This window comes from Acinonyx jubatus, chromosome X (genome assembly GCF_027475565.1).
Source record: "Acinonyx jubatus isolate Ajub_Pintada_27869175 chromosome X, VMU_Ajub_asm_v1.0, whole genome shotgun sequence".
Lineage (NCBI taxonomy): Eukaryota > Metazoa > Chordata > Mammalia > Carnivora > Felidae > Acinonyx > Acinonyx jubatus.
In genome coordinates, this window is record NC_069389.1 from 30,809,144 (window position 1) to 31,793,059 (window position 983,916).

General features: G+C 37.9%; 2 protein-coding genes and 3 pseudogenes across 3 annotated transcripts; 4 read left to right on the top strand and 1 right to left on the bottom strand.

Annotated features, from left to right (window-relative positions):
• Nucleotides 1-4,915: 4,915 nt before the first annotated feature.
• Nucleotides 4,916-550,603, top strand: CFAP47 (cilia and flagella associated protein 47). 2 transcript variants are annotated; one of them, XM_053202225.1, is made up of 67 exons: nucleotides 4,916-5,401; nucleotides 9,675-9,826; nucleotides 16,455-16,570; nucleotides 24,181-24,319; nucleotides 26,548-26,776; nucleotides 27,222-27,382; nucleotides 29,262-29,386; nucleotides 31,791-32,026; nucleotides 47,640-47,829; nucleotides 48,828-49,041; nucleotides 54,706-54,858; nucleotides 55,468-55,657; nucleotides 55,754-55,850; nucleotides 62,823-63,039; nucleotides 63,347-63,588; nucleotides 77,895-78,025; nucleotides 81,250-81,372; nucleotides 82,664-82,795; nucleotides 85,571-85,648; nucleotides 90,814-90,958; nucleotides 94,334-94,428; nucleotides 116,052-116,190; nucleotides 125,000-125,094; nucleotides 131,612-131,771; nucleotides 141,815-142,010; nucleotides 156,505-156,714; nucleotides 183,705-183,805; nucleotides 187,542-187,667; nucleotides 188,840-189,071; nucleotides 199,911-200,132; nucleotides 209,682-209,763; nucleotides 211,288-211,374; nucleotides 221,019-221,211; nucleotides 232,503-232,505; nucleotides 239,880-239,977; nucleotides 240,584-240,700; nucleotides 247,495-247,629; nucleotides 256,063-256,178; nucleotides 277,533-277,683; nucleotides 279,074-279,162; nucleotides 292,478-292,564; nucleotides 300,940-301,010; nucleotides 302,476-302,621; nucleotides 312,509-312,620; nucleotides 313,371-313,597; nucleotides 320,155-320,329; nucleotides 346,747-346,943; nucleotides 347,841-347,984; nucleotides 348,590-348,763; nucleotides 357,513-357,624; nucleotides 379,054-379,188; nucleotides 386,648-386,782; nucleotides 391,518-391,652; nucleotides 403,585-403,682; nucleotides 429,421-429,596; nucleotides 430,211-430,318; nucleotides 436,566-436,674; nucleotides 440,220-440,324; nucleotides 443,828-443,984; nucleotides 450,473-450,571; nucleotides 485,248-485,407; nucleotides 487,511-487,605; nucleotides 491,998-492,150; nucleotides 504,330-504,501; nucleotides 508,784-508,945; nucleotides 544,152-544,320; nucleotides 548,614-550,603. In XM_053202225.1, exons 1-67 carry the CDS (start codon nucleotides 5,207-5,209, stop codon nucleotides 548,824-548,826), a joined length of 9,738 nt encoding a protein of 3,245 aa, XP_053058200.1. In that variant the 5' UTR covers nucleotides 4,916-5,206; the 3' UTR covers nucleotides 548,827-550,603. The 2 variants fall into 2 exon arrangements, with proteins under 2 accessions (XP_053058200.1, XP_053058199.1); XM_053202224.1 differs by lacking the exons at nucleotides 141,815-142,010; nucleotides 183,705-183,805; nucleotides 187,542-187,667; ... (37 more) ...; nucleotides 544,152-544,320; nucleotides 548,614-550,603 and having other exon boundaries at nucleotides 156,505-156,645.
• A 100,678-nt stretch (nucleotides 550,604-651,281) lies between these two features.
• LOC128311433 (ATP synthase subunit g, mitochondrial-like) lies at nucleotides 651,282-652,957 on the top strand (annotated as a pseudogene).
• A 37,814-nt stretch (nucleotides 652,958-690,771) lies between these two features.
• Nucleotides 690,772-693,524, top strand: LOC128311502 (protein kinase C-binding protein 1-like; annotated as a pseudogene).
• Nucleotides 693,525-711,749: 18,225 nt separating this feature from the next.
• On the bottom strand, nucleotides 711,750-712,131 carry LOC106974222 (60S acidic ribosomal protein P1-like; annotated as a pseudogene).
• Nucleotides 712,132-828,514: 116,383 nt separating this feature from the next.
• Nucleotides 828,515-829,176, top strand: LOC106989769 (histone H2A-beta, sperm-like). Its single transcript, XM_015088236.3, has one exon. It carries the CDS (start codon nucleotides 828,715-828,717, stop codon nucleotides 829,066-829,068), a length of 354 nt encoding a protein of 117 aa, XP_014943722.2. The 5' UTR covers nucleotides 828,515-828,714; the 3' UTR covers nucleotides 829,069-829,176.
• Nucleotides 829,177-983,916: the final 154,740 nt, after the last annotated feature.

Below are 983,916 nucleotides of genomic sequence, written 5' to 3' on the forward strand. Positions count from 1 at the left end.
CTAAAAAACAATGATAATATGTTTGCCAAAATAATTTTCTATATTTTTCAGGTCTTTGGTACTTAAGAAAACTGAATCTGAATGTTAAAAGAGCAAAATTTTGCTCACAACTATGTAACCTGTATTTGCCTTTGATATCTTTTATTGTCTCTTTGGTTAAATGGATAATGAAATATTGGTTCATAATGATTTGTGATCCTATTCAATCAAATGTTCAAAATTTTTGATATTTTTTTCACATACTTCCCAAAATTAAATTATAAAATAAAGTCTTTTGACCACAATCTAACTGAAAGTTTCCAGTGGGCCACTGGAAGATTAAAAAAAAAAAAATGTGGAGCACTTGGGTGGCTCAGTTGGTTAAGTGGACGACTTCGGCTCAGGTCATGATCTCACGGCTCAAAAGCCCCTGAGTTCAAGCCCCGCACTGGGTTCTGTGCTGACAGCTCAGAGCCTGGAGCCTGCTTCTGATTCTGTGTCTCCCTGTCTCTTTGCCACTCCCCTGCTCGAGGTCTGTCTGTCTGTCTCTCTCTCAAAAATAAATAAACCTTTTAAAAAAATTAAAAATGTGAGAAATTAAACCAAGTAGGCTTATTGGGTATGTTAGATTACACAGGAAACATTGTCTAATAAGTGATTATATTTATGTAGATATGTTATTAAAGCCGGTTTTTTGGGGCTCCTGGGTGGCTCAGTTGGTTGAGCGTCCGACTTCAGCTCAGGTCATGATCTCATGGTTCATTTTGTGAGTTTGAGTCTCACGTCGGGCTTGTTGCTGTCAGGGAGGAACCCACTTCAGATCCTCTGTCCCTGTCTCTCTCTGCCCTTCCCCTTCTCGTGCTTTCTCTCTCAAAAGTAAATAAAACATTAAAAAACCCCACAAATCTTCTAAGAATTATATGAAACTTCCAGCAATCTGATGTCTTGGTATATTATTATCTTGAAGTACTATGTGTCACAAAAATAACCAAATTTCCTTTTCAATTGCATTGCAAAGAACTCTAATCAGATCTTTAACCATGGCCATTTTTAAGTCTTTTATCATTTATAGACAGTTGTACTTGTACTTACATGCCTCTATAAAAGTTTCTTGCACATGTGCTTCATCTTTTGTGAGACCTAAGGAAAAAATTGAGTAAAAGCTTCTGATAACCTTAAGATCATAAAACTGAACTAGGTAAAAACTTTTGGAGGTAGTAGAAAAATTAGATTCAAGCAGAACCAGAAATAATAACATGGGACTGAATAAACTGAGGAAGATAATTATACTTTTTATGACTTTTTGTTTGAAACATTGCTGACTCTTTAAAAATGTTTTATTTTTTCCAGATTTAAGAAAATGTTTTCTCTTAAGCTGACTTAGAGCAATTTGACAAAATATACCTTTTTGAACAAATTGAAACATTTATATTTTTCCCTACCCGAACCCTCCAGAATTCAGAAACTCTCAGTGAGTATTCTTATATTTTTATGGCAATATGTTTATTTGCATAAATTCAACATGGAACTTATTTATTTTATTTGGTTAAAATATATTTTGATATATATTTTTATTTTATTTTATTAAAATATGTATTTTTAAAGTTTATTTATTTTGAGAGACACAGAGACAGGGTAAATGGGGGAGGGACAGAGACAGAGTGGGAGAGGGAGAGGAAAGGAGGGGGAGAGAGAGAGAGAGAAAGAGAATCCCAAACAGGCTGTGCACTGTTAGCTGTAGAGCCTGATGCAGGGCTGAAACCCAACAACTGTGAGATCATGACCTGAGCCAAAACCAAGAGTCAGATGTTCAACCCACTGAGCCACCCAGGCGTTGCAAGAATCTGTTCTCCTTATAACAGGGAACAACTGGAAACACAGGTTATTTCACCAAGGCTTTGACTGGAATGTCTTATCTAAGAAAGACATGTATAGACTCAGATATGACCAGACAGCTTCTTTACCTTATGATGTCAATGAAACCCCTTGGAAATCTTAGCCTGATACCTTGTTTACAAAATTCCCAGCAGCCTTACCCAGTGAGTAAAGAAAGACACTTCCTGGCAGGTGTGGGAACCTCAGGATACTTTGGGGACTTCCAAAAGAGAGGAATCTACCCAAATCCATAGGTATTGCAGGTGAAGTCTGATGGCAAATATTTAGCTTGGCTTTCAGCCTCGAGAATCCATTAAAAGTTCACTCTAGAGATTCCTTATGAAAAGTTCCAGCAACAAAGGTTTTAAAAAGCCTGTACGGTGAACCACTATTCTTACTGGACTTATGTAAATAATCAGGCCAATTTTTTGCAACTAGACTTATTTTGCAAACAATGTTAATTTGGCTGGCTTTGGTAAAAATGAGGGTGATTTGTAGAGAGAAAATATGTTTCAATAATATACCTTTGTAGATTTAAAACTATTTATTATAAAGTGGGCTAGATCCTGATTTCTTCTAGTGTCCTCCAATGCCTGGCCAGAACTCTCCAAACTAACATTTTGGCTTTGCTCCCATTTTTCTGACTTAGAATCATTTGAGAACTAAAACTGCCTTTTTTCCTGAAGCCCTGCAAACTAAACATAAATGACTTGATATAAACTTCAGAGAAATTGCCACAATAGCTCATATATAGACAATCTTCGTGTTTATTGCTCAGAGGGCCATTCAGAAATCACCAGAGACATTTCAACTGCAAACTAGGAAGATCTGTGAGATTTCTACTACCTGTCCTCACTCTACTGAAGATGCTTTGAATCTGACGTCTAGGCATCTTCTCAATTGGCTACCCTCAGAACCCAGAAAGTGGCTTAGCATTTGATCCAATCAGTAACCAGTATTTTTCTTTTGTTTCCACAGAAACACATCTTATTTAATACCTGATTACTTGAACCATGGGCCTACCTTTCAGAATATACCTGCATCACTGCCTCCTGAAATAAGTGTGACCAAATTGACTTATTTTCAGGAGTAAGAGGTAGTTCAGCGAGATGAAACAACCTACCAGCTTAACTTCTAATGTGTGAAACTTCAGGTAAGTTTCAGAGTAAGAAACTGTAGGGTCTGAGGGCAGGCTGCCCATGACAGCCACTTTGGCCTGAACATTATTTTGAGCTGAAGGTAATTGAGACCTTAGGAGCTCAAGGGAAACTTTTGCCCCTCTCTTAGTGACATAGAGGAATCTAAATGGAAGGTTTTTCTCAGAATAATGGTTATGAGCAGAGATAAATTTTATCTGAGTGATCCATCTATATACATGGCAGGAGAAACATGTATTTCTAAACATCTGCTTTACTTACCACCTGGTGAGGTGCATTCCTTCCCTTTGAAGTCCCAGGCCCCTACCCCCATTCCTCAGTTCAGGATGATATTACACCTCATTTTGCCGGATTGTCTTTGGAATTTTCATGTCTGGGTGGGTTCCCCATATGTATGCTTTAAATTTGATTTTTCTCGTGTTAATTTGTCTCTTGTCAATTTGATTTTTAGTCTAGCTGGGTGCACCTTGAAGGGGACAAGAATTCTTGGTCCTAGTCATGGCCATCCAAGTCATGCAGTTCTACCTTATTGGGCCTTAGTGCCATCACTTTATTCTCATTGGTGTGGCTTTTCATCATCTGGATGAAATTTTCATCATATGTAACTTTCGTGAATTTCATTATATACTACCCACTTTCAAATTATTCTTGAAACACATCAGTTGCTACACTTTTAACACTCCTGTGTTCAGAGAAGTTCTGTTTATTTTCTTTCAATAGCTTATTTCTTTGTTTCTTTTTTTTGTTTGTTTTAAGAATGTGTACTTATTTATTGAGAGAGAGAGAGAAAGACAGTGAGTGGGGGAGGGGCAGAGAGCGAGAGGGAGAGAGAATCCCAAGCAGGCTCCATGTTGTCAGCGCAGAGCCCAACTCTGGGCTTGATCTCATGCACGGTGAGATCAATGAGTGAGCCGAGATCAAGAGTCAGAGGCTTAACCAACTGAGCCACCTCAATAGATCTTGTTTCTAAGTCGTTACTCTAAGCACTATAATAGGTTTTCCTGGTCTGCATTCAGACTCTTTTTTCTTTACTTTTCAAAAAAAAATTTTTTTTTAATGTTTACTTATTTTTGAGAGAGAGAGAGAGTGCAAGCAGGGGAGGGGCAGATTGTGAGGGAGACACAGAATCCGAAGCAGGCTCCAGGCTCTGAGCTGCCAGCACAGAGCCTGAGGCAGGGCTGGAACCCATGAATCAGGAGATCACTACCTGAGCCAAAGTTGGACGCTTAACTGACTGAGCCACCCAGGAGCCCCTCAACGTAAGTATTATATATATAATTACACAGTATATGGATATATCTGTAGAGCTTGACTCCAAATTAATAAAAGTCCGTAGAAAGCAGCTTGTTGTAAAGTGATAAGAAGAAGATTTAAGGCAGGGAAATGCCACTAACCTACTATGTTTTGAAACCCTAAGACCATCACAGCAGATCAAGGATGAAGTTAATGATTGGGCAGTGTGAATCTAGGACTGTTGGGAGGATGCTCATCTAGCTAGATAAGAGGTTTGATCTCAACCTTTTGAGCAGCCCCTTGGTTTCACAAATGAAGAAACTTAATACCTGGAGTAATTAACAAAACTTCTAAAGCTTCTATACTCAGTGTGTGGTCCCAGGACCTGCAGCAGCATTGGAATCACCTGGGACCTTGCTACAACTACAGAATCTTAGGCCCCGCCCCAGATCTACTGAAACAGAATCTGCATTTTAACAAAAGATCTAGAGGTTTGCTATTACCTTTTGAGAAACGATAGCCTAAAGGCCAGTGAGCAGGGCACCTAGGGGGTCCTGACTCTGCTTCCATTGAATTCCTCTGTTAACTGTTAGTTTTGCTGCTTTAATTGACTTGGCGGGCACATCACTTCCTTTGCTCTTTAAGTTTAGTCTTAAGAGAGGTCCGGGAAAATTACCCCACCCCGCCAATGCCATCTTAAAATCCTGACAGGCCAGAACGAAGTGAGATTTGGGCTGTCACAGAACGTTTTCCAGCTTCTCTGGTGACACTTGCGATCCCTGGGTTCTTTCCTTCCCCACGTGCCTGCATTCTATAAGCCAACGCACAAAGTTTGGGCTGAGCCAATGAGGGTGGAGCTTGAGGCGAGCGTGAGGCGTCTGTCGGTTGCCTAGCGACGGCGTCCACGCTAGCCCTCTGTAAATCAAGGCAGCTACTGTTCGCAGGCTACCTACAAGGCCGCCATGGAGACTGAGAGGGGCTCCTTCATCTCCCGGGACGTGGAGACCCCAAAGAAGGAGGTGCAGCTGCGGGTGACCCCTTCGGAGGTGAAGTTCCTGGACACGCTGGCCGGGAGGGTGTACCGCCTGCCGGTTACCGTACACAACCTCGGCCGTTGCAACCAGAAAATCCGGTTTCAGGAACCACTCAAGCCACAGGTAACACCCTCGGGGGTGCAGGAGCCGGACCTCCCGAGCGTCAGGGCTCTGAGACCGCCTCCCCACCTGGGCGCCTGCTTTGTCCCGGAGAGTAGACGCCGGCTTCTGCGGGAGTGTGGCGGGGTGAGGGGGGGGGGAGGGGCAGGATTGAGCTTCCCAGGGAGCGGCCATTTAGGTCTCAGTGCATACGCGTGCTAGCCGTTTTGTTTTGTTTTGTTTTGTTGTTTGTTTTTACTTTTTGTTTGGTTACGGAGACACAGTGGGGAAAAGTTGATCTAGAACCTCCCAACTTCTTCATCTTGCGTTTGGAAAGAAGGGAAAGGGGGTTTCATGTCTGTCTCCTAACCCCAGAATTTGTGCTTGTATACTGTAGAATTACATCAACAAAATTCTCTAAAGTACCCTTTAGTCATAAAGTGCCTGATTACTCTAGATGCAGTAGGATAGTGGAAAGGTTTATTATGTCATGTTCCAACAAACATTTGTTGAGCACCTACTGTATAATAGGCTGTAGGTGTGAGGAATCTAAAATGAACACAACCCTACCCTTACAGGACTTAGAAACTGGGGGAGTCAGTAAAGATCATGAGTAAAATTAATGTTCCGAGAGGCTGTCTCCATCTTCTGACTTAGAAGTTGACAGAATTCTTTTTTTAAATTAAAACATGTTTTAATGTTTATTATTTTTGAGACAGGGAGAGAGAAACAGAGTGTGAGCGGGGAAGGGGCAGAGAGAGAGGGAGACGCAGAATCTGAAGCAGCCTCCAGGCTCCGAGCTGTCAGCACAGAGCCCTAGCTGGGGGCTCGAACTTGCTAACTGCGAAATCATGACCTGAGCCGAAGTCGGATGCTTAACCAGCTGAACCTTCCAGGCCCCCAAAGTTGACAGAATTCTATTTCAATCTCGCTGTCATTTTAGATCATGTGTGTGAAAGGATGAATATTAGTTTGCTGTCAGGGAGACTTTTGATATAGGAAAGGTGATAAGAATTTTTGATATGTAAGTGATAAATAACCTTATTAGTATTTTTTTTTTTGTGGGACATTCTTAACGATAAGTAGTATTGAATGCACCTGGATTTCTAGGTACAGAAATGGAAAGGTATCTACGATTTTTTGTTGTTGTTAAAATTACATCTATTTGTATATACATAGAAAAATGCACGGTAGTGAGTAGAAGGATAATGAGAAAAAGGACTTTCATGTTCTACTTTTTACACTTAAAAAAAATTGTACTTTTTACCTACACTAAAGTGCACAAATCTCGAAAGTAAAGCTTGATGAATTTTTATGTGTTTATACACCCATGTAGCCACCATTTGGGTCAAGTCGTAGAATTTCCATTTCCAGCATTCTAGAAGGTTCCTTGCAGTACCTGGAGTAATCACTCCATGGAGGTGACCACTGTAGTGATTTCTAACACCACAGATTAGTTTTGCTTGTTTTTGAGTTTCATATAAATGGAATCCTGCTTTGTTCATTTTTATATTTGAATGTTTTAACAATAGTAACATGTATTTTGTAATAAAATGGAATATCGTGAGAGGCTATTAACTCTTTTTTAAATCAAAAATGACCTAATTACTCCAAATACTGTAAAATAAGGGAAAAATTTTATAATTTCACTACGTCACTACATATTTATTGAACAATTGAATGTATACCTGAAAATACTTTTCTTCTAAAATTCAGGCTGGCAGTAAATCCCAGATGTGGGCAAACACTATTTTATGGATGTCCAGGAGACACTTATATGGGTGGTTTTTGTGCAGTCAGGAGATAAATGATATAATTCATTTTAGTTTGTATCAAGAGTTAAGAAGGAAAACTATTTAGACCACAAATCTGGACACAAGAGAATGGCCAGGTAAGCTTACCAGTTAGAGGCCAAAGCCGTGAGCCCAGTATTAGTGTGAACTTCTCTTTGTTGCAAGACCATGGTGTGCTCTCCTGATCCTTCATAGATATAAAGGGAATTAGGAAGAAGATAGATTAGAAAAAAATGTATTAACTATCTTGGAGAAAAGAAAAAGTGCTGTATAAAGAAGATTGTCATCATCACCATTTATAATTACTTACAAAATGATGCTTCTAACATACAGTAGTACTGGTTTGCAACCCTGGCTCAAGAGGCTGCATTATCTTTGTGTTGATGACCTATTATGAACCATATGTAGTACTATATGCCATCTACTGTGGGTTGCTGGTAGAAAATGAAGAAGACACAGTCCTTATCTTTAGTGTTTTGTTAACTTGTGTGGCTTCTGCATCAGTCAGGCCAGTCTTACTTGGAATTGTCCCCTTTTACCTCCATGGCTCAGACTCCCTTTTCTTTTGACCCGTGTTTTTCATTCCCACCTCCTGCAAGAATCACCTGTTTCCAAATCCCACCCATCTTTAAGGGACAAATTGAGTTCTCTTTTTCTCTGTAAGTCTTATATTATCTCCAAGTTATTTCTTCCCTGCTGGATACCAGTTATCAGGCATTGATTATAGTTTGGACTTGTGTCCTGATGACTCCTAGTAAATGTTAGTTTTACCATCCGTCAGCTCCTGAGTAAGGGTGGTGCCTTATACACCTTTGTATACCATTCACAGGGCTCAGCAACTTGTAGTTTGACCAAAAGCACATGCTGCTGAAGCTATGGTTTCCTTTCTCCAAGATACAGCTTCTTTAAAGGAAAATAGTCACATCTGATACATGCACTTGTAACACCCAAAGGCTTATGCAGGGAAAAATCTATCCCTTGTTTTCTTACTGTTCTGTAATTGCAGGGGGATTCAGAGTTGAACTGTGATAGTTTTGAGGTATCAGAAGTTTGCTGGAAGTATGAAGCTTTCAGACCACTGGTATCAACAAATCACTCCACTGCTCTGTGTCCTTCGTTGCTGGAAAGTACTGCTTAGATTTAGCCTGGCATGAAAAGCCCTGGATAATTAATTTCAACATGACCTCCATCTTTACGGATTGAGCTCTTTGCCCAGCAAGGCTAGCTTATTAGTTGCCTGCTGAAGGACTGTTCTGTTTATTCTTTTCTTGGCTTATGTCCGAGATATTCCTTCCCCATAGGGAGCACCTTACTTGCTTGTTCTCCACCTTTTACATCCATTCTTTAAGCTTAGGCCAAGTACACTCCTTTCTAGCCCAATGGTAATCATGCTTTCTCATGGACTTTTGTGATACCTATGTCTCCAGTACTCATAAGACACTTAATTAGTTCTTGACTTGTATTATTTAACTTTCTAGGGGTGTATAGTCTGCTTCCTTGAAGAGATTATGTACTCAGGAGAGGGACTTTTTCCACTTATGGGGAAGGAGCTTATATTTCAGAGTCACATAGATGTGTGATTTGAATCCTGTTAGAGTGACCTTAGACGTTAATTATGCTCTCCAAGTCCCAGTTTACTCATCTATATTCTGGGAGCCTTAACGTCAGCCTTATAGGACTGTAGAACTGTCTTATGTGAGATAAGAGATGTAGAATGCTTGACTTATTGTGGGTCTCCAACACATAGTAATTCTCTCCTTCACTTTCTCCCTTCATATTTGTCCTGGAGTCTAGCAAATGTTTTACAAGAATGAAAGTGGTTTTTCTTCCCCTCGTATCCTATTCCTTTTTTATATTTGCTCCAAGTTCTGAATTCTAAGTCCCCATACAAAAAGTATATAAAATGATAAATGTATGTGTTTAAGATTATTAGATTATCTATTATTTAATAATAGATAATTATTATTAGATTGCTCTCCCTTTGTTCTGTATTGAAGTACCTCATACTTCTAAATGAGCTTGTGAGCATTTACATGTTTCTCAACTGACTACATTGTCAGTTTTAGTCCATGTACTGTTAAAAGCATACCTGGAGGGGTGCCTGGGTTGCTCAATAGGCGTCTGACTTTGTCTCAGGTCATGATCTCACTGTTCGTGGGTTCAAGACCCGCGTCAGGTTCTGTGCTGATAGCTCAGAGCCTGGAGCCTGCTTTGGATTCTTTGTCTTCCTCTCTCTCTGCCCTTCCCCTGTTAGCATCTGTTTCTCTCAAAAATAAACATTAAAAAAAAAAAAGCGTATCTGGAGGGTCTAGAATCTGTATATACACACACACACACACACACACACACACACAGTCATTAAGTGTTTGCTTTCAGGGAAGGAATATTGCCTATATCCTGATACAGCTCTTGAACTAATGGACACTTCTAGCTACCGTAGCTCACATTATTTCCTTATTAGGAGTTAAGATGTATAATTTGATTTTTTTTTTCTCCCCATGAAGTTCAAACTGATTTTGACCAATCTGGATAAAGCACTTGCTTCTGGACTTCAGATGACAGCTGTGGTGGAATACCATCCTGATAAGGATGAAGACACTTATGACCAACTACTTATTTCAATAGGAAATAAAATAATAGAGATCCCTCTACTTGGGTACGTATTCTCCATATTTCATGCTGACATTTTCAGCACTCTTCACATAAAAATAAGGGTCAAAGTAATATAATATTCTGTATTTTCTCTGGCTAAGATTTCTTTTTGTATCTATAGTGTCCTTATAGCTGAACTTAATGGTCAGATTTTTAGCAAATGGGTGTTCAAAAAATGGAAGACTGGTTTTCTGGTATTTTTAATTAAAATAAAAACGTTCAACAATTGCATGTATTCCCTCTTTTTCCCTTGACTTACATCCTGTTTTATTTTGACCGTGTTTTTTTTTATACCTTTTGAGAGTAAAATTTTTTTTATATTTTATTTATTATTATAATTTTTAAAAATTTACATCTAAGTAGATTAACATATGGTATACTAATGATTTCAGGAATAGAATTTAGTGATTCATCACTTGTGTATAATTTCCAGTGCTCCTCCCAACAAGTCTCCTTAACGACCCGTGCCCATTTAGCCCATCCCCCCACCCAAAACCCCTCCAGCAGCCCTCAGTTTGTCCTCTGTATTTAAGAGTTAACTTATAATTTTTTTAATGTATATTTATTTTTGAGAGAGAGATTGAGAGAGAGACAGAGCACAAGCAGGGGAGGGCAGAGAGAGAGGGAGACACAGAATCCAAAGCAGGCTCCAGGCTCTGGGCTGTCGGCACAGAGCCTGATGCTGGGCTTGAACGCACAAACTGTGAGATCATGACCTGAGCCCAAGTCGGATGCTTAATCTACTGAGCCACCCAGGCGCCCCTTAAAGTATTTTTTTAATTGATAGACATGCTTGTGTGGATCCTCCTTTTCCTTAGCAAAATGTGCTTCCATAGATGTCATTCTTTTGTCTCTATTTGTCTACCATCTGTAGAATTAATATTGGAATGTTAATACTGGCATTAGATATGTCTTTTTATAAGTTCCCTTGTGTGTTTTTTTATTTTCATAAACCAAATTTAGATCTGCAGTTATTTTAGTACTCCATGTTGTTGAGAAGTTCTGATTTAGCCAAGCATCACGTTCTGTATAGAAATCAGTTAACACATTGTCAGGAAAGGAATGTTATTAGCCTATTAAAAATACTTACTTTACATTTTATAATTTATTTTAGGTAAGGCCATTTTTGGCCCATTCTGCACATTGATGTAGCTATGAGTTTCAGTGAGATTTGCTTGCTTGTACTATATAGGGAGAAAACAGTTGAAGATGCTTCTGCCTTTGAAAACAGGAATTTTGTCTTGTCCTCATAATGTATGCTCTCTCTCATCTGAGTTTGGCTGCTCATCACAGCTACAGCATAAGGAAAACACTGTCCCCTTAAACTATGATGGAAAAGGCTGAAGGAGGATGGACGTGTGTGTATCTGTGTGTGTGTATGTGTGTGTTAAGTTTTTAAGTTTTTAAGTTCTACACAATTCTATTACCTGTATAGGTTTTTATATCTACCACCATAGTCCAGATATTCAGCACTGGTAATACGACAAGGATTTCTCCTGTTACTTTTTTTTAAAAAAAAGGTTATTTATTTATTTTTTGAGAGTGATAGGGTGGGAAGAGGCAGAGAGGGAGAGAGAATCCCAAGCAGGCTCTGCACTGTCAGCACAGAGCCTGATGTGGGGCTCCATCCCACTAACTGTGAGATCATGACCTGAGCCAAAATCAAGAGTCGGTTGCTTAACCTACTGGGCCACTCAGGCGCCCATCTCCTGTTACTTTTTTATACCCATACCCACCTTCCTTCTGCTTCACACCTACAATCCCTGAACTGTTCAAACCAGTAATCTGTCTTCCATTTCTAAAATTTTGTCATGTCATGTCTTCCATGGTATGCGTATACCACAGTTTGTTTAACCTTTGGCCTGATGAAAGATATCAGGCAGATGCCATGATACATTACAAATACAGCTGCTATGAACATTCTTTGCTTGTCTCTTGCACCATTTCTAGAGTTTATAGTTGCATTTAGTGGGGACGAATATGGAAAAATAGATTTATGAAATCTTGTCTGGAAACCAGAAGTTTGGATTCTCTGCCCTTTCAGAAGTACTTTAGCAGAAATGATATAATCAGTGATTGTGAGCACTTGTTTTTTCATCCCTCTTGCACATTTAAAAATGGCTGAGAGTTTTAGTCATGAGCTTGAATAGTTGCAAAGATGTAATCACTTACACATAACAAATATTACTATAATTACATGCTTCTTTCAAATGTATCCAGTAGAGTGGAAATACCATAGTAATTTAACAGTTGAAAGATTTACCTCATCTTTTTTTCCCCTCAGATTTGTATTTTCATTCCATTTCTAACTATAGCATCATATCCTAATGTATTATTTGTTCAGTATGTTTACAAATATGTATATAAGTAGATTTACTCCAATCATAAATCCATACATGTTTTTAGAATTTCTTATGAATTATATTACTATAAATTTAACTCCATATATAAATTACCAAGTTTGGTACTTAATTTTTTTCCTTTTTTAAAATTGAGATATAATTGATAAAGAACTTTGTGTAAGTTTAAGCTGTACACGGTGTTGATTTGGTGCATTTATATATTGCAATGTGATTACTAGTGTGGTGTTAGCTAACACCTCCATCAGATCACATAATTATCATTTCATTTTGTTGTGAGAACATTTAAGATATCGTCTCTTTGCAGCTTTCAAATACATAATACAGTGTTGTTAACTCTAATCACAAGGCTGGGCATGAGATCTTCAGAACCAATTCATCTTCTAAGTGCATATTTTGACCAACCACTTACCAATTTTCCCACCCCCAGCTCCTGGTAACTACCATTCTCCTGTTTGTTAACATAAACTGTCTGTAACATAAAAAGAAAAATGTTATTGCAAATACTTTTCTTAGTCAGGTGGAAGAGAAACCAATAGGAAAGCCAGAAAAACAGTTATGTATTATATTACTCTATTACCAAGCCCTTACTACTAAGGTAACCCATATATATGTGTGCATACATACGTGTGTATAATTTATATATATATATATATAAAATGTATATATGTGTATGTGTACATATGTGTGTGCGTGTGTGAGTAGACTCTTAAGAAATTTTATTTTTTTAAATGTTTGTTTATTGTTGAGAGAGAGCAAGTGTGCACGAGAGCAGGGGAGGGGCAGAGAGAGAGCAGGACAGAGGATCTGAGGCAGACTCTGTGCTGACAGCAGAGAGCCCAATGCAGGGCTCAAACTCAATGAGCCCTGAGATCTACCTAAGCCGAAGTTGGACACTTAACCGACTAAGCCACCCAGGTGCCCCAAGAAATTACTATTTAAAAAAAATTTTTAAACGTGTATTTATTTTTGAAAGACAGAGACAGTGCACAAGCAGGGGAGGGGCAGAGAGAGGGAGTCACAAAATCCAAAGCAGGCTCCGGGCTCTGAGCTGTCAGCACAGCTGACACCACCCAGACTGAGCCACCCAGCCACCCCCTTCTAAGAAATTATTATTATTATTATTTTTTAACTTTAAAGAAATTTTTATTACACAAAGGTTGTCACATAATTGGATATTTCTCTACTTTGTATACAATTACTCTTACTCTCCACCGAAAGGCTGCTTCTTAACTTTTCATCTGGTGATGGCAAGCACTAAAATCCTTATTTTAACAGAATAGTAGTAAAAATACCTCAGTATTTAAGTTGAAAGCAGTACAATGGTACATGGCTCTTGCATTCAGTTATCAGGAATGTACAAATGTCTTTTTATTCACAAATACAAAATAAATTATCTGTAGGCATGGACAATGACAGCAGTAAACCATTATATGTTGTCAACTGAACCCAGTAACTGATGGTTATAGTGATTTTCTTGAACATCAGCCAGGCTTTTCTTCATTCATTTCCTTCAACTGACTTCTCTGAAGTTATTCTTGAGGAGCACTGCCTTGAACTTCCTGTCACAGTTCATTAACAATGGTAAAGTGCTATTCTAGGAATTAGAACATTGCCACCTCCCATACCACCTCCATTCCACCCATTCCAGGATCCTTCTCTTCCTTAGGAATTTCGGTGACTACAACTTCTGCTGTAGTTAACAGAGAGGCCACGCCAGCAGCATCCAATAAAGCAGTTCTTATGACCTTAGTTGGATCAATGATTCCCTTTTCTACCATATTCACAAAATCTCCAAGCATAGCATCATAACCAACTTCTGAGGAACTCAACATAATTTTCTCAACTATCAGTGATCCTTCAACACCTGCATTCTTAGCAATGGTCATTGCAGGAATTTTGAGTGTTCTCTTAATGATTTATATACCAATTTTTTTTTCATCTTCATTAGTTGGAGTTATCGAATCCAAGGCTGGAATGCACCAAAGCAGAGCACAACCCCCTCCCAGAACAATGCCTTCTTCAACAGCAGCTCGGGTAGCATTGAGGACATCTGTAACTCTTTCTTTTCATTCACTTCAACATCATTTGTGCCACCAACCTTCAGCACAGCTACTCCATCTGAGAGTTTTGCCAGATGTTTATTCAGTTTTTCCTTTTCATATTCACTAGTTTTGATATCTAACTGTTCAGTAATTTCTTGGATACTTTTTCAGTGGAAATCAGGAGAGGTGTGATGTTAGCTGTTGATGCTGTAATTGCTGAACTTAAGAAGCAGTCTAAACCTGTGACGACCCCTGGAGAAATTGCTCGGGTTGCTACCATTTCTACAAATGGAGACAAAGAAATTGGCAACATCATTTCTGATACAGTGAAAAAGGTTGGAAGAAAAGGTGTTATCACAGTAAAGGATGGAAAAACACTAAATGATGAATTAAAAATTATTGAAGGCATGAAGTTTGATCAAGGTTATATTTCTCCATACTTTATTAATACATCGAAAGGGCAGAAATGTGAATTCCAAGATGCCTATGTTCTGTTGAGTGAAACGGAAATTTCTAGTGTCTGGTCCATTGTACTTGTTCTTGAAATTGCCAATGCTCACCCTAAACCCTTGGTCATAATTGCTGAAGATGTTGGTGGAGAAGCTCTGAGTACACTTGTTTTGAATAGGCTAAAAGTTGGTCTTCAGGTTGTAGCCGTCAAAGCTCCAGGTTTTGGTGACAATAGAAAGAACCAGCTTAAAGATAGGGCTATTGCTACTGGTGGTGCAGTGTTCAGAGAAGAATGGTTGACTCTGAATCTTGAAGATGTTCAGCCTCAGGACTTAGGAAAAGTTGGAGAGGTCATTGTGACTAAAGATGATGCCATGCTCTTAAAAGGAAAAGGTGACAAGGCTCAAATTGAAAAACGTATCCAAGAAATTACTTTTAAGATACGTTTCTGAACCCAGCTAGAGAAATAGTTTGAACGAATGTTCGCCTTCATATCTTATATTGTTTGTGTAATGAGTGCCTCTTTTAGATCCTTTAAACTCTGTTAATGCAATTAGGTACACTGAGGTCATTGATCTTCCCTTTTCCTGTTACAAAATTACAACGTCTTCATGAGAAGAACATGGGTATTCCTTAAAGAAGCAGCATATACAGGATAGTCCTGGCTGATCTCTGGAATGTCTCTATATATCCAATAATACACAAACACTCCCATATAAACATACATCTCAGAAAGAAGGCCCAGACCACCAGTGCATAAAGCAGTATTTGTGAATGTTTTATTCAGGTATTCTTACTTATGTCTTTGTGCATGTGTCTGTATGTATTTATATTTTGGAAGTTATATCCTATATGGAGTAAATTACTTAATTCATGTGTCTGGTACATAACCTAAGGACTCAGTAGAGATCAGTTATTACTATATTTATTATTGGCACTGTTATCATTGTTAGGTTCGTAAGGGTAATGCACTTAAAATCTAACAAAATCAAGGCTAAGTTCACCAATGTTATATACAAATAATTTCTCAGATAAATCATTGAGGCTTTGGAAGTGTTTGGCTTTTCATCTATAACATAGGAGCCATAATAATATTTCCTTTTAATGAAGTTTTTAGTATCAAACAAGATAATATACTTGTTAATAAATTATAAATTTTCCATATATAAAATATATGTATCCTTGTGAGATGTGCATATAGAATTACAGTGGATTTTTAAAATGTGTAGGCAACATGTGTTATAGATATGCTACAGTGAGCCCTTTTAGTTAGAGACACAGGTGAAAAATCTATTGTATCTTTTTGTGCTTAGATCTTGTTTTAGTCCCCAAATGATATTTTATAGCATAACACCTTCTTTTATTTCATCAGATTTGGCATCATCTGAACTATTTTACTTTGTAAAGATCATTTCCCCCCCTTTCTGAGGAGGGGCCAAAGAATGTATTATAGGCTTAGGTGGAGATTCCAAAAATGTTTTGAGTGGCAAAAAATATTGAGATATGTGGGTAGCCTTTCAAGGTGAGTACTTAAGAGGGTGTACTATGTCCTTAGATGCATAAAGTCTGATCTCTTTGTTAAAAATGTATCTCATTATCTTGTTTTCATGTCTTTATTTCAGTTCCTTTTACTGACAAATATGCCATCAACAGACTTTTAAGGAAATGTAAATGTCTTACAAGGAATTACTATAAAAGTGTCTATATATGTCCCCCTGTAGATTTAAGTATGAAGTTATAATTGTTAATTATGTTGTCCTCTTTTCTCCTCTCCTAGGTTGATTCCAGCCTGTCAATTGGAAATTGAGTCAGAAGTTAATTTTGGCACATTGGTTGCCAATAGCAAAGTATATTGTAAAGAGATTAATATCATTAATCATGGCAGAGCTCCAGGTAAATACTTTCTGTCATATAAATTAATTTATATATATGTATATATATAATTTAATGTTATATAAATTTATAAGTTGGTATTATTTGAAATGTATACTTTCTATAATTAATGGATTCTCTTATTTATTCCTTCGCCCCGTAAGGTGTCTATCATTTGAAATAGCTCAAAACTGAAGGCCCTTAGACAGGATTACTATAAATGATAGATAATAATTCAGGAAAGATGAATCCATCTCCCTATGATTCTGATTAACAGCCTGACTCCCAGGTGACTGGTGATCTCCCTGTGGACAGAAGGCAGGATGGTGTTAAGGGCGTGACATAGTCCTTAGAGTGAGCCATCCAGGGATAGAATCAGGGCACAATGCATTACTAGCTGTGTCATCTGGGGCAAGTATCTTTTAGGACATTGAACTTGATATTTCTCATTTATAAACTGTGGTTAATAAAATGAACTATGGTTAATTATGTATGTACTTAAGGTTTTAGTGTGGCACTTATCATATGCACTCAATACCTATTTGTTTTTTTTTTTCTCTTTCGTATTCAACTTTGAATTCACATGATGGTCCCTAGAAGGCTCTTATTAACTTTTTGTTCAGAGAGTAGATGCTTTTCTCTTCTCTAGATGGGATTATTTCTCGAGATTTTTACTGTGACCTAAGAGTTTCCATAAAGGCTTGTGTGTCTGTATGTGTGTGTGTTCATGCACACTATTCATTGATGGTATAGAGTAGGTATAAAATCACTTACCCTTCATTGTCCTCATTAGATACTAAGGATCTGGGGTGGCAAGGCTTCCATTGCTGACATGAGGGCCAGGTCCACATAGAGAGGGCATTTTTTTATGAGATTGCATCTTGAATACATAAAACTGGTCTTAAATCCAAACCTCTTTTACATTAAGTGAGGATATTTTCTGTGGCTGTTTTAGCAATGAGAATTATTAAAACAAAGGTAGGGGATGCCTGGGTGGCTCAGTTTGTTAAGCAACTGACTCTACGTCTCAGGTCATGATCTCACAGTTTATTAGCTCAAGCCCTGCTTTGGGCTCTGTGCAGACAGCTTGGGGCCTGCTTGGGATTCTCTGTCTCTCTCTGTCAACCCCCCCCCCCCCCCAACTTGCACTGTTTCTCTCTCTTAAAATAACTAAATAAACTAAAAAAAACAATAACAAAGTCAGTTTGTCACTTTACTGATTTCTTCCTGGGGTTAAACAAATAAAACTGATCATTGTTCCTCACCAGATGTTACTTTTTTCAATTTTCCATGTGTTAATTTTTTAAATGTTTAAGTTTTGGGTGCCTGTGGGATTGTAGAATATTAGATTCGTTTGTGGTCTGACTCCTGTGTTACAGATAGAACCTCTCATGGCTAGTGATTGTGGGCTGTATGGTCCTTTAGACTCTCTGGTTATATTTTAGAGTAGTGGTATATAATTGAGAGAATTTTGTTTTTATTATTTATTTTCCAAAAATCTTTCTTAACTTGTCCATTGCAAATCCTGCAAAGTTTTGATCATACCCTTTCTTTATTATAAAATATCACCAAACTGTACATTTTTATTATGTATAAAAACTGTAAGTAACGAATATATATGGTTTTAATCTTAATATTTAGGGCGCCTGAGTGGCTCATTTGTTTGAACGTCCGACTTCAGCTCACATCACGATCTTGTGGTTTGTGAGTTAGAGCCCTGTGTCAGGCTTTGTGCTGACAGCCCAGAGCCTGGAGCCTCCTTTGGATTCACTGTCTCCCTCTCTCTCTGCCACTCCCTCACTCATTCTCTCTCTCTCTCTCAAAAAAAAATTACAAAAAAATCTTAAAAGAATATTTAGTATTATTTTACTTAATAAAATAAATAAAAATAAGCCTCAGATCTAGACCCAGACATTTTAAGAAAAGTAATCCACATTGGCTTTTAGTATTGTATTAATATTTTGTGTGTGCATATTATTTGTAGTGAATACTACATTCTGTAAGTTATATTTAAAAAATTTTTATTATTTTTTATTAAAAAAAATTTTTTTTAACGTTTATTTATTTTTGAGACAGAGAGAGACAGAGCATGAATGGGGGAGGGTCAGAGAGAGAGAGGGAGACACAGAATCTGAAACAGGCTCCAGGCTCTGCGCTGTCAGCACAGAGCCCGACGCGGGGCTCGAACTCACAGAGCACGAGATCACGACCTGAGGTGAAGTTGGACGCTCAACCAACTGAGCCACCCCGGCGCCCCTAAAAAAATTTTTTTTAATGTTTATTTATCTTTGAGACAGAAACAGAGTGTGAGTGGGGGAGGGGCAGAGAGAGAGGGAGATACAGAATCCAAAGCAGGCTCCAGGCTCTGAGCTGTTAGCACAGAGCCTGAGGAGGGGCTCGAACTTGTGAACTTCGAGATTATAACCTGAGCCAAAGTCGGATGCTCACCCAATTGAGCCACCTAGGCGAGGCGCCCCCATTCTATAAATTATAATTGAGTACTATGAAATGTTAATTACTATTACCTTACAAATTGTTATCAATAAAACACATTTTCTTAGTGTTGACTTTCTCATTCTCTGACTCGAATATTATTTTTCCACCATTAGCAAAATTGATTTTATGTTTTATATTCACAGTAGCAGGTTACTGTAAGGTGTCATAAAGTCCTTATTACCTACTGGCACAGTATATAAATATTCATGAGAATAACAGTGTATTTTTATGAGGAAAAACACTTAGGCAGAAAATAGATTTAGCATTCAAGGATGATTTTAATACAGTTTTTAAAAAAGGATTTTTTGTGACAAATATTTTATAGTTTTAGAGTCAAAGATCAAATGTTTATACATTTATATGCATACTTAAGAGGACATTAAAAAGCCACACTCAGCAGATTCATGGTAGGTACAGCTTTGTTTTCTCTCTCTGGTAGCGACACTGGGGTTATTAGTTGATCCATGTAACAACTTCATGATTTTTTATTTTTATAGCCCATTATGGAATAATTATCCATGGATTTAGCCAAATATTGTTGAATACATTTTGTTTTCTGGCCCTCTATAAGAATATTTGCTAAGTTTACTCCCAACTGTGCAAATTAGTGCTTGTCTTTTCATTTTGAAGACGTGGCTCTGTCTTTAAGATAAGTCTCTATTATTAGTACTTTGTGAGCTGGTGAACTCCATGTTCTGTTCTTTGGTTTTGTTGTTTCTCAGTTTTTACCTTTTAAAGTACATCATGGAAAAAGCATTATTATTTTAGCATGTGTGGAATTGCAATCATTTCCCTTTTCCCCTCAGTAAGCTTGAATATTTGCAAAGACATTTTCTACTCCCGTGGTATCATGTAGAACAGTCTTTAAAGTCCCTAGTGTGAGCTTCACATACCATTTCCGTGTTTGAACAGCTACCTTAGAACTCCTCAAACTTTAGGTTTACTTGGGTTATTTTGCCCTAGCTATATGACCTTTCTGTTGCTCTTAATGCCCACTCTTCCCCTTTCCCTGATCATTAGCATCATCTCTCTACTCTCTATTGTCTAGAAAAGCCTACCATCATCTGTAAACCAGGAAATTTGCTAAATTGGACAAAGTCCAGTACTGGTCCTTGAGATCCTCCTTAACTACTCAGAGAAACACACACTACTTATTCTCAACACATATTGTTTGTTTTCTTGGAAACTGATGTCATGGAATCGCAGTATAAGTTTCTTACATAATACAATGCTGGGTATATCACAGACATTCAATAAACCTTTGTGTAATTGATTTGGTTCAGTGATCTCTCAGTATGAGTAAAGAATCGTTAATTGTATGTCAACTGTACTTGAATAAAAAAATTCTTTAAACATAATTTGACCAGGATATTATAAAAGAAAAAAATGATTTGCCAATTTAGTACATAAAAAAACAGGGGCGTCTGGGTGGCTCAGTCGTTTAAGCATCTGACTTCGGCTCAGGTCTCGATCTCATAGTTCGTGAGTTTGAGCCCCACTTCAGGTGAGCTCAAGTCCCACTCTGGGCTCCACACTGTCTCTCTCTCTCCATCTCTGCACCTCGTGGGATTCTCTATTCCTTTCTCTCTGCCCCTCGCTCGCTTGTGCTCTCTATCTCGCTCTCAAAAATAAATGAATAAATAAATAAAATAAAATAAAAATAAAAATAAACTGTTAAGCTTTCAATGAAAGGTTATTCAACTTAGAAGTAACCTGCTTAATCTCCTATGAGCATTCTGAAGAGTCTCCAAAACAGTCATCTGGAGACATGGAGACTGGTTTATCCTTGGTACGCTTAGACCCAAGGAAGCCTTAAAAAAAAAAAAAAAAAAAAAAAAAAGCATACATAAGAAATAACAATGACCTTGGGTATGTGACTCTTGATTTTTGGTTAGCATCCTATAAAACTAGACTGTGTGCCCTGGCTTGATCTTAAAAATACTTTTACATGAAAATCTACTTTATAGTTTCTAAAAGTATTTTGGAAGGATAAAGGCAAAGTAACCATGTATACTTAATCACCTCTAGAGAAGGTAAAGCAAGTCTCATTCAAAAAACACAGATCTGTTCAAAGGACCGTCATCTCAGTCCTAGCTGTAGGTAGCCTCGCAGGCCATGTGCTTCCCTAAATCACATCAGTGGACAAGGCTAAGTGTTTATTTTACATGACTTAAATAGCAACATTTCAGACAGTTGGCCCCTGGTGTCTTGAAAAAACAAAACAAAACACAAAAGCCAAAACTTTGGCTTCTATGGCTCCTCACTGGCTTATATAAAATGGAGGTTCAGGTTCTGGAGTGAGGTCTTCCAGGGCCCAAATCTTGCTTATAACATTTACTGGCTAGGAGGCCCTAGGCAAGTATTTACACTTCCTGGACATCCATTGTAGAGATAAACATAGTGCCTGCCTCCTACAATTGGGATGGTAATTGATAAAATACTTAGTACACTCTCTGATATATATTAAGTGTTCAATAAATGTTCGATTTTGATGTTAGAATTATTTTTTTTCCTACTGCCTCCCTTCAGTTCTCTTTTGTGGATTGCTGTCCCTTTGTTTTGGGTTCCTTAAATGTGAGTGTTTCTTAGGGTTTGCCTTAGGCCCACCCACATGTTACTTCAGTCTATACGCTCTCCCTTAGGCAATCACTCTCATTCCTGTTACCTCACTGGGCTCTATCCCACACTTTACATTTCCTTCAGGTTTCTCACACTTAACACATCTAAAACCAAACTCCTCGCCTTTCCCCCAAAACTTCTCTCTCTCTCTCTCTCTCTCTCTCTCTCTCTCTCTCTCTTTTTCTTAATTAAATGTCACCACCATGTACTTGGGCCTGTCAGAAAGTTAACAAAATCCTTGACCTCTTCCTTTTTTCACCTCCTACCCCCTTAGTCAGTTACTCAATCCTGTTTCTTCACTTCCTAATTACCTCAGTAATCCTCTTTTTTCTGGTGCATCCTCACTTGTCTACAACAGGCCATCATCATCTTTTGCTTAGTAATCAAACCAACTGAAATGATTTCTCTGAAATCCCTTATCTCCTAGTTCATTCTCCGAACATCAGCCAGGGTCCTATCTAAAAAGAAATGAGAATTTGATGACAGAAATTCCTTTTGTAACATCCTTTCTTCAATGACACCCTTCCTTTAAGCTGATGTCCTTTTATTGTTAGTTTTTTAAAAATAAAAGTCAAATATTTCATTATTACTAGTGGTGTTAAAGTTATATAAGACGCATTAGTGTTTGTGTAGCCACTCTTTTAATATATTTAGAAGACTGAACAATGTTCTTTCAGTTTCGGGTTGTTCCTAAAATAAACTTTTGAAATACTTAAAATTCTTTTGTCAAATTATATCAAAGTAGTTACAATATAGGAACTATCTCACTGACTCAGCCTTACCTGGACTCACATAATTTGCCTTTTCTGGAGAATTGAGTCAATAATACTTATTTATTTGAAACATATAATTTTTTATAAATTTTTGTTTTACGACAGAAAAAAAACACCCTTAAAGATTGTTCTTAGCGCTTGTCTGAAGTGACTGGATTAACAAATTTTGTTACTGTGAGTTTGTTTGCCTTTTCTATCAGATCATCTCTGTACTTAAAAAAGTTTTATTACCTTTCTTATATTTTCAGTACTTTTATGATGCTAATATTTTATTTAACTAAGCTAAATGAATCATTTTTGAAAATTTCATCAAATGTGATTTAAAATTGGTAAATTGGGAATTTGCCAAGTTGTTCGTGTTAGCAGCATGCTCATTTGTGTTTATATAGTATAATATTTATATTGCACATTAAGGAAACATGACTGGCTACTTCATTTGTTGGGCATATTTTGAGCACTCCACTTGGGGCTAGGCACTGTGTGCAGTGCTAGGACCACAGAGATGAGGAAGACATAATGTGTGATCTCAAGGACCGCATGCTCTAATACACGCACTAAATATTACTACAAATTATTCACTGTTTTTGTTTTCAGAATAAGAGAATAAGACGTATTTGTAACTTCCTTCTCATATGCTATTTTATTCTTAGAAACACATTCCTTTTACTCTTTCCCTGTGTGAACTGCATGAATTCATTTATCAAAAAGTGATGGGGTGCCTGGGTGGCTGAGTCAGTGGAGCATGTGACTCTTGATCTGGGGATTGTGAGTTCGAGCCCCACATTGGGTGCAGAGATTACTTAAATAAACAAATCTTAAAAACAACAACAACAACAGCTGACAATGGCTATGAGTGTGAGCCCTTAGGTCAGAAGCATCCAAGTGAAAATCCAAGCTCTATTAATTTCTAACTGTAGTAGTCAGCTATCGCTATGTAAGAAACCACCCCATAATTCTGTATCTTAAAGAGGCAATTAGTTTTTAATTGTTTATTTATATGCAGAATGGCTAGAATTCAACTCATCTAAGCTGTGCTCTGCTGGGTAGCTCTGCTTCAAACCTAGGCAGTCAGGAATGTTCTGTTACTGCAAGTCTGTGAGTCAGCTGGGGGCTCTGCTCCACATGTGCTCATTGTGAAGCACAGGCCATAGGGACAGTAGCTACTTAAGTACTTTACACGGTAGAAGTGCAAGAGAACATACGGGATTGGAGATGGCATGTTGTCCCTTCTACCCACATGCTATTGGCCAAAGCGAATTGCATCATCAGGCCCAACATCAAGGGGTAGGAAAATATATTTTGTCCATGGTAGTGTAATGGTAAGATGCAGAGAAAGGTCAAGAATTGAGGTCAACAGTTTAATCTACCATAATACTTGTGTCTTTGGATAAATCATTCAACCAGTCTAAGCTTCTGTTTCCTTATTTATAAAATGGAGTTAATGATTAAACCTACATCACAGAAGCACTCTGAGGATTATACAGACTAACATATACAAAATTCTTACCGTAAGTGTCTGAACTTTGTAAGCAGACAGTATATTTTAACTACCAATGAGGCTTGAGTCCTAACAATCAGTTCACATCTGTTGGGTGACCCCAGAGACTAAACTTACAATTAAAGCTGTGATTCTTGGTCCACGATAGACTGTATACTCTGTAATGTATATCTGACCCTTATTAAGAATGTGAATGTAACACTGTATGGATCCAGATGTAAACCATCTGCTCTTGTTCTCCTTAGGTACATTTAAAACAGAATACCAGGGCCAATTGCCCATTGTCATTTTTCCAAGTAATGGTGTTGTGGAGTCCAAGTCATCAGTGATTGTTAAAGTTGATTTGTGTGCAGACCAGCCCAGAATTGTAAATGAAGTGGCAAAGTAAGTATACCATGGTTCTTAATTCTAATGTAGTACTTAATACTTTCCTTTTTTACTCTTCAGATATGCCTACTGTCTTGAATGTACGTTAGCTTCTTTGTTCTTTCAGTCAACATTTGTTCATTGAGTCTCGACTGTTTGCCCAGCACGGGAGACTCAAAAATGTGAAGAGCCAGAGGATGGCCTATGGGTACACATAACAGGGGCTCCTGGTTTGGATTTTATGGGGGTGAAGGAGTAGATCAGGAAAGGGCTCCAGTAAGGATGTGATAGCATACCCAAAGAAGTATTGGTGAGTAGGAAGTAGCCAGGCAGAGAGCAGTGGTGTGATCTGAGCTGAGTGTGTGTATGTGTGTGTGTGTGTGTGCGCGCGCGCGTGCGTGTGCGTGCATGCACGTATAGGGGCGGTGGGTATTGGTGATGGGGTTGGGTTAGAAGAGTAATTTCAGACAGAGCAAGTAGAAGACTTGAAATCTTGGAGGTGAATAGATGGTGTTAGACACTGAGAGAGCTGAGGCGATGTAAAGGCAGAGATGGAGGTGAGGAGTGATGTGAGATGAGACCAGAATGGTGCAGGGTCTGGTAAAGGACCTCATAGGACAGCATTTTTTAATGCTGTATGTCTCAGTCCATTAGTGGCATGTACAATCACTATAATGGGTCACCACCAGCATCAAAACAGTGAAATAGAAAATAGCAGAATGCATGTCATATAGTAAGGGCAAATGTTTTGCAAAACTTGTTTTGGGTATGTGTGTGTGTGTGTGTGTGCCTGTGTATGCATGTGTGTACATGTGTGTGTGCTTGTAGTGTAAGTACATGTCTTGCTGGAGGTAACAGCCAAAAAAAAGTTCGAGAAACATCTGTGAGCCCTGATAGAAGCTTAGGTTTTATTGTGAAGGCTGTGGAATCTCAGTAAGATTTTAAGATGGGAGTGTGGTGATTAGTTTGCAATTTAGAAAGGTTGTGCTGATAACAGTGGACACAACAAATCAGGGAGTACATATGTGGAGGGGTAGCCTGACTAGAAACTGTAATAGTACAGCAGAAGGGAAGTGATGAAGACCTCAGCTAAGGTACAAATCAGGCATATGGAGAGAAGTATGCAGATTGGAGAAATATTATGGAGGCAGATTTAACTAGATGTAGTGACTGGTTATAGAAAGGGAAGGTAAGGGGAAGGACAGGTCTGTGGGAGGGGATCTTGAGTTCAGGTTTAAAATGTGGGAATTAATTTGCTTTGCAGAATCCTGTGGCGCCTATTAGATTTACCTACCTTGAGTCCCAGAAGCAATTTGGTCTAGGTATATTGGCTTAAAGATTGTCAGTGGATAAATTGTAGATGAAGCATGAAGTCGAAAACAACTTTGACAAGGAGGATAGAGTATAAAAGAGTGGGAGAGAGACACCATTATTCATGGAATATATAAAATATCCAAGTCTTAGGAGAATGAAAAGATAAAGACTGAATAAGTTAGAAGGAAACTGGCAAAGTATGGCGTCAAGGAAGCTAAGGGAGGAGAGATGTGCATAGATGGTATCAGCCACCGCCAACGTGATGGAGATGTAGTGTAAGATAAGGACTTGAGTGATGATTGTGGAGTGGTCAGTTATTTGAGGTATTTGATGGGATGAGAGTTAAGAAGATTGCATTTATGCCAGAGGGGGATAAATGTGCATGTGTGGGCTGTTTCAAAAGGGAATTGAAATCAGTCTGGGAAGTGAAGCTTTATGGCGGGATCTTCATTTCAGCAAACAAGTGGGATTTTGCTGACATACTTTGCTTCATAGAGAATTGGGTTATTAGGATGGGGATGAGGTTGGCTGTTGGACTCGGGAGAGTGGGATGAGTTAGAAAAGAATCTCAGAATTCTAGAACTATAGGTGGACATCTAAATCATCCCATCTAATTCTAGTGTTTATGAAATAATTGGTGATATGGACCTTGCAGTAAGTCCTTTTTTGGAGTCAATTCATATGATTATTTTCCAACTCTCTTGTTTCTTGGGGACAATGAATTAGGTTGTATGTATGCCGTTCTACTGTGCAGATTCAGACAGAAGGACATGACATTCTCTGGCATGTACGTGAAAGGAACTGCTCTTAAGCCTTTGAATTTTAATTATAATGTGATTTTATAAAATTTCTGTTGATCCAAATACTTAGGAGAAAAATTAAGTATATAAAATTCTACTTAAGATATACATGTATAATTTATTATCTTGTAGAGTAAGTTTGCAAGGTCGTCCAGATATGCTCCTGAGGGTCAAAGCTCATGTGGTTGAGCAGATTATTGAATTGCTAAACATGAGTGGTGACAAGAAGTTGGAATGCATACACTTTGGTTCTGTTTTCTTCGGAACTTCAAAAATTGAACATGCACTTCTGTACAATAATAACCCAGAACCCATAAATTGGGTGGCCATAATACAGGATGATTCAGTTGGAGAAGAACTGGTAAGTAAACAGTGTAACAGGGGAAGATCGGGCATTATGTTTTGAAACAGATTGTTTTGAACTTACTAATAACCAAAAAGCTGTTAAATTATTCTAAGTATGTTTTAATGTGCAGATCGATAGGATTCCCTTTCATGTGTCTTCAAGGATAACCTCAAACAATTCTGTAAATTAAACTAACATTGATAGTAATATATATCTGAAGTACACCAGACAAGTGCTTCTTATAGATTAGTAGCTGGTTGTGGGGATTTCTGTTCTCATGAATTTTTTAACAGGTTTTAAAATTTTATAATGTGCCTTGGTCAAATTTATATATGTTAAAGACCTACATATTCTTGATCTTCCATACTAAAATTTCAATAATTATTTGATGATCTCCTCTTGAAATATTTTATTTGTGTTCTGCCTTAATATTCTTTGTATTTCTGATTTTATATTACAGGGTACTAATATTCAACAAAGAACAGATGTTGCTTTAAATAATCTCCCTTACTTAAGCCGAATAAAGAACATAGATGTTACCACTTTTATCTCCTGTATTCCTAATGAAGGGAGGTTGCTACCTTATCAAAAGACCATAATTACATTTTGTTTCAGCCCAAAGTAAGCAAAAATTCAATTCTGGTGTTTGTTATTAATTGAAAGTGTATCAATCAGACGTTCATCACATTGATTGTAAGAGTCCAACTTGTCAGAATGTGCAAATCAGTGTTTTCTTATTACGGCTCTAAACATTTCAAACATGGTTAATATAATTTCCAATATTTAAAAATTTTGTTCTAAATATTTCATGTTAGATTGTGAATTGTTCCAGACCTTGTAGGAGTGGAAGCTTTGTGTTGTTTTTGACTATGGTTCCAAATGAGTCTGTGCAACCAAGACCTGGTTGTCCCTGTAGGAATAGTCAGGTGATGCCAGCGGCACGCCGCATGTGCAGGGGCCTCCAAAGAGGATGTTCTTGCCACAGCAGAACATTTGCCAAGTAGCGTGAATATTAAGCCTATAGCAGCCGCTGGAATCAACCATACTTGTTTGCTGAAATTCATACAGACTTTTAGTACTTTTGCCAGTGTATCTATTTTTTTATAATTCTGTGTACTTGGTTTGGTTATTTAGTTTGAAAATATATTCGGAAATGCTGTTTTAAACATAGACTAGCAACTTCAGCTCTACTTGAGTGGTTGCCGTGTGTGGTAATAACTGATCCAATTGTATGCTTCCCTTTGTGAGAAGGCAATGTTCAATGTACTTCTCTCTCTGGCCACAGAGTCACTTGATGTTGATATCAATTGTAAAGGACTGAATTGTGTTTTAATTTAAGGAGGGTAATCAAATAATTGTTGGTTCTATTTGTATGATCTGTAATTGCCTTCTGAGTCGTATCTGCCTGCGGGAGATTTCTTTGGTCAATGTGTAAGATTCTCTTGAATACACAATCTTTGAAATTCTGTTTTTTTTTTCATGGCAGCATGTTAACTTTATTTGAGAGTCTAGCATAAACTCATAGGTATGAGTATGATTGGAAGTCTTAGTTAAATAAGTTTTTAGTGTGCTATTTGCATCTCTGTGTAATATTTCACGTCAGCCTTTTTTTGTGTGTATATTTGAGTACCCACTGCTAAAAAAGTTAACCTCTAGGTAAGGCAAGTAAAGACCGTTTACTTACGTCTATGAAGTAACCCATCTCTCACTTTGGTCTTTTTCCTTTCCTCTCCTCTCCTCCCCTCCCCTCCCCTCCCCCCCCTCCCCTCCTCTCCTCCTCTGATGAGATTTGACTGTTACAAATCTTGTTCTCCTCTAAGAATGTGGACAGTGTGGCTAGCAGTATGTGCTTAGGCCACAGGAGGAGACAGGTAAGGAACAGAGGTTTGCGGTTACACCCAGGGGTAAGAAGGACTATTGTAGAGAATTGAACAGAGTTCTTAATTAGCAATGAACTCGGCCTGGAAAGAAAATCCTTTACATAGAAAGTGGCATTGCAGCTGGACCCTGACAACTTAGTGTATTTAAGTTACTTTTGACTTGCAAATGTTGTCATGAACTGATTTTCGGAATCTTTCCATTTTTGTGGCCTTCTTTTGGCAGGTCTCTATATCCTGGGCAGTAATTTTGGAAAATGGATCACAATTAGATTTTCTTTACTGATTTTTCATCTGTTTGCATAGATTTAAGGATTGTATTGATCCCTTATGAGAGGTAATAGAGTGTATCATCTTTGCTTTAAAAATAATTGATAGTAGGGGCGCCTGGGTGGCTCAGTCAGTTAAGTGTCCAACTTCAGCTCAGGTCATGATCTCACAGTTTGTGAGTTCAAGCCCCGCATCAGGCTCTGTGCTGACAGCTCAGAGCCTGGAGCCTGCTTCAGATTCTGCATATCCCTCTCTCTCTGCCCCTCCCATGCTCGCACTCTGTTTCTCTTTCTCTCTCAAAAATAAATAAACATTAGAAAAATTAAAAAAAAATTGATTGTAATTTTTTACAGGCTAATTATTGATGGTAAAAAGAATTACGATCCTTCACATAGGCAAGACTATGCTCTTTTTTTGAGATTTGAGTCTGTGGGAAGTAAAGATGGATTTCTGAGAGATAACAATAAAACCATCAAAAGTAAGTACAAAATGAACATAAGCATCAAATATGTACAGTTTAAATTGTTTAAAAGTTTTTACATAATATTTGTAGAGGCAATTTAATAAAAATATTACTGAATAGAACAAAATGCAAACATTCAAGGGATCTTAATGTCTTTTGTGACATGTTAAGAAAGAAGTCAACCTCAGAATCATTTCCATAAAAATTTTCCAAGTTAGAATTTAGATGACTTTATTATTTTTAAATGACATTTAGATAAACATGATATCTAGCGTGCATATGCCTTGCAGGCTATGTGTCAAGATGCGTTGTCCTTTTTATATTCTTAGGCAATATTAGATGGGCTCTAGTGAGGAAAAATGGAACAAGACTTGGGAGTTCAGCTTAGCCAGACAGATCAAAGAGAAAATAAAGATAGAGACAGGTGAGGGATTGAATCTAGAAAGATGAGTCCAGACGATTTGTGTGTCAGGATGAGTGATACCATTGAGCAAGGTTCAACTGTTTTCCTAGCACAGAAGTTGCGTGTCTGCTCCTACTTGTGTCATGGTTTGTGACTTGAACTCTGTCTGCCTGTCATAGACAGAAGACTTGTTTGAGTCTTGCAAGTTAATCTGGTTTTGAATGGCTGGAGATGGAGATGCTAGGTTTGCATTAACGGTAATTTAGAGTCTCGGATTGGCTAGTAAGAGCATCATTGAAGAAATACACACTCTTCTTTTGGATTCTAGCTACAGTGCTCTCCCTACAAACCTGTTCTTTCATCCAATTAGAGCCCACAATGTATAGTTCCTACCTTCTCTCTAGTGTCTTCAAAACTCCGTGTTTATGTTATTGCCCAGATTATATTCCCTTGTCCATTAATTTAATCGTCTTTTTCCCTGTACACTTAAGTTTCTTGGCCCATATCCCATAGTGACTGAGTGGCAAACCTCTAACCTGATTAAATTCAACTCTTAGCCTACCCTGGGTCAGTACCGGGGAAGCTAATTGTGCTGGCGCAAAACACAAAACCATGCCATGAGGTTTCACTTTTTAATCTGTAATCACTAGCCTCTAGTGGGTCCCACAATATGAGATCAGTATCACACACCTTCCCTTCTCCCCTCACACCTCCAAGACTTCCTCCTTTATCTTTACTCTAAACTTGTAAATACATTAAGTGACCTAGCAGACATTTCCACTTGGTTATCTACTAGGCATCTCAAACCTAACATGTCCAGAAAAACCCTCCTGGTTTCCCCATAACCTGTCCCTCCTACAGTCTTTCCTTGTCTCAAGAGATGACCATTTTATCACTTCAGTCGCTCAGGCCCAAAACCATTTATCGCGTGTTCACTTTCCTATTCTATATCCAGTTCATCAGCAAATTTTGTTAACTCTTCCCTCAAAACCCTATGTTAAATCTGTCCATTTCTCACCCTTCTACTACTCTTACCCATCCACACATAGTTTCTTAGGGTTTTTGCAACGTGCCAAGCAAATTCCTACCTTAGAGTCTTTGTACGTGCTCTTCTGTTGTCTGCAATATGCTTTTCCTGATTTTTGCAATATGATTTTGCAATATGAATTTTGTCCTAAGTTCCTTTATATTTTCGCTCACATGTCTCCCTATCAGAGAGGCCCTTTTGGACTTTACCATGTAAAAGAGCAGCACAAGACATTGTGCTCTGTTTTACCCTTGTAGGAGAGGATAAATAATTTTCCCTCTACCTCTGGGTTCTTGGTTGAGACCTTCCTTAATAAAAGACAAAGTAAGAGGGGAAAAAAAACCAAAAAAGCAGTAACAGAAATTTAATAACATGTATATATCTGGTATACATGGGAGAGACCCAGGAAAACTGAGTAACTCCCCCCAAATGCCCAAGCCATCACTTTAAATATCATCTACAGCTAAAGACATAGGATGTTGGGGTGTGGGAGCCAGTTATAAAAGTTTTCAGATAAATCACAGTAAGGCTGGGTATGGTTGTTAGGCAGATTTAAGTGTCTGCCTTCTTTGATAAGAGTTTCTTCCCGTAGTTTTCAGAGCTTTTCGTGTGTCTGCTATTAAAAATAGTCAGCTTAAAATAATCCTTATGCCAAAGAGGCATATTTTTGGGTGCCAAGTTGTGCTCCCCTTCACCCTACATTACCTTTCTCCATATCACTTTTCCTTTCTGCAATGTTATTGTCAGTGTTGCCTCACTAGAATGTAAAGTCCTTGAGAGCCAAGAACGGTGTCTATTGTATTCACTGCTGTAGCCCCACGGTTTAGAGCAGTACCTGGCATACAGAAGGCACTCAGTAATTTTGTTGAATGGAAGATTGAATGAGCTACCCATGTCTCATCAGGTCTTTCAGATGACACTATTTGGACTGAGCAAATATATTCTGGATTCCCAACACTTTTTATGTTAAAAAGCTATTGTTTTTATAGGTGATCGATTTCGGAAAGTGGAATTAGCACTGACGGGCTCAGGACTTCCTGTCGTTCTACACTTTGATCCTGGAAATTTCCTTAATTTTGCACCTTGTTTTATGGGTGAACGTTCAGAGATGGTGTGTATTATGCAAAATCGATCCAAGTCACTTTCCGTGACGTACCGCTTTAAAAAAACTGCACATTTTAAAATTGATCCTGAAAGGGGCAAGATTGGTGAAGGATGTATCCAGGTAAGATAATTATTCTATGCTTTCACATGCTTTGAATATTTTAATATTTGCTAAAAAGACATGTAGAGGATTAAAAACTTCATTTTGTTCCATCAAGATTATAAATTGTATCTCTTCTGTGGCCTAGTTATGAATACTTCTGTGTTGGCACTTATGCAGTATCCATAATTATTTGTTAAATGTCTTTCACGTGCCAGGAAAAGAATTTGACACTGTAGGGAATGTAAAGCAGTACAAAACATGGTTATTGCCTCTAAGGACTTTTTTATTTTATTTTATTTTTTGGCACTGAGGGCATATTTATTTATCTATACCCCAGGAGGCAGGCCCCAAAACTGAAATATCCAGCATGAAGCCTTGGCCTCCTGCCTTGGGTGGGTGTGGGCACAGGTCCTGAAGCCTTTGTCTAGGACAGTGGACACCAGACACCAGAGGTGGGATGCTCCTGGGCCAGTAACTGCTGAGAGCAGAAAAAAGCGAAAAGGAGGTAGGACCCAGCCACTTGTCCCAATCCCAGAGATGCTGAGAAGACTGCAAGATGCTTTGGGCCTCACCCCTACACTGAAGGTTGGCCAAGCTGGGATGCACACATGGGGGACAAGTGGAAGTCCATTGCCACAAGAGCCCACGCTACAGTTAACCCAAGGCAGAAGAGAGGGTATTGGCAGATTTGGCTATGTGGGATCCAGGCCTTGCTCTCCTGTGAGGTGAGGTGGTATGGGGGAAACCAGCCACTGTAGTCTGACTGCTTGCTGAGGGGTGGGTTTCTGAGCCTTTTGCATGAGTGCATGCCCCTCGTCCTCCCAACTTTTCCGAGGCTGATGTGAAAGGCGCCCTGTAGCTACCAGTCGTGGGCATTATGTGCCTGAGGCACGGTGAAGGGTGGCCGGTGTCAGGGCAGGCTCGCCTCAGGTTTGTCATCGCCAGCATCAGGTGGGTAGGAGGTGTCTGAGCGCAGGTCCCAGCGCAGGGCTTGGGTCTCTGCACAGATGCATATACTCCTGGAGTGACTCATGCAGGCCCACAGCCGGCATATCTAGCCACCACAGCCCCACCATCCCCTTGCGCGGCGTCACGAGGTGGGTTTTGCATGGGCACTGCTCTTAGTGTAGTGGGGCCAGACTAGGATGCAGGATGCACAGCTCAGCTCCTTGTGGCTGTGGCTGCATCTGCTGTAGACTTGCATCTGCTGTAGACCAGCTGGTTCATGGTCCCGCATTAAAGGATGCTGTCTCCTTTCCTCCAACGCTCCTCCTACTGAGGATTTTTTTTTAATGTTCTAAGGAAGTATAAGACATAAATAAAAACAGTTATGGTTTAAGAAGAATGCAAAATGTGTGGCGCCTGGGTAGCTCCGTCGGTTAAGTGTCCAACTCTTGATTTGGCTCAGGTCATGATCTCACAGTTTGTGGGATCCAGCCCCATGTTGGGCTATGCGTGGACACTGCGGAGCCTGTTTGGGATTCTCCCTCCCTCTTCCTCTCTCTCCACCCCTCCCTGCTTGTATTCTCCCTCTCAAAATAAATAAGTAAACATTAAGAAAGAAAAAGAATGCAAAATGTGTTGCAAGAAGTCTGTAATAAGGTGATCTAGAAACTCAGAGGACAGTGTTTTTACTTCCAGCCAGGTAGCAAGGTCTTCCTATGATAGTAACATGAGCCTGACCTTGAAGGTTGAGTAGAATTTTCAAACTGGAAACTGATGATACTTAATTGACTAGGCCTTTTCCTGCTGGTGTGGAGCCCACAAGTTGAACTCTGAGGAATACCAGTGAGTACCAGGTCAGGTTCTGTCTTTGTCACTACTGAGATAACTCTTGCCCTTATCCTCTAATCCACAGTTGACTGACTATGGTCCACAGGCCAAATCTGGCCTGCTGCCTGTATTTTTAAGTAAACTATTATGGGAACATAGCTGCTCTTATTGTCTGTTGTCTCTGTCTGCTTTCACACTTCAAAGGCAAGGTTGAATAGGTATGAGAGAACTGTGTTGACTTTAAAAATGTCTGGGTTTATTTGGGAATAGCAGAGAATTGTAATTCTAGACAAACAAGCTACGGTTAAACCCGTAGGCTAGCCCGACAACCAAAGAGAGGATTTGATGGAGAAGGAGGAAGTTGGGAGTGGTTATTTTGAAGGAGAGTCCATTGGAGAAAAGTAGGAGTTCAGAGTGATGACGGTTTGCTCTTGGCTGAGTTGCTGGGGTAGTTGATTTCTCATAGGAAATGCAATGTACATCTTTTCCTGTTGGGACCTGTAACTGATGATTCTTTCCTGTCCATGATTCCTCCTGTAATTGAAGTCTAGTGTCAGGGCGTGAGAGCTTCTCCTTCTGGCCTCCCAACTCCATTTTAGTGAGGTTTCCCTTTATTAATTTTACAGTTGTATGGCCCATAAAACCTAAAATATTTACTGTCTGGCCATTTACAGAAAAAGTGGAGCCTTGCTCTAAACAGTAGCAAGCATGAATGCTTTCAGTTTTAGTTCGGGTTTTTCTGTCACCATCTTTTCTCCACTGCATTGTGATATGGCTCATAAAGTTATTGATGGAAGCTTTCTCTCAGATGCAATCAGGAACTATTGTATACATGTTTAAATGCATGCAGCTCATATTTATAACTCTTCCTGCTTCATTAGAATGACTCACTTCCATCCCCCCAAATTTGGATAGATTTAATCAGTCTTTATAGAATAACAACTGATGTTAACCACATTATGCAGAACGTTTGCTTTTTAACTGCTTCCTAGACTTTCTTTAGTTCAAGTCTCTTAAATCTACCAACTCAGCTTATTTTCTCCAGCGACATGTACATCTTTTAAAATGTGTCTGATAGCTAAGTTCCTAATATAATTTTTAAACTTACATGTTTTTGGCTTTCTCAAGCACTCATGAGTTTCAAATTAATAAAAAGTGAATGTAAGAAATGTGGAGGGTGGGGGCGCTGCTGGATAATTGTGACTTCCATAGACCGGTCAAATAGCCTTTAATTATTTAGATATGTGATAAGATTATTCTTATTTTATGTATTTATTTTAAAGTTTACTTATTTATTTTGAGAGAGAGAGAAAATGAGTTGAGGAGGGGCGGCAGGGGAGGAACAGAGGATCTCAAGTGGACTCCACGCTGACAGCAGAGAGCCCAATGTGGGGCTTGAACTCATGAACCTTGAGATCATGACCTGAGTCAAAGTCAGACGGTTAATCAAGTGAGCCACCCAGGTGCCCTTATTTTATTTTATTTATTTAAAAAAAATTTTTAACGTTTATTCAGTTTTGAGAGACTGAGAGAGACAGAGTGTGAGCAGGCGAGGGGCAGAGAAAGAGGGAGACACAGAATGTGAATCAGGCTTCAGGCTCTGAGCTGTCAGCACAGAGCCTGACATGGGGCTTGAACTGATGAACTGCGAGATCATGACCTGAGATGAAGTTGGGTGCTTAGCCGACTGAGCCACCCAGGCGCCCCATATTTTATTTTTAAAAGTTTATTTATTTTGAGAGAGAGAGAGAGACAGAGAGAGAATGCATGAGTGTGGAAGGGGCAGACAGAGAGGGAGAGAGAATCCCAAACAGGCTCCACACTGTCAGTTCAGTCTGACGTGGGGCTTGGTTTTATGAATCACGAGATCATGACCTGAGCTGAAACCGAGTTGGACACTTAACACACTGAGTCACCTGGGCGCCCCAAGATTATTCTTTTTAAAATAGTAGCTTATTAAAATATAATTCACATACCATAAAATTCACACATTTAAAATGTACAGTTCCGTGGTATTTAGTATAATTCCAGAGTTGTGCAACCATTAGCACTAATTGTACTACATTCTCGTCACCCCAAGAAGAAACCCTGTATCCAATAGCACTAACTTCTTCTCATTCCTCAGCCCATGGCAACCGTGAATCTGTTTTCTAGGTCTATCAATTTCCCTGTTTTTGACATTGTATGTAAATATAATCATACAATATAAGGACTTTGTGCTTGGTTTCTTTGATTCAGCATTATATTTTCAAGTTGCATCACTGTTGAAGTATGTATCAGTACCTCATTCCTTTTATTGGCCAAATTATATTCCATTGTATAGATATACTACCTTTTCTTTACCTATTCCTCAGTTTATGGGCATATGAATTGTTTCCACCTTATGGCTGTAGAAATAATGCTGCTATATACATTCATGTACACGTTTGTTTTTTTGTGCGTGTGTACAAGTTTTTGTATGGACAGATTTTCCTGTGTATGTGTATATTGTTTTTTTACTATAGAAACAAAGTATGTAATTAAACCAAAGGAAACATTTAAAAGTTTTAGTGTAGATTGAAATGTTCTGAAGGGATGTGGCAGTAAATACGCATTTTATATTTGCCTACCCTTCCCCAATTTTATGCTCACCATTTTTGTCGGTAGTTTTATTGAGTTATAAGTGACAAATAGGAATTGTATATGTTTAAAGTATACAACTGGATGTTTGATATATGTATACAATGAGAAACAGTCACCACAATCAAGCTAATTAACATATTAGTCATCTCATATTGTTATGAATTCTTTTCTATGGTGAGGACACTTAGATCTACCCTTTTAGTGAATTTCAAGTATACAATATAGTATTGTTAACTATAGTCACCATCTCCAGAACTTGCTTATTTTGCAGAACTAAGACTTTGTACCCTTTGGCCAACATCTTCTTATTTCCTGTTCCCTCCCACCCCTGGTAACCACCTTGTACTCTGCTTCTATCAGTTTAACTATTTTAGATTCCGCAGATAAGTGAGATCAGGCAGTATTTGTCTTTCTGTGTCTGGGTTATTTCACTTAATATAATGTTCTCTAAGTTCATCCGTGTTTTCACAAATGTCAGGATTTCCTTCTTTTTATTTATTAATTAATTAAAAATTTTTAACATTTATTTATTTTTGAGAGAGAGACAGAGAGAGAGTGCAAGCGGGGGAGAGACAGAGGGAGCCAGGGAGACACAGAACTTGTAGCAGGCTCCAGGCTCTGAGCTGTCAGCATGGAGCCTGATGAGGGGCTTGAACCCATGAACCATGAGATCATGACCTGAGCTGAAGTCAGATGCTTAACTGACTAAGCCACCTAGTGCCCCAGGGTTTCCGTCTTTTTAAAGGTTGAATAATAATCCATTATTCTTCTGCATGTGGATATCCAGTTTTTCCAGCACTGTGTATTAAGGAGACTGTCTTTTTTCTGCTGTGTGTTCTTGGCAGTTTTGTTGTAGTCTGGTTGACTCTAAATGCATGGATTTATTTGTGGGCTCTCTATTCTGTTCATATGTTTATATGTCTTTTTTCATGCCAATACCATACTGTTTTGATAACTGTACCTTTGTAATGTAGTTTGAAATCAGGAAGTGTGATATGTCCAGCTTTGTTTGTTTTGTTCAAAATTGCATTAGCTATTCAGAACCTTTCATGTTTACATTAGGAGCAAAAAGAATAAAATGCTAGGAGTAAATTTAACCAGAGAGCTGAAAGAGTTACACACTGAAAATTATGAAAATTTGTTGAAGGGAATTAAGACACAGATACAGAAAAGAACATCACAGGTGGAGAAGAACCATCTCCATGGTTTAGGAGAATTAATATTTTAAACATCTATACTACCCAAAGTGATCTACAAGTTTATTATAAAACTTGTCCAAATCCCAACTGCATTCTTTAAAGAAATAGAAAAAAAATCTAGAAATTCATATGGACAGGTTTTCAGTGCTCTTCAGTATATACTAGTGAGTGAAATTGTTGAATCATAACTGTTTAACTTTTTGAGAAACTATCATACTATTTTCCAAAGAAATTGCACCATTTCACAACTCTTACCAGTAAAGAATATGTATTCTAATGTTCTAATACCTCCACACCTTTGCCCATACTTGTTAATATCCTTCTTATTGGTTATATCCATCCTGATGGGCCCAAGTGGCTTATTTCAGTTTTCATTTACATTTCCCCAGTGACTAATGATGAATGTTTTTTCATATGCTTATTTTGCATTTGTATATCTTCTTTACAGAAATGTTTATTCACGTCTCTGATAGTCAGAATAATGTCCACCTAAAAATGTCCCTATCCTAATCTGTAGGATTTGTGAATATGTGGTGTTCCATGGCAAAAGGAGGATTTAGGTTTTAATTGGAAGTAATGTTGATAATCAGTTGACTCTAAAATGGGGAGGTTATCTTGGATTGTTTGTGTGGACCCAGTATAGTCACAGGGGTACTGAAAAGTGGAAATAGGAGGCATTAAAAGTGTCAGTGATATGATGTGAAAAATATTTGCATGTCCATTGCTGGCTTTGACAATGGAAGGGAAAGGTGATGAGCCAGGGAATGTGATGGCCTCTATCTAGAAGGTAGGAAAAGATAAAGAAATAGATTTTCCACTAGAGCCTTCAGAAATGAACACTGTCCTGCTGAAATCTTAGTTTTGGCCCATGGAGATTTGTGTTAGACTTCTGACCTGTAGAAGTAGAAGATAAGTTGAGCAGTTTTAGCCCACAGAGTTGTTTGTAATTTGTTATTGTAACAATAGGAAACTAACACAATATTCTTTATCCATTTTTAATTGGAATATTTATCCTTTTGTTGTTGAATTGCAAAAGTTCTTTATGTATTCTGGATACAAGTCCTTTGTCAGATATGTAAATTGCAAATATTTTCTCCCTTTCTATGGGTTGTTTTCTCACTTTACTTTTTTGTCCTTTGAAGTACAAAAGTTTTGAAGCTTGATTAAGTCCAATTATCTTTGTTTTTCTTTTTGCCATTTGTGCTTTGAGTATCCTATCTTGGTAGTTATACAGTATCCAAGGTCATTAAGATTTGTTCCTGTGTTTTCCTCTAAGAAATTTAGCTTATGCATTTAAATGTGTTATCCATTTTGAGTTGTATATAGGTTTATTTAGGGGTCCAGATTTGTTCTTTTACATATAGTTGTCCAGGTATCTCAGAATCAAGGTATTCTCTAACTTCCCCTGAGATTTCTTCGACCCATTGGTTACTTAGGGGTGTATTGTTTAACTTCTAGATATTTGTGAGTTTCCCATATTTCCTTCCCTTTATTTGTTGTTTTTAATAATTTATATACTTTATTGATAGTTTCTATTTTGTGAGATGTTTTCATGCCTTTTCTAAAATTTTTTTAATTGAGATATAATTGATATATAATCTTAGTTTCAGGTGTACAACGTAATGACATTTGTATATATTATAAAATGATCACCATAATAAGTCTATCATCCATCACCATATATTGTAACATAATTTTTTTTCTTGTGATAAGAACTCTTGAGATTTACTCTTGTAGCAACTTTCAAATATGTGATACAGTATTAACTATACTCACCATGCTGTACATTATATCCTCATGATTTATTAATTTTTTTTTGTTTTTTTTCAATATATGAAGTTTATTGTCAAATTGATTTCCATACAACGCCCAGTGCTCATCCCAAAAGGTGCCCCCCTCAATACCCATCACCCACCTTCCCCTCCCTCCCACCCCCCATCAACCCTCAGTTTGTTCGCAGTTTTGAAGAGTTTCTTATGCTTTGGCTCTCTTCCACTCTAACTTCTTTTTTTTTTTTTTTTTTCCTTTCCTTCCCCTATGGGTTTCTGTTAAGTTTCTCAGGATCCACATAAGAGTGAAACCATACGGTATCTTTCTCTGTATGGCTTACTTCACTTAGCATCACACTCTCCAGTTCCATCCACGTTGCTACAAAGGGCCAGATTTCGTTCTTTCTCATTGCCATGTAGTACTCCATTGTGTATATAAACCACAATTTCTTTATCCATTCATCAGTTGATGGACAATTAGGCTCTTTCCATAATTTGGCTATTGTTGAGAGTGCTGCTATAAACATTGGGGTACAAGTGCCCCTATGCATCAGCACTCCTGTATCCCTTGGGTAAATTCCTAGCAGTGCTACTGCTGGGTCATAGGGTAGGTCTATTTTTAATTTTCTGAGGAACCTCCACACTGTTTTCCAGAGTGGCTGCACCAGTTTGCATTCCCACCAACAGTGCAAGAGGGTTCCCATTTCTCCACATCCTCTCCAGCATCTGTAGTCTCCTGATGTGTTCATTTTGGCCACTCTGACTGGCGTGAGGTGATATCTGAGTGTGGTTTTGATTTGTATTTCCCTGATGAGGAGCGACGTTGAGCATCTTTTCATGTGCCTGTTGGCCATCCGGATGTCTTCTTTACAGAAGTGTCTATTCATGTTTTCTGCCCATTTCTTCACTGGATTATTTGTTTTTCGGGTGTGGAGTTTGGTGAGCTCTTTATAGATTTTGGAGACTAGCCCTTTGTCCCATATGTCATTTGCAAATATCTTTTCCCATTCCGTTGGTTGCCTTTTAGTTTTGTTGGTTGTTTCCTTTGCTGTGCAGAAGCTTTTTATCTTCATGAGGTCCCAGTAGTTCATTTTTGCTTTGAATTCCCTTTCCTTTGGGGATGTGTCAAGTAAGACATTGCTGCGGCTGAGGTCAGAGAGGTCTTTTCCTGCTTTCTCCTCTAGGGTTTTGATGGTTTCCTGTCTCCCATTCAGGTCCTTTTTCCATTTTGAGTTTATTTTTGTGAATGGTGTGAGAAAGTGGTCTAGTTTCAATCTTCTGCATGTTGCTGTCCAGTTCTCCCAGCACCATTTGTTAAAGAGACTGTCTTTTTTCCATTGGATATTCTTTCCTGCTTTGTCAAAGATGAGTTGGCCATACGTTTGTGGGTCTAGTTCTGGGGTTTCTATTCTATTCCATTGGTCTATGTGTCTGTTTTTGTGCCAATACCATGCTGTCTTGATTACAGCTTTGTAGCATAGGCTAAAGTCTGGGATTGTGATGCCTCCTGCTTTGGTGTTCTTCAGAATTACTTTGGCTATTCGGGGCCTTTTGTGGTTCCATAGGAATTTTAGGATTGGTTGTTCTAGTTTCGAGAAGAATGCTGGTGCAATTTTCATTGGGATTGCATTGAATGTGTAGATAGCTTTGGGTAGTATTGGCATTTTGACAATATTTATTCTTCCAATCCATGAGCAGGGAATGTCTTTCCATTTCTTTACATCTTCTTCAATTACCTTCATAAGCTTTCTATAGTTTTCAGCATACAGATCTTTTACATCTTTGGTTAGATTTATTCCTGGTATTTTATGCTTCTTGGTGCAATTGTGAATGGGATCAGTTTCTTTATTTGTCTTTCTGTTGCTTCATTATTAGTGTATAAGAATGCAACTGATTTCTGTACATTGATTTTGTATCCTGCAACTTTGCTGAATTCATGTATCAGTTCTAGCAGACTTCTGGTGGAGTCTATCGGATTTTCCATGTATAATATCATGTCATCTGCAAAAAGTGAAAGCTTAACTTCATCTTTGCCAATTTTGATGCCTTTGATTTCCTTTTGTTGTCTGATGGCTGATGCTAGCACTTCCAACACTATGTTAAACAACAGCGGTGAGAGTGGACATCCCTGTCACGTTGATCTCAGGGAAAAAGCTCTCAGTTTTTCCCCATTGACGATGATGTTAGCTGTGGGCTTTTCATAAATGGCTTTGATGATGTTTAAGTATGTTCCTTCTATCCCGACTTTCTTGAGGGTTTTTATTAAGAAAGTTGCTGAATTTTGTCAAAGGCCTTTTCTGCATCGATTGACAGGATCATGTGGTTCTTTTCTTTTATTTGTGTGATGTATCACATTGATTGATTTGCGAATGTTGAACCAGCCCTGCATCCCAGAATGAATCTGGCTTGATCATGGTGAATAATTCTTTTTATATGCTGTTGAATTCGATTTGCTTGTATCTTATTGAGAATTTTTGCATCCATATTCATCAGGGATATTGGCCTGTAGTTCTCTTTTTTTACTGGGTCTCTGTCTGGTTTAGGAATCAAAGTAATACTGGCTTCATAGAATGAGTCTGGGAGTTTTCCTTCCCTTTCTATGTTTTGGAATAGCTTGAGAAGGATAGGTATTCTCTCTGCTTTAAACGTCTGGTAGAACTCCCCTGGGAAGCCAACTGGTCCTGGACTCTTATTTGTTGGCAGATTTTTGATGACTGATTCAATTTCGTCGCTGGTTATGGGTCTGTTGAAGCTTTCTATTTCCTCCTGAGTGAGTTTTGGAAGTGTGTGGGTGTTTAGGAATTTGTCCATTTCTTCCAGGTTGTCCAGTTTGTTGGCATATAATTTTTCATAGTATTCCCTGATAATTGCTTGTATCTCTGAGGGATTGGTTGTAATAATTCCATTTTCATTCATGATTTTATCTATTTGGGTCATCTCCCTTTTCTTTTTGAGAAGCTGGCTAGAGGTTTATCAATTTTGTTTATTTTTTCAAAAAACCAACTCTTGGTTTCATTGATCTGCTCTACAGTTTTTTTAGATTCTATAGTTTATTTCTGCTCTGATCTTTATTATTTCTCTTCTTCTGCTGGGTTTAGGCTGTCTTTGCTGTTCTGCTTCTATTTCCTTTAGGTGTGCTGTTAGATTTTGCATTTGGGATTTTTCTTGTTTCTTGAGATAGGCCTGGATTGCAATGTATTTTCCTCTCAGGACTGCCTTTGCTGCATCCCAAAGCGTTTGGATTGTTGTATTTTCATTTTCATTTGTTTCCGTGTATTTTTTAATTTCTAATTGCCTGGTTGACCCATTCATTCTTTAGTAGGGTGTTCTTTAACCTCCATGCTTTGGAGGTTTTCCAGACGTTTTCCTTGGTTGATTTCAAGCTTCATAGCATTATGGTCTGAAAGTATGCATGGTATGATTTCAATTCTTGTATACTTATGAAGGGCTGTTTTGTGACCCAGTATGTGATCTATCTTGGCGAATGTTCCCTGTGCACTCGAGAAAAAAGTATGTTCTATTGCTTTGGGACGCAGAGTTCTAAATATATCTGTCAAGTCCATCTGATCCAATGTATCCTTCAGGGCCCTTGTTTCTTTATTGACCGTGTGTCTAGATGATCTATCCATTGCTGTAAGTGGAGTGTTAAAGTCCCCTGCAATTACCACATTCTTATCAATAAGGTTGCTTATGTTTGTGAGTAATTGTTTTATATATTTGGGGGCTCCTGTATTCGGCGCATAGACATTTGTAATTGTTAGCTCTTCCTGATGCATAGAACCTGTGATTATTATATAATGCCCTTCTTCATCTCTTGTTACAGCCTTTAATTGAAAGTCTAGTTTGTCTGGTGTAAGTATGGCTACCCCAGCTTTCTTTTGACTTCCAGTAGTATGATAAATAGTTCTCCATCCCCTCACTCTCAATCTGAAGGTGTCCTCAGGTCTAAAATGAGTCTCTTATAGACAGCAAATAGATGGGTCTTGTTGTTTTATCCATTCTGATACCCTATGTCTTTTGGTTGGTGCATTTAGTCCATTTACATTCAGTGTTATTATAGAGAGATATGGGTTTAGAGTCATTGTGTTGTCCATAGGTTTCATGCTTGTAGCGATGTCTCTGGTACTTTGTCTCACAGGATCCCCCTTAGCATCTCTTGTAGGGCTGGTTTAGTGGTGACGAATTCCTTCAGTTTTTGTTTGTTTGGGAAGACCTTTATCTCTCCTTCTATTCTAAATGACAGACTTGCTGGATAAAGGATTCTCGGCTGCATATTTTTTCTGTTCATCATATTGAAGATCTCCTGCCATTCCTTTCTGGCCTGCCAAGTTTCAGTAGAGAGATTGGTCACGAGTCTTATTGGTCTCCCTTTATATGTTACAGCACATTTATCCCTAGCTGCTTTCAGAATTTTCTCTTTATCCTTGTATTTTGCCAGTTTCATTATGATATGTCATGCAGAAGTCGATTCAAGTTACGTCTGAAGGGAGTTCTCTGTGCCTCTTGGACTTCAATGCCTTTTTCCTTCTCCAGATCAGGGAAGTTCTCAGCTATGATTTCTTCAAGTACACCTTCAGCACCTTTCCCTCTCTCTTCCTCCTCTGGAATACCAATTATGCGTAGATTATTTCTCTTTAGTGCATCACTTAGTTCTCTAATTTTCCCCTCATACTCCTGGATTTTTTTTATCTTTTTCTCAGCTTCTTCTTTTTCCATAATTTTATCTTCTAGTTCTCCTATTCTTTCCTCTGCCTCTTCAATCCAAGCCGTAGTTGTCTCCATTTTAATTTGCAACTCATTGATAGCAGTTTTTAGCTCCTCCTGACTGTTCCTTAATCCCTTGATCTCTGTAGCAAGAGATTCTCTGCTGTCCTTTATACTGTTTTCAAGCCCAGCGATTAATTTTATGACTTTTATTCTAAATTCACTTTCTTTTATATTGTTTAAATCCTTTTTGATCAGTTCGTTAGCTGTTGTTATTTCCTGGACGTTTTTCTGAGGCAAATTCTTCCATTTCATCATTTTGGATAGTCCCTGGAGTGGTGCAGAGCCCCGCTAAGCTGAGCTCTGTCATCCAGGGCTCAACAGCTCTCCCTCCCTTTGTTCTCCAGCCTTCCCGCTTTCTGAGCAGAGCTGTTAACTTATAACCTTCCAGATGTCAAATCCCGCTTGCTGTCTGAACACACTCCATCTGGCCCCTCCACTTTTGCAAGCCAGACTCGGGGGCTCTGCTTGGCCAGCAGACCACCCCTCCGCCCAGGCTCCCTCCCGCCAGTCCGTGGAGCATGCACCGCCTCTTTGCCCTTCCTACCCTCTTCCGTGGTCCTCTCGTCTGTGCTTGGCTGTGGAGACTCCGTTCTGCTAGTCTTCTGGCGGTTTTCTGGGTTATTCAGGCAGGTGTAGGTGGAATCTAAGTGATCAGCAGGACGTGCGGTGAGCCCAGCGGCCTCCTACACCGCCATCTTCCCAGGACCCCCCGATTTATTAATTTTATAACTGGAAATTTGTACGCTTTAACCCCCTTCATCCATTTTGCCCATCCTCCTCCCCTTGCCCTTGCAACCACCAGTCTGTACTGTGTATGTGTGAGTTTGGTTTTTTGTTTGTTTTTTGTGTTTAGATTCCACATGTGAGTCAGTTCATATGGTATTTGTTTTTCTGTGTCTGACTTATTTCACTTAGCATAATGCCCTCAAAGTACATCCATGTTGTCAAAAATAGCAAGATTTTGTTCTTATTTTATTGGCAAATAATATTCTGTTGTATACGTATACTGTATTTTCTTTATCTCTTCATCCTTTGGTGGATGGTCAGGTTGTTTCAATGTCTTTGCTCTTGTAACTAATGCTGCAATGAGTTAATGTTTTGAGTGTTTTGAATTAATTTTTTTATTTTCTTTGGATGAATACCCAGAAGTGGAAATGCTGGGTTGTATGGTAGTTCTATTTTTGATCGATTGAAGAACTCCATCCTGTTTTCCATAGTAGTTGCATCATTTTACATTCCTACCAACAGTACAGGAGGGTTCCCTTTTCTCTACATCCTTGCCAACACTTGTTATTTCTATTTCTTGTCTTTTTGATAATACCCATTCTCGGGTGTGACATGGTACTTCATTGTGGTTTTGATTTGCAATTCCCTGATGATTAGTGATGTTGAGTGATGGTGATTAATGAGTGATATTTTCTCCCATCCCCTAGGTTGCCTTTTCATTTTGTGGATGGTTTCCTTTGCTCTGCAGAAGGCTTTGTTTGATGTATTCCCGCTTGTTCCTTATATCTTTAGACATATTTTCCATTAGTTGAGCATGTTTATAATAGTCAACTTATCCTCTTTGGTAAGTTTAACATTTGAGTTTCGTCAAGGCAGTTTCTATTGATTGGAGTTTTTCTGTGTATTGGCTATACTTTCCTATTTCTTTTCATGCCCTGTAATTTTTTGTTGAAAACTGGGCATTTTAAATGATAGTGTTTGGCAACTCTGGAAATCAGATACCCCCAAGATTTATTGTCATTGCTATTTGTTTCTGTTGTTCTTTGTCTTTAGTGCTTTTTGTTAGACTGAGTCTGTAAAGGTTGTTTTCTTTGTTATGTGTAGCCAATCAAGGATCTTCTCAGTTAATTTTGGGGTCAGTGAATGATTGGGCAGAGCTTCTCTTAAATTCCCTGAATCAGTAAGTCTCACAGCCTTTGCTAAGAGCTTTTGTGTAAGTGTATTGGGTGGGGCAAATCTTCACTGTTCTGTCAGGTAGTTTACAACTCTTTTTGGCCTTTAATTCCTTCTTGTACAACATCTCAAAGTGAGGCAAAAGTGAGAAATTGGAGCTTTCTCAAATCTTTCCTGGGTATGTAAACCGTCATCTAGATTCCCAGGAATGTGTCAGAGCTTTTCAAATGCCTTCTGAATGTTTTCGTTTTTTGTTTCTCTTTTCCTTTCTTTTTCCTTTTTTGTTTTGTTTTGCCTCTTATTTTCCTCTTATTAGCTGTGATTAACAATTGCTGCTGATTTTGTAAAAAAAAAATTTAATGTTTGCTAATTTTTGAGAGAGAGAGAGAGAGAGTGCGTGCATGAGTGGGAGAGGGTCAGAGAGAGAGAGGGAGACACAGAATCCGAAGCAGGCTTCAGGCTCTGAGCTGTCAGCACAGAGCCCATGTGGGGCTCAAACTCATGAACCATGAGATCAGGACCTGCGCCAAAGTCAGATACTTAATTGCTTAACCGACTGAGCCACCCAAGTGCCCTGCTGCTGATTTTTTGATGGGCCGGGAGGAGAAGGGGGTTCAGTGGAGAGAATTGTTCACAAAGAATGAGCTCTGAACCAGGTCAATGAAAATTATACCCTTATAATAGGCTTTTTGGCTAGCTTCTAGACTGGACATAGAGGGACAGTTCTCTGGTGGTGGGGCTTTTGGAGAGCTCCAAATCTGTTCTTTTCCCTCCTGTCTACTCGGCTAATGGTTTTCACAGCTGCCATAGTTGCAAGGCTATTTTCAAAGACAGCACAAAACTGGGAATAGGAGCATCAGATCAGTGTCTAAAAATGCCATGAAGCCTATTATGCTTTCAGAAATTCAGCTATTTTTTTCTTAAATAAATACTTCTGGGATTTTTTATAAGCTTTTAGGTAATTTTTAAATTTGGGTAAAGTTGATTTTGACAATTATTCCAGTGGTCTCTTCCTGTTTGTGGAGGAGGGGGTATTTGGAGATCCTTAATTTGCTATCCTTCAAGCGCTTCAATACTATCATTCGTAATAATTTCTCAAAGAATTTTCCAATAATATATATCTTAAATGTTTGTCAATGCCGTATATCGAATTTCTAAGCCACTTTCATGTCACGGTGATGAACTAGCTCTCCGTAAAATTTCATAAAGTTTTTTTATTTGCTTTTTATTTTTTCCAACAGTATAATATTATTTTTTGGAATCCATTTGGACTGATATAACAAAATGCCATAGATTGTATGGTTTATAAACAACAGAAATTTATTTCTCACCCTTCTGGAGGCTAGGAGTCCTAGATCAGGGCACCAGCACAGTTGGGTGAGGATCCTCTTCCTGGTTGTAGACTTCTTGTTGTATTCTTACATGGTAGAAGGGTCTAGGGAGCTTTGTGGGGCCTCTTTTGTAAGAGCACTATGACCTAATCCCTTCTCAAAGGCCCTAATCTCCTAATTCCATCACACTGAGTATTAGCCTTAAACGTAGGAGTTTTGGGGGTTCACAGACATTTAGTCTATAGCAATTGACTACTTTTTCTTTTTTTAGAATGTGATCTGTTCATTCATTCCACATCAAGTAGGAGTCTTTAAAGTGAAGCAATTGATAGAGATTATTGGCTCAGTGGCAGATGAAAATTTTCAGTCTACATCTCTGAAACCTTTTCATCAAATATATTTATATTTCAAGAGTGTCTGCAAACCTTCCACCAAGAAAGTTGTGATGAAAGTTAATCCTGGTAAGCTATTATTGACCCTTACCTTTTTTGTTAAATGAAGGTTATATGGATTATCTTAATACACTTACTGCTTAGCTATGTATATCACATGTAATCTAATCTTGTGGTTCTTACCTTTGAATGCATCAAAATCACCTGGAAGCAGTCTTCTTAAATGTGGTTAAACCTTCTTAAAATAAACCTTCTTAAAATAGGTACCACTGTCCTCCATCCCAGAAATGATTGTTAAATAGGTCTTTGTTAGAACCCCAAAATTTGCATTTCTAACATGTCCCCGACATTTGCTCATGTTGCCATTTTGAGGATTACACTTGTGATAGTACTGGTTTAGTGATCTATAAAATTTACATATTTTAATGTTTTTCATGTTCTATGTTTTCTTTTGAGTCTGTAATATAATATAAACTAATTTTGACCACCCCTTGGATTTTTGCGTTGCTGCTGTTTCATGTAATCCTCAATTATCTTTTATACTTTGAGCCATATGAAATTACTGATATTCAGCTCTGTGTAATCTATGAAAACTTGTGTCATATGGGCTAACGCATTCCTTCAAGTTACTATGTTTTATTTTTTATGCATGCATTATATTTCAGAATTGTTTTGTGTAGGTTCATTTGTTAAATGGTTATTTGTAGGGGCGCTTGGGTGGCCCACTAGGTTAAGTGTCTGGCTTCAGCTCAGGTCATGATCTCACAGTTCGTGAGTTGAAGCCCTGCATCGAGCTCTGTGCTGATGACACAGAGCCTGCAGCCTGCTTTGGATTCTCTGTCTCCCTCTCTCTGACCCTGCTCACGCACTCTCTCTCTCTCTCAAAAAAAAAAAAAAAACATTAAAAAACTTTTTAATGAATTATTTGAATTTCTTTGAATGTGTTTCTTTGTTTAGGGACTTCATTTTAAGGTAGAATCAATGGTATAGTCTATTAATACATGGAAATTATTCGGACAGCTGAAATTAAAAAAAAATATTTAACTTAATATCCGCTTCTATAAAAGGTATATCCCCTTTGGTCAGTAATCCAACGGCACAGTTTGTGGTCAGAGACTTGCCAAAATACAAGGACTGTGCGCCTGTTGCAATGCTTCAGTCAACCATGACACACCTTCACAATCATCACCTAAGTAAAGAGTCACCGAAGGATGCACTGATAGCTTTTCCCAATGATCGAGCTGCAAGTATCAGGTCTGGAGACCAGGATAAACATTTCAGGTAACATGCTGTATTAAAAACCTGAAATTTTGAAAGGCACAATTACCAACGTGATATGTAGGTCTTAGCAGATCCTGCTGTAACAAATTAATGATGACAATAATAATAATAGTAATAAAATTTTATTTTCTTTGTCCTTTTTTTGTTTTACATTAGAGGAGATGGTTATTGAATGCTACTGTATTTGCTTCGTCTAACCTCTTGTCACCTCTACTGTGTGCTTGACAGGAAGTGAATGGTTTGCCAGATGATTATTAAAATATGCTGTGGACAAGTATAGAATAATAGAAATAATCACTTTAAAAAATGTATCAAGTTCTTATAGTAGTCCTATTCATTAAGTATGGTTGACAGCTTCAATTTCTCTAAGATAAAAGTAAACATCCTAATCGTCATCATCATCCTCTTTGTTCCCCTCAAAGTCACATTTCCCATAACCTTCCCCAAATTGAACTAAAACCTCAATAATGAGGATCAAAAGTGATGTTAAACCTTAATATAAATCCATTCAAACTGTTGTAGACTCTAAGTCTAAAGTACTTTCTTGACCAGCAAGAGAGCAGACACAGGATTAAAAGCAAGAGATGGCTAATATCCGGGAAAAGACAAGAGCCCTGAATAAGGGTTCTTGCTCTGTATTTATTAAGATTAGAAGGCTTACAGACATCATGGGCGTGCACAAAGAGACAATAAATTTGTGAACATTAACTCATGGGCATGAGGGAAAGGGGATTTTGAAGATATATGGTGTTAGGGGCTTGGGTCAATATAAACCAAAATCCTGGTGCTGGGCAGATGGGCAGATGGTTGTTAACAGCAGACAGGAGACTCTGTCTGTTTATCTTAGCTAGCCTAGGGGATAAGACAGAGCATATAACCTCAGGGTTAACAAGGCACCTTTTCTTCTGCTAATCAGCTCCTCTTTGGGTCACTCCAATGGCAGCAGTCTGTAGCCCTATTTACCTGTTTACCTAATTTGGTCCTTCCTTCCTGTGAAAGCAGCTTTCTGCTATAGTACTAAATTGGGGGGCACTTTCACCCTGAATACCTAATCTTGCTTATCTCATATACGTTTGTATTGGGGCCCTTGCCTCCCCCCCCATTTTGGGGACCTTTGCCCCCCCCACCCCCCCGCTTTATTCTGGGGGCCTTAGCCCCCCTTCTCTATTGTTATTCGCCTAATCTTGTTTACCGAAACTTGGGTGTGAGCATCCTATGGCTTTGTAATTGTTTATGCCTTGTTAACCCATTGGTGCAAGCCCAGGGAATTTCTAAGCTTACTCCCCACACCAAACCTCAAAGAAATTACTGCCTTCCAAGTGCTTAGAAGAAACCCAGGCATCCTGGTTTTTACACCTGTAAGATTGAAATGAGTTTCTTTTCTGCCTGCTTGTATGCTACTATAGACTATCTAAACTTGATAATATCCCTGGGTTTTCTCTGCTTGTCTCTTTACCTTTGGTAAGTCATTAAGCTCACTTAATTTTACAGCCATTTTCTTGCAATATCATTTGATTTTAGGCCATAATTGTTTTATTATCCACAATTGGAAGATTCTGGGTTTTTATATAGCCTGTCTTATTATTTCATTTTACAGATTTTATCCATACCAGCCTTTCTCTCGCTTTTTTGTTTGACAGATACCCTGAAACATAGGAGTGTAAAAATTGCTCAGACTCCATTTTAAGTAATTATGTAGTATAATAAAGGAAAACTGATCCCTCCCTCTGACTCATTGCACTCCATCCCATTCAGAAGTATTTGTTGGAAACACTTTTTTTTAATGTATTCTTTTCCATCCTTTCCTATGCTTACACAAATATATTTGTATAGACATGTTAATGTAATATTAATATTTTGTTTCTAAATCAGTCTTAATCATGTGTTCTAAAAATGCCAGATATTTTTTTGAAGAAGACTAAGCATTTCCTATTTATATCATGGCCAAAATTATTTTTCTCAGTTTACTCTTTTCCATACTAATAGAAATGCAAAATTTAGTTATTTTCTGGTTAGCAATTAGTAATTTTAAGTAATGAAATTTAATGATGTATTAAATTAATGGTAACAGGGGCACCTGGTGGCTCATTTTGTTAAGTGCCTGACTTTTGATTTTGGCTCTGGTTCTCACAGTTTGTGGGATCAAGCCCCTCCTTGAGCTCTCTGCTGGCAGTGTGGAAACTGCTTGGGATTCTCTCTCTCTCTCTCTCTCTCTCTCTCTCTCTCTCTGTTCCTCCCCTGCTTGTGCTCATGCTGTCTCTCAAAATACATACACATTAAAAAAAATAAATTATTGGTAACTATAATTGCTATTTTATTTCTTACTGCATTTCTTTAATGATTTTTGACAAGAAAATAAAAAAAAAAGTCAGGAACTTTTGTCTAACTTCTGTTTACTATAGTATGTCCTGTGTTTAGAAGAGTGTCAGGCAGGGGCGCCTGGGTGGCGCAGTCAGTTAAGCGTCCGACTTTAGCCAGGTCACGATCTCGCGGTCCGTGAGTTCGAGCCCCGCGTCAGGCTCTGGGCTGATGGCTCAGAGCCTGGAGCCTGTTTCCGGTTCTGTGTCTCCCTCTCTCTCTGCCCCTCCCCCGGTCATGCTCTGTCTCTCTCTGTCCCAAAAATAAATAAACGTTGAAAAAAAAAATTAAAAAAAGAAAAAAAAAGAGTGTCCGGCATTATAGTAGGCACTAGTAAATATTTTTTAATAAATAAATGAAGAACAGTGTTTTATTTGCATAATAATTTTTGTCCCCTCTATTTTGCACTTAAAAAATATCACCTACTAAAAGCTAAAGAGGTATTTCATGAAGTTTATTCTTTTTTTTAAAGTTTTTAATTTCAGTTAGTTAACATGTAGTGTTATGTTAGTTTTAGGTGTACAGGATAATGATTAGCAATTCCATACCTCACCAGGTGCTATTCACAATCTGTGCACTCTTTAATCCCCATCACATATTTAACTCATCCCTCTACCCATCTCCCCTCTGATAACCATCAGATTGTTGTCTAAGAGTCTGTTTGGTTTTTTATTTTGTTTGTTTTTGAGAGAGAGTGTGTGAGTGTGAGTGGGGAGGGGGCAGAGGGAGAGGGAGAGAGAATCTTAAGCACCCAACATGGAACTTGATACAGGGCTCAGTCTCATGACCACAAGATCATGACCTGAGATGAAATCGAGAGTCAGATGCTTAACCAACTGAGCCACGCAGGTGCTGCAAGTGTTTCTTTCTTGATTTGTCTCAGTCTGTTTTTTCCCCTTTGCTTGTTTCATTTCTTAAATTCTATATATGAGTGAAATCATACTGTATTTGTCTTTCTCTGATTTATGTTGCTTAGCATTATACTCTCTAGCTCCATCCATGTTGTTGCAAATGGTAAGATTTCATTCTTTTTTTATCACTGAATAATATTCTGCAGTATATGTATACCATATCTACTTTATCCATTCATCATTTGATGGGCTCTTGGGCTGCTTCCATATTTTTACTATATAGTAAATAATGTTGCAATAAACATAGGGGTCCATGTACCTTTCTGAATTAGTGCTTTTGTTTTCTTTGGGTAAATACCCAGAAGTGGAATTACTGGGTTTTATGGTATTTCTATTTTTAATTTTTTGAGAAACTTGCATGCTGTTTTCCACAGTGGCTGTACTAATTTACATTCAAACCAACAATGTAGGAGGGTTACCTTTTTTCTACGACCTCATCAACACGTGTTATCCCTTGTCTTTTTAATACTAGCCATCCTGACTTGTGTAAGGTGATACCTCATGGTGGTTTTGTTTTTTATTTCCATGATGATTAGTGGAGTTGAGCACATTTTCATGAGTCTGTTGGCCATCTATATGTCTTCTTTGGAAAAATGTGTATTCCTGTCCTCTGTTCATTTTTAAATTGGATTATTGGATTACTTGTTTTGTTTGTTTGTTTCCTTTTTTTGATTTTGTTTTGGTGTTGACTTGTATGAGTTCTTTATATATTTTGGATATTAACCATTCATTGCATATATTGTTTGCAAATATCTTCTCTCTTTCAGTATGTTGCTTTTACATTTTGTTGATGGTTTCCTTCATTGTGCAAAAGCTTTTTAGTTTGGTATAGTCAAATAGTTAATTTTGCTTTTGTTTCCCTTGCTTGAGGAGATATATCCTGAAAAATATTACTAAGGCTAATATCAAGGAGATTACCGCCTATGTTTTCTTTTAGGAGTTTTTAGGCTTCAAGTCTCACATTTATGTCTTTAATCCATTTTGAGTTTATTTTTGTGTATGGTGTAAGAAAGTGGTCCGTTTTCATTCTTTTGCTTGTAGCTGTCCAGTTTTCCCAGCACCATTTATTGAAGAGGCTGTCTTTTCCTCATTGTATGTTCTTGCCTCCTTTGTAGAAGATTAAGTGACTATATTAAGTATGGATTTATCTTTGGCCTCTCTGTTTTTCCCATTGATCTATGTGTCTTTTTTTGTGCCAGGACCATACTGTCTTGGTGGCTACAGTTTTGTAGTGTCTCTTTATATCTGGAATTGTGATGACTTCAGCTTTGTTCTTCTCAAGATTGCTTTGGTTCTCGGGAGTATTTTCAACAACTATCTTTGAATAGCAAAGCGTTTATTTCCCTCTCGTTGTCTAACTCTCTTAAAGACTCTCATTCAGTTAAAGTTATCTTACTGTAACCATAGAGGACATGTTGAAAACATGGAGAAATGTTAAATTTCATTGGGCTCTATGACTAATAAGTTCATACTTGAGTTAATTAGGGTGAGAATCTTAATAATTAATACAATTTGATGAGAATTGAGGCAGCCCAAGGCCAGAAGATGTGAATAATTGTAATTTTTGTATTTATGGAAAATATATGGTGGGTGAAAGGAAGAACGTGAATTTAGATGAGTGAACATGAGACATAAAGTAGTTGTGATTAATTTATGAATTGGTTTCTCTCTATGGTTCATTGATGGTTATTACATAAGCTCTGAGATTTTATTTTTATGTTTTAAAAAAATGTTTTATGTTTATTTATTCTTGAGAGAGAGAGAGAGAGAGAGAGAGAGAAAGAGAGCGTGAGCAAGGGAGGGACAGAGGGAGAGGGAGACACAGAATCTGAAGCAGGCTCCGGGCTCTGAGCCATCAGCACAGAGCTGAATGTGGGGCTCAAACTCACGAACCGTGAGATCATGACCTGAGCCTAAGTCAGATGCTTAACTGACTGAGCCACCCAGGCGTCCCCAAGCTCTGAGATTTTTTAAAAAATGTGTCTAATAAAAGGATTTATTATTACATATATTTTTTTCTAATTTTGATCATAATCATGTAAAAGTAATTAACTCTTAGGAAACACTAGTCAAATTCAGATCTAGTCCCATGTGTAAATCTAAAAGTCTTCAAATTGCCTGCTTGACTAATTCCTCAAGAGTGGTTTTAAGGTAGACACCATTGTATCCTAGTGACCTTTTGAAGTGTTTTTCTAATTGGGTTGGGAAGAAAGTTAGATATTATTCTATTTCTTTGTGTAATAATATCTTGCTATATAAGAGGATATGAGGGAAAGGAGTAGAATCTGCCCTATTCACCATTTTGTGCTTAGCCCCTGGCATAGGAGACACTCAATAAATGCTGATAGATTAAGTGCAAATATATAAATATTAACATAACTTGTTCATCTTGTAGGACGATTTTCACAAAGATTCCAAGATATAACTATGTGGATCCTGATTTTGCGTACACTAAATTGGAAAGAATTGGAAAGCAAGAACATGAAAACTATTATGAAAGATATATTAAACATTTAAGAAATGTGCGCATGCAGAAACAGGCAGAGAGGTACAGTTTACTTCAAACAGTATGGAACAGATTGGGGTGCCTGAAGAGACAGAATTTTTTTTCTTTACTCCTTAGTTTCTTTTCAGTGATTTAAGTGACCTTTACATATATGAAAATAGCAAAACATTGAACTACTTTTTCTGCAGTTATTTCCTTCCTTACTTTTGGTTTGGGAATGTTTTAGGTTGGGTTTTCCCCAGAAACAAGGAGAAACAAGATAAGGAAAGCAAAATAGGACAGGTAAGAGAACTGAGAGATGATGTGTTTCCAATAAGGCTTACACTCAGCCTGATGCCTAAGGTCTCTTGAAGCAGAAATTATACCATATAGTTGTTCCTACATTGAACCAAAGGGCCTCGTCTTTTGTGCTCCATTTCAGCCATTTCTTGTGAGCTGTCTTAGGGTGTGGTGGGGTGGGCGCGATTTCCTTGTTGAGGTGTTTAAGAATGGGGTCTTGTCAGCAAAGGGCAATTTTATGCAGATTAGCGCATCATTCTGCTTAAGTGGTTCTGAGTGGGGCAGCAGAAGCATGCAATATGGGGAATGTTTGGATTTGCTATTGTATTTTCTAAAACACTTGGCCTCAATTAGTTATTATTATGATTTCAGTAGGGAATGTATGGATTCATATAACAATACAGACATAGGATTACAGCCAGCATCAGGTCTAAAGTCACCTTCGCTCTCAGAAACGGAAATAGAAGAGGAATTATCTGCAGCACGGCGTCGGATCAGACGTAACCAGTTGCTAAATACTAGGAATATAGCATCCAAGGAGACAAAGGCTCTGAAAACAAAGGCATGTGTGATATTTTAATTTCATGAAGCCATGAGAATTCCTAAAATATCTTTTGTTAATATTGAAAATTAATTTTGGAGTAATGGTTTTCCACAGGTTCTCAAAGGACTTAAATCAGACCCATCCACACCCCATGAAAAACATGACTGCAGCTTAATTTTGACACCAAAGCAAATTCATCAAGTAATTGTTGGTAAGAATCTGTAAAAACGTACTAATCCTTTGTTTTTTAACAGGCTTAATGACGTATAATTTATATTCCATAAAATTGACCTGTTTTAAGTATGCAAGTCAATGAATCTTAGTAAATTTATGGGATTATGCAACCATCACCATAATTCAATTTTAGAATGCTGCCATCACCCTCAGGACCATATGTACTTACTCCCAATTTGCAGCCATAGCTCCAGGCAACCATTAATCAATTTTCTCTCACTATAGATTTGCCTATTCTGAACATTTCATATAAAAGGAATCATAACAATATGTATTCTCTCTTATGTGGCTGCTTTTACTTAGCATACTACTTTTCAGGTTCATCCAATAGGTATAAATAGGTATAAATGTTCCTTTTTATATCTTCAAAAAATTTTTAACATTTATTTATTTATTTATTTGCAAGAGACACAGAGTGTGAGCCGGGGAGGGGCAGAGACAGAGGGAGACACAGAATTCGAAGCAGGCTTCAGGCTCTGAGCTGTCAGCACAGAGCCTGATGCAGGCTTCAAACCCACCAACCGTGGAATCATGACCTGAGCTGAAGTCTGATGCTTAACTGAGCCACCCAGGGGCGCCTCCTTTTTATATGTAAATAGCATTTCATTTTACCAGAGTACCACATTTTGTTTATCCATTTACCAGTTGATGGACACACGTTGTTTCTGGTCTGAGGCTGTTGTGAATAATGTTGCTATAAACGTTCACATCTAATTCTTTGAGTGAATGTATGTTTTCATTTCTTGTGGTTAGATTCCTAGGAGTGGAATTGCTGAGTTGTATGGTAAATTTATGTCAATCATTTCAAGAAACTACCAAAAACTTTCCAAAGTGCACCAAGTTACAATCCCACCAACAATGTATGAGGGTTATATTTACTCCACATTCTCACCAGCAGTTGTTATTTTCTTTTTGGTTATAGTTATCCTTGTGATGTGAAATGTTCTCACTGTGGTTTTGATTTGCATTTTCCTCGTGACTAAGATGATTACATTTTCATGCATTTAAATAGACATAAATGTATATTTCCTTTGGAGAAATGTCTTTCAAATTCTTAGCCCAGTTTTTAATTTGAATATTTGCCTTCTTATTATAGATTTGTAACAATTGTTTATATATTCTGGACATAAGTCCTTTATCAGATACATGATTTCCAAAGTCTGTGGCTTGGTTTTGTTGTTTATTTTTATTTATTTACTTATTTGTTTATTAAAAATTTTTTTAATGTTTATTTTTGAGAGAGAGAGACAGAGAGACACAGACTGTGAGCGAGGGAGGGGGAGAGCGAGAGAGGGAGACACAGAATCTGAAGCAGGCTCCAGGCTCTGAGCTGTCAGCTCAGAGCCCGATGTGGGACTCAAACTCACAAACCACAAGATCATGACCTGAGCTGAAGTCGGATGCTTAACCAACTGAGCCACCCAGGTGCCCCCTTTTTTAATTTTTTAAATAGTGGTCCTTAACACACAGAAGTTTTTACTTAAATGATATTGAATTTATCGATTTTTTAAAAAAATGTATTACAGTTTTTCTTTTCTAGATCATGCTTTTGATTTCATGCCCAAGAAATCTGTACCTAACTCAATGTCACAAATATTTTTTCTTGTTTTCTTCTAAAATGTTTGTACTTTTAGATCTTGTATTTATGGTCTACAATTCCTTTTGAGTTTTTAGGTAGTAAGTTAAGAGTCTAAATTCATATTGCTGTATGTGGATATGTAATTGCCCCAGCACCATTTGTTGAAAATACTATCATTCATCATTGAATTACCTTGGCACCTTTGTCTAAAATCAATTAACCATATATGTCAGGATTTATTTCTGGACTCTCAGTTCTGTTCCATTGATCTGCATGTCTGTCCTTACGACAGTTCTACACTTTGATACTGTACCTTTAGAGTATGTACATAAAAATATATGTACTAGTCTGAAGAGGAAGTTTTCATTTCATTCTAGGCAGGGTTAGGGTGGCTCTGAGGGAGATGTGGGCAGAGAATGATTTAATTGACATGGATTTGCTGATTCTCCCTTTAAGGAGAACACACTACGCAAAACACCAAATACCAATTCTTAAATTATCCAGACTAAAGGTGATGTCCAAAGAGGTACAAGGCCAGAGGCAACACAATGGGAAGTGAGTAAATATCTGGGTGGTGATAGCTTATTATGTATGGCTGGTCAGTGGCCAAGTCCTCAGATCAGTGAGGACTATGGGAAATGCCAAAGCGGGATCTGGCTCTGGGGAAAGCAGGTGACATGGACTGGTAAAAAGAGTTGGCATCTGTCACCATTCACTGAGATTCTGAATGGGAAATAGGATCAGTGCTGTAACTGGAGCTAAACCTCCCTGCCACACAGTGGCAGTGAGGCACTTTGGCATGACAGACTAGGAACTCTTTAGTTCATTGCCTGTCTGGGGTTGCATGTGGAGTTCAGTTCAGGTCATACAGCATTTACCGGGCCTCTCTTTTGTGCCGGGCATGCGATAGGTACTAGGCTCTATAGTCCCAGGAACTTGCCTTTCTTTATTGTGTGGTAAATACTCTGTGTCTTCCAAATTGGTGACTGACTAATCAGATAAGCAAATCTATAAAAATTCAAAAGGAGCAAAGTTAGAGGGCAGTGTCTAGTGTCTCCTCTACAACTCCTCCACCAGCTTCTCTCCCTTCTTTACCTGGTGTCCTAAGTTATTTTATTATTTTATTTTATTTTATTTTATTTTATTTTATTTTATTTTATTTTATTTTTATGTTTATTTTCACTTGTCTTGAGAGAGAGAGAGAGAGAGAGCGCGCGCGCAAGCAGGGGAGGGACAAAGACAGAGGGAAACAGAATCCCAATCAGGCTCTACCCCATCAGTGCAGAACCTGATGTGGGGCTCGAATTCGAGAACCATGAGATCATGACCTGAGCTGAAATCAAGAGTTAGACGCTTAATCAACTGAGCCACCCAGGTGCCCCTAAGTATTTTAATAATGACCCTCTCTCTGGGGACAGGGTCCCTGTGTGAGTTTACAAGGTCAGCAACTGTGATGGTGGGAATTTTGTATCACTCTCATTTTTATACCTTAAAGGGGTTTTTTGAGCCTGTGCACAGAACAGGGACTGGAACTATCAAAGGAGATTACAGTGTCAGAAAGTTTTGCTCAATATTTATATTTTTAAAAATTAAAGTGATTGTCAAGAGGCACAATAGAGGATTTGGAGATTAATTGAGACAGTTGGTGAACACTGTTATAAAGTCCGGGTTAAGTCGGACATTATGCAAAGTATTGTTTGCTTCATCAGCAAATGACCAGTCACTTTGGTTTTTAGTTAATGATTTATTCATACATATTATAGGCCAGGCATTATGTTGAACAGTGTACAAACATGGTCTTATTTAATCCTTTAAATGATGTAAGCAACTTATAAGGTAATTGCTTTTATTTCCATTTTAGAGATGAGTAAAGTGAAGCCCAGAGAGCTGGTAAACCTTGATCAGATTGCTCAATATTTAGTGGAAAGGAGTGGATTTGAAATTAGGTTTCTCTAGCCACATTTTCTGTGTCAGTTTCTCTTTACATTCCTCTTTCACAACCTGTATTTTTCTGTACAGTATTTCTGTCTTAGATTCTTCCCCAACTTCTTTTATGTCTACCTCACGGTATTGTTAAATCAGAATCTAGAATTTTGTATCTGTTTTCATAAAACGTATTATTGGTCTGCAATTTTCCTTTTTTTAAAAGTTTTTTTTTTTACTATCTTTGTTTTCTCAGAAAGTGTTCACTCCTCTCCTATATTCTGAATGAGATTGTGTAGAATTATATTGTTCTTTAGAAGAGTTCTTCAGAGAAACCATCTGGGAATGGAGAGTTCATTTACAGAGGATGTTTAATTACAAATTCATTTTCTTTAATAGTTGTAGGACGATTCACATCATCTACACCATTTTAGGAGACTTTTGGTAGTTTGTGGCTTTCCAGGAATCGATCCCCTTTATGTGCATAGAATTGTTTAAAGCATTCCCAAATTATCTTTTTAATGTCTGCGTTGGAAACATCAGTAGTGATATAGCCTCTCTTCTTAATATTGAGAATTGATGTTTTTCTTGTTATTTTCCTTTTAAGTCTCAGCAGAGGTTTATCAATTTTATTGGTCATTAAGAACCTGCGTTTGGTTTCATTGATTTTTCTCTGTAGTTTTCTGTTTTTAATTTTAATGACTTCTTATATTTGGCATTTCCTTCTATTTGCTTTGTATCTTTTATTTGGATTGCTCTTTTTTTTTCTAACTTCTTGAGGTAGAAACTTAAATTGTTGATTTATACCCTTTTTTCCTAATATAATTTAGTGATGTATATTTCTTTTTTTTTAATTTAAATTTTTTTTGATGTTTTATTTATTTTTTTGAGAGAGATGGAGACAGACCATGAGCAGGGAAGGGGCAGAGAGAGAGGGAGACAGAGAATCCGAAGCAGGCTCCAGGCTCTGAGCTGTCAGCATAGAGCCAGACACTGGGCTTGGACTCATGAACCGTGCGATCAGGACCTGAGCTGAAGTCAGATGCTTAATCGACTGAGCCACCAAGACACCCAGATGCCCCAGTGTTACACATTTCTCACTAAATAATACTTTTGCTATATCTCACATATTCTTGTATGTTTTCACTTTCTTTCAGTTCAATACACAGTTGACCTTTGAACAACATGGAGGTTAGTGGTGCTGATAACCCCCCTACCACATGGTCGAAAAATTGGCCTGTAACTTTTGACTCCCCCACAAGTTAACTACTAATAGCCTACTGTTGACCAGAAGCCTTACTGATAATATAAACAGTTGATTAACACATAGTTTGTATGTTATGTGTGTTATATATTATTTTCTTAAGTAATAGATTGCAGGCCATTTGCTTCCTTCCTTAAAAAAGGAAGCATAGGGAAAAAACAATATCTGTGATGATGAGGAAAGCAAAGTGTCTTAGATATGACATAAACCAAACTCCTCAATCCATAAAAGAACAAATGGATAAAAAAAGAACAAAAGAACAAAAGAACAAATAAATAAATTGGAGTTGATCAAACTTCAGTGTTTGTGCTCCTCAAAAGCAACTAATGAGAGGATAAAAACAAGACATAGGCTGAGAGAAAATTATTTGTAAATTATGTATCTCATGAAGGAATTGCAACAAGAATGTGTATAAAACTTTGGAGATTCAATATTAAGAAAACAAATGACCGGATTAAAAAATGGGCAAAGGGATTTGAACAAATAATTCATCAGTGAAGATATACAAATGAGAAATAAGCACATGGAAAGATGCACAGCATTGTTAGTTGTTAGGGAAACAGTATAAAACCACAGTGAGATATGACTGTAAATCTATTAGAATGGCTACATTAAAAAAAAAAAAGCAAACCCAAAGCTCACCATTTCAGTTGTTGCCAGTGATATGAGTGAGCTGGGACTCTTATACATTGCTAGTGGAATGGAAAATTAACCACTTGAAAACGGGCAGTTTGTTACACATTTATACATACATTTACCATATGATCCATGCATTCCACTCCTAGATATTTGTCCAAAAGAAATGAAATCTTGTGTCCAAACAAATACTCGTGGACAAATGTTTTAGCAGCTTTTTAAAAAAAAGTTTATTTTGAGAGAGAGAGAGAGAGTGTGTGAGCTGGGAAGGGGCAGAGACAGAGAATCCCAAGTAGGCTCTGCGCTGTCAGTGCAGAGCCCTACATGAGGCTCAATCTCATGAGCCATGAGATGACGACCTGTGCCTAAATCAAGAGTTGGACACTTAATCGACTAAGCCACCCAGGTGCCCAAATGTTTTAGCAGCTTTAATTATAATAGCCAGTACCTGGAAACAATCCAGGTGTTATTTAACAGGTGAAGAGACAAACGTTCACCTGTAATGGACTACCATTTAGTAATATAAAGGAATGGACTATTGACACTTAAAACAACTTGAATGAATCTCCAGGGAATTTGCAGAGTGAAAGAAATCAGAGAAAAGCTGCCAATGTTATATTATTCCTCTCATAAACTCTAGAACATGCAAACTGATACACAGTGGCATAAAGCAGATGAGTGGGTGTCTGGGAAGGGGGAAGTACTGAGGATGATGGGAGGGAGAGAATATAAAAGGGCACAAGCGGGGCGCCTGGGTGGCTCAGTCGGTTGAGCGGCCGACTTCGGCTCAGGTCATGATCTCGCGGTCCGTGAGTTCGAGCCCCGCGTCGGGCTCTGTGCTGACAGCTCAGAGCCTGGAGCCTGTTTCAGATTCTGTGTCTCCCTCTCTCTGACCCTCCCCCGTTCATGCTCTGTCTCTCTCTGTCTCAAAAATAAATAATTGTTAAAAAAAAAAATTTAAAAGGGCACAAGCAAACTTTGGAGTGATGGATGTTCATTCTCTTCATTGTGGTGATGGTTTCACACGTATATACATATGTCAACACCTAGGAAATTCCACACTTTAAATGCATACAGGTTATTGTATATCAGTTATGATTAAATCGAGCTGTTAAAAGTAGACTCAGACTTATAATTATTAAAATTGTTATGATATAAAAACTTTAGTCATTTAAAAGTACTAATTAGTGGGAAAATTACCCATTTCTCTAAATTCTGGATAAATGAACATAAATGTATTGATGGAAGTGGAGAAGGTGTTACAGTGTAAATTCATGTACCAAGATGAGTTATAATGAATGTTAATAATTTTTCTATATAATTTGTCACATAATTAGGATATATTTAATTTTAACCAATAATCTCCAAACACCAAATTATGGACATTTAGATAAAAATCTTGGTTAGTAACTTCTGATATTGCAATAAATAATTTTCTAAGTATCATTTTTTATAAATTAATTGATGAAAATACAGTATGAAGACTTTAAAAAAAATAACTGAATACATTTGCCAACACTAAACCTAATAACTTTTCATTTTTTCAGGGCCCTCTGTCCTTAATTTTGGTGATATTTGCGTGAACTCCACAAATACTCGTCTACTGCATGTTGTTAATATGCTACCTATGCATATTTTGATCCAGCTAGATATTAATTTGAAAGAACTTCAGAAAACCAACCAGTTTTCATATGTGATTCCACCTACAGCTAGTACTTACATTTCAATGGTATTTGAATCTCCCACCATTGGAAAATTTTGGAAGTAGGATTTATTTTTTAATTTCTATATGCTAGAATTAAAGTGTCCTTGTGTAGAATATGTATTTACTTGCTTCAGTAATTGTAGCATATGTTACATTTGGTCCTCAAACATAGAAACTATACATGCACCAGTTTATAGGATTTGTAGATTGATATTTCAGTGACAGCCTACCGTAAATATTTTGATGTATTGCTTACTAAGGATTAATTGCAGATGTTAATAATATATGCATTTTTGCATGTAACTGAATTCTGTAATTGCAAATAGCTATTATCAGTTCAGTTTGGATGCTTTTGCTGTGTTACAGGTCATTCACCTTTACAGTGAACAATATACCTGGTGGGCATATCCTAGTGACGGCCGTTGTCATGCCAGTAGAACTGGAGCTATCTTCTAAAGAGCTAGTTTTGAGACCACACGGCTTCTCGGTGAAAACATGTTTTATGGGGACAGTTGGTTTGTATAACCATCAGAATTATTTTGCCAAATTTGAATGGCAACCAGTAAATACAGAAAGAGGAATGGCATTTTCCATTCGTCCAGCTAAAGGTAATAGTTTATTCTATTTGTTTGCTTTAGACACTAAATCATGGGCTCAGGCAGTAATCATTTATTGAGTGAGAACTGTATAATGGTCCTAAAAATAGAAGCAAATCAGATAGGGTCACTGAGGCATGTACTTTTTTTTTTTTTTAAGTTTGTTTATTTTTTAGTAATCTCCACACCCAACATGGGGTATGAACTCACAGCCCTGAGATCAAGAGTCACATGCTCTTCCAAATGAGCCAGCCAGGCACCCCCTATTGTAACCATTTAAAAAAATATATTTGGTTTTAAATTTACATCCAAGTTAGTTAGCGTATAGTGCAATAATGATTTCAGGAGTAGAATCCATTGATTCATCCCATACATGTAACACCCAGTACTTATCCCAACAAGTATTCTCCTTAATGCCCCTTGCCCTTTTAGCCCTTGCCCTCACCCACAACCCCTCCAGCAAGCCTCAGTTTGTTCTCTGTATTTAAGAGTCTCTTAGGGGCACCTGGGTGGCTTGGTTGGTTAAGCACCTGACTTTGGCTCAGGCCGTGATCTTTCAGTCTGTGGTTCGAGCCCCGTGTTGGGCTCTGTGCTAACAGCTCAGAGCCTAGAGCCTGCTTCAAATTCTGTGTCTTCCCCTCTCTCTCTGCACCTCCTCTGCTTGTGTCCTCTCTCTCAAAAAATAAACATTAAAAAGATTTAAAAAAAGAATCTCTTATGTTTTGTCCCCCTCCCTGGTTTTATATTATTTTTGTTTCTCTTCCCTTATGTTCATCTGTTTTGTGTTCTAAATTCCATATATGACTGGTCATATGATATTTGTCTTTCTCTAATTTCACTTAGTATAATACACTCTAATTCCATCCACATTGTTGGAAATGGCAGGATTTCATTCTTCTTGATTTCCGAATAATACTCCATTGTGTCTATGTGTGTGTATATATGAATATATAAATAAATAAACAAACAAACAAACACCACTCCATTGTGTATATGTACACACACACACACACACACACACACACACACACACATACATATACACCATGTCTTCTTTATCCATTCATCTGGCGGTGGACATTTGGGCTCTTTCCGTACTTTGGCTATTGTCAGTAGCGCTGCTATAAACATTGGGGTGCATGTGCCCCTTCAAAACATCACACCTCTATCCTTTGGATAAATACCTAATAGTGCAATTGCTGGGTCGTAGAGTAGTTCTATTTTTAATTTTTCGAGGAACCTCCATACTGTTTTCTAGAGTGGCTGCACCAGTTTGCATTCCCCCCAGCAGTGCAAAAGAGATCGTCTTTCTCTGCATCCTTGCCAACATCTGTTGTTGCCTGAGTTGTTCCTGTTAGTCATTCTGACAGGTGTGAGGTGGTATCTCATTGTGGTTTTGATTTGTATTTCCCTGATGATGAGTGATGTTGAGCATTTTTTCATGTGTCGGTTGGCCATCTGGATGTCTTCTTTGGAGAAGTGTCTCTTCATGTCTTTGGCCCATTTCTTCACTGGATTATTTGTTTTTTGGGTGTTGAGTTTGATAAGTTCCTTATAGATTTTGGATATTAACCCTGTATCTGATATGTCAGTTGCAAATATCTTCTCCCATTCTGTCAGTTGCCTTTTGGTTTTGCTGATTGTTTCCTTAACTGTGCAGATGGTTTTTATCTTGATGAGGTCCCAGTAGTTCATTTTTGCTTTTATTTCCCTTGCCTCTGTAAACATGTTGAGTAAGAAGTTCCTGTGGCCAAGGTCAAAGAGGTTTTTGCCTGCTTTCTCTGCTAGGATTTTGATGGCTTCCTGTCTTACGTTTAGGTCTTTCATCCATTTTGAATTTATTTTTGTGTATGGTGTAAGAAAGTGGTCCAGGTTCATTTTTCTGCATGTCACTGTCTAGTTTTCCCAGCACCATTTTCTGAAGAGACTATCTTTATTCCATTGGTATGCGCTGCGTACCTCCCTAGCTTTGTGGCTCAAGTTATGCAGATTGTTGTGCTAACCCTCACATCAATTTTCTAGGTGTGTAAAATGGTTTGGTGCTAATCTAGCTGCATTTCAGGGACGAGAGAAGCTGAGAACTTCCATGCTGCTCTGCCATCTTGGCTCCTCCTTGGCATTTACTTTTCCATATATGATATGTAAATTTGATTTGAAAATATGGATCCAGTGTGAGGGTTCTCCAGAGAAAAGAAGCAATAGGAAATATGTATAGAAAAAAAGGGAGGGAGAGGGAGAGAAGGAGAGAGGGAGGCGAGAGGTTGATTTTAAAGAACTGGCTCATATAATTGTGTGGACACTCTAGCAGGCTGGCAGGCTGGAGACCCAGGAACGAATTGATGTTGCAGTCTTGAATCCAAAGGGACTTCAATTTATTCTCTTCAGGCCTTCAGTTTACTGGATGAGACCCTTCCACATTGTGGAAGGTAATCTTTACTCAAAGTTTATTGATTTAAATGTTCATCACATCTAAAGAATACCTTATGGGAACATCTAGACTGACCAAACAACTGGGTACCATAGCCCGGTCAAGTTTGGACAAGTTGACAAAATTAATCATCATAGATACGGATGAACATAGTATTGTTTTATTAGTTTCTGTTTGATGATGGTGATAAGATATTCAGAATGACATTTTTTTTAGATCATGAAATATTTTAGAAGGATCCACAAATTCCTTATAATCAATATTTAATACAGGTGGTAATATCCAGTTAATAAAATTAAGAACTTAAGACTGTCATTTAAATAAGGAATTCATTAATAGAAAGTATTCTCAGAATTACTGTTCTTGATGGTTCCATATATTTGTTAATTGTTACCCTTGTTTCTGCCATTCTCTGGACTCTACAATTCCCCATAATGTGCCTGTTACAAAACTGAGCCCTGTTACTGCTGAAGTGTTATCTAGTAGCCTTTCAAATTCAGCAGACATCATTGTTAGGTGCTGTGAGGATCTCGTGAGTACACAAGGTATCATTTAAAGAAATAATATGGCAAGTTAAAAGTTGAATGATCACTTTAATGTACATGTTATGCCTTTTCAGTTAAATGGAAGGTTCTGGATTTTTGTATCTGCAGTGACTCACATGGTACTTTATAACCAGCTGAAGTCCATTTCTGCTTGAATGTGAAGTAAAAGAAACTTTGGGGTTAGATATACCTGATTTCTTCAAAACGGATCTTAGCTTCTAGCTAGCTTTGTGATCTTGAGAAAAATACTCTATAAGCACTAGGTTTCCTTATTTGTAGAATGAAGAGACTAATATATCTCATAAAGATTAAATGTATGGAAAACTCCTGTAAAGACTGGCAAAGAGTAGATGCCAAAAGAAGTAGGTAACAATTTGATTATGAAAATTGCTAATTCTGTTTGGACTTCTTTTTTCCCTGAAAATGTCCTCAGAGTAATAACAGCCTATCATGCATTACAGCCTATCATGCATCCAGCCAGCCAGCCCCATTTTCAATCACTTGCTCCCTGCTTACTTCCCTGTCTTTTTCCTTCTCTCCTTTCTTCCCTGCACTCTTCCCTTCTCCCTTCCACTCCTTCCTTCCTTCCTTCCTTATTTCTCATTTATGAATAGTCATCATTTGGGATCTGCATAGAGTATATTTCAGATTAAAGAGAAGTACTGGTTTGTAGAAATCTTGCCATAGGTGTATATTCTTGTGAGTATCGGTCATTTCCAAATAATTATTTTTATAAAACTCTACCACTGGTTGTAACAGGGAGTGTTATAAACAAGTTCAGTATTAATTTAAATTCACTTAATTTTGGTATGAATATATATGTGTATATCTACAGTGGAAAATAGTACTGTACTTTCATTAGGGTTAGAGATCATTGATATCACCATATTTAATCTTGTTATTAGCCTGTATTGATTTGAAAATCTCAGATTATAATTTATTAAGCATTCAAGTTACACTTCCATGAATATTTAGCGGATTCATTTGACCAAGCTCTTTTTTTTTAAGTGTATTTATTTATTTTGAGAGAAAGTATGAGTGGGGAAAGGGCAGAGAGAGAAGGAGAGACAGACTCCCAAGCAGGCTGTATGCTCAGTGCAGAGCCCAATGCAGGGCTTCATCTCAAGACCGTGAGATTAGGACCTGAGCTGAAATCCAAAGTCAGATACTCAACTGACTAAGCCACCCAGCCACCCTACCAAGCTTTTTTTTTTTTTTAAATTTTTTTATTAACACTGGTAAGACTGGGTCCTCCTGCCTCAGTACTAGAGAGAAGCTGAGTAAATAATTAGAGAAGAGAGAGGAAATACTTCTGCACATTTCAGGATTCTAAATAAACCTTCTCTAGTTTTTTTGAACAGGCATCATACAATGGTAGTTATATTATCTGTATTCCAGTTATAGGTTTGATTAAGCACATGGTAAGGCACTGAGTGTGTCTGGAAAGCACAGTCCATGGCCCTTTTCCTTGTATTTCTCCATCTGAAGCAGGGCCAAATGGGTTGGGCTGCCATGGAAATGTGGTGATGATGCTTAATTTGTCAAAAGAGAAGTGGGTTTATAATATTATGAACTGGAAGGGTGGTTATGCTGACACTTGTAGGAATTCTTATTTTTATAGGGAAGATTTTAATTTTTCATTTTCTTTGGGTTCCTCATAATACCTGTTAAATTTTTCAAAGTACAAAACACAAAGACATGTATTCTAAATATGTTTTTGAGTAAAACCATTAACCTTTAAGTACTTTTTTAAAAATGAGATTTCATTTTTTTAAAATGTTTGTTTATTAGGGAGATGGCAGTTTCTAGGCTGAGGAAGGCCACATAGTAAGGAATGGTAGTATAGGAAACTAGAAGGATTATTGCTCCTTGAAGGCATTGTCACCCTGCAAAGGCAGCCCTGGAATACCTATATATGGACTTCTGACTGCATAAGATAAATAAGCCCCTATTTACCTAACCCTCTATAGCAGGTCTTTTGTTACTTACAGACAAATATAATCCTTTTTTCTTGTTTTTAATAATTTGTTGTCAAGTTAGGTCACATACAGTGTAGTCTTGGCTTGAGGAGTAGATTCCTGTGATTCATTACTGATATATAACATCCAGTGCTTATCCCAAAAGATGCCTCCTCAAAGCCCATTACCCATTTTTCCTACTCCCCCAACCCCCCACCCCCATCAACCTTCAGTTTATTTTCTGTATTTAAGAGTGTCTTATGGTTTGCCTCTGTGTTCATAACTAATTTTTCCTTCCCTTCCCCTAGGGTCTTCTGTTAAGTTTCTCAAATTCCACATATGAGTGAAAACATGGTATCTGTCTTTCTCTGACTGACTTCCCTTAGCATAATACATTTCAGTTCTATCTACGTAATTGCAAATGGCAAGATTTCATTCTTTTTCATTGCCAAGCAGTATTCCATTGTGTATATATACACCACATTTTCTTAATCCATTCATCAGTTGATAAACATTTGGGTTCTTTTCATAATTTGGCTATTGTTGATAGTGCTGCTATTAACATTGGGGTACTTGTACCCCTTCGAAAAAGCATCCCTGTATCCTTTGGATAGAATCCTAGTAGTGCTATTGCTGGGTCATAGGGTAATTCTATTTTTAATTTTTTGAGGAACCTGTACACTGTTTTCTAGAGTGGCTGTACCAGTGGCTGCACTATTCCCACCAATAGTGAAGAGGGTTCCCCTTTCTCCGCATCCTTGCCAACTTCTGTTGTTTCCTGAGTTGTTAATTTTAGCCACTGACAGGTGTGAGGTGGTATCTCATTGTGGTATTGATTTGTATTTCCATTATGATGAATGACGTAAAGCATTATTTCATATGTCTGTTGGCCATCTGGATGTCTTCCTTGGAGAAGACTCCATTCATGTCTTCTGCCCATTTCTTCACTGGATTATTTGTTTTTTGGGTGTTGAGTTTGGTAAGTTCCTTGTAGATTTTGGATACTAGCCCTTTATCCAATATGCTATTTGCAAGTATCTTCTCCCATTCCATCAGTTGCCTTTTAGTTTTATTGATTGTTTCCTTTGCTGTACAGAAGGTTTTATCTTGATGAGGACCCAATACTTCATCTTTGCTTTTATTTCCCTTGCCGTTGGAGATGTGTCAAGTAGGAAGTTACTATGGCCGAGGTCAAAGAGGCTGTTGCCTGTTATCTCCTCTAGGATTTTGATTGTTTCCTGTCTCACATTTTTTAAAATATAATTTATTGTCAAATTGGCTTCCATACAACACACAGTGCTCATCCTAACAAATGCCCTCCTCCATGCCCATCACCCACTTTCCCCTCCCTCCCACCCCCCATCAACCCTCAGTTTGTTCTCTGTATTTAAGAGTCTCTTATGGTTTGCCTCCCTCCCTCTCCGTAACTTTTTTTTTAATTTTTTTAATGTTTATTCACTTTTTGATAGAGACAGAGCTCAAGTTGAGGAGGGGCAGAGAGAGAGGGAGACACAGAATCCAAAGCTAGCTCCAGGCTCTGAACTGTCAGCACAGAGCCCGACGCGGGGCTCGAATTTATGGACCATGAGATCATGACCTGAGCCAAAGCCAGATGCTCAACCAACTGAGCCACCCAGGCACCCCTCTGTAACTTTTTTTCCCCCTTTCCCTCCCCCATGGTCTTCTTTTAAGTTTCTCAAGATCCATATATGAGTGAAAACATATATCTGTTTTTCTCTGACTGACTTCTTTCACTTAGCATAATACCCTCCAGTTCTATCCACATTGCTGCAAATGGCCAGATTTCATTCTTTCTCATTGCCAAGTAGTATCCCATTGTATATATAAACCACATCTTCTTTATCCATTTGTTAATTGATGGATATTTAGGCTCTTTCCATAATTTGGCTCTTATTGAAAGTGCTGCTATAAACATTGGGGTACATGTACCCTTATGCATCAACACTCCTGTATCCCTTGGGTAAATTCCTAGCAGTGCTATTCCTGGGTTGTAGAGTAATTCTATTTTTAATTTTTTGAGGAACCCCCACACTATTTTCCAGAGTGGCTGCACCAGTTTGCATTCCCACCAATAGTGCAAGAGGGTTCCCATTTCTCTACATCCTTTCTAGCATCTGTAGTCTCCTTATTTGTTCATTTTAGCCACTCAGATCTACATGAGGTGGTATCTCAGTGTGGCTTTGATTTGTATTTCCCTGATGAGGAGTGATGTTGAGCATCGTCTCATGTGTCTGTTGGTCATCTGGATGTCTTCTTTGGAAAAGTGTATTCATGTCTTCTGCCCATTTTTTCACTGGGTTATTTGTTTTTCGGGTGTGGAGTTTGGTGAGTTCTTTATAGATTTTGGATACTAGCCATTTTTCTGATATGTCATTTGCAAATATCTTGTCCCATTCCATTGGTTGCCTTTTATTTTTTTTTTCAATATAAGAAATTTATTGTCAAATTGGTTTCCAACGTTGGTTGCCTTTTAGTTTTGTTGATTGTTTCCTTTGTAGTGCAGAAGCTTCTTATCTTGATGAGGTCCCAATAGTTCATTTTTGCTTTCAATTCCCTTGCCTTTGGAGATGTGTTGAGTAAGAAATTGCTGTGGCTGAGGTCAAAGAGTTTTTTTCCTGCTTTCTCCTCTAGGGTTTTGATGGTTTCCTGTCTCACATTCAGGTCTTTCATACATTTTGAGTTTATTTTTGTCTTTGTTGTAAGAAGGTGGTGTAATTTCGTTCTTCTGCATGTTGCTGTCCAATTCTCCCAGCACCATTTGTTAGAGAGACTGTCTTTTTTCCATCGGATGCTCTTTCCTGCTTTGTCAAAGATTAGTTGGCCATACATTTGTGGGTCCAATTCTGGGTTCTCTATTCTACTCCATTGATCTGTGTGTCTTTTTTTATGCCAATACAATAAATACTTTCTTGATGCTTACAGCTTTGTAGTAGAGGCTAAAGTCTGGAACTGTGATGCCTCCTGCTTTGGTTTTCTTTTTCAATATTACTATGGCTATTTGGGGTCTTTTGTGGTTCCATTCATATTTTAGGACTGTTTGTTTTAGCTCTGTGAAGAATGCTGGGGCTAATTTGATTGGGATTGCATTGTATGAGTAGATTGCTTTGGATAGTATCGATATTTTAACAATATTTCTTCTTCCAATCCATGGGATGTTTATCCATTTCTTTGTGTCTCCTTCAATTTCTTTCATAAGCTTTGTGTAGTTTTCAGCACATAGATCTTTTACTTCTATGGTTAGGTTTATTCCTAGATATTTTATGGTTCCTGATACAATTGTAAATAGAATTGATTTCTTGATATCTTTTTCTGTAGCTTTATTATTGGTGTATAGGAATGCAACCAATTTCTGTACATTGATTTTATATGCTGCAACTTCGCTGAATTCATGTATCAGTTCTTGCACTTTTTTGGTGGAATCTTTCAGGTTTTCCATGTACAGTATTACGTCATCTACAAAAAGTGAGAGTTTGACTTCTTTTTTGCCAATTTGGATGCTTTTATTTCATTCTGTTGTCTCATTGCTGAGACTAGGACTTCTAACACTGTGTTAAACAACAGTGGTGAGAGTGGACATCCCTCGCATGTTCCTGATCTCAGGGGGAAAGCTCTTAGTTTTTCCCCATGGAGGATGATATTAGCTGTGGGACTTTGATATATGGCTTTTATGATATTAAAGTATGTACCTTCTATACCTACTTTCTTGAGGGTTTTTATCAAGGATGTTGTACTTTGTCAAATGCTTATTCTGCATCTATTGACAGGATCATTTGGTTTTTATCTGTTCTTCCATTAACGTGATGTATCACATTGGTTGATTTGTGAATTATGAATCAGTCCTGCAGCCCAGGAATGAAGTCCCCTTGTTCATGGTGAATAATTCTTTTAATATACTGTTGAATTTGATTTGCTAGTATCTTGTTGAGAATTTTTGCATCCATGTTCATCGGAGTTATTGGCGTGTAATTCTTATTTTTCATGGGGTCTTTATCTGGTTTGGGAATCAATGTAATGTTGTCTTCATAGAATGAGTCTGGAAGCTTTCCTTCTGTTTCTATTTTTTGTATCAGCTTGAGAAGAATAGCTATTAACTATGCTTTCAATATCTGGTAAAATTGCCCTGTGAAGCCATGTAGCCCAGGACTCTTATTTGTTGGGAGATTTTTGATAACCAGTTTAATTTCTTCACTGGTTATGGTTCTGTTCAAATTTTCTCCATTTTGTTGGCATATAATTTCTCATAGTATTCTCTAATAGTTTGTATTTCTGTGGTGTTGGTTGTGAGATCTCTTTCATTTGTGATTTTATATATTTGGGTCCTCTTTCTTTTCTTTTTGAGACGTCTGGTTAGGGGTTTATCAATTTTGTTTGTTCTTTCCAAAAACCGACTCTTAGGTTTATTGATCTGTTCTATTTCCTTGGACTGTATATTGTTTATTTCTGCTCTAATCTTTATTATTTCTCTAATATTTATTATTTTTCTTCTTCAGCTGGCTTTGGGCTTTCTTTGCTGCAGTGTTTCTCGTTTCTTTTGTTGTTAGGATAGGTTCTGTGTTTGGGACCTTTCTTGCTTCTTGAGATAGGCCTGGATCGCAGTGTATTTTCCTCTTACGACTGCCTTTGCTGCATCCCAAAGGGTTTTGGATGGTCATGTTTTCATTTTCATTTGCTTTCATGTATTTTTAAATTTCTTGTTTAATTTCCTGGTTGGCCCATTCATTCTTTAGTAGGATGTTCATTAACCTCCATGTATTTGGAGGCTTTTAAAATTTTTTCTTGTGGTTGATTTCAAGTTTCATAGTGTTGTGATTTGAAAATATGCACAGTATGATCTCAGTCCTTTTGTATTTGTTGAGGGCTGTTTTGTGACCCCAGTATGTGATCTTTTTTGAGGAATGTGTACATTTGAGAAGAATGTGTATTCTGCTGGTTTTGGATGAAAAGTTCTAAATATATCTGTTAAGTTCATCTGGCCCAATGTGTCATTCACAGCCATTGTTTCCTTACTGATTTTCTGTTGCTTTTGAATGAAAATTTCTAAATATATCTGTTAAGTCCATCTGGTCCAATGTGTCATTCATAGCTATTGTATCCTTACTGATTATCTGCCTAGATGCTCTGTCCATTGTTGTAAGTGGAGCATTAAAGTCCACTACAATCACAGTATTGTTATCTGTATGTTCATTTATGTTTGTGATTAATTTATTTATATATTTGGGTGTGTTTCCATGTTGGGGGTGTAAACTTTTACAGTTGTTAGCTCTTCTTGATGGTTAGGCCCCCTAATTATGATATAATGTCCTTCTTCATCTCTTATTATTGTCTCTATTTTTAAATCTAGTTTGTGTGATATAAGTATGGCTGCTCAGCTTTCTTTTGACATGCAGTAGCATGATAGATGGTTTTCCATCCCCTCGCTTTCAATCTGCAGGTGTCCTTGCGTCTAAAATTAGTCTCTTGCAGGCAGCATACAGGTGGATCTTTTTTTTTTTTTTTTTTTTTTAAATCCGTTCTGATACCTTATGTCTTTTGATTGGGGGATTTAGTAGTCCATTTACCTTCAGAGTGATTATTGTAAGTTATGGATTTGGTGTCCTGGTGTTATCTGTAGGTTTCATGTTTGTGGTCATGTCTTTGGTCTTTTGTAGTCTTTGCTGCTTTCCACTCACAGAGTCCCCCTTAGGACCTCCTGCAGGGCTGGCTTAGTGGTCATGAACTCCTTTAGTTTTTGTCTAGGAAAGTCTTTATCTCTCCTTCTATTCCAAATGACAGCTTTGCTGGATACACGATTCTTGGCTGCATATATTTCTATTCAGCACATTGAGTATCTCCTGCCACTCGCTTCTGACTTCCTAAGTTTCAGTGGACAGGTATCTTATGACCCTTATGTGTCTACCCTTATAGATTAAGGCCTGTTTTTCCATAGCTGCTTTCAGAATTCTCTTTATCTTTGTATTTTGTAAGTTTCACTCAGCTATGTCATGGTGTTGGCGTGTTTTTGTTGATTTTGAAAGGAGTCCTCAGTGCTTCCTGGACTTGGATGTCTGTGTCCTTCCTTATATTAAGGAAGTTCTCTGCTATAATTTGTTCAAATAAACCTCCTTCCCCTTTCTTCTTTTGGAACGCCTATGATAAGGATATTATTTCATTTCATTTCATTGAACCACTTAGGTCTCTAATTCTTCCCTCATAGTCTAGTAATTTCCTTTCTCTCCTTTTCTCGGCTTCATCATTTTCCATTATTTTATTGTCTATTTCACCTATTCTATGTTCTGCTTCTCTCATCCTTGCTGTCACTGCATCTAGTTTATTTTGCATCTCATTTACAGCATTTTTAAATTCATCATGACTATTTCTTAGGTCCTTGATCTCTGCAGCAATAGATTCTCTGCTATCTTCTATGCTTTTTTCAAGCCCAGCTATTAGTCTTAGGACTGTTATTCTATTTTAATGTTCACATATATTGTTTATATCTCTTTTGAGCCATTCTCCAGCTGTCATTTCTTCCTTGAATTTCTTTTGAGGAGAATTACTCCATTTCATCATTTTGGCTAGTTTTATGTGTTTTAGTAGCTTGTTCTGACTCCTGTACCTGTGAATACTACTATATTAAAATGCAGTCATACTTTCTAGAGCCTGTCATGTCCAAAAGTGTTTTTGATGTGTGTTGCATGCTATCCATTGTTGCATCTTTGGTTGCTTTTTCTCACTGCTTGTTGTGGTGGATTTGACTTTCCACCAGGTGTTCTTTGATTTTTTCATTGAAGTAACCCTGGAAAAAAGGAATAAGTGGGCAGGGGAAGAAGTCTTACCCCATACAAAGAGAGAAATGACAGGGGTCAAAAAAAATACCAGGCAGAGAATCAAAGAAAGTATAAGCCTTAATCCAGAGAGAGAGGAAAATAAAGAAGAAAAAGATACAGAAAAGGTATAAAAAAAATTGAGTAAAAATGCCTGATGAAGCAAACAAACAACCAGAAAAGAGAATGAAAAAAATATATATATGTATATATACACACACACACACACACACACACACAGACACAAAATAAGAATTGATCAAAAATCAAATCAGGATCTCTGGGCCTGATTCCAATGGAAAGAGGTTTAAGAAATGGGGGGTGGTAGAGGGAAAAAGAAGAAAAAAGAGAAGTAAAAGAAGAGAAAAAAAATAATAAAAGAATTAAAAAAAGAAACAGACTGGGGCGCCTGGGTGGCACAGTCGGTTAAGCGTCCGACTTCAGCCAGGTCATGATCTCGCGGTCCGTGAGTTCGAGCCCCGCGTCGGGCTCTGGGCTGATGGCTTGGAGCCTGGAGCCTGTTTCCGATTCTGTGTCTCCCTCTCTCTCTGCCCCTCCCCCGTTCATGCTCTGTCTCTCTCTGTCCCAAAAATAAAAAAAATAAAAAAAAAAAAAAGTTGGAAAAAAAAAAAAAGAAACAGACTAATATACAAAACATCAGGATAGTTGTCTCTTGGTGCCTGGGGGCTGTTCTGGTCTGGAGCAGAGGCCATCTGGTTTGGTTGGGGTCAGTCCTGCTCTGGTAGATAAGTAGTTACCCAGCACAGAGTGGCAGGGTTTGGTATAAGTGGGCTCTGTCCCCACTGGGGGCCACTGTGATGTTCTCTGAATCCCAGCCATGTTGGTGATGGGGTGGAAAATGGTAACACCCCAACTCTCTTCCCCACATAGGGTGTCTCAAACCATGCTGTTCAGGCAGCCCTCACATAATAGTGCTGGCGGGCAGCTTGTCCTGCTCCACAGTCTCCTGTGCCTCCTAGGTGCTCTGCTCGGATTCAAACCTGATGTCTTAAAGGATCCTGCACCACAAAACCCAATTCTGGAATAGCGCCAGTCTGTCCAGTCGACAAAGAGCCTCTGGTTGGCGCCTGCAGGGTGTTTTGTCCTTGGAGGGGCAATAAACCCTCTTCCTACAGTACTCAAGGGAGGGGACTGCTCTTGCCCAGTGTGTCCCTGAGATCACTACAGCTCCCAGGGGCTGGCTCCCCTCCCCTCCCAGGCACATGCAAACAGCTGGCTCTGGTCCAGAGAAAGTTGCGTACCCCTGAAAACCCCTATCTTCACTTGTAAGGTTGTTTGCAAAGTAGAAACTGTCGCTCTCTATATTTTTGGTTCCCCAGACTATGGTCTGGAGATGTTTTTCTCTTGTCCAAATACAATCCCACATGTCTACAGCCTCTCCTCACTTCCTTTTGTCTCTCCACAGAAGGGGTCCCCTCCCCTCCATACCTATGCCATCCGTTCTCCGTTTTGTCTCTTCCACTTTGCAAACACGCGCTTCTGTCCCACTAAGCTGTCTCTTTCCACCTGTGGGGATCCTTCTGCCCCTCAGCAGATTGATTTCCTGGGTGTTCCAGATGATCTGACTTCAATTCAACTGTGTTGGAGGGATGAGGGGGAAATAATGATCCCCCTACTTTTCCACCAGCTTGATTCCTCCCAGACAAATATAATCCTGATGGACGCCGCTAGACTGTTAGTTTTTCCCTGAGCAGTTTCTTTTCTCTTTATAAATTATGGTGCCTACCATAGTATTGGCACTCAGAAGTATTAACAATAACATCTGGCACTGGGTGTTTTCGTGGCATCACACACTATGGTAATTGCTTTACATGTCTTATTATCTCTCTACTTGACCACTGCAAAACTAAGAGGTACGCACTATGTTTTTAAATTTATGGAAACTGCCATCGCATGAAAATGTACCTAACCCTAAGGCAAAGTATATTTGTGACACTCACTCATCATTCTGTTTAATGTTCCATGCATTTGAATTTTCCTTTGGAGGAAGAACTTGTAAGTCATTCTTTCCATCAAATATTATTTTCTTACTCCAAAGGAAATGATGAATTTAAACAGATAAAGCAGCCCACACCAAATGTGCCTAATATCTCCTGGGTTCTCAATACATTTGAATTATAGAAATGTGCTAATTACTGGTAGCAATATCAGAAGTTCTATCTCTAGGACTGTGAACACATAAAAACAAAAAAGCCTCTGGTAATTGTAATTTTTTACTCTGAAAACTGAGTGATGTTAATAAGTATTTCAGAGTGTTGGGAAACGTGAAGGAGAAAGTTTGCTAAATATTGGCATACTTTTTGTCAAATATTTTGATCTGCTTAATAAAATTGGAAAATAAGGTATGCATGTTAGCTTTTAATCAAACTCTCTAGGTCTGTACTCATTTGATAATCTCTCATATAGTATTTCCCTATATTTTGAATTTAATTTAAATAATTTGTTATATAATGTCATTACATTTTTATGCCAGCTCTTATTTTGGATATTAAAATAAATACAATTAAAATATGGTCCATGTCTGTTCTTTCTAAATCCTCTGTAGGCACTGTTGAACCATATTCCTCCTTGCAATGTGAAGTAACATGGCAGCCAGGTTTCAGTTCTCCGGAAAGGGGAGAATTTGTTCTTCACGTCAATGAAGGAAACACGATGACCCTAAAATGTGTTGCACAAGTAATGATTTCCATTGGATATGATTTTTATTTTGAAGACTCTAAATTGGTTGGGCATATATATGTGTGTATAGTTACGTATATATATATTAGTAAAAGTGATTTTCCTTGCAGTATTTTTTTTAACTGAATTACCCATCCTCTTGGTACCACTTCTCTACCATAAATGAAGACTTTGCTAAAAAATGGTATTGTGTTACCTAGAATTAACTCAGAAATCCAAGACTTTGATGCCAATGGTACTAGATTGTTATTAGAGCCTTTATAAACATAAAATAGCATGAAAGCCACTTAACAATTACTTCATTAAAAGAAAAATAGAAAAAATTGTGTTTTTGTCCTACTATAATGCCTTGTTAGAATTCTAGTAGTAATTAATAACTCAGTGTGAAATGGATCATGTAATTTACATAGTAAGGAGATATGGAAATTCTTATTTTTATAGAACATACTGCTTATAATAAAAATTAGTAAAGTTAAAACTGCAGTATGTTGATTTTAACATTCTGTGGTAGAGCCCAGAAGGCCTTAAGTTCATGCCTTGTCATCACCAAGAATCCACTTTACTTGTGTACTAAATTTTCTTTCCAATATTGGTAGTAATTTAACAAGCCAATGCTGTTTTATTACATCTCGTCTCTGTCTCCAGGCCATGATCATGCTCTTAAATATTTCAGCTATGAAGGAGCTCATAGCCTTAAGAGATAAGAGATTCATCCACTTTAATGATGGCATCAATCAGTACGGTCTTTCCTCTGCTCTAGGCTTGAAATCAGCAGGACCTTACTTTTTTCCCTATGTTTAAATTACTTACTGTTCTTTAAAAAACTTTCTATTGAAGTATATAGTATACATACAGTATATATTATACATACAGAAAAGTATATTATGATTTCCGTATTGTTCAGTCTTTACAGACTGATGGCACCTTTGTAACTCACACCCAGATCAACCGGATCAAGAAATAGCATATGACTAATATTCCACAAGAACCATCCTTCCCTCCCCAATTTACAGTTCCAGTCACTCCATCCCTCCCAGAGTCATCACTATCCTTACTTCTAAGGACATACATTAATCTTTGTTGTGAGCTTTATTTAAATGTAATCAAAACATGTGTTCTCTTTTATGTCTGGCTTCTTTTGTTCATCATTAGGTTTGTGGGCTTTGTCTATTCTGAAACGTGTGGTGACAGTGTATTCATTCTCATTCCTGAATAGTATTCCATTGTGTGACTATACCATCATTTTTCTATCACACAGCTGATGGGGATTTGGATTGTTTCAGATTTATCACTACTATAATAGTGCTTCTGTTGACATTTTTATAGATGTGTTTTGGTGAATATATGCACATAGTTCTTTAACTGTTGCTTTCATAACTGTGTATGACAAAGTTACTAATATAAATTTGCTCACATACCCCATGTGTATTTTTTCTAACAGATAAAAGATGAACAATTTAGTAGTTCAGGCTTTGCATTAGTAATGTCATTTATTAGTTACTTTGTGTCAGGCAGGATGCTAAATGCTATTCATGTATTTTCTAATTTAATCTTTACAACAACTCTGTAAGGCTGTATTTATGACTCAGTTGATGGATGAGGAAATGTGGGATTAGGGTGGGTAATTAACGACGGTGAGTTCACACATGTAGTAAATGCTCTAGATGGAATTTCTATCCAGATCTCTTTGCCTCCACAGTCTTTGCTGTTACCCTTTGTTAAAATGTGTCCACTTTCCTACCCTAGGATTGCTTAAAAATAAAGTCTGAGATCTCAGAATAATGGGTTAGGTTATTTTATGATAAATTCTTGACATCCTTAAAGTTAAATGAATTGTGAAGTGTTTCTCTTAAGAAACTAAAGATGGAGGAACATGAAGTGATTAAATAAAATGTTCATTGTCATTAATTTATGAAGTATTTAGTTGACCACTTTGTTATGTTAGCTTTGTTTATGTTTTTAAATTTTTTTTTTAATTTTTTGAATGTTTTTATTTATTTTTGTACAGAGAGAGACAGAGCATGAGCAGGGGAGGGGCAGAGAGAGAGGGAGACACAGAATCGGAAGCAGGCTCCAGGCTCTGAGCTGTCAGGCAAGAGCCCGATGCGGGGCTCAAACCCACAGACTGTGAGATCATGACCTGAGCTGAAGTCGGACGCTTAACCGACTGAGCCACCCAGGCGCCCCTATATTTTTAATTTTTAAAATGTTTTTTTAACATTTTATTTGTTTTTGAGAGAGAGAGAGAGAGGGAGAGAGAGAAAGAGAAAGAGAGAAAGAGAAGTGAGCAGGAGAGAGGCGGAGAGGGAGACACAAAATATGGAGCAGGTTCCAGGTTCTGAGCTATCAGCACAGAGCCTGACATCGGGCTAGAACCCACGAACCGTGAGATCACATCCCTAACCCGAAGTCAGACGCTTAACTGACTGAGCTACCCAGGCGCCCCTATTAGCTTTGTTTACAAATCTATTATTCCAATTTCCCAAGTCATATTCTTCAAATAATTATAAGAAAGTATTAAAACCTACTAAGACAATAAATAATTCATCATAGATACAGATAATAGGATGTGGTATAAAGAGCACTGAATAAGGAATTGGACTACTTGAGTTCCAGTTCCCCTTTGTTATTGTTTCCTTTCCTGTGAAATAGGAGAGATAGATAATATCAGCATTTTCACAGAGTGTCCTATGATACTGTAGTTGGGGAAGTTATTTGTGCAGGGTTAAGGAGGAGTTCTGTGCCTAAGTAACTCTGAATCACAGTGAACTACCTCCTCATTCTCAGATAAGCAAAGTGTGCATTATCAACATAATAAGTGCTAAGAGAAGACTTCTAGTAAAAACGTGACAATATAATTTCATTTGGCACATTATTTCCTATACTAGGGGACTCTTGAACTCTTTACTTTTGCAGAGCACATGGTAACACCCTGTACATGGTTGGATAGATGATTTCTAAGATCTCCTTCAGTGATTAATCTACATGATTCTAAGTCTCATATTTACTTCCTCCATTGAGTTGTCTTAATCCCCCTGCCTTCCTCCGTTTAGCATTACGTTTTAGATCTTCCATTCTATTTTTCGTTTCTCTTAAGTACATATTAACATCCGATAACACTTCATATTCTAGAAATTTCCATGAAGCTGAAAAAATTTGAGTCATTTGGTAGGGGATAAAAATATTTATTATTTCTATCATAACTTCTCTTTTATTATTAGGTTGGCCACACCAAGGTCGTATTTTTGGAGCCAAGGATCCTCTTCGGTAATAGCCCTCAAGGTTTAACAACTTGGAGGAAAGCGATTCTACACAATGTAGGACAAAACCATGCTTATTTCAAGGTAATGTAGAATCTTGGAATCTTGTTTGGAGCAGATCACATTATAATTTGAATTAATCTTTTGCCATGAACACTAGTGTTGCTTTATAAATTGGCTGATGCTAATATTAGTCTCATAATATTTCGTATGAGACTTATCTGAGTACATTTCATCTACTTTGTCCTTGTAATTTCCCACACGAAGTTTTTTCTCCTTTTTTTCCCTCCCTTAGTCTTTCTTTTTCTTCTTACCCTTCTTTTTCTTCCTGTCATTTTGTCTTATTGAAAAGATAATTTGAAAAAATAACACTTCAGAAAGTATCCATTGTTGCTATTACAACTCTATATTTAATTACATGTTTTTCCTTCTTTCTTCATTTTCACCCTATCATCAGGACTATTATGGTAGAAACTGGGACCTAGAGCAAGATCCTTCTAAAGATACTCTTTTTATACTTGTTGTTCCTGATTTGAATTACAGGGTGAGGGGTGTTTAAAGTGGTGATAGAATTTTTTTTGCTTAAAAATATATTAAGATCTCCCAGTAGAGGTTAGTGTTTGAAACTTTTCATTCAGGCTTTGTATCTGCATGTCTTCTTCTGCCCAAACGAAAAGAAAAAAAAAAAAAAAAAAAAACAGAAAGACCCAGATACCTTTATCTATTCTGTTGCTTGAAAACTACTTCTGAGGTCTATTTGCTCCTTCATTCCAAAAATACCTTAACCAATTTTCCTTTAAATTATTCTGGCTTCAAGCATGGTAGATACTCGTAAATTAGCCTCTGAGAAACCACACCATAAATCCTTTGGTAAGGTGCTTAGAACTTTTTCGAAGATCAAAATGATATCTTAGGCATTATGTTATCAAGGAGATAACAGAGAAAAGGAGGGTTATCATCTTGCTCTCCCCCCCCCCCCCCCCCCCCCGCCCTGTAATGTTGCTTTCAGTATTTACTGTCAGGAAAAAGACAAACTATCAAAGTAGTATCTAGAATTTTGTCATCTTCTCTAACAGATATGTCTCATCCTTGTAAGTTTTGCAGTGTCTTGAAAACGTTCCAGACAATAAACTTCATCATCTTTTTTTCAATTGGATGCCACCACTACCGAAATTTCTGTTTCCTGGGTTAGGGCTACAAACCCTTCTTGAAGTTTATTTGTGTGTCTAGTGTTTGAAAACTTATTACAAAATCATCTCATGCTCTGTGCCCAGGGTCCTCTCTCTAGGTAGTAGTTTGGAAGCTTTCTTATGAAAGCTTCAGAACAGTAACTTTAAAGGGATAATGTAGCATTTCTGCAAATTTTCACTTACAGGTTTGTGACCAGAGTCTTTTGTCTACCATTAATATTGTTCCATCACAAGGAATAATTCCATTTGGGGGACTAACTGTTCTCAATATCTCCTGTACACCAACTGTAGCAGAAAAATTTGATACAAGAGCAAAGGTATGTTTATGCATATATGTATTCATACCTTATGTATGTCTATGTGGATTTGTTTGGTTGTTTTTAGATATTTATAATAGTAGGTATAATACTGTAAAATGTTATGTGTGTTTTATTCTTAGAAAACCTGTTTTAATGATTTCTTCTAATGGGAATGGGTTTTAATGGTTTAATGGTTTATGATAGTAATCAATTGGTTTTAAAATTTGTGTTATTTTTTTTAGCAGCTGAGTTACCTCTAAAAAATGCAGTTTTTAGAGGTCTGTGAAATAAGCAACTTTACCTGTATAATCTTATAGAAATGGTTAGCAGAACCTGGCAAGAGGATTTGTAGAAAATATTTTGGTGAAAGTTAGTAATGGAAATTTCTACTAAGTTGAAATGGATACCTTTCATCAGTATGAGGCATTTTTCACATGAAATTAGAATGATGTTTGGTGTCTCTAAGTTGTGCTAAGTCTATATTAGTCATAGAGGAAAGGATGACTTTTGTACATGACATTAATTAGATATTTGATTTAACTAGATACCTTAAGAAAAATTAATCATTTTTGGAATGTTAATTCTAAGTAGCTTCAATGACTTTATGAATTGTAGGCAAATTCTATATGGTGTTAACATCTATATTTTGTAGCATGCATAAAATGTGTACTAGTTTATATTCTTAGAGCTATTTAAATAGGAAAAGATATTACCTTGATTTTAGAGGCTTCTCTAAGTGATCACTAAACAGAACAAATAAAACATAAGACCAGTCTCTGATAAATGTTATTATAAACTCAAGGAGTGGAATACTCTTTTTTAAAAAATTTTTTTAATGTTTATTTATTTTTGAGAGAGAGAGAGAGAGAGAGAGAGGGAGAACACGAGTGGGGGAGGGGCAGAGAGAGAGGGAGACACAGAATCCAAAGCAGGCTCCAGGCTCTGAGCTGTCAGCACAGAGCCAGATGCGGGGCTCAAACTCACAAACCGTGAGGTCATGACCTAAGCTGAAGTCATACGCTTAACTGACTGAGCCACCCAGGTGCCCCAAGGAATGGAATACTCTTGATATTCAGTCTAATGATCAACTGTGTATATTTACTTACATTAGAAATGATAGGTACACTTATCAAATCAAAATGAATAGTTTTGGATATATCCTCTATTTTATCCTTAATTTCCCCTAACAGTTAATTTTTAAATAATTTGACAATATTATTAATGTGATAAACACCAAAAATTGTTCCAAATAAACCATCAAATGATTGTATCTTACTTTGAAAAAGAAATATGTATTGAAGGGTGTTTATAAATTATATATTGTGGTATATGGTCTGAGATTTGAGCAGAATTTGTTTATATAATATTCTGGAAAACAAAAAATAATGCCACTAAAATACAGATTTTACTAAAAGATTAATTTCCACTATATTTTAGAAGGTTATGCTGTTTTTACAATGCTTACCTTTTTAACAAAATATAATAAGATTCATTTATTCATCCGTTCAACACATATTTCCTGGGCACAAATTTTATGTTAGTTTCTGTTGTAGATTCAGTGGATGACAAATGATGCGGAGGTGGGTAAAAAACAGCCCTGAAAAGTTGAGATTATGTATGGGGTTCATCAATGAAGAACATGTTGATTTATAATTTCCTCTGAATCATTAAATGATGCTTTTTATGATTTTAGTCAAGTATTTTGTTTTTATATTATATATTCTTTAAATAAAATTTGGCAGTTGTATAATATTATGAATATACTGATTTAGTTAATAAGATTAAATGGCACATAGCTTTCCCCAATAATTTTGAACAAATGATAATTTGGAGTTTATTTGCCTATGTACAGTCACTGACTTTCTGTGGAAAGGGTACAATATATTCATATCATACAATATACAGAAAGCATAGTGTCACTGAGTTTCTGTGGAAAGGGTAAAATACATTCATATCTCTTTCTTAGATATATATTTAGATTTAAATCCAGACTTGTTATACTCTATTCTTATACAGGTAAGGCTTTCAGCGAATGCTGTTATTGTGCTTCTGAGATTTTGCTTAGACACTTTAATATTCAGTTAATCTACATTTCTAATTTTGTAGGAATTCATGAAACGAAATTCTTATTTCACTATCTTAATTTTCCCGGAGGCAGTTCAGTGTTCAGGTAGTCCTTTGTTCAAATTTAGCCACTGCTGTTCTGAGACATCAAGAAAAAAGCAAAATCCTCTGCCTCTCTGAGCCTCAATTTTCCTGAGTTGGAAATGAGGATATTCATATTAACGACCTCACAGGATACTGAGGAATAAAAAGGAGACAATGTATTTAGCACGATTCCTGGCTCATTTACTCAGCAATGTTTTTTAGCTACTTTCATTATTATGGTCATTGTGGATGTTAGTGTCTCGCCATGGGAAGAAGTGTTTGTACTCAGTGCCCTGTCTGTTTTAATTTTGAATAATCTCTTGAAATTAGGTAAATACAAAAGGGATACAGGGAGTGGCAATAACATCTAGTCACATGGGTAGAACTCTGTCATCAAATTCATAAGCTGTGAACTGGTCCTGCTTGTGGTGTAGGTTTTTGAGAGTTGAACATTCATTCCTCTTAGGAATAAATTCTGCATAACAAGAAATGCGATGACAACTGTCAGAATAAATCTTGTGACATTTATAATATGGTATGAGTACTTGAATTTTAAAATATTACGAAATGCCAGGTAACACTTTAGCAAGATGCGAGGAGATTTTAATGCGGTTTCTACAAAGTTTTATATTTCTCTTAAATAAGGTTGCTATTCGCCATGCAAATGTCATAGACCTTAGGATTGGTGGATCTGTTGAGATTGCTGATGTGGAAATTAACCCGGTGAGTACGTTACCTATTTGTGGAACTGGTTTATAAGTGTGGTGACTTGTGTTTTGTGTCCCTAGTCAACCCATTTATGTTTGAAAATATTTTATTATATAATACTTTGGCACATCGAAATTTATATATGTAATATAAGTGATGAAGCAGAATATGAAATGAAGGTTTAATTATTTACCACTGAACGAGGTGGCTGGGTGGCTAGACACAGAATCTGAAGCAGACTCCAGGCTCTGAGCTGCCAGCACAGAGCCCGACACGGGGCTTGAACTCTCAGACCGCGAGATCATGACCTGAGCTAAAGTTGGATGCTCAACCAGCTGAGCCACCCAGGCGCCCCTGGCTCATTCATTTTTGAGCTTTGTAACAAACATGTGCTGTGTGTAGTCTTTGGTGAGTTACTTTTAACTGACTATTATATTTGCAAAGTTTATCTAAATTGTGTGTAGCTGTATTTTTTTCCTTCTCACTTCTGCTTAGTAGTCCGTTATGTTGTAGTAGACCTGTTGTAATTTGTAGATCCATTCTGCTGTCCATTCAATGAAGTGTTTCTGTTTTCTGGTTACTACAAACATGACAGCTGGGAACATTTGTGTACATATCTTACAAGGTACAAATGCCAGTGTTTCTCTAGGAGTGGAGTTGCTGAATCGCAGAATATGTGCATTTTTGGCTTCACAAGATAGTTTCCATATTTTCTTCTCAAGTTTCCAATACCCCACCTCCTTTTTTTCCATAAGTTGTATTGTAAGACTTCATGTTTATCTATCTATTAAGTATAAAATGATATCTCACTGTGGTCTTGATTTGCATTTTCTGAACTATAGTTGTATATATGTATGTATGTATTTTTAATGTTTATTTATTTTTGAGAGAGAGAGTGTGCAGGGATGGAGGAAGGGCAGAAAGAGGGAGACACAGAACTCTATGCGAGCGACAGGCTCCACACCGTCAGTACAGAGCCTCGTGTGGGGCTCGAACTCACGAACTGTGAGATCATGACCTGAGCTGAAGTCGGATGCTTAACTGACTGAGCCATCCAGGCACCCCTAGTTGTATTTATTTTTTAAATCATTGCTCTGTACCCTGCTAAAACTTTGTCCTACAATTGACAGAGTACATACACACACATACTTTTTTTCTTTTTTCCTGGCAAGTCTCTCAGGAATTAAGTCTGGTCTCATCTACCCAAAAAATTTAACTCTGATCCTTCAAAGCAGGCTCATATGCCCCTCCATTGTGGAATTTATAACATGTTACAAACATCTTAAACTCTGGGAACATCTTCATCATAGCATTTGTCGTATTATTTTGAGGTCATCTGCACATCTGTTTTTGTCTCCCACTAGTACTGCAGTACCTGACACCATTCTGGTGCTGAATTAAATTGAGCAGATCTTGATGAGGCTGCCAGTGCCTCCAGTAGGGCCTCATTTCTATTCTGTACTTCAATGGCATCACCACAATTCTAGTGTCTTGCTTTAAGTTATAATTTTCTTTTATTTAACTAATTTTTTTTAATGTTTGTGTATTTTTGAGAGAGAGAGAGAGAGAGAGAGAGAGAGAGAGGGAGGGAGGGAGGGAGGGAGAGAGGGACACACAGAATCTGAAGCAGGCTCCACGCTCTGAGCTGTTAGTGCAGAGCCTTAGGTGGGGGCTTGAACTCAAGGACCGTGAGATGATGACCTGAGCCGAAGTCAGACACTTAACTGACTGAGCCACCCAGGTGCCCCGTTGAGTTATAATTTTCTAACCTTTATTTTATTTGGTGTTGAAGACATGATAAGTCCACATCAATTGGCAAATACTAGGCTGGCTTGTCCAAGACTGTGGTGATTCTTCGAGACTAAACCCTTAGTATCTAGAGTGCTTTTTTACATTGCTATAGTGTTTCTCCTTGAACAATATTAGAAGTGTATGGAGACTTTTACTATTTAATTTCCACACCCTAAAGGAATTTGTGGCATGCTTTGCATGTTATGGTACAATCGAGTAATTTTTTAAGACTTGATATTAATATATATCAATATTCTTTAATATGTTGAATTTTAAGCATAGCTGCCTAACTGCCTTTTAAAAATAATATTCTGGCATCACCAGTTATTATCAGTAATACATGTATTTATTTTTATTTTTTAAAAGATTTTTAAAGTTTATTTATTTTTGAGAGTGAGTGAGCAGGGGAGGGGCAGAGAGAGAGGGAAAGAGAGAGTCCCAAGCAGGGTACACGCTCTCAGCACAAAGCCCAACGTGGGGCTCAGACTCACAAACCATGAGATCATGTCCTGAGCTGAAATCCAGAGATGGACGTTTAACTGACTAAGCCATACAGGCACCTTTGTCAGTAATACATTTAATAACTGCATGGCATGGAATATGTATCTTAAAAACAATTATGAAATTTTATCCAAATGAACATATGGACAAGACCAGCATGGCAAAAGAGGAGTGATTTTTGTGCATATACAAAGCATCAGACTTTTATGACCCATATTGGATTTTACAGATTTCACCTGTAGAACTAGGTTGACATTATAAGTGAGATAGATAGTGGCCATTTGACCATAATGCAATATTTTCCTCAACATTTTTCTTTAATGTTATGTATAATTCTTTTACTTAGAAACTGTAAGGCTAAAATGTAGTAATTCTGCCAAAAGAGGAATCCTACAGAATTTTGTGATGTCAGCACATGCTTGGCACGTCTGCTGAAGTTAAGATACATTCAATGGCACAAAAACAGACACTCAGATCAATGGAACAGAATAGAGAACCCAGAAATGGACCCACAAACGTATGGCCAACTAATCTTTGACAAAACAGGAAAGAATATACAATGGAATAAAGACAGTCTCTTCAGCAGGTGGTGCTGGGAAAACTGGACAGCGACATGCAGAAGAATGAAGCTGGACCACTTTCTTACACCATACACAACAATAAACTCAAAATGGATGAAAGACCTAAACATAAGACAGGAAGCCATCAAAATCTTCGAGGAGGAAGCAGGCAAAAACCTCTTTGACCTTGGTTTCAGCAACTTCTTACTCAACACGTCTCTGGAGGCAAGGGAAACAAAAGCAAAAATGAACTATTGGTACCTCATCAAAATGAAAATCTTCTGCACAGCGATGGAAACAATCAGCAAAACTAAAAGGCAACCAACGGAATGGGAGAAGATATTTGCAAATGACATAACAGATAAAGGGTTAGTATCTAAAATCTATAAAGAACTTATCAAACTCAACACCTAAAAAACAAATAAACCAGTGAAGAAATGGGCAAAAGACATGAGTAGACACTTCTCCACAAAAGACATCCAGATGGCCAACCGACACATGAAAAAATGCTCAACATCACTCATCATCAGGGAAATACAAATCAAAACCACAATGAGATACCACCTCCCACCTGTGAGAATGGCTAACATGAACAACTCAGGCAACAGTAGATGTGGTTGAGGATGCAGAGAAAGAGGATCTCTTTTGCACTGCTGGTGGGAATGCAAACTCGTGCAGCCACTCTGGAAAACAGTATGGAGGTTCCTCCAAAAATTAAAAGTAGAACTACCCTACGACCCAGCAATTGCACTACTAGGTATTTATCCAAGGGATACAGGTATGCTGTTTCGAAGGGACACATGCATCCCCATGTTTATAGCAGCACTATCAACACTAGGCAAAGTATGGAAAGAGCCCAAATGTCCATCGATGGATGAATGGATAAAGAAGAAGTGGTATATATATACAATGGAGTATTACTCAGCAATCAAAAAGAATGAAATCTTGCCATTTACAACTATGTGGATGGAGCTAGAGGGTATTATGCTAAGCGAAATTAGAGAAAGACAAATATTATATGACTTCACTCATATGAAGACTTTAAGATACAAAACAGATTAACATAAGGGAAGCAGGGGCGCCTGGATGGCTCAGTCGGTTGGGCATCAACTTCGGCTCAGGTCATGATTCACAGTTCGTGAGTTCGAGCCCTGCATCGGGCTCTGTGCTGACAGCTTGGAGCCTGGAGCCTGTTTCGGATTCTGTCTCTCTCTCTCTGCCCTTCCCCTGCTCGCATTCTGTCTCTCTCTCTCTAAAATAAATAAAAACATTAAAAAAATTAAAAAACGAAAAACAAAAAATAGCTGCATCTTAAACTCACCAAGTTGTGCACATTAAAAAAACAATACATTCAATAAACATGACTTACATATATTTAAGCTAGGTTTCAGGTACTAGAGATATAAAAATCAATCAGGCCTAAGGTCCACTAGGAGAGACAGATCTGTAAACAAATAACCAGTCTTTATGATGTAATGGTAAGTAAATATAAGGAAGAGAAGTAGTTCTGAGCACAGCATAATAAATTTTGGTTTATCTAACTGGGATTTGAAGGATACATAATATTTTATCAGGCAATTTCAAGTTAGAGAAAAGCCTTCCTAACAGAAGGGACACATTGATAAAGACACAGAGGGTGAAGCATCAGGTATTGGTTGGAAATGACAGGTCATATAGCTTGCTGAAGTATGAAGTCATGGGGTAAGAGTGGAGCTAGGTGAGGCAGGGGAAGGTCAAGATGAGCTTTATGAGCCCTGCTAACAAATTTGGACTTTGTGTGGAAATTGAAGGAGAATCATCACATTTTAAGATAGGAAGTGATATGATCAGATTTACGGTTAGTTTAATTTGTGACTTAGTTGTGGAGGGGAGAATTGGAGAAAGTTCAGGTCAGAAATGAAATGAAAAGTGATGAGTTACTAACTTCATACAATTATGTTAGGGGTAAGAGGTGAAGGAGGCAGAATGAACAGGATTTGGTAACTGATTACATATAGGAGGTAGGAGGAAGGAAGGAAAATGTGACCAATTTTTATAGCATACTGTAGTTAATGTCCTTGATAAGAAATAACAGTGTAAAGTTTTTATCAAGGTGTAACTAACATATAACATTATCTTAGTTTTAGGAGTACCACATAATGATCTGATATTTGTATGTGTTGCAAAATGATCACCATAATAAATCCAGTTAATGTATTTCACCAAGCATAGTTAAATTCTTTTTCTTGTGATGAGAACTTTAAGATTCTTAAAGTATAATTTTTGGTTTACATTATTTTCATAGAATATTACTCTGCTTTCTAATTCTTTCTCTTTTTTAAATTTTAGGGCGTATTTAACTTCAGTGGTACCTATGTTGGCGCTACTCAGATTATTCCATTTATAATAAAAAACAAAGGTATAACACGTGCCAGAGTGGAATTTAATCTACAAGACTTTGAATGTTTTTCTCTGGACTTCCAACGTAAATTAGGTATATTTTTTATACTATATTAATACTCTTTTAAACAGTTTTAAGTTGCTTTAAGGTACGATTTTGAAAAATACTGTAAGTCAAGGGCAATTGTTCTTAACTGTTTTTAATTACTCAGTGCATGCTTTTCTTATGGGTTATACTCTATAACTCATCATGGTTTTATTTCTGGAAACATACCAATATTAATATAAGAATATTTTGCTAATGCATAACATATAACTATGCTTATGAGTTGATTTAATATAGTTAGTTAAGACTGTTATGTCTAAGTATATGTTATAAATGAAAATGAAATTATTAATTGCTAATTTTAATTGCCCAAGAATTTCAGGTAAATGTCTGTGGAGAGTTATCTGTTTACTCATGTATTAAGTATCTTTATGTCACATTAAGTTTAAAAGATAGGCACTTCTTTTTTTTATTTTTTTTTTAAGTTTTTAATGTATTGGGAAGAGAGAGCACAAGCAGGGGAGGGGCAGAGAGAGAGAGGGAGAGAGAAAATCCTAAGCAGGCTCCAAGCTGTCAGCGCAGAGCCCAATGCGGGGCTTGATCTCACAAACTGTGAGATCATGACCTGAACTGCAGTCAAGAGTTGGACACTAACTGACTGAGCCACCCATGTGCTCCAAAAGATAGGTGCTTCTATAAAGACATTTCATTTGTTTACTCCAGCGGTTGGCACAGTAAGGCCTGTGGCTAAATCTGGCCTGAAATGTGTTTTTATACATAAAGTTTTATTGGAGTACAGACCCGCTCATTTGCTTGCATATTATTTATGGCTCCTTGCATATTATAATGGCAGAGTTGAACAGTTGTGATAGAAACCATATGGCTTGAAAAGCCTACAGTATTTAGTATCTGGACCCTTACAGAAAAATCTTGCCAACCATTGGTTTGGTCATTTCTTCTTCCATAAATATTTGTTGAATACCAATTATAGGCTAGATACTAGACTTTGAGTCTTTAAAGAAAAGAAATTTTCTGTGTTCTTAAGTGAACAGTAAGTTTATCAGTCAGGGTCTCAGTAGTCAACAGATCACTCATTCAAAGGGTTTAACTGAAGAGAATTTAAGGAAGGAATTTATCTATGGAGGTGGGAGTTGGGTTAAAAGAAATCAATAAGGGGGGACACCCGTGTGGCTCAGGTCATGATCTCACGGTACATGGGTTTGAGCCCGCGTCAGGCTCTTTGCTGACATCTCGGATTCTGCACCCTGCTTTGGGTTCTTTCCCTCTCTCTCTCTGCTCCTCCCCCACTTGTGCAATCTCTCACTCTCCCCAAAATAAATAAACTTAAAAAATCAACAAGGGATGGAAGCTACTACTACCTCCATACCTGAAGGAGTAAGAGGAGGCAAGATATTACTGGAGCCTCATGATCAGTGAAACTATGAAAGAGGGACCAACTGATAAGAGCTTTAGCTGTAATGGAGTGCAGTGATTGCCAGAACGGTGGCCAACGCAGTAAAGACATGAGAGCATAAATACCCCCTACCTTCTGACATCCCACTGCTATGTCTCCCTGTGGTTGAACCGAATCAGAGGCAGAAGAACAACGGGGTCTAGCTGAATCGACCTGTAGAACTCAGGACAGAGCAGTACAGAGCAAGATGGCTATTGAATCTAAGTGATAAATGAAGACCACCTATAACAGGGCAGCTGGACAGAAAATCAGGTTATTACCATATAGCATGGCAGATGCTATAAGACAAGGCAGTACATGATGCTAAGGGAGCGTATGTCAGGAAAACTCGTTGAGAATCAGTAGTAAGGAAAGATTTCTTGGAGAAGCTGATGCCTAATCTGAGTCCTGAAGAATGAGGAGGAGATACACAAGAAAAGGAGATATGTGAACGAGTGTAAGCAAAGGCCTAGAAATGAGTTAATATGGCAAGTAGTTCAGGATGTGTACAGCATGGAGGAACTAGACTGCACAGGCAAGTGAGACCCAGGTTACTAAGGGTCTTATCTGGACTTTTATTCTCGAGATTAGGCAGCACCATTAAAGGATATATTATCCAGGCAGTGGTGTGATTTAGGCTCACATTTTGCTAATTTTTCTTTTGAAGCCAAGTTGAGAATGGGCTGGGGGAACATGTGGGGATGAGAAGGGCAAGACCAGAGGGAGATTAGCGAGGGATTGTGGCCCTACATGTGAGAACTGATGAAAGCCTGAACACAGGCAGTGGTGCTGGAGATGGGAAGGAAGGGAGTGCCACGGTCCCGAGATATTACAAATACTCTGACTTGGTTACCGTGTGGACACAGGTATTAGGGAAGAGGAGCAAGGCTCCAGTGTTTCCCGGCTTTTGGTTGTAAGAGGTAGGTGACTGGAAGTACACTTCATATCTGATGTAATATAGAAGGAAGATCAGATTTAGGTGAGCATGCTGTGTGAGGACACTGTGCCCTAGCTCAGGAATGATTACAGTAGGCAGTTGGAAATACATATGAAGTCTATATTTTTTTTTCAGTCTCAATATTGTGACTTCAGTTGCTTAACACTTTACTCTTGCCCTCTGCCTCATATACTCTCATGCACCTTGTTCAATGGATCACAGACCCTTCGCTCTTCTGTAAAGCTAGCCCGCAGAGGGCATTTGTTTCTACACTTTGGCCTTAGCCCTGGGTCAAGCCTCCCTTCTAGGCCACTGCTTTATCTTTTCCAATTTTCCCTTGCCTCCAAGCTTTTCTCCTCATACCTTTTTCAGAGAGTGGTCTCCTTAAAGCAAGGATCTTATCACATCTGTCCTCTGCTCACAGAGTTTTGCTGGGGGGCACCTGGGTGGCTCAGTCGGCTAAGCATCTGACTCTTGATTTCTGCTCAGGTCATAGTCTCACAGTTTGTGAGATTGAGCCCTGCGTCAGGGTATCACAGCACGGAAACTTCTTGAGATTCATTCTCTCTCTCTCTCTCTCTCTCTCTGCCCCTCCTCTGCTGGCGTGCATGTTTTCTCTCTGAAAATAAGTAAATGAATATTAAAAAAAAAAAAAAGTTTTGCTGGCTTCCTGTTACCAATAGCAGTGATTCTTAGCAGCAGGCTGCTGACACAGTCTAGGAGTACTTCCCTTGATCTTAATAATTATTAACAATTTACAATAAAGTTTATACTTAAAATGTATGCTGTTATTATTAAGTATTTGACCACATAACTACCCTTCTGCAACAAATTAGACTTGGTTTTTCTCATGGTCATTTCACAATTAATGGATAGAGGACTTAAGGGAGAGGAAGTGTTGAGAGCCATTTAGGTAGGACTGCACCTTGTCTTTCCAGTTATCTTTCCCCTTGTAGGTTCCATACCACATTTAACAGTGGTATTATAGATATGTATCTGACTTAAAAAAAATGTTCTTTTTTATGTCTTTTAGGGCATTTCACAGACCCTGCATTTCCTGACATATATTCTCTGGAGGTGGAGGAAGGGACATCTCTGGAATGTGGCTTAGCATTTTCTCCCAAAGAAGTATGTTCAGCTTTCTATTACTCATTTTACTGGGGAGTAGTGGAATTAGATAATCCTAACTCAGAAGCTCTCAAAGGTCATCTAAGCTCTTTTTGTGGTAGGTCTTTTTCTTACTTGTAAACATGCCTTGGTATACCTTTTAATTCGGTAAAATGATTACTAGAGCTGTCTGGCTCATGCTTCCAGAGTCTCATGAGGTACAGAAAACACATACAAGGAACCTAGGGTCTCAGTTACGTTCTTTACAAAGTTCAGTATATGGCATGTTATGAAGGAAAGTTGAGGCTAACCCCCAAATCACTTATATTTGAGCTAGCATGTGCTTTGTACTTACATTTAAATGTACTTACATTTAAATGTTTAATGCTTTTAGAATCACTACTTGAAATTACCAAAGATGTGCTGTGAGGATTTAAGAGGGGTTCCTATGATCCTGGTTCTTTTTATAGTATCCCTTGATGTTTAGTAATTTCAAAACAACAAACAAAATCAAAGAAAACACCTTTCCTGGAATATGCCCAGGAACAAGGGGTACCACTGGCAAAATTTCAGGAGCCATTTCTCATATATTTTTACTTCAGAAGTTTTGCAACAAAAGTGCCAGGAGAGAGCTTCTTGCTACTCTCAATGTGAGAAGTCATGTTGATGGGGTTCTTGAGCACATGGCTGAGAATTGTTAAGACATCTTTGGTACAAAAAGGTGATTTTATTAAAGCACGGGGACAGGAACCGTGGGCAGAAAGAGCTGCACTGGGGTTGTGAGGAGTGACCGATGATAGACTTCTAAGTTAGTATGGGTTAGGGATAGTATAAGTTTCTAGGGAATTTGAAAGCAAGGCTTTCAGGACCTTGAGGGGCTAGCTACTGTTACAATAAGGTTACTTTTAGTCTTTAATAAAACAAAAACATTAAGGAAGTCAGGCAGCCATGAGTTGCTTGAGGAATGTCATGCTCTACATGTTTCAGGTGTCTGTCAGTGAGCTGCATGCTATAAGGAGATTTAATTTAAGCTAAGTTTCTCTTGCCTTTGTTTCCTTCACCAACGTTGCTGTATCCTCCTAAACAAGAATCAGACTTCTCTATGGCAGTTAGAGTATAAGACTCTTATGTCAAAACACTTTTTATTCCAGCATGACTAGCATGATGCCTTGTACCCAACAGGAATAAAATAGAAAGAACTAAGCAAAAATAATAACACAGTTAGAAAGTGTGTTGAATGCAAAGTACTATCTTTAATGATCCATTTTTTAAAAAATGTTTATTTCTGAGAGAAAGAGAGCAAGTGGGGGAGGTGCAGAGAGGGGGGATGAGGATCTGAAGCAGGCTCTGTGCTGACAGCAGAGAGCCGTATGCAGGGCTCGAACTCACAGACTGTGAGGTCATGACCTGAGCCTAAGTCAGACGCTCAGTTGACTGAGCCACCCAGGTTAGGTGCACCTAATGATCCATTCTTAGTAATGTCACTGAAGTACGGTTTCCTGAGATTGAAGTCATATCTTAAGAACAATGATGGCTGTCATGTAGCTTTCAGGAGGAAAAAGAAAAGAAAATGTGAAGACATGGTTAGATTTAAGAAAATGCTAGAGATTAATTTTGCTTTTTTTTTTTTTTAATGTTTATTTATTTTTGAGAGGAAAACAGCACAAGTGGGGGAGGGGCAGAGAGAGAGGGAGACAGAGAATCTGAAGCAGGCTCCAGCCTCCCAGTTGTCAGCACAGAACCTGAAGCGGGGCTGGAACTCATGAATCCTGAGTTCATGATCTGAGCCGAAGTCGGACCCTTAACTGACTGAGCCACCCAGGAGCCCCTAATTTTGCTTTTTTAAGTAAAGTACATTAGTTGGGATATTTTTTGTAGGTTTTGTGCACATGTGATTCAGATGGAATGATATTGTCTACAGAGTTCACTCCTGTGTCTTTTCTAGTTTTAGGCAAGCGTAGTGAATGAGGTAGCAAAAGCTACTTTTCTGACATTAGAGAAAATGAAATTTTTCATCTTAAACACAACATTAAGTATACTCAGATGCATACTATACTATATTTGATTTCCATAGGTTTGGTAAAGTAATTATTCATCTACGTTAATGAACAGTGATATTTAGATAGTTTTACTTTTTTGGAAGAAAATTTTTTTATTTTTTAAAATTGAAGTATAATTAACATACAGTTTTATATTAATTTCAGGTGTGCGGAATAATGATTTGATAATTTTATACATTACTCAGTGCTCATCACGATAAGTGTACTCTTAATCCCCATCACCTATCCCCCACCCACCTACACTCTGGCAACTGCCAGTTTGTTCTCTAGATAGCTACTTTAAAAAAAGGTTTTTGTTGTTGTTTATTTTTGAGAGAGATAGAGTGCAAGCAGCGGAGGGGCAGAGAGAGATGGAGACACAGAATCCAAAGCAGGCTGTAGCTTCTGAGCTGTCAGCACAGAGCTTGACACAGGGCTTGAACCCATGAACCATGAGATCATGACCTGAGCCAAAGAGGTGCCTCTCTAGATAGGTACTTTTTAGCAAGGTTATCAAGAGGAGAGAGACCATCTTTTCTTTATTTGAAAATTATCTTGCAAATACTTTTCTTTGGCCTACTTTAGGCTATTAGAAAATAAAGTATAAATATTATTTAGATTTTTATCTTTTCAGCGGAGGACTTTGAAGTTCATGAAATATTGTCAAGGTATTTCTAATTTGTCTTTCTAATTCAGACAAAAAGCATAATTAACAAGTGATTTGAAGAGATTCAGAAGATGTTTATCTTTCTCATTTTTAGAGTATTCTAATATCTACTCAACTCTCATATACACTAACCATTTGCAAGTTTTGCCAGCATCAACTTATATTTTAATCTGGTGTGTCAATGATATTCTCTTCCTGCTTATTAAAGTTTACTGTCAAAGTTAAATGGGAAGTTTAGAAGAGTGGAGAGAAAAAAATAAACAATAAATAAATCCTATTACTTAACAATGACCTCTGATTATATTTAGAGCTCTGTTTTTCTTCCTTTTCCTCTATCTATATTTTTGTATTTCTACATCTGTAATTAGAATGAAATAATACAGCTCAATTCTTTTTGAGCTGTTTGTTATATTTTTAAAGTTTATTTTTTAAGAGAGAGAGAGGGCGAGCATGTACAAGTAGGGGAGGGGCAGAGAGAAGGAGAGAGAATACCAAGCAGGCTCTGTGCCATCAGTGCAGAGGCTGATGTGGACTTGAACTCACCAACTGTGAGATCGTGACCTGAGCTGAGATCAGGAGTTGGGTGCTTAACTGACTTCACCACACAGCCACCCCTCTTTATGAACTATTTATAATCTGTATTTTTTACTCAGTGTATCAATTAAAATGTTATGGATAGCTTTTTGTGTCATTAAGTGTTCTAAATACAATTTCGGTTTTTAGGGATGATCTATCCTATTATTTAACGGCTATATCATGTTATAGTCACTTAACTAATCCTTCTTACTCTACCCTTAAGATTTTTTCCGTTGTTTGGCTTTATGAATGATACTGTAGAAAACATCCTTGTAGATAAATGTTTGCTTTCACATTATTGATTTTGATTATATCTTTCCAGAAGGAGAATAGGTGGGTCAAACCCTATGTACATATTTTAGGCTGTTGATATGTATTGCCAAGTTGATCTCCAAAAAAGGTTATACCAAGTTATATTAAACCATAGTAACAGTGTAAATGTTGCTCTTTGTCTTTATTTGCACAACTAGGTTGCATCAATTATATATGCATGTACATATAATATTTTACCAATCTGATAGGTGAAAGATCATTTTAAATGGCATTTCTTGGATTCTTCGCATATAACAAACCCCCCTAACACAGTAGTGATTTATTTGCTAACAGTTTGGCCTGGTTGATACTGTTAAAATTGTTTTAGCTCTCTGGTGGGATAAGTGGCCTCTATTCTTTTCTTTTTAAAATATTATTGGCTATTTTTCACTTTATTTTTCCTGATAAACTTTGGAATCATTTTCTCAAGTTTATAGCTACAAGTTGTATAGGAATTTTGATATGTGTTGCATTAAATTAATAAAAAAATTACAGGGACGTCTGGGTGGCTCAGCATCCAACTCTTGATTTCAGTTCAGGTCATGATCTCATGGTTCCTGAGATGGAGCCCTGCACTGGGCTCTGCGCTGACAGTGTGGAGTTTGCTGGGGATTCTCTCTCCCCCTCTCTCTCTGTCCCTTCCCCGCTTGTGTGTGCACACAGGCACGTGTGCACTCTCAAAATAAATAAACTTAAAAAAATTACAAGGAAGTGATGTCTGTATAAAATTGAGCTTCCTATTCAGAAATAAGATAAGCCTTTTTATGAAAGTGTTTTATGCTACTCGGCAAAATTTTGAAATATTTTGAAGTAATTTTTCAATGCTGTTTCGTGCACTGTAAATGGTTTTATGTATTTTGTGTTCTTAAATTTGAAAATAATGGTGGGTTATAAAACTGTCTATTTTTAAACTTCAAGTATTTTTAATTATTTTTTCAATTTATTTTACACTTCTTAGGAATACTGTAATAGACTGCAAAATTATTGTCTTTTCCAATTAAGTAATTATAATTTTTACCTATTTTTCTTCCATTACATTGTTTAGAATTTCCAGAACAAGGTGACATTATTTTCTTGGCTTATCTTATTCCTAGTTTTCTGTGAAGCAACATAATGTTTTAAGCCTGTGTTGGGAAATATCTTTCTAGTACTAATTTAAAATAAATTTTAATCCAACATAGATGTAGATTTTTTTTATCTAGTCAAATATCTTTATGCCATCAACCATATTATTATTCAAAGGAGGAAAATGGTTTGATATGTAATTCAACAATTACATTTGTAGCATTAGTATATTTTTTTGCACCCATCAGACAATCAGTAAGTACCTATTCAATAAGTAAATTAAAATGCAGTGCATAAACCTGCACATTCATTTCTGAGAGCTTTTTCTCTTTTTTCTTTTGGATAGTTAGAGTTGACATTAATGAGGAAAGGGGATATGCATTTTAATTATTGGCACATATATCCACATTGCCACAGTAAATGTGTATCAATTTATATTTCCATCAATAATCATCATTCAACAAATATTTATTGCACACCTACTAGCTACCTGGCCTTATTCTTGACCTTGGAGTTGTAGTAGAAAACTTTCATCCTAATGTAGCACCATGCTGTCTTTTCTTCACATCTTCTTCTTTATACTGGGTATTATCATTTGCTAATGTAAAACACACATGTGACAGAAATCCAGTGTATCTATTTTTTTTTTTTTTTGTCATTTGTGCTTTTTGATGTCATATCTAAGAAGCTATTACCTAACCTAAGTCATAAAAGTTTTTATGTTTGCTTCTGGGAGTTTTATGTTAGCTCTTATGTTCAGGTCTATGATTCTTTTTTTTTTTTTTTTTTTTTTTAATTTTTTTTTTCTCAACGTTTATTTATTTTTTGGGGGACAGAGAGAGACAAAGCATGAACAGAGGAGGGGCAGAGAGAGAGGGAGACACAGAATCGGAAACAGGCTCCAGGCTCTGAGCCACCAGCCTAGAGCCCGACGCGGGGCTCGAACTCACGAACCGCGAGATTGTGACCTGGCTGAAGTCGGACGCTTAACTGACTGCGCCACCCAGGCGCCCCTTTTTTTTTTTTTGAGGGAGAGTGAGAGGGAGGCAGGGGCAGAAGGAGAGGGAGAGAGGGAATATTAAGCAGACTCTACACCCAGTGCAGAGCCTGACATGGGCTTGATCTCCCAACTTACCATGAAATCATTACCTGATCTGAAATCAGGAATTGGGTGATTAACCGACTCAGTCACCCAGGCATCTGTATGATCCATTTTGAATTATTTTTGTGTATAATGTAAGATAAAAGTCTAGTTTCATTCTTTTGCATGCAATGTCCATTTGTTCCAGGAGAATTTATTTAAAATATTATTTTACCCCATTAAATTGCATTGGAACCCTTGTCTAAAATAAAAAATGGGGCACCTGGGTGGCTGAGTCAGGTAAGCGTCCAAATTCAGGTCAGGTCATGATCTCACAGTTCGTGGGTTTGAGCCCTGTGTCTGGTTCTGTGCTGAAGGCTCAGAGCCTGGAGTCTGCTTTGGATTTTATGTTAACTCTCTCTCTGTCCCTCCTCTGCTCATGCTCTCTCTCTCTGTCTCAAAAATAAATAAACATTAAAAAATCTTTTTAAAGTGAGACATCGGATTTCAAAAAAATAAAATCAGTTAAACATAAATATAAGTGTTTATCTGTGGAGTTTCAATTCTGTTCCACTGATCTAGATGTCTTATTCCAACAACACAATGTCTTGATTAGCATAGTAATTTTGTAGTAATTTTTGAAATTGGAAAATGAGAGCCCTTCAACATTTTTGGCAAATTTGTGTCCTATGAAGTTCCATACGAATTTTAGAATTACCTTTCCAATTACTACAAAAAAGTCCAGCTTGGATTTTGATAAGGATTGTGAAAAATCTATAAATCACTTTGGGGAGTTTGCCATGTTAACAATATTAAGTCATCTAATCGATGAACATGGGCTCTCTTTGCATTTATTTAGGTCTTTAATTTCTTTCAACATTGTTTTGTGGTTTTCAATATACACATTTCCCACTTCTTTATTAATTTCATTTTTAATATTTTAATGCTATTGTAAATGAGATTTTTAAAAATTTTATTTGCAAATTGTTCATGTTAAGTGTATAAACAATTGATTTTAAATGTTGACCTAGTATTTTGTAAATGGTTTGTTAGTAGATTCCTTAGAATCTTAGAATTTTGTGTCCACCAGAATATGATTTTTGTAAATAAAGAAAATTTTACTTCTTCCTTTCCATTCTGGATTCCTTTTACTTTTTTCCTCCCTGATTTCTAGAACCTCCAGTATAATGTGGTTTAGAAGTGGTGAGAACAAACATCTGAACTTGTTCCTTGGTATTAGGAGGAAAACATCCATCTTTCACCTTTAAATATGATGTTAGCATTTTTGGGGGGTAGATTTCTTTTTTATCAGGTTGAGGAAGGTACCTTCTATTCCTAGTTGAGGATTTTGATCATGAAAGAAAGTTGGATTTTGTCAAAAAATTTGGCATCTGTTTTAATGATCTCGATTTTACCCTCTATTAATATGGTGCATTATATTGATTGATTTCTGTATGTTAAACCAACCTTACATTCCAGGGATAAATCCCACTTGATCATTTTACTTGGAGTATAATCCTTTTTATATATTGCTGCATTCAGTTTCCTAAATATTTTCTTGAGGGGTTTTGCATCTGTGTTCACAAGGAATATTGGTCTGTAGTTTCCTTCCTTCAGCTGTCTTTGGTTTTAGTATCAGTAATATTGGCTTCGTAGAATAAGTTGAGAAGTGTTCTCTTCTAATTTTGAAAGAATTTGTGAAGGATTGGATTGTAAATCTTCATAATATAGTGGTACATTTCTCCATTGAAGTCCTCTGGTCCTGGGCTTTCCTTTGTCATATCTATTTTAAATTACTAATTCATCTATTTGCTTGTTATATACCTATTTAAAATTTTCATTTCTTTTTGAAATTACGGTAACAATCCTTTAATTGATAATTATATAGTACTTAGAGTTTATAAAGTTCTCTCATATCTAATATCACTTTATTTCCACATGAATCCAATAATACAAGCATTGAGACCTTAGATTTTCCTCCCCCCCCCCCCCGCCTTCTCCAGTCATACAAGCTGATGCACAGCCAGGCTAAGTGACTTGTTAAAGCTCCCTGCTGTTGAGCTATAGAGCTTGAATAATACAGTGTTATATCCTCAGCCTCCTGACCACTGTACCTTCATGATACCATGTTAGGAATCCAAACATGGTGAAGAATAATACATCTTCCTTTAGCCAATGGGCACAAAATTTTTGTATTTAATCTTTAGGTGCTATTAACTTTTTTCCTAGTCATTAGCACTCAAAATCTTCAATTTTATAAAGTTACACTCATCAAAATGTCAATTACTATTTTTATGTGATCTCTTTTCTGTTCCATTTTCTATATTTGTAGGAAGAAATTTGCAGTCACAATTAGTTTCTTCTGGGATTAAATTTATTTGGGGGATAATTTCTAGATACTTAACTAATTATGTCTACAAGGGTATCTATAGAAGCAAATAAAATAAAAACCCACAATACAATGGAAAAAAAGAAAAGAAATTGATATTTGTCAGGATTTTGTAAAGTTTGGGGAAACATTATCGTGAAATAAATATGCATCTGTATAAGACACCTCAAAAAATTAAAGTCTTGTCACTGGAGGTGGCTTGATTTTATCATTTGATTTAATATATCCATCATCCCAGTTCTTAAGCATGAATAGCATTTCTGTATGAGATCAAATCATGGGAAGACTTTAAAAAAGTAATTTTGCATATATTCCTCTTAATGAAAATTTATAGCATCCAGAACAAAAGGAGAGTTTCTCTTGTTTCTAATTCTTCAATTCTTCATTAGTGTTGACTTTTAGATTTCGTTTCCAGATTTCATATGAGTTTCCTCTGACTTAGGTCCCACTTTGGATGGAGCCTCTTGCATGCTCATCTAATTTCCTGTTGTTCATTCTGAAATGACCTGATATTCCTTTAGTATTTATGTTTTCTCACTTGGGAACTTTGTGATTTGCTCTAATCAGTTCTCTGACTTCCCTTCAGAAAACTAAGACCAGTAAGTTTCCCCTACTTCCCCTGCCCCCTGTTATCTATATCTTAATAGTTTTCTCTTATACTTCTTCCAGGCAAGTTTCCCTGTTTTTTTTTTTTTTTTAATTGAGATATAATTGGCATATAACATGTATTAATTTTAGGTGTACAACATAATGATTTGTTATGTGTATATATTGAGAAGTGATCACCACAGTAAGTTTGGTTAACACCTATCACCTCATATAGTTACAGGTTTTTTTCCTTGTGATGAGAACTTTTAAGATCTATCTTAGCAACTTTGAAGTATAACAATACAGTATTGTTAATAATAGTCCGCATGCTATACATTATATTCGCAGGGCTTATATTGTATGTTAACTGGAAGTTTGTATTTTTTGACCACCTTCAGCCACTTAGTGGGTGAAAGTGGTCAAATTTTCTGTTTCTTGAGAAGTTTTATCTAAGTTATCTAATTTGTTGGTATACAGTTATTTGTGATGTTCTCTTACTATTTTTATTTTTGTGGGATAGGTAATAATGTTCCTTCTTTTATTTCTGACTTTATTTTAGAATTGAGTCATCTCTCTTTTCATCTTGGTCAGCCTATCTAAAGGTTTTGTCAGTTTGGTTAATATTTTCAAGATTCAATATTTGGTGTAGTTGATTTTCTGTACTGTGTTTGATTCTTTCATATATTTCCACTTCATCCTTTATTATTTACTTCCTTCTGTTTACTTTGGTTTCAATTTGCTTTGTTTTTGCTTTTTCCTTTTTTTTTTTTTTAATGATGGAAGGTTAGGGTATTGATTTGAGATCTTTCTTATTTTTTTTATGAAGGTTTTATAGCTCTACATTTCCCTCTAAGCATTGTTTTACCTGTATTAAAGTTTTGATTTGTTGCATTTTCATTTCTGCTCATCAGAGTGTTTTGCAGTTTCTTTTGTAAGTTTTCTCCTTGACCCATTGGTTATTTAGGATGTGTTGTTTAATTTTCACGTATTTGTGAATTTACCAGATTTCCCTGTGTTATTGATTTCTAATATAATCCCATTGTGACTTGGGACTATATATTATTTAAATATAAATTCATTGAGGCTTGTTTTATTACAATCTATATAGATTATTTCCCTATGTTGAGGTAAACCTAAAACCACTAAGAGAGTTGAAAATGATTGCGTCTGGATTTTATATGTGTTTAGTGTGTGTATGTGTGCAAGTATATGATGGTGGAGAGAATGGAATGGTAATTTTCAATATAAGCTTTGTGGGATTATTTTTGTTTTATTTTTTTCAAATCTATACTCTTGTAATTGTGATAAAGATAGTAACTCACAATAAAAACTAAATAATCCTTTTTGTGACAAGTTAATATTTTAAAGCATCATGTCTTTCTCCTACCCAATGCCTGCATCTTGTATGTACACAGAAATATGCAAACATACAGACACACACACACACACACCTACACACAGATATTCTTCAACAAGAAACTAAGGAAAAGAAGAGAAAGAAACTACTTTGTGCAGTAATCTGTACACTTTTAAGTATGTTAAGATAAATTTATATATTTTCTGAGTAAGTCTATATCATGATTTTATATTTTTATTAGTGGAAATATATACAGTGTTTTTAATATCATCATTCATCCACAAAAGCATTTTAAGGTAAGGGTCACTAAAAATTAGAGAAAGATATAATCCAATTTAAGTTTGTTACATGACGTTTTGGGATGATGCATATGCAATTTGGTATTTTCATTTATTGAGTTCAGTTTGCTATTTAACACTGCCAACAATTAAAAACTTATTAATCTATGTTTTAAAAATAATAACATTTGTTTTTGAGAGAGAGAGAGCAAGAGAGAGCGAGACTGTGAGCAGGGGAGGGGCAGAGAGAGAGGGAGACACAGAATCGGAAGCAGGCTCCAGGTTCTGAGCTGTCAGCACAGGGCCCGACGTGGGGCTCAAACCCACGAACCATGAGATCATGACCTGAGCCGAAGTCGGACGCTTAACCGACTGAGCCACCCAGGCACCCCCTTATTAATCTGTTTCTAATGTTTAGATTGTGGCTCTTCTAGGATTCCAAAAATTTATTGTAAAACTAAAAGAAATTATATGTACTTAGTTCTTTAGTGTGCCACACATTCCTTAAGATTTTGAATTGTTCTGCCTTTACTGGGTATTTTAAAGGGGGATTTACTTAGTGTATTGTAATGAAATTCAGTGTACCACTGAGAAGAACATAAAAAAACCCTGCAGAGTCGGTATACCCTATGAGATTTTGTTCCATAAATTTGTGCCAGTGAGGCACATGGATTATCTGGTTTCTAATCATTTCAGATATTCTCCACTATAGCTAGCTGTAAGTTATCTTTGAGTCTGCATGTGTGTGCGTGTGCGTGTGTGTGTGCGTGTGCAGATGTAAATAGTCAATGGATGCTCTGTTGGTAGACCTGTGTAGCAGGCAAATGTAAAACCAGCAATTAGGGGCTTGATTTCATTCTAGTTGTATCTGTTCTGTGCCTATACCGCACCAGATTTGGGTACAGTTAACGGTGCTGGAGGGCAATTATAGGTGCATTTGGCATCTTTGACTAGAATGGCTTATTTAGACTGTCATTCGAGACCCTTCTTTCCTTGCGGTCCAGTCATGTGTCTTCTGGGCCAATGTGTAGAGTTGTGTTCCCTTATGTGGTAGTCACTAGCCATTCAATTAAATGGATATTTAAATTAAATTTTAATTAAAGTTAGATCAAATTAAAAATTTATTAACTCAGCCAAAATAACCACATTTCAAGTTCTCAGGATCCGCACATGGCTATTGGACAGTGTAGAACTTTTCCATCTTCTCAGAATGTTGTATGTGATAGCACTGGTGTAGATCTTTCCTGGTTTTTACTCTTACGTTTCCTAACGTGAAAGCCCAGGTTCTCATCTCTGGAACAGGCTAATCTATAGTGGCTTGGTTGCTCTGAAGCTCTCATTTGTCCTGCTCTATATTTGCCCTAAAACTCTTGAAAATGAGGGAGAATTGTTCAGTTTTTTCAGTTTTCTTCTTTCCACCAACCTTTGTCTTTTGAGGATATGCCACCTTTGGGTAAACTTTCGTAGTGGTTATTCTGGATTTACAATTGTTACAGGAAGCTAGGATGATCTTTTCAGGATTAAAAGAGAGGACATTTGAGGAAGATGGTGGTGTAGGAGAACGCTGGGCTCACCATGTCTAGCTGATCGTTTAGATTCCACCCACATCTGCCTAAATAACCCAGAAAACTGCCAGAAGACTAGCAGAACGGACTCTCCAGAGCCAAGGATAGACAAGAGGCCCACGGAAGAGGGTAGGAAGGGCCGAGAGGTGGTGTGTGCTACACGGACTGACGGGAGGGAGCCAGGGCGGTGGAGGGACGGCCTGCCCAGCAAGGCAGAGCCCCCAAGTCTGGCTTGCAAAAGCGGAGGGGCTGGACTGCATGAGTTCTGACACCCGGCGGGACTTAACATCTGGAGTGTTAAAAGTCAACAACTCTGCTCTCGGGGAGCGGGGAGGGTGACAGAACACTGAGAGGGAGAGTTGTTGAGCCTGAAGACAGAGCTCAGCTTTGCAGGGTAACAAAGGTGCTGTAAAGCACCATCTCCCTCTCCCATCTTCCAGCCATAATCCCAAAGGGAACCAGTTCCCATCACCAAACTTGCTTGCACCATGCAAACACCAAACACTGCTTCTGTGGATCCATCCCTCTGATGGGTCTCCCTCCTTCCTGGTGCTGCAGGGCCCCTCCCCCAGGGGACCACCTATGGCAAAGCAAGCTATGCCTGCCCTTCCCGCCCCTGTGCACTTTGCAGATCCACCCCGGCTAATACGACAGATCCAATTGAAGCAGCACTACAAGCCTGGCAGTGTGCAAGGAGCCCAGACAAGGGCCACACCACTCCACAGTGAGTCCTGCTCCTGAGAGAGGGAAGATAAGGTACATACCAGTCTGACTGTGGCCCTATCGGTGGGCTAGAGACAGACATCAGGTCTGACTGCAGCCCCACCCACCAACACAAGTTATTCCATACAGCACAGGGGAAGTGCCCTTCAGTTGGGAGCCACCCAAGGGACTACCCAAAATGACGAAATGGAAGAATTCTCCTCAAAAGAAACTCCAGGAAGTAGCGACAGCTAATGAATTCATCAAAAAACATTTAAGCAATATAACAGAACAAGAATTTAGAATAATACTCATAAAATTAATCGATGGGCTTGAAAAAAGCATAGAGGACAGCAGAGAATCTATTGCTACAGAGATCAAGGGATTAAAAAATAGTCAGTAGGAGGGAAAAATGCTATAAATGAGGTGCAAAATCAAATGGAGGCAGCCATAGCACGGATTGAAGAGGCAGAGGAGAGAATAGGTGAATTAGAAGAAAAATTATGGAAAAAGAGGAATTTGAGAAAAAGATAAAAAAATCCAGGAGATGAGGGGAGAATTAGAGAACTAAATAATGCAATCAAACAGAACAATATCTGTATCATAGGAATTTCAGAAGAAGAAGAGAGAAAGGGGCTGAAGGTGTACTTGAACAAGTCATAGCTGAGAACTTCCCTGATCTGGGGAAGGAAAAAGGTATTGGAATCTAAGAGGCGCAGAGAACTCCCTTCAGACGTAACTTGAATTGATCTTCTGCACGACATATCATAGTGAAACTGGCAAAATACAAGGATGAAGAGAAAATTCTGAAAGCAGCTAGGGATTAACAGGCTCTAACTTACAAAGGGAGACCAATAAGACTAGTGGCAGACCTCTCTACTGAAACATGGCAGACCAGAAAGGAATGGCAGGAAATCTTCAATGTGATGAACAGAAAAAAAAATGCAGCTGAGAATCCTTTATCCAGCAAGTCTGTCATTCAGAATAGAAGGAGAGATAAAGGTCTTCCCAAACAAACAAAAACTGAAGGAATTCATCACCACTAAACCGGCCCTACAAGAGATCCTAAGGGGGATTCTATGAGTGAAATGTTGCAAGGACCACAAAGTACCAGAGACATCACTACAAGCCTGAAACCTACAGATATCATAATGACTCTAAACCCATATCTTTCAATAATAACACTGAATGTAAATGGACTAAATGCTCCAACCAAAAGACATAGGGTATCAGAATGGATAAAACAACAAGACCCATCTATTTGCTGTCTACAAGAGACTCATTATAGACCTGAGGACACCTTCAGATTTAAAGTGAGGGGATGGAGAACTCTCTCTCATGCTAATGGAAGTTAAAAGAAAGCTGGAGTAGCCATACTTGTATCAGACAAACTAGACTTCAATTAAAGGCTGTAACAAGAGATGAAGAACGGCATTATATAACTGTTACAGGGTCTATCCATCAGGAAGAGCTAACAATCATAAATGTCTATGCACCGAATATGGGAGTCCCCAAATATATAAAACAACCACAAACATAAGCAACCTTATTGATAAGAATGTGGTAATTGCAGGGGACTTTAATACTCCACTTACAGCAGCGGATAGATCATCTAGACATAGGATCAATAAAGAAACAAGGGCCCTGAATGATACATCGGATCAGATGGACTTGACAGATATATTTAGAACTCTGCATCCCAAAGCAACAGAATATACTTTCTTCTCGAGTGCACATGGAACCTCCTCCAAGATAGATCACATACTGGGTCACAAAATAGCCCTTCATAAGTATAAAAGAATTGATATCATACCCTGCAGCCTTTCAGACCACAATGCTATGAAACTTGAAATCAACCACAGGAAAAAGTCTGGAAAACCTCCAAAAGCATGGAGGTTAAAGAACACCCTACTAAAGAATGAATGGGTCAACCAGGCAATTAGAGAAGAAATTTAAAAATATATGGAAACAAATGAAAATGAAAATACAACAATCCAAATGCTTTGGGATGCAGCGAAGGCAGTCCTGAGAGGAAAATACATTGCAATCCAGGCCTATCTCAAGAAACAAGAAAAATCCCAAATGCAAAATCTAACAGCACACCTAAAGAAAATAGAAGCAGAACAGGAAAGACACCCTAAACCCAGCAGAAGAAGAGAAATAATAAAGATCAGAGCAGAAATAAATATAGAATCTAAAAAAAACTGTAGAGCAGATCAATGAAACCAAGAGTTGTTTTTTTGAAAAAATAATCAAAATTGATAAACCTGTAGCCAGGCTTCTCAAAAAGAAAAGGGAGATAACCCAAACAGATAAAATCATGAATGAAAATGGAATTATTACAACCAATCCCTCAGAGATACAAGCAATTATCAGGGAATACTATGAAAAATTATATGCCAACAAACTGGACAACCTGGAAGAAATGGACAAATTCCTAAACAACCACACGCTTCCAAAACTCAATCAGGAGGAAATAGAAAGCTTCACCAGACCCATAACCAGCGAAGAAATTGAATCAGTCATCAAAAATCTGCCAACAAATAGGAGTCCAGGACCAGATGGCTTCCCAGGGGAGTTCTACCAGACGTTTAAAGCAGAGATAATACCTATCCTTCTCAAGCTATTCCAAAACATAGAAAGGGAAAGAAAACTCCCAGACTCATTCTATGAAGCCAGTATTACTTTGATTCCTAAACCAGACAGAGACCCAGTAACAAAAGAGAACTACAGGCCAATATCCCTGATGAATATGGATGCAAAAATTCTCAATAAGATACTAGCAAATCGAATTCAACAGCATATAAAAAGAATTATTCACCATGATCAAGTGGGATTCATTCCTGGGATGCAGGGCTGGTTCAACATTCGCAAATCAATCAACGTGATACATCACATTTACACAAGAAAAGATAAGAACCATATGATCCTGTCAATTGATGCAGAAAAGGCCTTTGACAAAATTCAGCATCCTTTCTTAATAAAAACCTCAAGAAAGTCGGGATAGAAGGAACATACTTAAACATCATCAAAGCCATTTATGAAAAGCCCACAGCTAACATCATCCTCGATGGGAAAAAACTGAGAGCTTTCCCCCTGAGATTAGGAACACGACAGGGATGTCCACTCTCACCGCTCTTGTTTAACATAGTGTTGGAAGTGCTAGCATCAGCAATCAGACAACAAAAGGAAATCAAAGGCATCAAAATTGGCCAAGATGAAGTCAAGCTTTCACTTTTTGCAGCTGACAGGATATTCTACATGGAAAACCCGATAGACTCCATCAAAAGTCTACTAGAACTGATACATGAATTCAGCAAAGTCGCGGGATACAAAATCAATGTACAGAAATCAATTGCATTTTTATACACTATTAATGAAGCAACAGAAACACAAATTAAGAAACTGATCGCCTTCACAATTGCACCAAGAAGCATAACATGCCTAGGAATAAACCTAACCAAAGATGTAAAAGGTCTGTGTGCTGAAAACTATAGAAAGCTTATGAAGGAAATTGAAGAAGATATAAAGAAATGGAAAAACATTCCGTGCTCATAGATTGGAAGAATAAATATTGTTAAAATGGCAATACTACCGAAAGCTATCTACACATTCAATGCAATCCCAATCAAAATTGCACCAGCATTCTTCTCGAAGGTAGAATAAGGAATCCTCAAGTTTGTATGGAACCACAAAAGACTCCGAATAGCCAAAGTAATTTTGAAGAAGAAGACTAAAATAGGCATCACAATCCCATACGTTAGCCTCTACTACAAAGCTGTAATCATCAAGACAGCATGGTATTGGCACAAAAACAGTCACATAGACCAATGGAATAAAATAGAGACTCCAGAATTGGACCCACAGAAGTATGGCCAACTCATCTTTCACAAAGCAGGAAAGAATATCCAATGGAAAAAAGACAGTCTCTGTAACAAATGGTGCTGGGAGAACTGGACAGCAACATGCAGAAGGATGAAACTAGACCACTCTCTTATACCATTCACAACAATAAAGTCAAAGTGGATAAAGGACCTGAATGTGAGACCGGAAACCATCCAAACCCTAGAGGAGAAAGCAGGAAAAGACCTCTCTGACCTCAGCCGCAGCAATTTCTTATTTGACACATCTCCAAAGGCAAGGGAATTAAAAGCAAAAATGAACTATTGGGACCTCTTGAAGATAAAAAGCTTCTGCACTGCAATGGAAACAATCAACAAAACTAAAAGGCAAGCAACGGAATGGGAAAAGATATTTGCAAATAACATATCAGACAAGGGGCTTGTATCCAAAATGTATAAAGAACTCATGAAACTCCACACCCGAAAAACAATCCAGTGAAGAAATGGGCATAAAACGTGAATAGACACTTCTCTAAAGAAGACAGTCATATGGCCAACAGGTACATGAAAAGATGCTCAACGTCGCTCCTCATCAGGGAAATACAAATCAAAACCACACTCCAGTACCACCTCCCGCCAGTCAGAGTGGCTAAAATGAACACATCAGGAGACTATAGATACTGGAGAGGATGTGGAGAAACCGGAATCCTCTTGCACTGTTGGTGGGAATGCAAACTGGTGGAGCCACTCTGGAAAATAGTGTGGAGGTTCCTCAAAAAATTAAAAACAGATCTACCCTATGACCCAGCAGTAGTACTGCTAGGAATTTACCCAAGGGATACAGGAGTGCTGATGCATAGGGGCACATATTTCCCAAAGTTTATAGCAGCACTTTCAACAATAGTCTAGTTATGGAAAGAGCCTAAATGTCCATCAACTGACGAACGGATAAAGAAGATGTGGTTTATATATACAATGGAATATTACGTGGCAGTTAGAAAGAATGAAATATGGCATTTGGTAGCAACGTGGTTGGAACTGGAACATGTTATGCTAAGTGAAATAAGTCATACAGAGAAAGGCAGATACCATATGTTTTCACTCTTATGTGTATCCTAAGAATCTTATCAGAAGATCGTGGGGGAGGGGAAGGAAAAAAAAAGTTAGGGAGGGAGCTAAACCATAAAAGACTCTTAATAACTGAGAACAATCTGAGGGTTGTTGGGTGGGAGGGAGGTGAGGGTGGGTGATGGGCATTGAGGAGGGCACCTGTTGGGATGAGCACTGGGTGTTGTATGGCAACCAATGTGACAATAAATTTCATATTAAAAATAAAAGGGGACATTTGACTGACACCTGCCCATTTTCTATTCATAAGCATTGTTTTCTACCAACACTGGTTGGGGGACTGAAATCTTCTTCAGAATATCATTTTTTAATTTGAGTTACTCCTCTGTTTGAACAACGACATCCATGAAAGTGCTTCAGTGGCACACGTCACAATCCCTCTTCATTAGATACCTCAGTGGTTTCATAATGATAGCCCTCAGTTTCTTTTCTCTCTCTGTGTCACTGAGTTTCTGTGTAAGGTAGATAAATCTTGAATTCTTAACAGTTCTGTTGAGAGATTAAGACAATGTGGATGAAGAAATCATCGAACCTCTGAATTTTGTATTCAGAATAATTACAGTGCTATCTTGGATATAAACTCATTTTATGTAAATTGTCCATGAAGATGTGAGGTAAGAGAGGGCAAGTCCAGCATAACTTCCCACGTACATGCATTTGGCAGTTACAGAAGGCAGGGAATGACTGTCAGCTTGTGCATTCAGCACACAACACACATACTGGTGGCGTTTTGTATGTTGAACTACCTTTGCACTCTTGGGGTAAACCCCACTTTGTCATGGTATGTAATGCTCGTAACATGCTGAATACAATCCTTAAGAGAATACTAGCAAACTAAACCTATCACCATGTTATACCCTTTGACTATTTTCCAGAGTTCTAACAAAGTTTGTCCTGTAAACCTTTGCTTGTTTTTCAATGTTTCTGTGGAGGGATGGGCATTTGGAGTTTGCTTTCCATTTTTTGGCAGATATGATCCTCTCCTTTCCTGATGTGAACCCTAAACATCAAGATGAACTCTTTTTTTTTTCTCTTTGATGCAAAGTTATATTTCTGTCATGGCTGGACTACAGAGTCTTCATTTTAAAATGGGAGACTCGCTCTGTATAATTGCCAAGATGTTCTGAATCTCTAAGTGTTCATTCTTCTTCTATGACTCATTAGCTGTCTATATTATTAGTCCGTTTTAGATTTTGAAGCCAGATGTATTAAAAGTCTCTTTCTGTTATATGAACATTGACAAATTGTACAGTAGAATAGCAAATACAAAAATCAATATAGAGAACACTTGTATAACCTCCTGTAAATTTTTCTTTTACTTATTTGCAGTCAACCTTTCCCCCAACTCCACTTCATGACAAAAAATGGTCTCATTTTGTTTGTATAATTTTGCCTTTTTCACTTATATATCATATTAAATGAAGTCATAGGGTATATTGCCTTTTCAGTCTGGCTTCTCTTACTTAGAATAATACCTATCATATTCATCCATATTATTATGTGTAACACTAATACGTTACATTTTATTGTTGAAAAGTATTCTTTTGTGTGGATTTACCAAAGTTTTATTGTCTATTCGTGACCTGGAGGGAATTTTGTTTGTTTTCAGGTTTTAGTAATAGTAAAGCCACTATAAAATTTACATTCAGGTGTTCATTTCTCTTTGGTAAACACTTAGGATGAGGAATTTTGGGCCTTATATTAAGCACATATTAATTTTCTAAGAAAATGGAAAACTGTTTTACAAAATGACTATGAAATTGTGCATTCCTATCAACAATGTGTAATATTTTAGGTGGTCACATCTTCATCACCACTTGGTAATGTCATTTTGTTTAAGCCATTGTGATAGGTGTGGTGGGTGTTCTGTCCTCTGAATCAATTTGCATTTCCCTAATGTGTGATGATGTTAAATGTCTTTTCTTGTGACAGTATGTCATATGTGTATTTTATTTTCTCAGTTGTCTTTTCACATCATTTACTTAGTTTTATTAGGAAGTTTGATTTTTATTGATTTTTATGTGTTCTTTTATATATTTTGAATACAAATTGGATTTTTTTTTCGTCCAAAATGTGTTTTTGGCTTCTAATTTTATTTTTTTAAGCATTATCTTTAACAGAACACTTGTTTTAGTTTTATTTTAGGACATTTAATTGTATTTTTTTGTAGATTATCTTTTTGGTATTACATTTAAGATATCTTTGCCTAACCAAGGATTACAAAGGTTTTTCTTCTATGTGATTTATAGTTTTAGGTTTTATATTTAAGTCTTTGGTCTATTTTGAATTAATAGGAATTATTTTTAAAATTTATTTCTTATTTTCAAGAATTATTTTTGGGCTTATGAAAAATAAACCAAGTCTTACTTTGAAAAAAATGCAGTTTCAACATCACAAGATAAATTTCTCTATGAAACTCTTTTTTTATGTTCAACATCACTCATCATCAGGGAAATACAAATCAAAATCATGATGAAACACTACCTTACATCTGTCAGAAAGGCTGAAATTAATAACACAAGAAACAGCAGGTGTTTGCGAGGATGTGGAGAAAGAGAAACACTCGTGCACTGTTAGTAGAAATGCAAACTGGTACAGCCACTGTGGAGAACAGTATGGAGGTTCTGCAAAAACTAAAAGTAGAACTACTCTACAATTCAGCAATTGCACTCTTAGTTGTTTACCAAAGCATACAAAAATACAGATTCAGAAGGATGCTTGCACTCCATTGTTTATAGCAGCATTATCAACAATAATCAAACTAGAGAGAGAGCCCATGTTCATTAACTGATGAATGGATAAAGAAGAACTGATGAATGGATTGTGTGTGTATACACAATGGAATATTACTCAGTGATCAAAGAATGAAACCTTTCATTTGCAGTGACATGGTTGGAGCTAAAACGTATTATGCTAAGTGAAATAAATCAGCCAGGAAAGACAAATGCCATATTATTTCACTTACATGTGGAATTTAAGAAACAAAACAGATGAACATAGGGGAAGGAAATAAAAACAAGAGAGGGAGGCAAACCATAAGAGACTCTTAACTGTAGAGAACAAACTGAGGGTTGCTGGAGGGGAGGTGGGTGGGGGGATGAGCTAAATGGGTGATGGGTATTAAGGAGGGACCTTGTTACGATGAACACTGGGTGTTATATTTAAGTGATGAATCACTAAATTCTCCTGAAACCAATGTTACACTATATGTTATCTAACTAGAATTTAAATAAAAACTTGAAACAACAAAAAATAAAAATGTTTAAAAACCTTAAAAAAAGGAGTCTTTTTTTTTTAACTGCTGTTTTGCTAAATCCGTAGTATCTCATTATAGCTCCAGAACTTACTCATCTTGCAGAACTGAAACTTGGTTCCTCTTGACCAACATGTCCCCATATCTCTCTCCCTCTTAATAGCCCCTGTGTACAGCATTCTATTTTCTGTTTCTATGACTTTGACTGTTTTTGATTCCACATATAAGTGAAATCATATATTATTTGTCTTTCTGTGTCTAGTTTATATCACTTAGCATAATGTCCTTCAGGTTCATCCATATTGTTGCGAATGGCAGGATTTCCTTCTATTTTCAAAGCTGAAAAACATTCCATTGTATGTATACACCACATTTTCTTTATTCATTCATCCTTTGATGGTCATTTAGGTTATTTCCATGTCTTGACTGCTGTGAATAATGCTGCAATGAACCTAGGAGTGCAGGTATCTCTTTGAGATCCTGATTTCAGTTCTTTTGGATAAATACCCAGAAGTGGGATTGCTGAGTAATATGGTAGCTCTGGTAACAATATTGTACTTCATAATTAAATTTACTAAGAGGGTAGATCCTAAATGTTCTCACAATGAGGAGGGGAGGTGAGAAAGGTAAAGTATATGAGGTGATGGCTATGTTTTAATTAGCTTGATTGTGGTGTTATTTCATTATATGTCTATCAAATCATCGAGTTGTACACTTTAAATATATACAGTAAAAATAGTACCACAGATTTCTTATAGCACAAATAATCACAGGTGTAATGTATTTTTTTTTTGTCTGTCAGGTGGCAACGTATGACTTTTGCATTCAAGTTCAAATTAATTTCTTTGAGGCTTCAGAACTTTACACTAAATGTTGTTTGTCAAAATCTCCTATTATTCCGAAGACACCACTTATTCGACCATGCTGTGTTCAAGCTACTGGTATGTACTGTAAAACAGTTGGTATGCATATACCAAATATTGACACTTGAGCAGCTAAAAGTTTTTAAAAATCAGATTATGATATTTACTTTTTAAAAAAAGAAATATTAGAAAGTACAATTATCATATGATTCCTGTGTGTGTGACTTAAATTGTGAGTCTGTGAGATTGAATTTTGAGAAACAGTATAACAAAACCTATGTGAATTCGCTTCTAGCTGAGTCACAGAAACTGTATCAGGTGAGTTTCGTGCAAAGAAAACTTGATTTGCATCAAATAAGGAGATCCAGGGGCATGGTTTCCAAACCTGTGACTCCCTGAGAGAAGGTGAAGGGATACCTTTGGTTTAGGGTTAGGATGAATATTTAGATAGGTAAGTCTTCTCATTTTATGTAGAGGCGGGCATAAGGCTAATCATGTGCTTTAAGGAAATATGCCTATGTATACATTGTATGTTGTGCAAATGAGCCCGAGGTTCTTTCTTGGGTGGAGATTTTAGTATGATGATGAGATAAAGGTAATGGTAGGTCATTCCAGAGGTCACTTGATGTTTTGCCTAGGCATGAATTGTAGGTTTTGCTCAAAAGGTCTGTGTGGTCTTGGGCTGGTAAGAGGTCTGGTCAGGGCAACCTGCAGGGTGGTTTCCAGATTCATTTGCCTGAGTTAAGAGGTAAGGCAGAAAGATCTTAAGGAAAAAATGTAAGGCAAAAATTAGTGAGTTCAAGCAGGTGGGTAGTAAATGTCAGGTCTAGCTCGTGACAGTAGCATAATAATCTCAGATTAGTGACTGTTGCTTAAAAATATAGGTTATAATTAAAAACAAAAATGAGTTTAGTTACTTGTTGTGTGGGTACTTTTTAAGTGATTAAATTAAAATATAAATTATTAAAATATACTAGATATATAATGCACTGATAGAAATTTTATTTAAGAAATCCCCACCCCCCAAAGGAATAGGTTACTAAAGGACTAAGCATATGTATAAAAGGAGAAGTAAAAAAGTAAGTAAGTAAGTAAGTAAGTAAGTAAATAAATAAATAAATGTAAGTATATTAAATTTTTTTTGTATTATTTACTTTCTCCAAATATTCAAATATAAAACCAGTGCACTCTGTAAACCCTACTTTTGGCAAGCTTTGGTGGTTTTGCATTTTATTACATGTGTTTAAGTATTTTTCATGAAAAGTTTAGTCTATGCTATATTATGCAATATTTTGTTTTTTAATTCTGACATTAAGTTGTCAATAGTAATAAAATAGTGCTCAGTTGATAATTACACTTGGCATCTAGTGAGAGAAGCCTCATTAAAGTAGCATATACAATGCAGAGATTTATTTCATTCCTTTTTGAAATATAGAATTAGGGGGCACCTGGGTGGCTCAGTTGGTTAAGCATCCGACTTCGGCTCAGGTCATGATCTCGCGGTTCGTGAGTTCAGGCCCCGCATCGGGCTCTGTGCTGACAGCTCAGAGCCTGGAGCCTGTTTCAGATTCTGTGTCTCCCTCTCTCTCTCTGACCACCCCCACCCCCCCCGTTCATGCTCTGTCTCTGTCTCAAAAATAAATAAATGTTAAAAAAAAAATTAAAAAAAAATAAAATAAAATACAGAATTAGAAAGTCTGCAGCTGGTAGGGAGCCTCTGTGGAGTTTTCTCCCTTGTTTTAAGATATCTTTTTTGGGAAAAAATCATTGTCTAATTTTGTTCTCCTAATTAGGTAAATTATTTTCATGAAAGATAAAATTTACCTACTTGACAAATAAAAATTAATGTACCATCATTATGGAAAATTGGAAAGTGTTAGAAACACAGAAATGTCATCTAGTATGTGAATATTTAGAGCATAGTATTATTAATATGTTGGTATTTTACTCTTCTTTTGTTATATGCCTTTATTATTTTATTTTTTAACATAGTTGTGATCTTCCTGCCTGTGTTCAGTTGAAATCTCTTCATTCTTAATAGAAATTTTTATTTAGGGGAGCCTGGGTGGCTCATTCGGTTGAGTGTCCTACTTCAGCTCAGGTCATGATCTCGTGGTGTGTGAGTTCGAGCCCCACCTTGAGCTCTGTGCTGACAGCTTGGAGCCTGGAGATTTCAGATTCTGTGTCTCCCTCTCTCTCTGCCTCTTCCCTGCTCAGGCTGTGTTTTTCTCTCTCTCTCAAAAATGAATAAATGTTAAAAAAAAAAAAAAAACAATTTAAAGGGGCGCCTGAGTGACTCAGTTAGTTGAGTGTCCGACTTCAGCTCAGGTCATAATCTCGCATTCCGTGAGTTCGAGCCCTGTGTCGGGCCCTCTGCTGACCACTCAGAGCCTGGAGCCTGCTTCAGATTCTGTGTCTCCCTCTGTCTCTGCCCTTCCCCTGCTTGTGCTCTATCTCTCTCACTCTCAAAATAAACATTAAAAAAATTAAAAAAAGAAACTTTTACTTAGATGTTATACACTCTTATTAATTGTATAAATTAACACTGATAGCTATTATAGAATATTTCATCCTGTAAGTATCTCTTATAGGTTATATAAGCATAATTCTAAGCATTTAGGTTGTTTTTTTTTAAATTTTCTTATTCATATAAATATTGTAGTAGTGAACATTTTTATGTATAATACTTTTTCCCTGTTTAGATTTTTTTTCAGTGATATTCTCTTCATTGGCTGCATTCCTTCTAAAGTATATACATGTTAAAGCTCTAGATCATTTTGCAAAAGGGCTTTTGTAAAGAGTTTTGCTGTTTCAACCCTCCTTCAGTGTAAACTCTAACCAGCATTGAATTAAAGAAATTGGATATTTTTCTATGTTATTAAAAGTATATCGTTTCAATTTTCATGTCAATTTCTTTGATTACTCATGAGGATTACAGTTTTCTGTCTTTGCTATTAATTCTATATTTCATATATAAGTTATCTGTTCATGAACTTTGCCTTTATCAGTATGGTTATGTATCTGTCTGATAGATGTCACTGATTTCCTTATTTATATTACTTTTTTTTCATTTTTACGGTGAATTTTTTCTAAGATTCATTGTTTGCCTTTAGTTTTGTTTGTTTTTCAATAAATCTCTTAAGATAATTTTATAGTGAAATTTAGCTATTGTTTCCTCTGTGATTTCTAACATTCTTTTAAAGATTAGACCATTTTCCCTAGCTACAGAATTGGTATATGTGTAATACTGGTTTTTTTCCTATTTTTAATGGTTTAAAATTTGTTCAACATTTTCTAAAAAAACAAAAACAATTTCTATACTTAATTTGTTTATTTTTAACTTTAATTTTTTTTTTAACGTTTATTTATTTTTGAGACAGAGAGAGACAGAGCATGAATGGGGGAGGGTCAGAGAGAGAGGGAGACACAGAATCTGAAACAGGCTCCAGGCTCTGAGCTGTCAGCACAGAGCGTGACGCGGGGCTCGAACTCACAGACCGTGAGATCATGACCTGAGCTGAAGTCGGCTGCTCAACCGATTGAGCCACCCAGGCACCCCATTACCTTTATATATTTATTTTGAGAGAGAGAGCATGAAACAGGGAGGGGAAGAGAGAGAGGGAGAGAGAGAATCCCAAGCAAACTCTGCACTGTTATTGTGCAGCCCATTGCGGGCCTTGAAGTCACAAACCATGAGATCATGACCTCAGCTGAAATCAAGAGTCAAGTGCTTAACTGACTGAGCCACCCTGGCTCCCCAGTACTTATTTAATTTGTTTAAAAAAAATGTTGCTGGGGCGGCTGGGTGGCTCAGTCGGTTAAGCATCCGACTTCAGCTCAGGTCACGATCTCACAGTCTGTGAGTTCGAGCCCCGCGTCGGGCTCTGGGCTGATGGCTCAGAGCCTGGAGCCTGCTTCCGATTCTGTGTCTCCCTCTCTCTCTGCCCCTCCCCTGTTCATGCTCTGTCTCTCTCTGTCTCAAAAATAAATAAACGTTAAAAAATAAAAATAAAAATAAATGTTGCTGTATTTCCAGAGAGGATTGGAATGTCAAAGCAAACTTGGTTGTATCATATAACTTATCAACACCAAAGTTTACTAACGATTCAAACGATACAAATATAATCGGGCAGAGATGTAACATTTCTTTTGTAGAAGTTGGCATCTATTAGACACAATTTCCAAATTGTCCTTTTCTCCCTCCTTAACATGCCTTTTGCTTTTGAACTGACTTTTGAATGTCATTTGTAGAAACCTTTGTCTCAAAGGAAGCTGTTTTTTGTTTGGAGCTTCCCATTTTTATACTCTTAATAGTTATACATATAGGAAATGTCTATATGAGGAATTGTCATTTGCCTCATAAATCCATAAATTCCAGATATTTTTGGTTGGCCATTTGGACAGGTAATGCGTGTCAAAAGTTTTCTTTGAAATAGTCCACTAGTCAATTCCAATTTTTAAAAATGTTTATTTATTTTGATAGAGCGCATGCATACATATGTGAGACCAGGAAAGGGACAAAGGGAGAGGGAGAATTCCAAGCAGGCTCCACATTCTCAGCATAGTGTCTGACTTGGGTCTCGATCTCATGAACTGTGAGATTACTACCTGAGCCGAAATCAAGAGTCAGGTGCTTAACCCACTGAGCCACCCAAAACACCCCTAGTCAATTCCATTTTTATGTTTGCAAGGAAACTTGATCAAGTCCATTACTCTCTGAGATATCCCCTCAATAGAAGGATGATGCCTTAGTAGGGGACTCATAAGCTTGCTGTTATCTCTTTATTCCCAAATTACATGCATTCCTTTTAAAATTAAAATAGTGCTAACCCGGAATTGTAATCCATCATCTCCTTCTCAAGGCTTATCCTGCACCAAAGACGCAGTGACTTTTTTCATTAATTATCTAATGAAAACACTTATTTAATGACAAGCATTTTCACTCACTTGAAACTCTAATTCTTCTTAAAAATTTTGTAATATAATTATAGTTTAAATTTCAATTAAAATTTTTATCAGAGATTTAATTGTTTTGACAATATATTGTTCATTGTTAAGCCAAGTAGTGTATTTGCGTATTTTATTTACATTCTTTCAACTTTTTATTTTTCCCTGGAGTTATTAATTCCTCATTTGTCCTTAAATATTTGACGAAATCCTTCCATGCCACAAAGCTCTGTATTATGCTTATATGGACACTGTTCCACATGGTAGTCTACCCTGTCAGATAATGTGTCATAACTTCTCATTCCCTGAAAGCAGCCCTTCTGGAGCACAACAACCTCCTGCTCCAACATGCACTGAGTGCTTTCTTTTCCTGTGACAGAACTCTTGTCTAAGACTTCCTTTCACTGTAATGTGGGCATTTTCTTTTCTCTTTTCTGTCTTGATTCTCCCGGTTTTTCAGTCCCTTGCCTACCTATTTCTTGGGTTACTTCACTGTTTAGGTAGATTACCTCTTCCAGGAGCTTCTAAAGAGTGTAAGGGAGATAATTGAGAATTTCCTTCTCTGAAAATGTCTTTTATTTGCCTCTCATATTTAAATGATAATTTGGTTTAGTATGAAATTCTAGATTGAAAATAATTTTCCCTCAAAATTTTGAAGATATTATCATTACCTTCTAATTTCCACTGTTGTGTTTAGAAGTCTGATGACATTCTTCTTCCCCATCCATTACATAGGACCTAGTGTTTCGTGTTAGAAGCTATTAGAAGCTGATTTTTATCCCTGGTACTCCATTATTTCACCATGGTGACTTTAGTGTGAACCTTTTGTCTTAAGTTCTTGTGGACCTTTTCAATATGGAAATTCCTGTCTTCCAGTTCTATAAAGTTTTCATAAATTATTTCCTTGAAAAGTTCCTTCCCACTGTTTTCTGTATTTCTTTCATTCAGACTTCTATTGTTGTATTTTGTACTTCTTGGATTATGTTATATATATTTTAATTAAATTATATATTCTCTCCTATTATCCTTTTCCTTATCTTTTTGTTGTACTTCCCAGAATGTTTTTCTGACTTTATTATGTCTTAAGAAATTATTTTGGCAGTTTTAAACTAACAAGGGTTAACTTTTTTTCTGATTATTTCTTTACATACGGACTTTTGAAAAAATAAAAACACCTTTTATCTCTACTTGTATTATTTCTTTGAAATTTTCTTCTGTTGACTATACATTGTCTCAATTTTTGCTGAATTATTTCTCCTTCATATTGAGGAGTTTCTCAAATGTCTATTGATTTTTGCCTATTCTCTCATGATCATTGGCGAGTCTTGCAGTGCTGGCTTCATTACCAACTGTTATATCATTGCCTGACAGTCTGGATCCCAGTGAATATTTAAGGTGATCAAAATGTTAGTCTGTAAGACTTTAATCTTGAGCAGTTCATTTTTTCTAGAAAATGCTTCTTAAAAGTAAAAAGATAATAAGGATCATATATCAACAACAGTATGCATGTAAATTTGATAACCAGATGAAATGGAGTAATTCCTTAAGAGACACAATCTGCCCAAACTCACACAAGAAGAAATAGACAATCTGGATAAGTCTCAATCTATTAAAGAAATTGAACCAATAATTAATAAGCTTCAAAAACAGAAAGCACCAGCCCCAGATGGGTTCATTGGTGGACTCTATCAAACATTTAGAGAAGAAATCATACCGATTCTCTATAATTCATTCTGTACAGTCTCCTTCAGAGGATAGAAACAGAAAGAATACTTTTTTTAACTCATTTGGAGGTCATTTTTGCCCTAATACCAAACCAGGCAAAGACATTGCAACAGTAGAAAACAACAGACTAATACCTCTCATTAGCATAGATATAAAAATCCTTAATAAAATATTTGCAAATCAAATCCAGCAGTGTATAAAAAGAATTATGCACCATGACCAAGTGAGATTTATCTCATGTATGCAAGGTTGGTTCACATTCAAAGATCAAGTAATGCATTCCATCATATCAACAGACTAAAGAAGAAAATATCACATGATCATATCAATAGATGCAGGGGAAGAAAAAGCATTTCATAAAATCTAATATGCTTTCATGCAAACAACTTAGTAAATGAGGACTGGAGCATAACTTTCTCAACTTGATAAAAAATATCTACAAACACCCTAAAGCTATCATCATTTTTAATGATGAGAAATGCAAAGCTTTCTCAGTAAGATTAGAAACCAAGCGAGGATGACCCTTTTCACTCTGTAAACTTTGTACTAGAAGTCCTAGCTAATGCAGTAGAGCATGAACAGGAATCAAAGGATACACAGGTTGAAAAGGAAGAACTAAATTCTTTGTTTATTGAAGATATCATTGTTTATGTAGAAAATCTAAAAGAATCGATTAAGAAAGACACTTCTGAAACTAATAACCTAATATAGCCAAGTTGCAGGATATAAGTTTAATATACAAAAGTCAATTGCTTTCCTCTATAGAAGCAATGAGCAAATGGAATTTGAAATTAAATACAAAATACCATTTATATTAGCATCCAACAAAAATGAAGTACTTAGGTATGAATATAACAAGATATTTATAAGATCTATATAAGGAAAGTTAAGAAATTTACCTGATGAAAGATAGCAAAGAAGAATTAAATAAATTGAGTGATATTCCACATTCATTCATAGGAAGTCTCAATATTGTTAAGATGGCAGTTCTTCCCAATTTGATCCAGAGATTCAATGCAATCTTAATAAAAATCCCAGCAACTTACTTTGTGGGTATTGCCATATTGATTAAAAGTTTATATGGAGAAGGAAAGGACCTATAATAGCCAACACACTACTAAAGGTGATGAACAAAATTGGAGGACTGACACTGTCCAACTTAGAGGTTTTCTACAAAGGTACAGTAATCACGAGACTTTGGTTTTGGCAACAATACAGACAAATAGATGAGTGGAATAGAAAAGAGAGCCCATGGGGCGCCTGAGTGACTCAGTCGGTTGTTCGGCTGACTTTGGCTCAGGTCATGATCTCATGGTTTGTGAGTTCAAGCCCCTCATAGAGCTCTGTACTGACATCTCAGAGCCTGGAGCCTGTTTCAGTTTCTGTGTCTCCCTCTCTCTGCCCCTCCACCACTTGCACTCTGTCTCTCGTATTGTGTCACCAATAAATAAACATTAAAGCAATTTTTTTGAAAGGGAGCCCACAAATAGACCCACATATGTAGTCAAATGATGTTTGACATAGTAGAGGCAATATAGCTCAGAAAAGATATTCTTTTCAAAAAATGGTGCTGAACAACAGGACATCACAAAGAAAAATGAATCTAGATACAGACCTTACACCCTTCACAAAAGTTAACTCAAGTGGATCACAGGTCTAAATGTAAAATACAAAATGTAAAAACTTTTAGTAGAAAGCAAAAGAAAAAATCTGTATGACCTTGAGTTTGGCAGTGACATTTTAGATACAACAACAGCGGCAAGATCTGTGAAAGAAGAATTGATAAGCTGGACTTCATTAAAATTAAAAATTTCTGCTCTTCAAAAGACACTGTCAAAAGACCAAAAAGGTGTATTTGCAAGTCATGTTTCTTTTCACTTCTGTACTTTTGCGTTGGTCAAACTCTATTATAGTGACTATTTTAACTATGCTTACATTATTCTCAGCTTAATATTTAGTATATTTTATACTCTTCTTGTCTCAAGAATAGTTTTTCTGTTACACTTGTAATTATCATTAAAATACAAAATTGGAATTTTATAGATGTGATTAAACATGATATTCTATAAATGTTTTAAAGTGTGATTTTGTTTTCTTTCTGGGTACATAAAAATACAAAAAATATTTTTTATTTCAGGTTGAGAAGTATAGTAATAATTAACTATGAGCTAATATCTCTTAATATTTTATCAGTACATTTATTTTCTTCTCATAGTATTGCAAGCACCATTGAGATTATCCAGCACTGATTTTACATTTGAAATCCTGTTGTATACTATGGATCCTAATAACAAAGTCACAAAAACTCAGGTATGTATAGAGAAATGATGCAGTTTACAACTTTTCTTTTCACTGTGGTTTTTAGTTTTGAGTTGATTATTCTGAAGCATTTGTTGTAAGAATACTTTCATTTTTAGAGAACTTGCATATCTATATATTGTATTTCTCAGAAGTAATTATGAAAATATATAGACACATATAAAGTCATTTTTATATATGCATATATTTAATAGGACTATTCAAAATATTTTATTTTTTAAAGAATCTTTTCCTTTTTTTAAGTTTTATTTATTTATTTTGAGAGACATAGTGATAGTGTGAGTAGGGTAGGGGTAGAGAGAGATGGAGAAAGAATCCCAGGCAGGCTCCATGCTTGGCACAGAGCCCAATGAGGGGCTTGAACTCACGAAACCATGAGATCATGAGCTGAGCTGAAACCGAGAGGAGGACACTTAGCCGACTGAACCACCCAGGCACCCCCCAAAATATTTTAAATAGAATTAAATCATCTGTCTCTCCTTATATAAAATGGGGCTATGATTAAATTAATGTGAAATATGTTCCATACAGGTAAGGAAATGTGGTGGAAGGTAATAATAAAAACGGGAAAAGTCCAGGTATATAATAAACTGACTTCTATGAAAATCTACTCTTGTTTTCTTACTAGATATCTCTGCATCTCTCTCTCCTAATTAATCCATCTAGAAAGAAAAAAGAGTGACATGAATAAGAAGGAAGCTCATGCATAGCAAATTGTATTTGTAGTGCCCCTTTATTATCTTATATATTGCTTTTCCTGCAGTTAATTTTGAACCTCTGTAGCTTTGAGGGCAAATTATATGGTGAAAATATTTAACATTTTATGCGTCAAATAATAGCCAAGTGCTACATGAAATTATAGAGAACAATAAAGGATCTCTTCTGGCATTAAAATGTGACGGTTTTAAGCATAATATCAGTAAGACTTCTATCTATAATATAACTTCAAGGATGCAAAAAGACTTTGTGTTGGGAGTAGAAAGGAAGCGTTAGTGAACTGAATTGGATTGAATTCCAAAAGAAAAGCAATCCCTCTATAAATATGATTTTATTTTATATCATTGAATTTTTTTCAATTGGCATAATAAAAGATGATCTAGACAAGAGCCTTCTGTCTTGAGTGGCAAAGTGGTCATATTGGCCCCACAGAGAAGGAAATGTGATTCTAATATACTGCTTGCATTTGCCATGAATGATATTTACATAGTCATAATAAAATATATCATGCAGAGAAGTCGTAATGTGTTTGTGGGGCAGAATTCAGATTGATCCTATATAGTGTATTACACGTAAAATGACAAGTGTTTGATACGTACAATGTGTATGTGAAGGTTAAGTTGACAGAAGGGTTGGGAATGGTAGAAGAAAGGAGTGAAACTCATTTTACTCAGTGGGTAATTAAAGGAAATTGTGTAAAGTTGACAGAAGAACTAGAGATATAAATATATTACTTCAAGTTACCAGGTGACTAATGGAAGAATTAAAATAATTTAAATATCCACAATTGGGAGGTGGAAAGGGGAGTGGAGATAGTATCTATGAGCTAAATCCTCATCTTCACTAGTGGGCACTCAAGAGACAATATCTGGGTCTGATAAATCATGACATAGTCATGTGATAGAGTAATGGCCCCCAAAGTTATCCAATTCCAATCCCTAGAATTTTTGCTGATGTGTAGTGTGATTGACATTAAAGACCCTAAGCAAGGGAGATTATCCTAGATGATCTAGATGGTCCCATTTGACTCATGTGAGTGGTTAAAACCAGAGAAGCTTTCCTGACTGTGCTCAGAAGAAAATGTGATGACAGAAGAAAGGTAGAGAGATTTGATGTTGCTAGATGTGACGATGGTGAAAAGGAGGCCACCAGGCAAAGAATGTGTTTGTCCTCTACAAACTGGGAATGGCAAGCAAATAGCCTTCCCTAGAGCCCTCCAGGAAGATCATGGTTCCTTCACCTTGATCTTAGTCCGGCGATAAACCTGTTGAACTTCTAACCTACAAGACTGTAGTTTAATAAATTTGTATGGCTTTAGACTACTAAGTCTGTGGTCATTTGTTATGGCAGCAATGAAAAAGCCTCAAGTAAGCCATATCAACATTATATTGAGAATAAGGCTATAACTATCAGAGAAAATCCAAATCAGAATTAGCTAAAATTGGTTGTTTCAGGGAAGCAGAGCTGTTGATAAGAAGGAATTGAGTGGGACAACTGGTTTTTATAAGTATTTTAAAATTATTTGTGTAAGCTACTAACCTGTATCATTTTGATAAGATTATTTAAAAAATGACAGTGGTACACATACTAAATGTTTCTTTATAGATGACTGTATCAGTTTTATTCTTGGGCTAGGATTGGAAAATGGATATTTTAGAGATCTGCCATTTCTTCATTTCAGAATGAGAAAAAGGAGGCATTCAAATGACTAGTACAATTTCATGCTCACCTTCTGTTTTAAAAGATGTTTCTTTCTTTATAAGATGCAAATTTTAGAACTAAATAGATATTTAAGTACGGAGAGACATTGGGAATAAAATCGCCTATTTTTTTAATCCTAAATATTTTAAATCAATCATACTTTAGAAAGAAAGGAAGTATGTTATTTTGTTGTGGTGCCAATTGCATGGATCATTGTATACTCTTCAAATTTTGAAGAGTAAAGTTAGAAAAATACCTAGCTCAAGGTTTTATTGTAATAGTATGTTGCACAAGTCTGCACACGTCATGCATATAGCTCCCAGATTTATCAGAACATTACAAACACAGTGCAGAGATTTTATGTATACTCTTCAAACAACTTGCTGTCATGCTAACACCTTATACAACCATAGAACATTTTTCAAAACTAACAAGTTAACATTAGTACAAAATTATAAGTTAGACAACAGACTCTATTTGGGTTTTGTTGCGACCGGCGCAACAAACACTGAGATCAGGGTCCTGAAGGTAGGGGAATGTAAGAAAAAAAAAAGAGAAGGGAAGCCAGTTTGGGAACAGGAGGGTCCCCTGGGCTGATGGCCCAAGTGACGGCTTTATTGTTGCTGTACACAATCTTTTATATCAAGACTCTTATGGATCAGGTCATTCTAAGAATAAACAGGTTTCACATGATCGCCGCCAACCAAAACATTTAGTTCTGTGTACCTTGTGAACTTTCTAAACGGGTCACAACAAGACCTTATTGATAGATTGCTAGCAAAACACAGTTCCCATGTTTGTTTCTATTTGACCCGGGGTAGAAAAGGGGGGTAACATTACTGCCAACACCCACAGACCACAGGCTTCAGGAATTAGATTTCTCAGCCTTGACAAGGCTTTCGTATGCCTTTGCAAGTGGGGGAATGGGACGGGGAACCACCGGGTTGGCTGAGTCAACAGGGAGCCGTTGCTCGACCCGGTCTCAGCCTGGCACCTGGGTCCGGCCTCCCACGGGGTTTTACCCGTTTTTCACTAATGTCCTTTTATGTCTCATGGTCCAATCCAGGGTACCATATTGTATTTAGTTTCCTCTGATCTGTGGCAGGCTTTCAGTCTCGCTTATTTTTTTATGACCTGGTCAATTTTAAAGAATACTGGTTTAGTATTTTTTCCGAATATTCTTTAATTTTGGTTTGTCTGATTCTTTACACCTTTCTCGACTGCATTCTTATTTTTTATGGGTTTCAGGGAAGAGTGTAACAGCTGAAATGTCTTCTTTTGTCACATCATGTGAAGGGTGTACATGATATTGTGTATGGCTTACTGGTAGTGATAAATGTCAGGAGACTTGGAAAAAAGTTGGACAAACTATTTTTCTTTTTTCACACCCTATATGTCGGAAGTGAGTCATCAATGTCAGCCCACACTCAATGGGTAGGTGGTCAAGCTCCACCTTTTGGGGGGTTATTTACATATATTATTTAGAATTTTTCTATAAGCATTATTATTCCTTCCCTCCTTTTATTTATTTATTTTATTAATATATTATTCAGAATTTTTCTATAAGCATTATTATTCCTTCCCTCCTTTTATTTATTTATTTTATTAATATATCAATGTGACTTCACACATATTTACTTCATACTTTCAGTTATAATACAATATCACATTATCACATTATTTGTTATTAAAATTGTTCCAGCTCTGGCCATTAGGAATTCTTTTAGACTTGTCCTTTGACATACTTCCATCATTATGATTTTTAAGCATTCTCTTACTTTCTGGCACTATAAAATGGTCCAGGCTTGTCTTTTATTTTGCTTGTTCCAGTTCTAGAATCAACATTTTCTTCAAGAAACCCCATTTATGGAAGAATGGTATTTAGAAATCAAGATCTGTACACTAGATGTGCTAGCTGCTACTGGGATGTCACATGTTCTAAGCCCCTTTGGCAAATAGAATCAGGAAATATTTGTGTGTATACTAGTGAATACACACATACATAATTTGGCTATCGTTCTTTTTAAAAAATTTTTTTAAATGTTTTTATTTATTTTTGAGACAGAGAGAGACAGAGCATGAGCAGGAGAGGGGCAGAGAGAGCGGGAGACATAGAATCCGAACTAGGCTCCAGGTTCCAAGCTGTCAGCACAGAGCCTGATGTGGGGCTCGAACTCACGGACCGTGAGATCATGACCTGAGCTGAAGTTGGACGCTTAACCAACTGAGCCACCCAGGCGCCCCTATCATTCTTTTTTTTAAATTGTGTTTTAATGTTTATTATTTTGAGAGAAACAGAGCACGAGTGAGGGAGGGGCAGAGAGAGAGACACACACAGAATCCGAAGCAGGCTCCAGGCTCTGAGCTGTCAACACAGAGCCCAACATGGGGCTGGAACCCATGGACTGCGAGATCATGACCTGAGCCAAAGTGACACGCTCAACCTACTTAGCCACCCAGGTGCCCCTGTCTATCTATCATTCTATCTCTATCATCCATCCATGTATCTATCTATTTAAACATGGGTTCAAACTGATGTCTCTGACTTTAATCCAGCACCACAAGGTTTATTCCAATCTTTCTTCCTTGCTTATTTTTAACTCCTTTCTCTGACTATGAAAAATCTGGCTCTCTTATTTATACTTTATTTATGTATTTTTTACCTGTATAAAGTACAGGTAAAGTGTATACTTTTACTAGTGTACTAGTAAAGAAGTTTCAGAATTTTTAACCTGTATCTAGAATTGCTAATATATTTGCCAACTAGAGTACAGTATTAATAAAGAGTAACTTTTTGTCTTTAGCGCTATAGTTCCCAGTCCAAACACAGTTTTGCAGTTGCTTCGGCCATTCCTCCTCAGTCTCCACTAACTTCAGTGAGATTATCTCATACATTTGTAATATACTTTGTTGTAATCTACAATGTATCCTGGGGTTCCCAGTATCTTGGTTGATTGTTTTTAAGTTACTTACATTTAAGTTAACTCTTAGTGGTATATAGTTCTATGGGTTTTGAAAAATATGTAGAATAATTGTCCTACCACTTCAATACATGACAGAATGGTTTTACTACACTAAAAATCCTCAATGTAACCCCTTTGCTGTCAACTACTCCTCTTTCCACCAACACTTGGCAACCACTGGTTCTCTTTGTCCATCCAAATGATTTTGCATTTCCAGAATGACAGGTAATTTAATTATATAAAATGTAGCCATTTGGGTCTGGCATCTTTCACTTAGCAAAATATATTTTACATTTATTTATATTTTTGTGTGAATTAATACTTCATTTATTTTATCACTAAATTTTATTCCATTGTGTGGAGTGTTTATCCATTTATCCATTTGAAGGAAATCTTGGTTTTTTTTCCTCCATTGCTTGGCGATGAACAAAACTATTATAAACATTAACATGTACATTTTTATGTGAGCATGAATTTTCACTTAAGTAAATACTTAGAAAGGGGGTTACTGGGTCATATGGTATTGTATACTTAACATTATAAGAAACTGCCAAACTGTCTTCCTAAAGGACTATACCATTTTACAGTCTCACAATCATGAATGAAAGTTATTACTCAGCATCCTTGCTAACTAGCATAGCTTTTTGACATTTTTATTTTACCCTGGTCTCTATCCTTTGTGTATTTTTCATAGTTGTTAATATGCTATGAACATATTTGCATACTCCTTTGTTTGCCTAACATCACTTTTAAAACTATCTGTGAATTCCACTTTAAAAAACTTTTTTTTAATGTTTATTTATTTTTGAGATGGAGACAGAGTGCGAGTGGGGGAGGGGCGGAGGGAGAGGGAGACACAGAATCTGAAACAGGCTCCAGGCTCTGAGCTGTCAGCACAGAACCCCATGAGGGGCTCGAAACCATGAACCATGAGATCATGATCTGAGCTGAAGTCGGATGCTTAACTGACTGAGCCACCCAGGCACCCCATGTGAATTCCACTTTTAATCACTTGACTTTGTATGCAGGCTCTTCACCTTGGCATGGTAAAACAAGCTAAATTTTATATTGCATATTATAATTTTTATAAATGTCTTTTTATTTATGTATTTTGTGTGTATAAACAGGATCTTGTCTTACATAATACTTCAAAACAAGATGTGAAATGGACTTTGGATATTAGTAATACTGGCAAACTTTTCAAAGATGGCACATTCAAGATTAGTGTGCTGAGTGGGATTCTGCAACCACATAATGAAATTAATGTTTCCGTAAGTTTCTGTCCAAGTAAGTCCTTTTTTCTTATATTTGTTATTGATGTTTCAATTTACCTCTCACATATTATTTAATTTTATCTTGTACACAAAAGTTTAGGTTATTTTTTATGTGTTCTTTAAATAGTTTTAAAAAGATTCATACTAGAATTCTTTCATAACCAGCCTCAAATATGGCCCCAAATAATTCTCACCTCTTGGTATTCATGGCCTTATATAGTGCCCTCCCATATCACATAGGACTGATGTATCAACCAGAAGATATTATGAATGTGATGGCGTATGATTTCCAAGATTAGGTCAGAAAAGGCATGGCCACATCTAGCTTGCATTCTTGGATTGCCTGCTTTGGGGAAGCTGGCCATTGTGTCTATTTATCTCTATGTTCACTTCTTTACTGATGTTTTTTTTTACAACAGCTTTATTGTACCTTTTTCTAATTGGTGTGACAAATTTTCTGTTATCACAAATCTATTACAAAAATTCTTGGTGGTTCTTACACATTTACTTTTCCAAATGAACTATAGATTATTTTCTTCCTGTTTCTAGAAAAAGACATATAATTGAGTTTTTCCCTTCAAATAATGGCATGTTTTTCTAGTAATTAAAGTTTATTTTATAGGTATCACTATTATGAATGAGATTTTTAAATTAATCTTTTTAATTAGCTATGACTATATAAAAAGAATATATTTATAGTTTATCTGTCACCTTGCTCCTATGCTGAACTTCTCTAGTTAGATCTGGAAGTTTTTCAGAGATTATTCTGTATTGTTTTCTAAGTAAATAGTTTTATAATATAAAATGATAGTAACTAATGAATTTTTCTCTTCATTTACAATATCTCCTCCTCTACCTTATTCTCCTCCTGAATCTGTTAATACAATGTTACTACATTACAATCACATTACATTTATATTACAACTGCACTAGAACTGTTACTATAGTCTGTCTGAATCTGTTACTATGGTGGCAGTTTGTTAAAACTGTTTTGATTCCAGTAGTTTTGCTTTGTATATTTGGATGTTATTAAAAGATTATGTCTTATATATCTTTTAGAAATAGCATATGTATTTAAAGTAATGTTCTTTTTTCTACTAAATGCTATTTGCTTCAATGTTGTTTTATGTGCTACAGTGCCATTTTGTCTTTCTTTGGTTGATATATCATTTTATTTTCAGTCTGTGTCTTTTTAAATTTAAGACCAGTATTGTAAAACAAAGGATTTTGCTTCTTTTTTTGAGCAAGACTGAAATGTAATTTTTAGGAGGGGAATTTGACTTATTCATATTTTCTGTTATAATATATTTTTCATTTTCACACAGTTTCATTTTATATTTCCTTTATGTTATATTTCTTATCATTTTTCATAAATTTTATGTATTGACCCAATTTTTGTCTTATATGCTATACGTCTATTTCCCTTCTATATGTCATCTTTAGACCGTTGGGAACACCTATGTGGACATATATTTTCCTGTCAGTTCTAAGATGGAATAGTATCAATGAACTTTCCCACAGACAAAATTATATATGAATTTATTTCTTACTCAAGACTTTGTTGAAATATTTTGGAATTTTATTTGCAGTTAGTTTTTTTTGTGAACATCATTCCATTCCACCCACTGCTCGGATCAGTAGGCTGTAGTCTTCTCCGTCTCTAAGGTATTGAGGTAGCAGGAGGCAAGACTGTAGCAGATCAAAGCCAACAGGTTGGATGAGAGTACAGGGTTCTTCAAGATCAAACAGCTGGATGGAGAATGGGATCTTTGGGGAGTTGGAATTGAGTTATAGGGGCCTTTTGAGTTGGAACCAGGGTAGCTTATGCTTGATTTTTTGGTCACCCTCATTTATTTTCTTCTAGTACAGACAATTTTTATCTTTCCTGGCTCACACGGCATGGAATACAGCTTTCATGACTTTTCCTTAGTAGTTCTTTCCAAATCAAGTGTGCATTTATTTTCTGGTTTTCTCAGTTGTTTTTACTATTCATTAAAATGGGGAAACTACTGGAATCTTGAAGAAAAAGATGCCTTTTATTTTGCCTTACATTCTTATATTTTAAATCAGATACCATAGAGGTAAAATTCACATTCGGATGTGATTATTTTTGAAAGTATGGTTTTCTTAATTACAACTTTGTTAAAGTGTGATTCTTACACCATAAAATATATTTTTAAAAAATGTACAGTGTAGTGGTTTTTAGGATCGTCATAGATGGGCAGCCAGCAAAACAGCCTAGTTTTAGAACATACTCATTGCTTGCAAAGGAAACCCTGTACCCATTATTGGTCACTCCCCATCTCTCCCTCCACTCAGCCACTGCTGACCTTTATTGGTTGTGTCTAGGAATATGTTTACTGTGGATATTTCATACAAGTAGACTCCTATAATGTGTCCTCTTGTGATTGGCTTCTTTCACATTGCATACTAATTTCAAGGTTAGTCCAGATTATAGCATCAATTAGTACTTAATTCCCTTCTGTTACCAATAATTGTATGGATATATCACATGTTTGTTCATAGACATTCATCTGGTGGATATTTGGATCATTTGTACTTTTTTGACTCCTGTGAATAAAACAGCTAGGAACATTCCTGTAGCGTTCTGTGAGGACACATGTTTTCATTTATTTGGTTATATATCTTAGAGTGGAATTGTTGGGTCTTAGGATAATTTGATGTTTAACATTTTAAGAAACTGCCAAACTCTTTTACAAAGCAACTGTAACAGTTTAAAATCTTACGAGCAATGAATGGGGGTTCTGTTTTCTCCACATCCTTGCTAACTCTTTTGTGATCTTTTTTATTATAGTTATCCTAGTGACTGTGAAATAATATGTCATTGTAGTTATTATTTGCATTTTCCGGATGACTACTGATGTTGTGTATCTTTACATGTACTTATTGTCAGTTTGTATATCATCTTTGGAGAAATGTCTGTTCAAATCCTTTGTTGATTTTAAAATTTGGTTGTCTTTTTGAGTTTACATTGTTCTTTATGTATTCTGGATAAAATTATTTTATAAATATAAAGCATTTCATTTCATTCTGAGATTTCTCTTTTCACTTTCTGATGATGACAGCTAACGCAAAATAGCTTTTAGTTTTGATGAAGCGTATTTTATCCAATTTCTTTTTATAGTTTAGCTTTTCAGTGTCTTATCTATGAAAACATCACATAACCCGAGGTCATGGTGATTTATTCTTATGTTCTCTCTTAAAGTCATATAATTTTATCTCTTACATTTAGGTCAATGGCTTATCTTGAGTTACTTTTTAATATGCTGTAAGGTAGGGCTCCATCCTCATTCTTTTGCATGGGCCTATCTGCTTGTCCCAGCACCATTTATTGAAAAGAATATTGTTTCCCCATTGAATTGTGTGTGTATACACACACACACACATATACACACATACACATACACACACACACATACATACATACATACATACACACATACATATAAATCTATGTAAAGATATTTTATATAGATATGTATTAATTCTTCATGAAATGTTTAGATTTCACCAGTGAATCCATTTGGATTTTGCCTGTTCTATGTGAGAAGTTTTTTGATTGCTGCTTTAGTTCTGTAACTGAGTCCAAGTTCATTCTCCTCACTGCACAATAGGCCAGTAAGTGGAGAGGCAAGACATTAGGGAAAGGAAAGCACTTTGTTTGGAAAGCCAGCAAACCAAAGAGACGGCAGACTATTGTCCCAAAGAACCATCTCCCTCAGCATGAAATTGGAGTTTCTTTTATGTTAGCAAAAGGAGGAAGTGGGAAGGGTTGGAGTCAAAAGGTAACTGACTTCTGTAGACATCTGAGGAGATAATGTATGTCCTTGGACAGTTGATCTTTGCATACAGGAATCTATCTGGTCATGTCATTCCTATAAATCTTAGGCATAGCATAGTCATTTCTGTATGTACTTCCTCATCTCCTTAGGCGAGATAGATTTGGGTAAAAAGCAGTTTTTGCAAATCTTAGCTGTAACATGGCTACATGTAGGGCTCAGCAGAAGTTTCTAAGCTATAGGTCACAGCAGCGAGGAAAATAGAATCAGTGTGGAGTCAGACATGCTGTTTCTCCCTGTTATAATCCCTTTCAATAAGTCAATTCACATTTTATATTTCTTATTGTGTCAGTTTAAGTACTTTTTGTGTTTCTAGGAATTTGTCCATTTTATCTACATTATCTAATTTGTTTATATACAACTTTACATTGTGTTCCTTTATATTTTTTTTTATTGAGTTTCTGTAAAGTGAATAGTGATTTTCCCTGTCTTATTTGGGACTTTGGTAATTTGAATCTTCTTTTTTTCTTGGTCAGTCTTGCCAAAGGTTTTTCAAATTTGATATGCTTTTCAAAGACCAACTTTTGATTTTATTGATTTTCTTAATATTTTCCTATACTCTATTCAACTAATTTCTGTTCTAATATTTATTATTTCCTTTCTTTTTGGTTTGGTTGTAATTTGCTCTTTTTTACCCTGTTTCTTATGTTGCAAAGTTAAGTACTTATATCTTCTTTTTTAAGATAAGCAATTTATGGCTCTAAATTTTACTCTGAGCCCTGCTTCTGGTACATCCCATAAGTTTTGGTATGTTTTGTTTTTATTTTAATTCATCCCAAATTACTTTGTAAAATTTCCTTTGCTATTTCTTCTTTGACACTTAGTTATTTGGGAATGTGTTGTAGAATTTTCACATATTTGAGAATTTCCAAAATTTCACTTTGTTATTGATTTCTAATTTTATTCCATTGTTGTCACAAAACATACTGTTTATGGATGCAGTCATTTTATTTTGATTATTTTTTTAATTTTTTTTAATATTTATTTTTGAGACAGGGAGAGACAGAACATGAATGGGGGAGGGTCAAAGAGAGAGGGAGACACACAATCTGAAGCAGGCTCCAGGCTCTGAGCTGTCAGCACAGAGCCCAACGTGGGGCTCAGACTCACAGACCGTGAGATAATGACCTGAGCTGAAGTCGGAAGCTCAACTGACTGAGCCACCCAGGCGCCCCTTTTTTGATTATTTTTTATAAATTTATTTTTTTAAGTTTATTTATTTTGGGAGAGGGTAAGACCCAGAGAACACGAGTGGGGAAGGGGCAGAGAGAAAGGGAGAGAGAGAATCCGAAGCAGACTCTGCACTGTTAGTGCAGAGCCCAACACGGGGCTCAAACTCATGAACCGTGAGATCATGACCTCATCCAAAATCAAGAGTCATACACTAAACTGTCTCAGCCACACAAGTGCCCCTGGATTCAGTCAATGTAAAGGCTTACCTTATACCCTAAAATATGATTTACCTTCAAGAATGTTCAACATGCACTTGATTTCTTTTTTTTTTTTAAGATTTTTTTAATTTTAAGTAATCTCTATACCCAACATGGGGCTCAAACTTAAAACCCTGACATCAAGAGTCACATGCTCTACCAACTAAGCCAGCCATGCTCCCTCACGTGCACTTGAGAAGTGTATATATTCTGTTCTTGTTGGGTAGAATGTTCCATAGATGTCTTTTAGATCTATTTTGTTTATAGACCAAAATATTTTATTTCTTTAGTGATCTTCTACCTATTTGTCTTATCCCCAATTGAGAGTAGAATATTAAATTCTCAAAGGGTTATTACTGAAATATCTATTATTTCTTGTTTCAGTTTTACTGTTTTTTTTCCTTGTGTACTTTGTGGCTCTGTTAGGTGTATTTATGTTTATAATTGTTTTATCTTCTTCGTGGATTGTCCTGTTATCATTATATAATGTCCTTCTTTGTCTCCAGTATTGATTTTTATCTTAATAGTTATTTTGTCTGATATTAGCATAGCCACTGCAGCTGTCTTTAAGTTACTATTTGCATATATAGAATTTCTCCATCCTGTTACTTTCAGTTGAATTGTGTTTCTGAATCCAAAGAGTGTCTCTTATAGATGGCGTGGATTTGGATCATTTCTAAAAATTTATTTTGCATATCTCAGCCTTCTCATGGGTGTGTTGAGTCATTTTACACTTACTGATTAATTAGTGATGAAGTAAGACAAAGAAAGATTTACATTTGCCTTTTGCTATTTGTTTTCTGTATTTTTGAGAGACAGAGAGAGGCAGCATGAGTGAGGGAGGGGCAGAGAGGAAGAGGGAGACACAGAATCCGAAGCAGGCTCCAGGCTCTGCACTGACAGCAGTGAGCCCATGCTGGGGCTCAAACTCACAAACTGTGAGATAGTGACCTGAGCCAAAGTCAAACGCTCAACCAACTGAGCCACCCAGGTGCCCTATAGTGAATTTTTCATTTCAGTCATTATATTTTTCAACTCCACAATTTACATATATGCTTATATATACACATATGTATGTCTGTCCAATGCTTGAATTTTCTTAGGGACAGTTTCTGTTGACAGCCTTTTTGTGTGTGTATATGGATCATTCATTATTGACTTAGGATTTTTTCAGTTATAGCCGGTGAGATCTTGGCCTTATTCTTTGAGCTATCCTTAGCAACTGCCATTTTCTTCTAGCAGGCATTGGTAATTGATTATGCTTTTCTTCTGTCATTTTCTTATCTTGTAATCTGACTGTGGTGTAAGCCTGTTATCCCAAGCCATGGTCAGGGCCTTTATGTCCCATTTGTTTTTTTGCCTTATAATTGCATCCTTTGCCATCAATATCACCTGAAGTGGGGTAGATATACTTTATCTCCACTTTGGCTAGACTTGTTATGCTGGCCACCAAGCAGGGCTGCCTTATATTCTCAAGGCTTTCAAGAGTTTAAGTGGGTGTTTTTTACTTTTCGCTCCCTCTCATCTCTTTCTTGGACTGGCACAGGGATGGAGGCTGGGGTAGAGTAGGTGACCCATACTGATCTCTAAGCAAATCTCCAGTCCCTTCTGAATCCAAACCATTGTTCTTGAATCTAATTTGTGTGGTTAGACCCTCACTTTCCTTAGATAAGATTGTTCTCAGTTCTCATTTAAATAGCCTCAATGTTTCGCAACCCATTGAGCACATAAGTTAGAAAATTCTTCACATGAGAATCCCTGCTGCATAAAAATACAGAATTTTTCTGGTAATGAGCTTTAGGAAGTGAAAGTATTGACTACTAGCTTCTTTATGCAAACTGAAGCAAAAGAACAGACGGAAGATGCTTGAAAAGGCAACTATGAAGATTTCCCTCCCCTCCCCCCTATTTTTTGAGGAAGTCTATACTGGTATTTGTCTTTAATTTAAAGCATCTGCTTCAGTACCTTTATAGTTTATATGCCACAATGAAATAAGCACATCAAATGCCATTTCTGTTTAAAAGGGTGTTATAGTAACTTACCTGTTATTCTTCTTAATTATTCTTTCTTCTGAAGCAACATTAAGATGCAGTCTCTGATAGATGCTGTTTGAGCCCTTCCAGATTCCCATTACTGGGTTTTCCCACCCATCTCTCAGTTGTGGATACTGGCTCCTAATAGGTTGTGTCTGTCCCCTCCTCTAGAAGGTTGCCATTGGCTGAAGGAAGATACTATGTGCAGAGATGCCTATGAGGTTAATTGTCACCACTACCACTACCTTAGGTGGCCCAGCTAACTTTCCCGCAGGTGGGACAACCTTTCCGGTGAATTCACATCCCATAGCTGCCTATGGGATCGATTTGAATCTGCATTATAAACCTACAACTTTTCATAGCTTCAGGCCCTCCTCTATTTCGCTTCCCCCTTTGCCTACAAGCTCCTCCTGAGAGCATGCACTCAGTAAATCACTTGCAGCAGAACCCTTGGGACATGACTGCTTTACACATCTAAACAAATGTGGCAATCTAAATAAAATACCAGCAACTACCTCTGTTATTAACAGAAAAGGCAGGATAAGGATGTGTTCTAACTTTTAAACTTTTTAGAATTCATTCAGCTGTGTGTTCTCTCAGTAATATTCTATTAGCACTATGTTGCCTTAATTCAGTGTCCTGATGCATCTATTAGCATGGCATTTTATTTTTTTTAATTTTTTCAGCATGGCATTTTATAATTACTCTAGCTTTGTGTGCGAGAAACAGTACATAGGGTACTGTGATTAGTAGGTTTCAAAAATGTTTCATCTTTTATTATCTCTGTTTAGAACTCTGAAAATATGATAGAAAACATTACATATTCTCCCCATTCTGAAGTTTATTCTGTAAAAGTAATTGTATTTCATTATGTATTTCTGCATATTTCCTCTCAGTTTCTATATCTGGTTCTGAAAGAAGTAGCAGGAGAGCCAGTCCAGCTAAAGCCACCATCTGTATTTCTGTATAGAGCTTCTCTTTTATGTCTATCAACATTTTTATCCAGATAAAATGGAATAGACAATCTAGAAGGAAATAAGATACATTTCCATTTCACTTTTCCTTCCATATGGGGCTAAGCCTCAGCAGTCAAATCTATGCATTGCCTTCTTAGGATTTCATCCTCACTCTTAAGAAAAAATTAAACATGCCTATAACACATTTATATAACTTAAATCTGAGATGAACGAGAAGGCCCAGCTGAGCTTAGAAAAATGTTATTGAATCCCTAGTAGTCTTAGGTTATACAGGGAACCCCCATTCTCCATGACCCCAAAACATTTAACAGGTGTGAAACCCAGAAATAATCTCCAAACACCCCATTTGGCATTCACAGTTCCATAAGCCTTAAAACCTTGCCTAATTTTGGAAGTAATGGACTTGATTTTCTTTCTCCCCAAAATAATTTTAACAATATCAGATTCATGAAGTGAAACCATCATTTCTCTATAGATTTACAGTGTTTTAGATATATAAATTCTATTATAATTTATTTTCTCAACTGAAAGTATGTATATAGTCTGTCCTGTTTTCACATAGTCTTTCCTGTGCTCATCTGTCAGTAAGAAGTCACTAATTCACTTCCCTTTCCAGTCACCTCTCATTTTCCAAGGATCCCAGACTATATGAACAAGAAAAGACTTATTTGACCAAGTAAAGGCACCCGGTACAGAGAGATCTAGTGAGTCTGATCAGTTCAGTGATTCTATTGCTATTGTGTTCACAATGTCACTTTTGAACATGCATCGCCCAGAGCACTCATCGTCTGCTTTTGTGATACTCTTGATGGCCCTGATCCTGTTTTCTCATTCTAAGATATTACCTTGAGTTCATACTCACCAAATCACATCTTTCTCTCTACAAGACACTGTGTTGGGGCATCTGGGTCTAAAAGGGCACTGGCAGCTTGCTGGGATGGGACCGTTGTGTGGGACTAGCCTGCAGCCCCAGATGCTGAGCCCTTTTCTCCAACACAAACTGCCTTTCCTCATGATGAGTTGGTACATGGGAATTGCCTTTCTTTTCCTATGAGGTGAAATTGGCCAGTCAATCCTGGTACCTTTCCATAAACTTAAAAATCTGGGAGGAACAACATTCCTCTCTTCTCAGCACACCCATTTCTCAATACGAGTCCCCTGAGATCCTTATGGCAACTGTCTGACCTCATCTTCGTACTGCATATACTAAGGGGATAGGCAGCTCCTGTTAAGGAATAGAAACCAATCCAAAAAAATAAGTCTTACTGCACTGTTTGCTCTAGGTTTATGTATTTTCCAATAATATCTGCTTTAACAAGGCCTGCTCTATTTCTAGACATAGTGCACTTTAAAATATTTTTTAATGTTTTATTTCTTTATTGAGAGGGAGAGAGTTAGAGATGGAGAGAGAGACAGACTGTGAGTGGGGGAGGGGCAAAAGAGAGGGAGACACAGAATCCGAAGCAGGCTCCAGGCTTCGAGCTGCCAGTACAGAGCGTGACACGGGGCTCAAACTCACAAACCATGAGATCATGACCTGAGCCAGTGTCGGACGCTCAACCGACTGAGCCACCTAGGCGCCCCTCATTACATGTTTATAGTTCCTTGGCAGGATAATTCCAATTTTTGAGTAATCTATTCTCCATGGAGCTGTACCTTCATAGTACATTTATATATTTAGTAAGGTTTAAACTGTGTAAAAGTTTTGTGTATGTAAACAATTCTAATATCCTTTAAAAAAATTATTTTTCATTAGGTCATCCTACAAAATACACAGCCGATATTCCCATTCATCTAAATGATAATCCAATTTGCTATCGAATGTTATGTTTGGTTGGAGAGGTAAAATCACCCAAGTTATCGTTTGACCCTCCATTCATATTTTTCACTCCTGTTCCTCTGGACGTAACAACTAAGATGAATGTCAACATTTTACCTCAAAACTATTTCAGGTAAATGCTTAATGTGAATTTACCACAGTTTGTTTATATGCTTTTTTGTTTGTGTCTGTGTTGTATGAGTCATGAGCAATGTCTGACTTGTTTCTGTTGTTGGAACGAACCGTTAAAATATTTAACAGTTCAGTTAAATTAAAAATTTTAAGAAGCCCACTTCATTACCTCACAATTAGTCATTTGATTTTCTTGTAAAAATTTTTCATATGTCTCTCTTCATGGTATGTGAAGCACGTTTTCTATGGCTATGTAACAAATTACCACAAACTTAGTGCCTTAAAACATGAATTTGTTATCTTTTAAAAAAGTTTCTTTGGGTCAAGAGTCCTCTGGGTTAGTTAAGGTGTATTTACTGCTGAAGGTCTCAGTAGGTGGAAATCCAGGTGCGGGCTATGGCAGCAGTCTCATCTGAGGCTCATTCTCCAGAATTAATCCTTTCAGTTGTAGGACTAAGATAATTTCTTGCTGGCTGTTGGGACCGCTCTCAGCTCTTAGAGACCACCCTCACATCCTAGCCATGTGGTTCCTCCTCCCATCATGGTACTTTAGAGCATCTCTCTGACTTCTCAGTCTCTGACCTCCAAACCTTTTAAGATCTCACCTAATTAAATATGATCCACACATGATAATCTTTTAGCTTTATTTGCATTCATTTGGCTAGGGGTGTCAGTTACATATGGAAAGTCCCTTTACCATTGCTGTATAACACAAATTAATCACCAGTGTGATATACTTACAGATTCTGTTACCCAAGGGGTGGGAATAATGCAGGGTTTGTGTATGTACACTAGGGGAGAAGAGTCTTGGGGGCCATCTCAGAATTCTGCCTCTCACATGTACATAGTATAGCGCAATGTGGTCTGTTCTCATTTTTTAAAAAAATTATCAGTAGCCCAAACCCCAATACTGTATTGCTCTAGATACATTACATGTCCTCACACTACAGAGCAAGTAGATTGTGTGTGTGTGTGTTCATTCATTCATTCATTCATTCATTCATTCATTACTGGCTTATGAGGAATATAAGAGGTCTCCAAAGGGCTCAAACCAATACATATAAGCTGAAACCAGAGTAAGAGTGGTGAGCTGTAGTAATCTGCCAAATGCAGGCTTTTTCTTAAAACTTGATACAACTTTGTTGAGCATCTGACTTTGGCTCAGGTCATGATTTCACAGTTTGAGTTTGAGCCCCTCATTGGGCTCTGTGCTGGCAGCTTGAAGCCTGGACCCTGCTTCAGATTCTGTGTTTCCCTCTCTCTCTGCCTCTTCCCCACGCCCACTCTGTTTCTGTCTCTCTCTCAAAAATAAGTAAACATTAAAATTAAAAACAAAGCCAAACTTGAGACAACTTCCTCAAAGTGGGAAAACAATCTCAAATTCCTTGATTAATCCAGGGACAATGAAAGAGGCTAAAAGAGTTTATGTGAGTAAATCCTTCTACCTGTCAGCAGAAGCAAGTAAATCTTCTCTAGATCAGTGGTTCTTAAACTGTGGTGTATATCAGCATCACCTGAAAGAATTTTAAAACAGAGATTATTGCCTTCCATCCCCAGAATTTATGATTCGGGAAGCCTGGAATTGCATGTAATAATTTTTATTTCTAATAAATTTCCAAATGATACTGATACTGCTGATCCATGGACCACACTTTGTGAACCTCTGCTCTAAATGAAGCCATCCTCAGTTTGGGCTCATATTTCAGTTGCCACAGTTGCTATCAACCGGACATCAGTGCTGGAGTAAGTATTACAGAACTCTCAAGAAGGGAAGATACCATAGAGTCAGCACAAACAACTATTTTGAAATTTAGACTCTTAAGTAATTCAGATATTGGAATTATGAGACACAGAATATAAATAATTTATTTTTAAAGGGTGGCATTACAAAAATTAGAAAGTAACATGGAATTATACCATATAGCCTTGAAAATGAACCAAATGTAACTTGTAGAAATTATAAAACAAAGTATGTCAGGTAAAATTTTAAGGGCATTCACTAAACCTACGATTGTATATAACTACACAGACAGCATAGAAACCAACAAAAGCAAGAGAAAACTAAAACAAAAATGATGTCAAAAACTTTATGTAGTTGACTAATGCAATTAAGTTATTCTGACTAGTTAAAATACAGAGAATGTTAGAGTAAATAATAAAAAAAGTCCAACTGCCTATTAAAAGAAGTATATGTAAAACATAAGGACAAGAAAGACTGAAGTAAAACAGGGTTTCTCAACATCAGAACCTGTGACATTTTGGGGAGGATGTTTCTTTTTTTGTTGTTGGAGGCTATTCTATGTGTAGTAGGATGTTAACAGCCTTCCTGGTATCTAACCAATAGCATCCTCTCCCTAGTTATGACAGAAAAGAATTGTCTCCAAACATTGCTACATGTCCCCAGGGATGCAAAACTACTCCTAGTTGAGAACTATCAAACGAAGATCATGGGAAAATGTATGGTAGCATAACCAAAAGAAAGCTGGATAGCAGTATTGATTTTACATATGATGACCTTATTTAAGAGGTAAAACAGAGGCACCTGGGTGGCTCAGTTGGTTAAGTTCTGACTCTTGATTTCTGGCTCAGGTCATGATCTCACAGTTTGTGAGATTGAGCCCCATGTTGGGCTCTGCACTGACAGCACAGAGCCTGCTTGCAATTCTCTCTGTCCCTCTCTCTCTCTGCACCTGGTTCACTTATGCATGATCACTCTCTCTCTCTCTCTCCCTCCCTCTCTCTCTCTCTCTCTCTCCCTCCCTCTCTCTCTCTCTATCTCTCTCTCTCTCCCCCCCTCTCTGTCAAACATTTAGAGAAAAAAGAGGTGAAACATTTGTAATATAAAAAAAACTTTTTAACATAAAAAAGAGTGGGTGGTTCAGTCAGTTTAGCGACTGACTCTTAATTTTGGCTCAGGTCATGAACCCAGGATCATGGGACTGAGCTTTGTCTGCATCACGCTCTGGGCTGAACATGGAGCCTACTTGGGATTCTCTCTCTCTCTGTCCTTCTGCCCCTCTCCCATGCATGAGCACTCTGTCTCTCTCTAAAAATAAGCCATTAAATAATTATAAAATATGCAGCTCACCTGAAAACTGTCAGAAGTCTAAAATTGTATGCACAACCAAAGTACTCTTAAAATATGAAAACCCCAAATTAAAATAATAGGGGGAAATTGACCAGTTCTTCATCATTGTAGAATGGTTCAACACATATCTCAATTATTGATGAGTCCAGAAGACAAAAACCTTTGTATAGATACAGAAAATTTGAAAAGGATATTTTATTAAAAGCCTCCTTCATTTAATACTAATATTATGAAAAATACTAAAAGTAGTATTAGGAATAGCATTATAAAATCCTGCACCCTGCAATTGTAGAATATACATTTTTCTCATTCATACAGGAGATATTTACAAAAACTGATAGTGTATTATTCTGTAGTTCAAATTTAACACATTTTGAAGAGTTGGCATCATATAGACTGTTTTCTGGTAATAATTATAATTTTAAAATCATTAAAAAAATATGAACAGGATCTGCCACATATTTGGAACTATTGAAAAAAACTTCTATAGAGACTCAAGAAGATACCCTATTGAATTCTGCAAATAATAATTAAAATACTATGTATCAAAACATGAAAACAACGTTTACTGATATAAACAGTATTTGAGTATTAAAGACTAAACTTGAAACATCTCTTGTCACTTCTGTTGCTTTCTTTAGAAAAAGAGTTAGGCCTACATCTTTGTTGAGTTAACTGCATCTCTTACGTTAAATTCTAGAGGTTAAGCAATAAACAAACTTATGAAATGCACCAAAATTGGTACTTAGATGGAAGTGAGTAGTCTTTTTTTTTTTATATATGAAATTTATTGTCAAATTGGTTTCCATACAACACCCAGTGCTCATCCCAAAAGATGCCCTCCTCAATACCCATCACCCAACCTCCCCTCCCTCCCACCCCCCATCAACCCTCAGTTTGTTCTCAGTTTTTAAGAGTCTCTTATGCTTTGGCTCTCTCCCACTCTAACCTCTTTTTTTTTTTTTTTCCTTCCCCTCCCCCATGGAGTTCTGTTAAGTTTCTCAGGATCCACATAAGAGTGAACACATATGGTACTTTTTCTGTATGGCTTATTTCACTTAGCATCACACTCTCCAGTTCCATCCACATTGCTACAAAGGGTCATATTTCATTCTTTCTCATTGCCACGTAATACTCCATTGTGTATGTAAACCACAATTTCTTTATCCATTCATCAGTTGATGGACATTTAGGCTCTTTCCATAATTTGGCTATTGTTGAGAGTGCTGCTATAAACATTGGGGTACAAGTGCCCCTTTGCATCAGTACTCCTGTATCCCTTGGGTAAATTCCTAGCAGTGCTACTGCTGGGTCATAGGGTAGATCTATTTTTAATTTTTTGAGGAACCTCCACACTGTTTTCCAGAGTGGCTGCACCAGTTTTCATTCCCACCAACAGTGCAAGAGGGTTCCCGTTTCTCCACATCCTCTCCAGCATCTATAGTCTCCTGATGTGTTCATTTTGGCCACTCTGACTGGTGTGAGGTGGTATCTGAGTGTGGTTTTGATTTGTATTTCCCTGATGAGGAGCTACGTTGAGCATCTTCTCATGTGCCTGTGGGCCATCCTGATGTCTTCTTTAGAGAAGTGTCTATTCATGTTTTCTACCCATTTCTTCACTGGATTACTTGTTTTTTGGGTGTGGAGGTTGGTGAGCTCTTTATAGCTTTTAGATACTAGCCCTTTGTCCGATATGTCATTTGCAAATATCTTTTCCCATTCCGTTGGTTGCCTTTTAGTTTTGCTGATTGTTTCGTTTGCTGTGCAGGAGCTTTTTATCTTCATGAGGTCCCAATAGTTCATGTTTGCTTTTAATTCCCTTGCCTTTGGGGATGTGTCAAGTAAGACATTGCTACGGCTGAGGTCAGAGAGGTCTTTTCCTGCTTTCTCCTCTAGGGTTTTGATGGTTGCCTGTCACATTCAGGTCCTTTATCCATTTTGAGTTTATTTTTGTGAATGGTGTGAGAAAGTGGTCTAGTTTCAACCTTCTGCATGCTGCTGTCCAGTTCTCCCAGCACCATTTGTTAAAGAGACTGTCTTCTTTCCATTGGATGTGCTTTCCTGCTTTGTCAAAGATGAGTTGGCCCTACGTTTGTGGGTCTAGTTCTGGGGTTTCTATTCTATTCCATTGGTCTATGTGTCTGTTTTTGTGCCAATACCATGCTGTCTTGATGATTACAGCTTTGTAGTAGAGGCTAAAGTCTGGGATTGTGATGCCTCCTACTTTGGTCTTCGTCAAAATTATTTTGGCTATTCGGGGCCTTTTGTGGTTCCATATGAATTTTAGGATTGCTTGTTCTAGTTTCGAGAAGAATGCTGGTGCACTTTTGATTGGGATTGCATTGAATGTGTAGATAGCTTTGGGTAGTATTGACATTTTGACAATATTTATTCTTCCAATCCATGAGCAGGGAATGTCTTTCCATTTCTTTACATCTTCTTCAATTACCTTCATAAGCTTTCTATAGTTTTCAGCATACAGATCTTTTACATCTTGGGTTAGATTTATTCCTGGTATTTTATGCTTCTTGGTGCAATTGTGAATGGGATCAGTTTCTTTATTTGTCTTTCTGTTGCTTCATTGTTAGTGTATAAGAATGCAACTGATTTCTGTACATTGATTTTGTATCCTGAAACTTTGCTGAATTCATGTATCAGTTCTAGCAGACTTTTGGTGGAGTTTATCGGATTTTCCACGTATAATATCGTGTCAGCTGCAACAAGTGAAATGTTGACTTCATCTTTGCCAATTTTGATGCCTTTGATTTCCTTTTGTTGTCTGATGGCTGATGCTAGAACTTCCAACACTATGTTAAACAACAGCGGTGAGAGTGGACATCCCTGTCGTGTTCCTGATCTCAGGGAAAAAGCTCTCAGTTTTTCCCCATTGACGATGATATTAGCTGTGGGCTTTTCATAAATGGCTTTGATGATGTTTAAGTATGTTCCTTGTATCCTGACTTTCTCGAGGTTTTTGTTAAGAAAGGATGCTGAATTTTGTCAAATGCTTTTCTGCATCGTTTGACAGGATCATATGGTTCTTATCTTTTCTTTTATTCATGTGATGTTTCACATTGATTGATTTGCGAAGGTTGAACCAGCCCTGCATCCCAGGAATGTATCCGGCTTGATCATGGTGAATAATTCTTTTTATATGCTGTTGAATTCGATTTGCTAGTATCTTATTGAGAATTTTTGCATCCATATTCATCAGGGATATTGGCCTGTAGTTCTCTTTGTTTGCTGGGTCTCTGTCTCGTTTAGGAATCAAGGTAATACTGGCTTCATAGAATGAATCTGGGAGTTTTCCTTCCCTTTCTATGTTTTGGAATAGCTTGCGAAGGATAGGTATTATCTCTGCTTTAAACGTCTGGTAGAACTCCCCTGGGAAGCCATCTGGTCCTGGACTCTTGTTTGTTGGGAGATTTTTGGTAACGGATACAATTTCTTCGCTGGTTATGGGTCTGTTGAAGCTTTCTATTTCCTCCTGATTGAGTTTTGGAAGCGTGTGGGTGTTTAGGAATTTGTCCATTTCTTCCAGGTTGTCCAGTTTGTTGGCATACAATTTTTCATAGTATTCCCTGATAATTGCTTGTATCTCTGAAGGATTGGTTGTAATGATTCCATTTTCATTCATGATTTTATCTGTTTGGGTCATCTTCCTTTTCTTTTTGAGAAGCCTGGCTGCAGGTTTATCAATTTTGTTTATGTTTTCAAAAAACCAACTCTTGGTTTCATTGATCTGCTCTACAGTTTTTTTAGATTCTATATTGTTTATTTCTGCTCTGATCTTTATTTCTCTTCTTCTGCTGGGTTTAGGGTGTCTTTCCTGTTCTGCTTCTATTTCCTTTAGGTGTGCTGTTAGATTTTGCATTTGGGATTTTTCTTGTTTCTTGAGATAGGCCTGGATTGCAATGTATTTTCCTCTCAGGACTGCCTTCGCTGCATCCCAAAGCATTTGGATTGTTGTATTTTCATTTTCGTTTGTTTCCATATATTTTTAAATGTCTTCTCTAATTGCCTGGTTGACCCATTCATTCTTTAGTAGGGTGTTCTTTAACCTCCATGCTTTGGAGGTTTTCCAGACTTTTTCCTGTGGTTGATTTAAAGCTTCATAGCATTGTGGTCTGAAAGTATGCATGGCATGATCTCAATTCTTGTATACTTACGAAGGGCTGTTTTGTGACCCAGAATGTGATCTTTCTTGGAGAATGTTCCATGTGCACTCGAGAAGAAAGTATATTCTGTTGCTTTGGGATGCAGAGTTCTAAATATATCTGTCAAGTCCATCTGATCCAATGTATCATTCAGGGCCCTTGTTTCTTTATTTACCGTGTGTCTAGATGATCTATCCATTTCTGCAAGTGGGGTGTTAAAGTCCCCTGCAATTACCACATTCTTATCAATAAGGTTGCTTATGTTTGTGAGTAATTGTTTTATATATTTGGGGGCTTCCGTATTTGGCGCATAGATATTTATAATTGTTAGCTCTTCCTGATGGATAGACCCTGTAATTATTATATACTGCCCTTCTTAATCTCTTGTTCCAGCCTTTAATTTAAAGTCTAGTTTGTCTGATATAAGTATGGCTACTCCAGCTTTCTTTTGGCTTCCAGTAGCATGATAAATAGTTCTCCATCCCCTCACTCTCAATCTAAAGGTGTCCTCAGATGAGTCCTAAATGAGTCTCTTGTAGACAGCAAATAGATGGGTCTTGTTTTATCCACTCTGATACCCTATGTCTTTTGGTTGGAGCATTTAGTCCATTTACATTCAGTGTTATTATAGAAAGGTATGAGTTTAGACTCATTGTGATGTCTGTAGGTTTCATGCTTGTAGCGGTGTCTCTGGTACTTTGTCTCACAGGATCCCCCTTATGATCTCTTGTATGGCTGGTTTAGTGGTGATGAATTCCTTCATTGTTTGTTTGTTTGGGAAGACCTTTACCTCTCCTTCTGTTCTAAATGACAGATTTGCTGGATAAAGCATTCTCAGCTGCATTTTTTTTTCTGTTCATCACGTTGAAGATTTCCTGCCATTCCTTTCTGGCCTGCCAAGTTTCAGTAGGGAGATCAGTCATGAGTCTTATAGGTCTCCCTTTATATGTTAGAGCACATTTATCCCTAGCTGCTTCCAGAATTTTCTCTTTATCCGTGTATTTTGCCAGTTTCACTATATGTTGTGCAGAAGATCGATTCAAGTTCCGTCTGAAGGGAGTTCTTTGTGCCTCTTGGATTTCAATGCCTTTTTCCTTCCCCAGATCAGGGAAGTTCTCAGCTATGATTTCTTCAAGTGCACCTTCAGCACCTTTCCCTCTCTCTTCCTCCTCTGGAATCCCAGTTATGCGTAGATTATTGCGTTTAATTGTGTCACTTAGTTCTCTATTTCTCCCCTCATACTTGTACATTTTTTTATCTCTTTTTCTCAGCTTCCTCTTTTTCCATAATTTTATCTTCCAGTTCACCTATTCTCTGCCTCTTCATTCCAAGCTGTGGTTGTCTCCATTTTATTTTGCAGCTGACTGATAGCATTTTTTAGCTCCTCCTGGCTGGTCCTTAGTCCCTTGATCTCTGTAGCAAGAGATTCTCTGTTGTCCTCTATACTGTTTTCAAGTCCAGCGATTAATTTTATGACTATTCCTCTAAATTCACTTTCTGTTATATTGTTTAAATCCTTTTTGATCAGTTCCTTAGCTGTTGTTATTTCTGAGGGGAATTCGTCCGTTTCGTCATTTTGGATAGTCTCTGGAGTGGTGTGGAACTGCAGGGCACTTCCCCTGTGTTGTCTTGAATAACTTGCGTTGGTGGGCGTGGCCTCAGTCAGACCTGATGTCTGCCCCCAGCCCACCGCTGGGGCCACAGTCAGACTGGTGTGTGCCTTCTCTTCCCCTCTCCTAGGGGCAGGATTCACTGTGGGGTGGCGTGGCCTGTCTGGGCTACTTGCACACTGCCAGGCTTGTGGTGCTGGGGATCTGGCGTATGAGCAGGGGTGGATTGGCAAGGTGCACAGGGGCAGGGGGTGCTGGGGGGGCAGGCTCAGCTCACTTATCCTTCGGTGATCTGCTTTGGGAGGGGCCCTGTGGCACCGGGAGGGAGTCAAACCCGCCAGAGGGATGGATCCGCAGAAGCACAGCTTTGGGTGTTTGTGCGGTGCAAGCAAGTTCCCTGGCAGGAACTGGTTCCCTTTGGGATTTTGGCTGGGGGATGGGCGAGGGAGATGGCACTGTCGAGCGCCTTTGTTCCCTGCCAAGCTGAACTCTGTCCTCCCAGGCTCAACAACTCTCCCTCCCCTTGTCCTCCAGCCTTCCCGCCCTCCGAGCAGAGCTATTTGCATATAGCCTTCCAGATGTCAAGTCCCGCTGGCTGTCAGAACACACTCTGTCCGGCCCCTCTGCTTTTGCAAGCCAGACTCTGCTTGGGGCTCTGCTTGGCCAGGCAGCCCCTCTGCCCCGGCTCCCTCCCGCCAGTCCGTGGAGCACGCACCGCCTCGCCGCCCTTCCTACCCTCTTCCGTGGGCTTCTCGTCTGCGCTTGGCTCGGGAGACTCCGTTCTGCTAGTCTTCTGGTGGTTTTCTGGGTTATTTAGGCAGTTGTGGGTGGAATCTAAGTGATCAGCAGGATGCGCAGTGAGCCCAGCATCCTCCTACACTGCCATCTTCCTCCCAGAATCGAAATGTGTAGTCCTAAATGCTGATAGTATATTAAAAATGATTAGAAGTTTCAACTATTCAGTAACTTAAGAATAAGAATAATAGATTAAATCCAAGGAATGTAGAATGTAGATAAAATGAAAAAGAGTAGAAATTAAAGGAATAGGAAACAAATATTAGAAAATTGGTTTACTGAAACCAAAAGTTGGTTCTTTGAAGACCTAATACAATGGATACTGGTGCAGTGACATTGAGGAGGAACAAAAAGAGAGAAGGTACAACTACATAATATTAAGAATAATGATGCATATGGGGTGCCTGATGGCTCAGTCAGTTAAAGTGTCAGACTCTTGGTTTCAGCTCAGGTCATGATCTCACAGTTCATTAGTTCGAGCCCTGCCTTGGGCTCTGCACTGAGAATGTGGAGCCTGCTTGGGATTCTCTCTCTCCCTCTTTCTCTCTGCCCCTTCCCCACTTGCATGCACATGTATTTTCTCTCTCTCTGTCTCAAAATATATAAACTTTAAAAATAATGGGATATAATCATATAGGCATTGGAGAAAAATGAGAAAATTAAAATACTATGAAGAAATTTATTCCAATACATTTGAAAACTTAAATGGGAAATTTGTAGAAATAATATAATTTACTAAAACCATACTGAGAATAAACAGAAAGTCTTTGAGTTAATACCTAACATTTTAGAAGGAAAATGCCATCTTCTGATTTTTTTACAGGCTAGTTTTACTCAACTTGCAAGAAACTGGTATCTCAAACCTTATAGAAATTCTTTTATAGAATAGAAAAATAGTGTGGTCTAATTTGTTTTATGAAGTCAGAAATTTTTATTATAAAATCAAAGAATGACAGTTTGAGAAAGATAAATTATAGGCCAATCTCTCTTATGACTACAGATGCAATAATCCTCAATGAATTAAATTATATATATTATTTATTACTTATATAAATATATTAATAAATCATGACCAATGTGGGTATATCCCAGTATTGTAAGATTTGCCTAATGTTAAAAAATCTAAAATACCTTTTTATTTCATCTGCCACATTTACGAATTAAAGAGAATAATGATATGATTCTTTCCATAGATGCAGAAGAAAAAAGCATTTGATAAAATTACAATACCATTCATGATAAAATTCTTAATCAGGAATAAAAGAGATATTCTTTAAATTGTTGAAATTTTCTATCATGAATCTAGAAGAGGTATTATCTTGGATACTGGAACATAAGTCAATTCCCTTTGAGTAAAAAAGAAAAGACAAGGATGGCTGTAATCACTGCCTCCCTAACATTTTTGTGAAAAACCTAGTTCATCCAGGGAGTTAAGTGAAATGAAATATGTAAGAGTAGGTACGTAAGCACTGTCACTATCTGTAGATTAGATAAAGCTGTGAAGGTCATTTATCAAAATAGACAAATGTAAGTCCAATAATAAAATACATGGCATTTCAGCATACAACATTTACGATGTGGAACTCTAAAATTACTTTTTATAAAAACATTAAAAATTAACAATAATAGGAATAAATCAAACAAAAGATGTGGAAGAACTATATGGAACTATATAGAGAAAATTATAAAACTTAAGTCAAAGAACTCATAAGTAAATGAAGATTTACACCATATTTATGACTTGGAGTATTCAGTATTGTAAAAAAGACATTTCTTCACAAATCAATTTACATATTTCATGCAACTGTAATAAAAATTTAAATAAAATTTTTCATGGAGATTAACAAGGAAAAGTCTAAATTTTACATGGAAGAATCAAGGGTCTAGAATAGCCAAACCACTCCAGAAGAAGAATAAGGACTTGCCTTATAAAATATCAAGACTAAACCAATATGATAGTTGTGTAGTGATAGATAAAATGACCAAAGGCATAGAAAAAAGAGACTTGGAGAAAGCCCATACATGAATAGATACTGAATATTTGACCTAAATAGTATTATAGATCTTGGAAGAAAATAAGTTACTATTCAGTAAATGGTACTGGAACAATTGATTGTTTGTGTGGAATATTTCAAATTGGATTCCTGTCTTACATAATACAAAAAGATCCATTACAAATGGAGTAAAGTCTTAAATTTCACATTTAAGGAAAAATTAAAGAAAATATTTTGGAAAACAATTTTAACATTTGTAGGTAGAGAAGGATTTCTTGCAAGACTTAAATTCATGCTAATAGAAAAGTAAGTGATAAAAATTAGAACAATATCAAATCACCAGGGATGCCTGGGTGGCTCAGTTGGTTAAGCTTCTGACTTCGGCTCAGGTCATGATCTCACAGTTTGTGAGCTCGAGGCCCACATCGGGCTCTGTGCTGACAGCTCAGAGCCTGGAGCCTGCTTTAGATTCTGTGTCTCCCTCTCTCTCTGCACCTCCCCTGCTTGTGCTCTGTCTCTGTCTCTCTCTCACGAAAATAAACATTAAAAAAAAATTAAAAAAAAATCAAATCACTCAACAGAAATGTTGCCAAAAAACTTTGATAAGTACTTCACAGAGAAGATTCCTAAGTAGATAATGAACATCTGAAAACATATAATTGACCTTTTTGTAAATTTGGAAATGAAAATTAGAGACTACAATAAGATAAGCATTTTGCCTGTTAAAGGTAGGTAAACATTAAGAAGTCAGGTCCCAATTACAATGTCAATGAGTTAGGACCACACTGGATAATAATCTGCAAAGTGTTTAATCTGCATATTTCACAGCCCAGCAATTGCACTTGATAGTGTATGCAAGAAAACCTCTTGCACTTGTGTACTATATGTTTGACTTTGTTCATAGTAATATTATTCAGAATAGCAAAATCTGGGAACTGCACTAATGTCCTGTGACAGGTGAAAGGATAATAATTTGTTATATATGTGTACATGAATATAGCTATAGCTGTGAAGTGGATGAACTTCAGCTAATGAGACAACTATGTTAGGAATCTTAGGAACAAAATATTGAGATAATTTTTTTTTAAGTCAAGCAAGACTATGTATGTTGATATCCTTCAAATAAAACAACAAAAAAAGAAAGCCAAACAAACTTCTACTTAGAAATATACACCTATCTATAAAGAAATAAAGATTAGCTAGTTGACATGTTAAAATTATGTAAATTGTGAAGAATTGTGCACCATTGTGAATTGCCTATAAGCATTATTTTCATAAACGTCTAGGTCTTGTATGTACCTCAGCGCTTCTCTAGTTCAGTCTCTTTTTATTAAAATTATTTTTAATGTTTATTTATTTTTGAGAGAAAGAGTGTGTGTGTGAGCAGGGAAGGGGCAAAGGCAGAGAGGGAGACACAGAATCCAAAGCAGGCTCAAGGCTCTGAGCTGTCAGCACAGAGACTGATGATGTGGGGCTCGAACTCAAACTGCGCTGACAGCTCAGGGCCTTGAGCCAGTTCAGATTCTGTGTCTCCCTCTTTCTCTATTCCTCCCTCAATTGCACTCTGTCTCTCTCTTTCTCTCTCAAAAATAAATGAATATTAAAAACAAATTTAAAAATGATCTCAAGTCAAAAGTTGAATCTTGAAAAATATGATATAATGAAATGAACATGTAACAGGGACTTTAGAGATGATATAACCCAGTCTCCTCATTGTATGAACGGTCAAATCAACAGCATTAATGACTTATCCAGTGACATGTAGCTAATTAACAACAGAATTGGATTTAAACCTGATTTGTAAATTACATTTTTAATTTTATACCTAGTGAACCCGATCAGCTTGAGTAATTTAAGTTGGGATCTTTCTTTACTTTTTAAAGTTAATTAGCTGAATAATCTTCATTCTAATTAACATATTAGGGAAATATGATTCCCATTTAGTAATACTTCTTATTTGCTGTAGGAGCCTACATATACAATAAAATTTTGAGTAATATGGTTAAATATTTATTGAGCACTAAAAGTTATCCAGTATTTATTTATTGTTAAATTTTATTTATTTTGAGAGAGATAGAGAGCAGGGGAGGGACAGAAAGAAAGGGAGAGAGAGAATCCCAAGCAGGTTCTGTGCTGTCAGTGCAGAGCCCAATGCGAGGCTCTTTCTCTAGAACTGCGAGATCATGACCTTAGCCAAAAACAAGAATCGGATGCTTAACTAACTGAGCCACCCAGGCGTTGCTCAAGTATTATATTTAAAAGTGTATACTACATACTGTGTTATTAGAAATCATAAACAGTCTAGATTGTTTAAATGAATTATAGGTATATAATGAAATGTGTGAAGAACGTTAAGTGGAATTTTTAGTAATGATGAGAAAATATTCATAGTATATGTATACAAGTGCTTAATAGTATCCACATTAAAAATTATATGTGTTTATGCATCTTTTAATATTCTATTTAGTCCATATTCATTAAAGCATTAGCTGTCAAAGTGGTAATTTTTGGTAAATTTCTATAAGGATATATTTAAGGGCAATACTGTTTATATCATGGCTATCGAGGAAAGCACATTGTTTTTAATCAGGTGTCTTAATCCTCTATTTTAGTTCTTAGAGGACAAAAGGAACTTTGGATCATCTTATGTGGTCAATTTAATATATTATCCATCTTACTTATATTGGGACCAGAACGTAAGAGATGATGCAAAACATCTTTAATAATTGGGCATATTATTTTAAATACTTGTTTAATTGTTCGGATGGTTCAATAAACAGAGGGAGACACATTTACATCCAGTGACTTGCTTGGATTTTGAGCAATTTTTTTTTTTTTTAATTTTAAACAGAGATTCCACTTTAGATGTCCAGATGCCCACAGTGAGCCTTCTTGATGGTGATGAGGCTCAACCTCTTTCTGTAACGTTTCCAAAAGGCTGTGTCATCACAGGGTCTTCCAGTGGAATAAATGCTCAGCTCACCTGCCACCTCAGCTTTAAATCATCTAAACCTGTGTCATTTTTCACCGATATTCTTTTCTGTGATAACAGTGATAACTGGTAAGAGATTCTTTTGTATCTGACAGTGAAGAATAATGAGTTTATGTTTTACACCCTTGTAAAATGTTAAATGGAGAGACATCTAAAATAATGACTTTGGGCCTAAAGGTCTTTTTAAAAGTTCTAAATGCAGCATGGTTCCCATGAGAAACAGCTTGATGGTGGTAACTAGCATATACTGAAGCTAGGTTACGTGGGTTTGAATCCTTGCTCTGTTAACTGTGGTGAAATTATTTAATCTTTTGAGCCTCTCTGTTTTCTCATCTGTAAAATGGAGATAATAGCAGAACCTATCCACAGAATCCCATCTGTAATAGTAAGAAATGCCCTGAGTTAATGACTATTGAGTTAATTGGACAGGAACTGGCACAAAGGAAATGTTAAATAAGTATTAAATGAAAATGAGAAACATCAGCATAATGAGTTTCCAAACAATATGATTTTGTTACATGTAGCTTTAACAGACTCAGGGAAATTCAAATACTCCTTGGTGGAAACATGATTCTAGATTTCTTACCGTGTGGGACCGGAAATTCTACTTTTAAATTACACCCTGAGCAGATTTGATTCTCCAAATTGTAAGACACCAATGGGTAGAGCAATCAAGTTTGCTAAAAATGTTTATAATGAGAAGTAGCATTGGAGGGAATTGTATGCTGAAGATTAGTGTTGGTGTATGTGCTCAGTGTGATAATTTATTAACTAGTAGTGGGGTTATTACTCTTTGGTGTATTCATAGTCAAAGACTGACTTCCGTGTTAGGAATTAGAAGGGAGAGAAATGGTACTGGAAATGTTGCATCCAGTGCAAAGTGTGGCCGTAGCCAGGACACAGTTCATGGAGTTCTGCTGACCTCCAGCTTCTGTGTCTCTTGCATATGTTGATGGGTAAAATCATCTAAGTTACACTATGCAGACTCCCATTTTTCTCTTTTGATGCTAACAGCCTGTCTTGTGTTGACATTTAAAAACAAAATTTTAATGGTTTTGCTTTAGGCTCCTGTCAAGCACTGAACTCTGTGCCTCTGTCCTGGGAGACATTCTGTCTTTTTGTACATTGCTGACCTTGTTCATAAAAGTTTAACTTTACTTCAGTCCACAAATTTACACTTTGCCCAGAGCGCTATGGAAGGTCTAGCTTTGAACTACCAATAAAAATCATGAATAATTTATCCACGAATGTCTTAAAGCTAATGAAGACTCAGACCTCATTACCAGGGTGAGGAGAGAAATAGTTTCACTAAATACTGGGTGGACAAGATTGTTTCTGGGACAGGGGAATAATTGGTTCTAACAGGGGCTGGAACAGACTTCACTGTGTCAGTGTGTTGACGTCTGGTCAACTAACAGGATGGTAAGGAGACCTGAAGACAGTCTCTACAAGGAGGAAGTGCTATAATTGATGATCTTTTTTTTTCTTTCCTTGTCGTTATTTTGTGCTTCCTTTCAGCCTTGAGACTTGTTTGCTCTTACCTGGATTTCCCCACCCTTCTTACCTTCATTACCCCTAAGCTCCATCCCAACCCTCAGCAAGTGTGGGATAAAGTAGAGCTTTTAGAAGTAATTTAGAAACTTTGAAAATCATAATTGGGCTCCAAAAGGCTTTCCTGTGCACCCAGATGAACAAGAATCATGAGAACTCTGTGGAACCTTAATAGTAGCAAACCTTTTACTGATGCATTCGTTGTTAACTCCTCATCTAGTTTCCCATAGTGCATAACATCAGGTCTTCTGTCAACTCTTCAAAGCTGGCTTTGCCTTTCTGTAGACTTTCCATCTTGAATCTCATTGAGATAAAAGAGGTCTTCCACCAGGAAAGGTGAGAGCTTCCCTCTCACCTCAGAATTTCTCTTGGGAAAAAATATTACTCTTTGATTTGTTTCCATCTATTATATTTATTGTGGGTAATCTATGTGTGATCTGCCACATCTTTTGGGTAGGAAAAGATAAATTAGAAAGGGGTCCTTTGAGATGGAGGTCAGTGTAGTAAAGGTGAACTTTAAACAGTGTTTTTTATATACTCTTTGGTGCCAAGAGGTGAATACAAAAGGCGTTGCAATAGGAGCAACTGATAATGTCTTGGGGAAATTGAGGATGGCTATTTACTCAGGTTTCTGAGTAAAATCTCAAAGGACAAATTAGACTTGCCAGTGTTCATCCTAAATTGATTCTTTTTTTTTTTTTTTTTTTTTTTTTTTTTGTGGCATCTAATTTGTCCATATTGGAGTGCATGGGTTCAGTACAAAATAAAACACTCATCCCATCATGCTTTGCTTTCTTTTACTCATGCACGATCATTTCATACTGTGGTTCCCCTTGGGGGCTTCTTATTTTGTTTCTTTAGACTTTGTCACATTCAGATTGGCTCAGCTGGCCTAAGAGCTATAAGTTATATCCACTATACAGCTATAGAGCTCTATAGATATAGAGCTATATCCACTATTACTCATGCTAATGTGTCTGCTGCCACTAATAATGGTCCCTTCCACACTCATGAGCCTTCAGTTCACAGGCTGCACACCCTAGTTGCCTTTTCCACAAATTCCCCCAAAAATCTGGGGATGAAGGTTGTATATATCTATGGGAGGGATGGTGATGTGGTCAAAGAGTATTGCAAGTGTGTAATACTAGGTATGGAAGTTGAAACAGCCTTGTCTTTGGGGGTGATATTTTTGGTGTTTTTGGTTGGATCGATACTGGCAAGGCAGAACTGAGAAGCTGAAAGAGCAGCAGGAGTAGATTGTGAGTCTTGCATGCTTTGATATCCGTAACTGAGATAGAAGACAGCTAGGAGAGGTGATGTTATGCAAATCAAAGCTTGGACACATACAGGAAGCATGAGGTCAACAGCTATTAACACAGGTCAGGTCCTAGATCATAGGTTAGATATCATGAAATCCATACAACAGCCCTGGGAAGTGGATGCTTTTAAGATTTTCACCTCTGCTTTATAGAAGAGGTATCTAAGGGCCATAGTGTGATATAACTTGTCCAAGCTCACTCAAATGTTAATTGGTGGCGCCTGGGTGGCTCAGTGGGTTAAGCATCCGACTTTGGCTCAGGCTAATGATCTCATGGTCTGTGACTTTGAGCCCTGCATCGGCTCTGTGCTGACAGCTCAGAGCCTGGAGCCTGCTTCGGATTCTGTGTCTCCCCCTCTCTCTACCCCTCCCGTGCTCATGCTCTTTCTCTGTCTCTTGATAATGGATAAACCAGATTTCTGTTTCCAATGATTATGTATTTAGTCACCTTGTTTTAACACTACTTAGGTTGTATAGAATCATACAGAAATCTTTATTATAGTTATACTTTTTTATATGCACTGTCATATGTAGACTTTACAAGGAATAAGAAATGGAATGGTGTAATTTCTTTTCTCTTGTTTTGCATCTCTCTCTCGCTCTCTTTCACAAAGACACATACCCATTAATGAAGATTTCATGTCTGACATGTAATGATAGTAATTAAAGTGTACTCAATAAGAACTTGGATATTTAGTTATTTTTATTGATGTATTAATTTATTGATGAGTCAAAAACTCATAAATAGTGTCCATGGTTAATGTTTACAGTTTCGCTGAAAAAGCCTGTGTTATAATTACTATCAGTAAACAACAGAACATGATTTTTACTTAAAAATAAGCTTATGGGGCCCCTGGCTGGTTCAGGCAGTAGAGCATGCAACCCTTGATCTCGGCGTTGTGAGTTCAAGCCCCATGTTGGGTGTAGAGATTGCTTAAAAGTAAAGTCTTTAAAAAATAAGCTTATCGTATATGGGTAGTTAAGAGATATCCTGTAACCCTTTAAGATATTTTAAATTGATAGTGTTTGCAAAAGTCTTCAAATCAATGTATTAAATTGAAATCCAGTATTAAAACAACTGCTAAAGTGGTTTTTTGAAATTTTACATTTCACATCAATAAAATTTCAAAAAGGAAACCATATATTCTTTGTAAAAATTAAAATATTTTCTTTTCCTACAAAAGAAATGTGTTTATTGAAACAAAATTCATTATGTTTTAGAAGTGTATAGTTTTATGAGGAATTTTTGTATCTGTTTATAAAATTGCTTAAATGATATTAAGAATGGCTTTTGAGGGGGGCACCTGGGTGGTTCAGTTCGTTAAGCATCCAACTCTTAACTTTAGCTCAGGTCATGATCTCATGGTTGGTGGGATAGAGCCCTGCATCAGGCTCTGTGCTGACAGCTCAGGGCCTGCTTGGGTTTCTCTCTCTCCCTCTCCTCTCTGTCCCTCCCATGCTGGTGCTTTCTCTCTTTTTCAAAAGAAATAAATGAACTTAAAAAGAATGGTTTTTGAGAGAGTCAGGGATGCTGCTTTACAGATCAAACTCTATTCTAGGTTAACTTATCTTCCTTATGTTCTAATTAATTCAACCTTATTCTCCTTGATTTTTCTTATTTTTACTTTTTGCATATGAAATACCAATGTCGGGGTGTATGTTGGGGGGGGAAGGGGAGAGAGAGAGAAGGAGGGATACACACAGACACACTAGTTTCTCTATTGCCTTTTTTGCACCAAGGAGTATAGTTTATAATTATATTAAGTGCATTTATAGATCTTAAATAAGTTATACTCTTTAGATTTTGGGAACGGATCAAGAAATATACCCCATATAGAATAGCAGGAATTCCCTTACCTAGGTAAAGATTTGTGAAATGCATCCTGAGAAACAATCTACCTTGAAGAGAAAGTTTTAACTTATTATTAGTAAAATTAGTGAATGTCTAAAATGTCTGCATGTGGCCCCTAACCAATAAATCAATATAAAATAATGAAGGAGAAGATACAGTTTTGGAAATTGTAATAGGTCTATAATTACATCTTCTTTGGCTAAATGATAAACATTTATTTTTTTTTTTAAGTTTATTTATCTTGAGAGAAACAGCAAGTAGGGGAGAGGTAGAGAGAGAGAACAGGACAGAGGATCTGAAGTGGGCTCTGTGCTGACAGCAGAGAATCAGATGTGGTGCTCAAACTCACAAACCGTGAGATCATGACCTAGCCGAAGTCAGATGCTTAACAGACTGAGCTACCTAGGCACCCCTAAAGTTTATTTATTTTGAGAGAGAGAGTGCATGTGTGTGCACACATGTGAGCAGAGAAGAGGCAGAGAGAGAGGGAGAGAGAGAATCCCAAGCAGGCGCCGTGCCGTCAGCATGGAATCCGATGTGGGGCTCGAATTCACGAACCATGAGATCCTGACCTGAGCCAAAATCAAGAGTCAGACGCTTAACCGACTGAACTACCCAGGCGCCCCAACTTTAACATTATTATCTGTTAGCAATTTGACATTGTGAATAATGACTGAGGCATTCATTCTTTCATTCAACAAGTATTTATTGAATGTCCACCATGTACCAGACACCATTCTAAGCACTAGGGGTTACTTCAGAGATCACAACATGATACCTGCCCTGTGGAACTTAGAGTCTAACAGGGGAAAAGAGACAAGAAACAGTACACATAATAAAGGGTAAGTCCGGTATGTGGTTATTGTTGGAGGTTATAGCAAAAAGTACAAGAACAGGGTAAGGTCTTGGGGAGTACCAGAGAGGGAGTGACTAGGTCTCAGTAAAGTATAGTGTGATAAGGAGTGTTTCCCTTAAGAGGATGGGATCTGAGAGATGGGAAGGAGAGAGTGCAGTTCAAAATATTCTGGTAATATCCTTTCGGACCAAGGGGATAGCTGATGCAGGGTCATCCAGGTAGATGCTTACAAAGAGGCCTGTGCAACCTAAGTAGAAGGAGCCAAGGAAGGAATTTAGGAGAAAGCGTTGGAGAGGTAACAGCAGCCCCAGACCCAATGGGACCTTTGGGGTTATTTTAAGGATTTGAATTTTTACATTGAATGAAGTGAGGAGCCATTGCTTGGTTCTGAGCCAGTGAAAAAATGCAACATCCATGACTTTTGAACAGTAATGAGGTTAGCCAGTCATTCCCTACCACCAAAAACTTGTGCTTCCAAAATTATCCCTTTTGTTCATGAAAAGGCTTCTTATTTCTCGACTAGTTTTCTCATTCATTCATTCATTCATTCAGTATCTACAAAGTGGCAATAATAAACCTGGTTTTCTTCTAGAATTGAGGTCAAAACAAAGTTCCTGGCCTCATGGAGCTTCTATTGTAATGGAAGAAACAAAAATTGATAAATACTATTATATCATAGATTAATGAGGAAATTATATAAGTTTAATGAGATGGAAAGTAAGGGGTACCTCCATGTATCAGACAGATAAAGCATTTCTGAGGATATGATGATTGGAGCAGATGGTGATTGTGAGAATTTAATGTGAAAATAGTTGTAAGGTACTTGCCTAGAACAGTCCCTGTGCTGGCGTGTTGCAATAACTGAGTAAATGTTCTAGAATTGGCATTAGTTTTAAAATCAGTATTTTAGATCTCCAGAATGATTCCAGTGGCTACTATAGAGATGGGAATTTTCTTCTATTAAGAGAATGATTGGATCCACCCTGAAGTGAGGGGAAGAATGGACAGGGGCAGTTCATTTATCATAGGGTTAAGGATTGCTTTGGGGAATTTCCACATCGTTAATATTATGTTTCAGCATTGATGTTTATTTTTACGTTTGAAAATGTATCTGATCTGGGAATTCATGCAGAGAACAAATTGATTAAGAGATGCCAGAATGTTGTAATCCCTTTTTCTGCACAGCAAGTTGAGGAGAAGGGAACATTATATCCTGAAGGAGCTTATAATTGAGAATAAAGTCTTGATGCTTTGTGTTGCTTGGTAAGTTTGACTGGCACTTTACCCAGACCTTGCAAAGAATGAAGGTTATGGCTTTGGGAGATTAATTTCATGGAAATCCTAAGGATGCCAAAAACATCTTACTATTTTACTGTGATTAATCCCCAACATAGGGTGTTTACTTTTGTAAAATCAAGAGTTGATTTCACCTGTATGTTTCAGGTGACCAGAAGGTTAACCTGAGTTAGTAGTCCTCTTTGTTAAAATAGCAAACACAGGGCCACCTGGGTGGTTCGATCGTTTAAGCGTCTGACTCTTGGTTTGGCTCTGGTAATGGTCTCACGTTTCATGAGTTCAAGTCTCACACCAGACTCTATGCTGAAAATGTGGGGCCTGCTTGGGATTCTCTCTCTCTCTCTCTCTCTCTCTCTCTCTCTCTCTCTCTCTCTCTCTCTCTCTCTCTCTCTCTCTCTCTCCTTCCTCTGCTCATGCTCTGTCTCTTTCTCTCTCTCTAAAAATAAATAAATATTTAAAAAAAATTTTTTTAAAGAGAAAATACAAACTGAGGCTTCATGGTTGGGAATGTGGTACGTCAGAACTCTGAGGTACTCCATGCATTTTTTTAAATCCCATTTAACACATACCTCTTAGGCTCAAAATGGTATCTTCCCTGGGTTTTTAATACTCTAATTTGAATAACTTTAGAACAAAGGAAAAACTTCACTTATTTTATAAGGGAGCTAACGTGAGCTATTAAAAATTAAAATTTAAGCCAAATGAAAGAAATCTAAATTCCTTAGTTATCAAATAGATATTGTGGTGATTTTTTTCTTTTCCTTCTAGAGCAGTGCTTCTCATGACTGGACAGTAGAAACTGGACACTGGGAAGTTTTTTAAAACTATAGTAGCCTCAGTCCAACCCAGAGACTATGATATAGTTTGTCTGGAGGGCCGCCTGCACATTGCAAATTTTAGAAACCTCCCCATTTGATTCTAATGGGAAGTCAAAGTTGAGAACCCTTGCTCTAGAGCATTCTTGACCCTAGATATAACTCACCCAGGGGGCTTATTAGGACAGATTCTGAGCCCATCTGCTGACCGGGGCTGATTTAGTAAGTCTTGGGTGGGGCATGCACATTTGGATGTCTAACAGGTTCCCATTTGATGCTGAGTTTGCCGATCTGGACAGACACTGAGCTCCTGTAAAAGGCAGAATTTGTGATCTCATTCTGGATCTAGGAAACAACATCTGTGTTTTAAAAATATCCTCAGGTGATTAATGTGCACAGTAAAGTTCATGAAGCACTAGACCTAAAAGGATTGAATGAGGGAAAATGCCATCAAGAGAGATTAGGTTTAAGAGGGGAACACTTAAATATTTGGAAAGAAGTGATACTAACACTAGAAAATGGCATTGCTGTGAGAATCTTTACCCATCTTTCTTTTAGAGTAGGTTGGCTTTATTTGCTAATACATTATCTAACCCAATCTGCTTAAGTGATCTGCATTGTAAAGTATAAATTCCCAATTTATAGCAGAGGAAATTGAGGCACTATTTCTCTTTTCAACCCTTACCCAGCTATGGAGGGAAATAACCTAGATTTGAGATCAAATCCCATTATCACACAACTTTGCTTTCCTTTAACTTTTCTTTAAAAAAAAATTTTTTTTAATGTTTCTTTATTTTGAGACAGAAGGAGAACAAGCAGGAGAGGGGCAGAGAGAGAGGGAGAGAGATGATTCCAGACAGGCTTTGCACTGTCAGTGCAGAGCCTGATGAGGGGCTTGATCTCATGAACCCTGAGATCATGACCTGAGTCCATATCAAGAGTTAGACACTTAACCCACTGAGTCACCCAGGCGCCCCTCCTCCACCCTTTAACTTTTCAAATCCTAGGATTTTGTTGTTACAACATGGTTGGTTTACTAAGAAAATTGAATAAAATTATTTTTCAAGTTTTGGTATGTCATGTGGCATATAACCCATTACTTGAAGAGGAAGATTTTGGTATTTTGAGGCAAGTTGAACCACATACTGTGTTCTGAATGAGAGGTTGATTGGAAATATACAGGAAGAATAGTGCAGGATTGTTTGGTACATGAGGTTGAACTAAAATCAGGGCTGCTGATTACGTGGCACACAGTGGTGCGTATCTTTGCCAGTGGTTAAAATCTTTGAAATATTTCTTTGTTGGTTGGTAACCAGCCACTGTCCTAGGTCCTCACACTGGTGCCTGGCCTGCATCCAACGCTCCTTTTGAACCCTGGGCCCCCTCAAGAATTAGTAATTAAAGGGTTAATGCCTGTCATAGCCAGAGATGGAAAGATTCTGTACTATTTTCTTTTGGGTCAATCTCACATTATCAATAGTGACTATTGGCTAGAAATGCTGGGAGCATTCACCTGCACCTCTGCTATTTGTGCTGCATCCCCCCACACACTTCCCCTTTCAGAGTACATCTTGTGGCTGGACTGAGACCTTGGTGATTCTTATCATGACTGCAAGATGCACCTCAGTTACAAACAGCAGGGAAGTATGAAAAAACACAGTTTATTGCTCACATGTTTTTAAGGGTATAAGGCACACTCGGGGCCACACAGTGAGGCCGCCAGTAGAAAGAGTGTGCAAGCCTGGTGTTCTGCCTTTATTGGGGTTGAGAGTGGGGTACCTAGGGTTTCAGGGGTTCACTCTTTATTAGTGATTTTAAAATATAAGAGCAGAAATTAAAGTGAGGGAAGGGAAAAGCAAGTATTCAGAGGGTCAGTTACCTAGGTTAACCAGAGATCTCTGGCCTGGGTACCCTGGCTCTTCTAGTTGTATAGCTGGCAATTTGTTTATTTCAGATGCATGTCTTTGAAGTGGATGCCTCTGCAATCAAGCCTAATGTCAGGCACTTAACATTACAATCAGAAAATCTAATTGTCAGGTGCTTACATTACCTGTTTATAGGCACCTCCCTTTTAGATTGTAGAATTCACTGATCTTCAGAGATAGATATTTTAATGTCACCCCTTTTGCTGTACGAAATGCAATTTTGTATCCAAAAAACATAGTTAATGTAGTCCTAATGACTTTGGGAGAAGTGGTCCCACACATTTGAGATTGGCTGGTGTTTAGAAGCTTCAGTATCTTTAGCAGTGAAGTTCCCACTAAAGCCTGCTCTGTGAATTTCCTGGCACACGGACTCCTGGGTCCTGCCTGATATAGTTGGTCACTTAACTCCATATGAGTTTGTGGTTTTTTGTAATCAGGAGTAAGATACTGTGTGGCAAACGTCTTGATCGTTTCTGGAAAAGAATGAGTCACAGTCTTGTTTTTGTTTTTGTGTTTTTGCAAGTTGCTGGTTTGAAGGTACTGGATTCTTTATGTCTTCTGACATTAAAACAAGGAAAATAAGGACTTTGCATATATAGATAAATTAATGCATTAATAAAGTTTAAATGACAAATTGTAATTTTCTACCTTCTTCATTGATATGTGATAGTTATTCCATTCTAAATTTAGAGGTAAAACCCATGGTCTTAATTACAAATATACTGAACATTTCACTAGCAGAGAAATATATTTTAAAATCTTTTGGTTAAAACTGAGAATGTAGAACTCTTAATTATATCTTTTTCTCTATACAGTAGCATTTTATCAACCTGTTATGGATTCAAAAACATTTTTGATACATAATAAACCTTGTTAGGCTCACTCTTATTAAAATAATAGCACATTGACATTGACAATCACTTAAATTGGAATTGTGTTGTTTTTTAAAGCATTCAATACAATAAAAAAAATGAGGAATAATGAAAGGTGATTCTAATTGTTTTAGTGCATAATTCGGTATTTGTGTAGTACGCACCTGGAAACTTTGGTTCTGGCTAGTATTTTTAAAAGTACTCTTAGTCTGCCTCTTCCAGACACCTTACTGTTTTTGAAGGGGCAGGAACTTGCATCACATAAAGGAGATTAGCAGGGAATGAATCAGACCCAGAGTCAAACACGTAGAGCATTAATGCATTCAGGTTGGCAATGTGACCTTAGTAACTGTAGTATATATTGATATCTGCTTTGTATGTGACTTTTTGGGATATTTCAATATTTGCAATAAGCCTGTAGGGCCCCATAATAAGCCCCTACAGGCTTACTGTAAATAAGCTCAGTTAGTTAAGCTTCGAACTTTGGCTTAGGTCATGATCTCATGGTTTGTGAGTTCCAACCCCACCTGGGACTCTCTGCTGTTATCACAGATCCTGATTCAGATCCTGTCCCCTTCTTTCTCTTCTCCTCCCCTGTTTGGTGCACACCTGTGTTCTTTCTCTCAAAAATAAAACATTAAGAAAAAAAGCCTGTAAATATGTACTTAAACGGGCATTTAAATTAATACTTAAAATAAGTGTATAAAGTGAGCCAAGGACCTCTACAGAAGCTAGAAGCAGCTTCTGAGTTATTCAAAACTCCCCTTATGTATTAAGAAGAGCAGTTATTTAGGACGTTCTTAGCTCAAACCTGCTGTCCATTAACAATGAGCCATCCAGAATTTTAGCATTGTGGCTGCTGAAATGCAGACAATAGGAAATGTCAAGAATATGTCAATAACCAGCTAACAGATCGTAACTGAAGACAGTGTTGGAATACTCCCCTGAAACATTGTCTGTCATGTTTTGGGGGGCTGGGTTGTACATAACACTGTGTATTTGTCCACCTTTCTTGATGTTGTGTGTATAGATAGAATAGGCAGTACGGGGGGAGTCGAATTCATAAGGGGCTGTGCTTTGTTCTGATATAATCATCTGTTCCTTATTCCTTGACCTAGGTCTGTGGAAGGCTGTTTGTAATGGCACCTTCATTCTATGAGGAACGTTATTTTCATGGTAGATCTGTTAAGACAACGCATAGGATTGTAACACATTCTCAATTATAAAGTAGCATATTTATATTTAACCAAAACATAGGGTACCGGTGTATTATGATACACTATCAACAGAAAAATTTCGTAACTGTGATTTGTTCATCATTCACATATAGCAACATGTTAGTGCTTAAAATGTGCACAGAAACTTCAAAAGCCCAGGAACTTCCAATATGATATTTACCATGTCTTCTCAGATTATGAAAATCATAGTGCTTTTTTATTTTTAATGTTTTTTTTTTTTTTTTTTTTTTTTTTTTAATATTTGAGAGAGAGAGACTGGGGGAGGGGCAGAGAGCAAGAGGGAGACACACAATCTGAAATAGGCTCCAGGCTCTGAGCCATCAGCACAGAGCCTAATGCAGGGCTCGGACTCACAAACTGTGAGATCATGACCTGATCCGAAGTCAGAAGCTTAACCACCTGAGCCACCCAGGTGCCCCAGATCATAGTGCTTTTAACACAGGTTGCAGAAAGAAAAGTTAACCACAGATAATTTGGTTTCTGTCTTTTCCTCCTTTTTCCTTCTCTTTAACCCCATTCTCTTTGGAGCCAGTGATAGTTCTCTGCCCTGCTTAGAGACTTTTCATTTTAGAGGAAATTCCAATGTCTTGTACTTTGTCTCTCCCTTACTGTTTATGAGCACCTGCCTGATTGCTGGTCTTCGCAGAGCTCTGAGAAGTCGGATCCCCATGCAGTTAGTTGCTGCCTAGTGACCTATTAGTCGGGTTCTCTTCAATGTGCCATACTCAGACCCTGTCTGGCTACTCAGTCCCTTACCTATTTGTAAATGTGAATTGATTAATCAAGGAAATACCTTAACAGGATTATGTTTGATTGCAGTTATAATATTCGATTGCTTTATACATAGAAAATAAGGCATTTAAATAACAAAATGGAGCTTATTATAACAATTCAAACATTGCAAAAGTTGAAAATACCATTAATAGCTTTTCTGCCTTTTAATTCCACATACATGGTCACATGTTATATTAAAAATGTAGTATCTTTTCATATATTACCTTTGGTTACACAAATATATGCAATTCTGGGTGTGTATGTATGGAGAAATATATGTGTACATAGATATAGACATAAATAAAGGTTGTTTTTAAGATAATATGCCTAATTAGTCTGTGGGTTTTTCCCCGCATATGTCACACAACGGAATGAAGTGGGAAGGTAGTCTGGGACTTGTGGGCTAGCTCTGTCACCTTTAATGTACAGCTTCCAAAGTCTGCTGCTGTTATCTCTACGCTAATAGAATAGAATGCGGGGACTGTAGGTCAAAAATTTTTAAGGAGATGATCTAGGACGTTCACCCATCACCTTTACCAATGTGTCACTGACCCAAGCTTAGTCCCGTGGGCAGGCCTAGGTGCAAGTGTGTGTACCTGCATGGCTATGTGGCCTGTTGACTCTTGGGAGGGGGATTCTGTTTTTATCAAGAAGAGGATGGATTCTGGGCACAGCACATTCCAGCTGAAGTAGGAACAGCCGTTTCCCCTTTTCAGTACTTCCAGTATTTTATTAAGTTTGACATTCTGTAAATCCCTCTTGGTGTTCTAATTGAATTTCAGACATTTGAGGCTTTCAGGCAAAAGCAGATTTGGTCTTCTTCACCAGAAGTTCTGCAAGGCCCGAACAGCCCTGACACTGGTGCCTAGTTTCTGCCAGCGCACTTGTCCTTTCAGTAGAACTGTGTGTGGAGGAAGGTAGCAGGACTGTGGACGCTAGCCCCGCCTTTTGTAATATTCCTTTTGGTGCTCAGTTATGTTTATCCTTTTGTGATTGTATTAAATCCTTAGATTTGTTTTTAAACCTATCCTGACTTTTGTGTTTGTCCATTCTGCATTTTAGATTCCTTCAAGTATATTGGTATTGTTGATCTATTATTAGTAAGAAGGGCTTTGTTCACATACTTTGGGGAATGGCATATTGGGTTTTTCTCTATTGACTACTAAAGGTTACTTCCTGCTGTCTTTGCTGATTATAATCTTAATTTGGAGATAATGTAGGGAGATGTTTGTGTTAACATTCCCAATTTGTAAATGCCAGCATCACTTCCACATTTGCAAAGAAACTCCCAAACACTTCTAAATTTGTACTTAGTGCACATGATACTTCCATGGTGATAATTTTCAACTACCACAGCAGTATCAATTTGAGGTTGCTTTTTTGATTGTTTGGAAAGGCTTTTGCTCTTCTTGAAGCAACTTAGATAAAACTGTGTGAAATGAATTTACATATCTTAACAAACACTCTTGTATCTACCACTCAGGTCCAGAAATACAGCATCCCTGCTGCCCTAGAGATCTCTTATGTATTTCTTTCCCATTGCAACCTGGTTTAATTTATGTGGCCATTAGTTTTCTATAATTATTGCTCTATTTTTGAGCATTTCACATTAGATAGGTCATATTGATACTTATGCTGTATGCTTACAGAGGGTGGTAGAAATCAAAATTCATTTACTTCCCTCAAGTTAAAAGAAAGGCAGAATATGAAACACCGGGGTGGCTCAATTGGTTAAGCATCCACCTCTTGGTTTCAGCTCAGGTCATGATCTCATGGGTTCTTGAGTTCAAGCCCCTCTTTGGGCTCCATGCTAACAGCACCAGACCCTGCTTGGGATTCTCTCTCTCCCTCTATCTCTCTCTGCCCCTCCTCTGCTCTCTCTTTCTCTCTCAAAATAAACAAACAAACAAAAAAAAACTTCTAAAAAAGAAGGCAGAATGTGGTACAACTAGTTGGAATTTCTTGTTTTTGAATTTGCATCCAACTTTAACAATATTAGTAAGCGTTTCTTATTTTAACACTTTCATTAAATGTATTCAACTATCTTATTTTAATATTCTTCATTTTATGTAATTTTACTACTTAAATTTCTTTGACCTTTACCTTTAGCCTGAACACTTTCAGTATTCCAACCAAATAGAAACTGATATAGAAAAAATGCTTTTAATAATAGTTTTTCAGAATTTTAGCAGACTGCTTAAATTAATCATTGAACTGCTTGAATTTTATTTAAAGATGAATATCGTCATAGTGAATCTTGGAGGACTCAGTCATGCCCTTACTTTCAAAGTAAAAGTATTGTCTACTTGCATTCACTTGGCTCCCACTTGAAACCATAACTTTAAATACTATACAGCATCATCACCTTGGCCATTAAGTATTCAGATGATAGTCATTGCAAAAGAAGAGTGATAGGTGACATACACCATGAATTCATACTGATGGATAAGAGCTATGTCAGAGGAAAATTGACTAAGAAGGGGCATTTCACATTTATAGTCAGTAGAATTCTAACAAGTGCCTCAAGATTCTCTGTTCTGCAAAGGGCTCCACAGATTTAGGAGAGATGGGAGGCCCTTGACTAGTCACTTAGTCTCTCTTCACTTAGTCAGAGTGGCTTTAGTTGACCACTATGCCCCTCCTCATTTGTAAACCACCAAGCATTTGGGGTTAGCAGTCTGTACATCTTGCTGTACAAATGATCATCTCACCTGTTAGATTTTTCTGATTTAGAAATCAAGATAAAAGTGGGTTGATCAGTAAGAAATCCATAGGACTGAACCTCCTACTGTGCCTTCAAGGTAGGATTTGCTGCCCAACCATGTGGAATGAAGTCAGCCACCTACTTCCATTTGTCAGCTCCTACAGAATCTGTCACAACTCCACTTGGCCTAAGGTTACACTCCACCAGGCAAGCCTGCATTCCCTGACTGACTCAGGCAGGTTTAGAGGGCTAGACATTTTAGACCAATGGCAGAAATTCTGAAAGGCAATCCCAAGCTCCCTGCCCAGTTGGCCTTATTAGGCCGATAAGGCTGTTCTACATCATCCTGTTCTCCACAGTCTGCAGCCCACCTTCTTGCTCTTATTCTCCACTCTACCTCCACCCTCTTTCTTACACAGGTGTTGATTCTAATAAACCTTTTAAACCCAGGACTGGCTTCTTCCAGTAAACCCAAACTATGTTAATTTGAGGTTAAATAGTATACTTGTTGTGTCCCTGGTGATGGCTATGAAGTGGTCTTTTCTGTTAGCTCAAATGGATCCGGAATGAGGATGTCAGTCACTTCATCCATCCATCCATCCATCTGTGTATGTGCTCACAACTTCCAAGTGTCTTATACGTGCTGTTCACTGGCCTTTGCCTCTAAGGAGATAGATGAGAGAGAAAAGATATTTATGTGTCAGGGGACTATGAAAATACAAAGGCTAGAAGTGGAGAGCCCAATAAATAAACTGTCCCAGACTGATGCTTGAAGAAGCACAGAACTACAGTGATAGTAGTTACAATGAAAAAGAAAGTGGTGAAAGAGAGTGATTTTGATTGAATCAATATAAGGACATGGTGACTGATGGCAATGTTGGACATCAACAAACCTTTGAAATGAAAGAAAATTAAAAAGCAGTATGTATGGGGGTGCCTGGGTGGCTCAATTGGTCAAGCATCTGAGTCTTGATTTTGGCTCAGGTCATGATCTCCTGATTCGTGAGTTTGAGCCCTGTGTCAGACTCTGTGCTGATAGCACAGAGCCTACTTGGGATTCTCTCTCCCCATCGCTCTCTGCCCCTCCCCCTCTCTAAAATAAATAAACATTTTAGAAAAGCAGTATACATGTGAATTAAATGCAAATCAAATCAATTTTTTTAATTTTATTTATTTTTGAGAGAGAGAGACAGAGAGACAGAGAGAGACACAGAGAGACAGAGAGAGAGCAGGGGAGGGGCAGAGAAAGAGGGAGACACAGAATCTTAAGCAGACTCCAGGCTCCGAGCTGCCAGCACAGAGCCTGACACGGGGCTCGAACTCAGGTACAGTGAAATCGTGATCTGAGCAGATGTCAGATATGTTAACAAAATATCCTTTGTTTTACTAATCTCCCAAATGGAGCCTTTGTAGTCCCTAGTAAAACTCCCAACCTTATCAATTTACTGAGTGGCCATTGCAAATTTATTAGGTTTCAGACTTTTTTTGTTTTATACTTTCTTTGATGACTGTCTTTCCCCCTCTCATACTCTGTTGTCTTGACAACTGTTTACCTCAGGGTCATTGTATTTTAAGAGTTTTCTTTTCCGATTTCCAAATCCAGCAGCACATGTTTGCCCTTTGGTCTTAACAACATACTCCCTGTAACTGTGAGAATCAGTCTCTAACTGCATTTTGTAGCCAGCACATAGGTGTTTGCAGATAATGGGATCTTCCAGGGTCTTGCTGGATGTAGTGTTTTCCTATTCCTTCTAGATAAGTCTCCATAAAGAAGTGTCAGTGACAGGAAGTTGAATTCATTTTTTCCATGCTAAAATGAAAAAGGTAGTTCAGGATTCTACTTTAGGTTTTGATGATACTTGTCTTACATATACTGTATAAGTGATCTTGATCTCAGCCTTGCATAAACTAATGGGATACTAGTGCAGCCTATATTCGAGTATATTCAAGGTGGGATTTCAGGTCTTTGGCCAAATAGTTAGGGAAATGATTTTTTGCAAGGCATTCTCTTAGAGGAGATTCCACCATGACACAGAGTTGATGGCCTGCAACTCTGACCAACTCTGATCTTAGTCTGTGTTATTGTTAATAAAAAGAAAAAAAACAAACAAAACCTCTTCCTGAGAATGGATTGATTCCAGATATTTCAAATCATAAATTCTTAATTTTTTTGCTACATTCATTAAAAATACATATATATCCAGAAATCTTCTAAGAAAATGAAACTAACATGTAAAAACTACCTACTCTGTGTTTTAGCTAGATCATGGTTATCTTTTAAAGTAAAGTGCACTATGGCATTCTAGAAATAATTTAGCAAAAATAACCTTTTTTGTTTGTTTTATATGAGCTCATGTTCTCACAGAGAGAGTTTGAGTGTTTGGTTTCATCAGGTTGCAAATGCTGACCCATATATTGTATCTAATAGCTAGAACTTCGGCAGTAAGTTTTTTTGGAATTAAACATTAAGTATATAATGATGCAAGCAGCAGACTAGGTAATGATTCACTCAGCTTACAAATAATTCTTCAACTCAGCTTTAATAGGCATTATTGCATTAATCACATTGTAGAGCAAGCTGCCATATTTAGTGGTTCTACTTTTGGAGGCTAAAAATAGTGCCCTTTACTGTATTGAAGTAATTTGTATTTCTGATTAAAGTTAAAATTTTTCTGGGTATTTTTGAAATATAATAAGTTTATATACCTACCTTCATGAAAACAAGCACATTATTTGTACATTAATGATATACATCTCTTGAGGCGCCTGGGTGGCTCAGTCAGTTAAGCGTCTGACTTCCGCTCAGGTCATGATCTCACGATTCGTGGGTTCGGGCCCCGTGTCAGACTCTGTGCTGACAGACAGCTCAGAACCTGGAACCTACTTCCGATTCCATCTCTCCCTCTCTCTGCTCCTTCCCTGCTTGCAGTCTGCCTCTCTCTCTCTCAAAAGTAAATATTAAAAAAAAAATGATATACGTATCTCTGCATAGACACAAATGGTAAATTTTGGTGGTAAATTTTGCTTTATGTCACATTTCTTTCCTGGAAATCCCATAAAATGGTAACCACTATATTTTCCCCTAAGAACACTTAAATTAAGAATAAAACGTACTGATATACTATATTAATCAAAGTTAATGATTTCAAAATGTGAGACTAGACCTAAAGAGAGATTTTAAGATTTCAAAAATGGTTTACATCAATTACGGGATTATTTCCAGATTGTTGGGCAGACTAAAAATGAGGTGATACTAGTAAAAAAAAATTGATATATGTTTAAAATATTGCTAAATGTACATATATTTCTAGGCTTGATGAATATCGATGCATCTCTCATGTACTAAAGAAGAATTCTCTGCCCTTACTTTGCTGTGATACAAATTATTGGAATACATTCACATGTGAAACATACTTCCATGGATTTATGCACACTTAGATAAGTGATAAGGTCACTAAATTGGTTAATAGCATATATTTCCTAGGGATTGTGAATATTCGTAAATAACAGCACCTTGATGGGCTCCAGATAACATATATGGTGGATTATTGCAGTGTTCAGATGAGTAGCTATAACTTTATTCCTTTTCTCTCCACTCAAGGAAAGATATTAAAAAACAAATAAGTGAGCATCACATTATCATCAAGAATCTTGTCATTCTGTTTTGATTTAATAAAAATGAATATCCAAAAACTCTGTAACTTTATTAATGACTAACAAAATGACATTTGATGTCCTCACTTGTGATAGATTCTTCTCTCTGTCAACACCATGGATGACCTCGATGGTTGTTAATATACATTACGGTACCAGATTTAGTCCCATTGATTGGCCTAACTAACATAAAAGTACTAGTTATGGTAAGCATTAAATATTTAAATAAACACATCCACCCTTTTTGTATGTAAGTAAAGTTACATGTGAATTATTTTGCCATGGGCAGTAGAAGTGAACTTGTACAGAGTAAGGAAATAACACTGTGTAATAAATTAAATCCACAGGAAGAAAACATGAGAACTAGCAATGGTAATGAAATCTAATATAAAAAACTAAATAGATTTTTTCTATCTTAACATCTTAAAAAGGCATAAGATTTTTTAAAATAATTTTTATTTTAGAGAGGGAAAGAGTGTGTGCGAGGGAGAAAGACAGAGAGAATCTTAGAGGCTTCACATTCCGTGCAGAGCCTGATCCAGGGCTCGATCCCACACCCTGGGATCATGACCTGAGCCAAAATCAAGAGTCAGACATTCAACCGACTGAGCCACCCGCTTGCCCCTACAAAGCATAAAATTGTATAAAACAACTATAACACAGATTACTGGATCTGTAACACATACAGATGTAATTCTATGTGACAATAAAAGGAAGGAACGGAGATCTATTGGAGCAATGTTTTATAGCATATTGGAATTGAGTTAGTATAAATCTGGAATAGATGCTAAATTGAAGTGCATATTGTAATCCTGAGCCACCAAAAAGTTTCAACTAAAAAAAATAACAGCTAAAAATCATTGAGCAATTAACATGGTATAACAGAAACAATCCACTTTAATACAGAAGAATGCAATAAAAAACAGACAAAAAAAAAAAGACATGAAACATACAGGAAACAAAATAGAAGATAAAAATCCAAAAAAAAAAAAAAATAATAACCTTACATGTAAATGGATTAAACAGTCCAAAGGCAGAAATTGTCAGGTAAAAAACAAACAAGCAAACAAAAACAAACTACAACTGTGTATGGTATACAAAACACTTTAGATTCAAAAATATGAATAAGGTGAAATTGAAAGGATGGAAAAAGTCATACCAGGCAGTTAGCACCTATAAGAGAAGTGGGATGGTTATAATAATATTAGGAAAAATAGACTTTAAAACAAAAAAAATGTTGCTAAAGAAAAGATGGACATTTTGTAATGATGAAATTGTTAATCCATCAGGACTATATAACAATTAAAAACAGAACTGCACCTAACAAATAATCCCAAAATCTATGAAGGAAAAACTGACAGATTTGAAAGGTGAAACAGATACTTCAAAAATAATAGTTGAAGACTTCAACACCTCAGTGTTCATAATGGAAAGAATATCTAAACAAAATCTGTAAGGATATAAAATACTTGAAAAACACTGTCAACCAAGCAGTCTTAATAGGTAGGTATAGAACATACCATGTAATAAGAACAGAAAATACATTTTATTTCAAGTGCATAAGAAGCATTCTCTATGATAATTACATACTAGTCTATGAGACAAGTTTCTATGTTTTAAATTTTTTTTTTTATATTTATTTATTTCTGAGACAGAGACAGAGACAGAGCATGAGCAGGGGAGGGACAGAGAGAGGGAGACACAGAATCCGAAGCAGGCTCCAGGCTCTGAGCTGTCAGCACAGAGCCCGACACGGGGCTCGAACTCACAAACCGTGAGATCATGACCTGAGCCAAGCTGGTCATTCAACCAACTGAGCCACCCAGGCGCCCCAAGTTTCTATGTTTTAAATATGATTGAAATCATGCAAAATATGATCTCCAACACAATGAATTAAATTAAAAATTAACAGAAGGAAATTTGGGAATTTCATAAATATGTGAAAATTAAACAACACGCTACTAAATAACTAATGTATCAACGAAGAAGTCATAAGGTAAATTAGAAAATATTTTGAGATAAAGGGAAATGAAAGCACCCCATATCTAAATTTATGGGATGCAGCTAAAGTAATGTTTGGAAGGAAATTTATAGATTTAAATGCCTATATTAAACAAGATGAAAGATTTCGTATCAGTGGTGTAAACTTACACTTTAGGAAACTAGAAAATCCTAAAAAAAAGGAACACATGTTAAATGCAAATAAATCAGAAAGAAGGGAATAATCTGTATGCCAACAGATTAGGTGATTTAGATGAAATTAACAATTTCCTAGAAAGACACAGAGTACCAAAACTAACTGAAGAAGAAATAGAAAATATAAATTGATTTTAATGTTTGTTTATTTTTGAGACAGAGACACACACAGAGAGGGAGAGAGACAGAGACAGAGACAGAGACAGCGTGAACAGGGGAGGGGCAGAGAGAGAGAGGGAGACATAGAATTTGAAACAGGCTCCAGGCTCTGAGCTGTCAGCCCAGAGCCTGATGTGGGGCTCAAATTTTGAACGGTGAGATCGTGACCTGAGCCAAAGTCAGACGCTTAACCAACTGAGCCACCCAGGCGCACCAGAAATAGAAAATATAAACATTTTTATAACAAGTAAAAAAATTGAATGATTATTTTAAAAATCTTCCCACAAAGAAAAGTCCAGTCCTGGAGGGTTTCATTGGTGAATTCCACTAAACATTTGAGCAATCAAGGCTAATCCTTCATAAAATCTCACACCAGGCTTTTCAGTTTTGGAACCTGGCTCTGTACTTGTCAACCTTGAGAGCCACTGACCTCGCTACTTGGAGGAGCCCTTCCAGAAGGTTTTACCCAACTGAAACACATAGTATATACTTCATATGCCCTGGATGAAAGGTTGATGAGGAAGGGATGTTTACATGGTCTCAACATTTATCCATACATTACTTATTACCTGCTCTTACTTGCCATTGCTAATTACTAATCAATTATTAAATATCCAGAATAGGCAAATCCATAGAGACAGAAAGTAGGTGAGTGATTTGTAGGGTCTGAGGGGAGAGGCAAATGGTGACCGACTGTTAATATATATAGGGCTTCATTTGTAAGCAATGAAAATACTCAAAAATTAATGGTGATGGTTATACAACTTTGTAAAATATTAAGAACCACTGATTTGTACATCTTAGAAAGATGGATTTCATGATATATAAATTATATATATAATAAATATATATTTTCTAATTTAATTTAATTTAAATATATAAAAATATATACATATATATTATTTTAAATGTTGGTATAAAAAATGAGGACATCTGATGGATGCTATCATAACCAAATGACCAGACTCTATATCATTAATAAGGAGGAACACTGACCTGCTGGGCTCCCTGGTGGGATGAACTAGAACTGTGCCACAGCTTATATGAGATTTTCTTGTTCGAAGTAAAAAATTATCCAGTCATGAGAGGACAATCAGAATATTTCAGACAAAAACAAGTAGCTTTAACTCTTAAAAATAATGTCAATTAATGAAGGACCACCCAAGAATGACACAGAGATTGTCTTGGTTTAAAGGAAAGCCATTTCAATCAATTTCTCAGTTTGGACTTTGACATTACTGGGACTCTTGAATATGGACTACAAACTAGATAATATTGTACTAATGTTAAATTTGATGGTAGTGATGATAGGATTATGATTATATAGAATAATGTTCTTGTTCTGAGGAGATACAGGCTGAATATTTAGGGGGTCGATTTGTGTACACACACATTTTAAGAAAAAAAAAATTTTTTCTTTATTTATTTTGAGAGAGCGAGCGAGAGAGAGGCAGAGGAAAGGGAGAGAGAAAACTCCAAGCAGGCTCTGTGCTGCTGACAGGGCTGACATCGAGCCTGATGTGGGGCTCGATCTCACAAACTGTGAGACTATGACCTGAGCCAAAATCAAGAGTCAGACACTTAACTGAGCCACCCATATGTCCCAAGAAAATAAATTTTTAATAGAAGAGAGAGAAACAAATGTGGTGAAATAGTAATTTAACTGGGTGAAGGGCACCTATGTGTTTATTTTACTAGTCTTTCAATTCTGTGAATTTAGAAAAATGTAAAGTAAAATGTTGGTAGAGGGAAAACAATCACTAATGAGAAATTTCAGGCGAACCTGAAATGACAAAGTATAAAAATAAATATTGCATTCCATATTTGACCTTCTGTACATTATGGTATTTACTGTTTGATTTATCATACTAAAATATTCATAGTTTGTACATGACAATCGTATCTAACATGGTGGTGGTATAGAGAGAAGCCAGAGTTTTCCCTATCATCCTATTTTGCATTGTCCCTTTGAGTACAGCAGTCCCTTTTGTTTCTATACACACCTGCAAACTTTCTACCTCTGTAGGAATTTTCATGTGTCCAATGGGAGAATGTGTTTATGTTGCTTTTATAAATGTTGGTTATTATTTACTTAGGACAGCATCTGAAATAAAATGTTTCTTCCTGAGAATACAGGAGAATATTTATTTCTTCCAAAAGAAAGGCTTTTATTTAAACTGGCTTCTCATAGGAACTTATATAACTTAACATTATTAGAACAGCTAGAAGTATTAAAATGATATTGTTTAATGAGATAATCAATGATAAAAGAAGGTAGTGAACAATGTTGGTAAGTGCTTACATCCATGGTCGTATCTAAGACTCTTTCCTGACTTGGTCACTTTGAGTATATGTGCACTGAGACAGACGTAGAAGCTAACCATTCTCATGCAGTGGGCCAAGAGTATAGCTTTGTTTCAAACAGGTTGAACTTGAAGTTGGGCCCTCTGTTTCCTAATTGTATGACTTTAAACAACTGTTGACTTTTTCTGGACCTTGCTATTGTAACCAAAGTCGAGAAAGTTAATACTTTATATCCTCAAAGACTGTTAAGAAAATTTATGTAAGTGAAATAATGTATTTTAGATGCTCGGCACAGTAGCAGCCCCCAATAGTTCAAGCCCATTTCCATCACCACCACCATCTGCATCGTATCACCTCTGTTACCAGGAATCTCAATCCTGATTTTTGCCCGTTGGAACTCTTCTAAATCACATACGCCTGAAGATTGCTATATAAATTACCAAATAGAATTGAAACCCATAATGTCACAGTCACTTCGCTGTTACTGTACAATGTTACAGTAATTTCACTGTTACTGTAATATTGAATATTTTTAGACTAAATCGTCTACCACTAATGGTTCCTGGCTATATGGATTGGCATAGAGCATCCATAAATAATACCATTATTCTCTGATAAGGTACCATAAAGTGCCCTCTTTTCCCAGAAATATTTTTGTTAAATTGTAGAGTATTAGTATTGCTGACTGCAAGTCCCTTTTCTGTTTTAATGTATTTTTTTAAAGGAGGTCTTTTTTTTTTTTTTTTTTTTTTTTTTTTTTTAGTTTATCCATTTATTTTGAGAGAGAGTGCAAGCAGGGGAGGGGCAGAGAGAGAAAGAGAGAGAGAATTCCAAGTAGGCTCTGCATTGTCAGTGCAGAGCCATACATGGGGCTCTGTCCCACGAACTGTGAGTTCATGACCTGAGCTGAAATCAAGAGTCAGACATTCAACCAACTGAGCCACCCAGGTGCCCCTATTTTCATGTGTGTTTGATAAAAATGATGTTAGTGTTTAAAGTGTCCATATTCCCATGCTGTGTAAGTTGTATAATTTCTATATCATGTGCTACTCTATAGAAGAATGTCATCAAATGAATTTTGTATATGTTGGTTATTCTTTGAGGAGTATGTAAAATCAATGTTATCACCTTCAACGAGCTGGTTTTATACAAGAAAGAAGGAAGACTATTTATTCCCGGGGCACCTGTGTGTCTCAATCTGTTGAGCGTCCAACTTCAGCTGAGGTCATGATCTCGTGATTCCTAAGTTCAAGCCCCACATCTGGCTCCTTGCTGACAGCCTGTCAGTACATAGCCGTCTCCCTCTCTCTGCCCCTCCCCTGCTTGCAATCTCTCAAAACTAAACATTAAAAAAATATATTTATTCCTGTTTCATTCTCAGAATGAATTTTATTTCAATCTTATGTTCTTTAGTTCCACATCATTTTATAAAGGTTTTAAGTGATACTGGTTGTATTTGTTCATTTGGTTGTTGTCCTGGGTAAAGTTGTCCCCAAGCTGACTTTTAGATGAAGAGTCATGGATATGTGGTTTATTAAGGAATGGCTGCCAGGAAAAAACAAGGAAGGGGAGAAGGGAAGCAGAACATGAAATCAGTCATCCCAAATAAAATGAAATTTAAGCTCCAACCTCACCTTGATCCCATGGGATCCTCTGGAGACGAAGTTACACCCCAGAGTTTTTGTCCCGTTTGAAGCAAAGAAGCTGGGCTTTCAAACTCCTGCACCACGGGGCGTTGGCTGCAGCATCACCCAGGGGACCATAAATTTCCAAGGCAATTGAGGCTTTCAGCAGCTCTAGTAATCTGACATTGGTTCTCTGAAAAAGATGACAGTTACCCCACCATGCCCACCCAGAGGATGGGAGCCTCGCACAAAGAAACTACATCCTAGGGGAAAAGGACAGAAGGGCAGAGCACCACAGCATTTGCTGGAATCGTGTTTTTTTTGTTTGTTTTTTTCCTTGTTTTCTCTTCCTGTAATCACTGTTAAAGCAGAAAACATTTTTGGTTCTAAGATAACAGTGATGGTATCTGTGGGTAAACTGTGTTATCTAATCTGAGAAATGTTAATTAAACAGAGTTGGACAGTTAATGGAATTTTGATCGATCACTACATTTAGCACAAATACACCATATATAGAAGTAATGATTCATGCTGTCGGGGAATTCTCAATTTCATTTTAAAAAGGACATACAGAAAAAACAATTGCATAGAGAAATACAATTTAATCTGGAATAGGGCTATCTGATACATGTGTTTAGGATGATGGAATAGAATGATTAGGGTTGGTCAAACAAGACAGTGCTCAATATGTATATTTTGCACAATATTTTAATGCACATCAGTTGTAAAGAGAAAAACATAATGCTTTATGGGAAAATATGCAGAACTAAGGTGAAAATCAATTCATTTACATATAACATGTTTATTTGAATGTCTCTGACAGCTCATTATATTGCTACAAACTTCTTTATAGTCTCATCCTATCATATATTTTACTTGTATCAACTTGGATTATAACACCAGATTTTGTTGTTTCACCTTGGCCAGTGACCGTAAACTGTGTAGAAGGGCTAATACAATACATGGCAGACTCAAGAGTAAAATCATCTTGATAAATGTTATAATGCACAAGTGAAACCAATAATCCATGTTTATAGTGGTATGGATAAAACATAGTACTTCTATTAAAAGATCAGTTGTACAAGGACAGAGTTGTCACATAAATTGGGCAGGCCCAATATAACCTAGGAGTTTTGTAGTTATTAATTTCACAATGCTTTTATAAAATAGGATAATAGTATGCAGTTTATGGAAGGGAGTAGTACTCTACTAGTTGAATAACTTTTGTAGTATTGCTTTCAGTTCTCAGATATATTTAAAGGACAAACACAAAAGACCATTTGAAGAAGTTAGATGGTATGTGCAATTTTTGGAGACCTTGTAGTTGAAAGAAACCTTGAATGTTATAAATGTTTTCAATGTGAAGAAGAGAAAGCCTAGAGAAGATACAGTGACCATTTTTAAGTATTTGAAGGAACATAATGGGGATCAGATTGTAGATTTTGTTCTCTGTTGCCCTGAAACGTCATGTCTGAAGTTACCGGTCTCTAGATACGAAATGGGTTGTCTCTGAGTCATGGGTCTTCCTCTGGTACTGTCTCCCTAGTAGTGTCATCTGAAGCCAGATGCCATTTGTCAGGGATTCTTTACAAGAAGAAGGTGATTAAATTAAGTCTGAGGCTCCTTCAGTCCTAAAATTTCCTGAATCCATTTATGAACCTGCATAATTATAAGCTGTGTTCTAGAGCACACTTGACAGTGAAATTTACCATCTCTCTTAAAAGCTTTAAAAGTAAATATTCTTACACCATTAAAATACATATGGTAGGTGGTTAAGAAAAACAAAGTAGGTGAAAAGAAAAACGATAAATAATTCATGTCTTGATCATTTAAGGCATACAGCATACGTAAAAAATATTTCATTGTGTTCACTGCATCTCAAAAATTTATTTTATTGAAATGCAATGTTTTCACTTTTAGGTTTTTGCTTCCAGTTACTGGAACAGCAGAAAACTGTCTTCTTACTATTTACCCGTATATGGCAACTCATCTTGATAAACAAACAATTATTTTAAAGGAAGGTAAGTTAGATATGACTGTCGTCTCCTACTCTCACTGTATATGCTCTTGTCATCCAAGCCAACACCTGAAGATAAAGTGACCTTAAAATTAACTGACGTTTATTAATCTCCTGCCATTTCCAAGAGCTGTGTTTAGCACTGAAAGTATAATATGGCAGTGTCTCTTACTTGTGAAAGTTGAAAATCTAGTCAAAGACTCATAAATAAATAAATACAAAGAAGATTGAATTAAGAGTATTGTACATGAGCTAGTTGGAGTGTTGGAGATGTGGGTGTGGTGCAGAGGGTAATGCTGACATATGGGGTCTGGGATGACTTTATAGAAAAGGTGATATCTGGGTAGAGCTTGACAAATGATCTTGAACAGGGTAATCTGGGCAAAGGGCAATATAACAAAAGCATGAGTGTCTTACTGGCGACACGAGGCAGACAATAAAGGGGCCACTGCACCCTTTATTCTGTAATAGTGGGAACCTTCTGTGATTTCCGAGTATCAGTGATTTGGAAAGGGAACAGTGGGGATGTGAGCTGAATTAAAATTGGAGAGTGATCAGTAGGCCAGCTGGGAGTTACGGCAGAGGAAATGGTGAGAGACTAAGAACAGTATGTGCAATGTAAGACATGGAGGAGAATGATGGAGTCAGTCTCAGACGAGGAGAAAGGATGAAGTATGGGAAAAACGTGTCATCTGTGTATAGTGTCAAGGCCTTGTTTCAGTGCTGTATTGGATATCTTTTCTGTTTGTAACCGGTTTTCTCCTGTTCTCCACTTCTCCAAATGTGCCCCACTCCTTTGGAAACTCTTTAGTTCTGCTCTGTCTCAGTCTCAGGGCATGACCTTTTCTGGAACTTTTCAGAAACAATGGAGACCATCAGGCAGGAACACTCTGAACTTCCAAAGCGTGCAACTGACCCATCATCTTTCCTGTCACAAACCTGAGAGAGGTCAGACTCTCTTGCCTTAGGCCATTCCTTTATCTGAATCCCTTCATCCTCAGACCTTACTTAATCAGCTAATCTTGCTTACTCTTACCCTTCAAATTATGCCTCCCTCTTAGCTGCTTTGGGGGCCAGTGCAGGATGACAGCTGGAAGAAACAGGAGCTATATCTTCTCAGTGGACAGGCTTGTTCCCAAAGAGGAAAAAGGGTGAATCTAGGCCATGCATTCCTGATTTATTCCTTGCAAATTTACCAGTCAGATAAACCACTCAATTTCTCACACAGAGGGAGAACAATAGCAAAGGAAACTGAATAATTAGAATACCATAGCTTCCTTTAACAGGAAGGACATGTCAGGGGTGAGGCAGAGCATTCTTCCACTTTACTGCTGTTACTTCACTACTGAGCAATAGTTTATACTGTTGACCCCCGGCCCCAACCCCTCTTCAAACTCTTTCTGGACTTCCACATACCATACTTCCCCGAGATTCTTCTCACCTTGCGGACTGTTCCTTCCAAGCACATATATATTACAAATTTTATACACAGTCTCAAAATTTAAAAGATTTCTGACCAATCCTGGTGTTATATTTTTATATTCTTCTAATATACTTGAAGGGTAGGGGAGATTTCAGATAATATAACAGAAAGAGCAGTGGATGAAGTATCATAGAACGTGGGTGGAAATTCTATTTTGTGTTCTGATCTCACCATTTGCCTTATGCTTTTATTGTTAATTCTCGAATCCTCAAACATCTGTTATTTAGCAAAATACGCGTGGTAGGAGAGTAATAGGATACTAATAATATCTATTTCAAAAGGCTTTTGTGAGGACTCAATAGAGTAAATAGCTATAAATTATTGTTATTATTATCATTTCATTATTTTACGATTATAAATATTATTATAATTGCTTTAACACTCATAGTTTTCATAATATCCTCCAAAAACATAATGAGGAGTTACTGTATAAAATATTGCTATTTCCTTAAAAGAAAAAAGGGAATAGAATCTTAGTGTTTGATTAAGTATGAAATCTGTGGATTAAAAATAATGCATCCATTTCAGTAAATATTACTATAGAAAAATGTGATTTTTAAATGTTCTAAAATATCTTTAGAAATAAGTATAGTCATAATTTGTATTATATATTTAATGCTTCCTAGGCATAGGGTACTCTGCTAACTACCTTATATTTGTTATTTCATTTAGTTCCCCCAACGACTGAGTTGATACTCTTATTAATTTCACTTAACGGATTAAGAAACTGAGTCATAAAGAGTTTGAACAGTTTGCCCCAGGGAATTCTAACCAAATTTGTAAGGCCTCGGAGCCTACACACTTAGCTACTGTGCCCTAGAGTATGATATGTTCAATAAAGGTGAAATCTTAAAACATATTAAGTAAATCAAAAATTAAAGCAGTATGATTTGTTTCTTATAGCTAATATGCTAAATAAAAACTGTTATATGAATCATTGACTTTAGTTGAAGGGTACAGATGTGGGTATGTACCCCACTATGAACTTTTTATCATTTGATAGTAAGTTGAAAAGACATTGCCTAATGCATCCACAATGAATCATTCTGCCATTGGATTTTCTAAGGCTCATTTTAATGAAGTCTTTAGTAGTGTAATGTTGCAGAGATATATACACCTACTCGATAACGATTCTCTGTCAAAATCTGATTGGCTTTTCATTGAAGGAATGGAAGAAACTTCGTATATACCAGCTTACTTATCTATGTTATTGCCTGTAAAGTAACCCTCACAACAAATTCATGAGCTCAGAACGTTTCATTTTGTGTATAAAAACATGTTTCAGAGATCTTGTAGAACATACCATGGTTTAATAGCTCAGGAGTTGTAGTGCCAAGATTTCAAATTAGAAATTTCTAACTGCAAAGGCCATGTTTTTCTGACAGGATTACATTATGCATATATGTATACAAATATGCATAGGTATATACATATGTGAATAGATAGATAAGTAGATAGGGAATCTGGTCTTTTCACATCTATTGCCTTTTCTTAGCATTGCCTTTGGCTGGGTTCATATTACCATGTTGGCAAATTCTAGTGTATAGACAGCAACTGTAGCTGGAATAGAGATTGAAAGCTGTGCAAAATAGTGTCAGCTCATAACGAAGCAGTGATTTCATTTCAGAAAATTGAGAAGAAATTACTTCTGTTAGTGATGTTCTTCTTAATATTCACTTTTGAGCACCATATTTAATAATTCCAAAAATTTCACTGTAGAAACATTTTAAATGGTTTACACATCTTTGTTTATCCTAAAGGTGAGCATTGTTCATTTCCTAAAAACTTTGATATGCCATAATAATTGCCTTGTTAAATAAAATTAATTCAACTCAGAAAACCATATCAGCCTTTATTGTGTTTTTTCTTGACATCTTATTTTAAGTATAATGGACATTTAGACTTAAAAAAAAAAACTTTTTAGAGGCACCTGGGTGATTCAGTGGGTTAAGCGTTCGACTTTGGCTCAGGTCATGATCAGGGTCATGAGTTTGAGCCCCACAATGGGCTCTGTGCTGTCAGCACAGAGCCTGCTTCAGATCCTCTGTCCCCCTCTCTCTCACTGCCCCTCCCCTGCTCATGTGCACTCTGTCAAAAATTAATGAAAACATTAAAAAATTTTATTCTATGTATGTATATATTCATATTTATTATATAATATATATTTTATGTATAATTATGAAATTCAGGTTCAGTAATTTGATAGTCATTTCACAAATGCTTGTTGACCTACTATGTTCCAATGTGTCATTTATAGATAAGAGTGACATTTCTGTGAAGAGTGGAGAAAATGTGTTGCTTCCCTACCAAGAAGATGGTTTACTCTCTTCTACTTTGACTAAACGTAATGATGCTGAGCCTGCAAAGAAAAAATTATTTGTTGGTATGTGGCAAATAAATAATGTACTCAGCCAACCAAGTTCATAACATGATCTATTTAATATTATTGAGTTGAAAACTTAGGCTTTATGAGGTAAGAAGAAATCCATGAAGAAAACCATGCATTTTTCATTAATTGCAAGTGGGTCATATGCTCTGGGAGCTGTCTGCAATGATCTGGAGCAGAAATTCTCTGATGTTTTTTGTTCACAGTGTACTTCCTATCTCAGTACTTTCCCCCTAGGTCAGAAGATGTGCCAAGCAGTTCCGTTTATTAAATAGTTCGGTTGAAAAACCAAAGAGTAGTAATTCACGTGATCACCAGCATATGTTGTAGTGATATTTAACTAAAATGTTAAATATCCTGTAGAGCCCCTGTGAATCTGCTGTGACATCCCCAGTACTCTCTGTATAGTTAGGGAACTTCCAAACTAGCGGTTTGTCTGTTATTTGTTGAGCTGGATCTAGTATTACCTGTCTTAGAAACAGATGAGCACAGAGAAATAGATAAATATGCAAATTTGTTATTATCATTTGTAATGAACTATTCAAATATTATTTTCTCTAGAATGAGTAATAATGAAAATGTTCCTGTTTACTGAATGGACCAAACCCAATTAAATATTGTGAGGTTTTTAAATGAGTGTGTGCTTGTGCCATTACATAGATATTTTTGAAAAAAAAAAAAAAGTAAAATCATTTTATATTGAAAATTTCTATAACTTGAGATGTTTTGTTTTATTGAAGTACTTCTCTTGGATATATAGTCATTTTGAATATGAAACCAATATTTTGTTTCTATGAGTTTTTCAGCTAAGGTTTAATTCTAGTAAGTAGAACTGAAGAATTGTTGAAATAGTTTACATATGTATTTGAAAATGAAATGTTTCATTTTGGGGAATGTTTTCACCATTATGACAAGAAGAAAGTTTAATGATTTTCTTTGTTGAAACTCATCTATTTTTAAAGTGTTTTTTTTAGGTCTTTGCAAACAAAGCTATTTTTGTATTTTTAAGATACAATCAATTGACTCAGAATTTCTTTGAGAGCATTGAATAATTTGTAGAATGAGCTTTATTTGTCTACATGCAAAGAGCAATAGCTGACAAGATATTTTACTCTCTGGTGATGTAATTTTTTTTTGTTTGTTTTTTTACAAACAAATGTGAATTTTAGGAATCGAAATAATACCTGAAAGATTGAACTCGGGCAAAAGTAAAACCTCAAAGGAAAACAAAGATAAATCTATGAAAAAGGAGGAGAAAAATGAGCACTTCTTTTCTCTTGAAGAAGGAACAAAGGCATATGACTTCTTTGAAAAGGTTGTACACGCTGCTCAGACCTGGTTCAGTCTCTTTGGCTGGCCTGAAGGACCCCATTCTCTTTCTATTCCAGAAACTATAAGAAGGTAACAGTTATGTGTTTCTCTAAATCCTTTGCTTTGTATCATATAATAGAATGTAATATATTCTTTGAGGTTGTTTTAAGTGAAACACAATGTTAAATTATTTTGCTCTACACTCATAAATTATGAGGACGCTATTCAGAAAAGCAAAAGAGTGCAAATATAGATTCTTTAGTATTCGTGTGATTTTTAATTTCTTCTAAACATCTTATGATTTGAGGTCAGTACTGACAGTCTCTTAACCTCAGTTTCCTCCAATGTCAAATGAGAAGGGGTAAACTATGGGTAGGAAAAGCCCTTGTAAATTTTAAAAAGTTTGGAAATTCCCCATGTATAGCTAAGGAAATACCAGCTCTCGATCTAGAGTATAGCCTGGTAGACGGTACATTTACATTAGTCTTTTATGTGCTTTTTAGGACTCAGCATGTCTAAAGTAGATAAACTGCCTTGGTTTATATCAAATCATTTAATTCTGTTGTTAATTTAAACTGGAATTTAGGCACCACCCTTGTTGCAACTTTGCTGCTGTGGTGGTTCTCTGTAACTAGAAGGGCCATAGTAGAATTTTTGCCTCTATAGTTAGGAGCGAGGTAGGTTATGCTAAATCTCTAGTTTTCCTATAAGTTATCTTTTTCAGTTTTTTAAATGAATGGGACAATATCAGCTTCATAGAATGAGTTAGTAATATTTCATCTTTACCTGTGCAGGGGGAAAATTAATACAGCAGATATACTGAAAATGTACAGGCTTGATCATACAATCATCTGACTCCAGGGAATTTTTTAGAAAAGTTATTCTGTTAATAACTTTTTCAGTTTTCTCCTTTGGTGTTTGTTCTGAAAATGGTACCTATTTTGAGTAAATTTTAATGATGTATTTTCAGTTTAGGGGAAATCATTGATTAGACATTTCCAACTCATTATTTGACAATAGTGACTGCTAGTATTATTGTTTTTATGTTCATAGTCTCTTGCTCATTTATAATTTTTATTTAATTTTAAAAAAACTTTATTTTTTTTGAGAGAGACAAAGAGAGCACGAGCGGGGGAGGGGCAGAGAGCGAGAGGGAGACACAGAATCCAAGGCAGGCTCCAGGCTCTGAGCTGTCAGCACAGAGCCCTACACAGGACTCAAACTCATGAGCTGTGAGATCATGACCTCATGACCTGAGCTGAAGTCAAACGTTTAACTGGCTAAGCCCCATCATTTAATTTTTATTTATTTAACTTTTATGTCTCACGTGGTGAATACTTGAAATAATTTATCCATTTCTGTGTTTTCTAAATTATTTAATGCTGATTTTTTCTTTACAATTTACTTCTTTAAACTTGAATTGTATGTTTAATTATTTTCAGATCTATAAATTTATCTCATTATTCCTTGTTGGGTGCATCCCAGAATTTTTGCTATTAAACATTCTCATCTTTGTTGTTTTGTTTTTATTTTTTTTTTTATCATTTATTTATTTTTTCAGAGACAGAGACAGAACGTGAGCAGGGGAGGGGCAGAGAGAGAGGAAGTCAGAGATTCTGAAGCAGGCTCCAGGCTCTGAGCTGTCAGCACAGAGCCTGACATTGAGCTTGAACTCACAAACTGCAAGATCATGACCTGAGCTGAAGTCAGATGCTTAACTGACTGAGCTACCCATGCGCCCTCATTTTCATTTTTTTTTTAATAGAGTGTATTATTTTAATTTTAATTTTCTATTTTCTATATACTTTTATTGTAATGATTGCTAAATTGTTGTATAATGTGTTGTTGGATTTCTGTGGTCTTGCATACTTGCCCACTCACATTAACTTTGGGGCATTTACTTATGTTATTTTGTTCTATATTTTCGTAATGTAAATGGTGCTGAAATTCAATACATCTGGGGCGCCTAGGTGGCTCAGTCAGTTAAGCTTCCAACTTTGGCTCAGGTCATGATCTCACCGCTTGTGAGTTCAAGCCCTGTGTCAGGCTCTGTGCTGACAGCTCAGAGCCTGGTACCTGTTTCAGATTCTGTGTCTCAGTCTCTCTGACCCTCCCCCACTTGTGTGAGTGGGCGCGTGCTCTCTTTCTCTCAAAAATAAATAAACATTAAAAAAAAAGATCCAATGTATGTTTTAAGTGGTAGCAGATATTTCTGGATGTTACATAGGAAGGATTTCAGAGTTGTGATCGCTGCATCAAATAATAAAAGCTTTTAAAAATCTATTTTAGTTTTGGATGATTTTCGAGTAAGTTTTCTATTTTATATCCCTAGTCATGAGTTACATTGCTGGTCTGGTTGTTCCCTGATGGATTTGAGTATCTTGCTATTTTGATAAGTGGGAAACAGCTCATGTCATTGGGTACTGCTTGGGGGAAGACAGTTCTAGAGAATATGGGGACCTTTCTAGCCCTGAAAAAAAAAGCTGCCCCAAACCAAATGTTGCCCATCTTTGAACCCCCCACCTCAATGTTTCTTACATCACCCCATCATCTGGAATCACTCAGTTTTTCTGATGAGAAGTCCGATGTCATATTTTGTGAGTACCATGTTCATTCTCTCAGAATTATTTTATGGTTCCCATTTCTCTGCTAATGTATTCTGCAGTTTATGAAATAAAATCCGAGTGTGGGAATATTTTATATCATTCAATCTACTTGGTATTCTTTAGGCCCTTTCACTTAGAATACTCGTCTTTCGACTATTCTTCCATGCCTCCTATTTCCTGTCCTCTGTTTTGTCTATTTTTCTCTGTTGTCTCTCTCAATCTCATTTTAGAATGATGGAGGACCTGCGTGACTGATCCTTTATACCACTTTCAGTTATGTCCTGCGATATAACTGGACATATTTCTCTGTCTTTGCTTTCTTAAGTTTGTAGATCACTTTCACTTGCTCTTCCAGTCTTCTATAAAATTTTTTAAGTTGGTTTTTATAGTTTTGTTTTCCAGGAACTCTGTTCTTCATTCCTTTCTCCCTCCCTTTCTCCCTTCTTTCCTCTTTAACTTTAATAATAGCATCCTTTTTTGTGTGTTATGGATGCATGCCTTCTCAAATATCTTTTCCACATATAGCATTTGAATTGATCATCACGATTTCTGTACCAGAGGTCACTTCCTCCTTCTGTATCTGCCAGCTGTAATGTTGGTGTCTCTCTTAAGTTCCTTTAGGAAAAATGGCGTCCTTTCCCCATGTAGCCTACTGCTGTGCAGTCCATCATTTTAACTTATTCCTCAGTACAATTCTTTATTTTATAGATATTCTTCAGGTTGGTATACTAATGGTTCTTTCCCCAATTTGAGTGTTTTTAAAGGTCTCCAGTCTTTCTGACATTTCAGAAACATTTTGAAAGGGAGAGAAGATGAGCACATATGTTCATTTTATTATCCTGAACAGAAAGTTGCTCTTTCTTGTAGTTTGTTGAAGTTTTACTCTTCTGTTTATCCGAGCGTAATGACCTATCATTTCTGTTATTGCTTTCATTATTGTGGTCTAATAATCCATCTACTGAACTTGCTTTGAAATATGTTTCCTACCCTATTCCTGTAAAAATGATTTTGTGGGGCGCCTGGGTGGCTCAGTTGGTTAAGCGTCCCACTTCAGCTCAGGTCATGATTTCACAGTCCATGAGTTCGAGCCCCATGTCAGGCTCTGTGCTGACAACTCTGAGACTGGAACCTGCTTCAGATTCTGTGTTTCCCTCTCTCTCTGCCCCCTCCCTGACTCATACTCTCTCTCTCTCTCTCTCTCTCAAAAATAAAGATTAAAAAAAATTTTTAAATAATTTTGTGATGGTATTTTGTTAATGATAATGGTTCATATGTATTACACTCTTAACTATGAAAAAGGTATAATTATATGTGCTTTGTGAGTATTCTTTACAATGAATGACCTGTGAGGTAGGTACTATAGTTATCCCCATTTTACCGATGAGGAACTGGAGGCAGAGAGAGAATAAGCAACTTTCTCAAAGTCACTCACCTGATAAATAGCAGAGCCAGGATTTGAACCCCACCATTCTACCTCCCCCCCCCCCAGTGCCAGTACTTTTAAGCATCATTCCACTTTTCAATTATTACATGATCACATTAAGATTTAGAAAAGTTTATGGGGTGCCTGGGTGGCTCAGTTGTTCAAGTGCCTGACTCTTAATCTCAGCTCAGGTCTTGATCTCAGGGTTGTAGGTTCAAACCCCGTGTTGGACTCCACACTGGGTGTGAACCCAAATCAATCAATCAATCAATCAATTAAATAAATAAATAAATAGGATTTAGGAAACTTTAATACTTGAAAGATGTGAGCTCCACTTTTGTCTTTAGTTTTAGGCTGAACACTATATGTACCTATGGTTAGGTATATTAGTTCAAGAAGATTAAGAATACAGTAGTCTAGAACTGAGGAGAGTTATGTAACCCTAATGTGTACAGGCCACATCTAGGATTTCAGACCAAATGAAGCTCAAATTCCTGGGCAAGCCATGAATTTTACTGAAGTCAGCCATGTTAGCAGGGAAACTGAATTTCCTGGCCTTATATGCACTAACCCCCGACTGGAGGGTCATCTACTACAGGATATAAAACCTGGAAGACTAGAATTCATTGTGAATTATAGTGTGGGTATCAAAAACTTTTTGTTTTCCTTTTAACATTATTGAACATTTTTTGACATATTTATGCATCACCTTTCTTGAACCTGAAGATATGGGTTGTCAGAAATGCTGCTTCATTGATGTATTATCTCAGGTAATTTCACTCTTTACAAACACCAATTTGCAGCAGACAGGCAATATGGACCATTTCATTTGTTGATTTGGGAGATATTCAGGTGGAATAGCAGAAACCAATTATTTGAAGAGATTACCTTTATTGATTAGTAGTCTGTTTTCAGTTCTTCAAGGCCCTTAGATATTATTTACTTTCAGCCCTTTCCCAAATCACCAAAAGATGGATATAGCTATTGGAAACTATAAGAGAGCACAATTTATGTTCCAGAAATCATCAGAGGAAATGTACTAAATATCATAGTCCCCTAACTTTAACTTGGATGACTTGTGGGAATTCACATTTTTTCCAGACACTGCTTGGGAAGGTCTCTATGCAACTGACCACAGAAACATTTAAATCATATTGGAAATTCCAGTGCATCTGGGAGAAGTGATTGCAGTACATCTCAGTGCTAGTCTGCACTTCCATTCCAACATGTATCACCTTCCAGTTGCCACACACTAAGAGCACATCTGGGAATGCCTCCCAGGAAGCCTGGGGGAATGGGTTCAAAGGGGAAATTGTTTCAAAGCTACATTCCATTGCAGAAGTTCTCATTTAGTGTAAATGTATAGAATCTCACAGGAAATCAAATGAATCATTGAAATGTTTTACCATTCATAATGAGAGCATGCCAAATAAAATATTTTTCATTGCCTCTGAGTCCTTATTTGTAAAAAGGAGGTAATGATAATACCTACCTTATTGGGTTGTTGTGACATTTAAAAGAGGAAATACCTTTATTAAAACAGAGGTTGGGACCTAGTAAGTATTCAGTAAATGTTAGCTGTTAATATTAAATTAAATTAGGATTATGATAGTAGTGTTAAATATTTCTGACTTCGTGTATTGTATTCACCAACTCTTCTATTTGGTGGTGGAAAGTAAATTCAAATCCCACCTTTTCCAAGCACTTATACAAATGATATTTCATTAATAATATTTCTCCTTCCCTTGCACAGGATTTTTTGACAGCTTGATGCAGGAACTTTTGATGTTTACTAACAAGCGTGAGTGTGTGTGTGTGTGTGTGTGTGTGTGTGTGTGTATGGTATGCTTTTGTCTTTGCCACTTTGAGCTGCTGGCAAGATCACTGATAAATTTAATAATATAAACATAAAGTTTCGCCTCTATTTCTGGGCAGCCTGCCTATTCTTTCTGCCAACCATGTCCAAAAAAGTCACAAAAATGTGTCTTTAGACTGAGAGTGTTTGAATGAAACCAGTTAAATAACTGATTAGACTTGGCTTCCCTGAGTTCTTTTCACTTCTTCACATTACTCTAAGAATGAGGGATCATTTTACAATTTTTTTCCAGTTAGTTTCCTTCTTTAACCATTTTACTACTTGTTTGTTGGCAATAGTGGTAATTGGCAGGTGGTTTCTTTACATGAAAAGATAGATCATGACACAGGTACACCAAGCCTTTGGCTTGTGCATATTTTCTTTAAAAAAATTTTTTTTAATGATTATTTATTTTTGACAGAGAGAAAGAGCATAAGCAGGGGAGGGGCAGAGAGAGAGGGACACACAGAATCCAAAGCAGGCACCAGGCTCTGAGTTGTCCACACAGAGCCTGACGTGGGGCTGGAACCCACAAACAATGAGATCATGACCTGAGCTGAAGTCGGACGCTTAACTGACTGATCCACCCAGGCGCCCCTGCTTGTGCATGTTTTCAATTTCCAAAGTAGCGGCACTCTCAGAATTGAAACAGAAACTTAAAATCATTTACCATCGTATTATGTAAACGAGAAGACAAGGAATATGGTTAACAATTAATTATCGAGGTTTTAATTGATATGAAGTTTACATATGTGGGATATGCATACATATAGATATTAAAGAAAATACTCTCGTTTATGCATCATAATTTGTGCTCCCAATGGACAATTCAGTTATTGACGAGCAACATCACCTTTTCCTCTAACAAACCTGAGGGCAGTATTTTTGTAGCTAATTTTGGTCAATCTTCATGTGCTAGAGGAAATTTGAAGACCCAAGCTGTTTCCTCGTGATGCTTTAAATCATGAAATAAAACACACATAGAGAAAGGTTCACAAACCAAGTACAACCCCTCAATTTACTCCTAGAGCAAGCCCCTGTGCACCTATCAATTTGACAGCACCCCAGAAGCCTCTTATGAACCTCACAATCTACCAAATCTCTATAACTGTAAGAAAATTACTAGCTTGACTTTTATGGTCAATCATTTCCTTGCCTTTTTATTTATTTTTTCAGTTTTATCATCCAAGCATAAATTGGTAAGCTCCAGAGTTTAAGTTCTCTGTTTGAATTTTCATAATTTTTGTCACTATGTAACATATGGACAGAATTACAACTATGTGACCATGTGTATAGCTGCCACTTAGACAAGGAACTAGTCCATTGCTCACATCCCCGAGTCCCTGCCACCTCCATTTCCCTTCCACCTCCCAGAGTAGTAACAATTATCCTGAATTCTAAGACCAAATATTAGTTTTGTGTGTTGTTGAATTTTACATAGAAAGAATCATACAGTTTGCATTTTTTTGTAGCATTTGGATTTTTTTTCTCTTAGTATTATGTTCATGTGATTCATTTTGGCATTTAGTAGTAGATTAGTAGTAATGTTGTACACTAGGCCATTGTCTGAATATTCTATAATTTCTCCATTCTGTTCATAGATATTTCACTGGCTTTTGGAGTTTTCTATTATGAATAATGCCACTATGGAAATTTTGATATATGTCTTTTGTTACATATTTCTGAAAGGCATATATATATAAGTGAAATTGCCAGATTGCAACATAGAAATATCACCTTTAAAAAATTTCTTTAGAAAAACGGGGGTGGGGGGGCAGTTGTCTGGGTGGCTCAGTCTGTTAAGCGTCTGACTCTTGGTTTTGGCTAGGGTCATGATCTCATGGTTCATGAGTTCAAGCTCCGCATCAGGCTTTGTGCTGATGGCACAGAGCCTACTTATGATTCTCTCTCTCTCTCTCTCTCTCTCTCTCTCTCTCTCTCCCTCCCTCCCTCCCTCCCTCCCTCTCTCTCTCTCTCTCTCTCTCTCTCTGCCCCTCCCCCTGCTCATGCTCTCTCTCTCTCTCAAAAAAATAAATAAATAAAAAAGGAATTTAGAAATATGATCACCTTTAGAAGATACTTCTAAGCAATTTTCCAGGATGGGTGTACCAATTTAAACTCCCACAGGTCAAATATGCAAGTTCCACTTGCTCTTTATCCTAAGAAATAGTTAATGTTGTGCGTCTTTTCAGTATCACCTCCTTCTAATGTATGTGGTTTGAACTAACATCTTACTGCTCTTGATATTAAGAAAATTTTCACATGTTCTTGGTTGTTTGAAAATGTATCGTAAAGAGCCTGTTCTTTGTAGTTATCGGGGTTCATAGTGATTCTTTCGTCTGTGGTTTCATTTTTTGTCAATTTTGGAAAGTTGTCAATATCCTTTCAATTATGGGACTACCTCATTCTTTTGGGCCCCTCTGCTTTGCTCACTCTTCTGTATTTTTCATCCTTTTGTCCCTCTGTGTTGCAGTATGGATGCTTTCCTATGGCCTATATTTCATTGCATCAATTTTCTCTTCACTTGATTTAGTCGGCTGTTAACTTCAGTCATTGCTTTCATAATTTTACTTACTGGATTTGTGTATAAATTTTCCATTTATTTATATATATTTTTTATTTTTTTTAATGTTTGTGTATTTTTGAAAGTGAGAGAGAGAGACAAAGCACAAGCAGGGGAAGGGCAGAGAGAGGGGGAGACACAGAATCTGAAGCTTTTGATGACAAAATTCTTTTTTTTTAAGTTTATTCAATTATTTTGAGAGAGAAAGAGAAGTGGGGAAGGAACAGATAAGGGGAGAGAGATAATCCCAAGCAGGCTGCTCAGAGACTGATGTGGGGCTTGAACTCACAAATCACAAGATCGTGACCTGAGCCCAAATCAAGTCAGATGCTTAACCAATGGAGCCGCCCACATACCCTGATGACAAAATTCTTAATCTTAATCATAGTACATATAATTGCTTTAAAATCTGTGTCTTGGGCACCTGGGTGACTCGGTTGAATGTACGGCTCAAGAAATGATCCCAGGGTCATAGGATAGAGTTCACGTTGGACTCCACCCCGCATGTGGAGCCTGCTTGAGATTCTTTCTCTTACCCCTCTGCCCCTCTCCCCCACTCTCCCTCTCTCTCTCTTTCTAAAATTAAATAAATAAAAATAAGTAATATCTGTGTCTTAAAACTATAATCTGGGGGCACCTAGGTGGCTCATTTGGTTAAGCTTCTGACTCTTGGTTTCAGCTCAGGTCTGATCTCATGGTTCATGGGTTCGAGCTCCGTGTCTGGCTCTGCTCTGACAGTGTAGAACCTGCTTGGGATTCTCTCTCTCCCTCTCTCTCTACCCTTCCCTCACTTGCACCTGTGTGTGTGCATGCGTGAGTGTATGCTCTCTCTGTCTCAAATAAATAAATTTTTTAAAAACAAAGCTATAATCTGTGGGGCCACTGTGTGTCTGTTTATATTATGTATTGTTTCTTTCTCTTTTTATTCAACTTGTTGCTTTTTCTCCTTCTTTAGTTATAGTCTGGTTATGTTTTATTTCTGTTTAGATCGTTTATCTTTTTCATAATTTTTATAGCAATATTTTAGGGTGTTCATTTTTTTCCATGACATATTTGTTTGTTGGTAACTTCAGGATATACTAGCTCTATTAGATATATTACTTATGACAGAGATGTCAAGTAACTTCCATAAAGCCACAGAGTAAGAGCCAGAGTTTGAGTAATGGCAGTTGTACCCTTACGTAAATCAATATACTTTCTCCTGTAATATAACAATACAGACCTACTAGCTACCAAACTGGACAACTGCCATTCAAAATGGTCCCTTGAGCACTTTTTATTTCTCAGTCTAAGTTAGTAATACATTTTGATGGCTAGCCAACAGATAGTGTAGTATTAGATAATTAATAAACTATAGACAGCAAGAGTTGGTTGGAATTTTTTTACTCCATTTAAAAATTACCATGCATTATAATTCACTGAAGGAGGTATCAGGTAATAGAGATTGCACTGTCTTATATAAAGAACAGAGACATGTATAGGAACAATAGCTCTCTGGGATTATCTTTAAAATGTGAATCTCCACTCGTGAGGCCAGTTTGCAGGATGTGTCCTTTTAATGATTAAAATTTAAATTGAAATATATGTGTAAATTTGTTTTTGTGTATACATGTGTGCTGATTGACATCTGTTTTGAAAACTATTATAGGCATTATTATCTTAAAAAATTGTTTTTAATGTTTATTTTTGAAGGAGAGAGAGAGAAAGTGAGCGGGGAAGGGGCAGAGAGAGGGGGAGACACAGAATCTGAAGCAGGCTCCAGGCTCTGAGCTGTCAGCACACAGCCCAATGTGGGGCTCAACCTCATGAGCCATGAGATCATGACCTGAGCCAAAGTCAGGTGCTTAACCGACTGAGCTACCCAGGTGCCCCTATTATCTTTAATTTAAATGGTATCAAATTTGAGTTCAGTGAGTTTGGATAACTTTGCAACCAGCTACTAGTTGCTGGGTCCAGGACTTAATCCCTATACTGTTTCTCCAAAGTACTTACATTTTCTAATCACAATCCAGTCTTACAGACTTGACAATTGTAATGTTAGATAATAATGTGTGTTTAAAAGAAGATATGGAGGGGTGCCTGGGTGGCTCAGTTGGTTAAGTGTCCAACTTCAGCCCATGTCATGATCTCGAGGTCTGTGAGTTTGAGCCCCGCGTCGGGCTCTTTGCTGACAGCTCAGAGCCTGGATCCTGCTTCTGATTTTGTGTCTCCCTTTCTACCCCTCCCCTACTCATGCTCTGTCTCTCTCTGTCTCAGAAATAAATAAACATTAAAAAAAAATTTAACAACAACAAAAAATAAAAGACGATATGGAAACTTCTGGGGTTATCAAAACATCTAATTTTTACTAACAAATGGTAGCTGAATAAGATGAGCTTTATAATGCCTTATTTGATTGTAAATAGAATTTTATTTAGTCATTGAACATTTTTTTCATAATATAACATGAGATTTTTTAAATTTCAAAATTTTTTTCTCATAGGGAGGTGTATAAAATGCAATTTTACTCATCAGCCTCGCCATCCCAAAAATTTTCCAGACTGAATGACTTTTCCAAATATAATAAGACCATTTATGATGTGATACTACACTTGAGTGGAAAACTGCCACCTGGAATTCATTCAAGTCAGTCTTTACCTGTGGATTATACTGAAAGGGTGATTCAACTTCATTTTCAACATTCTTCACTTCTTGACTTTCTCAAGTAAGAGCATGGATATGCTAATTTAAACATGTAATATTGGCTTGGATAGATATATAAGTAGATGGGTAGATTTTGGTATCATTTATCTTTTTATAAAATATTTACTAAGTTTCCTATATATATTATATATATAATATATATACACACACACACATATATATACACACACACATATATATATCTGTAAAAGTAATAAAAAATAAAATAATAGAAAAATAATAGAAAATAAATATTTCATGAGCTATGGGATTGATAGTCTAAGCCAATTATTCTCAAGCTTTATCATCCATCCAAATCATTATGATAGCATGTTAAGTGAGTTGCTGGCCCTTAACCCACAGAGTTTATGATGTGAATTTGCATTTATAACAGTTTTAAGTGATACTGATTCTTCTTGTCCATGACCTCACTTTGAGAATTCTCACATAGATAAATATATAAATCCATAGAACTAAAGAGGAATGAAACCAGTTAAGTTTATTTCTCAGAATACTGTTCATATAAGCTCAAGTTACACTGTGAATTTTTAGTCTGCATTGGTAAGGTTTTTAGTACTAAAATAATCAGCAAGTGAAAATTTCCGTAAATGGTTGATAGAAAATATAGGAAAAATACTTGTCATTATAATGTCTGTATTCCTCTACAGAGATTAAATGGTGAGTGAGCAAGAAATGGAAAAGCAATGTTTATTAAAAGTCTGAGGAGAGTGTTGGTGATTTATATTATTTTGTCTGCCTCTATTTGCAGTATCCTTAACCACTGGAACATCCATAAGCAGTGTTACTGTTCCATCTAATCATGTTCCTGTACCACTAAAATAGCATTTGTTACTTGTAATTATTTATGCAATAGGATTCATATATTTTGAAATATATTAGTTTTTAAATTGGTTCTTCTTTGTGTATGGAATCTACTCCATAGTTAGCCAGAGATGTTCAGCTACCTTAGGGGGGGTGGGGATGGAGGGTAACAAGAGGCATCTCAAAGGAAAGATTTGGTGTTCAGGGTTTTTTTTTTAATTTCCAAATTAGAATTTTTGAGTCCCTGGCAACATTATGGTCTTAAAAGTTACACATAGTACAGAGAGACAGGAAGGTGATGGCAGAGTAGGAGGACCCTAGGCTCTCCTCGTCCCACCAACACTAGATAACTATCAAATGATCCCCAATCCCCCAGAAACTGACCTGAAGACTGACAGAACTACACAACTAAGGGGAGAAAAGAGGCCATATTGAAGAAGGTGGGAAGGGTGGAGAGGTGGTTTAGGGGAGAAATAGATCCTGGCTGCTACAGAGGGGAGGCAGCCGTGGTCACCGAGAAGTGTGAGAGCCAGAGGAGCACACAGGGAAACACACAAGGAGAATGTTTCCCCCTAACCATTGGTTTGGAAAATGAGAGGAACCAGAGGAGCTGAATTTCGGAGCTGAATTTTGGAGCTGAATTTCGTGAGTTCTTGCCACCAATGGGCTTAAACCCTGGAATTTTAAAGATGAGCAGTCTTGGCTGTGATAGAGCTTGGAGGGCACTGTGCTGCTCTAGGAGAGAAGCTGGGCAAACAATCCAAGGGTATACAGTGTGGAAACAGCTGAAGAGTGGCTGGGGCACACAGTGGGGCGATTATTTGCTCCACCTCCATCAGAATTGAAACCCTGCAAAACTCTGGTCAGGAGATGTGGTATGGGCTGGGGTTTGTGATGGTATTCCGGGGGAGGGGTCTCCCAGGCTGGGACTGAGGCCAGCTTGACTGAGAATGGCAGTTCCACTAGAAGAATGTGGGGTGGGGCTAGTGTAAGCAAGTTAGGCAGCCAGTGTCCTTGCTGTGCTGCTTCCCCAGGTGGCTGGCTCTGTGTTTATGCCCAGGGGCGGGAGGGAAATGGCAATGGCCAGGTCCTTTCTTCCTGGAGAGGTTGTCTCTGTGAATGTGGCCTGACAGGGACACACTCTGAGAAGAGCAAAGAAGTCACCTGAGGAAACTGAGCTAAGACCCGGCCTCCTGTTCTAGAGGCTGACTAATGACAGGGACGCCACTGAAGATGCAGGAGGGGAGGAGATGGCTGGCTCTGAAGCCACAGTATGAATGACAAATATATGAGGACTGGGATGGGGCTAAGTCAGTTATGAAGGACCTCTTGGTCCTCAATGGGGCTAAGAGGAGAGATGCGAGATTTTCATTTCAGGCCTCAGTGGTAAATGCCCACCCACATGGCAGCTAAGCTCCAGACAGAGATAGGGAACATTGCCAAAGAGACTGAGGATCCAGAAAAGTAATCACAAACCTGCTTGTACAGATACAAAAGTCCCTCTCACCTACTTCATGTGAACCCAAATATAGGACTGATCCATGTTCTGAGAGGCCTTACACAATTTGGAGATCCTTCCTTAACAAAATATCAAATAAAAATATAAAATTTAGATATACGGATATATACATGGCTTTAGAAGAGACTCATGAAAGTGAGGAAACCTGAAATTGAAGCTTTATTTATTAGACAATATATCTGCCCCTTCCCAGGTGCCATCTTGTGCGGGAATCGAGAGGTCTGAAATTGATTGCTTATCCCAAAGCACAGGATTACTTGTAAAGAGACTGTTAAGTTTAGGAAAAACTAAGATATGTGAACATTCAAGTCTATGTTTTCTTCCTGTTTATCTGTGCCCCCATCTGGTTGAACGAATGAGAAAGATTATATCAGTTAAGGAAAACAGCATGGCTATGTATAACTTTGTAAATTATTTTCATACCACTGACTTATTTATGAGTCAGTGTACCCCCACTAATTTGCGTGCATGTTAAGGGTAGGAAGCACTTCTCATTCATCTGGCATCTCTGACACCCAGCATCCTTCATAACACAGAATGGAACCAATGTTCATTAAATATTTATTTATTAACATCGTCTTTCACAGACATTTGCTTTTTGAGCTTGTGTGGTAACAGGGAGAAAACTTTGAAATTGAGTCTCAGGGTAGTCATAGAAGAATGGAAAGAAATTTGTGAGATATGAAAAATTAGGGATAAGAGAAGAAAACATAAAGTATTTGCATTCCAGGAGAGGAGGTGTAGCCAGTCAGAGAGGATCAAGTTGGGAAAATGTGGAGTCTGTACTATGAAAGTTATACATTGAACTTTATTTATAATACTAACCTATAAATTCTTTAATTATTAAAGCACTTATTTCCTCATATCCGTATTAGTTTGCTCTGGCTACCATAACAGACTAGAAGGTTTATACAACAGAAATATATTTTCTTACAGTTCCAGAGACTAGAAGTGCAAGATCAAGATGTTGGCAGATTGGGTTTCTCCTGAGGCCTCTTTGCTTGGCTTGGAGACAGCCACCTCCTCTCACATGGTCTTCCCTTTGTGTACACACACCCCTGGTGTCTGTGTGTCCAAATTTCATCTTCATACAAGGACATCAGTCAGATTGGATTCGGGCCCACCTAATGGCCTCATTTTATCTTAATCACCTCTTTAAAGGCCTTAACTCCAAGTATAGTCCAATTTTGCAGTACCGTGTTAGGGTTTCAACATATGACTTTTTGAGGGGACACAATTCAGCCCATAACAATGCCATATGTCTTGTAAAAACTATTTTGAAAACAGGTATTATAGTTTATAATAAATTTATCACTCTATTTGAAACAATATGCTTAATTTTTTTTTTGTCATTTGTGCCTGTTATGGAGTTAATTGGGTCTCCCTCCAATTTATTTGTTAAAGCCATAATCCCCAGTGCAACTGTATTTGGAAACAGGACCTTTAAGAATGTAATTATAGTTGGGGCACCTGGATTGTTCAGTAGGTTGAGTGTCCGGCTCTTGAGTTCAGCCCAGGTCATGATCTCATGGTTCATGAGTTTGAGCCCCACATTGGACTCTGGGCTGACAGTGCAGAGTCTGCTTTGGATTCTCACTCTCTGTCCCTCTCCTACGTGTGAGGGATCCCTCTGTCTTTCTCTCTCAAAAATAAAATAAATATTAAAAAGAAAACAATGTAGTTATGTTTAATGATATCATAAAGATGGGATGCTAAGCTGTCTGCAAGCCAGGAAGAAAGGGCTCACAACCAACCAAATTTTCTAACATTTTGTTCTTGGGCTTCTTGTCTCCAGAAATGTGAGAAAATAAATTTCTGCTGTTTAAACTACCCAGCCTGTGGTATTCTGTTATGACAGACTGAGCAGACTAACACAGTGCCTAGTGTTCTTTGATATGATTTCATTTATTTATAGCCATTAATCGTTTTTATGATGTCATTAACTTTCACTGAAAAAAATAAACTTTTTTTTTATTATTTCCATAATATAAAACTAAAACAAGCAGAACAAAAACACTATGTACCTAGCATTGAAACTGCAATGTCGGTTATCATATAATCTAAAACTATTGTAACTGTTACTTTCCAATACCATTGATTTTTAAATAAATTTTTCATTCACCAAAATAAATACGCTGAGAAAACCAACTCACTCTGCTTTATACATAAATGTAATTCCATTTGTTATTTCATTTCTTTTATCTTGAAAAACTTTATACCCTTCTTACTTACGCATGACCACTATGGTATCTTATTTAATGGAATGGCATCTAAGAATAAAAATATTTCAAAGCAGCAGTCTAAGAGTGGTTCTGGAAGAATGCACTGATATTGGGTACAAGAGCATGGCTTTTGAATTAGGTAGAGATAGGCTCAAATTCTAGCTCTTTCGTACTTCTGTGAATTTACACAAGTTAACCCATTTAAGCTTCAATTTCCATATCTGTAAAGTTGAAGATGATAATTCCCAAACTTAACTGGTTGATAAAACAATTAAAAATATTAAATATGTATTACATGACACATAGTAGATTATGATGATGATTAATTTAAATGAAATAAGTTGTGATCTATGGGTTTCATATGCTAAAATGTTTTCTTATGTTTCTTCAATATGGTAGCCATTAGTGACATGTGGAAAACTGACTTGTGATATCATTATCACTGAAATACAATATTTTAGTTTATTTATTTTGAGAGAGAGGGAGAGTGGGGGAGAGAGAGCAGAAGAGGGGCAGAGAGAGAGGGAAAGGGAGAATCCCAAGCAGGCTCCGCACTGTCAGCATGGAGCATGATACAAGGCTCGATTCCACGAACCCTGAGATCATGACCTCAGCTGAAATCAAGAGTCAGACACTTAACCGACTAGGCCACCCAGGCACCCCCAAATAGAATATTTTAAAAGTCTGTACCTCTATAAGAAAGAAAAGTTTTATTGACATAAAACTGCCAGAAAACCAATATTTATCAAGTGTGTCTTTATTAGATAAAATAGAAACTTTTAAAAAGTTTTTATAATTTTGAAATAGAAAGCACATGACTTTTGTTTTAATTTTGCTCTGTCCCACTCTTGGTCTTTGATGATTGATTTAAATAAAGTAAATGTTTTAATTCAATAAGGCAAACATTCTAATGACATTTTTATTTTAGAAAGTTAGTTGTGTTTATCTCTTTTCTTTTAGAAGGGGTTAATTATAATTATTTACAAAAAAAAAGTTGTATTTTAAAATCTATTGAAGTGTTACCTATGAACAGAAGAAAAAGGGTCAGACGCTTAAATAAATCTTTATTGTTTGTGCATTATAGAAATTAAACAGTTTTCTGATAACTTTAGTAAATTATATGGTACTCAAAATCGTCATCTTATTATTGTAGCACTGATGTTGGTACAGCTCCCAGTAGTGTTGACACTAACATGGATGGTTTCTGTTTTGACATTTTATGATGTGAGGACACAAGTATGGAAGAATGATTTTGGAGTTAATGCCAAGCCATTCAAATTTATTGCTTTTTTATTAGCAAATACATGCTTATCAGGATATGTTGGCTATGATAAAATCCCTCAACATTTCAATGGTTAATAAAATTGGGTCATTAATCCAAGATACATGCATATGTTTCATCATGGAAATAAATATATTAAATTCAAAAAATCATAAATGTTACAGTGAACAATTACAGTATACAAGTGAAATTATATTGATTTTATGCAATAAATGAGAAATTCAAAAATCTTTGGAGATCAAGTTGAGGATTTAATAACTCATTACATCTAATTTATTTTGTTCTACTTAGTGTAAACTTGGAAGAAATATGTAAATAGAAAACCTAGCATGTAAAAGTGTAATCAAATCAATTATGAAAGTCAACTATAATACTGATCAGACATAAAATCTATTGACAAAGCACAATCATTAATACTGTCTTAGGGACTGATGAAGTTAGGATTTAAGATAGATTCCAAATGAAAAGAAGAAAACGAGTCTCTTAAATGGGAGGAAAAATAATTTTCCCTTGACCCTTCTAGATTCTTGGCTGAGATCCCCCCCCCCAACCTGCCCTGTAATATAAAGACCGGAGGAAAAAATATTGATTGTGTATGTTAAGTATAGTAGCCCCCCAAAGATTTGAGACTCAAAAGAAAGCCTAAAGATGAGACTTCTATACCATTCTGAGCTAAGGAAAAGAATAGGAGTCTAGGGCTTTCAAGAGGGAAGGGGGCCAAGATGGGGAAGAGGTAATTCTTTGCAAAGGTGAGAGGAGGAAATACTTGTTACACAAAGGTTGCCCTGTCATGCAGATAAAATTTTCAATTGAAAAAGTTATCTATTTCCCTGCAATAGCTCTCTTCCTGGTACAGGCCCCTTTTCTAATGTAAATTTCCCTTCTAAAGGTATGTTTTCCTTTACAAAAGGGTGACTTCTACTCTGTTTTTAGAGCTTCTCCTCTCCTGCAGTTTCTCAAAATAATTGGTGTGCCAAAGAAGTATATTTTCCAGTGGCATATTCTGCTAACCTTCACTTCATAACAGTGTCTGTAAAATTCTGTGAAAAAATAAAATTCACCTGAGTAAATTTTAAAGCTCTTATCAGTTTTATTCAGCAATTCATGAATTGGGCAGCATCCAATCTAGCAGATAGAAAAAAGCTCTGAAGAGCTGTACAAGTCAAGAGATTTTATAGGCAGAAGGAAGCAAGAACAATGGAGTTGTGCTTAGGCAATGGGGGCGGGGGACAGAATGTTCCATCCCAAACTGTGCCACTTTGGCATGGGGATTGTTTTGAGCTGAAAGCAAGTGAGACCCAGCAGACAGGAAAAGCTTTTTACCTCACCCTTAACTGTCTACACGAATTTACATAAAAGTTTGTACCAGGAAGGGAGCTATTACCAGAGATAACTTTTCCTATCAGAAAGACTTAACTACATGGCATGACAAATGACGCTTTACCAAATATTTGCTCTTTTCATAATCCTGTGAATTTTCTCCCTCCCCTTGGAAGACCCAGACCCCTAACCCCTCTCCTTAGCCTCAACTGCCTGACTGCCTCTCAGTCTTCCTGTCTTTGTGGGGCTCCCATAGGTATGTAATTAAATCTGTTTTTTTCCCCCTCTTCATCTGTCTGTCAATTTGATTATTGGATTAGCAAAAATACCTAGAAGGTTAGGAGGGAAAAGTTTTCAGTTTGTACAGCACAAAAGCAGATTGGTTATTGCAAAGTTACTTTGTCTAGGAGCGATGGTAGGGATCTTTCAGGCAGATTACCTAGCTAATGCTGCTCAGGCATTTCTGAGGGACTGCTTTCAGATCCCCTTTCTGGGAGAGCTGAAATCATAATGAAGTTAAATCTCACTTTTGGGGACATGGAGTTTAGCATAACTGACTCCATTTGGGGCTTGTTGTCTTTAATATTGCAAAATATTCATTTCATTCTTCATCCTCAACATTTTACTGAGGGCCGATTCTCTGCTGGACACTATGGAATACTGAAATGAATACCACACGGTCTCCTTCCTTACGAAGTTCTCAGTTTAATGTTTCCCTGATAATTTTTCTTAGACTTTTGGTAGCATTTAATAGAAGTGATGATTTCCTTCTGGAATCCCGTATTTGTTTTGGATGCAAGAAAGTATTCCAGCTTCTGCATGTCTCTGTCTTTGTTTAGACAGGCAGCTCAGAGACAGACACCACTGGGATTTCAACTTCATGGATCGTCATCTCATTTGAGTTCTTACATATGCTTTAGGTGGGCTACTCCTGCTAAGGAGTAGTGTTCCATTAAAATTAGATATTATTTAACTCTATAATAATTACAGCCTAGTGAGGAATCATAGGAGTAACGTAGATGCAGATGGGAAATGTGTGACAATCAAACAGAATGGATGGTTGTTTGACTTCTGAACAAAGGAGCTTTATGCATGCAGTATAATTTCTTCCACCAGCTTCCTCTGGCCCAAAGCCAAGGCCAACTTAATCTCTCTAAAACTCTGCTCTTTGCTTCCATCCCCACTAGGGTTCCCTTTCTCACTTCTTTTTTCTCATTCATCTGTGCTACCTTCAAGCTTTGAGCTTATAGAATTATCTTGAGATTCCTTTCCACCTTTTTTTTTTCCACTTTTCAGTGGTTACAGGACTGCAAAACATCTATAGAGTTGAGTACTAGAGGTGGCATTCTCTGACAAATACTTATCGTGGATGGCATTCTATGGTCACTAAATGAGTTAGACTTGAACATTTAAATCCCCACTAGGAAGCACTCCTGCCCAAACCGTATTAGATTAAACTTCGTTAAAGTGGTTCTGCTGGTGGTAGACATGAATATGAAGACCTTGAATTAAAATATTTCAAGAAATATGACAGTTAAAAATATAATCTTGAATGTGATAAATTCTATACATATGAATATATATATGCCTTTAAATGTATAAAATAATATTAAATAGATATTTGCTACAACAGATATACTACTACAAATTTATATAATCAGAGAAGCCAGAATTTTTGGATATTCTCTGGAAAAATAGGTGATAAATTGTGTTATATTTGGGGGTTTCTATATTCAGGTATATGTTGTGATAGGCATTCACTAAGCATTGGGTGACTAATGATCTGTTAGATGCTTTATTGTATTCATACATTTCCTGGATATTTTTCAGTTTTATAATGTTTTTTTTTTAAGTTTATTTATTTTGAGAGAAAGAGAGAGAGAAAACACAAGTGGGGGAGGGGCAGAGAAAGAGAGGAAGAAAGAAACAATCCCAAGGAGGCTCCTTGCTGTTAGCATGGGGGGCTCAAACTCATGAACTGTGATATCATGGCCTGAGCCGAAACCAAGAGCCAGACGCTTAACCAACTGAGCCAGCCAGGCACCCCTCAATTTTATAATGTCATACAGCAATAAAATGGTTAGTGTCTTGGCAATAGGAGTCAAGTCATATAACTCTGTGTTCTGTTACTTTTTGAGGATAGATGTGGCTGATTATAGGCAAGTGAAATTCTTAAGATTATAGAGTTTAGCAAGTTCTTTGTCATTATTAATTCTCTAAAGAAAGCATCATATGCATGTTTCATTGTTAAGGGAACTGTTAAGACGATACAAATTTTAAATTTGAAAATTAAAATTCAATACACATTAAACTATATGACATTGAAATAATTGATGTTCAAATGCAAATGAAATACAAACCATTGAGTATTCTATCATAATAATTTGGACTTTTATTTTATTTTAGCGCTCAAGGAGCATGTATTTCTCATGTGCTGCCAGAATTTCTGCTTGAACCAGAAGATTATAAAAAGTGGCTTGAAATTACAGTAAGGGAATACAATTTCTAGAACAATCTACACAGTTATTGAATTGACTGATTTCTGGTCTTTGTTAGAAGATTTCATTTTAAAATCTTGGTATTTTTATTTATGAAATGTCTTATGGACTCTGCTTCTCTGCAAAGCCTATGTGTGTGTGTATAAATATTAATATAAAGAACAAACATTTAAATATATGTGTATACATATACACACACAGACATGTTTTTCTGTCTGTCTAAAAGTTTTTATGGAGTTCCTGTTGTCAGAGAACAAGAATATCCTGTCCCCTTCAAGGTCCTTCTAGCTAGACTGAGAATTAAATTGTCATGAGACAGATTAATAGGAGAGAATAAAATTTACTAGCAGACATAAGGGGAATCCACATAGATATGGAAATTCCAAAGAGAGGCAAAATGAAGTATAAAAGTCATCCTGAACTAAGGAGAAAGGGGGTAGGGGTCTGGGACTTTAGAGAAAAGGAATGTACTTCACAATGTGATAAGAAGAGTAGATGTTTGGTAATTAGGTGTTTGCCCTGCCAGACAGATGGGCCACTCATATAAAAATTTATCTCTGCTAACAACCTTATTTTGATAGAGATACCCCCCCCCCCCACCACATACAGACTCTTCTGTGAGTTAAGGGAGGGGAAAAATTTCTCTTGAACCCACAGGACCTGGGTTTTGGGGGACCTGTCCCAAACCCCTTCAAACTCGATCTTTGTGCCAAAGTGACCCATCTTGGGGCAGCCTGCCCTCGGACCCTACACTGTGCAGAAATGATTACATGGCTTTCTTAAATATATAATTGCTTCTTTTAGTGGATCTAATAATGGAGAATAGTTTATTCTTTTGTAAATGATTTTTTAAAGGAAATTTTTAGAATATATATCTTCTAAGGAAATACTGGTTGAATTTCCCTACCACTTGCCATTTCCCTTCATTTCCCTTCATTTCCCTTGTTCATTTAAAGGGGAGAATAGGCAGAAATTAAGCAAAATATGCCTAGTTGTTTTCAAAGTACACAGTTCATTTTATGGAAACCTGCTGAGAAGGGGAATTGCTTGGAGAAGCCTACAGGCTTTGAGGCGACTCTCCTCTCACCACATGACGTGATCAGGAGAACCAGGGGCCTGTCCTTTGACACTGGTGAGTTCCGGTGGCTTAGCCAAAGACCATGTTCCTTTTTGGGGCTCAGAGTAACTTCGCATTTCATTCTGCCACTTCTGCCACAGAATGAGCTAATAGATACGGTGAATGGATAAATCTCTGACCTCAGTAAGGGGCTGTGTGTTCCAGAAAGTTACCTCTGTTGATAGTTTCTTTTATTGGTACATGGAGAATTAGAGATCTTGATGAATGTGTAAATAGAACATGCAAAAGTTTGTAAAAAGAAAAAAAAAAACCCTTATATGCTACGTGGTTAAAACTTTGGACTTATATTTGCCTTACATTTTTACTAATATTGTAATATTTTTTTTTTTTAACTCTTCCACTAAATACCTTGCCTGTGTGTTCCTGTGCGCCTAAGGAAAAACCTTCTATTGTTATAGAGATGACTCGGTTTGAAGCCTGGAGTAAAGGGGCATGGACAGATGTATTCCTTCAGATATACAAGGTAACATTTCCAGGCTTGTTCACTGCTAGGGTATTTTGGTTGATTTATATGAATAATGTATTAGTTAAGGTATAGGTAATGATCCTGATTAAAGAATTCAAAAGCACAGTGGCTCAAATAAGGTAGACATTTTCTTTTTCTTTCTCATGGAACAATTGAGAAGTAAGTGCTTTAGGGATAGTACAGTGTCTCTTCCACGCTCAGTACTGGGCTTTCATTGTGGTACAATTTCTCAGAACAAGGAAGAAAGAACACCTACAAGAGTAGTGGAGGAAAAGTAAATACTGTTTAAGGCTGTCACCCAAAAAGTGTATCATTTCTGTTGGGCAGGATTTACTCACATGATGGTACATAGCTGCAGGGCATGTTGAGAAATGTAGTCCCTAAAATAGGTAGCTATTGTCATATTCTGGTACTAAAAGGAAGCATTAGGGGCATCTGGGTGGCTCAGTCAGTTAAGCATCTGACTTTGGCTCAGGTCATGATCTCGTGGTTCATGGGTTCGAGCCCCACGTCGGGCTGTGTGCTGACAGCTCAGAGCCTGGAGTCTGCTTTGGATTCTGTGTCTTCCTCATGCTCTGTATCTCTCTCTCTCTCTCTCTCTCTCTCAAAAATAAACATTAAAAATAAACAAATAAAAGGAAGCATTCATTAAAGAATGGATGATAGTGACAATTATGGTTTCTACTTCTAGTACATACTAGACTCTTGCTATAAACGTTATTCTGGGGAGATATGCACTAGGAATCCACGCCAGTAGGTAAGGCCAGGTTTTGAGGAGATTCTCCAATTTACCTCATGCCAAGTTGCATTTGTAGGTAGATTAACATAGCATAAATTATGCCTTCACATCCTGCATCTTTTTTGGATAAACAAAAAAGTCCTGAGAATCATTCCCTAGGCTTCTAAATGTGGCATGACAGATCTTGCCCACTAAGACTCATGGGGGTTTTTGCTTTGTCTTCACAGATCGAAACCATAAGTAGGGTGAGCTGTGGAACAAGGGACTTAAAATGAGGGAGAAGTTAAAAAGAAGCAGCAGTCACTGAAAGGAAAGGACAAAATTAATAACTAGATAGTGTGTAGTTTATGTAAGACTCTTGTCATGAGATGCTTTTGAAAAGTTTATTTTATTTTATATTTTTTTAAGAGACAGGCTGCAAGTGGGGTTGGGGCAGAGAGAGGGGAACAGAGGATCTGAAGTAGGCTCTGTGCTGACAGTAGCGAGCCCATTGCAGGGCTCGAACTCACCATCAGTGAGATCATGACCTGAGCCAAAGTCAGATGCTTCAACAACTGAGCCTCACAAGATGCTTTTTAAATGTGATATTGTTTAATCTTCACAAGCAGTAATCTCCAGTTGAGAGACAAGGAAACAAAAGTCTACAGGTATACGTACTATCTTCCAAGGTCACCTGATTTTAGCCATATAAAACCCTCTGATGTAGATGAAGCTTATTTCTTTCTTGTTCTCTGCAGGTACTGAAGCCCCAGGTCCTCTTGCTCCTCCTCTCTGGTAGCCTAAATCTGCCACGGCACCCAGCTACCTAGCCTACCCTCTAGAGAGTTCCTTCTGCTGCATGATTCCTACTTACTCCTCTCCTCTTGTTCTTGTGTCAGCCAGCCCTGCCTTTTTTTTTTGTTTGTTTGCCAGATGTCAAAGACAGAAATCCTGTTTTTCCTGGAGTAATTCCCTGAAGAATATACAAGGGCATTCATGACTCTCAGCCAAACTTAGATTTGGAACATTTTCTTCTTTTTTTTCTTAACTCCAGGCTGTATCATCTATAATTTTGCTCACTAATAAAGAGGAGGACCTCTAAAACAGAAGGGAAGAAAATGCCCTACTTTATGGACAAACTAGTCCTGACATTGGGTCGTGGGCTTTCTTCACTCATTCATTTATTCACTCATGCATTGATGGATATGTTTAGTTCATCTTACCTGTCTTTCCCAACCTATAAGTCTATGAATTTAGAAGACAAGTATTGAGGTGCCTGGGTTGCTCAGTCGGTTAAGCATTTGACTGTTGATTCCCACTCGGGTCATGATCTCACAGTTCGTGGCTTTGAGCCCTGCATCGGGCTGTAAGCCATGCTTACAGTGCAGAGCTGTCTTGAGATTGTCTCTCTCTTTACTCTCCCTGCTCCCTCTCTCTCTCTCTCTCTCTCTCTCTCTCTCTCTCTCTCTCAGGATAAATAAAAATTAAGAGAAATAAATAAAATAAAAACTAAATATTATTTGTAAATTCAGAATTTGGTAGAGTGTCAGCTACATAGCAGATGCTCAACAAATACTTGCTACTTAACTATTAGGGTGCAGGCACTGTACTAGGCTCTGAGGGTGTAAACCGGATACAGTCTTTCTGTTCCAGGATTTTGTGTCCTGGAGTATATAAGTAACTAAAAATCTATAATTACATGGAAGCATGACAAATGCTATGATAAGGTAAGCCCAGAGCACTAAGGGTGAGTGCACCTAGAGAAGAACCTACCTTTCCTGTGCCTTGGGGAAGGTTTCTGGGAAGAAAATCAATTTAATCTGACTTTGATCCCAGTCACAAGTTAGATTGTAGTTGACTTTGTAAGCCAAACCAAGGAATCTGGACTTTTTGGATTTTAGCCCAGGGTCAGTACAGAGCTAGCAAAGGATGAGGTTAGCATCCTCATGTTTAAACATGAGGTTGACATAATCAACTTTGCATTCTAGACAAATCACACTCTGGTACAGTGTGGAAACTGTTTGGAGCTGTATTTAAGAGCCTGGTGCTGGGAATACTGGTAGTAGTGGGAAAGATAAGTAAGGGGCAGCTTTTGTAAATATTAGGAGTAGAAAACAGTAGGACTTGGTTAGTGAATAGAACTTGGGGCGGGGGGTGAAAGAGAGAGGTAAAAGATGACACTGGGTCTTGCTGGGGTGACTGAATGGAATTTGATGCCAGTTACTGAAATAACAAGGCAGTGGGGGTACTAACAGGATTTTGTTGGGTGTGGAGGATGAGATAGGGTAAGAGGGCATAATGAATTAATTTTGGTTGTGCTGTATTATGGTGCCCTGTGTCATTATGAAGTGGGTATATCCTTCAGTCAAGAAAGAGTTCTGGGTGGCAACGTATGTTTGGGATTGTTTGCTGATAAAGTCATAGGAATAGATAAGATTGCCCAATCACACAGAGCTGTGATTCTCCATGTATTGTGTCTAAAGCATGGATAGCTCTAGAAGCTCCAGTAAATCAGAAGTGGATTGGCAATTTCTCTTGTAAAAGCAAGCAGTGTTGTTGATGGGAGTTTCACAGGTTGGAAATAGATTGTGATTTTCACAATCCCTTTAGGTTCTTATTTTCTCCTTCCTAAAGGTCATGTATGCATTCCATGGCTGCCTTTGTCAGTTCTCCTTGGCTAGTAGTTTGGATAACGGAATATAGCTTGTCTCAACCATTTTAATTTTGTGGCAGTTGCTTATTTTTGCTTGTTAAATTTCCATGTTTAATTATTGCTATTTTCTTCCATTATATTCCTAATTCACAAAAATGTATTGATGGCCAAAAATGGGTCATTGAAGCACAAGAGAGATGAAAAACAATAACACAAACACTCAAATTCAGAATGCTGTTTTAAATGTAAATATATAAATAGGGCTCTCATGTAGATATAAAGGATACATCTGTATATGCTGAAAGAAGTGCATGTGCTATTTTTACCGAAGAATCTGGAAAACAAAAAGGTGATTAATAATATCTGAATAATAAGTTTAGGTAAACAGTTTATTCATTTGTTCCCAGTGTCCTGTCTATCATAAGGGTTTTTTTTTTTTTAATAGTGGCACAATTCTGTAAAATATTTTGATATTTTTAAACAGACAGCAGTAATCTTTCCCATTAATTAAACACATTTTTCCCAATTCAAAACTTCTGTTATAAAGTTGGAGTATTGCTAGTATTGCTAAAGGCAGGCAAGACCCCAGTTCTACTGAGGCATTATTTAGAATTGCATGCCTCTGTAGAAGACAAGCAAAGATAGCACAAGGGATCATATTTGTGAGGAAAACTGAAAATGAGCTTCAGTTAAATGTGATTGGGAAGAGTAAAATTGGTGAAGTTCTTTTCTTAAATGGCTTTACGGGATGTCCCTTAATGTCAGTGGCATATAGTGTGGAAACTGTTATTCTCATATGTGGTAGCAAATATTGCATGCTTTATTTGGATATAAGGGAGCATACGAACACATTTGCAGGTGTGTGATAAATACATGTGAAAGAAGTAAATGATAACGTTTTGTTCTCTTTACCAACGAAAGCCCATGCTCTTGGAAGAGTGATTCTTTGTCATTAATGTAAGATTAATTTGTAATGTAACCTGGAGGAAATCTGTTGGTGGTAGATATTGATAGACATTTAGCCATTGGTCACAAGAAAGGGTGTTGCAAATGAACCCTTATTCATAGGGAAATGTAGGTGATTAAAAATATGCTTCAGTTACAAAGTCATTTGTTAAAGGAAATAGAAAAAAATATAAATACTGTTAGGCTCCTGAGTTACCTAATTGCTTCACGATCTCTGTCAATTCAAGGTGTTTCTCTCCAATTTTGAGATGTGCTAGTTATGAAGGGGAGGTCACTCTCACATGCATTTTTCTTTTTTTTTTAATTTAAAAAAAAATTCTTAATGTTTATTTATTTTTGAGAGAGAGAGCGTGAGTAGGGGAGGGGCAGAGAGAGAGAGAGAGAGACAGAATCTGAAACAGGCTTCAGGCTCTCAGCTGTTAGCGCAGAGCCCGATGTGGGGCTCAAACTCAGGAATGGGAGATGATGACCTAGGCCAAAGTTGGACACTTAACCAGCTGAGCCACCCAGATGCCCCCCACGTGCATTTTTCCAACAGGAATGAGATTAAAAATAATATCTTCATAGCACTGATGTTTTTCCGTATTGTCATTTTCATTATTTTAAGTGGCTAGCTCAAATGATCCACCAGGTAATCCTATCCATGTTTTGGACATATACCTATAGGATTTGAATATCATGATTTTTAATATGGGAGAAATCACTAAAGCATCTAAAGTTTGGCTTTTTTCCAAGATTTATTGGAGAAAAAAATGTATTGAACTGTTGAATAGACAGATAGACTGAATATGATTGTGTAGTTTCTACGCAGCTTGGGTTGATGATTGGGAGCTAAAACCAGCCTATGTGCTGCTCATGAAGGCTATGAACACTATTCTACTCTGTGTCTCAACAAACGAAGGGGGTATTTTTACTTTAAATAAGGGTACCATCAGGACGACAGTTTCTTAGAGCATGTGTCATTTTCTAATTTGCACAAAGACACTGTATAGGTTATGGAGCTCCTGGTAGTGGAAGCTGAAGAAACTTTTCCCAAAGATGAATGCCATTGAAGAGTAGAATACTATTTAATGCTATTGCCTGAGTTTCTTTACCTTTGGCTTTTGAGTGTGGTATGTTCATCAACCAGCTCGGCATTTGCTTGTTATTTGAAAGTAGATGAAGTAGATTTCAATAAAAAAATAATCTCTATAATTTCAGGCTTCATGTTGGGCCTGACTGTCCAAAACAATCAAAATGAGCACCTATTCTATGAACCTGTAATTATGAGGTAGGATTTTCTCATTTAGTGGAAATAGAGAGTAAGAAAAGAAATTACTGAATATATAAAGTGATATAGAGCTCAATACATCCATTATCTAGGTAGATGTAAATACCTTGATAGAGTATAACAGTATCATTCATCTCATTGATATTAAGCTACACTTATTCTCATTACTACTACTAACATAATGTTCTAAATATTATGTTGAATCTTTATTTTTTAATTACAACAATTAGTGATCTTTCTTAATGCATATTTAGTGGTTTCTGGGAGATAAAATTGGGAGAAACACACCTATAAAATATGAAGAAAAGATGGCATGAGAAACCTGATATCAAAGAAACCCAGTATTTAAATAGGTAAGGGAAGAGAATCCTGCAAATGAGCTTGAAATATTGCAAAAAGATAGCATTAATACTTTATGACATGATGAACAAGGAGGGAAGAAAGCCTTTGAGGGAGGGCGTGGTATCAGATGAAATTGATACCAGATGAAATTGAGAGGTTGCTTAAGAGAATGATTAAAAATTCCCTGTTGTAGGGGCACCTGGGTGGCTCAGTCGATTAAGCATCTGGCTTCAGCTCAGGTCATGATCTCATGGGCTGTGAGTTGAAGCCCCGCATTGGTCTCTGTGCTGACAGGTCAGAGCCTGGAGCCTGTTTCAGATTCTGTGTCTCCCTCTCTGCCCCTCCCTCACTCATGCTCTGTCTGTATGTCTCGCAAAAATGAATGAACGTTAAAAAAAAATTCCCTGTTGTATTGGACAACAAAGATGCCAAAGGCACTTTCAGGGTGTGGGAGTAGTAATGTGTTGGGGGAAGGTTATTAGGTGGACTTTGGTTTGATGAACAAAAGGAATGAAAGTGGAGAGCCTAAGGGTAGAAAACGCCTTCATGATTTATAACTGGTAGAGGGAACAGACAGAAGAATCAGGGGAATCCAAGTTTGGGAGAGCTCTCTAAAAGCTGAGTGTAAGTGAGCATGTTTTGATATTGCTGAAAAAGAACTGCTGAGGAGAGATAAATTAAAGATCCAAAAGCTAAAAAAGGCAACTGATGCAGGAATCTCCAGAAGAAGATAAGTAGGTTTGGTATCTAGTGCAAGATAAGGGATAGCTCATCCATTGTTGCTGTAGAGTAGGAAGAAAAGTGAGTGCAGATGCAAGAACTTTGGGACACGTGGTAGGATACTGCCCTGTTCTCACTTAATATGTCAGCCCTTTCCTCTTTGAAGTAGTGATGAAGGATCTTCTGAGAAAAACTAGCATATAGGCTGATAGGGAAGGAGATCTGGTGAGAGATGATTAAGGAGCCAGGAGCCACTATGGGTAATAGGGGTGAGAAGACAAGGGAAACAGATCTCTGGGCCTGCAGGGCTTTATGTTTAATTTTTTTTTTTTTTTACATTTATTTACTTTTGAGAGACAGAGAGAGACAGAGGATAAGTGGAGGAGGGGCAGAGAGAGAAAGAGACATAGAATCCGAAACAGGCTCCAGGCTCTGAGCCATCAGCACAGAGCCTGATGCAGGGCTCGAACTCACGGACTGTGAGATCATGACCTGAGCCAAAGTCGGGTGCTTAAGCAACTGAGCCACCCAGCCGCCCCAGGGCCTTAGCTTTAAATCAGAAACAGGTGCATCTCAGTTTTCCTGGAATCCCTGGCATCGATCTCTGTGGATGATTTATGCAGTGCCTAGGAGCCGAGGTCAGATTGCTGCTGTGCCTTCCACCACCAGCAAACTGCCTTGTAGCTTGTCTCCTCTTTGAGCTTTCTCTCTACCTCCTGTCTTAACTGAAGCTTGTGTCTTCACCCCCAGATCACTTCCAGGTGGGCCTCCTTAGTAGGGGCTGTGGATGAACAAGCTTGAATGCTTCTTTTAAAATTTTCTTTTCTGGAGCACCTGGGTGGCTCGGTTGGTCAAGCATCCGACCTCACCTCAAGTCAGGGTCTCATGGTTCATGAGTTCAAGCCCTGCAGCTGGTTCTCTGCTGTCAGCACAGAGCTTGCTTTGAACACTCTGCACCCTTCTCTCTCTGCCCCTCTTGTGCTCACATGCGCTCTCTCTCTCTCCCCCCGCTCTCAAAAAAGACAATTAAATTTTTTTTCTTTCTCTATTCCTTTTTAAAAATTTATTATTGTTTTTCTAGTTCTTAGTCTATGGAATTAAATTGTATTCTCTTTACAACAAATTTGTGATCTTGATAGTATTTAGACCTAAGTGACTGCAAGAAATTTTGTTAGGGTGAGAAACATTTGTGGTATGTTTGAGCAATGTTTATTATATTCTTCCATTTAAACAGTATGACCAAGGGAAAGGTAGGCTTCTAAAAATTAAACTTTATCTGACTTTTGCAAATTCCTAAATTAATTGTGCCTTTTTGGGATACATTTTTAGTTAAGGTTTACTAGAATAATTTATACACAGTTTAGAACATTCTGTGAAATTGTAGCAGACTAATGAAATTAAAATTTCACCTCATGTCATCTACATGCTGTTCAGTTTTTTCATGGGGAAGTACATCACATTTTTTCATTGCTATTCCATTTATTCATTATGAAACCAATCATTACTTTAAAAAAATGTTTATTTATTTTATTTAATTGTTTGGAGATGGAGAGTGAATTGGAGAGGGGCAGAGAAAGAGGGAGAGAGAGAATCCAGAGCAGGCTCTGTGCTGTCAGTGCAGAGCCCAACACAGGGCTCGATCTCACGAGTTGTGAGATCATGACCTGAGCAGAAACCAAGAGTCAGTCGCTTAACCAACTGAGCCACCCAGGTGCCCTTAATCATTACTTTTAAAATATTATTGTCTTTAAACATGGTTGAATAATATAAGAGCATTTCCTGGTAGAATAACAGCTTGAATTTTAGGCCACACAGAAACACTGACAAATGCAGGTGTAATATTACCTTGTTCTTGGAAATTTTGGAAAAGGAATTAACTTTGGTAACATTTTTTTTTAAGTTTATTTATTTATTTTCAGAGAGAGGAAGAGAGCTTGAGCAGGTGGGGGGCAGAGAGAGAGAAAGAGAGAGTCCCATGCAGGTTCCATGCTATAAGCGCAGAGCCTGATGCAGGGCTCAAACTCACAAACCATGAGATCATGAACTGATCTGAAATCTAGAGTTGGACACCTAAAGGACTGACCCACCCAGATGCCTCATGTAGCATGTTTTAAATTGTTTTTCTACCTTTTACACTTTACCTTCTTAAATATTTTGAAATTCAGTCATTTTGGATTAAATATCTTTCTAAATGCACTTTAACTAGAGATTGCATTGCTTCGTTGTCATGTCCCTATTTCCAAGCACAGTAAGTGGCTTTGTGTCGTGCACTCAGTACATAAGAATTGAATGAAGGAATGGATATACACCTTCTTACCTTTAAACTAGAATGCAGTTTGTGTTTGAAACATTTGTATTGTCTCAGTATCTAGTACAGAGGTTACCACAGGATTCTATACGGGCAATTTCTCCTCTACCTGGTGCTCAGACACTTAGATTATTTTTTGCCTTTTAATAGTTTGTCTTTAATCTCTTGTCATCTGACTATTCTCTCTTGCTTTTCATTACTGTTATCAATGTGCCTGCTTACAGTAGTTCTTTTCCTATTACTTGTTATTTCTTGTGGCCTGGGAAATTAGATATCCCACTTACAACATTTTTCTATAAAATAATAGGCTTGGACTTTAAATGCACAAACAGGTTTTTATAAATTAAGGGAGAGACAGTTACCTTGCAGACTTTGAGACTTCACAGATTGTAGCTCAGGATATTTACATATGCATTGTGCTTGCTGGCCCGCCTCCATGAGGATTTCAAACAAAGGTGAAATTTGGACAGGCATTTGGACAGTTGTTATCGCATTGCTGTGACTTGCATCTTTATTGTAGGGCTTTTCCGATGCCTTCTTTTACTCTTGAATGGATGTAATCAACCAGAAAATACTGATGCCTTCCTTTATTTACTCTTCAAATATTAATTTTTAATTTTGCCATTCAGGTCTAGTAAAAGTTCTGTCTTTTTCCCAATTTCAGGTTCTGGTACTATCCCGGGTTGTACCACACTGCAGCAGTAATCTGCCCCCCATTCATGTGCAAAATTCACCAAAGGTCAATCCTTGTTTTGTATCCAGCAACATATATTCGAGTTCTGAAAGGATTCTGCTTAATTGGATGAACACAAATTATGAGAATGCCCGACATATTATATGGAAGAACTGTCCCAATGGTGAGCAATTTTTTTCTTTAAATAAATTATTACTAATTGTGGTATAACAATATAGAACTGGACTCAGAATCCATGGATTCGAGACCTGACTCTTTTCTGTAAAAAGGATTTCTTCATACCTTCAAGTTCAGTTTCCTTACATGTGAAATGGAAATAATGAAAGATGCTTCTTTAATTTATTTTGAAGAAGAAATGATAAAAATTTCATAGAGATGTTCTACAACTGAAAGATAGCCTTAACATCATTGCTGGCATTTTCAGCTCTATAAATTTAGGTGACACTGATCAAATCTTTTATGTACTTAGTTAATATCAAGTGGAATTTGATTAGAAAATGTCTTCCATGTCACTGTGACAGTCATGTTGGAAATCACTAAGTGCAATAATGCTTCATGAATCTAGGGGGGGGTTGGTCATATTAGGTCCAAGTACTAAGACTAGTTAATGGGTGTTCATACAGAGACCTGCTCCACTGTTTGGGTGGCCACTCCCTGGTTCTGTCCTTATGGAGTGAGGCTCTATAAACTTGCATCATAAGAGACTTCAGGTTTTTTTTTTTTTCCTTTCAAAGTTCCAATTTGCTAGTATAGTGTATTTTTTTCCTTTATCATAAGCGTCAGTTGTAGTGACATGGAAGACAGAGTGCATGTTGGTTGTTTCTATGGCTAAAATTCAGCTCCCCCCTTCCAAGTACAAACAAACCTATTGTATTCAGGATGGGTTGTGTTTTAATCATTAAATTTATTTTTTATGCTGAACTCTCAGAGTTTAAGCTTTAGAAGCAAGAAGATTTAAGAGTGTGACTTAAAATGAGGCTTTGCATTACAGTTGCTCTTAACTTGAATGCATTACTTTAGCAAACAGTGTGACATCAAGATTAAAATAGATATAGTGATACATTGGTATTAGGCAACAGTAAACATAGAATATTTTAGTACCTTCTAATTGACATGCTGATAATATCAAAACAATTGAATAAGATTCATATCTTATAAAGGTGTATCTGGCCTTTGTTCAAAAAACAAAGTACAAATAATTAGGTTACTAAGGAGTAACACTTTAACCAGAGTAGTATAAAATATGTACGTATGTTAGAAATTAGTATATTCATTTGTTGGAAATTTTTTATGATTCTGTTTTTACCAACAAAACTGTCTATGCAAGTTAATTGCAAAGAGTTTGCTGCATTTTTTTAGAATAATACATTACAGGCACTGGCCTCTTTCTTGTTTTTTTGTTTTGTTTTTTAAACTCTGAGTTTTATGGCTTTACAAAGCCTTTTTTTTGTGTTCCCTTCTACTTCCTTCTGCTTGGAGCATTATTTTTCTAGATATCTTCATGATTCTGTTTGTCACTTCATTCAAGTCCCTGCTCACATATCACTTTATGTGTAAGATATCGCAATACCCTCCCTAAAATAGCATGTCCTTCCATCCTTCTCTTTCTTCCTCTGTTTTTCTCAATAGCTTTTTTTCCAAATTATATATATAAAATCGAGAGTCTGTTTCCTCTAGTAGAATGTAAGCTTCTTAACAGAAACACTCTTCTCTGTTTTGAATGCAGAAATGCGTGAATAAAGAGACACATTCAGGTTTCATACATTTTTCTACTCTATTCCAGATAATTGAATACATATTAGCTTACCAGTTTGTACCTTCTGGTACATATTGCAGGAGTCAGGTTGAATGGTTGGGGTAGGAGGAGGCACTTTCCATGTTAATATGTACCTCAGTACAGGTCCGTGTGCTTAGTAACTGTGGAAGTACACGAGGAGAAGCTCTGTGAAAGATTTCACTTTGGTTAACTCAGACTGAGAAAAAGTCCTACTCCATTCCCCAGAATTATATTGGTCAACATTGATATTTATTCTACTGATCCTCGCTCTGCTGGTAAAATCTGACCATGCTCACAACTTGGTGCGGTGGTGTTGTGGAGGGTAAAAGGATAGGGCTGCACCCCATACCTTTTGATTGAGAAACTCTTGAGGGTGAGGCCCTGCAATCTTTGTTTTATTAAGCCCTCCATGTGATTCTTCTTTTTTTTAATGTTTATTTCTTTTGGAGAGAGAGAGAGACAGAGAGAGAGACAGAGACAGAGACAGCAAGCAGGAGAGGGACATAGAGAGAAGGGGGGCAGAGAATCCAAAGTGGACTGTGTGCTGACAGCAGAGAGCCGGATACGGGGGTCAAACTTACCAACTGTGAGATCCTGACCTGAGCCCAAATCAATAGTTGGATGTTTAATTGACTGAGCCACCCTTGTGCCCCATCCCCATGTGATTCTGATGCATACTAACCTATGAAGCAATTAGGCTATAGTATCACAAAAAGCGGTTTCATTAGTGCTTTTAAATTGTTCGCAGAATGGTATTTTTTTCACCAGTTATATTTCTTTAAAAAAATCTTTTTAATGTTTATTTCTGACACAGAGAGAGACAGAGCATGAGTTGGGGGGGGTGGGGGGGCAGAGAGAGAGGGAGACACAGAATCAGAAGCAGGCTCCAGGCTCTGAGCTGTCAGCAAGGAACCTGACGCGGGGCTCAAACTCACAAACCGTGAGATCGTGACCTGAGCTGAAGTTGGTCGCTCAACCGACTGAACCACCCAGGTGACCCTCACCAGTTATATTTCTGAAGTACCCCTCCTTTAAACAACAATTCCTCTGAAGAAGTAATGGCTGAAAATTTCCTCCAAATTAATGTCAGACCTCAAACTACAGATCCAGGAAGTTTGGGGAATACCAAGCAGGATAAATATCAAAAAACAAAAACAAACAAAAGAACTTAATACCTAGGAGTACTATATTCCAATTGCAAAAAACAAAACATAAAGAATCTTGAAAGAATCCAGAGGAAAATAAGAAAACATCTTACCCATAGAGGAGCTAAGATAAGAATTACATCCAACTTCTCAGAAATCATGCACTCTGGAAGAGAGTAGAGTATTTAAAGTGTTGAAATGGAATAAAAGATACTAACCAAAAATTCTGTACCCTGTGAAATTATCTTTCAATAGTGAGGGAGAAAACATTGCAGAGAATAGACAGTGGACCTTGCTTATAAATTTTTTGGGTAAACTGATTAGTTGGCAGCCTGCAGAGTCATCCTTATGGACATTGTGCCCTTGATCAGCCTGATGGGGGAACACATGAATTTTCTAGTTGTTTGTGGCTTTCCCACAAACTCTTGAGAGTTTAACAGTGTTGTCAACATGACAGGTGGCTTCCTTATTATATATCTGCTGAGGTCTTTATCAACACCTCCACCTCAGTCAGGTCAGGTCTGACATACATTTCTCATGAGAATTTCTTTGTAATGATGTAGGAACTAGGAAGGGTGTGACAAGTGAGGGAGTCTTCCTCTGTCAAGCAGAGTATGGAGTAGTAAAGTTGCAGTCAGTTTGTTCAAAGGCCTGGCCAACCAGGGCTTTGAGTATCAGTACAATGTTTTAAGACTTCATTCTGTTGGCCTTGGGAGAGTCATGGGAGTTGGCCAAGGTGATGACTGCTATGATAAAATGGGTGTTTGATCTGGTGGCCACAGCAAGTCCATGGAGTGAAGTGTGCTGAAGTCATATGCTTTTGATCACCACACCCAAATTTAGCACTGAGGGGAGACTAAGATTTCTTAACCCTGCACTTTCTATGAATTTATTCAAGAGTACATGGTGCCAGGCAGCCAAAGTTTGGGAGTCTCCTTTCCTAACGATGTATATTTGCTGGGAGACATTGCTAAAAAGTGAACAAAAACAAAAATAAGAATAAAGTTACCCATCTTATGTTTGAAAATTCTTTTTTGAAAAAATATTTATTTTTGAGAGAGAGAGAGAGAGAGAGAGAGCATGAGCAGGGGAGGGGCAGAGAGAGAGGGGGAGACACAGAATCAGAAGCAGGCTCTAGGCTCTGAGCTGTCAGCACAGAGCCTGACATGGGGCTCAAACCCACTATGAGATCATGGCCTGATCCGAAGTTGAAAGCTTAACCAACTGAGCCACCCAGGCACCTCTGTTTGAAAATTCTTAATATGTGTAATTTGTTCTAAGAGTTGTGAACATCAAAAAGCATTTTCTGTGTAATAAGTGAACACCTGTCTCATGTCAATAGGGGACCTTTTTAGGGCTTGCCAGATGTTACATTTGCCCTTATAGACTTATCCTCTTGTTCCTACTAGCTGTTTGTATTGTATGTGCTTAAGCCTTTTATCTTTAACACAATAGTTAATGTTTTTCAGTGATGAACCCTTTTTTCACACCTTAGTCACAGCATCTTCTTCAGTAGATCATGCCTGTGATAAAGTATCCTCTTTGTTACTCTTTTGGACCCTTTTCTTCAATTGCTACATTTGATTGCTAATGGAAATTTTATCATCCTGTAATCACCTGGTGATTTTGAGAACAGCAACAGACCAGTTTTGTAACATAAAGTTTAATTTCTGAGAGGACTAAGTACTTTCATTGGACCGTACTTTTAACCAAATCCTGAGACTGGAACATTTTGAACTGTCTGTTCAAAGGAGCTTTGTTCTACAAAATAGTATCTATTATTTAACTGATGCTTATCTCAACATTTTTTTCATGAAGTAACAATTGTAGTTCTTATGAATGGAAAATACTGTTTTCTTTTTATTATTATTTTTAGTAGAACAGAGTTATAAATATGCTGGCAACATTTACCTTTTATTTTATGTACTCTAAAGGTGCCCCTGATTTCATTTATCATGGAATAGTTTGTTAAAGTAAACAATATTCAATACACATTTGGAAAATTATACTGGCCTTTTAATGCTATCTATTCTTACACCTAATGTAGTGTTGAGGTCTTAAATCTTTAGGCATTGGTTGTTTCAAATGTGTCTAATGTTCAACTTCATTAAACCAGAAAATAGTTTTTATTTACAAAGAACTTTATATTTTTTAACAAGTTCCAAATTAGACCTTTAATGTTTAGCAATAAATATTTATCATCAATGTTGCAAGCTTGAAATGCACATAGATAATAGAAATGGTATAATCTGATATTTTAATGTTACATCTAGAATGTTTTATTTGGGAATGTGACTATCAGTCGGGGTGTAGAAGTCATGATTAGTGTGAAGCTCAACAATACATTCAGAGAAATGCCAACCAGTCAAACAAATGTGACAATAGAAAGTTAAACCATTTCCAATGGATTATCAGTGTGGTTCAGTAAATCAGGGCAAACCCGGGCAATAGCCACGTGTCCTGGAAAATGGAGGATGTAAAAATTCACCAACAACCAGACAACATTCTATCTCTGTCTTTCATTTTCATACCTAGTCAGTCAATGCTTTCTAGCCAGACACCACTAGGAAGTCATCTGCAACTGAACAAATTCCTTTCAATGCTCATTGCAATGAGAGAGACCACACATTATGGAAAGTCATGGGGAATCTCATAATAAAGGATACCGTGGAAGACATTATGGGATTTGTGCACTGGCTAGGTAAATTGGGGACAGGTTCAAGGAAACAGGGATTCACCTTGACTGTATGCTATAAGGGGCAGTGGTAATTCTATGAGTAACTTAATAAATTTTATCTAGAGGGAATAAGACTATAGTGAGGCTAATTCTTGTAATTGGTAGAGAAGCAGTGATCACTCATATTAACCAGGAGAGGGGGATGTTTGGTATTGTCAACCTTAAAAATAAAATAGCCGGTGATGTTATGGATCAGATGAGTTTGTTTGGGAATAGGAGAGGAATGACAATTCTGGACAAGCCACCTGTGGCAAACCGTAGGCAAATACGAAGAGACAAAGGGAAGGTCAACTTTTATTAGGTTGAGGAGGAAATTGGGGAGTGTTGTTTTGAACAGAAGTTCATCGGAGAAGAAAAAGAGTGAGGTTGTGGAGGCTTCCCTTGGTTATAGGCAAAAGCGCATTATTGCTGGGGCAGAGAGGCACCTTCCTTCTTTTTCTTAAAAGCAGGAGATAAAATGCTTCCTTTTTCTGCTGGTTATGCAGGCTGCAGCAAGTGGTGTGGTACATATATTGATTCCCTCTTCAAAGCTTCCCCAACTCAATATTAAATGAAGTTCCCTTTCCTCGTTTTCACAGTATTTGGTAGTATGACAATTAAAGGACTAAAATTTTTACATATAATGGTCGTATTTAATCGTCATATTTAATCGTCAAAACAAGCCACATGATCAGATAGCTGTTATTACTATTAACAGGAAAACTGAAGCATTAATTTATTTCCCTAGGAAAATGTGGGATTTGAATCCAAGCAGTTTGACCTCCAAGGCTCATGCTAAGTACCACTGTGTGATGCCGCTGGTTCAAAATGTTAACTCTTCTTTAGCTGAGATCTGTGCAATGCTTGCAGATTCTTTCCTGATGTCCAGAGAGATGTCTCATTTCCTTTTTCATTCACAACAGTGGTTTTTCAAATCTGGATGCCATTTTGTAATAACCTGGGCAAACAAACAAACAAACAAACAAACAAATAATTAAATGGGTGCCCCACGCCAGGACACCTGAAACTGAATCTTTGGGGTATTGTCTGTACATGTGCAGCTTTTAAAAGCTTTTTAGGGGTTCTGATGCACAGTGAAGGTTAAAAACTCCACTGTGTGCAAATCTAGAAATAGGAAATAAGATGAAATAGTGCAGAGGTACCCTGTAACATAAATATTCATTGACCACGAGAAATACTATTTCCTAAAGTATGTCTCAAATTTAAAAGATGAAACGTATGAATAACATTCTGAATTCTGAGGATTTTTTGGTTTTGTTGCTATGCATTGTGATTTTACATAGCATCGAAAATCATTGCTATGACAGGTAGGATCATTCTTACTCTCATTTCCTCTCACCTTTCTGCCTGAGTGTCATCATTTTGTTATGTTCATTATGCCTATATTGTCACTGTTTATAACACTTATATTCGATTCTGTCAGTGTTCTGTTATGTGTCATTTTACCTGAATTCTCCAATTTTATTTTTCAGTTGAAATATTGGATGGCTGGATTTCTTAATTATTTTGTTTTTCTAACAAAACTCTTTTTAAGGGTAAATATCTTCTTTTTTTAAATATGTGACTGACATCTTGACTGGGAATAAAATTTGAGTGTTATTCTTTATTTTTCTCTGTGCTGTAGGGACAGTATTCCATTGCGTTATGTCTAGAAAATAGCTTGGAAAATTGGAGATCAGGCTGATAACTCCTCCCCTATAAGTGACTTGCTTTGTTTGGCTCTAAGCTTTTTTATATTCACAAAATGGGTGGCGTGTACAAGAGGATGAAACCTGCTCAAAAACATTTCTTTTGTAAATTTGGCATGTGAGGTATTTCTTGTATTCTTTTTGAAGTTAAAGTTATTGGTTGAAACTGAGTCATGAAGAGGCTTTTTCTTTTTTTTTTTTTAAAGAAAATCGTAGAAATTAATCTTTATTTACAAGATACTGCGAGACATGAGTTGTTTTGTTTTTAAAGAAAAGTGTGGAATGAAGAGACTTTTTCTAACCTTTCATTAACTTGGATGATTTTGTATTGTACCTGATCTTTTTCATACTTAGGCAGAATACATTCAACATTTCATCATTAATTATGGTATTCACTCTACAATTACTCTGTAGATTATGTTCTGGAATTTATATCCTTTCAGTTTTCTAGGAATTTTTATAAAGAATACTATTTAATTGTATTCTATTTAATTGTATATATTATATACAGTTGATGCTTGAACAAATGGTTTTGAACTGTGCAAGTCCACTTCTATGTGGATTCTTTTTTTGATAAATGCAGTAATGTAAGTGTATTTTCTCTTCCTTATGATTTTCTTAATCACATTTTCTTTTTACTAGCTTACTTTATTGTAAGAATACAATATATAATACATATATAAAATATGGGTGAATCGACTGCTTATTTTTTCAGTAAAGCTTCTGGTCAATACTAGGCTATTAGTAGTGATGTTTTGAAGGAGTCAAAACTTATACACAGATTTTTCAATGCACAGGGTTTAGTGCCCCAAATCCCATATTGTTCATTGGTCAACTGTATATCTATCTATCTATCTATCTATCTATCAACCTATCTTACAATAGTATGTTAAATTGATTTTTAAATGCAAATTAACCTGCATTCCTGGCACAAATTCAATTTTGTTACAGTAGCTAATCTGTTTTTAATACCTTGCTAGATTAGTTTACTAATACAATAAAACCTTGGATTGTGTAACTTGTTCTGCGAGTGTTTTGCAAGACGAGCAAACATTTCTCATAAATTTTAACTTGATAAATGAGCAGTGTCTTGCAATGCAAGTAGTATGTGAGGCTGAACGTCATACAGTAACAAGTGAGCCAATGCTTCTGGAAATTCACTTTGATATACAAGTGCTTTAGATTACAAGCATGTTTCTCAAATGAATTATGCTTGCAAACCAAGGTTTTATTGTGTTTAAAATTTTTGCTTTAGTTTACATGAGTGAAGATTTGTAATTATTTTATAGTACTTTTTAGTTTTTTGTTGTAATTTTATGCAAATATCAACAATTGTAACCTGTTCGCTCCTTGTAGGCTTCAAAAGAATTTCTAGAAAATTGGAATTGCTTGTTTCTTAAATTTTATAGAATTTACTGGTAAAACTATCTGGACCTGTTATTTCTTTTGTGAGATGATTTTAAATGATTAAACCAATTCCTTAATTGTTATAGGATAATTTTTATTTTCTACTCTCCATTGAGTAAGATTATGTAACACATGAAATTAATGAATTTCATCTAAATTGCAAGAATATTAGCATAATATTATTCATAGTTTATTGTATTTGTCCTCTCATATGGAACTGCTGTGATTCTTTTTTATTTTCAATATTGATTTATTATACTTCTATTTTTTTTAAGTTTGTTTTTGAGAGAGAAAGAGAGACAGTGCAAGGGAGAGACAGAGACAGACACAGAGGGTCTGAAGAGGGATCTGTGCTGACAGCAGAGAGCCTGATGCGGGGCTTGAACTCATTAACCATGAGATCATGACCTGAGCGGAAGTCAGAAGTTTAACTGACTGAGCCATCTAGATGCCCCAGTATACTTCTTGTTTTTTTTAAATCAGTCTTTGTCCATGGTAATTATCAGCTTATTACATGAGATTCTTTATTTTCTTTCTAGTTTAATGATGCACTTAATATGGAAGTTCTACCAAATATTATATACATTACCTTAATCTCATGTGGTTGATCTTATAATTATTTAGCATTCACATATCTTCATAATTGAGAAGCAAAATGATTTTTGCATTAAAGTACATATTATATTGTATTTCTAAAGTGTTTTAAAGTAATTAAAAATGCACTGTTATCTGTTATAAATGTAAGCACAAAACTCCTCAAAAATACTAGCAAATAGAATCCAACAGCATTTTAAAAGGATTAAACAAAATTACTAGGTGAGATTCATCCCAGGAGTGCAAGATCGGCTTAATATATACATTCCAATCAATGTGATACTCCACATTAATAGAATATAAAGAAAAATAAAAGAGACCATTTCAAAGGATACAGCAACAATGGAATCATATATCCAGCAGGAGACTTATACCAAGAATATATAAAAATACAACTGAACAATAAAAGAATAACCCAATTAAAAAGAAAAAAAAAGGAGATACTCAGATGGCCAACGAGCACATGAAAAGACACTCAATATCATTAGTCATTAGGGAAATGCAAAACAAAACCACAATGAAATAGCACTTGACACCAACTTAGATGACTAATTTTTTTTTTTTTTTAAGGAAAGAAACACTACAACAAATATTGGGAAAGATTTATAGAAATTGGAACCTTATATGCTGCTATAAAGATTATAAATGGTACAAACTGCTATGGAAAACAGTTTAATGTTCAACAGTTTAACATTTCTTAAAGTGTTAAAAAATAGATTGATTCAGCATTTCCACTCATTGGTTTATACTCAAAATTATTGAAAATATATATATTCACACAAAAATTCCTATATAAATGTTAATAGCAGCATTATTCATGATATCCAAAAAGTGGAAGCAAAGCAAATGCCCATAAACTGATGAATAGATAAACAAAATGTGGTATATATATAATGGAATGTTACTCAGCTATAAAAAGAAATCAAACAGGGGCACCTGGGTGGCTCAGTCGGTTGAGCATCCAACTTCGGCTCAGGTCATGATCTCATGGTTCATGGGTTTGAGCCCCGTGTCGGGCTCTGTGCTAATAGCTCAGAGTCTGGAGCCTGCGTCTCCCTTCTCTCTGCCTCTCCCTCGCTGGCACTCTCTCTGTCTCAAAAATAAATAAATGTTAAAAAATATTAAAAAACAGAAATGAAACATTGATACATGCTATGCATGAATGAACCTCAAAAGCATTATGGTAAGTTAAAGAAGCCATAGCACAAAAGGGCACATATTTTGATTCCGTATCTATATGTTTAGAACAGGCAAATCCATGGTGACTGAAAATAGGTCAGTTTTTTGTTTTTTGTTTTTTGTTTTTCCAGTGGAAGAGAGAAGAGGGAAAGGGGGAATAACAGCTAATAGGTATGGGATTTCCTATGTATTGATAAAAATGTTCTAAAATTAAATAGTGGTGGTGATCATACAGCTCTGTAAATATATTAAACATTAATGAATAGGACATTTGAATTGGGTGAAATTTATGTTATATGAGTTATATATCAATAAAGCTGTTATAAAACTGTACTATTTTAATCATCTAAAATATAATTTAAATAATCATGTTTATAAAAATAGTATGTGTATTTATACCTTTAATGCATGAAATGATTCAGTTTTATGTTTAACAGTCATATCTCTAATTCATAACACTATTTAGGACTATTTTAGTATTTCTGAATATTTGAAGTAATATGATATAAAAACAGGGAGAAATATAACTTCCGAATTACAATTTAAAAAAATTTCCGAGGATGCCTGGGTGGCTCAGTCAGTTGTTATGTCCGACTTTGGCTCAAGTCATGACCTCATGGTTTGTGAGTTTGAGTCCCACGTCGGGCTTGCAGCTCAGTGTGGAGCCTGCTTCAGATCCTGTGTCTCCCTCACTGTCTGCCCCTCCCCTGCTTTTGGTCTCTCTCTCAAAAATAAAATAAACATTAAAAAAAAAACCCTCCAGTCCTTTTTAGAGTTCCATATCTCTCCCCCTTTACAGTAGTCTTAAATAATGTCTTTGCCTGTTAAAAAAGAAAATTTCTGAATTTTCTCTTTCCTGATAAAGGAGGACTAGATGAGCTTGCTCCTTCTCTCTCTAAAAAACAACCCTAGACCAACACTTCTCAGGTGGTAATATGAATATAACTCACTTGGAGTTTTTGCTAAACTTTTTATGTTTTAGGAGTTTTTGTGTGGGGCCTGAAATTCTGCGTTTATGACAAGGTTCAATTTCATGAAGTTGCTGCTGATTCACATAGCACACTTTGAGTAGCAAAATCTTGGATTATAGTAGAGAGAATAGCCTAGATCAACAGAATTAACAGCAAACTAAAAAAGCCGAGAAATCCTTGATATACCTCAACCTGTGGTAAGCTGTGGTAGGGGCATGGTAGCAGCCTTTTGTATGAATGACAGGCTACAGGTGTGGGATCAGATTAAGAAAGTGTGGTTCTTACTTCTTTTCAACACTGTTCCGGAGGATTATTGCCATCCTGTTCACACAGACAGCCATGTTTGAACAGCAAAAATGCATGCCAAGTGCTGCTTAAGAAGTAATAACAAAGCAGTTCCAAAGTTGTAATGGGTTGAAGAAAAATAGGTGCCACTGTTTTTCCACTCAGGGAGGTAGAAGACTGGGAAGACTTTCGTTCCATCCTTAAAATAACAGCAAAAACATATACATAACATCAGCCAAAAACATACAAATAGCAAATTCCCAAATGTTTTAAGCTCCCTTAGGAAGCTAAAGTTGTAGGGCAACTAGCCTAAAGTTCAAGGAGGAGGTGTTTACAGGAAGAAATGGCATGATAACAATTGTCTACTTGTAGTAGAGACAGCTAGGCACTGATAAGAGATGAGTTAGGATGGTTGGTGAATTGGTAGAGACCAAGAGTACAGTCCTGAGAGAGCATGAAGTCCCTAGGGGCCCCAGCATTAGGGAGAGTCTGCATCTTCTTGCAGGGTTTTACTCCACAAACCTCACTGGTTGCTCAGGGAATTGACTATGGAGTGAGTCTGGAGAATGTATCCCTCTTGGCATAGACCTGGGGGAGGGGCATGCAATTCACCCAATGCCTCTGTTCCCTATAGAACAAAAACAGTAATCTATGGGCAGAAGGACCACACATGCACACATGGTGAAATCTCACTGGAGCTGAAAAAAGAAATGAAAAATAATAACAACACTACCAACAACAAACCACCTCTACCCCTGGGAAAGGGGCTGAAATTCAATATGACAGTCAAGTAGAAAATCCCAAAGAATCTATAAGAAATCTCCTAGGATCAGTACAGTTTGCCATGGTTGTAGGATGGATATATAATCAGTATATAAAAATAAATTGTTTCTATATAGTGGCAGCAAACAGTTGGAATTTGCAATAAAAAAATATAAGCACTGGGTGTTATATGTAAATGAAGAATCGCTAAATTCAACTCCTGAAAACAGTATTACATTATATGTTAACTAGCTAGAATTTAAATAAAAACTGTATCTTTCTCTCTCTCTCTCTCTCTCTCTGTGTGTGTGTGTGTGTGTGTGTGTGTAATAAAATACTTAAATATGAATTCAGTGAAATATATGCAGAATATATATACTGAACGTTAAAAAATAGTGAGGAAAGTAAAAGGACTAAATAAATAGAGAAATATACCATGCACATAGAACTGGAAGACACAATATTAAGATAATTTTTGTCGGCTTTGCCAAATTGATCTATAGATTCAATGTAACCCTAGTGAAAATCCTACCTCACTTTTTTTAGTAGGTATCAATAAGTTGACCCTAAAATGTACTTGAGAATTTGGGGGATGAAACTTTTCTGTATGGAAATGTGGTAAATACGTGACAACACATCCCTCAAAATCCTAGAAGTGTACACTACTAAGAATGAATGTTAGTGCATGTAGTTTTTTTGTTTTGTTTTTTAATCAGCCAAGACATAGAAGTAATCCAGGATTGAATGCAGACTGTGTCAAATGAATCTAGCTGCATTACAAATGTTTGACAACCTCGTTGAATATAATAGAGAAGAAAGGTGCTGACTAAATTGTCTTTTGAAAGCAATATCACAACTGCATACTCTAGAACTAAAGACAAAAAGATCTGTACATGCACATGATACTCTGCTTTCTTGCAAGAGTATGGGTTTGCAATTCCAAAATTATATTTATACTAGAGTTGAAAAAATAAATATGTTGTCAGTAACAAAAACCAGGTTTTTCACTCTTGAAGAGTGAAGTTAGGAATAAGGAAGGGGGGCTGCCTGGGTGGTTCATTGGGTTAAGCGTCCAACTCCTGGTTTTGGCTCAGGTCATGATCATGGGTTCGAACCCTGTGTTGGGCTCTGTGCTGGCAGCATGGAGCCTGCTTGGGATTCTCTCTCTCCCTCTCTCTCTGTGCCTCCCCCACTCATGCTGTCTCTGTCTCTCTGGAAATAAATAAATTAACTTTAAAAATTAGAAAAAAAAGAAATAAGGAAAAGAGGAAGGTCATAATGAGTCCTTTGGTGCTGATTGCAGTTGGTGGAGTTGGAAGTAACAGTGTAACAGTTTTTGCTATATTGTAATCTATTTATTGGCTTCTAGTTAGGAGATTTTTCATGAGTTGTTTTCCTGTTATGGGTGTGATCTATCCTCAACAAGATGTTAAATCCCTTTAGAGTAATTTCTGTCTCTTCTCTAATATTGATACAAGATGACATTGGGATATTTAGAGGACATGGTCCATATCAAATACTTCATGACTGATTCACTATCAACTTGAAAGCCTAGTAAATTGGCTTTTTCAGATTAAAGTTAGAATTGCTTCCAATTTTTAAAAAATGAGACCCTTTGCTTTTATTAAAAGCCATAGGTGGTCCATATACATTAAGAGAAGCACATTTAGGTTATAAATATTCAGTCAACCAGAAATGAGCATTTTAAACTCATTACCTTGTCTCACATCTTATATCAGATACACAGTTATTTATAGGTTTTTATCAGGAAAAAATACTTTGAAATATATAACAGAAAATGTTGTTTGCTATGTACTAGTTGAAAATTTCTAGTGATCTTTGTTTGATAGACTGATTTTGAAATAATATGCTATAGAACTCCAATTGACCAACTGTTTAATGTTGTAGCATCTCAGATGAAAACATACCAGGCACTGTTTTTGTGAAGTATCTAGGACATCTGTTGCTCCTGGGAAATCTGTCTTCCAGTTCCAGATGTAAAGCAATCTTGTTTTGTGAAGTTAATATACATATCATGAACATATCTTACCATAGTTTCTTCTTCACAGAAAGTGAGAGTCAAGGAATTTGAGGGTATTTGTGAAGACTGCCAGTGTTTCCCCTTGATTTCAGATAAGACATCATCTCAGACCTTTAAGAATTTAAGCCATTTGGAATACTTGTTTGTTGCTTTTGTTTTCTTTTCAAGTTCTTAATTTTAATCCCAATTAGTTAATATACAGTGCTATACTAGCTTCAGATGTACAACATAGTGATTCAACAACTAAGTACATCACCTGGTGCTCATCAAGACAAGTGCACTCCTTAATCCCCATCAACTACTCAACCTACCTCCCCACCCTCACTCCCCCAGCAACCACCAATTTGTTCTCTGTAATCAAGAGTCTGTCTCTTGGTTTCTCTCTCTCTCTCTCTCTTTTCTCTTTGCTCATTTGTTTTGTTTTTCACATTCTACGCATGAATGAAATTACATGGCAACCAATCCTCTCTGACCCATTTTGCTCAGCATAATACTCACTAACTCCATCCACAGTGTTGCAAATGGCAAGATTTCATTCTTTTTTTAGGCTGGGTAATATTCTATATATCACATCTTCTTTATACATTCATCAGTTGGTGGACACTTGGACTGCTTCCATATCTTGGCTATTGCAAATAAAGCTGCTATAAATGTAGGGGTGCATGCATCACTTTGAATTATTGTTTTTGTATTCTTTGGGTAAATACCCAGTAGTGCCATTACTGGATCATAGGGTAGTCCGATTTTTAACTTTTTGAGGGACCTCCATGTTGTTTTCCACAGGGGCCGCCCCAGTTTGCGTTCCCACCAATAATGCACGAGGGTTCTTTTTTTTCCACACGATCGCCAACACCTACTGTTTTTTGTGTTGTGTGATTTTAGCCATTCTAACAGGTGTAAGGTGATACTTCATTGTAATTTTGATTGTATTTCCCTCATGGTAAGTGATGATGAACATCTTTTCATGTGTCTTTTGGCCATCTGTATGTCTTCTTTTGAGAAATATCTATTATGTCTTCTGCCCATTTTTAATTGAATTAGTTTTTGGGTGTTGAGTTGTATATGTTCTTTATATATTTTAGATACTAATCCTTTCCAATTATCATTTGCACATATTTTCTCTCATTCTGTAGGCTGCCTTTTAGTTTTGTTTATTCTTTCCTTTGCTGTGCAGAAAGTTTTTTATTTTGATGCAGTCCCAAGTTTGTTTTTGCTTTTGTTTCCCTTGCCTCAGGAGACATATCTAGGAAAAAGTTGCTATGGCCAATGTCAAAGAGGTTACTGCCTGTGTTCTCTTCGAGGGTTTTTATGGTTTCAAGTCTCACATTAAAGTCTTTAATCCATTTTGAATTTATTTTTGTGTATGGTATAAGAAAGTAGTCCAGTTTCTTTCTTTTCCATGTTGCTGTCCAGTTTTCCCAGCACCATTTGTTGAAGAAACTATCCTTTTCTCATTAGATGTTCTTTCCTGCTTGGTCAAAGATTACTTGACCAAACAGTTGTAGGTTTATTTCTGGATTTCCTATTTTGTTCTTTTGATATATGTATCTTTTTTGTGTGTGTGTGCTCGTACCATACTGTTTTGATCACTACTGCTTTGTAATATAACTTGAAGTCCGGAATTGTGATGCCTCTAGATGTGCTATTCTTTTTCAAGGTTGCTTTGGCTATATGGGGTCTTTTGGGGTTCCATACAAATTTTAGGATTGTTTTTTCTAGTGCTGTGATCAATGCTGTTGGTATGTTCATTAGGATTGATTTGAATGTGTAGATTACTTTGGATAGTATAGACATCTTAATAATATTTTTACTTCCAATCCTTGAGCATGGAATGTCTTTCCATTTCCTAATGTCATCTTCAATATCTTTCATCACTATTTTATAGTATAGGCCTTTCACCTCTTTGGATAGACTTCTTCATAGGTATCTTACTGGTTTTTGTGTACTTGTAAATAAGGCTGATTCCTTAATTTCTCTTTCTGCTGCTTCATTATTGGTGTATAGAAATGCAACATATTTATGTAGATTGATTTTATGTCCTGCAACTTAACTGAATTCATTTATCAATTCTAGCTGTTTTTTTTTTTTTTCATGGAGTCTTTTGGGTTTTCTATATATAGTATCATGTCATCTGCAAATAGTGAAAGTTTAACATCTTCCTTACTGATTTGGATGCTTTTTATTTGTTTTTCTTGTCTGATTGCTGTGGCTAGTACTTACAGTACTATGGGATAGAAGTAGTTAGAGTGGGGCTCCTGGGTGGCTCATTCGGTTAAGCATCCAACTCTTCATTTCATCTCAGGTCCTGATCTCATGGTTCTTGAAATTAGCTCTGTGTCAGGCTCTGTGCTGACAGTGTGGAGCCTGCTTGGGATTCTCTCTCCTTCTCTCTCTGCCCCTCCCCTACATGTGTGCTCCCCTCAAAAATAAATAAATAAACATTTTTTTTTAAAAGAGAAGTAGTGAGAGTGGATATAGCTGTCTTGTTCTCATCCATAGAGGAAAAGTTCTCAGTGTTTCCCTTTTAAGGATCATGTTAGCAGTGCGTTTTTCAAAGATGGCCTCTATTAGGTTGAGGTATGTTTCCTCTAAACCTGTTTTGGTAAGGGTTTTATCATGAATGGATATTGTTCTTTGTCAAATGCTTTTTCTGCATTTATTGAAATGATCATACAGTTCTTATCCATTATCTTATTGATGTGATGTATCATATTGATTTGCAAATATTGAGCTACTCTTGTAACCTATGTAACGCAATGATGTATTCATTGATATAAGTGGAGTACTAAAGTCCCTTACTATTATTGTATTCTTGATCCATTCCTTTATGTTTATTATTAAACTGTTTTATGTATTTGGGTGCTTTTGTGTTGGGTGCATAAATATTTACAATTGTTTTATTTTTTTATTGCTTCCCTTATTCTTATATAGTATCCTTATTTGTCTCTTGTTACATTCTTTGTTTTACTGTCTAGTTTGTCCAGTACCTTTTGGAAACTTTTTAGAAAAAAGGCAATGTCTCATTCAACATAGCAAAACTTTCTGATGTTTATGTAACCCTTTTTTCCTCCCTAATATAGGACAATCTTTAAGATATTTACCACATATCTAGATATTTTCACTTTGGTTTTAGTCTCAGTGTAGCAGTCATCTCTATAACTGACCCATTCCTTTTATTATCCCTTCATCTTCTATTAACTTTTATAGATAAATTCTGGTTTCTTTAAGCCATAAATCTCCTACCCTTTCCACATACTACCAAATCTGGATTAATTTCTTCAACAGTTAGGGAAACTGGCACCTAAACTTTAGAGTTACAGGAAACTTCATGCCTTCTGAGTTGCCTTCCCCATGTTGATGATCATTGATCAAACATTTGAATGCTAGGGAACTCAAGAGAATGACTAATGTTGAAATACTGGAATGTTCTTCCATTGCTGCATGGTAATATATTCTTCAGAGTTCTTCAATTAGAAATAAAGGGACCAGGGGTGCCTGAGTGGCACAGTCAGTTGAGCATCTAACTCTTGATTTCAGCTCAAGTTATGATCCCAGTGTCATGGGATTGAGCCCCACGTTGGCCTCCATGCTGAGTGTGGAGCCTGCTTAAGATTCTCTCTCTCTGTCTCTCTTCCTCTGCCCCTCTCCCCTGCTAGCTCTCTCTCCATATCTAAAAAATAAAAAACAACAAAATAAAAATGAAGAAACCAGTTTTCAGTTGCTTATAAAACCGTACAGATATATTTCATGTATTAAGCTTCTGAGTTTTATATTTTGCCTTTATTTGCAAAATAGTATTTTTTTCTTTTTCAAGCAAAGGCAATTTTTCTTACTGTTGCTCAAATTTTAATAAGATAGCACTTATGCTTTTTTCCCCCACTTTTCCCATTTTTCTTTTTTTCATCAGTCCATTTTCCTTTTGAAGGAATAGAAAATTCCAGATTATTTCCCTCTTCTTTTGTGTGTCACTTTGGAAGAAAATCTCTCAAGGACTGTGATTCCTTGAAAACCAGAGAAATAAAGCCAGGCACATGTTCTCTTTTCCTTTATGTTTGAACTGTCCACTAAATATCTCCATAGTGTGAATGATTTTGAAAGCATTTTTTTTCTGTAATGTCTGTCAATTTTAAATATATTCTGCATTATACAGTGATAAGATCAGAATACATTTAGACAGTACCATAAGTTATCTTTCTAGAAAAGCAAAACTAATGTTATATTTACTCTCTGTCTTTTTTGTGACAGGAGTTATTCCCTCTGAGAGATGGATAGTAAATTTTGACCAGGACCTTTTAGATGGCCTTGTTTTTGCAACACAATTGGGAGCCTATTGTCCATTTTTGGTAAGAGTCATTTTTATGCAGAATGGTATTTATTATTTGAAAGAACTTAGTAATTAAAATTCAAAGTATTGTCTATAAGCTGATTCTTTTAAATGTTTTTTAAACATTTAAAAAGTCACACCTGAATATGAATGGCTAGCATTCTATTTTTGTTTATTCTGTTATTTTGATTGTGATAATCTACTTCTAGATGTTAATATTTAAATGATTCTTTGCTAGGGGCACCTAGGTGGCTCAGTCATTTAAGCATCCGACTTCAGCTCAAGTCATGATAACACAGTCCATGGGTTAAAGCCCTACATCGGGCTCTGGGCTGATAGCTCAGAGCCTGGAGTCTGTTTCAGATTCTGTCTCTGTCTCTGTCTCTCTCTCTCTCTCTCTGTCTCTCTCTCTCTCTCTCTCTCTCTCTCCCTCCCTCCCTCCCTCCCTCCCTCTCCCTCTCCCTCTCCTCCTCCTCCTCCCCCACTTGCACTGTCTCTCTCTCTCAAAAATCTTAAAAATCTTTTAAAAAATAAAAAAAAAATAAATGATTCTTTGCTAAAGAGAACAGTTAAAAAGCAGTAATTTTTATTCTGTTACTAAAGATTTGATTGTTGTCTTTTCAAGATTGAGTCACATCTTATAAATATGTATACACAACCAAAAAGTTCTGAACAGTATCTGCACAACTGCCTGATCATTGTGAATGTACTTCGTGAAATTGGCTTTGACATTGACATACAGGTGGGTGCCTTTATATCACACATTCCGTAAGTCTGAGTTTCTTCTTTTCATATTATTTTCTAGTCTTATTACGTATGATTAGAAAATAAAAATTGTATATTTTTAGTTTATAAAATGTGATTTTTGTAGGTGTACAATGTGATGATTTAATATACAATGTGAAATGATTACCACAATTGAGTTAATTAACACATCTATCCCCTCACATACTTACCATTATGTGTGTATGTGTGTGTGGTGAGAACACTTAAGATCCAACATCTCCCCATTTCCCCCATCTCCCTCTGGTGGCAACCACCATTCTACTCTCAGGTTCCATGGATTTGACTTTTTTGGATTCCACATACAATTGAAATAAAAAAAAAAAATACTTGCCTTACAGCGTCTGGCTTATTTTACTGAGCATAATGTCCTCCCATTTCATCCATGTTGTCACAAATGACAGGATTTCTTTTTTATGACTATTCCATTGTGAGTATATACCACATTTTCTTTATCTATTCATCCGTCGACAGATAGGTTGTTCCAGATCTTTGATATTATGAATAATGCTGCAATTGAACATGGGTGTGCAAATATCTCTGAGATGCTGATTTCATTTCCTTTAGATATATACCCAGAAATAAGGTTGCTGGACCATATGGTAGGTCTGTTTTTAATTTTTTAGAGGACCCCCATACGGTTTTCCATAATGGCTATATAACAAGGCACATTTCCATCAACAGTGTGCAAAGATTCCCCTTTTTCCACATCCTTGCCACTGCTTCACCTCTCTTTATATATATATATATATATATATATATATATATATATATATATATGTATGTATATATGTATATATTTAATATATGAAATTTATTGTCAAATTGGTTTCCATACAACACCCAGTGCTCATCCCAAAAGATGCCCTCTTCAGTGCCCATCACCTACCCTCCCCTCCCTCCCACCCCCCATCAACCCTCAGTTTGTTCTCAGTTTTTAAGAGTCTCTTATGCTTTGGCTCTCTCCCACTCTAACCTCTTTTTTTTTTTTCCTTCCCCTCCCCCATGGGTTTCTGTTAAGTTTCTCAGGATCCACATAAGGGTGAAAGCATATGGTATCTGTCTTTCTGTGTATGGCTTATTTCACTTAGCATCACACTCTCCAGTTCCATCCACGTTGCTACAAAAGGCCATATTTCATTCTTTCTCATTGCCACGTAGTACTCCATTGTGTATATAAACCACAATTTCTTGATCCATTCATCAGTTGATGGACATTTAGGCTCTTTCCACAATTTGGCTATCGTTGAGAGTACTGCTATAAACATTGGGGTACAAATGCCCCTATGCATCAGTACTCCTGTATCCCTTGGGTAAATTCCTAGCAGTGCTACTGCTGGGTCATAGGGTAGGTCTATTTTTAATTTTCTGAGGAACCTCCACACTTTTCCAGAGTGGCTGCACCAATTTGCATTCCCACCAACAGTGCAAGAGGGTTCCCGTTTCTCCACATCCTCGCCAGCATCTATAGTCTCCTGATTTGTTCATTTTGGCCACTCTGACTGACGTGAGGTGATATCTGAGTGTGGTTTTGATTTGTATTTCCCTGATGACACCTCTCCTCTTTTTTGATAATAGTTATTTTAACAGGTGTGAGGTAATATCTCCTTGTGGTTTTGATTTATATTTCCCTCATGGTTAGTGATGTTGAACACCTTTTCATGTACCTATTGGCCATTTATATGTTTTCTTTGGGAAAGTGTTAGTTGACTCCCTGTTCTCATATTTTGTAAGCTCTTGCTGAAATGTGGAATTTGAAATATGACTTCACAAAAATCTACTGGATATTTTGAAATCTATATAATTAATGTATATCCAGCTGTGTGTGATAAGAAGGTAGCTCTAAAGATAGCTCCAGTTTTCTTAAACCCTAAGACTGAACTTGAGTGATTTAGTAACACTACTTAAGCTCTAAGAATTAATTAAAGGAGCAAAGTTGTTTGAATATAGATGCATTATCATTTATTAATTTAGCTAAAAAAACTTTCACTTTGGTTTTAAAATAAATATTCATGTAGAGATCGCAGTGGCAATATATATTACTACGTTTGGATCTCCAAGTTCTAATTCCATCTGGCTTTTTACATCAAGTTCTCATTATCAGTAATCAAAACCATTATATGCTTACTATTTTTAAGCTCTTTGTTAGAGTGATAAAATAGTATAATAAATGATTTCTTACTTTGAAGAATATACAAAGTCATTGGATAATCTAGATATATACATATTAAATGATAAATAACATTCTACTCATGTAATTGTCATAAAAGGAAAAAAATAAAGTGTAGAATTCAGATAAGTAAGAGATCAGTATGATCTAGATTGATCCATCAAAGACTATGTGGAGAAGGCAGTGCTTATTTGGGTTCTTGAAGGGTGGATTGGATCTGGATTGGTAGTGGTAAGAGAGGAAGGAGTTTACTCAGAGGAAACAACATAAACAGAATGTCAAATGGAATATTTGACATACATTAAGGAAATTCTGTGAATAGATTCCTTAGTTGAATTTTGGGATTAGAAAAAATCAATATAGGTATATATTGGGATACTGGGTGTCAGCATAAAAAGTCAGAAGTTTACGATGGGGTATTATGGGCATAAAGATATTTGCTTTCATAACTATGGTCGGAATGGACTTGATGGGAGAGGGACTGGAGATAGGGAACACAGACCAATCAAAATATAATTTCATTTAGTCAAGGTGGAAAGTGTTTTCTCTACTCATGACATTTAAATGGAAACTTAAAATAATAAGCTGATATAGGAGACATTTGAAATTTGCTAGTTCTTGTTAACAGTCACAAAAGATGGGCACAGAAGAAAGACCATTACAAGTAACTCTTGAGTTTTCTGTTCCATGATGCAAGAGAGATTGATGATGCCAGTGCCCACATATGGCTTGGTATAAAGTTGTTCCTTATACCTGCTGGAGAAATAACATTTCATAATGGCTTGCTTTTCCTTGTACTAAAGTCACTTGCATGTTAAACTCACTTTGTTTCAGGTCTGACATTTACATTCTTTTATATTGGTGTAGCTGTAAAGAGAAACTGTATTGTAGGATTTGACCAGAGCTTTCTTTTATAAGAGAGCTTTAAAGATAAATCGCAATGAAAGACTTTGGTTTCAGAGAACAAAAATACTACAATTTCTGTCAATTAAACAAATTGAATATCCTCCACAAAAGACACTGGATAGACCCTGCAAAGGGTACAGATATGATTAAACCACAGTTATGCCTTCAAAGCTGTATTAATAGTGACAAGTATATGAGAAAGAGCTGATGCAAAACAGATAGTGAATGCACAATACACATGGAAGAGATGTGATATGGGAATCAAAAGGGACAGGAATCATTCTGGTACAGGAACCAAGAAGAGTTGCATGGGGCATTTGATGTTTAAGGTGGCCCTTGAAAATTTGGTATGGGTTCACAAGAAACTGAAAATATTTTTGTTTTTGAAAATATAGTTCATCATACACTGTAATTCTCTCCTTTGTTTTTTTATTGCCTCAGGTATGTTGTCTCAAAAGTTTTATTTTATTGTATAGCCAAAACATATTTTAAAATGTGAGTATCTAATACATAAAAACGTAAAGAAGGTGTCTAAAATTTGATGAATGGCAAAATTGACAGCTAACTGATAAATTACCAAGTTTTTACCAACCAGTTCCTATTCCTTAACTTTTTATCAGCCTGAATTTGCCAACCACATTAAATAGCAATGTTTAAAAATATGAAATTAACTTAACCATAGTGAATGAATGCTGATGCTTAGCACTGGTTCACATTTAAGACAAATGAAATTCAACACTGGACATATTTATTACTGTTTAAGTTTCTTATTTATTGTGTTCTTTGCAAGTGTGGAATCAGCTGGCTATGTTTCTGTGGCTGTGTTGTGTCCTGTTATGGAATCCTGCTAGCTAGAATGTAACAATTATTTACATATTCTCCCTTTTATGACATGCTTTATATTTGAAGCAAAAATATGGTGTGAATTGTTTGGACTCAGTATAGAATGTAATTTTAGTCCCTTATGTAGAGAAATGGATCTAAAAAATAAATACGATAGTTAACAGAAGTTGTACTATACCTAATTCACTGAGTAGTGATGGGAGCTAATGTTGAATAGATATTCTAACTTTTCTCTTAAAAATTTTGTTTGATTTTATCAACTTGGATGCTTATAGCATTAAATAACAGAATTAATGAGTGAAAGTGCTTTAAAAATAAAAAAAAATGAACATTTTACATTAGATAAAGTCAGGCATTAGGAGATTATAAGGATAGTTTCTCAGTAAAGCTATTAGAGATTCATTTTTGCTCAGCCCTTCTCAGCCTGCTGGCTTTGTTTTAGGCATGTGCACTAATAACCACAAATTTCTACTGAAATTCTCCTGTTAATCAAGATCATGGCACTGTATCGTAGCGGGACTTGAATTAGGTTTACCAGATTTCTCCTCCAGCATTTTTCTCTATTATGACCTTTTTTGTTTAATTCTTCATCTTTTATGAATCTAGTTGGAAAATACTATCATTGGGGGGAGGGGGAAAATGAACCAATACAGTTAAAGTTATTCTAGGTTACCCTGTATAGAGAAAGTAATGATTATATCTTTGAAAGATATTTCACCTAAAAATCTTGTTTTAAACAAACCTAACTTATTTAACATTTGGATTTTCAAGCCTGTGATTGGCTAAGGTGTAATTGCTTTAGATTATGTTCATTGGAATTTATTATAAGGAAAGTAAGGATGTTCTTTTCTCTGTTTTTTTTCAGTCTAATATCTTAATGATGAAACATATTTTTTCCATTAAGATAAATGTATTTTTTTTAATTACCAAATTATTACATTTTCAGCCCATTATATATTTTTCAAAGATAATTTTGGGGAATAATTATGTATTGCTACCTATATATTTGATTCTGTAATCACTAAAAAAAAGTGTTCAAAAGGCTTTTATTGACCTGAGACTTGAGCCTGGAGTGTTCTGCCACTAATCTTCCCCTTTCCCCAACAAACACATTTCCCATCACTCTAGACAGCCCTCTTTGAATCACACTCATAGGCTGGCCCATTCCAAAGGGCCCAGCAGCACCATATTTTTCACTTTGTGGGAATTAAATTCTGTATTTAGTTTTTTAGTTTGTTTCTATCTCAAATAATTTTCCTTCATCTATTGACCAATGTTGTCTTTCATGAAGAAATGTGAGACCATAGAATACGGATGAGAAACTTTGGAGTCTTGGTGTATTTCTCAGTTTTCCTCAAATCAGGGTCACCAACAGCTTTCTACCCTGCAGAAGTAGGTCACCTCCCTTAGTTTTTACTAATATCCCATCCCCAGGAACTTTTACTGGTTAGTCTTACTGATTATTGACAAAGCAAGAAAGAACACTCTTCTCTTCTTCCAAAGAGGGAAAAGAACGTATTTGGGGATATGGACTAGGAGGTGATCATAGGAGCTGTCTTTATTCGCTGGTAACCGCTGCTGAACTTCAGAGTCAAGTGCATTAGTCCCCCATAACAGCATTAGGTCTCCTTGACTCCCACACTAGTTGCATTTCCAAGCCAGGACTGGATCATTTTCAGTTACTAACTTGAATGCATGCGATTAAATCATAGTGTGTCTTCATTTTATGAAAGTGTAGAGGGCTCCCTGTACATTGACAATTGCTTCTTTATCTGTGGTGTTTTATGTGTTTGAATTTTTGCCTTAGATCAGTCTCAATACTTTTTTGTTATGAATAATTCTTTCCTACCACCTTCACATTGTCCAAGGACATTGTAGGTCCTACATGATCTGATACGAAGAATCCTTCCTCCTACTTCTGACTCTCCTTTTTGTATTCAGTGTACATTCAGGCTGTGTTGATTGCCCCTGCTCTTATTCCTTTGCCATTCTGGGTTTTATCTCATCTGTTCCAACAACCATCACTAATTTATCTTGGTTATCAATATAATTACATTTTCTGACTTATTACAATTTGTATGTTCTGGGAAAAGTATTTTCCAACCCCCTGCCGCGCCGCATCTGCCTGAAATGTTGCTCCTGTGTTATTCCTTGTTGAGAAATCCAGGCCCTCACCCTGGCTTCCACACCCTGCACAGTGTGGCCCTGGTGCTCCTTAGTCTTTTCACATGCTACTTGTCCCTCCTTAGACCTTACACATGATTTAAATTACACTTCTTTAACAAACAAACCCCCTACTTCCCTAGACACCTGCACTGTAGTTCTTTGCCTTACTGATGGAATATATCATTTTCTGCACCCCAAACATAACCTTTATAAACTCCAAGCATTCTTCAGGGCCATCTCATGGGCTACCTATTCCCTTAAACTTTATGCTTGAAACTCTTGCCTTCTTTTACCTCAGTAGTTGGTCTACTTCTCAGTTTTCTTTTACTGCTATATATGGTACTTTAAATCAGGGATGGTGTCTTAGTCACATTAGTAGTTCTAGTGCATGATATTTTCATGACCTCTGACTAGCTTTTGTGGAGGCTTTGAGGCTGTGAGGTCATTGTTATACTTAGAACACATCTAATTCATCTCTTAACACCTAGGTCAAGCTCTTCTGATTCACAGCAATAATCTGTTTACTGTGTTTACAATTCAGTGTCATTGTCAACTAGTAACATTTTAAAATGTTTTAAAGTATTACAATAATTGATATAGTGCTTTAGCTCTTTTTCTATATTTTATCTGTATATCCTCTAATTTATATTTCACTTCTTTGAAACTAGGCCACTGACATCTGTGATCCTAACCCAATCCTGATGCTCATGCTTTGTGTCTACATGTATGAAAGGCTCCCTACGTATCTCCCCAAGAAGGTGGTGCCCTTTTATTGTACTCTACATGACACTGTGCTAAGACAGGTAAGGATATATTTGGGGCCAAAATATGTGGAGTTAAACACTTCCCAGGGGTTTTAGTAATTTCTTTTGCAACCCAAAATTAATACAAGTATCGATATGATGTGATAAGCCTTAGCTAATGTTGCTCCTCTTAAGCCAAAGGTATACCAGAGTGAAAGGGACAATTTTTGCTTAATAGTAATCACCACCTGCAATGAAATGATGACTCTAATTCATTTGGTGAATGGGGTTTGCGGAGATGGAAAATGAAAGGTACTTTGAAGGGCAAATTTTCCCAGGATACGTGGGACACATTTCATGTACAAGGGGACTGACACCATAAGTGAAAATTTGTGTTCTGAATGTACTTAGCGTTCCTTAAGGGAGTTTACAGACCCAGATGGATTTTGTTCAAATGAGGATATAGAGAGGAAAATACTAAAGTGCTCCTGACAAGGGCCACCTAATTCCCACTGAAGGATGTTATGTGTGTGGGAGCTGCTAAATGTTTAACAGTGAATTTTTTACTTTGCATAAAAAAGTCAAAAATGAAATCTGAAGTCCTGTGATAATACAAACCTATGTAAATATGTACATATTTATCAAGTGTTCTCTTTGAGAAATACCTTGTCAAGTATCATTGACCTTTGTTTTTCAAGCTATTTGTTTCATATTTACACTTGTGAAATATCTTCTAGGATACAATTTTTTTTAAGTTTTATTTATTTATTTTGAGGGTGGAGGGGCAGAGAGAGAGAGAAAGAGAGAATCCCAAGTGGGCTCCACACTGTCAGCTCAGAACCCGATGCAGGTCTCGAACTCACAAACCATGACATCTTGACCTGAGCCGAAATCAAGACATGGACACTCAAATGACCAAGCCACGTGGGCACCCCTAGGATACAATTTTAAATAGCTTATATTTATATAAGATTGTCCCTTCTACTGGTGTTCATAAAATCTTCAACCAGATTTATAGGTCTCTTCTTATTCCTTTCTGAGGACACTATGCACTGATAAAGTCTTATTCTGTACAAAAATTACTTTACCTCTTTGGTCAGATCATGTTTATTCCTTTTTTTCAGGCTGTTTTATGTCGTTCTCTTCATATTTAGTTGGGAGGGTGTAATTTTATATTTTTGATACAAAACTTGTCTGTATTTGGTCGTTAGAAGATATGTCTTGGTGATTTTGGGTTTGTAAGTGCAACCTCTGAAAAAACTAGGTAGCCTCTGTGACGGTACGAGTGATAGTTGGCAAGGACTCAGATAAAAATCCGGAAACACTCAGGTTCTTTTTTTTTTTTTTTAATTTTTTTTTTCAACGTTTATTTATTTTTGGGACAGAGAGAGACAGAGCATGAACGGGGGAGGAGCAGAGAGAGAGGGAGACACAGAAACGGAAACAGGCTCCAGGCTCTGAGCCATCAGCCCAGAGCCTGACGCGGGGCTCGAACTCACGGACCGCGAGATCATGACCTGGCTGAAGTCGGACGCTTAACCGACTGCGCCACCCAGGCGCACCGTCAGGTTCTTGTCTCAAAGTGTAAAGGGCTCAGATTGGGGTAAGGAAAGCCCCTTCTGATTTTTTGTTAGTAAACAATGAGATAAAATTCCTTTTCACAATTTTTTTTTTCTTTTTTGGTCAGGAAAAGAAGACATACAACTCTTTAGAGCATTTTTTCAACAGTATTTACTCTGATAATTCCTTCACTGCAATGACTTTCAAAACCTAGAGCTATAATTATATTGGAGAGGTCTTTTGACTTCAAAATAAAATTTCTAAAGAGTTAGAAATGTTTTGATTAAGCCTGAAGAAGCTAGGAGGAGTCTGAATTAGATTAAGCAGTGATTTATTACTGTTAGGTATTATTACCAGTTCTCTAATTCTGTCCATGTGTTTTTATTTCTTTATGCCTTTTATGTGCCACTATTTTTAAAAACTAGTTAATACCACAAGGTAACGTTTAAACATAAATTTGAATTATGTTAAAAATCAAATTAATGCATATTAAGATAGAAACATTTCTTTCCACCTTTAGCTCTTTACTAGAAATAATGTTCATATCTTAAGATTATAGATTAAATTGGGGTCCCTGGGTAGCTCAGTCATTTAAGCATTGGACCTCAGCTGAGTCATGATCTCACCATTTGTGGGTTCGAGCACCACATCAGGCTCTGTGCTGACAGCTCAGAGCCTGGAGCCTGCTTCAGATTGTGTGTCTCCCTTTGTCTCTCTGCCCCTCCCCTGCTAATACTCTGTGTCTCCCCCTCTCAAAAATAAACATTAAAAAAAGACAAAAATGAAATTATGCAAATATAACTTATTTTTCACGTATGTACAGTATGTCTTGAAGATAACAAAAATTAAATATAAATGCAAAAAAACTGTCAGTTACAGCTAGCTTTAATTTTAAATTTCATTTAAGAAAATCACTGATTTGAGGGGTGCCTGGGTGGCTCAGTCGGTTAAGCATCTGACTTCAGCTCAGGTCATGATCTCACAGTTCACAAGTTTGAGCCTGGCATTGGGCTCTGTGCTGACAGCTCAGATCCTGGAGCCTATTTCAGATTCTGTGTCTCCTTCTCTCTATGCCCCTCCTCCGCTCATTCTCTCTCTCTCTCTCTCCCTCTCTCTCTCTCTCTCTCTCTCTCTCTCAAAAATGAATAAACATTAAAAAAAAATTAAAAAAGGAAGAAAATCACTGATTTGGAAATTGCTGAGAACGTTTGACATAGTTTGCCCCTATGCATCAACTCCAAAAAAGAACAATCTCAAGAAATTACTACTATAATTGAAAATCTATTTCTCTAACTTTATGTCACTAATAGAAACATAGAATCCTGGAACCAGTAAAAAATACAGGGATCAGTGAAAAGAAAATGTAGAGTGCAGTGATTTTCTGAGACATTTTTTAATGCATTTGAACTTTTTTCCCACCTTTTTGAAACAAAATTTACACAGAAGCACAGCAGTTGAAGGTAAGTATTAATTAGTGAAACATAAGCTTTTCTTACAAAAAGTGAAAAAGAGGAATGGAGGCTCCCAAGCTTTCTTCCCTTCCCTTGAACAACTTTCCCTTATCCCCATTTACCATTTAACCACCCCTGCATGGAATCCTAGGTGGCGTGATATCACCTGACTGGCGTGAGGTGATATCTGAGTGTGGTTTTGATTTGTATTTCCCTGATGAGGAACGACGTTGAGCATCTTTTCATGTGCCTGTTGGCCATCCGGATGTCTTCTTTAGAGAAGTGTCTATTCATGTTTTCTGCCCATTTCTTCACTGGGTTATTTGTTTTTCGGGTGTGGAGTTTGGTGAGCTCTTTACAGATTTTGGAGACTAGCCCTTTGTCCGATATGTCATTTGCAAATATCTTTTCCCATTCCGTTGGTTGCCTTTTAGTTTTGTTGGTTGTTTCCTTTGCTGTACAGAAGCTTTTTATCTTCATAAGGTCCAAGTAGTTCATTTTTTCTTTTAATTCCCTTGCCTTTGGGGATGTGTCAAGTAAGACATTGCTGCGGCTGAGGTCAGAAAGGTCTTTTCCTGCTTTCTCCTCTAAGGTTTTGATGGTTTCCTGTCTCACATTCAGGTCCTTTATCCATTTTGAGTTTGTTTTTGTGAATGGTGTGAGAAAGTGGTCTAGTTTCAATCTTCTGCATGTTGCTGTCCAGTTCTCCCAGCACCATTTGTTAAAGAGACTGTCTTTTTTTCCATTGGATAGTCTTTCCTGCTTTGTCAGAGATAAGTTGGCCATATGTTTGTGGGTCTACTTCTGGGGTTTCTATTTTATTCCACTGGTCTGTGTGTCTATTTTTTTGCCAATACCATGCTGTCTTGATGATTCCAGCTTTGTAGTAGAGGCTAAAGTCTGGGACTGTGATGCCTCCTGCTTTGGTCCTCTTCTTCAAAATTACTTTGGCTATTCGGAGCCTTTTGTGGTTCCATATGAATTTTAGGATTGCTTGTTCTAGTTTTGAGAAGAATGCTGGTGCAATTTTGATTGGGATTGCATTGAATGTGTAGATAGCTTTGGGTAGTATTGACATTTTGACAATATTTATTCTTCTAATCCATGAGCACGGAATGTTTTTCCATTTCTTTATATCTTCTTCAATTTCCTTCATAAGGTTTCTATACTTTTCAGCATACAGATCTTTTACATCCTTGGTTAGGTTTATTCCTAGGTATTTTATGCTTCTTGGTGCAATTGTGACTGGGATCACTTTCTTTACTTGTCTTTCTGTTGCTTCATTATTAGTGTATAAGAATGCAACTGATTTCTGTACATTGATTTTGTATCCTGCAACTTTGCTGAATTCATGTATCAGTTCTAGCAGACTTTTGGTGGAGTCTATCGGGTTTTCCATGTATAATATCATGTCAGCTGCAAAAAGTGAAAGCTTAACTTCATCTTTGCCAATTTTGATGCCTTTGATTTCCTTTTGTTGTATGATTGCTGATGCTAGCACTTCCAATACTATGTTAAACAACAGCGGTGAGAGTGGGCATCCCTGTCGTGTTCCTGATCTCAGGGAAAAAGCTCTCAGTTTTTCCGCATTGAGGATGATGTTAGCTGTGGGCTTTTCATAAATGGCTTTTATGATCTTTAAGTATGTTCCTTCTATCCCGACTTTCTCGAGGGTTTTTATTAAGAAAGTTGCTGAATTTTGTCAAAGGCCTTTTCTGCATCGATTGACAGGATCATATGCTTCTTATCTTTTCTTTTATTAATATGATGTATCACATTGATTGATTTGGGAATGTTGAACCAGCCCTGCATCCCAGGAATGTATCCGGCTTGATCATGGTGAATAATTCTTTTTATATGCTGTTGAATTCGATTTGCTTGTATCTTATTGAGAATTTTTGCATTAATATTCATCAGGGATATTGGCCTGTAGTTTTTTTTTTTTTACTGGGTCTCTGTCTGGTTTAGGAATCAAAGTAATACTGGCTTCATAGAATGAGTCTGAAAGTTTTCCTTCCCTTTCTATGTTTTGGAATAGCTTGCGAAGGATAGGTATTCTCTCTGCTTTAAACGTCTGGTAGAACTCCCCTGGGAAGCCATCTGGTCCTGGACTCTTGTTTGTTGGGAGATTTTTGATGACTGATTCAATTTCTTCGCTGGTTATGGGTCTGTTGAAGTTTTCTATTTCCTCCTGATTGAGTTTTGGAAGCGTGTGGGTGTTTAGGAATTTGTCCATTTCTTCCAGGTTGTCCAGTTTGTTGGCATATAATTTTTCATAGTATTCCCTGATAATTGTTTGTATCTCTGAGGGATTGGTTGTAATAATTCCATTTTCATTCATGATTTTATCTATTTGGGTCATCTCCCTTTTTTTTTTGAGAAGCCTGGCTAGAGGTTTCTCAATTCTGTTTATGTTTTCAAAAAACCAACTCTTAGTTTCGTTGATCTGCTCTACAGTTTTTTTTAGATTCTATATTGTTTATTTCTGCTCTGATCTTTATTATTTCTCTTCTTCTGCTGGGTTTAGGGTGTCTTTCCTGTTCTGCTTCTATTTCCTTTAGGTGTGCTGTTAGATTTTGCATTTGGGATTTTTCTTGTTTCTTGAGATAGGCCTGCATTGCAATGTATTTTCCCCTCAGGACTGCCTTCGCTGCATCCAAAGGGTTTGGATTGTTATATTTTCATTTTCATTTGTTTCCATATATTTTTAAATTTCTTTTCTAATTGCCTGGTTGACCCCTTCATTCTTTAGTAGGGTGTTCTTTAACCTCCATGCTTTTGGATGTTTTCCAGACTTTTTCCTGTGGTTGATTTAAAGCTTCATAGCATTGTGGTCTGAAAGTATGCATGGTATGGTCTCAATTCTTATATACTTATGAAGTGCTATTTTGTGACCCAGTATGTGATCTGTCTTGGAGAATGTTCCATGTGCCCTCAAGAAGAAAGTATATTCTGTTGCTTTGGGATGCAGAGTTCTAAATATATCTGTCAAGTCCATCTGATCCAATGTATCCTTCAGGGCCCTTGTTTCTTTATTGACCGTGTGTCTAGATGATCTATCCATTGTTGTAAGGGGAGTGTTAAAGTCCCCTGCAATTACCACATTCTTATCAATGTTTGTTATGAATTGTTTTATATATTTGGGGCTCCTGTATTCAGCACATAGACATTTATAATTGTTAGCTCTTCCTGATGGATAGACCTATAATTATTATATAATGCCCTTCTTCATCTCTTGTTACAGCCTTTAATTGAAAGTCTAGTTTGTCTGATAGAAGTAGGGCTACTCCAGCTTTCTTTTGACTTCCAGTGGCATGATAAATAGTTCTCCATCCCCTCATTCTCAATCTGAAGGTGTCCTCTGGTCTAAAATGAGTCTCTTGTAGACAGCAAATAGATGGGTCTTGTTTTTTTATCCATTTTGATACCGTATTGTTTTTGGTTGGAGCATTTAGTCCATTTACATTCAGTGTTATTATAGAAAGATATGGGTTTAGAGTCATTGTGTTGTCCATAGGTTTCATGCTTGTAGCGATGTCTCTGGTACTTTGTCTCACAGGATCCCCCTTAGCATCTCTTGTAGGGCTGGTTTAGTGGTGACGAATTCCTTCAGTTTTTGTTTGTTTGGGAAGACCTTTATCTCTCCTTCTATTCTAAATGACAGACTTGCTGGATAAAGGATTCTCGGCTGCATATTTTTTCTGTTCATCACATTGAAGATCTCCTGCCATTCCTTTCTGGCCTGCCAACTTTCAGTAGAGAGATTGGTCACGAGTCTTATAGGTCTCCCTTTATATGTGAGGGCACGTTTATCCCTAGCTGCTTTCAGAATTTTCTCTTTATCCTTGTATTTTGCCAGTTTCACTATGATATGTCGTGCAGAAGATCGATTCAAGTTACGTCTGAAGGGAGTTCTCTGTGCCTCTTGGATTTCAGTGCCTTTTTCCTTCTCCAGATCCGGGAACTTCTCAGCTATTATTTCTTCAAGTACAGCTTCAGCACCTTTCCCTCTCTCTTCCTCCTCTGGAATACCAATTATGAGTAGATTATTTCTCTTTAGTGCATCACTTAGTTCTCTAATTTTCCCCTCGTACTCCTGGATTTTTTTATCTCTCTTTTTCTCAGCTTCTTCTTTTTCCAAATTTTATCATCTAATTCACCTATTCTCTCCTCTGCCTTTTCAATCCGAGCTGTGGTCTTCTCCATTTTAATTTGCAACTCATTGATAGCATTTTTAGCTCCTCCTGGCTGTTCCTTAGTCCCTTGATCTCTGTAGCAAGAGATTCTCTGCTGTCCTTTATACTGTTTTCAAGCCCAGCGATTAATTTTATGACTATTCCTCTAAATTCACTTTCTGTTATATTGTTTAAATCCTTTTTGATCAGTTCGTTAGCTGTTGTTATTTCCTGGACGTTTTTCTGAGGGGAATTCTTCCGTTTTGTCATTTTGGATAGTCTCTGGAGTGGTGTGGAACTGCAGGGCACTTCCCCTGTGTTGTCTTGAATAACTTGCGTTGGTGGGCGGGGCCGCAGTGAGATCTGATGTCTGCCCCCAGCCCACCGCTGGGGCCACAGTCAGACTGGTGTGTGCCTTCTCTTCCCCTTCCTAGGGGCGTGATGCACCGTGGGGTGGCGTGGCCCATCTGGGCTACTTGCACACTGCCAGGCTTGTGGTGCTGGGGATCTGACGTATTAGCTGGGGTGGATCGGCAAGGTGTACAGGGGCGGGAGGGGCAGGCTCAGCTCACTTTTCCTTCGGAGATCCGCTTCTGGAGGGGCCCTGCGGCACTGGGAGGGAGTCAAACCCACCAGAGGGATGGACCTGCTGAAGCACAGTGTTGGGTGTTTGTGTGGTGCAAGCAAGTTCCCTGGCAGGAACCAGTTCCCTTTGAGATTTTGGCTGGAGGATTGGCGAGGGAGATGGCGCTGGCAAGCGCCTTCGTTCCCCGCCAAGCTGAGCTCTGTCATCCGGGGCTCAACAACTCTCCCTCCTATAGTCCCCCAGCCCTCCTGCTCTCTGAGCAGAGTTGTTAGCTTATAACCTTCCAGATGTTAAGTCCCGCTTGCTGTCAGAGCACACTCCGTCCAGCCCCTCCGCTTTTGCAAGCCAGTCTCGGGGGCTCTGCTTGGCCAGCGGGCCGCCCCTCCGCCCCAGTTCCCTCCCACCAGCCCATGGAGCGCTCACTGCCTTGCTGCCCTTCCTACCCTCTTCTGTGGGCCTCTTGTCTGCGCTTGGCTCTGGAGACTCCGTTCTGCTAGTCTTCTGGCGGTTTTCTGGGTTATTTAGGCAGGTGTAGGTGGAATCTAAGTGATCAGCAGGACGCTCGCTGAGCGCAGCGTCCTCCCACACCACCATCTTCCCCTAGCTCCACGTTAGGAAAATTTTCATGATTAAAATGTATAACTTGCTTTGATGAAAATAAGTGTTAAATTATATATTTCTAAAGTTCATGATAGTATTTATACTCTCTTCTTCAATATAGATACTACTGAAAAATTCAAGCTTGAAAAACTTGGTGTATAATGCTACAATTGTTGGGAAAGATGCTGCTGACTTCTCCCTTTCCCAAACTGGGAACATTGTGACATTATCTTCAAAGTAAGTGGGGTTTTTTCTTGCTTTTTAAATTTTACTTCACTGAAAATATCAACCCTAGAGATTTAATGTGTATTATAATTTTAAAAGAGTGACCTGGTTTTGTTTTTAACTGGTTTATATGTAATGAAAGATCATCACTCAAACATAGATAAATTATGTATATGTTGCTGAGATTCCTCACCAATTTTGTTAAAATAATTCTAACAACATAAAACAGTTGCTTTTAATATATGCTTTTAGTTTCAGTTTATTTTGCATGCATATAGGCCATAGAGTTTAGACTGTAAGTTGTTTATGTACTGCAGTTCTGTTCCTTGTAAGAAACTCTAACCAGTGTGTGCTAAATTTATATATATATTTATATTTATATTGTTTACTTAAGTATATTTTATATAGATTATATTATGGATAACATTCTATATGGTTCTTTTTATGTTATCTATAGTTGTTTCTGAGTAATGTGCTCATTGCAGAAAATTTAGAAGCTACCAATGTATGAAGAACAAAAAAAGTCAAAGACTGATAATCTTACCTGAAAAACACCTTCAGTGTTGCCATTACTCTCGTTCCCTTCACTGTCATTGTGTTTATATGTATGAATGTGTGTATATGTATGTGTGTGTGTGTGTGTATGCACACACACACACACACACACTTCCAAATCGTAGTGATTTTCTTTAACGTCTCATTTCTATCTGATTCTGTTCTCATAATGCATTTTTGAATGTTTCTACTATTACTCTCCTAGTTTCCGAAATAAAGTACAAATGAATCCCCTAGAATATAGTCTTGAAAAGTTAAATATGAGTATAATATATTACTCTTCCCAGATCAACAAATCCTATTAGATATGTCAACAGTATTAATGATAGCAAATATTCTTATTACAAAATGCAAGGATGATAAGAGACCAGCCATGTTAGTATCACAGGGGTTCACAAATTTAATAACCACTAATTGACTTAAACACCTTGAATTTTAGTCATTGCCTTTGCTTTATTATTTTTTCCCAATGCAAAGTGACAGAGTGTAACTACTAAAGTTAGTTCACCTGGTTATCTTTTTGGTTTTTAACTATACATTAACCCTGAGTTGCTTTTCACATTTTAATCATTATTATTTCTAACATAGCAAACAGAAATAATTAGAAATAAGGGCCATTTTAATTGCTTTTAAAATACCCAGAAACCCAGTTGCAGAAGTGCCCCTGGCTTGTGTCATTAGCCCCTGTTTGTTTTCTTCAGTTACTGCTGCATGCTAAGGAGTATACAATTTATAAATTTTGCATATTCATGATTGGTACTATATCCGGATTGAACTGAATGTGAGGAGAGAATTCTTCACTTACTTGTTTCTATATTATAAACTAAATGACTAGAATAATACTTGTAAAAACAGCCCACCCATTTTCTAAGTCCTACTTCTTACATGTCTGTTATAAAATACAACTGTAGTAATACAAGTTTATTTGAACATTGTCACAGTACCATTTTTCTTCCCTTAGGACTTTGATAATTGAGATCTATTCTCTGCCCTTCAAATAGGTTTACACAAGTGACATGGTTTCAGGTTCCCCCACTTTTTTTTCACTCATAAACCCAATAGACTCTTCCAGTATTTCAAAGCTCTCAGGAAATTCTTCCTAACAGCCACACTAAACTTCTCATATTGTACCTTAAGATTACATTTCAATTAATGAAATTAACACTTATAGTCTTTATTATAAGTTTAAAGCCTGTACATGTTGAAAATTTGTTACAGAAAAGTATAAAGAGGAAACAACCATTACTGAGAACCCCATCAGATAAGCAGAGTTAATTTATCAGTTCATTTCTTTTTGGTCTTTTTATATGCACAAATATGTGTTTATTATAACATATGCCTGGTTAAATATTTACACAATAAACTCATTACATATGTAAATATTAAAATGCTTAATGCTTATTAAACATTTGTATGTACAAAATCTTTATAACATGTACTTTGTGTACCTTTTCATATTTAATCATCCTAATAGCCTAAGTGTCCCCATTTTCCAAAAGAAGACATTGGGCAGAGACATTAAATCATTTGCCCAATTTTCGCTGCTGTTAGATGGTCAAGTGGAGATTCAAAACCAGCCAGTCTAAATGCAGAGTTTGCATTTACTCACTTGACAACAGCACATGTTGTGTATGTGTGTGTGTATACATGTGTGTGTGTGTGTATGTATCACATTCATACAGAGCATTCAATAAAATGTGGCTTTGACTGTTTGTAAGTAATCCTGAAGATCCATGGCAGGTAATTGTATCATGTTTTTGTTTCTCCAGGAGCGCGTTTGTCCAAATACTTCACTTGGGTGAAGCCAACAGGCTACTTCCTATTAACTTCTCAGCACTGTGACTTTTTTTCTCTTTATTCACCATTGCACCATTTATGGTCTATATAAATATAGACATTTATAAATAATAGCTTTGTAAAGTTTTAATACACTCCAAGTGCACATTAACTGGCCATATATTCATGTATACCTGCTCACATATGTAATTACAAATACATCATATTTCCACCATGTTACACCTGTACTTTTGTTTTTGACTTATGTATCTTTTTTTAAATAAAAATCTAACTTATACATGTTTGACAAGTCAAATATGCAGAGGAGTTAAAAATAAAAAACAAGTCCCCCCCCACCTCAAATCTGTTTCCACTTCTTGAGCCTCCTACTTTTCACTCCTTGATTTATGTCTCATTTTAGTTCTTCCCGTGGTTACTTCCATAAATTGAAATAATCCATATTATTTTAGCCAATATATTTGTTATATCAACTTTAGAAATAATGTCTTATGTATAGCTATAATATTAAATGATCTAGTTTGCTTACTTCTCCAGATTTATTGCCCTCCCTACAAACATCACTAGTTTTATCTTCTATTTATTACTTTTCCAAGGAGTAAAAATCTATTATATAAGTGTTTCTTATACCATCAGAATAAAAAGTATCTTTTGACTCCTTTTTTAAGCCGAGAATATTAATAAATTCTAAAGATATGCATATAATCCTTGAAGTCTCTTTCCTTTAAGTACATCTTTCAGAGTACTTTGCGTGTTCCTTTTATTTGGACTGATTGCTTTCCAGACCTACTGAAGAGATGTCAATATTGGACATTTTTATTTTTCTTTGGATAGAAACTAGTACCTTTCCTATGTGCTAACTTATTTACTAAAACCATCCTTATGAAACCTAATAAAATATGGGCGAGGTAAATTTTCCAAGATTTTCCATTTTTAGGCATTTTTTTTTTTTACTACTCTCACACTTGATTTATATTTTGCTTGGCTTATTATTCTAAGTTGAAAAGATTTTTTTTTCCTTATAAGTGTTAAGATAATTGTTCTGCTGCCTCATAGTATTCAATATTTGTGATTAGAAAGTCTACTATAATTCTCTTTCTCAACACCTCTAGAAGTTTCTAGGATCTTCTTTTCTGATTGTGTTCTGATAGTGATCCGGGGTGCATCAAGGAGGGTCTTTTTTAATTCACTGTCTGGGTATATAACGAGTCCTTTAACTATGGAGTTATCTTTCATAAGCACTGGAAAATTCTCTTTGTTTTTTTTCATAATTATTTCCCCTCGTTCTTCACAGTTCTCATTTTCTAACCGTTAACTGTTGAATATTGAACCTGTTGATTGCATCCTTTGTGTATCTTATCACTAGTATTTTTTATCTCATTGTTTTTTCCTCTCTTTATCAACAAGCCTTCTTTTCCAACTGTTTCCTTTGGGGAAGAGAATGGGAGAGAGTGAGAGAAAATGAGAATCTCCTAAATATGTATATTCATGAGTGCTTTCATTTTTATTAAGTGTCTCTATTTCATAGCATCCTGTCCTTAAATGGGGGTTCTGGTATCTTCATAAATGTCTCTGACTTTTATATACTCATCTCTGACCTATATTATTTATCTTCTTTTAGGTCAGTTGTTAATGTTTATTTTGATTTCAGTGTTTCCTATTTGAGGATTTACTCTAATGACTTGTGATACTTGTTCATCCATTTATATGTAATAATATGGCAATATAAAAATATATTGTGGTTCTATATATACACCCAAACCTTTACCGTAGTATGAAGAACATTCTGCTTTTATGCCAGATTGCCCAGCATTCTGCACTGGCCTTGAGGAGAGTGAGGTTATCTGAACCCGATCTTACCCTCCATGTAAGTGGGCATTTCTGGAAATGGCCTCTCCAGGAGTCCACAGGCCAGCTTTGTTTCCTTATCAACCTCTGTTCAGATGCTCATTGATAGCTTCCTCTAACTAGCAGCTTTTAAAAAGATCTCTTTCTTATAATTTTAATGATAATTCTCTTAGATGATAAATCTAGACTTCAGATGCCATTGTGGTCTAGAACCCTGCTGTCATGTCATTTAACAAGTGCTGGACTTTGATACTGGCATGTACAGGTTGTATGATCCAGCCTCATTATTCTTATTTGTAAAAAAGGGATCAGAATATTTAGCCACAGTTTTGTCAGTAATTAATGTAAATATATAGGCAAAACACCTAATACTGTAACTGGAACATATAGGAAGCAATGAGCATTTGCCACCCCGCCACCTAAATTTGAAGTGCTAGTGATTCACAGATGAAAATGTGTCAACACTGCTCACAAGTGATTCAAATCTAGCAGAGTACCCTACAGCAAATACACAATAAGGATAAGGGAGGAAGAGAGAGAGAGAGAGAGAGAGAGAGAGAGAGAGCGCGCGCATGAGAGGGGAGGGGCAGAGAGAGAATCTTAAGCAAGCTCCACACCCAGCTCAGAGCCCAATGTGGGGCTCGATCTCACAACCGTGAGATCATGACCTGAGGTGAAATCATGAGTACGACACTCAACCGGCTGAGCCACCCAGATACCCTGATAATTGTTTTATTCGTGTTGTGTGTATAGAATTAGAGGAAGATGAAAAAAAGTACCTAAGTGGTTTTGGGTTAACCATGGAAGGGTTTCCAGAAGAGATGGTGCTTAATTGTCAATATATATGGAAAATAATTAGTCCCTTTTCTAGATGCTTTTTATTTTGTAGGCATAAATACTGTTATTAGGTGGTTCTTTAAGCATCTTTTTATCTAGACTATGTAAGTTCATAGTCTTTTGTTTTTACAAATAGGGCTCAGAAAAAAACTTGTTTTCTTAAAAAAAAAACTGTAGCATTATCATTATCAGATATTATATAATTATATGTACCACATCCTTAGAGTCTGTCTAAATCACGATTAATAATGGCTCTTTCTGCCAGCTGTGGATTTAAATTCCCAGTGAAATCATTTATATAGAAACAATTAAACAGCTACACCAACATATAAACAAACATGTTTGCTTTTGCATCTAATTTGATGATTAAATTTAGCTATAACCATAGAGTAACTGCATAAACGTGAAAATATACTTTTGGGAAACCATTCAGTTTCTTTTTTTCTTCATTGTGCTCATTGAGCCAAATGAGCATTGACATTGATTGATATGTTATATTTTTCATCTATTCCAAAAGCCAAGTTAAAGTAGCTTACAAAGTATATTTAATATCAAGGATATATTTTTTAACTTTTTTTTTATGTTTATTTTTAAAAGAGAGAGAGAGGAAGACACACAATCCGAATCAGGCTCCAGGCTCTGAGCTGTTAACACAGAGTCCAGTGCGGGGCTCAAACCCACCAACCGCAAGATCATGACCTGAGCCAAAGTTGGACACTTAACTGACTGAGCCACCCAAGCACCCCATTAAGGGTATTTTTTTATGAGAGGGAAGCAATTGGAACAAAAAGAAAATAAGAAGTAAAAAAATTAAGATGAAGGCTATACACATTTTTAAAGACCTAAGACACTTAGCTAACTGGACCAGACATTTGATTCTGAACTTTCTAACACATTCAGGAAGAAATCCTTGTCATTTACATGCCTCAATATGACTACAAAATTTCAAAAGGAACGTCTATACTCAAGACAGGCTCAAATCTTCACTGTCCTAAAACCAGCCATTGACCTCATAAAAAGGATACTATATTTTAAAATGTGTTTCATAAGATTTGAGTATAAGTTCATTTATTGAATGCATGTTAGAATATGGTCATTCTAAAACACCTTTTTTTCTTTTTTGAACAGAAGTCCAATCTGGTAGCAAGTCCTGTCGATTTTACCAAATTTATCTTTTTTTCTTTAATGTTTATTTTAGAAAGAGAGACAGAGACAGAGAAAGACAGTGTGAGAAGGGGAGGGGCAGAAAGAGAGAGGGAGACACAGAATCCAAAGCAGGCTTCAGGCTCTGAGCTGTCAGCACAAAGCCCGATGCGGGGCTTAGACCCATGTGAGAACATGACCTGAGCCAAAGTCAGATGCTTGACAGACTGAGCTGCCCACGTGCTCCCACCAAATTTATCTTAAGTGTGACATCTTTTCTTCTTATTCACCTGTTCCATACTAAATTTAATGTGCCATCATCTTTTAATTTTTAATTTAATTTTAATCTTTTTAAATTTTTAAAAAATCATTTATTGTCAAGTTAGCTAACATAACGTGTATACAGTATAGTCTTGGCTTCTGGAGTAGATTCCCATGATTCATCACTTACATACAACACCCAGTGCTCATCACTTTTCCAAAGAAAAGTGTGTTCATCACAAATGCCCTCCCCAACTGCCATCACCCATTTTCACTGCATCCCCCCAAACCCCACCCCCATCAACCCTCAGTTTGTTCTCTGTATTTAAGTCTCTTGTCATTTGCCTTCTCTCTTTGTAATTTATTTTTTCTTCCCTTCCCCCTAAGGTTTTTTGTTAAGTTTCTCAAACTCCACATATGAGTGAAAACCTGATATCTGTCTTTCTCTGACGTACTTCACTTAGTGTAATACCCTTCAGTTCTGTCCACATTGTTGCAAATGGCAAGATTTCATTCTTTTGCATCACTGAATAGTATTCCATTGTATATATATATACCACGCCTTCTTTCTCCATTCAACAGTGAGTGGACATTTGAGCTGTTTCCATAATTTATCTATTGTCAAAAGTGCTGTTATAAACATTGGGGTACCTGTGGCTCTATGGATCAGCACTCCTGTATCCTTTGGATAAATTCCTAGTAGTGGTATTGCTGGGTCGAGGGTAATTCTATTTGTAATTTTTTGAGGAACCTCCATACTGTTTTCCAGAGTAGCTGCACCAGTTTGCATTCCCACCAACAGTATAAGAGGGTTCCCCTTTCTCCATATCCTCACCAACATCTGTTGTTTCCTGAGTTGTTAATTTTAGCTTCTCTGACCGGTGTGAGGTGCTGTCTCATTGTGGTTTTGATTTGTACTTCCCGGATAATAAGTGATGTTCAGCATCTTTTCATGTGTCTGTTGGATGTCTTCTTTGGAAAAGTATCTATTCATGTCTTCTGCCCATTTCTTCACTGGATTATTTGTTTTTCAGGTGTTGAGTTTGATAAGTTCTTTATAGATTTTGGATACTAACCCTTTATCCAATATGTTATTTGCAAATATCTTCTCCTATTCTCTTGGTTGCCTTTTAGCTTTGTTGATTGTTTGCTTTGCTGTGCAGAAGCTTTGTATCTTAATGAGGTTCCAATAGTTCATTTTTGCTCTTATTTCCCTTGCCTTTGGAGACATGTCAAGCAAGAAGTTGCTGTGACTGAGGTCAAAGACGTTGTTGCCTGTTTTCTACTCTATAGTTATGATCGTTTCCTGCCTCACATTTAGGTCTTTCATCCATTTTGAATTTATTTTTGGGTATGTTGTAAGAAAGTGGCTGTCCAGTTCTCCTGGCACCATTTTCTAAAGAGACTGTATTTTTTCCACTTGATACTCTTTCCTGCTTTGTTGAAGATTAGTTGGCCATACATTGTGGGTAAAATTCTGGGTTCTCTGTTCTATTCCATTGGTATTTGTGTCAGTTTTTGTGCCAATACCATACTGCCTTGATGATTACAACTTTGTAGTACAGGCTAAAATTAGGGATTGTGATGCCTCCAGATTTGGTTTTCTTTTTCAACATTACTTTGGCTCTTCATGGTTTTTCTGGTTCCATATACATTTTAGGACTTTTCTAGCTCTGTGAAGAATACAGGTGCTATTTTGATTGGGATTGCATTGAATGTGTAGATTGTTTTGAGTAGTATTGACATTTTAACATTTGTTCTTCTAATCCGTGAGTGTGGAATGTTTTTCCATTTCTTTGTGTCTTCTTCAAGTTTCTCATAAGCATTCTATAGTTTTCAGTGTACAGATCTTTTACCTTTTTGGTTAGGTTTATTCCTAGGTATTTTATGGTTCTTGGTGCAATTATAGATGGGATTAATTCCTTGATATCTTTTTCTCTTGACTCATTATTGATGTATTGAGGTACAACCAATTTCTTTACATTGATTTTATATCCTGTGACTTTGCTCAATTCATATATCAGTTCTAGCAGTTTTTGGTGGTCTTTCAGGATTTCCATGTAGAGTATCATGTCACCTGCAGAGAGTGAAAGTTTGAGTTCTTCCTTGTCGATATGGATGCGTTTTATTTCATTTTGTTGTCTGATTGCTGAGGCTAGGGCTTCCAATATTATGTTAAACATCAGTGGTAAGAATGGATAATCTTCTCGTATTCCTGATCTCAGGGGAGAAGCTTTCAGTTTTTCCCCATGGAGGATGGTACTAGCTGTGGGACTTTCATATATGGCTTTTATGATGTTAAGGTGTGTTCCTTCTATCCCAACTTTCTTGAGGATTTTTATCGAGAAAGGGTGCTATATTTTGTCAAATGCTTTTTCTGCGTCTATTGACAGGATCATGTGGTTCTTATCCTTTCTTCTATTAATGTTATGTATCACATTGATCCATTTACGAATATTGAACCAGCCCTCCAATCCAGGAATGACTCTCACTTAATCATGGTGAATATTTTTTTTTTAGTTTTGCAACATTTTCCATGTTCTTTATTTATGTTTTTGCATATCTGACAGTCCAATTTTCTAAGAGTTGAAACTATATAAATCTACAGGTTCTTGCTGTTGGGGATAGGCACAAGAAAACCCTCCTTTAATTTTTTCTTTATTTAAGCAAGCATATGAGCATTCTATGGTTTTTCCAAGTCTCAGTTTTAATATTTCATCTAAAATAATTCTTAAGATGTACAAATCTGCCAAAAACCATGAGATTTTCTCCCTAAATTGTTTTCAAATGTGAATATTATTTTGATTTTTTTTACTTGTATGTTTTTAATATCAAATTTATTGTCAAATTGGTTTCCATACAATACCCAGTGCTCATCCCAAATTGTGCCCTCCTCAATACCCATCACCCACCCTCTCCTCCCTCCCACCCCCCATCAACCCTCAGTTTGTTCTCAGTTTTGAAGAGTCCCTTATGCTTTGGTTCTCTCCCACTATAACTTCTTTTTTTTTTCTTCCCCTCCCCTATGGGTTTGTGTTAAGTTTCTCAGGACCCACATAAGAGTGAAAACATATGGTATCTGTCTTACTCTGTATGACTTATTTCACTTAGCATCACACTCTTCAGTTCCATTCACGTTGCTACAAAAGGCCATATTTCATTCTTTCTCATTGCCACATAGTACTCCATTGTGTATATAAACCACCATTTCTTTATCCATTCGTTGGTTGATGGACATTTAGGCTCTTTCCGTAATTTGGCTATTGTTGAGAGTGCTGCTATAAACATTGGGGTACAAGTGCCCCTATGCATCAGTACTCCTATATCCCTTGGGTAAAATCCTAGCAGTGCTACTGCTGGGTCATAGGGGAGGTCTATTTTTTATTTTTTCAGGAACCTCCACACTGTTTTCCAGAGCGGCTGTACCAGTTTGCATTCCCACCAACAGTGCAAGAGGGTTCCTGTTTCTCCACATCCTCTCCAGCATCTATAGTCTCCTGATTTGTTCATTTTAGCCACTCAGACTGGCGTGATGTGATATCTGAGTGTGGTTTTGATTTGTATTTCCCTGATGAGGAGCAATGTTGAGCATCTTTTCATGTGCCTGTTGGCCATCCGGATGTCTTCTTTAGAGAAGTGTCTATTCATGTTTTCTGCCCATTTTTTCACTGGGTTATTTGTTTTTCGGGTGTGGAGTTTGGTGAGCTCTTTATAGATTTTGGATACTAGCCCTTTGTCTGATATGTCATTTGCAAATATCTTTTCCCATTCCGTTGGTTGCCTTTTAGTTTTGTTGATTGTTTCCTTTGCTGTGCAGAAGCTTTTTATTTCATGAGGTCCCAGTAGTTCATGTTTACTTTGAATTCCCTTGCCTTTGGGGATGTGTCAAGTAAGAAATTGCTGCGGCTAAGGTCAGAGAGGTCTTTTCCTGCTTTCTCCTCTAGAGTTTTGATGGTTTTCTGTCTCACATTCAGGTCTTTTATCCATTTTGACTTTGTTTTTGTGAATGGTGTGAGAAAGTGGTCTAGTTTCAATCTTCTGCATGTTGCTGTCCAGTTCTCCCAGCACCATTTGTTAAAGAGACTGTCTTTTTTCCATTGGATATTTTTTCCTGCTTTGTCAAAGATGAGTTGACCATACATTTGTGGGTCTAGTTCTGGGGTTTCAATTCTATTCCATTGGTCTATGTGTCTGTTTTTGTGCCAATACCATGCTGTCTTGATGATTCCAGCTTTGTAGTAGAGGCTAAAGTCTGGGATTGTGATGCTACCTGCTTTGGTCTTCTTCTTCAAAATTACTTTGGCTATTCGGAGCCTTTTGTGGTTCCATATGAATTTTAGGATTGCTTGTTCTAGCTTCGAGAAGAATGCTGGTGCAAGTTTGATTGGGATTGCATTGAATGTGAGATAGCTATGGGTAGTATTGACATTATAACAACATTTATTCTTCCAATCCATGAGCACGGAATGTTTTTCCATTTCTTTATATCTTCTTCAATTTCTTTATAAGCTTTCTATACTTTTCAGCATACAGATCTTTTACATCTTTGGTTAGGTTTATTCCTAGGCATTTTATGCTTCTTGGTGCAATTGTGAATGGGATCAGTTTCTTTATTTGTCTTTCTGTTGCTTCATTATTAGTTTATAAGAATGCAAGTGATTTCTGTACATTGATGTTATATCCTGCAACTTTGCTGAATTCATGTATCAGTTCTAGCAGACTTTTGGTGGAGCGTGTCGGATTTTCCATGTATAATATCATGTCAGCTGCAAAAAGTGAAAGCTTAACTTCATCTTTGCCAATTTTGATGCCTTTGATTTCCTTTTGTTGTCTGATTGCTGATGCTAGCACTTCCAACACTATGGTAAACAACAGCGGTGAGAGTGGACATCCCTGTCGTGTTACTGATCTCAGGGACAAAGCTCTCATTTTTTCCGCATTGAGGATGATGTTAGCTGTGGGCTTTTCATAAATGGCTTTTATGATCTTTAAGTATGTTCCTTCTATCCCGACTTTCTCGAGGGTTTTTATTAGGAAAGGATGCTGAATTTTGTCAAAAGCTTTTTCTGCATCGATTGACAGGATCATATGGTTCTTAAATTTTCTTTTATTAATGTGATGTATCACATAGATTGATATGCAAATGTTGAACCAGCCCTGCAGCCCAGGAATGAATCCCACTTGATCATGGTGAATAATTCTTTTTATATGCTGTTGAATTCGATTTGCTAGTATCTTATTGAGAATTTTTGTATCCATATTCATCAGGGATATTGGCCTGTAGTTCTCTTTGTTTGCTGGGTCTCTGTCTGGTTTAGGAATCAAGGTAATACTGGCTTCATAGAATGAATCTGGGAGTTTTCCTTCCCTTTCTATGTTTTGGAATAGCTTGAGAAGGATAGGTATTCTCTCTGCTTTAAACGTCTGGTAGAACTCCCCTGGGAAGCCATCTGGTCCTGGACTCTTGTTTGTTGGGAGATTTTTGATGACTGATTCAATTTCTTCGCTTGTTATGGGTCTGTTGAAGCTTTCTATTTCCTCCTGATTGAGTTTTGGAAGCGTGTGGGTGTTTAGGAATTTGTCCATTTCTTCCAGGTTGTCCAGTTTGTTGGCATACAATTTTTCATAGTATTCCCTGATAATTGCTTATATCTCTGAGGGATTGGTTGTAATAATTCCATTTTCATTCATGATTTTATCTATTTGGGTCATCTCCTTTTACTTTTTGAGAAACCTGGCTAGAGGTTTATCAGTTTTGTTTATGTTTTCAAAAAAACCAACTCTTGGTTTCCATTGATCTCCTCTACAGTTTTTTTTTTTTTTTTGATTCTATATTGTTTATTTCTGCTCTGATCCTTCTTGTTTCTCTTCTTCTGCTGGGTCTGCCGTGTCTTTGCTCTTCTGCTTCTATTTCCTTTAGGTGTGCTGTTAGATTTTGCATTTGGGATTTTTCTTGTTTCTTGCGATAGGCCTGGATCACAATATATTTTCCTCTCAGGACTGCCTTCACTGCATCCCAAAGCGTTTGGATTGTTGTATTTTCATTTTCATTTGTTTCCATGTATTTTTTAATTTCTTCTCTAATTGCCTGGTTGACCCATTCATTCTTTAGTAGGCTGTTCTTTAACCTCCATGCCTTTGGAGGTTTTCCAGATGTTTTCCTGTGGTTGATTTCAAGTTTCATAGCATTGTGGCCTGAAAGTGTGCATGGTATGATATTAATTTGTGTATACTTATGAAGGGCTGTTTTGTGACCCAGTATGTGATCTATCTTGGAGAAGGTTCCATGTGCATTCAAGAAGAAAGTATATTCTGTTGCTTTGAGATGCAGAGTTCTAAATATATCTGTCAAGTCCATCTGATCCAATGTATCCTTCAGGGCCCTTGTTTCTTTATTGATTCTGTGTCTCTATGATCTATCCATTGTTGTAAGTGGAGTATTAAAGTCCCCTGCAATTACCACATTCTTATCAACAAGGTTGCTTATGTTTGTGATGAATTGTTTTATATATCTGGGGGCTCCCATATTTGGCGCATAGACATTTATAATTGTTGCTCTTCCTGATGGATAGACCTATAATTATTATATAATGCCCTTCTTCATCTCTTGTTCCAGCCTTTAATTGAAAGTCTAGTTTGTCTGATAGAAGTATAGCTACTCCAGCTTTCTTTTGACTTCCAGTAGCATGATAGATAGTTCTCCCTCCCCTCACTTTCAATCTGAAGGTTTCCTCAGGTCTAAAATGTGTCTCTTGTAGACAGCAAATAGATGGGTCTTGGTTTTTTTATCCATTCTGATACCCTTTGTCTTTTGGTTGGAGCATTTAGTCCATTTACATTCAGTGTTATTATAGGAAGATATGGGTTTAGAGTCATTGTGATGTCTGTAGGTTTCATGCTTGCAGTGATGTCTCTGGTACTTTGTCTCACAGGATCCCCCTTAGGATCTCTTGTAGGGCTGGTTTAGTGGTGATGAATTCCTTCAGTTTTTGTTTGTTTGGGCACACCTTTATCTCTCCTATTCTAAATGACAAACTTGCTGGATGAAAGATTCTCGGCTGCATTTTTTTTCTGTTCATCACATTGAGGATTTCCTGCCATTCCTTTCTGGCCTGCCAAGTTTCAGTAGATAGATCTGTCATGAGTCTTATCAGTCTCCCTTTTTATGTTAGAGATGTTTATCCCTAGCTGCTTTCAGAATATTCTCTTTATCTTTGTCTTTTGCCAGTTTCACAATGATGTGTCGTGCAGAAGATCGATTGAAGTTACGTGTGAATGGAGTTCTCTGTGCCTCTTGGATTTCATTGCCTTTTTCCTTCCCCAGATCAGGGAAGTTCTCAGCTATGATTTCTTCTAGTACAGCTTCAGCACCTTTCCCTCTCTCTTCCTCCTCTGGAATCCCAATTATGCGTAGATTATTGCGTTTAATTGTGTCACTTAGTTCTCTAATTCTCCCCTCATACTTCTGGATTTTTTTATCTCTTTTTCTCAGCTTCCTCTTTTTCCATAATTTTATCTTCTAATTCACCTATTCTTTCCTCTGCCTCTTCAATCCGAGCTGTCATCGCCTCCAATTTATTTTGCAGCTCATTTATAGTATTTATAGTATTTTTTAGCTCCTCCTGACTGTTTCTAAGTCCCTTGATCTCTGTAGTAATAGATTCTCTGCTGTCCTTTATATTTTTTCAATCCCAGCAATTAATTTTATGACTTATTTTAAATTCCTTTTCTTTTATATTACTTAAATCGTTTTTGATCAGTTCGTTAGCTGTCACTACTTCCTGGAGTTTCTTTTGCGGAGAAGTCTTCTGTTTCGTCATTTTGGATAGTCCCTGGGGTGGCGCAGAACTGCAGGGCTCTTCCTCTGTGCTGTCTGGAGTAACTTGAGTTGGTGGGCGGTGCCGCAGTCAGACCTGTTGTCTGCCCCCAGCCCACCGTTGGGGCCATAGTCAGACTGGTGTTACCTTATCTTCCCCTCTCCCAGGGGCAGGACTCACTGTGGAATGGTGTGGCCCCTGTCTGGGCTACTTGCACACTGCCAGGCTTGTGGTGCTGCTTCCATGGGATCTGGCGTATTAGCTGGGGTGGATCCGCAAGGCGCACAGGGGTGGGAGGGGCAGACTCAGCTCGCTTTGCCTTCGGTGGTCCGCTTCGGGAAGGACCCTGTGGCACTGGGCGGGAGGTAGACCTGTGGGAGGGATGGATTCGCAGAAGCACAGCGTTGGGTGTTTGCACGGTGCCAGCAAGTTCCCTGATGGGAACCATTTCCCTTTGGGATTTTGGCTGGGGGATGGGTGGGCGAGGGAGATGGTGCTTCCCAGCGCCTTTGTTCCCCGCCAAGCTGAGCTCTGTCCTCTGGGGCTCAACAACCCTCCTTCCTGTTGTCCTCTAGCCCTCCCACTCTCAGAGCAGAGCTGTCAACTTATAACATTCCAAATGTTAAGTCCCGCTGACTGTCAGAACTCAGGCAGTCCAGTCCCTCCACTTTTGCACGCCAAACTTGGCGATTCCACCTTGCCGGGCAGGCTGCCTCTCCACCACCCCGGCTCCCTCCCGCCAGTCCGTGTAGTGCACACCTCCTCTCCGCCCTTCCTGCCCTCTTCTGTCAGCCTCTCATCTACGCTTGGCTCCGGAGAGTCCATTCTGGCAGTTTTCTGGGTTATTTATTTTTTTTTCAACGTTTATTTATTTTTGGGACAGAGAGAGACAGAGCATGAACGGGGGAGGGGCAGAGAGAGAGGGAGACACAGAATCGGAAACAGGCTCCAGGCTCTGAGCCATCTCAGCCCAGAGCCCCACGTGGGGCTTGAACTCACGGACTGCGAGATCCTGACCTGGCTGAAGTCGGACGCTTAACCGACTGCGCCACCCAGGCGCCCCATTTTCTGGGTTATTTAGGCAGATGTGGGTGGAATCTAAGTGGTCAGCAGGACACCGTGGGCCCATTATCCTCCTACACTGCCATGTTCTGAAAGAGCCATGGTGAATAATTCTAATATACAATTCAATTTGATTTGCTAGTTTCTTGTTGAGAATTTTTTAAGCCATGTTCATCAGAAATATTGTCCTGTAATTCTCCTTTTTAGTGGGGTCTTTTTCTGCTTTGGGTATGAAGGTAATGCTGACTTCATAGAATGAGTCTGGAAGCTTTCCTCCCATTTCTATTTTTTGGAACAGCTTGAGAAGAATAATTATTAACTCTGCTCTAAATGTCTGGTAGAATTCCCCTGTGAACCCTCTGGCCCAGGACTATTTTTTGTTGGGAGATTTTTGATAACTGATTCAATTTCTTGGCTGGTAATGGGTCTGTTCAAATTTTCTATTTTTTCCTGTTTGACTTTTGGTAGGTTGGTGGGTGTATAAGAATTTGTCCATTTCTTCCATATTGCTCAGTTTGTTGGCATATAGTTTTTCATAGTATTCTCTAAGAATTCTTTGTGTTTCTATGCTATTTGTTTTGATCTCTCTCCTCTCTCATTTGTGCTTTTATCTACTTGGGTCCTCTTTCTTTTCTTTTTGAGAAGTCTGGCTAAGGGTTTATCAATTTTATTTTTCTCCCAACAAACCAGGTCTTAGATTCATTGATAGTTTTTACTATTTGGGGAATGGGTTCTACAGTGTTTATTTCTGCTCCAATCTTTATTATTTCTCTTCTGCTGACTTGGAGTATTTTGATGCTGTGTTTCTAGTTCCTTTAGGTGTAAGGTTAGGTTCTGTATTTGGAACCTTTTTTGCTTCTTGAGATACGTCTGGATTGCAATGTATTTTCCTCTTAGGACTGCCTTTGCTGCATCCCAAAGCGTTTTGACTCTTAAGTTTTCATTTTCGTTTGTTTCCATATACTTTTTAATTTCTTCTTTAATTTCCTGGTTGATCCGTTCATTCTTTAGTAGGATATTCTGTAACCTCCATTTTTTTGGAGGCTTTCCAAATTTTTTCTTGTGGTTGATTTCAAGTTTCAAAGCATTATGATCTGAAAATATGCATGGTATGATCTCATTCCTTTTATATTTGTGGAGGGCTGTTTTGTGACCCAGTATGTGATCTATTTTGGAGAATATTCCATGTACACTTGAGAAGAATGTGTATTCTGCTTTTGGATGAAAAGTGCTGAATATATCTGTCAAGTCCTTTTGGTCCAATGTGTCATTCAGAGTTGTAGTTTCTTTGTTGATTTTCTGTATAGATGATCTGTCCATTGCTATAAGTGGAGTATTAAAGTCCCCTACAATCACAGTATTGTTCTCTATACATTTAGTTATGTGTGTAATGAATTGATGTATATATGTGGGTACCACATTGGGGGCATAAACATTTACAATTTTTAGCTCTTCTTGATGGATAGACCCCTTAATCATGATATAATACCCTTCTTCATCTTTTGTTATTGTCTTTGTTTTTAAATCTACTTCAGCTACTTCAGCTTTCATTTGACATCCAGTAGCATGATAGATGGTCCCTATCCCCTCTCTTCCAATCTGCAGTTGTCCTCAGATCTAAAATGAGATTGTTATAGGCAGCGTATTGATGGATCTTGCTTTTTTTTTTTTTTTTTAATCCATTCTGATACCCTATGTCTTTTGATTGGGGCATTTAGTTCATTTACGTTCAGAGTGATTATTGAAAGTTATGGATTTAGTGTCATTGTGTTATCTGTAGGTTTCATGTGTGTGGTGATATCTCGGGTCCTTTTTAGTCTTTGCCACTTTCCACTCACAGAGTCCACCTTAGGATCTCCTGCAAGTCTAGTTTAGTGGTCTTGAACTCCTTTAGTTTCTTTTTTTTTTTTTTTGGTGTGGGAAAGCCTGTAACTCTTCTGAATGACAGCCTTGGTGGATACAGGATTCTTCGCTATATATTTTTCCTATTCAGCACATTGAATATTTCCTGCCATTCTTTTCTAGCCTGCCAAGTTTCAGTGGACAGGTCTGCTACTACCATTATGTGTCTACCCTTGTTTGTTAAGGCCCTTTTGTCTCTAGCTGCTTTCAGAATTCTCTCTTTATCTTTGCATTTTGCCAATTTCACTATTATATGTTCTGGTTTTGACCTGGTTTTTTTGTTTTTATTGCTTATTTTGACGGGAGTTCTCTGTGCTCTCTTGATTTGGATGTCTGTGTCCTTCCCAGAAGGAAGTTCTCAGCTATAATTTGTTCAAATAAACCTTCTGTCTCTTTCTCTCTCCTTCTTCTTCTGTAATTTCTATGACACCGATATTATTTCGTTTCATTGAATCACTTAGGTCTCTAATTCTTCCCTCATGGTCCAGTAATTTCCTTTCCCTCTTTTTCTCAGCTTTATCATTTTCCATCATTTTAGCTTCTATTTCACCTGTTCTCTCCTCTGCTTCTCCTATCCTTGCTGTCAGTGCATCTAGTTTATTTTGCATCTCATTTACAGCACTTCTTAACTCATCATTACCATTTCTTAGGTCCTTGATCTCTGCAGCAGTTGATTCTCTGCTATATTCTTTTCACGCCCAGTTCTTAGCCTTATGATCCTTATTCTAAGTTCTTGTTCAGATACATTGTTTATATCTGTTTTGAGCAATTCTCTGGCTGTCTTTTCTTCCTGGAATTTGTTTTGAGGGGAATTCTTCTCTTTTGTTATTTTGGCTAGTTTTCTGTCTTTTATGTGTTTTAATAGCTTGTTATGAGTCCTTTACCTATGAATAATGCTATATTAAAAAGAGGTTACACATTATCCAGGACCTGGTACTTCTGGAAGTGTTCTTGGTGTGTGTTGTGTGACTCTGTCGTTGCATCTGTGGTTGCTTTATCCCACTGCTCGTATTGGTGGATTGGACCTTCCCCCAGGTATGCTGTGATTTGTTCTTTGAAGTAACTCTGGAAAGAAGGAAAAAGTGGCCAGGGAAGAAGCCTTATCCTATACAAGAGAGAAATGACAGGGTGGAATAAAAAAGACCAGGTAGAGAAGGAAAGAAACTATTAGACTTAATACTGAGACAGAGAGAGGAAAATAAAGAAGACAGAGGTACAGAACAGGTATTAAAAAAATAAAGTAAATTGCCTGATTAAACAAACAAAACAAAAGGAAAGAAAGAAAAAATATTTATATAATAAGAGTTGACCAAAAATTGAATCAGGAAGTATGAGGCTAATTCCAATGGGGAAAGAAAAAAAGAGGAGAATAGAAAGAAAAGAAAGGGAAAAGAGAAGGAAAGAAAAGCGAAAAATATATAATTAAAACAAAAACAGAATAACATACAAAACCACACGACAGTTGTTTGTTGGTGCCTTGGGACTGGGGCCTGTGCTGGTCTGGAGGAGAGGTCTTCTGGTTCAGTCAGTGTTAATCTCACTCTGGTGGATAAAGCAGTTACCAGGCATGGAGGTGCAGGGTTTGGCGTAAATGGCTTCCACCTGCAGTGGTTGCCACTGACCTGTTCCCTGAAGCACCACTGTGTTGGTGATGGGGAGAAAAATGGCGACACCCCAATCTCTCCTCCCCAAATGGGTATCTCAAACCACGCCATTCAGGCAGCCCTCGTAGTAGCATGGGTGGAGTTCTGTGGGTGGTGATCCTTGTCAGTTGTTTGTAATATCTGGAACACCAGTGGGGAATCTGACATGGGCGTTGCAAGGGTCAGCTCTTTGCTCCAAGTTTGCTCCAAAGCTCAGAGTCCAGATGAAAAGGCTCATCTGCAATTCATCCTCTTAGAATGGCAACAATTTTTTAAAATGCAAATTTGCTTATATCACTCCTCTGCTTAAAATATTCCCATAGCTTCCCATTACCATTAAAATATAGATTGAATATGTCAACATGTGGCCTTTCAGAGCTGGCTCCTGGATATATCTTGTATCGCTAACCCCCTTGCTCTCTAAACTTTAGCACCACTGGCCTTTGGTGAGTTCTTCAAACACATCATAATTCCTCATACCAGAGGCCTTGAGGCTTTCTTTCCTCCCATGCTCATTCTAGCTAACTTGTTCTCATCCTTTATATCCCACCTAACATATCCCTCCCTCTCACCCTTCAGACTATACCACACTCCCTATTATATGTTCTCATAGCACTTCCTAGCACATACATACATTTGTAATTTTCACATTTATTTTGTGACAACATAATTAATATTCTGCTTGTCCTATAGAATGTAAGATCCAGGATATCAGGAATAGTATGGTTTTTTTTTTTTCTAATTACTGTATCCCAAAACCTAAAACAGTGCTTGGAACATTATAAATTCTTTATAAGTATCAACTGAATGAATGAATGAATGAATGAATGGCTTGATCTAATGATGAATTTTAGAATATCTAAAAAAAATCGTAAGTCACTCACAGGTATCCTAACACAGAGTTTGAGCCTATACACCCTGAAAGAGATCTCAAGTTCAAATATTCTTTCTACTTAATTAAATTCAAGTCCATGAGCTTTTCATAATGGCCAACAAAATGTCATTTGTATAAGTTGAGGACATTAGTGATGACATACCTGAGTAAAAACCATCCCCACTCGTGCTACATGTGAGTTGTAATTTTCCATAAAAAGCAATTTTAAGAGTATTTCTATTGATTTTTAAAATCTTTAATTCATTTTACTTTTTGATGCTCCCTAGACTTACCCATTGAACAGTAATTCCACAAGGATTTGGGGGAAGTTAAGTCAAAGGTGAACACTGAGAGAATCTATTCCCATCTCCACTTCCAAATAAGGGTATTCTAAGAGAAGGCATTAGGTGATAGTTTGTAAAAGGAATAATTGTGATAACTATGCTCACAGCCAGAGCAAAAGCCAAGGTAAAATTTCCCCACAATTTTTCACCCACATTTGTGGCAAGGCAAGGCTAGGCTAGGCTGCAAGATTTAGCCAGTTATGAAACACTTAGCCCATTTGTTTTATATGAGGATTTCGTTAGTTATATAAACAGTGAAAACAAATTAAAAGGGCTAGATACCCATGTCCCTTGTGCAGGGTCATACCATATCAAAAGGGCTTTTGTTGATAAATGCATCATATGTAGTAGGACACCATGTTGCTGACAGCCAATTTCATGCTGCACCTAAGCAGTTTTATAGCCTGTAACTCTACCCTGAAGGGAGCTAGGTAGCAACCTTTATATCGCATCAGAACCTAAGGGGCAGTGAGAAACTGATGACACCCTCTCTGGGGCAGTAGGGAGGCAAGTGAAAAAGGTTCTTGTAGCAGCTCTTCACCTGCCTCCATGTTCTTCTACTACCAGAGGATCACAGGCTTTCTGCCAAGACTTTTATTCACTGAAGCTAAGCCTTGTATATGTGGCTCATGTGTTGGCATGCTAGGTTGCCAGGATGCCATAGTGTATTCATTCCCCGACACACTAGTAAGTGGAATCTCCCCCAAGTCCACAGACTCCTTACCATTTTACTGTGTTCTAGACTAGAAAGTTGAAGTTTAAGGGAGACAAACATGGCTTTCTATATTCCTTCTTTTATTTATGTGTTTCTCTCAAATAAAAATCCTGCTACTTACATACCATTATTTTGATTCCAGATTTAAATTTTATTTTCAACCATGGCTTTAAGTATTTTTTGAATTCTTAGTCTTTCTCATTTTTTTCCTCCGTGTGACAAAAAAAAACAGTGATATGACTAAGAGTTTGCCTAAACAGTAGCACAGAAATGTCCTAAGAATTTCACATAAAAGTATATACACAATTTCCTGTGGCTAACTGGAAATCCAATATTTGGTAGATTATACATACATTTGAAGGTAACTGTAGATTTTACAGATTGGATCAAGGTGTTTTAACTGATGACAATAACTGTACTGTAGGCTTGCTGAGATCTGCAGCAGTCTTTAATTTTATTGTAGAAGTGAGTATATTGCAGGATGTAGACACTGGGCACATCATCTATGCTGAAGAGATACTTGCTGCGTTTTTTTTCAGTAAAATATTTCCCCTTTATCTTTTCTCAATAGAAACGAAATCAGTATCACTGTGAAATTCACCAGTCGCTTCCTTCATCCTGCTGAAGCTTCACTGTTATTAATTTCAAAACCTAAGCATGGGATAGGAGGCACTACAATGACTTTTGCTCTTAAGGGTGAAGTCCTCAACTTTAAGGCCATTGTAAGTAAATTTTCCCTATTTTATATGTCTGCTTCTCTTTGTAGGCCATGGAGTGTCCCAAGCACAGCTATTCCTCCAAGTTTTATCTCTATATAGCACCTGTTCTTTGAGATGGTGTGTGTATAGACACATATGTGCACATACTTACATATGCACAATTCTTGGCTTCTCTGTCTCTGATATTCTTGCTTTGATACTCTTTCTCTGGAAATAATTCTTCAATTTTATAAGGGAATTTGAATGGATTTGTATTGAGTGTTACTTTAAGGTCAGATTTTTAGGATTATATTTGTTCTTTTCATGATGGAGTCATTCACTGTACACATAGCAACTTTACATCCCCTTCCGCCCTGAAGACTTGTGATTTTAAGATAAGAAATCCCTGGGCTTTTGTCTATGTTTTTGTTTGAATTAAGTGTTGGTGGTTTATGCAGTAAAGAAAATGTTTCTCTTCTCTGATACGAACATTTATCAATTTATCTTGAATGTCCCATGGATCAAATCTATACTATGAAGCTCATGCGGGCTCTCTGTTTCCTTCTCCATCTGGCTACTCATGGTTTTAGTAAACCAGGGTGTGGATTGGATAATAATGGAGAAATAAAATAAGATAATAACATGACCGATCTAAAAATGTAGAATTCCTAGAATCTTATTTTCTGTGGAAGTCCTTCGGGTAGTTTGAGGTTTTAGTTTTATATTTGTGCTTTTTTTTTTTTTTTTTTTTTACTGTTTACTTATTTTTGAGAGAGAAAGACAGAACATGAGTGGAGGAGGGGAAGAGAGAGAGGGAGACACAGAATCTGCAGCAGGCTCCAGGCTCTGAGCTGTCAGCACAGAGCCCGACATGGGGGCTCAAACTCACAAACTGTGAGATCATGACCTGAGCCGAAGTTGGATACCCAACTCACTGAGCCACCCAGGTGCCCCTGTACTCTGTACTTTTATTATAGTACAAATACGTCATCTTAGCCACCACATTATAAACACAAGCATGTGTTTATACTCACAGAGCTCTATGTGTGCACTCTGCCTCTTCTTTATGTCACATATAGTAGGCATGTATGTGATTGATTAAGTTGCAGATGTGAAACCATGCTCGGTCATTAAGGAAATCAATTTTAAATAAATCAATTCAGGACACACTATTGTGACAAATAATTCACTTGTTAGCAAAGTATTATGGATCATTAATGTCGTGAAATCAATCTATTTTTGTTCTTTCCCACCCAGATTTTAGTAGTACAATATTTGTGGGACAAGGGGAATTATATAAATTAATATCACTGTAATATTTAAACAGGCTGTTTTTTAAATACTTTAAGTTTATATATGGCAATTCATAGTACTCTTTTGTTATTTTCATATAGAATTTTTTTTTTTATTTTAGGAAATTATAAATTGTAAATCCCCATGTTACACATGGAAAGAAATCACTGTAAAGGTTAAAAATCCCTTCCATTCTGCTGGGGACTTCAGGTAAGTTATTCTTTTCATATAATTTCTTTGCCATTAGCCATGTTCAAGCTTAAGGGGAAATAAGTAATTCTTTTCACTATGAACCATTTGAGGAGAAACTTTGTGTTGATATTACACCTATTACACAATAAATATTATGTTACATAGTAAATTTATGAGCACCATCATATAAAACAATAAATAATGAAGATAAATCAATTTTTCTTGACATGCTGTTTGATCTATATAAAGCTAAAAGATTGATCATATCAAATTTATGAATTTTGTTTATGAGCTTTCTGTGTGCTGAGATGTACTATTTTAATTTTTTTAAATTTATAATTATGGTGTGCCTGACTTGCTCAGTCAGTAGAGCATGTGACCCTTGATCCCAGGGTTATAAGTTCGAACCCCACATTGGGTATAGAGATTACTTTAAAAAGTTATAATTAATAAGCTTTTATTATTCCTAATCTTATTACATCTGTTGCTTTCAAAAAGTGAAATATTGATTCAAACAGAAAATGAATTTTTACTTAAGGCATCATGATTAATTAAAATTGCATGTTAACCATGCATTTACGCATTTGGAGATTTAATAACAACAATTACAACAACACAAATTTGAGATGAAAAGACAATAAAATGCTTAAGTATTATTTAAGGTCACAATAGACAAATATCTTTATGAACTTACATATTGAGGGACAAGATGGTCAATGATACCTCTGTACTGCTTCAATTGTGCACTGTTTCCATCACCTTTAGAAATCAAATCGTCAACAACAATACTTGTGTTGACACTAGAAGTTGTATGTATGCTTATTATTTTAGTATTTGATAATTTCCAGTTTTTAAAATCACTATATATGAAGACTTTTGGTAATTTCTTATTAATAATCATTTGTTGTTTACAAAACAATTTTTGTTGTTGTTAAAACAGTTATTGGTGAGGGGCACCTGGGTGGTGGCACAGTCAAGTAAGCATCCCACTCTTGATTTTGGCTCAGGTTATGATCTCAGGGTTGTAAGATCGAACCCTGTGTGAGACTCTGCACTGGCATTGTGGAGCCTGCTTGGGATTCTTTCCCTCTCCCCTGCTCACGTCCTCTCTCTCAAAAGAAATAAATAAACTTAAATAAAAAAACAGTTATTGGTGAATTTATGGTTCCTGTGTTCATGTGAGGGAGAGTTTTATTTACTGTACTTTTATTAAAGTGTTATATCAGAATACAAGGAACAGAAAAATGTCAGAATATATAGCATTAATCCAGTATTAAAATATGCCCTTAAATGAACCAAATGACTGTTCTGCATAAGACATCAAGATTAAACATAATTAGTTTTACATTCTAGTGGTAGCACTGAAAGGAAATCTCAAAGTTCTAGGAGTTGCTAGATGATTATAGTTGTATGTTTTTCAAAAAATCATAATATTTTATTATTACTCTATGGTTTATCTCAGATTGAGTTAAAATAGTTGCTTCTTATGAGAAGTGCATGGTTTGTCTGGTAAAAGACAAGATTGTTAATTGGGGAATTTTGACTCCTTTCTCCTTTATGTGAATGTGGCCCTCAGACTTAGGCAACGGACATATAAACTGAAACTTTTTCTTTTAAATATTTGTTTATTTTAGAGAAAGCCTGCCCGTGTCCACAAGTGGGGATAGGGGCAGAGAGAGAGAAAGGGACAGAGGATCCAAAGCAGGCTCTGTGCTGATAGCAGAGAGCCGCATGCAGGGCTGAAACTTGCAAACCATGAGATCATGACCTGAGCCAAAGTCAGATGCTTAACCAGTTGAGCCACCCATGCACCCCATTAACTCAAACTTTTAAAACCAGTTACAAAATTTCTAAGATCAATATTTTACAGTAGGCACGTATTTTAAAATTTAAAAATAATACAATAGAAAAGAAAGGAAATTTAACTGCCAATTAATTCTTATGTAGTCTTTATTATTATTATAAACATCACAGTAAGTGACCTAGTTTTTAATGTTACACTTTTTAAAAATTTTTATTTAAATCTAGGTTAGTTAACATATAGTATACTAATGATTTCAGGAGTAGAATTTAGTGATTCATCACTTGCCTATAACACCCAGTGCTCATCCCAACAAGTGCCCTCCTTAATGCCCATCACCCATTTAGCCCATGCTCCCACCCAACACCCCTCCAGCAACCCCCAATTTGTTCTCTGTATTTAAGAGTCTCTTATGGTTTCTCTCTTTCTGTTTTTGTTTTATTTTGTCTTCCCTTCCCCTTATGTTCATCTGTTTTGTTTGTTAAATTCCACATATGAGTGAAATCATATATTTGTCTTTCTCTGACTTATTTCGCTTAGCATAGAACACTCTAGTTTCTATCCACATTGTTGCAGATGGTAAGATTTCATTCTTTTTGATCGCTGAGTAATATATGTTACAGTTAAAAAACCAGAATTTAATTATTAACAGTTGAATATGAAACGTACTTTACAATAAAATAAAAATGTCCATGTTTTCCCCCCAAATTACATGCACTCTAGTGACCAGATTTGATCATTTTTACTCAAAATTTAACATTACTTTTAACCAAAATGGCAACCCAGCCTAGATTTAACAGAGACAGGATTTACCCACGTCTCTGTCTACCACATTAGTAGTTCTCAAATTCCTCCTTTGCAGAATGCAACTATTTCTTGCTATGTAATGATTTTATATGTTGTAAGATTTGATTTGCTAGTATTTTGTTGAAGATACTACATTTATAATCATAGGATGTAATGGTGTAATTCCCTTTTCTAGTGATGACTTTGTTTTTTGTGGCATTAGTACTAGCTTCTGAGAATGATTTGGAAAATGATCCTTTCTATTCTATTTTTTGGAAGAGTTTTTGAAGGATTGGTATTAATTTTTTTAATCTTCGGTAGAACTCACAACTAATGTCATCTGGGTCCGAGCTTTGCTTTGTGGGAAGTTTATTTCATTGCTAGTTCCACTGCTTTATTTGTTATGGGCCTAATTAGGTATTCTGTTTCTCCTTAAATCAGGTTTGATAGTTTGTGCCATTCTAGGAATTTGTGCATTTCCTCCAAGTAATCAGTTTGTTGGCATAGAAGTTTATATAATATTTTCTTATAATCCTTTTTTTCTAGAAAGTCAATGGTGATGGCCCTTCTTCCATTCCTTATTTTAATAATTTTATTCTTCTTTCCTTTATTCTTGATCAGTCTAGATCAGTCTTATCAGTGTTATTGATCTTTTCAAAGAACCTTTTTTCTGGCTTCCTTGATATTCTCTATTGTTTATCTTTGTTAAGGTAGGGTTGATAAACAACAGAAAAAAAACCCTGCATATGTTTACTGTATGCAATTTGATGAGTTTGGACACATGCATACAGCCATAATACTATCACCACAATTAAGGTAATAAACATATCCATCATTGTTTTCAAAAGTTTCCTTGTGTTAATTTCTCTCTCTCTTTTTTTTTTTTTTTGGTGGTAAGCATACTTGACATGACATGAGACTTACCCTCTTAGCACACAGTGCAGTGTTATTAAGTCTATTGTATATCACATCTCTAGTACTTATTCATCTTGCATCACTGAAACTTTATATAACAATTCTCCTTTTCATCTTAGTCCCAAATCCTAGCAACCGCCATTCTATTCTTTACTTTTTGAGTTTGACCACTTTAGACACCTCATATAAATGGAATCATACAGGATTTGTCCTTCTGAGACTGGCTTATTTCACTTAACAAAATGTCTCCGAGTTTCATCCATGTTGTCACATGTTGCAGGATTTTCTTCCTTTTTGAGGTTGAATAGTGTTCCACCGTAATATACATACACTCAACACATTTTCTTTATTCATTCATTCATCTGTGGATGGACATTTGGGTTGTTTGGATTGTTTCTGTATTTTGGCTGTTGTGAACAATGTTGCAATGAACATGAAAGTAAAGATATATTTTTGAAACCTGATTTCAATTTCTTTGGATAAATACCCAGAAGTGGAATTGCTAGATGACATGGTAGTGCTATTTTTAATTTTTTGAGAAAGCTGTATACTGTTTTCCTTAGTGGCTGCACCATTTTATATTCCCACCAACAGTATGCCAGTGGTCCCTTTCTGCAGATACTTACCAACATTGTTATCTTTTTGTTTGTTTGTTTGTTTGTTTTTGATAATAGCCATTATGGCAGGTGTGAGGGGATATCTAATTGTGGTTTTGATTTGCATTTCCCCGATGAGTAAGGATGTTCAACATGTTTTAATATGCATGAAAAGTGTCTGTTCTTATCCTCTGCCCAACTCTTAATTGGATTGTGTGTTTTTTTGTTTGTTTTTTGCTTTTGAGTTGTATGAGGGTTTTTTTTAATTCATTTTGGATATTAATTTGTAAACATTTTTTCCCATTTAGTAGGCTGACTTTTCATTTATTTTTTTCAAATTTATTCATTTTTGAGAGAGAGCGAGCATGCATGTGAGTGGAGGAGGGGCAGAGAAGAAGATTGAGAGATTGAGAATCTCAAGCAGGCTCTGCACTGTTGCCATGGAGCCTGATTCAGGCCTCAAACCCACCAACCTGATCATGACCTGAGCCAAAATCAAGAGTCAAACCCTAAACCAACTAAGCCACTCAGGGGCCCCACCTTTTCATTTTTGTTACTCTTATATAGCTCTATTCCATTTCCCCCTATTTTGTGGTGTTTTTGTCAGACATATCAGTGGTGTTGCAATAATCAGTAATGTTACATAACATTTTTCGGTATTTCTTTTTTTAATTTTGGCGTAATTTTTATGATCTCAAGAAAGCTGAGAGAAGGGCAGTGTATTAGTTTGCTAGTGCTCCCATAACAAAATACCACAGACTGGGTGGTTTAAACAATAGAAACTTATTTCCTCACAGCTCTGGAGGCTAAAAGTCCAAGATCACGGTATTGGCAGATTGGGTTTCTCTGAGGCCTCTCCCCTTGGTTTGAGGATAGCCAGCTTCTTGCTGTGCCCTCACGTCATCTCTTCTCTGCGTGTGCACATCCCTGGAGTCTCTGTGTGTCCACATTTCCTCTTAGAAGAACACTAGCCAGAATGAATCAGGGCTCACTCTAATGGCCCCATTTTAACTTAATCACATTTTAAAGGTCCTATTTTCAAATACAGTCACATTGTGAGAGTACTAGGCGTTAGGGCTTTAACATATGAAATGTGAGGGAGGACAAAATTCAGCCCGTAACCGAATGGATACATTTATAATTTTCATATTAGCCTTTTTTTTTTTTTTTTTTTACCATTTTTGTTTCTATTTGTTCCTTTGGGTTCACATTACCTTTTGGAATAACTCCCCTGCCCCAGTCTCCAGCTTCACTCTCACCCACCTCATTTCTCAAACAGTCTTTCTTTTCCTTTCTCTTTGTCCTCTCCTTCTGGTAATTGCATTACATGTGTGTTGGTGCTTTTTTAACGGTGAGCCAGATATGTATTAGACTCTGTTTATTTTTTCCTTATTCTATTTTCTGTGTGTTCTTCAGACTGCCTGATCTCTATCGGTCTTCAGTTTGTTAATTCTTTTTTATTTTTCTGCCAGTTTAGATCTACCATTGAGCTGCTCTAGTGATTTTTTTTTTTTATATTTGTTGTTGCAGTTTCCATCTCCAGAATTATTTTGTTCTTTTATTTCAGTCTCTTTTTTTTAATATTCTCTATTTGCTGTTGCGTTGTCATCATATGTTCCTTTACTTCTTTGGCCATACTTAAGTTTTTGAAGACATTTATAATGGCAGTCTTGAATTAATGTTCTGTTAAATCTGACAGCTGGTTACGTTAACATGCGGTTTCTCTTGCCCACTTCTTTTCACGTCTCATCGTTTTTATGTTGAAAACTAAACATTTTAAAAGATATATTCTAGCAGCTGAATACCGGTCCCATCTCCCATGAGATTGTTAATGGTGTTGGTTAACTTCTTAACTGACTGACCATCTTGTTTTAGTAATATCTGTGTCCTCCCCAGAAAATCTCCACACACAAAGTATGAAGCCTCTGATGTTAATTCGCGGGAGACATAGCCTTGGGAATGCCCACAGTCAATCTGGGATGACAGTGGCCTTGGCAGGATTCCTTTTGACTATCTCTTTTCGCCTCCACACCCATATATTAGATTTTGCTAATTCCAGTTCTATAGGAGGCATAAATTGCTCCTCAGATAAATTCAATCAAATCTAGGCTCCTTTGAAGTAATAGTTTCTTAAGTAAGTGTTTAATTAAGATTTATTCTGTCCCCACAAGGGCTCCTCCCAGCTGTCCCTTTCCCCTGTTGTTTACTAGCAAAGTAGCAGGCATGCAGTTTAGCCAGTGTCTCCATTGAATCTACCAGTCTACTCCCAATTGCCCTTTACCTCAACCTGTACTATTTTTAAGAGCATCCCTGGTCTTAACCTTCTTCATACTTTATTGAAAATGAAGTTAGTTATCAGTTCCTTTCGGAAGAGATTAAGAACTGTCTGTTTTAAGGCCATCTTCTCCTTCCAGGTAAAATCTCTAAACCATGGCCCTGTGGCTGGCAGTGGGGATGGTGTTGCACTTTCCCCGAATACCGCCCGTGCATGAGGTGCTAAGTGCTAGGTGAGATAGGGACAACAGCTTTAGGTCTTCTTATTTTGCTTCTGCCAGCACCAGACAAGCACTTTGTTAGCTAGGGTGAGGACAGTTTCACACCTATGTAGAGTCTCTGTCCTGTGACTGGGCAGAAGAGGGATACCCCCAAATCCTCTCAGCTGCACTTGCCCAGAACTTAGCAGTGTGTACTGGGGGCAGGATGAGAAATGTTGATATCCTACACCTCCCAGAAAACTATAGTTCTCCAACTGGGAGCTGGGTAAGTTGAGAGCCTTGTATTCTTAGCTGTGCCAGTGAGGAGTAGGGTTTCCGTGTTACTGACTGGGGGAGGAAGAGGGAGCGAGGGGTTTTGGTTCACAAATTATAGCCTTTCTTACTGAATGCAGTAAATATTGTTGAATAGATTTTTCTTCATTTACTATATTCCCTTAAGGATAATTTCTAGAGAATTATTACAGTTGATTTTTACAACTTTTACTCATTTTCCTGGGGAGTGGGTCTGGGGAGCTGTCATGGTGTCATGCTCAAACAATGTTTGCTTTCAGTTCTATTTGGCCCATTATTACTATGGACACTCCCAGTCTCTGTTGCTGTTTGCATGGTATGTCTTCTTAAATGTTTTGCTCCCAATCTGTTTGTATCTTTGAACTAATGTTTATCAGTTTTCTAATCTGTTTTTATCCATTTAGTCAACCTCTGCATTTTGATTGGAGTGTTGAATCTATTTAAAGTTAATGTAATCTCGGGGCATCTGGGTGGCTCAGTTGGTTAAGCATCCTGACTTTGGCTCAGGTCATAATCTCAGTGAGTTCAAGCCCTGTATCAGGCTTTGTGCTGACAGCTGAGAGCCTGGAACCTGCTTCGGATTCTGTGTCTCCTCTGTCTTTACCTCTCCTCCGCTTGTGTTTTCTCTTTCTCTCTCTCTCTCAAAAATAAATAAACATTAAAACATAAATAAATAAACAAAGTTAATGTAATCTCTGATACAGTAGGATTTATATCTGCCATTTTGGTACCTATTTTCTATGTCTTATGTCTTTGTTCCTTCATTTCTCCATTACTTCTTGGTTTTGTAGTATATATTTATTTTTGTGTAAAGTTCTTATTCCTCCTTCTGTCTTCTACTGTATCTTATTTTCTTAGTTTACCCTGAATATTATAATTAGCATCCTAATTCAAAATAATGTAGCGTGGTGTAGCTCAGTCAGTTGAGCATCCAACTCTTGATCTTGGCTTAGGTCATGATCTTGCGGTTTGTGAGATTGAGCCCCGCATCTGGTTTGTGCTGACAGCATGAAGCCTGCTTGGGATTCTCTCTCCGCCCCCCCCCCCCCCCCCGTCCCTTCTCCTACTCGCACCTGAATGCACTCTCTCTCTTTCTCAAAATAAATTAATAAACTTAAAAAAAAATCTTTGCAGGGCACCTGGGAGGCTTAGTTGGTTAAGCGTCTGACTCTTGATTTCAGCTCAGGTTGTGATCTCATGGTTCATGAGTTTGAGTCCTGCTTCGACAGTGCCTTGTCTGCTTGTGTTCTCTCTCTCTCAAAATGAATAAATAAACTTAAAAAAAATAACGTAGTTCAAATCAATACCAACTTAATTTCAATATAATTCAGAAACTTTGCTGCAGTATATCGCCTTTTCGTACCCCCTTTTAGTGCTATTAGTGTTAGACCTATTACATCTTTACACATTATAAGCCTGTAAAAACGTTTTATTTATTGTTTCACACTCTTTTCATTTAAATCAGAAAGCAAAATGTAAAAGTTTGCAAAGAAAATACAGTTTTAGTTAGTTTGTTTTATACATATAGCTATGTAGTTACCTATGCTGGTGCTTTTTATTTCATGTGTTTTTGAGTTAATTTCTAGTGTCCTTTTATTTCAGCCTGAAGGACTCCCGTTAATATTTCTTATAGGGCACATATGCTAGCAATTAATTTTTTCAGTTTTTGTTTATTTGTTATTTATTCCTTCATTTTAGGACAGCTTTCCTGTATATTCTATTCTTTTTTTCTTAATGTTTTATTTTATTTTTGAGAGAGAGAGAGAGAGAGAGAGAGAGTACAAGCAGGGGAGGGGCAGAGAGAGAAGGAGACACAGAATCTGAAGCAGACTCTAGGCCCCAAGCTCTCAGCACAGAGCCCAATGCGGAGCTCGAACTCACGAAATGTGAGATCATGACCTGCGCCAAAGTTGGACGCTTAACTGACAGAGCCCCCAGGCACCCCTGTATATACTATTCTTTATTGACAGTCTTCTTTCAACTCACTGACTCCATCACCCCATTACCTTCTGCCCTAAAGGGTTTCAGATGGGAATTCACTGTTAATTTTACTGAGGAACAACGTAGGTGTTGAGTTAGTTTTGTCTTGCTGCTTACCAAGTCTTGGCTCATGAACCATTTGACTATTATTTTCTAGTTTTGGATTGCTTTGGATTTATCCTGAAAAAAAATTTAATGCTTCTTGGATGTGTAAAGTAATGTTTCTCATCAAATTTGGGAATGGAATTTTTCATCATTTATCTCTTCACGTTTTCTTTCTGCCTCTTTCCTATCTTTTCAGCATTCTGATTAGGCTTATGTTTATCCTTGATGGTGTTTACAGTTTTCTGTGACCGTTTAATTTTTCTTCATTGTTTTCTCTTTTTATTCTTTAGAAATAATCATTTTATCTGGCCCATTTTCAGGTATACTGGTTCTTTCTTGTGCCACTGCAAACCTGCTCTTGAGTTCCTCTAATGATTTTTTATTTCAGGTATCGTACTCTCAAAGTACAAAATTTATAATTGGCTCTTTTAAAAAAATATCTTTCTTTATTAGTACTCTTTATTTGGTGGGACATCATTATCTCCCATAGACATAGAAGATCTTTCACATACTCTGGGGATCTAGCAAGCTGCTTCAACCAGATCTTGTTCCTCAGATCTTCCTCTGTTGTTTGGGCAAACATTTGTTTGATCCAACTGCTGTAGGAACCTCAGGTACAATTGCTACTGATTGTTTTCAACAAACATCCTGAGTATTGCCGTCTTCCTTTGAGTCAGGTCAGTAAAGACATCACCTTGCCAACTGATTTTTTCCAGCGAGTTGTGAGACAGATAAAAAAGTAGCAATGCTCACGGGTGGAACTTTTTTCAAAGAGCTCAAATCTCAGTCTGTCCCCTTATGTTACTGCCTGCCAGTTTTTACAACTATGTTGGTGTCAAAGCTGATGATTTTCAAGCCTACTGCTAAGCAGTGGCGAGGAACATGGGAGTTACAACGTGAAAGTTATAAGGCCACAAACTGTGCTGTTCTTACTACGGCGTGGCAGTTTTTCTTGAATAAACACTACTCAGATTGTTGCAAGCCTTTCATTAATTTACCAGAGTTCTGAAAGAGTTAATTTTTACCATCTTTTCCAGTGTTTTTGTTGCTTTTATAGAGGAGTAAATATATGGTGGTTCTAACTCTGCCATTCCTTGCCTTTGTTTTTCTGGTAGCCTGGTTTTATTAGTTGAGAAATGGTTTTTGTTTTAGATCAGACTCTTGCTTCTCAAATTATGATCTTTGAATCATCAATATCAACATCACCTGGGAGTTTGGACAAATAGAATCACAGGCCCACTCCAACCCATGGGAGTCAGAATCTGCATTTAACCACATTGTTAGAGGATTTGTTTTTACATTAATGTTAGAGCACTGCAGGTCTAAATCAAGATTGCTCAAAGTTTAATCCATAGATAAGCTGTTTAAAAAGCATCTGGAGGGGAGCCTGGGTGGCTCAGTTGGTTAAGCGTCCGACTTCGGCTCAGGTCATGATCTCGCAGTCTGTGAGTTCAAGCCCCACGTCGGGCTCTGTGCTGACAGCTCAGAGCTTGGAACCTGTTTCAGATTCTGTGTCTCCCTCTCTCTCTGACCCTCCCTGGTTCATGCTTTGTCTCTCTCTGTCTCAAAAATAAATAAACGTTAAAAAAAAATTTTTTTTTAATAAATAAATAAATAAAAATAAAAAATAAAAAGCATCTGGAGAGCTTGTTTTAAATGGAAGTTTCTCGAACCCATGCCAGATTTGATGAAGTCATAATTCATGCACGTAGGAGCTTGGGAATCTGTATTTTGAACAAACACTACAGATGATCATAATACACATTGAAGTGTGGGAACTGCCATTCAGAAGCTGCACTAATCAAATAGGGTTTTTTTCCATTTTAATGACAGTTTGTATTTCATTTTACAGTTAATATTTCTATTTTAAGGAGGGCATCTTCACTGTAATTAAGAGGGACTTTTCAAATGCTATTTTATCCCAAAATGACACATGCACACTGTATGAAAAATCTAATATTTATTTTACTGGTTTAGTCTCTTTATTTGTGTGTAAAATTGTGTTATCCTTGTGACTGTTTTTTAGCCAGAACAAATTATGACCAAAATAAATTGCCCTTATGATTCACCTTGGATTTATAGAAATATAAAGAAACATTGTACATTTTTTGTCTCATAATTTAATGAGGTTTAAATGAGAATTTAGTGCCTTAATTTAAATTAAAATTACTCTCTTGAGAGGAATTCTTCCTACTTTTGCTTAACTATAACTTTAAAATGATATAAGCTAGTCTGGTAGTCTGATACATGTCTTATACAGTTCATAGTTAACATTTTACTACAGTTAATTTTGTATCTTTAAAAAATGTTTAGTATTTAATATGGATGTAATTCCTTATAACCCTTAAATGAAACTCTCAGAACTACCAACCTAAAATAAAAGGACAGAAAGTGATGCTAACATTGTCATTGAGCAAGAATTCTGGTTCCCCGTGAGAGTCCTTCTAGCTGGACTAAGTATCACATTGACATGAAACAGATTAACAGGAGAAAATCAAATTTAATAGTGTAAGGTTGGGGAATACACCCAGACTTGGAAATTCCAAGGACAGTCAAAATGAGGTATATGTGTCATCCCGAGCTAAGGAGAAGTGGACAGGGGTCTGGGATTTTAAAGGAAAGGAATGCACCTCATGGGACAATAAAAAGAGCAGATGTTTGGTGATTAGATGTTTGCCCTGCCATACATTTGGGTCACTCGGGTAGAATTTATTTCTGCTAATAAAGCTTATTCCAGGGAAAGACCCCCAATTTAGAGTCTTCTGTATAGTTAAGGGAGGGGCAAAAGTTTCTTTTGCGTCCAGAAGGTTTTGATTGTATTAAGCTTAAAATAATCTGCATGCCAAAGAGGCACATTCTGGGAATGGGGGCTGTCCTGAACCCCTTCAACATTGAAACATTAGAATGTATGAATGTTTTAATTGTTTTTGTATGCAGTTGTTTGTGTGTTTGTGTTTCAATACTAAAACATTTGATTAATTTTATTATTGATCTATTTTTATTGTAAAGCTCATATTATGAGATAACTGTGACATAGTAAAGATTTATTTTAATGAATTGTTGGGAAGGAGGAATTTTTTTTCTGCTTTTCAAGACCCTGAACTAAGAATCAAATTGGTATGAGACAGAGTAACAGGAAAAAATCATACTTAGTTTCTTACATAAGGGGAATTCACACACACACGCAATTGCAAAGACAGTGAGGCAACAAGAGGCTAAAATGAACTAAGGAGAAAGATAGAGGTGTGAGGATACAAAGGGGAAGAAGACCTTTAGCCAGAAGGTGAGAGGAAATGTCTGGAAAACAAAGATTGTCCTATTCAGATAAATTTCTTAGGTAAAGAGGAATCTCTGTTAATAGCTCTTTTCCTGGCATAGGATCTCTTTTCCTATGTAAATTTAGTAAGTTGAGAGGAAGGTGAACAGCTTAGCATAAATCTGCTGGGTTTTGATTGCTTTTGACTCATAATAATCTTTGCACCAAAGTGGTTCATCTTCGTGTAGCCTATAGTTGGCCCCTACAGAATCCAGTTTGAATAAATCTGCTCTTAATATTATGCACATTCTCTTCAACTCTGCAGATAGAACTCTGCTGTTGATATCTTTCACCCACAGCAAGAGAATCATTTCCACCCTATCCTCCACTATAATATGGGCAACCTAAGGCAGAGAGGATAACTGATTCATGCTTGTATAACCAGCATCTGGTCCCACATCTAACATATAATAGAGTCTCCATAATTGTTTCTTGAATGAATGAGCATTATCTTATAAGGAGGACTGAATTGCTATGTAATTCCCAAAGATAGCATAATTACTAATGCACTGATTAACTAGGTATCCTCATCTCATGTCCAGTCCTGAAAGAAACATTTCTCTTTTTTGGAAATAAGATTAGAAATTATGAAATGTGTACAGCTCTGACAATACATTGAGACCAGTATGTGATTCCATTTTGTTTCTGGAATATCATTTGGGCAGTCACTTGTGTTACAAATTTCCTTGCTTTGAGAATTAAGTATTGCCTTTCCATATAAAAGGCTATTCTTTTTTACATATTTCAATTCCAGATCTTTCCCTTTTTTTAAAAGTGATCTCTACACCCAGTGTGGGGCTCAAACTCACAGCCCTGAGATCAAGAGTTTGTGCTCTACCAACCGAGACAGTCATGTGCCCTGATCTTTCCCATTTTTTAATATATATGCTTTGAGATGCAAAATGAGAACATGTGGATTTTTTGAACTATAATTTATTCTGATTCGAATTATATTTTATGAATGAGGGAAAATTTTTAAAGAATGTTTTGTGGTCATTTGAATTTTGTTACAATAGAATTCAAAATAAGCCTTTTTTTTCCCATTTAGTGTCACATTGGTGGAATCCTCAACATTTATCTCTTTGCCATCTCAATTAACTGAATCTGGACAACTCATTAACCACAAGAACAGTGGGTAAGTATGAATATATTTTATACTCATAATTATCTGAGAATTCTGAGAAATGAGTTTTCAACTAAAATTGTTATATAACGTACAACAGTTTTCATTTCTTTAAAATATTGGTATTATATATAACTTATGTTATTCACAGTTACACTATTCTCTTATGTGTTACTAGGCTATGTGCAGGAAAACTGAATAAATATGTACTTGATTAAATACAGTGGATTCTCATTATTTGTGGTCATTATGTTCTACAAAATTGTGATACTGACTGAAGGAATATTATTCTAGAAGAAGTCTATGTAATCACATAGATTGTAACTGTAAATCCTAAAAATAAGCTATCCTGGTAGATTCTATTTTCTTCACACAGAGAAAATGAGGTTTAGAAGTGTTTAAATAACTTGCATGAGGCTGACCCACTAACAGCTGCCAGCAAATTGTTTCAAACCCTGTCCACCTGGTCCCAGAGCTGAAGTTTCTTGAATATTTGTACTTCTGTCATGCCTCCTACTATCTCCATCCTCTGGTCATCTGTGTATGAAAACTAAAGCCGAAAGGTCCAGTGTCACCTTGTTTGACCTTAACTAGAAATTTGTATGACCATTGACTGGAACTGTTTGCCACATGTCCACAAACAGCAGGAGAAGCTCCATGAGTATGGATTTGGGGGTTACAAATCACTTTTTAGCGAGGAGACAGATTTGCAAATAACCTTAATTTGTGGATAATGAGAATTGACTGTTTTTAAGCTTATTCCACCTACATTCTGAAGTCTGAATTTAGTTTAGAAAGAAACTTTGACTTTGGAATAGAGAAGCAGAACTTTTAAAAGTTAGATTGTTTTGTTTCTTATCTATTTTTAACTATAGAATAACTAATGTGAAATAGAATAAAAACAATGTTGCCAAAGTTAAAGAAAGTTCAGCCAAAAGAGAAGAATGCAAGTATGTGTTAGTGAAATGTATGCATCTGTTGACTACTATGTTGTTAGTTTATTTTATACCTTTGTCTGTGTATTGCTTGACAACACTGTCATCCTTTTAGATGCAAAAACGTGTCAGGAGTCAAGGATTTGGCAATTTTGAAACCATAGGAATAACCACTGTTAAAGTGATTTGTGCAAATCATGCTAAGATTAAAATGAATATAGTTTATTTTCCAAAAACGAGTTGTATTTAAGCCAATAGTTCCATGAGATTATAAGGATTACATTTACTATGTTTGATTTCTTCATTTGCTATTCTGTGAGAAAAATTGTTAAAGGAAAAACCATTTTTGTCTCACTGCCTTTGTTTTATTGAATGCTAATTACATGCTTAACTAAGGCATTCAAAGTCTTCCTTTTATATTTTGCTTTAATGAATAATAAAATATGAATTAATACCTTGAGCGATAAAACATCATTACAGATACCATATGAATTGTAGTACAATTTCATAGTATTGTAGGTATTTTATGTTAATTTCTTTGCAGTCTGAAATGCTGGTTTTCCCATACACTCTTCAGTAAATAGTTTTCCTAAGTTTTTATCTTTTCAGTCCCTTGCTTCTTGATTAAACAGCTATTTGGCATCATAGATTTTACCTAAATGGGCTTGAAATAATTTTCCCACATCAACCACAAATAATTTATAGTATCACATATTAAACCGGAGTTAGATCACAAGGCAATGCTATAGGTATCTGTGAGCATAAGTAACTCAAATTTGGATCAGTTTAATGAACAGTAACACTGAGTTCCCCTTTCTTAATTTGGAACGCAGTATAGAAATTCTGTATTCCAAATTTTAACATAATTTTTCTTCATATAATATTCTGGAATGGTTTTGATTAGATCCAAAGTTCCATAATTACTGAAGCTATAGGTAAAGACATCATTTTTATGTTATTCTTCTCAAATCTAAACTAAAATGGAATGAACAAGTAAGTATTAAGACTTTTATAATTTAACTTGAGCTGGAAAGGACACTTTACAAATACTCCCCCAAAGTAATTGCCAACTCAGCATGAAGTACACCTTAAGAATTGTGTCTATCATGTCTCAAAATTATTAATCATTCTTTCTCATATAGTTTCTTCCATTCATATTTATAAAACTTTACTTTCTTAGTTCCTTGCTCAAGGTTTCTTGTCATAAAATTAACATACAGATGTGGTGACATTGAGTATTGGTCAGAGAGAACACGATCCAATGTAGAGTAGTCATATGTCTGTAGATTAACTCTAAAAGAATGTTTCAGAGCCTTTTCTTTAACGTATTAAGCATTTACTCCTGTGCACTTCAGGTCAAAGGTAAGAGTGAGATTTAAAAAGGCAAAGGCTATAGTTTTTCAAGAAGAAATGGACCTTGGTTTGTCATTTCAGCCCTGGCCTCAGCTAAATGCTGAGCCCCAAATCCACATGTTGGGTTGAAATAGAACAGTCTCAGGTTTATCCCAAAGGCTATTTTTCTGACATTTCTGAAGTGATTTATTAGAAGCACTTATGGCTCCTTCTTTTGGGGTCCTGTTTACTGTATAACACCTCTAGGATCCAGTTCATGTAGCAGGCAAATCTTTATTCACTCTCTCAAGAATCAGCTAAAGTATCCAGAGCTCTAACAATCAAATCCACTTTATATGTAGCAGAAAGGAGGAAGCACAATAAAAGTGTGCCTCTTCTTTCTGAGTTAGGGAAGCTTCCCAGAAATAGCACACAGCATTTCTGATTGTAGCCAGTTGGCCAGATCTAGCTGGCAAGAAGACTGAAAAACCATCGTTCTCCACATACACATCAAAAATAAAATGATGGTTTGGGGGCACCTGGGTGGCTCAGTTGATTAAGCATCCAGCTCTTGGTTTTGCCTCAGGTCATGACCTCAGGGTTCGTGAGTTCACACTCCACATCAGGTTCTGTTGGCAGTGCGGAGCCTGCTTGGGATTCTCTCTCCCTCTCTCTCTGCCCATCCCCCACTCATGCTGTCTCTGTCCCTTTCTCAAAATAAATAAACTTTAAGATAAAATATAAAATAAAATAAGGTTTGGTCAGTGAGGAGGAAAGGGCCCGTGGATATTGGGATAGGCAACCAACAAGTTCCACCATGAGGGGACACAAAAGAGAGTTTTATTTCAGACACCACAAAGGTATCTAGTATTTCATCAGTCTGGCTTCACTGGCATACTGAGGCCTTTTGGTCTTTAAATACATCTTAATAAAATAATACTAAGTGATGTTACACACTCTGTTTTTCTTAAAGCTCTCCTTAATGTTTGTCTTGAATAGATTTCCATATGCAAATAAAATTTAAGGACATACATTTTGAATCATGACCGGAATGGAAGTCATTAATAACTTTTGTATGTAATATACCATCCATTAAGCATTATCTCAATAAAACCCAGTCTGATCGCTAGGTCTAATCAGCAAGAGAACAAGAAAAGGTTAAAAAAAAATATTCCATAAACTGTCAGTAATCTTTTTTTTTTTTAAAGCACTTAACAAATATCCCTGTTTTATTCCTTTTAGGCATGTGGTAATATTGCACTTCCCCAGTTGGAGTTAGGTGTGAACATATAACTTAATCGGCCAATGGCATCTGAGGATAAGTGCTGAACTTTTTCTCCAAAGGATAGCTTTAAGAGCCAGTGAACAATTTTTCGTGTTCCCTTTCCCTGATACAATTACTAAAGAAGCAAGTATAGAAATGGAGTCCCCTTGACAGAAATGCACCTTATTCTTTTCATTAGTCTCCATGTGTGATGAGGTAGTTTACATTTGCTTGATTTACTCAGATAATAAACATTTGGCAACAGTCAAAAAAAAAAAAGAAAGAAAGAATAGAAGAAAAAGAAAAAAGAAACGGAGTCCCCCTTCACCAAGGATCTCTGAGTGCTTCCTATCTATCTAGGATGGACATGTAATGTGAGCACGAAGTAACCTTGTGCTAATCCACTGAGATATGGGATGCTCCTGCAGCGTGACCTAGCACATGCGGATACTCCTCCATAGATCACTTCAGTCACTATTTCCCCAGATAATAAATATTCTCTTCTCAAATGAGCAGTGAAGTGCTGAAATTATCTTTGAGGTGGCATAAAAAAAGGTAAAGTCTCTTATTAAAATTTTTAAAAATGCCTCTTTTTATAAACTGCTCTTCTTAAGGCAACGGATACATATAAAACAGCACATTTGGAACCACATGGATGATAAAACTTTATATTCATCACACATTTTACTTTATGGGAAAATGATCCATAAGCATAAGCAAGAGCAGTTAAGAAGTTTTTATTCTAATTAAATCCACAGGATTATGAAAAGGGATCAGAACAAGAGACTGATTTTAGCGACACTTAAAATTAAATGATGGGTCAACAGTGCTCAGAAATGAGCACTTTATAAATAATCTCCTCAGTGATATGACTTGATATTTTTTTCCAGTGACATTGAATCATTTATCATTTAATAAATTCTTACTAAGTGGCCCCTCAAGCAGTGTTCACAGTACCAGAGAAATACTGGGATAAATAAGTCAGAGATCTGGTTCTCAAGGAGCCAACCGTCAAATAGAGAAGGAAAAACAAATCTACATAAATGGAGGTGATTGTACAGGGCAGAATGCATTCAGTAATATATGTTGACCAAAAAAAAAAAAAAAAAAAAAAAAAAAAAAAAAAAGTTCTGTGAGTTCTTTGGCAAGGAATAGCACTATCTAGGTATTATAGAGATCTTTCTGGAGAACAAGGCATTTAAGAATAATGAGGTAGTAAGCACTTTTTTCTCATGCATATACGATACTCTGCTGTTCTTTATCGTCTACAAATTGGGATCTGAAACATGAGTAGGATTTTGATGGCATGAATCTAGAGCAAGGGAGAGTTTTCCTACAAGTATAAAAGGAGCTTGGGAGGAAGGAATTGCTGAGGCAGTGGAGGAGGGGACGGGCAAGGGGAAATACAAGACATATGCTTCTGCATATGGATTGTAGGAGAGTGTGAATGAAAGTCGAAAAGGTGTTGAAGTGTTTATCCTTCTGCTTTGTAATTATTTGTTGCAGACCTACTTTGTATGACAGACTGTATACTCCATGAGCTTAGGGGCTTCTTCATTCATTCTGGTCTCCAGGGTAGCTTGGCCCAGAATAGCCTCCCACCTGAAAGAAGGCCCGAGAGATATTTTTTCTGAGTCCTGATTCTTGCTCAAAACCCAGAAAGATGTATTGTGCATGGCCATGATTTTAAAATATTTCATTGTACTACAGTGAATAATTGGTGACAATTAGAATTAGGCATATCTCCAAGGAAAGCTGAGTGAATCAAAGGCCAGATGTGTGTGCTAAGAGTAACCATCTGCCCTGGTCCTCTTGCTCTATATACCTGCTTTACATACCTGCTTTTCATACCTGCTTTTAATGTCATCACACTCTTTGGCAGCCTGATGAAGCCTATTCTACTTTACAGAAAAATATTTTGTGAGTACTTAAAATAAGATGCAAGGGTTATAGAGTATCTTAATCTACCCAGGTTGCCATAACAAAATAACATAGGAAGGGTAGCTTCAACCACAGAAATTTATTTCCCACAGCTGTGGAGGCTGGAAGTCCAAGATCATGGTATGGCCAAGGTCGGTTTCATTCGGAGGCCTCTTCTCTTGATTTGTAGGTGGCAGCCTTCTTGCTGTGGGTTTACGTGACCTCTGTATGTACATAGAGACTGAGCTCACTGCTATTTTTTCTTATAAGGAAACTAATTCTGTTGTATCAGAGCCCCACCCTTATGACCTCATTTAACTTTAATAATGTTCTTTTAGTCCCTTTCTCCAAATACAGTCGTCTGGGTCATTAGCGCTACAACATATGAATTTAAGGGTTAATACAGTTCAATCTATGGCACAGAGGAAACTAATATACCAGCAGATAGAAAAATATTAAAAATTGTAATATATTAAAATATATATAGTTCTTCATTAACACAATGTGCAGTAAGATCTACTGGCACACATAATAACTATCATACTTTAAAAGTTGTTATGAATGTAAATAATAGCTTAAGATATGTACATAAATTGAAATGTGATATAAACATATTTGTGATTATTTGGTGGCCAAGTCATATTACAGCAAATACTACTGTGGTTTGGTTTAAATTGCTATTAAGAGCTAATGGAAGTCAAGATGGAGTTTTTCCCCATTTGAATTCACATATCCACTCTGTCCTTGCGCCCAAGGTTCATGCACCTTGCTTTACAGACTTCTCAATTGCTCAGGGGCCAAAGTGGTACAAACGGCAGCAAACATCCCATTTTTACCACCCTCCTTTTTTGAAGAACCTTGGGACACATGGAGGACGGAATGAATCTCAAAATTGACCCTCTTACATTTCTTCCCATAATTTGTGAAAACTTGTCTTTGACCAGAAAATTTTTTCTTTGATTTGGAGACCGCCCTGAATGCTGGCCCAGGAGTATCTTCATGAAGGCTTATAATAAAGATCTTCTTTCCCTATTAGAAAAGGCTTGAGTAGGAAGTCATTCTTCAGGCGGGTTTATTCACGCTCTGAGTAGAGCCAGTTCAACGTCATTTTGATCATCTTAGCTTGAAAAGAGCTGCGTACCATCACTGCAGAGGAAAAAGGAATGTCATCCCTTCATACCTCATAGATAGGTTTCACTCCCTGACCTTAACCTCCTACTAAATTACTAGAAAGCATTCCATTGCTTGATCTATAGCATTTTATATAATTTTAGCCTCTTTTCATGCTATTTCTCCCTTAAGACCCATGGTTTAAAAATGCCCCTTCTGCCATGGCTTCAACAATAATTGATGACCATTTAGGAAAATGATAACATAGACTGAGGTGCAAGGAGTAACCAAAGGTAGAGTTGATTTTCTGTTGTGTCTCTGAACCTGCAAGGTACTAGTTTTTTAAGCAAGTTGGGTTTATCACTGAATTTCTAGACTCGGGAACATTGATCAGGTAAAATAGAATTTTCCTGAACCAAATTATTTTATTAAATTATTTTCTGATTTCTCTTAATTAATCATGATCATCATTAATGCAATTAAGGCATTAACTAATTAATGCAAAAATTGCAGCAATTTTTTTCTCTCTTTACCATAAAAAGTACAGGTAACTCAATTTTTCTGGGTTTGAGAGTCTGCTTTGAGGATGAGGCAACTCTTATTTAATCAAAAGGCACTTTCATTGGCTATTCTTCAAGAAAATATGTAAAGAAAAGAAAAAGGAAATGAAGTCAAATTGCTCTGCTTTTCTATTCATTATGAAAAAAATGACTGAAGGACTAGCAATTACAAGTATTGAACAAAATGAAGTTCTGAAATTATCTGAGGATTTTAATCAGGCATTCTACCCAGAGCTCCATTATCGAGATGGCGGTGGAACCATGCACTGAGAAATAAGCATTCTTTGTTGTTCTTTCCAATCTCTGTGTAGTCTCCCTTATAAATGCTAAATTATCTATCTAATATGTCTCTGATAGCCTTAAAGTATCTATCAAATGTTCAAATTACATAAAATATTGAACGGCCAATCAGAATGTCTGTGAGTTGAAGTAAAGCTGATAATAATTACAAGATGTGGTAAACCTTATTAAGAATGTTGTGGAAAGAAAAGGAGTGGAGAAAAGGAATCAATACGGTTAGAACTTGGAGATAGTCCATATATTTTACAGCATCATATTCAAGCGAAAGCAGATGACAAGGTTTTCATGTTCTCAGAAAAAAAATCAGGCAAACCATATCTGAGAGCCTAGATGCTAATTGCCAGCTTGTTGAGCAAAGTAATCATGAATATTAAGAGGAGAGCAGTTTGGGGAAAATTGATGGGTTCTGGAAGATATGGAACCTTTCAAGGGAGGCAGTTGCCACAGGCTATGATCTGCTAATTAATTTTCAGAAATGCAACCGGAGATTAAACAGCTGCCCATATCTCCTTCTGTCCTTATGGGAAAGAAGCAAATTGGAAACATCAGCTGAGAGAAGAGAATCTTTCAAGAAATCAAGTTCTAGAAGCCCTTTTGGAGAGAATACCTATGTAGTCCTAGGTTGAGACCACTACTTTGGGGTCCCAGGATTTGTTTATTGTTATTACTATTATTATTATTATTATCAAATGTTTCTCTGTCCAAAGTATTCAAAAGTGTTTTTTTACTAAATTTTACAAAACATTGGTGCACATATGAGTGATTGTTAGTTTCCTTTTTGCCTTTTCTTTTAAAATTTCTGAAACCATATACACATAAAGGTGACATATGAAATGTGTCTGTGGTCTTTGCAGATCATGTAGGTAGCCATAATTTTTAAGGACCTATCGGATTTAAGGAAGATTGAGAATTGTTTTTGAGTTTCCTTTGTGTGGTTCATGTTGTTCTCCTGTTTACTTATGACAGGGATGCTGGGAGTAGCCCTGAAAGTGGTGATGTTGAGAGTTGTTGGCATTTCTCAAACGCCTTAAAAACCTGTGAGTACCTCAAGGAAAAGCTTTTATTCGTCTTCACGTCTGACTTTTATGTGCAAAGTGTACTAGTGAATGAAATACTCAACAAAGCCTGGTTATGACAATAGACAGAATGGCAAGTTCAAGGTATCACTGTTGGAAGGAGAGGCCCAGGTGTTGGTCCTCAGCCTCTCATGTTCATGACCCTTTGCAGGACTCTGCCCACATCTTTCTTTTCACCGCCAATCCTAGTTTCCTTACCCGTACAATGAATGTATTTAGATAAATGACTTCGATGTTTCTTTTGGCTAATTCTGAACTGCTTAAACCCATTTGGATGGCAAGTATCACCATGTTTAAAATGATAAGGAGAACACAGATTTACTTTGTTTCGCAAAATAACTATAGATTTAGAACATATGAATGGAATATGGTTAGGACAGTGGATATAGCAATGTTCTGGTTATCTCTAGCTACAGAACAAGCCATCCCAAGTGTAGTAGCATTAAACAATTAATGTGTTAGCATTATTATCTCTCACACTTCTACAGTGACTGGTCTCAGCTAGACTCTTCTTTCTCAGGGTCTCTGGTGAAGTTAAGTCAGATGGAGGCTGGGCCTTGAGTCATCCCAAAGGCTTCCTTACTCACATGTCTGATGGTTAATACATTTTGGCTAGGACCTCAAGTGGGACTGTTGGCCCATACACTTACATGTGCCTTTTCATGTGGCATAGGGTTCTTCACAGGATGACAACCGCAAGTTAGCCAAGAAAGAGATGTTTAGGAAGAAACTGTATTACATTTTTGCTCTAGTGTCAGAAATCACACTGCTGCATTCTAGCATAATGTTCATTAAGATCAAATCACTAAGACTGCCCCACCATATCACCACATCCAAGGCAGTGTTGAAGAACATGTAGACATGTTTTAAAACCAACAATATATACATATATATATATCCAACTATATATATATGTGTGTGTGTATGTGTGTGTATGTGTATGTATATTTGTATGTATACATATTTGTGTGTGTGTGTGTGTATATATATGTATATATACACACACACATATATATATATATATATATAACATTCTTCTATTACCAGTTCAAACTATTACACCCTGTTATGTGAACTATTACATAGTCCACAGAAAAAGTCGAAGATGGTAGGATGACCCGTTTGCCATTTATATATGTATATCGGACTAATTGTAAATACTAGTGAAGTTCCCTTTGTAAAGAAATTATTTGTTAAGGAATCTTTAATTGAGGGTCATAATTACACATTATTTATGATCTCAAGCTTGTGCCGGTGTCACCCACACTTTCATTACAAATGCGTGTGTCATCTAATTTGGCGTGCTAATGCTTTGAATATTTTTTTAATTCATTTGAAAACTTTAAGCACTAATTGAAACAGCTGCTTTATTTGAGCAGCACTTATGAAATGATATGTAAACAAATTCTCCTTCATGTTTTGGTAGCAATTAAGTCCACTTTCATCAGAGAATTCTTCTGCTCCACTCATACTCTTCACCTGGGAGTGAAGAGGACTTCAAGCCTGGAGCTCCTGTTTCTTCCCTTTGACATGCACACGCGCTACTGTGTCATCATCCTCAGAAACAAAGCGGTGAGAACACGACTGTGGCAAGGGCTTTCATCATGGGCTGGCACTTTAATTGAGTAATCAATGCAGGTGACATGAAGGCAGAGCTTATCCTCACAAATAAGCAAAAAGTTACACTATTTGTGGGTAAAATTTATAATATGGGGGGTGCCTGGGTGGCTCTGTCGGTTAAGCGTCCACCTTCAGCTCAGGTCATGATCTCACGGTTCATGAGTTCATGCACCACATTGGGCTCTGTGCTGACAGCTCAGAGCCTGGAGCCTGCTTCGGATTCTTTCTCTCTCTCTCTTTCTCTCAAAAATAAGTAAATGTTAAAAAAAAAATAAAGAAAAAATATAATGGCTGCCTTAGAAAGTCCCATAGGAGCAGACTGGCTGCATGCCTAACCTCGCTGTGGCTCTGTCTGTATTAGCTTTATGTATTTGCATAACACATTGCCAAACACTGAGGGGCTTAAAACAGTACACATTTATTGTGTCATGTTTTTCATAGATCAGAGGTCTGGGCATGACCTAGATGAGCCCTCTGTTTAAGGTCTGTTACGTCTTCAATCAAGGGATCTACCAGCATTGGATTCTCTTCAGAGGCTCCATTGAGGAAGGAGCTGCTTCTAAGCTCTCTCAGGTTATTGGCAGAATTAATTTTCTAGTGGCTCTGGCATTCATGGAGCTTGTTTCTTTTTTTTTTTAATGTTTGCTTATTTTTGAGAGAGAGAAAGAGACAGAGCACAAGCAGAGAAAGGGCAGAGAGAGAGGGAGACACAGAATCTGAAACTGGCTCCAGTCTGAGCTGTTAGCTCAGAGTCCGATGTGGGGCTCGAAATCACAAACACTAAGATCGTGACCTGAGCCAAAGTCAGATGCTTAACCAACGGAACCACCTAGGCACCCCAAGGAGCTTGCTTCTTTAAAGCCAGCAAAGGAGAGAAAGTTGAGAGAAGGAAAAGAAGGATGGAAGAACAGAGGAAGGAAGAGAGTCAGAGAGAGAGAGAGAGAGAGAGAGAGAGAGAGAGAGAGAGACAAGACAGCCTTTAGAGGAAAAGTTTTATAGTATTATACCCTTCCAGAAAGAAACTGCCATATTGTTGACCTGAGGAGGGAATTTATAACCCCTAGAAGATAGCTCCACATATATGAGTTATGTACCAATTATGTGATATATGGAATGCAGATACAATGAAATAATGGTAATTAGAAAGAGGTATTATATTGACCTGGTGTCTACAGAATCATTTACACATGAAAAATAATATAGCCTACTAAATATGTAAAGAATAGTTTAACTGTACTTAAAATTACCATTTAGGAGGAAAAATGCTATTTTATATTAATGTTAAATCTTGTTTTATATTTTCCTTAAAAGAATCCAGGATTTAGCTGAATAGCTGCTCTACATGATAATTTGTGAAAAATAGTGACTGTAGTGTGACTAGTAGTTTAATCAAATGCCTCTTAATCCCTTTTTTATATTCATTTATAATACAGTCCCAGAAAATGCTAGGGTTAATTGTCAATAGCAGAGTAAGAAGGCTGATTTTATTATTTAAATTAAACTATTAGAATATGAATGTTTACTTCCATAAATTTTGTCTAAATTAATCAAAATATAATTACACTTATCTTGGCATCTCAACTTATTAAAACATGTCTTTTAATTACATATATTTTGTTGTCAGAAAAAATATTAAGGAAAACAGTAATCATGAAATTATATTGCTATCAACTGAGAAATAATGCCTTTAAACTAAAGTATTGCATTGCATTACAATGACTTATGTGGGGAAACACATCTATTAACTTACACATTCAATTTATTGCTAATTATATTGAAAAATGCAATTACACGCTTAAATAGATAATCAAACATCCAAGTCCACCTAGTTAGCTCCTGTTCTTATTAAGTGTGTGATAACTGCTTTGCCATTAAGAACCACCTGTTGAAAACCCTAAAGTAATTAGGCCTCAATTTGATAGCTTTCCATGTGTAAAACAGAAACATTTCTACTACCACGGCTATCAAGGAAAGGCCATTAGTTTCATTTTGGCTGTTCCATTTGAAATTCCAAATAAAAAAATGAGATGACTTATGTAATAGCTGTTTGAAACTACAAACAGTTTACAAAATTTCCATCAATGTTCATAGAAATTCTTAGCCTAGGGGAAAAGCTACAAAATCCCTACAAATTCAAGATATCCAATGCCAGAAATCTAAAGGCATTTCTGCTCATGCGTGGATGGGGGCAGATTGAATAGACGAAGGTGGAGTAGAAACAAGACCTAGTCCCTGAGGAATTACACCTGCTGGGACAAGGGCTTGACAGACCCACACACAAACCCTGCAAAGTACAAAGCGGTGTATTGACACAACCCTGGGGTTCTGTCTTTACTGTCATGCCTGTGTGATCATCTCTTCTATGTAGTCCTGGGTTCCCAAATAGGAAACCACCCATTTTTGCTGGGACAAAATGTGAGAAAGGCAGAGACATCAAGCAGGGATCCTTGATCTGGGGCCTGTGTTAAGACTGGATTCTATCCAGTTGCAACCATTTGCTGTGGCCTAAGCAGCCGTCTTTCACCAACCCATGAGCTTTTATATGGAACCAATCTAGACTTCTTCTCCCCCCTGGTAGCTTTATCTTGTAGTCCTTCATTGTCCTGTTCTGAACTTGGTCAAAACAAGTAGAAACCAAAGTCCAGGTATTGTTGACTTGAGGAAGCCAGGATGGGAATCAGCATATCTGAGCAACTTATGGAGATTGTCCCATTCCCACACGGGGGCCCCACACACCAAGGAGAGTTTCAGCCTTGCCAAACCAAATAACAAGTTGACAGAAGAAGGGTGCCTATGCCTAGGTAAACGAATGGGCAAAGCCTTCTTACTGTTTTATGGTCTACAGCAATTTAGTCTAAGGCTAAACCTTACTAGTTGTTAAATATATCGTATGTCAGTCTGTCCATCTCCCTTATGTTTGCATAAAAAAAGGGACCACTGATCTTTTTGCCCTGTCCCTCATTTCATTCTCCCTCAGTCTTCTGTGTCTTTCTGTCTCTGCTGCTGCAGAGATTAAGCTGGAAGTCTTTATCATATATATTTTTAGATATTCTATAATCAAAGTGCAACTATTTTCAATTGTCATTACTGTATAGGTTTTAGTAATACTGATTTTTGTTTAATTTTATTGAATGTGAAAGTAAAAACATATTATGGTAAACTCTTTACATAATTTAAATTTAGGCAAACTAATGTCAGTTTTATGAACGTTATTTTTATAACTGCTGGGGCTGAGTATCATTTGAGGGCGGTTTCTTTTCAAAAAAATTTTTTAATGTTTATTTTTGAGAGAGAGATAGAGAGAGAGAGAGAGGGAGGGAGAGAGAGACAGAGCATGAGAAGGGGAGGGTCAGAGAGAGAGGGAGACACAAAATCTAAAGCAGCCTCCAGCTCTGAGCTGTCAGCACAGATCCCGATGTGGGGCTTAAACTCCTGAACTGTGAGATCATGACCTGAGCCAAAGTTGTATGCTTAACCAACCGAGACACCCAGGCACCCCACTTTACTATGATTTTTAAAGGCAAGCCACGTTTCATTCACCTTTTGATTTTTTATTCAGTTTGTTACAACTGCATTTTTTTAAGTTTATAAATTTTTTTAATGTTGATTTATTTTTGAGAGAAAGAGTCAGAGGGGAGAGACAGAGAGGGGCAGAAAGACACATAATCTGAAGCAGGCTCCAGGTTCTGAGCTGTCTGCACAGAGCCAGACACAGGTCTTGAACCCACAAACCATGAGATCATAACCCAAACTAACATCAAGAGTCTACTGCTTAACTGATTGAGCCACCCAGGTGCCCCTTTTTTGGAGTTTATTTATTCATTTTGAGAGGGAGAGAGAGAGAGCAAGTGGGGAGGGGCAGAGAGAGAGGGACAGAGAAAATCCCAAGCAGGCTCTATGCTGTCAGCACAGAGCCCAATGCGGGGCTCGAACCCACAAACCAGGAATTCATGACCTGAGCCAAAATCAAGAGTCGGCCACTTAACCAGCTGAGCCACCCAGATGCCCCTACAACTGCATTTTTTGTTGTTGCTGTTGTTTTGCTAACTATACTCCTCCCCATACCCCTGAGTTTTTTACCAGGGAAGCAGAGAGAAATTGAAATCCCATCTGGGCCATAAACACTATGAAACATTTACTTATCTTATGATGCCTGCTGACAATTTGGAGGCAGGTTAAGTGAACTTTAAACTCTAGATCATTGTGGTAAATGTTCACAAAACTACACTAGTTTGAGCCCTCTCCATGCAGCAAAGCCTTCTCCCACTTGACCCATCCTCCTTTCTGTGAGACCATCATCCTGCAATTAACCCTGCAGCCTTTGTCTTTTTTTTTTTTTGATTTTTTAATGTTTATTTATTTTTGAGAGAGAGAGAGAGCACAAGCATGAGCTGGAGATGAGCGAAGAGAGGGAGACTCAGAATCCGAAGCAGGCTCCAGGCTCTACACTGTCAGCACGTGGGACTCAAACCCACAAACCATGAAATCATGACCCAAGCCAAAGTCAGACACTTAACGGACTGAGCCACCCAGGCACCCCAGCCCTGCAGCCTTTTTGAAGAAAAACATGAGAAGAAAATGAGGAAGATAGTGAAATTTTAGTTGAATAACTTAATTATATTGTTACAATCACTGTTATTGAAAGCAGGAAGGTAATGAGCAGAGGCATGACCTGATTTCATCTTTGTTTTAGAAAGCATCTCTGGAGCGAAAACAAAGAGTAGATTAAGAGTTGGAGAAAGAGACTGGAGATCAAGGGACTGGTTCAGAGACTCTTGTAATCTATGACACCACTCCACATATCTCTGTTCTCTCTTGCCTTCTGCTTTTTGCATACTACCAATAAAGACAGAAGGATGTGAAAAAGCAATGATGAAAGAAGAGGTGATGATGTTGGATTTGGGGGAAGGAGCAAGGGGACAAGAAAGAACTGCAAAGGTGATGATATCAAGATCAATATTGGGGTACCTGGGTTGAGTGTCCAAATCTTGGTTTTGTCTCAGGTCATGTTCCCAGGGTCATGAGATTGAGCCCCATATCAGGCTCTGGGCTGGGCCTGGAGCCTGCTTAGGATTCTCTCTCACTTTCTTTCTCTCTCTCTCGCCCCCCCTCTGCCTCTCTTGAGACCCCACTCTCTCTCTCACACACACACACACACACACACACACACACACTCTCTCTCTAAAATAAAATTAAAAAATTTTTTTTAATATTAAAAAAGATTAATCTTAATGACAGTTTGCATGATGTTCGCAGTTGAAGGGAAGCAAATTTTCATTTACTTACAGAACAATTGATAGCAAATAAATGAACAGCAATAGAAACTATTCTGAGAAAGACAGTGATAAAGACAAAGAGTGATTGTCAATCCCATTGCTTCCATAATTTCTAGAGTCTAGGCCCAGCTTCCTATTATTTGACAAGATGTTTTTGCACAATATACCATATATTTTTATTAAACAATTCATATTTTGTACCATGTAAATATATGTTGCTTTCTCAAAATGTCGGAAATAATCACTCAAGCATACAATTAAGACTGTGTTGAAATTGTTTTAAGAAAGTTGTGCTTTTTAGTGCAAGCATACAGATCTCTTTATACATTTTCTTTTTACCCTTACTGAGTCTCCTAGAACAATCATTCTATGAAGAATAGTATTTTAAAAGAACAGTGATTATTCTTACTAGTCAGTTTCACATTATAATTATGGTAATGTCAAAGAGCCACCTACAATGATAAATGTTCTCTAGTGTATGAATCTAACATTTTAGAGTTTTAACTTAGCTCTCATGTGCCTGTTTAGTCATCAAAATAATATAACATTGTTCAGCCAGTTCAAACAAATTATAAAACCTAGCAAAATCTAGGCCCAAGATTAGAGAATAAGTAGAATTTTAAGACCTGTGAAACAACATGGGGGTTTTCTGTATAAAATGCTTTTTATTTTTTCTCTAAAGATTAAGGTTGTTTGGGTCTGGAGGGCACCCATGACATGTCCAAGGTTACCCAGCTAATTAGTAGCAGAGCTGGGATTAAAACTTTTCTGCCAGTTCGTTGTTTGTGTTCCTCATTTCTAGGTCATTAACAGCTGGTCTTGTAAATTTGCATGCAACTGTGTTATTTGAGGACTACATTTAACTAGATACACAAGAAGAACAAAATGTCTTTTGTGAGGGTTTCTCACAGTGGACAATGGGCTTTGGCATCCTTCTGGAAAACATAATAAAAATCTAAGTAAACATCCTGACTGTAAAATATGAAATTAAGGGCAGAAAGGAAATTTAATAGACTCCTAGAATAGCTCACATTGATATGTGTCTGTTATGTGTCAGATCATTTCATTTCCCTTGTCACAGCCTCCAGACTTGGAATGTAAAGGGCTTCTTCACTTTAAAGGAGTTGTTTATTGCATTTGTATTCCTTTCCTGGTCTGATTTTATTGCCAGAAGAGTAGAGTGAAATAATTAGACGATACCGCAGTTGATTTTCCTGAACAATTTTCTGACACAGGCATTATTTTCAATTATATTAAGTTACTTTTTAATAAAAAAGAACACTGAAAGTGAACAAGTTAGACAAAATAGTTTTTGAGAAATGATAATGTATCATCTGAATAAGATGTGGCATTAAATGGAATTGAATGGAGTTTTAGTTACTGATATTTCATGGCTAGGAGGCTTTTTATCATTTTTTTCTTTAATGTTTATTTTTGAGAGAATGAGAGAGAGAGAGACAGAACGCGAATTGGGGAAGGGTAGAGACAGAGGAGACACAGAATCTGAAGCAGGCTTCAGGCTCTGAGCTGTCAGCACAGAGCCTGAAGCCGGACTTGAACCCTTGAACCATGAGATCATGACCTGAGCCAAAGTCGGATGCTCAACCGACTGAGCCACCCAGGTGCCCCTGTCATTTCTATTTAAGGGAAATATTCTAGCAAATAGCACTTTGCTCCTTTTGGATCAACACCCATGAGTTGGTAGTTATTTTCTGCAGCTAGAGACCAGGTTTCATTCAGGCACACATTTAAGAAAACATGTAATTCTGATAACTTTATACTCACCGAGTCTAATTTCTTATGAATACTATATTTTGGGTAAAACAACTGATTTTTTTAGATAAAAATAAAAATGAGAAAAAAGTAAAATAAAAGTGAAAACTGAATATATTGTTTTTTCTGGTCGCTATTGAACCTTTGTACTTGAATTATCATTGAAAATTTCATCAGTAGTATTGACCACTCACTTGTGTTTGGAATAAAACATGCATACATAGAAAACCCATTTCAGATGGCTAGGTTAGATTTATATTTGCAAAGTACAAGGTTGCTTAGGAAATATTACTCTATGAAAATTTCATATAATGTACTGTTTCTTACCAGGAGTGCATGGATTTAAATGCTAAACAATTTAAAACATTCAAAGTTTTCCATATTTCTTTTTTCAGCATGAAGTGAAGATAATTATGGGTCATAATTAATAAAATTCTATGGAACATTATCACATGAAAGTAAATGATAGTTAATTTATTATAAACAAATCCCAATTGGGGAAGGATAATGAAGCTGTAAATAAATTGACCTCACAACCAGAAATGGTTTATTCTTATATTGTTTCCAGATTCACTTTCAGTGTTTGCCATTTCTCTTGTTATCTAGGATATTTACAATATTTTGGAATATGTATTTTTATTATGTGATCAGTTTTCTTTTATATCATTTATGTACGCTCTCTCTGGAGTAGTCTCTCAGACATACAGTTAATATTGTTTTAAGATTGTAGGGCAGTTCGGACCAGTGACAAGTCCCAGCTTGGAAGCTAAGTTTGTTTTCTTTTGCTTTCTTCATAGTTAGTTGCATGCCTGTTGTAAGGCCATTCTGGTAGAAGGTTCTTCTGCATTGTATGGCTTAGCCCTAAATTTGCCAGTGCTCATTTTCATTGATCCTGTCAGGTCTCGACCCCACTCCAGATCTCTAGAGTCAGACCTGCATTTTCACAGGTGATTTATATGTCATGAAAGTTTGGGAAGCTATGCCCTCAAAGAATGGTTCCTTTCCATTTAGAGTGATCTCAAAGGGTTAGATTCCTGATATGTGTTACCTCATTGAGTCCTTACCACATCTTTACTATCATTCTATTTCTTAAGATGTAAGCATTTTTTAAAGCCTTTATTATGGAAAATATAAAATACAATTGTAGAAATAAAACTGCAATAAATTCCCCTGTACCTTTCTCTCATCTTCAACAGTGCAGGACCTAACACGTTACATTGTTATAATGACCCAAATCCCAATTATCACATAATTTTATTCACAAATAATTCAGAAAGTGTCTCTATAACAAAAAGATTTCGGTTTTTTGACATAACCATGATACCATTATTACTAAATATATTGTAAATTTTTTTCTTAACATCCAACCACAAGGCATTGTTCATATTTCCCTGATTGTGTCATGATTGTACATTTTTTCTGTCACTTTCTTTGTCTTTGTTTGAACTGTAGGGGAGGAAAAATAATTTTTCTTCTGCCCTTCTGAATTATTGCCTGAGACTCTTATAATAAAAGATAGATTAACAAGAAAAAAAATAGACATTAACATGTATACCTCCTGTATTCATGAGAGATACCCAAGGAAAAATGAATGACCCCTCAAGGTGGCTTAGAATTCCGGCTTAAATACCATCTAAATAGGGAAAGGGGAGAAGGGATGTTGGCCACTTAGAGGGGAGTAAATGATTTTTAGGAAAGATGAATGGGCCCTTAGAAGAATAGATGGGAGACATGCTACTTTGTGACAGGTTGTCACTGTACAGTGTCAACTTCTAGTCTCTTATTCTGGTAAGAGTTAATCCTTGGTTGATGAAACTCTTAGGAAGGGAATTTATGATACTTGAATTTCTTTTGCAGGATCTGTCTTTATGCAGATAAGGCGAGTTCAAAGAAAGCCTCTCTTTGCATTTGATATCTTTCAAGTGCCTACAACTCAACATTATCAATATACCAAAGCAACACATTCTGGCGTGACATTTTCTGCTTCCCTTCAGAATCATGATCTAAATAATATTCCTCCACTAGGATTGTATGATGTCTCTTGAGACTCCCTGTCTCCTCTTCCTTTTCTTTTAATCTCTAGATTTCTAAAATATACTGTTTTTTTTTTTCTTTTTAATCATCCCATTTCACAGAGGCCAAGACTGAAAGTCAGAGATGTGGCAAACTTGCCTGAGGCTTAGTAGCTAGTAAGTGACAGTACCAGAGTTGAAACCAAGCCTGTCCGTCTTTACAGATCTTTGCTTATATTATGTTGCTGCCCCTGCACTGACCCCACTTTTATTTTCACCCTCTATTTAGTCTTCTGCATTTCTTGCCTAATTACTCTAAAAGGTCTGCAGACCCTCATACACTCCTTTTGAAAGCTTGCACTTTAAAATATAGACACTTGGGGACTCAGACATCCTGCAGAAGTGGTATCACTCCTCTCCAACAATAAATTACAGAATGAAGGAAAAAAATATTTCTTTCTTCCTTGATTGTTTATGTGATTTAAGCTAGCAGTCTGCCAAGGATATTCACAGCTACAAAGATCAACTGCTGTCAGTGCTATCCTGGTGCCTTCTTAATCCTCCTCACTGCTCTGGGTGCATACAAAGTTTCCCCCACACTGTGGGAGGACTAATATTTAAGCCTTACCTCTCGCCCCTCATTTAGGGCTTATGTTGCTTAGCAATGCACAATGCATGGATGTTTTTATAGTATACAGATTTTTCTCACAGCAGAAAGATTTTTCCTAATTTTTTCTGAGCTTTTGGAATTTAATATCACTGTGTGGTTGTATTTTAGATTGGAGAATTAATTTATGTTGTGGAAGGAAAAGGTACGATCCCATTGCCTTCCAGCTTCTACCCAACGGATTCCTCAACTCGACTTGACTACAGCATTTCTCCAGAGGAAGGTAGAGTATACGTGTGTTTTATTTCATTTAAAATGTCAAGGGATGGGACTGTTCCTCATATAGTCACCCAAGCATACTCCTAGCAAGTTTTTCCAGAAATAATTAGGTTTTAAAAGGATTCCTTTTAACTTTATTATGTCAACATCCATGGAATAGAGCACCAGTTTAACAATGAATGTCAGTGGTGATTTTTTTTAAATCCTTATTTTTTCATTCTTTGGATAAATATTGAAATTTGGCATTCGAAGTATTTACTCACCAAATTTTCAGTTTCCTGAATAGTTTGGAAATCACTGTACTCCCAAATTGTATATATTGTAATATATTACCTGAACTTGCACCCTGAATTTGTACCCTCCATTGTAAAGTGTAAGGTTGTTAGTGGAAGAAAAAGACAGTTTTTGCCAGTCTCTGACAGATGTCTTTACATTTATTTCTACTTCCCTTAGCTTCCAATCACTGTTAGCACAATGATCGCTTCATGTTTGAACATGCTGGTATTTCTATGAAAGAACCCTTTGAGTTCTTTTGAGCATTCTTTTTAGAGATACCAGCAAAATATCTTTGATTCCTGAAGACTTACTCTTGAATTACTGAATTAGGACTACTCGAAATGAGTTACCTGTGTTACTCTAGTTAATGAAGGTCACACCTGCAGTTTTATATTTCCAACCTTTCAAGTCCATCCTGAATAGCATGGTCAAGACCATAAATGATCATTGAAGCCTTACATGTTTTTGCTTCCCCTAGTGTTAAGTAAGGACAGTCCTGTTCTGTATTTGAAATGTGAGCTCCGTCAGGTCTTGGATGTGGACCTTAAGTTGCCACTGACTAATGAAGCCAAGGAGAAGGCCTTGGCTTTTGCAGCACAGCAGCAGATGTCGGATATAGAGTATGAGCGACGGTTGATCACAGGCACTCTGGAGAGCAGTAGTGTTCGCGTGGCCATCGCCCTCCTGGGGCTGACGAAGATTGAGGTGAGAATGGAGGACAGATGATGCACTTTTTTCTCCTTTTAAAAATATACAGAGTTGTTAATCATAACATTTTGACATAGAGAAATGATGAATGCTGGTTTTCCCCAGAAGGATGGCTCGGTAGCTTTTTTTTTTCTTTTTTTTAACCACATTAAATAAATCTGAAACAAAGTGTTCTATTAATGTTAGCATGAGTGCTAATTTTAGTAGTAATAACTAGATTACTGGTGACTTCGCATACTAGTAATTTTAGGCATTGCGGTGTAATTGCTTCATTCCCAGTTGTCCTCTGTTCTGACTACACATTAGAATGCCCTGAAGAACTTAAAGTAAGGGAAGGCAGGGTGGGGAGGAACATGTTCTACAAGTTGTCCAGGATATTCTGTGCATCCAGAGAGGGTCATCCCTGTGGTCAGACTACCAGGCTGAGAATCCAGACTCTGACACTGTCTACCTGTGTAACTGTGGGCTGATTCCTTAAAAATCAATCTTCAATTTTTGTACTTTTAGTCTGAAGATAGTGGTAATTGACGGAAGCTAAGTGAGACAATCACGTAAAATGCTTACCACATTACCTATTATATAAAGTGCTCTATGTATGGCATTGTTGTTCTTGTTATTATTACTGTTACTGTGGACTCTGTTATTCTATCTTGAACTCTATTTATAAATGGAGTTCGGTACAGTCGAACCTCTACAGAGGCAACAAAGCGATTCTTTAAAAATGTAAACCAGATCACATTGTTCTGCTGCACCCATTCCTCTGTTGGCTCTCCAACTCATTCAGAATAATACCCAACATCCTTAGCATGGTCCTCAAGACCCTCCCGGACAGTCCCGCCTCTTCCCTGATCTCACCTCTACTGGAGCCCATTCATTCATGTCACTCCCTCAGCATAGGCCTCCTTGCTGATGTTCAAATACCCAAGGCATGCTCCCCATGCCCCCTGCACTTCTGAGGTTTAATTTCCCTAGACATTACAGCCTACTTCCCTCAATTACTTCAGGCCTGCTAGAATTATGCTTGTATTATGAGATGATGCTTGTATTTTTTAAAAAATTATTTTGTATTTTTTTAAAAGTATTGCTTACATTGACCAGGCACTTTCCAAATACCACATTTCCTTCAGTTTTCTCTATAGATAGCATTTATCACCTGACAGTAATCTATTTATTTGTTTACTCATTGTCTATCTCCAGCAAGGGAATTTGTGCAAAGACATTTGTTTAGTTAACTCTCATATCACCAGTGCCTCAAAAAGTGTGCTGTGCCAAAGGTAGTCACTAAATCTTCCATCAGTGAAGGAATAAATGGTAAATGTTTTCATCCTTGCTTGAGAATTACCTTCATTTGCATATATTACAACAAAATACTTGGCATTGTAGGATTTCTTTTTTTATTTGTCAGAATGCTAGAATCAGTACGGCATAAGCACAGATCTCCAACATTTACTGATGGTATTTTAGGGTTGACCTGAACTTTTAAGTTCTGATTAGCTCAAAAATTTCAAGGCCTGAGGTTCTCACACCCTCTGGACTGACCCATTTACGGACTCCATTCACGAAGCTGTTGGCTCTATTTAGCTCATACCAACATGCTTACTTCTGTGAAAGAGCAGTGAATTTGGGAAGGTTTTGTTCAACTTGCAGTACAGTATTACAATAGAAATGCTTGATATGTGGCCATTTCAAATTTTAACCCTATCACAGTGTGTTCTCTCACTCTCTCTTTCCTTTTAAATTTATTTTCAGCATTCTTACCTCTTAACAAAACATTTTATTTAAATGAGAAATGCTGGAGGGAGATGGATTTTGTCGGTGGATCCCCTTTCTACTATTTATGCATGTATATAGTTTCTATTTTTCTCCCTCTTCTTTTAGTCATCTCTGTAATCCAGCAGACATTTTGTGTTTATTATTGTATTTGTCAAATTATGTTTTGTATAGTATATATTTTTATATTTACCTGTTTCTCTAGGATTGTGGATTCCTAGAAATCTAAAAATCGTTATGATGTGTTTTTATTTACCCCTAATTGTCGTGTGCATGAGACATGCTCTGCCATTGTTTAATTGAGTTGAATATGTGCTTGAACAAACAAATAACGTTTTAAACCTGAGGTTTTCATATCTATCCAGGTTGCCTCATAGACTGATTTTTCACAGTCCGAGCCATCTTGTGTACTTACCCTTGTCTACTTAACCACATTTGCAGGATAGGCATCAGTGTGTGTGTACGTCTCCCAATTGGTTGCTGGAAATAACAACAACATAATGATAATTTATGAAAAACCCTTGCCTTTTTTAAAATTGAAATTGAAATGTTTTAAATAGCCTCTAAATTTAAAAATTAAAAGTTTTTTTTTTACCTGAAGATTACTATTTGCTTTGAATTCTGTGAATATCACACATCTTTGATTTCAGCCAAAACTTACCAGATGCACAAAATAAGTAGAGAAGGGTTGAATGTGCCAGTTTAAGAAAACCAGCTGCAGCAAATCAGAACTCACAGATGCATCTTATTCTGTTCATCCACATCTAATCATAAAGGGTTCTTTTCAAGTGCAATTATCAGTACACTCTTGAACCATAATAATGCTAATAATTTTTACAGCGGAACAGTAAACAAGATTAATTTTAAAAAGACCCTCTCCTTATATAGTGTTTCACACCTTTTTTCCAACATGCTTTTATGTGCACTTTGCAAATTATTTCAGTGACCCCATGGAGAAACATAAAGGAGGTAGAGTTCCTCTTTAATACAAAAAAAGAAATGACTGAGGCATAAACAAAAAAAAAAAAAAAAAAGAAAAGACTTATGTTGCCCTCACTGACAGGGTAGCAATTACAGCCCAGATCATGGTAGAGACATTGTTGTATTTTAAAGCTGAGAAAAGGAATCAAGACACTCAGAGACACATAGTCCAACCTCTTACAGACCTGCAAACCAAGCATCTGAAGTAGTAAGATGGTAACCTAAGGTCACACCACTGATTTGTGACGGAATAGAAATGAACCCAGGTTTTTACCCCCTAGTCCATTACTCTTTTCCTTCCCCTGTATAGTGTCCAAATGATATATTCACTTCATTAGTCAATGAAATTGACTAATGAAATAAAAGTCTAGAATGCGCTGTTATAGCATAAAATAATCGCATAACAAAATCTAAAATCAATCTTGGTATAAATCTGTTTAGAACTAAATCTAATTGAATAAATGTAATTCCTTTTCTACCAAAGAAAAGTGGCATGTCTAATTTTTTTTTTTGGTATACAACCATGTGGAATTTGAATTTTTGAAATATTTATAGAGTAATAGCAAATTGATATATCTACTTTATATACTGTGAGAGACAGGATCTTTTGTCAGGACCATGAATTTCTGCCACTTCCCACTTAGCATTCATTTATTGAATTCATATTCTATTGGTCATTACTAAATCAACTCTAATGATATATTCAGAGACACTGGAAAGAAAACTTACAGGGTAGTTTCCTTGTATTTTCTCAAGTTCATGTTTTAAAAGCCATGCCATACACCCTGGGATAAATGGTAGAAAAAAATCATTGAAATTTAGAATTTAATAATATGTTTAAAAAAGGAAATCTGGGTGCCTGGTGGCTCAGTCAGTTGAGTGTCTGACTCTTGATTTTGGTTCAGGTCATGATCTCATGCTTCATGGGATTGAGCCCCATGTCAGGCTCTGTGGAGCCTGCTTGGAATTCTCTCTCTCTCTCTCTCTCTCTCTCTCTCTCTCTCTGCCCCTTCCCCGCTTGTGTGCTCTCTCTCTTTCTCTTTCTCTCCCTCTCTCTCAAAATAAATAAGCATTTAAAAAAAAAGGAAATCTAAAACATCTGCTTGGTGAGAATTCAGAAAGGTAAAGGCAATGGTTTTTGTATTTGTATAATTTAAGTGCACTATAATCATGAAGTAATCCTATTGATACTGTCAAAGATAAACAAAGCTAGATACTAGTTATAGCAATAAGGAGAGACTTTATTCATTAACTGTTGAAACAGGGAGAAGGATCCAGCATGAACTGAACTTAAATTTGTACAGAAGAAACTGAGAGTTTTAAAGGGAGGGTGAGAAACTAACGAAGGAAGCTGGGAACTTAATAATAATGAGCAGAGTCAGGGAAGTGGACATTTATAAGTGGGAGGGGGTTGGTCACTGTGATCTGGATTTGTTCATTGATGCTTATCTGCAGGAGAAATGAACTTCTAGGATCTTTATAACTGGAGACAGTGGTACAAAGTAGAATGAGGTACCTACCTGGCTGCGATTACTGTTTCCTTGATTGCATTCTGAGGACCTTGAAAAGACAGTTCTAGGTGGTAGAAAACTTATCTCAAAAAGGAGAGAGAAAAATGGAGACAGTGCAATGGGTGGAGGAGGAAGAAAGGATTTATAATAGCAAGCTTTTTAAAGTAACTGTTCTAAAGGGGGTTCAGGGTGTATCTACCTATCACCAGGTTTTGGCTGGAACAAACAGTATATTCTGGTGGCAGCATTGAGCTCCTTCAGGTAGGCAGTTTTTTTTTAATTTTATTTTTTTAATGTTTATTTATTTTTGAGACAGAGAGAGACAGAGCATGAACAGGGGAGGGTCAGAGAGAGAGGGAGACACAGAATCTGAAGCAGGCTCCAGGCTCTGAGCTGTCAGCACAGAGCCCGATGCGGGGCTCGAACTCACGAACCGTGAGATCATGACCTGAGCCGAAGTCGGACGCTTAACTGACTGAGCCACCCAGGCGCCCGAGGTAGGCAGTTTAAGGGGAAGTGGGATCATCCAAGGGTTATGGCCTTGAATTGTTAGAAACTATGTCAGTGCTTGTTCAAGTCTACGTGTGTGTGTGTGTGTGTGTGTGTGTGTGTGTGTGTGCATGCGCGTGTGGGAGGGAAGGGGATAGGCAGAAAAAAATCATTTGTACTGAAAGTCTGCAGTTATTGTAGGCCAAGGTTGAGGCCTACTGAGTAAAGGGCTTGGAGGACTCTGACTAGAGTTTGGCCAAGAAGAGAGTCTATGTCAATATACCATGAATCAATGACTTAAAGATATAGAAGGCAGATGATATACATTTAGATTAAAGAGCTAATTGCTGATGTGAATAATTTGTTCACAGTGACTCGAAAAATGAACCAAACACCAACAATGATAAATGTAAATGAATTAATTTGTTTTTTAATTGACGTGATTTTAGTTTCCAAAATAAAGTAGTTGAAAAATGTCACTTTGTAGAAAAAAAAATTCCTGTGGAGTTTATAGATAACAAATCCGGTGAATGAAGAAGATTGCTGATGGCACTAACATTTATTTTTGTCGAGTAATGATACTCTGACCAGGATCATGATAATGATGATGATAGTGATGCTACTAATAGCGAACATTTACTGAGTACCCAAAATACGTTCCAAGGACCTGGATTTTGTTTTCATTTTAAATATTCACACCAGGGATAGGCAGTGTGTACTTTTATTGCCCATATTTTACAAATGAGGGCTTTGTGGCTTTGGTTATAGCCTGACCAAACTTATTTAGAGTTGGGTTATAAATGCAGGTTACTCTGCCTTTAAGCGTGCGTGGTCTAACCATTGGGTTGTGCTATGTTAGCAGTAGAGCATCCAAATAAAAATAAATGATCACCTACCTCTGTGCTTTGCATTGCTTGGTTCACACCTAGAGAGCCAGCTTTCTCTTCAGTGTTCCATTTTAGGAAGGACAGTATTGAACTAGATTGTGTTTTGAGGATCATATGCATGATGGTGAGTTGTTGTCACCCCCATTATATAAGAAGTGGCTGAAGGGACTAAAAATATCAAACATGTGTAAAATGTATGTTTGGAATGGGAGAGGGAGAAAGAAAAAAAGGTAGGTTTGGATGTCTATGGAGGGGCAGGACCTAATATACATATATGTACATGTACATGCACATATACTTACAAAATTGTCATTAGCAAAAGAGAGGGGATCATGTTTTTTTTCTTTCTTTTTTTTCTTGAGAAAGAGAGAGAGAGAGAGAGAGAATGAGCAGGGGAGGGGCAGAAGAAGTGGGAGAGGGAGTACCCCAAGCAGGCCCCACACCCAGCAGGGAGCCCAACAGGGGTCAGGATCTCACAACCATGAGCCAGAATCAAGAGTCAGACCCTCAACCAACTGAGTCACCCAGGCACCCCTAACTGTAGTTCTTATAAGAACTAGAACTGATGGGTTAGATTTTAAGCAGCACAGGGATCAACTCAAGGAAGAAAGTACTTTTTCAATGCCATTCACCAGTGGAATTGGTTTTTCCCTGTAGCAACGAATTCAATACGGAAAGGATTACAGCAAGGGGCATTGAGCATGTCTTAATAAAGGATGATTCCATTGATTGTATAAAACATGTTAGTGTTCTCTTCCACCATTTAAATAATACTGTGTCTAAAGAAATGAACTAATTAATCTGTTGGTGGATTTTTTTTTTCACAAATAAGGGGTCTAAGTATAAAATGCTTTTTTGTGTGTGTTTTGGAGGTAAAGGCTAAGAGAATTACATTCCAATGATTGTTTATTTGCAGACTTGTGTTCTCTTTACTACCTCAAAGTTGAAGAAGCCTAAGTCCATTTCATACACAGCAGAACTGAGCCTTCCAGAACATTTTGATATCCCCAAGAAAATCAACATTCCTCAGATTCCAGAAACTCAAACTAAATTGACTCAGCCTCAAGGAATTCAACCTGCAAATAAAACAGGTAATCAGTACCATGGGGACTGCAATATTTTGTTCTGTCCCAGGAGCTGTGAAAGACTAAAATTTAGAGATTATCTCTACTAATAGGATGTTCATAATATAATTGAAGAGATGGTTCATTGTATATATATGGTATTGAATATTTTGCATTATAAATAACCAACATACTCTAATACAGTAATCTAAGTTATGTACTGAATTTAAGTGCTAAATTGCTGATACTGAAATTTGTAGACCTGTTGTTACTCTTTGTTAAGGAGTGGTTGTCCGATACAGATAGTAAGTACACTTTGAGAAAGGCAAGCTCTTGCTTTGACAGTGTACTAGGTTGTAGCAGTTGTGCTGGAGTCAAGGCTCAGGTTAGCTTTTAAGGATAGGAGAGATATTGGTGGCAAAGGCATATCAGAGGAGAACAGGTGTTATTTATGAGTAATTTATCTTTGATCTGGACTAGGACGTTTAGTAGTTGAATACTTATTCTTGGTCTCCTGATCCCCTTTTATTCTGTTATTCTAATTATGAAGGACCAACCCGGATTTAATAGACTATTAATAAATTTACATTATTAAATACAAGCAATAAGATGTAAACAGTGTGACTAAGCAACTTAAACTATCCAAAATTAGGTTTCTTTTCACTTCTTTCCAAGCTGGTAGATAATAATAGGATTATAATTTCTTTACTAGGGCTATTCCTACAATGTATCATGACTCCAGTGTCATGGATTCTACTTTATATTGTTGCTAACTTAGATTTTGTTACATTTTCCTTTTTTCCTTTCCTGTGGCTTTTTTTTTTAAGTTTATTTATTTATTTAGAGAGAGAGAGTGCACGCAGATGGGGCAGGGGCAGAGAGAGAGAGAGAGAGAGAGAGAGAGAGAGAGAGAGAGAATCCCAAGTAGGCTCCTCACTGTCAGTGCAGAGCCCAATGCGGGGCTCGAACCCACGAACCATAAGATCATGACCTGAGCCAAAGTCAGACACTCAAACAACTGAGCCACCCAGGCACCCCTCCTGTGGCTTTGTGTTAACTATAAAATGTTTCTAAATCCAAAAGGTGGTTACACATCATAATGTCACAAGATCATCTGTTCATTTTGCCTTCCTAGGAGATCTAAGATCCCAGATTCAAATGCTAAGTGGCCAAGCAGATAACAAGGATTTATTAATTAGGTCTTGTCTCAGACAAGAGGGATGATGGAGGCTACCATAGACTGGAGAGTATGTGCCCCATCTAAACATTCAAAATAATAAAAAATAAACAGAAAAGCTTGAGTTTATGCAATAACTGTGAGGGCATGTTTGACTTATTAGCTGTCAAGCTGGTGACAGCTCTTAAGTGAAATTTTTGTCTTTTTAATCTTTTCAATGTACTATTAAATATGTTTAAGTGCTCATTTATTTTTAGAGAGAGAGAGACAGAGGTAGAGAGCAAGAATCCCAAGCACGCTCTGTGTTGTCAGTGCAGAGCCTGATGTGGATCTCGAACTCACTAACCTTGAGATCATGACCTGAACTGAAATCAAGAATCAGACGCTTAACCAAATGAGCCACCCAGGTGCCCCTGTGCTATTAAATTTTTAAGTGGAGAATTTATTAGGATAATTTTTTACCCCTTTGAGATAACTGGATAAAACTGTGTATTATAAGCCCAGCTAGGATTCCCAGCCCAAACAATTCACTTATTCAGCCATTCACTCAACACTGTTGAGCATCAATTCTTTTGGGAAAAATGATGAAAATTGGCATATTAAAATGCTTTTTAATTATAAATAAGTATGAAGTTATCTATATTTAAAAATCTTTCACTTAGATAATTTTCAAAGGCTAATATATTTCTCTCATATAATTGTTAACTGTGTATTTGAGTAAGAAGATATTGTGAGAATTAAGAAAAATAGAACTGTAAATTTTTTGAAAGATCATGCAGAAAAGTTTTAAAATGTAATTTGCATATTGTAGTTCCTGTCTAACTTGATTTTCTAGGCAGTTTGCTTTGTAGAGCTTGTAGCCCAGGTTTCTGTTTCAGCAACCTTCAGCATACATTTAAATAAATTAAGTTTACAAAAACAGAATATTCTAACTCAGGATAGTAGCAGATTGAATAAAATACATAGCCTGAATAGTGTACATTCTGTTGTTAAGCAGTGGACTTGATTAATGAAAAGGAAAAAACAGATGTTTTTTAAGTTTAATAAATAATATTCTATTAGAATTTGGGACAAAGAATAGTAGAGTTAAGCATATAAAAATCTAATCTTTGGGATATAAGCCACTTTGAAGAAAACAAACCATAAATTTCCTATTAATAAATACAGTAATATAGAAACAAATCTTGTTTTTAAAAATATTTTATTTTTTTAAGTAATCTCTGCACCCAACATGGGGCTTGAACTCACAACCCTGAGATCAAGAGTCACATGCTCTACAGACTGAGCCAGCCAGGCACCCCTAAATCTGGTTTTTTATGGGTGGCATGGAGAAAGAAGGAAATGACAAGCATTTATCTGGAGAAGTAGCAATAGCCCAGTGTCCCTGCTAATTGCAGGAAAGAGGTACAAGTAGGGTCATTTTTATAATCTCTTAAAGTTCTAAAGTCATCAAAAGGAACGAGGTTTTTTTTTTTTTTAATGTTTTATGTTTTTTTTGAGAAAGAGAGAGAGACAGAGTATGTGCGGGGGGAGTGTCAGAGAGAGAGGGAGACACAGAATCCAAAGCAGGCTGCAGGCTCCGTGCTGTCAGCACAGAGCCCGATGCAGGGCTTGAACTCATGAACTGCGAGATTGCGACATGAGCTGAAGTTGGCCGCTTAACTGAGCCCACCCAGGCACCCCCTGGAACTAGTTTTGAGGTATTAAAAGTGGCTGTCTTCAACCCATTCATATCAATGTTTCCTATCAGTTTTTACCTTTTTGAAATTCCTAATGAAAAGTCCATATTTCCGATTAATAATAGCTATTACTGAAATTATTTAAAATAATCTACTTAAATCCATATTTATTTTAGCTCCATCATTTAGAAAGGTATTATTTTTCCCATCCTACCATTTAACATTATAATGCTTTCAACGGAATGAAAGAAAGCTGTAGAGAGAGTGCATATGCATATAAGTGGGTGAATCCATCTCTACAGATGTACATATATGACAACATTTTCCCATGGAAGGAACATCATGTGTTGTCACACTTCATAGGTCTCAGAGATCCTGTGACACTTTTGTGTTGGTAGACTGGAGTAGGTCTAGGTCTAGTATTTGTTGAGCACCAACAATATGCAAAGCACTGTGACAGTTCGTTTCATAGTTTTTCTCATTTAATCCTCCCAATAGATATTTCTGTCTAGGCATTGATCCTTCTACTTGCATACCCAAGGACTCTAGCATGGCTCACAACAGTCTTTCCACACAGTTTTTAGTCTTCTCAAACATCCTCTTTTCTCCAGTCCTTATCCATCTCCAACCTTCACTGGGCAAATGACCTTGTCACCTCTGTCATAGAGCAGAAAGGGCTACATGACCACATACTCTTCCTTAACCCCCTTAGCCCATCCCCCTTAGTCTCTAAATAGTAGGATTCTACTCTATCAACCTTGCTGTGTGTAGCAAGACCTTTGTCTTATCCCAGATAACCTGCTCTTGGGCTCTTCTCCATCCTTTATCACAGCTCCTCCTTCTTTGAGAGCAGTTCCTTCACTTTTGACCCTCAAACCTTCTCATGCTTCAGAAACTAAAGAAATTCATACTTTTCCCATGACAAACATACTTTTCAGTAGAGTGATCTGTATTTGCAGTTTGTATTCTTGCATGAGTAGTTCTCAACCTCTCAAATCTGGCTTTTGCTCTACCACTGTAGTAAAATGGGCAGTTGCTTTCTAGTTACCAAAGCCAATGGACCATTCTCAGTCTACATCTTACTGGATCTCTATTACATTTAACCTGGATGATTAGGCATGTACTCAGAAGTCTAGACATTTGACATAAGTCTTTAACCTTGTTCCCAGCATTTCTTCTCCATCCCCTTGACAAGATTTCTGCTTAGTCTTTTTGTGGGTTCTTCTGTTTACTCCATCAATATGGGAGTCTTCAAGGTCCTACTTGTTCTATTGGGGCTATTATTACTTTTAATGTATCCTGTAAGGGATTTTGTACACTCCCATAGTTAAAACTACCATTAACATCACTAACATTTATCTCTATTCCTATCATTTTCCTTCTGTTTTCAACTCAGGTATTCAGAAGCATATGACATGCCTACCTAGATATATGTATGCAAATATATATACAAATAGATTTGTCCCTCAGATTCAAAATGAATGTATTATTATTCTCCATTGAGTTTGTTCCTTATCATATAATCTTTATCTTTTCATATGATGGGACATATATCCACCCTGTGTCTTATATTAGAAATCTGGCTATCTGCTTGAAGCTTCTCTTTTTTGAGGTCATACTGCAATTTATCTTTTAGTTCTCAGTTTTTGCAATTTATTTCCTTCTCTTCTTTCCTTCTTTACTCCCACTGTTCATGACTCAGGTATTCATCAGTACTTCACAAATGGAAAAAGTAGTCACATCTATCTCTTCTCGATGAGATGCAGATTTAATGAGATGACATATGTGAAGAATTCAAGTGTTATATGATATACCTAATAAATGCGGCCATTCATTATATTCTAGTCTTGTCACCCTTAAAATACTTCACCTCTAGGCACCAGAACTATTAAATCTGACCACAAAATATTACTGAAACATTTAGTGATTTCAGAGGCAGATTTACTATGATTCCAAAGACACATAAATTTTACTATTCTTCCTTTTTTGACCCCACTTGTTAGTCCTTGTACCTAGTTTTATATTTGCAATTTTGCATTCTTTCTCTTCAAGAAGGTCCCTAAATTTTCAAAGCCTCAGGCCTCATAAAACCTAGACTTTTGCCTGGTTGTAGATCTTGATTTAAAATCTCATCTACCTGTGATTCTGGGTATATTGAAATATATGGGCGGGAGGACCCTAAATGGGTAGAGGTAAACAGGAAATCTCCAGTGGATCCAGGAGCACTTACCTCCCTAGTATAGAGGGTCCTATGTGTATTGTGCCACCCATGAAAAATAGGCTCTAGGCTGGTTTTGCTGATCACTTACACAGAGCTCAAAACTCTCATTTCCACGGTTACCTCTTCAGCTTCTAGTATTTTATTTTGACTCAATTTCTTGTTGTCTCTCAAGGGATATATGGCAGGCATATTAGTGCATATTTTAGGAACACTGTTCTCTGTCTATACCTTCTCCCATTTGATTCCAATTTTCTTAATTCTTTAATACTTACTAATAACTAGTGATCTAATAGGTGACAGGTACTCACTAAATCCTTCCGTGACAGCTGTTTAATATGTAATGTGATTATAAACTGTACTAGAAATTTATTATTAATAACTTACATTATATGTAGTTCTATCCATTTTATAAGGATTAAATACATTATTGTAATAGCCAAATTATCCTTCAGTATGAAAATAAGACTGAAAAATTGTTGCACTAAAAATGAACACAAATTCCTGCTTAAAATTTATTAAATGTTCTTGGACAAATAAACCTAATATCTCTGGGTTATATCAAATAACCACACATGCATTTCAAATAGAATAAAAGTAAATTTCATTTAACAGAGTACCAGTTAAAATGTTAGTTTTAATGCTTAAGCTGAGTTAAATTGAAGCAATTGACTATACTTTACTGTTCACATCACTAAATCACCCAATCTTAAAAGTGTACTTTAGTTCATTTTTCTCAAAATAGCTATAGTTAAATTTGTGGTGATATATTTATTACATTGTTTTTGGTAAAAACTTTTTAAATTTGCACAGGACTTTTGAAATAGAATTTCTTTAATTCAGTTAGAAATATAATTCAAATGCATATTTCATATAGGATTGCCACATTTGTAAGCCATCAAGTCCAATTACAGTCTATAAAAGAATGTTATTAAATTCCAAAAGGCAATCGGTGATCCACATACTACATTTAAATCTCCTAAGATCAAAATCTCCTAAGAACAAAAACCATATATTCTATCTACAATCTTTAGGTTTAATATCTAATTACAAATGTAGGGGCGCCTGAGTGGCTCAGTCGGTTGGGCGTGAGCCAACTCAGGTCATGATCTCGCGGTTTGTGAGTTCGAGCCCCACATCGGGCTCAGGGCTGACAGCTCAGAGCCTAGAGCCTGCTTTGGATTCTGTGTCTCCCTCTGTCTGCCCCTCTGCTGCTTGCACTCTGTCTCTCACATTGTCTCAAAAATAAATAAACATTAAAAAAATTATAAATGTAATAGTTTACGTTATAGCCTACCTTCTGAGAAGACTTGTAATCATAATCATAAAAGGCAATACCTGTTATGTAAATACTTTATATACATTTGAATTTACATCAAGTGAAAAATAAAAGGATATTTACCTATACTCATCTTAAACTTTATTCTTCTATTAATGTATTTCATTTGTAATAACTTTATTGAGATATTCATATATCATGCAGTTCACCAATTTAACGTGTATAAATCAGTGGTTTCCAATATATGCCTAAATACATGTAACCATTACCCCAGTTAATTTTAAAACATTTATATCACCTCAAAAAGAAACTCATTACCCTTTAGCTATCAACTCCTTATCATCCACCCTACCCCTCAGTCCTAATTAATCATTAATCTTTGTCTCTACATGGATTTGCCTCTTCTGGAGATTTCATATAAAGGAAATCATGTAATATATGGCATTTTATAATTAGCTTCTTCTACCTAGCATAATGTTTTCCTAGTTCACCCACGTTGTATCATGTATCCATCCTTCATTCCTTTCATTGGCCAAATAATACTCCATTGTATGACTATAACACATTTGGGTTATCCATTCATCAGTTGATGAATGTTCGGGTTGCTTCTACCTTTTGCCTAGTATGAATAATGCTGCTATAAACATTTTTTGGGCTGAACATATGTTTCTGTTTTTCCTGGGTGTGTTTATATATATCTGTAAGTAGAACTGTTGGGTCACATGGTAACCATGTTTAAACATTTGAGGAACTGCCAGACTGTTTTCCAAAGTGGCCATACCATTTTATATTTCCCTAGCAGCGTGTGAGGTTTCCATTGTCTCCACATTATCAACAACACTTGTTATCTGACTTTTTAATTTCAGTGATCCTAGTGGGTAGAAATGGTGTCTATTGTGGTTTTGATTTGCATTTCCCTGCAAATCAGGTACCTCAGGATGTTGAGCTTCTTTCCATGTCCTTATTGGCTATTTACATATCATTTGCATAAATGTCTATTCAGAACTTTTACCCATTTTTAAGCTGTCTTTTTCTTATTGATTTGCATCCATATTCTAGATACAATACTTTATCAGATATAGGTTTTGCAAATAGTTTCTTCCATTCTGTGGGTTGTCTTTCCACTCTTGATAATATTCTCTGAAGCATAGTTGTTAATTGTAATGGAGTGTAATTTATTTTTGTTGTTGATCTTGTTGCTCTTGTTTTTGATATCATATTTCAGAATCCATTGCCAAATTTGAAGTCATGAAGATTTAGCTCTATTTTCTTCTAAGAATCTTACAGCTTTAGTCCTTACATTTAGGTCTTTCATCCATTTTGGGTTAATATTTGTATATTGTTTGAGGTAAGGGTCTAACTTCATTCTTCTGAATGTGGCTGTCCCAGTGGTCTTGGAACCATTTGTTGAAACAACCATTCTTTCTGCATTGAATTATCTTGATACCCTTGTTGAAAACCAGTTGACCATAAATACATGGTTTATTTCTGGATTCTCTATTATATCCATAGATCTATATGCCTTTCCTTATGCCAATACCACACTTTTCTGATTACTTTTGCTTTGTAGTAAGTTTTGAAATCAGAAAGTGTGTGTCCTACTACATTGTCCTTTTTTAGCCAAATTATTTGGCTGTTCTGGTATTCTCACAATTTCATATGGATTTTAGAATCAGTTTGTCAGTTTCTGCAAGCAAGCCAACTGGCCACCTGATAGGTATTGCATTGAATATATAAATCAATTTGGAGAAGATTGTCATTTTAACAATATTAAGTCTTGTGATTCATGACCATGCAGTATTTTTCCATTTCTTTAGATATCCCTTAATATCTTTCAACAACAGTGTTTTGTAGTTTTAAAAGTATAAGTTTTGTACTTTTTTGTTAAATATATTCCTAAGTATTTTATCCTTTTTCATGATATTACAAATGGAATTGTTTTCTTAATTTCATTTTTAGATTATTCATTGCAAATGTGTAGAAATATAATTGATGTTGTATATTAAAATTCTATCATGTGACCTTGATGAATTGATTTTTTAATTTTAATATGTTTTACTGGTTTCCTTAGGATTTTCTGTCTACAGTATCATGTTATATGCATATAGAGATCATCTTATATCTTCCCTTCAGAAATGGATTGTTTTTATCTCTTTTTCTTACCTAATTTATCTAGTCAATACTTCAACTACAGTGTTGAATAGAAGTGATAAGAGGGCACATTCTTGTCTTCTTCCTGAATTTATGGACAAAGAATCCAGTGTTTAATCATTAAGTATCATGATAGTTGTAGGTAGCTCATAGATACCCTCTGTGAGGTTGAGGAACTACCCATCTCTTCCTAGTTTGTTGAGTGTGTTTCTCATGAAAGTGTATTGTATTTTTCTAAATTACTTTTTGCATAATTGGGATGAGCATGTAGTTTCTTTTTATTTTTTTATATTCTTTTGTTCTATTGATAAAGCATATCATTGATTTTTGGATGTTAAACAAATCTTGCATCCCTGTGATAAATCCCATTTGGTAATTGCCATGATCTGAATGTTTTTGGTCCTTCAGAATTCATATGTTGAAAACCTAATGGCCAAGGTGATACTATTAGGAAGTATGGCCTTTAGAAGGTGATTAGGTCATGAGGACACAGCCCTCATAAATGGGATTAATATCCTCATAAAAGATGACCCAGGGTGCTAGTTCACCCTATCTCTTATGGGAGGATACAAAGAGAAATCTGAAACCCAGAAGAACATCCTCACCCGACTGCTGATACCTCATTCTTGGACTTTGAGTCTGCAGAATTGTGATAAATGTGTTGTTTATGAGCCACGTAGTCTATGCTATTTTGTTATACCATCCCAAACACATTAAGACAGTAATGCTGATAATTCTTCTATATGTTGCTGAATTCTATTTAATTTTGTTTTTATATTCATAAGAAATTTTGGTCTACAGTTTTTATTATGATGTCTGTGCGATAATACTGGCCTTATGGAAAGAGTTAGGAAGTGTTCCTTTCTCTTATTTCTTTTGGAAGCATTTCAGAGGGATTGGTGTTGATTCTTTAAGTGTTTGGTATATTTCTCCAGTAAAGTCATCTGGTCATGGGCTTTTCTTTGTTGGGGGATTTTTAGTTACTGACTCAATGTCTTTACTTGTTATATAGATGTATTTTAAAAAAAAAAAAATTAATGTTTATTTTTTGAGAGAGAGAGAGAGAAAGAGAGAGATAGAGTGTGTGAGCAGGGGCAGAGAGAGAAGGGAGACACAGAATCTGAAGCAGGCTCCAGGCTCTGAGCTGTCAGCATAGAGCGTGATACAGGGCTGGAACTCACAAACCAGGAGATCATGATCTGCGCTGAAGTCAGACGCTTAACCACTTAGCCAACTGAGCCACCCAGGTGCCTTATATAGATCTATTTAGAATGTCTCTTTCTTTTTTGAATCAGTTTCCATGGTTTGTGTCATTTAAATTTTGTAAATTTTGCCATACAATTGTTTATACCATTCTCTTACACTCCATTTTGTTTCTGTAAGGCAGAAGTAATGCTCCTAGTTTATTCCAGTAATTTGAATATTTTCTTTTTCTCTTGGTCCATTGAGCTAAATGTTTGTCAATTTTTGTGGATCTTTTCAAAGAACTAGCTTTTGGTTTCCGAGATTTCTTTCTGTTGTTTTCTCTATTTCATTAATTTCTCTTTCAATCTTTATTTTTTTCATTCTACTTTCAGTTTAGGTACCTCTTCTTTTTTCTCTGTCTTAAAGTGAAAGTTTAGGTTTTTGATTTCAGATCTCTTTTCTTCTTTATTATAGGCATTTATAGTTTAAAATTCCTTATAGGGATTTACAGCTATAAATTACTAGGTTAGTTGAATCCTATAAGTTTTTGTGTTTTTATCTTCATTTTCATTAATCTGAAAGTATTTCCTAATTTCCCCAGATGTTTTTCTTGATGCACTGATTGTTTAAGAGTATATTCACAGTAACAATAGTTTTGGGAGGGAGGTTGAAATATTATAAAACACCCAATATAGGTCCCATGGTGTAATGGTCAGCACTCTGAACTCTGAAACACCCAATATATAAATTAGGTAAATGGAAAGCTTCTCTGTTCAAAACCAGAGAAGATGCTTCAGAACTAAGTCTGTTTGCCCTCTTCCCACCTATTATTGTATCCCCAGCAGTGGTTCATGAAGCACATTCTCAGAAGGCTGGGGTTCTGATGAATACAATTTGAAAGCTCCTGATTTAGCCCAACTTCCACATTTTATAGGTGAGAAAATTGAAACACACAGAGGGTAAGCACTTCAGCTAGAATCAAGTCGATAGTGGCATAATTCACTCTTTGCACAAAGAAGCTAGATTATGGAATACTTTAGTCAACAAATACTTATTATTGAGAACCTACTGTGTATAAGCAGTGTTAAGGTACCCAAGATATAGCAGTGAACACAATAGAAAAGATCCTAGTCTTTTAGAAATTTGATGTAGATAATCGTCCCTAGTGTTTGCCATCATTGGGGTATGCTTTGAGTGACATTTTCATTATAGGTTGTCACTCTTCTATGGCTCATTCTTTCAGTCTATCTTGTGACTCAGGGTATTACTTCTTTGGATAACTAACTAGTGAGATGTACTGACACTGGTCGCGGCATCAAGAAATATGACTAGCCGTATGAGAACTTAACCCAACCTTTGACTTTTATTGTTTGAATAAAAAAGGCCCAACCTCTGGTTTTCAGTTTCAAATGATGTACAAATTGTTAGTGACTAGATTGACATATTAAATGTGTATTATTGTCTGCTCTATAACTGCTATAATTGTCTGCTTATAACTTTCAGCCATTTCTATTTTAAATCAGTTGTTTCTATACACATGTTATCTGATTGAAAATAATTACATGGCCTTATCTCCTTGGTTGATCAATTTTTATTCTAATATTTGAAGGTTCTGGTATAATAGTCACTTTTTCTTATTTTTCAGAAAAACAAAATGAAGGTGCAGCTTTATTTTATGAATTTCTTTTCTGTTTTCATGCATGGGGGTCCAGAAGGGATTTTAATGAAGGTGTATTAAATTTAATACACCGAACTTTAGAATAGTCAAATTCAGAAATCGTGAAAGTAGTTAGTTAAGTGTATGTACATAATTTAGAAAATCTTATGATTTTGCTTGCCGCTGCTATATCTGCGTGTGTGTTTGTGTGTGTGTCAATAGAGTATAAAACTACATTTTTTAAAAATAAAAGTCAGTGGAAAAATAGTGTCTGAAATAGAATTTTGTTCTTAAGTTTGTGGGCAACTGTAGTACTCATTTGAACGCAACAAATGCTAACTAGTGGCACATTCCATTGTAATATCACACATATATGTAATAAAACATAATGAAGGTATTTGAAGTCAGTCTCTTTTTGGCGTTATGTCTATGATTATTTACCATTCCTACATTTACTAAGTTTCTTTATTTTACCTTTAAGCATAGAATCTGAGAGAATTTTCATTTTGTCCTTTATACTTAAAACATTTTGATCTTTCTCTTTGGTGTTTTAATAAGTATTATGGTATGATCACCTTCTTGTGGAGGGAAATAATCATCTTGTCTTTTCTCCGAGAGGTGCCTCCTCACCAACTCTGGGATGTGGAGGACTGCCCAGTGCACCTAACTGTCTGACTTCCTATAGAAACATAGCTGGGATCTAACATTAGGAAAAGCGGCGGGGGCGGTGGGGGGGGAATCCGATGATGGAGTGAGAGAAGAAATGATGGAAGTTTTAGTGGTCAGCAGGTGACCGGGTACTTAAAAGGTAAACCTATTAATACCTTATGTACACATTTCAAGGTCTAACCATTGATATTTATATTTTATTGATTATCCTGCTTTCTGTAATACTTTTTATCATAATCTGAGTCATTGAAAGGCATCACCTTTGGAGAATGTGTTCATGAACAGTAACTGAACCTTTTGCTCCTCTTCCCTAATCACACTAGTGGGTGCAGGGATCAGTCCTGTTGATCAAAGTATTGTCCTCAGTTCATAACCCTGCTCACAGACAGATTCCTTGGCTGAGTCAGAAAACTGGGTCATGTGCCCTTATAATCTGGCCTTGGCCCAAGCTGCCTCTGGAATGGACAAATGACCGAGCTGCTGAGACTGTTCACTCCTATCTCTTTCCATTTCAGGGTATGTTTTCATTTATTTTCTTTGTCCCACTTGTGGGTGGTTATAACCTGATTGGAACATTGAGTGTCTCCCTTTTGTATAAACTCCCCTTTAGAAATGTCATTTTTTAAAATTTTGTTTCTAGCCAACAACCTTGGTTTTTCTCAGAAAAAGAGATTTTACACTGATTGATTGAAGTACACCTGATGCTCGATGTTAACATTATTTTTAGGTATATAACAGTGATTGGACAAGTCTCTGTGTTATGCTATAGGTCTGTGCTTACCACAAGTGGAGCTTCCGTCACCATACAACACAATTACAATATCATTAATGGTTCCCTGCGCTGTACCTTCCATACCCATGACTTATTCATTCCACGACTGGAAGCCTAGATCTTCCCACTCCTCTCCACCCATTTTGCCCATCCCCCCACTCTCTTCCCTCAGGCAACCATCAGTTGGTTCTGGGTATTTGTGGGTCTCTTTCTGGTTTTTTTGTTTGTTCGATTACTTGTTTTGTTTTTTATATTCCACATATAAGTGAGATCATCTCATATTTATCTTTCTCTGAAGAAAGAGAGATTTTATGTATTTATTTCTTAAAGTTGTATTTATTTATTTTGAGAGAGAGAGAGCAAGCGAGTGGGAGAGAGGAAGAAAGAGAATCCCAAGCAGGCTCCACACTGTCAGCGCAGAGCCCATCACGGGCTCAATACCACAAACCCATGAGATTGTGACCTGAGCCAAAATCAAGAGTCGAATGCTTAACCAACTTGAGCCATCCAGGTGCCCCAAGAAAGAGAGATTTTAGAGTTGCAGTTAACATTGTGATTTTTGAGATGGAAATTATGTAGTAATATGTAAATCTTTATCAGAATATTTGAGCTCTAATTGTGTGATTCCAATAAGTCTTAAGATAATAAGAAGAGAAAAAACTAGAAATGCTTACTGGAAATGTTAGGAAAGAATTTCTGTAGAGGAAAAAAAAAAAGAATTTCTGTGGAGGATTGATAGCTTGGATTTTTTTTTTTTTCCGGGCATAGTACATGTTTTCTCACATATAAAAATGATTTAATAAAATAAATAAAAATGATTTAATTATATATGCATATCCATATCTAAACTATGCTGCATTTCATTTAATTATTTGTCCTAAAAATGTATAGTTTAATTGTAACATTTATGCCTCTTCCATTCTTCATTTGTTTTGTTACTTTTTAAAATCTATTTTTGTTAGAAACTTCATTATATTTTATCAAAAATTTAGGAGACTTTCATTCATTCATCTGGATTCGTTTTAAAGGGGTTCAAATGATGAAGAAATCATACTAAATTCTTGTCCTCAGGAAGCTTATAAACTAGTGGAAATGACAGTAATTGGGCACATGATAACCCTGATACACAGTTCAAGCTGATCACTGCTTGTCTACTTAGTTTTCTAGTCATTGGAGTGTTTATTCACCTGGTTACAGAAATTATTTCAGGATTTGAGTTGGTTTAGAGAGATTTGGGATCTTTGCTGGAATTTTGGAAAAGGAATATATATTTTTTAAAAATGTTTTTAAAAAATGGTTTTTTTTTTATTTTTTGAGAGGGAGAGATTGAGAGAGAGAGACAAAGCACAAGTAGGGGAGGGGCAGAGAGAAAGGGAGACACAGAATCCAAAGCAGGCTCTAGGCTCTGAGGTGTCAGCACAGAGCCCGATATGGGGCTCGAACCCACGAATGCGAGATGATGACTGGAGCCAAAGTTGGACATTCAAATGACTGAGCCACCCAGGTGCCCTGGAAAAGGGATATTTTTCCCCAGGTCTGCCAAGCTGGGAGGATAGAAGTGTGGTGTAAGTGGGTAGAGTCTCCAAGAATGAGGTCCACGTAGAGAAAGATGGATGACATCTTATGATTTCAGGTGCATCTCTGGATGCTGTCATTGTAAAGGTGGTCATTCCCTTTGTGCATGCCACTTACTGGGTCAACACATTACCTCTGTGGTTCCTGCTAGTTTTAGCTGAGCTTCTGACAAATGAAAGTGATTTGAGAGGTGCAGTGTCCAAAGCCTGCGTTCTTTCCACATTGCTGGTAGTTGCCAACTCTGGCTGTACAGTGGCACCTGGGGACCTTTTACAAAATACACCTTCAAGGGCCAACTCCAGACCTACTGAATCACTCCCAGGTCGGAAGGGGTCTAGGAACCTGTATTTTAAAAGTCTCTTTCAAGGGGCGCCTGGGTGGCTGAGTCGGTTAAACATCTGACTCATCTGATTCTCGACCCTGCTCAGGTCATGATCTCACGATTTGTGAGGTCGAGCCCCGCATTGGGTTCTGCACTGACAATGCAAAACCTGCTTGGGATTCTCTGTCTCCCTGTCTCTCTGCCCATCCTCTGTGCTCTTGCTCTCTCTCATAATAAATAAACGTTTAAAAATAAAATAAAAGCCTCCTTCTGGATCACCATCATAGTAAATCCACATATTAGAGTTGGGGAACCATTGCTGTACAGAATAATGCCACCACTTTACGTCTCCATTTTGCAAATGGAGAAAGTCGATCCCAGAAAATTAAAATCCCTTTCAGAGGCCATGTAAGAGGTCACATCAAGTCTTTTGAGTAAGCACTCAAATCTAAAGTCTTTGTTGATTTTTCCTTTTTGCAATGCTGCATTAAAAAGTCACACTGCTCTTTATTCTTAGGTTGGTGATTGTCTTAGTTTGAGTGCCCTAGAAAACGAAGCCCAAAGCAAGAATCATATACTGATGCTTTACTTGGGAGTTGCAAACTCAGGGCAATGAGAGTGAGAAAAAAGAGAAACAAGAAAGGGAAGGATGGAAAGTGAAACAGTGAATGACGCTTGAGCTGCTATCTCAGTGTCTGCTAGGTATCTCCATGAATAGATGCAACAGGTCGCTCAGCAAGTGTCACTTTTGCAAAACAGTATGAAAAGTGCCTCTGAGCCATCCTCGTGGGAGAGGGAGGAAAGGACTGTGTATATGTTAACCTCCTGTCTCCTGTACCTATTTGCCAGATTTTACTCCATGGGAGTTAATGGTGCTAGGCTTTGAGATGGCCTTCCCTGGCCCCACAGAATGCCAGGTTCCATGTGCTACCATGGCAAGAGGAGCCAGAAATTCTGAGCATGGGACTGATCTACCTGTCTATGACACAGAAGCTGAGGGGTTGGCTCCATTAGTTCTGGAGGAAGTTGCAGGTGGAGGAACCAAGGGAATCTCAGGAAGCACATGAAATGTATCCCACACAGCAATGGTGTCTTACTGTTAATATTTTAGTCTTTTTAAGCCTATTTATTTATTTTGAGAGAGAGACAGAGAATGTGTGTGTGTGCGCAGGGGAGGAGCAGAGAGACGGGGAGAGAGCAAATCCGATGAGGGGCTCAATCTCATGAACCTTGAGATCGTGACCTGAGCCAAAATCAAGAGTCGGGTGCTTAACCTACTGAGCCACGCAGGCAACCCCAACTGTTAATATTTAAAAAAAAAATTTTTTTAATGTTTATTTTTGACAGAGAGAGAGACAGAGCATGAGCGAGGGAAGGGCAGAGTGAGAGAGGGACACAGAATTGGAAGCAGGCTCCTGGCTCTGAGCTGTCAGCACAGAGCCCGACGCGGGGCTCAAACTCACAGACCACGAGGTCATGACCTGTGCTGAAGTCTGACACTCAACTGACTGAGCCACCCAGGCGCCCCCTTTTAAATTTTTTTTAAATGTTTATTTATCAACTGTTAATATTTTAAAGAATTCTTCTCGTTACACCGTCAGCAGCTTCCATAGACAATATCCAATTTCTTTCCCTTTTCCCTACTGTCTCTGCTCAAATACTTCATCCCAGGTCCTGAGCCAATTCTCTTCTGAGACCTGGGATGTAAGCACCCATTGGTGCTGTCCCCCAGGCTCCCCTGTCATTCCTGCAGTCTCATGAGTAGTACAGTAATATTAATCTGGCAGCCTGGGCCCCTTCTTTGTATGATCCCATCCTTGTGATTGCATCTTCCTCTATCCCTCGTGTTCTAGTACTCAGCTATAGACTTCAACTTTATTTCTTACAATACTAGTGAGTTGTTTTCAGACTCCTCCCTAGGTACCGGTAAACTCTTCCTACCATCCACTCTTGTTCTGGACAGCCCAAGCTCTCTCAAACAAGAACCTTGCCTCTGAACTTGGGATCCTAGGTCTTTCTTGACTTGTAGAACTGGTCTCTGACGTCAACCTGACCTAGTTTTTCTTATGTCTGGTCTACATACTTGATTATAATTTTGCTTCTGTTTTTGAAAATCCCAGGCACAAATGTTTGACTAATCCGCCTTTCTCCTCTGGCTGCCCTCCTACATGTCCTCCCAGAGCCAGAGTTTCCAGCTTGTTCATTTGTTAATCTGTGTCTTGTCATAACATTTGGGGGTTCTGCCAGCCCCAGGTTCTTTCTTTCTACTTTGCACCATACAATAACGAAACAAGATTGTGTCTTATATTATCAAAAAAAAATACATTTTGAGTCAAATAATTTGCCATATCCAAGTCAACATAATTGTAATATCCAAGACTGTGTATATATTACTTCTCCTTATAGTTCTATTGTAAGATACTTTCGGTTCTATCAATGTCTCACTTTGCCTTTTATTGTTTTATATCTATGGATGTAGAGCCTGCAAGCAAAAACAAATGTGAACTTCAAACAGCGTCTTAATCTTTCTATTAGATCTTCAATAGTGAACATATGTTATGCAATAATACATTTAGGATGACATTTAATCAAAAATTGCATAAGCCTCTCCCCCTAGTTTAAGTCCTAGAGAACGTGTTGTTTATTGGCTTGCTAACAGCTTAATTTGCACTCTTAGTATATCAATCTAGAGAACTTGAAAATCAACTGTTTAAAACAGATTTTATTTTTAACACATAATAATTAGACAAAGTTTATGGTATTCAGAATTGGAAATGCAAAACAGTTAATTTGTTGTCAGTAATCCCTTGCTTCCTTCCCCATGGAGGGGTTAATTAGAAATTTTATTTCAGTTCTCTTGGAAATTTTGTCTTCTTAAAAAATTATATAGAAAAGACAACTTCCTAGTTAAAATGTTGGCAAGCTGCTACTCCATAATAAGCTCTCTTCTAATTTTCCATTAAATGATCCATGAATACATACGGAAATTCAAAAATTCAGTAGCAATGGAAAGGAAAGATAACAGCCACCCATTTACATAAATCCTATGAGGAATTCCCAGTAATTACTGAGCTGATGTGGCCTGATTGAAAAACACATTTAATAGCCTCCACAACTCATACCTAATTAAAAGAAAATTTAAGTATACAGAGCAAACAGTCTAGTCCCGTGATGTGTCTTTTCCTCAGAAATGTATTATCTGCACGTCCCAGAAAACTAGGAAGCTGCCTCTTCATTGCATCCCTCCTGGCACATAGTAGGTGTTATAAAACTTTTTTTCTAATGAATGAATCTGTGTGAAGTACTTTCTAAAGTGGTCCTCTATTAACATTTCTTTCTCTGCATCCCTCTTGACAATCCAAACCCTCTGGACTTAAAATAACTGGAGCCATAGGGGAAAATGTGGAGGAACATCATTCTATCAAGGATTTGTAGAATCGAGCAGGTAGATCTGGTGGTGGTGGCAGAGGTGATAAGAAGCCAAGTGATTTGTGGTGCATGTTACTGGTGACATGAGAGTTTATCTATCAGTAGGAAGATAACGCCATTTTCTAAAATGTCAGCTTTTCCCTAGATTATTTGAAAACTGACAAGGGATGTAAGAAAATATCCTGCCTGCAGCTCATAGATGGATGCTTGTTGGATACAGGAAATTGACCCATGGGGATGCGTTGAGCTACCTCCATGTTTAGATCTAAGAAGTCCCTGCAAAGTGAAAGGAGAATGAGACCCTGTACAAGTGGCCACCTGGGAAAGATGCCCGTCTTATTGTAGGAGCAAGCGAGAAAAGAAAAGGCAGAAATGGTTTTTTTTAATTGTAGAAGATAAAAGAGTGACACCTAAATTCACTTAATCCGGTTATAGTGAAACAATAGAAGGGTAAATTCTGAAAAGCAAGGAGAGAAAAAGACACATTATTTTCAAGGGAACAAAAATTATACTGAAGGCACAATTCCCAACAGTGTCAAGAGAAGCCAGAAGACAATGGAATTACAGTGCTGAAGCAAATTAACTGTCAGCCTAGAATTTTAAATCCCAGTAAACTATCACTCAAGAGTAAGGATGAAATAAAAATATTTTCAATCCCACAATGAGACGGAGACAATTTAAAACTCACAGATATTTGCTAAAAGAACAAATGGAGGACCTATTTAGGAATGAAGGAAATTGAATACAGAAAAAAGAATTAGGATCCAGTAAGAATGGTTATTTAAATCATCAATAAATGTGTGTAAATCTCAATGAGCGTTGGCTATGGAAACATTAATGAATAATTCAGGTGTTTTAAAAGCAAAGTGAACTCAATTACTAGGAAATAACTTTACCAGGGGGATGGGTATTGCCATTAGATGTGTAAGGTTCTTGTATTTGAGGGGAAGAGGTTTGAATTATTTTCAGACGTTTTTAATAAAGTGTAAATATTGAAAACTTGGGACAACCAAGAAAATATAAAGATAGAATATATAATTTCTGAACCAATAGAGGCATAAAAGGAAATAAAGAAAACATTGATGAGTCCAATAGAATACAATAACAGAGAAGAATTGAAAGAAGGATGTAGTACAGAGAAGCAGCATATGAGATGTTCAACACAAATAGGTCATTAATCATGGTAAATATAAACAGACCAAATGGTGAAAGGTGATATTTTCAACATAGAAAGTGAAATGCAGCTGTATGCTGTTGACAAAATTACCTGGTAAGATATCTAGGTATATATACCAGGTATATACCAATCAAAACTTAGCTGGCTTAAATATATTAGGATAAATAGACTTTAAGGCTAATGAATATATTAATTTTAGAAAGAATCCTGCAATGTGCAGAAAATCTCCAAACTTATTTCCACCTAACTACATAATCTCAAACTATGTGAAGCAAAATTTGACAAATATGGAAGGAGAAATGAACAAATCCACAGAGTAGGAGAATTTATTATACTTCTTTGAATAAGTGAAAGAGCAAGCTGACAGGACATTAGTAAAGCTCTACTAGACTTGACCAACACAATGAGATTAGGTTTTCCTTTACCTGTGGCTCTGCTGGAAATAATTGTCAAATTTTGCCATTTACTTATTACAGCACTTTGATCTCTCTCTGGGCTTCTGTCTATGCTTTAGGGCATCTGTGAGCATGTACAGGTATTGGCTTTCAGCGAAATCTGACAAGGAACTGCATACTGGTCTTTCTTGGTCATAGATACTTACAAACTTCATGGGGAGAAAAGTCCAGTGCTCTCAGCCATTTAGAATTGGTTAGGAAAAAAGGCCACATGCCGTTCATTCTCTTAGCATCCCTGAAAACCTTTTTCCTTCCTCGATTCCTTCTTCCGTCTCTCCTTTTTTTTTAATCCTCCTTCCTTCTTCCTTTCTTCCTTTTTTCTTTTTTCTATCTCTTTTGATCCCTCTCTTTCTTTTCACCCTTAAACATTATATGATTTTAGATCTTGTGTGTAATAGCAAAGCAAAAGTGGTTGAACCTTTTTTGAAGTGACAAAATCCATTTTAACCAGTATTTCAAAAATTGAATTTGTCCATAGTGTGGGTCTTTATCCTTTTAAAAATTGCTTTTACTTTATGGAATAGTATAATAACTTTGACAATCTAAGCAGCAAGCCATTTCAGAAAACAGTTTTTCCTGAATGGATGATACTAAACTACTACTGAAGAAAACAGTTTACAAAATAAATGAAGCACACTCTAAAATGTGTAATTGCTGAATCCTTTTCTTTTTTTTCATATGAAGTCTATGGCATACTTCATGTTTCTGGTATTAATAATAATAATAATAATGAGCAGTCATTAGCATACAATGAATCTGTCATTTACCGGAGTATTTGTGAGGTCCATGCTCGGGCACCAATAAGAACATGATAAAGTAACTAAAATGGGTAAAATCCCCAATATTGTGTGATTTGGTCTTTTTGTTTGTAGAATAGAAAAAAGAATCTGCACTGAAACTTTCTAGTAGTAGATGGAAGTGAGATTAGCAAATGGGCCACAAAATTCTCTGAAAATATAATTACTCGTGCATTCATTCACAACAAATAAGTATTTATTATAAATTCATTTATATAAATGAATTCACATCATAAATATAGTAATTCTCTTAATATCTCATTTTCTGAATTAAGATATGCTTGCTAATATTATACTAAATAATTAACTGTGGAAGATAATGACGATTTGGCTATATCACTTAGTCTCTTCCATATTTTTGATGTGCTTTCATCTAATCATGAAACATTAAGGCAGAAAGAAACCTAATAGAAGTCAGTTAATCAAATTAGATTCCATAGAGCCCTAGTGTTCTTTTAAAATGCTTTTGTCTGTCTATAGGGGAGCTGTGCAAAAGAATGGAAGCTTCTAGCTGCTCATTCTACTTCAACTAGATCAACTCTAGCTTACTTTGCTTTATATTTATGTATTGAAATTCTGTCTTTGGTATTTTTCAGACACAGTGCCCCCCAAGCCAAAAAATAAGACATTTAAAAGCTACTCATCAAATCTTACTCCTTAATTTAAACAGATTAAGAACTTAAATTCTAAAAAAAAAAAACCTCTTTAAATTGTTTGCCTAAGGTCACACAATATAGGAAAGGAACTAAAACTAGAAAACAGGATTTTTAACTCTCGCCTTACCAATTTTATACATGTATCTTCCTTTGCAGTTAAGACGTGGTAGATTGTTTCAGTAAAGCTCATGTGGATCACATCTGGCTGTACATATGTTTTGTGTAGTCTCCTCTCTTGTTGACCCTGGTCTTGGCCATGTGACTTGCTATGGCCAATGGATTGTTAAGGAATGTGAAAGAAACTGATGTACGATGACCATTCATACATGAGGGCTCTCTTTTGCTGTTAGTAATTTTCATGTACTATTTGAAACATTGGGCTCATCTCATGGGTTAGAGAGCTCATGGACAGAATTCCCAGTTGAGGTCCCAAATTATGAGTGAGCCCAGCTAATACCACATAAAATACATAAGCTTTCCCAAATGAGGTCAGACCACTGAAGCATGAGCAAATAGATGGTTGTGTCCTTAAACCACTAAGTTTTAAGGTAGTTTGTTTTTGCACTGATAGTTAACGAAAAGAACAGTATTGACTTATTGTCCCAACCATGACCTTTCCTAGGATCCAAGCGTAGCATATTTTTATGGATTATTTAAAAAACTGTGCATCACACTGACTTCTTCTAGTAGCTAATGTTATATAAAATTATGTATTTTCATTGGAGAGATTCTGTCTTTATTTCCTTCAGTAACTGTAATCTGTTAAATTTAGATATATTTTGTTATCTTTAATTACAGAACCTTGGGAACTGCCACAGTTACTAGGATCATATGTGTAGGAAAGGCCCCAGGTGAGCTACATCTGAGTAGAGTAGGGATGGAAAGGACAGGTCCAGATTGTCCCTAACATATGTGATGCCAGTTCAAAAGTACAGGTGGAAGCCCATGTACCATATGTCTAAAGTTTTTAAGTGGTAAGTCAAACTAACAAATTTTTAAATAGATTATATTCTATTATTCCACCCTGACAAATATAACTTTACACCAACCTGTAAGACCAAGTTTGAATTTAGAATTCTTGGCCACCTCAGAGTTTTGCCCTAGAATATGATAGCACAGAATAGCTGGGCCCTTGCCACGTGCTCACTCTGTTCTCTTCCTTCCTTCAACTTCGACAGCATGTACCTTAAGAGGTCTCATGTACAAATTTGTGGATGCATCAACCCACATAATTAATCTTGGTCTCTATCCTCCCTTCGATAGCCACACATTAGGTTTCAATTCTAGCAGTGTTCCCCTGAAAAAACTGTCAAAGAAAAGAGTCCTGTGAAGGTCCTGGAAATAGGATCCAAACACTCTGGATTGTGAATTATGGCATCGCATGAACTAGGAACACGGATGGGGCTGGGTTACATGTAGGCCTGTACCATTGGGCCCACGTATTCCTTGCATGTCCAAAGAGATGGTGCCAGAGGAGACTCAGAGGCCCTAGAAAGCATGAGGCCCTGGATGGGAAGCTCTCTTTCCTGGGTCTAAGGGTGTGAGTTTCGTTGGGGATCCCCAGCATCAGACCCTGAAACAAGGTCTTGAGAGCAAGTAGTTTGAGAGGTGATCTCAGAAACCATAGGTAAGAGTATGAGAGAGTGAGAGACATCAAGGAGAAGCCAATTCAGGGACTGTTAATGAGTAGTCACCACTATTAACATTTTGGGCTCAGTTGCCCTGGGGATCTCTAGGAGTTCGTGTAGAATTCACTTTAGAGTTATTCCTACCAAAAGTCAAAGACGCTGAGTTATTTTTCCACCGATTTGTTACATATTTGTTGAGAACTACAAACACATTTGTGGTCTGATCCATGTGAAGGCTGAGTACCCTCATATGTTCAGAGAAAGCCCTCGGAGAGAATGTCACAGTTTTCCATAAAGCCATTTGCGTACAGGGAGGATTTAAATGCCCAGGGGACCTGGCACGGCATAGACAGTATCTGCTGCAGTGCAGAACTGGAAAACACTTTGAGAAAACATATCCCAAAAAGAGAATGATAGTTTGATGATATAATGTAGCCATAAAATTTCCAAATTTTTAAAAATCCAAATCCTCTCCACCTCTGCTATTTTATATCTTAAGGGAATGTGGATACGGGCTTAATTCAGAAGTGACTTCCTGTTGATAGTTATGATATTTCTACTTACGTTTGTGGCATGAATCAATTAAATTACAATTGTTTTATCACTGTACCTTCAGAAATAAAGTGATCATGGGTGCCTGGGTGGCTCAGTCAGTTAAGCATCTGACTTCGGCTCAGGTCATGATCTTGGGGTTCGTGAATTCGAGCCCCACATTGTGCTTGCTGCTGTCACCACAGAGCCCGCTTAGGATCCTCCATCCCCACCTCTCTACCCCTCCCCCCCCCAAAATAAATAAACATTTTTAAAAAGTGATCATTTCCATGAATTCCACTGTTAGGATGGATTCCTTTTCCAACTGGTAAAGGAGAGAGGCTGGCACTGTGCATTCCTTAAGGTCTTTACTCATGAACATTTCATGAGTTGAAAAATGCTCACTTAAGAACGTCCTTGGCTTTCACTTTCACACTCAGTATCATTAAGAAGTCGATATTTTTAGGGAAAAGGGAGTAGCATATAACATAAAGCTTTTGGTAGGATCTTTACACTGGGACTTGTGCATTCAATCATGTTTACTATTAAATAGCCAGTTATTCTCTGTCTTCAATGAGAATAATAATTACTCTTGAGTTGCTTAAATTTCCTATTCTAAGCAGTGTAATTTTATTTAAATTACCTAATCTAAATATTTTCCTTTCAGTCTGTTCGTGAAAGAGAACGATGAGGTTTCTTTATTTCTGTTAATAAAGCAACACGTTTTGATCACATGATTATCTCACCTGGTTTGTTCTAATGATGTTGTCACAACTCAAATAATTCTCTCAGAATGAAAACAGTCCATGAATCACTGATGATAAAATGTGACTGGAGTCCTTTTTGAGAAGAAAATTTTTATTCTAAAATTAAATTTGATAGAATAAAAATAACATTCTGACAGCCTTTGTTTTCTCTTTAGACCAGCTGATAATCTTGAACTTTGCTTAGATGTAATATAGATTTCAAATGTGATCCATCGTCAGTGTATTTTAGTATACAATGTATAACACTAACATTATATGTATTATGTATGACACATAGAAATATACAGCATGCAGCATGCTACAGTGCATGTAATTAATATGTTTTTATAGTATATAACACCTAATGTATACGACACATATACAAATCCCCAATTCGATTTTAAAATGATTTAAAGCAATTAATGTTCTTGCAGGAGTGACTGATTTTCTTTGCATAAATTTCAGTATATTTGAAAACAGGTTTGCCATTTTTAACATTTGAGGTGCTAAACGTGAATGAATTAAAATTATAGCTAATTGATGTCATAATACTTATCTGGTCATTGGTTGATAAGCTTGATTTGTTTTCTTGGTTTCAGAAAACTTTCTAATACAGAACTAGGCTTTAATCATTTTTTTATCATTTCTTTTTTATCTACTACTTAAATACTTTGCCATTAGTGGGGAAATTTATGTTATATTCTTATACTACATCCTATTTTAGTGCCATGAGATTTCTATTTATTTTATAAATAAATTTTTGTATATTTTATTTATTCATCTTCATTTCATGGAGGATGGTGAGCTGCAGAGATAAAAACTAGTGTTGATTAGAAGGAAAAGACAAGCATAGAAGCCTACCCACCATTAAACTGCTGTTAACTGTTGACTCAAGGTTAATGGTATAACAAGGTGATGTGAGAAGTATTATTTGGGCATGCCTCCTTCTGCTTCCCTTGGTTTTTTAACTATGGAAAAATTATCTCAACCTGCTGGTCAAGCTGCAAATTATTTTGATTAGTATGGAACAGAGTATCCCTAAGTCATAGAAATGTGGCAGACAGGGACACCTGGGAGGATCAGTTGGTTGGGCATCCAACTCTTTATTTCAGCTCAGGTCATCATCCCAGGGTCCTGGGATCAAGCACCGCATTGGGCTCCAAGCTGAGCATGGATCCTGCTTAGGATTATTTCTCTCTCCCTCTCTCCCTCCCTCTCTCACTCTCTCTCTCCCTCCCCCTCTCTCCTGCTTGCTCACACTCTCTCTCAAAATAAACTTAAAATAATAAATAAATAAATAAATAAATAAATAAATAAATAAGAAATGTGGCGGACAATAATGCTCACCAAATATTCCACATATCTGTCTTATTTCTCAGTCTCCATTCAGTTAGATAGAGCTATGGGTTTGATTCTGACCAATTAATTGGCCCTTGGAACAATACAGGTGCTAGGAACAACTCCCCCTTGCACAGTCGAAAATCCCTACTTTTGAGTCCCCCAAAACTTCACTACTAATAGCCCCCTGTTGGCCAGAAGCCTTACCAATAGCATAACAGTTGATTAACACACATCTTGCATGTTATATGTATTGTATACTGTATTCTTACAATAAAGTAAGCTAGACGAAAGAAAATCCTAAGGAAGAGAAAATACATTTACAGTACTTTCTTGTATTTATTGAAAAAATTCTGTGTGTAAATGGACCTGCACAGTTCAAGCCTGTATTATTCAAGGGTCATCTGTAATGTGTATTATTTTTTTAATGTATATTTGTTTGTGTATTTATTTATTTATTTATTTATTTATTATGAGAGAGAGAGAGAGAGAGAGAGAAAAAGAGAGAGACAGAGAGAATCCCAAGCAGGCTTCACATTGTCAGTCCACAGCCCGACACAGGGCTTAAACCCACAAACTGTGAGATCATGATCTGAGCTGAAATCAAGGGTTGGACGCTTAACTGAGCTACCTAGGCACCCCAATGTTATGTGTATTACTTTTGAGTTGAGCACTGAAAAGCCCGTGAACAAACATCCAGCCACTTTTCTTCCCCTGACCTGTACTTGCAAGTACAGTTGCAAGCTCATGGAATCTTTCACAGCATGGGTCCCTGAGTAGATCTTCCTGTGACCTATGCAAAATATATTCTGTCACTGATAAATAAACTTGCTTATTATGCCCTTAAGATTTAGGAGTAGAGTGTTACTTCAGGATAAGCTAGTTTCTTCTAGATGATACAATATCATTAAATACAATAGTATTACATATTGCTTTACCCCAAAATGATTTTGGGATTTATGTGATTAAAGATGATTAAGCTATTTTTAAATGTTTTTGATAGTTGCAGATGGATCCGTTCTAGTTCCTTTACGATTTGTTCCTCTCAGTGCTGGACGCTACCCTTGTAAAATTTTGTTGACATCACAGTATGATGTGCGTGTCTATTGCATTGAAGGTATAGTAAATGCAGAAGAACCAGAGGCCAGGTTTGAATTTGAAACGCCAGCATTTGAAGCCCTTACCCAGAATATTCCAGTGGTAAGTGCAAACATTTTTTGTACTTTTTTTCATCCCCACTGCTACTGTCTCAATTAAAGTCTTCCAAACCTTCATCTTGAACTAGTAGAATTTCTAATTGCATTATCTGCTGCCATTTGTTTTTCCACGTTGATGACAGGAATTTGTATTCCTGAATATAAATGTTACCATGTTACTTCCCTTACTAATCACTTCCATTGGATCTCATTCCTTAAAAAATTAACTCTAACTTCCTTAACTTATCATCACATTCCTACTCAAAAGGAATTCCTGGTTCCACCAGGCAGAGTAATGATCTGCCTCCAATCTCTCTACTTCAGATTTGGTTGTGATCCTCACAATTGAGATGGGTTCATGGGCACTAAGAACAATGACTGTAGCTTGGCTATCAAAGTGATACTACAGCATAGAAGAAGGTTATATATTTGTAAGGAATGTTGAATTTTCTAGACTAGAAATTGGTTTTTGTTTGTTTAATTATTAAAGATATAACAAAAGTCTACTCAAAGCACAGAAATTTGTTCTGATGGGATATATAAGCTTGGCAATCTGAGCAGTCTGCCAGAGAGATTGCCCATAATTAGGAGAAGAATGTGTGATTCTAAGACCATTTTATGATTTTAACAATAATTAGTAAGTTAAACAAATATTTCCTTAAATATTAAATAACCCATGGATCAGCCTATTTGACATTGAAAGCATAGTCATGCTCATGCCTTATGTTCACATTGTTGATAGTTGTTCATAACAACTATGACTTTCAAGCGGTAATTTTTCTGAAATGTAATTTAAAATATAATATATAATTTTATTAAAAATACCAAGAACTAATATGTAACTCAACTTCATCATCATCATCCCTCTGACATTTTTCTACTTTTTTTTTTCACGCTTTAGAATAACAAAACAAAGAATGAATGGAAATGTCAAGTTACTATAGAAGGAGAATGGTTTTATGGACCTTCTGTTTTATACGTTGGAGCAGGTGAAACTGTGCAGTATCCTCTCACATTCAGACCTATTTTGGAATGTGAGATTATGGTATGAACTCATTGATTTTTTTCCCTAGTATTAATAATGTCTATAAATTGATGTATGATATTAACATGTCTAATTTATGATAAATCTTTTTGCAGAAAAGTTATATCTTCTATGATTTTGATCATCAGTATTCACTCTGCTTGAAACCTTAATAAATGTTTTACTTGAGGGATAAAATTTCTGAAATTCACAACGCCCCTGGCTGCCAATACTTAATGTCTAGATTATTTTTACACAAAATGTTTAACAAAGTAAAATCATTGTTCTTTTGTTTTTATTCATTAATGTAGGGGGTACTTCAGAGAATACTTTCTTAAGACATATTCCTTTGACAAGGACATAAAAACGTATGGAATTGCTATGTACAAGAAGGCCTATATAAACTCTGTCATTTAGAGAAAGTCCAGAGAAATACAGAGCTTTCACAGGAAATTCATCTTTATTCATTCAGTAGAAGTATTTAGACATAAACCGGAAAAGTCAATGACTGACACCTCCTTGACAGCTCATTTCATTAATCAGATTCAAAGTTAATCAGATAGCAGAGATTGTTGGGCATCCGACTGTGACTTCTATAGTGCTGAAATTTGGCTGATTTGTCACAGGGCAGACTTATTGTGCAAAATGAAGCAGATGGTATGGAGTATGTCTTTGACATAAAAGGGATTGGAAAAAGACCGCTGGCCTTGGAACACATCATTATAAACTGTCAAGTAGGAGAAATGACAAATAAACCCATAATGGTGCCCAATCATACAAAGACCATCCAAACATTTAAGGTAAGATTTTTTTCTTTAAGTCTGAAAGTGTTTTCAAAAGGACTATATTGAATTATATGAAATTTTAAAACCACTTAATTTTACTTAACTAGGTGAAGCAGTGTCACATAAGAACATGCTTAGAATTCTACTTCTCATTAGGCCAACAACTATTCAATTTCTTTTCAATTGTAAAGTTGAAATAACATCAAACAACTTTTATATTTAGGTATTAGTATATAATCATAAAGCATATTAAAATCTACCTATTTGAATCGTGTACTTTGATCTGAAGAAATTGTATATGATAACAAAAGGCATTTTCAAAATATTTTGGATAGCTCATCCCATTTTAATGTGAAATCTGTAAACACAAATTTTCAAAAGTGTATCCTATCATTTATCAGCGTAAATAATATTGGGAATGTGAAGAAATGCATAATTGTTTACATTATTTTATATGAAGCCTTTCACCTGGCTGTCCTCACTTGATTTAAGTCAATCCTAAAATAAATTTTTTCACTCCCCGCTCCCACATTTATCTACAAATTATTGTGTGCCCAAGAGAATCTTTGAAAGAAGATTCACGTATCTATCCATCATGAGTGCCTGAGTTTCAGAGGGTATTAGAGAAGTCTGGAAATTCTCTGGGTTTGCCTCCTGATTTTTTTTGTAATCCTGAAAATAATATGTGCTTTGATTTTCTTCTTTCCTTACTCGATAGCAAATGGAGTGAATATTAAGAATGAAAATGTCATCTTGACACTCCCCTGCTGAGACTTGTCCTGTCATCTCTTACCTTCAGGATAGAATCCATACTCCCTGAAGTGGCTTTTGCTGTCCTGTAAAAGCTCATCTGCTCATTTTCATCTCCTGCCACTCTTGGCCCCAGAAGCACTCAGCTCTTTGTAAACAGAATTTCCTTTTGTTCCTGTCTGGAGCTCTCTATACAACTCCCGATCTTCCATTTCTCTGTCTTTCTCCTCTTAATTCTTTAGGGCAAGTCTTAAATGCCACTTTTCCAAGAATGATAATAAAAGGCATTTTCAAAAAAAATTGGGGAGTGCCTAGGTAGCTTAGTTGGTTAAGCGTCTGACTCTTGGTCTCGGCTCAGGTCATGATTTCGTGGTTTGTGAGTTCGAGCCCCGCATCAGCCTCTGCGCTGAGGGTGCAGAGCCTGCTTGGGATTCTGTCTCTCCTTCTCTCTACCCATCCCCCATTTGTCCTCCCTCCCTCCCTCCCTCTCTCTCTCTCAAAATCAATAAATAAACATAAAAAAATTTTAATAAAAATAAAATAAAAATAAAACTTTTTGAACAGCTTTTAAATTTCATGGATTATAAAACTGGGGAATAGATGCCTTTCATGTGCTTTGACAACATTTTTTTACCTGTTCCACCATCATACATACTATATAATATTGCTATTACCTTTTCATTATTTTCCACCAGATTATAAACTGAGAAAAGGGGCATGTCTCTCTTATCTACATATTTATACCTTTCATAAATTATACTATCGAGCACCTAATAGCTTTTCAAGGAAGATTTTCCATATTTTTATATTTAAAGTCTTTTTTAGGTTTTTATTTATTTATTTGAGAGTGAGAGAACACAAGTGGGGGAGGGGCAGAGAGAGAGGGAGAGAGAGAATCCCAAACAGGCTCTGCACTGTCAGTGCAGAACCCGATGCAAGGCTCAAACTCACGAACTGTGGAATCATGACCTGAGCCAAAATCCAGAGTTGGATGCTTAACTGACTGAGCCACTCAGGCTCCCCCCATATTTTTATAATTAAAGAGCTCCAAAAATTATAAAAGAACAGAAATGTATTTAAGATTTAAGAAAGATTTGTTCCTAGAGTTATTATCAATAGATACAATATCACCTTTCTTTATTTGAAATTTACCATTGTCTTTAATCAACACAGGATAATGAGCACTATGAATTTGCCCTTTCATTTCATTCATAATATTTGGTTTATTGCTTGCCTTTCAATAGAAATTCTGTTGGGGAACAACTGAGGTAGTACTAAGGAGAAAGCCTGGGGAGAGAAGCTTTGCTTTATACTTTGAGCTTTAATCATACACTTGCTTTAGGACCACTGACATGCTTCTGATTCTCCATCTTCATTCCTTCATCTATGAAATGAATTTGACCTCTATGCACTCAAGATTGATTCACATTCCTTTCCCCTGCTCTTTCTCTCTTTCAATATCTTTCTCTTTGTGTGATTATTTTCCTTAATCTATAAATAGTCTCATATTTTTCCATTATAAAAGAAAACTAGGGGCGCCTGGGTGGCTCAGTTGGTTAAGCATCTGACTTCACCTCAGATCATGATCTCGCAGTTTGTGAGTTCAAGCCCCGCATCAGGCTCTGTGCTGACAGCTCAGAGTCTGGAGCCTGCTTCGAATTCTGTGTCTTCTTCTCTTTCTGTCCCTCCCCTGCTCTCTCTCTCTCTCAAAAATACATAATAATCATTACATTTTTTTAAAAAATAAAAGAAAACTTGTCTCTACACTATTTCTTCTTTAATTATTATCACCTTTTTTAAATTAATTTGTTTTTTTTTTAGTTTTTAGTTTTAGTTTTTAGTTTTTAGGTTTTTTTTAGTTTTTAGTTTTTTTAGTTTTAGTTTTAGTTTTTTAGGTTTTTTTTTTTTTAGTTTTTAGTTTCTCTTAAATTCCTGTTAGTTAACATATAGTGTAATGTTGGTTTCAGGAGTAGAATTCAGTGATTCATCACTTACATGCAACACCCAGTGCCCATCCCAACAGTTGCCCTCCTTAATGCCCATCACCCATCCAGCCCATCCCCCTGCTCACCTCCCCTCCAGCAACCCTCAGTGTGTTCTATGTATCAACTATTATCACCTTTATTGTCCATGATTGCTAAACTTCTTAATTTATGGCAATCCATTTATAGCTCTTCTTTTGGGCTAAAACCTCTGCCACAGAGATCACACTTGACTTCTGGTCAAGGAAAATCAGTTATTTTACTGAGGTATCTGCCTCACAATTCCTGTAGTGTTTTGCAATGTCAGTCTGCCTTCTTAACACTCTTCACTGTTTATTTTATACCATTCTGTATTCCTCATTTCCCTGCCATTTCTTGATTTTGATTATTACTTATCTGGTTCTTTTATTCCTCTAACCTTCTGATGTCTCTTCAGGTTTACATCTTCCAAAGTATCCTTATGTCTTTATGACGTCTCACTTGGCAGTTTCTTGGCTTCAAACTGCCATCTAGGTACAAATGCCAGCTGCACACTTTTCCTCAAGACATGTGTTGTCTCAGCCCCCCATTCTCGACTGCTATACACCTGCACTTTGACAATCTGCTAACAACTCAAGCTCAATATATTCTTTTCATATATTTTCTTTGTTCTGTTTTTCATTACTGCTAGTAGTCACTTTTATGCCTTTTTAAAAAATCCTTTTAACTTATATTTCATCTTACTGCCCTAAGAGTAGTTTTCAGTAGGAGGTTGTGACTTCCTTAATATGAAAGAGAAAATTAAAAATCAGAGAACATAATTGAGATACAGGTACAATGCTGTGGAAAATAGTTCTGCAGTAAGGAAAACAACAGGTGTGGGACTTCCAGAATGGTAGAGCAAGGAGTTTCATAAATCAGTTTCTCCTTAAAAACAATAAAACACTGGCACAAGTTGTCAGAATGAAAATTTTCAGGCCTTGAAATTGAACAAAAGCTTAAAATAATCTGAGGAATATTTGCTCAAGAAAAACTTGTAATCTTGGTAAGAGCAGAGTGATTTGTGGTATTTTTATTTGGCCTCTTTCTATCCCCCTCTCCTCAGCTCCTCAATCTTGCAACCATAGTAGCTATGAAAACTTGCAGCCTTGCAAACAAAGGAAGAGGCAGACTGAGTATGGATCTCCTTATAATTCCCATCCTCAGGACATTGTCACAATTTGCCATTCCTTGCAGCCCCCTCTTTAGCAATTCCCCACTAGCGGAGTGTTGCCATTACCTGACTTGTCTCAAATCTTGCTCTGTTGGAAAGGCCCTATCTTCAGGATATTTGCCAAAAAAATATTCAGCAGTTATTATTTGACACTATAGTTGCCTGAGGCTGCAAAAACAGCTGTGCCCAGCAAGAGTTTGGCCAAAAACTTGAAAGGAAGATCTGAAGAGTGAGAGGTCCTTACGGGATTTTAAAAGCTCTGAAGTATCGCTGGGGAACAAGCAGGCCGCATGCATGGGTAGCATTGTGCAGTTGACCAGAGAAGTCCTGAGAGGGTGCCAGGTCTTTTGTCTCCACAGACATAGAGGCACTATGGGAGCTGGAAGTGAAGGCTGAGGCAGAGTTGTCAGATCCCTGAGTGCTGAAAATGTGCCATAACACATACGCAACGCTCCTCAACAAAGGGTAGACAATTTACATTCTCAGGCGTGTAAGGAAACCTGGGACAAACTATTGCTGGCCACTAAGCTAACTCAGCAGGGACTTAAGTGAACACACGCTCTAGTGAATGCAGAATATACAGGATTGGTCCAGAAAAGTCACTAAACCAGCAAAGAACAAACAAGAAAAAACAGCAACAAAAACAAACCATTGGGAGTTAATGATCTGATTCCAAAAATGGCTCTATTGGCTTATCTAAAAGGCACATTTTTCCACAGCAAAAATTATGAGACAAAGAGACAGGAAAGTATGGCCCCTACACAGGAAAATAAGCAGTCACTAAAAGCTGTCTCAGTAGGGGCCCACATGTAGGACTGCTAGACAAAGACTTTAAACAAGCCTTTGTAAATATGTTCAATGAGCTAAAAGAACTATTTTCTGAGGAGTTAATGAAAAGTTCCAAAAAACAGATAATAGCAATAATATAGAGATTATTTTAAAACTCTGGACTTGAAAGTACAATAGAAAAGAGGAATCATTCACTCTAGGGACTCAGCATATTTTCTAATTTCATTGGGATTTCTTTTTTGGCACGTTGGTTATTTAGGACTCTTTTTTAAAAATTATTTTTATTTTATTTTATTATTATTATTTTTGAGAGAAGAAGAGAGCATGAGCAGAGGGAGAGAGAGAGAATCCTAAGCAGGCTCCACACTCAGCACAGAGCCTGACAGGGGCTCGACCCCACGATCCTGGGATCATGACCAGGATGGTCATGAGTCAAGAGTCAGCTGCTCACCCAACTGAGCCACCCAAGCACCCCTATTTAAGGGTTTCCCAAATTTCTTTCCATTTTTTATTTCAAATTTAATTCAATTGTTCTCAAAAGAAAATGTACTAGATATAATTCCAGCCCTTTTAAATTTATTGAGGCTCCTTTTATATCCCAAGGCATGCTCTATCCTGGAGAATATTCCGTGGGTACTTGAGACATACTAAAGGGCATCCATGAAAATCCCACAACTAGCATCATACTTAATAGTAAAACAATGAACGATTTTCCCCTGTGGTCAAGAACAAGTCAAGGATTTCTACTCTTGCCATTTCTGTTTAACATTATACTGAAGATATTAGCCAGTGTAGTTAGTTTAGGAACAAGAGACAAAAGGCATTTACATTGTAAAGGAAGAAATCAGACAATCTCTATAGATTTCATGATCTTATAAATAGAAAATTCTAAGGAATCCATGAAGTATATTATCAAAACTAATAAATGAATTCAGAATATTTGTAGGATACAAGGTCAATATACAAAAATCAATCATTTGTAGCAATGAACAATTCAAAATGAAATTAATAATCAAATGATTGATTTTTGTCAAACTTGTTCCTAAGCATTTTTTTTGATGCAATTGCAAATGATTATTTGCATCAAAAAAAATAAATAAATAAATGCTTAGGAACAAGTTTAACAAAAGAAGAGCAAGACTTGTCCATTGAAAACTGCAAAATATCATTGAAGGAAATTAAATTCCAAATACATAGAAAGACATTCCATGCTCATGGATCAGGAGGCTTAATATTGTTATGATGGCTTTGATATCCAAATTGATACATAGATTCAACACAATATCTATCAGAATCGCAACTGACTTTTTTTTTGCAGAATTTGACAAGATAATCGTAAAGCTTATATAGAAATGCAAGGGACACAGAACAGCCAAGGCGATATTGTGAAATAAAAAGAAAAGTGGACAATTCATACTTCCTGATTTTAAAACTTATTGCAAACTCCTAACTACAAAACTATGATATTAAAGAAAATTTGGTACTGGCATAAGGTAGACATATAGATGAATGGAATGCAATAGAAGGTCTAGAAATAAACCCTTATAATAATGGTCAATCAGTCTTTAACAAGGATGCCAAGAGAATCATTGAGACAGAATAGCCTTTTTTAAAAAATGGTACTGAGACAACTATATTGTCAAACACAAAAGGATGAACTTGGACCCCTAACTCCTATCATATGCAGAAGTAAACTCCAAATGGATTGTAGACCCAAATTTAATAACTAAAACTATAAAAACAGAATAAAACATAAGAGTAAGTCATCAGGAATTTGGGTTAGGCAATTATTTTTTAGATACGACACTAAAAGCAGATGTGACAAAGCAATAAATATAAATAAACAAATTGAACTTCCAAGTTAAAATGTGCGTCAAAGGATACCTTGAAAGAAGTGAAAAAACAACCCACAGAATGAGAGAAAATGTCCATATGCCATATATTGGACTCTACAACAAAATGAGAAGTAACATGTCTTTTAAAATGTGCAAGGAGTTTAAATAGAGAGTTCCCAGTGAGCAATGAAGCACGTGAAAAGATGCTCAGTATAGTAGCCATTAGAGACATGCAAATCAAAATCACAATCAGATACCACTTCACACTTACGAGGACAGCTATAATCAGGATGGCAGATAGTAAAAACTTTGCGAGATGTAGAACAGTAGGAGCCATGATGCCTTGTTGGTGAAAAAGAAAAGGGTGCAGTCATTTTGGAAAAGTTTTGGAAAAATGAACAAATCAGGAGACTATAGATGCTGGAGAGGATGTGGAGAAACGGGAACCCTCTTGCACTGTTGGTGGGAATGCAAACTGGTGCAGCCACTCTGGAAAACAGTGTGGAGGTCCTCAGAAAATTAAAAATAGACCTACCCTATGACCCAGCAATAGCACTGCTAGGAATCTACCCAAGGGATACAGGAGTCCTGATGCATAGGGGCACTTGTACCCCAATGTTTATAGCAGCACTCTCAACAATAGCCAAATTGTGGAAAGAGCCTAAATGTCCATCAACTGATGAATGGATAAAGAAATTGTGGTTTATAGACACAATGGAGTACTACGTGGCAATGAGAAAGAATGAAATATGGCCCTCTGTAGCAACATGGATGGAACTAGAGAGTGTTATGCTAAGTGAAATAAGCCATACAGAGAAAGACAGATACTGTATGTTTTCACTCTTATGTGGATCCTGAGAAACTTAACAGAAACCCATGGGGGAGGGCAAGGAAAAAAAAAAAAAAGAGGTTAGAGTGGGAGAGAGCCAAAGCATAAGAGACTCTTAAAAACTGAGAACAAACTGAGGGTTGATGGGGGGTGGGAAGGAGAGGAGGGTCGGTGATGGGAATTGAAGAGGGCATATTTTGGGATGAGCACTGGGTGTTGTATGGAAACCAATTTGACAGTAAATTTCATATATTAAAAAAAAATAAAAAAATAAAAAATAAAAAATAAATAAATAAAAAAAAAAAGAAAAAAGAAAAGTTTTGGAAAGCTGTAATTCCAAAGATTAAACACTGAGTTACCATACACTCCAGCAGTTCCACTCCCAGTTAGATGTATGTCCATTACAAAAGAAAACATCTGCATCCGCTTAACAGCTTGTACATGTTTTCATCACAGCATTGTTCATAATAGACAAAAGTGGAGGCAGCCTAAATTTCCATCAACTTATGCATGGGTACACAAAATGTGGCATATCACACAATTTAGTATCATTTGTCAGTGAAAGGAAATGATATACTGATACCTACCACAATATAGATGAACCTTGAAAACATGCTACGTGAAAAAAGCTTATCACAAAAGACCACATATTATTTCCTTTCTATGAATTGTTCAGAACAGGCAAATCTATAGACACAAAGTAGATTAGTGTTTGCCTAGGCAATGGGGGGTAGTGAGATGTACCACTCAGTGATCTGAAAGTTGGATTAAACAGAGTTATGGTCAGAATGCTGTTTAAATAGTCTTTGTTTGCTGTATTAATATTGATGTAAAATTCATTGAAATGGTTCATCTTTTGTCCATCAAAATGCATAAGAAAATTATGCATGGCCTATAAAAGATATTCAGGTTGTCTAAACATCAGTGGTAACATCAGTAGCAACAGAAAATAAGCATTGTCTTTTTTTTTCTAAGAATCATTTTCTTTGTTCTCCTTTTTCATAGGCCTCTCCTTAGATTTTTTCTTTTACTTTATGTAGTATTTTTCTGGTTTGCTTTTTATTTAAAGGTGAATAGTTTTGGAGCACCTGGGTGTCTCAGTCGATTAAGTGTCTGACTCTTGATTTTGGCTCAGAGCTCCTCATTGGGCTCCCCACTAACAGTGTGGAGCCTGCTTCAGATTCTCTGCCTCCCTCTCTCTCTGCCCTAGCTCACTCCTCCTCTCTCTCTCTCTCAAAAATAAATAAATAAACTTAAAAATAAAATACTTAATAAAGGTGAACAGTTTTAATGGAAGTATTTACATTTTCAGTTTTTTCTATGCTTTAGTTATACGAATTTCATGTAAATATTGACTTTATGTAATTCTTTGAACTCTCTTTTCTAGGTATCTTCAGATCTTCCAATGGTGTGGGGAAATCCAGTCATCACCATAGAGCCTGATAGCACAACTCCATATATTCTACACGTTATGCCTTGGAAACGTGGTATATTCAAAGGTAACAAAACCATTAGTAAAACATTATTAACCACTAGATTAGGACAGATATATGATGAGAACAATGAAAAAATATACTTTACATTTCCCGTTTCTAATAAGTGACCCAGATGGAAGTTTAGTTTTCCATTTCAGTCATTAGCTTTCTGAATAATCAGAGCTTTGGGACATGCATTTTACATCTAATGCTATACTCTCTTGGCCATTTATTTGAATTTATTTATTGGACAAATTTCTAGAAGTAGATATATTTAGTTAAGGGTATTTAATTTTAAAATTGTGATAAAGGGCACCTGGGTGGCTTAGTTGGTTGAGCATCCAACTCTTGATTTCAGCTCAGGTCATGATCTCACAGTCATGAGATCCAGCCCCGCATCCAACTCCATGCTGAGCATGGAGCCTGCTTGGGATTCTCTCCCTCCCTCCCTCTCTCTTCCCCTTCCCCACTCGCATGTACTCTCGCCCTCTCTCAAAATAAATAAATAAACATTTAAAAATAAATAAATAAATAAATATGGGACGCCTGGGTGGTTCAGTCGGTTGAGCGTCGGACTTCGGCTCAGGTCTCAGTCTGTGGGTTCAGTCTGGGACTTCGCAATGTCCCAGTCTGTGAGTTCAAGCCCCGCATCTGGCTCTATGCTGACAGCTCAGAGCCTGGAGCCTGCTTTGGATTCTGTGTCTCCCTCTCTCTTTCTGCCCCTCCCCCGCTCAAGCTGTATCTCTCTCTGTCAAAAAGAAATAAACATTAAAAATTAATTAATTAATTAAATAAAATGTGATAAATACTTTTAAATATGTCTACTACTTTATGAACCAGTCAATATCTTACGAGAATGTCTGTTTATAGGAATAGGTCTTATAAAAACAAGCATAGGCACTTAATTGATATATGAAAAAATAGGTTAAAGTCTTTGGTGTGTGAAGTTTTCTCCCTTTGTCCCTAATAAAGCATTCATTTATGCAAATTATCCCAATGATCCCTGAACAGAATTGGTTGCATGGGAATGGTGGTGAAGGGTATTCCTATAAGCTTTTGAAGGGAGGAGGGTGCGTGAGAAGCATAGAATAAAAAAAAAAAAGAAGAAGGGTAGAAGAGTAATAGGAAAGACCTGAAAGACTGTAATTCATTTTTTTTATGTTTATTTATTTTTGAGAGAGAGAGAGAAAGAGAGGGAAGGGAAGGGGCTGAGAGAAAGAGGGAAACACAGAATATGAAGCAGGCTCCAGGCTCCACGCTGTCAGCACAGAGTCCTGATGCAGGGTTCAAACTCATGAACCGCAAAATCATGATCTCAGCCGAAGTCACATGCTTAACTGACTGAGCCACCCAGGTGCCCCAGGACTGTAATTCATTAAGGGAATAAGTTGTTCTATTTGGGAGGGATTTAAATGTCCCACAGCTGTTGGATCCTGCCAAGGAAATCATTATAGCGTAGGTAAATGGATATACTTTAGAAGTATAGTAAGTATACACCTAGTAGCAAACCTGTGCTCCTTGGAAGAACTAGTGTCTCATCCCTGCTCCCCTCAGCAAAGAATGTTTTAGGAAAGGGTCTACACCTAGTATGCTGATGCTATTAATAAGGAGAAGGGAAACTTCAGAATGGCAAACATACTGATCCAGTCAATACCACTGTCATAGGATGTGCTGTGAAGCAAGAGTCAGCATGCACACACCTGCCCCCCACCCCCTGTCTGCTTCTAGTTGCCTTCACCTCCCATGTCACCACAGTCATAGTTATTATCATCTTCTGAAGTCTTCCCATCACTTTTCACACATTTGGCTTTACAAAGCCAATTAATAATTCTCTGTATGATAGATTTTAGGCTATTGTGAATCTCTTCCTAGCTTTACAATAAAGTATCATATTTTGTCATTTTTTTATGTAATTCACAAGATTTGAATCGATTTTAAGAAATCTAAATTTCCGTTCCTATTTTGATCATCAAATGACAGCTCTCTTACTGGTGGATTTCACTTAGTTTTAGAAAGTTAACTAGTCTTTGTAAAGGGCAGCGAATTATTCAGATTTGCCATTATTAGTTTTGATAAACATATTAAATCTCATTTCCTGTTCTACAAAAGGCAGAGAGTTCTGCAGTGTATGAGAAAGTACATATGAGGAACCTCACACTCAGCATTGTTGTATTAGAAATGTTTATCACTCCCTTAAACAGAACAAAACCCCTCTTCTATGAATCAGACTCTTAAAGTTATGGAAATGGAGCTCCAAATCACTAAGTAATCATATTTAATATGTCTTTCCTTTGGATAGTCATTTTTTGTTCATCTTGGCAGCCTTTCTGAGACCATAAAATTTCCATACATATTTTAACTGAACAGATCAGGACTCATTTAACATGCTGGTTTGAAGGAATTTGGGGAAGTTAAAGGCAACTCAGGGTACATCGTTCAGTGAGGATGAATTAGTAAATGTTGCTGGCTACACAAGATATTTTGCCAGCTTCATAATTTTGAAAAATATTTGCAAGACACTACCATGATTGCTCTTTGCAGGGCGGTCCCTTAGGGTTGAATCAATGTTGACATTATGATTGGAAGAAGCAAAGCCTGTAAAGAAGGGCTAGCCCATTTTTGTTGATATTATTGTTAGAAAAGTTCTCCAGCATTTGAAACAGTGGAAATTGCTTCTGAACAACCGTTAATCTGACGCAATATAAAAAAAAAAAAAAAAAAACTAGACTATAAAATTTTCATACATATATGAAAATATTCCTATTTGTGCTGATTAAAGAAATGTATCCATGTGCATGTATGTATCAGTGGTCTTTAAAAAAAAAAAAAAACAGGGGCACCTGGGTGGCTCAGTCGGTTAGGTGTCCGACTTCGGCTCAGGTCATGATCTCGCGGTTTGTGAGTTCAAGCCCTGTGTCGGGCTCTGTGCTGACAGCTCAGAACCTGGAGCCTGTTTCAGATTCTGTGTCTCCCTCTCTCTCTGACCCTCCCCCGTTCATGCTCTGTCTCTCTCTGTCTCAAAAATAAATAAACGTTAAAAAAAAAAACAAAACCCTGTGCTCATTTTCAGTTCTGGTCTTAATTATATAACAATTATTTACAAAAGGCCTATAATTTGGGAAGCCTTGATAACTCTAGTAGTTGTGAACAAAGCGGACATTCAACCAATTATGCACTGTTTGTTAAAATATTGTAACAGATGATTTTCCTCATATGTTGACAAATACTCAATTGTTTGAGCTCCACTGTAGTAAAACCCTTCCCACTAGAGCCTCCAGAACTCCTCCCTCAGGCTCCCCAGGACTTCCCAACAAGCCAATGGCAATTAAAGGGTTAACACATGACTCATCAGGGTGCCTCAGGACTTTGATCCCATGTCCTTTCTGATTGGTCAGATTAGAATATAGGTTTGTTAATTATTTCGAGTATTACACATGGATACATAGATTAGTATCGTGGCTCCTGCCTCCTAGGAATTCGTATCTGGTGGTGGAAATATGTATCTATAAATCATCTCAGTACACGGTACGCTCTGATATACCAAAAGTTTAAACATGGCATTGGGGAGCATGGTAGCAGGAAATATCAACCCTAACAGTGGGGGTGTGAGAGATCTTTTTAGGGGATAATGGGTTTGATTTGGATCTCAAAGGATAAGCTGGGACTTATTAGCCAATATGGTGGGTAGGGCATTACAGCAGAGGAAACAACCTTCTTGAAAACATAGAGAAGGTACTTCATGTCAATAATGTGTAGAAGGGTGTGTCTGCAGTGTGTGTTTGTGGTAGGAAATGCAGGCTGACTACAGTTAGAAATACAGGCAGACTTTGATGGGCAGAGTTTTGTTTTATTTCTTATTGCAGTGGGAGCCGTTGAGGATTTCTGAAGGGCATGAGTCAACAGAGTGTTAAAAAGAAAAATCTAGAGGTAAAATATAAAACAGATGGGAAGGGCAAGAGAGGGCAGTTAGGTCTGAGAGATCCTTTAGGAGCCTTTAGTGATATTCTAGTTGATTAGTTCTCAGTATTTGTGCTTCTTGAGAAAAGAGTTTAATGGCAAGTAGTTTAGATGAGAGTTGATTACAGGAAGCACTCTGAAAGAATGGGAAGGTAAGATGCTGAAGGGACAAAGTCAATAAAAGTAAGCTAGATAAGAGACTACTGCTGAGACCTGGGGAAGCTCCCTGGGAACCTTGGGAGAGAATTGTCACACCAAAGGGCAAGCAAGTTGTGGTAATCATCCCTTTACTCTAATCCATCATTGGCTAAAGTTTGCTCTTAGGGCAAATTCCCATGGCAGTGACTCAATCCCCACTGGAAAAGTCATAGGAAACCAGTGCTGTATATGAGAACTGTCTGCAGAAGAGATTTTTGTTGGGCACTGAGAGTATACCACTAAAGTGGGGATCATGTCTTATTGATTGGTAGGTAGAAATTTTGAAAAATGGATGGATTTGGAATTTTCACAGTAGCCTACAGTGAGCTACAGTCATGTTTTCAAGTGTGTGATGTGGAGAATTGAATTTGAATGCCTCTCTGGCAATGGAACAAAAAGTGCAGATTTATCATTTTAAGTGAAAGTTAAGGGCTGACTGACTAGACCAATGATAGTGGATTCAAAAAACAGAGGGGCACTTTTCAGAGAAATAAAAATGGGAAATGATGCTATAACATCTTTGGCTTCCAGAGATTCAAACTCTGAGATGAGAGATTGGCAGGACATTTCTTAGGGTATATATTATGATCAACCCTTGGGAAAGGAAAGGTAAGAAGGTATATTGACCAGGGGGAGAAAGAGGTTGGGCTTCTTGACAGGCCCAGTGAAGGCTTTTAGTCAACTCACTTGGGGCCTTTTAAGCTAGGATGGCCCTTTGGCGTCGTCCCAAGTTAGGGGAAGGAGACTGGGCCTTTATGCTGCTGTGTTGATGGTCATTAAAAGTAGACTACATGTGGAAGGAGATTTGACCTTGGATGAGGCATTTTTTTTTTTCAAGTCAAGGCAATGCCCAAAGAGAACTGGCCTGATTTTCATACTCCAGTTTCATTCCCTGTAGCTACAGAAGTTCGTCCTTCACTCCTGTCAAGGAATGTGGTTGATGCAATACAGTGTCCACCACAGCTGCATGTGATGAACATTGGATATGGAGAGATGAGGGAGAAAGGAGAGTCGAATGTGCTTCTGAGAGTAAGCAACACTAAAGAAGGTGATATAATTAACTGTGAGATATGTCAATTATACTTCCTTTGAAAAATAGTTTCTTAGGGGCACCTGGGTGGCTCAATCAGTTAAGCGTCCAACCCTTGGTTTCAGCTCAGGTCATGATCTCATGGTTTCTTGAGTTCGAGCCCCACATTGGGCTGAGAGCTAACAGTGCAGAGCCTGCTTGGGATTCTCTCTCTCTCCCTGCCCCTCCCTGGCCCTCTCACTCTCTCTCTCTCTCTCTCTCTCTCTCTTTCAAAATAAATGAATAAACTTAAGAGAAAAAAAACAGAAATGTTATAGAATGTTTATTGTTATTACTGAGATATTAAATTAATTTGATAAAATCTCAGTTATTTTCAATTATAGAGATTTTATTTTTTGGAAGTTATGAATATAGAACCACAATTTAACAGGTCACTAAGAACATTGATTCTTACTATTCAGAAGTATAATTAAAACTAATGAAATCTTCTGGTAAATTTTGGGGGAAAACTGGTTTTCCCTGCATCCAGCCCTGCATTGGGCTCTGTGCTAACATTGTGGAGCCAGTTTGGGATTCTCTGTCTCTGTCACTGTCTCTCTCTCACTCTGTCTCTGCCCTTCCCTCACTCATGTGCGCATACTCTCTCTCTCAAAAATAAATAAACATTAAAAATATTTTTAAAAAGGATGAATATCCAAAATATATAAAGAACTTATAATAGCCAACACCCAAAAAGTAAATAATCCAATTAAAACTAGGCAGAAGACATGAACAGCCATTTCTCCAAAGAAGACACCCAGATGGCCAACAGACACATGAAAAGATGCTCACCTTCATTCATTATCAGGGAAATGCAAAGCAAAACTACAGTGAGATATCACCTCACACCTGTCAGAATGGCTAAAATCAAAAACACAAGGAACAAGTTTGGAGAGGATGTGGAGAAAAGGAATACTTGTGTGCTGTCGGTGGGAATGCAAACTGGTGCAGCCACTGTGGAAAACAGCAAGGAGGTTCCTCAAAAAGTTAAAAATAGATCTACCCTATGATCCAGTACTGGCACTACTGGGTTTTTACCCACAAAATAGAAAAACATTAATTCAAAGGGACACATGCGCTCTTATGTTTATAGCAGCATTGTTGACAATAGGCAATTATGGAAAGCAGCTTAAGTGTCCATCAACAGTTGAAAGGATAAAGAAGTGGTATAAAGAAAGAATGAAATCTAACCATTTACAATGATATGGATGGAGGTAGAGAGTATAATGCTAAGTGAAATAAGTCAGAGAAAGATACCATATGATTTAAGTATGTGGAATTTAAGAAACAAAACAAATGAAGTGTACCTGGGTGGCTCAGTCGGTTGAGTGTCTGAATCTTGGATTCAGTTCACGTCATGATCTCATGGTTCATGAGTTGGAGCCCTGCATCAGACTCCAAGCTGATAGTGCAGAGCCTGCTGGAGATTCTCTCTCTTTCCCTCTTCTCTGCCTCTTCCCTGTTCATTCTCTCTCTCTCTCTCTCTCTCTCTCTCTCAAAAATAAATAAATAAACTTTAAAAAAGGAACCACGCAAAGGGGGAAAGAAAGCAAACCGAGAAACAGTTTCTTTTTAAAAAATTTTATTTATTTTTCAGAGAGAGAGCATGAGCAGGGGAGGGACAGAGAGAAAGGGGTACAGAGAATTCAAATCAGGCTCTGTGCTGTCAGCAGGGCTCGAACTCACAAACCACAAGATCATGACCTAAACCAAAGTCAGATGCTTAACTGACTGAGCTACCTGGGTGCCCCAAGAAACAGACTCTTAACTACAGAGAATAAACCGATAGTTATCAGAAAGGAGGTGGGTGGGGAAATAGGTGAAATAGGTGAAGGGAATTAAGAGTACATTTATCTTGATGAGCACTGAGTAATCTATAGAATTGTTGAATCACTATATTGTACACCTGAAACTAATATAACAGTGTATGTTAACTGTACTGGAATTAAAATTAAAACTTAATATGAAAAACTGACAAAAATTTTTTAAAAATCATTAAAAATTAAATTTAAAAATTAAAAAGAAGTGATCAGTAGGATCGATTTATTAGAGAAGGAAACCCCAGTTTTGTTTATTTGAAAATTATCTTTTTATGTCAACAAATTTCAGAAAAATGGAAAAATATTCAGTCAGTCAACCTAGATATGAAAACACATGACCTTAGGAGCGCCTGGGTGGCTCAGTCAGTTAGCTGTCTGACTCTTGATTTTGGCTCAGGTCATGATCTCACAGTTTATGGGTTTGAGCCCCATGTTGGGCTCCGAGCTCACAGGATGGAGCCTGCTTGGGATTCTCTCTCTCTCCCTCTATCTGCCCCTTTCCTTCTCTTGCACTCTCTTTCTCTGTCTCAAAATAAAGAAATAAACTTAAAAAGGAAAAAAAAAAAGAAAACACGTGATCTTAAAGGAAAATAGAGACAGACAAAACCAAGCAAACAAAAAATACTGTGTATGAAGGCATGGTAGAAATCCTGTGTTAATGACTGAATGCATTAAAACATGATGCCTTAATTCTCTTCTTCATAACTAGATAGTGACCTAGAATGCAAAAAACTTATATTACTGTCCATTATTACAGGATTAGTATGTAACAAAATATAGAGATGTAGTAATAACCTGTTGCATGTTCATAGTATGGAAATACACAACTAAATTTCCATTTGTCTCAGATAGAAGTTTGAGCTTTTATACAAGACTAATGTTTAGGTGAAAATGATTAAGCTTAAAAGCAAATGACTGGGCTTTAGTGGTTAGCATATACTTTAGTAACAATAATCCTTAAATTTATTTTGATTGCAATAACAATGTGTTTCATGAATATGATTTAGAGATAGCTATAATCATACATGTTGGCAATATAGAGCAAGTCCTAACATTGCACTAAGAAAATGAACTTGAACGTGTAAAAATTAAGTTTGTATAAGTTTATATAACCTACATATCACTTTTTCTAATAATTTTCTCCAGTTGTTCTTTAATAATCTACATAGAGCACATGTGTCTCTGGAATAACTGTTCTTAGGTTCTTATGAGGCTGCCACATGGATCAGCTCACTGCCCTCCAGCTTGTGAATATCAGCATTATAATATAACTTTAAAAAGCAAATTTTAATAACAAGCAAGAGACGTTTTCAACTTGTAGGGATACCTCTTGATTCCCTTTCTCTGATGAGAGATGAAGGGCTAAGAAGCTAAATAATTAATTTGGGACCTGGAAGTCCAAAAATATATTGTGAAATCTGGACCCCAGCCATGTAAATGTGGCCTTTTTAGCTCAGGGTTTTGTTCCCTGATTCTCAATTATGACCCCAAGATCCAAGACTCCAGGCCACCACAGACTAGCCCATATTCCACAACAAATGTCATTTCCAGTGATGACCCAAAACAGGGGATCCCTGTTCCTAGCTTGTGTGTGCATTTAACTTAAAATTTTCAGTTGAGAGAGGATTCTCTGAACATCTCTTCCAACGTACTGTAGAAAAGACAATCTCTAAATTTTTTAAAACAACTTTTATCTAATTGTTAATTAGTATAATTATTTTATTAATCTGGGTCTAAGACTTGATAATTAACCCTTATGAACTCTTACTTTTTCATCTCCAAGGAAAAAGTCTTTATAAATTCTTAACAATCGTTAATGACATTTACTTGTGACTAAAAGAAGGGGTGGGATGAACTTGAGTAGTTGAGTATCTTACCTTTGTCCACAGAATTGACAGACCTACAAAAGAGAAAGGCAATAACAAGGATCATTTAATGAATTATAAGTCATTTAATTGTATGAGCAAAAATTAGCTGAAATAATTTAATGTATTAATCGTGGCATGTTGGCCTAAAATAACCTCTAAACAGCAAGAATATTTTTGAAAGTTTATTTATTTTGAGAGAGAGAGAAAGCACAAGTGGGGGAGGAGCACAGAGAGAGGGAGAGAGAGAGAGTCCCAAGTAGGCTCCACCCTGTCAGTGCAGAGCCTGATGCGAGGCTTGAAACCATGAACCGTGAGATCATGGCCTGAGCTGAAGTCAGATGCTTAACCAAGTGAGCCACCCAGGTGCCCCAACAAGAATATTTTTATACCTAAAGCTAATGCAATGTTATATATCTATTATATCTTCAGTAAAAATATTTTAAAGATTAAAGAATATTTTCATATAGCATTTACTCACACTACCAAATGTTTAGATGGTATAGAACACTCTATGAACACATTTCAGTGCACTCACCAAGGTGTGTTGTTTATTCCACATTACAAAACTAAATATTGAGAATCCACGTTTAAAGTGGTTTCCAGTCATATTAGTAAATTTAGTCTCTACCCTGAACATGCATGATAGTATAGTCTGAAATTCTTTTTTATTATCCATGACCCTTGATAATATGGTAGCTCCAGAAAGTAGGTAGCAATGATCCATTTTGATGTAGCGGACAATTCCCTTGTATTTTTTCAATAGGAGCTTCAAGTGCTCTTTTACTTGCTGAAAAGTGATTGTATTCATTCAGTTCAACACAATTGCAAATTGCAGCTAAGATTCATTTCTGCAAATTTGCAGTTCGGAATTTCTTACACTAGAATGAAATCTGTTATGACACTGGCACAAGAAAGCCTCGTCCAAACAATTGGAAACAAGCTTTTAGTCAGCTTTGCTAAAGACTTTACAAAATTTTTGCCATAAACCTCTGTTTAGTGTCAAAACAAAACGTTTAATGTGTGCACAATAAAGTTCCTATGTTAGGCCTATGTTTGAACAAGATAGAAGTCATCTTTATATTTAGCATTCCGCTACTCTCTGAAATTATACTCTGTCCAGAAAGATGTATATTACCAGTTACCATCTTTAACGTACAAATTAAGTTCAAAATCTGATTTCTAATACTGTATGTGATAAGAAGCACTGCTTGTCACATGTCTTCAGAGTGTGATGCTGAGCAAAAGTAGTGTTACTTAAATTGTCATTTTTCATTTAAAGCTTAGGCAGTATATTCATGCTAACCACCACATTGCGGTGGCAAAATTGCATATCTTTTGCTATTTTACAGTTTCCTATTTCGTTCCTACTTACTACTGTATTCCTATTTTTCTATTTCTTATTTTACTGTGTTGCAAAGGAATACATTCAGAAGTCAAACATGACTTCAGCCTCCGATTATATCATTCTCTGGTTGTGTGACCTTGACCTCACTGAATGTCACTTCTCATACATGTAAAATATTGATGGTGTTTAATCTTTCAGGGTGGTTATGGGCATTAAGTGAGAATATATGAAAAGTGCTCATTGAGTAGGTGCTCAGTTAATGTTTAGCACACTTATTTAATATACTAACTCCCATTTTTAAAATTTCCTAATATGATAGGGATTTACAGGAGGATTTATAGCTCCTATTATCCCCAGTCTTCTTAGTCTGTCTCAATGAAAATGACAGAAACTTGACTGAAACTGAATTTGGATTTTACTGGCTTGTTGCCATCAGCAATATGGCCTGCCACATAGTCGTATAGGCTTGAAGAACAATCAGATTCCACTGGTCTTCAAAACAAATGTCGGTTGTATAAAGCATTTTCTTGCTTTCTCAGGTGAAGGAAATGTTTTGCAAAAGCAGATCCTTGAGGCTTTGTGGAGAGAATGAGTTGGGTTTGCTTGGATCCTCTCCTGCTCTCTTGGCCTCTCCTCTTTGCTTTGACCATCTCCACTTCCCCATGCAGCCTGTGGTCTGATGTTTCATGACAGCTTTAGCCATCTGTGTGGTATTACCCTTCAGGGCTTGGGAGCACTCAACTGTGTCTTCCTGCTCCCGTCCCCCAGATCAAATTCTAGTCCCAAGCCCCACTCGGGTTATTGGTTACAGATAAATTCATTCATAGTGCTAGATCAGTGAGTGATGTATGCTCTGTTTTCTGTCTTTATGCTAGATAATTTGTCCTTTGACCTCTAGACCAACATCTGGCATCCAGTAGCAGGTATCTGGTCACTATTGAATGTAAGAAGCAATACATTTCAAACATAAAATTGTTTCTAATATACTTTAGAAATTACTTGCTAGTGCAACAGAAGTGCAGTTAAAATATGAGAACAACAATTTATAAACTTGGAGAAAAACATAAATTCGATAACTGCATCTACTCTATTAAGCAAAAGGAAGACACTCTTGCATCTCCAGTGTTTGTCACGAGGCCTCCATTTATTTGGCCCAACACTCACTTGTAATTCTTGATTATTTATTAGAAATAGTTTTTCCTGGGAGTTCAAAGTAGGCTGTCGATGCTCTATTGCATATAAATTCAGGTTGTTCTTTATATTTGAATTTTGAACTGCTAAGATACATGTAGCATTGTTACCAAAAAGAAATCTTTCTCTTATTCTATGTGTGAGTGTGTGTGTGTGTGTGTGTGTCTGTGTGTGTCTGTGTCCTACTTTACCAGTCAAAAGAATTTGTGTATTTTATGAGGACTTGTTTACAGTAGAAGGAAAATATGATTTCCTAAGTCATTGGAGTTTCTCATGTAAGATTTTTGCATGAGAATCTCAGTTATATGGGTGCCTGGGTGGCTCAGTCGGTTAAGCCTCCGACTTGGCTCAGGTCATAATCTCACAGCTTGTGAGTTCAAACCCTGCGACAGGCTCTGTGGTGACAGCTCAGAGCCTGGAACGTGCTTCAGATTCTGAGTCTCCCCCTCTTTCTGCCCCTTCCCTACTCATACTCTGTCTCTCTCTCTCAAAAATAAATAATAGGGGCATTTGGGTGGCTCAGTCAGTTGAGCGTCTGACAGCGGCACAGGTCATGATCTATCTCAGAGTTTGTGAGTTCGAGCCCCACGTCAGGCTCTGTGCTGACAGCTCAGGGCCTAGAGCCTGTTTTGGATTCTTTGTCTCCCTCTCTCTGCCCCTCCCCCACTTGTATTCTCTCTCTCTCAAAAATAAACATAAAAAATAAAAATAAATAAATTATAAAACATTTTAAATACTAGAAAAAAAGAATCTCAGTTATAGGGCATTATATAAATAATTTATTCATACATTTTCATGAAAATTTTTAAATTCTAATCACCCTTCAAAGATGCTTTTCTAATATGTGAGGAATGAATGAAAACCAGTGGAGGTTAGTAGGGTTTGAAGATCATTCAGAAATTCTGAAACTAAAACTCTTTTTGGGGGGGGGGCATTTCATTCTTTTTTTCTTAACTTGGAACATCAAAAAATTTTAAAAATACTTGTGAACACTTGCCTTTTACGTCTGCATTTTTGTGAAAAGCAATCTCCCCATTTTATTGCTCGGATGAGGCCTAAGGATGCTTTTTAATATGAAAATTCATTATTTTATGTAGAAATTACTTCTAGAAATAAATTTAAAGTAAAATTAACAAAATAAATAAAGGCTTTACGTGGAAGTTTAAGAAGCCACCCCCACGAAGCAGTGAATTTGAACAAATGAGGAAATAGTTGCATTTGATATCAGTGAAATAGACATGAATATATGGAACAGAGAGATGTAGATGGATAGAGGTGACAAGGTAGATAGATAGATAGATAGATAGATAGATAGATAGATAGATAGATAGATTCAAGTGTTTTGGATACCTGAATATGATGGCTTCATTAATTTTCCTGCATTAATTATGTCATTCATGATATTGCCTACTGCGAAAAGATACCCATAGTTGGCTGTGAACTTCCCTTACACATCCCACTTACACAGAACATTCAGTTAGGGGTGACCCTTCTCAAATCCTATTGTTATCTTGCTGAGCAGTGTTAAGTATAATATCTGAAATACAAAGTGTGCTATTTATTTACTTATATTACAGAGAGAGAGAGAGAGCATGAGCAGGTGAGAGAGGCAGAGAGAGAGACAGAATCTTAAGCAGGCTCCATGCTCAGCACAGAGCCCGATGCAGGACTCAATCCCACAATCTGGGGTCATGGCCTGAGTGGAATAAAGACTTGGACACTCAACCAACTGAGCCAGCCAGGCACCCCCAAAGCGTGCTTTTTAAACAGTTTTATTGTGGTTTAATTGATATACAATAAGCTATCCATATTTAAAGTATATAGTTTGATTCTTAACACATGCATACAGCCATGAATCCGTTGTTACAAATCAGATAATGAATATAGGTCACCCCACAAAGTTTCCTTGTGTCTATTTTTAATCCTTTTACTCTCCTCTCCCCTCACACGACAAGCTACCCTTGCCCTAGGCAATCATTTCTCTGTTTTCTGTCACTATATATGCATTTCATAGCATTGTATATAAGCTACATCACACAGTTTAACCTTTTTAAGGGATTGTTTTCTTTTATGCAACATAATTATTTTAAGATCCATCCACAGAGTGCATGTATCAATACTTTATTCCTTTTATTACTGAGTAGTAGTCCGTGGAATGGATAAGCCACAATATGCTGCTGTACTTACCTTTGATGGACATTTGGGTTTTTCCACTTTTTTTGGTAGTTATCAGTAAAGCTGATATGAGTATCTATACATGAATCTGTGTGTGAGCATATACTTTCATTCATCTTGAGTAAATCACTTATATGTGGAATGCCTGGATAATATGGTAGTTGAATTTACAATGTTTAAAGAAGTAATTGCCAACAATATTTCAATGAGATTGTCTCTCTTTCCATTCTCACTTGCACTGCATAAAAGTTCCAGTTTCTCTATACCCTTGACCATAGTTTGTAGGATTGGCCATTGCAATTTGATCGATTTTCATCTGTGTGTAGTTCAGTTGCAGTGTGGATTTACTCTACATTTCTGTAATGAATAATAATGTTGAGCATGTTTTCTTGTGCTTTTTTGACATCTATAGGTCTTCTAACGATATGCTTTTTCAAATCTTTTGCCCATCATTTCCTGTATGTTGGGTGGTTTCTTTTCTTATTGCTCAATTTTTAGGCTTTTTCAAATTTATTCTGGATGCATGGGTTTTTTTTTTCAGATATGTGGTTTAAAATTTTTTCTTCCAATTTGTGATTTTGTTTTAATTTTCTTAATGGTATCTATCGAATTACAGAAGTTTTTTTCCTACCTATATTGACGGATAATTGAAAATAAAAATTGTATACATTTAAGACGTTCACTGTGACGATATGATATATGTATACATCCTGAACTGGTAACAGAAGTTTTCAGTTATAATGAAATGAAATTTATCACCTTTTTCTTGCATGAATCAGGAAGAAACATGTGTCCTTAATGGCAGTCTGGATTGTTGCTGCTTTAAAGTTTTGCCCCAGTAATGAAAGCATAGGTTCTTCCTAAGCAAAAAAGTAATCAGCCATCCTTTACAACAGAAATCTGAATCCTGTAGATTTTATTAATCCTTTTTGTCATATATGTTACACATTTCAAAAATTTGTTATATAAACAGCAAACAGCATAAAACCACAGAAAAAGAAAATGGAGCCTAGAGGGCTACAGTTGGGCACTAGGCTACTATGCATTTTATCATAAAAATAAGACGCTTAAATGGAGTAGAAAACAAGAGCTGTATTGTACATAGAATAAAAGCAGATATGGCCACAACACTGGACTCTTTATCTCTGTTCTTCATTAGCCACCAAATTTTGTTTTTCCACCTTGCCTTTTGGTCCCCCAGAGAGAAAATACAACAAAAGAAAATGAGTTAGGAAGGTGGTTAAAATGAAGTAAGAAAAAGATAGAAAAAGGAAGGATTAGCAGAGATTTCCTCGGGCTTTCATCTTTAGTCTTGCTACTCAGATTTCATAGGATAGTATAGTAGAGAAACAAAACAATGAAAATTCATTCAATCATGTGTGGTATAATGTGCGTAGAGCAGATATGTATGAAAACACTTCTTGACAGAATTCATGTCCCTCTAAGAAATTCACAAGTTGATAAAAGCCCAGCCATACAGAAAATTTCCTTAAACACAGTATTCCTCATTAGCAATAGGGAGTGGTGAAGCATGAAGCCAATGGAAGGAAGAGGGTGGGTGTAGGGAGACCAAGTGCAAAGAGGCCAAAGAAAGACCTTGCCAGGTTTAACTGTTGTCATGGAAACTTGTTTTTGGAAGTTTTCTGAGGGGTGAAATAGTTTAGATAATCAGTGGGCAGTATCTGAAACCTATTACTCTAGGCCAAAAATAAATGTTTTGTAAGTATGTGAGTTACTTTGCTATTTTTCCACGCAAAAGCCCACTTATTCTGTGGTGTATTTGGTGATATTTAGGCATGACTTAATATGCCATTTTCCGTATTCTACGTTTGGTAAATACATTTATGTATTATTTATGCCTTTGTCACTTACTATGTGACCTGGAGTGAGTTACCCAACCTTCTCTACAGCCCAGCTTGCTGAACTTGAAAATGAGTCCAGTGAGGAATTAATTTATACGTTTATTAAAGGAGTTCAATAGGTAATGAATGGGAGGCATTTAGCATATACCTAACACAGAGTAAGCATTCAATAAATGATTTCACATTGTTTTCAAAAGGCTAACCACTGGTACTAAATTGCATTGCTCAGGCTTTAAACTTGAGTCTGATATTGACGTTTTACAAGATAGTATGAAATTAGGGAAAAACAATTCCTAATGAAAACCAAGCTATATACTAGGAAATGTTGGTTTGACTGTTTAAAATACATTTTGAAAAAATCAAACCCGTAGAGTGTTTAGCAGAGGGGAAAAAATCCATTTGTCAGAATAAAAGCTTGATCTATTGAAAATATAATAGCTATAATTATGATCCCTATTAGATTTTTTTTGGTAACACTCATTTCAGATAAACTGAAAACCTCCATTAAGTCAATAATGCTGTATCTTAGAGAGTTGCTTTGTACACTATTATGTCTTGTATACCTATAGTTTTTCCAAAGCAGTCCTTTAGTTTTCCTGTCATGCTTTTAAACTGAACCACCAACAATCAACCTTTTATTTACCTTTCTTCCCTTTGGGTTGGTTGGCCTTGGCCCAAACGGAGGAATATAGGGAGCAAAGGAATCACACGTGCCTAGTGTGGAAAAATATTATCATCTTTTGAAACACATATTTTCATAATCATTATTGATGGCATTTGGTTTGAAAGTTCATTGCTGATACTTACTGAGTCTAATGTTACTCTTTGTAATAAGTTTATAAGAATTTGACTGCTTGTCTCTTCTACCTTAGCTAATTCATAACCAAAAGTAAAAATGCAATTTAAAAATGTAACTGTTTAGGAAAAAAATTAAAATTATATTCCCAAGAACAAAGATTTTTTATTGGGAAAATAACTGTGCATAAATTAGTGGCATAATTCTAAGAAACATTGTTTCAAAGTGTTCTTTCAATTAAAAGATAAGCTACTAAATAGACCTATAATTCCATAGTTCTCTTCACTTATTTCTAAGTTTTAAGATAAATACTTAATTTCTCTTGTTGGTATCTAACATATGGTCTTGTTACACTCCTGTAGGGCTTTTGAATTGTTTTACAAATGAGTGTTCCATTTCTCTTTGTTAAGGGACAATAAAAGTGTAATAACGTTTGGATGGGTGTATTGGAGAAAGAAGAAATGTGCTGAGTATACAAGTGGGCTGAAATGAGAAAGAATGGAGAATGTGTGCTTTTAAATCTTGAGACTAGTTCATCGTACTTGAAATATTGATTAGGTTTCCTTATTATTCCTTGTGCACGTTGTTTAACATTATGTAAGTTTATCCAAATCATGGTTTCATCTGACTGAATTGTCCATTTAAAATTTTTCAATACAAGTGTTTAGAAATTTAACTGCTTTTGTTTGTTGACTTTGTATCCTGCATATTTTGTGAACGCATTTATTATTAGGTCTATCCTTTTTGTGTCCATGATCATTAAGGTTTTCTCCATATGAGATTGTGTCATCTGCAAACAGATAATTTTACTTCTTCCTTTCCAATATGGATACCTTTGCTACGTTTCCTTGCACACTTGCTCTGACTAGAAATTCCAGTATTATGTTGAGTAGAAGCCTAAACCAGAGACATCCTTATCTTGTTTCTAATCTTAAAGGAAAAAATTTCAGTCTTTTACCACTGGGAGTATAATATTAGCTGTTTGTTTTCACATATGGCTATTATCATTTTGAGAAAGTTCTATTCCTAATTTATTTTTGCCATGAACGTTTTGATGTGGAATTTTGTCAAACACTTTTATCCATCAATCAAGATTATCATGTGGTTTTTTTTTTTCATTCTGTCAATGTGCTACAGTACACTCACTGATTTTTGTATGTTGAACCACCATTCATTCATTCCTTCATTCTTTGTTGAAATAAAAACCATTTAACTATGGTATAGAATCTTTTTGGTATGCTGCTGAATTCGATTTGCTACTATTTAGTTGAAAAGTTTTGTATCAGTGTTCATCAGGGATATTGGATTTTAATTTTCTTTTCTTGCCCTATCTTTGTCTGCTTTTGTATCACGGCAGTGCTAGCCTCCTAGAATGAGGCTATGTTTTCCCTCCTCTATCAATTTTTAAGTTTCTGAGAAAAAGAAGATAGTGATTCTTCTTTAAGTATTTGGTAGAATTCAACAATGAAGCCATCTCGTCCTGGGCTTGTCTTTGTGGGAAGAGTTTTTGTTACGAATTCAATGTCCTTGTTAGATTTATGTCTATTCTGTTTTTCTTTTATTCATGAGCATTTTTAGTAGATTGTGTGTTTCTTGGATGTTGTCCATATCATCTAAGTTACCCAATTTGGGGGGCATATGATGGTTCATTGTAGTCTCTTATAAAGCTTTTTATTTTGGAGAAAACAATGTAATGTCCCCACTTTTTTCCTGAACTTATTAATTGGAGTCTTCATTTCCTTTTTCTTAACCACTTGAAAATTCTGGCAGTGATGTTGACCTTTTCAAAGAGAGAAACTTTCTGGTTTTTGCTTTTCTCTTCTCTGTTTTATTTACCTCTACTCTGATCTTTATCATTTCCTTTCTTGTGCTAGTTATGGGTTGAATTTGCTTTTCTTTTTCTAGTTCTGTATTGTGTGCAGTTAGGTTGTTGATTTTAGGTTGTTCTTTTTAATATATGCTTTTGCTGCTATGAGTTGCCCTCTTAGTGTTGCTTTCACTGCATCACACCAGTTTCGTATGCTGTGTTCTCATTGTCAATCATCTATATAGTTTCAGACTTCTATTTTTTTCTAAGTTTTTTTTTGAAATATGGGTTAAAAGTATGTTGTTTAGTGTCCAAATTTGTGACATTCCTTTTTTCCTTATGTTACTGATTATAATTTCATGCCATTGTGATGAGGCAACATGCTTTCTATGATTTAAATCTTTTTCAGTTATTAAGATATGCCTTGTGGCCTCACATGTGATCCATTCTGGACAGTGTCCAAAGTTGATTTAAGAAGTTGGATACTCCATTGTTGATGGGTGGATGTTCTATATGAGCCAGTTAGGTCTAGTGGTTCTAAGTGATGGTCACATCCTATGTGTCTTTATTGGTATTCTGTCTAGTTGTTCTGTCCATTAAGAGGTATTGGGGCACCTGTGTGGCTCAGTTGGATTGGTATCCAACTCTTGACTTCAGCTCAGGTCGTGATCCCAGGGTTGTGGGATTGAGCCCCACATCAGATTCCATGCTGAGTGTGGAGCCTGCTTTGGATCCTTTCTCTCTCTCTCTCCTCTTCCCCTCCCCCTACTCAGGTATTCTCTTTGTCATTCTCCTAAAATATATAAGTAAGTCAATAAACACACAAATACAAAAAAAGAAAAAATGAGAAAAGTAAACATACTCATAACATGATATAGCAATCATACATCTTTGTATTTCCCCAAATGAATTGAAAGTTTATGCCCATCCAAATATCTGCTGGTAAATGTTAATAACAGCTTTATTCATAGTTGCCAAATTATGGGGAAAACTACAATGTCATATAATAGATAAATGGTTAAAGAGTGGTATATCTATACATTGGGTTATTTATCAGTGATAAAAACAGTAACCTATCAGACCACAAAGAATATGGGGGAAACGTAAATGTATATTGCTAAGTAAAAGAGGTAAATCTAAGAAGGCTACATATTGTATGATTCTAACTATATGACATTCTAGAAGAGGTAAAAGATCAAGGGTTGACAGTTCTTTAAAGGTTGGGTGGAAGGGATGAATGAGTATTGTACACGGGATTTTTAAGGCAGTGAAACTATTCTACATGATACTGTAATGGTAGGTACGTGAAATTACATATTTGCCAAAGCCATAGAATGTATAACACAAAAAATTAGCCAGAATGCACTCTATGGACTTTACTTAATAATAGTATATCATTACTGGCTCAACATTTAAGTAATATATCACAAAAATTCAAGATGTTTATAGTAGGCAATGTAAGGGGGGATATATGGGAACTCTGTACTTTCCACTCATTTTCCTGTAAACATAAAAGTGTTCAAAAAATTAAATGTTTTAATTGAGTTTTAAAAAAGTATGGACTTAGAACCAGAATGCACATCTACATATTCTGCCTATATTATACTGAGCCGACTGACTTTGGGGAAGCTACTGAACTATCTTGTATCAGTTTACCTTCTCTAAAACGGAAATAATATATCATACTCAATGGTGAAAAACAGCTTTTCCTCTAAGATCAGAAGTGAGACAGGGATATCTACTCTCACCACTTTTCTTCAACATAGTACTAGACTCCTAGCCACAGCAGTTAGACAACATAAAGATATAAATGGCATCCAGGGATACCTTGGTGGCTCATTGGGTTAGGGTCCAACTTCAGCTCAGCTCATGATCTCACAGTTCATGAGTTTGAGCCCTGCATCGGGCTCTGGGCTGATAGCTTAGACCCTAGAGCCTGCTTTGGATTCTGTGTTTCCCTTTCTCTCTACCCCTTCTCCATTTATATTCTTTCCATCTCGCTCTCAAAAATAAATAAACATTAATAAATAATTTCAAAAAATAAAAGAAAGAAATGACATCCAATTTGGTAAAGAAGAAGTAAAACTCTGGCAATTTCCAGATGACATGATGCTCTATGTAGAAAACCCTAACGAATGGCTCTACCAGAAAAGTAATAGAACTGATGAATGAATTCTGTAAATGTTAATTTTGCAGGATTCAAATCTATGTATGGTATCTATTGCATTCCTATATGCTAATAATGAAGCAGCAGAAAGAGAAATTAACAAAACAGTCCTATTTACAATGGTACCAAAAACAATAATGACATATCCAATAAAGGGTTAGTATCCAAGATATATAAAGAACTTCTACAACTCAATAGCCAGAAACTAATCCAATTTAAAAATGGGCAGTAGATGTGAACAGACATTTCTCCAAAGAAGACATCCAGATGGCAAACAGGCACATGAAAAGTTGTTCCACATCATTCAGCAACAGGGAATTACAAACCAAAACTACAAGGAGATTCCACTTCACATCTGTCTCACAGCCCCTCTCAGCCATGATGTCTGCCCCTGCTAGGGACCTGCCAGAAGACACACCTGTGTCAGTGAGGCAGGTCCTTCAGCCTTGGTCCAACTGCAGATCTTGAAATGGCCTTGTAACTTGGCCAGCCACTCTCAGCCATGGTCCGGGAACCCTCGTCTGGGGAGATGTGCTTGTGCATGCCCCAGAATTAGGCTCATAGACCAGGGTCTGTCTGCACATCTGGGAGCAGCCCTATAATCCAGGTTCAGCCCCTCATAGCTGCTGTCTGGAAGCAGTCCTGCCTGCCCAGGGACCCAGAGGGTGACACACCCATACATATTCTGTGGTCAGGCCTGCCAACCTCAAGCCCACTGCAGATTCTGAAGCAGTCTGTGACCTGGCTCTAGCCCATCTCAGCCACAGTCTGGGGCCAATCCTGCCCACTCAGAGATGCGTAAACTGTTGGAAGCACTCCCGGAGCCCCAGATGGAGTCAGTGTAATACCAGGAACATTTTGTACTATCCAGTGTCACCAGCTGCCACCAGTGTCACCTCCAATTCACATTTGGGCAAACTGAGGGACACAGCTGGTAACAGCCCCAGTTGTGAACCTACGTATGACACTACTTTGTAAATAAAAACTGACCATCACTTATACTTAAAATAAATATTAATGGATTTTCCATTAAATTGTTCTGTACCACCATCAGGTTTAAATCTGATACTAACACCTACAATTTGTGTTTAGTTCCTTATTAGTTTCACACTAAAGCATGTTTAATACCTAAAATTGACCTTTCCTTTTAGAAAACAAATCCCTAGTTAATATAGCATCTTGTACTGATGTGTTGTAGGTGCAATCTCATTTTCTGTTAAAAGAAGACAAGAGGATGAATCTCAGGAAGAACCAGATCAAGATGATAATCAAGTACCCTCCTTTCAGAAATCCTTATCACAACCATCCCCCCAAAATAATGATGAGGACTCAGGTAAATTTATGATTAAGGAGAGTTTCATGATCACTCTTCAGTCATTCCCTCTTAAATGAATAGATACTTTACATTCACAATATATATCCAAAGGTGTGTTGCATATACCTGTAAGAATTTTCTTGTATTAGCTCTGAATTAACTTTACATAATTTACTTTCTAGATTTGTACAGCAATTAACATTCATAAGAGTATAATATTTCATTGAAGGTTGCTTATTCTTTCATAAGTGAACCACTTTATATGTATTTCTTACTAAACGAAAACTTAGAGTACATTTCTGATAAAATGTTAATGAGTAAATTATTTTAACAGTGTAACATGCTTTTCTTCAGCCTACCAGATGATAGCAACCTTCCTCATATGTGGGAGAAAATCAGTGCCATTATTTTTCCTTCCAGTAATCTAAAGCTTTATTGGAATGTTGTTAAACATCATATCTTTTTAGTAGAAATTTGAAGGAAATTGAGAATAATGGAGAATTGGAAAGGACAGGGCAGATTTCCTGGAGAATGGGTGACTGAATTCTCTGAAGGATGAGTAACAAGGACTTAAGAGGGCGTTAGAAAAGCTGTGGAGACAGTGAGGTATATCAAAGAAATCTTTATGGAATGACTTTGTGTTTAGTCGGGATTCTTCAGTAAAACAGACACTACCATAATATAATGTAATGTAATGTAATGTAATGTAAATAGGCACATGCATACACACATACAAATATATATGTATGTATACATATGGAGAGACAGAGAGAGAGAAATTGAGATTTTAAAGAATTGGCTGACATGATTGTGGGGATTGGCAAGTGAAAAATCTGTAGGTCAAGCAAGCAGGGCAGAGAATTAGGTAAGAGTTGGTATTGCAGTCTTGGGTCCAAATTCCCCAGCTGTGCCAGACAGGCTGCAAGGTCAGGCAGGTTTTCTGTGTCAGTCTTGACCAAGAATTGCTTCTTCTTCAGGTAGCCTCGGGTATTTTTCCTTAGCTTGGAACTTCAAAACAATTTTACAAATACTTGTGAACATTTGCCTCTTACCACGCTGCATTTTTGTGAAGAGCAATCTTCCCCATTTCATTTCTCGGATGAAGCCTAAGGATGCTTTTTTTATATGAAAATTCATTATTTTACATAGAAATTATTTCTAAAAATAAGTTTAAGGTAAAATTAACAAAATAAATGAAGGCTTTACATGGAGACTTAATAAGTCACCTCCACGGTAAAATGAATCCAAACAAATGAGGAGATGGTTGCATTTGATAGCAGTGAAATAGACATGAATTTATGGAACAGAGAGGTGTAAATGGATAGAGGTGACGGATAAATAGGTAGGTAGGTAGGTAGGTAGGTAGATAGATAGATAGATGGATGGATGGATGGATTCAAGTGTTCTGAATACCTAAATATGATGGCTTCATTAAGTTTCCTGCATTTATTATCTCATTTATGATATTGCCTACTGCAGGAAAGATACCCATAGTTGGCTGTGAACTTCCCTTACACATCCTGCTTATACAGTACATTCAGTTGGGGGTGACACTTCTCCTATCCTATTGTTATCCTGTTCAGCAGTAGTTAGTATAATTTCTAATATAGAGTATGCTGTTTGTTTGTTTGTTTATTTTAAGAGAGAGAGGGAGAGCATGACCAGGAGAGAGGGTCAGAGTGAGAGTCGGGGAGAGAATCTTAGGCAGACTCCACACTCATCACAGAGCCGGATGCAGAGCGCAATTCCATGACCCTGGGATCATGACCTCAGCCGAAATAGAGTGGGATGCTCCACCAACTGAGCCACCCAGGAATCCCTAAGGGTGCTTTTTAAACAGTTTTATTGTGGTTTACCTGACATACAGTAAGCTATGCATATTTAAAGTATATATTTTGAGTTTTAACACATGCATACAGCCATGAATCCATGGTTACAAATCAGATAATGAATATAGGTCACCACAAAAAGTCTCCTTGTGTCCATTTTTAATCCTTTTACCCTCCTCTTCCCTCATGGCATAAGATACCTTTGCCCTCGGCAACATTTCTCTGTTTTCTGTCACTATATATGCATTTAATAGCATTGTATATGAATGAAATCATCAGGTTTAACCCTTTTGGGGAATTGTTTTCTTTTCTGCAATATAATTATTTTAAGATCCATCCACACAGTGCATGCATCAATACTTTATTCCGTTTATTACTGAGTCGTACTCCATGAAATAGATACGCCACAATATTTGGATCCTTTTACTTTTTGATGGACATTTGGGTTTTTCCATTTTTTTGGTAGTTATCAATAAAGCTGATATGAACATTTATACATAAATCTGTGTGTGGGCATATACTTTCATTCATCTTGAGTAAATCACTTATATGTGGAATGCCTGGATAATATGGTAGTTGAATTTACAATGTTTAAAGAAGTAACTGCCAACAGTATCTCAATGAGATTGTCTCTCTTTCCATTCTCACTTGCAATGCATAAAAGTTCCAGTTTCTCTATATCCTTGACCATAGTTTGTAGGATTCACCATTGCACTTTGATCGATTTTCACCTGTGTGTAGTTCAGTTGCAGTGTGGATTTACTCTACATTCCTGTAATGAATAATAATGTTGAGCATGTTTTCTTGTGCTTCTTTGTCATCTATACGTATTCTTGTGAAATGCTTTTTCAACTCTTTTGCCCATCCCTTGTCCTACATTGGGTTGTTTGTTTTCTTATTGCTGAATATTTAGGCTTTTTAAAATTTTTTCTCGTACATGGTTTTTGTTTTTGTTTTCCAGATATGTGCTTTAAAATTTTTTTCTCCCAGTCTGTGGTTTTCGTTTTAATTTTCTTAATGGTGTCCATCGAATAAAGGAGGTTTTTTTTCTAGCTCTATTGAGGTATAATTGACAAATAAAAATTATATACATTTAAGATATACAGTGTGACAATTTGATATATATATACATCGTGAAGTAGTTACAAAAGTTTTCAATTATAATCAAACACACTTTATCACTTTTTTCTTACATGAATCAGTAAGAAACATGTGCCCTTAATGGTGATATGAATTATTGCTGCTTTTACGTTTTGCCCCAGTAATGAAAGCATAGGTTCTTCCTAAAGCAAAACATAATCAGCCATCCCTTACAACAGAAATCTGAATCCTGTAGATTTTATTAATCCTTTCCTGTTTTCTGCAGTGTCTTCTGTTCTATACGTTTCAAAAATGTGTTATAGAAAGAACAAACAGCATAAGACCGCAAAAAAAGAAAATGGAGCCTAGAGGGCTACAGTTGGGCACTAGACTACTATGCATTTCATTATAAAAACAAGGAGCTTAAATGGAATAGAAGACAAGAGCTGTATTGTACATAGAATAAAGGCAGATATGGCCACAACACTGGTCTCTTTATCTCTGTTCTTCATTAGCCACCAAATTTTGTTTTTCCACCTTGCCTTTTGATCCCCCAGAGAGAGAAAATACAACAAAAGAAAATGAGTTAGGAAGGTGGTTAAAATGAAGTAAGAAAAAGATAGAAGAAGGAAGGATTAGCAGAGATTTCCTCAGGCTTTCATCTTTAGTCTTGCTACTCAGATTTCATAGGATAGTATAGTAGAGAAACAAAACAGTGAAAATATCAAGGCAGAGCTAAACTCCTAGAATGAGGCTATGCTTTCCCTCCTATTTAGGTTTTAAGCGTTTGAGAAAAAATATATATTAATTCTTCTTTAAGTATTTGATAGAATTCAACAGTGAAGCCATCTGGTCCTGGGCTTGTCTTTGTGGGGAGAGCTTTGATTATGTATTCAATCTTCTTACTAGTTTTATGTCTTTTCAATTTTTCTGAATTCATGAGCAGTTTTACTACATTGTGTGTTTCTCGGATATTGTCCATTTCATCTATGTTACCCAATTTTGGGGTCATGTGTTAGTTCATCATATTCTCTTATAATGCTTTTTACTTTGGTGAAAACAATGTAATGTCCCCACTTTTTTCTGAGTTCACTAATTGGAGTCCTCATTTCTTTTTTCCTAATTACTTGAAAGGTCTGCCAATGATGTTGACCTTTTCAAAGAGTAAAACTTTCTGTTCTTTGCTTTTCTCTTCTCTGTTTTATTTACCTCCACTCTGATCCTTGTCATTTCCTTTCTTCTGCTAGTTTTGATTAAAATTGCTTTTCTTTTTATAGTTCCATACTGTGTGCAGTTAGGTTGTTGATTTTAGATTGTTCTAACAGACGCTTTTACTGCTATGAATTGCCTTCTTAGTGCTGCTTTCACTGCATCACACCAGTTTCATATGCTCTGTTCTCATAGTCAATCATCTTTACAGTTTCAGACTTCTATTTTTTTCTAAGGTTTTTGAAATATTAAGAGTATGTTGTTTAGTTTTCAAGTTTGCGAAATTCCTTTTTTCCTTATGTTATTGCTTTGTAACTTCATGCCATTGTGATGAGAACACATGCTTTGTATGACTTAAATCTTTTCAATTTCTTAAGATATTGCTTGTGGCCTCACATGTGATCCATTCTGGACAGTGTCCAAAGTTGATTTAAGATGAATGGATATTCTCTTGTTGTTGGGTGGAATGTTCTATATAAGCCAGTTAGGTCCAGTGGTTCTATAGTGCTGGTCACATCCTATGTGTCTTTATTGGTATTCTGTCTAGTTGTTCTGTCCATTAGTGAAAGTGAGGTATTGGGGCACCTGTGTGGCTCAGTTGGTTGAGCATATGACTCTTGATTTCAGGTCAGGTCATGATCCCAGGGTTGTGGGATTGAGCCCCACATCAGATTCCATGTTGAGTGTGGAGCCTGCTTGGGATTCTTTCTCTCTTTCTCTCTCCCTCTGCCCCTCTCCACCGCTCATGTGTTGTCTCTCTCTCTCTCTCTCTCTCTCTCTCTCTCTCTCTCTCTCTCCTAAAATATATAAATAACTAATATACACACAAATACCAAAAAAAGCACCTAAACATACTCATAACATGATATAGCAATCATACATCTTTGTATTTCCACAAATGAACTGAAAATGTATGCCCCTCCAAACATCTGATAAATGTTAATAACAGCTTTATTCATAGTTGCCAAAATGCGGAGGTAACGACGGTGTCTGATAATAGTTAAATGGTTAAACAGTGGTATATCCATAAGACTGGGATATTTTTGAGTAATAAAAACAATCTATCAAGCCACAAAGAACATGGAGGAAACTTAAATGTATATTCCTATGTAAAAGAGGAAAATCTAAAAAGGCTACATATTGTATGATTCCTATGAATCATGAACTATATGACATTCTAGAAGAGGTAAAAGATCAAGGGTTGACAGTTCTTTATTGGTTGGGTGGAAGGGATGAATGAGCATAGTAAACAGGATTTTTAGAGCAGTGAAACTATGCTACATGATACTCCAATGTTAGATACATAAACTTACATATTTCCAAAGCCATAGAATGTATACACAAAAAAATTAGCCCGAATGTACCCTATGAACTTTACTTAATAATGGTATATCATTATTGGCTCATCAATTGTAAGTAATGTATCGTACTAATTCAAGATACTTAAGGTAGCCAAATAAGGGGGGGTATATAAGAACTCTGTACTTTCCATTCAATTTTTTATAAACGTAAAAGTGTTCAAACCATTAATGTATTAATTAAATTAAAGTATGGACTTTGAACCAGAACCCATGACTTCAAATTCCAACTGTATTATACTGAGGTCACTGACCTTGGACAAGATACTGAACTTTCTTGTATCAGTTTCCTTCTTTAAAATGGAAATAATACCTCATACTCAATGGTGAAAAACTGGGAGCTTTTCCCCTAAAGTCAGGAGTAAGATAGGGATGTCTCCTCTCACCACTTTTCTTCAACATAGTTCTAGACTCCTAGCCACAACAATTAGGCAACATAAACATATAATTGGCATCCAGGAGTGCCTAGATGGCTCAGTGGATTAAGGTCCAACTTTGGCTCGGGTCATGATCTCACAGTTTGTGACTTTGAGCTCTGTGTCTGGCTGCGTGCTGACAGTTTAGAGCCTAGAGCCTGCTTTGGATTCTGTGTTTCGCTCTCTCTCTACCCCTTCCCAATTACATTCTGTCCCTCTCTCTCTCAAAAAAAAAAAAAAAAAAAAACAATAAATAATTTCAAAAAATAAAAAAAAAGAAGTATCATCCAAGTTGGTAAAGAAGAAATAAAACTCTCACAATTTGCAGATGACATGATACTCTATGTAGCAAACCCTAACGAACGGCTCTACCAAAAGAGTAATAGAACTGATGAATGAATTCTGTAAATGTTAATTTTGCAGGATTCAGATCTATGTATGGTATCTATTGCATTCCTATATGCTAATAATGAAGCAGCAGAAAGAGAAATTAACAAAACAGTCCTATTTACAATGGTACCAAAACCAATAATGACATATCCAATAAAGGGTTAGTATCCAAGATATATAAAGAACTTCTACAACTCAATAGCTAGAAACTAATCCAATTTAAAAATGGGCAGTAGATGTGAACAGACATTTCTCCAAAGAAGACGTCTAGATGGCAAACAGGCACATGAAAAGTTGTTCCACATCATTCAGCAACAGGGAATTACAAACCAAAACTACAAGGAGATTCCACTTCACATCTGTCTCACAGCCCCTCTCAGCCATGATGTCTGCCCCTGCTAGGGACCTGCCAGAAGACACACCTGTGTCAGTGAGGCAGGCCCTTCAGCCTTGGTCTAACTGCAGATCTTGAAATGGCCCTGTAACTCTCAGCCATGGTCCAGAAACCCTCGTCTGGGGAGATGTGCTTGTGCATGCCCCAGAATTAGGCTCATAGACCGGGGTCTGTCTGCACATCTGGGAGCAGCCCTATAATCCAGGTTCAGCCCCTCATAGCTGCTGTCTGGAAGCAGTCCTGCCTGCCCAGGGACCCAGAGTGTGACACACCCATACATATTCTGTGGTCAGGCCTGCCAACCTCAAGCCCACTGCAGATTCTGAAGCAGTCTGTGACCTGGCTCTAGCCCATCTCAGCCACAGTCTGGGGCCAATCCTGCCCACTCAGAGATGCGTAAACTGTTGGAAGCACTCCCGGAGCCCCAGATGGAGTCAGTGTAATACCAGGGACATTTTGTACTATCCAGTGTCACCAGCTGCCACCAGTGTCACCTCCAATTCACATTTAGGCAAACCGAGGGACAAAGCTGGTAACAGAGAACCTCAGTTCTGAACCCAGGTATCATAATCTTGGTTGTAAATAAAAACTGACCATCTCTTATACTTAAAATATTAATGGATTTTCCGTTAAATTGTTCTGTACCACCATCAAGTTTAAATCTGGTACTAACACCCACAATTTGTGTTTGGCTTTGTATTTATTACTTTCACACTAAACATCTTTAATACCTAAAAATGACCTTTCAGTTTGGAAAATGAATCCCTAGTTAATATGGCATCTTCTACTGATGTGTTGTAGGTGCAATCTCATTTTCTGTTAAAAGAAGACATGAGGATGAATCTCAGGAAGAACCAGGTCAAGATGACAATCAAGAACTCTCCTTTTTGAAATGGTTAGCAGAACCATCCCCCCAAAATGATGAGGAAGAGCCAGGTATATTTATGATGAAGTAGAGTTTCATGATCACTTTTCGATCATTCGCTTTTAATTGAATAAATCCTTTACATTCATAATATATATCCAAAGGTGTGTTGCATATACCTGTAAGAATTTTCTTGTATTAGCTCTGAATTAACTTTACATAATTTACTTTCTAGATTTGTACAGCAATTAACATTCATAAGAGTATAATATTTCATTGAAGGTTGCTTATTCTTTCATAAGTGAACCACTTTATATGTATTTCTTACTAAACGAAAACTTAGAGTACATTTCTGATAAAATGTTAATGAGTAAATTATTTTAACAGTGTAACATGCTTTTCTTCAGCCTACCAGATGATAGCAACCTTCCTCATATGTGGGAGAAAATCAGTGCCATTATTTTTCCTTCCAGTAATCTAAAGCTTTATTGGAATGTTGTTAAACATCATATCTTTTTAGTAGAAATTTGAAGGAAATTGAGAATAATGGAGAATTGGAAAGGACAGGGCAGATTTCCTGGAGAATGGGTGACTGAATTCTCTGAAGGATGAGTAACAAGGACTTAAGAGGGCGTTAGAAAAGCTGTGGAGACAGTGAGGTATATCAAAGAAATCTTTATGGAATGACTTTGTGTTTAGTCGGGATTCTTCAGTAAAACAGACACTACCATAATATAATGTAATGTAATGTAATGTAATGTAATGTAAATAGGCACATGCATACACACATACAAATATATATGTATGTATACATATGGAGAGACAGAGAGAGAGAAATTGAGATTTTAAAGAATTGGCTGACATGATTGTGGGGATTGGCAAGTGAAAAATCTGTAGGTCAAGCAAGCAGGGCAGAGAATTAGGTAAGAGTTGGTATTGCAGTCTTGGGTCCAAATTCCCCAGCTGTGCCAGACAGGCTGCAAGGTCAGGCAGGTTTTCTGTGTCAGTCTTGACCAAGAATTGCTTCTTCTTCAGGTAGCCTCGGGTATTTTTCCTTAGCTTGGAACTTCAAAACAATTTTACAAATACTTGTGAACATTTGCCTCTTACCACGCTGCATTTTTGTGAAAAGCAATCTTCCCCATTTCATTTCTCGGATGAAGCCTAAGGATGCTTTTTTTATATGAAAATTCATTATTTTACATAGAAATTATTTCTAAAAATAAGTTTAAGGTAAAATTAACAAAATAAATGAAGGCTTTACATGGAGACTTAATAAGTCACCTCCACGGTAAAATGAATCCAAACAAATGAGGAGATGGTTGCATTTGATAGCAGTGAAATAGACATGAATTTATGGAACAGAGAGGTGTAAATGGATAGAGGTGATGGATAAATAGGTAGGTAGGTAGGTAGGTAGGTAGGTAGGTAGATAGATAGATAGATGGATGGATGGATGGATTCAAGTGTTCTGAATACCTAAATATGATGGCTTCATTAAGTTTCCTGCATTTATTATCTCATTTATGATATTGCCTACTGCAGGAAAGATACCCATAGTTGGCTGTGAACTTCCCTTACACATCCTGCTTATACAGTACATTCAGTTGGGGGTGACACTTCTCCTATCCTATTGTTATCCTGTTCAGCAGTAGTTAGTATAATTTCTAATATAGAGTATGCTGTTTGTTTGTTTGTTTATTTTAAGAGAGAGAGGGAGAGCATGACCAGGAGAGAGGGTCAGAGTGAGAGTTGGGGAGAGAATCTTAGGCAGACTCCACACTCATCACAGAGCCGGATGCAGAGCGCAATTCCATGACCCTGGGATCATGACCTCAGCCGAAATAGAGTGGGATGCTCCACCAACTGAGCCACCCAGGAATCCCTAAGGGTGCTTTTTAAACAGTTTTATTGTGGTTTACCTGACATACAGTAAGCTATGCATATTTAAAGTATATATTTTGAGTTTTAACACATGCATACAGCCATGAATCCATGGTTACAAATCAGATAATGAATATAGGTCACCACAAAAAGTCTCCTTGTGTCCATTTTTAATCCTTTTACCCTCCTCTTCCCTCATGGCATAAGATACCTTTGCCCTCGGCAACATTTCTCTGTTTTCTGTCACTATATATGCATTTAATAGCATTGTATATGAATGAAATCATCAGGTTTAACCCTTTTGGGGAATTGTTTTCTTTTCTGCAATATAATTATTTTAAGATCCATCCACACAGTGCATGCATCAATACTTTATTCCGTTTATTACTGAGTCGTACTCCATGAAATAGATACGCCACAATATTTGGATCCTTTTACTTTTTGATGGACATTTGGGTTTTTCCATTTTTTTGGTAGTTATCAATAAAGCTGATATGAACATTTATACATAAATCTGTGTGTGGGCATATACTTTCATTCATCTTGAGTAAATCACTTATATGTGGAATGCCTGGATAATATGGTAGTTGAATTTACAATGTTTAAAGAAGTAACTGCCAACAGTATCTCAACGAGATTGTCTCTCTTTCCATTCTCACTTGCAATGCATAAAAGTTCCAGTTTCTCTATATCCTTGACCATAGTTTGTAGGATTCGCCATTGCACTTTGATCGATTTTCACCTGTGTGTAGTTCAGATGCAGTGTGGATTTACTCTACATTCCTGTAATGAATAATAATGTTGAGCATGTTTTCTTGTGCTTCTTTGTCATCTATACGTATTCTTGTGAAATGCTTTTTCAACTCTTTTGCCCATCCCTTGTCCTACTTTGGGTTGTTTGTTTTCTTATTGCTGAATATTTAGGCTTTTTAAAATTTTTTCTCGTACATGGTTTTTGTTTTTGTTTTCCAGATATGTGCTTTAAAATTTTTTTCTCCCAGTCTGTGGTTTTCGTTTTAATTTTCTTAATGGTGTCCATCGAATAAAGGAGGTTTTTTTTCTAGCTCTATTGAGGTATAATTGACAAATAAAAGTTCTATACATTTAAGATGTACACTGTGATGATTTCATATACGTTTACATCGTGAAGTGGTTACAAAAATTTCAATTATAATGGAACGCTGTTTATGACTTTTCTCTTACATGATTTCCTTTCTTTAAAATGGAAATAATACATAATACTCAATGGTGAAAAACTGAGAGCTTTTCCCCTAAGGTCAGGAGTAAGACAGGGGGTTCCACTCTCACCACTTTTCTTCAACTTTGTACTAGAAGTCCTACCCAGCAGGTAGACAACATAAAGAAATCTGTGACAACTGGGGCACCTGGGTGGATCAGTTGTTTAATGTCCAACTTTGGCTCAGGTCATGATCTCACAGTTGGTGAGTTTGATCCCTCTATCGGGCTCTGTGCTGGCAGCTTAGAGCCTAGAGCCTGCTCTGGATTCTGTGTTCCCTCTCTCTCTGTACCCCTTCCCTGCTCACATTCTGTCCCTCTTGCTCTCAAAAATTAGTAAACATTAAGAAATATTTTTTAAAAATACAAGAGAAACAAATGGCATCGAAGTTGGTAAAGAAGAAATAGAACTCTTGTAATTACAGAAGCCATGGTAACTCTATGTAAAAAAACACTAAAGGTTCTACCAAGAAACTACTAGAACTGATGAATGAATTCAGTAAATGTTAATTTTGCAGGATCCAAATCAATGACGGAATCTGTTTTATTCCCAAAAATGAAGCAGCAGAAAGAGAATTTAAGAAAACAATACCATTTACCATTGTACCAAAAACAGTAATGATATAGCCAATAAAGGGTTAGTATCCAAGATATATAAGGAACTTCTACAACTCAATAACCAGAATCTAAATAATCCAATTTAAAAATGGGCAGGAGATGTAAACAAACATTCCTACAAAGAAGACATGCAGTTGGCCAACAGACACATGAAAAGTTGTTCCACATCATTCAGCAACAGGGAATTACAAACCAAAACTACAAGGAGATTCCACTTCACATCTGTCTCACAGCCCCTCTCAGCCATGATGTCTGCACCCCTAGGGACCTGCCAGAAGACACACCTGTCTGTGTCCCTGAGGCAGGTCCTTCAGCCTTGGTCCAACTGCAGATCTTGAAATGGCCTTATAACTTGGCCAGCCACTCTCAGCCATGGTCCGGGAACCCTCGTCTGGGGAGATGTGCTTGTGCATGCCCCAGAATTAGGCTCATAGACCGGGGTCTGTCTGCACATCTGGGAGCAGCCCTATAATCCAGGTTCAGCCCCTCATAGCTGCTGTCTGGAAGCAGTCCTGCCTGCCCAGGGACCCAGAGGGTGACACACCCATACATATTCTGTGGTCAGGCCTGCCAACCTCAAGCCCACTGCAGATTCTGAAGCAGTCTGTGACCTGGCTCTAGCCCATCTCAGCCACAGTCTGGGGCCAATCCTGCCCACTCAGAGATGCGTAAACTGTTGGAAGCACTCCCGGAGCCCCAGATGGAGTCAGTGTAATACCAGGAACATTTTGTACTATCCAGTGTCACCAGCTGCCACCAGTGTCACGTCCAGTTCACATTTGGGCAAACTGAGGGACACAGCTGGTAACAGCCCCAGTTGTGAACCTACGTATGACACTACTTTGTAAATAAAAACTGACCATCACTTATACTTAAAATAAATATTAATGGATTTTCCATTAAATTGTTCTGTACCACCATCAGGTTTAAATCTGATACTAACACCTACAATTTGTGTTTAGTTCCTTATTAGTTTCACACTATAGCATGTTTAATACCTAAAATTGACCTTTCCTTTTAGAAAACAAATCCCTAGTTAATATAGCATCTTGTACTGATGTGTTGTAGGTGCAATCTCATTTTCTGTTGAAAGAAGACAAGGGGATGAATCTCAGGAAGAACCAGATCAACATGACATTCGAGTACCCTCCTTTCAGAAATCAGTTTCAGAACTATCCCCCCAAATTGATGAGGAAGACCCAGGTAAGTTTATGATTAAGGAGAGTTTCATGATCACTCTTCAGTCGTTCCCTTTCAAATTAATTAATACTTTACATTCACAATATATATACAAAGGTGTGTTGCATATCCCTGTAAGAATCTTCTTGTATTAGTTCCGGATAACTTTATATAATTTACTTTCTAGATTTCTATAGCTATTACCATTCATAAGGTTCTAATACTTCACGTGAAGGCTGCTTGCTCTTTCATAAGTGAACAACCTTATGTATATTTCTTATCAAACAAAAAATTACAGTACATTTCTGATAAAATGTTAATGAGTACATTATTTTAACAATGTAACATGCTTTTCTTCAGCCTAGCAGATGATAGCAACCTTCCTCATATGTAGAAGAAAATCAGTCCTATTATTCTTCCTTCCAGTGATCTAAAGCTTTATTAGAACGTTGTTAAACATCCTATCTTTTTAGTAGAAATTCAAAGGAAATTGAGATAATGGAGAATTAGAAGGGTAGGGCAGATTTCCTGGAGAATGGGTGACTGAATTCTCTGAAGGGTGAGTAGCAGGGACTTAAGAGGGCGTTAGAGAATGAGTCAACAACAGCAAAGCTGTAGAGACAGTGAGGTATATCAAGGAAGAAATCTTTATGGAATCACTTTGTGTTTGGTCGGGATTCTTCAGTAAAACAGACACTACCATAATATAATGTAATGTAATGTAAATAGGCACGCACATACATATATAGATATACACACATATGGAGAGACAGACAAAGACAGAAAGATAGAGAGATTGAGATTTTAAAGAATCGGCTGCCACGACTGTGGGGATTGGCAAGTAAAAAATGTATAGGTCAAGCAAGCAGGGCAGAGAATCAGGTAAGAGTTGATATTGCAATCTTGGGTCCATCTTCCCCAGCAGTGCCAGGCAGGCTGCAAGGTCAGGCAGGTTTTCTGTTTCAGGCTTGACTAAGAATTGCTTCTTCTTCAGGTGACCTCAGTTTGCTCTTAGGTCCTCCAACTCATTGAAGGAGGTACACCCACATTATGTAGGGTAATTTCCTTTTCTCAAAGTCCACTGATTTAAGTGTTCATCACATTAAAAAATGGGAGAAAAAATACGGCAAGTTCGAAGCCCGGTGTTTAATCAAATAACTGGACATCACAGACCAGCGAAGGTGAAGCATAAAATTAATCATCACAGACTACATGGATTAAGAGTGATATTTACGCAGTATTGAAAAATGGTTTGCACAGCAATCCAGGCCTTCCTAAAGAAGGAAGAAAGAGCTCAGATACATAACCTAACCTTATGCCTTAAGGACCTGGAAAAAGAACAGCAATTAAAACCCAAAACCAGCAGAAGACAGGAAATAATAAAGATTAGAACAGAAGTTAATGCTATCGAAACCAAAAAAACAAAAAGAACAAAAACAAGCAAACAAACAAAAAAACAGTAGAACAGATCAGTGAAACCAGAAGCTGGTTCTTTGAAAGAATTAACAAAATTGATAAACCACTAGCCAGTTTGATCAAAAAGAAAAAGGAAAGGCCCCAAGTAAATAAAATCAAGGATGAAAGAGGAGAGATCACAACCAACACAACAGAAATAAAAATAATAATAAGAGAATATTATGAGGAATTCTATGCCAATAAAATGGGTAATCTGGAAGAAATGGACAAATTCCTAGAAACATATACACTACCAAAACTGAAACAGGAAGAAATAGAAAATTTGAACAGACCCATAACCAGTAAGGAAATCAAATTAGTAATCAAAAATCTTCCAAAAAACAAGAGTCCAGGGCCAGATGGCTTTCCAGGGGAATTCTACCAAACATTTAAGAAAGAGTTAACACCTATTCTCTTGAAACTATTCCAAAAAATAGAAATGGAAGGAAAACTTCCAAACTCTTTCTATGAAGCCAGCATTACCTTGATTTGAAAACCAGGCAGAGACCCCACTAAAAAGGAGAACTATAGACCAATTTCCCTGATGAACATGGATGCAAAAATCCTCAACAAGATATTAGCCAACCTGATCCAACAATACATTAAAAAAATTATTCACCATGACCAAGCAGGATTTATACCTGGGATGCAGGGCTGGTTCAATATCCGCAAAACAATTAACATGATTCATCACATCAATAAAAGAAAGGACAAGAACCATATGATCCTCTCAGTAGCCAGAGATAAAGCATTTGTCAAAATGCAGCATCCTTTCTTGATAAAAACCCTGAAGAAAGTAGGGATAGAAGGAGCATACCTCGAGATGATAAAAGCCATGTATGAATGACCCACCGCTAATATCATCCTCAACGGGGAGAAACAGAGCTTTCCCCCTAAGTTCAGGAACAAGACAGGGATGTCCACTCTCACCACTGTTATTCAACATAGTATTTGAAGTCTTATCCTCTGCAGTCAGACAACACAAAGAAATAAAAGGCATCCAATTGGCCAAGAGGAGGTCAAACTTTCAGTCTTCACAGATGACATGATACTGTATATGGAAAACCCAAAAGATTCCACCAAAAAACTGCTAGTATTGAATCATGAATTCAGCAAAGTTGCAGGATATAAAATCAATGCACAGAAATCGGTTGCATTCCTATACACCAACAACGAAGCGACAGAAAGAGAAATCAAGGAATCGATCCCATTTACAGTGGCACAAAAAACCATAAAATACCTAGAAATAAATCTAACCAAAGAGGTGAAAAATCTATACACTGAAAACTATAGAAAGCTTAGGGAAGAAATTTAAGAAGACACAAAAAAATGGAAAAAGATTCCATGTTCCTGAATAGGAATAACAAATATTGTTAAAATGTGGATACTACCCAAAGCAATCTACATTTTCAATGCAATCCCTATCAAAGTAACACCAGCATTCTTCACAGAGCTAGAACAAATAATCCTAAAATTTGTATAGATCCGGAAAAGACCCCAGATAGCCAAAGGGATCTTGAAATAGAAAACCAAAGCAGGAGGCATCAGAATCCCAGATTTCAAGCTATATTACAAAGCTGTAATCATCCAGACAGTATGGTATTGGCACAAGAACAGACACTCAGATCAATGAAACAGAATAGAGAACCCAGAAATGGACCCACAAACATATGGCCAACTAATGTTTGACATAGTGGGAAAGACTAGCCAATGGAATAAAGACAGTCTCTTTAGCAAGTGGTGCTGGGAAAACTGGACAGTGACATGCAGAAGAATGAACCTGGATCTCTTTCTTATATCATATACAAAAATAAATTAAAAATGGATGAAAGACCTCAATTGAAGACAGGAAGCCATCAAAATCCTCGAGGAGAAAGCAGGCAAAAACCACTTTAATCTTGCCTGCAGCAACTTCTTACTCAACACGTCTCCAGAGGCAAGGGAAACAAAAGCAAAAATGAACTACTGGGACCTCATCAAAATAAAAATCTTCTGCACAGCGAAGGAAACAGTCAGCAAAACTGAAAGGCAACCGACAGAATGGGAGAAGATATTTGCAAATGACATATCAGATAAAAGGTTAGTATCGAAAATCTATAAAGAACTTCTCAAACTCAACACCCAAAAAGCAACTAATCCAGTGAAGAAATGGGTAAAAGATATGAATAGACACTTCTCCACAGAAGACATCCAGATGGCCAACTGACACATGAAAAAATGCTCACCATCACTCATCATCAGGAAAATACAAATCAGAACCACCATGAGATACCACCTTACACCTGTCAGAATGGCTAACGTGAACAACTCAGGCAACAACAGATGTTGGCGAGGATGCGGAGAAAGAGGATCTCTTTTGCATTGTTGGTGTCAATGCAAGCTGGTGCAGCCACTCTGGAAAATAGTATGGAGGTTCTTCCAAAAACTAAAAATAGAACTACCCTATGACCCAGCAATTGCACTACTAGGCATTTATCCACAGGATACAGGTGTGCTGTTTCGAAGGGACACATGCACTCCCATGTTTATAGCAGCACTATCAACAATAGCCAAAGTATGAAAAGAGCCCAAATGTCCATGGATGGATGAATGGATAAAGAAGATGTGGGGTGTGTGTGTGTGTGTGTGTGTGTGTATGTGTATATATATATATATATATATAGATATATATATATATATATATACACATACACACAGTGGAGTATTACTTGGAAATCAAAGCTTTTCAACTACGTGAATGGAACCAGAGTGTATTATGCTAAGTGAAATTAGAGAAAAACAAAAATCATATGACTTCACTCATCTGAGGGCTTTAAGAGACAAAACAGATGAACATAAGGGAAGGGAAACAAAAATAATATAAAAACAGGGAGGGGGACAAAACAGAAGAGACTCATAAATACAGAGAGCAAACTGAGGGTTGCTGGAGGGTTTGTGGGAGGGAGGTGGGCTAAATGGGTAAGGGGCATTAAGGAATCTACTCCTGAAATCATTGTTTCACTGTAAACAATGTAAATTTTAAAAAATATTGGATGTAAATTTTAAAAAATAAAAAATAAAATTTAAAAAAAGAAAGAAAGAAAAATGGTTTGTAAAGGGAAGAACACTTCGGGCCAGCTAGGCCACTGGGACAGCAAACTGGCTTTGAAGTAAAGAGAACAATGTTATTTTATGGTGGTGTTAGTGAAAGAGATATACTATTAGAGATGGAAAACATTTCAGAGGCTAGCATTATATGACTCTCTTAAGAGAGGAGATAGGATCGATTCCAAAAATGTACAAGGTTTGTCCATATCTTAGTGAAGAGAAAAATATTAAGATACTAATTTAGAAGTGTTGGTGCTTTGTTGAAATAACATTTGTTAAGTAGACCCCAGAGGTGTCTGATGGCGTGTCCTAATTCAACAAATGGCCACAAGGGAAAGTGAAATAGTTGATTACTCACAGGTCCTGAAGGATATGTACTTCACTCCTTGAGGGACCACTTGGGGAGGTGAAATAGGGTGCAGACAAAGAGAAAAGCACCTGGGGCATATATCTTTATTAGGATTTTCATGCAGAATGCTTTGAGGTTCCTGGGCTGAGGCCAGATTCGTCAATTCAAACCAAAAAGGGTAGGTTTTGGCTCGCATCATGGGGATCTCATCGTGCATAAGGGGAAGGCCCTGGGAAGCAGAGGAGAGTCCTTATCACAAGAATGGTTAGGGAGCCACATCAGGAATTTACATTTACTTGTGACTGTGTGGGCTGTTATCTAGTACATGATGCACTCTCCAGAAGGGCTAGTGTCAGTTCAAGGCCCCTGCAGCCACTTGGCAACACAAAATGGAAGTGGAAACAACAATATTATGGAGTAATTTAGTTGGACTGTCAACAAGAAGATATAAAAAGTCTGGGAGATTATAATGCTTGGCACAGTTTTGTGCTTTCTGATTTTGATGTGACAGCAAGACATTTATGTGGCTATACCTAGTCATCAATTAAATATTTGAAGCTGGGTCACGGTGAAAAAAAATAGTTGTTAAGGTTTAAGATTTCTTTAGTTGAAATCATGCAGGTGAGGTTAAAGACTAGATCACTGTTGTAGATGCATTATGCCAGGAGTGAAACCCTCATCAAAATCTAAGGCAGAAGAACCATGAAGGAAAGCCAGGTAAAAGTGTTTGAAAGAAAATGAGAATATTATGGTATCATGTTAATGGGCTAAAATGGAGTGATACCTAATAAAAAAAATCTGCATGGTGACCAGCTGCAAGATAGATTAACAGCTATGAAAAATGCATCGAATTATATTACAAGTATCCCTAGTTTTTCAAAGAGGCCTTCCTATATCAGACAGGATCAACCTTTCTGTTTCCTATAATAACATGGGACTTTTTCTTACTGATTGCTCAGCAGTGTATCTCTCTTCAATTAAGGAAGTTTCCATTACATAAAATAAATAAGTTCTAGAGAACTAATTAATGTACAATAGCATGATTATAGTTAACAGTACAGTAGGGTGTACTTGAGATTTACTTAGAAGGTAGATCTTAAGTGTCTTCACCACCCCCACCAAAAATCAGTAATTATGTGAGATAATGAATATGTTAATTAGCTTGGTTGTAGTGATTATTTCATAATACATAGTATATCAAATCAAGTGATACCTTAAATATATATAACTTTTAATAGGTATACCTCAATAAAGCTGGAACAAAAAAGAAATGAAAACACCTAAGTAAGATTTTTTTTTAAACTTCCAAATAGGAAAATATGAAAAATATTGGTAATACCCAGTTTTGATGAGGGTCAGCTTCAATGACACAGTCTTACTCGTTGTAATGGTAATTTGAGAATATTTGCAATATGTTTAAAACTTTTTTTTCTTAAGATTTTAAGTCCTCTCTGTGCCCATTGTGTGGCTCGAACTTAGAACCTTGAGATCAAGAGTCACATGCTCTACCAACTGAGCCAGCCAGGCACCCCTAACACTTTTAATATTGTTTATCTCCTTTGATCCAATGATTTCATTTTAAGAAATTAGTTGGAATAAAAAAAATTATCAGAGATATGCACACATATTTTTCTGTAAGAATATTCCTTATGTGATTTATTATGTTGAATAACTGAAACTAGGTTTTTTTATTTTAAAATTTTATTTAAAACAATTTTGGATTATGTATTACTTACACATAATTTTTTTTCCACTTTTACTGAAAAATAGTTGACATACATCACTGTAAGTTTAAGGTATATAGTATGATGGTTTGCTTTACATATATTGTGAAAAGCTTACAACAATAGGTCCAGCCTATATCTATCTTCTCATATAGTTACAATAAAAAGAAAAGAAAAAAGGAAAAAAAATCTTGTGGTAAGAACTCTTAGGATTTACTCTGTTAACAATTGTCCTATATGTCATGTGGCAATGTTAACGATACTCATTATGTTATAATTACATTGTAGTGCTTATTTCTCTTGTAACTGAAAGTTTTTTATCTTTTGACCACCTTTGTCCCTTTCCTCCTTGCCCCAAGCTCTGCCTCTGGTAACCACAAGTCTAATCTATTTTTCTGAGTTGTTTTTGCTTTTTTTTTAAAATGTCTAAAATTTCTTTGAGAGAGAGAGAGCAGGGGAGAGGATACACAGGAAGAAAGAGAGAGAAAATCTTAAGCAGGTTCCATGCTCAGCACAGAGCCAGACACGGGGCTTGATCCCATGACACTGGGATCATGACCTGAGCTGAAATCAAGAGTCGTTGGTTCAACCGACTGATCCACCCAGGCACCCCCTGAGCTGTTGTTGTTCTTTTTCTTCTTAAATATTTATGTATTTATTTTGAGAGAGAGAGAGAGAGAGAAAGTGTGTGTGTGTGTGTGTGCATGGGAGTGCATGTGAGAGCAGGGGAGAGGCAGAGAGAGAGGGAGAGAGAGAATCCCAAGCAGGCTCCATGCTGTCAGCACAGAGCCTAACATAGTATTCAATCCCATGAACTGTGTGCATAATGCCTTCAAGGTCTATCCATGTTGTAAATGGTAGGATTTCCTTGTGTTTTTTATAATAGCTGAATAATATTCCTTTATAGATATAGATATAGATATATAGATATCTCAGAACATCTTTATCCATTCATTCCTCGATGGACACTTAGGTTGTTTCCATATCTTGGCTATTATAAATAATGCTGTAATAAACATGAGATCACGTACATCTTTTCCAAGTGAGAGTTTTGGTTTTCTTCAAATAAATACCCCAAAGTGTTAGTTTTATTTTTAATTTTTCGAGGATTGTCCATACTGTTTTCATTAGTAGTATAACTGAACCTAATGAGTTTATCCATCCAACGCACAGCAAGCCAATAAAAAACCTGACACTGAGCTTTTTTAGTGAAGAAAGATCGTGTATTTCTTGGTATGGCACTACCCTGGTGAACAGGGAACTAATGCTCAAAATCCTGAATTCCCTGATGGCTTACAAGTAATGGTTTTAAGGCCAGAAATCAAGGGTAAGGGGTTTGGAATCATGGGTTCTTCTGATAGGTCAGGGATTTGGTAAATGTCAAAACTGATGAACTGGTGCCAGGTCACCTGTTTCTTCAAGATCCTGGTTGGGTGGTCATTTCCTTCATTGGTCCAGGTCTGCAAAACATCTCAGCATTGTGTGTGAGTGATACTATCTTTGTTACCAAAAGTAGAGTATATATATGATGGTTATGATGACTGTGCAGGCTGTTTCATTTCTTGTTCCCTTGGGCTACATTTTCATTATCTTTTTTTTTAAGTTTATTTATATATTTAAGTAATTGCTACACCCATCATGAGGCTCGAAACACAACCCCAAAATCATGTGCTCCTATGACTGAGCCAGCCAGGTGCCCCTACATTTTCATTATCTTTTTTTTTTTGAGAGAGAGAGAATGGGTATAAGGGAGCATGAGGCAGAGAGAGAAAGGAGGGACAGAGAGAGAGAGTGTGTTAGAGGGAGAGAGAAAGAAGCAGGTCTCACCCAAAGTGGGGCTCGTGCTCACCCAATGTGGGAATGGAACTCTTGAACCGCGAGATCATGACCTGAGCCAAAAGTCAGATGTTAACAACTGAGCCACCCAGGCACCCCTACATTTTTATTAGCTTAACCAAAGCATATTCTAAGTTGCTTCCTGGCATTTTCCCCAGTAATCTTTACCTGTGGCTACATGCCTTTCAGCAGACTTCATTCTGGTGGCAGTTTCAGTGACTGCACCAATTTATATTGCCACCAACAGAACACAAGGGTGCCCTTTTCTCCATATCCTCCCCAACACTTGCTATTTTCTGTTATTTTCATAGTAGCCATCCTAATGGGTGTGAGGTGATATCTCGTCATGGTTTTGATTTGTTTTTCCCTAATGACTAGCAATAAAACTAAAGTTGTAATAGGGAGTACTCTCTGAATGATAAAAATATGTTTACGCACACATACATATATATATGGATATATCAATCATATACAATTTGTATACCCCAGTGTATTTGTATGTGTGTGTGTCTAAATATCTATGTCTTTATTGGTACTTTAAACCTGGAGATTTATACAAAAAAAAATAGTTTACTCTTAGTTGTGATATAATGAATAATTTTTATCTTTAAGCCTTACAGGAATTTCTAAAATCACTATGGTGAATATTGTTGATTTTATAATTAGAAAAAAAATTTTTAATATGTTCAAAGCCTATAGCTAAACAGTATTTAATAATTATTATTTTTGTTCTCTTCAGTAAATCTTTGCCAATCTTACTCTAACCAATAAATTCATATTCAGTGTACATTTTTAGCACTGTAGGAATTAAATCAGCTACATCGCAACATTGCCTTATGTGATAGTCACAGCAGTCACAAATACTAAGTATTATTACTTGTGTGAAAGCTAATTTTTGTGTTAACCTAATTGGGTTCTGGCGTCTAGATAATAGGTGAAACGTTATTCTGGATGTTTCTGTGAAGGTGATTTTAGGTGAAATTTACATTTAGAGCTGAACTTTGAATGAAGAAGATGGCCCTCCATAATGTGGAGTTCTCGGCTAATCAGTTGAAGGTCTTAATAGAGCCAAGACTGATCGCCCCAGAGCAAAAAAGGAACTCTACCAGTAGACTGCCTTTGGATTCAGACTGTACTTCTTTCCTAGGTCTACAGCCTACTGACTTAACCTGCAGATTTTGGACCTACCAGGTCAATTTCGTGAGCCATTTCCTTAAAATCAATCTCTTTTAAAGAGATTTTTAAACACCATAAAGGCATTTAAATCACTGCCATAGAACTGAAGGAGCAGCCAATACAAATGTGAGCAGAGATTTCCTCAGTAACCAAACATCAGTATAAAGTTGGTAACTTATTCTCTGTGCATTAATGGTTTCAAGGTAGTTAGCTGGTGTTTGTAAAATAAATAAGCTCTGAAGGCAGTTGAAAATGGGAAGGTAAATTTCGCCCTCAGGAACTTCTCACAAGTATTTGGGATGAAAATTCACAAAGACTTTCTCTTGTTTCCCTCTCATTAGCTGATTGTTCTGAAAGTCTGAATTGTTCTAAGATCCACTAATTCTATAAGTACTTCTTGTGAGCTAAAGTATTAGAATAGAATGGAATACAATACAGTATAATATGGTATGAAGCAATGCCATAAGATACAATGCTCTTGGTAGCGAGGAATAATTTTTCCTCTACCCTTCTAAATTCTTAGCCAATACCCCCCTGTAATAATGATGATGATGATGATGATAATAATAATAATAATAATAAGATTAGCAGGAGAAAAACAAAAGTTTAGTAACTTGTATTCCTCCCCTATACATGGGAGAGACCCAGAAAAATGAATAACTCCCTGAAATAGCCAAGCCCTTACCTTAAAATACCATCCCCACCTAAAAACACAAAAAGATGTTGGGGGATGAGGAGCCAAGAAGGAGAAGTTACCAGGAAAAGCAAGATTAACAAGAATAAGGTTGTTATGCAGATAGAGGTCACTGTCTTCTCCACTGATAGGCATTCCTAAGATTTAGCCCTCCCAACATCCTAATACAGAAAGGGAGACACTCTTACAAATGCAGATTTCCTTTATAAATGTAAATATCTCTTACAAAAGGGTAACTTCTCAGTTTTCAGAGTTCTCCTGTGTCTGCAGTTTTTTTTTTTTAAATAATCAGCTGAAAATAATCCTTATACCAAAGTCATAGTTTGGAATGGCAAATTCTACTCCCCTCCACCATGAAATCAATTCACTACAGTGTCATTCGATGCCGTACAATACAATACAATGCAATGCCATGCTATGCTCTGCAAAACACAAAACACTCTCTTTCAGAAGAGAGTGACTGCGAATTCCACTAGTCTGGGCTCCTTATTTCAGATGAGGAAACTGAGCCCCAAAGAGGCTAGTGATTTATATGACTAAGGTCAGCAAACATAGTAGTTTCTGGAATCTTTAAAACATGACAATACTGATATGAATATACATACAATTAACTGAAGTTGGAGGACATCTAAATCATAAGCTAGCTCAACCCTGGAGAATAAAGAATACCAAAGTAGAAGCTGAACAGATGAGGCTAAACAAGTAGAAAACCTGAGTTTGATGCCAGTACAAGCCCTGTTACACAGGACTGTTTTAGTGGACCAGGGTTCCAGTGTCAGGATTTGGGAGTGTGACTTTAGACATCACCAGTGACAGAAATGCCTGCTTTTTAAAAAAATATTGGGAACCCAGAGGTAAACATTACTTTCTCATCACTTAATCCATTCCCTAGTCCAACTTCCTTTAGGGTGAATTGCTAGGATCCTTTTTCATACTTCCAACAACAAAAGAAAAATCTTGTAAACTATTCCTGATTCTGACCTTACACTAGATTCTTATGGTATAGGAAGTGTTCCACTGAACTGTAATACAATACTTAGATATTTCTATGTATAATATGTGAATGCTTGGGCAATTAGGGGGAAAATGATTGGTTATTTCTTTTGAAATATTAATTCTTAGAAGTAAAACATTGTTGGGGTGCCTGAGTGGCTCAGTCAATTGAGCGTCTGATTTCTGCTCAGGTCATGAGCTGGTTGAGCCTTGTGTCCGGCTGTGTGCTGACAGCTCAGAGCCTGGAGCCTGCTTTGGATTCTGTCTCCCTCTCTCTGCCCCTCCCCCACTCACAGTCTGTCTCTCAAAAATGAATAATTTTTTTTTAATTAAAAGAAAAGAAGTAAAGCATTCTTATTTTAGTGGGGTCGGGGGGTGACATGATAAGTTTCTGGGCAGGCACAGGACAGGGAGCTCTTATAGGGCCTGCTCATGGCCATGCAAAATGGCATTTCTCTTAGCACTCACAAACTAATACAATCAGCTTTTCACCCTCCCCTTGGCTCTCTTGACAAATTAGTTCATCAAAAAGAGTTTGAAAATGATATCTATTGATGTTTCTCAAATTTTTAGGTTAAATATGGTATTCTGAAGCCTACATTAAGAAGCCTACATTTTTTGTTTTTTTGTTTTTTTCTTCAGATGATGGTGCTAGCAATATCCGAGTCTGGTACAGTCTTGAGATCCATAGCTCTCCGGGACCACCAGTAGACATTATTGAAATGAAGTGCTCTGCTCTGGTAAGAACCCATTAAATCTTCATAAGCTCTGTCTTTTTGCAAACCAAACTTTTGTTGTATGCTTAAATTGCTATCCCTAAAAAGCGTCCATATTAAATGAGTATATTAGGGTAAATTATTCAAATTATAGCAGTTGTGTTTTAAATCCAATAATATGGACCTTAAATGCTTATGGAAAACATCTTTTAGCTCTATAGTATCTTATAGTGGCTTTACTGATGAGTATTCTACATGCATGTTTTAAGAGTTACCAGAACAAATTTAACATTAGCCTACATGCTTGCCCTCACACATATAATAAAAGCAGGATTATGCTCTTGTAAGGGATCAAGAATATCCTGTCCCCTCAGGCTCATACTAGCTGAACTAAGAATCAAATTGACATGAGACAGATTAACAGGAGAAAATCAAATTTAATAGTGTACCTATGGGGAATGCACATTCATGGAAATTCCAAAATGGGCAAAAGGAGATATATATGTCATTGTGAGTTAAGGAGAAGAGGGTAGGGGTCTGAGACTTCAAAGGGAAGGAATGCAATTTACAGAAAGATGAAAAAGTGTAAATATTTGGTTAGCAAATGTTTGCTGGGCCTCTCAGAAACAACAGAGAACTGTGACCAAACAGGACTTGCTAGGTTCCTCCCTGTCTACCACCCCCAGTTCATAGTGTAATGTAGTTGTCTGTGGTGATAGCTCTCTTCCTGGAGCAGATCTTCTGTCTAAATTCTTCTTAGGCAGTTGTGGGGAAGGTAAAAAAGACTTTCCTCAATCTACTGGGTTTTGATTGCTTTGTAACTCAAAATAATCTTCATGCCAAAGTGGGCCATCTTGAGGTCCCTACAGTCTCTTGGCTCTTGTGAGAAGGGAGATGATTCCTTTTCAGGAATACCAAATGAAAGCTGTGCTGTCTTAATTAACAGTAGGTTTACAACCTATTGGGAAATATGTACATACTCCAAGGATAAATTGTCTGCTGTGACTGCCCCGAGTGTGCATGTCCATGAGACATCTACTCTTGCAAGAATGTTGAGCGAGGCTTTAATCAACATTTTCCTTTGATTGGGTCTATGGGCTTATTCCTGACACTCTTTCAGTACTGATTCTTCCTGGCTTCTATAGCAGGCTTTTCACTCTGAAACATATTTGGAGTAACTGGCATGGATTTGGGGCTTTAAATAATAGTGACTAAGAATAGGATTGTCTTATTATTAAAGTGTTATTAAATCTGGGGCACTTGGGTGGCTCAGTAGGATAAGCATCTGAGTCTTGGTTTGGGCTCAGATCATGATCTCAAAGTTCATGAGTTCAAGCCCTACTTCAGGTTCTGCACTGACAGCACAGAGCCTGCTTGGGATTCTCTCTCTCCCTCTCTCTCTCTCTCTGCCCCTCCCCTGCTCATGCTTGCCCTTTCTCTCTCTGTCTCTCTCTCAAAATAAATTTAAAAAAAGTGTTACTAAATCTGTTATTATTATTAATTAATAAAGTTAAATATTGAAGCTTGTTTTATTTTTTATTTTTTTTCTCTACATTTTGTTTATTGAGACAAACTAATTAAAAGGCACAAACATAGGGCATGTTTACATGGACATTATAACAAACATATACATTAAAAGTGTAGGAATGTGTCGCCTTCCTGCTAAACAGAAAGTTCCTAAGCTTTTATATACAAAAGTTGTACAATTTAATGTCCTAAAGTACAAAAGATCATTTATAAAATTATTTTACACTAAGTACTATTTTATTTTTTACTATGTAGTTCAACCCCCTCGAACTGTTTTATATAATGACACACAGATACCTGTCCCTGATGTAGGAAGTCTGCCTCAGATGTAAGGTGTTTGATGCTTGAACTGACACAGTGGGGTATAAACGGAAGTCATCCAGTTTGATAGTCAGTCCTGCAAACATTCTGCAAGATTAATACAACTAAATTCCACTTCTCTTAACTGCAAGATTAAAATAGAAAAAAAAAAACCCAAAACATATTGCAACTTAAAAAAATCACAGCGTCTTGGTTTTAGTAACTTTTTTTTTTTAAAACACAATGTTTTAAAAACACGTGTGGCATGATGGTGTAAAGAGTATCTGTTTCCCTAACTTTTGGTTTCTACTTTATGTACAGAGATAAAACATCCTGCTAAGAAATAAAAAGCACATGTCTTAACGTGCACAATCATTGCTGGGTTTCTACAGGGAGTACAGATAGCTGTCTCCCTGAAAACACCACAAAGCTGATACAAGTGTTTTTTCAAAGAAAAAAAAAAGTGATGTCCATATTTACAAAGTTGAACAAATCTGCACAATACTTGATTAAGAAACGGAAGGAGAAATTAAAAAAAAAAAAAAAAAGATACACTCTGCTGTTCTGAAGGGGCATACTACCTAGTGAGTGGTTAGAATAAAAACTGTATACAATTTAATATAAGACATAAACTCTAGTGAGCAACTAACACATCTTTCCCTGTTGTAACATCAACAGGCTCTGATTGGGAGAGAGAGGGGCATATCACATCCCAGTGCCTCCAGCATCTTCCAATTAAAAGCAGTATATTTTAACTGTTCCAAAGTACTCCTTGGCTCCTGAAAGGAGCCCCACTGGCCTCTGTTTGTTAGGAGTCTGTTGAGGCTTGTTTTAAATGAAACATGAGGGGTGATAGGCATTAAGGAGGGCTCTTTGTGTGATGAGCACTAGATGTTATATGTAAGTGATGAATCACTAAATTCTACTCCTGAAACCAATACTATACTATATGTTAACTAACTTGAATCTAAATTAAAAAAAACGAATGAAACATGAAGACAATATTCATGGCTATTAGTCATGTTTTAATTTGATTTAATTTTCTTATTGTTAATACTCAAATATTTAAATTGATGATAACGGTTATTTTCATTTTTAAACATGCAGATGGATTTTTCATAAAAATCATTATTTAGAATCTTGAACTTTTGCTCCAACAAATAAAAAGTTTTTAAAAGAGTAAAATAGTCTGTAAATCAATTACTTACCCACTTCATTTCTGGGTAAATCTCCACTGAGTCAGAAAACGGGTGGTCAGACTATTGAGATGCACTCAAATGTAGCTTGCAAAAGTGTTCTCTTCCAAGTGGCAAATGATTTAACATGATGATGATAGAGTCATTTCACCCAATGAAAACGCCCCATTTCCATGACTCTACTATCACTGCAGAATAAAATCTTTCTTAAGGGTTATTTTTAATTTGGCATAATTTTATGAAACTACTTGCTGTGGAAAATGGTTACTGGATTAACAGCAATCTCTTTACCAGGACATAGGAGGAAAAAAAAACATTTAAAATCGGTCCAGAAGAAATTGAGACCATGAGGTGGCACCTCAAAAAGATGGACATTGACTTCCTTATTAACTGTATGTTTAAAATAGAAACAGAGATGATCAGAGATCTGCAACCCAAACTAACCAAAAAAAGGACGTGATTCTAAAATACTTACAGACAAATAACTATTCACATCTTCTCATGAAATGGTATATAATGTGCCCCCCTTTTGGGAAGAGTTGTCAACCCTTTGAGCAAAATTGATAGAAATTGAGATTTTTTTTAACTCTCAACTTTGAATGGTAAAGATTGTCACACCAACTGAGAAACACACATCATCAGTATACTTGATGTAGATAAGTAGGAAGACTGAACAAAAAGACACCATCTGTTTCGTTTAATGTACTTCAAATATATTTTCATTTTTAAAATTAATATTTGCATATACACTTTCAGGAATGCATTGTTTTTATAAATAATGGCCCTTGTCCATTGTCTATAAAGGAGTTGCCCCTCCCTATGTAATGTATTTTATTATTATTGTGTGTTAAGTAAAAATTCAACCGAGTAAATTTGAATAATTAATTGGCTTTATTAAATGATTCATGAATCAGGCATCATCCCATTTAGCCAGTAGAGGGAGCTCTGAAGAGATGTACAGAATGGAAGGTTTTTATAGCTGGAGGGTGGGGTAAGAAAGTTATTAGTAAAAGAAAAAGACTGTTCCAGACAAGGTAGCTTTTCCCTAGGAAAAAGAGCAAGGGGTCTTATCATGTAGATCTGGTCATCTTCCTTTGAGGGACAGAGAAGGGGGCATATGGCACACTCATTGGTGCCCATCAGAATTCCTGACCAGTTAAGACTACTTTTCTGGGGGAGTTGATACTGCAATTAGATTATGTATTAAGCGCTTAAGCTTCCCCCTCCCCCCACTTTGAGGACTTGGCTGAAGTGATGCCATTTTGGGTCTGTGGTTATTTTTGATTTTGTTTTGTTTTTCTAACACATGTAATTCAAATTCAGTTTGTGTTGATTTCCTATCAGTTCTTAATTTAAACCTTTCCTGGTTTTGGTACCACAGTGTGATACCTATAACTCATCTCGTTTGTGTATGTACTTCTGATTATTATTGCTTTTATTTTTCATTGTGAATAGCTAACATAGTTATTTTATAAAGATATTCAATAATTTACTTTCAAAGTCTACATAGATGAAAATGCAATTCCTGAGCCCCCATTCCATTTACCAGTTTTACATTGTAATGCAAGAATAGAACTTAGCATCGTGAATTGCCAGATTGCGCTGTTTGTCGCTACAGGCAGGTGTGCTATATTAAGTAATCAGTTTCAGCTGAGATAGGTGGGGAAGGGGAGTCTTTTTTTACTAACTCAGTCCATTTGGGCTATGAATGACAGTGATGTTGTTGCCCAGTTATTAGGTTTCCCCACCTTTCTACTGGTAATTGCCTAAGGTAAAAATGTATGCACTTATTAACTCTCAGACATGATGATCTAGTTGCTGGAGATGGTATGGATTCTTTTAAATAATCCCATCAAATAAATCTTTGTGCATTTCTTGAAGTTTTCTGAATACTATCAAAAGTATGCTAAAATTGTTGTCCTTACCTAATATTTTTTTACTGCATTTGCTATTTTGCCAAACTTTTGAGAAATATTTTATTTAAACCTTAAATCGTCAGATGTGGCACTGGAGCTTTCAAGATACTAACCCATCTCTGATTTTCCATCTGTATCTCAGCTTTTGTTACATTCAACCCAATTTTCACATCTTCCTTAGAGATGAATGTTTAGAATCTCCATTAAAATAGGTTTCGTGTAAGAAATGTTTACATCCTCGAGGCACATAAATTTGTTTACTTCTTAGAGTAGGTTCCAAAAATCAGATTATATTGACAATGAACAATAATTGGTTGTGAGTCGTCCACTCTCTAATTGGTATAAATTATTTAGTATTCTTCTGGAAATTTTAACATGTGATATCTGCTATTCCATTTTGTTTGACCTTAAAAATGTCTTGTATGTCATATAGTTGGGCTGTGAGAGAATGATACGAGCAATCCACCATCTTCCTACTGATAATACCTTCAACATACAGCCATGAGTTAAAAATGCATTCTGAAAACAAAACTTAAGTGTGTGAACAAAATCTATGCTTTAAGCTTTAGATCAGTCATAGACTGCATAATATTTGTTCTGTTGTCAGTGACAATTGAATGACTCCTTTTTTTCATTTTATAATCAAACTTTAATTAAATTCACTATATTGTTAATGGTGCAACCCAGAAGTCTGTACACATATTAGAAAGAAGAGTGTTGGGGGGGGGGATGTTTATTATATCTTCAAAGGTTTTTTGGCTGATCTAAGAATTATGTTGACATGAGACAAATTACCAGCAGAAAGTCAAACAGAAGTTTAATAACATGTATACCTCCTTCTGGTTTACATGGGAGAGACCCAGGAAACTGCATAACTCCCCAAAATGGCCGAAGCCTTGGGCTTAAATACCTTGTTCAGCTAAAGATAAAGCAAAATGTTGGGAGGTGACCAGGAAAAGCACAGTAAACAAGGATAATGCTTTTTTTGCAGATTTAAGTTTTGCCTTTTCTATTGATAAGAATCTCTAGAGATTTAGTCATCCCCCTCTTCCTGGTACAGTAAGGTAGACACCCTTACAAATTCAGATTTCCCTTATAAATGTCAGTAACTCTACTTGGTTTCTCATTTGTCTGTTTTTTTCTTAACCAGCTGAAAATAATCAATATTCTAAAGAGGCATATCTTGGGATGGTGAAATTTTCTCCCCTACAGGAGCATAGTTAAAAACACTATTAATCCACTTAGTGTCAAACATAAAACATTAATACAAAACATATGTGAATTGCCAATCATTTTAAATAAGTTTTTAATTTAAAATTTTAGCCTCCATAATAAAATATATATTTTATGATCTCATTTTGTTATGTTTTTCTTTTCTTTGTGTTTTTATATTCTTTATTTTTTCTGGGTGAAAGATCATATGTCATGGGTGTTGTACATGATACTGAAATTTTTCTTCCTCATGAAATGTTAGTGTAAAATGTTAACATTCTGCTTTGAATTTATCTTGACAAAATAAAATATAGACTGTATATTTATGTGTACATGTACATATATATGCATATATATATATATAGTCATGAACATGCTATGAAGGCACACACACAAGTTGTGTCTTTCCACAAAGTCAGTTTTATTCAATCATAATTATAAAGGAGGTTCAAGATTCCAAATTCAGTGACATTTTCCCATGTGATTAAACTTGGCTTCTTACACAGCACACAGAGCGGAACATAAGACAAGCCACCCAAACAAGATAACAGAAGGGTATAAGAAGTTAACAAACCAAACACGAAGTCAGTTTGTGGGCGTGCAGTTGAGATAAGACCGCTCTGTCTGTCTAGGTCTGCTCTCGGTACTTACTGCTTATTATGCTCAAGCAGTGAAGGATCTCAGTTCTGTTTGGAGATCAATCGGGCAGAGCCTTCAACGGCAGCTGCCTTTTTTAAGTGGTCAGACACAGAGAGGTCATGTCTGAAGAGTCTGACAGCTTGTTACAAAAATCCTCCCCTTTTGAAAGGGATTTAATTGGTCTTAGGCCTCTGCAGACTTGCTCTGATTCTGCTTGGTATCATTTCTGGTGTGTCAGCTGATGTTGATCCTGACATCAGCATCTCATAGCTGCGGTACTTTTAACTGCCTGCGTCATTGCTTGACACAGGCTCCTGCTTGACATGAGAGACTCCATTTTGCTCTCTACATATACACATATGTATGTGTATATATAGAGAGAGCAAAAGGAAAGGGAGAGAGATCCTATCTTAAACAGTTAAGCAAGAGGGTACTTCCTAGGGATCATTCCCTGCAATTAGACATATTTCTATTTGTCACTGCTTTTTTGGTTTTTTTTTGTTTGGTTGGTTGGTTTTTTTTTTGTTTTTTTTTGTTTTTTTTTTTTTTTTTTAGAGAGACAGAGAGCACAAGCAGGAAAGGGGCAGAGAGAAAGAAATAGAGAATCTTAAGCAGGCTCTGAACTCAGTGAGGAACATGACATGGGTCTCATTCCCATGATCCTGGGATCATGACCTGAGCTGAAATCAAGAGTCAGATGTTCAACCAACTGAGCCACCCAGGTGCCCTTATTTGTCACTGCTTTTAATAACTACTGCACTCCCACCCCCGCCTCCAAGGTTATGGGAAATGTCTGAATACACATGAATAGAGTTTCTCACTTTTTCACAGCTCCTCAGTGTCTGTCAAATACATCCTCACCTTCACATCATGCCCCACTCTGGCATTAGCAGCATGCCTTGATTGTACCTCTGCATTCCATATGTCTCAGGTTGGATATAGGGTACTTCCTTAGGTATAGGGTTATGCGGGTGGCAGTTGCAGAAGAATGACAATGGTGTTTCTAGCTTACAGATAGCTGCCTGTTTCCTCTGAGTTCTGAAGTGTTGGCACCTACTTTTCAATTTAGGAAAATTACTGAGACAGACTATAAGTTATCATTTCCTCTGAATTACATGGTACCTTTATAAATACCCTTTGGTACAGTTTGTTTATTGCTTGGTGATGTTTTTCAATTGAATAAAATTAAAATTGAAAATTTCCTCAATAACATGGTTAACTTAATATTGCATGTTTTGGACATCAGAAATAATCCCTTTAATTTTTTTTTTATTAAGTAGGCTCCACACACAAAATGGGGCTTGAACTCATGACCCTGAGATCAAGAGTCACATGCTGTACCGAATGAGCCAGCCAGGCACCCCAGAAGTAATTCCTTTAAAATTGACTCATGATTATCTTCTGGGAGATGACATTGATAGGGTTTTAGAATGGTGGGGGGTGGGGGGGGAGGTGCAGTTGGGAGTGACAGCCAAGAAGAATACTTAAAGACATCTTTGGTGCAAAAAGGAGATTTTATTAAAGCATGGGGACAGGACCCATGGACAGAAAGAGCTGCACTAGGGTTGTGAAGAGTGATTGATGATATACCTTCAGGTGGGAGGGAGTTAGGGATGACGTAAGTCTCTAAGGAATTTTGGAAGCGATGTTTCCAGGACCTTGAGGGGCTAGCTGTTGTTAGGAAAACATCATTTATTACCATTTACTAAAACCTCAGTCATGAGACTTTTCAGATGTGTATCAGCAGTCCATAAGCTCAGAGTATGATTGCCAGCCTATATCTTGGGGAGTTGAGACAAAGGAAGTTTCCAGAGGAATTTTTATATGTTAAAGTAGACTTACAGGATCTTGGAGGTTGGGATAATGTTAATCTAAGATTCTCTTTTGCCCCTAGCTAAGTGTCGTCATCGAGGCAGCTGAGCTCCTAGAGGAAGGTCACACTGCCCGTTTCAGGGACTAGTCAATGGTCTGTAGGCAGTAAGGGAATTTAGTTTTTCATTTGCTTTAGTTTCCCACATCACCATGGCAAGCATTTAAACCCCCTTACATCCTGGTAAGGGTGACATTAGGGCTCCAGGAAACAGAGTCTGTAGGTTTCTGGAGATTAGTCTATGGATAAGATTACTTTTTTTCTTGAAGTTTACTAAGTTATCTGTAAACTGAAGGAGATTCCTGTCCTGCATGACTGTGATCTCTAGCAGTTAACCATTTGTTTTTCCTTTCCTTTGTTCTTGGGCAGCCAGGAGTGTCCAAGGAATATCACACATATCCCACAGGGGGTGGCGGGAGGATGCTGTTAGCCTGTCCTTTGCCCTCAGCTTGCCTTATGCTCCCTCATCAATATGGTGGAAAATACTTCCTGCTAGTGCATATTGAATCGTCATTGACTCCATTAGGCTTTTATGGGCAAAACATATAATGTTGATTTACTCTGACCTAGTTAGAATAGGAAGTGATGAGGTTTTCAGTGCAAATACTCAGTGAATTAAATTTTCTCTGTTCGGAGAAGCTGTGAACTGCCAACCAAATGATAAAGTTAACCCACTGTCTTTCTCACAGCTGTCCTTACCAATAACTTGCATGAAAGGAGGTAGCCTAGGTTAACTCAAGATTTTTAAATTCCTTTGAGTAGGATTTTATCAAAGGTTGCTGTATTATTTAGTTCAAAGTTCTCATTATCCAGAATACCAGACATATTAACTATTAGATTTATACAGAAACACTAAAGTCTCTAATAAATTGCACATTTATTTTTTAAAGAGTATTTATTATCTCTGGTATCCCTCACACTATTCTACACACTGAGGAACAGTGATGAATAGTACAAACAAGGCCCCTATTTATATGGAGCTAACAGTCTAGTAGAGTCAGAAAACAGAAATAACATTGAAATAGGATATTTCATGGGAGATTTTTCTGTTGTCTTACATTTTCTTTTTAGAGTTTATTTATTTTGAGAGAGTGCACATGAGCACGTGGTGTAGAGAGAGAGGGAGAATCCCAAGCAGGCTCTGCATTGTCAGTGTAGAGCCCCATGTGGGTCTTGATTTCAGCAACTTGTGAGATCATGACCTGAGCTGAAACCAAGAGTCAGACACTTAAGCAACTGAGCCACCCTGGCACCCCTGTTGTTTTACATTTTTAATTAAAGACACAAACCTGAAAACCATAGATAATTCTGTGTCCATGTTATGAAAGGTGCTGCTATGTCATTTATTAAGGACTCACTGAATGTTTTAGTTATGGTATTTTTAGGGGCGCCTGGGTGACTCAGTTGGTTAAGTATCCAACTTCAGCTCAGGTCATGATCTCATGGTTCATGGGTTTAAGCCCATACCTGACTCTACACTGACAGCTCAGAGTCCAGAGCCTGCTTCAGATTCTGTGCCTCCCTCTTTCTCTCTCCCCCTCCCCTGCTTATGTGTTCTCTCTCTCTCTCTCTCTCTCTCTCTCTCTCTCTCTCTCTCTCAAAAATTAAACAACTTAAAAAAAATAGTTCTGGTGTTTTTAGCTGACATAACAAACTGAAATTTCAGTGGCCTAACACAATAAAAGTTCTTAATAATTGTAATACTCTGGTGCATTTGTTCCCAGTTGGTGGCTCCTCCCAGTTGTGGTTCCATCAACCTTTAGGAAGTCAGCAGTTCCTGCATATAGATGGAGAAAGAAAAAGAAACAGAAAAGAATTTCCACTGGTTTCTTAATCATCTCATCACAGAGGCAACATACATCACTCTCTCTCTCATGTACTATTAGAGAGAACTAACCACCTGGTTATGCCTGGGTGCAAGAGAGTTTGGGAAATGTAACCTCTGGTTGGGCAGCTGCTGCCCCATGTTATCTTCATGTTATGAAGGGGAGCACAATTTTGCTGGAAAGATGATATTTCTGCTATCATGAAAGATTAAAAATATTTAGGCTATCACCCATGTCCAGCCAGCCAAGACATTGGCTAGAACACCAAGACAGGGGGAGGGGTTTCTTTAAAAAGTAGAAACTGACAGCTTAATGCCCACTGGATTTTGGTGAGTTCCTGCTAAAAGACTAGACCGTGGATGGAGGGAAAATGGCTAGAGGGACAGCAGCTGCACTTCCACTGGCATATGACAAGACCTTGTAAATCAAAGTCTATTCTACTCAGTGACAGGAGCCAGGAGACTGGGCTCGGACTGTTTTAAAAGGATCTACTCAAGATACATTCTGCTAGGGTGAGAAGAACCCAGGAGAAAAAGTCTACATGGGGTAATGCTAGAAAGGGGAAAAGAGAAGGACCCAGAATGTCAACTGGAAAAGATCAATCCATATCAATTAGGTAAATAGCCTTTGTTCTTTTACCTCACCTCCCATCTGCATCCTGTAACCTGAAGGAGCCATATTAGTGTGGTGATTGCAGGAAAAGTTAGAGCAAGGAAGTTGAAAACAGCAGGTTATGTCTACCTTCCTCCTCACAAGCAGTCTGAAAAATTACTACATGTCCCTGGGATAGGGAGGGGGTGCCAGGAGGAAATATCGGTAAAAGCATTCATTCAATAGGAAATGAAAGTATTGATTGATTTTGTACCTTTTTAAACATCTGACAATGAGACTGATCCAGCATTGGGAACTATCCTGAGTTAACAACAGGTTGGAAGAGGGAGATCCTGCCAGGTTTGGAGGTCAGTAGTGGAAGAGTCCATCCAGTTTATCTGTTACCATGATAATAAATGCCTTAGCTAAATTTAGTGACAATTGTACCCACAAAAATTGTCCAGAGTTTCACTGAGGGACGCATGAGGACTGGGGAAATGTACCCAGGTAGAGCAATTAACAAATGTACAAGCCTTTGGAACAAAATGAGCTTGCTGGGAAGGGAGGTAGTAAGAAGGAGCCCAGGCATCCCAGGAGCAGAAAAGATTGTTGTGAGGCTGGAGCTTGGACAGAAATGGCAAGGGGTGACTTTCATTCAGAGGTGCCGGCAGGGCCACATCTTGCAGGACCTCAGAGGGCAAGATAAGAGATTTTATTCCATGTGCAATTAGAAGCCACTAGAGGGTGGAAAGAAGGGGAATGACCTGATCTAATTTCTGTTTTTAAATCTCTCAAAATGTTTCTGCTATTTTAAGAAAATAATAAACTTATCAATTATATTTAGATGATGAAAACATTTTATATCTGTTTTAAGATGAATAGAGCTATTCAAACTTCCTCTGCTAAAGTTTATAATTTGCAAAATTCAATATATCTGTTTGTACATATTTTGAATTGTATTCCAGTCTTATCTGAGTATTTGAATTTTTTCAGTGTTGTAAATTTCAGCATCTTAGGACTGCCTTCATGCTTTAAAATCTTTACTTATATTCCACAGGATTATTCATAATTTATTACTTTTGCAAAAGAATTATGAGAAATGGAAGCAGTTTCTTAAATCAGTCATTATGTTAGCTAAAGCATTCCTTAAGTACAATCCAGAGAAAAATACTGGACACCTTACAAAGGAATGCTGTCTATTGTTGCACCTAAAAGAGGCCACGTGAAGACAAAAGACAGTTTTGAAGTCATTGCATATAGTCACTATTTCACTTGAATTTGTAAAAAAAAAAAAAAAAAAAATCCAAACTGATATATATTTAATTATAAAAAGCCTTATAAAACCACTCATTAAAGGGCACCTGAGTGCCTCAGTTGGTTAAGCATCCGACTCTTGATCTCATTTCAGGTCATGATCTCACAGTTGGGTTCGTGAGTTTGAGCCCCACATCAGGCTCTGCCCTGATGGCAAGGAGCCGGCTTGGGACTCTGTCTCTCCTTGTCTCTGCCTCTCTCCCACTTTTGTGTGCTCTCTCTCCCTCAAAATAAATAAATAAACTTAAAAAAAAAAAGTTAATCAAAGTGGAAGAATATGACATTGGCAAGACATGTACCAGCCAAATATTTCACACTTTTTATATAGAGAAAGCATGCACAGAAATTCAACTGACTTTATACTTCCTATTGAATGAGAGTTATTTGTCATAAAATGGAATGGGGGTGGCAGAATGGCTTAGATAATAAGACTATTAACCATTTTTGCAGATGAATTCTTTATACCTTCTCTTTTGTATGCTGAAAATAGTTATGCATTTTTGGATTATATAGATAACACAAAGAAGGTATTTCAAGAATAAACTTACAAATTTTCATCATCTCATCAAATGATGAATGACAAAAATCTCTTTAACTTATTGAATGCATGAAATATTTAATAAAATATCTAACTTTTATGGCCTTAAGAATATAGTTAGAAAATTAATCTTTTCCAAATTAATTTTGACAGTATCTTGGCAGGTGTATATTTAAAAGGGATTATTCATACAATACTGATTTTAAAGGTGTAATTTGGGGATTTTTATCTATTTAAACTTAAAATATTCAAACTATAATGAAAGCTAGAAATTATTTTTTTATAATGTTGTAGTTAAATTTGACATATATTTTACCAGACTAGAAATACAGCACTCTTTTTTTTTTTGAGGTTTATTTATTGGGGTACCTGGATGGCTCAGTCCGTTAAGCGTCCGACTTCAGCTCAGGTCATGATCTCATGGTTCGTGAGTTCGAGCCCCACATGGAGCTTTTCACTCTCAGCAAGAGCCCACTTCAGATCTTCTGTCTCCCTCTCTCTCTGCCCCTCCCTCCCCTCTCAAAAATAAAAACATTAAAAGATTTTTAAAAAATAAAATGTTAAAAAAATGTTATTTTTTTATTTTGAGAGAGAGAGCACAAGTAGAGGAAAGGCAGAGAGAGGGAGGAGAGAGAGAGAATCCCAAGCAGGCTCTGCACTGTCAACTGTCAGTTGCAGGGCTCAAATCTACAAACCATGACATCATGACCTGAGCCAAAGTTGGATGTTTAAGCGACTGAGCCACCCGGGCGCCCTAGAAATACAGCACTGTTAATTGGAAACTTAAAGCTTTTTACCATAATGAAACATTTATTTCTATTGAGTCTATTGCTGGTTTTGAGACGACCCCAGAGAATTCAATTATAGGCTTTCTCTAGAGATTGTAGTGCTTCTTAGTGCCAGTAGCTCAAAGCAATTAATGATTCCTTTCTGTAAGGCTGCTCAATTGTGAGGGGGTGTCCAGACCTACTGTGTAAGAGGGAAGTGATCGAGTAGTGATATTTGCCATGTTACAGCAAATACTCGGTGCCCAGGAAGAGACAAGCCACATGCACTCGGGGAATCAGGAAAGACTGTTTATTGCGCACTGGTGCTCACCCAGCAGAATCACCTCCAAAGCCTGAACCCCAAACCTTGGTATCGGCCAGCCTCCTTTTATGGCTGGGATGGTAGGAGGTTGAGAGACAAAAGACAAAGGGGGAGCACTTATCAGTGGTGCTACTCGGGTAGTTGGTGGAGGCAGGAGGCAAGCAAGATTACAGAAGCCAAAAGCATGCAAGGGGAGTATCCGGCCTTAGACATCTGGCTGGTACCTCTTATCTTGCTTTTACCAGCTTTTCTTCTCATTCCTCCCTCTTAATTCTCACGCTACTGTGGCAGACTTAGAGAAAAATCAGTTTGTGGGCGTCAGGGAACCCTTTGCTGCCATGGGAAGAGGGGCAAAGACCCTTCTGGCTTCTTCCTGCTGCACAGGGATGTTGAAGGGAGCAGTGAGGCAGCTAGGGTTCTTTGTAATTCAAAGGTGAGTAACAACAGCTAGAATGGTCCAACTGGAGCATCATTTGGAGTTTTATAGCTTCTAGGCAAGAGGGAACAAGCCTGGTTAGCATATTAAGAATACAAGGACCAAACAGGAGGGCTGTGAAAAGCATTAGGAGAGGACCAGCTAAGGGGAAGAGCCAGGATGCCCGATTCCATATGTTGCTCCAAGAGTTCCGTGAATCTGCAAGTTCCTGTCTTCATTTGTTGACTTGCTCCCTTAACTGCTGGGCCATATCTCAGACTATCCCTGATTGGTTGACATAGAAACAACATTCTTCATTTAGGAAGAGACACAGTCCTCTTCTTTCAGCAGTAAGCAGGTCCAGCCTTCTTCTGTTTTGTAAGACTACCATTGCTGGGGAGTCTACTTGGTCTTGTAAAACCATCAGAGATTTGGTAACCTGTTCTATGTCATCTGTTAGGTCGTTGGATAATTCATGATAATAAGTGGTTGAGGAGATTATTCCTCCTATTCCAGTGCCCACCTCTGCCATTATTCCTAAGGCAATTAGCAGCCGTATGACTTGAATGGTTCTTCTGGACTGAGTATATGCTGCGAACAGTACTATAAGAGACTGGTTGTTGGGTACAATATTTATCTGAGGAGTGATGAAGGCTGGGGTGCAGATTCCCATCTAATTGGCTGGTAGACACAGATAGGCATCCGACCCACATACAAAGAGAAGCCCTGGGAGGGGTCGACACCAGGGTTGGGTTATAGGAAGATGACTGAATTTCTGACAGTCAAGAGTCTGGTTGCATTTGCCAATGGTCAGATTGCCAACTGGCTCTTTTCCAATTTTGTTTGTCAGGCATCTGGGAGCTGTTTGGGACAGTTCAACTCCCATTAGTACAGGCCTCACCATGTGGGGGTGTGGGTCTTTAGTTAACAGGGTAACATTTACAGTTGCCTGTGTTGTCGGAGTAGCTGTGTAACGGGGGGTTCCTGTGGACAAGCAGAGCCAACAGGCTTGGCCAGGCTGGGATTGGTATCATTGAGGAAGCGATGTGTAGTGTTTAACATTTGATCTAGATGGGGATCTAAGACAAGTTGGTCTGATTTATGTTCAGTCGGAGGTTGAAGGGTTAGGTCAGAAGTGACCCAGCAGTCATGGGGAACATCAGGGCAGGTTGGATCAGGCAGTCCCCAATAGTGTGTGTGTTTTTTTTTAATTTTTCCCATCCAATAAGTTTTCCATTTCTGGTACGGGGGGGTGACCCCCCTGGTATCATAATATCTATTTGGCATGCGGGGGTACACAGTGGCACAGGGGCATGGTGGTAGTGTCATTTTATCTCTGCAGACCGGAGGAGCAGGAATTGACACAGGGAGGAGGGGTTGGAACAAGAGTCGGGAAGGGCACATGGGGAGAAATGGCCTCTTTAGGAGGCCGAGTGGAGTAGCAGGCAGTGCAACCCCGAAGTTTGTCCCTCATGAAGACAGTAGATGGGGTTCAACGGTTAGAAGCATAGAGTGACTCTTTGTGCCTTTAAGGGACAAGGGCAAATGATAACTCATGCATTTGCATGGTGGGAATGAGAAGACTCCTCTTGAACAAGTTAGGAACAGGAGTATGTGTAGCAGGGACAGGAGATAGGGCGATCCCATCTTGGGGTAGGAGACGGTTATAAAGGCAGAGAACAACATGCAGAGGAAGACATCAATCATAACTCAGATAATATACATCTAAAGAGTATAAGGCATCCTGACACTATTAAGTAGAGGAAGGCTAACAAGAGTTTGTGACTGAGGCGCCAGTCTGCGGGAGTAACTTGGGTCAGCCCTACAGCAAAGAGTATGGCAACAAGTATGCAAAGAGAAATAGGTAGGGTATGACGATGAAATCTGAGAGAAAATGATTTGTTATAGTTTTTTTAAGTTGCTTGGTGATTTCCTCAAGCTTCTGGTTACAGAGAGTTCTCAGGTGTTGGCTGCAGGCTGCTTTTCGGTTGCTCTCTTCTTAAGGGTGATCTGTAGAGCATTGTTCTGGTTAGCAGTTGCTTTCCATTTCAAGTGGTTGTCAGGTGACAGGTGGTGAAGCCTTTACTTGAGAATGGTGGATCCAGGCAATAAGTCCTGCAACCTGGAGAGCTGTGGGCATAGTTAGCACAACTAAATAAGGTCCCTTCCAGGTAGGTTTAAGTGGTTCCTTTTTCTAGTCTTTTATCCAAACCTGTTCCCCAGGTTTGTGGGGGTATACACTTATTCCTAGGGAAATAAGTATCCTGTCTCTCACCCATCTAATGTATCTCAAGTACAGTTTTCCCTAGTCCTTGGAGTTGTTTTTGTGTTTCTAAATTCCCTAGCTCTGTCAGGTCCCCCTTGAATTTGACTAGTGGAGGGATTCTTCCATATAAGATCTCAAATGGGGAGAATCCTATTTTTGCCTGGGGTGTACAGCATATTCAGAGAAGAGCTAGGGGTAGTATATCTGTCCAGGGCAAGTTAGTTTCCTGACATAGTTTTGCCATGGCTGATTTAAGGGTCCGGTTCATACATTCCACTTTCCCTGAACTCTGTGGTCCTACCACAGTCTGGTAGGCTGTGTGTACGTTCCATTGGATACCTAGGATTTTGGCTACTTGTTACACCACCTTGGCCACAAAAGCTGGGCTGTTGTCTGAGTCTATGGTTAATTGCATTCCATGTCTGGGAATGAGATCCCTTAGCAAGGCCTTGGTTATTTCTCTTGCCTTTTCGGTGCATGTGGGATAGGCTTCAACTCAGCCCAAAAATGTGCAGATGATTACTAAAAGATATTTGTATCCTTACTGAGTCTCATTTCGGTAAAATCTACCTCTAAACCTTTGAAGCATGCCGAAGCATGCATGACCACAGTGTTGGATTCCCATGGGCCCAGTGGGGCCTTGTTTGGCATTATTTTGAGCACAGAGGAGGCAGTGTTGAGAGAGGCACAGAGGGATGGGAGTTGAGCAATTACAGAGTAATGGCTAATAAGGTTTCAAGGGCAGTTTTTCCTAGGTGGGTGAGCTCATGCTGTTGGAGAACCCCCTGGTGGGCTAGCCGCTCCCGTACATAGACTCTTTGGTCTGGAAGTACCCACCATCCGTCTTCTGTCTGGCCTCCTTTTTCTGCTGTGCTGTGCCTGTTTTGTTTCTTGGATTGTGTACTTTGGGGAAGTTGGCAGTTCCAGGGCCAGCATGATTTTTGAGGGTGTTGTCTGTTTTCCCGCTGCTTGTTTAGCTGTGATGTCAGCTCATCGGTTACCTTCTGACACTGAGTCCTTTCCTCTTTGGTGTCCCTTGCAGTGGATGACTGCTAGCTCCCTTGGATCCCAGACTGCCCTTAATAGTTTTAGGATTTCTTCCCGATTTTTTATTTCTCTTCCTCATGCGCTCACAAGTCCTCTCTCCTTGTATAGAGCCCCTTGTACATGTAGAGTGGCAAAGGCATAGCTCAAGTCAGTGTATATGTTGGCCTGTTTGTCTTTACTGAGTTCCAGTGCTCTTATTAGGGCCCACAGTTCTGCTTTTGGGGCTGACCATTGTGGTCCTATGGAAGGGCCTTTGCTTCTATGACCTCAAAATCAGAGACTATTGCAAAACCACTATATCTTTTGCCTTCATTCATGAAGCTGTTACCGTTGGTATACAGGATGAAGTCAGAATTTTGTAAGGGCCTGTCTGATAGGTCTGGTCAGCTAGAAGAGACTTCATCAAGTACTTCTAGACAATCATGCTCTGAGGGCCCTGCTGCTGCAGGCAAGAAAGCGGCAGGGCTTAGAGTTTTTATGGCTTCCAATCTTATTCATGGGTTCTCACGTAGCAGTCCCTCATATTGTATCATCCGAGCATGCGTTACCCAGTGTTGCCCTCTGGCATCCATCAAGGCAGTGACAGAATGGGGAACCTTAAGGTTTAGGTTTTGCCCCAACGTGTTTGTCTGCTTTCTTGGTAAAAGTGTGGTGGCTGCCAGGGTCCTCAGACAGGGTGGCCATCCTGCCACAACTGAGTTAATCTGCTTTGAAAGGTATGCCACTGGTCTTTGCCAAGGCCCACATTCCTGGGTGAGAACCCCCAGAGCCACCCTATTCTTCTCATGTATGAACAGGTTGAAATCTCATGATATATCTGGGAGTCCCAAGAGCAGTGCCTCCGTGAGTTTTGTTTTTATACTTTTGAATGCCTTTTCTTGATTAGGGGCCCAGAAAAGGGGTGCTCTCTCTTCCCCCTTTAGTGCTTTGTATAGAGGTCTGGCCAACTCTGAGAACCCTGGGATCCATATTGGACAGAATCCTGCTGCTCCCAGTAACTCTTGGATCTGCCAGCAGGTAGTGGGAACCGGAATGGCACAGACTGCCTGTTTCCTTTTGGCTCCCAGCATCTGTTTGCCTTGGGTAATTTTGAAGCCCAAATATTGAAATTCCTCTTGGCAGATCTGTGCCTTTTTCTTTGACACCTGGTATCCCGCCTCTGCTAATAGCCTGAGTAGGGCTCTAGTTCCCTCCCAGCACTGGGTCTGCTTGGGACTGGCTAGCAAGAGATTGTCCATATACTGGAAGAGGGCACATGCTAGGTTCCATCTTGGAAACCTGGCTAAATCAGATGCTAGTGCCCCACTGAATAAGGTTGGTGAATTTTTGAATCCTTGTGGCAGTCTAGTCCAAGTGAATTGTTCCTTTGCCCATGTGGTAGGGTTTTCCCACTCAAAAGCAAATAGGGGTTGGCTGTTAGGCTCTAGCTGGAGACAGAAGAAGGTGTCCTTTAAATCTAGGCATGTGAACCATTCTGCTTCAGAGGGTATGAGTTTTAGTAGAGTGTATGGGTTAGGCAATGCTGAATGCAACATGAAGGCTGCTTCATTAATGGCTCTCAGGTCTTGTACACGGCAGTAATCATTTGTCCCAGGCTTTTTCACAGGCAGCAGGGGAATATTCCATGGGGACTGACATCGTTTTAGAAGTCCCCATTTGAGTAGCCTGTCCCAAGTGTGTCTGGATCCCCAGGCATGCCTCCTGTGGGATCATATATTGGTGTATTTTGACAGGTTCAGCCCCAGGCTTTAGGTCAATTAATATTGGGGGGGATGGTTTTTTGCCAGACCAGGGGGGTTTCCTTCTGCCCAAACTGAAGAGAATTCAGCTTCTAGCTCGGGGGCCACAATTGGCTCCCCAGGAGGGTAAGTATATAATTTCCATTTTTCTTCCCATTAAATCGTCAGGGACAAAGTCATGGGTTGGGCCTTTTCTTTTAGGCGCAATTGTGTCTGTCTGTTTGAGGAGAAGGTTATCTGCACCCAACTTGGCTAAGAGGTCTCTACCTAACAGTGAGACCAGGCAGTCAGGTAGGTACAGGAATTCATGCACTACTTGGTGACGCCCCAGCTGGCATTGTCGGCGACCACAACATGACCTTTGGGTTTACACCTCTGTGCTCCTACAATGGTGACTTCTCGACCCAACAGAGGTGCCACCTTGCATGTCACCACAGAGTGTTCGGCCCCAGTGTCCACCATGAAGTCTATTGTTTGGCCCTCACCTTCATTTTGACCGTGGGCTCATAGGGACCTAGTTGGATAGAACCTGGTCTTTCCTTATCAGAGTCCACTCCTGCCAGTCCATTCAGGTCAGCCTCAGGTGGTCCTGGCTGGTAGTGGCTGGGTAGAGCAGAAGTGTTTGGTCTCCCTTTTTGGCATTTGGGGCGTTCATTTTTCCAGTGTCCAAATTCTTTGCAGTTGGCACATTGATCCCACCCCAGTGGCGCCCTTCTTCTTTGTTCTTGCATCCCTCATGGTTTCCGTGGGGGCCCTTCCGGAGGGGGTGGTCACCTCAAGGCGGCGGCCAGGAGAGCTGCCTTTTGTTTCATTCTTCAGTCTGCCTCCTTTCTGGCAGCTTGATCCTAGTTTACAAAAACCTTGTTGGCGATTTCCAATAATTTTGTGGCATTTTTTCCATCAAATCCTTCCAATTTTTGGAGCTTCTGTCTAATGTCACTTTGGGCCTGTCCCACAAAGGCAGCATTGACCATGCACTGATTTTCAGGGGCTTCTGGGTCAAATGGAGTGTAAACTCTGAAGGCTTCACATAATCTTTCATAGAAATCAGCCAGATTCTCTTCTGGCTTTTGTAGGACCTCAGATACCTTTGCCATGTTGGTGGGCTTTTTGGCCCCTGGTTTTATTCCCTGGAGGAAGGTGAGTCAGTATTTTTCTAGTCTGGCCCTTCCCATTTCTGTGTTGGGGTCCCAGTGGGGCTCTTCTTCGGGCATAGCCTCCCATACCCAAGCCTCAATATCTAGATTCCCATCTGGTACCTGAATCTGGAGCCATTTTCTGGCTTTGGGGACAATTTGTCAGTGCTTTTCCATGTTGAAAAGGGTAAGAAGAAGCTGTTTGCAGCTGACCCAAGCAGGGCGGTGAGTCTGGATTATGGATTCTAGGAGATCTGTCATCACCTGTGGCTTCTCAGAGTAGGGCGGCATGTGGTGTTTCCAACTGAGGAAGTCAGTAGTAGAGAACGGTTGGTAGTAGAAAAACAATCCCCCCTATTGTCGGGTCCCATTGGGGCCTATTCTCTGGCGGCCCCTAGTCTCCCACAATGCCATCTGCATTGCCATTGGGGGCTTTGGACCTTGAGCCACGGACCTAAGGCATCTTCCTACCAGTTGAGGTGTCCCCGGTTGGGGTGGTCTGACTGCTGGCAGAGCCGAGACCGATAGGGGTGGATTATCAGGCAGGGGAGGTTCCCCTCCCTTGATTGATGGGGCACTGGGGGCATATGGTGGTGGAAATGGAGGGACTTCTGAATTTTCCTGGAGGATGGAGGGCAGAATTTTCTGCTATGAGGTCTTCTTCTTGGCCTGTGCCACTAAGACCCTACATTGTCCCTTACTATTAACATCAACCCAGACCCAAGTAGGCTTGACTTGGGCTATTTCCAGCCACTGATCCATATATAGGAATTGATCTGGGTGGCCAAGGTCTCCACTAACTACTTTATAAACAGCTCAGATTGTGGGGACATCTCAGGTGCCTGCAGGGGACCAACCTACACCAGACATGGGCCATTCTAATTCACAGAGAGTGTGTAACTTCCTGGGGGTCAATTTGACCCCATAGTCACCTGAAAATCCCTTTTTAAAATTCTTAATCATACATTCCAAAACAGTTGGTTTTGAGGAATTTTCCCCCATCCTGGTATTCTAGATAAATCCTTCCCAATGTACGGTGTTGCAGGACAAACACAAGGGAAGATGTCACTTCGTCCGCCTGGCCGCTCCCCTCACGGGGATTTAGATGCCTCTTAGCACTGGCAGGTCAGTATAAACCCCTGACTCGGATGAGGCCTCTGTGAACCTGATTCTGCCTTGAACTGTATGAGGTCATCGCGGAATTGCAGGGTAGGACCCACTCAGGCTCTGTAGCTGAGACCGTGGAGCACGGGCACTCACGCACACATTCACACAGATTGCAGACTTCCACCCAGGACTTCCCTCTGCTATGCAGAGACTGTGTCACCTGGAAGGTGATCAAGCTCCCCTTCTGCCTCTAGGGCGGGCCTGAACTTGGTCCTGGGTCCCCGGGGACACTTACCAGGTCTGATGTCCCATCCTGGCAGAATTTTCTGATTCCCCCTGGAGTCCATCCGAGTGCAGTGGGGGCGGACTATGGCCAGCCCAGCAAGGGTCAGAGTCCAGTGAAGTCACCAGCGGTGTGCCTTCTTTTCTGTCACAGGGGCCCTCGAAGAGTGGCCTGTCTGCTGGCCACCGACAACGGTGGCTCAAGGGGCTAGTGCAGCTGTTGGCTTCCCGGCCAATGCTCCAAAATGTTACAGCAAGTACACCATGCCCAGGAAGAGACAAGCCACATGCACTTGGGGAATCAGGAAAGACTGTTCATTGTGCACCGGTGCTGGCCCAGTGGAGTCACCTCCAAAGACTGAGTCCCGAACCTTGGCATTGGCTGGCCTCCTTTTATGGCTGGGATGGGAGGGGGTCCAAGAGAAAAAAGAAAAAGGGGAGGGGGCATTTATCAGTGGTGCTACTTGGGTAGTTGGTGGAGGCAGGAGGCAAACAAGGTTACAGAAGCCAAGAGCATGCAAGGGGAGTATCCGGCCTTGGACATCTGGCTGGTACCTCTTATCTTGCTTTTACCAGCTTTTCTTCTCAGCCATGGACGTATCAAAGAGGAACTGTTACACAAATGCCCCAGAGCTGCATCCTCATTTTCATCTCTTGAGATTTGGCCAAGTGCAGAAGGTCCTAACACATTTGTAACACTAGGGCATGCTTCTACTACTTGCTACTACTACATGGCTTGTAGTTCACAGAGATCACACTAGATTGAAAGTGGTTTTGTTTTACTTTGAGCTCAAAGTTTATATGTGATAAGACATGAAACAATTTGGTATTCCAGTACTTCATTCCTCTTTAGACCAGAGTTTTCATTGTATAGATCTCAAAACATGAGTGGGTCAAAATGAGCATTATTATTATTATTATTATTATTATTATTATTATTTCTTTTTTTAAGAAATAGAATAGAGTAGGGGGCACCTGGGTAGCTCAGTCATTAAGTGCCTGACTTCAGCTCAGGTCATGATCTCGTGGTCTGTGGGTTTGAGCCCCGCATTAGGCTCCGTGCTGACAGCTCAGAGCCTGAAGCCTGTTTGAGATTCTTTGTCTCCTTCTCTCTCTGCCCCTCCCCTGCTCATGCTCTCTTTTTCCCTCAAAATTAAACATTAAATTTTTTTTAATTAAAAAATTTTAAAAATTACAAAATAAAGAAATAGAATAAAAGAAAATAGAAAGTATCAGAAAATGTCATGTGTGGGAAGAGTAAGGAATGTTTTGTGAATCTTTTTTTTTCAGTGGTACGTGTATGTGGGCCGTTATTTAATTAATTCCTTGAGGTTGTGGTGAAAACATTTTGAAAATCACTTTTTACTTTTATGAAGAAGAAGCTATGGCATTATTATAGACTGACACCGATCATCTCTAAGAAATATCTGAGTAATAGACCAGGACAAATGTCTCATTTTAGTTTTCTGTCTAAAGACCTGGGCAAAGTTTCTAGGCCAATATATGGTTGTTGGTATTTGTTATCCTGGTCATATGGTTTAGTTGTTGATCTGTTTGACCCTTAGAGACTTCCTAGAAGGCTAAATTCTATAGCAGTCTCATGAAATTATAAACTTTGTGACATAATGTCATTATTGGGTTTTTTGCATTTGATATTTTTACTTTTCCTTCTTTATGATTATGAACATTGATTATTTTAATATAGCAATTTAAATGCCCATATATTTTAGGAATCCATGATTCTAATATCTTCTGAAACTATTGGCAGTGGCCATTTTCCATTGCATTTATAATTAAATCTGATTTGTAATAAATGATATCCCATGGGGCGCCTGTGTGGCTCAGTCAGTTAAGCGTCTGAGTTGGGCTCAGGTCATGATCTCGCAGTTAGTGGGTTCGAGCCCCACATTGGGCTCTGTGCTGACAGCTTGGAGCCTGCAGCCTGCTTTGGATTCTGTGTCTCCCTCTCTCTCTGCTCCTCTCCTGCTCATGCTCTGTCTCTCTCTATCTCTCAAAAATGAATAAATGTTAAAAAAAATTTTTTTTAAATGATATCCCAATTCAGTTGTAAATTTGTATATATTCTTGTTTTTCATCTTTCCTTACCAGATGTTGTTCACCATACTAAATGCTATTTCTATTCCCCCCAAATGTTACATTTATCCACTCATTTATTTATATATTGGTAATCAAGCAAATGTTCGTTCCTTGGATGAAGCTGTAATGTCTATCTTAAAGATATGTTTTGTGAATAACTCTCTCCCCATCACCACCTGTACCTACCAGCTTAACATCAAGGTTGTTTTTGTCACTCCTTTAATTTGATAAGTTTCAAAATACCTCCAAGTCCTAAAGTACATCCATTACCACGCTTTGAATTATGAATGAAATGTCCAACATTCTCTATTTCATTAGGGTAAGGCATTTTAGACAATTTAAACAGTCTTTGCTTAAGATTGAGATATGTCCTGCCTGCTAATCACCTTTAACACTTTTGTTTCAATTAATGGTCTTTAATGTCATGGAGATCACGGCTGTAATGGGATGAAATATAAGTCATTAGCCAGAAAAGTCCAGCATGGGGATCAAGAACTTGGAACAGTAAAGAGTGCCTTCCAGGGCTGAGTAGATGTAGCTAGGGGGCAGGACAGGAAAAACCAAAATAGAAGGAAGGAATCTAAACAAGAAGATAGTTTGTATTATCAGCATAATTTGTCCTCTTAGTTCAGATTTTCCCTAGTACTCAATGCTGATGTTACAGATTGTATCCTCTGAATCAATAGGACTTTTTGGAAATACATATTTTCTGGGCACCTGGGTGGCTAAGTCGCTTGAGCGTCTGACTTTGGCTCAGGTCACGATCCCTCAGTTCATGAGTTCGAGCCCCATGTTGGGGTCTGTGCTGACAGTTCACAGCCTGGAGCCTGCTTTGGATTCTGTGTCTCCGTCTCTCTCTGCCCCTCCCCTACCCTCTCAAAAATAAACTTTAAAAATTTTTCAGAAAAACAAATACATTTTTTCTCTCTTTCTAAAAAGAGGTGGGGGAGCGCCTGGGTGGCTCAGTTAGTTAAGTGTCCAACTTTTGATTTCGGCTCAGGCCATGATCTCAGTCGTGAGATCCAGCTCTGTGTGGGGCTCCATGCTGAGCCTGGAGGCTGCTTATGATTTGGTCTCTCTCTCAAAGAAAAAAAGAAAGAAAGAAAGGAAAAGAAAAGAAAAGAGAAAAGAAAAAGAAAAAGAAAAAGAAAAAGAAAAAGAAAAAGAAAAAGAAAAAGAAAAAGAAAAGAAAAGATGTATTTTCAGGCCCCATGCCAGAGCTACTGAATCAGAATCTTTGGGGTAGGGGACCAGTTATCTATGTTTTAGCAACCTCTGCAGAGGATTCTTATGCATGCTAAAGTTTGAGTACCACAGCTAGGGGAAACATTGACAAATGGACCTCATGGTAATAATGGTATTGAAGAAAACTATATTTTAGAAGTAATTTTACACTTTCCTGAGCATTTAGCTAGATGGATGTCTTGGAGTATTTGTTGTTGAAAAAAAATAATAATGTTACCATTTGCCAAAACTAGTCAAGGAAAACATATAAGAGATTAAAGGTGAGTGAGATATATTCAATAGTAGATCAAGCAGGAAAATGAAACAAATGGCCTTTTGTTGTGTGAAAGTTTTCTTTACATTTGCTTTTGTAGAATACTAATTCAGTGCTGACACTAAGAGCTGATTATACATTTGTTCTGTAATTCTAGGAGAGCATTTGCATTGAAATACCTCTCTCTAATCCAAAAAAGAGAATTATTCACTTAGATGTGCAGTTATCAGATGCTGCTCTTAATGGACTCAAGAAACTTCAGCTGTATCCACTAGAATGTACTAAGTATGTGGCACGGTATTCTCCAGCAACTCTGGGCTGTAGAGATGAAAGGTATGGTGGGAGTGTAGCATTATATTTTATTGTCGATCCTCTGAAATTAAGCCTTCAAAATTATTTTAAGTGACTTGTTCAAGTCTCCTCATATAAAAGATGACAGAGCTGAGATGCCAGCCCGGTTTTATTGATTTTTTATTTAATTAGTTTTTTTTCTGGTTCTACTTGTAGACAGTCACAGGTTCTGTCTCTGTTTCCCCCAAAGGTGAGCACACGCAGACTATAAGGGAAGCTCTCCAGAGTTGCATGTCACTTGGTAGCCGTCGCATGAAAATATACATGCGTTCTATTCAAACTAAGTTGGCTTTAATCACAGAAAGCAGGACTTCACTTGTTATAGCTCTTGCAAGATATTTGAATTCATTAAACATTTTTCATTCATTCAACAGGCATTTATTAAACAGATATTAATGGTGACACTGTTTTTCTGAATAATAAAGTGATTTTCTCACCAAAAATGAAAAATTTTTAATATATCTACAACAAGAGTAGAATTTGTCACGAACAGTTGTCAAATATTGTACTTGAAACCACCTATTTAGGATTTTTGTCTGCCAGGTTTGACACAAACTAAAGTCACTGACAAGATTTTGTGTGTTTTTCTCCACCAGCATTGTTTTTCAACCTAATGTGGCTCTGGAGTTTTGGTATTTACTGAGATTAACTACTGAATTACCGAAACCAACCACAATACCAGAAGTACAATGTGACCTTGGCAAGTAAGTTCCATTTAATAGATAAAATTATTTCATGTAAAGAAAAAAGTTTTCTAAAAGAATATTGTTATAATCCACTTGATCTTTTTTGATAAGACATAAATATATTTTCAGTCATTGATTTTCTTTTCCAGGGAAGGTTTGATATTGAAACTACCCCATGGAAAACTTATGTGAAAGAAAAACAAATCAGGGCTTAGTATAGAGAGGCCTTTATTCAAAATGATTATTGCAAGGGAAAGAAAGGAACTATTGAAATAGTTGGAGAATGCTGATCTCAGAAATCTGCAAGCATCTCACAATCAAACAGTAAAAGGTAAAGGTGGGACAAGAAGAGTTAAGCAGAGTCTTTGGAGGGAAAACTGGACATAGAAAGGAAAATGACTGGTGGGGACAGATAGGAAAAGGAGCAATGCTGTGGTAAGCCAATTCCCAGGAGAAGCAGAGAAAGGAGGCATGTTGCACTTTTTTTGTGCTTGCTCAGGCTTGGGAACAAGCAGAGCTCAGGGGCCTTTGGGAAAGATAGAAGGCCGACTGAAGTTTGGTCAAAGCAAAGCAGAGGGTAAGTAGTGGGCAGTGGAGAATACTTGGTCACTTGGCTAATAGTGCGTGCCCTTGAGATATGACCATTTATATTTACATAGTTGAGTTCCTATTACGTGTCTGGCACCAGTTTCGATGCTGGTACATAGGGGTAACCAAGTCACTATTCCTACCTTTAAAGAGCATGCACAGTAGTGGGCAAATCAGTACCTGTTTGTTCATTTCTCTCCCTTAGTACACCAGAAGAATGTTGATTTCTCCCAGTGCCAGATCTGTTAGCCAAATAAATCTGTAGCAAGTGATTTGTTGAGGAAGTGATCTCAGTGAGAAAAATCAGTAAGAGAATATGGGAAGCAGGATAAGAAAAGGGAGGAAGTAAGCAAGCTCATGATTGCAGGTACAGTCCCAGACTTTATCTGATCCTGCAGACAGCTCTGGAGCATAAATGACATCTCAGAGTTTGTCCTGATGCCAAGATGCTGAGCTTTTGAACTCCCCAAACTAGTCACTATAGGCTTCCTTGGGAAGAGGTATAAACTCCCAGGCACTTCTACTATCTGTACACTTGAGGAGACAGCAGGGCCCAAGGGAATCATCTGAAGGTCTCAGATGGAAGACGAACAGCGACATGTAGAGGTTGGAGTCTGAGGCTAGAGAACTGGTGAAGATCTTCTAGGGGAACTGGGTAGGGCAGCAGCAGTGTCTACTTCAAGTTATTAACAAATGTCTTTCTAGTTGTATATTTTTTCTCGTTTTAAAAATATATTAATGTATGAAAACTATATGTGTATATAACAAATCGAATACACTTATGTGAAAATGTTTAGCTCAGCCAGTTTTACAATCATGTGTTTTTTTTTCATTCCACTAAAAGGTGCTCACCTTTTCTCTTTCTTTTTAAGTTCTTGTTACTTTTGTACATGGTTTTCTAAAGCATATTTCTTTTGATCCAAGTTGTACTGTGTATAATTGAAAATTACATATTATTAAAACATGTTTGATAATAACTATTTTGTGAGCCAGCCTTATTATGGATCCTTATCCTCTTTGGAAGTTTGGCCATTAATTGTACTCAGTGTCTTTAAAATGTTTTAATGCTATAAATTGGTGTGGCTCTATTTTCATACATTTTTCTAGGTGGTTGGGGTTCCTTTCAATATGGAAACACATGATTTTCAGTTTCTGGAAGTCTCAAATTATGCTATTTTGTCTCTTCCTAAAACAGCCATGTTTTAGTTTTAGAACTTGGGGGCTATTTTAATTTTCTTATATTTTGGCCTTTTTTACCAACATTTGTGCTTTTGTGTTAAGTTAGATTTATTTGAATTTATCTTCCAATCTTTCTGTTGAATTTTCAGGTCAGCTGTCAACATCCAAGACCATTTTTGTTGTTGTTGTTTGGATGTTTGATTTATGTGGTTTTTTTTATTATAATGTTCTGTTCCTATTTCATGTTGGTAATATTTTTTGTGATATACTTGAGATATGAATGGTCATTTTAAGAGGTCATGGTCTTTTTCTTTAATTATAAATTTTGTACTCCTTTTTTCCTATTCAAAACTTTCTCTGATGCTTGTTTCACTCATATTTGAATGATATTCAGGACTTATTGGCCCATTCATGTTGTTCTATCTACGATTCTTCATTTATTTTCTTTCCTGCAAAAAAAAAAAAATCCTTCTTATTGTTAATAGACTTTTGTGTTTTTTTACCCCGGTTTGGTATATTATGAAACGTGTTGTATGTAACATTGTATATGCTTTTGTTGCATATTTATGCCCATTTTTTTTGGGTACAAACATAGGAATGCAATATCACTCTAATGTAGTGGATAATGACAGAGTTCAGAATTGGTTGTATTACACTCCCACCGGCCGCACGTGAATTGTAATTGCTTCACATTCTCAAGTACGTGGGTATGGTAAGACTAATTTTGACCATTCTGATGTGTATAAAGTGGTTCATCAATATACCTTTCATTTACATTTCCTTCATGACTAATGAGGTTGAGTATCTGCCATGTATTTATTGACCATTTTGATATAGGCTTTTTTGAAGTGCCCGTTCATGTCCCTTCACCATTTTTCTGTTAGTTTGTATTTTCCTTTATATCTTTATAAGTCTTTATATATATTAGATACAAACCTTTGTGGGTTATATATGTTGCAAATATTCCTTCTTATCTTGTGAGTTTCCCTTTCAGTCCCTTAATAGAGTCTTTTAACAAAATTAAATTCTTAATTTTAATGTCGTTTCTCTACCTTTTTGTTTTCTCCTGTTCTTCCATACTCCAACGTCATTAAGAACTTCACTGTTCTTTCTAGAAAAATATATTGTCTCGACCTCTTATATTTATATGTACAATCTACCTGGAATTGATATCTGTATGTGATGTGAGAGGAATATCAGTTAGGAGGTCATTACACTAATTCAGGACCAAGGTGATAGCGGCTTGGGCCAGAGTATTACCAGTGAATGTGGAGAGAAGTGTTCAGTTATGGGTTATTTTTTAAATTGGAGCTAATGACTACTACTATTTGAGGCATAAGGAAAACAGCAGGGCATGGATGACACTAAAGGTTTTGACCTGACCAACTGGAACTAAGGATGTGACATTAACTGAGATAGAGGAGACTATAAGAAGAACTGGTGTGAGGGTAGGTATCAAGAGCTCAGTTTGGGACCTGTAAATTTGAGATTTCTGTTAAACATCTGAATGATGAGCATGAAGTTTGCTAAAAAGCCTCCAGTGCAGTGGAAATATTCGTATTGGAGGTACATTATGTAGTTCCTAGGTTTGTATCAAGTGTAAGCAAAGATGAGTGGAGTTAGTATGACTCTGCACTTCTATTTTGAAAATTTTTTTAATCTTTATTTATTTTGGGGGGGGAGGGGCAGAGAGAGAGGAAGACAGAAAATCTGAAACAGGCTCCACGCTGTCAGCACAGAGCCCAACGTGGGTGAACCATGAAATCATGACCTGAAATTGGGACCTGAGCTGAAGGCTGTTCAAAACCAAGAGTCTGAGGCTTAACCCACTGGTCCACCCAGGCGCCCCAGGACTCTGCACTTATAAGTCAGAGAAAGCTTTAATTTATTGTTTGCCTTACAGATGATTATTAATGAATTTCAGAATGACAGGTAGTGATCACTTACTAATTAATTTGCAGACTTAAATTAATGAAATTAATTGAATTTAGTCACCTCAGGAACCTTTACATATTGGAGGAATTTTTTGTTTTATTATTTTATAGAAAGTTCATTCTTCTCCGTGGTTCACAATAGTTTCTCATCCCCAGCATTTGACACTGTCTTTTTTTTTTTTAAGTGTCTTTTTATTTTAAAAGAGGTTAAGACTCATAAGAAGTCAAAAAAATAATGCAGAGTTCACATGTACACTTCATTCTGGAAATGGTTTTTAAGGTGCTACCACTTGGTTCACATTAAAATTACCTTCTCGTTGGGGCACCTGGTGACTCAGTCACTTAAGCATCTGACTTGGTTTTGGCTCATGTCATGATCTCAAAGTTCATGAGCTTGAGTCCTGCATCAGGCTCTCTGCTGGCAGCATGGAGCCTGCTTGAGATTCTCTGTCTTCCTCTGTCTCTGCCCCTTCCCCGCTCACACTCTCAGTCAAAAATAAATAAATCAACATTTAAGAAAATTACCTTCTTGTTTTTCATTGATTTGACAGGTAATATTATTTTAGTTTTCCCTTGTTATTCTGTATTAACAAGTTTGAGACCATCTTGATAACAAAATATTTTATTATGAGGAATATGGAACCCAAGGAAAAAGTATAACAACATTTTAACTCAAGAAATTTAATTCTGTCCCTAAATAATATGTGCATCAACAATCCTCAGTATATTGGGGTGCCTGGGTGACTCAGTCGGTTAAGTGTCCGACTTCAGTTCAAGTCATGATCTCACAGTTCCTGAGTTCGAGCCTCGCGTTGGGCTCTGTGCTGACAGCTCAGAGCCTGGAACCTGCTTCGGGGATTCTGTGTCTCCCCCTCTCTGCCCCTCTCCTGCTCACACTCTGTCTCTCTCTCTCTCAAAAATAAATAAGCACTAAAAAAAAAAAAACAATCCTCAGTATACACATTTATAATTATAAACTTCATTTCTCGTTATTGGGGAAACTAGCAATTAAAAAAAGGTTTATTAGATTCAGTTCCTTTGAAAACATTTTTCTGGATGAACAATGAAGCAAGTACCTCTTTAGTTTACATATTTGCCCCTTGGTCCACTGGCAATCACAGGCTACATACACCTCTCTTACTTTTTGCACCTTTGCCCATTTCAGATGTCATCAAGTTATATTAATCTTTGCAGTGAAATTGATTTTAATTCCCACAAGACTATTTTTCACTGTTTTAGATTCCATGTATAAATGGGATCACACTGCATTCGTCTTTCTCTGACTTATTTCACTTTGCATATTGTCCTCTAGGATCATCCATGTTGTCACAAATGTCAGGATTTCCTTCTTTTTTACGTTTGGATAATATTCCATTGTATATATCACATTTTATTTATCTGTTCCTCTGTGGAAGAACATTTAGGTTATTTCCATATCTTGGCTATTGTGAATAATGCTGCAATTAACATGGAAATGCAGATATCTTTTTAAGATACTGATTTAATTTATTTTGGAAATATAGTCCAAAGTGGTATTTTTGGATCACATAGTAGTTTTATTTTTTAATTTTTTGAGAACCCCCCCCATTGTTTGCCATAGTGGCTGTACCAGTTTACATTCCCATCATCAGTGGACCACTAATCCATTTTCTCTACATCCTTGCCTACACATACTATTTTTTTTTAATAACAGCCATCCTAACAGGTTTGAGGTGGTATCCCAGTGTGGTTTGATTTGCATTTTTGCAAGATGACAATTTTCATGCTATACATCAAAAGGTATTAAAAATGATAGTGGGATGAGAATTATGAACGCTCTTGATTATTCTTTGCTAATTTTTTACTCTTTGTTATTATGTCTAGACTATGTTAACTTTTTTGGCTGAATTTAACAGTTATAAAATAATAAGTAAATATTGCTCCTAAAACTGGAATATATTCCAGTACCCAGGGTGGAATAACATTTGGTCTCAAAAATAGAAAATCAGGGACTAATTTAGCAAAACGTCATTAGTTCATATGATTATTCTTATTTTGAAACTCACACAAGTTATTATGTTAGTTTTCTAGGCCTGTCATAACAAGTACCACCCGCTGGGTAGATTAAAACAACATAAATGTATTGTCTCACAGTTCTGGAGGCTAGATATTTGAATTCAGGGTTTTCAGCAGGACCATGTTCCCCCTGAAACCAATAAGAGAGAATCCTTCTTTCATCTGTGGCTTCTGGCGCTTGCCAGAAATCTTTGGTATTCCTTGATGTAGGGGCGCATCACTGTAATCTCCACCTCCATTGCTATATGGCCATTTTCTCATGTGTCTTCACATTATCTTCTTATATGGACACCAGTCATAGTGGATTAAGGGCCACCCTACTCCAGTATGATCACATCTTACCTAATTATACCTGCAGTGACCCTATTTCCAGATCAGGTCACATTCTGAGTTATTGGGAGTGAGAACTTAAATATATCTTTTTTGGGTATGCAGTTCAACCCATTAATAGTCATCAAGTTTATAAAATTATCATTGAACAAGTTTACTGGCTTTGTGTTTCCTCCCAGGTGCATGGCTCAGATGATTTCTTTAGTTAATCCCACACACGAAACCTTAGAATTGCAAGCAACAAACAGTAATCCTGAAAATTTTGTCTTGGATGTTCACAGATCGGTGGTAAGTATATTTGGAAAGCCAAGTTACCTACCACTACTAGAGCATTTTCCAATACTGAGTTTGGGACACCATGGAATATTAGCATTTGATTTATTCATAAGGTTTTAAATGCTTAAAATTTAAAAATAGAATTTGTATACATATATATCCCCCCTAATTTTAATTTATCCAAAAAAAACAATATCGTGTCCATCTAAAATTTTAAAATTCTCTATGCTAGAGTCATACTCATGATCACTGAACTCTAATAAACTGATTGTGCTTTATTTTTGACCATTTTAGGAATCAGATTTGGAAATAATTTCCTAGTAGTATGATTTTGACTCAGCAGTCCTGTGTTTCCAGGGTCCCAGGAGGCAGCCTTCCAGCCCTTCTTGAGTTCCTGCCCACCTCCCCTCCCCCACTAGTAAACAGTGTGAACAGCTCTTACCCTCTCTCCTTTCTCTATCCCATTTTCTCATTCCTTGATCCCTAGCAGCGACTAGAACCAGTCAATGGGCCCCAGTCACTTTTCTCCTCCCACGAGTAACAAAACAAAATCTAAAGGTTTAGCAGCAATATCTTTGTTTACAAACATATGATACCAAATATGTACAGTGAATACCAAAACCGTGTTTTCAGGTAAACTTCAAAATGATAATTGTGATAGATTATTTTCTTCAGAGGATCTCACACTAAATCATGAAGCCCTACTAAGTAGATATGGTATTTAAGTAAAGGCTTTTACTCTTTGCTGTTTAATGATTGTTTAAGAAATCTATGTGATTTCATTTATATCTTAATACCTGTCTCTTGTAAATCACTGGTTACCAGCTAATAATACCACGATATGAAATTAGTTCTTAACTGCCATAGTGTGTCAAATGAGATATCACTAAGTATGGTATTGCTAAAATTGTATGTAGTTTAATCTTAGAATAACTATACACACATGCTTATATTACTTAACACTATATTCTCCATAAATTAGCCAGAATATGGTGGTCAGGATATAGTTTACAAATAACTGAAATTTCTCATTAGAAAGTGGTGCTTCTTATATCTTTTATATCATTATTTTTGCAGAAGAATATAAACTTTAGTCCAGGGGAAAACAAATGCAGTATATTGCATAATGAAGCATATAGCTTTTGCTTTAACATTTTAAAATGTTTATTTGTTTATTTTGAGAGAGAGAGAGAGAGAGAGAGAGAGAGAGAGAATCCCAAGCAGGCTCCATGCTGTCAGCACATAGCCTGACACGGGGCTCTAACTCATGAATTTTGAGATCATGTCCTGAGCCAAAATCAAGAGTCAGATGCTTAACTGAGTAAGCCATCCAGGCGTCTCCTTCTTTAACATTTTAACCATGGTTTCTAGTATGTTCATTCTTTTATACACTTATAAAATATTCTTGAGCCCTGAATATGTACTTAACTTGAATACTGGGAAACAACTCAAAAATAAATTTATAGATGAGAAAAATACTACTATATATCATAGAACAAATAGGAGCACATATTAGTGGTAACTATAATATATATATACTATATAATACATATCGTACATATAACTATATACTAGAAAGGGAGACACACACCCACACACATATCTAACTTTATTCTTGGCTTGGTTGCATAGAATTCGTGTTTACATAAGTAAAGATTTTAAAATATTGATGATTACTCATAAATGCTTCAATAAGTAAGCATAGACTTATTATCAAGGTAAATGATATAAAAACTTGTTTCCCTTCAACTATATATTATAAAAATTTTCAAACATATAGAGAAGTTGAAAGACTAATACAATGCACAAACTTACACCTTCTACCTTGGTTCTTATATTAATGACTTGCTATATTTTTCTCTCTCTCTTTCTCTTACATTTCTTAATGTTCAGTCTGAAGGTAAGTTGTAGGCATTGTGCTATTTCAACACTAAATACTTCAGATTATATTTCTTAATAGTGTAATTAATCTCCCACATCATCTAGTATTCTGTCCAAATTTGAGTTTATTCACCTGCCTCAATTATCTTTCTCTCTTGAATTAAGATCCAGTTTAAGCTCACGTATTGGCATCAGTTATCGTGATGACACTTGTTTGTAATTAAATGTTTTTAAGTTTCACAAAGGTCCTATATTTAATATATTGTCTATATCCCAGTATACTAAGCCAGTATATTTGCTGCAGATAAATTCCAACCAGTGGTGTTTATCTTTCCTTCTTGTAACATGGGATTTTTCAGTGAATTTCAGGTGGAAATAAGGGAATTTTATTGAGTTACTGCTTGGTTGTATACACTACCTCTATCTTCACCACATGTTTCTGACATATATTTAGTGAAGAGGAATCTGAGGCCAAAGAGGCTAAAAAAAACCCATGTGGTCAGTAAGTGGTAGAACTAGAATTAAAATCCAAGTTAATGTAGTACTATATAATTTTTCCAATGAAATAGATGATTATATATATATATTATACATATATATGTATATAGAGAGAGAGAGAACTTTTTTCATACTTGTTAAATTGAAAGAAAATATGAAATACAACTTTTCTTATTTTTTTTTACTAAGGTTGATATTGAAATTAATTTATATTCCTTATGTGTGCATGAACTTAAGTGATTAACTGTCAGAGGGAGAGCCAACCTAAGATATAAATATTTGCTGTAGATAAACCATACATATATCTAGTAAGGAGCTGCCTCTGTTCTAAATATAAAATTAAGTTTGTGTTTGTATTTGTATTTCATGGTCATGATCAGAACATTATTATTAAGCACTAAGTACTACCTTCTACAAGGATTTGAATGTCACTGCTATTTTACAGTTTTACATTTTCAAAAGTTATCTGGCAAAATACAGTAGTGAAAAAAATAAACTTACTTTTCAGACATGTGCCCTCTCATTTTATCATTCTGTAAGTGTTGATGTTAGATATTATATTATTCACGGTATAGCATTCTGATTACCCAGGTACTCAAATCCTTATTATATTGTGATGGACTTGCTGGCTTTCACAATCTCTAAAGAGGTGACTCATTCTAATACTGTTCAGACTCAAGTTATTCTAATAGGTCACACCTGGAATGTGAATGTGATCGGACAAAAAGGAACACTTCATTGTACACTAAAGAAGCCTTCCTTACATCTATGCTTAGAATCAGTTCATTTCGTTTGACATCGCCAAAGCTACAAGTTAGGTTTCCAGAGGTTTAACATGTATCGGGATGATCAATAAACTATGGGTTCTTAAATATTTCTACTATTCAGGGTTCTTACTCAGCTTTAAAACCTAATCCTGCTTTCCTCGTATAGAGCAAGTGACTCCATGTGGTCATTGTCTGGGAGAAGAACATGGTGCAAACACCACTAAACACTGTTTACCATGGCTGTTATACCAGTATGCCCCAAGCAGGCATACTGGGAACGGATAATGTGTACAAGGTAACACACTAATCACGTGAATATCAGTCTGGCATATACCTAGCATCAAAAGGTGCTGACTCAAATAAAAGTATCGATTTTTCTTTCTCTTTCTTTTTCTCTCTGAATTTACACAGCTGACCATACCTCCTCACTCCACCAAAGAGGTATCTGTTCATTTCTGTCCTTCTGCTCTTGGAAGAACTGGTCATCAAGCTTCTATCATCTTCCACTGTGCTCAGGTATGACAAAGTATTCTTGGACCAAGTAAAGTCAATTAAATTTCAAAATCAATAAATAAGTAAATGTAATTCATTCATTTCACATTTTTTGCAAGTGAAACAAGTGGATTGTAAATTATTAATGAAATGAACTTTTGGAAATGCAGTATACATTGTGCATGTGGAGGTGTCTAAAGAAGCTACTTTCAGGGGCGCCTGGATGGCTCAGTTATTTAAGCGTCCAACTTCGGCTCAGGTCATGATCTCACAGTTCGTGGCTTGGAGCCCCACGTCAGGCTCTGTGCTGACAGCTTGGATCCTGGAGTCTGCTTCAGATTCTGTGTCTCCCTTTCTGTCTGTCCCTCCCCCACTCATGCTGTGTTTTTCTCTCTCTCTCTCAGCAAAGAGTCCAATGCAGGGCTTGAACACACAAACCATGAGATCATGACCCGAGCCAAAACCAAGAGCTGGACACTTAACCAACTGAGCCATCCAGGCACCCCACAAGGCAGATCTTTTAAATCATTGCTTCATAGTGGGCCTGGCCCCTTCATCTTAATCGTTAGGGACAATTTAGTTGTTTGCATTTCAGTTCTACATCTCAGCTTTAGAAAATCCTAGCCTAGAAATTCAATGTCAAATTCTTTTGTTTTTAATTTTTTTTAATGTTTATTTATTTTTGAGAGACAGAGAGAACAAGTGGGGGAGGGGCAGAGAGAGAGGGAGACACAGACTCTGAAGGAGGGTTCAGGCTTTGAGCCTTCAGCACAGAGCCTGACGCGGGGCTTGAACTCGTGAACCATGAGATCATGACCTGAACCCAACTCGGACTCTTAACCCACTGAGCCAACCAGGCACCCCGTGAAATTCTGTATCAAACACAAAAGAACTTAAATAAGTATGTAATCAACACAACTTTTGTAACTCAGATTAACACTGGTGCTTGATTTCAGTCACCCTGAGCATCTCCTTCGAAGTTGTAGCACATCTCCAAAGATTTACCTGTGGTTAGATTTAAATCAATAATTCATTTATCCTTTCAGCTCCTGGATGCAGACCCCTTCAACTTTTTCAATGTGCTGCCTTGTTAAGATTTTTCTTGCCTTTCCTTTTTATTTTCTTTGCCATTCTTTTTCATTTTATCCCTGAATCATTCGGGACTTCCTCTTTTATCTAATTCATCCACACAGCAAAAACTGTGTTTAGCTGTTTAGCCAGCAAAAACAGTTTCTTGGAAAGTATTAATTGAATGAACTTCTGGAAATATGGTATATGGTATTATTTATATGTAGCCATCTAAAGCAGATATTTTTAAAAATAAAGTTAAAGGTTTTACTTTTCTAAGAGTACACAGTAACTTTTAACCATTAGGGAAACACTAATGTAGGTTTCTATCCCTCTCTTATGTAGTTGACCTGACACACACAAATGAGTAGCTGCTTAATCCAAAGTCTACAAATGTCAGTCCTTATATGATAAATTTGAACTATTTCTGATCGTTTGTCCTTGTTGAACTAAAGGAAGTGGCTATAGTTTATCATTCATTTCATTCATTTCCGGTTTGGAGCCAGGTAAAGAGCCCCTGCTTTGTAAAACTCTAACTTCGCTCTAAAGTTGTTTGTGCGCATTTTGAATCCTGAGGTTACTTTGCCTAGGGCTTCACTACTGTAAATATCAGGAACTACTGTAAATATGCTACCAGAGTCTCTAAATGAGATTGTGTTACAGTGTAACAGAATAAGAGCAACAATAGTAGGCTGCAAACCTGGCAATCAGGCCTTCTCTTAGAGACCAGACTGATGTTCTTAGATTTTCTTTCTTGGTTTTCAGTTGTTTTAATTTTATTTTCACATAGTTGCCATTATTTCATTCATATTTGATCGTGTGACTTGCTGTATCTAGAGGTCAGAATAGCAAAAATGAAAGAAGACATAAAGTCAGACTGGTTTGATTACCCAGCATGAATCTGTGATTCTTGCAGCCTGTGTCTATGAAAACTTTGTTAATTCTTAGGAGGCTATATTGTCCTTGAGCTCTGCTTAGTGTGTAAGCGAGATTTGCTATCTTTTACCTCCACTAATTATCTTTCAGAAACATGGGAATTGGATCTTTAAAGGGTTTGCTGTGTCTTCATTCAAAAAAGTTAGAGATAAAGATGGGCTAAATATGTCACTATTTTTTAACGCACATGTTCATTTGGATACTCTTTAGTTTCCCCTCCCTGAACCCAAGGGGATAATTTAAGCAATGCCAGAGCAGTTGTTGGATACTAGCGTTCAGTAATATGGGATATGGTTTAATTTAGAAGCTCCAGTATTCCAGGCCATATGGCAAAACATGAACACACTGACATTGGCCTCCTTGTTTTTGTAGTTCGGTTCACTCCCAGTGGTTTAAAGTAACTTTATTTCTGTCCTTCAGGATTGAATTTTATCAAGTAGCCAAAAGAAGTAAGTAATTTATGTAAAACAGTTGTTAATGTAATTGAACCCTGATGCTTAATCCCAGTCATTCAGTTGTGTGTAATCAAGGTAGGACATCATAAGTGAAAACATAGTGTACTTGTATGTTGTTAGTAAAATGTCTAACTAAAAGTAATGCAGTCATCTGAAGATATATGCAGGTAAAACTTCCCTTTAATCCTTCCTATGCAGACCCAGCATTTTATGGATTTACTTCATCACCTATCCTCGTTTGAAACAGTCTTAAAGTTTCCCTCTTTTGTTGGAATTTAGGCTTGGTCACATCTATGTAGTTTAATACATTATAAACTAGGTTATTTTGTGTTGGTTTTCATTTAGTGACCTCCTTATTCATCTGTAACATTAGCAAAGTATTCAGTGCAGAGAACTGAGTCAGAGTCTGCTGTACTTTTGGGACTTTCATTCTAAATGAACACAAAGGGAACATTTTCAAACAGTGCTTTACAGGCTTACGAAACCCAGATAAGAACAATGGCTACGTGTGATCTCCTTCACATAATTTTTGAGCTCTTCTCCCCATCTTGTCCTACCAGAACGCACACTGTACTAGACGGTGGGGATAAATAATATGCCATGCAATTGTGCACACTTCCTTTTAATGGGGCTTCAATCTGTGCCTCACCATCTTTGCCTTCATGTGATAACTATCTGAATTTCATTTGAAATTCACCCTAAGATTTTGGAAACTTCATGCAGTATTTAGTATCCAGTTTGCTAGACAAATTGATTTCTTAAAAAACCTTGAAAAGAAATGCAAGGTTTTCATTAAGATTTCTCTTTTATGTTGCTATAAATAAACTTTTATGCATAGAAATATGTTTAATATTTTGAGTATGGGTCTTTTGCCCCTTTTTTTAAGTGTAGAAATACACTGAAATTTCAGTGAAATCAAAAGAAAGGAAAAATATAACTGCATATTAATATTAACAACAAAATGTCTCTTACCTGCCAAGATTTTTATGCATATTACATTTACTAAGTGTTGCAAATAAAATGTACATGATTAGGATATATGTATCATGAATGTTTATCTTTAAACAGTTTACAGAATGGAGATTCTTCCTCTCTGGAATAGGACTATTCCCCCAGCCTATAGACATAAAAAGAATAACCGCATACCTCAGTCTTCAATCATCTGTTGTTATAACTTTCCAAAATCCCACCAAGGAAGATGTTCTAATCGATATCATACTAACAAGTAAGTTTTTTTAAATATATATTACATATGTTATTTTGTAATTATTAATGAAACCTGTTTTATCACAGAATCCAAGCATTTTAGAGATAATGGACACTTTAGGAATCCATTAGCTTTTTCAACACCATCATTTTGTAAAAGAGAAAACAAGATGTGAGAGATGAAGTATCTTGGCTGAAATCACAGCTTACAAATGGTGGAGCCGGAATCAGAAATTAGAAGTCTAGGGGCGCCTGGGTGGCTCAATCAGTTAAGCATAGATTTCAGCTCAGGTCATGATCTCACAGCTTATGAGTTCAAGCCCCACATTAGGCTCTGTGCTAACAGCTCAGAGCCTGGAGCCTGCTTCAGATTCTGTGTCTCCCTTTCCCTCTCTGCCCCTCCCCCACTCACGCTCTGTCTCTTTATCCTTCAAAAATAGATAAACATTTAAAAAAATTTAAAAAAAAAGAAATTAGAAATCTCTGTACCAAGTCAATTTCTTCCAATTTTATCTGTAAAACCAAATATGTAAATTAGTAGATTTGTAAGATTTTTATGACCTGACTCAACTATGCCAATGCTTATTCCTTAAAAGTTTTTAGAAATTCTAGTATTCTGATTTTGTTTCATTTCCCACTTTTCTTCCTTTTTAAAAATTTTAATTCCCATATAGTTAACATACAGTGTTCTCTTAGTTTCAGATGCACAAGATAGTGATTCAGTAATTTCATATATCACTCAGTATCATCATCATATAAACATAGGGGTGCAAGTATCCCTTTGAATTAGTGGTTTTGTATTTTTTTGGTAAATACCCAGTAGTGCGATTATAGCGGATCATAGGGTAGTTCTATTTTTAACTTTTTGAGGAAACTTCACACTGTGTTCCACAATGGATGCACCCTCTTTTCTTCATAAATAGCATATTTGGATTAAATTCTGGGTCTAAGAAAACTTGGGTTTTTTTTCCATGTCATGTTACAAATACACGTTTTTAAGTTAGATCTTGTAGAGTTTCTGATCACTTTTTATTAAAAGACCAAATAATGAGGTTCTGAAATCAAAACCAACTCTTTATGAGTTTTCTGAAGCATTTTAAATCTAATATTGGACATTACTAATTTTATCTTTTCAAATATTATTACTGCATCGACTAACACTACTACTGCTGGCATAATTCATTTTATGTAGCTCAATTGTTAGGCCAAAAGGAATGCATACATGTTAAGGTTTTTGATATAAATAACCAAGTTACTCTCCAGGATGGTTATACTGTTGCAATTCATGCTCCTATGAGGAGTCAATTACAGACATTCCCTCTTTTCCTGAACCTTGTAAACCCTGACTAGTAGCATTCTCCTTAATCTCCATCAATCTGATAGAGGAAGATTGTATTTTATCATGAATGCAAATTACTATTTTTTGATTAATGCTGAAGCTGAACAGCATCGTTTACTTGTTGAAGTTTTTGTCTTTCCTGATCACCTCCTCCTGCTCTTGGTATAAAATAATTAAGTAAAAATTAAGAACATACTGTCATCTAATGTACAATTGTCTTGTGAAGACCTTGGCTGTGAAGAGAAGGAGAGACACGTCAGTAATTAGCAAAAAAGGTGGTTGTAGGGGCGCCTGGGCGGCTCAGTCAGTTAAGCGTCTGACTTCTGCTCAGGTCATGATCTTGCAGTTTGAGTTCACCCCTGCATCGGGTGCTCTGCTGTCAGTGTGGAGCCCACTTTGAATCCTCTCTCTCCCTCTCTGCCCCTCCTGCACGTGCTCGCTCTCTCTCTCTCTCTCTCTCAAAAATAAATACTTTTTTAAAAAGTTTTCTTTAAAAAAAAAAAGTTGATTATAGACTCAAGGAAGTCAGCATTTTAATATGGAAGACATGAGCATTTGTATAGGCAGAAAGAAGAAGACAGGATTGAGCAGAAGTTAAAGATGTAAAAGAGGTAGGGCTTAACTGATGGGTATGGCTCTGGGAGGAATGGGATCAGACTTGAAGGAGAGGAATAGCCTTGAACAAGAGGGGTGTTTCTACCTTTGGACAGGTGGAGATAGGGTAAAACAAACGTGGCTGTAGATAAATTGTTAGGGTGCTAGAGGGGCTTTGGAATTAAGTGCGGTTACATTTATATTTTTATCTGACCGGTGACAGAGTAGATTTGAAGAGTAGCACAGTGATTTAAAGCAATTGCTGCAGGGAATGGAGGGTGGAGCTGACAAAATTAAAATACAAAAGGCATTTGGCTGGGATTAGAAACTACAAATTTAGCTAGGCACCAAGAAAATACCGTTCTGAAGTTCGTACCACTTCTGGGGTTCGGAATTCCTGGTGTGGGAACAACATACAAGGCTGATAAATGGATCTGTCCAAGAAATGGAATTTTCAAGACAATTGCAGGCAAATCACTTCAGAAGGATGTGAATGTTATAAAAACATATTGGATCAAGATTGTTAACATTAAAAAATAAATTATGTAGGGTGCCTGGGTGGCTCAGTAGGTTAAGTGTCTGACTTCCGGTCATGATCTCACGGTCCGTGAGTTCGAGCCCGGCATCGGGATCTGTTGCTGCCAGCTCAGAGCCTGGAGCCTGCTTCAGATTCTGTGTCTCCCTCACTCTCTCTGCCCCTCCCCTGCTCAGGTTCTGTCTATCTGTCTGTCTGTCTCTCTCTCTCTCAAAAATAAATAAACATAAAAATTTTTTGAATAAATTATGAAGTAATTTGTGGCTTGTTTTTTTTCTTTAATTGGTCTGAAACACTTTTGATATATAACAGGAAAAAACAGTAAGCTTGACAATGAAAGACTTATTAGTCTTTTGTATTTTTTTAAATATGTATTTATTAATTCTGGGAGAGAGAGCAAGATCACTAACTGGAGAGGGAGAGAAAGAGAGGGACAGAATTCCAAGCAGGCTCTGCACTGTCAGTGCAAATCCCGATGCAGGGCTTGAACCTACAAACCATGAGATCACAGCCTGAGCCAAAACCAAAGGTCAGACGGTCAACCAACTGAGCCACCCGGTTTGTATTTTAAAACAGTATTTTTAATAAACTTGCTCTCTCTTGAGTAAATGTTTAGACCCTCAGATACTCCCCCTTCCTTCAACCTGAGGAAACCAGGGACCAAGAATGACACCAACCTCTGGTATCTTTCCTTTTTTCACTTTCACCCTTTCCTTTATGAAAATATTTCTCCTTTCCTTTTCTCAGTACTGAAGTCCCTCTCTCTCTCTCTGTCTCTGTCTCGGTCTCTCCCTGTCTCTGTCTCTCTCTCTCTGTCATAACCTCTTCCTTCTTTCTGTTGTGGGTTCTGTTTTTTTTCTAGCCACCATGTTCATGTCTTATATTCATATTATTGGCGACTGGGCCTCATAATTTGGCTTGAATTATTGAAGGGACCACAAGAAAACATGACTGACAATAAGGATAAAAATATTTAACATGTATGCCAAATATACTAATTTAAAAAGGTACTAAATTAAGACCTTCTAATTTAAATATTTGCAAATATCTTAAAATTATTTCATGAAAGGACTGTGCATTCCCTTGCTATCTTTCAAAAGAAGAGATCATCATTTCTACAGATGCTACAGAATTCACAGAATCCCCTTACAGAAGTTGGTAGCAAGACTCATAACACCAAGTTGGTGGTTGCTGAGTGAGAGAAGTCTCACAGTATTTCAGATCCAGCGTTCCTGATTTCTCTTTCAATAGAAAGATAGATAGATAGATAGATAGATAGATAGATAGATAGATAGATAGATATACAAGATATATAGGAAAAGATATCTTTCAGAATGCACTGTTTTTCCAAGAAGGCAATGTTTTTAGAATTGCAAACTCATTCTCAAACTTTTATATTGCCAATTGTCTGATGTCTTTTCTTCTGCTGAGATTTTAGCTATTTCCATTTTAATAACTTATTTCAAAAATGCCGCCCTTTGACATTTAAGAATCTTTTATTCTATTTCATTAAATTCTATTTAATTCTTTAATTCTATTGTGTGTTGTGTCTAAGCTTTTTTAAAAAAAATTAATGTTTATTTATTTTTGAGGGAGAGAGTGCAAGTGGGGAAGGAGCAGACAGGGAGGGAGACACAGAGTCTGAAGCAGGCTCCAGGCTCTGAGCTGCCAGCACAGAGCCTGATGCAGGGCTTGAACCCACAAACTGTGATCATGACTTGATCATGATCATGATCATGACTGGAGCCAAAGTTGGACATTTAACCGACTGAGCCACCCAGGCGCCCTGTCTCTAAGTTTTTTTCAGTTGAACATTACACAAGGCAAGGTGTTGAAAAGATTATATTCCAGGGGTCTATTCATATCTTACTTCATGCAACCTTTAAATGGTGGATGGGATAGTGAGGCTAGAGGGGAGATGGCCTGAACGCTAAGAGAATAGTAGAGACATCTCCAAAACAGACCGTTAATGAGTCCCATGAGGAGCAGGATACTACTTCACAAAAGCTTCAAATAACCTAGGGCACTCGCATTTGTTATACACTCACTTTTGTACCAGGCTTGAGCTCTGTAAATGTGACTATACCCAATCTTTAAAAAAAGACTCTTGGAGACTTCTCAGATACGGAACCTGAGGCTTAGAAATTTCCCAAAACCATGCAGTGAGTAAGTGATTGAACAGTGTCTTGAACTCATCACGTCTAGCTGTCTTCTCCAGGGCCACCTAACTGGCATTCTAAGTTGTCTGCTTACAGATGGTGCTTATAAAGCCCCATACTGATGAGGCTGTAAAGAATTGCACTTGCCTCTCTTTTTGCTTCTTCCCCTTAAGATCTCAGTAAAGAGGCCTCCCTTCATCCAATCAAAGGACCTCAGGAAATACCTCTGACTGCCACTCCTTTCACATTTTCTCAGCTCCTCAGATCTCTCCTTTCTCTTTTTAACTCTGCCATCAGACCCTGGTTCTGCCTCATCAACACATGCTTGGACTTCCTGTGTTGGCCTCCTTGATCAGCCTCAACATGTACCCTTGCTCAGTGACTGGTATCAGTGGACTCAGTTCCCACAATCCTCTCTGATCAATAATAATGCCCTCCACTCCAGCCCCTGCTGTCGAGGTTCCACCCTATTTAGCCAGGAATAAAGGTGGAAAAAGGAAAGGTAGCCATGGGTGGGTTTGAGTCAACACATTACAAATTAGGGCCTGATGTACCTATTAGGAATTTAAGGACACATCTCCATTATTTGTATGTGTGTGCCCTTGCTCATATAACCACATTCCAGACCTGCTAATTTGTGCTTGTTAATGGCAGGGGTTATATTCATTCATAGCTTTATTCCTACCTAAATGAGTATTTCAGTGCTGGCATATATTGGTAGAGCAGGAATTGAATATTCAGTTACTGATTATATACTGATCATCTGTTTTGTGCTGAAAACTGTCATATGCACATTTCAAAACTACTAGATCTGTAATATACATACACAAAAACATATATACATTGTGGTATTCTATTTGTGAAATATCACTTACAGATTACATACCTAAAAGTTACATAAATGAATGACGCAGTAGTCAATGCATATAATATAGCTGTTTTGATTTCTTTTCAACTAAAATAGCTATAGTCTTGAGATTATTTACTCTTTTTGCTAAATTCAAATTTAAATTCAGTGTTAGTGATTTTATTCAAATATTTAGATATAAGTGGATTCTTTTCCAGACACCAATAGTTTTATTGAAGAGCAAAACAAAATGACAGTAGGGATAAAGGAGTATCTAATAATTTGCTATATAAAAATATATATGATATACATATATATACATATATACACATATATATACATATATATACTCATATATATATAAGTAATGCCCCAGTACGTATTGCTATACAAATAATGCCCCTACGTATATATTGTTTCATGTTTGAGATGTGTATTTAAGGTGTATTTCTGTAAGTAGTATTGATGGGCAAAATGGTGAATAAATGTACAATTTTACCAAGTGTTACAAAAATCCTCTTCATGGGGGTTATATCATGCACTCACATTTCTTTCCAAGGACAGTGTATTTAAAATTATATATAAATGCTTGTGCCAACAGAAATTTTTATCTTTTATATATGGTAGCACTAAAAGCAAGTACTTGTTATGTAGCTAGTATGTTTTGGGTAATTGGTTTTGTATTTATTGGTTTAAATGCATATTCATTTATGCATATGTAAATATTAACTACTGCCAGCCATTTTTAGATAGAGGGCTCAAACAGGCTCTCATTCATATCTATTGTTTGAGTAGTTTAAATTAAAATTCTAAGAATGTATGAGTTGATTTTATAATATTATAGAGAAAACCATTTATAATGTTGGCTATGTTCTTCAAAAATGGCATTTAAATGTCATCTTAAAATATACTTGGAAAAATAATTATCTGAGAAATTTCCCACTAGAGGGGAGTTTTGATTCTCTTTCAATCTCTCCTGCTATTTTTCCTCTTGAATGTGACATTGAAGAATATCTCTTTATATTTTTATTAGGTCGGGAAAAGCCCAGGCATCTCATCCTTGACCATCACTGGGATAAGTTCTTCAGGCAGACTTCTGCTTTCAGTTTTAGTGGCCTGAGTCACACAAAAGGTATGGATTTCTGCATTATATTCTGTCCTTCTATATGGTTTCGTATTTCAGAGATGATGAAATTATATGTCTGTTGTCTTAATACATATTTAATAATAATTATACAATTAAAAACTTGGATACAAATTTTAGCAAGTTGATAGAAACACATGGGTAGTATAACCTTTATATATATTCATTACGTCTTCACCGGCTTTCATTCCATAACATAGAAGTACAATTTGTAAAATATTTTATCTTTGAGATTGTGAATGGTCAAAAGTCATACCACTTAATTAAGACGTAAGTGTGAGTCAAAGAAGGTTTTGGAAAATTAAAAATAAATAGTATGCTAAAGCTATTCATAACCATGAAAAATAATTGCATCTTTACAAAGCTAATAATTCCCTGAAAATTTATTATAGGATGTTTATCTCTTTGTACACTATATTAATCATCCCACTTGCACCTTGATGAATAGGAAAATATCTAAGGCATAAGAAATAATGAAGTCACCTAAAAGTCTACAGCTTAAAAAATATTAATTTGCTTAAATAATATTTTAAAATTCCATTAAATTGATCATAACAGTTATGATAAAGATGATAAAATACGAATTATCTTAATACCAAAAAACTAACTGAAATCAGCAACTACTACTAGCATCCCAATACAAATAGGTTCCTGACTTTTTTCTGTGTACTGTAGTATTTATGTCAGCATCCTAAATCTCATTATTTTATTTCATTTGATACAGCTCCATCATGTAGGTGTTATTCTTATTGAATTGAGGTGATTACAATTCAGAAAAATTAACTTACACAAAATCAAGACAGTTGCTTAAGGGTGAAGCTGAACCTTCTTGTATCTGACTTCAAAGTCTTTGTTTTCAATTTCTTTGTAACATTAAAAAAAATGTGAACAGGGGCGCCTGGGTGGCTCAGTCGGTTAAGCGTCCGACTTCAGCTCAGGTCACGATCTCGCGGTCTGTGAGTTCGAGCCCCCGCGTCGGGCTCTGGGCTGATGGCTCAGAGCCTGGAGCCTGCTTCTGGTTCTGTGTCTCCCTCTCTCTCTGCCCCTCCCCCGTTCATGCTCTGTCTCTCTCTGTCTCAAAAATAAATAAACGTTAAAAAAAAAATTAAAAAAAAAAAGTGAACAGTTCACAAAGAGTAGGTAAAGGTGTCCAAAGAATGATTGCAAATATGTTCATAGTCACTAATATTCAAATAGATGTTGATTTAAATGACAGCCGCCTAAGTTTTTGTTTTCCTTTTTGTCTTTATTTTTCATTGAAACCATGGTGAAATTTGAACACATACTGCTTCAAGGAATACAAATCACAACATAGTTTCTGAAAAGCAGTTTGTGTAATACATAAAGAAACTTAGAAATTAGCCCCCTTTTGACCCAGTAGTTCCAATTCTGCTGAGATCATTTAAAGAAAGAATCAAAATATTGTATTGTTTATAATACTGAAAAGTTGAAAATCACCTGAATGCCAAATAACAACTTTATTATATTTGTATTATTTATATGTCTGTGTATATTTTAATTTTACTTACCCATTAATTATATGAGACATTTTCTTTTTTTTTTTAATTTTCCCATTGGTTCTACACTTTCAGTCTTCCCACATAATGAAATCAATCAAAAAATTCACCTACATATTCTTCTTTGTAATGGGGAAAGAGTTACATGTAAATAGACATATTTTTCTTTTACTCCTTTAATTCATCCAGATTTTGCTTTTTTGCTATATAATTATAATCTAATTTGATTCCCCTCATCTAATTAGCAAGTTTCCCATCTTCTCATTCAATAATAATAATCATTCTGTAGCTATTTACTTTTGCAGGCTGTATTCAGACAAAATCTATTCTGTTACATAGATCTGTATTTTAGGTCTTATTCCAGTGGTATACATTTTAAATCCTATAGTTTTACATTTTATTATTCTATTTCTTTCTTTTCCTGATCTTTTAAATGATTTATTTCCTTTTATCACCTGTTTATCCTTATGGAAAAAACTTAGAATAAATTTTTTTGTCAAGTTTCAAAGAAATCTCAGTAAACATTTGATTGCCATTACATTAAACCTGTAGACAAATTTGGGGAGAACTACATCTTTACAATAATCTCCTTATCCAAGACCATTTATTTCCTCATTTTCTAGCATAATGTTTATAAGTGTTAATAAAGTTCACTTTTGTGTATGACAAAAGCATAAAGCTTCCAGTGGCAGTACTTTTGTTTAAATAATCCAAATAATGGGTAAAAGGGGCCAAAAGGTAAAGTAAATAAATGCATAAATAAAAATAAAGTCCCAGGGAATTGCCTACTCTAAATGTGGAGTTGGGTATGGAAATTATTGTTTCTTTTACCAAAGTCAAGAATCTTATTTCATTAGTTTACAAACTTTATATCTCTCTGTATTAATTTTGCACTGCTCATATATTTAAATGACTTTTCTTGCTAGTTTTTTTTTTTGAGTTCCTGTTGTTTATTCTTCAGCAAGTGATTTTTAACATATTTTCAAATTTATTTTTTTATTTTTTTGTATATGAAACTTATTGTCAAATTGGTTTCCATACAACACCCAGTGCTCATTCCAACAGGTGCCCTCCTCAATACCCATCACCCACCCTCCCCTCCCTCCCACCCCCCATCAACCCTCAGTTCTCAGTTTTTAAGAGTCTCTTATGTTTTGGCTCCCTCCCTCTCTAACCTCTTCTTTTTTCTTCCCCTCCCCCATGGTCTTCTGTTAAGTTTCTCAGGATCCACATAAGAGTGAAAACATATGGCATCTGTCTTTCTCTGTATGACTTATTTCACCTAGCATAACACTCCAGTTCCATCCACGTTGCATATTTTCAAATTTAAATAATAAGTAATCCAGTTAGTAATTATATATAATGTAATTTATGTCAACACAGAGCCTAACATTGTGCATTCCAATTTTAAATTTTCTACTTTGCAAAAAAGAGATTCTGAAAGTACTTTGTTAAACAATAATTTATATTGTTTTTATTGTCTTCACATGGTTTTCGAATTTAATCCGGTTTTCTCCTGGATTCCTTATTGATTTCCCTAGTGTCTTCTGTGGCTTGTTTTTTGTTTTTGTTTTTTTTCAATAAACTATGCACATCCTGCCGGTGCAGTGGGTTGACAGTTCACGTTGCACTCCCTGCTGCTCTATATAATAAGATCTCCAAAGGGGTTTATTTTCTCTAGAAACTTTTTGTTTGCTCTGGTGTTCTTATGTGGCATTAGTGTTAGGAGTGTTTCTCATGATTTGGGGAACTTAAACATTAAGGGTACCACAGAAACGGGAGCTCTGTTTCTTACCCTGCTATTGGCATTTTTAGGGATTTAGGGATTCATCGGCCATTCTGTAAAAATTACCGTAGGGATAATCTCATATACCATGTAAAGCATTTATAACCTTAAAACTAAGTCTTTCCACCTCTACATGGAACATTTCCTTGGTGAATATTTGAGAACTATAAAGATCTTTTTTTTTTTAAGTTTATTTATTTATTTTTGAGGGAGACAGAGACCACATGAGCAGGGGAGGGGCAGAGAGAGAGAGGGAGAGAGAGAATCCCAAGCAGGCTCTGTGCTGTCAGTACAGAGCCCTGTGTGGGGCTCAAACTCACCAAACCATGAGAGCATGACCTGAGCTGAAACCAAGAGTTGGATGCTTCACGAACTGAGCCACCCAGGTGCCCCAAAGATTATCTTATTCTTGACCAATGTTCACCTAAATGTATAGAGTGAAATACTAATTTCAAGAGATAGAATAGGTGTGATATAAAAAAAAAAAAAGCCTAAAGAAAAACTAAGTTCTATGCTTAAATTTGGGAAATACCAGCTTAAAAAAGTTCCCTTTATGGCAGTGTTTCCTAGGGCTTTTTTTTTTCTAATGCTGTTTATATTTCCATATAGAGGAAACAACACGCTTTTGGAATCTATATCTGGCTGAGAAACATGTTTGTAAATATTGCTCTCAGATGAACTGATTCCGCAGAGAGGTTCTAAATGTGAACGCTCCAGTTTGCCATATACTGTGTCAGTACATTCAATTCAATTCAGTGAAGTGTTCAACATTAAAGGGAGACCACTGACAGCTGCTAAGACTAGTGTATGTGTCTCATTGTGAGTGCTGCTGTTTCATTTTGTGGTTAGTTCTTCTATGCATCATCCCAGTCTCAACCTGACTTCAGGAACATTTTGACAAATGTTTGACAATCAGCAAAAGGACATAGATAAAAATAATTTCTGCAAACATTCTCACATTAACTTCTTTCTAGAATTTTAGTTCCCTTGTATTCATAAAATCCTTTAATACGGGCACCTGGGTAACTCAGTCTGTTAAGTATCTGACTCTGTATTTCAGATCTGGTCCTGATCTCACGGTTCATGAGATGAAGCCCCACATAGGGCTCCATGCTGAGTGTGGAGTCTGCTTGGGATTCTCTCTCCCTTTCTCTGTGCCCCTCCCCTGCTCATGCATGCATGCACACACACTCTCTCTCTCAAAATAAATAAATAAACATTAAAAAAATAAAATCTTTTAATAAAATTGAATCTCTGTATATTAAGATATTGACCAAGACTATAATTGTAGCCAGTGGCACTGTTTTTTTACATTGGAAAAAGACATTCACATCCATTTTATTCCTCTAAGGAAACTTTTTTTTTTTTTTTTCTGGAATTTTTCTTCCTTAGAATGAGTTCCATGCTATGGCATAGATAGCTCAGTACTTCATTTTGTTTTTAACAATTTCAGTGTCCTTTCTGTTATCATCCTCTAAAAATTAGTGACAGGAATTAGACCAGAGTGGGGAGGGGGCCATGGGGGGGTTGGGGGAGGGGAGAAAGAGTCTTCTGTCAGTGAAGAATGTTAACCTGCCAGATTTTCACTTTGAAGTTCATTCTTGTCTACACATCTAATTAGGTTGAATAACCAAGAGTGAGATAAGAGTATAGGTGAATTGTGATTTCAGAAGATATGCTGCTGCAAAGCTGATACATTTATAAGACTTGAAGTGTTCTTTTTCTCTTTCACTTAGGAAGTAATCAAATGTCACTGAAGCAAAGTCAAGATTAAGCCCTTGAGAAAGAAATATCTTAACTGTAACATTTTCCTGGGCCTTCTGACTGTGAGATTTAAAAAAACAGGGCTGGGTTGTGTGTGTTGGGGGATTACTCTTATTCTATATCACGCTATAGCTCTAGAGAATAAGGTACTACTTTACAAATATATGTGTATATAAAATTAGACCTAGGACTCTAGGAAGAGATCCAAGATACACGGACTGGCATTAGACTTGTAGTCCGAGAATCTGTTGTATTCTGGTTTTGACTGTAACCTGAAAAAGTTGTATTAGCTTAAGCTAGTTTCTGTATTCTCTAGAACCTATTCTGGACATCATAAAAAATGAAAATCAGTTTTACCAAATAGGATATTTTTTGAAGAACACATACAATGGTGTACATGAAGATATTTGTAACCACTAAAACTAGGTACAAGTATTGGTTATTAGTATTATTTGTATAGGGGAAAATAGGTAAACACAAAGATGGATTCCTGGTTTTCTTCAGTTTTATAAGAAATAAGAAAAATAAACAAATAAATAAGACTAGCATAATGCTGGTACATGCCAGGAAATATATTTCTGAAAATGAATAAAGAAATAGTTTTTTTTCTTCTGAAATCCATTTGTTTTCTAGGTGAAATAGTTGTTAACAAATGATTTTAATTTTCATCAATTACTCATTAATGAAAGAGTTTTGTTACCCTAGGTGAATACTAGTTTTCTAGAAAAGAATTTCTTATGGAACAGTAGTTATCTATTTCCCTATTTATATCTATATTTTTTAAATTATTGAACTTTGTTCTTCCTTTTGATACCCCTAATCCTTTATGTATTCCACTCTTATTCAACATTTTCATTAAATAATATCACCAAGGGCACCTGGGTGGCTCAGTCAGTTAAGTGTCCAACTTCAGCTCAGGTCATGATCTCGGGTTCTTGAGTTAGAGCCTCGCGTTGAGCTCTGTGCTGACAGCTCAGAGGCTGGAGCCTGCTTCGGATCCTGTGTCTCCTTCTCTCTCTGCCCCTCCCTGGCTCATGCTCTGCCCCCCCCCCCAAAGATCAATAAACATTTAAAAAAATCACCAAATTTCAGTTATTTATATACCACTTTCACAAATTCTGACATACCATTGTATCACCTGCATAATAATTTACTTAATAGAATTTTAATGGAAAACAGAGTCACTTGCCATGACCAATAGCAATGTACTCTTTGCAAGGAACTATTTCAAACACTCTGCAGGGAAGTCTGGGTGACTCAGTCAGTTAAGCATCTGACTTCAGCTTAGGTAATGATTCTCACAGTTTGAGCCCTGCATCAGGCTCTCTTCCGTCAGTGTGGAGCCCGATTCAGATCCTCTGCCCCCTCTCTCTCTGCCCCTCCACTGCTTGCACTCATGCCCTTTCTCTCTTAACCTCAAGAATAAATAAACATTAAAAAAAAAACACTTTGCAAATATTAATGGATTTAGTCCTCACAATAGCCCTTTGAGATAGATTGTATTGATACCCCTATGTTAGATATGTATACTGAGACATGTAGGAGTTATGTCCAAGATCACACCCACAATATATACTGGAGCCCAGGTTTGAATATAGGGCTGGGTCTCTACCCAACTGCACAATACTGTTAGAAATAGAAGACAGCTTTAAAATGTCTATCGGTAAATAATGTAATAAAAATTTTAAATATCTGCCCAAGTTTCACTCAGAATTATCTGAAGGATAATTGTTGCAAAACACTTTTCCTGGGAAGGAGAATCTGAGAAGGAGGTTAGGATTCAGGAAGTTTATTAGGGAATGCTCTCAGGATCAATGCCACTAGGGAAGAAGAGAATGAAGCAAGACTGAACAGAGGGAGAAGGTAGGGACAAAGGTGTCAGCTCACACATGGCAAGCACCGAAAGGCTGGCTCTTCAGAGTTGCCCCAGGTGGAGATGATAAGGCTGGGATTTTATACCTCCATCTCCTTGACCACCCCACCTGTCCCCTGCCCCAGCCCACTGCCTCCATTAATCTATCATTAAATGCAATCGGCCCCAGGAAAGCAGTTCCACCTGGGTCAGTATGTATGCGAGTCTATTGTTAGACTTTCTATTTGGTTCCACCTGTCTACTCATCTATCCTTGTGCCAGTACCGTACTACCTTAACTACCGTAACTAAATGGCAAGTCTTGATGTGTGGTAACATAAGCTCTTCCAATTTTTCCTGTTTTTCAAGAGTTTTGTTTTTACTCTAAATCCTTTGTGCTTTTATCAGACTTTTAGAATCAGCTAGGTAATTTCCAAACACACACAGATACACAGATACATACACACATACATACCCCTGCTAGATTTTGTATTTGAATTGTATTGAAATTGTGCACTGATTTGGGGGTAACTGACATCTTAGAAATATTGATAGAAATATTGAGTGATTGAGTCTTTTAAATCTAGTCATTTGGCTTTTTCCTCCATCTATTTATCCAAAGGGCTGCCTATTTCTTCAAGATTTATTTATTTATTTATGAAATTTATTGTCAAATTGGTTTCCATACAACACCCAGTGCTCATCCCAACAGGTGCCTTCCTCAATACCCATCACCCACCCTCCCCTCCCTCCCACCCCCATAAACCTTCAGTTTGTTCTCAGTTTTTAGGAGTCTCTTATGGTTTGGCTCTCTCCCTCTCTTTTTTTTTTCTTCTCCTCCCCCATGGTCTTCTGTTAAGTTTCTCAGGATCCACATAAGAGTGAAAACATATGGTGTCTGTCTTTCTCTGTATGACTTATTTCACTTAGCATCACACTCTCCGGTTCCATCCACGTTGCTACAAAAGGCCAGATTTCATTCTTTCTCATTACCAAGTAGTATTCCGTTGTGTATATAAACCACAATTTCTTTTTTTTTTTCAATATATGAAATTTATTGTCAAATTGGTTTCTATACAACACCCAGTGCTCATCCCAAAAGGTGCCCTCCTCAATACCCATCACCCACCCTCCCCTCCCTCCCACCCCCCATCAACCCTCAGTTTGTTCTCAGTTTTGAAGAGTCTCTTATGCTTTGGTTCTCTCCCACTCTAACCTCTTTTTTTTTTTTACCTTCCCCTCCCCCATGGGTTTCTGTTAAGTTTCTCAGGATCCACATAAGAGTGAAAGCATATGGTATCTGTCTTACTCTGTATGACTTATTTCACTTAGCATAACACTCTTCAGTTCCATCCACGTTGCTACAAAAGGCCATATTTCATTCTTTCTCATTGCCACGTAGTACTCCATTGTGTATATAAACCACAATTTCTTTATCCATTCGTCAGTTGATGGACATTTAGGCTCTTTCCACAATTTGGCTATTGTTGAGAGTGCTGCTATAAACATTGGGGTACAAGTGCCCCTATGCATCAGTACTCCTGTATCCCTTGGGTAAATTCCTAGCAGTGCTACTGCTGGATCATAGGGTAGGTCTATTTTTAATTTTTGGAGGAACCTCCACACTGTTTTCCAGAGCAGCTGCCCCAGTTTGCATTCCCACCTCTTCAGGATTTATTTAGGGCCATTTTGTCTGTGCTGATTTGATATGTCAGCATTATCATAGACTACACTGTCATGTGTATTTGGTTTCTTTCTGAGTTATCACTACAGTTCCACTGATCTGTCTTTGAGAGCTGAAACTACACTATTTTAATTAGAGAGGCTTATAATGTCTTTTAATATGTGTTGAAGATAGCTCTCTGACATTACTTTTCCTTTTCAGAGTTTTACTGGCTATTCTTTCTTGTTTATGTATCCATATGACCTTTATAATAAACTCAATTACCTCCAGAGAAAACCTGAAAGAATATTTATTGGAATTATTTTAAATTTATCATTTAAATTTTAACTTTATACCTGTAAGAAAAATGACATTTCTGTGATACTGAATCTTTGGTTCAATGTCCATTTTATGTATTTTCACTAGTTCGTCAACTTTTTGTTTTCAGAAATGTTTAACCTGTATTTTTTTATGTATTTTCAAATATATTTTTTATATATTTTGCATGTTTCTAATGGACAAATCGTGCTCAAAATAATTATATATTATATTATATATTATATTAGTATATAAATTGTATTAATTATAATATAACCATTATAGTAATAATTATATTACTGATAGATAATATATCTCATTTTTTGTGATATTAGAGGAACAGTAAATACACAGTTTTTTGTCAAATAATGTAAGCTACTTTTGTGATTATTTATACTTAGTATTTTATTACCAATTTTAAATGCAACAACTATTTTCTCTTATTCCTTCCTAGAATACATAAAGGCTTTACTGAAAACAATAAGAGTATTCTTTGCTCAAGAATAGAAAATCTTTAATCATTTTCATGAGAAAGATTAATATAATTAAAGATATTATATAATGACTATTATATCACTTTAGTACTCTTGGTATTCTCTGATGCAGTAGTAAAAAGATTAGCATACTCTTCAAAACATTCTACACAATGTTAATAATCTCTGTAAGGACTAATTAAATTTTATCTTTACTTTAAAGAAAAGATTTAGAGCCCCACATTAGTTTGTTGTCATCAGAGTAATCACAACATTAGGAAAGCCTCTTTCTGGTTACACAAATATTCCTGGCCAATAAATGCATATGGACGATCCCTTTAACCATATTGCTCTATTCTACTTAAATTTCTTTTTTTCTTTAAAACATCAGCAGGCCTTTTTTTATCACATAATTTTCTACATATAAATAAAACAAACCAGATATAATTTTAGTTAGTGTCATTTTCATGTAATTTAAAATTTTTTCAGTATTCTATTTTAGCTTTATTTAAATATGGATATATGGGGAGACAGATAAATATTAGTTAACATCCCTTTGTTCTTTGACAATTAATGCCTCTGTTGTCAACATGAAGCCATTCAGGCTTTTTGTAAGTTATATTTGCATAACTTTTGCTCATTTTAAATGATACTAGGTGAGTTTTTCTTATTAATTTTTTTTTAATTTGAGAGAGAGAGAGAGAGAGAGAGAGACAGGGAGAGAGAGCGTGAGCAGGGGAGAAGGGCAGAGAGAGAGAAAAAGAGAATTCAAAGCAGCCTCCCCCCTCAGAACCAAGCCTGAGGCGGGGCTCGATCTCATGACCCTGGGATCATGACCTGAGCCGATATTAAGAGTGGGACGCTCAACCGACTGAGCCTCCGAGGTGCCCCAATATTAGGTTGTTTTTACCTCTGTCATTAATTTGTAAAACTTTTTAATATTATCCATTAAAATTCATTTTTGGTGTCTCCATGAGAGATATTTCTTTTTTTTCTTTTAAAGTTTATCTACTTATTTATTTAATACTCTCTATACCCAAGTGGGATTCAAACTCACAACCCTGAGATCAAGAGTCATGTGCTCTTGAGATGCCTCAGTGGCTCAGTCAATTGAGCGTCTGCCTTCACCTCAGGTCATGATCTCACGGTTTGTGGGTTCAAGCCCTGCTTTGGGCTCTATGCTGATAGCTTGGAGCCTGGAGCCTGCTTTGGAGTCTGTGTCTCCCTCTCTCTCTGCCCCTCCCCCACTTGTACTGTCTGTCTGTCAAAGATGAATAAATGTTAAAAAAATAAAAAATAAAAAAAGTAAAGAGTCACGTGCTCTTCAGTCTGAGCCAACCAGGCACCCCTCCCTGAAAGATATTTTTTCTAATCTATTATTTGTTTATTGTGTTTAATTATAGCTTTTCCCATATTTTTTTCTGGTATTTTATGGTTAAATTGTCCTGTCTTTATATCCTCTGGGTCACCTGTCTTGGTTAGAAAGATTTTATTCTCAGGGTGCCTGGGTGGCTCAGTGGGTTAAGCATCTGACTTCAGCTCAGATCATGATCTCACAGTTCGTGGGTTCAAGTCCTGTGTCAGGCCCTGTGCTGACAACTCAGAGCCTGGAGCCTGTTTTGGATTCTGTGTCTCCCTCTCTCTTTGCCCCTCCCCCACTTGCACTCTGTCTTTCTCTCTCAAAAATAAATAAAATTAAAAAAATTAAAAAAACATTTATGATAACAACAAATCCCTGTAGTTCCTAGGCAAAAATCTAACAAAATATGTACAGTACCTATATACCAAATAGTAGAAAGCACTGATGAAATAAATCCAAGAAACCTTAGTAAATAGAGTTGCATCATGCTCATTGACTAAAAACCTAATTTGTTAAAATGTCAGTGCTCTCCAAGTTGATATATAGATACAGTGCCTTTCCAATCTATTTTTCATGAGACTATTTTTGTAGATATTGATAAGCTGATTCTAAAATATATATGAGAAGACAAAAGAATTAGAATTTCCAAAGAGATGAGGAAGAATGAAATTGGAAGATTTACATTGAAGATTTTAAGATGTACAGGCATACCTTGGAGACATTGCAGATTTGGATCCAGATCCCTGCAATAAAGCAAATATGGCAGTAAATGAGTCAAATGAATTTTTTGGTTTCCTAGTGCATATAGAAGTTACGGTTACACTACAGTGTAGTCTCCTAAGTTACAATAACATTATGTCTGAAAAGCAGTGTGCATAGCTTAATTAAAAATTAATTTATTACTATAGACTCTTTTTTTAAATGTTTACTTTTGAGAGAGAGGCACGCACTAGGTGTTGTATGTAAGTGATGAATCACTAGATTCTACTCCTGAAACTAATATTACACTATATGTTAACTAACTGGAATTTAAATAAAATCTTGAAAAGACAAAAAAAGATTTATTACTAAAAAATGTTAGCCATCATTGGAACCTTCAATGAGTCATAATCACTGATCAAAGATCACTTTAACAGATGTAAAAATACTGAAAAGGTTTAAAATGTGTGATTACCAAAAGGTGACACAAAATAAGCAAATGTTGTTGGAAAAATGGCACTGATAGACTTGCCTGATGCAGGGTTGCCCAAACCTTCAACTTGTTAAAAAAAAAAAAAAGAAAGAAAGAAAGAAAGAGAAAAGAAAAACAGGGCATTATCTGAGAAGCACAATAAAGTAAAGCACAATAAAACGAGGTATGCCTGTACCTAAAAATCTACATTATTTTATATTGACTAAACAGACATCTAGACAATTTGTACTGACTAAAGATGGACATAAAGATCAAATGAACAGGAAAGAAAACCCAGGTTTAGACCCATACACATATAGTTAACTGAATGGGGTCTGAAGAAATACTAAACACCTGATTGATACAAGCATGGTCCACTGATAGGTGATCAGATTAGATGGTGAAAGTTCAAAGAGAAGGAATATTTGCATCATCTCAAAGTATTTCCACTAGATGTGTATTAAATACTAAAATACTAACTTACATTGGAGAACTTGGCAGATACCATCTTAACGAAATAAAGATTAACATGACCAATAATAAAATATATCAATATCATATATCCCTTGATAATCGGACACCGAGAAGAAGAAATAATCTCTCTGGTATTATTCCCCCCAAAATATACCCTCAATCTTATAAGAAAACATCAGAAATTCAAACTGAGGGGCATTCTATAAAATAAATTAACAGTGCACTTTTTTTAAATGTTTATTCTGAAAAAGAGAAAGAGAAAGAAAGAGAGAGGGCATAAGCAGGGGGAAGGGGAGAGAGGAGAGAGAGAATCCCACACTGACAGCGTGGAGCTCAATCCCATGAACAGAACCGTGAGATCATGACCTGATCCGAAATCAAGAGTCGTACGCTTAACTGACCAAGCCACCGAAGTGCCCCACCAGTACACTTTAAAAGTATTAAGATCATAAAAGACAAGGAATGGCTGAGTCACAAATTGAAGGATACTCAAGGGACATGCCATCTAAATGCAATGCAGAATCTTGGCTTGGGTCCTGTGATATAAAATAACATTAGTGGAATACCCAATGATATCTGGATAAAGTATATAGTTAGTTAATCGTGTTGTACCAATGTTACTTTCTTAGTTTTGATAATTCTTATATTTTCACATAAAAGATTATTTTTAAAGTCAGTTAGAAAATATTATCTCTGGAATTATTCCAAACACTAACTATCTTTTTATTTTATTACTCAAAATCTATAGCATGTTTTATAATTTCTGTAAGACTATGTGAGTCTAAAAAAAATAAAATAAAATAAAAAAACGATGTGAGTCTTTCTTTATGTCAGGTAAATTTGGGATGGTAATGTGATGATAAATTGAGTTTTGGTTGCTAATTTACAAAAAATAGAACAAGGGGTGCCTGGTTGGCTCAGTCAGTTAAGCACCCAACTTTGGCTCAGGTTATGACCTCACGGTTCATGGGTTTTGAGCCCCACGTTGGACTCTGTGCTGACAGTTCAGAGCCTGGAACCTGCTTTGGATTCTGTGTCTCCCTCTCTGTCTGTCCCTCCCCCGCTCATGCTCTGCCTCTCAAAAATAAATAAACATTAAAAAAAAAAGGTAGAACAAGGAGGATTCCAATGCTAGCTGGTTAGTTTATGTTAATTCCTAAAAAATTATTGCTATGTCATCAAAATCAGGTAGAATGCTTATAATGAAAACAAACACGAATAGTAATAGTAGCATGGATTGATTATGAGCAAACTCTAACACTTTAACCTAGTTTTACAGATCTTCCTTGACTTAGGATGGGGTTATATCCCAATAGAGCCATTGTAAGTTGAAAATAACATTAAGTTGAAACTGCACTTAACACCTCTAGCATACCAAACATCAAAGCGTAGCCTAGTCGACATTAAACCTTTAAACCAGAACATTTCCCTTAGCCTGCAGTTGGGCAAAATCACGTAAGACAAAAGGTATGGGATATCTCAAGAAATTTGTTGAATACCAATGTGAAAGTGACAAACATAAAGCGTACCATTTGTTCACCCTCGTGATTAGGTGGTTGACTGGGAGCTGTGGCTCACTGCCACTCAATACCCAGCATCATGAGAGTGTCGTACAGCATATCACTAGCCCAGGAAAATATAAAAATTCAAAATTCAAAGTACAATTTCTACTGAATGTGTACTGCTTTTGCACTTACAAGGGATGGTCTCTATTTTGCTAAACTCTCAAATCTTAGGAAATATGTAATACTTAGGTTCTTCATTTTCTACAAGGCATTAGACAGATTCCATTATGAGATCCTTGTGATACAAGTAAATGCATTCCAGTATATTGAACATTTGTATCCAAAACTCCTGATAAATGGTCATTTACTCTGTCATGATAGTCACTCCCTTTCCTTATGCTTTCAGCTCCCGTGTTTGTCTTCCTTCTTCTATTCACTAGGCAAACCCACAACCATGGTGAATTTAGTCAGTGATTGCTGCATTGATACTGTATAACAAACAACCTCATAATCTCAATGTTTTCTAACCATAAACACTCATTTTTCTTGCTTGTGAATCTGCTGATTAGCTGAGTAGCTCTTCTTTAGATTTTCTATCAGTTTCAGGGCTGCTCTATATGTTTACTCATTGTGGGATGTACCTAGAACATTGTCTCATTGTGGCTGGAAGAAGCACATGAGAAGTTCTAGGGTCCCAACTTGTGTGCTGTCACCTACCCTGACATTCCATTGGTCAAATCAAGTCACACTTAGTATCATTGGAGATAGGAAATATATTCTGTCTGCCTTAACATTGGAAATATTGAAGTCTAATCACAATCAAACCCTGGCCATGAGCATATAATGATAATAAAGGGGAAGAGTGAAGTATCAGGAAAAGTGGTCCAGTCTCCTACAGTAGCCACCGACCAACTCTGTCTTTTCTTTACTCGCACGCACACAGGTAACTGAATATGGGTGGGAGACAAAGAAAAAGAAACAAAACAAAACAAACCTCTGAGTTTATTTTCATTATTAGGGCCGAATGATTTGTGTTCCTGTCACAAGCCAGCATAATATTGACACCTTGATCTGATGGCCCCTGCAGCCACCAACCCCCTTCTCTCTTTTTCTTTAAAGAAAAATTCCTAGGAAAAGTTTTCTGTCCTTACTGTCTCTGCTTCCTTTTTTTTTTTTTTTTAAGTTTATTTATTATTTGGAGAGACAGCATACGTGCACATGGGGGACGGGCAGAGAGGCAGAAAGACAGAATCCCAAGCAGGCTCTGCACTGTCAGCGCAGAGCCCAGTGCAGGGCTAGAATTCACAAACCATGAGATCATGACCTGGGCCGAAATCAAGAGTCATATGCTTAACTGACTGTGCTACCTAGGCTCCCATCTCTGCTTCTTCATCTCTATTATCAATTCTCTTATTCACTTCAGTGAGAACCTAATCTTAACAACTCAACTAAAATTGCTTTTGTCAAGGAAATCATGATCTTCATGTCCCAGAATCTACAGGTCAATGCTATGTTCTTATCTTACTTTATCTGTCAGTAGCATTTGATATAGTTGACTCTTCTCTCCTTAAATGTTGTATTAACTTGACGTTTGGTTTTCCTCCTCCATCATTGTTTAGCCCTTGTGAGTCATCTTTTCTGTCTTTTATCTGCTATGAGAACTCTAGGTGTTAGCTTGATTTAAGGCTCAGTCTTATCTCTTTCCCAGTTATACTATCTTCCTGGCCATTTTTATAGGCTTGTGGATCCTATCTATTCATTGTAAACTCCTAACTTATATCTCCAACTCCAGAATTTCTCTTGAGTTTCAACTACTTATTTTTTTCTTCACATGGATATCTAGTAGGTATCTCTTACTAAATAGTACTCTTGATATACCTGTCCCCTCACAAGCTAATTTCTTACTCAAAGATTTCTCCATCTGAGTTAATGGTACCATTATTTATCTAGTTCATCTTGCCACACACCTAAGAGTCATACTTGATTCCTTTTTTTTTCCTCGCTGCAAAATCCCAGACTATCAGTGAATGGTGATCACAAAGCCATAAATGTGTATCTCATTTCTGACTCCTTTTTTCTACCTCCACCACTTTTACCTTCATCTATATCACCCGAACTACTACAATTGCCTCTTTTATTTGTCTTGCACCCTATACTCTGACATCCTCACAGAGGAGAGTGGTCTGTTGTAAAACATAAATTGTGTCCTGTCATTATTTGTTTTAAACCTCCCTGTGTCATCCAGGGCCATTTAGGTTTAGGTTTTGGGGCACCTGGGTGGCTCCGTCAGTTAAGTGTCTGAATTCAGCTGAGGTCATGATCTCACAGTTAGGGTTCGAGCCCCACATTGGACTGTGTGCTGACAGCTCAGAACATGGAGCCTGTTTCAAATTCTGTGTCTTCCTCTCTCTCTGCCCCTTCCCCACTCATGCTCTGTCTCTCTTTCTCTCAAAACTAAACATTGAAAAAAAAATTTAATAAGATTTAAGAAAATAAAAACCTTTAGGTTTTAAACCTCCCAAACTTTGGGAGGTGAGGTCAGAGAGGCCCCCCATTATCTGGTCCATGCTTTTTTTTTTCCCTGACCATACCTCCTCCAATCCCTCCCACACTTCACTTAGCTGCTACAACATTCTGAACTGATTTCTATTTAAGAGTTTAAATTGCTCACCTTTCTGCTTGGAACACTCTTACCACACCTTCTTGATTACCCACCTCTAAATCCCTTAAATGCCTCCATTCAGTGTCTCTCTTTAGAGAAGTTTCCCTGAAAACAGCCTTCACTAATTCTCTTCCTAAACAATTAATTTAAAACCTATTGTGTAGTTATCTACTTATTTATTCCTCTTCTTTCCCCCACTTTATATTAAGTTCCACACCACAAATGATATTTTCTCTCACTCCCTACAGTATTCCCAGCAACTAAAACAGTGCCTTGTTCAACTCATTCATATACTAATATTTATTGAGAGCTACTATCTCCTAAGATCCTGTTCTAAATTCTGTTGATACAGCAGGGAGCTAAAAAGACAAAAATCTCTGCCCTACTGGGATTTACATGCTAGTAGGAAATGCCTGGTGTGGGGTTCGAACTCACAAACCATGAGATCATGACCTGAGCCGAAGTCAGATACTCAACCAACTGAGCCACCCAGGTGCCCCTGGAGGTGCAGTTTTGAAAAGGGTTGTGAATGAATTGGCCTGCAGAGATGGCTATAATAAATGGCTGATAGAGTCTCATCTGAGTCTATACCGTCTATGTCTTGTGTAAAACCATAGAATACTTAGCAAATTTATGTATCACAAAAAGCAGGAAGAGAAAGCCAATATGCTAGAATGCTAAATGGATATTTAATCCCACTATTCCATAATGTTTGGCTGAAGTTTTCAAGACAAAGTATTAAGGAAATAATAGAATGTCTGCCATGTGAGTGCAAAGCATCAGTAGCATAAATTGAATAGGGTTGTGTGCAGCTTGGGAGCACATTTTTGGTTTTGTCTTAATTCTTTTTTTTTAATGTTTATTAATTTATTTTGACGGGGGGAGGGGCAGAGAGAGAGGGAGACAGAGAATTCAAAGCAGGCTCTGTGCTGCCACTGCAGAGCCCGATGCAGGGCTTGAACTCACGAATGGTGAGATCACAACCTGAGCTGAAGTCAGACACTAAACCAACTGAGCCAGCCAGGCACCCCTTGTCTTACTCAATTCTTGATAACATACTTTGTAGTAAGATTATCTCAAATTTAAAGTAAGTTTGAGCAAAATCGCTTTTCACAGGTGTTAGAAATAGGTAATTGTTCCAAATCGCTTTGCACAGATTAGATCATACCTGGATAATTTGGGTCGGCTAAATAGGCCAAATATTAAGATACTGGAAAATAAAATGCTCCTTTGCATGGATATTGAGTGATGAAGGGTCTTTTGTCATATCTTAGGAAATGGCTAATAAATACCTGGTAAATGGCTAGACAACTCTACTTATAACCAAAACCTCCAACAAGACATATTGTTTGGATTTACATTGATGCTGCAGAAACCACACATAGTTACAGTTGTGAAGAAAGAGTGAAATTAGAAATTTAGAAAATCTTCCATTATGGATAAGGCAACAACAGTCCACATGTCACAATTTAGGTAGAAATGGTGATGTCCCAATGGGCAGGTAGTCCATGGAAATGGGAATTCAAGGACAGTATTTGGATATCCAGGAAATCATTCATTATAGGTGGAAATATAACATACAGTTGACCTTACTGGTTTGGGGCTGCCTCTTGAAGGACTTCAGAAAACAGTCAAGACAGTCAAATCTTGAATCTTGGATTTAAATAAGTAGCAAGACATGACAAATATATAGAACCAGGTCTAATGTTTGAGGGAATAAATGATAGCATGGAAAAGTGACTTTTCCAAATGTGGAAGATGGAGTTTAATATTCTGTATTGCTGCTGCTGATGGCAGAACTTCGACCAGAGACTGGTAGCTCTAAGCAGTGGAACTAGGGCCTAAAACAATGAAAAACCTTCCAATTTTGTTTCATGAACGAACTGAGTACCTTAAGAAATAGGAATCCCTCATCAGAGGATGAGTTTAAGTGGTTGCCGAGGGGCCATCTTCCAAGTACTATTTAGAATATGTTCCTATATTCACTGGCAGGTTATATATGAGAACCATTAAATTAGAACTCAAAGATTCTGTCATTCTGTGTTAATGACATTAATAAAAACAGATCTATGTAGGTTTGTTTGCTTTTGGAATAGCTATTCTCATTTTGATGCTCGGTTTACAATATTTTGTCTTTCTTAAAAAACTGGCCAGGTTTTGGGGCGCTTGGGTGCCTCACTTGGTTGAACATCTGACTTGGGTTCAGGCCATGATCTCACAGTTCATGAGTTTAATTCCCACATTGCACTCACTGCGGTCAGCTCAGAGAGAGCTTCAGATCCACTGTCCCTCTCTCTCTCTCTCTCTGCCCCTCCACCGCTCATGCACTCTCTCTCTCTCTCAAAAATAATCATTTTTAAAAATGGAAAGCATTTTTTCTTAGGTGCTAAAAAAGCCATAAGAAAGAAAAATTTGGAATAAAAGTGCTCAGATAGTGAAGTAAAAGACAAATTATATACTTTTTGACTACTTTTGGAATCAAACAAGGTGTGAGAGAGTAAAATTATGTTTTGTAACGTGGAATATACTCTTTCAAGTTTTATTGGTCTAATAATGTTTTTATTATGTTGGTATCAAGGATCAAGTGCCTGTCTTAGGAGAAACATAATAAAACATGCTTAAAATTGAGTATTTATCTACCTCCATAACACAGAGAAGAAATCAAGGCAAAAACACTGAAGGTCACTGGTGTAGAATCCAGTATGAAAAAACATAGAATGCACCAGCTTCTATGCAAGAGCCTCAAGAGATGGAAGCTGTAAAGAAAGTGTTGTGAGATAGTAAAGGTGGTGACAGTTTTAGCACATTGGGTCACTTTTGGAACACTTAATGCAATTGTGTAGACTTTGAATTTTTGTTTTAATTCTTAGAGTCTGTTAAGTGAAATATGTTCTATGACATATTTGGTACATCTCATGACATGTTTGGTACATTCTAAAAAAATAACCAAAATCTCTGCTTTATGCTATACAAATATTATATTTTTCATTGTTTTTGTATGAAAAAATATAATAACAGACTCCAATTCCAGAATACGTATTACATTCATTGAGATTGATTAAAATTTTCTATCACTCCGAACTTTAATTTCAAGCAAAAAAAAATTCCGGAAATAACAAAGTATGTTGGCTCAGAAGAGTTTAAAATGAAAATCAATATGCATCTGTCAAATGTAATCAGAGCTTTATCTGATATGTCAAAAATCCAATTACACCTGAACTGAAATTGTTAGTTTTTTTCTTCTTCTTCTTTTAGCTGGCAATGCTATGTATATTTAAGTCTAAAAGTAAGATCAAATGCATATAAGTTGTCATGATCTCCATGAGTAGGAAATAAGTACACAATTGAAACTCTCTACTGTCACCAGCTCTGTGGGCAAGTCAAAATTTAATCTTACAGAGGGATTAGATTTACTTTTTTTTCAGCTATATCCTAAAAGGGACACAATGAATGCATTTTATGAAAACATTCATTCCAGGATTTCTCTATTTTGACTAGGCATAACCACTCGTTACCTTTTGCTACTTGTATTCTACCTGAATTCTGGTAGCTATAATGGGTTTCCTTTCCTGTGCAACTTGGCATATATTGGAGTCCCTGACCCCTTGATAGGAACAGAAGAAACCATCATTAAATGTTATTCATTTTATTATCATATGTAAATGGGACTGTGATATTTATCACAGCTTCTATCAGGAAGAAAACTGATAGAAGGGAAAAGGTGAGTGGGAAGACACCTTGCAGACAAGTACTCACTTCCTGAGTACATTAGCAAAGTCTCCACATTTGACATTACGGTTGATCCTCAAACAACATGGGTTTGAACTGCTCAGGTCCACTTACATGCAGGTTTTTTTGTTTGTTTGTTTGTTTTTTATAGCGCAATATTATAAATGTATTTTCTCTTCCTTATGGTTTTCTTTCTTCTTTAATGTTTATTTATTTTTGAGAGGGAGAGCTCCAACAGGGGAGGGGCAGAGAGAGATGGAGACAGAGGATCGGAAGCAGGCTCCACACTATCAGTGCAGACCCTGATGTGGGGCTCAAACTCACAAACCATGAGATCACAACCTGAGCTGAAGTGGGATGCTCAACTAACTGAGCCACCCAGGTGCCCCATCTCTTCTTTATGATTTTCTTAATAACATTTTCTTTTCCCTAGCTTATTTTATTGTAAGAATACAGTATATAATACATATAACACACAAAATATGTGTTAATCGACTGTTTATGTTATCAGTAAGGCTTCTAGGCAACAGTAGGCTCTTAGTAGTTAACTCTTTAGGAGTCAAAATTTATATGCAGATTTTTGACTTTGCAAGGGAGTTGACACCTCTAGCCCCTACATTGTACAAGGTTCAGTTGTAGTTGGTTACTTGTGAGGGCTGAGTTTTAAGAAAGCTAAGTTCATGTATAGCTAAATATATGCATATAGTTTAGGTAGTTAGAGAGTGTTGAATAATCGGTGGACTATTGTCAAGCCATTAGCAAGTCCTTATATGTAATATATATTTGCTAAATTATCTGATCTTTCCCATTTCCAAAGTCTCATCCCCGAAGATAGGTGGAGTGTGAGATCTTACCACCACCATTTATTTGTCTCCCATGTGGAAGTATGTAATTATCCAGTTAGCCCTCTTTATTTCTGTTACCATATGAACACCGGTTCTTCTGAATCACCCTCATTCTCAGCATTTCATATCCCCAAGAGCAGTGCATCCACTTTTTATTTTGGTTTTTATTTAAATTCCAGTTAGTTCACGTACGGTGCAATATTAGTTTCAGGTGTACAATATAGTGATTCAACACTTCCATACAATATCCGGTGCTCAACAGTACATCCACTTTTTTTTATCACAGCATCCTCTCCTTTCCAAATTCTAAGACTTTACCACACTATCCTCTAGAATTCATGATTTGTCTTAGGGAAAATACTCTCTATCCCCAAATCAACTTATCTGAATGTTTCCTGTATCTTGAAACCTGACCCTCCTCTGACAAGATACTGTTTCCCTATAATTAGGAAAATCCTCATCAGCTCTGTGAAATACACTGTTGTTGTTATTGATAGTCGCATTGAATATTCTTTTTAAATTTTTTTAAAATATTTATTTATTTAGAGAGAGAGAGCATGCGTGAACAAGTTGGGGAGGGGTAGAGAGAGGGAAAGAGAAAATCTCAAGTAGGCTGCACACTGACAGCATGCAGCTGGACATGGGGCTCCATCTCAGGAACTGTGAGATCATGACCTGAGCCAAAAAGAGACACTTAACTGAGTGAGACACCTAGGCACCAGATAGTTGCATTGAATATTCTAATTAGTTTATTTATATCCTTTGATTTTTACATGTTAATGTTTAGCAATATTTTTGTCATTCCAAAAGAAATTATAGAATGAAGAGAATTGTAATATAAAAATGAAAGATCTGTCTTGAATTGTCTATAAATATTGAAACAATTCATACATAATAAAATACTCATATCTATTGGAAGTCTGGTTTTGCCAAGACAGCATAGTCCTTTTCTTCCCACCCCACTCTAGCCAAACATCAATGGAAAAACTCCCATGTGCCCCACCCTGATAACCTCAGGAAGGCCTAGTAGATAAATGATTTTCACCCTCCCACCTTCCTGCCTCACAAACATCACACTCTGATTGCCTTCCCCTCCCCCTTGCCTGTCTGTTGTGTTGACAAGGGTAAGCAGCAAAACTAATCTATCATTCCCCCCAGCTAAAGTGGGCGATGCTCCAGTTCCCTCGCCACAGTGGTGTTGGTGGAGCCAAGAGAGGAGCTTATCTTCTCTTTCTTCCCTGGCAGAAGCAGGTGGAGTTCAAACTATCCCACCAGGGAGGTGCCAGCATTGTTGTAAGCTGAGAGTGTGTCCCCACCCAAGAACAGTGAGACTTAAAGAGCTGGTGCCTGGAGGATCTAGTCACCTCTACCTACACCTGTTGTCAGTGAGACTGAGCAAATTGGTGCATTTTGGGCTAGTAAGCAGTCCGATTTCTTCCCATTGGTGTCAGCAAAATCCAGTCAGGTGTACAGCAGAGCCAGCAGCCACTCCTATTCCATCCTATTCCCTGGAGTCAGTGAGATCCAGTGGGGACCACAGTCTACTCCCCTTGTAAGCATCAATAAGGTAAAATGAAGTGATGTGAGGCAGGGTAGTTGGCATGTTGCTTCTCTTCTTTCCACATGTGAGCCAGGACCAGTGGAGAACTGAGCCTCCAGCCCCACCTAGCATCAGTGAGGCAGAATGAAGTGGTAAGAGGTGGAGCTAGCTGGCACTCTGCTTCTTCCCTTCTCTTTTCTTCTCTTGGTCGTTTCTCTCGAGCCCATCAGGGAACAGAACCTCCACTCCACCCTTCTGCAATGAGGTGATGTAAATCAGTGCCTCACATTCTGCTTCAACAAATAATTTTGAATTCTCATCACACAAATGAAAGAACAGAAAATCTGAGAAAAAAAAAACTAAGTTAAAGAACCAAATTGAAGTACTGGTAATGATGAAATACATTAGGTTAAATAAATATCTCGCTGGATGTGATCAAGAGGAGAATGGAGATGATGGAGAATAGAATCAGTGACTGTGAGGACAGATCAATAGAATCTACACAGACTGAACAACAGACAGAACATAAACTGAAAAAAAAATACACAGAGGTTCAGGGACATGTAGGAAAATAATAAAAGAGATAACTGTCATATCAGAGCCCAGAGGGAGAGGAGAGCCTGTGACTGAAACACTATTCAGAGATATAATATCTGAAAACTAGTGATGGAATACATAAACCTAAAGATTCAGAAGGCTAGTAAACTCCAAACTGTTTAAAGCAAAAAGAAGTGGTGCCTGGGTGGCTCAGTCGGTTAAGCGGCCGACTTTGGCTCAGGTCATGATCTCGTGGTCCGTGAGTTCGAGCCCCGCATCAGGCTCTGTGCTGACAGCTCAGAGCCTGGAACCTGTTTCAGATTCTGTGTCTCCCTCTCTCTGACCCTCCCCCGTTCATGCTCTGTCTCTCTCTGTCTCAAAAATAAATAAACGTTAAAAAAAATTAAAAAAAAAAAAGCAAAAAGAAGTCCATAGCAAGACACATCATAATTAAACTTCAGTAAACAGAAGGCAAAGAAACAAACCTTGAAAGCAGCCAAAGAGAAATAGTGCATTACTTACAGGGAAACAGCAATTCAGATGACAAGAGATTTCTCATCTGAAACCGTGGAGACCAGAAGGAAGTGATACATAATTTCCAAGTACTGAAAAGGAAGAACTGTAAACTGTAAATTTTATATCCTGAGACTATATCCTTCATGAATAAAGAGAAAACAGACATTCTTAGATGAGGGGAAAGAAAGACAATTTGTTATAAGCAAATCAGTCCTTAAAGAATGGCTAAAGAATATCCTCTAAACAGATAGGAAATGATAACATAAAAAGAATTAGAACTTCAGAAAGTGAAGAATATCAGAATGGGTAAAATAAATATTAATAGACCCTCTTACTTCTTTTGAGTTCCTTAAATCTTGTTTGCTGTTTGAAGCAAAAATTACAAAATTTTGTGATATGGAATCTATTTATCTATTTATCTCTATCTCTATATCTATAATCTATCTAGAGAGAGAGAAAAAAGTCTTAAGATAATTATATTTGAAATGTGGACCAGATAAAGTGATCTAAGTGGAAATAAGGTATATTAACTATATTTTCTTATTTTCTGTATTTTTGATATTCTGGTGTCTGGGACCTTGTTGGGACCTGCCTCTCCCAGGGTTAGCTAATTCCTAAAGATAGTAAATGAGTCTTTTGGGAGAGCACCTTTTGTATGCAAACCAGCAAATCTAGAGCCTGTGCCTCCCACATCTCTTCTATTAGGCTTTTACGTTCTAGGCCAATATTCTCCTATCCTTATCACTCCAGGGTTGGGAACCCCTACACGCCAAAGCCTACTGAAATTACTCAAACTAGTCATCCCTAAACCTACTTGGCCTACTTACCCTACCTTGCCCATTACTTCCCATGAAAACCACAATAAAGACTCTCACCTGTTCCCTGCACCTCATGACTGACTGTGGTGCTTCTTCATGTGGCACTGCGTGGCATGGCACGTCTCCTGTTTCTAGGGGTAGGTGAGTATAAAAATTTCTTCATGACAGTCATTTCTGTGTCTGCATGTGTTACCACATGTGATTAAAACAAATCCTGGGTTCGTTTTAAAATGTACGTTACATACACTTCATTCAAAATAGCTAAACATTGTTACCTGTGGAGAGCAATGGGTTGTATATGTATATTAAATTATCACTTAAAAGAACTAAGATGGGGTGCCTGGGTGGCTCAGTCATTTAAATGTCCAACTCTTGAGTTCAGCTCAGGTCATGATCTCACAGCTTGTGAGTTCAAGCCCCATGTGAGGCTCTGCACTGACAGTGTGGAGCCTGCATGGTATTCTCTCTCTCTCTCTCTCTCTCTCTCTCTCTCTCTCTCTCTCTCTCTCCCTGCCCCTCCCCTACTCTTTCTCTCTCAAAATAAATAAATAAACTTAAACAAAAATAAAGAAAAGAACTAAGAATATAATATGAATATACTCAAAAGTACCATAAATCAGTTAGAATCCTAAAATATGTTCAAGTAACTCATGACAATGTCACCACACATAACATAAGACATGAAAGAAATAAAGTAGTGTTACAGGCATCTGTAAACACATAAACCCAACAACTTAGGGGGAAAAAAATGATCCATTTCTAGTGAATACCAAACTACTAGAATTCACCAAAGATGAAATAGTTAATATGAATAGTCATATAGCTATTAAAGAAATTTAATTCATAATCAAGAAATTTTCAGGCCTAGATGGCCTCAATGGCAAATTCTTTGAAACATTTTAAGAATTAACATTAATCGTTCTCAAACTATTATAAAAAAGAAGGAGGAGGAGAAGAAGAAACACTTTAACATATTCTGTGGCCAGCATTACCCTGACACAAACCCCAGAAAACCATAATCAAAGAAAACTACAGACTAATACTGTTCATGAAATTAGGCACAAAGATCTTTAACAAAATATCAGTAAATTGAATCCATCACCATATAACAAAAAATATGCCCACAACCAGATGGGGTTTATTCCACATAGAAAGGCTGGTTCAGTATTTGAAATTTCATTAATGTAATCCACCCTGTTAAAAAGATTAAGGGGAGGGGTGCCTGGGTGGCTCAGTCGGTTGAATGTCCAACTTCACCTCAGGTCATGATCTCGCGATTTGTGAGTTTGAGCCCTGCGTAGGGCTGCTGACAGCTCAGAGCCTGGAGCCTGCTTCGAATTCTGTGTCTCCCTCTCCCTCTGCCCCTCCCCTGCTCATGCTCTGTCTCTCTCTGTCTCTCAATAATAAATAAACGTTAAAAAAATTTTTTTTTAATTAAAAAAAAAGATTAAGGGGAGAAGAAACTGCATGCCGATCAATATAAAAAGCATTTGAATAAACCCAATATCAATTTCTTAGAAAACTCTTTACAACCTAAGAATAAAAGGGAATTTTCTCAACCTGATAAAGAGCTGACTTGATAAAATGATAGCAAATGTTGAATTTAATTATAAAACATTGAGTACTTTCTCTCTAAAATAGGCAGCAACACAAGGATGCCATTCTCATCACTTATTTAGCATACTACTGGATGTCCTAGCCAGTACAAAAAGGCAAACAAAGGGACCAGAAGGCAAATGGAATGCAAAGGAAGAAATAAACTGTCCTTATTTTCATATCACATGATTGCCAGGAAATCCTAAGGGATCTTTAAAAAAAAGAAAAAGAAAGATTTGTAGAAGTATTAGGTCAGTTCCGCAGGGCTACAGTAAACAAGAACAACATAGCACACATGCACAGATCATATTTATATATACTGGTAGTGAAAACATGGAAGCTGAGAGTAAAAACATAACACCATTTACAGTCTCTCCAAGTAAATAAAATACTTGGAAATAAATCTAACAAAACATATATATATGACCTATAAACTGAAAATGACAAAATCAAACAAAATATAAAGAAATTGAGAGATATGCTGTATTCATGAGTTGCAAAACTCAATATAGTAAAGATGTCAGTTCTATCCAAACTCATCCACAGGTTTATAATGCAATTCCTGACAAGATGCTCACACCTTCTGCAAATTTAACGCACACAGTGCTAAGCAAATAGTTCTTATATTTCATTAATAGCAAATTCCAAATGAGGAAAAATTAATAAATTGGACATCATCGCACTAAAATATTTTCCTCTGTAAAAGCCCATGAGAAGGTGATGAAATGGAAAACTACAAACTGGGAGACAGTGTTTGCAAAACTTGTGATAAAGGGTTAGTATCTAGAATATATAAAATGTACTGAAAACACACTAATAAAAATACAATTAAATTTAAAAATGATCAAAGAACATGAACATGTATTTAACCAAAGAGAATATACTGATGGTTGATAAGCACATGAAAAGGTGTTCAATACAATTAGTCTTTAGGGAAATGCAGAATAAAACCACAATGAGATTTTACTACAAACACATTAGAATGGTTAAAATAAAAAACACTAACAACATAAAATGTTGGGAAAGATGTGAAGAAACTGGATCGCTCATACACTGCTGGTGGGAATGGTAAGGGTGTGCAGAATATTCATGGCAGATTTATTATAATAGCCTAAATCCGCAAACAACTTAGATGCCCTTCAGTGGGTGAATGGTTAAACAAACTGGTCAGTCCATAACATGAAGTACAGCAATAGAAAGTATGGCAACACAAAAGAATGAAGCATTGATAAGCACAACTTGATTGAATGCCCAGGGAATTTTGCTGAGTGAAAAAGCCAACCTCAAAAATTTACTTGTGGTAAGATTCCATTTATTTAACATTCTTGATGTGAAAAATTTATGGAAATGGAGAATAAATTAGTGGTTGTAATGATTCAGGGATGGAGTAGGGGTTCATGTAGGGTGTCTATAAAAGGTCAACCAGAGGGATCCTTGTGGTGATGAAACTTTTCTATATCTTGTCTATATCAATATAAGTATTCTGGTTTTTATATTGTTTTATAGTTTTACAAGATGTTACCATGAGAGATAACTGGGTAAAGGGTACATGGGATCTCTCTTTCGTTTTCTACAACTGCATGTTTATAATATTTCAAATACTTTTGTACTGTATATGGATGATATCATGTTATAAGGGAATAGTCTAAAGGATAAAGGCATACACTGTGTTTGATATCTGTAGTAACTAAAGATGTTATTTGCAGTAATAATATGTTTTTGAAACTATTGCTACTTATGAATTGGAGACTGTCTTTAAGAGCTCAGTGCTTAGTGACATTTACTGTATGTGCTGCTGCCTAACGTAAAGCATGCCCAGTTCTCCAGATAATTATCATGAATGTTTATTAAATTATGTCAGCAGCTGAGTATGATTTCACATTTTTAATAAAATTTCTCTTCCTATTATGTCAAATGACTAATTTTTCACACAAATAAGCACAGGTTCCAATCACACAGATTTGTAATTATGATTTATAGCATAAAGCAGGTGGATTTCTTAGCTAGGCAGTGAAGCTACTAATTTTGTTGTAAAACACAAAGCTACAGCTTTTCTTATGCACAAATATCTGGATGCCTGCCCCTTAGAAAAGTCTCTATAACCTGAAATTTAGACCCACTTATGCCACTAGAACATTTCCATGCAGACAACAGAAATTGAACTTATTAAAATAGTTTATAAGGACTGGGCTTGTAAAGTGGAACCCAAGGTACGGTGCCCCCTTTTTTGGCCATTTTATGCAATTTTGTTAGTTGCAGAAATACAGGTAAATATTCTAAAAGAGATTCCTGTTCCTGTCCCCCTGACTTCCTGGAGGCCCAAGGCTCAGTCTTCTCTTCATTTCTATCCATGCTCATTCTTGATGAGATCTCTTCATTCAATCACACATGAGATTCTAAGAACTTCTAAGTTGATAGACCCAGCTTCATACTCTCCTTAAATCCAATTCATATAGCCATGTGCTATCTCCACAGTGCCCGCTACCGATGTCCACAAGGCTTCTCAAACTTCCTTAGGTGCTCTGTGCAAATGACACTTTATCAGAGAGGCCTTACTGACTCTCTCACCCTTTATTGTTTTATTTGCACCATACATATAAATACATTTTATTTATTGTTTGACTCCTAATGCATTCTGGAATGCATGACTCAGGAAAGCAGGGGATATATTTTTTTTTCACTATTTTATCCCTAGTGCTTATTATAGTGCATGGCTCATAGTATTTTTTGAATGAACAAGTGAAAGTATAAAATAATGTAGAATCAATGTATACTGTACAAAATGGGATTATGTGGATGGAACTGGAGTAGTACCTTCACCATAGCAAAACCTTGATATGTATATTATATTAGCTTCCTTTTTCATGAGAGGAAAATCTCAGAAATTGAAGTAACTTTCCCAGTGCTAGTGAGTAACAGAGCAAAGATTTAAACTTCTAAAGCTCATGCTCTACACTGTATCATAGAATATTCCTGCAGGTAAGGAGAGAGATCTTACACACACATACATACACATATGCACGTTTGCACACACCCATACACACACACACTACTTAGCATGGTGCAGGGGCAAGGAGGACATGGTAATTGATTGATAAGGTATATTTGCTGTAGTAGTAGACATTATTTTATTTTAAAATTTTCTGTGGGTAATTTTAATTGAAATTAAAAATAGGTACTTTCCAAGAAAATATTCAATTCCCTAAAATTAATTTTTTTAATCTTATCTTTTCTATTTTATATGTTTTCTATTTTCTATGTTTATAAGGAAACGTGTTATCATAGGGTATTACAGCTGGAAAGAACATTAAGGTATTCTGTTCCACACACTCCCGTAAAGCTCAAAACCCTGCTGTCATCACCATCAGTGTTTGTGTGGCGTGTATTTGATGGCCTTCAATCATAGAAAATTCTCTCCTTCACTGTGTGGTCGGGAGACTCTGATAGTGAATTTTTCATTCATTTTGAGCCGACAATGAAGTGTTTACATGAAAATCAATATTTTCTTTAAGTATTACTTTGTTTTTATTTTTGCTAATGTATTCTTGGATTTAAAAAGCAAACACAAAACGTGAACTTACAGGTGCTTAGTTCATGGTGTAAAATTTACCTTAGCAATCATATTTGTGTTGAATAACTCCAAAATCTTTTAAAACATTTTATGTGTCAAACTTAACATTTTTTTTCTAGTAAGCATGGATTTGTATCTTTTCCCCAGTTACCCATTTTATCAAATATAACCTTCCACTTAGTGCTTGCTTTTTCTATACTAGCCCCGTTGATAGTGTCTTCTTTGCACAACTTCATTGAAGCTCAAGCATTAGCTAGCTCGTCAAAAGATGGAGTAAAGCAGCAACAGGCTTTAATCCTTCACAAAGGAAACACAATCTCTGAAATGCTTTTCTTGCCGTTCATTAGATGCCCCATTCATTTGATGAGGTACACGTAGGAAGGGAAGAATGCTTCATCTATAGCTTTTCCGTGATTATAGCAGCCAAATAACAGCGTCAAGTTTCTTTATCTGCCCTATGTTTTGAGAGCCTGGAATTCGAATTTCTGTAAGCAAATTCAGTGGCATCCCATGCCTCAGCCTCTAGCATAACAAAAGAAAAGACAATTTCATGCATTAGTTTGCTAGGACTGCAATAACTAAATACTAGACTGGGTGGCTTAAACAAGATAAATTTATTTTCTCACAGTTCTACAGATTAGGGTCCAAGATCAAGCAATCGGTGGCAGGGGTGGGGGGGCTGGTTTCTTCTGAGGTATGATTGCCTTCCCACTGTGTCCTCACATGGTCTTTCCTTTGGGGTGTGCACATACCTGGTGTGTGTCTTTGTATCTGACTTTCCCTTTTTTATAAGGACACCAGCCATATTGGATTAGGGCCCACTCTAACAGTCTTATTTTAACTTAACCACCTCTTTAAAGGCCTTAAGTCCAAGGCCTTAAGTTCTGAGATATAGGAAATCAGGACTTCACCATATCAGTGCCATTATTAATCATAATTTAAAGATATTTGAAATCAGTTATTGAAAGTATAAAGTATCCAAGTAGAAAGTAGATAGATTTCATGTTTGAAAATAGTTGATGAGGGGCGACTGGTTGGTTCAGTTGGTTAAACATCCAACTCTTCATCTCAGCTCAGGTCATGATCTCACAGTTCGGGCCCCTTGTCAGGCTCTGCGCTGAGCTTGGAGCTTGCTTGGGATTCTCTCTCTCCCCTCCCCTTCTCTCTCTCTCTCTCTCTCTGTCTCTCTCAAAATAAACTTAAAAAAAAAAAGAAAGAAAATGGTTGATGAAAAGTCATGTTCATCTTGTACTCTTATTTAAAATTAAAATTTTAAACTTGGACTCTTATTTAAAATAAACCACTATAACAAAAATAATAGCATGGCTCAGGGTGCTAATATGTTTCATAGTATCTCTTTGATTACCTGACATGGGCCATTTCTAATGCCATGCTAAATATTAGAAATTATGCTGTGGGAAGCAGTAATGTCATACCACTAAAATGATTAAACATGACTCTCCCAGGATGAAATACTTTCATTACTAAAATGAGGATTATGCTCACTTTACTCTCTTGAGAAGATTTTCTTCTAAGAAGGCAGGAAATCTCATAGCCATTAAAGCATTGTACAACTTCTATATTTCAAATGGGAGATCAGTGCATAAATATTTCTAACACCTTTAATCAAAAGAGCAATCAAAATAGCAGTTTTAAAATATACTGAATAAAATTTGAATGCTAAGTGCAATGAGGCCATAGGAGATTTCAAAGGTAAAACAGTAATATCACCCTTTGTAACGTTTCCCAGACACTAAGCGTGAAGTATTATCAGGGTTTTGAAAAATTCTATAAATAATGTAAACCTCTCATAAAATATATCAGTCCATAAAATTAATTATGTAAAATAAAATGTGCATTCTTAAAACCCTTATTAGGGTTTCAAACCTCAAGAATGATAACTGTAATGGAAAAAAATAAATATGGGTGCAGTTAGTTTGTGTGCTTCCTCTATGGAAATGGAATAAAACAGACAGAGATAGGTTCAGAAAATATTTTGAGTTTAGAATATGTTTATCAACCTAATGAGTATAGTGATCATCATACTGGCTGGATTTCCTAGTCAGAGGATAGAAAAAACTAACGTGGTTTCTCTCACCCTCCTGCTAAATACATATGAAAATGCCAAAATAAGACTCTAGCAAGTCTGAAAAGTAAAACTATCTGAAAAGCTCTTCCAAGAATTTAGAAGCACGTCATGCAATGCCCAGATGAGAAATATAAAATAAAGGCCATATTCTTGCCCTTGGATGGATCATGAATAGACAAAAATGTCAGTGATCCCAAAAGTATAAATGTAGGATGATTGCATTAAAAGTACTATTTGCTACCCCATCCATTTCCTGGAACTAACTGTGTATTTCAAATGTAGAAAAATTCTTTTACAAAATGAGTTGGAGGAGGAGTCAGTTAGTCCCACTAGAAAATAAAGCATCTATAATTACGACAATGTGTCACTTACAAATGAAGAGAAAGAAAGACCAAAGATATCTAAGAAGTCCAGGAAAAGAGTCAAATATGTATGCACATGCCATGAAGGCAGCATTGCAAATCAGTGAACTTTTAAATAAGTGAGTTTGTATAACTAGTCCCCCATAGGAAATCGGTAACCTTGGAAACGTTCTTCTTCATTTCATATGTATGGATAAGTTACCGACGGATCAAAGAACCATAAAAATGAAAGCATATAGGTATTAAGAAACCACGGGTAGATTTTTTAGCAGATAGAAGTGGGAACAGCTTTCCCATCTCTACTCAAAGTGTTGCACAGGATAGTGGGAAAACCACGAAAATAAAACTCATTTGTGAGACACAAGATGAACTTGATAAATTCTCAAAGTTCTTGTTGATGTTAAATTTCAGTGATTTCATGTAATAACAACACAGTGCTTCTTACTATTCAAGCATATAATAACAATTAAAGAAACGATCACTTCAGCAGAGAACTGTGTCTACTTGTAGACTGCTAAAACATTATGGCTGCAAATAGGCTATTGGATTTTTAATTAAATGGGCTTATTTATCATAGCACTGTCTTTCCACACTTTCAATTCAAACATTATAAGAAAGCATGGTGTTGGCAATGAATTACTCTTTTGTATCTTTGTCTTGACTCCTTATATCATCTAAATGTCTAGGTTTTATTTTCAGTCATTCTAAAATCTATTTTTACTGATAACATAAAATTTTGTAAGGGTAAATGATCACTTCTTAATTTGATTTCCTTAGGGATACAGGGATGGTTTATTTAATGCCACTCTTACTCTTTTTATCCTATTCCAGCTCTTGCTACTTTTATCCATTTGACTACAATGATTCATTAAACATCTAGAGTTCATAAGGATGACGTTGAAAGTGACAGACATTGTTTAGATGTCTTAGTAAGCCACACAGTCTTTCATTGGGACTTTGGCAAATTGTCTCAATTCCTCCACCTCTAAAATAAGAAACATAGTAGCACAGAATTTACAGTGATTTTCTGAGAATGCAGTGAGGTATTGTGTGAAAAATACTTAGCACAGAGCCTGGCATATAGTGAGTACTCAATAAATACTAAGTGGTAATCATATTAGTTATTGTTATTAACTATGATAGGAGACATAAGAACATTTTCATTTCCTGAAGAACTAAAATTTAAAATTTGAAAATTTGGGGGCGCCTGGGTGGCTCAGTTGGCTAAGCATCCAACTTTGGCTCAGGTCACGATCTCACAGTCGTGGGTTCAAGCCGAGCGTCAGGCTCTGTGCTGACAGCTCAGAGCCTGGAGCCTGTTTCGGATTCTGTGTCTCCCTCTCTCTCTCTCTGCCGCTCCCCTGCTCATGCTCTGTCTCTGTCTCAAAAGTAAATCAACATTAAAAATAAATAAAAGAAAAGAAGAGAAGAGAAGAGAAAAGAAAAGAAAAGAAAAGAAAAGAAAAGAAAAGAAAAGAAAAGAAAAGAAAAGAAAAGAAAAAAATTTGTAGGAATTTGGAGGCGGGATGTTTTGCGGAGGGGCCATTTTCTGTTTCCTTTCTTGATGTCTTTAGTAGTTTAGTGCAGTGTTTTCATCTGAGACAAAATGGCTGAAAATCATTGATTTTATAACAAAGAATTTTTAAAAAACAGGATGTAGTCAGTAATCTTTTATTTTCTTATAAAGAAATAGTGTTATTCTTCAAAATAAAGGAGGACATCCCAGTACTTGTCCAATAGGTAGGATGTGCATGTTTTTTTCCAAGTGTGGTCACATGACCATCTGCTTCTGGATCCTGTGAGGAGCTACTTACACATGGAGCTTTTGGGCCCCAGCCCAGTCTGAATAAATCAGAATATATAGTTGGGGCTTAGTAAGCTCATATCTTACAAGTTTTGCAGGTGTTTCTTATGCAGAGTAAAGGTTGAAAAAGTCGAATCCATTTGAACACAAGAAAATGCTGTCGGTGTTTCTGTCTTCTGGTTTTTACAACCTGGCCTTTCTTTCACAAATAAGCTTCAGCTTCCCTCATGGATCAAGTAAATAAATGAACAGGTTGCTGGTAACAATTTTGGTGCTCCAAGCAGAAACCTGGCACTGTTATGGTCTAGAAAAAAAAAAAAAAAAAAGACAAGAAATTAAAGTGTCAAAAATTGCAGTACTTTGGCTTTTGGAAAATGTAGTAAGACTTGAAAAGACTCATGGGTTTTATGGTTCTTTTATCACTCTGGGAAACACAAGCCAGAATTCTCAACATTTCCTCATCCCTTCCAGCCTCTTCAGGAGAGGCTTCTTGCCTCAGGTTAAAATGTGTTTTTTTAATAGCATTGATGGCATTTGAGGAAAATTAGTGAAGCCAGTGAAGTGCCCTTATAATTTAGCATAATGCATTTTCTTGTTCCGAAGTGATTATGAAAAACTGATAACCAGTAAAAGAATTAGGAGATTATTTTCTGCTGTTAAAATTATACTCTGAAAATGTTTACCACATTAAAAATTAATTGTGTTTTTTACAGGAATCACATTGCCTCCTAAAGAGAATATAGATATCCCAGTGTTATTTATGCCCAAAACTATGAAATTACACAGAACAATGGTCATTGTTCAAATGATGAGGGCAAATAGAGAAAGTTGGCCTATTGACAATTTTGAAGAATTAGACACAGAAATGAAAAGGTAACTTATATATATTTATTTTTAATTGTTTTATTTATTTTTGAGAGAGAGTGCACAAGTGGGAGAGGGGCAGAAAGAGAGGGAAACAGAGGATCCCAGTGGGCTCTGCACTAACAGCAGCGAGCCTGATGTGGGGCTTGAGCTCACGAGCTGGGAGATCATGATCTGAGCTGAAGTCGGATGCTTAACCAACTGAACCATCCAGGTGCCCCCAAAAGGTAACTTTTAAATAAGAACATTTAAGGAAAATGATTTTATTTTGATTGGCATTGACATGATCACTTTCTTTTCTGTGTTATGTAACATAAAGTCCATGATTTTAAATTCTCTGAAGTGTTGAAATTTGTATGTTCGGAAGAGGAAAATACATTTGTTATATGGGCATAGTATATATCACTTGACGTTCAGAGTGATTTGAAGTTCAGGGTGATGAAAAAGTCAACCTTAAGTATCATGTCAGTGAATCACAGAGACGTGCAAAGGACTCCTTTTTGACTAGGAAAACAGTTACTGCTGAGACGCCAAATAATAAATCTCTAGAGAACAACCTGAAATAGCTTGTCTTGGCCAACTATAGGACTTGTGATACTGGCATTTACCAACTGATGGCACTGTGCCAGGAGGTATGACACCCTGAGCAAACACTGGCCTGACTACTGCCATACTGTGTCCTTGCAGGATGCGGGCCGCCTGTCCCTTCTTTGCTTCACTGAATTTTAAGCAAACTCCAATAATGATCAAACTATGTTTTCTCTGCTTTTATAGTTTAATTAAATAACAATCTAGAAATCTTAATTAAAACAAAATTCTTCCTATGGGTGCCTATTTCTTTTCCACATTTTTTTAAAGTTTTATTTATTTATTTTGAGAGAGAGGGAGAGCACGAATGGAGGAGGTGCAGAGAGAGAGAGAGAGAGAGAGAGAGAGGGAGAGAGAGAAAGAGAGAGAGAGAGAATCCCAAGCTGGCTCCATGCTGTTAGCACAGAGCCTAGTGCGGGGCTCTAACTCACAAACTGTGAGATCATGACATGAGTCAAGCTTAAGAATTGGACGCTTAACCAACTGAGCCACCCAGGCGCCCCTCTTTTCCACATTTAAAAAAATTCTTGGGGTGCCTGGATGGCTCAGTTGGTTAAGTGTCTGACTTCATTCAGCTCAAGTCATGATCTCACAGTTCATGAGTTCGAACCCCGTGTCGGGTTCTCTCCTGTCAGCACAGAGCCCACTTCCCATCCTCTATCCTCCTCTTTCTCTGCCCCTCCCCTGCTTGCATGTGTGTGTACTCTCTCTCTCTCAAAAATAAACATTAAAAGAAAATTCTTTCCTGTGAACCCATTAGTGTCCATTCTGCCATAATTTTTACCATTCCTACAGTCAGAACTGCCTGTCTATTTGTGGATCCCAATGTAAAATGAAAATGTGGGGGCCTTTGTTCAAAATGGTTAACAATTTCAAAGCACTTATTGCTATGTGTTAAACACGCATGGACCAATTCTAAACATGGGGTCCTCGTGCTATTTGTTGCACAGGTCACATGCTCATGCAGCTGGTCCTGCCTGCTGTGTCTTATGTTTCATTTCTAACAAGAAAAGCCCATTTCAGCAATGACCAGAACCATGTCCTAGTACTGTTGTCATCTTGATGGTTTTGGCAAATGCCCTCTTTCGTTTAGATAAGTAAAAGTAAATTCCTTGTCACCTTCTGAAGTCCTGTACTCAATGGCATTTTTGTGTTTTATGCCTCACCTGTGCAATTTAGAATACAACCCACAGGACCTGTGTTACCTCTGATAAATCATGTTTTAGTCACATCAGTAAATGCCAATACTGACTTTTAAAAGTAGGGGGAAAGTTCTTCAATTTTAACTTCCATCTCATGATGGTTGTGTTACATTTTTCTTTGTGATAATTTCCCAGGGTTTGCTTTGACATGTTTATAACATTTGCAGAAAATGATTTGTATTTCATAGTTTTCCTCTACCGAAGTTTAAATTCATGAGCTCTGCTAAAATACCATTAGGTTAAAAATGAATATTCTCTTTTATGCTAGTATTCAAAGTGTTCATAGTTTTTGTTCACTCTTCCTCATTTAATTTCTCATTAGAACAATGGGAACAGCAAGTAGAGAAATCCCAGAAATACACTGGATATACCCTATTCTTGGACTCCCACAGGCACTATATCCTAAATGCCCTCCAGGTAGGTATATTTTAGAATCCGGGAATACCAGGATTCAAAGGGATCGATCACAGAGGTTCCCTTATTCCCACCCCCTTCTTATACAAGTGAGAGAATGAAGGTGCAAAGAAAGTCGTGAACTGAACAGCCCTACTGATGGGAGCGCTGGGACCGATTCTGGTCTCCTCACAGTAAGTCCAACGATCCTTCCACCAAACCATACCATGTCCTGTTGTTCTTCCAGTTGGTGAAACCTAGAAATCAGCTAAGATTGCAATAACATTAGCTTCAGGCCCCTGTAGCCCACAGTCGTGAGGCCCCTGGAGCCCTGCTCTAGATCTATCCAATCCTCAGGTACTTTGGTTCTTGGGTCACATTTTTTTGCCAGATTCCAGCTTCTGTGCAACTTGAAGTCTCATCCAAGAACCATCCAATGGGGACACTGATCCCTCTATTCTCAGTTGTCCCAGACACTAAAGTTGTACGATGTCCTCCAAAAACCGGTCAGAATGTACTCAGGGTTTCTAGGAGGTTCACTTCACTACCATATACACAACATAAAATCCCTCCCCTTAAAAGGCCTTTCTCTTTCTCAGTGAGCCCTCTTTTTCTCCACATACTCCAAACTTCTCTCAAGCTTCCTTGTGTTCTCTTTCCTCAATACTCTTCTCACTTCTGCATTCCTAGGTTTTCTCATTTTCTTCCCACAGCCTAAGAAATGCAATTCCTCTTGGATATCCATAAAGCAACCTCTTACTAGGCCTTAGGCATAGTTCTTCATAACTAACGATTGCTGAATTGCTCAGCAGCGCAAGGGGATATCTGTTTTGGAGCCCCCCCACTCAACCAACACAGATGAGCTGAAAGCAGTCTTGAAATTTTGAATTTTTCTGCTCTTTCTGATACCAACCTTTGGTAGTGAAATAGAGTTAGTCTTCTGCTGGCATATATTATGTCACCACACTGAGAAAGAAGAGAAAATACTAACTTTTGCTTGTGGATAATAGCGTTTCCCTGGATACATTGAAGGCCAAGGTTACATATTTCCTTGTGTCGTTTAATTTCAACGGGAGTAAAAATCCACATATCTAGCAGTACCTTTGACAGTAAATGTCATTTGTTTTCCTTGAAGTATTTTTGCTCTTGAGTTAAAAAATTATCAACACATAAATGTTTCAAATATACTAAATTATCTTCTGACTGCTTCACAAACATGCCAAAACATTTCTTTTATTTCCTTCTAGAAGAAAATTGTTTGTATACTTTCCATAGAGCTGAACTGTTCAAAATTTATGATGCAGTCATCTGATCAAAGTGATGTAATAAAGCCTAGACATTACTCTGTTGAAATACTAAGAGCAGTGTTGCTGATGTTGATGGCAGACACAGTTTTGTTTTTCCCAGATTAAAGCTTTAAAGCAGGCTTTTTTCTTTCAGTCTGAAACAAAGCCTATGCAAACATAAAGGCATAAATTTCTTGCACAGTTTTCTTCAAAGAAAGTTAAGCATGCTGCAAAAACAGAAAGGCATTTTCCATCAAATCACTTCTCTTGGTAATTACTTGATTTTTAAATTAAGTATGAGTTCTATAAATAGTCTGTGTCGCGTTAGCACAACCCCGTAGTAACATCAGTGTTCTGAAACAGATTGTATACCAGTTATTAAATCATTTTAGCAGAATTCTAAAGCCTATTCTAGTAATTATTTTTATCTACAAATGCCCTTGAGAAGAAAAAATGAGTACAATTATATAAATACATATTGCTTCCTTTCTGTACAGTCCATCCTTCATTCTTATGAACACATCAGAGATAACACATTGCTTTCTCTGCTCAGCTGTATCACCATCGATGTTTATTGTTTCTCCTCTGTTTTTATGTGTCATTCAGGTTATTCTTAAACCCAGGGTACTTTTGTCATTCTCTGAGCCACCTTTTTTGTGTGTGTATTCCTATCTGCTCCTATCCTTTGGGACAGATAATTAGAAAAGGACTCCACTACTGTCACAGTGTGAAGACAATGGAATGTGAATCCACTGTGATTGAGAAATCCGTGCATTGCCAGGGCACTAATTTCCATGGGACTTAGAGGGACAAGACCAGTGACATGATACTAATTGTAACTTTGATCACACTAATTTCCAATTTAATGCTTTAAGACTGAAGCTAATTAAAACCAAAGAAGCTTGTACATTTCCCTCAGTCATGTCAACCCTCTTAATCCACATCTTGTATTTCACTACTTATTCTAAGTCCAAAATGTTCAATACCAACCTGCAAATTTTAGAATTAAAAATAAATTGATGTTATATATTTTTGTACTATAAATGTGATATGTATAGTGAAAACACATAAATTGGAGGATATTATCTAGTTGTACAGTTTAGATGATTGTAGTATTATTGGTGCCACACAGTATAGTGCAATACATTTTAAAAGGTTTTTTGGGGGTACCTGGGTGGCTCAGTTGGTTAAGCGTCTGACTCTTGATTTTGGTCTGGTCATGATCTCACAATTTGTGAGTTTGAACCCCGCATCAGGCTCTGCAATGTCAGCGCTGAGCCTGCTTGGGATTCCCTCTTTACTCGTCCCCTGCTCACTCTCTCTCTCAAAATAAATAAACTTTTTTTAATAAATAGGCTTTTTTATATTATCATTCCCTTTTATCCCTTATATTAAATTTATGTTTTATGTGCATCTGAAGTGATAAAAATATAACAGTTAATATATTTTTGAGAAACAGTATTTTTATTTATGTGGATGTGGGTTCAGCTTTTGGCTTTGTCCAGCCAAGCCCAGGATGGCAGAAAGGATTACTCAAGAGTCCGTACAAGTCAAGAGAGGTGAGAGGGAGGCAGAGGGAAGTCTCCCAAAGCTGCTCTCAAGCTCCCTATTTATTTATTTATTTATTTATTTATTTATTTATTTATTTAATGTTTATTTACTTTTGAGACAGAGAGAGAGAGAGAGTGCTCAAGCAGAGGAAGGACAGAGAGGGAGACACAGAATGCAAAGCAGGCTCTAGACTCTGAGTTGACAGCCCAGAGCCCAACGTGTAGACGTGGGGCTCAAACTCATGAACTTTGAGATCAGGACCTGAGCCTAAGTCAGATGCTTCACTGACTGAACCACCCAAGTGTGCCAAGCTCCCGTATTTATTGAGCATACATTTAGGGAAACAATCAGCACTATGTCGGTGGGCTACGTGCCAGTAAGAACATATAGAAAATGTCAGAAAAACAAGTTAAAACGGGGTAAAATATTCCATGCAATAACATGGCCTAAGGAATTTATGAGCATAGGCAGGACCTAACCCCTAGATACACATTACCCAGGTAAGCAAGGCATGGCTGCTGTTTTCAGCAAGGCCAGAAAGCAGTGTTCTGCTTTGCAATGTATTCCCTATAATCTCCTAACCCAGGATATAGCTATTTGATTTCCCACATGTGGACTCTAGTATACTTGGCCCCATGATATTATAGAGCTAATGCCAAAGGAATACATTAATACTCCGATGTGTAATGAGTAGTTGTACATAGAAACAACATTTTGGTTTCTCACAAGATCACTGACACTTCTTCTATACTTGATATAAGAAAACATTGAAATTTAATTTATTTAAAAATATATAAAGTTTTAATGCTATATGTTAAATTAATATGTAATTAAATTTTAACATTAATTTTAAGTACTTCATTAAAATTTTATTTTTAACTGTTAGTGTATTTTTTGTAAAGATTTTATTTTTAAGCAATCTCTACACCCAACATGGGGCTTGAACTCACAAACCTGAGACCAAGAGTTGCATGCTCTACTTACTGAACCAGCCAAGCGCCCCTATTAGTGTATTTTGTAAATGTAAAGCAATTCACAAATGAGAATCAAAATATTTTACTGAAATGATTTAAACATGAATTTTAAGGTACAAGTAAATAAATAGTAGGAAATCTTTTTAAAGTGTTATTACAAAATAAATGTCACAGAACTTATTTTTAAAAATGATTTGAAGGTGTTTGCTGTAATATAATTTTATAAGTAGAGTTTGGTAATTACCACAATGAACATACAGATAGCTGAAAAATTCATGTGTTCATGGCCACCAGTTGAATTACTGACATAACTAGGTCAGTTCCTGAATCAAATTTTACATCCTAATATACTCTTCTGAAATGCAGTGTGTACCTTCCAGATTAACCTCTTGTCATACTATTTTTATATATTATTTAATATTCTTATTTGCTTTTAAAATGTCAATGTATATACATATTGCATGACTGTGTGTGGTGTGTGTGTGTGTGTGTGTGTGTGTGTGTGTGTTAATGCCAGACACAGTAAGTCAAAGTATGCTAAAGGATATTTTTCATGACATAATTCATTTTCTTCCATCTCAACTGGAAATATTTCTCTCCTGTAGTTGTTATAAAATGTCAGTCCAGGAAGCGGGTAGAAGAGGAAGTGGAAGTCACGCTGACTGGTGATTTTTTTGGAGAAAATCCTATCTTAGATTCAACAGATTTTGTAGTGATTCCAAAAAGAAATTCATGTAAATTTCACGAAGATGTGGATGGTAAGAAAACGACAGTCATGGATATCAAAAATGGTAATAAGTAAGATTCAGTTTCCTTAAATTGCAGGATTATTCAGGTACATGAAAATCCATGCCCAGTATTTTTCACTTACAATATATCATTAAACATTGCCCAGCAAGTGTTCAGTGATGTTTGTTTTCTTCACATAGTGGCTATTTCCAAAAGGAAAATAATTATAGTCGTTGATGGATTTATAAGAATCACTTATGATTCTGTCATCAGTGAAAAGAGAAAAAACTGTAGAAACTGTAATTTCCATGTCCCTTCAATTTTTTATTAAAGTTTATTTATTTATTTTGAGAGAGAGAGAGAGTAGGCAAGGGGCAGAGAGGGAGAGAGAGAAACCCAAGCAGGCTCCACACTGTCAGCGTGGAGCCCGACTCGGGGCTTGAGCTCAACTCCGGGCATGAACTGGAGATCATGACCTGAGCCGAATCAAGAGTTGGACACTTAACCGACTGAGCCATCTAGGAGCCCCAGTGCCCTTTCAGTTTTAATCTCTTCCTTTACTCTCTCTTTCTAATTTAAAGAACATGATTCAAGTCATGTGTTGCAGCTTTAAATTCAGAAATACAACCTGCAATAAAATGTTCCTTATTTAGGGGCACCTGGGTGGCTCAGTCAGTTAAGTATCTGAGTTCGGCTCGGATCATGATCTCACGGTTGGTGAGTTCAAGCCCCGTGTGGGACTCTTTGCTGACATCTCAGAGCCTGGAGCCTGCTTCTGATTCTGTGTCTCCTCTCTCTCTGCCCCTCCCCTGCTCACACTCTCTCTCCCTCTCTAAAAAGTAAGTAAACATTAAAAAAATTTTTTTTGCAAGTTCCTTATTTAAATATATTGAAAATGTGACATAAGTTAGATGTAATCCTCAAATAAATTTTGTATAATAATCCCTCTGAAATTTAAAGTCTTAAAGAAAACTTTCACAAAGTTAACATGAAGATCTGGCAAAATCAAATCTCAGTGATGCAAGATCTGTTTTTCAACTGTCTTCCAGATGACCTAAAGTAGAATTCTCCTATTTCACATTGAAAGGGAAATTTCCTATGGCAGTATTTTATTAAAATCAAGGGGAAAATCAATGTTTATGTATAATTTGAAAAACCAAACCAACCATGTAATTAAGTGTGAAATTTCTGCAGAAACAAAATATCCTCCATAGTTTTCTCATTCATATCTATAGTTTTTTACTTTACTCTCAATATTATTATCTTTGTGTCTGATTTAATTATTTCTGTGATAAAAGAATATAAATGAGATATAACTGAAGAGAGTGCTAGAATACATGAGTATAGAAGGAGTGTACAAGAGAGTAAAATAGTTTTTAATTTTTTGTAATAGTGGCTATTTTTTAAATGTTTATTTTTGAGAGAGAGAGAGAGAGAGAGTGTGCGCATGCACATGCAAGCCAGGGAGGGTCAGAGAGGGGAGGACAGAAGATCCAAAGCAGGCTTCATGCTGTCAGCACACAGCCCAGTGTGGGGCTCAAACTCACGAACTGTGAGACTATGACCTGAGCCAAAGTCTGATGCTTGACCGACAGAGTAACCAAGGAGCCCCTAGTGGCTATTTCTATTAAATAATAAATGCTCATTTTAAACAATTCAAGAAATTTCTGGTGATATGGATAGCCGCCCGCAACTCAAGTCAGTCCTACTCCAGTGGTTGTTACAACATAATAAATTTGATATTTACCCCTTGTGCTTCCAGCCACACCTGAGGGATGGAAACATGCCAGTAATTTAACCAGCTATTTTAACCAAGACCAAATAACAACAAGAAACAAGACAGGCTTATTTCTCTTTCACACGAGAGCCTAGACTTGTAGCAGGTCCAGGGAGTGTGGTGCCTATGTCCCCTGAGATCACCCAGGGACCCAGGTTCCTTTTCTCCCTTTGCTGCACCATCCACTGTGTTGTCCTCATCTGCATATCAGTTGTGCAGGGACATCTGCAGTGGAGAGCAAGCTGGTTCCCTTTAAAGCTGTGACCTGAAGATGCCCACGTCATTTCTACTTGCATCTCATTGGTCAGAACTCAGTCATACGGCTACATCTCACTGCAACTGAGGCCGGGAGAGGTAATCTCTTTGTCCAGGCCCAGATGAAATTGCCAAAAAAGAAGAAGGGAAAAACATAACTGTTGGGAAGACAAGGAGCAATCTCTGCCGTAGTGTATTTACTATGGACTGGTAAGATCTATCTATTGTCAATCCATCCCAAAGTCCTTACTGGAAACTTTTAATACGTTAAATATTTTTCTGGGCCTGGAAATTCATACCTCCCATCTCTCTCCTACCATGAGACTTCTGTCCCCACTCTTTAGGATAGAGTTTTAGTCACTTTCTTGGCAACATGTCAGGTGTCCTACTGTTTAGCTTCGTTTGTTGAAGTTGTAAAATGTAAAGCTGAGGAGTTTTGTTTTTTGGTTGTTTTTTTTTTGTTTTTTTTGTTTTTTGTTTTTTTTTTTTTTGTCTGCTTTTCTCTGCATGCCTACCTTTCTCGTCTCTTTTGTGGCCCACTTTCTCTTCCTACTCATCAACTTATACACATGGCTCAGTCATGATCAGTCAATCCTCTTTCTCTTCCAAACACCCTTGGTGTCTTCCAAAATAGATCATTCAAACTAGGGTTTTGTTCTTTGCAGACAAGCATTCTGAGAGTAAATATAGAAGCAGATCTGGAAATCATAAATATTTCTTAAGTGAATCACAAGAATGTCAGGATAACCTGTCCCCCCAGCCCCCCACACACACACACACAATCTCATTATAAGATTTGGAAGGTAATGTTTTAAAATCTGGAAATGGAATTATGAAATGAGGACCTATGTTACATGCACCCAATGCATTTCATAAAATCTTTGGAATTACAAAAAAAAAATAGTTCACACTAATTATTATCTTTTTATTTACTAGCTAGTTATTGATAATATGAACTATATGATTGCACAGTGAAACATTTAATTTTAATTATGTTAATTTATTAGATATTTCTTTTTTCTGTTTGATTGGATTTTAGTTTTTGTAATTGCAGGAATGTCAACTTACTCATAGACTGTTTAAATTTATAAAAAATGAAATAAATTTATATGAGGAGAGGGGAATTTTCTATTGCAAGCCTGTTCAATTGCTTTTTATTTTTAAAATTTATTTATTGAGAGAGAGAGAGAGAGAGAGAGAGCACGAGAGGAACAGCAGAGAGAGAGGGAGAAAGAGAATCCCAAGTAGGCTCCATGCTCTGTGCTGAGCCTAAAGCAGGGCTTGATCTCACGACCATGAGATCATGACCATAAGATCATGACCTGAGCCGAGATCAAGAGTCAGATGCTTAACTGACTGAGCCACCCAGGTGCCTTAATTACTCTTAATTTTAAAGAATATCTGTTCATAATGAAATCAGACTGATGCAATCCATTTCCATTTATCTCAAAAATGTTATTATAAGTTTAGTACAGATTTTGCCTTACTGAATCACGTAGTAGCATTAGAGAAATGTTGGAATTATAAGTGAATGAAACCCTGCTGATTTTCTTGTCTTCAATGAAAAATTCTGATTGTTTATGTAGATCAGGGATAAAAATACTGTGTTTTTAATCTCACTAGTCATTTACATTTATTTATTTTTGAGAAACAGAGTCAGACAAAGCATGAATGAGGGAGGGGCAGAGAGAGAAGGAGGCACAGAATCTGAAGCAGGCTCCAGGCTCTGAGCAAGCAGTCAGCACAGAGCCTGATGCAGGGCTTGAACCCATGAACTGTGAGATCATGACCTGAGCCTAAATCGGACGCTCAACCAACTGAGCCACTCAGGCGCCCCTAACCTCAGAATTCAAATGTGTAACACAACTGTCAATTTCCAGTGATAAATCTAAGCACTTTTTATTGAAATGGAACATAATTTTAATAAACAGCCAACTTATAGTAAATGTCCATTACCTTTCTGAAGTGAAGTAATTGTTTTGTGTGTCATCCTGCTGTGCTTAAATACGTTTTAATAATTGTGTGTTCAAACCTTGATTTCTATTTGCAGTCTATCTTGTTGAAGGCAAAACGTTGATGCTTCTGTGACACTGTGAAGCAAAGTACAGAAATACTCATATATGAGAACCATTTTAATATGTGCTTGCTACATTAAATTACCTGCATTATACCTTTGTCAGGTTGCAAGCTAAAAAAAAATTATAATTCTGATCATAGAAATTGATTAAATGTTATTACTGAAAAAAATCCACTTCCTTCTATATAAGCAAGGTCTCTAAGGAAGCTGCCAATATCATGTTGGGAGGTTTGAAAGGCATATTAAAACAACTTCTCAGGGTGCCTGGCTCAGTTGGTTAAGCATCTGACTTCGGCTCAGGTCATGATCTTGCAGTTCATGGCTTCAAGCCCCACATCAGGCTCTGTCCTGACAGCTCAGAGCCTGGAGCCTGCTTTGAATTCTGTGTCTCCTTTTCTCTCTCTCTGCCCCTCTCCCACTCATGCTTGCTGGCACTCTCTCTCTCTCAAAAATAAACATTAAAAAAAAGACAACCTCTCACAAATAGCTCTTGAAAATACGCCTTTTGATATGGCTTATATTTCACTGCTTCATTACTTTTCATGATGAGAAATAATAGTTAATATTAAAAAAAAACAATTTGAAAGGTTTTCAGGCTTATCTCTTCCCGTGATTCCCCCTAAAATAATTTTTTTCTGTGTTAAATACCACCAAACTCAAAGAGCTCATCTATTTTTTTGTCTGAAGACATTTTAATTTGTGAATGTTTCTGTTCTGAACCATGTCCTCTATAGAAGTAGATTTGTTCGGTCCCCTCCCAAACTTAATGTTTTTCTCTATCTTGATGGTACCTGAATATTTGATAAATCCATTAACCTTTCCTTTGGTAAGATCTTGGTTCTTTTCCCTGCCCATGTTTGAAAGATGCGACCAACTTGCCTGCACTCTCTGTAAGTCTGCCTGCTTGGCTTTCCCTTCTCACCTATTTCTTTAAGAACAAGTCTGACCACACTGTCGGCATACTATATTAGTCTTCAGTGTATATACAGGCAAACCAGCTCTTTTTCTCTGTGTAATTTCATTAGAGTTTACCTAGCACATTAATGTTCACATGAGTCATGTTGTTCAGCCAGTTTGCCCTTCCACTGGTCTCCTAAATCCATGATGGTGGAAATTTAAAAACTCTCTGGCTTGGACTGTGATGAGGGTTTAGGTGTGATCACTAATTAAACCCTTACATTCCCTCATCCAAGTTTATGACCAACTGAGAAGTAGATTAGAAATAGGCAGATGGAGGGGCACCTGGGTGGCTCAGTTGGTTAGGCATCTGACTTTGGCTCAGGTCATGATCTCATGAGCCACGAGTTCGAGTCCCACGTCTGGCTCGGTGCTGACAGCTCGGAGCCTGGAGCCTGCTTTGGATTCTGTGTCTCCCTCTCTCTCTGCCCCTCCCCTGCTCGTGCTCTGTCTCTCTCTCTCTCAAAAATAAATAAACATTAAAAAAAAAATAAGGCAGATGAAGATCAAAAGGTTACCTCCATGAATTATAAAGGTGAACTGAAACGTGACCTTGGCACTGTGGCCTCATTGGGGCTTATTAATTAAACCTGCCACCAAAACGAAGTGAATTCACCCCCAAACTAGTCACTTGTGTAGGCTCCTGGCAAGAGCAAACAACCTACCCATGAAGAAAGCAGAGAAAGTATACATTCGGGATTCAAGGCACTGGGAAAGAAAGAAAAAGTTCTGCTCATCTGCTCATATTCCATTCCTTCACCAATATTCACTGATCAAATACATTGCTTTTCCTCCTATGGCAGGTCATAATGGAGGAGGCAGATTGATGCAGAGATTTTCTTTTCTTCCTCTACTTTTCCCTTCTTGTGAGTGAATAGACCCCTCCAGGTAAACATGATAAATAGGGGATAAGAATCCTCGCTGCTCCCTTCCCATCAGTCTCCTTTTATCTTCATCATCCTTACCTAAGAGTTCAAAAAAATCCTACCAGGCCTCATTAAATGAAAATGCCCGGACTTCCCTGCTCTCTTTCCACCCTGTCTTCTCACACACACCATTGAGTTAACCAGGATTGATCACTTTCATATCTTTTTCATTCAGCAACAGTCTTGCGAGCATCTTTGCTGGCAGATACTTTCCTGAGCCCCAGAGATGCCAAAATTAACAAGTCACACAGACTGTTGTCAAAGAATTCAAAGAACATCTGTCCAATTTGTGCACCTGTAGTATTTAAATCAAGTGGTATTGCCCTACTGAAATATTATTATACATGGATATTTAGACTGTATTTTGCAATGTCACTTCCGTAAGATTACAAGTTACTCTGCGTGGGCATAATTTCCCCCTAATTGTATTTGTTCTTCCTAAGTAATTCTTGATCTATGCAGTCTTTGTGCCTCCCTGGGGATTAGTTCATTCAATGACTATCTCTATGAGACTTTTTCCGTGGGAGTGGTTTTATTGTTTAGGGTTAGAACTGCACATCAGATTCATGCCTCTTTTATTTTCCAAATGTTCTATACTTGAGGCCATTTTTCTTTGATTATTCTCTTATCTTTTGTGTGTGTCTGATTTGCTAGTTTATGTGTCACACTGGTCTCCTTCCAGCCGTCTTGCTGTATGTTGTTTGTATGTCATATGTAAATTTGGTCTGTGGTTTGGTCTGTAACCACAAACAGCTCCTGAGAAACCTGTCATTGGTCCTCCCCTTGGCCTCCAGATTTGCTACTTTCCTCTGTTTCTGTTCATCTTACTTTCTCTGCTGAACTCACTCTGTTAAGGCCTCAGTCCCAACTGTTCTAATGAGACCACCCTTGACAAGATGATCACCCTTATCCAGTGTGCCTAAGCCTGTGGTCAGATTTGTGTCCTGAGCTTACTCAGCCTGTCATCAACATTTACCATTTGACCCAGTTGAAGGACTTCCTGCTTTTAGTTTTCATAACTAGTCTTAATATTTGTATCACATTGGTTGTCTCTTCTCCATTTCGCTTGTTGGCTCATCTTCTTCTGACCAGGATCTAAATGTTGGAGTGACCAAGGGCTCTGCCCTGAGGGCTGCCACACACCAGTACATAGGTTATGTCCTGAACATTTCCAGAAGCTGCTAATGGTATCTTCTCAGCAATTGTGCCATATGACAGGCCTGATATCCTAGGTGAAGTATAGAGCCAGATACCTTGGGTTCTTCCATTTAATCTCTTTAGGGCCTTGAGAAAATTACTTTACCTCTCTATAAACTCAGTTTCTTCACCTCTAACATGGAGATAATAACGGTATCTACTTCATAGGATATTTCTGAGGATTAAATATGTAAATGCGTGGAATCCTTAGAAAGCATATTGTTCTCAGTGTGTGTTCTGTAAGTGTTAGATCTTATGATTATTATCACTCAAAGCTCTCGTTGGGTATTTTGTGACACTGATGTACTAGAGTGTCCATCTTCAGTCACTGACAAATGATGTTTTAAAATGGAAACATGGTCCTCTAAATGTCATTCAGTAGGTTTTCTCATTAATGCACACAAGAGTATTCTATGAAAAAAAAGGTACAAAAATATGGGCCCTAAGTATTGGATAGAGACTAATGCTGGATGCTGATTGCCAAGAGTTCAGATCAATATTTATGTTACAAGAAGTCCCTTTACTTTTTCTTTTTGGTACCTTGTTTGGAATGAAATGTGTAAGAAGAGCATCACATGCGTGGCCCCTTTCTTCCTTTAATTTTTCATGTTGTGGGGGCGCCCGGGTGGCTCAGTCGGTTAAGCGTCTGACTTCGGCTCGGGTCATGATCTCGCACTCTGTGAGTTCGAGCCCCGTGTCGGGCTCTGTGCTGACAGCTCAGAGCCTGAAACCTGCTTCAGATTCTGTGTCTCCCTCTCTCTCTGCCCCTCCCCTGCTCATGCTCTGTCTCTCTCTCTCTCTGTCAAAAATAAATAAACATTAAAAAATTTTTAATTTTGCATGTTGTGGTTTACTGTACTTGTAGTCAGAGTGGAGGAACATGCAGTTATTTTAAATTAATCAAAATGTCTGGTCTATTAGATGACCTTATGAAAGTGAAGTAAAAACATGTTAATGAAATACCCCTGCCAAAAGATTTGCAACTTTGTAAAAAAATAAGAAGAGTCGCTCATTCTTCATTACCTGTTCAAAGAGAATAGTTGTAGGTAGTTTATCCAATAATCTCCATTTTCTTTGAATACTGTCTTCATCTGTTTCAAATTTGTCTTTAGCACTCAATTCATTCCTTCTGTGATTAGGATGTTCTCACAAATGTGTATGCCTGTTATTAATGAAGAGAGAACTGCAGAAATTTAGGGAAAGAACATGAATAACCACGTTCATTATTCCTCGATAGTCTTTTCTCCATAACTAAGACATTTTTGTTGGGTTTGCTTTGACGTGTATTTCTTACAGATTAAAATGCATATGGTATTAATAATACATTATTTGAAAGTGTATTTTGTAAATTAATTTGTTATAATTCAATACTTTTGGATTATTTATCACATTTAGTTGCAGTCTTTAAAAAAAATTGACTGATGTTCTTCCACATTGAATAAAATTCAGTCCTTGTCCTGAGAAAATTGACCGTAGTGAAAGGAACTGTTGGCCAACATAGCTCCCGCTGCATGATTTATTGGCACTATGATACAGGCATTAGGCTGAATGATAATTATGCGGGGACACTATCTGGGTGGGAGATATACCCCTTTTGTTTTACATAATGACTCTGCTGCCATACCCAAATGATTATCACCATTATTATTTTGTGACACAATAGATAGACATGGATATGGATATGGACATAGATACAGGCATCTGTTATACATAGATACAATTCTCTGAAACCTATTTGATGAAATAATTTGTATATATGCAAAGGGTATGAATACAGGACAGAAGTGATAAGCTTGTGATTCTATTGATTGTCATAATTGCTTATGTATCTCCTGCTTTGTATATGGCAGGGCATTATTTGATCTTAATCTTCCTCTTACCCTTGTGCAAGCCACCACCTGGCCTGAACTATTGCGGAAAATTCATTACATTCTCTCCTAACCCCTTTTTGCTCAGTTTACTATTAAAAGAGCACATTACTTACATACTTAAAACACTCAGTGACCTCCTGTTATTCTTAGAAGTCCCAAATCCTCACCATACTCTCCATAGTCCTGCCTACTTTGCCCACTTCATCTTTTGACAAATTCTTGCCACTTCCTCTCCTTTACCCACACAAGCTCTTTCTCAGAGGGGCTAAGCTGGCTTCTACCATGGAAAATTCCCCCATGCTGCTCTGATGCCTAAGAGGCACTTTCTTAATTTCTATTTCCAGGTAACCTTTTATCACCTTTCAGTTTTGGTGTATTTGTTTCCTCCTCAGGACCTTAGCAGCCAGGTTCCCAGGACTAATGCTCTCATAGCATTAGTGGTATCACTAAACTAGTGGTATCACTGGTAGTTTATTGCCATTTCTTTCCTCTCACACATAAGCGCCATGATGACAAAAACCATGCTTGCCATTTCAAGGAAAGCTTTTTACATGCTGTTAGAGCACAATTGAAGTTAAATATATATTTATCCTATTCGTATCATGAATGCAAGTGCCTTTTTGTTTTAAAGTTTTACTTATTTATTTAAAGAGAGAGCACACATGCACACGCATGCATGTATGAACAGGGGAGGGGCAGAGAGAGAGAGGGAGAAAGAGAATCCCAAGCAGACTCCATGCTGTCAACACAGAGCTCAACATGGGGCTCAATCTCAGGACCATGAGATCATGACTGAGCTGAAATCAAGAGTCAGATACTTAACCAACTGAGCCACCCAGGCGTCCCTCAAGTGCCTTTTAAAGGATTTGCTAAAAACAACAGAATGTTCCCTCCATATTGAAAAATGTGTTAAAGTAGTCTGAAGGACTGTTGACTTGTAAATTTGAAATTGTAATGTGTATTATGGGAAACTACATTTATTTAAGTGCCTGTGTGTGTGTGTGTGTGTGTGTGTGTGTGTGTGTGTGTGTAGAAATGTGCAGTTATTCTCTTAAAGCTATGAGCTAGGTTTGTCATAAGAGATTAATTTTATCCAACAATCGGATAATTAATTTATCCTGGCATCAGGGGCTCCTATCAACCCAGTCCACAGAAGAATACTATATAGACTCTCTCCAAATTATGAGCACAACAAAAGGCATGTTTCTCACTTAGTAATAAGACTTTCCAAATAAAATGCAGAGACTCTAACAGATTACTTCTATGGTACGATACAGAATGTTAGTTTATTGTGATTTTATCCAGCCTAATTCTTTCCCTCTCCCTTAGGTGCTCGTATGAGTATGTTGCAGTTACAGACAAGGGGGATTTGTGTAGTTTGAAAAATATATTCATATTGTTTCTACTTGTCCCACCTCCTATCCCCTAGCTGATAATCATGTCTCTATTTTGTACCAATGGATCTTCTTATGATTACAATTATAACATCCATAGTGACAGATTCCCCACGGGAGGTTCAATGCTTCTGAAACTAAATTTAGCTTCTCATTTCTTGTCTTCAACCTGACATAAGCATTCCCATAAAGTCTTCAGTAATTAAGTAGAAACAGATGCAGAGCTCAACTACATACAGTATTTGCTTTAAAAATATTATGTGATTTGAATGCAATGCAAATTTCATCCCCATTAAACACTCAAAATTCTTAAATGCTCTTTCTCTGTATGGATTATGGTTTCCTATGGAACATTTCTATATCTCATTCCCAGAACAAAATAGACACATTATATGTAGACACATTGATTTTGCTACAGCAAATACAGGTTATTGATAGGAACCGTACTTACTGATTTTGTCAACAGGATGAAAACCAGCTAGCTATCCAGGATGTCAGAAATATACTTTTACATGTGAAAAGAAGAAAAAGGTCTTGTAAGGCTGTGGGTCAGCCAGTTATTTTACATTAATAAGGTTTGCCAGATAATCATTAAATGTGACTGGGGCTTGTTATTGCCATGCTATTTTTCAGAGTTCTATAGCAGATATTATAATCAACTACTTCTTTTTTATGTTCATGTTCATTTATTTTTGAGAGAGACACAGAGACAGAATGTGAGCAGAGGAGGGGCAGAGAAAGAGGGAGACACAAAATTCAAAGCAGGTTCCAGGCTCTGAGCTGTCAGCACAGAGTCCAACATGGGGCTCGAACTCATGAACCACAAGATGATGACCTGAGCCAAAGTCGGACGCTTAACCCACTGAGCCACCCAGGCACCCCTATAATCAACTACTTCTTAAAGATGGTCTGGTTTCTATACGATTGCTTAAAGAAGGGTGGCCATCAGTTCTATGAATCCAAGGATCACGTTTACCTTTATACACTAGAGACCAACCTTAGAAATTAGGTCAGCTGTGGACCAGGTCAAGTTATGGTTCCCTGACCTCTCTTCCATGATCTGTATGCAACAAACTTTTCAAGTTGGCATTTGGGATCCTTACATGTATGTGGAGAGTTAATATAATAGATGTTTGTGCTTCTCTTACATGAGCCAGTATTGGATTTAAGGTATTTTTCACATGTACCCAACAAACCTGCTATAACTTTCCTGGTTAAGAAAATATGGTTAACCAGATTGTCTCTAATACCCCAAGACTAAAACATGAAGAACTCTCTCTTTTATCAAAATATACCAGAACTTGAAAATTCTATCCTAATAGTTTGGGATGCTGTTTTTAATATTGTTTAAACTTTAATATTGTTTAAACTCAAACCTTTCTTTATAAATTGTAAGTCTATAGGCTTGTAATACATTTGTTATATTATTTATATTTTATGGTAAATATTGATAATTAGTTTCTATCTGGCTATTTCTTGTTTCATAAATCTGAATTTTAAAGAATTAAGGATGGTGAGAATGGTCTTCTGCATTTATTTTTTTATTCATTCATTCATTTATTTATTTACCTTTTAACAAAATCATAACTGAGCACCATTATATACCTGGTAATGCACTGGGTATTACGAACACAAAGGTGAATCACCTCTCCCTCCCTCTAAATACCTGTGTGTTTTAGTGTTGACAGGTAATTGATTTTCAACCTATGTATATTGAATTAAATTGAAATGCATTTTAATCTTGATTTTCTTAGATATGTCTATAAAACGTGAATTTGAATATGAAATTCAATTTGAATCTGACGTTGTGAAGTCTAACTTGGAATCCTGCATGGCTTTGTATTTGATCAAAAAATCTTTTAATGTTATGGCTAAAGTGATAACATTGGTCTTCAATTTGATATTTGCACCAAAGAAACCATCGAGGTAAGCATTTTTTCTTTAAACAATATTTTTATTCTTTGAAACTATATATTACTACTCTTTTAAACAAAATAGTGTTGATTTTTCTCTCCATCTTTATATTTGGATTGTATTACTTCTTTGATGCTGTTGAGGTAAATATTTTGGACTAGATTATCCCTATCATCTATCAAACTATGAACAGTATTCTGATGAGAAAAAGCCGTCCAAAATGATTAGGAATCTAAGAAATCCTTCCCAAATTGTGACCTCCCGAAGATCATTAGGGTATAATATTAACAAAAGAGAACAGTGCACTTTGTAAAAAAATTTTTTTTAATTTTTTTTAACTTTTTATTCAGTTTTTGAGAGATGGAGAGAGACAGAGCATGAATGAGGGAGGGGCAGAGGGAGAGGGAGACACAGACTCTGAAACAGGTTCCAGGTTCCAAGCTGTCAGCTCAACCTGATGCAGGGCTCGAAATCACAAACCGTGAGATCATGACCTGAGCTGAAGTCAGACGCTTAACCGACTGAGCCACCCAGGCGCCCCTGTAAAAAATTTTTAAAAATTACTCACTTGGTACTGTGCATTGGAAGCATGATGTTTCTTGATACTACTTCTCAGAACCAGTTCGAATGATAAAACGTGCCTCAGTTGTGTTCTACTTGGCAGTTGCTGCCATTATGCTTTTGCCACCAAACCGTAACATTGCCCTGCCCTTAGTAAGGTTTAAGAGGATCATAGTGGAATCTGTGAGAATAGTGACCTTTGAATGTCTGTCTTCTGGGAAGCCTCATCCAGTGTCTTTATACTCCCTTCTTAGATAACTGGTACTTAGCACATGCAAATGCTGTATGATAGGTCACATGTGAAATAGAGCCTTCTTTGTGTCTTAATACAGAGATACTGATCAGAACCACAGTATACACAAAGCACAAAGTGCAGCCTGGTAATGAAAAGACAGTCAAAGTATTACCTGTGCTTTTACTAATTTTTGTAGTTTGACTATGTATTTGAAGTAGCCAGGCATGTATTTAAAGTGGCTTTGAATATGTAGTTCAATAACAAAAAGATACCAGTGTCATCTTCAGGAAATGGTAATAAAACCAATCTGCAAGAAGATAGTATACTGTAATCATTTATTTTCTCTTTTATGTTGATAGTTTTCTATGATTATTTGTTATTTTTTTTCATACTTAGCTTTGTATTATGTTGACTTAATGATATGGAAATTACCAGCAACAACCAGAAGGGGAGAATGTTGCCGTTAATGAATAAGAGCACAACCAGTGTGGGGTGGGGACGCTTGGGTGACTCACTTGGTTAGGTGGCCAACTCTTGATCTTGGCTCAGCTCATGATCTCACTGTTTGTGGGATCGAGCCCTGCTTGGGATTCTATCTCTCCCTTTTTGTCTGACCCTCCCCCTGTCTCCCTGTCTGTCTGTCTGTCTCTCTCTCTCTCAAATAAACTTAAAAAAAAAAAAAAAGAGTGGGGCACCTGGGTGGTTCAGCCAGTTAAATGTCCAACTTCAGCTCAGGACATGATCTTGTGGTTTATGAGTTTGATCCCCGCATCAGGCTCTGAGTTGTCAGGCTCTGGTATTTGTCTTTCTCTCACTAACTTATTTCACTTAGCATGATACTCTCTCCCTCCATCCTTGCTGCTGCAAATGGCAAAATTTTATTCTTTTTGCATTATATATATATATGTGTGTGTGTGTGTGTGTGTATGTGTATATATATATATATATATATATATATAGCCTCTTTTTTATCCATTCATCTGTCGATGGACACTTGGACTGCTTCCAAATAGGAGCGCCTGGGTGGTGCTCAGTCGGTTGAGTGTCATTCGGCTCAGGTCATGATCTCATGGCTTGTGGGTTCGAGCCCCATGTGAGGCTCTGTGCTGACAACTCAGAGAGCCTGGAGCCTGCTTCGGATTCTGTGTCTCCCTCTCTCTCTCTGCCCCTCCCCTGCTCACACTCGGTTTTTCTCTCTGTCTCAAAAATAAACATTAAAAAAATTATTTTTAAGAGCACAACCAGTGTGAATTTATACTCATTCAACATTTTGTGGATTTAGAGCTTCTTGGTGAATATTTCAAAAACTGATTTGGGACGACTTGTATGCATGATTCATAAATTTTTGTGAGCATTGTATAACATTCTGATGTAGTTTAATCTCTTTTGTGCATATATGTGTATATTCATTTACTTTTATAATTCCTTCTTATTTATTTGGGATGATTCACTGGAAGACACACAGTTAAATGAGAAAAACCAAAATAAAATCATGAAAAAGATTAAATTATGAAAAAGAATAAGAAAATAACTACACCTAAACCATGCTAGATAAGTAAAATAAGTATTGACTTCAATTCTTCCTGTTTGGCAAGGTAAAAAAAGAAAACAAAATTTTCATGTTTTGGTAAAGAGAAAATATAACATTATTTCACAGCAGTTAATACAATGTAATGTTTCACATTCATCCTTTCACAGGATAGTGTTATATATAATAGAAATAATTGTCAGGGCGCCTGGGTGGCTCAGTCGGTTAAGCGTCCAACTTCAGCTCAGGTCACGATCTCACCGTCAGTGAGTTCCAGCCCCGCGTTGGGCTCTGGGCTGATGGCTCAGAGCCTGGAGCCTGCTTCCAATTCTGTGTCTCCCTCTCTCTCTGCCCCTCCCCCGTTCATGCTCTGTCTCTCTCTGTCTCAAAAATAAATAAAACGTTAAAAAAAAAATTTAAAAAAAGAAATAATTGTCATTGGGGCGCCTGGGTGGCTCAGTCGGTTAAGCGCCCGACTTCGGCTCAGGTCATGATCTCACAGTTTGCGGGTTCGAGCCCCACATCGGGCTCTGTGCTGGCAGCTGGAGCCTGGAGCATGCTTCGGATTCTGTGTCTCCCTCTCTCTCTGCCCCTCTCCTGCTTGCTCTCTGTCTCTGTCTCTCAATAATAAATAAACGTTAAAAAAAAGAAATAATTGTCAGGGCCCTAAAAGGTGGTTTTACAAAAACAAACAAATAAAAGATTATTTCTACAGGTCTTGACCTTTTCTTTCAATAAAAATCAAGGGTCTAATACAAAAACGTGAGAGATCTTTAGTTACTGTGGTCATGAGTCAGATGATTCTCACTTAACACAGGGCTAAACATATTTTTAATAAATAGAGAAATAATTGATATCATTTGTCTTAGGATATCTTAAGAAATAATAAGCTTAGCTCAACTTTCTCCTGAAACTCTTTACCTGCTATTCTTTCTGAGAGTTTTATATAAAAGGATTGTGATTTCTTTGTCTAACCTGACATAGGATATTGCAGCCACACCATTACATGTTTGCATTATTTCCACCCTAAGCCAGCAAACAAACAAGTAACCATTCCTCGGTTTCACCCATTGCTCCATGTGTCCACTCTCCTTCATAGCCAAATGATTAGAAAGGCTATCTCTATTCATTTCATTAACTCAGCTGACATTCAATTATATCTCATTATGTAAAGTGTTTGTGGTATTTTAATTTAAATTAAAATTGCAATTTAATTTTTAAAAGCCTTTAAGTCAATTTTATGAGCTTTTGTGAGTGTCCACAGAAAATATAATTTTTCTATGTGAAACAAGAATTGGAAAAACTTTTTCACAATGTTTCATTTTGAACAGAAAATTTCTTTATGGTGAAAGACCTATTTGGGTTTTTTTTTTTGTTTTTTTTTAATGTTTATTCACTTTTTGAGAGAGAGAGAGAGAGAGAGAGCAGAGGAGGGGCAGAGAGAGAAAGAGACAGAGAATCCGAAGCAAGCTCTGCACTGAGAGCAGCAAGCCCAATGCGGGGCTCGAACTCACAAACCACAAGATCATGACCTGAGCCGAAGTCGTGCACTTACCTGACTGAGCCACCCAGGTGCCCCTAGAAGACCTGTTTGTATAACACCTGTGGCCTTTTGCTAGCCTCGTCTTGGATTCTTAAATATTATCATACTCTGTGCTCGTTACAAAAAATTTGCAGTCAATTATACATATTTTACTGGTTCTTAGTAAATACCCACAGAGTAGATAAGCTGTGCTAGAAAATAATTATCTTACAGGGAGATTGATAATATAACCAAAGACCTAAAAGTTATTCCTAGAATGTAATTAACAGTCATCTACATTTTTTAAAGAATTACAAGTCCCAGTGTTTTACTAAAACCACCAGGTTTGCTTACATTTTCAACCTAGATATTGATCTACTATATCGTATTCTCTTTTTGCTTGTTTTCCTATAGTATCCTTTATAATCTTTTTTTTTTTCTATTCAAGGACTCAAATTACTCTGAAAATAGAGTGCATAACAGATGGGATCTGGAAGTTTCCCATAACATTGGTTGGTACTGAGCCTGATGTGGATGATGTCATTGATATTGAAGGGGTTGGTTTATTTAAGGAATCTATTGTCAACTTCAGGCTGACAAGTCAGACGAGGTAATATATCAAGCAAAAGTATGTAACTGGTTTTGTGAATGTAATTTATGCTGAACTGGGAAACAAAATTTAAGATGGAAAATTCTCTTATGTCATCTTTTGCTTTTTAAGCCAGAGAAGTATGCTACTAGGAACCAAAGCTGTATGTATTTCATAATTTTTAATTAAACAGTGGAAAACAGAGCCTACAAAATGAAAACCAAAAACAAGAGACAAAAGTCAATAGATATTGAAATTTAGGATCATATTTCTATTTGCTTTTCAAAGGATGTTATTAATGTATATTTATAGCCCACTCTTATTTCTTTATTTTAATTCCAGTATAGTTAACATACAGTTTTATGTTAGTTTCAGGTGTAAAATATAGTGATTCAACAATTCTATACGTTACTCAGTGCTAATCATAGCACCTTCACCTATTTCACCCATCCCCCCACCCTCTCCCTTCTGATAACCATCAGTTTATTCTCTGTAGTTAAGAGTCTCTTTCTTCATTTGTCTCATTCTTTATTTTTTTTCCTTTGTTCATTTGTTTCTTAAATGCCATATATGAGTGAAATCATATGGTATTTGTCTTTCTCTCACTAACTTATTTCACTTAGCATGATACTCTCTCCCTCCATCCTTGCTGTTGCAAATAGCAAAATTTTATTCTTTTTTATGGCTGAATAATATTACATGATATATATAAAACCTCTTTTTTATCCATTCATCTATTGATGGACACTTGGACTGCTTCCATAATTTGGCTATGCATTGGTTAATGCAGCAATAAACAAAAATAGGGCCACGTTTATCCTTTTGAATTAGTGTTTTTGTATGCTTTGGGTAAATACCCAGTAGTGCTATTACTGGATCATAGTGTAGTTCTTTTTTTAATTTTTTGAGGAATTTCCATACTATCTTCCACAGTGGCTGCACCAGTTTACATTCCCACCAACAGTGCACAAGGGTTCCTTTTCCTCCACATTCTCACCGACACTTGTTTCTAGTGTTTTGATTTTAGCCATTTTGATAGGTGTGAGGTGATATCTCATTGTAGGGTTTTTTTCAACTTTTTATTAAATTCCAGTTAACATACAGTGTAATATTAGTCAGGTATAGAGTTTAGTGAGTCATCACTTACATACAACACCCAGTGCTCATCATAAAAAGTACCCTCCTTGATACCCATCAACCATCTAGCCCATCCCCCCTCCCACCTCCCCTTCAGTAACCCTCAGTTTGTTCTGTATAGTTAAGATCGGTTTCCTGGTGTGCCTCTCTTTTTTTTCACCTATGTTCCTCTGTTTTGTTTCTTAAATTCCACATATGAGTGAAATCATATGATATTTATCTTTCTCTAACTTATTTCACTTAGCATAATATACTCTAGCTCCATCCATGTTGCAAATGGCAACATTTCATTCTTTTTGATGGCTGAGTAATATATCATTGTGTGTGTGTGTGTGTGTGTATACACCAAATTTTCTTTATCCATTCATCAATGAATGAACATGAACATTTGGGCTCTTTCCATAATTTGGCTATTGTTGATTATGCTGCCGTATACACTGGGATGCATGTGCCTCTTCAAATCAGTGTTTTTGTATACTTTGGTAAATACCTAGAAGCGTGATTGCTGAATCATAAGGTAGTTTTATTTTTAACTTTTTGATGGACCTCCATACTGTTTTCCAAAGTGGCTGCACCAGTTTGCATTCCCACCAACAGTGCAAGAGGGTTCCCCTTTCTCTGCATCCTCCCCAACACCTGTTGTTTCCTATGTCATTAATTTTAGCCATTCTGACAGGTATGAGAGGGTATCTCATTGTAGTTTTGATTTGCATTTCTCTGATGATAAGTGATTTTGAGCATCCTTTCATGTGTCTGTAGGCTATCTGTATGTCTTCTTTGGAAAAATGTCTGTTCATGTCTTCCACCCATCTTTAAATAGGATTATTTGTTTTTGGGGTCCTGAATTATATAAGTTTTTTATATATATTGGATACTAACCCTTTATCTGATATGCCATTTGCAAATATCTTCTCCCATTCTGTCAGTTGCCTTTTAGTTTCATTGATTGTTTCCTTTGCTGTGCAGAAGCTTTTTATTTTGATGTAGTCCCAAATAGTTTAGTTTTGCTTTTACTTACCCTTGCCTCAGGAGACATGTCTAGGAAAAATTTTAAAGATAGATGAAATGTTTTTTTCCATACAATTTAATGGCTTGAGTTATGAAATGGTTTAAGTAGAGACAATCAGGTAACCTATATTGATTCTTTTTTATGTATTATTATTCTGCTCCACCATAGCTATCCTTGTTATAACAGAGGCAGCATGACCATGATACTTTTACTTATCTCACATGTAAAACATATTTTTTTACCTGTTTTTGAGATATAATGTACATGCCATAAAATGTCATTGTAAGTATACATTTCAATAATTTCTTTGAAAAATTATAGAATTTGTAATCATAATCACATTCAAGGTTTAGAACTCTCCCATTTCCCCCCAAATTTCCCTCAAGCCCCTGTTCCCACCCCCAGTCTCAGGCAACCAATGATTTGCTTTCTATCTCTATAACCTTGCCTTTTCTGGATATTTCATATAAACAAAATCACCCACTATGTAGTCTTTCTTTAACAAAAGAAACAAAAACAAAACCAAAACATTATTTTTAAACAGTGCTAGGTTTACATCAGATTGGAGAGGAAGGTATAGAGATTTCTAATATACCTCCTGCCCCCACTCATGTGTAGCCTTCCTGATTATAAACTTTACCCACTGGAATGGTATTTTTTTTTTTTTACCAGGGATGGACCTACATTGACATATTATAATCACCCAAAGTGCATAGTTTACCTTAGGGCTCACTCTTGGTGTTGTATATTCTATGAATTTGGAAAGAATAACAATGGCATATATGCATCATTACAATACAGAGTATTTGCACTCAAATTTCCTCCATGCTCTCCCTATTCATTTCTCTCATACCCCTGGAACCTTTCTATTGTCTCCTAGTTTTGCCTGTTTTCAGAACGTCATGAAATTGGAATCATATAGTGTGTAGGCTTTTCAATCTGGCTTCTTTTACTTAGTAATATGCATTTGAGGTTTATCCATGTCTTTTCATGACTTGATAGCGCATTTGTTTTTTAGCATTGAGTACTATTTCACTGGATGTACCACTGTTTATTTATCCATTCACCTACTGAAGGACATCTTGGTTGCTTCAAGGTTTTAGCAATCATGGGCAAAGCTTATATAAGCATCTGGGTACAAGTTTTATTGTGGATGTGTTTTCATCTGTTTGGAGTAAACACCCAGGAATATGATTGCTGGATCTTATGGTAAAAATATGCTTACTTTTGTAAGAAATTGCCAAACTATCATCCAAAGTGGCTATATCATTTTGTACTATCACCAGTTATGAATGACAGTTCCTGTTGCCCTACCCCCTCGTCAGCAAATGAAGCTATCAGTGTTCTGGATTTTGACTTACTTACTTACTTATTTATTATTTTTATAGTTTATTTTAATTTATTTTGAGAGGGGGAGGGGCAGAGAGAGAGAGAGAGAGAGAGAGAGAGAGAGAGAGAATCCCAAGCAGGCTCTACACTGTCAGCACAGAGCCCAGTGTGGGGCTTGAACTCACAAACCGTGAGATTATGATCTGAGCTGAAATCAAGAATCAAATGCTTAACTGACTGAGCTACCCAGGTGCCCCTGGATTTTGGCCATTTTAAAAGAAGTGTAGTGGTATCTCGTAGTTTTAGTTTGTATTTCCCTGATGACATATGATGCAGTACATCTTTTCAAAGGCTTAACTTGACACCTATAGATCTTCTTTGGTGGAGTGTGTGATAAGGTCTTTGGCCCATTTTTTAAACTGGGTTGTTTGGGTTTTTTTATTCTTGAGTTTTAGAGTTCTCTGCCTATATTACATAGCAGTCCATTCTCAGATGTGTCTTTCACAAGTACTTTCTCCCAGTCTGTAGCTTGTGTTCTAATTCTTCATATGGCCCTTCATAGAGTAGAAGTTTTTAATTTTGCTGGGGTCCAATTTACCAATTTTTCTTTCATGGATTGTGTCTTTGCTGTTTTGTCTAACAAGGCATCAGCATACCCAAGGTCATCTACTTTTTCTTTTATTTTATCTTCTAGGAGCTTTATAGTTTTATGTTTTACATTTAGGTTTGTGATCCATTTTGAGTTAACTTTTGTAATGGGTATAAGGTACTTGTCTAGATCATTTTTTTTAAATTTTGTATATGGATGTCCATTTGTTCCAGCACCATTTGTTGAAGAGACCATCTTTGTTCCATTGTATTACCTTTGCTCCTTTGTCAAAGATCAGTTGGCTATATTTTTCTGTCTATTTCTATTTCTGGGCTTTCTGTTCTGTTCACTAATCTGTTCATTTGCCAATACCACACTGTCTTGATTACTGTAGCTTTATACTAAGTCTTGAAGTTGGGTAGTCTTATTCTACAACTTCCAAAGATATTTCAAATTATTAGATTTTTTTTTTTACATGTGAATTGATTTAATGCATTCAAACAGTTTTCCAGGACTAGTGAAACAGTTTCAATGATTTCATCATAACTAAAAAGTTCTCAAATGCAATACTGGCAAAAAAAAAAAAAGAAAGAAAGAAACAGTTGGAAATAGGCTCCCCAAGTTATACTTTTCGATTATACCCAATGTTGTTACCCTTTGCTACTTATATATATTTTATTCCACTAATAGTTCAGACGGTTTTTACTTTACGTTTGAACAATTGAAATTACCTCATTAGATTCTCTGCGTCTCGTCCCTTTCATTCCAATGTACTTTCTACATTGCTGTAAAACCAATCTCCTTAAAACAATGTTATTAACATGTGACTTCGCTTGTCCAAAGCATTTGATGGTTTCCTATTGCTTTCCCAAGATGACATCTAAATCATGCATGCTGTTCATGGTCCTAGCTCACTCTGACCTTTCCAATTTCTTCTTTCTACTGTCTAAAACATTACCTGCTTCATTCTTAAGGAAAAAAGAGTCACTATTCTTATCCATTACTCCTCACCTGTCTTCAGTTTCTGTCTGCTTCTAAAATGTCCATCGTATCTCCTCTCCACATTTCTAAAATCTTCTCATTCCTCTTGTCATCACAATATAATCTTACTTGACCATTTATGTATGTACATATATATATGCATACATATATACACATATATGTACACACATATATACATATACATATATACACACACACATTACATATATATCTATTCCTTAGGCATCGTATATAGGATTTTTTTTGCAACTTCTATGTCTTTTGTATTTGCCGTCCTAGACTTTGTTCAGAATCAGTTCCCATTAAGTATCTAGTAATGAATCAAACTTAGAAAATAACTTAGAATTATTCATTTTATTCATTCACCAAAATTTCCAAAGATTAATATTTCAGTTAGGCCAATAACAAGTATTCTTTTAGAAAACTTACTGTTGTTGTGTGCAAGAGAACAAAATGACATTCTACCTTAATATGGAAATATAAACCCAATATGAAGCTCATAGTATGGTCACATTTTGGAGGGTTATAAGATTCTTAATGTGTTTTTATCCTCTAAATGCTTGAATCAGAGTTAGTATTCAATAATATTCATTTAATTGTGAAATCAACTAAAGGTACTGAGCTGATTCCTGCAGGCAAATTCAATTATTGCATATCATTAGGGAATAAGCATATGGAAAGGTGGTGTTTTATTCCAAATATTTTACTCTAAAGAAAGGGAGACCCCCATGGGGCCATGTTTTATTCATCTTTGTAAACTCACTACCTAGGTGCACAATAAACTATTTCAATCAACACGTATTTTAAACTGAGTCTTGAAGGTTAAGTTGTCATTTGCAACACAGATTAGGGAAGAGGGAGTGGAGAAGTTCCAGCAGGAGGGTATTATATATATAAAGTTCTAGAGGGATGAGACAGTGAGTTCTATTGAAAGAACTGAAAGTAGTTAGAACTGCTGGAATTAGGAGTACCATGGGGAGACTGGGAGCACATGACATAGATTGGCATCCATTCAGAAGTACTTAACTAGAGAACCATTGGGCTCCTGGGCTCTATGATTCTATTCATTCATCATGCATTAGGGACAGAGCAGAATGATGTAGTGACCATTTCTGATTTATTAATTCAATAGTTATTACACATCTCCCTTGTTCCAGTCCTCTGTGCTTATAAATCTGTTGTGTGGTCAACAATAAGAGTATATATTTGATCTTTTTTTATCTCTCATTCTTTAAGAACATGAGATTCTAGAGCACAAAATCACCATTTAGTATTTTATACATTCTAGGACTTCAGTAAATAGTGATTAGTGAGTAAATGAATAAATTCATGAAATCAGAATAAAGGGAAACATCTCAAGGATCCACCTTATCCTTATTATCCACCTTATTATTGTTATCCACCTATTTATAATATTTATAATACTTATAAATATAAATATTTACAATATTTATAATACTTATAAATATTTATAATACTTATAATATTTATAAATATAAATATTTATAATACTTCTAATAGGTGGATAATAATAGTTATTTAGAAATCACAGAAGTTAGAAAATAAAATATTAAATAGATATTTATTGTGTCAGTATTTTAACTTTTTGTTCCATATAGAGTTTTGATGTCTATTTTAGTGTTTACTGATAAATAAATATATATATTATATCTCTGTATGTAATACCTTATTTTCCTTAATTGAAATTTAACATGGCCATTTAAAACACTTTGTCAGTGCATGTGATATCTCTAGATGATACAGAATTTTGATAGCAAAATTTACAAGTGATCAACTTTCAAAACAAATGCATTTGGGTGAATAACAAAGAAAAAGAGACAATTTATCTGGAAGAAATGTAATTTGCTGATGTAAGTTTGATAGGTATACAAGGCCCTAATGTTCCCTCCTAAGATGTAGTCATTGGGATTAGCTAAAAAAAAAAAAAAAAGGAAGGAGGAGGGTCCATGATATAAAATCCTCACATCTTGAGTCAAAAAATATCCTTTACCTTTTTCATAACAATCCAAAGATATTACTTTTTCTCTTCATAAAGAAGGAGATATAAATATTTCTTGATGTTAAAGCAGCAGCCTTGTAAATAGTTTAAAGTGTACTTTGAGTAGGTTTATAGTGCATGTGGTGAACAAGACCTTAAATCGCAAGATTGTTCCTTAAAAAAATGGATAATATTTAGAGGAGATTTAATCAATAAATGACACTATTAATAATTTTTTGTGGTCATAGGACTAAACTCATTTGGATCAGGAAATGGGTAAAGCAATTATATTTTTTCAATTCTTCTATAAAATTATCACACTAATTTAATCTTTGGGAGTAAAGATCTATTTCTTCACACCAAAAAGTGAGAGATTGCTGAGGGTCTTATATGTACAGTACTGCAAAATGACCAATTATTCTTTTTTATTTTAAATATAATTTATTGTCAGATTGGTTTCCATACAACACCCAGTGCCAACCCAACAGGTGCCCTTCTCAATGCCCATCGCCCACTTTCCCCTGTCCCCAAACCCCCATCAACCCTCAGTTTGTTCTCAGTATTTAAGAGTCTCTTATGGTTTGCCTCCCTCCCTTCTCTGTAACTTTTTCCCCCCTTCCACTCCCCCATGGTTCTCTGTTAAGTTTATCAGGATCCACATAAGAGTGAAAAACCTGTCTTTCTCTCTATGACTTATTTCACTTAGCAGAATACCCTCCACTTCCATCCACGTTGCTACAAATGGCCATATTTCATTCTTATTGCCATGTAGTATTCCATTGTGTATATAAACCACAATTTCTTTATCCATTCATCAGTTGATGGACATTTAGGCTCTTTCCATAATTTGGCTATTGTTGAGAGTGCTGCTATAAATATTGGGGTGCAAGTGCCCCTATGCATCAGCACTCCTGTATCCCTTGGGTAAATTCCTAGCAGTGCTACTGCTGGGTCATAGGGTAGGTCTATTTTTAATTTTCTGAGGAACCTCCACACTTTTCCAGAGTGGCTGCACCAATTTGCATTCCCACCAACAGTGCAAGAGGGTTCCCGTTTCTCCACATCCTCGCCAGCATCTATAGTCTCCTGATTTGTTCATTTTGGCCACTCTGATTGCAGTTTTTCTTTTTTTAAGTTTATGTATTTATTTTGAGAGAGAGAGTAAAGAGCAGGGGAGAGGCAGAGAGAGAGGGAGGAGAGACTCCCAAGCAAGCTCTGCGCTGTCAGTGCAGAGCCGGACGCAGGGCCTGCACTGCACCTGAGCTAAAACCAAGAGTTGGGTGCTTAACCAACCGAGCCACCCAGGTGCCCCCAAATGGCCAATTATTAAGAGCAGCCCCTGTAATACAAGAAAGGATGAGTGCCAGGAAATTCATGGCCAGTAGTATAGCAGCTGGCTTATGAACAGGCACCCCATAAATATTAATTGAAGGAATAAGACAAATTAAGAAGGAAAATTATTAGAAATTCATGTCTTCAGCTGCTCAGTATAGCCATATAGAGCATCTGGAGAAGGAGCAAAGTATTATCTTTGCCATGAGGAAGCAGAAATGTATTGTATAATACCATTGAGATTTTTTTAAATATTTATTTATTTTGAGATTTATAGACATTTTTTTAAATGCTTATTTATTTTGAAAGAGAGAGAGAGAGAGAGCACACACACACATGCGAATTGCCCAAATGGGCAGAGAGAGAGGGAAGGAGAGAATTCCAAGCAGGATTTGTGCTGTCAGCACAGAGCCTGATGCAGGGCTCGATCTCACAAACTGCAAGATCACAACCTGAGGTGAAATTGAGAGTCAGTCACTTAACCACCTGAGCCACCCAGGCGCCCCAAAACATACATTTTTGATAAGACTTTATTTTTAAAGCCAGTTTTTTAGGTATGCACAAAAATTGCACATGAAGTACAGAGAGTTCCCGTATACCCCCATCCCTAAACCCCAGCACAGTTTCCCCTATCAATAACACCTTGAATCAATGTGTTACATTTGTTACAATGGACACACCCATATTGATATATTATTATTAACTAAAGACCATAGTTTACATGAGGGTTTACTTGTTGTGTTATACAGTTATATGGATTTTGACAAATGTGTGTCAGACATTGCAGTATCATACAGAATAGTTGTCACTGCCCTAAAATCTCCCCATCTTTCACCTATTTATCCCTCCCTACTTTCTGAGCCCCTGGCAACCACTGATCTTTTTACTGACTCTGTAGTTTCATCTTTTCCAGAATGTCATGTGGCTGGGGTCATATAGTATGTAGCTTTTTCAGACTGCCTTCTTTCACTAGCAATATGCATTAAAGGTTGGTCCGTGTTTTTTTGTAGCTTCATAGCTCATTTCTTTTTAGAGCTGAATAATGGACATCTTGGTAGATTCTAGTTTGGGGCAAGTATGAAAAAATGTTGCTGTAAACATTTATGCAGGTTTTTGCATGGATGTACATCTTCAAATCATTTTGACAAATGCTTAGTATTACAAATGTTGGATTGTAGAGTAAGCATATGATTAGGTAGGTAAGAAATGGCCAAATTATCCTCTAAAGTGGATTTTGCATCCCCAGCAGCAATGAATGAGATTTCCTATTGTTCTATATCTTTATCAGCATTTGGTGGTGTCAGTTTTTTTGCATTGTAGCCCTTCTAAAAATAGTGGTACCTCATTGTTTTAATTTACAGTTGCCTAGTGTTAATGACATTGAGCATGTTGTTATATGCTTATTTGCCACTTCTGTATCTTCATTGATGAGGAGTTTAAGATTCTCTACCTATATTTTAATTGGATTTTTGATTTTGTTCTTGGTGAGTTTTAAGAATCATTTGTAAATTTTGGATATAAATCCTTTACAGGTACTTGTTCTGAAGATATTCTCTCAGTCTGTAGCTTCTCTTTTCATGCACTTAACAGTGCCTTTGACAGAGAAAAACATTTTAATTTTAATAAAGTTCACCTAATCAATTTTTTCTTTCATGGGTTGTACTTTTTTTTTTAAAGTAGGCTTCATGCCCACTGCAGAGCCCAATGCAGGGTTTAAACTCATGATCAAGACCTGAGCAGAGATCAAGAGTTGGACACTTAACCAACTGAGCCACCCAGGTGCCCCTCATGGGTTATGTTTTCATATAAAACATATAAAAACTCATCACCAAACCCAAAGTTGCTTTTTTTTTTGTATGTTCTCTTCTAGATATCTTACAGTTTTGCCATTTATATGTTGGCCTAACATCCACATTGAGTTAGTTTTTCTGAAAGGTATGAGATTTGAGTGTAGGTTCTTTATTGATTGATTGATAAATTGATTGCATATTGGTTTCTGATTTGTACAGTGCCATTTGTTGAAAGACTATCCTTTCTCCATTAAATTGCCTTTACTCCTTTGTCAGAGAACAGTTGCCTGTGTTTATGCAAGCCTGTATCTGGGCTATCTACTCTGTTCCATTGATGTATATACCAAGTTTTTCACCTATACTGTACTACTTTTTTTTTAATTTTATGTTTATTTATTTTTGAGAAAGAGAGAGAAAGAGACAAAGCATGAGCAGGGAGGGGCAGAGAGAGAGGGAGACAGAGAATTGGAAGCAGGCTCCAGGCTCCAAGCTGTCAGCACAGAGCCCAATGCGTGGCTCAAACCCACAAACTGCAAGATCGTGATCTGAGCCGAAGTCGGATGCTTAATCAACTAAGCCACCAAGGCGCCCCTATACTGTACTACTTTTATAGTAAGATCTGAAATTGGGTAATGTGAGTCCTGCAACTTCCTTTTTCATTATTATATTAACTATTTTAGGGTTTTTGCTTTTTCATATAAACTGTAGAATCAGTTTTTATGTGTCTCAAAATAACTTTCTTATATATTTGATTGACATTTAATTAAATCTACAGATAACATTTGGAAGAATTGACATCTTAATAATATTGAGTTTTCCTAGGCATGAACATGGAAACTCTCTCCATTTATTTAGTTCTTCTTTTGTTTCTTTATCAGAGTTTTATACTTTTCCTCATCTAGACTTTGTACATGTTAGATTTATACCTATTTACCTCATTTTTCAGTGCTAATGTAAATAGTGTTGTGTGTTGAATTTCAAATTCCCGTTCTCCATTGCTGGTACATAGGAAAATGGTTGGTTTTTTTTAATGTTTATTTGTTTTGAGAGAGGGAGAGAGAGAGAGAGAGAGAGCGAGCAGGGGAGGGACAGGAAGAGGGAGAGGCAGAGTATCCAAAGCGCTGACAGCTCAGAGCCCCATGCCGGGGCTTAAACTCACAAACTGTGAGATCACATCCTGAGCCAAAGTCAGACGTTTAACCAACTGAACTTCCCAGGAGCCCTGGAAAGTGCTTGATTTTTGTAATTAATTTTGTATTCTGCAACTCTGCTGTAATTGCTTATTATTTCTAGGTAATTTTTTTTGTAAATTCTTTGGGATTTGTTACATCATCTGATCAAGGTCAGTTTTATTTCTTCCTTTCTGATCTGCATACCATTTGTGTCCTTTTCATGTTTTATTATACTATCAAGGACTTCCAGTATGAAGTTGTATAGGAGTGGTGACAAGGAACTTCCTCCTCTTGTTTTCAGTCTTAGGGAGTTTCTCCTCATTAAGTTTGATGTTACCTGTAGGTTTTTTATAGACTTTTTTTTTTTATCAAATTGAAAAAGTTCACTTTTATTCCGAGTTTGCTAAGAGATTTTTTTTATCATGAATGGGTGTTAGATTTTGTCTAATACTTTATCTGTATCTTTTGAAATGGTCATTTGATTTCTCAGATTGTTGATGTGATGATGAAATAAATTAATTGATTTTCAAGTGTTGAGGCAATGTTGCATACCAGGAATAAATCCCACTTGGTCATGTTGTATAATTCTTTTTATACACTGTTGGATATGAATTGCTAATACTTTGTTGAGGAATTTTGCATCTCTGTTGATGACAGATATTGGTCTTTAATTTTACTTTCTTGTAAGGTATATATCCTGCTTTCATATTAGGATAATGCTAGCCTCATAAATGAATTAGGAAATGTTTCCTCTGCTTCTATTTCTTAGAAGAGATTGTAGAGAATTGATATTACTTCTTATTTAAATATTTGGCAGAATTTGCAAGTAAGGGAAGCATGTTTTTTTCAGAACAAGTATCTAAGACAAAGTACAAACAAAGGCTTCTGCTATATCAAGGAATATATACTTCTGTGAAAATCTAGGAATATAAACGTGGAAACATCATGTTGAACTTTGGATTGAGGTTTAAAGAAGAGAGAATGGAAAGAAGATTATAGGTCATATAGAAGGATACTGGCCATGGGGGATAACCTTCTTATGCTAATGATAAAAATGGCAAAAAAAAAGCACTGGGTGCTGTATGGAAACCAATTTGACAATAAATTTCATATTAAAAAATAAATTAAATTAAATTAAAATCTGCTTTAAAAAATGGCAAAGAAGCAAGATAGAGCAGAGTCAACCACTATCCATATATCTTCTTTTGATATCTTTGATAAGAATATTTAAATAACCTGTCTTACTGATAGGTTTACTATCAGAAGGGACACTATACTCTGCTATTAGTTTTAGCTTCATGATATAACTTCTTAATTATGTAGCAGTCATGAGTGTGAGAAATTATCACAATAATAAGGAAGGGAAATCTGGACATTTTTAGGTTTATAATGCTATGGTGCAGCTTATGAATAATTTATTCATTCTGAATTTTGGATTTTAGGAGGGTCACTAAAAGTCTCAAGGGTATCTAGAAGTATCAGAAAAACAGAATGAGGTGACCTCCTAAAATCTCTCACCACGGTTCTGGAAAACAAAAGATAACAAATAAATTTACCCTATGGGAGCAAAATATAAATTATGTTCATATCCAAAAAATAGTCTCACTACCCAAACCAGTAATAGGACATATTGCTTTCAGTCATTCATTCTTTTAATTTTTTATTCATTTATTCAGTGGATTTGTTTATCACACAAACATTTAAACAAATATGAAAGTTTATCTTTTGTGACAAGAATTAAGGGTGTTGTGAATGCATATAATGAGGAGATTTGGCTAAGGCATGGAGGCCAGGGAAACTTCTCTGGGGAAAGGTTTGAAGATTTACAGGAAGAAGGTGAGGAGGAAGGGAAGAGCATCACAGGCATAAAAAACATATGGGTGAAGATTCTTTAGTGGGAGAGAGCTAGATATGAACAGGTGGCCAAGGAACACCAGAGTGGATACGAAAATGTGTCTTCATGGGTATGGAGGGTAGGGAGATGCTGGAGAGGTCATTTGGAGCTGGACTATGCAAGACTTTTTAGGTAGAATGACCAGAAAATTCACTGTCCAAAGGGGAACTTACTGGAGAATGAAAGACTCAATTAATAATTAGGCTTGGCAACAAAGTAAGCTGGGGCAGGTCTGACCAAACCAAACTTAGAGTTCTTACTGGCCATGGTAAGAACTTTGCTCTTTATCCAAAGAATAATGGAAAGTCATTAAAGTATTATAATCACAGGAACAATCTATCTGGAAAAAGAACACTTCAGCTGAAATGTATATAAAGAATAAGTATGAAAAGAGGTGTGCTATTTAGTTGTTGCTGTTGTCTAGACAATAAGGGATTGGTTGGATACTTGATGGGAGAAGTAGAGAGGGAAAATCTATAGAATAGAGAGGCTTCATAGAGATTAAATCTGTGAATTTAATAATGGATTTAGAGACCAAGACGTTACACCTTGTTAGAGATTATTCAGTAATGAGCCCTGGGATTACCTATCTGGTAGAAGACATCATGATATCACATGGCTGTTGGATTATATGACCTGTGATTTTAGAGTGATTGTAAAAGGTACATTATGTTTAATTTGTCTCCAAATGTTTATTGCTAATATATAGAAGTACAGATATGTGTTTATCTTGTGTCCTCCGAATTTGCTGAAATTTATTTGTTCTACAAGCTTTGTTGTTTGGTTTTTTGTTTTTTGTTTTTTTGATTCCTTGGCATTTTCTACATAGACAGTCATGTCTTTTATAAATAGGGACAGTTATATTTCTTCATTTCCAATCAGTATGACTTTATTTCATTTTATGCCTTATTTCACTGGCTAGGACTTTCAGTACTGTACTGAAGGAGAATGGGGACAGTAGACATCATTGCCTTTTTTCCCCAAACTTACCTGGAAAGCATTCAGTCATTTATCATTACCTATGATGTAAGCTGTGGGATTTTTACAGCGAGTTCTCATCAAGTTGAAGTTGTTTCCCTCTGCAATAGATTCCTAGAACTGCTGTTACAAATTACCACAATCTGGGTGGCTTTAAACAGTAGACATTTATTCTGTCACAGTTCTAGAAGAGAGATGTCAGACATCAAGGTCTTGGCAGGATGATGCTTTCTCTCTAAGTTCTAGGGGAGAATTGGGTCCATCCCTTTTTCTTTGCTTCTGGAGTTGACCGCAAACCTTGAGCTTCCTTGCTTTGTGGACACATCTGATGCCATGTCATATGCCATGCTCTTCGTGTGTGCTTCTCTGCATCTCTTCTTATAATAACATCTGTCATCTTAGATTAGAGCCCACCTTAATTCAGAATGTCTTCATCTTGACTTGATTACATACACAATGACCCCATTTTCAGATACAGTCATATTCACAGGCACTGGGGGTTAAGACTTCAGCATACATTTTGTGGAAGACAGTTCCTAATTTCCCTACTCTGATTTTCTAAGAGCCCTTATCAAGAATGGGTGTTGAATTTTGTCAGATGATTTTTCTGCACCAATTGATAGTATCATGCTGTCTTTCTTCTTTGGCTTGTGGACATGGTGGATTACACTGATCAGATTTCAAATATTGAACTAAATTTGCATTTCTGGAATAAAGTCAACTTGGCCTGGATATATATTGTGTTTTATGCATTGCCAGATTAGTTTGCTAAAATTTGGTCAGGATTTTTGTGCCTAAGTTTATGAGAAATATTGGCTTATAGCTTACTTACAAATTGTTATTATTGTCATTACTATTATTAGTGTACTGTCTCTGTCTCATTTTGCTAAATGGGTAATGCTTGGTACAAAAAAATGAGTTTCAGAATGCTCCTTTCTCTTCTATTTTTTGGAAGATATTTTTTACAGTTGGCTATAATTCTCCTTTAAATGATTGGCAAAATTGGAGCGCCTGGGTGGCTCAGTCAGTTAAGCTTTGGCTTCAGCTCAGGTCGTGATCTTACAGTGAGTTCGAGTCCCACATCGGGCTCTGTGCTGACAGTTCAGAGCCTGGAGCCTGCTTTGGATTCTGTGTTTCCTACTCTCTCTGCTCCTCCCCCACTCATGCTCTGTCTCTCTCTGTCTCTCAAAAATGAATAAACGTTAAAAAAAATTTTTTTAATGATTGGCAAAATTATCCAGTGAAATCATGTGGGCCTGGAAGTTTCCCTTCACTAGCTTTTTAAAATTACTGATTTAATTACTTTAATAGTTGTATACTTATTCAGCTTATTTATTTCACATTGTGTGAGTTGTAATGGCTCTTGCTCAGTAATTGTTCCTTTTCTTGTAAGTTATCAAATATAGGGGTGCCTGAGTGGCTCAGTCGGTTAAGAGGCTGACTCTTGATTTCAGCTTAGGTCATGATGTCACAGATGGTGAGTTTGAGCCCTGTATCCAGCTCTGTGCTCACAGTATGGAGCCTGCTTTGGATCCTCTGTATCCCTCTCTCTGCCCCTCCCCCACTCATGCTCGCTGTCTTTCTCAAAAATAAATAAATGTTACAATTTTTTTTAAGTTATCAAATATATGTGTGTAGTTATTTATAATATCCCCTTACTTTCTATATCTGCAGTGCTTATGTGGTATCCCCTCTTTCACTTCTCAAATTGGTTATTTGCAGCTTTTCTTTTTCACTATGAATTGTGCTAGCAGGTTGTCACTTTTATTCACCCTTTTGAAAGTATCAACTTTTTGTTTCATTGATTTTCTCTGTTGATTTTCTGTTTTGATTTTAATTGACTTCTCTTATTTTTGTTTTCTTTTACTTGCTGTGGGTTTACTTTGGTTTTTTAAAACTAGTTACCATTATTTTTATTGTGGTTAGAATATTTAAGATCTATTCTTTTTCTAATGTTTATTTATTTTGAGAGAGAGAGAGAGAGAGAGAGAGAGACGAGAGAGAGAGAGAGTAAGCTGGCGAGGGGCAGAGAGAGAGGGAGAGAGAGAGTCCCAAGCAGGCTCTGCACTGATACATGCAGGCCTCAATCCCACACACTGCGAGATCATGACCTCAACCCAAATCAGGAGTCCGATGCTTAACCACCTGAGCCACCCAGGCGACCCTAAGATCTATTCTATTAGTAACTTTTGAGTATATGATACAGTATTCTTAACTATAGTCACCATATCACAATGGATCCTCAGAACTTGGTCATCTTATAAATGGAAGTTTGTACCCTTTGACCAACATCTCCCCATTTCCTCTACCTCCCAATTCCTCTCAACTAACATTCTACTCTCTGTTTCTATGAGTTCAGCTTTTTTAGATTTCACATACAAGTGAGCTCATAGAGTATTTGTCTTTCTCTGACTTACTTAGCATTATGTCCTCAAGGTGCATCCATGTCATTGAAAATGACAAGATTTCCTCTTTCTTCTGGCTAAATAATATTCCATTGTAAGTATATATCACATTATCTTTATCCATTCAGCTGTCAGTAGATACTTAGATTATATCCATGTCTTAGCTTTTTGTGAATAATGCTGCAATGAACATGGGAGTGCAAATATCTCTTCTAGTAGTGATTTCACTTATTTTGGTCATATACCCAGAAGTGGAATTGCTGGATCATATAATAGGTCCATTTTTTAATTTTTTGAGGCACCTCTATACCATTTTCCATAGTGGTTGTAAAAATTTACATTCCTACCAACAGTGTTCAAAGGGTCCCTTTTTCCACGTCCTCACCAACACTTGTTGTCTCTTGTTTTTTGATAAGACTAACAGGTGTGAGGTAATATCTTATTGTGGTTTTGATTTGCATTTCCCTGATGTTAGTAATCATCATGTACATGTTGGCCGTCCATATGTCTTCTTTGGAAACATGTCTATTCAGGTTCTCTGCCCGAATTTTAACTGAATTATTTGTTTGTTTGCTATTGAGTTATATGAGTTCCTGATATATTTTGGTTATTACCCTCTTAAACATAGATGGTTTGCAAATATTCCCTCCAGTTCCTCAAAATTCTACAAAACTGAACAGAAGCTTTGTAGTTTGAAGTAATCCCACTTGTTTGTTTCTGCTTTTGTTGCTCATGCTTTTGATGTCATACTGGAAAATCATTGCCAAGACCAATGCCAAGGAGCATTTTCCCTGTGTTTTCTTGGAGTTTTATACTTTCAGGTCTTTTTTTTTAATATTTTATTTTTTTACATTTATTTATTTTTGGTAGAGAGAGACAGAGCACAAGTGGGGGAGGGGCAGAGAGAGAGGGAGACACAAAATCTGAAGCAAGCTCCAGGCTCCAGGCTCCGAACTCCGAGCTGTCAGCACAGACCCCAACACAGGGTTCGAGCCCACAAACCACGAGATCATGACCTGAGCCGAAGTCAGACACTTAACTGAGTGAACCACCCAGTCGCCTGAGTTTCAAGTCCTAAATTAAGTCTCTAATCCATTTTTTTTAATTTTCATGAATGGCTTAAGTGTCCAATTTCATTCTTTTGCATATAATTATCCAGTTTTCCCAGAGCTATTTAATTAAGAGACTGTCCTTTCCCCATTGGGTATTCTTGGCTCTTTTATCAAGTATAAGTTGACAGCATATGTGACAGTTTATTTCTGGCTTTGGCCTCTCAATTCTGTTCTGTTGTACATGTCTGTTTTTATGCCAGAACCATACTGTTTAAATTATTATAGCTTTGTAATATAGTTTGAAATAAAAAAAAAAAAGTTATTCCTTCAGCTTTGTTCTACTCAAGATTGCTTTGTCTATTCAGGTTCTCCTATGGTTTCATATAAATTTTAGGATTTTTTTTTCTATTTCTATGAAAAATGCCATTGGGATTTTGATGGAAATTGCATGGACTTTATAGATGGCTTTGGTTGTATGGATATTTTGACAATATTAATCCTTCCAATCCCTAAACACAGTATACCTTCCTATTTGTCTATTTCTTTCATCAAAATCTTAGAGCTTTCAGTGTAAAGATCCTTAACCTCCTTGGTTAAATTTATTACAAAGTATTTTATTCTTTTAGATGCTCTTGTAAAATGGGACTGTTTTCTCTATTTTTCAGATAGTTTGTTGTTAGTGTAAGGAAATGCAACTGATTTTTGTATGTTGATTTTGTATCCTGTAACCTAAAAATTTTGCTTACTGATTCTAACAGATTTTTTGGTATAGTCTTCAGGATTTTCTATATGTAAGATCACATCATCTGTAAGAAAAAAGGTGATTTTACTTCTTTTCTGACTTGGATGCCTTTTGTTTCTTTTTCTTACCTAATTGCTTTCACATGGGCTTTCAGTACTGCATTGAGTAGAAGCAGTAAGAGTGGCACCTTTGTCTTATTCCCGATCTTAGGGGAAAAGCTATCAACCTTTCACTACTGAGTGTGATGTTAACTATGGGCTCGTCATATATGGCCTTAGTTATGTTAAGGTTTGTTCCTTCTAAATCCAATTTGTTGAGAGTTTTTATCATGAAAAGATGTTGAATTTTGTCATATGCCTTTTTTGTATCTATTTAAAAGATCATGTAATTTTTATCTTTTATACTGTTAATGTGGTGTGTCATATTTATTAATTTGTTTATTCAAACCACCTTTGCATCCTAGAGATAAATCCCACTTGATTGTGGCATATGAAACTTTTAATGTACTGTTGAATTCAGTTTGCCAGTCTTTTGTTGAGAATTTTTGAACGTATATTTATCAGGAATATTGGCTTTTAGTTTTCTTTCCTTGTAGTTTCCTTACCTGGCTTTGCCGTCAGGGTAATGCTGATCTTGTAAAATAAGTTGGAGAATGTTTCTTTTTCTTCATTATTTTGGAAGAATTTAAGAAAGATTGGTATTAATTCTTTTTTAAATATTTGGTAAAATTCACCAGTGAAACCATCTGGTCCTGGGATTTTCTTTTTTGGCAGGTTTTTAGTTACTGATTCAATCTCCTGACTCATACTGCTCTCTTGGCATTTAAGGTAGCAGTCACCTCCTCCATCTTTACTGACTGGTTTCAATAAAGAAATACCTCTTTCAGTCCTACTTGGGATTCTGAGTCTTTCTCAGTGCTTTTCTATGTGTATGTCTGCTCCATACCTCTTACTCTATTGTTATGGCAAAATTCTGTCCACCATGTCAAGCCACTCTGAGGGCTGACAGCCTCCCTTTCACCTTCCCTTGGGTGGTGCTGAATGTTCAATTTTGTGGTTTCTTACAGACCTTCAGAGTTGGGCAGATTTCTGCACATTACTCACTAGCCACCTATAAGGGTTCTCTCTTGCTACTGTAGGGGGCAAACACAGGGAAGTCACCATGGGGTGAGAATGTGTGGGGGCAAGGCACCCAGACTGCTAGGGATGCTTGTGGGCTAGCTGGGGGATCTGCAGGTGAAGTATCCCCATTGGTTCTTTTTCTTTTCTTTTCTTTTCCTTTTTTTTTTTTTCAATGTCTATTTTTGAGAGAGAGACAGAGAGAGAGCACAAGCTGGGGAGGGGCAGAGAGACAGAGGGAGAGAATCCCAAGCAGGCCCCTTGCTATGAGCACAGAGCCCCATATAGGGCTCAATCTCACAAATCTCAAGGTCATGACCTGAACTGAGATCCAGAGTCAAAGGCTTAACTGACTGAGCCACCCAGGCATCCCTGTGTGGGTTTCTTAGAGTCTGTGACATAGTAGTATCCGTGTCCCTTTAATGTCTTCTAAGAGTCCTATGCTTACTCTTCCAGCAGCTCCTCTGCCAGGGGGAGTCCTGGTAGGTAGGGACCTTTTTCCTTCCCTGTAGCCATGACCACAGTCAGCAAGTCAGTCGCCTGGATATGGAGCTGTATTCTCAAAATGGCTACCCTCAGTCTTAGACTGCACCAAAGTTTCATGCACAATCTCCTACATGGATCCCAAAGCTCCCACAAAGGTACTTTTGTCTATGGATGGATACCATATTATTGTTCTTATGGAAGATATGAGCGAAGGACATCTTATTCAGTCATCTTCTGATGTTGTTCCTGTTTTTATCATTTTTTAGTTTTTTGAAGTCAGAGCTTCGAGTATTGATTTGAGATCTTTACTTTGTTCTATTTTAAGTATTTATTGTGATAGATTTCCCTCTAGGCACTGCTTTAGCTGCATTTCACAAATTTTGATATGCTATATTTTCATATTTATTCATTTCTAAATGTATTTTGATTTCCTTTGGGCTTCCCTTTTATCAAGAAAAGTATGGTTTATTTTACACATATTTTAGAAGACTTCTGTTATCTTTCTGTTATTGATTTCCAGTTTGATTCTATTATGGTCAGAGAACATACTCTATGATTTAAGTCATTTTTATGTTTATTGAAAAGAATGAATATTTTTCTTTTGTTGGATGGAGTGTTCTGTGAATATGTATTAAAGCTTAGAGGTCAATCATATTGTTCAATTCCTTTGGTTTGTTTTTTTTTTTTTTTTTGATGATTTTCTGCCCCATGCTTCTAAAAATTGATGAGGGGGAAGTATTGAAATCACTAGGCATAATCGTATTTCTGTTTCATAATTGTATTTCTAATTCATAATCTATTTCTTTTTTTCTGGTGTTACTCTATGTCTTTTTAAAGTTCTGATATTTGGTACATGCAGATATGCAAACAGGATTTCTGCGTCATTTTTGGTGTATTTACTCTTTATCATATATCTTTCTTTGATAAATATATTGCTTTGAAGTCTATTTTATCTGATACTAATACAGATATTACTATTTTACCTGATATTAATATAGATATTACTACTGCTTTACTCCTGCTTTTTAAGAAATAAATGTTTCCATGGTATAATGTTTCTCATCCTTTTACTTTTAATCTACCTATGTCATTAATTTGAAGTAAATTTCTTATAGGCAGCATCTAGTTTGATCATCTGTTTTTTTTAAATCAGTTTTTTTTTAAGTTTATTTATTTTGAGAGAGAGGGAGGGAGGGAGGAGCAGAGAGAGAGGGAGAGAAAGAATCCCAAGCAGGCTCCACACTGTGAGTGCAGAGCTCCACGTGAGGCTCAAACTCATGAAACTGTGAGATCATGACCTGAGCCGAAACCAAGAGTGGGATACTTAACCGACTGAGCCACCCAGGTGCCCCTGATCATCTATTTTTGATTCGCTTTGCTAATCTCTTATCTTCCATTGGTGTGAATTTGCATTACTAATATCTAAAGTAATTATTAATATCTTAAATTTATTTCTGCCATTTTATTATTCATTCTGTTTGTTCACTTCCTTTCCTCTACTTCCCTTTTCTTGCCTTTCTATTGGTAATCTGAACTGTTTTTAGAATCCGTTGTTATTTACCTGTAGTTTTTTAAATATATGTGTCATTGCATAGTTTGTTTTTAGTAGTTGATGTCAATATTACCATATTCATATGCAACAATTCAGTCTACTGCTATAGACATTTTTCTACCTTGAGGTAAGTATGTAAACTTCATTTTCATTTGCTTCCTTCACCCTCCTCACTTTTTAAATGTAAATGTCTTAAATATTGTCATTATATATATTGAGCATCATGCCTGATGATGCTATAATTTTTGCTTCACTTGTAAAATATAATTGTAAAAACTCATGAGAAGGATAGTCCATTGTACTTACCCCTATTTTTCCTCACTCCATTGTTTTTCTTTCCTCCTGAAGAACCAGCCTCCTTCTATTTTCATTTATTTTTGTTAAAAGAACTTCCTTTATTCTATAAGGTTAGCTCTGCTAGTGACACATTCACTTAGCTTTTCTCAATCTGATCCTGTCTTTACTCTCCCTTCATTATTGAAGAATATTTTTGTTTGATATAGAATTCATGGTTCAGAGTTCTTTTCTCTCATTAGTTGAAAAATATTGTGCCACTTCCTTCTGGCTTGCATGGTTTCTGAGGAGAAATGTGCTGTCATTAAATTATTGTTCCCCTGTAGGTAACATTGCATTTTCTCTAGTCTCTTTCAAGATGTTTTCTTTGATTTTAGTTTTCAGAAGTTTGCTTATGAGTCTTGTCATTTAATGTCTACTGTCTCCATTAGCTTGAGTTCAATGAAGAGAGGGACTAGGACTGTCTTGGTCAGTGCCAGACAATTATTAGATGATTAATAAGAGATGCTTAACAAGTATGCTTTGAAAGAATGAAAATCCCCAAGTATTTTGGTTTCCATGACAATAAGTAACAGTGATTATTTAATATAAATTTGCCTCAAAATGTACTTAGGAGCAAAACAAATGCTTGATGCATTTCTTAGGTTTCTGGTAAATACTAGCATACATAATTATTTGTGGTTTCTATTGAAAAATCTTGTAAAACTTTTAAAAACATTTTTTAAAGTTCAGTCATAGTTTGTTAAGAAGTGTCTATTTGTATCCCTATTTACTGCATAAAACCATGACATCCATATATTTGGTGTCTTTGCAAAGTAAATTGTTTACTGTAATCAAGAAAATTTTTAATGGCTCAATCAGCTACAAATAAACACAGTTATGGGCATGATTAGAGCTCTGCTCTTCTAATAACTTAATAAATATTCTTTACTGATTGGCCTGTATAACTTTCTCATTTTGGTCAGTTTTAAACTATCACCTTTGCAATCAGGAGTGCAAAAATGACTTTCTGTTTATTGGCAGGCAAGAAATTTTAATATCATAATTGTTTTCTCTGAGAAAATTGCCTCTTGAGCAGGAAATCCATTTTCCTTCATCCTGTTTTATATGTACATCTGGCCTGCACAACACTTGGGCTTTGCCCACAGTCTTCATTATTACAGGTCTGTTTTAGATGATCTACAACATGTTTCCCTTACAGATGAAAATTAACTAAAGAGAAGCAAGAATTGCTCCCTAAAATATGAGAAAGTGAACTGATTTCATAACCTGTATGGGCCTTTAATGAGTAAAATGATCTTTATTCTTTCCCGGTTGTGGGAAATAATTCATAGAGTTCAGACTATCTGAGCCATTGTATTCTATCCTTCTTAATATTAATTAATCACTGTGTAATATTATCCTGTATTTAACTTAATGAAAACGTAGAAACGAAAGCATTTGAATTCAAAATAACACAAATTCCATCCTTCATTGCCTTATTTGGAATTGCTTTTGACAGCTACAATTATATAATTCAATAATCAGTTATAAGAGATTACAAAGAGTTTTAAAAGTCTGAAAATTTGGGGTATACTTATAAAGGAAAACACTCAATAAAGATATAAAATGTATGAGTTTTCTGGAAGTATAGCATCATGATTATTTCGCCTAAATTGAAAAATTACTCTCATTGGTCTATTTTCTCTCCAGATCTAATTGGAAACCCCTTGCATTTGCATAGTTAGTGGAAGAGAGACATCAACCAAGGCCCATGTTTACTGTCAGAAGGAGGAAAGACTATGCATGTTACATCCTACTGAATATCCATTTTAATTCAGATACCAATATGATTCGTTTCCCCCAATGTCTTGGAAAATATCCTAATTTGTATATAGGCTCTGACCATATCTGTAAAAATATTTTACAGATATGCTGAACCTGATATTTTTTGATACAAGGTCAAGATTGCATCTATGTCTTACTCAGCCTTCTCAAAGTAATAAATTAGGAGCTCAGTTCTCACTTTCTTGATTTCTTTACATTAACTTTTTTCTCAATTCAATCCCAACTGATTTGGAACATACTTTCATACTTTCAGTTGGTGTTTGGAAAAAAGTAAGACAGTTACAAAATCAATTTCTTCGAACTGCCATTGAATTTACTTTTGTGTTTTCACTGGGCATCTTGATTTTTTTAATATCTTGAGGGTTGTTTTTTTAATGCTACAACAGAAACTGTGTGGCATATGATTCAGTTTCTAAAACAATACAGTTTTTTTATGCCCTTGTATATTTTTTAAGTCAGAGAATAAGGCAATTACGGCAATGTATTTGTGTAGAAGTAGCAAAAGGGAAACAATCATTCTTCTTTACAGTTCTTTTCTGTGTTCAGTTTTAATTAATATTACAGATATTCTTTCAAGTGTTTTATGTAAGATTAGAAGCAGCTAAAAAATTTTTGAAAATAAAAATAAAATTAGAAGCAGCTAGTATCTTTTATTATAATGTATTTCCAGAAGCATTAAGTGCCAAGAGAGTCTCAACAGAAATCTTAAATATACCTGTATTTTTATAGATTTCAATAAACATTTTCCTAGTGGATGATTGCATTTCTCAGAAATTTTAGGATATATCATCATATATGTCAAATGCACTCAAAATATGAAATAAAATTTGATTCTTATGTGCTGAACTCTGACAGCCCTCTTATATTGAGTAAATGAATTGAAGTTACTGAAATATCCAAAAATGCCAACAGAATATTTTCTAAAGTATAGATTTTAACTTTGTTCAGTTGCCCCTCTGAAGATGTAATAATGCAACCCTTATATTATTGACACAGGAGGATTTTTTTAAAGATTCAACAGAAAATAGAATTATCCTCATTAAACACATTTAGTGTGCAGATTTGGGATACATTTTTGGTACATTTTAATGATTGAAGCTCTCATGAAGGTGCAATCACATATTGATCATGTCTACAGTCATCTGAAGGCATGATTGAGCTAGCCGATCAAAATGGTTAACACTGACAGTTGGCTGTGAATGCTAGTTGTTGGCTAACAGTGCAGCTCTCGTTGGCAAATAGTGCCTACATGTAGTGTCTATATAACGTGTGTCTCAAGTAGTTGGATTTTGTACATGGTGACTTCTTCCTCACAGTATGCATTCCAAAAGAACCACATGGCATTTTCTGACATTGACCTAGAAGTTATGCAACATCACTTCAGCTACATCCTGTTGGTTACAAGAGAGTCACTATGCTGGCTTGGATTTATGAAAGGGAACAGAACGTAGGCCTCACATTTCAATGGCAGAAGTGTTAAAAGAATGTGTCAGTATGCTATGGTGGAATCTACTTCTTTGAGTATTTTAAGCGTCTTCTAAGTCAATAAACTCTCCCCAGGTTCCTCCTAGATATCATCACCAGCTGGAATTCTTCTTGAGTGACAAGGCTCAGATCATGGTTGGCAACATACCAAGCAGCAGAAGGGGGTGAATTTATTTTCTCTTCATGGATCAATTTTCTAGGGCATTTGAAAACTATGCTGTACCAAGTCTGTCTTTACATTTATATTAGGTGACTCATTGATGTAGACAAGCTACTGACTATATCCAGTTTACTTCCCATCTCTGAGGAGGCTATACCTGGTTAGGTGTTAGAAATCTCAAGTCATTCAGAAGATCTATGAAATTAGTGGGGGAACGTGTGAAAAAGAAACAAGATGGGTCAGGAAGACAGATTGACCTAACCATATTCAGCATTTGACAAGCTTCCCCACAAACCAACTCAGCATCTCCTGTTTTTTGTTCTTTTTGGGTGGTTTTTTTTGGGTTTTTGTTTGTTTGTTTGTTTGTTTGTTTTTCAGTTATCAAGAGTGAAGTAAGTTCTGAAGGTAAATGACTCTGTGCCCTAATGACTACCCATTTTTCTTGTTTGCTGAGCATACAGGGAAGGGAAAAGAGCAGAAAATACTGTATGGCAAGCCATGAAGTGGTAGCTATTCTGTCTCTTACATTAATCCCTACAACATAGAATCTCCAGGCAAGGAGGAAAGAGAAGGAGCCAAGAAAGGCTATTTTAAGAAATACAGTTCATTTTATATTTTCATTATTTAAAAGGACCATAGTTTGGGGCACCTGGGTGGCTCATTCGGTTGAGTGTCTGACTTCAGCTCAGGTCATGATCTCACAGTTCCTGGGTTCGAGCCCTGCATCTAGTTCTGTGCTAACAGGTCAGAGCCTGGAGCCTGCTTCGGATTCTGCATCTCCCCCTCTCTCTGCCCCTCCCCCGTACTCTCTCTCTCTCTCTCTCTCTCTCTCTGTCTGAAAAATAAATAAACATTAAAAAAATTAAAAAGACCATAGTTTGTTGAGGGATAATTGTGGGTATGATGATTTAGAGATGCAAAATGTTCTGAAGAGTTCGGAGAAACACATAGGAGAACTCAGAGCTTCAAAACAGCTGATCTATTGTTCTTAGTGATATTGTTATTAAAAAAAAAAACCCTGAAAATAATGGGTTTTCAGTAAAGATCACAGCTGTGTTAAATACAGGACAATATGAGTCCACTTAAGTTAATATTCGTTATCACCCCATTTTTCTTATTCCTCTGCTGCTCTACATAAGAACAACACAGTAAACAAAATAGTAAATATGTGTTTCATTCCAACTAAATGTTTAGCATGTATAGAAGTATTTAATTTTTAAGATACTACTAAATAGGTATCACTGTATCCACTTTACCTAAACACACACACACGCACAAACACACATCTTTACACAATCACTGCAAAGAACAAAGCGAATTACCAGCTTTGGTAATGTGTAGTAGGCAGAGTGTCCATTTAGATAAGATGCCTCAGCTCCTGTCTCCTCTCCAATTGACACCTCAACAGAGAAACCCTTCTTCACATCCTATCTCAGCTTAGTATCCTACCAACCTCACGTTCAGACCGTTCTGAGTTGTGGTAGGCTAGAGAACATGTCAAACCTTCGAGCTATATTTTCAGTATCAGTAGCCCTGGGGACACTGATCAATATTTCTGTTCCTTTAGAGGTTTATAGCCAGCATTAACTTTGGCAGATGTAAGCAAAATAGGCACCCTCCTGAACAGTATAATTTAAGAAATGCCACATACTTGAAGGGTTAGTTTCTATAAGTATCTGTCATAACTGGGATTTGCAATTCTTCTATCAGAAGTTTATTCTTTACTGTTAAGGTTGTTACTTTTAATTTTTTTTTCAATTTTTTCCAACTTAGGTATGATTCACAAATAAACATCGTATATATTTAAGGTGTACAACTCAACAATTTGATATACATATGCATTGTGAAATGATTCTCCAAATCACAGTAATTAACCTATCCACCTCACATAGGTACCTTTTTTGTGTGTGGCAAGAACACTAATGATTCACCGTCTTAGTAAATTTTGAGTATACAATACATTATTAACTATAGTCTCCATGCTGTACATTAGATCTCCAGAATTTATTTATCCTAGTCTGAAAGTTTGTACCCTTTGACCAAAATCCTCCCATTTCTTCCAATCCCCAGCCCCTGGGCAATCACTGTTGTACTCTGCTTATATGAGTTCTACTTTTTTTAGCTTCTACTTATATGTGAGATCATGTAGAATTTGTTTTTCTGCATCTGGTGTATTTTACGTAGCATAACGTCCTTCAAGTTCATCTATGTTGTTGCAATGACAATGTTTAACTGTTTTCTTTATGGTTTAATAATATTCCACTTTATATATAAACCACATTTTCTTTATCCACTCATCTGTTGCTGGACAGTTAGGTTATTTCTATATCTTGGCTACTATGACTAATGCTGCAATAAACATGGGAATGCAGAAATCTCTTTAAGATACTGATTTCATTTCCTTTAGATGTATAACCAGAAGTGGGATTGCTGGATCATATGGTAATTCAATTTCACTTTTTTGAGGAAACTTCATATTATTTTCCATAATGCTGTACCATTTTTAAATCCCACCAACAGCATACAAGTGTTCCCTTTATATGCATGCCACTTATTTTTTTACTTCTTGATAATATCCATTTCAACAGGGGTGAGGTGATATCTCATTGTGATTTTGATTTGCATTTCCCTGATGATTAGTGATGCTGAGCATTCTTTTCATATATTTGTTGGCCATATGTATGTCTTCTTTGCAAAAATATCTATTTAGGTCCTGTGCCCATTTTTAACAAGGTTATTTGAGGGTTTGTTTGTTTGTTTGTTTGTTTGTTTTTTGCTCTTGACTTGCATTAGTTCCTTATATATTTTGTGGTTTTTTACTGTTTATTTTTATCTTTGAGAGGCAGAGAGCGAGAGAGAGCATAAATGGGAAAGGGACAGTGAGAGAGGGAGACACAGAATCTGAAGCAGTCTCCAGCATGTGGGCTGTCGACACAGAGCCCAACATGGGGCTCAAACTCATGAACCATGAGATCATGACCTGAGCTGAAGTCGGACATTTAACGACTGAGCTAACCAGGCGCCCCCGTTTCTTATATATTTTGGATATTAGCCCCCAATCAGATACATGATTTACAAATATTTTCTCCAATTCCATAGGTTGCCTTTTCATTTTGTTGATTTTTCCCTTTGCTGTGCAGAATTTTTTTCTTTTGATATAGTCCCACTTCTTTATTTTTGCTTTTGTTGCCAGTGCTTTTGATGTCGTATCTAAACAATCATTTCCAAGACAAGACGCTTTTTCCCAGTGTTTTCTTCTTTTTTTTCACAGTTTGTTTTTATGGGATTTAGGTCTTATATTTATGTCTTTCATCCATTTTGAGTTGATTTTTGTGTGCAGTGTAAGATAGGGATCCAATTTCATTCTTCTGCATGTGGTTATCCAGTTTTTCCAGCCACATTTATTGAAAAGACTTTTTTTTTTTTTTTTTTTTTTTTGCCATTCAGGATCCTTTGACACTAAATGTGGATTTTACAATTTTTTTCCTATTTCTTTAAAAGATGACATTGGGATTTTGGTGGGAATTGCATTGATTCTGTAGATTACTTAGATTGCTTTGGGTAGTATGGACATTTTAGCAACATTAAATTTTTCCTGTCAATGAACATAGGGACATCTTTCCATTTATTTGTTTCTTCTTCAAGTTCTTTCAACATTATCTTATAGCAGTGTACAGATCTCTAACCTCCTTGGTTAAATCTATTTCTAATATTTTATTCTTTTTCATGCTCTTTTAAATGGGATGGTTTTTCAATTTTTTTTCAAGTAGTTTCTTACTATTGTATAAAAATGCAACTGATTTTTACATGTTGATTTTATATCTTGAAACTTTGCTGAATTCTAACAGAATCCTAACAGAGTCCTAACAGATGTTTTGTGTAATCATTCTCCATATACGATTATGTCATCTGCTAACAGAGATAGTGGTCTTAGAGGAACAGCTTTGGCTTTTCAGTGTTGAGTATGATGTTAGCTGTGGGCTTTTCATATGTGACCTTTATTATGTTGAAGTAATTTCCTTCTATTCCTAGATTGTTGAGTGTTTTTATCATAGAAAGGTGTTGAATTTTGTCAAATGCTTTTTCTGCATAGAGATTATTATGTATTTTTTATCCTTCATTCTGTGAAAGTGGTTTATCATACTGACTTTCTTATGTTGGACCTTCCTTATATCCTATGGATAAATCCTATTTGGACATGGTATATGATCCTATTAATGTGCAGTTGAATTCCATTTGGTGGTATTTGTTGAGGATTTTTGCATCTATATTCATCAGGGATGTTGGCCTGTAGTTTTCTTTTCTTGTATCTTTTTCTGGCGTTGATATCAGGATAATATTGCTATAAATAAATTAAGTTTGGAAGTATTCACTGCTCTGCACTAGCTTGGAGGAGTTTGAGATAGATTGGTGTTAATTCTTCTCCAAATATTTGGTAGAAGTCACCATCTGGTCCTGGGCTTTTCTTTGTTGGGAGGATTTTGATTACTGATTCAGTCTCCTTAGTATTGATAGATCTGTTCAGATTTTTTATTTCTTCATGATTCAGTCTTGGTAGATTGCATTTTTCTAGGAATTTATTCCCTTCTTCTCAGTTATACAATTTTTTGGGCATATAATTGTTCATACAGTCTCTTATGATTCTTTTTATTTCTGGAGCATCAGTTGTAATATCTCCTTTTTCATTTATGATTTTACTTATTTGAGTCTTCACTCTTAGTCTAGCTCAGTGTCAATTTTGTTGATCTTTTCAAAAAACCTACTCTTAGTTTGACTCTTGGTTGATTTTCTTAATTCTTTCTTTGTTTTATTTCTGCTCTCATCTTTATTATTTCCTTCTTTCTGCTTACTTTGGGTTGAGTTCTTTTTTTTCTACCACCTTGAGGTGTAGAATTAAGTTGTTTACTTGAGATCTTTGTTCTTTTTTAATGTAGGGTTTTTTTCACCACAAACTTCCCTCTAAGTACTACTTTTGCTGCATTATATAGGCTTTGGTATGTTGTATTTTCATTTTCATTTGTCTCAAGATATTTTCTTTGATTTCTTCTTTGACTCCTTGGTTGTTCAAGAGTTCGTTGTTTAATTTCCACACATTTGTTTATTTCCCAGTTTTCCTTCTGCTCTTGATAGCTAGTTTTATTCCACTGTGGTGGGAAAAGATAGCTGGTATAATTTCAGTCTTCTTAAGTTTATTCAGGCTTGATTTGTGACTTAACCTTTGATCTTCCCTGGAGATTGTTCTATGTGCACCTGAGTAGAATGTAAATGCTGTGGCTGTTGGATGGAATGTTCTGTATATATCTGTCAGACCATTTGGTCTGTAGTGTTGTTCTAGTCTTCTTTTTTCTTATTGATCTTCTGAGTTTCCCATCCATTATTGTAAATGGGGTATTGAAGTCTCCATTTTTTTTCAAATAGTTCATTGCTATTGTATAAAAATGCAACTGATTTTTACATATTGATTTTATATCCTACAACTTTACTGACTTCATTTATTAGTCCTAAGAGATTTTTTGTGTAATCATTCTACATATATGATTATGTCATCTGCTAACAGAGATAGTGGTCTTAGAGGAAAAGCTTTGGCTTTTCAGTGTTGAATATGATGTTATTTCTATTATTCTATTTGTCTTTTTCTCCCTTAATTCTGTCAATCTTTTGTACATACATTTAAGTGCTCTGCTGTTGGGCATATATATATAGACATGTATAATTATTATATCATTCTTATGAATTGATCTTGTCATTATATAATGTCCTTGTCTCTGGTTACAGAGTTTTATTAAGTCTATTTTGCCTAATATAAGTAAGGCTATCCACACTCTCTTTTGTTTACTGTTTGCATGGAATATCTCTTTCCTTCCTTTAACTTTCAGCTTATGTGTATCTTTAAATCTAAAGTTAGTCTTTTGTAGACAGCATATACTTGGATCTTGTTTTTTATTCAATTAGCTCTGTGTCTTGTGACTGGGGTGTCTGTTTTATATTTAAAATAATTATTGGTAGGGAAGGACTTACTGTTGTCATTTTGTTGTTTTCTCTATGTTCTTTTGTCCATCTTTTCCTTTGTTGCTGTCTTCCCTTGTGTAGTTTTGATGGGTTTTTTTTAGTGACACACTTTGATTCCCTTCTCATTTTTCTTTTTGGTATCTTCCATAGGTGTTTGTGATTACAGTGAAGATTACATAAAACAACTTACAGGTTAAAAAAATCTCTTTTAAACTAATAACCACTTTAACTGAATACAAAATCTCTATACTTTGTTAGTGATGTACAGGTTACACATTTTATATTGTGTACGATTAATACGTTTTATAATTTTTATTTTTTGTACTTTTGTCTTTTAACTTCTATGCCACAATTAAAAAATGGTTCGTAGGGGCGCCTGGGTGGCTCAGTCGGTTAAGCGTCCGACTTCGGCTCAGATCACGATCTCACAGTCCGTGAGTTCGAGCCCCACGTCAGGCTCTGTGCTGACAGCTCAGAGCCTGGAGCCTTCTTCCGATTCTGTGTCTCCCCCTCTCTCTGAACCTCCCCCGTTCATGCTCTGTCTCTCTCTGTCTCAAAAATACATAAACATTAAAAAAAAATTTTTTTTAATAAAAAAAAATGGTTCGTATACCCCCATTACAGTATTCAGTGTTGTGTATTTTTCTTTGTATTTCCCCCTACCAGTGAGCTTTGACTTTCAAATACTTTTGTGTTGCTGTTTAACATCTTTCCATTTTAATTTGAAGGACTCCCTTTAGTATGTTTTGTAAGACATGTCTAATGGTGATTAACTCCCTCAGCTTTTGTTTATCAAGAAATTCTTTATCTTCTTCATTTTTGAAGGACAGTTTTGCTAGATATAGTATTTTGGGTTGACAGTTTGTTTGCAGCAGTTTGAATATATCATCCCACTCACTTCAGGCTTACAAGGTTTCTACTGAGGAATCTGCTAATGGTCTTACAAGGGTGGCCTTGTATATGAGGAATCCTTTTTTCCTTTGCTCCTCTCAAAATTATCTTTTTGTCTTTAACTGTTGACATTTTGATTGTGTGTTTCATTGTGGAGTTCTTCAGTTTCATCCCATTTGGAATATGTTGGACTTCATGAGTCTATGTTTCTTTCCTTCCTCAGATTTGGGAGTTTTTTGGCATTATTTCTTTTAGTAAGTTTTCTTGCCCTCATTTCCCTCTTCTTTTGAGACTCATTACATGTATAGTGGTCCACTTGATGCTGTTATATAAGTCATTTAGATTTTATTTACTCTGTTTAATTTATTTTTCTTTTTGTTCCTCTAACTGAATAATTTCAAATGACATGTCTTTGAACTCCCTAATTCCTTCTGCTTGATCATATATATCCATGGTTGAACCCCTCTAGTGAATTTTTCAGGTCAGTTATTGCCGTCTTCAGCTCTAAAATTGTTTGCCCTTTTTTATATTTTCTGCCTCTTTGTTTTGTTCATGTATGGTTTTCCTGAAAGTGTCGAACATCTTCATGACAGTTATTTTGAATAATTGGTCACTAATTCCCATACTTTCATTTCTTTATGGTGTGTTTCTAGAGGTCTCTTTTGTTCCTTTAACTGGGTAATTTTTTCCTGTTTCTTCATGTTCTTTCTAACTTCGTGTTGGTATCTACACATTTGGAAAAATAGCTATCTCTCTCGGTCTTTATGGACTAGCTTCTTTCAGGGAAAGATCTTCACCACTTAGACCAAGTGGGGATCCTGGGGACCTCTCAGATTTTTTTTTGTGAGTATATCTCTCTGAACTTGTGTGTGAAGATTACTAATTAAAGGAGTTTGCTGGTTTCCTTTTTTTTTTTTTTTTTTTTTCAGGAGTTCCTAGCTTCTTGCTCTTTTGCTCTCTGTCTTCTATACTCCGGGCACTCTGAAGCAGCAGCACACCACCCAGATCTTTATTTTCCCCCTCAGCAGCCTCCAGGCATCTAGATTTTGCCACGTTCTGTCAGTTTTCTGAGACAAGATAGAAACCAGAACCTTGAGCAGCACACTGAAAATCCAGAAAATTGGACACATGTTCCACTCTTCTTTTTCCACACTTAGGGAGAAGATTTTGAGCTGTACAATTTCTGTCTGCTCTACCCTGGAACCTCTGGAGCACTACCACCCTGCCCACTTTGTTCTTAGAAGCCCCCATGCGTCTCCAGTGTGTCAGGTCCCATCAGGACTTCAAGATAAGCAAGACAGAAGCCAGTCTCTTGGGCAGCTGTCCTCACATTCCAACCAGAAGTCCAATTGTTGGATATCTGGTCCACCCTTCTGTTTCCTTCCCCGGGGAGAAATGGAAACTGAGAATTTCTTCCTAATCATGTGGTGTTGCACTGGTGAGGAGGGCAGACTGTGCTGAGAGCATGCCACGGATTTTTCTACTGACTTCCAAACAGCTGATTTTGTGCTCCCCTGGAAGACAGAAGCCTCTCAACTGGTTTCTGAATGTCTCACAATTGGAATTGATCTTTGTATTGTTGTTGCTTGGGAGAAAAGAGGTTCTGGGTCTTCTGTTCCACCAGAACCCCTGAGTATTCTGTTGTATACATTCATCTTATTTATTGCATCATGCGTCATTGCCTAGCACTGGTAGTAAGATGTTTTAAAACAACAACAATAGGGGCGCCTGGGTGGCTCAGTCGGTTGAGTGTCTGACTTCAGCTCAGGTCATGATCTTGCGGTTTGTGAGTTCGAGCCCCATGTCAGGCTCTGTGCTGACAGCGCAGAGCCTGGAGCCAGCTTCAGATTCTGTGTCTCCCTCTCTCTCTCTGCTCCTCCCCCACTTGTGCTCTGTCTCTCCCTCTATCAAAAATAAATAAAAAATATAAAAACAAATTTTGAAAAACAACAATCATAATGACTGACTGTATTAATATTGATTAATCCATATAGAGCATTTGCCACATGTCAGGTACTGAGCTAATTGCTTTATAGGGGTTATTACCTTCATTGAACAGGTATGAAAACTGAGGTCCAAAAAGGTAAGTTGTTTCAAGTTATGCACTTAGATGGAGCTGGGATTCCAGTCCAGGCCGTCCATATCCATAGTCCACTTTCTCAAACCCTCTGCGACGATACTCAGTACATTTGCTGGATGGATCACTGAGTCCCGACCAGAATCTCGCACCTCCTTTTCTGTGATTCACTGTTGGATCTGTTCTAGGAAAACCGTTCTTTGCCTTCTACTTGCATCTCCCCTGTCACGTTGGTTACAAAATTCCTCATGTACAGCCTGCCATGCAGCGTGCTCCTCCCCTGCTTTATTCTACCAGAGGAGTTTCTCAACTTCTCTCTCAGTCCTCATCTCAGATATAATCAACCTTAATGTGAAAATGGTCACTTGAATCCTAAATGCCTCTCCGTTCACTTCAGATCATAGCAACTCCTCTTCAGGCTCAAGAATCTTTTAATAAACCTGCAAAGTACTTTCATCTCACTTCACAAGTGGAAAGCTAAAGGAAAGTGAGCAATCACATTGGAATAGTCATAAAAACAAAGGCTTCCTGATGGCTGTTCTAGCCATGCATTTTAGATATGAATTTATTTACAAATGATCGCATTTTAATTTGGGACATTGACTTCTCCACATTTTTATAGAGACAGCATTTTATTCTTTGTACAATAAAAACATAAGACATAATTTAAAAAAATCTTTAGAATTCCATCTTGTCACCCTGGGAAGAATGACATTGTTCAGTAATTTTAAAAATGCCTCCTCACCATGATAAAGTAACAAGCATCAGGCTCACAGATGCATGGCAGCATTAATGTTTTAACTGTAGTCCTGTGCAACAGGATATAAACTCTATCCATCAAGTTCTCACAAAGAGTAATGATAAAACTTAAAGGTTACTATTTGTATCTTTGTTCTAGAAATCCTGAGCCATTCACTGCATACTTCCTACCTGGCAGTGATCCTGCGTTTTTTGTAAAACCTAAGGTTGGAAAACTTCTTCCTTTTGACACTGAAGGAACTCTCATCATTGTGGGTTTTAAACCCCAAATGTACAGTAGGAAGTACAAAGCAACATTAGCAATACAGGTAAAGTGATTTGTATATTCACATATTGTTTTCTGTAATAACCTATTCAAGAACTTCAGGTGATTTGAGATAGAGATTTTGGAATCTTTGATGAAGCCATAAGGTATTGCCAAAATGTTAAAGTCTAAAATGAAGAAAATTAGGGGTGCCTGGATGGCTCAGTCGTTTAAGCATCTGCCTCTCGATTGCAACTCAGGTCATGATCTTGTGGTTCGTGGGTTCGAGCCCTGTGTCGGGCTCCATGCTGACAGTGTGGAGCCTGCTTGGGATTCTCTCTGTCTCCCTCTCTTTCTCTGCCCCTCCCCTGCTCTCTTGTGCTCTCTCAAAATAAATAAATAAACTTAAATAAATAAAATGAAGAAAATTAAATAGAAGATAAAATTTATTTTTAATTGAGAAAAACAATGTAAGGTGGGCCATTAATATAAAAGTCTGCTCAAGTGATCATCTTAATAAAGTTAAGGTAAACACAATTTTGAAAATTTATGCAGCAAGCAAAATTTCTCCATAAGATTTCACACATGTATTTTGCTAATAGCTTCTAGGCTAAAGACAGCTTTCAAACTGTTTATGAAAAGATGCCTATTGCCAGTGTCTATTTTCAGTAGCACAGACACAAAGGACGTGTAGTTATGTTTCAAGACACAACCACTGGTGCCAAAGTGATTACTAGACTTCTAAATCAGACACTAATTAGGCAGTGCAATGGGCAGAAAGATGTGTTGTTGCTCTTTTAATGAATAGAGAAAAGAATAATGTTGAATATTTCTTGAGAAAATTGTTTATATTTTTCATCTTTCTGGGAGTTTTTACAACCCAGGTAATAACAATACAAAGCCTCTGGGGCCTTGCCGCACATTGCCCTTTGCTGTATTGATGCTTGGTTTAAAATGATCATATTGTACCTATTTCTTAAGAAATAATGACATACTCTTACTCTAAGGGATTAAATGATATATTTAAAAACAGGTTTACAAACGAAAATGATGTTTATTTTACCTAGTGCACAGTTGACATTTTTGAAATGAATTACTTTGGAGGCCTTCCCAACATAAGCTGTGCCTGTTTTCCCTATGTTGATTTGACAATTAAATCACTGGCAGCAGAATTGAAGGGTTTCTGTGGGAGAGTAAGTTGACATATGGGATCAAATGAAAATATGAAATTTTCATTTAGTCTGAAGTGGTACAGTTTGATAAAGCTTATGTGGAAAATTGATATTGAAATGTGTTGAAGAAATCACTTTTGTTGACTCTATTTTTATTTTGGAAAATTCCAAATGTGAATATGAAGAGAGTGAATAATTACTCCACATACACTCATCATCCAGGGTGAACACTTATCAAATCAGGGTCACTTCAAGTGTATTCTCACCCCCTTCCCCATATTCCATATTATTTTGAAGAAAATCCCAGACATCATATTATCTTCAACTATTTCCTATTAATCTCTAAAAGACCAAAATCATAACCATGATACCTTTATCACATCTGAAAATTAACAATAATCCCTTAGTATCACAACATATCAAATCTCCATTTAGTGTTCAAATTTCCAATTGACTCACGCGTCTCATATTTTTTAACTGAAAAAAAGTATTAACTTATAAGAAGTTGCAAAAATAGTACATAAAGTCCTATGAATACTTCTCCCAGCTTTTCCCAATGGTGAGATTTTATAGAGCTACAGTAATATATCAAAAGAAGGAAATTGACATTGACAAAACATTGTTAACTAAGCTAGAGGTCTTCTTCCTCCATGTATATGTGGTGTGTGTGTGTGTGTGTGTGTGTATTTCTAGACAATTTGAACCCATGTGTAGATCTGTATAACTACAATCACAACTGACATACAGAACTCTTCCAACACAACTGAGAGAATTGGTAACATTGTAGAAACTGTGTCATGCTCTTTATGGTCACGTCCAATACCATAACTCCTCCTTTACCGCAGCAACTGCTAATCTTTTCTCCATCTCTTTGATTTTCTAATTTCTAGAACATTACATGAATGGAATCATACTCTGTGTGACCTTCTGAGATTGGCTTTTTATGCTGAGCATAATGCCCTCGAGATTCATAAAAGTTATTGCAGATATCAAATCAATGATTTTGAAATCATGATTCAAACATTGTCTTTCTGACTCAAAACCCTGCTCTTAATGATGTCTCACACGATGTTTCACATGACGTCTCACATGATGCCTCACATGATAAATGTGAAGAAGTTTTAAAGTTTCATTATCTAAATAAAAATTACCCTGTATATGGTATTATCATCTTTTAAGCTATTGATGTTAAACATTAAATCAATTAATACTTATATATGAAACATATGATCTTCATTGTGCTTTACTTAGAAACAAAAATTAAGATCTTTAAGAACACTTTAGTTAAATATTAGCCCACACAAACTTCAACAACTAAATTAGCAAGCTTCATAAGTTCTCTTTCAATTAAACCATATTTAGAATCATTAAAAACTGCCTTTTCCCCACTATTAAAGAAGGCATATAGCACTAGTTTTGAGAGACTTAAGTAACTTGGTCAGACTGTTTACAAAAAGCAATGTCACTCAAAGAGAATAGGTAGTCCACTAAACTTTCCATGGTTGACATAATAAATCTTAAGTAGTTTATACAAAAATGTGAAAGCTACCAAAATTATCCAAGATAAAACATATGTTTGTGCAAAAGTAACATAGATGGACCTGTTATAGCTAGAGACATAACCAGACATAAGTAATATGTATATAAATACATTGCTTTTATGGGAATAAATCATTGTTATAAAACTGTAAGAAATGGAATATATATATATATATATATATATATATATATATTATATGTATATAATATATATCTTGGTTTGTATTTCCTCTTAAGCAAAAATCCAAAATAAGGATTCAAATCCAAGTAGCACATTTGCTATGTGATCTAAAGAAACAGATGCAGGGAAGCCAAGATGTGAGACAGAAAAGGAATAAAAACAAATAAAGAGTGCTTTATCAAGTCAATTACCATAGTGGGCAACTGGAATTTCATCTTACAGAATTTCTCTGGAAAATAGTATGGAAGACACACTGTAGACTATTTACATCAATGGGGCTAGAGAGTTGGGGGTGTTTTTACACCAATCGAACATCCTTATGTGAAGGAAAATGTTATTTAACCCAGTTATAGTATAGTTTTTGGTTCCGCTTTTACCTCTTTGATTCTGAATACACAATTACTATGAGCACTGGATGGAAGAGCCAGTTAACGACTAAAATAGGGGCATTCCAGTTGTGCAAGAAAATCCTGCACTTAACATTCTTCGATGGATATCACATTACCCCTTACACCCTGACTCATGTTATTGCAATATTCACTTAGCCTGGATTTATCCCGAATGAGTTTTCGGAACACACGTGATCCTAATCTTATCGTGGGGAAGAAGGCCTAGATAAACACAGCATCAGGAAATTCTGCAAGAGCAGTGGGATTTAAGTATGAACATAAACATGCAGAAAATGCTAGGCTTTGTAATTCACTTCTGCCGTCCTGTGCATATATACAGAAAAAAAACCAAAAACGATGGATCTTTAAAGAAATCCCTAAGTGGTACTAACTTGGATTTAGATTATGACTGTCATTAATGATTTTATACAATGCTCAGTAATTTCAAATGGTTGTATTATTTATAGACTTTCATAATCTAAGAAAACAGAAGCTCGACATATTTTACCAGTCCGTTCTATAGCCACAGTTAAATTCTCATGGATAAGTTCATCTTGGAAGGCATGGTTTCCATTAGTTGTGTAGTTCATGCTGGGCAACAGTTTCATGCAAAGAAAATAGATTGCTTCCCCTTAGATCATATGGATGCTGAGTTCACCCTTGGTGCAGACCTCTATCTCTGAGGGACCTTTTAGTGAGTGGTTCTTTTTTTTTTTTTAATGTTTATTTATTTTGAGAGGGAGGAGGAGAAGGGCATAGAGAGGGGGAGAGAGAATCCGAAGCAGGCTTTGCACTGACAGCACAGAGCCCGATGCAGGGCTCGATCCTACAAACCATGAAATTGTGACCTGAGCCGGAATCAAGAGTTGGATGCTTAACCAGCTGGTCACCCAGGTGCCCCGTGGTTCTTAATTCATAAAACCAAATGCTTTCCTGAATTTATTTTCCATGTTAATTATCTATTACCGGCACACTTTCAGTTTTGTACCTTTCCCATACCTTGCATGGAGAAGAGAGAAGGTATTCTCTCAATCCTTGAATATTTCATGTGAAATTTCTCCTCTCTTTGTTTCCAGACACCGGACATGTACTGGTTGTATGACATCAATGGGTTACCTCAAGTTACCAAGCCACCGATGAATGTCAAAGCCAAAGTTGACACTACTAACAAGATGTTTGATAGACGGCCAGTTGGTCAGCACAATTTTATCCGTGAAAATGCTAAACTCATAAGGACAGGGGTGTCCTCTACCATCAAGGGTGCGCCTTTGATGTTGAAGAATAAATAAATACTTTTTCCCAAAATATTTCTTGAGCTTCAGTAGAATTGAACATATTTTCATGATTGTTCTTTCGTCTTCTGGAGTATTTCTAAGGAGTAACGTTTCAATTATAATAGGCCTTCTCTACTTTTTAAACTGACTAAATCTATTCTCTGAATATGTTATACCTGATTTCTGTTATGTGTATCTTTGAAAATAGACTGGTTGCAAACTATTGGGATTGGTTCCCTTTTAAGTTACAGAGTACATTTGTAGCAAAAGAAAAATGATTTCAGCTTAGAAATCCATGCACATAAGTATATGTAGTCCATATGCTTCTACAGTGAGTCTTTAAACAATATAGATATATTTCAAAATGATCCTGGAGAAAATTCATTTTCTCAAAGTAAAAGAGAGCATTTTGCTCGGTAGTTGTCAGTCAGAAAAATATAATAATAAACAGCAAATACGGACCATCTTTAAGACACTTTGGCACAAAATGACTGGCTCTGCCACGAATTAGTCATTCATATGATTTTAAGCAAATCGCTTCCCCTTTTTGTGGCCTATTTTCTTACGTGCAGAACAAAAGAACTATACTAGGACAAGAATTTGCAAACCATAGATCTAGTCTGCCACTTCTTTTTATACCCCTACTAACAAATAAGAGACTTTTGCATTTTTAAAGGTTGAAAAAATTAATAGAAGAATATTAAGTAACACAAGAAAATTGCATAAAATTCAAATTTTATTGTCTATAAATAAAGTTTTATGGAAACATAGCCACAGTCATTTCTTTGTGTATTGTCTGTGCCTGTTTTTGTGCTCTAACAGCAAGGTTCAATGGACAGAAACCATAAAGCTACAAAGTTTAAAATATTTACTCTCTGGTACTTTATAGAAAAATTCGGCAACCCTGTACTAGGTCAGAAATGGCCTTTAGGAATCACTGTAAATGGACTGATTATAATTTCTTCACATGGTGTTAAGTGGAATTCTAGGGAAACGTCTATGCAGTCCATTAGTCTTGTCTGCAGATACTCAAGTAGAGGAGAGTAGAGGCCCATGTGTCCCAGATTTTTCTTCCCCAAAAAAGGACAAAAGCTAAAATTCTGTGAGTCTTCAAAAGCCTCTATTGTTCTCTGGCTCTCTAAACATGTTTCTTTGAGTATAGAGTCATAGATCATTTGTCTGTCCTTTCTTCTGCCATACCGTATGTGGGAGGAGGGGTTTGGTCAGTCTCTGAGTGTATTTCTCACAAAGCCTTTATAAAACTTCTCCAAATCCTTAGGAAAGTAAAATCATATTTGCCATGAATGTATGTAGAGATCTAAGTGCTGTTATATTTTGGTGTTTATGGTAATGCATTATATTTACATAATCTGAAACCTTCTCATATTGATCCTTCCAAGAATCACAACTGCTCTCCTATCTGAAGTGCTCCAATAATTTGAAACTGTCACACTGTACACTTTCCACTATTTCTTAGTCCAGCACTTGTGACTATCAATGGTTCCTAAGACCAAAAGGCATCACATTAATTCAGAGACTAGAGCAGTTACATGGGGAATAGAGTGAATAACCAGAAGGAAGTCTAACAATATCCACAAACTTCTTCCTTATCTCTAGAGGACAAGTAACATACTATAGTGTGCCGACATTTGTGGCTTTATATTGAAAAAGGAGTCTAAAAAGGCAGTAGGAGGTTTTACCTGGAGTTTCCTATTTGGGGACTTTGATTTGCTCTTTAGCAAGTGAATTTCCTATAGAATGAAAGATAAGATTTTTCTGGAATCTAAAGGTTCCATGTGTGCTGACACTGCACATTTAAATTTTTTTTAATGTTTTTTAATTTATTTTTGAAGGAGAGAGAGAGACATGGCATGAGTGGGGGAGGAGCACAGAGAGGGACACACAAAATTTGAAGCAGGCTCCAAGCTCTGAGCTGTCAACACAGAGCCCGACATGGGGTCTGAAGTCACCAGCCATGAGATCATGACCTGAGCCGAAGTCGGACGCTCAACCGACTGAGCCACCCAGGCGCCCCATGTTTTAAAAAGTACATAATGCTGGGGCACCTGGGTGGCTCAGTCGGTTGAGCGTCCGACTTCGGCTCAGGTCATGATCTCGTGGTTTGTGAGTTTGAGCCCCACTCAGGGCTCTGTGCTCACAGTGTGGACCCTGCTTGGGATTCCTCTCTCTCCCTCTGCCTCTGCCCCTCCCCCACTTGTGCGCGTGCTCTCTCTCAAAATAATTTAAAAAAATAAGAAATACATACGCTGATTTATCATTGTAGAATCTTTGAACCTTGGTCAAAGATCTGTTAATTTGCTCATGTGTTTATGCCTTTACTTAATAAAGCAGGTGCTAAGTATTTCTCCAAGCTAGGGTCTGTGCTCAACCTTGATTTAAAAACAAACGAGCCCTAATCAGACCTTTGGTGCAAGTGCCCCCTCACTAGTGGAGAAGACAGGTGTGAGCAGGTAGTTTCCAGACCATATGGAAGGTGCTGTGACTGAGATCTTGTAAAAACAGAGGTAAGGCCCTGCTGATGGAGTGAGAAAAGGCCTCAAGGAAGATGTTCCATATGGAGTTGGAGTCTCCCAGGTATGAAAGGGGAGTATGACCCCAGACTGGGAGAAGGAACATGCGCCGAAGCAGACAGATGTGACAGAACATAGCATACCCAGGGACAAGCAGTGGTTGGTGGTGAGGCTAAATGATTTGGGGAGTGGTAGAAAATGTGGGAACAAGTGTAGGTGGGAACACAGGAGCTTGAAGTAACTCACATTCTTACCTCAGGGACTATATGGAATGAAGGGGTAAGAAAATGGATTCAAATTTGGATGCATTACTTTAGGTAAATATAGGATATGTATACTGAAATGGCCAGTTAGCAGATGGATATATTCATATGGAACTTAGAACATGGGTTTGATGCTGATACAAGTTTTGTGACTTATTGGTGAATCGTTAGGAGTCAAAAACAAAGCTGTACAGGATAATGCTTAGGGAAAGCTTATAAAAGCACTGGTTCTCAAACTCTAGTATGTAGTAGAATGATCCTAGCTGCCTGCTAAAACTGCAGAGTGTGAACAGAAACATTTGAAATGAAGTAGGAATGTCAGGGGGCCCTAAAACGGAGTTGGGAGGCCACTGGGGAGGCTGGTTTTATGCACATCCACACCTGGGGAGGAACATGAACTTTTAGACTGTGCCAGTCACAAACTGCCACAGGCTGTTGGAATTCTCAGAATGAGGCTTAGTTTTCTTTACTACAACCTAGCAACTAGCACAGTAATCAACCTATCGTATATAGACCAACGCTAATTATTTTTGCCTATGCCAATCATAATTCTTTCAATACAATTTACATAAGCCTGCAGTTTTTGCCTCTATAAACTTTGTCTTTCTCTTCCTTCCTCGGAGCACATTTCAGGCTCCTACCAAATCCGTGCCTCTGGTATTCGAATTCCTAAGGACCCCAAATAAACTTTTGGTTTGCTTTGCAGCCTCAGTTCTTTCTTGTTTGGCAGGAGTTTTTACAGGGGTTACTCTTCTTCATTCTGATTCAGTATATTTGGGGCTAGAAGCAAGACTCTGCATTTTAATATGTGCTTAGGTGTTTCTAACGTTTGCACATTAAGATACAATATTGAGGAAGAGAAGAGGGGCATGGATAAAACTCTGAAAAACATTTAAGGAGTAGCAAGCATAGCAAAGAGGCCATGGTGTAAACCAAGAAGATATTGGCTAAAGAGAGGAGAAACACCTGGATCCTGCTCCTGACTTTGGGGTACACCAGTCAGGGCTCTTGTCCCCGCTGAGCCAACCAACGACAGAGCGTAGTTCCTAGAGAACAGACAGGACAAGGTGGGGTAATTGCCACTGGGAAAGAAAGGGTTAAAGGGGGTTTGTAAGAAACCTGGAGAAAGTTTTGAGCCCCATCCAACCTCCCTGTTGACACATTGTTGAAAGATGCTTGCAGGAAGAAAAAAAAATGTTTTTCATTTAGGGTTTTTCTTCTAACCAAAACGAATATTGCAAGGTTTTGTTTGTAGCAATTGTTGACTGAGAACACAGGCAGAGCTAAAGTAAAAGCATTTATTTGGCGTCTTCGAATTGCAATTTGGGGAGCACAGATTTGGGCAGCAACCGAAATTGTGTCCCCTCAGGGAACAAAAGTGAAAGATTTTTAAAGGCAAAGGGGAATGCTTTTATCTGTTGTTTACAAAGGTTTGTGATTGGTGTTGGTGGCATGAAACTAATCTTGGGCTGACTGTAATTGGTTGCTAAGGCGATCACTAGGCAAAGGAGCATTCCTATAACAAGTTGCAGGTGTTCAGGCTGAGTCCTTAGAGTATTTGGGTCTGGCCCATTTCTAAAGTTCATGCTTCTGCCAGTGAGGACGTGCAGAAGGCCCACCTCCTTAATGGCCTCCCGGCTCCATTTTAAAACCCCTGGATATAAGTGAACCCATTTCATTTCACCTTTCACACAACTTCTTTCAGTCTTTTTATTTCTAAAAATGTCTTCATTTTGTCCTTTCGGTTTTTTTCCTTGTTTTTTAAATGTTTATTTATTTATTTTGAGAGAGAGCGCGAGCGAGCGAGTGAGCATGCGAGGGGAAGAAAGAGGGAGAGAGAGAGAATCCCAAGCAGGCTCTGCACTGTCAGTGCACGGAGCCTGGTGTGGGGCTGGATCTGGTGAACAGTGAGATCGTGGCCTGAAACTGAAATCAAGAGTCGAATACTTAACTAACTGAGCCACCCAGGTACCTTGTCCTTACTTTTGAATTACACTTTTTCTTAGTATACAATTCTGAGTTCATTATTATTTTTCTCCTAAGCACTTTGAAGCTATTTTCCTTTGTCTTTTTTTCAAGTTTCTTTTAGTAATCTCCACATCCAACATAGGGCTTGAACTAACGACCCCAAGGTCAAGAGTCGCTTGCTCCAGCTGAGCCAGCCAGGCACCCCTGAAGCTATTTTCTATGACCTTTCAGAGAAGTCTCCTGTATGTGAAGTTTTTAGCTTTTAAGTGAACTTACATTTCTTTTTAGCTTTAAGAATTTTTTCTTTCATTGCTGATTTCCTAAAAAGTCTCGATTATGTATCTAGCAATGGATTTATCATGTTGTTATATTATTATTATTATTATTATTATTATTATTCTACTTGGTACTCAAAGTGCACTATCAATTTGAATACTTTTATCTTTCTTCAGTGTCAGAAAATTCTCAGTTGATATCTTATCACATATTCCTTGTCTGCCATTGCCTGTATTCTGTATACTGGGAAAGGCATCCCAAGAGATCCAGGCCTAAAGTTTAAGTGTAAAGGATTTCAGTAGATCTTGGAGTCGTAATGGCTTGTGCATATATTTTACCACTTTTATCTCTTTGCTGTGTGGTAGGTGAAGTATTCACTGCTATCTTCCAAATCAGTAATAATTTCTGCAGTAATGTTCTTTTTAGAGTTTATCCTATTGATTTTATTGTCTATATTGATACTTATTATTTCTTATACTTAATATTTTATATTTACCTCTTTAATAAATGTAACTTCTTGTTTAATATTTTCTTGTTCACTCTTGAATGTTAAGTTTTTATCTGAGTAGCCCAGCCGTGCTTACTACAAAACATTTCACAGGCGTGAAAGAAAACCGAGAGGCAGAAACTTGCAATGAGTCAGGATTGTCTGGTACTGGACAATGAGTGTTAAGAGTATGGTGGATGTACTAACAGGAACTAATAAATCACCCCCATCCTCTAATACTGATGTAGGAACTTTTGACATCTGTATAACGGAGAGAGAAGGTCATCCTTATTACATGCACAGGTGAGCAGTATTGTGTGACACCAAGAAAATGTTCATCCAAAGTTACCTGCTTCATTCATGCCTATAATTCTGTTACCAGTAGTTCCATGTTGCACATCATCTCTTTCAAAAGGCAAATATCACTGGATCCTAGATACAAGTCCGCAATATCCATGTTAATCCTCACATGAGCCCACAGTCAGTTGGCTAAAGAGCAAGGGACTGATCTGGGAAAAACCATCAGATTCCCTCTCTAGAAATTTGGCATTGGAACTGGAGAGACTCTTTTGGTCTCAGTTGTTTGATTAGGTAAACCTTGGTGCTGAGAGGTAGCAATGTACACAGCAGGCAAAACGTCAGTAAGTCCCGACTTCAGAGGGGGAAAGAAGTTACATGTTCGTGGAGAGACAAACTGGAGATGCTATGATATATCTTCCTTACCATTCCGGTGGCTTGTTCACCTCACTGGGGAGGTCGGTCTATATTCCTCTCCTTGAATTACACCTGAATCCTGACAGATAGCTCCTTTACGCTTCAAATTCAGGTGTTAATTCTTTACTCTGAATCTGTTTAAACAGGAAGCACAAGAATACTAATATATGGCATAAGGGATATAGGAGGTTGATGGCCTCCACATTTCACTGGAGTTAGATCGAGTTGGGGATGAGGGAGGTAAGGTATAACCAGACACAGAAATAAATACCAGGAGGTACCTTATTTGTATATCTGAGTCAAGTACTTGTTTTTTTCATTCTCACACGTTTGTGTTTATGTGTGATAAAATACACATAAAATTTCCCTTTTTAACCACTACATACATTCACATTGTTGTTTAACCATTACCAACATCTGTCCCAGAACCCTTCTCATCTTTCCAAACTGAAACTGCGTTCCCATTAAACAGTAACTCCAGTTCTCCACTCCTTAGAGCCCTGGCAACCACCAGTTGCACTGCAGTCTCTCTGAATTTGACTACTCTAGGTTCTTCACATAAGTAGAATCATATAGCATTTATCCTTTTATTACTGGCTTATTTCACTTAGTATATTGTCCTCCAGGTTCATTCATGTTGTAGCATATGACAGAATTTCCTTATTTTTTTTTATTTTTTAAAGCTTATTTATTTTGAGAGAGACGAGAGAGAGAGAGAGAGAGAGAGAGAGAGAGAACGAGAGCATAAGCAGGGGAGGAGCAGAGAGAGAGAGAGAGAGAGAGAGAGAGAGAGAGAGAATCCTGAGCAGGCTTTGCACTGTCAGTGCTGAGCCCAACATGGGGTTTGATCCTACAAACCGGGCGATCATGACCTGAGTAGAAACCAAGACTCAGGCACTCGACCTACCGAGCCACCTGGGTGACCAAGCGTTTCCTTATTTTTAAAGCTGAACAATACTCCACTGTATGCATACACCACATTTTGTTTATCCATTCATACATCAATGGACACTTGGGTCACTTCCACATTTTGGCTGTTGTGAATAGTGCTGCTATGAACATGGGTGTACAAATATCTGGGACCCTGCTTTCAGTTATTGGGTATATACCCAGAAGTGGAATTGTTGGATCATACGGTGATTCTGTTTCTAGTTCTCTGAGAAACCACCATGCTCTTCTCCATAGTGCAGCACCATTTTACACTTGCAACAGCAATGCACAAGGGTTTTCAATTCATGCATATCCTTGTCAACTGAGTTGGTAAATGTGTGTATGTGTAGACCTTCTTTTGCATTATTTTTTCCCTTGTTAACCTTCTGATGCCTGCAGGGTCTATAATGATACAACCTATTTCTTTCCAATTGTTAGAAAAATACTAGTTTCTCCCTATTTTTCTTCTTGTTATTTTTAATTTTTTCTCTGTTTACTCCATTGTTTCTCTGCTTTCCTGGCCTACTATGGGTTACTTGTACATTTTCTAAATCCCATTTTGATTGATCTAAAGGGTTTTTAAGAGTACCTCTTTGTATAAGTTTGTTATGGTAGCTTTCTTATTATATATTTGTAACATCACAGTCTGCTGGTATCATCATTTTATTGGTTTGAGTGAAGTATAGCACCCTTACCTCTTTTTTTCATGTTTATTTTTGAGACAGGGAGAGAGAGAGGGAGAGAGACATAGACAGAGAGAGAGATGGAATGCGAGCAGGGGTGGGGCAGAGAGAGAGGGAGAAACAGAATCTGAAGCAGGCTCCAGGCTCTGAGCTGTCAGCACAGAGCCCAACACAGGGCTTGAACCCAAGAACTGCAAGATCATGACCTGAGCCAAAGTTGGATGCTTAACTGAGTCACCCAGTCACCCCTCACCCTTACCTCTTTTTATCCTCCTTTATTATATACTTAAAAGAATTTTTTCTCTACATGTGTTTGGAGCCATATCAGATAGTGTTATAATTTTTTCGTCCAACATCACCATAATTTAGAAAACTCAATAGAAGGCAAGTCTATAGTATTTACCCATATGTTTCTGCACTATATTCTTTCTTCCCTTCTTATGTTCCAGTATTCCTTTTTTTATAACATCCTTTCTGCTTAGAGAAACTGCTTTCACCTTTATTTTAGGGTAGGTCTCTTGGTGACAAATTCCACTAATATTCCCTTGTCTAAGATTATCTGGGCTTCTTCATTTCTGAACAATATTTTCAAGTGGATATAGGATTCTAGGTTGACAGTTCTTTACTTTCAGGGCTTAAAAAATGTTGTGCCACTGCCTTTGTGCCTCCATGGTTTCTAATGAGAGATTCATTGCCATTATCATTGTTTTTCCCCTCTAAGTAGGGTGTCATTTTTCTTTAGATGCTTGCAAGGTTTTTCCTTTGTTTTCATTTTTCAGAAGTTTGACTCTGATGTGGGCTGGTATGGATCCTGTTTAGAATTTTGTCAGCTTCTTCAATCTGCTGTTGTAGGCTAAATTCTGAGAGTTTTCCTCCATTATTTCTTCAAATGCATTTTCAGCCCTATCCTTTTTCTCCTTTCGTTCTAAGACTCTGATGACATGAATATTAGGTTTCTGTCCCCGAGGCTCTGTTCTTTTTTTTTTTTAATTCTCCTTTTCTCTGGTATTCACATTAGAGTTAGAATTGTTCTATCTTTCAGTTCAGTAGTCCTTTTTTCTGTCCCCTCCCTTGTACTTTTGGACTCATCCAATGGCGTTTTAAATTTTCACTTATTGTGTTTTTCACTTCTAAAATTTGATTCTTCCTTATACCATCCATTTCTTTGCTGAGACTTTCTATTTCTTTAATGAGATACCCTCAGTTTCAAACATGTTCATATTACTTTTATTTTTTGTTGTTGAAGATGGCTGCTTTAAAATCTTTGCCAAATCATTCTAACATCCCTGCCACTTTGTTGTTTGCATTTATTGATGGTCTTTTTTCATTCAAATAAGGATCTTTCCAGTTATTTATATGAAGAAGGATTTTAATGTGAATCTTGTACATTTTGAGTATTATGTTATGAGATCCTGAATCGTATTTAAGCCTCTGTTTCAGTTGGTTTCATATGACAGCATTCCAGCAGGAGAAGGTAGGACACCAGCTTGTCACTGCCAGATGAGGGTAAAAGTACAGGTGAATCACTCAACCTCCATTGATGCTCAAGGATGTGGGGGGCTTCTCATTACTGCTGGGTGGGGTAGGAGTTCCTCCTTTCCACTTGGCTTCCCCTGATATCTCTATGGCAGGAAGGGCTAGGCATGCCTCACGCCTGCTCTTCACATGGCGACACTACAAAGAGGGTTGTTTTGTTTTTTGTTTTTTGTTTTTTTCATCCTGAGTGAGAGGTGGTGAAAGTCCTGTCTCTCTATCACCCCAGTTGGGAGGGGCAGGTGCATCTCGTTGCTGCCCAGGCCTTCCATGTGGTCTCCCCTGACGGTATTGGGAGCAGAGTCTTACTACCTCCTGGCAGGGATAAATAGGAAAGCCCTGCCCCGCACCCAACCTTCTCTGGCACCACTCTAGTGGGAGTTGTGGCACTTCATTACAGTCTGGCAAGTATGATTGTGAAATTCTGTGCCTCCATGTGGCCTTTATTGGTGAGGGTGAGTGTGAAGTTTTTCCTACGGTTTTGGGCTGGAGTAAAGATGTTATTTTCTGATTTTTCTGTCTGCGAGGCTGACCTTGTCCTAGTCCTTTCTTGAGTTCCAAGGTTGTCCTTAGCCAGTCTGCCTTCTTCTCTTCATCTTTCAGAATTATATGCGTAACTTATTATACATACTTAAGTTGTACATATTGGGAGGACAGGGGATAAATACATTTACTCCATTTTCCCAGAAGAGGAGGTCTAGCTCCATATTCATTTAATTCAGAGGGAAAAAAAGTGGATGCTTTCAGCATGATTGTCATCCATTTATTTCAAAAGTCAAAAGGAGCTTGGTGCTATTAACCTCTCTACTCTATGGGAAGCTGACTTTCAGCATGACTCATAGATGTCTTTGGTATTTTTCTACTATCTGCTTCCGTTTTGTCAATACCAATAGAACTTCTAAAGTGTAGGGGCTCCAGGTTACACCCAATGCAGTCAAGGTAAAGGGCCCTCTGCATTAGTGAGCCTCTGAACACTAGCCTCTGCAAGCTTACTCAGCATTTGAGTCCAGGCCTTTCTACATGTCTGGCAGTGCCCTGTCCCACAACACAGGCTTGGGAAACCCCAAAGAACATCTCCTGCCCCCTTTGACAATAGCTCCAAGCACTTGTTACTAAGGTCATTGCTGTGAGCTTGGTGAAAATATGTTAGCTTTACTGTTCTTTTAAAACCATTTCCTCTTTGCTGACCATAAACTTAAAAAAATAAAACATCTAGATGCTTTGATTAAATGAAGCAAGGAATCAAGCATAATGTCCATAATTCTATGAGAAAAATGACCTAATTTTGCCTCAATACTTATTTGCCCCTTAGATATTCAATATTTGCATTTTTTCTGAAGTGACTTCTTGCACTAAAATAAATGACTGAGGAATGTCTTATTGCTGACACAGATCACAGTTTGTGGCTAATGGAATGTTAACTGCTTTTTAAGTAACTCTGAATAAACCTGCTGATCCATAAAAGATTCATCTAAAAGGAGTCCACTGATGTGAAAAATCTTCTTCCGTATTCTAACTTGTTTCAGCCATTGCAATGCTGCGAGTGGCACCTGGCTTATAGAAGGATATTTTAATTGGGAGAGGTGACATATTTAATAATATGCCAAGGTTACCATTTAAGAAACAGACACTTCCCAAGAGAAAAATGATTATGCAAGCTTATTCTCTGGTGTAAAAAATCATCTCCACAGTAGGAAGGTTTGTTCCATTTCAGAGATCAGAAATGCAGTGCTGAAAAAGCATTCTGAAATTTCCAGAGACAAACAAAACCTGTGACTTCAGCTTCATCCTTGTGTGGTTTTGTATCTGGGACAACCACTCACAGAGGACCGTGTAAAACTTGAACAAAAGCAAAAGTCAACCCCTCCGTAGAAGTCTTAGTGGCCTGAAAATCGTCAGTGTCTAGAGCACCTTCCTGCCGTGTGTGCCTTTGTAGGATAGTCCAGCTCAGGTAGAAAATGGTCCCATCCAGATTATGGTTTGGAAATGTGGGCTGGTGCTTCCTGTGGCAGCACAAATACTAACATTGGAAATGTGGGTCGTGTACCTTTCTTCCAGGTCTGCATATTATTTATCATTCTTTGAAATAGTGATACATCTGAAAATAAGATGTATATGAAAAAAGTTCAGAAATAAGTTATTTATAAGGCATTTTTAGGGCGCCTGGGTGGCTCAGTCCATTAGCCTTCTGACTCTTTTTTTTTTTAATTTATTCATTTTTGAGAGACAGAGACAGAGCACAAGTGGGGAGGGGCAGAGAGAGAGGGAGACACAGAATCCAAAGCAGGCTCCAGGCTCTGAGCTGTCAGCACAGAGCCCGATGTGGGGCTCGAACTCACAAACCATGAGATCATGCCCTGGGCCGAAGTCAGACACCCAACCAACTGAGCCACCCAGGTGCCCCAGGCCTCTGACTCTTGATTCCAGCTCAATTCATGCTCTCATGTTTCGTGGGATCAAGCCCCACGTTGGGCTCTACACTGACAGCATGGAGCCTGCTTGGGATGCTCTCTCTCCCTCTCTCCCTTCCCCTCCCCTGCTCTTGTTCTCACCCTCAAAATAAACACACTTTTTAAAAAGACATTTATTTTCATAAACCTCAAAAAAAGATAAATATTTTATTAAGCAAAGCTCCTAGACTTATACCACAGTCCTCCAGGAATAGATATACCTAGTCATTACTTAAATAGTAGCTTACAAGGAGTTGTGTAAGTTGTGCAGCTACATACACGTATGCAGGCTGTAAATTGTTTTATGTTGTTAACTTCTGTGTTTAAGAATAGAAAATGATGAGTCCTATGACTGAGTGGGATTTATAATAAAAAGAGATGATACTAAGTCTATAATTCAGCATCACTGGCTCCTAATCACATTTAAATTACATTGCCCAAGGAGAATCTCCAGAAATAAGGTCACTCTGGGAGCAAGCATTGGGTACTTGGAAATCAGCCAGTCCAGAAGTGTCACTGCAACAGGACCCTTCTATAGTTCTGAATATATAATGTTATTTTCTATTAAAAATATTTTAGTAAACAGATCTCAAGTGTAAAGCTCAATGAGTTTTTACTTCTGTATACACCTATGATACCAGTACCCAGATCAAGATATAGAACATAGCCAGTTCCCAGGAAAGCTCCACTGTGCTGTCTTCCAGTTAACCCTCTCTCCATTGGGTTGCTCCCATTTCAAATGCTATCGATACGGAATAGTTGTGGCTGTTTTGAACTTCATATAAATGGAATCCTATAGTGTGTCCTCTTTGCTGTCTGGCTTTCTTTCACATAATATTTGTCTATGAGATTCATCCACATGTTTACTTCTATGAGTAGTGTTTTCTTTTTATTCCTGAATTAGTTATATCTCATTGGATGACCATGTCACATTAGATGAAGATATCATGTGTATTTATCATTTCACCTATGGATGGACATTTGTGTTGATCCCAGGTCTTGGTCATTATATACAAAGCTGCTGAGAACATTCTTGTTGATGCTATTTGGTGCACATGGGTACACATTTCTATTGAGTATATAGTCAAGAGTGGAATTGCTGGATCCTAAAGTGTTTGTTTTATAGCTTTACTAGTTGCTGTCAAAGAGTTTCCCAGTGTGGTTTTACCAATTTCCCCTCCAACCACCAATGTGTGAGAGTTTCACTTACTTTATATCCTTGCCAACATGTGGTATTGCCAGTCTTTTAAATTTTAACTATTCTAGTGGTAGTCTACTGATTCCTGATGGCTAATGGTGTTGAGCACCTTTTCATATACCAATTAGCAATCTGAATTGGAAGCAAGCTCTTTTAATATAAAAAGTATCGTAATGCCCTGAAGGTCCATCCATGTCCTCTTTTGAAGGCTTTGTGCTAAGTGAGGTAAATCAGACAAAAACAAATACTGTATATCACTCATCTGTGGAATCTATAAACACTGAACTTGTGAAAACAGAGAGTTGGAATGATGGTTACCAGGGACTCAGGGTGGGGGAACTGGGGACATGTTTAAGGGAACAACCTTGAGCTAGTAGATGAATAAGTTCTGAGGTTCTAATGCACAACATAGTGATTATAATCAGTGATACTGTATTATAAACTTCAAAGTTGCCCAGAGACTATATCATAACTGTTCTCAACACAAAAAAGAAATGATAATTATGTGATGTAATAAAGGTGTCAGCTGACGCTACTGTAGTAATCACATTGCAATATATAAATGTACTGAACCAACACACCTCAAACTTACAATGTTATATGTCAATTATATCTCAATAATAATAAAACATAAATTAGATCTTTTCATTTTTCTTTATAGATCTAGATAAAAACAGCTGTCATTTAACAAATTCCCTGAAACCATTCATTATTATTTCAATTTAATATACTTAAAGAACTCGGAATCACATGACCACAGGCCAGTGGTATGAAAGGACTGTCATTGTCAAGCTTTATCCCAGAGCTTTTCCAACCTTTCACTTTTTGTTCTCTGCTAATCGTAAAATGTCCACAGCACAGTGTCCATCATAAATAATCAGAGAGGCATATGACAGACAACACTGACTAAATCAGTTATGTCTCAAAGGTGATAACTAATAGAATATTGCAAAGGTTAGGAGTTTAGGATAAGATTTCATAATTCAAGATTAGTGGCATTTTGACAAACATAGGTGTTTTATCATTTTCTCTGAGTACCGATTCATAAATGCACATGTATTGCTCATAATGTATACGCATGTGAATATGTGTGTACAACACAACTACTTAGACACACATGCTACTATAAATGAGCATTCGTCTAAAAAGCTCTTAATTGTTCATTAAGCCTCACAAGCTGGTGGCAAAGGGGTTAAAGATCACCTGGAAGTTACACACGACATACCGACCCCAGAGCTCTGGGGAGGTGGAATGAACGAACAAAACCCTGAAGCTGCAATTAAGTAAACTATGTCAGGAAACCCACCTACACTGGAATTGGGTGTTGCCAATCAATCGTCTTGTTAAGAATCAGGTGTAGCCCCACTAAGCAGACGGGGTTCTCCCCTTATGAAATCCTTTATGGGTGCCCTCCTCCCATGATCAGGGGCATAAGTGGGGTTCTAAATGAGATAGACAGTCTAACTCTAAGGCAACAGATGTGGGCCCTTGTTTCTACCCTAACCACCTCACACCCCTGGGTTAGGGAGTGATTGATTACCTGTGAGTCTCACCACAGATGCTCACCCCTTTAAACTGGGAAATGCTGTATGGGTGAAGGAGTGAAATGTCCAACCTCTAAAACCCCTCTGGAAGGGCCCGTTCACTGTCATTTTGTCCACCCCTACTGCAGTAAAGGTGGCTGAGGTGGGTCCCTGGATTCACTACAGCAGAGTGAAGCTGGCATCTCGAAGCTGGGAGTGCATTCCTGATCCATCAATGCCGTGCAAACTGACCTTACCGAAGAAGCCATCTGCAACTCCAGAGGCTCCGGGAAACTGCAGCCTTGTTTCAGTCACTCCAGAAGCTGACTAATCTACCCACAGCAGAAGCTTGAGGAATCGATGGTCTGGCCGAACAAATAGACTGTTGGTATTTTCTATATCTGTTTCCTTACTTTAATGCACTGTCACCCCTTGTTCCTCGCTGTTGTGGTTCTTGTTCTCCTTTTCACCATAGGTTTGGCAGAGGCTGCCCCAGCCATCTGGGAGTGTGGTGAGAGGTTTCTGTTAGCACTCACCTTCCTTTGGTGGATAGGATGCCTCGTTGGTATTGTTTGCTTCTAATCTGGACCCCTTCTGTAGACCTCGGTTCCTCATCATGTGACCTATGTTTTCATTCGCACAACTGGGTCAGGCCAGGGAGTCACTTGGACCTTACTATACCATACCCACTTCTCATGCCAAGAAAAAGTCCTGGGGACCTGCAGACAGAGTAAGATCACCTCTTCTATCTGCCCAAGGCAGAGTTAATTCCCTTGTTTTGACCTGCAGTACTCCCCAACTATGGAATGTTTGGAGGTCTGACACTCCCAGGATGGGGGGAAATTAATCAGCCAAACCCAGGTTACTAGTCCCCACATGCCAGTATCAGTACTTTTTGACCTGTGTGCAGCTATTAACAAAAACTCTCTGTTCACTCAAAATTGCAGAGTTCTACCATGGGAACAAGGATACAGGCTCAATGACAAGTATATGTGTGAACAGGCCTTGTCCCAATCCATGTGTTACCGTGACTGTTGGGTTTACTGCCACTATTGGAGCTGTGTCTCATGGGAAATTGGAAAGGTAAAGATAAAGCGGCACTCCTCCAAAAGGAGGCTGTAACCTCCAACTATAAATTGGGAGCCTGTAAGCTCATTAATTTTACTATCTTTAATCCACAAGATCCAAAATAGGAAAATGGCCTCAGGATTGGTGTATATGTATATGGGCAAGGCACTGACCCAGGAACCATGTTGTACTTCAAGAGGGTTGCTGTCTCACTCCAAGCCTCAACTCATGAAGTCTTTCATTCCTTTTATGAGGAAATAGAAAGTAGCCCTCACCCCATCTCTACCACAACAAGAAACCTGTTTCTTGCCTTAGCAGAAACTATAGCCTAGACCCTAAAGATCTCTTCTTGCTGTATGTGTGGGGGAACCAACATGGGGGATCAATGGCCATGGGATGCTAAAGAATTAGATCCCCGTGAACCTTATAATGGAACAGAATACTCCAATCGTATTCCTGGGGTTTGGCTCCTCAAAACGTCAATTATGGGGAAAAACTGCCTTGCCTGATGTGGAAGAAAGTTCACTATCTCTGTTGGAAGCATAATGTGCCTAGGCCAAAGATTTTATAACTTAACCTCATGGGAAACCCAATGGTGGGCATTCCCAGATCACCTTGAGCCAGATACCCATGCTTTGTCTAACTTTTCTCATCTCTGAGAGGCCTGGGACAATGTCGACCCGACCATTGAATGGCAGGCCTCAGGTGGACTATACTGGCTATTTGGAAGGACAGCCTATACTTCTCTCAGGCTGGTCAGGGTCATGTGTGCTGGGAACTAGTTGTCCATCCTTCTTCCTGCTCCCACTTGCCAGAGGGGAACATTTGGGAGTCCAAGTGTATGGGGACAGGGAGACTCAAAGAAAACAACATGCCCTACAAATTGGCAATTGGAAAGATAACGAATGGACTCCAGAGCCGATATTATGGCCCTGCAAGCTGTGCAGAGGATGGGTCCTGGAGCTACGGCACTCCCACTTACATGCTAAACTGCATAATCAAACTGCACACAGTTGCAGAGAGTATAACCAATGAGACTTCCAGGGCTCTCAACTTACTAGCCAAGCAGCAGACCAAAACGCGCAATGCCATCTATCAAAATCGCTTGGCCTTAGATTACTTGCTTGCTTCTGAGGGAAGAGTTTGTGGAAAGATTAACCTGAGCAACTGCTGCCTCCAAATAGATGATGAAGGAAAAGTCATAGAGGAGATCACAGATCGAATGAGAAAGGATGCTCATGTCCTGGTCCAGACCTGGAAAGGTTGGAACGCTGGGGAGTTATTTGGAGGATGGTTTTCAATTCCCAGTGGAGTCAAAACCCTCATAGGTATTATCCTCTTGATTTGGGGAGTTTGCTTAATCCTACCTTGCCTAGCTCCCCTGTCTGTCTTCAGCCTCATTGAGGCAATGGTTGAAAGGAAAACGGCCCCGTAACTGATGATGTTATGGAAATAGAAACCTCTAAACCAAGATGATGCTCATTGACCCAAAAATAGGAAGGTCTAAGCAACCAAGGGTGGATGTGGTAGAGCCCCTCCCAAAGAAATGTGGTGAAAACCTGAAGACAAGGGAAGGCAACCTGGCTATGTGCACACACATGACATCCCTCACGACTCTGTACCATGAGACCACCCAATCAGGTTGTATGTCTCTATGTTACCATGTATGGGAGACAAAGAAGTAGAAATTGTGTAAAAGGCTACATCCTTCTGTGCTCAGGACTCAGTTTTTTCGGGTATGAACCCACTGAGCCTGCGCTGGTATGAAGAAAGTTGCTTCCTGGAAAGAAAGGCCTTGGTGTCACGACTCTCTGTGCAAACCTCGGTCCTGTTACAGAGACGCTTAACTTAAAAAAATCATTTACTACCTGTAGATAGCGACAGCAATAGGCTAGTAATAAGCAGTACAAGGAGCAAATGTAAGACTGCACCTATGGACATTTGGAACAAAGGCACAGATAGGTGTTTATGTGTGCCTTAAAGCAAGGTAAATTCCCATGAATGCACAAACGAGCAAAGAAAAAACAAGTCTAGGTGTTTAAGCTGGTCAGGGTCTCTAGGCAGGTATTGTTATTTAGAGACTAAATTAAAAGAGAAAAGAATAGTCAAGTGGGAACTGAATCTGATGCTTATTTCATTCCCATTCGTGTTGAGAGTATAGTGCTATAAAGAGGAGGGTCACAGAAAAGGTATCTAATCCTGACACCTATCTGAGATAAGCCTATTTCATTTGATCCTTAAAAATTGGAAAGGTTTTAGGTATTGCAGTTTTCCCATACTTCTGCCTGGTGGCTCTTAATTGCATTCAAAGAACAGAGCAGCAGACTTCCAGTTAGAGCCAAGATGGCAAAGCCCCCCTTTTCCCCTAGGTCTTCAGTCTTAAGACAAAAAGTGCTGAGCCTAATACACCAAGCATAGGAAGACCCAGAAAGTCAGAAAGGCAATGAGATGACTAGTGACTTTTGGACTGGAGGCATAACATGGCAGTGAGTTCACTGGTGTCTTGGGCTACTCAGGCTGTCATTTCAAAATACCACAGACTAGGTGGCTTAAACAACAGAAATGTATTTTCTCACGGTTGGGGAAGCTGGAAGTCTAGGATCAAGGTGCCACCAAGCTTTGGTTTCTTTTTATTAATTTTATTGCGGTTAGAACACTTAATGTGTAACATAAGAACTTCACACTTAAGAAATTTTAATGTGCGATACAATATTATAATCTATAGGCACAATATTGTATAGCAGATTTCTATAAATTATTCATCTTGCGTAACTGAAATTGTATATCTGTTTTCTTCCATGAGTTCGGGTATTTTTGATATCTCCTGTAAGTGGGATCATGCAATATTTGTCCTGCTGTAACTAGCTTATTTCACTTAGCATAGCCTCGTCCATGTTGTCCTATATTGTAGAATTTCCTTTTTTATGGTTGAAATTCTCTTGTATGTGTATACCACATTTTCTTCATCCAGTAATTTGTGGATGCACACTTAGGTGATTTCCACATTTGGGTTACTGTGAATAGTGCTACAGTGGGAGTGTGAATACCTCTTTGAGACCCTGTTTGCAATTTTTCATGGATAAATACTCAGAAGTGGGATGGCTAGATACTATGATTATTCTATTTTTAATTTTTTGAGGCACTTCTCTTTTCAGTAGTCACTGCACTATTTTTCATTCTCACTAATAGTATAAAGGGGTTTCAACTTACCCCCCACCTCACCAACATCTGCTGTCTTTTGTTTTTGTTTGATAATAGCTATCCTAACAGGTGTGAAGGGATAGGTCCATGTGGCTTTGATTTGCATCTCCATGGTGATTAGTGAGGTCAGCATCTTTTCATATACATGTTGGCCATTTGCATATTGTCTTTGGAAAAATGTCTGTTTAGATCTTCAGCCCATTTTTAAATTAAGGTTATTTGCTTTGCTAATAAGTTGTAGGAGTTTCTTATATATGTTGGAAATTAATCTTTAATCAGAAATGTTTTGCAAATATTTTATCCAATTCCCTAAGTTGCCTTTTTATTCTGTTGACCATTTCATTTGCTATGCAGAAGCTTTTTAGTTTGATGTAGTCCAATTTGTCTGTTTTTGCTGCCTGTGCTTAGTGTCATATCCATGAAATCACTATGAAGACCGATGTCATTGAATATTTTCCCTTATGTTTTCTTATAAGAATTTTACAGTTTCACATCATATGTTTAAATCATTTTGAGCTGTTTTTTGTGTATGGTGTAAGATAAGGATCCAGTGTTATTCATTTGCATTCAATTTTCCCATCACCATTTGTTGAAGACTTTAGTCTTTCCCCATTGTGTACTTTTGGTACACTTGTCAAAGATCAGTTGACTATATATATATATATATATATATATATATATATATATATGGTTTTATTTCTTTTTTTAATATATTTTTTATTTTTTTAATGTTTATTTTTGAGGGAGACAGAGTGTGAGTGGGGGAGGGGCAGAGAGAGGGAGACACAGAATCTGAAGCAGGCTCCAGGCTCTGAGCTGTCAGCACAGAGCCCAGTGCGGGGCTTGAACCCACGAACCATGAGATCATGACCTGAGCTGAAGTTCGATGCTTAACCAACTGAGCCACCCAGGCGCCCTCTTTTTTTTTTTAATGTTTATTTTTGACAAAGAGAGAGCTCACGAGCCCAAGTTGGCACTTCTAGACTCCACTCAAACTTCACATCCTCAATGAAAAGTTTATTGATTGTCCTTCCCCAGAAGAGTTAGCTTTCTCCCTCTGTGTTCTTATTTACATCTTACATTCCCATCTCCCTCAATGCATTGTAAGATTGTTGAGCTGAGACCTAACATCTCATTCATTCTTATATCCTGTGCCTCTGATCATTCTCCATGCTCAATAGATATATATTTCTTAAAGAATTTCCTTAGACTACATTAATCCCTTTCATTGAAAATCAAATATATGTGATTGGGTGATTGGGGAAAATCATGATATGGATACTTAGGATAGAGAAAAATTACACAATTTATGAAGAATTCGAGGATTTCACCAGTTCCTCTGGCTACAGTCCAAAAAAAGGTAAAATAATCTGCGTAATTCTGTATGCATTGCAGTTCAAAGAAAGACAAGAAGGTGAATATATCAGTTAGAGTTAAAATAATACTAGTTTATAGCCACCTTTTAATCCTCAGAGGCATATGAGGGAGGTACCCTTTTTATCTCCATCTTGTAGATAAAGGAACTGAGACCCAAAGTCACACAGCTAGAAAAGGACAGAACCAAGATTTTAACCAAGATTTCTCTGACTTCAGAATATGTTAAAGTAACACACTGTTTTAGTCCATTTGGATTTCTACAACAAAAATACCATAGACTGGGTGGCTTAACCAAGTCATTTCTCACAGTTTTGGAGGAAATCCAAAAGATGAGGGGTCCAAGATAAAATAACCAGCAAATTTAGTGTCTAGTAAGGGCCTCTTTGTGGTTCATAGAAGGCCATCTTTTTGCCGTGAACTTAAATAGTGGATTTGAGGAGTACACAAACATTCGGTCCACAGCCTATGCTATTTCAAAAAGTATGAACCATTTCAAAAAGTACTAAAGCAGCATTACATGAAATGTAAGGAAAGCTAAGTTCAGTCAAAAACAATCTTTCACAAGCTGAAAGGTCCTTCTGCTGGGTCAGCTCACTTAGCTAAACATACGATTTTTCTTAAGGATACAAATCTAGTGATAAAGGTCATGAATCACTCATAATTCCCTCACTTCTGTCATTCAAAATTCTGATGAAACAAATACAAGCAATGGTCTGTCCATGAAAAATGTTTTGTTCTAAATGTACTTCCAGGCATGAGTTTCTGTGTTAGAACCTGGATTGAACCATGAACTCCATGGGGTCTGCCCTCTCTCTGGGCAGTGCACCTCTCCTCCCTACAAACACTATGTCATGGCGTGAATGAAGTCAGGAACAGTGAGTGGCCAGGAACAAAGGGTATCTCATTCTTGTCAATAGTGATAAATCTAGCTATTGTCTAAACTTGCACACTTAAAAATTAAAATTGGCTTGAAATCCCATTTGCTAGTTAACTGTGTTGGCAGGAACTTGCTGAAGTAATTTTGTTTCTGTAGTCCCTATACAGCTTTAAGCCACTCACCTAATGTGTTTAATGTTATAATTAAAACCAGGAAACATTATAACCAACATATAGATACCAGCACTACTCTCATTTGCTTGAAGTCCCACTCTCCAAGGTGTCATATTTATGGAAAGTTCTCCACAGGGTTCTTGTTAACCTCAGCAGCTAATGCATTGATGCAGAACATTGAGTAAATCCCACTCACTGCATGGGAACTCCCAACAAGCTCCAAATGCCCATTAACCATATGGCTTTGATGTCACTCTGATCTTTTGTGCTCTTAGCCAGAGACCCCACACTGGCCAGGAAACATTCCTTCCATTCTTAAAAAAAAAAAAATCATAGCCTAGAAATATACTGCCTTTCTTTACAGATAAAGCTGGGTATTAATGGAGGAAGTCAATTCAGAGCATACCAATAGCACGATCCCATGTTTTGTAGCCCTTTCCTTGCCATTTGACGACAATGGTGGGTCACTTTTGTTTGAACATATTAAGTGGTTTTCCTTAATCTTTTCTCTAAACCAACATTAAAGAGAATGAAGTAGAGTCTTGCAAATTCTTGAAGCAATAATATAACCAACTAAGGGAACAAGATCATGCTACAACTTCTGGGAAAACACGATCAGGATAGAGGGCTAACTTACTTGACTCTATATTTACCCCAAATCTTAGGGAAATTCCTTGGTTGCCCCTTTATAGCTTCTCTATCAGAAAAATACTATTCTGACAATTTATTATTACTTGTAAGAAATGGCACAAAGATAATATTTTTAATGCATCTTGGAAACAATTCCTCTCAAATATGTTGTAACACATCAAAGTTTCTGATGCTAGGTCCTTACATGATGCAGTTTGAAATCTAAGAAAATGATTTAAACTTTATTGATTCAAGCCATCATTTTAAATTATTTAGTCTTAAGTATGCAGATCATTTCTTTAATTTCATATTTCACTCTACATGTGTACGTGAGCACAGAACATTTATAGCGTAATTTTAAATGCACTGTGTTGTTTGATGCATGTGTATCTTCTCTCCCTCTCTCTACACTAGCTCCTTGTCAGCTATGGTCACCTGAAAGTGAACCCTCCATGTTCTCTGTAACCAAGATCTCTCTTCTGAGTTTGAAATTTGCATACCTAGTTCTGTAGTTTCACCTCCATTTGGATGTCTGCACAGAAAACTCAATTTCCTCATGTCCAAAATTGAACTCAAAAGTATGCATGAGTACACATATGCACACATACACAGATACTCCAAAAAAGGTACACTAAATTTTTTATGAGATTAAACACATGTAGGGTAATATGCCTTATGTATTAGAGGAAGCAAGTACAAGAGAGAATATAATGGGAGCACAAATGGGGAAAAGGTAAAAATTAAAATTAAATGCACAAGAGAGATGCCACTCATAGATGGGGAATGTCCGTGTATTTTAACATGAGTCTGAACTACTCAGCTTTACATACCTGAGATTTGGCCTGGTGAAGAGTCAGTAAATAATCTCAGTAAAATAGTTAGATGGCTGACATCACCTAGGACAACATGTATATCAATAGGGCTTTGTCATGGGTCCATAGCTGACATTGAAATTAAATTTGTGACCTCATGAGTTATGCAAGATAGTCTTGTCTTTGACAAAGTAACTGTTAAAAAGTTCCCAGGTATTCTCTTGGTCTGTGTCCAGTGAAACCCAGAAATATATATGTGCTATTCTTCCAGAGAAAGTGTAGGTGAATTTTCAAGTAAGTTGAAATAATATCAGCAATTACCAAGTATGTGCTATTCACGGTAAACTTCATGGTGTGGATGCAGGGACTGTGTGCTCACCAGTGAACATGTGTCCATGCTGTCTGCCTTCTATGAGCTCAGAAGGTGCCTAAATAAATCTTGAACTTTGAGGAATCCTTGTCTCTCTTAACCTGGCCTGCTCTCACTTTTGTTGAGAAAACTGAGGCAGGTTACATGCCAATCCTCCATTAAAAATATACCTAGAGCTCTCTGAAAGTTTAAAGAGATTTTCTTTCCATTGCATATAATTACACCATAAAGTTTTATTTTTCTTAGTTTCTTTTTTTTCTTCTTCTTAGTTTCTTAATTCATATTAATGTGACCTATCTAAAGTACATTTAGGAGGCGCCTAGGTGGCTCAGTCAGTTAAAGTGTCAGACTCTTGATTTCAGCTCAGGTCATGATCTCACAGTTCATTGAGATCGAGCCCTGCAATGGGCTCTGCACTGACAGTACAGAGCCTGCTCGGGATTCTCTCTTTCTCCTTCTCTCTCTGCCCCTCCTGCGTGCACATGTTCTCTCTCTCTATCCCCCACCCCAAAATAAATAATCTTTAAAAAAATAAAAAATAGAATACATTTATAGGATCAAGTCATTGCTGTTATTATGCTCAGAGTGTCCTTTTAATGTTTTCTGTCTCAGTTGCTGCTTTCCTGTCAAACTTGGCTACTCTTTGGTCTGTGTGGAAGTAATATTATGAATAAGACAGCTAGTTTAAATTGACTTTTTTAAGGGGATTGGACAACTTGTTTATAGAATCCAAAGTTTTAGAATCAGTGAACCAGTTGTCCATCACTTGCTACACTGTCTGAAATCAAATGTTTCTATTATGTTCCTAACATCTGGAGACATTTGGAGAAACTTCTTTCAAACAATGATACACTGAGCCTATTAATACAGACTATATCTGCATGATAGAATAGCTTCCAACTGTCACCTAAAGTAATTAGCTGTTATTATTTCATGTGAAGTTGTGGTGAATGAGGAGGACTCACAAGATAAATAGCTTCCCATTCAAGAAACTTATAATGGTACTGCCACAAAAATAACAGAATATTAATGTTGTAGTGCCTACCTTATGCACCAAATTATACTTAGAAAAATCAGACATACATGCTATAGATACATAAATAGATATGTATCTATATTTCTATAATGTATGTGTATATTAATCTGATTTTACTCATTTGACAACATAAATTAATATTTTACAATATCGCTAATTATGGGAAATAGGACTTGTAAAAACTGAATGCTAATTTGATTTATAGATGCAGCATCATTTTAAACACATGGGTTGAATTGTGTCCACCCCCTCACCCACTAAAAAAAAAAGGGGGGGGTCCATATTTTGAAGTCCTAACCCCCAGTACCTCAGACTGTGACCTTTTTTGGAAGCAGGGTTGTTGCAGATGTAATAAGATGATGTCATATTGGAGTAAGGTGGGCTTCTAATCCAATAGGACAGTGTCCTATAAAAAGAAAGCCATGTTCAGACAGATAGGCATGTACATAGGGAGAACACCATGGGAAGATGGGAGTTCTGTGGGCACATGCCAAGGAAATACCAAAAGGTAGGAGAGAGCCAGAACTATAAGACAATAAGTTTCTTTTGTTTAAGCAACGGAGTTTGTGGTACTTTGTTACAGCAGCTCTAGAAAACTAATAGAACACACGTTTGTTTTCCAACTCTATTGATTTTTTTTATTTTATTTATTTTTTTTTAATTTTTTTTTCAACGTTTATTTATTTTTGGGACAGAGAGAGACAGAGCATGAATGGGGGAGGAGCAGAGAGAGAGGGAGACACAGAATCGGAAACAGGCTCCAGGCTCTGAGCCATCAGCCCAGAGCCTGACGCGGGGCTCCAACTCCCGGACCGAGAGATCATGACCTGGCTGAAGTCGGACGCTTAACCGACTGCGCCACCCAGGCGCCCCCAACTCTATTGATTTTGATAGTGATGGTGAGATGAATATTTACCTAAATGGTTATTCTCTCCAATTATTTTTTTTAATAAACTGTATTAAAGTTCACATATAACTTATGCACCCATTTAAGGATATAGTTTGAGTTTCAAAAAAAATGTATATACCATTTTGGCCAGTGTTTTAATCAAAATACAGAACTTTTTCACTAACCAACCAAGTCTACCCATGTTCCGTGCTGTCATCCCTTCCCACCTCCTGATGCACATAACCTCTGATTCCTTGTTTTTTTTTTCATTTTTATTTTTAAATTTTAAGTCCAGTTAACAGTGTTATATTAGTTACAGGTGTACAATATAGCAATTCAATAATTCCATGCATCACCTGGTTCTCATAACCTATTGAACCCATCTGCCCACCCTGCTCTGGTTTCTTTATAAATTAAATTTGCACTTTCTAAAGACATGCACATGAAATTAGATAGTCTGTGTTTTTGTTTATTGGGGGGGGGTGTCTGTGGCTTCTTTTAATAAACCTGTTCTTAAAATCCACCCATGTTGTTGTGTATATCAGTAGTTGCTTTTTATGGCTGAGTTATTTTTCATTATATGTGTATAATATAGTACGTTTATCTATTTATCAGTTGATACACATTGTTTCCAGATTTTGGACATTAATAATAGGGTGCTAAGAATACTCATGTTCAAGATTTTATGTGGACATGTGCTTTCATTTTTCTTTTCTAAATAACTAGGAGTGGAATGGGTAGGTCATAGTATATTTTAAATGTTCAAAGAAACTGCCAAATTGTTACCCAAAGTGATTGGCTCTAGTAAAGTATGAGAATTCCAGTTGCTCCACATCCACACCAGTGGTTGCTCTTCTGGAAGACGTGTATCGCATAGTGGTATCACATAGTGGTTTTAATTTGCATTTCCCTGATGACTCATGATGTTGGTCATCACATGTGCTTATTGGCCATTCCTTTATGTTCTTTTTTGAAGTATCTCTTCAAATTTTTCCCAATTTTCACTTGTGTCATTTGTCTTGTCATTATTGAATTGTAAAACACACACTGTATATATTTGATAATATATTAAATATTTATATTTATAATATTTATACTAGTCCTTTGCCAAATGAGTGCTTTGGGAATAATTTTCCCTAGGTTATGATTTTATTTAATTAGTTTCCTTAATACTTTTCATTAATGAGCCAACGTTTTCAATTTTGATGCAGTTAATTTTTAAAAATTTTTTAAGTAATCTCTATACCCACCACAGTCCTCAAACTCACGACCTAAGATCAACAGCCAGTTGCATGCTCTACTGGATGTGTCAGTCAGGTGCCCTAAAGCAGTTTATTTTTTATTTTATGATTTTTACTTTTTGTATTCTATCTAAAGGTCACAAAAATATCTCAGGATCACTTTTTCCCTTTTTTTTTTTTTGGACAAATGTTAATTTTAGTTTTTATGTTGAGATCCAACCTATTAGGCATTTTTTTCTTGGTATGGTATAATGAGTTGATTTAATTTACCCTTTTTAGGTATCTAACTCTTCAAGCACCTTACCCCATTTGTTAAAGAGATTATCCTTTTCCAATTGAAATAGATGGGCACATTTGTTGAAAATGAATTGATTACATATGTGTGGGTGTGTCTCTGGACTGTGTATTCTCTTGTACTGATCTATGTGTCTATTTTATGCCAATACTGCACTGTCATATTACTCGAGATTTATACTAGCTCTTGAATCAGGAGAGATATTTGATATTTTCCCCCTTGTTTTGCATAATTGTCTTGACTATTCTAGTCTTTTATGATTCCATATAATTTTACAACAAGCTTGTGCATTTCTACAATTAGACTGCTGGTATTTTTATTACAGTTGTGTTGACTCTGTAGATGAATTTACGGAGCCTGGACATCTTAGCAGTATTGAATCTTCGTGTCCTATTTCTTGCCCATATTTTGTCAAAGTTATTTTGTATTTTTTAATGATCTTTATATTCTGATTGTTTGCTAGTTCATAGTAATACATTGGCTTTTTAATTTACTACAATCTTGGGTCACCTGGGTGGCTCATTCAGTTAAATGTCTGGCTCATTCAGTTAAATTTCTGGCAAGGTTGTGATCTCACAGTTCATGAGATGGAGTCCCACCTTGGGCTCCATGCTGACAGTGCAGAGCCTGCTTGGGCTTCTCTCTCTGCCCCTCCCCCACTCATGTGCACCCACTCTCTCAAAATAAATAAACTTAAAAAAACCCTTACTGCATATCTTGTGACTGCTGAATTCATCAATTCTAATTATTTTTCTCTAGGCAGTTGTGTCATATGCAGATAGATTATACTATTTCTTGCCTTACTGTACCTGGTAACACCTCTGGTATAATAATGAAAAGAAATGGCAAGAATGGTCAATATTTGTTTCTTTCTGTGCTTAGTGAGAGTGCATATATTCCTTCACCAATAAGAACATTGTAGGTATAGACTTTCATAGATGTCTTTTATCACTTTGAGAAATTTGTTATATTCCTGGTTTACAAGAGCATCTTAATGATTTTAATCATTGATGGATACTGAATTCTGTCAACTTTTTTTCTATGTCTCCTGAAATGATTTTATATTTCTTTATTCTGCTTTCATAGTGAATTACTTTGTTTTTAAACTTTGCATTATTTATATAAAATCTTCCTGATTGTGATTTTTTTTTAATATACTAGCTATTCAACTCTTGGTATTTTATTGAGAATATTTTGTCTGTATTTATGAGGGATGTTGGTCTGTGATCATCTTTTTTTTTTTAAGCTTATTTTGAGAGAGAGCATGAACACAAGTGAAGAAGGGGCAGAGAGAGTAGGAGAGAGAGAATCCCAAGCAGTTACTATGTGACCCAGGATTCCGCTCCTACACTTACACCCAAGAGAAATGAAGACCTATTCCTACATACATGCTTATATACTCCACTGTTCATAACATTAATCCTAATAGCCTCAAAGCGAAAGCCGTCTCCACGTCCATCAACAAATGAATGGATAAGCAAAATGTGGTATATCCAAACAATGGCATATTACTTGGCAAAAATAAAAAAGAGGTAATGATCACATTACAATATGGGTGAGTTTGGAAAACCTTAAACTAAGTGAAGGAAGTCAGTCACAGGAACCACGTTTTGCATAATTCTATTTATATGCAAGGTCCAAAACAGGCCTACCCATAGAAGTAGGAGAATACCATGGCATGGACAGAGTGTGTAATTGTCAATGATTGCTACAGGTTTTTCTTCTGGAATGAAGAAAATATTCTAAAATTGATTATCCTGATAAGTGCAACTTTGAAAGTACTAAAAACCACTGAATTTTATAAATTTAAATAGATGAATTTTATGTTCTATGACTTTTATCTGTTTAGTTGTTAAACAAAAGATAGAATAACCAAAAAAATAATACCATTCTCACTGAAAAGAAAGGAGAAACCTTTGGGAAAGAGGAAGGACAATTTTCCCTCTGCAATGGGAAAAAAATAAAAGACTACATGCAGGTCCAGAGAAAATTTATGGCAATAAAAAATGTTTGGTGATAAATGAGGGAGATCAAGGGAGAAAATGCAATGTTAAAGACATGAGGTTTAAAAAAATTTTTTTTTAAAAACATGAGGTTTAACCTCAAGTGATTAGCAGAATTTCATAGAGGTAGAATTGAATGCTTGAGAACTGAAGGTAGGAATTTGGTATAAGTGATAAAAGGAACACAATGTTGATAATTACAGAACAATGCATATTTAAAAACAACAAACAACGAGTCATAAAGAGGACCTGGCTGAGGTTGGAGGCATTGCTTTGATTTGAAGCCAATTTACTTTTGTAACTTTCTTTGTCAACAAATAGTGATATCTGCAATAGCAGATAAAATACATTATGAAAGTAAGATACAATTAGAGACTTGTCAGCAGAAATTCTACTGAGTGAGGAATTCGTAGATTATGGCCACATTGAAATGGATGAACTCCATGTTGGAGTCTGTTTTTATAGTCATCCACTAGAAGATTTGGAGAACAAGGGGAGGAAAGAGAACCATTGAATAGATGCTATATTAGTTGGTTAGAGCTGCCATAACAAAATATCACACACTGGATGGCTTAAAAAAAAAAACAGAAAGTTTTGGGGTCTAGAAGTCCAAAACTAAGATGCTGGCAGGGCCAAGCTCCCTCGGAACACTCCAAGGGAGAATCCTTTCTGGACTCCTCCTAGCTTCTTGTGGTGGCCGGCAGTCAGTCCTTGGTGCTCCTTGGTTTGTAAATGTATGATGGTAACCTCTGTCTCCATCATCACAGGGTCGTCTTTTCTTGTGCCTCTGACTCTTCTTATAAGGACACCAAGATAAGGATTTAAGGCCCATCCTAATCCAGTGTAACCTCATCTTCCCTGGATTACAATTGGAAAGATCCTATTTCCAAATAAGGTCACATTCTCAGGTAGTAAGGATTAGGATTTGAATATATTTGCGGGGGAGACACAATTCAACCTGAAAAAGATGCAAGAAAAGTGGGAAATCTAAGTTAGATTTATGGAGCAGAAAGGAAAGAAATAGGTAAATGAGAGAAGAGAGAATTGTGTTTCATTTTATGTAATCAAAGGAGAAACCTAAGTCAAATATCTAGGGTAAACGTTTTACATTAGGTGTTTAGGGAAGCTTATATTGACTCTCCAGCTTATGCCATCTGACCTTGGGAAGGTTCTTTCTATGGTGATGATATTTTTTTTCCTTTTACACATCAGTCACATTTTCTTTTTTCTTTTTTTTTCAATTTTTAAAATGTCATTGTTCACTGTGACTGTCTCCACGATTAAATGCCAGTACTCTTCCTCTGAATATTAAGTGTTTGTAGGTGGCTTCTTGGCTGTGACCATTTTGTTCTGTTACAGTTCTTTATGCTAATTGCATAGATAATTAAAGAGCTAGTGCAGCTGTTATGTTCACCAAAGAAGTACGACTCTTTGCCTGCTTCAGAGAAGAGGAGGACTTGATCTGTGATTATAGATGCACAAAAACAACCCAGGATAATTTAATTCCATACCTTTATTAAAGTATTGTTTAGATTTTGCTCTGAAACTATGGATCTATCTACATTCCCAATACTGTTTCCTTCAGACCATCCGCAGATGTGATAAATAATGTTAGACTAGTGTTCTCAATTAATATTCCTGGCATGGTCTTTATGTTGTAAATATCTGTAGGCAGAGATGGAATGTACTGATAAAAGTGGGGATGTATTTCTCAGGTCTTTCCTCTCTGTCTTAACCCACCATATATTCAACTGAAAGGCTAAATGACTCCAGAGTAGCAGTGAGGAAGCCAATAGCTATCCTATGTATTTGGCAAACATTCATTTGGTTTCTATTCTATCACTTCTCCCTCTAATTTAACATACCAAGTTCAACCAACACTCAGTACCAACACACTTATTAGCCAGGCTTACTTTTGTGATCAGTAATGTTTCAGGGCTTTTATTCCATCTTCACCAATTTAATTTTCTCAAACCTGTTTAGATATCTGGGCTCAGAGATTAGTTTTAAAAAAGAGTAAGGGGCTCCTGGGTGTTGCATTCCCTTAGGAGACCAACTCTTGATCTCGGCTCACGTTGTGATTTCACAGTTCATGGGGTCAAGCGCTTCATTGGGCTCTGAACTGATGGGTGTGAAGCCTGCTTGGGATTGTGTCTCTCCTCTCTGCTCCTCCTCTGCTTGTGCTCTCTCTTCCAAAATAAATAAGCTTAATTTTTTTTAAATAAATTTAAAAATAGTAAAAGTTTTAAGATACCATAAAATTGCATGATTTTTTTAAGGGAGGGAATAAATTGACACAGGAAAATACCTAGACAAATCAAAGCCTTAGGATATATACTGTTTAAGATTATACCTGATTAATTGATTAATAAGGAACTTGGACATTGCCAAGAGGAGATCCTAAGGGTTTTTTTTTTTGGGGGGGGGGAATGGGGGGAAATGCTAATGATCAAAACAATAGGCTATCCACATCTAAATTCAAAAATTTTTGTTAATGTTTAATTTAGAATAAAGTTATAAAAGAAGCCTGAATTCAACATCTTTTAAACATGATGGTTTTTAGACTATGTACTGATTTTTCTCCTAGAGAAATTTATCAGCAAACTAGGAGGCAGATTACTGATGAAAATTCAAAATGATTACCAAAAAGTGCCATTGTGGGCTGATTGTGAGGCATATAGTATAAGAGGACAGTAGCATGCACTTTGAAGCCAAAGTGCTTGAATTTGAATGCCCACTGCACCACACTGTAACTGTGTAACCTTTGACAAGCAACTTAATCATCTCTTAGTTCTTACATCTATTAAATGGGTATGACTTAGTACCTATCTCCTTCAGGGTATTACGAAGATTAAATGAGTCATTACATGTAAAGAATTCACAGTGGTTTAAGTGCCTTGAAATCGTTACTCTTTATTAGATTATTTTGGCATTATCAATATTGTACCCAGTAAAACTTAAGTATTTTAAGACCAGTTTCCAGCTTTCAATATGAAGAAAGCATGTGATCTAGCCATTTGAGATGGTGTAGAATAATCTGGCTGCACAATCTTAAGAAGAATTTTGTCTCCAGATTCCTTGGCGCCAATGCATGCAAATGGGGAAGAAAATACATTAATTCATCATATGACTTCACTCATGTGAGGAATTTAGGATACAAAACAGATGAACATATGGGAAGGGAAGCAAAAATAATATAAAAACAGAGAGGAGGACAAAACATAAGAGATTCTTAAATACAGAGAACAAACTGAGGGTTGCTGGAGCGGTTGTGGGAGAGGGGATGGGCTAAATGGGTAAGGGGCATTCAGGAAGACACTTGTTGGGATGAGCATTGGGTGTTATACATAGGGGACAAATCAGTGGATTCTACTCCTGAAATCATTGTCGCACTATACACTAACTTGGATGTAAATTTTAAAATAAATAATTACTTTAAAAAACTATTTAAGGGGCGCCTGGGTGGCTCAGTCAGTTAAGCATCCAACTTCGGCTCAGGTCACGATCTCACGGTCTGTGAGTTCAAGCCCTGCGTTGGGCTCTGTGCTGACAGCTCAGAGCTTGGAGCCTGCTTCGGATTCTGTGTCTCCCTTTCTCTCTCTCTGCTCCTCCCCCGTTCATGCTCTGTCTCTCTCTGTCTCAAAAATAAATAAACATTTTTTAAAAATAAAAAATAAAAAATAAAAAATAAAAAACTATTTAAAAAAAGAAAATACATTAATTCACAGGGTTTTTTTTTTAATCCAATTGGTACAAAACCTTATATAAATGATGTGAAAAATAATTTAGGTTTAAGAATACCTAAGTATGAGACAAAAGGGCTTGCCCTAATTTTTCCCTTTACCTTAGGCAAGTCACCGTTTCTTAGGTTTTCTACTGATTCCTTCCACTATTGAGTGATGAATCTGCCAATAGTGAAGACAAATGCTGAGAATTCAAAATGGCGCCTTTGTGAGGGAGAGGGAAATAATTTTACCAGATGGAAGGTTGATTACAATTAATACCTTATATCTTGAGAGCTCTGCTGTTTTAAAGGATTAGTTGAACCAGAGCCAGGATTCTCCCAGTAAAGTGAAAACTGAAATTGCCAAATAATCCATTTAAGATTCAGCATGCCAGTTAATTAACAGGCAAAATATTACTCTATTTTCTATTCTTGTTGACCCTGATTATGAAGAGAAAGTAGGGTGGTTGCCTCACAGTGGGGTCAAAGTGAATATGAGTTGGGTATGGAATTCAAGAGATTCCCTGAGGGACTTCTTTGTACTTCTGTGTCTAATAATAAACATTGATGGAATATATAGCAACCTAAGGCAGACAGGCTCTTTAAGGACTCACATCTTTTAGGAATAAAGATGAAAAACCATGATCAGCTGTAAGCAAAGGAAAAATTGGGTAATGGAAGAAGGGAGTTAAAAATACCTATGTTGTGACCAACAATAAAACATCAAGATGTTAGATTTAAGCTTTTTTTTTTCTTGCTGGCTTTGTCATATATTCATCTGTATTACCCAATTTATGGCCTCTATCTTCTCTTGAAGTACTATTTTCTATAGTGTGTGTTCATGGTCCTTAACCTTAAAATTTAATATTAAGATTACAGAACATCAAAAAAAAAAAAAAAGAATTCTGACTAAAAGAGAAGAATAACACGGAGTAATAAAGGAATATTGGGAGTTTAAGGTTTCGTATTGGGAGTAGAAAGTGAGGGTGTCTTATTTATATCAGAGATAACCACATGAGGTTAGGTGAAAGCAGGATTTTGTTGCCATTTTCACTGTTTGAAAGTTAACTATGATATGTATAGATGTTGACTTGTCAAAGGGGCAGAATGTGCCACATTGTGTCAAATCAACATGCTCCAGACCCTGATTTACACTTGCTTCTGTATCACAGAGGGGAAGCCTCAAAATTAGATTTTTTAAGACTCCACTGCCAGCAGAGTTCTGAGTTAAGTTTTGCCAATATGAAGTATCTATATCAGATTTGAAAGGCAGAAGAGGAATAGAAGCTGTGCTTACCCAGCAGCATTAAAAAGAAACCCTTGGGAAATTGCAGGTGAGTTTGCAGAAGACTTAGAGTGAACTCCTGTGAATCACTTGCTTTTGTCCTACAGACAGCTGAGGCCATCATCAGTGCCTTGCACAGATTCCTACACTTCCAGATTTCCTGAAAGTGCAGTGTTATTTCTCTTTTACTTTTCTAGTGCATTCAATGATTAATACTCTAATTTCTTATATTAAATCCCTTTCTGCTTGAGATGTTCGGGGTAGCCTCTGCCGTGCAGACTGATTTCTGATGGATAATCATGGATCCAGATCTCATGCCGAGCAAGAAACATTTGGAGAGTTAGGAACGAAAGTCATTAAGTCAAAATCATGCTTGAAAATTCCTTGGGGAGGTGACACATTAGGGGCTTAAAAAATTAAAGGGTCCAACACATGATTTGTTTTCTAAGCATGGGAGTAGGTTGCTGTTCTCTAACACCAAACGAAGTGATTGGCTGGCTTTTAGAAGCCATGTTGTATGAAAAGCACATAAATTTAAACACTAGAATCACACTCAAACAGCTACATACTTTCAGAGGCATGCCTGCCCTGGGACCAGTCAAAGTAACAGTATATTCATGTTTCTCACCTTATTTTTCCTTTAGGATAAGAATTTGTCACTTAAAAAACATAAAATTGAATGTCCCTAAATTAAATGTGTATATAATTTGTATACCTGAATTTCCATCTGTTAATTGCCCTTTTGTTTCCTTGAATTCTAGTTATCAATATGAACATATTAGAGATCTTAAATAATTCACGTTTTCTTGGGAAATTTTTGTGTGTGACCTAAACTTGTCTGTTATCCTCACCTTCATGATGTAATTCAGGTAACAGAAAATTCAACACCGCCACAAGTAAGTCTCTAGTAGAAATATATCTAATATATAGATCTTGAGTTCTTGGTGAGTAATCAATTTGTGTAAACCACAGCAAAATACCCTAATGTGAAAACCCTAGATCACTAATGTGCTTCTGTTTGAGTTTGGGAGTTGAGTTTCTACCTAGCCTATGTCAACAACTATGAAAGGTCTCACAATTTACACTCCTTGCAAACTAGTAAGTTAGTCTGCTTCAAAGATATTGTGAGAAAACACAAGACTCCTGTGTCAGAGATTTGCATGCTATTTGCTGTGAGTTATAATGTATCAGAATATTTGCATTAGTTTCCTTTGCCCCAAGTTCTGTAGGGCCAACAAATGGGACTTTATAGATGTCTGCACAGTGAGTTGCATTTCAGAAGAACATCCCTGAGATCAGAGAATCTCCGCCATTTTATAATGGGCAATCAGCATGCCTTCCCTTTGATCTGGGGGGAAATACTGTGTTAATTATAGGACAGGAAGTGAACCTGCCCTTTGTTCCAGAGACATTAACTCTATCTTCCAAGATTGTTCATTATACAAACATCCTTGAAAAGAGTCTAGAGCAAAGGTACTTAGAGGCTCTGTTAATAATATGTGCAGAACTACATGAGACCCTTGGAGAATTGAGTCTTAACAGATTGCCTATGCAGTCTGAGGTTGATCTCTTCTTTGTGACTTATTTTCTACCCTTGGGCTATGTGCTATCAATATATTGCCTCCTGGAATAGTGTAATTATGTTTAACCAAGGACCTATAAGAGAAGGTACCTCATTGTTTTCAATAACGTGAACTCTCATCAATAAATACAGTAAGGGAGCAGTAGCTCTGACATTCATGTCCCTGATGCAAAGCCAAAGTGAAGGAGAAGAAAGAGCTCCATCAAATTCACTTTCTTTTTGTATGACATCTGGTTAGGTACTCTTCATCAATTTATAACAGATGTGCCTGAGAGAACCTACCCTTCTGTTCTCTTCCTGCCCTTACCTTTGAAGAATTCAGTCTAGGTCCCCTTTCACTTGACTTCTCTTGGGGCTGATTCCTTGAGTGCACACATCCAGAATACCTCCTATGCTTACTTCTTAGGAATCAGGATTAAGACTCCATTCAATTGGTCTTTCTTGGATTTTCGTCTTCATAGAGCACACATGCATGCCCCTTCCTGCCCTTTCCACTTAGAAATTCTGTGTAAGACTCCCTTCCATTGGCTTTCTCTCAGGGCTAATTCCTGAGTGCACACATGGAAGCCTCTTCCCACCGTTTTCCCTTAGGAATTTTTCTTAGGAATCCTTAGGACTCAGTTTCACTTGGCCTTCTCTTGGGACTGAATCACTCAGTGCACAAATAGGACACTTCTCATCTTTACTTCTTAGTCACCTAAGTTAGGACCAAGTGAAAGCACTTGGCCTTTTCTTGGGCCTTTTTCCTGAGGGCACACATGCTGGAATTGTCCTTCCCCTTTGTGAAGGAAAGGTCTATGTAATCCAGCATAGACTTTCACTTGGCCTTCTTTCAAGTCTGATTCCTGAATGCAAACATGCAGGTGCCTTTCCCTCCTTCCATCTTAGGGATCCTGCAGTGGATGCCCCATCTCCATGCCTTCTCTGGTCTATGGTTCCTTGAATGCACGTAAGTGGGCCGCTTCCTGTATGTTCCTCTTAGGAAACCAGCAAAGGACTCCCTCTCACTTAGCCCTCACTTGAGACTTATTCCCTGAAAGCATCTATGTAGAATCCATCCTAACTTTCTTCTTAGGAACCCTGTGTAGGACTCTTTCACTTGGCCTTCTCTAGAGCCTGATTCAAGGAGTGCACATATGTTGCTGACTCTCCTCTCCATGGCATACGTGTTAAGACAGAACCTAGAGTGCAATCAGTGCCTTCTTGTTTTGCCATACATGAGAATTATTTAGATGGTATATCTTGGTGGCTCTTTGCATAGGGTGGAGCCCCAGTGCCCCCTCTTTTTTTCTTGTATTCCTGATATTTGTTTGCATTTGTGATAAAACTTTTTTCATTCCAAAAATCAGCTTATTTTATCCTTGACGGCTTGGAGCTCAGACTGTGGGGAGCCTATTATTTAAATGTAGCACCCATTGGGATCTCATCCTGAAATCTGAGATCTAGATCTCCCTTGCTTGGTTAATACTTGCCTAGTTCCTCTCTCTGCCTTAGGAATATTTCCAAAATACAATGCAAAACTCAAATTCTAGATCCCAAATCTTGATTCTACATGATTTACAACATCTACTAATGCCATGTCTCAGAGGTCAGAAACAAGGAATAGTTTATTATAATAAATCACTGCAGTCTCTTGAGAATCTATGGGCTAGTGAGTAAGATGGTTTGGTGTTATGGGGACAAAGAATCTCCTGCTCAAAGTCAAGGATTAACAACCTGGTCTAGAAGGCAGAGCGTGCAACCTAGGGCATAAGCATCAGAGTTGAAGGAGCCCCTGTGAGTCAGCCTTTTCTTCAGATACACTGAGCACAAATAGAACACCTTGTAATCACTGTGAAAAACATAAGAAGTTTGAGGAAAATGGAAAGCAGGATATGAAGGAAATGAAATGAAAACTGACCTTGGCCAGATTTATTCCAAGAGACCATTGGCTCACCACTCTTCTATCACGTGGCCCTGGCAGCCTTGCGAGATAATCAAAAGAAAAAGGATTGGCATGAAACCATGCCTTCAGCTTTCAGGGTATAAACCATGCTCTTTGTGAACTCGAATTTTCTTGTTTCAGGGCATTTTTAACCTTTTTTTTTTTCTCTTCTACAACGGATATTTTTGGAGCAAATGGATAGCTTATTTTGACAGGAAATGGGATCATTATCTTGCCAGCTTATGGCAGTGTTCAAGGTCAATTTTTTTCTGAGTAAAGAAAAGTCCTCCCCTACAGATATGTGAGTCACCTGCTTCAGAGGACTCAGAAGTTATGGAGGAATGAAAGCCAGGCCGAATAGACACACAATTGTGCACGTGCACAGCTATGATAAAATGTGATAAAATGTGGGTATATTGTAGGATGATCAATTTCATTCTCCCCATAACAGGTGGCCATAAAATTTTTCCAATTCTAACTGTAACTGACAAAGCCCTCTTCACATGCTTAGGGTGCAAGTAAGTTCACAATGGTTTTAATAAAGTCAGTATTTCTTTGAGGTCCCATATCTGCATTGCAAGACTACTCACCTCTCCTCCCATAGGCGCATCACCAACATCATCCCACTCCTGGTAGATGAGTCAGAGATCACTTTCTGGAATATTGTATTCTGTGGGAACATGTCTGGAGTTGAAACCCAACTAGAAGTTGAGCATTTCCATATCCACCACTGGAAGCAGGTGACCGGTAGCTCACGGTGAAGCCAGAGATTAACTGCCATGCAAAGAAATCCAGGAAGGCTGTTCCCAAACCTCTATTGCTCGCCAAGGTGACTCACTGTAGCATCACCCAGAGAGCCAAATTTGACTCCACCCTGCCCCTACCTCACAGTGTCACCTTCCATGTGATTTCAACAGTCCCACATCATTCCTGATTACTGATACATTAATACCTTTGCAGGCACAGGTTTTCTCTTGGTTTCTGTTCCTGTTGTCATCAGGGGGCTGAGAGGTGAGAAGGGTAGGAGAGAGTAGAGATAAAATGCCCTCTCTGCTCTCATTGTCACAGTCAGCTGTGGCTGCCACAGAGCACCATGGGTCATTGTAAACTATGGTACAGACTACATTATAACCTGTTCTTTTACCATTAATATGCAGCCATTAATCTCCAAGCCATCCCATGGTATTCGAGTTATTTAGTCATGGGAAGTTTTCAGGTCCAGCCAATGATGCTTATAACCCCACGCATCAGAGACAGTGGGTGGTTGTTTACCAAACCCATTTCCTTTTATTCATGTGTACCTTTTCCAACCTCCCTTGCAACAGATGGGGCCATGTGGATGGAAATGATGGACACCATTTCCAGGTCCAACACAATAAAATGTCTCTTGAACTATCCTCCACTCTGTTCTGACAGACAGAAAAAGGAATACCAGCAGGAGATCTTGAGGTCCTATGAAGTACTAGTGCTACGGAGGGAGGAGCCTGATTTCTGCGTCCTTCCATTGAAGGCCATCCATCAAACACCCACGTTAAACTGTTGCAGGAGGCAGCACTACATTTGAGTTCTGTTAAGCCGCTAAGATTTGGGGGTTGATAGTTACAGTGGTTACCTTTCCTAGTCTAATACCTCCTGATAGTTTAAGTTCTCATTTAGACCTTAGTTATCATTCCAAATTCCTTCCTACTGCTCTCTTACCTGGTTTATTTATGAAATGTTTTCAAAGAATGTGGGATCACAAAATAGACAGTAGTCATATCCCATATAGATCTTTTTTTCTGAAGAATATTTGGCCCCTTTGCTAATTTGTTTTTTTCTGACTGACTGCCTCTTCCTTCAAAAATTATGGAAACTGGGGGACACCTGGGTGGCTCAGTCAGTTAAGCATCCGATTCTTAATCTCAGCTGAGGTCTTGATTTCAGGGTCATGAGTTCAAGCCCTGCATTGGGCTCCACACTGGGTGTGATGCCTACTGAAAAAAAAGGTGTATGGGAGCTGGAATTCTCACAGCCTCTGTGGCTGAATAGATCATCAATTACTTAGCAAAAGTAAAGGAAATTATCTCTGGAAGATTTTACTTTAAACTCCAAAACTTACTTCATTGAAAGTTCTGTGATAAATAATGCCACAATAAAACACATAAAGTACCATGAAAGAATGTTGATAAAAAGATTCACAGAGTCGGTAGATAATGACATTATCAGACATATTGGCATTTTTTTTTTTTAAGTTTTGTTTTGAGAAAGAGAATGCCAGTAAGGAAGGGACAGAGAGCGAGAGAGAGAGAGGGAGGGAGAGAGGCTCTGTCAGTGCAGAGCCCAACAGTGGGGCTCAAACCTACAAACCTGAAGATCATGACCAGAGCCAAAGTTGAACGTTTAACCTACTGAGCCACCCAGGCATCCCTGGAATTATTTTTAAAGAAAGAAAAGGGGTTTCTTTTTTTTATTATGACTATAATAAATTATACTATTTTTCAGTAAATAATTATCTACCTCCCATATCTCCTAGAGAGGAGTATGCCGGCTTCTCCCCAGCCCACTGATGTTTAACTTCCCCACATGACTTGCTTTGGCCAATAGAAAATGGTTTGAAATGACAGTTTGCCAGTTCCAAACCTAGGCATTGTGTGTCTCCTCCCACCCTTCTGGAAAATTTAGATTTCTGCCATGGGAAGAATAATGCCCCAGGTAGCCAGCCACTGCCCTTTGAGCCTATGTTTCAGAATGAGACACATGGGAATACCTGAACTTTTTTTTTCTAGCTTTAAGCTGTAATCAACGTATAACATTGTATGTGTGCAATGTGTTGATTTGATATATTTATATATTGGAAAATGATTACCACCATAGCATTAGCTGGCATACTCTTTCATCACATAAGTACCAGTTCATTTTTTTGTGGTGAGAACATTTAAGATCTACTGTCTTAGCAACCTTCAAATATGTAATACAGTATTAGCTCTAACCACCATGCTGTGCATTAGATCCCCAGAACTTTTAATCTTTTAACTGAAAATTTTTACCCTTTCACCAACATCTCCCCATTACTCCTCAGCCCTCAAATCCCTGGTAAACACCAATCTACTCTGTTTTTCTGAGTTTGGATTTTTTAGTTTCCACATACAGGTGAGATCATACAGTATTTGTCTTTCTCTGACTCATTTCATGTAGCATAATGCCTTCAAGTTTCATCCAACTTGTTGGAAATGACAGGATTTCCTTCTTTTTTGTGACTGAATAATATTCCATTGCATATATACTACATCTTCTTTATCCGTTCATCCATTGATGGATGGGTTGTTTCCATATCGTGGCTATTGTGACTAATACTGCAATGGATATAAGAGTGCAGATATCTTTATAAGGTTCTGATTTCCATTCCTTTGGATAATTACCTAGAAGTGGGATTGCTAGATCATATGATAGTTCTTTTTTTTAAGTTTTTTTTTTTTTGGTTTGTTTGGTTTTTTTGGGGTTTTTTTTTGTTTTTGTTTTTTTTTTTTTTAGAGAAAGAGAGAATGAGCAGGGTAGGGGCAGAGAGAGAAGGGAGAGAGACAGAATCCCAAGTAGGCTCCTCACTGTCAGCACAGAGCCCAGTGTGAGGCTTGAACTCATGGACTGTGAGATCATGAGAACTTTCTTGTTTGTTTCAAATTTTTATTTAAATTCTAGTTAGTTAACATACAGTGCACTATTGGTTTCAGGAATAGAATTCAGTGATTCATCACTTACATACAATACCCAGTGTGCATTACAAGTGCCCTCTTTAATACCCATCACCCATCTAACCCATCCCCCATCCACCTTTCTCCATCAACCCTCAGTTTGTTCTCTATCTTTAAGAGTCTCTTATGGTTTGTTTCTCTCTCTCTTTTTTTTTTTCCTTCGCATAAGTTCATCTGTTTTGTTAAATTCCACATAGGAGTGAAACCTCATGTATTTATCTTTCTCTGACTTATTTCACTTATCATAATATAGTCTAGCTCCATCCACGTCATTGCAAATGGCAAGAGTTCATTCCTTTTTATGGCTGGATAATATTACATTGTGTATATATACCACATCTTCTTTATTCATCTCAATAGACATTCTTTCCATGGTTTGGCTATTGTTGATTGTTTTTTTTTTTTTAATTTGAGATGTAATTGACATGTATTTCTTATTTCTTTTTTTTAACATTTTTTAAGTTTATTTAGTTAGAGGGAGCAAGAGCTCAAGTGGGTTAGGGGCAGAGAGAGAGGGAGAGGGAATTCTTAGCAGGCTCTGCGCTGTCAGTGCAGACCCCAATGTGGGGCTCAAACTTATGAACTGTGAGATCATGACCTGAGCCAAGATCAAGAGTCAGACACCCAACTGACTGAGCCACCCAGATGCCCCATATATTTCTTATTTCTTAATCTAGACATTTATCTCTTATAAACTTCCCTCTAGAACCGCTTTTGTAACATCCCATAAATTTTGATATGTGGTGGTTTCATTTTCATTTGTCTCAACATATTTTTTAATTTCCTTTTTTATTTCTTCTTTGACCGGTTAGTTGTTCAAGGGCATGTTGTTTAATCTCCCCATGTTTGTGCTTTATCCAGCTTTCCTCCTCTTAGTGATTTATATTTTTATAACACTGTTGTCAGAAAAGATACTCTGTACAATTGAAATCTTCTTAAATTTGCTAAGACTTGGGGCACCTGGGTGGCTCAGTCAGTTGAATGTCTGATTGTTGATTTTGGCTCAGATCATGATCCCAGAGCCATCGGATTGAGCCCCACTTCAGGCTCCACACTGACTGTGAAGCCTGCTTAAGATTCTCTCTCTCTCCCCCTACCCCCTCCCCTTGTGTGCTCTATCTTAAAAAAGAAAAAAAAATTGCTAAGACTTGTTTTGTGACATATCATATGATCTATCCTAGAGATACTCTGTGTGTGCTTGAGAAGAATGTGTATTCTGCTGATGTTGGATGGAATGTTCCATATATGTCTGTTAATTCCATTTGATCTAAAGTATGATTCAAGTTTCCTTGTTGATTTTCTGTCTGGATGATTTACCCATTGCTAAAAGTGGGGCATTAAAGTCCCCTACTATTATTGGATTATTGTCTATTTCTCCCTTCAAATTTGTTAGTATTTGTGTAATATATTTAAGTGCTCCAAAGTTGGGTGCATATATGCTTATGATTATACCTTTTTGAGGAATTGACCCCCTTATATAATGACTACTTTTGTTTGCTAACTATTTTTGGCTTAAAGTCTATTTTGTATGATAGAATTATGGTTACCTTGCTTTCTTTTAGTTGCTACTTGCACAGAATGTATTTTAATATCCCTATACTTTGAGCCTATGTGTGTCCTTAATGCTGACGTGAGTCTCTTGTCAGTAGTGTGTAGCTGGGTCTTGTTTTATTGTTTTGGGGAGTTTGAGTTTTTTCGTTTTGATTTTTTTTGTTTGCTTGTTTTTGTTTGTTTGTTTGTTTGTTTGTTTTTGTCCATCTTACCCACTCTATGCCTTTTGATTGGAGAATTTAATCCGTTAATATTTAGAGTAGTTGTTGACAGACTAGGGCTTATTAATGCCATCTTATTGTTTTCTGGGTGTTTTATAGTGCCATATTTTTTCTTCTTTTCTTGTTGCCTTCCTTTATAAACTGATCATTTTCTTTTTTTTCAATGTTTTTATTTATTTTTGAGAGAGAGAGACAGAGACAGAGCATGAGCAGGGGAGGGGCAAAGAGAGAGGGAGACACAAAATCTGAAGCAGGCCCCAGGCTCTGAGCTATCAGCACAGAGCCTGACATGGGCTTGAACTCGTGAACCGTGAGATCATGACCTGAGCCAAAGTCGGACACCTAACCAACTGAGCCACCCAGGCACCCTATAAACTGATCATTTTCTGTTGTGGTATGCTTTGATCCTCTTTTCTTTTGGGTATCTATTGCAGAATTTTGCTTTGTGGTTCCCATGAGGCTTGCATAAAACATCTATCTATATCTCTATACCTACCTATAGAGACAGAGATACATAGATGTCTATCAGTCTATTGTATGCTAATTACAATTTAATTTCAACTACATACAAAAATTCTGCTTTTGCTCCCCTATTTTATGTTTATGATGTCACCATTTACATCTTTTTATGTTTTGTATCCATTAATAAATTGTCCTTATTTTTAATGTTTGTTGTTTAAAGTTTATGCTAGAGCTAATTAGTTAACATACCACTAGGTTGCAGTTATTATGGTTTTCTGAATCTGACTATATGTTTACCTTTACCAGTGTATTGTACATTTTATTACGTTTTTATTTTACTATTTTTTTATCTTTTGCTTCAGCTTGGAGAACTATTTTTGGCATTTCTTGTAAGGCAGATTTAGTAGTGAGGAATTCCTTCAGCTTTGTTTATTAAGGCATGTCTTTATTTGATCTTGAGTTCTGAAGGGTAACTCTGGGTAAAGTACTCTTGGCTGGCAGTGTCTTTCAGTACTTAGAATATAGCATCCCATTCTTTTCTGGCCTGTAAGTTCTCTGCCGAAATATTTTCTGATTGCTTTTTTGGGCTTCCCTTATATGAGAGATTTTTTTTTTCCTTGCCACTTTTAAAATTCTCTTTGGCTTTAGACAGTCTTATTATTGTATCTTGGAGGAGATCACTTTGGATAGAATTTTGAGATGACTTACTAGGTTCATGAACTCGGATGTCCAAATCTCTCCCCAGATTTGGGAGTTTCTAAGCCATTATTTCTTAAAAGAAACTTTCTAGCCCTTTATCTCTCTCTTCTGGGACTGCAACCAGTGCATTCATTATTTCTTTTGCTGGTGTCCCACAAGTTCCTTAGGCTTTCATCATTTCTTTTCATTGTTTTTCCTATTTTCATCTCTGATTGGGTAATTCAATTGATCTGTCTTTGTAACTTGCTGATTCTCTCTTCTGCTTGTTTAACTCTGCTGTTGAAGCTCTACATTGAATTCTTCAATCATTATATTCTTCAGCTCCAAAATTTGTTTGGTTGTTTTTTGTTTTCTATTTTTTTGTGTAACTTCTCATTCTATTCTTGTATTGTTTTCTGATATCAATAAACTGTCCATTTTCTCTTGTAGCTCTCTGAGCATCCATAGAACAATTATTTTGAGTTCTTTTATTGGATAATTCCTGAATCTCCATTTCTTTGGAGCTAATTGCTGGAGGTTTGCTGTATTCCTTTGGAGACCTATTTCCCATTGTGATTCTTCATAATCTCTGTAGCCTTGGGGAGATGCCTGCACACTTGAAGAAACAGTCACCTCTTCCAGGCTTGAGGGACTAATTTCAGTAAGGGAAGGCTTTCACCTGTGCATAAGAACATAATGGCTTGTGGTATGACCTTGAGGTTAGTGGTATAGGGTGCCAAGTGTGGAGACGCCTGGTGACACCAGGTCACAGAGGGCGTGAGGCCTCTTCAGCTCAGGTCACTGCAGTTCATACCTTTGACAACTCTGTGGTCCTTGGTGAGCACTGTTAGAGGATTACAATGGCTACTAGGGCTGTTGGGGTCCGAATATGTGTCTCAGGTCTGGTATCTAGGGACCAGGGCAGGCGGTGATGGTGGCCAGAGCCAATGGTTTGCACACATTCAGCTGTGGTGGTCATCTGCAGGTACCTATGTAGTGGCAGAAGCCAGTTGTAGATACGTTCATAGTGATAGGGGCCAGGGCAGGTAGCAAGGGCCATTGCCCACTATGGGCTCACTGACAGTTGTGAAGGCCCTAGCTGTTGGCGTGCTGTCCTGTGGATGCACAGTGTCCCCCTGTGTATACATACTGCCATGGAGTCAGTTAGAAAGGTTTGGCTGGGGGTGTGCAAGTGCACAGCTGGAGGGCCTAGCTCTACATGAGCACACTGATGTCAGCCAGTGATAAAGGAACACCTGATTTTGGCCTACAAGCAACTGCCAGGGCCCTGGTTGTCCATGTGCTCTCTTGTGGATGTAGACTCTCCCCCAGGCATGCACACTAGATGCCAGTGACTGGCATCAGGCAGGTGATGTGCAGGTACACAGCTGGATGTGCTAGCCTTGAGCATGGGACGAATGCTGGGGTTCAGCCAGGGGGTTCTAGGCTGGTGTTTGCAGCCTCATAGCTGCAGAAGTCAGATCTGGCTGTAAGTGTGGCTCCCAAGCTTGTAGGGATGAGGCAGAGGGACTCAGGCAGTTGGCATCTTATACTTGCAGAGGTAGAGAGACAATGGATTTCTGCCAGTACAGGTCCTGGAGTCTGGTGGGTGGGTGGGGGCAAGCAGGGAGGGACTCTGGAACCTGGCATCGGCAAATGTGAAAATCTGGGTGAGAGCTAGAGAGATTTTCAGGGATGTGCGATGGAAGATGGACCTTTGGCTTCATAAGTGGTGAATTCTGCAGAGTTTGATGAGCAGGTTTGTGGAAATCATGATTGCTCCTATTATATGCTAAGGACAGCCTCTGCTTGCCATCCCTGTTGCTAGCTGGATTCATAGTATCTCAGCTTTGCTGGCTTGGCTGCAGTGAAAACAAAGCAGGACCTTCACACAGTGTCCCAAGAAGCTGGCCAGTCACCTTGCTCTTTTCCTGCCCAGAGAAACTTTTTATAGCTGAGAAGTTCTTTCTTGGTGTTGAAAATGCCAGCTTGGGGGGTGGGATAATGTAGGCAAAATGAAGTCATCATCCTTCTTTTCTTGTGCAATTATTCTGGCCTTTTTGTTCCACTGTGTTGTTAAAACTGCCTAAGTTGACTCTAGAGATATTCCAGAGCCATAGTTGTCTGTGGATAGTGTCCAGTCATTAGTTTTTGTGGTGGGTTCTGAAAACTGGGTTCTCCTATGTTGCCATGTTTTCCCCCACGATCCTGGGAAGGCACAGCCTGAAGTACAGCTTTCTCTTAATCATACAAAGGCATTGTATTGACTAGTGATGGGATTGATCATTTCATTATTCTTTAAATGCGTTATATGTGTTATACATACTATTTTATATGTGTAACATTTGATTAAAAACATTCTTCTTTTTTCAGCAGCTAGATTATCCATACTCCTTCTTCAGTGCATAGGATGTGAGGCACATTAGGCTCAGGCCCTTGAGGAATAAAACAGGGTCAGCTACTATATGATCAAAAATAGTAGAGAGAAATACTGTATTTTTGTGTGCTAGGTCCCACTAAAGAAAGGATGAAATCAGTATAAAAGGCTGTAACTGATTCATACATTGTATGGCCTTGGAGAACTAGATTACCTGTGAAATCAGTGTGTGTTTGTTTTTCACTTCAGTACCAATTTGAGTATAATGCAGCTGTAAATGTAGAACAACAGCTCTTACTTTCATTGACATTCCAAATTAAATCTATAGTCTGACTTTCTATCAATTTCGCTGATTCATGAAAAGAAGTAATTTGGGAATATTTACCTTTCTTCTACTAATTAGAATTGTGCAGACCAACAGAAATTAAATGGGATAGGCAGGATGGAGAAAGGATCTGAGAGCAAATAATACAAGTAAGTGCAAAGTTAAGAGGTCAGTTCCAAGTTTGGGTCCAGGTGTTGTGGGATAAGAAGTTTATACAATTTTGAGATCCTTATGTAAGGATAATGATGCCAGATTATAAATACAAAATTAGGCAAAAAACTGAGTACATATTTGCAATGAGAGAAGGAAGGACTACAAATTTTGGTTGTCTTCAGAATTCAGATTCCTTTCTCTGAGAAACCTTAGGAAATTTTCCAGCAATGCCTTTATAAATTAGTTTCCTGTTTGCAACCTAGCTCCTTCTCTCTACCTAGAATACTCTGCAACTCCTCAGAAAGTTCCAGCATTCCCACAGGCCCATGCAACTGAGAGGTTCTGATGATGCTGAAGCATCATTTTGCTTCCTAGGGAGTCCACCTCTGATGAGTAATACCAGATTACCTATTTATACCTCAAATGTTGTCCCTTGGCTATTTGTACCCTAGTAGCTGGCTTCCAATCACCTCTCTGGGAGCTGACAGGGCTGGCATTTGCTACTCCCTCAGGGGCTACAGAGAACAAAGTGACTATTTTAAACAGACTTGTAGACACTTCCCACAGCTCCTCCCCCTGTCTCAGCACAGAGCAAACAGGAAATAAAGCCCAGCTCCCAAGTTCTCCTTGGAAGAAGTTAACCTGCATATTTAGCACCCCAGATTTTCTGCTGCTGAAGAATGTGGCTTCTTACTTGCCTGTCTCTGAGAGGAACAGGATGGGACCTGTGTCAGGTGCTGGAGGCTATGGAGAATACAAAGCAGAAGCCTGAATGAGCATGGGGGCAAGTGTTCCTCCTCACACCCTCACACCCTCACACCCTCACACCCTCAGTGTGGAGCAAATGGGTGATAAACTCAACCTCCAAGCTTTTCCATCAGGAGCAAAGAAGTTGGACCACACACGGAGCACCCCAACATTTCTTGCTACTACTCAAGGAACTGATTTCAGTCTTGCCTATCTCAGAGCATCAACGGGACGTGATGTACTCCAGAAGCCTGAGGGCTGCTATGAACAAGACCATGGCTTGGAATCACACAAAGGTTTGAAAAGCACCTACAGCTTCTGGTTGGGCTGATGCATTAGTGTCTTCGCCTGTCCATGGCCAGTCTGTGAAGACTGGGAGAGGTGGCTATTAGGATGCACAAACCCTAACACAGAGTAAAGGAAAATAATGAAACAGGAAAGTATGTTCCAAATAAGATAAATCAGCTCTAATGAAGTAGAGATATGTGAATTACCTGATAAAATTCAAAAGAACATAAAGATGCTCACTGAAGTCAGAGAAATGCATAAACAATGTGTGTGTATGCGTGCACAGCTTGTATCAAGGACTCTGATTTTTAGTTAAGATTAACAAACATTTTGCATTAGTATCTTCACAATCTCAGCAGTATAATATGTTCAGTAATAAGGAAGGTCAGACATTGATACTGTGGTAATTAAGAGCCAAGCCATGGTTTCCACTTGTAATTACTTATGTGATGATCACAACAACCCGAAGAGATGAATTCTATTGTCCCCATTTTACATATGAGGAAGCTAAGACCCAACGTTATTAATTTTTCCAGCATAACAAACTAATAAGGTGTGTATGGGCTTAATTACAACATTCTATTCTATTGCCCAGCTGCACCAACAACAGATGGGTATGATATTTGTGATGTGGTGATCCTCGGCTAAAAATGCATCTTCGTCCACTGTGGAAAACCACTTACTTCACGTCTTATCACAGCAGTTTAAGAGCATGTGGCTGGAAGTATATTTGCTTTTGGATTTTTTGTTCATATGCTTTCTAGGAAAACTCCACTAATGTACCAGAACACAGCTCTGTGTGCTTTGGTAGCGTTTTTTCTTTTGCAGTTGGAGTTTGTTTTTCATGAGTTCAGGAACCATGTCTTTTATTTCCCCTCAGTCTTCCAGAATCATGGCATGGTGCTAGGCTCATAAGAAGAGAATAACAAACATTGGTTTATTCACTGATAGTTTTTTTTTATCCACAAACCACAACTGACAGTTATCTGTAACTTGCATTTCTTCAAAGACATTCAACAAACATTCATTCAAACAGGATTTATTGAGAGTCCCTTTTGTGATAGGGACACAACAAGAATAAAACATAGTTCTGTCATTGAGGAACTTCTGTAAAAATAGGAAGAGACATATGTAAACAAATTATGTAGTATTGTGATATAGAGCAAATGTTAGGATTCGATAAATGTGTGATAAGTAAGTGAGCTTCAGTGGGGGTGGAGAAATCTAATCCTGATTTTGGTAAGAAATATTGGACTCATACACTATTAGAACTGAAAGAAATTTTGGGGGATTATTTTGTCTAATCCCTAATTGAATAGGCGAGAACCTGGACTACTAGGATATTGAGTGGGATTTTCCCTGTTAGTCCAAACTTGATGGTGAAGAAAAACAGTTGGTTTAAAAAACAAAAAAGAAGATCTTATGAATCCAATTAATCTTAAAATGGCCTTTCTATGAGGACCATCTACTCAAAGGCATTTAGAGGGAACAGAATCAGATCTGCTACTAATCATGCACCCTCTCATCTCAGAATTAGCCAAGACCTAGAGATGGGAGTCTGGGAAAATAGGTTCTACTTACATAAATGGATTAGAAAATAGCTTAGGGCCAAAAGCCGCCACCCTGGGGCAAAGGCGCCCGAGGTTAGCTAGCCAGATATTGTAATGGGATCACAAGTAACTTGTTATATCACCTGCAGGAAATTACTTTCCATCTGGTACCAATATCACAAACTCCACTTGCTCTCCAGACCCTTTGCTTCTTACACACACAAGTTAATGATTACTGTCTGATTGTTTTCTCCACATTCACGTGTGTAAGATCTTGTTTTCTTCATGTTCACCACATGGATAATATAGCTCATGAGCTCAATAAATACGGAGATGAAAGGCCTGTGTGGGGTCTTGTCTCCTCTCGGACATTACTCTTTCTTGTTTGTTCTCCTGCTGGACGAGAGAGAACTCCAGGCTCATAGTCTGTGACATGGGAGGAAGGAGAGTCCTCATGCTTGATAGTTTTGAGAGAATGCAGAGTGCCTAAAGAAAGGCTCCTTCTTTTCCTCTCCAAAATACTCCTCCTAAATCCAAGTGGTTATAATGATGGGTTTTTTCTAAGGGAATTTATTCTAAATTGTGGCTGAGTCTTCAAGAAGGGGAGACTGGGTTCTTTTTTCTTACTTTCTCAACTGGTTAAAGAGCTGACCTAGGCCGGCTGACTAGTGACTGTGTCCCCGACATGGCCGCAGAAAGAAGTTCCTGCTCAAACCTCAGAACACGCCTCCTCCCCTTGAGTAACTTATGTTTTCTAAGAAAGCAGGCTACGGATTGATGCATTCTTCCGAAGTCTGAGGTGGGAGGAAGGGGAGTGTGAGAGGCATGGAAAGTGTGAGTAGAAGAGGGAGGGCTTCTCTCAGGTAGGGGCCAGAGGCAGGAGCCCTCAACCCTGTACAGGCTTAGAATGACCTGGGAGCATTTTACCCCTCCCCAAACCAATTAATCAGAGTCTCTGGGGATGGTGTTTGGTGCTAGGTATTTATATAGCACAGCAAGGCTGACAGCCAGTGGTTAATAGGTGACCAGTGAGAAACGTTCTGTATACACTGAGGCCAAACACGTTAGAGATCCTCAAACACAGTGGCTCTTAACACAGATTGCTGAGCCCCACCCCCAGAGTTTCTGATTCAGTAGGTCTGTGACCACCAGGCCCAACACTTGCATTTTTAACAAGTTCCAGGTGATGCTGCTAATTGCTGATCTGGGACCACATTTTGGCAGCCAATCGGCTGAGTCCACGACCCTTCCCCAGCCAATCGGTTAAGGCCATGATCCCTATAAAACCTTTGTACTTGTGAAACTCGCTCTTCTTCTCCGGTATCTTACTGCTGCGTCTGTGCAGGTAGGAGATTGAGCTCGAGCTAGTTCGAATAAAGGCTCTTTGCTTTTGCATCGGACTCGGCTCCCTGGTGGTCTTTGGGGATCATGAATTCTGGGCCGAACACTGGATGTAAGAGGGAGTGATCAGAGTTTTGGGAATAGTTTGACAGGAATTCTCTGCAAGGTCATGGCATCGTGAATAGAAAGATTGATGCTACTTTCTGATCTAGACATTTCTGAAGATACGAGTCCCGCTGAAGTGGTTTAGACCAGTAAGACTTCAGTGATTATGGGGGCACCTGGGTGTTTCAGGTGGTTGAGCGTCCCACTCTTGATTCCAGCTTAGGTCATGATCCCAGAGGTGTGGGACCAAGCCCTGTGTCAGGCTCTGCACTAAGCATGGAACCTGCTTAACATATTCTCTCTCTCTTCTCTTCTCTTTCCCCCTCCTCCCCTCTGCACCTCTCCCTCACTCATGCACTCCCTCCCTCTCTCTTTCCCTCTCTTTCTAAAAATAAAAGACTTCAGAAATTGGTGTAGGAAGGCTTGGAAAAAATATGGAGCCTCTTCTTCCCATCCCAGTTTTTCATAGTTCTTGCAGAAGGGGGCAATGGTGGTTCCTGTAGCTCCGGGAGGAGCTCCAGTGTTTCTCAAGTCACTAACGGGCTGAACATCGGGATGCTCAAGTCAGAGCAGGTATTGGAAGTATGAAGTATTGGCGGGAGACCAGAGGGAGATAATCCATTACTGCTGCCAGAGTGTTGCAGAGTCAAGCTGATGCCCACCACACACTACATAGCAGTAGCCGGAGGCAGAAATAGAACAAATTAAACTGAGACACCGGCCTCCAACAGGCAACGTCACGTATGAGTATTTCTATGCCCCTGATTTTCCTCCCTGTTCCCAAACGTACAGTAGCTACATGTGTAAGAACAATGTGGAAGAAATATCCAAGACTCCAACGCATACATACAAAAAGTACTATGTTGTAGGAAGTAGGAGTGAGAAGGGCAACAAACCACAACCTGTATCACTCCACTTCCCCGGACACACAAACCCGATGCTAACTGTAAGATCTTTAAAATAATGTAGTATTAGAAACTGAAATAGAACAAAAACTGGGGTGCCTGGGTGGCTTGGTTGGTTAAGCGGCCGACTTCAGCTCAGGTCATGATCTCACGGTTCGTGAGTTCGAGCCCCTCATCGGGCTCTGTGCTGACAGCTGGGAGCCTGCTTCAGATTCTGTGTCTCTCTCTCTACCCCTCTCCTGCTTGTTCTCTATCTTTCTCTCAAAAATAAACATTAAAAAAATTTATAAATAGCACAAAAACTTAATATCCCGAAGTAAAAGATTTACCAAATTTTATAATGGACTGGAAAGGGGAAAACTTGATATTTCATAGTAAAAAGTAAAGACTTTCACATTTATAATTGAGCCAGATCACAGTGTACCCAGGTGGGAGGTGGGAGGCGTGGGAGCTTTCCACCCTGACAGAGAAATCTATTTATTACTGTTATTTAAAAGTATGTGCTGATAATCAGTACATACAAACTTTTAGTAGAGTTTATTCTCTAGTATTTCTCTAGAGATATTGCACTCTCTGTACTTAGGGCAGTGTCTACCAAACCTCCTCCTTGTTAGACAACGGCAACTTGAGCCTCCTCCCAAAAACGAAACTTCTTTTCCTAGGGAAAAGTTAAGTACAGCTGGTAAGCTGGGATGAAACGTGAATGTCAGGAACCCTTAGCTGCCAAAGGACCTGTCCTTTGTAAGCTTTGGAAAAGGGAGCAAGTGATGACTGTCAATGTGTAGCATCCCCTGGTGGCCATCCACAGGGTCGGTATGGCAAGTCAGAAGGCTGCCATTAAACCTAAATAACTACGAACCAAGGTGGTGGCTTCATTTGCCAAGTCATCTACCAATGGATACTTTTCGGTGCTAGGGGAAAGCCATTGACTCCTGACTTCCAGAAAATACTTGGGGAGCGCTACAAACAAGTAGTCTGAAACAAAGCCACGTGGGGGCTTCCTAAAGGCTCTTGGATGCAACTGATTATGATGATCTTGCTGGATAATGTGCTTGTTTCAAGTGCACGATTAATGGAATTATTATTCATAATTAGGAAATGCCCAGAGAGCAACGAAAACAAACAAGGTTCTGACTAGCTATCAGTAATTGTCAGGCTCATGCTAATAATGCCCTGGAAATGAAAAGGCACTGGCATTTTTTGCTTTAACTTTATTAAGAATGCCCTTACCTAATAACAAGCTGGTGCTGTGGGCAGTGTATATCCTGCAGATTATGTTGCCTCAAAGCACCATTCCTCCTGGCATTCCCTGCAAAGTATACAGCTGAGGCCTGTCAGATAGGATTGCTTAATTAATTAGGGCCTTTCTAGTAGTAGCCTTTGTAGACAATACCCCCCTCTTCCTCCTCCTCTCTTCTTCAAATCACATGTGCTGCTGGTCCCTTAAGGAGACAGTATATTGGAGGAACAAAATCTGTTCTCTACCAGTTTAGCCTCTAATGAAAAAGCTTTATAAGGCCAATCAACTCAGTTTTATTAAAATGGCTTCTCTTCTTGGGGGGGGGGGGGGAGAGAAAATCTTAGCAGCTTTCTTGCTGTAGAAACAGCTTCATTTTTTTATCATCTTTGCTACAACTAATCAAAATACTGTCCTACTCACCTGCAGAGTATTGCAAACCACAATGAGCTATAGAAAGGCCCTGTTCAGAGTGAAGGACCATTTGTAGAGACAGTTGCCAATTTCTCCAGTGGAGTATCTTTTGGACTACAGTGATCAGGAAAGCCTGGCTCCCCTAGTCAACCATTCAAAGAAATGAAACAGGGATGAGAAGAAGGCAGACAACAGGCCTCAAATGTATCTTGCAGTTTGCTTCTTCTTTTGTGTGTGCTCTTACAGAGTTTTCAAAAGAATGTGTGGCTACCATGCTGGATGCAGATGTTGGGGTTCTTTACAGGTCTGGGAGCAGATCTAAGCCTGGGTGGTTCAGTCAGTTAAGTGTCCGACTTAGGCTCAGGTCATGATCTAGTGGTTTGTGAGTTCGAGCCCCACGTCGGACTCTGTGCTGACAGCTCAGAGCCTGGAGTCTGGATTCTGTGTCTCTCTCTCTCTGTTCCTCCCCTGTTTGTGTTTGCTCTCTCTCTCAAAAATAAACATTAAAAAAAGAATAAATCAACTTAATGTCTTATTTACCCTTCTTTGTATAATTTGTTTTAAAAACAACTTAATTCTCAAACTTTTGTCCTCTGGGAATGTCAGATTTTTCTGTAGCTGGGTAATATTTTTAGTGAGCAGTGTACTATTTTCAGAACAAATGTTATATTAGCCCAAAAGCTACATAAAGTATTATAAATAGGATTCTTTTTTCCATTGAGGGGTGCAAACAAATTCATAGGTGCTGCCCACTTTATCTCACAGGCCTCTGCACACTATTTTGAACAAATTAAGAAGAAAGTGTCATTAACACCAACCAGGTTCTCTATAAAATGAAGTGTATGCTGTGCGGTATAAACAGTCTCCAGGAGCCAAATATTAAAGTGAAAATATTAAACCACACTTCTTCCAGCAGCAGCTGACTACCCAGTCTTCTCAAAGACACATGGAATATTCTTCAGGGTATATCCTATGTTAGGTCACAAAACAAGTCTTAACAAATCTAAGCAGGATGAAATCTCACCAACTTCCTTTTCTGACTACAGTGGTGTGAAACTAAATTTAACAAGAGGAAAAAATCCCAAATATGTGGAAATAAACTCCTAAACAACCAATGGGTCAAGGAAGAAATCAAAAGAGGAATAAATATTTTGAGAAAAACAAAAATGAAATCACAACAGAACTTAAAGCAATCCTAGAGGCAAGTTTATAATGCCCAATAATAAAGATCTCAGACAATCTAAATCTATACCTGAAAAAACTAAAAAAAAAAACTAAGCCCAAAGTTAGCAGAGAGAAGGAAATAAAGATCAAAACAGGAAAAAAAATGAAATAGAGACCATAAAACACAATAGAAAGTGTCAATACAATCAAGAGCTGGTTTTTTGAAAAGGTAAACAAAATTGATGAAACTTTAGGGAGATAGACTAAAAAGGCAAGACTCAAAGTCAGAAATGAGAGTAGTCATTATATCTGATACTGCAGAAATACCAAGAATAAGAGAGTCTACTACAAATCATTATACACCAACAAATTCTATGACCTAGAAGAAATGGATAAATTCCTAGAAACATACAACCTAATAAGACTGAATCATAAAAAATAGAAAATATGAATAATTTTATAACTAATAAAGAGATTGAATCAGTAATCAAAAAAATTTCCAAAACATAATAGTCCAGGAGTAGATGACCTTACTGGTGAATTCTACCAAACATTAAAGAAGAATTAATAGTCACTGTCAAACTCTCCCAAAAATGTGAAGAAGAGGGAACACTTCCAAACTCATTTTACAAGACGAGCATTACCCTGATACCAAAGCCAAGTAAGGACAATATGAGAGAAGAAAATTAAAGGATTATACCTGATGAATGCAAAAATCTTCAACAATATAATACTAGGAAACCTGATGCAGCAGCATGTTAAAAGGATCATATACCATGTCAAGTAGGATTTATCCTTAAGATACAAGGATGGTTCAACAAATGCAAGTTAAATGAAAAACACCACAATAACAGAAGGCAGAATAAAAATCATCACAATAGATGTAGGATGACGATTTGACAAAACACAACATCTTTTCATGGTTAAAAATATTCTCAACAAATCTGGTATAACAAGCCCACAGATAACATTATATTCCAGGATGAAAAGATAAAAGCTTTCTTGGGGCATCTGGGTGGCTCGGTTGGTTAAGTGTCTGACTCTTGATTTCAGCTTAGGTCATGATCTCAGGGTTGGTGGTTTTGAGCTCTGCATCACACTCAATGCTGCCAGTGCGGAGCCTACTTGGGATTCTCTCTCTCCCTCTCGCTCTTTCTGCCCCTCGCTCACACTCACTTGCTCTCTATTTTATTTTATTTTATTTTATTTATACATAAAGTTAAAAATTTTTAATTTTTGAACAACTTTTTCTCTAAAATAAACAAGAAACGGATGCCCATTCTACTTCCATTCAATATAGTAACTGGGAGTCCTAACCCAAAGAAGTTAGACAAGAAAAAGAAAAGGCATCCAAACTGGAAATGAAGAAGTAAAACTGTCAGTTTGCAGATAATGGCATCTTATACATAAAAACTCTAGGGGTGCTTGGGTGTCTCAGTTGGTTAAACGTCTAACTCTTGATTTTGGCTCAGGTCATGATCTCCCAGTTTGTAAAACCTAACCCTGTGTGGGGCTCTGTGCTGATAGTGTGGAGCCTGATTAGATTCTCTCTGTTCCTCTCTCTCTCCCTCTCCCTCTCTCTCCCCACCCCTCCCCTGCTAGCACACACACTTTCTCAAAATAAATAAAAATTTTTAAAGAACTCTAAAGACTCCACCAAAACATTGTTAGAACTGATGAGGAAATTTAGTAAATTTGCAGGATACAAAAGCAACATGTAAAAATCCCCTGTAATTCAATACACTAACAACAAACTATCTGTATGAGAAATTAAGAAAGCAATCCCAGGGTGCCTGGGTGGCTCAGTTGGTTGAGTGACTCTGGCTCAGGTCATGATCTCATGGTTTGTGAGTTCAAGCACCACATCAGGCTCCACACTGACAGTTCAGAGCCTGCTTAGAGTTCTTTGTCTCTCTCCCCCTCCCCTTCTTGCACTCTTTCTCAAAATAAACATTTTTGTTAAAGCTGTCTCAATTACAATAGCATCAAATACGATAAAATGCTTAGGGATGAATTTAACCAAGTTGATCAAAGACCTGTACACTGAAAGCTAAGACCCTGATAAAAGAAATTGAAGGAGACACAAATCAATGGAAAACACATCCTGTGTTCTTAGATTGGAAGAATAGTGTTAAAAAATGACCATACTACTAAAGCGATCTACAGATTCAATGCAATCCCTATTAAAATTCCAATGCCATTTTCACAGAAATATAAAAATTCTAAATTATTAAATATTAAAAATCCCCAAATATGATTTTTTTTCAATAGGAATGGATCCTGGACAAACTTCTGATACCATTATTCATTTTTAAATGTTTATCTTTACATTAACTACTAAGAAAGCACTTTACAGTAATACAACTGTAACTAGCATTATTTGAAAAGAATAATGTGCTCTCATATTCTAATATGTAAGAAAGAATATCAAGTAGTAACCATCCATGCTACAGAATTGCAAGAAAGACGACAAATCTTTCTTACTAATACCTTTTACCTCTGTCTCCAAATTTTTACCTTACAATGAAAGAGATTAAGTTAGCATCAGGCCTCATAGGGTAGAAATGGGGCCAATACAGTTCTCTGTTTTCAATAAAATGGTGTGGGAAGGGCATGTGTTCCTAGATCTTCCTGCATGCTTTCCCTGAGGACCTGCTGACTCCATTTTGTTCTCTCCTTTAAAGGGCCAGGATCACTTCACACTAAGCCTTTTATTGTTCAGGAAAGCAACATTTGAACCCTCAAATAAAATTAGCTTTAAAAGACCGTGAAGAATCATGTTGCAAATGTTAAAGAAATGATTATCCTCACCACACTTTTTATTTCCATGGTTCAGTCTGCATCAATGTAGTTTGCCATATATCTAAATAACAGCGATTCTTTGAACCAAAATTACAGATAGAATGTTTTCACTTAAGGTCCATAAAAAATAAATTCTATGGAGAAATGGCTGTGGGAAATTCTAGAGATGATTGATAAACAGGCAATTGTGAATTAATCTTAAGTAGAAGATTCCCCACTTCTACAGCCATTACCTACTTGCTTGTGTTTAAACATCATTAATGAGATAAAAAACTTTCCATTACATAATTAAGGAGAATTCAAACACTCTTAGGAGAGCTAATGCAACTAATTTATAAATAATTGAAGTCAAGATACCTCCTGACACTGGGTCTAAATAAGGATAAAGTAGGAAAGAAAGATGGTACTTGAATGAGAGGATCGTGAATTGTCAAAGAAAGAGGTCATACTCTTTCTGTTTTACAATTTTGTCTGCAACTTCCTGGCCACCAAGAAGTGCTAGAGACATATTAGAGTGATAAAGGCATAACTTTAAAAAAGCACACATGGAATTTTCTCCTCAAAGCACCAACACGAATTTAAAAGGCTTGAAATTCATCAATGGCAATAATGTTGGGTGGAGAGAAAGAGGTATCTCAACAAAGCTGAGAAATGTAAACATTGGGAATATTGCCCTTCCTAATTCTCTGATGGAAATCTGTATCTATTCCTTTGCTCCTGGCCCACCCGTCTTCCCTGACTATGTTACTCCCAACTCCTCAAGGGAAGCTGTGGGGAAGTAAGTTCTACTTACATAAATGGGTTAGAAAAAAGCTTAGGGCGGAAAGCCACCACCACAGGGCAAAAGCGCCAGAGGTTAGCTAGCTAGATACTGTAATGGGATCACAAGTAACTTGTTATATCACCTGCAGTAAATTACTTTCCAACTGATGCCAATATACTCTTGTACTTTGGTCACAAACTCCCCCTGCCCCCCAGACCCTTTGCTTCTTACACACACAAGTTAACGATTACTATCTGATTGTTTTCTTCACCTTCACCACGTGTGTAAGATCTTGTTTTCTTCACCTTCACCACATGGATACTATCTTGTGAGCTCAATAAATACGGAGACGAAAGGCCTGGTTGGGTCTCTTGTCTTCTCTCGAAAGTTAGCTTCTTTCCTCTTCAGTCCTGTGTCTGCTTTTCTTGCTGGACAAGAGAAAACTCCCAACTCGGTGTCTGCGGTAGGAAGCCATTCAACGGTTTTCCCCAAGGCTTAAGAAACGTTGACAGGTAAAGATCTGGTTTTATCTGAATACATTGTAATGAATCCAACGAAGAAGCGATTTGAGGAGTGCAAAAGTAAAGGTCAAGAAAATGGAAAAAAAATTGCTCTTGTAAGTGGTGCTTCAAATACCTGGGTTCACCTATGTAAATATATCTTGTGTCTAACAAGTGATGAGCTCCTTACTGGTAACACGCCAAGGCAGGCCAAACTTCTGCCTTTCAAAAATCTTTTAAGCTGTGTACCCGTTTGGTGAGGTTTTTAAAGGATATAGCTCATGTTTACTAAAAATAAAAAACTAACTTCATTCATAATGTCTATATGATTTATTCTGGGCCTGATGGCCTAGAAGGACGTTTCTCGCCATTCAAAGGACTTTAAAAATGCTTTGCTGGAGGCCTGTGTGGGGTTCCCTAAAAGGCAGAACCTGAGATAGGTGTTTTATTTAGAAGTTTTTCATTCCTTAGAAACTCTTTGGGGAATACAAAATGAGTCAAGAAAGAGAAGAAGGTATAAATGGTGTGTTAGTAAGATAACTACTACCGCAAACAATTGGAGCTTAGACCCACTGGGAACCTCTGGCCTGCCCATCTTTGGTTGAGAGCTGTTTTTTGGTGTACTAACTCTGCTGGGCACTTTAGTCTGCCCACTACACAGACTGATCTGGTTCCCAAAAAAGCCCTGAGGCAGAGAGTATCAAGTGTTTGCAGGAGGTAGCCTTTAATATGTTGAGGTAAATGGCAAAAGTAGAGAGATAGGGTGCTAATAGCTTCAGATAAGGGACCCCGGTCAGTTGGAAAAAACGCTAACTTCCATTTCCTGTCCAAAACAGTCTAGATTGTCGTGACAGAAATCTTTGAAAGTCTCTTCTCTTCTACAAGGTCATTCAGATGCCACTTGTTTCTACATGATCGGGCATATATCTGTAGGCTGAAGATAGAGGCCAGATACAATGTTGTACAGAATGTGTTGTCATTTTTACACCCCATGACAGTCGCACACCCATTTAGGAAATTTGTTGTTCAGTAAGTATACTAGTGACCTCTCATGGGCTTGCTGGAGATTTGCAATGCATGGCAATTCCTGAGTGGCATGCTTACTGCACAGTAGGTCATTGTTCTATATCATGGTCCATTGCTTAATGCAATGTCCCAAAAGCCAGAAGGATGGTTTTCTCCCTTTCTGAATCTCTCAGATGAGAAACTTTCCGAACATTATTGTTATTGTCTCTGTAAGTTGATTTTCTATCAGAGTTCGAACTTTAGGGAAAAAAGGTTCTAGCTTTTTCCCCAGAAATGAATGTCTGTGGTGATATTAACACATTCAACTCAAATAAAAATACTCTATTATTATTACTACAAATATGGGCTATTTGCAATATCTGTAAACATTTTTCCCTGCAATTTGAAGGTTCTTTTTGGAATCCGCAGACGTTTTTGTAACTGGTTTACTAACCTTTCAGTTGCTACAAATCTGAGTTCTATTTCAGTATTGCTTTATGAGAGGAGGATAGTTAATTATGTTATGACTGGTCTTCCTTTAGTATTTGTGAATCTTGTGAAAACCTAAAGTCTGGTGATACTTCTTGCTGACTTAGAATAATTTTGAAACTTTTGAATTATGACATTCAGTACAAATTATAAAACTGAAATCTCTCCTTGTTCACTTTGTACCTGAACTTAAAATAGGACATTTGATTCCATGACTGTAAAGCAGTTATCAACCTCGGATAAGAAAAGTGAAACCCAGAAAATGGAGTTGTTCTAGGTCACAAAGCTTTCTTACTTGTAAAAAGAGGATAATAGAGATTCATAAGTTTATTATAAACTTAAATGTGTAATATATATGAAGCATTGATAAAGTTTTACATAGTTTTTTTAATCTCTAAACTTCCTCTTATTTTTGCTTTCCATTCATCTTAGATGCAAAAAGGAGCTATACATTTTTCTACAAAGATGTTGTATATACTAGAGGACATTCATTCTCAGTTGTATACTTCATGACATTATTAGAGCCTTATTTGATAACAGTCTTAATGTACTGGACGATGTGTTAAATTGAATCTGAATAATGTGCTATTTCAACAGCTGGTTCTGTGAAATGGAGTTTTCTAGATTCTCATTCACATTGTCTGCATTTAAATGCTGCCAAGTGCTTTAATGGAAACAATACTAGATGATGACCTTGCGTTAGTCCTATTCAATCATTAGTTGACCTTGGAACATCAGGAATACCATCTTTCTCTGTTTGTGTAGTCTGAGTTACTCTGCAAGTTACCTGTAAAGTGAACTGATAAATTCACAAAGCTTCTATCTCCTAATATTTAATGTTTTGTACCTCTAAACTTTTGTGATTTGTCTTGGTTTCCATATTTGTCAACTCAGGCTGTGCTAACAAAATACCATAGACTGCTTAATCAAGAGAAATTTATTTCTCCTAGTTATGGAGTATGGGGAAGTCCAAGGTCAGGATGCTGACAAGGTAGAGTTGATTTGAGACCTCTTCTCTGGCTTGCAGGCAGCCACCATCTCTCCCCAAGCTCACATGACCTATTTTTTGTACACCTAGATAGCAAGCTTTCTGGTGTCCCTTCCTCTAAGGGCACTAATCAGGTCATGAGGGGCCCATCATGTAACCTTAATTACCTCCCAAAGGCCCCTCTCCAAGTACCATTACATTTTGCATTAGGACTTCAACATAGGAAGTTTAGTGTGACAAATTTACAGTCAGTAACAGTCTTATAATAGGATTTATTCTGGACCCAGTTTATGACCCCCCCCCCTGCTTATTTTTAAAATCAGTTTCAGTTTAAAACTCAATGGATTCAATAACGACCAGTTTATGATCAGCAGCTCAAGTCACTTGGCCACCGAGTATCTAGGTGCTCTGTCTTTACAAGGGTCCAGTAGCACACCAGGAGCTCATTTGGGGAGTTTATTTTAGAGGAATAATTCTTTGTTATATGGGATATAGTATATCTCCAGAACTCTCCAACTCTGCTCTGCAGCTTTCCTATTGGGACTTGCCAGTGACTTCACACAGTAGCTTTATCCAACCTGGATACCTCTAGCATAATCAGATGTAAGTCCTGTGACCCAAGGGTTAATGCAACTTGTTCCTCACACTGGACTTGCTGAAGATCCCTCTTTGAAAATGGGCCCCACTCAAAACAGGAGTCATCCCATATATGGATGACAGCAGTGTCCCCAAGTGTAGTATATATGCTAAAGCAACCAACATCTAGTGCTTGTTCCTCAGTAGCTACGGTACCCAGAAGTAGCATTGGCCCATTTCACCATCACTTTGACTGGTCTCATTGGGGAATCTAACTCTGCCAGATTAGAAGTCATAGTTTCCAGAAGGGGAATAAACGAACAGTGACACCTGAAGAATTCCACTGAATTGAAAGCACAACGACCACCTGTCAATTTGGGACTGCTTCCGTCCATGGGAAAGCAGTCCAAGTGACTGACCTGTGTGACGGAATATACTTTGTTGAAGAGCAAGGATGCTACTGTACAAGAGGAGCAGAGGGGGCTGTAGCTTGCACCTAGGTTTTTCACTGAGGCACTTATCATTGCTTCCATCCCAAGAATTGCTGTTAATGGGCAATAGTAGCAACATACCAACTGAACAAGAGAAAGATTAACAAGGGCATAGACCCCTTGGAAATGAAGTTTGGTTTATACTACCAGGAAAGCAACCCAGAGAAGACTAAGTACTGGCAGATGATGATGGAAATATCTAGTTCCAGTCAATGGGAAGATGATGTATGTCTATTACAGCCTCAAGACCAGGTACAAGAGTAATTGTAAAAGTGTATCTTGAGATTAGAGCTGACAAGGATTGGATTTTCACCTTCATGGTGCAAGTAGATAGGATGGATACAATTGATTACCCTCACTTTTTCATTTCCCCAGGTTCTCTTGGACCTACATCACTCCATAACCACCACTTAAAGACTTAACTCCTTAGTGGATGGCCTCATCCGTCATTTTCCTGGCTACATGTCTTAACACTCCCAGCTGTCTCAGACTCTCAGGATGATCCTAGGTTTCTCCATGGTCCCAGAGCAGGAGGCACCACAGCTCAGAACCCCCAGGGCTACCCCAGAGAAGCTATTGTTCCTCTCACCTGCTTTGTGGTTTATAGGATATCCTGCCCCATGAAATGGGGTTTGATTTTTTTTTTTTTTTTTTTTTTTTTTTCTCCTGGTGGCTCCGTGGAAGAGCTCAGTAACACAACCTGGAGGCTTTGGAAATTGACGTTGCGTGTGGCAACCTTGTGTAGTGTGAAACAGTAAGCAAGGCTTTGTTAATTTCTAATCATTCTTCTCACATACTCTTCTGTGGTAAAATGACCTTCTATAGCCTCTCAGGGGCTGGCTTATGAGATCAAGCAATCCGCTACGTTTTCTTAAGAAATTGTGACCCGCTTGATAGTACAGTCCATTAGATTTATTTTCCTTTATTTTTCTGTGTGTATTTGCTTTTTGGCCTCAGTTCCTCCCCTGTCACATCACTTGCTTCCCTGGGATTTCACACTCCTCCTACTCCATCCTCAATGAAACATTAGAGTTTAAGCTTTGTTACAAACTGTTTTCTAAGGAACTTAGACTCAGATGAGGAGGTTTTAAAAATACTTATTTTTGGTAAAGCGCAAGTGGGGGAGGGGCAGAGAGAGGGGGCAGAGGATCCAAAGCAGGCTCTGCACTGACAGTCTGACAGTAGCAAGCCCAATGTGGGGCTCCATTTCACAAAACTGCAGTATCATGACCTGAGCGAAGTCAGGTGCTCAACCAACTGAGCCACGCAGTTGCTCCTGAGCTGAGGATGTTGAATGGCTCAGGGCATGCATGCAGTGGGTGGTATATAAGAGGGAATCCTAGGAAGATGAGGGAGACTTCTTGTCATAAACAGGAAGAGGAAGCCCATTATAAGGGAAATCATAGAGAGAAATGAGGCGATAGTGAGACGCATGAAACAGAAAAGAACAGAAACATGAACATCATGGAGGAGGGAAATTACCAGATTTAAGCATTGTTTCCCTTGAGGTTTTTCTTAGGGACATCTGAAGGGTAATGAATTTGAAATAGGAAATGAAGAGTCTTGTTGCCAGAACAAACATGAATTCTCTGAAGAGCGCAGCCTGTCAGGAATCTGTCCTCCTTCTTGCCCTTGAAGATTTTTTGTAAAAGAATTCCATGTAGATATTAGGATCAACACTGTTACATATTGAGATAAAGCAGATATGGGCATGGCTTGGCTATTGACTTGTAAAGTCAGCAAGAAGCAAAAACTATCAAGGAAGTTAATAGTAAAAGCATTGTGCAAATGGTCTTGTGACCTTGGCTCCTTTAGGGGTTTTCTCTACATGTCTGGATCCTAGTGTAGGGACAACATATATACTAATGTCCAAAGTTTTCTTTAGGGCCAAATAAAGTTAAAGTTCTCTGGTGCTAGAATATAAATACAAATATTCTGTGCCAGTGATTTTTTTATTAATATTTTATATCTTTATTTTTGAGAGACTGAAAGACAGAGTGTGAGTGGGGGAGGGGCAGAGAGGGAGAGGGAGACCCAGAATCTGAAGCAGGCTCCAGGCTCTGAGCTGTCAGCACAGAGCCCCACATGGGGCTTGAATCCTCGAACTGCAAGATCCTGACCTGAGCCAAAGTCAGATGCCCAACCAAGTGAGCCACTCAGGCACCCCTGTGCCAGTGATTCTTAAACGTTAGTATGTACCTAAATCATATATATTCTATTCTTTTAGCACGAGGAGTGGAGAGAGGCAGAGAGAATCTCAGACTTCACACTTGGCGCACAGCTGGATGGGGGCTCAGTCCCACAACCCTTAAATTATGACCTGAGCTAAAATCAAGAGTCAGATGCTTAACCAACTGAGCCACCCAGGCCCCTCTGAATCATACATTTATTTAAACATAGGTTGCTGGGTCCCATATCCAGAGTGTCTAATTCAGTAGTTCTCAGTGATGCTGAGATGTGAAATTTTATAATGTTTCTAGGAGATTTTTCTTTTGCCCAACTGGGGACCAAACATAGGAGTAATATGTAGTCTGAATCTAAGACCTTCTAAGATTTCGGGTTACAAGGAAAAAAGTAAGGAATTGTGTTACTGAATATCCATGGGAGACCGTCAGAAGAACAAATGTGAAGTTTAGAACCAAGATCATTCTAGAGAGATCTACGATGGCATGCTAAAAATCATTTCCCCCTTAGTTTCTTTGAACATTTGAAAATTAAATCTTTAAGTGGATGTTTCATAAATAGCTAGCAGTTGCATTAAGATTGTAAAAGGTCCATCCTACAGCAATTTTTTCTGCTACCTAGGCATAAAGTAAATCTTTCTGGAAAACTATCTGGGTGGATGAGCTGAGATAACTTTTTTTTTTATTTTTTTTTCAACGTTTATTTTTTATTTTTGGGACAGAGAGAGACAGAGCATGAACGGGGGAGGGGCAGAGAGAGGGAGACACAGAATCAGAAGCAGGCTCCAGGCTCTGAGCCATCAGCCCAGAGCCCGACGCGGGGCTCGAACTCACGGACCGCGAGATCGTGACCTGGCTGAAGTCGGACACTTAACCGACTGCGCCACCCAGGCGCCCCGAGATAACTTTTTTTAAAGCAGCTTCATTGAGTATAATTGGTGTGTAAAACTAATACATACGGGGTGCCTGGGTGGCTCAGTCGGTTAAGCAGCCGACTTCGGCTCAGGTCATGATCTCACTGTCCATGAGTTCGAGCCCCGCATCAGGCTCTGTGCTGACAGCTTGGAGCCTGTAGCCTGTTTCAGATTCTGTGTCTCCCTCTCTCTGACCCTCCTCCATTCATGCTCTGTCTCTTTCTGTCTCAAAAATAAATAAACGTTAAAAAAAATATTAAAAAAAAAAGAAAAAAAACTAATACATACAAGTTGATAAGTTTGGAGATGTGAATATACCTTGAAATTACCACCACAAAGTAATAGACAAATTTATCTATTGACTTCCTTCAGTTCCATGGAGAGGAAAGAGATGCTGAAGTGTGTATGTACCTCTTTTTGTTTTTCCATAAGACAAATCTGATGCCCTCAAGCATTTCTCTGAATATCTTTTGTGAGAAATCAAAGAGGCATTGAAAAATTGCTGTTTGGAATTTATCAAAGTAATAACAGCTGTATTGTAGGATAGACTTTGTCTTAAAATATAGATTACATAGGTTCTGAGATAGTTCTTTGGTGTTTCAAGGGTGTTAGGTAAAAATGGACTAGACCGCTGGTGTGTACCTTGACTGCACATTAGAGCTCTTAAAAACTCCAAAAGCTTGGGGGTGTCTGGATGGATCAGTTGGTAGAGCATCTGACTCTTGATCTCAGGGTTGTAAGTTCAAGCCCCACATTGGGCATGAAGTGGACTTAAACTCAGGGTGCCTGGGTAGCTCAATTGGCTTAGTGTCTGACTCTTGATTTCAGCTTAGGTCATGATCTTACCGTTCTTGAGATCAAGCCCCATGTCAAGCTCCATGCTTGGGATTCTCCCTCTCCCTATCTCTACCCCTCTCCAGCTTGTTCTCTCTTCCTCTACCTCCTACCCCCACCCCAAGATAAATAAATTTGGGGGGGGGAACCCTCCAAACTCCTGACCTCATTCCAAATCCGTTAAATCAGTCTGGGGATGAAACTCCAACATCAGGGTTTTTTAAGGTCCTGGGTGATTCCTATGAGCAGACAGATTGAGAATCACTTACCTAAAAAGAAAACAGGTCAGTCATCTCCCTGAAAATGTTAGTGTATTTCTAGCAGGACCAGAGTGGCATTTTCCACAAAGTAAGATAATCTTTGACTCTTTTTGAAGACAAAATTGGTGTTTTCTTAAAACAGCTTCACTAAATTTGTTGAGACACGTGAAAAATGCTGAAAATATATTTTCATAATGTCTCATAGGGAGTGCAAAGATGTTTAAGAAATAGAGACTGGTAAGTGTTGAGGCTTGTAGGCCCTCCTCTGGATTGAGGAATAAAATAAATACTAGAAGGAAAGTCATGACAAAGAGGTCAGTGGAGCTCTGGAGGAACAGGTAGGCCCTTGAACAAACTGTCTAGTTAGGAGTGAATGGTTGTACAGCAAATGGCCACAATATTGGGGCATTGTTAAGTTGCACGGCAACCCCTTTGAAATGGAGTCCTCAGTACCCACTGCCAAACCCCTAATTCAAGGCACCTTCCATTGCTTGGGCCTTGGGACTAAACAAGCACTTGAGGGGGACTCCTTTTCACAGTAGCCTAAAGACCTCCAGTACAAGTGATGCCTGTTGATGCTCTTACCTTCTTGTGTTCCACATCCAAATTCCTTGCTATGGATAAGTCCCGTTGAAACCTCTTGGATGTCTATTTTCTAGAGCAAGAGAATGCATCTTTTATTTAACCAAGAATTTGTAATGATGGATAAACCTATGATGTATGGAGGTACTGTGACAATTCTCTAAAGCCAGGCAAAATCAAAATACAACCATTCTCATTTTGTCTTTGCAACCCCTCTGCTTTCCAAGGAAAATAGATCTGAAGTCAATTATTGGCTGGGTGGTATATGAGAAAGTTCTTGAGTAAAAGGACAAATTCAAACATCTCAAGCCAAAAGTTGGATTTAAATATAAAAGCCAGCAGTGCCTGGGTGGGTCAGTCAGTTGAGCATCCAGATTCAACTAGGGTCACGATCTCCTGGTTTGTGGCTTTGAGCCCTGTGTCAGGCTCACTATTGTCAGCTCAGAGCCTGCTTCAGATCCTCTGTCCCCCACCCCCGCAGCCACCCCTCTTTCTTGCATTCTCTCTCTCTCAAAAATTAAGATTTACAAAAAATAAAAACCAAAAAATGAAGGATGGGAAAGGAGGGCTGGTGTTGAGAGGTCCAAGATGGCACATGGCTGAGGCCAGGGTGTCTGGTAAGGCTGCATAGAGGGAACCATGGGGCCATGGGGTTGGTAATATGGCTGGCTTCCAGACAGGAATGTTGTGTCAGAAAAAAAAGTTGTTTACAAGTATAAAGGAAAGGACATGATTGCTATTCTAAGTAGTGTTGTCCTCTTCCTTCTTCATAGCAGACCTGATTTCCGAAAGGACTTGATCAGTCATTAATATTTGGGGGGGGGGTTAATCTTCAAATGTTGGCTCTGTAAAGATAATACGCATGGCCATGCCTATCTTAAATTAGAGGAAAAGCTTTATCTGTTTGAAAGCAATTGTGGTTGCCAACATCCAGTATAAATGAATTTTGAAAGGAAAGTGAGATTTTTCCCAAATATCCACTAAATTTCTCATCCCTTTAGGAAGTTAGATGTGTTAATTTTTAAAACTACATTTAAAGAAGACTGCTCTTCTCAAGATCATATGTGGAAAATAGAGCCAAAAGAAGAGTATAACCATAAGAAAAGCATCAGGTCAATTAAAATCTATACTATGTGAAGGACAAGAATAAATCACTTCTAAGTTATATTTGCAGTAAGTAGAATAAGGGAAAAGATGGGCTGATGGTAATAGATAACAGAAAGGAAAGACCTCATTCATGATACTTCGGGGTTCCCCCCCCCCATCAGGTAGAGTGATTATTAAAAAGAACAAACACATGAATTAAAAAGAAATTCCAGGTTGCAAGTTGGTGAAGTGTTTCAGGGAGAACAGTTCCCGGTTGAGAAGGAATATGTTTTTGGAGTACTTGATGGATGTTTCCATATATGGTTTCTTTGATGCAAAGTGAAATCTGGGTGTACAGCCTGCCTGTTCCTCTCCCAGTGTTCTGCCAAGTTGTCAGATTAAAACTGCACCTAAAAACTTGAAAGTATGAGAACTGTCCAAAAAATCAAATTTATAAAAGATTTTGCACTATAGAGTAATATATAATGAGGTTATCAAAGTTTGAATATTCTCCGAAGAATCCAGAAGACATGGAAATTTGCCATCAGGTTAGATATGTACACCTACATTTCCAGTTTTCAGGTTGGAAAGGAGAAAAAATGACATGATCTATAGCCTTGGGAGAGTAGTATCATTAGAAAGTCAGCCATTATTATAGATAAATAGAAGAATTTTTAAATACTATATCTTAACTTTTCTAATATTCTATTTTAGCTTTTCTAATATTCTACTTTTTAAAAAAGTCTTTGTTTTTGAAAGAGCTCATACGAGGGAGGGGCAGAGAGAGAATCTCAAGCAGGCTCCACACAGTCCCCACAGACCTGACATGGGGCTGGAACTTCAGAACCGTAAGATCATGACCTGAGCAGAAATCAAAAGTTGGGCACTTAACCAACAGAGCCACCTAGGTACCCCTTTAATATTCTACTTTTTTTTTTTAATTTTTAATGTTTATTTTTGAGAGAGACAGGCAGACAGGGACAGAGGATCCGAAGTAGGCTCTGCACTGTCAATGCAGAGCCCCAAATGGGGCTTGAACCCACCAACCATGCGATCATGACCTGAGCCAAACTCAGATCCCCAACTGGCTGAGTCACCCAGGTGCTCCAATATTATACTTTTTAAAGAGAGCCCTAATCACATGGATCTTGAATAGATGCACTAAGAATAAATTACGAAAAGCCAAATTTATTTTTTTTGGAAGATCAACTAGACCCATGAAATACAGAATATAGATCTGGATTTCAAGAAAGTATTAGAATATACTATTCTCCTAGGGGAAAAAAGAAAAGTAAAACTAAAGGTAAATAATCCCATGTTCCAGGGATTTTTTTATGTGGTTGGTTTATCATGGCTTAAATGCTGCTTATAAATGATGTGGCATAGCTGCAGTAGAAATCCACTCTGGGGGCATTTGTACAGGCCACTGTCTTCAACACTACCCTCTTCCTGTCAGTAGTTGGGGTGAAATCTTGAAAGGTTTCTTACTTCCCTGTACCTGTCAAAATAACTGGTATGAAGTAGACTATGTTCAGTGGCAGAATGGAAGTTCAGAAACATTCTTAGTAGTTGGAAAGGTGAAATGGATCTACATATGCTCCTACTTTTGCTTTTGTTTTAAAGTACTCTCTCTGCCCAGTGTGGGGCTTGAACTTAGGATCCCAAGATCAAGGGTCTCATGCCTCACCAACTGAGCCAGGCAGGCAGGCACGCCTCATATTTTTGTTTTTATAGTGCTACAGGGAAATAGTTTGCCCTTGAGGTCAGAACTGATTAAGGATAGAATGAATGATAGATTAATGATAGTGAGTTCTTTGGCATTTGTTGGGGGTATAATTTGGTTAAAGCCAGAAAGTGGTTATAAGAAAAATCAAGAACTAACAACATGTCTTAACTAGAAGGCTTGAAGGTATCTTCCGATTCTGAGAATGTTAAGTATTTCTGAAGTGCCTACCACGAGTAAATCATTATTTCCAGCCTAGAAGTGGATTCAAAGGAGCATAGAGCCTTGGCCTTTAAACGTCTCACAATGAGGCTGTTCCATCAGCATACACTTCCGAAGACATCCAGCATCTGAGCACAGCTCAACATGTCCGCCTTCACCAGCCTGGTCCCAGTTCCTCTCTGGTTTGAATGCCTGTTCCTGAACAGAGCTCTCCACTTCTTCTCTGTCCCCTTCAGTCTGATCTCAATAAGGCGGTTTCTGTGCTATTTTTCAAACATGCTGGGCAAGCCCCCGATTCAGGACCCTTTCTTCTGCTGTTTACTTTACCTGAAGTGTTCTGTGAGATACCTGCATGGCTGCTTGATCGCTTCCTTCAGGTTTTGACCAAAAGTCCCATCTCAGTGAGGCCTTTCTTGGCCACCCGAACTCTCCATACTGACACTTAATACCCGTCTTGAATGTTTTCTTTTTAGCACTTAACACTACTTAATCTACTGCATACACTATTTTAAATTCTTGTTTGTGTGCACCCCCACCAGCATGTAAGTGGTTTTTATCTGTATTGTTTCCTGCTGTCTTCCCAGTGTTTAGAACAGTGCCTGGCACAGAGTTAATGTTCTAAACACTGATAAAATGATAAAAGTCCATCATGGGACCAGCCATGTTTATTAAGCATTCACTTGGGGCCTGGCACAGAGCTAAGCACTTGGCATGCTAACGTGGCCCTGGGTCCTCACGACAACTGAGTTGCAGGTAACAGGTGAGGAAACCAAGGTTCAGAGAAGCCAGGTAACTTGTTCAGGGTCTCAGAACTGGTCAGTGCTGGGCCAAGATAATGTTTAAGGATCTATAGCCCTACCATTGTCCAGCTCATTCAGTCAAAAGTGTGTCCCACCTTACACTTCTCATTGTCCTCAGCTTAATCAGAGGATTGGGGCACATATCTTCCAGGAAGAAGAGGCTGTTGACCGTGATTCTTTTTACTTGGAAAGACTGAAGGCATTTCCCAGTATAGATGAAGTAGATCTTACCTGATGCTGCATCTCCGGGAGGTGAGGACCTTTGGGTTGCCATGGTAATGGAGAGCAGGTGCTTGTAAACTCATTTCCTGTGTAGTGATGATCTCTTCTTAGTTTTAGCTGGAAAGAAATCTGATAACTTGTTATGATGTGTCTGTCACCAGTGCTGCTGTTTCTATTTAGACCTATATCTGTTTGGGTTTTTTTCTTCACTTTTTTACTTTGAAACTTAACCACATTACAGACATTTGGGGGGGGGGGGGAAATTTGTAATCCTTCAACCCAAGACCACCTCATACTATACTTGTTTTCATTATTGACCTATAATTCATGTGCCCTAAAACTTACATTTTAAAGTATACAAATGAGCAATTGTTCTACATTCAAAGAATTTCTACAAGGTTCTGCAAGCATGACCAATATCTAATTCCAGAATGTTTTCCCTATCCCAATGAGAGAGACTGTGCTCATCAGCACCAACTTCCCAGTCCCCACTCCTCACAGCCCCTGGCAGCCGTGAATCTACTTTCTGTGTCTATACATTTGTCTATTCTGGATATTTCACGTAGATGGAATCCTACAATATGTGGTATTTTGTGACCAGCTTCCTTCGTTTAGCATAATGTTGTAAAGGTTCATTTATGTTTTAGCATGTGTCAGTACTTCCTTGCTTTTAAATGTCAAATAATATTCCCTTATATAGGTGGGCCACACTTATTTATTCCTCAGTTGATGGCATTTGGGTTCATTCTGTTGTTCATTCTGTTGCTTATTTTTTATCTTTATATTTTTTTAATTTCTTAAAATTTGTTTTTGAGAGACAAAAACAGTGTGCACAGGGGAGGGGCTGGGAAAGAGAATCCCAAGAAGGCTCTGCACTGTCAGCACAGAGCCCAATACGGGGCTCAGACTCTTAAAACTGAGATCATGACCTGAGCCATATCAAGAGTCAGATGCACTTTGGCATTGAGACAAAATCTCTTCAACTCTTGATACTAAAATCCTTTTTCAGGAGTTTTTCTTTTTAACTTTTTCAAATTTTTTTTTAAGGATTAAGTGAAATAAATCATGCAAGCAGTTTGGTGGGTTGTAGATTTCTAGTAATAGTTGTGTCCCCCTATAGATGGTCTTCACTGTCATTATGTGCCCTGGCACCCAACAAATACCAGCTCTCTTCTGGATACATTTAACTTCTTTAATTTTCAGAAAGTAATACATAACGAATAGAAGGACAGCACTGGTATATGAAAGCTGAAACTCTCCCCATGACTTTGGCTTACCTGAATGCCAGTGTCTTCTAAAACCTCTCTGCATTGTTAGTGTTGAAGACACAGGCCATCTCTGTCTCAAAGCCAAAGCACTGCCTAAAGTTCGTGGTCTAGTCTCAACCTACCTACTCTAAATTCAGAATCCCCATTCCCTAGAATTTATTTACATATACAGGTCCTCATGTTCTCTACTCTCTGTTCAATCTCTTCAAAAGCTCTGAAAACTAGCATCTCAGTTCTGTCCCTTATTAGCTGTATGAAATTCAAGGTCTTCGTTTACTCCTCTTTAAAATACAGATGATAACAGGTGTAAGTTCATAGTTGTTAGGGTTGAATGAGATAATGCACAAAAGTGTTGTACAGCATAGCTGACAAACGGACTGTTGAAGGAACGAACACCTCACGTGAGGCCTCGAGAGACTGCAAGAAAGATCCTAATTGCCTTCTCTCACTATTCACCCTTGTTTTCCTTTGCTTACAGGCTATTTTGCCCATTTTTTTTATAGAAAGGGAATAATTTCTTGTGAAGTCCTTAAACCATTCTCCAATTTTTAGTCTCTAGTTATTTCTTGTACTCACACCCTATTTGGCATGTTACTTGATACTATTTGATATTTTTCTGTAAGCTTGGTCTTATATTAAAATCTAATCCTGGGATACCTGGGTGGCTCAGTCAGTTGAGTGTCCAACTTGGGCTCAGGTCATGATCTCACAGTTCATGGGTTCGAGCCGTGCACTGGGTTCCGTGCTGATGGTGGGGACCCTGTTCGGCATTCTCTCTCTCTTCTCTCTGCCCCTTCCCTACTCACACATGCACTCTCTAAACTTTTTTAAAAAGAGAAAATCTATTCCTGTCATTCTTATTTAGCCAGTCACTTACTGAATATTTTGCTTCTGATTGTCTTACTTTGGTAAATGTTTTTGTGATGAACAACCTTGTAGCTAAAATCTGTGCACACTCATTATTATCTACTGAGATTAAATTGTCAGTCTAAATTTCTTAATCAAATGGCAAATATATTTTTAAGTCTTTTGACAATGCGTTGAATTGCCTTGCAGAGAATTTGTCGCAATGATCAACAAATAAGACATTGTAACATCTCTCTCGTTCATCACCCACCGAAAGGGAGCAATGAAATACTTGGTATTTTTATAGGCAAATGTAATCAAATTGTAATACTATTCTGTGCTTAAGATTGAACATACCTTCATATACTGATTGAGTATTTGCATTTATTCTGTCACAAGTTGTCTATACATTTTTAATACCATGTTTTGACTGGGATATTTTCTCTATCCCTTTTTTTTTTTCTGGATGTTAAAGATCATGAATATTGAACTCTTTGCTGAATATCCTGCTGGCTTCTCTAGAAGCATCAGAGAATCAATATGCTGGGGATTGATTGGCTGCCTTCATTCTAGGGATTATAAATAAGTTGTTGACAGGACAGGGTAGGGTATGTGTGAAGCACTTGCTGGTCAATAACTTTACATCTGGAAAGAAAAGGCTTATTAACAGAAAGATAACATCTAATTTCAAATAGAATTTTGATAGTGAATTTTGAATTCATTCTCTTCTACTAAAACTCCTGAACACCTTATAGGTTGCCATCCATTGTCCTTGGCATTAGTTACCTATAAGGAAAAGGTCACTTTTTTGAAGCTTCCTTTTGAACCTTCCATTTTTGAAGCTTAGTTCTAATAGATGGTTATAGTCCTCAGCGCTCACATACTTCCTGCTCTGTGTCCTGCCCCACTTTACTCATACTCCTCTGCCTTGGGTTGCATCCTCACAGGATTTTTATGATCTTGAACTCAACGCTACATCCAGACTATAACTTTGTAAGAGTATTGCCATTTAAACCATTCAGCAAATATTTATTGGTCCCCTGCTGTATTCCAGTATCTATATTATTCCCTATACGTACCATCTATTTCTTTCCACAGAGCCATCCACAAGATAGTACTTTAACCCAAAGGATATTGGTTTCAACAATTAAGGCAGGCTGGTAAAAGAGATACTCAGAAGAGGGACACAGAAGAGGGTAAACTTTTTACAATTATTTTGTAAACCTCCCTAATTGGCATTACTCTATTTCACAATGGATTTCACAGCCCCTGATGCTCTGTCTTTTTGAGCTGGAAGCCATGATGTCTATGACCAGTGACAGAGGAGGCAAATGAAATGATCATTTCTAATGTCGAAGAGGATCATGCCACTCCAAAACAAACAGATTCAAAACATTCAAATGGCATTTGTTTAAACTATAATGTTTGCCTCATGTACAAAAAAGGCAGTTGTTGCCAGTAGGGTTATTAATCCCACTTGCTTGGAATATTAACTTGAGGAATCATACTGTTACCAATCAAGTATCCATCTTGAAAATGTCTTCCCTGCACTGAAATGGTGGCATATAACACTGCAGGCTAAACTGCTTGCATTGGCACTTGGGGTTCTAAAATCCACCATACAGGAAAGATTTGATCCCAGCTTCTGTCCTCAGAGAAGACTTGATGATCCAGGAGCTTTTATAGTAGGAAACAACACACAAATGAAGTATTCACCACATAAGTTCTATTATTGACAGGAAGAAATCACTCTAGATAAGCAAAAGCAATTGTGCTCTCTTATAATTGATGATCAAGAACTATCTACTTCTTGAATGCGGCGGAGGCATTCATAAATTTGCAACTTGTGTGGGATGCTTTGCTTAGAGCCAAAATGTTATTCAGCATCCAGAGTTTTTCCAATCATGTGAGTTTTAGCAGATTGTGACCTTGTACAGAATTTGTCTGACTGACTGATTTTACTTAGCATTATATTCTCTAACTCCATCCATGTCATTGCAAATGGCAAGATTTCATTCTTTCATGGATGAATAGTATTCCATCATATATATACACACAACTTTTTTATCCATTCATCTATTGATGGACACTTGGGCAGCTTTCATAGTTTGCCTGTTGTAAATAATGCAATAAATATGAGTGCATGTATGCTTTTGACCTAGTGATTCCACATTTTTGGGTAAATACCCATTAGTGGAACACTAGATCTTATGGTATTTCTATTTTTAATTTTTTGAGAAATCTCCATACTGTTATCCACAGTGGCCATGCCAGTTTGTATTTCCACCAATAGGGCAAGAGGGTTCCTTTTTCTCCACATCCTCGGATACACTTGTTTTCTTCCTTACACTAGCTAACCATTCTGACAGGTTTGAGGTGATCTCTCATTGTGGTTTTGATTCATATTTCACTATTTGGTTAGTGATACTGAGTATATTTTCGTGTGTTGGCCATACATATGTGGTCTTTGGAGAAAAGTCTGTTAAGGTCCTCTGCCCATTTTTAATCAGATTGTTTTTTCCATCCCTTTACTTTTAAACTATACGTATCTTTACATTTAAAGTGGGTTTTGTATAGGCAACATACACTAGGTCTTAATTCTTGTCCCACTCTGACAATCTGTCTTAATTGGTGTGTAATTGGGTTAATCTCTATCATGTTTGTTTTTGTTTTTTTAAAAAAACATTTATTTATTTTTGAGACAGAGACACAGCATGAACAAGGGAGTGTCAGAGAGAGAGGGAGACACAGAATCTGAAGCAGGCTCCAGGCTCTGAGCTGTCAGCACAGAGCCCGATAGAGGGCTTGAACTTGTGAGCTGTGAAATCATGACCTGAGCTGAAGTTGGATGCTCAACTGACTGAGCCACCCAGGCAGGCACCCCAATATTTATTTATTTTTGAGGGGGGGGGACACAGAATCCAAAGCAGGCTCCAGGCTCTGAGCTATCAGCACAGAGGCTGATGCAGGGCTCGAACTCACAGACCATGAGATCATGACCACCCAGGCGCCCCACACATAGAGTTTATTTTATGTCAATTACAATTCATTAAAACTGGATAAAACAAATAGAATACTACATAACCTGTCGAACAAAGCACAAACAGAAAACAGTACTATCTTCTCCCCTCTGAAGCATGTTCTTACTCAGCAAGCCGTGCAGCAGAGTCCTCTGAGAAGAAGTAGCTACCTATCTGGAATGGAAGGAGATAGAATGAAGGAAGATAATAGGAATTTGGGTTGTTCTTAGAATATTAGCATCTCCTCCTGATATGCAAATTAACCTAAAGAGAAAATGGAGCTCAAAGTGTGGTATTTTGATTCCAAGTTGCCGGCGTTGATCTGCTGTGTCACTGCGTCTGTGGGGCAGAGATGCTGACAGCATTGACGGGTTCATGCCCCTACCCCGTGAGATCTCTGACTCTCCAAGAGAAAATTCTCTGCCCCAGCCACAGGTGACACGTCTAGCATGGAGGCAGCTGTTAGGCAAAGGACAATGGGGTGACTGTCAGACTTGGAAAAATAGTGCCTACTCAAAACCACTGAGCTGTAACCTGTGTTAGGGCTCCGGTTGTGAATGTCTTCCAGTTCTGTCCCCTCAGCACGTGTGGCATATAGTAGGTGCTCCCTGAGGATCTTCAGAATAAATGATTGAATGGCTTGTCAATTCTAAAAATCACATCCAGGTCACTCTCTTATCACTATATTTAGATTCCAGAGTTACAACACTATAGATATGGCACAATATTTAATTTAGAAAAAGGTAGAGATGAGTATCTAAAATAAATTATGGAAATGATCTAAAGATTTCAATTATTTGTGCTTCCTCTACGAGCTAAAATTATATCATTTACATCATAATCAAGTGTTCTCTGCAACTGCATTTTGCAATAAACCTCTGGCTTTTACTAGGGGCAGATCTATTTGTGTTAGCAGATATAATGACATCACATTAGCTTTTAGGTTTTTCTGCTTGTTTTTCCACAAAACTGAGATCATAACTTACCTGAAGAAACATTACTTCCATTTTTGTAAATATTCATGATTAGCTAGATATCTATATTGATTAAAGCATAATGGAAGTTTTATACAAGCTAGCTTCGTTATACATTACAGGGCATGAATCAAGAAAATGATGAGGTGTGCCAAATACAAATTGAAAAATGGTAAAAACATTTATTTTCTCCCATCCCACTTTAAACTGTTAGTTTAAAAAACAACTGTTAGTTTAAATTAAAAGAATCATTTTCTTCTTAAACGATGGAGACTTACAGAAATTGAAATGCTATTTATTTTCAGCAAAAGGCCCACCTGTTTTTCCTTGTCACTTCTCCAGGTCACACCATGTTTGTTTGATAGATAATATCAATTCCCTGGGTTTGGAGATTTGAAGCTGTTAACTTTCAAACCCCCTCTCTTAGCAGACAAGTTCAACCAGTATAAAAAGCACAATGAGGCATGGAATTGTTTTGTTGCATTATGCAGTGATATGATTTATTCCTTGAAACACCTAAAAAGGAAGAAATCCATTTCTGAGGCACAAGAACATGTATTCTGCTTTGTAGGCTAAGATTAATTTAGCATGACCAACAAGGTTTCAAAGTCCCCCTGGGAAAGTATTCCTGTTTAGATGGCTCGGGTGTAAAGCATATGATGTTACATGGGAGTAGCAGATACTATGGAAGCACAGCAGGGACAGGGATCCAGAATTTCTTGGTAAGGAACCCACTGTTATGAGATTATGGAGCCCCTTTTCTTTTCTGTCTGTGTCAGGGAGATGCTGCCATTCGGTGGCTTCTTTTGCTTCAGAAATGTATTTACAGTGGACTTTGAACTTGTGATTGTTAAAAAAGAAAAAAAAGACCAGCTAATTGGACTGTAAAAACCTATCAAATTGCTTCTACAGTTCTCTGGAAGAAAGGCTTAAACTGTTTTCTTTATTTGTTGTCTCTGTTGAATAATAACGATATTAGGCTTCTTTGTTTTTTTTTTTTTTTTTTTCTTTTGCCATTTCCCTGCAGTGAGATTCTTTCCAACTTAATCCACTAATCTGTAATTAGCAGTGGATAACAACATCTTGATTCTTTCTCTTGGTTTGTTTTCCATACACAAAATGATGTGATTAGCAATATGCATTTAGTAATCCATTTAGAAAAAAGGGGAATGTGGAGGAATTTGGTTTACTGTCTGGCCTGACTTCCATATACTAATCCTCCTACCTCTTACCCAAAAGGGGGAAATTAAGGCAAAGATAATTCACTTTTGCTGTTGAAGGGGCCAGAATGTGTACTGTGCAATGCAGTTTTAGATCTTCGGTGGGCCATATTTGCATCGATGAAGCCTCAAAATGAGAAGGAAGGAGGGAAGGGATAGGCACGAGGAGAACCCACTTCAAAAGCACTGACAATTAAGTCCGGGGCTCTGAGTGTGTATACCTTTGGTATATATCACAGACAAAAATTGAAACATGATAAAAGCTTCCTCTTAGAGGAGTGTAAAATGTATCTCAATGTACTCAAATACTTGAGAATTATGTGACAGGGCAGTGTGAATGATAACAGTAATTATTAGTACAATAGTACATACTTTTATAAGTGGCCTTTGCTTATTCATATGCCCATGGAAATCTTCCTAACAAACTACCTTCTTCTTAAAGGAGTGCAGGGACCATGAATACTTTGTGAGTTATTTCTGGTTTTATTTAACAAAACAAATAAAAATTAAGACCTCTTGTGTCCCATGCAAATTGGTGTAAAACCTTTTAGTGAGCCCATCATTTTAGTAAACACAGGCTATCTCCTACCCTATAGTGGTCCTAACTAAGCCAACTTTGAATCTTTATTTTTAAACATCAGAACATACAAAGGACCATAAAGACAAGGTCTTCTATCCTCATGGGATTAATACACTGTGTAGATTACTGTAGACTACTGTAAGAAGGCAGCAAGAATGGGGGGAAAGAAAGCATTCCTCATGGTGGATGTTAAATTCTAGGAAAAGCCAAGAAGTAAAATGATGGGGGTGGGGGGCAGGCTTAGAAGGAGCTATCAGTGAGGGACCAGGTCCTCAAGAGTGTTCTTACTACTTGGGCTGCTCTGAGATCCTGAAGCCAGCTTGATAGGCAGTTAAGGGGAGACTTCTTTGTGAAGAAGAATCTTGAGGTGTGGTGCACCTATGCAAGGAAGTATAAACAGTGCAAGAAATACTCTTGGAAGCGTTGTGTGCCTCCTTTGTACTAGGTTTCCAAAGGAAAACATGGTATTAGAGAAGGGATAAAAAGCAAAATTGAAGAGAATGATACTCTTGGGGCCAATGGCTGGTTCAGTTGGAGGAGTGGGTGAATCTTGGTCTTGAGGTTGTGAGTTCGAGCCCCATGTTAGGTGTAGAGATTAAATAAAACTTGTAAAAAAAGTGATACTCCTAAATATATCATGTAGAACATGTAGCTGGTTTAGGAAACTGTTTTGTTGTTGTGATAGAGAACAAGTTATTGTAAGAGCCATTAAACTTCTAAGACCAAAGTCTCCAGGATATTTTCCAGAAGAAAACCTACTTTTCACTGAAGGGGACAAAAATCACCAATAAGCAGGGAAAGGGGTAGTGGCTGTGTATAACCTGGAAGGGCATAGACTGGAAGACAGAAGTGACACTGTCCTGAGCAAGCTTGCTCTAAGGAAAAGGCCAAGGACCAGAAGGTGGGATCCAAGAGTGGCTGTGGTCCTGTGTCCTGGAGTAACTTGATTTGCCTTAAAGGGTGAATGAGTAGTCATAAGTAACCATTGGAAGGAGTTTACATTACAAAAAGAGATGAGTCTTATTTCTGTATTTCAGGTGGTCCATTTATTTTTTTGATATTGAACATTAGTAAAGAATATTGATCATTTGACTCTCAAAAAGCATAATACAGATTTTAGTCAAAACATGTTTTTCCAGCTAGTAAAATACATGAAATCTTGAATTCTTATGTAGTACTGTGTAGGTATTTATAATAGTACATGATAATTTAGAAAGTCATACATCTAGTATTCTATTTAGAATAGACTTGGTTAAAGAAAACTTAGTGATATAAATTTCACAAACCACCAACACAGGCGTTAGGTGACAGATTTTAACTTTGGTTTCTTTCCACAAATTAACCTAATTTCTATCAGTGTTGTCTACCCCAGACCCTTGCTCTCTCTGATGTAATGACATTAAGATTTTATCACCTCCAGATCAGCCTACTTTGGCGATTTTTCCATCTTTTAAATTTATTTATTATTGAGAAAGATACCGTATGTGTGAGTAGGGAGGAGCCAAGAGAGAAGGAGATACAGAATCCGAAGCAGGCTTCAGGCTCTGAGCTGTGAGCACAGAGCCTGACATGGGACTCGAACTCACGAACTGTGAGATCACGACCTGAGCCAAAGTCAGATGCTTAACCGACTGAGCCAGCTAGGTGCCCCTCTCAGTCATTGAAGGTTTAACTCTAATTCAGGATTTGAACTGTAACTCTTCAGGGTTGATGTTAGACTCTTCTGACTTACACACATGCTACTATATCATTGGTGGGGAGGCAGCATTTAATTTCCATCTTGTTCCATGTTGGTCCTCTGTTGGCATTTAAGTGCTGTAACTGGGGCACCTGGGTGGCCCAGTAGGTTAAGCATCCAGCTTTTGGTTTTGGCTCAGGTCATGATCTCAGGGTTTGTGAGTTTGAGCCCCGTGTCAGGCTCTGTGCTGACAGTGTGCAGCCTGCTTGTGATTCTCTTTCTCTGTTCCTCCCCTGCTCCCACTTTTTCTCAAAGAAAATAAAGTGCTGTAAGTTATGCAGTCTTTTCTTTGTTTCCTCCCACCTTGCCATCAGGAGAAATTCACAAACTCTGTTGAATCCCAAAGCAAGTCCAAAATGTACTCTTTGTCACATCATACCCTCAAACTAGCTTTGACATCTACAGGCCTGCCAGTGGTTTTTCTCTCACCTATCACACGTGTTCTTTTGTGGCAGTGCTTGAGCTTTTAAATGTTATCCATGGACCATGTTAACCATGGACCACTAATACCTGGAACGTACCACACCTAATCCTGTGTTGCATCTCGTGATTCTTCAGGGGAATTCTCTACAAAGACGTGGAGCATCTTTTTATGTACCTGTTGACCGTTTGAATGTCTTCTTTGGAAAAATATGTATGCGCGTTCCCCACCCATTTTTAGTCCTATTTTTTTGCTTTTGAGTTGTAGGAGTTTCTTGTATAGTAACCCTCTATCTAATACATGGTTTGTAAGTATTTTCTTCCATTCCATGGGTTCCATTTTCATTTTATTGCTTTGCAGAAGCTTTTTGGTTTGACATAATTCCACGTTTGTTTTTGCTTTTGTTGCTTGTGCTTTTGGTATCAGATGCAATAAGTCATTGTCAGGGCACCAGGATTGCTCAGTCAACAGTGCTTGCAACTCTTGATCTCAGATGTGTGGGTTCAAAGCCCCACACTGGATGTAGAGATTATTTTTTTAAAAAATCTCTTAAAAAGAATATTGTCAAGACCCATGTCAAGTATTTTTTTTTTTTTTGTCTGTGTTGACTTCTTTTTATGGCTTGATGGTTTCAGGTCTTACTTTTAAGACTTTATTCCATTTCAGGTTAATTTTTGTGATTGATGTAAGATATGGGTCTAATTTCATTTTGTTACATGTGACTATCCAGTTTTCCCAGCACCATCAATTGAAAAAACCATCTTTTTCCCATTGAGTGTTGTTGGTTTCTTTGTCAAATAATAGGTTGACCACATACACAAGGGCTTATTTCTGGGCTCTCACTTTTGTTCATTGGTCCCTGTTTTTTATGCCAGTACCACACTGTTTTGATTACTGTAGCTTTGTAATATATTTAGAAATGAGGAAGTGCTGTGTCTCTAGCTGTGTTTTTCTCTCTCAAGAATGTTCTATTCAGGGTCTTTCATAGTTTCATAGGAGTTAGGATTGTTTTGCTGTTGGTGTGAAAAATTTCTTTGGAATTTTGATAGTGATTATGTTGAATCTGTAGACGACTCTGGGTAATGTGGACGTTTTAACAATATTAGTCTTCTAAACAATGAACATGGGATACTTTCCATTTACTTGTGTCTTTTTTTAATGTTGATTTTTGAGAGAGAGTACAAGTGGGGGAGGGGCAGAGAGCAGGTGGGGGTTGGACAGAAGATGGGAAGGAAGCTCTGCACTGACAGCAGAGAGCCCTTTTGCAGGGCTTGAACTTAGGAACTGCGAGATCATGACCTGAGCCAAAGTTGGATGCTTAACCAAGTGAGCCACCCAGAAGCCCCTATTTGTGTCTTTTTAAATCTCTTTCATCAGTGTTTTATTTTCAGCAAATGGATTTTTTAAACATCATTGGTTAGATTTATTCCTGAATATTTTATTGTTTTAGATGCTATTAGAATTAGGATTGTTTTATTTTTCAGATGTTTCATTGTTACTGTGTAGAAATGCGACAGACTTGATCTGCTTTTACTGACTGCTTTTTGAGAGAGGTACTTTCCTTTAACTCTGTTAGGGATTCTAAGGCTTTCTCAGATCTTATTATGGACATGCCTGCTCCACCTTATTTTCGAAAAACTCTTAAGATTAAATACCTTTCTTCATTCCTGCAAAGGCAGCCTGGAGGCTGATAGCCTCCCCTTTGCTCCATTTTCAAGCATGTGACTGTTGTATCACTGATAAATTTGGATGGGAGATCTGGTTCCCCCACTGGACATGAGCTTCTTTAAGTTAGGCTTTTGTATTCCTCATCTTCTTTAATTCTGAACAATTCCTGGCACACTATACCAACTGGTATATAATCATTGGTAATATAAATAAAATGAAGATTCATAGTTATAAACAGCCTCAAACCCACAGATGCATTATCATAGGGGATTTTTCAGAAACCTGTCTGTGGCATACAGTCATTACTACTGGAGTGCAAATCGATGTTAACTTTCTGGATTTCAGTTATGTAGCACATATCAAGAACTTTGAAATACTGTTATTCTTTTAGCCCTAAATTCTGCTTCAGAAAAGCAGTGTTCAAAAGGAAATCATGAGGGGCGCTTGGGTGGCTCAGCTAAGTGTCCGACTTTGGCTCAGGTCATGATCTTGTGGTTCACAAATTCAACCCCTGTGTCGGGCTCTCTGCTGACAGCTCAACAGCCTGGAGCCTGCTTCAGATTCTGTGTCTCCCTGTCTCTCTGCCCCTTTCTTGCTGGTGCGTTCTCGCTTGCTTGCTCGCTTTCTCTCTCAAAACTCAACCTTTAAAAAAAAAAGAGATACCCAGATAAGGTTTGTCTTGTTTCAGTTTTAAGTGATGGTTACTCAACTCAAAATAATTCATGCGGAAAGTGGAAATGTGGCTTCTCCTAAAATTAGAATACTAAGGCAGTTAACAAAATTGAAGGAAGAGTTGCACCACCCAGGGTCCAAGGTCTGACAGTAATAACCAGAATATCCCAGGACTGTCTTGGACTCCATCTATCATTGCACTTAATTTCATTCTTTAGAGAGTTTTCCTCTCAAGAAAAAAACATGGCCCCAACAGCTACGGATTCTTCACCTATTCTCTTAGCATCTCTCTCTCAGACCAAAAAAGGTCTCAGATTAACCTACTTATGTCATGAAAACACTCCTTGATTAGTCACTGTTCCTAAGAGTGTGATGGAGAGTGTTGGTGAGCCAAAACCGGGATAGTTGACGACTAAAATAAAAAATAGGTTAATAAAGCATACATCTGCTGAAAATCAGAATTCTTTTGCAATATATGCACCATATTTCAGTATTAACAAATGTTAAAAATAGACTCGCAACTATAGTGAGGCGGTTAACTAAATTACGTATTACTAGAATATAATAAAACATAAACATTAACACTGATTTTACAGAATGCTTAAGGATAAGAAAAGATAGTTGTGATAACAAAGCAAAAAGAAATAGAATATAGTATACACAGAAAATAAAGTTCTCATAAGTATAAAATTATAAGTTATCTTACTTTCCTCATAATTTTCCAGATTTTCTAAATTTTTTCTACAAACCATCAATTTTAGAATAAAATTATTTTAAAACATGTAATAAGTATCAGGAAAGTGTCCTGGCTGATCTTAGGCCTACAGAATAAGAGTTTGTAGGCCTGGTAGAGGAGCCATATGGAAATACAATAATGTTTGTTTTACTACCATTTTTTCCATATGTCCAAAGTAGTGCCTGAAGCTTGGGGTTATAGGAGTTATATGTTGTGTTTATTATTAGAATCTGTTACAAGAGTACATGGGTGTTGCCAGAAGCTCTTCTGGAATTGAACTTTGAGCTAAGTCATCCAGGAATTAATATTCTGCTGGTAATGTGTTCAAAATCAAGGCAAAATTGTTTTGACAGTGCATGTTGGAAGGAATTTTAAAATTCAGACACACCACATAGCTAGTGACCTTGCAATCCTGGATCTCCTTACCAAATAGGAACACTAAGAAACACTGAACATTTATTTTATGTTATTCTAGTTTTAGTGAGATATAATTGACCAATAAAAATTATATGTTTAAGATGTACAGTGTGATGGTTGGATATCCAGATACATTGTGAAATAATCACCACAGTCAAGCTAATTAACATATCCATCACCTCACGTACTTACCATTTTTTTTATGTGTGGTGTGAACGCTTAAGATCTACTCTTAGCAAATTTAGAATATGTGACAGAGCATTAACTATAGGCACCATGCTATACACTAGGTCCCCAGAACTTACCGTATAATTGGAAGTTTGTATTCTTTGACCAGTATCTCTCCATGTTCCTCACCACTCCCCCAGCCCCTAGCAACCCACTGTTCTACTGATTCTATGAGTGTGACTTTTTAATGATTTCACATAGGAGAGAGTTTATATCGTATTTGCTTTGCCAAGTGTGCCACGAAGACACAATGGGGAAAGGATAGTCTGTTCAATAAATGGTGCTGGGAAAATGGGATCTCCGCATGCAAAAGAATGAAATTAGATCCTTATCTTACACCATCCACAAAAATCCATTAAATAATTAAATTTTAAGACTTGAAACCATGAAACTCCTAGAAAAAACGTAAGGGAAGATCTCGTTGACATTGATCTTAGCAATGAAGTTTTGAATATGACCCTAAAACACAGGTAACAAAAGCAGAAAGAAAGAAGTGGGACTATGTCAAACTAAAAGCTTCTGCACAGCAAAGGAAACAATGAACAAAATGAAAAGACAACCTAAAGAATGGGAGAAAGTAAGTGCAAACCAAGCATGTGATGAGCAATCAACATTTTAAATATCAGGCTCTTGTGTATGAAAGTCTTTTCTGTTCTCCACTGGGAGAAATGATATAAAACCCCATGGCATAACACCATAAGGTGGAAGGTATGAAAAGAGGTCAAAGAAATGAAGTTACTCTTCAGGCAAACTCCAGAGAGAACTAAAGGTGTTCTTAATAGGTCCACTAACTATAAAATACTGATTGTAACTCTTGGCCAGTACAAGAAATTCAAACTGCCTGATGTTGATATCTGCATGAATAATAGCGACTTTAGGGAAGGAAGATTTTTGTTAAGTGCCTCAAGTCTCTAGTTGAAAGGTGTTTCAAAGCTATGAAAGTAAGTCTTAGTCATAAACTTGCCTTACTTCACTAGAAGCTTGGCAGAAATCCCAGCTATAAACGAGCAAACAAATGTCATAAAGATGGGAGAGCATTCAGTGGGATGAAGTGCCTATGTGTTTGTGCTGAAACTAAAAGACTGTGTGTGTGTGTGTGTGTGTGTGTGTGTGTGTGTGTGTGTGTGTGTGAATATTTAAATAATGTTACTAGCTCGTGAAGTTACTTTATGCTGAAGTCAGTGGTAATAGTAAGAAAACCCTCCAAACACAGACAAATGAGAACTACCTCTTAGCGGCTTTTCAACTCTGCTATGAAAAACTCAAGACTTAGAGGGATTCAGGCTGAGTTATTTACTGCCTCAAGTCAGGGGACAATTTCTACTCCTCCACAACAGTTTGGGTCATAAAGATAAAAGATAAGATAAAATGAAATACATCTCTGACACTTTCTAGGGAACATGCATCACTTTTAACATTCAACTGTTTTGAATTGAACTCCCTTGCAGAACTTCTATCCCCTTTAAAGTATAGCTGCCCCCAGTCAGTGTGTGTGTTTTTTTTTTTTAAATTCCTCTTTCCTGGTCCTGATTTTCTGATCTTTTGGCTATAAATCTCACTGAGTTTAGGGCCTCTCTATCTCTCTTCTAAACTTGGAGCATGTGTCTAGGAGAAAACAGACACAAAAAAAGCAAAAATAAAGGTAAAACCCAAACTAAAGCATCACCCTTCATCTGTCGTTACAATCTTGGCTTGTCTAAGTGCTTCCTTACTTTTATAGCACATGACCTGTCTCATCTCCCAGCATTTGAAATCTGTTGCCACTTTTTAATATATTTACCCCATCCATCTCATCAATAGCTACGTTGACCTGTCTCTTTGCCCATTCTCATTGCATGATGCCTTGGAAACTTGGTTTTTCATATATTTTGGCCAGTTTGCCCCGGGGTGGGGGGGGAGGGTTATGTTTGAGAGTTGTTTGGCTTTTTTGGTTGCTGTTTCAGTTTCTTATGCAAGGGTCCTTATTAATGTATCTTGACTGGTAGCATAAGTATGATGCCATTTTTTAAAATATTCTGGGGCACCTGGGTGGCTCAGTTGGTTAAGCATCTGACTCTTGATTTTAGCTCAGATCATTATCTCCTAGTTCATGGGATTGAGTCCCACATTGGGCTGTGTGCTGCTTGGGATTCTTTTTCTCCCTCTCTTTCTGCTCCTCCCCCCACACACATATGTACTTACTCTCAAAAATAAACAATATTTTTTTAAGGTTTATTTTTGAGACAGAGACAGAATCTGAAGCAGGCTCTAGGCTCTGAGCCATCAGCATAGAGCCCAATGTGGGGCTCAAACTCACTAACCACTAGATCATGACCTGAAAGTAAGTCAGATGCTTAAGTGACTGAGCCACCGAGGCACCCCTAAATAAACAAACTTAAACAAAATCCTCCTTTACCCCTCTCATCTCATCAGAAGCCAGGCTGGTAAGTTATATTTAACATTCTCTGAGGATCACCCCACCTTTCTGGAGCCCTCAATTAAGTCTAAGTCCAATCCATGCACAGCAGTACCACATTCTATTCACGGACTCTCACACAATTTCTAGCTCATTTTGCTAACCTGCCTTCAACAGTATGGCCCCAATCAACAATTCTAGCCCTTATGAGTTCTAATAGTCACAGTGGAAGTGGTGACCGTGGAGGATATGCTTTGGGACAAAGAGGTTTCTTCCAGATGTGGGGTTGGGTTTGTCTATGCAAAGCCAGATGGAAAGTGGAAGAAATCATGTGAATAATTCAAGACAAGAAAATGTCATAGCCTCCATTTGTTGGATATTTCAGATAAACTGTTTTTGAGTTTGGTACATGTGGAACTGCCTAACTGTTACATTTGTAGCTCACTTGTGTGAAGAGATCAGGCCTCAAGTTTCTCTGATGCCTATGTTCCTTACAGGATGCTTACTGTACATAATGTCTTTACTTATCTTGATGTTTTTCTTCAGATTTAAATAACAGGCTGAATGATGGGCAATGAGGTGGGGAATGGCCAAGTATGTAATTTTGTATGAGTGAAAGCACTTGAAATCAAATAATGCCAGGGACTTATCTTGCACATTAAACAAGCATCTATAATCGGCTATGATAAACATGCTAGTTTCCAGTTAACTGTCTTTCTTAAACATGTCATATAGAAATTATTTTTAGTATTTGTATTTCTGATCAAGCATTGGACATTGTGCTTTAGATGATCAATGAATGCTAAATGAATGAAAGAAGCAGATCATTTGTTGCTTTTTTGTGGTCTCCAAAAGATTAGAGGTTTTTTTTGGTTTTTTTTTACCAATCTGTAAGTTAATTAATTTATTCTCACAAGGAAATATTAGAACAACTCAGTGAACATTTGATATATTTAACTTCTGCTTTTTGTCATGCACTCTCTCTTCCAATAACATTTTTAATAACAAAGTCACTCAGATGGAGACAGTATATTCTAAGGTTTTAGGCTAATGTTTCCTAAGCATCCTGCAAATCGACCTCAAATAAGTCATGTCGCATCTAGGGGGAATAGGTAGACCTAGATATTGGTTGGTAGTGCTGATCTCCACAGAAGAGGAGTGAGTCAGCAGCAGAGCTTGGACCATTCCTAACTCCACTGGGCATGTTGGGCCCTGGGCTCCTGCCATTCTGCTCTGACTTCAGGAGACCTGCCCTCACTTCTCAGTGGAAGAGCACATAGTATGATTCACTCATCTTCTACGTGAGATACTTGATAAGGCATAAAGAACTAGAATTACAGGGTTTCATTTTCATAATTACTAAGCAAGTCCTTTTAAATGAAGAGCGAATTATGCCTCTTTGTAACTTGACAAGTAAAGATTTATTTTCTAATCCTTTACCGTGTCCAGTGTGCTCACCAATGGAGAGACTGAGAGACCGAGCTCAAGTGTGACAGCCTTGAACTTTGAATATCACAAAGGCCCCGCTGTAACTACACTCCCTAGCTGGCCAGTGATTGCAAGGCAAGGCTAAGGGTTTGCCTTGGAAGCTGTTCAAGTTTCATGTTGTAGCATTTAGAAAGGCAAAGTTAAAGATACAGAGACATTTTAAAGGCCGTTTAAGAGAGCACACATATGGAGAGAGGACTACAGTGTGCCAAGAATTATAAGAACCTTTGGTCCTTCTAAATTTTGCACTTTTTTTTATGAGAGAGCAGTAAGAGAGGGCAGGAAGGAACCCTGCTGATTTGACAGCGGGCTTTGGCATGAATACTGAGTCTGAAACACCACTGCTTATTCCCTGAGGGGGACTCTGAAAAGTCATCCGTTTGGGCACATATCTCTGTCCTATTTTTTTTTTGGTCTGGCAAAAAAGAATAAATGGTCATCCCCTAAAGGATAAAAATAAGATGTTTTTCCTCCGTTTTATGGTAGTGCAAGGTACCTGGTTGGCTCAGTTGGAAGAGCCTGCAATTCTTGATCTCTAGGTCATGAGTTCAAGCCCCACGTTGGAGGTAGAGATTAAATACATACGTACATATGTACATACGTAAATATTCCTTTAAATTATGGTAGTACTTCAGTATTTTCTTTTAGGCTCAGGTCTTCCATAGTAAGTGAGGTACATATTGTCTGTGAAGTGAGGGTGTGAGAAAAGGAAAATGAAAAGGCTTCAGAAGGATGAGTTTTAGTAAGTGGCCCAAGAGACAGCTCAGAGTTGTAGCATTTTTTTTGTAAGCATGTGGTCTCTGTGTGTTTTCAAAACTGCAAAGGAGGTTCACATATCAATCCCTGCCCAGGTCAGGAGGACAATATAAAAGCAAAGGGAAATAACTGAATACAAACTTCAAAAGTACAAACTTCAGAAGCCAAAAATTATTGTTATGAAGAATCGTACAGAGATCTCCTTATGCCTTGGTACCATGGAGCCTGCTGACTTAATCAATGCAAATCACAGAAGGTTGCTAGGCAACGCGTGTCCTGGTGCGAGTCAGGTGACTCTGTTATTCTTCATAGAGTGCCTATCTCTGCTTTCTGAGACAAAGGACTGCATATCGTTTTTCAAGGATGCAATAATAGTTTTGTTCTTACCATTTTAAGGCTATGATATCTTAATCTATATACTTGAGAACTACATATGTGTATTGCTGTCAAAAATTAGATCATAAGAAAAGGAAATAGAGAAATGTTAATATTAGAGATGTTTTCAGTAAGTTGATTAGGGATCAACATTAGGGATTAACCCTGATGTTAATGTAATTTATGTACAGAACTCCTAACATATGTCCCTGGCATTTTCCAAAGTCACGTGGTCTCCAGAGGAAAAATGCCATTACTGAGAGCATTTCAAAGTGCTTACAACAGAAACCTAAATGAATATACGGAAAAATAGGAAATTGCATTTTCTTTTTTTAAGTTTGCTTATTTATTTTGAGAGACAGAGATAGCATGAGTGAGGGAGGGGCAAAGGGAGAGGGAGAGAGAGAGAATCCCAAACAGTCTCGGCCCTGCCAGTGCAGAGCCTGCTGTGGGGCTTGCACTCATGAACCGTGAGATCATGACCTGAGCCAAAGTCAGACCCTTAGCCGACTGAGCCATCCAGGCCGCCCAAATTGCATTTTCATATTAAGCATCATCTGATTCTTCCTGTAACATTATGTTGATATTTCTTTATAACCTGTGTTCTTTATTCACTGGTCTCCCTGCACCTGAATGTCAGCTCCCCAAGTTTGGTGGTTTTACTCTTCATCTCTACATTAGTGGAGCACAGTGTCAGTTTTCACACAATAGTCAAAGGCATATAAATGTTTACTGAGAACCAAATTCACAGAGACACAATTATAGTGGCATAAACTTAGTGCAAGTGTAGTTATATTTCAGTTTTGCCTTGTATATTCTGACATACAACTTACTTCCTAAAAATATTTTAACTTTGAATATTAATTTTGTAAATAGACTAGGAAAAAACATTTTTATATTTGACTTTCATAGATAGAAGTCACCTAATTTATACATAAACATGTTTACACTTCATTGCCCCTATTCTTACACGAATAAACTGGATGAACTGAAAATTAGTGACTTTTCTTGGACCCATTGGAGGACTGAGGTCACAGAGCAAACTGCTACCTCAAAATCTGAAGAGACAAGTGCATCCAGAGAGACACAGCCAAGATCTGTTTACCTGAAGGAAAAGTTACTGGAACCCTGAACTGCTGGACTCATGTAAAAAGTAACTTTGATGGAAAGCTGGAGGCTGGATGTGGATTAGCACGAGAGTAAGAAATTCTTGGAGGGCCACAGTCTTGGGAGACCCTCCAGACTCTTGTGGGCTGTGTGTCCAGGAACCTTATCAGACTGTCATGATGAGATTCAAGAAAGATCCCCTCGTGGCTCTGGCAAGAGCAACCATTTTGAAATCTGTTCTGAGCCCTCTCTGTAACAAAATTCTACAGAGAAAGGAAACATTCCAAAGCCATATCACAGTAAAGGGAGGGAATTACTCCCATCCCAGCCTCCCCCAGTCTTCCTGTCTCAAAGAAGGGGAGGAATGCACAGTCAACAAGATTCAGGGCTTCAAGGAAGTAGATTGTGCTGGTACAGCCAGGGAAGGCATTATGTTACTGAGGGGGTGAGTGGAAGGCTCTATCACTGGAGAAAGTCTTGCAAAGGCCACAGTACACAGGGCCCCTCAAAGACTTAGATTTTAGTCAAAAACTGTAGAATATGCTCCCATTCCTGTATCTCCCACTTCCCCAACAGGACTCCAGTATAATAAGAGTGCATGACCCTTGAGAGTGCTGCAAGACAGACTCCCCACTGAGGAACTATACTTAGGGAAACAAAGTCAAGAGGAGGGAAAAAAAAAAGGCTAGGAGAGTTAGAGATCTCTGGCACGTACAGCTACACCAACTAGTAAGCACAGGCAAACTCCTAGCAAGATTAACATAAAAACACACTAAATGCTTGTTTACCTCAGTTTTCATTACCTATACAACATGTACAACTTCAACACAAGATGAAAAGGGATGCTGGAAAGCAAGGAGAAACAGTCTGAAGAAACAAAACAAGTGTCAGAACCAGATTTAGATATGGCACAGATGTTGGAATTATCAGAAAGGAAATTTAAAATAACTATGATTAGGGCACCTGGATGGCTCAGTCGGTTGAGCATCCAACTTCGGCTCAGGTCATGATCTCACGGTTCATGAGTTCAAGCCCCACATCTGGCTCACTGCTGATAGTGCAGAGCCTACTTCGGATCCTCTGTCCCCCTCTCTCCACCCCTCCCCCATTTGTGCTCTCTCAAAAATAAAACATTTTTTTTAAGTTTAAAATAGTTATGAGTAATGTGTTAACAGTTCCAGTTGGGGGTGGAGGGAATGACAATATGAAGGAAAGGATGTAGATGGGTAGAGTAAGCAAAGTGATGAAAATACTAAGAAAAAATCAAAAGTAAATGCTAAGAACAAACAAGTATCAGAAATTTAAAAAACCTTCAGGGGTACATGGCAGGCTGTTGTAAGAGCATATGACTCGATCTCAGAATCATAAGTTTGAGCCCCATTTGGGTATATAGATTACTTAAATAAAACTTTAAAAAAAAAAACTGAAGAGGGTCACCTGGGTGACTCATTCAGCTAAGCATCCAACTTGGGCTCAGGTCATGATCTTACAGGTCATGAGTTCAAGCCCTGCATTGGGCTCTCTGCTGTAAATGCAGGGCCCAGTTTGGATCCTCTGGCTCCCTCTCTCTCTCTCTCTCTCTCTCTCTGCCCCTCTCCCTTTCATGAGCGCATGGTTTTTTTTCTCTCTCTCTCTCTCATCAAAAATAATAAACATTTTTTAACGTTAAAAAAAAAATGAAAAGGGATGTCTGGGTGGCCAGTCACTTAATGTCCAATTCTTGGTTTCAGCTCAGGTCATGGTCTCACAGCTTCATGGGTTCAAGCCCCACAATGGGCTCTCCACGGGCAGTGAGGATCCTCCTTGGGATTCTCTCTCTTCTCTCTCTCTCTGTTCCTCGCCTACTCGTGCTGTCTCTCTCAAATGTTAAACTTTCAATGGCTTATCTGTAGTTAATGGACACCTCTCAATTGCAAAGGGAAAAAAGAACAAACTGAACATCCAAGAACAGAGAATATCAAAAGGTGTAAATTATGTAATTGGAATATCAAAAGCAGAAAAAAGAATAAAAGAAAAATCTGAAGTGTCAATGGCCTAGACCTTGCCAAAAGTTATTGACAGACACCAAACCACAAATCCAGGGAGCTCAGAAAACGGCGGTCAGGATAAATATCAGAAAGAAAACAACCCAAAGCTATACCTAAGCACATCTTATCTAAACTGCACAAAAGCAAAGGCAAAGGGAAGAAAAATCTTGAAAGAAGAGGGTAGTGTGTTAACACCTTTTCACAGCAACAAGAATAGGAGGACCGTGGACTTCTTGTGAGAAACCATGCAAGGAAGAAGCATATAAATGAAATATTTAAAGTGTCAAAATAATAGCCCTCATCCAGAATTCTGTAGCCAGAAAACTTTTCTTTCAAAAGTGGAGAAGAAACAATTTTTTAGATAAATAAAAGCTGAGGGAAATTATCTCAAATGGAGCTGCTTTGTAAGGAATGTTAAGAGAATGTTTTTTCAGACCATGGAAAATTACAAATTTTCATGGAATTTTGGAAGATTCCAAATCTTCCATGGAAGATTCAAATTTACATAGAGAAAGGAAGATTCTGTAGACTTGATAAATGATAAAGAAGGTGAAAATATTTTTTCTTGTTATAAAAAATAACTCTTTAAAGAAATAGTAATAGTGAAATAGGTGCTTAGAGCATATGTATAAATAAAATGAATGATAGCAATGTCACAGGAATGAGAGGAAGAGCTGGTAATATTCTAAGGCCACTGGCATTACACATGAATCAATATAGTGTCATTTGAAAGTGGACTTAGGATCATTAAAAATGTATATTATAAACTCAAGGACAACCACTAATTTTTGTTAAGCATAATTTTTTTAATGTTCATTTTTAAGCGTGTACATGTGCGGAAGTGGGGGAGAGGCAGAGAGCGAGGGAGACACAGAATCCCAAGCAGGCTCCAGGCTCTGAGCTGTCTTCATGGAGCCTGATGCTGGGCTCGAACTCACAAGCCATGAGATCATGACCTGAGCCAAAGTTGGACGCTTAACTGACTGAGTCACCCAGGCGCCCCAAGAAGCATAACTGATATGCTAAGAGAGGAGATCTAAAGGAATCATATTAAATAATCATTTAAAAACAGGAAGGTAGAAAATGAATAGGAAAAAAGCAAAATGGAAGAAATAAAAACTACACACATGGTAGATATTAATCTAACTATATTGATAATCACGTTAAGTGTGAATAGTCTAAATATACCAAATAAAAGTCACAGATTACCAGAGTGGATTTTAAAAAAGAAAGAAAAACAAGAAACCCACGTTAAATATAAAGACTAAGGTTTCAAATAGATTAAAAATAAAGTATATTCCAGAACAAGTTAAATTCTTAAGGATATAGAGGAACATTACATAATATTAAAGTTGACAATTCTCCAAGAAAATCTAAAAATGCTAGGGGTGCCTGCGTGGCTCAAACATCTGGCTCTGGACTTTGGCTCAGGTCATGATCTCACGGTTCATGGGTTCAAGCCCTGTGTCATATATATGACATATACATGCATAATAAAGCACATATGTACATAACTATCAAAAGTCATGAGGCCAGAAACGATAGAATTAAAAGGAGAAATAAAACAAATTGACAATTATCTTTAGAGATTTTAGTAACTCTTTCAGTAATTGATACTTCAAGAATATAAAAAGAATATAGGAGTGCCAGGCTCATTCAGTTGGTGGAGTGTGAGACTCTTGATCTTGGGGTTATGAGTTTGAGCCCCATGTTGGGTGTAGAGATTACTTAAGTATTTAAAAAGTAAAAAATATTAATATAGATAACCTAGGGGGTGCCTGGATGGCTCAGTCAGTTAAGCTTCTGACTCTTGATTTCAGCTCAGGTCATGATCTAATGGCATCTGAGATTGAGTCCCACATCAGGCTCTGCACTGACAGCAGGAAAGTCTGGGATTCTCTTCTCCCTCTCTCTCTGCACCCCCCCCTCAATAAACTTAAAAAAAAAAGTATAGATGACCTAAACAGCACTATTAATCAATCATCATGGTCTAATTGAGATTTATAGAATATTCCATCCAACAAAGGCAGATGGCGCATTGTTCTCAAATTCACATGAAAAATTCACCTAGTTCACATTCTAAGCCATAAACCTGCCTTAACAAATTTAAAGAATGGTAATAACACAAAATATGTTTACAGATCAAAATGGAATTAAGCTAGAAATCAGTAACATAATAGGAAAATACCTAAATATTTGGAAATTAAGCAACTGTTCTAAAGGAATGGAGCAAAAAAGACTAAAGAGAAATTTGAACAAATTGTGAGCTAACTGAAAAAACACAACAAAAATTGTAGAATATGAAAAAAATCAGTGCTCAGAGGAAATTTGTAGCATTAAATTCATATACTGAAATAGAAGAAATATATAAATCCTATAACTAAATCTTTGATCTTAATAAAACTAGAGCAAGAAGACCAATTTAAGTCTAAAATAAACAAAAATCATTTTTAAAAATCCAAGCAGAAGTCAATGAAATTGAAATTGGGAAAACAATAGAGAAAGCCAACAAAGGCAAAAGCTGTTTCTTTGAAAATATTAGTAAAATTGATAAGACTCTGGTTATTCTAACTAAGAAAAAAGATAAGTTAGTGGTATCATAAAAGAGAGTCCTTAACTGGTGATAACAAGAATATCAAAAGTATAATAAAAGAATGCTACAGAGGTGCATGGGTGGCTCAGTCGGTTGACCATCTGACTCTTGATTTCTGGCTCAAGTCATGATCCCAGGGTTGTGGGATCAAGCAGTGCACTGGGCTCCATAGTGAGCATGGAGCCCGCTTAGGAGTCTTTGTCTCTCAGTCTGTCGCTCTCATTCTCTCTCTCTCCTCCCTCCTCTCTCCTCTCTCTCTCTCTCTCTCTCTGTAAAAAATTTTAAAAAGTTAAACCATTTTTTTTAAAACTTAAAAATACTACAAACAACACAATGCTAATACATTTGATAGCTTGAATGAAATAAACCATTTCCTTGAAATACACAAACTATCAAATCTTGTGCAAGGAGAAATATATAACCTGAAAAACTCTAGTAAATATGAAACACATTGAAACAATATTAATAACAAGAAAGCACCAAGTGTACAAGATTTCACTGGCGAATTCTATCATTTAAGAAAAACATAATACCAATTCTCCACAATGTCTTTCAGAAAAGTATAAATAGCAAGAACACTTCATAACTCGTTTCTTGAGGGAAGAATTACCCTAATACTAAAACCAAAAGACATGGGGCACCTGCGTGGCTCAGTTGGTTAAGTGTCCAACTTGGGCTCAGGTCATGATCTCATGGTTCGTGAGTTTGAGCCCTACATCAGGCTCTATGCTGACAGCTCGGAGCCTGGAGCCTGCTTCAGATTCTGTGTCTCCTCCTCTCTCTGCCCCTCCCCTGCTCGTGTTTTTTTCTGTCTCTCTCTCAAAAATATTAAATTTTTTTTTAAATCCTGGAACTGATGGGCAAGTAAAGCAAGGTTTCAGGGTACTAAGCCAATATAAAAAGTCAAGCAATGAACAATTGAAATCTGAAAAATTTTTAAACAGTGTCACTTATAATAGCACCAAATAAGTACTTAGGTAGAAGTCTAACAAAATATGTACAGGAATCCTATGCAGAAAACCACTTAGAATTGGTGGAAAAAAAAGATCTAAATGAGAGCTAACCCATGTTCATGATTTAGAAGATTCAGTATTGTTACATCTATTATTCTGAACTTAATCCATAAATTCAGTTAAATCCCACCCAAAATCCCAGCAAGCAGTTTTGTAGATATTGGCAAACTGATTCTGAAGCTCATGTGGAGAGGTGAAATACCCAGGATCACTAACATAATAAGGACAAAGTTGGAGAACTCACACTGCTTAATTTTGAGATCTGACCTAAAGTTATAATAATCATGACACTATATGGTATTGAAAGAGAATAGCTATGCAGATCAATGGAATGGAGTAGAGAACCCAGAAATAGAAGCCCACAAATACAGTCAACTGGTCTTTGACAAAGGGGTAAAAGCCATAAAATGGAGAAAGATAATCTCTTGAACAAATGGTTCTGGAACATTTGGACACCCACATGCAGGAAACAGTCTAGATACGAATTTTACACCTTTCACAAAAATTCATTCAAAATGAACTCTCACCTAAATATAAACTGCAAAATTATAAAATTCCTACAAAATAACATAGAAAATCTAGGTGACCTTGGGTTTGACCATGACTTTCTAGATCTAATGCCAAAAACATGACTCATGAAAGAAAAACTAAATTGAACCTCATTAAAATTTAAAACTGCTCGGGGCGCCTGGGTGGCTCAGTCAGTTAAGCGTCCCACTTTGGCTCAGGTCACGATCTCGCGGTCCGTGAGTTCAAGCCCCGCGTCGGGCTCTGGGCTGATGGCTCGGAGCCTGGAGCCTGCTTCCGATTCTGTGTCTCCCTCTCTCTCTGTCCCTCCCCGGTTCATGCTCTCTCTCTGTCCCAAAAATAAATAAACGTTAAAAGTTTAAATTAAAAAAAAAATTTTTTTAACTGCTCTGTGAAAGGCACTATTAGATGAAAAGCCACACGCTTAGAGAGATTCTTTGCAAAATATATGCATGATAAAATATACAAAGAGGGGTGCCTGGGTGGCTCAGTTGGTTAAGCATCTGACTCATGATTTCAGCTCAGGTCATGATCTCATGGTCCATGAGTTCAAGCCCCATGTCAGACTCTGCTGACGGCACAGAGCCTGCTTGGGATTCTCTGTCTCCCTCTTTTTCTGCCCCTCCCACGTGTGCGCTCTCTCCCTCTCTCAAATATTTAAAATAAAATATACAAAGAACTGTTAAAACTCAACGATAAGAAAACCAAGTTAAAAAATAGGCAAAAGATCTGAACAGACACCTCACCAAAAGAAGATATACGGGTTGCAAATATTCTTATAAAAATATGCTCTAACCTTATGTGTCAACTATACTTCAATAAATGTTTTTTTTTAAATACACTCAGCATCATGTCCTTAGGAAATTGTTAATTAAAACACTGGACACTTATTACCAGTGACTAAAATCCAAAACACTGTCAACACCAAGTACTGGTGAAGAGAGAGAGCAATAGGAATTTCCATTCACTGCTGACAGGAGTGCAAAATGGTGCAGATACCTTAGAAGTTCTTTACAAAAATAAACATAGTTTAAGCATAAGATCTAGCAATCAGGGGCGCCTGAGCAGCAGGGCCTGCTCGGGATATATATTTCTCTCTCGCTCGCTCTCTCAAAATAGATAAATAAGATCTGGTAATCATACTTTGTGGTGTTTTCCCAATGGAGTTGAAATCTTATGTCCACACCAAAACCAGTGTGTGGATATTTATAGCAACTTTATCCAAAATTGCAAAAACTTGGAAGCAACCAAGATGTCCTTCAACAAGTGCATAAACTTTGGCACATCCGCATGATGGAACATTACTCAGTGCTAAAAAGAAATGAGGCACCAAGCTACCACAAGAATGGAGGAAGTTTAAATGTGTATTGCTAAGTGAAAGTATCCAATCTGAAAAGGCTACATACTGCATGATCCCAACTGATGACATTCTGAAAACAGCAAAACTATGGACACAGTAGAAAGATCACTGGGTACCAAGGGTTTATGGGGGGGGGGGGAATGATAGGTAGAGCACAGGAGATTTTTACAGTAGTGAAATTATTATCCTGATGGTACTGTAATACCATCATCATGCATTTTTCAAAACCCATACAATATAAAGCAGAACAAATGAACCCTGACATCAACTATGGACTTTAGTTTTTAAAACTGTATCGATAACAAAACAGAGATATATATGTATATGTGTGCATATATATGTATATGTGTGTGCATATATATCTCAATACCGGCTCATCTTTTAGAAAAAATGTACTATGGGGCACCTGGGTGGCTCAGTCGGTTCAGCATCTGACTGGGCTCAGGTCATGATCTTGTGGTCTGTGAGTTCGAGCCCCAAGTCAGGCTCTGTGCTGACAGCTCAGAGCCTGGAGCCTGCTTCAGATTCTGTGTCTCCCTCTCTCTCTGCCCCTCCCCCACTCACACTCTGTCTCTCTCTGTCTCTCAAAAAATAAGCATTAAAAAAATTAAAAAGAAATGTTGGAAAAAATGGACTATACTAATGCAAGACATTAATAGGGAAACTGTTGGGGGAGGGGGTTGAGGAGACATATGGGAACTTCTGTATTTTCTGCTCCATCTTTCTGTAAACAAACTCTTAATCTATTAATTTTTTTAAATAAAAGGAATTAGCTATCAAGTCATACAAAGACTTGAAAGACTCTTAAATGCATATGGCTAGGTGAAAGAAGCCCGTTGAAAGGCTGCATACTGAATGTTTCTATCTATGTGACTTTCTGGAAAAAGGAGAAGTGTAGAAGTGGTAAATAGATCAGGATTACTGGTAGTTTAGGGTGTGGTGAGGATTAAACATGAGAACCAAAGGGGATTTGAGGCATCAATGAAACTATTTTGTATGATAATGTAATTGTGGGTACATCACACTATTGATTTGTCAGAACCCATGGAACTTTACAGTACAAAGAAAGGCTGCTTCTATGGGCGAACACGCTGTGAATAAAACAGCTAACTTAGAAATGGAATTTGGGGACATAACGTGCTTTTAAGTTGGAGTCAGTCTTTGTTTGAATTTTTCATTGAGTATTGGAGTTAACATAGCAGCACAAACGTGCAGCCCTTCAAAGAAATCTCGGTAATAATAATAAAGAAGCCACACTGTAAAGATTCAGAACGACGGGGGCTTAAAAACTGGCCCTCTCCTTCAGTCCTCAACTTTGTTCCATCTGTTTCTGGATTTATGCCTGTATAAAGGCAATCACATGCTTAGTTCAGTTTTTTTTCTTCTCCCGTTTGATGTTCATAATCATGAAAGAAAGAAGGGTTTTTATGTGCCTTGTTAGCAGTGGGATTATCCTCTGTGGCCTGAAAACACGTGAACACTGTATTGATCCAGATGACCTAGAAGGTCACAGACTTCTCTTCCACTGTGTCCTCACGGCTATCACCACTGCATGCGTGTGAACATGCGCAACACACACGCGGGTGCATGCGCACACTGCTTCATGTCCATTGTCTATATTCAGTTCTTTCAGTGTGCTAAGAGCCCTCAGACCTCTGAGTATTCGGCCATGCTATTCCACATGTTAGGATTTCTTTTCCTCCTCTGCCTATAAGCTGATCTTTCTGGCTAAGCCTTACCTGCTGCTCAAGAACCAGCTCAGTCGATGCTAACCCTTCCTCAGGGGCATCCTCAACATCCTCAGGCTGACCCAGAGATGCTTTCGTCTCACGGTCCAGCGCTGCAATGACTGGTTTTCTTCCACATGTCCTCTTCCCACTGCGGGGCATCTTCAAAGTCAGGGCGCTCAGTGCCTGGTCTTTCCTACCTACTAAATGAGCGCGTGACCCGGTGATGCAGAAGCATGAGGGGCTGTGGGTGAAGGGGAAGGAAAAACCTTCAAAGTGTTCTTGGAATGAAGGCACAGGAAGTACAAGAAGAAAAAAGCCAACTAATAAATCGGCTTGGAATAGTCTGCTACATTTCTACACCCTTTTCAGAAAAAAAAAAAAGGCTTGATTACACAAAAGCATAAATTGCTAGAATTGATGGGCCCAGATCCCATTTTATCCCCCAGGAATAGAGTGTTAAATTTCTTTGTAAGAAAAGCAGTGGGGAGCCTCATCTGCTGGTCATATTTATGGGTAAGTTTTTGCAGGGATTTATGACTTATCATTTATCAGTTGCTTCTTTTTCTTAACAGTTTTTAATGTTTATTTTTGAGAGAGTACAAGTGGAGTGGGGGGGGTGGGGGGGACAAAGAATCCTAAGCTGGCTCCCCACACTGACAGCTTCATTGCTGACAGCAGTGAGCCCTATGCGGAGCTTGAACTCAGGAACCGCAAGATCATGACCTGAGCCTGTCACATGTTCAACCGACTGAGCCACTCAGGCACCCCTATCACTTGCTTCTTATAAGCAAGCAATCCCCACCTTAACCAGGCATCAACAGCCTGGTGGTTAGCAGCTAAAGATGGGGTCACATCTATAAGACTGAGAAGAAACTGGACTTTCTCTGTTTACCCATAAGGCCGCCTGAACATTTGCTACCACTAGGGGCGGCCGTACCTGGAGTATAGTGATGAGTAAACCAGGCACCGGAGTCTTGAGATTTCTGTCCTCGTGTCGCTCACAAATGGCTCCTCTTTCACAACCACCTGTAGCAAACCATGGGTAAAGTAACAGAACCTCATGGCAAAGCCAGTTGGATTACCAGGGAGAAAAAGGGGGTCCCTTGGCTGCAGGAGATTATGCTTCAAGAGGGCAGAGTGGACAATCGTAAGAGATGTGCAGATTCGGCCTTTTGACATTGTTTTCTCAGCACAAGCTCCTTGGTTGTTTCCACAACACAAAAATCAATCTCTCATGTTAAAATGCCACTTTATGACCTGGGTCAAACACGTGCAATGAGGAGATTTACTTTTTAGTGCACGGTATTGTCATGCAAATCCCTCAGCACACTGCTGCTCACCCTTTCAGATTGTTCCCCTTTGGTCAAACAAGCCAAAATACTATGTCTGGGATATTTTTCCTCACCATCAAGATTTCTCCCACACTCTGCTACATTCTCCAGTGACTTTATCAAAAATGTTTATTTTATTTTTGAGAGATAGTGTGTGAGCAGGGGAGGGGCAAAGAGAACGTGAGAGAGAATCCCAAGCAGGCACTGCACTGTCAGCTAGAGCCCGATGGGGGGCTCGAACTCACGAATGGTTAGATCATGACCTGAGCTGAAATCAAAAGTTGGATGATTAACCGACTGATCCACCCAGGCACCCCTTCAGTGATTTTTTTCAATTACTTTAGAGTGAGTGGAAAAATTGTTTTAAGTTTTTATTTTTAAGTAATCTCTATACCCAATGTGGGGCTCGAACTTACAACCCTGAGATCGAGAGTCACATGCTCTACTGACTGAGCCAGCTAGGTGCCCCTGGAAAATATTTCTCTTGAAAAGATACCTTTTTTAAAAAAGGTACCTGTAGATGTTCACATTTTGCTTTAGCACCAAAGTGACGTTATATAAGAAAAGAGATAACAGCAATCCATCATATGAAGGAAGATTAAAATGAATGCTGTATAAAACATTCTATAAAATGAGATAAAATCCTCCCATGTGCCAGGAGGGGGTGTGGTTTTCTCCCTCCTGTGGAGGAATAAGTCAAGAAAACTTACCTGAATAGATGCCTAGACATAAAATATCACAGGCAAAATTCAACCATGTATTGGAAGGAGGATTAGGAGGAGGAGAAAATGGCAGGATACAAGCAGTAATTTTAAACCAAGGACTTACAGATAAATAGTCTTTCGAGGAAAAATGATCACTTCCAGATAGGAAACTAGGTATTTACTCTGAACAAGGCTGTTTTAAACTTTTTCTTTGAAAGGAAATAATATATGGTGAAAAATGATGGAGAGAAATGCCACATGGAATAAAATTAGAATCCATCTACCCCTTTTTGTTGTACTCAACTAGCAAGGCATCAGGGGTGAGGATGTTCTTCCAAATTTATTTTGATCTAACAAAATACTTAAAGTATATGCCCACGGTTCAGTCATTTACACTTTCTCTGGAACAGCAGGATTCTAGTGGAGGCTGAGAGTCACAGTCATGCACCTCCCTGGACAGAATGACAGGTGTAGACTCTGTGCCAGACAGTCAGAGTGCTTCTCTGGGACCTCAGGTATGCTCAGTCCCTCTCAGATGGTGAAGCGATGAGGACAAGAGCCATCGGAGCCAGACTGAAGAAGTCATGGAAGAAGCCAGCTTGCAGGAGGAAAAGAGACCACCACAGAGAAACAGGGGCTGGCAAAGAGGACGCCACTGTTCCCAGTGTCTCCAAGGCCTGGCTGCACCACTACCCACCTTCCCTTTGGTTACTGGAACTGGTAAAGTCGTCTTTGTGCCTAAATTTGGTCAAGTTGTGTTTCTAGCATAGTCCCTAACAGGATCTTTAAGGGGAAAAACTATGGATTTTATTTATTTTTGTTTGTTTTGTCTTGTTTTGATCTTCTTCTAATACAGTGTTTGGTGTGGAATAGAAACTCAAAAGAAAAAAGAAAAAGAAAAGCAGACTAGAATACTGTCCCTGGCTGCCTCTACCTTGAATGCATATTCATGGTAAAGTGATAGGCTAAATACCACTAATAGTCTGGGGTGCTTGGGAGGCTCAGTGGGTTAAGTGTAGGATTTCAGCTTGGGTCATGATCTCACAGATGGTAAATTCAATCCCTACATCAGGCTCTCTGCTCTCAGCTCAGAGCCTGCTTGGGATCCTCTGTTTCCCTTTCTCTCTCTGCCCCTCCTCTGTTCTCTCTCTCTCTCTCTCTCTCTCTCTCTCTCAAAAATAAACATTTTTAAAAATTCTTTTAAAAAATACCACTAATAATCTGAGCAAAACAATAATTTCTAAATGGAAATGGGAAATTCAACCTTACAAAGGAAGGTCAGATTTACAATCTCTACTCTTTTAGCAAGTTTTCACACAAGGTAAGGGAAATCTACAAGGTAGGTTTCAAAGAGACAGGGAAGGCAATTGATAGAAAGATGAAGCATCCAGATAAAGAAACTAACATTAGGTTGAGAATATTCAATAGGTGGTTTGCTCTGGTTTAGTTTTTGTTTACTGTAATGTATTTTTGCCCTTACTAACTTTGGAGATACATTTTACTCTACCTGCCCTAGTTTTAGAATCTCCTTATACTGAGGCACACCTGGCTGGCTCAGTTAGTGCAGCATGTAACCCTTGAGCTTGGGGTTATGGGTTTGAGCCTCACGTTAGGTATAGAGATTACTAAAAAATAAAATCTTAAAAGAATTGTTTAAAAAAATTGGGGAGCACCTGGCTGACTCAATCAGTGGAGAATGTGACTCTTGATCTCAAGGTTCTGGGTCCAAGCCCCATGTTGGGTGTATAGATTACTGAAATAAAATTAAAATTTTTTGTTTATACTGAATGGGAGCAAATATGCCACCCTAAATTGTACCTCTTTGTCATAGAGATTATTTTGACATGGTTATTCAAGAAAGAGCAGACACTCAGTGGCTATTCATGGATTTTCCATCCTAGAACGCTGGCCCAATTTGTTGACAACCTCTGAGAGAAGGCCCTGGCACTGGTAAATGCTGCTATGACTTATTCAAAGCCTCAATTGGCCACATTTTGGCACTACACCAAGCTTGAGCTGGTTCCTCTAACCCCTGGTCACATCCCTATAGCTATCTAGAATTTGAAACAAAAAAAAATACTGAAGAGTGCTCAAACTGGTAGCTTGAAACAGCTCATAGTTAAGCAAGTTCTGCTGAATAGTTTGGTGGCCGCCAACGTTTGGATATAGTTTATGCTGGTAAGATCATAGGCAAGTATGGCATCATTGACTATAATGTTTGAAGACCAATTTTTAACATCTACTTGTATTTTGTTTATTATTTGAGTGTTCTTAGACCATGTGTGCTCAGGCTGGTATTTGAATAAAATGAGATAATGTATCCAAAAAATTAGCAGACACAGAAGCTCTGAAAATGGAGTAGGAGTTACCTTTTACAAGACAAATTTGCATTTATAAAGAGAAATCTCTGTTTGTAAGAGTATCTCCCTGGCTATACCAGGAAGAAGAGAATGACTATAACTCTAGAAACTCTTACTAATGGAGAAGACAGGGCCTTGGATTGTTATGTAGATAACAACCATACCCTTGTTTACTGTGATTTGCCTGATAACTTCCCTTAACTGGCTTCTCACCCCAACATCTTTTGTCTTTAGCTGAAGATGGTATTTAAGGTGATGACATTGGCCATTTGGGGGAGTTACTCAGTTTTCCTGGCTCTCTCCTGTGTACATAGGAGGTAAATTTGGGGTATTATTTCCTCTTAATCTTTTATTTTAGGGGTGTTATAGCCAAGAACCTAGAGGTGTAAAGGGGAAATTAATTTTCCTCCCCAACAATAGATTACTCAAGAGCTATTCATAGCTACATGTTGGTCCAGCACGGAGAAATAATTGTGGTTTAGACCAACAACAGTTGATTGAAGCTCCAGAGGTTTGTACTTTTCTTATAAGGACTTATTAAAGGAATTTGAAAACTATTCTTCTTAGAAAGTTGGGACTGAATGAGACATCCAAAAGACAAAGGAAATATATGTAGTAGGTACATTCAAGTAGAAGAGACAATAAGAGAAATTATGATGAAATGCTGCTGTAGGAATAGAGGAGAATACGTGAAGTATAAATAATTTTTAGAGCTTATCCTTAGCATGAAATCCTTTTTTTTTATGTGTTAAAAAGCACATGAAAAGGGTGCATGGGTGGCTCAGTCTTTTTAAGCAGTGGACTCTTGGTATCAGCTCAGGTCACGATCTTGTAATCATGAGATCAAGCCCTATGTGGGGCTCCACACTGAGCTTGGAGCCTGCCTGGGATTCTTTCTCTCCCTCTCCCTCGTCCCCTTCCCTGCTCACATTCTCTCTCAAAATAAACATTTAAATAAAGAATAAAAACACATAAAAAATGTAAAAGCTTAACCATTTTAAGTACAGTAGTGTTAACTGTAAGGACATTGCTGTGTAACAGATCTCTAGAAAACTTTCATCTTGCAAAACTGAAACTCTATACTCTTTGAAAGGCAGCCCCCCTTTTCTCTATCCCTGTAGCTCCTGGCACCTACCATTCTACTTTGTATTTCTAAGAGATTGACTAATTTAGATACCACCTGTAAGTGGTATCATGCACTAATTGTCCTTTTGTGGCTAGCTTACTTCACTTAACATAATGTCTTTTCAGGTTTATCCTCATTGTAGCACGTAACAAGATTTCCACCTTTTTTGCAGGGTGAACACACTTCACTGTGTATCTATGCCACATTTTCTTTATCCATTCATTTGCGATGGATATTTTGCTGCTTGCACCTCATGGCAATTGAGAATAATGCTACAGTGAACATGAGTATGCAAATGTCTCTTGGAGATCCTATTTTCAGTTCTTTTAAATATGTACCTAGAACTGGGATTCTAGATCATATAATAATTCTGTTTTTAATTGTTAGAGGGGCCTCCACACTGTTCACTATTGCAGCTGCCCCCGTTTTGCATTCCTACCAAAAAAGCCACAACTAATAAAGCATTAAATAATACAATATGACCCTGCATACACTTGCAGAAGTTCTTACTTTATGGGAGGAAGAATGTGTAGCTTCAAGTTGACTGAAACCTTGGGGCACCTAGGTGGTTCAGTCAGTTGAGTGTCCAACTCTTGGTTTCGGCTCATGTTATGATCTCATGGTTCATAAGTTCGAGCCTCACGTCGGGCTCTGAGCTGATAGCATGGAGCCTGCTTGGGATTCTCTCCCTCTCTCTCTGCCCCTCCCTGCTCACGCTCACTCACTCTCCCTTTCTCAAAATAAATAAATAAACTTAAAAAAAACCTGATAAGTGTACCATTCAAAGAGAAATGGATTCCCACTAGCTTCTGCATGGGATTATACTTCTGCCTCTGAAGTAATCCTGGATGCACATTAGGAAAGCCTGGATTAAAGTGCATTAACAAACCCTAGATCTATTTAGTCAAAGGAAACCTCCATGTGTGCTCCAGGTGTCATTTTACATACCCAGTCAGATGTAGAGATTTATGACAAATTAGCTCCCCCCAGGGAGGTCATGTTAGGGTCCCACAATACCAGCAAAACCTTACAGACTGGTTCCATCCACCCCTCACTAATACCTCATTCAACTTTCCCATGGTGCACAATTTGTGGAATATCTTCCAACACCTTCCAATGTGTGGAGTATCTCTTCTGATATTCAAGATCCAACTTTGCTATATTCTCTTTATTGCAAATAGTATGAACAATTTGTAAGACAGATTATGTCAAATTGTCTTCAGCCACCTACTTTTTGTATATTACTCATTTTGCATTCTCTTTCTGTGTTGTTTTTGCAGTCAACACTTCCTCTCAGAAGACTGAGGGGCATTGTCCAAATATTTTCATTAGATATAACTAGTATTGTAAAATTCCAGAAGTAAAGGGGCACCTGGGTAGATCAGTCATTGAAGCATCTGACTCTTGATTTTGACTTTTGTCATGATCTCATGGTTGTGGCACAGACAGTGCTGACAGTGCACAACCTGCTTGGAATTCTCTCTCTCCCTCTTTCTGTGCCTCTCCCCCACTTGTGCTTGCCCGCACGCTCTCTCTCTCTCTCCCTCTCTCCCTCTCTCTCTCTCTCTCTCCCTCTCTCCCTCTCTCAAATAAATAAATAAACATTAAAAAAAAAATTCCAGGAGAGGGGAGCCTGCGTGGCTCAGTCAGTGAGCGACCTACTTCAGCTCAGGTCATGATCTCACAGTTTGTGTGTCCGAACCCCACGTCGGGCTCTGTGCTGACAGCTCAGAGCCTGGAGTCTGCTTCGGATTCTGTGTCTCCCTCTCTCTCTGCCCCTCCCCACTCATGCTCTGTGTCTCTCTGTCTCAGAAATAAACATTAAAAAAATAAAAAATAAAAATAAAATTCCAGGAGAAAGAAAATACTAACCTCAGTAATGTTTCAGAAAAGCAAATAAAAACTAATTCTGGGTCAGAACGTTAATAAACAATATTATGTTTCTTGTTTATAATTTGTGACTTTCTTGATTATCACTCATCAAGGACTTAACTGATTCACAAGCTGGTGGCCTCCAAATTAACCCTCCCTGCCTACAACTTGTTCCCTTCCAATCCTTTAAATTAAATTACATCAAGTAGTAATTGTTGCTAAAGATAAAATAATAAAAAATTAAAGCAGGTTCCCTAAAGCACAATTTCTAATAAACGCAGCATATATGAGAAAGCAAATTTAAATGAAAGGTACAAAGTATGAGAAAAAAAAATCAGCAGTAGAGCAAAATTTGAGTAGAACTTCAGATGTATTATTCACTGTTGCCACTGTCAGGGCTCATTAGTTCCAGAGAAAAGTAAGAATATGCATGAAGGAAACTAAAGTTGGTCAGTTCCTCATAATGCTTCCTATTTCTTCAGCAAATATTGCCATTTCACTCCACTTAAGTGAATAATGCTTTCTATTGGTCCTTGAACAACTTCCTGTATACATTGGATGTCACTTAATTTGCTCCCATTATCCTCTGTGAAATACTATACTGGTATTTATTATTAGTTTTAATATTACTGGGTAGGACTATCGCTAAGTAACTTGTTTCCGGGTTACTGAGAGGCTGTCAAAGCCTTAAGAGTATTCCAGTCTTTGCCTTCTGAAATAATCACTTGGCCATACAAAAAACAAAATTATAATTGTGGCTATGTCTACATGATAGCAAAATAACAGATCGATTTAGCTAGAAAAACTGTATGCATATTTCTGGAACCATATACTCAAACAAGTACGAACTGACAGATTTTGCAGATTTTCATTTTAATTTGGGTGTTGTGAAGATATAGCTGACGTGTGACAAAGCCCAAGATCATAAGTGAAATTCAGAGCAGTCCATTTTAGAAATAATCCATACCTTTTGTATTTTTTGACACCTACTTATTAACAAAATTTATTTCGTATCAATCATGTCTGTCCTTTTAATGGCCATCACGGTCAGGCATTTCCTCTGAGGTACAGCAGAGTGGGACCTGCCACTAATTTCTTTAGATGTAATGCTTTCAGAGTGATGTATAGAGCATAATGAGGCTCTTTGTTTGGTGCCGTGGTGACAGGTTGGCTCTCCTCAGTTGTACCTAAATCTAAACTAGGGAGAGTATGTGTGATGTACTGAAAAGAGACCCTGGCTTCGGTGACAAAAGAAGTTGTCTTTGTCCCAGCCCTGCTACCACCTTAGTGGAGGATCTTGGAACCATCATCTCTAGCCCCTTTCAGCCTTTGCTCTCTCAATGTCAGAAGGAGAGAGAGAGGGACAAAGAGGGGCAAGATTGGGTGGGAGAGAATGGGGAGAAAAGAAAGAAGTGGGGCAAGCCGAGAGAAGGGAAGAAAATAAAGAAGTAAAGGCAAGAGGAAGGAAACAACAAGGAACAAAGGGATCCAATTTTAGAAACATGAGTGTTATCACATCTGCCCCCGAGAATTCATATCTCATCTCCTGGCCTCATTCTGCTCTTCCATTTAAACCTACACATGTTCATTGTGTTCATTCTTTTAACAAGCATGTATTAAATATCTATTCGTAAACGTTACGCTTTGTGCTGGGAATCCCACAGTAAATAGCCCATCATGCCTCCATTCAAAGTTTTCAGAGTGCTGTTAGGGTAATATGTAAAAAAAAAAAAAAATTACATCGTTTTCTGCTGCAATAGGATTTCCTTAGTGTCTTGCCAGGATCCAGTTTAATTTTGCAGTTTCATCTTCCAGTTCTTCTTCGACTTTATTTCTCTTATCCACTGCCCCTCACCCCCCATCAGGATCTCCTCCCATTTTATGCCAATCTACTGGTAAGGAGGCTGCCTTAATAATTATCCTGACAGGTCCATTTCTCCTAAAGGTTCTCATCTGTTTTGTCTGGTAGAGCAGGACATGGAGCTCCCTACAGAGATTCGTGCGTTCTTGTCTTCCTACTGCCAGGGATTCACGCAAGGAGCCAAGAACTAATGGTTTGGGCCAATACCTAGGTTCACCCTACTGCTAGATCTAGTGTGATACATCTATCCCCTGTTTTGTCTGCAAAGTAACTAAACTGGAAACAAACTTTCTAGGTCATCAGAGCTTTTAAGGTCCAAATATGCGTGCCATCTGTGTTTCCTGAAAGTTATTGAGCAGCATATTGTGCTTGGGAGGCACTCTCTGTTCTCCAAACAGGTATTTATCAATCAACAAATCTGGTGCTTTCAAACTCAACACTTAGTAAGCATCACAGCTCATTTTGTAGGTTTGGAAGAAAGTTGGTATTTCTATGGACAGGCTCGGAAATACTTTCGGAAATGTTTCTACGTGCCTTCCTGCCAAATCCCCCAGCAGATGTATATGCTCACTTCCTACCCATCACCAGGCTGTTTCAAAGGAGGACCAGGACACAGTTTGCAGCCTCCAAGGGAAGGAGGGCTCAACTACTAGAAGACAAACACTTGGGTAAATAAGCCCTATGACCTAATTCAACTTGATCATGCACATTTATTAAGTTGGTTTTGGTAGGTAAACAACAAGAGCAGTCAACGAATTTGAGATGACTAGGGCCCCAAAGCCTCACTTCCAGGTTATAAAAAACACCAGCTTCAGGCCAAATTCTAACATATATCCACTTATTAATTATCCATTATTAAGTATCCATGCAGCAATTCATGCAACTTGGGAGTGGCATCTGATAATTGCACTTTTTAATGCTTATTTATTACTTATTTTGAGAGTGACAGAAAGCAGGGGAAAGGCAGAGAGAATTCTAAGCAGGCTCAGTGCTTTCAGCACAAAACCCATCACGGGGCTCGATCTCATGAACTGTGAGATCATAACCTGATCAAGAAATCAAGAGTTAGCCGCTTAACTGACTAAGCCACCCAGGCACCCCAATAATTACATTTTTGACAAGAATCCTACATGATCCTGAAGCACACAGAGATGTTAAAACCATTGCCTCAAGCTGTGCATACATTAGAGCTGATGCCTGCATTAGCTGCCTCCCATTTGGTGTTTGGGGGCTAGAAGAGATGGGGGGAGGGGGGGCAGAAAAAGCTGCTCAAAGGATGCCCAGGGAAAACAACACTTGAAGCTGATTGGATGTGCATTGCACATGCCCTTCTGCTTTGTTTATTTTGTAAAGCATAGAAATCCGTAAAAAAAAAAAAAAAAAAAAAGGGGCGCCTGGGTGGCTCAGTCGGTTAAGCATCAGACTTCAGCTCAGGTCATGATCTCGCGGTCTGTGAGTTCCAGCCCCGCGTTGGGCTCTGGGCTGACGGCTCAGAGCCTGGAGCCTGCTTCCGATTCTGTGTCTCCCTCTCTCTCTGCCCCTTCCCCGTTCATGCTCTGTCTCTCTCTGTCTCAAAAATAAATAAACGTTAAAAAAAAAATTAAAAAAAAAAAAAAGAAGAAATTATCCGTGTACAATTAAAAACAGAGGCGTGGAACCTAATAAAGGCCCAGTGAATCTGCATGCTTGCTATGGGAGAGTCATATGTATTTTGCAAAAGCTCTATGGTTGATTCTAATGGACTGCCATGTTTGTGAATCATTGATACTGAGCTAGCTGGAAGCCACTTTCTATTTCCCCAACCCAAGTTTAGAGTTTCCAGCGACAGGAAAACACTACACTTTTCTGTGTTCAGAGTTGCTATTAATTAGCACTGTGATTTCAGACATGTCACTTAACATACGAGAACTTTGCTTTTCTCACAAGAAGTCACTTTAAGCTAATACAGATAACCTAATAAAATGTTATCCCAAGCCCAGCCATCCAGTTTGCCATAAGTCCTTGTTACAAGTATTGCAGGAAGCAATATTTTGATAGTAACCAATGCTTTTCTTTTTCCCATTATTTGGGATGATCTTGGGTACTCCATCCATTGAGTTCGTGATCCTAGAGTCAAGAGAGGGTTCCTAGAGTCCAGAGAGGATTAACTCAACTGAGAGTAAATAAATCAAGTGAGTTCCTGAGTGGATTTTTTTAAACTCGTAGACACACAAAAGTTGTAAAAACCTGGCTTCCAGTAAACTCAACCTTGAAGAAAGCAAACCTAGAGTTGATGTCATATGCATTTAACTCAAAAGACGCCATGAGGATGTGAGAACAGTTTCCTGCCTCTGGATGTATAAAGAAAACATGTATTTGCTTTAGGGAAAACAGAATATTTGGCAGAGGTGATCAAGGGAGTTAAGTTGTAGATGAAATATCCCAGGATCATGTTCTAGGGTTTGGTGTGTAACAGAAATCTAGACAGGGTTAGTGGGACCCAAACATAAAGGATTACTGAAAGTCCCCCGGATAAGTCCCAAAGCCATTTCAACATCTGAAATCTAGAGTAGCAAGTTGTCAGTACGTGTCCCTCAATGTGATTGGTGGCAGAGCATCTAAATGTAGCCTATTCCCTTCAGAGGAATCTAGAAAAGGGCAAGAGTGGGCTGGGGACTCAACCCTCAAAATGATAGGCAAATGAAGACACATGTTGGTTTGCAATAAACTAGGCATCACACAGCAGAGAGGACATGGGCATTTGAGCCACGGAAGCAGTGTGTAGATGTCAATCAATAAAATCAATTAAGATTATACATGTTAGGGGCACCTGACTGGCTCATTCAGTGGAAAATGCAACTCTTGATCTCAGGGTCGTGTGTTTGAGCCCCATGTTGGGCATAGAGGTTACTTAAAAAAATTTTTTTATTAAAAAGAAGATTATACATGTCAGTCAAAGCCAGCATAGGTTCTTAATTTCACTGTTAAATTCTACATTATCAATCTATCTAATCTAGCCAGCCAGCCAGCCGTTCCCAAATGTCAGTTATTTGTAAATCCTCCTGGAACAGGGCAAATAGAAGTGTTGTAGAGGGAGAAATTCCCTCACTCCCCTCCCAGGGTTCCTCTAGCTGGTTAGGAATTAAATTAATATGAGACAGATTAATAGAAAAAGCCAAAACTTTATTACATGTGCATGGAGGCCCCAACATGAAATTGAGACCCGAAGAAATGACCCAGGCAGGTTTTATACATTCTAGACAAAGAGACCATAAATTTGTGAGGAATTGACAGGATAAAGAAAACAACTGTTTGGGAAATTTATTTAGTAAAGGAATTATAAGTGGAATTTGGGCTGAAGTAGTACCTCAGTAAAAAGGTAACAAGGTTTATTTTTGTATCTTTCTCAAGTTTAAAGTCCCTATTTCTGGTGATAAGGTTGTCTTTTCTACTTCTTAGGAAAGAGAGAGTGCCATTCAAATGGGAGATTTGTTCCCTGCTTTCAGGGGGACAGAGCAGAGGCTGAGTGTCCCTGCACTAGTTATTTCCTGGGTAGCTTCAATTCAAAAGAAACAGCCTGCCATTGTGTTACATTTTGGAGTGGCCTGCCCTGGACCCCTATAGAAGGAAAGGAATGACAGGAAATTCCTGAATTAAGAGAGTGCTACTTTCAAAGACTGGGTTTCAAATCGGAATTTACTGAATGTACCTTCAATTTGGAGATTAAATTTTCCACCACTGTGCTGAAATGAAAATTCAAGATCAAAATTTAGTTACAGAGGCAAAACATAGGAACTTGTTTGCCCTCCTGTGGTCGGTGCCTGTACCAAATAAATATTTCTCCACCCAGAACAATTTTGCTTTCCTGATTAGAGACAAGCTATTTACTTATTATCCAATATGTGTACCCTTTGATGGATGTGGTAATTAAGTCTCCCTCCAGAATTTAGTACCCTAAAATAGTGACTATCTAATGCAAAACTGCTCTTGGTTGGTAGATAACAAATTACATCCATAGCACCCACTATAATCTGACTTAGGCCAATGTGGTCTTGCAGAATCCTTTTTTTTTTAATGTTTTATTTACTTTTGAGGGTGCAAGTGGGGGAGGGGCAGAGAGAGGGGGACAGAGGATCTGAAGCGGGCTCTGCACTGACAGCACAGAGCCCAATGCGGAGCTTGAACTCACCAACCAAGAGGTCATGACCTGAGCCGAAGTCAGATGCTCAACTGACTGAGACACCCAGGTGCCCTGTGTAATTCTTATTTTTGGTATATAATGCTGCCCCCAAACTGGAAGTGGGTTAAAAGTAGTCACTTCTCTCTGAACTTTTCTGTGAGAATAAACTAAATCTTAGAACAAATGCTGGCACATATACAGACATAGATTAATCAAACACTGATTACAAAAACATTAAACAGTTCATATAACCTGTTCTGTGGGCTTTGTGAAGTCCAGATTTCTGTCTCTTTAGGGGGAGCTACCTCCTTGCATGAGAGGGTCACTCTAGACCCAAAACTATTCCAGAGTCCGGAATCTGCAAACATAGTAATTGCCACCATATATCCTCTCAAACTAGTGGTTTTCAGCCTTGACTACATGTTGGAATTACCTAAAAAGCTTTTAAAATCTTTTTTTTTAAGCTTATTCATTTTGAGAGAGAGAGAGAGCACAAAAGTGGGGGGGGGGGGAAGCAGAGAAAGAGGAAGAGAGAATCCCAAGCAGGCTCCACACTGTCAGCCCAGAGACAGAGTTGGGGCTCTAACTCATGAACCATGAGATCATGACCTGAGCCAAAATCAAGAGTTGGATGCTCAACTGACTTAGCCACCCAGATGCCCCCCCAAAAGCTTTTAAAACCACTAATGCCTTGACAGCTCCCCCAAGGATTCTCATTTTATTGTCTTGCAGTGTGGCTTGAGCATTTGCAGCTTCCCAAGGCATTCCAAGTACGTCTAATGTGCAGCCACATTTAAGAACCACATTCCTAAAAACAGTTTCAGGATGCATGACTGGTAAGGATTCAAGGCTTGGGCTCCATTGCAAAGGATAAAGCCTACCAACCTCATTAGATTCTTAAAACCTCTTTGTGCAGAGTTGGGCAGTAACTCTTATGTTAGATTCACCCAGTCCATAAATCTTAACTACTTTTTCTTTCTCTACAAGAGTCCATTTACAAAAATCATTGTAGTCAACACACTTATTTCACCAACAATACTGTTTCTGGCATTTAATATGTTAATTTGCAAAGCCTAGTTTGCTGATTGAAACACAAGGAACAGAAGTGCTTTCAGTAGCTGCCTCTGGACTTCCTATTTGAGTGCCAGCTGTCCACACTTAAGCTGTGCATTGTTCTTTAGCGTGATATCTGGACCCAAGTTAGCGTTTGAAGTAACTAAATAATACACATATTACATACGTACATATACATCTGTGTTTGCTGTGTGTGTGTAGAATTTTAAATATAGACAGTGTAACGCTCCTGCCCACTGCCATCATATATAGGTAATTTGGATCCTGGGTGCCATTTTCAACTCTTTGTATTGGAGTCTGTGTTCTCCACTTCTTCCATTGGGAGTTGATATTTATTTCTCCCAGGAGACTGCATCCTCTCAGCGCCTGCTTTGTCTTCCTCTTACCTCAACAAAGACCTTTTTTTTTTTTTTTTTTTTTTTTTTTTAAGTAGGCTTCATGCCCAGTGCAGAGCCCAATGCAGGGCTTGAACTCATGACCCTGAGATCAAGACCTGAGCTGAGATTAAGAGTTAGACACTTAACCTACTGAGCCACCCAGGTGCCCCTCAACAAAGAAAGTTTAATCCTGGTAATAGTAGTGCTCAGCCTTAAATAACATTGAGAAAACAGCACAGAGTGTTGTCTTTGTTTGAAAAGTGCACATAAAATGATCTGATTCCAAAATGCAAATCTCTGACCACGCTTTCTTGTTTATGGGAAAGTCATGGTTCATCTCTTGGCATTAGTTGGCTCCAAAGAAACATAAGGAAGGACAACCTTCCTGCTCTCTCAGTAATAGGGTCACCCTACTCCTGAAATCTCTTGGCCCTCAGAAACCTCCTAATCCTGCCTCACCTTCCATATTACTGGTCATGTTTTCTTTTCTTTTTCTTTTTAAGGTAACATTTTATTTTTATTTTTATTTTTTTAGTTTTTATTTTAGAGAGAGAGCTCGTGAGTGGAGGAGAGGGGCAGAGGGAGAGAGAGAGGGAATCTTATGCAGCCTTCACGTTCAGTGCAGAGCCTGAAGTGGGGTTTGATTCCACAACCCTAGGATTATGACCTGAGCTAAAATCAAGAGTTGGGCATTCAACCGACTGAGCCACTCAGGCGCCCCAGGCCATGTTTTCTTAATGGTTATGTCTTACTACATTTTTTTTTTTGTTTCGTTTTTATTTTTTAAAGAAAACAGGGAACAGGTGCCTGTGATATAATGAGGGCTTCAGCTGTCATGGAAATGCTCTACCATTTCTGTGATATTGTAATTTATAATATATGTATTTGGTCTTCCCATTTTTTTGAAGGATCTTTTTTTTTTTTAAGTTTATTTGTTTATTTTGAGAGTAAGAGCATGCACACAGGGGAGGAGCACAGAGAGAGAGAGAGAGAGAGAATCCCAAGCAGGATCCACAGTGTCAGCACAGAGCCTGATACTGGGCTTGGTCTCAGGAACTGTGAAATCTTAACCTGAGCCCAAATCAGGAGTTGGACCTTAACCAATTGAGCCACCCAGGTGCCCCTCACCCATTTCTAGCACAGAGCTCCTGAAACCCTTGGAATTTCCTAAGTGGTGAGAGCCAAAAATGTGTCTTTTGTTATGTTAATAAGGCATCTTTTGGAAAGCACCTAAGGATGGGCCAAGGGAGCCAACCACATATTAGAGGGTTGGAACCTTCGCTCCCACTGACCTTTCTCCCCTCACTGACCTCCAGAGGGGGAAGAGGGCCTGGACGTTGAATCCATCTCCAATGGCCAATGATTGAATCAAATGCCTATACAATGAAGCCTCCACAAAAACCCAAAAGGACAGGGGGCACCTGGGTGGCTCAGTCGGTTAAGCGTCTGACTTTGGCTCAGGTCACGATCTCACAGTTCGTGAGTTCGAGCCCCACGTCGGGCTCTGTGCTGACAGCCCAGAGCCTGGAGCCTGCTTCACATTGTGTCTCCCTCTCTCTCTGCCCTTTCCCTGCTCATGCTGTGTCTCTCTCTGTCTCAAAAATAAATAAACATTAAAAAAAATTTTTTCTTTAAAAACCCAAAAGGACAGGATTCTGAGGGCTTCCAGGTTTGTAAACGTAAGGAGATTCAGGGAGAGTGGTGCCCCTGGAAAGGGCATGGAAGCTCTGCACCCTTCCCATGTACCTCACCCTGTGCATCTCTTCCATCCACCTGTTCCTGGGTTCTATCTTTTTATAATAAACTGGCGACCTAGTAGGTACAATGTTTCTCTGAGTTCTGTGAGCCTCAATGGCAAATTAAATGAACCTGGAGGAGGTTGTAGGAACCTGCAGTCTATAACTGGTCTGTCAGAATTCTAGGTGACAACTTTTACTTGCAGCTGGCATCCGAAGAGCATGGAGAGGGGGCCAGATCTTACAGAACTTGAACCTTTTAATCCTTGGGATCTGCCGCTGTCTCCAGGTAGATAGTGTCAGAGTTGAGTTAAATTGTAGGACACGTTGCTGGTGTCTGAATATTGCTTGTTGGTGGGGGGGAACCCCCCACCAGACACACACACCCACACATTGGATTGGTGACCAGAACCTTTAATTCCCCACTGAGGAACTAATTTGGCTTTTTAGCTCAGGTGTGGACTCCTACTTCCTAGAAAACCCGAATTGTCAGGCACACTTATACCCTGAGCTGGAATTGCTTTTCCTTTCTCAGAAGAAGTTTATTACTTGCAGGAGCTGCTCTGAGTTCATACAGAGGCATTCATGTTTTTCCATAGCCATCCATAACTGTTTCCCCTTATGCTGACATTCCTGTGTCAGACCAGGGCATGTGATGGATTATGCAATACTCTTATACTCAATCTCCCCATCTCATTACAATCCATTGTTTGCAAGTCAGCAATGACTTCTAAGAGTCCATCTCCTTTCTCTCACAAGGTCAGACAGAGGCTTGGCTGCAAGCTGACTTGCCCCCCTTTCCATCCAGGGTTCGTGTTAGTCCTTAAGACAGATTACACTGCACAAAAATTCTTTGGAAACTCAGGCTAGACCCCCTTAGCATGCTACGATTACTGAAGCTATATAATCTCATGTACAAAGATGTAACTTGTGTTACATTTTAGCAAACTTTACCCTCCATTTTGCAATTTGCTGAGGAAAGGAAACAAACACTTGTGGTAAACTCAGCCACTTCTCGATTTCTCTCAGTAGTATTTAGTAAGGAAATGCTGAATTTTCACCTTTATCATCTTTTTCCATCTGAATTACTTTTACTGTGAATGGTGGGAAGGGGAGAAGGATTTGCCATCTTAAAATATATGTCTTTGGCGTAAGGATTATTTTAGGCTGATTAGTTTTTAGAAACAAAGGAAAAGCTCTAAAACCTGAGAAGTTACCCTTTTGTAAAATAAATGTACACATATGAGGGAAATCTCCATTTTTAATAGTGTCTCCTTCTCTGTATCAGAAAGAGGAGAATGACTAAGTCCTTACAAACTCTTATCAGTGGAGAAGGCATGGACTTAAATCTGCATAACAACCTTTACCCTTGGTTAATATGCTTTCCCAATCACCTCCCATAACTGGCCCCACAACCCCCCCCCCCCCAACCAACATTTTGTCTTTAACTGGAAATAGTGTTTAAGATGATGGCTTGGGTTATTTGGAGGAGTTACTCAGTTTTCCTGGGTCTCTCCCATGTGTCCAGGAGGTATACATGTGGTTAAACTTCTGTTTGTGTTTAGGTGTCTCAGCCAAGAACCTAGAAGGGTAGAGGGAAAATTATTTTCCTCCCATATAGTAGAATACTTTATACTGCCATATTAGGTTTTGCATTTTGTCCACAGCCACCTGCACACGATGGCCCTGAGGAGATACCTCTGATTTGGTCATCAATCCCATGATGACTCGATAATGTCTGCCCCCTGATGCCAGATCTACAAAGGGCATCCATTACCTTCCTCATCTAAAACACTGAGTCCCTTCAAATCTATTGAGTCTTCCTCAGACTATCTCCACACACCTTTCAGATTCACCAGAAATCTGTGGTTCAAAACCTGCAGCTTTCTCAGAAAGCCACCCTGGGCCTCAAGAAACTTGAGAATGCAAGCAACTTGGGAGTCTCGGGATTTCTCCACGATTACACTTAGCCTAGGACCATTCTTAGTGTGAGACTCTAGACATTGGCATGGTGGTCTCTTGAAATGCCAGATAGGAAGTGGGGAAGAAGTCATGTCTGTGATGTTAGCTCATCATATATTAAGAATTCTTTGGCTCCACCCAACAGCATCCCTTTCTGGGCCTACATCAATGACTTTCTTTCTCTCTTCCAGTTCTCTTCTCTTCCAAGAGGCTGTATTCCTAACTGTAGGAAAGACCAGCTCTTTCATCATTATGTATTCCTTCATATCTGTTCAGGACTTCAAGGTTTACCTCTCACTGTTCAGTAGAAGAGATTTTGGAACATAAGGAAAACTTTCTTCCTGCAAATCTTAGGTCAAATAAAAATCAAAACCAAGGAAAAAATTAATTCTCCATGGAATAAAAAAGGAAAGAAAGTTTCCCATTGCTTTTCTTAAGAGTATTTGCTTTAGAAAACTTGCAATTGTTTATGTTTTCTGTTCTTTGAGATGTACATAAGGTTTTGTAAAGGCTAAGTAAGCTTCTTGCCAGTTTTACAACCCAGGCCTGGAGACATCTCTTTGAAATAAAATAATCAGAAAAGATAGCTGCCCCTTCCACTCCACCCCCCCCACCCCCACCCCGCCATCTACTAGTCTGTCTGAAAGTTTGACTTAAGCATCTGACACCAAGTTGTAACTATTTACCTGTTATATAGATATAAGTTGTATTATCCCTTTGGATAAAAGCGATTAGCTAACAGAGATAGCCACCTTAGTTACCAGGTAAATTTAGAATAAAGTATGTGTAACAGATGCCACTGCTGTTTCCTTTTACGTGAAGATTAGTTATCATTTATCTTAATATGTACGTAGTGGATTATATCTGCTTGGCTGTATAAAACGGTAAGGCTTTTGTCATAGTCACCTTAGCTGATGCTTGTAATACACATTGCAGTTTGGTTTCTTGCTTATTTATAATAAAACTATTGTTTTTCCTCTTCTTTTGTGGAGAGGTTTTCTGTGTTGGCAGAAAATACTATTTCTAATCATTTCCTTAACGTACAAAGAGCCCATCTCTTATGGTCAGAAGCCTTGGATATTGAGAATATGTCTGAGTTTTTTACATTACATGGAAAAGCAGCTAAATTTTTTTTTTGTTTCTTGCAAAAAATATATCTGTTGAATTGTAGTTTCTGGTAATTATTTAGATGAATCTTCCTACTAAAAACAACTCAAACCTTTAGATAACTATTTACAAACATCATTTTAAAAACCTCAAAGAGCAGATAAAACTCTGGAAAAATTCCAGGCCAAAGTGGTACTCTTAAATGAGAACTAAAATGGAGCTTAGCAGGGGCACCTTGCTGGCTCTATCGGAAGAGTGTATGACTCTGGACCTCCGGGTTGTAAGTTCAAGCCCCATGTCGAGTGTAAAGATTATTTTTAAAATAAACAAATAAAATGGAGCTTAGCAGAACACAGAACAATCAGTCTCACCTTCCCCTCCCTCACACTCAAAGACTGAGCTTCTTTCATTTTGGAGGGTTAGATTCTCTGGCTTGAGTAGGGAGGGGGGTGTTTGGGCAGAAATATTGTCCCTTCTAGGTTCTTTGGTCCAATAATGAAACTGATGTAGCATAGACTCAAGGAGAAAAATAAATTTAACTACATATGTACAGGAGCCCCACAAAGACATGAAACTCCCAGGCAGGCAGGCAGTAGAGGCCTATAACCATCCTGAGGTAAGGAGAAGGGGTTAGGGGTCTGGGCTTCAAAGGGAAGGAAGACAATTGACAGGAAAAAGAGAGGAGCAGCTGTTTGGTAATCAGATGTTTGCCAAACCATGTAGATAAATCTTTTTGGTAGAAAAAGTTACCTCTTTCTGGTACAGAACCACAATCTAAATTCTTTTAAATGGTTAAGGGGGAGGTAAGCTTTCCTGAGTCTACTTACTCAGTCTTAATTTTCTTCAGCTCAAAACAATCTACATGCCAAAGTGGCACATTTGAGGATGGCATATTCTCCTCCTCAAGGAAAAGAAGGAAAGAGGAATAAAGAAGTCAAGACTTAGGCCCTGCCTCGGGGCACCTAGGTGGCTCAGTTGGTTAAGCGTCCGACTCTTGATCTAGGCTCAGGTCATGATCTCACAGTTCATGAGTTCAAGCCCCATGTCAGGCTCTGCACTGACAGTGTGGAGCCTGCTTGGGATTCTCTGTCTCTCTGCTCCTTTCCCTCTTGCACTCTATCTCTCTCTCTCTCTCAAAATAAATAAATGAACTTAAGAAGAAGAGAAAAAGAAGAGCCTAGGGCCTGCCTCAAGCAGAAAAGTCCTGGATCCAAAAGGGTTACAACCTGAGTGTTTAAGTAAATCAGAACTAATCTCATCCCTAGGGTTGCAGGAAAGTCATCTTGGTGTTGAGCAGAGTGGGAGAAATAAGAAAGGAAAAAAAAATTATGACCAGGAGTGTCTGGCTACCTAAGTTGGTAGAGTTTATGACTCTTAATCTCGGGGCTGTGAGTTGGAGCCCCATATTGGGCACAGAGATTACTTTAAAAACAAACAAACAAACATGGCCATGAATCAGCTCTACTATAAATTAGGACCAAAAAATAAAATTACTAGAGATAAAGAAAATCAGTTTGTAAAGATGAAAAGCTCATTTCATTAATGAGATAAAAGAGATTAGATAGATGGATTGGTCGATCAATTGATAGATTGAGCAATAGATCCACAAAATGAAAAATTATAAGGATAAACACAATAAGCACTGTGGGAGATTTTAACATATGCCTCTTATAATCACCATGCAAAAAAATCAATTAAATATATAAGATTTGAATACTATTAACAGACATGGCTTAATGGTTAGTGCATGTGTGCATGTAAGTTATTTCATCTGTCAACACAGTACATGATTTTTGATCATACATAGATTACTTACAAATATTGACTAAACAGTAGACATAATTATTATAATAACAGAAAAAGGAAGTGATTACCATAAAAGAGAAGGCTTTATTCTGATAGGAGAAGTTGGGTTGTGGGAAGAGGTTGTGATCAATAGGTAAATGGAATGTTTATACAAGTATTCACTCCCATTATTTCTTTAAATTACACTTTGATGTTTTATGGATTTTCTGTATGTTTGTTGCATTTAACAATATGCTTAATTTAAAAATAAGGACAACACTTTTACCATTTTCCTAGATAATAACTAATGTGCTTTAATTAATCTCATCCTAACATGTGATGCTGCCCTGCATTTAATTCTATTTATAAACCTATTAGACATTATTAGTACTTTAACACAGTCGACATAAATGTAAATCTACATATATTTACTATTTTTTGTTTTTGCTCTCATCTTGAATTCTGGACTTTCCACTTGAACACTTTTTCATTCTCGTAGAATATACCCATAACCTAAACGTTCTGGCAATGTTCCAGTTTTGACTAGATGTTTACATTTTAATTATTTGTTAAAAGTTACATTTATGTGCTTTTCTATATGTAAAAATTAACAAAATTAAATATTTTTAAAAGAATAATTCCAGTTTTTATGTCAAATATTTTTGGATATACTGTTTTTACTCTGGTTCCATGGTTGGCTGAGTATACCGTACACATTTTCCTGTAGACTTCCTCTCTAGTATATATTTTGTCTCACAATGAGAAGTATTTGTTAACAAATTATGATGCTTTCCTTAGACACCACAATATCCAAAGACACACACATAGAATTGATCATGAATATGTGATGTCTTTTTGAGGATCATGGGTTTGGAATTGAAGTTTTAGGTTCAGATTTGGATGCTACCGTGTTAGTAGCTGTCTCACTTTACCCGAAGTTCCTTATTCATTCTGAATTTCAAATAATTTATCTGTAAATGGAGAAAATAAGACCATTTGGCCCTTTTCACAGGACTACTGAGAAATACTAATGGAACAAAATACATGAATAGGCTTTATAAAATGGTTAGTGACCTATGACTTTAGTATTATTTGTGTAGCTATGGAGAGGAAAGAATAAAAGTTAAAACGTTTTACGTAAAATGAAGGTGAGGATGTATTTAGGTGTGTGGCAAAGCATTACACTAGAACAGAAATAGTGGGGTATTTTGAGTCAGATATAATTAATTGGAATGATTTAAGTTTCTGCTCCACTCCCTGCTAGCTATAGAATCCCCTGCAAGTTAACTTTCCTGAGTCTCAGTTTCCTCATCTGTTAATTGGAAATAATGATGCCTCATTTACTGCGAGGATCAAATAGAACACTATGTCTGTAGCACCTGGAGCACAGTAAGTGCACCATCAATGTTAGTCTCTACACTACAAATTCAGTACCAAGAATGATGAGAATAGAATGTGATTATAGTGTTGATAGAAAGAGATCTATTCAGATGAGGTTCTCCCCCAAAAGTGAGAGGGAACTGATAAGATTGAATTTCAAAATGATACCACTGTAAACTACAAGAGTTATTGGGAGTTTAAAAAAAAAAAACAAATCTCTCCCTAAGCCCATCTCTGGCCTTTGCTGAAATTTGATTAATCAGCTTGGTCTTAAGATTAATTGCCTTTTCTCTCCTCTGGCTCCTGCTGGCTTGACAGGAAACATTACTACCCATAGATTCAGCCTAGAGATTTATACTTGAGCTCACAGGGGGAGAAGTGACACGGAGGGGCAGTGTTTGCAGAGAGCTCCTACCTCCACGGCAGAGATTGCCCCACAGTCACCGATCTGAGTGTGGAACCCAATTGGGGACTAAGAGATCCAGAGCCTGCTGCTACTCCCCAACCTTCTGGGAATGCCTTTCTTTGACTCTGTTCCTACCCCACCTCTCATTTCTACAAGGCAAAAATTGTCCCTGAAAGCAAATACACAAAGCCCACAAATTTCCTTCATCACTTCTGTTTTCCATTAGTTTTTCAACCATACCCTGCCTACCCTTAATGCCCAGCTCCTCTTCCAAAAGGCAAACCAGTAAACAAGCAACAACTACAGACAACATGATCATGAGATCTGCAAGCCTCTCAAGTGTTAGGCCAACAGTTTTCTTTTGTGGAGAGGCATAAACAATGCTAGCAATAAGTAGGTTCAGGGAAGTGGGTTGAAAGGAACGATTGGAAATTAGATGTGAGAAATTTTTACCCTGAGGCCATTCTTGTTGTTTTTTTTTTTTTTTAATGTTTATTTTTGACACAGAGAGCATGAGCAGGGGAGGGGCAGAGAGAGAGGGAGACACAGAATCTGAAGCACGCTCCAGGCTCCAAGCTGTCAGAACAGAGCCTGATGCAGAACCAGAACTCGTGAACTGTGAGATCATGGCCTGAGCCACCCAGGCACCCCTACCCTGAGCCCGTTATATTCACAGATATGTTGACTCAGTCAGAGATAGCTCAAAGTTCAGGGACCAGTGTGGGTGGGGGGGAGGGTAAAGAAACTTAACTGAAGTTTGGTTAAAAAGCATTTTGTTCAAGGAGCCTGGGTGGCTCAGTGTGTTAAACACCCAACTCTTGGTGGTTTTAGCTCAGGTCATGTCTCATGGTTCATGGGTTCCAGCCCCACATTGGGCTCTGTGCTGATGCTGTGGAGCCTGCTTGGGATTCTCTCTCCCTCTCTCTCTCTCTCTGCTCCTCCCCTGCTCTCTCTCTCTTTCTCTGTAAAAATAAATAAACCTCAAAAAAATTTTTTTTGTAAGCATTTTGTTCCCATTGATCTGTAGAAACAAGCAGAACAGATAATCTTTTATGAGACTAAGAATGAGAATTGGGAGGGTGTGTGTCTGGCCTCATCTTAGGTAAACAAGGCGAGTATTTGAGTCTTTTCTAAGTCCTATGGAGAAGAGTGTTTCTTTTTAGTAAGCCATTTCCTTTGTCAACCTAAAATTGTCAGGAGGCAATAATTGAGCAAAAGAGTTTATTTGGGATGGAAGGATTGCAATTCAGGGTGCACAGGTTTGAGCAGCAGCCCAAATTGTGTCCCACTAGGGAGCAAAAGTCAGAGGTTTCTAAAGACAAAAAAAAACAAAAAACAAAAAAAACAAAAAAACACGCTGATGTAAGTTGTTTACAAAGAATTTTGATTGTTAACTGGCAGCAGAAAACTAATCTTGGCTAAACATAACTGGTTGCTAAGGCTATCACTAAGCAAATGGCATTACTGTACCAATTTGCTTGGAGTATTTGGGTCTGGTCCAGATCACAAGTTCATGCTTCTGCCAGTGAGGACGTGCAGAAGGCCCACCTCCTTAATGGCCTCCCGGCTCCATTTTAAAACCCCTGGATATAAGTGAACCCGTTTCATTTCACCTTTCACAACTTGAACACAAATGGGTAAGAACAAAATGGGTAAAGTTCCTTTAATCATTGCGGTTTTCCCAGAGCATAGGATTGGGGTAAAATTCGACGTTGTTAAAGCCAAAACAAAAAAGCAAAACCAACAGAAAGAGCGCAGGAATTTCTTTGTTTCTTCTCCCCCGCTGAGCTACTCAAAGGCTGACTGTCAGGGAAGTGGACTGGCCTAGGAGTGAGACCCGGAGGAGCTGGGAGCCTCAGCAGCTCGAAGGGGCATCGCTTCTGCTTGCTGAGTCCGCAGCTTCCTCTGCCCTGGGGGTAAGACCCGTGTGCAAACCCAGGTGCGCGGACATAGTGTCCAGTGAGAACCAGGGACGAGACGGGTGATGAGATCTGGGGCCGCCGACCGCAGAAGGTGGAAGAGCGCGTTTGGAGCCTCGGAACTTAAGACGTGGAGAGTGTGACACGTGGGTGTGACGCACGGAGGGCAGGTGTGTGACAGCCCTGTGGTCTGTGACTTCACGCACGGTTTACTCGGCACCTGAAGGGCCCTTCACGCGTGTTTCCGCTTTTTAGTCCCTTTAAAAAACTAGTTTTAAAGTGCCATTTTACAGATGGGTTGACTGAGGCCCGAAGAGGTTATGTGACTTGTGGGAACTGAGGCCGAGAACGCTCAGGCCGCCAGGAGCCAGTGGGGCTACAGCGGTGACGCCAAGAGTCAATTCATAGATTAGTTTCCAATTTATCCTTCAATAGCTAAAGTGATTCTTTTCCGTGTCCTGATTATGATATCGTGCTCAAAAATGAGTAAGTTATGTTCATTTTCCATAAATATATTAGAACTATAAAGTTTCTTCGCAAAGTAAGATTTAGGGGAAAACAGAAATTCACCTCTAACACTAGTGATGAAAACTTAGTGTGTCAGTAATTTAGCCTTCATTTGCTGAAGTAGGACACTGAAGTCAGGATCTCTGTATTTATTAGGCTGTGTTTGCTCTTTAACTAAGGTTTATTCATGTCACAGTTGAACCCTGGTTCTTCCCAAGAGTGAGGATAAAAGGAAACAGCAAGTTCACCAACTGAGTTTCTCTTTACCTTTCTGCTCCCGAGGCTGGTCAGTTACTGGACTGACACCTTCTGTCTTGATGAGCTAGGATGATCCTTACGCTTCAAGGGAAAGGCAACACCAGGTCCCTGATTTAAACTGCAGGATCGTACATTTACTTTTATTCACTGTGGGATGTAATCAAGGCACAATATAACAAAAGCCAGTGTCTGGTTGTCATTTCTTTGGCAGGAGCGCCCAGGGAATCTTGTGCAAGGCTTTGTTCAGACATGTAGACAGACCAGCAGACAATGGGACTTGGAGGAGAACTCGCAGCAGGTGGCCATAAGCTTGGGTTTCTTTCCAGGACACCAGTATTTAGTGAAGGAAATAGCAAGAGCCGACATGGCCCTAAATTCCAAGAGGGGCCTCAGTATTTGTAGGCAATTGTTGTAGGAAGGTAGAAGCAAGGATGAAGACAAAAGCCCAGGTGGCAGCAGAACAGTTAACTTGATCCTGAACCCTGGTGTGTTCAACTCTGTTTTCCCCTAAGAGAAGACATATGGCTCTACTTCCATAATTCTGTTGGCCTTAGAGTAGTTGTCAAATGGTGGGAGAGAGCGTAAGTAATGAAAGTATAACTAATCATAGTCAACACTGTTTTCATACTTACCATTGTAAAGAAAGAATCTCTGTGTTTTGTTTAAAAACGAACTTGTTAGAGTCATGAATTTATTTGTTGCGGACAGGCATAAAAGGAGAAATTTAAAATTCAAAAGCTTTTTTTGTGGACAAGTAAATCTATATCATATATACAGTAGATGTGTTATGACATTTAGCAAGGACAAATGGATATTGAGCCAAACATCACAAGGCTAGTGTGTGCTTTACAATTTTGATAAGTAAATCCAATTTCCTATAGTAAATACTCCAGCAGACAGCATTTTTCTATAGAAAACATAGACAGCAAGCCCCTTATAGTAATTATAGTCTTGAGGTTAAGGATTATATTGCTCTAGAGATAAAAATAAAACCTTGCAAATGAAAATAGAATGTTATAAGAGAGGTTCTTTCAGTTACAACAGATTCGCCCCCAAATCAACCTGATGACAGGGTAAATAATATATAGAGATTAAGTTAAATCAGTACAAAACTCAGGCTTTTATGCCTTGAGCCTTAATGATAATTAATTTGTAAATATATTCCAACTTTCTCTATTAACTTCTAACCAAAGATTAACAGACAAGCTGGCATCCTGCATTCCCAAAAGCACTTGTATCAAGTTTTCTTGTTAAATACTACTGAAATATTTGGTTTATGGTTTTATTTTAACCAAAGTGAATCACATTATTTGGTGGCTGAAAATTTCCAGTTGCACATTATATTTTGGATAGTTGGCTTAGGTATTTTTCAGGTAATATTTTATGTGACCTTCCTTAAAATTTTCTGAATGGGGTATTCTTGTTTGCATTTTCCAGATAAAGAAACTGAGAATTAGAGCAGAGTTGCCCAGCTAGCATGTGCCAGAGCAGGGATCGGAATCCAGACATTCTGCTTCCAAAGTCCTCTCTCAGAGATGTAGGGGAGGGTGGCCCACGACAGCATGATGGTAGAGTCTGAGGCCCAATGTGTGAAAGTAAAGTACATCCGTTGCACAGGGCTCCGCTCAGAATATGGTCTCAGGGGATACTTGTCGAATAATGTGGCAGTGCCACCTATGGGCAATTGAGCAAATCTAGTTCAGGTGGACTCTGGGATTACCTAGTGAATGACTGATTTTGTAGGTGAAATTTTTCCTGGTGCTTTTGTGAGTTGACTTGCAAACTGGGAGGGAACTGATGCCACCAGATCTCTGAGTAGTCTGCTTTTTTTTTTGCAGAAATCTATCCAGGCTGATCTTTCGCAGCAAAAATCCATTCATTTGGACGAAATGAATCTTTGACAGTTGAGACAATTCAACGTTTTGTTTGTTTGTTTGTTTGTTTGTTTTATGTTTATTTGTTTTTGAGAGAGAGGGCATAAGCGGGAGAGGGTCAGAGAGAGAAGGGCACAGAGAATCTGAAGTGGGCTCTGCACTGACAGCAGAGAATCCCACATGGGGCTCGAACTCAGAAACTGAGATCATGACCTGAACAGACTGACCCTTGACAGACCCAGGTGCCCCCATAAGCATCTTTTTGTGATCCTGCTCTTTCAAAGATAAAATGAGATTTCTTTTTTTTTTTTAATTTATTTTTTTTAAATAATCTCTACACTCAACCTGCGGCTCAAACTCACAACCCCAGGATCAACACACAGATGCTCTACCGACTAAGCCATCCAGGTGCCCCACTTTCTCTATTTTAGAATGCATTTTTGCTGACAAATTTTATCCCATTTTCCATTGAATTTTTCTGTAATATAAAAGAATGTTGTGTCAAGATATAATAATATCCCATTTAAGAATGAAGCTCACTTTCATCTATTTAAAGAGAAAGATGATAATTTGGGGATGACATTTGAGTAATACTCTCATTTACTATATGTCAGTTTTTCCAGAAATTAATAGTTTCAAATCTGTGCAGAACACAATAGTCCTCTCCACTCAAAGAACAGGGACACTAAATGATCTTTGAGGGTCCCTCAAAGCCTCTTACATTTAAAATTTTTTTTAATGTTTGTTTATTTTTGAGAGAGAGACAGACAGAGTATGAGTGGAGGAGGGGCAGAGAGAGAGGGAGACACAGAATCTGAAGCAGGCTCTAGGCTCTGAGCTGTTAGCACAGAGCCTGATGCGGGGCTCAAACTCACGAACTGCAAGATCATGACTTGAGCTGAAGTTGGATGCTTAACCGACTGAGCCACCCAGGCACCCCTAAAGACTCTTATATTTAAAGAAAAGGCAGTCAAATAGAGGCATCCACAATAGAGCAGGGGTAGGAGCACAGTGCTGGGAATCTAGAAACTAATATTCTAATTCCAAGATTTTTACAAAAATTGAGGAATCAGACACAAGTCATGATCTCATTTGACCCAAGTCTCCTATTTTCAATGTGAGGTGACTGAAATAATTTCTAAGGTGACTTGAGACTATAAAGTTCCACAACTTAATGCATTTGAATTCCATTCCATGAAGATAATTTCAGGTTACTTCTGCGTGTATAGTTTTCAAGTTTCGGACCAATAATGTAAAGAAAATATAGAAATAAGTCCTTTTTTAAAACAATTTGCATACTTACACACCTGTTCTGTGAATAGAATTCCAGTCTGTATTTATAGAAAAATATAATTCAGGCAACCAATGCTATATAAAAATGCATTTAGACAACAAATAAACTCATAGTACATGCAACCTGGGAGCTGTATTTATATGAAGATGCCAGTAGTCTGGGGAAAAGAAAACATCAAATATGAATGTGAAGAATATGTCTTCCTTGCTCCTAAAAGAAAACAGCCTAAATGGCTAACAGCTTCTTTTTTTAATTTTTCTTAAGTTTATTTATTTATTTTGAGAGAGTGAGAGAGCATGAGCAGGGGAGGGGCAGAAAGGGGGAGAGAGAGAATCCCAAGCAGGCCCCATACTGTCAGCTCAGAGCCCCATGTGGGGCTCAAACACACGAACTGTGAGATCATGACCTGAGCCAAAATCAAGAGTTGGACGCTAAACCGACAGAGTCACCCAGGTGCTCCAATGGCTAACGGTTTTCATCAATACCCATTGGATGTGCAAGGAAATATTTGAATGCTTCAAATAATATCCTACACAAATTATTCGGTATTTTAACTGAGAGCGTAGTTTCAGATTCCTAAGAAATCTCACAAATTAGAGCACATACACCTTACAGATGCTAATTTTCAGGATATTTCCCCAACATCTTGTTATTATGATCTGCTAACATTGCCAGGGTCTTGCTTCATCACCTTGAGGAGAATCTAGGCCACCCTCACATTGAGACCACCATGAGAACAATATTATGAGATGGTCACCAGCATTGTTGTCATTTCGAGCTAAGTATGGCATTATTTGAATGTGATCTCACATGAGCTTGTATATAGCTCACTTAATTCAAGCAAGGACCAAGTAAGTAGGATTAGACCTTGACTATAGGGTCTTCATATGTTAAAGTAAGGTTTCACAAAATATTTCCTAAACCAACTAATCTCTTGTTGTTCTTGACTGGATTAACCACATTTTTCTCTACTTCCCTTCATATAGAATATCTTGCGTACCCATCTTCTCTATGGCAAATTCCTATTTACCATTTCATGCATATATTACCTCCTATAGGAAGTTACCCACATTGCCCCAGGTTCAAACAGTTACCTCCTTTCTTTCATCCCATAGCATCTTGCATCTAGCTGCATTAGAGCATTCACATGCTGCATATGTTTGTGCTTCTCTCTGCTCAGAATTTGATCAAGCACTGATCCTGTCAAAGCACATTCCCGGAGGGTGTCATGACATGAGGAAGTGACAAAACACTACTAAAATAATTTGGATTTGGATTGGTAGTTCATTCAGGCTTGCCAAAAACTACTTGTACAAATTATGGTATGCACGATAGTCTAGACTGTACTTTTACGTAGAGATTTAAAACAAAAAGGGATGCCTGGGTTGCTCAGTAGATTAAGCATCTGACTTCAGCTCAGAATCTCACAGTCCACGAGTTCAAGCCCCGTGTGGGGCTTTGTGCTGCCAGCTCAGAGCCTGGAGCCTGCTTCAGACTCTGTGTCTCCCTCTCTCTCTGCACCTTCCCCACTCGGACTCTGTCTCTGTGTCTCTTTCTCTCAAAAATAAACATTAAAAAAATTTTTTTAATAAATAAATTGGATTTGGATTGCTAGTTCATTCAGGTTTGCCAAAAACTGCTTGCACAAATCATGGTATGCACACTAGCCTAGAGTGTACTTTTAGGTAGAGATTTAAAAAGAAAAGGAGCACCTGGGTGGCTCAGTAGGTTAAGCGTCCCACTCTTGATTTTGGCTCAGGTCATGATCTCATGGTTCATGGTTTCAAGCCCCACATCAGGCTGTGTACTAACAGTGTGGAGCCTGCTTGGGATTCTCTCTCCCTTTTTCTGCACCTCACCACCCCCACCCCCGAGGCACACATGCATGCTCTCTCTCTCTCTCTAATAAATAAACTTTAAAAAAGGAAAGGGGGGTACCTGGGTGGCTCAGTCAGTTGAGCATTTGACTTTGGCTCAGGTTATGATCACACAGTTGGTGGGTTCAAGCCCTAAGTCAGGCTCTGTGCTGACAGCTCAGAGCCTGGAGCCTGCTTCAGATTCTTCTCTGTCCCTCCCCTGCTCATGCTCACTCGATTGCTCTCTCTCTCTCAAAAATAAATATTAAAAAAAAAAAAAGGAGGAGAGCACCTGCATGGCTCAGTCACTAAGCGTCTGACTTTGTCTCAGGTTATGATACCATGGTTTGTGAGTTTGAGCCCCACTTCAGGTGACCACAAGCCTCACTTGGGGTGACCCTGCTTCTCTGTCTCTCCCTTCCCCCTCTCTCTCTCCCCTTCTCTCTCCCTCTTCCTGTCTCTCCCTCTCCCTCTCTCTCTCCCTCTCTCTCTCTCTCTCTCTCTCTCTCTCTCTCTCCCTCTCTCTCTCTCTCTCCCTCTCTCCCTCTCTCTCCCTCTCTCTCCCTCTCTCTCCCTCTCTCTCCCTCTCTCTCCCTCTCTCTCCCTCTCTCTCTCTCTCTCTCTCTCTCTCTCTCTCTCTTTTTCCCTTTCTCCCTTTCTCTCTGTCTCTGCCCCTCCTGGGATTCTCTCTCTCTCTGCCCCTGACTCATTTGCACTCTCTCTCTCTCTCTCAAAAAAAAAAAAAAGAAAAAAAGAAAGAAAGAAAGAAAAAATAAAGGAAGAGATGAGGAAGGGAAAAAGGAAGGAAGACAGGAACTCATGGTCAGTTCTTAATTATTCTATTGGGTACCATTTATATGTGAATTCATGGTATAGCTACATGTCATTTCACTAACCCTGATATAGTAAGCTAGATTCCGTAGTAAACATATTATTTTCACTTAGGATAAAATTATCTTACATGAATATAGTTGCAAGATCCTTTTTTTAAAAAGTGTATTTATTTATGTTGAGAGAGAGAATGAATGAATGAATCCATCCCAAGCAGTTTCCACACTGACAGTGCAGAGCCCAAAGCAGGGCTCAAACTCACTAACTGTGAAATCATGACCTGAACTGAAATCAAAAGGCACTTAAATGACTGAGCCACTCAGGAGCCCCAGATATAAGACCTTTATCCAAGGTGCTTTAAAACTCTTTTGTCCTGCTTTTCTATTTGGAAATATATTCTAACTTTACCATAGATTTTCTGATCTCCAGTTCTCTATTTTCTTTTTATTCTTCACTTTTTTTCCTTGGTTTTTTGAACTGAACACCTTAAAAACATATTACAAATTTTGGATAAGGTAATAAACCGTGTCACTCTTTCACAGGAAGAAAAGGGACTTGATTTTGCATTACTTAATTCAGAATTTCGTATTTCAAATTTCTTTTTCATGAGTGCTCCTTTGCAGAGAAATTCAATATTTCATAGATTCAGCAGAGCATGGAATTGGTGTGGAATAAATGGTATGGTGGTAACAGGTCAGAAAAGCAAGAAACAAAATATAATTTTGTAACATATGCATGTAAGACAAATAAAACACTTTATGAAGCTCTATGTATTAATTTGTATGAAAGAGACATATTTCCAAGGAATCCTGTCATCAGTCTTCCCCTGTGAGGTTAGTCCTTTCTGTTTCGTTGTCACATAGATCATTTTGTCATTCCACTTAGTAGTCTGAGTAGAGTTTTTCCCCTGTAATAACTTTTGGGTTAACTTTCACATTTTCTGGCTTCATGATATATTATAGACATATTGAGACAAGGGTATTGGATCATTTTTATCAGTGTTTCCTGTATGATATGTGTATTTTCTGGCAACACTGACAGTGAGGGTTTAGGGAGGCAATCTGTTAACTCTTCTGATTAATGATGCCCCCACCCTTAGGTTTCCTTCATTTATTTCTTATTGTATGCCATCAGTCTTGATGTGAATTTTGACAGGCACATCACAGTACTCTGCCTGATTTTCCTGAGTGGGCTGCTCCCTTTCTGCAAACTCCCAGATGTTGGCTTTGTTGCCAACTATGGCTGACATTAATGCTGGCACTCATGATGATCCTTGGTGATTTCTGCAAGATTTCATAACACTGGGGGGCAATACCAATATCCAGTGGGAAGAAAGTGGTACCTATTAAACAGCAAAGGGGATTGTTCTTCCTTAGAGGGCAGACCTTAATGTTAATACCTCCCAATAGAATAATCAGTTTATGGGGCGCCTGGGTGACTCAGTCGGTTGAGCGTCTGGCTTTGGCTCAGGTCGTGATCTCGCAGTCCGTGGGTTCAGGCCCCGCATCAGGCTCTGTGCTGACAGCTCAGAGCCTGGAGCCTGCCTCGGATTCTGTGTCTCCCTCTCCCTCTGCACCTCCCCCGTTCGTGCTCTGTCTCTCTCAGAAATAAAGAAACATTAAAAAGACGTAATCAGTTTATGACAGGGTTTCATCCTATCAGGGATGATCCTATCATTCCTATCAGTACTGGAATTCGGTTTAAGATTATAGCTTGTTGGCTTCATACCAACATTTCAGAACTCAGATGTGGCTGCAAGGATTCTCTCAAAGCTGGAGAGAATGTTTTGGCCTCTCAGGTAGCTGAGTGTGATGTCAGGAATGTTAACAGCAAAGAGCGTTCCAAGCAAAGCATTTGCTGTTTTATATATCTAACCTAAGAGCTCAAGTGGAAGCCGAAGCACTAATATTCAGAGATGGAGGAGTCAAGGGGCCGCTGCCGCCTTTTGCTGCTTCTGATGGATGCCATTACTGATGCTCTACGATCATTGAAGTGGCAATGGCATGTTATGGGGCCTTGGTAGCATTTTAGTTGTGTCACTCCTGTCACATTGAATAAGTCATTTACACCTCTTAGGGCCTCAAGTTCATCATGTGTAAAACATGACCTAAAAGTCTTGCCTTTTTTTTTTTTAAGTTTATGTATGTATGTATGTATGTATGTATTTAAGTAATCTCTATACCCAACTTGGGGTTCAAACTCACAACCCCGAGATCAAGAGGCACATGCTCTTCTGACTGAGCTAGCCAGGCACCACATCCCTGCCTTTTTACATAAGTATCATGAAGAGTAAATGGAGTAATTATGCAAACACATTTTAGGAACAGTGAATTATTATAAAAATATAGTGTGTTATTATCCGTTCGCTCATTCCTCACCCATTCAGTATTTACTGAACATTCACCATGTGCCTCTGGAGTTGTTGACACACTGGGTTTTGTGAATAGAAGGGATGGGCAATTGAGGGCGGCTGACTAAAGAATACTTAAGGATTTCATCCTTGATGAGCATAACTAGGTTCTATAAATGGAGCCAAGGATAACGTGTATTTTTAATGAGCGAAGCTTGTTAATGAAGTCCTTGAGAGGCGCCTGGGTGGCTCACTTGGTTAAGTGACTGACTTCAGCTCAGGTCATGATCTCAAGGTTTGTAGGTTCAAGCCCCGTATCAGGCTTTGCGCTGATGGTGCGGAGCCTGCTTGGGATTCTTTCTCTCCCTCCCTCTCTTTCTGCCCCTCCCCACTTGCCTTCTCTTTCCCTCTCCCTCCCTCCCTCTCTCTCTCTCTCTCTCTCTCTCAATAAATAAATAAGCTTTAAAAAAATAATAAAGTCCTTGAAGGTCTCAAACCAGAAAGCTCACTCTGGAGGATATTCGAACAGTATGATGTCTCCGGTTCACGTGGGAGTGTGCATTTCTCTTAGGTTGTTCTTTCTTTACATGAGAAAAGGATTTACATGATAAGTTTGGACAAGGGTACATTTTATAAGTTCTGTGAGGGAACTGTGAGGGAACACACCTCAAATCATTTAAGAAGAAACTCTCATGTGGAAGGAAACATAGTAGGACTTTTTCTGTTATGGAAATTTTGCACATTTTTATATTTTAATCCTGCCATTTGTATCTTTTATAGATTACATGCCCATGAGAGCTTTTATTAAATTGCTGGCAAAGTTAAACATAAATTTTGGTGGTGGGGCCCCTGGGTGCCTCGGTCAGTTAAGCATCTGACTCTTGGTTTCAGCTCATGTCATGAACTCACTTTCAGGAGTTCAAGCCCTGTGTCAGGCTCTGCGCTGACAGTGGAGCCTGCTTGGGATTCTCTGTCTCCCTCTCTTTTTCTGCCCCTCCCCTGCTTGCACTCTCTCTCTCCTTCTCAAAATAAAAAAATAAACTTTAAAAAATAAATAAATTTTGTTGGGTACTTGCACTTTGCTGGTCATCAAAATGTACTGAAAAAATCACTTGATGGCTCAATTAATTGGATCATCTGAGAACCTATTCTGGTAGCTACTGTGCCTCACCAAATTGATTGGCTAAATCAGAGATCATTTTAGTTTACCTATTAAAAAGTAACTCAAATATTCTTGTAGAATGCAAAACATTTACCTGATCAAATGTTGCTACCTTTTACTTTTATGTTTATGAGTAATTGTTTTATATATTTGGGGGCTCCGGTATTCGGCGCATAGACATTTATAATTGTTAGCTCTTCCTGATGGATAGACCCTGTAATTATTATATAATGCCCTTCTTCATCTCTTGTTACAGCCTTTAATTTAAAGTCTAGTTTGTCTGATAGAAGTATGGCTACTCCAGCTTTCTTTTGGCTTCCAGTAGCATGATAAATAGTTCTCCATCCCCTCACTCTCAATCTAAAGGTGTCCTCAGGTCTAAAATGAGTCTCTTGTAGACAGCAAATAGATGGGTCTTGTTTTTTTTATCCATTCTGATACCCTATGTCTTTTGGTTGGCGCATTTAATCCATTTACTTTCAGTGTTATTATAGAAAGATATGGGTTTAGAGTCATTGTGGTGTCTGTAGGTTTCATGCTTGTAGTGATGTCTCTGGTACTTTGTTTCACAGGATTCCCTTTAGGATCTCTTACAGGGCTGGTTTAGTGGTGATGAATTCCTTCAGTTTTTGTTTGTTTGGGAAGACCTTTATCTCTCCTTCTATTCTAAATGACGGACTTGCTGGATAAAGGATTCTCGGCTGCATATTTTTTCTGTTTAGCACACTGAAGATCTCGTGCCAATCCTTTCTGGCCGGCCAAGTTTCAAAAGAGAGATCAGTCACGAGTCTTATAGGTCTCCCTTTATATGTGAGGGCACGTTTATCCCTGGCTGCTTTCAGAATTTTCTCTTTATCCTTGTATTTTGCCAGTTTCACTATGATATGTCGTGCAGAAGATCGATTCAAGTTACGTCTGAAGGGAGTTCTCTGTGCCTCTTGGATTTCAATGCCTTTTTTCTTCCCCAGTTCAGGGAAGTTCTCAGCTATTATTTCTTCAAGTACCCCTTCAGCACCTTTCCCTCTCTCTTCCTACTCTGGAATACCAATTATGCGTATATTATTTCTTTTTAGTGTATCACTTAGTTCTCTAATTTTCCCCTCATACTCCTGGATTTTTTTATCTCTCTTTTTCTCAGCTTCTTCTTTTTCCATAATTTTATCTTCTAGTTCACCTATTCTCTCCTCTGCCTCTTCAATCCGAGCCGTCGTCATTTCCATTTTATTCTGCATTTCGTTTAAAGCGTTTTTCAGCTCCTCCTGACTGTTCCTTAGTCCCTTGATCTCTGTAGCAAGAGATTCTCTGCTGTCCTCTATACTGTTTTCAAGCCCAGCAATTAATTTTATGACTATTATTCTACATTCACTTTCTGTTATATTATTTAAATCCTTTTTGATCAGTTCATTAGCTGTTGTTATTTCCTGGAGATTCTTCTGAGGGGAATTCTTCCGTTTGGTCATTTTGGACCATCCCTGCAGTGGTGTGGACCTGCAGGGCACTTCCCCTGTGCTGTCTTGAATAATTTGCATTGGTGGGCAGGGCCACAGTCAGACCTGATGTCTGCCCCCAGCCCACTGCTGGGGCCACAGTCAGACTGGTGTGTGCCTTCTCTTCCCCTCTCCTAGGGGCGGGATTCACTGTGGGGTGGCGTGGCCCGTCTGGGCTACTTGCACACTGCCAGGCTTGTGGTGCTGGGGATCTGGCGTTTTAGCTGGGGTGGGTAGGCAAGGTGCACGGGGGCAGGAGGGGCAGGCTTAGCTCGCTTCTCCTTAGGTGATCCACTTCAGGAGGGGCCCTGTGGCAGCGGGAGGGAGTCAGACCCACCGCCGGAGGGGTGGCTCCGCAGAAGCACAGCTTTGGGTGTTTACGCGGTGCAAGCAAGTTCCCTGGCAGGAACCGGTTCCCTTTGGGATTTTGGCTGGGGGATGGGCGGGGGAGATGGCGCTGGCGAGCGCCTTTGTTCCCCACCAAACTGAGCTCTGTCGTCCGGGGCTCAGCAGCTCTCCCTCCCTTTGTCCTCCAGCCTTCCCGCTTTCTGAGCAGAGCTGTTAACTTATGACCTCCCAGACGCGGAACACAGTCCGTCTGGCCCCTCCGCTTTTGCAAGCCAGACTCGGGGGCTCTGCTTGGCCGGCGAGCCGCCCCTCCACCCTGGCTCCCTCCCGCCAGTCCGTGCAGCGCGCACCGCCTCGCCGCCCTTCCTACCCTCTTCCGTGGGCCTCTCGTCTGCGCTTGGCTCCGGAGACTCCGTTCTGCTAATCCTCTGGCGGTTTTCTGGGTTATTTAGGCAGGTGTAGGTGGAATCTAAGTGATCAGCAGGACGCGCGGTGAGCCCAGCGTCCTCCTACGCCGCCATCTTCCAGTTCTCCTGCTACCTTTTACTTTTATTAAATCAGTTCTTTTCTTGTTTTTTAACTGTATTTATTTACTTTGGGGTGGGGGGGTGGGTAGCAAGGGGAGGAGAGAGAGAGAGAATCCCAAGCAGGCTCCATGATGTCAGCACAGAGCCCAGTGCAGGGCTTGAACCCAACAACTGTGAGGTCACGACCTGAGCAGAAATCAAGAGTCAGAGGCTTAACCAACTGGGTTAGCCCCAGTCAGTCCTTTATTTTCTGTGACTGCTTTTATTCCTTGTATATGGAATAGATATTTGTTTGTGAAGTAATATATACAAAAATATTTGCCCAAAGCAATCTGAGTTTGAATCCTCTATGCTGATGAAATTTGAACATTAGTTGTATCAGTAATTAAGTTGTTCAAGTTTTTTTTTTTTTTAATTTAGCCTCCCCAAAACACCTTTCTTTGAAAGAGCACAAGCAGGGGAGGTACAGAGACAGAGAGAGAGAGTGAGAGAGAGAGAGAGGCACAGGGACAGAAGATCTGAAGTGGACTCTGCACTGACAGCAGAGAGCCTGATGTGGGGCTTGAACTCACAAACTGTGAGATCATGACCTGAGCCGAAGTCGGATGCTCAACTAACTGAGCCACCCAGGTGCCCCCCCCCGAAAACACCTTTCTTATGTGAGGAGATATCTTAAAAGAAATCCCAGCAACAGTGCTTGAAATGCACTGGGGCATATTTTTATCAGCTAACCTGTCAGGAGGTAGCTTGTGTAATAGGGTGTCTTCAAGGAATCATGTCTCATTCTGTGTTCCTACTCCATGATCCTTTGCTCATATTTCAGCCATGAAGCAGGAAGAAGAACCAAAATCTTTTTACTCCCAAACCTTTTCCCTTGCTCTCTTCTTTTGAAGACTTTATATACATCTCACTGATCTCCAGAATTGCCTCTCCTCTGGCCACTGGCTGAAAGAGAAGCAAACCAGTGGCTAATTTAGCTTTCCAGTTTCTTTAGTAAAGGAAAGCAAGGGAGAAGGGGTTGTAAATGGCTTCTGAGTAGCCAATCCACAATTTCTGCAGCTGTGTGTTCACCTGTTAGAGAAAGTTCAAAGCACTTCGAATAAATATTTTAAGAAGGACTAGTGCCTTTGGGAAAATTGCAGGGTAGCAAAATCTTTTAATGTACTGTGTGAGAAAGTTCTCTGGCTCAGATCCCATATTCTCTCAGGCTTTACACTAAGGCAATTTGTACCGTAAGTGTGTATTTTTGTTTCTTAACTATCAAAGGTGTAGACCAGGTCCCATGATGCCACTCTTTTCAATGAAGCAAAGATAGTTCATCTGAAATATGGAGGTCATTTAAGACTCTGTCCTAGACAATTAGAGTGTGATTCTGTGAAAAGAATTCACACTTTCAGAATAGGGGTACTTTGAGAAGAAAAACTTAAATTAATTGTCATTCATTACTTTAGAGATGAAATAAAAAATGAATTCAACTAACAGTTTTCTGAAGCCCCACAATTTATTTTTTTCTAAAGTGCTGTTGTTGGGTTTTTTTTCTCTCAATTTTGCCTGCCGACTGTGTTGGGATATACTATGCTGGACTTGTGTCTCCCATTATGTTATATGATGTGACCCAACAGAAGGCCTGCATTGTTGGCTTGTACTTCCCCTTGGATCTGCCAAACCTGTGACAATTTATTCTTTGTCAGTCATGACTTCAAACGGACCTATATGTGCAAGGTCCACATATATACCACCCCTGCCACACACACTGCCATATGTATGGAAATCAGAGTGAATTATGAGAAAGCATTTGATACAGTATTTTCATAAATTGTCCTAACATATTTGATGAATTCTGAGGTTTCATCTTCTTTGAAACCAAACCATAAGCTGAAGAGTGAGGAGGGGACAGCTCTTTTTCAGAGTAGAATTCTAATTAATAATTGGCTCAGGAATGATGAAAGTAGAAAATATCCACTTCTTGGTCAACCCCAGATAATCCTTATTGGATGTTAAAATTAATAGGACAAAGTATGACAGTAAACACGATATTTGCCTAGTGTCAAAGTACCTCCACACAAGATACATATTAGTAAAAGGGGAAAATGGTAACTTCACAGTAAAGAGACCCGGCAGACACCACCTTAATGGAGGGATCAAGATTAGCATTGCCAGTAGCGAGACATACTCTCATCCTGCCCCTCCTTGTGACAGGATGCACTGAGAAGGTCCAGCATCCCGTCTGACATCCTGATGGCTCTCTGCAGCCTTCCCTCTGGAACCCTGGATTCCTTCACTTCTTTTGCCAAGGTGACCTCCAAGCTCTGATACCTTCTTGGTCTATCTAGTCTCAAGGCCATTTCTCCAGGAAATTTCTAGGTGCATTCTTTGTTCAGAAGGCTGAGCTAGTGTAAGGAAGGATATAAAAACAATAAGACACTGTAGCTGGCCTCCCTGCCAGGCTCTCCCTCTTCCTCAGAATTACCTACCTACCATCCGGTGGGGAGCCAACCACCCGTCCTTGCCCTGGCACAGCCTTGGACACCATGCCCTCCTTTCTCCCCTTGAGCTAAAAAGCATTCACCTTGAAACTCCCCACTCAGCACTAGAGAAGTTCTGAGGCCAACTCTCATACCTGTAACAGTAAATTAGCTTATCCATTATGATGCTGTTCTTTTGGCCTCTGAAAGCAGAATTTTGCCAAACCCATTGTAAATTTTCAGGGCTCTGTTGGGGGTGAACAAAAATATAATTTCTCTAATACAGGAATGAGGCAGTGTTGCCAGACACCATTTTAAGAATCCTGCATAAATAGCTTAGCTACTGATAACTCTGCCTGCTTTGTCCCAGCCGAAGAGGAAATAAAAGCAGAACAGGAGGTGGTAGAGGGCATGGATATCTCTACTTGCTTCAAAAATCCTGGCTCCACCAAGAGAAGAGCCCAGAAAAGAAAGTTCCCCAGCCTTCCACATTCTTCCAATGGCCACTAGCCAGAAGACACATCAACAAGTCCCAAAGAAAAGAAAAAGAGTAGGGGCACCTGAGTAGCTCAGTTGGCTGAACCTCTGACTTAGGCTCAAGTCATGATCTCATGGTTTGTGAGTTCTAACCCCACATCAGGCTCTGTGCTGACAGTGTGGAGCCTGCTTTGGATTCTCTCTCCCTCTCTCTCCCTGCCCCTCCCACTCTCTCTCTCTCTTAAATAAACTATAAAAAAGACAGGAATGCCTGGGTGGCTCAGTCAGTTAAGCGTCCAACTCTTGATTTCGGCTCAGGTCATGATCTCACAGTTAGTGGGATAGAGCCCTACATCAGGCTCTACACTGACAACATGGAACCTGCTTGGGATTCTCTCTCCCTTTCTCTCTCCTTCTTTCCCCCACCAAAATAAACATTAAAAAAAAAAAAAACCTGGCTAACTGAACAATAACAGTAAGGAACAGTCAGAACTAAGAGATGGTCCATTTTAGTATATGAAGCAGCCACTCACCACAGACCCTGTTGATGTTGTACCACAGGATGGACACAATGATTTCTGCTGCTGGGTTTGTCAGCAGGAAGGCCAAGTCCTTTGCTGTGAGCTCTGTACCCAGGCTTATCATGCCAAGTGTCTGAGACTGACATCAGAACAAGGGGGACAGACTTTGTGCAGAATTTCTGAGTGTGAGAGAAGATTACAGTAGTAGAATACATTGAGACTCAGGGTGAAGCCATGACAATGCTCTCCATCCAACATTCACCCTACCTGCTCACGTTTGCCATTCAGAAAATGAGACAGCCAAGGACAGATGCATTCCCTTGGAACAGCATCTTGACTACGTGAAAAGCATTTTCCATCCTATGGACCTTTGTACATTGGCAAAGAATGCTAAAAATAAAATGTATGGCCGCATAGCAGCTTTCCTGGCCAAGGCAAAGTGGATTTTGCACAATTGCATCATTTATAATGGAGGAAGTCACAAACTGATGCAGATAGCAAAAGTACTCATCAAAATCTGTGAATATGACATGAATGAAATCAAAGTATGTCCCGTAGGTATCTAGCTGCTTGCAAAAGATGAGATAACTGGTTTTATGAGCCTCGTAGCAATCCACATCTTTTGGTCTGGGCAAAACTGAAGGGGTTCCATTCTCGCCTGCAAAAGCTCTGAGGGAGAGAGATGGATAGGTTGATGCTCATTTCTTTGGACAACATGACAGGGCCTGGGTTCCAACAAATAATTGCCACCTCATGTCTAAGTAAATTCCTTTTTCTGTGAAAAAGACAAAATGCATCTTCAGAGGTACCTGGCTGGCTCAGTCGATACAGCAAACAACTCTTGATCTTGGGGTTATAAATTTGAGCCCCTCATTCGGTGTACAGATTACTTAAAAATAAAATCTTTTTATTTTTTGTATAAAGTTTATTTATTTTGAGAGAGAGCGAGAGAGAGGACACGCACAAGTGGACAGGGGCAGAAAGACAGAATCCCAAGCAGGCTCTGTGCTATCAGAACAGAGTCCAACAGGGCTTGATCTCATGAACAGGGAGACCATTGCTTGAGCCAAGATCAAGAGTCTCACGCTTAACCATCTGAGCCACACAGACACCCCAAAATCTTTTTTTAAAAAAGATGTTCAACAGTGAAATGCAAGAGATGGAAGTGTACACAGAGAACATCTGCAGGAATTTTAGGGATTTTAATTACTCTTCCTTATGTAAACCCTACAGGCCCAACAGCCAACAAAATGCTGCTCGACACCAACAACCCTGGCACCAGCACCACCAAGATAGACAAGCAGGAGAAGGTCAAGCTCAACTTTGACATGACAGTGTCCTCCAAGATCCTGATGAGCAAACCCATGCTCAGCAGGGGCACAGGCCGCAGGATCTCCTTGTCAGAAATGCCACACTCCCCAATGAGTACAAACTCTTCTGTGCACACAGGCTCTGACATGGAGCAAGATGCTGAGAAGAAGGCCACATCAAGCCACTTCATCGCCAGTGAGGGGTCCATGAACTTCCTGGACAAGAGCACAGCTTCACCAGCCTGGGCAAACATGACACAAGCCAGAGAGTTTACCTGGCAGTCCAAAACTGTCTCTCCTAAAGCATCAATGCCAATCACAACAAAAACAGATAAAAAGTCCACCACAGAAAGCATCCTGAATCTTAACTTGGTTTGAAGCAATGCTGAGATGGACCTAGAGGAGCTGAGTGAGTCGGTCCAACAGCAGGTGGCACCTGTTCCTGTCATCTCACACAACTGGACAAAAATGAAATCTCAGATGTTTACATGGCTATATAGCACAGTGATTCAGAAGATTCTGAGAGGTCAGATAGTAGCAATAGTGTAATAGTGACAATGAACAGAAGTCCACGAATGAGCCAGAAGATGCAGAAGACGAAGAGGGTAGTCAGATGGGCAAAGAGCCATCTGCTGTCAAATAAGGCTCCAACCGGCAAACCCAGTGGAGACTTAGGAAGAGCTAAAAAGCACCTGACCAACCAGTGAGGAAGCAGACCCAGGCTCAAAGAAAGGGGAAGTCCCCAGCCTGAGAAGGACTTTTCAGAAAAAAATGAAAGCCTCTGCAGTCCCCCGTTGGCTCATTTGGTAGAGTGACCAACTCTTGATTTCAGCTCAGGTCATGATCCCAGGGTTGTGGGATCGAGCCCCGTGTTGGGCTCCACGCTGAGTGTGGAGCCTGCTTAAGATGCTTGCTCTCACTCACTCTCTCTGCCTCTCTCCCCTGCTCACTTGCTCTGTCTCTAAAATAAAAAATAACAAAAAAACAATGAAACCCTTGCCTCATCCCATAAAGGATAAACTGGAGGGAAAAGATGAGATGGATCCCCAACAGTACATTTGGGCCTGGACTCTGATTCAGAGAGTGAACTCATCATAGATTTAGGAGACCATTCTAAGAGAGGGACAAAAAAATAAGATAGAACCCAAAGAACCATCTCCCAAGCAAGGTGAAAGAATCTGTAACAGATTGACAAGAATATATAACCATAAAACAAAATGAAAGTAAAGAAGTCTGTACAAGATGAAGGTAGAATAGTAAGGTATGGGAAAGTGTATGCACGGAAATACATACTGTTTCAGCCTTTAGAGTAAGCAAAGTTGGGCTTTCATTTTGCCTGTGAGCTTCCCAATAACCAAGGCAAACAGGAAAATACAGTCCCTTGAAAGATCTCATATTTTTTCAAAAAAATAAAAAATATTCCAGCTGGCCAAAAAAAAAAAAAGGAATAAGACCATTGAGCCTCCACAAGTTCAGAGCTTGGCCAAGGATGTATAAATATGAGCACATAAACATATGACAAATGTAACTAAGTTCTGTGATGTAAGTAGAAGCAATATCAGCACAGGGCTGGGCCTAGAAAAGTAAGCACTTATCATCATGACTAATAGACTTTCTCAAGATCCTGTGTATCAGTTACATTGTACTGATAGTATTAGAAAATCAAGGATCAAAGAAAGTCATTCAGATGTCAGATGACAGTGAGTGACAAAAGTTAGGGTACCATTTCCCCAACGGTGAAGGAAAAACATAGAAGAATGTGAATTAAAGATCAGCAAAGAGAATGAATATAGTACTCAAAGAAATTCATCAATTTGTCATTAAGTAGAGGAGAGACTGTGATATAAAAATGATAAAAGAAGCACTAGTAATATCTAAATTAAATTCTTTGATTTCTTCTGGGGATATTTTGTCTGTATCCTGGTCAGATCTTTGTTCTGCTTTGTAGCAAATTTTATTTTTTATTTTTTATTTTTTATTTTTTTAAAACAAACTTTTAAATGTTTATTATTTTTTAATGTTTATTTACTTTTGAGACAGAGAGAGACAGAGCATGAACGGGGGAGGGTCAGAGAGAGAGAGGGAGACACAGAATCTGAAACAGGCTCCAGGCTGTGAGCTGTCAGCAGAGAGCCCGACGCGGGGCTCGAACTCACGGACCACGGGATCATGACCTGAGCCGAAGTCGGACGCTCAACTGACTGAGTCACCCAGGCGCCCCAATGTTTATTTCTTTAGAGAGAGAGTGTGTGTGTGTGCACATGCGTGTGGGAGAGAGGCAGAGGAAGAGAGAGAAGCCTTAGCAGGCTCCATACTGTCCTTGCAGAACCCCAACATGGGACTTGATCCGCAAACATGAGATTATGACCTGAGCGGAAATCAAGAGTCAGATGCTTAACCGACTGAGCCACCCAGGCACCCCTACAGCAAAATAAATTCTGATGAGTGTTTGTTGCTTTACCCTGAACAAGTGGCTCTCTCACACTTTCTCATGTGTATCTCACAATAATTCTGGGAAGTAGGTATGGGAAATACTGTCACTTCATAAACAAGAAAGCTGAGTCTCGCCAAGGGCTGGGAGTTAGTCCACATTAACCAGGTCCAGTGCACAGTGAACCATATCCTCATATCACACTTCCTGCTCCACGGGCTGTGCTCTTCCTACACCACCACTCAACTCTTCATAAATTAGTTGGGGAAACAAGCTGTCAGTAGTTGTGGTCTGACAGGGTTTTGATCTAGCCTCTCTGTTTAAACTTCTGGACTCTCAAGCAACCCAAAAATGAATGATAGGGGATTTCTAGTATAACCCCAGAAAATATAGTCTTGAAGGTGGTCCCCTGGAATGGTGTTAAGGATCAGTTAGGGAGGGGCGCCTGGGTGGCTCAGTCACTTAAGGACCTGACACTTGATTTCCACTCAGGTCATGATCTCACCCTTGTGGGATTGGACCCCACATCTGGCTCTGCTCTGAAAGTGAGGAGCCTGCTTGGGATTCTCTCTCCCTCTCCCTCCCTCCCTCCCTCTCTCTCTCTCTCTCTCTCTCTCTCTCTCTACTCTCAAAATAAATGAATAAACTAAAAACAAACAATTAGGGAGAAGTCTTGCCAAGCCAAAGGTCTCTTCTCTCTCATGAGGGTTTCAGGAGAGTAGCCGTCTCTTTCTTCCTCCCCACCTTCCCCTCGTCTTCGTGCTCAGTGCGAATTCTGGATGCCATTGGCATTCTGGGGAATCAAGAAAGCTGACAAATGTGTTATTCTTCCCCCAAGCTGCTCATTACTTTATCAAACTTAATTTATGTAGTGAGCATGTCTTGTAGAATGGTTCTTAGATATATTCCTTTTCTGATATTCTCCAGGAAAGACAAAATGTAATTCACACAGTGCAATAGATTGTTTTCATGAGGCTGCCACGTCTTCGAAAGATGACTAAAACGTGCTGCATCCTGAGAGATAGGAGAGAACAATACAGACCGGTGACAAAGGGACCCATACAAATGTCCTTTCAGAGGCTTTCACTCATCAGTCAATACCCACCTCCAGATACAATTCCATTCATCACATTAAAATGTGTAATTCCCCCCGTACAGCATATTGTTGGTGAAAACATTTCTCACAGGTGTTTGACATTGTTTACTTTTTGGTATGATATCTCCACACCTTCTTCCTTTGAGGAAGGTGTTGACATCAGGTTATTTCTTCTCAATGAGTGCACTGTCGTCAAGTGGAGGCTCAATCATACAGAGACTTTCCATAACCACTCATAATCCCGCCTTCCGACTGACTCATCCTGAAGCCTCTTGCAGTTTTCCTGAACCTCTCACTATACCTATGGAACTTTCCACAAACTATTTAGACTGTGGTCACGAGGAGGCACCAAATCAGGCAGAATGATTATGTGTGGAAAGTATCTGAAGGTTGTGTGACCACAACAGGCAACCTGATGAGCGCAAGGGGAAAAGGAAGGGACGGCATTCTGTCATTCCATGTTTCAGTTCCTCAGTCACACAACCTCTCTGGCTCGTGTTTTCTTACATGTAGGCCCCCATTTTCCTTTATTTTATGCGTATAGAAAAGTATTTCATTTTGGAACTAGAGGCCCTCATTTCTCCCCTTCCAATCCCATCGTTCTCTCTGCCATCCCCAGGGACCACCTGTAAACTAAGTGGGACTAAGTTATTTTAACTGCTATTTCCAGATTCTTCACAGATTCCTGTGGAATTTCCCTCTGTTAAGCTTTGGTTAGTAAATTAGACATCCTGCCTGCATCTGTTGAATCTCACTGAAGAGTGAAGACAACTCATTGCTGTTGGGTGGAAAATTGTTTATAGAAGCTGGAAAAACAGATTACAAGTACAAGAATGGGATATTTTAGCTCTTCTTTATGACCCATGTACTTGAACAGAATGAATAGCCTGAAAGCCTGATGACCTACGTAAGCAGATTGGCATTGGCTTTGCTACGACCAGGTTTTCTCTAACCGTAGGCTCTGTACAGCTCAAGTTTGCTCCCTTTATAAGATGAATATTCCATTAGCTGCAATCTCCAGAGGAGCCATAGCAGCTTTGGGTGGTTTTTGTTTGTTTGTTTGTTTGTTTGTTTGTTTTGTTTGTTTTTTTGAGGAGTGGAGAGGGACGGGGAAGCTATCTCCCATAACACTAAAGGCACAATTCTAAGAAATAGGTATTTGATCACTGTTTTTTTGTTTTTTTGGGTTTTTTTTGGGGGGGGTTGATCATTGTTTATTAGTTATCTTAATTTTAATGAGGGTTTCAGGAGACCCTCTTTCTCTCCATCTGCTCCCCTCCTCTTCCTTTTCAAAATTGTCTAGTAATGTTTTTAATTAATTTTGCTTTCATTTTTAAAACACAAAAACACTGTTTGATATCATTTTCATGTCATCATCTTTACAATCATACAACATTTTGAAATTGTAAAGCATATACCTGTTATTTTCTCATGAGATGAATCCATATAATTGCTTGAGTGCAATCTCATCGGCCACAATTAAACTGTACTTAGTGAATGCCCATGTACGTGTTTTACCCCAAAGGTTGCTACTAGTTCTTGACCCTCACCTCAAGGTCATATGTCAACCCTGCACAAACTTTATTCTAGGAAACCTTTCCACTGAATTCTCTTTTCCTTTTAACTGAAAAAATTTTTTTAATGTTTATTTCATTTTTGAGAGAGAGACAGAGTGCAAGCGGGGGAAGGGCAGAGGGAAACACAGAATCGAAGCAGGCTCCAGGCTCTGAGCTGTCAGCACAAAGCCTGACGCGGGGCTCGAACTTACAGACCATGAAATCATGACCTGAACCGAAGTCAAAGACGTACCTGACTGAGCCACCAAGGCACCCCTGAAATTTTCTTTTTTTTATGTTTATTTATTTTAGAGCACACAAGTGAGGGAGGTGCAGAGAGAGAGGGGGTACAGAGGATCCTAAGCAGCGGGCCTCAAACTCAATAACCGTGAGATCACGACTTGAGCCAAAGTGGGACACCCAACCACCTGAGCCACCCAGGTGCCCCTCCACTGAATTCTAACATAGGCCCACAACTCTGAAACCCAAAAAGTTCTGAAACTGAAATTTTTTTCTTAGAAATTTTGGCACACAATTCTTTAGGTGGGGTAGGGGCAGAGAGAGAGAGAGAAGATTCAAAGGGGGCTCTGTGCATTCAGCAGAAGGCCTGATTCAGGGCTCTAATTCATGAACCATTAAATCATAACCTGAGCAGAAGTCAGACACTTAACTGACTGAGCCACCCAGGCACCCCTGGGGTGAAACTTTTTATTAAAAAATCATAAAAAGGTTCATGTGTTTGATTTCCTGCTGGTAGAATTACATAAAGTATGCACTATCCACTTCATTATCTTTCTGAAATCTGAAATATTTTGGTTTTCAAATTACATCTGACCCAAAGGGCTTCGAGTAAGAGATTGTGGGCCCTTACACACACACACACACACACACACACACACACACACACACACGTATGTGTGGATATGTTATAGAACATAAGTTTAAGAATTTCTAGGTGAGGGGTGCTGACAGTGAGGAGCCTGTGTGGGATTCTGTCTCTCTCCCTCCCTCTCTGCCCCTTGCTCACTCACGCTCTCTCTCAAAAATAAAATAATTTTTTAAAAGATCAAAAAAGAATTTCTAGGTGAAATAAACAGATGTCTTTTTTTCTTATGTCTTTTCTTTTTGACTTCCAATGTGAGGTGTAGAATGCAGTGTTTTCTAGGCATATTTGAGTGAATAACCTCCTTATCAAGGAGCTTCTCCATGCCAAGTCAATAAAACTTTGCTGGAAAAATCATGTAAGAATAGAAAGACTCTCCCAGATCTGGAGGATTGCACAATGCTCTCATTTCCAACACTTGCAAAACCTGCATTTACAAGGTTATCTATTATACCCACATTGCCAAATGAATGGCCTTTATTCAATCCCTATCTTCCCTCTTAGTATTTGACATGGTTGATCACATTCTTCTTGAGACTTTATTTGGCATCCAGGACACCACACAATCCTCTTATTCTACTGTGTGTTTTTTTTTCTAATGTTTGTTTATTTTTGAGGGAGAGAGTGAGCGAGCAGCGGAGAGACAGAGAAGGAGACAGTGGATCTGAAGCAGGCTCTGCTGACTGTAGAGCTCAAACTCATGAACTGTTGACATCATGACCTGAGCCAAAGTCCAGCACTTAACCGACTGAGCTGCCCAGGTGCCCTCCACTGCTTATTTGCTGCTGTTTCTATCTCCTTTGTTGGAATAACATCCTCTTAATCTGTAAATGTTGGAATGACTCAAAGTTCACATCTGTAGATGTGTTCTTTTCTCTGTGTTTACTCTTTATTTAATCTAATTCCCAGGTCCCTAACCTTAAATCCTCCTATCTAAAAACCCCCAAATGTACATGTCTACCCTAAACCTCTCTGCTGATATCCAGTTTTCTCAACTTTGAGGTTTAGCCTGCATTTCAATTTTACCATGTCGAGAAACTGAACTCCTGATTGCTCTTCTGTCCAAGTCTAATCCATTCCCTGGTGTTCTCCCTCTCAGGATGTTTAATTTACTAGCGATGCCCAACCAGCTCTTTGAGGCAGTGCCAGATTCATCACAAAATGCACATAAGCAAACAATGGTTCTTTTAACTTTGTAAATGTTTGGCCTTCATTTTGAGTCCCAATTCAACATGAAGGCAAAAAATTGAATTCAGCCATCACCATTATAGAATTGTCTTAGCCAAATCAATTTTAAACTCAGATGGTTAAGGATTTTTGCATATCCCTCTTTCTCTTAGGGTGGCACATACGTTCAAGGGCTCATGTAAAATAATGGCATTTTAGAAAACTCTGGAAACTGTATTGTCAGCCGAGCTTCATGCAGATGTCCTCTGGAAGGCACTTGACTCACCTTTGGTCACTGGCAGCTGTCTATACTGGCACCTGACTCCCAGTTCTGCCATCATGTCCGGGCTCTGTAAGTCCATCCACCTGCTGAGTGTCCTGTTTCTCTCAGGCACGAGGCCCTTTACAGACCTTCACCATCTCTCAGCCCTTATGCACCGCCTTATTGGGAGATAAGACAAAGCTAGGGAAACTTGCAGATGCTATTTTGTTGACACCAGGCTGGAACACTGGCGGAAAAACCAGCAGCACTTGGAGATCTTGGTAGATCAGAGATTTATTTAACACCGGTGGGCTCAGAGGAGACTGTTTCTCCGAAGATCTGAGCACCAAATTCAAGTGGAAAGGGTAATTTATAGTTGTCAGCTTCCACATCTGTGGGGGTTTTCGCACGCATGGCAAACAGGGCAAGAAGAACCCCCTCCAAGCTAGAGACCAGAACTTTAGTCCCGTTGGCCATCTTATGGTATAAAACTTTATTCATTTTTGCAACAATTTCACGAGAAGCATTCTGGGTGTGATTGTCTGAGTCCCGATCTTCTGTGCTGCCATTTCTTCTTTTTGAGAATAGCTTTTTTAAGTTTTTTAAACCATTCTTTAACACAGGCGCGTGCACGCTCACACACACACACATACACACACACACACACACACTCTTCCCTCAGAAGTAATGGGAAATTTCAGACCCCAACTGAGAGAGTCACACCATCTAACAATTCTGTACCCTCCTCTGACTCTTTCTTACTCTGGCTGATTTAACTTTGTCTAATCTCCAGATTGGGGAAATGTATATTTTCATGCACTCTATTTATTTATCAATACATATTATAAAGTATTTCCAGCATTTAAAATACCGGCTATCCAGGTGCGCCTGGGTGGCTCAGTCAGTTAAGCGTCCGACTTCGGCTCAGGTCATGATCTCGCGGTTTGTGAGTCTGAGCCCCGTGTCGGGCTCTGTGCTGACAGCTCGGAGCCTGGAGCCTGCTTCGGATTCTGTGTCTCCTTCTCTCTGCCCCTCCCCCACTTGTGCTCTGTCTCTCTCTATCAAAAATATACAAACGTATAAAAAAAATTTTAAATACAGGCTATCCAGCTTAGATGTGAAGTTATCCAGCTAGATGTAAAGCACTATAGATTGAACTGAAGCCATCTGTATCAGGTTGAATAACTTAGCAACAAACAATGCCCAAATCTCAGTAGCTCATTACAATAAAAGTTTATTTCTCTTTCACACCAAATGTTCAATATGGATTGGTAGGGATGGTGTTTCACTGAGGTTACTCAGGACGCTGCGCTGATGCAGGCTTCATCTCATTATATGGACTATTGTATCTTATGCAGAAAAATCAGTTTGCTTTCTTCCTTTCCATCCTTATGATGAGGAAGCATGAGGCAGGCTGAGGGGCAAAGCACAAGCTACTAAGTTTATGGTAATTTCTTACAGAATCAATAGGAAACAAATTATACACACACACACACCCAAGCGGGATATGTGTGATATTCCTTAGACCCTTGGCTACCCCAAAAACAGGAAAGGACAAAACAACAAATGATTAAACTGTTAAGAGTCTCCACCAGTTTACCAGAAAAAGGCAATCCCATCAACAGCCTAAAGTCCAGGAACTGGCTACTGTCTTAGTGTTAATGCTTTGCTAGAGGGGAAAACAACCTTAGCTTGACAATAGCTAGGCTTCCAATCTGTGAGTCATTAGCATATGAAAATACTTTTAGGAACTGGCTTTCCCTGACTCCATCAAACTGTTACCCACCCACCCACCCCCCCCCCCCCCCACTTACAGTGCAGCTCTTCCTGCCCACAGATCCTGTTAAGTATAAACGTTGGTTGTGGTTGGTGATGTTTTGGATAGCTTTCTCCTTCTTTTTCTAAACTGTTGTTTCAGCCTAAAATGTATTTCCAGATTATTTTAGAGATTTGCTTTTAATACCAACACCAAATTGATGGTACTTGAAGGGGAGCAGAATATATAACCCCCAAAATATGCCACTTTGGTGTGTAGATTATTTTGAGCTGAAGGCAGTCAAGAACCAGCCGACCTAAGAAAAAAACTTACCTTTCCCTTAATGACCTAAAAAAGTTTTAGATAGGGGGTTAGAGCTATTGAAAGAGAGAACTTTTATCTAAAGGACCTATCTGTATGGCAGGTGTAGGGGCCAAGGGCAGGCTGGCCCAAGGTGAGCCACTTTGGCATAAAGATTATTTTGAGTTAAAGGTAATCAAAACCGTTGATTAAGGAAGGAAATGCTCTCTGCCTCCCCTTCAGCTACCTAAATTTACATTGGAAAGGAAAAAAGCCTATACCAGGAAGAGAGCTATTAAAAGAGACTGCTTTGCACTTAAGAACCTCATCTGCCTAACAGGGCAAACTTTGTTATTTAAAACATCTCTTTTTACCTTCTTGCTGAATAGTCTTAATCAGCTTGTATCCTCAGACCCTACCCCTCTCTTTAGCTCTTTTGATCTTCCTGTTGCCTCACTGTCTTTGGAATTTCCCTGTGTGGATTCCCTATATACATGCCTATTAAATTTCATTTAAGTTTCATTTTCATTTTCTCCCATGAATCTGTCTCTTGTCAATATGATTCTAAGTCCAGCTAGAAGGACCATAGGGCAGAGGAAGGTCTTCTTCCCCGACACAGGGCAAACCTCTCATTTACCAAACATCTGTTCCTCTTACTGTCCGATGAATTATTCCCTTCTTTGAAGCCCCTATTCCCTTCCTTAGCTCAGAATGGCAGATAAACCTCAACTGCCTGACTTGCCCGTGGATCTCATATTTTCACAGGGCTCCCTTATGTACGAAATTAAATGTGTCTCCTGTTCATTTGTCTTATGTCAATTTCATTATTAGACCAGCCATGGCACCTAGATGGGTAACAAAAATTTTTCCTCCCCTATGGACTGAAACAATTTTAACCTTTGCCGCAGCATTCTGCTGTAGGTTGCTATTCCTCTGGGACACAAAGCAGGGAATAGCCTCAACCTCCTAGTCTTGTTTTAATGGGGAAGGATTGTGTGGTTTGAATAAAAACAATTGTCAGAAATGACAGAAAAAATCAGTGATTATGCCAAGATTTTCTTTCACAACATGACACGGGATTCATTTTTTTTATTGAAAATTGCACTGCTTACATTCACCCTTATTGCATACAGCTTCTGTTCAGTCTTTTATATGTTCTACTTATCCATTCTCCTGGTGGTAGTCGTTTTCAGGTTTTTATGACTAAGAGCTTCTATGAACATTATCGTACATATTTTGTGATGGTGGTGGAGGCAGTGTGGCGGGGGAAGAGAAGGAGGAAGAGGATGTGTGCAAAAGTTTCTTTTGGGTATATGACTAGGCTGGGCTATATGGTATATGAATGTTCATCTTTGCAAGATACTGTTGCAGGATTTTTTACCTCAGTACTCGGGGTCCACCGTCTCACTGCTTCGAAGAATGAAGAGGTGGACACAGAATAAAATGAGCAGCAGGCAAAAGTTTATTAGAGTATAAGATCAGAAAGTAAGAATAGTATGAAAGCTCTCTTTACAGAGAGGGGGCATTTGAAAGAGAATGCCCACAGCTATACACGAGGGACTCTGTTTTGTGGGATTTGGGTGGACCCCTATCCTTTCCCCTTGTTTCTTCTCAGGTTCTACCCGTATTGTCTGGATCACTCTTGGTGTTAGGTTATCCATTCCTGATTGACTTGATTCTATTGTGTGAGGAGTCAGACTATGGTCATATGGTCCCTTGTATAATAACATAAGTTTTATAGTTTACTTATTTTACTTTTTTAATTTTTTTAAAATTTTTGTGAGAAAGCAAGTGAAGGAGAGGCAGAGAGAGACAGAGAGGGAGAGACAGAGAACCCGAAGCAGTCTCCACAAGGTCAGCACAGAGTCCCTCCAATATGGGGCTCAAAGTCACAAAGTATGAGATCAAGATCTGAGCTGAAATCAAGAGTCAGACATTTAACCAACTAAACCACCCAGGCACCCCGTGTTTACTTATTGAAGTTAGGTGTTTTGTTTGTCAAATTTCTGAGGGGAAACTGAGGGGGAGTAGGTGGTGTCACATTCTTAAGAGGAACCTTATGCTTGAGGGAGATTGCTCGTGGTCAGATGTTCCCAGTATTGTTTTAAAACATGTTTTTTTTCCCTACCCAGGGAACTCAGCTCCTAACCTTTCCCTCTCTGCCTTATTTTATCCTATCTTTCCCTATCATAATATTGCCAGCTGTTTTCCAAAGTGATTATAGTAATCAATACTCCATCTAGCGATGTCTAAAAGATCACAATAATCTGGATCTTCTCCAACCCTTAGTATTATCAGATTTCTTACTTTTACCAACAAAATGGGTGCAAAATTGCCTGTCATTCTACTATTGATTTGCATTGCCTTGCTCACTAATGCAGCTAACCACTTTTTCACAATTTTTCCTCTGTGTATGCCTTTTGCTCTGTGAAATACCTGTTCATGTCTTTATAGCTTCTATGAGATTATTTGCCCTTTTTTTTCAAAGAAGAAAAACTTAAATTGAAAAAGTCAGGGGCACCTGGGTGACTAGTCAGTTAAACGTCCGACTTCGGCTCAGGTCATGATCTTGCAGTTCATGGGTTCACTCCACACTGACCTTGCAGAGCCTGTTTGGGATTCTATCTCTCTCCCTCTTTCTCTGCCCCTCCCCCACTCACGCTTTCTCTCTCAAAATAGATAAATAAATTAAAAAAAAAAGAAAAAGTCAAAGGTGCTTCAAGAAAGGAAGATAGCTGTTACAGTCAAATAAAACGATCTCAGTTTCAAAGAATAAGGTCTCTTATCTTCAGTAGCTGTTGGTCAAGGGATGCTAAGCTAGACTGTGGTTTAAAGATTAATTCCAAATTAATTTAGACTGGGTTTTTTCCCAAAGAATTTGTTCTCCTTTTTTTTTTTTTTTTTTAGAGAATGTGTGAGAAGAAGAGGAGGGGAAGGAGGGAGGAGGAGGAGGAGGAGCAGGAGAGAGAGAGAGAGAGAATGAATCTTAAGCAGAGCCCATTGTGGGGCTTCATCCAACCACCCTGGGATCATGACTGGAGCCAGACACTCAACCAATTGAACCACCAAGACACCCCTCATATTCTTAACTTTTAGTTCCTATTTGGGTTCACATCTGAAACCCTTGCTTGATGTTAAGAGGACAGAAGTGGCTGGAAAGTTATTTTGCCAGTGAGGTGGAGAGAAAGGCCAGGGCTGAGCAAAACTGGGAGACAGGCTCCATACCAGATGTTACCAATCAGTCTACATTTCTGGATTTTTCATTCCTTCTGTTAGCACCTTCAGGAAACTTAATAAAAGGACTATTGACATAGATGTGGACAAAGTTAAGAGAAATATGAAGGTGAGTTGTATGTTAAATATCTTAATAGGGGTCTGCTTTGACTCCAGAATTATCCCTAGGGTCTAGCGTAGAAAAATCATGATCTTTGGTTTGTTTCTTATTTGGTTTATTTTGCTAGATTTATGTACATGCCACCTTAGAATTTTACTGGGTAATTTTCCGTTTCCGTTATTACAAGTCAGAGGAAGAATGTGGGTGAAAATAAGGGCTCAATGGATAAGTAAATCTGATTTCTAAAATTTTACTCTGAACAAAGTATCATGCTGCTCTTATAAAAAATTAAAGATAACACACATGTTTATGGAGAAGTTTGACGGAGTCTCAATAAAAGTGTGAAATGGTGCGTTGTGTATATTTGAAGAAAGCAAATAAGCAAACATCCAGCAGAAGGGAAAGGATGGATGTAGAACACAGAAGGAGATTATATGTTACTATTTCATCTATTTGAATTCTAAAAATTTAATAATGTTCAGTGGATAAAAGGAGGATAGAAAAGAAATTGGAATCTCAGAAAGAAAGAAAATCCCTTCCAGCCAAAGATGATAAAATCAATATTTATCAAGCAAACAAGATCATAAAAAACTTACATGGTTTCCTTTCCTACTTAATCAGAAAAGGGTGTATTGATATTTGCTTTAGATAGTAGAAGAAAAATAAAGTTGAAATTGTGGGAGGGAAGAAGGGGTGCCTGAGTGGCTCAGTCAGTTGGTTGAGTGTCTGACTTCGGCTCAGGTCATGATCTCGTGCTTCATGAGTTTGAGCCCTGCATAGGGCTCACTCCTGTCAGCACAGAGCCCACTTAAGGTCCTCTATTTCCTCTCTGTGTACACCTCCACCACTCACACTTTCTTTCTCAAAAATAAGTAAAATATTTTTAGAAAAAAGAAATTGTGGAAGGGAAAATACTTGATTTTTCATCAGCTAATGGATTATTTCTAAGAACAAGAAAAAGCAAGTCAAAGCAAGAGAATATATATAGGTATAGATATATAGATAGTCTTTTAGATAGATAAACCTATAAATAGGTATTGACGTGTGTGATATTTTGATTTGTAATAAGAAATATATATTTGGTCTTTGTCCATTTCCTGACAGAGAGCTCCTAAAACCTTTGGAATTTTCTAAGTGATAGGAGCAATAAAAATGTCTTTTGTTATTCATAACAAATGCCTTTCAACCACACCTGAGTTTATGTTAATGAGGTGACTTTGGAAGCAGCTAAGAATGGGGGCTAGTTGCCAAAGAACCAACCACATGATTAGAGATCAGACCAGTTCATCCTACCCCTGATTTCCTGGAAGGAAGAGGGACTGTAGATTAAATCAATCATCAGTGGCCAATGATTTAATCACTCTTGCTTATGCAATGAGTGCATAAAAACCCAAAAGGACAGGGTTCAGGGAACTTCTAAGTTGGTGAACACATGGAGATTTAGGGACAGTAGTGCTCCTGAAGAGTACTGGTCCTTTCTGCATACCTTGCCCTATGCATCCCTTCCATCTGGATGTTCCTGAGGTATATCTTTTTATAATAAACTGGTCATCTAGTAAGTACAGTTGACCCTTGAACAACATGAATTTGAACTGTGTGGGTCCATTTACAAATGCAGATTTTCTTTGATCATACAGTACTGTAGATCTATTTTCTCTTCCTTGTGATTTTCCTAATATTTTATTTTCTCTAGCTTATTTTATTATAGAAAGACAATATATGATACATATATAAAATATGTGTTATCAACTGTTTATGTTATTGGTAAGGGTTCCAGTCAACAATAGGCTATCAATGATTAAGTTTTTGGAAAGTCAAAAGTTATAAAGGGATTTTCACCTATGTGGAGGGTTGGTGCCCCTAAGGGTCAACTGTAAAATGTTTCTAAGCTGTTTTGTGAGCTGCTCTAGCAGCTCCAACCCAAGGTGGGGTTCATTGGAACCTCCAATCTATATCCAGTTGGTCAGAAGCACAGGTGATAACCTGGGTTTGTGATTGGCATCTGAAGTTAAAGTGAGGGCAGCCTTGTAGGACAGCCCTCAACGTGTGGGATCTGATGCTATCTCATGGTAGAGAGTGTCAGAATTGAGTTGAATTGTAGGGCACCCAGCTGGTGTTTGAAAATTAATTACTTGTTGGTGTTGGGGAATCCACCCCTACACTGTAGTTGGGTAAGCAGAACCTAAATAATTTGTTGGAAAAATGTGGAAGAATGGCAAATTATACTTTATAGTAGAAAGCCAACTACTAAATGTAGAAAAAATAAATTTTGGTAATCATCATGATAAAAACTAATCCAGGCAAGAATCATCACCAGATTCTAATTTTTTTAAGTTTATTTATTTATTTTGAGAGAGACAGAGACAGCCTGAGCAGGGGGAGCGGCAGAGAGAGAGGGAAAGAGAAAGAATCCCAAGCAGGTTCCATGCTGCCATATGTGGAACCTGACATAGGGCTCAAACTCACAAATCATGAGATCATGACCTGAGCTGAAACCGAGAGTTAGTCGCTTAACTGATTGAGCCACCCAGGCACCTCAAGAATCATGAACAGATTCTAAAACTAGTGAATGAAAGTCCACAGTTCAATAAGGTAGTGACATCATTTGAAAGAATCTTCCTCGGGGTGCCTAGGTGGCTCGGTCGGTTAAGCGTCCGACTTCGGCTCAGGTCATGATCTCACGGTCCGTGAGTTCGAGCCCGGCGTCAGGCTCTGTGCTGACAGCTCAGAGCCTGGAGCCTGTTTCAGATTCTGTGTCTCCCTCTCTCTCTGCTCCTCCCCTGTTCATGCTCTCTCTCTGTCTCAAAAATAAATAAACGTTAAAAAAAATTAAAAAGAAAAATAGAGAAAGAATCTTCCTCAAAAAAGGAAGAAAAAGATACTATGATAGAGAGCCCTGGAAGGTGTCACTTTAACCAAGGGGTCAAAAACAACATTACCAGTCATATGCTTCCTGATATATTGCACCAAAAAGGATACATATCACTACTATAATATTGCTAACAAAAAAAAATGCATATCATGATCTAATGAGGAAAGAAGTGATAGAAGTTCTACATAACAAATGGACTGTATTCACCAAAAATACTGATGTTATAAAGCAGGTCAGAAACTGCTTTTTGAATTGTGTACAGTTCTCCACTGCAGATTGTGCAGTCTTACTCCAGAGTCCTAGGAATCTGTATTAATAGTCTTTTATTGGGGCTTGCCATAAACTCTAAATGGTGTCTTTTAGAGAATGACCAACCAAGAAACAGACCCTTAATTATAGAGAGTAAACTGATGGTTACCAGAGGGGAGGTGGGTGGGGGAGAGTGGGTTAAATACGTGATAGGGGTTCAGGAGTGCACTTGTCGTGATGAGCACTGAGTGGTGTATGGAAATGTTGAATCACTATTATTGTACACCTGAAACTAATGCAACACTATATGTTAACTAACTGGAACTAAGGTAAAAACTGGAAAAAAAAGTTGTGTCTTTTGTCAACTTTCATACCCATAATAACATAGTCTCCCAGATTATATGTGACAAGCAGTAGAAACACTTGGATTACAGCCTTTTCCTGAGGCAGAGCCCTTTTCTGCTTTGCACCCCACTCACAGAGCTGAGACCATTTTGTGTCACTCAATATATGGGCTGGAACAGTATTGCCACTTATGGATTGTGCTTTGTGCAGAACCCCAAAGGGCATTCTAGGAATTGAGCTTTCTTCTTTGTGGAGGAATGTTTGAGATGCAATCACGTTCCCTTCACTACAGAGGAGATGTGTTGCCATATCTCAGACCACTGATCCTTAACATTTTTACCAATGGTGTGAACTCCTCTCTTTGGAATGCATTCACCTGACCAGGACTTTCTACATATTTGCTACTTCTTACTGGTCTAGTTAGCAAGCTCTAGTCAATATGCTGGAAATTTTTGATGTTCTGTAGAATGTCCAGACAGTTAGATGTCTTCAGAGTATATGACATCAAAGGGTAGGAAATTTACTATAGACCTAGGACAGGACTGTAAACATATATTGTTATCTCTTCCCAGTAAATACAAACTATTTATAATCCTCCCTTTTGATAGAAACAGAAAAATATGCATTTGCCACTTCAGGGACTGCTTACCATGTACTTTGCTTGTGTTCATCTGCTCTAGCAGAGACATCACTTCTGGCACAGTAGCAACAATTGGGGATAGTAAATGTTTGAGTTTGCAGTAGTCCACTAATACAATATGGAATGTGTTTGGATTTTGAAAGTATGAGACTGACATATTAAATGGAGATATGATAGAGACCACCAATCCTGCATTCTATAGGTGCTGCTACCCTTAGAATGTAGGATTGATTTTTACTTACTGTCTTGGTTGAGAATGGGAGTAATTTCTAAAGCTTTTACTTGGCCTTTCACACTATCATAGCTCTTACCCTACAGGCCAAGAAACCAATGTGAGGTTTGGCCAACTACCAACATTACCTATTCTAATTGCAAATTTTGCACTGTGTACCCAAAGGATTAACTGTAAGATGGGGCTGGACCAGAACTCCATTCACTCTTTCATTCATTCAAAGTAAGCTGTACATCCAACATGGGGCTTGAACTCAAGACCCTGAGATCAAGAGTCACATGCTCTACTGACTGAGCCAGCCAGGTGCCCCAGGACTCCATTTATTATCTGGCCATTATATGTCCTCACTCTGACTGGGGTCCATGTGATGCATTGAATTTTTGGATTCCAGCATCAGTTTGGACCCTATGTCCAACAGTCCTTGCAATGTTTGTATATTTATGTAGCCCAGGGAAGAGCTACTTAAGTAAATGAACATAGCTCTAACTGGGAAAGCACTGAAAGAATTATTGCATTCACTTGTCAACATTTTGAAGGGTCCTGCTTTCTGGGGACCAGGCCTCTCTTTCAATCCAAGAGTTATGGGTGTTAAGCTGGCTCAATTCTGGAAACTGAGCAAGAGATGGTGATTTACATTAGGTAATAAATTTCCTAATAATCTATTCTTGATTTCTTCTGATTGTACTGATCAAAAAGAACCCTTGTCAGAGGCCCATCTATTTGGCTCTGAGAGATACTGTATTCTGCTAATCACGTTTATAACCTTCTACAGGTCAGACCATCCTGGCTGCCATTTTGATTTTTCTGCTCGAAATAATAATTTAATCCATCTGACTCCAATCATTCCATACTACCAGTTGTTTCTTGTTTTAAGTTACTACCACTTCCTTTGCTATCATTAATCCAATTTTTTTAAAGATTTTATATTTAAGTAATCTCTACATCCAACATGGGGCCCAAACCTACAACCCCAAGATCAAGAGTTGCATTCTTTACTGACTGAGTCAGCCCGGCACCCTGAGCCCAGTTCTGTAATAGCATATCTTACTTCCTCATCCCTTACCTACAGAGGAGAACAGCCACTAAAATTTTTAGTGGTATGATTGTTTGTATTACCACTTTTTACCATTTGGTATAAGGTGTATCCTCTGGGCCCTACTTTGAAGCATATACATCATGGTGGCTTTTCTGATATTACATAGTGTAACAAAATGGTCTAGTATGCTATGAGCATTTTATGAGTTTTTTTTTAATTTTTAAATTTTTAATTGATTTATTTTTATTTTATTTTTTTAGGGGTGTTTTTGTTTATTTTTGAGAGAGAGAGAGAGAATATGAGTGTGGGAAGGGCAGAGAGAAAGAGAGACATAGAATTGGAAGCAGACTCCAGGCTCTGACCTATCAGCACAGAGCCTGATTTGGAGCTTGAACTCACAAACCACAAGATCATGACCTGAGCTGAAATCGTACGCTTAACCGACTCAGCCATCCAGGTGTCCCTTTTTGTAATTATTTAAATGAGCATTTATTTTTATTTTATTTTATCTTTAATGTTTATTTCTGGGAAAGAGAGAGTGCACAAGTTGGGAGGGGCAGAGAATCCCAAGTGGGCTCTGTGCTGTCAGCACAGAGCCCGATGTGGGGCTCCAACTCCCAAACTGTGAGATCCTGACCTGAGCCGAAATCAAGAGTCAGGCACTTAACCGACTGAACCACCCAGGCACCCCTTTAATAAGCATTTTACTACCTTCCCCTACTGTCTGCAGTGTTATGTCTGGGTTTTCTCACTCAGTTATAAAGACTATTGCTTTTCCCATGCTTCAGCATATTCATACAATAGCTGTGGGTCCTTGTCAAGGTGTTAAATCCTGTATCCCAGAAGAGCTCTCACAAATCAATAAACTTTCCATTTTCTAATGTCAGGGAGCAAGAATTTCTGTTCCCTTCAGAGGGCCTTTTAGCTAGACTAAGAATCAAACTGACATGAGCTAGATTAACAGGAGAAAGTAAAATTTAATAGCATATGTACAGGGAATCCACACGAACCCGGAAATTCCAAAGACAGGCAAAATGAGTATATATGTCATCCTGAACTAATGAGATGGGGGTAGGGGTCTGGGACTTCAGAGGAAAGGAATACAATTCACAGGAAATAAGAAGCAGATATTTGGTAATTAGATGTTTGCCCTGCCATACAGATGGGTCACTCAGATAAAATTTATCTCTGCTAATAACCCTTATTCTGGGAAAGATCCCCAATATAGAGTTTCCTACCTAGTTAAGGGAGGGGCAAAATTCTCTCTTGAGGCTGTCGGGTCTCAGTTGCCTTCAGCTCAGAATCATCTTCATGTCAAAGCGGCCCATCATAGGGGTGCCTGTCCTCAGCTCCTACACTAACATTATGTTCTGCCCATACTTGGTCCAGTGCCCTCTGATCACAGTCCTACATTAACTGTTATAGCTCTTGGTGGTGTATGTTGACTAGAAACTTCAGATTTCTTTACAACATAGTCTCTTTTCTTCTTTCTTTTTTTTAAATGTTTATTTTTGAGAGCGAGAGAGAGAGATAGCATACATTTGGGATGGGGAGAGGCAGAGAGAGTGGGGGACAGAGCATCCAAGTGGGCTCTGCACTGACAGCAGGGATCCCAATACGGGGCTTGAACTCACAAACTGCGAGATCATGACCTGAGCTGAAGTCTGATACTTAACCCACTGAGCCATCCAGACACCCCTAATGTTTTTTAAAATTTATTTATTTTGAGAGAGAGAGGGAGAGAGAGAATCCCAAGCAGGCTCCATGGTGTCAGCACAGAGCCTGATACAGGGCTTGATCTCATGAACCTTGACATCATGACCTGAGCTGAGATCAAGAGTCAGAGTCTTAACCAACTGAGCCACCCGGGTGCCCCTTCTATGTCATCTTTTATCACTTTTAGTAATTGATATTTGTGATTTTTAAAATTTAATCTCAATTCTCAAATATATTACTGAAAAGTTATTTGTAATATCTTTTTATGTGTTTTTAATGTCTTAAAGGTTTGTATTGATGTCCCTTTTTTTTTTCTCTGATATTGGTAATTTTATCCCCTAACCTGACAAAACATGTTTAGTATTCATTAATTAATGTCAGATATTCCAAAAGATGAATATTTCCTTTTATTCTCCATTATATGCTTGTGTTCTATTTAATTAAATTCTACCTCTTTAGTACTTGTGAAATAATATATGTTTTCCTTATCTTCGAGTGTCTATTAAACAGTAATCTTTTTTTTATAATTTTTTTAATGCTTGTTTATTTTTGAGAGAGAGAGCGTGACTAGGGGAGGGACAGAGAGAGAGAGAGAGACAGATGGACAGACAGACAGAATCCCAAGCAAGCTCCAAGCTGTCAGCACAGAGCCTGATGCAGGGCTCAAACTCACAAGTGATGAGATCATGACCTGAGCTGAAGTCAGACACCTAACCAATATAGCCACCCAGGTGCCCCAACAGTGATCTTTTTTTAAAGAGTTCAGCTTTTTATTGAACAGGTTACAGAAAGGATTTAGTCAAAAAGACCAAAGCCCATGTCATCATCAGACTCTTCTGATTCTTCTTTCTTTGCTTCCACTTTCTTCTCCTCACCTGGGGCAGCAGTAGTGGAAGGAGGGCCTCCTGCTGGTACAGCACTGGCTGCTGGGGCAGGTCCACCGGCCTCTACCTTGCAGATGAGACTCCAGATGTTGATGTTGGCCAGAGCCTTTGCAAACAAGCCCTGCCAGAAAGGTTCAGCATTTACACCTGCTGCTTTAATGAGGGCATTGATATTATCCTCCGTGACAATCACCTCCTTATCCACTCAGCAGAGTAGGTGCAGGCGAGCTCTAACATGGAGACCATGGTGCAGGCGAGTGCTGAGCAGGTGCTGCCCGGCACGGTGCTAATGGCCAGATGAAGTGAGGGGCTCACCTCAACACGGCCTTAGCTTCCTTGCTCAGAAATACTGAGTACCTTAGTGGCAGCAGAGGAAAGCTAATATAATTTTGGAGGTAGAATCCTTCCCAGTTTGTAATATATTAAAAGCAATGATAATAATATTTGCCTTAATCCACAGTTCATGTGTCTTTCAAGTTTTCTAACTAGCTGTATATATACATGTGCAGTAAAGGAGTGGTAAACGTCTATCACAGAGCTAGAAAATTCTCAGTTTGGACCCTAACTGGATTTTTTAATTAAGTTTATTTATTTATTTTGAGAGAGAGAGAGAGAATGGGCAGGGGAGAGGCAGAAAGAGAGGGAGAGAGAGAATCCCAAGTAGGGTCCCTGCAGTCAGCACAGAGCCTGACGCAGGGCTTGAACTCACGAATCATGAGATCATGACCTGAGCTGAAACCAAGAGTTGGATGTTTAACTGGTTGAGCCACCCAGGCACCCCTAACTGGATTCTTTTTTAAGTTTATTTATTTTCAGAGAGAGAACATAAGGAGGGGAGGGGCAGAGAGAGAGGGAGAGAGAGGATCGAAACCACAAACCATGAGATCATGACCTAAGTTGAAATCACAAGTCAGTTGCTCAACTGATGAAGCCACCCAGGTACCCCTAACTGGATTTCTTAATAGCTATATTAATGGACAAATTTACATATCTCAAACTCACTTTTCTTGTCTGCAAAATGGAGATAAAAACATATTCTTATTGGTATTATTGAAAGAATTAAGAGAGGGAACCTAAAACCCAGCCCTTTCTAGATTCATTGTAAATGTTGGCCTCATTCCATTTTTCTTTGTTTTGTTTTGTAAATATAGTGTAGGGGAGGAAAAATAATTTTTCCCCTACCTATGTAGGTTCTTGGCTGAGACACGCTGTAATAAAACACAGATTAACAAGAGAAAAAACTAAGTTTAATAATATGTATACCTCCCATATATATGGGAGAGACCCAGAAAAACTGAGTAACTCCCAGAGATGGCCCAAGCCACTGCCTTAAATAACATCTCCAGCTAAAGACAAAAGATGTTGGAGGGGGAGAAGTAATGGGAGGTTATCAGGCAAAGCATAGTAAACAGGGTATGGTTGTTATGCATATTTAAGTCCACTCTTCTCCACTGACAAGTTTCTAGAGATTTAGTTATCCTGGTACAGAGAGAGAGAGAGAGAGAGAGAGAGAGAGAGAATAATTATAACTGTAGATGTCTCTTACTGAAGGGTAATTTTTACTCTTTTTTTTTTCTTTTTTAATTAAGTAAGCTCTAAGTCCAACATGAACTTGAACTTGTGACCCTGAGATCAAGAGCTACATGCTCTACTGACTGAGCCAGCCAGGTGTCCCTCTACTCAGTTTTTAGAGCTCATTCTATGTCTGCTGTTTCTTAAAAATAATCAGCCTAAAAATAATCCTCATGCCAAAGAGACCTATTTTGTGGACAAATTTGGCTTCCCTTCAAAGAAATTGAAATGCAAAAGTGAATAGCCCCTACAAGGTAATATGTAAATTAGCAATTAAACAAGACTATAATTCAGACTTCCTAACTCATTGTTGAGGTAGAATATTCCCTCAGGAAAATTATTTACAAAAGAAGAAAAAAACAATTAGCCATTTTTAGTGTTTGTTCAGAAGTTATCATATAGACCCTAGCTTTCACTTTTAAATATTTCCTATAAAACTAATATTTTTCCCTGTTTACACATCATTTTGCCAAAAGACTTGATTTTTTACATTGATCTTTAATCCATTTATGCCTTGATTTCAGCTATAAAATTATCTAGGTTTTGATGATCCATACCATTAAGCGAAACACAAAAAATAAACAAGAACAAATTGCATTCCTTTTTGGCAGAATTACATTTGCAATTGTCCACATTAGTATGCCCCTTTTGTTAGCTGCTAGGCATTGTTTTAGGAAGGAAATGTTTTCATTCTGAAATGCAATTAGGAGAATAAGAAAAGAGTAATATCAGTGCTTTGCTGCCTGGATTTTGCATTTTGTGTTAAGGATTCTATAAGTGTTTGAGTTATAAATTTTCACACAGTATTAAAATATTTTAAAGTGGTAATAAAAACAAGGGGCGCCTGGGTGGCTCAGTTGGTTGAGCGACTGACTCTTGATACTGGCTCAGGTCATGATCCCAGGATCAAGCCCCATGTCAGGCTCAGTGCTGAGAATGGAGCCTGCTTCGGATTCTCTTTTTCTCCCTTTGCCCCCTCCCCAGCGCACACATGCTCGCTCCTTCTCTTTCTCTCTCTCTCTCTCAAAAAAAAAAAAAAAAAAAGGTAATAAAAACAAAATACATTAATTCAAATGCATTAAAATGGTAATTGGATCCTATCAGATCTTATGCTGTCATAATAACTGATTTTTGGTTCATACCTTAGACACTTATTTTTTGTAATTGTGTATTATGAAATTTGTAGATTTTCAGTTCTTTTTTTTTTAATTTATTTAACGTTTGTTTATTTTTGAGACAGAGAGAGACAGAGCATGAATGGGGGAGGGTCAGAGAGAGAGGGAGACGCAGAATTTGAAACAGGCTCCAGGCTCTGAGCGGTCAGCACAGAGCCCAACGCAGAGCTCAAACTCACGGACTGCGAGATCATGACCTGAGCCGAAGTCGGACACTTAACTGATTGAGCCACCCAGGCGCCTCTGCAGTTCTTTTTAATAGGAAGGAAAGAAGGGAGGGAAGCCAGAGAAAGCAAAGATAGCATGATTACATATAGTTGAGTGAAGAATAGTTACTTAATGGAAAATAGAAAAGCTCTGACTAGACGAAGTAGAAATGAATGCTGACTGATGTGAGGAACAAAGACAAAAGGAAAAAAATGAAATTTCCTTACAATGTGCAGCCCATGGACAAGTCCTTGAGGAGGGCAGAGCGATCTTCCTCTAGAAACTCAACTGCCTCAAGGTTAATACTTTGCTAAGGGCAAAAGGCAATCTTAGCTAACATTAGCTCCAGGTCCTGTAAGTCTCCTCTAAATTTCTTAAATGTTTATTTACTTATTTTTGAGAGATTGAGAGAGAGTGCGAGTGGGGGAGAGGAGCAAAGAGAGAGGGAGAGAGAGAATCACAAGCAGGCTCCATGCTGACAGTGCAGAGCCCAATGCGGGCTCGATTTCATGAACCATGAAATCGTGACCTGAACCAAAATCAAGAGTTAGACACTTAACCAACTGAGCCACCCAGGCACCCCTGTAAGTCTCCTTTAATATACAAAAATTCCTTTGGAAACTTCCTTTATCTCTATCCCCCAAGGTATATGTTAGCAATCATCCTCTGAGCACATGGCCCACTGATATATATCAGAAGGGTCTCATGACTAAGGTTTTACTAGACAGTAGTAAGTGACCTTATCCTAACAGCAGCTAGCCCCTCAAGGCCCTAGAAACCTGGCTTCCAGATTCCTTAGAGTCTTACACTATCCCTACCCCTTCCCAGCTTGAAAGTATATAACCAGTCACCCCTCACAACCCAAGTGCAACTCTTCCTGCCCATGGGTCCTGTCCCTGTGCTTTAATAAAACCACATTTTTGCACTGAAGACATCTCAAGAATTCTTTCTTGACCGTTCCCTCCCGGACCCCAACATTTTTCACATCACTGACCATGGAAATATCTCTGATAACTACTACAAATGAATAGCAGGAAAAAAAAATGACTTGAGGCCATCAGTACAACCTCACAGAAAATCGTTTTGGTAGTCAGTGAACCAGAACATTGAGAACTTTTGAGAGGGGGGTGCCTGGCTGGCTCAGTCAGTAGAATATGTGACACTTGATCTCAGGGTTGTGAGTTTGAGCCCCACGTTGAGTGTAGAGATTACTTAAAAACAAAATCTTTAAAAAAAGAAACTACTTTCTAGGGGTTGGATTGTTAGAATCAAGTGAATTTATTTGTGTGTGTGTGTGTGTGTGTGTGTGTGTTTACACATACATATATGTATCAATTCATATGGGCATATATTTGAGTCCAATGTATGAGGTCTTGTTAGATGACACAACACTGGGTTTGCAGTATAGACCAGATGGGAGGGGAAATTTGGAACATCACAGAAAGGCATTGAAATAAAACCTGCACAGGTCAGCATTCACTCCCTCTGTGTGGAATAATTTTTCATTTATTATTAAACAAGCTGTGGGGCCCCTGGTTGGCTCAGTAGAGCATGTGACTCTTGATCTCTCAGTTGTAAGTTCAAACCCCATGTTGGGTGCAGAGATTACTGAAAAATAAAATCTTAAATTACATTTGGCTTTTTTTTTTAAACCTGTAAAAATAATTAGTTTTTGATGCATATTTTAAGTTACCTATTTTAATCAGTGATAGAGAAGGTTATAGTGTCCCAGTCTTAAAGGAAATATCTCATCACCAAAGAAATACCTTGTATCAGCTATTAGAAGTAATAGGGCAATGCAAGAAAGTACCTAAAGATTAGCATCTAATATCTGTGATGAAGCTGGTGAAATCCTTTGTCATAGACGAGGTTATTGCCACTTTTCAAAGTCTCCCTTTGGGATAGTTTCTTCACTATATATCCTTTGCCTATGGGAAGGTTTTAAATATCAGAACTTGATACCCTGTTTTTGAAAAATTCTCAATATATCAGTGATAGCATTTAGCAACAAAAAAGGAGATAGTTTCATGAAATTTCAAGTTGCCCTTAAAATAATCTAACCCATTCAAATGAGCAGATAGAAGACCTAAGAGATTAAATGTCTTGACCAAGATCATTGAAACAGCCTATGTCAGAGTTGGAAGGAGAATCCACTTTTGATCTCACACTTTAATGTCTCTGGTACATTAGTTTCCTACCTAAACTGTCAAAGTTTCAAGTCTCTTTTCTCACACACACACACACATCAGGAACAGGAAAGTAAGGAAAGAAACACATGTGTATGTAACTGAAAGTATCTACTTAAAATACAATTATAATTATTCCTGTGTGTATATGACCATGAGCAAATTAAATTCAGGTACATCAATAGTTCTAAAAGGAGACATGAGGAAATGGTGTTAGATTATAAGATATAATCATTCCAAAAACTTTATGCTTAGTATTAAGGACTGACAAATCAAGGAGAATGTATAGATATATTTTAAGTTACTTTCATCAAAAATTCTAATTGAATTTCATGTTTATATCATGGATAATATGGAAAAGATGCTGGCAGGAAGAACAACACATCTAGGTAAATTAAAGACTGTCTGAACAGCCGGATCCCTAAATCATTGAACCTGTTTCAATGTGGAGGGTTGCGAAAAGTTCACTCTGGTGTATTCACCCGTGCCATGTATTCCTGAAATCTTTTTTATTAAGATTCTATTTTTTAAATAATCTCTCCACTCAATGTGGAGCTCGAATTCACAACCCTGAGATCACAAATCACAAGCTCTATCAACTGAGGTAACTAGGCTCCCCTCCCTGAAGTAGTTTTCATTCATTCATTCATTCATTCATTTATATTGACTTATTTATTTTGTAAAGTTTATTTTGAGAGAGAGAGAGATAGAGTGTGGGTGGGGGAGGGACAGAGAAAGAGAGAGAGAGAGAATCTCAAGCAGGCTCCATACTGGCAGCGCAGAACCTGATGCAGGGCTCAAACGCAACCATGAGAACCTGACCTGAGCCAAAACCAAGATTTGGTTGCTTAACTGACTGAGCCACCCAGGCACCCCTTATTTATTATTTTTTTAATGTTTATTTATTTTTGAGAGAGGCAGAGAAAGAGGGAGACATAGGATCCCTAGCAGGCTCTGCACTGACAGCAGAGAGCCCAATGTGGGGCTCGAACTCATGAATCGTGAGATCATGAACTGAGCTGAAGTCAGGTACTTAACCTGTTATGAAACCAGGCTGGAACGCTGGTGGAAAAACCAAGCAGCACTCGGAGATCTTGGTGGATTAGAGATTTATTTTACACTGGCGGGCTCAGAGAAGACTGTTTCTCCAAAGGTGTGAGCCCGGAATGCAAGTGGGGAGGGTAATTTATAGCCGACAGCCTCCATATCTGTGGGGGTTTTCCTGCACACAGCAAACATAGGAAGAAGAAACCGGAGGAGGGGTCTCTAAGCTAGAGACCAGAGTTTGGTTTTAGTCCAATCAGCCATCTTTGGTGTACTTTATCCACTTCTCCAACGAACCAACTGAGCTACCCAGGTGCCTCTGAAATAGTTTTTAAAAGACAGTTTGCACTATAGTTTGAAGAGCAACCACAGGGGAGATATTTGGCAATAACTATCACTGGTCTGAGATTCTATCCTACTGCCAAGCTAACAAGTTAGTCTGTCACATTTTAATGGATTCTGGCAGAAGGTACAATACTCCAAGGTCAGAGACAAAGGTCTTTATTGCTCACAAGACAGCAGGCAGCATGAGCTTCATATTTGCATATGTTCCCCTTGTCCTTCAAGTTCCTTAGAATTGGTATGGAACAGTCCCGATGGATACTGTGCAGAGTGGGTTTATGTCTCAAATAAGGAATCCTGAGCTTAAGAAGCAAATTCTTTACAGGAAACTTCCAACAAACCTGCCTAGCCTTTGCCCCAAGGGAGATATTATCTTTATTGCCCTGAAGGGCTAACAAATCTGTCTTCTGACCAAGGACTGAGACACTGCTTTTATCATCCAAGGCTGTTTGGTTATACAAACATCCTTAAAATAGAGTCTAGAGCAAAAGCTCTCAGTGTCTTTATTTAAAGGCGTGTAGAAATGTGAGAGATCCGTGGAAAATTGTTTCCCAACAGGTGGCTGCTCCATCAGTCATTCATGAATGTACACAGACTATTCCAATGAACTTGCCCTGATTGGACATCTTCTCAACTTTGCTGGGCCAGAAGATGGGATGTGACAGCTGGCACCTGCTTTCAGGAGCACGCATCAAAAAATGATGAACCTTAAATCATACATGTGCCCTCCCGAGGCTTCACAACACCCCTTACAAAACTTCCAATGTCCATGCCCCTTGTTTCTACGAATTTTTCATTCTACACTTAAGAACAAGAAAAGGAGGAAAGTAGGAAGCATTTTACGATTGAATCATTTTATTATGCAATGGTTTTATGGACTTCCTTCCAGGGCTTTTTCTGGCTTCAGATATGTAACTGGGATGTGCACATCAGGCAACTTCTGGGAGGAAGGAGAGAAATTACCCACTTCTCTGCCTGAGGAGTCTGGGGTGACAGGGTGTGAGACCATGATGTCAAATAACCATCACATCAGTCGTTGTCACTTTTTACTGGACTGAACGTTGGATTTACCCAGTTAGAGCTTTTTCCTGGTTGATTATCTGTGCAATGAGGTAGTAGAGGCAGTGTGATAATGAGCACAATCTCCTCAAAATAGCTAGGAAATCAGCCCCCACTACCCTCAACAGCAGCCAGATCTGCCTTGGTAAGATGTACAGCAAATTATAATCGGAGGAAATTCAGAACCCAAAATAAATATACCATCTTTAACATAGTACTTTATAAAGAAGTAGCTGAGGGGCACCTGGGTGACTCAGTCGTTTAAATGTTTGACTCCTGGTTTCGGCTAGGCAAGATCTCATGGTTCCTGAGTTTGAGCCCTGAGTCAGGCTCTGGGCTGACAGCGGGGAGCCTGTTTGGGATTGTCTCTCTCCCTCTCTCTGCCCTTCCCTGCTCGCACTCTCTCTCTCTCTCTCTCTCAAAATTAACAAATTAAAAAAAAAGAAGTATCTGATATGGGGAACAAAGAAAGAAATGCAGATAAGATTAAATTTCCTTATAACCTGTACCCCATTGACAAATAGTTGAGGCAGGAGAGTACAACATTTCTCCAGGAACTCCCAACTGTTTTTCGTGTTAATGATTTGCTAGAGGGAAAAACAACCTCAGCTTGACAATAGCTAGGCCACCAGGATCCTGAGAGTTTCTCTAGCATATGAAAGACCTTTTGGAAACTTCTCCTTGTCCTTACCTCCCCATCTCCCAAGTATTTGTTTTTCACAACCCCAGGATAGCTCTTTCTGCCTACCGGTCCTGTCCCTCTGCTTTAATAAAACCACCTTTTGGCACCAAAAACATCACAAGAATTCTTTCTTGGCTGTCGGCTCCAAACCCCAACATTTTTCACATCAGTACCCAACCTACTTTCTGATTCATTTCAGTGAGTTAGAATTCTTAACTATTTTCCTCCTGACTATGGGGCAATTAGTGTGTTTAAGATCCTGTCATTTTCCTACTTAATTATTGAGAATTCACGTGCAAAAAAGGCCACTTGGTCCCTGTTGACATTTTTAGTTCCTAAGAACTCTGTGCTTGTCAGTATAAAATATTAACAAAGAAATATTTAATTTTTTCTTTTAACAGAGCATAACATCAGGAATTCAGCTGAAAGTTCCCTGTCTTCTCTACTTTGTCACTCTCCTCCACAGGGGCATGCTTAAAATTTTCTTTGCAGCATAAAGAGCAGACAGGGATATTGAAACTCTGAAGGAAATATTTCTGTACCGAATGGTGTCAGTCTTTCATTTAAATTAACTGTGACATTTTTAGGCACAAGCTAGGTAATTTCTGATGTGACCAATTTCTTGAAGATTTTATATTTATTTATTTATTTAAAGTTTGTTTGTTTGTTTTGAGATAGAATGCAAGTGGAGGATGAGCAGAGAGAGAATCCCAAGCAGGCTTCTCATTGTTAGTGTGGAGCCTGACACAGGGCTCAAACTCAGGGCTCGAACTCTTGAACCATGAGATCATGACCTGAACTGAAGTCAAGAGTGGGATGCTTAACTGACTGAGCCACCCAGACATCCCTGGAAGATTTTATTTTAAATAGCACGCAGGATCTTTGAAGATGTAGAGGAGGAAAAAATAATTTTTTGTCTATCCTTCGGGATTCTTGGCTTAGACACCCCTGTAACAGGTTAATAGAAAAAAACAAATAGAAGTTTAATAACATGTATACCTCTTGTATACATGGGAGATATCCAGGAAAACTGAGTAACTCCCAGAAATGGCCCAAGGCACCACCTTAAGTAATATCTGCAACTAAAGATAAAAGAAGATGTTGTGGGGAGGGGAGGCCAGTTGTGGGAGGTCATCAAGAAAGCACAGTAAACAAGGGTAAGGTTGTTATATACATTTAAATTCTTGTCTTCTTCATTGATTAGTTTTCAGATATTTAGTCATCCTAGTAGGGAGAGGGAGACACCCCTACAAATGGAGATTTCTCTCATAAATGTAAATATCTCTTACAAACGACTAACCTCTCATTTTTCAGAGCTTTTTCTATGTCTGCTGTTTCTTAGAAATAATCAGCCTGAAAGAACCCTTATAATAGCAGAGAGACATATTTTGGGGGCAAATTCGGCTCTCCTTCAAAGAATTTTTTCCTGTTGTGATATTGTGATTTATAAGAAATATTTCTTTTTTTTTTTTAATTTTTTTTTTTAACGTTTATTTATTTTTGAGACAGAGAGAGACAGAGCATGAACAGGGGAGGGGCAGAGAGAGAGGGAGACACAGAACCTGAAACAGGCTCCAGGCTCTGAGCTGTCAGCACAGAGCCCTATGCGGGGCTTGAACTCACGGACCGCGAGATCATGACCTGAGCCGAAGTCGGACGCTTAACCGACCAAGCCACCCAGGCGCCCCAAGAAATATTTCTTATATTTAGCCAGTCCAAGGTTTCTGGCTCATGGCTCCTTCCAACCCTTGGAATTTCCTGAGCAAAAAGAGCAGCACATCTGTTATTCACAACCCCTTTCCACCACAAGTGGGTTTATGTTAATGGAGTGACTTTTGGAAAGCACCCAAGAATGGGGGCTGGTTGGCAGGGAGACCAGTCAAGCATAGAGGTTTGGAATTCTTAGTCCCAACCCCCTGACCTCAGGGGAGGGAAAGGGGATTGGAGGTTGAGTCAGTCACCGATGTGGAATCATTTAATCAATCACGGCTATGTAATGAAGCCTCCATAAAAACCCAAAAGGACAGAGTTTGGAGAGCTTCCAGGTTGGTGGACACATGGAAATTTGGGGCAGGTGGCTGGCGCACCTGGAGAGGGCATGGACACTCCATGTCTTTCTCTCCTACTTTGCCCTATGCATCTCTTCCGTCTGGCTATTCTTGAGTTATATCCTTTTTTTTTAAAATAATTTTTTTAATGTTTATTTCTGAGACAGAGAGAGAGAGAGACTGAGTGTGAGTGGGGAGGGGACAGAGAGAGGGAGACACAAAATCTGAAGCAGGCTCCAGGCTCTGAGCTCTGAGCTGTCAGCACAGAGCCCGATGTGGGACTCTAAGTCATGAACCATAAGATCATGACCTGAGTGCTTTAGTTAAGTGCCTCAGTCGGGGCTTAGCTGACTGAGCCACCCAGGCACCCCGATCTATATCCTTTTATAATAAACTGATGATCTAGGAAGTAAAATGTTTCTCTGAGTTCTGTGAACTGCTCTAGCCAATTAAGCAAACCCAAAGACAGGATTGTTGGAACCTTGGATCTATAGCCAGTCGGAAACACAGGTAAAGACCTGGACTCGTGACCTACATCAGCAGTGGGGGGAGCAGTCTTGTAGGACTAAGCCCTTAACCTGTGGGTAGATAGTATCAGAATTCAGTTGAACTTGAGTATATCCAGCTGGTGTCCAGATAATTGCTTATTGGTGTTAGGTAATCCCCCTCATCTCCCCACATTGGACTTGATGACCAGAACACCTTTACCTTTATAGATGCATGCTTTGACTCATATTTGTACATATAGTCTTCAGAATGACAGTGACCTATTTGCAAAAGATGAATGTTCTTCATAATAAACCAATTAATCTTGCTTATAATCTTTTTTACATGTGAAGACAGAATATGTATCAGAGTTACCAAAGGGAGATTAGAAGTAAGCATTTATTCCACTTCAAGTTATGAACTTTGAATATATATGAATTCTTTGAAGGTTGTGTCCCAACTCATTGCTAATGATTCATCTTTGCAAATAATCATTCACCCTTGTTCATGCTGTATATTACCAATGCGCTGGATACAACAGTAATTGAGAAAATTGGATACAATTATGTTCTTTCTCTCTCTCTTTTTTTTTTTTTTTTTTTTTTTTGGTCAAATGATAACATTCAAAAGTACATTGTTGGACTGAAGCACATTTCCTGTGGTTCTGAGCAACTCTTTTGTCTTTTTAATTGCCCCCGCCTACCAGCAGAAACCAAACTACCACTAAATTTGGGGCATGAGGCTGGGATTTCCCAACGTTTTGTTGCCATCCCTACATCTAAGTATATAGTGCCCTTGGTTGTATTGATGACTTTTGTGTGTGTGAAAATGGTAGGGAAGTCTCTACAAAAGGGCACATAGTCCTATAGGGTAGTGATTAATGAACTTCTCAGAGTTTATGTAAGAAATTGTGTTTCAAGGCTATTCCAAAGGTTACTGAGGGGTGCCTGGCTGGCTCAGTCGGTGAGCATATGGCTCTTCATCTCAGGGTTGTAAGTTCAAGTCCCATGCTGGGTGTAAAGATTACTTAAAAATAAAATCTTTAAAAAGTTGCTGAAATGTCAGCCTATTTTTCAAGAGACATAGGCATGAGATAAATGCAAATTAAGTTGAAATTCCAAACAGAGTAACAAAGAATCTATTTATAAATCTCTTGTGTGATAAATAGGTGTTTTGGTTGTTTTGTTATTTGGTTTTTGTTTTGGGGTGGTTTTTTTGGTGGTTTTTATTTGCTGTTTTGTTTTTGTTTTAACGTGCAACAATGTGAATAGCTGAATGAGTCTCAACTGGATTAGGAATTTGTTTACTTTGTTCGCTTTGCTTAGCTGAAATCATTGCTAATGACAGACATTAGCTGTGTTTTCTGTGCCAATAGACTAGTTTGCAACTCATATCTATTTTGTATTATTCCTTTTCTAAAAATTCATGTGACACCAATTCATTTAAAAGGGAGGGAAGATAGATGGCTATTTATTTGTCTTCACAAATGTTTACTTAACAAATTTAGGGGTGTTTTGTTAATGTTTGAGGGGTTAGTGAGGTGCCCAACATTATGTGGTCATTCTGAGTAAAAATCTGGACTCTCTCAAGGGTCTCACTACCCCTAAAGCCTCTTCTCTTTCTGCTGTCCTCGTCTGCCAAATGTTCCTATCTTATGTGAGCTGCCTTTTTCCTCTCCAAGCTCAATCATGGATCCTGCTCAGAAAAGCCATGAGAGAGATTGTCATAAAGGATACCTTCAAGGCACATTGCTTTTGTGTTTCCTTGTTTATTTTTTTTAAGTTTATTTATTTATTTTTGAGAGAGAGAGAGAGAGAGAGAGAGAGCGCGCGATGGAGGTGGAGGTGCAGAGAGAGAATCCCAAGCAGGCTGTGAGCTGTCAGTACAGAGCCCAATGTGGGGCTTGAACTCACAAACCGTGAGATCATGACCTGAGCTGAAGTTGGATGCTTGACCAACTGAGCCACCCAGATGCCCTGTATTTTCTTTTTAAAACTTGCTTGACATACTTCAGTATTTTATCCTATATCTTTTTCCCAAATTTATTTCATATGTATAATTTCAAACCTCAGTTTGCCCTACAGATAAAAAGGAAAGGAGACGCTTATTGACTTTTTAAAAATGTAACAAAAGATTGATTATAAATGAATTTGCTTTAAACAATGCATTTTTATTTACTACTAAAATGCCATAGCAATGGTATAGTAACCAGCTTGAAGTCAACAGCCAGAAAAACCAAAAGGTTTAATCTCTTTCAGGTGCAACTCTGATTGTGTTCGTCAGCCCATATTGCTCTCTTCTGCTGTTGTCCTTGGGGTGGGGGGAACAGAGGAGACATGAGGGAGAATCAATAGGTGTTACAGGGTGTTCTGCAAAGGAACTGATACTTGGTGCCTCATTTATTGAGAGTGGAAACTTGACTGCAGGACCAGAGGATTCCAAGATGCAGTCTAAATTAGATCCAAACACCATGTAACTCCTCAGAGTATTATTAACCAGCTTAGTACTGAGTAAATATTTTTTGGGCACCTACTGGGGAGAGGCTGCAGGTGGGTACTAGGTTGACAAGTTTAGTCCCCACCCTTGAAGATCTTATAAGGAATCTTTTGATGAAATCTTATTCCTTCAAGCCCAGGGCTCACACAGCTGAGCTTTAAAGACATATCCAGCAGAGAAAGAAAATGTAGAGGCAAAAGGGTCAAATCTATGTTAGAAGAAAAACTCAATAAATGGGGAAAAAAGTAAGAGTAACTAACATATCACTCCTGGATAGTTTTCGTTAAGTGTGGGGTATTTCTTTCTTTTTTTTTAAGTTAACTTATTTATTTTGAGAGAGAGAGAGAGAGAGCACGCATGAGCATGTGCGTGCATGCAAGTGGGGGAGGGGCACAGAGAGAGAAAGAGCGAGAACCCCAAGCAGGCTCCCCACCAGCAGTGTAGAGCCTGGTGCAGAGCCAGAACGCATGAACCGTGAGATCATGACCTGAGCCGAAATCAAGAGTTGGAAACTTAACCAACTGAGCCACCCAGGAGCCCCTATTTCTGATGTCCCTAATTTGTATTTTTATTCTAAAGCTCTGTGTTTCTGAAACATGGCTGCCAACCCATGAATCACCTGTGGTCCCACCCCAGACCCTCTGGCTCTGAATGTGTGAAAGGGGTCAGGGAAGCTCCAGTATTAACAGCTCCCCTGGGGGATTTTATGGGAAGCTGAGAAAACAGTGCTATAGCTGGTGTCTGAAACTCCACCAGTTGAGTTTCTCTGGTTGCTTGAACAGCAGATCTCACACTTCAGTTTGCCCGAAAGAACCTGAATCTCCACTACTTGAGCTTAACCCTCTTAGTTGAACAGATGGTCCCTCCCAAAGGTTAGGGAACATTCCTGCTTGAATGTTAAGGTTCCCTCAAAGAGTTGAACTGCGTGGGCCTGTCTCAAAGCTCATTGATCTTCGTTTTGACTAGCGTGTTAAGAGATTCTGATAAAGTTCATCCTCAGAAGGTACTTTGAGAAATGCTGATTTAATCAGTAGTTACTCATCTTGGGAACAAACACATTTGACTCTTAGGCTTTGATGTAAATGTAGGATTTCAGAATTGGATTTAATTCCAGGCTATAAATCCACTACAATATAAGCTCTGAGAGGACAGGAATATTTTTTTCCCCATGTTTTTTCCTTGATGTATTCCCAGCACTTGGAAGAGTGGCTTCCACGTAGCAGGTGCACCCAAACTATTTGTTGACTGACTGGATGAACTCGAGATGTAAAGATGTCATGTATCTCATTCTTCCATTCCTCTCAAATATTCTGACACTGTGTTAGGACCACAAAGCATTTGCAAGTGAATTCAGAGAGAGCAGGAGGCTGGTGTCTGGAATGCAGGGGAGTACTGAAGCACATTGGAACTTGAGAAGGGAGTAGAAAGGGAGCATAAAAGGAGGACAGAACGGGTAGAATTCCCCACTACTCTGCGCACCTCACAGACTATCAGGGTGATCCTTGTCTTTATCACTGTGTTAGTGTCATAGGGCTGCTATAACAAAGTGTGACAAACTGGGTGGCTTAAACAAAAGAAATGTGTTGTCTCATTGTTCTGGAATCTATACATGTCCAAGATCAAGGTGTTGGCAGGGTTGGCTCTTTGTGAAGGCTGTGAGGAAAAATCTGTCTTATGTCCCTCCCAGCTTCTCTGGTTCGCTGGCAGTCTTTGGCATTCCTTAGCTGGTAGATTCATCACCCTGATCACTGCCTTTATGTTGACATGGTGTTCCTCCTTCTATGTCTGTAAAGGCCCTATTTCCCAATAAGGTTACATTCATAGGCATCCATTACTGGAGGCTTTGGGTTGCCCCCTCTGATGAGAGATAATGTTGTGGAGCTGGAGAATGGCAATCCCAGAGGGTAAGATGAGGGTCTGCCGAGCTAATATACATAGAGCAAGAGAGTAGCTTTCTCCTCTCTTATTTTCTGAGCTTTCCCTGTGCACCTTGGGAACTATAATTCATTTGGGGATGTAACTCAAGATGTTCAAGTTAAGATGAGATCATTAAAGTGATCATTAAAGTTCTAATTAGATATGATTATGCCCTTATAAAAAAAGATACAGGGGCACCTGGGTGGCTCAGTTGGTTAAGTGTACAACTCTTGATTTCAGCTCAGGTCATGAATCCACAATTCATAGGTTTGAGCCCCAGGTTGGGCTTTGCGCTCACAGTGAGGAAGCTGTTTGGGATTCTCTCTCTCCCCATCTCTCTCTGCCCCTCCTCTGCTCTCAAAATAAATAAGTGCACCCTCTCTCTCAAAATAAATAAATAAACTTTAAAAAAATAATTAAAAAAAGGATACAGATACAAGCTACAGGAAGTTCAGCCTTTTTCAAGGGTATATTCTATAATGAAATCAATTATAAACAACTCTTAATTATTTTTGTGAAGAAATGACGAGGTAGACTCTAGCTGAAAAAGGCCTTAACTGGTGGGGATGTGATGTCCACTCTGGTAAAAGTAATCTGTTGCCTTGTGCTAACTATTTATTAATTGAACACTTACAGGTGACAGGCATAAATTATTTTTAGCCCTGAATCTTTGAAGTAGGTATTCTTGTTTTGTTTATTTGTCAATGGTTAAAACTAAGGCAGAAAGGATAAATGGCTTGCTTGAAGTGGTAGGGCTGAGACTCAAATCTAGGATTGCTTGAGCCCCAAACTGATGGTTTTAACCACCTACTCTATTTCAGTATTTGATGCTACTCCCACCCCAAACTTCCAGCCTCAATCTCCAAACCCCCAAGATCATTGAGAAAGAATCTATATCTGATCCACTTTTTTATTTCTCACATGTGTTTCACTTCATTTCTATACAGTAGGTACTCAATATCTGATTGTCAAATGAATGAATAAATATACTTTTATAAAACAGAACCTTGGGGTGAGTGGGTGGCTCAGTCAGTTGGGCGTTTGACTCTTGGTTTTGGCTCAGGTCATGGTCTCACAGTTTCGTGGGTTTGAGACCCGCATCAGGTTCTGTGCTGGTGAGGAGCCTGCCTGGGATTCTCTTTCCCTCTCTCTCTGCCCCTCCCCTGCTCTCTCTCTCTCTGTCTCTCTCTCTCTCTCTGAAAATAAACTTTAAAACAAACAAACAAACAGTCTGAATTAGGTCTTGATATTTGCCAGAGGCTTAGGCATAAAATGGGAAAAAAAAAATAGCAAAAATAAAAGCAAAATCTGTCCTTTTTTGTGGGTGAATAATGTTGTAGTAATTATAAATGAAAAGGGAGATCATTAATTCAGTGATGGGTTAGAGGAGAATGTGGTAGCTGAGTGACAGGCTCAAATGCTCCAGCCCTTCCTTTCCCTACTGCCTTACAGTGGCCTCATCATGGAAAAAGTGCACCTTTCTGACACTTGACTTTTGGCTTGACCTGCCTGCTTGCTTTGGCCAATGGCATGTGGGTGGAAGTGACCTAGGTTCAGCTGTGAATCTAGACCTTATAAGGCCTCACATGTTTTCTCGTAGCCCTCTTGTACCAGGAATCACCGTGAAGAAGAAATGAGTCATGTGAGGGGCACCTGGGTGGCTCAGTCGGTTAAGCATCCGATTTCAGCTCAGGTCATGATCACTCAGTTCATGGGTTCAAGACCTACATCAGGCTCTGTGCTGACAGCTCAGAGTCTGGAGCCTGCTTTGGATTCTGTGTCTCCCTCTCTCTCTGCCCCTCCCCTGCTCACTTTCTGTCTCTCAAAAATGAATGAATGTTAAATGAACATATGAGTCTTCTAATCAAGAGTATTCACTACTGGGCTTTGTTACCTAGCATTTCAGAATATGTATTCAGAAATTCAGGCTCCGTGGGTGCCCTTCAACTATCTTTATCTTTGATCAGCACCAGATGGTTTATTAATCAGTAAAATTTAAAGAATGATCTTAATTGCTGACTTGAGTGGTTTTAACATATGTGGATTGACTAGAAGTATTGTGTATATTTCTGCCTTTCATGAAGTGAGATAAGAGATCTAGAGAAGCCAAGATCCTATACCTTTAGACTGGTTCTCCAGGTCTATGATTATATCTGATTTCTGTATGTAGCCACTTCTAAAGGATTTCTGAGTAGTGCCATGTATGTCTTATATAGAAATTTGAAGCAAAATGTTTTCTGAAATGCCTGAAAGGACAAAGTTATGTCTACTTTTTCTTATAAATGTTGCATATGTAGCAGAATAATATCTATGACTTACAATGTACAATTTAGTGGTGAGATCCCAGGGGAGGAAACAGAGATCTTTTTCTGTCTTTAACTATTAGAGATTACCAGTATTCACCAAAACAATCTAATAATCAAGTATAACCAAATTGTCTTTGCTTAGTTTACAATTGCTTCTTAAAGAGATGGAGTTAAAAACTAATTATAAGGAATGGATAAATTAATGGGTGGCATATTCCTTAATGAAATTCAATTCAGCAACATAAAAAAATCTTGCTATATGTAATATAACAGATAAATCCAGACACTAAAGTCATAATGAAAGATTTTCTGGGGTGCCTGGGTGGCTCAATCGGTTAAGCTTCTGACTTTGGCTCAGGTCATGATCTCACAGTTCATGAGTTTAAGCTCCCCATTGAGCTCTGTGCTGACAGCTCAGAGCCTGGAGCCTGCTTCAGATTCTGTGTCTCCCTCTGTCTTTGCCCCTCACCCGCTCACGTTCTCTCTCTCTCTAATAAATAAATAAACATTTAAAAAAGTGTAAAAAAAATTTTCTTCGGTAATATTTATTTATTTACAAGAGAGAGAGCGTGTGCGAGCATGTGAGCAGGGGAAGGGCAGGGTGAGAGGGAGAAAGAGAATTCCAAGCAGGCTCTGCACTTACAGTGGGGCTCAATCTCATGAATCATGAGATCATGACCTGAGCTGAAGTTAAGAGTCTGACGCTTAACCAAGTGAGCCACCAAGGCACCTCAGTAATAACTATTACAATAGGGGACTGAGTGTCACCTGAATTCAAACCTACTGAAACAAAGGGCAGACTTTTTACAGGCTGAGGTGTGCTGAAGAATAGTCACTGAGGGCACTAAGGGCAAGGGGTGAGGGTGTTGGTCTCTGTGACTAGGCCATCTTGACTTGGTAATTGGTGCTTATCCGGAGAAACAAACTTCTCAAACCTTGGTGAATGGAGGCAGTGGTACACACACTCAAGTTAGGACTTTATTCTCCCATATGGACTGATATCAAGACCAAGAGTCATCTCCTTGATTGTGTGCATTTATGGCTCTCAGGTCTTTGAGGAGATAGTTCTGAGTGCAAGAAGATTTATATCTCAAAGGAACAGAGAAAGGATTTATAATTACAAGCTTTCAAAGTAACTGCGCTTAAAGGGGGGGTTAGAGGACTATCTGCCTATCACCAAGTTTTAGCTGAAACAAACAGTGAATTATCCTGGCAGTCTTGAACTTTCTCAGGTAGTCATTTTCCAGATTTGCATTGGGTTTATGTATAGACCAAATTGGGGGGTGAGGGAGCAGAGTTTGGAGCATCACAGAAGATTGGTGTCCAAGAAAGACATTGAAGTAAAACCTACACAGATCGGTATTCATTCTCTCTGTCTGGAGTCACTTGTCATTTATTATGAAACAAGTTGAGGGGCCTGTGGCTGGCTCAGTTGATAGAGCATGCAGGTGTTGATCTCAGAGTTATGAGTTTGAGCCCCATGTTGGGTGCAGATTACTAAAAAAAAAAAAAACTTTTAGAAAATATTTATTTATTTTGAGAGAGAAAGAGCATGATCAGGGGAAGGGCAGAGAGAGGGAGAGAGAGAATCCCAAGCAGACTCTGCACTGTCAGTACAGAGCTCAACGTTGGACTCGATCTCACAAATCCTAGATCGTGACCTAAGCCGAAATCACCAGTTGGACACTTAACTGACCAAGTCACCCAGGTGTCCCCAAAATAAATAAACTTAAAAAAAAAATGACTCGTCACGAGAAAGCTTTCAAGGTAATGAGCAGATCTATTGCACACTGGGAATTGTTCCACCTCTGTAGAATGGTGATCCTTGCCCAGAAATTTTTTTGAAACAAATTGTTGATTCCAGGCTGCTGTTTTCTCATTTTCCTCCTAATTTCTGTTCTGAAGCCCACAGGAACTTGATTTCTTCATCTATATGGGAATATAGTTGCACCACAGGCAGCATCATTCAGATAGATTAGGAAGCGAAACCCTTCTGCTGGAGATTTGCAGTGACAGCTGGCACATTCTCACATAACCACCCTGCAGCGGGTTCCCCTTGGTAAACTCATTTGGGTAGAGCCACTTCTGTAGCTAACCACAGCACATGACTGTAGCTAGAATTATTTTTGCTTATAATATAATGTAGCATAAAATTTCCATACATGTTTGGATATTGGGTTAAGATAAACAGATTCTGTAGTATCTCATAATATAAATTCAATTACTTTATAAAGAGGAAAATTTATTCTTTTTTTCTTTCCAAGTAAATGGAAATTCAGACAAGTAAACTGTTAGGCATTTGACATAGTCTTATTTCAACTTTCAGTTCTGAAATACTCAACAACTGAACAATTGGTTTAACTTTCACCTGTTCCATCCTTTTACCAGTGTAGCCAGCTCTTTCCATGCTTAACCTTTGTGTTTACTACAACTTTTCCATTATAATCTACTTTTCATTGGAGCTTTAGAACTCTGAGGTTTCTTCTTTCAGCATCCCTCTCATTGGTATTTAAGACAGTTTCTTGCAGCCTCGGCCTGGGTCAAAGAGAACTGAATATTGATGTTAATCATGTGAGTTTTCTGAGGCCTAAATCTGAAGGTCAGGTTGAGTCGCATGCCACCTGAATCAATATAGAATACCCAGAAGGGGGATATTTGGTGAGAGAAATCAGACACTTAGTGAGATTATGCCTGAGAGAAGCTGGATCTTTTCCTGCTTTGAATTTCAAGTCCCACACAGCAGCAAGTGACTCAGATGCAATTTGCAATTCTGCTTTGAAAAGTGAAGTGTATAAAATATTATCCTCTGTAGCATGCACTACATTCAGAGCTTTTCTTGTATTTGTCCCTGTTCACATTGCTGTTTCTTGGGAAACCAAACATATTTGGATGCAAATAATCACTTCTAGTTTCTTGCCATTTTCTTCTGAATTGCATACTGGGAGGTGAAATCTCTGAATAAATCTGAAAGAGGGAATAGATGAAAGAGGGGAGAAGAGAGGACTATGATTGATACATAGTTTGGTTCTCTTGTCATGGAGAAAAGAGACCCATTACTCTGGCCATTATAGCCTGGAAGGCTAGAATTAGGCTTCCACCATTTCTGGGGACATCTGCCTTGTTCTAGTTTAGAGAATGTGCTTCTCCATTCATCCTCCCTGATAATGCAGTTAGTGAAAATTGAACCTTGACCTTATTTCAGTGTCTTCTCTCATCTTTGCTTTACAGTGCTATTGTCTTATAGGGTATTGGTCTGGATATCAGAGGAGAGGGCGGGCATCAACTCCAAAGACCACCCCCTCTGCCTCAGTGAAGACACTTAACCAGGAATTCATTTTAAGGAGTAGAGCAAGGGGCAGAGGAAGCTGAGACACTGAAATAAATCTAAATGTTTGTTTATTTTTGAGAGAGAGAAGAGAAGAGAGAGAGAGAGAGAGAGAGAAGAAGGGAGAGAGAACAAGTGGGGGAGGGGCAGAGAGAGAGGGGGACAGAGGATCCAAGTGGGCTCCATGCTGACAGCAGTGGCTTGAACTCAACAACCACAAGATCGTGACCTAAGCCGGAGTCAGATGCTCAACCAACTGAGCCACCCAGGTGCCCCTGATATAGTTTAATCTAAATGACTCATGGAGCAGTACCTTAAAATGCATTATTTAAATCAGAAATCAGATAAGTTTAAATTGAGTTATATATACACACACATATGCATATGTACAATAAATGTGTATGTGTGTATATGTATAGTATATATGTATACTATATATAGTATATGTATATGTATATGTATACATTATATATATATGTTTTTTATAATATATATGTGTGTGCATATGTATATACATATATGTGTATGTATTCTACCACCTAAGAAGTAGATATGGCTTGGATAAAGACTAGATTAGTTACAAAATAAAAAATAAAGAAGCTCCACTTCTCTACCTGTTAAGTTTATTGTGTAAAATTTGCAACCCACCTGTGTTTCTATCTTGGCTTACTCTTTAATTGCCTTTAATTGTGTCCCCTCCTAGATTGAAAGCTCACTGAAAGTTTTAGTTTCTAGAAAAATCAAATGTACAGTGTGTGTTCACTAATTAATTTCTGGATGAATTACTAATTAAGATTAATTATCTCAATTTCTTGAACATGGGAGAACTGAGTTTAAATGCAATTTTACTGTCACATGGAAGCAACATGGTAAAAATACCTCTGTGCTTTTCCTTTTATATAGTGAATAATGGAAGCCTTTGGAGGGAAGGAAACGTTTCTACTCTTATATATGATTTCACTATTTATTATTATTATTATTACATGTTTATTTATTTTTAAAATATAATTTATTGTCCAACTGATTTCCATACAACACCCAGTGTTCATCCCAATAGGTGCCCTCCTCAATGCCCATCACCTACTTTCCCCTCTCCCCCACCTCCAATCAACCCTCAGTTCTCAGTATTTAAGAGTCTCTTATGGTTTGCCTCCCTCCCTCTCTGTAACATTCTTTTTTGCCCCTTCCCCTCCCCCATGGTCTTGTGTTAAGTTTCTCTGGATCCATATGTGAGTGAAAACATGGTGTCTGTCTTTCTCTGCCTGACTTATTTCACTTAGCATAATACTCTCCAGTTCCATCCATGTTGCTACAAATGGCCAGATTTCATTCTTTCTCATTGCCAAGTAGTATTCCATTGTTTATATAAACCACACCTTCTTTATATTTATTTATTTTTATTTGAGAGAGAGAGAGAGAGAGAGCATGAGTGGGAGAGAGGGGCAGAGGGAGAGAGAGGGAGAATCCCAAGCAGGCTCCACATTCATTGCAGAGCCCATCAGGGGGCTCAATCCCACAAGAATGAGATCATGTCCTGAGCTGAAATGAAGAGTCGGATGCTCAACCAACTAGCCATGCTTGTGCCCATGATTTCAGTATTAAGAAGCATTGTCTCAAAGTGAAAGATATTTCCTCAGGGCACTGGAAAAAATGGGAACAACTCAAAGAAGATAAAACACACAAGCCCAGCAATTGGAGCTATGATTTCACACTCTGAGAGCCTCCTGTAGTTCTCATGTGAGCAACCATTGTGAAGTTTTCATCTTTTTTTTTCATTTTTTTATTACTATATAATTGACCTATAATATTATATTAGTTTCAGGGGTGTAACATAATGATTCAATATTTGTATATGTTACAAAATGATCACCACAATAAGTCTAGTTAACATCCATCACTATATGTAGTTAATAAAATCTTTTTTCCTTGTGATGAGGACTTTTAAGATTTACTCTGTTAGAAACTTTCAAACGTGCAATACAGTGTTATCAACTATAGTCACCATGCTGTACAGTATGTCTCTAAGACTTATTTAATTTATAACTGGAAGTTTGTACCTTTTAACCACCTTTACCCAATCTCCCACCTCTCATCCCCCACCTCTGGCAAGCACCAATCATTTTTCTGTATCTATGAGCTTGGTTCTTGTTTGTTTTTTTGTTTTGGATTCCATATATAAGTGAGATCATGTGTTTTTTTTTTTTTCTGACTTTATTTCACTTAGCATAATGTCCTCAAGGTCCATCCATGTTGTTACAAATGGTGGAATTCCATTCTTTTTTATGGCTGAATAATAATGTGGAATTTTCATCTTCAGTGAGGGAAGCATTCATTGGTATCTAGCAGTATACCAGGCACTTATATTGGCTGCAGGCCTATGAGTGAATTAGGCTCAAGAGCTTGGCTATCCTTACATAAAACATCTTTCAAGGAAATGCTTGACAAGAAATGTAATCACACTCCTCTCCCTTCACTCAATTACCAGAGGGGAAATAGAGTTTTAGCAAGAACATGACAGCTGTAGGTTTTATTGTTTATTAAACATGCACTCAATCATCAGTAATTTTCATAGAGAGGAATCCAAGAATATGTCAGGAAATTTCATTCATTGAAATTAATCTTGATGTATCTTTGCAAGAGATTTCAAAGTAGGGATTGTATTTCATTGCAGGAAAATGTGTGATTTATATGTATGAACTTAACTTGGCTGAGCTCTTGAATCAGGCTCCTTTCTTCGTGTAGGAAGCTAAAGATCCTTTGACGTTTTTCAGCGAGAATGGACCTTCCACCTAGATTCTATAAACTAGCCGATTGCTGTAACTCTTGAGTGTTCAGCCATCTCACTATTAGATTCTAATTTGTTCTCCTGTAAATCACTTTAAGGGAGGCATACTGAATAGGAAAAACTAATAATCCTTTCAAATATCTGTCAAGACTTTACTGCTTGATGCATATGGCTTCCAGCTAGTTGATTGTCACTACATTATCAAGGACAACATCATAAAGTGAGAGGAGACACTAGGTATCTAGGGCAAAAGTGCTAATCAGACACAAGCTGCTGGGCTTAAAGTCTTCAGGAGCCTACATGACAAGGAACTCATGGACCTATTGAGTTGCACTGCATTAAATCAGGAGGCTTTATCAATCTTTTTTTTTTTTTAATCTTTTATGTATATTTATTTTTGAATGAGAAAGAGAGAGAGAACCAGCAGGAGAGGAGCAGAGAGAGAGGGAGACACAGAATCCGAAGGAGTCTCCAGGCTCTGAGCTGTCAGCACAGGGCCTGATGGGCTTGAACCCATGAACCGTGAGATCATGACCTGAGTCGAAGTCAGACATTCAACCAACTGAGCCACCCAGGTGCCGCGGCATTTATCAATCTTGAAAAACAATTTTATGTGATTTACCAGAAATGAAAGCAAAAGCTGTCCCAGAAAGAGTATGCTACTGGCAAAACTGTCCAAACAAATTTTGATGAAATTAATATTTTAAGTCTCTCTGTGGGGCAAAGCATGGTTTATTTGAGGTGAAAGGGTGCATATCATCCTAAGAGTTTTGCCAAATAAATATTAATTTGTCCATTTGACAAACAAATATTTTCAGGATGCCATTACTTTTAGAAACTTTCCCTTAATCAATTTTGCAAAGTATGTCTTCTAAAAGAGTGTAAAAAAGCTGTTCCATGTCTTTATAGACTTTAAGGTATAGATTTTAAGGAAACCTGGAAAGACCATAGGGATCCATGTAATCCTGCATTTCTGAAGTTGAAGAAAATGAAATAAAATTTAAATGACCTGATTTGTCATTTAAATTGAAATGTCATTAGTTTGGTGGCAAAATCCAAAGCAACAACTGAGAACAGAGCATTCACTGAGCATTTACTATGTGCTAGTTGTTCCTCTATGTGCTTTTAGATGTATTCACTTTTATAGATTACAAAACCCAATCAGGCAGGTATTATCATCCTCGTGGTACAAATAAGGAAACTAAAGCAGGAAGAGTAATTTGCCCAAGGTCATGTAACCAATGAGTGGCAAAACCAAGATTCAAACTGAAACAGTTTGGTTCCTGATTTTATGCTCTGAAAAATTAGGCTATCCTGCCAACTCATGTGTTTAATATTTTTATTTGAGGGGTTGGGACATTAACTTTTTTTTTTTTTTTTTTTTTTTGAGGAGAGAGAGAGAGAGCAGGAGCAGGGGAGAGGGACAGGGGGGGTAGAGAGAGAGAGAATCTTAAGCAGGCTCCATGCTAAGCATGGAGCCTGACATGGAGCTTGATCCCACATCCCTAGGATCATGACCTGAGCCAAAATCAAGAGTTGGCTGTTCAACCGATTGAGCTACCCAGGCACCCTGGGACATTAACTTTTTAATCAGTTTTATTGAGTTATATAATTTCTATATGATAAAATGCACCCTTTAAAATGTGTGATTCAGTGAATTTTGACATGTGTATAACGATCACCACAGTGAAACTATTAAAATTTTTCATTACTCCTCTAAGATCCCCTTATGCTTTATCTCCATCAGTTCCTTCACCCCATCCCTGGCCGCTGGCAACCAATGAACTGTTGTCAGTGTGTGTGCTTTGCCTAGAATTACATATAAATGAAATTACAAAATGGATCTTTGTGTCTGTCTTTCAATTAGTGTAATGCTTTTAAGATTCATCCATGTTGTTGTATCAATAGTTTCTTCTTTTTTATTGCTAAGTAGTACACCATAGTATGAATAAATCACAATTTGGCTATTTACTAGTTGTTGGACATTTGGGTTATTACCAGTTTTTAACTGTTATGGATAAATCTTCTTTGAATACTTCTATAAAATTTTTGCATGGACATGTGTTTCAATTTCTTTTGGGCAAATCCTTAGGAGTGGAATTGCTGAGTCCTTTAATAAGTATATGTTTAACTTTGTAAGACAATGCCAAAGCGTTTCTCAAATTGGCTATACCATTTTGCATTCACAACAAATGTGTGAAAGTTCCACTGTTCCACGTTTTCACCAACATTTATATTTTATTTTATTTATTTTTCTGAAGATTTATTTTTAAGTAATCTCTATACCCAACCTCGGGCTGGAGCCTATAACCCCAAGATCAAGAGTCACATGCTCCACCAACAGAGCCAGCCAGGCACCTCAGTTGTATTTTAATTTTAGCTGGTATTTGCTTTGGTTTAAACTTGTACTTCTCTGATGATTAATGACGTTGTTTATCTTTTCATGTATTTAATGGTGTTTTGTATGTTTTCCTTTTCAAAATGCCTGTACAAACATTTTAGTTATTTTTGAATCAGGATATTTGTCTCTTACTGTGTTGTTCTGGAAACAAATCAATTCAACTGTCAACAAGTCAAAAAGAATTTTCAGGAAAATTCTTTGCAAATATATTTGTCTCAGTAGGTTTTCAATAGGTGCTCATTATCAGTCCCTCTACTTTTAGTTTGCTGAGAATTTTTTTTAATGTTTTATTTATTTTTGAGAGAGAGACACCGGGGAGGGGGGGGCGGGCAGGGAGAGTGGGAGACACAGAATCTAAAGCGGGCTCCAGACTCCAGGCTGTCAGCACAGAGCCCGATGCAGGGCTCAAACCCAAAACCATGAAATCATGAGCTGAGCCAAAGTTAGTCACTTAACCAACTGAGCCACCCCAGCACCCCATATTTTTTCCTTGATCTCAGGGTTGTGGGTTCGAGCCCCATATTGGGTGTAGAGATTATTTAAAAATTAAAAAATATCTTTAAAATAATAAAATATTTTGGGGCGTCTGGGTGGCTCAGTTGTTGAAGCCTCTGACTTCGACTCAGGTCATGATCTCACAGTTCATGGGTTTGACCCCTATGTAGGACTGTGTGCTGACAGCTCAGAGCCTGGAGCCTGCTTCGGATTCTATGTCTCTCTCTCTCTGCCCCTCCCTGGCTCACTGTCTCCCTCTCTTCCTCTCTCTCAAAAATAAATAAACATTAAAACAATTTTTTTAAATAAAAAATAAAATAAAAAATAAAATATTTCAAATTTTTATGATGGTTTATTTTCACCTGAAGTGTCCCCTTCCCCTATTCTATTATCTGTGGATTATTTTTTTCATGACTATTGTAGCCTCTGGGAAAGAGAGAGGTATCCTTCCTGCCCTAGGCATCTTTGTCCTGACCAAAGCTGCCTCTGGCCTTACAGCACTACATTTGGTCCACCTCCAGCACAAAGCCAAATATATATATATATATATATATATATATATATATATATATATATATAATTTTAAACTATCTTTGTTCTTTTAATTCCAACCCCTGAACCAAACTTATCATTAATTTTTCCTAAATTTCATCAAAGTAAAATATGTCAAAATCTCTGTTGTAGTCCAAATAGCATATGGTGAAGAGACCACACTTCTGGTAACAACCCACCCTTCCAAGTTGGTACCTAAAACTTATGATTAGGGCCTAAGAGCTGAACAGGCATCATATTTCTATAAATTGGAAGAGAAAGTCACTCAGTACTAAAGCTGACACAAAAACAAACTACTTTAAAAACAAGCCCTCTGCTTCTAGCTAATCTAAAACTAATTCCCCAGAGAAACTTCTGAAAATTTGAGCATACTTTGTCCATGGGCTGATTTTCTGGGTCATGCTTGTAAGTCTCATCCACATCCACTCGCAGTTCTCTGAGATTTGCAAATTGTTACAAGCGGGGCTCACCCGAAGCAGGGCTTGTGTTTTGTTTTTGTTTTTGTTTTTGTTTTACCTGAAGCAGGGCTTGAGCTCACCCAATTTCTAGGAGAATGGAACAATTAACATAGTAACCCTTACGGATTTTATGATTCACTTGGTATTTTGTGGCGAATTTCTTGTAACCATTCAGATCATGCTTAAGTGCCATGTTCTCTGTAAAGCTATTCCTTCCTATTAGAGGAGTGTTATATATCACACTCATTTCATTGCATAACAAATGGGTTCTTGTAGTACTTGCCATTCTTGATAATGCACTCCTTGAGGACAAGACATATTTCTCATTCCATTGTAACTCCAGTTGTAACTCCAGTGTCAGTATCAACAATGATTTAAACATATGAACTAATGGGGCACCTGGCTGGCTCAGTCAGTAGAACATGAGCTTCTTTATCTCAGGGTCATAAGTTCAAGCCCTACATGTGTAGAGCTTAGTTTAAAAAAAAAAATACATAAATATATAAACTACTTAACGCTATGACTTTGGAGGTTCAAAATCCTGACTATGACACCCAATTGTGTTATTTGCTATCAGGATACCTACTATTTCTGAGCTACCCAAATTGAATCATACAGTGCAACATTAGAAGAAGTAAATGAAATCGTATGAGTAGCTCATTATCTAGCATATATATCCCAACAAAAGTCAGTTCCTTCCTTTCTTTCTTTCCTAGTAAATATTTACTGAAAAATTATGTGAAGTTATTATTCAAAAATTAAGTTAGTATTTCAATCGGGGCATTGAACTAATTTCCTATTCCTTTGATGAAAAGGAAAAAATATACTATTCCCTTATCTTTGTCTTGTTAAAAGAGACAATATTTACATAAGGGCATGGTGACATTTCATACTTAAAAAAAAGTCCTCTAAGATTTTTTTCCTCTGAGTTTTAATAGGCTAATGTCTATATTAAAAAAGAAGAAAGATCTCAAATTAATAACCTAACTCTATACCTTAAGAATCTAGAAAAAGAGCAAGCTAATTTATAGAATTATGAAAACATGGCTTGTATGAAGAGAAGCTCATGTCTTTCACTCTGGTATGTTAGAGCTGGGTACCAGCTTCTAAGAACTCACAAGAGTTCAGGGAAGCTTGGAACGTTCTCCCCTTACTTTCTTTGTGCCAAGCTATTACTCATTCTTCAGTTCTTCAATAAGAAGCCACTTCTTTCCTGGAAGCCTATTGTGCTGGTTATACCTTTTTCCACCTCCTGATTTCTACCATCACCCCACCTCTATCCATTATCACGGTTCGGTGAAAGACATATGGAAAGGTAGTGACATTTTACAAAGGATAGCTCTATGACAAATCATCAAGGAAAGACCCATGGCTTGATTCTTTATACATGATGCCAGAGGATCGGTTCCCTTCTGTGCAAGTTCAAATGCTGGACTACAAGATCTTTAAGGTCCCTTAGAATTCTGAAAATATATATCAGCCAGAAAGACATTCCCTTTTATTGAATCTGACTTTCCAGGCCTATCAGAGTTGGAGAGCTGACATTCATGGAACATCAGTAAATTTAATGAACTGAGTATTATAATAGCATGTCCTTCGATGTACAGCCCTTTGTGAGGCACTGTGGTCTGATACAGTATGGACTACTAATGTTGTCAGCTGTCTTTGTCTTAAGTGCTACTGTAAGCCTTATATAATAGGCTTTCCTCCAAAAACCTTAAAAGCTCTCTCCTTCATTTCCACTGCCTCTTAATTTGTAGAGGAGGAAACTTAGGACCTTTCTGGAACCACCTCTATAGGTCTGAAATAGTCTGCCTTCTGTAATGGAATATTCTATTCACCTTCTGTAATAAAACTGTGTTTTATTTGTCCCCCATAGCATGTGATGGTGTTTGGCACCATAGTAAAAATAAGATAAATGAGTAAGATGAATGAAATAAAATAGCAGTTAAGCAGTAAAGACCTGAATTGGTTAACTCAGTCCCAGAGGCATGCACTTATTTGCAGAGGGGCTCTTTGTATAGAGAAAGTAAATGCACATAAAGAAAGGAGCATTTGAATTATGGAGCATATTCCCCAGGAGGTAATACATGTCTTTCTAAAATACAGAAGCATGTAAAGGCTTCAGACTGCAAATGCCCTAGTCTTTGAAGTTATGCATTGCATACATTGGAACAACATTACTTAAAAATGAATGTAGAAATAGCTAGAGCAGTAAAACATAGTTGCTAAACTGTAGGAAGCAGAATTCTGGACAATAAAGACTAAAAAGTCTGTGATTATTGTTTCAATTATGAAAGCTAGGAGGGCTTAGTCTTGCACAAAGGAGTGCGTGATGTACAATCTGAGAAATCCTGATGAAAGAAGATGATCCAGAGGAAATGTGGGATGAAGGGGCTACTTTAATCACTCCCAATAATCAAGGCTGGTACCCCAGCTATGATTAATTTATTTTGTATGTACTTGTAATTTTCTGTAAGTCATTAAGTGCATTAATTGACTGTTGGTTAATAGAATATAGCTCAAGTCATTCCTTTGCTTTCATACCTTTACTCTCAACCCTTTTTGTTGTCTATAAAATCCTACGTAAGAACTCATTTGGGAATTATTAAGGAGAGACATTTAATTGGTGTATCAACCCAAAATCATAGTCATAGTATTGATTTTTAAATTTCAGAAACCAGGCAATGTTGAGTTATGCAATTAGTGCCCTAAGGTAGAGAAGCTCCATCTGGGTGATTATTCTCTTTCAGAATGGTCTCTGAATTGGGATAAGCCTGAGATAAAGGGTGAGTCTAAGTCAAGTCCCTCTTTTCACATATTGTATTTTGTGAAACTGCAAAACCTTTCCTCCAAAGCTTTATTCAATGTTTTTTCCCTTGACCCAAAGATCTGAATACTCACAGGGGCACACAGATACAAAGATTCCTTACTACTTCACTGATGTAATGAAAGTGAAGTAATGATTTCCTCTCCAAATAGTGCTTTACTCACACCTCTATAAACGGTAATAGTAAACAATACATCCCTTTGGTGAAATTTGCTTGTTGATGAATGTAGGCCTGGCTATTGACTTTTCACTTATTTAGCTCTCCATTTCATCATAAGCCACTTCCATATGCATTTTATTAAACAACCATCTATATCTATATTCAACTGGCTAATAGAGCATGCACATCTTATATAAATCTAGCTAGTTTGGGAGAAAGACTATCTTATAGGAGTGGTGACTTGAGTTGAAATAGTATTTCATCCTGAAATGGTAGGAAGCCACTCTACTGTCCAAGTAAGACAGTGGTAAAATGAACAAAAAGACAGGATTGGAAGAGTTTGTCTGAGGCTCAGTGGGATCTTAAAGGCACCCCAGCCAAAAATATTGCTGGAGAAAGAGGAAGGCTAAAGTACCAGGAAAAGGAGTACTGGGGGTAAGGCTGGAAAACCACTAGAAGATCTTAAGCAGTCCCTGAGTTTAGGTTTGGCGCCTTAATTGGTGGGGGAAAGAGCTGAAATCTCTGAGAAGTAGGACATGATTTGAGTTAAGGTTTCCAAAAGTGATTCTGGAAGTGCTGTTTCATAGAGGATCCACTAGAAGCAAGGAGACTAGGTTGGAAGCTCATACCAGCCTTAAGGAAAGATTTGTTATGAGCTAAAGAGCCATTATGGTCAAGATCCAGAGAATCTATCCAAGAAGGGGGAGGGCAGTTATTTCCAGAGATCCTGAGTTCAGCCCTGGAGGAGAGAAATTCACCAAGCAGGTGATCAGCAGCAAATATTTAAAGACAGGAGTTTCAGGCAGGCAGTGGAGGACCTGAAAGACCTAGGATGAAAACAAATGCTAAGTTACTTTAGAACAAGTCAGGAATCCTTGTCCAGAGTCTTAACTCATTGGCTACTGAGCCTCAGGTTAACCCCTTATACAAAGATGGCGACCAATCAATGTTTGTCATGAGGAAGACTGAATTGAACTTAGAAGGTTGCTATTTTTGGTTTGAAGATGTCAAAGATCAGGATAGTATGAGAAATGAAAACAATAAGGGCTCTTACAATTTATATGGTAAAAAGGAAAAAATGTTATTTGGGAAAAATTAACTGTTATGTTTCAGTATTTTTATAGTGGCAGAATGCAGTATTGCCATTTGTGACAACATGTGATGGAAATAAGACAGAGAAAGACAAATACTGTATGATCTCACTTTTATGTGGAATTTAAAGAAAAAAAACCACCAGGCTTATGGATAGAGAGAACAGATTTGTGGTTGCTAAAGGCAGGGATTAGGGTTGGGCAAAATGGGTGAAGGGGGTCAAAAGATATGTACATTTATAAAATAAGTCCTGGGGATATAATGTATAGCATGGTGACTACTGTTAATAATGCTGTATTGCATATTTGAGAGTTGCTAAGAGAGTAGATCTTTTTTTTTCAGTTTATTTACTCATTTTCTTATTTTTAAAGTTTATTTTTACTTATTTTGAGAGAGAGAGAGAGAACAAGTGGGAAAAGGGCAGAGAGAAAGGGAGACAGAACCCCAAGCAGGCTCTGCCCTGTCAGCACAGAGCCCGTTGTGGGGCTTGAACTCACGAACCGTGAGATCATGACCTGAGCTGAATCTAAGAGTTGGATCCTTAACCCACTGAGCCACCCAGGTGCCCCTATTTACATATTTTTGAGAGAGAGAGAGGGAGCACATGCACATGCACTGCAGGGGCAAAGAAAGCGGGAGAGAGAGAATCCCAACCATGCTCCCAGTTCTCAGCACAGAGCCCGATGTGGGGCTCCATCTCACCAACTGTGAGATCATGACCTGAGCCAGGAATCAAGAGTCAGACACTTAATCGACTGAGCTACCCAGGCATCCTAGAATTTTGTTTTTTTGTGGTAACTTTTAAGATCTACTCTCTTAGCAGGGCGCCTGGGTGGCTCAGTCGGTCAAGTATATGACTGTTGACTTTGGCTCAGGTCATGATCTCACAGTTAGTGTGATTGAGCCCGGCGTCAGGCTCTGTGCTGACAGTGTGGAGTCTGCTTGGGCTTCTCTCTCCCTCTTTCTCCGCCCCTCTCCCCACTCATGCTCTCTATGTCTCTCTCTCTCTCTTTCTCTCAAAATAAAAACATAAACATTAAAAAAAATAAGAAAACAAAATTCTGTAAATATGTGTGGTGGTAGATGTCACCTGGGTTTATTGTGGTGATTATTTCTCAATATATACAAATATTGAACTACGTGTACACATGAAACTAATATGTTGCATGTCAATTATACCTCAATTTTAAAAATGGGAAATCCTCTACCACCACCACCCCTCCCCCACAAAAAACAACAACAACAACAAAAAACAAAGAGTGGCAGGATCTGTATTATAGAGATGAATCTTTTATTCTTAAATCCTGAATAGACAGGTAATGGACTTCTGGTTGAGAAAAGTCTACTAGGGAGTAGGTGCATTCCAAGGTGAGCCAAAAGCAGGTGATTATTATTACTTTTAGGCATACAATGAAAGAAACAGCAAAGCAGTAAAGGAGAGAGGAGGTGGGATATGAGGGCAATATAAGGGGGTTTAAGAGAGTAAAAACACAAACAGCAACATTCTGGGGTTTTGCTCGTGATTTTTAGAAGAGACATTTCCAGTATTAACTGCACCTCTTAGTATTCCGTAGTCTTCTGTCACTACCCCAGACTTTTAGTAAAGGTCTACTATAAACAGCAGCCTTTAAGAAAACAGTACTCTGGGAGAATGAAGGGAAATTGGTGAGGTCCAGCACAGGATAATGTAGGGCAAGAAGAGAACAGCAGTTGGAAAGAGCAATTGAAAATGCTTCAGGAACAAGAATAGGAGCAAAAGAGACAAAGGAAAGTGGAAGTCTCCCTCCCCCATTCCTATAAAGGAAGGCTTGGAAATAGAGACTCCCAGGACTTCCCTCAGTATCTGGTATGAGGACTTTAACCCCTGTATTTGGCTGCTAAAGAAATCATGAGGGTGACCTCAGCAAGCTTGACACCTTGGGAGACACAGTAGACACTTGGGGTACCTTTAGGACTGTATTGGACAATAGCAGAGTAACTAATGAGCTTTCTTTTAACTGAAGTGAAAATTGACACATAATAGTCAAAAGACTTTTACAAATTCATAAAGCCAGTACTTGAATTGGATCTCCAAATACCTAGCCTATGGCCTTTTTTTTTTTTTCCTACTACAAATTGTCATTCCAGGCCTTAAGGAAAATTTAGAAAATATGCACCAATTTTAAGATAGTTTATAAAACAAGCAGACCCTGATTATTGTTACCATTGAATCTCTTTTTTTAAGTTTATTTATTTTGAGAAAGAGAGACAGTGTGCACAAGTCGGGGAGGGGCAGAGAGAGAGGGAGAGAGAGAATCCCAAGCAGGTTCCAAGCTCTCAGCATGGAGCCGGACATGGGACTTGATCCCACAAACCACGAGATCATAGCCTGAGCCAAAACCAAGAGTCAGATGCTTAACCCACTGAGCCACCCAGGTGCCCCATCATTGTAACAGCTTATCTAAATGTCTATTATATTGGTCATTCTTTTTTTAATTTTAATTTTTTAATTTAAATTTTAGTTCACATACAGTACAATATTGGTTTCTGGAGTAGAATTCAATGATTCATCACTACATACAACACCCGGTGCTCATCACAACAAGTGCCCTCCTTAGTACCCATCACCCACCTAGCCTATCTCCCACACACCTCCCTCCATCAACCATCTGTTTGTTCTCAACTGAGTCTCTTGTGGTTTGTTCCCCTCTCTTCTTCTCCCCACCCTTCCCATATGTTCCTCTGTTTTGCTTCTTAAATTCCACATGAGTGAAATCGTATGGTGTTTGTCTTTTTCTGATTGATTTATTTCACTCATAATACATTCTAGCTCCATCCATGTCATTACAAATGGCAAGATTCTTTTTGATGGCTGAGTAATATTCCAGTGTTGGGGTGTGTGTATGTGTGGTGTGTGTGTGTGTGTGTGTGTGTGTGTGTGTGTGTATTACCACATCTTTATCCATGAATCAGTCAATGGACATTTGGGCTCTCTCCATAGTTTGGTTATTGTTGATAATCCTGCTGTAAACATTGGGGTACATGTACCCCTTTGAATCTGTATTTTTGTATCCTTTGGGTAAATACCTAATAGTGCAATTGCTGGATCGTAGGGTATATTGGTCGCTCTGACTCTGTGTATTTCATGTGATAAGGTTTAAAAAACCAAACAAGCAAACAAAATATATTATGATCTAACTATAGAAATTGAGAGAAGCTGTACATCACTTAATTAAAAATATGGTCTTAGCACTTACAAATTTTCACCTAAACTATAAAACCAAGTATATACTCAAAGGAAACAGAAAAAATATATCTTGCCAACTATGTGACAGTTTCTGAATGGAACAACTACTTAATCTGCTGCCAACATTGTGTTTCAATTATAGTTCAATTAAGAAGAAAAAAAAAAAGAAACTGCTGCCCTAACAAGTGATGCAATTTCAATGCAGAGCTAGATAATATATAAAAATAAATATTCATCATTAAATATCTTTGACTTATAGGTAAAATAATTCATCTAATTTTATAAACTCATCTAATATACTTCAGTCCATCGTAGAGGGATTTAATTTACTTGCAAGATATAAAATTTTGCATGTCATGTAATGGTACTGATTCCTTTGATTTTATTTAAAAATAAATTATTTTGGGGAAACACAGTGGCTCAGTCAGTTGAATATCTGACTCTTGATTTCAGCTCAGATCACAATCTCATGGTTTGTGAGATGAAGCCCTGTGTCTGGCTCCGTGCTGACAGCACAGAACCTGCTTGGGATTCTCTCTCTCTCTCTCTCTCTGCCCCTCCCCATGCCCCGCTCATGCTCTCTCTCTCTCAAAATAAATAAACTTTTTTTTAAAAGTAAGAATAAATTAATTTCAATTTAGTAAATATTCTGTGTCCACTACATACAGGTCACCATGCTAAGTACTTTGGGAGATAGAACGTTGAGTAATATAGGATTCTTGGCCTAAAGAAAAAAGGACCAAAGTTTTAGAAAATGAAGCAGAACACAGTAAACTCTGATAAGAGGAGTACTAGGTTCTGTGGCAAATCAAGAAGCAGAAACATTATCTGTGTTGACCCTCAGAAATGGCTCCAAGAAAGAAGGATTTAATCTGTTCTTTGATAATCCAAGATGGATAGAGAGAGCCTGGATATGGAGGGAAAAGCATAAACAAATACTCATAGGCAGGATTTACAATCACTTTGGCTGTGGCTTGGGCAAGTGCATGGCAACAAAGCAGCAGAAAAAGATGACATAAAATATATAGCCTTTAAATATCAAGATAAAAAACTGGGTATCAATTTTGGAAATGAGTGAGCAAACTTTTTAAAGCTTTTGATCATGGGGATGAAATTGAACTGTAATTTCAGCACATTATTTTTCTTTTCATTCTTTTTTTTTTTTTACATTACATCCCCAGGAATTATTTACTTTATAACTGAAAGTTTGTAACTTTTGACATTATCTTGCATTATCAGCACATTATCTTGACAGTGTTGTCGAACATTACCACTTGAGGAACAGATGTGATAGTGTAGTGAGTGATTCAGAGTTTCTGAACCCAGGCTGTAATGAGAGAAATGGAAAAGAGAGGATGATATCAGCTATGAAAGACTTTCTAATATTTGGTCGCCGATTAGATGGTAATGATGGTAATAAGGGGTGTGTGTATCAGATTACTCTTGAAATTTAGGGATGTAAAAGAAGAATAAATATTATCTCTTACATTTCCCGAGGGTCAGGAATTTGGCAATGATTTGGCTTGGTGATTCTGGCTTGGGATACCTCATGAGGTTGTGGACAGTTATCTGAAGACTTGAATTAGGTCAGATAATCCACCCCTAAGTCTTACTTAACATAAGCAAATTGGTGCTGGCTGTTAGCTTCAGTTTCTCTTCATATAGACCTCTCCATAGGGCTGTTTGAGAATCCTCACAACATGGTAACTTGTTTCTTCCAAATGGAATGATCAAGGAGTCCCAGATGAAAACTGCAATGTTTTTTACAACCTAGCTTCAGAAGTCTTTTTTTTTTTTAAGAGAGCAGAAGTGACCAAGGGGCAGAGAGAATGCCACGAAGGGCAGAGAGGGAGAAGCGGGGCTCATGAGTAGCAGGGCTCATGAGTAGCAAGGCTCATGCTCACCTGATGCTGTGGGGCTCCAACTCACAAACCGTGAGATCATGAGCTGAGCCGAAGTCCTATTCTTAACCAACTGAGCCACCCAGGTGCCCCCTAGCTTCAGAAGTCTTATCATCACTTCTGCCGAACCCTATTAAAGTCACTTAGGTCAGCCCTAAGTTGAAGCTGGAGGAGACTATGCAAGGGAAGGTATAGGTACAAGGAGAAGAGAATCAATGGGGAACATCTTGGTGGTGGTCTACCTAAGTGTTATTTTCTTCGGGGGAAGGAGTCCTCTAATTTTATTCCCCAAATCTTAGCCCAGTTCATTACTGATCTGAAAAATGAAAGTTGGCTTTGAGCTTTTGAGCTTGTATAGTTGGGGGAATTTTAGCTCTACATTTTATACAACTAGAGATAAAGAAGCTTAAGAGGAAATATATCTAACTTTGATTCATTTTTACATATTCTCTTTGAGGAGTAAAATACAGAGACTTATTTATTTAATTTTAATCTCTCAAATTTCAAAGGCTAATTGAAAGAGACAAAATTCAACACACTTTGCTGTATTCATTTCCTTCAAAGTAGATGAACTACATTGTGCATAAGAAGTGTCAAAGGGGCACCTGGCTGGCTCAGTTGGCAGAATGTGTGAGTCTTGATCTTGCAGTTGTGAGTTCAAGCTCCACATTGGGCATAGAGCTTATACTAAAAAATAAATGTCATGAATTATTGCTTCATTTTAGGTGGAACCTTACACATTTCAGTAGATGCTGAAATACTGAAGGTAATTTGAAATTGTTCAGAAGAGCTTCTTAAGGCTTTTTGTTTTTAATGTTTTACTTATTTTTGAGAGAGAGAGAGAGCATGAGCTGGGGAGGGGCAGAGAGAGAGGGCGGCAGTATCCAAAGCAGGCTCTGCACTGACACCAGTGAGCCCAATGTGTGGCTCGAACTCTTGAACCACGAGATCACGACCTCAGCCAAAGTTGGATGCTCAACTGACTGAGCCACCCAGGGGCCCCATTAAAAGAGCTTCTTAAAAAGTGTATTCCTCACGGAGATAAAAAAGGGTAAAGGAGATTATTTCACTTGCTGTACTATATGAAAGCTGGCAAATTCTAGAAGAAATCGTAATAGTCTTGCAGTTTATACAGATGCATTTTTCTTTGTCATAAACCCAAATTCCTAATCTCTGACATCATTTTATAATTATAACAGGTAATGTGACTGCATGTGTCTAATCACACACAGCCAGATCCATTTAATAAGACAGCCTCAAGGCAATTTTTGGTCCTGCTAAATCCCTGGGGGTGCTATTCTTATAGTGTGGATTTAAAGCTTCATTATTCCTTTCATTACTTAAGCACCCAAATGGAGATTTTTAAAGGCAAGTATCAGTGTGCACGTGAGGGAGGATATACTAGTTTTCTTGTACCCTGTCTCATTCCATTAGAAAGCATCATGCCGTTGTGGTATTGTAGCTGATATGTACAACAGTCATTAATACATTATTTTTGAGAGTTGCGAGACAGTTTGCCCTAACTATCCCACCATCAGCAGTAAAATAAAACTGCCTTAGGGCCTAATTTCCTACCACTCTCCATCCTGGATTAAATGACATAAATGATTGATAATACTGTAATATCTATTTTTGAAGGAAGGTTTTTTTATTCATGTAAAAATGAACTACATCTTTTAGAATACAACTGAAGCATTGTCCGATTTCCTCTTTTTATTCAATTTGAGTAGAAAAATATTTCCTGGAAGGTATATTTTATTTAGCACAGGATTGATTTTATTTATTTTGCCCAGTGATTAGAGCAGCACTATTATTACCTGCCCAATTTGTCCCTGGCTACTATGGGGAAAAAAGACACCAGTGAATCTTCCAAGTACTGGGTAGCTGAATTGGGATACAGCCAAGTGGTGGAGCATCCAGGAAATGGTTAACACAGGGGACTTTCTGTCTGAGACGAAAAGACAAAAACATTGCTACTAGCATTAAACATAGGAATTTTTGGTTTTTTGAAGTCCTTCCTTTTCACTGCATTTAAATATCTAATTTCACATGTCCTTTTTAAGAAGAACAACACCGTTTTAAACAAAACTCACTTTGGAGCCATGCAATTGAGAAAGCAGTTATTAGTGACAAATAATCCAAGGTGTATAAAGACTTGCCAGGAGAAATGTGGAGATCTTCCAGTAAATAATAACTGCATAAATTTTTCTGTAGACAGAGAAGGAAGTGTTTTGAATAGCATTCAATGGCAATGTGTTTCTCAAGCAGTTAAGTTGTGGTAAGGATTCCATCTGTGGCTCTTGTCCACCTTTTGCATCTAAGATCTGTGGCTCAGAGAGGGAACTGTGGGCCACAAGTTGGGAAAAGTGATCCAGCTTTTATCCTTGTGATGATTGTGGTTACTGTTAATGATATTTATGATATCAAAGCAGTCAAGGGGTGCCTGGCTGCCTCAGTCAGAAGAACATACAACTCTTCTTCTTCTTCTTCTTCTTCTTCTTCTTCTTCTTCTTCTTCTTCTTCTTCTTCTTCTTCTTCTTCTTTAGCTTATTTATTTATTTTGAGAGAGAGAGAGTCAGGGAGGGGCAGAGACAGAAGGAGAGAGAGAATCCCAAGCAGGCTCCACACTGTCAGTGTGGAGCCCCATGCGGGGTCCATGAGATCATGACCTGAGCAGAAACCAAGAGTCAGATGCTTAACTGACTGAGCCACCCAGGCACCCTGAGCATGCAACTCTTGATCTCAGGGTCATGAGTTTGAGCCCTACCTTGGGTGTAGAGATTATTTAAATAAATAAAACTTTAAAAAAAATCAAGGCAGTCAAATTTTAAATTAATTTTATTGATAGATTATGCTTATTTTAAGAAATCCTTCCTTAAAGTCTCAAATATATATCCGGTATGTCTTTAGATTTTAAAAAATATTGATGTTTAAATCCACTTGGAACTGCTTTGTGGGTTAGGTATAATAATTCCAACTTAATTTTATTACTTCATTTAGATAATTAATTTCATATAAATAACCCATGTTCCACTGATTAATCATTATATCTCTACATGTACAGATACTATTTATTTCTGTCCTATCTTTCTGCGCTATTGTATTCTTTGTGTCTGTTTTTCTATCCCTTTGCTAAAAACTCACTTTCTTTTTTTTAATTTTTTAAATTTATTTTTGAGAGACAGAGACAGAGAGAGCATGAGTGGGGGAGGGGCAGAGAGAGAGAGGGAGAAAGAGAGAGAGAGACACACACACAGAATTTGAAACAGGCTCTAGGCTCTAAGCTGTCAGCACAGAGCCTGATGCGGGGTTTGAACTCATGAGCTGTGAGATCGCGACCTAGGCTGAAGTCGGATGCTTAATCAACTGAGCCACCCGGGCACCCCAAACCTTACTTTCTTACCCACAATGAATTTTTGTAATACGTTGTAATAACTGTCATTGTTCTTTTATTCCTCCAAATTGTCTTTATTATTATTAGTCACTTGCATTTTCAAATAAGTTTAGAAGGATACCCTAAAGTTTGATGGAAAAAAGGGAGAACTAGTGTGATTTTTATTAAAACTGTCTTAAAATTATAGACTAGTTGAGGGATAATGATATCTTCCCATTATGGTGTCTTCTCATTTTAGAATATGACACATATTCCAGTTATTAAACTCTTACTAGAATCTTAAAAATGGTAATTTTATCCATTTAATTCTTAGGTACCATTTGTTGGAGTTATTTATACCTTTTATATTTTTCTGATGTTGGGAGTTGAATCCTTCCTTCAGCCTCATCAATAATAAAACTGTTACTTGACTTTTTTTTTCTTCTGTTAGATTTCTTTGCTTGTCACTAGATTTGTTTCTAACTTGATTGAAAGGAACAGGAATATGCTATTCATCCACCACCTAATACCCCAACATCTTGGGTCATTGACTGGAAACTTTGAATTGATATTTGAGGAAGAAAAGATTCATGTTTCTGATGGCTTGGGCAGGAGGCATCAGGTTTCAGTGCTTTCCTACATCCTGTGGATTTTTTTGACCTTGGTGGTTTTCACCGGGCTCAGGCAGGACAAGCCTCAGTAAACATAGACAACAGAGCTTCCGGCTGACCTCACCCTGACCCACATCAGTTTAGCCTTTTTCACCAAGCAGGGTCTGCTGACACAAGGATTAACCGTCCGAAGGAGAAAGCTGTTAAGTCCTTGTTAAGGCCTGTATCGAAACAAGCTGAGCCTTCCAAGTATTTGAGCTTTCCAAGCATTTGTGCTTAGGAAAAGGGGAAAAAGAAAACTTATTGTGAATTTCCTGGCTGAATATACATGCTGAAATTCTTTTTTTTGTTTTTACATGCTGAAGTTATTTAACTTCCAGTAGCAGAGAGAGTCATGAGAGATACAAACCAAAAGTATGTGTGTTTTGTGCCAGGCATAAATAGGTAATGCTGATTCAGAAGCCCCAAGTTCAGTCCCTCTTAATGCTTTTGCATTATATTCAGGCCTAATTATTTATTGTAGTAGAGAGAAGTGAATTTTAGAAAATGTTAGAGAGCAAGATCATAATCTAGGTTTGTTTAATGGGATCCTCTCTCTCAAGATAATTGAATCTTTTAGTGAATGACCAATGATGTGGAGGTAATATTATTAGAACTATTCATGCAATGTGCTGTTCTTGTTTTCATTCCATTTTTATATTTTTAAAGAATTTTTTTAAGATTTTTGAATTTTTAAAAATAATCTCTACATCCAACATGGGGCTTGAACTCACAACCCTAAGATCAAGAGTCTCATGCTCCACTGACTGAGCCAACCACGTGCCCCTCCATTCCATTTTAAAGTGCTGGTCAGGACTCACAAATAGATTCTTAAACCTCACTGTAAGTCCTGACCTGAAGTGTGAAAAACACTGGACTAGACTATTTGTGATATAGGATTTCTTTCTTTCTTTCTTCTTTTTTTTTTTTTAGACTTTATTTTTAAGTAATCTCCACACCCAACATGGGACTTGAACTTACAACCCCAAGATCAAGAGTTGCATGCTCCACTGACTGAGCCAGCCAGGCACCCCTCTTTTTTTTTTTATTTGAAATGATTTTTTAAAAGTAATCTCTACACCCAACATGGGGCTTGAACTCATGACCCTAAGATCAAGAGTTGCATGCTCCACCGACTGAGCTAGCCAGGTGCCCCTGCGATGTAGGATTTCTGATGTGGCTTTCCAGTTTATTCCTCAGAAGTTACCTACTTATCCCTTTCTTTTCAAATATTGTAGCTGTCAATTCTGTGAGCTCTGCATGAAATTCCATTAAATTACCTTCCGATCTCAAGTAGTCCAACTCAGTTTCTGCTTATAACTCCAAATTCAAGATGTTCATAACTTTAAACAGAATAGTGGTATGAGAATGGAAACACAATTGGCACTTTGCTAAATTTTCCCCCTAAAACAAATGTTGAAGAGAACATAAGTTTAAGTTATTTTTGCTACCATGCAACTTTGAGAGAGGGGAAGGTGATGGTGTGTGGCAATTTGGTTCAAGCTGTGCAATTCAAGAAGTGAAAGACACATTTGTTAATCTACGAAGTTATTACTACAATTATATAATAGCATAATCCTTATGAAAAAAGATCTTCAGAGAATAGATTACAGTGTAAATCATTTAAATAACATGCTTATTTTTTGCCTTAAATTAAATATTTATAAACTTTTAATTTCTAATTCTTTTTAATGCCATTGTATTCTGTGTGTAACATACCTATCATTTATATATATACATGTATATATATATGTGTGTGTGTGTGTAGATATATATATGTATATATCTACACACACACACATTGGTTGCTTAGTAACAGTAATTTAATGATGGCTATGATTTATTTAGTTTCATTTATGTAACACATGAATATTATGACAAATTCTAACAACATGCTGGATATTCTCCTCTCCATTTATACTTGGTGCAGTAGTACATTAGAGATGTTAGACTCTCACAGCTAGTAAGGGTCAGAGCCAGGGTTTGCTTTGAATTCTATTTAATTTTAAAGCCTGAAGTCTTTCTATCAATTCACACTGTCCCTGAAGCAATAAGAATAGGGGGTTGAAGGTCAACAAAAAATTTGTTGATATATCTGTTAACTCACTATTGGTGACCACTTCCAAAAGTCCCTTTGCATGTATATACTCTTTTTCACAATAAGTAATACAAAGCTGGATTCCTGTATGTCACCTCTCTCCATCCGTGCCTAACTACCGCACCCTCTCCTTCAAAGTAAAAGTTGCATTGCCCGCCTGGTTCAGAATCCCATGTAGCTCCAATTTTACTTGTAGCCAAGATTTACATCAAGAACTAAATCTCTGAGGATTTCTGACAAGTCCGCTGCTGTTTCTTTGTACAAATAGAAAGTGAAAGTGGGATGTTGAATGAATGTAGCAGAAACTCTGTTATACGGCCTGTAGTGAGTATATGATGAGATCAATACGAAGAACAATGGATCGGGGATGCACTGTGAGAGGCAGATTTACCACTAAACTAATGAAGCCCAATCCTTAGGGCCTTAACTTGAGCAGGTCACTTCCAGACTCTGACTGGTTATGATAATGTTATATCCTTTTTCTTCAAGAATCCTTCACACCAAAAATATGTAAGCTTTATGTTTCACAATATCTAGATTCTCTGCTAAGAAATCTGGACAAGATATAGGTATCTCTGGCTCATGTATAGGATCAAGAAAAAGAAAAGGAATAGCAAGGGAATTAATACAGAAAAATAAGGGGAGAAATAATGGGCAAAATGACAGTGTTGGTAAGGAAGGGAAAGTTTGCCAGTAATTGAGAAATCTCTGTCTTTTTTTTAATGTTTATTTATTTTGCAAGAGAGAGAGGGAGAGCATGAATGGGGGAGGGGCAGAGAGAGAGAGAGAGAGAGAGAGAGAGAGAGAGAGAGAATCCCTTGCGGGCTCCATGCTGTCAGCACAGAGCCTTACTGGGGGGAGGGGGGGCATTCAATGTCATGAACCGTGAGATCGCGATCTTGCCAAAATCAAGAGTCCGTCACTTAAACGACTGAGCCACCCAAGTGCCCCTCTTGGTAGTGTTAAATTAAGCCTAAGGAACATGGGATTAGAGACTAATGAAGTATTTGTCTTCTCTTTTCACTTGGAAGCATTCTTTGCCAATATAACTCCCGTTTAATTCCCTAATACAACAGGCTCCAGATGTATTTCATTTCCATTTGTCATTAGAAAGATTGTGCAAAACCCTGAAGCAGAAATTGGTCACCTTCCCATAATTCTTGGAAACATACCCAGAAACTAAAAGTCAGTGTGTGAATCCAGGACACAACATAGGTAAATAACAAAATAAAACACATCAGATAATGCTACCAAAGTAGTATTCATTAAAGAGATCCAGAACCTTCTGATCTCCATTAAACAAAATGTTGACTCATCTCAGTTCTGAAATGAATTGTTTGTTTCATTTTCTTCCTTTTCCTCTTTACTGAAATTGGGAATAACTGAAAATAAAGAAGCAACAGAATCACTGCCTTTTGCCAAAAACGTAATCTTTTGTTTATGTTTGTTATGTTTGTTCTGATTTGTGGTACTATTTTGGCTGTTATTTTTCTATGATCCTTGTTTATTTCTGTGTACATGTTATGTCTCTGCTGTAGCAGTAGTTTTCTCTAGTTTTCACAATTCCTATGAGCCTTTGAAAAAGCAAAAACTAGAATTACAACGAATTAATAATAATTAGTTAATTACCAACAAAAGGCCGACAAAAAGGGCCCTTTCTGAACTGAAAACTTTCATAGGGTGTCAGAGTCTTGGATATTTAAAGAATCACTTTTCAAAGCAGGAGAGTAAAATTAGATTAGAAAGAAGTTCATAAATCAGGAGTAGATTTATCAGAATAGAAAAGAAAACAAATCAGAGAGAACCTATATATCTTTATGAGATACAAAGGGTTTGGAAGAGAAGAATTTATGAGCATATCAAGGGGAAGATTAATTTTCTCAGAATTACACAATGTGCTTAGAACAAATGCATATGAATGGAAAAGCTGGAGGGAACTTGAGGGATCTCCCTGAATGGGGGTGTGTTTTCTATGTGTGGAGAAGTAGAGAAAGAGATACATGATGACCAGAAGTATAATTGGTAGAGGGGCATCTGGGTGGCTCAGTTGGTTAAGTGTCAGACTCTTGATTTCAGCTCAGGTCATGATTTCACGGTTCATGAGTTCAAGCCCTGCATAGGGCTCTCTGCTGACAGTGTGGAGTCTGGCTGGGATTCTCTCTCTCTCTCCCTCTCTCTGCCCCTCCCCTGCTCATGCTCTCTGTCTCTCTCAAAATACATAAACATTAAAAAAAATTTAAAAAAGAAAGAAGTGTAATTGGTAGAAATTATATAGATACTCTCCAAACCTATTCCCTCTTCTTAGGCACATTGCTAAAACTGTATTCTTCAGCCTCCTTGAATGTATTTGGAGCCTTATGGTAAATTCTTGCCAATGGGAAGCAAATAATACACTATTTCTGGATTGAGGCATTTAAAAATGGATATAGTTTATGTTCACTGTCCACACCTTCTACTGACTGGGTAGTGTAATGGAAATCTTGAAACTGTTTGTTGAGAATGCAGTTGCACATCATAGAAGGAGATTGAAGACCCCCATAGCCTTTGCAGCAGAGCCACATAACCAGACTTTGTATGAATGAGAATTAAACCATTATTGTTTAAAACCCCTCCAGATTTGTTTGTGACAAAAAGTAATGTTAACCACCCAGAATGCACCACCACAAATATAATATTGCATCCCCAATACATGAAGCGTTCTTCCCTGACTGGTTCTCTCTCCCTACAAATGAAACTTGAGGGCTTATTTAGAGACTTTAGCAGAGGCACACATGGGCAATCATATATCCTGGACCTTCCTGCCAAAATAGAAAAGTTTTTTTCTTGCTGGGAAGAGGGTGGTGCTCTTTCAATAAGTTAGTCACTTCAGTAAAAGAAAGAGGTGGAGTGTAGAAGGTGCTTGATTGGTCCACCCTTTTTGTTGATTTATCCTAGGAAAGGAGTGACTGATGTTAAAGAGGAGGAGAGATTGAGAGAAAGGTTTCCTTTTTTTTTTTTTTTTTTTTTTTTTTGAGAGAGAGAGAGCGTGCATGTTTGAGTGGGAGAGTGGCAGAGGGAGAGGAAGAGAGAATCTTAAGCAGGGTCCACACCCAGCTTGGAGACCAACACAGGATTCAATCTCATGCCCTTCAGGTCATGACCTGAGCTGAAATCAAGAGTTGGACACTCAACCAACTGAGCCACCAGGGTGCCCCAAGAAAAAGATTTCAAAGTGTCACTCTGGTGAATGTTCCCTCAAGGAAGCATAAGTCCAGGAGTTGTTTGACCTGATGGTTCAGTTCAGCTTTATCACCTTTCATTAAATTTTCAACCCATGGAAACCTTGCTATCTTCAGAGCATTTGCATAACTCTACTCTCACTACTATAATCAATGATTTCTAATGGGCAGGTCCTAATGGCACTTTTCAAGCTTTACTCAATGCATCTTCCCTACTATGTTTGATTGTCAACTGCTGACAATCCCTTTCATCTTTACGTTCTCCCATTGTCTACTCTTTCATTTGTTCCTGAGTTTTGCTCAGATTTCAGATATCTCCTTCTCAAGGTCATTCCAAACTATTTTCTCTTCAAGCCGACTCAAATGATCAATTTAGTCAGAGTGACTTCTTAATCCCCTACTGGGTAAAAGTCCATATTTTATTTATATTTCCACCTATAAGCCAATAACCCTCAAGTATTTCCCTCCAGCCAATACCACTCTCTGTATCCCCATGCCTTAATACTGACTGCTTCATATAAATCTATACATTTCACTTTTATTAGTTGGAGAGATCACAAACTACCGCTTTCTAAACTTCACGCATTATTTTGTTCCCCCAAATCTATCCTGACTTTACAACCCAGACCAAAAAGAAATCTAAACCGGAACCAATTGGTTACCAGTATATCCATTTTGCCATCATAATGTATCTCATTTTTGTCCCCTTCTGTCTGGATTCACTCCCTCGACTCACTCAACACCAGCACTAAGTCCTTTCATTCATGGCTGGAGCTGTTGCAAAAGTATCTTTGTTTATATTCTTTTAAAAAAATTTTTTTAATGTTTGTTTATTTTTGAGAGAGAGACAGAGAGACACAGTGTGAGTGGGAAGGCGAAGAAAGAGAAGGAGACACAGAATCTGAAGCAGGCTCCAGGCTCTGAGCTGTCAGCACAGAGCCTGATGTGGGGCTCAAACTCACGGACCATGAGATCATGACCTGAGCTGAAGTTAGACACTTAACTGACTGAGCCATCCAGGCTCCCCTCTTTATTTATATTCTTTGTGCTGTTTTCAGCCAACACAAACTCAAATTCCACACAACCAGAAGAGAGTCTGATCCAACATGCAAATATAATCATATAAGTAACTTGCTTAAAATGTTTGCATCCCATTTTGATAAACCCAGACTCCTCAGTTTGCCAGTTTGACCCTTCTTTCTATAGCATTCTTGAATCTTATAAATCAATGGGTCTCAGATTTTTCCAGCATGAGGCACTGTCAAGAGTGACATGTTCTCTTTTCCATGCCCGGAATTTAATGAAAACCTCCCCCAAAATATTTTGCAGAAGATTAAAGAAGATATAATCACAGATTGTTTTTTAGTAACACTGGAATTTGTCCCTTTTAAAATTTTATTATAAAATTTATTATTACAAAATTAAAAAAGGAGAAGTAAGTAAAATAGCAACTTTGGAGTTACTATTAAAGCACTTCTTTCTGGGGCACCTGGGTAGCTCAGCTGGTTAAGCATCTGACTCTTGGTTTTGGCTCAGGTCATGATCTCACGGTTTTGTGGGTTCGAGCCCCATGTGGGCCTCTGCACTGATAGTGTGGAGCCTGCTTGAGATCCTCTCTCTCTCCCTCTCTCTGCCCCTCCCCTGCTCTCTCTGTCTCTGTCTCTCTCAAAAATAAATAAATAAACATAAATTTTAAAAAAGCACTTCTTTCTGGGGGCGCCTGGTGGCTCAGTCAGTTAAGCATCTGGACTCTTGATCTCATGGTGGTGAGATCAAGCCCCACTTCTGTAGAGCCTGCTTGAGATTCTCTCTCCCTCTTCCTCAGCCCCCCTGCTGCTCTCTCTCTCTCTCAAAAAAAGTACTTCTTTCTGACAATGACATAGATAAAGGAGGATGAATAAAAGTTCTGTGCATTCCCTCTAGCTCTAACACCTTCTCCTTTGCTCCATTCAAGAAAAACATCAAAGGCAAACAAGTCCAAGTAAAGATGCAAAAATAAACTTGAATCCATCCTAAAATATAGCAAACGGAAATCACTCACAAGTAATGTTTACAGTGATTGTTCTTTTCTTTGTCTTGTAAATTACTAAGTGACACTTCAGGAAACAAAATGTGATCATGGAAAATGTCAATGACCTGCTAACCCAGCCCTCCCTCTTCCTTTTTCAATCCCTTTACAGCACCAGTGAGTATTACCTAACTTTAGCATATGGTTGGGGCACCTGGCTGGCTCTGTGTGTAAAGCATGCGACTCTTGTTCTTGGGGTCAAGAGTTCAAGCTCCATGTTGGCCATAGAGATTACTTAAAATTTTTTAAATTAAAAAAAAAACAGCATGTAGTATTCAAATAATTTGTTGACATATCTGTCTTTTATTAACTTACATATTGCAGGTTCCTTCAGAATAAGAACTATGGTGATTCATGGGTGGCTTAGTCATTCTTGCTTCTGACATTGGCTCAGGTCATGATCTCGTGATTTGTGAGGTAGAGCCCTGCATTGGGCTCTGTTGTGACAGCTTGGAGCCTGGAGCCTCCTTCAGATTCTGTGTATCTCTCTCTCTGCCCCTCTCTTGCTTGTGCTATGTCTGTCTGTCTGTCTGTCTCTCTCAAAAACATTAAAAAAAAAGAATTTTTCTTTGATTTCTAGGAAATTGTATAGAACATGGAAATATCTAAGTGTTTACTTAATGAATGAACAAGTACTTTTCAGTATTTTTCATTATTTTTTGCTAATAATTTCATTTTCTTTATTTTAATTTTTAATTTTTAATTTAATTTAATTTTTTTAAGTGTATTCATTTATTTTGAGAGAGAGAGAGAGAGAGCAAGCATGAACCAGGGGGTTGAGGGGCAGGGAGAGAGGGAAAGAGAGAATCCCAAGCAGACTCTGTGCTATCATTGCAGAGCCCAATGAGGGACTTGATCCCATGAACTATGAGATCATGACCTGAGCCGAAGTCAGATGCTTAATCGACTGAGCCATCCAGGTACCCGAAAACGTCAGATTTATTGGTAGCAACAGAGTCTGGGAGTTACCTCCAGCTTTTGTCACAGACAGCCTCTAAAATGGTGAAACATTGCAAGGCATCACAACGCAGCAATCTGAAAAGGTTGAACTAATAGAAGACCATGATATTAAGCTACTTTTTTCCTGATTCTTTCTTTCTTCACATGTAAGTTACATTTTATTGGAGGCCCTTTAAGATGACAGTGAGCCCTGGATTCCTCATGAGTGATAGAGTGTTGATGGTTAAGATAGGACATATGGACCTAGTGCCACAGCAACATTGAGCATGTCTTCTATGGAATAAACTGGTACATTAACTTATCAATACAAAGCAGTTTAGGTTGCTCTCACCGCTTCAGAAACTGTCATTTTCTAAATATCATTATAGCTTAACAATATCCTACACACTTCCAGGTTTTTAGGCTACCAATCCTGAATGGTATTAATAGCAGTTCATAATATTCCCTCCAATTTTTGTTCTGAATAGTAGTACAATCTACTGATACATAAATTAATGTGTTTTTTAATGCTTATTTATTTTGAGAGAGAGAGAGCACACCCACAAGCAGGGGAGAGGCAGAGAGAGAAACAGAGAGAATGCCAGGCAGGCTCCATGCTATCAGCTTATAGCCCAACTTGGGTCTTGATCTCATGAACCTCGAGATTGTGACCTGAGATGAAATCAGTAGTATGATTGCTCAACCAACTGAGCCACCCAGGTGCCCCAAATTAATGTTTTGTTTTGTTTTAAGCCTACCTCCATTCTCTTGTGTGACTTGTTTGCAGCTCTTCAGAAATTTAAATTCCTTTTTATTAAACAAAAGGCTAGATTTTTCTCTTCATCTCTCTGTAGTCAGCACCGAATATCTGGTGCACCGAATATCTGACCTGTAGCTCCTAAAAAGGACCACAGTTGAGTGACCACTCATTCAATGACAACAGAGCATATTGAGTTTTTTTTTCATTAATAGAAGAGCAAAAATATTTACACTAAATTTAGAATAATTTACGTTTATTTCTATCCAGTATAAATGATTTCTATATTTATGTACCACTAAATATCATAATCAATTATTTAAGTTTTTAACACTAGCAGGAAATGTTTAACTTCTCCTTAAAGCCGACAGGAATACATATATATGTTTGTGGGGACACGTGCACACACATATTTTACTACATAGGCAGCACAGAGGTTGGAAATGACTGCACCCTGTGTAGCTAGCTATCGGATCAGTTTGTTAGGAATAAATTAGCGCCCGCCCTCCTACCTAGGAGGTGAGGTGGGAAAAGCAGGACGTCATTATGATTAGCCACTTCTATATAATTTGAACCAAATATCCTTGCAACTCTCAGATGAGAAAAATAGAGCCAAGAGAGAAAAGAGTATAGAGAAAGGAATGCAAGGGTAATCCAGTGCAATACTCATTTTTACCTCGGTGATGTTTCTTGCGCATTCATTTCAATCCAGTGACTTGCTTTCATTCTTGCTTGCTCAGCCCTTCTCTTCTTGATGAAGACTGGTTGTCTGGTATTGATGATGATGAGGTGGAATTTTGACAAATAGTCTCTAGAGTTGTCTCCTTTGTGTCAGAGATGACAGGAAACAGTAGGGAGACTTATCAAGGATTGGAATAGAGGGAATAAATAAGATGGATTTGAGCACAAAACAGGAAAAGGGAGAGAACAGTATTAAAAAAGTAGGACTCTCAGAATGTGGAAGATTGACAGGTTTTACAGATCATTGAGTGCTAACCCTTTGTCTGGATGTGGGGAACTGAGACCCAAAGGTGCGAAAGGGATTGCTGAAGGCCACAAGAATTTCTGGATTCAATATATTTTCATTACTTTAAGTTGCCAATAAAACTGGTAAAGGGGTGCCTGGGTGGCTCAGTCTGTTAAGCATCAGACTTTTGATTTTGGCTCAGGTCATGATATCATGGTTCATGAGATTGAGCCCTGCCTTGGGTTCTATGCTGACAGCGCAGAGCCTGCTTGGGATTGTCTCTCTCTCCCTCTGTCTCTGCCCTTGCCCTTCTCTCTCTCTCTCTCTCTCTCTCTCTCTCAAAATAGATAAATAAGCTTAAAAAAAACTGGTAGAGAATTGTAGTGATGATCCCAGCATAGTTTCCATATAGCTAGCAATTTTATCACTGGGGAAAAGTTTCACTCTCAATAATATTTTTCATGTATTTGCTCAAATGTTATTTTCTCCAACTCTCAGTGATCAATTCTGAGTAATTCTTCATAATAGAGCTACCATTCTAATGGATTACTTTTGCTTAAGACACCAGAATGTTACCAAAATACCTTATTTCTTACCTTTATTTTACTTTTCTACACTTGAGAGAAAGAAAGCCATTTGAAACATAATATAGTTGTGATTTTTGGGGGGTGGTTTTTGGCTCTCAGAATAAAACTGAAATTGTTCTGCTTCATATATAAGAGCACTACTGGGGAAAAACCAGATCTATGTGAATTTGTGTCAGGGTTTGACTTCAGGCATCTGCATTATCACAATCATTTCTTAAGCTGACAGACACAAAACCAGACAGGGGTAAAAACTAGGACTGCCCAGGCAAACCCCACTGTGCATGGCTTCCCAGTGTAGTTTGATGGGAGCAATCATACTTGTTGCTTTGTTTCCCTTATATCATGGTCCAGTACCTATCTGAACCCTTGGATCCTTTCTAATGATGACACACTAATAATTTTCCTACTCCCACTGGCTATGGAATTCTAGTAAAACTCCTGGATGCTGTTCTGTCTCTGGGTCTAACAGAGATTTTCAAAATATCTTGCTTTATTTTGATTCTACACTAGCATTCTTCTCCTTGATATTGGCACTTACTGTCTTTTACCTTTTACTTTTCTTGGGTGATAGAATTCTGTGAAAAGGTTAATAGGCTGTTTGTTTGTGTTTTGTTTTTTGTTTTTTGTTTTTTTTTACTAAGATCCTTTAGAACTAACACATAAAAACTTCTTAAACTATGTTTACGATAGTGATAGAATTTTTTGCTTCAAATTTGTCCCCACTATTCTCTAATTTGGAAAATAGCAAGCTCCCATATTGACTATAATTATAGATATTCAGTTCTTGACAGATTTGTTAAATCACTGGATTTAGTTAAAATTGGTTCCTGGTCTTATAATCAGGCATTATGGAAAGTGTCCTGAGACCATACATTCGCTAGCTGTAAAGGAATAACAGACAGGCATACTTTCATTTTAATAGACTCAACTATTGAAAATTACTAGAAAACAAAGCATCTTAGATTTTTTTTTTCAGACAAATGGATTATCTAAAGGGTAAATAATGTTATTGTGTATATAGAATAACAACCTACATTATATAATTACAATAATTATAATTAAAATAGGGCTAAGATTTATTCTTACTATGTTTAGTTTCTTTGAGGATAAGAAGAGATATTTGCAAACTTCGCATTCAGAAACTTTTTGCATTTTGATGAAAAATTAATTGCTTGAGATTTTTGGGAAGGTGTATACTTTAGATAATGAAGTCAAACTTTTAATATTCTAACACAACTTTCAGTATCTCAATCTCCCAGCACCCAAGAGAAAATTGTAGTGCCCATGATCCAATTTTATAAGATAATTCATGAAATTTTGATACTTTGGAGAATGACACTTTTGTTCTCTAAAACTGAATCATGATCCCTCCTAAAGCTAGCTAAATTTTATAAAATAAAGGGTCGTTATGGATGTCTGATTTTTTATATCATCAAAAAAATACAGTTGACTGTACAAAGTATTGGGCCGAGGAGTGGCAGACCCACAAGGAAAGCATTCTAATATCTGTACAGTAGAAAGAAAAAGCTTTTTTTCCCCAGCCCAGTGCTTTTCAAAATCATGACTTTGATAATTATATTCATTCTATTATCCACTAATTTTAAAATCATTGAAACCTACAATAGGTCAGGTCCCATGATAGACAATATAAATATAAACATGGATATGTCCTGGTCCATTCATGTTTATGAGGAGTTCATAGTTTAAGGGAAGAGGAAGCTACATGAACAGACAAATTTACAGTACATGATAAGTACAATGGGAAGCCTTCTGTGGCAAGCACTATGTTCACCTATCCAACAGGTAATCCCTCTTTATCTCCTCTTTATGAGTAAATGCTGACTCTGGTGGAGTTTGGGGTAGGGATGCCTTGATCTCAGGTAAGGTTCAAATCTAGAATCTAGGGATGGCATGTGTATTCGTTTCCTATTGCGGCTGTAACAAATTACTACCGATTTAGTGGCTTAAATACAAAGTTATTATCTTACAGTTCTCAAAGTCAGAGGTCTGACACAGATGTCATCAAAACACTTACTTCAGTTCCTTTCTATGTATATCCTGAAGTGAGATTGCTGGATCATACGGTAGTTCTGGTTGTGATTATTTGAAGAACCACCATATTCTTTTCCATAATGGCTTTGCCAATTTACATTCTCACCAACAAGGGATACGTTTACTTCACATCCTCACCAGTATTTATCTTTTCTCTTTTTGATAATAGCCATTCTAAGACATGTGAGGGGATATACCATTGTGGTTTTGTTGCATTTCCCTGATGATTAGTTGAGTTGAGCACCATTTTATAAACCTGTTGGCCATCAGTATGTCTTCTATAGAGAAATGTCTATTCAGTTCCTTTGCTGTGGTCCTAAAGCATCCTCATACACATGGCCACTGCAGTCCCAGCTGAGTGTACAGTTGACCATTGAGCAATACAAGTCTGAATTGTGCAGGTCCACTCGTATGTAGATTCTTTTAGATAAATACCATGCAGAACTGCAAATGTACTTTCTCTTCCTTATCATGCTTTTTTAAATAATGTTTTCTTGGAACTCCTGGGTGGCTAAGTAAGTTAAGCGTCTGACTCTCCGTTTCAGCTTGTGTCATGATCTCGCGATTCATGGGATGGAGCCCCGCTTCAGGCTCCACACAGACAGCATGAAGCCTGTTTGGCATTTTCTCTCTCCCTTTCTCTCTGCCCCTCCCCTGCTCGCTCGCTCACTCGCTCGCTCTCGCTCTTTCTCTTTCTCTCTCTCTCTCTCAAATAACTAAACTTACAAGAAATAAAATAATGTTCTTTTGTCTGGAGTACTTTACTATAAGAATACGGTATATATTACATAAAACATGAGAAATATGTGTTAACTGTTTATGTTATCGGTAAGGCGTCCAGTCAGCAGTTAGGCTATTAGCAGTTAAGTTTTTGGAGATTCAGAAGTTATATGTGGATTTTTGACTGTGCAGGGGGTTGGTGCCCCTAAGCCCCATGTTGTTCACGGATCAACTGTACACTATTTCATCTCCCTGTCTTCGCTCTTTAGACTTCTAACACTGACTTAAATAAGTGAAAAATAAAGGATAAATAGCAGAATAGTGGGAAACTACCTTAGCAAAATAAGCACCTGGGATGATTCAGTACTTCATCTCAAGTTATGCAGATTTCAGAAGCATATAAATTGGGAAAATAAAAATTATACTGGGGAAGTACTCAGGTTCCAAACTCTTATTTAATAAGTAATTAGCAACATATGTCACCGTATCAGAATTTGGGAATATAAAACTGAGACCAGTAACAACACTAAATATGATAATAGCATGAAAACCACATTGATGGGTTTGGAGAGCTCTTAAAAGACAGCTGTGCCTTCCTACCACCTTACCACAGAATGCAAATCAATAGGAAATGGCATTTCAGCATTGCACTCTCGCAAATATTAAATATCACATGCTTTGCAATGCTGGCAGTAAGTACGCTGCATTGATTTTTTCCCCCTGACTCCACTGGCATCCTGCTAATGAAGCCTGTCTCTGTGGGCTTTACTGTATATGCTAATATGCACCATGGGAAGAATGCATCATATCAGAACCCCTAGCCCTATGAGAGCAGTTTGTGGATAAAGAACATTTGCTCTTAGAACCACAGCCCATATTAAAACATCTTAGGAAAATATCACATCTGCCACAAATGTATATCTTATCAAAGTGAGTGTGTATTTTTGGAGATCTGCACTATGTCAGATCTGTGTCCATTATAGAAACACAAACTTCCTGCAATGGTTTTCCCAGTTGCAAACTATTTTGTAAAGTACTGAGTCTCAAACTTGGCTGCACATTAGAATGACCTGGGGAGTTTATAAAACTATGGCATACTGGACTCAGTCCTCAAAGATTTCGATTTAACCATGTGGGCTATGGCCCTAGCATCCAGATTTTTTTTTTTAAGATTTTATTTTTAACTAATCTGTACACCCAATGTGGGGCTTAAACTTATAACCCTGAGATCAAGAGTCACATGCTTTACTGACTGAGCCAACCAGGTGTCCCAGCATCAGTTTTTAACTGCTTTCTAAGTGATTGTATATGTGTGGTCAAGGTTAAACACTACTGATGTAAAGAATATGTTCTGTAGTTCAAGAGAACTTCAAGAGAAGGCACTTTTCCATTGAGTTAGTCACTGATTATGATTATAGTTGTTTATGTCCTGGCTCAGTCACACATTCATATGCTTGATATACTCACCCAGCTTTCGGTAGTAACAATGCGTGTGTGTGCATCTTTGGTGGGAGGGGTGCACATTACCAGAAGTTGGTTGGAAAAGAGCTGGTTATTTGTTTCGCTTTGGACATACTTAACTTGCTAATATTTTTCTGGAAACATAAAGCATCGAATTTTTCAGAAAATGTTGGCAACACATGGTCATCACCTTTGTCTCTTTATTGTTATAAAACTGCAAGTGATTGTCAGGTTCAACAGGGAGTATGCTCATTATTTAAAACAAATGGTTTGAGACGGCACAGAGTGCTTGATCTAATTCCTGGAATTCACAATCTGGGTCCTCAGCAGACCACAGAGGAAGATAGTTTTGAAGGGTGGAGAGACCCTTCCTAACTGTTTCTGATATTGTCTGGCCTGCTTTTCCCAGTCAAAATATATGCTGACTCAAATGAAGTCATAAGAGGGTCACAATCAAATCAAACAAATGTTTCAACGCCAAATAGGTTGAGGGGGGCATAGGTGGGGAAGGAATGAAGTAATACAGCAACATGCCTTGTACTACACACACACATACCTGGGTCATTGTGAGCCATGGGTGGAGGATGGGAGTGGAAGAATAGGGTCCTCCAGGGACACTGCTTAGGCCAGCTTGAGGATATACCAGATCATTCTAGAGGCTCCTAACTTGGTCATTCTATCTCCTTTCCCCAGTCTCATTCAACAATTAGCTTTTTGTGCTTTCAGTTGCTCTCACACCAAAAGTACATATCCAGTAAGCAGAGTCAGCCATGGAGCACATCAACACCTGAGGACATTCCTGACCTGACCCATTTTCATTTAAATAAATCACTAGTAAATGACTTGCAATCATATATGTGTATGGAAGGTAAAAATGAAGAGAACACTGTATGAAATCAAGTCACTCAAAATAGTCTTTCCATAAATGGAGCCCTTTTGGTGGAAATCTGATTTTCGAAGAAAGCAGTGGTCATTTTCTTAAGCTATATTACATGCAGTGTACAGTATAATCCTCTTTATGGAAAAAGAGATGGATGTGAGAATGTTCCTAAGTTTCTGATTACTTAATATTGGAAAAGCTAAAAATGATTGAAACATAAACCAGGTTACCTGTACATACATGGTACTAACCACAAAGCCTGAATTTATGATTCAATCTTAATTGATAGATTTGATCAAAATGCCCCCTCTCAAAATAGAGAATGGATGAAATATCTGTTGCTACAATCCCTGCATTACATCACTTATTTGCAACACATAGCCAAATATATAACCATTTCTGAAAAGGTGTCTGAAATTACCTCCATTGAGATGAAGGGAATTGCCAATAGGAAACATCTGACATGTGATTGTTGTGACTCATATCAACATCAACCATACCCTGTGACACTCACACATACACAAAACTTAGGTGGAAGTATAACAACAAATTATTTTTTTAAATATAATGTATTGTCAAGTTAGCTAACATACAGTGTATACAGTGTGCTCTTGGTTTCCGGTGTAGATTCCCGTGGTTCATCGCTTACATACAACACCCAGTGCTCATCCCAACAAGTGCCCTCCTCAATGCCCATCATCCATTTTCCCCTCTCCCCCACCCCCCCATCAACCCCAGTTTGTTCCCTGTATTTAAGCATCTCTTATGGTTTGCCTCCCTCCCTCTGTTTGTAACCATTTTTTTAAACAACAAATTATTAAGAATGCTCTGAGACAGATTGTTGGCCACTAACACTTGCTGATATCTCATTTCATGTTTTACCCTATGTGTCAGTTCTAATAAATGGCATTGGATCTCAAAGTTAGCCTCAATCATATCTTCCTAGGTTCCGTTGAGGAGTTAGGTACTTACAAAAAGGGAATTTTATGAAAATAAGCCTTAATTTACCTTCTTCACTAACTTGAATTATAAGAAGTAAATCTTCTTGGGGCACCTGGCTGGCTCAGTCAGAGGAGCATGCAACTCTTGATCTCAGGGTCATGAGTTCAAGCCCCATGTTGGGTGTAGAGATTACATACATACATACATACATACATATATACATATATAATAAATAAAAGAATTAAATCTTCTTTAGGAACAATGAAGCTAGATAAGCTAATTTTTGAATGTTGGACATAGGCAACCTGTAAAGAACATATGTAGAAAGGAGTATACTTGGGACTTGGCCAGAGTGATATTACCTAGAAGTGTTATGAATGCATCACACATTAATGGAAAAGTAAAAGTAACTATGGAAAACAGTTGATGTCACACTCTGGAAATTTGAGAGGAGATTTAAGAGGAGAAACAGTGATGAAAAGAACTGATGGTATAATTTATTTATTAAAATTTTTTTAAATTGGGGCGCCTGGGTGGCTCAGTCAGTTAAGCATCCAACTTCAGCTCAGGTCATGATCTCACAGTTCATGAGTTCGAGCCCCGCATCAGGCTCTGTGCTGACAGCTCAGAGCCTGGAGCCTGCTTCAGATTCTGTGTCTCCATCTCTCTCTGCCCCTCCCCTGCTCATGCTCTGTCTCTCTCTGTCTCAAAAATAAATAAACATTAAAAAAATTTTTTTAAAAATTTTTAATGTTTATTTTGAGGTGGGGGAGGGGCAGAGAGAGAGAGAAGGGGGGGAAAGCCAAGCAGGCTCCATGCTGTCAGCACGGAGCCTGCTGCAGGGCTCAAACTCACAAACCACTAGATCATGACCTGAGCCAAAACCAAGAGTCAGAAACTTAACCAACTGAGCTACCCAGATACCCGAATGATATAATTTGAAAAGTGAGTTGTTTAGGTGAAAGAAGTAAAAAATATGCAGTAAGGAGTGAGGTAGGAACAGATAAGAAAATAGTTTGTTCATTTATTCTTTGATACTACTCTGTATCCTCTGAATTAGGTATTTAGAATAGCCAGTGAAGAAGGAAGTCATGTTCTCTGTCCATCAATCCTTGGGTGAGTCTTTTATTTGGGCTCCTACTTAGAGCCTCTCTTAAAGTCCAAGCTAGGCAATGCATCAGAGTCACAAAACACATTTCTTTCAAGAGACAAAGTACCTGTGGGTCACTGTTCAAGAACTTCTTTAAAAATGAGTTGGCGGGGCACCTGGGTGGCTCAGTCAGTTGAGCATCAGACTTCGGCTCAGGTTATGATCTCATGATCTCCGAGTTCGAGCCCCCCGTGTAGCTCTGTGCTGACAGCTCAGAGCCTGCAGCCTGTTTCAGATTCTGCGTCTCCCTCTCTCTCTCTGACCCTCCCCTGTTCATGCTCTGTCTCTCTCTGTCTCAAAAAATAAATAAACGTTAAAAAAAATTTTTTAAAAATGAGTTGGCAATAATAATCCCATTGTTGACATCTGTTCTAGAATCACTAGACTTCTTTTTTGTTGTGGTTGTTGCTGTTGATTTTATATATCCCTAGAGAACTCACCACGTAAAAAAAAGTCGAGGAAGCAATTTTCTTTTCCACACTATAGTACAGTATCCAAAGGGGATTCTCCTGATATAATCTATTATCTCTCCTGAGATAATCTTGCAAAAGCAATCTCCATATTTGGAAAAAATAATAAATAATGAAAAGGGATACTACATAACTTCCAAATTATAGTGTTCAGATCTCTCTAGAAGGTTGGGTCTTCATGAGGTCCTACTGTTGCTCATTTTAATAATTTTAGAAAGCTGAAAGGCTAATATGAAATATACACTAAGAATAAAATACTGCATTTTTAAATCTTATTCCTTCATCGATCCCTTTTTTTTCTTCATCCAAGCAAAGCAAACCAGTGCTCTGCTTGAAAATAAATTCCCATGATGAAGTGCAGCTCTTGGAAAAATTCAGTAAATCTAGAAAATTGTTGGTGTTACCTGGGTGGGGTAGTTGGCTAGTCACTCTTATGGTATTTAGACTTATGCAGAGATAACACTAGATGGTCCAATTTCCCATCTGGCTAAAATCACCCAAATTCTTTCCAAAGACAAACACTTGGTACCCTCAAGCTTGACATGCCAAAAGACAAAATGTGAGATGAGAGTGAAAAAAAAATGAATGAAAAGTTCAGTTAAGTGTGTATTTCTTTTTTCTATTTACAAAAAATTTTTTAAGTTTATTTGTTTAGAGAGAGACTGAGACAGCGTGAGCAGGGGAGGGGCAGAGAGAGAGTGGAAGAAGAGAGAGAACCCCAAGCAGGCTCTGCACCATCAGCACAGAGCTTGATGCAGGGCTCAAACTCATGAAACCGTGAGATTATGACCTGAGCTGAAACTGAGAGATGCTTAATGGACTGAGCCATCCAGGGACCCCAAGGGTGTATTTCTTAAGTCACCCCAAAATTTAGAGTTTGCATTATGATTAAATTGCTAGTATTCATTTGGGTTGTCAATGAATATTGACCAATAATCATTTATTGGGGTCCTCAATTTAATAGTGGGTATTCATCCCAGACTTATCAGAACTTTGCTCAGCTGCACACTGATATTGCTCCAGCGGTGGGCTCAGTCACTTCTAGTTTCTGATCTTGACTGGATTGTGACTAAGGCTGGTAACATTAGCCTCATACCCAGACCTGGCAAATATCGTACTTCTCTAAGCCTTGCATCTGATATGCCAATGATTCGCCAAGCTTCATGCTCCCTACCTTTGAGTTTCATAGACAAGAGGTGGCTTCTGTTCTGGTTTCATGTTTTGCATGCTAGTTAGTCTTTCTTCAGTTAAGCCCTGAAGGACCTTAATTCTAACTCTTCACTAATAGCTGTTCAGCCATGCTCCTCTTCACAACCTGCTGACCTCGTTCATTAGTAAAGAGATGTTGAGGCATACAAACGAATGCTTAGACCATTCGGGACTCCTGAGGTTTTATTGTAATATGCCCATGAGGCAATAGCCTAAAGACCCCCTCCGGCAGCCTTTTGTTGAGCAGATCTGAAGAAGCACTGATACACAGGCACCTCACAAAAGAGCCAGACAAAAGGACAGCCCCTTTACAGCCCACCCTTGGTCTGTGAAGCACACAGGGCAGTCTACAGGATTGAAGATTTTCTGCGTTTGCTTTATTTCCTCATTGCTGTCTTTCCCTTCTCCTTTCCCCTGCCTCTGCTTAACTCCTCCAAGATATATTCTTGATTTTTTTTTTTGTACTTCTAAACTTCTATTCCCCTCCTTCCTCAATTTTGGCTCATTTCTTGTATTACAGCACTTTAGGAATTAGAATTACTAGGAGTGACACCCCATTTGGCAAGCCCTACTTCCTCCTCTTATTCCTACCATCAGAGAGTTTCCTTCACAGGAAGCTTGTTAGCAAACTGTTGGCAGAGACACATTTCTACTGGTTGGAAAAATGGAAGCTACATTGAGGCAAGCTTGATGGAAAAAGTATAAAATGTTAATGGTTGGACTAAACTATTATTAATTCCTCCAAAGGAGCCTAGATTCTCTAATTCTCAGTTCAGGATTCTGAAAGGAAATTGATGAAGTTCTCCAGGAATAAATTGAGAATTGTATCCATAAATTTGGGGAGATTATTCAGAGTTGAGGACAAATATGTTATTAACACTGAATCTTAGGTGGATGTGTTGAAGGTCAGTCAGAAATTTATATCAGACCCTGGGGTGCTCCTGAATTGCTGTGAGTGGCAGCGCACAGTATCTGAAGTGGGAAACAGAAAATCATTTAAAATTCAGGGCCCACCATGCTTTGGTTTAGAGAAAAATCAGAGTCCAGACTTAGACAAGGGGTTTGGCTTAAAATCTAGCATCGCCACAAAGAAAGATGACTAGTTAGAGCAATTGGCTGTTCATGTGGATGGAAAGAAATTAAATGTAAAGGTGGTCTCAGGCCTTCAGAATTCAACGTATCTGATTGTGGGTGATCCCATGAAGATAGAGTAGGCAGTGTGTAGATTGGAGATTCTGAATCTGCTCCTTTTATTTAAAAAAATTTCCCTTGAAATACATTTAATGTGTTCTCTCTGTGTTGCAGTTATTCGTGAATATCTTAAAAATCTGCATTCTACTAATGATCACTCAATTTATATAGCTTATGTTGTCCATTTGCTTATAAACACTTTGGGATTAGTAACACTGTCAGGCTCCCAGAAGGAGAGAAAGCCTCTCTCAAAAGGTTAAACTGACCACAATGAGAAATCACCTCACACCCATTAGGATGACTACTATCAAAATAAATAACAAATAGTAAGTGTTGGAAAGGATGTGGATAAATAGGAACCCTTGTGTACTGTAATGGTACACAGTACACAGGGGAATATAATGGTACAGCAGCTGTGGAAAACAGTATGGCAGGTCTTCAAAATAAGAGGGAAATTGCCATATAATCCGGCAATTCTATTTCTGAATATACATCCCAAAAAATTGAAAGCAAGGTTTCGAAGAGCTATTTGCACACTCATGTTTATAGCAGCAGATTTACAATGGCAAGAGGTAGAGCAACCAAAATGTCCATCCATCGATGTATGGATAAACATCCGTAGATGGATGCATAACTAAAATGTCCTCCCCGTGGCAAGGAAGGGTTATCCCCACTTACCCACTTACCCCACTTGACTAGGTTTTAAAACAGCTGTATGTTACAACCCTTTAGTTACATTGATCACAAGCTGTAGTCACACCCTCACACATGCACATTTAAGGCAGCTTGGGGTAGTTAAACTCTGGCTGTATTTCTAACTATGGGACCATGTTAGCCATATTACCTAATTGTTCAAGGCCTCAGTTTCCCCCCATGTAAAATGGAGATAATGATATATCTACACATGGGTTTCTGTGAAGAGCAGCTAATACATTTAGCACTTAAAACTGATCTGGCACAAAGAGTGCACTTAGCCATTATAATTATTACTATCATCATCATCATCATCATCATTAGTAGTTGTAGCATTTGTATAATTAAAAGCATTAAAATACATGGGCACCTGGGTAGCTCAGTCAGTTAAGCATCTGACCTCAGCTCAGATCATGATCTCTCGGTTTGTGAGTTCCAGCCCTGCATCAGGTGAGCTCTATCCCCACATCAGGTGAGCTCAAGCCCTGCTTCAGGTGAACACAAGCCTTGCTTTGGGTAAACACGAGTCCCACTTTGGGTGAGCCCCGCTTCTCTCTCTCTCTCTCTCTGCCTCTCTGCCTCTTGCTCACTTGTGCCCTCTCTTTCTCTCTCTCTCTCAAAAAATTAAAATACATAAAATATTAATTGATTAACTGAATAATGAAGTGATGAGGTTATAGATACATCTTTTAATTCTGTTTTTATGCCTGTAGCTTATCCAACTTCCCTGATATTGTCTATATAATCATAAAAAAATCAATGTGCTATTTTTTAAGGTACTAACAATTCTGAGGAGTAACTCATTAAATGGTGAGCCCCTCTTGGACCCAAACAGAGTTGGATTTATGATAGTACCTAAAGGATTCTGAATGGTCATTTTTAAAGTGTTTAATATTTGAATAATTTCCACATTATGAAATATGTTGAACAGCACAAAGAGAATGATAAAAATCACAAAATCCAAAGACAGACACCACTACATTCTTTTAAAGTCAGCCCTATGCCCAGCATGGGGCTTGAACTCATGAATTCGAGATCAAGACTTACATGCTCTTCTGACTGAGCCAGTCAGGCACCTTCATACCACTACATTTTGTTGTCATGTCATTGGAGGAGGCTCCTGAGGGCCATGTGCACCTGGATTAAGTCTGGTGGTGACCACAAGGAGGCAGTGTTGCTACCGCAGGACTTTTCCAGCCACATATTCCAGAAATCTCTCATGCAAGACTTTACCAGCAACACTGTGACAGATTCTCCAGGCCAAAAGGGGAGATTCTTTCATGCTGCCCCTCTCTCATACTTATTTTTTTCCATTCACCTTTTCTTAATTCCACCTTCTCTCCTTTCCTCCCTCCCTGACCTTGATCTCTCCATCTTAAAAAATAATTACTAATTAATTTTGAATTGAAATATAATTAACATACAGTGTTACATTAGTTTCAGGTGTACAATATAATGATTCAATAATTCTATACATTGCTCATCACAATAAGTGTACTGATCTCTCCATCTCTTGATCCTTCTGTTTCTTCATTTCTTGCCTTTTTCTCCCTTCAAGCTAAAGGAATAAGAACATACTTTTAAGTCAGAGAACAGAATCTTCTCTTCCAGGCATTATTTGAATTATATTTGAAAAGTGCTGATACAACACAGCATGTCCAGGTGTGGGTATGAGCGTGTGTGTGTGTGTGTGTGTGTGTGTGTGTGTATGAGAAAGAGAGAAAGAGAAAGATTCAGAGAATTTTAGGGAAACTACTGTTTATTGGTTGGAAAACCTAGAAAGAATCAAGGAGATTACTGCTCAAGTATAGATTTCATAATTCAGACCCTTTTTGGCAAATGCATCCTCTATCGTAGTGAAATAAAATCCTATCCTAGTACCTGAAAATATTGGATTCTCAGGCCAGAGAAGAGACAGGATGCTGTTGTACTTCGATTGAACCTCTGGAGAGTGTCCTGCTCACTCTGAAGCCGGAGTCATTTCTTCTCTCTACCAACAATAAAATGTGTGTTACAGGAATTGACATTTATAAAGAGGAAGAAGGAAAAATGCATTAGCAATGCACTGTTTCAAAAGGCAGAAAAGGCATTTGATCAGATGATTGATTCTCATCTGCCATGAAAAGCTTTCTTATAGAGCAAAAAAGAATCTCACTATAGTTCTAATAGTAAAATGGCTGATTCTCATTTCCTGCCTAATGAATTATTTACATACTCCACCCAAAGTCATTTATACTCAATCCACAGTTAGGCAATGTTCCAGAAGATGGTGCCCTCATTTATAAGAGAATCTCCTCTGAATTCAATATATTCTCTTCATTTAGTCTGTGAAAATGTGGGTGTACTCCGCCTCAGACCTGAAGATTCATGTTGTGATACATCTGTTCTACTAAGATCACAGAGCAATGGGTGTAGTGAATTTTTGCAAGGACGCCATTATTTGATCAATGGAAATAGACAAAATAGATAGTGCAGGACCAAGTAAGAAAGAGCCATTGTTACTGTAAGGCATGGCCCATCCCCTTATCCAGTATATCTGTGAGTCGTGTTGCCATTTCCTGATTCTCCCCCCACGTTCCTGTGCTGACCGGCTCCTCCAGCTGCAAGCATTTCCTTACCTAGCAGATATTTAAGGGAAACTGTGGGAGATGGCTGCTTCCAAACTGAGGATGATGTTTTTAATATCTTAAGAAATTTTTTAAGTTTATTTATTTATTTGGAGAGAAAGAGAGAGAGAGAGAGACAGAGCATTAGCATGAGCAGGGGAGGTGCAGAGAGGGAGGGAGAGAGCAGGCCCCACACTGTCAGCGCAGAGCCCGATGTGGGGCTCCATCTCAGTGAGCTGTGAGATCATGACCTGAGCCGAAAACAAGTCTGATGCTTATCCAATTGAGCCACCCAAGTGCCCCTATCTTAGGAAGCTTTCTAAGTGACAAATTAGTTTGTTGTTTTTAGGCTTCCTTCTTTCCTCAGGCATGTATTGACAATACCAAGCTCATTCATAGATAGAGTGCAGCTTTTCTCTTCACAGAAAAGCCATATTCTTGCTTCACATGGTATATAGGAAGAAAGACTTATCTTGAAAGCCCTGCAGACCCCTCAAGTGCTCTGCTCTTCATTAAAGAAATAGACAGGGAGCCGCACAATAAAGAGTAGTGGTGACTCACTGGTCTCTGGCCAGCGGTCCCCATGCAACATGGATAAATACAAGTGAAATGGAGACCAGCTGTCTCTCAAAATGCTCAGGATGCGTTTCTTATTTAACGTTACTGGCAGTGTTAATTTCCCTGTTAACACATCAGCTGAAAAAATATATTTTTAGGTACTCAAGCAATTGCTTTTGGACAACTTTCCTAATTTTAGAGTGACATATCACTTCCAGTTATCAATTTCATATAGGCATTGAAATAGAATGCATCTCTTTGGGGTGTAAAGATGTGGTAGTGAAACTAACAGAAATGTGGCAGTGACATGGATACTAAGCTGAATTAACACATTGCAGTAATGAGTTATGGTTCATTATAATTTCCTAAAACTAGGACCTCCTTAGAGGTAAAGTTGGACACGTTTAAATGTGTCTAGGAATCCTAGCTATCTCTTGAGGATTTTGCTTTAAAATTCATGATTTCATTTTCAAAACTGACCTTTAAATTATTAATTCTGTGGATTTATAGCACTAAATGTTTTCTAAATGATAATCAAGTTTTGAAATTGTGGCTATAAAGTTTTGTGTTTTATTATCAATAGTAAGTTGGGTAATTTTTAAAAATCTCACTTTTAATTCTCTTGAAATTTATGAGATAGCTTTAAAATTACATATTTTAATAAGTATTGAAATACATAATATACATATAGGAAATGCACATATGTATAGTTTTAAGAATAATTATAAAGTAGAAAGTAGTGTACATCTGTTCTATGTAAGAAAACAGAACACCAACACATCAGAAGCCCCTTGTGGGTTCATTGCTTGGCATATGTCCTTCTCTTTCCACTAGAGTTAACTTCTGACTCTTGAATTCTTTCCTTGCTTTTCCTTTTGGTTTTACTACATATGTATGAAACTATAAAGAATATACTGTTTCATGTAGCCTGAAATTTACACGAACAGAATAGCATTGAACATATCCTTTTCTGTCTTGCTTTCTTTGAGAGTTGAATCACTTTTTTTTTTTTAGAAAAATTTTTTAAGTTTATTTATTTTGGTGGGGGGAGGGGCAGAGAGACAGGGAGAGAGGGAATCCCAAGCAGGATCCGCATCTTCAGCAGGGCTTGATCTCACGAACTGTGAGATCATGACCTGAGCCAAAACCAAGAGTCAGACACTTAACTAAGCTCCCCAGGCACCCCTGAATTGAATCATTTCTAATTGCCTATGTATATGATGTACATTGACATAAAATAAAAATATTGCATGGAACATACTTATACAAAAACTATTGTTTATCAAAAATATGTCTAAGTTATATATCTTTTTCATGAATTATATTACCCTGAATGTTTGCTTCTTTAACAATTCCCTGTTTTACAAAACTTGCTTATAAAATTCCTTACAGTTACAGTGTACTGAACATTGTAGCATAGCTTCTACACTGGTCACTGTCAACTTACTCCATTCTTTTGTCCATTGAATCATTCATGTGAACATACATTCTCTGTTAAGCAGTGTCAGCCAGTATATAACACATGTACTGGCATGAAGTTAACAACTCTGAGAATTTCTTCTAATTAATTTAAGTATGATGTAATTTGCTTTTCCATCCTTCAAGATTGTGTTGTACCTATCGATGAACAAATTTTTTCATTGTTGTCTACTGACAGAACAGAACATTGTCATCGTTTTTAAAATTCCTTTCTTTAATGTTTTTAAGAGAGAGAGTGCTCGTTTGCCCACGCACATGTGAGCAGAAGAGGGAGAGGGAGAATTTTAAGGGAAATTTAGGGCTCCTGAGTGTGGAGCCTGCCATAGGGCTTGATCCGAGGACTCTGAGATCATGACCTGAGCCGAAATCAAGAGTCAGACAGTTAACAGCCAGTTAAGCCATCTAGGTGCCCCTAAATTCATTTTTTTTAAGTTTATTTATTTGTTTTTGAGAGAGACCATGAGTGATGAAGGAGCAGTGAGAGAGAGAGGGAGAGGGAAAGAGAGAATCCCAAGCAGGCTCCACACTGTCAGCACAGAGCCCAATGCAGGGCTCGAACCCACGAACCGCTAGATTATGACCTGAGCTGAAATCAAGCGTCAGATGCTTAGCCGACTAAGCCAACCAGGAATCCCCATAAATTCCTTTTTTAACATTATACATGATGATTTCAGTTTTTCCCATGCTGGAAGAAGAGTATGCAGTCATATCTGTGTGAAAGAATCAAATTCTTTGAACAATTCATTCCACTTCAAAATATAGTCATGGCAAGTACCATAATAATTATCCACTTCAAGTCAGGATAATTTCTTTCCCAATCATACATAATGTTGTCCCTTTTAAGGAAAGCCTTGACACTTAAAGGAATGAATTTTTTCATCAATTATTTCTTTTACATGTTCAGCAAGTTCCTTTAAGCAATGGAGTACTTCAGCAATGCTGCTGTTCTTTCACTTTGCAAAATCTTGTTACAAAAGAGATATTGAAAACTATGAATGAGAAATAAGTAGGCTTCACTCAATGGATAATTTTAAAAGTCAAGAAGAATTTTCAGGGTTTTTTCTTCATAGAGTATGAATTCAGTGTTTCAAGAAAACTGAAGAGCTGTTCAAGCGTAATTGTTAAGGAGAGCCAATGGGTTTCCAAATGAGAGAGGATTGAAGATTATTGGATGCCAATAAAATCACAAAAATGATCTGTTAAATGCAAACCATACATATCCTGAAGTAAGAGGACAATTTTATGCCAATTACCTTAATGTCAATAGAAAGGACATCAGATGCTATTTGAGTAGAATTATGCAGAATATGAGACATATAGCAATGTTTTCCATAGAATCATTCATATTCTGCTTCAATTTTTAATAAATTTTACACTTATATACATATATCCAACAAAACCTGGACTTGTTTTATCTCTATAAAAAGCAGTGCATTTTCCTCAGCCACTGCTAACTTAGAGTCTACAAAGATCTTGTTTCTGAAGTTTTGTGTGGAAGGGATTTTATTCCCAGTAGCAAGCTTTTTTCATGAGAAAACTCACTCAAGCAAAGGAAAATGTTTTCCTGCATTGTTATTTATCACTTAGATCTGTGGTCATGGCATAGAAAGGTTTAGATATTTTAGTGTGGATGATTTAGAATTACGATTCTGATTTTTTATAATCTCTGTGATAGTAAATGGAACTATTAAATTCTTTATGATTTCTCCTTGGCACTTCGAAATTTGCTTGCAATTTTGGAATTGGAAAATACTTCTGGTAGTAGTACAAAAAATCATTTGAGGTGAGAAATTGATGTGTTTTATATATAGTTGTAGAAGGCCATTACAACTTCTGCTGTGACTATTTTATCTTCTTCATATGAGTTTCTCAATCAAAAAAAGTTATCATTTTTTCACTGTCTTTAGTACCAGTTGAGGAAATCCTGTATCGCTCATGCTCAGCTGTTAGCATATGCTGGTTTTGATCTGACTTTCCACCATTTTCTATATTGAATGAACAGTTGCATACTGTAGGAAAAGCTTTGAAAGGACTTGTTCCTCATTTAGTAAATGTCTACCGTCCATAAAATGTGTCACAACATTTACACTTGTGTTGGGCATTTTGAGGTTCCAATATACACAAAGAAAACAACCTTTGCAAGAACTAAAAAGATTGAATTTGCACCTCTCTCCACCACCTCAGCCAGTGTGCCTGATACTCACAAGTCTGAATAACTCCATAAACAGGGGTGAATGGTCGAAAGGGTTGTGAACTTGTAAACTAAGAACAACTTGAACTTACTGTTTGATGCAAAAAAGGCAAACTCCCCGTTTGCCTGAAGGGAGAACTGTACTTGTAAGACTCAGTCTTTCTGAACAAAGCCACAGCTGACCCTCCACGAGGTTTGGCTATTGGGCATTCAGGAATTGGTGGACATTCAGAAGTGGAGTGTTTAGGGGCCAAGAGATGTTCATGGGTGTTCCTGTGGTCCCTAGAATCAGGCTGCTAGGGACCGGCCAACTTGGGGATGCAGGGTGCCTGGACAGAGGACTTGCGGCTTGGATGCTGTCAGAAATGTGAGGCTGTCGCTGTTTGGCTGATCTTCAGGGTGGGAGTATCACTGATTGGCTGAGTTTCAGGAGCCTGGAACTGACATTGACTTGCTGTCTCGCAGAAGTTTGGTTACTGGGGAGAGGCAGTCCTCAAGGGTCTTGTTATATAGGTTGGAAGTTACATGTAGTTAATGGTGGTTACTTGTTCACGACTTGGGACTATGGCCAAAAGTATTCTTTCTTAATTATTTTCTTTCTTTAATTCTAAATCTCCCCTTTTGATCTTCCATCGGCCAAACCTCTGGAGAGACCAGGTCTTTATTTGTGGAGGTATGATTTCAGCTGGTGTTGCCTTAAGTGATTTAATTGCCAATTACTATGGTTGAAAAATAGTTCTAACTGCAAAAATTTTAAAACTTACTGAAAAAAGCAAAACACAGGACATTTAGGGTGCCCTGACAAAGTCAATATAGAATGCAGGACAAAATCACATAGAAGACATGTCCTGTGTGTTCGGAATGGCTGTCAACCCTGGATAAAGTCCATGTCTGAAGCAGGATCTTGTAACACCGAGCTTTTCCGACAGTGCTCAAGGGCACCCCAGAGCTCTGTGTCTTCCCTCAGAGGGAAGAAGGAGCTGAGTGGACAGGACTCTGGGCTTATAGTCACCATTCTACCCAGATGGCTCAGTCCTCCTTATGTTCATGGATCAGATTTCTGGGGAAAGCTGCAGGTGGAATAATTAGTGACATGGCTAAAATATGGACAATTACTGTCTCCCAATTAGATGAAGAATGTGTCATGAAGTTCTGACCTTCAGGGCTCTGGGCCCCAGATTTCCTTCACTCCCTTGCTCTGTATGTGGTGAGACGCATCCTGGAGAGCTACCAGCCACCTAAAACAAACACACAAATTACAGCAGATAAAGTGCTGGGTATTGGTATGGGGTTGTCAACTTGGCCTTGGATAAAGGTTATCACGAGTAGAGTCCTAAAAGGAACCCAACACAAAAGATGTGAAATTGAATAATCAGGACATTTAAGTTTATATGTAAGCCACAAATATACAGGCATATGCAAAGGCACAGATCTATGCTTAGAAAAGAGGTTAAGGAAACATGAGAAAACTTGCTCTGATTGGTGGATATCTGGGTGAGAAATTTCCCTTTTTAAGCTCTTCCCTGGATTTATTAAGCCCTGTGTAATTTTGCTTTCTAGCTGTGTTTTGAGGAGAGACGATGACAAAGAAGAGCTTATAGATTTTACCTAAATTTATGGCCTTAAATGACCTCTATTGATGCAGCCAAAACTAATATGCAGCCCGGGACCCTCTCCTGATAGCCAGATCCATGTTTTCTTCTTCTTCTTCTATTAATGTTTATTTATTTATTTTGGAAGGGTGGGGGGAAGAGGGAGAGTACATGCTCACATGGGAGGGCAGAAAGAGAGGGGGAAAGAGAAACCCAAGCAGGCTCCATGCTGTCAGTGCAGAGCCACATGCAGGGCTCAACCTCACAAACTGTGAGATCATGACCTGAGCCGAAATCAAGACTTGGATGCTCAACCGACTGAGCCACGAAGGTGCCCCAAGATGCATGCTTTTGTTGCAGCTGGACACCTCCACCTGGACAGCTGGCAGACCCTTAAGTGGCCCACATTGACTCCAACACTTCCTCATCTCTACCTATAACTCAAATCGCTACCAACTCTCCTCCCAAGTTCTCAAGCTCAGCTAAGAGGAATGGCTTCAACCTAATCAGCGGGCTCTCATTATAGACTCTCCCCGCACACCGCACACACTATTTCAGCACCTACTGACTACTAAAACTCTCAAATCTGTCTCCTCCTCACCATCCTCACACACAGCTTGAATTAAGTGTCTTGTTATTTGCTTTTTAAATTATTATTATTTAGTTGAGAAAGAGAGAGAGAGAGAGAGAGAAAATCCCAAGCAGGCCTGTGCTGACACTGCACTGTAAGCACAGAGTCTGCTTGGGATTCTCTCTCTCTCTGCCCCTCCCCTGCTCTCTCTCTCTCTCTCTCTCTCTCAGAACAAATAAAAACTTTAAAAAAAGATAAATACTTTCATGCAGAAACACCCCCATTACTGTTTAAATAAATAGGGACTGTAGCTTAACCAAGTTAATTTTCTGTTCAGTCTAATTAGAAAGCAGGGATATATAAATCAAAATGATTCTAACTATATTTTGCCCTTAAATTTGACCCCCCAAATTTTTTTTTACTGTTTATTTATTTTTGAGAGGCAGAGAGATTCAGCATGAGCAGGGGAGGGGCAGAGAGAGGGAGACACAGAATCCGAAGCAGGCTCCAGGCTCTGAGCTGCCAGCACAGAGCCCGACGTGTGACTCGAACTCACAAACTGCAAGATCATGACCTGAGCTGAAGTCAGATGCTCAACTGACTGAGCCACTCAGGTGCCCCAAATTTGACCAAAATTTTTTAAAATGACAAAATAAAATGTCTGTGAGAACATAGGAAATTCACATATAATAACTAGTGAGAATATCAATTGATATGGCATTCTTGTAATGAAATTTTAGCAATACTTATAAAAATTGAAAATAATTACATATTCTACTGTAACACGATTTTCACCCAGCTATGTCTCTAAGCAAACATGCACACATTCCAAAGAATTCATGTTCACAGACACTTATTTCTGTTCTATTGATCATAGCATCAAGTGGGAAACAGGTACATGTCTTTTCAGTGGAAGCATGGTAAAGTTATGGCACACACATCACTACCTGTGTATGTTTAAAAAATCACAATATATGTTTATTAAGCACATTTATATATTAAAAAAAGCCTAGAGTCAGCTTTAACATGCTACATTGTTAACTGTAGTTGACTCTGAAAAAGGGCTGGATTTTGGAGGAACGTTATAAAGGGTGGAATTGTGATTTATCTGTATTAGGCATTTTTTGCAACAGTGCACTATTACCTTTGTAATTAAAATATTTAAATAAGTCTAACAGCAGACAGATCAGCTGTGCATCAGTAAAGTAAAATTTCTCCTACGTGGGAAAACAGGTAAAATCTGAAATCTGAAAGGCTTAATAAAACAAAAGTTTATTCATTCTGCACTGAAAAGTGGATGGGGGTTGGCAGGGACTCTCTGCTCTCAGTTGAACTAGAGATCCAGGCTTCCTTCTTGTATTTCCACTATCTCAACACGGACTCTCCATGTTTGGTGCTGAATAGAAGAAAAAGCATTGATGTGTCACATGGATTCTAAAATGTCTTAGCCAGCTACTGAAAAATATTACTTCCCTTATATTTCAGTGGCAAGGACTAGTCCATATGATCCTTTCCAGCACTTGGTAATGGAGGATTTCCATGAACCTAGGGGACGGAGGAAGGCAAGATGTACAGTGCCTTGCACAAAGTGTCAAATAAATAGTATGTGCTCAATAAAGAGCACCTATTATATAACTTGTTATGACAACAACCCTCTTTATTTCTTGGAGAAGTTTCTGAGAAGTGTACACTTGTCTTGTAATTTACCAACTTCTTCCAGAGCCTAAGATGTGACAACTGCTTTCAAATACAGGATTACATCTAATTTTCAAAAGGACTCTGAAACTATCTGTAGGAAAGGTTCATCTTCCTTCACTCAAGGGCACCCTTGTGCACTACTTTTGCAATAGCCTCTATAATCTCAGTAGACAGAATTTTCTCCTTCCTTTTGGTGATGGTCAATATCTGCCCTTGGAAGTCTCTACTGCACACCACCTGATTGGACATGCCTGAGCCACCTGCCTGTACAGTGGCTATTCGACATTGAAAACCAGAGTTTTCTACTGGGGAAAGTGTATAGATAAGAGACAGGAGAAGGATGGTGAATTATTTTTTTCTTTTTAAGTCAAGGCTAGCATGTCTGCCAAGGAAACATTTTCTACCTCCTAGTAGGACTCCAGGTTTTTTAGGAATTTAGCTTCTCTAGACATTTACTTAGCCAGTGATGTCCGTGGTCTTTCCTTTCTACTACTTAAGGAAGAGGCTTTGATTTTGACCACTTAGGTATTCTCATTTATAAGTGTAATATGTTCAATTGCAAATCAGACACTATTAAAATCCTAATTCATATATTAAAGTGATGCCAGAAAACTCCTTTCTGACTTCAGAATTATATCCCAAAAAGAAGCAGCAGGTTGTGTACTAAATAATATTCTACCAACCAGTTCATTTGGAAAACACCTTGAGTGTGGGGAGGATGCTGACGGGAAATGGCCACATTTTGATAATTTGTTGTCCAAAGTGAACTTTATATAGAAGGGGCGGCTGCTCTCAGAGGGGTCCCATGGTGAAGATCAGCCAGGAGATAACCTGCAGGGAGTTGGAATCCTCTGTCAGTGGGGAGGGCAGGTGATTCTGGACTTTCTGTTCCACTGGGAGCAGGGCTTAGCCTCCAGAGGATGATGCAGTGAAGAGCGGGTCACTGGGTGCCTGGGTGGCTCAGTTGGTTGAGCATCGAACTCTTGATTTTGGCTCAGGCCATGATCCCAGAGTCATGGGATTAAGCCCCACATCAGGCTCCTTGCTGAGTGTGGAGCCTGCCTTGGATTCTCTCTCTCTCTCTCTCTCTCTCTCTCTCTCTCTCTCTCTCTCTCTCTCCCACTGCTCCTCTTCCCTGCTCATGAACTCTCTCTCTCTCAAAACAAAAACAAAAACAAAAAACTGTCAGTAGGCTAGGTTCCAAGATTAGACAGGAGGGCACACTGGGGAAGACCCAGGGGAGGGGTGCCATAATGTGGGAAAGAGCTGGAGTTCAACAAAAATTGCACCTGGGAAGAGGTAGCTCTCAAGTGCCTGCTGGCAGCAAAACCCTACGTAAAGAAAGCCTGTAGAGAACCCCTAAATGGTGCTTCTCATTTTTACCTCCCTTCTTTATGCCTGTTGTTAGTGCTTTGGACACAGGGTCTTTTGTTTGTTTGGTCATTTGATTGACATTTAGGAGTAGTGAGAAGAGAAATGAATTAAGAGACAGAAGGTTGATCTCACACTGGGAGGAATGGAAACAATATGGGGTTCAGACAATTTCTGATCAGGGGTCTGGTCCCAACTCCTCCACATACTATCCATGTGAACTTGGGTGTATTGCTAAGTGTTCTGAACCTTAGTTTATTCCTCTGTGAGGTGGGATTGATATGTCCTATCTTAAAGGACTATTGGAATATATGTGCTGAATGTCAAGCGACTAACACATTGCCTGGAATGCACTGGGTCTTTAGTGATTGGCAGTTTTTACTATTGTTATTTTGACCTCAGACCCTACCACCCTCTTCTCCAGAATGTGTCAGAGAATATAAAGCACTCTAGGACACAGTACATCAAATCAATTGAAAATGCTAATTAGCAAGAAAACCTAAGTAAATTCTCCCCCTTAGAGGATATACTGTATTATATAATTTGGGTGTGGAGAGTTTTCTTCAGGTTGATGCAACTCAAAGCATCCAGAATTTGTGTAAATGCCAATTCCATCCATCCCTTCTGGCTCTACTTCTCCCCAAATCACCCCTGTTTTTATTCATTTTACCCCCACCAAAAATCTAGATCTCACTTAGAGTTTGGGAAATTACACTCAAGGTAACCTCACAAAAATGTCCTTTGAATGGAGTGGGTTCTGGCTCTCTAAGATCAAGGAAAATAGTGCCAGATCAGTAGTTGCTGGCACCTTAAAGGAATATTTCCTTTATTTCTCAGAAACCCTTTGGAGTCACTGTACATGAAACAAGTAGTTTGTCCATTATGATCAATCGCAATGGGACGAGCACAGGACAAGTTCCATTCCTGCCCCAGGTGCGGATTTCTCTGGCTTACCCCTGATCCCAAAGTAATGCTACTGCAGTTTTGCATTCCAGGCTATTGACTTTCAACTCTGAGATACACTGGAGGCTCTGGCCCCTGCTCACCACTCCCACAGCTCCATCTCCCCAACAACTCAGCTTAATTTAAAATTATCTCCCACTGAAGGCCTTGTAATTTCACAAGGCCCCAGTATGCCCTGTCTCGGGGCATTTACACTTGACTGCTGCCATATGGATTTCCCATCCTCTCCTGTTTTTGCTTGTCAGTTAGGTCTTAGAGGATACCCACCATGATTGTCATATAATTACTGCCTCTCAATGCTAAAATACTATGGATAGGGGCTGGGTCATGTTTATGCTAATGTCCCCAGTACTAGTGTGGTATCTTTCCAAAGAGTAGTTACCTAGTTAATGTTTGGAGAATGTTTGTCCAATTAATGTTCCTTCTATGCTCTTGAATGAGCTAAGCAAATACATATATATGTCGTTTTTACTTTTATAAACTGGACTAGCAGGGACAAAAGAAGCTAAGAATTGACCGTCTTTTACTTTTTTGTCTATTTATACACCCCAGCCATTTTACTGCTGAGTTTTTACAAATTTCCAAGGAAATCCCTCCTCCAGTTCTATGTTCCCTTATTCTAGATCACTAACAATGATGGCTTCCAATTTGCATGACAAAAGAACAAATATCTTACTCTTTTTTTTTTTAATTTTCAAAGTTTATTTATTTTGAGAGAGAGAGGAGAGTGTGAGCAGAAGAGGGGCAGAGAGAAAGGAAGAGAGAGAATCTTAAGCAGGCTTCACACTCAGCCCTGAGCCCTATGTGGGGCTCATTCCCACAAACTATGAGATCATGACCTGAGCCGAAATCAAGAATCGGACGCGTAATCAACTGAGCCACCCAGGCACCCCACAAATCTCTTACTCTTAAATCTGATAAACAGTAATAAATGTGTGAACAACATCATTTATAAACTTAGATTCTTAAGCTAATCAAACTTCCTATAAAAGAAGTAACATTTGAAAAATACCAAAGAAGGGTATAAATCTCCCAGTCACCCATGTACAATAGGAACACACAGATGTTATATAATGTTTTCCTCCAATCCCACTCCTGCCTTTCACTATTTCAAACGTTGACTTCCCTCTTCAACAACCAAGTGAAGAATCTGCCTCCAACCTCACTAGGGGTGGGAGGAGCTGCAGGATCTGGCACTGGAACATGCAGTAAACATGCAGGGTTCCATGGCAATGGAACATGGCAATACTGCCAGCCCTGGCTCCAACTGTGGTCCAGCCTCTCTCTTCCTCATCTCTCAAAGCCTCCACATACTGGAATTGGAAGCACCTAGGGTTGTCCGTTCCAATGGATCTTGGCCAAAAACTCTAGCACTTTCATCATTCTGGTTTCAATAGGGGCCCTTGGGCTCCACAGGAATTTATAGTGCGGAGGATCACTATTGGGCACCTGCTGGTATTCCAGGTACTTTTCTTTCCCCAAGCTTCTGATGAAACTATTGGGTTCTTAAAGACAAAGTGCTTTTTCCCAGAATAAATACTCGTCATATTCAGCAATTCCCAGTTTTCCTCCTCAGTTACATCCTTGCCTTTGAAGGAGATAGCTCCCAGGATAATTATCAGGAGGCCAGTCTTGGACATGCCCTCTTCACCACTCAGCCTTCCATCCTAGGTGAGGTCCAGTTTGTTAACAAGAGCATAGCAGTGGCTGGTGGGGTTCACTTCCTTCACATCAATGCCAGAGACCAGTTCTGTGTACTCGGAGGCTCTCCTGAGGATCTCAGGGAAGTGACCTTTGTACTTTTTGATGACATTCTTCTGCATGTCTGCCTTTCTGATGGGCTCATTCATTTGATACTAGAGCAGCAGGAAATTGACTAACAATTCCACGTGTTCACCTATAGGATTTATGGGCAAGTTCTCAGTGTCTGGCAGGGATTGCAAAGTGCTTGGGTTTTCCATCTCTTGGCTGCTGGAGCTCTCATCTGGTTTTGCTCAGTGAGATGGCTGTGATGACAGTGGAAGAGGAGTAGGAACTCTGAGGACCCTGGGAAGTACTTACTGTGTGTCCCAGGAGTAGAAACCTCCTCCATGGGGCAGGGGATCAGCGAAGAGGAGGAGGAAGCAGCCTCATTCTCAGCCACTGGAACCTGTGCACCCTCCAGGCCCTGGGTCTCATCATAAACCTGAAATCTTGCTCGTGTGGGAAGTATGGACTCTTATCCCATGAGGCGTGATGACTGGTGTTGGTGGTAGCACACTGGAACATCACCAGGAGGGTGGGCAAAGAAGGCCCACAGCCTAGGAGACAGATGGAGGATATGGCAAACTTAACCATAACAGTTCTTATGGACACTGTCTCCACAGGTCTTCTCCTGAGGGCAGTGCTCTAGAGCCTCACAGGTCGCCTGTCCTGAACCACCCGTTTCATAATAACCTGATAGAAGAAGTGATAAGGCTCCTCAGGGTGAAGCCAGCCAATCTCAGACTGAACATTCTTAGGGCTTATGGTAGGGCAGGCGAGGGTGAAGTTCTATGGGGTCCCTTCTTTTCTGAGGTGTGTCATTTTAGCCCTCACTACGGGTCTTCACCTTGACTCCTGGCATGGATAGGAACATTTCTCTCCTGTACTAGGGCTGCTCCCCTTAGACTAAAGCAATCTCTAATCTGAGACCCCTGAGTAAGAAGTCAGGGAGTGCCTAATAACAGATTTACCCAGAACTTCCTCGGTCTAACAGCAGGGGTGGGACCTGGGGTGGGTGGTCCCCTCAGTCCTCAGAGCATTCACCTTGACCCCTGCAAGGTGCTAGGTCACTTCCCCTCTGTTAACCTGAGGCCAAGCCCCCTCAGGCCAGGCCTCACTTCTCCTTAATTAATCATAATTAAGATCCTCACGTGAACTCTGACAGAACCTGGGAATCTTCTATTTGCAGACCTGAGGCTACGCCCTTGGACCAGACCTCCACAACCCTGAGGCCTGCGACTCCTGAGGAGAAACTCAGGGGCACCACTTGTGTCCATCTCTGTAAAGCTTTCCAAGGCTGACAGGAGAGGTGTGGCTCTTTCTCTTTTCTGGAGGTGGACAATTCCCTCAATCCTTGGTCCAAGTCCTCAGCTGTACTTGTAGGCCTAGGACTTTTCTCTCTGCCTAACTGGGACCCATCCCTGGAGCGAGATCCTCATTTCCCTGAGATCCTCACCCTGCCCCCACAAGAAATGAGGGGGTGCCTCAGTCTGACAGTAATTCCAGACCTCAGGGCTGATAGCTGGGGCGTGGCTCTGCAGGGCTCTCTCTCTTCTAGAGTTCGTGGCCACCTTCAGCTCTCATTCAGTGTCCTTCTCTCAGCCACAGTTCTGTTGATTAATTTCTTCCTCAATTAAGATGCCTTGAATGATTAAGGAAGTAATCAATCTGTGCACATTTGTCAGACTACAACTCTCCTAGAGATTGAGTCTGAGTCCCAGGCTAGATTTTTGTTGAGGAAGCTGCAACAGAATACATTTGTCCAGAATCACTGCTGGGCTGTCAGAGAAGACACACACACACACACACACACACACACACACACACACACCCTTTTCATTGGAGGTCTCTTCTCCAGCCAGACTTAAAGTCTTGGGAATCTTTCTTCTAAAAGATTTACTTTCTACAGGATAGAGACTCATGTAGACATATTTTTTAAGGTAGTTTTGTCCATATCCCTTGGAAATCTTGTGATGTAATGTACTGGAAACATTACAATGTAATATGATGTAATCTAATCTAATCACATAATCTACAGTTACCAGCTATAAGAATCAGCATAGGCCCACTGGGTGGATCATGCTCTTATCTGACTTCTGACTTGTAATCACTTGATAAATAATTGAATAGGAAAGTAAGAAAAAACCTTAGAAATTGTCATTTTATGGATGGGGAGCGTGGAGCACAGGGAGCTGGTGATATGTCCAAGATCACACAGTTTGTGCCAGAAGAAGGACTCACACTGACATCAGCTGTTTCCATCCTTGTACTCAGAATGACTGAAGCATTAGAGTGAGGGGTGGAGTGTTTTGCAAGTGATTTGTTACTGATAAGTTAAAATATTGAAGTGATGCTCAATGACTATGTCCTCACTATAATAATTCCAAATATAACAGTCATAACAAAATTGTCTCTTATCTTCAGTCTCCTCCCTCATTCCCACCACTATATAACCTTCTTACAAATGTATTCTGAATGGATAGAAATGTGCTTATGACTGTTACATAAGTATAATAATAAATAGGGGGCACCTGGGTGGCTCAGTCCATTGGGCATCCGACTTCAGCTCAGGTCATGTTCTCACAGCTTGTGAGTTCGAGTTCTGCACCTGGCTTTGTGCCGAAAGTTCAGAGCCTGGAGCCTGCTTCGGATTCTGTGTCTCCCTTTCTCTCTGCCCCACCCCTGCTCACACTCTGTCTCTCTCTCCTTCAAAAATAAATAAACATTAAAAAAAAGAAATATATAGTAATAAAGTACATATTGATTTTCAATTTTCTCCCCCCCCATTAGTAATGTATCAAAGCATGTTCTATATCAATCTTCAGAGTGGCCCTAAAGTCTGCAAACTCAGATAACATTATTTCACTAATATTTTCCATATGGAATGTATCCTCAATGGCATTTTATATATTTGCCAATATTTCCAGACTTTACAGGCACTCACTATATAGCATTTTTCTTTATTTGAAAAATCAAATAAATGACTAAGCTTATAATTAAAATGAATGCATAACTGTCTGAAAATTTTGTTTTGGAGTGGTGAGAGTATTGAGATATATAATTGGCAGTCTAAGTATTGTTCATGAGAATTATATATGAAGCCCAAAAGTTGAAATACAGAAACATTTTTCTGTAAATGTAACAAGTGGATTTCCAGTAATAGCTAATTTTTAGTCTTTCATTTAATAAATCTTTATTTTATGAAAGTTTTAGACCTACAGAGAAGATGTGATGATAGTACAGAGATTTCTCATATATATATGCTATAGCCGGTTTTCTCTATTATTCATATCTTCCATTAGTATGCTTGTCACAATTAATGAACCAATATTCATACATTATTATATGAAGTCCACACTTCTTCCAGATTTCCTTAGTTTTTACTGAATGTTCTTTATGTACTCCAGGATTCCATCTAAGATACCAGTTAGTCATGTCTCCTTAGACTCTTCATTAGCTGTGATAGTTCCTCAGGCTTTTCTTGTTTTGAACAACCATGACAGTGGAGAGGAGAACTTGTCAAGTATTTTGTATAATGTTCCTCAGTTGAGATTTGTCTGATATTTCCTTATCAATTTAATGATTTTTTTTAAATGTTTATTCATTTTTGAGAATGACAGAGCGTGAGCAGGAGAGGGCAGAGAGAGAGAGACGGAGACACAGAATCTGAAGCAGGCTCCAGGCTCTGACCTGACAGCACAGAGCCCATTGTGGGGCTCGGAACTCACAAACCACGAGATCATGACCTGAGTGGAAGTCAGACACTTAACTGACTGAGCCACCCAGGCTCCCCTAATGGTCTTTTAAAAAGAATCAGCTTTTGGTTTCATTGATTTTTCTCTATTTTCCTATTTTCAATGTTGTTGATTTCTGCTTTCATTTTTATTACCTCAGTTCTTCTTCTCCTTGCTTTAACTTGCTCTGCTTTCTCATTTCCTAAGGTGGAAACTTAGCTTGTTGATTTTAGATCTTTCTTGTGTTCTTATATACACATTTTACTATAAATTTCCATATGCATTGTTGCATAGCTATAGCCAGCAGATTTTGAGAAGTTCTATTTTCATTTTTACTTATTTTTAAATTATTTTAATTTCTGTTCTATTTTTCTCCCCCTTTTAAAGTTTTCTTTGCATTTCACTTGGGGAAGTTTCTGTTGATGAATCTTAAAATTTTCCCTCAGATATGTTGAGTGTACTAATGAGCCAGTCAAGGGCATTTTTCCTTTTTGTTTCTGTGTTTTTTTTATTTCTAGAATTCGTTTTTGATTCTTTTCTTAGGGTTTCTATCTCTCTGAGTACATCATATATTTGTTCTTGTGTGTTATCTACTTTGCCCATTAAAGACCTTAATATATTACTCATATTAAATTGTTTCATAATTTCAACACCTATATCATGTGTGAATATGGTTGTGATAATTTGCTCTTTTGTGGAGTAAGAATTCTTGTGCCTTCAAAGGTCCTTCTAGCTAGACTAAGAATCAAATTGACAGGGTGTACCTGGGTGGCTCCATTGGTGGAGCTTCTAACTCTTGATTTTGACTCAGGTCATGATTCCAGGGTTGTGGGATAGACCTCCCTGTGGGCTCCATGCTGAGTATGGAGCCTGCTTAAGATTCTCTCTTCCTCTGCCTCCCTCTCCCACTCCCTCTCTCTCTCTCTCTAAAATAAAAAATAAAAAAAGAATCAAATTGACATTAGATTAACAGGAGAAAAACAAATTTAATAGCGTATGTACCAGGAATACACACAGACCTAGAAATTTCAAAGTCATTCAGGCAAAATGAGACATATATGTCATCCTGAACCAAGGAGAAGGGGTAGAGGTCTGGGACTTCAGAGGAAAGGAATACAACTCACAAGGCAATAAGAAGAGCAAATGTTTGGTAATTAGATATTTGCCTTGCCATACACTTGGGTCACTCAGATAAAATTTATCTCCATTAATAACCCTGATTCTGGGAAAGACCCCTAATTTAGATTCTTCTGTGTGGTTAAGGTAGGGGAAAAGTTTCTCCTGAACTCCCAGGGTCTCACATGCCTTCAGCTCAAAATAATCCACATGCCAAAGTGGCATATTTTTGGGGTGGCTGTCCTGAACCCCTTCAGTTTTGTCTCTTCAGACTGTTTTTCTTTCTCACCTTTTGGTATGCTTTGTAATTTTTTGTGTATTGAAATGTAAATGTATTGGGTAATAAAACTTGGGTAAATAGGCCTTTAGTGTGAGGATTTATATTAGTCTGGCTAAGAGGAGAGCTGTGTTAAATTTAATGTTCCTTGTAGCTATGGGTACTAGAAGCTTCAAATTCCTCTAATGTCCTTATTTTGGTCTCCCATCTTGGCTTTAGGGCTTCTCTATGTACTGTTCCTCAGGGAGAGTCTCTTTCTTGCAGCTTTTTCAACTGTTACCCAATATTATTACTATATTGGAGCCTTGTTGGTGTGGTGGTAGGTGAGGGAGACAGGAAGCGTTCCATAGTGTTCTTTTTTTTTTTTTTTTTTGGCTTTCTTGAATATTTATTTATTATTTATTTAAAATGTACATCCACGTGAGTTAGCATATAGTGCAATGATGATTTCAGGAGTAGATTCCAGTGATTCATTCCCTATGTATAACACCCAGTGCTCATCCCAGCAAGTATCTTCCTTCATGCCCCTTACCCATTTAGCCCATCCCGCCACCCACAGCCCCTCCAGTAACCCTCAGTTCTCTGTATTTAAGAGTCTCTTATGGTTTGTCCCCCTCCCTGTTTTTATATCATTTTTGTTTCCCTTCCCTCATGTTCATCTGTTCATAACCTTCTGATTAAATCTCAGTCTTTTAGAGGACCATTGTCTTAGTGCTGTGGTATTCACGATAGTCTCTATCCCTCCTCCAGTGGCATATCATGTTTGCCTCATTCCTGCTACTCCTTTCCAAGGTTGCAACACTTCTGAAAATTAAAAAAAATTTTTTTAACTATATTTATTTATTTTGAGAGAGAGAGAGCATGCGTTTGTGTGTGCAGCATGCAAATGGGGGTGGGGCAGAGAGACAGGGAGAAAGAGAATCCCAAACAGGCTCCCTGCTGTCAGCACAAAGCCCCATGTGGTGCTCCCCATGAACTGTGAGATCATGACCTGAGCCGGAATCAAGAGCCAGACGCCTAACCGACTGAGCCACCCAGATGCTGCCTGCCCCACATCCCTGATCTATTTTTTAAAAGCCCTGTTCCGGGGCGCCTGGGTGGCTCAGTCGGTTGGGCGGCCGACTTCAGCTCAGGTCACGATCTCGCGGTCCGTGAGTTCGAGCCCCGCGTCGGGCTCTGGGCTGATGGCTCAGAGCCTGGAGCCTACTTCCAATTCTGTGTCTCCCTCTCTCTCTGCCCCTCCCCCGTTCATGCTCTGTCTCTCTCTGTCTCAAAAATAAATAAAACGTTAAAAAAAAAAATTAAAAAAAAACAAATAAAAGCCCTGTTCCCAGCTGACTGTTGTTCCCTTCTTCCCCTTTCGGTGAGGCCAGAAAGGCTATAGGGGAGGAATTCCATTTCCCAGACTGGAAAAAAGTTTAGAATTGTGCTCTGGCCAAGTAATTTACCCTGGAGAGTAGATCTTTTTTATGGAGGAGGTTAAGGGGATATGTAGTAATGGTTACTCTCCCTTCCCTCTGACAGAGCAAGGAGCGATCTTTCTTGGCTCTTTACCCTGAGAACTTAGTGGGGTTCCTAAAGAGAAAGTCCGTGATTGGGAAGCAGATCTTGGCTGCTGTATCTTTCTGCATGTGCCTGTTTTTCCAATATTCAGGTTGGTATTTTTAAAAGGTAAAACTATGGGGGTGCCTGGATGGCTCAGTTGGTTGAGTGCCCGACTCTTGATTTTGGCTCAGGTCATGATCTCATGGTTCTTGGGTTTAAGCCCCACATTGGGCTCTGTGCTGACAGTGCAGAGCCTGCTAGGGATTCTTTCTTTCTTTCTCTCTCTCCCTCTCTTTCTGACCCCGTCCTCAGCTTGCTCACACCCTCTCTCTCTCTCAAAATAAATAAATAAACATTAAAAAAAAAGGTAAAACTAGGATGCACACTCAGGCAACCTGAAATCAGACTCTGTTTTACCAGCCAAAAGGAAAAAAAGGAAAAAGAAAAAAGAAAGAGAAAGAAACAGAGCTTGAGGTTTTCTCTGTGGAGCCCAATCTACTCGAAAGACAGGAAAGATGAAAGACGAAGCCCTGTTTCCCCAAATTAATATCACTTGTGAGGTGAGTCAAATACTTTCTTCTCCTATTCTCCATAACTGTCTCAAGATTCCCTACTGACCTATTCTTTACTCTTAACCAGTACAGATCCAACTGTTGATTGAAGAAATATCACTGGGATTTATGTGGTGAAAACACAGGAATGCCCTCCTTGGACTCTCTAGGCATAAAAGAAGAGTGAACTTAATTTGAATGAATTGTTGGAGGATTGAGATTCTTATAGTAAAGAAAAGGTCTTTTAAAGATACACACACATATTATTTTGTTTAATGTTTACTAATTTTTGAGAAACAGCATGCAAGTGGGGAAGGGGCAGAGAGAGACAGAGACACAGAATCTGAAGCAGGCTCCAGGCTCTGAGCTGTCAGCAGAGAACCCGACGTGGGGCTAGAATCATGACCCATGAGATCATGACCTAAGCCGAAGTCGGGCACTCAACTGACTGAGCCACCCAGGCCCCCAAGAAAAATGTCTTAATAAAAGTTTTTGTTTATTTTCAAAAAGATATGGGTGTTACCAAATATGTGCAGTCCATACAACTGTGCCCAGGTATCTATTTGCATTTGCTTTCTCCACCTTTAATGTTTCATACAACTTAGTTCCAGTTCTGTTTATGAATTTTAAGAGAAAATTCCAAACTTCTTCCAGTGTGCTTTCTACACCTTCCAATAGAGGCTGTACATGGCTTTTTCTCCCTAATGGGATAAATGAAACTTTAAGATCTCAGACATTACTCCTTCCTGGTTCAACTTTGAAGTTTGGCTGTGAATAGCCTCAAGGAATTTCACAAAAGACTTATAGACTCAGACGTCTGTGTTTCCGAATGCTCTTTTTCTCTGGCACATTTTAGTTCTCATTTACATTTGATTTCATTTCTGTAACAGTTCTGCTTTAATGAAGGCTGTCTGTATTTAAAAGTGAATTGGGACCCACTATACACCTATTAGAATGGTAAAAATCCATAACTGTACCACCAAATGCTAGAGATGATGTGGATCAAGAGGAATTCCTAGTCATTGCTGGTGAAAATGCAAAATGGTACAGCCACTTTGTAAGATACTTTGGTGGTTTCTTACAAAATGAAACCTACTCTTACCATATCATCTAGCAATCCCACTCCTTGGTATTTACCCAAATTAGTTGAAAATTTATGTCCACACTAAAACTTTCACATGGATGTTTATAGAAGGTTTATTCATGTTTGCTACAACTTGGAAGCAACCAAGATGTCCTTCAGTAGGTACTGTGGTACATTTAGACAGTGGAATATTATATTATTCAGTTTAAAAAAAAAAGAAGTTACTAAGCTTGGAAAAGACATGGAGGAACCTTAAATGTATATTTCCAAGTACAAGAGGCCAATCCGAAAAGTCCATATGCATTATGATTCAAATGATATAGCATTCTGAAAAAGACTAAACCATGGAGACAGTAAAAAGGTCGGTGCTTCTAAAGGTCCTAAAGGTCGGATTAGGAGGAGGGAAGGATACATAGATGGAACTCAGGATTTTTAGGGCAGTGAAACTATTCTGTAGCATACTATAATGGTAGATTCAAGTCATTACACATTTGTCAAAACCCATAGAATATACACTAATATGGAACTGTGAGGTAGCCTAAGGGTTTTGAATGACAACAATGTGTTAATGTAGGTTACTTGATTGTAACAAATGTACACTCTGGTTGGGGATATTGATAGTGGGGTTGGCTGTGCATAGGTGCAGACAGGGGCTATATGGGAACTCTGTTCTTTCCCCTCAATTTTTCTGTGAACTTAAACATCTCTGCAAATAAAGTATATTATTTTTTTATTAAAAAAATTTTTTTTAAATGTTTTATTTATTTTTGAGACAGAGAGAGACAGAGCATGAACAGGGGAGGGGCAGAGAGAGAGGGAGACACAGAATCTGAAGCAGGCTCCAGGCTCCAAGGTCTCAGCACAGAGCCTGACCACGCGGGGCCCGATGCGGGGCTCAAACTCACAAACCACGAGATCATGACCCGAGCTGAAGCTGGACGCTTGACCAACTGAGCCACCCAGGCGCCCCTGTATTATTTTTTTTAAGTGAATTAAAGGGGCACCTAGGTAGCTCAGTTGGTTGAGCATCCGACTTCAGCTCAGGTCATGATTTCATAGTTCAAGAGTTCAAGCCCCACATTGCGCTCTGTGCTGCCTGCTTTGGATTCTGTGTCTCCCTCTCTTTGCCACTGCCCTGCTTGTACTCTCTCTCTCTGTCAAAAAAAAAAAAACATTGAAAAAAAATTTTTTAAAGTGAATTAAAACTTCCCTGCTTTTGGTCTGTCTCTCTGTCAAAAAAAAATTAAACATCAAAAAAAATTTTTTAAGTGAAATAAAACTTCCAGTCTGGATCAGATAGTATAAATCTGTTTCTCATTGTCTTTCTTGCCAAAAACACTATAAATCCTGGAAATCAGGGAGCCTGGGTGGCTCAGTTGGTTAAACATCCAACTTTTGGTTTTGGCTCAGGTCACGATCTCACGGTTTGTGGGTTCAAGCCCCATGTCGGGTTTCATGCTGACATTGCAGAGCCTGCTTAGGATTCTCTCTCTCCCTCTATCTCTGCCCCTCTCCTGCTCTCACTCTATCTCTTTCTCTCTCTCAAAATAAATTTAAAAAATTTAAAAATCTTGGAAATGGTACAAGAGGAAACCAAAGGAAAATTTGAAAGGTAGTAAGATTACTATTCTTACCTCATGACCTCACATCCATTCAAATTTTATCAGCTGAGGGCCCAGATAGGAAGAGACAAGCCCTGTCTGAATTCCAGAAGTATAGAATCTATGAGCATAATAAAATATTGTTTCACAACACCCTGTTATAGAGCAGAAACTGATTGAAACGCATCCTATTAATTTATTTTTCATTTTAGTCCATACTGTTTCATCAGTATTTTGTTTTCCATGTGACATTCCATTCTTAGTCAATTTCTATTTCATCCTTCAAAAAATTGTATTCTATATTTCATTCCAAATTCCATTTCTTTTTTTTCTATTCTGTCTGCTATCTTCAAATCTGTAGTGCATATTTCATAGTCCATTTATTTCATGCCATTGCATTTCAGTTCCATTCTATATTCCTTCCTATTTTAATTCCACTTTCCTTCCTTTTCTTTAAAAATTTATTTCACTCCATATTCCATTCTATTCCTTTTCTCATATGACATTATATCTTTTATTCTGTGTGCCATTAGATATTTATTTCCATCCTCCTTTCCATTCCATTTTCCCATTATATTCCATTCAATTTCCATCCTCTTCAATTTTCCATTTCATATCCTGTTCAAGTCCATATTCTATGCCTCATTTTATTCGAGTTTCCTCTGCAACCAGTTTTCATTTTACCCCACTCTGCATTACATTTAAAACCCATTGTTTATTCCTTATTATTTAATAATTCCAAGTACCATTCCATTCTGATTTGTGTCGTATTTCCAGTTGCTCATCCATTCCACTAAACCTTTCATTCCATTTTGTCAAAATTGTTATAACAGTGACTTTCAGGAGATCTGCTTGCCAATATTTTTATCAAAAAATTAGAAATGTGCCTGGCCTTATACCAAGAATTTCCACTTCTGGGAATTTATCCACAATAAGAATAAACTTAGGATATGAACAAATTTTAGCAAGAAGGATGTGACTCACAGTGATAGAGTGCAAAATTGAAAACAAAATAAATGTTGGCAATATAACAATGCTTGAAAATGAAGGCTTCCTCTATAAATAAATATTTTCTAGTTACAAAATGCCCTTGTGTACATTTATTTATTGACATGGAAAGGGTGTTTTCTGGATCCAAAACAGAGGTTACAAAACAATATTTGTGGATAAATAATTCCATTTTTATAAAACAGAGCAAAACAACTATGAAATATATATAAATGACCATTCTGCCAACATATAATTAAATATTTGCAAAAAAAAAAAAACACACCACCACCACCAACAAAAATAAACAACAACAACAACAACAACAACAACAAAACAAATCCATTTCTAGTAGTTACCTATGGGTGTGTGAAAATTTAAGTGCAAGTTTTCTTATATTTGCTTTTTTCTGTTTTGGAAACTGAACATGCAACCCTTTTATAGTAATGACTAAAATATCCAAATACTCAACTTCAAGTCTGTGCATCATAACATATTTATATTAACAGAAATTAGACATGCGTGGCCAAGAATGAAGACTAGGCCAAATAAATTAGCATGCATTTGATTACTATGTACTTACACAAATGTTAATAAATATTTAAGGACAGAATCACTCAATCTCAGTCAATTCTTGCCTGTGCCTCTGAGGCACAGGCAGGAAGAAACAGTCTTCCCAGAAAATGTCTAACTCCCTTCTGGTGCCTAGGAACTACAGGAGGCAGCAGTGCCAAACTTTTTGAGCACAGTGTGGGTCCCATCCTGTTTCTCCTCTTTCAGGTGCCCTCCAACTTTTAAACCCAGCCTGGGGTGATTCAGATGTCTGGAGGAGTCTCAGGACAGTCCCCTCCGGGGTCATCCACGCACCCAGGGTCCTGACTAGATTCCATATGGGTGACCTATCTAGGGGATTATCTCTTTCTGACCAGTGTACGGTTTCTTTCAAGTGTTTTTTTCTTTTTAAATTTATTTATTTATTTTTGAGAGAGACAGAGAGAGCAGGCGAGGAGCAGAAAGAGAAGGAGAGAGAGAGAGAGAGAGAGAGAGAGAGAGAGAGAGAGAGAGAGAGAACCCCAAACAGGCTCTGCACCAGAAGCCCTGAGCCATACTTGGGGCTGGAACTCAGGAAGAGGGAGATCATGACCTGAACTGAAACCAAGAACTCAGGCTTAACCCAATTGAGCCACCCAGGGGCCCCTAAAGTTTATTTATTTTGAGAGAGAGAGAGAGAGAGAGAGAGAGAGACAGAGAGACAGAGAGAGAGAGAGAAAGACAGAGACAGAGACAGAGCCTGAGTGTGAGCAGGGGATGGGCAGAGGGAGAGGGAGAGTGAATCCCAAGCAGGTTCAGTGCTGTCAGCACAGAGCCCAACAGGGGCTCAGTCCCACCACAGTGAGATCATGACCTGAGCAGAATTGGTGACTGATCTGACTGAGCCACCCAAGGCACCCCTCCTTCAAGTGATTTCTTGACTTTGAGCCACGAGAATGGTTCTGAGACACTGATTTGGGGTCACTCAGATTGTTTATACAGAGCCCCACCCTCCTACACCCACTCACACACTTTTAAGGGCTATGTTTAAAGTTGAGGAAACTCACGGCGACCACTCCCGGGCGCTGCCCGGCTCCTGTTTGTTGCCAGATGGGTCTGGGTTCCCGGGCTCAGGAAATGAGAAGTCATGTGATATCCAGGTCACCAATCAGAAGCGAAGATTCCACCAGGGCCCGCCCACTTTCCTTGCTCCTCTAGTCCCGGCTCTACTTGAGGTAGTGTTTGCCGCCGTGTTCCGGTTTCAGAGAGACTTGCATTTGGGCCTCCGGGTCATATTAGGAGGAGGAGGAGAAGAGAAGCAGCAGCAGTTTGAATCCTTGCAGGGTGACGTAGCCAGAGGGAGCGCTTAAGAAGGAGGTCGCCTTTAGCACCTCGGGTGCCAGCAAGACTGGCAACCCAGATCTTGCTGCAGAGATTCTCCGTGTCTCCAGCGACCCAGCACCACTGAGCTCCCCAGCGTTACGAAAGCTTCCACTGAAGCCTCCATTTCCATGACTTGCTCGGCATAAACTGTGCCTGCAATGAGGCGTTCTGACCTCGCAGGCTGCCAGAGTTGCCGTTCAGACCTTATACCTGTGGTGGCCGAGAAGGGCGAGAGTCAAGACCATGCACCCGGGCAGCTAGCTGTCACAGAAAAATCCACAAGGGGCATTGGCCTGGTCAGTGGATGAGCTCAGATCGAGGCTTGGAAAAAACATGCCAAAAAGCCGCTCCAATAGGAAGAGCCTGCCTAGACACCCACCTCTCTGGGGGACTGTCTGTTTTCTGGAGCTTTCGGGACTCAGATTTCTGAGCTTTTGCTGCCATCTTCTCCAAAACCTTAGCCCAGCAGCAGACGACATTCTCAGGCTTCTGTCTGGAGTCCAACATCATGCCCAGGCCCTGCGCTTCAGGGCCACGGATCCCTGCCAGGCCCTGCCCGTGGAAGCCGCACCCCTTAGTCAGGCTCTGCATTTGGCAGCCGCCCAGCAAAACCAAACCCCGCCTGTGGAAGCCAGGCATCCCCGCCAGACCCAGCTCTTCTCAGCCACGAACACACACCAGGCCTGATTCTCCCGAGCCATGCCACACAGGTAAGAACGACAGTGCCGTCCTTCTCCTCCTCGGCCAGCTGGCCTTAGTCCTGCTTCTCTCCCTAGGTTCACCTCGGAAAAGCTGGTCCCCTGGAGTCCTTCAAACTCTCTTGATGCTGAGATGTGATACCTTGCCTCCCAGCCTGGCAGTAATGCCGCCTGCATTAAGTGCCTCTTCATCCTGGTCTCCAGGCATATATTCTGCTTTCAGTTTGCTGGGCCATGTCGTGGGAGTTTCCTTCCCTAGGGTTACTGGTGTGAGCCCCACCATCCCCATTGGGTTTTCTGTCCTGAGCTTCTCTTTCTCCTACCATGATGATGATGATAGGATGATGATGAGGATGATGATTTTGCCTGAGCTCCAACTCCAAGCCTAGCTCTCCTAGAGGTAGGCCAGCCTCACTGCCTCACCTTGTTGCCCTGAGGCCTGCCAGTCCAGGAGAACAGGTGGAAAGAGAGCACATACCCCCTCTACCTCCTGTGCTGTGATCCTCTCTCTGCAGTCTCCAAAGCAAAGTTGGAATGGACCTCCATTCACTGCAATGAATGGGCTTGCCTACTGGTGGTTACCTGTGAGGTTTCCAAAGGTTCTGCTAGTCACTGACCATCATTAAGAGCAATTTTAAAGCCTCTCCTATGATTCCACCACACAGTGCTTAATCTGCTGTTGAACCTTGATTCCAGGACTCCTGCTCCCTCAAATGGCCTGCCCTTACTCCTAAGCTGAAATTTTTCTTTTCCAAATTGCCTTTTACACAATGAATTTTTAAAATGGTATCTCATTCTGGCTTTTCCATGAGTACATGGAAGAGTAAACACTTCTTTTGTTGTTTTGGGGCATTTATGTTTCTCTAAAATGCCTGTTTATACATTTTGTTCATTTTCCTCATTGCCTTAAAAATATACATTATGAATAGTAACCTTTTTTTTTTTTCTGGTTAATGTGGGACAAATACCTCTCCAAGTTTTTGGTCTACTTCTTGAATCTTTTAAGTACTCTTATTTAATTACTGAAAGTTTTAAAATTATTATGCAGCTGATTTTGACTATCCTTTACAATTTGTGCTTCTTATATTTTAATTAAGAAATCCTTTACTAACCCTAATAAGTTAGTTATATTTTTTTCTATATACTTTAACTCTTGCTTTTCACAGAATACAGTCCACCTGAAATTTGTTTCCATGTAGTGAAGAGATTCCAACTTTATTGCCTTTTTCCATATGGATAATCTATTGCCCATTAGAATTTTAAAATTTCTTCCTTTCTCCATGATCTACATGATAGCACTGAAATGATAAAGCGTTTCTTTAAGCTTATTTATTTATTTTGAGAGAGAGAGAGAGCACAGGTCGGGGAGGAACAGAGAGAGAGGGAAAGAGAGAGAATCCCAAGCAGACTCGGGACTGTCAGCGCAGAGCCTCGTTTGGAGCTCGAACTCAGGAACCATGAGATCATTACCTGAGCCAAGATCAAGAGCTAGACGTTCAACCAACTGAGCTACGCAGGTGTCCCTGAAATAGGTTTTACTTTGTGCATGGATATAACTTAAAACTCTTTCATTCTCTTTCAGGAATATTTTCATATTTTTCACATTTCATGACCCTATAGTTTTTCATAGTACATCTTAGGAGCAGCTTGTCAGATTGCACAAAATATCCTATTGGGGTATGGTTGAAATTGCTTTGAATTTATAGATTATTTGGGGAAGTCTGTATTATTGTAATAGTGAATCTTCTTGCCCACAAAAATAGTGTATTGTATTAATTTAGAGATTTTTTTGTGTGTGTTTCATTGGCATTTTTATAATTTTCTCAGTAGTTTTAGTCTGTTTCTAGGTGTGGTTTTCTTTGTGTCTATCTTGCTTGAGGTCTATAGGGGTTCTTAATCCTATAGCTTGATATCTTCAGTCAGTTTTGAAAAATTCTGGGCAATTATATCTTCATAGAATGAATTTTTAACAAATACAATGTTTTAATTTTTTTAAATGTAAATTTAAAAAATTGTCAACTTCAGAACTGTTCATTTTATATTATATTTGGAGGATTGAAAGAAAGTAGAATGCTCGTTGAATCTTTAGGAGGGACAGAAAGTAATCATTTATTGCTTTTATTTGAAATGGAGCTAGGACCATAAAATTCCCATTTAGACACTTCATACCTTCCTAGCATAGGTCATTTACAACTTGGACAAGAGAAGTAGATAGAGCTCAACCCAGGTGACTGGAGAAACAGAGGGGTGATGGAGGTATCCAGGGTCAGGAAGCAGGAATGCATGATCAAGTGTGGTGCAGAGAATAACCAAATAGGAATAGGAAGAGCAGGGAGGAAGACTCTGAATCAAGAAGGAAACAGCAGAGGTCAAAAGCCTGAGAGAGGAAAGTCTGAGTTTTTTATTTTTATTTTTTTATTTTTAATTTTTTAAATATTTGTTTTTGAAGGAGAGACAGAGTGTGAGTGGGGGAGAGGCAGAGAGAGAGAGAGAGAGAGAGAGAGAGAGAGAGAGAATCTGAAGTAGGCTCCAGGCTCTGAGCTGTCAGCACAGAGCCCCATGTGGGGCTCGAACCCACAGACTGTGAAATCTTGACCTGAGCTGAAGTTGGCTGCCTAACTGACTGAGCCACCCAGACGCCCCAAGTCTTGGTTTTTTAGAGAAGGAAGATATCTTTGTGTTGGGACCAGGGGTTTCTGAAATCTGCAAGAGTGGGAAGTAGAGGGCTGGGGGAACTATTTCAGGTTAATGATTGACATGAGAAAATGGTCAAATGCTAAGTGGGAAAATATGTTAATGGATAATCCTATTTAAAAAATACTTGTGGGGCACCTGGGTGGCTCAGTTAGTTAAGTGTCTGACTTTGGCTCAGGTAATGATGTCATAGTTCGTGGGTTTGAGCCCTGCATTGGACTCTCTGGGGTCAGCACAGAGCCTGCTTTGGATCCTCTGTACCCCTCTCTCTTTACCCGCCCCCCCCCCCCCCGCTGGTTCTCTCTCTCTCAAAATAAATACACTTAAAATAAATAAATAAATAAATAAATAAATAAATAAATAAATAAATAAATAATATTTGTGACTGAGTTTGTGAGCTGTTAGGGTCAGTATGTATGTGTGTGTAGACATATTTGTATAGAATCGGATAAGCTTACAGCATTCTGTGAACATGATATATATCCATTTGTTTTTCTGTCTTGACCATATCACTTCTGTGATAATACTCAACTCAGCCATTTTTTTAATAATTTAAGTTGTGGAAACATGGTAGGAGACCACATTAAAATAAATGGAGTGGAAATAATAAAAGCACTAAAATGAACTCCCTTTCTCTCCTTTCCCATATTTCTCCTCTCTTCTCTTTTGCTTTTCTGGTATGTGGCCAGTACTGGCATTAGACCTGGTCAAAAAGGGCCCTACTGTTGAGCCCCACATTTTGGATGGCCCTGCTCAGGCCCTCCTCATCTGCATTTCATGCAGACCTAAGAGTTCACAGGGACAAGGAAATGAGGGCCCCAGGTCCAGACACCCTACTACTTTTATAGAAAATGTATCAGGTACCCTAGTTCCCTGGGGATACTTTCAGGGCCAGCAAGGCCCTATTCTCAAAGTCATTGTTAAGGAAGGAAGAGCTGGGCCTATGATGTGCTCAATCTTGGTCAAAAAAGGTGGCCAAGTGGTCACTGTTTGTTGATAGCACAGGGTAGACAGAGCTTGGAAGTGTGGGTTGAAGTGCTCCCAGAGTTAGGTGTGAAGGACTACATATTGTAGGGCATACCTGGCCATGGAAGAAGGGATCCAGGATATAGACCAGGGGCCTCCATTTGTAATTTTGCCATAGGCACTGCAGAGGTTAGTGGTGGGCCTGCATGTGTCCTTAGATCTGTAACCCAGTCCCAGAGAGGTAGGGACACCCAGGGATATATATTTAGGAAGTTACACTTTATCCCTGGAGGTATCCCTGACCACAAAACACCTCCTCATATCCCAGAGGCTGAGAAAAGCAGTATTTCAGGCCTTAAGTCTGGTTCCTTCCTTTAGTGAGCCAGCATTGCAGGCAGAATCAGAGATCCCACCACCTTACTCCATCCTACTTTTTTAATGAGTCTCCTGGGCATTTGATCTGAGTGTGGACCCTAATTCAATGTCCTTAACTCAGGTCTGTCACTTCAAAATCTACATAGCCCCAGGTGGCCACAAGCTCTTCTTCCTCCCTTTGACCTTGAATTCTTCCCATATTCCCTTCTTAAGAAGGTGCCAATATCATCCATCTCCTAGGAGACCTCCACACTGCAGAATCCTATGGAAATGTGTTAGACATCATCTTCCTTGAGCTTTGGAAGCATTTGATACAGTTGATCACTCCTTTTCCTTGATACACATTTTTCCTTGGTCTTGAGAGATTTCCCTCTTTATGTTTACCTAGTATTCTCCTGGATCTTCCTTATCTTCTATACCCCTGTGTGTTGGGATTACTAAGGCTTTAGTGTTTGGTCATTTTTCTCTACACGCATTCACTTTCTAGGGAATCCCATCTAGTGTCGAGTTTTAAAATGCCATTTTAAGTCCATGAATTCTAAATATTTATGTTTGTTCTTACTCATTCTCTTGTACTCCATTCATGTATATCCAGCTACCTAATTGATTTTTCCACTTGACATGTCTAATAGGCATATCAAACTTGAGTGGTATAGAGTGCTGTCCATTGGAAATATAATAATAGTCACACATGTAATTATTTTCTAGTAATCAAATTTTTAAAAAGAATAAATGTGAAATTAACTTTAATAAAATATTTTTGATTTCATCTATCCAAAATATTATATTTTCTATATGGAATCAATACATAAATAATGAGGTGTTTTCCATCCTTTCCTACTAAATCACTGAAATTTGACAAGTATTTTACTGTTATATCAAATTTTGATTAGCCGTATTTCAAGTGCTCAATAGCCACACATGTGCATATGTGTGGACAACAAAATTTTGGACCTTCTCCCTTCCTTTATTTCTCTTGTCAATTTCCTGTTGAATTGTTTTCATCCCAGGTATTTCTGCTAATCACGCTAATCATGGAGTCCTGTCGTAGAAGGGAACTACGAGGCGTCAGTTTTGAAAGTTCATGCATGCTATTCTCCAGTACCTCTGGTCCTTCTTGAGGTATGTTCCTTGTACTTGTCTGCTATTGGAAAGGCCAGATACCTATTGGCTAGTTTGCTGTTCTCTGTAATAAAGTTAGTCAGGTGCTATGCCATTGCTTCTTTCTTACGTTCCTGAAGACAGTGATACCATACAGAGAATGTCTCTTGATGATTTGTTCTCATCCGCTTGAATCTTGGGGTTTTGGGGAAATGTTAGTACATTCACAGTGTTGTAAAATTATCAGCTCTATCTAATTCCAGAAAATTTTCATCACTGAAAAATGAAACCGAAATCCCTTAAGCATTCAGTTCTCATTCCTCACTCCTCCAAGCCCTGACAACCACTAATCTGCTGTCTGTCTCTGTAGATTTGCTAATTCTGGATATATTATATAAATGGAATCATACAATATATGGCTTTTTGTGTTCTTTCACTTAGCCTTGTTTTCAGGTTCATCTAAATTGTTGCATGAATCAGTACCTCATTCCTTTTTTTATGGCTGAATCATATTTCATTGAGTGTCTATACCACATTTTGTTTATCCATTCATCAGTGGACATTTTGGTTGGTTGGTTGGACATTTGGACCTTTTGACTATTGTGAATAGTGCTACTCTGAACAGACATGTACAACTTTTTGTGTGAACATCTGTTTTCAGCTTTTTGGGTATATATCCATGAGCATAAGTGCTGGGTCTTAGGGTAATTCTATGTTTAACTACTTGAGGAACCACTGAACTATTTCCACAGTGGCTCTACCAATTTACATTCTCCCAAGAATATATGAGATTTCTATATTCTTTACTTCCACACCAAACTTTATTATTGTCTTTTTAAAATTTTATAGCCATCCCAGTGTGTGTGAAGTGGTATCTTAATTAGCTTTGATTTACATTTCCCTAATGACTAAGGTCTTTGAGTAGTTTTCATGTGCTTATTTGCCATTTGTGTATCTTGCTTGGGGAAATGCCTATTCAACTCCTTTGCCAATTTTTAAATTGAGTTTTTGTTATTTTGTTGAGTTATAAGCATTCATTTTACAGTCTGGATACAAGAACCTTATTAGACATATTATCTGCAACTAATTTCTCCCATTCGGTGGGTTGTCTTTTCAATCTGTTAATAGGGCCTTTGATGTGCAGACGTTTTAAATTTTGATGTAATCCACTTTAATTACTTTTTCTTTTGTTGCTTGTGCTTTGAATGTCATAACTAACAAGTCACTGCCAAATCCAAGCTCATGAAGATTTACTGCTATATTTTCTCCCAAGGTTGTTTTTTTTAAATAATTGTGTTGAGAACATGTAAGATAAGATCTACCTTCTTAACAGATTTTTAAGTGTACAACACAGTATTGTTATCTATAAATACGATGTTGTACAACATATCTCTGGAACTTATTTACTTTGCATAACTGCAATTTTGTGCCTGTTGACAAGAAACTCCCCATTTCTCCATCCCCTCAGCTCCTAGAAACCACCATTCTCTTCTTTGCTTCTTTGACTATTCTATATACCACATATAAGTGGAAGCCTGCAGCATTTGTCCTTCCGTGTATGAGTTATTTCATTTTGTATAATGTCCTCAGCATTCATCCATGTTGTCACATATTGCAGGATTTCCTTCTTTTTTAGTGCTGAATAATATTCCATTTTATGTAAATAACCCATTTTTTCATCCATCCATCCACCGATGGACATTTAGGATATTTCTACATGTTAGCTATTGTGAATAGCACTCTAATGAATGTGGGAGTTCTAATATCCTTTGGGATACTGATTTCAATTCTTTTGGATAAATATCCCAATGTGGGATTGGTGGTCCATGTGGTAGTTCTGTTTTTATGTTGTAGTGGAATTGCCATACAGTTCCCATAGAGGCTGTATCACTTTGCATTCCCACCACCGGTGTACAAGGATTTCAATTGCTCCACATCTTCAACACTTGTCTTTAAAATAAAATAGCCACGCTAACAGCTGTAAGATAATATAGTGATTTTGATTTGCATTTTTCTGATGATTAGTGACTTTTAATACCTTTCATGTACCAGTTGGCCATTTGTATGTCTTATTTGGAGAAATGTCTACTCAACTCCTTAGCCTATTATAAGATCAGATTATTTGTTGTTTTGCTATTGAATGGTGATAGTTTCTTACACAGTTTGGATATTAATCCCTTGTCAGATATATGGTTTGCAAATATTTTCTCTCACTCTGTAGGCTGCTTTTTCACTCTACTGATTATTTCCTTTGTTGTACAGAAGCTTTTAAGTTTGATGTGGCCTCACTTATTTTTACTTTTGGTATCATATCCATGAAATCATTGTCAAGACCAATGTCATGAAGTTTTTCCCCTATGTTTTTTTTAGGAGTTTTACAGTTTCTTTACTTATTTTAAGTTGAGTTTTGTATATGGTATAGGGTAAGAATACAATTTCAGTCTGAAGGTGTCTAGTTTTAGTTCTTATATTTGATTTTGTGATCTGTGTAGAGTTTTTTTTATGTGGTGTGAGTTAAGAATGCAACTTCTTTCTTTTACATGTGTGTTTACAGTTGCCCCATTACAATTTTGTTCAAGAGACTATTCTTTCTCCATTGAACAGTCTTGGTACCCTAGTCGAAAATCATTTGACCAAAGATGTATGGGTTTATTTATGGACTCTAAATTCTATTCTACTCTACTGATCTATATATCTGCTCTTATGACAGTATCACACAGTTTCATACTATAGCTTTGTAGTAGGTTTTGAAAGTGGGAAGTGTGAGTACTCTAGCTGTAGTCTTTTTCAAGATTGTTTTGGTTATATGGCATGCCTCACCATTCCATAGAGGTTTTAGGGCCAGCTTTTCCATTTCTTAAAAATGACTATTGGGATTTTGATAGGGATTACATCAAATATGTAGATTGTTTTGGGAGTATTGCCATTTTAATAATATTAAATCTTCTAACCCATGAACATGGCTTATCATTCTATTTGTTTGGGGCTTCACTTATTTCAGCAATGCTTTCATAGTTTCTCAGTATACAAATCTTGCACATGTTTGGCTGAATTTAGTCCTAAGTATTTTATTCTTTTAGATACTATTGTAAATGTAATTATGTTCTTAATTTCCTTTGGTATTGTTCAGTGATAGTATATAGACATACAAGTGATTTTTGCGTGTTGACATTGTGTCCTGCACCTTTTTTGAGTCTGTTTATTAACTTTTTTGAGGTGTGTGTAGGGGGGTGTTGTTGTTGGATCCTTTAGGATTTTTTTTTAAATGTTTTTATTTATTTTTGCGACAGAGAAAGACAGAGCATGAGCAGGGGAGGGGCAGAGAGAGAGGGAGACACAGAATTGGAAGCAGGCTTCAGGCTCTGAGCTGTCAGCACAGAGCCCGATGCGGGGCTCGAACCCACAGACTGTGAGATCATGACCCGAGCTGAAGTCGGACGCTCAACCGACCGAGCCACCCAGGCTCCCCTTAGGATTTTCTATATGTAAGATCATATTCATGTGAAAATAGGAATTGTTTTATTTTTTCCTTCCAATTTGGCTTTTATTCTTTTTGGTTGCCTCATTACTCTGGCAAAAATTTACAGTACAGTATTGGCTAGAAGTAGTGAAAAAGGACATGGTAGTCTTGATCCTGATCTAACGGGGAAAGCTTCAGTCTTTTGACATTGAGTATGATGCTAGCTGTGGGTTTTTCACAAATGCTTTTTATCATATTGAGGAAGTTTTCTATTCCTGGTTTGTTGAGAGTTTTTAAATGATGAAAAAGTGTTAGATTTTGATAATTTTTTGCATCAGTTGAGAGGACCATGTTCGTTTGGTTTGTTTTCCAATTGCTTTCCAACCTGTGATTTCTTCTAAGGTAACCCATCGGTTACTTAGGAGTGTGTTGATTAATTCCACATATTTGTAAATTTTCCAGTTTTCCATATGTTACTGATTTCCAGTTTCATTATACTGTTATTAAAGAAGATATTTTGTATGATTTCAATCTTTTTTAAATTTATGGAGACTTGTTTTGGAGTGTAACATATGTTCTTTTCTGAAGTATTTCCCATGTGCACTTGAGAAGAATGCATATTCTTTCGTTGGGTTGAGTTTTCTATATATTTCTGTTACTTCTGTTACTTCATAGTGTTGTTCAAGTTCTCCACTTCCTTGTTGACCTTCTGTCTAATTATTCTGTCCAGTATTAAAAGTGGGGTATTGAAGTCTCCAAATATTATTGTGAAACTGTATGTTTCTCCTTTTAATTCTGTTCAATTTTGCTTCATATAGTTTTGGACTCTTGTTGGGTACATATATGTTTTTTTAAATTTTTTTAATGTTTATTTATTTTAGAGAGAGAAAGAGAGAGAGACAAAGTATCAGCAGGCGAGGGTCAGAGAGAGAGGGAGACACAGAATCTGAAGCAGGCTCCAGGCTCTGAGCTGTTAGCACAGAGCCCAACGTGGGGCTGAAACCTAGGAACAGTGAGATCATGACCTGAGCCGAAGTCGGACACTTAACCAACTGAGCCACCCAGGTGCCCTGGGTGCATATGTTTTTAATTGTTACATCTTCCTGATGAATTTACCCTTTTTTCAATATGTAATATCCTTTATTTTTTATAACAACTTTTGTGTTAAAGTTTACTTTTTTCTGATACTGATATAACCATCTCAGTTATAATTTGCATGGAATTCCCATCCTTTCCCATTCATTCTATTTCATCTTTGGATCTAAAGTGAATTTCTTATAGACAACATATAGTTTGGTCATGAGTTTTTTTAAAAAGGATTTTATTTTTAAGTAACTTCTACACCCTACGTGGGGCTCAAACTCACAACTCTGAAGTCAAGAGTCCCGTGATCCACTGACTGAGGGAGCCAGGCACCCCTGATCATGCTTTTTAAAATTTTTCTTAGTTTTATTTAGAAACACTTCTAAGTTATAACTTCTTTATATATTTTGGATATTTACCCCCTATTGGATATATCACTTGCAAATATCTTCTCCCCTTTAATAGGTTGCCCTTTTGGTTTGTTGATGGTTTTCTTTGCTGTGCAGAAGATTTTTATTTTGGTGTCCCAATCATTTATTTTTGCTTGTGTTTACCTTGCCTCAGGAAATACATCTAAAAAAATGTTTCTATAGTTGATGTCAAAGAAATTACTATGTTTTCTTCTATGAATTTTATTATTTCAGGTATCACATTTAGGTCTTCAATGCATTTTGAGTTTATTTTTGTGAATGATACAAGAAAGTGGTCCAGTTTCATCCCTTTGCATATAACTGTCCGGTTCCCCCACACTATTTGTTGAAAAGACTGTCTTTTTCCCATTGTATTTTCTTGCTTCCTTTGTCATAGATTAATTGACCATAAAAGTGTAGGATTATTTCTGGACACTCTATTCTGTTCCATTGATCTATGTATCTTATTTTTGTGCCAGTACCATACTGTTTTGATTATTATAGCTTTGCAGTATGCCTTGACATCTGGAATTGTGATACCTCCAGCTTTGTTCTTCTTTCTGAAGATTGTTTTGACTATTCGGGGTCTGTGTGGTTCCATACAAATTTTAGGATTGTTTGTTCCATCTCTGTGAAAAATGTTGGTGTTTTAATAGGAATTGCATTAAATCTGTAGATTGCTTTTGGTAGTAAGGACATTTTAACAATACTAGTTTTCCTAGACCACAAGCATGGAATATATTTACATTTGTTTGAGTCTTCTTCAGTTTCTTTCATCAGTGTTTTATAGTTTATGGGATACAGATCTTTCATCTTCTTGATTAATTTATTCCTAAATTTTTAAATTATTTTTTGTGCAATTATAAATGTTATTGTTTTCTTAATTTCTCTTGTACTTTATTATTAGTGTATAGGAATGCAACAGATTTCTGTATATTGATTTTTTATCCTGTGAAATTACTGAATTCATTTATCAGTTGTAGTAGTTTTTTTAGTAGAGTCTTGGGTTCTCTATATATAGTATCATGTCATCTGCAAATAGTGAAAGTTCTACTTTTTCCTTACTGATTTGGATGCCTTTTGTTTTTAATTAATTTATTTATTTTGAGAGACAGAGAGAGAGAAACATGAGTCAGGGAGGGGCAGAGAAAGAAGGAGAGAGAGAGAGAATCCCAAGCAGGCTCCACACTGTTAGGGCGGAGCCCGATGTGGGGTTTGAACCCACCAACTATGAGATCATGACCGGAGACAAAGTCAAATGCTTAGCCAACTGAGCCACTTAGGCACCCCAGCCTTTTAGTTCTTTTTGTTGTTTTATTTCTGTGGCTAGGATTTACATTACTATGTTAATTACAAGTGGTGGTGAAAGTGCACATCCTTGTCTTGTTCCTTACCTTAGGAGAAAAGCTCTCAGTTTTTCCCCATTGAGGATGATTTTAGCTGTGAGTTTTTCATATACAGCCTTTATTATATTGCGGTGTATTACCTCTAAGCCTATTTTGTTGATGGTTTTTATCATGAATGAACGTCATACTTTGTCAAATGTTTTTTTTTGCATCTATTGAAATGATCATACGGTTTTTATCCTATCTCTTGTTAATGTGGTGTGTCACATTGATTGATTTGCAATATTGAACAACCCTTGCATCCCTGGAATAAGTCCCACTTGATCATGGTGAATATTTTTTTTTATGTATTGTTAGATTCAGTTAATATTCTATTGAAGATTTTTGCATCTCTGCTCATTAGAGATATTGACATGTTGATTTCTTTTTTTAGTGTCATTTTCTGGTTTTGGTATCAGTGTAATGTTGGCTTTGTAAAATGAATTTTGACGCTTTCCTTCCTCTTCTATTTTTAGGATAGCTTGGGAAAAGTAGGTGTTATATCTGTTGTATTAGATTTTATTTCATCTCTATTTTGTTTATTTCTTCTCTATTCCCTTCCTTCAATTGGATTTAGGCTTTGTTTGTTTTTGTTTTTCTAGCTCCTTTAGGTGTAAGGTTAGATGTATTTGAGATTAGGTTTATTTGAGTTGTTTATTTGAGATTTCCTTTGTTCTTGAAGGCCTGTATTGCTATAATCTTCCCTCTGACAATAGGTTTTGCTGTATACCAAAGAGTTTTATTTGAGAGAGAAAGAGAGTGGGGTGGGGGTGGGGATGTGACAGAGAGAGAGAAAATCTTATGCAGGCTCCACACTCAGTGCAGAGCCTGGTATGGGTTCGATCCCATGACCCTGGGATCATGACCTGAGCTGAAATCAAGAGGGATGGTCAACTGACTGAGCCACCCGGGCGCCCCAAATTTTGGATCATTGTGTTTTCATTTTCTTTAATTTCCAGGTATATTTTTATTTCATCTTTGATATCTTGGTTGACCCATTCATTGTTTAGTGACATGTTATTTAGCCTCCATGTATTTGTGTTCTTTCCAGAATTTTTCTTGTGATTGATTCCTGGTTTCATACCATTATAGTTGGAAAAGATGCATGATATGATTTTACTCGTTTTGAGTTTATTGAGACTCATTACCTGGCCTAACATGTGATCTGTTCTGGAGAATATTCCTCGTTCAATTGAAAAGAATGTGTATTTTGCTGGTTTTGGATGGAATATTCTGAATATATAGAACAGTGACTATAACAAGAGACAAAGAAAGACACTACATGATGATAAAGGGAACACTCCGGCAAGAGGATATAACCATTGTAAATATTTACGCACCCAACATAGAAGCACCTAAGTACATAAAACAACTATTAACAGACATAAAGGAAGAAATTGACAGTAATACAATAATAACGGGGGACTTTAACACTGCACTTATATCAACAGATAAATCACCCAGACAGAAAATCAGCAAGGATACAATGGCTTTGAGTAACACTTTGGACCAGATGCTCCTAACAGATTATGCTTTTTTATTATACATTTTACTAAAATTTGCCTTTTAATTGGAGAATTTAATCTGTTTACAATTAAAGTCATTACCAATAAGGAAACACTTAATTCTGCCATTTTCCTATTTGTTTTCTCTGTGTCCTCATTTTTGTTTCTGAGTTCCTCCATTACTTCCCTTCTTTTGTTTTTGTGTTTATATGTTGTTTTTTTTTTTATACTGTATTCCATCCTTATTTTCTTTTCTGTATATTTTGTTATTTTCTTAAAGGTTGTCCTGGGGATTATAATTGAAAAATTTATGAGAAAATTAGTTTGAATGAATATCAGCTGTTTTACTAGTGTATAATACTCTGCTCAGGGCACCTGGGTGGCTCAGTCAGTTAAGCATCCAACTTTGGCTCAGGTCATGATCTCATGGTTTGTGAGTTCGAGCCTTGCGTTGGGCTCTGTGCTGACAGCTCAGAGCCTGCAACCTGCTTTGGATTCTGTGTCTCCCTCTCTCTCTGCCCCTTCCCTGCTTGTGTTCTCTCTCTCTTTCCCAAAATATAAAATAAACATAAAAAAATTAAAAAAAAATTCTGTTCCTACACAGCTCTTTTCTTTCTCCTGTGAATAATCCTGTAAAACATGTGGTTCTGCAAATATCTTTTTGAGATCCTCCTGTGAAGTCTTTGTATGTATACCCAGAAGTGGGATTGCCAAATCATATGGTAATTCTGTTTTTACTTATTTGAGGAATCTCCATATTGTTTTCTGTAGTGGCTATCCTGTTATACATTCCAACCAATAGTGCAAGGGTTCCAGTTTCTCTACATCCTCACCAACACTTATTTTCTTTTCTTTTGATAGTGGCTACCCTAATGGGTATGAGGTAATATCTCACTGTGGCCTTGATTTGCATTTCTCTGGTGACTAGTTGTTGAGCATCTTTTCATATGCTTCTTGGGCATTTATTTATAAGTTTTCCTTGGAGAGTTGTCTGTTCCAGTCCTTTGCCCACTATTAAATTTGATCGTCTTTTCATATTGAATCATAAAAGTTTCTTATAGATTCTGGATATTAACCCCTTGTCAGATACATGGTTTACAAATATTTTTTCCTATTCAATAGGTTACCTTTTTACTTTGCTTATTGTTTCCTTGATGCACAGAATTTTTCAATTTTGATGTAGTCCCATTTGTCTGTTTTCACTTTTGTTGCCTTTGCTTTTTTTTTTAACATTTCGTTATTTATTTTTGAGAGAGAGGCAGAGAGAGAGACAGGGAGACAGAATCCGAAGCAGGCTCAGAGTTGTCAATGCAGAGCCTGATGTGGGGCTCGAACCCACAAACCAGGAGATCATGACCTGAGCCAAACTTGGACTGAGATCATGACCTCAGCCGAAGTTGGATGCTTAACTGACTGAGCCACCCAGGCATCCTGCCTTTGCTTTTGGTACCCTATCCACGAAATCATTGCCAAATTAAGTGTTGTGCAGCTTTTCTGCTGTTTTCTTCTAGGTTTCTTCTAGTTCTTATGTTTAGGTCTTTATACATTTTCAGTAATTTTTTTATTTGTGTAGCATATGGGTCCAACTTTATCCTTTTGCACATGGATATCCAGTTTTCCCAACACCAGTTTGCTGAAGGAATCGTCCTTTCATTATGTAGTTTTTGAACCCTTGTTGAAATAATATGGCTGTATATGCAGGCATTTATTTTTGAGCTCTCTAGTCTGTTCTATTAGTCTATATATCTGTTTTTATGCTAATATCATACTGTTTTGATTATGGTAGCTTTGTAATAAGCTTTGATGTCAGTAAGTTTGAAGTGTCTAGGTTTGTTTTTATTTCTCAAAATTATTTTTATTATTTAGGGAGCTTGGAGGTTATGTATTAATTTTAGAATGTTGTTTTCTATTTCTACAAAATATATCATTGGATTTTGATAGAGATTGCATTGAATTGTTGGATTGGTTTGGGTAGTATGAGCATTGTAATGGTATGTCTTAATCCATGAGCATGGGATGTCTTTCCATTTATTTGTATCTTCATTTCCTTTTAGCAATACAATTTTCAGTATACAAGTGTTTCACCTTATTAGTTAGGTTTATTCCTAACTATTTTATTCTTTTGGATGCTATAGTAAATATGATTGTTTTCTAAATTTCTACTTTGGATTGGTCATTGTTAGAATATAGAAATGGAACTGAATTTTTGTGTTGATTTTGTATCCTGAAACTGTTAAAATTGTTTATTACTTGTAATAGCCTTTTGTGGATTCTTTAGAGTTTTCTACATATAAGATGTCATCTGCAAACAGAAATAATTGTATTTCTCCTTTTCCAGTTTGGATGCCTTTTATTTCTTTTTCTTTTCTAATTGCTTTGGCTAAGTTTTCCAGAACTATGTTGGATAGTGAGAGTGGGCATACTTGACTTCTTGATCTTTGATGGAAAGCTCTCAGTCTTTCTCATAGAGTATATGTTAGTTGTAGGTTTTTCATATACTGCTTTCGTTATGTTGATGTAGTTTTCTTCTGTTCCTTACTTTTTTTATCATAAAAGTGTGTACAATTTTGTCAGTTGCTTTCTCTGCATCAATTGAGATGATCGTGTGTTTGTCCCCTTCACTTTGTTAACATGGTGTATTACATGAACTGATTTTCATATGTTGAAGTATTTTTGCATTTCAGGTATATATCCCCTTGGTCATGGTGTATAATATTTTTAATCTGCCATTTAATTTGGTTTGCTAATATTTTGTTGAGAATTTTTACATTACTATTAATATTATTATCCTGTAAGTTCTTTTTTCTTGTTGAATCTTCATCTAGTTTTGGTATTAGAGAAATGCTGACTTCATAGAAGTGCATTTGGAAGTGTTCCCTTCTCTTCAGTTCTTTGGAATAATTTGAGGAAGATTGGTATTAATTCTTCTATAATTGTTTGATAAAATTATTCAGTGAATTTGGGGTGCCTGGTGGCTCAGTCAGTTAAGTGTCAGACTTCAGCTTAGGTCATGATCTCATGGTTCTTGGGTTCAAGCCCTGTATCCGGCTCTCTGCTGTCAGCATGGAGCCTGCCTCAGATCTTCTGTCTGTCTCTTTCTGCCCCTTCCCTGCTTGCATTGTCTTTCTCTCTCAAAAATAAATAACCATTTAAAAAATTACTCAATGAAGTCAACAACTGGTCCTGGGCAGTTTTTGGAGTGGGAGATATTTGATTACTGATTGAATCTCCTAACATGTTATAGGTCTGTTCAGAGTTTTTATTTCTTCATGATTCAGTCTTGGTTGGTTATACATTCCTAAGAATTTATTCATTTCTTTTAGGTTATCCCATTTGTTGGCATATAATTGCTCATAGTAATTTCTTATAATCCTTTTTATTTCTGTCCCATTAGTTTTTAATATTACTTCTTTCATTTCTAATTTTATTATTTCAGTCATTTCTTTTGTTAGTTTAGCTAGAAGTTTATCGATTTTGTTGCTCTTTTCAAAAATGCAATTCGTGATTTCATTGATGTTTTTCTATTTTTATTTCATTTATACCTGCTACAACCTATTACTTCCTTCCTTCTGCTAATTTTGGGTTTAGTTTGTTTTTCTTTTTCTAGTTCCTGGAGGTATAAAATTAAGTTATTGATTTGAGATCTTTTTTTTTCTTATGTAAGCATCTACCTCTATGAACTTTTCTCTCAGTCATGTTTTCACTGCACCCCATAAGTTTTGGTATGTTGTGTTTTCATTTTCATTTGTCTCTGAATATTTTCTTTTAAAATTTTTTTAAAAATTTATTTTTTATTTGTTGTCTGTGAATATTTTATAAATTCCCTTTTTATTTCTTCTTTAATGCATTGGTTGTTTAAGAGTACATTGTTTAAATTCCACATATTTGTGTATTTTCCTGTTTTCTTTCTGCTATTGACATCTAGTTTCATTGCATTGTAGTCAGAGAAAATACTTCATACCATTCCAGTTTTCTTAAATGTTAAGAGAATGTCAAGACTTGTTTAGTGGCCTAATATATGGTCTATCTTAGAGAATGTTTCATGTGCACTTGAGAAGAATATACATTCTGCTGTTATTGGATGGATACTTCTGTGTATGTTTGTCAGATGCATTGATCTTTAGTGTTTTTCAAGTTCTCTGCTTACTTATTGATCTTCTGTCTGGTTGTTCTATCCATAACTGAAAGCAAGATATTGAAATCGTGCATTATAATTGTGTTGTTGTCTTTTTCTCCTTTCACTTATGCCAATCCCCTTCATTTTTAAAGGGTAGTTTTGTAAGATTTAGTGTTTTGGGTTAAAGGTTGTTTTTCTTTCAGTTCTTGAAATATAGCATCCCACTGCCTTCTTACCTCTATGATTTGTCATGAGAAATTGGCTTTTGCTAATCTGATTGAGGATTCCTTATAAGTGATTAGTCTTGTTGCTTTCAAGATTGTCTCTTTTTCTTTGACTTTTGACAGTTTCATTATGATGTGCCTCAATATCAATCTCCTTTGCTTTTATTCTGTTTGAATTTGTTGACCTTTGGAAGTGTAGATTCATATCTTTTATCAAATTTGGAAAGCTATTGGTTGTTATTTTCTCACACATACTTTATACCCCTTTCTCTTGCTCCTGTTCTCCTGGAACTCCATACATGTGATGATATATAAGTTGATGCTCCACAGGTCTCTTAGGCTTTGTTCATTGGTCTTCAGTCTTTTTTCTTTTTTCTTCTCTCTTCTCAGACTTGTTAATTTCAATTGGTTTATCTCTAATTTCACTGATTTTTTTTCTTCTGCTTAATAAAACCCACTATTGAACTATTCTGGTGAATTTGTCATTTTAGTTATTGTTCTTTTCAGCTTTAGAATTGATATTTGGTTCCTTTTACTAATTTCTATTTCATTATCACTGTTATTTGTTTGGTGAAACATTATTCTTCTGGTTTTCTTTAGGTCTTTGTCCATGGTTTCTTTAGCAATTTGAGCATATTGAAGAGATTTGATGGGTGGTGAGAGAATACAGCATACAGGAATACACTTCATGGAATACATGGTTGAAGTGAGCATCCAGACTAGAGGAGGACACACCAGATGGTGCATGGATGGAAGGCCCAGTGAGTGTATAGGAGTATCCAGCAGGAAGTGCATTGGTAGAGGAAATACACGGCCTAGAGTAGGCTCAGCAAGAGGCATATGTGGAGCATTCGGCCAGAATAGAGGAGAATATGGTAGGGTGATTAGGGGTACAGTGTGTAGGTAGTCAATGGCTAGGAACTGGCAGGAGGTTGTTGAGTGGAGGATGCAGCCAGCATAATGGCAGATGTAATAGAAGATGAATTGCTACAGAGTATGGCCAGCCTAAGGTAGAACCTGTATGATATTCTGGTTTAGAGGGAGAAACGAGCTTAGGATAGGATTTACCAGGATGTGCATGTGTGAAGGAAGCATCTATCATAGTTTGGGAATTGGCAGGAGGTGAATGACTTGGTTCCTGAGAGGGATGTTACTGGGAAAAAGCTCTAGTCTCTTGTTTCCCCTTTAGCTTGAAGGCTGGACAATTCCTAGTCTAGTAGTTATTTTTAAATATATAAATTTTCGTATATCTTTGTCAGTAGAGGGTTTCCAAAAGGAATTAGGGCCATAAATATTAGATCCCTTTCTTTATAGTTGCCTAAGTTGATGAACCAAGAGCTTATGTTGTATTGATTCAGATTTTTCAAGCATGGCATCCTTATGATGTTGAGTTAGAGCATGAATCCAGAGAGGGGATCTGTATGACAGTTTATGTTATGCTTTTGTATGATTTTTCTATTAGGGGCTTTAATCCATTAGTAAAACTGGTGACTAAAGCTAGAACTATATGGTCATTTGGAGAGAGACCTGAGAAATCTTTCCAAATATTGTTAACCTGTGTTTAAAGTTGGAGACGGATTTGTCTCATTGTTGTCTAATTCTTATATTTGTGACCAGTCAAATTTGGAAATGAAAGCCAAAGGGATATAAACAAGAAGATTGTCACCAATGTACTTGGCTTTATGAAAAGAAATTATGCCATCAGAATGATCTTGTTTGTTGTGTCTCACCTAGACCCTTAAAACTAAAGGGTGACACCCTGGATCCACAAGGAGATTGACCAGTTGGTAAAGGTCAGGAGGCCTTGGTGAACAGGTTCTAAGGAATAGCCTGAACTGAGTGGAAAATTCCTCTTGATTTGTTCAGTGATCCAGAACATATTCAATGATGGCATGAATATCAGAGCGAGACAAGGGTTTGAAAATCACTGTCTCAGTTGTTTCATCTTGGGTTCCTTGAACTCATTGAGAGTCCACAATGGGAGGAGGGAAGCCTGAAACTCAAGTGACTCTATGTATCTGTGGGGAAGACTGGGAAGGGAAAGGTCTTGCTGGGGTGCAGAGTTGAAGGATGACAGAATGAAGGATTCAAGGAGGCTAAAGGTTAGGTCAAAAGTGGTTTAAAAGGGGAAAGTAGAAAGGAGGTATGATGGAAAGAGAGAGGTGGTAGAGGACTTTGGGTAAGGAAGATGGTCTTTAAAGGAAATAATGGTTCCTGAAAAGATATTGTTGGAGATGGGCTTTTCTGCCTCTTCATACTAGACAAAATAAACAGAACATTGTTTCAATGAGGACTTAGGTAGGGATCCCCTAGCAAGTGAACCAGTTTGGAGATCATCCAATATCCCCAAAGAGAATGTTCAAGTTTTGTGTTGTCTTTATCAAAATTTTGCTCTTTTTGGAAAATTTAGGTGGACGTAAAACTGGAATGATGGAGCATGTATCCTCTGTCAGAGCGGTCTAGAGAATATCAGTAAGCTTGAAGGTTTTCCAAGATAATGAAATGAACACCTCTCAGTGCTAAAGGACTTGGTCTTAAATCCAAGCAGTGATTTCCCATTAAAGAGTCAGGGTCATTAACCCCACTCACAGGAAAGACATAGAAACAGGACAGTAAGAAAGTAAGGGGGAAATAAAGTTAAATCTTTTCTATGCTAAAACAGACAAATGTCAGAGCAAAGGGTACGGAGTTGTGACTTACCATGGATCTCAATTTCCCCAGCCATGAAAGGACTTGAGGGGCCCTGGAGACTAGCATATTAACTGGGTGAAGATGATGGGCTTTAATGAGACAATCACCACTCCATCCGAGTCATGTCACCATAGTATCAAGATTTAAAAAAAAGCAAGCCCAGTTATTAGCAAAGAAAGGTTTTATTAGGAACTATTGCAATAAAGAGATGCTCAAAACTTAAGGCAGAAACATCTCTGAGTGAGGGCAAATAAGAAAGCTATTGTATGCAAAGATTGTCGGATAGGTGGCTGTCACAGAATGGGCATGCTAAAAACTACTTGAGTATTTCTTGAACATTGTAAAAACAGAAAAATCTAGGCAGGAAGTGTTTGTTTTTATGCATATGAGACATCTGGTCTTTGAGATGGAGGAAACAAATTACAGTTTGAGAATATCACATAAAGTTGAGGGCTTAGCTGTCCTAGTAAACCAGGCTGAACTTCTGTCAAGTACGACGTTTGATCAGCCTTGTCCAGAAGGACCTTAAGGGAGGTGCTTACTTGCAAGGTGAAGCCGATTTGGGGGATAAGTTGACAGGAAGTGCATGTTTTGGGAGCTTCCAACTTAGGGGAAGATTAGAAGGATATGCGTGAATGAAGTTTATGGGAATTCTAGGACAATTCAGCAAGAAGTAAATAGTGCAGGGAGTGTCCAGCTTAGGAGATAACTCTGCCATAGGTGCTTGAATAGCAGGTGTAGGCACCTAGGGAAAGAAATGGCAGGAATTGCCTGGGTGGAGGTGCATCCCAGCCTATGGAAGACATGGCAGAGGGTATGTGGATGCAGAATATACCCAGCTTATAGGAGGGAATCTGATGAGCTGCATGGAAATAGGATTCAGACAGCCTGTAGAAGGCTTGACAAGATATGATGGGTTGGTAGAAGTATATGGCCTATAGGGTCACTCTAGGAGTTGCACATGTGGAAGATACAGCTAGCCTTATGTAGCCTCTAACAGGAAGTGCATGCGTGGAGGAAGCACCCAGCTTAGGACAGCAGAAATTAGGAGAAGCATGGGTGGGGAAATCATTCTGCCTAAATTAGGATTCAGCAAGAGGTGCATAACTAGAGGGTACAGCCAGTCTGAGCACAGTGTGACAGGAAGTTCCTGTGTGGAAGAGTTTGCAGCCTCTGTGAAGACTCTAAAATAGTGCATGGATAGAGATTGCAGCCAGACTAATGAAGGTTAGAGTAGGAGTTACATGAGTAGATAGAGCATCAAGTCTAGGAGAGGATATTTCTAGTCTAGGAAGTATATTGTTGGAATGCACAGCCAGCCTAGGTGAGGATTTGGCAGGATATGCCTAGAAGGAGGGAACATCCAGTGTGAGAGAGTTCATGGCAGGTGGTGCATGAATGGAAGGTATAGCAATCATAGGAAAGCATATGGTGGGGGTGTAGTGGTGTGGGGTGCAGCCCATCTAGGGTACACCTAGAAGTAAGTGCATGGGTATAGAGATCATCCAGCCTTGGGAAGGACTTGGCAGGAGGTGGAGTATGCAGCCAGATTAGGGTAGGATCCAGCAGGAAGTACTTGAGAGGAGAGCACAAACAACCCATTCATAGGTTATTGAAGAAAGTGCATGATTAGTATAGCTAGCCTAAGATATATCTGGAAAGGAGGACTTAGGTGGAGAGGGCACTCAGGATTGTAGAAGACTCGGTGATAGAGACATTCAAAGAGGGAGTATTCTGCTCAGAGAAGACCCAGCTGGAGGTTCCTGGGGTAGAATGTATCCAGACTAGGGGAGGCTACTATGGTCTGAATGTTTGTGTCCTCCAAAATTTGTATCTTGAAATCCTAATGCCCAATGTGATGATATTAGTAGGTGGGACCTTTCAGAGGTATTTAAGTCATGAGAGTGGAGCCCTCATGAATGGAATTAGTACCCTATAAATGGGACTCCAGAGGGACCTCTTGCCCTTTTGCCTTGTGAGCACACAGTGAGAAGTCTGTGACCCAGAAAAGGGCCCTGATATGACCATGTCTGTGCCATGATATTGGACTTCCAGCCTCCATGACCATGAGCAGTGAGTTTCTGTTATTTATAAACTACCTTGTTATATTTTAATATAGCATCCTGAATAGATGAGGACAGAGGACTTGGTGTGAAATGTATGGGTGGAGGATTTAACCACTTATGGTGGGATGTGGGCAGGGATATGACAGGAGGTGCATAGACATATGTTGCAGCCAGCTTAATGTATTTTCTGACAGGAAGTAAATGGATGAGGGAAGAATTCAGTCTAAAGGAGGATTCAGCTGGAATGCATAAATTGGTACAATCAGCCCAAGAGAGTTCCAACAAGAAGTACATAGGTGAAGGGTGCATCCATCCTAGGTGAGGCCTCATAGTAGGTATAGGTATAGAGAGTGCAGGAAGCCTATAGGATATGGTGGGAGCTGCATGTATCCAGGTTGGAAGAGTATTCTGCAGGAGGTTCAGGTCAGGGTGTATAAACTAGAAAGAGGGACATAGTAGGTGGTGCATTGGTGCAGGATGCAGCCAGCCTTGTGGAGGACTTGGCAAGATGTTCTTGGCTACAGGGTTAAGTTAGCCTAGTCCAGGGGTGCAGCCAGAATAGGGTGGACATGGCCACTGGTGACTGAATTCTGGATGAAGGTGATGTATGAGGGATCTGGAAGGAGGTGATGTGTGAAGGCAGACTAGGGGATGACTAGGTATAAAGTGCATGGAGGAAAGGAAGTAGGAGTTGCACGAGTGTTTGATTCTCAGTCTAGAGAAGAATCTACCAGGAACATCAAGAGTGAAGGAAGTATCCCAATCCCACCTAAGGCAGAATTCATCAGGAAGTGCATGAATGGAGGGGGATGCCTGCCTTGAGGAGTCACCCTACTGGTGAATTGGTACTGGTACTTGGGTGAATATGAATGATTGTATGAAGGCAACCTATTAATAAAAGTGATAATGCAATATTTAATAAACACAATATTTAAATAAACCCTTAACACGTAGAAATGTAGGGTATTTGTTTAAGGAGAATAATTGAAGACATGTAAATTAGAAATAAAATATACAATGTTATTTTGGTGAGATAAGAAATCTCTGCTATTTGGGACACCTGGTGGCTCAGTTAGGCATCTGACTTGGGCTCAGGTCTCACTGGTGTGTGAGTTTGAGCCCTCCACGGGGCTCTTTGCTGTCAGCGAGGAGCCTGCCTTGGATCCTGTCTCCCTCTCTCTGCCCCTCCCCTACTCGTTCTCCCTCTCTCTCTGTCTCTCTCTCTCAAAAATAAATAAAACATTAAAAAAATTATTAAAAGAAATCTCTGCTATTTGAACAAATTAACATATAGGGTGAAGAGTGAACTTTCATGACATTTTAAGAGTAGAGAAGCCCTTCAAGGAAACTAATTTTTACAGAGAGAAAACCAAATTCTAGCCTTGTATTACTCTAATACTTGATTCTAAATGAACCACAAGCTTAGTTTTACAATTTTATGAATAAGCTCATCAAAATGGAGACAGATTTGGCAAAATTTTAACAGATTTATGCTTCTCTTTATTTATCTTGTCTTGACCTTTCTTCAAGCTGCAAAACCTTACTACTGTGGTAATGAAAGATGAGTGGAATAATGGTTCAATTTTGTTAAAAATAAATTTGCATTTTTATAATGTTAATAACTAGAAGTAATGCTTTCTTTAATCAGTAAGCCTATACAAGTTGAGGAAAAACATGCCCAAGTAGAAAAAAAATGTGTTTATATTGTACTTGACACTGATGAATCAGAGAAGATATAGTTATTTTTATTAAACACTAAAGATTAAAGTAATCCTTTTCACTGAATATTGAAATTATATGAATTGAAATTCTTTAGAAACTTTTTGTTTTACTTCCAATATAGTTAATACACAGTGTTATATTAGTTTTAGGTTTACAGTATTGTGATTCAACAATTCTGTGCACCATCCGGTGCTCATCAAGTGCACCCTTTAATCCCCATCACCTATTTTGCCCATCCCCCCACCCACCTCCTCTCTGGTAACCATTAGTTCTCTATAGTTAAGAGTCTGTTTCTTGGCTTCTCTCTCTCTCTTTTCCCCTTGCTCATTTGATTTGTTTCTTAAATTCCACATATGAATGAAATCATATGGTATTTGTCTTTCTCTGACTTATTTCACTTTGAATTCAGATTCTTGAAATACATTCGTGTTTGTTTCTTCAAGAATTTTTTTTTAAATCAAGTACCTTTAAAGGGTCAGAAATTTAATTTCATTATTTTCAGGGTATTTTAGAAATACTCAATTTATATAAGCAATTATTAATCTAGATATATCAATCAGAACAGAGCCTCTTTAATTTCCGAGATGTGGAGGTAGGAACTTTATATACTCACACAATCAGAGATGAAGTCATTTCTGAATTATAGACACATACATGTACAGGCACAGTGAAATAAAGCTTATAGCCTCAATTCTACAATTTTAATCATGGGTCAAGTATAAACACAGAAACAGTAAACCTCCCTGGTACAGATATCAAGTACTTGTTCTGCTCCCAGAGGGCATGAAATTCTGCATTTATTTGCACTAAAAATAGACAAACAAAAAGACTGACAAACAGGATTCTCTGTTGTCTCTCACCCAGTGGGGACCAGATCTCTACAAGCCATCAATCTATTTAGGAAGATCTCCAGATGGTGGGACCATAAATATGAATTGTCACCACATGACCAAACAATTGCACTTTTAGGTATATACACAAGAAAATCAAAGCCATATGTTAACACAAAATCTTGTACACAAATTCTTATAGCAGCATTATTTATAATAGCCAAAATGTTGGAAACAGCCTAAATGTCTATCAGCTGATAAACGGATAAACAATATGTGATCTATGCATACGATGGATTATTTTCCAGCCATAAAAAAAAATGAAGTAGTGATAGACATTATAATGTGGACAAACCTTGAAAACATGCTAAGCAAAAGAAGCCAGATACAAAATGTCTCACATGAGCCTGTTTATATAAATGTCTAGACTAGGGAAACCAATATAGACAGAAAGTAGATTGTTTGCCAGGGGCTGGTAAAGAGTGAGGAATAAGGAGTTACTGCTTTAATGGGTAAAGGGTTTCTTTTGGAGGTTATGAAACTGTTCTGGAATCAGAAGTGATAGCGTCACAGCATTGTGAATGTATTAAAATACACTGAATTGCAGAGCACCTGGGTGGCTCAGTCAGTTAAGCATCCGAATCTTGATCTCAGCTCAGACCGTGATCTCAGGGTTGTCAGTTCAAACCCTGTGTTGGGCCCCACGCTGAGTGTAGAGCCTACTTAAAAACAAAACAAAACACTGAATTGTACACTTAAAAATGGATGGCCAGAATGGTGAATTTTATGTTATGTGGGCTTTACCTTACCAATAAAATGAAAAGAAAACAAAAACTCAAATTCCCAACCACGGCTGTCAATAGCCGAGAATAACTTACTGGCTAAAAATGAACCCAAAACAAAACAGAAACACTAAACAGGAAGAGAGAAAAACAAATTATAAAAAGATTTAACAATGTAATAATTGGTATACTGGAGTCACACTGAAGAGCCAAGAAAAGACATGCCCGGGCTTTCAGTGTTCATGTGGTCCACATCTCCGTCATTGAAGATTACCTGGCTCTGCTAGGTGGAACAATTGGACATATCGGTGTTTCAGAGCTAAAGATAATTACGGAAGAAGTATAAAATCATGGCACTTAGACAGACATGAACACATGTTGAAAAAATTTGTTTATCATATGAGCAAATTGGCAGATATTGTTAACTAGTTCACAAGAGAATCCAAAGAAGAGACGCAGGAATATTGATCAGAAATAGTGAGAGGAATGTATAAATGGAGGCAAAATTGGTTTGATTACTGTGTGAGAGGGGGATGAACTGAGCCTGCCCTGGAGGTCATGCATGTCTGTCACTGACCTACAATTTAAAAAGGGACAAAAGAGATTTTGAAGACAATGTAAGGCTGGAATACCTGGAGTGGTGTCCTATAGCCAAGGAAAAAAATTCACTGAAACAAATCTTTTGCTAGAATACTGCAGTCAAGTAGAATGTTCAAGTTCCCTCATAAAGAGGGTCCAGTGCAGTCAACAGGGAGACCAGGTTTCTGTCATGGATGTTTCCAGGCCAGTCCTGAGCAGGGCACAGTGACATCAGCGACACCAGTGACATCATAATGTCGGAGGTGTCATATAAGCAGCTCCCTGACCAGTGAGGGGCACACTTGGTAGGAGTCGGCGCCGACATCCTGCCACCCTCGGGCCAGCGGGACGGTCAGGCCGGGCCGATCGGGTTCCAACCCAGCACGCGGCATGTCTGGGAGGCGCCGCCGTCGGCACCGTCGCAGACGGAGGAGGCACGCGGAGTCCCGCTCCAGGAGAGCCGAGCTGCAATTCCCGGTCAGCCGCGTGGAGCGTCTCCTGCGAGAGTGTCGCTACGCCCCGCGCCTGAGCGCGTCCACCCCGGTCTTCCTGACCGCCGTTCTCGAGTACCTGACGGCCAACATCCTGGAGCTGGCGGGCAAGGAGGCTCTGGACAGCCACAAGATGCGCATCACCCCGGAGCACGTGCAGCGAGCCCTGGGCAGCAACCAGCACCTCAAGGGTCTCCTCGAGAACACCACCTCCCCTCGGGTGGATGGGATGCCCCGAGTTCGGAAGTGGTGATGCCCGCGCCCCCTCGTCCGGACCCCGAAGCCGCCCACAGATGAGGGAGGCCTGGCCTTGTGTCTGCACGTGACATTAAAGGAGTTAACTCCAGGGCCGTGCCTCTGACCGGTGTCTGTTTCTGTCACTCGGAGGTAGCCGGAGGTGTCTGTCAGACATCCGGGAGGAGACCTCCCACGGGGAGTGGAGGGTGGACAGGGCGATCTGTGTGGGATGCTGGACTCGGGCATTTCGGGGAGCGGTTTCGCTGGGGACAGTGCGGGAAGCGGCCCTGAGGGAGTAGCGGGTCAGGGGGAAGAGACTTCCTCACTGGCGCTGAGCCAGTCCAGGCTTGTGAGGCCAGGAGGCTGGCGGGGTGGGGGTGGCTCTCCCAGGCATGTTGAATGCCCAGAAGGAGGGTGGGGGCTGAAGACCACGACTGAGGTGCCACAGGCCTTATTCCTGAGCGGAGACCATGTGGAAGCCAGGAGGTGATGGCAGTGGGGGTGGGTGGAGAGGGTGGCATAGCAGCCGACACGCACTTAACGGGCCAGGGCTTCGCATGAAGATTGAGGAGCGACGGGGAAACCATGAAGAGGTACACGTAGAAGGAACTATGCTCAGGTTGATTTGATGGCCTTATACCCCGCCTCATTCCAAAAACGGGCTCGAGGTAGGGATTATTAGCTAGTGCTGCGGTACTCTGTGGAGTATATCCTTCTGCCCTCTCTCGCGGACACTGGTCACCCGTATAGTACTATGAAAGGTAGCATCTGGCCTCAGACATGCGATCCTAGACGTTCTTTTTAAAAGCCATTTGTTGATGTTTCTCTATTTTGAGAGAGAGCATACAGGGAAGGGGCTGAACGAGAGGGAGAGGGAGAATCCCAAGGGAGCTCCCTACCACCGGCGCAGAGCCCGATGCGGGGCTCGATCCCAGGAACTGTGAGATCATGACCTGAGCCAAAACCAACAGGCAGACCCTTGACTGAGCCTCCCAGGTGTCCCAATCCTATGAAGTTCTTAATGGTTATTGTTAATAGATTTATTTAGAAATATAGTCCATTATAAACTCCTGTAGTAATCTCATTCTCCATGAAACACCTAACCCGTCTACGGTCATATACTTGATGGAGCAACATAGAGTTATCAGTGGCTGAATACGTGTTTGGAGAGGTACAAGTGTGTTCCGTGTAAGTTCTGTCCCAAGTGCTGGACTCGGGAGGACGTACAGTTCTTACAAAGACTCTTGTGGTGTTTTGGGTTAAAAAGAGTTGTCACGTCAAGTGTTCTGGCAGTCTTTCCCCTTCCTGTGACTGTCAACATTTAATATTTTCTCCGGTTCATCATGTGCTCAAGGCCCCCCCAGCCCACCCGCCCCCCCCCCCCCCCCCCCGCAGCCCCCTGGACTGTCACAGAGGGCTGGTCAGAGGTTGCCTAGGCAGCGTCGACAAAGGGATCAGAGGAGCTGGGTTGGCCATCCCAGTTCACCACTTTGTGGCCATGTGATCTGGGACACTCCTCTGTTGCCTCTGAAAAGCACTTTCCCGTGTGAAATGGGGATAATAAGGGTTCCCCCATCTTTGGATTTTTGCAAAGATTAAGTCATTGTGTGCCTGTCAACTGGCGCATAGCACAGCGCCCGGCACAGGCTGCGCCCTGAGTGCGTAGCTGCACGTGTCTCCCTTTCTGTAGACCACATGCTTAGGCGTGCTTCCCCAGGTGCCCCTGGCCTGGATCTCACGCGATGGCCGGGGGCCTGGGCCACTGGCTGTGAGACCGCAGCCTGCTGAACCTTGGGGAGAGACAGAGTGCCACGCAGAGGAAGCAGCCAGAGGTACACCCAGGAACCAGACAGGCCTCAGCCTGGTTTCCTCTCTGCTCCCCTCTGCCTGGGGACTCACCCTCTCTCTGCTTCCTGCCACCATCTTTTAAAGTGTGGAGTTGGCTTAGCCTTTACCTACTTCATAGGAGTGTCCTGACAATAATAGTGTCAGGGTTGTGTTTAGAGCTGATTTGAATATGTGCTCGTACAAATCCAAGAAACTTTTCTTGCTCCACAATGCCATTCAACCAAACAGTTACAGAAACCTCACTGTCAAGATGTCTGCCTTTCCAAGTTGTGATTTATTGTAGAGAGCCAGGAAGCCCTCTTTGCCTTAGCCAAGCTCAACTGTTACCCCTGTGTTCATTTGAGTAGCAAGCAGGTATTTCTCTCTCTCTCTCTCTCTCTCTCTGTCTGTCTGTCTGTCTCGCAGTTGCAGGTGGAGATTCGCCTTCACCTGGTTACAGGATAGCAGCCACATTGCCACCTCATCCCTGAAGTTGAGTTTCTTTGTGACCAGGTAATGGTTTCTCATATTTCAGTGTCCTTCAGCCAACAGGGACTGCCTCCAGGGTGGGTCATGCCAGAGAATCAGTCATTATGCTAAGATCTTGATATGTTGATTAAATAGCTGTCTGATTTTTAGAAGCAGTTGATTTGGCTCATGGCTTTGGCTTGTTTTAGCACAAAATAGTCTCCTGGGTATTTCACCAGAAGGCACAGCAGAGGAATTCTTTGAAGGCTGGAGATGTGAGAGTAGATGGATAATCCATGTCTGGTTAGGAGACCTGTGTGGTCAGGTGGTAACCTTACAGTCCATGCAGTAGTCCACACTAATGGTCTCTGTGACACCTGTAGGGAGCCAGACTTCCTGGGCTCCTTCAGACTATCCAGCATCCAAGGTGGAATTTGGAGGTGGAGCTTCAGTGACTTCGTGTTGGCAAGCCATCTTCAGTCACAGGGGCTTTGGACAATCGGGCAGAGCACTACTGCCATCCCTTTAAGAACTGTGCTTCAGCTGTGCTTGTGGATTTCACAGGAAACATGGGGGCCAGGGCCAGTACAGGATGGGTGTAAATGCAGCCCCTGCCAAATCCCCCTTCTACACGTGCACAGGAATCCTCCACTCAGGGGAGGCAGGTGGAGAGGGTGAATCACTGCCTTTGGGAAAGAATGAACCACCAAGTTTAGGTTCTTTGTGCATTTCAAAAAAATTGGAGGTGTGGGATGTTGAGGAAGGATCAGCTCTTGCTTGGGCCCTGGATTGAGGACACCATTGATGACCAGTGCCCTGTTGGGAATGGGAAACTAAAAACGGAGTGAGTAGGGACAGGGGCTGGGCTGGGAGGGGCGTGTAGCTGCCACACTAGGTCTGGAATCAAAAAGTGTATCAGGGCAAGGTGGAGTCAGACACAGGTCAGCACAGTAGAAAACATAATGTGTGAGAAGAGATGAGCCCAAGAGTTGAGTCTGGGGGGAAACCTGGAGGGTTGTGTGGGCTCGGGCATAGCATGAGCACAAGGCATGCGTATTAGGCCAGTCTTCCACTGAGAAAAACTTTAGGGACAGAGGTGTTTTTTATTTTTAATGTTTATTTATTTATTTTGAGAGAGAGGATGTACTACCCGGGAAGGGACAGAGAGAGAGAGGGAGAGAGAGAATCCCAAGCAGGGTCTGCAGTGTCAGCACAGAGACTGACACGGAGCTCAAACTCATAAACTGTGAGATCATGACCTGAGCTGAAACCAAGAGTCAGACACTGAACTGACTGAGCCACCAAGGCACGCCGGGAACAGAGACGTTTGAAGGCCCAGGCTCCTTTGGTCCCTGAATCTGACAGATTCTATAGGATGTGGCCAGAGGGAGACCACTGACTTTTCAGAAAGGGCCTTTGGAGCCCCAAAATAGAATTCAAGAATAACATGACTATCTATGAATCATTTATACAGCATTTCAGTAAATCATTTCTAAAGCATAAATTATAAAAAGGCAGTTCACAGGCTTAATCTGGACAGCAGATGGGTTTGGTAGTCCTACACAGATGTTTTAAAAGAGAATCAATTAGCTGCTAACATTTAATAATCAAGAACTTTTTACCTAAATAAAGCACTTGTCAGAGGGTGCATTGGGGGAGGTGCAGTAAGCCTCGCTGAGAATAAGCCGGAAGTGCACGGTCCTGGAAGCCTGTATCCAGGTTAGGTGAGGAGTCATCAGGATGTCCACAAGTGGAGGATGCAGCAACTCTAGGACAGGCCTCAGAAGGTGGTGCATGTGTGCAAGGTGCAGCCATCCTAGGGCCTGATAGATTAGAAGGTGCTTGGGAAGAGGGAGAAACCAGCCTAGAGGAGGATTGGGCAGGAGTTGCATGAATGGAGGAAACATCCAGCCTGTGGTAAGACCTAGAAGGTTGTGCATGGTTGAAAGGAGCATCTGGCCTAGAGGAGGATTCTTGGCTGTGCATGGATAGAGGGAAACCAGCCTGGTGAAGGAACCAGCAACAGGTATGGCATTGGTGGGTGTAGCCAACCTAGGAGATGACCCTACAAGAGGCCCTTGAGTGGGGGGTGTACGTAACCTTGGGTGAGGCTTGACAGGAAGTGCAAGGGAGGAAAAGGTATTCAGACTAGGGAAGGACTCAGAAGGACCTAAATGGTAGATGAACACCTGCCTTAGGAGAAGACACCGAAGGTGGTACATGGAAAGAGGTAGCACTTAGTCTATGGCAGGACTGGACAGGAGGTGCATGGGTGAAATTAAAAGCCATTTTAGGGGAGTATCATGTAAGATGTACATAAGTGGAGGATTCAAACAGCCTGGGAGAGTATTCAGCAAGAGCTGTAGAGGTGGAGGGTACAGACAGGAATAGGGGAGGATCTGACTGGGCGTGTGTGGCTGGTAGGAGCATTCAGCCTAGGGGAGTACTGGGCCGGAGGCTTATGAGTGGTAGGCTGTGATAACTTAATAACTGTTTTTGATATTCTGTAATTGATGATTTGGCATCATGAAGTCATTGAGCTATTCTAACAGCCCGATATTTTCTACATCTCCATCATCCCAGTGTTACCCTGAGCATGAAGTCATCTTATAAACCCTCCAGCCACTCACTAGCTTCAATGTGTTTTGCTTCCTGCCTAGTAGGCGATGTCTTCACCTAGTTACTTCTCACTGATGGAGTAATAAAGGTCCCAATTCCACTTGATCCGTCTGTCTGCATCTCCCTTCAAGTGAGCCCGTGTGACTTGCCGGGCCTTCTGCCTTCTGGGGAACTGTGAGTAATAAGCTGTTCTTTGAAAGGCAATTGTTTCTTATGACTGTAATCTTACTTTATGTGATTAAACAAATCTTGGGTACATTTGGAAACCGTTGGTGCAGTGAGCAGGGTGTCTGATGACAGATGGGGATGATGTGCCTCCAGGTTTACTAAACGAATTCAACAGACAGCAAATACCGTGGGAAGGCACTGCTGGCTGGCTGTTGGCTGCTTGTCCTTTAGTGGCCATCACACTGTGTTGTGTCTTTCTGGTATTGCAGTGGCTCTGCAATCTAAATTTTAGCAGAGCTCAAAAAGCTTAGTCCTCTCCAAGTGGTTGTCTAGCTTAGGGTGCTGTAGTCTGAGCAAGGTGGTCCCCATCTGGCTCCTTAAGTGTTTACAATGCACCTAATCTAAGGAAGAGAACCTAGGGCAGTTGGCCATTGCACTGTGTGAAGGTCCTTGCAAAGAAACAGGAGGTGGTTACCTCCCTCCTGATATAGGTGGTTCTGATCCACTGAACCTCCACTAGGAGTGAAGTCTTTAGGAACTACTCAACTAAAATCATCTTCCTTCCTTATAGGTGGTAGGCATACTGGCCTGACTTGTAGCAGATAACTGCTCACCTAGAGATATCCTTACACTGAAGAGACCTGCTGACCAGTGATGTGGTCCACTCTTTTTACAGAGTCTGTGGCTCCCTGCTCACATTTTTGGGTTGGTCCCAAACCCCTTTGCTATTTTGTCTGTCTTGTTGCTGTATTGCACTTTGTCTCTGAACCCTGTGGGTTATAAGAGTTTGTATTCTTAGAGGCCCTTGGCACAATATTTAATGAAAAAATGGAAGGACAGGGAACATCTAGTTCCAGCATCTCCAAAACTCCTGATGATGTATTCACTTTAATTAATACTTGTAGAATACTACAAGGGCACTCTTAAGTGGTCCTTAACACCTTAGTATGTCATCACTCCAAGTGCTTTGATTTTAGAAACAAAGCATAAGAACAAATCAGGAAGTGCCACATTTGACTTCTTAGAGGTGAATGTTGACCCCTTGGAGTTCGACTATGATATCTTAGAAAGGGAGGCTGATAGCAAACCATTGCTGCAGGTATTTCTTGTAAATACCCAACGGATTAAAACTGTGGGGAGTGAACAGGAAATTGAGACAGAGACTCACAATTTTACAAGGCCAAATGTATAAACCACCTTACAGGACTTTGTACAGAGAGAATTCAGGAAAAGTGGGCATACTATGTTCTAAAGATCTTTACTACTGTCTCCAAGCTCTGGCTTATGGTCCAAGAAATGAGACAATTAGTGGGAAGAACCCAGGACTCCTAATGCTAATGTTCTCTGAGAAGTTTTTACCTAGGTTTAGACTGCTCCCTATGTGCCCTGGCTCAACTTGTACGTTAACTCAGTATACCTATCAAACAGCTGAAAGTGACACTTATGAGGTCAGTCAGAGCAGCCCCCTAGACAATTGCTATGCTGGGTGAGCCCCTTCTATTATTACACTGAATTTTTATGGCCTGGGAATGGGCTCACCCTAGCATAGCCACAATCTCTGCTCATGCTCATGATAAATGACAACAGCAAGAGAAGGCCAAAACATTATTACTCAAGATTGGCATGGTTCAATGGGTTTATTGTTTTGTAGAAAACCCTGATCCTGCAGATAATGAAGTGATTTCATACCCAGAGTCTGTGCTCCTTGACCCAGAATCCAAGGAACTTTTCCTCAGTAGGGCCTGCCAAATTATAAACCTGTCCTTTCTCTTATGGGCTATGCCCACACATTTAGGGAAGCACTAGAGGGAGTAAGTATCCTAGTTGACCTGAAAGTGACTCACCCAATAATATGCAGGTTTTAGTTTATCAGAGCCAGCCACTGGCTGATCCTCTAAGCAGTTTCCCCCGGCAACCTCCTCTACATCTGGAACCCTTCCCTTGGTGATGACCCCCCCCCACACACACACATAAATCTCTCCATGGGGAACTACCATTTCCCGGGGTTCCCACAGGCCTCATCGCTGTGCAGCCATTTCAAATGCTCTGACTACTCAAGAAGGCATTTCTTAATTTAGCACCTTTTCCCTATCTATAACCAGCCCTTGCTGAGGCACTACAGAGCTTTCAAACATCATCCCAAGATAAACCTATATCTGGGCACCTTAGAGACCTGGGCATCCCTCATGAAAAAAATTTCAGGCCAGTCTACCTTTAAAATCCACCAATTGGTGAACTTGCTAGATTATCTTAGCAAGTTTCCTTCATTTGATATGGGAAGCCCTGCTCGGCCAGAGGCTGGCATTATCAGTTCCTAGTTTGAGGAGTCCTGATGCCCCATGTCCTATTCTGACCTTAGACAGTGTCTGTCATCTAGCCCCTTCCCCTAGGGTGATGACAACTTCCTGGATTTTGTCCCACTGCCTGGAGATAGCTGCACAGGAACTGATAGGCTACTAGAGCCTATCAAAAACATAAAATAACCAACTTTCCCTGGCTCTTTTAGATACTGGGTACAAGTCAGTTATTCTGGATAATTCTTCTCTTTTCAGAAAATATGGCCATCCATTTAAAATGCAGGGCCTATTTGGTCACCCCATTCACAGCATACAGGACACACACGGTGTTATGATTGATCTATGAAATTAAGTAAATTTACTGTGCTGATAGCCAGTCTGTCTCTGATCCATGTGACCTTAGGCATGGACACCATTTTGGAAAATCTCTTAAATTGGAACAAACCAAAGTCAGTAGTGGTTGTCATGGGACTTGCTCAGTGGGAACCTGTGAACCTTCCACCTCCCATTAAGATTGTCAGTATGTCTCAATATAACCTACAAGAGCGTAGAGCTGGCCACAGGCCCAGTATTTCAGATCTTTGAAAAGCTGGTGTTTTGGTTCCTACCATCTCTTCTTTTCACAGCCCTTCCAGACCAGAGCTAAAGAGCTCTGCACTGGCAACTCAGAGCCTCCTCCAGATCCTCCGTCTCCCTGTCTCTCTGCCCCTCCCCACTCATGCTCTTTCTCTTAAAGATAAATAAAACATTTAAAAAAAAATCAGTGCTGTAACTGAACAGGGAATGTGAAAAGGGCAAAGAATAGGAAACCCACACCATCCGTGGAGTTGTATACCTGGATAGTGGTATACCCGGGCCTTCACTGCTATGGTGCATCTTGACAGCAGTGTCATGGGGCACCCAGGAGGACCCACTCACCCTAGGTACAGTGATGTAACTGGGAAAAGAGGGAGAACCGGTCAGAGAAGAGAAGCTCCACACCATCAGTGTAGTGGAGTTACTTGGACAGGAGACCCTAAGACCAGAAAGAGTTGGGCTAGTGGTATAACTAGACTGCAGATATGAACAAGACAGGAGAAGCCCCAGGCCATCTGTGTGGTGTTATAACTGGAAAGGGGATGTGAACAGGGCTCCCAACACATTGGTACAGCAGTATTTTTAAGAAGGAAAGGGGCAAAGAGAAGGAAGTCCACACCCTCAGTATTGTGGTGACTTGGGCAAGGGATGTGAGTGGGGCCCAGAGGAGGATCCTCGCACCATCGGCACAGCAATTACCTGGACAGTGGATCTGAACGCAGCAAATGGGGAGATGCCCCTCTCAGTTCACTTATGTAAGTGGACAGCGCATGCACATAAGGTAGGGAGGACAGCAAGCACCATCAGTGCAGTGTGTACCTGGCAGGGGAGGTGAACAGGGCAGTGGAGTAACTGGAAAATGCAAATGAACGGGCCAAAGAAGAGCATCCTCACTCCATTGGTGTAGGGGGTAGGCTGTACAAATGAGGAGGAGAAAAGGTGTCCTGCACTGTCACAATCGTCCTGCAACTGAACACAGATGTAACGAGACAAGAGGAGCATTTCTAAATGAACACTGTAATACTGTAACTGGCATGTGAATGTGCAAGGAATAAAGAAGCACATTCCCACGCCATCAGGGCAGTGGTCTCTATGGAAGGGGATTAGAATGGTGCAGAGAGGAGAATCCTGGCATCATTAGTGCAGTGATGGAAGGAGACGGGACGTGAACAAGGTAAAAAGAAGCATCTCCAAAAGCAAAGTGTGTGAAAGGGAGAAGCCCTGCGTCATCAACACAATGGTGTAAGTACACCGTGGAACCAAAAGCTGCAAACAGAAAGAGCCCTTATACCATCAGTGCAGTGGGTACCCAGATAGGAATGTGAACAAGGCAGTGAGGAAGAGCCCTGTGCCATCATTAGTGCTGCCCCGGAAAAGGCTGTGAATGAATGAAAGGAATGAAAGGCACAGCCCGACATCATTAGGGCAGTGGTGTAAGTGGATGGCATTGTTAAAGCAACAAACAGAAGGAGCCCTACGTCATCAGGGCATTGATGGACTTGTGTATGGTGTGAACAGAGCAAAGTGGAGGGCCCCCCACAGTGGTGGAACTAGGTGGGGTATGACGAGGCAAAGAGATGAAGTCTTGCATAATCAAGACAGTGGAATACTTGGCAGGAGACAGGAATGGACACTGAAGAAGAAACCTGCACCATCAGAGCAGCGGTGTACTTGGTATGGGGTAGCAGCTGGGAAGAGAAGAGGGCCTTGCACTGTCAGTGAATGAAGCCCAGGGAGAGCCTTCCATGATTAGCAGTGGTGGAGGGGGAAGGATGATAGTAACTGGCAGAAAGGAGCCCTATACCATCAGTGTGGGGGTAAGCCCTATGTATGAGGCCAAGAAAAGAACCTCACAACATCAGTGCAGTTGGAGGAACTGGACGCTGGATTGTAAACAGCTCATAGAGGAGCGTCCCCTGATCTCTGTGTTCTGTTGTACCTCAGTAGGGAAAGTGAAGTGGAAAAAAAGAAGCATCCTCACACTATCAGTGAAGTAGTATGACAGGAAAATGGACATGGGTGGCATAAGACAGAGTAGCCTGCATCATCAATGCAGTGGTTTCAGCAGACAGGAGATGTGAACGGGGCAAAGAGGAGGAATCTCAAGTCATTGGTGCTGTAGCATAATAGCATCAATTGTGACTAGCGAAGAAGAGGATCCTGACACCATCATTTCAGTGTTGCAACTGGACAGGAGATCTGAGTGGGCCAGAGGGAAGTTCCCCACCTCATTTATGCATTGCTGTAATTGGCCAGGGGATCTGACTTGGCAAAGAGCGAGCATGTACCACAAGTGCTACTGGACGTGGGATATAAACGGGGCAGAAGGGAGCATCCCTACACCATCAGGGTGGTCATAACTTGGAAAGGGTAATTGTGCAGGGAAGAGCAGTCCACATCATCGTTGTGTTTACACAGGGACTGGGAGTGTGATGGGGGCAAAGAGGAAGAAGTACTCACCAGGAGCACAGTTGTTACCAGGATGGTGTGAACTGACCCATCAGGAGGAGACTTGCAGTCAGTGCAAGTCAGTCAGTGGTATGAGTAGACATGGTATTTGATCTGTGCAAAAGAGTATCCCTGTGCCATCAGTGAGGCAGCTGAACTAGAGAAAAGATGTGAATGGTGTAAAAAGAGGAAGGATGCATCGTAAGAACATTGGTTTCCTTGGTGTAGGGAAAGTGAATAGGGGGAGGAAAAGAATCCTGATGCTGTTATTTCATCCCTACACTATCAGTAGCATTAAGTGAAAAGGTGATATGAGGGGTGCAGAGAAGAACAACCCTGCATAGTCAGTGTTGTGGTGAAGGTTTTCAGGGGATGTGAAAGAGGCACCCTGGAGTATCCTCTCACCCTAGTACCATGGTAGGACTGGGCCTGGTGTGTGGACGAGGCAATGAGGAGGGATACCACACATCAGCACAGTCGTTGCCTGGGTGGGGGTTGAAAATGGAGCTGGCGGGAGTCACACACCATCAGTGCAGAGGTGCATGGCATGTGAAGAGCTCAAGGGCAGTGCACCATCAGGGTGGAGGGCAACTGGAAAGAAGTGAACTGCTTGAGCAGGAGCCACCCCACATCATCATTTCCGTTGTTATGGATGTAAAAGGAGCAAAGACAAAACCCACATATCGCCCAATGGAATATAGGGAAGTAGAACAGGATAAAGAGTTGGATTCCTTCCACTTTAGTGCATTGGTGGAATCGGAGGGGTGATGGGAACACAGTGACGGAAGGAGTCTCACCCCGGCAATGCTGTACTGGATAGTTGATATGAACTGGGCAAATAATAGGAACCCTGAAACGTGAGTCCATAGGTGTAACTGGACACAAGGCATAAGGAGGACTATTAGGAGCATCCTCAGACCACAGGTATAGTGCTGTGACCTGAGTGCATTAGGAACTACACATAGGAGCCGCCCTATGTCCTCTGTTGTGGTTGTGTATGTGGAGAGGGAATGTGAAAAGGGCAAAGAGGAAAAAATGCATCATCATTGCCATGTATACCTAGGAGTGGAGTGGGACAAAGAGTAAGATTCTTTTATTGCTGCTACAGTGGTACAAATGGAAAATTGATGAGGACAGGGCAAAGGAGAACCTTCATTAGATGGATGCAGTCACATAAGTAGAGGGGGAACGTGAACAGAGCATATCACCACTGAAAAGGCGCAAGTGGAAACTGGGCAAGAACGGGGCAAGGAGGAACCTCCCCCTCCCATTGGCCCAGTTATGTAAGTGGAGTGGGGTGTGAATGGGTCAAAGAGAAAGATCTCTGTGTTGGCATCTTGATGGTATAACTGGACGGGGGACTTCAGCAGCAGCAAGAGGATTATGCCCACACCACCAGGGCAAGGCTGTCATTGAGACATGTATGTGAATGGGATGAAGAGCACGAGCCCTTCTTCATCACTGGCATGGGCTGATTGGACAGCGTTGTGGACATGGCAAATGGGAGGACCTCTGAATATTCAGTGAAGTAGTATTTACTGGGCTGAAGGAGTGAACAGAGCAAACAGGAAGAGCCCCTCCTGCTCGGTCATGGGACTGGGGCCTGGACAGTGAATGTAAACAGGACAGTGAGGAGTATGCCAACCCTGGCAGTACAGTGGCACTGATGAGCAGCATATATGAATGGGGTAAAGAGGAGGAGCTGTTCACCGTCAGGACAGTGGTGAAATGCCAACTCAACAAAGAGCAAGAACGCCAAACTACCAGTGTGGTAGGATAACGGGACAGGGGATATGTATTGGGCCCAAAGCAATAACGCCACCCCCTCAGTGCAGCTGAATAACTAGATACGAGAGTGTGGATGGAGCAAATACACAGAGCTCTAAATCTTCCATGCATTGGTGTAATTGGGAAGAATATTTTATGGATATGAAGATGTGGAGCCTTACAACTTATTTAGCTAGATAAGGGCTGCGTATAGAGCAACGAAGATACAATAGGTGCAGTGCAGTAACTGTATAGTGTCTATGACTGGAGTCATTTGGGAAGATCCACATCAGTGCTCTGGAGTAACTGACAGTATACATGAACTAGGAAATTCTTAGGAGTCCTCCCACATAAGAGCAGTAGAGTGATTAGACAGTGTATACAAATGGGGATGTTAGGAGAATACCTGCCTCATCAGTGCAGTTGAGTAACTGTAGTGTATGCCAATGAGGCAATTAGGAAGAGTCCTACAATATCAGTACAGTAGAGTAATACACAGTATATATGAATGGGACAATTGGGAGCAGCCCTGTGGTGGAGTAGCTAGACAGTGTGTGTTAATGTGGCGATCAGGTGGAGCCCTGCCCGTCACTAGTGGAGTAACTATATAGTGTATGCATGCAGGGTAGTTAGGATGAGTCCCACTATCTCATTGTAGGGGAGTAAGTGTACAAAGGTAGTGAAAAGGACAATTGTGAGGACTCCTGCTGCTCAGTGCAATCAACTAATTAGGCTGTGTATATGCATGGGGTAATTAGGTTGAACCTTGCCCCACCACTGTAGTGGAGTAACTGGTAGGTGATGTGAGTGGGTCATTTAGGAGGAGCCCTGACGCATCAGTGCCCTGTAGTAAAGTGGACAGTGTATGCAAACAGGGCAATTAGAATCCCCATCACATTGGTGTGGTGAAATAAATGTACATTGTGAACAGAACAGTTAGGAGGAGCCGCACCCCATCAATGCAGCAGAGTGACCAGGCTGGGGATGTGAACAGGGCAGTTGTGGAGAGCTCCACTGTGTGTGTGTGCAGTGCAATAACTGGGAAGACCCCTACCTGTGCACTGCTCTGATGGGCTCAGCATTCCCACCGCTATACTATTTGGAGGAAGCCAGGGATGGCTTTGAATGCCCTCCCAAGTCAGTAAGACCTGCAGTGCTGTTATCCAGTACCCCAGGAGAATTACAAGTGTGCCTTCAAGATGGTGTGATTTATGGTCACGGTGTTGTAAAACATTTCATCTGCAGTAGGCTGATCTGCTTTTTGGAGCTTGAGGTGACCTTCCAGATACTACTGAGATAGTTAATGGAAAACCAATTTTCCTGCCATCCTGCTCACAGCCTGTCATGTATCGTGTAATATATATCACCGAACGCTCTGAAAGCAGAGGTTCTAAATTTTCAGACATTGTAATTGCTTAAGATATATACCCTGACATAAATATGCATGATGGTTATACTCTAGAATATGAGGTAACTAACATGGAAACCAAGTCAATGACCCAAATCCAGCCCAGGTTGTTGTGACTGAAAGTCTTCATGGACTGTCTGGCAGCCTTGACAAACCGAGTTTCAGCCGAAAAGAGAACGGATCACAAAGCAACCCCTGCCACAGTTGGCACCTTATTGACGTTTCTGCAGGCATGGCCAGGAAATCAATGGGCTGTGAATGCTGAATTATCCTCTTATGCCCGGAAGTGACCCCTGCAGGCCAGGCTGCAGGATGTTAGCAGACTGACTTGCAGGAACACACACCATTCCTGGCTGCCGCTCCTTCTGCTCTGGGAATGGAGGGGCTGCCTCGGGTTCAAGGTTGTGGACCTGACATTCGAAAGCAGCACTGTGTTCGCCACGGAGCCACCTAGTTACCCAGATGTCTCTCCCTACATAGTTGTGCTACATTAAATGTGCCAAAGTTAAAGTACATTGAAAAAGATAAGCCAAGTCAACTTTAATGGGTAGAAACTCTAAACCTTTAGACAATATTTAATACGTAGGGGTATGGTGCTCGTGGAAGAAAGAAGAGGAAATAAGTTTGGGACATAAAGTGGGGAAAGTAACTTTGAGCAGTGTAACCAGGGTTCAACAGAGCCTCGCCCCTTCTCCAGGATCCGGTGACTATAGAGTCAGTGCCTCACAGAGCTGGGGCCCCTAATGTACCCTCTCCAGTTATACCGATCGGTTAGTACTTGTGCCGATATATTTGTGGTTTTATATTTATATTCATTTTATATGTATAATATTTGTTGTTAGATAATTCTCATAACATCCTCAATCAGAGGCTCAGAAATACACTTGCACATCTGACACCGATGAGCCTGCATCCCTGTCTCCTAGGATATTTTCTTAACCGGTTCAGGTTAGTTTAGGCCAGTCTTGGAATCCATGACTATCTGAATGTCAGCAATCACTCTCTCTCGGAATTCCTAAGCCGCAGCATCCCTGAGAGGTGGCCACGGAGGGGTTGTCTGGGAGAGGCTCAGCCGGGCTTCTAACCAGCGCCGCTGAAGAAGTCAGCCTCTCCCTGCAAGACTGTGCCAGGAGTTATGTGTCAGGAGTTATGAAGTAAGCAGGTTGCAGTAGAAACAGAGATACTTAAGACAGTCCTGAGCAGACATTGTCACACTTTTCAGAAGTGTGCTACCAACACCCCTTTCTCCGGCTGACGTCTCACTGAGGGATTCCCTCTGCTCCCTGAGGACCTCACCTCCCTGCACCTCACCCACAAGGCAGTTCTTGGACGGGCTCTTTGGTTTTATGACAGTTTACGATAATTCGGATCATTTGGAATTTCGTGTGTCACGGTAACCCAGCTACTGGTTCCCCAGCCCTCCCCTCCTCCCTTGTTGCAGCACAGTCCTCGGTAACTCTTACCTCATTTGATACCCCGAGGCTGTGATCTTCTTTTCCACAACATTAGCCTCAAGAACGGAAAACACACTCCCACAGTGACTTTTATAGCCCAAACCCACCTGCAGTAGGAAGACGAGGCAGAGAAATTTCCGAGTCTGGCGAGAGAAACTTAGCCACAGAGACATAGGTTGGCACAGTCCTTCATCTGCCCACTTTGGGCTGTCCTCACCCAGGTCCGCCAGCCCTTGGCCATCTCAGTGCCACATTAGTGAGAAGTGCCAGTGACCCATGCACTCATACCAGCCACTAACCTATGGGCTTCTGCTGATGTCCTCACTGCCTGTAGAGGATGCTGCGGTGCCCCTTCCCTGTCCCCTGGTGCCTTAGCACAGGAGCACAAGCTCTGCGACTTCTACCTGCCTGAGTACTTTGCTCGGCTGCCAGGGCCCACTCTGCCCAGTCAGGCCAGCTGCGAGAGCCAGAGGCTTCATGTCCCAGACCCGGCCCTCCGTTGTCTCAGAAAACATAACGGAGGTGCATGCGCTGCACTGACTCTCAGGGCTCCCCTGTGGGACTGAGCTCTAGGAATCATCCACAATGGTAACTTCTTGATACTGTACCTTGTATTGGCTGCCTTCCCTGCCCTGTCTCCCGACTCCTGGGTGGCCTGAGATCAATCCCACCCCAAATGTAACTACTTGCATTTCAGTGTGGTCTCAGGTCTGCTTCCAGCAAATCCAAAGTCAGCTACCGCTTCAGCGCCCACATCCAGTATCAGATGACTGGCCCCACTAGTCATTATGGCACCCACACTCTTGACATGGAGGAGGTTTCCTGGAATAAGACTGGAATCCTGTCTCTAGGTCTTTCTCACATGGGATGAAGTATGTGAAATGATGCTTTTCTAGAACTATTCCTGCTCTGTGGAGCCCAGCATTTATGTATTTTTCTAGGTCTGTCATGGAGAAACCACCTATTACACGTTTACCCTTTGCTGACAACACAGTGCAGGGACAAGTTCACTCAAAAATGGCAAACAGCAGGAGGTACGCCCTTTATTCTGTGTGCGACCACCTGCATGGCCCTAGCTCCGTGAGGGGGCCGCATTAACAACCCCATCAAAACCTAGGAGTGCTGGCTCCTAAGTGCTTCCCATCACAGACAGAAGGTCAGTCGCACTGCTCTGAGACTTTCTCGAATGGCTACTCTTTCCAGCCCACTGATGTCCACGTACAAATCCGTCATGAGCAGGCAGACTGTTTTGTCTCTTCACTGCTTTCCAGTAATACACTTCAGGCCCGATGCACATGAGAAACTTAAACAAGAACCAGACCCGGAAGCACTACTGGATTAGAAAGAAGTTTATCTTTACACGTGTCTACGTGGCCTCGTGGTTTCCCTTTCACCCTCTAAGTGACTTCTGTTGCTTCTTCTCCAACTGTCCCTAGAATTCACTTCTATTTTATGTCTGATTACAGATACCACCAGTTCACACTACTGTGCAATTTGCAGAGGAATTTGGATAAGAAGAACCATCGAAGACTGGGAACCTACTGGGAAACCTAGAACTTCCCAGGTAAGTTTCGTTCATTTATATATTCATCCTACAAACATTTGTTAAGTATTTCTATGTACCAGGCACTGTTAGAGGTATTGGTGATTCACAGTTTTAATACTCTTTGAAAAGTCTCTATTGCAGGTAAGGAGTTAGATGTTAATAAAGAACTCAATGCTCTGTCATAACCATTGCTTTAAATTAGAGAAATAAAGTGAAAACATCAACAAAATGAAATACCTTTAATGTTTTATGAGACAAACACAATCACCATTTTCAAATATATGTTATCAGCATACACTTTGGGGGAGTCATAATTAAACCAAATTGTTTTTATTAAAAAGAACTTTTAAAAACAAAATAGGCTAAAATTTGAATTATTAACATTTGTGGTGCTTTACAACCGTATTTACAGCAACGATTCAGACTTACTTCCTCTGTTTAATTGATTTCTACATTCACCTTCAGGACTTAAACTATGCGCTTCTACTTCAAAGATTTTACTTTGATTAATTATTTGAATTTTGATGAATATTTGCAGAGAGGGTGGTTTATTCAGAGTCCATTTATAATTGGAATTATTTCTGTGGCTTTCAGATATGACTTGATATAGAATTATTGAGTCAGACACAGCCTTTTCCCCTTAACATATTTCATGCTGTTCTTTTTGTATCCTGTTACTCTATGACACTCAGGAGAAGCCTGCTTTGGTACCCTTGTGGAAAATTATTTTTTTTCCTGAATACCTGTTGTATTCTTTATCTTTAAAATTCAAAATGCCAGCCATTCACATTCAGATATTAGACAGTTTTTTGTTAATTTTGTTTGACCATGACAAGATGTGTTCATCTGAAGATCAACGTTTTTCTTCATCTCAAGAAAACTTTATTTTCTTATTTAAATATTGCTTCTCTTCCATTTGTTCAGGAATTTTCTTTCAAACATGCCAATAATTTGCATATTGGATCTCCATTCTCTGTCTTTTATATCTGTTTTTCTTAGGCTGCTAGTGTGCATCTTGTAGGATAAAAGTGTTTATACTTTTATTTTTAAGTGATCTCTACACCCAACATGGGACTTGAACTCACAACTCACAATGTCAAGAGTCGCATGCTCTACCGATTGATTGAGTCAGCCAGGTGCCCACAAAAGTGTTTACACTTTGAATAGTCACATTCATACTATAAAGATGGACATGGTACATAACTATGTGAAATTTTTTGCCTTCCTTCATGATTCCTTTGGTTTTTCTTCAGTGGATAAATGATTTTCTGTAGTACATTTTACGTGCTGGTAAATGCTGGAGTGCCAGCCGCAGTTAATGTGATCAGCAGCCATCTTTCCCTCCTTCTAATGCAGTATCCCAGCAAAATTTGTGCATGTCAGAAAAAAGGGGGCAAGTATTCTAGTCTTCTTGTTTCACAGAACTGTGGTGGTGCCAACCAAATTTCTTTTGATATTAGACTGTAAGTTGCCTCTGATGGCATTGACCACTCATAAAGCTGCTGGGGGGATTAAATGACTTAATAACAAGTAAAATGCCTACAACAGAGCCTGATGCCTGGTCAGCTCTCTGCATTCCCAGAACTGGGTTCCCCACCCTGCCCTGATGGCAAACCTCATGGGGAGCCCTTGATGACTGTGAAGCCAAGGAAATCAACAGTGTTTCACAGTGATCATGGCTATGGCCGGCAGAGTGAGTGCCAAACCAGCTGGACCTCATCCCCACTGAGTAATTTACTGGCTATATGTCCCTGAAGAAGTTAACTTATCTGGGCTTTTCATAGCGGGAGGTTGCAGAGGGATCTTCTCCACAGAGTTCTCATTCTCAAGTTCCTGTGGTTCTACACTTCCAGCCAGGAGGACTCCCTACCTGTCATTCTACTACCTTGACCCTGCCCAGGCAGATGAGCAGTGGCTGTCGCTGCCAGCACACACACAAAAGGCCCTGTTGAAGCCATGAACACCTGGGCCATAAACTGCATCAGTTGTGCTGTTGAGGTGCACAGTAGTGGTGTGGGTCTTGTCAGGTTGCAGGTGTGCAGGGCATCCAGGTCTGGCTATCTGGCTGCCGCAGGAACACAGCAGTGGTATGCCTATCTCATCTAAGACCTTTCAGAATTTCTCTTTCTTTTCTTTCTTCCTTTCTTCCTTTCTTCCTTTCTTCCTTTCTTCCTTTCCTTTCCTTCCTTCCTTCCTTCCTTCTTTCTTTCTTTCTTTCTTTCTTTCTTTCTTTCTTTCTTTCTTTCTTTCTTTCTTTCTTTCTTTCAAGTTTATTTATTTTGAGGGCGGTGGGGAGAGAGAGAGAATCCCAGCACAGAGCCTGATGTGAGGCTCCAACTCATGAACCATGAGATCATGACCTGAGCCGAAGTTGGATGCTTAACCAACTGAGCCACTCAGGCGCCCCTTTCAGGATACTTTAGAAAAAATTAATAGATTTTATTCTTTTGAACAGTTTGAAGTTTACAGATAAATTGAACAGAATGTAGATTTCCCATATACTCCCCTTATACATTATGCATTTTCCCCTTATATTATTTACATCAGACATTAGTGTGGTATACTTGTTGAAGTTGATGAGCCAACACTGATACATTATTATTAGCTAAATCCATAATTTACATTAGGGTTAATTCTTTGTATTGTAAATTCTGTGGATTTTGACAAATGTATAGTGACATGTCTCTGCCATTATAGTATCTTACAAAATAGTTTCACTGCCCTAAAAATCCCCAGTGCTCTGCCTGTTTGCCCCTTCCCTGCCCCACTCCTGGCTGAACTTTTTACTGTCTCTATATTTTTTCTGTTTTAAGTTTGTTTTAAATAATCTCTACACTCTGTGTGAAGCTCAAACTCATGACCCCAAAATCAAGAGTTGCATGCTCTTCTGACTGAGCCAGCCATGCATCCCTGTTTCCATAGTTTTGTCTTTTCCACAACATCATATATTTGGATTCATGCAGTATTGGAGCCTTTTCAGCTTGTTTTTTCACTTGGTAATATGCATTTAAGCTTTCGCCATGTAATTATTTATTTATTTATTTATAAAGTAGTCTCTACACTAATGTGGGCTCACACTCATGACCCTGAGAGCAAGAGTTAGATGCTCCACTGGCTGAGCCAGCCAGGTGCCCCTCCCTCATGTCTTTTCATGGCTTGATAGCTCATTTCTTTTTATCAATGAATAATATTACAATGTGTGTTTATACCACAGTTTGTTTATACACTTATTTATTGAGGGACATCTTGATTACTTCCAAGTCTTGGCAATTAAGAATAGAGCTTCTGCACATTCATGTGCAGGTTTTGCGTAGGTACACGTTTTCAAATCCTTTCAATGAATATGGAGTAGTATAACTGGTGAATCATATGACAGGGTAAGAGTATGTTTATTTTTGTAAGAAACCACCAAACTATCTTCCAGAGTAGTTATATCATTTTGCATTGCCACAGTAATGAATAAAAGTTTCTGTTGTTCCACATCGTCACCAGGATTTGGTGTTAGTATTTTGAATTTTAGCCATTCTGATGGGTATGTAGTGATAGTTCATTATGATTTTACTTGGCATTCCTTGAATAGCTAATGATGTTGAACATCATGTCATTGCTTTTTTGCCATCTGTGCAACTTCTGTGGTGAAATGTCTGTTCAGATCTTTTGCCCCTTTAAATTTTTGTTTTCTTCTTGTTGAGTTTTAAGAATTCTTCGCATATTTTGGATGCAAGTTCTTTATCAGGTATGTATTTTGTAAATATTTTTCCCAATATGTGGCTTGTCTTTTCATTGTCTTAGCAGTGGCTTTTTTAAAATTTATTTTTATTTTTTATTAAAAAATATTATTGAAGTATAGTTGGCATACAATTCCTGATTGCCATTTTTTTTTCCTTTGAGCGTTTTAAATATGTCATCCCACTGCCCTCTGGCATTCATGATTTCTGGTGAGAAATTGGCTCTTAATCTTATTGAGGATCCCTTGTAAGTGATGTGTAACAACTTAAAAAAATACATGCCAATTCCCAGAAGTAACTATATAATTTTCTAGAATGAAAGATCCTAGTAAGTGTCAAACACAGTGGATAGGGAAAAATAAAGGAAAACATCACCACTGCCACCATCCCGACAACAATAACAACAGTTGGAGGGAGTTTATGAAGTTAGTCTTAGGATCTGATTTTCAGTACAGACTCATCACACCACCTGATGCAACATTGGGTGAGAAGTACTTGGCAGCTCTGCCCTACCTTAGCCCCGTTTGCATGGACCCATTAGTGGGAAGGGGAATCAGTGAATAATAATTGGTGATATCATGAAGAATGACATTGGGGGGTGTCTGGGTGGCTCATTTGGTTAAGTGTCTGACTCCTGGTTTTGGCTCAGGTCATGACCTCACACTTCATGAGTTCAAGCCAAGCATTGGGCTCAGTGCTGACAGCGTGGAACCAGCCTGGGACTCTCTCTCTCTGCTCCTCCCCTACTCATTCTCTCTCCTTCTCTCTCTAAATAAATAAACTTAAAAAAAAAAGAATGATATTGATAAAGGAGATGCTAGCAAAGAGATGTTTTTAAGCTGTAAGATGATTTTTTTCATTCAGCATTTGCCTATTTCACTGCTCATGTGCTGGATCCAATTTTGGACTTTTGGTACCCTGTTAAGAGTACCTTCATGTATCTCAATAGCAAACTAACAGGTATAGGATCCACTGATAGGTTAGGAAGCACAAAGTAGGTTATCCCTACCATCTTCATTTTTACTGTTAGCACAGGACTCTTCTAGTATTCCAGACAGGGTGTCTGAATAATTTTGTTTAAATGACCTGGTCAAATGAGGACTGAAGGAAAAGCAAACTACATATTTGCCAAAATTTTCAACCAATAAATAATTAGGCATGATGTTTGTATAGTCTGTGTTTCATGTTTGAATATTCCCCTGCCCCAATATAGTTTCCAGTTTGAACATCCCGTAACTCCCTATTTTCTGGGGCAAAGCAGACAGAAGGTAATAGATTAGTAATAGGCGTACCTTGTGGACCCTTACACTATTAAATGTGATATGTAGGCAATGACACTTGTGAATTTATGTTTAAAATTAGGACAAGCTTCCAAAATTTTTGTGCTTTTATTTCTTAGTGCCATCCTATTAGTAGAGTACATCTGTAGGACCAGTGATGCTTTCTCAGAACTCATTAGCCAAAGAAGAATGTGTTTCTTTCATAGCCCTGGGGAATCTCGGCTGTGTTCTGTGACAACTAGTGATACACATTATGGTCCTGTCACCTTACATGCCAATTATAGAGTTCCTTAATCTTCACCTGGTAAGTTGCTGAAAAAAAGTGTTATTCAGGCACTTTGGCTGAGAACCGGAGACATTCTACCAGGCAGAAACATTGTGTTTGAAATCGTTTCCTTTGTTCAGAAAATTTAAATGCCAGTTCTAGAAGCAAAATGAAGTAAATACAAACCATGCTGCTCATGATGCAACTTGAGGTGTTTGAGGCAGTGGTCATGTGATTTAGTATTGTTTTATAATTCCATTCGATCCTGCAGTGCTGCAGCTATCAAAAACCACAGAATACTCTTTATTTCCTCCATTTGTGATTATAATGAGCTGACACCTGAGATATGGACCCAGGGTATTTAAACCATAATTTCATACAGAGGTGACTCTCCTGCTCTGTTTTCTTCCTGCCTTCACAGCCTAACTGGTTTATATAATTTCCTTTGAATTATCTTACAAATCTCATGATGTGTTTTGCTTATTATTAACTGAACCTAATTTGTATTATGTGCTTTGTAGGCCAGTGGTCCAGTGCAAACTGATATAAATGCCAGTAGATCATTCTACCTGTTATGGTGCGCATGTCTTGTGTGGACATGTGTAGAGTCCTTTACCACCAACACAAGTCATGTTCCCTGTCTACTAACACAGTCTGTTAACTTCTTTTCCATGCTACCATTTCAGCATCAAGGGCAGGTAAATTCTGTATTCTAATTAAGTTAAAGACCCTTTCCCAACTTGATTCTCTAAATCGTCAAGTAAATAAAGTTGGGGCACGAGATAGATATTATTGACCAAGTATCTGACTTGAAAGACAAGATAATTATATCGATCCCAAGAACATGAATAAGCCGTACTTATCTGGTGTGTGGCTGTAAGACAGAATGAATGTTAGGTGTCTGATGGTTTTAAGGGTTTCTATTGAAACAATGGCATCAGAATTGAGGGGTGTCTGCTTACTATGCTATTCATTGATCTGCATAATGAATAACTGTCGAGTACAGGTAATTTAAATAGCTTTTGGGTAATTAAATAGAATATTTTGCCCAATCAGCTTTCTTGAGAGATAGTACAGTGCTCTGATTTGGTCTTGAAAGTATTCTTCTGGCTGTTTATGTTGATTAAATCATCCCCTATCGCTTTCTCTTGCCTAATCCTAGATTACACTTGAACCATTTCTTACCCCTTGGCCCTAAGCAATCCACTGTTACACGTCAAATGTGAATGCTTTTACATGACTAGCATTTTGCATTGGACTTTGAGTGGATGGCTCTATCCTCTGCCCCAATAAGGGCTGCAAGGCAATGACAAGCAATTAGATTGTCTTTGAACACAGAAGTTCACAAGTTCTGAAATCAGAATGCAATCTTTGTGTAATACCTGGTAAATTCAGAGTTAGAAAGCCCAACTGCTTGACCTTAAAGTGCATTCTGTACCCTTGTCAGTCCAGGTAAATGGGAAGTCCCCGTTCCTAAAGCAAACCTGACAGTACCACCTCCTTTACCCTTTAAATCACACAAGCATTGAGCACTGCAGTGTGGTTCGAATTCTCTTCTACGTTAGTAGACAGCAGCAGCAGAGAGACATTTGACCTCCTTCCCTGGACCCCTGCAATCACAGTAGAGAATTTGCCTCTTATCCCCATATTTAAGTAGAAAACCCACAGACACTTGCAAACCAGGAGCAGAAAAATTCACTGAGTCTCTGAGGGGAGCCTTCCTTGTGCATTTATACCCGAGTCAGGACAGTGGAAGTGATATACCCGAGTCAGGACAGTGGAAGTGACTCAGGCAAACCACACACACTCATTTGGAATGTTCCCTGGATTTTGTAGTTATACTGCTTACTGTCAGTCCAGAGGTGGGGCTTAATGTAAACCCTATCAGTTTTAAGAACACGAACCTTTAACAATTATGAATCAAATTAAGTTTAAGTTAATGGCCCCACACCTTTTGGGATGAGCACTGGGTGTTGTATGGAAACCAATTTGACAATAAATTTCATATATTGGAAAAAAAAAAAAGTTAATGGCCCCAAAGAGAATGACAGGGAAAAGTGCATAAAAATGGATTTATGGCCTCAAGTTCTCATGGTGATAGTTCTTAAGGGATTTCTCTTCCATTCAGTTAGTAGCACTAAAGCCCTGTCTTGTGCACAAGCCGGACACCATCATTGTCACTTCCCCAGTAGCTGACAAGTTCCCTTTAAACCATAATGTCTGCACTTGTGACATTTCCCAGTGATTTCTGATTAAAGCCACCTGGCACCTGTGTGTGTGCTTTGAGGTTTGATTATCGGGTGGCTTTAGAACTGTGCAGCCATGTGCTCTCAGCCTGGTTGGTGGCCCACTTTTAATGCCAACCAAGGTCCCTGGCTGTTTGCAAACCGTGACTACAAAGAGAGAGGAGGTGGTCTGAGGAAGCTGAGAAGAGAGACAAGTATCTTTCCAGACAAGAAAAGCTGGGAGCCTGCCTCCCCGAAGCCCTGTGGCGGTGAATGCTGGCTTTGAGCTTCCTGAAGCCAATGTACAGCATATAATCAAACGTGATTTCTCCTGATTACCTCAGAAGTAATTAGGGAGTACCTCCCCACCCAAGACCTCTGCCTAATTAGAAGTATCTGGTAAGAAGGTATTTGCATATCTTCAAGTCATATTATGTTATGAGGACGTTTGAGCTGATGAAAACTGACATTTACCGTACAATAAAAATGCATCCCATTGAAAGCAGGAGTCATGAGAAACTCACAGCTGAGGATTCGGGAGCCGGTTTTAATTGATGAAACACAGCGGCTCTGCCTCAGGAAGCAAATCAGAGCATGAAGTGGGAGGAAGGTAAATATGCAGAGGTCAGAATATGAAGCACAGAGCTGCAGATGCTGTGATCGGCGGAGGTCCCCTGACTTCGGGTTCTAGCTTTTCTCTTCTCTCTTCCCTTGGGATGTAGAAATCAGAACTTAGGGGAAATGCTTCTGTCTCCTGCCGTCTCACTCTGTTTTATCTTTGATGTGCCAATTTTGCTTATTAGAGAATTACCACCAACTGCTTATGGTGATAGTGATTTTTGGATGACAGAGGCCAAGAGGGGGAAGCAGTTTTACAGTTCTCAGGAGCATACCATCATTTCATGTGACTGTATTTGCCTTCCAATAATTATAAAGAGTAGTCATTAAAACTATAGCAATAACTACTGCTTATTATATGCTAAGCATTGTCACATGATTTCATTCATTTAATCATTACAAAAATCCTCTGAAGTAGGTACTCTTATTGTCCCCATATTAATGGTTAGGAATCTGGACCTCTGTGGTGGAATAATTTATTCAGGCTCACTCAGTTTGAATTCAGAATTTGAAAATAACCCATCTAACTCCAGAGTCTGAGCTCATAGCAGTGCACTTCTGTTGCTAGTTGTTATTTCTCCAGTATGTTTACATGTGTGCATGCATATGAACACACACAAATGCATTTTAACGTTTTTTAATTTTTTTAATTTTTATTTTTGAGATCGAGAGAGACAGAGCATGAACGGGGGAGGGGCAGAGAGACACAAATGCATTTTAAATCAATATCATTATCTGTGTTTCTTTGGTGGTATTGGCTTTAAAGTGTCAGTAGTCAATTGGGAATGCAAGCTGGTGCAGCCACTCTGGAAAACAGTATGGAGGTTCCTCCAAAAACTAAACATAGAACTACCCTACGACCCAGCAATTGCACTACTAGGCATTTATCCATGGGATACAGGTGTGCTGTTTCGAAGGGACACATGCACCCCCATGTTTATAGCAGCACTATCCACAGTAGCCAAAGTATGGAAAGAGCCCAAATGTCCACTGATGGATGAATGGATAAAGAAGATGTGGTATATATATATACAATGGAGTATTACTTGGCAATCGAAAAGAATGAAATCTTGCCATTTGCAACTACGTGGATGGAACTGGAGGGTATTATGCTAAGTGAAATTAGAGAAAGACAAAAATTATATGACTTCACTCATATGAAGACTTTAAGAGACAAAACAGATGAACACAAGGGAAGGGAAACAAAAATAATATAAAAACAGAGAGGGGGACAAAACAGGAGACACTCATAAATCTGGAGAACAAACTGAGGGTTATGGGAGGGGTTGGGGGAGGGGGGATGGGCTAAATGGGTAAGGGACATTAAGGAATCTACTCCTGAAATCACTGTTGCAGTATTTGCTAACTAATTTGGATGTAAATTTAAAAAAATAAAATAAAGAAAGTTAATAAATAAATAAATAAATAAATAAATAAAATAAAGTGTCAGTAGTCAATATATAAAAGTAACTATAAATTGTTCAGGGATAAAGATGTCTATAGTAAGTTCATTTAAATCAAACCGCACAAAGAACATTTTCCTACTCTGTTCTCTATTTTTATTGGTCATGTTTAAACTGTTTTTAAGTCTTCCCATTTATTTTTTTAGTATTTTTTTAAAGTTTTTCTTAAGTGTTTATTTTTGAGGAAGAGAGAGAAAGAGAGAGAGAGAGAGAGAGGCAGGGAGGGAGGGAAAGAGGGGCAGAGAGAAAAGGAGACATAGAATCCGAAGCAGGCTTCAGGCTCCGAGCTGTCAGCACAGAGCCTGACGTGGAGCTCCAACCCACAAACTGCGAGATCATGACCTGAGCCAAAGTCAGATGCTTAACCGACTGAGCCACCCAGGCGCCCCATTTTTTTTTGGTATTTTTTAATGTTAATTTATTTATTTTGAGAGCACAAACAGAGGAAAGGCAGAGAGAGGGGTAGAGAGAGAATCCCAAGCAGGCTCCATGCTGTCAGCCAGGAGCCAGACGTGGGACTCTCAAACCCATGAATCGTGAGATTATGACCTGAGCCAAAATCACAAGCCGAACGCTTAACCGAGTGGGCAACCCAGACATCTCTCAAGTGTTCCCGTTTAGAGCTCCTCTTGCATCTTTTTCTCTCACATTTTCCTTTTCTGTTGTCAACTTTCTTCCTTGCTTCTAACCGTCTGTACCTTCCAGTAGTGTCCAGAACACATGTGTGACAGATGTGTTTGCCTCAGTGCTGACTGGAGGTGTACAGCCTGTCTGGACTGGGGAGGTCAGGCAGCTGGTAAGCACCTGCCATTTGTTGCTTCCTCTGCGTCTTCAGATGCATGTGCCAGCAGTTGCTCATCTTCCTCTCTTATATTTGTACAAGCTAATTTGTATCACAGCTTTTCCTAACTCTCTCTTCTGTGTCATAGTTAACTAATAAAGGGATTTTGTAAGAATCTTTCCCGGGTGTGGTAAATTTTTTTGGAGGGGGGCAAGGTTAGGCATTCTTAGATTAAGAAGACTGATAAAAGGAAGGTAATAAACCGTGGACAAACACACTAATACCTAGTGACCTACGTGAGGTAAGCTTTTTGTAGTTTTAAAAATATTCCATCCAGGGGCACCTGGGTGGCTCAGTCGGTTAAGCATCCGACTCTTGATTTCGGCGCAGGTCATTATCTCATGGTTTATGGGATCAAGCCCCACGTTGGGCTCTGTGCTCACAGTGTGGAGCCTTCTTGGGATTCTCTCTCTTTCCCTGTCTCTCTGCCCCTCTCCCCCGCTCATTCTCTCTCTCTCAAAATAAATAAACTTAAAAAAATAAAAATAAATAAAAATATTCAGTCCAGTCTCAATGACAAATGTCCATTTTCTTACTAATCTTAACCAAGGATATGTGAATAAAAAACTTCATTGTTTCTGAAAATGCATATTTTTTTAAGATCAGTTTTAGATTCTAGCAAAATTGAGCACAAGGTAGAGAGTTTCCCCATATCCCTAGACCCCCACCTCTGTATAGCCTCCCCATTATTTACATACCCCAGCAGGGTGGTACATTTGTTGCAACCGAGGAACCTACATTGACATATCACCCACATAACACAGTTTACATTAAGGTTCATTCTTGGTGTACATTCTGTAGCTTTGGACGAAAGTATAATGAGATGAATCCACCATCATAGTACCTTACAGAGTAGTTTCACTGCCCTAAAAATTCTCAGTTCTCTGTCTATTCAGTATTTCTTCCCTCCTGAATCCTGGCAACCACTGATCTTTTTACTTGTCTCCATAGTTGTGCCTTTTTCAGAATGTCATATAGTTGGAGTCATGCAGTATATAGCTTCTCAGATTGGCTTTTTTCCCTTAGTAATATGCATCTGAGGTTCCTCCATGTCTTTTCATGGCTTGATAACTTATTTCTCTTTACCGTTGAATCATATCCCATTGTCTATGAACCAGTTTATTTATACGTTCACCACTGAAGGATATCTTGTATTTTTCTAAGTTTTGGAAATTGTGAATAAAACTGTTATAACCATTTATGTGCAGGTTTTTGAGTGGACAAAATATTTAACTTTTTTTTTTATTTGGTAAATACTAAGGAGTGCAGTTGCTGGTTTGTATGGTGAAAGTATGTTTAGTTTTTTAAGAAACCAGCAAACTGTCTTCCAAAGTGGCCTTACCATTTACCATTCCTGTCAGCAGTGTATGGAGGTTACTGTTGATCCATATCTTCACAAGCATATGAAATTGTCAGTGTTCAGGATTTTGACCATTCTAATAGGTGTTTAGTGGTATTTTGCTGTTTTAATTTCCCTTTGCCAAATGACACATGATGAGTTTCTTATATACTTGTTTTCCATCTGTATTTTCTTTTTGGTAAGGTGTTCATTATGGTCTTGGTTCAGTTTTTAGTTAGTTTGTTGTTGTATCACTGAGGTTTAAGAGAACTTTGGGCAAAAAGTAAAATAGCAGTAGAGAATGCTTTATTTATTCAAGAGCTATATGTTAATATTTGTGATAAGATAGTCCCTTTGGAAAGATAAAGCCATGATAAACTATGCATTAAATTGAACCCATTTCCACAATAGTACTGTAGTCAAGATAGAGCCATATCTCTTGGTGAAAAGGTACAATATTTAAATAATAGGTTAAAATTTAAATTTTAAAAAATCGTATTAAAGGAAACTGACATAGAGTAGATCAAAGCTCAGCTTAAGACAAGGATGTGCAGCCTAGGCTGCTGTTCAAACTGCCAATGTCCAACAGCTTATATCCAGGACCTCCAACTCACCTGTGATTTATGTGTCTTTCCTCACATTAAACACCCTCCAAACAAAATCTATAAATAAAAACCTGTCAAGATAGCTATTCCAGTAGCATGACAGTAGAATTTGATCTTTTCTACTTGAAGTGTGTGCAATTTCAGATATGTGAGCTATTTGAGGAAAGGCATTTTAAACTAGAGCAGTTTAAAACACCCTTGCCTCCTACAATCCATTAGAGCTGAATTACACAGGCCTTCAATCATTTGATGACTGAGTTCTGTGTAAGGAGAAGGCCAATGTCAAAAGAAGAGTGACAGGGACAGTTTTTTATAGCATGTTTTAGGAAAGGAAATGTGGTTAATATGAATCTGCAAAGTCTTCCTCTGACAAAGTGCAAATTGCATTAAATTGGGGTAAATACCCTATATACACAATGACAAAAGAAAATAAATGGGAAATTATAGCCTTGGCACTTAACTGTATCCCAAAGAAACCACCAGCCCTTTTAGAAAGAGCTATTTAGTCAAGCAGTTCCTAAGGCTATAATTTTCTTCTTGTTTTGTTTGTTACCTTAATCTAAGATCCTGTGGAAAATAGGCTAAGGTGATTTTTAGAGAGAAATTCTCTCAGTTTGCCAAACAGGAGAGCATCCTTCCCTAAGTTCTCTGTAAATCTAATTGAATAAAGCATGCATATTTCCATCCTCTCTCAATAATGCTTTATTTGATTCTTTTCTACATTTATTAAAACTGTGTGTGATATTTGACATCACTGTGTAGGTCTGGTTATGTGTGATTCATACTTCAAAAATGGTTTATTTATTTCCAAAATAGAATGTCTACAGTTCTAGGAGCTGAGGAGAATTAGTAGCACCTCAGTAACTTAAGATTTCCCTACATGTATGTAACAAAAAGCATTGACTGAACATAATTTGGTCTCATGTTCTTTTTATGAAATTAAATTATGTATGAAAATATTGAATGCATAGCGTTCATCTCTGCTAGGCTACCTCAGGGCCTTTCATCAATTCTGCCCCTTTCTCCCTTGGATGCGCCAAATGTACACATGGCACAATTCCCTTTGAAAGAGATCTAGAAACCAGCTGAGTAACTCCAATACTTTGGGCAAATGAGAAAATACCACATTGAAATGGTGGGAAAGACTGAGACAAACTCGTACCATAAACTTCACCCCAGCACATGCCATACAGTCAGGAGAGAGGAGTAAAGGGGTTGGACCCCACACCTAGCATTCCAACTTTTTAGACTCTCACCGAAGAGATGGGCCCTCAAAACACCTAAATTTGAAAAACAGTGGGGCTTGTGTCCATGAGGCTCATAAGACTATAGCAAACAAAGAATGGTTCTTAATGGCCATGAGAGCACTCACTATGGCTATCCCTCCAGAACAAAGTGTAGAGACAGCAGGCAAAAACCACCCATCTCCCGTTCTTTCTCTGAAAGAGACTTATCTGCATACTTATAAATCTGCTGCATGACAGTCCGGCTTCTCATTTAGTGCACATCTAGAGGCTAGCTATAATCTTCCTTAGAAGCCAGGGAAGCTGGCAGACACCTCTCCTGCCTTCTCCCTCCAGCCCACTCCAAGTCACCAATATCTCCCTGGAAGAAGTTTGTACACATGACTACACCCCAGGTTTTGCAGCTGCTGCCCAAGGAATGAGTCCCTGGATCACTTAGCTCTGAGAGCCAACATGACTTGCGTTTAAAAGTCCCAGATGACTGTGCAAAATAAAGAAGTAGTTTCTTAAAGGGTGCAGGAGGATTCCTCCTATGGCTATAAACCCAGTCACAGCACAGAAGAGGCAGACAAAAGTGCTCCACTTTCTCCTTGGAAGTGGCTTAAATATATACTTTCCCTGCCTGAGGGTCCAGCTTCTAATCAGCCTGCATCTAGATGCTGACTGTGATCCTCCCCTCAGGGACACCGACATGCCTTAGAACACTTAGAGAGCCTCTAAGAACAAAGAATACAGCTTGGATTATCTGTAAGTTTTGAGAGACACCTAGGAGCTCAGGCTGTGCTAATTGGTGAGGTTCATCTCCTACACAAGACCATGTTGTTAAGACTGGGAGATGTGGCTATTTTATCTAATGTGCATAAACCAACACAGAGTCCAGCAAAAAAAAAAAAAAGAAAAAAAAAAGAAGGAGGAGGAGAGGGAGAAGGAGAAAGAGAAAAAGAAAAAAGAAATGAAATGGAAGAATGTATTCCAAACAAAAGAACAAGGTAAATCTACAAAAACAGATCTTAGTGGGGCACCTGGGTGGCTCAGTTGGTTGAGCTACCAACTTCGGCCCAGGTCATGATCTCACAGTTTGTGAGTTCAAGCCCCGCGTCGGGCTCTGTGCTGACAGCTCAGAGCCTGGAGCCTGCTTCGGATTCTGTGTCTCCCTCTCTCTCTGCCAGTCACCCGCTCATGCTCTGTCTCTCTCTGTCTCAGAAATAAATATTAAAAAGAATTTTTTAAAAAAACAGATCTTAATGAAATGGAGATAAGTTATTTACATGATAGAGTGTTCATAGTAATGGTTATAAAGATGCTCACTATGGTCAGGATAGAAATGCATGTGAGAGTTTTAACAAAGAGATAGAAAATAAAAAATAATCAGGGCAGCAATCATGAAGAATGCAATAACTAAATCAAAATTTTCAACAGAGGGGTTCAACAACAGACTAGATTTAGTGGAAGAAAGGACCAATGAGCTCAAACACAGGATGGTGGGATTCATCTAATCAAGGGAACAAAAAGGAAAAAAAAATGAAAAAGAGTTAAGATAGCTCAAAAGACTTATGGGGCACCATCAAATATACCAATATGTGTTATATGGGGTCCCATAAAGTGACGAGAGAGAAAGGAGCAGAAAATGTATTAAAAATTAATGGCCATAAACTTACTTAATCTGGGGAAAGAGACATCTAGATCCAGGAAGCCCAAAGTATCATCAGTGAAAGGAATCTGAACAGACTCACAGAGAGAAACAACTGTCAAAAGCAAGGAGAAAAATCTTCAAACAGGCTAGAGAAAAGCAACTTGTTAAATACAAAGGAATACACATGAGACTACAGATTTTTCAGCAAAAATTTTCAGGCTAGAAGGGAGTGGAATGACATATTCAATGTGCTGAAAGAAAAAAAATATATGAACTGAGAATACTCTACCCAGCAAATTTGTTCTTCAGAATTGAAGGAGAAAGAGATTTCCAGACAAAGATAAATGGGTTCATCACCACTAGACTGAACTTAAAAGATATTAAAAGTAACAGAAAAATATATAAAAAGTACAGAACTTAATGGCAAAAGTAAATATATAGTTAAACACAAAATTTCCAATGTTATAGTAGTGTTGGGTAAATCACTTATAACACTAGGAAGAAGGTTAGAAGACTGGTCACAATAATTTGTTAATGGATACACAGTGTAAAAAGATATAAATTGTGACATCAAAAACAAAATGTAGGGCAGTGGAGTATAAAATGGAGAATTTCATATGAATTCAAAGTTTTAGTTTTTATTACCTTAATTTATATATATATATATATATATATATATATATATGACTTTTATGTAAGACTCATGCTGACAATAAAGCAAAATCCTGTAGTAGATACACAAAAGATAAAAATAAAGGAATCAATATACCACTGTAGAAAATTATCAAGTCAGAAAGGAAAAGAACAGGAGAAGAAGAAAGGAAAAAGTAGTTTAAAAAACAACAAGAAAACAATGTTTTAAATGGTAATAGTAAGTCCATACCTATCATTAGTTGCTTTAAATATAAATGGACTAAATTCTCCAGTCAAAAGACATAGAGTGCCTGAATGGATGGAAAAGTAGGATTCAACTCTATGTGGCTTATAAGAGACTCACTTCAGTTGTAAGGACACACATAGGCTGAAAGTGAAGGGATGGGAATAGGCACTCCATACAAATGGATATTAAAAGAATACAATGGTAACTATACCTATATCAAACAAAATAGAGTTTAATTCATTTAAGAGATAAATAAGGTTATTATATAATGAAAAAGGGATCAAAAGAGGCTTTAACATTTAAAAATATTTATGAACCACACATAGGAACACCTAAATATCTAAAGCAAATATTAACAGATCTGAAGGGAGAAAGAGCCAACAATAAAATAATAGTAGGGGACTTCATTATTCCATTTTCAACAATGGATAGATCATCCAGACAAAAAAATCAATAAGGAAACATTGGACTTAGGTGATATGTTAGACCTTATAGATAAGCCTTACAAACATATATAGATTATTCCATTCAAAAGCAGCAGAATACACATTCTTCTCAAGGGCACATGGAATATTCTGCAGGATAGATCATATGTTAGGCCACAAATCAAGTACTAAAATTAAGAAGAATGGTATCACATCAGTCATGTTTTTAGACCAAAATGCTGTGAAACTACAAGTAAATTACAAGAAAACTGGAAAACTCACAAATAGAGGGAGATTAAACAACAAATTCCTGAATAACTAATAGGTCAAGGAAGAAATCAAAAGAGAAATAATAAAGTACCTTCAGACAAATGAGAATGTAAAAACAAGATAGCAAAACTTATGAGATATAGCAAAAGCAGTACTAAGACAGAGGTTTTTAGTAAAAAAAAAAAAACACCTACATTAAGACAAAAGAAAGTTCTTAAGTAAACAACTTTATACCTTAAGGAACTGGGGAGGGGGCAGGAAACTAAGCCCAAAGTTAACAGGAGGAAGGAAATAAAAAGATATAGTGGAAGTAAATGAAATGGAGATCAGAAAAACAATAGAAAATAATAATAAGGGGTGCCTGTGTGGGTCAGTCAGTTAAGCATGTGACTTTGGCTGAGGTCATGATCTCACGGTTCACGGGTTCAAGCCCTGCATCGGGCTCTGTGCTGACAGCTCAGAGTCTGGAGCCTGCTTCTGATTCTGTGTCTCCTCTCTCTCTGTTCCTCCCCTGCTTGCTCACTTGCTTTCTCTCTCCCTCTCTCTTTCTCTCTCTCAAAACTAAATAAACATTAAAAAAAGAAAAGATTAATGAAACTTATAGGTGATATTTTTTGAAAAGATAATCAAAAATTGCCAGACCTTTAGCTAGACTTACCAAGAAAATTAGAGGACCCAGATAAAAATGTTTCTTTTTTTAATGTTTATTTAGTTTTGAAAGAGAGCACAAGCAGTGGAGGGGCAGAGAGAGAGAGAGAGGGACAGAGGATCCAAAGCAGGCTCTGTGTTGACAATAGAGAGCCTGATGTGGGGCTCCAACTCACGAACCATGAGATCATGACCTGAGCTGAAATTGGGTGCTCAAATGACTGAGCCACCCAGGTGCCCCCAAATAAAAATGATTCTATGCACATTTACTAGTCCCAGCTAATACATCTCTTAAGATAAAGTAAAACCAGGTCGCCTGGGTGGCTTAGTCGGTTAAGTGTCCAACTCTTGATTTCAGCTTAGGTCATGATCTCACAGTTCGTGGGATCAAGCCCCATTTTGGGCTCTGTGCTGACAGCGTGGAGCCTGCTTGGGATTCTCTCTCCCTCTTTTTCTGCCCCTGCCTGCTTGTTCACTCACTCTCTCAAAATAAATAAACAGTAAAAAAAAAAAAAAAGGAAATTATTAGCTTCCTCCCATGTTGGCAGAAAAGCATGATCATGAGCAAAAATTGCATAGCACAGAGGACATCAATCAGTAGAGATGAGAGTGGTGATACAGTTGTGTACCTTTAAAGTGAAATTGGAAGGAATTGGTATACTTGAGAGAATGCCATCTTTATAGTCAGACACTTTTATGTTTTAAACTTGGTGCTTGGTAAATGACAATGAGTGAATCAGTATCCAATTTGCAGTGCTTTGGAAGAATTAAAAGCCATGCATGTAGAATTTTCCCTAGGACTTGGCACTTAGTAACTATTCAACTATTTTATTATTAAATGCTAGGGGAAATGGGAGGGGGACGATGAAGGAGTAACAGGTAAATTAAAAGATCATAAAATGTATATCAGTCATTGTAATATACAGATATTATTTAGATCTTTATCAGACAAAATATGAACACAATGATGATGTACAAGGCACCTGTAATTTTGAACACCAGCTGCATATTTTGTGACAAAGATAACCTCTTTGTTTTAAGTGTGAAAATCATATTGTGATTATGTTTATTTAAAATGTTTCTTTTAGATTCTGCTCCTGAAACCAACATTACACTATATGTTAACCAACTAGAATTTAAATAAAAACTTGAAACAAACAAAAAAGTTTCTTTTAGAGATGCAAACTGAACAATACACAGATTGTAAGAGGAAGTTGATGGAGTGTACATGGGGCAGAATTTTCCGTGAAGTGATGGCTTTTAGGGCTAGAGAATGGATATCTGAGTTAGCCTGTTTATATATTTGTGTATGTTCAAAATTCTTCTTAATAGACAATTTAAATAGTTCTCAAAAAAGGAGAGGGGAGAAAGACAGTTATACATCATAAGCATAAGATATTAAGCTATCCTAAAATCACAGGATCTCCTATAAGGGCCCAGGGCATTTGAAGAGTGACACAACATAGAGTTTGTGAAAGAGAACCAGTGAAAGCGAGAGAAGGCCTTTATTTGTGCCACAGATTTTACAGCGGCCAGGCTCTTGCATAGTAATCATCATGAGGGGCCCCTGGGTGGTTCAGTTGGTTGAGCGTCTGACTTCAGCTCAGGTCATGATCTCATGGTTCATGAGTTCAGGCCCCGTATTGGGCTCTATGCTGACGGCTTGGAGCCTGGAGCCTGCTTCCGGTTCTGTGTCTGCCTCTCTCTCTGCCCCTCCCCACACATGCTCTGTCTCTCTCTGCCTCTCAAAAATAAAGAAAACTAATAAAAAAAATTTTTTAAAATAATCATCATGAATGTCACACGAAATAAAAATTTAGTTGTATTTAAGAGTGCCTGGGTGGCTCCGTTGGTCAAGTGTCCGACTCTTGGTTTCGGCTCAGGTCAGGATCTCAGTTTGTAAGTTCCGGCCCCACATTAGGGGGGACAGCATGGAGCCTGCTTGGGATTTCTCTCTCCCTCTCTCTCTGCCCCTTCCCAGCTTGTACTCTCTTAAATAAATAAATAAATAAATAAATAAATAAATAAATAAATAAATATTAAAAAAAAATTTAGTTGTATTTATTGTCAACTTCAGAAATCTCATTTTGAATTCTGTGCCTTCATTAATCCCTTCAAATCCTTGTCCTAATTCATATCCATAATCAACTCATGGGTCAGTTTATGGCTTTGCTTGACTTTGATTGTTGACTATCCAACAATGTATTCTTTCCTGCCTTTGAACGACCTCGGCTTCATTTGATGATTTATTTATGCTTCAAGAATACGTTGGTTAATATAAAATCTCTCTTTTTTCCCCTCAAGACATACACATTGTAGGATATAGTATAAACCTTTGCTTACCTTTTGTTATTTTGTCCAAGGCATGTACACTTCTCTTGAGAATAAAACTTCATTAAAAAATATGTTAAGGTTTTTGCAGTATGACAGAAGTGACCCAAAGTGACTTATCACAGCTGAGATAAGTATTTTAGTTACAGAAAGTCTCAGTTGTTAAACACTTATCATAATTGTTAAGTTGAAAGCAACAACTACCAAGATGACACGTTGATTCAGACCACTCCTTTTAATGACTGAATCAGAGTTCTGCAAGTTTCAAATCTGAGGAAGTAACTGCTACTGAGCTGAAAAGAAATACCCCCACTATTGAGGGATGTACCCTTTTTCTGTGACATACATCAGAAATCACAGCAGGAGGGAGTTAAAACAAATAACATTAATATTGCTGTGTAACAGTTCTACCACACATCAGTGTTTTCAAAGCACCTTCACGTGTAGCCAACATTAGTCTTCACAAAATAATATTAAATATTATTATCCTTATTTTAGGCTGAGATATTGGTCCTCAAGTGATTCAGTTTAAATGACTTACCCAAAGTCATATATCTTATGAAGGCTGGCATTCCAACTTAAGTTGAGGCCTGAAACCGGTGTTTTTCCCTTTGTTCCTCAATTGGCAACCACAGATATCAAGTTGTAACTTTCCCAAATTTATATTATTCCTAAAAATGAATTCATTAACTTCATTTGTACTTTGAAACCTAGATTTTATATAGTTTCATAGTTATCATTGAGAATGATGACCAGTTTTCTGCCATCATAAATTAGCAGAGGCTTATCTCAAACTTAAGCTCTATTGGCAGTTTTAGTGGAAAGTCTCTCAAATTCCATTTTACGACTATTTTAAAGCAAATGCAAAGAAGTTTGAGCCAGGCTTTCTGTCAAAGGATTTTACTTTATCAGGTGAAGAACTTGCTATTTTCTAATGCATCAGGAAACCGTAGATATTCTTGACAGACCGATTTATCTATCAGCTATCCTGGCACCGCACTTTCTACAGCTTAATTTTTTTGGTTACAGTTTTTTAAAGAGATTCTCATTGTTTCTTAACAATTTATCCAGAATCCTTTGTTTCCTTATTTCCTGGTTGATCCATTAACAGAAAATCAGTCTCACACATGATTATCATCATTATTTTGATTACTTGTATCCCTGAGCTACTCACAAAATATTCTGCTGTATATTTCAAGTACTCCAAATCTTTTACACATGTTTATTATTTGTACTTCATGAACCGTTGCTTTCTCAGAGGAAGAAATGTTATTTTCCCTAACAATGTATGTGGAACTACTGTTTACATATGATGGTCATTATGTCTTCTTGGGAGTGAGAGAGTGTGTTGAGGGGCAGTTGCTTGGGGAGCAGAAATACTGCCTCAAGTCCCGGGCAACACAAGCCCCTTCTTAACCTCTGACTAGGCCCCATGGGACAACTAGCAATCCACTTCTAGCCACGCTCTGCATACTCATGTCCTAGGATTTTCTTCTTAGCTGGCACTCAGTCCACTTCCAAGGCTGTGGGGGCTTCTTCCTTGGCCATCGTGCTGAATGCAGACCTGCCTCAGGTGTGTACATCCATAGGTCCATGGGGTAACCAAGTGGCAGATATTAATGGGGGTTACATTTTATTTATTAATGAATAAGATGTTAACCTGTATGTGGGGGTGTCCACATGAGTGCAGGGACTTTCTCAGTGTGGGAAGACGCAAAGCAGGCAGAAGAGGAGGGGAGCCAGCCTCTAGCTCCTGCATAGGGATGGTGTTTTCTGTGCTGCTACCTTCAAATCTAGAACTCCAGAGTCTGAGAGTTCAGAATTTGAACCTGCCCTTCCAGGTGATTAGGAATGTACCTTGCGAAGGCAGGAGCATAGAACATGTTTTACTTAACAGTTTCTTAGCATTATTTATAACTTTTAATTACATAGATTTATGATATGTGGGCCTTTATTTGTTCTAGTGTTACAGTCCCCACAAGTGTTATAAGTAGCCTGTACAAGGGTGGTATTATCAGATAGGAAATCAGCACTTGCTTTGACAGCATTTGCCAGTAACACAGTGAATATGAGATGATAATATCAGAAAAATATGTCATGATGATTACCAGAGCCTTGATTATTTCTCCTTAGATTTAAGTAGCTTCCCAGCTTTCTTCTTCTAGATGCCCTAAAAGTAAGATACTACATTGGGAAGTCCCTATTCAAAGTTATGAATCAAATATTAACAATTCAAACTCTCCTGAAGTGACAATCCAGGGAAATTCAATCTAAAATTATTTATCCATTCAACAAACATATTAATCATGTGCTATGTAAATGAAAGATATTTTTAAGGATCTGTTTGGGGGCGCCTGGGTGGCTCAGCCGGTTGAGTGTCCACCTTCGGCGCAGGTCATGATCTCACAGTTTGTGGGTTTGAGCCCCGCATTGGGCTCTGTGCCGACAGCTTAGAGTCGTCTGGAGCCTGCTTCGAATTCTGTGTCTCCTTCTCTTTCTGCTCCTCCCCCGCTCGTGCTCTGTCTCTCTCTCTCCTTCAAAAATAAATAAAAACATGAAAAAAAAAAAAGGATCTGTTAGGAACAAAAAAGATTAATTGGGCATGGTTATCATTTTCTTATCCAATAATGAAGATCAGATAAGCATGTTAATGACTATAATATAGGGCAACAAGTGATATGTCCGTAAGAGACGTGGTGAGACACTATGGGAGTTCCAAGGCAGATAAATTGTTGGAATTACATGCACTGCCTCAGTTGTGCCGTCCACACCAGAATCCCCAAAGCTTGCTGCTGCCTGCTGTTTCTGCTTACAGTGTTCTTGCCTCATTCTCTTTTCTAGCTAACTTTAAGTTTTGATATTATAGCCTCCACAAGGTGCATTTTTAAAGTGTTCTCTCTTGCCTGGGGTAGGTGCATATCCCTCGAGCTCCCAGTGTACACTGTATCCTAGGAGTTTGCACATCTGTCTGTCTACCAGAACGTTGTTCCTTCTTCTATTTCTGTATGTCCTCTGCTACACATAATGCCTAGGACATGTTAGGAATGACCCGAAGGCCTGCTGAATGAGGATTGGAGGAATACAGTAACAATATTATCGAATGCATAAAGATGGAGCTTGAAGATGAAGAAAAAGGGGCATACTATTTGACGTAGAGGAAATATGACCAAAGTACAGGTGAGACACTGATATATGGAGAAAAGGAGGTAGTAGAGTTGAGCTTTTCTGTAGGTTTTCTGGAGCAGTGATTTGGGAAAGAATTTGTGGAATTCGTGCAGATTGAGAAGGCTTTTGAATATCAGGCTAAGGAGTCTTCACCTATTTTTGTTTGTTTTTTGAGAGAGAATGAGTGCAGGGGAGGGCCAGAGAGAAAGAATCTTAAGCAGGCTCCATGCTTGGCATGGAACTGACTCAGGACTCCATGTCAGGACTGTAAGGTCATGACCTGAGCTGAAATCCAGAGTCTGAAGCTTAACTGACTAAGCCACCCAGGCCCCCTGAGTCTTCACCTATTTGTTAAACAATGGAGTGTTGATGAGTGTTTTTAACCAATAGAGTTTCATTATTTGAGCTCTACTTTGAGAATTTTAGCATCATGATTTGACTGAAGATGCATAGCAGGAGAGACTAGCAGCAAAAGGTGAACTAAGAAACCCTTCATTCATAGGCCTTGGTCTAGGATCTGGAGACACTGAGGCACATAAGTAATGGCCTGTCTTTGAAATCTTACAGTTCAGCAGGGGAGAATGACCTTTTAAGAAGGAGGAATGGTCCTGGAAGATACTGTAGAGGGTCTATGCAGGGAGCTTTGTATGTATGCAAGGGAGCTTGGCTATAGTTAGAAACCAACATTTATCTGGGAGGAAGAAATTCCCACTAAGTCAGTAAATACAAAAGTAGGGGTTGTCTGGAAAGAAAGAAAATGTTTTAATTACATTGAATCCTTTGGGGTTTTTTGGCAGTCACAGGCAGAAATAACACTACAAGTTTATTGAACAAATTATGCCTCATGGATCTACCAACTTCATTTCTACAATCACACCTGTTATGCAGCATAAGAAATGACCAATGTTAAATTGGAAGGCAGGCAGCTTCTTTTACATTTAGAGTGCCAGGAGTGTAAATTTAGGTAGAAAAAAAAAAGGATGATGTAACTATTGAGAAAATAGTGTGCAGAGCTAACACCAATCACACAGAACCAAAAACCAATTTAGACCAGATACTGACAATCAAATGCCGATGTGACTGCTAAGAGTAAAACCCACTTTTAGGACTCTGTGCTAAGACGGTCCTACCTACAAACCCATGTACCTTGCTGTGCTGGGTTTCCAGAAACCTATTGGAACAAGGGCTCTGCTCTTTCCTTAAAGAAAGTAACTTTCTACTCTTAATGAGTATATTTTCAGTTTGAGGAAGAAGTTCAGATGGGAAAAGCAGTAGGTCAGGAATCCTTCCCTTTCAAGTAGGTGAGTGCATCTGTCATACTCACCTCTGTGACACCTCTGTGTGTCTACTCACAAAGGCAAGAATAAAGCAAAATCATTGAGTTCATTTGCTTCTAGTTCTGGCCCTTTTCTCCAACTGCAGACAAGTCTGCCAGTCAGTGTCAGTTTTGTCAGGAAATTTTGTGACATGAATGCCTGGAATGAGTCCAGTGATTACATCCTTACAGACTCTTGAGAACCTGTCAGAAATAACACTGTAGGAGTCCTCACAGAGTCTTGCAGTCTGTTTGATATCCAGGACAGTGACCTAGAGAGGGAAGATCAGAATCTTTCTATATCCTATTACAGATTGGCCAAATCAATGTCTGTGGTAATTAAACCTGTAATAGTTTAAGACAGGTAAAAGAGAAAGCGACAAAATTGGAAAGAATCACCTCAAGAAATCCATAGCCTCAATTAGATTTCCAATCCAACCTCCCTTATCTTGGATTCTAGTTTCATTAATGCATTGCTTGCACATGGAAAGTGATTGAATTAGTCAGGATAAACTAGTTTGTGTTCCAGAAAGAAACAGTTCCAAAATCTCAGTGGCCTAAAACAATAATAGTTCATTTGTATCTTGGGTTATGCGGAGGAATAACAGATACTCCAACCTGGAATCAAATAAAAAGAGACACTGAACTTTAGGAGGGGTTGGGTGTGAAGGAGATTCCCATAGGGATGGACATAAGAACATGGGCTTGGAAGACAGGAGCAGTTCCACCACCGTCACCCCAGAATCTCTCCCGTGCCTGTCACATACTCCCCTTCATCAGTGCTTGAGTTGAACATTCCAGAAGATCTGAAGGTTATGGCCTAAGTGATTCTTGACATCACTGCATTCTGGTTTATTTTTCTATCATTTCTTTTTCCACTAATGCTTTCAGCACAAGGAAAGAAAGGTCTTCTGTGTATTTTATTTTATTTTATTTTATTTTATTTTATTTTATTTTATTTTATTTTATTATTATTGAAGTATAATTGACAGTGCTGTATTTGTTTCAGCTGTACAGCATAGTGATTCCACTATTCTGTTGCTTAGTGCTCACCATCACCATCTGACATCATATAATTACAATATTATTGACTATATTCCCTATGTTGTACTTTTCATCTGTGTGACTTCATTTTTTAAAAATGTTTATTTATTTATTTTGAGGGAGAAAGGGAGAGAGTGTACATGCACGCGTGCCAGCGGGTAGAGGGGCCAGATAGAGAGAGGAGAAAGAGAATCCTACCCAGGCTTCATGCTGTCAGTGCGGAGGCCAATGCGGGGCTCGGTCTCATGAACCATGAGTTCATGACCTGAGCCAAAATAAAGAGTTGGATGCTTAATCAACCAAGCCACCCAGGTGTCCCGACTTAATTTTTTTATAACTAAGCTTGGTACCCCTTAATCCCTTTCCCACCCGTTTTGTCCATCCCCTTACCCACCTCCCCTCTGGCAACCACCCGTTTGTTCCCTGTTTTTAAGAGTCTGGATTTTTTGTTTGTTTATTCCTTTGTTTTATTTTTTATATTCCACATGTAAGGGAAATCATATTGGTATTTGTCTTTCTACATCTGATTTATTTCATTTAGCATAATATCCTCTAGATTCATCCATGTTGTCACAAATGGCAAGATGTCATTTTTTATGGCTGAGTAATAGTATATCCATTCATCAGTGAACACATGTGTTTGTTCCATACCTTGGCTATTGTAAATAGTGTTGTAATAAACATAGGGGTGCATATATCTTTTTTAATTACTGTTTTCGTTTTTGTTTTGGGGGTGGTAAATACCTAATAGTGGAATTACTGGATTATGTGGTATTTCTGTTTTTAATTTTTTGAGGAACCTCTGTGTTTTTCTCATTTGTTCCACCAGTTTACATCCCCCCCAACAATGCATAACGGTTCCCTTTTCTCCACATCTTTACCAACACTTGTTATTTCTTGTCTTTTAGATTCTAGCTATTCTGACAGATGTGAGGTGATATCTCATTGTGGTTTTGATTTGCATTTCTTTGATTATCAGTGACATTGAGCATCTTTTCATGTGTCTGTTGGCCATCTGCATGTCTTCTTTGGAAAAATGTCTATTCAGATCCTCTGTCTACTTTTTAATAGAATTGTTTGGTTTTTTTAGTGTTTAGTTGTGTAAGTTCTTTTTATATATTTTGGATATCCACCCCTCATTGGATAGATCATTTGCAAATATCTTTTCCTATTCAGTAGATTGTCTTTTTGTATTGTTGATGGTTTCCTTTGCTGTGCAAAAGCTTTTCATTTTGGTGTAGTCCCAGTAGTTGTTTATTTTTGCTTTTGTCTTGCCTGAGGAGATATATTCATAAATATATTGCTAAGGCCAATGTCTAAGAGATTACTGCCTGTGTTCTTTGAGGAGTTTTATGGTTTCAGGTGTTACATTTAGGTCTTTAATCCATTTTGAGCTTACTTTTGTGTATGGTGTAAGAACATGGTTCAGTTTCATTCTTTTGCATGTAGGTGCCCAGTTTTCCCAGCATCATTTATTGAAAACACTCTTTTCTGCATTGTATATTGTTGCCTCCTTTGTTATAGATTAATTAGCCACATAGGTATGGGTTTATATCTGGGCAAAAGTTTTTCTGTTTAATTATAGTGGGGCCTATGATATTAGCAAAGATAAATTTATATTCATTAAATAGCATTAAAATTAAAATTAAAGTTATAGTGGTTTGCTAAGAGGCCAGACATAGATGTATTTATGTATTTATTTAGGGACCTTGGTCCAGTTTTATGAGTTTTTTAATCTATATTAAATTTCAGAAAATACTTAAATATTCTTGTGCCCATAAGATTATCTGGGAAACATTATATGCTTTTAAGTAGTAAATCTGTGACACTTGAAAGCACTTCTAATAGAAGTTAAAACGAGGGAGGGGAATATAATTAATATTTATAATTATATTGATTATTATATATAATTATAATATATTTATAAATAACATAATATTATAATGTTAATTATAATATTATATAATATTAATAATTAATAGCTAACACAATGTTTTTGAGAACTCTGGTGGCCTATTATTATCCAAGCCCATCTAGTGACTTCTACCGGAATTGTGTCGCACGTTGGGGGAATAAACTGGATATAGATGTGACCTCAGACATTACAGAACGTTCCAGGAGAAAGCAGGATTTGTTGTGGTGGGTATCTGAGACCCATACCATTATCATTTTAAGTTCAGTGCTTTGATAGAAATGCAAGGTTTTCTGAAAGTAAGAAATGTTTTTGAGGCACCTGGGTGGCTCAGTTGGTTAAACGTCCAACTTTGGCTCGGGTCATGATCTCCCAGTTCGTGAGTTTGAGCCCTGCATCAGGTTCTGTGCTGATAGCTCAGAGCCTGGAGCCTGCTCCAGATTCTGTGTCTCCCTCTCTCTCTGCCCCTCCCCTGCCCGTGCTCTGTCTCTCTCTCAAAAATAAATAAACATTAAAAAAATTAAAACAACAATTATACACAGTTTATATTACTCAGAACAAACTCCCTTCTTTTTTTCAAAAAAAAAAGGCCCAGAATGTGACATAGAAAACACTTTTAGAAAATAACTTGTCAATTTAATAGAAGAAATCATCACCCAGAGAGAATTCTGTTGGCTTTTTTAAAAATTCAAGTATAGTTAACATGCAGTATTGTATTAGTTTCAGCTGTACAGTATGTGATTCAACAATTCCATACATTACTCAGTGCTTATCAAGATAAGTTTAATCTTAATCCCTTTCACCTGTTTCACCTACCCCCTCCACCCACCTCCTCTCTGATAACCATTTATTCTCTATAGTTAAGGGTCTGTTTTTTTGGTTCCTCTCCTTTTTCTCTTTGCTGTATTGTTTTGTTATTCAACTTGTGAGTGAAATCATATGTTATTTGTCTTTCTCTGAATGGCTTTTTTCTCTTAGTATCATAGTCTAGATCCATCCATGTTGTTGCAAATTACAAGATTTCATTCTTTTATGGCTGAATACACACACACACACACACACACACACACACACACACACGTATATATCTCACATTTTCTTTATCCATTCATCTGTTGATGGATACTTGGGCTACTTCCATAGTTGGGCTATTGTAAATCATGGTGCCCATGATTCCTTTGAATTAATGTTTTTGTATATTTTGGCTAAATACCTGGTAGTGCAATTACTGGTTCGTAGGGTAGTTCTATTTTTAATTTTTTGAGGAACCTCCATACTGTCTTCCATAGGGCTGCACCAGTTCACATTCCCACCAACAGTGCACGAGAGTTCCTTTTTCTCTGTATTCTCACCAACACTTGTTTTCTCTTGTCTTTTTGGTACTAGCCATTCTGACAGATGTCAAGTGGTACTTCATTGTGGTTTTGATTTGCATTTCCCTGATGATGAGTGATGCTGAACATCTTGTCATGTGTCTGTGGGCCATCTGGATGTATTCTTTGGAGAAATGTCTTTTCATGTCTTCTGCCCATTTTTTAATTGCATTATTCATTTTTGGTTGTTGAGTTATATAAGTTCTTTATATATTTTGAATACCCATCCTTTATTGGATGTGTCATTTGCAAATATCTTCTCCCTTTTTTAGCTTGTCTTTTGGTTTGTCAATTTTTTCTTTTGCTTTGCTGAAGCTTTTTATTTTGGTGTAGTCCCAATAGTTTATTTTTGCTTTTGTTTCCCTTGACTCAGGAGAAATACCTAGAAAAATTTTGCTATGTCCAATGTCAAAAAAATTACTGCCTGTGTTCTCATCTAGGACTGTTATGTTTTCAGGTATCCTTAATCTATTTTGAGTTTATTTTTGTGTTGGTATAAGAAAGTTGTCCAGTTTAATTTTTAATTTTTTTAACATTTATTTATTTTTGGGAGATAGAGACACAGCATGAACAGGAGACGGGCAGAGAGACAGGGAGACACAGAAGCAGAAGCAGGCTCCAGGCTCTGAGCTGTCAGCACAGAGCCCAACGTGGGGCTTGGCATGGGCAAGTGTCCACTCCTGTCCTCCACATGTTTTAGGTATACGGTATCATGCTTTGCATCCTTTTATTTTGTGAGTCCCTTGGGTAATTTTTACAGACAATACTTATTTTTAATGCTTTGTGTTTCCTACTTTTCTGACTGATGCTTAGGTATGGTCTTTCCTTTTCACTCAAAGAGTCCCCTTTAACATTTCTTGTAGGGTTGGTTTAGTGGTCAAGAATTTCTTAACTTTTGTTTGTTTGGGAAACTATCTTCCTTCTATTCTGAGTGATAGCCTTGCTAGATATTCTTTGCTGTAGGTTTTTTTTTTCCTCTCTTTCAGCACCCTGAATATATCAGGCCTTTCTGGCCTGCAGTGTTTTTCCTGAAAAATCTACTGATAGCCTTATGGGGTTTCCCTTTTATGTAGCTGTTTTCTTTTGCCTTTCTGCTTTAAAAATTTTCTCTTAATCACTGATTTTTGCCATTTTAATTACTCTGTGTTTAGGTGTTGACTTCCTTGGGTTGATTTAGTTGGGGTTTTCTGTGCCTTTTGGATCTAGAGTTTTGTTTTCTTCCCCAGATTCAGGAAGTTTTCAGTTATTATTTCTTCAAATAAATTTTCTGCCCCATTTTCTCTTCTCTTTCTAGGATCCCCATAGTGCAATTGTTATTATGCTTCATGATGCCACTGAGTTCTCTAAGTCTGTTTTCGTTTTTTTTATTGCATTTTTCTATCTGTCCTGCTCAGCTTGATTGTTTTTTATTACTCTGTCCTCCAAATCATTGATCTGCCCTTCTGCTTCCTTTAGTGTATTCTTTACTCCCTCTAATGTATTTTTTATTTCATTTATTGATTTCTTCATCTCTGATTGGTTCTCTTTTATATTTTCTGTCTCTGTGTAAAGGGTCTCACTGAGGTCCTGCACTCTTTTCTCAAGTCCCTTGAGTATCTTTATGAACATTACTTTAAATTCTCTAACCAGCATATTACTTATCTTTATTTTGTTTAGGTCTCTTGTGATTTTTTTTCCTGTTTTTTAAACATTTGGGACATATTCCTTTTTTTCATCATTTTGTCTGTCTGTATCTGTTACTATGTGTTAGGAAAGTCACCTATGTCACCTGCTCTTGCAAGTAGTAGCCTTATGAAGAAGAAGTCCTATAGTGCCCTGTAGTGCAACGTCCCCTGTTCACTAGAACCTAGCACATGAAGGGTATCTCCAATGTGTGCTTGGTGTGCTCTGCTGTCATGGCTGAGCTTCTTTTGTGTTCAGCCCAATCATCTACAAGGGCTCTCTTTGCCTGTTATGAGCAGGGTTTGGTCCCTTTGTTGTTTGTTGGCCAGTCTGTGTCCACCTTAGGCTTGAGTTGGGTCAGAGCAGGCATTTGCCAGAGATGTAATAACATGGAATTGCAAAAGAACGTAGGGGTGGGGTGTGCGGTGCCAGCAAGGCTTGCACTTATCCTCTCTAGAGGGGACCTGCAGTTTCAGAGACCAAAACAAGCTGGGTTGGACGGGTCAGATTCCCAGAAGCACATGGTTGTGGGACCTGAGGTGTTAGCAAGATGTGCAGGGGTCTGTTGCATGAGGTGGCCAGGCAAGAGGTGGCATTTTAGATGGAGAATGTGGGGATGCGACCTGCTCTTAGCAAGTTAGGTGGGAGTGTTGGCACAGAGTTAGTTCTGGCAGATATCCATGTGTTTATACTGATGACATGACACCAGCCAGCTCCTTGTTCCTGGAGAAGACTCCCAATGATCCTTGCCCCTTTACCACATGCTGTGAGATTAGTAAACGAACCTCCCTATTACCCCAGGTATTTTTCAAACTACTGCTTCTATGCTGTATCTCAGCAGGGCTGTTCCTTGTGGCATCTCTTTAAGGGAAGGGACTCTTTTCTCTTGATCTCCCGCTATTCTAGAGTCAAGCCCACTGATTTTTTTCTAATTTCATTTTTTTTAATTCATGTCCAAAGTAGTTACCATATACTGCAACAATGATTATAGGAGTAGATTCCTTAATGCCCCTTACTCATTTAGCCCATCCCTCCTCCCACAACCCCTCCAGTAACCCTCTGTTTGTTCTCCGTATTTAAGAGTCTCTTCTGTTTTGCCCCCCCTCCCTGTTTTTGTGTTATTTTTGCTTCCCTTCCCTTATGTTCACCTATTTTGTCTCTTAAAGTCCTCTTATAAGTGAAGTCCTATGATATTTGTCTTTCTCTGACTGACTAATTTCGCTTAACATAATACCCTCTAGTTCCATCCATGTAGTTGCAAATGGCAAGATTTCATTCTTTTTGATTGCCAAGTAATACTCCATTGTATATATATATACCACATCTTCTTTCTCCATTCATCCATCGATGGACATTTGGGCTCTTTCCATACTTTGGCTCTTGTTGATAGTGCTGCTATAAACATGGGGGTGCATGTGCCCCTTCAAAACAGCACACCTGTATCTCTTGGATAAATACCTAGTACTGAAATTGCTGGGTCGTAGGCTAGTTCTGTTTTTAATTTTTTGAGGAACCTCCATACTGTTTTCCAGAGTGGCTGCACCAGCTTGCATTCCCCCAGCAGTGCAAAAGAGATCCTCTCTCTCAGCATCCTCGCCCAAATCTGTTGTTGCCTGAGTTGTTCCTGTTGGCCATTCTGACAGGTGTGAGGTGGTATCTCACTGTGGTTTTGATTTGTATTTCCCTGATGATGAGTGATGTTGAGCATTTTTTCCTGTGTCGGTTGGCCATCTGGATGTCTTCATTGGAGAAGTGTCTATCCATGTCTTTTGCCCATTTCTTCACTGGATTATTTGTTTTTTGGGTGTTGAGTTTGATAAGTTCTTTATAGATTTCGGATACTAACCCCTTATTTGATATGTCATTTGCAAATATCTTCTCCCATTCCATTGATTGCCTTTTAGTTTTGCTGATTGTTTCCTTTGCTGTGCAGAAGCTTCTTGTTTTGATGAAGTCCCAGTAGTTCACTTTTGCTTTTGCTTCCCTTGCCTCCAGTGACGTGTTGAGTAAGAAGTTGCTGCGGCCAAGGTCAAAGAAGTTTTGGCCTGCTTTCTCCTCAAGGATTTTGATGGCTTCCTGTCTTACATTTAGGTCTTTCATCCACTTTGAGTTTGTTTTTGTGCATGGTGTAAGAACGTGGTCCAGGTTCATTCTTCTGCATGTCGCTGTCCAGTTTTCCCAGCACCACTTGCTGAAGAGACTGTCTTTATTCCACTGGATATTCTTTCCTGATTTGTCAAAAATTAATTGGCCATATGTTTGTGGGTCCATTTCTGGGTTCTCTATTCTGTTCCATTGATCTGTGTGTCTGTTCTTGTGCCAGTACCATACTGTCTTGATGATTACGGCTTTGTAATACACCTTGAAGTCCAGGATTGTGATGCCTCCTGCTTTGGTTTTCTTTTTCAAGATTACTTTGGCTATTTAGGGTCTTTTCTGGTTCCATACAAATTTTAGGATTGTGTGTTCTAGATCTGTGAAGAATGCTGGTGTTATTTTGATAGGGATTGCACTGAGTATGTAGATCGCTTTGGGTAGTATTGACATTTTAACAGTATTTGTTCTTCCTATCCAGGAGCATGGAATATTTTTCCGTGTGTGTGTGTGTGTGTGTGTGTGTGTGTGCGCGTGTTCTTCAATTTCTTTCATGAGCTTTCTGTTGTTTTCAGTGTATAGATTTTTCACCTCTTTGGTTAGATTTATTCCGAAGTATTTTATGGCTTTTTGTGCAATTGTAAATGGGATCGATTCCTTGACTTCTCTTTCTGTTGCTTCATTGTTGGTGAATAGGAATGCAACCAATTTCTGTGCATTGATTGTATATCCTGCAACTGTGCTGAATTCATGAATCAGTTCTAGCAGTCTTTTGGTGGAATCTTCTGGGTTTTCCACAGAGTATCATGTCATCTGCAAAGAGTGAAAGTTTGACCTCCTCTTGGACGATTTGGATGCCTTTTATTTCTTTGTGTTGTCTGATTGCAGAGGCTAAGACTTCCAATACTATGTTGAATAACGGTGGTGAGAGTGGACATCCCTGTCTTGTTCCTGACCTTAGGGGGAAAGCTCTCAGTTTTTCCCCATTGAGGATGAAATTAGCGTTGGATCTTTCATATATGGCTTTTATGATCTTGAGGTATGATCCTTCTATCCCTACTTGCTTGAGGGTTTTTATCAAGAAAGGATGCTGTATTTTGTCAAATGATTTCTCTGCATCTATTGAGAAGATCATATGGTTCTTGTCCTTTCTTTTATTGATGTGATGAATCACATTGACTGTTTTGCGGATATTGAACCAGCCCTGCATCCCAGGTATAAATCCCACTTGGTCATGGTGAATAATTTTTTTAATGTATTGTTGGATCCCGTTGGCTAATATCTTATTGAGGATTTTTGCATCCATGTTCATCAGGGAAATTGGTCTATAGCTCTCCTTTTTAGTGGGATCTCTGTTTGGTTTTGGAATCAAGGTAATGATGGCTTCATAGAAAGAGTTTGGAAGTTTTCCTTCCATTTCTATTTTTTGGTACAGCTTCAAGAGAATAGGTGTTAACTCTTCCTTAAATGTTTGGTAGAATTCCCCTGGAAAGCCATCTGGCCCTGGACTCTTGTTTTTTGGGAGATTTTTGATTACTAATTTGATTTCTTTACTGGTTATGGGTCCATCTTAATTTTTTTTAAGTTTATTTATTTATTTTGAGAGAGAGAGCCCATGCATGTGTGAGCAGGGGACGGACAGAGAGGAAGAGAAAGATTCCCAAACAGGCTCTAAGTGTCAGCATGGAGCCTGATGTGGGGCTCAATCCCAGAAACCACAAGATCACGACCTGAGCTGAAACCAAGAGTCACACACTCAACCGAATGAGCCACCTTTGTGCCCCTCCATCCTGAGTTTTAACTCAACTTTACAGTTCCATAAAAATAATTTGTTAGAATTTATTTTGGAATCATTATGGATTTACAGATTAATATGAAGAATAACTGACACTTGCACATATCATGTCCTTTCCTTATTTGATTTCTAATCCTGATAAATACTTCTATTTAATGTAGCTTTATCCTTTCCTATAGGATTTAGTAAAAGAATTGAAAGACTCATATTGTGGTTCCAAAACTAGATTTCTAACAATATAAAACCCATTGTTCTTCACTCACAGAGTTTTTCTCATGAGGTAATATATGCTATAAAATACTGTGAAATTATTTGTGAGTATTAAGTTTGAAACATGGGCAACTATGTCCGGTATAGCCTACTCCAAATATGGTTGGCCTCAGTGAGGTCTGTTACACACAGCCTGAACGTTCCACCAATGTATGTGTGATTCATGTCTTTCCAAACTATGTGGCAAAACCCTGCCACTTAACAGATCTAGTACCTGGGATTTCACAACTCCTTATTTGGAGCAAATCACTGTAGCTCTAGAACCTCCATTTTGTATGGCAAATATACCTCCAGGGTGATAAATCATTGATGTTTTATCATATCACATAACAATCCTAGGATACCAGGCAAATGAAGAAAAGAGACAAAATGAGAGAAGTCTTATTTGGGGAAAAGGAAGAGAGATTATGAAGCTTCTCCTTAGAAAAAACTGCATTGGATGGGGGTAAATGTGGGACAGGAAGGATGCACAATTTGGAGGAACAGCACAACATAGGGTTCACTGTCCTGGTGCACATTTGTGCACATGACAATTGTGCACAGAGATTCAGAAGGGAAAGACTGAATAGCAGCAAAGGAAGCTTAGCCCCTTTTAAAATTTGGTGTGAACCGTGCCCTAGTCTGCTACAGTAAACCAAGCTCTGGGCAGCCAGGTGAGGTCTATGCATCTGTGGCTTTGGCAAGCACAGTGAGGTGAGGGATTTGGGAGACGTGAGTTGCAAGGTTGGGAGAAAACAAGGTGGAGGACATGTTCCCAGTCTTTCAACCAGAATTGTAGAAATATAACTTTCTGCATCTATTAAAACCTTACATGCCATTCACTTAGTATGGAAATTCAGGAAGTTTTACAATTACAAATGGGGCATTAAGTAGGCAGAAGAGCAACTCTGGAACACGAATTGGAATGTGACACTGGCCTTACCACTTCCACTCTTAAAAATATGTGCAGGGAATTTTAATCTCCACATATCATCAGAATTGATTTCTAATGTTGGCACAAAATCCATCTCTGACTTGGGTGAACGTGAAGAAAACAGAGCAGTTATTTGCTCCTTTCATTAAGTGTCTGAACTTTATCCCCCTAATGTTGGGCTCACAGTGAAGCCCGCTGGATTTCCCCTAAACGGAATCAATGACGTGGGCAGGAGGAACTTCACGTGAGGGTGGCAGTCTCTCAGCTGTGTAAGGACAGCGTTCTGTCAGCAGGCCGTACCTCCTGTCTCCTGAAGCTGCATCCGCATCATGGCATCGCGGAACACCCTGATATTTCTATCTCTTCATTCCACTATGGGTTTACCTTTCATAAGTACTTACTGATACTGCAAAACTGTGTTCCCATCAACTATAATAAAGTTACTGTAAAATATATATCAACTTTAGCTCCACTAGAAATATTTAATCTCTTCATAGGGCAGCAATGGTGAAACGGTCTTTTCCTGGCATGGAGGTACATGTTCTCCTCTCAGCTTTCATGGACAGCTTGGGGCTGGGGGAGAAGAAGTTTCCCCAGGAGTGGTGATGAAGTGAAAATACCTGTAGCGCTGTCCCATGGGGTTCCTGTGGGGCTCTTGTTTTCTCTTACTCTCCAGGCAGGGGCCCCTGAACACCTTTATCAGTTTTTTTCAACCCCTCACGCATTCCAGAACCTTCATCTCCATCCACACTTCCTAGGAAAGGAGTTGCTGCTGCCTGTCTGATTGCGAGATACATGTCAGAAGCAGGAAGTGCTGCAGGGCTACAATACTAGAAAGCAAATCTCCCGAGGCTCTTTGTTGTTACAGTGAAAGGGACTGTCGTTTACTGTGCCTTAGGCACTGCAGTGTGTCCTAGATATCACATCATTTGAGATTTTCATCTTCTGGGGTAATTTTACACCATTTTAGAGACGTGAATTAATTCAGATGAATTGAAAGTTATTAAATGATGAGAAGCATCAAAAACAAGGACAGTTCTTTATCACACCCAAGCATCATGCCAAGCACTGAACATACATTACATAATTGCACCTGGACACAGTTCTGTGAGGAGGAGATTTATGGCCACCACTTGAAAATGACAAATGCCAAAAGTGAAGGTAACAGATGTTATGAAACCTACCCAAGGTCACACACAGTTGGAGGATTTGGGGATAGAATTTGACCCCAGAATATGACTCAAGGGGCTGTGCCCCTACCCTCCAGGGTATAATGAACATATGTGTCCATGTTATATACACTGTCAGAATCTGTAGAAGTTTCTAATACAGTATTAACTGAAATATTTCAGAAGAGAATTCATTATTTCTTTCTACAGACATTTATTTTGGTTACTCTCGGTGCTGCTCTGGGCACAGGAGATACAGCCACAAATGAGACAGAAAAAGATTCTGTAGCACTGATGATTATATTATTTTGGATGGATGAAAAAAATAATAAGTACCTCAGTTTACCTGGTTTGCATCAGTGAACTGTTTTCAAGAATCAACAAGTAATCTGGGTACTGCAACTTTGGGCTGCAAAAATCAGTGCTTTAATCATTATTTTTCATTGTCATTGTAACAAGAACTATGTCTTTTTCATGTAAGCATCCCTCTGAGCACAGAGGCTTGATATCTAGCCTCTGGTGCATCCTAAAAAAATTGCTTCTGAATGATAGATTATTATGGACTTCAAAAATTATGTATGGGACTTCTGTGGGAGATGGCAGAGTAGGAGGACCCTCTAGATAACAGTCACATCCGTATAAATAACCCAGAAAATGACTCAAAAACTGACAGAACAAACTTTCCACAGCTAAATGTAGAGTACAGAACACATGAAAGAGGGTAGGAAGTGCAGAGATGTGGTTTGGAGCGAAACAGACTCGTGGGAGGGACACTGCAGGTGTGAAGAAGGGATAGAAACAGGCTTTCACACCAGAAGTATCCATGGGGAAGAAGAATCCTCATAATATCTGGCCCTGAAAACCAGAGGGGCCAAATGTCATCAGTTCTTACAATCAGTGTGGCTTAAAATCTGGAACCTTAAAATCAGTGGGCTTGGGGAAAGGAGCCAAGATGGCGGAACAGCATGGAAGTTTTTTGTGTGTCTCATGTCCATGAAATACAGCCAGACCAACACTAAACCATCCTGCACACCTAGAAAACTGCTCTGAGGATTAATACAACAATCTGCACAATCTGAACCACAGAATTCAGCAGGTATGCAGTGTGGAGAGGTGAACATGGGGAGAGAGAAGCCACGGAGGTCAGGGAGCCACTTTTGCATGCAGAAAGAAGATGGAGATGGGGTGGTGGGGGAGAGAATACAGGAAAAGAGCCCCTCCCTAAAAGCAGCTGGAGAGAAAGTTGAAAATTGGAAACAGCCACAGGGACTGAACTAAAAAGGGAGAAAGGAGAAAGGAGAGAGTTTAAATTCCATTAAGACTGTAAACAACATAAAAAACATTTTTTTTAAAGATAAAAGGGGTGCCTGGGTGGCTCAGTAGGTTGAACATCTGGATTCGGCTCAGGTCATGATCTCACCGTTCATGAGTTTGAGCCCCGTGTCAAGCTGTGTGCTGACAGCTCAGAGCCTGGAGCCTGCTTCAGATTCTGTGTCCCCCTCTCTCCGCCCCCCACCCCCGCTTGTGTTCTGTCTCTCTCTGTCTTTCAAAAATGAATAAACATAAAAAAAATTTTTTCAAAAGACTGTAAACAGGGGGAGGGGCACCTGGATGGCTCAGTTAGTTAGGCAACTGACTTCGGCTCAGGTCATGATCTTGCGGTTTGTGAGTTCAAGCCCTGCATCAGGCTCTGTGCTGAGAGTTCAGAGCCTTGAGCCTAGTTCAGATTCTGTGTCTCCCCCTCTCTCTACCCCTCCCCTGCTCATGCTCTGTGTCTCTCTGTCTCTCAATAATAAATAAACGTTAAAAAAAATAAAAAAAAACTGTAAATGGAGGAGTGCAGAGTCTGAAACTCTGCAGCTCAATACCTGGCAGTGTTCTGGTGGGAAGGGCAAATCCCCAGGAACAGAATGGGGTCTGGGAGGTTCTTAGGCCATAAGGGGAGAAGCGGTTCCACTGCTGGAAGGACACTTTGTAGATGCTGTGAGGCCACCTGGGCCCAGCAGACCCCACAGAATGGCTACATTTCCTGGTGCTGGAACAAGGTTGTTGGGGGTGAAGCCTGGTGCCAGATGTGTGTTGTGATTTTCCATATTCCCTGAGGTGCTGCTGCTACATTGTCTTACAAGCTTTTTCTGGGGTGGGCTGGCACCTGGCCACAGTCTCTGGGCATCGGCTACAGTGTGGTCCTGGAAGTGGTCCTGGGTGTGGCTGACACCTGGCCATTGCTTGGTGAAAGCCTCCAGAGACAGGCAGAGCAGGTCAAAGCCGCAGTCCCTCTGAAGTGGGGGGTTGGGAAGGCAGCCGCATCTGAGACACAACTCGGGAGGGAGGTACTGCCTAGGGCTTGGTCATGGACAGGGTAGAAACAGGGAGTAGACGGAAGCCAAAGACAAAGGACAGGTGTGCTGTTGCTGATCAGGGAGAAGAGAGTTCTGATACTAGAGACTGGGTATCTGGGTGATGCCATTTTCACTGCTCCTACACATGGGCATATGCACCTACAAGCACAACAGCAATCCACCCCAGTAGACTAGTAGTGCCATCTAGTGGATAACAGAGCTGTTACATGAAGCCCCGACCAACTGGGCCAAACTCACTCTTCAAGAACAGAAGTCTCACCACCTGCTTAGTTTAGGGACTATAAAGCACTTCATAGTTTGACTTTTAGGGGAAAACGAAGTAATTTCAGTAGTGTTAAAGTCTGTTAGCCAGTCCAACTATTTAATTTTATTTCCTTCTTTTTTTCTTTTTCATTTCTTTTCTTTTTCATGAATACAGAAAAAGAAAAAATTCATTTTTATTAAAAATAGTTTTCTTTAATTTTGTTCTCCTATTTTTTACTTTTGTGTAAATTCAACTTCTATTTTACTCCCATCATTTCATTTTAGTCTACTTCAGTGTATTCATTTTTTCAAATTTTCAAATGATTTTATTTTTTTTCCCTTTTTTCTCTAATCTGTCAAGCCATTTTAAACACCCAGACCAAAATGCACCTAGGATCTAGCATCATTTACTTGATTTTAGTGTGTGTTTGTTAATTTTTTAATTTTAATATTTTTAATTTTTAATTTTTTTAATTTTAATTTTTTATACCTCATTAATTCCTTTTCTCTCTTCAAAATGATGAAACGAAGGAATTCACCCCAAAAGAAAGAGCAGGATTAAATTACAGCCAGGGACGTAACCAACACAGATACAAGCAAAATGTCTGAACCAGAATTTAGAATCACAACAATAACAATACTAGCTGAAGTCAAAAATAGATTACAATCCCTTTCTACGTAGATAAAAGAAGTAAAAGCTAGTCAGGATGAAATAAAAAATGCTATAACTGAGCTGCAATCTTGAATGGATGCTGTGGCGGCAAGGATGGATTAGGCAGAACAGAGATTCAGCGATACAGAGGACAAAATTATGGAGAATGGTGAAGCAGAAAAAAAGAGGGAGATTAAGGCAAAAGAGCACGATTTAAGAATTAGAGAAATCAGTGACTCATTAAAAAGGAATGACATCACAATCATAGGGGTCCCAGAAGAGGAAGAGAGAGAAATAGGGGTAGAAGGGTTATGTGAGCAAATCATAGGGGAAAACTTTCCTAACCTGGGGAAAGACACAGACATCAAAGTCCAGGAAGCACAGAGGACTCCCATTAGATTTAACAAAAACCGACCATCAACAAGGCATATCATAGTCAAATTCACAATATACTCAGGCAAGGAGAGAATCTTGAAAGCAGAAAGGGAAAAAACGTCCTTAACCTACAAGAGACGACATATCAGGTTTGCAGCAGACCTATCCACAGAAACTTGGCAGGCCAGAAAGGAGTGGGGGGATATATTCGTGTGCTGAATCAGAAAAACATGCAGCCAAGAATTCTTTATCCAGCAAGGCTGTCATTAAAAATAGAAGGAGAGAGAAAAAGTTTCCCAGACAAACAAAAATTAAAGTAGTTTGTGACCACTAAACCAGCCCTGCAAGAAATTTTAAGGGGTACTCTTTGAGGGGAGAAAAGATGAAAAAAGAAACACAATTAAAGACCAAAAAACAAAGACTAGAAAGGACCAGAGAACACCACCAGAAACTCCAACTCTAAAAACAACATAATGGCAATAAATTCATATCTTTTAGTACTCACTCTAAACATCAATGGACTAAATGCTCTAATCAAAAGACATAGGGTAACACAATGGATAAGAATACAAGATCCATCTATATGCTGTTTACAAGAGAGCCACTTGAGGCCTAAAGGCAGCTTCAGATTGAAAGTAAGGAGATGGAGAACCATCTTATCATGCTAATGATCAACAAAGAAATCCAGAGTAGCCATACTTATATCAGACAATCTAGACTTTAAAATAAAGACTGTATCAAGAGATGCAGAAGGGCATTATATCATAATCAAAGGGGCAGTCTATCCATCAAGAAGACCTAACAATTGTAAACATTTATGCACCAAATGTGGAGCGCCCAAATATATAAATCAATTAATCACAAAAAAAGAAACTCATTGATAGTAATACGATAATAGTAGGAGACTTCAACACCCCACTCACAGCAATAGACAGATCATCTAATCAAAAAAATCAACAAGGAGACAACGGCTTTGAATGACACACTGGACCAGATGGACTTAACAGATATATTCAGAACATTTCATCCTAAAGCAGCAGAATATACATTCTTCTCCAGTGCACATGGAACGTTCTCCAGAACAGACCATATACTGGGACACAAATCAGCCCTCAGCAAGTACAAAAGATCGAGATCATATTGTGCACATTTTCAGACCATAACGCTATGAAATTCGAAATCAACCACAAGAAAAAATTTGGAAAGGTAACAAATACTTGGAGATTGAAGAACATCCTACTAAAGAATGAATGGGCCAACCAAGAAGTGAAAGAGAAAATTAAAAAGTATATGGACACCAATGAAAATGATAACACCACAACCCAAAACCTCTGGGACGTAGCAAAGGTGATAATAAGAGGAAAGTATATAGTAATCCAGGCCTTCCTAAAGAAGGAAGAAAGATCTCAGATACACAACCTAAGCTTACGCCTCAAAGAGCTGGAAAAAGAACAGCAAATAAAACCCCAAACCAACAGAAGATAGGAAATAATAAAGATTAGAGCAGAAATTAATGCTATCAAAATAAAAAACACCAGTAGAACAGATCAATGAAACCAGATACTGGATCTTTGAAAGAATTAACAAAACTGATAAACCACTAGGCAGTTTGATCAAAAAGAAAAAGGACCCAAATAAATAAAATCAAGAATGAAAGAGGAGAGATCACAACCAACACACCAGAAATAAAAATAGCAACAAGAGAATATTATGAGCAATTATATGCCAATAAACTGGGCAATCTGGAAGAAATGGACAAATGCCTAGAAACATATACACTATCAAAACTGAAACAGGAAGAAATAGAAAATTTGAACAGACCCATAACCAGTAAGGAAATCAAATTAGTAATCAAAAATCTCCCAAAAAACAAGAGTCCAGGGCCAGATGGCTTTCCAGGGGAATTCTACCAAACATTTAAGGAAGAGTTAACACCTATTCTCTTGAAGCTGTACCAAAAAATAGAAATGGAAGGAAAACTTCCAAACTCTTTCTATGAAGCCATCATTACCTTGATTCCAAAACCAAACAGAGATCCCACTAAAAAGGAGAGCTATAGACCAATTTCCCTGATGAACATGGATGCAAAAATCCTCAATAAGATATTAGCCAACGGGATCCAACAATACATTAAAAAAATTATTCACCATGACCAAGTGGGATTTATACCTGGGATGCAGGGCTGGTTCAATATCCGCAAAACAGTCAATGTGATTCATCACATCAATAAAAGAAAGGACAAGAACCATATGATCTTCTCAATAGATGCAGAGAAATCATTTGACAAAATACAGCATCCTTTCTTGATAAAAACCCTCAAGCAAGTAGGGATAGAAGGATCATACCTCAAGATCATAAAAGCCATATATGAAAGATCCAACGCTAATTTCATCCTCAATGGGGAAAAACTGAGAGCTTTCCCCCTAAGGTCAGGAACAAGACAGGGATGTCCACTCTCACCACCGTTATTCAACATAGTATTGGAAGTCTTAGCCTCTGCAATCAGACAACACAAAGAAATAAAAGGCATCCAAATCGTCCAAGAGGAGGTCAAACTTTCACTCTTTGCAGATGACATGATACTCTGTGGAAAACCCAGAAGATTCCACCAAAAGACTGCTAGAACTGATTCATGAATTCAGCACAGTTGCAGGATATACAATCAATGCACAGAAATTGGTTGCATTCCTATTCACCAACAATGAAGCAACAGAAAGAGAAGTCAAGGAATCGATCCCATTTACAATTGCACAAAAAGCCATAAAATACTTCGGAATAAATCTAACCAAAGAGGTGAAAAATCTATACACTGAAAACAACAGAAAGCTCATGAAAGAAATTGAAGAACACGCGCACACACACACACACACACACACGGAAAAATATTCCATGCTCCTGGATAGGAAGAACAAATACTGTTAAAATGTCAATACTACCCAAAGCGATCTACATACTCAGTGCAATCCCTATCAAAATAACACCAGCATTCTTCACAGATCTAGAACACACAATCCTAAAATTTGTATGGAACCAGAAAAGACCCTAAATAGCCAAAGTAATCTTGAAAAAGAAAACCAAAGCAGGAGGCATCACAATCCTGGACTTCAAGGTGTATTACAAAGCCGTAATCATCAAGACAGTATGGTACTGGCACAAGAACAGACACACAGATCAATGGAACAGAATAGAGAACCCAGAAATGGACCCACAAACATATGGCCAATTAATTTTTGACAAATCAGGAAAGAATATCCAGTGGAATAAAGACAGTCTCTTCAGCAAGTGGTGCTGGGAAAACTGGACAGCGACATGCAGAAGAATGAACCTGGACCACGTTCTTACACCATGCACAAAAACAAACTCAAAGTGGATGAAAGACCTAAATGTAAGACAGGAAGCCATCAAAATCCTTGAGGAGAAAGCAGGCCAAAACTTCTTTGACCTTGGCCGCAGCAACTTCTTACTCAACACGTCACTGGAGGCAAGGGAAGCAAAAGCAAAAGTGAACTACTGGGACTTCATCAAAACAAGAAGCTTCTGCACAGCAAAGGAAACAATCAGCAAAACTAAAAGGCAATCAATGGAATGGGAGAAGATATTTGCAAATGACATATCAAATAAGGGGTTAGTATCCGAAATCTATAAAGAACTTATCAAACTCAACACCCAAAAAACAAATAATCCAGTGAAGAAATGGGCAAAAGACATGGATAGACACTTCTCCAATGAAGACATCCAGATGGCCAACCGACACAGGAAAAAATGCTCAACATCACTCATCATCAGGGAAATACAAATCAAAACCACAGTGAGATACCACCTCACACCTGTCAGAATGGCCAACAGGAACAACTCAGGCAACAACAGATTTGGGCGAGGATGCTGAGAGAGAGGATCTCTTTTGCACTGCTGGGGGAATGCAAGCTGGTGCAGCCACTCTGGAAAACAGTATGGAGGTTCCTCAAAAAATTAAAAACAGAACTAGCCTACGACCCAGCAATTTCAGTACTAGGTATTTATCCAAGGGATACAGGTGTGCTGTTTTGAAGGGGCACATGCACCCCCATGTTTATAGCAGCACTATCAACAAGAGCCAAAGTATGGAAAGAGCCCAAATGTCCATCGATGGATGAATGGAGAAAGAAGATGTGGTATATATATATACAATGGAGTATTACTTGGCAATCAAAAAGAATGAAATCTTGCCATTTGCAACTACATGGATGGAACTAGAGGGTATTATGTTAAGCGAAATTAGTCAGTCAGAGAAAGACAAATATCATAGGACTTCACTTATAAGAGGACTTTAAGAGACAAAATAGGTGAACATAAGGGAAGGGAAGCAAAAATAACACAAAAACAGGGAGGGGGGGCAAAACAGAAGAGACTCTTAAATACGGAGAACAAACAGAGGGTTACTGGAGGGGTTGTGGGAGGAGGGATGGGCTAAATGAGTAAGGGGCATTAAGGAATCTACTCCTGAAATCATTGTACTGTATGCTAACTAATTGGATGCAAATTAAAAAAAATAAATTAAATTAAATAATTAAGTTTGAAAGTGTAGGACTCTAAAAAAGCCAAGACAATTCTAAAAAAGTGCAAGGAAGCAGAAATTGTCTTACCAAGAAGTAAATAATTATTGAGATTCTCTAATGATTGAGACCATTGTTATTGGTAGAGGGATAGAAAACTAAATCAATTAACACTGTAAGATAATTAGAAAGAACACCCAAGTACCTCTGGGAAGTTGGTGTGTGTTGGATGTGATATTGCAGATAAAGAAATTATGAATTACATAAATGATGCTGGAAAAATTGTTTTTTTGCAAGGCAAAAGAATAATAAAATTAGCTCTATGGCTCCTCACAAAAAATAAATTTCAGAAATTTATATCAAGTAAATAAATGTAAAAAAAATAAAACTATTAGGTAAAATATAGCATAAGCATTTCTTAATTAGGAAACTAATCACAATTCATTAAAGATTGATACACTTACCTACATTATGACTATTAAGAAGAAATTCTTACAACCTAACTTAAAGACTGAGAACTAATCAAAGGATCATAGAATGCTTCTTCTCTTCTCACATCTTACCAGTACTTCAGTAGGGCCCCTGCATAATAACAGGTCTCTACAACTGAAAGAAGTGGATGGCTTGGAGATTACCAAAGAAGTGTCTAGGAACCCCAAAGACAACAGAGGAGACTTTTCTTAGAGAATTATTTTATTCTTATTTGATATGATGGATCACAGTTTGTTTAAAATAATAATAGCAATGTATTTGGTGATTGTAGACTATGGGTAAGTGAAATTGATGGTGATTATGTTATAATGGACAGGAAGAGTGAATTGGAGATACTGATTATAAGGTACTTGCAGTACCTTTGAAAAGGTATGGTATTATTTGAAAGACGATTTTGGTTAATTGTACATGTATATTGCAAACTCAAGGACAACCACTGGAATCGTAAGCAGTATAATGATATTTTAAGGGAGGAAGAAATGGGATCATGTAAAATGCTAAATTACAAGCAGGAAAAGAGTGGAACACATCAAAAATAAACAAAGAATGAGGGCAATGAATAGAATACTGTAACAGAGGTGTTTGGGTGGCTCAGTTGGTTGAGAGTTCAACTCTTGATTTTGGCTCAGGTCATGATCTCTGGGTGGTGGGATCAAGCCCCATGTTGGGCTCTGCACTGAGTGTGGAGCCTGCTTAACGTTTTCTCTCTCTCTCTCTCTCTCTCTCTCTCTCTCCCACCCCTCCCCCCTCACTCCCTCTCCCTCTGCCCATCTCCCTTGCTCATGTGCTCTCTCTCTGAAATAAAAAATAAAGTAAAAAAAATACTCTAATAAATATAGTGGATATAAATCCAACTTACCTATACTCACTTTAACATATGTGGTCTAAATATACCAATTACAAGACAGAGGGTGCCAGAGTTGAGTAAAAAAACAAGACCTAACTGTGTGTTGTCTATACGAACCTAGTTTGAATATGTCAGGCAAAGATAGATTAAAAATAAAGGGACAGAGAAAGATATACCATGCTAACACTAATCAAAAGGAAGTTGGAATGGTTATATTAGTTTCAGATGAAGCAAAGTTTAGAGTAAGGAAAATTATAAAGGATAAAGGGAGACATTACATAATGATAAAGTGATTAATTCTCCAAGAAGACACCATATTCCTTATTGTGTAGACACCTAACAACAGAGTATCAAAATACTTGAGGTAATACTGATAGAACTGCAAAGAGATACAGATTAATCCACTGTTACAGATGAAGACTTCATTATCCCTCTATCAATAATTTTTAGATCCATCAGGCAGAAAAACAGCAAGGACATATTTGAACTGACTAGCACCATCAATCCACCAGATCTTATTGATATGTATGAAATACTCCATCCAGCTGCAACAAATATATATTCTTTTCAATAAACTGCATTATTAGAAAATGAATACTTGAATTGTAATCCCACATACCTACTAATAAAATAAGTAAAAATATATAGAAGAATAAATTAGATGGGAATCAAAATGGTACAACAGAATTAGTTACTTAATCACAAAAGAAACCAGCAATGGAGGAATTGAAAAATAAAACATATACAAGACATATAGAAAACAATTAGCCAAATGATAAAAAGAACTTCCTTATCAGTAATTACTTTAAATATAATGGATAAACTCTTCAAAGGAAGAGTTTGGAAAGATGGATAAAAGAAATGATCCAAGTATATGCTATCTGTAAAAGACTCATTTTAGATCCAAAACTACAAATCCTTTGAAAGTGAAAGGAAAGAAAAAGACGTAAGTATATATTAACCAAAAGGTATCTGGGGTCTTTATACTGATATCAGACAAAATTGCCTTTGTGTGAAAAATTATTACAAGATACAAAGAAGAACATTATATATTTATAAAAGGATCAATCCTTTAAAAAGAGTTAACAATAATAACATATACACACTTAACAACAAAATATGTATAATGTATAAGTATATAACATATATAAAACTACTCTGACAGAATTGAAGGAAAAAATATTTCTACAATAAAGTTGGAGACTTCAATACCATGCTTTCAGTAATGACTAGAACAGCAAGGTGGAATATCAGTAAGGAAAAAGAACACTTCAACAACCGTGTGAACCAACTAGATCTAACATATATATAACCTAACAACAGCATCATACACATATTTCTGAAATGCACAGGGGACATTACCCAGGATATATCTTATATGGCACCACCAAACAAATCTCAATACACTAAAAAATGTTGCAGCAGTACACGATGTTTTCTGCCACAATGAAAAGAAACTGGGAATCAATAAGAGAATGAAAAATGAAAAGAAATTACAATTATATGTAAATTCAACAGAGGCATGTTTCTTTTTTTTTAAGTTCATTTATTTTGAGAGAGAGAGAGCACAAATGGGAGGGGCAAAGTGAGAGGGAGAGAGAGAGAGTATCCCAAGCAGGCTCCACAGTATCAGCACAGAGCCCAATGTGGGGGTTGATCCCACAAACTGTAAGATCATGACCTCAGCCAAAATCAAGAGTTGAACGCTGAACCAACTGAGCCACCCAGGTGCCCCTATGTTATGTGAATTTTATCTCAATGTTTTTTAAAAAAAGAATGTCTGCCTAGAATGAATATTATGCAAAAATTAATTCAAAACTGGTCATAAATTTACGTGTAAACATTTCAATAAATTGTAAAAGAAGACAGCAGAAATTCTTCTGGATCTAAGGCTAGGCAGAGTTCATGTACTTGACACCAAAGCATGGTGAATAAAAGAATAAATTGATATTCATCAAAATGAAAAATGGTGACAACACTAACTGCTAGTGAGGTTGACAAGAAACTGAATCACTCTTATATCTATACAAGAGTATTTAAAATAGTTCTTAAACTCCTTATAATCCTTAAAATACTTATAGACCAATTTCCCTGATGAACATGGATGCAAAAATCCTCAACAAGGTATTAGCCAACTGGATCCAACAATACATTAAAAAAATTATTCACCACGACCAAGTGGGATTTATACCTGGGATGCAGGGTTGGTTCAATATCCGCAAAACAGTCAGTGTGATTCATCACATCAATAAAAGAAAGGACAAGAACCATATGATCCTCTCAATAGATGCAGAGAAATCATTTGACAAAATACAGCATCCTTTCTTGATAAAAACCCTCAAGCAAGTAGGGATAGAAGGATCATACCTCAAGATCATAAAAGCCATATATGAAAGATCCAATGCTAATATAAACCTCAATAGGGAAAAACTGAGAGCTTTCCCCCTAAGGTCAGGAACAAGACAGGGATGTCCACTCTCACCACCGTTATTCAACATAGTATTGGAAGTCTTAGCCTCTGCAATCAGACAACACAAAGAAATAAAAGGCATCCAAATCGTCCAAGAGGAGGTCAAACTTTCACTCTTTGCAGATGACATGATGATCTGTATCGAAAACCCAGAAGATTCCACCAAAAGACTGCTAGAACTGATTCATGAATTCAGCAAAGTTGCAGGATATAAAATCAACGCACAGAAATCAGTTGCATTCCTATACAACAGTAATGAAGCAACAGAAAGAGAAATCAAGGAATCGATCCCATTTATAATTGCACCAAAACCCATAAAATACTTCGGAATAAATCTAACCAAAGAGGTGAAAAATCTATACACTGAAAACTACAGAAAGCTCATGAAACAAATTGAAGAGGAATCCTTAAAATACTATAGCCACTTTGGGAAAACCTTTGGCCGCTTGAAAAAAAAAAAAAAGGACTAACATGAAAGTATCATAGAGCCAGAAATTGCACATCTGGACATTTATCCCAGAGAAGTGAAAACTCTTGTTCTCTCAAAAATCTGTTAGTGAAATGTTTAGAGCAGTTTTATTAATAATAGCCAAATCCTGGAAACAATGCAGATGTCCTTTAATGGGTTAATAGATAAACAAGCTATGATACATCCATACCAAGGAATGCTTTTCAGCAATAAAAAGGAAGGAGTTATTGAGGCAACAGCCTAGATGAATCTCCAGGGAAGTATGCTGAGTGAAAATGAGCCAGTCATAAATAGTTAAATACTTTACAATTTTGTTTATATACAAAATTTTGTCACATATTCTGGAAATGACAGAATCATAGAAATGAACAATTTAGTGGTTGCTGGGGTGAATGAGGGCAGGCAGGTGGACATGCCCTGACAGAATTTTAGGGTGAGTGATATGTTCTGTGTCTTAACTACTACAGTCCATATCCTGGTTGTGATATTGTACTTTAGTTTTGCAAGATGTTGTCATTGTGGAAAACCTAGTAAAATTACCTAGGACTTCCCTATATTATTTCTTAAAACTAAATGTTAACATATAATTATCTCAAAATAAAAAGCTTAATAAAAATTAAATGAGGGCAAACTATAAACAAAATATGAAAATATTATTATAAAATTGAGATTTCAGTCATAAAGCATCAAGTGGGGTTACATTTTTAATAAAAATCACAAAATACAATGGGGAAATAATGGCCATGAATGTGTATGTGCCAAACTGCATAACAAAACCGTATGAAGCAAATTCTCAGAAAAGTAAGCAGAAAATTAAAGTAATAGGGAGTTTGAATATTTTGTTTATATTGGCCTTTATTATAGTGAATAAATAACTCATTTGGTGGGTGTTACGGGCTGAATTGTTTTCCTCCCAAATTCCTATGTTGAATTCCTAATTCCCAGTACTGTAGAATATGACTGTATTTGAAAATTACATCTTTAAGGTAATTAAGGTTAAATGAGGTCATATGGGTGGGTCCCAATACAGTATGACTGGTTTCTAAAGGATATGGAAGAGACCCCAGGGGTGTGCATGACATGTGAGGACATAGGAGAAAGGCAGCCATCTGTAAACCGGGAGAGAAGCCTCAGAAGAAACCAAACCTGTTGACATCTTAATGTGGGACTTCCAGCTTCCAGAATGATGAGAAGATAAATTTCTGTTATTTAAGCGATTCAGTCTATGGTAATTTGTTATGGCAGCCCTAGCAATCTTTTCTTTTTAAATTTTTTATTTATTAAAAAATTTTTTTTCAAGTTTTTAAAATTTATTTTGAGAGAGGGAGAGAGTATGAGCAGGGCAGGAGCAGAGAGAGAGGAAGAGAGAATCCCAAGCAGGCTCCACACTGTCAGGATAGAGCCTGATGAGGGGCTTCAGCTCACTAACTGTGAGATCATGACCTGAGCTGAAATCAAGAGTTGGGCACTTAACTGGCTGAACCACCAGGTGCCCCAGCCCTAGCAATCTAATATAGTAGCTCAGATAGCCACCTTCCATCAAAGATTTGATCTGCACTTGTATTATGAAAAGTTCTGGTCCCGTGGTAGTTCTCCAGTGAAATATTTCCCAGTCTTCTTTGTACCTAAGTCATGCACATGACTGCTTCTTATCATAAGAATATAAGTAGAAGTGAGCACTCTCCAGTCCTGGCCCATAAACATCTCCCAAAAGAGATGGAATGGTCTGCCTCCCACTGCCAGCTGAATGTGATCAATGGAAAGGCTTAAAAACAGATCAGGGGTGCCTCAGCAGCTCAGTCTGTTGAGTATCCAGTTTCAGCTCAGGTTATGATCTCACGGTTCGTGGGTTCAAGCCCCGCATCAGGCTCTCTGCTGTCAATGTGGTGCCTGCTTGGAATTCTGTCTCCCTCTCTCTGTGTCCTTCCCCTGCTCACATGCACTCTCTCTCTCTCTCTTTCTCTCTCTCTCTCTCTCTCTCAAAAATAAAGACAAACACTAAAAAAAAAAAAAAATCAGAATCACAAGATGGAAGAATCTGTCCATTAGCCAGGAAAATATTCTGTACCTTCTGCTCACTTTTGCTGTGAACCTAAAAAAGTTCTTAAAAAAATTAATAATGAAATAAAGACCTTAAAAATGAAAGAATTATAAGACATTGAAAGAATTCCACAATTTATTATTACAAATTATTATTAAACAGAAAATATATATATTACATAGAATGAATTTAGCATTATGTCATTTTGTAAAGAGAATCTACATTGATCTGTATCAACATCTGTGCATACACGCGTTAATAGTTATAGCCATGTGTATGTTCTTACCAATTTTAATGTAAATACATAGGCAATAGCCTGCAAGGACAACTCATAAAATGTTAACAGGGGTTACTTCTGGATGATAATGTTATGAGTGATCTCAATGCTCTTTATCAACCTTTTCTGTTTTTCATATTTTTTATACTACTCTTATTTTTAAAACAAAACATGGGATCATCTAGAGGGCAGAGTAGGAGACCCCAACCTCCATTCACTTCGTTGCAAAAACCTTGTAATTAACTATCTGCAAATGAAAAGAGCTCTAGGAATGCTTAGGAGTCCACTTAAAAAGCTTTATCAACACAATGAAACAAAAACCTGAGAAAACCCATACAAAAAGGGTAGGAGGAACAGTTTAACAGTTTAGTCTGCATAATCCCATCCTCCAGGCCAGCACTACTGGGTGCCAAGAGGGAACTGACCAGCCCAAGAGAGTTCCCCTCGCCAGGAAAAGCCGTATGAACAGGGTGAGTGACAGGCTTTCCCAGCCTTTCAGGGCACTTCATGAAGGACCCTCTTCAGTTTCACCCTACTCAGAGACTGGCAAAGTTGAGACATGTAGACACAGCTAGGAACAAGTCAGGGGCTACCCGTATCAGTCACATGGTGGGAGTGACTGCAGTTCCCGGTCCCCTTCTCTGCCGAGGCTCCCACCAGCCTTCACCACTGAGAACCTTAACTGACACTGCAGATGCTGTAGACCTCCCCGGCTATCATCACTGAACACCTTGTCATGGATCCCAGCAGCATTTGCCATTGAAGAAACCAATGGCTAACAGAACCATCAGAGACCCCCTGCATATTCCACCACTGATGTTTTTGTCCCATAAGTTTTGGCATTTGCAGATGCCAGCTCTCTGTTCCCTCCCCCTGCCCCACCCTCCTGCTAGAGCCTAAGATCTCTACTGGCAACCAGCTCCAGCCTCTCTGCTCCTGTACACATGCAAGATGCCAGCCTAGGCCCCTACACAGTGGACCCCCATTGCTGTGCATGGGCCTATGGATAGTCCCTGTAGCCGCATGAACACACACTGACAGCCAAGGCTCCCACAGCTGCTTATAGGCTTGGACCCATCCCTGGCTCCCGTCAGTAGCGTGCACTGCTCTGTCTGCCTGCAGGTAGCCCCTACAGCTGTATACCTATATGTCGCTGGCCCCAGCTCCTGTCACCAGCCTCCACTGCCATGCACACACCCACATGTAACCCCTGAAGTTGCACAAGTACGCACCAAAAGCCAAGGCCCCCACAGCTGCTTGTGGGTCCAGATCTGTCCCTGGCCTGCACTGTTGCACATGTATGCAGCTAGCCACGACCGTGCATTTGCACACTGCTGACCCTATCTCCCATTGCTCACCTCTTCTGCTGTGTGCTCACTGTCAGCCCATTAGCCACTTGAGTGCATACTGACAACCAAGGCCCTCCACAGGGGCTCATGGATCCTACCCGGTCACAACATATGTCACTGGCCTGCACAGCTGTATGTGCCTGAGAGTAGAGCTTTAGTGTTCTCACCATAATAGCAGCAATAAAATGATAATTATGTTGGGTGAAGGATGTGTTAACTAGGCTTATTATGGTAAACATTTCACAATATATACATGTATCAGATCATCACACTGTATACCTTAAACTTATATGTTAATTATATCTCAGTAAGACTGAAAAATCACTTTATGAACCAGTGATCTAGCTCAGTGCTTCTCATACTTAATGTGCAGACAGAACACCCTGGGAATCTTGTTAAAACTCAGATAAGTACATTCTGATTCAGCAGGCCTGAAGTGAGGCCCGAGATTCTGCATTCCTAACAAGCTCCCAGGAGATACCAATGCTATTGGTTTTCAGACCATACTTGGCATAACAAGCCTTCAGTCATCCTCCTCGTCTCATGGGTTATATCAGAAATGAGAATTCTCTGAGCTGGAAAATTGAAAACAGAACAACCAGCGTGCAATCCCTCATTGCTGTGTTGTCCAGGCAAGGAGTTGAGGAGAATCTGGGCAAAGTCTTGGGCAGAATATGAGAAATAGTAAAATTGAGAAATGGTAGTGAGGGGACAGGAGAAGTTCAAAAGGAGTCCAGTTGCACATGTGAGATACAGCAGATGTGAGATAAGAATCGGACAGAAGAGCAAGAGAGAACAATGGAAGGAAGAACTTGGTCAAGGCCAATATAATGTGGCATTTCTGGTCCATGTTTCATTTGGAGAACTCACTGCCAAATGCCACATTTTTTTGTGTGAAGCAAAAACTTTTTCCTGAGCAATGTAAAGCCCTCAAAATGTTTTTTTAATGGATATAAAAAGAATTAGAGGGGGTAAATGATGGTCTGATAATTGGGAAGGCACAGGTCCAACCTGGGCACAACATACCAATCATTTTCTTTTCTGCTTGTTTCAATACCCACTGCTACTACGCCACATTTGGGAAATATTCTTCTGGAGAGTATCCAAGCTGAAAGTATAAATGTATTGGAAAAAATAGAATTATAAAAAAATGCATCTCAGGCTACATGAAAATACATTTAATTATTTTCAGTTGACCAGAGCTAGAATAATTTCCAGTATTTTCCTTGTCAAACACCTTACCATCTGTTTTGTTTATTTAGTTAATAGAAATTTCAGGGAGCATGTGGAGGTTGGTCATTTTTAGCAGTATTTTTGGGATAAACTGGAAGCATCCATGAATAGGAGTTTCCACTGCTATAATTTGGTGTCCAAGAGGCAATGACCATGTTCTGTCAAGGTTTCTTACAAGCACCATTGAAAGTCAGAGCATCTCACCTATAAACTCTATACCTTGCTTGTAAATAAATATGTTGAAACAAATTATTAAATGAGGTACTTTGCAGCCATCACAATCATTAGATGCTAAAAAGGATCAGTGTTTCTGGTCAAAATAAGAAAAGAAATAATTTCAAAATAGGAAAAAAAATAAAAAGCAGTATATTTTTAGTCTCTTAACTGAATTAGAGGAAAAAATACATTTATTTCTCAACTTTAAAAGCAATTTACAATGGTCCTATTTATAAGAAACTGCAGGTTGTTTCAGAGGTAACTTACCATCTTGAAAGGAGAAATGAATTTGACTTTAGCTACCCAACATACATGGTTGCCATAAAATGAAAAATCTTTACCAAAACATAAACCCAAGACTACCATTTACTGTCTAAAATCTATATCCTGCTTTCCTTTAAATAATAATTTTCCCAGAAATTATATTTATATTCTGGTATATCACCCCCGTTATCATTTGTGTCTTTCCGTTGGGAAACAGATTTTGAGTGGTTTCATGATAGCAAAAAATAAATGCAAATGAATCATGAAGATTCTTTAAATGATTCTCTAACCTTATTAAAGTAGTTGAGTCATTTGTGTTTCCTTCCCTCTGGGACAATAAAAATTTCATTTTGTCAAATTATCTTCATTTCTCCTACCAGTTTCTGGATTGTTTAAACCTGAAGAAAACTTCATAGCATTATTACCCTTTAAGGGTTTTAGAAACCCTTGTGTGGGAAAGATGGATTTGTCATTTTCTCCTCTGATGGCTTTAATCCTCTTCTGCATAATAACAAAGTATTATGGCAAATAATACTTGCCTGGCTGGCTCATTCGGTGGAGTGTGCTGCTCTTGGTGTCAGGGTTGTGAGTTTGAGCCCCACAGTGGGTATAGAGATTACCTAAAAATAAAATCTTGGGGGAAAATATGGCCATCCCCATTTAAGTAACTAAAACCTTGAACTTCCATTTTTTCTTCATTTCTGATTACAGGCTTTGTTCTCCCTCTACCTCTCAGCACTTACCCTGAAGTGTGTTCTTGTAATGAAATGTCCACTGAATTTAATTAACTGAACTTAAGCAATTAACTGGAAAAATTATTAAAGATTTATTACTTTTCTGCATTTTCAAGAATTTTCGATCATACTGATTTGAGGACAGCTCTAGAAGGAATCCTTCTGGGATAGATAAGTACCTTCAACTCATAACCAAGACAACAAACAAATTTCCAGTCTGTATCCATATAATGATCAGGCTTATGAAAACATTGCCTACTTAGTGCAGATTCCAGAGGACTTTTGACATTTGTTCCTGTAGTGGTATATAGGCCTTGGGATTTTAATACTAATTCTTAAATCAAATGTTAGATGTTAGAATGTTGGAGAATGTTAGAATGTTAGATCCTCAGCTCCAATGGAACTATTCTTTTAATTAATGTATATGGTGCAAAGACAGTGAATCTACCTTGGAAGTTAGAAGTTTGATTCTACTTTATTAATATACTGTGTTTCACTTAAGGAATGAGAACATCTATAAAGTTAAAATAGAAAATTATCAGTATAATCTTGGATTTGAAAGAAATATATTAGTGTAACACTACCTTTTGATGTTTAGATAGTTATTTTTTTTTTATTTTTTTAAATAGGCTCCACGCCCAACACAGGGCTTGAATTCATGATCCCGAGACCAACCAAGAGTTGCTAGAAACTATAAATGAATCTGTGCAAAGAAAATAGCCTTTCCTCTCTCAAACTTGTAATTTAATTGAATGGGGATATTATCATATTTGAAAATAAGGGGATCCACAAGAAACCATGCCGTGCATCTCTCTCAGGCCAACACATACAGTAGCAATGGATTCCAAGGGACAATGCCTCCACCATTCACAGTGTGAAGATGAATTCATTACTCCAAACATAAATTCTTTATGTTTAAGCCCAACATGGAGTTTGAACTCACAATTCTGAGATCAAGAATTGGAGGCTTAACCAACTGAGCTACCCAACACCCCCCAAACATGTATTTTTAATCTGTTTTCTACCAAACAGCTACTAGTTTGTATGAAAATCTAACTTGGTGGATTTGGGTCCAAATTTGTCCTTCAATGTCATGGATATGCTTAACTTCAGCCTGAATTCCTGTATTTTAAAACTTTCCCATGCGTTTTGTCTTCTCATCACTCAACATAATACAACAGAATGTATATTCTTTTTTTTAAGTTGATTTATCTTGAGAGGGAGAGAGAGTGAGAGGGAGAGGCAGAGAGAATGGGAGAGAGAGGATCCCAAGCAGGTTCCACACTGTCAGCACAGAGCCCAATGAGGGGCTTGAATCCACAGACTGTGAGATCATGACCTGAGCTGAAATCAACCCACTGAGCCACCCAGCCACCCCCAGAGTGTATATTCTTGTTGATAAGGCAGGTGTATATAAGAAGATAAACAGTGGGGCAGGGAAGCATATCTTAGATGACAAATGAGCAATGCTGACTTAGGAATATTTATTTCTTTTGAACCTTTTTCTGACTCATTATTATCCTGTAAACTGAAAGCTTTTGGTTTTTACCGGGGTTACCCCAGGATATTTTTCATGTTTGTGGGCCCTGTAGGTTCTTTATTGGTCTTACATGCTATTTACATTACAGATACGTTGTCAGTTTCTTTCCTAAGATGTCACTTCTTTGCAGACCAGATGCTCCTTAGGCTTCTCCTGCTGTGTTCTTAACAGGTGCCTCAAATCTTTGAATGACTGGGAATTATCCATTTTCTGCACACATAGGTGACTCAGACTCCCTGACTTATGATAAAAAGCTTCTCATCTTTCAGTCTGACTTCTTTTGGGGGGGCATACCTTTTTCTTTCTGAATGCTTTAAAGGCAACCTTAGTAATAAAAACTCACAATGTTTTGAATGATGTTACATATAATATAATGCTAAATAGTATTTTTGGTAATGCTAAAATAATTTGGTGGTTTTCTGTACAGTTTTAGGAGAAATTGCCAGTTTGGGCATTGGAGAAAATTTGTAAGAATGAAAGTGTTAGCTAGCATTCTGGTATAGAATTCTAAATAAAATCCACCATAAGATATTTAGAGGTATATGTAGGCTTATATTTTTGGTTGGGAACAGAAGATAGGTGGGTGGAGATATGTAGGAGCACAGAGAACACACTTCATTATTCATTGTGGTTCAGTGGAGAAAAATTACTAAACGAGCTGGGATATGGCCAGCAGGAATAGCAACAATTCTTTGTGATGAGGATCCAGTGCTGCATGGGGACTCATATTCCTGGGATGTGAAACACACAATAAAATTCCAAACATTAAAGAAGATTGCTGCTTAGCAGGGATTTGTGGTTAAGTAGCACTTTTCTTAGAAGTAACTTACTAATCTTTATTGATGAATATATACCTTAGTTATTTAAGCACCCACTGCTTTTCTTTTTATTATAGCTGTATAAGCTCTTAGGCTATATCTTTTTTAAAGAACATCCTTATTGAGGTATAAGTGGTATACAAAGAACTGCACATATTTAAATGTGTACAATTTGATGAGTTTGGACACATGCAAGGACTCCTGAGGCCATTTACCATAGCCAAGGTAATGGACATATTCAGCATCTCCCAGAGTTTCCTTGTGTCCCCATGATTTTGTGTATGTGTGTTTGGTTTCTGTTTTTGTGGTACTAACACTTAAGATCTACTCTCTTAAATTTTGAAGGGCACAACACCATATTATTAAGCAGATTCCTAGACTTTGTTCTCTTGCATGACAGAACTTTCTACCCATTTAATAACAACTTCCCGTTTCCCCCATCCTCCAGCCCCTGGTAACCACGATTGTGTTCTCTGCTTCTACGGCTTTGACTATTTTACATACCTCATACAAGTGGAATCATGCAGGATATTCCTTCTGTGACTGGCTTATTTACTTATACCATATTTTCCCATTCCACAGATACATCAATGGACATTTAGGCTTCTTCCATATCTTGGCTATTGTGAGTAGTGCTGCAGTGAAAATGGCAGTGCAAGTATATCTTCAAAATGCTGATTTCAATTCTGTTGGAAATATACCCGGAACTAGAATTTCTGGATCATATGGTAGTTCCACTTTTAATTTTTTCAGGAATCATCATACTGTTTTCAGTATGTGATGTACCATTTTGCATTTCCAACAGTGTGCAAGAGTTACAATTTTTCTACAACTTCCTAGCATGTTATCTTTTGTTTCTTTTTTATAGCCATCTTAAAAGGTATGCAGTAGTATCTCATTGTGGTTTTGATTTGCACTTCCCTTATAATTAGTAATGTCGACTGTCTTTTCATAAACATTTTAGCCATTTATATGACTTCTTTGGAAAATAGTGATTTAAGTCCATTGTCCATTTTTAATCAGATTATTTAGTTTTTTGCTATTGAGCTATAGAAATTCCTTATATATTTTGGAAATTAATTATCAGATGTATGGTTTGCAGATATTTTCTCCTGTTCCATAGGTTGCTTTTTCATTCTTTTTATTCTTTATTTGGCTGTGCAGACGCTTTTAGTTTTATTTTGTCCCACTTGTTTATTTTTTGCTTTTGTTCTTTGCAGTTTCAATGTCACATCCAAGAAAGCATTGCCTTTAACCAATATCAAGAGTATTTTTCCTTAACTTTTCTTTTAGGGGTTTAAGAGTACCATGTCTTTCATATGTCTTTACTCCATTTTATTTTTGTTCATGGTATAACGTAGGAGTCCAATTTCATTCTTCTGCATGTGGATATCCACTTTCCCAGCATCATTAGTTGAAGAGACTTATTTCTCATTGTGTGTTCTTGGAACCCTTGTCAAAGATAGCTGACCATATATTCATGGTTTTGTTTCTTGGACCTCTGTTGTGTTTCAGTGGTCTATATATCTGTCTTTATGCCAAGACCATCCTCTTTTTTTTTAATCCTGTTTTAATTACTGTATGTTTGTAATATATTTTCAACCAAGAAGTGTGATGCTTCTAGCTTTGTTCTTTCTCAAGATCACCTTGGCTGTTCTGGGTCATTTGTGGCTCCATATGAATTTTAGGATTATTTTTTTATTTCTGCAAAAAATGCCAGTGGGATTTTGATGGTGTTAGCACTGAAGCTATAGATTTTTTTTCAATACTGATTTTATTTTTATTTTTTTTCCAATATATGAAATTTATTGTCAGATTGGTTCCCATACAACACCCAGTGCTCATCCCAAAAGGTGCCCTCCTCAATACCCATCACCCACCCTCCCCTCCCTCCCACCCCCCATCAACCCTCAGTTTGTTCTCAGTTTTTAACAGTCTCTTATGCTTTGGCTCTCTCCCACTCTAACCTCTTTTTTTTTTCCTTCCCCTCCCTCATGGGTTTCTGTTAAGTTTCTCAGGATCCACATAAGAGTGAAAACATATGGTATGTGTCTTTCTCTGTATGGTTTATTTCACTTAGCATCACACTCTCCAGTTCCATCCACGTTGCTACAAAGGGCCATATTTCGTTCTTTCTCATTGCCATGTAGTACTCCATTGTGTATATAAACCACAATTTCTTTATCCATTCATCAGTTGATGGACATTTAGGCTCTTTCCATAATTTGGCTATTGTTGAGAGTGCTGCTATAAACATTGGGGTACACGTGCCCCTATGCATCAGTACTCCTGTATCCCTTGGGTAAATTCCTAGCAGTGCTACTGCTGGGTCATAGGGTAGGTCTATTTTTAATTTTTGGAGGAACCTCCACACTGTTTTCCAGAGTGGCTGCACCAGTTTGCATTCCCACCAACAGTGCAAGAGGGTTCCTGTTTCTCCACATCCTCTCCAGCATCTATAAGCTATAGATTTTTTAATACTGTGGATATCTTAACAATATTAAGCCTTCTAATCCATCAAAACAAGTTGTCTTTGCATTTTTTTCTCCTTTAATTTCCTTCATTAATGTTTTATAGTATTCTCTGGACACATTTTTTACTTCCTTGATCATGTTTATGCGTATTTTACTCTTTTTGATGCTATTCTAAATGGGGCAATTTTCTTAATTTCCTTTTTGGATAGTTAATTGTTAGTGTCTAAACTGATTTTTGTATGTTGGTTTTGTGTCTTTAAACTTTATGGAATTGATTTATTCTAACAGTTTTTGTATGTGTGTAGTCTTTAGGGTCTTGCACAGGTAGGATGATATCTGCAAAGAGAGATAATTTTACTTTTTCCTTTCCAACTTTGATGCCTTTTATTTCTTTTACTTGTTTAACTGCCCTGAGTAGGACAACCAGTACTTTGTTGACTAGAGGTGATAAAGGTGGAAATCCTGGTCTTGTTCCTGATCTTAGAGGGTAAGTTTTCAGCTTGTCAAGGTTGAGCATGATGTTAACTGTGTACTTATCACATATGGCCATTATTGAGGTACATTCCATCTATACTGAGTTTGTTGAGCATTTTTTATCACTTGATTTTTATTCTTTATTTTGCTAATATGTTGTATGTATCACATTTATTGATTTGCTTGTGTTGAAACATCCTTGCATCCCAGGGATACATTCTTCTTGATCATGGCATATGAGCCTTGTAATATCCTGTTGAATTCAGTTTACTAGTATTTCTTTGAGGATTTTTTCATCAATGCTCATCAGAGATACTGGCCTGTAATTTTCTTTCCTCTTTTTTTTTAAAATATTTATTTATTTATTTTGAGAGAGAAAGGGAGGGGGAAAGTGGGCAGAGAAAGGAGAGAGAGAATCTCCAGAAACCTCCATACTGTCAGTGCAGAGCCCAATGTGGGGCTCAAACTCACAAACCGTGAGATCACGACCTAAGCTGAAGAGTAAGATGCTTAACTGACTGAACCACCCAGGTGCCCCAATTTTCTTTTCTTGTAGTGTGTTTTCCTGACTTTGGTATCAAGGTAATGCTGGCTTCATAAAATGAGTTTGAAAATTTTCCCCCTTCAATTTGTGAGAAGAGTTTAATTAGTACTGGTGTTAATTCTTTTTTAAATGCTTGGTAGAATTCACTAGTGAAGCTATTTGGTTTTGAGATTTTATTTGTTAGAGATTTTTGATTACTGATCTAATCTCCTTATTTCTTGTAGGTCTGTTCAGATTTTCTATTTCTTCTTGATTCTGCCTTGGAGAGGTGTATGTTTCTAGGAATTTATTTGTTTCTTCTAGATTATTCCCTTTTTTGGCATATGATCTTTTGTAATAATCCTTTATGGTCTTTTCTATTTATGCAATAACAAAAAATTGTCCTGGGGTGTCTGGATGGCTCAGTCACTTAAGCGTCTGACTCTTGATCTTGGCTCAGGTCATGATCTCACAATTCATGAGTTCGAGCCCCGCCTTGGACTCTACACTGACAGTGTGGAGTCTGCTTAGGATTCTCTCTCCCTCTCTCTGCCTCTTCCCTGCTTGTACTCTCTCTCTCAAAATAAATAAATAAGCTTTAAAAAATAAAAAAAAATTTCCTGTCTCCTCTTTAATTTCTTATTTTATTTATTTGAGTCTACTCTCTTTTTTCCTAGTTAATTGAGCTGAAGGTGTATCAATTTTATCTTTTCAAATAACCACCTACTGTTTTCATTTTTTTTATATTGTTTTTCAAGTCTCTATTCATTTATTTCTACTCTAATATTCATTATATTCTTCTTTCTGCTAACTTTGGGCTTTGTGTTTTTTTTTTTTTTATAGTTCCTTGGCATGAAAAGTTAGGTTGTTTATTTGATACTTTTCTTGTTTATTGACATAGGTCTTTATCACTATAAATTTCCCACTTTTGCTTTGTATTCTGAAGATTTTGGAAAGTTGAGTTTCTGTTTTCATTTGTCTCAAGGTATTTTTTTTTCTTTTGATTTCTTCTTTGGCCCATTGATTGTTTGAGGGTGTGTTACTTAATTCCCCAAATTTGTCAACTTTCCAGTTTTCTCCCTATTATTGAGTGCTAGTTTTATAGCATTGTGGTTGGAAAAGATACTTATGATTTTGGTGTTTTTAAATTTGTGAAAATTTTTTTTGTGGCCTGATATGTGATCTATCCTGGGGAATGTTCAACGTGCCCTGGAGAAGAATGTGTATTCTGTTCTCTTGGGTGGAGTGTTCTGTTTAAGGTTAAGTTTATTGGTCCATAGTTTTCTTTCCTTATTGATCATCTGTTTGGAAGATCTGCTGATTGTTGAAACTGTGGTATCTAAATATTATACTATTATTGTATTGCTATTTCTCCCTTCATTTCTGTAGATATTTTCTTCATATATTTAGGTGCCCTAATGTTGGGGGAATACATATGTAATTGTTATATCTTTCTGATGAATTGACTCTTTTATTATTATATACTTTCCTTCTTTGTCCCTTGTGACTATTTTGAATAAATGTCTCTTTGTCTGATATAAGTATAGGCACCCCTTGTCTCTTTTGATTTCATTTTACATGGAATAATTTTCTATCCCTTTTCAGCCTATACCTGTCCTTAAATCTAAAATGAGTTTTCTGTAGACAACATATATTTGGGTCCTGTTTTATTGTCCATTCAGCTACTCTATGTCTCTTGATTAGAGACTTTTATCCATTTACAATTATTGATGTAATTATTAATAGGAAAAGAGGACCTAATACTGACATTTTGTTAATTGTTTTCTTATCTGGTTTGTAGTTCTGTTTCGCTTGTCCTCTCTTGTAGTCTTCTTTTTTGTTTTGTTGATGTTTTGTAGTGATGTTCTTTGATTTCTTTCTCTTTCTTTGTTTTCTGTATGTATACTTTCATAGTTATCATCAGACATGCATAAAATATTATAGATATAACAGTCTATTTTAAGCTGATAGCTTCTTAACTTCAATTACATACAAAACCTTTACCCTTTTACTTCCTCTTTTCACACTGTGTATTGTCGATTTCATAATTTGTATTTTTTAATATCATGACACCATTAACAAATTAGAGTGATTATACTATTCTTACTTTTTTTCTATTAACTTTTATATTAAAATAAAAGTGATTTATACACCAGCGTAACAGTATTCCAGTATTTTTTATTTGTTTATATATTTAGCTTTAACTGTGGCTTTAATAATTTCATATGATTGTGTTGCTATTTAGTGTCCTTTCCTTTTAGCTTGAATAACTGTCTTTAGCATTTCTTGTAAGACAAGTCTAGTAGTAATGGACTCACATCTCTTTTGTTTGTCTGGGAAAGTCTTCATTTCTGAAAGACAGTTTTGCCAGATACAGTATTATTAATTGGCAGGGTTTTTTTCTTTTGGCACTTTGACTATATCATTCCACTTCTACTTCCTTCAAGCCTTCAGATTTTCTGCTGAGAAATGTGTTTATAGTATTATATGGGTTCCCTTGTACATGGTAAGTCATTTTTTCTCTTCATGCTTTCTGAAGTCTCTATTTGACTTTTGACAATATGATTATGATATGTCTCAGTGTACACTCTGGATTCATCCTCCTTAGAAGTTTTCCAGTTTCACGAATCTGGATGTCTATTTCCCTCCTAGTTTTGAGAATTTTTCAGGAATTATTTCCTCAAATAAATTTTCTGTCCCTCTTTTTGTGTTCTCCTTCTGAGACTCCTATAATACATTAGTCTGATTGATGGTCTCTCATAAATACTATAGGCTTTTTTCACCCTTTTTTTTCTTTTTTTTTCCCCTCTTTGTTCTTCTGACAGGATAATTTCAAGTGACCTGTCTTTGTGTTCACTGGCATGATTTTGTGTTCTGCTTGATCATATTTGTTGTTGAAACTCTCTATTGAATTTTTCCCTTCAGTTATATTCTTAAGCTCCAGAATTTCATCGTTTATGTTTGTTTGTTTTAATGGTTTCTATCTCTTTGTTAATATTCAAATTTTGCTCATGTATTATCTTCCTTATTTCATGTAGTTGTCTATGTGTGTCCTCTTGTAGTTCTCCAAGTTTCTTCAACATTTTGAATTCTGTGTTAGACAATTCATAGATCTTTATTTATTTAGGGTTATTTGCTGGAGACTTATTTTGTTCCCTCAGTAATGTTTTCTTTATCTGACTATTTTTGCATTCCTTGTAGCTTTGCATTGGTGTGTATAAATTTAAAGAGGCAGCCTCCTCTTCTAGTCTTTGTAGGCTGGTTTCAGCAAGGAAATACCTTTACCACTCACCCTGGGTGGAGATTCTGGAAGGCCTTCATAGGTTTTCTGTGGATGTGCCTACACTACTCCTTTTTCCCCTCCTGATGGAGAAGTCTCAGGGTTGTGAACCTTCTCCCAATCTCACCAAGACATTTTGGCTGCCATAAGCCACCCTCCCCTTTTCTGTAAGGTATTCACTGAAATGCTGGGAGACTATGTGCAAGCTCCACTTCTCTTTCTATTTCCTGAAGGAAAAGTCTCCAGATTGTACACTTTCTCTCATTCCCACAGAGCTGTTCAAGGTGCTGAGAGCGTCTTGCCCCTTTTCCCTCAAAAAGAGCACTGTAATGCTGAGTGGCTAGCTGCAGCTCCACTTCTCTCCCTTCTTCCTGAAGGTTAAGTATCAGGATTTTGCCCCTTCTCCTAGACCCACACTGCCCAGAAGGCTGCTAAGAATGCCTGTTCACTTTCTTTGTTATTAGTTTCATTTTATCATACTAAATATGCTAGTTGCCTCAGCACTCAGATGAGATGAGACAAAAGTAGGTCTCTAGCGTAGTTCTGTGAAAGGCCAGGAATATTGAAAGGACACTTCATTCATTCTTTTCACTGAGGGGGAAGTCACAGGCTGTGTGAATCGCACTTGGTGCTGGATTGTGGTGTCCTGGGGAAAGGGCTAACACAGATAGAGTAAAACTGTTCCTCTTACATGTTTCACAGTGTTTTTCTTGGTTTTGTGTTCCTCTGAAGTGTTGCAAATTCTTAACTGATTCTGGAGTTCTCATAAAGATATTTTGTCCCAAGTATCATTAGTTTATTGGTATTTCTGGGTGGGGATGTAGCCTGGGAGTTCCTCTTCTACCACCTTACTGATGTCACTCCAAGAGACAGTACTTCTGAGCTTAATAGGTTGTTTGATAACTAACAATGACTAACCATCAAGAAGACATTTTGAATTTCTTGGTCCATAACACCATGCAAACATTGAGGAGTGTGTGATCTATTCTACAGTTGAAGATTCTCCAGCTTACTTACATTTCTCCCAATAACAAAAATGTTTTGAGAGACAATTCTAAATAGTTGTCTCAATGATTTTAGCCCTGTAAGGAACATACAGTATGTATCCTTTGTTTTTCCTTAATGAGAGAACCATTTATCCAAAATATTGAGTCCCTTAAATGAGTATGATATTAATTATACATTTAGATGAGAAAATGGAAGACTAAGTTTTGAGCCAAGGTATTGTGAGTGTTAACTGTGATACGTAGAAGATACTTAGAAGAATGGAGATTTTAGCTCTTTATACTGCCAAAATCAGTCTTCTCCACCAATGTGATCAGAAATAAAAATAGGAAATTTACTCTCTATGACTCACAAAATGGCACATACTAAGTTGTATATTAACAAGACTTAGTGTAAGCAGATAAGTCACCAAGATAGAGGAGACCAAGTAGTCTTAAGCATGGGTAGATATTATAAGGGAATAATTAGGATTGAATTCCATACAAAGTTAAAAAACATGGGAACACAAATTAATGCAGTAAAAACAATGTATCATTGGAGAGTGGTGAGTATTTGAGTCTGGCTGGATTATAAAGTTCTTTCACCAGAGTAGCAGGATGAAATTCTCTTTTGCAGTTGGTTAAATTTGATGGTCACATGAAAGAATATGAACACATTTTGTGAGTTGCACATTGATTGTTGCTTTAACAAACAAGAGATATTCTCACTGAAGTATTTCAGGAAGGCAAATCCTGGAGGCATAAGAAATTAGTTGAATTAAAAATGGCTGAGTGGGGGCTCAAAAGATTCATTCCCTTCACTGAAGCAACAATTAAACTGTAAAAAAATTAAAAGTATCAAATTTTTTGGAGCTCTTTAATGTAATAAGAAGAACTTGCAGCTATCAAGGAAGTGTTGAATGAAGAAGCAGGTTGCTAAATTTTGCCAAGAAAGTGTTGTAGTGTTTTGCCTATCAGTCAACCATCTCCCATTGCCCTGGGCATTAACAGTCAATAGAGATGGAAGCCCATGATCCTGGTGTGGCTTTCTGGGGTGCCAATACAGACCTTGTTCTAAAACAATTGTGGTTGTGTGATTTTCCTGTCTGGTGGTTCTCTGAGAGACCAGCACAGAGGCAGACCTTTGCTCTGCCCACCTTTCATTGGAATGGCTTCCTGGTTGGCAGCATCTGTTTAAATTACTTAAAGATTTGTACCCCCAGTACCAACCTAATGCAAGGGATAACAGACAGGATTCACAGCACACAGACCCAAAGTCTGGGAAGGAGGAGTCAGGAGGAAGATCATTAGGGGAGTAAGGGCTTTATAGGGCTTTCATGTATACCAAGGAAGCTGGAATGTTTAGCTCATGCCCAGGACAGGACACATGCTTAGTAAACACCTAAGAGGACCCCAGATTTTGCACCTCTGTCTGATTTGTAGACTCTGCACAACAAGGAGGTATAGGGTGAGACAGAGTTGTAGTCAGCCTGGCTTAATATGCAAGGAGTTTCCCAACTCAGAGCCAATATGCAAAGACCAGGAGACTATTTTTAATCTCCAGGCACTTAATGATATCTCTGTTAGGTCACTGGCTGACCACTAAGATAATAGGACAGAGTCTTCAGTTACCACATATAACAAAGAATTCAATCTGAAAAAATCATTTGGAAATGTCACTAAACAAATGGATGGCTCCAACCACAGCAATCAATAGCAGCAAACCCTCGGAAAGAAAAAGCGTCTGATTTCTGGAGCTACTACATCAAAACGTTTGAAATATCCAGTTTTCAAAAAAAAAATTCTACAGTAAACAAAGAAATGGGAAAGTATGGCATATGCACAGGAAAAAGAAAATTGACAAAAACATCCTGAGGAGGCCCAGATATGGACAAACTAGACAAAGACTTTAAATCAACTATCTGAACTATGTTCAGAGAGCTAAAGGAAACCATGGAGAAGAGTTAATTGATACCAGAGCAGTTTATAAACAAAGAATATCAATAAAGAGATGTAAAGTATAAAAAGGAAACAAATACATTCTGGAGCTGAAAATACAATACCCAAGTTGAAAACTTCACTAGAAGGTTTTTCAATAGCAGACCTGAGCAAGCAGAAGAAAAAATGAGCAAATTTAAAGATACGTCAATTGAAATTATCCAGTCTGAAGAACAGAAAAAAAAAAAAAGAAGAAAAATGAACAGAGCCTGAGGGACCTGTGGGATACCATCAAGAATAGCACAATACATATTATGAGAGTCTAAGAAGAGAGAAGGAAAATGGCAAAAAGAACACTTGAATAAATAGTAGCTGATCACTTCTCAAATTTGATGAAAGCCATGAGTCTACCCACCCAAGAAGCTCAACAAAAACCAAGTAGTCTAAACTCAAAAATATATACACTGAGACACATTATAATGAAATCATCCGTCAACAAGTGAGTACATAAATTGTGAAATATATATTTATAATTTATATTACTATATTTATTGTATATATAATAAATATATTTATTTCACCCATACAAAGGATTGAAGTACTGATACATAGATACATGAGTGTATCTCTGAAATACTATGCGAAGTGAAAGAAGCCAGAAAGAAAAGATCACATACCGTGTGATTCTGTATATATATAAAATATCCAAAATAGATAAATTCATTAAAACAGAAATCATACTGGTGCTTGCTACAGTCTAAGGGGAATAGGGAATGGAAAGAACTGTTTAATGGTTCCCTGTTTTCCTTTAGGGTGATAAAAATGTTTTGGAACTAAATAGAGGTGGTGGTTGCACAGTAATGTGAATGCACTGAATAATATTGAGTTTTTCACTTTAAAATGATTAATTTTGTATCATGTGAATTTCACATAAAAATGATTTGAAATTAGATCTTGAAGGCTAGTAAGAAAAATATTGGAATATTTTTGTTTCTGCATGAAATAATAAGGTAAGACTTGGATATTAACATTTTCCATACACAGACAACCACTGTGAGAGATGTGAGAAGGAAACATCATTAGGATTTAAAAGACTTGTCTGAAGGGAAGAAAAAGAATTTCAGACTATAATGACGTAGTGATCTAAATATTTATAAAAGAAAAAATGAAATTTCAGAAAAGAACTTGGTTGCTTTTATATTGTTATATGGGTACTTATAACATATTGACCTTCAGGCAGGGTAATTCTGGCAGTGTCTGTAAGACAACAAAGTATCAATTCCAGGAGTGTATTTTTTGTTGTTGTTGGAAATATCTTTAACATAAATACTTATTAATTCCTGGTAGTAAAAACACAGGTGTTCAATTTTTCCATAAATTTCTGATTTTTAAAAAATTTTTCAAAATAAAGACAATAAATGAAGGCAAGGAGAATAAATGAATCTGTTTAAAAATGAGAGCATGAGGAAGAATAGATTAGCTAATTTCTAGTTGGGGGAAAGATGAGAATGTATGTGTGTAAAGGCAATTGTTATTTAGTATGTATTAGTTCAGGTTGCATAACAAAATACCACAGACTGGGTGGTTTATACAGCAGAAATTTATTTTGTCAAATTTTGGAGGTTGGAAATTCGAGATCATGGTACCATCATTGTTGGGTTCTGGTGAGAACTTTGTTCCTAGTTTACAGAAGGCTGCTTTTTTGCTGTGTCTTTGGATGGTGGAGAGAGCTCTGGTTTCTTCTCTACATCTTTTAAGAATACAAATCCCATTGGATTAGGGCCCCATCTTTATGGCCTCATTTGCCTTTAATTACTTTTGCAAAGGCTATATCTCCAAATAGTTACCTTGGAGGTTACACTTCAACATATGAATTTGGAAGTGGAGGGACAAAAACATTTAGTCCATAACAAGTATATGAAAATTAAAAAAAAAAAGAAAAGATGGTGGACAGAGAGGAAGTGATTGTGCAATGTCATAACAAGCAATTAGATAGCATGGAATCAGAAGCTTCAGTTGATTTGACAGGAATGTAGGAATCCTCTTGTATAAAGAGGAAGAAGAACTAGAATTCACAGAGACATTTAGAGGCAGTGACGAGAGGAGGTAATTAGAAAGAGGATTTTTTAATTACATGGTCTCAGTCTTTCAACTAGTTTGTAAATGTATTCATTTATCGAGAGTAAGAGATGCTGTGATTAAATTATACCCTGAGGAGTGCATGAAGAGTTTGAAATGGCTTCCATGGACATTATAACAGAAATTCAAGAAGAAGTGTATTTTTTTTATTGTCGAGGAGCAGTGAAGGAGCACTTGACGTTAGAAGACATTAATTTGCAGTGGATTTTCAAAGTAAATGATCATAATTTTCTTCTGATCAACTCTTGACAGCAAGGCTTGGTAATTGGCATGACAGATCTGGTAGTGAAAGTTTCCATGTGAAAAAGAAAATAAGAACCATGAGAGATGGCAGCTAGTAGTTGATGTAGTTGTTTCTAGCTAGACTATGATGCTCCTCTGCTGAAGACAAAACCACAGAGTATCATCATCAGATAAAGGTTCTCCATGACTGTGATTGAACAAGACAAGAACAAAGACAAGAACTCCATAATCATCCAACCACAAACATCCCCCCTCTTTCAGCTAATAAAAGTAATTACTGCTTCTTGATTAATGATAACTTTAGTCCCACTCCTTTCCTCTTGCCACCTAGAAAATTATAATGACCCAATCCTCAAGTTATTCTTGCTTTCTGTCTATGTACACTCCAGAACAGACATTCACTCTTTGGAGGGGGCCTCCCTAAATCAGTTAGCATAAACCCAAGTCCTAGGAAGATCCCTGAACTCCTTATTAGTGGAGTATCTCACAGTTCCTCCTGATGTAATCTCCCATGTTGCAACAATAAACTTAACTTTGTTGACTGTAGGTGTCCTTGATGGTCTCTCTCTGGAGGATGTCAACATAGGGCAAAAAATTTTTGACTTTCATCACTAACACAGCTGTTTGTGGGGTCCAAGCCAAGAAGACACTAGTGAAACCAAAAAGGATCTGATAGACATGAAAGCCAGAGAGCTAGCACTTAGAATAATGGTGGAGATCTGGTTTAATGTGTGAGAGACTGGAGAGGGAACATGAGAAGACAGACTTCACACTGAAAATGACATCTTGTACGGAACACTTAATATTTACAGCTGTAAGCACAGCTTCTTGAATTCAGTAGACTGTACTTTGATTAAAAACTAATTGGTATTTTGAAGATGGAGCTTAGAGCTCCTTCTCTTAACCTTCTTTTATCTCAAGATGAGTAGACATTTGCACATCAACTCTCACAAAGTATGTCAGAAACACAAAGATTCTGTAATGTTCTCTCTCTTTCTCACTGACCTAATAGAGAAGAAAATAGGAGGAACCATTGCCAAAGAAGAGAAGCTTAGGGATGCACTTTCTCTATTTTTCAGGCATGGCAAAGTCACTCAAAATAAAATGTAATTTATTTGTGTTGTCATTCAAAGACCACCCTTTCCCACTAACTTGTCGATGGAGAAAAAATATCACTAAATATTCAATTTGGTGTGAACTTAGTGTGATACAAAAATATTGAGGAGCATCAATTCAGAAATGCAGATAATACAGATCATCAGATTTTGAATAAAATATTTCATCTTTAAGACAGCCTTCCCTTACCCTTGCTTCCCTCCCTAAGATGGTACCAGGGTATAAGGAGAGAAGGGTTTTAAGTACCTCCCTGACATTATAAAAAAAGCCAGTGTCCTCACATGTGATGCCCTCTATTCTTATGGTCTCTGGGACAAGATTCTTTGTAAACATTGGTTGTGATTAACCCTGCTGACAGTCATGGCTGAAGTCTCCGATTGGTTCAGTTAGTGATCTTACCTCTTTTAACTTGGTCAGAACAATTGGACCTCAACTTGGTTTCCACTGGTGACAGGTTACTGATTGCAACTGATCCCCCATGGCATCTGCGGGCTTGACAGCTACAGTGAGCCCCTCTTATCAAACCAGTCAGATTTCAATCTGTGCCATATGGGAATTGGGGTTGGCTCAGCAAAGGAAAACTTCAGGGCTTCCCTCTGTCAAATCCCATTATAAGGCCAAGTTCCTAGAGTCTTGTTCAAGATTGAAGGGAGAGGTAGCCCAAGAAATGACTTTTTCCTAACTCACAATGGAGAGTGAAAGCATCAGCCTCCTTCTCAGCCTTTAATGTTATCCTTTTCTCCAGAAGCTACCTCCATTCCATATCCTTCAGCCACAGTGGGGAAATGGGTGACTACTTCCTTCTTTCCCTCTTTCCTTCCTTTTCCTCTTCCTTCCATCATTTCGTAGCCAGAAAAGGGCATTATTTCCCTAAACTTCCCCTATGCTCTATTTTCCTTGTACCACCAAGAAATAAACTTAAAAGCCAGTAGTTATTCAAGGGTGGGATAAGGAATAACTCTATAAATTCACTTAGTATGGTTGACACTTCATAGTCTAAGATTTGGAAAATACTTTCTAATGAACGACACTACCAGACTTGCAAGGCTGCCACCTAGTGTCATAATCCAATTTAGAAAATTAATGAATATTACCTAGGTCTTCCATGACCAGTTATGATCACCCTTCAGACAGATGAATGCATAGGAAAAATTAAATTAATTGTGGTTTGCAGTGAAAGCCATAAAGAGACTAACCTGTTAGTTCAGGGAGAACTGATTCATAAAGAAATTGTGATAATGGTGTCAAGTTGTGAGAGTAAAAACAGCAACCAGAAAGACTACTATATATAATTTCTGATATTGTATACCTTAACATGTTCTATTGAATTTGAGTATTTTGGGTGGCAGTAGAGGTCCTCTGATTATTTTCATTGGTAGTAGGACACATGACTATTAACTCTGAGAGAGACAGCACTATACAAGGGCTTTCCATCCCTAGGCACTTGATTTATCCTATAGGGTCAAAGAACAAACAGATGGTGGTTCATATGTTTTATATGCATATTTTGGATTTATTAAAATTACTAGTCTATGGTTATTATTATAAATAATTCTATTTTTCCAATCAACAGACGGATTCACTTGCCATGTAATTCTCTGTTGCAACTATCAGAACTATGAGGAAAGTACCGGGTTTAAGATTCGAGCATTGTCCTAATCAGAAGAGAGAACTGAAAATTTTCATAAGCCTCTTTAAAATGCTCTAGGGTCTTTAATAAAAAAGCTAACATAACACAAAGTATACTATTAAACATATTTACACACTAAATATTCCCTAATGTTGTACAAATACTAGATCTTACCAGAAACTGGTTTATAGTCCATGTTATTAAAATCTCATTTTTCCCACTTCATAAATTATTTCAGAGTCACTTTTCTCCAGCAAGTGACTATAAAGTGCTGGTATTTTTTTATCCTCTTTAAATACATTTCAAAATTTAACACAGTGGGAAATTGCTCCTCTGTTGGAAATTACATATAGCTGTGCTCAGCAAATGAATGTTAGTTGTCTTTCAAATTGAACATATTAATTTCTTCCAGTTTTATTGAGGTATAATTAAAAAATAAAAATTTTATATATTTAATGTTTTCATATGCTTACATATTATAAAATAATCACCACAATTAGACTAATTAACATATCCATCACCTCACATAGTTATCATTTTCGTGTGTGTGTGTGTGTGTGTGTGTGTGTGTGTGGTAAAAGAACACTAAAGATCTACCCCCTTAGTAAATTTCATGTATACAATACAGTATTTAGTCACATTGCTATAAATTAGACCTTCAGAACTTACTCATTTTGCATAACTGAAAATTTGTACTTCTTGACCATCACCTCCCCATTTTTCCCTTCCCCTAGTCCCTGGCAAACACCATTTTACTCTGTTTTTATGAGTTTGTTTATTTATATTCCACATATAAATGAGATCATGCAGCATTTGTCTTTTTGTGTCATGCTTGTTATACTTAGCATAATGTCCTCCAGGTTCAGCTAAATTTTCACAAATGGCACGATTTCTTTCTTAATAGACACACACACACACACAGGAATATTATACATACCACATTTCTTTATTCATCTGCCAATAGACATTTAGGTTTCTTCTATATCTGGGCTATTGTGAATAGTGCTGTAAGGAAAATTGGAGGACATATAATCTCTTTGAGATCCTGATTTCATTTCTTTTGGATATATACCCAGAAGTGGAATTGCTGGATCATAACATGGTTCTATTTTTAATTTTTTGAGGAACCTTCTGTATAATGATTGTAACAATTTACATTCTCATAATACTGAACAAGGGTTCCCTTTTCTCCACATTATGGGCAACACTTGTAATTTTTTGTCCTTTTGCTAATAGCCTTTCCAACAGGTGTTAGGTGATAATCTCATTGTAGTTTTGATTTCCCTTTTCCTGATCCTTAGTGAAATTGAGCACCTTTTCATAGAACTATTGGTCATTTGTATGTTTTCTTTTGAGAAATATTTATTCAGATTTTTTCCCTATTTCTTAATTGGGTTGTTTTTCTGCTGTTGAGTTGTTTGAGTTACTTACATGTTTTGGATATTAACCCCTTATCTGATATGGTCTGATAATATTTTCTCCTATTCTGTAGGCTACCTTTTTACTCTCTCAGTTGTTTTCTTGGCTGCACAGAAGCTTTTTAGTTTTATGTAATCTCACTTGTCTATTTTTTTCTTGTGTTGCCTGTGCTTTCAGTGTCATATCCAAATAATCAGTGCCCAGACCAATGTCAAAAAGCTTTTTCCCTATGTTTTCTTCTAGTAGTATTTCAGTTTCAGGTATTATGTTTAAGTCTTTAATCCATTTTAAGTTATGTTTTGTATATGGTGTGAGTTAAGGGTTCAGTTTCATTCCTCTTTATGTGTATATCCAGTTTTCCTAACACAATTTATTGAAGCAACTATCCTTTCCCCATTTTGTGTTTATGGCACCCTCGCTGAATATTAGTTGACTATAGTTGTGTAGATTTATTTCTGGGCCCTATTCTGTCCAATGATCTATGCGTCTGTCTTTTTTAATTTGTTTTTTTAACGTTTATTTTCAAGAGACAGAGAGAGACAGAGCTCGAGCAGGGGAGGGGCAGAGCGAGAGGGAGATATAGAATCTGAATCAGGCTTCAGGCTCTGAGCTGTCAGCACAGAGCCTGATGCAGGTTCAAACTCACAAATGCGAGATCATGACCTGAGCTGAAGTTGGACGCCTAACTAACTGAGCCACCCAGGCACCCCACTATGTGTCTGTCTTTATGCTAGTACCATATAGCTGTGTAATATATTTCAAAATCAGGAAGTGTGATGCCTCCATCTTTATTCTTCTTGCTCAAGATTATTTAGGCTTTTTGGGGTCTTTTATGATTCCATATGAATTTTAGGATATTTTTTCTATTTCTGTTAAGAATGCCACTGGGATTTGGATTGAATTGGATTTGTAGGTCACTTTTGGTAGTATGGACATTTTAATAATATTCTAACAATCCATGAATATGAGATATCTTCCACTTATCTATGACTTTAAATTTATTCATGATGTTAACTAAAGCAAATTAAATTCCATACTGTAGGATGTCAACCTGATTTAAAACTTGTAGTTTAATGGTTAAAAATACCTATTGTTTTAAATAACACCTTAAATTAGGTTAACAAAAAGTTAATCACCTTGTAGCAGTTGAATGATCAAGTTACATTCATTTGGAGATGACTTAGTTATAGAGTATTATTGATTTAGCAAATGTACTTCATTTCATTTAGCTCATTTTATTTTTTTTAAATTAAAAAAAATAAAAAATAAATAAAAATTTTTTAAACATTTATTTATTATTGAGAGACAGAGAGACACAAAGCATGAGCAAGGGAGGGGCCGAGAGATGGAGAGACACAGAATCTGAAGCAGGCTTCAGGCTCTGAGCTGCCAGCAAGCACAGAGTCCGACTCGGGGCTTGAACTCACAAACCGCGAGATCATGACCTGAGCCGAAGTCAGACACTCAACTGACTGAGCCACCCAGGTGCCCCATGTCATTTAGCTCATTTTACATACACATGCCCACAGACTGCAAAATATTTACTAGATATGTCATAAATATCCCTTTAATAAAAATACTGCAAGTATTAAAAAAAATACTGCAAGTATTACTACTTCCAAAATTCTCCTTACTTCTCTAACAATAGAAATATTTGGGGTCTTGCCTTTATAATGGCAAATTTATATTATAGAATGTTTTTCAAGGTTTCAGATTTCAAAGAGCAGAGAGTACTATTCCAGATAGTAATTCCTCAGAAGCATGGTCATAAAAGTCAGTCCTTTGACTCTCTAATCATCTCACATGCCTACAGTGACACTCAAATCTTTCGATCCTTGGAACCATGCCATGAGTAAATTTGGTCTTTTAATCGGAACCTACTCAACCGGGCACATTGACAACTGGATTGAATTGGAAATCAACTTAGTTCTGTCAGTGTAACAGTACACAGTCTTCAGCGAGTCTTCTTGCCTTTGTGCATCCATCAGTCAAGAGTGACACTACAGGGACTAAAAACAATGGAATAATGATTGTCTTCTAGATACCTGAATTGATCACAGAAACAAACATATCCAAAGAAACCTTTAGGCCTACCAAAGCCCTACCATCAGCAACATAGAGTAAAATGTCCTATGAATCTGGGCACAACCCATTGTCCCCTGAAGCACAAAAAAGTCAAGACAGATCCAGCAATGTTGTCTTAGAACAAAGCACAATGACAAGAGATATGGAGTTGCAGGTCATTATGTTGTATGCTGTGGTGATGTAGTCATGAAGGACATAGCCTCTAAAGAAGGTATCTCACTGCATGTAGGAAGCCTAGCAAGAAAGGTAGATATCCTAAACTGGTACTAGTAAGTTTTAATATCACAGAGACAAGATGAGTGTATGGTTTTAAAATATATCTGAAAACTCATTAATAGTCTGCCCGTCAAGAAGTGAAGTCTAATTTCCCATCTCACTCCCTTTTGAACATAGAATGGCCTTAGTTAGCAACGTCTAATTAAGAGAATGTACCTGAAGTATGCTGTGTAACTTCTGAGGCTAGTTTAGAAAAGGCCGTACAACTTCCCACTGGCTTTCTGAGGATACTTCCATTTAGAACAAAGCTGCTATAGTGTATGGAAGCCTAATCCACATAGAGAGACCATGTGTAGGTTTTTCTGTTGTTAGCCTCTGCTGAAGTCCCACTCAACAACCAACATCAACCACCAGACATGTAAGGAAGGCTTTGAGATGGTTCCAGCTTCAGCCATCATTCTAGTGCAACATCATAAGAGATTCCAAGTAAATCTCTGCCAAGCTGAGCTCAAGTCAACACCTAGAACTGTAATGGAATGATAAGTAAACATTAATTACTGTTCTTGTTTAACACCACTAACTACAGATCAGATTGTTAATCAGGAAGAGATAATTGAAACAATAGGACATATACAGGGGTAGTAGCTTTTAGACATGACCTGTGAGAACATTTCTCTGAAGCTAGCATGTTTCCCTGTTATCATCCAAGGATTAAGGCAAATCTCAGGTCTCTATCAGAGACACTGAGATGTAATTCATGTAAAATACTGTGAGATTGAAAATAATAGCCATCTACTTTGTATATCGTTTCCATAATATGTAGGAAAATGATTTGTTGAAATTTAAGAAATGAAGAGCTAAAGAGTAAGAATTATTCCATTCATGAGAATATAACTTCACCATTTGTCATGAATATTCTAAGCATCTTGACAGGTATAGTCTTCCAGTAGATAGGGTATATCCATGTATATTATTTTAGAACTAACCATTTAATCACATTTTATATGATTAATCTGTATGCTTACACTCCTTGTTGTTCCAAAAAAGGATTTGAGGAAACTTAAAAGAATATGTAAGATTGGAAAATAAGTGAGTTTAGAAAAAATTGTGGCAAGGGAAAACAAAATGAAGGGTGAGGACTAAGCATGCCCATGACTTAACATCTGTGGGCCACAAATTTCTAATGTTCCATATACAGTATTAAATTTAGACAATTATATAATTCAAGAGGCTTACCAAATGAAATCAAATAACTACTCAAGAGCACTTACTCCTTGAACTACAAAAATGCGACATTTTTTTCTGGAGAGGAGTGTCAAAAAAATAAGACATTATGTGCTACAATGAACATCTTTTCAATTATTCTGTTGACAAAGTCCAGAATATATATTTTATTTTGTTTTCTGTTTTTCTTTTGTTTTTCTTTCTTATGGTTTAAATTATGTAGTGATACCTTTTTAAATGAAGAAAATATGAAAGATAAATTAAAAGATAAAAAATATTTCTTCATCTTGCCACCACTTGATTTGAAATATCTCTTTTATCAAGTAAGAAGTTCTGCACAAATTACTTACTTTCATTGAAATAATGACCAAAAATCTTCCAAATTAGGTGAAAACTATAAACTTTTAGATTCAAGTAACTCAAAATCTAAGCAAAAGGAACATAAAGAATACTACACCAACATACATCATAATCAAATTGCTCAACACCAGTGATAAAGAGAAAATCTTAAAAGCAGCCAGAGAAAAAAGACATGTTACATAAAAAGTGATGAATTTAGGGATGACAGCAAATATCATGTTGGAAACCATACAAGTGAGAAGACAGCACTGCAAAAGAAAAACTATAAACCTAAAATTATATTACCAGAAAAAAATATTTCAAAACTGAAGGCAAAATTCTTTCAGGTGTATAAAAGCTGGAATAGTTAATCACCAATGGATCTGTACTACCATAAATACATACACAACGTGATACCTTTTGTGGCTATGTCAGTCAGACTTTTTGAGTGTTGATGGAAATATTACAGACTTGGAGATGTTGATTTAGGATTCATCAACATAAAGATGACTGATATCATAGGTGGCAAGAAGATTCTGTAAAATAAGGAAGGAGGTACAGAGCCAGAAGATGAGAAGTGAGAGTTAAATTTGATGAGTGCCTAATGTACCAGACACCATACAAGGTATTTAACATACCTTATCTCATTTTCCCCTTCCATTAGGCCTATAAGGTAGATATAATTATCCTTGCTTTATAGATGAGAAAACAAACTCTTGAGAGTATAAGTAAATTTCCTAAGAACATGCTGCTTATAAAGAGCAGAGGCAGGATTGGAATCCAGGATACACATCTCCACTATTAGCTTATCATATTAATATCTCTCCCATGTTGCTTAACTATACCTTTTACCTGGAAAAAAAATACTTGTCTCTTCCCTCTAGCTACCTGTCTACCCATAATAGGTAAAGTCCTTCACTGACATAATCCTGTGCATTTCCTTTGTAGCTCTTTTTACAGCTGTAATTGAATAATTACTGATACAATTATTTGCCACCTCTGCTAGATTTTAAGTTCCATGGTCCATGGAATAAAGGTATCTTTTTCACAGTGCATGAAGCAGTGCTTCAGAAATAGCAGTTGCCCAATACATTGTGTTTGAATGAATGCTTCATCTCTACCATTGCAAACAGGCTGAAAAGGAACTAGCACCAGGACTGAGAACAAGCTATTGAATTTACCAACTAGTAATCCTCTAAAGTCACATGATTTAACATGAAGTGTCATTCTCATTACAAAGCAGCTATCTAGAAGAATGACCACAGTTAATAGTCTGTACTAGCACTGTACAATAGAAGCATAATATGAGCCTCATATGTAGTTTAAAATTTTCTAGTAATCCATCAAAAGGATGAAAAACAGGTGAAATTAATTTTAATAGTACAATTTATTTAATCCAATATATCTAAAATATTAACATTTCAACAACTAATCATTTTAAAATTATTTATGAGATATTTACACTCTTTATTTCCATGCTAAGTCTTCAAAAGCCACTGTGAAATTTATACACACAGCAGATCTACAATTTTTCCACAAGAAAAATCAAGGAAGGCTTTCTATGGTGGAAAAGCATGGCACTGTTGTCATATGTTGAACAATTAAAAGTCATGTCTCATCTAGAAAAATATGTTTGAAACATGAAAAATGGTAGGGAGGGAGTTGAGAGGTCCATGCCAAGAAAAAAAAAGGAATGATGGAAGGGTATCTAAGCTAAGGTTCCTCCATCATTTTGGTCCTATTAAAGATATTAGTAACCAGGTTTTTGTCTAGAAAACCCCTACATTAATGCTATTAGGTATACTTTAGAAGTAGAAATTCATGAGTGAATTATTGCAAACTCTGAATTTTTCATCCCTATCTCTACTTAAATTCTGCATAGAATCCTCGCTACTAAAAAGTTTGGCTGCCAAAATGAAATGTTAAAAAGGAAGAAAACTCTGTTGCAAAAATCAACTATGTAATAATCACTAACAGTTTTGTCAGAGATATGGCAATAAGAACTCCCTGCATTTTGAGTAATCACATTCATAATAGGAGGGAAAATGTGCAAAACTCTTCATGAGCCAAACCCATTTCCTGGGGGCATATACATTGGCTAATATTAGGATTTAAAAATGAGAGCAATCTGGCTTCTGTGTGTGTGTGTGTGTGTGTGTGTGTGTGTGTGTGTGCGCGCGCGCGCGCGCGTGCACGTGCATGCGGACAAGCAGAAAATGAGAGGTAGAACAAAAATGGAAATAATTGGAAGTTACTGAAAGACCTGTGGCTGCAGTGAGGAGCGTAATGTGCTGAACAGTGGATATTTCCAATCCAGAATTTTGCTGCCCAAGTCTCATTCCCACCTTCCTGCCCCCAATGGCCTGTGTTCATGCGAGATGAGCCACAGTCCTCTGGAGAGACTAGATCCTCTGCCCGACTTGCTGGTGTTTTAGTCTGGCCGTTTGGAAATATGTTCCTGTTGCTGCCGTGATCTCAAGATGCATGAGGAATGTTGATTTTTCAGTGTGTTCTTTCACACTGGCCATTTCTCTGGCAGGCTGTTTCGGTGAATGTAGTAAGAACAAGTGTATTATCCAAACAGTGGGAAATAAAATCACAGCTGGGCGTTATCTCAGCCGCAGGCATCGCATCGTGAGCGCTCCGGTATTGTCTGGCTGATTGTACCCGAAACTGCCAGAAGGCCGAGAAACTTCTGTCACAGATAGCACCGTGAATTGGAATGAGAGGACTTCTGGGATCTCAGAGATACTTGGAGCTGCGTCTCTGCACGGCCCTGGAAGCCTCCTTTCCTGGACCTAACCTGGCTCAGAGTCTGAGGTGGTGACACGTTTACATTTATTGTCTTCCCTGAGGAAACAGTGACATTCTCCTCCCTCTCTACCATGGAAACACAGGTGCCTGGGGTGTTTATTGGCTCCCATCAGTCGCACACATATGCAGCACTGGAGCATGAAGGTGGGTTATCTTGAGAGAGGCACAGGAAGATTATCTTTGCCCAAATAAATGTCTCTATTTTATTTTAATCTAATGAATGGAATGTAGTAAAATAGTGGCACAGAGTAAAGTGGCATTGTTAAAATCCTGATATATTTTCCCCTTCATAAATCCAATCTTACGAGCCATGTGAGCCTGACTAAATGGCAAACACATTCTCTTGTTGGAGACTAAGTGCGTCACACATTTGAACAGGAGCACAAATTGTAGAGCAAGATATGCCATAGTGAGGGTGGGTGACACTACAAAAATAGCAAATAACAGTTATCTGAGTAGGTTTCCACCCTAGCAAGATGTGATTGTTCTTCTTTTTGTAATGCCTACTTCCAGATTTTCACTCATGTTTCCAGTGTACTTGTCCAGCTGAACTCCTAAGTTAGGCCCATGATGTCCTATTACTAAACTGTTTTTACAACAGATAGCATAACTCATAACAAAGTAGTACTGTATTATAACCCAAAGTATAAAACAAATATCCATGAGTCCATGCTAAAATACATGATTGATTAAATAAATAAATTGGGGAAAAGAGACAAATCTCCCATGGAGAAGAATTCCAAATAATTTTAAGTGGATACTCCAGCCTCAGTGGGGTAGAGCATAGCTCCCACTTCTTAAGTATGGGCTGCTTATGGTGACTTCCTTCCAAAAAGTATTGTGATGGAAAGGGGAGAAAAAGAGTAACTTTACAATGGAGAAACCTGACAAACACTACATCAGCCAGGCGATCAAGGTCAACCTCAACAGTGACAAATCATGCTGACAGCATGTACCCTGGGTAGGATGAGTGAGAAAGACACTTCACCTCTATGATCTTCTTCCCCAAAACTCATACTCCCAGTCTAATCATGAGAAAAACATCACACAAATCCCAATTGAGGGACATTCTACCGAATACCTGACCAGTATTTCTCAAAGCTGTCAAGTTCATCAAAAACAAGGAAAGGCTGAGAAACTGTCACAGCTAAGAGGAGGGTAAGGAGACATGATAACTAAATGTAATATTGTATCCTTAGTATGATCCTGGAACAGAAAAAGAATAGTAGGTAAAAACTAAGGAAAGCTAAATATATACTTTAGTTATAACGTATCAGTAACAGTTTATTAACTGTGATAAGTGTACCCTATTAATGTCAGACGTTACTAATGAGGGAACTGGCTATAGAACATACAGGAACTCTGTATAAAATCTTGATATTTTTTCTGTAAATCTAAATTCATCCTAACATTATTTTTTAAGGGGTTAAGTTCCCCAAGAACACACAACATTTGCACATGTAAACTGGAATTCAAATGTAGGGTTTTGTGATGCAGAATTCTGCACTCTTTTTACTACACCATACTGCCTCATTTCCCAAGTCCCTCTAGGGTGTACCATGTATGGCCATTTTTAGTTTCCAAAAATATCCCTATTTTATTTTATTTTATTTTATTTTATTTTATTTTATTTTATGTATTTATTTTTTGAGAGAGAGAGAGAGTGTGTGCGTGTGTGCACACACGAGCAGGAGGAGGGGCAGAGGGAAAAGGAGGCAGAGAATCCCAAGCAGGCTCCACACCCAGCACAGAGCCTGACACAGGGCTCAATCTCGCAAGCCTGAGATCATGACTTGAGCCAAAATTAAGAGTCCGATGCTTAACTGAACCACCCAGGCACCCCAGTATATCCCCATTTTAGGAGTGAAACACAAAATTCCCTTTTGTGTAGCAGCTCCTGTCCAGTTCTGCATTTAAGGGTGGAAAGGGACATAAAGAGGAATTAACATTAAGAAAGTAATTCACTAAGTGCCAACCACTCCCCAGCATGTTTGCATGTGTTAATTTTCTCTAATTCCAATAACAATCCATGGACATTTTTGTCAAAGGCTGTCAACTGAAAGTAACAGAAAACTCTATTATTTTCTTGTCTCCTTCTCCATTATGTTGGCTCCTTTACGTATATTACTTGCCTTGTGAGTATGAGATGGCTAATCTCTGCCAGGCTCTTGTCCATTTGATAGACAGGAACAAGGAGTAATGAAGCCAACAGGAGACACCTATATTGGAAAAGTAAAATATTTCCCTGCACACTACTACTTATAGCTTATTGGCCAGGACTGTGTGAAAAGGGGAACGTCTCATGGCAAGGGATCCTGGAGAAGCAAATATTTATGCTGCACACATTGCCTAGACAACATCATGTTTCTGTTAGTAAAGAAGAATGGAGAATAGATCCTAGGTAGGCGACTAGCAGATACTGCCCTTCTTTCAATTGTATACTTGAAGAAATTTATAAATATTTCATAAGAAAATTTCATAAGAAATTTTAAGCTCCCTTCCCAGGTCATAGATAATAAGTGGAAGAGATGGAATTTAACATAGAACTGACTGGTTGAAAACATTTGCTTTTTCCTTCAAACTGTACTGGGAAAGCAGAAAATCTACCTACCCCTTTTTGCCTAATGGATCACTTCTCAAAACCTAAAGAATAGGTTAGTTACTTAAAATCACATAATTAGTAGAAAATCCATCTTACCACATGGTCTTGCAGATTTCTACCTGTGACTTTAAAAAAAATGTATTATTGACTGTATTCCCTGTGCTTTACTTTTCAGTCTCTTATTTATTTTATATTTGCGAGTTTGTACCTCTTAATCCCCCTCACTTATTTTGCCCATCCCCTCAGCCCCCTTTCTTCTGGTAACCACCAGTATGTTTCTCTGCATTTAAGAGTCTGTTTGTTTTTTAGATTCTGCATATAAGTAAAATCCTATGGTGTTTGTCTTTCTTAGTCTGATTTGTTTCATTTAGCATAATACCCTCTAGGTCCATCCATGTTGTCACAAATGATAAGATTTCATTCTTTTTTTAGTAGCTGAGTAGTATTCCATTAGAATGGAATAGTGTGGTGTACACACCACATCTTTATCCATTCATCTGTTGGTGGATACTTGGGTTCTTCTATATCTTGGCTATTGTAAATAGTACTGCAGTAAACATAGGGGTACATACATCTTTTTGATTTACTGTTTTCATTTTCTTTGGGTAAATACCCAGCAGGGGAAATACTGGATCATATGGTATTTCTGTTTTTAATTTCTTGAGAAACCTCCATACTGTTTTCCACAGTGGCTCTACCAATTTACATTCCCACCAACAGCACATGAGGGTTCCCTTTCTTCCACATCCTTGCCAAGACTTGTCATTTGTCTTTTTTATAATAGCCATTCTGACTTGCGTGAGGTAATATCTCATTGTGGTTTTGATGTGCATTTCCCTAATGATTGGTGATGTTGAGAATCTTTTCATGTGTCTGTTGGCCATCTGTATGCCTTCTTTAGGAAAATGTCTATTCAGGTCCTCGGCCTATTTTTTTTAAATTGGATTGTTTGTTTTTCTTTTGTTGTTGAGTTGTATAAATTCTTTATATATTTTGGCTATTAACCTCTTATCACATTAACCGTCTACAAATATCTTCTCCCATTCAGTTGGTTGTATTTTTGTTTTGTCGACAGTTTTATTTTGCCTTGCAAAAGCTCTTTATTTTTTTTAAAGTTTATTTATTTGTAAGTAATTTCTACATTCAATATGGGTCTCAAACTCATGGCCCCGAGATCAAGAGTCACATGCTCTTCTGACTGAGCCAGCCAAGCACCCCCAAAAGCTTTTCATTCTGATGTAGTCCCAATAGTTTATTTTTGCATTTGTTTTCCTGGCCTCAGGAAACATATCCATAAATATGTTACGAAGGCCAATGTCCAAAAGATTTTTGCCTATGTTTTCTTTTAGGAGGTTTATAGTTTTGAGTCTCACATTCAGGTCTTTAATCCATTTTGAGTTAATTCTTGTATATGCTGTAAGATAGTGGTCCAACTTTTATTCTTTTGCATGTGGCTGTCCAATTTTCCCAACACTTTTTTGCATTGTATGTTTTTGCCTCCTTTGTCATAAATTAATTGACTATGGGTTTATTTATGGGCTCTCTATCCTGTTCCATTGATCTATATGTCTCTTCTTGTGCCAGTACCATGTTGATTTGATTACCATAGCATTGTAGTATCTCTTGAAATCTGGGATTCTGATACCTCCAGCTTTTTTTTTTAATGTTTATTTATTTTTGAGAGAAAGAGAGACAGAGCCTGAGTGGGGAGGGCCAGAGAGAGAGTGGGAGACACAGAATTCGAAGCAGGCTCCAGGCTCTGAACTGTCAGCACAGAGCCTGACGTGGGCCTCAAACCCACAAACCGTGAGATCGTGACCTGAGCTGAAGTGGGACATTTAACTGATGGAGTCACCCGGGCACCCCTATGATAACTCCAGCTTTGATCTTCTTTCTCCAGATTGCTCTGGCTATTCAGGGATTTTTGTGGTTCCATACAAATTTTAGAACTGTTTGTTTTATTTCTGTGAAAAATGTTATTGGTATTTTGATAGGGACTGCATTGAATCTAGATTGCTTTTGGTAGTATGAACATTTTAATAATATTCTTCCAGTCCATGAGCATGTTATACCTTCCTTTTGTTTGTGTTATCTCCAATATCTTTTATCAGTGTCTTACAGTTATTAGACTATAGGTCTTTCACCACTATGCTTAAATTTATTCCTAGGTATTTTATTCTTTTTGATGCAATTGTAAATGGGATAGTTTTCTTAATTTCTCTTTCTGCTAATTCATCATTAGTGTATAGAAATGCAGCAGATTTCTGCATATTAATTTTATATCTTACAGTTTACTGAACTCATTTATTCTAATAGTTTTTCGGTGAAGTCTCTACGGTTTTCTAAATATAGTATCATGTCATTACAAATAATGACAGTTTTACTACTTACCAATTTGGTTGCCTTCTATTTCTTATCTAAATGAAAAAGACTCTAAAAACAAGAATAACATTATCACTCCTACATAGTGAGTAGAATGTCTTAATCTCATACAATATCTAGCCTATACATTGCAATGGGTTATGTCCCTTAACTCTTTTTATTGATAGAATGCCTCTCTTTATTTTCTTGCCATTTATTTTTTTTTGGGGGGGGAAACCTGTGAAGGGTTTCTTGTATACTGTTTCACACAATATGGATTTCGCTAATTGAATCCCTGTAGTTTAGTTTAACATGCTCCCTGGTCTCTTGTGTTTTATGTAAATTCTTGATTAGATCTAGAACTTTCATTAGATTCTGATTTGCATTTTTAGGAAAACAGCTTCATAAACGGGATGATGTGCTGTTTTTAGAAGGCACAAAATATTAACACTCTCTCTGTGTCATAGTAACAGCCACCGATGGTCTTTGCCTTGTTCCATTATTTCATTAAAGATTGCAAAGTGATGGTGTTCTAATTCAAGTATTTTTTTTTCATTTATTAGCTGGAGTGCTTTTATAAAGAGCTACCTAAAGTTACATTGAGTTCTGGAAAAGCAAGACTAATGCTTAATACTTGTATTTATTTTCTAAGTGATAAATTTATTCCTTTGCATTCTGCATTCCCCAGAGTTAACCAATGAATGTGATGGGGTGTGTGTGTGTGTGTGTGTGTGTGTGCATGTGTGTATGTTAGAGAGTGCTCATGGATCTAAACATATTTTAAAACTTGTTTTCCATTCATTGTAGTAATTATTATTCATGTTCAAATTGTCCCATTTTTGACAAAATATGATTCTTCTCTAATTGGTTTGACATGATTTATATATTATTTAATAATCTTCTTGTTTTCTAGTATGTACAGATGTTTTGGGCTCACTTTCTACATTTTTATCTCCCAAGTGTATAATCACCCATTTCTATAAGGAGACTTGAGTTTCTTGTTTTAAATCTTTTTTTTAACTTCTGTTTTTATAGACTTTGCTTTTCATTTATTTCCTGTTTTTTGTTTTTTGGTTTTTTTTTTGCTGTGCTTTCTGTAGCAGTTATTCTGTGTTCCTTGTAATTTCATCATCATTTAAAATATTTTTTTCTATTTGTTTTCTGAATTCTGTTGATTCACATTTCACATTATCTTATTTTCAGGCTATCACTACCTGTTTCTGATCACCTCTTTTTGTTTTTGTTTTGTTTCGTTTTGAACTCTTATATTTGTGCTCTGTGATATTCCTGCATAACTATAATTGCTTTTTCAGGCTTTTGCTTTTATTTGTTTTCTCTTTCCTTTTTTTTAGTTCTTATTGTAATGTTAAATTATAATGTTTATCTGCTTTGTTGAAATTATTTTTAGATGAGTTTTCCTATTATATATAGGAATCAATGTTGCTTTCATTTATGATTTATTCTATTGTGCCTTTCTGTGCAGGCAGAGCTGCCTCATTTCCTGTTACTTGCATTTACACGGGATGGGGTTTTCCTAGACTTGTAGTAGGAGATGGAGCAAGGGATACAAGGGTGTGACAACACATCATCCCAAGTTTCATAGCTCACATCTCCCTCCTGTCACTACAGTGAATGTCTTGCAATATGTTAATTTCTATAACCGGCCCTGCTCTGATTCTCAGAGCCCAGCCTGGTTCTGGTGACCTTCTCCCACCAGCCTTGTATTTCCTACTCCCCTCCGCAGCCCTTTCTTTCACCAGGATGCACTCTTAGACACTATTTCTTGCTGGCACATCTGCTATCTGCTACCTCTGGGCTCTTGGACACTTTCTGAACCATGTCTCTCTCTTCCTTCCCCAGTACTCTTGAGGTACTCAATCTCAGTTATACTCACAGTAGTTTCCTCTCAGATGGGACGCTCTCATTTGGGAATCAACTATCTGCTGGAGACGTGTGAGATCCACTGGCCCTCAGAACCCCTTTCCCCACTCTGCCCTCCCCTCAAGCTTTAAAATCACCAGCTTCTGTGTTGCCTCACAGTTGCTGTAATACTTATGCGGCTGGAAGTCTGTGAGTTTTCTGTCTCCTAGTTTCACTAAAGATACAAAGTTGTTTTTAATTTCTTCTTTTTTCTCCATATGATTGCCAGGAGAAAAGAGATATTCCAGAATTAGTTGCTTGGTTATAAAGCTTTTGGTTATCAAGTTTGATTTCCAAACTTTTCCAAATACTTACAGGAGTAGATATCACTTACCAAGGGCTGCCGAGGCCCGGGCTCAGTGCCATGGACTCTAGATATAATGACTCACTAGGACAAATCAGAGCACTAATTGCTGCCATTATCTCATTTTCAGATGGAGTAGCTGAGGTCCAGGAAGGTTAAGTAATTTGCTTAACCTGCCATGAAGAGAATAAGTTAGAAGAATTGGGATTTAAAACCAATTTGTTTTAAATCCGGAGACCAAACTCTGATCCCATGAAATGGCTTGCCACACTTCCTGCAGATTTTAATATCCCAAGACTAAAATGCTTATATACGTTTCCTCTTGTGCATATAATGGTACATCTTGTCATGGTTTAATGTGGACCAAGCATAAAGACCTTGATTTATAAACTGCACTGAATATGATTTCCTGAGAGCTTCACATATTTTTCAGTCCACTTGAAAGTGGAAATATGACCTATAATTTTAACATGAAAAGATAAGTATGTCCTACATTTCAGTAATGTGTGAAAATAAAAGGAAATCTTTAATCTTTTCTCTGAAACTTGATAAAAATGCTGAGTTAAAGATAAACATGGAAACAAAGAAGATATTTTGAGCATATTGCATATGTTGAAATCCTAAGATATTATATCAGGGTACATAAGTTATCCACCATGACAATTTGTACTTTTTGATTTGTCAACATCTTCATAAATTTATAATTAGTGCACTATATTCCACACATAAACTGTATCGTAACTATAGTTTCGAGGTTATACATTTGTGTAGTTTAAAACCAAAGTGTGTAGGGGTGCCTGGGTGGCTCAGTCAGTTAAGTGTCCAACTTCAACTCTCGGCTCATGGGTTTGAGCCCTGCATTGGGCTCTGTGCTGACAGCTCAGAGCCTAGAACCTCCTTCTCTCGACCCTCCCCCACTCACATCCTGTCTCTGTCTCTTTCAAAAATAAACATTAAAAAAAGAATTTAGTTTTATTTATATGTGTGTGTGTGTGTGTGTGTGTGTGTGTGTGTGTGTATAATTTGTTTCCTATTGATTCTGTAAGAAATTACCATAAATTTAGTGGCTTAAACAAAACAAATTCCCTCTCTTACGGTTTTGGAGGTCAGATGTCTGAAATCACTTTCACTGGACCAAAGTCAAAGTGTCTGCAGGCCTGGTTTCTTCTGGAGGCCTTGAGGGGTGAATCTGTTTCCTTACCTTTTTCAGCTTTAGTGGCCATCTGTATTTCTTGACTTGTGGCCCCTGCTGCCATCTTCAGTGTGCATCACTTCATCTCTGCTTCTCTCAGCACCACCTCTTCTCCTCTGTCTCCTTCATGTATAACACTTGTGATTACAGTTAGGGCCCAGGAAAAACTCCCATATCAAGATCCTTAACTTAATTCCATCCACAAAGTTCTTTTTGCCATATAGGGTAACATTGACAGGTTCCAGGGATTCAGACCTAGATACCTTTAGAGGCTATTATACAACCTACTATCCATATACTATATATACTATTCAGTCTAATACATATATATTATTTTTATATTATAATTTATATCATACATATTTATATTTTGTGTTATATGGCATAAATGTAAATGTGTATATATCTTATATGTCTATATTATATAACTTTCACAAATTAAATACAATTACATTATTTTACATATATGATAACTGGCTTTTAGTTGTCATCATAAAACAACCAATATCAGGCTCAGAGTGTTTGAGCAATCTTCCAGAAGTACTTTAGCTCTTCAGTGTCAGGGCTTGGGATAGAATGCAGTACTCCTTGATTTTGAAAGTCCTTCCTGATTTTCTTGAAGAACTAATGTATTCAATAAAGAGAAACTGCATCTTGCAAAGATGTGAACTGGAATTAAAGAAGGAAAAATTAATTTGAAGCTAATTTATTCTGAAAAGTTTAATTTTATGGTGAATTCTGATTTTGTGGACACTATCGTTTCTGTACCAAAATTATTTAGACGTATTCAGGAAGTATCCACACTGCTCAAAAGCCCTGGAAAATATCTGTTTTTTCTCATGATGATATCTTTCACTTGAGGACAAAGCCTGAAGGCAGAGCTAGAATTAGACAGTTAATACAAGTCATATACACTTCTGTTAGTCAGCACAAGCTGCCATAACAAAATACCATAGGCTGGATGGCTTAAACAACAGGAATTTAGTTTTCAGTTCTGTAGACTAGAAGTCCAAGATCAAATTGCCAAAGGGCTGGATTCCAGTGAGAGTTCTCTCCTTGGATTGTAGATGGCAACCTTGCTGTGTCCTCACATGACCTTTCCTTGGTGTGTGTATGTGGAAGGAGTGGCGGGGGGGGGGGGGGGGCGCGGGGGATAGAATCTCTTTCTTTCTCTTTTTATAAGGCCACCAGACCTATCAGATTAGAACCTCACCCTTATGCTCTCATTTAATTTTAATTATACTAAAAGCCCTATTTTTACATGTAGTCACAGTGGTGGTTAGGGCTTCAACTTACGAATTTTGGGAGAACACAATTCAGTCCATAGCAACATTGGGCGCTAAAATACTCTTTTCCTAATATTAAGTATTCCACACAACATAATTACACAACTTTGTGTTTTCAGTTAATATATCCTTTAAATATGATTAAATGCATTGAAATGGCATCACACACAAATTTGTGTTTTTCTTTTTGCCATAGTACAGTAGTGGAATAAGTGCACGTGAGATAAGGTAATCACCAGTCCTTCTTGCAGCACACTATTACAAGCTTATGGGGCTCGAAGTACTATCCAGGAACAAGAACCATTTCACTTTTCTTCATTAGTTGGTGAATATTGATCCAATTCTTAACAAATGGAAAAGAGTGGAATTTCTTTTCAGGCATTTATGGCACCCAACAGCCTGACTGACTAACTGCACAGTAATTTAGAATACATATTACTTTTTTAAGGGTGAGGACATGTACATCACTTAAAATGACATCTGCTAGGAAAAAAGGCACAAATGTTCAACAAATGTTGGAATTCGGTAAATGTGTAGAAATGAAGAGGTGATTGAGTATTCTAAGTAAAAATTCATATTTTGAGGGAGACTTCCAGGTTCAGCTCCAGCATGTAAAGAACTTGAGCTCATCATTCCTGTTCTTGAATCTATAAAAAGCCTGAGTAAATTGAAAATGTATGACATTGTTTGAACTCATCAGAAAATTAAGGTCACGGGGCAAATGGCCACACTGAAATCTGGAGATGTGCTAATCCAGTGAGTAACAACTGAGGCTTGTTTGCCTGGAGCAAAAGACACTGGAGCCATAAGCATGTAGGAAAACTTAAATTATAATTTTGAAGAATTTCTGGAGACGAAGTGTGGACTAGTATGAGAACTAGTGTGGTAACCACTGTCTTAGTCCCCTCACCTCTTTGTTGGGTCATATCGACAAGAATCCCACCAAGTTCTCACAGTGAAGAATAAAGAAGGATGTCTTCATGACTCTGGCAAGAGGAGGAGAAAAGTGACCATTGTAAAGTATTTCCAAAGTATTCCTCATAACAAAGGACCATTCTTCAGGGAAAAAGACTTAACCAGAGCCTTATCCCATCTGAAAGAAGAGAATTTCTCTGACTTTAGCTTTCTCCAGCCTTCTGTCTTATGTAGATGGTGTAGAAATTAAGGTACACTTGTGAAGATCACAGAAGAAGGGCACAAACCTGCTAAAAGACTGATATTTAATCATAGGATTTTACACCAGTTATTACCATCCTCTTCACATTTTACCACCACACCAATAAAGCTTCAGTATAATTATAGTTGGTTGCAGCAGAAGGAGCTACAAGATCCAGACTCTATCTAAGGAGAAGTTTTGGGAAAGCCCAAAGACAATAGAGACCAAAACCATGACAGTGGAGGAATTTGAAAACTCTGGGACCTACCACTATAAGTAACCATTTAAAACAGCTCAATTCTTGGGTGCCTGGATGGCTCAATCAGTTAAGTGTCCCACTCTTGATTTCAGCTCAGGGCATGATCTTGTGGTCATGAGATCGAGGCCTGTGTAGGACTCCGCGCTGGGCAAGGAGCCTGCTTAAGATTCGCTCTCCCTCTCCCTCTCTCTCTGCCCTTTGCCCACTTGCTCACATGTGCACATGTGCTTTCTCTCTCTAAAAAATAAAAATAAATAAAAAATAAAACAGCTTAATTCTGAGTGGCATTAACATAAAGTCACACCCTATAGGCCTATTTACTTTAGTTCCTATTACTTGATACTACATTTCCAGATTTCTATTAAAAATTACAAGGCATGCTAAGAAGGCAAAACAAAAGCAAACAACAAAAACAACAAATCACAGTCTGAAGAGATAAAGCAAGCATCAGAACCAGACTCAGACATGACACAAATTTTGGAAGTACCAGATTTAGAATTTAAAATAACTATGTTAAAATAAATAAATACAATAAATATGATTAATGTATTAAGGGATCTAATGGAAAAAAAGATGATGTGCAGGGGACAAAATGGGTTATAGAAAGAAAGAGATGGAAACTCTAAAAAAGAACCAAGAGGAAATGCTAGATATCAAAAACATTTTCACAGAAATGAAGACTGCAATTGATGGGCACATCAGTAAACTGGACACAGCTAAGGAAAGAATCAGTGAGCTTGAAGATAGGTCTGTAGAAACTTCCCAAATTAATGGCAAATAGAAAAAAAGAATTTAAAAATCATAACAGGAATATAATAACTATGGGGCAATTTCAAAAAGTATAGCATAGGTGTAATTGGAATATCAGAAGAAGAAAAAACAGAGATGGAAAAATGTTTGAAATCACGGTGATTGAGAACTTTCCAAGATAAGTGACAGACATGAACTACAGATCAAGGAAGCTCAAAGAAAACCAAGCAGGAAAAGTATTTTTAAAAATCTACCAGGCATAAAATATTCAAACTGCAGAAAGCCAATGACAAAGAGAAAATCTTTGTGTGTTAATGCTGAATTATTTTCTCCTTCAGTTCTTCCAGTTTTTTGCTTCATGTATATGCAGGCTCTTTTGTGAGGTGCATATATGTTTATTGTTGTCATATCTTCCTGATTGACTCTTTTGATATTATGAAATATCCCTCTTTATCTCTAGTAACTTTTTTAAGGGCTGAACATCTCAGATAATTTATTACAGCAACTCTGGATACTGACCTTTCTCTAGAGATGATTGCGGTGGGGTTTTTGTTTTGTTTTGTTTTGTTTTGTTTTTTGTTTTTTGTTTTTTGTTTTTTGTTTTTTGTTTTTGCTTGTTTTGTGATTTGGCTCAACTATTTCTACAAAGTTTATTTCCCCTCAGTTATTTTTCCCTTATTTTTGTCTTTCAGTTATTTTTCCCTTTTTTATCTTTGTCTTTTGTCTAGAGCTCTCTTCTGTTTTTACAAGGCACTTACTGGTCAAGGTTATGTTTAAGTCCTCTTAGCCAGTATGTATTTTACTCTTTAACATGGGACATTTGTGTGGTTTAAAGGCTGCTGCTATCTGAGTTCAGACAATTTTCATTTTTTCCCCCATATTCAGCTAGGTACTAGTTTATCTCTTTGATAATTCTAGATAGAGTGCAGCTTTGGGTATGTATACAGTCTTCCAGACTGCCAGAGATTACTGTGCTGTTATTCTTAAGCCTTTCTTCTTAGAAAGTGCCTGGCTTAGAGTACTTCACTGGACAGTCAGTGTCTTGTTAGAGGTTTTGGTTAATCCCGTTGTGCCAGTGAGACTTCCACCCTGTATCAATGGATCTTTGTGGTTCTGCCTCATGTTCTGCTCTGACTAGTTCTCAATGAGTGAAGTATAATATATATGCACAGACTTCAACACTGGGATTGGCTGTGATCCTAGGGAGGTTCTTCATGGCTCACTCTTTGGTTCTCACCATTAAAGTTCTAGCTGTTCTGCCAATTTTTTTATATCAGAATTACCACCTTCAGTCCACCAAGGTCTCCATTGTCAATAACACCCTTAGGCATGAGTTCTCCACTCCCTGTTCCAAATAATGTCCATCCATCCCCTCAGTCAGAGCTGAGGAGTTCTTGGCCCATAAAAGCTTATCTATCTTTATTGTTGGGAAGAAACCCTGTGTCACTGCACTGGAGATGATGATGAGGACCTACTTTTCCAGAGTAACAATCTCATTCTCACACTGGGCACTGGGTGACTGCAGTATTATCCCTGGTCTTCTCAGCTTCCCCTCCAGACACAAAACTTCTAATCTTTCAGTGAGCTGGGGCTTTGACAGTTGGGGCTAGTATTTTTGCCCCACAGCAACTGTGCTAGAGGTTTCACTTGATGAGTGGGAACTGGATGTGAGAAAGGAGACCAATTCTCTCTTCCCCCCACTCAAAATAGAGGTTCTACACTTTGAGAGTGAAAAGAGTGAGAAAAACCAGCACCGTGCCCTTCCTGTGATGACAATATAGCCTCAGACTGGGAACTGGAGTGACAGGGATCCAGAATATTCTTTGCTGCACATGCCTGGAGTAGAACTTCTATAACAGAGTACTGTGAATGGGTGGGTAATGGACTGGTTTGTGGCTCAAATGCCACAGATTCTCACCACTCTTACCATGATTCAGTAGATTTAAATGTTTCTCCTATGCGGTATGGTTTTAGGAAAATTCCCAGAAACTTGAAAAGATTTTTTTGTTGTTGTTTTGTAATTTTTACTGGTTAAATTGTTTTGCCAGGCAGGGGTTTTTGCCACGCTTCTTATGTTATCATTATAGAAGTTCCACCTCTAGTACCTATTTCATATTCTTTGTACTCATAGTTTCTACCCCAGGATCTTATGTTTCATGTTCAGTGTCTTCCTCCTTGTTGATGCTAAAAGAATGAATGAAGTTTCAGGAGATTGGCTGGCAAGCTCTTCAGGATGGTGTTACTGTGTCCTGCACAGCTACTTGTCCTTTTCCGACTCTGACTCTGTACTAGGAAGAGGAAATTATGTCTTTGCTCTTTCCTGCATTAATGAGAGCACTGTTTCTTTCCAGTATATAGAAGGCAAGCTTTGTGCATTCTTCCTCTTTTATGCAATGTTGTATTTCTAGTGTCTGGGGACTTTAAAATTATTCAAAAATCCATAAGCAAATCAGTCCTTGATTATCTGCCCTGCTACCCCAGAATTGGTAATGTGGGTATGAAGTCTTATTGTGGCACTGGACCATTTATCTACTAAGCTAAAATCTTTATTGCTTTCCGATAAAGCAAAACAATCTAATTTTTCTGGAGCGCCTGGGTGGCACAGTCGGTTAAGCATCCAACTCTTGATCTTGGCTCAGGTCATCTCATGGTTCGTGAAATTGAGCCCCACATCAGGCTCTGCACTGACAGCATGAAGTCTGCTTGGGATTCTCTCTCTCCCTCTCTTTCTGACCCTCCCCCACTTGTGCTTTCTCATGCACACACATTCTCTCAAAATAAACTTTTAAAAAAATTATTTTTTCCATAAAAACTCTAAAAGTCTTTAGAAGAATTAAATGGTGTCCCTAGAAATCTTCTTTACACTTCTCAAAAATATCCAAGAATACTGGTACTACTCCTTATATTATTACTTTGGGTTATTTCTCTTAGGCTACACTTGGGATGGTTTCAGAGTTGTCTCTGATCAGTACAATGTGACTCTTCCCTCTTGAAAACTGGACACTACCCCTTTTTAAGTTCATCCTTTTATTCTGAGAGAGACAACTCAAGTTGGGGAAGGGCAGAGAGAGAGGGAGAGAGAGAGAATCCCAAAAAGGCTCTGCACTGTCAGCACAGATCCTGATGCAGGGCTCAAACTCATAAACTGTGAGATCATGACCTGAGTCAAAGTCAGACTCTTAACCAACTGAGCTGCCCAGGCACCCCTGCAGACTACTTCTTTTAATGCAGCCTAAGATGGAGGCGGATAGGCTCTGGAATTAAGCACTGCTAGACGTTTTGGTTTATATTCTGAGAATCATCACTGCAATGAACAAATTTCTAAACAGAAATGTATTTATAAATAGCTGAGCTGCAGTTCTAATAATTCGTAGTTCTCATGTCCACTTACAGCTCTCTATTTTCACCCTAAATCACTGCCTATCATGGCAAATGATGGCCTGATCTATTTTCTGGGTTTGAGAAAGTATTTTGACTTTCTTTCATATTAAAAAGCAATTTTTTCTTACCTTAAAACTTCTAAAATTTTCTATTTCCCCTTATACACAGGATCTCAGTTGAATTCTACTTTTATATGGGCCAATGTGTTTCTTTTTATATCTGTTTTTAGTCCTCTAAAAGACAAAGAACTATTAGGACACTTGCTTTTGGAAAACATAAACTTAGTCATTCTTTAAAACAGACAATTCCCTTAGCTCTCTCCAAAGTGAAAACACATATAGAAAACTTAACTGATTTTACACGGTTGTAAGTAACATCAATGTAGGTGCCAGGAAATGGAGTTAGGGAAGGGGGTATTTTTTTTCCAGGAAATGTACTCAGTCTGCAGTTAACTAATAATGTGGGCCTTGCAATATTGTTGCCAAACTCACTAGAGGAAATGATAGGTGGGAAGGAGGAAGATGTCAGCAACAAACTTTATTTCCACTGTGTGTTTATTTCTCTCTCAGAGGATACATAACTGCCATCATTAAGTTATTTCTCACATTGTTAACCTGGAAAATACCATTTTTGTTACCAGTGTCAAAGAGCAGTATCAAAGAGAACAGCCGTTTATGTGCTCATAGTATTTTGCTTCAGAAGCATGCGTGGCCTTTACTATTTCATGCATGGTATGGAAATATTTATATGAACAATAGGACTACTAAACTATTAAATGTATGAAAAGGATTCAGAAAAAGATTCTGCTCCCAGCATGCTGTAGAAGAGTTCCAATATCTGACTACCTTAATGCCTTTAAATACAGGATGGGAACATCAAAGACTTTTTTCAGATTTCCAAGTTTTCTGGTTATAAATGTGAGCTAAATACACATATCTGAATATGTAAAAATCATACTGCTTCATGGAGATTAATAATATAGTACAAGCAGTTAAGAAATGAAAAATAATCATGTTTACAAACAGAATAACAGATATAAATGTTATGGTTTCTTTTTTAATTTTTTTAATGTTTATTTATTTTCGAGAGAGAGAGAGAAAGAGAGAGTGAGAGCGTGCACATGAGTGGGGGAGGGGGAGAGGGAGACACAGAATCCGAAGCAGACTCCAGGCTCTGAGCTGTCAGCACAGAGCCCGACACGGGGCTTGAACTCATGAACCGTGAGATTGTGACCTTACCTGAAGTTGCACGTTTATCCAACTGAGCCATCCAGGTGCCCCTAAATGTTATGTTTTTTAATTTAAGCTAAATTGTAGGTGAAATGGTTCTTTTTATTATTAATTATTTCATTTTAAATTAATTAAAATTATTATCATTATTATTAAAGTGGGCCTACAATATATTACCATGTACAATTTGCATCATGTATACACATTGTTATTTAAGGAATTTTATTTTACATAATTTATAACCACAATATTTTTTAAGGAGATAGATGTAGGTAAATATAATAATATATCATATAAATATTTAAATGTAATAGATGTATAAGTAAAATTAAATGTTTTTTATTTGGTTAGAAAAGCTCAAAATCTAAAATTCAATACTTCATTAATGTATGAGAATTCAAAATTTATTTTTGTCAGAAGAATCAACATATTGATAGTCTGTGCATGTGTGCATGTATGTAATTATGTAATTAAATGTTTTACTTTTCACAAATAATAATGAATTTGCAGTTCAGTCTGGGAATATTTGAAAGGTAACAAATATTTAGAGATATAACAGTTCCTACAATACCAATATTTTTCTAGAGCCTTAAGTATAATCTTTCCCAACAAGAAATTATAATACACTCATGCAATTTCAATAAGGCAACTTAAATTGTACACTTTATCTCTCTTAACTATAAATCTGACAATTCAAAGTGATCTGTGAAAATAAAATCCTAAAACTCCGATGGAAGGTATGCTTTATTGTATCACCGAACTACTTTACATTCCTTTTGCTCTAAAACACGTTGGTGGTTGTCTTAGAACCACCAAAATAATTCAGAGTGTAGACATCACGTGATTCTCATAATATCATAAAAAAGCTTAGGTAACTTGTTTGGATAATAATATATTTCAATCTTTGTGTAGTTGTAATCACTACCAGATATGCAACTCCTTTTCCTTCAAAGTCAATTAAATACCTAATTACAAGTTACTCCTGCATGTGTTCCTCCCATGGCTGTCCTTTCAAATGCTTCAGAGTCATATAGCTCTTTACAAAATCATACAAAATAACTTATGCAAACTGTATCCTAAATAGCTTAAAAGTATTAAAAGTTCCATTTTATAATTTCTTCTGGGTGATGAAGTGATATATCTTCATCTTTCTTTTCTTTTTTAATATGAAATTTATTGTCCAATTGGTTTCCATACAACACCCAGGGCTCATCCCAACAAGTGCCCTCCTCAATGCCCATCACCCACTTTCCCCTCCCTCCCACCCGCCGTCAGCCCTCAGTTTATTCTCAGTTTTTAAGGGTCTCTTATAGTTTGGCTCCCTCCCTCTCTTTTTTTTTTCCTTCCCCTCCCCCATGGTGTTCTGTTAAGTTTCTCAAGATCCACATAAGAGTGAAAACATATGATATCTGTCCTTCTCTGACTTATTTCACTCAGCATAATACCTTCCAGTTCCATCCACGTTGCTGCAAATGGCATGATTTCATTCTTTCTCATTGCCAAGTAGTATTCCATTGTGTATATAAACGACAATTTCTTTATCCATCTTCATCTTTCTAAAGGCCAAAAAGTGTCTTCATTCTTGAAATGCCTGGTTTTGCAGGTTTGGCAAAAAAGTAAGAGTGAAGGGGAGAGCAGGTCATGAAAAAGAGATGGGAGTGTAGGCAGCACCTGGAATGTGGCAGGATGGTGTTTAGGAAGAACTAAACAAATTTACCCTCTTTTGGATATTTCTTTCTGCCCTGTGACTCTCATCTTATTCAGTCGAATAGCCATTGGTGTGAGTCAGCTTTGGCTTTTGAATTTCAAACATCTAGGATCAGAAGAATAGGAATAATTTGTATTCAGAGATAATATATTTATAAGAAGTTATGATACGGAAAAAAGATTTCTTGATTTGGTGATTTGGGTTAATAATAAAAGTGTGAAAAGTAATAAAAGTCTGTGAGAGTTTAGAATTTAGGATGAAAGGCAGTGACGTTGGCAAGATGATCAAATAAGAAATTCTTTATTTATATTCCTCTCACAACAACAATTTGACATGCAACCATGAACAAAAGTGCCTTTGTGGGAGCTGGGAGATCCAGGTAGAAGGTTGTGAAACTTCAGTACAGTTTCACAAGAATGAAGAGAGTTGTTTTGAGAAAAGAGGCCTCCATTCAGGCAACCAACTTCCTGACCATTGTCCTGGCTATAGACCTAGATACAGGTCCAAGAAATAAGAGGAAAGATGGAAATTTCACAAATATGTGGAAGCTAACAACATACTCCCAAAGAATGAATGAGTCAAGAAAGAAATTAAAATAAAAATTTAAAAGAATCTTGAAACAAAAGAAAATGAAAATCCAACTACCAAAATGTACGAATGCAACAAAAGCAGTTTTAAGAGGAAAACTGACAGCAACAAATACTGAATTTAAGAAAAAATAAAAATCTCAAATAAACACCCTACCTTCCTTACACCTCAAGGATCTAGAAATAGAATTTTAAAACTAAGCCCAATATTAGCAGAAGGAAAGAAATAATGTTCAGAGCATAAATAAATGAAATAGAGATCAGCAGAACAGTAGAAAAGGCTGACAAAACAAAGAGCCGGCTTGTGAAAAAATAAACAAAATTGACACACTTTAGCTAGACTAGGGAAAAAAAAGAATCAAATAAAATCATAAATGAGAGGGGAGATTTTATAACTGATACCACAGATAATACAAAGGATTGTAAGATACTATTATGAATGTTTGTATACACCAACAAATTGAATAACCTAGAAAAAAATGAATAAATTCTTCAAGACCTGCAGCCTACCAAGACTGAATCATGAAGAAACAAAGCCTGAATAGACCCAATAACATTGAAGGACATTGTATCAGTAATCACAATCCTCTCATTAAAGAAAAGCCAGGACCAGATAGTTTCAGTGAGTTCATTTATTTTTTTAAAAATGTTTATTTACTTATTTTGAGAGAGAGAGACAGAGCATGTACACACACAAGCGGGGGAGGGTCAGAGAGAGAGAGAGAATCCCAAGCAGGCTCCATGCTGTCAGCACAGAGCCCCACGTGGGGCTTGATCTCATGAACTGTGAGATCATGACCTGAGCTGAAACGAAGAGTCAGACACTCAACCAACTAAGCCACCCATGGGCCTCTCTACCAAACATTTAAAGAAGAATTAAGACAATCCTCAAACTCTTCCAAAATAATTGAAAATGAAGGAATACTCCCAAACTCATTTTTTGAGTCCAGCATTACCCTGATACCAAAGGCAGAAAAACACACTACAGGAAAAGAAATTACAGGTCAATATCCCTGATGAATATAGATTCAAAAATTCTCACCAAAATATAAGCAACCAATTCAACACCACATGAAAAGGACCACACACCATGATCAAATGGGATTTTCCCCTGGGATTCAAAGGTTATTTAACATACACAAATCAATAAATGTTATATGCCACATTATTAAAATGAAAGATAAAAATCATGACTATTGGAATAGATGCAGAAATATCATTTGACAGAATTCAACATCCATCCATGGTAAAAACTGTCAACAAATTGGGTATAGGTGGAATGTACCTCAACCTAATAAAAACACAATAAAGGGCATACATGACAAGCTACAGCTAACAGCATACTCAAAAGTGAACAAGTGAAAGCTTTCCTCTAAGATCAGGAATAAGACAAGGGTGCCCACTCCAACTACTCTTACTCAACATAGTACTGGAAGTCCTAGCCAGAGTAGCTGTCAGCAATGGAAGAGTCTGCCTTGTGTGAATGGAGGACTCAGTTCTTGGATTTCCCACAAAAGATTTACATGAGAATCTGAGCTTGAATAAAGACAGCCAGGAGGAAAGTAGCAAGCACAAAGCAGTTTATTAAGGACAGTACATTTTATTTCTTTTTTTGAAAAATTTAAAATTTTCTTATTTTAGAGAGAGGGAGAGCATGAGCAAAAGAGAATGGCAGAGAGAGAGAGAGAGAGAGAGAGAGAGAGAGAGAGAGAGAAAATCCTAAGCAGGCTCCATGCTCAGCACAGAGCCTGATGCAGGGCTTGATTCCATGACCTGAGCTGAAGTCTATAATCAGACACTCAGCTAATTAAGCCATCCAGGCACCCCAAGGACAGTACATTTTCAAGAAGGTAGAGAGGCAAGCCCAGAGGTGGCAACTGCTTTTAGGCTACAGGGATTCTTTCCTTTTATGTCAGTGACATGGGGGGAAGGTGGATGGGGTCATGGGTCTTGGACAGGGGGAGTGTTTGACCCTACAAAATTTGTACTAGAACCATCATGGCAGCCTTCCCCCATAGTGTTGGGAGTGTCTATAACCACAATGCAAATGGGTTATATTGAATCCAGAGGTTACTCCGAGGCAGAGGTAGAAGAGGAGAGTGCATGTTTTGTACCTGTGGCTCTTCATCTGTTAGCCTCAGGGTCTTAGAAGCCACAAGGCCAGGATGTTGAGGGGTCTTAGAAGTCACAAAGTCATGATGTTGTGCCCCCAGGCTTCTAATGTGTGATGTTGTGTCCCCACACCCAGCTTCTAATGTGTAACCTATTTATTACCATCCTTCCCTCCTGCTCATGTCTAACAAACTGCCTACTCTCATAACTAGGCAAGAAACAAAAATAAAAAGCATCCAAATCAGAACAGGAAGAAGTAAAATTATCTCTCTTTGCAGATGACATAATGTTATATATAGAAAATCCTAAAGACTCCACCAAAAAAAAAAACTATTAGAACTAATCCACAAGTTCGGTAAAGTTGCAAGAATCAAAATCAATATACAAACATCAATTTCATTTCTATACACAAAGAGCAAAATATTTGAAGAATAAAGAAAACACTCCCATTTACAATAGCATCAAAACCAATAAAATACTTAGGAATAAATTTAACCAAGATGGTGAAAGATCTGTACGCTGAAAATTACAAGACTTTGATGAAAGAAATTGAAGAAGACACAAATAAATGGAACCGTATCCTACATTTGTGGGTCCAAAGAATAAATTGTTAAAATGTCTGTACTACCCACAGCCACCTGTAGATTCAATGCAATCACAAAATTCCAGTGGCATTTTTTACAAAAATAAGAAAACAACCCTAACATTCACAGGGAACCACAAAAAGACTCTGAATAGCGAAAGCAATCCTGAGAAAGAACAGAGCCAGAGCATCACACTTCCTGACTTTAAACTATGTTACAAAGCTATAGTAACTAAAATAGTATGATACTGGGACAAAAACTGACACATGGACCAGTGGAACAGAATCAAACGCCCAGAAATAAACCTTCGCATATACAAGCTACTTATATTTAACAAGGGAGCTAAAAATAGTCATGGGGAAAAGATAGTGTCTTCAATAAATAGTGTTGGAAAGGCTGGATAATCACATGCAAAAGAGTGAAGTTGGACTCTTACACCACTCACAAATATTAACTCCAGTGGATTAAAGATTTAAACAGAAGACCTCAAACCATAAAATTCCTGTGAGAAAACATAGGGAAAAAGCTCCCTGACACTGCTGTTGGCAGCAATTTTCTGGATATGATGCCAAAAGCACAAATAAGAAAAGCAAAAATAAACAAGTGTGACTACGTCAAACTAAAGTCTTATGCCCAGGAAATAAAACAATCAATAAAATGTAATGGCAACCAATGGAACGGGAAGAAATATTTGCAAAACATTTGTCTGGTAAGATGTTAACATCTAAAACATGTAAAGAACTCAGAACTCTCATAACTCAATAGCAAAAAAACAGTTCAGTTAAAGAATGGGCAGAGGACTGAATAGGTATTTTTCCAAAGCAGACATACAAATGGCCAACAGGCACATGAAATGGTGCTCAACATCACTATTCATCAGGGAAATGCAAATCAAAACCCCAATGAGATATCATCTCTTATCTGTTAGAATGGCTATTATCAAAATCGTAAGAGATAATAAGCATTGGCAAAGATGTGGGAAAAAGTAAAACCTTGTGCACTGTTGGTGGGAATATAAATTGGTGCAGCGATTATGGAAAACAGTATGAAGGTTCCTCAAAAAAATTAAAAATGGAACTACCATATGCTCCATCAGTCCCACCTCTGGGTATCTATCCATCCAAAGGAAGTGAAATCACTACCTTGACGAGATATCTGCACTTCCATATTCATTGCAGCATTATTCACAGTATCAAAGACATGGAAACAGCATCCATTGATGGATGAATGGATGAAGAAAATATGATAAATATATATCATAAATGAGTATTTTATGTGTGTGTATGTGTGTGTATATATATATACACATACATAATATATATGTATGTGTGTGTATATATATATATATATATATATATATATATATATATATATGAAATTGAATATTATTCAGCCATGAGAAAGAAGGGAAGCTTGCCATTTGCAACACAGTGGATGGACCTTGAAGGCACTGTGCTAAGTGGAATAAGTGAGACAGAGAAAAACAAATACTGCACTATCTCACTTATATGTGAATCTAAAAAAGCCAAACTCTTAGAAACAGAGTGGAATGATGGTTGCCAGGGACTGAGGGGTGAGGGAAATGGGGACACGTTGATCAAAGGATAGAAAATTCCATTTAAAAAAATTTTTTTAATGTTTATTTATTTTTGAGAGAGACAGAGACAGAATGTAGGTGGGTTAGGGGCAGAGAGGGACACACAGAAGAAAAAGCAGGCTCCAGGCTCTGAGCTGTCAGCACAGAGCCCGATGCGGGGCTCGAACTCACGAGCTGTGAGATCATGACCTGAGCCGAAGTCGGACACTCAACCGACTGAGCCACCCAGGAGCCCTGAAAATTCTGTTTATAAGATGAGTAGGTTCTGGGAGTCTAATATATGGCAGGGTGACTATAGTTAACAGTACTGTATTATTTATGTGAAAATTGCCAAGGTCTTAATGTTCTCATGATAAAACAAAAATAGTAATTATATAAGGTGATGGAGGTGGTAGCTAACTTTATTGTGGTAATCATTTCATAATATATACGTGTAACAAATCATCACACTGTATACCTTAAACTTATACAGCGTTATATGTGAGTTGTCAATTATATCTCAATAAATCTGGGGGGGGGGGATTTAGAATGGAAGGACCCATCCTGGAATGAACAATGGACAGGAACAGAGACTAATAGAGACTATGAACTTCAGGGGCGATTTCATTGTCTTACAGTTGGTCATTGGTAAAGATTTAAAGGGTAAAATATCCCTTTGTTAACAGTTTATTTCCTGTTGGCTGTCCAGCAGGTGTGATGTTACTTTGAGGTCTAGATTTTCCCAGTTCTCATTAACTTTGCTCTAGATTTTCCCAATTACCATTTAACTTAGGACAGGCCTCATTTTCAATGTCTAAAGCCACTCATACACCCTGAGGTATAGGGTGGGACCTAGCCATCTTGAGAAGTCAGTTTGAAGGAAAAGTCTCTTGCATATGGACATGGATGGAACTGAACAGAATCAGCTCAGTAACTTTCCCTGGTCATGAGAGACACAATCCAGTGAGATGAAAAAGATCTTCCAGGTCATTGCCATCTTGTGAACCTAAAGTTACATTTCAGAACACTCCTATAGAAGAGTCGAGTGTGTCTCTTTCACCCTTTTAGCATCATTCAAGGCAGTGGATAGGTTGTACAATGAACTTTGCAAGATCAGCGTAAGCAGGGTTGTCAACTACACTGTCCTTGTGGACATGTACAGTTCAAGGATGGATATATCTGTAGGATATTAGCTTACATGTTGTTCTTGTGTAAAATATACCACGACACTAAAAGCTACAGGGAGGAGAGAACTCTACAATATATTTCTTCACCTTTTTCTTAGTGTGGATTTTGCATAAAGGAACACGTGTCACAAAAGCTTAGGTGCTACTACTTTATTAAGGAGGTGCAACCCTAGAAGCCAAAGTCATACAGCATAGAACTTCTGACCGACCAAATGCTTGGTATCAAGCACTGTTGGTTGAACCATCGCTTGGAACCAACTTCCAAGATGCCATGTAAACAACTGCATTTCGGGACAGTCCATCCAGAGGAGGAATGGGAAACTTAACCTGTTGGCTCCAATTTCCCATTGTTCACTGTTCTCATCATTACAAGATTTACTCCACTGCTCTTCTGGATGGCATTTGCGTTGGAACTAAGCAGATATTGCAGCATCCGAAGTCTTAGAGTCAAACAAGGATGTGCTAGAAAAATGTGACATGAGAATTGCTATCGGTTTGCACTTTTGTGAAGTTAGTCAGAATCTATGCCAAGATGATTGTCACAATAGCAGCTGGACCAGAACAAGTGCCCAAAGAAAATCTGAAGTGACATGTGAGATGAATTTGATATAACCCTTCCTATCTTCACCCCCAGCCAAGGGTTACCCCACTTGCGTAGGAAATCCCTTCTAATTAGCCTAGAGATTTGATACCCATACACAGCCATGGGGAATATATTCCTCCTATTCCTAAGTGAAACAGTAATTGAAAGGTGAGCTATTTTTCAGAACTCGGACATGGACAGTGCAGAGGATTAAGATATGGATGGGTAGTCACAATCTGAGTCTGAGAAATGCCTTACATTTATGAAATCTGAGAGGCTAAGTATTTGAGGCTCTTGGCACTATCAGGGCAAAACAACCATTGATTGTGGCAAAATATCTGAGTTAAGTGGAGCAAGTTTATGGGCCAGTAGAGAGATGAAGGGAGTTAACAATCTCTTTAACACTCTCTAGAAGCCTAGACAAAACAGTAACTATATTTATGCTAAGGTCATATGAATTTGGTGCACTCTGTTTTGGCAGAAACAGCTCTAAGTGAACCTTAGTAGAATACAAGAAGAAGCCGAAAGCAGGACAGGCATTCATACAATATTACAAAAACATAAAAGTACAGATAAAATTTCGAATTTCCTAAAACTACTGTACCAAGGAATCACAAAACAAAATATGGCCAAATGAAATTGGAAGAATCAATTGCAAAAAGGTTACAGCCACAAAACACCAATCCAGTTATCTCAAAAATTAGGTGTGCATGCTGAATAATTCTTTGGTAAAAGTGGAAATCACAAAATCTTTGTAAAAGAAAATGAATCACCATATTTCAAACCTGGGTTTTGTATCTAAAGCAGCAATGAAGGTGAGATGCTTAGTAATTAACATTTACTAGAAAGCTAGAAAGCCTGGAAAAGAAAGAATATTTCAACTGAAGAAGGCAAAAAAAGAACAAGAAAAACAAAGCACCAAAATAGGGCAACAGTAATAATTAAATCACAATACCAAAAAAAAACCCAAAAAAACCCACACACAGACTTAATCAATAAATTAAAATTTTCTCATTTTTGGGTAAGAAAAATGAAATAGGACATTCTGTCAAATATTGTTTTGTTTTTTAAAAAGTGGGTAGGAATAAACATGAGTAGTGGAAATGTAAATATATAATTTAAGATTTTAAAAATAAATGTAAAAACTATAATACTTTGAACACATTTATAAGGATAAATATGAAAAGCTAAGTGGCATGGAAAATTTTTTTAGGAAAGTATAAATAAGATGGTTGGTTAATAAGAAAAAGAAAGCTATATAATGAGAAAGTAGTTAAATTTCTTCAATAAAATGGACATCAGACCCATGTGGACTTATAGGTGGGTTCTACTAAATGTTAAAAAAGCAGCTAATGCCAATTGTATGAAAGCTGTTCCAAAACACAGAAAATAAGATGGGAAACTACTTAACTGATTTTATGAGGTTAGTAATGACTGTGACCCTAAAGACAGAAAGTCACAAGAAAATAAAATTTTAAATTTTAATTAATCACACCTATAAACATAGAAACATAAGTTCTAAACAGATCATCACCAAACCTATACAATCAACAGTTTACTACAAAAATTATGTAACATCAAGGGCTAATCTCAAGACTGAAAGAATAGCACCATATTAGAAAATTTATCAAAGTAATCAAATCACTATAATAACAAATGAGAGAAATATTTCATTAATAATAACTCTTAATATACCATCGAATAAAATGCAGCAACTATTTGTGGTAAATATTTTTGGCAAAGTTAACTTTCATAAGTGTATCTACCAGACATCTATAACAAATGTATGTACGGTGTAAGATTCAAAAATCTAGAATAATTTACATTAAAGCAGGAATAAAATTATCACCCCTTATAATAATAACATTGTGCTCAAAGTCCTACCCTTTGCAATAAAACAAGAGAAAAAAAATATGGAGTGTGGTTGTAAAAGAGAAGATGAAAAATATATTATTTGCAGACAATTTGATCATTTATGAACAAGTCAAGATAATCAACTCACAAACTATTAGAAGAGAAAATTCAGCAGTGGAACTTAAATTTATTACTGACAGCTACCTATAGGGTTACGCTGTTTTACTACAATTGTGCTTAGTACACCAAATGCAAGAAGGAAGACAGAAGCATTTTGAGTTGGTTTATCAGTGCATGTGGTTAAAAAACAGCAGGTTAGGGTGCCTGGGTCGCTCAGTTGGTTAGGTGTCTGACTTCGGCTCAGGTCATGGTCTCACACTTTGTGAGTTTGAGCCCCATGTTAAGCTCTGTGCTGGCAACTCAGAGCCTGGAGCCTGCTTTGGATTCTGTGTCTCCCTCTCTCTCTCTGCCCCTCCCTAGCTCGCTCTCTCTCTCTCAAAAATAAATAAACATTAAAAAATAATAATAAAAAATAAATAAAAATAAAAAAATAGCAGTCTAATGATATTAAAGGAAATTGTTTGGAAATAGATTAATCAGTGAGTGAGATCTGCATTTTATTTTTAGACTTACCCCTCAAATCTAAATCTACCAGATAATTGTCAACTACATTTCCAATTATCCTGTAGAGATGCAGTTTAAATGTGAATTTCCATTAGGAGAATATAAATAAACCAAGAAAGTGAAATTTAAAGCACAAACATCCTGGCTTGTTTTTGTTTTTAATATACTCCTCCCAAAAAATCAGTTGAAAATCTCTAAGAAAGAGCAGAGTTAGTTTCTTTAGTGGAACAAAATGTCCTGACTAATAAAAATAATGTGTTTAGATCTCTTATTCAAAGGAACATGGTTTAGTTAACGAATGAATGATGAGAGATGAAATTACCTTCAAAGCAAAACAAAGCTACCATCATCAGAGATGCTACTTCAAGAATAATATATAACCTTTATTACTCCATTGATACATAGTTATGACAATAAATAGACATTGCTTTGAGTTGATAACAGCATTCTATCACTTCCTGAAATGTATGTGTCATGTAGTTTCTTGATTTAATGTACACGTGAATAAAAAGAAATCAATGCAAAACTCATTTTTCATACGGAAATGAAAAGGAACGAAAAAACCAAGATAACTACATATGCTTTGCTCAGCCCTCCTGCAGTGAATTGTGCCACATTGAAAGCATTTTTATTAGATTTTAAACCTGTTGATTGATGAGCTATTTTTAATATTCCTTCTCTTGGAGATGCACTGGGTGTGCACACACATAATGCAATTCATTTCTCATATACAGAACCACTTAAAGTTGAATAAAAACAAACAGCATTCTAATCTCATGACATTTGGAAAACAGCATGTGGAAAAGAAATTAGAGTATAGATTTGGCAGTAAAATAAAATGACAGAATTGGATTCCCTCATCTATTCTTCTCCAGCTTGAGAGAGACCTAAATTTAAGAAGGTGGTAAAGAAAGTAAAATGAGCCAATTATAAGTAAAGCCAACTATTTCAAAAACATTTCATCTTTAAATGTGCCTGTGATTTATTTATCTGCATATTACTTTAGCACATTTCTTTCACTTGTAAATTTTGGAAGTTTGCCTTTGTGGCAAGTTACCGACAATGAGCTCAGTCTTTTTCAATTTAGGAAAATCAAGTCTGCTCTAAGTGCTAGCAGACTTATAAGAAATGCAATCCTGCCTCTACTGTAATAGATTTAGAAGTCTCCAATGCAACAGCGCTAATAATAAGATTTTGAAAACAATTTTAACCCAAAAAGTCAATGACCTGTAGGATTGATTCTACTTCACTGAGGGTGTATTAATAATGCCATTTCTTTGGATTTCAGAAATAATAGATTTATTTCACTATAGACACAAAAGCAGTGAAGTCAACTTTATTTTTGATTTACTAAATTATTTCATGTCTGTATCTTACAAAATATTATTTAGAATTAGATATGGAATTAGATACTTGGGAACTACTTTAATGTGTCAGGTTAGTTTTCTGTAGCTCTTGTGAGTATAGCTTCTGTTAAATAGGAAAGTTTTTCCTTTTACCCTTCTAGGTTCTTTGGCTGGTCTAATAATTAAACTGACATAAGACAGATTAACAGGAGAAAAACAAATTTAATTTCATATATACAGGAGCCCCATAACAATATGAGACTCAAAAGTAGCTCAGGGGTTTATATACCATCCTAAACTAACAAATGGGATAAGGGCCTGGGACTTCAAAGGGAAAGGGGTAATTCACAGGACAATTAGAAAAGCAGATGTTGGGGCACCTAGGTGGCTCAGTCAGTTGAGCATCCAACTCTTGGTTTTGGCTCAGGTCATGATCTCTCAGTTCATGGGTTCACGCCCTGTGTCAGGCTCTGTGCTGATGATGCAGAGCCTGCTTAGGATTCTCTTTCTCTCCCCCTCTCACTGCCCCTTCCCCACTCACTCATTCACTCTCTCTCAAAATACATAAACAAAAACTTAAAAAAGAAAGAGCAGATGCTTGGTAATTACATGTTTGTCCTGCCATACAGATGGGTCATTCAGAGAAAAGTTATCTCTGTCTGGGCTAGGCCCTCTAATCTAAATTCTTTTAGGTAGTTAAGAGAGAGGTTAAAGTTTGTCTTGAGTCTCCTGGGTCTTGATTGTCTTCAGTTCAAAATAATCCACATGCCAAGGTGACATAGTCTGCTTTCCTTTGCTTCTATTGGCCAAATGAATGATTTGAGTCATTATTATATAAAAATGCTCCTTTTGACAAGGTATACAGGTAAGCTCTACTTTCTGAGCTGACATTAAAGTAATTATTTAGCATTCTGATAATAAGGACCAAGACTGCTGGTATATTTCCTATAATATAGGGAAAATGAGAAGTAATGTATATTTAGGAATATTAAGTTCATAAGATTAAAAGAGGACATTAGTTGTTGATGCCATCTAGTGCTGAACACATGGCAGAGGATGGGTGAAATGCTGTTATAAATACTGAGGAAACAAAGAGTACAGAGCCACCTAGTGATTATTTTAGCACTTCAAAATAGTCACATCAAATAGGATGTATGAATTGTGTTCAGGAAATGTTCCATAAATCTAAAGTATTTTCAGTTTTTACATAGCATCAAATTTCATTTCATTTCATGGATCTTGATCCTCTAAAGCAAAGATCAGCAAACTATGGCCTATGGGCCAAATTTAGCCTGCCATCTGTTTTTGTACATTGCATAAGGTAACAATAGTTTTTACATATTTACATAGTTGAAAAGTTTAGACAAAAGAATAATATTTTGTGACATATGAAAATTGTATGGAATTTCAGTGACCATAAATAAAATTTAATTGGAGCACAACTATGCCCATTTATGTACCCGCTGTCTGTGGTTGCTTTAGAGCTATAATGAAAGAGCTAAGTAATTATATGTGGCCCACAAAGCCTAAAATATTTATATCTGGCCCTTTACAGAAAAAGTTGGCTGCCCGTGTTATAAAACATATTGGATTTGAGAAACATCCCAGGAAAGAAAGAACACATGTGTATATTATACTTAGTATGTATATGTTTATATGTGTGTGTATTGTATGTATAGCCCTATTTCTAGTTTCTTTAGCACATCTATTTGTTGTATTATTTATTCAGTTATAATTAAACATCACTTTCCATAAATACAGGATATTATTCTTTTTAGAGCTTTGCTCTCAAGGATTCTAGGGTATAGGCTTCAAGTTTGAGCTCCATTATTTTTCTCTTTATTTCTTTCTCCATGCCTTAGCCTGAGTACACAAAGCCTCCAAGACATTCCCGCACTGCACTCTTCGGGAGTGTTTCACACCATCTGGGTAACTTTTTCATAAAGGTCCTACATAGTAGAGTTATAAATCATTGCTTGACATTTCCAAAGGGTTAACAAAAGGGATGTAAATTCTGTTAGCATTTCTTGAGGAGGACAGGCCAGTCGCCATCTTCCCTCTCTGAAGAGTTTGATAGCATGAAGTTTCTATAAAATGGAAACAGGCCCAAAAGGGAGATAAAGATGCCAATAGTAAAGGTTAAAAAACTCCAGTAAAATTACTCTAAGAAATATGCAGGTATTCTGGCTGCTTCTGACATGTGAAAAGGGAAGAGTGGAAAATACAGGAGAGAGATGAATTAATAATTGTTTACTGCCATGGACATTTGTCTGCTATGCTTGGACAGAATGATTTTGAAACATACTTGACATTTGTCTGATATTTATCTTCTCAAACTTCCCTGACATACAGAATTTGTTTGTAATTTGGTTTGTAAAACAGTGAGACATAATAAAATACATTTTAAGATGCACGTTTTTGCAGATAAGCGTTTACATTTTTATTTCTTTCTCCATTTTACAGCCTTAATTTTACTAATACCTGTGATATGTGAAGTTAATGCAAAACCCAATCTTTATATGAATGGAATACTCTATAGAAACTTCATACAAGGTCTCTGCTCTAACCTCCTTGGCCCAGAAGATACTGCTCATCGATGTTCCTGTCAATGCTTTTTGGGAAACAGAAATGATTGGGGTCCCATTGGGAAATGGGGCTAACAGTGCCTCTGGACCAGGAACCCAGAATTACTTCAATCCTACCTAGCTCTGCAGGATTTTCCCTGTCACCTTCCCAAGAAAGGTACATGAGAGGCACAGAAAATAAAGAGGTACTTTATTCTTAAATAGTTCTTTGGTCCTAAACCTCACACAGAGCACTACAAGATGATCTAAGTTACCTGTCAGGGTTCATAGTCCTGTAGCCTGGAAGAGAGATACTTAGAGCTCAGAATCAAAGCAGGCTGAGTGGCCTCCTGGCTTCCATGGACCTGCAATGAAAAATTTTTGTTTCCTATTTCAACTAGACAAAAGGCTGCACCAAATTTTCATGTTAAATTCTGGCCCTTAGACCCCACTTCTGTGAACAAGAAAAGACTCATGAATGGTGCAGAAGGATAGAGCTGCTCATATGAGGCCAATCTATGTGGGTGAAGAGGAAGAGAACACACAGAAGGAAGAGAAAGATCAAGTTCATTGGAGAAGGCCCTTTAAGCATTTAGCACTAAATACAATCAAAGACTGGCTCACCAGATTAGGACCCTTGCACATTGGGTGTACACAGTTTTTGCCTTCATCATATCTTTATTGAAAAATGAGTAATAAGGTCAAAGGACCAATAGTGATTTACTAATGGGGAAGTTTCCTATTCATTAGTTTTAACATGTAGAAATTTTTCCTCTTATTGATCAAAATTTTACTTCTACTTCGCTTGTAACTTTTTCTCAGTGTTTGCTTTTAGGTCTGCCCTCTAGATGTACATAGTTTTTCATGAAGCTGCTGGTGTAGCAGGATTTACCCTTTATCACCTCAAATGAAAAATTTGATTGCTCCTCTCTCGCCATACACATACACACAGAGGCAGAAAAAGGTATCATCTGAATGCTTGAAGAACCCTGACTTTAGGAAACCACAATCTTTTGAAAGGGGCTGCTAGCAACTCTGTCCAACCTTTGCCCTAGAAAGAGACAATCTTTATTGTGGCTGGCATCTGAAGTGGGAGAGGTGGGACAGATGTTGTGGGACTGATGCCTTAAACTGTGGAATCTGACTTTATATCCAAGTAGATCATGTGAGAATTAAGTTGAATTCTCAGCACCCTGCTGATGTCTGAGAATTGCTTAGTTATGTGGGAGAACCCCTCTCCCCCGACACACAGATTGGAATGGGGTCCTGGAACCAAAAAGGAGGAGGTAATTAAGTTTAGATGAAGTCACGAGGGTGGAGTCTCCATGGTGGCATTAGTGTCTTTGTAAGAAGAGGAAGGGGCGCCTGAGTGGCTCAGTCGGTTAAGCGTCTGACTTCGGCTCAGGTCATGATCTCACGATTTGTGGGTTCGAGCCCCACGTTGGGCTCTGTGCTGACAGCTCAGAGCCTGGAGCCTACTTCGGATTCTGTGTCTCCCTCTCTCTTTCTGCCCTTCCCCTGCTCATGCTCTGTCTCTCAAAAATGAATAAAAATGTTAAAAAAATTTTTAAAACAGAAGAGAAAGAAACACCAGTGCTTGCTATCTCTGCCATGTGAGAAAAGAGCAATAAGGTGGCCTTCTGCAAGCCAGGAAGAGGGCCATCACCAAAAGCAAAAATCTGCTAGTATCTTGATCTTGGCCTTTCTTGCCTCCAGAACTGTGAGAAATAAGTATCTTGTTTAAACCACCCAGTTTATGGTACTGTGTTATAGCACCCAAGGTAACTAAGACAGTATTCTGTAGAACTGGCATGCCATAATTGATTAATAATTCTGAACTATTTCCCTATTAGTGCCCTTTTAGATTTTTTCCTTCAAGTGTCTTGTTGTTATAAAAAAATACTGTAGTAAACATCCTTTCTACTTAGCTTTGTAAATATATTTGAGTATTTCTGTAGGAAAGATGAATAGAAATGGAATTCCTTGATTACAACAGGTACATTGAGAAATTTGAAGGATATGTACAAGTTGCCCAAGTCAAATTATATTCCCCCAACAGAGTTTCAAAAGCCTGTTTTCCTGAGAGTGCTCACATACTTATGACCTCACCAAGGATAAATCTATGGAAAACTATGATTTAAAATTAACATTGGATAGCACTTTAGAATTTAATATAATTTTACCTTTATATCAAATTTAACCCAACAAAAATGCTGGGAGCTGGCTCTTACCAGTTCTAATTTTAGATAAACTAAGTGAGACATTTCAGTAAATGAGGCTATGGAAAAGAGATGTAATCAGAACTTCCATTGCTAATTTCTTATATTTTGTATTCAGTGCTGCTGGCTTTCCCTGACACAAGGTATGTGCAGTCCAAGAGGTCATATATCAAAAAGAATGCAAGAGCTTCCTACTGGAGCATTTCTAGAATGTATTTCATCCTCCAAAGGCAACTTTACTATATAGCTTCATCACATTTTCCAAAATCGAGTTTCATGGCAATGGACTTGCCACCAGGGACTCATATTGAGCTTGAAATCAACTAAAAGTCTAGTTTTGTTTGTTTGTTTGCTGCTACTGTTGTTATAGTTTTAACATAAATGACCACTTAGCCAGGTCTTCCCTACCCATTTATATATGCAATGAATTTTCTAAATCCTGAGTAAAGAATTTATATGTATCCTTAGAGGATATAAACACATCACCTTGCTAATTTTAGCTCATATATCCACTTGTCAAGATCCTGATGGTGATTCTATCATCTTTCATATTAGCTGACTCTTCCATTTCTGCATCATCCATGCATTTAAAAAGCATACATTCTTTCCATGAATCCATTCAACTCACTTATTAAAATGTTGAACAGGACATATCCAAACACAAGTACATGTCTGTGCCACCAGCATGTTTTCTGAAGGCGGACATCATTCTATGTTTGTCTGTCTTATCTTTTATCAGAAGACCCATGGTCCTGAATTGAAATGGCTCTGATGTCACTAGCCCAGGCATGGGGTATAGGAGATGATTGTGGCAGAAAAAAAAATGTTAATGAAAGGGACAAAGCTGCAACTTTTCATTTAATTCTGTATTTAAAACTGGCCTCACGTGAAAGATGCTATAGAAGGACTGGATATAAGAATTAAATTCTTATAAAATGAGGTGACTTGACTTTATTTTTTTCCTGAGCATCAGTGTAGTAAATTATTAAAAATGCCATTCTCTTCTTAGATTTTCAGAAAGCAGGAAATTGTTAATATTCACTTGACAGGTTGATTGGCTAATATTGTTCCCTTTTTTTTTTCAAAGAGGTAATCTGCCTACTGAATTGTATTGTTATCATTTTGGCAATCATGTTATTTTGTTTTGTTTTATTTTATTTTATTTTATTTTATTTTATTTTATTTTATTTTATTTTATTTTTATTTGAGACAAAGAGAATGTGAGTGGGGAAGAAGGGCAGAGGAAGAGAGAGAGAGAGAGAGAGAGAGAGAGAGAGAGAGAGAGAGAGAGAATCTTAAGCAGGGTCCATGCTCAGTACACAGCTTGACATGGGGCTCAATCCCATAACCGTGGGATTGACCTGAGTTGAAATCAAGAGCTGGATGCTCAACCAGCTGAGCCACCCAGGCACCCCCACAATTATGTTTTTTTGAATTGAGATAGAATTCACATGACAGAATTCACCGTTTTAATCATTTAAAAACATATAATTTTTTTTTATTATTCACAATGATTCATTATATTCACAGTGTTGTACAACTATCATCAATAAATAATTTAAGAACATTCTCCTTATCCCAGAAGGAGAGCCTCTACCCATTAAGCACTCATTCCATTACTTTCTCTCTGGCAACCACTAATTTACTTTCTGTCTCTATGGATTTATCTATTATGGACATTTCACATAAATGGAATTATTCAACAAGTGACCTTTTGAATCTGACTTTTTAATTAGCATGTTTTCAAGGTTCATCTATGTTGTAGAATGTATGAGTACTTCATACTTTTTAAATTTTGTTTTTTTAATGTTTATTTTTGAGAGAGAGAGAGAGCACAAGCAGAGGAGGGGCAGAGAGAGAGGGAGACACAGAATCTGAAGCAGGCTCCAGGCTGTGAGCTGTCAGCACAGAGCCTAATGCAGGGCCTGAACTCATGGACCATAAGATCATGACCTGAGCTGAAGTTGGACGCTTAACCCCCTGAGCCACTAAGGCACCCCTTTATGGTGTAATAATATTTCATTACACACACACACACACACACACACACACACACACACACTACATTTTGTTTACCCATTGTTCAGTTAGTCGACATTTAGATTGTTTCCAGTTTAGGGCTATTATGGATAATGTATAGATAATGTTGCTATAAACATTTATGTCCAAGTTTTTGTGTGAACATACATTTTCAGTTCTCTTAGGTATATACCAAGAAATGTAATTAGTGGGTCATAGTGTAGCTCCATGACTAATTTTTTTTTTTTTTTCTGAGAGAGAGAGAGTAAGTGCAAGTAGGGAAGGAACAGAGAGAGAGGGAGAGAGAATCCCAAGCAGGTTTCACACTGTTGGCAGAGAGTCCAATGTGGGGCTCAAACCCACAAACCATGAGATCATGACCTGGGCCTAAACCAAGAATTCAGTGCTTAACTGAGCCACCCAAGTGCCCCAGTGACTAAATTTTTTAAAGAACTGACAAAATATTTTCTACAAGAGTTGTGCCATTTTACATTCACACTGGCAACATATGAGGGGGCTAGTTTCTCCACATCTTCACCAACACTTCTTATCTTGTTTTTTTTTATCATACTCATTTTAGTAGGTATAAGACAATACCTCATTGTGGTTTTGATTTACATCCCCTTATTGATTAATGATGTCAAGCATCTTTGCCTATGCTTATTGGCCATTTGTATGTCTTCTTTAAAGAAATATATATTCTGTATTCTGCCTATTTTCTCAACTGGCCTGTTTATCTCAACTTGGCTAGTATATATTCTCGCTTTTAGGCCTTTATTAGATAAATAATTTGCAAATATTTTCACCCATTCTTTGGGTTGTCTTCACTTTTTTGATAATGTCTTTTGATACATAATGTATTTAATTTTGATGAAGTTCAGTTTAGCTATTTTTTTCTTTGGTGATTTGTTCTTTTGGTGTCACTTTTTTAAAAGTCTATTTATTTATTTTTGAGAGACAGAGCATGAGTGAGTGAGGGGGAGGAGCAAAGAGAGAGGGAGAGAGAGAATCCCAAGCAGGCTGTGCTTGAGATCATGACCTGAGCTGGAATCAAGAATCGGACACTTGTCTGGATGAATGGATAAAGAAGATGTGGTTTATATATACAATGGAATACTACTTGGCAATGACCAAGATTGAAATCATGCCATTTGCAGCAACATGGATGGAACTGGAAGGTATCATGCTGAGTGAAATAAGTCAGAGAAGGACAGATATCATATGTTTTCACTCATATGTGGATCTTGAGAAACTTAACAGTAGACCATGGGGGGAAGGGAAAAGGAAAAAATAGTTACAAACAGAGAGGGAGGGAGGCAAACCATAAGAGACTCTTAAATACAGAGAACAAACTGAGGGTGGATGGGGAGGTGGGGGAGAGGGGAAAATGGGTGATGGGCATTGAGGAGGGCACTTGTTGGGATGAGCACTGGGTGTTGTATGTAAGCCAATTTGACAATAAATTATATTTAAAAAATAAAAAAATAAAACCCTTACAAAAAAAAAGAATTGGACACTCAACAGACTGAGCCACCCAGACGCCCCCTTTTGGTGTCATATTCAAGAAACTATTGTGTAATCCAAGGTTATAAAAATTTACCCTTGTTTCTAAGAATTTTATATTTGCAGCTAAATGTATCTCACTGTATACCTTGTATATCTGAAAGTCTTTGATCCATTTTGAAATAATTTTTGTATACAGCATAGGAGTTCAAATTCATTATTTTGCATGTGAATATCAAGTTGTCCCAGAACAATTTGTTTAAGAGACTATTCTTTCCCCAGTGAGTAGTCTTGAAACTTTGGTCAAAAATCAGTTAACCATAGGGGCACCTGGATAGCTTAGTCAATTAAGCGTCTGACTCTTGGTTTTGGTTCAGGTCATGACCTCACAGTTTGTGGGATTGAGCCCCACATTGGGCTCTGTGCTGACAGCCTGGAGCCTGCTTAGGATTCTCTCCCTGTCTTTCTTCCCCTCCCCTGCTCTCTAAATAAATAAATAAACAAACAAACTAATTTTAAAAACTCAATCATAGATGTAGAGGTTTTTTTTTCCATAGATTTCCAATTCTGTTTTATTGACGTGTAGCTCCATCCTGATGCCAGTACCACACTATTTTGATGACAGTAGCTTTGGAATTAGAAAGTGTGAGTCCTCCAGCTTTGTTTATCTTCCTCAAGATTGTTTTAGCGATTCTGTGCTCCTAGCTTTTCTATATGAATTCAGATAATTTTATCCATTTCTGAAAAAAAAAACACATTTGGAATTATGATACTGATTTTGTTGAATCTGTAGATCAATTTGGGGAGTATTGTCATCATAACAAAATTAAATTTTCCACTGCATGAACACGGGATATCTTTGTTTAAGGTTTCTTAAAGGTTTTCTTTACGTTCTTTCAACAATTCTTTGTAAATTTCAGTGTATAAGTCCTGCACTTACTTGGTTAAATTAATTACTAAGTATATTCTGTTTGATGCTGTTGTAAATGGGATTGTAGTCTTAATTTCATTGGGTTTTTTCGTTGCAAGTGTATAGAAATACAATAGGTATTTATGTATTGATCTTGAATCCTGCAACTACGCCGAACTCATTTATTAGCTCTAATAACTTCTGTGGGTTATTTAAGACTTCTGTATATAAGATCATGTCTTCTACAAATGCAAAATTTTACTGCTTCCTTTCAAATCTGGATATATTTCATTTCTCATTCTTTCCTATTTACCTTAGGTAGAACTTCTAGCACAGTGTTAAATAGAAGTGGTGGCAGAAAACATCTTTGTCTTGTTTTTAATTTTAGGGGTAAAGTATTCAGTCTTTCACCATTAATGTCATGTTAGTTGTGGATTTTTCCTAGATACCCTTTGTCAGGTTGAGGAAGTTCCCTTCCATTCATATTTCGTGGAGTGTTTTTATCATGAAAGAGTGTGGATTTTGTCAAATGCTTTTTCTGCATACATTGAGATAATCATGTGGAGATTTTTCCTTCTTCTATTAATATGATGTATAATATTGATTGATTTTCATATGTAGAACCACTCTTACATTCCCGGGATGAATCCCATTTGATCAAGGTGTCTGATCCTTTTAATATGCTGGTAGATTCAGTTTGCTAGTATTTTGTTGAGTGTTTTAACATTTATAGTCATAAGGAATGTTTTTCTATAGTTTTCTTGTGATATCTCTGTCTGGCTTTGGTATTAGGCAATATTGACATTGTGGAATAAGTTAATATATTTTCATTTCTCTTCTATTTTTGGAAGAATTCGAAAGCAATTTGTGTTAATTTTTAAATGTCTTGTAGAATTCATCAGTAAAGCCATCTGGTCCTGGGGTGTTTTTTTGTTATAAGGTGTATAATGATCAAGATAAATCTTTTCACTTGTTATGAGCCTATTCAGATTTTCTGTTTCTTCATACGTCAGGTTTGATAGTTTGTGTTTATAGGAATTTGGCCTTTCCATTTAGGTTGTGTAATTTGTTGGCATACAGTGGCTTATAATATTCTCTTATGATCCTTTTTATTTCTGTGAGGTCAGGAATAACGTCCCATCTTAACTGCTGGTATTAGAAACCCAAGTCTTCTCTATTTTTCTTAGTCTATCTAATGGTTTGTCCCTTTTCCTTGATATGTTCAAAGAACCAACTTTTGGTCTTATTGATTTTCTCTATCACTTTCTATTCTCTATTTCATTTATCTCCACCCTAATTTTTATCATCCCTCCTGCTGCTTGCTTTGGATTTAGTTTAGTCTTTTTTTTCTTCTAGTTTCTGATGGTAGCAAGTTACATTATTGTTTTGAGATTTTTACTCTTTTTTTTTTTAATGCAAGCATTTACAGCCAAAAATTTCACTCTGAGCTCTACTTTCAATACACCCCCTAAGTTTTGGTATGTTGGTTTTTCTTTTTTTATCTCAAAGTATTTTTCTAATCTGTTATTTCTTGTCTCAGATGGCTGAGGCTAATATATTTGCTATTAAATGCTTGTGATAAATGCCCACTGGGAGGCTATCCAGCTGTGAGAAAGTTTCATGTTTGCAAAACAAAAGCAAGCCCTTGGAACTGAACCTTCAGAGAGCCATCAGACAGGACAAAATTCCAATTATTTGTAAAACAAAATTTGTATTGCCCCCTCTGGTGCCTACAAGGAATTACTGGTACTGCAAAGGTGAAAGAGACCTTGAGGAATTTTCCTGCTATGGTATTTGTTCAAACTTTTTAAACATCTGTCTCTGCTTGTTAGTAATAAACATGCTGCCTTCTCTTCTGGACTTTAATTCCAAAAGTTGGACTGTGGCTTCAATGATCCCTCATTCCCTAATACTTTAGACACTGCCTGGCAAATAATAGCTGCTCAACAGATGCATGTTAATCAGCTCAATTCTTTAAGGTAAAGAAATTAAGACCTGGGAAGATTGATGTGACTTATAGTGGCTCACACAGCTACTCAGGAGGGAAACCTCACTGAATCCCTGAAGATTCCAGTAAAAATATTGTGTTGTTAATTTACTCCTTTGGATTTTAATCTTTCCTTGCTACTTTGATTTGCCCTTGAGGACACAGACCATGTGTCTACTTATAGAATATTGTGTTAGTTTCTCCATGTGCCTAACCCTAATTCCAGTATGCAGGGATAGTCCCAAAAGAGATCTTTAAGAAATATATGGACTACTTTATCCTAAAAATTTTGTTGTTAAAAAATACTTCAGAAAGAAAATGCTTTATGGTCAGTCTCAACTGCTATACAGCAAATTGCCAACCATCATTTCCCAGATTTCTGACAAATCTCAGAGCTACGTAGAGACTACAAAGTAACAATTTCTTTCTACTGTTTGTTAGTTCATCCCAAATACTATCTATACCTTTAAATGACCATTTAAGTAACTTTCACCTCTTGGAAATTCAGTACGATAAAACCTATGTAGTAAATGTCACCATGTGATAATACATGCCACCTTGAGGGAGAGAAAGGTACAAATGTGACTGACATGAATCTAAGAAACACAGATCTACTATATTTGATATAATCAAGAGGGAAATCATCCATTTCCTTTATTGTACGTAACGCTTCTGAGAATAGCGTCACTCTAAAATGCTAATCTTTACTCAGTGCTCCCAGGCCTTGCCCTAAACCCCTATAGGAGCAATTTTCTCTGACAGCAGGCAGTAGTTCAGTCACTAGTAGGCAAAGGCATAAAACTGATAAACTTAAATCCCTGCTCCCTTAGCCAAGGAAACAATAAATAAATTCGACAGATACGTAATGAACAGGCTGCCCAGCCAGTGTTCTGAGCTCCCCAAGCAGGGATTTAAGTCCAAATATGTTATCAGTGTGTCTCCAGCAGATGAAAAGCACAGATGACAGAGAGAATCAAGATAAAAGCATGCAGGCTCCCCAAAATTCAACAAGAGGCTTAGTACCCAGTAATCATGTCAATCTATTAGGGTCAAACACTAATACTTCCTGCCTTTGGAAGTCTCTTTAGGTCCAGCCACCAACTGTATACAATTGTTTAAAAAGGAAAATATTTTTCTAAAGGAAAATCTTAATTCAAGGGGTGGGGAGACAGTATAGAAAGAAAAGGCAAACATGGCTGACACTCCATGTTTTGTTTTGTAGGATGTTGGTTGTGAAATTTACTTCTTGCTTCTGAGAATTGTTTTTCAAATAGAGCTTTCAAAATATAGTGTATATAACTCAAAGCCTTTAAAATTTATGCTATAAGATTTGTTAATGTTCTTATAAATCAGCACTTGGTAGTAACAAATTATCAGTATGAGTTGTATATTGAAATGACAAATCAGAATTTGACAGTGAAGATAGAAGGTGTTTTCATATAAGACAGTCAAAGCACTAACTAATGAGAATATTTGGAAATGTGATAATGATTCATGGCAGGGCTCTTGGTTGCAGTGGTAAATCCCGCAGAAGCTTTTGCATCTGTCAACTAGGACTTTTGGTCCATTGTTTATAAATCAGGGAAGTTAACAAAGAGTCAGTGGTCTGTAAATCCAGATACTAAATTAGAAATTTTTAATTTTTGTTTTATAAATAAGTAACCTCAAGAATTACTTATGTAACTAAGCAAAACAAAAATTGCATTTAAAATCAGGTGAAGGTTAGCATTTATAAATCAAAGTTGTAAAAAAAGATTACCAGTATCAACTCAACCAATTCTACAACCATAGACCATAACAGGGATGTGTAGAGCAGTATGCCAACATTTAGCAACGTCCGAGAAATAATTAGCTCTTGTGCACCCCTCACAGACCTGTTTGTTCATCTCCAAATAGCTCCTGAAAGGAGAGGGAGGACTGTCATCACAAAAGAACATGAGTGAAGCAGAATCAAGGGACATTAAAGAGCCCAGGCTTAAGGAACCCACACAGGTGACTGACTCGGAGATGAGCTTAAACACGGCACGTTTGCCTTTCCCTGGCTGTGTTTCAGAGAGACTCCATTGCTGGACTGTGTCCCTGTGAATTACATCACGAGGGAAGAGCTGGGCCCAATGGAGTTTCAGGGAGATTGATCCTGTCAAAGCTCCTCTGTCCTGTATCTCCACATCTACCCAACCCTTGACAATCAAGTGCCTTGTTCTGCCGGTCACCCTGAAGCTGCAGTAAAATATCCTGCCTTCCAGTTCCAACTGCTTTCCGTCTTCTTCTCTCCATACCACATTAGTTAGTGTGTCACTAATTAATGAAATATATATGCTCCAGATTTGGATGGTTGTTAGTCCGTGACCTCATGTGGGCTAATAGCTTTATATGTTAATAAAGACCTTCATTTGCCTGCTGACCAGATGGTAACTTCTTGTCTTTTTTTGGACGAGGTCAGGGACCTTAGTGGCCCACCACCCAGACTAATCCTCCCCAGGAGCATGATACCATGAGAATATATCTAACCTTGGGACCTAAGTTGATATCTCTACATCTCAAGAAGCACTTCATGAAGAGCTTACCCTGTGGGCTTTCAAGTCAGGAAATGCTGTTGCCTACACCCCTTATGTGCCACCGCTAGACTCTCCAGGGGCAACAAAGCTCAGAAAGGGCTGTTTGGACTCTAGCTGCATCTCTCCTCAGCTTGCCTTGTGGATGTGTACCCTCTTGTACACACGTCTGTTATTACACTGGAAAGTGATGTCATGGCTCTATTTATGGAAAATGGCCCTAATTCTAGAAAGGATTCTAGAAGGCTCTGCTGGGCAGCATGCCCCTGTAGTTGCTGAATGGATCATACAGTAGTGAGGGGAGATGTCTAAGGCAATAACAAGGAGGAAGTCTGGCAGCTCAGGGAAGTGGCTGATAATCCACTGGTACTCAAACATCTCAATATATTAATATAGTTTGCTCACCACTCAGGTACTAGATCTTTAGTCCAGGATTCTAGCAGAGCAGCTTTGGTGACAGAACATAGCTTTTCCTATTAATGACATTTTGGTCCAGGTGAAGAACACAGAATAGTTATTAGGATAGAGAGAACCAGCTACGCCACTTGCAGGCTGTGTCTACAGCATGTTCCTCATTCTTCAGGCCGTGGCTGTCCAGCAGTGAAATGGGGGTGATGACACGTACCTCACAGGGGTGTAAAGATCAAAGGAAATGGGAAAGTGCTCAGCATAGTGACTACACATAGACATTGTGCAGTAATGATCGGAATGTAATGTTACACTGGAAGGGACCTAGGTAAGATCTCATCTATCCTTTGTTGTACATGTGAGAACCTTTACATCCAGGGATGGTCATTTTCTCATGGTTACCTAATAGTTTATCACAAGCTCAGAAGAGGAACACAGATGTCCTGTTTCCCAGTGGAATGTTCTTCTTTCTGCATTACACTCTATCTCCTTGATCCTTTCACCAATAATTTACAGAAACTTTGGGGTGCCTGGGTGGCTCAGTCAGTTAAGCCTCCAACTTCGGCTCAGGTCATGATCTCGTGGTCTGTGAGTTCAAGCCCCGCATTGGGCTATGTGCTGACAGCTCAGAGCCTAGAGCCTGCTTCAGATTCTATCTCCCTCTCTCTCTACCCGTCCCCTGCTTACACTCTCTCTCTCTCTTAAAAATAAATAAATGTTAACAATTGTTTTAATTTACAGTATCGTTGCCCCTGTGGTGCATTCATAAAATATGTGTTCATGTTAATAACTTTTTCGCCATAGAACACAGAGTAGGGAAGAGGGGAAAGTCAACAGGAAATGAGGCCATACGGATAGAGGATAAAACTTGTAGACATATGCCTATCAAAGGGACATCGAAGGGAGTGGGGTATTGAGGGGTTCCAATGACAATAGCACACATTTAATATAGGCTATGGGCTCCTTCTTTCAAGAATGATTAGTCAGTATGATGCCATTTTCATTTCTTGTCCTCACAAATACTTCCCAGTTATTCTCTGACTTGATTCTCCAGAAGCTCATGTAGAAGAATATATTCTGACCCAACACAGACCATCTTGCTTTGGGAACTGTTGCCACTAAGTCTCCTGTGAATCTGCATTTCTCTAACTGGCTGCTTTAAGATGACGTTTATAATAAGCAGCAATGTTAAGTAGCTAGCCACAGCATGAAGAGTGCTTTCACCAGATCAGCACCACACCTGACTGCTGGGCACAGCAAACTCACATTTAAAGAACCGCCTGATACGTCACCCTACCCCTGCTTTTTGTTTATCCTTTGTCAGTAAATGGGATTGTGTGTGGGGAAAGCAAAGGAAACGAGCATCAGGCCTGGATTTTAGCTGCCCCCTTTTCCCCTGCCTCCTCACCCCTAACCTGTAGATCTATAAATGAGCAGCTCCATTGATGGGAGCTGAGATATGGTTCTCTGGTTCACTGGTGTCTGTGCTTGTGTGTGTACATGATTTTTCCATAGACACAAAGTCTTAATCGTTACTAAGGCAGCAGAACACGTCTACCTTCCAAGAAGCAGAAGAATCAGTCTCAATCTGTCAGAAAACAACTGTTTGCCAAGGAACTCTTCCAGAAGCACTAACCTTTGTTTAACATGTTACTCATTTTCTAATATTAGGTATGGTTTATAATGGCATTGACTTACATGATACCATGCTTTACATCAATTAATACCTAGTTTATTAAAACATTAATGTTTTCCATAGACAGCTAACTGACAAACTGATTGTGTGAGAGAGAGACTTATAAGAGACTTCTTAGTGAATATTAAGCATTAAGGTTTTTTTTAAATGGCTTATGGTAGCTCTCTAGTACATCCCAGACTCTTACTATCTTTCTCTTTCTGGAAGAAACAAGCCAGTGCTATGCAAGTATGAAGTCCCTCTGGGCTTAGTGAGATAATCCACAATTAACCATTGGAAAGCATGTGCATAATTAAGTAAACATCACTACTGATGGAAAAGTTGTGTGTATGTGTGTGTGTGTATGTGCGGGCACGCACACGCCCGTGTGCATGCACACATACTTGCAGAGAACTTGAGAATAGGCTAAAGAAGAGAGTTCTAAACTATGTAAGAATACTAAATGTTGCTCCAATGTTGGTGAAAGATAAGATTCATGTCTATTCTTTTACAGGAAGTGTCTTAGCCTACTAGGGCTCCATAACAAAATACCATAGGCTAAGTGGCTTCAACAACCTGAATTTATTTTCTCACAGTTCTGGAGGCTAGAAGTCCAAGATCAAGGTGCCGTCAGTGTTGGTTTCTTGTGAGGCATCTCCTCTTGGCTTGCAGATAGCTGCCTTCTTACTGTGTCCTCATATGATCTTCCCTTCATGCATATACATAGAGAGGTAGAGAGAGCACTCTGGTATCTCTCTTACTCTTCTTATAGGGACACACGCCTACTGGATTAGGGCCCCACCCTTATGACCTTATTTAACCTCAACTATCTCCTTAAAGGTCCTATGTCCGAATACAGTCACACTTGGGATTAGGACTTCAACATATGAATTTAGAGGGAGGTAGCATGACATACAGAAAGTGCTGGGTATTGGGAACTTGATTCCAGTTGTCTGGCCTTGGACCAGTTACTTCATCTTTCTGTGCCTCAGTTTCCTCCTCTGCCTACCTTGCAAGTTGTTAGCCTTTAATAGGTACAAACTATTATTTTCTTTTTTTTGTTTGTTTGTTTCAGGCAATTTCATTATAAGGGCTTTGCTTTACTCTTCATATAATTTATCAACAATTATTATAATAGAGTTCTTTTTTATTCTCTATGTGTGTTTTGTTGTGTTCTTTTTCGGGGTGTGTGGTTTACTTTCAATTGAATTGTAAGCTCTTTGAGGGCAGGGAACATTACATCTCATATATCTTTTTATCTGGCATCTAGCATGATATATTTTACATAGTAGACCTTTAAGCAAGTCATGTTAATTTCTGTGGTTTGAAAGTTTCAGCACCTACCCCCTTGATTTGGGGGCCATTTCCTCTATCGTTACACCTGCATCATGTATAGCCCTATTAATTAATTTCAGCACACTATATGGGATTTCTGAAGTGCTTCAGTTAGTAATTAATGGTTGATGCTTATGCATTATTTTCCACCTCATTCTAGAAAATAATTGTCAATATATGTTAAGTTCTGAAACGAAAAGATTCACTTGTGTTGGTGTCACCTGTTGAACTCAAGTCAATCCATTTTCAGCAAAGTTCTCAAAAAAGCAGACACAGACTGTTATCTATTAAGTTTAACTTGTTTATGTTCGCTACTACAGTAATATTTTACCCATTTTTATAAAGGGTCTCTGTCAAATCTTTCAAGCCATTGTTTTTTTATAAATTATATCTGAAGACTACGATTTTCAGAAAAGGAATAATTAGACTTTGTTGTGTATCATTAATAATTTGAAGAAATAGTCAACAGTATTTATTACTGCTAAAAGAACGTAGAAGACATATTAGTTCAAGGAGCTTATGGTCCAGTCTGGGTGACAGAATCTAAGGCGATATAACAAATGAAAATATAATAGTTTGGTCAGGACTGTTTGACCTCATCAAGATTATAGGTCACTAAAGAGAAGGGATAAACTTACATTTTCTTGCATCTCCTACAGTAACTGTTTCAGTGCCAGACACAATTAATATTCAGTAGACCTTTATTTTGTGCATCAGCTAACCAGTTTCTTGACCCACATTGGAAAATTTTCTGACATTCAATTTCTGTCATTTTTTTCTTCATGATTCCAGGTGGTAAAGATTGTGAATATAAATAAAACAAGAACATTTAAATGACTTGCATTGTCAGGGCAAATATGTATGTATTTTAATGCATGAACCAACAAGATATACCTCCTTTATTAATAATGCAGTAATAGTGCAATGTTTTCATATGTAGTCAAGTTAATTACATGTTTAACAGCACCACTCTGTTCTAAACTTCTCTGTAGCCTCCAACTTAGTTTATCTTCTTAAAATCTGGGTGTAGACTGCTGAATTGTGAATTCCCAGGGTTCTGTCAGGAGCTAATATCAGGTATATTTCACACAACCACATGCCCTTCTGCAGGCTAACTTTTTCTCTTGACTTCCTCTTCCTGTGAATGTGTATTGTACTTCCAGTCTCCCATCCCCATCCCAGCTACACAGGTTACTGATATCATTCATTTTGTACCTCTATCTTTTCCTTTTCCTCACCCCTCAAACACAAGCAATGGTTAGGATATGAGGAGTTCAGAGTCTGACTTGATTGTTATTTCTTTCAGTTTCCACTGCTTCTAGTTCAAATTATCATTACCTCTCACCTACCCCTAAGTGAACTTCTGGTCACCATTTTCTCTTTGTTCCAGATACTAGCTTGGATTTCTCTGTCACTTGTTGACTATATAAATATGACCTTGATTCCACCTTGGTGATGGGCTCCTCCCTCCATTCATGCTCCAATCTATTGCTTACTTTATCCACATGCCTTGCTTCTTACCATGTCTACATATCTAAAGTGTGTCTCTTCTTTAATCCTGTGCAAAGTCTGTTTTTATAAAACATTTCTTCTTTAAACACCTACAGTACTGCAAATGCACCCTTCTAGTAACGTTTATCACAAGCTCCCTATAACAGTGGTTACTGGTATATTTAAACTTATTTAAGGTCATAAAGTATTTGATTTATATAGTATCTAATCTCATGCTTTATGCCTAAATTTCACCATTACTGGCTTATACCCAGGGAGTTTAAAAAGGAAGAAAGTTTAAACCATCATGGGTTTATGGAAGAAATATGATAAATAAACAAATGTAACAAAGTTGGGAACACAAGAAATTAGGAACACAAACAGGCAAAATCATGTATTCGGGTATCATGTATTAGAATATCAGGCAAAATCACGTATTATTGTATTTCTTACACAGAAAGATTCTTAAACTTTCATATAAATCACAATCATGAGAGAAACTCTTAAAGATAGATAGATAGATAGATAGATAGATAGATAGATAGAAAAATAGAGATATATATGTTCATAAAACCATTTTATTGTCCCAGACCTTTTGCATAGAGGATATTGCTGGCCTGCTCATAGGGGAATTCAGTAGGCATGGTGTGAAACAGTGGGTTAGACTACATAATCTTCATCTCAAACCCCAATTTAATTGAACTTATAAATATCAGTCCTTAAAAATTTGCTGGGGAAAACATTGTGTCATCATTATATTAAGAAAGTATTATGTTTTCCTTCCTAGTTATCAGAAATACTGTAAAATGCCAATTATTAAAGAAAAATGTAGGGTGGCTCAGTCAGTTGAGCGTCTGACTTTGGCTCAGGACATGATCTCACAGTTTGTGAATTCAAGCCCCACATGGGGCCCCCTGCTGTCAGTGCACAGCCTGCTTCGGCTTTGGCTCCTCTGTCCCCCTCTCTCTCTGCCCCTCCCCAACTCACTTGCTCTCTCTCTCTCTCTCTCTCAAGAAATAAGTAAACATTTAAAAAAATTTTCTTTAACATTTATTTATTATTGAGAGGGAGAGAGAGACAGAGCATGAGACTGGGAAGGGCAGAGAGAAGAAGATACACAGAATCCGAAGCAGGCTCTAGGCTTTGAGCTGTCAGCACAGAGCTCAACACAGGGCTCAAACTCACAAACTGCGAGACCGTGACCTGAGCCGAAGTCAGATGCTTAACCAACTGAACCATGCAGGTGCCCTGAGATAAGTAAACATTTAAAAAAAAAAAAAAGAAAGAAAAATGTAAGTAATTTTCTATAGCATATGTGGTACAAAACAGAAGAACTAGAAGTAGTTACTTTTTTTAAGCAGTTGTGTTACTGACTTATACTACTAAGCCATGTAGGTCCTACAAAATGATGACTGTTGTTTATTTGTGCCTTATGTACACTGACAGTGAAAAAGTCATGATGCTAGTAAAGGCTTAAATGTAGTTAGAACTTAAGGCTCCAATTACTTTACTAGCCCATTCTTGGCAGTTGCCAATATATTTTTATTGTCATTTCATGGACTAGGTCAAGATTTCACAAAGTTTTAGTTATAGAATAGTTGACTCACAAGATGCCTCAAGATAAAAAGGATCAATACTAATATAAATAATTGAATTAAGAAATAAATTGAGAAAGCAGAGCTCTTCTTTACAGAATAATTCTAATTAATAAATGAAGAAGGAATGAGGGAAATAGAAAACCACCTTTAGGCAATCATCACAGTAAGAATTGGTATAGGCAAGAACTGTTGTTTTGATGCTAAAATTAGCTGATGGAAGTATGATGAGAAACAATATATTTGCATAGTCTCAAAGCCTGTCCTCACAAGATATTTATTAACCACAAAAGGAAGAAAGCAGCAACTTTTTGGTTTTATTTAAAGAAATGTAACAGACCTCACCTAAACAAGTGATCACATTTTACACCACCTGCAATAAGACACTTCAACATGATGAATCCTGTGATATGATTCACTGAGGACAAATTATTTCTTTGGTATTCTTGCCAAAAATACATAACTTCACTCTAATCATGAAGAAAACACAGACAAATGCAAAGTGAGGAACATTCTAGAAAATAACTGACCAGTGCTTTTCAAAGTGTAAGTGTCATGAAAGGTATGGAAAAAATAAGGAACTGACATAAACTAAGGAGATGTGACAACTGAATGCAAATGTGGGGAACTGTGTTTGATGGTAGACTAAAAAAGAGACATTATTGGGAAGACTGGCAAAATTCAAATAAGATCTGTGGTTTAGTTCATTGTATTATGTCACTGTTAATGTTCTGGTTTTGATAATTGGCATTATTGTTATGTAAGATGTGAACATTAGAAGAAGCTGAATGAAGGGTACAAAGGAACTCTGTGCTATTTTTTGCAACAAAATTTCTGCAAGTCTAAAATTGCTCAAAATAAAAAAAAATAAAATTTAAAACTCAGGAACTGGTTTGAAGGGGTTCCACGTATCCAAACTTGGGGCAATTTGGGCATCAACAAGTATGATGATGGTAATAGATTTTAACACCTTAATGCAAAAATACCAAAAAATATGGTTAAGCATATGCAACTACATGGAAGGGACTGATTATGTAATGGTGCCTCATTATACAAAACAAAACAAAACATGAAATTCTTTGAACTATGCCAAGTATGAGTGACGTTAATACTGCTCAGTGTTTCTAATTTCTTGTCATATAGTTATATACCTTTTATAAATTTTAAAGTGTAAAAAATAGTTTGGAGCTATTCCTTTTTAAAAATTTAGAGCATTAAAGAATTAAATTTTACTTTAAATGACTAATTTAAACTAAATGGTTTTTTTCTTGCTTTTACATTTAAAATTTTATATTGGGGGGTGCCTGGGTGGCTCAGTAGGTTAAGTGTCTGACATCAGCTCAGGTCATGATTGCGTCACGGTTTACGAGTTCGAGTCCTGTGTCAGGCTCTGTGCTGGCAGCTCAGAGCCAGGAGCCTGCTTCAGATTCTGTGTGCCTCTTTCTCTCTTCCCCTCCCCCCTCAAAAATAAATAAACATTAAAAAATAATAAAATTCTATACTGGGAATGAAACTATAATCTTCCCATTAAAATATTGCCTTTCTCATTGTATCTAGTATTTTTTTCAGATATATTTTTTAAAGTATAGCATATATTGGACCAAGTTTTCTTCAAACATACAAAATTACAAAGCAATAAGGAATTAAAGTGACTTCTGATAGATTTTTTTTTCTTCACGTGGTTTCAGGGGAATGTAGACTGTCAAGGGCAGAAAAGCCACAGTGTCAACTGAATCAATAACTACTAGACAATTTTCCTAAATTGTTATTTTTTATAAATTTATTTATTTTTGAGATAGAGCAGGGGAGGGGCAGAGAGAAGAGAGAGAAAGGAGAATCCTTTCGGGAATTCAAAATCACAAATCATGAGATCATGACCTGAGCTGAAACCAAGAGCCAGACGCTTAACTGACTGAGCCACCCAGGTGTTCCACTGCTAGACAATATTCCTAACAGCAATGCCTGAAGCTCATTTCTAAGGAATTATACTTGAAATCCACCATCACCTTTGTGATTCCCTTAAGCTTAATATTCCAAAGCCCACTGATGTGAGCACTGAATGTGATTTTCTTTAAAAATCTAAATAAGATTGGCTTCAACCCTCTATAGATAGATCAATGTCCCACCAAATATTTTTGCAAATTCCTGATAGGGAGGACTTATTTTTTATGGCCATTTCAACTTCTGATTTCCTGCCCTGTCTTCTTATCCTCCAATCTGTCTCAGGAGTGTTCCTTTATCTCCACCTTAGTTGTGTGTATAATATGGTACACATTACCCTTCTCTTTTGCCAAAGGCAAACTTGCATGCAGACTCTTTGTTTAAGCAGAATTTTGCTGAAAAATATGTCTATGTATAACATAGCAATTAGTTCCAAATTGCTCTTAGATATGCTTAATCACCTTGTTACAGGGGAATTTTTCCCTTTCCTACCATCACACGTGGCACCCTGGCTTCTTGACATTTTCCTGAGTTTGTTGTTCTCTCAGTGGCATAGGTCTATCACTATATTATAGAGAACACAATGAAGCTTCTTAATACTTACTTCCTGAAGCACTATTTATGTCACAGGTCCCAGGATCTCCATGCTATACAAACTTGAAGTGAGCAGTGTCCAGCCAGTGAAATTTATCCTGTCAAGTATGCCAACTGTAGAGGAGGAGAAATTATCCTCTACCCCTTTATGTTCTTTGTCTGGTAAATTGATAGAAGGCAGATTAACAGGAGACAAGCAAATTTAGTTACATATGTATGGGATCCAGACAATTGGGGCTTATATGACATCCTGAGATAAGGAATGGGATACGGATGGGACTTCAAAAGGAAGGATGGTAATTCAAGGGACAATAAGAAGAGTAGATGTTTGGTAATTAGATGTTTGCCCTGCCATACAGGTCGATCTTTCAGATAAAAGTTATCTCTGGTAATAGCTCTCTCTGAGTCAGGCCCTCTGTTTAAATTCTTTTAGGTGGTTAAGGGAGTGGCAAAAGTTTTTCTTTAGTTTGCTGGGTCTTGAATGCCTTCAGCTCAAAATAACCCATGTGTCAGAGTGGCAGATTTGGAGGTCATTCTGCTCTTTTTCAGAACCTACTTTGAGTTGGGCTTTTATATATAATATCTTTAACCCTCACAAAGTAATTACAGTTGTGCCCATTTTACAGATAAGGGAACTGAAGTTAAGAATTGTTAATTGGTCTGTTTAAAGCCACATAGTTGTTAAGTGGGCCTGCTGGAGATTTTAACTTGATATGTACAAATCCCAAATCTGTTAACTTTCCCATTCTGTCATGCTGCCTCCCCATGCATTCTTCCTTCTGAGCAGAGGAAGTATTTTAGATGGGAAATAACTATTGAACTTCTGCTTTTATCATTCTGCCAAACATAAGTATTTGCTCCCTAAACTCTTTTTAAATTGAAAATGGAAGCTGGAGGAAATGGGGAGATATTGGTCAAAGGTTTCAAACTTCCAGTTACAAGATGAACAAGTTCTGGGGATCTAATGAACAGCATGGTGGTTTGAGTTAATAATACTGTATTACATACTTGAAAATTGCTGAGAAAGTAGATCTTAAATGTTCTCACGGCAAAAAAAAAAAGGAAATGGTAATTATGTGATGGGATGGAAATGTAGGTAATGCTATAATAGCAATCATTTTGCAATATATAAATGTATCAAATCAACATGTTGTATACCTTAGGGGCACCTGCGTGGCTCAGTTAGTTAAGCTTCTGACTCTTGTTTCAGCTCAGGTCATGATCTCACAGTTCGTGAGTTCAAGACCCATGTTGGGCTCCATGCTGACCATGTGGAGCCTGCTTGGGATTCTCTGTCTCCCTCTCTCTCTGCCCCTCCCCTGCTCACTCTGTATCTGTCTCTCTCTCTCAATATAAATAAATCAACATTTTAAAAAATGTTGTACACCTTAGACCTACACAATTTATATGTCAATTATATCTCAATAAAGCTGGCAAAACTGGAAACTGGAGAACCAATATTTATTACACAGTACTACATAATTTGAAGGAACAGACAATTATCAGCTTCTCTTGAATTTTATTTGATTTTTTCCTTCAGATAGACACTGCTTTTAGTGTGACAGAACATACATATAGAAATAAGGAATCATTGTTTTGTGATACTGATAGGTAATAAGCATTTTCTCTCTCTTCAAACATATCTTATGCACATGTGTTTTCTCAAAAACCCAAAGATTCATGCAGAAGTGAGAAAAAACAAAAATAAGTACTATGGGCCTAGTTGTCCAAATAAAAGAGGAATATCACAGAAACACGAGGCAACATGGCTTCATTGATCATTTGTCTACCTGGGGTATCAGAATGTTTGTCTACTACAACATATATACTATGTTATATATATTATCATATAATAACATAGAACAGACAATGTCTGTGTTCTTCCAGATTACTTATTTCTGCTGAATAACTTGCAGCAGGGCCATTAATCAAGAGAAAAATGAAGCTGATTTTTGGTGATGAAAATTGCTTTCCAGTGACTGATTACACTAATCAGTCTTCTGAAAGGGAAATCAAGAGTAAAATGGCCAATAATTCCATAACACTGCAGCACGCATGGAGAAAAGCAACTCTTGAGAAAATGTTGTGGGATAAGTAAGTTTGGGAAGCACTCTAATTTGAAAATTCACATTGAGTTTTTGGGACACCAAAGGTTATAAGAAGTAGAGAAACTGACTTTACTCTTTTCAATTCTATTTCTCAAGTATATTTGATCACAGATTCCTTTTTTTTTTTTTCATCAAACATGTAACGTGTCCAGAGACCGATTCTGAGGATCTTAGATGAGAAATGCTAACGTAAAGAATGACAAGTCCCTGAAGGGGTGGTATGACCAGTGTTATATTTAGGAAAAGGAATCCTGCAGAAGTATGTAAGATAAAGTGGAGAAGAAAAGGAGCAGGAGGCAGGGAGAGCAAATCTGAGCAGGGAGGGTAGTTATGACAAGAAAAGATAAATGGTACAGAGATACCCAAGTGAGAACACACAAGGCGTGAAGACTTTAGCTAGACAGCTCTCTCCTATTTACAAAATAATTATAGTATCAAATAGACCTTTTTACATGTGGAATTTCTCTTGTCAAATTTTGGACTAGTGTTTACTGTAGCCCTGTAGGAGTTTCATTATTTTTTTTTTACTTTGGTTTGTTTATTTTACCTGAATGTATATAAAGTATATTTTCCTACTTTATCTGAATGACATATTTCTGATTGTATATGTTCAAGAATTTAGCCAGTGATCCCTGAAAAAAACACAGATGGCAGACATGAAGAAGAGGATGTACGATAAAAAATATATTCTTAAGCTCCTAACATCTAATTTCTGACCAATGGCTAAGGAAGTATCAACCTCTAAAGAATTCTTCCCCACACCCTGTTCTTCCCTAACCCCACCCACCCCAAATGGCTAGGTCTCTTCGACTCGTTACTTCCAGGAGACACCAGTGAGAATTTTTGTCCTCACCGCACTTTATGGAAGTAGTTATTATGTACCATAGAACTGAAATTGCAGAATTTAGATGAAATGTCCATCAAGAAGCCAGGAGGACAAAAAAATGCCACATATGATTGGAAATTTCCAGGTTTCCAGTGAGAGGTGTGTTCATTTCTATATGCAAGTTTTAGTGTCAGTAAATTAGTTTGAAAGGTTTATCTAAACAAATCTGTCATAAACTCGTTTGTACTATATCCCTTACTTAGAATCTGTCTAAAATTAATAACAATATTCTAAGCTTTGATAATAGGTAATGCTGGGGAACGTTTGCTACCACCACGCCTAACAATTCTATGCCATGGCACTTCCTCCGGATTGAGTGCTGTAGATTTCTTCTGTTTCTACTTGAGGGCAAAATTGAATAATAAATGGCAGTTGTATTTTAATTTAAGGTAACATTTAGAAATAATATAAAAAACTTGCATAATGAGAACACAGGCTTCAGAATCTAAGTCAGCCATTGGGAGGCTTGTTTTTTTGTTTTTGTTTTTGTTTTTACCTCTTTCATGTTTGAAACACGTTCTTAATGATGTGGTATCAATCTGTTTTAAAGCATTTCTAAAGTGGCACCGAATTTTATAAATCATTTACATGTCTCCCGATGTGATAAAAAACATTTTTTAATAGGGGCACCTGGGTGACTCATTCAGTTAAGCATCTGACTCTTGGTTTGGGCTCAGGTCATGATTTCGTGGTTCGTGAGTTTGAGCCATGCATTGGACTCCGCGCTGACAGTGCAGAGCCTGTTTGGGATTTTCTCTCTCTCCCTCTCTCTCTGCCCCTCCTCTGCTCGTGAGCACTTTTTCTCTCTGTCTTAAAAATAAATAAAAACTTTAAAAAACACATTTTATAATAAATTATTACAGTAAAGGCAATTCTATAATTACTCATTATTAATAGCGTATTTATCAATGTTTCTTTATATTAAAATAGCATAGCGATATTTAATGTTGAAAAAAGTCCACTGAAATAAGAATTTTTTTTCCAGATTCTCGACTCCAAACTAAAATACTTAGATTTTTACCTTTTAAAAGTTTTACAGTAAATATGAATGTAGATGAAACAAACATGTTCGAATTTTATAAGATATCCAACCTCTAGGGACACCTGGGTGGCTGAGTCATTTAAGCATCTGATTCTTGATTTTGGCTCAGGTCATGATATCATGGTTCCTGAGATCAAGCCCCATGTCTGGCACTGTGCTGACAGCACAGAGCCTGCTTGGGCTTCCCTCTCTCTCTCTCTCTCTCTCTTTCTCTCTGCCCCTTCCCTGCTCACATGCGTGCATGCACTCTCTTTCTCAAAATAAATAAATAAACATTTTAAGAAAAAAAGATATCTAGCCTCTAGAGTATAAAAGAGCTCTGGGAGAATATAAGTGAGGTAGAAAAAAATTAAAATTGGGTTGTGTACTATAACTTTAAAGCACTCTCTGCAATCCTTAACCAGGAAAGTGTCTCTAAATATTTATTCTAACATGTTACTATTTAGTGTATTTATGCCGTCTTCTGGCAGTGGTCCCTTAAACTAGGAATATTCAGATTTTCAGGCTCTGGTAGCATCAGTTAATTTGGTATTTCCATGCAGAATTGTTAGCCAATGTTCTTTAGGTTGTATGGAGTGCTGTAAAACCAGAATTGAGGCCACAATAGTGGTTCTCCTTAATAGATAGAAATAGGATGGTTTTAAAAAATCATTGTTCTTTTAGTCTGCTAGCCCCAGTATACCAGAATAGATACTAAACACTCAAAAAAATTGTAAAAATTAAACATTTGGAAAATAACAAGTGTATATGAAGAGCTGGAGCAACCAAAACTCTATTTCACACAGTGCTGGTAGAAGTAGAAGTTGGAAAACAGTCTGGTATTTTCCAACAAAAGTAAACAGGAGCATACCTTATGATCCACAATTCCACTCTTTAATATGTAACACTTACACATATGCACTATGCAATGGTTAAGGAATGTTCATAACAGCATTGTTCTCTTTTTTCACATTTATGTATTTATTTTGAGAAAGAATACATGCCTTTGTGTGCATGAGCAACAGAGGGGCAGTGAGAGAGGGAAAGAGAGTATCCTAAGCAGGCTCCACACTGTCAGCGCAGAGCCCAAGGTGGGTCTCAATCCCATGGATCACAAGATCATGACCTCAGCCGAAATCAAGAGTTGGACACTTAACCAACTGAGCCACCCAGGTGCCCCAACAGCATTGTCCTTAAAGTCAAAAAAAAAAAAATGGAATCAGCCTAAATGGCCTTCCATAGGAGAATGGACAAGTATTCATTCATTGTATGAATAAGCACTAGAATATTATACAACAGGAAAAGTGAATGAACAGCAGCTGTAATTGTCAGTATGAATGCAGTTCAAAAATGAGTCACTAAAAAGACATGCTCTAGGATTATATTTATATAGCACTAAATGAGGTAAAACAATAGCAAATTGTTTGTGTTAAAAATATAAAATAAAAGCAAGAGAATAAATAATATAAATTTTTGGACTATGAGTATATCTAGATTGAAGAGGGGAAGGGGAGATCAGGGAGGAGCATCCAAGGGGCTGTGAGGCACTGATAATATTTTATTCTAAATTTGGTGTTGGGTACAGGAGCACTTATGTCATTGTCATTCATTATTGTTCATTACATGGTAATTATCTTGTCAAGTAATTCATTAAATTGATATACCCCTTTTTGTAAGTATGCTGTTTTTCTTAATAAAAAAATGTGATTGTGAAGCAAAATGATTTTAGGCTTGGCAGTTTGCTCAGAGGCAGACTCTGACAGATGTGGACTTGCTCCTCTTGAGTGGTGGAAATGATTTACAATATTTATGGTGATTTGGACATAACACCCTCTAAGGACTTACCTACATCAACTTGGTCTTAATGCATATTTTTTAATACACTGTTGAATTCGATTTGCTGATATTTGTTGAGGAATTTTGCATCTATGTTCGTGAAAAATGTTAATCTGTTTTCTTGTTATGTCTTTGTCAGATATTGGTATTAGGATAATGCATAAGTTAGGAAATGTTCTCTCGGCTTCTGTCTTCTGGAAGAGATTGTGGTGAATTGATATAATTTCTCCCTAAAATGTGTGGTAGAATTCACCAGTAAACCCATTTGGACCTGGGGCTTTCTGTCTTGGAAGGTTATTAATTATCGATTCAATTCCTTTAATAGATATAGGCCTATTCAGATTATCTATTCCATTATTTTTAAGCAGAAAAAGAACTCAAATATTTAGTCAAACTGGATTTAGACTTTATATTATAAATAAATACTATTTGTAAGTTTTGTTATTAATTTTCCCACATTTAATTTGGCAGTTTTTTAAATTGTCTCACCTTTATGGAATCACACCAAAGTATTTAACCTAGTTTTCACATAAGCTACTCTCTCTTATATTGTTTATATTGCTTTTAAATAGCAATTAAATTATGCAATTATCAGAACATGTACAATACTATAAACAGATATAACAAACACAGATCATTCTTTGTAACCATTCATCTCTCCATGAGAGTGGGCCAACAATAGAGTAGCCTACTAGCTCTGAGTCTTGAGTATGCCCTGG

Excerpts from the sequence above, each read along its gene's own strand:
- CFAP47 (XM_053202225.1), top strand. The coding sequence starts at position 5,207 with ATGGAGACTGAGAGGGGCTCCTTCATCTCCCGGGACGTGGAGACCCCA. Across the intron at positions 16,571-24,180 it reads TAATCATGGCAGAGCTCCAG|GTACATTTAAAACAGAATAC; the intron begins GTAAATACTTTC and ends TGTTCTCCTTAG. Across the intron at positions 142,011-156,504 it reads TTACCTCAAAACTATTTCAG|AGATTCCACTTTAGATGTCC; the intron begins GTAAATGCTTAA and ends AATTTTAAACAG.
- LOC106989769 (XM_015088236.3), top strand. The coding sequence starts at position 828,715 with ATGTCTGGGAGGCGCCGCCGTCGGCACCGTCGCAGACGGAGGAGGCAC.